At 40.2% G+C, this 1,153,433-nt stretch overlaps 28 protein-coding genes, 6 long non-coding RNA genes and 4 other non-coding genes across 77 annotated transcripts in view; 19 read left to right on the top strand and 19 right to left on the bottom strand.

The window, feature by feature from the left end:
• Window positions 1-5,339: 5,339 nt before the first annotated feature.
• ppm1h (protein phosphatase, Mg2+/Mn2+ dependent, 1H) lies at window positions 5,340-40,860 on the top strand. The gene is made up of 10 exons (XM_067590358.1): window positions 5,340-5,855; window positions 16,310-16,475; window positions 19,265-19,621; window positions 26,290-26,402; window positions 26,566-26,650; window positions 26,867-26,985; window positions 32,946-33,009; window positions 35,434-35,541; window positions 38,479-38,630; window positions 38,995-40,860. The coding sequence occupies exons 1-10, from the start codon at window positions 5,623-5,625 to the stop codon at window positions 39,140-39,142; spliced, it is 1,545 nt and encodes a 514-aa protein (XP_067446459.1). The 5' UTR covers window positions 5,340-5,622; the 3' UTR covers window positions 39,143-40,860.
• A 7,226-nt stretch (window positions 40,861-48,086) lies between these two features.
• mon2 (MON2 homolog, regulator of endosome-to-Golgi trafficking) lies at window positions 48,087-89,169 on the bottom strand. Of its 2 annotated transcripts, XM_067590356.1 has the most exons (35): window positions 88,675-89,169; window positions 81,521-81,584; window positions 79,156-79,283; window positions 74,261-74,392; window positions 73,624-73,753; window positions 72,015-72,112; window positions 71,416-71,541; window positions 70,952-71,146; window positions 70,431-70,555; window positions 69,591-69,730; window positions 69,063-69,216; window positions 68,067-68,257; window positions 67,683-67,764; window positions 66,952-67,133; window positions 65,318-65,430; window positions 64,448-64,552; window positions 64,083-64,163; window positions 63,910-63,983; window positions 63,603-63,693; window positions 63,129-63,230; window positions 60,971-61,081; window positions 59,527-59,702; window positions 59,247-59,409; window positions 58,320-58,613; window positions 57,920-58,118; window positions 56,503-57,146; window positions 55,445-55,588; window positions 54,480-54,497; window positions 53,833-53,961; window positions 51,288-51,478; window positions 51,134-51,194; window positions 50,927-51,050; window positions 50,438-50,645; window positions 49,322-49,404; window positions 48,087-48,847 (listed from the first exon to the last, which is right to left on the bottom strand). In XM_067590356.1, exons 1-35 carry the CDS (start codon window positions 88,780-88,782, stop codon window positions 48,684-48,686), a joined length of 5,130 nt encoding a protein of 1,709 aa, XP_067446457.1. In that variant the 5' UTR covers window positions 88,783-89,169; the 3' UTR covers window positions 48,087-48,683. The 2 variants fall into 2 exon arrangements, with proteins under 2 accessions (XP_067446457.1, XP_067446458.1); XM_067590357.1 differs by lacking the exon at window positions 54,480-54,497.
• A 1,918-nt stretch (window positions 89,170-91,087) lies between these two features.
• Window positions 91,088-111,188, bottom strand: slc6a13 (solute carrier family 6 member 13). The gene is made up of 15 exons (XM_067590355.1): window positions 111,018-111,188; window positions 107,352-107,552; window positions 106,503-106,637; window positions 104,554-104,694; window positions 104,007-104,088; window positions 103,677-103,809; window positions 103,044-103,178; window positions 97,561-97,664; window positions 97,282-97,406; window positions 96,573-96,685; window positions 96,242-96,379; window positions 95,556-95,658; window positions 93,876-93,976; window positions 93,425-93,595; window positions 91,088-92,496 (listed from the first exon to the last, which is right to left on the bottom strand). Exons 1-15 carry the CDS (start codon window positions 111,022-111,024, stop codon window positions 92,332-92,334), a joined length of 1,854 nt encoding a protein of 617 aa, XP_067446456.1. The 5' UTR covers window positions 111,025-111,188; the 3' UTR covers window positions 91,088-92,331.
• Window positions 111,189-117,068: 5,880 nt separating this feature from the next.
• On the bottom strand, window positions 117,069-121,604 carry LOC137183357 (aldo-keto reductase family 1 member D1-like). The gene is made up of 9 exons (XM_067590354.1): window positions 121,468-121,604; window positions 121,047-121,214; window positions 120,823-120,939; window positions 120,142-120,219; window positions 119,435-119,557; window positions 118,408-118,517; window positions 117,884-118,049; window positions 117,631-117,713; window positions 117,069-117,470 (listed from the first exon to the last, which is right to left on the bottom strand). The coding sequence occupies exons 1-9, from the start codon at window positions 121,558-121,560 to the stop codon at window positions 117,428-117,430; spliced, it is 981 nt and encodes a 326-aa protein (XP_067446455.1). The 5' UTR covers window positions 121,561-121,604; the 3' UTR covers window positions 117,069-117,427.
• A 1,153-nt stretch (window positions 121,605-122,757) lies between these two features.
• On the top strand, window positions 122,758-134,525 carry LOC137183356 (transcription intermediary factor 1-alpha-like). 2 transcript variants are annotated; one of them, XM_067590352.1, is made up of 18 exons: window positions 122,758-123,360; window positions 123,556-123,674; window positions 123,959-124,106; window positions 124,479-124,611; window positions 125,503-125,619; window positions 125,748-125,862; window positions 126,050-126,196; window positions 126,377-126,491; window positions 127,811-128,187; window positions 129,303-129,440; window positions 129,580-129,685; window positions 129,783-129,840; window positions 130,100-130,232; window positions 130,407-130,759; window positions 130,934-131,069; window positions 132,441-132,515; window positions 132,966-133,121; window positions 133,232-134,525. In XM_067590352.1, the coding sequence occupies exons 1-18, from the start codon at window positions 123,084-123,086 to the stop codon at window positions 133,391-133,393; spliced, it is 2,865 nt and encodes a 954-aa protein (XP_067446453.1). In that variant the 5' UTR covers window positions 122,758-123,083; the 3' UTR covers window positions 133,394-134,525. The 2 variants fall into 2 exon arrangements, with proteins under 2 accessions (XP_067446453.1, XP_067446454.1); XM_067590353.1 differs by lacking the exon at window positions 133,232-134,525 and having other exon boundaries at window positions 132,476-132,515; window positions 132,966-133,008.
• A 2,788-nt stretch (window positions 134,526-137,313) lies between these two features.
• On the top strand, window positions 137,314-167,655 carry fbln1 (fibulin 1). 2 transcript variants are annotated; one of them, XM_067590349.1, is made up of 17 exons: window positions 137,317-137,564; window positions 141,157-141,265; window positions 143,004-143,133; window positions 145,626-145,785; window positions 146,839-146,901; window positions 147,016-147,102; window positions 147,292-147,429; window positions 147,543-147,680; window positions 148,760-148,903; window positions 149,000-149,125; window positions 149,253-149,378; window positions 150,177-150,296; window positions 150,519-150,650; window positions 150,768-150,891; window positions 155,710-155,855; window positions 157,241-157,381; window positions 167,063-167,655. In XM_067590349.1, exons 1-17 carry the CDS (start codon window positions 137,510-137,512, stop codon window positions 167,200-167,202), a joined length of 2,079 nt encoding a protein of 692 aa, XP_067446450.1. In that variant the 5' UTR covers window positions 137,317-137,509; the 3' UTR covers window positions 167,203-167,655. The 2 variants fall into 2 exon arrangements, with proteins under 2 accessions (XP_067446451.1, XP_067446450.1); XM_067590350.1 differs by lacking the exons at window positions 155,710-155,855; window positions 157,241-157,381; window positions 167,063-167,655 and adding an exon at window positions 151,548-154,727 and having other exon boundaries at window positions 137,314-137,564.
• A 20,894-nt stretch (window positions 167,656-188,549) lies between these two features.
• On the top strand, window positions 188,550-214,356 carry LOC137183354 (uncharacterized). Of its 5 annotated transcripts, none has more exons than XR_010928457.1 (5): window positions 191,206-192,400; window positions 196,467-196,656; window positions 196,755-196,914; window positions 213,196-213,335; window positions 213,662-214,356. It is a non-coding gene; the product is annotated as an uncharacterized lncRNA (long non-coding RNA). The 5 variants fall into 5 exon arrangements; XR_010928456.1 differs by having other exon boundaries at window positions 213,659-214,356; XR_010928459.1 differs by lacking the exons at window positions 213,196-213,335; window positions 213,662-214,356 and adding exons at window positions 205,560-205,660; window positions 205,767-207,839.
• Window positions 214,357-247,613: 33,257 nt separating this feature from the next.
• wnt7bb (wingless-type MMTV integration site family, member 7Bb) lies at window positions 247,614-279,274 on the bottom strand. Of its 2 annotated transcripts, none has more exons than XM_067590348.1 (4): window positions 278,640-279,274; window positions 271,182-271,408; window positions 254,377-254,648; window positions 247,614-249,280 (listed from the first exon to the last, which is right to left on the bottom strand). In XM_067590348.1, the coding sequence occupies exons 1-4, from the start codon at window positions 278,708-278,710 to the stop codon at window positions 248,801-248,803; spliced, it is 1,050 nt and encodes a 349-aa protein (XP_067446449.1). In that variant the 5' UTR covers window positions 278,711-279,274; the 3' UTR covers window positions 247,614-248,800. The 2 variants fall into 2 exon arrangements, with proteins under 2 accessions (XP_067446449.1, XP_067446448.1); XM_067590347.1 differs by lacking the exon at window positions 278,640-279,274 and adding an exon at window positions 276,081-276,429.
• Window positions 279,275-291,802: 12,528 nt separating this feature from the next.
• On the bottom strand, window positions 291,803-301,312 carry LOC137183352 (uncharacterized). The gene is made up of 3 exons (XR_010928454.1): window positions 301,159-301,312; window positions 301,000-301,033; window positions 291,803-299,918 (listed from the first exon to the last, which is right to left on the bottom strand). It is a non-coding gene; the product is annotated as an uncharacterized lncRNA (long non-coding RNA).
• Window positions 301,313-302,666: 1,354 nt separating this feature from the next.
• Window positions 302,667-344,525, top strand: LOC137183350 (uncharacterized). 4 transcript variants are annotated; one of them, XR_010928449.1, is made up of 6 exons: window positions 302,667-303,309; window positions 310,014-310,052; window positions 327,691-328,002; window positions 334,844-334,934; window positions 342,291-342,414; window positions 344,147-344,525. It is a non-coding gene; the product is annotated as an uncharacterized lncRNA (long non-coding RNA). The 4 variants fall into 4 exon arrangements; XR_010928448.1 differs by lacking the exons at window positions 302,667-303,309; window positions 310,014-310,052 and adding an exon at window positions 320,416-320,550; XR_010928451.1 differs by lacking the exons at window positions 302,667-303,309; window positions 310,014-310,052 and adding an exon at window positions 321,900-321,958.
• On the bottom strand, window positions 317,985-326,143 carry LOC137183351 (uncharacterized). The gene is made up of 2 exons (XR_010928453.1): window positions 324,933-326,143; window positions 317,985-320,533 (listed from the first exon to the last, which is right to left on the bottom strand). It is a non-coding gene; the product is annotated as an uncharacterized lncRNA (long non-coding RNA).
• A 7,174-nt stretch (window positions 344,526-351,699) lies between the features above and the next one.
• On the top strand, window positions 351,700-384,910 carry pparab (peroxisome proliferator-activated receptor alpha b). The gene is made up of 7 exons (XM_067590345.1): window positions 351,700-351,917; window positions 365,693-365,941; window positions 368,478-368,641; window positions 371,399-371,537; window positions 376,640-376,839; window positions 380,138-380,591; window positions 380,736-384,910. The coding sequence occupies exons 2-7, from the start codon at window positions 365,734-365,736 to the stop codon at window positions 380,978-380,980; spliced, it is 1,410 nt and encodes a 469-aa protein (XP_067446446.1). The 5' UTR covers window positions 351,700-351,917; window positions 365,693-365,733; the 3' UTR covers window positions 380,981-384,910.
• Window positions 384,911-387,360: 2,450 nt separating this feature from the next.
• Window positions 387,361-395,259, top strand: yars2 (tyrosyl-tRNA synthetase 2, mitochondrial). Of its 2 annotated transcripts, XM_067590343.1 has the most exons (6): window positions 387,361-388,139; window positions 389,789-389,956; window positions 390,228-390,383; window positions 390,647-390,817; window positions 391,942-392,139; window positions 395,131-395,259. In XM_067590343.1, the coding sequence occupies exons 1-5, from the start codon at window positions 387,361-387,363 to the stop codon at window positions 392,099-392,101; spliced, it is 1,434 nt and encodes a 477-aa protein (XP_067446444.1). In that variant the 3' UTR covers window positions 392,102-392,139; window positions 395,131-395,259. The 2 variants fall into 2 exon arrangements, with proteins under 2 accessions (XP_067446444.1, XP_067446443.1); XM_067590342.1 differs by lacking the exon at window positions 395,131-395,259 and having other exon boundaries at window positions 391,942-392,315.
• Window positions 393,934-398,551, top strand: cdkn1bb (cyclin dependent kinase inhibitor 1Bb). Its single transcript, XM_067590344.1, has 3 exons — window positions 393,934-394,788; window positions 395,131-395,259; window positions 396,891-398,551. Exons 1-2 carry the CDS (start codon window positions 394,347-394,349, stop codon window positions 395,244-395,246), a joined length of 558 nt encoding a protein of 185 aa, XP_067446445.1. The 5' UTR covers window positions 393,934-394,346; the 3' UTR covers window positions 395,247-395,259; window positions 396,891-398,551.
• Window positions 398,552-407,042: 8,491 nt separating this feature from the next.
• Window positions 407,043-592,330, bottom strand: kcnq1.2 (potassium voltage-gated channel, KQT-like subfamily, member 1.2). 4 transcript variants are annotated; one of them, XM_067590335.1, is made up of 19 exons: window positions 591,919-592,330; window positions 587,647-588,317; window positions 571,473-571,563; window positions 565,920-566,046; window positions 565,623-565,701; window positions 565,429-565,525; window positions 563,804-563,944; window positions 561,232-561,342; window positions 560,849-560,944; window positions 559,752-559,889; window positions 557,113-557,278; window positions 553,891-553,917; window positions 552,168-552,221; window positions 551,634-551,751; window positions 473,639-473,714; window positions 472,553-472,647; window positions 471,040-471,080; window positions 469,367-469,428; window positions 407,043-409,511 (listed from the first exon to the last, which is right to left on the bottom strand). In XM_067590335.1, the coding sequence occupies exons 2-19, from the start codon at window positions 588,126-588,128 to the stop codon at window positions 409,365-409,367; spliced, it is 2,148 nt and encodes a 715-aa protein (XP_067446436.1). In that variant the 5' UTR covers window positions 588,129-588,317; window positions 591,919-592,330; the 3' UTR covers window positions 407,043-409,364. The 4 variants fall into 4 exon arrangements, with proteins under 4 accessions (XP_067446436.1, XP_067446437.1, XP_067446439.1 ...); XM_067590336.1 differs by lacking the exon at window positions 591,919-592,330 and adding an exon at window positions 590,431-590,683; XM_067590337.1 differs by lacking the exon at window positions 407,043-409,511 and adding an exon at window positions 444,479-444,937.
• A 101-nt stretch (window positions 592,331-592,431) lies between these two features.
• Window positions 592,432-601,433, top strand: mrps35 (mitochondrial ribosomal protein S35). The gene is made up of 8 exons (XM_067590341.1): window positions 592,432-592,595; window positions 594,328-594,380; window positions 594,598-594,765; window positions 595,854-595,914; window positions 596,045-596,184; window positions 598,095-598,204; window positions 598,313-598,382; window positions 600,868-601,433. The coding sequence occupies exons 1-8, from the start codon at window positions 592,463-592,465 to the stop codon at window positions 601,135-601,137; spliced, it is 1,005 nt and encodes a 334-aa protein (XP_067446442.1). The 5' UTR covers window positions 592,432-592,462; the 3' UTR covers window positions 601,138-601,433.
• A 551-nt stretch (window positions 601,434-601,984) lies between these two features.
• Window positions 601,985-604,335, bottom strand: LOC137183345 (MANSC domain-containing protein 4-like). The gene is made up of 3 exons (XM_067590339.1): window positions 603,967-604,335; window positions 603,712-603,840; window positions 601,985-603,122 (listed from the first exon to the last, which is right to left on the bottom strand). Exons 1-3 carry the CDS (start codon window positions 604,184-604,186, stop codon window positions 602,275-602,277), a joined length of 1,197 nt encoding a protein of 398 aa, XP_067446440.1. The 5' UTR covers window positions 604,187-604,335; the 3' UTR covers window positions 601,985-602,274.
• A 2,741-nt stretch (window positions 604,336-607,076) lies between these two features.
• LOC137183342 (transcriptional enhancer factor TEF-3-like) lies at window positions 607,077-649,402 on the bottom strand. 4 transcript variants are annotated; one of them, XM_067590331.1, is made up of 12 exons: window positions 648,976-649,402; window positions 637,503-637,859; window positions 624,009-624,073; window positions 622,426-622,497; window positions 620,775-620,909; window positions 620,193-620,236; window positions 619,839-619,900; window positions 619,525-619,655; window positions 618,761-618,934; window positions 613,025-613,165; window positions 610,792-610,944; window positions 607,077-608,043 (listed from the first exon to the last, which is right to left on the bottom strand). In XM_067590331.1, the coding sequence occupies exons 1-12, from the start codon at window positions 649,385-649,387 to the stop codon at window positions 607,930-607,932; spliced, it is 1,860 nt and encodes a 619-aa protein (XP_067446432.1). In that variant the 5' UTR covers window positions 649,388-649,402; the 3' UTR covers window positions 607,077-607,929. The 4 variants fall into 4 exon arrangements, with proteins under 4 accessions (XP_067446432.1, XP_067446433.1, XP_067446434.1 ...); XM_067590332.1 differs by having other exon boundaries at window positions 622,435-622,497; XM_067590333.1 differs by lacking the exon at window positions 648,976-649,402 and having other exon boundaries at window positions 637,508-637,646.
• A 2,822-nt stretch (window positions 649,403-652,224) lies between these two features.
• On the bottom strand, window positions 652,225-698,586 carry si:dkey-82f1.1 (DENN domain-containing protein 2A). 4 transcript variants are annotated; one of them, XM_067590319.1, is made up of 23 exons: window positions 698,315-698,376; window positions 693,292-693,444; window positions 691,947-692,024; window positions 690,984-691,187; window positions 674,216-674,302; window positions 669,831-670,874; window positions 667,116-667,243; window positions 665,546-665,658; window positions 665,241-665,438; window positions 664,863-664,956; window positions 663,957-664,007; window positions 663,478-663,665; window positions 662,798-662,907; window positions 662,009-662,078; window positions 661,618-661,695; window positions 660,002-660,142; window positions 659,689-659,837; window positions 657,502-657,679; window positions 657,326-657,367; window positions 657,078-657,183; window positions 654,556-654,837; window positions 653,389-653,475; window positions 652,225-653,280 (listed from the first exon to the last, which is right to left on the bottom strand). In XM_067590319.1, the coding sequence occupies exons 5-23, from the start codon at window positions 674,299-674,301 to the stop codon at window positions 653,249-653,251; spliced, it is 3,177 nt and encodes a 1,058-aa protein (XP_067446420.1). In that variant the 5' UTR covers window position 674,302; window positions 690,984-691,187; window positions 691,947-692,024; window positions 693,292-693,444; window positions 698,315-698,376; the 3' UTR covers window positions 652,225-653,248. The 4 variants fall into 4 exon arrangements, with proteins under 4 accessions (XP_067446420.1, XP_067446419.1, XP_067446417.1 ...); XM_067590318.1 differs by lacking the exon at window positions 693,292-693,444 and having other exon boundaries at window positions 698,315-698,393; XM_067590316.1 differs by lacking the exons at window positions 690,984-691,187; window positions 691,947-692,024; window positions 693,292-693,444 and adding an exon at window positions 698,488-698,586 and having other exon boundaries at window positions 698,315-698,405.
• Window positions 698,587-698,740: 154 nt separating this feature from the next.
• adck2 (aarF domain containing kinase 2) lies at window positions 698,741-704,181 on the top strand. 3 transcript variants are annotated; one of them, XM_067590329.1, is made up of 9 exons: window positions 698,741-698,896; window positions 699,111-700,053; window positions 700,243-700,389; window positions 700,654-700,782; window positions 701,028-701,123; window positions 701,240-701,518; window positions 702,336-702,464; window positions 702,829-702,882; window positions 703,318-704,181. In XM_067590329.1, the coding sequence occupies exons 2-9, from the start codon at window positions 699,166-699,168 to the stop codon at window positions 703,456-703,458; spliced, it is 1,863 nt and encodes a 620-aa protein (XP_067446430.1). In that variant the 5' UTR covers window positions 698,741-698,896; window positions 699,111-699,165; the 3' UTR covers window positions 703,459-704,181. The 3 variants fall into 3 exon arrangements, with proteins under 3 accessions (XP_067446430.1, XP_067446429.1, XP_067446428.1); XM_067590328.1 differs by having other exon boundaries at window positions 699,107-700,053; XM_067590327.1 differs by having other exon boundaries at window positions 698,741-700,053.
• A 105-nt stretch (window positions 704,182-704,286) lies between these two features.
• Window positions 704,287-774,685, bottom strand: srpk2 (SRSF protein kinase 2). 5 transcript variants are annotated; one of them, XM_067590321.1, is made up of 16 exons: window positions 774,546-774,685; window positions 774,223-774,289; window positions 727,777-727,928; window positions 724,690-724,798; window positions 722,969-723,056; window positions 722,280-722,367; window positions 722,080-722,186; window positions 720,182-720,347; window positions 718,626-718,666; window positions 717,754-718,075; window positions 714,810-715,742; window positions 713,960-714,060; window positions 713,448-713,555; window positions 713,259-713,328; window positions 710,802-710,894; window positions 704,287-706,809 (listed from the first exon to the last, which is right to left on the bottom strand). In XM_067590321.1, exons 1-16 carry the CDS (start codon window positions 774,559-774,561, stop codon window positions 706,625-706,627), a joined length of 2,646 nt encoding a protein of 881 aa, XP_067446422.1. In that variant the 5' UTR covers window positions 774,562-774,685; the 3' UTR covers window positions 704,287-706,624. The 5 variants fall into 5 exon arrangements, with proteins under 5 accessions (XP_067446422.1, XP_067446425.1, XP_067446423.1 ...); XM_067590324.1 differs by having other exon boundaries at window positions 718,641-718,666; XM_067590322.1 differs by lacking the exon at window positions 710,802-710,894 and adding an exon at window positions 710,365-710,457 and having other exon boundaries at window positions 718,641-718,666.
• A 2,781-nt stretch (window positions 774,686-777,466) lies between these two features.
• On the bottom strand, window positions 777,467-777,540 carry trnat-agu (transfer RNA threonine (anticodon AGU)). The gene has a single exon. It is a non-coding gene; the product is annotated as a tRNA-Thr (tRNA).
• A 1,197-nt stretch (window positions 777,541-778,737) lies between these two features.
• pus7 (pseudouridine synthase 7) lies at window positions 778,738-787,242 on the top strand. The gene is made up of 17 exons (XM_067590325.1): window positions 778,738-778,892; window positions 779,088-779,201; window positions 780,002-780,304; window positions 780,406-780,490; window positions 780,622-780,738; window positions 780,829-780,973; window positions 781,889-782,000; window positions 782,094-782,171; window positions 782,350-782,478; window positions 783,097-783,222; window positions 783,397-783,458; window positions 783,557-783,717; window positions 784,321-784,447; window positions 784,798-784,899; window positions 785,150-785,279; window positions 785,510-785,601; window positions 786,659-787,242. Exons 3-17 carry the CDS (start codon window positions 780,012-780,014, stop codon window positions 786,793-786,795), a joined length of 1,896 nt encoding a protein of 631 aa, XP_067446426.1. The 5' UTR covers window positions 778,738-778,892; window positions 779,088-779,201; window positions 780,002-780,011; the 3' UTR covers window positions 786,796-787,242.
• A 504-nt stretch (window positions 787,243-787,746) lies between these two features.
• LOC137183341 (endonuclease domain-containing 1 protein-like) lies at window positions 787,747-789,792 on the bottom strand. Its single transcript, XM_067590330.1, has 2 exons — window positions 789,433-789,792; window positions 787,747-789,294 (listed from the first exon to the last, which is right to left on the bottom strand). Exons 1-2 carry the CDS (start codon window positions 789,724-789,726, stop codon window positions 788,689-788,691), a joined length of 900 nt encoding a protein of 299 aa, XP_067446431.1. The 5' UTR covers window positions 789,727-789,792; the 3' UTR covers window positions 787,747-788,688.
• A 3,846-nt stretch (window positions 789,793-793,638) lies between these two features.
• Window positions 793,639-796,424, top strand: aplnr2 (apelin receptor 2). The gene has a single exon (XM_067590314.1). The coding sequence runs from the start codon at window positions 794,590-794,592 to the stop codon at window positions 796,066-796,068; it is 1,479 nt and encodes a 492-aa protein (XP_067446415.1). The 5' UTR covers window positions 793,639-794,589; the 3' UTR covers window positions 796,069-796,424.
• Window positions 796,425-797,790: 1,366 nt separating this feature from the next.
• On the top strand, window positions 797,791-805,737 carry hdac10 (histone deacetylase 10). Its single transcript, XM_067590313.1, has 20 exons — window positions 797,791-798,016; window positions 799,800-799,934; window positions 800,043-800,139; window positions 800,293-800,390; window positions 800,568-800,672; window positions 800,776-800,844; window positions 800,937-801,063; window positions 801,632-801,697; window positions 801,779-801,838; window positions 801,969-802,058; window positions 802,355-802,461; window positions 802,557-802,624; window positions 802,712-802,955; window positions 803,098-803,188; window positions 803,325-803,410; window positions 803,921-803,977; window positions 804,079-804,160; window positions 804,485-804,673; window positions 804,789-804,948; window positions 805,047-805,737. The coding sequence occupies exons 1-20, from the start codon at window positions 797,958-797,960 to the stop codon at window positions 805,076-805,078; spliced, it is 2,022 nt and encodes a 673-aa protein (XP_067446414.1). The 5' UTR covers window positions 797,791-797,957; the 3' UTR covers window positions 805,079-805,737.
• A 966-nt stretch (window positions 805,738-806,703) lies between these two features.
• On the top strand, window positions 806,704-823,758 carry parvb (parvin, beta). 2 transcript variants are annotated; one of them, XM_067590309.1, is made up of 13 exons: window positions 806,704-806,964; window positions 814,546-814,635; window positions 815,096-815,166; window positions 815,253-815,355; window positions 817,381-817,521; window positions 817,833-817,948; window positions 818,161-818,219; window positions 818,410-818,429; window positions 819,036-819,097; window positions 819,219-819,287; window positions 819,501-819,602; window positions 819,692-819,764; window positions 821,758-823,758. In XM_067590309.1, exons 1-13 carry the CDS (start codon window positions 806,850-806,852, stop codon window positions 821,832-821,834), a joined length of 1,098 nt encoding a protein of 365 aa, XP_067446410.1. In that variant the 5' UTR covers window positions 806,704-806,849; the 3' UTR covers window positions 821,835-823,758. The 2 variants fall into 2 exon arrangements, with proteins under 2 accessions (XP_067446410.1, XP_067446411.1); XM_067590310.1 differs by lacking the exon at window positions 806,704-806,964 and adding an exon at window positions 812,367-812,500.
• Window positions 823,759-824,398: 640 nt separating this feature from the next.
• Window positions 824,399-839,336, top strand: parvg (parvin, gamma). Of its 2 annotated transcripts, none has more exons than XM_067590312.1 (13): window positions 824,399-824,668; window positions 825,365-825,463; window positions 826,947-827,011; window positions 827,661-827,763; window positions 827,969-828,112; window positions 829,187-829,302; window positions 829,397-829,452; window positions 829,544-829,578; window positions 829,689-829,750; window positions 831,041-831,109; window positions 831,211-831,312; window positions 832,935-833,007; window positions 836,810-839,336. In XM_067590312.1, exons 2-13 carry the CDS (start codon window positions 825,400-825,402, stop codon window positions 836,881-836,883), a joined length of 963 nt encoding a protein of 320 aa, XP_067446413.1. In that variant the 5' UTR covers window positions 824,399-824,668; window positions 825,365-825,399; the 3' UTR covers window positions 836,884-839,336. The 2 variants fall into 2 exon arrangements, with proteins under 2 accessions (XP_067446413.1, XP_067446412.1); XM_067590311.1 differs by having other exon boundaries at window positions 824,400-824,668; window positions 825,351-825,463.
• An 8,511-nt stretch (window positions 839,337-847,847) lies between these two features.
• Window positions 847,848-956,391, top strand: LOC137183331 (uncharacterized). 4 transcript variants are annotated; one of them, XR_010928445.1, is made up of 4 exons: window positions 847,848-848,162; window positions 944,499-944,537; window positions 946,160-946,335; window positions 955,632-956,391. It is a non-coding gene; the product is annotated as an uncharacterized lncRNA (long non-coding RNA). The 4 variants fall into 4 exon arrangements; XR_010928447.1 differs by lacking the exon at window positions 955,632-956,391 and adding an exon at window positions 946,688-948,171; XR_010928444.1 differs by lacking the exon at window positions 955,632-956,391 and having other exon boundaries at window positions 946,160-946,626.
• On the bottom strand, window positions 852,668-960,139 carry shisal1b (shisa like 1b). Of its 5 annotated transcripts, none has more exons than XM_067590308.1 (7): window positions 960,041-960,138; window positions 916,655-916,756; window positions 897,677-897,946; window positions 874,929-875,133; window positions 868,808-869,021; window positions 864,911-865,213; window positions 852,668-855,908 (listed from the first exon to the last, which is right to left on the bottom strand). In XM_067590308.1, coding segments are annotated over exons 4-7 (585 nt in total). In that variant the 5' UTR covers window positions 874,996-875,133; window positions 897,677-897,946; window positions 916,655-916,756; window positions 960,041-960,138; the 3' UTR covers window positions 852,668-855,907. The 5 variants fall into 5 exon arrangements, with proteins under 5 accessions (XP_067446409.1, XP_067446406.1, XP_067446404.1 ...); XM_067590305.1 differs by lacking the exon at window positions 852,668-855,908 and adding an exon at window positions 959,888-959,920 and having other exon boundaries at window positions 864,907-865,213; window positions 960,041-960,112; XM_067590303.1 differs by lacking the exon at window positions 852,668-855,908 and having other exon boundaries at window positions 864,907-865,213; window positions 960,041-960,139.
• On the bottom strand, window positions 956,598-956,738 carry LOC137183877 (U4 spliceosomal RNA). The gene has a single exon (XR_010928574.1). It is a non-coding gene; the product is annotated as a U4 spliceosomal RNA (small nuclear RNA).
• LOC137183876 (U4 spliceosomal RNA) lies at window positions 957,594-957,734 on the bottom strand. The gene has a single exon (XR_010928573.1). It is a non-coding gene; the product is annotated as a U4 spliceosomal RNA (small nuclear RNA).
• Window positions 958,691-958,831, bottom strand: LOC137183873 (U4 spliceosomal RNA). The gene has a single exon (XR_010928570.1). It is a non-coding gene; the product is annotated as a U4 spliceosomal RNA (small nuclear RNA).
• Window positions 960,140-960,598: 459 nt separating the features above from the next.
• Window positions 960,599-967,565, bottom strand: LOC137183328 (uncharacterized). 2 transcript variants are annotated; one of them, XR_010928443.1, is made up of 4 exons: window positions 967,483-967,565; window positions 963,230-963,380; window positions 962,485-962,631; window positions 960,599-962,139 (listed from the first exon to the last, which is right to left on the bottom strand). It is a non-coding gene; the product is annotated as an uncharacterized lncRNA (long non-coding RNA). The 2 variants fall into 2 exon arrangements; XR_010928442.1 differs by having other exon boundaries at window positions 962,485-963,380.
• Window positions 967,566-967,645: 80 nt separating this feature from the next.
• On the top strand, window positions 967,646-1,089,977 carry plxnb2b (plexin b2b). Of its 2 annotated transcripts, XM_067590301.1 has the most exons (37): window positions 967,647-968,055; window positions 994,704-994,890; window positions 1,048,337-1,049,475; window positions 1,049,870-1,050,058; window positions 1,050,202-1,050,327; window positions 1,053,049-1,053,149; window positions 1,054,703-1,054,829; window positions 1,055,436-1,055,595; window positions 1,056,537-1,056,648; window positions 1,057,168-1,057,279; window positions 1,057,642-1,057,743; window positions 1,057,898-1,057,993; window positions 1,058,546-1,058,633; window positions 1,059,020-1,059,204; window positions 1,060,854-1,061,002; window positions 1,062,836-1,062,947; window positions 1,063,646-1,063,782; window positions 1,064,234-1,064,416; window positions 1,065,719-1,065,812; window positions 1,068,528-1,068,725; window positions 1,070,275-1,070,454; window positions 1,071,049-1,071,185; window positions 1,073,904-1,074,004; window positions 1,074,378-1,074,607; window positions 1,076,635-1,076,816; window positions 1,080,648-1,080,714; window positions 1,081,021-1,081,167; window positions 1,082,283-1,082,439; window positions 1,083,396-1,083,496; window positions 1,085,650-1,085,734; window positions 1,086,126-1,086,277; window positions 1,086,950-1,087,110; window positions 1,088,453-1,088,600; window positions 1,088,798-1,088,862; window positions 1,088,973-1,089,048; window positions 1,089,228-1,089,302; window positions 1,089,845-1,089,977. In XM_067590301.1, the coding sequence occupies exons 3-37, from the start codon at window positions 1,048,339-1,048,341 to the stop codon at window positions 1,089,947-1,089,949; spliced, it is 5,577 nt and encodes a 1,858-aa protein (XP_067446402.1). In that variant the 5' UTR covers window positions 967,647-968,055; window positions 994,704-994,890; window positions 1,048,337-1,048,338; the 3' UTR covers window positions 1,089,950-1,089,977. The 2 variants fall into 2 exon arrangements, with proteins under 2 accessions (XP_067446403.1, XP_067446402.1); XM_067590302.1 differs by lacking the exon at window positions 994,704-994,890 and having other exon boundaries at window positions 967,646-968,055.
• A 5,723-nt stretch (window positions 1,089,978-1,095,700) lies between these two features.
• On the top strand, window positions 1,095,701-1,120,712 carry tubgcp6 (tubulin gamma complex component 6). Of its 2 annotated transcripts, none has more exons than XM_067590299.1 (25): window positions 1,095,701-1,095,798; window positions 1,096,428-1,097,233; window positions 1,097,317-1,097,480; window positions 1,097,739-1,097,952; window positions 1,098,910-1,099,068; window positions 1,099,430-1,099,551; window positions 1,099,717-1,099,780; window positions 1,099,882-1,099,991; window positions 1,100,140-1,100,231; window positions 1,101,753-1,101,892; window positions 1,103,936-1,104,085; window positions 1,104,534-1,104,615; window positions 1,105,159-1,105,247; window positions 1,105,582-1,105,697; window positions 1,108,240-1,108,378; window positions 1,108,502-1,108,591; window positions 1,108,701-1,110,585; window positions 1,110,886-1,111,047; window positions 1,112,855-1,113,023; window positions 1,113,842-1,113,983; window positions 1,115,480-1,115,674; window positions 1,116,315-1,116,447; window positions 1,117,515-1,117,728; window positions 1,118,883-1,119,076; window positions 1,120,150-1,120,712. In XM_067590299.1, exons 2-25 carry the CDS (start codon window positions 1,096,448-1,096,450, stop codon window positions 1,120,239-1,120,241), a joined length of 5,703 nt encoding a protein of 1,900 aa, XP_067446400.1. In that variant the 5' UTR covers window positions 1,095,701-1,095,798; window positions 1,096,428-1,096,447; the 3' UTR covers window positions 1,120,242-1,120,712. The 2 variants fall into 2 exon arrangements, with proteins under 2 accessions (XP_067446400.1, XP_067446399.1); XM_067590298.1 differs by having other exon boundaries at window positions 1,095,706-1,095,985.
• A 56-nt stretch (window positions 1,120,713-1,120,768) lies between these two features.
• On the bottom strand, window positions 1,120,769-1,142,238 carry appl2 (adaptor protein, phosphotyrosine interaction, PH domain and leucine zipper containing 2). The gene is made up of 21 exons (XM_067590300.1): window positions 1,142,097-1,142,238; window positions 1,140,004-1,140,102; window positions 1,136,563-1,136,622; window positions 1,135,785-1,135,856; window positions 1,133,848-1,133,935; window positions 1,133,476-1,133,517; window positions 1,133,320-1,133,378; window positions 1,132,719-1,132,865; window positions 1,132,311-1,132,393; window positions 1,131,878-1,132,030; window positions 1,129,317-1,129,505; window positions 1,129,184-1,129,226; window positions 1,128,863-1,128,919; window positions 1,127,591-1,127,685; window positions 1,125,972-1,126,127; window positions 1,125,698-1,125,750; window positions 1,125,340-1,125,514; window positions 1,124,715-1,124,751; window positions 1,124,420-1,124,575; window positions 1,124,262-1,124,309; window positions 1,120,769-1,123,139 (listed from the first exon to the last, which is right to left on the bottom strand). Exons 1-21 carry the CDS (start codon window positions 1,142,151-1,142,153, stop codon window positions 1,123,008-1,123,010), a joined length of 2,001 nt encoding a protein of 666 aa, XP_067446401.1. The 5' UTR covers window positions 1,142,154-1,142,238; the 3' UTR covers window positions 1,120,769-1,123,007.
• A 4,907-nt stretch (window positions 1,142,239-1,147,145) lies between these two features.
• LOC137183323 (overexpressed in colon carcinoma 1 protein) overlaps window positions 1,147,146-1,153,433 on the top strand; it is a 13,441-nt gene continuing 7,153 nt past the window's right edge. Inside the window, exons 1-2 of the mRNA XM_067590297.1 lie at window positions 1,147,146-1,147,483; window positions 1,153,383-1,153,407. Coding sequence (XP_067446398.1) covers window positions 1,147,441-1,147,483; window positions 1,153,383-1,153,407 — 68 coding nt within the window. The 5' untranslated portion in view covers window positions 1,147,146-1,147,440. The remainder of the gene's footprint in view (window positions 1,147,484-1,153,382; window positions 1,153,408-1,153,433) is intronic.

The raw sequence follows: 1,153,433 nt of genomic DNA, 5'->3' as shown, positions 1-1,153,433 counted from the left end.
AGGTCCATGAATAGAGTGAAGCCTGTGAGTGTAATCTGTGGGTTGGCTGGTCTGCAGCAGTGGTATTGTATAACAGATCATTTTTGTGAGGTCCACAAAATGCAGCCCTAAGTGTGTTTGTAAGTTCATGATGTCTAGACACACATCCTGGTGGGTTGGCTTAACGCCTGGCCAATCAGATTTGAACCGACTCTCAGGCCAGAACAAACTGAAACAAGGACAAGAAACAAGAATACCATAGTAACAACAGAAAGCCACATGCGATATACCATGACACTACCCAGATGTGTCATATTTGCTGTAATATATTTGTTTTAATTGAATTATTGTGGTGAATGCAGCCCTTCAGTGTGTCTCTGACTGGCTCAGGAATGTGAGGGGGAGGGAGTCAATGCAAGAGTTTGCTTAAAACAAATGCTTATTAAAACTAAAGCTAACACAAAACAATATGGTGTTTAGAACAGAGTGAAAAAACAAATGAGGATGAAGCAGGGTGGATGTCAGCAGGAGGAAGAGCGAGAGAGTGACCACATGGGCTATGTTTTATAGCTTGGCAGGCCTGGGTGAACCATATTACACTGAGGACCCTCCACCCTCAGCCAATATCAAGAAGGCAGCCTCTGTAGACAGTGGGAGGGGCGTCACACCCCCCCTCTTAAGATCAATGTTCAACCCTGACATCTGAAACAATACAAAGTTGTTAAGAAGTAAGTCAAAACAATAAAATTTTCTATAGAATGAGAAATAGTTATATTTCCTCAATTTAACAGCCGTTGCCCATAATCTTAGAATGGCAATCACATACATCCATATCAATCATCTCACCAGATCTGAATCCCCACCCAGCAACCTCAGATCCTGACAAGCACTTTTAAGGGGAGTACACAAACCCCTCTCAAAACAGAGAACCTAGTTAATTGGCAGGTAAATAGCCATAACAAGACTTGTCCATAGCTGCATAGCTTCTCTTGCACCTTTGAGATGAATATCCAAATGGTATAAGACAGTACCCACCTCAAAATGATTATTTGTATTTGCAGAACACAGAAAAGTGAGGGGAACAGAATAACAAGGAATATGGTCAGGATGGAATAAGGTTAAATCCCTGACCCGAAGTACACACCAGTGTGTCAGAACGAGCACCGAAGCTTATGACAAGTGTCCAACAAAGTGGCCAGCAGTTAGACAAAGCAGACAAACCTTCAATGCTTCCAGCAACCAAACACAAAACTGGAATTACCAAATAAGCGCTATACCAAAGTAGCATACCCAAAGGTTTCTCCAAAACAAAGGCTCACTAGCCAACCAAATCATATCTTAGTGAAAAAAACAGAAAAAGATGCTTGTTGGATGCTTGGATGGCATATAACTTTGACATCAGTGACCAGGATTCATATCCTGTCTCATGCTTCAAGTCAATGTTTTCTTTTTCAATATTTTATCAAGACCACACTGGTTTCCAAATCCTTAAACAAGCAGAAGTTGTCTCAACATAGCTACGTACCTGATAATGTTCACATGTGAACATTTTGCCTTTATATTGATAAAAAGGTGATCTTGTTGGAAGAGAAGAGCTTTTGCAGCAGATGCCCTAAAAAATTCACACATGAAATTCATTGTTTTTAGTGAAAACTTGCACAACAAATTCACCTACAGGAGTATGTGGTTATAGGACATTTGCATGTGAAATAAAATGTGCTCAACATGTGATAAACATGCTAAATGTATTTTGTGTGAATTCACCTCTGATTAGTTTTGCAAGGGTGATCCTGTGGCTCTGTCTTGTGGAGTGGCACTGTGTCAAAATCAAATTTTAAGACCTTTATTGTTTTAGTTTATACCATGCTCACATTTACTAAATAAAGTTTTGTTTAATCAGATTACCACAAACTTATTTACACACAGAAAACCTGGGGCCACGTAGTAGTGTTTGAGCACAGGAGTGCTGATCTCTGGGTGTATAATGAAGCCATTGAGTCTACTGTGTAGTCTGTATGAGATGGGACCTTGGAGAGTTTACACAATTCACATACAGTGTACCTGTAGGGCAGGAGGTGGGTGGTTTGCGGTCAGTAGGTGCTTAACAGCAAATGTGGGCACCCAAACAGATTAATTAATCCATTCTTGACTTGAGACTTGAGGCGAATACACAAAGAGAATACCAAGCTGCAACCAAAGTTCATACAAAACAAAAATCAAAGCACGAGCTATAGCACTTATTGCCAAAGCTGCTTGATCAAGCTACTAACTTGTGGACACAGAACAAAATTTAAACCAACAGCCTCCTCACTTCCTTATCAGGCACAAAGCAAGTTAACATGACATATCAATACAAGAAGTGCTGATTTATCAAACCATACTAGGAAGTTACAAGCCCGACAAGCACCCATATGTACTGGGAATATGTACAATGGTGAAAACAAAATAGCCACAGCAGAGCCCAAGATCAACAGCCCTATCTATCTAATCACAGCAATTGGCTATCTAGTCTCAACCCTTGTGTTTGTACAGATGATTGTGGGGGGTACTTATGCACTGATTCCCCTGGAACCAGAAGGCAACCAGAAAACTGGCGACCCTCGGAGAACCAGGGAAATGCTCCCAAGGCATCGTCTTTACCCACCCTCGCCAGCACACTAAAGGGAAAACAACAGGTTGGTCTCCTGTTGAGACCAACCTCCTCGGCCTACAAAGGGGATGCATGGCTCGTACCAACGGATATGTGGCAATCACCAATGACATGCACCAGTACTTATGTCTTCTTTAAGGAGTTTCCAAATGAACTGGGGACAAATGCTGCTCCCTTCCAACACCCACTAAAACTAACTCCACAAAAGTGATTTAACAAAAACCTTGCATGGTACTCCTAAAAAGTCACAAGGCTAAATTCTCAAAAGCACATCTGCTTTCCTGAAAAGCACTTAAAATTATAGCATTCATGAGCCACAATGGTCACAAATCAAAATGGTCACACATTGTCCAATTCAACCGAATGGGCCTCCCTTTGTCACACTATGACTTGATCATGAGGTTTAGATCCCGGACGAGCCCCCATTTTTCACAAACTGGCTCAGGAATGTGACAAGGAGGGAATCCGTGCAATTAGTTGAGCTTATAGGACTTGGTTTTACAATCCTGTATTATAATCAGCGATCATTCCTTGAGTGGGGGTAGGGGTAAATGCTTCACCGGGGTCATCAGGTTGGCACCCTCCTTCCTTGATGTTTCGTTGACAGGCCCAAGCCGCAACAGAATTTAGGAGGATCAGTTGAGTCCGGGTTCTGTCAATGATTCAGTTCTGTTTATGCGGACTGTCAATCACAACCAGCAGCGACAGAACTTCAGGAGGATCAGTCGAGTCCAGGTTTCCTCTGTCAATGATTCAGTCCTATTTATGTGGCATGTAAATCATCAACAGAACTTTGGGGGATCAGTCAAGTTCAGGATTCTATTGTCGATAATTCAGTCCCATTTATGCGGACTGTAAATCATAACCAGCGGCAACAGAACTTCAGGAGGATCAGTCGAGTCCAGGTTTCTTCTGTCAACGATTCAGTCCTGTTTATGCGGACTGTAAATCACAACCAGCAGTGGGGGTAAGGGCAAGAGTTTGCTTAAAAAAAATGTTTGTTAAAACTAAAGGTAAGATAAACAAAACAATAAAGTGTTTAGAACAAAGTGCAAAACCAAAAGAAGACGATGCAGTGCAGAGTGGATGTCAGCACGTAGAAGGGAGAGAGAGTGACCACATGGGCTAGCTTTTATAGCTTGGCAGACCCAGGTGAACCATATTACACTGAGGACCCTCCACTGTCAGCCAATATCCAGACGGCAGCCTCCGAGACAGTGGGTCGAGCGTCACAGTGTGTTAAAAAAAAAGCTGATATGTGTGCTGAAGTCATTATAGAGCCCAGTTTTTTTTTTACTGTAGTTTAAATCATGTGTGACTAAGTTTGAAACTACAGTGAACACAGTTTGAGGAAATGAGGCTACCAGAGTCAGTATCATGTTTTAAATCTCTTTTTAAAACTTCCCCACATTGGAGAGCACATCCTAACCTTACTTGGTTTTATTTATTGTTATTTTATTCCTTTTAGTTTATTTTACTGTGATTTGTTTGACTTTATTTTATCCTGGTCCAGTTTATTTACCTATTTTCTATTTGCTATGATAATCTATTATGAAGCACTGAGTTACTTGTTCTTTTAAAACTGCTCTTCAAATAAGGATGATGATCATTAACATCATTATTACCAGTATAAGACTCATGTTACACTTCACATGCATTGCTTCTTCTCAATTACAGTCTTGGTCGTCCACTTCTCTCATTGACAAAGGAGGTTTTATCAGGTAGTACAGGAAACATGCCAAAGTCAGCTGATGGCACTCACACTGTCTTCCTGTGTATGGTCTGTATGATGTGTGTGTGTGTGTGTGTGTGTGTGTGTGTGTGTGTGTGTGTGTGTGTGTGTGTGTGTGTGTGTGTGTGAGAGAGAGAGAGAGAGATAGAGAGAGAGAGAACAAGAGTTTGTGTGGCTCCATGTGAGCTCTTTTCCTTTTATTTTATTCTCCCTTATGAGAACAAGATCCTTCAGTGTCCCCATAGGCATATGAAAATAATGTATGTTTTTTTTTGCAGTCTTGGAAAAATGCAGCGCTTAGGGATTGTGGCCTGTAACAGAATTAGGATTGTGCTTTGGATGAAAGGTATAGGATTTCTGTAAATGTGGGGTTGATAGTCATGGATGGGTGACTAAATTGAATATTCTCACATATGGTAGCTTAATTGCAAGTGTTTGTTTATGTGTGTGTTCCTGTCAGTGAAGGAGGAAGTATTCTGATTCTCTAGCAGTACATGTACCACCTTGTAAAAATGATCCCTTAATAATAACTGAGCAAAAGTCCTTAATTGAAAATGTTACTTAAGTAAAAATAGGAAGGCCTAAGTATTATCAACAAAAAGGATCAAACATAAAAGTAAAACCACTACTGAAAAATGGTCCCTTGATTATTATAGCATTAAACTATAACAATGAATGATGTTTTCATCATGTTTTGGATCAAATATCATGTCAAAGTATCTGTCAAATTTTGGGGTAAAAAAAGTACAATGAGTTATTTCCCTCTGAATTGTAGTGGAGTAGAAGTAAAGTGGCATGAGATGGAAATACTCAAGTAAAGTACAAGTACCTCAGATTTGTACTGTACACATATGTGATTGAGAGTCCATTTTTAAGATCATGGATCATCCCCTCTGCAGACAACACACACAGAGCTGCTCTGCACCTTGCCCAGCAGGTGATCGTCACTTCAGGATTACGCACCTTTGACCTCCGGCACTGTCAACAGTAAGCTGCTCACAGAGATGCCAGTGCGACCAAATCCACCAGCAGCAACCGGTTTGTCACATGACTGGTGTGCAGCGCTGCCTGCCTGCCTGCCTGCCTGCCTTGTCTGTGTGTGTGTGTGTGTGTGTGGCTTTTTATTTCCGCGTTCACCGAGGGAGCACTGAATGAGTCTTTACGGCCGCTGTGTGTCTGCCTTTGACGCCGCGAAACTGCGTCGCCGTGCGGGGGGAGACTCACGCAATCGCATCGCCTGGACCCACGCTGCCGCAGGACCATGCTCACGCGGGTAAAATCGGCGGTGGCCAATTTTATGGGAGGTATGATGGCTGGTGGCTCCAATGGTGACCATCCCGGCGGCTCGGAGCTGCCCCTGAGATTCCCGTACAGCAGACCGGAGTTCTTGGGGCTGTCGCCGGACGAGATAGAGTGCTCGGCGGACCACATTGCGAGACCGATCCTCATACTGAAGGAGACCAAGCGGCTGCCGTGGTCTACCGGCTACGCAGAGTGAGTAACCTGTATGCGTCCATCTTTTCTTGCACAGCATCCTTTGGAAGTGAGCGCGTCCTTCCTGGACCACATTGAGATCAGTCACTGAGGCGTAAACACTAAACACCAGCCTTGTAAAATCAGGCTTCTATTACAAATAGACTAAAGCGCAGAAACTGGCCTTTCTTCTGTTTACACATACGAGCGAGAACTGCCTATTCATCCATAATACCATGTAGAAACATCACAGCGGGGATGTCAAAACCATTAGGGCATAAAAAAAATACATTCAACAACAAGATAAGGTCACTACAAACTGGCCTCTATCGCCATACAGTGGGGCCTTTCTTATTATGATGGCGTAATAGTTGGGGGAAATACCATAAAGTAGGTTATAATAAGGTCACTGTAAGCTAAGTATTGGTGCAGACTCACTGTAAGAAAGGAGATCATAGTGCAGCCTACTCTCAGATTGGTAGTGTGTGACAGTTGTATTTGTCTGTTTGTATTGTTGAGGGTTAATGATTAACAGCTGCTCTCTTGGCTAGGTCACTCTTGGAAAAGAGATTTTAATCTCAACGAGACTTTTATCTTGTTAAATAAAGGATATACTATATATATATATATATGTATATGTATATGATTTCTAAATAGCAATAACATGTTTTATTGGTACCTGTGAGGCACCTGGTTCAATGTGTTGTTTGCATATACTGTAGTCTATCCTTTGTCTTTAGCTTTTTGTCAAACACTAGATGTTTCAGTAAAGCTGGTGAAACCTGTCCATGTCCTTTTAGATGTCTATGACATGAAACAGACAACAGGAGACAACAGTCTTGTAGAAGAGCAGGTTCGCAGTATTTGCTCATTCAATATTTGCCTTGTCAGAGGACTTGTCATCCTACTTCTATTGAATAGCCTAGCTAAGATCATCAGCTGTATTATTGATATCATATCTTATGTTTATGCGGCCAGAATCCATTTGGCCTCCTGCTTCCTCCTGCCGAGGCCATAATGATGTGGCTGTGTTGTATTTTCAATTGACGTACTATAAACAGCAGTTAGTGCAGCAGCCCGACTCATGAAAAGCAAAGTTGTTTCTCTACTTCTTTTAAATTGGGAATTTAGTATTCCAGTGCAGCTGCAAAAATATAGCAGAACATGAGGAAATGTCTACTTTGTGAAATATTTTGACGATTTCTAATGCCATAACAAACATTAGAGGAAAGTGAGGAATTACTTCATTTGCATGCATTTATAAGAGCAGAGTTCTGTGCTCCACCTCAGGCTACAAAACAAGACTTGATCTATACAAACAAACCAGTTTATTTTCCATTTCAGGTTACATTTATCTTTGACAGCGCACAACTCAAAAAATGTCATTTGTCTTGCTCTCATCGTGCCAAACGCCTGAGAGCACTGAGTCACCATCACTTCTACTCATGCAGTCTCAAATAAAGTTATCAGGGTGGTCTGGTCTGGCGGTTAGTGAGGCTGTCTTATAACTGTAGAGGTCACAGTTGAGCCCTTGAGGCAATCCTAACTACACAGTGTTTGACACGGCAGCTAAGTGTCCTGAATTCATGAATTCACAAAGAAAGGTTAGCTTGTCTGTGTTTCCTCTTAGTCTTATCTTCATGCCGTGGAGAGGATGTTATGATGGAGTGCCTATTTCCATAAGCTTAATTGTTTAATCGATGATGTTAGATATTCAGTAAGAACGCTAAGTGCAGAAACTCCTCCCATCTCTTTGCATCTAATGTTTCAACTTAAGCCGTCCTGCTGCGAACCCAATTTAGATGTGCAAATGCTTGTCATCTCAATTTAGGCGGGGCTGCTCGTTGCACGCTTTTGCTTTGACACAACTGATTGATGCAGTCTGATTGTTCTTACATTACAAGAACTAAACAAGACAGGGTAACACTTGACCAGCCGATAAGGACAGAAACTAACAATTATGTGCTTTATCAATTAAAGTGTTGATTATTCTTCCTATTGGTTTGACCCATAAAATGTCCTGCATGATTTCCCAGAGCTCAAGGTGTTGCTTGTTTTATCTTACAGTCCAAAACGCAAAGATATTTCATTTACTATGTTACAAAATAGAGCAAATTGCTCCATTTCAGGAGCTGGAACCAGAGAATATTTGACATTTTTGCTTGATTAACTACGAAAACATTGTGTCGATATATTTTCTTTTGATTATTGACTAATTAAGCAGATCTATAGGGTCTCTGCTTCCTATAGAGCGAAGGATTCTTTTGAGTTTGTAGGATGCTCATACAGGATGCTGTGTAGTGTTTCTTACTTAACTGAAGATGGGAGCTTTTATACAGTAATGTGCTTCCTCATGCTAATCTGCCATGAAGAGTTTTTTAATCTCAAGATTTGCTTCTGTGTTTAGAAACCATCACCCACTCAGTTCTGTGTTTTCTAAATTGGGTTACATTATTTTAGTCCAAATGATACAATTTTTTTGCTACATGTTGCATTCATTATTATTTATCACAATTACTGTTATTTTATAATTCAAATAACACATTTTATTGACTTTATTTCACTTACATGGGATATATGATTGTAAAGGATCAGTTCAACAGCCCTACTTCATGAATAGATGCGATGCTGCTGCCAGGACTGTATGTGTGTGTGTGTGTGTGTGTGCTTATATGTGCCAGCTTGGTGTAGCATCAGCCAGGACTGAGCTATACTGGGGATTTGTCAACAGCTGGCTCACCAGCAGGCTTTGTTGTTGTGAAATCTCACTGCCAGCAGAGAAAACCTGAGCCCCTGTGAGATGATGTGATCCATACAGATCCACTCGGGCGGGTTAACAGGGTCAGATAGCAATGGATCACTCTGCTAAAACTAAAGCCCAGTAAAGATACTTATAGTGCATCTGAAGACTTGGTGGTTTCATCTAACAAGCATTGTGGGAAGCTCTTATGTCTGGCGCTGTTATAAAGTTACTGCTTGTAGCATATTAGATGGAACATACAGTATTAATGACTGGCTAACAGGAATATGTATAACAAATACTTTGAATTGCTTATTTACATTGAAGAAACCATGGTTTGAAGGGAATTTCTGAGTTGGATCAGTGTGTGTATCTTGACATTTTTGCAAAATATTGCCGTTTTATTCAGTTTATTTTAGTAACAGTCTGTTGCATGTTTTAGCCACTCTAGCAGTGTGGCTCTATGGCAATGTTGGTATGTTTGTCGACTGGTACACCACTTTGATTCAGAGGATAAATCATCATCACCAGGGCAAAATGTTCACTTATCCAGTGAAATATCTCAACATGCACAAGATGGATTAGCGCAAAATGTTTTTTTGACATTCATTCAGATTTTCAGACGAAGTATTTTAATAACTTACTTGGTTTATGAAATACCTGCAAAACTAATATTACCACCAGCCCTATGCTGTGCTGTGTGTGTAATTAATGCTAGCATGCTAACAAGCTAAACTAAGATGGTGAACATTGTAAACATTATACCTGCTAAATATCAGCGTGTTTTAGTAGCATTGTCACTGTGAGCATTTTAGCTTGCTGATGTTAGCACCTCCGTGGCTAGCAAGAGCAGCCTCACAGAGCTGTTAGACTGGCTGTAGACTCTTTGTTTACATTTTCTGCATACATATTAAACAGTATTTCAAAACAGATACTTTGGTATGAGTCTTTACATTGAAGAAAACACAGTTTGAGTTGGATAAGTGTGTACAACCTGACAATTTTTCCACTTTTTTACATCTCGTTTCAACACCCTGACTATTTTATCCACAAAGTGAAAGGTTTCCATAGTGTGGGTATTCCAATATTTGAAGATCATCAGCAATGGAAAGAAAAATAAAAGTGTAGGATCATACAAGATTCACACGGCCATTCTCTGTATTGTATTTTTCTCCTTCCTACCCCTGCTCGTATATAAGTAGGCCTCTCCGAGATTGCCGGGGTTACGCTGGGTTATTGCTCCCAGCGGGGAAACAGGAAGAGCAGTTCTGCTTTATGAGGAGGATTCTGATGCACTGCCTCTGTGTGGGTGCACTGTCAGGTCCAGTGAGCACGGTCCATTGAATGGATCACTGAGTATTGCTCACTCTAACTTGTGTCACCATTTCTTCTTCAGCACACGTACAAGACCCACTTTTGCAGAGCGACATTTTCTGCACCTTTTCTTTCCAATTGTTTTTTTTTATATACCAGCACTGAAAAATAATGATTCTCCCTTCTGTGCTCAGTTCACTGTTGAGGTGCGCCATGTTGCATGTTGCTTAGTGTTTTCAAAAGTAGAGGAGATGAGGGAAACTGCTCATCTCATCTACGAAGTCACCTTCAGTGGTGTTTACACAGATGCATCCCCCAGGAACTCTTTCAGTTTTGGAGATGTTGACCTTGCTGTGACCATGTCCTTTTACAAAACCAAATATGCCAATACAATCACAGTTAAACATACCTTATATTGGTATTTGTGATACTGTTACTATGTAACATGTCCAGTTCCAGGTTGGTGTACACATACATCACATACATATCACCTGTCCCTTTGCCCCCCTTCAGCTCCTAGCAGGCCTCACAGTTTAGAACGGGACATAGATGCTATAACGTTACTCTAAACTCTGGTACAGCATCCGGGACCACAGCCGGCAACTATTCTGATAATTGACTTGTTGCTTGTCTTGGTCTTTCATTACTGTAAATGTAACATTTTGGGTTTTTGGGAAGTAACGCAAGGATACTGTAGGTAGTACGCTAGTTAAACCCACATGCTGATGTTTGCAGCTTAGGTTTCACTTACTTTACGCCTACACACTCTCTTCTGCTTTTGGTTTTGGAAAAGCTAAAAAAAAAAAGACACCATACTCCAAACTTACCATACGGAGTATTGCTCTTACAACAAACCCATGCACGCTGTTTCAACATCTGGAGAATTCCAAAACTTTACAGGCCTGCTGTGCCTCATTACTGATGTTTTCCATGGATATTTGGTGTAGACTGTTTGGATCCAACCTTGTTTGCTCCAAGTTACTTTCTGGTAGGAAAACAGTGATGGATGGGACAAGAGAAGGGACAGTGAATGAGGTTTTGGCTTTCAGTTTCAGCAGCATCACTTTGGATGGAAATGGGGTTGAGCTCATTGTGCTCTTGAGAATAAATCAAGACAAGCAATTAGCATAAAATACAGTGGACAGAACCATTCTGTCCAGGATAATTATGCCAAAGCCAATTCTTTGCTAAAGTAGCCTGAATGAGAGATTGATGAAGAATTGTTGGAGCTGCTCCATCAGTAGGAGAGATCCAATTTTGGTGATGGAGTAGCAAAAGCAGAACATCCAAAATGGGCTCCACCCTATTTTTGCCCCTCCTTTCCCCCACTCATTTCCTCTCCTCCCCTCCTCAGAGTTGCTTGTTGGCATCGGAGAGTCATGGTCCTGAAAGAGCAAAGAATAAATTCATTCACTCACTCACTGACCCCGTACCAATAACACAATCCTTCAGCAAACTCAGCAGCATTCCGATCAATACTTAATCAGTATGTGTGTCTGTAAACTAAACACAAGCGCCACCGCTACACACTGTATATTTTATCTGCACGTCATCAGACGGGCATGTGTGAGTTCATGTCAGTGCTTTGGCTCATAGAAGGCAGAAAGTTGGCGTTACTCAGTGTTAAAAAGAGAAAGTGACGGCTCCAGGGTGTTTAACAGTGTGAGTGTGAAACAGGGAGCTGCAGAATGAAATCAGAATGTTGGACAAACATTTCCAAGATAAAGAAGGGTCAAAACATAAGTTTCGATATCCAATACTTCCTTGTATTGTTATTGGAGGTTCATCCATAACATTGTAGGGTCTTTCTTAAGTCTTTCCCTCTACATTTTCGATATTTTTCCATTATAAAGAGCTAAATAAATCAGTCGGTGTCATACTCAACTATGAAGAAGAAGCACATGAGCGGAGCTTCATACAAACAAAGCTTCCCAGTGCTCAATCACATGATGCAGCACATGTTCTTGTGTTGTTTCTGCTACATCAATAGGGCACATCGCAATGAGGCAGAAACGGCGTAATGCTATTTCAGTTCAATGACTGCTTTCCTTAATGTGTAGCTATAATAAGTTGCCACTGAGCAACGGATGTGATGCACTGCCATAATCACATCATAGGATCATCTTTATCATTATCTTAAATGATGATGTTGCAGCAGAAACCACAGTAGAAACAAAGAGAAAAAATGTTGTGCAAAGGAATATAGCAAAAATCTGCTTGGAAGTTATTAGAAGCATATATGTAAAAGCAGCAGGAATATAAAGATAGGTGGGTGAATGACCAAAAAAATACAACTAGAAAATGCATTTCCTGCAGAAAATGCATGTGAATGCTGACAGCTGAAGTAAATCGTAAAGTTTTGCTGAAAATGCAGAAATCTGCAGCATTTTTTTCCTTAGAAATCTTGTAGCGCCACCTACAGGTGAAATTATATCAAATGCTACAGACTTGTTCAGCATCCCCATCTGTACAACTTCGCTGAATTTGGTTAGCATGGAATATTACATGTAAGAGATATGGCAGTTAATAAGTTACCTTGAAAATTTTTCCAGGTGCAAATGGGCGTGGCCTGTATCAATTGAATCAGCATTATCCAAGGAACACACTGTGCAAATATTGTTTTGCTGCGCCTCATAGTTCATGACCTATCAGCCAAAACATAAAACACATAATAACTGACCACCTGGTGGCGCTGCAGGTACCATGTTTTAATATGTTAAGCATTTCCACATGAGACACCTGTCCATGAAGTATTAGTATTTTAGCACTTTCAGTTTTTGAGATATCAACTTTCAAACATTCCTCCATTATAAATTTGAATATTTTAAAAAATGATATAAAATCACTGGAATATGCCAGAAAGAAGAAAAGTCGTAGCATAAGTCTCCCTAAAGAGCTGAACGTTTTGATATTTGAATGGTTTCTGTAGCTGAAAGTATGCAGAAGTAGTCAGTGATTGAAACAAGTACAGAAGAATAATAAATAAAGCTTTGAAGAACAGTGTGAACGCTGATAAGCTAAATAATATTCACTTTCAAGTGAGAACGGGGGCCATATCCTGCATATATAGGATTATTTTACTGCAGATGTAGTGTAAAAAGACAGATAGGACTATCAACAGCATTTGATTAAACACATAAAAAGTCCAAAGGTTCTTTCTCATTGGGTTTTTTTTGCACATTATGCAAAATAGTATCACAATATTTCTAGAAAGATGTGATGCTGTCTGATAACACCTTTGGAGTAAAACTTCAGGCCAAAGAAGACACACTCTAGTTTACAGCTCTGACAAGGTAATTAAGGTCATGCCGTTGTCTCAAATATGAAGAAGTGAAACGAGGTAACCGAATATGACAGCCCTGGTCTCGGACACAGTTGAGGCCTCAGGGTGTGGATGGGTTTTCCTCTCATATCAGAGATGAAAGGCGTGAAAGCTCCACTGTTGTTAATCTTGTGATCTTCCAGGGTCAAATGAGCCTCACTCCCTGCAGTGCTTTGGTCTCAGACACGCATGATAGTGCATGAAGTTTGTGGCCTCTATTCATCATATGAAGTTAGAGAGAGGATTTAAAGGACCATGCTGTTGGTTGTGCATGTCTTGACCCATAACTACATATATCACATACACTGTATACTTGACGTTACTGCTGACCAATTTCCAGAGCATAAAATGATTTCATAGGCTGATTTCAAAAGCGTATGACATGCATGTCAACCTTCTTAATGTAAGACACTAACAAATTCACAATATCTGTTTCATGAGGTCTGTGCATGCTTATTATTTGTCTTCAGGGTTTGACCTTCTGACAACAAAACTTGTGAATGCAGTGCAAATGTTAGGCAGCTGAATCTCAAATGTCAAACGCCGAAGCTTCTCCCTTGTGTTGTGATTACGCAATCAACAATTAATCTCGACTAACTGCTTCCTGAGATGAAGTTGATTTGAAAAGCGAACTAGAATGAACTGAAACCGCTGCCAGGAAGGTTTGACATCTATCTACCGTATCTAAAAACATTTAGTACGTAGTGGGAAATAGTCAGCGGTAATGTGCAGTAAAAGTGGATGTGTGTGTTTCCTCTTCCAAACCACTGAGAAGAGCATAAACAAAATGCAAATGCATGAAACCCTCAAGTGATATAACCAGCATGGTTCTAACTTTGGAAGAAAATGGTGCTTTCTTGTAGAATCCCATCACTTATTGCAGTGTTTCCAACCCTTTTTTGTCCCCCCTCTCCCTCGTGATTGCATATTTTATCAACTTGTTACAATATTGAGGAGTTCTTATAAACAAAAGACAAACCTGACAGCAAGATAAGACAGGCTTCATCATATTTTGGATTTCACTGAATGTTTTTGCCTGATGAGCACCACCTGTTTTTCTTCCTTGTCACAAATATGTCCATCTTGTTCTTGACATGTAATGTTGCTCTTTAATTTTCTTTTATGATGTTTAGTTAATGGGATAAAACAAGCAAAACCACAGGTAAGGACCTTTTTTTATGTGTTTGACATCATAGTTTGTCACTTTTCCTTTTTTTTCCAAGTGCATTTACAGCAGTCTTGTCATTCACAGATGACATTTTGTCCACTTTGTGTCTCCACTTGTGCAGCATTATAGTCCATAAAATCAGTCCGATTTGTAAATTGAAAGAGTGACACACATGCGCAGCTGAACAAAATATGTGTCATGTGTTATATGTGTACATACTGTATGACATCAGCATTTTCTGAGCTTTTAGTGCAGCGGCGCTATCTTCAATGCCACAATGTGATGAGGTTTGAAAAGCTCTAATGTAGGGCTGCACAATTATTATTATCGATCTGTGAAAAATGCTCGGCATAATTTCCTAGAACACAAGGTGGAAAAAAAAAAACTGCAAATGACAAATAACTTTAGTGATTGATTGACTATTAAAAATGCTGGCGACTCATTTTGTTTTGATAGGCTAATCAGTTAATTAACTAACCTTTTCAGTATTATTCTGATAGAGTGAGCATCTTGCCACCCTTCATACCTTTGTTGCTAATTTAAGTTATTCATGATTATATTTGAGTAGCTTTGTAGGCAAATGATATGTTTCCTTTAAACTTGTCGTGTGCTATTATTAGTTTTAAGGATGGGGAAGTGTTGAACAGCCCATTGTGTAAGACACCAATTAAAATCAATCTTAGTTGAAACAGGAATATCCGTTCCTCAGCTCGAGGACAGCAAACTTCCAGAGGAAACAAACAAACAAAAAAAAAATCAGTCGTACCGAGCGAGGGTCTGCCCGCTCAATTTCCTGTCAGTTGTGCAACCCACAGTGTTTTCTTAGCTGGAGACAGGATCCCTGCATGTTCATCCCCCTGACCAATTAGGATTATTTATATAGGATCCTCTATAGGAAAAGCAATCATGACTGCCTTTCACATCAACATATATCTAAATAAATATCTCATGTATTTGATATGATTCTGACTTGAAACGTCACAATTGAAAACAGCAGCAATTGTTGACAGCAGAAACAGACAAGTAAAAAAAAAAAAAAGTGACAGAATTTCCACAAAAATGCATAGTTATATTTCGTATTTTGTCCCTATGTGGCTTTTGCTTATCTAATCTCTTGTGCTCTATTTTCTGTTTTATTTATAAACTACTATACGCACAGTTTTAATAGGGCCACTGTAGACCTAACATCTCCTTAGGTGTAGCTAAATCGAGAATGCCTGGAGTATTGTTGAGCAGCGTGTGCTCGTCCATGACTACAGCAGCTCGCAGCAGCAGTGCACCATCTGCCAGGTGTTGTATAATGCAGTATTTATGTGTTTTTCTGTCCTCTGCCCTACATGTGTGGGTCTTAAATTGAAATGTGTATTTAAAGAGTTTGTATCGTCTTGACTTTATCTCGCGTTGTCTTACTTTGTTAGACGCAAATTCTTACACAGAAATTGAGTTTTGGATACGTGCTCTATCCCCTGCATCTGCTGAATGTGTGTTATCAACAGCCGTGTGTCCTGTCATATTCTCATTTCAATTACATGCATCTGTTTACCATCTGTCATCGTCAACATACAGGAAATTGGTTATCTTAGTAGTAATAAATGCAAAGAGTCGCAATCACTTTTGAAAAATCTAAGTCGCAGCTGTTCTGAACTGTTTTTTTTGTGTGTGTGTGTGTGTGATAGAGGGGAGTAATTTAAATGACATGAGTGGAGATGACAGCTGATGTCTTGGGAATAGTTCATCCCTCAGGCTTTAGATATTTTAGATTTTTAGTTTTTCAGCCTAAAAAAAATAAAAGCAATGCTCATCGGAAGTTCTCAATACTGTCTGTTTTGACAATTGACAGTTCAATATACTGTATATTAGTATACTAGCATATCAAACTGGAGCACAGCTTAATATCCCTTTTTGTGGCCTGTTGTCTCCTCTCTGTCTAGGGTTATCAATGCAGGGAAGAGCACATTAAATGAGGACCAGGCCTGCTGTGAAGTGCTGATGGTTAAGAGGAGACCTGCAGGAAGCTCCACGCCCAACCGGACCCCCACGACCCGTAGGAGGTCTTCCTTGCCCAATGGAGAGGGTCTGGGCATCAGGGAGAACCCGGTGAGTCAAACTGAAGGGTTTGGTTCCATCATTCATGAGATATCCTTTCAGCAAAACTACATGTGACAAGCATTCAGCTGTTTTATCAGGTCAATCCACAATGTCAGGCTGTAAGAAGAACAGCATACCATACACTGTATTCACCCCATTTCCTCAAATGAAGCTATGCAGACCCAATTTATGGCCACAGGAAATTACTGATTTTAAGTTGGGAGCAAAATATAAACTGTAACAAGATTTGTTACCCTTCTTTTTTTACATTTGCTTTTCCCTAAAAGTAATCACATGCTGACAAGATGGATTGAAAATGTGTATTGAAGTTAGAAAAAAACCTTCATTTGGTGAGGTGAAGTGGAAAGTTTTAAATAAAGATTAATTGCAAGTAAAAATATTGCTAAACAAGTCATGTAATTCTTTAATTATGTATATTGGAGCGAGTGAAAGAAAATAAATCTAAAATATAATGAATTTTAATCAGTTTAAAAATTAAAAATCTCTAATGCAAGCAGAGTGAGCCCTTTTGCTAGAAGCTTCTACATTTGAGTATTTATTCAGTGATGAAATCCAGGTAGTGGTAAGAGTGGATGTAGTCCTTGAATGTCCCCTGAGCCTTGCTGTTGGGACCCACTGTCCCCTCATCCTGTCCCATCAGCGGTTTGTGAGTACAGCGTCCTTTACAAACCACAGTGGCCTTCAACAGCTCTAGATGTGACTGCATTTATTTTGCTCATCCAAACACACAAGTAGGCTTTAAAGTCATTGCTGTTTGCTGTTGCGGGGCAGTGTAATACATTCACACAGTATGTTGAAGCTGCACTGAACACTGACACACTTAATTCACTTGCTAACAATGGTGCCTCTGTCCCTTTTTTTGCTACTAGGCTGAAAAAAAATGGTTAAATGACTAAACATTGATGTCTGTCTCCTGTGTTTTACTTGTCTTTCTGATGTGCTCTGTTGCTTTCTGTACTACCTCATTGTTCTTTCATCTCTAACATTTCTTTTAAAGCACTTGGTAATTTCATTTTCCAAAAGCAATATGTATCTATATAAACTATTACTGCTGCTAAAATTTTCTCTCAGCCCACCAGTACTTTGCTCAGACCCACCCAGAGCCTACAGCAAACTCATGCAAGTACCTCATGACTCACTTCTGCAGTGATACTAGATCAGTAAGAGTAGTGCGGAGTGTTTCGAGTGCTTTTGCTCGCTTCATAGGCTCATGTTGTAGAACCAGCATGCACTATATTTAGAAAATCAGAGCTTTAGTGTGTGCAGAAATATGTGCTAGCGATGATCTACACTCAGTGACCAGAAAAATGTGGTTTAAACCCCGCCTCTGAAGAAGAAGCCAGCCCTCTTTTTTTCACTTTAAATGTGTGTCAAGGCATAACAAGATGTACACAACAGCAACTTCACGTCCACACTTGTATTATATGTGACATAACTACTGAGGGTGGAGTTCAATTGGTATCTAACAGACTTCGAAATAGCATGTCCGTTGGTACCAGGAGGACGGGGTTGACCATCACTAACATCATAGAGTTTCTGTGCTTTTTGAAGGCGGCAATGTCAAAGGTGTACAATGAATGAACCAGATCACAAGACACATTGTGGAAGCATTACTTTGTAGATGAACACAGAAGACAGTGGCCATATTGAAATGTTGATGCCTGAGCATACATTAACATCATAGCAGACCTGGTTCATCCATCTCGCACCCCCACGGGGGAACGGTACTTTCAGATCAGAAAACATCAATGACCTGGCTGCTGCAAACCCCTGAAAGCATTCCTGCTTTAAATGCGGTGTCCGTAGAAAGGAGCATTCACCCGTTAATAGTGGGCAGCTGTGAGAAACACTGACATCTGCACAACTAAGCTGTAACACCTGGATAGTACAGCTTCCTGTTTGAGTCTCTGCCATGACTTGTGGCGGCTGTAATCAGGGATAAAGCTGTTACAGTATGGTACACGGGTTTCTCTTCTGGTGACTGAGTGTATCGGTGGTTCCCAACCTTTTTGGCTTGTGACGTTTACTTGTGACTCGCTGCCACAGGTTGCATATGCCTATCAGTTGCGAGCAGTTCAACCATTGATACCCTACTCTCAGATAGTTTCGTTATAATGGTTTATAGGGAACTGAAGAGGTAATGTAAAGTAATAAAAATAAAAGATTATTGAGAAAAGTCACAGACAGAAATAAACATAATTTACAAAGCAGAATTAAAATATGTTTTTTTATTTCTTTTTTACGATTTATCTTTAGACCCCTTGGTTGGCCCCGACCTCCAGGTTGGGAACCACAGCAGTACATCATAGGACTGCAAGAACAAAAAGAGAACTTTGTATCACACCACATTCACACTCTCATCATTTTTTAATTGAAGTTATAAACCTCAGAGATGGATGCAGCCGTTTTCCAGGCATCCTTTTATTGATGCTTATTAGATTTTTGAATATTTAACTGGCTGTAATCAACTTCTGTTTGATAAAGAAACAAAATTATATCACCAGGGAACCAAGTAGGACTGAGGACTGACCACAAAAACATGGACAGTCTTCTCAGCTGGCAAACCTATTGATCATCCACAGACTAGATCAGTTTGCTCCATAGGAACTAAATAGACTTTCAGTGACTAGTTGATTATGTTGATTCGTTACGTGTGAATGTGAGGTCTGACAAAGCTCCTCTGCTCACATGCTACATACTGCAGATTTAATTTGTGATACAACTGATTAATGTGTCAGCGCTTGATGTGTGTTTGACTCTTACGTATCTGTATCTAGGACAGTTCTGAAGACCTCACCTTCCATTATTGGGCGCTGTTTGATGGCCACGCTGGTTCTGGGGCAGCTGTTGTGGCCTCTCGCCTCCTCCATCACCACATTGCCCTGCACCTCCAGGAGGTGTTGGAGATCCTCTGCACACCCAACATACTGGCCCCAACCTGCCTGGGTGAGGAGCCTATAAATCACCATCTCACCCCGACATCCCAACGTGCCCTCACCAGGGCCGCATCGCTCCGAGGGGCTGCGGGTGCTCCGGGCTCACCCAGCACCCCACCCACACGCTTCTTTACTGAGAAGAAGATTTCACAGGAGAGCCTGGTGATCGGAGCCATGGAGAACGCTTTCAAAGACATGGTAAGAAAAGTCCGAAATTATTGATAGAATGTGCTGACCTTTTGGCAAATAAGATCTCAGGTAAACGTTCCAATGTGCAATGAAAAGACAAGATTTTGTTGTCTTTTGTGTGTTTTTACGATCATGCACACCGTTCATTATACAGAGTATAAAAAGCATCTTTATTCAGTGCTACCAGTCCTCCTCTCAGCTCAACTTATGAACTTAACAGAGTATGATATCTTATACATTATTTTGTGGACAGTTGGCCTCTTTGTTGAATACACTTAACCCTGATGTTCCTTGTGTTGCTACTTCAGTTACTAATTTTCCATAATTCCCAGAAAGACTTTTGACATCCACCAGTCAAATCACCCTGTTGGAGAAAGTGTACAGAGTAACGATCATCACCAAAAGAGTTTGTTTTTAAAAAAAGGCTAGTCATGTCCTTATGCCCCCCCCCCCCCAAAAAAAAGAAGCTTTTCCACCTGCACTGTATGGAAGCAGGGTGTTAATAAATATATCATGTTAGCACTGCTAAATACAAGCCTACAATCCAAATAACTGTCAAAGTGTTTCTTCTTTGCATTTTCATTTACCAACACAACATAACAGATCTTGGTCAATATGGCATAATGATATAAACTCAGAATTCACAAACTGCTATTCAGTTACACAACAGCCTGCTACATACGGAGCGACCAGTATGTTACACAACATCCTTTTAACTGTAATTACTTACTAAGTCAATTGATATCGATTCACTGTAATTAGACAGTCAAGCGAAATGCACATAGGGCACCCAATTTCCTGCTGTTGGTTCACAAAGATAAATGTAAACAGCAGAAGCTGTCAACCGTTTTTCCTGTTGAATTTGACCTGTGGTGCAGTGTTTAACATACAGTATACTGTAGGTAGATGTAGCACAAACATCCTTGTTTTATTACATCTCAACCTTTAACTAAAATGACGCTACACACAAAATCTTGCCCTTAAGTATAAAAACACATCAACGGCAACTCGGTCAGCTTGAATTGTTTCCGCTACAATTCATTCTTATAGCGGCAGATTTTCAAAGTGGAAAAAATATCCATAGACACTCTCCAAACCGCCATGATCCACCTGCTGTCCACTTGTGTGCTCATTATAGTCCAAAGAGTCAATATTTTACCAAAAATTACAGTTTGACTGTTCAATATTATATATAACTATTTATACAGCCATCTATCAAGCCATGCATTCATATTTAATACTCAAAAGTTATCTTTGAGGTAGTAACAGTACTACTGTAAGTTGAAATGAACTCGTCTGGGGTGATTCTCTCTTCTGGCAGCACAGACAGACGAGTAGGCGTCACCAGCTGGTAATACGGTGCAAAAGGTTAGGGTGCGATTGTACCACAAACATACACATGTGCATTCACACATCATGTGCCTTTTCCAATCTATAATGTATGACTGTTCCTCTCAAACTGGGAGCATATGGTTGTCAGTCAGGTCCTTCAGTTAACAGGAGAACCAGGAGAAGTGATGCAGCCTTCCTCTCTAGCTGCTGCAGGTCACACACACACACATACACACTCACCATCTGGCTGTGCTCTAAGTGGATGCTGGAGCCTTAACCCATGCAGAGGCCAAGAGATCAAGACCTGAGCCAATCAAAACAGTGCGGGCCTGCCTGACAGGCTTTGTGGGGGAAGAGATCAGAGGTCACTGTCCTCAGTTTCAACATAAGGGTTTGAACAACAGTCTCTGTTATATTTGTCCTCTGCTGGGTTGCAAAATAGTAATGATGAAAGCTGTTTTATAGTGTTACACACACTATACATTAATTCAAAATTTGCCATGTTGACAGTATAATAAGCACCAGCTAATTTAAACTAGCGCATGACTTTGATCAAAAAGCTATTAAGTATGCAAGAAAAGGAATTAATTCAGAAATTAAGGGAAAATGGTATGTTAATCTACAAAAAGTGAAAAAGCCTTCATTGGCATGACTACATGATTAAAAACAAGACTAAATGATTATAATACACACTATGACAGCCCCGGGGCCTCTGGCAGGACTTGCGTGTATTGTGTGATTTGCTGTGTTGTGTTATATTTCAGTGTTGCTGGTTCCTGGTTGGTTGGAGCTGGAGGTCATCAAGGAATTGGAGGCAGCTGGCCACTGTCTCCAGGTCGCATAAAACCCGTCCGATCCTGTTAGTCTGGCAGCTCCCTCTTCGCTGGCAAACAAGTGAATCCTATAAACATAGACCTCAATCAAAAATGTAGGAATTTTCACAACAATATCAGATACATCCCAATAAATTAACACAGTATTAGTGGTAGAAAGTAGCTATAGGTGCATTTAGTCAAATACAGTACTAAAAAAAGTTTAAATTTCTAGATACTTGTATTTTACTTCAGTATTTCCATTTAATTTAATTTTATACTTTTACTCCACTACATTTATGTGACACCTACAGTTACTATTTACTTTGTGTACTCTGTGTTGTGTTGCTCCAGTAAACCTCACCCACCTGGCCTTGCAAACAGGTCAAAACATACCCTGTGAATTATCTGTCAGTGATGCTCGATCCACGTCTGCACAAATATTTAGCTAAAAGCTAACATTTTGTGCTGTGGGTGATGTCACTCAGGGAGGTAAAATGAGAGTAAATCTGGATAGAGGGCAGTGCAGATCAATCTCATTAGAAAATACAGTTACTCAGTAAATCCTGGCGCTTCCCCTTCTTTACCACTAGATGGTAGTATGCAATTGACTATTTCCACCAAGCTGTATGGCCATAAAAAATGTAAATCATGTATTGGGGCAATTATGCCTTGGTGTGTGTAGGTGTAATTAATATATATATGTGGAGGTTAATAAATAAATAGACCTACTGTGAAATTTTGCTTAATAATACGGTGATTTTCATGCACATACTCAGGAGGATTATGTTTTAAATTACTTATGATAATAATACAAATATAGTCAGACAGTGCAGTAGCACAAAAATTGTCAAAATTGTGTAGCACTAATCAATTTTTGAGTAAGATTCAGATCATAGGATGTCAAACTGATCATCCACCTCACTGTATCTACAGCACATGTTCTGACTTGGCAATTTCATTCTTTCTTGCTGTCTCTGACTTTCTCTCTCGTTGTAAACATATCTGCCTACAACTCCCAGCAATCAACAGACATCTACAGTGTGTCTCCCTCTGCTTCCCGTTCGTCCTCTCACACGCCTCCATTCCCTCCAGCTCTTTATTCGGCTCTGAATCTGCACTTCTTCTTACCCTCTGTGTCTCCTATCTTTCTTAAAGGTGAATTGCACTGAAATCCCCTTTTTTTCACGAATCGCACATCACTGATGTCAACGCATCTCTTTGACTCCAATACCTCAAATGTTAAAGTTCACACAGCTGCCAAATAGGATGGTATACCCGTAGTCTAATGTTGTTCTTCAAAGTGATACATATGAAATCATAGCCAGTGTATCCAGTTCATTGTTCTGGGTTCCACTAATTAGTTTTTCCAGATGATCACAGCATTTTTTTTCACCTGTTAGCTCTAATCGCAGTGCCTACTTTCCTTCACAGCTATCATTAATTTTAATTTCAGTAATAATTTTTTCAAGTAGATGCAATCTGGTTAAAATGGTACACATTTCTGCCTGGAACAAAAAACTGTCACCTCTACTTTTCCTGAGTAACAACCCAAAGGTTAAATTTTGGCAGAATCTCACCCCCTAAAAGCCTCCCGTCTTATTTTTTTTTAATGAAGCTCATTCTTTAAGAAAATGGGAAGTGCCAGAGAATCTTGGGGAAGGTTTGGTATCACTCTAAATCTCTGTCCGAGAGTTCACCAAGCCTCTGTATCTTATCAGTTCTCCTCAGACACAACTCACTGCGTTCTTATGGAAGCGGCCGGTTTGTGTAGAGTGGCTGCTGAGGCCCGATAAACACTCAGGGATGTATAAACATTAAAAGCAAGGTGTAGCTCAGAGACAGAGGCTTATCAGTCTGAGCTGTTTGTTGGCCCAGGACAGCAATAAGAGGGGATGAGATCACTGGTCTTATGAGCCTCTCCTCAGTGTGAGATATTTATCTGTAGCCCTGTACCTGGTACTGTGAATGTGTTTGGTCACGTTGAGCTATACTTGTGCAAACCTTTACTTACATTTTACATCGCCTTGTGAGCATTTTAGGGCTCGATTTGTAACTTGGGTTAAAAAAAGATAGTTTGAGAAATGTGCTTATTCACTTTCTTTCCTAGTGTGAAATGGGAAAATTGATACCGCTGTTGTGTCTGTGCTTAGCTTAAAACCACAACGTGTCATTTTCATACTTTATATTATACACATTAAACAAGTAATGTGTTAAATCCTCATGGGTCTAATGTGCAGGATCTACCTGGTTCCTCAGATGCGGTTGAAGCGCAAACAGGATTGCAAACAGGGACTTTTAGTTCCACGTTTAGATTAGTTCCTCTGGTTCCGAAGTACCTGGAACTTTTGGTGGAAATGGGGCTTTAGTGAGCATTAGAGGTCATGGTAGGCGGATTTGTTAAAATTTGTATCCCAGTACACATTTGGCGAGAATCCGGTTACAGCAAGGACAGGTCACCAGTCTATTACTGGGCAATAGTTAATAGTAGTTAACCACTAATACATATTGACAGTGGCAAGGTGTGTGATGGGGTCATTGATGCTCTACACTAAGGAGCATTAACCAACTGCTCTGTTAAAAAATGATTAATTCGGTTAATTATGTGTCTCACTGTCCATCATCAGAGATTTCCATCTTTTCCGACATTCAATCTTTTTTTTCTGCCATTACTCTTCTTTGAGTTTATTCTTTTCTCTAACCTATTTTAGGCCTAATAGCTTTAGGCTCTCCCATTGATTTTGCACACTCACTGACCAGATAACATTGCACACAAGAAGGAAGCTTATAGCCTGACGAATTAAGCTTCCAGGTAGTGAAGGGACTCATGTAATGAACAGCAAGTTCAACTTCCTCTTCTTCTTTGGTGAACAAGCTGGCTTCAACATCACTGTGAAGATTATGTGTGTAGATACAATATATCTATTCTTTAATTGGTATAACTTAATGGTCCTCTTGGAAATATATAAAACCACCTATATTAAGATTGTCGTTTGGATGAGAGTGATTGAGAGATGTTTCTGAGTTCGAGCGTGTGTTTTTTTTTAGGTTTGCTACAACTTAAACTTTTTGTGTGTGTACTTTTGTGCTGTCAGTTACTTAGCTCAGTTGTTAGATTCTTCCTGGCGGAAGTGGAAAGCAGAAAGGTGTGGATGTTTATGCAGACATTTTCATTATTAAAGACTTTGCCTGCAGCAAGAGGTATTGGATACAGCGAGGATAGATATGTATGGCTCGCTATGAAGTCATAATTCATCCAGGGTGAAGGACACATTTGTTCACCCCCCCCCCAACCCCACCCAAACACACACACACACACACACACACACACACACACACACACACACACACACACACACACACACACACACATATACACATCCATCTTCTACACTCCTTCATGCCCTCTCACTCCTGAGAAATGTGTTGCTTCTTCAAGCAGACAGCAGTAACAGTGGTGTGTGTGTATGTGTGCAAAGAAAGATAGAGTGCAGGCATACGGAGACTCACATGCATACAAACACACACACACACACACACTAATTCTGTCTTGTACAAAATAGTCTGTACACAAACACATTCACGTATTAGGTCATTTGCACACATCTAGTCACACAAATGACTCCTATTAATGCACACGCATACAGAACCGTGAACACACACACATGCATTTAGATTCACACACACACATCCTTTCAGACACAAACAAACACATATTCATGTGCACATACACTACAATCCACTACTGCCTCCTGTCAGACAAACACATGCAATTACTCTACACACATACACACATTTACACAGTTGTAATCAGGTGGAGGTTGTCAGCAGCGGAGCAGAAGGCAATATGCCTTTGTTGGAGTGAGCATCCCTCATGAGAAAACATTTTAAGGATGGAATCATTGTAAATGTATTTGCCAACATTGCTCATCCTACTCAGAGGCGCCTGAGGGTTCATCCATTTTCCCAGAATAACTTGCTGCTTCTGTTTTGCAATTAAAGGCCCCTTAGGAACCATTAACGGCAGACCAACAATAGCCAGAGAGAACATAAAAGGGTTAAACCAAGTGTGAGCAGCTTGGTTCAAATTTATGTTACTATTTTGATTAATTCAGTGACAGGTTAATTATTCATCTAATTAATGAACTGATAGCTAAAGTCATTTTTTTGGTTTAATTAGCACCAAATTAATCTGGGCTAATTAACTGGTGTAATAACCAGCAGTCCCTCCAAACTTTCTCTTCTATCCTTTTGGTTTCCATTCCGTTTTATTGCTCCTTGACTTATGGAGCTCTTGATGAATGAATTCATTATGGTGCTATAATTAATAATAGCATCATGGCGGATTTTAAGTATCAGGGCAATATTTTACTTCGTATCAGGTTCTGGCTTAAACGCTATGTGCCTCTGCATGATAGGAAAACGTTTTTTGAAGGCTTTGATGATTAAAAACATGATAATGTGCAGAAGATGGGTTTGGATTATGTGCTTTCATCAGGATTAATTTGCATGTGTGTGTGTGTGTGTATTTAGGATGTCCAGATAGAAAAGGAGAAGGCGGTCTACAACATCTCAGGTGGCTGCACTGCTCTGGTGGTCGTCTCTCTGCTTGGGAAACTCTTCGTTGCCAATGCTGGGGACAGCAGGTGAGAGACACGCAAACACACACACACACTTACACATAAACATGGAATAAAACACACGTCGTCTCTTCTCTGTCGCTCACCTCCTCGTGCCCTGCAGCCAGCGGGAGCAACAGTGTCCCAGCTAAAATAATCAGAGCTTGTTTTGTCTGCTCTTCTCCTTCAGAGCTATCATTATACGGGCCGGGGAAGTCATCCCCATGTCAACAGAGTTCACGCCAGAGTCAGAGAGACAGCGACTGCAGTTCCTGGTAAGAAAGAACGGTTCTCAGCTCCTTTTTTAGCAAGCACAGCTGTCAGATATTAGCAGAGCTGACCTCCCCTCCTGTTGAGACACAGGCAATGCTTAGCTTTGTCTCTCTTACACCGCCTGCTCTCTTTGCCAGCGTAATAGACTATGGAATTGTTTTTCCTATCCCCTGGGCATGTCAATCTTTTTTTTTTCTGTTTCTTTTTTCATATCAAAGGCCTACATGCAGCCCCACTTATTAGGGAACGAGTTTACACATCTGGAGTTCCCGAGGAGAGTACAGAGGAAGGAGGTGGGGAAGAGGATGCTATACCGTGACTTCACCATGTCAGGATGGTGGGTTCATTCATTCATTCATTTAGGAACTATTTAACTGATCAAACTGATGACTGTTTTTTGAGTGATGCACGCCCAGGTCAACCACAGGTAACAGATTCTAGCCTACTGTAGCTAGTAAAAACCAAGGCTCTGGGTAAAACTCACCGGTAAATTGCAATGGCAACTGCTGAGGATAATGTTATCCAGTGTTTGGAAGGCTGTGCAATGACAAATTTGCTTCCTGACATCCAACAACTGTGCAGCGTTTCCTGCGCTACTGTCTCTCCTCTGCTCCGCTCCGTGTGTGTGTGTGGAGGGGCTAAGCTCCGCCCCCCGATAAAACACAGAGAGCAGAGGAGAGGAGAGAAACCAGCATGACAATAATGACAGCAAAACGCAGTAGAGATTTTCACACTGAGCTGAAATGAAACAAGTGCACATAAATTAGGTAAATAACATACTGTAAATAAACATATTTACTTTCTTTCAGGAGGTGCGGGGGCTCGCACAACCTTACAGAAGTCCAAACAGCTCGTTTAAAGGCACAGTTTCTGAATACGGGCTGTGTGAGCATTTTTATACTTTCACAATATTTATATAGCTTTATAATAAAAAAAAAGAAATGGGAATCTCCCCTTCTACAATAAGTCCCCTTTAATTCAATGCAATGCACACATGACACAACATGCTAATTGTGAGGACTCTTTCAAGTTTTTTTCCATTTTTCTTCTTCAGTATGTGTGTCAGTAAGAGTCTCCTCTGCCTTCCTGCTAAATTATTGAACACAAAACACATTTGCTGAAAATACTGTTCAATTTTCAATTTTTTACATCCTTAGACTTCCTGTTTTTCTGGTCGCATTTTTTTATGAGCCCTCAGAGAGAATTTCATGTCAAAATGTGCTACCTAGCCTCATATTATTATGCTCGACTGAAGCATTACTTTGTGATATTATCTACATTTGAGTGATTTTGTTTATCCCCAATGAAATAAGCCAATAATAGCGATCTATCCCGCTCAGTGTGAACCAGTGTAAAGAAATGCTAATCAAAGCATCACTGTCTGAGGGACGCCAGGACGTAGCCCTGACATTTCTGCCTCTGTTTGTGAGAAGAAGGCAAGAATGAATCTGTGGTTACAACAAGGACCTGGCTCTTTATCTTACTGTGAAAAAGAGACGAATAGAAGAGGCCAAAACTGAGAGAGGGAAAGATTGCATACAGCTTCAAATGTTGACCACTACTATTATATTTTACAAATTTTACCCAAAGAATTATAAGAGATAGAAACACTGCTAGAGTCATAGTAATTTGAATGCCAATTAGCAGCATTTCTCAGCCAACTAAGAGGTCTGCTGCTGCTTATACCTTAATGCATCAGTAATAATTATCACCTACTTACCATGAAATTCGCAGACTTTTAAAATAAAATGTTACCATAATAATCTAATTATGACAATGATAATAAAACACTGACATGGACCTTCTGCCTGCATGAGTACTTTTACTTTTGTACTTTTACTAAAGTAAAATCACTTCTTCCACCCCTGAGTAAAAGTGTGATAAAAAATATCAAAATCAACATAATCAAAATATACTTAAAGTATCCACAGTAAAAGTACTAATATTACAAGCAGAATTTTATATTTTAATTGTAGACTATAATTATTGATGCATTAATATGAAAGCGGCATTTTTTATGATATAGCTAGTTGGGTTGGATGTAAATTTAAGTAGTTTATAGTATTCTGTAGTCTTTATTATTATTGAGTATTTTTTAAATATTTTTCACACTTTTATTATATTATTTTTTTTATTATATTATTTTTACTGTGTAAAATCTTAACATGCAGTAACTAGTAACTACAGCTGTCAGATGATGTCAGATTGATGTAATAGAGTAAAAGATCATTTCCCTATGAAGTTGTACTTAAATACAGCACTTCAGCAGAGATGCACCGATACCAATACCGATACTGATATCTGATATCAGTACTGACTCAAATCAGTATTGATCAGGTATTGGTGATAGTGGGCCCATGTGGTATTGGATACCATTATTTTAATAAATAACAATTAAGTAAATTTATATCCATGTATTTATTTGTTACATTCTGTTTTACAAAGTTAGGAAAGCAATGTTCAAGTCAGGCCTGATTTTGTCTTACACATAAAGAATGATTGTCTCTTCCACACAGTGAGACATACAGCTTATTAATTAAACACTGGTATCAGATCAGTATCGGCTGATACCCAAAGCCCAGGTATCGGTATCGGGACTGAAAAAGTCGTATCGATGCATCCCTATACTGCAGTAAATGGTTTTTCAGTGATGATGAAGTTATTTCAAAATTTTTGTTTTTATTATTCAGTCCATCCCTGTATGTATGCTTAAGTTGCAAAGGAAGAAGGAAAGAATGAGAGAGTAGACCGAGGATAAAGCAGGTGACTGAAGAGAGAAAACAGTGTATTTTCTGACACCACCTTGGTGCAATTGTGTTTTGTGGCGCCGCTCGGTTCAGCAGATGTAGGTCAGTCAGCAACTGTGTTCCTTATTGGGCCCAGAACTCTCAGCCTGTCGTCTGCCTGCTTACTGTCTCAGCAGTGCAGACGGCCTGTGATGTTTTTTTAATCAGGTTCTACCCATAACCCAATTCTGCTTGTTTTACCCGGACCAAGTCTGGGTCTTAAATTAGTACTCTGTGAGCCGGCGTGGCTGATCGCTCTGATGTGCGTTGGTGTGACTTAACTGTGTCATCCTCTATAGGTGCAGTTCAAGCGCTCTATAGGTACAGAGGATAATTTTTTTATGTCTCTGCAGATTTCTGTCTATGCATGTACATGCTCGCTTGTCTTTATGTGCAGCCTGTGTGCCTACATGCTGTGTGTGTGTATGTGTGGGTGTATGGCGGCATCCAATTCCCTCAAAGGCATCCATGATCAAGGCTGCACTCTAATGAAGGCATACAGGCCTGCAGCCCACCTCTCTCAGTCTTCCTCCCTAGCTTTTTTTAAAAAAAAATGTATTTATTTATTTTTTTACCTCCCTTTTACTTGGCCAGTTGGACCGTAGCGTGAGCTGGCTTTGGCGTCGCAAACTGTAATGGTGGTTGTTGTCCAGGAATGGCAGGCAGTTTTGTTTGCGAGATGTCCTGGAGTGAGGGATGTCGAGCGGTCAGCTGTGTTCGACACGATCCAAAAGCCCCGGCAGCACAGCCAGCCAGGGGGAGGGAAGGTGGGGAAGAGGGTGGGAGGCTGGAGAGGACAGAGAGAAGAAAAAAAAAAAAAAAAAGAAAGAAAAGATGAGAAGGATAGGCTTCAAAGAAATACAGAAATTGAAATAGATTGAAGTAAGTTGCCAAGATAGAAATAGGGGCTGGGTAAAAAAAGCACGGTAAGACATATAGAATGATGAAAAGATGGCGTGTGTGTGTGTAGGCCACACAGGAGGCCGATGATAAATGATAATGAACGGTGCTCAAGCTGTCTCTCTTTAGTGCCTATGCCCACTGGGGTGTCTGTCCTCCCTGAGTTCCAATGGACAATGAAGGAGAGAGGAGGGAGAGTAACACACATCTTCATCACTGTCATACATTTTCTCTGCCTCTCCCTCTACCGCTCCTCCTCCTCCTCCTCTTCTTCCTTTCTTTTTCCATTATACTCTGTACTAGTATAACAGATGCCTACAGCTTACATTTGCAGAGTCATTGGGTCACTGCCATTAACTCTGGCCTTGCTTTGCTCCTGAAAGCACCACTCAATCTTTGAAATGCCCATCAAGGTTGGCCAAAAAGTTTATTTGAACGCAACTGTCAATTGCACCAATTTGTCTGACTCATCTGGTGCTGACACAGGCCCGCCACAATGTCACCTCGGAGTCTGTCGACGAGCGTGTGTGTGTTTGTTTGGTGGTGCTTGTGTATCTGTTTATGTGTGTAGAGATGTATATAATAGTGTGCGTGCAGGTCAGGATGCTGAGCGCACGTTGCTAATGTTTCTCTGTCACCCCTATTTGCTCGGAGCACCTGCCCGACACTCCAGAGATGACATCACTCCTCTCCTCTCCTGCCCATCACTCGTCACTTCGTTCCCTTACCTCCCTGCATCCCTCCCGTCTTCTCCCCCTCCCCCATTCTCTCTCAGGCAGTCACACACTGCAATGTACCGGGCGACCGAACAGCCCTTGAATGTGAAAGCGCTCAGTGTTGTGGTCAAACAGTACAGCCCTTGAGCAACTCTCCGTGCTGTTTTGGACTCTGTGTCCCAGAGCGGGGAGCAGGTATCATAACAGGATTAATATGTATCTCTCTCATTCTGTCACACACTCGTTATCTCAAGTCTGACAGGCTGGATTCGCTGTAAACACAAGTCTCGAGAGGGAGACTGTCCCCGACAGCAGGCTCTGGGGATTGAAATAATGACAGAAAGTGTACGTCTCGAGATTTTTTTTTTTTCTTTTTTGGAAACTAACTCCTCTTGAAGGTGAAATACTGAAGTTTGGAGTAATGTGGCAGCAGCAATGTGCTTCCCTTTTTGAAATAGAGAGGGTAAGACCTGCCCCAGTTTAATTAGTACCTCTTTTAATGCTCAGTTTGAGTCTTGCATCATCAAACCATCAAACTGCTGTCGTAGAGGTTTTTTCCACACCATGAACATCACAAACATTTGTGAGGAAACACTTCTACGGACCGTTATTTTGTGCTACAGCTCTCCACTCAGAAGACTGTCAGGCTGCAGACTGTATTTCTGTGTCTGTGGGCTGCGTTCACAGTGATAGTCCTCGCTCTGCACACTGTTAAAAAAGTGCTGAGTGCAGCAGTATTGCGCTCGCCTAAGGTGGAAACATATGGTCTCTCTGAGTGGAACCAGCAGTAATGTAAAAACCATCCTGGCCCCTGCTAATCTGCTTCACAGCAGCTGAAATACATTGGATAAGGTGTGTGGGGCTGGCCTGGGTCACATGGTATTTGAAAATAACACTTCAGGTTTGTTTTAAGCAGCTTTTTGGACTAGATAGCTCTTACTTTTCTGTGTTTTCTTTCACAATGAAAATCATTCTAAACTCACTTTAAAAACTATGATCGTTCTAATATGATATTTCTTCCTTCATGTCCTCCAGTCTAAAGGCTAAAATAAAGAATAACCTGTATTTATAAAAGTTATTTGATCCAGGTCAAGACTGTGACTTCATAGTGAGCCAGATTTTTATATTCATTGCACCTGGTGTGAGTTGTGAATGGAAAACTTTGTCCTGGCAGCTCTTCTGGAAATTGGCTAACATTTTTTATGTTTTCTGGTATAGTGACACAGCTGTTCCTCTGAACAAAAAAAATAAAAAAAAGAGTATACTCGGCATGAACAAGAGTGCAAGGTTTCTCCATTGCAAGTCTCTGAGCAAAAAAAGGCTAAAAAGTATATCTTAACTTGTCGTGAATACATACTGTATTATACAGTCTTTTTCCTTGTACTGCAGTTCTGTCTGGTCCCAGTCTGAAGATGGTAAATTATTCATTAGTTGGGGAAGTTTAAACACTGCTCTGAGAACTGGGGAATGTGAACGTGGATACTCTTGCATCATTCAGCCGTTTTACATCCAGACCTTCAGATACGCACATGGATGCACACACACATGCACAACGCGGCAGGCAGACACAGAAAACCAACAGTAAACCAAGAACGCCTCATACATCCATAGACGACGTCTCTCTCTTTTTGTCACGAGGGAGACTTTTACAAAATCTGTTAGAAAGGGAAATAGAAATATGCTAAGGCTCTGTGTCGTTCTCTTTCTGATTTCTTTGAGGATTTTTTTTTTTTTTCCTCATTGGCTCTATTTCCTCACAGCATACTCTTTCTTTCTATGCCACTCGCTTCGGCAGCAGAGTCTGCGGGTGCGCGGAAGTGATGTATCTCCAGGGCACGTGCACACCACCTGCCATAAACCAAAAACCCATTAAGTGCCCTCTTCTCTCTTCGCAGGGCATATAAAACCATCGAGGACGATGACCTAAAGTTTCCCCTGATCTACGGCGAAGGGAAGAAGGTAAGAAGTGCTCGGCGGCTGCCTGCTGACAGAGTTACTCCCACAGCCTTGTGCCTGTAATCAAAGCTCGCCAGGGCACCATTAGTCAGCCCCCCCCCCCCCCCCCCACCCCTCCTCCTCCTCCCCCATCACTGTGTGGAGGAGCCAGCCAGTGGAAAGCATTCCTGGCCTCTTTTTCCACAAGGATTCACATCCTGCACCAACCTATGGCATAGAAAATATCTCTGCTCTAATGGACCTTGTGCTTTTATGCCCCTCAGCAGGTAAAACATAGCAGTAGCAGGGCTAGGGGCCATAGGTTATTTTCCCATTGAATTTACCCAAAAGTGTCCCAAAAGTGACATATGTTGATTAGAATATATCGTCGCTAAAACATTGACTTGCAGGAGAATCTTGTCAATGTTTTGACTCAAAACACAAAAGAAAAGGTCAAGAGCTCAGCACACAATTCATGACATTTTCTTTTCCCTCAGTGATGCCGTACGTGTAGTGGTGTGCAAATCTTGTCCTTGTTGTAGTGAAAAGGTCGGAGAGGAAACATGATAGATCCGAATATGTTCTCACTGTGTCTCACTGGCCCTCTCCAGTTTTCTATTTAATACAGACAGACAGTAGATTTATGTATGGCTGATGACTGGGGCAGATGTCGCCCCACAGTGCTCTCTGCCTGCAACCACATTCGGGTTTACCCCTGCACAGTTGGCCGTGCCCACGTCGCGTCCTCTCTCCCTTTGAAGTGAGGCGCGGAGATGGATGGCTAGATAGAGTGAGGGGGCTTTGTGCGCAAGAGAGGAACGCCAGAGCACTTCAAAGCCCAGCGCGCAGCCTGCTGTGCCCCAACGCTCAACAATTAATCCCAGGATGTTTCCCCTTCTCCGCCGGAGGAGCTTTGCCGCCACTTTGAAACGTTCTCCCTTCTCTCTACCTCTCTGTCTCCGTCTCTCTCTCGCTGGCATCTGTGCTGCATACTGATCCGGGCTCATTCCTACCAGGCCATCTCATTTGCTCGCTCGCCCTCCTGCTCCTCTTCCTGTTTTTATGTGCCATCCTTTCTCATATGCTGTACAGTAGATTCAATTAGCCCAGTTCCCAAGTCCTGTGCCAGCAGCCATTTTTAGAGGTGGCGTTGGCGATTTGTGCAGACACTAGGAATGAAAAGGAATTTCACACAGACACAAACGAGTTCTATGGCGTCGGGGGCCTGGGGACCGATCGTTAAGCACTCACACAAAAGTGGAAGATGCTGACGATGAGTTTGTGTTTATTTACCTAAATGCTGCTCATCCATCCATATCAAGATTCCCTCTGGGTATAGCTTGTATCCTTCAGTGAAATGTCGCTAGGAATACACCATGCAGGTTATTCTTTACACTTGTCAGTGATGGTATAACTGCAGTAGTAGTTAGGGAAGTTCAGTCATATAGTATTTTAATTAACTCTTAATCATCTTAAGTATATATGCTTTTGGTTCTTCACATTCACAGTTATACCTTCAAGAAACCTTCCTGATACAAACACATGTAGTTCATTAGAGCAATTTGGATCAAATTACCTTATTAAGGGCACCTACGCAGTTGTCAAACCGCCATGATACTCAACATTTTAATTTTCCCATTTGGTTTGAACTAAAAAATATGTCCACAATTCTACTTCTATGAGCTTAGTTCCTTAGATTTAGCCATGAATTCTGTCAGCAATAATAACATTCTGCTTATCAAGTTAATGGCTTAGATGTGGGAGCAACATCACGAAAAAAAAGAGGTCAGCCGGGGGGAGGACAGGCGAGCTGTCAGAATATGCGACGGGTTTTAACCAAATCCCCAGTTTAGCCAAAGTTTCTCGGAAAAGAAAACAAAGGCAAACTGTTAAACTATTCAAATATACTATCAAACTGTCTGTTGTAAACATCCATCACAGTTTACAGACAAACATTCTGGTTCAACTTTGACATACTGGACTTCCTGTAGTTGTGCACACAAATTTCCTGTGCAACGAGGGATTATTACTGACATTTCAGGTGCCCTCATTTTCAGTTTTACCTTCAAATAAGATGGTTTAGAAAATCTTGCTAAACTGTTGGCTTGTATACAACCTGCTTAATCATCTGACTGCTAGTGTTTTTTGTCCTGTCTGTTTTATTTGTAGCAATGTCAATATCACAGTGTTCCCAGATCTACAATGATCGTAAATAACAGAAAACTGTGGCCAAAGCTACAAAATAAGACTCAACGTGTAACAAATGTCCCCCAATAAAACATTTCTCATGTCAGATTCATTTTGATAAGATGGCATTAAGACCTGAAGAAATAAAAATGACTCTATGAGAAAAGCTGAACCCAAAAATACAAGCGAGTTTGTTGTTGTCTTTGTTTGAGTTAAATGGAGGTTTTGCCTTACATGCCTCTGATGGCTGCTCTTTTTCAGGCTCGCGTGTTGGCGACCATTGGGGTCACCAGAGGCCTTGGGGACCACAATCTCAAAGTGCATGACTCCAACATCTACATTAAGCCCTTCCTCTCCTGCTGCCCGGAGGTAGGCTTATTCTGAATTTTATCGTCCATTATGTGCTTCCTCACAGAGTGTACAGACAAAGTGAAATTGCTCATTCACATTATGCTTTACACAAAAGTAAGTGTTAATAGAAGAAAGAAAGCTTGATGATTTTCTTTTTATTCACCCACTCAGCTTAAACTGTGACTTCAGTTAGTGATTTCCTACATTTTCCACTGTTTGATATGAACAGTATTTATCCTCTAGACAAGTGATCCGAACATATTTAGGTACACAAATATAGAATGAACACAAAGCACAAAGAAATCTGTGCCTTGTTTTCACTGGATTTGTTCATGTATGAGTGTTGATTGTGCAAAAAGTAAAGTTTAAAGGTTTCTTTATGTGAGTTAAGTACAGTGAAGTTGAAGTTCTGGAGGGCCACAAACTCACATTTTTATTTTTAGTACAAGCATAACTGCAAACGCAGTCGCTGCAAAAAATATATTAACATCATCTGCGTTTGATCATTATGAAATGAAACTCACATCATCAATAGCAATGTGTTACAATATTTTTGTAGGAAGTTTCCTTTTATTTTACCTCATAACCTCAGCCTCCTGATAAAAAAGGGAGCTCATCGGTAACGATGTAAAACGCCTTCGGCCATTAACAGTCAACGTTGTGAACTGCGTGGTCAACGTGCACATTAACATTCCCCACTGACCATCGCTCTCAAATGACTCCTTTCCTTCCCAGTGTCTACTGCACACGATTGCAGTAGTCACAAAGTCTGTGAATTCTCTTGATCTTTAATTCATTGCCCTTTGAGTTCAGTCATAGTTCAGCATCTTTTTGATGTCGTATTTCTTTTCAGATATTTTTGCTTTGAGATACTTGCAGTCACTATTGTTTCAGACAGAGTATAAACACATTTGTGTATGTAAGACATGTCAACACTCTGCATTAGAGGTCCCATTGGATGTTAAATGCAGGCGAGGACAGACAATTACTATAAAAAGAAATCATATGTGTGGGAAAGGTGGGAGAGCACCCTGCAGGGTTCCTGAAAAATCCTTCCTGCAAAGATGTCAAGTTAGAATTAATGATTTGCTCTCAGGTTATAAATAAAGTCTCAGAAGAAAAGCTGACCTGAACACTTGGACTCATTATTGGATCATGCTCATCATGAGATCACATAGTGTGTGGGTGTAGGGTTAGATACCAAACGCTGTGGTCATCACCCCTCTTCCAGACATATTTTATTGCTGTTGAAATCTCTAGTTTGAAATTGATTGTAGCAACTGCCACACACCTTTACACCTCTCATTTAAGCTTTACTTAAATCAGGTTTACCGCAACATGGAGGCTCATGATCCATGCGCAGGTCATTCTGATTCCTTTTACAACAGCTTTTCACAGATGTTGCGGTCATGCTGTCGTTGTTGTTTCTGGAGTAGCCTCTGCAGTAAGTTGGTGTGCCTGCTGTGAGCAGGCGACTCCCCCCGTGGTAGCAGAGGAATTACTTGAGGCAACCATTCTAAGCAGCAGTTCTTTTATTCAAGGCCATTATTGGGCAAGGGCATTATTTTGCGTGCTATTTCAGAGTATTCTTTTGTTCAACCATAGTAATTTGAGAGATTTCGCCTCACAAGAGTTGCCACAGTAACGCATCTCTTTGCCTAAGGATTGCTTTGAAAGATTGAGGCCATCGATATCTTTCAGAAAAATATACAGAAGGAGGATGCGCTAAAAAAAAAAAACAGGAATTGAATGGTTTACTTACTCAAGTTACAAAAACAAAACAAGACAAAAAATATTTTCTCACCTCTAGGGGTGTGTAGCCATGCAGATAGTGTTGGTTTTATTTGCAGAGGTTCTGAGACATTTGCATCTGAGATTTGTGTCTGCAACCCAATGAAATAGAGGAAGTGAATTTAGTTTGGGCTACTCACAGTATTGAACATTTGAATTTTAAAAATGAGCAACATCTCTTTCTTCCCCTTAATAATACACAGACATCACTGTGAACACTTCTCATTGGAGTGACTTTCTACCAGAGATCCCCTTAAAAACTGTTGACTGTGCGTTTTGTGGATTATGAGGAGTAACAGGACACTGATTGACTGATGCTGCTGCTGAATGTTTAGCCAGACTGGCAGCAGAGCTCTAGGAATGGTAATGTCTGTCCACCATCAGACCAGGCCCAAGTGGAACTATCTTTACTATTTACTACTTTAACTATTAAAGGTGAGGTTGCACCTCCCCCTCCTCTTACAAGCATATAGGAGAATCTATGGTGGCAGAGCAGTATGTTTTAATTAGTGTAAAATCACCTGAAAATAAGAGTCGTTATGTTTTCATTACCTAAGAATGAGCCCTTTATATATATAGGGAGCGGGTCCCCTTCCATGGAGCCTGCCATGTTGTACTGCCATGATTCTACAGTAGCCCAGAATGGACAAACCAAACACTGGCTCTAGAGAGGGCCTTTTGTGTTTTTTTGTGAGTTTCATGGCCACTGTAGGTTCTCCTACATGCTTGGAAGGGGAGGGGGAGGGATATTCAGTTTGTTGCAATCTGCAACCTCACCGCTAGATGTCACTAAATCCTACACACTGGTCCTTTAAATATAACTTCTTAATTCATTGAGCACTGTAAGTGAAACTCTATTCACCTCCATTGTATTGGAGTGGAGGCAGAAATCTTAGAGTTGGATATCTCAAAACCTTTTTAACCTAAATCTAAAACCATTTGCATGTCAAGATACAACTAGGGGTGAGTGAGAAAATATCTTTTGTGTGAAGTGACCCTTTAAGGTTAAAGATTCGATAAAGATAACCTTTCAAGTGAAGTTTTCACTGGAGATTCATCTATCTACCCACCCACTTAGCTCTCTTGACAGGGCACAAGTGATTAAGTGATTCCTAGAAACCACATGCCTCCCAACTTTCCTTTTTTTTCCCCTGTCATCTTCAGGTCAAAGTTTATCCTTTGGCACAGAGCGAGCATGGAGCCGATGACGTTCTTGTGCTGGGAACTGACGGTCTGTGGGACGTCCTTTCCAACCAGGAAGTAGCAGAGGCTGTCACCTGTTTCCTGGCAAACTGTGACCCGGACGATCAGCACAGGCACGTTCGCTCACCACACAGCTGCAGCCGCCAGTCAGGGCTGAACTTCCTCTCACCCCTGTCTTATTTGGAGAGGATGAGCGCTGTTATCTTGTTGTAATTATGCAAATTTCCAAACATTTAGATTAGTCATTTCTCTGATGTCAAGGAAAAGCTTGCGAGACTATTAACAGGGCATACTGACTCTTCTTCTCCTGAGAGCTTGAAAGTTCACTGTAACATTTTCTGATCAGTTCACTGGCTGCAGGCAGCTGTACTTTTTCAATTCTGTGCATGATTCTTACCAGATTTGACCATTTACCTTATTGTGTATCATCATTCTATGACTACACCATAATCATTTCATTACTTTTTGTAATGTCAGGTACACAATGGCAGCTCAAGACCTCGTAATGAGAGCACGTGGGGTGCTGAAGGATCGAGGCTGGAGGATATCCAATGACAGATTAGGCTCTGGAGATGACATCTCTGTCTACATCATTCCCCTCATGTACGGCAACAAGCAGAACTAGCCAAGCTACGAAACCACAACCACCATGGAAACATAACCCTGCCTTGACCACCCAACTTCACCTCCGCAGTTTCCCACATCCCTTGTGCTCTTTTAAAGTGCTTTAGTGTGGACTTCCTCCTTCGCTGCGGATTCCAAAATGTTTCTGGTCTGAGACAGCGATTCCATCGGAGGATGATCATGTTCCTTCTTTTTGTCCAGCCCTTTTTTTTTTATAGAAAAAGAAACTGCTGGAGAAGCTGTATCATAAAAAGAGCTGTTGAAGAGTTAAACTACTGATTTTCCCTCAATCTTAAAAATTCTGTATTTCACTGAGGAAGCCATCTACGTAGACCTTTTTTGTGGAGCAATGCCTAAGGTTGAGATCATGGACTCACATCGGCGAGATGGTGTTGTGCATCTCAGGATTGCTGTTACTAACTAATGCACAATATTTATAAATGTGAAAATGTAAATACTACCTGAAGACTGATGTCCTGTATACACACATATATATATATATGTATATGTATATATATACATATATATATATATATGAATGATACACTCTCTGGTCCACGTAGGCTTTTAATGTAGCCATGTTCAGTCATCTGCAGTTAGTCATTTGTCAGCTGTTTCTCCTAATGCCGCAGCTGCTATATTTGTTTATTTCTTTCCCTTTTATTGCAGTACTGTACTCACTACAAAGGAAAACTGCTTCCTTTGACGATGAAGAAACACATTTATGAAGGAAACACTAACAGGTGGAGTCTCCATTAAGATTGTGGTGTCAGCTAAATATGACCAGGCTTACGACATCTCATCATGCTATGGAAGCTAGCTCAGCTTTTACATGAATTCGAATTAAAAAAAAAAATTAAGAAGGAAAAACAAAGAAGTATTTCTGTTGCACTCATTCAAATCCAGCCATCTACCTCATAATTTACTTCCTTTTATGCTATTTAAGACATGTTGTCTTAAATACCTGTGCCATTATTCTCATCTACCATTCAGTTTATGTTCTCATCCTTTTCTCCTGTACCTAAATGTTTTCAAAAATGCACTGAAGCCAAAAAAAAGCCATCCAGGGAGCTGTGTGGAGCAGTGTTTTTACAAAATAATATTTATACATATATTTTCATGCTCCAAAACCCCATTGTCATGCGCTCATGTTTACCTTTCCTAAATATTTTTTAAGATTAACACTAATTGGTGGCTATATTGTCCCTATATAATATAAATCCCTCCTTGTGAATAGCAGGTGCCTCTAACACTGAGAATCCCTCTGATTTTAAACAAATGTGACTTCTAAAGGAAGTAAATGAGTGACAAAGCCTACCACTGCAGACAGTTACATTAGACGAGTCTTACCGTGTGTCTCTACAATCATTTTTTTTTTTCATGATCCAGTGGTTTTCTACCATTTAGATTATTTAGCTGAGTTCTAGTTTTCAGCCTCTGCTAATCGTGCACAAATATTGTATCTTAACCATAGTGTGAGTCTCTGGAAGCTGTTGAAACATGGAACAGAAGTAACTTAATTTAAATGTAAAAATGTAAATAGCCTTAAACGTTTTCAGTGGACGTTTCCTTTCTGTTACTGTAAGTTATGTACATCTTACTGAAACAAAAGATGTAATTTGTACTGTTTTTGAAACCTAGGATCAATGTAAAAAAAAAAAAAAAAAGTTGTTTTTTTTCTTCTCTATTAAAGAAAATTGACTGTTTCTGACCTTTTGATCTTTTGAGTGCCGTGTCATTGATAACACTTTTGCACACTAACTTTACAGTAGACAGGAAGATGATATATGAGACGTTAGAGACAAGTTTGTGGACAAATGAGGATGTAAAAAAAAAAGGTTCATATTGAATTTCATGAACCAACAATCAATGTGAAAGCAAGTGAAGACTATTAGATTATACTAGATGGTGATTAAAGACTACATATGTAGATATTATACAATCAAGTCCAAATTACCCCTAAAAAAATAAAGCATTTTTAAATAGAAATTATGTAGGAACACAATTTGAACAAATTCCCTTACACTCAAGTAACTGTATAGAATAAAACCATCACCAATCTGACAAACTGTGTCAAGTGAGTCCCAAAGCAATATGTGGATGAAGGGTATCAGTTCACAGAATAGCCTGACAGATGATTTCATGGTGTTAACTTGACAAAAAAAAAAAAAAAAAGAAGCATGAGATGTATGTCCCTGTTTCAACTTGTCTTTCAATTTAATATGTCACTTAAATAAGTAAAAGCTGGTGCGGAACAATAAGCAATAACTTCCTCACTTTTTGAATTATGTGAATTACTTGAGTCCTACGCAAGTCACAGGGAATGTGCTAAGATAAATACTTGAAATATACAGTATACTACACACTGTATTTGTGAAATCAAAGATTCAGATCACAGGATTAAGGTTTCACAGCTCATAGCATAGGAGAAAAGATGAATTTCATTGTCTCATGTTAGTAAAAGGAAATCTGAGGGCTTTTTGGCACTAGACAACCTTTACACCTCCATACACTCAAAAGCAGGTTTCTTTCCAAACCAGTGTCAGTGGGATTATTTTTGGATGCTTCTTATACACAACACAAATAACTAAAAAATACTTCCAGGATTTTTCGCATTATTGCCTTCTTTTAACGGTGGAAAAGCCTCAAATAGAAGTAAGAACACATTATGTTACAAAAAAAAGAGAAACTCATGCCTTGTTGGAGAAAGTCAGGTTTCACTGCAGGTTTTTACAGACTGCCACACCTGAAACTGGCTAATTAAAATCACGTTGTTACAATCAACAGCTGGTGACACAGGCGTGCCAAACAAAATCTGCCACTTTAAGCGCCTTTATAGTTGATCAACAAAAACACTACATTATCTGTAATTGTGGCAATAACAGGTTAAAATAGGCTTTTTTTTTTTCACAGCGGAAATCTGAGTAGAAAAGGCACAGGTGTCACTTTTGACATTAACGATGGCTTTGTTCTATTCAAAAGCCCCAATAAGCCATGACAACGTGACAGTGCACAAGCATGCACAATACCAGGACCATGAAACCAGAGCAGCTAAATGGAATCCAGTCATCATTGATTTCACTTTTCCTACTGTGACATGTCAAAATGTCTTTCATGAAAAAAGGCGGAGATGATGGATCCTTTTGTATTTTCATTCCTCTAACTCTTATCTTGACAATTTCACATACTTTCATATATATATTTATAAAAAGCTTGGATCGTGACAACTGAGGCATCAATTAACACTTTTTTTTGTGTGCTGTGAGTGGGGAGATTGACTTTCAAGTAGTCAACACACATCTAACATAAATCGGGGAGCTAATCAGTTAAGACTGTTTGCACCTGAGACCAATTAATACACGGCAGCACAAAATATGTGCAAGCAATTTTCACTCAATTTTAGTAGAGCACAAAGTCCTGTGGCCTTTTCCATTCATATTACATGTTTTTTGAGGTTGTCTAATCAGTTAGGACTGTTTGCACCTGAGACCAATTAAGACACTGCAGCACAATACACCTTTAATACGTGCAAGCAATTTTCAGTCAGTTTTATAAAAGCACACTGAGTCCTGTGGTCTTTTACATTCATATTATATGCTTTTTGAGATTGGCTTTAATGCTAAATATACATAAAACAGGCTCTTTTTTTTTTAACCCATCTGTCATCTTATCAATTATCCCTTCCTTTTACCACTAATTTTATATTTTTTCAGTAAAATATACACTTTTAATGTCAAAAAATAAAGTTCAGTTTGTAGTAGTTTGTATAAGAAGACACATCACATGAAGAAGAATAAGTAAATACTCTTAGGGATAACAGTGCGACAGGAAGGGAATGTTTACGGACCACACATCTACAACAGTTTAATTGTATATAAGCAGTTTTATAACTAGCTTTTTTTGCCGATTCATGGTATCCAAACCCACAGGTGGAGATTAAGAGTGTGAGCACGACACACAGACACACACACACACCTAAGTATATTTGCTTTTACACACATTCAGAGGATCATAAAATGCTGTCGTGGGAGCCTCACACTCCTGGGTCCTCGGCAGGGGCTGGAGGGGCCATCTGGTCCCCACCGGCCAGCGCTGCATCCTCCTCCAGTCAGGCCAGCACTGATCTGGCACTCCACTCCTACTCTCCACACGTGTGTGTGTGTGTGTGTGTGTGTATGTGTGTGTGGTCCAGATTGGATGACGGCAGTGATGACAGTCATTCCTGTGGGTGGCTTGTTTTTCCAAGGTCACAGCACTCCCACCCCACCTGTGGATAGATCTGAGGAGATGCTGAGTGGGCCTGCGGCGAGATACTCATCTGTTGTACAGGAAAGGTGACGCGGTAGCTTGCTGCAGTGCTACATGGGAGAGCCGGGGCCACAGCCTTCAAGTCTCCTTTCAAAGGAGGATTAAGTGAAATGTTACTACTTTATTTAAAAAAAAAACTTTCTCCTGCTTTCCAAACAGGGTTGCAACTAATGATTATTGTCATAGATTATTCTGCCATTATTTTTTTTCAATTAATCATTAGCAACATAAAAAAAAAATGAATTACAATTTCTTAAAGCCTAATGTGACTTCAACTTTTATAAAATTATCAAAATTTTGTTTTTTTTGTCTGACCAAAAGTCCAAAAATGAGATATATTCAGTTTACATTAAAACGTCATGCAGAAAATCCTCACATTTTAGTGGTTAGAACCAACTTAATGTTGCTTTAAAATTAGTAATCAAATATCACAATAATTGCTGATTAATTTCAGCCCTACTCACATATATTCATTTGTTTATTATTTTCAAATTGACTCTACAATTATTTAGGTATAAATGTCATGAAAAATGCCCATCACAATATATCAGAGCCTACGGTGTTATCTTCCCATTTCTTGTGTCTTGTCAAATAAACAGTCCAGCATATTCAATTTATAACGGTATAAAACTGAGAGAAGCTGCTTATCCTGACGTTTGAGCAGCTGGAACCAGCCAACGTTTGGTCTTTTCTTTATTAATCGAATACAAAAATGGTTGGCTATGGATTTCCTGATAATTAACTAATCAATTAAATTGACTTATGGCTTCAGAACTAATTCCGAATACGTTTCATCGCAGTGGCAGCATCTGTCCGGTGAATTCGTAGTACACACACACAGAGGTTGACTGGCACGTCAGGACAAAGGTGCGGCTGCTTCAGCGGTGCAGCTGTGATACCCATCTGAGTGGGCGGATTTTTCCACAGGGGGCTTAATTTACTGCTTTAGGGCTTCGGCAGCCTGAAGCATGATTTATCTGCGGCCCGGCTCAAATGAGAGCTTCGACACAAGATGGATGGGGAGGACATGAGCTGCCTCTGCGCTGCTCACTGGACCACAGGCTGGCTCTCACTACAGTCAGGATATGATATGGTGTTTGTTTTTTTGCCCTGGAGGCTGAATTACTTGTACTTGTTTCTTACACGAGACAGACACTAATTTGAAGATATTTAATGCAGACCAGTCGGACAGCTACTCAACAGGCTTGACAGTAAATACGAGCCTCCTCTGTGGTTTGTTTACTAGTCAGCCTCTTCTTTTAAAAGGAAAAGAACTCCCTCGTTTCAACCTACGTGTATCTCTACAATGAGTAGCTGGAGTGTAACTGATTGTGTAATATCAGCACAGATGCTAGTGGGCAGAACTGTGGCCCAGGATGAACAGAACTCTGCCTAACACACTATCAAGTGTGAACTCATAAATATTTCATGCGAGTCTTCTTGGAAGGTCAAACGCAGGATCCAATCTTCAGTCAGCCTATTGAATTGAATTGAATTAAATTGAATTGAGTGAGTGAGCAGCGTGCTCTCATCTGAGCTGTGGGGGTCTGAACTTGAGACTGCAGCCCCTGCATGGTTTCATCGACCCAGCCTGCCTGCCCCTGCAGCCAATCAAAGCTCATTATCCATTCCGGTCCCCACCCCCATCACGAGACCCCTGACTGGCCATACTAATGTGATACAGAGCAGCAGCCAGATGCTGTTGGGCAGCAGAGGGAGGATTTCAAAGGTTAACTCACAACGCATGACCCACATCAGCGCTCCGCTCCCAGACCTCAGCGAGGACACCACGGCTCAAACGCCTGTGGGGGGTTTAGGTCATGTGGTTTGTCTGTCTGTGCACTGCACACCATACAGATCAAATACCGAGGCACGCACCATCCAGATTTAGCATAATAATCAGATTATTAGGTGAACAGTGCCAGCAACGCTGCACAGATTTATGTCTGCCCTGCATATAAGAGGTGTTTAGGTGCAGGAGCAGCATACCCTATCTGTTCCAGTGTCTGATGGTATGCAGTATTATCAACAAAGGACGTCAGGGAGAGCCATAAAGCCAGCTTGAGTGTACCAGAGCAGATGTACTGTAGGATACCTCTGTGGGCAGCAGGAGCCACGTCACTGACCTACATGCTTTCTACACAGCCCACTCCGCCTGAGGTGGTGGAAAACTATGCAAATCCATACGAGATATCGACTTCCTCGTGCATTTTAAAATGTGCATACCAAATTATACAAACTGGCATATCAGATTTCCAAGCTAACACATGCAAGCTTTCTCCTGCATCCTGCAAAAAAGGAAGGCATTACGGTACTAATTAAAATCAAATGCATGTTAATGAGTCAAAATTTCACATTAGGTAGGTCTGTGTGTAAAATTAACAAAACTGCATACGACAAAGTGCTCTTTTTTCCCACAGTCATTGAACTATTTTATTGGATAAAACACGATACAGCTCTGAAACGGCTTCAGCTGAAAAAAAAAATTGCAACAACGCAACCACAAGCTATTTACAACGATAATGCAGTAAAAATTCAAGGCCAAGAGAGTAACATGGTAGCTAGATGTAACACTAGCGGTGTGCATTACCTGGAAAAACCGTTTAACAGCGTAGTGATCAGGGCTTTTTCCTCGGTTGAAGTGGAAGGCACCAGCACTAGCAAGGCAGTAGCTTGCGCAGTCATCTCCATAGCGGGCAGTGTCACAACCCAACCAACAGCACAAACTACTACCTCAGCCAGTACGTGGTCAAAATGCGAGAGAAAGAAAGAAAGAGGGAGAGAGAGAGAGGGGGGAGAAAAAAAACAACGACAATAGAGAGAAATTATCGCAAAGCTAGAGAAATGCATCGTCTCGAGCGGAGCGACATTCCCATGCAGCCGGAGATGGTCCGTCCTCTCCCGCTTCGCTCCTCTTCTGTACAGACTTGAATTAAGAGGGAAACCCCGCCCAAGCAGACCTGCTCCCTCCGCTGTCCTCCTCCTCCTCCTCCTCCTCCTTCCTCCTTTCTTCAGCGCAAACCACACAATCCCACCACGGTCCTTTCCCCTCATATGACCTAGGCTGGAGGGGGTGGGGGTGGGTGGGGGGGTGGAGGGGGGGGGACGGGAGGGCTCTACAATCTAAGGTTCGGGGACCTCCAGAGGACTTTGAAAGGAAGCAGACGGGTCCCCATTACACGCAGGGATGGTTTAGTTTAAAGAGGGTTAAGAGGTCTATTCTGATGTAAGGGCCCACCTACTGCACAGTATTAACCTCAGGGGTCTACCCTAAACTTTATTCAAATGGAAAAGCCATAGCTAAGTCTCAATATCATCTTTAAATTTTTTCTACCAGCCTCAAAATGAATACCCCATTAAAATAAAATATTAAAACTACAACTCATCCATAATTTGGGGATGATCATCAATGATTTCAGAAAATAATAACAAATGAGGAAAATCATTACTAATATGGCTTGGTATATTTGAGAACGTGCACATGTTACTTTACTGCAATGCAGCTTTTAAGATGGGAATCATTACAATTATGATGCAGGTGCGATAATGTATTCAATTCAAATTTAATATTGTTTTCATTGGTAGTCTCACTATGTCAAATGTCAATTCAAGGTCTCGTGCATCATTTTAAACACATTTTCCTCTCATTCAGTTTGACACAAACGGCTGTAATTTGACTTGTAATGTCACAAACTCGCTAATTTACGATTAGCTAGCTGCAGATCCTCCACAAGGGGGAGCTGTTTAGTGATTATCAAACCAGTCTAAATGCTGCAGTTGCAGTTTTGCAGATGTAAACCATGGATGTATTAGAAGATACAGCGTCTTGCAGCCAATTTTTCCCAGTGGCCACTTGTGGTATTGTAGCAAAAATTCCCCTGCAGCCCTGGAGGTGCCAGTGGAAGAGACACTACTGCGCATATTCAGTGAGCCGTATACCCCCGGAAGTAAACCCAGAAGCTAGAAACTTTTATGGCATATGCGCCAGGCGAGCAATTCTTTTGGACTGAATAGGCACCATTTTCGGTCCAATATCCAGCTCTTATAATACATCCATGATGTAGACCATAGACTGTAAAAATATGTTTATGTCACCACCTACAGGCTAAGCAAGTACTTGCTGCTACAATTTAGACTTGTGCCATCTGCAGGCAATGTGTGTCACAGCAACATTTCTTTTTCTTTTTCATTTTTGCTTTAGAGCTGTGGTTTTATTTGTGTGTTTTTGAGGTTTTACATTTTAAAACATCACTTTGTACTCTAATCATGGGGCCACCAGAGGGCCTGTCTAATCTGAGGGCGTTTAATAAATTAATTAAAATAAAATTAAAAGCCTGGAGATAACAGCTTTTCAGCAATTATTTGTTATTGAATAACAACAAATTCAAACCAGGACCACCTTCATGAACTATAATAAGATTAAGCCAATGGTGAAGGTGATCTTAATGAGGTTGAGCCCATATGAAAATGACATAGTAATACAAGTGAAGCATTTTAAATAAAAGATGTTCATTTGAGTCTTGGTTCATTGGGGAGATCGCATTTTGAAAAACATGGATTAATCTCTCTAAACAGATTTTTAAAAATGCACATACTAATGGTTCAGTAAAGCATTATAATTGAGCCACACACAGCACTGAGCTGATAGAACTGTCCCATTTATTTTATACAGACAAGTACATCCCTTCTCAGATGGCTGGTTAAAGATGACATGGAATGTTACAGTAAGATTTGTTTTCTTGCATAAAATCCTCACTGTTGAAAATGTTGCAAAAGTCTAAGTGTTCTTTTTAAGATCAATAAAGCCCCAGTTTTTGCATTTTTTTTTCTTAATTACATCATCAACACTATCACCACACACTGTACATCGACTCGGCCTCGTCAGGAGAATAAAACAAACTAAATCCAGAGGCAACACTGCAACTTTTTTTTTTTTTTTTTTTTTTTAAATCTCTGTAGTTAACACAAGAGAGCAGCCAGTCTGTATGAGAATGTAGGGGGCAGAGGCGTTATCAGCTCACATGATAAGCATACAATGATGCGTATGAAGGTCAGGGTCATCAGCGTGGGTCGAGCAGGCCTCGAATCTCTGCTCACCGTGGGTTGCTTCATGTCACTGTAGATGGGGGCTCACGTGGAGTTCATGTCCGTGCACTTGTGAAGCACGTGGGTCAAGAAGAGACATTCAAGATTTCTTCATTATAAAAAAAACATAGAGCTGAGAGCGAGCCTGGTCAGGACTCTCCGTTCTGGACTCTGGAGATGGGTGGCTGCATAAAGTCTTTAAAGGGCCCCAGGGCCTCCTTCAGGGCTGAGCTCACCTCAGATGAGGAACATGTAATGCACTCTACCAGCGTGGGGTACAAGGCAATCACCTGAGCCCATGTGTTGCCATCCACTGCAGGCAGTAAACAAAGGAATCGCAGAACAAGAGGGAAAAATACAAAGAAGGGTGGGGATGGGAGGGAAAGGAAGGAAGAGAATATGAATTGTGATAGAAGGCAATCAAAGAAATCATTTCCTTGATAAAATTCCCACAGGCAAATGGAAATGAGTTTTGCTCTGAATAAATGGCGATGTAATGCAAACATCTTGAAGGGCACTTCAAAAACGTAATTTCAGAATGTCTCATTTCAATCTATTGCTGTTAAAAAATAATTTCTTGTAATTGACCTTGCTGGAAACGTAAACAGTTCTCCCCAGATTGGAGATAAAACTCATTTGAAAAATGGTCCCAACTGTACTCTGACACATTTATCTGAAATGAATAGATGATAGATGTGGTGGCGTCACTGTAATGTTCTTTTTTTTCCCCCCATTGTCTCACCGCTTTCCAAAATGTATGTAATCTTTTACACAGTTTGATACTCACCATTTTCTGGTTGTGTCTTTTTAAGCGAGTCCATCAAAGTACTGATAGCTTTCAAGACAAAGATAATCTCCGTCACTTGTTGCCTGAAAAGAAAAAGACAAAAGACCTTCATGAGCTACAAAGACATACATAAAACCTGTAAATGCTACTAACAGAGGATGGGTGGTGAAAAACAAAATGACAGCTCATCTATTGAGAGCTGTTGCATGCAGCCTTAAAAGAAAAATGTGGAGATGTGTCCCTGAAAGAATCAGTCACAATAAAACAACAAGCCAACAAAGAAAGAAATCAATAGTTTGTGACTGAAGGTCTTGTAAAGTTGCCATGAACATGCCTACATAGAACTCAAGCTTCATCTTCTCATCTCTGTAAAGGCAACAGTAAGCAAATTAAAATGTGTGCTAATAATACAAGGAATGTAGCTTTAATGAGCGGGAAAAAACAGAAAAATGTACAGTATGTAAACATATCCTCTCATTAAGTATAACACAGAGTATTTAAATGTTACCGATTTCATTATGAAACCATTGATTACTTTTCATATTGTAGAGATTTTGCTTTTTAAATTTGTTGTTTATTACATGCTCTAACAATTTAATCCATGATTTTCACACACTTTACATTCATATACATTGTATTTAACATATCCTGGCATTGGATGCTGTGCTGTTGTCTAAATTTACAGAACTTTTCATTTGCTATTCATGAGTATATTGTATTTTTCTGAACTCACTCGGCCATCCCTTTGCCATTTCTGCACTAATGGCATAACTTCCCCATGGGCATGATTAAGCTTTCATCATGTCTTAGATAAAAAAAATGTATTGCAGGATTAAGCGTTACAACCAACCCTAAAATATGGTGCCAGTGTGTCAAACTGGATAAGCACAGTGGTTTTATGTTGTTTGCAAATGAGAAAAAGAAAAATGATGGGTGCATGGATGGGGCTGGGGTGCTCTTGCGTTGCTAAATGTCTTGGTGGTTAAATCCTAGCGCTAACAATTCCAGTGTTTGAATCTGAAACCCTGATGGGGATATCTGTCCTAAAAATATGAAGAATACACTATGATGCTGGTGCATCATAGTGTATTTTATTCAGACATGTACAGGGTGTACCTGGGCAAAGGGCAACGTCCACTCAACCTCTCGTCTTCTACATAGCGCCGGAGAACATCCTGGGACCTCTTGAGGAGTACAGAGAGCGCCATACGTGAGATGTAGCCCTCCTGCGGGGTTGAAACCTTGTTGCTGAAAGAAAACTGCAGCAGCGTCTCAAAGCACACCTTGGAAAACTCCTCCCTCATCCGAACATCGATCTCTGCCTCTGTCAAGAGAAGGCAGTCTCATTTTTAGATTTTAGATGGTTAGCTGACGCTGCTATCTGAAGTGATTCACAATGAGTCAACAAACAGGGCTTTCATGTCTTCCTCAAGACATGAACATTTTGACAGGAGCCACAGGGAAGGCTTTTGCAATGTACCAAGGTCTTAATGGTTGCAGTAGGATTCCAACACTTGGCCACCCTGCAGTTCCATTAGTGTCAGAAATACAAGTAAACAACACAGCTGAAGTCAAACAATTTTAGCTGCCAAAATCACATCTTACCTGTGAATGAGGGAGACTGTGAGTGAATGGAACCTTTATTGAGCATAGTCATGATCTGGCCAACAAAGTCTTTGGGGATGAAATTGGCAAACGGTAAAATCTCTGTACTGATCAGCTGGACCACCTAAAATAAAAAGAACACAATGCTGATGTGGGCAAACTCACAAAATCTCGTTGACAGGCTGGATGGCAGAAACAAGTATTTACCTCTACATCAACGGCTTCATTCTTCTGAAATTCCTGGATGGAAAGGTTATCTGGAGGTGTGCTATAAAAAGAAAAACCACCAAAACGATGAGTTTGCTAATCAGAACATTTCAAAACACTCATATATGGAAGTGCAGACTTTGTAAATCTGTACCTTTTGGTGAAAAGAAAGTCTTCAAAGGCATTGGCCAGCTCTGGCCACATAGTGTCGAACTTTCCAGAGGAGGCATGCTGACGCGCCACAGGCAGTCCGATAGACAGAACCTTGAGCAGAGAAGAAACGGCGAGCTTCCAGGTGCTTTCTGATGGACAGGCATACTTCAAACCCAAGGGCATTCTCAAGGTCTTAAGGATGGGGAGGGAGACAGGGAGGAAGAGACAGCAATTGCAATAGATCATGAGACTGAAATACAGAGCAAGACTTCAAGGTAAAATCACTAAAACTAACTGGAGTACTCTGAAAACCTTTTGCCTCTGTGTCTTTCATACTAAAATGTGGAGAGGCTTTTTTGCAGTGTTACAAGTCACTATCTTAATTCCTAGAGTTAACATCAAAGCAGTATTTTAAGATTTATTGTACCAAACTGAAATGCTATTCAGGTTTCATTCTACAAAACCAGAAAGACTTGTAGACCATCTTTTTTGACAAAGTCCTTTTTTCAAGGCTTTTTCAAGTCAACAGCTGGGTTCCCCAAGGTTAGGATTTTACAAGTATCTCCTTCTTGTTCTGGAGACAAAAAAGGGTGGGGGTGAGATTTGGATCTGTCCATAGGGAACCTTCTTAATAGTTCCTTGGCAAATTCACTGTCTTCAATTTGGGGTTTTCTATGAACAGGCTATGGGAAAACGAGCAGTCAAATGCAGGTGTCATACACTGGAAAAATCTGAAAAATCTTCTGGTTTGCATTTTGAAAAGGTTTGTAAAATGCTGCTGACATTGGGCATCAACTGAACTAAACATTTGCTGCATGCAAGATAATTTGAGATTAATACAGTCAAGGTTATAGATACAAGTAAAGTGAATGTTGCCCGGAGGCTGGTGGACATCGATAAGACTTCTCATACAGCAGCCAGAATTAATTGGTAATTTCAAAATATACTAGCGGTGAGAATTAACCAAATCAGTTACTTTTGTGGGGCATAAAACCAAAACAATGAGTTTAAAGGCTGTAAAGCTCTATAGAGCTGAGAGGAAACTGCAGAATTAGGTAATAATTCTCTGTAGGCTTGTAATTACAAGCAATACTTTTCAGATACATCAAGTTGTTTGGTTCACTGTTAATATAAAACATTGTTTATAGCAGTTTTAAGAGAAAACCAACACTGTAATGCTAAAGTTGGTACTTTGCTTATGTAGGTATGCCAAAAGTTCAACTAGCCTACAAGTTTCAGCACACGGATAACAGTGCAGCAACAATTTCCTGCCGTGTGTGATTCTGTGCCTATTTATTCTTTAAATTACAAAACCTTCTCATAACATCCCAATAAATTTTTTATGATTGCACAGAGTTCAACAGTACTTGTTGCTCAATGAGTGGCCTGTTGAAAGTCATGTTGAGAAAGTAAACTTAAGAACTTGCTGTCCTATTGATATATAATATTTAGGCTTTAATGCTGCCTCTCACCTGACAAAATGCACATTTGAAACAAAAGCCTCGTTTCAACTGCAGGAACTTTCCCCAGGTACTAAGAACCTTGAAGAACTCAGTTCCTCGACCTGCATTTCCACCAGAGGGACCAGGGTCTAAATTAAGTTCCAGGGAAATTCTTTTACCCCCAAAACAGGGGTAGCACTTTCCAGAAGTATAGGAACTTTGGGGGTTGGGTTTGCAGGGATGACCGTTGCTTCTACTTGTGTGCTGCTTCACTCATAAAAGAAGGACATACTCTTGAATCGCTTTAGGACCAGTTTAGGACAAGGGAAGGTTTGTTAACATCAAAAGTAAAGTAAAGCATTGTTGTTGGCTTCTCAAATCATTTAAAAAAAAAGAGCAAGAGAAAAAAATGAGATAGTGCGAGCAAGCTGAGAGCACCAGTGAGTGAGAGAGAGAGAGAGAGACAGAGCGGTGGTGGTTGAGCAAGCTAGGGAATGAAGAGAGGGAGTGGCGGTAGAGAGAACAAAGCCCGTGAATAAGAGAAATAAAATGTTATTTTCTGATTGTTTCACGGCGGTTACGTTCTAAAGCAGAAACAAATAACCATCAAACACTCAACAGATGTTATACTGTGGAGACAGACGCTCTTAGTTTCAGTTTAATTTTTCCTCCTCTGCATTTCTCCTTTTCATTCAATCATTACATCCAACACAAGCAGCAGTAAATACAAAGAACAAGACAAATCTTTGCTGCTGTTTCCTCATATGATTTGTTAATACTGTGTCTCTAAATGCTGCCGTCGTTTTTAAATTCCTCATGGGTCTAATTTGCATGATCTACCTGGTTCCTCTGATGTGGTGGAAACGCAAACAGGACTGCACAACAGGGACTTTAAAGTTCCAAGTTTAGTCCCTGATATTAGTTCTTCTAGGTCCAAAGTAACTGGAACTTTTGGTGGAAACGGGGCTGAAGTGCTATGACACCGGTAATATGTTTCAGATTCACAGCCACTGCTCTAAAGATCAAATGTATTTTTGATTTTCACAACTTTAGAAGTTTTTGTGACCATGTGAAATTTCAACTCTCCACCCCTGGTGAAAATACCTTGATGATGTTCTGCAGAACCTTCTCATTGATGACAGCTTTGTGGCATGCTGTTTTATGGTAAAGGTCCACAACCACTTCCAAGGAGCGCTCAGCAAAGGGCACATAGTTTAAGGCAACCCATTCTGCCTGCAGGGGTAAAAAGATACAACAAGAGAAAAAAAAAAACAGGCGTGTCAGTAAAACAATTTCTAAAACCTTCTGGCAGAGCCACATTGAAAGCAATTTTAAAGGCACACTTTGTATGAGCACATAAGTAGGACACAAATTTAATCAAAACTGACAATTAGTTTGCTTTAAGTTTTTGTTAGGCTTGTACGAAAGCTGAAATGTCATAGCCGAACAAATGACTTGAAGCTACAAAGTGTGTCTTTAAGAATTAAAAACTGAACCACACGTGTGCGTATGAACATCACCAAAAAACACAAACTTAACTGAAGATGAAACTGCACAGGGGCTGTGCACACAGAGGCATAACCACCAGTTAGTGGCAGGCAGAGAAGGGGGGGGGAGCATGGAGTGAGTGAGAGACGCAGAGAGCCTACCATGCAGTGTGATATCTTATCCACCACACAGGGTAGGTTGTCACCATTCAGCACAGCTTAGTACAACTATAGAGGGGGGCTGAAGGAGATGATTGAACTCACCGGTGCAAACAGCTGGATCTAAAATGGTTATCCAGTGAGTAGTAGTCCCAAGAAACAGAATGAGAGAAGATCGCAATTAAACTGGTGTTGAAGTTGTATCAAATTTGCAGTGGCTTGATGGTTAAATGAGATTTAATAAGACTGATTTAGGGGGAAAAACACTCACTCCTTGCACCTTGGACATTTGAGACAATCTGACAACTTTGGAGCTGACAAGACAATGAAGACCACCCATAACATCTGTTTGGCCGGGTGGGAATTTCGCTTGAACCTCTTACTTAAACAATTCAAACAGATTCAGATCAACAAAAGTGTCCAGTCCAGTGTAAAGGCTGAGTCTGGGCCCCAACTTGCAGTGAGGATTTGAGTGTGCATTGCTAACATTTATTAGCATGATTGTACCAGCCTGCTGCTGTTAGATCAAGAAAGCTGTCAGCATTCCCCAGAGGCATAGCACATGCTGGATTCTATTACTTCATGAAAAGCTATTTGCAAGTTTCCAGAGCAACAAGGTGCAAGACATACACTGATATCAGAACATTGTGGAAAATGCTCTTTTGTTCTTGAGAAGAAATGAGAGTTGTTTGTGGTTTTACTGATGGAGTAATCTTGCTCAAGATCACTGAGTTCCATGGAAATACATTTTGTTTTTTTGTTTTTGTTTTTCAGATGGATTTGAACTGTGTTTGAACTGAGAAGTAGTGAAACATTTCTCTGGCCTGCTGCCAGCAAGAAGAAGAAACATGAAGGAGGGGATATGAGGAAAATATGGCTCGGGGAGCTTCTAATGGGGGTCCAGAAGAATCTGTCAATCTCATGAAGGGCTGAAATGGGCTGAAATGGCATGAAATGGCTGTAAGATGAATAACAGTATACAGCATACAACGCTTTAATGAAACTATTTATAAAAGGAAAAAAAACAAACAAACAAAGCAGTTACAAAGGGCTAATTCCATTTCCCGTACCTGGTTGTATTTGGCATTGGCCACGTGTTTGGTTTCCATCCTGCCGTACTGAGGAGGCTTGCAGGAGAACTCCACGAAGAGTAGCAGCTGTTCAAAGATGGCCGGGTACATGACCTGCAGGTTCTCCGGGCCCACACAGATGGCCTGCAGCAGGGAGGGAAGGGAGGAACAAACACTGCTGACATCCACCACGGGAATGCATATTGCATAATTTAGCAGACTGACACATTGTTTCCTGGGCTGAGTTGACACAAAATGGGAAGAAAAACTTTTGGTAAATAGGGAGAGGAAGGCATTTCTCAAGACTTTGTTTATAGATTTATGGCAGAATGGAGTTACTGTAGGAAGTCAAAGATTCAATCAAAGGCAAAAAGGAAGTGTAATGTTCCCATTACAAATATATCAAGCCTGTGAGATGTTATGGAACCACACCTCGATGTTAGTCGCGATGATGGAACTGTACCGGAATCAAACTAAACCAGTTTAGCTGTGTGGTCATTGAATTGGATTGAAAATACAGGGGGCAGGGCTTAAGTGATCATTTGCTTTTCAATTAGTCAGCCTTAAGAAAATGCACTGTCAACAATTTTGATAATTGATAAAAAAGTGTATTATCAAGAAAAAATGTCAAACCTTTTCTAATTCTGACTTTTCAAATATGAGGATTTGCTGCCTGTTTCTGTTTTATATTATTTTAAAAGGAAAAGGTTTAAAAGGTGAAGAAGAAATATGAAGATGCTACCTAGTGTCCCAGGAAGCTGTGGGCACTTTTCAAAATGTTCTGACGTTTTATAATAAACCATTAAATGATCAATCAGTTGCAGCCCTGGAAAAAAAGTCATTTATAGTACTGGTGTATATACAGGATAAACAACACAGTAGAGCATTAGGGCTCCCACATAATACTGCAATTTTTATTAGATAAGTTTCTGTCATTCATCTACTTGGTTCTTGTCTTAGTTCTATTTTGTGTGACACATAATCTATTAAATCTAATATTTAAATGCCTCTCTGGTAACCACGTTTTTGTTTTCTGACAATATATTTCCTTTGCCCACCTTCTGCAAAACGTCCAGAGCAGTGAGCACAGCTTCCTGCAGGCTGGTGAGCACCGCCTCAGTGTAGGAGGGAAGGATGAAGGGCGAGGCGTCACTGCTGATAGGCACAGACACGGCCCCATGGAGGATGACTCCCAGCTTCTTCAGATCCTCCATACTGAAGTTGGCCTTGATGTGCTGGTAGAGTGCTGGGAAAATCTGGATCAATGCTGTGAGGAAGGGCTGGCTGGGGATGAAGGAGAGCTTCTCCGTCACGCCACTAGGCGGTCTCGTGCTGTCAGTTCCCGTTCGATACCACGTGTTCCACGCAGACCACCACAATGCTGAGTCCTCTAAGGCTGATTCCTCCCCTGGTGGAGGAGCCTGCAGCTCGGCGCCGTTGTATCGCGTTAGCCGCTCGACTAGTGAATCTGAACGCACGAGAGGTCTGCCAGGACCAGATGCTGAGAGGGGGTCAATGAGCACCGGGGGAACGCCCATAGCAGCGAGTGCATCACCTGCTTTGTCTGAGTCTTTAACAGGTGTGACAATCTGTAGGATCTCTTGAAAGCTCTTGAGGGCGGCCAGGGAGACCTCGTTATTCTTGCTGAGAGCGGCCGACTGAATGTGGTTCAGCAGCACCTCCCAGGCTTCGAAGAAATCACCTGCAGACACGTAGAGAAATGATGGCAAAGTGTGAAACTGCCAATTAGCAGTATGTGTGAACTGTAAATAAGGTGTGACAATTGGCGCTTTGATACGTTAGTTTTCAAAGCGACATGAGCTGACAGAAGTTCAAAGAGGCCACGTAGTCAGAAGTACAACCAGAAGTCACAAAAACTGTTTCCTGTTGTCCCATTTTGTCAATATGACTTCATCCTTGGAGGCCCATATAGTAATAATACATTACCAGCTATAGTTATTGGTTGTATCTAGGTTGTATGTAAGAAGGGCAGCCTTTCTCTAACTGATTTGTGTAGTGTGTGTGTGGTGGGCTGGGAATGTGTGTAATTGAGTAACCTCTTGTAAATTGGCACTGGATAAAATACCGTTCAGAGGGATGAGAGCATTTAATGAGAAGCTCATGTTTTATCATTCATATCTCTCTGGAATATTAATCCTGTCCGCATGGGGTTTTACATGACTTAATGGGTGGTAATATTCCAGTAAAAACAGTAGGGCCATTTCTGGACTATTGCTCTTCTGTGCACAGATTTATGAATACATTTCAATATGTAATTTTCATCGTTTACTATGAAAATCAGTGTGCCTCAGATGTCTCTCGGAATGATAAATACTCCGCAGTTAGTCAAAACTTCTAACTGAAGTTTGACTGGCTGTGAAAATCTATATTTCTGCGACACATTTAACATAATTTTCTCTGATGTATGTATCATACACAGAGGCTCAGTATCACAGTAGATTACACGTGGCTCACCTAACTGTTGGAGGAGATACCGCCTTGTGTTGAAAATGCGTGCCACCCCGGCCAGAGTCAGCACCCATGTCTCTGCCCATTGTTTTTCAGCTGTGTCACGCGAGTGGTGGATGAGGATGTTCCCGCCGCCGGACTCAATCTTCTCCTTGTCCGCTGTGGTGGATGACGTCCTCACGCAATCCAGCAGGTGGAACAGTACCTAGCAGTGACACCAAAACAGAACATTTAGCCTATTTTACACAGAAAATTTGTAAAAAATAATAAATATCTTGAATTTAAGTATGTGCAAGAAATTTCTCCTGTATCTTAACAGTTTTCTATATAATCGATGATTGTAACGATAACAGCCGCACACTCATCCAGTACAATCAAACTGAATCAAATTATTCTTGGACGCTACCTTCCAGACCACAATATGCCATGTTGGCTGTTGCAGCAGGGTCCCATGGGCAGCGATGGTGGAAAACAATGTCTGCCCGGCGCTTTTACGCACAGCAGGCCGTGGATCTACACACAGCTCGCCCAACTTGGCGTACAGGCACAACCACAGGCAATCGAAGGGAGGGGCGGGGTGGAAGGGCCTATTCAGGGTCTCTCCTTTCTCCTGAGCCTGCTTCAGTAGAGCCTCCTCCTCCCTCTCCAACTCCTGTGTGATGGCGTCGCCCCTTTGGAAGAAGTAATCCGAAATGTTCCACTGTGGGTAATAAGGAAAAAAGTGGGGTAGGGAGAGTGGGGGGCAGAAAGTGGGAGAGGAAGGTTGGTAAAATGCTTCTGGCGGTTTTGCGATCCTATTACCATAAAGTAATCTCGCAGGAGCTGCCACACTCCAAGAGAAATAATCCTGCAGACCACAAATCAATATCAGGTTTTGCGTGTCCTGAATACTGTACAGAGCATCTATGAAATGTCAGCGGGGCTGTTAAGTGCTGTCAAATTAGATACAAACATAATGCAATATGTGGAATTATTGGATATTATAATTGTTTCATCATATTAAACATAGTATGTTTAAAAGTACTGGAAAAAGAGAAAAGTGTCCAACCTGTCAAACATGTCATTTTTAATTTAAGATACTGCTGATTAAAACTATTACTTATGTTCTCTGTTAGCATAGCCTTACTTCACCTTCATAGTTACACCTATTTACACCTAGACCAGCTAAATTAAAATATTCTACTGGTGGAAGTCAAAGTATACTAGTGGATTAAATGTTATTCTGAGCGTCTTTGCTGTACATTTTATGCAGCTTTAGTTTTAGATTTAGGAAACCTGTCTGTGTGTCTAAGCGCAACCTTTTGAGATACATCAGAAGGCGTCTGTAACTCACCAGTAGGCCGATAGAGGTGAGACTGATGTTGAGCTCCTGGTTCTGCAGGCCGAAGCTGCCGGCTACATCCACTACAATCTGGAGGCACGTGCAAGGCATGGTGGGCAGGAAGTCTGTCACCACCAACTGCAGGCACTGGAAGGCTGTTCGGATCAATGACTCGCTGAAGGGGAACAAGACAAAAGTTTAGTTTCTTGGAGTACTTGTAGTGTAACCATAGTTACGACAAAATTCAGCATTAGACAAGAACTGAAGGCTGCCTGCTCATTTGTTCTCTCACCCTTGATCATTGCGGATGGCTCCTATGACACCCAAGACGAGGGGCCAGCCGGGGCCCAGGCTGTCCCCCTGGCTCTGTAGGATCTGCAAGACACTCTCCAGCTGTTTCTGTCGGATGTCTGAGTGCAGCACGTTGGACAACTCCTTCAGGGGGTTTAGCAACAGGAGCTGTAGCCGCTTAGAGATACAAACAGGGAAACGGTGACGAACTGGCAGACTGCAGAGCTTAATCTTAGGAACATTTCAGCGTGGGACAGTTGAGCCATTTTTATTCCTCTCATGATCCAGTTTGATCATGAGGGGAAGACATAGATTGACAGGTGCAAACAGGATTTGACTTTAAGTAACTAAGTGTTGCTAATACAGATGATTTATGCCCCTTGGAGTTGATTCTAAAGGTTACTTGCAAAACTCCAGTTCTCTGAGTAGCATGAGTGACAAATTAAGGTAAAAACCTGAATAAATGAGTGGAAACACATAATGAATGTCTGAGTGTGTAACAGACTAAATGCCCTCTAATGTATGGTAGCCATTACATTAGTCTTTATTTTCTGGGAAATTTCATTTAACTATGCATTATATGCACAATTTCATTGGGTGCGTGGTAGGAAATAAACATTTAATTTCTAAAAATGTTCATAACATTTAAAGCATTTAGTTTAATCCCCAATTTCACTGCTATTTTAAAGTACTTTGAGTGTGTTATAAGCATTGACCCTACATTAAATTTCTGCAGTGCATTTTTTCCTGTTGATTTGGATGTTACATGGACCATTCCACTATTTGAACACACTAACATGCAGTGGCAAAGTCTTGCCCACACATTTAACAGAAAAGTAAATGCACACTAAGGGTTGTAGTGAGGGTGCTGATCACTGGAAGTAGACATGAGAGTAGGAAAACAGTGTTGCACACTCTGGCTCCATCTGCAACATTTTTTTTTTTTCCTACTCTAAAATCTTGCCCACACAACAAGAAGGCCTTGAAGTCACTGTATTGTGCATTTCTACAGGACAGCCATCATGTTTATGGCTCTATGCAGTTCTATTAACCTCCACACAGTTCTTCTGCCCTCTTTTAGATAAGCTCTGTGCATTTTCCCCCTTTATCTGTCTGAACAAGGTGAAGGTCACAGGCTCCGTGTGAGTGACGAGAAAGTGTCTGTGACATTTCTGTTTCTCACATTTTTTATCCTTTAGCAGACACTCTTATCTATCATGACTGACACTGCAACGGTGGAGGAGATTTCTATCAGCTTTACAAACAACCGATATTAATGAGTGAAACCTCGAGAAGCCAAGCCTATCGAATAATCCTGTGTCCCTAAAATGTTCATGTAATAGTTCAGGAGCAAAGCAGTGGCATGCTCCAGATCATTTAATACATGCAATTTTCCTAAAGCAGACTTTTGTCTTTCAATTCAATAAACTTTATTTATCTGCTACCTGATTTTGGGCCAGGGGAGGGTCGTGTTTGTAAGCCAGGCCGGCTTTGATGAGCGCCGTCAACGCCTCGGCCCCCCACTCTCTCATCCTGGAGTTCGGGTGCTGGCAAACCTGTAGTACACATCACATATACACACACACAATTGCAGACACATGCATGCACACACATATGCGTAGAGAGACATCAGACAATAGGAACTTTCTTTCTTCCTGTGTCATTTCGTTGCGACGTTGGATCAGATGCAGAGGCTGCTCAGAACAGTGTTTTCCCAGCAGTGCTCACAGTGGGTGTATGTGAAACAAGTGGGTGAAATAAACCACAGACAGTGTGTAACAGAGACTGGGATCCCCCTATGATAACAGGATATGCTGTGACAGTATAATCACGAAAGCTAGTATAGATACACATGGAGACGCCGGGCTCAGCGGAGTGAAAGATCTTCGGCTTGTCGGATCCCGGTAAAAAAAATCAAGTATTTTTAGCTCATCTGTGATCCGAATCAATCATTTCTGGTCTGTAGTGAAGGTTTATTGAGCAGAATTTTATCTGCACAGCATAAAAGACATACTGCTAGCTGTGCTGCCTCTGAATCCAGATGTTCCATGTGTATCTATAGAATAATTTGGCTTCCAAAGCTCTGCATGATGATTTACATCTCACATTTTAATCTTTATCATAATATAACTTATTTGTAAATAATTATAATATAAAAGCACTGAATATGAATTTGAAGTAGCCTGAAATGTAGGATAGGCAGCATAAAGTACACTTCGCAGACGAAGCTTTAGATTCTGCTTCTGTATCAAATCAGAAGTTTCACGTTGCACATTACGCAGAAGAATGTCAGATCAAACATTGGTAGCGGTGAAAACGCACGGTGGACACATTTTGACACAGCGACCTCTCAACTCCAACATGTTGATGCCAGACTGAGAGGGAGAGAGAGAGAACAGACTGGGAGGGGGGGGGGAGACAGAGATTGGGGAAAGCCAACGATTATTGGAGGAGGGAATCTGAGCTTACCTTCTGCAAAACAGACAGGAGTGCAAAAGAGAGGGGAGATAGAGAAAGAAAATGTGAAGAAAACCTCCAAACACACACACGTTTATACACATATAAAAAGAGAATCCTCTTACAGATATGAGGGAATTACTGCCAACAACAACAGAGACCATAGTGTATTAACTCCATATCTGCTAGTAACTGGTATATGTACAGTCATCTCCTTATTCCAAAAAAGCAGCCTATCAAACATTTGAAAAAAGATTGTTTTCAAATATTTTGTGCTCATATTGTATCATTAGAAAAAATATCATTTCAACTGAATATGATCTTTCTTTCATAAAATTGCTTTGCCGCAGACAAAAAAAACTCACATCCCGAATAATACATACTCAAATACGGGAGCAATTCTACCGACTATGATGGTAAAAGCAACATTCAAAAATGTTGAAAAAGCTCATAAACGCTACAGCTATGAAAAGTATCACCATAGTACAGGAATAAAAAGAAGAAAAAGAAAACTCTTTCATACCCTACAACTGTATTGAACATTTTTTTAAATCTGGCAACACTGTTATACTGACTTTTCTCCTATATGACTAACCTGCTAGACTGGAGCCCAGTCTCTCTGTGTTGCTGCTTGTACAGTAGCTATTTCCAGTTTTACTTTAAAGGCTTCTGTGCTTCATTTTTAGAGCCTTGGTACAGGGTACCAGGGTCTGGCGAGGGGGCCGTTATTTTGACTTTACTTTGAACTTTCATTACTTTGAGTTCGATTCCAAATTTTCAATGTGTCTCCAATGATATCATCATCATTGGAAAAAGTGACAATTACCGTTATGAAAAGAGCTGACGGTGCCAAATTTAAATGAATATGTATCTCTAGCACCTATTTAACAGTTCAAATTCCTAGTACACTTATTACACTAGGTGAAATGAAGTCTGATCAAAGTGTAACAACTGAAATAAATTGTCCTTTTAAAGTGAGTGCAAGGATATTACTGTACGACCTTGGTTGAGAAAATTTTTTACCACATTTACCACTGTATCTTTTATCTTTCATAAAGTTTGAATTAAGTGTGATGACAATAACGGTGTTCAAGAGCAGAGCTCTTTATCTGCATGTTGTGGACTGTAGCTCTAAGTAAATGTTACCTCTAATAAGTGGCCGGTCAGGGGTCTCCACAGGATCTCTATACGATCCATGTTGACGAGGCCGGTCTCCAGCAGCTTGGCCACCGCAAACAGAGACGGCTCCTGAAACCAAGTCAAGAAAATAGAAACTTTAGATGCATAGTGGATACCTTGTACCCTGACCTTGTTGATCAAATGTGTTTGTATAGGCTCGGTGTAAGTCCAAGTGTACAAACATTAGCTAATGCTGCATAAGATGCTAGTCATGTACAGCGATGTAGTTGAAGGAACCAGTAGATTCCATTTATGAAAGTGAAATTCTTGATGTTGGCTTTAAAACTGCTGTACAAATAATGTCGTCTAGAAGAGATGATAAGCAACAGAACATCCGATTTCTTCAATTACTCGCATTTGATCCCAAGCCAAATTATGAAATTCAAAAAAACATAAACATGAATCGAGTCTTACCCGGTGATGACAATACAGAAAGCATACCTTGTTGTTTCCATAAGCCATTTCCATGGCTTCCAGGGAGAGAGAACACAGAGCGTTGATCAGGTGATGAAGGGAAACATCATCCAGGTACCTAGATCACACAATAATACACACAAATGAGAGCTGCATACTGTGCATAAGTAGTTTCAAATACTAAGAGTGTAGACTTTTAAAGGGAAATTAATCTAAGAACTTTATAAGAGCTACATTTCTTAAAAGGAAATCTACTGGGGCATCCGAGAGCATAGTGATCAGTAACTGGAGTTTGTATACTGAGAGTGTTCACAGATGAAAGAATGGTCCTTACTGGGAGCTCTCGAATAGTCTGGACAGGATGTTGGAGATGACGGGTAAGTCTGTCATCACAGCTGTGGTCAGCACCTGTTTGGGTTTAAGACAAAACCACATCCAGTTAGCTCATCTGAGGCGAGATACATACAGTAAAACGCGTGCTCGACAAATAGTTTCTCAAAAACTCACCGTGCTGGGTCCCTCCACAGCTCGACCAGGCTTCAGGGCACCGCCCACCCCCGGCTTCAGCCCCAGGATCCACACTAAGTGCTGGGAGAGAAAAGAGAGAAGCTGAAGGGTGGTTCAAAAGGAGACTACATCATCTAACAAGCTTATGAAATGTACCCTGACATACTGGTAGATAATGCAAATTATTCACCCAAAGTATAAAGGTATAAATGTCATTTTGCCTTATTGGAAGAGGAACATGTACATACTGCACATCAACATTTGTGTGAGTAAGAATACAGACTGCCCATTATGTTCTGCCTTATCAGATAAATGAGCGTGTATACATTTTTGTGTACATGTGTACTACCATGTGGTAGTTATACCTGCAGCGTAGCGAGCACCAGCTGCCAGGAAGTGCCCAGCACGGCCCCGTGGCAGTGGGCTAGGTTCAACAGAGTTCGCATACACTGGATGTTCTTGGCAGTCAGCTGACAGAGAGAGAGACAGATATACTTTAGTACATTTTTACTGCACATCATCAGGCATTTCAGAGCAAATCACAAATGCAGAAAAAAGCTCAAATTTTCACCATACTGATATTGTAAGTCATTAGTATTAAATACAGTCCATTACATTCCTCTATCACCTGTAAAATTATGCATTAAAAATGTGGGGGAATACATAGTGTAAGAGCTAAGAGCAAATCTTCAAGAGAAAAAAATTCCAGGTTAGGGTCTAGGTCACTGCCCATGTACTTATAAATGATATTGCCCCCAAAGGAAATTAAATGCACAAGCTTGTTTGACCCGTCACTATTTATTTATTTATTCACTATTTATAACAGTAACCTGAACGGTCCCTTGAGAGAGAATGTACCTGTTATTATGTGAGCGTTATTATAAAGTGGGGTTGTGCAGATTATGGATATTAATTACACGGGTGACAGTCAACAAATTGGTTTGCATTTTATGTTACCTGTGTGTCTATGTGTTGTAACTGCTCAGAGAAACTTCAGCAATGTCAGGAAAGACAGACTTTGTTTTTTCTTTAGGGTTCAAAGTAATGTTAGGTTCTTTTTGAAGCTGCGGTCTCCTTTTTGAAAATTACTGTTGTCAATTTGTCTTGATTGCAGCAAGCTTGTAAGATTTTATTTTTGGAAAAATGCTAAATTAATCAAATTATTAAATGTCAAGCGTAACCACAGCCTCTTCATAATTGTGTGTGTGTGTGTGTGTGTGTGTATGTGTCCTTACCACCACAGTGCCCTGGGGCTGGGCAGTGAGTGGCTGCCCCACAGCCACCACCTGCTGATGAGATTCACTCGAGGGACTGATAATCTGCACGCTCTGGCCCTGGATCGAGTAGGCTGTAGAGAGAACACACACATGTGCAAACACACACCCACATATATGCAGGATTTAGTCTTTTGATGACAGTCAGTAATACACACAAATAGGTTTTATAACAAGCTTACGACATGCAAGAAAAGCTTTCTTAATTAACTCCGAGGCAAACATCCATCGCGAGTTGAGACCCAATTTGCTGGCTTTATCTCTACAAGCCAATATGCAAATAGTGAATGTCTGAGAGGTTGGTTTGAGAGCAGCTGTGTGTGTGTATGTCTACGTTCCCCAGACACAGTCTCCTTGGTGTTCCTAATTAGAAGCCACAGTGAAAAGTTATGGATTAATGCAATAAGAGTATGACGTTAGGGACAGGCAGAGTGCCAACAGTTTACATGTTAAGCTCACTTTAGCAACGTGCGCGTCTAACCATAAGGGAGATGAGAAGCGCTCATTAATTTAACATAAATACACATGACCAGAGGCGTTCCTTGGGGTTGTGGAGGAGGAGACGTTCGGCTGCGTGCGGTACAGTTATATCAGCACACCTGAGGGTCTGCATGCACTGTGTTTTCTATGCCATCTTAAGTTCAATTAGTTGCCTTTAATTAAGTACTTCATGTCCTTGTGCTGCACAGCAGGTCGGTTTCTGTCTCATTGAATGTACTAAGCGCTGTCCTGCCGACGAGATTATCGATTGTTGCAACTGTTCTGATAACCGTTGCATCTCTCTAACCTTCTTTTTGTTTCTTCCACAAGCACATGAGTGTCCGAGCTGTGGGCCCCTCTCTCTCTTCTCTCCCTCTCTCTCCCTATTTTCTCCTCCTGTCCTCTCTTGTCTCTCAGGCATCTCCTTCTGGACCGGCATCCGTCCTGGAAGCGTTCTGCTTCCCTGGCTGCTGGTGCCATTTCCAAAGGTTGTGGATCTGGTTCTCCATCCTGCAGGAGTTCTGCCTCACCTCATGTCTCTCTCTCTCTCTCTCTCTGAATGATGCCTTTATCCTTCTCTCTCTCTCTCTCCTCTGTGAATAATGTCTTTTTCTTGTCTCTTCTCCCGTGTATGTGAACGCTGTGATGTGAGTCTCCCCTGTGTGCTTGTGTAGTCTGTCCTTCTGCCAGGTCTCCATGGTGATGGAGGTCACGTGGCTCAGGTCCTATTCTGTTCTGGTGGAACCTGGAAGCTGTTCGGCGTCCTCTTTATGACATTCTTCATATTATAAATCCATTATAATTTTGTTATCCTGTTCAATACTGTATTCTGTAATTTGCATTCTGTTCTGTACACACAACATCTGTTGCATGTCTGTCCTTGGAGAGGGATCCCTCCATAGTTGCTCTTCCTGAAGTTTCTTCTGTTTTTTTCCGAGTTAAAGGGTTTTTTTTCGGGAGTTATTCCATATTTGAACCAAGGGTCTAAGGACGAGGGATGTCGCATTGCTGTACAGACAGTAAAAGCCCCCTGAGGCAAATATGTGATTGTGATATTGGGTTATACAAATAAAACTGACTTGACTTAAGTGTCGCCATCAGCTGCAGAGCCCTACCTTTGCTGGAGAGGTTGGCAGCATTGCAGCTGAGAACAGTCAGGGCATAGTGGGGCGGCAGAGAGGCCTTGCAGATGGCTGTGATGAAGGCGTCACGTGGCGTCACCAGACTTAGACGACCACACAATGAGGCCATGGTCAACTCTGCCTTCAGGATGTTCTCTGTGGCTGTCTCATCAGTGCTGAAATCACACAGGAAAGCAAAAAAGTGTGATGGTCTATTATCCAGTACATCTAACAGTATCCTTTTGCAGTTTTTGGGGTTTTGGGCTGTTTGTTGGAAAAAAAACAAGCTACTTGAAGACGTCACATTGGACTTTTGGAAATTGTAACAGACGTTTTTTACTATTTTTACATTTTACAAATGTAAGAAATCGAGAAAATAATCTGTCGGTTAATCGATAATGAAAATAATCCTTAGTTGCAGTCCTAGTCATGTCAGCATATACTGTGTTACTGATTACTTTGAGACATCTACACCAATGCTGTCAGATTCCTCTAGTTTTCATTTGTTATTAGAGAAAGATTGTCATCATCTTATAGACCATGTCATCAAACACACTAAGAGGAAATTAACTTAAAACATTTTAAATGTTTTCAACAGTGAAATGAAAGACAGAGATGACATCTTTTGACATCAATTGCCTGCTTGGATTCCAAATCATGTGTGCATCTAACATGACTGCTGATTATAGGACAGATTTTCTCGAAATATCAGACAGGCTATTTACCTGGCGTCAAGCAGCAGAGACAGGGCGGCCAGCAGACCACACCAGCAGGCGCTCACCATTTCCTCCCACACCAGATGGGCTCCTGAGACAGAGACGAAAAGCGTTAATGAGTTTATTCAAGATTTCTTCCACCTCGTTTTAGACAGCATCGCTTGGGCGGAGAAACAAAACGTGCCTCTATTTTGGATATGTTATTTGAAAAGGTAAACACAACAGACACGATAGCAGCTACCAGGAGTCATAAACCAAACACAGTATGTACAGTTCCCTCTTAAAGATTTACACATTTTAAATATGCCTCTGAACATTTGACTCTACTATCAGAACCTGTTTATCTTCCACCTTCACACACTCTTCCACCTACACCCCCCCGTTCATTCTCACCAGGTTGTGGCTGCCACTCCTGGTCAGGGTGAGCCTCCCTGAACTCAGCAGCCGCCTCTTCCTCCGTGGAAAGTTCTCTCTCAATCATGGTGGTAATGCCTCTGACCAGGTCCAACAGGGCGCTGAAGGCCACCGACATGGCGTAGCCCTCCGGGATGGACGGGGGCTCTACTTTGTCCAGCATTTCTAAGCTGGAGGATCAAATACGGGGACAGAGCAAAATATGTTGAATTGAATATGCGGATGTTCGTCGAGTGTTTCTGTATATATTGCAGGTGTTTTGTCACTGTCACTCTCATCTTGACACCCGAACGCTGTCTTCCTCTACACCAATAACTGGTTATCCGGACTACATCACCAATACCATATAATTTATTTCAATTCTGCCAAGGTGTAAAAATCTTTCTTTTACCTTTCTCTGTTGTCTAACTCTTCCTGCCTTGATTTAATGAGTGAAGTCATTACAAGACCACAGCTTTTACCAGGATTCTATTGATTTTATAGAAAAAAAGCAGCTGTTGTTATGATCTACACTTCATGTTTGCCCAACTCTCCTTCATACTGGGGCAAGTCTGCCCCATGCATCCTCCAGAACTACCAGCAAGAATCCTAATTACAGCAAATAGATTCCATTACTGTCAGAGAGGGCAATTTAGACAACACCTCTCTTTGTTACAGGAAGGCCTCTGGCTAATGTAATTCCCTGTATTTTAAACCTTGGTTTCCTGTGGAATACCAAAGACTAATGACAACAGCATTTTCACTCCTCAAGGAGGGTTAAGCCTTTGATCTAGGCTTTATTACCATCCCCTGTGGTTTAAAGCAAAATTGTTTATCACTACTTGCAGGATACAGCTAACTGAATAGTGATTCTACAAGCTTATATCTATGCAGTATAGAGTTCCCACAACTTCACGTGTTCACCTGTTCTTTCTGTGAACATATGTGTTACAGAGATGAAATATTTGTATACACATGAAAGAAACCAGTACTTACTACGTAGCCTTGGCGCTGCCTTGGACACTAACAGTCATAAGAGGGATCCAGGTGCCACGGTATTCAAACGCAGCCTGCATGGTCAGGTTGCCGCTGACCCCTCCTGTCCCTGGGCCGCCCTGTGCTACACCCTGGGCTACTGAGCCTGAACCGCCTAGACAGGAAGTCAAGAGAGAAGTGAGGTGGGGGCAGAGTGGATTGAATGAGTCAGAAAGAGGAAGTGCAATAATCACAAATAATCACAAAGTTTAAAAAAATATGTAAAGAAAACACATGTTTGCAACCAACTACTTGTATCTGTGCATCAAGTGTGTGATTTCAAGTCATCTTAACAAATTTCTGATCTTCATCTTAATTTCGGTTGCATCTTCAGAACTTTGTATTAAACAAAACAAATCAGTGGCTCTCCCATGGCTTCAGGAATCCTGAATGTTTGGGACTTTGTAATGTCTTAAAGTCATCACTGTATTACATTCTCTTACAGCTCAAATATGAAGATATGATAAGTCTTGAGATCAGTGAACTGACCAGCTGGTGCGCTGATGGCAGCAGTGTTGCCCGCGTTGGGGACGATGAATAGGGACTGGATGAAGGAGCCCAGGGCGTTGACAATGTCTCTGAATACCTTAGTGGAGTGCTGCTTCATGTCATATGACTGGCAGAACGAACTGAAAAAGGAAAAGAACACATCGTTTTTTTCATATGAGGTCAGAAACTAAGTCCTGACAGAGTATATTTAAAAAAAACTCTGCTTGGTTCAGACTAAATACTTGTACATGTTTGTTAATATTCTAATATCATCCTCTTCTGGGATCATGAATATCTGTACCAAATTTCATGTTCATTTTTCCAATAACTGCTGCGATATTTAACTAACTGGACCAAAGTTGTGGGCTGAGAGATTAGAACAGATTGAGCGAATGACTGATCAACCTTGAGCTGTGCTGCCTGCAGGGCTGAAAATCATTAACACCATTCAGACCATTTTACAGTGTTAACAGCAGACAAAGTGCAAGTGTTAATTAAGTGTTAAGTGTTTGTTTATGTTGACTGTTGTTTTATTAGTATGTTTTGTTGGGGGTTTTTTTTGTACAACCTCTGTTGTTGTATCTGTATTGTAGAGGTACTGTACATACATCACTAATTACAGATACATTTTTTTTAAAATTCAAAGCTGCTGTAGAACATGAGTTAATACTTGAGATAAAAAAACAAACAAGAAATAAGAAAAACTGTGTGATTAGACTAATAAGATTAAAATGTTGAGGCTCGTTAACTAAAATTGTGTGTTGGTTTATAGATCTTAAATGACAAGGACTGTGGGTTCGGGCCTGTTAGGTATTGTATTAAGACAGAACATATCTTTACCGTAGTAAATGTGGCTGCACACATAGCCTATGGACTGATTCCACAGCCACTGCTCTCAGCCATTGTGGCTTCTCCCCATCCAGAAACTTCACCAGCAGAGACAAGAAGATCTCACACTCGGTCACCTGCGAAACAAACACACACATATATCGGACAGGGGACAGAAGGACAGAAGTTTGGCTTGCTAAACAGAGTCCCTTCAAGTTTTAATGAAGCTTTTCTGTGGCTCAACAAGCTTTTTGACAGAGAAGTGTAAAAAAAAAGACAAATTTCCATCTCACAGATTGAGAGAATATCACTAAATAAAAACAGCTGCAATGCGAGATTACTCATATGCGACTAAGCTCATTAAAGTGCTTCGAGCAGAACTAAGACAAAACTACTACTACACTAATCCAATGCTAATCAGACCAGATCAATCAAGTGCATCAGCTTTGTGCTTGAGAAAATCCCTAACTTGTAAAGCATCCATCAGGCAACAGTTTTGGCCAGCCGACCATCGCTGCAGATTGGCCCCCTACCAGTAAGCTGTAGAAATGCTTGATGAGGACTGAGACCACGCGCAGCAGCCTCATGCAGATGGGAAAGTAAGGTTTCTCCACAGGTGCTGGCGAGGCGGCGCTGCTGCTGCCCTGCCGGAACTTAATGTTGGGGGAGAAAAGCTTGATGACGAGGGGACACACCCGTTCCTTCAGCAGGAAACTGAACTCCTGGTGCTGGATAGGAAACAAGAGAGCGAGTGGGGCGGTGGAGATCAGATAAACTGTAGTAATACAAAGACACATTACTGTTAAAGAATATAGTTGAGTGTAGAGTTGTATCGTGTCTGATGTTAAGATAATATAAAAGGTATAGCAGCTGGACAAAAATAACAGAAACACCTGACAAAACACAAAGTAAGCCAATAGTTAAGCGTTAGGTATGCCTTTCTGAGGTCACATTTTGTGTCTTTCTGCTCCTGATCGTTCTCTCTAGTCGTATGTACCTGTAGGAACACCCCAGGAAAATCATTTAGGACAGACTCCAGCAGCTCCAGGCCAAACGTCCGTGTCATCTCTGTCATGCCCACCAGCCAGTAGGGGGCATCAGCATTCACTAGCTGGCACAGATCCTGCAGGGGGAGGGGGGGACACAAAACAGCATTCACAACAACCGAGTGTAATGTTCCACAAACATAACAGTTGCAGAAACCGAGCCGTCACTGACCTCTGCTGGGTGGACAAGTATCATCAGGGAAAAGTGCAACGTGGCTGAAGAATAAAAGGGGACTCTAACTCACTTCTTCTGACAAAGTTTACTTAATTGCTGAGATTAAAACAATTACTATCTTATTTTCAACATCAAAAGTCAGTGTTGTGAGATCAGTAATATGATTAATTCACAGCTGTAGGGACTATTCTGATTTCTTGTCTCTGGTCTGACAGACTGAAACTCTTCGGTGTGAAGTCTTACCCTATCCACCGATGATGACATGAGCTCATGAGGAATGTCTAAAAAGCTACTTGGTCTAAAGGGTTTTACCCAGAGCAGATGGGAAGAGGGCATAAAGCTGTGAGGAGGGCTGCTGACCCCTGGTGGACGTACCTGGAACAGCATGTAGGCATCTTTTGCACTGGGCCTCAGAGTACTAACTGATCGTCGATTGGTATTTCCCTGGACAGGAGGAGGCTGCTCCACAATGCCTGGGGGTCAAATACAAAAAAAAGCACTTTTACATTTTAGTAAGTCTTAATCATAAGGATAAGTTTAGAGTAGGGATGTGAATTATACATAATAGAATGATTGATAATTTACTGGTGTTCATTTCCTAACTGCACTCTATTCAAGCTCTTGTCTCCGGCAATTAAGTTGATGAGGAAAATGTTAGAACTGATAGCAATGATAACTGAAACAAAGGAAATATAACCCAGGTTGTGAACATGTGTTATTTTTCTTACAGAGAAAGGGAAAACAACTATTGGCAGTCTAACTGGCAACAATGTGTTGTTTACTTACTGAAGACAAAGTTGGTATGTAGTTCTACTATTATGTAGAATAGTATAGTAGTAGTATAATCAAAAGCTTTTGACCACTAGCAGAATTTTTTTATGAGTGGATCTCTGTTTTGCACATGTGCACAAAGGTGATGCAATACATGGTTCTGTCTAGATGGTAGCCCTAGATTAGCGAATCATTATAACCCAACCATGATCTTTCTTTAACTCTAACCAAGAGCCTAAATCTAACCAGCCCTTAACCACAGCATTGTCATGTCATAAAACTAAATTATTTTGCACAATCAAGACAAACAACACTCACAATGAAAGAACAACGCAGACAAATCTCGTGAGAGTTTCCCCAAATCTAGGGTTACTATCTAGCCACAACCACAATACACGTTCCAGCAAATGGTTTCACAGTGTTTCACTGATCTACAGGTGGCGGTAATTTGCCCAGAAATACAGCAATCTGCCGACAAAGGCAGGGAGGAGGAAGACTGCAAGCTAGTAAACATGGATACAAACACTGCAGGTTTCAAAATTTTATGAATGGAAATGCATTCAACACATTTGTTAGAACTCAAGGATGCACACAGTGTGTTTTGGGGAATAATACTAAATGTAAATATAACTTTATTTACAAGAAAATTCAACAGGGCACCTTTAAGTAATTGAAAGTAATGTCACATTTCCATGTATGCTGTTGGACTCTAAATAGTAAGATATTTACTTTTTCTGAATTTTTGTGCCAAACTATAGTCATATTTTTTCTTCTTTCATAAACTTCAATTTTAGATGTTGAGTTTTTTTCCCTTTTTGGTGAGAAAAGATGTCTTCATAAGCTTTTTTTGTTTTGTTATCTCACCAGCACAATCCTTTTTTTACTCTTTTAATGCATTATGGTTTTTTTGTGTGTTGTTAGTTGTGCAAATAAAATACAATTTCTCATGGCTCCTCTAGTTTTGAGCTTAACTTCCCATGAATCTTATACATAACCTGTACACTATTCTATAGTCTACAGTCTGTGCTGACACCTCCTTATCAGTGCACAATGCCCCCTTAAATGAGGACTGATGCTGTTACATTTGCTGTAAATCTTCCACAAATGCATAGTTCACATTTCTACATTTCTGTTTCTATTCCATATGTCTCACAAATCTTCCACCACTATATTGACATCCCATTCCCCTCAAATAGCGGTAACACCATCTGACCTTTGAAACGCTCATCCTCAGCCACCATCCTCTCAAAAACCACAGTGACAACCTGTCTGACGGTGGCGGCCGCTGTGTTGTTGGTGATGTTGTCCTTGGTGAAGTGAAGACGGAAACACAGCACAATGGCCTGGACAGGGACAACATATAAAAGTATTATGCTGCATCTCCAAATATGTGTTAACTCAGCCTAAATGAATGAATTACTACTGCTTCATCTTCATGAGGGGTAAAATAAAATCATATTCTGTCTTCTCAGCCATTAAAGGTTACAAGGATTGATCTGCTAACTACATAAATGGGAGACTTGAGTTTTAATTTTCAAATTATCATTGTCATTTAACAAAAATTGTATGTTCTTAGTGGGTCTGATAGTCCATATAATTTGGCACTGTGTTATAATGCTGCACACACAGAAGCAAGGTTACCACAAATCTGAATTGCTAGGTATAATAAAGCTTTATATCCACAGTTTAATAATAAACAGAAGATGACTCACTGAGAAAGAGAAGTGAGATACCTGCAAGGCGTTCAGTCCACGTATACAGTATGTATTTATGTATGTATAGATAAAAAGGAGTAAGAAATACAGTTAATAAATAAGCAGTTTGTGCGAAGGAGTGTGTTGGCTTTATACCTTGGAAAGTACTTCATCGTGTACAACTGTGTTGGTGGTTAGCAGGACCAGGACTGTCTGTAAAAGCTTCAGCTCCTCCAAACCGTTCTCCATCAGCTGCCACAACATGTTGATGATGTTCCCCGCCGCAGCCTGTACACACAAAGACTTTCAATTGTTTACATCGATATTTATCAAATCTTTTCATCCACCAGTGCGCACATGTCACGTACACATGCATTTGCAGTTTGAGTCAGGTGGCGGTATCAAGAGTTGCTAGCTTGTGACAAAAAGCAAACATAACGCAAGTGAGAGCACAGCCTGAGGTCACACAGCCTTAAATCACAAACATGAACAAAAACACACACTTGGGACCAGCTGCTGCTTCTCGCTTAGGGGTCACAACATCACAGAGTTCAATAAAACCAAATCTAGCTGCCAGTTAATATTATGTCACTTGATGCAGATCATAAGTGACAGTGTATGTCCTTTCTTGGGTCAAGATGTCCAAAATACACTGACTAGTCACGGAACCCCTCTAAGCTGCTCTACAGCGTACTAACAGGCTGGAGTCTTTACTTCAGAAAATAAAAAAAAAAAACAAGGAACACATTAATTTCTAATTCATAATGAGTTTTTGCAACTTATGATTCTAATCCACATTAGGGCTGCAAATAATTATTATTCTAATTAATGATGAATTTGTTAATTATTTTTCAGAATGATAAATTAATCATTTAGCCTATCAAGTCTTACAAAAAATGCTAATTCCAATTTCAGAGAGTCTCAGGTCTTCAAATTGCTTGTCAGACCAATTGTTAAAACCCCCCAAATAGTAAATTGACTTATTATTCTTAAACAAACAAGCAAACAAAAAAAATCTGAAAATCCTCACATGTGAATGTTTTTGTTTGATTAATAATGTGAGCAACATCTCGCCACCACCACATCCCCACACTCTGTCCACATGACAAAGTATCCGACATGGTTCTCTCCAGCGACACCATGGGAATCAATATTGAGGTAGGTCAGGTATTGTCTAGCTGTTAAACCCTGCAGTTCAAGGTTGCTGATGAAGTGGAGTGCTGCTGAAAAAATAAAAGAAAAGCTACAATGCTAAATGGATCAGAGTATGTGTGGGTTGTAGAATATTTGAAGTTTGTGTCCTAGATATTCTAGATGTTTCTGCGGGTGCAACAGTGTGATAACAATCACTCAAAGTACAAGGATAAAGAGGGTAGTAAAAAGAAAAAGAAAACGCAACCTTAAAGGCCAAAAGAAACTCCTGAAACAAGACTGACAAGACTAGCTGGGGAAATCTGCATCACACACTCATTTTGAGGCATGTTTGAACAAGGTAATGGTAATAGGATTGCAGCTATACTTGGCATCTTAAAAGGTACAACAGCATGAGCTAATGTGGATTAGTGCTGAAACTGTTACTTGATTAACCGATTAGTCGACTAACAAAAAATAAATCAACAATTTAGTTAATCGATTAAATCATTTAAAGTCATTTATCATGCAAAAATGCCAAAATTTCACTGGTTCCAGCTTCTCAAATGTGATCGTTTGCAGCTTTTCCCTTTTCAAAAAAGGTTATTGTAAAAAGAATATTGCAAGGTTTTGGACTGTTGGTCAGACAAAATAAGCTATCTGAAGAAGTCACATTGGGCTCTGGGAAATTGGGACCGTTTATTAATCACAAAACACACCTGACCAATTAAAAAAAAAAAAAAACTCAGCAGCTCTTACTGAAAAGAGAAAAAAGGGAAACAATGAGTTGATAAAAATGACACCAAGTGGCCTAATGTGTCTTTTGAGGATTTACTCTGGGAGTGTAAAGCATGACAAAAGCCATATGTTAGCCTAATTAAATAAACTCTTGACATCAAAATGTGGAAGGCACGGTATAGCTCCACACATTTTTAATAACAGTCTTTAACGGTGTATTAACAAGGCAGTTGTGTGGCAGCTCCAGGGTGCCAACTTTGAAACAGCTCTAATCTCAGGTCTGACTCCAACTGGATTATTAAAAGGGCTTAAAACCCATTGCATGAGCTTATATTAAACCACATTTGCATCTAAGAAATTACTAGTCACCCGTTTTCAAAGATGGATGTCTATTCCACCTTCTTCAGGGCTCTTTAACTGCTATATAGCAGAAATCCCAAAGATAATTGCTCTAGGCCAATGGTTACCAACCTCAAACACAAACTCTATAGATCGCCATCTGAAGATCTGAAAGGCGTCACGCAAGAATTAAAGGATGGACAACCCCAGGACATAAGGAGTGGAGGAGGAAGGGAAGATTAGTGTCTGTCAGATGTAGCCACCGGTGATGGGAATTAATTTAGATTAACAATTATCATATTGACATTGCCTGATTGGGTATTGATGAGTTGCGTTGATTCCTGCATTGATCTGAATGAATTACCCTTATAATCTATCAAGAAAGAGATGCCTAAGGTGGTGGGTGAATTAAAATTTGCAAGCATGTGAACGCTGAATGAAGGAACATTGGGGTCAATATCAACATGCATTTGTTCCCCAACAAAATGACGGGGGAATTGGCAAGCAAGAATGAACAGTAGCCATATATTGTGATGACCCATATCATCTAAATAAAACTAACAGCTCAGGGGATTGCACTGGATTGTAGATTTCTTAATGAAAACATGGGAAGACCATTCTCCTTAAGGACATGTGTATCGATTTTACACTCTTGGCAATGGTAATCACTTTGTGTCATTCAGTGAAGCACAATGACACAAGGTGATGAATCCAGATTAGAGCAATGGCCTCTTATTGGGAAATGTTGATGAAAGGAGGAAATTAATCCTGAGGGATTTTGTGGACAACGTGGTGCGTAGTGTTTCTACTGTTTTATACTTGGTGTTTATGTCGCTTTATACATTTATGCTGTGATTCAGAATTAACACAAAGAAGTCTTTGGTGTTTCATATTTCCAATTTGACTACTCCATTTTATTAATTAGTATTTTTTCACTGTAGTCTTAATTCATTAGGCTTAGAATATGTTAATTGGGCGGGTGGAGTAGTCCATTTTATTTGCCGTTTTAGAGAAATTTATGCTTGGTTCCAATTTTATATAATATAATCAAGTCTTTATACTCTGACCCCTCTGTCTATGAGTCAATACAAATGGCCTACTGTCTGAGAGGTTTTTAGTACACAGAGGCTGCAGGCAGGTATGCCCCTTATTCCCATTGCTGTTCACACTAGACATTGAACTTTCAGCTGAGTCTATTAGGAATAAATGTGACATTTCAGGAATCAAACTAGGGGAGGAAAATTGCATTTCTTTATATGCGGATGATGTTCTTTTGTAATTACAAAACCTGAAAATTTCAGTTCAAATAGTCTTAAATACAAATCGCCAAATTCAGGGATTTCTCTGGTTATAAAATTAATTTAGATAAATCTTTAGCACTTCCCTTAAACATTCTTACAGATTTACCACTGCAATCTCCTTTTCAAAGGATTCATATATCTAGTTATTTTCATAACCCCAGATTTGAACAATTTATTTCAGGCAAACTATTCTCCACAAACAAAAAAAAATGAAAGAGTAGAATTAATGTCATAAAGATGAATATACTTCCATGTCTAAACTATTTGTTCCAGGGTCTTCCATGCTATTGAACATGGATTTTTCAAATCGTAATATTTAGTAATATTATAGTAATTGTAATATTTCACGTTATATCTGGGTTAATAAAAATCAACGAGTAAAATTTTCCAAGCTCATCAAGCCAGGGGAGTTAAAAGGGGCATCACTGCCTGATTTACATGTTATTACTAGTCAGCTCAAATCAAAAATATAATTAGCTGGTTCCTAAACAGACATGATTCCCTATTGATTAGTTTGGAGTCTTTTACAGCAGCCCTGGACTACTGACATCCCTTCCAATCATCTACAATACTGAGCATCTAAAGTCCTCAATTAATAATCCAATTATATACAATACACTCTTGGTTTGGAGGGACGTTAGGAAATATCTGAACACCCCCAAACCATTTCTTTCTGGTCCCCTATTGCTCTTAATTCAGATTTTTTTAATATTTAGATCAGGAATATCCAATTAACTGGATGTCAAAAGGCGTATTGCATCTCTTCACTTTGTTTAGACAAGATTCTGTAAAATCCTTTGAACATATCGATTTTGGCATCCCAAACTGATATTTTTAAGTTTCTTCAATTACATATTTGATAGATTCTCAATATTCTTGATAAAATTATGCCTACAGCATACAGAAATTGAAAAATTACTAATCTCTGCTAAAACCCCCAAAGGCAAAATTTCAGATATATATGCCATATTAACAACATGCAAGCCAGTGTTCATATGGCTCTTTAAAGTCTGTGTCATTACTCTGGTAGAATAGTCTGACATGTGTGGCGGTGTTTTCCCCAAATGCTCTTCTATCAGTGTGCATGAGCAAAATTTCAATTTCACTCCAGTACGCCTCCAGAAAATGTTCTCCGGGTATAAATGTTCAGTACCTCAAACCTTTGTAACAAATGTAAGTCTCACAGAGGAACTTTAATTCATCTGTTTTGGTCCTGTGGTCTTATCCAAAATTACTGGAGAGACGTAAATTCTGTTATTCAAAGTGTTATTGGAAAACAGCTTTTAATCACTCCAACACTGTATTATCAATTCTACCACTGAAACTATTCATAATGCAGACTTAATATGTTTGTTAATTATTTTTTCATTTGTGGCAAAGAAATTTTATTCATTATTTTATTTATTTTTCTTTCTTTCAATTGTTGTGCTTGTGCAGTGCCGGTGGTGGGTTGGGTATCTCACCTCTGACCATGAGCCTGAATATACTGTATGTATTTGCTAACATGTAAGTTAGCTAGCTAGGCTAGCTCAGGGTCCTCACCTCAGATACCACCTCATGGGACATGAGTCTCTGAATGGCAGCAAGACACAGCTGGGTGATCTTGGGCTCTTTGGTGCCACAGCCCATCAGAAAAGGCTGCACGACCTCTGAGCTGTTCTCCTTCAGAGCTGCAGTGAAAGGACACATAAGGAAAATGTCACTGTATTTTTTCAATAACTGTACAGATGCTTAAAATGTAAATACCTTTTGGAAATCAAAGCACATTTCACTTTAACTGCTACATGTTCTACTTTCTTCACCAGCTAGTTGCTAACTTTGTGTGTGTGTGCTGTTTGGGGCTGGGCACGTTACATATAGTGGGTTTTTACACATTACATACACATATCTATATCAAATACTGGTACTGCAGAGGGACGGGCAGAGAACAAATACACTACAACAAATTTGTAAAAAGGTCAAAACTGCAGAATAAAATAACAGACAGAAAGCATCATGAAAACAGCTTTCTAGTGTCAAACTCTGCACATACATCATTCTGCACAGTGAAGTCCCATCCAACTGAAGGAACAATAAGCAAAAACACATTTTTGGTCCTGTAACCTTATCCAAAAATAGTGGAAAGACATAAATTCTGTTACTCAAGATGTTATTGGAAAACAGTTTAGGAAAACATATTTTGAGTGGAGGAGTTCTGACTTTTAGTCTGATGTCAAGTTACCTTGCTAAAATAATAATTTACTATCAACATTTGAGAAATATTTGTACTTTGTTTTATCATGTCATTTTAAATAGTCCTTCACAACAAAATGTAAAAAAAAGGAAAGAAAAACATATTTGTGCTGTCTGATCAGAACGCAGTGAGCCAGTGCTTTGCATCCAACAATAATTTTCATCTTCATTATGCAGGATTTAGCTCTTGAATGATTTACACCTGCACAACAGGTTTCACTGTCTAATCTTCTGATCTTTATGAAACAGAAAATCCATCCAGGAAACAAAGATCATTTTAACTCTGCAACAAAGATTACAGTTTACAGTAACAGAGGGGGCAGTTGGAGTTGGACAGTGGAACTCGGAAAATGTCTACTATGTGTCAACTCTGCAAATGTCACCAAAAAACAGCCAGACTCTTTATCGGGACAGCATAGAAACAATTTCCTATTGTTGAGAGATCAGCCTAGTGCTTTATAGTGAATGCGAATATAGAAGTGAATACTATTGTTTGCTCATACGTTGTATTTATAGGGGAGACATTGTGAAAACAGTGTAAATATAGCTGGGTTACAGTTTAAAACAGAAACTTTGCACCTGTAATACCAACTAAACTAAAAATGGACCAAAAAAGATAACTTGAATAAATATAATATTACATGGGAGAGTTAAAGTTACTACAAGGAACTTTTAACTGGTTATGAAACAGTCTCATGATGCCTCTGATACCTCTATATGACCTACATAAACAAACGAGACCGTCAGCAAGAGGATTGGCTATTTCTACATAGTTATTCTAAATGCCTGTCACCGGGTGGGATTCCCTGCGAAATCAGACAAAACAATTAACGTCACGCAGAGGGAAAAGCCTTTGTTTACATTACATGTAGCATTATAGTATGAGGAAGTACAAAGACACTAGGAACAGGGGGAGGACATTTCTCTTTGTTTGATATTGTTAATAGTAAAGTTAGACTTGTCAGTTTCCCAACTTATTTTTAAAAAGACGAAAGAAACAGTGAGAGAGAGTGTGAGTGAGCTGAGAGCATGAGCAAGAGAGAGAGAGAAGCGGTGGTCCAGCGAGCTAAAGAGTGAATGAAGAGAGGGAGCAGCATAGCGAGAACAAAGGAGTGTATCTGAAAAATAAATTGTTATTTTCTGATTGTATCACAGCGGTTATGTTCTAAAGCACAAATTAACACCCCCACACCTCCACACAACCCTGCTGGAAGGTGTTGCATTGCCAGATTTGGTGGTGAATGCAGCTTTACATGTAACCAAGGTGTATAAACGGTACTAAAATAAAGTTTACTTTTCTTCACCATTGTCATATTAAAATCATTAATCTTACATAGCCACAAATGGATACATTACCTCACTACTCGCTATACATTCTGCAAACAGCGGTGTTTAAAAAAGGAAAATGTATTAAAAATAAGTAGCGTCTTTCTTTCACTCGTTTCCAAAACAAATGCATGTGCTAGCCGAGATCTTTGCGACAAGAGACGGTGGTGCTCATGGGAAATGCAGTCTTCATTCCAAGAAAACACTACCACTTTTGTCCACAGGGGCAGCTAAAATCATCACAAAATGAAAGTTCCTTGTAGTAACTTCAATCATTTTTTCACCTCACCCTTCCCTGATAAACCATAGTCTCTCAGTTGCGGTTAACCCATCTCACTTTCTCACTCACCTGCTAGTATGTCCGTATTCCTGGCTGCGATGGTCTTAATCTTCACAATGCCAGACTCTGCAGCCTAGAAGAAAGAAAAGAGATGAGACATTTAGGTTGACATTAGTTGTGCGGCTTTTTAGTTGTAAGCCACTTTGTTGTAAGCCACTTTGCTACCAGTGGTAGACACAGCTTCTTGTAATGATGGCCACAGGGGAGAGATAGAAAATGCCTGGCTGCAGAGAGGCGGAGGGAGGGCTGATAAATCTGCTAAGAACGGGCTTCAACTTGAGAGGGATGTGCTAGTAGGAAGTGATTTCCCCAGTGAGGTGTATGGCAGGGGTGAGATGCAAGGAAATGTAAAGGAGGAAGGAGGAATGTCTGGAGAAAAAGGCGGGATGAGGAGATGACATGGATATGTCGCTAAATGCGAGTCAGTCCGTGTGAGAGCAACAGAGATACCGAGCATTTCCAGTCAAAACAGGTTGTTCTTATCTCTCTGCGGTGACCACAAACCAATGTAAGCCTGTCAAAACTTCCTCTTTTCTGTCTAGCCTCTGTTGCTTCTTTTCACCAGGACTGTAGCCTTCTGTATGTCTTCCCTTTTTCTGCTAATTCTCCTCATGCTCTCCCACATGTTCCTTCCATTAGCATAGATAAACACTATCTTTCATACTAAAATCTAAGCTGTATTTAAAAGATATTTTTACCACTGATGATATGACTGCTTCGGGAAAAGGTGGCACATAATCAATTGATTATTTTCTTCTGGAAAAACCTTGCTAATTGCAGCCTTTAATCACAACATCTGGCATATCACTAACATCAATAGTAGCAGCGAGATCCTCAGCTGAGCAAACAGCCAATGGGCCTACGTTACCTTGATGCATTTTTCATACATCCACTGCATGGTCTGACTACATCCCGGGCATGCATGTGTTACAAATGACTGGAGCCTCACTGATCTTTTCAAAAACAACATCATCCTATGATGTCTGCAGCCACAGAAATACAGTGAAAGCCCAACTTTTGAAAAATAAGGTTTTTTATCTAAGTGACCTCTAAGTGAACATTTCCAGTCCAACTCGATGAAAAACTTTATTCGATTCATGAAAAAAAACAAGCAAAGCAGTATACCACTCTACCACCACTCTGTGTTAACAGATTAAAGCATAATGTAATTGTGAGCAAGGCAGACTACTTTGGATTTGGAAACCACTGAGTCCATTAGAGCTGCAACAATTAGTCGATTAATGAATTAGTCGGTCGACAGAAAATTCTACATTTGTCTAGAATGTAGAAATGTAGAAAATCTACATTTATTCTGATTATCAAGTAATCGTTTAGTCATCTTTTAAGTAAAAATGCCAAACGTTTGCTGGTTGCAGCTTCTCAAAAGTGTGTCATACAAGCAAACTGAATATCTTAACTGGATTTTGGACTGTTGATCAGACAAAACAAGACATGTGAGGACATCACCTTGGGCTCTAAGAAATTGACATTTTATAGACATAACAATTAATTGAGAAAATAATCTGCAGATTAACCAATAATGAAAATAATTGTTAGTTGCAGTCCTTTACATCCGAGTGGCTGTAAAGAGCAATCTTTAGTGGCCTCAATGTGACTGTATCACTTTAACATGTCATTTGAACAGTTGAGCCACTGTTGAGGACCTGCTGGACCATTGGTTACCAAGCAACCCCTGGTTGGTGGGTTTGCCTGTTAGTATGAACTGGCCTATTACCAAATAGCGCCTTAAAGTTAATCTTCAAAAAATGCTAGTCTCCCTCTACTCCTTTGTTCCTCAAACAGAGCCAGAGGTCTTAACAGGGCAATAAGGAGAACACAGAGAGCTTTTTTAGCCCCCTATAACTACAACCCGACAGTGGCTACTATTGATATCACCAGAGGCTGAAACAATAATATACTGTAGCTATGTTGGATAACTGAAAATACAAAGAGCCAGAACTATATGGGTCTGGGATAGTGGTGATGTTTTTAAAGAATTTAACAACTGAAACAATATTTCAAGCTTTCTAATGAAAGCCTATGCAATGTTTTATCTGATAGCGTTATTTAGTTAAAGCTGGACATAACTGATGAGCTGTAATTTATTAGCTGCTAGTTTTCAGATAACTTCTCACCTGTGATGCTCCATCAACACCTAAAGAGCACAATGTAACCGCAACAGCATACTGTATTACAGCTGTCCGTCTAGTCAACTGAAATAATGAGTCACCCTGAAATTCTGCAGCCGGTGGCCCACGGGCAGTGAGAAAGGGGAGCATGTTTTCTCCAATATCCAAGCTATAAATAGTATTTGAAGTCCACTTCAAATAGTTCTGACAAGAGCCTTCTTTGTGCTTATCAAAAGGCCCAGCTTGGTCAGAGTGTTCATGCGTATTGAAGGAGTAGTGTAAGTATTTATTCATCACGATTATTGGCCCTCAAGATGCTAATCAGTGGCAATAGTGGCTGTTGTGATTTAACGGGATAAGATCCTCTTTGATTGGCTGAATCTGATGAGGGTGAGACACAAAGGGACATCTTGAAAAGTACTCTTGAATCGGTCTACCGCACAAGTCATCAAAAAGATGTTTTTTCACGCTATTGCAGAATCTGTGAGTCAATCAAATAAGGGGCCTACCAGTAAACTGATAAATGCCTCTAATCTGAGGTATTTATTGGTTTACAATTCCTTTGTGCGCCCTTGAGAGGAACCATGTGTTCCATCTTGAAAACAGTTATGATTAATACTTCCATCTGACAAATGTTAATGTACAAAACCTTCAATCTTCACAATGAAACTCTTCTCAGATTGGCCTAGTTACTGGTAGAGTCCTCGGTTGACTGAAAACAGTGAATTCATCATTTCCATGTCTGTCAACACATTTTTCCATCTACTTCCTCATAGAAAGTGCTGTTTCATCTTTCCGTTGTTAAGTGTGGAACTCGCTTCAATCTGAAAACTGCCAGCATTATGACGTCACCACCGTGTGGAAGGAAATACCGTTGGCCTGATGATGTCAGTATCCTGTGTAACAGAGAGTAGATATCCTAACCATTTTCCTACACTAACTATCCTCTCATTGGTTGTCTTACATTTATCAGTCTTTATGAAAAGTTAAATCAGGTTCCTGGAGTATTGTCCTTATTATAATCTGATCACGTACTAATCCCAATGCCTGCCTTTTTTCCTTATCCAGGTAACATATCCAGATACACGTTGCATTTCAATGCCAGGCATAAATAGGGTAATGAAGTATAGTAAGGGACGTATAGGCTAATATTCATTTAGGTATTTTCCACATGGATACTTTTGAATTCACCACAGTGTGGAGGAATGGGTACATTATATACACAACGCTGGACTAAGTTGATTTTAAAATATCCATAACGAGTAGGAGGGGACATTAAATAGGGCTCTGTTGCACAAACAATGTCAGAACCAGGCTGTAAGTGCTCAATACTTTCAATTCTTCTCCAGTGCCTTTTTTGTGGAAGATCCTCAAAGCGGAACTGACCCATGTCTGAGTGCCAGCTCATTCATTTGCAAAGCAAAATTAGAGCAGCTCATCACACATTGACTTCCTTAGAAACTCGCTGTGAGAGTCTCTAATTCAGCAGTTTTTTTTAACTGATTTAGCATATTTAGAAAACAGCACAACAGTGTCAGTCCACCGAATCCTCACTCCATGTTGCTCGTTGTTATTTTGTCTCTGTGTAGCCTACACAATCTGTCTAGCAAATGAGTTGTGCCAAGTGAGCCATACAGAGGTTGCCCATAACGCTTTCTTTAAATTCTTAACCCCAGACAAGGCGTCACACGAGTTGCACTAAGCGAGCCATACAGAGGTTGCCCATAATGCTTTCATTAAATTCTTATCCCATGTCAACGTGTCACACTTCACAGAGAGCTACATACAGTTAACGGCACCTGACTCATCATCAGAGTGAGCAGAGGGCCGGCTGCCTGATGTGTTTTTTTTCACCTAGGCAAAAAGCAATCAGAGCACAACAAACAGGAAAGCTCCGGTGGTTTCATTGACTGCTACTCAATGAAAGAGAGGTTCTGAGTGTGAAGCTATGATACAGAAAAATCAATGGGACTCTTCTTGGCTCTTCTTAACCCAGACAAACAACTGGCTGTGGTGCAATGTCACTGTGGGAGATGGATTGGGAAATGGAGGAGGAAATGGAATGAAGACTGGCTTGGAATGCTTTAGTATTAAGTTTCCATAAATCTACTAACAAACATGTATACACAGCTATATAAAACTGGTCAGTACTGGGAATGTGTGTATGACAAACATAAAGGCAACCATCCATTAGAAATTAAGGAGTTCAGTTAAATCACATTCTACAACTGTATGAAATGAGGAACACATTTGTGTGTTGCAACAGGCGTAGAAATCATTTCAATTCAAACAACAGCACCAGTACGGAGCTTGTTTGTTGCACAATAACATCCCAGCAGAAAGAACCATGACAGCTCAAATTGGAAAAGGTTTCTTCAATCAAAACACTATCAACCAGAGCGTGAATATCAGAGTGGCTCCCTGCACTCCTGTGATCCCTGAGGGAAAGATGCTGGTAAGGACCAGGAAACCCGGGTGATGATAAATCAATATTTGAAGGAGATGCTTCACGAGGCCCCCTAGGCAAAGGCCAGCAAGCAGTCTACTACAAGAAACTGGCTGTATGCCTTTCATGGTGCTATGTTGTGACTGCCACACAGCTCATTTTGAAGCATCAAGCACTCGAGTCAAGAGATCAAATGAATCTGCAGTGGCAGGAACACAAAGGAAGTGGAGGGACTTGCTGAGGTATTTCTCTGTCTCACTTTAAGGCTGCTTTTATCCAAAGTGAGACCTGAGGGAAAACAAACTAAGCCTGATATGCAGGTGAGCTGGCTGATAAATATTTCCACAACCACAAAAAAGCCCCACATACAGCACATTTCATCTAATGACCTGTGTGACCAGTGTTACATATGCAAGCAAACAGTGAGCTCGCTATACCTGGGAATTACAGGGAATTAAGGTAAGGAGGCTCTGACTGAGATGGTGTCAGTTGAATTACATAACTTTGGCAAACACCAGCTGCACTCTGTCTAAATGCATTTCATTTATAGGTAAACGTTGGAACAGCGTCTATATGTCCACACCGTCAGGAAATGCAGAGCGGTCGGACCAGAACAGATTACGAATGGAGGTTGTGTTTGTCCATATCATACGCTGCCAACCTCAGAACCATATGTTTATCTTTTAGCCCTTAAAATTGATGCTCAAAATAAAAATTTAGTACATTCCAGATATAAATGAACTCTGACCCCGGCCCTGCGGACTCCTGCAAGCAGAGCATGTAATAAAGAGGGCTGTGTTGTTTGGGGCAAAGTGGAGTCATAAAAGCCGGGTTGTCCTCTACGTGTGAATCTAACAATACACATTCACTGGTAAAAGGCCATGACATCACAGCTCCTTGTACTATTCTTTTCTCAAAATAAGCCATGATGTCACCGACACTGCAACACAAGTACACCAGTCAGGAGCTGCACACAGTAACTTATTCCAGGAAATACTAAAAAGAAAAAGAAAACACTTGTTATGAATTCACTCTCGGCTGTCAATACGGGCGAGCTTGTTGTGAAACCAATGTGCAATATGAGATCCTAAGAGACACCAATGTAGGCCAAACAGGCCTTTAATGACAAATGTCAAAAACAAAACATTTCCCTGAATACAGCTTACATGAACATCTACCACATAAATGAAATGCAACACTGCCCCGGGATTAAAAGCTAAAAATGGACCAAAGTCAAATAGTCACTAGTGGTATCTATCTAGCCATACATATTTTAGTTTAGGTTTTAGGTTGTGGAGGTTCTGATTTCTACTGCTGAACCCAATACAACAGGAAGTGAATGGCATTTCATCTGTGTTGATCAAAGCATTGAAAATATGCAAAACTCAACAGCAACATGTCTTCCTAGAGACAATGTTTTGTTTATTCAGGACAACGATTAGCATATTAATAATCAATAGACAGAAAATGAATGAGCAACTACTTTTATGACCAATTAGTAATTTAAGTCTCTAGCAACATGTGTTAGTTCCAGCCTGTCAAATGTGTGAAATTCCTACTTCTTAAGATGATAGTATGCTAAATATCTTTTGGGTTTGGACTGTTGGTCAGACACAACAAGCAATTTGAAAAAAAAAACACATTGGGTGTTGGGAAATGGTGATGGTGATAATAATTAATAATGAAAATAACTGTTGGTTGCGGCACGACTCGGGATGATCCACAGACCTTCTTGTGAACAACTGAAAAATTTGGGGGGTTTTTTGTGATTTGGATGAACTACAGTGCTGAGCAAACACGTGGCTTTATCTTACAGAAGTGCTCACTTTGCAATCAGGGGAATAAAACTGTGGGAAACTACGGCGTCCGATCCATAGTCAACCAAGTACAGACATTCAACTATGTAATATTTATTTAATGTAAAGGTTGGTTCCCCTATCTTGCAAAAAACATATTTTCTAACTTAACCTACCTCTAATAGTTAGTAGCCAATGAAAACACGGTTTAATTTGCTCAAATTCTGATATCTGCATGGCTAGAAGTTAACTAAAGCTAAAACATGATCTTGCTTTGTTTTATATCTTAAGTGAACCCACCCTTTAAATTACCAAGCCTCCATTTAACCAACATCAATTCAACACTACACTGCTAAGTGATGTGCACAGTGAATATATCTGGTTAAAAAAATGTATGCCAATACATACATGTGTAAACCTGTTATGCATAACATCTGCTGAGCTCATGTTGGGTTTACTCTGTCACTACGTGAACGCTTAAAATAAGCCATTTAACCAAATGACGTGGCACGGGCCACTATAAACACCTGTATATTCATTTATTTCAACGCCTAGTAGACAGGAAGGCCCAGCAGCTGACACAACTTTTAATATACCCGAACAGTATGAGAACAACTCAGTGTCCACATCCCACAGCAGAGCACAGGCCCGGTGGGTTGGTGGGGGGAAACAGGCTCATACACATATGTAAAAAAAAATCTACATTATTACGACTAAAAAACCAGAATCACATATGAGACAAGCTGCTGAACACCGAGGTGACTGCTCAGTGAAGCTAACTAGCCGGCTGACCTCTTTGACTGGGGGGAATTTCTTCTTGCACTCCATGGACAGAGACCGCAGGTCCGTCTGCATGTTCTCCAGCAATTTCTTCACCGCTTCGGGACTGCTGGTCGACATCTTTGACGGCGTCTTCGACAGAAATCTCAAGAAACTTCAAACGATAAGGAATGCGGGAGCGCAGTCGCCCCCCAACCACCCATCCACAGCGGGAATATATCCCGTCGCTACTTTATTTGCCTCCCTTGCAAAAGAAAATAAAAACGCCGCGGTCCATTGACACAGTATCCCACTTCTCTGCCGTGAGCAGCGATGACACCGTCATATGTTCCCCTTCTTCAAAACCCGGTGACATTAGCTTCGTGAAGTAGCATCGTTCCCCTGAATCTTCTGTTTCTTAAAGCTGCTCACTAATCGAAGATATTTGCCAATTTGAGCTGTATGCCATCAGCGGCCGTCAGCTCCGCTTTCCTTCCCACAATGCTTCGGTGGACAGTGACACGTCATTCGGACTTCCGTAAACACTGACCGATTCAGAGTCATGACTGCAGCGACCCCTGCTGGAGAAGCGTGATACTGACAGATGACGACAGGCCCAGAGCAGCACAGCATTTCTGCGCAGTTCAAGATATGTCCATCCCCCCTGAGAGATGCATCCAGGTTCCTTTTATGGACAATTGAATGGGCATAAAATATGGTTAACTAAAGAAAGAGCTGTTTCATTTTGAATTCTCCACCCATGAATACATCTGTTTGATCAAATGTTCTTGTCGTTTCTGTTTTTTATTTTTCATCTGTGCTTTTATTGTATTCACACGGGTGATGAATATTTTATAAGAGGAAAAACTGAGCAAATGATCCAACCATGTGGCAAGAAAAAGGTTTTAATTTTGTGTGCCACTGGTGTCAATAATGGGAAAAATTCACGTACATGAGGAGAAAAAAACAGACTCCAAAAATGAAATTGGACACTAAAATATTAAAAAGAAAAGAAGAGTGCTGAAAACTTTTTATTTTTTGTTGTTATGTTGTTTATTAAAATAAATGACATATTGTTTATATATACTGGCTATACTTTTCAGAATAATTGGTTTAAATCCCAGTATTACCTCAAAACTTAATAATAAAAAACATGTTCATAAACTTTACATTTTGGTTGCAGTATTTTATATTGAAAATTGGCTTTACCTGTTGTTGCACCAAGTCATTGATGCTCGATAGCTCAGAGCTTCACTCCACCCAGAAACAGCCTTTAAATTTTTGTAATATTACCTCACTAAAAGGTCAAATTGTTCATTCATACTGTACATTTCACTTCTTATCCACATTCATGAATTTTGTTGCACATGCTCATTCAATCACAACAATCAAAACAACCTGTTAAATTAAAGGTGTGAGGGCACCAGGAAGTAAATCCACAGAAGTACAGCCTACGGATTTTGACATAAAAAAAAGGAAAAAGTGTTGTGCATTTCACAGACATGAGGAAATGTCATGAAACTGAAATTGAAGTGACAGACACACCTTTTTAATTTTGTGTATAATTGGTATGAGGGACTTAACCTATTATTTCAAGAATAATATTCTCACAATCATGGAGACTTCTGTGAAATTGCATCACAAATCTATGACAGTAAGTGGAACCCTCAGTATATTAAAACGTTTTCATACATGGACCTACAGTATATATTTATACATATAATGTTGAAAAACGCATGCAGGCAAGAGGGGAACATCCAAACTCCACACAGAAAGGCCCCAGTTGGCCGGCAGGTTCGAAACCAGAACCTTCTTGCTGTGTGACATCAGTGCTAATCACCGCATACTACTTATTTGCACTCTACTTACAAAATATCAGAAATTAAAGGCGCACATCTCTATTAACCTTTTAATATACAGGGAATGTGTATTTTTCATTGAAAGTGTGATGTATGATGCACATTTAGATTTGAAGTTTGTCAGTGTATCCCCTAGAATATTAGATATTTGCTATATATTTAAATTCTTATGCATTATCAGCTATAAAGTTGTTCATCAATGACATTACAACTACTCAAAACACAATGTTCTGTACTATTAAACATATTGTATTCTACTGTGCTGTACATGCTATAAACTTAGTGGTATGATGCTTTTAATGCAAAATTATGTAATGCAGAACACTACATCATCTTACATACACAAAAACATTATCTTTGAATATTGTACATTTTTTAAATTTTAGGGAAAAATGACATGATAGCAACAGAAAATACACACTATTCTTTGAGGATATGACACTATTCTAGAGGTGTATTACTACAATTCATAATTTCTCTTCTCTGATGATCAAAATAGGCACAATCCTAAACATGTATTCTCACTTTGTCTTGATCATTGATGTAATGAATAATGAATTGTGTAGCCCACAAAATATGTAAACATATTTCAGGTTTCAAATGAAAGTATTTTTATTCAGTCATAAAAAATAATTTTAGCATATAAAAGTTATATGTGTAAAAGTGTTCCCAATCAGTAATCAGTGATCATTTATTAAGTCCAACATCTAAAGAAACACAGGCCTATGTTCATTATAATACAGCAGAAGCAAAGATGACGAGAGAGATGATCGTTTTGGAATGAAACCCTTCAGCCATTATAGCGTGCCCTGCGCGTACTATCTAAGTGGCACAACTGTCTCCTTTAGGCACTTTATGTTTTAACTTCATAAGATTCAATAAGATAAGGCAAAACTGGCACTAAATTAAAATCATGTCAACGATCAGAACACTGAAAAAAAGCATGTAAAATATTCATGCAACTCTGCAAAGATCAGTAAAGCAAAGGAAATTTAAAAAAAAAAAACATACACTGAATTAATGAACATAATAGCATACATCTGAATAAACAACATAAAAGCTTAATCGAGTTGAGTTGTGGTGAGTTCAGCTAATTGTAAATTTAAAATCCAATTATTTACATCATGCTCAAACATTTAATTTGTTATTAATATGCTTATAAAGATTTTTTTTTATTAATATTTTTCACATCCTGAGCTGATAATTCTCTACTATACAGTAAAAACAGAGCTGTCAACACAATTGAATTGATAGATTGAATACATAAAGTACTCTGTATACTGTACATTACAGAAGTGCATTACACTTAAACACACATTGGTTTTATTCAAGCAAGCTTTTATCATCTGTGCACTCCTCTTGCGCTCCATTCACAGCAGACAGCTGTTAGAATCAGTAAAATAATGTCAGGTCAGACTAACTGAACATTAGAGATGTCCATAACAGAAAAAAAAATGCTTCCTTAGAAAGCAGACACGATCAAATGTAAATTCTTAGCCACTGTGTAACAACAATGGCCACATTTTCCATATGTACATGTGACTCTGCCACTGGCAAAAGAGATGGTAACCAACTGTCCTAAAAAAGGATGTAAATCTTGAAGTAAGAATGGTTTTGCCATCATACTGGATGTTGAAGGCACTGTACAAAGGAAAAAAAAGCTCCAGCAACAGATCAGTAGTTACAGGTCAGGTGTCTCTTACAGTCTGTGCCTGTTTCGCCACCTTGTCTGGTGAGGTATTGCAAACGGAGTTGGGATGGGGCCAGACAGTGTCAAAGCTGAGGAGTGACCTTTGACTCCTACACGGCTCTGATTCCAACCCTCTGGTCTCTAGCAATGAGACTCCTTTTCATCAACGGGGAAGTAGCCGTCCTTTGTTGGAGGTGCTTTCTGCTGAAGGCTGTCGCCGTCTGCGGCGAAGATGGCCAGCAGCTTCTCCTGCTCTTGTTTTGTCTTCGGTAACTCAGTGGAAGGCGTGGTCAGGAGAACAAGGCGCTGTAATTGAAAAATGGATAAGATAATGTAGCACATTTAATATTTCATTGATATTATGTTGAACTGACACTAGTAGAAATAACCTAATTAAGACATTAATCAGTAACATTATCTAAGAGATTATTTAAGATCAGAAACACTCTCTGATTATTCTGTCTTCATTTTTGTTTATATTTTGGCATTTTGTCTTTATTTGATAGTGACGGAGACACAGACAGGAAATGTTGAGAGTGAGTGAGGGGTATGACATGCAACAAATGGAGACATTATGGTTGTACAGGAAACGCCTTTACCACTACACCACTTGGACCCCACTTTGACTATTTTAAAAAGAATTAAAGATATCTGCAATATTCAGGATTCATTAAAAATGTGAACTTTAGCTACCTTTAAGTTCTTACTTTAAATGATAAATGCATTGATATTCTGTATTTTTTTTACGGTTGCCATTAAAAGACCAAACCAACAATACATTGATTCTACTAAGAAGTATGGACTTAGTAGCCAAAGTTTGATATAACTCATTCCTCTTTGCCATAGAGCTTTATTGTTGTCAAAATAACACATCAATGAGCCACATCGTTGCACTTTATTATGATGAACACTAGTTTATTTTGAATGAATCCCTAATACATACATCAACCTGCTGCTGCTCTAAATACTCATTAAGACTCCAAATTCAAAGCCCAGCTGTTTTAGGAAATCACTTAGCCTTTTTAAAAACAAAAGTAGACATTTGTGACACTTTCTTTTAAAGATTTACGCCATCAATACAAACAAATGGGCTTGGGGCTAAGAACTGCAGTCAGGTTCGGACATCCAAAAATACCAAGAGACAGACTAAAACCATTGTTGGTTTTGGCATTTTCATGAGATGAACACTTTGCTTTCCCCAAGTATGTCAGCTTTTAGGTGCAACATACTGTACCTCTCTCAGTGTTCCAGGCGTGTAGTACAGTTTCATTGCCACCCAGAGAGGAATACACAGCATGGAGGACAGGGCCAGGACCCAGCCTATCCCATTGCCCCACCACGGGTACACATATTCATTGTTGTACTTCAGAGGTGAGTACTTGATCAAGGCGAAGGCAAAGGTTCCCTGAAAAAAACAGACAGAAAGGGAGACTTAATAGTTTTAATTTGTTGATTAGTGACTATACTAAAACATGATTTGTAATACTGTTTAAGTAAATAGTTGATTCTAATCCAACAGTAACCTTAACCATTGCATTACTTTAAGATATAGAAATAAAGGTCTTCATTTGACCATTTGTGTTCATTGACAAATTGAAATGTATTTGCAATGTTGGCCACCAGAGGTTGCTCTTCTTTCAAGTAAGTGGTGTAAAAAATATGTATATTGAAAATGTGAAACCCACAAAACATGTTGCAGGGGTGAAAAAGAGCCAGCAGTATTTGATGACAGGGCTGGGGCGATAGCCAATCATATCCTCTATGTTGTCATAGAAACGGTCGGCACCTGTAATCAGGGAGAGAAGAAGAAAACACAGGGGAGAATTTCATCAATATCTAATAATCATCTGTGTCCTGATTCAAGATTTGTACAGCAGAGATGTATTACTTTCTGTTGACTTTTAGCTCATCCAGTTAATTTTCTAATTTTTGATTTCATTCACTTGACCCTTGAATAACCTAAAATTTAAAGGGAAACTTCATCGTTGTGAATATGATCATTTCTTAAAACTAGGTTACCTATGTAGTAGAAATGTGCAGTTATTTCTGAAATTGGTGTCCTATGACTAGAGAAAACTGAGGAAAAAGGCTGTAGATTCCCTGTATCGCTCTGGCAGGTGGGTGGGTTTCCCAGCAGAGTGGCTGGTTAGCCGAGACAAAGTTAATGAGCAGCATTATATCTCTTTACTGAGGCTTGTTTTCATTTACAAAACATTTTTCCTTATCGAGACTGGATATATTGCACCGGTTTGCAACGATCATAAAACATACAGTGCGCTGGAGTTAGTTACGCGGATCATTGTAAACTTAACAAGAGCTGCACACAAGCCAGAATGCTGTCAGAGCTGCCTGTGGACAGTTAAATAACCTCTGAGTCTTGATTAGGGAAACAATCATGAACGAAGGGGTGAAAAACTGCAAACAAACACTGTTTCTTTTATTGTTTTGGATGATGAGGAACTGGGACCTAAGTGCTCAAGCTGAATGGAGCTGCAAAAGTTACAGGTAACACGCAGTTGCTGATGTGCTATTCTATACTCAGAGTTGGCCAAGTCTGATATAGTATTCTGTCAGAAAACAAAGTCAGGTTTACCAAAGCACCACAAAGTCTGTCGCAACACTGAGTTTTCAAATCTGTCTCCAATCTCTCTGATGATCTGCACCAGGCACTGGTTGATGCTGTAAAGCTACCCCAGCTGCGGCTCCTCTCTTTCTGCTGCTGTTGTACTGTAGCTCCGGAGGTTGCTTTCTCCTCCACACTCTTTTGTTACTGATTCTACTGCACAATATTCAGCCTCGTGTTGTGAAACTAGTTTTCTTCTAAATATGCTGATATTTTAAAGTATTTAGTAGTATGATATTTTAGTGTCTGCTTTTCCCTTTTGCTAGCATAACATGGTAGATGGAGTGTTTTGGGAGACCCACCTTTGATAGTCCTTGAAAGTACCACTACAGAAAATGAGGAAACGTAGTTTGTAGTCTAAGGCAGATCTCCAAAGTCCACCGGATGACATGTTTTGTGTCACCCAGTGGACTTTTGGAGGTGGATGAAGAGGGTTTTTTTTTTTATTACAGGGAAGACAGAGGAAAGTTTAATGTCATTCATATATAATTCTACCAACATTAAAACCATAGGAATCAACTTGAAAATCAGAAAAGTCTTCCTTTAAATAACAACCCCCCCCCCCCCTTCCCCAACTCAGCATTATGCCTTCCAATCTGTGAGTCAAACAAATGGGAGCCCTAAATTTTTATGAATTGGTGAGAAGCAGTGAATAGAATGAATAGTGCCATGTGAGAATAAAGCCTTTGTCTTGTAAATACCCCCTTCACGCATTCCCGAACAGCCTCGCTAACACACTCACCATAAATCCAAGCGATGCAAACAGTCTCAAAAATAGCCACGAAGAGAAGGCACATCCCACTGGCCGCATAGTAGTCAAAAAGCTGGAAGACGTACATGCCTCCCTGTGAGGAAAGACATGGGTTTACAAACCTAACAAGCAAAAGAGAACCCGTACGTTGTCAAATAATGGGAAAAAATTAAGAAACAACATTATCTGCAGGTCATTGATTAATTTGTTGTGTTTGAAGGGAATACTACGAAGTGTTACACAGTAAACATTCTGTTGAAAAGAATATATTCACTGCAAACCATAAAATAAACTGTAACAGTTGGGCGGTTTCACCTTAATATTAGGTTGGTATGAGATCAGCCAGGCTATAATCTAAAAGGCAGGAAAGTCTTCACTTATGCGTTAAACACAAAGGACTTTCAACAGGTCACCATGGCAACCAAGCCACTATTTATTATCCTCATTATACTCTTTTATTATAGGGGATTATGTAAATGTTAGGCATTGTTACTATGATTGTTCAATATTGCCATGAAAATTGAATAGAAATTTTTAAATATGCTCTAAAATAAAGTTGTTTTCACATAGAAGCTATACATACACGTACAGTTACCCATCCTTGGTCAAGATTTCATGCTAATTCTGTAATCTTATTCAGTAAAAACACTACAAAGTGACATCACTACATGACTAACCTCTGTCAGCATGATGAGCCCAAAGAGGAAGGAGACCACAGCCACTCCCAAGATGAAGAACTCCCTGCGGTTTTTACGGCGAAAGATGGAGGGATACATATCCACCATGGCTGTCACCAAGCTCTCCACACACACAAACTAATCAAGAGACAAACCAGACGTATGAGACATTTGTATATGTGTGTGTATGTTTGTTTGTGAATGTTAGATGGTTCTGTTGCTGATCTACTAAAGTACCAAAAACGCAAAATTTGAGCAGATATAGAATCATGTCTATATAACTACTGGAATCCTTGTGTTTTTGTGTGTGTGGTGCATATGTTGGTCTCACTTGACTGTCCAGTCCCAAAAAGACAATCATAATGAAGAAACAGCAGGCCCACAGAGGGGAGAAAGGCATCATGGACACAGCACGGGGGTAGGCTATGAAGGCCAAACCTGGACCTGGGTTAAACAGAGTTCACATGCCTTTTCTCATTCAAGTTACCATTCTTGGTCATTCCTCATATGAATGCTTATTATTATAGTTCAGGCAAGTGTTTTGAAAGTTAACTAAAGAGGCCATTTAGAAGCTGTAGAAAAATGTTCAGTTCATCCAATGAAGTAGTTATTGATTCCCATCATTTTGCCAATTACCAAAAATGACAACTCCAATTGTTTTAAGACAGAGAAGAATAGAAATGTATGACACTGAATTTTATCCACTCATATTGTCAATTTAGGAATAATGTGGTTCAATGTTGTCATTTTAAATATGGAAATGTAATTTCCTAGTTGCATACTCAGATTTTTTAATGCCATAAACTCAGTGGTGGTCTACATTGTTTCAGGAGACATAATGATACAAAATGCTGCAGTTTGTGACTCTGGTATCACACAATAAATTCTATATTGCTGAGACGCCAGGCTTACCAGATAGAGTTTGGCACATAAAACAATCCACAACAACAATAGAAATAGATGATCTAAGGATATTGTGCCTAATATTAAATCAACAGAGTATACTATTCTATTTCTATACACAGTAAATAGCTACTAACCAGATTCAGCCACTTCTGAGATAGGTATGTTCTGCTCGTAGGACATGAAGCCCAGGATAGAGAAAATGGCAAAGCCTGCGATAAAACTAGTACCACTGTTCAGGAAACAGAGGGACAGGCAATCCCTAGAAATAACACAGAGAGGGAGACAGAACTATTATGAGCTACTGAATGAACACAATTTTAAAGATTTACGTCCCTTCATGTTAAAAAAAATGTAGAGGGGTTATAGTGTACACTTGTTTGAAATTCCAACTGCATTATCATTTCAATCCTTACCTGTAGCAGTTGTTGTTATATTTGTTGTAACTTCCCAGAGCAGTGAGACAGCCGAGACAGATGGCATAGGAGAAGAAAATCTGAGTTCCAGCATCCATCCACACCTTGGGACAAAAAAGAAACAGGATAGTTAAAGGGAGAAAATACATGTAAAGGGACATAATAATCCAAACATAGACATAACTTAAAATACAGTCCAGAAACAAAAATGTATTTGTTTCTGGACTGTCCTCAGGCCCTGTCATGTTGACTTTGAGGTGTCCAAAGTGAAAAACTACTTCCATCTGCTGAGAAACACTGTAAGATGAGGTTGAAAGCTCATGAAAAAACTACTAAGTGGACCTTGTGTTACTTGTGTGATCATTCAGTCAAAAAAGTAAATATATTTATCCATTCTGAAAGTATATTTAATACATTAACTGTGTTGAAAGTACAAGTTGTATGTGCAATTATTTTTGAGAGAAATGGTATATTTATTGATACAGACTTGATTCAAACCAACAGCTTCTCTGTCACCAAACCTGCCTCCTACATAAGCTATCAGGGATTTTTGAGCTACATTGTTTGCTGATTTTGACATTATTTTAGTCTGCATGCTTACAATTGAATATCACTACTACTAAATTATGTATCACAAACACTCCCAGAAAATCGTTCACTCTGCTGGGGTGAGAAAATTTCTAAATAGAGGACTTGAGTATCACTGTGTGGAAATAGACATTAACCCCATACACATTACAAAGGACCCTCTCTTCTGTTTATTAAAAAACAATCATTCATTACTGAATGTTTAATGACAAAGAGAATCTCACCACATCCCAAAACTGAACACCAAATTCCTACAATATCAGATGCTGAGGACTTCTCTCCATCACAGCAGCACCAGACTTTTGGAAAAGTTTGTTGTAAGCTTTTCAACTCAGTGATGTCTGTTGTGAGTTTGATTTTCACACAGCTTCCCAAGGTACCTTCATATTGAAAAAGCTTCCTCCACTCACACCACCTCAACTTTTTTGACACAAGACCAACACCCAATGCCACCTTTCAAATTCTGAAACTCATTACCCCAAAACTCATCCTCTCAACCTCACCATCCTGACATCATCCGTGCAGCAAAGCCTGTTATCCATCCCAATCTCTCCAAGGCGTAAAGTGCAGCACTTTTCCACCCTCTTTTCAAAACACCCACTCGCACTTCAAAATTCAAATGAGGTTTTTCTTTATTCTTGCAATTCTTGTGAAGTGCTCCCAGAGCACTGGGGCATGTTTTAGATAGCTGGCAGGCAGCACTGAAGATCTGATTGACTGGGGGTCCAACCAACAACATAAGCTCTGGACACAACATCACACAAAGGCAGGTGTTCCCAAGGCACCAACTCCACCAGCCTAGCTTGTCTTGGCTAGCAACACACAGGGCTTGTATTCATCCCCAGAGCCCTAAGAGGGATTGAAGAGGGGCCCTCTTTTTGATTTTCATGCTGGTTGCAATCTACCAGCAAGGAAAGAAATAACTGTGAAATCCCTGTTACCACCACCACTACCACTACCGCCTCCTCCATCCCCGATCCGCTGTTTTTCTTCAAGAGCTCGCTGTACATGAAAAATTGGTGGCACCATTGCTTGTTTTTTCAAATAACTTAATGTTCAATGCAAAAGTAGTGTGACGTTATACAGACACAAAAAGGTATAGAAGTGGATGCGTGGATGCTCACAGTGTTTGACACCAGAGATAGGATTTGTGCCCTTCTATAGATCAGTAACACTCATATTGGAGGGCACTGAGAAGGACCTACTTTGTCAACAGTATAGCTTTTCTGAGTGACCATATTCGGAAAACAAGCATAACAAAATTTTCAGGTATATAGATACTAGCACATCAAATGTTGTGAAATATGTTGTATTTGTTCTAGAAGAGATGGCATTTCAATGACTTATTTTCTACAATGCCTGTAGAATTCCTATCAGTGTGGATGTGTGTAATTATTCTTCTGCTTCTGTCTCTTTATGTAATCCCAGACTGACTCGATGATGTTGAGATCAGGGCTCTGTGGGGGCCATACCTTCTGTTGCAGGACTCCTTGTTCTTCTTGCTGCTGAAAATTGTTCTTTAGGATTCTGGCTGTATGTTTGAGGTCATTGTCCTACCGCAGAATAAATTTGGGACTGATCAGATGCCTCCCTGATGATATTGCATTATGGATAAGAAACTAAACATCTAAAGTGCCTAAAACAGCACATTACTGTATGTCTGAGAGTAGAGTAGAGAAATCTTTATTATCCCTGTTGGGGCAATTCATTTAGCAGCAAACAGTTACATAAATAACATCAAGATTGAGCCCTAAAACACATACATACATACAAACACATACAGTTAAAGGAATATAAAAAAAATCAAGATTGAGCCCCAAAACACATACAGCTAAACGGACAAACAGTTTCAGTACTAAGTGCCTATCAGACATAACAGTAACAAAACAAAAACACTGGACTAGTCCACATACATACAGTTACAAGTTCAAACTTCGGATGGCCTCTGGGACCAAAGAGCGACCATATCTATTCCGGCTGCATCTATGCATCCTATACCTACACCCAGGGAAGGAGGGAAAACTCAGAGTAAAGAGGGTGTAGAGGGTCCTGAAGAATGTCCTGAGCTTTCCTAAAGACCCTCTTCTGATAAACAAGATAGAGGTCATTCAGATCACAGCCAGTGATTTAAGGATCATCCTCACAGTTTTCCTTAACATATTCTTTATTATTGTGGGTTCCCAAACAAGCAAATAAGAGCAAAGGTAAGGCCTGACTCCATACAAGATGAGTAAAACATTTTCAAAAGTGATTTGGCTATATTAAAACTGCTAAGCTTCCTTAAAAGAAATGCACGCTGGTGACCTTTGATTAAGATTACCTTTACATCACTGCTCTCAAAAGCCTTCATAGTCAGAGAAGTAAGGGACACAGAACGATAATCATTTAATGATTTGGGATTCCTGACCTTGGCAACTGGCACTACAATAGAGTCTTTCCATATTTTTGGAACCTCTCTTTGAAGAAATGAACACTGGAATATAAATGAAATAATGCCACATAATTGCCTGGCACAGTTTTGGAGTAGCCTGACCCCAATGCCATCTGGGCTGTGACTTCTCCTCTCCTTAGTGTGCATGAGTGATTTCAGCACTTACTCCTCATTGATGACAATACTGCTTTCAGGGACTCTAGTATCATCCCTAAAAGCTAGATGTTCATTTTTAAAATCATGCTTATCAAAATGTAAGTAAAATTATTCAGTTCATCGGCCAGCACTCCATCAGGTTTGTCAGATAAACCAGCTTTCTTCCCTTTCCTCTCAATCCCCACCATTGACTTGATCCCCTCCCATGCAAAACAAGAGTTACCCTTGCCAAGTTCCTTCTCTACTTTGTCTTTATATTTCAGCTTAAGTCAAGTCAAGTCAAGTCAATTTTATTTATACAGTGCCAAATCACAACAGGAGTTATCTCAGGGCACTTTTCACATAGAGCAGGTCCAGACCGTACTCTTTAAAATTTAGTTTTGCTTATTTCCTTTTTCACATTTTTAGCTGCCTCTGCTCTTTGGGTGGCATCTCCCTGATAAAAGGAGATCTTTTTTGATTCAAAACAGATTTGACAGATATAGTTTTCCATGGCTTGTTGTTAAAGAACACTGTACACAATTTATGAGGGATAACATTTTCTTCGCAGAGGGTCAAACTCAGTCTAGGTTGCTGCAGGCATCCTTAAAAATGTCAGAATTGGTGCAATTGAAATAACCGTGCAGGGTCATAGCGGAAGAAGTTGGAGCGAGGAAAACAACATTATGATCAGAGGTACCAAGAGATGCTTTAGAAATAGACTTGTAGGCTCCTTCAATAGAGCTGTAGCATAAGTCAAGGACTCTGTCATGCCAGGTAGGGTAAGTGATGGATGAAAGTTACATAAAGTTAAGTCGCCCATTATCAGACTAGGTGCACCTGGAGAAATAGACTGCCGGCACTGTACCACCTCTGCTATAATCTCTGCTGCTGCATCTGCATTAGCTTTGGTATGTATGTAAACATCAGATGCAAACAGCTGTGGGAACTTGCGAGGTAAATAAAAAGGTTTGAGTGAAACAGAAAGCAGTTCAATGTCCTGATTGCAGAAAGTCTCTCTTACCACAGCGATCTTACACCATCACTTGTTTATTTATAAGCATACCCCTCCACCCAGTGTTTTACCAGCTAGTCTGCTGTGTGTCACAGTCCAGGCACACCAGAATCCCAAACCACTCAATCTCAAGGTCCACATCCAATCTGAATTTCATTGGGAAAATCATCAGGTTGGTATGGTGGCTTAAGTCTTGCATCTTGACATTGCAGGAGAAACTCTCGACTATATGCAATGTGCTGATTGTTTGCAATGCATTTCTTGTTTGCCACACCCGTGCCCAACTCAGTCATATGGCCTATCTGATTTTGCAAAGCCATCAGAAAGACCAAGATGAATAGTAATCCACTGTTGGTGTTAACCATATTCATGATTAAGTGTTGTTGTCCATTAAACAGTTTGTATTAAGACAAAACTGGACAAACAAAATGAAGACAGGAGACAGAGACAGACTACTGCAGCTGGTCGCCACCAAGCAGGTAGCTCCCGGTCTGAAAAGTGGAGTCAATGTGGAATTGCCCTAAACCTGCATTGTTTCTTATGGCCAGCAGTTTGTGACTCCACCGGCTACAAAAAAAGTCCTACTGTATAGAAGTCTATGAGAAAAAGACCCTACTTCTCACTTGATTTATTACCACAGTAAACACTTTCCTAATGAGTTTATAGTCTCAATCGATAGTTACAAGTCTTCTTTAAAAATAGCATGATGTTCATTTTGTACATTATGGTCCCATTTAGAGTAAAATAGATGATAGAGCAGGGCATGCTTTAAGGTATGGCTACCTTGTGATTAACAAGTTGCTACCACGGCAACAACGTTGATTATGTAATGTAACCATCGTGTAACCCCAGATTCACAGAGTATAGCTCTGCCGCTGTTTTCAGGTCATGAAAGTTAATTGTAACATTTTGGTCACCTAAAAAGTTGTTCATGGTTTGGTTGTTGTAAAAGAACCTCTAAGAAGTCAGCTATTGAGTTTTTCTGGTAAGTACATTTTGTTTTACTGGTTTTAAGCCTGTTTTTCACTAGCAAAAGTTAGCATTAGCATGAGCACAGTTAACCATAGACTGTAAATGCACCATGCTAACCAATCTAGCAGCTAGTGCTAGGGTCAGTTCCACCCTCTCATCCAAATATGGTCACTTCTGGCTCCAAAAATCCAAGATGGCGACGGACAAATTGCCAAACTCGAGGCTTCAAAATGGCAGTCCACAAAACAATGGGTGATGTCAGTGACTACGTCCATATTCTTTTTACAGTCTATGGTTGCCACAGGTTCAGTGCCCCCTGGATTAAGTGTGTTTCTAACCTACCTGTGGATCAGACAGCCGTCCCAGGTCGGGGTAAAGATAGAAGTGGATTCCCCTGGAGGCTCCTGGCAGGGTGACTCCTCTGATCAGCAGGACCAGCAGCATAGCATAAGGGAACGTGGCTGTGAAGTAAACCACCTGCAGGGAAAGAGCAGCATTTTCTCATCAGCCATTTGTATCTACTACACTTGTGACAATTCCTCCCTTTCTAGACACTATGTTGTATGTATGCTTAGGCATAGATTCGACTGTTTTATTATGTTAAATCTGTGACAGAATTTTACAAAAGTTCTTCTCAAAGAAAAGAAGATTGGATCTTGTGTTTTGTTTGTTTGCTTTTTGTTTTATGTTTTTATTGTTAGTATTTTGTGTTCTGAAGTTTTTAGTTGATGAAGACTGAGGTTCAGATGTCAATCTCTGTTCATTCAGCTAATGTGGGTAACACTGCTAACTGCCAGGTTTTTGTATTATTATCATCTTCTGCTGATTAAGATACTGTAAAAAACTCATGCATCACTTCACGCATGTGTAAGGAAAACTAGAACAAAGCAACTTTATAAAGACTTTTTAGAAATACTACAGATAATTATCAGTACTATGAAAATGTGTCCGTCTTGAAAGGAGGGAGGGGTTCACCTTGCCAGTGGACTTGACACCCTTCCAGATGCAGAAGTAGCAGATGACCCAGGCAACGGCTAAACAGATAACTAGGTCCCAGTTCAAAGAGCCAATGTGACCAATACCTGAAGAAATTCTTAGCACTCTGCGTCTGGGGCACACACACAAATAGGACCAACATTAGAAATGTCTTATTGTCCAGTCTTGAAATTCATTATATACAACTTCAGTGTATTTATAGCTGTAAAACTTTGCAACCAGTAGAAAAGCTGTATTTAGGCTACGAGATATAACTTGTTGACACCTAGTAGGCCATTTGAGGACATAGCCAAACAAAAAGGCACTTACTCCCAGAACTCAATGACAGGAGAGGTGGTGTTCTCATGGTGATTGATGGAGCTATTCCCCCTCTGAAATGCCATACAAGAATCTTGAATGAAGGAAAGACAAAAAGACATTCAATCCTGTGAAGAAATCCAAGCTTTATCCCAGGTTTCCAAGTTACACACAGGCAAGTGAAACAATGCCACCGCTGAGACGGAGGAGAAAAGTGGTGGAGGAGCACTCACTTCCTTCAAGATAAAATGAAACTACCAAATTAATGAAATGATGAAGGGGGGCACTATAAAAGTTAAAATAAACAAAAAAGATAGCTAGATCAAAAGAAAAATCTAATCTAAAACAGTACCTCAGTCCATGAGTTAACACTAGCAGCATGCTCTACCATCAATTCCCTATTGCAGACTTCTATTGGTCCTCTTCTAACCAACTTTGTGCTCCACCTCTAAGAGCACAAAGCCTGGCTACACCAGATTAATTAGATGGTTACATATACACTACACATGTCTAGCAGAGGCACATCTTTTGCTGATCGATATATTGTCCTGTATCTTACCTGTGTTCCAGGTGTTGTTGCAGGAAGCCCAGGGCAGGTCCCAAGTAAAGGAGTTGGACAGATAGAAGATGGCCCAGGCTAACACAATGATGTAGTAGATGTTCAGCAGAGCAACAATCACCTGGGTAGCGTAACCAACTCCTGCAAGTAAAAACATCAATTTGACAGCACTGAGCAATAATATACTGCTATTTTGGTGGAAAAAGAAATTAAATTCAAAGCCATTTACAGAGAAAACTGCAACCATGCAGCTTGTTTTTGAATAAACATGGTTGGGGTAGGAGCTGTGACTGACAAGAAACACTCATCAACACACAACATTTGGCTTTAATCACCAGAGCGTGTCCACTGTGGTCAGCAGTGTTGCCAGATGGGACTGACAAAAACTAGCCCAATCAAAGGCTAGAGGAGTTAGTGAAACTCAAAACCACAGTTACAATAATGAAAATGTTAGAACAAAATCAAAATCCATCAGATAATGTATTAAATGTTATAGATGTTGGTTTTTTTTATCACAGAGAATAATAATTGGAATGGGACAAAAAGTTTCAACTGTAATAAACTGTAATACACATTTGGGCAGTGAAACCCAACAAAAATGCTTCAAAAGTAGCCCAAATGATCACAATTCTTAAATGGCCAATCAAAACGTGTTGCAGGATTAACCATCCAATCTGACACAGGTGGTCAGCTAAATGTTTTCTACATAATCTCTTTCACTGCCCCTTCCAGTCAAATGGAGCTTGTGAACACATGTGACCACAAGTAAAATATGTGACATGGATTGGATGTTTTGGATCTATTAACACAGATGTAAATATTTTAATGTAGTTCTAAGAACTTTAGAAACTTGTCTTGCAGGTAATTTCTGCTCTCCTTGTGACTCAGAAGCACCTCCATCTAGCTTGAATGCCATTAAATGGATAGTGCATGTATTGTTGTATTTGACTGCACTGAGAACACCACACATTCAATGTAGTTAGAAATATACTCATAGCCTAACATGTGAGCAATTACTGTTTTTTATTTCAAGTGACTTGCTGAAAGTGATAATGAATCGCTGACAAGAGCTCCATGACTGTCCCATTCACTACAGACAAAGAGGCATAATTTCACCTTGGAAAAAACAGCATTTGATTAAACCAGTCTTCAGCTCCCTTTACAGTTGAGTGAATGACATGCTGGGTAAATTATAATATGAACAATCTTTAGGTTAAACTCATGCTCCAACACAAGATTGCACGCCTGACTCGACTCTTCACCAGATGTCATCCTCTGTGGGTTATGATTATGGCTGATTACAGAATTATTTGAAGACAACTGAACTGGAAAATCTTTGGATGGATGGGATGGGATGTTAGCCAGTGTTGGTGATTTGCCAGCCATTGTAACTACATCCATCATCCTCCCACATCTGCATGGCATGCAAACTGGATAGTATTGACACATATGCATGCACACAGATACACACAAAACAACACACATACTGTATGTACAAAATACAGATACTGTACACTGTCACACAGAAAAGAAAACATGCACATAAAGACCATGTACACACACACACACAAGTGTCTAAAATTCAGCTTTCATCCCACATTTTTGTACAGACAGTATGTGGTAGTAGTGCACAAGCAACTCATTGTTTCAGAATAACGCACACATACTAGGATCACTAAATCATTACACATTTACATTCAAAATATCATGAAGATGTTTGATGATGTGAAAGCTTCCCCACACAGAAAACCTTTACAAAGCACAGGAAACATTTTAATCCTGTCATATGAAATGACATTTAAGGACTGTGAAAGGCATTAAAATTGCCTGACCAAAAAGTTTGATCGTTGCGGACAAAAAACATTAATATTGGTCCAGTCTTGGTACTGTTGGATATTTTAATACAACCATCCATTACACACCCTTTCCTGTGAAAACTTGTAGATTACCTTCAAACAAAGGGCAGATCTTCCTCCAGCAGGTAATGCCTCCCTCATTGGTGTACTGTCCCAGAGCCGTCTCCAGGAAGAAGACGGGGATCCCACAAGCAAACAGGAAGATGAGATATGGGATGAAGAAGGCACCTAGTATGAGCACACACACATTAAAGGAGCAATTCCAAAATTTGCCTTGAAATATGCTCTTAAGATTGGTGCAAATATAGAATCATTCAAACACTTTTACATGGTGGAAATGTTTCTATAAAGTTTCTAGGTGCTAAACATGTTTGCTAGAAGTCATACAAAATTGTATTCTTTGCTCTGTATTTTTTTTTTTTTTTTTGCCCTTTCACAGAATAAAATCTTAGTGAGGTCTTGTGTGTAATACATTAGCTACAGTAACTGGCTGCATGAAAAAAAGCCACAATCTGAACAGCTCTTTGGTTATTTTGCGTCAGCCGTGACCTTCATTGGACAATGGATCTCCATGGAATAGATCACAAATTAACTTTGTATTAGGCTCATTTAAAATCATTTCCTCTCAGGAGGTTATTTCAGCTTGTGCTTGTGTGGTAGAACCACTTAAGACTCGAGAAACTTTCAAGGTTTGGTAGTGCAGCCAGCACTGGTTTTTAAGGGAAGGAAAAGTGGTGGAAAATCCCTCTAAACCTACAAAAAATAAATCCCTGCAAATCAAAACACATTTTCAACCAGGAGCCTGCTTCTGGCTGGAATCAGCCACCACACCCTGATGTTGTACATGCTTGACTAACTGAAGAAACCCAAACTTTAGAGTCAAACAGGTGATAAGATAAAAAGACAAAAAACAAAACAGAGATAAATAATTCCAACACTCACCTCCCCCATTCTTATAACAAAGATAGGGGAAACGCCAGACATTCCCCAGGCCAATAATTTCTCCAGCCACTGATAGAACAAACTCTAGCTTGTTGCCCCACTGACCCCTGTCTGTCATCTTCTCCTCTGTACTGGGCACAATGTCCAGGGGCCGGCTGTAGGGTTCCACCTTGGACTGGTTCTCCATGTCGCCCGTGTGTCCTTAAGGAAAAAAACAGTAGTTATGGAAAAAGAAAAATATACAGCAAAAGCCCAGATGCTGTCTGCAGCACAGCAATGATTCATTAGTTCTAAGAGGGCAGCATGCAGCTGGAAGATCATCATTTTGTATATCCTGAGAATCTTGGAAAAATGTCTTACCTCTAAGTCATTTGACAATAGATTAAATAGATGTTCTACAGCTCAGTTTTAATAAATTTGTAAATTTCAAAAGTTTCAACTCTCCATCTGAAAAGCAGACAGAAACCAGCACATGCATGCTTTACGCAAATTCAGTGTAAAGCACATTAAGGTCAGTTGTAATTAAATGTGCTATATACAAATATTGACTTGCCTTGCCTAGTAAAGGTGGCCCATTTGAAGATTAAATATACTTAAACCCTGGAGGGAGAGGAAGGAATTTCAGGACCTTGGCAAGTTTTAAAGGAGAATTCCCATGTGCCAAATATACCTGTTCATATTTACATGAGCTATAATGTACTGTATGTCACTACTTCTCCTGTCTTGGATGAGGTCAGTAATGGCTTGATGTTACGTGACCATGTTAGAAGCTGGTCAAGCCCTCAGCCAGACCCTGTTTCAGGGCCAGTGCTGCTGAAAGAATTTCTCTCTGTAGAGGAAACAGACAACTCACTGACTGTGCTCACTCCTGTCAGGTTTCATTAGCAGGCCTCTCTCAGCCTTTCTGTTACCCTGTTTCCTCTCTCTGAAGCGTATTGCGGTCACTGCCGCAGTCCAAAGAATTGGTCATCAGTCCGCAGGAGATATGCTCAATTAATTTGGTTACAACAATATATGTAGACACTGAAACTCTCTCACTTCCTCTGCCTTTCACACAAACAAATATGTTACATGTTGCCTGACCTGTTCTCACATGGCCTATTAAGATATTCTCTTTAGCTCTGAAAACAACACAGGACATGGAAATCTCATTTAGCCAGAGGCCTTGTGTGAAGGCACCTTTAGGAATGTGCTCCTACTGGCAAAGGGCAGAGGTGGAGCACAAGTGTGACTCTGTGTGATCTGCGTGCATGGGGTTGGAGGTTGGATCCCTTCCATGAGCCAAAATCTTCTGCACTGGAGCCAAATTGCGGCCTGAGGTAAAAATAGAGCCCCTTGTTTTCAGAAGGTACTTGGTGGGAATGAAGGCTTGGTGCAACAAAAGCAGAGGAGCCCCTTCTGCTCTGTGCTGGCAAATGAGAATCCTCACTGGCCATGCAGCCAGATCACAGTTTACTTCACTTTTTCACAGTTTCTTTGTGGACACTGGGAAGCTTAACACGCAAGCCAAATACCTCACTTCAAATATAGCTCTTTTAATAGGTGAGACTAAATCCTATCATTATTTATAGCAGAGTCAGACTGAAATAGAAGAAATACATGCTTATAGAACAACAGTGGAGAGGCACACTGTGAGAAAATATGCCAAGACTGAGAATGACCTCATCAAGGCACATAAAGCTTTATCCCAGGAAACAGTGCCAACATCACAGCTCTCTGAAAAGCGTTGGACTGACTGAGCAATTGACTGACTGAATGATTGGCTGACTTACTGGACATGGCGTTCTCCGTTTTGTACTGCATATCTGTCATTTTGATGAGCTGCTAATCCTAACACACCTATGATTCTTAAGCATCAACGTGACATCATAATCAAGATGGTGAGCTATACACTATGGGACATTTGAGGCATTGTTTTAAAGGGTAACTTAAAGTGGTGCTACAGCATTTTAGCATTGCACTTCCATAAGGTTTGAGGACTCACAAGAGACAAAAAACAGAATTGTCCAAATTGAAGCGGCAGAAGCAGGAATATCACTGACTTTTAGTCTCTTGTATGGGTCAAGCCTCAAAAACACTGGATCCTACATTTCCCATAATGCAAGTTAATATCATCTATCATTAGACCCCCCGCTATCTTGTAAATATCAACATCTTTTAAACCCCACACCTCCAGTTTGTAATGCATATTCCCTTCAGAGTCACAGAAGACATTATACAACCAATTTTACAGTCTGAGTAGTACTTCTCAAGATGAGTAAACTGAACTGGAGTGTCCCTTTAACACCACACTGGAAGAAGTTTAAAAAGTGTGTTGCACCTGTAACCACGCCCAACAGTGATGTCATAGTGTACTGACTGGAGTACACTTCTACATCACTGCAGAAAGGTGAGAAGTTAAATGACTGGAGGTAAGAAAAAACAATATTTTCAGCTGCTTTTAAGTTGCTCTTTAAATTCCGTATTTGATATACACGTTGTTCAAGACTGTTAGCTGTGACTGCAAGCTCCAAAAAAGCTAATAACCTTGAGATGAGATTATTTTGTATGGGTATTGTATTTAGATCCCAAGATCAGGAGTGGACTTAGATGTTTAATCAAACAATTGGATACTTTTTTTCTTTTTTGTATTAGTGTCTTGACTCTATATATTACTGTACACCAGCTAGTGCAAATGACCCTTTCTTACATAAGTATGGTATAGACTCTGATATCTGGGTAAAAGTGAAAATTCACCACAGAGCAAACTGAAAGATCACTCAGGAATCAATATGGTGCTTCGTCTTATCAATTTAGGAGCAACAGCCAGAGGATGTGAAATTACAGTCTCTCAGTGCTGTGGGTCTTTGTTGCAACTCATGGACAAAGACAATAATCTGGGCTCCTCTTCCAAACACATGCAGTTCAGACTTACATTGTTTGATAATAGCAGGCTAATACATAACATAAAAGTTACACGAGGTTGGGACGTCAGTGTCACCACCCCTACAGTAAAGATTTACAGAACAGCTCAGAATGTTGAATACTTTGTCAACCATGATTTAGTATATTAGTTTGATTTATGATCCTTTTAAGAAATTCAATATTTTTTTTTATCAAAATTTGTAAGACGGTGTATCGTGTTTACAAAAGTTACAAAACGATATCCATATTTCACATGAAAATGCTTAACAGAGGACATTTTTTCTGGTAAAATAACTTTTTCTAGATCTGAGAAAAGTGATGCAAAATGATTGTATTTATTGGCCAAGGATGAATTACATTCTGTTCAAGCAGCTCTTGTCTTAAAAAAGCAGCAGGTTTAGTCCCATTTGATCTGCTCTCTGATGATTATCAGCAAGAAATGGAGAGTGCTGAATAAAAATTTGCTGAATGTCACAACTGAACTGTAAAAGCTATTTTTTTCTCATTTGCATTGCAGAAATGAAATGTACTAGAGATCATTTTAAACAATGGCATTCACTGAGCTCTGCTGCCAATAAATAAGTAAATAAATAATAATAAATAATCAAATAAAAGTCTACAAGACAACTATAAATTTGTTCATTTTACATCAAAAACAGCAACAACTTAATTTCACTGCGTTCATATGCATTTGAAAAAAATCTGCTCATATGATCTGGAGGTCTGACATCAGAAATCAGCTGAACAATTAAAGGTACTCACCTTTCATAATGTTGTACAATGACAGTTGCCAGAAGAGAGTGGGGCACCAAATAAAGGCCTGCTGTCGCTTCAGGTTTCACTATATAACATGCATGGAGGGGCGGAGATCTGAGAAATTGAAAACTTTGGTGCAGCCCGCGGAGAGTTTTCCCTCTGCTTTGCCCCACTCTGAAGACTCCCCCACCAACCCTCCCGTTCACCCAAATCCATTCAGACACCCCCACACACAAACACACACTCACTCCCCATAGCACACTAGAGGTCTGTGCTGTCTCAGCGTGGTGGGCTGATTGCGTAACCTTTTGACACACACATTCTCCCAGGGCCTTTCTCTTCAGAGAGCAACCAGAAAGTATGGGGGAGAGGCTGGTCAGATTTGTATTTAGGTGGATGTGTAGATTGTGTATCACAGGCATGCATGTTGTATGCACATGGGCAATAATAGTCTTACACATTACTGATGTTGGGTTGAAAAAGATACGAAAGATACAGAAATGCATCATCTAAAAGCCCTGTATACTTTAAACAATTTGTGTAAAAGATTCACAAAGAGAGCCTGCAATATTTCAATGGTGAAATTTCTAATCTGTCTCTTCTGACTGACTTCTAATTAAAACATCACTCCAGCTTCATGAAGCCCCTGCTCCAAACACATCCTAGATTCAGCCCCCAGAAAAGAGTCTTTATTCCCTCAACCAAATTCCTTCCTCACAGACCCAGTTGCCCATTCAGAACATTTTCCCACCACAGGGGTCCAGAGTGGCCCGTTTCAAGGCATTTGTTAGGAGGTCACAATCCAGAGGGTCTTTATGGAGGTTGGGGGAGTGATGTGCTTCTGCTTTTCCTGTCTGAAATCTTTCAGGGTGATGTCTTTTTTCAGTAAACTCCCCACCCCCCACCTCAGACCAAATTATAATTCAAGACACGGTCACATCAGCTTTCTATAAAAAATGAAGCTGTCTGCCTGACTTCATTACTGCAGAAATTTTATGTATGAACAACCAACCAACCAAACCATGTTCCTTTATTTGGTAAGACAGGTCAAGGGACATAATTCAAGTTTCTCATACCAGAGGAATTGTTAGTTAGTGGTTATTGGTAAGAGTGGAACAGGTTATACAGTGATGAAGATGCCTATCAAACCATCATCAGCCACTGTAGTTTAGCCTGAGCAGATACAATGTAGATATAAGGCCAGGTCATGCCACCAAGTATCTGCTCTTTGTTTGGGAGAGGATAGGATAGAAGGATGCTTTAAAGGTGTATTAGGCCAGAGAAAGAAGTTTTCTGATATAACTATTTGTAAGGCTAGCGGAGCTAAACAAATAAGGTTTGTAAAGGATTGGCTTATCATTTTAATGTGCAGAATTGTGCAAGGATGATAAGGTAACATCCTGGGTCTTGGATTAAACAGGACAGGTTAAGAGGTCAAAGGCCACATATAGCTTAGGGCTTTTGCCTTCCTGTGTCCTTGGGAGATGTGGCTCTTATCTAGTATACATGGGCATGTAAGTGTATACCTCATGGCTGCTATACCTCCGTAAGTTTGTATGATTTGACCAATCACAGATCATTTCTCTGTTCCTTCTCTCACTATAATAGAATAGGTCTTTGTTTGGGGAGACAAACTGATGCAAATCTATCTGTGTTCTGTCTCCTTATTGTACAATAATATTTTTTAATGTTCAACCCAGCAGTTTTGTGTATTATTTCATATGTGTGTTTAGTGTTTTCAGACAATTTCCACAACAGGATGACGGCTGGACTACTTAGTGGGCCATTGCATTATGATGATACTGTTTATCAAGCCAGTGGAGGCATCCGCACATTTGTTTATATCTTGTTTTACATTCCACTTCTAGATGTTGTCTTTATTATAAGAGGCGTGATGGAACATGGGATGTACTTTGGAGAGAATTTTCAGAACTATACAAAATCACAGAAATTTACATCTACGCACAAGACTGAGTGACACCGTAGCAAATATTGGCTCAGTTCTGTTAAAAAAGCTAGAAATCCTATCTAACTATTATTATTCATTGGTCCTGTCATTCATGAAAATATTCCTTTCTTCTCAATTGCATGTGAGTAGCTCATCCAGAGTCATTGTGGTGCTTGCAAAAGTCTGTGGGGTACAGACAAAAGAGGACAAAAACAACAGAGGGGGCTCATTAATGAACTGTATTTCTTTATTCTCTCTGCAGCTTCCTGCTGTTCTGTAACTGTGTAACAACCACAGGTCACTGCTCCGATTGCAGTCTGTTTTCTCTGAAGGGTCCATCCTGTCTCTTCAAATCAAAATCAAATGTGCTGCTTAAATTAGATGTGTGAAAGCATCTGGTTTAAGATTTTCTAGCATGAGAGGTTAAAATTTAGTCCACAACGGTTCAGATGTTGTGAAGGTTCACTCACAGGGCTTGTTAATGATTAATGTCAGACCTGTGTAATGGAAAACACTGGATACATTAAATGACTTTGGCTAACTTGAAGCCAGTGCTTTAAACTGGCATTAAAACGTGACTGCATAATTGGAAAATACAACACAATGCTATACATTTGGAGGCATAAACAGATTACTGGAATGAATTGTTGACAGTATACAATATAATACACCTCCAGTCTTTGCAGTCTTTTTAGGTTTCTGAGAAATAAAATGATAATGTTGAACTTTGGCATATTCAAATATTTACTCAAACCTTTTATCAACAGGGGCATCATCAAGTAAGTTGTAGAAGTGTCTTATATAACTGCTCGTTGGAGAAATAAAAGATGGATGCTTTTAGCAGATCTTAACAGGCATTAAGCCACTAATAATAAGGTGCCAACATTTGTAAATGTTTCATTCTGTGGTGGAAAAGTTCTGCCCATGATAGACAGCCAGGGGGAAAACTGGTCAAGAGTAATAAAGTAGGTTATAGGTGTGTACACAAAGATTACATGGTGTGTCAACACTGATGACAGATTTGATCAGATCAAACTCCTTTACCCTCTCTGACCAAACAGGATAGGCTATTCATATCATGGTCTGATGGACAGTTTTCAGTTTAAAGCTGAATACTATGAGATTTGGCTCGTATTCCAGTTTCAGTTATACACAACAGGGAATATAATTAAATATACACAAGAAGTTATAACTGTATTTTACTGTCATTTTTCTCATGAAATACAATCTGATATGTTCCATTATCCAAAAATGTTCCTCACACACTAAAACAAGACTGACAAAAACATCAAAAGCTTGAAATCACTGTCCAGTGTTACAATGTATCATGCTGCTACTGCTACTGCACTACTGTCTACTGTCTGCTGCAGTCCACAAAGGTAAATCAACAATAATGAAGCCATAATTTCAGACAGCCTATGTGTGTGTGTTTGTGTGTGTGTGTATATATACATATACTGAATATACCTCCTAGTATGCATTACTGTGATGTGAAAATTCTGGACAGTTTACATGCTGGATGCCATTGTGTGTCTTTTTACATGTATGTCAGCCACATTTGCCCGTTTCCTTATTTGATTTAATAAAAATACTCTTATTTTGAATCATGTCTTTTTCCCCTCCGTGAACAAGTCTGTGTGCCTTGTTGAAGTGTGAACTCGAGGTTATTGGTATTTGGTAGGCTAATACTGATTTCCCAGCTGTACATATTTCCTGGGGTGCAATTGTCCAGGTGGCCTAGTTAGTCTTCTATTCACCCATCAAATGTAGTTCTCTCCCCCTCTCGCTGCCACACACTGATATTTTGTGGTCTAGAAGATCTCAGGATAAAGTAATGTCTGAATCTTTTATTCATAATCTTAACAAAACTGAAGATTTATGAACATGTAACATCATGATCGTCAGAAAACAAAAGTTTTGTTTTTTTTTACATAAATACTGCAGTCCTCCTGTGTTATGGTGATCACTTTGGACAGTATGTAATATCTGTATTCACAATATTTACAAAATACTGAAACTTCATATTCCTCAATTCAAAGAATAAGCGGGCTGAAATTGACCTTCGAAATTAAAGTATGTCAAACTAAATACAATTTGCAATGGGCAGTCCTGCCAGTCCTTATGCATGTGCGACCCATAACCCTTTAACACCACCATCACCCACCATCTCCGTTTTTCTCTCTCCCATCTATGGGCGGCAGTTTCCTCCGTCAGTAGAGCCTGAGAGCAGAGTGGCACCAGCACGCTCCACTGGGCCCTGTGAAAGGATGCCGGGTTAGTGTGAAAAGCTCTGCACCGCTTATCAAAGTAATCATTTTTATTCACTTGCAATTGATCTCTCTTTATTTAAATGAAGATTTGGCGTAAGGTCAGTAAGGAAGATCTCTACAATCACACTCTGACTTTAAATATCACAGGTGAACGTTGCTATTTCCTTCTCTTCTATTTCTCCGTCACTTCCACTTTCCCACGCTGTCAAAATCCCTTCATTCACACTTCTGACATCACCACACCTGACAAATGCTCTTTCTCGCCGTATTCCTCCTTAGCACTGCTCTTTAAATATCATTGCAATTCTGCACTTAGTGTGAGAGGCAGCCCGAGGGACCGTGTGTGGGTACAGGAACAACAACAATAACAAGAAGTCAACGCTGCCACTGGCCTGTGTTCCATGAAAATCACTTAAAGAGGTGAACCAATTTCTCCTGAAAGAAACAGTCATCTTCTGGCTTCAGATAGTAGTCTATGTAGTAGTGGTCTAGTGGATTAAGATGATGCCCCCTAAATGCCCCTTTTAGATCCCAAGGTTGTGAGTTCTTTGTTAAGGGCAGCATTCAGTAGAGTTGAAGGTGACACAAACACTGACATACAGGTGCCAACTCAGTCTGACTGAGCACGATTCCTCTCCTTCTCTCTGTTTTTAACTGTTAGTCACCTCAAACCTTCAGGTTTCAATCACAATTCAAACCTACCTGTCTCACAAACACAAACAGACAATACATACAAAAACAATACATCATACTGGCATGCACAAACACACACAAACCCTCCTCCTGCTTGCCCGGTTGCCATGGGATTGTGGATGTTCAGATTTCCTTTTGCTTTCTTTATGCACCATGTACCATCATGTATCATGCAGCATCATGCACCATCATTCAATGCGACTCCAGCTCCCTTTAATATACCAGTGTCAGAGCTGCAACCCTTATGTTTTAATGCAATTGAAAGTCTAAATATGAAAATCTGATCTTGCTGTTTGTTGTGTCACATGTTAGCTCAGTGCATTGAATTGCTGTCTTAGAAACATGTAGTTGTAGATTTGATCCCACCAGCAGGCAAAATTAGTCTTTGGAAAATTTTAATACTATTCAGCTTCCAGCAATGCAGCCCAATCAATTTCACCTTTCAGCAATCACAAGCAATTTCTTCCAAAATTCCATTTACTAGTTATATTTGACTTGGTCTTTGGGTTTAATTGACTGTCTTGTTAACAAATTGTTTTAGTTTCTCTAACAACATCGCATTTCAAAACTAATGCTAACTAATGCATAATCTATAGTAATAACCAGCTTTTCTCAAACACTCCTTTCCAGTTACATCTATCAAAGATGCTTAACATTCATTCACATGTACATTTATTTAAATTAGCTAAAGCTAGAGCTATTCTTTATATTGGGTATTTTTGAGATTGTTGAGAAACCTTTAAGAGGCCATTTTTATATGTTTTTATTTTGGACTGACTAACTTCTATATCTGGGTTGTTTGCTCTAACACAGCTGACTTTTTAACCTCGCCTGGAACAGGTCAACTTTTATTGTTTAAAAAATGTGCCGTGAAGGCCAGGAGTGACACACTCACGGTAAAAAAAACAAAGGTTGTCATTCTTTCCTTTAAACACTATCAATATCACAAGCAGTGCTGCCTGAGAAGGAATCAGCCACTGCTTAATATAGAGAAATATAGAGATCACATGGCCATCATGATGTATCTGAAAAAAAACAGATAATGTAAAGACAAACCTGGATGACTATTTAAGTAAACCACAGAAGCCATAGTCAACATGTAGTTCTCAAAATATGATGTCTTTTGCCACATTCAATCCAAAGGTCTTATTTTCAAACCAAACTTTATTTATGGCAGCAATTCAATGCAACAATTCATTTAAATCTTCTTTTAAAATTACATGTGCATCACATGAGACTCATATGAAACTCACATCCAACAAATAAACTGCTTTGTCAGCACACAATAGAACTGGATGTTTTCCTTGAAAGTCAGTATGTGTACTCTTCATTCGCTGTGAACTAGAGCCCTCTAGTGTTTAGTATGAAAATGAACCAGAAAATACATCATTGAATAGTTTATTAGTTAAGTAAGGTTGTTGATGATGCCAACAAGTCTGAATCCATGTTTTGTTCTTATTAGCTGTATGACAGGAAGTTATGCACATCACAAATAATGAAAAGGTTTAATATTCATCATGAAATGGGTACTCTGGATGGTCACTCCACCTGTGTCAAAACAAAAAAAAAAGTGTTATTGTTTGAGCATAATGATGAGGAAGATACATATACATATTTGTCTTTTAGAAAACTTTTCTTGAATTATACAACAGCGCAAAGCAACACACCACAATACAAATTACACAGTGCAGTATTTAGTTACACTTACATCGGTAGCTCCACAAAACGAATATTTTTGTTCAGTGCTTCAATAGCTTTCATTTCTTCGTCGGTGAGTGAAAAATCAAATATCTGTAACAAAAACAAAGGTTCTATGAAAATCATTTAAATGAATTTATGAATACTGTATAAAATAGAATATTTGGTGGCATAATATCTTATTGACAAGTGCATTTACTGTGTATATCAATCCCCACATGCCCTGGTATAATAAAAGGGGGGGAAAAAGTATTTAAGTAAACCTGGAAGTTGTGTTTGATTCTCTCGGGGTTGAAGCTCTTTGGGATCACTACAACTCCTCTTTGGACATTGAAGCGCAGAGCCACCTGGGCACTGCTCTTATTGTACTTTTTCCCAATGGATACAATCAGCTCATCATCCAGCAGTGGAGGACACGTTAAATTCACCCTAAGCCAAAGACAGAGAAGCAAATTTAAGTGTCAAGGCTGATAAAGCGGTATCACTTTAAGAAATATTTGACACTGGCCAATCACATTACATTACCAATAAAATAGAGGTTATTTTACTTTGCAGATTTTGCTCATTCACTTATCCGTATTTCTCCCTGTTTCCCCTGCCTTTGAATAAATATTGCAGGGAATTTTGGTGTCATGTGATTGTCTAAAAATGCTGTTTCAAAGGTTTTTCCATGAATGCAATTCCAGGGGGAAAAAAAAAAATTACAAAGTATCATCTGTCAGCAACTTATTTTTAAAAATATCAGACCGGCCTTGAAAAAAATTAATGTCTCCTTAAATCTTCATACCAGGATGCATCTCTGGAGGAGCCAATTGGGCAGTAGCCAACAATCACAATGTCATTCTGACGACAGTACTCCAGAAGCTTGGGTTGTGTGAAGTACGGGTGGCATTCAACCTAAGCAAGAAGAAAATACACAAGAATGTTGTCTTGGGAGAAAAAACATAAGAAATACATTGATTAAATACAAATTTGGCCTCAAGTAGTCATTAAATGTACACCTTTTACTCTTCCATAAAGAAAAGTTACATTTTTTAAGAAGGACCCACACTTGTTAATACAATTTAAACTAAAGGGAGATGCATTTTGATATAGTTTTTTTACTATTTCATTTAAAGGACCAGTGTGTAGAATTTAGTGGCATCTAGCAGTGAGATCCCTTCCAAGCAAGTACGAGACCTATGATGGCTGCGAAATTTGTCAAAAATGCAAAAGGCCCTCTCTAGCCAGTGTTTGGTTTGTCTCATCTGGGCTACTGCAGAAACATGGCGGTGCAACATGGCGGCCTCCGTGGAAGAGGACCCACTCCCTCTGCAGATATAAAGAACTCATTCAAAGGTAAGAAAAACACGATGATTCTTATTTTCATGGGATTATACACTAATTAAAACATACTTATGAATATTATATAACATTTCTGCCAAGTCTGTTCTGCTAGATAACACTAAATTCTACATACTGCACCTTTAAGTTTGTTCAGTATTGAGCACACATTAGCAGTCTGTAGGATAAACAGCTATTCCAACTTTTAGGAATGCGGGAATGTTCACCAACAATAACTAACTAAATAATAGATATCTATATGTAATTTGATCATAATAAGACAGATCATTTCACCAAATAATGGTAAATCCTTCAATCAAGTAAGGGTATTTAGGGTTTTTTTTGTATTTCTTTTACATTTACTTGAATGAAAAGCAGAACTTTGCCACAAAAATGTACTATACTACATATGCTACTGTATCTCTGATGTCAGTGAGGGCAGACTGTCCTCCTAAGAAAAGGTAGAAGCTAAAGAGACAAGGAGGGCTCACCTGGTTGGATACAGGCTTGTGCTTGAGGCCAGGTTTGTTCAGCAGCAGTTCCAGCTGTCTGCGGTTGAAGTTGGAGACTCCCAGAGACTTAACCAGCCCTGCGTCTACGCAAGCCTCTAAAGCCTGTTGAGAGGACAAGATATATGGTAAATCCCCTCAAAAATGTACTATGATTGTCTTTACAGACTCACTGAGATAGTGCAGAAAAACATAAAGCAGTGTGCACTGAAGAAAAAAAGATAGATCTATGAATACAGGTTTACTATTTATGGCATTGTCTTTGACAGTCTCTGATGCTGCAGCAAAGAATATTCCAGCAGCAATATTGAAGTATAAGAAGAAGAACATCACATGCATGCCATGTGATATTCGTCCATCTCAAAGTGGTTGATTCATTGTTTAATGTTTTTATTTTCTTTGATGACATTAATGGCATACAGTATATTCAAAGCACCACTGAATGCAAAAGAAAAAAAGGCAGATCCTTAAAGATGGAGAAGGGAGAGCCAATTTTAAGTAGCAACCCTGGATCAAATGAAATTACACTGATTTTACATTCATATTATAGCTGTTTTTGATGTGCTTCATATGTTTAGTTCATACTCGTAATATCGGAAGGAAGAGAAACCAACAACGAGAAGATGAGCAGGATTGTCTGAAAAAGCATCATGCAAAGTTGTCAAAAAGCAGGACTGTTGAAAACTCACCTCCCATGTTGCACGGAGGTCTGTGTGGTGGTAGATGTGTTTTCCATTCTGATCTTTAGGATAGAAATCTTTTCCAGGCTAAAATTTAAGCATAATTTAAACAATACTTGCACTTTCTTAGTGGGTATGATCTGGTCATGGTGATGCTGTAATATTACATAAGTGGCATATACAAATATCTAACAACTACCAAAAAGCATATGCTTATTATGCATTGTGTATTAATCTAGCCAAACTGGTCTAGTTGCCCAGTGATAACCCTGGCTGACTAATCTTATCCCAAAACTTAAACCAAGCATCAGCCACATGCCACACATGAGCTACTGTAACAGCTACCATACATAAATATACAAGTTAATGGTGCTGTTTCATGCAATATCACACAAAAATATGAAAATATATGATTATTTTGTCCAAAACTGTATGTTGAATGTGGCCATACAGATGTTTTGTTTCATGTTAGCATTTCTGATTCTATCTTTCTTTTACATTGATTGATCTTCATTTTGAAACCAAAGTTTCTTCTTAGTTTGGACAATTACTTTTGGATAAGGGAAATTATAACAGCATTATCTAAACTAAACATTACCACTATCACCGTATGTAGGGACAATGTCCAAACAATAAACAGATGGCTGATAAATTAACTACCACCTAAGTGTGTATGTGTGTACTAGAAACCTTGAAGGCCATGGGAAGCTCAATGATATAAAGATCCACATAATCTAGTTTCAAGGCTTTCAGTGTCCTCTCCAAGGCCGGTCTCACCAACTCTGGTGGGTGGAAGGTATTCCAGAGCTGAAGAAGATAACAGAGATCTACTTAGAAAACAGTTGCAGTTAACTCATTGTGGAGAACAGCACATGCTTCAGTGTTTAAATGTCAAAATCAGAGGAACTTATTACCTTTCCGCAGTAAAAGATGTCCTCTCTTCTAACGGTTCCATCAGCAATCTTTTCCCTAATGGCTTGGCCAACTTCGTGCTCATTGAAATACACCAATGCCCCATCAAAGTGCCTGTAACCCACATCTATGGCCAGCTTGACACATTCAAGTGCTGTGCCTTTTGGTGTCTATCAGAAATCCACAAAAAAATTGACATATTTTATTATTACTTTGTATATTCAAATATTTGACCTGGTTTTGATTTAGTCATGCTGTAGCTTGTGCAAATATCCATTCTTGTTCTGATGATATATTCATTTTTACAATGACATTACAAACACTTGTAAATGTAACAATCACTACAAGCAATAAAAACAGACCCTCCTGGTTAAGCAGTCTTTAACAAACCTTGTTCTTGTGCAAATGTAAAATCTTTCTCACCGTTCGAGGGTCCCCATAAGTGCCCAATCCCAGCAGTGGAATACGGTTTCCATCCCTGAGAGGAATACTGTGGTTTTCTGCAGTCAGATTCATGTTTGAGCCAATGCGGATGAACAGAACTGCTCTCTAGCCTGACTAATAGGTAATTTATTGCATGACCCTGAACATTGGACCTTGATGCTATAACTTCCATGTACTTAAATGTGTACTTCTTAAAGACGGCATTTGATTTGCAGACTTGAGTTACACTCAAACAGGTGGACCTGGCAATGATGATGAACTTGCAGAACTTTTGGGCTGCGCATTGTGGCATATTGTGCTGTTAGGAAGGTTTTAAATTATGTTTTGTTTAAAATGTTTGCAATAAAAGGTGAAGTCAAAGGGTTAATTCCACCAGTCAGCTGCCAAATCTCCCCGCCTCCTACCCTTCATAATCTTATGTCAATATTAATCAGATTTTCAACATGCATTGTTGTATACCTGATAAAAGAGAATCTTGTTGTTATTATATGTAGTCAAATATTCATTGATTATGATGGGGTTTTTTTTTTATTTTCATCCTATTTGTAGTGTTTGTTTGCTTTTTAAATAACTGTACATGTATAGATCTTGTCTTATATATATTTGTGTGCACTAATGTACCCCAGAAAGACTAGCAACCATGTCAGTGGAAGCTAATGGGGATCCTCTTAACAATAAACAATACATACTTGAAAGCCATACCAAAAAAAATTGAACAAATGTTTTTTAATAACAAAAAATAAATCAAAGATTTCCTCAAACTGACTGTTGATCACCATGCATTTAAGTGATAGTGTAGCATTATTGCATTTGACATAAAAAATCCTACCCAGTTTTTTCTGGTACTTTGATATTTAAAATTTGTAATAATGGAATTTAATTGAGTCCACTCACCTTCAGGCATATATTTATATGATATAAATGATAGTTATGGTTCTTAAAGGATGGAAAGGGTTTAAATTATTTATTTTCTGAGCATAATTATACTGTAAATCTTTTGGTGTTGTCAGGTTTCTATTATCACTACAACTTTCAGTGATAAAGCCCAAATTTATTGGAGGGCAAACCAATGTAAACAATGATGTAACATACATACTCGGCCAATAAATTACAGCAGTTGTGTTAATTAATAACCACGACTCCTTAGTAATGCTCTAATTCTCAGAGTGAACTCAAACATCAGCCATTGACCTGTAGAGTTTGCCCTCCATCACTCAGCTCAATGTTCCTCCTATCAGAGCGCGCACTCTTTAGACCCCACCCCTCGTGTGCAGCAACGAGCTCGTGCGGTGCAATTTGAGCAACATCTGCGGCACGCAAGCGTACGACACCCTTTTTTTGCCACAGGTTAGATGCTCCAATTGATATATTGGCGTTTTATGAAAAGATAACGTGAGTAGAATTATTAATGCGGTGTTTAAAAAAGACTGAACCGACTGAGAGTGAGGAGGGAAAGCAGGTGTGAGAAGATGCTCTCTACGGGAATTGCAGGAGGAAAATGACACTTGAGCCTGATTTGCTTGCCTGTGTGTGTGTACATCTTCTGCACGCACATCTAGCCATAGGTGGACAGAATTTGGATAAAAGTGCAACAAATGGAAGGACAGACAGACAAACAGGAGTTGTTGGATGCTGCTGTCATCATCGTTGAGAACGAAGCTGAAAGCATGCCAGTGCAAGAGGAGAAGTCCGGTGCAACCGGACAGAATTACCTGGACACTTGCCCCGTTTGTCATCTAAACTTTCATAGTCGAGAACCCAAACTTCTACCGTGTCTGCACTCTTTTTGCAAGAAATGTTTGCCTTCACCCTCGAGGAATTTGGCCACCACAGAGCCGCCAAACCCCCAGGTTGACAGCGCGACCAAACCACGTGAGTCACTTGTTTACAAACAATAACCCTGGATCGATACAGGGTATCACCTTCTTCCCTTTATGCAAGAGAGGGAAGATTCCTTGTGGCCCTGCAAAGCTGTTGTGTGCACAAATGTGTGAACTGCTTGCAATCAAGTTACTGATTTACACTAAATGTGTGTGTGTGTGTGTGTGTGTTCCTGTTGTATTCCAGTCAACGTGATCCGCTGTCCGGTGTGCAGGCAGGAGTGTATGGAGGTAGATGTGATGGAAAATGTCTTTGTGAAGGACTCAGTGGAGGCTCCCAGCAGCACAGTGGAGAGGACAGTCCAGGTTAGTAAGAAAATGCATCACTTTTTAAGTTAAATGTCATGATATTTTGAAATGGTATGAGAGAGTAACTGATATTATAAAGGCGTTCAATTTAAACAGCAGAGATAAAAACCTGTGTCCTCTCTTGGCATCACGTACACCCAAGGTGCTTCACAACAGGAGTAGCAATTGAGTTGAGTGGGTATGACCACTTTTCCCACTCTGACATCATTCTTGCAGATAAAATTGGATGTAATTTGCAGAGGATGCATCAGTCTCTAATGCCTCGTGTTACCTGTCCATAGCTCTGCATGACCTGTGAGGACAACACAGAAGCCGCCGGATTTTGTGTTGACTGTGTTGAGTACCTGTGTGCCACCTGTGTGGAAGCCCACCAAAGAGTCAAATTTACCAAAGACCACACCATCAGACAGAAGACAGAAGTATCACAAGGTATTCTGACCAGTGTCCTTACCTCTGTTATTTCCTTCAGTGAAATACTTGTGGTGTTTCCATGACGAAGGGAAGAGCTATTATGGTATCAGCACAACACGTTTTGCTCTGGGTTCAATGTAAAGTATTTTTAAAAATCCAATACATGATGTTTAATTGATACATCAAAATTTAACATAAAGTATATCAAAAATAAAATCTCTACTGCTAGTGTTCAAAATAAACTTTTAAGCTCAGTTACTGTAAGCATTATTTTAAACATTAGCTTGAGACATACGGTCTAAAGTGACAGTTCTCAGGCAATGGATATAACAAATAATGTCATGTACCTCAAATGAAGATTCAAATGATGAGCACTCTGTTGTTTTCCAGAGGTGCATGATGTGTCGACTCAGAGGCCGATGTTCTGTGACGTCCACAAACAAGAGCCACTGAAGCTGTTCTGTGAGACCTGTGACCTGCTAACCTGTCGTGACTGCCAACTGGTCAAGCACAAGGACCACAAGTACCGTTACAATTTATAATACAATATCATTTAATGGCTTGATTGCCTGCATAGAAATTTCAATTTTGTTTGATATTTACATTAACTTAACAAAACCATACAGTTCAATGTGATGTGCCTTAACTCAACCATCAGGCATGTGATTTTTTATAAATAAGCACTACATGAATATACATTTTGATATTCAAAATATTATCATGGCTATCATAACTTGATGTCAAACCAGTTGAGGAGGGGAGGGGCAAAAACTTAACAAAAGTACATTACTAATATTACTATACATAACCTTGGTATGTTTTTATCTTGTGTCCATTGACTTAAAGGATATGGCTGGCGATTTTCTATATTTTTCTTATTGTCAGTAAATCTTATGTACAGAGCCAAACCAACAATGAATTGATCCTACTTACAAGCATTGTGTGTGCATCCAAAGCCTCATATATTGCATTCCTCTGTACCGTAGACCACTGTTGTCCAAACCTTTGACTTTGTGCCGAAATTGTTTGAGAAATTTACAATGTAGTCCAAAGTCAAGAGGTTGTGATATGTAGCACAGCAAAGCTCTGTAAACAGAACTACATTCCCAGGCATGCACAGTGTTGTCTGCCTTACACAGAACTACTCTCCAGAGACTGAAAATGTGATCTCTGTTAGTAGTCATTGTGACGAAATAACATGTTACCCAGGGCAATGATGTTTCTCACTGATGTGTTTTTAATAGTTTTTGGACAATAACAGAGGTCTACAGTACAGAGGAATAAGACGTACCAGACTTTGGATACACACACTACTTGTAAATAGGATCAGATCATTGCTGGTTTGGCTCTGCACATGAATAAGACAAATATAGAGAATCATCAGCCTCATCCTTTAATGATCTTTTTGGATTAGTTACCAGTTTCTGGAAGATGCTTATAAAAACCACAAACAGCACATGGAGAACATGACCCAACAGCTGCAGGAGAAAAAGAAAGTCATTGAAGAAGTGTCAAACTCGATAAACCATGGGTATGTATCTCCACATACACACATATGGCAAGTACTGAAACTGTGAAACCATAAAGTAAATTTATAGGTGCTTAAAGTTTATGGCGGTCTTTGAAAAAGTTCGTCATGATGTTATTTAATTCTTGCAGACTACTTCAAGCTGATCAGACCCGTACATCTGTTCACAATGAAATAAAGAACTCCATCTGCAGTTTAATCCTTGAGATTAACAAGAAGGGCAAGATGCTGGTCAATCAACTTGAGGTATGACAACAAGTAATGTTATTTTCCATATTAGTTACACGCTGTACCTGTAGCTTACCATAGTGTTTCCAGAGGAAAAACAGTACTTGCTTGCAAGCTCAGTTGACTGCCTTATCCTGCGGCCCAGAGAGCACATCCCCTTAAGCCATTTGAACACTGCAAATGTTCATTTATTCATGTTTTCCAGGCTGTAACAAAGGATCATGAGTGCGTCTTGCAAAAGCAACAGGAGGACATCGGCTATCTATCCAGACACCTGGATCATGTCATCGGCTTCACCAAGTGGGCCACAGCCAGGAATGGAGGCACAGCCCTCTTGTACTGTAAACGTTTGGTAAGGCCTGTCTGATGATTTATCCACTCTACAGTATCTCATCACAGTCTTATTTTCCTGATGTGAAACTCCTGTTAGGAGCCAGATCTATCTTGGACTGGATGAAGTGGGAACATATGTCTTTTGTAACACACAAGTGCCCTCATCTGAAAATTATTAATAACACCCCTTCTGTTGCAGATTCTGTTTCAGATTGGAAACCTCCTGCGGGCAAAATGCAGTACCTCGTTTATACCACAGAGCACTGTACGGTTCCAGTGTCGATCCTCTTACTGGGCCTCAAATGTTGATCTGGGTAAGACATAAACAAATGTCTCTGTAATAGCAGCTAATCTAGAACCACCCTGAGAATGGATTTGTTTTGTACTTGGCACATCAGTGGTAACTGTTGTTTTCTGTCACTTTTGATACCTTTAAACCTCACTTAAATTTAACTGTAGTGTATTACCGGCTAATTTTAAGAATAATGTTGAAAAGGTCAAATGCTTCACAATCTCCTGTCACAAGATTGTGCCCACACCAATCATTTTGAACATGAAATGTTCCAACTGAGGTGACTCCTGATGGACTGATGGACTAAAAAAGTCACATGATGGTAGTGGGCTATGTTTGTACTGTAAAACCTGCAAAAACCACAAGAAGTTACTGTTAGCTCCTTCACTCTCATGTTTTTTGTCTTGCCGATTGTATCTGTCCCTCAAAAGCGACTGCTGCTCTTTTAAAACTCACTGATTAAACAGTCATATTCTCTGAACAACATCAAAACAGAATAGTGAATTGTATACGTTATTTACCTTGACACCGCATCAGAAGAGGTGTTCCACCACACACCAGTCAATTTTGTATCTCACCGTTCTCCCAAACCCTCTTATTATTGTTGCTTGTCTATAGGGGTTGGGTCATTCTAGCAATGGTTAGTGCATGACTGATTGTGTGATGAAATAAATTTAAAGTATTTCGATCACTCGCTGCCACTTTATTCATGCAAATCTCACCGCTTCATAGAGCTTTGCTGGTTCTCCTTCATCATTTTGAATCGGAGGTCAAGCTCAAAAGAATTCTGTGGGCCCAGAGCTTGACAGGGTCCCAAACTGCTGCCAGATTGTTGCAGTTGCAACTCATTCGTGCTTGCGATTTGGGCTGAAAAAGATTAGTTAGTCAACAGAAAATTAATCGCCGGAAATATTGAGAATTCTTTAATGGATTTAGTCAAGCATATTATGCTATTATCAAATAAAAATCCCAAACATTTTGTGCCTCCAGCCTTCCTAATATGTGGATTTTTGAATGTCAAAACAAGCAATTTGAAGACATCAACTTTGGCTCTGGGAACGTGTGATTCCCAGCGTTTTATCCACATTTTATATTCTAAACAACAACAATCTAAAACATTTTAACAGGTTAATTGATACTTTAATCAATAATTTAATTGATAAAATTATCATTAGTTGCAGTCCTACTTAATACCCCCCAAAAGTTTCCCAAACCTTTCACTGTATTACTGCCTAAACCCTCTCTTCACCACAGTGCTCTGGAGAGGTTTTGCCTTTATTGTGCATTTTTTCCATCCCTACTTGTTATGCTCATCCTGTCTCTGTGTGTATGTCCCCTCAGGCTCTTTAGTGGTGGAGAGTGTACCAGGACATCAGCTGGGAGGTTTTCAGGGTATCCCGCATCAGCTCTCCCACCCTGGGCAGGGCCCCTCAGGCTCACCCCACAGCTTTGCCTTAGGAGCCCCCCATAATACTCTGGCTCAACTCCAGATGCAGGTGGACAAACTGAACCCACAGACCCACTGGCAGCCCCAGCCACCTCCTCCACCTTGGACATGGTACCAGAGTGTCCGACTCCAGCGAACCATCCCGGGGCCCCTTCAAGGAGGCTCTCCCTCCCACTGTATGCCTCCTCAACAAGGCCGCAGGTTTATGGTGCCTCCCCCTAACCATGTCAGTCCAACCAGCAGCCTACCGAGCCCTGGGTTTACGCCCCAGGTTAGTGTGCATTTCTGTGTATGAGTGATGAGTGTGCACATGTTCATGTGTCCGTTTGACTGACAAGCCCTCTTAACAAGTAGCGACAGCTGATGGCATTGTCCTAAATAGAGCTGACAGCCTTCACATCCTGGGCAATTTATGTCTTTCCTTGTCAAGATGGATTTGAGTCTTGGACAAGCTTATGACTCAAAATCATAAAACAGCTAAATCTGCAGTACAACAGCAGCCAGCATGTGACACGGGACGGACCTAAGACTCCACGAGAGGTGGTTGATAATATCTCATCATCCAAGTTGTTTAGTCTAGTTCACAGGGTGTTTTGGTTCGAGCTCTGAAGTATAAGCTCATTCACAACACAATAGTGGTGTGTGAAGTGCGCACATAAGTTGCATCATACTGATGTGAACAAGCTGTTATAGTTGTATAATGAACTCTGGGGTATTCTCCACAGTTAAGAAATACACAAGTGTTCTTGCATCATGCATGTTTTACTACACGTCATGTGTAGTAAACAGTACTGCTGAGTAGGTTTTTAGATTGTGTTAGCTTTTGTTCTCCTTTAACCACGATATGATGAACTTAAAGGAAAAGGAAGGAATCATGTAACTTTTGTATAAAGAAAAGCTGAATTGGTAAGGTAAGTTTCAAATCTCTCTGTTGTTTCACAGCCTTTTTACTGTTAACATCAGTGAATTCTTTGAAGGTTTTGTAAGTTTTGTTGATGTTGATGAAAATGGTTAGAATCAAAGTAAGTAAATGCAATGTGAAGTGTGATATCGTTAGTATAATGTAATGGGGTAAAACGGAAACAGAAATATTCTCTAGAAGCGCTATTTTTCTTCATACACTGCAAGTAGAGAAAGGTTAACTGCACCTGCAAGATTATATGGACTAAAAATAAGTCAGGCACATCTGTTTGAAAGATCTGAGTCTTTTGTTTATGGTTTAGTCTGTGTTCTGGTTGTTGCCAAGGGGCGTCAACCCACACAGCCACACAGGAGTAATGAAAGTGCACCTTTCATCTCCACCTCCACCATCACATGCTTGACAGGAATGTAGAATTAATGCAGTATTTCCCTTCATCTTTCTGTTTATCCTTCATGCATTTGAAGCCTCTGAGGGGGATGGCAAGCAGCTCCAGCTACCAACCCAAACCTATGGATGTATTTTCCCCTTCACCTTTGTACACTTATATAACACCGCTCCCCATTAATGGTGGCGGCGTCAGTTCGTCTCAACCACGACAGATGGCAAGTGACTCCATTCATTAATGTACAGTATATCAATAACTTTGAACCAGTTAAATGTTGTGACTGCATCTCTTTCTGAAATATATTGTTATACATTATATTTTTCTGTGTAGTAAATGGCATGCAATGCTGTGTTTAGATTGAGACCACATATCTGAACAGGAGGAGTGATTCAGGTGCTCCAATATATACACTTAAACCAAACTATCCTCAGAGCCTACAGCCTCCTTTACCACATAGAAATGGTATGTCATTGTCATCAATGTCATTTGTACTTTTGACTCTATGTATTGTTGTATTCTTGATAAAGTAATACACACACTGATTTCAATTCCTCCCAAGTGCAAGGACAGCAGTATTCACCAGGGTACGCTGCTGTATCCCAGGAGGAGAAACCAGGGTAAGCAGACAGCTGTGCACACACACACACACACACACACACACACACACACACACGCACACACACGCACACGCCCACACGCACACACACACACACACTCACACATGCACACACACACACAAAAGCTCAGATTTTCTCTCTGTCTCCAAATTTGTGTTGTCCTGAACAGTGTTACCTTAATATGACCTCAGTCCCTTGTGCCATTGATGTCTCCAGTGAAATTCACTTTATTCCAATTGGTTGTTGCTTTGCTCCCAAGGACTATCGCCTGGAAACCTCTAGAAACACAACAAACCAATGGAGTAGTGGGCTCAGCTGTCAAGAAAAGACGAAGGTCGTCACCAGGGCCCATCATTGTCATCAAAGATGAGCCCGATGATGACAGCAGCTATGTAAGAAGACAATACACTTCTATTACAGTCCACTGTGTGTTCCATATATAGATGAGACCTTTGGTAGATGCTTTTATCTGACTCACATGGAGTATGCATCTACAAATTCAGCCACAGACTTGATTGTATCAGTCGTTATTTATCGCAGCTTGTTTGTTTTGTTGTGAATTTAAGGTACAAGTCAACCAAAGAGCCAACCTTCCTGACAGCACAGGCGACCAACACCAAATCAGTGTCCAAGTTGAGGGGTACAAGGTCCCAACTCCACCTCAAAGAATAGACAACAACCTCCAAAGCCCTTCACAGCCTCCCAGTAGCCCACAGGACCAAAGTAAATCTAATGCTCCAAATCACATCCGTTCACTGGGAGGAGAACAGCAGGTAGACCAGCATCAAGCTTGGCTGGAAGACCCTAATGAAGTCTTGTGTGCTGTGTGTCACACTGGTGGAGAGCTGCTGTGCTGTAATAAGTGTTCCAGAGTTTTTCACCTTACGTGCCACATTCCAGCTCTCCTCAACTCTCCCAGGCAAGCTTTGTCAGATGAAATTTATTTTTCATTGGTCTGAGATGGAAACTTCATTACTCATGTTTTTTTTTTCATGATTGTGCTAGAATCAAGAAATTGTGGTCACCTGAGAAAGAAGATAACCCTTAAACTTAAGAATAAGTTTGTTTTGTATTGTCTTTTTTTTTTTTTTAGCGGGAAATGGCTTTGCTCTCTCTGCCGTGACCTGTTAGTGCCTGAGATGGAGTATGACTGTGAAAGCAAACCTGAAGCCAAAACAGTAAAAAAGGAGCCAGATTCTGAAGGAGGATTCCCCCCTGTGGACAAACGAGTCAGTACTTTTTTTTTTAATGATAGCAATAATTCGGTTACAATAAAGATATTATAAGAAATTGTTAGATTGTCACGTTGAGAGAACCTTACATCAGTTAAAGTTAGGCATTTTAAGTCAGTTAAGTCATACAGTTTCAGTTCTGCTGTTCTAATTAGCTTGAAAAACGCGTCTGTGATTTAGTTCAATTCAAGAACAGTTCAGCACCATAATGTTATTCATCCCAATCAGGGAATCTAAAAATATGCATAGTAGAGCACAGACTCACAAATCATCATGATGAAATAAGTATTATTGGTACTTAAGCGATTCTCCACTGAAAATCTATATTTTGAATATCATATTATATATCAATATCATACCGTTGAGACATTCAGCGTTGACTCTGTCTTCAGTTCAGCAGGAGTTCACTCTGTTCCCTGTTCAGCTCAGTGCAAAACCAGGCCCACGCAAGCAGTATTTATAAGGCAGCTCTGCAGCCACCTATTTGCCACAGTTATGACACAACATTTTCTTTTTCTTTTATGGTATTACTTTATATCACAACTGAGCTGACATCAGTGCTTTCAGTCGCCAGTGAGGAGTGCTTCACTGCTAAAAGTTACTGATTCAGTCAGTGACAATTATGATTCAGTATAGTTAGTTCAGTTTAAAGACTCAATGTTCAGTTAGAAGTTCATAAGTTAACACCTCTAATGAGCTGGAGGTGAGGATTAGCATATGGACAGACAACAAATAGGTGGTTTTAGAGTTTTCTATGGATAACGTGATACTTTTTTTCCCACTGTGAAAACTGGTTACTGTTGTAATCCATTGAAACTCACTGACCACAGCTAGCATGCTGCATGAAGGAACTTTTTGAGACATCTTTCAGGAATGGGGGTTTAATACGCATAAATATACTCTGTATACTCTGTAGGTGTAGTGTTAATACTCTATACTTTAATAAATTATCTCTAATCACTCTGAGCCTAGCAACCATATTGCTTTTACTATTATCCAGCAAATATATCGTAAGTAAGTAAGAAAATACCAGATCTACTGACAAATGTTCTTTTTGTATTCCAATGGTATGTTTATCAAAGTATCTTAAAAGCAATATATCACTAGACGTCGTGCTTTGCAGTGATTTAAGAACTACTAAGAATCAGTGTTAGGGCTAATAAAGATGCTTAAATAAGTTATGAGATGCAAACCTCGACAACATGGAGTTGTAAATAATATTTGACCACAGTGGATGGATGTAAGTTTATAACTAAGCAGACGCCATCAACCATTGATTCAAAACTATGACCACAAAGTGTAGTTGGATTGTTGGTTACTTTAACAGCTGATATGTATTAAGTCAGATGTCTTTTTCTAATACTGCAGAAGTGTGAGAGGCTGTTGCTGCACTTGTTTTGCAGTGACCTGAGTTCAGACTTTCAAGATCCTGCATCCCCCTCGGTGAGTGTGGAAACATGGCTGCTGACAGAAGAAAAGTTTACAGGATTAATGTCACATGGAATTACTGTAACTGTAATTTTAATGATGTGAAAACTGCAGTATTTACCAGTTAAGACTTTGATTAGGTAATGTAAATACACAAAGATTTATCTCGCTGTCACAGAAACAGCTTGTAGAAGTTGTTATTACAAGGAACAAACAATGGATAACAGATTATATACTGTATATCATAGTATATACAACACTATATTTGTGTGGAGCACTTGATGAGATTTTTGGCTTGAAATGCTTATCACACAACACATAAAGGAAAAAAAAAATCAATAACCTTTAGTGCACAATGCTGACATGTAATACTTTATGAATATGAGCTATTAATCGTAATTTTACTTTACCATCTGCCCATGAAGTTTTATTGTTTGATCATCTCCCCCTCTCTAAATACTGTAGGTATGTGCTAATACCAGTCAGACTATAAAGGGGCCAATGAATCTTTCCACTGTGAAAAAACGGCTGGACGCTAAGCAGATCATGTGTTACCAAATCACTGCAGAGTTTATATCAGACATCAGGCTCATCTTTGGGAACTGTGCAGTCCTCAGTGAGGTACTATTTGCAAAAAAAAAAACCTGTTTGTCTTTCAATACCAAAAGCATTTAGTCTTGACAGCTGATAATGAATTGCTTTGATCTTTCTTGCGTTTACCTGCATTACAGGCTGATGCTAATATCACCATGGCAGGCAAGAAGCTCAAGGAGTTGTTTGAAGAGCACCTGAAGATCATTTACCCAGACCAGACTTTCCCAGAAATCAAACTGGAGATGGTACCTGCTGCCCCTCCTGACTGTAATCTCTCATGTCTTGATAATATATGCTAGCCTGCAAAGCACCAGCGCACATGTTCAGACTCCCAGGATACAACGAGCTTTCCCAAAGGAGAGGAGGGAGTAGTACAAAAGCATACCTTCCCTTAATCATTTTGGTATTTGACAACACTGCCAGCATCAGATAATATGCAGTGTGTAATACTTCATTGCAAAGATCTATTATACAAATTCAGATCACCAAATCCTTTCAGATGTTTAATGATTAGATTGTTTTACAAGCAAAGAGCCATGATGCAGGGCAACGAATTAGATTTTGTACTCACTGGACTGATCTGCATTGCAGCTGTTGGATCTGCTCTCAATCTGAAGAAAAACCTTCTATCTCCTGCTAAAGCTCAAAGAATCAGACTGGGATTCTTAGCAGGAAATACTTACATACAGTGCATTTCGGTACTTACAGGGTAGAGGCAACTGGCTGTTTTTGTCACTGGTCTCTCTTTTTGGTTAAAGAAATGTATCCATTCTTTCTTGCCATATCACAAGTCGTATTACAAGAGGACGAGGAAGAGACAGACATTAATTCATCGACATTGAGCTAATAGTTGTTGTAGCCAGGTCTGGTGTGTTCTCCCTTTTAAGCTCAGACTCTCTTTACAGCAGTGATCAAAGGAAGAGTGATATCATCATCTTTGATGTTTGTGGTCTGTCTTATGTGGAATGAGATGTGTGTTACAGAGTCCCTCGAGACCAGTAAAATGAAAACATCAAATTAATCAAAGCAGTTTGATAAAACCGCAGACTGTCTGAGATGTATTATTACACAACAATTCTTGGTCTGATTTGTCAGGATTTTTTTGACATACCGCAGAACAATGGATTTAGTGTTGTAAAGGTAAATGTTATCTATTATATTTATTCATTTATGTATGTATGTATGTATGTATTTATTTATTAATGTTTAATTTAAAAAAAAAAAGATTTTATTGTAAAGACCTAAGCGCAGTGCATATGTTATAATATGTGAGATTTTTTTTTTCTGGGATAAGCTTTTGTAACATGCTTTCATACACACACTCATCATTTTCCAATAATCTCCAAGAAGCAAAACATTTAGCCATAAACATACTTGCATGCAAGTTAACTTGCAGGTGTTTACAGGGTCCAATAAAATATGATTAATTCTGGATAAGGAGTCTTTATTGTTGAGCCAATGAGAATTATACAGCATGTTATACTCATTCAGCATCCTATAACTAAATGTTAATGGAGTTGCTTAATGTCCTACTTTAAATCGGCAATTTCAACTTTACAGTTAAGCAAAGCCTCTTTCCTCTTTTAACAGTTGTGTTGAGTGACAGTGAACAAGTCCTTTGGTGTTGAGTGACAGTGAACAAGTCCTTTGGACCCCAGAGGGCAGCCCTCAGACTGCCTGACTGTGTCAGTGGCCCACTGCAGATTGACACAGATGTGGCAAGACAAGCTTTGTTGAGCTTCAAAGGAACTGTACCGCACCCCCACCAACAAGATTAACACTGTTTGAATGCGACCTCGGCCACTCCAATTTCCTCCACCCATGAGCTAGGAGGTCAGCACACTCTGCTGTTTGTTGTTAAAGCCCAAACGTAGATTGGAGGTGGAGAAGAGGAATGAGAGCTTGTAGTTTCAGGAAGGCTAGCAGGCATGAGAAGTTGCCCTCAGATGTTTCCTGTGCTCTTACCAGCTGGGTTGGAGCCTGGCATTAGTTCTGGCTCTGATTTAGGTCTTACATGGCTCTTAAGGGACTATATCTTTAAAGTCTTTCCACATTACACTGGGCACAGATAAGATTAAAGACAGGTCAGCAGTAAAGGGGTGCTCTTTGTTGTTGTGATAGCTTTTACTTTACGGCCACAATCTTGGCTGATAACTGCAGGAACTGTATCTATTACACAGCCATACCAGGTGTTTTGGGATGTTTTACTCCTGACAATTTTTTTCAAGTTATGTTATAGTGGGTTTTTTTGTTTTTGTTTTGTGTGTGTGTGTGTGTTATTCTACCTTCCATGCACTGGTTTTCATTTTGTTTTGTCATGGTATTAACATCAACTTGCCAAAAACCTGCTCAAGTTAGGTAATCCATTACAATACACAGCATGTCTTCTTTTGCTGTTGTCAGGGCTACAGTATTATCACGTGGCAACGTATGTGCAGATTGATTTGAAAAATCTGTTCTGCTCTATCACTTGATAGTAAAGTAACAGACAAAAAATCAAAACAGACATGGTGTTCACTATGATGGAGTACCTACTCAAGCAAGTTCTCTGCAAGCTGATTTTTCCCATACTGGGATGTTTTTCTTTTCTTAGAAAAAACTCATCCGGCATTTTGATGTTGAAAATAACACTTGAATTGAGATAAATAAGATTAAATTCAAACTTAAATCCAATTTTTCTCTACCTAAGCCAGTCCTGCAATAGTGAAATGAATGGAGACTGAGGAGAGGCTGTCTGGAAGGTACAAAAAGCCTTCATACATTTATATCATGCTTTTGGCAGTATATTTGACTTTTGGTTGATGGGCTGACACGTAAAACACTGGTGTGATCCTTTGAAATGCATTCTTACAGGAAGATTGTCAACAGACTACAATCACATACTGTATCAATAAAACTAGACTGTGCATTGAAGAGCGCAGAGATTGAGACACGACTTGTCACACACAACACTTTAACAGTGCAGTTACTCATTTATAACTGCCATATACTTGCGGGCTTCCCTGTATGCCTGCGGTGTCCCGATATCAAACCCTTGGTGATGTTTCTAGACCGGCTAGACTGGTGGTGGAGACACATGGCTCTGATTAGAAGATCATTTAACCTCTCCCTGTCACCATGCCCAGAGCCAGTAGACTGATTGAATTTGCAGAGGGCCTTAGTTGGTACAAAATGTTTATAATGCAGTCTAGCAATTATTTCTTCCCTTCCTGCCAATTCTGGTAGACTTGGCGTGTGCGTGTTTGTGTGTGTGTGTGTGTGTGTGTGGGGCTTGTTTATACACAGCTCCTCACAGTTCATGATCACTTTGGCTGACGGTGAGCCCACAGTTGTGGCACAGTCGCAAAGGCTTTAATTCATTACATTTGAGGGCAACTACCTCATTTTCTTTGGGTCCAGCTGCAAACTTTAGTAACTAAAGAGAAAATGAGATCAGTAGTAGCCACACAGGAACCTGTAATCCCATTGTGCAGATATCAGTGAGGATTAAAATAGATGTACAGTATAAGAGAGGACCGCAGAGTCAGGTTCCAATATAATCCACCATCTTCCTTAAGGTGCAACAAACTCAAATGTACCAGTGAAATACTGTAGTTATTTCCACACGGTGGTGGTGAAAATATTTATTTTTTGATTCACCCTATTTCCTCTGAGATATCCAAAAGGTTTTCAAGGCTTACAGCCTGGACATAGCCACCACAGATTTTTAAAATACCCCCAAAACTAGCTCCAGATGTTGAGTAATCAGTACAATCATTAGTCACAGACAGAAAAAAGGTCTACTATGCCATTGATGGGAAGACAATTTCCATGTGTGCCTGCATATTTTACAGTACAGTAGCTGTAGACACTTGCGATTCCTCCTGCAGGCAATAAAAAATATGGCAGCTCACATTTCCCATGGTAGCTTTTCAGGTCTTATAACCTACTTTCCATCACGCATATGTATGTATCAAAGCATTGAAGAAAGGTTGGCCTGTTATATAAAGATCCCTGTTAGAATACACACGCCAACCTACAGTATAAACTCAACACTTGAGTATAACCAATCCTTCCGATATGTCCCAACTGATACGTCATAGCCAAATTACATATACTTATTGTAATATAATGTAAATGAGATAGAGATTGATGGATTTAATGGGGGGAAAAAAAGTTTTGATTAGTAATAAGTTAGTGTCCGTGGCCCCAGCCCGCCCCCTCAGTGCCATAATTAGACGCTCATTCCTCCAGTGACGCTGCAACTGCGACTCACTCAACTCCATCACATCCACTTCTTTTCCGCGGACTCAGTCTTTCTTTTTTAAGGGAGCACTGCCGTGTATCCATACATCCAGCGGAATAACCATTATCGGCAAGCTCAAACCTGTCGGACTCCTCTTTTTAGTTTTCTGCTGAGTCTCTCTGTTCATTCAATGGGTCCGCGGGTTGTGTTACTCTGCTCTCTGTTCGGAGTTCTCCTTGGACAAGGTAAGTTACCTTCCTGTAAGAAACAGTATAGACCACTTCTGCGTAACCACTTTTACTTAAAATAGACAAGGACAAGCCAAAGTGTGTCTTTGATATACAGTATATATGATGATCTAGTAGGATATGAGATTGCATCATAATGGAAGTTGCCATGGCTTACAGTAAACCAGATGATAGACAAAGAGTCAGACCTGCATGGGATGAATTTGTCAAAGGACGAGTTGGGGCATGTGATGTCGGTTCGGTTAAGCTGGGGGCTTCAAAGTGCTGCAATTTTGCATTGAAATGAAGAATGATGGAATGTTTTGACCCATATTTCATCAAAATGAGGGCATTTCAAAGATGACAATTTAATTGTTTTGGTTTTGGTTCATTTTGTTTTCCCTACCAGTCTATAGTGAAGATAATGTTAATATCTAGGAGCTCTAACCTCTATGTGAACCTATTGTGTAGGATAAGATCCAGACTATATGCTTCACTTGAAAATGTCATATTAAAAAGTAAACATTGTGTGTATTTTACTCCCTCTCATTCATTACATTTTAGATTCAGCTTGTCTGAAGTGATAAAGGGAGATGTCAAAGAGTGTAAAACTACAGTTGAACATAATAAGTAGTGAAGTGGGAGTTCTCACTTCCTTGCTGTAGTTTCTGCCCTGCAAGTCAAAGGCCAAGTGCCTTGGTATGCCGTGATGCCTGTGTCAAAACGACCTGGGCTCACACTGTCTCACCAGGACAGGGTTGTAGAGACAGACGGGTGTGATTTATTCTTGAGCGCCCACAGCAGGGTCACCAAAGTGTAGGATGAGCCATATCCAAGTGCTCATGGTCCCCTCTTCACACATGGGGCCATTTTCACAGTCAGCAGGGCCACTTTTCTCTCAGCTGGGGTCATGTCATGGGTCATTTTGGAGTAAAACTCAGTCAACTATCAGCTGGACTACCATGACCAAAACCCCCACATGTACTTACTTATGCATGTCATGTAAAGACCTGTTTGAAGAAGGGAAATGACAATGTGTCAAGATGAGGCAATGGTGTTCAACGTACTCATAGACAGATAGATAGATAGATAGATAGAGTGAAAAACATCTACCTCTGATGTAACAGCATTTTCATATCAGTAAGAGTGACAGAAAACCCCAATAAAAGCCTTGAGTGCAGCCTGTGAAAGAGATACGCACTGCTGCTGCTGTTGCGATGTCTGGCTAAGACCAGCTACTCTGTCTGGGCGGAGCTCCACCAGTGGGCTCATTAAGCCTTGTTTACATGAGGCGTCTAGACGCAGGCAATCCATGTGCTGCTCTGCCAAGACAGAATGGCCCTCGCAACCAGCACCGCCATCCAAGATGGAAATCAGCTCTCTCCAGACAGACAATGCATCACAGAGACAGAGAACCGGAGCAGACTGCATGTAGACTGGAGCATGTCTGTGTCTGGTTTGCTTCTTTTTGATAAAACAGCACCACAAAGTTTTAAGGCACTTCTGGTCCTTCGATTTAGGTTTTGCAGAGCAGCAGACAGTGGTGGCATTGGAATGACTCTGTGATGCTTTAGTCGGTTAGAGTAAGTTATCAGCACGGTCCTACTGTGAGGAGTAATATCAAGAGCAGATCAGTGGGAGCAGTTACAGTATGTGACCAACGATTATTTAAAATATAATTACTTTATCCCTTGAGGGAAATATCTTGTGATTAGTTATTTTGTGGAATCTGGAAAGGTGCTCCTTGGATGCCTTTTCACTTTCAATATGCATCATCGGGGGTGTTTTGGCTAGCGCATGTCAATAATAGTAATAGTCATGAACTGAAAAAAGGGAGAACTGCTTCATGGATGATATTTGACTGTCAGCCAATAACATCTTTATCAGACAGATACATTAATGGCATGCAGTGCACATTTATATGCATGTCACCAGCTTTTTGTAAGCAAAGTATTTTGTTTAAGTTCCATGAAAGCATCTTAGTGTTACTTTGAAAACAGATAGAGGTCTCTAACATTCATAGAGAGAGAGAGAGAGAGAGAGAGAGAGAGAGAGAGAGAGAGAGAGACTTTGGGAGGATCTACTTGGTAGGCCCATGTGAAAGCTTTTTAAAATGCCATCTCATTTCATCCAGCTGCTACAAGGTTTATTGGCCAGATGATTCTGGGATGTGCCAGACTTCCAGAAGTCAGTTGTCAGCTAATGTGGCTGCCTACTAATAAATCCTCTATCCATATTCACTCCTTTCCACCAGGTTAATAATCCCTTGTGTAGCAGCAATGGTCACATTGTTTTAATTATATGCTTTGTTTCCTTGTATCCTACACTGGAGAAATGACTCACTCTCTTAGAAAAATGACATATGTTCATTTCAATAAACTCTTTGTCATAGCTTGCCCATACTTTGTTCTGGGCTGCAGAACTAGGTTTATAGAAACCCACAAACTATTTTCAGAGATTGAGAGTTTTATTGCAATGTTTACATTGTGTTCTTACAAAGTTTATCAATGCAGAAACTCGTTCGAGATGATGACTATTCCTGCTTTTGCCTCATCTTGACTATTTTGATTTAATAGTCATAATAAAATTCCTCCTGCCCCCTTGGGAGAAAGCAGCAAATCTATAAAACTGAGGACTGCTATTCCAGACACTTGTCCTCCCCACCTAATCTAACTTATTATCTGAAGTTGCTGACTCTTGCCAGGCTTCTCACAGCAGACGCTGTGTCTCGAACAGATGGATTTGTTCAGTGCATTTCACAATCACTATTCCCAATAATTCAGAGAATTCAGTGACTAACCAGCAACAACTTGTATTCTGTTACAAAGGAGCAACAAAATTTAGTTCACGGTGAGTTTGTTTTCTCTTTTTCCTCTCAGGGGACTTTATTGTTAATAACAATTTCATCATGGTTTCAGCCGAAGGCAAAAAAAGGCCATGAAGTCGATCTGCCAAAGCTATTTCACGTTTGGCAGATCACACAAACCACAGGCGAATGAATGTACTTGATGTGATTGCGACGGCTGATTGTTTACAGAGTCGGGGCATTCCACGCTCTCTAATCCACATGAATAAACAGCCAGATCACCACAGAGTTGGTTGTGCTCCAGTCAAAAAGCCTCTCTTGTGTCTGCAACAACATAACCATCATTCATTGTCTTTGGCAAAAAAATGCCTAGAAGCCATTAAAATTGCCAGACACATTTTGGATTTTGTTTTTCCATCTTTTAGAGAACACTAAGCAGCCTTCGAGGACAATTGCAACATCCTTTTTTGTTTGGGTTAGATATCCAAAGTTGATCTGATAGCAAAACCAATGTCTCAATAAGCATGTTTTATCTTTGTCAAGAGAAATATTTGATATATTTTGCTTTGTCATGAACTGTCTAAAGCGCACTGAGTCTCAAGCGTGGATGTGTGTTAACCATCTTATGTGCATGTAAACAGGTGTGGCAACGCTCCTTCTTCTACACAGCCTCTGTTGTGATTATATGGGAGGGGGGGTGGGGGGTCCCTAGATATTAAAATCTTCTGACAGTGCACAGTGAATGTTAATTTCACCTGATCACACATGCAAAAACATACCTTGCACTGTTTCTGATGTCTGTAGGAGCAGAGCAGATCTCGATCGATGACTGCTGTAAGGATGGCCAGAAGCGCGCCAGTAATAATGAAGACTGTACATCCCTGCCTCTCATCTCTGAGTCAACCACATGCAGGTAATTCAGGTCCATGTGCAGCTTTGCTCTCTCTGATTGCAAATCTGGACACCATAGGGACTGCTTAGATGACGCGCCTGGTGCTTATTCACGTTTACGAGTCATTAACTTCTGCACCCTTTGTTACAATCTTACTTTTTCTATCTTCACCACAGAAGCTCCTGCAGTATTGGCCTCAAGGGGATTTGGCTTGCTCCATGTATGGGGGAAATGACTGTAGGCCCTTAATATGAGATTGCTTTACCTTACTCCTATAAATCTCCGGCCACATTATTCACTTCACGTGAGAGCAGGAAACACTAATAGTGATGGGATAATAACAGGTCTGCTAGTAACCCTAGAAGGTGTGCTGCCATAGGTTCAGTGCCCATAACCCAGGGAGATCTGCTGCTGTGAATGCTGATGGCAAACACATTTACCATAGCCACCCTAAGTGATCCCAAATTTGTCTAAATTATAGTGTGAGGGGAAGAGAGGAAAAGGGCAGAGGTTTGTGGGGGAGCAGGGATTTGGGGGGTGGAAAAGGGTGAGGGGGGTCAGAAGAGGGGCTATTTCGAAACCCAGGAAATACCTTAGAGGTGAAACGCGACATAGAGGGAGGATGGAGAGAGGCAATAACAGGAAATCTGAACGATTACTTCAGACACCAAAGGGAAAAAAAAAAGAGAGAGGAGAGGAGAGAAGAGAAAAGAAAAACAGAAGCGCGACTGTGCCCTTAAAAGGTTCTGCTGAGGAGGTGTGTGCATTGACGTGAATTTGAGATCTACGCTAGTTTATGTGGAAAGAGATTTCTGGTAAGAGTTGATAAAGAGGCTTGTTGGAAATGAGAGAAGAGAGGTGAGGGGGTGGCGTTTTATGCTCTCTGTCTTGTAAAATCGCAGTGAGACAGAGATCCAGACCAGAAGGAAACCACTCTTAACTGATTGGACTGCACTAACAGACAGCAAATGTTAGACAATACCATGAAATCTGACGAAACCAAAACATAATGTAACTGATAGTTTGATAATAATGCTCTCATGTGAGGGGCTGTGCCTCTTCCCAGATATTGCTTTTGGCATTTAAACAGCTTTCATAGTAATATGCAGTATATTTTTTTCACGATCCTCCTTCATAGGGAGCACAGTGGTCAAAGTTAGCTGCAAAACTTCCTGTACCAGCTCACTTTATTTTAAATGCCGTATGTAACATGTCATCACTCATTTCTATGGAAAAACTGTGACGATTGTGCTCAAGGTAACTTCTGGAAACTGTTAGTCACTCAATTAGTGGCCAGCTATTCTCCGCTCTTACAGGACACAACATGCTTATCTTCAGGGAGTGGTTTGTTTTAGTTACATTATTACAAGAGTAATGCCTTCAAAAAGCTACAATCCCACCACGAGTAAGGACATGTGGAGGTGGACAAATGTTCATCTTGGAACTGAAGTGCCAGTTTAGCTCTGGTCTAAAACAACAGAACAAAGACTGCATGGAGTGCTGCTCAACCCAGTTAAGTGATGTCTGTGTTGCAGAACAGAATAAACTTCCAGTTCCCACCAATGAATTCACATAGGAATTACTCAACCTACTCATCCACGCATTTTTAGTGTGATAACTCTGAGAGCCCCATCAGGCTTGCCTCAGGCGGATTTTAATAGGCTACACTTGATGGCAGAGTTGTATTGCACCGAGGACATTATTGATAGAGTTTGGAATAAATGCATCACCTGTGTTTTGTGGTTTCTCCTGCTGACAGGATAGTGCAGGAGCAGTGCTGTGTAACAGTGCTTGAGGATAACGTGTGCACCTCTGGTATCAACATGGCCAAAGACCAAGGAGCCTGCGATTCTTTATTTGCCAACGACTGCGAGTCCAAGACTACAAAGGTCTGTTTTTATCTGTGTGTGTACATATGTGTATTGGTGTATGTGTGCCTAGCCAACTCCAAATTCTGCAAATAGAAACGAGAAGACAGAATGAAATCATTGTGTGCACCAAAAATTTCCCTCTCCTCAATCAATGTACAGTACATTATTCTGCTGGACAGCCAGTTTGGAGGAGAATGATTGATGAGAGCAATGGTGTGTGTCTTGTGTTGTGTGTGTGTGTGTGCACGTGCGCCGTGAGCAGGATGAGGCATGTCACTCCAGGGAGGAGTGGAGCTTGTTGCTGTCAGATAGATTATAATTCAGTTCTGACTCAAAATCTTCTGTAGGCTCACATCCAAGCACTTTTCAGCCCATCTATGTTTTTATTCCCTCTAAACCCAACCCTCTGTGTGTCTCTTCATTTTCACAACACCCTGCACATCAACACATCAGGAAGATAGATGCTTGGCAAAATGTGGAGAGGGGGTATACAAGTTGCATTTTCATGACAGGATCAGATAATTGCTAGTGGGACAGCTTGTCTTTACTAGCTTGACTGCAAAGTGCAGACGGCAGCCCTTAGATAAATGTGCCCTGGTAAGGTGAATAAGATAAAATCTTTCTATGGATGAATAGGAGATGGTTTTCCTGGCTTGATCTGGGTAAAATAATAGTCAAGTCAAGATTTGTACATCGTTCCACTACATTTACAGTATGGGAGGGCTTTTTCACATTATTAAACAAAGGATGAAAATCATTCCCCAGAACCTTAAACCCCTCAATAACATAGAGGAAGAAATCCCACAAAAATGTGATTAAAAAACCATTTGGATGGAGAATAATGCTGACAGTGGTAAGCTGTTATTCGAAACCAAAAAGAGAAACATAAATAAAATGCACATTATACATTCATAGTTTTATCTATAACATTTAGATGTAACTTTTATTGGAATAGTTGGACATTTTTGGAAATAACCTCCCTTTCTTACTGAGTTAGATGAAAAGATCAATACCACTTTCATATTTGTCTGTTAAACATGAAGCTACAGCCAGAAGGTGGTTAGCTTAGCTTAGCATAAAGACTGGAAACACAGGGAAACAGTTAGCTGCAGACTCCAGACAGGCTCTAGACTCCAGGTAGTCATTGCCCTCGGCCAACAAATAGTCCACTACATAACCCCCCTGAAAAAAACCACAGCAAGGTTTGGATTAAACAAACAAGATATAATGTGTTAATTATTGAGCTTTAGAGGTGCTCATATAGATTGGAACTTGGACTTTTAGACAGAGACAAGCTAGCTGTTTCCCTGTTTCCAGTCTTTATGCTAAGCTAAGCTAAGCAGATGTTGTTGCAGCAAGAAAGTGAATCAGTGTTTTTCCCACAATGTCAAAATATTCATTTAACAATGAGACTTGGATCAGTGCGTGTTAAAATGCAAGTTTTATTAAATAGTGTTTCCCATATCATTGTTTTACAACTCTATTACTTTTCTGAAATTGACAACTCATATCCAATATCATCTCACCTGCCCTGATTTAGTAAACCTTGCTGATCTGATGCTTAAATCCATCACTAATCATTGTTTTCAGGATAGGTCAGGGTTGAATGTGCCGGCACAGTTTGTGTTTGCACGGTTTTGAACATGCAGTGCCTGATATTATATCATACTTTACTGCTTTACTTCTACTTTACTGTTCTCACTGTCCTGAAAAGTTTTTCTTTACTGTAGTTTCCTGAAAGCCTGAACATTTTTTATAATATTCTCAAGGCCACACAGGCACACACCTACACACAAACAGACAGACACATACAGCATAGTAGTTAAGGAATAATGGTATGCAACTATTGGAGTTACAATATTTGCAAGAATTGTGTCATGTGTTCAGTCGTGCGATCACCATCACTACATACATGGTACATCACACAATGTAATTTTTCAGGTACATATCCCTCTTCCCCAAACTGCAACACAAACACACCCATCCCCCCCACGCACTGCACCATTCATTCCCTTCGCAGACTGACATTACCAGGCTGCCATAATGATTGATTGAGTGTGCTTCAGCTAGAGGGGATGATGTCATCTTATCATTGTCTGTCTGTCCATCTTCCTTACTGGCTTACTACTTTCTTAGTCATGTCTGTCTGTCTGTCTGTCTGAAGTCTGTCAGTTGGCGCCCCTTCTCAATCAACCTCCTTTTCTGTCTGTCTGGTTGATTGAGTGCTTGGCTGTCTGTCTGTCTGCATCACCTCCCCCTCATTGTTCAGTTTAAAATGCTGTTTGATCTACAGTACAGTATTCTACCAACCTACATTATCCCACAATCTCTTCGCCCTTGTCTACATTTTTGTTGATACTCCTCTTGGTACATTAAGTCCTGATAAATTGTTATTTTCCTCTCCCTTTCGATAAAATTTTAAGATTTACTTTGTGTATGCTGCTATGCCACTCAGTCTGTATTATGAAATGTGCACTAATGGTTATTGTATTGTATTCTGTGTTCTGTAGATGTGCTGTGAATGTTGTCTTCTGGGGAAGGCGACTCAGGAGCAGGGACTTCCCTGTGACCACAACCTGTCAGTAGGTTACCAGTGTGGCCTTGTGTCCCGGGCATGCTGCGTGGATGGAGCCCCAGACAACCAGACCACACCCGTAGAGCAAAGTGAATGTGGGTGAAAAAAAGCATGCAGGGGGCTAAATATTTACTTTTTTTTTTTTATAAATATCAATTCTTCAAGTTTGTTTGAAACATATCAGGTAATTATTATTCAACTTCTCAAAATATTTAAGGTTGAGGAGTAGAAGGAATATAATTAAATGAAGAAATTAAAATGCCACTGGTGTTGTCAAACATAAACCCACACTGCCCTCTGGTGGAAACATATGGTTATTACAGTTAGCTTTCACTGGAAGTCAACAGTGAGTACACTTGAAGGAGAACTTGAGCCTCAGATCAATAGTCAATCATTGTTTGTTTGACAGAAAACAGACAAATTGCAGGCAGTTATCTTGTAAAAAGCTGTAATGTTAGTTACAGCTTCAGAACTGCTAACGTTAGTTCAATTTTCAATATTTTATAAAGCTATAAAAAAATATTAGGGCTTTGTTAATTAACCCCTGAAAACAAAACCCTTTGTCACTATGTTTGACATAGTTTTATAGTTTAAGCAGCAGTTATGAAACCTAATTAAGCATATCTACTCTACTACATTTCAAAGGAAAATGTACTTTTTGCTCCACTGCATTTATCTGATTAATTATTTTTCAAATCAAGATTCATTCAGATGCACGGTCATCTTAAAACATATGATGTTTTTAAAGATTACTACCATCAATATATACTGTAGATAAAATTGGTCCCTCTCAATCAACTACAACATTAAATTGATGTTTAGATGTTAATGTAGCATTAGTAATAATATAACATACTGTATCATACTCTAGCACTGACAGGAGGCATTTTCCTGCAGTATTCATATGTCTACTTCTGATACTTTATGTGCTGATTTACTTATGTACTTTTACTTACTAAGTAAGGGATCTAAATACTTCTTCCATCACTGGTAAGCAATTGATTGATTTATAAAGAAATAGTTAATAGATGAGTTGATATTGAAAATAGTCATTGTTTGTAGCTGAAAATAGGTGCAACATTTTGGAAAGGGCTGCTCCTCAAGATGTGAAGCATACAAATAAGCATGCCTTTTTTTCTCTCTCACAGTACCAAACAAGGATGCTACCACAGAAAATGGAGATAATTCAGTATTTACCGATCAGTGCAACGGTATAGTATGATCATCTACAAGCTTATTTCAAGCACTTTACACCTAACTCATTTAACATGGTAAGCACAGTGATCGATTGTCAACATGTTTGTGTGTTGTTGTTGTTTTTTTAGGGAAATGTGCTCATCTCTGTGTGGGTAATGACACATGTGGCTGCTCCAAGGGCTACAAATTGAAACCAGATGGAAAGAGCTGTGAGGGTAAGTGACCTTTGCACTTGTCCACACCTTATAATTTGAAAGGTTAATAGTTTTATTTTAAGACTCAGCATCTTGATTTGAAGCTGTGATGGAATATAATGGGTCCTCTCCTCTCCTCTCCTCTCCTCTCCTCTCCTCTCCTCTCCTCTCCCTTCCTCCCCTCCCCTCCCCTCTACTCTCCTCTCCCAGATATCAACGAGTGTTTGCTGGGATCCAGCAACTGTCGGGGAGGAGAGCGTTGTATCAACACAGAGGGCTCATTCCGTTGCCAGAGAGAGGTCAGCTGTGGGACTGGCTATGAACTCACCGACAACAACAATTGCAAAGGTCAGTCACATTGGCCTCAGGTTGCCTGTGGGTTGTTGTATCTGAGTCATGTTTTTGTACATGTTGACAGGAATGTGTTCAAAGGCAATACTGCTGTGATGTTTTACCTCTAGATATTGATGAGTGTGAGACTGGCATCCATAACTGTGGCCCAGAGTTTCAGTGCCAAAACACCCAAGGGTCATTCCGTTGTCTTCCCAAGGTCAAGTGTGGGTCCGGCTTTATCCAGGATGCCCTGGGAAACTGCATTGGTGAGCAAATCCTTACAATACAAAGAGCTCTTTTGTGACATTTCCTGAATAGTGAAGTGTTTTCTTTGACTAGAACAAAAGGAACATATTTTAGGTGTATACTTAGATGATTCTAGGTTCAGATAATGGTCCAGTCCTTTTGTCTGTTGGTCTGCCCACAGCAATTACATTTGGTATGGTGGTCATGACAGAATTTTGACCTCCTTCTCTTTTGTCTTGCACCAACTTCAGGTCAAACTTTCCCCTGATGCACAGGAAATCTAATAGGATAACTGCAACTCTGATTGCCAGCTTTGTATACAGTATAAGATATTGAAAACTAATAGCCAGATTTCAACATTCCCCAGAGGATTTGTCCTCTGAGTATTCATTTTCTGGGAAAATATTAGGATTTAGTAGGATTTAGGATAACTCTGAATGTTTTGGTGACAGTGAAATTTCTTAAAGCACCACCATTGGGTCCAAATTTTCACTAATGCACAAGGAATATTGCAATCTAATTGGAAAATTTCCTTGAATCATATTTACTGAGCGCAAAAAGATGGACCCTTTCCATTTCAGATGCTTCATGACCTTTCTTGTGCCACCATCAGGCCAAAATATCATTGTTTACAACCTCTTTCCCCACCTTCAGAAAAACCTTTACATTTTCACTTTAAGACTCCAAGAAGAGAAACATTTGATTTGTTGTACATAATTTCTAACTCCTTCATATTGTGGGGTGTAATGAACATTTATACAGGCTGCTAAAAGGGCATCAGTACTTGAATCTTGTTATCTTGAGTAATTGATTCTCATTATTAGGTAGCTCCTAACAACAGCCAAAGCATGATGTCACAAGCTTGTGTTGGTAGATATGGTTTAACTAAACAAGAAGATACACTGATCCTCATTTTCAAAAATGGGTTAGAATAAAAAGTTACACCCGCAATTCTTGCCTTATGATCTGTTTTGCATATTCCTTATTGGACCTATACATCTAATGTTGCCATATGAGATTTAATTTAAATCATAATACAATACAAAGAGGTCTTAAACCTCTTAATTATTTATCAATGTCATCTGTATTTGTGTTTTAGATATCAATGAATGTGTTAGCCAGACGAGTCCATGCCAACAAGGGCAGGTCTGTATCAACACAGTTGGCTCCTACATCTGTCAGAGGAACTCAGTTAACTGTGGTCGAGGATATCACCTCAACGAAGAGGGCACACGCTGCGTTGGTACGTCTGACTCACCATTCCTACTGTACATACACAGTATCTTACTAACCTACCGGCAGTGTATATCATGGTGTTTTCTGCTGCTTGTATCCCCAGATATTGATGAGTGCAAGGGCCCTGAGAAGGTCTGTGCAGGTCATGGTTGTATCAACCTGGTGGGCTCCTACCGCTGTGAGTGTGGGTCTGGCTACATCTTCAACAGCCTCAGTCGGCTTTGTGAGGGTAAGCAGAGAGATCTCACTTAATGCTCTTACGTAAGTCCAAATCCAGGCAGATTGTCTGCATTCAAATAAGACATTCTCTACTATTTGATAATTTCATTGAGCCATATTTTGACTTTGTGTTTTAGATATTAATGAATGCAGGCACTACCCTGGCCGCCTGTGTGCTCACAAGTGTGAGAACATCCTGGGATCCTACAAGTGTAGCTGCACCACTGGCTTCAAGCTAGCCGCTGATGGCAGGAATTGTGATGGTAAGTCATATATTCAAATGAGGAGAATTGCAACTCTTTATATACTGCATATGCTGTGTATACTGTAGTCTGTACTATACATATATTCTCTGTAATTGGAATAATACCAACCCTTGTTCAATCCAGAGTTGGACCACATTTGTCACCAGTTGACACATCTTTTCTGCAATCTGCTGTGGCATCAGGCTTTTTTAGTTTGGTTTGGATCGTTGACAACATTCTTATATATTTATGAAATGAAATATATCAGACCACCTGAGGCAAATTTGTGATTTGTGAAATGCAAATAAAACTGACTTGGCTTGACTTGCCTTTCACAGATCTGAAACAATACCGTCCTGGATGTATCTTCATCATTGTTTTCATAATCCACCAACTTTTATCAGTATGGAAACAGCCATTCATCAATCCAACTGTTCACAGTTGTAGTGTGCAGTTAAAAGCAACATTAATCACACAATCAGACATAATTTCATCCCACACTCGTATTGTGATGTTATTTATCCTTCTATCGTTTATTTTTTATGGCCTGAGGAGGTGGACACCTTTGAGATGTTAAAAACCCATCCTCTTATGACCCACAGTCATTCTTAATGAATTAGGCCTATTCTCAATAACCTGTTCACAGGTAAAACAAGTGTATAACTGTGCATGCAACTGTTTATTTAGCAGTAAATGCAAATTAAAGCACCTCTGCTTGCAAATGGACAGTATGGACACAGCTCCTTGGCAGGGGCAGGCTCTTTATTGCTCTGGTCTGATAAAGTTCATAATGGTTATCATGCTTTCTCTGTGTAGATTTGAATGAGTGTGAGAGCAACCCATGCAGTCAAGAGTGTGCCAACGTGTATGGCTCCTACCAGTGTTATTGTCGCCGTGGTTACCAGCTCAGTGACATTGATGGAATGACTTGTGAAGGTAAAATGAAACTATTCTGTCAGGTACATAAAGGAATACATAAATATCTTGACAAATCTGTCAACTTGCTTCTGTGCATTCCTAAGATTAACAGAGTTTACCATGTGTTTTCTCTTAAGTTCAGAGTGCTACAGTACTTCTCAGATAACATTTGTTAAAAGATATTTTTCTTTAATTATTGTTGGCTTGAAGTGGCATTTGCTCTCTCCTTTACCCTTCTAGATATAGATGAATGTGCCCTGCCTACTGGAGGTCATATTTGCTCTTATCGCTGTCACAACACCCCTGGCAGCTTCCACTGTTCCTGTCCTGTCAATGGTTACACCTTGTCACCCAATGGGCGCAGCTGTCAGGGTAAGATGTCCTTAATGTTACACATAATGTCTCCAGGTTTATGTCAGTTTTGCAGGTTACTTTTGTGAATGTTTTGAAATCCCATTTTTTTCCAACTTTTTGTCTTTTCACTCTCAGATGTTGATGAATGCGTGACGGGCACACACACATGCTCAGAGAATCAGAGCTGCTTTAATGTGCAGGGAGGATTCAGATGCCTTTCCTTTGACTGTCCAAACAACTACCGCCGTGTTGGAGAGACGTGAGTATCTGGATTCTTTCCCTGTTGCACACACTCACACGCTAAACAGGATACACATTCACAAGCAAACATTAACACAGTCATACACTTTTAAATGTGTCATCAGTGCTTGCATCAATATGAGAATTAATGGATAGATGTAATTAATAAGATGATGTTAAAAAAACCTCACACACACACAGAGCATTAACCTCAGTCAAGTCTGGATGATGATCCTACCAAGAGCTCTGATTACAACAGGCTTTTGAAACCAACACTTATTTGTATGTGTGGATCAAGGCTCTGCATGTCCAGTATGCTCAATGCTAGAATGACTTCAGAAAAGATTCGGCTGTAGCATGTTCTGTTGTTGTAGAATGATAACATGCGTATGGATACTTTTTGTTATTACCTCAAATATAATAGAGGCTGTGTATGGCCACCTTGTTATGGAGGCAGTGACAGAACTTCTTGCATGATTCCACAGACGGCACCATGACTCGCCTGTCAAGTGCTAGGCTGCTGAGTTCGATGTTCCCTCCACTGCATGCCATGCACGGCAAATTAAATTTACACCTGGTCTCTCTCTCTCTCTCTCTGTGTCTCTCTGTGCTTGTTTTGTTCTGTCTTGTCCCATCCTGCCCTGCCCCTGCCCCCCCACCCATCTCTCTTCACAGTCGATGTGAACGCTTGCTTTGCAATGAGTCTGTCGAGTGCCTGGCCATGCCCGTGAGAATAACCTACTACTACCTCACCTTCCCCACCAACATCCCTGTCTTCACCAACATCTTCCGCATGGGCCCCTCCCACAACGTGCCCGGCGATGACATCCAGATCGCTATCACCTCTGGCAACGAGGGCGGTTACTTCAAGACGGATCGGGTGCCCACCGGCGGCGTGATGTCAGTGGCAAAGCTCCTCGACAAGCCACAGGACTTTGAGCTGTCTATGGAGCTAAGGCTGCGTCGCTACAACACAGTCACCACGTACCTTGCGAAAGTGCTGGTGTTTGCTACCCAGGAGGAGCCCAGAGTACCTTACAATCCCCTATTAGAATAAACACAAATCTTATGTAGGGTTACTTAAGTTACTACACTAAAAAAATGATGTGTAATCTTAAATACATTGTCTAGTGGAGGAAACAGATTCATATAAATGGGATGGACAAAATATCAGAAACACCTCCCAGTGTAGCCCAACAGTAGTACAAACTACAGCCTCCAAAATGGCCATAAAATAAAAACAGATTAAATAAAAATTGAAAATTATAACCTTCGTTAAGATAAGATTTGTTGCAGGGCTGCTGTATTCACCTTGGTGTACCTAAGTGAGTGTAAATATAAATTAGGATTTCCAATTAGTGATCGTTAAAGACCAATATCCACCTTCATAACCAATAATCATTAACATTTCTTATTTATGCCTAAAAAGGTGGGTTAACTGTATTTAGATACAGTAGGTGCGATCTCAAACAGATATGACACCAATTTATTTGGAAAAATGATAACTAGATTTTGATATTGTCATTAAGTGGTTCATATCCTTAAATATATTTTTAATTAATGAAATGACCACAAACCAAGATTTACACTGTGAATATGGGGCTTTCAGGGCCACTGATAGTCCGAAACAACGGGGCAGCTTCTCCCTTTGCCTGGGAGATAAGCTAGCCTTGTTCAGTACTGTTTTAAAAACACAATTACTGTACAACTCTGTCCCACCATAGACACATATGTTAAAGATAATACATAATTTTTAAGAGTTAATGTGAGCAAAACAATACAGTAAACAGAATCAGAAGAAAGAAGCACATTTTTTAGTTTTGTAGCAAATTACATAATCTTAACTATAGATATAATGATCATTAGCAGTATAATTTAGGTCCAATTGAATGTATCTTCTTGGAGATAAGGCAATGTGGTAACCGCTAGGTGGCGTTCTAGGTCAGGGTAAATCGTAAAATGGTAATGACTTAAGTCTGCCTACAACCGAGTGTAATTTGATGATGGTTGCATGATAAAGTCTGACGTTTTGCAGTATTTTATGGTTTATGTGTTGGATGAACAGTTTTCTATTAAAATTGAAATAGAAATAACACATGTTCAAGTCAAATCCAGTTCTTGATAATGGTGCATTGTGGGGTTTAATCAAATACAGCAAAGTGAGCAGTTGGGATGTGAGGCCAAATCACAGATGGAGGCATGACGACTTCCTCACATAGTTTCATATTACTGTTATTCCAACAGCTTCAAGGATGAAGAAATCCAACTATACATGAAAATCTCTAAAACTTGAAACACAAGGTCTTTTAAAACACATATTAACACTATATAACAACTGAATTCATTAATAATGTTATTATTTACTAATGTTTTCTTTAAAAGCAGGGCAAAACCAAGCCCGTATTTTAAATCAGTTAAGAAAAACACAAATTTTGGATTTTCCATCCATAACTCAAGCCCTTCACTTATATACTGTATGCGGATATACCTCACATTTCAGTATTTATAATTCCAGTAATTCCATACCTCCAAATTCCAGTCAAAATGAGCCAAATTGGGTCTTTTAATGCATTGTTACTCCCATTTCCCAAATGTCAGTTACCTTGCACCGCAAATACATCTTTCTTTGGCAGTTATTTTCATGCACATGTCCCTAACTCCTATTACATTTTAGACTTAATGTGAAATGCACAGATTTCCACTGCATACTGCGGGTGTAAACCCCAAAGCAGACAGATAATCCAAATGAAGGCTGAGTAAGTGACACGCGATGGGATGCAGTGGCAAAGGAGAGGGAAATGTGCACCAGCAGGATAGAGTATAAATAGTTTGACATGCTGTGAGGCTGCTGCCTGGGGCTGTGGCTTATAATAACTGTAAATTCAGATGTCCTAGGTTCCTCCTGTCCTGAGCTGTCAGGCCAGTAAAGATGCACTTGGTCCCTAGTGGGGATATCCTTAAAATAAGAACATAGTGGCGCGCAGGAGGTTTTTTCCTCCCTTCTGACATTGAGTTATGGGGCTCTGGGCTCTGGCCGGTGGTCTGAACAATTTGTGGTACAGCAACATCACCGCGCACAGAATGAATGATGCCCTGCAGTGTTTGTGTTGGGGCGTTATCAATGTGCCGACTATAAATAATAATTACCAAAAAAATAAAAGGCCCTATGCTTGACCAGAGGACTTTCATCCAAAAAGTCTGTTTTTCTTTCTGGTCTGAAAGTATTGGGGTTTTTCTCCTGGGCTGGGCCACGTGAGGCATGGAGAGATGAAGAAGACGTGCATATATGCATGCACGCGCGCACAAACACACACACACACACATACACACACAAGCATGTTTGCATGCATAAATGCACAAATGAACATATAAACACATGTGTAGGCAGTGCAGATGTACACATGTATTAACACACACACATACACACACACACACACACACACACACACACACACACACACATATGTTGTAATTAGCTCCACTTGCTGCCCCTGCTTTGAAGTATCCGTCTGTGTGTAAAGGGGCAGTTCATCCTGGGTCATTATCTTCTCGTAAATTTACTCTCTACCCCAACAGAGCTTTCACCTCGTCCTCTAGAGCCCAGCTCGGGTCCTTCTGCAGCTCAGGCCGTGGTATTATAAACTAGGAGAACATTTTGTGGGTTTGGCCTGGGCCAAAGCAAAACTTGGACCCACCCGCTAATTGCTAATTACAAGCCCCTACCCAGTGGTGGCTTGACTTTTTGTCAGGGGCTTCTCTCCTCGCTCTCCATGAAAGGAGCCCTGCAACCCAAGCTGGGCCTGGGCTTTGAGCTACAGCCTATAGGTCCCCTGAGGAACGCCAGAGATCCACAGCCCATGACTCACTATGTGGCTATATGGCTGCCATGCACATTAACTGGACTTATACATGGCAACTTGGCTGTTTTCATAACCCAATATAACCGTGTACTGACTTGTCTCCTTTGTGAAGACCAACTTTGAATTTAACATCTTGGATGTCAAAGTTAAGGCTTTTATTTTGTTTCAATAGCTCTCTCCTGATCACAAGTTCCTCGTTGTTTCAAAGTCAAACTCTTGATTTATGAGCTTGTTAATGCCTTAAAAACCTCTCACAAAATCTTATGTAGCAGACAGGTAGTGAATAGCGATAGTTCAGGTGGCGTTAGCTTTAGGAGCCAGCAGAGGCCCTCCATTCCCTCCGACCTGTCACTGATTAGGCTGTGGAATAAACAAAGCCCTAAATAATAGGATGAGAGCTGCCCTGGGGAGAGGCTGGGGAGTTGTCTAGTCATGTTGCTCACAATTTAGGAGTCTCTTAGAACACTCCCTTGCCCCATAAATCCTCCTCCTTAAGAGATTATCTGATGTGAAGCCGGGGATGCTCAGCAAATCCAAATATTTTCCTGAGCAGGTTGTGGATCATTCTCTGTGAGTGTAGTAATTAATTTCCCACACAGCTTGAAATAGTGCATCAATGGCAGCACGAGTCTCCACAAGCTACAAACTTTGGCTTCGGCATGAGCTTTGGCCATTGTGAATTTATTATTCTTCCAAACCATGTGGAATTTGATTGTTTTTGATGTTGACTGCTATATCTAGTATCCCTGCTGTCTTGTTCTGATATTGTTTGTGTAGCAGCCACTGGAGTTGTCCCACTGAGTTCTTGATTACGCAGTGGGATGTTCCTAAGGATGCCCTGTTATTGTGAGCTTTAGAAACCAAAGGCGGGTTTACTCTGAAGTCTTTATATAGACTTTACCTAAAGGTCAGAGGCCATGTGTGTGTTTGTGTGTTTTTTTTTCTTTGTGGGTGTGTATGTTTGTTCTCTCCTCTAGAGTGGCAAGGCTGGAACGCTCGGACACCATTCGCTGTATTAAGTCCTGTCAGCCTAATGATGTCGCCTGTGTTCTGGACCCCATGCACTCTCTGTCCCACACCTTTATCTCATTGCCAACCTTCAGAGAGTTCACAAAGCCAGAGGGTAGGTACAGCTCCAGCCTTTCTTTAAATAGTGAAACAGGGAAACTTTTTGAGCAATCCAGATGGGCAAAAATACAATTATGTCCCATCAAAAGAAAGTTCCTTGGTGAATGATCGAATCTTGGAAAAAATTGTTCGACATTTTGGGAATTATGCTTATTCACTTTTTTGCCAAGAATTAGAATAAAAGATTGATAGCACACTCATTTTTATAGCGTAAATATAGCTTGGCATAGGGACTGGATACACGGTGAAACAGCCAGTCTGGTTCTGTCCAAAGGTAGTTCATTATTTCTTCTTTGTTGAACCCATGCAAAAAATGATTAAAAGTGACAATTTACATGTGTTTTTAATTAGTGAGCTTTAAAGGTGCACGTTGGCGTATGTACTTTGTCACCTTTGCACAGAGCCAGGCTAACTGTTTTCCCCTGTGTCCAGTCTTAAGGCTAAACTAAGCTAAAAGCTGCTGGCTATAATGTCATATTTACCATTCAGCCATGAGTGGTATCAATCTTCTCAGCTAACTCTTGGCAAGAAAGTTAATAAATGTATTTCCTAATATGTCAAACTGTTCTTTTACATTTCATTTTTGACTTTACAATGCTTAGAGAATTACTGATCATCTAAGCTCCCCTACAATTTCCTCTGTGTATGCTCTATATTTTCACTTACCCACAAAGGCCCATATTTGAGGCTTCATTTTGTGACAGAATATTCTGTTGAAATCTTTGGAAACAGTGAATTTGAAGACAGCACGATGTCTTCAAATTCACTGTTTCCAAAGAACTTGTGGTTTTTTAGTGTCAATTAGGTCTTCATTGTTTTTTTTGTCTTTCGTTCTACTTTATCACTTTTAATCTCTCAGCTCCCATCAAATGCATTTCCCTGCAGTTGTCAGAATCCATATGACTACCTCTGACCCCCAAATTTGCTATTTCATGATGTTCTCAATGCTGTCCGGGGCTTGGCTGGCCCACACCAGAGAGTAAGTGCCATGCTGGTTGGATATGAGTAACCACGGTAATCACTCACAGACAGTGACAGCTGACAAGCATCTATTGGCCGACGTGCAGTGCAAGTTTCAGACACACTCATGCTCAACGTCACGAGGAGTAAAGCTCTTGTCATGTCTCATAAGTTCCAAATTGAGGTGTAAAGGACTCGAGGCCCTTTAGCTGAACATCAGTATTGGAAAGTCTCAACCTTCCTGTGACCCCCTCAGTGTACAATAAACATAGACCTTTCTGTCTCCCATTTTATTGTCTCTCTCGGAAAAAAAAAAAAGAAAAGCAAGAGTTGGCACATGCTTGGCGGCATAAACTCAGTGTGATTATGAGGGTTTAGGTTTTCAAAAGTTTTTTGTGTCTAATTGTTATCTTCCAACAGAGATTGTTTTCCTGAGAACTACGGTGCCGGCTTACGGGTCCTATCGCTTAGGCAGTTACGACGTCAAGTTTGACATCCTGGAGGGCAACGTGGAGAACGCCTTTGACATCATCAAGCGGGTAGAGAATGGAATGTATGTGGGTGAGTACAGGGATTTTGCTTCGCTTTGTGATTTGTGAAGTCTGGGTAGTCTGGATGACCCAACCAACTGCAAACATTCGACAATAGCAGCTTTAACATGCAGCCTGTACCAGCTTCTGACAGCCTCTGTGACTGGAAATTACATTTTCTCTTTGACAAAAGAGGTGGTTTTCTGACCTAATTTCTCATTTTGAAGTATATAAATGTATTTTTTTTACAAACCAATGTCACATGTGCACATTGAGAAGGGACAAACGCACAGAAATCTCCCATAAGGAATGTCTGGACCCCCTGATATAAGTACATCTGACACAGCCTGTTATGGTTCTTGCAGTGTGGTGGCATCATGTAGCTGTCATCATCTTCATGGGGGCTCTTGGTGTCTGAGTCTTTGGAGAGTTGTCCTCTGAGTGGCTCTTTGAGACAGATGAAGGCCTGTTTCTGTCTCACCAAATATTTGGCATCAATTTTCACAGACTTGTGGTTAAACAAAGTACCATTTAATTCACTTATCCACGGCTATGCTTATCCAAAGCAGATCATTACTTTCCACAATGTCAGTATGTGCAGGAATAGAGTGTGTGCATCTACACTTGTGTATTCACATGCACACATACATGAGTGATTGCAGTTGACAAGCAGTTCATCATAACTACCTGTTCAGCTGCCTGCCAGCATACAAGAAGGGCCCTGCACTAGTTCAAGTAGGAGCAGCAGATACCATCTCCAGTGATGTGTAACAACAACACATGTTTGGGTAGAAGCCATTCCCATCCTTTAGTTTGGTAGTGACCCAAGGCTGCTGCACGCCTGTGGGAGAGCTGAACTGAGCCATGGCCCTGGGAGGATGAGGGTGTTGTGAGCCCGAGAATGACACATTGTTGGGCCTGTCTAGGTATTTTTGTTTTGGTTGTGTGCTGAGATGCAGGCAGGGTAGTGGAAGGACAGTGTCGTTGTCTTCTTCTTCTCTCCCTGACAGATGGAGGAATGGGCTGTCAGTATGCACATCTGTCTTTACAGAATGAAAGGGAAAGAGAGGGTGGAGGAAGGAGTGTGTGACTGTCACTGGTTCAGGCTGGACTGTGGGTGCATGCAAGTGTTCCTCTCTTGTATACTTGTGCAGAAACAGATGTGTGCTTATCAAACACACCCAAATCCTCTCAACGACATGGTGGAAAAATGTTTATTACCAGCAATAATTCACATAATTCACTGTAAAAACAGTTATAATTATATTGTACTGTCTTATAATGGTATGTTTTTGTTGGAATGTGCAATGGTGTAATTTTGCATGAGTGATAAGCCTTGTTTTGTAATGTGTTGTCTACTGTGTGCGTCTTTGTGCGTGCGTGTAAACAGGATTTAGAAGAAATTCCCTGTTTATAGTCGTGCTCATTTGCAGGGGCAAGTACGTATGTGTGTGTGTGTGCACGCGTGTGCGTTTGTGTGTGTGAGGGAGAGAGAATAAAATTGCAGAGGGAGAGAGAGATAAAGTGAGAGACTGTTATTCAATGAAAGAGGAAAGAGAGAGAGAGAGAGAAAATATGTGCAGAAGTAATCCTGGGCGCTTTGCTTCATGTGGTTAAATGTATTGTTCCATTTCCCCACGCTAGGCCTCAGTGTCTCGCCGAGCATTAGAGCACTTAAACTGACGACCACATGAAAGGCCTGTTTGTGAGGAGCCACTTCTCTCCCAAACCCATTGGATGCTTATTGGATGCAGCTCTTGCATGTTAACACCAGTTGCCCATCACATATCCAAATTGAGGCCCTGTGCACTGGAGCCTTTGGTCACTGACTGCTCGCTGTGAAGTGTGGCGTCCATGGTGCGATGAAGGCCCTCTTGGTTTTATTTAGTGGGTTGTGCTGCTGGTGCTTTGGCCCACAGATGCTGCTGTTGCGTAACCATTGTATGAGGCTCGCTGACGTGTCACTTAAGGAAGCTTAGTTTCCAGTATCTCCAGTGTCTCCAACAGTGGTATTACAGTTTGGTGGGATGTGAAGAGTAGCAGACATTGAGGCTCCACTAATGAACAAGTGCGTGAACTCAAACTAACTTTGGCCATTATTTTTGGCCACTTTTAGTGTTTTTAAAAGGGACAAAAGAGGCAATTAGGAATCCTCAGAATCCATTGCTAACTTGAAAAAAGTGATTCTTAAAAAGTTGCATTGGCTGACGGTCTTTTCCGTTCTGCTCACTTACTTAAAACCAGTCAGCTGCACACACAGGCATGCAGTGTATGCATAGACATATGCACATATACACACATGCACACATTCGCATATTGGCTGACAGCACAGCAAATAGTGTAAGAGCCACACCACTCTTTCCTAGTTCCTGGTCATCCATCACTGGCTTTCCCAGCACCGTCACATCTGGATGACAACCCTGACAGCCTTACGCATCTGTGCAAACACAACCGTCCCTCAGCACTTGGAAAACATGATCAGAACCAATGAAACACTTACAGATTCCCATGACGACCACAGTAGCTCTGCGGCGACCACACAAAATCTCTTCAGGTAGACACATAGTAGATCCACCAAAGTGATTCAGTATATATCATCCTTACAACTAAGACAACAGTTGTAACACATCATACACATATTTGGAAATACAAACAGTGTAGGAATGCATTACTCATGCTAACGCTGTCATCCACTTTTGATTATGGACATGTTGTTTGAACAGGGTTGATAATGGGATGATTGATTTTGGCAGACAGCAAGTGGATGGATGAGTCCACCCTTTGAAAACACTGGCTATGTGGTCTGTGCTGATACCATGGGGGATTTCCTGCAACATGTGGCATTCTGCTGGCGGTCTCTCACCTCAGATAAAATTCTTGTGTTTCTCTTGTTTGATTAGCCCCCAGTGTCCTACATCATTGTGGGGATCAACATCGTCTTCACCTTTCCAAGTGAACGTACTGTAGCCTAGTTTTGGTTTTTTTACATTTTACATTATATCAAGGGAGGCTTGCTGAGCATGCATGCATTCTTTCAGCTTGGCTTTGGCTGTCAATTAGTAGTTGTTGACGTCTATTTAAGTTGGGAAAAGATGTGACAACCAACCAATCCTAATTCTTCTTGTTTATCGTGCAAACTATGAAGTTAACAGCAATATGCACACCACTCACAATACGTCTTGAAAATATTCATACGATTATGCGACTTGTAATTTTACTTGACCCAGCCAGCTAGCTGACCAATATCAACGTGTGCAGATCTAATGCACAATACAACAAGTATCCAACTGTGGAATCAAACAGTCAGAGCATGTTTAGTCATCCCATGAATGTGTCCAAATGACTCCTCTTCATGAGTAATTATTTGTCATGGAAGGAGTTCACTGTACCATTAGTCACTGCTGTCTATTTTGAAAATTCACACAGCAACAGATAATACAGTATCTGTCCTCCATGAATCATGCACATCCGCTGGAGAAGCTGTAAGTCTTCAGACGCAACAGCTAAATTCCAGTCATTTTTGAGATGCAGGTGGAAATATGCCTCTGCGGTTTATACCCTGTGTAGAGAATAAATATGAATGAAAGACAGTTAGATGAATGAAACAGGAAGTGGACTGTTTGTCTCTATGCAGGTAGTCATGGCTGTCAGTGCAGCCATCCACAGTGGCTGGTGGAATGTGAGCCTTCTGTGTGAGACATGACTACTTCAGAGCCAGTGGAACTTGTGGCTCTGGCTTGTGGCTGTGCTGGTGAGGAGTTGAGGACAGCAGTGGAGATAAGCAGACAACAAACTTCTCAAGTTTGAGAGGCTGTCGTTTGGATGAATCATGACATGGCAGCAGCAGACCCACCAGAGCGCGCCAGGCCCATAAGGAATCCTTGTCTGCCCCACAAGAGATTAGTAATGCTAATCAAAACAGGGTCTTCTCCACCCAACAACCCCGCAGTCAAACACACAACGCCTCCCTCGGGTGGTCCTCTACCATCAACATACTGATGAAGAGATAGTGATGCAGATATGTCAGAGCTTGCATAGACATAACATGTGCACAGTCAAAAAGACACAAGTATGTACACATACAGTACATATTACTTGCAATAAAACACTCTTAATTACTCATCAGATACACTTATCTCCTTTGGTTTGGTGATCTATTTATTATAGTCATCATCTTTCCCTTCTGGCACTGTGATTTTAAGAAAATGTAGCTTTGTTTAGTTAATCACTCAGCTCACAAAATTAACTGTTCTTTCTTCCATTTATGATGTACTTAGTATGTACTGTAGAAGAAGATTATAATATAAAATCCAGATTTATAATTGGAAACAAAGCAGGTTTTCATCTCATATCTTTTCCATTTAATCTACATTGTCAAGTCTATTTTTTGTTCCTTAGTTATGGGTCTTAGCTTTGAAAGGTCACTTGTAATATAGTACAAAGGCTGTGGTAAAGATAATGGTGCATGTTATGTCATCTCAGCTGCTCTGGCCCACAACTGCTAAAACAGAAAATCCAAGAAAAGAACCAACCAGTTCCCCACAGCTACTTTTCAATGATGTCACTACCCAGTGAGTGACACTGTCCAACAATGACCCATGGGCCATTTGAGAGATCTGTAACTATGACTCATTGTTAATTGACCTTAAAATATCAAGCCACATGTGCTGGCTTTTCAGAACAGGGGTGCACACGGATCCTGCCCCAGCTTTGGAGTGGTCAGAATCATGTTTGGACAGCCTGACCTGACTGGCCATCCATGTACCAGTGACAAGACCGTAAACACAAGATCCGGTCCCAGAGGGGCCCGTACACTCAGTACTTTATACAGTGGGTTATGTAGTTATGCCAAGCAATTTTAAGGGATTATATTTCAGCCATGCTGATGGGTTATCAAAAATTAAATTGGTTGCTTTACTAATGGGGTAACAAGGGAGCTAGTTAGCAATTTCTTTGGCATGAATTCTAGCTTTAATGCACTTTTTGGAGAAAGAGTTTCGGGCAGTACTTAATCTGATAATGACTGAGTAAAAGAATTATTGAATAAGAAACCACTGTTTGTTTTGTTGATGTTTATGCCAACAGTACTCAGCTGTGCATCAGTGGCATGGTTAGATAGAAAACATATCACAGTCATAGCCATAATGAGGCTAAAGAATGCCCTCCAGTACCCTCTTTGTATACTGGAACTTTGTACACCACCTGGATACTCTCCAATGGTTTCACTGCAGTGAGCATGCATAGCGCCACAACCAGTGTGTCATTATACAATACTGTGGTGAAGCCAATGCATACTTTTCATTTGTCTCTGGTGTTAAACCCGTTCATTTTGGATTTTGTCATACACTTCCTCGCTGAGTTGTAGAAACCAGAAAACCCCGAAATTGTACTGTTTACATGTAACCCTTCAATATTGCAGCCCTCGTGGCCATGAAGGATGACAAATGCCTCCTGGCATTTGCTTCACTTTGTTTTGTGGCAGTGTCTGTGCTACTAGCATGCATTTATTTAAGGCTATTTTCTACTTAAGGGGCTACTTTATGGTGTGGCGGAATGTTTTGGAGAGCAGACAGATTGTACAGCTGTTTGTTTGATGGTGGCTGTTGAAGCCAGCAGGGTCACCTTTGCACCCTGTGGCAGATACCTCAATGAGATGGAAAGACACCGCAAACCTTCCCAGCACTACAACTGTGACTCCTGCTCGGATACTTCAGGCCTCAGATAACATGACCTTATAGCCCAGTCACAGGGCAACTTCAGCTGTAGAGTTCTCCAAACCTCCCTGTGTTTATTTATATGAATCTCAGGTGGCATGGTAGCCAATCAAAGTCAACCTGTTATGTGGCTGTTGGCTTTTCTTCCTTACAGCCCGGATGAAATGTTAAAGATGAGAATGCGGTTGTGGTTCCACCTCAGGTTCACTGCGAGTATGTTGAGGCCCAGCTGTTAGCTGATGTTTTCCCCTCATTGAGGATACCACTGTGCTTTTGATGGGAAGCTTACGGAAACACAGAGTCATTATGTTAGGATTTCACAGAGGCTTCCAAGAGGTCACAAACACTGACTCCAGAAACAGCCTCGTTTGTGCAGAATTGAACACAGGAGATCACGTTATAGCATAATTACGTGTTTCTCACCCTCAAGGCTGTGTAGAATATAAGTTAAACAAATGAGGTGTTTCTTACTACACCACAAATCACTACAGTAACAGTGATACGTCTTACAGGTTATGTTAAGGAAACTAAAATGAAAACTGTGTCAAATTTAAAAAAAATATTTGGACATTTGGGGATTTGGTGGAGGTATTTGGCACTTTAACAGAATTGCTGTTCCTAAATGCACAGCTTCTCCACATGTGCTAATTAGACCACAAACAAATTTACAAAACAGGCCTCAGACACATTCCACATATTGAAGTATTTAGATGCCCTTAATACATATTCAGTTGAAACATGAATGTGTATGTGTTTTTGTTATTTATTTACGTGGTAAGAGTGTTAAATATTTTTTCAGAGGAACAGTCTTCATGATTTTCAGTGCAAAACTTACCCTCAGTTGACCCTGATTATAGAGTGTTTAGTCTTCATTAAGTTAGGCCACACTTACTGTATACTGTAATTATTAAAAAAGGTTTAATATAGAATGAATCAATCTATCTTTGCTATGGTCCATATTGTACTTATAATGATATCTTACCCATCTTTATTGTCTGCTTGCTCAACGCAGGATGGAATCTTTTGAACTGATTTTGTTTGATTGAAACACACAGACAAGCCATGAACCTTCTGAACTTCTGAGTTTTCATTGGTCAACTCAGAGTTGCGTGCCATCTCGATTGACTTATGTCTGAAAATAATTTTCAGACTCAAAATTTAATCTGTTTTTCCATGTCAGTTATTTTTTTTTAATGTTGCGGCTGTTGTTAGGTTTAGGCAAAGGTTAGCTTTTTCTGATGGCGCTGACGATTTGGAAACAATAAAATCTCAGTGCTGCTCCACTCTGTCTAGTGTCACTACGCAACAGAGTCTCAAAACACCAAAACATGGGGGCAACCCTGGTAGAAATGGGGCCCATTCCACACTACTCCGAGTGCTTATCACCGGAATCTTCTGGAATCTGTTGTGTGCCCACAGAGCCGACTCAGAAAAGGACGGGAAAGCAAAAGAAAGTGACAGAAAGAGAGAGAGACAGCAGTTCAAGCTCCTATAACTTGCCCCTCCTAGAGTTAAAGATGGATTCCTGGAGGAATGCCTCCATGGCTATATCGCGTGACTGCGACTGCTCCCCTCCATCAAACACATGGGACTCATTTACCCTTGTGGGCCACAGTGATGGTGCCACAAACACCAGGCCCCCTCAGGAAGGGAAGAGAGGGGAGGAAGAGAGGGAAGAGAATTAGTGGGTGGGGGGATCTGCCATCATACAATGCCAGTGTCCCAAAGGACGCAGCGAATGGCACATAATGGATGATCATTTGCCCATTGGTGAACAATGACCAAATGGGTTTTACTGCTTTATTACAAGTACCACAGCAAGGAGCCTCATAAATCAGACCAATAGAGGCAGTGATCTGTCATCATTTTGATCCATGTTGGATGAGTTGAGTTGGATTGAGTCATCATACTAAAAGCTTGAACTCTGTACTGACACAGTTATGAATAAGAGAAACACAAGAGGGGAAAATGAGACAAAGAAACGGGATGGTTGAAGGTGTGATGGGAGGACAGTGTGGTGATTGTGCTGCCTGACTGCACTGAGCCGACTGCTGTTCAAACAGGCCAGAGCTGAAATGTCACCCACGCTCTGCAGAGAAAAGGCCCGCTGACAGCCTGTATAAACACTGGCATTTTTTCCCCCTGTAATCGCATGTTCACTTAAAAAGAGCACCCAATGAATTCCATGGGCATTCAATAATGCTGTCTTGCAGTATGTTTATTCTCCCATCTGTTTTACCATGACAGAGGGTGTCTCTTGTCCATGAAAAGAGTATGGAAGGTGGTAGAGAAAAATTAAATGCTGATGGTCATGGACAGTAATGACATGTCCCTACATGAGCTGTTTTTTAGCTCATCAACACCACACCTCATTTGAATACTCATCAAATGTACAAAATTGGGGAAACATCAGAAACACTCCTTTTCGTTTCAGTGGCTGGAGGGGCGTGTTGGTGTCTGTGTTTGATTGACAACAGCTGGTAGGTTGAACTCCGGAAGGAGAATGAGAGTTAAAGTAAACAAACTTGCACTGTAGCTTACAAGCCATGGGCAGAAAGTGTGTTGTTAGCAGCAATATTGAAGAGTAAAATCCACACCATTATCTAAATGGACTGAAGTGATATTCGCAAGTACAGTTAAGCTGTTTAATGAGCTGCAACTGAGCTGCTGATTACTTTGAATCACACGTTCAACAAGATATAGTGCAGGACAAAATGTGCATTGATGTTTCTAAGTTGACTTAAGCAGGAAAGTTAATGTGGGTTGTTTTTCAAAGTTTTTGGCTCCTGTGTTGTGCAAATATGGTTTAAAATGATTGGCTGTATGAAAACTAGTTTGACATTCAGACAAATGAATGCGAAAATCCTTTTGGATTTGGATTTTTTCTTCTCAAAGGAAAACACAGGACATGTGATTTACCTAGCAAAAATGTAGCAGGAGAAATCATGCAATTTCATTTCAGTCCAACTGAAATGAAATTACAGGGTCAGTATTTTTTGCAATTACTCTCTACTGAAGAAATAGTTGCTAAGAAAATTGCTGACAATGATGTCTTTGGATTATATTCAACATAACATCTTGTCCACACCATCCATGTAGTGATGAGGCCCATAAGCATCTCAGCAGCTTCAGTCCTTGGTCAGTGTCTACACCAGACGTGTTAAGCCACAGTACTGCTGTGTAATCAGGAGCTTTTTGGCAACCCCATACACAATCAGTGAAGTCGGAAGAAAACAGACTTTAAACGTAAAAATACACTTTGGGTCACAGCTACGAGTGAAGAGTTCAAACCTTTACACAACCGGAGTAGACAGCTGTATTGAATATAATGTATAAAATTGAAGCGTAAGACGTGCATGAGACAGATGATTGAAACGTGACAGATTTAGACAGCCTGTGAGCGGGACATTGTTTTTGAAAGGACCCTTTGTTGTTGAATGACAAATGTAATTTTTCAATGTGCTGAACACCACAGACAAAATTCCGCTGTTATAGCTTAAAACCTCAGCACATAAAACCAAAACTATCTGCATGGCTAGATACCACCATGGGTCAGTGAAAAAAAAAGTTTTAGGGTGACCCATTAAACCAAATAGCTATACAAAAATCAAAACAATCAAAAAAATGAACATGCACAAAGACAGTCTGCAAGGCAAAAGCTACAAGGCTGCTGCTCATTTAATTAAACGACTCTTATGTGTCTGAAGAACTCATGAAATTGACAAATTTAAAACTACTACAAAACTACTACTGAAGATTTTCATTATAATATTTCACTGGTTCAATCATTGTTGCATGTTGCTGATATTTTGTTACTTGCTTGTACATTTCCCTCATAAGGACAACATGCAATAACTAAATGACTGAACAACCAAAACATAGTTTTGTTGTTTGAAATATTATCTCATAAAATCAAACCAGGTAGTAGATAATTAGTATGTATTGCACCACAGACAGCCTATTATACAGTACTGTTGTCTTGTCTTTGTCTCTTCTAGGTGTTGTCCGCCAGGTGAAGCCTGTGATTGGTCCATTGACTACAGTCCTGAAACTGTCCATGCGCAACCTGACAACCCAGGGTGACTCCGGCCAGAACATAATCAACGTTCATGTTTTTGTCTCCGAGTTCTGGTTCTGAGAGGTGGACACCAAATTTTACCACATGTATTAATTCATCCATTGTCAACACTGTACACATTGGTTATGTTATATCAATGCATAGATCAGTGTCTGGGTTTTAATGTAATGTTCAGTTACTTTTGACAGTTTCTGGGATGAAAAGCTACAAGCTGCTTCTAATGAGAGCACTACGCTTTGTTTTGGTGACAAGCTCAGCTTGATATGCACTCCTGTGTTGCAGCTGGCAAAATGGAGCTAAATATGAAGAAACTTCTCTCTTCAGAATCTCTTCAGAAATGAGACATCCAGAACTTTTTTAAACTGAAAGTGCATGTATTTAGAAAGGCCGTTAAAGGATATGGTTGAATGCAACAATATTCTTCACATGACATTATAAGCCTTGTTTTTGTAACATTCACTTTTCCTTTGGATGAGGTATTTTTTCTATGGAATAAACACTATTTTAGTTACAGTATTTGTTTTTTGTCTTTGGGAAAAACCAAAATGTTTTACTTACGCTCACTAACGTCAAGTAGCTGTAATTAGCTACCACTATTTTTTCACCACAGATAAAATAATAATAACTTACTAAATTATAACTAAATTTATAGCACACTTTTCAAGCAATAAGCACAAAGTGCTTTCCAAAGGAGAGGAAATTCAAAACATAACAACATTAGGGATAAGTGCAAGAGGTAAAATAATGAAACAGAAACATATATACACATACATATGCACATATATGCATATATTTACATAAATAAAAGATAAAAACTCTCAATGAAAGAAGATAAAGATAAAAACTCTCAATGAAAGAAAAAAATCAAACAGCTCATGACCAGCTCACCTGGAATAGTTAGAAGACCCAGACTGGCAGACCTGAGGGGACTGTTTGGACAGTACGGTGTAAGGAGCTCAGTTATATACTCCGGCGCCAGATCATTCAGAGCCTTGTATGTGATTAAAAGCACTCTTAAATGGATTTTAAAAGAGACTGGAAGCCAGTGCAGTGAAGCCAAGATTGGTGTGAGAATTGCTTTGTTTTTGTCAATAGTCTAGCTGCTGAATTGTTAACAATCTGGAGCTGCTCCATAACTCGATTGGTCAGTTAAGTAAACAAGACATTACAGTAATCAAGGCAGGAGGATATAAGAGCATGTATAATTTTCTCTGTTACTGAAGGACAGAACTGATCTAATTTTGGAAATATTCCTCAGTTGATAAAAACACGGGTGAACGACTTTCTTTACATGTTTCTCAAAGCTCAAGTTACTATCCAGGATAACACCCAGATTTTTTGTAGCTGACTTTATGTTAGGAGTGAGGGGGCCAAGGAGTGACTGTATTTGTTTTGAGATGTGTTCAGGGCCAATGATGAGAAAATGTCCTGCCCACCACAAGTTCTCCTCACAAAACAATTCAAAATCTCACTGTGCCTTGTTATTTATCCTTGCTTATTGAGGGTTGTTGTGTAATGGAAGCTTTAAATAATGGATGTGATTTTATATGAACATTTTATTGACTGCACTGCTGTTTAACAGAGAAGAAAACTGACCTCTCTGTCCAAATTTTCACATTTAATTAAAGCTACCAAAAAAGAAAAAGCAATCTGGGCAGGTTACTTCCTCATGACTTAAAAATAATTATGTTTAACATTTAGGCCTATTAGATGAAGCAATGCATTTCCTGTTAACACTGTCTAGAGTAGTAAATTCTAGGCATGTCATGTCTCAGCAGGCTCAAAATATTAAAGCTGTAGTTTATTAAATATTTATTGGAATGTATAATTTATGTTCAACCTTATAGGTGTCAGCGCTGAACTGACCACGATCATCTACAATTGTTGTATTTTTCTATGCTTGGTCCTTAGTCCTTCTGTGACATAACAATCCTTAACATTCAAAAAAAATCTTTTATGAGGTGGGCATGGCACTGTGCTTTACAAAATGACTCCAAATTCAAATGGTCGCCATATTATCCAACCTAAAATCAGATCTTTAAAATGTAAACGTGTGAAATGAGTTTTCATCTCATTAAGAATTTAGTATAACTTTACTTGGTGTACCCTGGCAATGAGTTAACGTTTGAAAACATTATGACTTATGCAATACTCTGAATAAAGTCAGAAAACGATGACAGGAAACTTGATTATGATAATTCAAACATGTCAATATTTGCCAACAAACAGAGACATGCAAATAGTACTATCTTAGCCAGTTTACTTTTGTTCACAGTGGTCTGTGGAACGTCAGTTTCCATAGTGACATTTAGAACATTGTTTGTTTTTGCACCCAATGATATCTGTTTAGGAGCAGTAAAGACGTATATTAACAGCCTGTCCTCAGAATGCCCTCTGTAGGGATGTACATACGTTTCTATTCAAGATACTCTGTGCGTGCATGTAAACATGTTCATTGTGGGTTTCATGCATGGTCTTTTTGTCATTCTGGGGGATGGAGGAGGTTCGATTTCCCGAAAATCGTCTTTGGTGGAGAGTGACTTAAAGGGGGGGAACAAGGTGGCAGCAGTAGTTAAAGACCATGGGTATGGGTACGAGCAACCACATTCCTAATTACGTTTTTCAGTGAACCAGAACTCCTCTTTACATCAAACATGGGGGGGAGGGGAGGGACATCAGACAGAGAGTAAGCTGAACACATGTCAGTAACGGCCTAACTATGAGACTGTAATCATCACTGTGGCTGGGCCCAGCTAAAGTCCGCGGACGCTTCAAAGACAATAGAGGGGGAGGCGCATACATCAGGATCTCAAGTCGTCTGCTGTGATGGATTTTAAGGCTCTACTGAAGAGGGATATCCTCTTCAGAGGAAATAGAGGCCAGCAGGTCAGCCTTGTGGTCGACATGAAAAGAGAGAAGAAATGCAGTGTGTGTGTGTGTGTGTGTGTATGTTAGCTCCAGAACCCTAAAACCACTCTTTCAGCCAATATATGATATGGTACATGTTTTCCAATGCTTGACAAGTGGCTGACATAATTTAATAACTTTATGGTAACTATATATAACCTAACGTATATAATACTTATAATCCAAAGCGACCTGGTTTGGAAAATAGGTGGGGAACCTTTTCTCTTAATAGTACTTGGTACATAATTATAATTAGAACAAAGTGTCTCTTTTGATCAGTTTTTGAGTAAGGAAAAACAAGTAGCATTTCTAAAAAGGGCTTCAAAGACACGGCAGCATGACCACTTCTCTATGTAAAAGTTAAAAGAGAAAAATCAGTATACATTGTTCATACTCTTTAACACATACTGAGCCTATTTCAGCAATGTGTCAAAAGAAAGATGATGTGCATTATAATCTGCGGTGGAAAAACACTTCACATTGTTACTTAGTATAGTTTGCAACATGCCTGCATATTTGACTTGACGATATTGCATACCAAAAGCCACAGAAAACACGTTGTAAGGACGTAAACAGCTGAATATGAGCATCGAAAAAGCCATATAGTCAGACTGTGTGGGAGGACATTACCCAGGAAAGGCCTGGCTGGCTCTGAATCTGGACAGTAAGAAAGGCTGGGGCAGCAGTCCCTTTCAGCATTACCAAACCACATACATGTGTGGGGACAAATGAGCAAATATCTTCTGCCAGACTCTCCGTTCGAAGCCAAGAGGGAGCTGCTTGCACTGGAAGCCTATGATATGACTAAGCCAAGTGGGCTTGATGAGTCGACGTAATGGCAGGGGAGCAGACCGGTGTGTGTCTGCACTGTTTGTTTGTGTACTCTACTGTGGCACAATGGTGGTCAGGCCTCTCAATACAAGTGGTCATGGTGGTGTCTGGCCCAGAGTAGACAGGGTATGGGGCTGATGGGAGAGTAGCCCAGGGGTTGGTGAGGCGGGCTGATCCCAGACAGAGACCAGAGGACCTCAGGAGGCACGTGCTCGGCTGACTCCTGCACTCACCCACTCCCTCTTTTTCCTGGCGTCCTACCCCGACTTCCACCGCAACACATGTTATAGGATATAAGTGAGTTCTTTTAATAAATTTGGGGGTATTTATTTTTTTCCTCTATTTTACAAACCACTGTTCCTCATTACCATAAACACAAAAATCTTTCTTTTAGATGGGTACTACCAACTTGCTGTGGTTTTGCTCTCTTCTCCATGAGATTTCCATGTTTGCAGTACATTTAATGTTCACAAAGATAATGGGTTAATTTATATTTTTTAAATGTGAAAAGGTGAGATGTTTTGTATATATTCCCATGTCTTGCAAACCTGGCTCATCTGAATAAACAAAAGACAAATTACCAATGAGTATCTCCACTTATAAGCAAAAAATAATTCACCTGTGTCAAAAACGTGTTCTCTTACTGTGCATTTAAAGGAGTTTGCAAAGTGGTGTTTCATAGAAGTCCAATAGATGGCAGACATATACAACACAACGCTGCACAGCCAGAGAGATTTAACAATGTATTTCCCTTAACAACTGTCACCACCTTACATTACAATGGCAGAAGCAGCCAACCAAATATCAATGGGTTTTTTTTTTTTTTTTTTTTTTTTTACTTTTCAGTAAAAATCCCTCATGAATCTTCTATCCAGCAGGACACAATTTAATAAAATCTGAACTTACTGAAATTTATGCCCATCATTTTAAAATACACTGGGACCTAAGTAGTACAACATTAAACTCCTGTAAGATTCTGACTTAAGCCTAACAAAGTGTAGAATTGCACAAAAAACAATATGGGAGGCTGATGTGAAGGTTATGGAAAGGTCTACTGGGACCTTCGCCCAAAATAGGATCATAAATGATCGGCTCCAAAACACCATAGGTCATGACAAAATCTATACAGTCTTTGTGATATGGGACTCCTATTATTGCCTCCGTTTAAATCAATTAAATCTTTTGAGGTTTAGGTTGATAGACAGTCCACCGATTACATAGGGGCTCCACAAAGCACACAAGTGTGCCCTTCCATAACTTACAGATTTTAAACGTAACCATTTACAACCACTACTGAACTCAACCTGTTGCCAGAGTACACAGTGGATCAATCACATTTGGGAATATAGAACTAGGTTGTACTCATGAAAATTCAGCGTGCAGTCTCTCTGTTGTTACAAGCAGCTCAAAACACACTGTGACGTCCATAGTGCTTAAGTGGATGCATATCATAGGGAAGGAAGGGAAACAAATCTAACCACATGTAACCATGGTGTGATGGTCACCTAAAATAGTCTGTGACCTTAGACTGTAAAGTCATCTTTTCTTACGGCATGAAATGGGTAATTTTAATGTGGCATTTATTTGTTACATATTTGGTCAACTTTTATTGCCTGTTGTGGCATTTAAAACAAATGTGTTCTTCATAAGGATAAAAAGCACATTGTTTATTGAGGAAACTATACTTATTCCATGACACACTAGCTGTGAGATTTAAATATCCAATAATGGGAAATAAAACTTCAAGAAATAGCACAAAGTTTGTTGAAAAATAAAAGTTCTAAAGCTTGTCTTAGACCAATTTTCTTTTTCTTTGTAACCCTAAAATTTTCAGAAAGTAAAATCCATTTATTGCCATGATAAGACTCATGTTATTTTCCAGTTTTCCCCATAAAATACAACATTTTAAGGGGATTATGGTCCATATCAAACCTACGTCATAAAGTAGCTGTCTGCACTTTGAAAAGCTGGTCCAGCGGTCAGGCTTGGCCCTTGAGGACTTAGCTATACACTCTGACGATGACCATGATCTCACAGCCTGTCTGTGAAAGGCTTTACTGACATAACTGGCCTTCAGACCTCAAATGTTTGAGCTTTCATTGTAAGTGACTGAGCTGGGAGTTTGCTGTGTCTGCTGAAGTGTTGTTTTGTCTGTGGCTGAGTACACACACCCCTCAGTGGACACCTTGTGCCGTATCAGATGTCTTTGGGTCTTGGAGCAGTGACCGGACAGGGACCCGATTAGGAGAAAAGAGATTTGCTCTGTAAACACAGGGAGTTGTCACTGGGTTTCGGCATTTTGTTAGAAGGGAAACCATTGCGTATTGTATGTTTTCATATGTAGTGTCAAGTATGTAATCATCTAGAACTTACTTTGCACTTGCCCTTTGAGTTTGACATTTACTGTCATCACTTTCAGTGGTCAAAATCACACCCAGTAATTCATCACTAAATCACTCAACAGAATGTGTAATGAGCCAAGCTTTAACTGCTGAGTTCCTATTAGCAGAGAGATGCATTGGCTGACACCTTACATACAACACCTAAGGATAATTTCTGGCCTTGAAAAGATAAAAATGAGTCGGATAACATCCAACACTTGAAAAAGGACAGTCTAAAAAATTAAGAGAAGAATGAATGAATTGTTATGAGAAAATGTTACATCTATAATTGTTTTTGTCTGAGCAGCATGGGAAAATAAAATGTCTATTTGAGAGAAATACTATTTATGGGTTTGTACTGTAATGGCAAAAAAAGCTTGATCATCCAGTACACATCTGTATGTCATTGTTCCCAAACCACTGTCTCTGCATACACTCAAATTTTGAGAGCAGAGATTCAGAGAATTAATTATCCAATTGTTCAGATGCAGAGCCGTTTCTTGCTATATGCGAACTATGCACATGCGTAGGGTCCCTGCGACTGCCAAGGGGCCCCATTGTGCCAACCTTTTTTTTTTTTTTTGTCTCCTCAAATATAAATTGACACTTTTGGTAACCAAGCGTTCTCATGTTTTGATCTAAAACACATACATTATTTAAGCTCACAATGACTAAAACAAAATGTATGTATTTATCAAAAAGCAGAGTTTATTGCAAGAGCTCTTTGCCTTACAAGCAAACCAACTTCAAACTCATCATCAAATTTTGACGTACTGACGTTGATGTCGGTCAAGTACTTCAAGTGTAACACTCTGACAGATATTTTATGCACCGTCATGATTTCCAAAAGGACTAATCCTTTAGGAAACAAACAATGAAAACTAAAAAAAGCCAAGGAAAAACTATGTTTGCAGAGCAGAGATAAGACATTAATTTCACTTAGGACCTTTTTTAGAACCTTTTTATGGAGCGTGCACAGTTACCTGAACCACCGTTAGCTAAGTAGTTTTACCATGTATCATATGAGCATATCTAGCTAGCTAGCTAACTCTAACACGCATTTTTATTTTCAGAGCTGGCTATGGTAGCAAACGTGATCTGAGGTACCATGGTGTTATTGAACTTCATCTGACCACATCTGTGTACTAGCTTTATGGTCAAAATTACAATTATCAGGTATTGGCTCAGCGAACGCCTCTGTGTACCGTGAGGGGAGAATGGTAGACAAAGGTCCATGCAAAAATCTGGCTAATTGGTTCTGCATTACCTGTCAGCAAGAAAAAAAAAAAAATCCCCAAAAACCACACATGACTTGAGTGACTTTTTTTTACTAACTGGTAGGTGTTCTGGTAAATTCAGCATGTATGTAATTCTCCAAACATTTTGCATTTTAACTCCTCAAGCAGTGGCATTAATATTTTGGCAGGGCGATACACACACAGAAAGTAGCTGCTCAGTCAACGCTGGCTGACGATGCTAACTTTCAGGATAAGCAGGACTCTAATTACACGTTTACAACAAACAAAATCAACTTTACCAAGACCAGACGTCCTGGTTTGTCCGGGATTGTCCTGGTTTCAGGCTGGGTGTCCCGAGTTCCTACAAATATCTGTAAAACACTAAAATGTCCGGGTTTTCAACACTCACTAAAGTGTACTGTGTACTCACCAAATTGTCCCTGTTATTATACTTGTTTTCAGTGCTTACATAGACATTTATCAAAAACAAAAACAATGCACCAGGCGTCTGAATTCAACACTGATTTGTCTTTATGTGTGTCAATCAATCAATGAGTCGTTGTCAAGGCTGTTGCTATGACGCTTTCTGCTCTTTCTGACAGAACCTGTCAGTATGCTAACGGTTAGCTTTCATGCCGAAGAGAGAGTCAGTCTTTTTTAAAGAGCTCCAGGAGGCTTACTCCTTCCTTCGTAAAGCACCAGGCAATGAAAATGCTGCGTTCTGCACACACTGCAGGAGTACATTTTTGGTTGCGCACGGTGGAAATGCCAATCTAAAATATCATATTAAGATGGCCAAACATAAGTGGTGGTTTCCCTGAAAACTGAGAGCTCCAGAAAAGAAACTCTTATAGACTGAAAAACGTAAAGTACCCAGCAATCTTCTCTTTCTTTAAAGGTTCTTTCTCGGCTTTTGTTATTAACGAGGTGCAATTGTGATTTAATATTTTGACGCCTCGAATTGCCACTCAAAGTGTAGTCACACGGAAACCAACTATAGGACCACCAGTGTATCCAAATAGCCGACTCAAGACTGAAACCAACATCAGCATACTTAAATTCTGAAGCTATTTAAAGGGGAAAATTAATGGATTAAACTGCAGCAATTATGGCAGGCTTTCGTGCTTAATGTTTGTGACTAGTCATTATTTTTCCAGTTTCTAGTCACTAATGTTATTTTACTAGTCACCCGTTCTTTAAAATAAGTAGTTTTTTTGTTTTTTTTTAAGCGTTTTGGATTTCAACAATAATTACAATATGAATAATGATTATGATAACATATGTTCATTCACTCAGAAACTTTGTCTCTGCGGGAGCACTTCTGAAATACTTTGGGGGGCCGGCCTGTGAGTCGACACGAGGCCCATCTTCCTTTGCAGACCAACAAACATCAGAAGCAGGTAACTCCTCTGCTCACCTGCAAACACAAGGCGCATCATTTTCCTCTGCAGATCTACTTCATCACCTTACTAATGCTGAACTGATCGATCTAGCTGACTGGCCATCTGTTTTGACAGATGCAGTCAGGACAGGTTTAGTATTGAAGGTGCAGTGTGTAGAATTTAGTGGCATATACTGGAACAGACTTGGCAGAAATTGAATACAATATTCGTAAGTGTATTTTAATTAGTTTATTATCACCTGAAAATAAGAATTGTTGTGTTTTTGCTACCTTAGAATGAGCCCTTTATATCTACATAGGGAACGGATCCTCTTCCACAGAGCCCGCCATGTTACACTGCCATGTTTTTACAGTAGCCCAGAATGGACAAACCAAACACTGGCTCTAGAGAGAGCTTTTTGCATTTTCGCAAGTTTCGTTGGGAGGGGGAGGGGTATTCAGTTGATTGCATTCTGCAAACTTACCGCTAGATGCCACTAAATCCTACACACTGGTTCTTTCAGAGGACCCTTTCAGATCGGTTCAGATTTCACATTCCCCAAAAGAAAAGATGGTAGAAGCTTCCATCACCACTATATGTACAGAACATTAGGGAATGGGGAAAAATTAAAGCAAAGTTGGCTTATCTGTTCAAGAAAGGATTTTAGAGTAATGACAAATGAACTTTCTATCTGGATGAATATAGGAATACATTTGAAAAGCCATGAAAGCAGTCCGGAGCACATGCACAACATGGCAACATGGAAGGAATTGGAACTGCTCCTAAAGACAGGGAAGACCATAGATCAGGCAGAAATGTCACTCTTGGAAGCTGAGAGGAAGTACTGGTGAGATGTCCTGACTTGCTTGGTCTCCATCGTCCAGATTCAGTGTGTGTAGCACACACACTGAATCTGGTGGTGCCTGATGCAGCAAGAGGATCCACAGATGCCATCAGCTACTTTGACAATGTACAGAAACTGTGCACGCTCTTCTCTGCAGCACCACAGAGATGGGCAAACTTGAAGGATCATGTGACAGTTACACTGCAGTCCTGGAGTGAAACACGGTGGGAGAGTCTTGTAAATAGTATTGAAGCTGTGTGGTACCAGGCCCCCAACATAAGAGATGCACTGCTGGAGGTCACAGATGCTCTGACCAAGATTGAAGCACAAGCTTTGGCAGAGGAGGTTGGGTTGTACCACCTCCAGATTTGCAAAGTGGTATGGTACGATTTCCTTCACCAAGTGAACCATGTAAGCAAGCTCCTGCAGTCTGCAATAATTCAGCTTGATGTGGCAGTTGACCTCCTCATGAAGGCAAAGACCTCACTCACAAGCTACAGAGACACTGGCTTTGCTGCAGCTCAGGCCTCTGCTAAAGACATCTTTGAGGACATGAATGTGGAGGCTGTGCTGAAGGAGAAATGGCTTAGAAGCACAAAGAGACATTTTACCTATGAAGCCCCAGACGAACCTTTCAGTGATGCAATGAAGAAGCTGGAAACCACATTCTTTACTGTAGTGGTGGACCACCACTGAATCATTGAATGAACAGGTAAATGTGGAGTGCTGCTCAACAAAAAATGAATAATGTGGCATTGCAACAAGCTCTGCAGTACACTAACCTTTGGAGATGAAATGGATATTAATGGAAGGAAACTGACTCTTGAAATCAAAACCTTGCCAAACCTCCCTTCAGATAGCATGACAACAATAGAGCTTCTATGTTTCATTCAGAAAAAGCATCTGAAGGAACTATACCCCAGTCTGTGGATTGCCCTGAGAATTGCTTGTACTCTCCCAGTGACAGTGACATCAGCAGAGAGGAGCTTTTACAAGCTGAAGCTCATCAACACTTACTTGAGGTCATCAATGGCCAGCAGCTGTCCTATGATGACATCATTGATGACTTTGCCTCCAAAAAATCTAGGAAGCGAAATTTTGATGGAGGATGGTGATGATGATGACAATGATGATAATTGAAAGCCTTCTGTTTTAATCGTCATAGTGATAATTGTGTGTAATTTGTTATTTGTTCATGGTTCATTTGTACCTTAATCTTTATGCTAGTTTCATTAGGCCCCATAAATAATCATTTAGTTGTCTGATTTGTGAAATGGTTTTGCACTTTTATCTTGGATCTTGCTAATGTTGCTTTGTAATGCTTAATTTTATATTTATTCTTGTACATACATTTATAATTTATTCAAAACATTGTGTTTTAAAAAACAGTCATTTTATTAGTTCATTATTTATAATGTATAAAAGTAGCATCTGGTCTCATTTATATGTATATGATGCAGATTTGGTGTGTATTTATGAGTGCTTGAAATGGGGGAGGGGGCAAACAAGATTTTGCATTGGGCCCCCAAAAAGCTAGAAACAGCCCTGTTTTGAGGCATCATCAAGGGGAAAAGGACATAGGGCGTCAAAAGGCACATTTTTAATTTGGTGACAGTTACAACACGCTTGCCTGCTTTCCTATTAACATCATTGCATCTCTGCCTGTTCAATGCTCCATTTTACTCTGTGCATGACTATGTCTTGATTTAATCTCCAGAAACCGCAATGAGACAAAGGTCATCTGTGATATTAATGAGAGGAAGGCCTTTGAATCTGCCACAATGGCATGCAGCTTTGCTGTGTGACTAAATGTGGCTTAGCTACCATTGCCAATAATAATTAATATGTCACATTTTGTTTTTCAATAGGGTGTTTTCTGCCTTTGTAACTTCAGAGGGTTGGGGAAATCCATCAACATGTTCCTTGCATTGGTACTAGCTAGGTCACACAAAGTAAGTTTGGTTAATGGTTACCCATTACAGTATGGACGCTTGTAGAGGAACTCTGTGACGGTGATCCCCCTTCATCACAACAACACTGGCTTTGTACACTATTCATCTGTTGACTTAGTGGTCACCATTGTGAACACACACACCTACTTCAAAACAGCAAAATGCATACTTAATGGACATATGGCCTACATTGTCAGTAGACCGCTGTGATGATGTCTTTTTCTGTTTCCTCTCATGTCCGGATGAATTAAATAGATCAAGACTTCTTGATTCCAGCCTATTAGTGTAAAGTTCAGAGAAACCAGACTGGTTGTTAGACACCATATCCTGTGTGTATGATGATGTTATATCAACTGTATATAACACAGCCTCGACTTGTTGTGTGGTAAGGATAAAGCAGATGCTATAGATAAGGTTAGGGTTAAAATAGAGTTAAGCCGGGGGAGACTCTGGAAGCCATTGAGTCATTGATCTCAGGGTTCTCCAATCCATACTGAGCCGGGGGTTATTCTCTATCCCCTCACCCTCCTTCCTTTTTTATCCTTTGTTGTGGTCACTGGGACAATCGGTTACAGCCCAACGGAATGGAAACCACTCAGTCAGTCCCCTGCTACGGCAAACTATTAAACAGAGGATCCAGTTACTATGACCATTCTGGGAGAGAAAGCATCTTTAGGGGAGATTTAGTCTCTCAGAATGCTTCACTATACTGTAATCCCAGCTAACACAAAACATTTTCATACTTGTTGTCCAAATCACTTACATTTCATCCACTGGAATTCCTCAAATCACGGTCACTACCAAGAAATGATCACTTTTACATGTAGATCACATCCAGAGACTTTTCAGTGTTTATATCAGCCTAGATGTTTTTTTGTTGGGTAACTTGAAAATTAAATTTTGTTTAATTACTGATTACATATTACTCATTGTAAAAGTAATTACATTACTTATTACTCAGCAGCATAAGTAAGGTGTTATCTTACTCATTACGTTACTTTCGTTACTCAGCTGTCAGCTCCATCAAAGTTGCCTTTTAACAGCTCAAAATACTCCACACACACACTGCATCTTTTGCATTTAACACATGTAGAAATAGATTAAATAGAAAATGAGATATTTGTGATTTAACAAGCAGGCAGGAAACAGTTTGGAAGGATTTACTGACCGTGGCTAACGTTAGCAAGTCAGCTAAGCTAAAACACAACTTTGGAATTACCACAAGTCGCATTTCTACGCCTCCAGAGCAGTCTGCCAGCTTAACACAGACACAACACTGATATCAACCTCCATTAAGACAGCGAGTATGCTGATCCTCAAGTGTAAAAGTAAGAGAGCATTATTGGGATTAGTAACTGTAATATATATGCTGAATTTCAAATTGTAATCCCTTACACTACTCATTACCAAAAAAAGTAATAATATTATTTTGACGTGTTACAAAGTAATTCGTTACTGGTTTTAATTGGTTTTAACCAACTGTTCCCCCAGTACCTCTTTGCTTTTAGGATTTCAGGTCAGAGTGGAAGTGGCTTCATTCCCAAAGCTATTAAAGAAACTGCAGAAGACAAACACAACAAAGATGATGAAGTGGATATAATACATTCCCCCTGGAAACCCAAATACAACTTGTTCCTGTGAACTGGTGTGTCTGTGTGTCTTGCTGAGGCTACAATGGTGATTTCTGTTTGAGTCTTGTGGGTTCCAACCCCAGACCCTGTCTCCCAGTTGGAGCGACAGAAATGGAGGGTCGTGGTCACCGCGGATGCTTTATTTTCCACAGTCCCTGCTCACTGATGTCCTGCCCGCGATGGGACCATCTGCCTTCTCAATTAAAAGGCATGTTTGTGCTCCACATTTGTTTGTGCTCACAGATGATTTTTGTAATAAAACTCAGACTTTCTGGTATTTCTCGGATTCCTGGGTGATGACATTGCGCTTTGCTTTTTGGGGCTTGTGGCTGTTTCCCGTGGAAAATGTAGCTTGCAGAGACTACTGTAGCTGTTTTCTGGTGTGTCTGTGGGATGAAATGAAGAATAGAATGAGTCTTGCCGATGTTCTCCCTGCCACAATTAAGAGCAGACCCGCTGTATGCTGGGGAACGCACAAGATGAAGAGGCAGCCTTTGTCATCTCCTCTGAGACATGACTACGGGGATAAAGTATTTCAGCCCAGAAAATGTCATCATAATAGCCTACTTTATTGTTCTGTCTTATCATCACAGTTGCTGATTTAATATTCACAAAAGTGTACTAAATGTAAGGAATTTGTTTCTGTGTTATATTAGAATTGGATTCTATCATTGGTTAAGACTCAAATGTTTTCCAAATTGTAGAGATTGTTTGTTATTGTATTATTGTAAAAAGTGTCCTTCATAGAGCTACAGTAACAATTATTTGACAGGAACACTGACACATGTACAAACCAATGAAAATATTTACAGTATATTCTAGGTGGGTAGATGTCTTTTTGTATATTCTTCAAAATATGATTTCCCAAATTTGAGGAAATGTTATTACGTTTTTACGTACATTGTGGATTTGGCATTGGCTTAATTTTGGACAACACTGGACTGTAGTGGGAGCTCCATGGACCACACACAGCCCTTCACCCAGAGCACGTTCTGGCCAGTGCCCATTCGCCAAGGCAACAAGTGTGGGAAGAGGGTGGTACCAACAGTGAGCACCGGTCACTCTTTGGATTAGGACGGCCTAACACATGGACCTGCCAGGAAGCCATCCTTTTGCTGAGAGGAAAGGCTGTGAATAAGTTTTAAACTTATGACAATAAATTTGATATTTTTTGAGGATATTGGGTTAGGTACAATAGAGAGCATGTTTCAAGAGAGGAATCAGCTGTAATATATCATCTTGTGATTTCATCAGGCTGTCAAGGTTTCCACTTTTGATTGACCAAAAGTAAGTAGATTTAAGAGAGGTCTTTATTTGAAAAAGAGCTCATTGCAAATCAGTCAATGGTTTCTGCAATTTATGGATGCTGGTCTGTTTTTTGAAATGAACTGCGTGTGTGGTATACGGTAATTGTAGAAGAGAGCGAGAAGGTCGGGTCTGAACGCATTCTGGATTCCGAGAAGCCATAGCATTTGGTTGGCCATTGCTGAGCAGCCATGGCGGCCTCTACAGCTTAATCTCAAGGATGTGCAGTTGGGCTGCAGGGTGTTGAAGCAATAGTAGTTCACGCAAGGGTCTGTCACCCACCAACACCACTCAGTGAGCAACAGCATGGATAGATTTCTCGTTAGGGCATGCTTGCAGTGGTAAGGGGTCTTACTCTATAATGATTTTAACATATGACTCCAGAGTTGTGGCTTTTTACTGTTTTTTCTCAAGACAGTCATGGGTGCAAGACCTCTCTCTGCACTTTGATGCTTCAAGTCTCCTTTCCACCATTATGAATGAAGCATGGCACCATTTGGCTCAAAGGATTAAAACCATAATTTGATTTCTCTCCATTGTTGTCCAGTTTCCAAATTGTATACCAGACCCTTAAAAACAAGACAATCTTTACTGTCTTTGGGGATACCCTTAGCTGTCATCTATCAGCAGTTACTGACTGAAATCTATAAACACTCTGAATACTTGGCAATTGACAACTCCACAAAAGTGAAAACCCGAATACTTTAAGACTGGGTTATGGTGCTGACACTGTCTTCTCAAAAGCCTGGTGAAATCATCCCTGGATGGTCCAATTTATTGGTCTTTAGGCAAGGCACAGAATTATATCTTTTAAAAGTTAATTTCTCTTATGTACATTTCAGGAGTTCTGCCATTAATGCAATTGTGCCTTAACAGACAGATGAGGAAGGATGATAACAGTAGGTTTCCATTGTTATTGATTTTGATTAAAAATTCTTATTGTTAATTATGTGTTAAAATATTGTGTTGTGTTATTTTTGTACATTATATGTGTAAAATTTACACAATTATTATCCCATTATTAGGAAAATTTACAAGATGACAACCTATTTTTCTCTCTGACATGAAATGGTGTCATCCTTAAATTAGCTTTATCCAATACCTTCAAGCCAAGAAACATATATCTCTGCTAGCTCTGAAATTGCCATCTAGGCATCAACTTTCATCCTTGCATGTAGTAAGTCCTTTACTTGGAGGATCTACAGTTACATAAACACAAGTGTCTTATGGGGTTTTATAATTGTGTTATTCATACTGCATGATACAATCAAGCATAAGCCAGGTTGGGTGCAGTGCCATGAATGGTAGAAAGAATATGTGAGCAGTAAACATGAGAAGGTCTGCTCCATTGACAGGAATTCCACTTTCTGCTGCTGCTGTGAAACATGGCATACCTAATTGTACAGTGGTCACCCACTAGGTCTAAATAGGGTTCAAGACCACACAGTACGATGCAGGCCCACTGTAGGAAACTCTCTGAGACACAAGACGAAACTGTGAGCTTTCTTCACTGATTGTTTTACTTTAGGGTGATCCATCTGCTTAAGGTCTGAAAATACACCATTCTCCATTTATTTCAGTTTCATTGCTATGCCTGTTTTAATGAGTACCAACAAGGGGATGACATGTCACGTACAGTGGGGTATGGACCCATGTGACAAAGGTGTCTGCTTTTGCTAAATCCATTAAGCAATGTCTTTTACCAACACCTACAATGAATCTCTCATTAATTCTATGATGGAATATGTTTGTCTGACATAAACACCCATTTATATTTGGATATTTGGAACAGCAAACTCTTCACCTCACAGTGATTAACCAGAGCAACAAGTGTCAGAAGTGATAGAGACTTTGAGAAACAACAGCTTTATGTCTTGGACAAGTGAGGAGGTGAGAAGATTTATGAGGTGATAAGTACTGTGCTTAGTCTCGAGGCAAAAGCCTCTATTTCCCCCCAAAATCTTTCAACAAAAAATAGAAAACAAGTGGAGTCTTCAGTAGTATGTGGATTTTACTCCATCACTGGCCAACCCAAGTTTAGATCACCCCCCTCCTGCTAATGACACATTCAAATTAGCTGTGGTTAGGGTTTTCTTCAAATACACTGCGAGATTCACACAAATTCTTCTCCCCACCTCACCTCTCTCTGGTCTGGCCTAAGAAAACCACATGCCGGGGTCACTGCGCTCTCCTCAAGCCAAACCAGACCCATAATTTTGCTTTTGTTTCAGATGTAGCCTCAAAGCCTGAAATATAAAGACCCAGGCCAGCCTGGGAAGGTCAGTATGCAGAGGGAAAGAGCAAGATAGAGAAATGAGATAGAGAATGGGAAAGACTGAAAGAAAGCAAGAATGAAAGAAAGCTAGAATGAGAGGGGGGGCAGAGAGAGAAAGAGGAACATAAGCACTGGTGAGAGCGGAGTGGTTTCCAATCTGTTGAGGAAGTCTTTATTATACAGTATGTGTGTGGACAGGAAGAGCTGTGTAACGAGGAGCAGATCTTGCCAAACCACTGGCCATTACTGACCATTGCTGACCATTACACCCAATGAGCTTTAACTATTTTGGATCCATGCTATCTCCAGGTTAACAGAGTACATTCATACTTATCTCTTTATGTGACATAGAAGCAACTTACCTCTTCTCTTTTACAACTTCTTTATTTGCCAGCTACTGACTTTAAGGAAAAATAAAACTTCTTTTCATGTATGACCTTATAAAGTTAGATGACTCAATAGTTGTTTTTTTTTACCATACTTACCATACTTTTTATGACTATTGAAAGTTACTTTTCTGTCTCATTCTATCTCAATTAATGTTGAATCCTGATTTGTTTTTGTCTCATAGTTAAATTAAACAATTTTTGAGAAATTGTACTAGAAAATATGAAATCCCCACAACCTTACAAAAAATAACTTGGCATAGAAAAAAAGATTGATGCACTTTTGCAAAGGCCGTTCATAAATTGGCTGTCCTTTCAGGTGATTTTTAACAGTCTAATGGAATATATGTTTATTCTGTATAATATTCTTAATGTCAAAAGCCTTTCCAACAATGGCACTATGTTCACAGTCCCTCTTCACCAAATTTATACACAGCTGACATTTAGGTGGGCCAAACCAGTCATGATGAAACAAGTTTTCTGCCAATCACCACCTTGTGTTAAAATCAAAAAGGTCAAAATGCTAACACCATAAGGCTTCCATTGTAACAAATGGAGAGGAGTGGAGGTGGTGTGGCGTGGGGGTGATGGACTGAAACCCCAAAACCTCAACCTCCTTTTAAGAAAAACAAACCAGTTTTATTTGAGAGCCAGCTAGTGCATTATACTCCCCTGACCTTAGGAATCTTTCCCTTTCAGTCCAGCTCTGGACACACTGTTCCACCATCAGGGGACTGGGCAGAACTATGACACATGTGATGGCCAAACTGCAGTGTGGCCCTGGCCACAGATCCAGCAACATTTAGCCCCCGGGGCCTTGTTTCGTGGGAAGCCGATGCTCTGACCACAGATGGACAATAACATGGTTTTTGCTTGGCGCACATCGGTATTTTGTATATTATGTGACATATTGGCTTAGCATTAGCTATTGTAAAACTATCCATAATCTTTCAACCTCATGGGGAGATGTTGAGTAATGGCAGGCAATATAAGGATTCTGTAAGTATAAAGAGTGACATTTACACAAGTATTTCAGAGTAATACAATGGAAGACTATTGGAATAAAACACATGGAACTTGAATCTAAACCACTGCTAAATCTGACTGTTGCACATACACCACATAATATGGTAACGTCATTGTAATACTGCCATCACCTGTCAGTAAGGGACTAGGTTTAAGTAAACAATTTTTCAACAATTAATGTGAAATCTTTGGTATGCTCTGACAGGAATCAAACCTCAAATCCCAGCATGTTTTTGGGTATCCTTTTCTATCAGTCTATGTAACAAGTACATAATGTCACACTAAGTAATTCTGCAGAATCTAACTGGTAAGAAATACCAGTTTTTATGGTTACCAAATATTCTTTCTCTTTGTGTTCTTGAGTGACAATTGTGTATAAGCAGCAGCATTTTTTATTTTAGCAACAGTTTTGTGGGGCCATTCATTATTCTGCTCCAAGAAAGCCATGCATACCTCTCCATCAGACGATGTACTGATTTTATCTCCTGCTTGACAGAAATGCCACAGACTAAAACACTTTGCCTTGTCCAGCTTTGTGTTGTCGGATCGAGTTCCTTGGAAACCTGCTTTGTAGAAAGATGACATCTGGAAGCCTTGATTTTTACTGCTTTCATTGTAATTGTTTATGGTTTGAGACCACTGGCTAGTCTGATCTTGTCATGTTTTATTAAGACCTGTATTAAAGAGACTACAGTGAAGAGTCCATGACAGACCTGCAAGATACACTACCACCATGGGGAGTTTTGTATTTAAAACTGAAATGGACTGCAAAGGAATTTCCAGTGCTCTTACTATAAGCAATGCACTCATGGCCTCCAATATTGAGCATGAAACACAGACATGCTGGCATCTGGCTGGTCAGGCCATGTGTTATATCCAAGGTCAGAGAAATTGCCAAATTTCAGAGGTATTACTGTAACATACTATACACACATTCACTACATTGCAAAGTAAACAACATTAAATGCAGCCAAAAGGGCAACAGTTTAACATTGAGTGCATTGCTACCTCTATTGTGAACTGTTTATTTCTAGGAACAAGGTTTGCTGTACATAATTGCAGCTGACAGAGTGCCCTGTGACAAGAAACCACACAAAGGCATTATATGCTCATAGACTGGAAAGAAATGTACATTTGTCAGCATTATGATTTATTTTGCCAGCATATGGTAAACAAGGCGAGACAGGCGATTCTTTCCTCTCTGAAACCAAGCATATCAGACTGGATTCCATTCCTCTCCCGTTTCATTTCATATTTCATACAGCCCATTTGAACAATTGTGTTATTATGGCAGTGTAAATAGACCTTTGCACTGGGCAAGACTTCAGGAATGCTGATGATGTGTAAGCTGACACTAGGCTGGCCGCAGGAAGCTAAAGCATCGTTTATTGAAGATTGGTGGCCCCTGTGATAGGTGGGTGGTGTTTATTGCCAGCCAATCATCTACATAGGCTGTCACAAAATGATTGGTAAAACTGTATCAGTGTCAGCATGAATTGAACATAATGACTAGTTTGGAATTGCAAGTATGCACTGTATGTTCAGATAGCTGCCCTCTAAAATCCAGTATTTCTTTCCATTGAGGCATTCTCCAATAATTTGTATTTACAATGTAATGTAACCTGCACCTCTTATTTAATAGAAACACTTCTACCTCATCTTTATTGTGTAATAACAGCAAGGATTTTATAGAGACAGTCCAGGCTCAGATTACAAGACTTTTAAAATCCTTCTGGTTTGGAAATCGTGATGCGCAACAAATGAGAAAGAGAAATTTCACCCTCACTTTCTCTTTCTACTCTCACGTTGCTTTGGCAAAGTTGTTTGGTGTAGCCAAAAACTTGACCCTGTAAATGCAGACAAACCACAGGTCAAGGTGTCAACAGTCATTTACTCTTCTCTGCTATGCCTTGAGAAGCTCAGCCGCTTTGACATAGGTATGTTGCTGCTTGCAAAATAGAAGTATGCCCTGTGTTTTTTCTTCTGTGCTGCATCATAGCGATGTGGCTAACAAATCACAGCCCCTACTGAAACAGTATCAGGGGAGATTGGGTGATGTATAAATGCCTTGACTTAAAATCTGTGGTGTGTTTTAGCAGCACATTTCTGCGTGTACGATAACTTCATCTTCCATCACCATTTTAAAAGTCCTCTATTTCCCCCTGCCAGTTGTCTTCCACTGGCAAATGCAGGTCCCCACTGGTCCACTCCCAGTAAATTGTTAGTGTTAATGTCCAGATTCTTGCGAACATCAGGCTTGAAATTATACAACCGCAGTCAAATTATTGTGTGTTGCAGAAGGTTGGTAGGGTTCAGATATTGTCAGTAAACAGTTCACATTACCAAATACTCTTGCTACCAACCAAGGCTACGGTCCCTCATTTTTAACTTCATGCAATTCGCATACATAGCTGACTCAAGCCGCAATGGTAGAGGCCAAGTGTGTACAGTTTACCTGGATCATATGCAAGCTTGGATTAACCCCCTCCACTGCTTCCTCCAGTGCCCTGGCCTTGGCTGCCCTCTTCAAGCCCCCATTAACCTCCACCTCAGTGGAGTCCAGCCAAAGAATACAATATGTACTTGTAACCTGGTAATGTGAGTAATTCCTCTTGTTTTTTTCCCCATGTGATTATTATGGTATGATTTTTAGTCTCAGGAGGGAATGAGTTATTGCACTGTAGATGCAGGTCTGAAATTTCTGTGAAGCTACTAATATGATTTCATACCTAAATGCAGATCTTCCACTTTTCCATTCTTTCCACTGTATCCATTTTACTGTAAACCAAGTAAAAATCAGGGGTTTATAAGAGTAGAGGCTTTAATGCAGAGCTCTTATGGTGTACCTGAAGGACAACCACAGTGTAAATCTTCTCCCCTGAGGAAGGAGATTCAGGATGTGGCTTTGAAGGAAAGCAGAGCTGTGTGTGTGTGTGTGTTAGAGAGAGAGAGAAAGACAGAGAGAGAGCGCACACCCAACACACATGTATGCGTATGTGTTGGTGTGTGTCTGTGTGCATGTGTGTGTGGTCCTGTTAGCGGGGTGGAAAATTATTTTTAAGTTTCAGTTAAATATTTGCTTTTTCTTCAAGTTGCCAATGACGCTTTTAGAACTAAAGTAGGGCTTAACACTGGTGAGACGTCTGTGAAAACTTAGACAGCAATGTTAATGTGTGATCATGTGAATAAGAAAAAGCAACAACAACAAAATAAAAACAACAAATTGCAAGCAATTAAAGTCATGTTTATTTTCATCACAGGAGTGATAGAACATTTCCCCATCTAGAATTTACATTGAGAAAATACACAGACACAGCTGCAGACATCACAAATGAGTAACTTGGCATCCATAACACGATGGCAAAACCCAAACAAAAATCCAGGTTTGTTTAGTCAACCTGACCAATACTTTGCATTGTGGGAAACTGTTTAGCTAGGTTTCATTGCAATACGAAGGTTGACGTACTCTTCCATCCTTGTAAAGAAGGTGCTCTCAGAGATAGCCTTATAGGAAAACTTTCATGGTGTTCCCACAGTGCACTGTTGCGTTTGTTTATTTGTTTTACCTGGGATAGATTACAAACCGACAAACCACACATAACTTATTTCCATCAACTATACAGATTTTTAAGCCTCAGCACTGTATTGAATGACTTGGTAAACAACAGTGAACAACAGCAACATGAAACCTATGATCAGAGTTGTGTCACAAGGCAGCCCCCCAAATACAGCCAGAACACGAACCCTGTACCTGAAACAAAACAGAACTATCAATAAAATTAGTGCTGCTCATCTATAAAGACATCTGCATGCAAAAAGATGTAGAAATGTAATGAAAGAGCCAAATTTGTGGGATATGGTGGATAGTGATATCAAACTCGGTTAAAAGTACAGCCAGTCACCATCTTCGAACTTGAGAAAAACTGAATTGAAACCGAATTTAAACCTGAATGAACTAAATTAGAAAACAATACTCACTCACAGCATACCATCTCTGTTTTCTAGAAGTTCTCTTGTTCACACATGTAACTTTGACTGTTGCAATTCCAGTCAAAAAAATAAAAAATGACAGTCAAAAGAAACCTGGTATGATACCTTGTGACTCTTAGATCATAACTATAATTTGCTCAATTATTTATTGTACCTGTGTAATTTCAAACTTCTAAAAGCATCCTAAAAAATCAACTTGTCAGTTTGAAATGTAGGGCTATTGTTTTTAGTCTGAATTCACAAATATTTTAAGAGCTAACACAACCTACTAACTGTGTATAAAGTAGGGGAAGTCAAGGGGATCCTAAGTCAAAAGAAAGCCGAAGTTAAAATGAAATATCCCTGTTCTCTTCCTTTATCAACAGTATGTTGCCATTCATTCCGTATGTCGAGATAAGGATGGTAATTTTTTTTAAAAACAATCTAATCAAACAATCTTTGTTTATTCAATATTTCAGTTTTTCACTGCCTTTACCGAACACCACTTCCCATCCTCCCTAAACTATTGTGCATTCAGTGTCACAGCTCAACAAAAGAGGTGAGTCCATGGGCAAGTCGAGGGCTATGTTTGTAATAACAGCAGGACAGAGGATTGAATGGTGTAAACAGTTTTAGATAACAGAGAGCAGAGCTAAATTGTTGAAAAAAAATAAAGAGAGTGTTGGTGAGTTTTATGGATATGGATGATACCAAGTTACCATGATGTAAGTCCACACTGCCAATTTTTCATGGGTGCAGTAGTTCTTTGTATTATAACATAATTTTTTTTTTTAATTTTGTTGAAATCAGTTTTCAATTTCTACAGTTGTTGAGCTTTAAAGTCCCTTAAGACAACTCCAAATGACGAGGAATACCGAGATGCTCAGGAAAAAGCTTTTTTTTCTTCTTTCATCACAGTCCTAAAAGTGTCTGGTGCTGGCACAGTTGGGTCAAAAATTTCCCAAAAATGTAATGACATTGAGCAATACTGAGTTTTTTACCATGTATTGTCTCAAATGAATATAGTTGGTTGGCACCCATATCACCACTAACAAGCAATCCAGTAACACGTAAAATCTCTGTCATATGGCCACTGGGAAAATGCAGCTATGCTGAGCTAAAGAACTGGGAACATCTTACTCACTAGTGGTTAGATTTATGGGCTACTTTGAACAATGTGTAATACTGTGTAACAACTCAAACAAAAAGTTTCCTCTAGATTTTGGCCGGCTCTAAAAAAGTAAAGTTTTCTTCACAGCCATCACTGGACTGCCTAGTGTAGGCCTATGGTTTACAGATGTGTTGCATGTCTGAATGGCAGAGGTTCATAAAAACATTTTGATGTTGTTATCCAGTTTGCTCAGAATTCCCAGACCTGTCCCACAGAGCAGTTTGCAAATATTCAAAATTGTCAGTGTTGATTCAACCAGAGCAGTGGTGCTTGTTATTATGTCTATCTTGCAACACATCCTCATAATTTGATGACCATATTGGTAAATTGTCCATGCACTCCAGAATGACCCATAGAAGCATTTTCTAATATATCGCCTCTCTTGACAGTAATTGCTAAATTGTTACAAATCACTGTTTAAAAAAATGATTTAGCAGTGACGGGAAGGTTACTTTTGAAATGTAATAGGTTGCAAATTACTAGTGACCTTGTTAAAAATGTAATAAGTCATGTAACTATTTTGATTACTTTTTGATCGCATTTCTAACAAATGTTTCAAACTGTGTAATAAAGCTGAAAAGTCCCAAAAACATACATATAAACCAGGCAGTGTAAACCTCACAACAGTACTCAAAACCGATTACTGTCAAACTTTTATTAAAAGTTCTTCAATATAACTTAAGATCAGAATAAATAACAAAATCAATTAAAATATTTGTCATGAATGGAGATTAAACATAAATATGTAGCCTACTGGATGGGCACCAAGCAAAATAAATAAAGACCATGGTGGGGCGGGAGGTACTTAATTTTATGTGACTGATTGCAGTTACATTAACTTACCTGTAGATGTTTCCTCAGGTAAAATTGAGCATTTTAATGTTGATAGCATTTTCACTGCTGGTAAACAAACTTTACTCTGTACAGTAATGTTAGAGCCCTTTTCTGATTTCAGAAGGAAAATATTGTTGAATTTCCAGCACTGAAAGGTGTTCTTGTCCGACAACATGGCCACCCGCCTTGAAATGGTCAGTTGGTCACAATCATGGCAGACTCAGGTTGGCTATCGCAATGATTTGATTGTCAGACGAGAGGCGGTGCAAATTAAACAAGAGAACTAATCAAAAACAACGCTCAAAATTTGAGCACATACTGCCAAATGAATGGAGCCTGTCTAAACATAGAGACAGCTCCTTGTAAGCCATCCTACCCTTGATGGTGTTGCACTCAAATTTGCCAATGGCTTTGCTGACCCGTGTTGTCCAGAAATATGCGAAAAGAAGGCATTCCTGCAAGGTGAAAAGATGAAAAACAACAGAATGAATGTTATATTCTGCATATAAGCCTATTACCAAAAGAAGAACATATTCAGATGTAACCTCTTTGTAATCACCAACATTTTGATTAGTAACTGTGATTTAATTACATATTTTTCTCAGTAACTGTAATGGTTTACAATTACATTTATTTTGTAATATAATTATGCAACACTGTTATGTGTAACTAGTTACTCCCCAACACTGAGGTTGGGGTACAAAAACCACTTGGTTAGGGTTAGGGAAAGATCATGGTTTGGGTTAAAATGATCACTTGAAACATGGTGTGGGTTAAAGTTAACTTCTATAAATTTAGGCAACCTTCATCGTCATGGCAAGACACAACGACAATCATAGTTATGGTTTTAAAAAGACTGTCCCGAGTTGCGGTTGGAAACGTGTCACTTGTGGTTGGAAATGGGAAGCGAACAACAGTCTCCTGCAGCTAAGTCCACTTTTTGCCATCTCTTCACCACCTCCTAAGACGGAAATTTGTCACCTTATATTGACGACATCTGAACTGCGTCACTTCTCCGGATCATAATTACTACAGCTACTAGATGACGTCTGTTTTTGGCAACTGAATTTTTGACCTATACTGTCATTTTTCTTGGGAGAACAGGCTGCTATCTTGACTACTAAAAGTAAGTCAGCTAATGTTTGACTCATTTTAGCTTTAACGTGTTCACAGTTAAGTCTTGAATCTATGAGATGTGGTGCATAGAAGCAATTAAAGGATATGGTTGGCAATTTTCTATAGTGTTCTTACTGTCAACAAAGCTCATGTGCAGAGCCAAACCAACAATGACTTGATTCTACATACAATTATTGTGTGCGTATCTAAAGCCTGATATATCTTAATGTGTAGACCTCCATTGTTGTCCAAAAACTATGAAAAACATGTCAGTGAGCCACACCATTGCGCTGGGTGCCATGTTCCTTGCCCTCCAAAGATTACAGTCACGTTAGTTTGTTTAGAAACAGCTCCAAAGACTAATAATAGTGATCATGTTTTCAGCCTCTGGAGAGTAGTTCCATGTACAGCAGATGCCACTGTGGATGCAAGGGAACATGGTTCCGTTTACAGAGCTTCTCTAACTTCTTGTACTACATATCACAACTTCTTGACTTGTACTGAAGTTCTTTACGGTGCTTAATTATTTGCAAAACCCACACACATAAAAACCAGGCAAGCGCACATGATACGAGCGCACAGAACAATGTCCATGAGCAAAAAAACATCCTTGCGAGGGGGCATTTTTGCTCTGCAAGCGCACAGAACAGTATCTATGAGCGGAAAAGCATCCTCCTGAGAGAGCATTTCTGCTCTGCGTGTAGAAATGCAGTCCCACAAGCACAGGGCTATGACGAGCTCAACCCCCCTACGTGTTCACAATTGCTCAACACCCGCTTGCTCGTTAAGTTGACTTTTGAGACTTTGGAGGCAAGGACAGAATAGACAGTCTGCTCCTTTGATTGGTCACTTTGAATACTGACCATGACCTTCGTTTGGCTGTTTGGTTTGATCACAGACACAGCTGAAGACAGGCAGTTGCCTAAGAGAACGAAGGGAAACATAAATATATGATACTTAGCGGCTGATTCTCCGTTTTTTTACCACTTTATGAAAAAGTGTTAGATATCGTAGTCAAAAGTCGTAACGCTGTTTAAACCCACTTTCAGATTTGTGAAACCTTTATTTTGCCTATGAAAAAAGAAAAAAGGGCGATTCATTGCTGTTTCTCCATCCAGACCACATTAGACCAGGTCCAGATCAAAAACCACTATACTTAGACTTGTCAAATCTGGACTAGATTACCAAGGACACTCCAGAGAGTCATTAAAACACAGATTCAGATTTGTAAAACCTTTTTATTATATTTGTGAAAACACAAAAAGGGTGATTCATAAATCTGAAACTGTGTTTTAATGACTCTCTGGAGTGTCCTTGGTAATCTAGTCCAGATTTGACAAGTCTAAATATAGTGGTTTTTGATCTGGACCTGGTCTAATGTGGTCTGGATGGAGAAATAGCAGTGAAATCGTCCTTTTTCTGCTTTCATAAGCAAAATAAAGGTTTCACAAATCTGAAAGTGGGTTTAAACAGCGTGAAGGCTTTTGTTACGATGCCTAACACTTTTTCATAAGTATAAGTGGTAAAAAACTGAGAATCAGCTGCTAACTATCATTATTTATGTTTCCCCTTGTTCTCTCAGAAAACCGCCTGTCTTCAACCGTGTTAGTGATCAAACCAAACAGCCAATCAAAGGTTATGGTCAGTATTCAAAGTGGCCAATCAAAGGAATGGACTGTCTATTCCATCCCCGCCTCAAAAGTCTCAAAAGGCAACTTGATAAGCGATATGAGCATTTGCGAGTGCATAGGGAGGGTCGAGCTTGCCCCATGCTATGACAAGCACAAGCGTTTTTGCGTGCAGAGCAGAATTGCTCTATCACGAGAATGCTTTTCCGCTCACGGATACTGTTCTGTGCACTTGCAGAGGAGAAATGCTCCCTCGCAAGGATGGTTTTCTGCTCACGGATACTGTTCTGTGAGCTTGTATCATGTGCATATGCATGGTTTTTATGTGCTTGGGTTTTGAGACTAAGTAAACACCATAGTTCTTTGAGAATCTAACAATGTAGTACAAAGAGGATGTTATACATAGCACAGCAAGCTAGCAAAGCTCTAAACGTAACCTCACAGAGGAATCTAGATACACACAATACTTGTATGTAGCATCAATTCATTATTGAGTTGGCTCTGCACATGAGATTTATTGACAATAAGAAAAACTGAAAATTACCAGCCTTATCCTTTAAGCTTTGGGAAGGTAAAAACTTTTGACATTGACGGAAATATATTATTAATTAGCTAGCTAGCATTTATATTGAGATGTAAAAAATACTAACTAATAACAATAATAACTGGACTCAGCATCATCATTGACTGCTTTTTGTGTTAAAAATCATGATCATTTGAGTAGGAAAAGTCACTAGGCATAGTAAAGTAGGGCCAAAACTTAGTCTTGAGAGGTGCTCTCTGAATCTTTGTGAATGTGCTCTAAACAAAAACTCTTTGCTAAGAAAACAATGACATTTATAACAATTCTATAGAAATACTTATCGAACATGGTCTGTGAGCTGTAACCTTTTGCACATTATGTAGGAACTAAAACAAACATGTGGTTTTTGAAAGTAGCCAAAGAGGTTGAAATGTTTGTTTTTTACAATAAACAACATGGCTTAAGAATTGTTGGTCAACACAGTTTGTTTCCACAGTAGTTTCCATGTCAAGCTGAACAACTGTCTTGGCGCAGTCACATTGTGAGGAATTCACCCACCACGCAATGTGCTGTTAAGCCAGTGGGTTCATACATTTTATAAAGAGTGACTCCTCACTGGTTGGCTGGATCTTTTTATGAAATTGACTGTGTTGACAAAAAGAAGTGTTAGTTTCCACATGATGCATAAACATAATTTTGGACTGTAATAGATGTCCATGTGAATGGTAGCAAAAGAAGAATCAAATCCTAAATACGTGTACTTTGTGTAAGGTATCCTACTTTTAAGATATTATTTGGTCACGTTTCACAGCAAGATTCGCATTATCAGGAGTGGTCACAAATGAACTAATGAAAGTAAGGTACTTGTAATTAGTGGCAAGAAATTCCTGCCTAGTCAGTCAAGGACTACATGGTGGATAGTTGTGGTTTGAAAACAGATTACAACTTTATTAATTAATCAGTATCTAATGATTCCAAGATATGTATAAATCTGAACACTGGCCACTTTTTCAATGCATCGTTCTTGATAAACTTGAAATTATTCGCTAAATGTTATTAATTAATCAGTACTATATTATTGTATGTATGTTGCTTAACATGTCTGTGCCCTCTAAAGAAAGGTAGTACATTATACTGAACTGTTACTCACAATGCATCATTACATCTCGATCACTTTACCATTACTCACCGTTTTAGTGTACCCACCAGTCGTCATCCTTTCCAACTGGCAAATACTTCAGTTAAACTGAGGTTTGTACCAGTTCATTAATGACATAATACAGAGACTTTGGGATTCTCCAAACAGTATTTAATCATTATTTTTAGAGCAAATTGACAGTAATACACATATCTTGGTATTATTAGATATTTTGATATTATTAGCTAATCAACCCACAAAGACTGCTGTGGTGAGCTACAGCTCCATTACACACTGTGTTTGTTTACTTTCTCCTCGTTTTCACCCACTTTATTTTACAGCAAGATAAAAGTCTCGGTTGTGGTTGTGTGCCATTTATAGATGTTAAGAATTAATCATTGAGTACTGGCTCAGCAACATACAATTGTATGCAGCAGTCTTTTCTTAAGAATTTTTATCATTACTAAGTATATGCTTTTCACGATGATGAACTACTCTGGATTGTTTGTGTGTGTGTGTGTGTGTGTAAAGTTTTACCTATTATTTTAATATAATTTGGTGTGAGTAATTTTTTTGGAGAATTATTCAAAGTTCCCTCATGGAAAATAATTCCATCAGTTTTATCATGCACTTCATCACAGGTGTCAAGGGCCTCTTGTATTTTCAAGATAGTAATCAGTGAAATCAGACGAGAGCAACAGCCACCAGCCTGCAGGTCATGTATACGTGATGTTTAAGGAAACAACTGAGATCTCTGTGGCAAAAATGTTTTCCACCTACCCCTCAGTGGCTGGAGCGCCCTTTGCTCAGCTCTCCCTGAAATCCCCACCTGCAAGAAGAGCTACCAACATCTACTCTGCCCACCTACTGCCAAAGACTCCCAGGCTCCTCATTCCAGCGTGTCTCTCAGCACTGACTCTCTTATCCTCCTGTATACTCTGCCAGAAAAGCACCTGAGGGCCTGCACTCCTCCTCAGGTATTTCTGCTGAAAGCTATAATAAATCATTTGCCTTTTGTGTCTTGGCTTTCTGCCTATTTTGCTAATGTGTTTTCTCTCCTCTATCCTGGTTTCAGAGTTGAAAGAAGCCTACTTTAAATAGGTGAAGGAGTGTGCTAAGACAGATTCAGAGCTTGCAAGTGATTCTTGCTTCTTGTCATCACTCCAATGCCCCATTTCCACAGGCTGAATAGCACAGGAAGCATAGTGCTGGAGACACATTGTGACAAGCAACAGGTAAAAGAGAGGAAGAGGAGGGGAAAAGGCTTTTGTCAAAATGTAGTAATTGAATATTTGACTTATACTGTAGTCCTTCACTGATTTTTGTTGCTGTCCACAAGTGTTTTGACCATAGCTCTATATCAAATGCCAGTTACTTCAGTTGTGGTAAGGTGACTCTGCAGGGAAGAAGGGATAGTGTTTATTCAAGGGGGAGAATTTCACATTTTGACCAAATTGACTCTGTATAGAGAACAGCTCAGCAGGCCATGTAAATATCAAAAAGGTTTAATGAAACCATGAGGGATGACAGTTTCCAAAGTACATATTATCTATGGATTGGTCACAGTGGGAAACCGGCCCGCCATCCGTCGGCATTGCTTTGGTGGCCAGAAAGTCATGAGCGATCATTGGAATTTTTTGGTCAGAGCTTCGTGCTTGAGCCCAAGCCTTCCTGACAGCCCCTTCCTCACTGTGTCATCCCCCATGCACACATTGACACAGACACATGCACTCATGTACGCACACTTGCACACACAGTTACACGTGAACAAACAAACACACATGCACACTCTGCCATCCAGCTCAGTGGCTTGGAGCTCTTGCAACGTTCCTAAATCTGCTGCCTGCATTCTGGGTCGGTGGGAGCGGACTTCCTGAAAACAATGGAATGGACTAATCTGCGGATTTGCCAGTGGATTTGATAAAGGCCGATGTTCTAAGCCAAAGTTTCTCTGACCTCTTGTTAAAAACTTCTCATCTCTCCCTGCCCATCCCTCCCACCCTTGTTCTTTTTATGAATAGAGTGAGAGTGGATTACCAGAGGTGCTGTGTCTCTAATTAAACTCTTCTCTCGGTTGCATCCCCCCTTACTTCTGTCCCTCCATCTTCTGTCCCACATGCACCCAGACAATCCCCGCATTCTCTCTTTCTTTTCTGCATTTTGGAACAACGGCTATTTGTAATGAAAAGGCTCATGCTGATGACTCCCAACAGGAGTAAAGCACAGTGGTGTCAGGGTTACAAGTCAAAGGTCAATCCTCAGAGGTCAGGCGGAGGCTAATAAGGTGTTTTGTCACTTAAAGAAATGTCTAATCTCCCTGAGACTCAAAAGGATGCATCTTTCCTTTGGCAAACTTCACAAGTAGCCGCCAACCCCCTCCTCATTCTCCATCTAACCTCCTCTTTCAAGTCCACTCCTCTTTGTAGTCCACCCTTTGTAGTCCTTTTCAACAAGGCAAAACTTTCCAAAGCCATAGTTTGTCTAGGATTAATTTACGGCAACATTTCCTAAATCCCTTCTTTCTATCTGCTCATCATCTCTCATGGAAGGCTATCCAGTGCCAGCCTGTTTGAATAGCTAACTAGTTGTTTCCCGTGAAACAATTAAAATTCCAGCCTTTGGCCTGCACTATGGGAGCTGTCTTGAAACATAGGAGCTTGGTCGGGCACAGATGCAACTTTGCTGACAGGAGCCCACTTGATGAGGGTATTATTTTAATGGAAAAGAGTTGCCTATTCATTACGCGCATGTGGCCATCACTGAGACACAAAGCACAGATAATGACAGGAACCAAGAGCTGGCAGAGTGCCAATTCTGCTAAAAACTTTGCCCACTCGCCAATCTACGGTGCTCCTGACTCAACCAGACAGCTGCAGACAATAAAGTGGAAAACTGGCCTCCTTTATGGTCTTTACTGAGCTCACAAACATCACATTTACATATCTACTGTCACTCATTAGTCTTGTCATTTATTTGACTATATAATACAATATCTTTTCACTCCAAAACCAGGAGTAGATTTTTTTTTTTTTTTTTCAACTGTGATAGCCTGCTCGTGGTTTTCACAGCCTTTCCCAGAAATAGATGCTGCTGTGCTGACAGACTGTAGCTGAAACTGCAGAATGCATTTGGTGTTCTTACGCCCATGTTTCCTGTTTACTGTATTATTTTCTTATGTGGTGCTTACTTCCTTATGGGTGGGCAGTAGTATCTTTGGATACATTTTTTTGTGCATGTGTGTGAGTGTGTCTGCATGCTTGTGTTTGCTTCAAAGCATCTCTCTAGAAAATTATTCTCACTACTCAGTAGATACCATTTCTACTAACTGAAATGGAATTTTAACGCTCCCCTAAAATTGCTAACATTTGTGTGAAATGGTGTGAATGTGTGTTTGTCAAATATGCTTGGTTACTCCTAAGAGGAAAACCACAACATTAGGTCAAGGCCATGCGGTGTGTTGTGCCACTGATGGTGAAGAATGTGACATATTGAGGACAAACAGGCTTTTCCACAAACAAAACTATGGGGAAAGCCCACATTCGTGTTTTCCAGTTGTTTGTGAAACAACCACACTGTTATTGTTTTCCTGTCAATATGAATTACAGTAGTGTTGGCCTTCTCTATAATTGCCCATTTCTCTATGAAAGGAATCCCCGGACATCTTTAGACTTTGCGAAGGGAGTAATTCATCGAATGAGTTATGAATGTCTATAATTATAATAATCATTTTGGTTTTCAAAGAAGAATATGTTTTTGCAGTTTTAGCCATTTCTTTGTAATGCAATTTTATATGCAACATTACAACATTATAATACAATGGTATTGTAGGGCAGTGCATATAGTTGTAAATAGCATTTTGACATGAGATACAAAAGGGTTTTGATTGAATGTACCACAGATGTCCTGCAATTTGTCAGTATTTTCAGTAATGAAGCAAGAGCAATTCTGCTGGGTTTCATATTTATTTTACAGAAGTTGTTCAGTGTTCGACGTTGTAGACACATAAAAGGCAACTGCATTGTAACCAGCTTGAGATCTGTTTGGAAAAAAATGTAAGAGATTCTATGCTAACTGTACATTTGTCACAGTAAAGCAGAATGTAAAGCTTTTGCATGTGTGCCAGTTGTAGTACTTAGACAATGCTAAACTTATTCTTATTCAGAGAGATGATACAGTTTTTATGTAGCTAAGTGGTTAATGATATATCCATTGTTAAAATAGCTTCCTTTTGTTGAAATATCCACAGCTACAGCACTGATGAATAGTAAACACTATTTCTTTACATAAACCTTGCTGTGACAGACTTGGATTTGGTACACTGGATGCTTAATACCTCTATCAAGGAAAAAGAAAACTAGCTGTCAATGCACATTTAGCATTTTTACTGGGAAAGTCGAGAGATACTCTGAAGACCCATACAGAGTGCAGAGCCAGGAGAGGTTCACTGCTATTCATATGGGATGCAAGTGAATTGGACCTCAATCCATGGAATAGTGGGTGGTGCAGGATAGACCAACAACAGGAAACAATGGTGGAGGTGAGAGTTGAAAAAGTAAAAAAAAAAAAATTGGAAAATGAGGGAAAATTTCACCATGAATGATTTCCACCATTTTTTGTCACCAGCTGTGGAAGAGAAGATCATTGTTGTTGCATCTGGGATTCTTCTTTTGTATGACTCGTGTCTCAAAGATAACATACAGCCAAAAATTAAATGCTGCTTGGCACAAAGTGACAGCCCCAGTGATAAGAGAGAAGTGGTGAAGACAGTGTGATTTGTTCTCTGTTTGTTGGTCTTTGGAATAATAGGAGTCTCTCCCCAGGGACAGATATATAGCAAACCCAGGCTCAGGGCCTCCCTTGTGCCTTGTTCTCACCCTTTCCCTGATTGAAAGAATATTATTGGTATTAAAAAGGTTACTGATTTTCATGGATACAATCATTTCATGTTTCCTCTTCTTCCCTGACATGAACCTCTCACAGGGACAACCATCTCTTCCTGTCTCTACCACTTTTCTTGAATAGAGAATTCTTTTCTCATGAGTGTCATGGCCAAATGTGTTTGTTGGTACAATCATCTAACAAGCGAGTTGCTGCAGCGGGGAAAGTTCATGTATGTTAGTAACAACAGTGTTACTGTGGATATCTGGTGGAATTTTGCAAAGAATGTTTTAGTTTCCCTTATGTGTTTTTACTTAAAATGTCTACTGTAATAACTCTTTTTCATTGTTTGATTCGGGCTCGAACACAGGAGTTTCATCTTCCTTAGCAACAAATGTGTTCAGGTGCGCAGCAGTGGGCATTTGCAGTGGCCAGTTTAGTGAATAGTACATTAGTTTGTAGTGTGCAGATGGGCCCATTGACGATGATAGAAGAAGCGTTTTGAGGGTATTTGTAAGTTATTTAAAAGTATATAAATATACATGCATGTTTAAAAGACACATCATTTTATGTAATGTCTTACATCTAAACATCATAGTATAACTGTAGCCATTGGGGGAACTCTTAGTTGGAGGCCACAGGCAGTTTCCCATCTTGTCAAATGATCCAAAAAGTATGTCCCTGTCTCTTGCTGGTCAACGTACTATAGTTCAAATTCCAGGCTCCTGAGTCAGTGAAAGTGGCTATCGCTAGGCATAACTCTACACATTTTCAGGCTCAAATCAGCATTAAACAACTTACCGCAACAGTACATGTTTTACCCAGTAACAAAATGTTAATGATGAACTGTAGAACCACAGATTCTTACACAATGCGATGTGGTTTCCTTTCTGAACGCTCTGTCTCATTTGGCAAAGAAACCTCTAATAAGGTCTGTTTTTCTCTGAATTTGCATGACTATTTTAATACGATTTAAGATTCTTGTGATGAAAAATTATGTTAATGTCAACCAGTTGTAAAATGCTTAGCAGTCACAGCCAGTGAATCTTTTTTAAATCCTCTGTTACATGTTTGAAGTGTAACGTAAAGAGTTCCTCACTTCTTACAGGCAGCGGCTAGATGGTTGTTCCTCATTGATGTTTCTCTGTGTGGTCAGTTATTTCAACGGTGGGTTACAGCTGCTCTGCTTTTGCCGTGGCTCCCAGGCTTCTTGCGCGTCCTGTGGTTTGGTATCACCCAAAGGTGTCTGATGCATTTGGCCGTCGTGCTCGGGTGGCCTGCCCTGCGGTCGCCCTCTGTTTGGGTTTCTGCTTCATGCTCAGATTAGCAGCTATCTCCACTGGGCTCTGGCTTTTCCTGGAAGCTGGCTCATTCATTGAGTATTTGCTTATGTTTCAGTGCGAACTGGCACACTCTTCCGTGTTCCAGATAGCCTCCGCTCTGAATGGTTCAGCTCTGTGCCAGAAGCCATTGTATACTTCTCTAAATCTCCAACTATTGACTTACAGATTCGACTATGGACGGTACAGCCACTTAAACCTGTATCTCATCTCTTCGAACATAAACAAATTTCTAAATCACATAATCAAGTATAATAACATACAATACTTGATACAGAGATTATTTTGTTTATAAACATGTATATTATACATTTTTGGTCAATATATGTTTGTGTGGCTTGTTTTAACTCTGGATAACTCGCTGTGTATTTGAGCAGTTTACCTACCGCTGCTTGTGTGTGCACTACTATTTGTGTCTATATGGTGTTTGTTGTGTGTGTGTGTGTGTGTGTGAGAGAGACTTCCACAATTTACAGGTTTTTATTATCAATATATCTTATTGCATATGATTGCATATACAACAATCTCTAGTAATAATAAGGAATGCCATACTCAGAGCTCAGAGCTTAGCATCAGATGAAGCAATATCAGTTGCGCCGGCAGACTCGAGTTAGTGATACCTCTCTGGAGGTTTCACCACACAACTCAAACATGATCAATCCCAATAAAGCTGTCATATAGAGCATAAAGATTTCTTCTTTACACCCTGCTCATCTCTCAAAAGCATTTTGTCAAAAATCAGTGACATCTCTCCGTATGATGTATACAGCTTTACAACATGCCCTGCTTGTAAGGTTATTCCGTCTCTAATGAGTGTATCTACTTGCCAAAACTGCAAAAATTAGCGGAGATGATTACACTGCCTTTTTGCAAACTCTATCTGCTAATCTCTTGTTCTCTCGGTTTCATTTACCCTCTGCCTCTCTGTCTGCTTGGTGGGAATACATCATTGTCTCAGCAGCTAGTGTGTTTCAGTCTCTCTTTGAGTGATAAGTAGAACCCATGAGACGTGCCAAGTGCTGTTTCCCAGAAGTTTACCAAAGGACATTGCAGCACCTCTCTTGCTCTTGTTGCTTTCATTGTGCTTATTTGCATTCATGATTAGTCTTGCTCTACTTGAAGTGTGGCCTCATCCCCGCGGCATGAGTCCAGGGCTTTTGTTGGGGCTCTTATAATAAATGCAAAGCCTGGCTTTCTTGATTGGCTCTATCATTGTCTCGTTAGCTGCTCTGTGGTTTCCTTCATTTGGACCAGTATACAGAGATGCAGAGGCTGCTATTCCTCCTCTCCAGGATAAGATAGATAGACGGATGGACATATAGCAGTAGATAGGTAAGGAGATACAGTTGCATAGATTCTAGTTACAAAACATGAGCTTCCAGTGAGCCAAGACTAAAGCTAGGTATTGTTGGAAACTTTCCAAACACCAGTTCTAATAAATCAAATTCGATACTGGCTCTCCAATGTTATTTTTCATGACATCTTTTATGTTATTGAATAGACAGAGATTTAGATATGTAGATGAATGAGAAAGGCACAGATTGAGGGAGAAAGAGATAGAAAAGAGGATGTGAGTGAGGCAGTTGCCTGGCAGAGGTAGAGGCGGGTTAACGCAGCGGCGGTCCAAGCCCTGTCATTCTCACGAGAGCGCTGCTGGTTTAGATTTGGAAGCAGGGGCACAGTGCCAGGGGCTCTTTTCACCGGGGATGAGCCACTAATCTGAGTTTGTGTCCCACTGATGGGGCTTCCTGACCAGTTGAGGATGTTGTCATCATTGGTTAATGTTGAACTTGCTCACGGGGGGTCACATGAGCCGCTGCCAAGCAGTCGCTGCAGGCAGGGTGGGAGAGGAAGGGAGATGGAGAGAACGGTAATGTGCTGGTGATGTGATGGACAGAGGTGTGTGGCCTGGGCACTGCCATTTTCCATTCTAAATGGAAAAGGCCCCATTTATGTTGCACACAAGCTATTTTAATTTGATCTTTCTTTTTATATTTTAATTATTTTTTCTTCATTGTTGTTTATCAGTGACATTTTGGCAATTGGCACCATTATTTTGTCTTAAAATTGACTGTAACTGAGAATGAAAATAATACCATATATTAGTATTTCTCTTAGAAATTAGATGTTACAACTACTTTTATTTGAGCGCTACTGTAGCTCTTTACAGTTAGAAGTCCTTGCAGTCAGAACGGCCATTATACAGGTTCCTGATTGACTGACCAGTGAATACCGGTTCCTCTGTAGAGTTGAGAAGTGGAAGGAGCCATTTCTATGGTTCCAATAGACAATATTAAGTGACTCACAGTTGGAGCACTTCTATAACTGCTTGGCATGAAACTCTTCCAAATTTATCATCAGTACAGTCCATTAACAACTGCATTAGAAAATATCTTGTTCAAGCCTTTGCACAATAAAGTTTGCCATGATGTGCAGCTAACATTAAAAGTGCAATATGCAAAAGATTTTTTATTTTCTGCTGGTTTATACATTCCTCTCTCAATGTTAATTACCAGCATACGCTCCCAGATATACTGTAGAATGCACTGTCATGGTGGCAAGCTGTTTGTCTCTGCTTATGGACGGCATCCTACTCAAAAACCACTAATGGGCATTTGCAGCACTAATCTAAGGTGACGTTTCTACAACAACCTGCACTAGAAATGATAAATAAGTAAGTGTGTGGAAGCTTCCCTCTTCCATTACAGCTCTCAGTGCCAGAATGAGAACATTTTGTGTAAATCTCCTCCACTGGGCAGACTTGATATTAGGAAAGACATGTGTTTATTTAAAGAATCATGGAGAACCAGGTGGCTGGGGTTTGCCACATCAGGTCAATTCAGATAGTCTGTTAAGTTGTCATTGAAAAGTGTAATAAACTTACTTTCAAGCACTTTCCTGTGGCTGTCTAAACAGCCTTGGATTCATTTATTGTCTTATATGGCAAATCCTACAAATCTGGCACCTCACTGGGCAAAAACAAACAGTAGAACAGTATTTTCAACACTGTTTGACCCAAGTCTGCTCCAGAGGAAGAGCGGCTACAGTAGAAGGGCTATATTTACTCTCCTGGTTCCAGCTGAGAGCTTTTTGAAAGGAACCAGCTCCTGCACCACAGGAAAGGTGTCATGGTTTAGCAAGGTGTGGGCACAGCACATTCCTGGCATCACATGCCAACCCGCGGGTGGAAGCCACCCTGCTACCGGCCCTCATGCGGCTGGTGAATGGAGGCTGTTGGATGGTGAATGAGGAGCTTCAGGGATGGGTTCATGTTGAGGTAAACAGAAAGTGTGACTCACTGCTAGTCCAGACAAATGCCACCCGAGACCACAGACAGATAAGTCTGCCACACTGTCTGTCAGCCACAGATGATGTAACAGGGATCAGACCCCCTCCACACCCACCCTCCCCAGCTCTCCTCTCCTCCACTCTGCTGTGTTTGTCATCTGCCTCTTTGCTGACAGCTTGGTATAGGCCAGGTTAGACCAGTCCAGTCACCACAGAGCTCTCTATTCCCTCTTCTCTGTGCCTCTTAGTCACCTCCCAGACTAAACCAGCTGATTCCTGCTTGCCACTATGATGCTAAAATAGTTGCATTATGTGATTGCCATCTGCCCAGCCAGACATGAGCTGTGTTCAATAAATTGTGTTCTTCTTTTCAGCATCCCAGACACCATGCTTTAAGATACAGATGTGAACTCAGCCTGATGTTTCTCACACACCATTTTCCCTCCAGCTAAGTGAGGTGCACAGTAGCCCAGAGGTGTGTATTTGGTTCAGCAGTGCTCACATTACCTACATGCTTAGCATTCATCTGTCAGGTATAGGGAGGAATGTGTTCACAGCAGTCTTGGCTCATTGCATCTCAGATATCACACCACCACCATGTCTACCAGAATAAACATTCAACAGAAAGGGAAAACATGCTGCTGTAATTCCCATGGGAGAAAATGAAGGAGGGAAAACCTCCCTCTGCGGTTGTGGTGGTCGTGCTGACCTCATGGAGGACCTCTTGGGATGATAATTGAAGGAAGAGGTCAGTTTGGTCGCTTTATGGCACCTCATCAATGTGGGTGTATATTGAAATAAATGAATGCATGAATGGTTGTTCATTGCCTGCTTACCACCGGTTATATAGTGTAAATCGTCCATTTTAATTTTCCATGAGGGGTTTAGCTGCATATTTTTGATACAGTCAGACATGACCTGCGAACTGATCCATCATCAGTTGATGAGACTGAGCTACAATTACATGGGCCAAAGTTTTCTTTCTGAATATAATCAATTTGACCAACTAGTCTGTCAAAAGTGACATGATTGCTAAATAAAACAATCAGATAAGCTCTCTTGTTGATATGATTCATATTAAGCAAACAAAAGGAGAATGTGACCGATATGTGCAATACAGCCAATCTTTCATTGCACTATAGGCAAACTTTCGAAAAGTTTTGAAAAACATGAACCTGCGTCAAGCTGCGGCACTTTTATTGGTTTATTGCAATGCTTTTGTACTGATGCAACAGTTTTACCACGACTATAAAATTTCATACTACAGCGTAGTACGGGCGAGTACATTATAGTCTCTTACGACATTTTCCTCCTCTAAAAACGCTCATTAAAATCCTTACACCGAATCAGCTCCTTTATTTCAGAAACATATAGTGTTAGTGTTTATCAAATATGCATTTTTATATACAAGATACAATTCTGTGAGGGAAATCTTCCAGATACCTTCATTTCGTATTTTCAAAGTCATTCACAGATTAATTCTAACTGAACCAGTCATCTAATCGTCATCCAAGTTCAGCAAAGTCCTATAAAATATGTTTTAAAAGACTTTAAACTCTGTTTAATAATTTAGGTTTTTCCTATGTCATGACCAATATGTTTGACATTGAAAATTAGGCATCAAATTTCCATATTGACTTTGAAAATTGAGATCTTACCAAACTCCATCCACTGATGAAGATCATGTGATAAGGTTCAAAGCTCTGGAATAAGCTAGTATGTGGACCTTGAGTTAGGATTGTTTTGTCAAATTGTGAATATTGTTTTATATTTTTCAGCTAGAGGTAATGAATATGTTTTTCTTCTTCTTACACATTATTTTGTGCACTTAGTTTGACCTAAGTTTAAACTTCTGTAAATAAATAAAAGTGAAGCCTGTTTGCTTCCTCACCAGTGTGTATCCATGTTGTTACTGTATTTTATGTCTGCTCAAGCACACACACCAGCCCAGATGCATACATATGTCTGCACATCCCCTCTATACGGGATTATGCCAACACTTCAGCAATGCAGTGAAAGTGTATGATAGGGGGTCTGGAAGCGGTCGCAGCTGGTTGTGTGGGTTACCATCACAAGCTGGGCCGGTAGGATGCAGCTCTCAACACCAGTCAGCAGAGCTGCTGAGAGGGGTCCTGGAATTTACACGCATAATTATTACTCTCTTCTCTATGGCTTTAAGAGGCTCACTGTATGGGTATGTGTGTGTGTGTGTAAGACATATGATGGCATGTGTATTTGTCTTTGTGTGGTTTTGTGAACAATGTCACGTTCAATTGTATCAGCCTCACTCACCTCTTCACTAATTCGTATTTTGGTTTCAAGCCTCCACATGTTTGTTTTGACAATTCAGCGTGGGAAACACAAACATACAGTGAACTGCTACCTCTTTATTTGTGTTTTCATACCTACACGAATCCTCTTGTATTATGAAGTATCACTAACAGGCACTGTCTTGTGTTGCTAGAATACATCATTAATATACTGCCTTGAGAGTGGCCTTTGAGGTAATCTTGAAGTTGCTTGCTCTAACACTAGGTGTCAGTGTCGTGTCTGGCTCTCTTGGTGCCGGCAGCAGACTTTCCATCTTCACTTTATTACTGACTTTGAAATGCTCTTACTGAACAACTCATTAAACGAAGGAGACAGAACAACAGTTATAGATGCTCAGATTCAAATTTCACTTTTGCAGATCTTGTTAGGAAAGAAACAGGGAGCTGACAGTGTACTGTTATGACTATTCGTTCCACCATATTGAAAGTCCCTCATACAACAAAGAAGATGCAATAAAAAAAAAGTGTTTGAAGTTTGGTGTTTGCTGATTAATTCATCAGTTAAGCCTGTATTCTTCTTTGTCTCAAGTTTTATGAAACACCCTATAAAAAGCCAAACACATCTTTAAAATAAAATTCCTCTATTAAAACTCATTTATAGATTAATACAACTGGTTTGCATTCCTTTCAGAGTCCATAAAATACAACCACATATCACGACCTATTTGGTAATGTACTGTTAAAAGAAGTTAATCATTAAGTGGGGAAGTGCATGACCTGGTGAATGTGCTATTTTTAAAATACTCCATAACACACGGTTTCATTGAATAGACAAAAGCCTGCACCTCGACCTCTCCTAGGTCATCTCAATAAAGACCTTTGTGTGCTGATAAGGACTGAGGAGAGCACACTCTATGATGTCTTCATTACAGGAAACAAAGCAGAGGAAGATGGGTCTGCACAACATTAGCGGCCCAAACATGAACAACAGCATCTTGCACCAACAAGGGGGGCTATGTCTGACCTTCCACATCTGACCAGAATAGACCGCTAATATACTCCCTTTCTTGCCAGATGTCTTCGTCTTTCACCCAGTTTCACCACAGCTGTCTCTTTCTTATCTTCTCTGTTCCCCTACTTTTTTGTTATCTTTAGTTTAATCACTGAGGAGTTGTTTTAGGCTCAGCAACTTGCTGGTAGCTCAGTTCATGATGATTATGCAGATTAGTTCACCCTGACAGGGTGGTATTGTTACTGGAACAAGGAAGAGTGTTCCCGGTTTTACAGATCAAACCAGCCTCAAGGCATTATAGCTACCTCAGAGCAATTAAATGTAGCATTTTCAATTGAAGGTGTGTTCATGGTGCAGGTGGTGTGTTGAATGTACTGTATGTGCATATTTTATGTCTCCATTTTATGACTCCATAGACTTAAAGCAGAGTAGGGATTTCTAATACAATTTCACCTACTTCCAAGGTGTATGGAGAAGGAAAGAAGTTTGAAGGGGTCAAGACTTCAGCAACATTTGTAGTATAAAGAACACCTTTATTATGAGACCATAATACCATAATAAAGTTGCTGTTTATACTAGAGGTGTTGCTGGAGTCTTGACCCTTTCTTACTCCATAGACTTAGCAGTCATATTCCTCAAGAAGCACAATGTGCATTTGCATTTACGCATTCAGCCAAGCAGGAGCTGCCCCTGTTAAAAGGCAGTGTTCACCCCCATTCATCCTCATCTACTTTTCTTCAGCAATGCGCATCACAACATGGCTTAATCCAGAGATTGCACCCAATTCTTCCCCCCACTAGTTCAGTTTAGTAGTCCTTTCCCTTGAGCATGCCACTGTTGGGCAGTAGTATGGCGTCTGTCTCAACTGACAAGCCCCGTCTTCCTGATGAGAAGGTTATGTCTTCTTTCTCCACTGCGGAGAAACAATGCGTTTTTAAAAATAAGGCTGTGTTCCACACTGTCCTACAGATGCATTTGCAATTAACTGGATGAAATGCTGTGTGCTTGGGTGCATTGGGGGACACATCACAGTGAGTGCCGTTTATTCTCCCTAAGTTAGCGAAGTGGGCTAACACAGAACTGCATTCATAAGCATGAAGCGTACTCAATGCTTTACTTTCCCCTTGATACTTTTCATCTCAAGAAATCAATGGATACATATCATAACTCCACAGGCAGAGACCTTTAATTAAAGGGGCACAACATCGATTGTACACATGAAGATCAGTTTACTCATTATGAGGAGTACTACTCAGTCTGTGAAAACCCTCATATCATGTCTTCTCTGGATAGATAAGTCTTGTCAAATCTAAAAAAAACAAACCCTGATGATGTCATGAGGGGTCATCTTGGATTAGCCATGAGACATAGCAGAAAGCCTGCTTTATGAGTTGGTGGTGTGGAGTTTGAAAGATACAGTATGGACATTTAACCAGCAGAGACTGTCTAACCAAAGATGCTATTTAGTTGAATTATGGTAAGTGTAGGATCCAGCTCTTTTGGTGCTTGACCATCCTAGGGACTAAAAGTCACGATATCTCGGCCTCTGCTACATTGACCGTTCTATTTTTTTAAATCTGTCTTTTCCACAATCCCCAACTTGTATAAGTACAATACTATACTATAATACCAAAGTACCCCCTTAATGATTGTATGCCTCTCAACTAGTCACTTAAATCTTGGATAAGAAGTGGATAGACTGGGGTACTTAATACATAAGGCTGAACAGGCTCATCTAAGCATGTAAATCTACTGTTTATGATCTACAAGGATGAGTTGTAAGTAGTGGGGTCTGCCAGTGAATACATGTATGGTTATAATATGTAACAATTCATTTAAATTGGGGATTGTATGTAACATGTATTGTCTTGACTGCCTATTCATATTTTGCAGATTAGACAATGACCAAACCTATAAACTACTCCATTAAATCAAATATTTTTGCTTCTAAGCATCTGTATATACATGTATGTGTATGAGAGACAAGGAGAGGTGGTGGCTAGTGCATCTCTCTCCGTGAGGTTGTGTAGTGCAGCCGACGTTCCACTGTGATGCAGCAAGGTGTATGATATCTGCCAAGGAGTAAGGTAAATGCTCGGTAGCCATGGCCACCAGGAAATGAACCCACATAAACAGTGTTTGTTTTTGAAACACATGTACACTTAAGGTAATGGCTAATCTCTTATCTGAAGAATCACAAATATGTGTTCCAAGTTTAAAAAGACCGTGTGGATCCATGTGGAGTGGAGTGCCTATATGGAGTAGCATGCTTTGCGCGTCATAGAGGAAATTGCAAGATTATGCCCTAGTCTTGGCCAGTAGTAATTACTGAAGAAGTGGCCTATAATCTGTGGTTGTTCTGTGATGTGTGTGAGCATTACTGTGATTGTGTGGAGGCTGGGATGGCATTGTTGCACATATTTTTGTACTCTTCTATAAAGGTTGTTTGTGGCCAATCAAAAGCGTATCATACGCACTTCACCTTTGAGATAGAAATAGTTTAGATGCAAAATATGATGTAAAAAAATTAAAGCTACTCTTATAATGTGGCTGATTGCAAAAAAAAAGTGTTGATAAAGTATAAAACAATATATTAAGATCCTTATGATAATGTTTTTTGGTTTGTTTTGTTTTCAAAGATGGAAACTGATCATTGCATAAGTAACATACATTTCGGCTATCATCTATCATCTACTGGAAGGGAAATTGGGCATCAGTTTTGGAATCACATAGACTAGTAATTACAAACTAATACCAGATAAGCCCGGGAGCCCAGGAACAATAAAAGCCCCTATTTTAAAGTCTCACCTTTGATCTCACAAGATCACTGGCATACGTTTAAATACTCATCAGTTTTTCTTGGCTCTTTCTTTCTCTTGCTTTCGTCACCTTTTCTCTTGGCACCCATTTTAACATCAGGATTAAAGCTTCTCAGAAATTATTAATTAATATAAAGTTATATTTACCAGCCAATCGTAATTTTTGTGTCATTAAGGCCTTATAAAACCCTTCATTTAGAGGAGAGCACCTGCTCTACCTGCCATCAGCTCCTCATGTGCTGCGTGCAGCTGCTGCCTTGGCTGGCCCATCGCTGGTTCAGTTCCAGGCCCTGAAGCCCTTTACCATCAACACTCACTCAGAGGTACCACATTAAGGTTGGTGACAAATGACCCCTGAGGTCATGGCACATCATAACACCACATCATAACACCTCACAGCAGCTCATGACAGCTCATGGCAGCTCAGAACATCTCGTTCCAGCCAAGGCTTTGATGCATGCCAGTCTTATTAACCACAAATGGAGGTTGAGTGTTGGATGCGTCTGCTGGTGGCGCAATTAGGGATTTCCCAGGCAGAGAGGGAAGGTCATTAGGTCAAAACGGAGCTGAAATTAAAGGGAAAGGATGAATAGATATATTTGTTGGGCCTGACACCTGTCTAATTTTGAGTTGCAACCCCAAGCACATACAGTACCAGTCAAAAGTTTGGACACACTTTCTCATACAAGGGCATGGGAAGGTGTGTCCAAACTTTTGACTTGTACTGTATGTCATATCAGAAGATGCTGCACACCCTACTTCAGTTAAGAGAAACTCGTAATGTGCACAGACAAAGAATTTATTAGGAACACCTGTGCAATCTAATGCAATCCAAGGCAACAGCTCTGCCATAAATTCTACTTTTACAAAGCCTATAAATTTTCAGTTTTTGTTGACATTGTCAGAAAGGTAATAATTCTACTTTATGTTTATTATTGAGGTCGTAGTGGGTGGTGGTGGTGGTGGTGTACTGGAGTGCATAATATTGAAAATGCTCATAATATTTTGTCCGTTTATATGAACTATAAACTTCTCCCTTTTAGTTTCTTTTCTCAAAGGAGAACACAGGACATGTGATTTACAGAGCATATATTTATGCAGTAGCAGCAAAAAAACATGAAATTTGAAGTCTTCCTTTTAATCTCATTCATTGTTTCATTCCAGTAGTACAAAGAGGAAACAATAGAAGAAGTTTAGCCAGCCAAATACTGTACATTCTGTATTTGCAATTTTGCAATTGATATTAACACGTAATCTGTTGAAATTCAAGCAACCCACATAGCTTTGCTCTACTTTGTGGAATTGACATTGTTCACTTATACAATGGGTCAGGCGGACAGCACATTTTAAGCACACTTCCTGCTGAAATGCTGTCTCTTGTGCTTATACAACATTACAAGGGAATAAATTGAACTACCGCATTTTTTTATTCAAAATAGTTCCGATTTTGAATAAAAGGAGACAACCCTAGAACTCATTTCCTTTGAACTGATCTGTGGACACTGTGGACAAGATAAGTGATAGGTGTAATGACCCACCTGATAAGACTGGCCTGTTTAGTTTTTTGCATGCATATATGGTGTGTCTAAATTGTATGTTTTCATGTTGATTTTTATCTTTTAGGATAGTACTATATTAAAAAAAACTTCACTTACTTACTGTTCACATAGTATAAACTCAGTGATTACCTTTTCCTGCTGCTGTACTCCTTTTACCCATATCACCTGCTTGCCAGCCCCACATGCTTCATGGGCCTTGTTTGATTGATTATTGTTCTACATGAAAACAGAATGGCTGAAGTGTTGCTATGGAGTGGAGAGGAGAGTAAAAGAAGGATATAAGAGTAGAAAGGGGAGCGTTTTGTTTGAGAAACGCTCGAACTTTCAAAAGACTCTCTTTCTGTCTTTAGACTGTCCTGTGTTTCCCTTCCCTGCGTGCTGATTTATGGGCTTGACCGTTGCTGGGATACGGACGCGCACAGTGGTTCTTCATCACTCTGACTGGCCAGCAGTGCCAGAACCTGGTCTGGACACAGAGCCAAACACTAATGTGAGTACAAAATGACCTGAAGTAACTGTAACCTAACCTGCCTGTCTTAAGAAAACACAAGCAATAGCCAGTGTGCATGCATCATGTCAAAGTCAGCACAGATTAGATCAATAACTCGATCAAATAACAATCACCAGCCAATAGACTATTGTTAAGTGACCTGAGTTTACATCTGCCTGATATGGATACAGACTCCAGCCGTAGACTACTGCTCTCTTGCTACGCTACCTATCCGCTAACACGCAGGCTAATTACCGCATAATGACTTAATGAGAGCTGCGGGTTTGACTCAGCAGGAAACAACTGTTCTGTTTTACATCCAGTAGCAGGCTCCTGCAGCATGACTCACCCCTGCTTGGCCCAGTCCTTGGCTCCATGCACTGGGAGACAGTGCACAGGCCTGCCTGCCTGTCTGACTGCCTGACTGACTGATTGACACAGAGAGGAATGAAGGGGGCATGTGGTTTAAGAGAAAAGGTGGAATTAGGGGTGAGATAAAGTACAGTTGTTGTTATTGAGACTTGAAGGGAAACAAGGGCTTTAGACAGGGGTCAGATGTAACTATAAGGTTACTTTCAAATGCATTTGAATTTTTGTTTTTTGATTTCTCATCCGTTCATTGACTTTAATACACCAAAAATGCAAATCCTATTGTTTAATAATGAGTAAATGTACATTTACAAAGACTTATTTTGTCTATGAAAGGAATAATGGATAATGTTCTTCCTCTCAATATTTAAAAGAATGTGATTTCATTAAAGTACATCAATACAGATAAAACTGTTTTTATGTTGCGGCTACATTATCTATACCTGAATTTCCTGATATTCTCAATACAAATGCACATAGAATTAAAAAACAAACAAACAAACAAAAAACTATTACCCATAACATACTAAGAAAACATCCTATCAGTCGATCCACCTCCTGGCGGAGAAAACATTGGGTCAGGCAATGTTTAACCTCTAAGATTCTATAATCCTTCCTTAATGCTGGCTCACTCTTCCACTTAAATGGTTTGCATGTCTGAAGCTAAGCTGACAAGATGGAGGTATTGACATGAATCCGGCAATAAAGGGCTGCCGGCTCCAGTTCGTAATTCCCTCTGAGGCCAGTTGGCTTATGCAAATAGTAGACCACCCGTTACCATTGAAGAAGGATTAGAAACCCACTGTAATGAGCCTGCAGTCAGTCAGTGAATGACACGTTTGGTTGGATGAAGCAGAATCATTTTCATTGCCAAATTCAATAAATGGTGCAGTAAAGAGTTTACCAGTATGTTCATAAACATGGTGCAAGAGCAACAGAATCTCACATACAAACAAGCTCTATTACCAGTTGATTTATAGCACCACGTTCATATGATTTATACAGACAGCAGCAGTCACTGCACCTGCGCTGTTTGTTTTTTTTCCACGCCTGAGTTGGTACATTGCCTACATAGAGCCATGATGGATGTTTGCATAAGGCTTAAAGAGCCGACATACCACAAAAGGTAAGGTTTATCTGCCTAAAGAATAGGACATCATATTAGATCAGATGAGCTTATTAAGAAATTTAAATGAGATCAAGATCAATGAGTAGTGCCAGTGCAAGTACTGTACCACTGTATGTTCGGTGGTCGATGATACATTACTGATCTGACAGCAACAATATAAATGTTGTACTGCAAATTTATATGAATTGATAAAATGTTAGGTACAGTGCTCAAAAGATATTATGTCATGGTTTGCGACTAAAACTCCCCAAATTATACTTTATTGTATCTTTTTATCATAGAAAACCAAAATAGTGATAATAGGCATCTACCATCCAATGAAACATTATGGTAATACACTACTTTCACTGACTGAGAGTGTAATTCACCTGGCTGTAAGCTAACCTGCAGCACCAACTCATTCTCCTGTGTGCTATGAGAAGAAGCTACACTGTAACAACATGGATCCATCAACAGCTGGTGTAAATGACTGATGGGAGCTCCAATGTGAGTCTCAGGCAGGAGTGTTGTTGGAAAGGGTGGCACTCAGGCGCATCCACTCTCACTGGATGAGGAGGAGGCACACCTGCAGTCGCGCCATATTTCTCTCTCATCACATCCACTGAGAGTCATTCACAAGGACAAACACAATCTTCTTACACACTCAGATGCTGGATGTCATCTGTGCTCATGTAGCCACAGGTTTTGTAAAAAAAAAAAAAATTGGTTCTCTTTTGGCATTCTGCTCTTGTGAGGTCCTCAATGGAAAAGAGCCAAATTTGAGCAAAGCAGAAGGAAGAAATGTTTTTATGCTTTCGTGATCTGAAGAAAGCTGGCCTATGAGATTCTTTGTAATCTGACCACAAGTCACTTTTTGGTTTCCTTGTGATAACTTTAATCCAGTTTTAGTATTCTTATCTTTACCTGTGAGGTTCAAGATTGATTGTTGTTCCCATTGTGCTGCTGGCACCAAATTTTATAATATGGAGCTCTGTGTTGGCTGTTACACGAAAAAAAAGAAATTAGACTATAATCATCACAGCGATTAGACTTACTCAGTCTGTATAACCTTTTAAATCACTTAAAACTGACTTTTATGGGAAGATATTTAATCATTACATCAGCCTCCCTTCTACTGTATGACATCTCATTTTAGATTTTTTACAAGTGCCTTTATTTTTGTTATATTTTTGAAACATTTCTTCATTTTGTTGCTATTGTGTTTTTGAAAGTGTTCTGTAGTAGTTTTGTATTACTATAACACAGAACCCCCTGTAGTTTTGAACAGTTATGTGTGTGTTTATGCCTTTATTATATTGATTTAAAAAAACACACCAGAGCATCTTTATTAAACATTTACCTGATAGAGCTTGTTTATAAATTGCAAAAATGAATAGTATCCTATGCAGGTTCTCTGGGAAAACAGCTCTGTTTAAGATCTCAGACATTAATGCATAGGACCACACAGTCCTCTTTGACCTGTGTCTACCTGCACTGATTAATAACTCAGTGCTGTGACCAGAACATTAGGACATTGTGACAAATAGGCAGATCTAAAAGGTTTTGGACAGTTAAGTGTACACTTAGTGGCATGGTTAATGAGATATGCACTGTAGGTTTGGAGGTGTGTGTGTGTGTGTTTGTGCATAAGTGTGTGTGCGTGTGCATGTTTGTGTGCGTATGTGTGAGAGAGAGAGAGAGAGAGAGAAAGAGTGAGAGAGAGTTAATTTTGGCTCCATGGATATGAGATGATCAATTAGAGGACATTAGGCTGTAAAGTGAGCCGATGCCAACAGGGTATTTCAGTCCATTGTGTTGAACTCTGAGTTTGAGCAGGGCCAGACAGATGCAAGAGGTGTCCTTATGAATTTGCTCTTTAATGTTTCAATTGGCAGACTCTTTGAGGATGTTTTTATAGCGGGTTCATTCACAGAGCAGTGGGTTGTGCCTCCCTCCAAACAGGGGAGAAAAAAGACTTGCACGCCATTTTATTTGTGTTTGCCTTTGCCTTGGCTTCTTGTGAGGCGCATTTTATGATGTTGGGTGAATTCATGTATTTGTCATGCTTGCGGTTGAGCCTGTGAGCTCAACATGCACTCTGTATTTTGTTTTGAACATATGATTAGCAAATAAGCAAATGTTATGCCCTTGGCACACAAAAAGCAATATTTTGCTTTCTGAGAAGGCAGATTTATTTCAGGAAAAAAAATATGGTGAAGTTGAATTTCAAGAAATAAAAAGACAATAGACAACCTAACCACCTGCTCTTAGTTTTACTGGAATATCAAAACATGGTTAGCTAATCAGGGACAGATGGTCTTAATGTGCAAGCTGTATTTTGTTAAAAACTAGAAGTTAAAATGGACTTATGCGCTTCTTGAGAGACCAGTGAAGCCTTTCAACTGTAACTACCAAACATGTTGTGAATTAGTGCCCAAATGCCAAATTGAACCACAAGCCAAGCCTGTGCTGACCTTTGAACCTGACTATACCCACCAGCTTGATGTTGGCACTCCCTTTTTTGCTGCACTGTGCTATGTGTCTATGCATGTTTGTGTGTGTGTGCACGTTCCCTGGTGGGTGTTCATTCATCTTACTGTGGTTTCTGTGAGGATATTGGAGGCTGTCATGCAGACATGCATGGGAAAGGTTTGTCGTGGCCTCTTGTGCATTTGTTCATGGCAACACGGGGTAAGGCTTTTTTTTTGGGGTTTGCTAAATCGAAAGCCAGAGTTCATGGACCTGCAGCCAGCATTTAATTGGTAAGCACAATCATGTTTTCAAAAACACATTTTATGGCAGTCACTGGGGCTGCAAGGAAAAAGAGATGGAAAGATATGTATTTATTCGCACATTAGCTGTCACGGCATATTTTGTGCTTGCTATAAATGTGCCAGTGGTTGTAAAGGAACTCATAAATGATATTAACTGTGTATAAACAATTTTGATTAGTTACTCATGCTTTAAATTAGCTTTTTTGTACCCTTTGATTGTTGCTCTAAATCAAGATGGTTTTGAAACCTCCAACTCAGTTACATACACACACTCACACATGTTAATATCTGTATGGAAATGTTGTCCATGCTTAAAAACACATACAGTTTTATTCCAATCCTGCCAGGTGTTTGAAGCTCCTTCATCTCTCTTGTAATGTTTTTCTAGCTGTTGTGACTCTTAAAGATGTGAGGGTGGTCATGGAATGGCGTAAATTCATGAGCGGGGAAATACACACACATACACACACACACGTACAAACACACACACACACACACATGCATTGACATAGTCACATGCTGAATGGGCTGGATGATACTTGCACTCACATAACATGCACACACACTCTTTACTCTAACAGCCCTGAGGGATTAGTAATGGTTTCTTGGCAATAAGCCTGGTTTCTAGCACCACTCATCGTTTGGATCCCATATCTTGGGGATTTTCATTTCACCTCACAGTGTTTTTCTTGCACTAAACTCATATGTTTTCATCTTGACAGCACATGTTAAAAGAAGAGTGATCATTGTAATCATGATAAAACACAAGAAGAGTTCAAGAGGGGACCAGATGTTTGTCTAGTTGTGGTTATAAATTGTATGTACTGTATTTCTGATGCGTGCGTCCATGCTGCTTTCACAACAAATCCACTAATGGTTTTATAGCCGCCAGTCACCATGGCAGCGCTGGAAGCCAAAAGAAGTGCACCCCGGGAAGACAATATGAGTGTGTAGAGTGTCTTCAGGATTAGGACCACAGGGCTATTTTTCATTTCACCTTTGGGCCACCGAACAAGAGAGTAATGGGGAGCATTGCCTCTCCCAGCATCTAATCTCCCTTCAGCACTTGAGGCCAAGCAGCAGAGTGGGAGGATAGTGTGTGTGTGTGTGTGTGTGTGTGTGTGTGTGTGTGTGTGTGTGTGTGTGTGTGTGTGTGTGTGTGTGTAGGTGTGTGTGTGTGTGTTTGTATGAGAGTGAGTAAGGACCAGATGATGCATGCTAACAAGTGCAGCCACGGAATATTAATCACAGAGTCCTTAGTCTTACCAGGGCCTTGGCTGAGGAAAGTATCAGCATTCATGACATGTCCACACTTGAACAGCAACACAAAAACTGCTGCTTTAACTCATTTCATTGGTGGGTTGGTTGTTTTTGAGCTGAATAATATCCCCCAAAAATGGACACTGGAAAATGTAGGAAAAGTCCAGCATTTGTCAACCAGGAAATTTTTCTTTAGTCAATTATGACTAATGGTCATACAATTGAGGGAATGGTGATATCGCAGTAACAACTGCATAGCGAAGCAGATTTACCTCCTGGTCAACTTTCTTACTTGCCTTATTCATGAGGTTGCAGCTCTTCCTCAGTTTAGCCTGTGTGAATGCCAGAGAAGTTGCAGCAAACTCTAGGAGGTAGTTCATGTCTGCAACTTTTTAGAACGGCAAAATTAAAAGGTACACACAGTGCTGTTTCATTGACTGCCACTATAAAGGGAGACTCCAATTATGGCTAGTTGCTCTACAAATACAGGGATTTCCAAGGGACTATTTTCTGCGTTCACTTGTGGTCAGGCTCAGAGTTAAGTGTTTGAGATGCATTTTGTTTTTTAATTTGTCAGAAACTCAAACATGAGTATGAAATGGCAGTTAGAGAGTCTTTAGCTCATATAATGTAATGTAACGTGACATATTTCCAAGTGAAATGGAATATGTCAGTGGAGAGTAGTTGTGAGAGGGATTTAAATCGGATCCTTCAGATTTGATGGGATCACACAAAAGTGGACATGGTTTAGCAAATATGGAGCAATACAGAGCTGTAGAGAGATATGGAGCTGCAGAGGACTGTTGGCATCCACTCACACCTCCCTCAACTGCGATCAGGAGGCAGAAGAGGGAGAAATGAATAAATTAGACTTCAGCCACATTCTTTAAAAAGGTAAACAAAGTTTTGGCCAACTGAAATCCATACACACTCCTATTATGATATTACTGTGCTAGCTATATTACCCTAGAGCTAACAATCTAGTGTGGTTTTATATGATGGGTGTGGCTAGCTAGTTGTCCCAAATCATATTTGATTGGACACATTTAAGTTCACCCCCCCCCCCCCCCCCTTTCTGTATTACAGAAAGAAAAAAGAGATGGACTTTATTTTACCATACAGTATATTTTGGAAGAAAACAATGCAAACACATGAACACATTAAAACAAATTAAAAACCACATTTGTCAATTTGATAATGCATACACACCAAAAAACAAAACAAAAAAAACTTGCGGCTAATTATTTGCTGCGTTTAATTGTAAATACAATTAATGTGTTGTTAAAGTAGAGAAGACATTTTTCTTCATCTTTAATTTTAATCAAGGTATACGCCTACAAGATAATACGTCACTGTTGTGGCTGTTTGCCACAATGGCATCCACCAAAGAGGATACACATGCAAGATAATATGTCGGCATTGAGGTTGTCCACCAGAAAAAATGACTTTTATTCAGTTTTAAGCCACATTTTTATGATAAACTTTTTAGATCTTGACCATTTTTAGCTATATCTTTTAACCAGATGAAGGATTTTAGTCATCAGATGTCAGGATCCTAAATTATCACAGAAACAAACTGAGCAAACATTAGCAAAAGTTCATTTCGCAGCAGCTCAGTTAGCAGCCCCTCCCGGACGTCCCGTGCCCGCCAAACAGCGTTGGAGAAACACCGATTTTTTACATGAAACTGCTTTATTCAGTATTTTTACTGGTTTTAATCACCAGGTCTGTTTGTTCTAGAGAGGAGAAGACCTCTGCGGATAATTCGGCTCCCAGTAAAAACATCCTGAACAATGATCACTTGGAGAAGCTGGTTGTTTAACAAGGAAGACAACAACTCCCATGATCCCACACTACCTCACAACGTCATCAAACTCTGTCTTTTGTTATTGTTTTGATTGAGAGACCCCTAGCCGCAGAAATTACATATTGTGCGTTTAACTGTCTTATCAAGATAAGAGTGGGGAGGGAGTTACATAAAAACACTAAAGAAATGTCTACAGGGGACTCAGTTATGGCAGGCTGTTAAAAGCCAATACCAATGTCAGCGTGACGTCTTCAGGTATACAGTACTGAGCCCAGGGGAGGATGACTTACGAGACTCAGTTACCATTTTCTAGTGTGTTGTACCTCCAGCCAGGCGGACTGAGTGGTTACCTGGGAGAGAGAAGAGCAGAGCACACAAACACATACAAATACACCTGCACACAGACACACATACACACACATACACAAAGACAACCATGCACATTATGTTTAATGGTTTCTATGGAAAGCTGCCAAAATCACTGAGGATCTCTCTCTTCTTCTCCTTATTCCCTCCATCCCTCCCACTTTCTAGTCTCTTTCCCTCTCCCCTCTGACCATCTCTCTCCATCCCTCTCTCTCTCTTTCTAACAGCATTATGCTCTTAAACCCCCTCCCCCCCCAACTCTACCACTACCTTCCTTATGAAAGAAACAGCCCAACACAGAGAAAAGTGAGACATGGGATGTCTGTGAAGTAACAATCTATCATGATGCATGGTGTGCCACACACAGTACAGGCCTGGAGACACATCTTATATCATCTTCCCCATTGCCTAAAAGCACTTCAAGAAGACCTCCGTTTTATTCCATGGAATTTCTCATTTCTGATTTAGACAGAGGTCGTGACTAAGGTTATTGCAACAGGCTTGCACAGAAAGCAGGGGGGGTAGGGCTGGTCAGGAATGTGGGGGAGCATCTTTAAATTGATAAAAGTTTGTCTTAGGCCATTCTGCCCACGCGTCGGATGGATTTGTACTTTACTGCGCTACATTCTCTTTTCTGCAAAGACATGTTTTAAGATGCAGGAGATAACACACAGAGATGTGGGTGGGTAGGTGAGACAGATATCATCATGGTGCCTTTAATGGGCTGTTTCAACACAGCGATAATGACCTCCGTTGGAGCAGAATAATGCCTAAAGCATTAGTTTATGTGGAATAGTATCAGTATTGGCATGAGGATTAATATCACTGCATACAGCTTTACACTTTTAAAGCTTTGATCCATGCTTCAACACAGCATAACAAAAAGAGATAGAGATCGGAAGCAGTTGCACAAGGTTTTACCTCAATACATCATTTGTGGGAAACACTGTATGACAGGACACAAACCAGACTCGTAATGCGGTGAGAAAAGCTGGATAAAATGTATTGTGTAAATCAGCACAATAGTGGTTGCAAGAGAAGCTGGTTTATAACAAGCAGTAAATACCACAACTGAAGAGAATGTAGAGGTACCTTAAAACTCAAATCCACCAATGGCCGCTAGATGCTGGCTCCAAAAAGTCCCTGGCTCAAATTGACCGTCATTCAAAAAGCCTCAACGTCTCTCTAGAATTTTTTTTTTTTTTAAATGAGCATTACAGTCTCAATTGCTAAATTTATGCCCTCTAATGAGTGTGCTGGTGGTCATTTTGGAAATTATTGCTCCGTTTATAAGATTTGAAGACTTGATGTCTGCCGTGTGGTCATTGATTGGCAGCTGTGATTGACAGTTCGCTCACCTGCTGCTCTTTTTAGCTCCAGGACTCGCATTGAGTAACATTAGCCCAAGTTTGCACCACTCGGTATTCCCAGTAAGCTAGCATTCTCTTCAGTCTGAGGTAGCGGAGCATTTTTCCAGAGCGTGAAAGGAAATACCCCACACTCTTTATTTGGAAGGTCCTGGCTCCGAACGGAAAAGATGATGCCAACCAGATCAGCAACTCTGGGCTTCAAACAGGCTCCAATGCAAAACAATGGGTGATGTCACACCTCGCTACGTCCATCTTTGTATATGGCTATGGGTGAATGGGTTTGTAATTTTACTGGAGGTAAAAGCTACCAACCTTACATCCAATAGGCTGCTAATAGGTAATTTCAGCTAACAATAAGGTCTCATTTCAAGGTCCATTTATTATAGTAGCTGTTGTGGAGCCTTTGAACATGTGATCTTCATCAACAGATGGAGCTTGCTTAGTTGTAATGGAACTGTAGAGATTTACATTTCCATTTTTTGAGCGCTTTAAGAACTTCTAGTATATTGGCTTATTGGCTTAAAAGTTACATTTTAAAGATCATTCTTGACCTTGGGAACAGCAATCAACTTAACAATTTCATCTCAAGTCAATTTGGTAGCTTTTCTGGAGCCTGAATTGTCATAGAATTGTAGGCATTGTTGGTCACTGAGATTAGCATCTTTGAATGTACATAATGGTACATTCTTGTTCATTTTCAAATGTTTTTTGTGAATTTCAACCACAAATGTAAAATTCCAGACTCACTCCAACCTCATGTTAACACAATGGGCAGATCACAACAGTTCTTCCATCCTCTTGACCTCCATTTAGTCATTTGATGCTTTAGACATAACTTGTTGGAAAAGCTAATGCTAACAAAAGTTCAGTGCTGTAACACTATATTAGGGACTGTGTACAGCAATTCTTCAGATGACAGATGTTTGCTTGTTTGTTACTTAAAGATTGTTCCATCTTGGTGTGCACTTGCAAACACCCCATCCCTAACAATTGAAGCTTGTGTTTCTTGATTTGCACTGCATTCAAGAATATCCTTGACATGCAGCAGGTTTTTTTGTGGAGATCAATGAAGTGAATAGCTGTGGATGACGCAGGATAAACTGAGTCAGATGTATGTGGTTTTGATCAGGAAGCTGAAGGAGAGCAACATCGAATACTTCCTCTCCCCATTGTAATACATGGATCTCGCCTTTCACAATACATTATGCCCAGACACAACGGAAAAATAGGCCCTATAATAGATCCTTTGATAGTATTATTAAGAATAAATGGCATTGTTGTTTCAGTGCTGCAACACATCTGCTTATTTCCCTTCTCCTCCAGATGTTTCTTGTTTTCGCCGCATGGAGTTTCTGCATCAGTCAACATTTTTGACCATAAAAATGACTTTTTGATCTTGAGTCTTTGGTCACACAACATGCAAGGCTTGATAATGAATTTCATTTTACATCAATTGTCCTGACTGAGGCTTGTAAATACCTTTGACTTGAATACGTATCATAATTTCAGGGTTTTTCCATTGGTACTATTGGTTGCGCCGAGTCAAACCAAGCTGCGTTGATTCCGCGTTTCTATTACCAGTTTTAATGCACCAAGTTGTGCCGAGTCATGCCGAAGATGGACCATCCCCGGAGTTGGGCCAAAGCGCACCCAAACCGCCCCCAAGTGGGATGTGGTGATGTCTGGCTGACAGGGCCGACCACAGCCAACCCATGACGACCCCCTGCTCCCCCTCAAACAAGTTTGTGTTGCAAGACTCAGCTTGTGTCTGTCCTGAAGACCAGAGAAAAATAAGTTTTTAAAAGTCTCTGTGTGTTCAGCTCTCAGTGCTTTTGTAGCTTCTACTTGAATCTCTGTGGTTTTAGATTTAGTTTCTCTCTTCTCTCTTTGTATTTTCAGATATCTGCTTTATTTTACTGTTTCCTGTCCACTATCAGCCCTATCGGAGCCATGTTAAATTACTGCTGATGAAACCCCAACATTTCTTGCTTTTGCTGCTTCATAGTAAAAGCTTTTAAATAACAAAACAATGGGGGACTTTTATTATGAAGAATTTATTGGAAATAAAATGTGTTTATCCACAGTTTTAGTAAAGAGTAAACAGTGGATAAACAACCTTAAGATGGTGCTGCTTTTAAATGTCATCAACTCAAGACAAGCGCATTGTCAGTTAAAAACACACCCTCTAGTGGGTAGCCCTGTTACAATGGAGATGCAAATCACAGCTACACTGGGATGACACGCCAAGTCAAACCAAGTCAAGCCAAGCCGGCATGTGTATGGAAAAGGGCTATTTGTCATTTAGAGTGTTGATTTTGGCACCCATATTTGTATTTTGTCTAGACTTCTTGTTTTGCCATAGCGTGACTTCTGGTCATATTTTAGTTGTTAATTTGATTGACTGCACTCTAGTTGTATTACTCAACCAAGTGAAATTTTTCACTGTGTTGTAATTCAGTCATTATATTTACACTTACAATACTTTGTTGAATACTTTTATTATTTTATTATTATCTATGTTTTTACCATAATATAATTTTATAATATAATATTAATTATTATTTAATTTGATTGCAATGACAGGATCACAGTTTTGGCTATTTTACTTCAGTAATATATTTATAGTATATGGAAGAACAAAACAGTTCACTCCTAGCTAGAGTCTATATAAGAATTAATCAGATGATTAGACTACAAGGAGTAACATGACCTTGGATCCTGAGGCAGACCTTGTTTACACGGTGGGAAAAAATTGGAAAAATTGGGGAATTGTGGTGAGGGAAAATGTCATGATTTGATCACTGACAAATATCAACCATCACTGAAAAGGACTTTAGTTTTCATTGAAGTTTGTTCACAATTTCCATTGACTAAATTGATGTGTAACTGTGTAACAGTGGAAATACAAAGTACAACATTGATTACACTTGCTCAACAAGCCTAACCAGGATTGTTGAACCCAACAACAAACCTTGTCTCAATGTATCTTCTATCATCAGTAACAATGCCTTTTTTATCAGTTTAATTCTTACATCAAAATGAGGGAGAGCCATCAGCTTCTCATGAGGTTCATGAGCACTCTCGGGAGGCAAACTGTCAGAGAAAGGGTGACAGCTGAGGAATGTGTCCTTGCCCAGGTCTTGGGTTTCCCCATCCTCACCAACCTGTCTGGAGTGGACACTTCTTCACCTCCGCCCCCCTGCTTCACAGAGCCCCAGGGCTCCCAACAACACATAGGATTAATCCATATAATAAAGCGGGTGGCTGAATGGGTTTTGTAGAGAGCAGAAAGGAGGTAATGCTCTGTGTTTTCTAAATGGGGGACCAGAGGGCCTTTCAGAGGGAAAACATGCTGATTACTGTATTGTAAAATGGCTTTTGATTCCCCCTGCCTGCTTTAATCCCCGGGACACAACAGTGGCCCTGTCTCCCACCAATGGCAATTGAGCCTCTAAGGAGACTTGTATTACAAGCGAGCGGGGTTTAATTGTGAACTCGATCAGTTATTAAAGAAGCCAGGGCCCACTGAATTGGAGACTGGTGGGCCAGTCCTCCACTGCTTTTGACCGTTGTGCCTCTTTCTTCCTAGACTGTGTTTCGCAGTTTGTTGTTTGCAATGCATAGGCCCAGAATGAATACAGGCTCCCCACTATAGAGTTCTTTCTTTTCCCTCCTCCCTCCACGTTTTTCCTCCTCTCCTCCTACTGGCTTCCAGGGAACGCAATTAAAGTGGGGAATTTTATGGGAGGATGGGGCAGCGGTGGGGAGTAGAGGGAGAGCAGGCCAGTGAAGCTATTATCCGTCCCGTAGGGTTGAATGGCTGGCCCCCCTCAACGAACACAAAAGGAGTGGTCAGAGCTGAACTGGAGAGCGGCCCCATCTGAAGAATAGTGGCCATCAGCGGTGGCTAGTCCCTGCTGGCTTCACGTCTGAGGATGTTCACCCAGAAAAAACCTTTGGTCTCAATAATGACATATTTCTTAATCCTAAAAAACGTATTAAAAGACTCATTAGAAAGGTCAGCTCAGTTTCTATGGATAGGTTCACAAGATTTGATTATCACTTCCAACTTGGGGGTCAAAGGTAAATCTAAGGGGTCAAAAACTGATAAGAAAAGAAAAAAATAACATATTTGTTGTACAAAATTGTCCTTTCTGGCTTATAGACATGTATTGCTTTGTTTCATGTGAAATAAGAGATACTTTCACTTGTTAACACCTTTAAAAATCCTTCAAAGAAAACAATACAGTATATCAAGGAAAAACTTGTGTCACATGATCTAACAGACACAAAGTATATTTTTGACAATAGGCTGTTTGTATCCTGTCTCTTATCTGTTTTCTTATAAAAGACCATAATAAGCCCCTAATCTTAACCAAAGTTTTTGCCAAATAGTCATATTGATCATTTTTGTAATGTTCCTTGAAAGGACAATTGACTTATTTTGTCTTTTAGTTCAGATGACTATTTGAAAATAGCACCAAAGGATTATAACAAAACATGCTCACCCTTTCTATAAAATACTGTAGTGCTGCACCAAGTTGTGCTGTTACACAAAAAAACCAATGTGAAGTCAGCACATCTAACCCAGTTTAGGCACCATCAAAACAGTAAAAGTGACTCAAAATTCATTCCACATACCACAACAAGTCTCTATGGAGACAAGCAGGGCAACCTTTGGCTCAATTTGATGTTTTTTACACCTTCTGCAACATTTCAGACAGACCTAAAACAGAACACCCGTTCAGCACTCCATTTTACCTCAGCATTCCATGCCATCCATCCGCCTAGTTATCCATCACCAGACAATGGTGGATTGAGGACACCCTGGGCAGGCCAGCGTCTGTGGAGCCTGTGATGAGCTGTGTGCCAGTATGGGTAAATAGAGGCTCTTTAATATCCGCCAGGAGGCCGAGGGGTGGGAGTGGGGTCAGGGTATGGAGCTCACTGAACTGGCAGCCATGCAGCCCATTGTTGCTGTTTGTTAACAGGTGTGTGTGTTTAAATGGGAGTCTTTCAGTGGAGCTGCTACACGAGCCCATGGGGCCCGAGCACCTCTCACCCCCTCACAGCGTTCTCCTCAATGACAGCTTTTCAGCAGCCTGGGGAGGAGGAGGAGGTGGATAGGAGGACGATGAGGCTGGCTTAGAGATTAGAAGTGAGAGGACAGACTGCGCTACAGTACACAGTGTCAGCAGGTACATTACAGTCAGGGAGGCTGAATTTCAAGTTTTGCTGGAGCAATGGAAATACACAGATGAATGCAGGCCCATGCACACAAGTATATTCTATTTGCATAGAATAGTTCAACATTTTTGGAAATATGTTTATTGGTTTTCTTGTAAAGAGTTAGATGAGAAAATTGATACCACTCGCATATCTGTTAAGTATGAAGTTACAGCCAGGATGCGGTTAGGTTATCTTAGCAAAAGCAAGGTGGAAATAGCCAGCCTGGCTCCTTTCAAAGGTAAAAAATCTGTCTACCAACACCTCAAATGCTTACTACAGTAATTAACACATTATATCTATCTGTCTATCTATATATATATAAATATATATAGTTTTTAACAGAGTGTTATGTGCTGTTTCTTTTGACAAGAGCATTGACCTCCTCGAGTCTCCACTGGTTGCCTGGCAACCTCACAGTGACAGTACTCTAATATTCACTTAATTAGTGAGATTAATTTCCCCCTACTGCTAGTCTTTATGCTAAGCTAAATATGTCCTGAATCCAGCTCTTTACTGAGAGCATGAGATCAGTTATGTTTCCATTAAACTGTTAGATAAGTTCTGATTAAATCCTTCTGTAATTTTGGCATGCATGCATGTATTTTCATCAACTTTATGCAAAGATATCAAAGATGTAATTGCTTCTTCCCACCTAAGATGATGTGTATGTTCTCCCTGTTCCATGTGTACCCTGTGATGTTTGTCTCAGTTGTTGTAATATAGAGGGAAGTAAGCAAACGAGCAACAATGGCCCAAGCCCAGAGTCAAACCAAGGGTATTGTAATTACTAGGGATGTGCAGAGGGCCCAGTATTTGTATTTGTGTCTGTATCTGTTGAGGCAGCAAAATTATTTGTATTTGTATTTATATTCGAATAAAAGTGGAAAGAAGCTTAAAAATGTTAAAAAATTTAAGTGTTACAAAAAGTGTTCATGAAGCTTGTTCATGAAGTGTGTGTCAGTAGCTCAGCTTTGTCTCTGGCGAACACCCCCAACTCCGGGAGTGATGTCCAAATTAGGAAATATGCGTCATGTAGCAGGTGGATGTGACGCCCCTTGTTGAGACCTGCTGATAGACATAACAGTGGAGTAGAAGAGAGAGACTGAGATAGTGATGTAACCAACCTGTGCGCTAGTATTTGACATGGTTTATTTTTCTTCCCGAAAATATTTGTATGAAACAAATATTCATAAAAAACCCCACTATTTGTGCTTTGCCGAATAATGTATTTGTATTCGGGCACACCCCTAGAAATTACATGCATCCTCGACACCTTTCCTCTTTTTATTCTGTATTTTCAGGTTTTCTGGTCCAGTGGAAGTATGTAACTGTGAATGGCAGTATGACATGAGTGCTTTATAGTTGAAGAAGCAGAATCAGGTGTTGTAACATACTGCAAGGTCTATTTAAAAAAACTTTTTTTTCATCAGCCTGTATCGCAGCTTCTCTTTTGTGATAGGCAAACCTTTCCACCTCAACCAAGCCTGAAAACCTGTTCTTTCAAATTTCTGACATGTTTTTATGCATAAATTGAAAATGAACATGAAAAGTGGTGAATAGAAACTCACCTATTGATAAAGATCTCTTGTTACGCTGGGCAGGAAAGAAAATAAGAAAATAAACTTTAAGCAGCCCTTTCACAAAAGATTTTATAGTTGTGTCTTTGCATTTCTCTTCTCTGGACACTTTGCAAAACTGTTTTGCAGTCGGCCGGCCATCACATTTTCCTTCCCATGTCACCCCTGCCTGTGACACACTGAGGCCCATGAAAAAAAGGTCAAGTCTTACGCATTTTCACCACGCGCGTATCAGGAAAAATCGTTACCCTGCGGCTGTGGAGGTTTAAAAACAGAGGGCAACGAGTCTCCCCCGCTATATTGGGCTATGTGTTGAGCATTACTGTACTGAGAGAGAGAGAGAGAAAGAGGGAAAGCTGTGTGAACGATAACCTCGCCACACTGCTCCATGGAACCCTGCCCTGTTAATAGTTTCCACCATGGGCGAGTGAGGAGGAGACCGACAGAAAAAGGAGGGAAAGGAGGAGAGGAGGAGCAGTGGAAGATGCTTCCTGTGTGGCTGGATGGGTGCTGGCCACACCACGGAGAAGGAAGCAGCCTTGGGCACTGTGGAAGAAGTGATGAAAGATGCACTTTCCTCTTCATGCAAATAAAAACTGGATTATTGTTTCGTCAACATGCTGCAGCTTTAAGCCTTCAACGGATACTATGATAATGATATTTTCTTCAAAAAAGCATGTTAACAGTTTTATTTGAACAGTGAAGAAAAGTTCATTTTTAATTACCGTATGTCTTTCAGTTTTAGAATTTGGGCTGTCAGTTTCCACTACTTCCTTGGATGTCTGTTTTTTCTCCATCGTATGTTGGATCGAGTCTGGTCTACTTTGGCCTGGTTTGGTCTGGCGTGGTCTGACTAGACCTGAGTGGCTTCCAGGTTCCGCGTCTCACCACGTGTCAATAAAGGATCAGTCTTTCAACATGCATACTAGCAGCAGAGGTCCAATCCTGCCTTAAAGTAGACTTCTTATGAGCAAATAAATCCACAAATATACTGTGTTAGATGCTCCAATGTCTCAGCAGATTATAAATAGAGGACAGGGTATATCGTTGAGACTGGATATTGTTTTTGCCAGTTTGTTTCCTACTGTGTTTGAATGATATTTGTTCTTTGTGTGTGTCTTCGTAATTTTATGAATGTTATGACTTTAAGATCTGCTTGCTTTCTTTGTTTCTCTTGTTTCTGCTGTCCTGTAATGGCCTAGACTGTACAGTATATACAAGGAGCTGTACGAAAGCATTAGATTAGATTTAACTGCAGTAAAGTTTGATTTTAGGCTTGAAACTTATATCATCATGTGGCACAATACATGTGACACAAAGAACTGTTCCTCAAACTTAAATCCAAAAGTAGTGTGGTCCATGTAATCTAAAGTGAAGGGATCCACCCTCTTTACTCAACTCTCCCACCACATGCTAGTGAATCACAGAGCCAGGCGCTCCTGTACTCAGGTGGTGAGATATGATTTTGGAGCCCACGAGACAAAAACAAACTTCTGAGGCCTGCACCGCCCAAGCCACCACAGGCCTTGGCACTGTCAGGCCTCAGTGGTAGAACAGTAGTATGTAGTAAAACGCAGCTGTGCATTACAGATTATACATGTCGGGATAGCCCTGCTGATACGGCGGGTTGAGAAACCCGTCCGCTTTCTCCCTCGGGGAGATCCTGACCCCAGGCAAAAATGAAGCGTAGCAGTGTTTTCCTCTATAGGGGAGAGCAGCCGTGACATGTTAAGCGCTTCAACCAAAATAGAGAAGAGTATATTTAGGGTGAGTCTACATCTCCAGAAAACAGTCCCCCATGCTTGAGTTAGCAAGCCACAAGGGTCTTTAACGTCTTTTTATTGTAAACCATATAGAAGAGACCTATTCCGGAAAATCCTAAAGAAAACAAAGACTGGAAATCAAATCTGCATTACACAGAACTTTACTGTGCTTTATAGAGATAAATAAGGACTGTTTATAAATGATGTTCAACACATTGTTTCCTCTATAGTCTGTTCAATAAACTCTTTAATATTGTGCCTGCCATGAGTCTGCTTTACCCTGTTTATTGCTAACAACGGTATATATTGAATTTTGTTAGCCATGTATATATTATACATTCTTATGCCTGAATGACAACTATTGCAGGGCTTTGCTTTAAAGTTGCACTAATTACAATAATAAACAATGGATCAAATGACTGTGTAATGTGAAAGGGCACACTCATAGTGACAAACCCGAATTTCAGCCGATAGTGAAAATTTGGTTCCCCCCAGCTCTACAGAGCACTTTAGCATCATTCAGCTCATTATTTTGTTTTACAGCCTGCAAGTTTGCTGTTCTGGTTCACTCTCACCACTTTTATCAGCGTCATTTTCAGACCCAGCAGCCAGCTGTGTTAGAGAGATAAAACCACTGTACACTACTTGCCCAGCACCAAACTGCAGAGAGACAAAGTTAGTGGCTCGCTGAACGTATTGGAGCATTTAGCAGCTAAAGAGACAGATATTCCCTTCAGGGGTTGGTGGAGACCAAAACAGAGTGAAAAGGAGAGTGAATATTGGACTTACTGATATGTAAGGTGACAATATGTCAATGTTGTGTTTACAACTTGTTCCCCAAATGGCCAAAAATAAATCAATAAATGCAGGTTTAAAGCTGAATATCTCCTCTATTTAGTAAAAATTGAATGTAATGCAAAGATACAAATTAAAACTTTTGAGCATGAAGGTTCATTCCTTACCTCGGAAACACATCTGTGATAAAATATCCTAAACACCTGACACCTGAGCAAGTTCCATTTACTGAAAAAGTTAGTCAGATATGGTTGAAAGCTTTGAAAAACACTAGTAACTGAATCTTGACATTAAAATGTTTTATCACAAATTAAAATGTACATTTTTATATGTTGTATTGCAGCACAAAATTGGCTGCTAATGAGGGAGGCTATTAGCTAATGCAAGTGTCAATGTATAAAGCAGCACATAAATCAATATCAGTGTCAGTCACTTTTAATTCCACACAGCATGTTCATTCAATTTCCAACTGTATGAAATCTCAGGACTCCAATTCTCAAGGAAGACAAGTTGCATTATTTTAAAATTGGTCACACATCATTTGTCAGTGAGCAGATCATTTGAAAACAATAATCCTATGACAGAGATTGGTTGGATGGAGTAGCCACATGGAGGGGGGTCAAAGAGACCTTTCAGTGACCCCTGTGACTGATCTGCATGTGGATCCCGAGCCTTCATCTGGGGAAAACGTGTGTAACTATTGTGATGCTGAAAAACACGTCTTTGAACTTCCTTTTGCTCCGAAGTGCATGTTGAAAACAAGAAGAGGGCTTCCAAAGAAGACGTGCATTTGAGGAGTAGCGGGAACACAGATTGACAGTTTTTGGTTTGGTGTGTGTTTTTCTAGAGCATCTGTCTTCCTGCTCCAGCTCAAAGAGACAAGCCGGAGGAAGCGTTTTGCTCCTCTCCAAGGCCTTGAATGTGGGGAGGAAATCATCCGCACATTGCGTGAGACCCGACCGTTGTTCACTGGTGTCTGTGACAGCACTCATCAGTGCAGCATTAATTAAGGATAAATACAAAGCATAAACAATAAACACGTGACCACGAAAGCCACAACTACCTCCCATACCAATTCAGAGCCTCGCCAAAGAAAGTAAATACAATAATCCTTTCAAGATTTGTTTCCCCCAACCATCCAGAGAGTCCCCCTATATGAGGACTTAAGTGAAATGCATTATTCAACAGATAGGAGCGTAAGGATGTCATTCATTGGAATCAAGTAGACCAGCATTAGATCGTATTTCACATGGCAGCTTGGCAGGATTTGACTGCAGATGTGCAACTTGGCATATCATGTCATTTCTAAAATAACCTGTTTTTGAGTGCTGTGGGTCTGGGTCCATGTCTGAGTTTTGCTGGAGCACCCGTTGGAACTGATTTGTACGTGTTTATGGAGAACTGTGTTTAAATGGTTCTGCCTGTGTGTGTGTGTGTGTGTGTGTGTAAGTGTGTGTGTGTGTGTGTGTGTGTGTGTGTGTGTGTGTGTGGTTGAATGGGAGTAAGTAAGTGCGTGCAGAGGGGGGATGGTTGAGGGGACAGCTGTAACGGAATCACTTCATAAGTGAAATACCACTCCCTGTACAATAGCTAGCCACAAACCAGAGCTGTGGTGCAAATGTTTTTCCAACATGGCATGGATCTATCCCTGCATACTGAGATTAAAAAATGCATTTTTCACTTCCTTCAAAAGAGAAACCAAAGAAGGTTATGACTGGTACACCCTAGGTTTGGGGTCTCAGATGCACTTCATGCAAACATTTTTGAATAATGTTGTCTGTTGTTATGAGTTTCCAGTGCAGGAGTATCATTAAGATTGCTAGAGCTAGAGTTGATTATCAGATATGTCTTCCCTGCTGTTTCACCATTTCATTTTGGAGACAAGTTTACCAAGACAGGCTTCAGAATGCCTGTGTCAGTGAAGACAGTCCATTGAGGGGCAGATAAAGGGTGCTAAAATGCATTCGTTCTACATAGTTTCACATGCTGAGGGCTATTTTGCATCCCCCTGAAGAGTTAAGATTCAATAGCCTCTCACCCTGAATTTGTAGAATGGCCTTATTGAGGAGGCTGAGGGGATGAACTACATTCCAGAGGCCTGCTGGGAGAAAACAAGATGGCCGTGTGTGACATGTGGCTTTGTTGGCGGGCGAGGGATGTCTCTCATGGCCATCAGGGTGTCAGAACTGGTTACCTCTAATCGCGCCTGATAGGCAGAGAGGGTCCGGGCACAACCACAGGGCCTCGTGATTCAAATCACAACCCCTTACAAAAACGCACCATGACCACACATTGACAGATTAACATTCCGCATGTTTAACTCATATCTCAGGAGCTGTGAACAAGTGGTGGCAAATGCCCTCCCAGATTCCAGATCACATTGTTCGACCTTTTTTCCCTCGCACCCACCGTGATGTGAACCTGAGGGAACAGCAGCACTGGAATGTCCGAGATGGAATTCCTCTGAATGGCCGTTTGACCTGACTCACCACTTAGTGTCAGCACAAGAAACATACTCAATCATTAACAACTGGACCATGGTGACCGCTGACTAGAATGGCTGTTGTGACCCAGGCCTCATGACTGGCATGGCCGCTTACATACACAGGCAGGGAAATCCTATGACCCTGATTCCACTATTAGCATTGACCTTCCTATTACAATGATGGAGAGGAAGCTTGGGAGGTATTTAGTTTGAGTTGTTAGATGCTACTGAATGAATTTGTTGTCACCATGAAAATGATCTGTTGAGTTCTAGCATGATGGCAAAGAAGTTCTGAGCATGTTGTTAATTACATAGTGTTTGTGCCTGAAGACAGTGCCCTATAATTTGTACGTAGCACAAACACATTCATTTATTGCACAAACTTTTGTTTTGTGTAAACTTAGTAACTCCATGGTGTTTTCAGAATTTCTTCTGCATCTTTTACAAATCAGTTACATACACATCCCTGTTTCTTTTGCTCCTTTCACAGTGGAAAAAAGTATTAAAACGTCCATGCAAACTTCTAAAATCACCCTTGCAACATAATCCACTTCTCCGAAGTGGATTATGTTGCAGTGAATGCTCAGTGAGTTCAAAACAGTCATATTTTCACGCAAAATATGGATAAATGCACAATGCTTCCAAACTTTTTCTCTATAATGTTACAGCTCATTTCCCACTGTGATGAAAAACATTTGTAAGTCACAAAATGTTAAGATTACTGATCATACTGGAGGCCATAAAAGAACTCTCATTCACAAAATAGATCTTGAAACAAAGTCAACAACAAAGCAATGAAAGTATGCAAAATATGAACAAATAATTCAGTGCAGCTTTGATAACTTAAACTCTTGTAACAAATTCCACGTGTTTATACAGAGACTAATTATATTGACCACTAAAAGCATTCCGCAAGCCACAAACAGTGTCCAAATGTAAGTTGCATGGCATTTGGACAGTCTTCAAATGAATAGTTAAGCTGTTCAGTTCAGACGGTCTGTGTCATCTAATAAGTTCAGTTCTTAGTCTCACACGACGGTTGTGACGTTTGATATTATTATTATTATTAGTAGTAGTAATAGTAGTAGTAGGAGCAATGGTATTTAATATTACATTTAAAATAAATCAAAGTTCAATCAAAGTAAAACTCAATCTGACTTATACTGTGTACTAAAAGTTTATTGGACTCTGGTCATAATGTAAGCAGGTAGACACTCAAATTTGCAATTGCCTCAAACAAATGACAGTGGAAACAGCATCTGGTGAAGTATAACACACGTGCCTGCCAACATTGTGAGGCCTCCCCTCACCACTATGACCACACGTGGCTCTCCTATAGCTCCTCTGGCACAGAACCATAACAGTATGCCATATCACTTTCTCACGTGATACACGTATCTATGAGTGTACTCCTGCACAATCCACAAGGTCTTTATGTGGATTGGGAGTGATAGTGGGTTAGACATAGACATAAGACTCTTTCCATGAGGGTCGCGGTGGTGCACCTGTTTATCCAAAGCCCAGAAAATGTCAGAGCTACTGTGGTAGATGGTGCCTTGTCTTTTCGAGTCAGAGCGAGTGTCAGTGAGTGTCTGAGACATCTTATTGCTTCGCCAAAATTGCAGAGCGGAGTTTTTCTCTCCACACGAAAACATGCCACGTTGGTTTCATTTGATATCTGATCACAGATTATGTTCCCCAGTCATAATTAGAAAATATCTCTTTCAAACATTTTGTGCCAGCAACATTATATTATGGTTAAAGGAAACCATCCCTACAATGTCAAAACAGCAGCACTGAAAAAAATATGTCACTTTTGAAAAATGTACTAGTGTTCAGTCTCATTGGAGGCCTTTTATTTTTTTTCTCTGAGCACCCAAATTAGCTTAACCAGCGCTTGTCAACAGCCAAACCATCAAATAACTTACATGCAACATATTTGAAACCAAATGTGAGCGAGCTACCACAACAACCCTAACCAAACCAAGCTCTTCACAGGCAGGGGGGCAGTAAATGAGTCCAAATAATGACACAACGCCACCCAGAAACAGCTGTTGGGGAATGATGGGAAAGGAAAGTGGACTGACAGGGCATTGGGGACGCATGTGGGGTCCCTTTCAGGGCTGGGGAGGAGGAACCTGTGAAAGGGCCTGCCACAGGGGAGAAAGGAGCCTCTCATGGCCCATTGTGCATGAATGCTCCAACCTCTAGACCTGTCTCTTCAGCTCCTCCAGCTCCAGCCATCAGCCTCCCTCCTGACCCGTTCTCATTACCCAGGCTCGCCTGCTCTCACCCATTAGGAATGTTTGTGTTTGTTTGTGTACCTCTTTCACTTTATTTCACCTCTGTTGTGACCCATTTGACACCTCACAGCCATCAAACCTACACATCACTTCATGATATCACACAGAAAATTAGAAAAATGATTCCAATATTTACACACACAAACTTAAAGGATAATTGCAGTTTATTACAACATCAGTCTTATTGTCATAGTTTTAACCATTATTCCTATCAGTAATTATAACATTGTACTTCCCAAGTTCATTATTAATATCTGCGAATGCAGCAACATCACTATAAAGATGTCCGACAGGACAGCAAACAAAACAAAAACAAAACCAGATTATCCAAACTTATTTAGAAGAGAAAACAAAGGAAAACAGTAAAATTATTACCCTGACTGTCCATTGTAAACATCTATGACAGTTTCTGATGATCCTTTTCACAATTAAGGATTATTACCAACATTTTGGGTGTGCTCACTTTCACTTTTACCCCCAAATAAAATGGTTTACAGTAGACAATTTGTCTTTACTCTTAGTTTGTTGACAACCTGTCTAAGTGTTTGTTTCTTGCCCTGTCAGATTTCGTTGTAGTGATGTCACCATGTCCTCAGATTGCAGTGATGCCAATATGACTACATAGTGTTGTTATAACCAAAAGAAATGGCGGCCAAATGTCCAACATAACACCCAAGTTGGAATAAACCAATATTATCCTTTAAGTTATGGTTGTGCAGACTATGAATGAGTGACTGCCATGGTTTATGCAGCTTGGAATGCCACAAATTGCAGTGACCATTACAGGCTTGACATTCTGAAATAGTGTAGAGCTGAACACTAAGCTTGTTTGGCACCTTGAATTTTCCAATCAGTTTTTCTTGGGTTTGAATATTTGGCAGTACTGTATATCAATATCAAGTGAAAAACATGTAATGAACTGCACTGGTTCCTTTACTGGATATGGCCACCCCCCACCTATTTTATAAATCTACATTCATCAGTTTCAGTTAAATGCAGACTCAGCTTGACTTTGATAATTGAATCTTCCATGCCATGTCTTGACATTGTGGCTATCCAGCACTGCCATCACTGGGCCTCTAAAGTACCAAGTGTTGAGCTTGCAGATTGTTTTTCTTATACATCCAGCCTCTAATCTGCAAGATTTATACCTCATCCCACCCCTGTAATTAACAGACTTCCTAATAACTCACCTCATACACTTATAACATTTACTATCCCTACATATCAGCACACAACAGGATCTATTGAGATGTCAGCTTCAAACTGAAAACATGAGGAGGTTGCCATAGGGACAGTCATCACTCATATGCCTCTCAAACCAACTCTGCTTCAAGCTGTGTTGGCTATTTATTCTTCAGCCAGATCTAAAGATCTCTGTGAGGGAACTTCAAGTAGCATATTTTAGGAAAGAGAAAAGAAGGGATGTGACCCAAGAACAGGATTACTGTGGGTCATAAATCACAGTTTGTTTAGCTGTGAAGTTACTTAGCCAACTTATAAAAACTTAATCAAAGAAAGATGAATACACATGTAAAAGAAGTCCAGACATCTTCTGTCAGAATTAGCCAATCCTGATGCGACCAAGCACACCCAGGAAGTCCAGATCATACACACCATCGAGTTTCATCCATGCTGTCATGGACCCCGACAACCACAGCACGTCAACCAGTAGTCTGAGGCAGGATTTGGGGTCAACTCTTTGCCCGTGGCTCAGCCCGGCAACACAAGTGTCTGGTCAGACCCACTAGCCAGGCACCACGCCCTGCCAACAACCACCGTCTGACAGCTGCTGTTGCCTCACCAACCTGGGCACATGGGAAAAGTCCACAGAAAGCCAAGCAGACAGTTGGGACATGACAGGACAGAAGCGGCCTGTGTGTCTGTGTGCCCCATCACTTTTACACCACATGGAGCGAGCAGTATTCTTTAATGGCCTGAGTGATGAGAGGTGTAACTGCAGGTCGTAGGCCGGCAAACTGGCAGGAGTTAAAAATGGATTTTACTGCTGCTCCAAGACAGACCTAATAGCACTTCCCAATGAGGTCTAATGCGTTTATGTATTTGTGGATTACATTTTATTGCAATTCAGCTCAATAAAACAGAGAAATGTAAGGGTAGAAGTTTTCTTTGGAAGGATTATATACAGGTCCATATGCAGAAACCATGATACTCAGAATTAGAAACATATTAATTTTTCCTCTGCTTTCTGCCCGAGCCCGCTAATTGATAGAACATATCCGAATCCTGGTAAGGTGATCCTAAAATGAACATACTATGCAACTATTCTTTCAAACCACATTTCATTTCATATATTGTAAATGGCTAACGAAAATCACCACCAAGCAAACTCTTACGAAAGAATTTATTTTGCTAATGTGAGAACATCAATTTGATTTGTTGTGTTTATAGAACACAAAGCTAAGGACCTGATTAACACTATATAATGAACCATTTTGCCTTTTTATCCTCGTATGAGATTTACAACACATATGGCACTTCATAGTCGTGTTACGCACAACCACAAAGTTAATTGGTTAAAAAAACATGAGCTGTTCACAGAATGGGTTGAAAATATCGTTCAGATGAACTATAAATAATTACAAACAGCAAATTCTGGTTTTACACAAAACCTGTACCCTCTTTCGAAGAAGCAACTCTGAATTATATTACTTTGTGGTAGCACACAAGTTTCTGCAGCCAAAGAACATTGTGTTTGTTTTGGTGCCTGGGTGGTTACTGCTCAAGTTGACACCTGCACCTGCCTGTACTGCAGATAAAATGATTACGCATATTACTGACAGAAACTGACTAATGGAACATGCTTCCAGTATATTTTCCACTCATTGTGTATTGCTCAAGCATCGAAACTATGACAGCAGTAAAAACTCTTAAGATGTAAAAGTATTGTAACAGTTAATTCCAAATGGCTGAATATAATTAAAATTGTGCAAGAAATGCATTGTTTTACCCTTTTGCAGTGCAGAAAGGATAATTATAAGTATCTCTCTCATTTTTCATTAGGTGGATGAATAAAGTGGATACATTTTCTTTTTGTTGTCAGCATGGTTGACTGAGGAACTGGATAGGTCAATTGGTAAAAACTACAGGTTTTCTTGTGGACTAGATCTCCTCTCTAGATCTTTTCCCTGGTAACTCTGGTGGGGTATTAAGAGAAGGAGAGGAGCTTGGAAGAGGACTGTCAGTGCCAGAGCTTTGCCTTAAACAAAGACATGTGTTACCAAAGGGATGTCAGCCTACCCGCTCCCTAGCACTGTGTAACTCAATCTCCCCACATTCTCATCCACTGAGGGGGGTTCTTAGGAAGAAAGGGTTAAGTATGTTGATCAAAGGCTCAATGATGGACCAAAGGACTTCTCTAGATCATCAGTGTGACCCCGGTGCATCCATCAGCCATTAGGATGTCAGGACTGCGGCGAGGCAAGGCCCAGTTGGTATGGAGGCAGAAGAGGTGGGGGCAGGCGAGGAGATGAGGGTCTTTTGGAGCCGGGTGCTGATGGGCCTGTGTGGTAGATGGGGAGCTGGTGGGGGGAAACAGGACCCACAGAGACAAGAAAAAGAGGGGAAAAATTGGGAGGAGGGTTGGCGGATTAAAGCCCCAACCAGCCTTTAACTTCTCCCAAACCACATGGAGCTGGTGTCCAATGCCCTACATATTCAAAGGCATGTACACTAGCCCACTTCCAGCCAGTGACACAGATGTAGACAGAAATATACAAGCACTGGGCAACCAGTTTCTCTGATGTTGCTTTCCGTGCGGTGCGCTCTGCTGACAGACTGAGTTAGCCATCAACTCTCAGAGCAGGAGATGGACAAGTTTGCTTGTGTTAAGCAAACTTTGTCACCATGCTGCTCATCATTACCTGCCACAAACACTTAAAATCTTGAGTACTTGTTGGGTTTGACACAGCAGAAAAAGCCATTAAAAGTCGTAAGATAATTGGTTTGAACAACAGGGCCCAGTGTTTCTTACAGCGCACTTAGCTACACGTTGAGCTTGAGCTGTTTGTGTGTTGTTCCGGTGACCTTCCATCCCCATGGAAAAGCAAAGGATTCAGCAGAACTTTCCATGTATATGACCCACATCATGGAACCTCTTCACCTCCACCACTGGTCTTTCCACAGGCTAGACAGGGAAGGATGATACACTGGCACTGACTGTATACTGGGGCTGACTATTCCTGGACTATTCTTTGGAAGCGACTCTAAAATGTCGCTTTAGTGGAGCAAAAGAGTAATGGACTTGTTGCTGGTGTTACAACTGGTTGTTTTACAGTAGCTAACTAAGCCTCTTATGTCAGAAGACTCCAAACCAGAGGTGAAATGATGTGCTTCGAAGTGAGCAAATCATTAAATAACTAATTTCTTGAACATGTTGATGATTTTGCGTGCTGTATAAGTTAACAAAAACACTGAAAATGCCAATATTTTCCAAATGGCAGCTGTGGAGTGTCAAGTTCTGTGGTCTCAGCTGTGTAGCATGTTGTTTTATCAGAACAGATCATTTACAGTACAGCACTTGGAGCCTTTCTGAGTTTCTATGGTTTGGACTCAGTTAATTCTTTGCAAATTTTAGTTTATTATTTGCAGCATTAAAATGGAATAGCAAATTCAGTTTACTGAAAACAGATAGAAAAAGTGTTTTCTGAGCATGCTTGGAAATATACTGTAACTCAGTATATGTTAAAGGCAATAGGCTATGGAAAATGTATTTCCAAGATATAATTTTACAGGTGAAAATTTAAATTTGCTTCTTCCAGTATGTTTGTCTTCTGCATTATCTCATACAGAGGGTGAGGGGTGAAGTGCTAAGAAAAGGACCCTTAAGGGTCTTGTAGTTTTTCCCTAGGTGGAGTCTGCTTTTAGAACCCCGACCTCACTTCATGAAAACAAAACGTGAGGAGAAAAATAACCTCAAGGAGAAGCCGTGGCCTAGCCAACCACTGGACACTAAGCAGCACAAAAGCGCGTGTGGGCTGTCCTCGAACTCCCTCCACCAAATGTCTCCACGTAGAAACCCACTTCCCATAGGGATGTGTCTGTCTCACACACGCACAGGCAGACGCAGACTCACACACTCATACATAAAGAAGTGGTACGCAGACAGAGACACGAGGTGAGGTGAGCAGACAAAAAAAAATGCTTAGTGTTTTTTAAATCTACAGTGATCTTTGCACACACATGAACACAGACACTCAAATACAGCAGTGCCTGGGGTTAGACCCATCCCATCTTCTCAGACTGCTGATGCTGTCCTTACTGTAGCTGTGAGGCCTGAGGGCGTCACCACATAAGTATTAACCTCGCTCATATTTTACAAGCACCGCTTACTGCCCCGGTCCAACATAAACAGGTGTGCACGCCAAATTGGACGTCATTACTCCCCAGGCTAATGTCTTGTCTGCTTATATATATAGTCAGAACTTTCACTTCACTATCTGTTAATCAGTAGTTATTTACAGTATCTCTAATGTACATTTTTGAACCTGTTCAGTCAGAGCCATATGTAGCCATGTATGTGTCCATATGTGTACATGTTACTTTTGTCTGTACTGTATATTGTTGTTGGTGTTTGGCTGTGCCATGTAATTAAAAAATCCTCAATTAAAAATCTGTTGCATCTTGCCTGTGTTTTTCCTTTCCATTTAATCATCATGCACAATCTTTGCTATTTAACAGTTTACTTTAGTTAAGTGTATTGTGCTATTTTGTCAGTGATATGACACTGAAAATATTCTGAAAAAAGTCTCTCATATCTCTACTGTCTGTGCAAAACAGACAGCACACAGTTCTGCAAAACCCTAAGCACGCATCAGGAAGACAGACCCATGCTGGCACATTATTTGGACAATGCAGTTGCAGATGGATGGAGGCAGTCAGGTAGCGTTCAGAGTCCTCAGTCTGGGGTCTTGACGATCCCCACTTTGCCTTGTGGTCTATGATGTCACACAGGGCTCTGCCTTTGAATGGCCATGTGTTCCTCACCACTAATATCAAACAGATGATGAGAAACCTCCAAATGATGGTCTTTCACTAAGACAAGCAGTCAAAACAAAGTTAAAGGAACACACCACTCCAAGCGATCACATGAAAAAAAAAAAGACTATACGTTCTTAATTGCTGCAGGCTGTGTTGTGGGCAGCGTTTAAATGCATTGTGTGCTTTTTTGCTTTGTTGAGACTTTGTAACATTATAAACCTGAATTATCATGGTACAAAGACTGATTGCATGTCTGTCTACAAGGGCACAGTAGTACATCCATGTTTTCGTATCACCTTAACCAAAGCCTTCACATCCTGGAATAACAAACAAGACTTAAAGGATTGCCCCAGAATAATCCATCATCCATGGGACTGTTAAACATCCCTTTCCTCAACTGGAGAGAAGTGCGGCATCTGGAAGACAACAATCCTTTTCTTCTCACTTGGTATCTGGCTAATCTCAGGCATCACCTCACAAGACCTCTGACTCCTCGTTTTTTTAATTTCATCCCTTCATTTGGGTAATTTATTTTTTGCCACCCTTACCTCCCTCTTGCTGATGTGTCCTGTCTCTGAGAGGCCAAGCTTCTGATCTGAACGTTCTGGTGTCACTTTGCCAAAGTTACAAATTACTAGGAGGCAGAACATTGGAGCTAATTCAAAGGAATTTGGGAGGGCTTTTGTCACTTCACAAAACATTGAAGAAAATGAGAAAAAATGGCTTTGTTTACAATCTAGACTGGATGTTTTTTTTTTGTCATTTTCAGCCGGCATGAGGCAACGTTGCTCTCAGCAAGCGCCAAAAAAAGCACCACCAAAAAATCTAAACTAAAAGTTGTTTTATATGCCTTTGGCTTAGGTCCATTCAATTAAACAGTCAACCATTATAAATTCTCTTTACAGCAGATAGTAAAAGGGGTTGTCAGCCCAATGAGGAAATCACTCTGGAGGATTGACCTGTTCTGACCTACTTTACTGGGTCAAATCCTTATAGGTTTTCAGAGGACAAGGAAGTCAATGACCACCATTTGTGTGTACACTCTTTCAGTTTCCTGTCTTCTCTGTTCTCTTCAATCTGTGTTAATCAAAACTGGCAGTGACTCCTTCACATCCTCTTTGGAGTCAATTGAAGCTTCACTGGTTTCCGAAAGTACTGATATGTCTCGCCAGTGAACTGTAAATAGCAGAATCATATGGTGAATTTGCATAAAGTTGATACATGGCCTTGGCAGATGTATACATCCATTTTCTGTGATGTCAGTGGTCATTTTACCTCGCGACTGTCTTTCCTCCCAACTGGGCCCTGAATCGCTCCCAGTGTGAATTAGACCAGAAGCATTAGCTTGCAGAATATATCCCAATGAACTAATGATCCTGACACCCAAACAATAGCTGCTTTAGAAGAAGGCACACACAGCAGACTCTGTTTTTCTATCTCATATTTTTAATGACAAAATGTTTGTCAGAAACAAATGGATTTATTTTTCTCAATCCAGGGCATAGTATGGGGAGCTTATGCGGTTCCGGTCCCCAGGGCTTCAGACAACTAACAAAACACATCTTACTTCTGCTCTGCTGCCCCCCTACAATGCTTTTCACATACAGGAGGACGAGTGGGAGCGTCCAGCAAATGAATGAAGTAGCATGGCTCTCTTTCACAGAGCCTCTTCATAGAAAGAGTTGGATGTGAAATTCTGACAGTTTTTGTGAAACCACTGGCATTTCCAACATGATAATTAAATGATGTAAATTATCATGGGCACCCCAAATCCCTCACTGCCTCATAAATTATAGATATTTATCAGCTTTTTCATTTTCTGTGATCAGCAACATTAATAATAAAATCCATAAAAAACTTGGAGGGTATTCCAGAGTACATCAACAATACTTTGAAGTCTAGAAAGAGTGAAAATGATGTATTAACTGTCTTTTTCCATATCTTTTACCATGCTTTGCACATAGTCCACAATGGTTCAGCAGCTGCTCCTACTCATATAGTGTACCCACACTTTCTCCAAACCACACTCAATTAGCTCCTCTTCTAAATAACCACTCTTCTCACTTTCAGTTTCCGGTTACACATGCACCTCCTTGTTTCATCAAGCCACCCCATCCATCTCAAAAACACCTACACAAAAGAACTACACTCTTGTTTGTGTCAAAAACAAGAGGCACACTGAGCCACTTCCTATTCACATCAGGTCATTTGCATGAAGGTCCTCTTCCCATTTAGTGACTCCGAACAGCTCTGCCAACACAGAAAGCATGAGGAGAGGCTCAAGTTTTGAGCCAGTTCTCCTGTCATCCTAAATCCCTATTCAGTTTATCCTGAGTGTCATTAACTGTACCACATCATGCTTTGAGAATACACTGCTTATATCATCTGCAGTTCCAACCACAACAGAAGATAAACATGCGAAGTTGTGAGGTAAAGAGCTGGTGTCACAGGTGGCTGTGACCACCCAAGACAGACATCCCCAATTACCCTGGAAAAAACAGCATGGGTGCTTTTCATCCTTAAACAAAAACCTATTCCAACTTGATGAATAATCACTTTTTGCAGGGTTTCTGGGGATTTATTTTGTGGGGGGCATTCCTACTCATTTTTAATGGAAAATAACAATTCCTCCATAAACCATAATAATTGTTACGTCTTTTTTTCCCTCTCTTTTTGTGTTTCTGATCACATCTCTGCTTGACACAGCCATGGAGAAGAAGCTCCTTTCCATGCTGGAGAGATAATTGACTTTTGTTCCATGCGTGCCACAATCAAGACAGAAGACCACAGCATATTATGAACATGTGCTGTGTACAAAATAATGTCAAAGTCCGCACACTGCTTGATTTATTTATTTTTGATTTTTAATGATTTATGCTTGGTAATGCATTGCCAGTTACTATATGAAGCGTGGTTGGAACAGACTTCTACATAAAGTTTGGCTTCAAACCTGAACACACACAATGACCAGATTTAATGTGTGTGTTTTTCTTCGACGGGAGAGAATTTATGAAAATAATAGCTGTGGATATTTGTTGGAACAGTCGATATGGGCAACTGAACACTGAGCGGGAACATTCTTGTACCAACATGCATTGAGCAATAAAATGAAGAATGTGGATTCCTCACTCAGGGTTCAGGGATAAGTTTTCTTGTATGTTTTGTAATACAATTCATCATTAAATTAAAAACACATCAACTTTTTTTTACATGTGGGAATGTATTTGCATCCTTTTCAAAGGAAACATGATTTTGGAAATGCTTACAGTTGGAGTTATTTTAATGTATTTCAGAAGAAAATAGGAATGAGACTATATGCAAAATATGTTATATTAATAAATTACTTTTACTGATATGTACTGTCTGTACATATGTAACTATTTACATGCCGACTGCATTTGATCCATCTGAGTAGCACCTCTACTGAAACCATTAATATCTGTAAGTTAAAGACTGATGCACACACTACAAACTAAACAGCATTAGATTAATCATGCAAAGTGCAAGACTAGGCTACATCAGTCTCTATCTATAAAATGTGTGGTTATTATCAATGTGCAAAAAGTTATACATTCTAAACCTATTAATTAATATGTAAACCAAAAGATTGGATAAACTGGCCTGTACAGTCTGTAAACCTCACATGACCTTAGAACACACGGTATTATAGGTTAAAGCTGAGTAGACAGAACACAACATGAATATGCCAACAACACAAAAAGTGGTTATAACTTAAAATGCCACAATGCACTGCACATTCTCATCCCAAAGTAAAATGTTAGCCTGGGGTTTATTTAACCTCTTCACACTACAGGAGTAAAAGCAATAGTTTGACATTTTGGGAAATACGCTTATTTGCTTTCTTGTCTAAAGTTGGTGGAGAAGAACGATACCACTCTCATGTCGGTGCTTTAAGTATGTGCCTGGAGCAGGGAGGCAGTTATCTTAGCGTAGCATAAAGACTGGAAGTAGGGTGAATCAGCTAGCCTCTCTCTAATATCTCTAATATGCCTACCAACAGCTGTAAAACTCACCAATTAATACAATGGGTCTCATGGAAGAACATTTTCATATTCTTATTTCAAAATTTCTCAATTTTACATCAGTGAATTATTGGCAAGCCATGATGATGATATGATGAACAACAGAGTATTCATTTCATTGAGATTTAAGTTTATATTATTTCTATTTTTGTAACATATTTAAACTCCAAATTCATTCAGATTAAAGCATCATACTTCTTTTAATCAAATAACTGTTTTTCCGCAGTTGGGAAAGGTAGACAATCACGACCTCTACATCAGGTCAGGACCACTTTTGAATTTTGAAAGAAAAGTGAAAATTAGTGAGAAGTGCAACAAGTTTTATTAAATTACTTGAATGTGTCACTATAAATCCGATTGTACAAGAAGTTCTTGCATGAGGCCCAATGTGATCTTGTTTGTTAAATCCTTGTACTAACAGACATGTAAAAATTATGGTTTTACGGGGAGTTACATGCTGTAAAATTTCTTGGGAAACAGCAGCTGCACACAGCGCACTGACTTATTTTTGTCTTGACTTCATTAAACGTTGACTTGTTTACAACCTTTCTCATTGTCTAACTGTTTGTGGTTTTGACCTGTTGGGCTTTGTTCTTTCTTTGACTGTGTTCCATGATCTCACCAATTACTTTTGTGAGTACAATAATATCCTAACTGAAATAAATTATAGCCAAAATTCCTAAAATGAGACCCAAGCTGTAATGAACCAGAGTTATCCTTTAACAGAGTGGCAGAACAGAGCTAATATAAGCAGGAACTAAAATGACCTTTAGTATGAATGACAACATGCAAGTTTGAATCATCAGACCCAAGTTAGCTTTGTGTTAAGTGTAAAATGGTCACTTGTAACTACTAAGTCTAGTTCTGGTTTTTGTTATAAAATGCAAAGGTGTGTAGTTGTAACTGATTATCACTCCATTGACCACCATTTTACAGCTATTGTAAAATGAAATAATCAGTATCTCCTTGAAACTTAAGGCAGACTGCAGGTTCAAGTTCAGGTGATGTTTTAGCAATTAACTGCCAAACTGAGTCAAATGGGAGTTTATTTAGTTGAGTTGTATCTGAATAGAAAATATCAGTGCAGCACTCGACAACACATCCAGCAACATATCAGTTTCATGTTTAATGAATTGAGGAAGGATCTCTGCAGTTAAATGAGCTTTCTTCCTACTAAAATTGCAAAAGCATCCAAATAGATGTTACTGCTTGTGAAATAGGACTGCAAACAAACTACGCTACAGTTAAATAGAACCAAGGTGTGAATGTGAAACACACTGTAATGATGTTTTATGCTGTAAGAACACCAGTAGCAATGAAACCTTTCATTTTTTTAAGAAAAGATGAGGTGTTTTAGGGTTGGGGGGGGGGGTAATTTTCTAATAGACACACATCTTCAGTCAGAGTCTCTAAAAAGTATTTTTCTTTACACTTAGTACAAAAAAAGACATCTCTACCCGTTAGTGCTTCGTTTTAAGATACTATTACATAAATAAACAATTTATTTTCAGTGTTCAGAACAGACAGTTCCAGTGTGACTGGAAAACTAACATACTCCACCATATTCCAGTTGGCAGCAGAGGGTTTAACAGAGTTCTCCACTCAGCTTTTGGTGCACCTCAACGCACCATACTTACAAAATGTTCTTCATTTCTACAAACCTCCAACATAAGCCCCAGCCAATTTGGGGGGTCATTCATGTCAAGATTCACTTCTGCTCCCCTTTTAGTGAAAATACGACAAAACCCTTAAAAGTTTTCAATCAAAGACTTGACAAATCTCTCCCAGTCACCCCTCATCAGCTGCTGTCATTTTGATCCACTCCCAGGTTACTGAGTTTCCTCTCCATGCATGAGTCTCTTGTGAATTTAACAATTACAAATCCCAGAGTGCAAAGCACAGTTCCCGCAGAGGGCCTCATTCATTACCTGTAGTCCCAACTTCACTGTGGATACATCAGTACATGAGCACAATCTCTATGTGACAGTAAAGTTCTGGGGTATTACCTACTGATATTTAGCATTTACTTTCTGAAAAGCAATTAGATAGATTCTGCTGTGCAAAACGATGCCATGAAGAGCTGATAGTGTAAATGCCATTCCTTTATTTCAAAATCTCTCACTGGTCCAAGACACACTTTTATCTCGCTCCCTCGGGTCTTCCTCATTCAGCTAGTCCTTGGCGCCTCACTTCCTGACACTGTGTTCCTTGCGTCCTTATTTGCAGGTAAACACCTCCGTCCTCTCACTGCATGTGTTGCACTTGACGAAGCAGCACCATTGGAACTTACAATTGCACTGCCACACTTTGGTGTACTGGTGTGTATTGTAGCCCCGACCGCAGCACATGAGGTCACAGCCATCTGTATGTGGCGAGGTGCGGTTGCACAGGCGTCCCTGGGTGCCCACGCTCCCCGTGGCTGCGTCCTCCTCGCAGTAGTTGGGTGACCTCTCGATGTAGACGAGGTCTGTCTCCATGGGCTTGCGGTAGCCCTGAGTCTGCTTCACCTTGAGGTGGGTGGGCTGTCGCAGTCGGCTAGCCCGGACTACCTCCACGTGCACGGCTTCATTGTACTTGTCCTTGAGTACGTAGCCAATCTCGCGGAACTTGGGAAGTGTAGTCCAACAGGTCTTGGTGGTGCAGGAACCTGAGACGCCGTGGCACTTGCACTCCAGCTTCATCCTTTCTTCTAAAACCTGAGGAGTGATGAAGATAAAAGACAGCTGTGGATCAGCAACAAATATAAACATGAAATTGAACTCCCACCTTCAAATTAATAAAATGAATCATGAGACAGAAGACAAATCCAATGTCAGGGGTCAGGGCCAGTTCACCCAAAGTGACTAAATACCCTAGTAGAATTTAATCATACGGTTATCTGTCTCTGAGATTTTTTCCTCCATCCCAATACAATGGAAACAAGTGAAATTGTGTGTTGAAATGTTTTAATTTTAATTTAATAACTTAAAGAGGACCAATTATAGTCATTTCCAGCTCTAAATGTTTATTTCTGGACTCCACTAGAGTAGCTTTGCATGATTCACAGTTCAAAAAACTCCTATTATACTGACCCTTTATGCGGCCCATCAGTATAACCTCTGTTTCTCAACAGTCCATTTGAGCTCCTGTCTCTTTAAGGCTCCCCTCCCAATGAGTACACTCTGTTCAGGTTGGCCAGCTTTCTGGAAGCCGCCAAGGGGCTGTCATATCAGACTCATGTTAAGTTACTGCTGATGCAAACCCCACATTTCCTGCTTTACTGCTTCAAATTAAAAGCTTCTAAATGACTTAATAATGGGGGACTTTTATTGTGAGGATTTTCAGGAAGTGAATTCCTCACTAAATTAGCGGAGCTTCATTAGCAGTGCTAAAAACTGGTCGAAATAACAACATACAGACATATTTGGAGCACACCTCCAACAGGTAAACAACTTATTTTACTTTGCAGTGGTGTGTTATGGAGTCATGGCTCAGCGTGACTACCCTCAAAACAATGGAAAGAGCACCATAATGTTAGCAGTGAACTTGCGCATTGTGAATGGAGCAGGTGACCATATAAAGAAATCTGTCATGAGCCGACGTCGGCTCAGGCTGAAAGTAGAAAAAAAACATTGGAAACCAAACGTTCAGAGCAGTCTGAAGCTGCTGCTTTGTTACTTCTATATATGTTTACCACATTATTTGACATGTCAGCCACTTTTTACATCAACATCCAACATTGTAACATTATATATATGACTGAAAATAAGGAAAAGCATATTAGGACCCCTTTAAACAAAAACAGAAACACTGTGGCAAACATGCTGTCAGCATCTTTCTTTGGCACTACTTAATAAGGAGAAATATTTTGTTCACCAAGAAATATTTTGTTCACCATCACTGTGTTGGGGTGGAGACATAAATCTCAACGGACAGATAAATCCAAATCTGGACAAATAAAACCGAACTATTTTCATGGCTAGATAGCAGTAAAGGTAAGAGAGAAAATATGTCTTTTTGGAATTCAACCTGACCCAGTTTCAGTTATGCAAACAGCTACACAACATGGATCTCTGAACACTTTTTTTTACTTTGTTCTGTGTTATCTTTTCACTGCAAACTGACATTTTCCTAGATGAAATACATGTTAACGCAAACATTGACAGATAAATTGTTTGAGTGAAGAGGACATTGCGCATGTAAAATACGTAAGTGCTGTGTCAAAACTATGATGGCAAAGGGGAATTTCTTATCTTGACAGTCAAACATTACTAATCTTGTTTGAGTGCAGAGTGACAGATCTCTGTCAGGAAGACAAATTCAAGCACTGAAATCTTCAGTCATGATTAACATGCAGCTGCATGTCATGGAAGAGGGGAAGTTGTACTTACTGGTAACCTTCCATCCTGTAATTTTGTCTACCTTCGCTAAACCACATCAGTGACAGAGAAAAATAAACGTGGATCTCAAATAGCCATCCATCATCTTGGTTAATTTAAATCCAGATTATTGTGTCACATGCAGTACAAAACAAAGACAAACTCAATTAATTGTTTACATCTGGAGAAGACACTTGAGGTTCATAAGACTTCTTATTGAAGTATTGAGTAATGTAATGTTGCCACATACATGAAAGTGGATTTAAATATCATATCATAGTTATACTTTCAGATGTTTTCAATGATAAAGTAGAAATTTTAGGTTATACTCTTACTTAAACTGCCTTTATTTCATGTTATCTCCAACATATGGTACACAGAGCAGAATGTCTTCACTTTGCTGCCTAATCCTGGGACATATGGGAAATATTGTGTGCTGTCGTCAGTATTTCAAGTGTCAATCCTTTGCCCCGTGGGACTGAAAAACTAAAAACCTCCAAATAAAAACTGTACCCTCTTCATTTTCTGCTGAACTGTTCTCAAAGGCAAAGGAACAGAGGAAAGAGGGGGTGGAGTTCGAATGGCTCATATTAACACGTCTGTAATAGTCCTGACATGACTCCTTTAACCCAATTAAGAACCCCTGACTTGCTTGAACGAAGCATGTGTCTTTGTTGTATAAGATGTAAATTTGGTTGGCAGGGCATTTTTCCAGTGCAACTTTTTCCTGGCACCTCGCCTCGCCAACGGCACAAGTCATTTTTCTATCAGACACTTACGAAATGTACACAAGGGTTGTTCAATATCTGTCTGTCTTGTCTATGCACTCATGTGGTCACAGTTTCCCGATTTGAGGACATTTGATTGAAAAAACATGAGCTTTCTTAACTTCATGAAAGCCGGGGTCAGCTGTCAATCTTCCCTCGGATGTTGATTCAGAATAAGGATTTCCAAAAATGTATAGCACAAAAACCACAAGGAATGCCTGGCATAAGGGCTCTGACAAATGGATGGAAACATTTACTTAAACTGTGTCCATCAAAGTCCCTGATCTGTTATTAATTAGTCCAATATGACCAGATTCCCATCTAAAGATCACTTGTCAAACACACACACCCGTCGCAAGATGAAAGGGATCTGATGATTCACTGGGTGTTCTTTTACATTGGTTTAGTCACGGAATCTATTTTAATTATAGTTTTGTGTTTCAACAATCACGTCTTATCAGTGATGAGAAAAAAATATCTCAGCTGGATCCCATTGAAGGCATAATTTCCTTCCTCATCAGAATCAGGATCAATTCTATCAGCTCATTTGTCTTGAATTTATTAGTGCAGACTCTTTTCACACAGAATTGAATAGCACATGCTGACACAAAAACAAAAGGACCTCGGGGACAGTGGACAAGGAAAACAAACAAGATTTCTAAATCTTATATGGCAACTATTTTCCAGAATTAAGGAAAGCCCACAAAAAATGGGAAGATATTTTTTCAGCATTAAAACAACAGTGTATTCTGATTCAATAACCAACAAAGGCCTCATTTACACTAGTAATTTAAAGTGTCACATATCCAAATAAAATTTAATACATTTAATACACGTGTCTCTGTTGGCCAGGTCACAAATCTGATTGCCATCTGTTTTGGTTTTCCTGGGCTACATGCTAATCAGGGTCTGCGTTCCAGTCCAAAGGGTGATAGTAATGCACCTGAAGCTGTTTGATAACTGCCAAGAATCTAACACAAATGCATGGATGAAGTGCATTCATGAACTATTAGTGAGACTTAAGTCTTATCACCCAAAGTGGTTAGAACAATTTTCATCATCTTCAATCTATCTCAGATGTCTCTTGGATGCATTCACACTTAGCTTTTTTGATATCTGATAGCTATCCAATCCAAGACTCATGAAGAGACTAAACGTAAATGGGGCAAAACAAACTGTGTGTATACCCAGAAAAAGCTCAGACCTCCTTAATTACATCTTCCACTCTAAGAAAAATTTCGGCTTTCCTACTGTCTCAGCAAAGAGGAAATCTGACTTTTGCACATCCTCCTAGATTCCGAGTTTCCGAGCCCCAGAGCAAGAATAACAACAGTGCCAACTCCAACCCTGACAGTCCAACATGCCAGAACCCTGGCATGCAGTGCAGACCCTATCAGTCTGCTGTGTTAACATCAGCATTGTCGGCCTGCTTTCACACCCTGAATAGACACAGAGAAAAGGCAGTGACATGTTTTGGTATTGTGCAGAGAACTGCAATAATATCCTGTTCCTGACTTAACACTTCATAATTCCATGAAAGGAACTGGAAAGAGGGGATGGCAGTCCTCCATCTGGTAACCACTGGCCAGGCTCCACTTTCCCAGTGGACACGATAAAGCCCAAGTTATTAATTAGATCCATTTGTCAACATAAAATCATCTCAACTCTTTTATTTACCTCGCACTCTCTTTCACTCTTTTTTCTTTCCTTCATGACTGTTCTGGGATGACTAATAGCAAACAAACATATCCATAATGAAGTTTGCCAACAAACTCTCTCAGAAATAAAAGACTCCCTCTTACAATGGAAAGAAACGCCAGTAATTGGCTGAAGCAAAACAAGCTGCTGAAAAGCTAAGTGGGTGATCAATCAATCAGCAGCTTGGTCTGTCAAGGTCCTTTGTCACATAACTGTGTGACTTTTAGCTCTCTATCTGGGTCTGTTGGCTCGCTGCACACATTTACACACATCTAGGAATCTATGTATGCACACACACGTTTGTTTGTCAAATATTGAGTCATAAAATGTTATGTGTCATTGGAGGATTTTTTATGCCATTTCACATAAGGACACAGTTACAGGATGATTCAGGTTTGTTTCACCTTGGGTTTAGCCTTTCTAAGTTGGGCCATCATTTATTGGTTCTGTAACATTGTACTCACTCAAAGTAATTGCTAAGGTCTTTCAGTTTCTACTTGGAGTTCAAAACTGAAGTGAGTTCACCTGTAATGTATGCACACAACTATAGCAAGCAGGGTAGATCAAAGTTGGTCATAACAGGCAATTGATTTTACCATGCGTATTTAGGGTTTTTGCAAATAAGTTTGCCTAATCTGGACTTTTTTTTAAAATCTGTTTGCTTGATTGAATGCCCCATTCTTCCCAGATCTCAGCGATTTACTTGGTGAGTATATATTATTATTTTTTGGAACATCCAAACTACCAAAATATAGTCCAAATAAGCCTGAACTGTCCCTCGAATCAAGTCATTAATTCCTAAAAAGTGGAATAAGTGCCTTCATTTTTATAATACTGTATCTTGATTCTTAAGACTTAAACTAAAGCCACCTAAATTCAATTTTGCCTGTTGCTGGAGAGTTTTGTTGTCGCTCTCTCTGGAAAAAACACTTCTTGCAAAGCATGTGAGTATCCCAAAAACCTATTTACCTTTCTCCCTGCCTCATTGTTATGCAAGTTCATCAGGCGGCGTGGGGTCTTTTTAATCTCGCGGGCATCCACAAATCGGCGAGAGAACTCGATGCCGTACTTGATGTCAGCCGAGCAGCCTCCCCATTTCCAGCCTTCCTCCTGATTGTAATACCCCTGCTTCTCCCGGTCGCAGCCGCACTGGCTCAGGTTGCCCTGGCTGCATGCTGCTGTGATGGCGTGGGCCACCCCTGCTGCTGTGATGGCGTAGGTGAACGCTGCTTCCCGACTGCCTGGAAGAGAGAAAAGAATGTTTTTAAGGAATACTGTTGTAGATGATTCATAAAGAACTGCCATTATGAAGCCATTGTACGTTTTCCACTTTTACAGTCGCAAAATACAAAACCCAACAGACATTTTGACCTCCAACAGAATGTTTATCACTCAGCACAAGAATTACACACCCATGTAAAATGACACATCAGACTATTGCTATCCGTGCTACATTAGTTTTGTGAACCTTAAACCGAAATATCTTTCTGTCATCTTCCACTCAGCAAACTTTCAACACGCCATTCCATTCACACTGTCTAACACTGCAGAGTCCATTCCATCGTCTTGATAAGCCACCAAATTTTCCTCCCCTCTACTAAACTGCTTCCCTCCTGCACCTTGGTAGAAATGTGGTCACATTTCCGACCACAAAGTCCTTGGGCCCAGCCTGTGAGAGTGCAGTGTTGGAATTCCAGTGTGGGGAGAGCTGGTCTAGGTGCTGTCCAAAGTGCTGAATTCCTCTACAGGAGCACCTTGTACTGCTGCCCACACTGCAAACAGCTGGGGTCTGCAGGTCTCGCTGCTTCATTCACAGTGCTCACTGACAAGAAAGGAGACACTCTGGGGTGCAAGAGTCTGATGGCACAGAGTTTACAGGATAAGATCAGCAGCTACACTTGAGAAGGAAACATTGTACCTGTGCTGTGCGTTACACACTTTATGAAAATCTTTATTATTCTCTGAGAGTTGAGAAAATGCTTGTCATGACTACTTGGGCCTGTAACACCCTTTCCAGTACCTCTGGATAAGCAGAAAAATGCACTGATACTGACTCTCATAAGACTGTTCCTGAAAAGTTGATAGAGAGTTCCTGAAAAGAGTTTCTGAAAAGTTGATATTTTGGAAACACAGAGTTTTCAATTTGTGAAAAATGCAAAAAAAAAAAAAAGGTCATCATAATATCCGAGTGCCCAAGGTAATGTCTTCAAACTGTTTGTTTTGTCTGACCAACAGTGACCCAAGGAGAATCAATTTCCAATTATATACTAAAAAGCCAAGAAAAGCTGCAAATTATCATATTTGAGAAAATGGAACCAGAAAACGTTTGACATTTTTCCACCCAAATGATTATTTGATTATCAACATCATTGTGATTCAAGTTTCTGTCAAGTGACTAATCTTTAATCCACTATAGCACTAAAACAAATCACATCTTTTATTCATCATGGAATCATATTATCACATAACAATCAGAATAAGATTCAAATGTAGCCAAAGGTCAGTGACAATAACCATTGCATACCATTCATTTTTCTTCCTAAATATCTCAGAGTCCTCAACTACTCTCCTAATGGCTACAAAGGGATTTGTCTTAAAAGGCCTCTCCTGGTCTAAAACAGACTGTGGGCTATTACAACACCAGTCTCCCTTCAACTGGCAGTAATCTGGAAGGGGCCAAGCAGCAGAAACGAGGCAAACCACAGAGTGTTTCAGGGGGCCTTTCAGCCTTTGGAAAGGAATGTTTTGTAAGTCTTTTGATGTATGTTGTGTAATGTACTCAGTTGCAATTATTTAGATATCTCTGGGTAAAATGCATTTTTCTGCACTTCAGAGAGCCATAAGCTCCTTGATGATTTATTATTCCTTTAACAGCTCTCAGAAAAACAGCTAAGAAGCCTGTCAAATTAGTTCAGCAACAAATTGATTTGACTCTTACTTTAGATATTAAGAGCAACTTCGATGTTGTGGACACTGTAACTAAATGTTTATTGTACATTGCAGATGATTTGGGATTGAAGAGGAAAGGATGCATCAAATCTTTTGGTTTGGGATTTGTGTGTAGGTAACATCTGGAAACATCTTGCAAGTATAACTCATTGTAACGCATGGTATTGGATTACATTTCACATGTATCATGCTGACAAATATACTGTATGAGATATGTTCTAACACCTTCCTTTCCTTATTTCAATCATTATCCCCTAAATAATAGACATAGAGTATGCATTCAAAACATCTGGACGAGGACATCATAATAATATAATGGAATTTGTACAGTGTGAACACATACACATAGCTTTCGGAGTGTAGGGAGCTATAACAGTTTTGAATCTGGTGAAACACCAAATTAAGCAATAGACTCTCAGATATTGCGGTCATTCAGCATCTACAATAAATAAACTGTCAAATATTGCGGACATACCTACAGTCTAGTCCACCAAAAACAGAAATAATATCCCATAAATGAGCAAAGTGGGCGATTGTTTACATCTCCAGCAGCAAAGTATAACAATAAAGTGAAAATTATAAGGAAATAAAACACAAAAATGCGTCAGACAGAAGATAATACAGTATGGCCTGTGTCATTGTGCCTGACCAAATAAACTTTTAACAATTTTGAAAGTTACTAGACGTAAAATCATTGCTTATTTTACCTTATTTAATGGTCCAGACAGTGTGGTCAGATAGAGCCAAGGCTGCTAGTGTTAGCTGGAGCCTAGCCTAGCCATGACTTCTTTGCGCAAAGCAGAGTAGTAAAATGTACTTTTGTATCTGGGTTTTCATTGCCTATGTTTTCTAATTGTATGGTGCATTTTTCAGCATTTTAAGAAGTAATTTACATTTGCATTTGCATCGCTTATGTGCAATACTTATTTGCAGCTGTTTTCCATTTCATTTCCCCTTCTTTCTCCAGAAGGACTTTTTGCACTTATTATTCTAATCTCAGGGGCATTTTCTGAACTCTCAGAGACGTTTTCACCCAAAGCCACTGTTAATTTCCTATCCTGGCACTGGTGCTGCAGAGCTAATACCACGGCCACAGGTTTGCCCGGTGGGGACTGACTCACAACCACTTGCTTCTCTGGTTAGCAGCAGAGCTGTGCCCCACCAATCTGTGGTAACATTCAGCTACCCCCACCTCACACACGTGCATGTATGCAGGCGCACGACCGTAATGTAGTTGCATTCACACGCATACACACGCACGCAAATACTCAGTGACTGGCCACATAATAAAAATACACAAAACAGTCACACTATCCTCCACCCTGACACACATGCACATGAACATTCACTGTTAAAAACACATTTGCACATAGGCGCACAAACAGAGCGACACTGTAATGTTTAAAACAGGATAAAGGCAGTTTCCAGAGAAAGGGTGGTTCCCTGCACTATAGATGCATGCCCATTTCTGGGCCCATTGAGCTGTGCTGCTCATGGGGAAAATGATGATGATGGGGCTTGTACTGGTTGTCACCCCCTGGTGGGTCTGGCACTGCCAAGGCTCTGCCTGGCCATAATGAAAGCCAATTACACAAGCCATGGAACTGTGGCGATCAAGCCCCCCTTTTTCCTTGTGCAATGAACCAAAGAGGACATCGAAAATCAGATTTTTAGCACTTAAAATATGTTGTCCTCTGGGTATAAATATCCATGTGTATTAAGCATTCAGCCCCCCTCTTGCCCATTAAGTCCAAATCAAATCATATTATCTCTGATGATTATTTAAATCAAAAACATAGAAAATAAAATCTGAGATATCCAAATAAATGCAGAGTTATGCTTGAACTGTGGTAAAACATATCTTCTGGTTAGAATTTACTGTAAGTAAAATGCATGATGAATAGAGAGAGAATGAATGTACTGAACAAAATAAATATACTAATATAACCACAACCAGGAAACTGTATTTAAAAACAGTGCTCCGTTGTCTTGTGCTGAATGTTGTGTGTGCAACATCGTTGTACTCCCGTGCCTTCAGGAAAGGAAGGCCCTGCTTTGCTGAACAGCAGTGCGGTTGATGAAATGCGGAGGAGAAAAAGCACCCATAACAGCAGCAGAAAGCCCTAAAGAGGCTGGCCCCAGAGTCCTGACAGCCCTCCAGGAGGAACCACCCTGGGATAGCCTCGCTAGCTGCCAGTGGAAAATTGGAGTGACCAGAAAAACCTCAATGAACTTGGAAACATCCAGGAGAGAAGAATGGGGGAATATTAAACCAGATGTCTAATGGAGTTTAGTGGCAAGTGTCTGCTACACTATCCAACTGGGAAGAAAGATGGGAAGAAGATCAGCTTTTCTTTGCTCAGAACAGGTACAGGAGTTAATAAACCGGCATAGGACATAAAATATCATGTTATATCCGTGTGTCAGGGACTAAAACTGGAGATGTAGTGAAGGCTACTGACTCAGTATGCCTTGGCCTTCACATTAACTTACCACAGCACTTTGGATACAGGCCCGTGCTGCAATGCCCGTGTCTTTTGACCATCTGCCGAAACTGGGACACAAAAAGAAGTCTCTGGATGTAGTGGCTCGCCGCTAAAACGGCAATCTGTGTTTAGAGCCGGAGGCAGGCACACCGCTAGACAAATTTCACATGACACAGCACAGGAGATTTACAACCGACGACACTATACAGACCATGCTGGTGTAGTATAGGCTAGCTTATGTAGTAACACCGCCGCTGACCTCAACAGGCCTCACTGTCCTCACCGCTAACAGGCCATGGTTAGGCTATGTTGCTGACGAGAGGAAAGGGAAAGGACATACTAAAGGGACTCTGCGTGGCTGTGGAGGCCGCTGCCCTCTCCAAAAATGAACCCACGGTCTTTTTTGTTGTGTGCCCCCTGAGGGAATCAGTTTTCTTTGCTGTTCGAACACTTAATTGTACAACAAAATCTGTGTTATCCAGTCTTAATATCTACTCCTTGGATATTATTCCAAATACTAATATTATGTGCCTGCACATACTGTAGCAGGTTATGCTTCTTCATCCATGTCAAATCCTTGTTTGTGTCAGCATACTTGGCCACAAAACCTGATTCTAACTCAGACAGTTAAGGTTTTCAGGAGTACAAAAGAAGGTCAGCGTCCTAAGCAAGCTGCAGTGAAGCATGCAGACACAGATGTAAGAGCGCTGTAGCAAAGGGATGACTTAGCTACAGCAAAGGTGAGGAGGAATGAAATATAGTACGATGATAGGAGAGAGGTCAAACAGTGGATGAAAAAGGCTAGAGAGAAGAAGTTTAGGCTGCAATACTAGTGGGGGTCTTGCCAAGCAACGGCAAAGCATAGACACGCTAAAACACTCATGTACACACACAGACCGGCAGAGCCCAGCAGTGCAGTTGAATGGCCTCTCCACACAAGCCAAGCCTGTTGGTGGAGCAGTGAAGGGGAAAGCTTTTTAAAGGCCCCCGTCATCCCGGACATGCACTCACACCCCGGGGACACAGGAGGATTGGATTGCATAAGAAATTACATCTCAACAACACGACGATACACTGGAGTTTTAGAGTTTCGTATCCATTAAGCACAAGGACATCCTGTCACGGATAAATGGCACCACAGTGAACAAAGGGAAAAGTGTCACCTGCTGGTGGCCAGGAGTCTTTACACCTGTGGTGATGTTGACTGACAGTACATTACAAGCTAGACTGGAAACTTTTTTTTTTTCCATTTAGAGGACATAGCATTGAGAACTCCCCCAATTTACCTGTCATTTACTCAAATTTACCAGCTAGCTATATTTTTATGGAAAGTTGAGTAGTAGAGTAAGTCAGATCACTGTTTTTGGAGCCACATGTGCCTCCTCTGAATTCAAACTATATCTTGTTGAAACTTTTTCTACTTTTTCCATCCTCTTTTTCTGCCTTGCTGCACTCCCACTATCCAAATAAAATGAAAACACTAAAGCCAAGAAAGTCCCTACTCTTCATTCAAAAAAGCAAAAACAAAAACTTTACACAGCAAGATGAATTTAAAATATGAAACATTCCACCAAAAACCAAAGGAGTGAATCAAATGGAAATCTGATATATTTCTAAGCTTTTGAAGCACTAATCTTAAGTATATGTTCAAGGACACTATTTTCCATACTCTACATATATAATAAAGTCACAACACCAAAAACACTGAAACTCTGAAGCCGTGCCGGCGCTGAAACTTTGTCTCCAGGGCCCCATTGAAGGGGAAGAAACTTGGAGGAAAACCCCTAGCTTTGTATACCAATCACTGAACTGACTAATGCGCTCTCTACTACTGTTTTCCGTTCCGCTTTATGTACCGTTGCTATGAACATATGCTCCCAGCAAATTATAGACAAAGTTGTGGTCCGTGAGGTTTGCAGCTTGAGGAATTAGCACAGCCGTGTTCCTGTACAATAAAATAATATTGTTTTACCAGAACTAGGCTCCACATTCTCAGTGTACTCACATCATAGAGCTGGGGAAGTGACACGCTTTGGCACAGGAGCGCACTGTAGGGTCCTGAGTTTGATTCATATAATAAGGAGGGCTTTGAGCAGTAAAGCTAAAACAATTATGAGAGTATTTAACGTTGCCGGTATTAAATGCTGAGAATCTAAGTAAGCTGCCTCCCAGGCATAGAAAATTGGGCTGGCAGAAAACATCTCAAAAGCATCCTTTTTCTTCCCTGATCTCCCTGAGGTGGAGATAAAGCTTTTTGACTGAATACCGAGACTTGCTAAAACAGGCACAAATCCTTCTTCCCACCCTTTCATCCTAATAATGAGCCCAAATCAGGACCTCACCTGCTCAGATCTAGAAATGTAGGTCTGTATGTGGTGTACATGGTAATCAGCAAGTTCATGTGGGGACAGTGTTGAGGATTTTCCTCAATTTCAATCCCATTTGACTGTGTTTCATCTTCAATGGAAACATATTTACCGAGATATATATCAATCCCACATCATATCGTTGAAGATATCATTATCATCATCACTATAATCAGTGAGTCAAATATGCCACTGATGACATGTTTCCTTTCTCATTACAAAAGAAACCTCCAGACCTAACATTTCCATATTCGCTGATATTCATCAAACCCTCAAATAAAGCTCCAGGTCTCTTAACATCCTCTCCCTCCTACTAGTGTCTCTTTGCTTCAAACCCACGAACTCCCCCTCTCTCGGCGCTCTCACCTAAGTGGGCCAGTAGCGGTGTGATTGTTGGCACATGTAAATGTCCAGTGGCGGCCCTGCGTGTAGAGAATACAGTGATCGGCCTGGGATTGTGTGGAACAAAGCGCACTGTGAGATTACAGTTGATCCTCTCGCATCCTGTTTCCTCCTGCGTCTAGCAGCACTGGCAGACACAGACAGACGCAGATCCCACCGATAACAGCGCCGCGGGGAGAGGAGGGGCGAACAACACGCATACACATACACACGCAGGGGCCCGAGGGCCAGGGCCCAGAACGACCCCGGGCCACGTCAGCAGACAGCCGGTTGGTGGGCAGGAGAGAGAAACAGAGAGAGAGAGAGAAATAGAGAGAGGGGTGAGGGAAAGGAGAGGGACCCCAGCTCCCGACACACCCACACAGTCTGAGACAGAGACAGAGCTGATGAATGAACAAGCAAAGGGGCCTGGCAATGATAGTTTGGTCGCGTAGGACGAGAGGCCCCACCCTAGATACAGGCACATGCTGTGGGCAGAGGATGTGAGGCGAAACACTGGGAGAGAAAGGGTAAGAGATGACCTTTACCGAGCCTTGATGACCACAGCCCACACACTGTAGAACAACAAAGCATCAGACTCCCCTATCTGATAAAGTTAAGGGAAAGATCCTACACACTGACACGTACACACACACACACACACATACAACCGTTCTGTTTTCTCTGGACTCACATGGAGGAGGGCAGAGAGGATTACGGCTACCCACATGATGATGGGCTGAAAAATAGGCCTTTTATCCACCACCGTTCCACCATAACACAATGCACGCGTCATTTCCACACTGTTATCCGCATGCTATCAAGTACTTGGCTGCCTGGGAGTGAATCTGCAATTTCGCTGGTAGCTCGGCACTACGATGCATCAGAGATATTTTATCTATTTGCGATAGCAGCCACAATATAGGGTCCTTTTATGATAACAACAAATATTTCTTATCTGTACGGGATAACAGAAATGGGTGAACGATAACATATCTGAGTTGATAACCACAATTTGCCTGAAGGGTGTACAACCAACATGAAACTAATCCCACAAAGGGAAAAACCTTGGCGGCAATGACATGATTGATGGTATTTTGGGAGAGTTCACCAGTGTCAAAGTATCCACTTGTGAGCTCTTGAAAAACCCCTATTTTGAAGAATGAGTTTTTGACTGTCTTTATTAAGCCAGTCTTGGGTATAACACTCACAGCCAACTGACTAAGCTCATATGTCAAGCAGGGTAACACTCTGTTTTTTTCAAACAAGAGTTTAACTGTGAAGACTCACTCCCTAATGATGATATTCTTTAAAATATGAGAAGCAAATAAATCTGTTTAGTTTACAGAATCATGTCATGCCTTGTATATTTTTTAAACACATTAAACAAACACCCAGTTGACAATGTAGCTGGCTTAAGTTACCCAGCACGCCTGACTTATTTGCTTTCAAGGAAAGAATGTTTATTCTGTAGTTGATATTTTACTTTTCACTCAAGACTTGAATGTCTATTTTAAGACAACATCACTACAAGTTTATTGAAAATGTTCAGCGGGCCGAAATTAATATTTCAACTCGCATTTCCTTTAACTTTGTCAAAATGAGGAAACAAAGCAAGAATGGAACCACACGGTCATTTGAATAGATTTTTTTATCCGTTCATTATTAGCTCTCGGTTGGACTGTGATGTTGTACTTGCATTCTGTGGGGATATGATTTCACCACAAATGACCATCAACTGATTCCGAGAAGGGGAAGGAGCTCCGCCAGTGCATTTATAATCTGCAAGTATTTTGTTGTCCTCAAACCGGGAGCTTGTAGTGCAGTGCATGAAAAGAGAAACGCTAGATTTGTGGGAAAACGTGAACTAATGGCTGCTGCAAACCTTCAACAACAAATAAAATGTGGGAACCATAATTATTAATTACGGCTGCAACTGTATGATCCTTTGTATGAAATAGTTGTGATTAATGTGACTCATAAATTTTTTTATTCATTACAGTCTCAAATAAACGCTGTGAGGCCCCTGTCTTCTGTTATGACGTTAGTTAAGGAGTTCTTCAGTAAGTGTAGCGGCCAAATGCTCTGGCGGAAAAGACGGACAACTGTTTCAAGAAAACTTGATCGTCAAAAGAATACACTACGCACAGTTTTTCAGCTTTTGTTTTCTTTTTCAGAAAAGATAGAGACATGAAAACCAAAATCCAGTGCATCAATTGTCTCTGACATGCCGCATCTGAACATAAATGTACTCCAAACCCTCAATCTTCACTGAATTCAGTTTTTGTAAAACGGTATGGAATGTAAAAAACTAAGCCAAAATCCAAAAACTTCTATCAACCACATCCTCTTTGCACTTATCCTCCTCCAGTGTTTACACCGGTAATATAAAAACCAACCTCAGCACTGAGTTATGTCTGGCTCTGTCTATCTGCAGTGACCTTTCCCCTCCACTGAGAGGGAGCTCTGCTCGAAGGAGTCCTGCGTCTCCCGCTCCTGATCAAGTATGTGCCTGTCCGGGAGTTCTTTCCACCCAAGTGGTTTTCAATGAACCTGCTGACTTAAACATCCTTTATCTGACTAGACGCTGGTTTGGCCCCTGCAGCCCTGCGGTCCTGGCAGGTGGATCGGCCACTGCCTTCACCACACTGAGCTTCTGAGAGGAGATGGGTGAAAGACGGAGTAGGGAGGGACTGGCTGGGAGGTGGTACTATCAGGGATGATGGGAAAATACAGACATGCAACAACACACCCTCTATTCTCTAACCTCTCTTCATTTTAAGCTCCCACATTCCATCAAAGTTCCACTTGTTTTTGGTAACTATTAGGATACAGCTCGCTAAGACATTTCTCATCCCGTTTCCCTATGCTTATCCTGTCTGCCTTTGAGTGTCTGGTCATGAAGTAGAGCTTGGGGCAAAAATTCAGTTCCTATCTGAGGTGAGTGAGATGAGAGAAAGGGGAAGAGGTGCAATGTAGGTCACAGAGTAAGGCAGACTTGTAAAGCCGTTTAATTTCAAACAACGTCTTGCCTGCAATTGTATCGAAGCATGTAGATCCAGTCGTCTATGAAGAACAGATACATTCTAATCTGGGTTATTGGCATTGCTATGAAATAATACACAGCAGAATTCCCTCTGAAGCAAAAGGCTCACCTGCTCAAGTGCTGCATCCATTCTTGTGCAATGAGCCAGAGGCAGAATGATTGAACTTTTGTAATATTTCACTGCCAGCACAACAAGAAACCTCTTTCAGATGAAAAGCATGAATCAGAACGGTGACAAACTGGCTGGAAAGTCAAACAGAGAGTAACCAGAGCAGGCCTTTTTATGACAAGGGGGCCAGTGTTGGCCTTTGATGCTGAGTGTAGCCGCTGAAAGGTGTCCATTTTCAAGCTCTAATCGCCAACATCAAGTGCATTGCTATTTGAACGGAGCTGTAAGGTGCTCAGAGGCAGGTTCTTTAAGTGAGGGGCAACCCTATTACAGGTTTTTAGCTAAAAGAATGTCTGATACACAAGATGAAGCTTTTCCGAGTCAAAAAAAGGCATTAAAGAAAGAAGTGCAAGTATACTGTAATAAATCAGCTGATTACCAAAACATGAATTCAACACTGCAGAGCTGAAGAATAAATACAACAGAGGGGAAGGGGGTTCATATATGTGTGTTAAAGTTGAGGTATGGGGCAGAGATCACTTGCTGGATCTACAACACATCAGCTTATTATGTGAGATGTGTAACAGAAACCACATGGGGCTTTCAATGCACTTCACGCGTGGGTGAACGCACTCAAATATGCATAATAAAATGGCATCAACAAATCACAGCCATGGGATCAGTCTTGACAGGAATATTCAAAATAGAATGATTCATGCCGAAACCAGGCCAAGGATTATGATGTGAGGATTGACCATGTTTGCCATTCTTACCCTGAAACCCCCTCCTTTCCTCCTAACTCGCTGATGGATCTGTCTCTAATTTTATTATTGCTTCTTAATAGACTGCGACAAGCCACTCAATAACACCCATTTCTGTTAGCACAGGATAATTCATTCCACATTTCTGCAAACTGAAGGTACCAACTAATGCCAGCAGCATAGCAGGGCACAAGGGGAAGATTATTAAATCTGCTTTTGCAGAGGAAACAGAGACACTTAAATTGCCAGTTTCAAATCTCACTGTGAGTTTATGGTGTTGTTCTCCAATTTGTCAGTTAGAGTATAATAAGGCAGCCAATGCTCTTTGCAAAACAGAGAAACTGTTGAGGGATAAAGCTGTAACAAGAATAGGGATGCATTCATTTTTCCATCAGTCCATCTACCCTCAAGTCTTGTGTTCAGCAAAGTGTCAGAAAACAGAGAAGGTGCCAGCAGAAGCTTCTGAACTGAATACACTTTTCTGTTTACAGTGAAAGAGTGAAATAAATATCAAATGACCAGACTTTGAAACCGAATCACCTCTGCTGAATGAAGATATCTCAGGCTCTGTAATGCTCAATAACCTAACTATTAATGTGTGCTCTCTTGGAAAGCAAATGTAATACCATGGAGCAGCTCCAGAACAGAAAGACTGCCTCCAAGAGCAGGCAGCACAGAGAGAATGCATTAGACTTGTGGTCGGCTGATCTTTAGTTCTTGAAAAAATGCCGACATCTCCTCCCTCCAGTCCAAAACTAAGACTGGATCACAGAGCGGGGGGAAAGGTTTAGTGTTCATAATTTGGGGGATTTGAATGAAAAACTTAAATGGGAGCGGAACGGGAATAGCTTTTCCCCTGTACTTGATTATGATGATGTGGGAATTTGAAGATTCGGAGAAGGGATTGGAACATTTTGTTGAAGGGGTGTATTCCATGATTTCATATGCCATGCTAAAGAATTCCATAATACACACAGACATGGATACATCTTCAATGATGAGCAACAAACACTGGAAACTATCACAACCGAGGATGTAATGTGCAAGCTGATGGCAGTTTGACAATAAGGTGTTGAGGGACAATGCTAAATCACCCACTTTTCCACAGTGTCTAACTGGCAGGAGAGTTCTGCAGTAGCTGTGGTGTCTGTGGTCTCCCACGATGACCTAGTGGGACACTGCTAAACTGAACGAACGCTGTCATATCACAACCCATAGCCTTCCCACCTACAGCAGTGGAGAGCTTAATCTCACTGGCTCAGGACGCAATAGCATATCACATACTCCCAGTTGTGAAGCATATCTTTAAGCTGCGTAAACCCCATTTGAGACCAAAGATCTCTGTACATTACTCCGTGCATTGACCACATGGCGTCCCCAACAGAAACCTTCTGTAGGAAATCAAAATGTTATTTTCCAACTGTTATCCAGGAGTGGGTTGCGTCTGTAAATGTATATTTGTAATTTCACAGTTATCTCCTATCTGCCCAGAATGATAAAACGTTTGCCTGACCAAACCAATGTTTGAATCTTATATATCCACAGATTGCAACACGCATTACCCTCTAAAGTCTGTGACAGGGAGACAGTATCTGTGAGATCACAAAAAACCTTTGAAGATACAACCCACTGCTTGATAACAGGTAAAAAAAATGAAATGTTGACTAGTCCCCCAAAGTTTACAATACCATGTTGCTGCATCAAGGAGTAATGTACAAGGTGCTGAGGTCACAAATGAGACTAATTACTGGGTGTAAGTTTTGAGAGAACAGCCAAAGTTTTACAATTGTGACAAAAAAAGCTTAAACATCAATCAACGGTAACCTATCGACACTATGAGTGAGTGAAACCCTCTTTAAATGCTTATACAGTCACCCCATGATGACCCCATGCAAACATAAAAATGGTCAGCAACTACCTGACTGCTCATCCACAAAAAGTTCAGTTCAGTTCTTGCCAGATTTTTTGTGGGCATCTAAGTGTAGTGAGAAGTTAGTTAAGTTGTAGTGCAAACTAGGATTAAATTGTGTAACTATAGTTCTATTTAACACAGGCATCACCCTCTGAGGGCAAAGCTTAATTACTACTCTCACTGCCACAAAAACATGCTGTTAATAAGAGTAACTGAACACATCAGGGCACACTGCTACTCTCCACATAACCAGACTGTTTATGGAGAGTAGACTTGTTCCCTGACACAAGCCTAAATCTGCTTTAGATTATCACACAGTCAATCAAAAATCAGCTGGAATAATCTTCATGCTTCACCTGTCGCTTCTGGTAAGGACAAGATAAGGAATAGTTGGCACAGCTGACACAAGGTTGGTTTTAACAATGCGGCGATTCTGTAAGAGAGAAGTAGAATACATCTTTCACACTCATCCACGGGTCTCTTTTAAGTTCTGAGTAGAGACCCAGGAAGGAACCTGAGCCTGTCACCAGACAATCTCTCTCATCCTTCCGCTTAAGCATCAGACAAGAGATGGTTAACAACCTTTTGGACACCACGTTAGAATTGAGTCCACCTGCCTGAGAAACAAGAGCAATCACTGGTTTTCAATAAATCTCCAGTTTAACCAGATTATCTGAAGGTGAAAAGGCAGAAGAACATTGAAATATGCTACTTTATGACCACAGCTGTGTGCACTTACAAGTTGACAATACAAGCATGTCAGGTGCTTTCACGTTTCAGATTTAGGTCCCTAAGCTGCTCCCCAGATCAATAAAATATAATTCTGTAGGAATGAGGGCCAAAACTTCAGAATATTAACCAGGTTGTAAAAAAAAATCCCTAAAAATTTGCGGTTGAGTCTGAAACTGTATGGCAATTGTTCAGTATGACATCAGTATGCCCTTCTCACTGCTTTAAATGTGCAACAACGAACAACACTTCCACTAATTCACCTATCAACATTAGCAGAGGTGCTGAAACTGAAAAGAAGTTCAAAAGATATTTGTCACACTGTGAAGCTGTAAAATTTTGCTTTCCGTTTACTGTATATTGTGTGACGATATGACAAGATAGCTACTGATTTGTGCTGATTATCTTTTGGAACAAAAATAAGAAAATATAACAATATACGGTAAACAGTTGTTAATCAAAAACAAAAGTAAACAAATAAAAAATGTTTATGCAAATCTTTCATGGGAACAAGATCTGCCAGAGTCAAGGTCCAGTTTAGTCTAAAAGCAAACGTCATCATTGGACAACTTTATTGAGAAGGCACCACATGAGCTAAGTCAGACCACCAAGTCCTATCATTATAGGACAATCATGGCAGGCCCAGTTGTCATCACTCTTCAGCCAGAACTGGACACCAACAGTGATGTGCTCAGCGCTGGTGCATAAAGCATTTATTTGTGCAGATCCACTATGGAAACCAAACAAGAAGAGCAAAGCGAGTGTGATATTTACATGACGCCATCACTGAATGGGATGTAGATGTAGTATTAGTGAAGAAAAGTGGAAGAGAAGTGAGGCAACTGTAGGCCTTCTACAGCAGCAGAGCTTGAATGGCTTCATCCTGACTGGTCAGATACATACAGTGGCAGTAGAAAGTTTAGACACACCTTCCCATTGCCTTGAATGAGAAAGTGTGTGCAAACTTTTGACAGGTACTGTGCATGCAATGTTTCAACTGCATGTGCATCAGACATGCAAAGATGAGTGGCTATGCCTACTGAGCCCTATCAGAGGAAAAAAACTGTGTGAATTAGAATCGCTAAGGTAAACAATGTAATAGGTATAAAAACACTAACATCAGTCATACAGAATGCAAAGGAGGCACGCAGATGCTTCAGATGAACCATCTAAAGGAATGATGTCAGACACGTCTAATATGATTCCTCAATCACCAAGCCCTTCAAAAGGGCAAAAAAAGAACAGACCCAAAGGAGGAGAAAGGGGATGTTGAGTGTTTAGGAAAACAACATGAGCTCCATTACAAAAGAAAGCACCACATTCACAACAAAGAAAAAATGCTTTTGGAAAGGGAGCTGGAGCTAATTCAGCTACTCCTTAAGAGGAGTGATTGTTAACAGAGCCACTGGATTAAATGCGCAGCCCAACCGCAACGTAATGGCAACAAAGCATCTTCTAAATGAAAGGAAATATATAAAAGTCCCTGTAAAACAAAAGCGATGCAAAAGGGGTTTTGCGGACTGCCAAGTTTCTCAAACAAAAGCATCGTAAATGTAAATGTTTGTCTGCTTTAGGTCTTTTTTCTGCATGTATGTGCACACTTTCATGAACCAGCCAGGCATGGACACAACCAATTTAGCCCGATTAACAACAGATGTGTCCATCTATTTTGGTACGACAAGCGTTCTCTGCAATAACACCATTAGTTGTCTCCTCATTTGCGATATCATTTTTCAACCATACGTTTTCCCCATTAGGGCTCCAGTGCCTTTCGGTAGCTTTTCCATAACTTTGGCATAGCCAGCAATGGTCGGCATGCTGCTAACCAAGAGGCTCTTTGCAGAACCTACATCAACAGAAACCAGAGCGCGCTGGAGAAATACAACATTGTCAATTGAAATGAGGACAACTAAGATCGGCTGGAATCAGCAGTATATGAAGTCCTCTTGAGCAATGCCAACACGAATGGTTATACAATAGAGAGTCAAAGAGACTGTGTGTTGCTGGTTTGAGTTTTGACTGTGTGATGTGTGCAGCTTGGGTTTGGCTTGTGAAGAGCCATATTTCATGGGGCTCAGAGGGTCGGGGGCTGGTACCACATTTTTGATACTCTTCTTGTACTGTTTCTTAAAACTGAGACAATAGGATGGCTCGAAACACGTATTATGCAACTCCTATTCCCTCTTCAATAAGAAAGTCACGGATATTATCATTGTCAGTTTCATTATCATTACCAAATGACTATCAGTGATCACAGGCAGCGAAAAACAAGCTTTGTATACAGCATAAACAACACATCCAAGTTGCAATCTCTTTCTCAAATGTGTTCAGTTATTGATTTAATGATCGACTGTGAGTAATGCACACACACACACACACACACTCGTAAAGTCCTTCCACTGATAGTATTCCTTAATAATATTATCCCTTACATCATTTCTAACTTTATCCTAATTAACACAGATATTCCCCTTAAATTACTCCTTAAATAGCTTCAAAATTACAAAAACATTTTTCCAAACTATACAACAATGTCTTACATGGTTTATATTCTGGTGTTTGTTTGTTTGTTACAGCAGTATTACACTTATACTAAGGGAAATACTCAAACCCAAGATTAAATTTTTTAGGTTGCAAAAATATATCAATTGTAAAATTTTGTGCATCATTTGAGACATATGCACATTTAATTTGCATGATATTTTTAGAATTTCTTTAAATTTTAGGGTCTTTATTTAAAAGAACATTCCCAGAGTTTGACCAAAGCTCAAAGAGGATGTTTTCTTAAAACTAATCTAAGGTTACATTAATCTAAATCTAATAGTTATAACTTGAAAAAGTTCAACACTAAACAAAACTTGTTCGTTAAATAAGTGAGTACTGACAGAAATTACATCACAAAAAATATTGTCACTCAAAATAGCTAAAGCTCAAACTGGTTCTCACAAGGACGGCCCTACAGGAAAACACACCAATACAAACAAATACAAGCACACACTGCACCCTCTCCCTTTTGTAATAGAACCCAGACTGACCTACTCGCAGCTCCTGACCGAAGACTGTCCTCTCTCCCAGCGCCGAACAGTTCCAGCGTCCATATCGGAACTGATATTGACACTCATTGATGCCCATCTGGGCACCTTCGCCCACAACAATGATGGCGTCCGGGCGGCTCTGGCAGATGGCCCGCTGGCGAGGTGCCAGCCCGGGAATCTTGTTGCAGATGATGTTGGCACCCAGAGCCACCACTGAGGACAGGGCCCTGCCAAAATAAGAGAAACACACCACCACACATGCGGTCATACACACAAACCCATCGACACACAGACGCACAAAACAAAACACATACAGATGCACAAACACATGCACGCAGGGTTGCACGCACACACACACACACACACACACACACACACACACACAGAAACACACTCAGTTAGAACTTACAGAGGATGGTCAGACTGACTCACTTATGTAAGACTCTCCAGAATGGGATTCAATTCAACCAGTGATTGATGCACGTTCCACAGCAAAGTGAAAGCTGTATTGCATGAAAATATTGCTATTTAATGGATTAGAGGCAAATCAAAAACCTGAAAACTTAATCCAACATAAATCATAAAAAACAGGGAAAAGGGAAACTTGCTAAAACAGCCCAGAGAGAGAAAACAAGATGCTTATTTGACTACTGACAATGCCATTCCGCATTGGTTTGGATGGTGGTAGTTTGAGCACTGAATTGGGGTTTTTGTGTTAATTGTTAGGTAACTTAGTGGTGTGAATAGTTGCCAGACTTAACTCTTATGCAAATACAGTCTATACACTTGCTCAGTGTAATGTGATGTAGATGCAGGGTTTACTTTTTTTAACCAAATGTCATAGAAAATATTATTTCTTATGATTTGTGTAATTATGTGCTGGAAACTTATTCAGGGTGTAAAGTGCTGCCTATAAATTTTATGAGAGACTGCTTTTACTTTAGCCACATCCTAAGACTGGGTAAATGCTCTTTAGTAAATGACATCCCTCCTTCTCAGCTCTCTTCAGGGAAACTTCATCACATCTGATCACTCCATGTGATAATATCAAAACATATGTTAAAGATGGCTTTGCAACCGCTGAGAAAGCCAAAACAGATTACAACTAAACAAAGCGCTGACTTTCTCCACGACTCTGTTTATAGCCATCAAAACCATGTAGATACATACTTTTCAAACAAGTCAGGAACAAGGAGCCATAAATGAGTGTGGAGGCAAACGCCAGCTTTGAAGTATGACGTCGACTTCCAAAGGCTTCACCACAAACGGGGCAAACTAACGCAGGCAAGTTGTGTGACAGAGAAAAGCGACGGCGGCGTAAGAGGGGTGAAAAGGAAGAACGGGTGAAGGGGGAGAGACATTCAGAAAAAGAAACAGAGGAGACTCATTCCTGTGGATTTGAGTTCACTATAATCTTGGTAGGAGACCCTTGACTAAGAACAAAGATATGACCGTTGATTAGAAATTGCTCTCGGACAACCGTGCTCCCTTTCCGTTGGTTGCTTAAGGTTTTTCCACAAAGACAGAAAAACATAAATCTCAATTTCAAACACATAAGTTCAAATAAATCCTAACTGCAGTATCTGTTACCAAGCTGAGAGCTACACACTTTCTCTTGCTCTTCTCACTGCAGTCAGATAAGCGTATACCACAGTATATAAAAGGGTAAGTGATATGGTGTATACTGCTGATTTTGTAAAACCTAATCTTTAAATTAAAAACAAAAGCTAGCTGAGCTGAGCTGATTTTATCCCATTTAAGTAAATATATTAGGATCTGTATTTCTAAAAAAGAGAGAGAACCATAAGCAAGCGGTTAAAGAGACAACAAGCATAATTCTGTTCATCCTGCAAAATATTAGCATAACCACACTTAACTGTCATTTGAAGGTCATAACTTCCAAAAGATAAAAATAAAAAACTTCTTTGAGAAAATTTGTCAGGTGCATTCACTGTCTACAGTAAACATACAGGCCTGCTGCTGGTTTCAAATCCTCTTTGCTCTCTCTCTCTGCTGTTAAACAGGCTTGAACTCCCCTGACCCTCTGTGACCTTCTGCTGTATGTGTGGTTGTTCATGGCAACGGTGACATCCAGTCCATACGAACCGAAGGCTCAGGCTCATTAAGATAAGTAATGTGCAGCTGGAAAAATTCACTTTCTTATGTAATGAACTTTGACAGTGAATTCAACTGCTTTGTTTATACAAATCCAAAGGCAATAAAATTCATTTGAGTCATTTATGTTACTGATATTACAGTGTGCTTAAGAGCTAATACAACAGCACACTGATATTTTCAAGTGTGTCAAACAGCACTTCTTATCCTCCCCTCCTGGCTCCTTCTTATCTTGTCATTCACCTGCTAATTCACAGAATCACAGTCTACCACAGGAAACCCAAACCATCAGACAACACCAAACAGGGAATTCCAGAGCTAAGCTTTTAAATCCCTGCATCATCAAAGTGCACAAATACGATTCTGTTTGCTTAGCGTATACTCTGTGTGTACGCCAGTGGCTTGGGGACAGCTCACCCACGGTCACGTATCTACCATCAGATAGACCTTCCACAGAAACACTTACTAATGTCACAGAATTGGCCTGTTTAGCTGAGGCAGTTGCTATTAATAAAGGTCAAGTTTAAACAAAACATGGGGTTTGGCATATCTTATATTAATGTTTTAATGAATAAAGTGATAGAAAGTGTGCAGCGTGTCATTCAACTCTGGCTTAGCTGTGATATAGAGCTGTGAGATGAGCTGAGTTTTTATGTTAATTGCTAAGCAACAGGTAACATACATTTTTGCCACGTTTGAGCCATGCACACATAGAGTACTGTACAGTTCACACCCAAAATTGTAAGTTAACAATGTTGCTGTGTTCCTGTGCATTTTTGCTGTAAATGCATTCAAATTTCTTGAGTTGTTGGATAGATTGATCAAAAAGGACTTTGCCACCTACCGCTTCACTTATAAATTTAAAGGTGACACAATTTTCTCTTCTTAATAATGTTCAAATATTTTTGACAAAACATGGAATGCATGCCACTAAACATTAAATGTTAGAGAAACAGAGGCCTCTGTCAATGTGACCTGACAATAAATTAATTTCCTTGGCTAAAAGTTGAATCTGTGTCAGTATCAGTGGTGAGGAGTTTACAGCTTCCATCACAGCGTAGTGCGACCTTAAGAAAAACTACACTCTACATCATGGCATAGAGTGTGCTCCCAGCCACCTACTCCATCACATGGATCACTTTGAACCTAACTGACACACTATAAAGCTCCTAGGAATGCATCTTCTACCGAGGAATGCACTCACAAAATGTCTCAGACACAACTTAACTAAGTCAAGTGAATAAATGCTCTTCTTTTTCCAAGAGTAGGAAATTAACTGTTATTTTACTCCTGAATATGATTTCCCTGTTCAGTGCTGTCCATTTACAAATACAAGGGCTTATGATGAGTAATACACTGAAGCTGTTTAATATGTAAATCATATTTTCATTTGTCTGGAAATATATCCGAAGATGCACACGTGTTGGAAAAGTGAAATATAAGCAGAACAGAGTAGAAATGATCAGATTATTGCTATTGAAACATTACGTGTGAAATACCTCGATATTGAAGTGTGAAGTGTGCAATGGTCCAAAAGCTCTACAAGGACAGATCGTTTTGCTGACGGCTCATTTGCAATCCATAAAGCTCTATAAATTAGATCAATATACAGTTTTACATGCCAAAAATATCCGTTTTGTAGTTTTGAGGAAGGGGCAATGCATTATTTTGAATCCCTATTTAAATATTCTCATTAAACATACATTCGTGGTTGATGCGCGACAGAAAATACTTAAATAATCAAAACAAACAATGGTATGTAGCTTTAATGTGCAAGCCATCACTATACATAGCAGTGTGGCCCACTTTTAACTGAAAACCAAAAACCACATCTATTTCAGCATCAGGTTTGGGGTCTCCGGGCAGCAGAGGAAAGAGCGAAGGAGCATGGGTGAGTAATTATTTTGGAAGGTTTAAGAAAGCCAGTATTCTCCTGCAAGAATAATTCTCGTTTAATTCAAAGCCGCAGCGTATTATAGTGTCAATCACGTGCATGTTTCAGGGAGATATTTTAAGATGTGGGCTCAAATGATAACATCGACATACTGAGCATTAACCGGAGATGAGGTAATGCACAGAGATAATCTTTCACACGCTGACAGGTTAACGGTGCTCGCATGCGTAAAAAGTGCCCATATTGTGATAAATTCTCCTCACAGGAAAAAAAGGCAGAATCTCAGCATCCAATTGTCTTGAACATCTCTGCCACTCTGTGGCCAAAATGAATCCATGTAGCAGTTACCAAAATGTTTTATTTTTCTGATCTTGCAAAATATTTGCAATACGACAGCTAAATACAAATCATCACTGCTTACTCACAGGGCATGTTCATCCGCCCGCAGACGGCACATTAGCGCGTTCGGGTTTTCACCTAATTAGTTTATTCCCACGTGGATCATTTTCCCGGTGATGTTTCCACTGGTGAGTATTCTCTGTGGGGTTTTACGCTTGTATAACATTAGCAAGTATGAGAATAATATCCTAGAATTAAATCAAATGCACTGCTTAAGTTGCACTTTTGCTACGTCTGCTCTCTGTGTCGTTACAGTTTGTTGACCGTATACAAACAATTTCAACTGGGTCTCCAATCGCTGAACGCGGATAACTTTAAAAAATTATCTCAGAACCGGCGTTTAATGATTGGAATAAAAGAAATATACCCCGGAATCCGGCATGAAGGCTGCAAAGGAGAAAAACCAAACCCGTGCGTCTTTGTGCTGCTGAGGATAAGCGCGCGCACTCTCTGAAGTTAATTAAGGACCACGTTAATTGGCTCAAACTTACAGGTAGCTGCCACTCGTCAGGATCAGGAAGATCTGTGGATAGTAGACTGACAGCAGTACACTGCGCGACGAGAAGATGATCATGATGACATTGAGCAAATGGCCACGTTCGGATTGAGTGAGACGACGCGGACAGGATGAAAAAACTCCCTTAATTCCCAGCTTTAAGTCCCTTTCGCATAAAATCAAAAAGAGGTGGTGTGCGTCTCCTTGTCTTTGGTGCGGTGGCTCTACGCAGCTCCAAGCTCCCAGGGCCGTGTGTGCGCTGAGATTGGCTCTGTCATCTCTCAGCGGCGGAGGCTGTTACACAGTACTGTGGGTTCCCGAGCCGGAATGATGATGGTTTTAGGGATTTTGCATGGCAGAAAAGTGCCTCTCTCCACTCTCATGAGAGTCGTGCCTGCCATTGGGCAGGGAGACACTGCTATCCGCCCACTTTGCCACAACGGGACAATAGGGTGACGTTCAGGAGGTTTCATTCATCATCACCCCTCTCCCCTCCACCACCCCACCCCACCATCCAGCCAAAAATAAACAAACATAGACGCTGGCTGCTTGAGTCTCACACCATCATCACAGCTCCATGTGCAAAATATCAGCACATTTCTTTGGCAGGATGCGTCATTCTGAATCAACAAGTTGGTGTCATATCAACGCACAAAAGTCTTTATAACACGAGTATGGGTATGTAAAAGAGAAAAAAAGCTTTTCTCCCCCTTATCTTCTATGATATTCATATTATCTTGGGACCTTTATAGATTATGTCCTCTTGTAGCAAGTATTCTGTATAATAGTATAATATTTCTGTAGAGACAAGTCTGTGGCAATCAATTACGTTTTCAGTGACTTTATTATTTTCTGTGGTAACACTGTAATATTCCTATAGGCGTCAATAATATTTCTGCTCTGTCTGGCTGTCTGGTGCGCTCTGATGGTATTTGATGGCCGTCATCCCGTACATTCATCTGCTGCTATACTGTATTATAATATCCGCGCAGTTAAGGCTTGCTAAAGGTGAAGTTGTACAAAAACCAGCACTCTTGTCGCTCGAGATTTGATCTGAGCATAGGTATAAAATACTTGGGAGATTTTGTCGCAGAGCTTAGTGAGTGGAGAGCTTTTATCGCCTCAGCATCGTAACTCTCACTCAACACCTGCAGGCTCCAGTCCTTGTAAATGAAGGGGGTACAATGAAAGATTTAGCCAGAGTAAAAGGATGGACGGAATGAGCTAACTGGTCGGGCTTGGTAAACACGGAGATAGGTGAATTTCCCCCCATTTTGGAACAACTGTCATGTGATATGAGCATCTGTGGAGCTTGAAGTCAGTTACACGCTTCACTCCACAAGAGGTTCTCACAGGGAGGGCTGACAGGTTTTTTTTGTTGTTGTTTGGTTCATTGTGGCTGAAGGAATCTCCGAAAATACTCAGTATAAGACTCTTAAAAATGTAGCCTATGGATTTTATACATCAAAAAACAAAATTATAAAGTCTGTAGGCTACTATCTGTGGCAGCTTGTATTTCAGTTGATAACTTTTCTTCTTTATGCGCAATTGCTTGCAGTTATTCAAGAAAACAAGTGTAGTGACGCATGAAACGTATCCAAGTAAACAACTATTAGTTAATCATTTGTTATGGCTTCCCGAAACGCTCACATAATTTATGTTGATTTTGGTTCATCCTGAACTACATCATCATTTAGCAGGTCTGCAATGCTGCATATACTTAGGCTACGTCTAGCCTATAACTATGCCCCTAGGGCAGTTATAAACTAAAGTAGGTTATAGTTATAAATTATGAGTATACGTTTACAGAGGGTCAATAGTAAAAATATGAATATCCTCATTTTACCTTTTAACTTCTTTTACCTTCTAGACATTTAACAAATAGGCCTAATGTACACCTTTAATCGCCCCATACATACACAGCGTGGACAGAAATACTAAAGAACAACAAAAACATCATCCAGGGATTTTCGACATAAAGAATTCGTTATAATGCTTATGTGTGTCTACCTGGGGGTCATAATAGAGGCACTGCTGTAGGGGCAGCAGAGAAGCGAGATATAGAAGTGCTGTGTTTATGCATCAAGGTGATATTGCAAAACAGGTAAAAACTCCGTCTGGGCAATGGAATGTGGAAATACAACTCAGTCTGCCGCTATTAATGAAGGTATGCAGGAGTGAGCTGAATCTGGAGCAGAGACAGCGGCTCAAATTATCTTGTGCGACAAAGGAGTCTCATGAGGTGAACTAAATAGCTCTCTGACAGCGAATACGAATCGATTATATTGTCTGTTGGCATGAGACCTGATCTTCCACTTTTACGCGCGACACATTCCCCAGGTAAAGGCGTTTGGATGTAGGCTAACAATTGAAATCTTTTTTTCCTAAATACACCTGCAACAAAACTTCTTTAAACATCATGCTTAAGTTTGAGGTCAGAGGGCAGTCGATGCTTCCCTGTATTGTTTATTTGTGTGTTGAAATGAATTTGATACTCAGGTTTGCGCATGTGAAGAGCAGTCTACGCAGGTAATCACAGGTAATACAAACTCACCCAAGTCTGAGGTATATGATGCCAAAACACAGGAACACGTAGAGACTCCGCTTTCGGAGGGGTTTGTGCATGATCGTTACCACTTAGTCCAGAGGCCATGCACTGTAACATTAAGTGGTCACGCTTTCCGTTCACATTGGCAGGTTTCCTAACCCTTCCAGATGCACGTATACCGCCTATTTTCCGCGACATCAAGCTGAAGCGCCTTTGAAATCTTCGACCGTGTGAAATCCATGGTCCAGCAGTACAGGTGAGATGCTGATGACGACCTGAAAAGTGGCTAAGAACTCCAAAATGAAACTTGAGAGAGGGTCGGACTTGAAAGGTGAATGAGTTCTTGGAGGAAGTGCCTCCTATTCGTCCTTTCTTACACGGTAGAGCCTAATTAACTATTCCCATTTCCTGCGCATAGCAGGTAGAAAAAAAACTACTTGCACTTAAAGCAGATCACTGCCAATCCTGTTTAGTTTGAAGTCTTTGCACATCGCTCGCTGTTTCTTTTCTTTGAGGATACTTAAATTCAGTCCATGTTACTAACTTACAACAACCAGGTACTCTAATACAGGTAACAAAAGGGCTACACGCCTCCTCCTCCTCCTCCAGCATGGATATGCAGGGAATGGGACGGGCTTCCACACTGAGCTCAACACGTGTAGTTGTTGTACAGAAAACTAGAAGGAATGAAGTGAAATGGCCTTTTATAGGCCTTTACCTCAGGCTAGGCTGGATCTTGTTGCTTGCAACAAGGGCATTGCCCCACTAGTGTGGGCTTCCCGGATGGGCTACACCACAACAGTAAGCCCCATAAATTCAAACAGACTAGAAACGGCTTTCCAGCTGTATGAATAAAAATTACCATTGCATGACTAATAATAACTGATAATAATGAACTGGCGTCAAGAAAAATATGTGTCAGTGAGGTCCTGTCAGTCATGGTGATTAACAATGCAATGCATGAACAAAACAACATAAACAAAACATCAATATTCCCATTACTTGGGCTTGAGTTGGGGTGATGTGAATTTTGAGCAGATGTTCAGAATACAGAGAGAACTCCTTTGGGAGCTATTATTTGACTAAGAAGACTCCCTCTGGTGGCAACTAGACACTGTTGAACCAGTGTGGTTATACAGATTAAACCTGTACTGCACACAAAACAGTCCTTTCAAATCTGAATGAAATTTTAATCTGAATAAACATGAATGAGTTCATGTCTGTTTCACTGTAAAATAAAACAAATGGGAAGCTTCAGAACGATAAAATACAAGGGAATAAAGAGAGTTTTTTTTAACCATGACACTTTGAATTATAATTAACCCCTTTATTTTTTGTAATTAGCTTTTTGTTAATAGTTTCATGCAACAGCACCATGGTTTACCCTGGATTCATTTTTAAAAAAATCCCAATTCCACTAAATTAGAGAGAGAGAGAGAAAATCTAATATTTTTTGAAGAATGTAATAAATATGAGGTTATTTTGTACTGGCCAATCTGGTCAGCTTTTTTAAACTGACACAATTTACATCTTCTGGAATAGGGTAACACTTAATTTTTTTTTCTTGAGCAAACATCCCTCATCTGGCTACTTTTCTCATCTGGCTGGCTAGTAAAAAAAAATCTAAGGAACCCCTTTCTCTCCTCTAAATGTTATTATCCAAGTCCAATTTCTTAAAAGAACACATAAACCATCAACGCAGTATATTTCCAAGAAACTGCACGAAAAACGGCTAACGTGTTGTAATAATGATGGCATAAACTAAAATTACAGACATGAGCTATCTGAGCACAGAGACTGCCGGGCTGTTGTTGACCACGAGAAACAGACAAAACCGCAGAGACCTTTGTTTCAAGACATCTCTGCATTGTGGTTTCAAGGCCTTTTCCTTCAAAACATGCCCATCAAAATTCCAGATGGATTTTAGAAATAATGAAAGTCAACATGCAGGCCCACGGTGACATAAAAAAGACATGTATTTGATGTCTACCCTGTAAAAGATGGCCTTGTTTGTCTTCAAATGTACATAGCTCATCGTCGAGGCTTGGGTGGGGATGGTCCTGTTTAGTTTAATTAAAATGTTCAAAGGACCAACGTTTTTTATTAAAGCAGGATCAAGACCAGGGACAATGTGCGTCAGTGTTATTTGTCACCCGCCATTGTCATTACAGACATGTCACACACATCCATGCTCGCCTGTTGTTAGCACGCACATTCCCGTGCATGCTAATACACACTATTTGTCTCTCTGTGTCCACATATACAGTACACATGCATACCGACTCACAAATCAAACCGTAGACACAAGCACTGCGGACACACACAGAGATTCTCACACACACTGTAGCACTTGGGTGGTATGTGGAGGATCTTGTGACACACTGTTTATTTAACTTCAAAAAGCTGAGGCAAGGATGAGAGCATTTGGGTCAGCGAGGACATATCAATCTAAGTAAGTCATACGCCACATCACTGCTTGTGCTTTATGCTGCATTACAGGCCATTGTATTTGAAATATTTCCTCCTCCAGTCTCGTGAAAGGCGGTCGCTGTCCTCCTTGCTCTCTACTTACCCTCTTCTCAGTCTGCTCTATTACTTTAATAACTGTCGGCCAAACTTTTTCAAGATTGCACCATTGTGTATCTGTTCCTTTTCATCTGCATGCACTCTTCCCAAACTGTAGAGAGGAAAATGCTGGGAAGAAAGGAAAAAAGAGAAGGGGATCATATTTTGGCAAGCATGGGATGATATGTCGCACTGTCTTTTTGAATATTATTAAGTACTCTTGACCGACAACTAAATAAGAAAACCCACCAGTTGCCCATGTGTTTGCATGGGAGCTGGTTCAGCTGGAAACAGTGAGATGGCTGAAATGCAGAGCGTGCCAAACCATGGAGTGGCGTCTGGGGCTGGGTCCACCACATCTACACTGGGCCCCAGGCAAGAGGGGGGAAACGGCTAGTATGCACTCCCAAAGTCCCCCTTTCCATCAGCCATCTCCCTTTAACTCTGTTCTCCTTGATCTTAACACTTCCCTCGATTAACCAAGCTCAGATTAAGTTAGCGAACATGAAGCAATGAAAGGGAGTTGCCCCAGAAGAAGAGGATTCGCAGAGCTACGCTGAGAGAGAAAGTGACCTTTCTGGCCTGGATGTCAGATGTCTCCTCGTACATCTAACTGTGAGGTCAGAGGTTAAACCAACCCTACCAGTCCTCCCATCCTGGCCAATAGGTTTGACCTTTTCCTCCCTCTGATTCAGTCACAGCTGTGGGAAGGGAAAACAGGGTGTGGTCTGATTAATTCCTCACCATGTTCACTGATATATCAGGTCCTTAGTGGCTCATTTGTGTGCATGTGTGTGCACACATGCAAGCAGATCTGCCATGCTGGGTCCGCATGTATCCCAGCCCGCTTCTTACTGGCTGATTAGGCCCGGCTGAAATGCTGTGCCATGCCCTCTCAATGGAAAGCAGGTTTTCTGAGGGTTGGCCCCTCTCGCTAGTGTCCGATACCACTTGGGGAGCTTGTATAAAGTTTGAAGTGAAACTCAAAGGGAGAGCAGTGTTTTTTCTCATGTTAAAACCTTCAAACACTAATTTGCAATGTTGCTATTTTAAATGGGGCTCACTTCTTAGCAAGGCCGCTAGCCAAACTGTCATGGGTGTTTTCCTGATCAGGCCAGGGCTCCGAGACAGAACAGGGAGGCAGGATCAGTTTACCCAAATCTGACAGTCTGGGACACCACGCCAAAGCTGTAGTCTGTATTCAAGAGCACACTCAGTAAAATGAATGAAATGGCTTAGAGGAAAGAAAAGAGTCCAGTTTCAGTCTAGGCCTGAGAATGACTGAGATTAGGATATGTTGCTACTGTGCCATGTGTCTAGACCTGGCTCATCAGTGTCTGTGTAACAGTCAATCGGTATGTATATTTTCACAAAAGTAATATACAATTAGTAATTGCTGTACGACAGTTCGGGAGGAATAAATTCTGTCCCGATTCTGTCATTAGTCATATATTTTCTCAGTTTATGTCTTTTTCTTAAACACTTCTGATTTCCAGACTAACATTTGCTAATGTGCCGGGAGGACAATAAAGTACAATCAGAAAAAGATGTCAGTGCACTTCAATTCATGCCAATTCACCAATTATCTGTAATCCATTGTTGACTTTATGATTCGGATTAATCTCTTCAGCTCTTACTTCCCAATCATCAGAAACAATAGACATAATAGCCAGAATACTCACAGTAATTATGAAAGGGCTCACCCACATCCAGACTCCTGACAAACATGCTAACTCATAGTTGATATACTGTGTACAGCTACGTACATCCTCTTAATCCCCATAGGAAACATTATAAAGGCCCAGTCGTATAACATCAATGTTCCCACTTCATCCTTCCAAAAGATCTGACTGGCCCGACTGCTCTGAAGAAACAATTTGTATGCAGATGCTTGAATTGAAATCAGATGGACAGGAGGCCATTGTGACACAGTTTTTGGACGGGCCTGTCAGTTAGAATGAGAATGGGACATCCATGAAGGGGAGTGTGTGTTGTGTTTTAGGGACATGCGATAGGCAATGGAGTGCATTAAGGATTTGTTATTGCTGCTTTTTACATTCTTTTGGATACAGTCCAGTTTGACTTAGAAGATAAGAAGCAAAGCTAAGGACAAGGATCAGAAAATACAGAAACAATGAATTTCATCACTAAAAAACTACAACAATAAAGATTGCTTTTTGCAAAAGAAAAAAATATATAAACCACATTCAGTCTCCTTAGTCAGAGAAATGAACCCAAGCATTTACATTCACAATAAAATCTGACAGACATATGGCTTGTGTCTGTAGCAAAGGCCTCAGACCTTGTGTGCAGTGGAGCGAATACAAGCAATACTCTCTGTTGCCCTCTAATAAGCCTGAGGATATGAGAAAAAGTCTGAGAACAGACATAGTCTACGTCAGTTTGGCACTTTTGGATGGGATTTAACTGGATAATTGCTGTTTTGTTTTCAAAAAAGCAGCTTGACTATGAAAAAAGGCATTAATAAAGCATAAATGACATAAAACAGTAAGTTTGGGGCTCCCTTTATGACATCTAGTATACTCTTAGCACTCGAACATGGCCTATAGTTCTTTAAATAACCATCTTGCATCACTGATTCCATGGTATATTGGTCTCATTGGCTGAGAGCTATTAGTGAATGTTCTGAGCATGTTTTGCTTCAATAGGCAGGAATATGGATGAGATGACATTGCAAAACTGAATTAGGTATTAACTTTCCTTCCCTTTTGGGCAAACTTTGCGGATACATCAAATGCATGCTTTGGCGTTAGAGTTTACATACCTGTGAAAGCTAAATAGAGAGCATTGACTTAAGGTGTGGCCCCATATTTGTATCTGACCACAGCTATGGACGGGCACAAGTGCATGGACACATGCACACATGCACACACACACACACATGCAAACCTCACTCTGAACAGCTGGGAGTGTTTGCAGTGCGAGTGGGTCGTTCGTTCTCCTCTCTGTCTCACACAATGACCCATGCACTGTCTGTGTTTGCACTGCACCTAGCTCAAACAGCGTGCGTTTCCGTCTCCTTGCCATTCAAGCACACTCTGAGGCTCGCTTTTGTGAAGACACACACAAACCGAGAAGGCTTGGCCCCAGGTCGCACTGGGAAAACAAGGGCCAAGTTCATTGAGAAATCAACTAGAATTTCAGAAATGCACCTGATACATTTTGCCCCGTGTTTTCTCCTCCGGCAATTGATAGTGTTTTAGCATACCAATCAAGGTCACGGAGATATTAGTTATCTATTTCATAGCTATTTCATATCCTTAACAATGGAGGTCACGAAGACAAACTTGCTGTCGAGAAGAAGCTGGTACGCCAAGTTCACAAAGCCATTGGAAGCTTGTAGTCCTCATTGTTGCTTTCTGCACAGTTACAGAGGGGTTAATAAAAAACCTGGATAAACAATGAAGTCCAGATTTACAAAATGAACAAAAAACAAGCAGGCCCTACTACTGCTTGCTTTTAATTTTCTTTTTTCATTATTCTTCTTATAAACTCAGCATAAATCACCAGCTTTTTAAAAAAGTGTTTGGCTATTCTCAATCTACTCCATCCCTGCATATGCCATTCCCCTCAATCCATCCATGCTGTTTATCTTCAGCATGGCATTTGGCAGATTGAGGTTTCTATACCAATGGCCTGATATGTTTGGATATAAGAATGTGGTTTTCCTGTTTTGGCACCGTCAGAGTGTCTTTTCATATACCATCCTGACATCAAACACTGAGTATGTAATATGTAAAGGCCATCTGTGGCGTTCACTCCTGCTCACTGATGGCTTGGCAGCTGTATAGTGAGGCCTAATAATACCGGTCTGATAGACTGCGGTATAAAGAAATGGCACAAAAATGTTTCCTTACAGTGATGCCTCTTTCAGGAAGGCTAATGTGAAATGATATGCAGGCTAGATTTGCTGTTGATATAAGGAAGCAATTAGCTTGACCAATCATCCTTCAAATCACATTGTGGTGAATTATGCAATGGTTCATTCTCCCTGTAGTTTTGAAGGGCAAAATATAACATCTATATGTGGGTTTTTTACATTTTTACTTTTTTTCTTATTTTATTTAACCTTTAATTAATCTGGAAATAAAGAGAGTCCTTGTTAGATACTTTTATTTCCAGGTCATGACAAACATTTGGCCCATCCTACATGGGACAACACGATACCTCTGTATGTAAAAATATAGCAATAAAGCATCATCTGGTACAAAGCAAAAAAAAACAAAACTTAAATCTTACACAAGGTGCACTCAATAGCTTTCAATTGCATCTCTGTCTTCTTCCGTGGGTGGAGTTTGCTCAGTGGTCATCACGTGACTAATATGTGGAACTTCTATCACATGATAACAGATGATATGGGCGGAAGAGATTGTAATGCCTGACATTATGTGACCATATGTCTTCACTGAAGAGGACCATAAGATGTAGTTAAAAGCTCTGGGAAAAAGCTACCAGATGAACTTTGAGTAAGATTTTTTTTCAAAATACTGTTTTAAAGGAATGAACTTTCACACTCATCAGGAGTGTCTTGCACTGAGCAGCATAGTGAGAAAGAAAAAAATAACTTTTTTACTAATCTTTCAGGCTTTCTCAAGTTAATGTGTTTCATTTTTCAATTGCCAACTCAGTCTTTGTTTGTTTAAAAAGTATATGTTTTTTGTTTTTATCAACTTTCTCAGTAAAAAGGACAGTTTAAAAACAAAAAAGAGCTCACTTTCTATAAGATGGCACATTGGAGAAGTCCACTTTTCCTCTTTCAGACTGACATATCGTCCAGTTACAACATCACAGGATATGGCTGGCAATTTTCTATATTTTTCTTATTGTCAGTTAACCTCATGTGCAGAGCCAAACAAAAAAAAAGAATTGTGTATTATGTGTGTACCAAGGCCTGATATATCTTATTTCTTTTTGCTGTAGGCCTCCGTTGTTGTCCAAAAACTATTAAAAACATGTCAGTGAGCCACACTGTTGCACTGGGTGACATGTTCCTTCACCCTGAAGATTACGGTCACGTTAGTTTGTTTAGAAACGGCTCCAAAAACTAATAACAGCTATCACATTTTCAGTCTCTGGAGAGTAGTTCTGCATAAGGCAGATGCCACTGCGCATGTATGGGAATGCGGTTCCATCTACAGAGCTTCTCTAGCTTGTTGTGTTACATATCACAACTTCTTGACTTTGTACTACATTATAAATTTCTCAAAGTACGTGGCAAAGGAACACATCGCCCAGTGCAACGGTGTGGCTCATTGACGTGTTTTTAATAGTTTTTGGACAACAACAGAGGTCTACAGCAGAGAGGAATGAGGTATGTCAGGCTTTGGATAAATGCACAATACTTGTAAGTAGGATCAATTCATTGTTGGTTTGGCTCTGCACATTAAAAAAAACATAGAAAAACGCCAACTATATCCTTTAAGTGGTAAAATACCAGATCTCATAAAGGTTCAAACTTATTAGACACATTATATAAAGCATAGTTCTTCATACTTTATTTGAATTTTATCATTCTAAATTTATGCAGTTTTGTTTTACTCTTGGTGTCTTTTCATCTTTTGAAAATACCTCACCAAACATAAATGCATCCAACAAACTATTCAGTTCTTTGGACCACGACCTGTTAATTTATTTATCACAATTGATTATCCTTCTACTGACAAGGAGTTACAGACTAAGAGCATAAAAGAAATAACACACAATATGTCACAAGATCAGAATTAGAAATTAAACAAATGCCAGCGATTACTCCCGAGCATGAACACATTCTGACTTCTGTATCTATTTGTATGTCTTCATTGTGTCTGTGTGGCCTGGAGTTAGACGTCCAGCCTCAGGTGGGTTCAGAGTGTCCCTGGCTTGTCTGGAAGCCTCAGGTTGGGCCTGGCATCGCGCTGCTTGTCAAACACAGGTTCTCTTTGTTGTGTCAGCCACACACTGAACCTTTCAGGGGCCTCGCATACACAAAGGAATGTTTGGATGGATCTGTTGCACAGCCACACACACTGCTTGTTTGCCTGTTTGACTCCACAACAGTAATCTGACATCTAAATTGGGTCAGAGAGGTTCTTGTAGTGCTTGGAGGGTGGACAGTCGATGAGAAGGCAGCCAGAGGAGAGGAAACACTATGAAAGACAGTTAAATTATTCTGAGTCAGGAGGGTCACACACAGAATCGCTTGCATTGTCGGGAAATGTACAAAACGTTGTCCTGGTGACATTAGTGTAGAGACAATGACAGCTTACCAACTATCAGTTTACATACCAACACGTGTTCCAAGGGCAACCAAACCACACTGAGACATTGTATGAGCCTTTTTTTCCAAAATAGAGATTAAATCCTTATGAATACGTTATCTGAGGCCATTTTTCTATTAAGATTATTTACTTTAACTTCATCTCTTTCCAAGCTGCTTTTAAGGACATGGATCCCACACAATTTGCATTTACAGTCAACACACACTCTGTTTCAACTCTCATCCTGCTCCTGGCCTCCGGTTAACCCCACATTTTTTGCCCTGTGTGTTTGTGTCTGTAAAAGCCCACTTTGTTGTGTCTGAGCAGTGAAGCATCCCAGTGAGCAACGACTTCCTGTGAGAAGTGACTGCTATTTCATCTCCAAAGCGCTGGGCTGCCTGCGGTTTGTCTGTCTGTCGGTCTGGGTGTCTGCCCTCAAGCTTCCCCTCGGTGCGTAGAGGAAGAAGACATTTCCGCGGAGACAGAAGAGTGACAGCGAGTGTTGCCAAACCCAGAGCTCCCTGCCGGCAGGCTCAACTCCACTGGAACTGCTAAACAGAGAGCATTCTGGGTTATTTGACAGTGGAGGTCAAAGGGCATTTTAGAGTTCCATTGGACTTGAACTGTGGCTGCTCTGTGGGGTTCCTCCTTTTCTTCTTCTTCTTCCTCTTCCCCTGTGTGTCTTCTACATGTCCTCCTCAGTTCCTCAGTTTCAGTGCCATCTTCCATGCTAAGGTCGGAGCCATGACCTCAGCCGCCACCAGCATGACAATGATATTTTCAGTCATAGCGTAAACCCTATTATAAACTAAAGCTGCAGAGACATGAAAGGCTTCCCATTTGGTTTTATTTTGCTGCGGTGCAACACTTTTTTTACTACATGCATTCCCTCAGAGAATTAAAAGAACGCCTCTTTTGTTTGGACAGTCTTATAACAATTATGTCAATTGCAAGAGTAAGAGTCATCATCAGCTTCTGATGAGAGGCCATTGTAAGTGTGGAATGGCGATGTAATATCGTATAAAAGATGTTTATATGGAAGATGTTGGAATGATTCTAACAAAGTCCCAAATCATATTGTCATTTGTAATTTGTTAATGAATAAATACAAATGCTTCAGTATATAGGATGGTGCTTGAATTTTAGATTAAACAGAAGGGACAAAGTGGGCCCACATACTCATAGCAGTATTTTCTAGTCTCCCGAATTAAGTTGTAACATAACCAAAAGTGACTATAAGAAAACAGAGACCAAAATGTTCTTCCGTTCCCCACATGCTGTTCTTCTGAGTATTTATTTTATCCTTCACAGAATTTATTTGTTTTTGGTCAAATCGGCCACCTCCATATCTCCTGGAGCCAATATTACACCCGGGAGTGGTTGGCCTATGAGTGGATTAGGACTTTTCCATTGACCAGCGGTTTGCTGAGGTTATAATCTTGCACCCCAAAGACAGATTTCCCGTTAAGCCCAGGAAAGCTGTCAGACACCACTTACTGGAATCTAGTGGAATTTGTAGCAAACGCTTGTTGGCAGAGACGCAGACGCACAGAGAGCTCACACAAAGTGGCAGATAGCAAATGTGGACAATGTAGTTCCTCTTTTTCGACCAATGGTGCACAAGGGTAATAAATTTTTCTTTCCTTTATCTTCATTTAGCTTGAACAAAATAATGGCTCTCAAACATGCACAGTGCTGGCGCCGCATGCTGTCCGACAGATAAATCATTCATAACCAAGCGATTAAATATATTGAGGGATATATTGGTGGTTAATGGGTGGTTGGATCCTGGCACTCCTGTATGAAATTCGGACTTGACCGCTGTCATCAGGAATCCATTCGAATGATGATGTCTGTAGGAATCACTGCTCATCTGTGTGTGGTATAATAAATTAGAGCAATATGTCAAGGAATAAGCTCATTACATTATAATCTATATCTGATGTGTCTGAGACACATGTGTTCATAAAAATGGACTTTGTGATATGATCTCTACTTCCCTTGGCGCTAATGTAGACTCATCACTTTCCTGCCACACCATGAAATATTCTACCAAATGCAGTATTCCTAAATATCACCAATATTATTAGCAAAACATGTAATGATGCAAATGCTCATTTTCTTCCCTGAATCCGTTGTATCCACAGTTCGATGATTTTTGTTTTGTTTCTGTGTAAATGAGGAGCTGACATTTAAATACATTTTTCAAAACAGTGACAGCTGAGACTCTCCAGTAGATGGAGACAAAGTATGCAGCACAAAAGCTTGTTCCATTTTGAAAGCCAGTCTATTTTCCCTTTCCTCAGTTGACTATCAAATAACTGAACGTAGAAGGCAAAAAACTCCCACAAATACTGGCAGACTTTTAGACAGACAAAAAAAATAGATATGAGATGAGAGGCTTGGTACAAAAACGGGCTGATCTTGGTGATGCACTTTTTTTATGCGTAAACTCTTTCAGATTTCTAAACTGGTCCTTGACTATGAGCAGTTTGAACACCCAGCAGAGGGAGTTGTTGGACAAGCATTGAGGCTGCAGTGAGAAGGAGGTCCTTACTTTCAGCAGCCCCAGTAGTGGAGTCAGTGGATCCGGCCCGCATGGAGTCGAGGTCTGACTGTCCCCCAGTCCTTCCGCCATCTTAATTGCTGCCATCTTTGCAGGAGTGACTCACGACTCAAAATTATCGCTGTGATAATGGACCATCCGAACACTCTGGACAAGGTCAGCTTGTCATCAGGAGAACAATAGTGCTGCAGCATATTTCTATTAATCGTCCTGCATGAGAAAGTGTATTTGCAATGTATTTACTCATTCGAAACGTGTCAAACTGTTCTTGATGTTCACATTTTACATCATGCAAAAACAAGACATAATGAAAATATACTATCCAAACAGCATGTAGCACAACTAAAGTGTGTTTCAGCAGTTCCTGTATTGCTGAAGTGGTCATTTTATTTTTCTCTTTGCTCATATCATCTGTTTGTCCACATTATCTCACAGCTCATTTTTACTTGACAAAGTTCAGAGTGAAAGTCTCTCTTTCACTCTTTTCTTCCCCGCTTTATTAATCACCATGAAGTAAAGTTGAGACAGATCTACCAGCTGGCTAATGGAGGCCCAGTCCCTGCTTGCACGCCACTGCACACATGAATATCATTAATAACTTCATTAGCACTTCCTGACTACAGCCAACACTACAGTGGATTAGATTGCCAACTCGATTGTATGTGTGTGTTCGTAAGTATGTATGAGGAGGGGTGTGTGGGGAGGCCTCTTGACTCTTGATTGCACACCACTTTTTAGATTCAGAGGTACACATCTCCTCCAATTCCAACCTTGCCTTGTGATTGAAACAATGTCTGGCTCGGACACCCCACGCTCCCAGTCCCACCAGGCATATCACTGTACAGTAACAGTACCCCTATTAAGATTCAAAAAGAGCTTGATCAAAGATAGACGTTGTGCCCACTGCTCCAAGTTAAAGTGCATTACAGTGTTGGGCCCTGTTTTAGCATGTAGCACAGAGCACTTAAACATCAAACATATGTAAATACCCTGTTTAATTGTAAAATCTCAGTCCGATCTCGACCGGAATGAATCGTCAAAACTGTCTCCTCTCATAGAGCATGGATTGATGTTAAAAAGCTGGAATATATAGTGGTATGCTACTGACACAAACTGAATAATAATCACAAATGCACTGACCGATCTGATTATTCCCCTGTGAGGAAATGTCATTCATGTCAATGATTGCATGGAGGAAACTTTTTAAACCTTGCAGAGCAGCATGGTTTTTATCAGCACCCTGCATAAGCTTAGGGACCTGTCCAAGACAGCCACAGTCTGTTAGTCTCCACACTCTTTCAAAGGAACATTAGAAGCACCTTAACCGTTAAAAGAAATAGAGTGTTTACTTTTTCTGTTCAGATTTCTCAAGCCAGTGTTAAGTGATGAGTCTGGTGATATCCCATCTTTTATGTATTATCAATCAAGTCCAAGAAAACCAACAATGAATTGATCCTACTCACAAGTACTGCCAATGTAGCCAAAGCTTGATATAGCTCATTCTTCTGTGCCATAGGTCTCCATTGTTGTTAATAGACATACAGTATGTGTCAAGTCACAAAAATGCTGATACTGAATGTATGAATACGTATCTCATTTTTCCCCCCAGTGCAATACAATATCCACTAGTAGTAACTACAGAATTATCACACTATTTTGTGGTTAGAGAGAGACTTCATTTAATATGTAGCGCTTTATTCATTTGAAAAAAAACATTGCCTTTGAACATAATTCAGACTGTGATTACATTTGTTACCGCAACATAATTGGAAAAACAATGTAGTAGTATACGTAATTTCTAGAAGACAGTGTTGCATAAATGAGCCAAACTGTTGCACTTTGTGACAAGCCTCCTCATTTTAATGAACATTACAATGAACATGTACAATGTAATTGTCTCCCTTGTGCACCAAATCCACAGCTGCAAATATTCCCAAAATTTCCCCAACAAATACACTTTTGAATCCTGTTTGACTAATATTTGCTAAAAAAAAAAAAAAACTACATTCCCCAGCTGAATGATTTTCATACTTTCAAAAATGAAAGCAAACATTCATGACAGGTTGTTAAAGACTCATGTCTTAGGGAAGTTAAAGAGTAGTAAGAGACCGACAAACACACTTGTCTTTTCATGGAATTCGTTGACACTTACAAAAATATAGAATATCGCCAGCCTTATCTTTTAAGGGTTCAACCCAGGAACCTTCTTGCAGTTTGAAGGATTTCATCTCTAGAAAATGTCTAAAAGACATCCATCATAGTTTACAGACCGATTTCCTGGTTCAACTTTGACTTACCATACTTATGATAGTTGTGCACGAGGGACTGTTATCATCATTCCAGCTGTGCTCACAATCAGTTTTACCTGCAAATAAAGATAATCTGGCTAAAGTGATAGCTTATTTGCAATACGTCTGATTGTCTTACCTCTTGTGTTTCTTGCCCCACTGTATTTCATTGTAGCAATGTTAACATATTTCCAGATCTCACCAAATACCAGTATTATCATAATATTAGAAATGATGACCAAAACTACAAAAATACAACCCACGTTGCAATAAAGTGGAATTATCCTTTAATATGGAAGACAAATTAGAATATATTTGTATTTACTAGTGTCTTGTAAGAGTTAACTTAAGATTTCTCCATCTGGTTTTCCTGTATTAGCAGGCATAGTGATGCAAATGGCCAGAGAATGCACTGCTACTAGTGAGATTATCTTTTCCCCAAATGATTCAAAGATTTTGAGAAAGATAAAAATCAAGATCCAGTGACCCAGTAAATTATACAGGCTGACTGTGCACCAAATTTCCTATGCATATACAATCAATCTTTGCTGCGTCCAAACCAATTGGCACCTTTGAACAGAGCAGACCCCAGAGCCATAAACTGCTCGACTCTGACACTCACTGCACGTGTAAACTCCACTGCTCGAGCTCCCTTCTAATCACACGGGTCAGATGGAAGTTCAGCGACTAATATTCGCACGTGTGCCAATTTTCACTGATCTCCTTCCTTTGCTTCATGTTTGGTTATCATGCAGGGTTAGAATTTACTCTTTGGCCATGTACTTCATCATGACAAATACTCTGTGGTCTTTACACAGCAAAAAGTGAATACAGATGCCTTTTAAATGTTAAAATGAGAACAAGAGCCAAAACAACATTACAGAGAAGCTCCATGAGCTCTTTTTGATTTATTATGCCTGTTTCCCCTTAAATCTCAGCAAAACTTTTTTTTTTTTCCTAGTCAGTGATTCTTTCACTTGAGCCATCTCGGCTGTTTCAAATTCATTTCCCGCCCACCCTGCCCCTTCTGGCTCTGTCATTGGGGGAAACAGCTCTCTGTCGGTGATGCATGGGCCGGCTCACCAAAGCAAATTTGTGGTGATGCCATTGCAAAGCGACACCGGGGGGCCCAGTGTGCTGATTCAGCCTGTGCGGAAAAGGAGGGGTGAAGGAAAAGAAGGAGTGACGCAGGGAGGGACAAAACTGTCTCCATGCAGCAGCCGAAATATCTTCAGCACAGCTCCCTGACAGAGGAAAGGCTTTGTCTGAACATGCTCACCAGACTTGTGAGCATTTTAGATTAAAAAAAACAAACAGAGATACACGAGAAGGAAGCTTGATTTCAACTGATGATAAAGGGCTTACAGTAAAACAGACTGCAAATGCTTCTATAAATAGCCATCTTGCAAATGAGTCCTATTTTCCTGTCAAGGCATATGTTCGTTTTTTACAGTCCTCCAGTTCTTAAAGATCCTTGACCTTGCTCGACCCTCGAGTGTTCCACCACAAAGGAAGTGATTGTTCTGGCCCTGGACAAGGACAATGCATGTTTGTCATCTCTCAGAGCAATGGGGGGGTGTAAGAGATATACAGTAATCGTATTGTGCAGTGACCAGCTTTGATTACTTCATGCTTCAAGTTCTTTGAGGTCACTTACTGTAAGGCAAAAAAGTATGTTATCTTGTGATCAATCCACAAGTCTGACCATTAATTATACTAATGTCTGTCCTGTTGTTTTCTCAGCTTTTTTTTTTTTTTTTTTTTTTTTTTTTTTTTTTACAGCACCGGCAAGTAGTGAAGAATGTTGTATTTGATTGACTTTCCAAATGAAACGTCCTCCTGCCTTTGAATTATGGCACTGCATGCCCGCAAAACAGATTTTGCAAGTGCAGGGCAGTCAACTGTGGATGATAATGGTGGTTTGAAGTGTGAGGCCAACATGAACGTTTCATAAACAGAAAAGCTGCATTTGTCATGGCTGCTTTTGACAGCTCATGACAACATGTGATGAATAACACATGCCGTGTTGAATAAGGGAACCACAGCAGGGCTGTGGGGATGGCCTTACAGACAGTCTGAATCGGCAAAGATCTTCTGGGTCAGCTGTAGGGATAAAACCTTCAAATGGAGATGATCCAAGAGCACTGACAGGGATCAGATGCGGTAATGCCCCGACAAACAACAGGGCCAGGCCACATGAGGTAAACATTAGACACCACATGCAAAAATCACTTGTGCACTGACACATGCAAACACACCGCACAAGAGAAATATATGCACATAATGAATGCAACGGCTGGAAGTTTTTTCAGACAACACACATGTACATGTGCTTGAGCCGCAATTTTATTCATGCTGCATGTATTTGTATAAATACAGCAGCAGAACAAGATTTGTGCTATATTTTGATATTTGAATCTACAGCCAACTGTTTTTCATTTGCACTGGCTGGGGTGAGCGAGTCCATGGAGTCTCATGACCGAAAATAGACAGCTCATCTGAGTGTGTTATCAAGGCCTGCCCCACATCTTGTTAAGGCACGTCTGCCAGCCTATCTAAGCCTATCGCTGTGCTCTGAGGGAAAACAAACAAGACCCATACACACACCTAAAAAAACACTTGGCAGCATGGGTTCTCATCCTTTCAGACTTGTCCTTAAAAAGCAGGTCACAGGTAAGCTGAGGGGACTCCCATGCCTTGTTTGTGTCACAACATTCCTGGCCTTGTGTCAGTCTCAGGCTGGAATTCTTGCAGAACAGACATATGGGTCAGCTTTTGTCAACAATAATAGGATGAAGTGCCAGACCTGAAGTGCCATGGGAACCCACATGATCACTTTACCTAAGATGACCCTTCTCCAGATGAATGTGACTCACCCTTCGGGTGTTGCTGCGGTTTTTATGCCTCCTATAATAATGTAACATGATCTGCTGTGCACCTTAGACTAAACCACCAACTGAATGGTTTTCACTGGACCTTGTAAAGATGGTTATGGGTTATCGTGACTAAATTTGATCCTGTGTATGAACTCTTTGCTTGAGAAATTTGAGAAATTTTTGTCAAACAAAAGAGTTGCATATTTTTCTGCACATAATCTTATTCAAAAACCTTCCAAAGTCACTATTAACCAAATTACCCCCTCAGGATTACCACATAAAAGATTTGAGATTTGATTTCTTATTAAAGATCAATAATCAGCAGAAAAGAATTAGGCATAATCTAAGGTCACCATATTTTAAATAAACTGTTGATCCACTAATGTACAGTTACTATGGTGGTATTACAGAAATATTAGAGTGCCTAATTTGGTCATACTGCACTAAAATATACCTTTTTACTACCACAAGGACACTACCAGTCCCTATGACATAACAGGTATATTACAGGGACTTTTATATTGCATATGCAGTATGGCAAGAATGGCTTTAATGTATGTCTTCTGATTATACTGTAGATAATTACCATATACAAATGTTGCATGCTTTAAATAGATGATAACCTGAAGACAGTTTAGGTTATGTAAACACCAAAAAATTACTATTTTATGATCATGAGCCAACAGATCTTGGTCTGTTTACCACAAAAAACAATTATCTTGTGATTGTAAGAAAATAAAATCTAAAAACATTGACACCAATGACCTCTACATCCTTCCATAGATGACCAATTCACTACTTTCTGTAAATTTTAAAGTGTGCAATGCAGGTGCATACCATTCAGATGAATATTTTTGTTGATGGGGGTGGGAGGGTGGTGGAGAGGACAACAAATACTGCTTGCTTGATTGTGCTGTAAATATGCGACCAGGGGCTAAACTTGAAGGCTATATATAATACCATGTGCTGTCAGACTAAAAGTATATCCATGACAAATATACATGCTGTTACACTGACAAAGATCCGACATTTTTAAGTGTCAAGCATCAGGGCCATTGCATAAAAATCTTCACAAAACGCATTTAGCTGCTGCTAAAAGTTGATCTGTCTAATATAAAGGTCAGCTTTTGGTTCAATAGCAACATTGTTTTTTGAAACCTGAAGGCTACCACATAAAAATGTAATGCCCAGAACTGATAATAATAATATTTGCTTTTGTTAGCATAGTAACCAAATAAAAAAAAACAATCAGGTTATATATTTGGAGGACTTTACCCACTGACTTCTTTAATGCCTTTGGCTTATTGAAGTATGCAAAGGGACATTTTGTGCCCCAACAAACAAGCTACTGTTAAGAAGAGCAAATAAATGCTTTGTTGCCAAATATGATTTTAAAAAAAAAAGTTCCAGCTGAGTTTTCATATGGTATAAAGCCTTGTATGACACAGTAAGTGCAATTCAATTTCATAATACAAGTTAATTTAATAAGAATAATACAAGAAATAGTGATAATATTGTCTGAGCAGATAAAAAGCTGAACTCAGCACTGTGAGGTTAAACATAATCTTTATATGCTCTTTTGAGATGACTTAAACTCACCCTCCAGTTGCCAATAAGGGCTTGGGATCTGCCTTGTCATATGCAAGAAGATTTCCAGTTTTCTCAGACATTTTATTGGTGACTTCCCAGGGAAAACAAGCTGATTAACAAGAGAGAGTGGCTGAGGGGTTGATTTCACCATCTCCTTGTCCAACATATCTGGCTGTCACTTGGCCGTTTGATGAGTGGATCAGATAACCTTCACATTGACAAGATGGAGTTATAGATCCCTATCATATTATTTTTCTGTACTGAAAGAAACACTATTTCCCAAAAGTTTAACAGTCTCTTGGCGTTAGACTGTTATGAGTGACATACAGTATCTGAGCCAGTACTTTCCAACATAAGCTAGGTTAAAGCACCGAGAACTGGCTCAACAAAATATTGTATTCCTCTCCAAACACTGCTGTTCATTTAATACAGACCCAGTTGCCTTTTAACATGCAAGCCCCCAGAACTTGAGATGCCTGATGAAAGAAAAATTATTAAAATGGTAATGTTTTTGGAGTTCTGGGTACTGTGGAATTATAAGAAAATATAGTGTCCTAGAGGGTTTGCAAGCCACAGAGTGTTAAGATATTAACAAATATCAGCTTGGGCTGATAACATGAATAGATAATAAATACCCTAGCTGATTAAGTAGGGAAGTAGCAATATAATTTGATATTTGTATCTCAAATATAATTCATAATTTGCCTCAAATGAGGTTTAAATACATGCATTAGATGTGATCCCCGCTTAATGGTCTCATAATATATCACATGAATAGTTTTTAAAGTTAAACAGATAAAGGTGCTGCTGTTGAGCTGTGTACAATATGTGCATAAGTATTATGTTTCATCAAGTCACTGAACTGTGTTTTAAAACTGCAAATGGAGCTTTTGGAAACATCTTTCAGTTAAAGTAATTAGCAGGTTTCCTCTTCTGTAATTTGAGACACTCCTTCTGGCTTCTCAGTTGTTCAAACTGTAAATGAACCAAGACCATAAGGAACGGAGCGCTGATGACTGTAAAGCATGGCTGTTAAAAGGCTTTACCTCAGAGAGTCTAAGGTAGCTGCTGCAAAGTAACTTGAGCCATATTAGCTGAGATTGGTAGGCAGGTTATGTCTTTTCCACATGCTATTTCTCTTTGCTCTATCTAGGTAGGTTTTTTTATTCAGTCTTTTTCTGTCTCTGTTAAAGGCCCAGTTGGCTACTGGTATAAAACACTCTTTCCATATTAAACTGTCCGCATCCAGATTTTGGCACAGTGTTGGCTTTCAGACCAGGTACCTTCTTCCTGTTTGGGATAAAAAGCTGAGGCACAAGTAAATGAACTTGACCTTTTACATCCTGGCCAAACATGCACTATGCAGTTAACTCACGCTTCAACACTTTGTCAGCCGTACTTTAAAGTGAAAATGATTGAGAAAAACAGAGGAAGATTAAATCAGACAATACATTCATGTCCGCAACAACAAACATGTCCAAAACACATTCCACAAGCACAAGATTTTGAAAGTGCATTAAAAACAGTAGTCAAATGAAGCAATCCCTTCTAGTGTTTTTATGTCTTTTTATATGTATCCAATGGATTTAGATAACTTGAATGCCAGTGAAATCTGTATTTATTGTCCTATACAACAAATGTTGACCATTTGATCTCAGGTTTAATTAAACCTTCTAGTTCTAAGAGTGGGTCTTATTACTTGCCAAATTTCAAACAAAATTTCCCCTAAAAATCTCAAATATAATGTACAGTATGTTTATGTGGTGTTTATGAAGAAGCCGTGGGAAAGGTAGTGGCAGGTCCACCCAACACATCACCGTGAACTGAACTAATTGAAGATTATGGTGGGGAGTATGCCGTGCCTCTTCCAGCAGATAATCCCTCATCAGCTGCCGTCTGGACTCAGAATGAGGAGTGCATTTCATGGAAGGACTCCCCCTATAGAGCAGCAGAAACTGAGAGGCAGTCCTGTTTAATTACTAGCCTCACTAACACCACTCGGAGCTGGTGGAGTACAGAGACTGGGGTGGGACAGTGGACTGAGGTTCTGGGAGTGTTATAGGGTGGGGGGCGGGCGAGGGAATGCCTAACCCCCTAACTGTGGAAAACAGGAACAATGAGATTTTGTTTGGACTGAAGGCTCTGCAGCTTTGCCTCAGTTGCCATTGTCTCCCAGGCTTTTTCTTAAGCCCTTGCAGGTTACAAATCCAGACACATATTGAGTCATTCATGCATCTGTCAATGACAGGGTGAAGCCCACGTAGGGACTCCTGCTGGGAATTTAATGAACATGTTTTCCTAAGGAGGTGGCTCTGAAAGTTAACAGACTAGCACAAGCGAGAATGTGAGAAAGTTAGTGAAAGCCAAGAGTTTGAAATCCGGTGCCAGTTTTGGTTTACAGTCTTGTTAGATTTCATGCAGTATTTTAGGGGGTGTATTGTCTGTGAGGTTGGTGGTCTGGGCACCACAAAAAAAACTACTGAGATCAAACATTTCCTTCAAGCTATTCCCTCCCAGTGTTCAATGCCCAATTTACTGATTAATGCATACTTTATGCAAAAAATAGTCCACTTTTCTAAATCCAAAGAAAATCAAGGCCTCTACTACGAATATAGAGCACAGAAAGCAGAAATAGAGTCCAAACACCAGTGAGAATGGTCTCTTTGTGCAAAGTGGCCTTATTCAGAGGCTGAAGGGTCAGCGTGGAAAACTTCAGCAAAGCATTCTGTTTACAAATAAGCATGGCTTAGTGTGCAAAGAGCCTCTAGACAGTCTGAGGTCAAGGAGCATTCAAGCAAAACATCTCAGCAGTCACAAGCGACCTCATCGCTTTACCCCATAGCTGGAATTCACATGCTTATGGATGATGGCAAAACTCCATTGAACTCTAGGAGAAGCAGTGAGACAAGTAAGTCGTAATCCTTAATCTAAATATCAAGTGGTTTTGCATTTACAAGCATGTTGTGTCTGGACTCTTGATCGAGCAGTATAAGAGATTCCATTGTCTGAAGCAGAGTATAGAAACAGGGTAAGGATGTGTGCATTCAGGGTCCGTCACACAATCGTTGCAGTGACTTTGAATCAGAAATTAGCTTCTTAACTTTTTGTGGTGCTTGAGTGTGTGAAGACCAAGGGCAGCTGTCCTAGGGAGAGAAAAAAAAAAACATTATTTCAAGGCCAGTACTGACACAATATAAATAAAAATATTAGATAACAAAATAAAGTGACATAAATCATATTAATCACAGCAGCATATAGTCCAAAACATTTACTTAGTTACAGTACAAAAAAAATAGTTCAAATGTGAAACATGCATGTTTTGCTCACTTATTTGTGCAAATAATGAAAATGAGGACAGAACATAACCATAATAAGAGTGTGTGCATTCCTTGTGCAGTCTAATCCATCAGAACAAGAGAGAGTCTATCTTGTGCAAACGCAATACCATCTCATACTTTCAATGGCATTTTTCTCCTTACACTCCCTGAGGACATGGCCTTATGATGCAGTATGAAAGGCCTACCTGACACTGACAATGATGCCCACTGATGGGACAAAGCTACCGCCCTGATCCAGTGGTCAATATGTGATCGATCAGAGTATTGAGGCTGTACAGAAGTCTCTCCTGAACAGTTTAACATCAAGTTGAAAAAAGTGATTTGATTTGACAAGCAGAATCATAGTTGTGCCTTTGTCTTTGTGTTCGTGTCTGGAGCAGCCAGACGAGTGGGTGTTGAGGGCAAAACCTTGTGGTGCTTCCAGAGACTTTTCATGTGGAGCTCGTGTCAGTGGTCCGTGAGACCACTGACAAAATTAGAGTGTTTTCCCCTCATTGCACTGCAGTTTATTGCAACACAATCATCGAGAATGGGAGCAATCTGAAATTTAAAGGAAAACAATTTGTTGTTTTCATGTGTGGGGAAAAACAGCTGATCTGATGTCACATTCAGATTAATTGAAGCATATGGAGTTTGAGTTTTGACTTGAAATATATTGTTGAATTTGAATTTCAGAACTAGAGCTTTTCTTATTCCACTGCTTTACATGCACATTCATACAGTGACAATCTCAAAAGCCTCAGTAGACCAGAGTGCATTGCAGCCTCAAGTCACATTGTATTTTGAGCATGGGGAAGACACCCTCCACTGATCATAACTACTTGGCAAGCTGGCTACATGTTTATGCCCATATTCCCAACCCTCATTGAGAGCAACAAGTTCATACCCTTTATATGGCATTCCAGGGAATGTAGGAAATCCTAATGGTAGAAAAAATACATTAGTGCATATATTTAGCAAAGGAAGACAATGCAAAACAAACTGGGGATTACAACATGGCCTAAAAGCTGAACCATTTGTCCCAGTGCATTCAAATGGGACTTACCAAATATCATTAAGAGGCAGGAAGTTCTCTCTGGAAACAGTCAGAAATCCCTGACATTTTATGTCATTTCCTTTGGCACAAACTCATGGTGCCTAACTCTTGCCCTAAGCTCGCCGCTCTGTGAACCCAATCACCCCGCCCAGTAATCCTCGCTCTCCTAACTGCGGTGATTTTGTCACATGAACTGCAGAGCCTGAAAGCCGTGCACGCACAATCTGGAGAGGACACGTCACAAATGTCGGTCACACTCATGCACAGCTAATCTCATTACCCTTGTCTCTATGCAGTATGGGGTCAACAGGGTTGTGTTGCTTGTGCCACTGCAGTGCACAAGCATCAAAATGATCATGAATTTCAGTGAGGCTTCACAGAAACATGAGTCACCTTAATGTGAGAGGTGGTTCGTATTAATAGCGGCTATCAAGAGGTCTAAGTGGGCTGGCCTCAACGCAAAACATGTTGCTGGGTAAAAGTTGTTTGTGTGCCCAGGATGAAAAGTCAGTGCAGCCTGTGTTTACTGTCTGTCAAGTCTGGTATTTTAAAGCAGTTCATGCAACAGGTGCAACTTAAGATACAGTGAGAGTTATTCTGAGTGATAGCTCAAGTCACCATTAAAACATCCCTAAGGCCACTCAGTCTTTCTGAATGATTGCAGAGTGAGTAACTTGACTGCTTAAGTGCACACTGCACAGAGGACGCTCTGTGCATGACTGCTGCGATGAAAAAAATGTGAATGTATTTATTCTAAAAATCCCTTCAGAAACACTTGGTGTACAAACAAATTGATGTATTAACTGTAGTTGTAATGCAACTGGTTGCATTCGGTGTGCTCAGATTGCCCCAGTGTTTCTGAGATTTCAGGAAACAGAGAAACTCTAAAAAATGTGTTTTGCAGATAATAACACTCAAAATAAGGGTATTCAAGTTGTGAAATACAGTGGAAATGACAAACTATACATTTGTAAAGCAGGAAATTATTTTTCTATTTTTCTATACTTTGCATTGACAAAGGTGACATTAGGGTAGTGAGGCAGCTGTTTCAGAATCTTTATGTCTTTATTACCAGCGGTAGGCATTAGGTCATTCTAAGGCTGTTTTATTACCAAAAACTTTTCTTTGACAAGTTAAACTTTCCTTTGGCTTTTAATGCCAGTTATGTAAACCCATGTGGTGTAATAATCCCTCAGCTAAAGTATATTAAAATATACTGCACCAGCCAGGATGGACAGCATTTTCTAAGACTGTTTTCACATCTATTTCACGACTGAAAATGCTGTTTTTTAGAAGTGCACGCTGTATTTTGAGTCGAACCTGCTGATTAAGTACAATGCGAATATATCTGTTAACCCTGAAAATCCAAATAGCTTCACGCCCACCTCTGTCTGTTATTATAGAGCAAAACCTACAAAACTGTAGCCACATGCATTGGTGGTCAGTCCCTCACTTCTTCAATAGAGCAGATGTGTGGTATTGATCGGTCTTCTAGCATCAAATATTAAGTCTAATTCGTCCCATAGTCTGAATTTAGATAAAAAATAAAATGACTTGCACTGTGTGGGCATCATGATTCCACAATATGGACCTCAAAGTCTGGCACCTTTCTGCAGGAGAAGCAGCTGCAGCCACATGCACACCAGAGACACAGAGACAATTCTCAAAAAACAAAACGAAGGCAGTTTTGTTTACGCAAACGATACCAGTCAAAACCATTGTTGGCTGTGACAATAATTTGCAGTCAAGCCTTTACGCACAGTGGAGTGAGTCAGATTCGCCATGCAGCCGTGCGGAGACATTGGGGACAGCCTGCTTAGCGGATGAAACAGATGAAAAGCTTTCGCTGGGATGTGTATAATCCTGTCCTCACGACAGTCATCAGACCACCTCGTAGATTATACAGTAACTCGCTTGAGGATCACTTTCTAGGCTATTTGAATTAAATGAGGAGCGGTGGTGACATGCAAAGTTCTTATTTTGCGCTCTTCCTGGGTGTAATTTCTGAAGCACCACATCAACACGCAGCAGCTGCAACCGGAGAGAAATCCCTAATATGCCGCTTTTTTCCCTCGGTTTCCACTCATGCCTGTTGCACTGTGGGCGCACAAGGAGAATACTTGCAGCTGACAAGCGACCAACACATGGTGCGTTGTTATGGTGAGTCGACTGCTATTTTTCTTTGCTCTACGACCTTATTTGACTTAGTGTGACTTGTCTGTTCTCAAAAATTGAATGCAGGCCCATATCATTTTAAGTTATTTTTCACAATAGGATCTCCCTTTGGAAAAAAAACAACTATTTTTAGAATATTTAGAAGGACTTGTAGTGTGTGTCCTTTGTGCTCATTAGTGACAGTGTTTTGTCCTTATGGTAGTTTTTAACTGTTGTTAATTTCCTATAAAAGTGTGTAGCAATGAAGAGAAGTTAGTTCCTCATACTGAATTTATTTTTTTATTAGTAGAATTATTATGTGGGGGTTTTCCAGCAGTGCATTTTTTTTACAATATTTTGCACTGATACTGTGGTTTAAAGTTAGTTGCTGTTGTGGCTCCTTTTTTTTTAGTTTATTCCCTTTATTTGTACACAGTGCTCCTTGTTAGTGGGTGTCATGTGGTTTCAAGTTCACTGTCAAGTTAAGAAAAAAAACAACATAAATCTTTGGTGCAACTATCTCACACCCAGCATTGTTACATGAAATTTCAGTGTATTTTAGTCTGCCGGCAAGTGCAAATATTATTAATCACACAACTATAACACAGAGGCTACTTGTTTGGTCTCTGTTTAAAGTGTTGAAATACAGGTGTTACTATGAGTGACAGTGCAGTCTCAAGGACAAAGAAAATTATTAGTTCAGCATTTCAGTTCAATTTTGAAGAATGTTCATGCAGCACAAAGACATAGAACAGAGGTGTAGCTTTAAAAGTCTGAAACCCCCTGTGAGAGGTGTGGTCCAAACAGAAATATAGACACATATATTTCACTGAATATAAGTGAGACTAATAAATCAGATTTAGCTATAAAGAGAACATCCAATGTGAAATTATTGAAGACATCATTGTCAAATGTTAATTGTCAAAATACAGTGCACATTACACATTGAAGTTGCTTTAATGTGCAACACTTTAGTACCACAAGATGTAATATTTGGTTCAGTAGGTTCAAAGAAATTTAAATTACGGTATGTATATTGTCATTGGTCAAAATAAAATTGCAACTTATTTAATCATTGAACTTTTTTAACTCTTTATGTAGGTTGAATTCTTCTACGTTAGTGTATTTGCTGCTGCAATGGATCTATGAGGCTGTAATGACCCGAATTATCATGTGCCTGAATTATCAGGCTTCATGACTTTGACATTATCTGTGGGATAAAAAATGAACCTGGAAATCTTTTGTTTTAACAAAACAAACTATTTTATATGAAAAAAATAGAAGTCAGTTGGGGTTGAGTATACTGTAAAACATATTAAACTGGTTCAACTTGAAATAACAGGTTCAACAAACTTAAGGTATTAACAAATGCTCAGTCACCCTGACTAACATCCCTTCAGACTTTCTTAACATTTACATTTTCTCAGTTTGAAGAGTCAGTTCTTCATATGTCACAAAGAACTTACAGTACAGCTGTGGCTGCTGCAGTCAGAGCCACTTTGTTCCACAGTCAGTACAAAAAACACTCAAGGCTGCTCTCAATGACCTTGTTTAATTATAAGTGTACAGGGGAATGAATTCAATTCTAACCTTTATCATGGTTTGCATGTTTTTATTATTATAAAAAAAAACAGCCGTGACTTATCTTCACAAGTATTGAATACACACAGCGAGTCTCCATCATGTATATTTTCTTCAAACTACAAAAATGAGGGGCGTCGGGAGAGTTTCATCTCTATCTGTACATTTATTCAACTCATTACTTCAAGTCAAAATATTTAAAGTCAGGTGAACTAAAGACAGATGAAAAAAAATCTGAAAATGACTAAAAACTAAAGTAAAAATTTTAGTAAAAACGAAAAATGTTCAGTTGAATTTACTTGAAATTAATAAAACGTTTTATGGATAGTTAATAACAAAGGTTCAGTTGATTCCACTAAATTCCAGTATGATGTTTTACAGTGTAAGGGATATTTCCCTTAGTCCTATTTTCTTACCAAAACTAGAGACTAGACTGGCTCCAACTGTGGGAAACCTTGTAGTAAGTAAAACCCGCCACTCCAAAACCGATAATAATAGCAGTGATGTTCCTCATAAGGATTGTTTTTCTAACTTCCTCTCTCCACGGTGGTCAAAGGTCACTGTCAGCAACAGAAAAAGCGTCCCTGAAACTGGCGAGACCCTTCATCAGCTCTGTAGGTTAGGTTGGGTGTCTACTGCTGTTTTCTCTATTTACAGTTGTAGAATAGCAACGTCTTGAACAACCTTTAAGAAACCTTCCATTAAACAGTTGAAATAAGCTGCTGCTTTGTGTCATACACTGAAATTTGCTGTCCTTGTTTTTATGTATTTACACACATTTTTTTTTTTTTGTAAATCGCAGACGTTCTGTTCTCTGCAACAATGTTAGAGGTTATATAATGTGACGCGGCCTGCTTATTCTCACTTCCAACCTTCCTACCATCATCCAAACATGCGTCTGTCCAAATGTGTGTGTGCACATCTCTTAACGTTGCTGCCTTCTGTTTTTCAGTTTGTTTGTAGAGCTTGTAGAGCTCATCAGTTAATAGCTGTGTGGAAATCACTATATGATACACGCGGTGAATCATTAATTATATTACAGCAGCTATTAAAGATTTCTGAGAATAATATGATGAGTAAGCAAAGTCTCAACACTAAGTTGCATAATGAAAATGATGTGGTCTGATAGTAAAACAACCAACAATGTGATGATAATAATAACAGCAGCGCCAGACTACACATCCCATAGAAGATTTGCGTGTAAGCATATTTTTGGTCCTCGATGTGCTTCCTCAAGTGCCTTCTCATTTTTCACTGATCATTCTTTTGATCTAATATTATATCTGTGGTATCACTGATGCACTACAGCTGCACAAATATTTGCTGTCATTAGTAGCAGCATACTTATGAGTGCATAAAAGCTCCCAGAAAACCCATACAGAAGGCTTTTATCTTTTCTATGTAACCTAATGCTTAATGTGTGCTTAATGCAAGATCTAATTTTACCTTGAGACTTAATGAGTGGATATCAACAAAGTGAGCTCCTCAATCACAAGCTTTAGAAATCATGTTATGCTGACATACAGAAGCCGGCTGCGTTTCTTATGTCCTCATTGTAAAGGGATTTTAGTATTTTCTGACATTCATTAATAAGGAGTTATAGCTGTCGCAACTCATTTCAGTGTATGAATTTATTGTAGGTGCTTTTTAAAGAAAGTCTTTGTAATTGATGAAGAAATAATGGCGAATAAGTTTGAGCTCCTCGTACTTGCTGTGCTGCTACAGACTGTTGACTGTCATCCTGCAGTAGGAAGAAGGAACAGGTGAACACTGTCAAGCAGCTGAGCCAGACAAGCCAATAAACCAGCCTCAGGACACTGCTGACTGATGCAAAACTTGCCTTCAGTCCTCCCTCATTCCTAAACTGTGCTGTTGCTGCACCGAACACTGAGTACATGCTAAAAAGCGCTTTGTCCTGCAGTTATAGTGCAAGCCGCTAGTGTACAGTACAGAGTACAGTACATGTAAAATGGCATTTAACCAGCTCAACTGCTCTTATTTGAGTTTTCTTGCAAAGATTCCATGTATGTGGTTTTCCCCTGTGAAAATGTCTTTTTAAAGTTGTGCATGTTTATATGTGTGTCTGTGTTTGGGGCTTTTATGTGCATGACCTAATTCCACAGTGAGCAAAGAATCTGCAGTGATGGCTGTGTGGTCATGTGTATGTGTGTGCGCACACACGTCCTCCTCCCTCCCCCATCGCTTCCTTGTAAAAGCCGACAGAGAGCACACTAAGTTCATCTAAGGACAGGGAAATGCTTTCCTTTCCAGTGTGAATCATTTTGGAAAAATGAGCCTCTGGACTGAATTGCCCCAGCAATTTGGCATGTTTCTCCATTCTGCTTTATTGTCTATTTTGGCTGAACTTGCAGTTCTTCATTTCTCTGCCAAGAAAACTTCAGGTCCTATACAACAGGCAAAGCCAGTTTCTGAGTCAACCACGGCCTGTAAGCAAATAAAATAAATCTCTGCAGAATACTGCCATAGCTTCCTGTTTAGCTGTGAAATCCAAAGAGAAACGAGTGAGCCATGTCTGTACTGTAAATCCAGTGCTCTGTCCACCTAGTAACAGCATGGACAGTACCTCCCTTCAGGCTTTACACCTTCAAATAAATTGTACAGGAAAAATTACACTAGTCCACTTTTTATAGAATGTCTTTTGTATATTTAGATTAAGACCCTTCCTCTGTTTAAAAGCTATTTTATATGCTCTCGTGCTCGACAGTCATGCAGTTTGGAGAACAAAATTCTGCAGTGCAGTGAAAAGAAAGTGTGATTGGGAGCGGTTTTGGGATGTAGACGAGGAGGAAGGGAGGGAGAGTGGGGGAGTTTTTAATTTTGCAGTCAGCCAGCCCCCTTATAATTCGGCTGGTCCCCCCATCAAGGGGAGCAGAGAGGGGAGAGGGGAGAGGGAGTGGCCTGTGTTGAGGTTTGGGTGAGCCAGTGGTGGGCTGTGGCAGCTGGGCTCTCACTACCTATGTCCTCCAGCTCCAGCCTGAATTATGAAGGCTTGGGAATGGCAGCCAGCCTAATTACAATGACTGATTGCCCGTCCGATGGCATTTCTCAGACGGTGATTGTCGTGTGTGTAGGATACGAGAGGAAGGAGGAGGGCCATTTCTCATTGGCTTTCCCCTCTCTTTCTTTGCATGAGAACAGCAAGAGATTCAGATCTGATTGGTTGGGGAGAAAAGAGATGTTTCATGATTTGGCGAGGCAGAGCTAGTGGGAAGCCAGAGACAGGTGTTGTTGTTGATAGTGCTTTGTAGCCTATTGAGTCTTTGGCACAAAATCCTAAACAAAAAAGTGACGTGTTACTCCACTAAACACATTAAATGTTATTTTTGCTATCATATAGCAATACATTATTGCCCAGATATAGCTGAAATCCTATCACAATGTTTTTGATGATGGTGAGAATCATGTCTTGTGCAGAATACAGAAAACTTTAACTGATCTCTCTAAGTGTGGAAAAATCTTCAACCTGTTGACTTCTTACTGCATATCATGAGCATTTTCTTCATCTATCCCCCCTGGTATTGTAAAAAAATAAATAAATAAATAAGAAAGGAAAAAGGAGAGGGTTTTAATTGGCCATTTGTATGTCAGCAGAGCACTCAGAGGTGTGATGTGTGTGTTAAGTGGGAGCTGGTTTGAGTTGGTCTGCCCTGCTTTGTCCAGTGCTTTGGCTTTTGTTCCTCCAGTAATGAATTGTGGAAGCCTTGGCTTCAGCTGGAGTGTCTCATAGCAACTGAAAAGAGAGAGGGGGAGCTGGTAAATGGAGAAAAGGCCAAGGGAGATCATGTGTTGCTTTCAAAAGGGCAAGACAGCCTAGACCATCTTTTGGGTTATTTTGTGAAAAAGAAAAATCAAACTGGATGAAACTTCTCTTACCCGTCACACACCATTATTTATTACCTTTAATTCAAATGGCAGCATTTTGGTGTGTGGGATACAGCATGTGCTCTCCGAAATATTTTGATTTTTTAAAATGTATTTTACGACTGTCTAGACTGCACATGTAACATAATGCAACAGTGGAGTGAAGCAATGAGACCATAATATTAAAAAAAAAAAAATGCAGCCTGCAGACAGGCAGCCTCACTGGTGGCAACAGAGACTATCCTGTAAATGAAAAGTCAGTCTAGCCTCTATAATAAGGGTTCTGTCTATTTTAGTGTGATATTAAACCCCTACCTGCTTCATCCTGACCTTGTGCTCGACCTCTCTGGTGGCATCTTAAAAATTAGATGGAAGATTAATGTTTATATGTCATCAATCAAATGTAAAATAGAAAATCACTTTGCAAACACATTACATTTTAATAATTTTGTCATTTAACATTTTTTGGGCCATTTTACCATCCACCTGTCACTGTGACTCATTGTGTTTAGTGGTTAAGCATCCTGAATATCCAGTGGCACTGTTGGTTAACTGAAACCCAGTACCGCTCTGTGGTCGTATCGGCTCTCAGGGCAGCTGGCAACTTTCGCCTAAATCTGTGTGTGTGTGTGTGTTTTTGTAAGTGTGTGTGTGTGTGTGTGTGTTTATGTGTGTGCATGAGCATTGGTGTGAGTGCGCACACGTACGTTTGTCCGTACGTGTGTGCGTTCACACCAGGCTAGTTTTTTATTAACCGCCGGCCAGCGCTGAAGCCTGGCCATGTTTGCCCTGTGACCCAGACACTACCTGTCTGCTGCCATGGTTACAGGGACAGAGCAGGTTTAGTGGCCTGACTCCAGGGATTACTTTCCCTGGTCTTAACAATCAGGCCTGTGCCCCAGTGACTGTAAAATGGACCAAACTGCACCCTAACAGTTAAGGGAGCTCCGCAGTGTGCCCTGGTGGACTTTAAAACTGTCCTAAGTGCTGTGTAAGGGATTAGACCTGTACAAAATAATTGCTTTGGTGTCAGTGACTGTCCCTTTGTGATCTGGTTCACTTGTAGTGATTAGCTCTCATAAATGAAAGCGCTCGCAGCACGCATAGTATACAGGTCTGAAGGGCTTGAGCTAAAACACATGTTGAATCAATGTTCTTTGTCCTAGAAAGCTAAAGATTTTGTCACCAGGCATAATTTTTTTCACACGTACTGACAATGTTTTTCTTTCTTTCTGTCTACACCATAGATCAATGGATAAAGAGAAAACAGAGGCCCTGAAATCATTGTAAGTACTTATTCTACACAGAATGTGGACATAATAACATGAACACCAGTAAAACGTGAGCAGCTGACTGTGTTGTGATGGATGATTTAGCAGATGCATTTCTCACTGTCCAGTTGTTAATAAAAAAATAACAGAGACACTATATTGTTTTGATAATAATATGATAACAAAATAATGATATAATGTCACAATATAATACAATAAAATGCAACAACATCACACACTGTGGCCTCACAAGGTACTGTGGAGTTTAATCAACATCTCTCTGACAACATCTCAACAAAAACGTAACATAAGAGTAGTATTTATTGGAGAGATACTGGATTGGATTACATTATATTTCACATTTGTTCATTTTATTGTGTCCACAAATCCACTGCATTGCATTTCAAAGTATGGTAGATTGTGCAAATGTGTATGTGTGTGTAGGAGCGGGGTGATTTTAAGTTCTTGAGGCCTGAGTAACGTGCACAAGCAGCCCTTAATCTTTCTCCTTTCTCCTCTTTATTCCAAGGAGTTGCAGATTGCACTGTAACTACTTGAAAAAGATAACAAAGTGCACAGGTCATTCTGGCTTGTACTGTCTGTGTCAGTGACCTTGTAAATAATTACAAATGCTGGCAGAGATTGATTTGCTGCCCACCCCAAGAACCTGGTCTTGTCTTGGCTGATCAGATTGGTGTTGACATTTTTATTGCCTTTCACTGTTCATTGTTATTTATGTTGCCTTTGATTTAGTGATTGAACGCTCAGGTTAAATACCCCACATGGCTGAAGGATGTGGAATTGGCTGGAGCACTGAGGGTCAGTATACTCTGGCCCAGATTTTTGGTGACTTAGCAGAATCACAAAGGCCTCTCTTATTCTCTCTAGTGACTTGCAGTCTTACAGGTGTCCACCAGATGCTGCAGGCAGCCTGCACTGTCCCTTGCATGTCATCCAATGGAGATGTAATATCCACTTTGGAGCAAAGGGTTGGAACTGTTTCCATGGTGTTAGGATTAAATGTAATTTAGTTGTGCATCATAGAAAATAGGTCCCATTTTAGGCTATTAAGTAGCTTTGATGATGCATCTGTTACGAAAGTGGACTGAGGGCAGTGTGATTGAAGACGTGTCTTTAATTGCAGTGGTTTGATTTAAGTATTTGGAGAGATGATGAAAGAAGAAGTTTGATATAAAACATTATAATATGTCAGTTATAACCACTGTTTGGAAGTTAGCAGGGTTCTTTCAACCACAGCTTTCAAATTACAGTCAAGCATCAAACGTTTTAAGGCATTCTTAAAAGAATATTTAATATCGGTATAATGAAAGACTGCAAAATTAAGAGCTGTAAATACAGTATCCATATGAAAACTTTACTCTGCCGACAGCATATTATGCATCACATGTGAAACTGCATGGATAAGAGTGAAGAGGGGTTGTATCTCGTGTCGAGCTGAGCAACTTCACAGTTAACTTAGTGAACAAAGCCAGCCCTGCCACAAGGCATGCTGGGAAGTTTGGCTGCTGGTGAAAGTGCCTGCCAATGTCCAGAGAGCAGCTCTGAAAATCTTTGCAAGGGCTGAAAATGAAGTTTGAAAGTAGAAATAAGAGGAGCAACAAAGCAGAGAGCTCTCACAGCTGTAGGCTCAGCCTCCTCTTAAAGAGATATTACCAAAACATTCCTCACTCATGGAAAGGAGAATGGGTCTGTACAGTGTGGTGCTGTTTAAACGTACTGTACATCAACAAAACTGATATTTAGTTTATTTGTTTTTGGAACTTTTGATTACTACACTCAAATTATGAGCGGATTTAGATTTAGCAAAGTTGGTGCTGAATGATTTGGTTGAATTTCTTACTTGAGTATGCAGTATGAAAACTGTAAATCTGCTGTAATATTCTGAATTAGCAGAGAGAAACAAGAGAAAGGCACTTATGAAGAATGTTACAGAGTTTTTTCTCAGCTGTAATCATTAATAAATGCTCATTTCTGTTCACTGTAATAACTGACACTAGATTTTAAACGTTTTAGCTTTAGAGAATTAGAGTTGAAGGCATACTAATAAGTGAAGTATTGTAACTTGGCTGTTAAATAACACCAATGCTTATAAAATAACAAAGAGCTTTTATTGGCTCTACAACACTTTTTCAAGATCATTAATTTAAACCACTATTGTGTTCTATTGTTGCTAAGAATACAATTAATCGGCGCTCACACCAAAAGAAAAAAAGAAACCTACTCCTACAACAGAAAACTTGAATAGACATTGTTGACAGGTACAATATATATTGATGAAGCAGAAAAAAGAATCAAAGCATGTTTCATAAATTACTGGGATGACTAAATGAAGCTTTATATATCAGGATTTCCCATGTCATTTAGTTGATTTAGAAATAGCAGAAGGGGCTTTAGTGTCTTGCTTAAAGGCACTTAGAGATATTGCTTGGCTGATGATGGACATTTGCTGTTTCGGCATTCAAACCTTTTTATCTCTTGGCTGTGAGATTTGTTGTGAAACCACCAGACAAACATGCAAAGAGGTGGCAACTAAACCTGATAAACTACAAAGCAGGTCTTACTGCAGTCTAAACTGAATTGCTTGAGTTCGAAAAGTGATTCTTTTATACTTAATTTAGACAGCAGAGATGGACTAAGAGCTTTAAAGAACTTTAAAAGTATGCACTTGATCTAGAGTTTTCAAACGTTAGGGGGATTATGTGCTCCACATTACTTTTTCAATATTATTCAAAATTAATATTAGAATTATTCATTTCTGATTTGAATTTTGGTTTTGAATTTAGTGTGTTTGCATTGAGCACAGGCCTGCAGTGCAGTGTAAGCCCGGCGTTGCCGATCAGAGGACTGTAGTGTAGTGGTGCTGGTCAGCTTTGTGCTGTGGAAGCAGCCAAGGCTCAGCTCACAGTGGCAGGCAGCCTGGAGGGTCCTGAGCCTTCACTTCACAGCTCCCTGTTTGGCTCTCACACATTGTGCCATTCAGAGCCCAGACCGTATATTCACCCTGCTCTGGGCACCCCACCATTGTGAGAGTGAGCTCATTTGAAAAGCCTTCAGGATTTTTTAGTGCGAGCAAGTCAGCGCTATTTGCATTTGTTCCAGTCTCGAAGATTTTACAGGTCAATTGAGACAGGCGGATATCGAACATGCCAGTTTTTTCAAGAGTTTCCCTCTTCATCGCCATCTTCATCATCCTTGTGTCTTTGTTTCACCCAGTTTCTGATTCTATTTGCACTTTTCACTATTTTCATTTTCTATATCACCTTTCTTGATTCAATGAGGAACAATATATTAGCACAATGTGCTCTTTGATAGAAGTAGTCTGATGAAATAAATCCAGGAGAAGGTGTTATCATGTATTAATTTTACTTACAGTAAATGCACTTAAGTCATGAGATAAAGATCAAATGAAGAAGATAGTTAAAAAAAAGATTTTGAAATACAAATTTTGACCTAAACAGTGCAACTTAATGTTTGAAAAGTGGTCCTAATCCTTTACCCTATTGTGAATTTAAGCCTATTGCTTTACTGTCCATATCAAACAAGCATGCCTCCATATCTCTCTCCCTCTCCCTGTCTGCTGATTAGAGGCTTAAATACCTTTGTTGGCATCAAGAGTATCAACAGGGGATCAGATAGAGGAGAGAGGGGTTAGTGCCAGTCTTTCATTCCTGGCCTCCTGGCAGGCGGGCTGCAGTCAGACTGTGCATGGGTTAGGCCAGAGCCAGCAAACCAAGACAGTACTCAGACAAAAACACCTAATCACTTTAATCAGCCTAAGTCTACCTTGTTGGGCTCGCCATCAGGTTTGCTTACTCGCATGTGTGCGTGTTTGAGAGAGACAGCCGGGGAGAGAGCGTAGTAGAGTTCATGAGTCATAAGATGCAAGTCCAAGTCCAAGTCTCAGTTGAATCTCCGGTCTATAAAATGGTTCAGACTTGATAATATGGCTATTTGAGCACATACATGAATTACTGGCTATCCTATTCAGTAAACAGCATGTATCTGCGAATGTCACTTCAGACCATTTTAGATGCTGGTGTGATACTTACTTTTAAATACCACTGCTAACAAAACACTGGCTGCCCATGACTTGTAGACTACAGCTCAAGTTTTGGTTAACTTTGTCTTTTGTTGTCCTGTCGGTGCCACTAGAGCTCAGTCTGCCAGTTACTGTCAGTCAAACACAGACACCGAAATATTTCTCCAAAGAAATAACACCTTAAATAATTTTAAAAAGAAACTGCATTTGATTTCAGTTGGACTTTAAAATTAAGTGAAAAACTTAAAACTGTATTTTTAGACAGATGTTATTGAAAAATATTATGGTGTGCACCTGCGGATAAATATGGGAACACCATAAAGCATTCTAAATAAAATTATAAAACCTTGCTAAATAAAATGTCAACTACTGGCATGGCTAGATACTGTATCTCTAGGAGTTTAATGTGAATTTAGCGGTATTTATTAATCTTTGACCATTAGGCAGCAGAAAGACATTCATTTATTTACAAAAAAAACACATGGGAATCTTCTCTGACTACCTGTTGAATGTAAGTTCAACATCCTGCTGTCGCCTGAGAAAACTATCTTGCCTCTTTGGTTCGTTACATGTGTAATTTTCATCACCAGGTGCACTCATTAACTGGCAGGTAATGTTAGCATATAGTTAGCTTGTTTTAGCTCCTTAGTTGGCAGTGGCTGCCCACAGTTTTACACAAGCAGGAGTGTTAATTGTATCTTAATAATGTTAAAGTCATGTTTAACAGCCATGCTATGGGTGAAGTTAGCTAGAAGGCTAACAATTATTGGCAGCTTATTCAAAGCTAACCAACATTAAGGCAATCCTTGTATAAATTGTGCTTTTCAATGGGTCTAGTTTTCTGTCTTCGAAAGTCCAGTCCAGTCCCACAATTGTGGACTTTGGGGAAACCAAGTGATTATGAGTTGGGTTTTGTTGTTGTTGTTTCAACCAAGAATAAAACAGTGTGGTTACTGCCATATTTCAAAGGATTAGACTTTCATATTAAACACTGAGCATACACAGAAAAAGGTCACCTCTCCTTCTCCTTTGTAGCCAATGACATGTGTCAGTGACTGACAGAGAGAAAATGATTTCAATTAAAATTGATTTTTAAAAAAATCAGCTGTTGGTGACTTTGAAATATACAATTGAATTGTGATTATTTAGATATTCAATGCTTTTCAATGTGTGTATGCCTCAGGATAATTGCTGTATTGTTTAATTTGCTTTATAGATCATTTGTTTGGTTTAACCTTGAACACCAAATTTATCATGTACTTGACCACCCAAAGTCAAAAACCACAAACTCAGAGTTTCATATGAAGGCATCAAAATTGTATTATGGTGGAGAAAAGATGTTTTATGCCCCCTCTCTAGCTAACAAGCTTACCATAGTGAGCTAAAGGCCTCACTAGCTAGCTAACCTTTAGTCAATAGCCATCAATTGTTTTCGTTAACGCATCCCCAGACAGATCTCTATAAGCAAACTCTGCATTTCGAGTGTCTACACTTTCTTCCATGTGAATATTAACAACTCTCAGTTCGGTGCAAGTGTATCAGCACCTTCAGCTTCATGTGAAGGGGTTAACGTGCCTGTCGGCGTGGGGGGTGTTGTCCATCTGTCCACTGGTGAAAAGGGCCATATGACTTGGTGCTCTGGCAGGATAGGAATCTGTCTGACTCTAGTGTTAAGATGTCCTGGTCAGTGGGAGGAGGCCTGCTTATCGGATGTGACGTCTTCTCAGCAGACGGGATGTCAGTGGGAGTCACCTCATCTCTCCGGGGAGAGGTGGCACCAGGATAGAATAGACATATTTAACATTTAGCTGACGCGTTTATCCAGAGACTGATAAATCACAGGCATAACAGATACAGTACATTGGTCACCCAGATAATAGTGTAACACACAGTTACTACTGACACGGCAAAGGCATCTATGAGGGAATTCATTTGAAACATTTTTTCACCTTGATCGCTCACATGATCTGTTGGCCCCTTTTCAGCTGGTCAAAAGTACAGCTGTGGTTCAGTGATACAGGTGTTTGATTGTTCAACCTGTTAGGTGTTAAATAAAGTAGGCTAAGCTTTTGTAACCCCATAATCTTCGGTTAGTATCTGGTAAGTTTCTGATGTTTTCCTGTGCTTGTCTAAACTCTCTGTCGCTACATGTGGCATAGCATGCTTTTCCAACAAACACTAAGGATTATTTGCAAATAATATTTGACCCTGGCCCACTTGTTAGGCAGTAGATGTGGCTCTCTCTGAGATCCCACTATGGGGTTACCAGTTTCGGTATCCTCTTAGCGAGCCTTGTGGCCCCTCCTCCCTAATGTATGAACCTGGCAGGACCAGGACGGCTTGGTTTGCCCCCTCCCCCCACCAGACACAGTGATGGCACTCAGTGCCAGAGACACCCCTCCTTCCCCTCCCTTCCCTTCACCAACACTCTTCTCTGCTCTCCTCCCTCCCTTCCCTCTCCGCCGCAGGCAGACCCAGGCATGGGATCTCCATCTGTGCACAAAGGAGCCTCCTCTATCTGCATACGCTGCACATAAAAGGGCCTTTTGTCATGAGCTCTGCACACATGACCGTCCGCCTTTCACCCCGCTGGAAAAAAAGATCACTCTCTCCAGCAGTCCAACCCCACCCCCAACACCAGACTCAACCCCGTCCCCGACCCCCACCCCACCAGATTTTCGTCTGCAGAGAGAGAGAGAGAGAGAGAGAGAGAGAGAGAGAGTGAGTGAGACAGATCCACTCTGAACTTTGTCGAATAGAGACAACCATCAGATGGAGCTGCTTCCATCACTGCTGCTAAGTCCTTTTTTTTTTTTCGTTTTTTCATTTCCCCTTTTTCATGTCTGCTGCCTTCTCTTTTTCTCTCTCCTGGTGTCCTCGTGTGCACTCACTGTGAGACATCATCGCATTATAGCATCTGCTGTACTGAAATATGAATGTGCTCTCGTTTTTTGCTGTCTCCCTTCCTTTCTGCAGTCTCTGACATTTAAGGGGCATTAGTGGTTGGTTCTGTGCCAGGATATCACCCCCCCATTACAGAGGCAATTGACAGCAGTCCGAGAGCTGATGCTTTTCTCTCCCTCTCATTTTTGGTGCCTCCTGCCTTTTAACCCCTCGGCCCTACTGCTTAGCAGAGCTGGAGATATTTATAATGTGTGGAGATAATGACAAAAAATTGTCCATACATGTGTGAACCATATCAAGATGAGACGAGGTAGAATTTTCCTCCGCTGTGGGACAAATGGGCTGCATGCCATTCTGGCTACTAAAGATGACAGATATTGGTGTTGAGGGATATTGAGTTGGGGTGGGGACGGAGCAAAGACACAGAGACAGGCTAATACACACTGTCAAGTGCACGGGTGCTGCCACAAAAAACGCTTTCCTCAGCGTTTCCTTTGAAACACATACGGCCCTGATGCCTTGCTCTCAGCCAAACGAGTGTGGATTTTGGAAAGCCCTCTAGCTCATCTTGCTGTCGCTGCACACAGGCCTGTGGCGGAACGGAAGGATAAGATTGACTTCTCCCTCCACCGCCATGTCCTCTGCATGACCCTCTGCCTCTCTAAGCTGGTGTGAGAGGTCAGGGGCTGTCATATCACAGTTTCCCGCAGGCTGTCCACACCTTTAGCCTGATGATGATGATGGGCGGACCAGAGAACTGTTACACATCATCTAGTCAGCACAGTTTAGCATAAGCAGGGCATATAATTTACACACAGGGACCCTGAATCACAGAAAGTATTGTAAGAATTTAGCATCAATAAACTGCAAGTTCTTTTATGTGTTTGTGGCCACAATCATGAGGAAAAGAGCTGCTCGTTCCCACAAAACTATTCTAATAACATGAGAAATAACCCTTATGATAATAATGATTGTAGTAATAATTTAAAAAAAACATTTTTATCACACACTTCACATTAAAGGCAGCTCAAACGGCTTTATATAAAACACAAACTTTGAACATTTCCAGGTGAGAAGTTATTGCACATTTACACAAGAATGAGAACAGACAACTTAAAACATTAAAAGAATTCCATTTGCATATTTATTTTCTGTACCCAGTAGCTTAGTGTATCTGTTATAACCTGTTGGAGCAACCCAATGTACCGAAGATACAAACCTCTGTTTTAAACACATCAATCAACCGACTGTCAACACACAGGAATACCTGAAAGAATGTGCGTATATCCCAAAGTTTCGGGTTTTCAGAAACAATTCCTTTGTGAAATCTGAATGTCCTCGGATGATCGAGCTTTTTTTGGTGCCGACTTGCTCGTCAAAGGGTCACAAACATAATACAGAGTAATGGAACAAATCTTTATAGTTGTATAAACCGATGTCTATTTAAAGTCACCAGCTAGTTATTGTCTCAGACCGCAGAAATGGACCTCTATATACTGTCCTGTGTTATATACTATACTGTGTAATGTCCCTTGACAGTATGTCCTCAGATAACCATGTACTGAAATATGGACAGAAGCACAGGAAAAGCTTAAGGACAGTGTAGGAACTAATGCATTTCATATAATAATACATTTGTGCAATGTACACTTTTGGATATGCATAGTGTTGGCACTATCTTTGTTTTCTTTGTAATTTGAAGCATGTCTTAAACACATATTATTTTGCTCCTCTTAAAAATAATATTTTACTGGAATTGAAAGAGCCACTAAAATAGCCCATGGAGTAATAAAACCTCTGTTTATGCAGCTGTCCTATGAAGCGTTTGCTTTTCTAAATATCGTTCTGCTAATAACATTATGCACATCAATTACAGTCCGTCAGACCAAGTGGAATTTATCTAATCAGTGTTTTGATCATTGTCACTTTCAAATCAATATCAGTATTGTTTCCCCCTTTAAATAGATTCCACATTTATAGTGCAGAAAGATAGAGGCAGTTATCAACCTCATTAAATGGCACTGACCATGAATTGGATGTGTATCTAGAATATTTCCAACCTTGTCTGTTGTCTTTGCTCAAAGCTATTTTGCAACAGAGCTAACTTTACTGTGGTAACCAGAAGAGAGAAAGTGAAGTGTATGAAGTGATTCAGGAGCTGAAGGCTCAGTGGCTCTGTGTTGGAGAAGGCACCAGGTGGAGAGCATGTTTATGAAATGGATAAAGCGTATTAGGTGCGTGTTTTGCTGTTCTCAGTAGAGCAAGGATGCTAGAGAGAGCGTGTAAGATAACAAAACAGCACGCTTAAAGTGTTTGTTGAGGCAGTGAACCACTGAGTGCGTATGGCTCTGCTGCTGGACTCCTTGCAGCCCTGCGGCGCAGACACAGGCGTTGTGACGTGGCCCCTAAAATGCCAGGCCTGTGCACTCCTGGCTTAGTGTTGAGGAAGAATAAAACAAAATGGCCAAGGCTGTTTAAAGTAGGTATTAGCAGCCCTCAGGGGAAAACTGCAAAGGGGGAGCTCAGGTATGTAGAAGCCCGGCGCAGGCTGGTCAAGTGGACAGAAAAGGAGAATTTACTTTTTTATTATTACGCGTCATTGACTTTTGAGAATTTGTCCCGGTACTTCAGTTAACTTAGTGCCTTATATGAGTATTTTCAGTGTGGTGTAGGTAACACCACATAACATCTTTGTAGCTAAAATAATATAACATTTTTATTACATTGAAATATCTCTTGTGATGACAATAACATGGGTATTACAATTAATAAATAGTCACTCTATTTAAAGGAGTTCAATTAATCTTTAATCATTAGATAATTTTGTATTATAATTAATCTCATCTCATATATTAATTTATAACATACTTCTGTTTACTTCTGGTATAATGTAGTTATGTCACAGAGCCTCGATTGAAAACTTAGATCTTCAGACTTAGATAGTGAGGTTATGTCAGTATCAGCGTCTGATTTCGGGTCGTAGAATACCACAGGAGTAAAAAAAATCTCGAAAACATTTACGTTATAATATTTATGTTAAATAAATAGTCTGCATTGACTTAATGTCTCAGCTGATTCAAGGTGTGAAAATCCTCGTATAAGCTATAATTTTATGTAGTCTGCTTTATATGCAAGTTTGATGAGAGAAATCTTGAAGAGTTCATAGTTTACAGCTCCATCTAATATCCTATATCTCATAAATAAGCACATTCAGTGTAAATTTTGTGAATTGTTATCAGCATTTTAATATCATTATCGATTCTGTAGTTTAATGTGGATTTCTTGCCTAAGCTGCCCTAGTTGAATGCTGCCATACGAAAGCTGCCCTGATCCAGGACAATATGTTTGGCTGTTGAGGGGCTGCCAGAAGTAGTTGTTAGTTACAGTTAGGGCGCGTCCCTCTTTGGATAGGTTGTCCACTCTGAGGTCTGATATCGAATAGGTCCATAATTTCCAGCTTGTTCCCAGGAGAAGCTCTCCCTTGCTCTTTTTCTCTCTGTCTCTCTTTTTCTCCTCTTCTTCTTTCAGAATCCTGTGAGAAACAACAAGGTGAGTCAGTGTTTGTCTATTTTCTTGTTAGGATGAATACATGGCTGATGTAAAAAAAAAAAAAAAAAAAAATTAAAAAAAGTATCTTTAGAAAATGCTGAAAATTATTTTAAACACAGCTCGTACCATCGATGAAGATTTCTTGTGATTTAATATTTTCGATTTGTTAAATGTGAAGGCAGCAGATCAGAAGTCGATTGATAGGCGTTTGGCACATGTAAAAATGCTTTTGCGCTTTGAGATTAGAGGAGCATAGCAGAGCACATGTCAGGCGAAGTCGACTGAACTAAATTCCAACAAAATTAATCTAATTAAATACAGTAATTCATGCATTTACAAGCAATTGAAGTGATGCACCACCAAATGATCGGGTATATTTCTTGAGAAAAAAAAGGATTGGAATAGATCAAATAATCAAATATTACATTTAAAGTCACCATAATAAAATGTATTAATTTAAATTCAAATAAAAATGCGGGTGGTTATATCACAGGTGTGAACATGTAATTCGGACAGAAGTTGCTCTCTCAAAATTGAAAATGTGTCTAAATAGTGTGTTTGGGCTGAAAACTCTTTTCTTTAATATTTTCTTTAACATTCTGAACAGCAAACTTTGAAATATTTAAATAAACACTCCTTTTTTTGGGACAGTTTTCCATAATTCTTACTAAATTCTGATTTGAATTTCTCTAAGGAGCAGAAAAATCTAGCTTTATTAGATTAAAATGTTTTGGGGGGAGATATGTGCATGTGCTTCAGTGTAATGATGCATTACTTCCAGAAAGAAAATTGAATAAAGTATTAACTATAATATATTTGCTAAAACAAAATCAGTTTCATTGATGTTTTTTTCATTAATTACCTCTAAAACCTTATAATGAAGTATTTAATGAAGGAATGAAGGAATTAAATTAACTCCAATGTTTCACATGTTTGCATCACATTTTCCCCATTATATATTCTTAATAAATTATTATTTAACATTTATTTTAATGCGTTTTTTTGAAATTTTATATAAGGGCAATATAATATAAAGGCAGGAAAAAGGAAGCAGCCACCAGTTAGTTGTCTTCATTTGCTTTTACACCCAACAACAAATTCAAAATGGAATATATTTTACAACACGAGTTTACCTGTAAAATTGAAATATTTAATACATAAAACATTCTCAGTTACATACATACGAGTTTTAAATGTAGGAGCAACCTGTGGAAAAAAAAAAAAAAGGCATGTCATTATTTTCATTTCTTACACAAACATGAACTTGAGCTTTGGGAACACACTTTAGGAAAAATTCAACAATTATTATTATTAATAATAATTCCAGTTAATTCATATTCGTGTGATATTTTTGCTTAAGGAGGGACGACTGCAAATGACCTGATCGTGTGCTGTAATTTCGAAAAGGGTGAGCTTGAACTATGTTGCATTATAAGGTAGCCTATTATGGGCTTGCTCTGTCCGGACACAGAGGGTTAAATAAGCTTAGCACGACATTTTACTTTCAGCTCTCTGCTGATGCAAAAGTAATATTGAATAACATGGCAGAAAGAGTTTGTGAGGAAATTTTCCCTTACTGGTTTTTTATCATATGATCATCTGGGACATCATGATCATCATATGATATATCTGGGACATCAATACTGCGCATGTCTTATGTCCACCATTTTGTGATGAGAGCTTTATTGCACATGCCCCCATTTTATGAACTTCGATAGAACACGTGCTTTGAAGTCGGAGGCCTTGAAAATAACTTATTTGAATTAATTATGTTTAATTAGTAGTTTATAATTATTGGAAATATTACTCAAGATTATTTTCAGGTGCATAGATCCTGCACAGCCTGCTAATGCAAGTGAAACACCCTGGATTTTTGGAGCAGGGGTGCATCAGCACTGCAAATACTGTGAAGTGATTATATTGTATCATTTATTCATGTTTGTCCAGATAACAATTATTTTTTTCAAGCTGTGGTGCACCTTGCTGTGATACTCTTCATTTCTTGTCTGTGTGTGTATGTATGTGTGTGTGTGTGTGTGTGTGTGTGTGTGTGTCAAGCAGAGAGAGCAGAAAGTGGTGGTCACAGTCAGCTGCCTGAGGTGACTGGTGGGGTCAAAGGTCAGGTTGTGTTAATAAGACATGATGTGCTGCCCTGGGACCTCTGTCCCACGAGGGATAACCCCCTAATCGGCATTAGTTAATGTGTTAGTAATCTTTACCTTCTTAAAGCAAACAGCAGTGGAACATTCAATGGGCCCGCTTGGCCTCCCGTGTAACGCTTTTGACCTAGGGGTCATGGCCTTTGTTCCCTGCTCGATGGGGAGTGCCCTCAAAGGTCTCGGGTGTAATAGAGAAGTTGTTTAGACACGTGCAGGGCTTAAGCAAGACCACCTCATAGACTCTGCTCCTGCTCCTGGAGAGCAAAAAGTCTCCCCTCATAGTGTAGGGATACTTTTGTGGTTAGCTTGAATAAGTCCATTAGAATATCTATGTGTTTTTATTTGCCTCATATCATGTCTAGTATGTTGGTGTAGTGGTTGTTGCTGACCAAGCACAGAACCCCAGCTCCCCACCCCATCAACCTCCTAATGCCTCCTTGATGTTTGCAAATGACTAAGTGCAAATATTGTTTGTCTTTTCGGATCCCCTGCCCACTGCAATTTCATATTCCTGCTGCTCTCCTCACTGTTTCCTGTAGCTAGATAGAGAAATCTATTGAAAAACTGTGGCTTTTTTAATGTGTCCTCGTCTTGTCCCCTGATGTGAACTTTCTGTAATAGAGTATTTACTCTGACTGACAAATGTCTTTTAAGACAATGCAAAACTGCTGAAATATGTCTTTAGTGTACCCTCCTGACTTCAGCAGACCACAGCACACACACTGTATGAGGCCAAGAGCTCACTCAGTCCAAAAGTTTATTCAAGGCCCTAATATCCACATAATAATACAAATAATAGTAAAAAAAAAAAAAAAAGCTTAAAAAAAGCTATTATTTTTATAGAAGGTATATATATATATACATATATATATATATATAATATATATGTATATGTATATATATATATATATATATAAAAGCAGCATGTTTTTCCATTCAAAATATGAATTTACCATTTTGAACAGATTTGTTCCACTGCAGTATTTTTATAGGATTTTTTTATGCTTTTTTTAAAGATATAAAACAAAAATTTCAATAGTAATCTGATGCTTTTTATAAACTAAAAAGATTTGCAGTTTAGGAGGCAAGTTTTTGTGTTTGTTTGTTTTTTCGTTGTTTGTTTTTTTTTTCAAAAAAGTATAGTCAAATGATATCGAGTCGTCCATAACATGGCACCATCTGCCATTTTGTTTCACATTGTATTATGAATTGGCCTAATTGACTGATTCTGTATCACACAGATGTTGCAGCCATGTATTCCAGATGAAAGGCTTTTGCTTTTCTATACTTTGGTTCTCTTAAGTATGCAAATTAAAGTTACGTTTTGTTGCACTGTGAATATTTGATAATTTAATCAAGAAAAATATGGTGGTAAAAAGCTGTAAAAAAAATACTAAACATTCCAAAGCAGCTTCACTGCATATCATCTAAAACAGTGAAACGTATTTAGTCACTTTAAAAAGTCTATATTAGTCGTTAAAATATGATAAATTACAACTAAAGAATTGTGATCAAGTATTGGAAAACGCATCAGAGGAACAATGTAGATGAGTACAGTGGTTTAAGCTGGCAGGCGACCCAAAACCAAAACTGTATCCTCAAATGAACTTTATGCCTTGCAAAGTGCAGTATGCACACTAAGCATGAATACACACAGTATGTCTCTCTAAAACTGCTCATTTTTAATGCTTGCAGTTCTAACAAGCTTTGTTTCATGTTCCGAGGTATTCTCAAATAAGGTCTCTTAACATATAAACGTTACAGCTTTATACATTGAAGCCATGATGAAGTCACGGGTTTCTCAATTGGTTAAAACGCATGGCGAGATGTGACGTGTGGCTGCACTCCTTCTGATAGGATTCTATAGCTCATGCCAATGTAGACGCCTGAACCGAGCACGTATCTCATTTAGGAGAAAGAGAACAGAGAACAAATCAATTTCAATCCGGGCTTCCTGTACTAAGTTAGTGTAAATAATGCTAGCATTTTCTCCTGACTGTGCTGAGAGTCCAGTTCTCTGTTGCTGCTGTAGTAAGGAAGACAGCCGGCGAGGAACAGGGTGGTGGCCGTGCTATGAAAGCAGCCCTCACAAACTGTGCAGCCTGAAGCAGTAGCAGCCATGTTAGACAAATGTGCGTGAGCTTGAGCCCCACTAATAACGCAGTGCCCTCCAAAACCAACAGAAAGTATTCAGAGTAAAAGTAAGAAAAGTTTAACCCCCACCTTTTTTTTTCTTTCATTGTCTCTGCTAGGCATGTAGTCCCCTCTTGCCCTCTTTAATTCTCAGCAGTTTATAAAGCAGAAATGCAATAAAAATAGTTCCTCAGTAACAGATACACTTTACATATCTCCTTCCTCCCTTTCTTTCCTTATAGAGTTCCTGTAGTTCAAGGCCGAGGGGAAAAAGTTTAAAGCCACGAGCTCTGCCTTTGCAGTTTTTAGAACCAGAGCCAAAAGAGGCAGGAAGTTGTTGTACAATAGCGTTACAGTAATCTGCCACAAATGGAAAAAGCCAAATGCTGATCGCCGAGTAGAGGTGGCAGAACAGAGGCAGAAAGAGGGAGGGAGGGACAGAAAGGGAGAGAAAGAGAGCTAGCGTGTGTGAGAGAGACAGACGTTACAGCAAAGAATAATCAATACAATCTAAGATGGTGGCAACAGCCATGCTGTTTAGGTCTCTCCCTCTACTTCTCTCGCTGTCCGGTTTGGATTCGGTCTGAACAAATTGTTTAGACCGTCATGTTTTCTTTTTTATCCCTCCTCCATTTTAAACAGGACAAATCAGCATCTCTTGGGGTTTCTCTCGAAATTTTCTCGGAACTGTTGAATGCACGTCACTGAGCGAGTGGCAGCTGTTTTTCCTCGAGGAAAAGCAGCGTAGTCTCACCCAAAAATGCTTATCAGCCTTTTGACTTTGTGCCAAAATAGCTGCAAGGGTTCAGCTTCAGCGTTCAGCTTGCTTTGTGACAGAGCCGGGGCAAGGAGGAGGGTCTTAGCTGTGCGTTCTTTGCCACATGTTACTGAAATAAACACTCTGGAAGCTTATCTTTTTCCTGTGTGTATGTGTGTGTGTGTGTGTGCGTGCGTGTGTGTGTGTCTGGTCTATTCTGTGCATTCACGCTAGTCACTGTGGCATGCTAAAGAGTTAATGCACTCCGAGAATGTGTGCTCCTTTCAGAGTGTGCTCCGAAGACTGTTGCAGCAACAAGAGCCCCACTACAGTAAGAGATAAGGTTAATAATTCAACCAGCTCTCAGAAGTGTTGCATATTTCAAGGATTCTTCAGCAGAGCGGTCCGTTCTGAATGATTGTGTGTTCTTTTTCCTCGCTTTTCTTTTCACTAGTTGATATAGTAGCTGAGGTACTGTATAGTGTATCCCAGTATGGCGTGTGAGTGTGTGCACTGCGTCTGCGCACTGCCGGAGGAGTGGATTTCTGTGTCATTCTTCCTCCTCCACCCCTCCCACATTCAGTGCTTTCCACCCTCCCTCTCTCCCTCTCTCTCTCTCTCTCTCTCTCTCTCTTTCCTTCTGTGTCTCCATCTCCCACCCATCTTATGCTCCCTACCTCCCTTCCTCCCTCCTTCTCCCCCGTCTCCAGAGCAAATACAGTTCCTTGCCGTGTTGGACGTGTGATGAAAAAGTGCGCTCCGCCGCACCTCCTATTTCATCATCAGCGGAGCTTTTCTCCCCTTCACTGTGCGCTCACTGTCTCCTCCTCTCTTCCTCTCTCTCTCTCTCTCTCTTCTTTTTCTCTCTCTGTTTCGGTTGCTCCACTCTTTCTGCTCCAGCCACACGCAAGGGGGAGACTTAAGCTCTGCGAGGGAAAAAAAAAGAAAAAAAGTCTGCTGCTATTTCTACAGTCAGGGCCTCCCCACAGCCCGCCCTTCCATAGACGGAGCTTTTTTTCACTCACTACTAGCTGGATTTTAACCCTCTGCCTCCAACTAGCTGCACAGCAGCTCTGCAAAACCTGGCAACAAGTTGCTTTTTAGCGGCCTTTTCTTACTTTTGGCGCATTGATTTTTGCATCACTTTGGATTTTGGCGCTGTTCCTTCTGTTTTTCTATATTTTATTTTCTAAGAATGTACCGCGTCCTCCTATTTTTTTTCTCCGCTGATGGGTTTCTCGTAGTATTTATTTAGTTTTCTCCTTTTGGATGGAAATTCGTCAAGGTGGTGTTTCGCCATGTGATGGGCCTTGTTCCACCTGGAGTGCTGGGGCGCCATTTCTCACGGGTAACCTGCTTGCTGTAGGCTCGTGGTCCTGATGACCACTATGGATGACAAGCAGAGAATGTGACCAATATCTGAGCGTGGTGCACATCTGTGTTTTAAAGACATGTCCTTCGTCAGCGACTGGCATGAAGTACCGCACCTCCTTCGTCTTCACTGTCTGTCTCTCCTTCTCTTTCCTATTCCTTGTCCTCTCTCTCTGTCTCTGTGTCTCTCGCTCACCCTTGTTCTCTCTCTTTCACACCGACTCGCTCTCCTAACAGGGGAATGAGTGGTGAGCTGAGCCGAGCTCTTTCTGGGACAGGTGCCAACTGCAAACAAAAGACATTAAAAAGCAATAAGAGAAAGAAAATGTAGTAAATCGCAAATTTCGAAAATGTTGCAGCGAAATGTCAGACGTAGCCCTGCATCTTGTGTCTCTGCATGGCCACTTTGTGTCGTTATTGCATGTTTGTATGAAGTATTAAAGCTGATTTCGCGACCAAGCCTGTTAGTAAAGCAGAGGTTTGAATACTTTACCACAATTATTCAAGTGAAGGCATTTCATTGGGGAAGAGGGAGGGAGTAATGTGGGAGAGCAGCATATAGACTGCTGAATTATTCATGTGTGGACTGGTTGTGCTATTTGCATGCATCAGACATGCTGTTTGTCTGTTTGCTAACATTCCTCATTCAAAGACTTGTTAACTAGCAGACAGGCTTAGCTAGAGCCTTGCAGACAGCCTCATGGCCTCCTATTGTTTCAGGCCTCACCAGGACTGGACCCAGCCGGTGGCAGGCGAGCCGTGCTGCCCTGAGCTTGGGGCTCAGACTGTGGCTGAAGGAGGGAGTGAGCCTGGATCTGAGATTGAGTCTGGGGCTCAGACTGGAGCTGGAGCTGGGGCACAGACACGGCTGTGACGGGGACAGTCTGAGGGAAATCACTGGATCTTGCAGGCACCACCAAACGGGAGCTTATGGCTTTCTCCTCTTCTTGACAGAGATGTGGATCAAAGCGGGAAAAGCTGCTGAATTTCGCATCCCGACCGGACATTTACCACCGTTGCTCTGAAAAATGGGTGAGTAATATCTGTTTTAATTTGTGTATGCTTGTGTGGTTTAGATGGAAGTTTAACCATGTGTTTACATTCTAGGCTTCCATGTTTAACAGGCATCCTGTACAAATAAACATTTGATGCACTTGAGGTTCTTACACAAAGTTTCTTTTTACCTGAGCGCGCATTTATACGTCTGAATATAAAACCCTACATGACCATGTAGTGTAGGAACATCTTCGATTGAACATATAAAAGCGACAGATCTTTTGCCTCAACTTCGAGATGCTTTTCTTTAACTTTTCTCACCCCTTACACAAAACCTACTTGTAATTTAGTAATGCAAAAACAAAAGTCATTAATAGCACTTTGATTGCAACCAGGATAATCCTACTTCATGGTAATCAGTGGATGAGTGGAAGGCCACGGTTGTGGAGGTATTTCATATGAGTGATGCGGTCCGGGCTTAGTATGTACTGTATGAAGAGAAGTACGTGGTGTACTGATCGGTTTGATCGGTTTAATGTTCTCAAAAGCCTTACTGTCAGCTACATTTCAATGAAAATACTCTGCATTCCTTTGAATTTGAAGTTTTCCTGGCAGTATTTGCCAAGCTTGTATCTCGTGTAGGAAGGCAGAATAGAGAATAAATATAATACAGTCCATCACTTTGCCATTTGCAAAGTATTTGCCTATGCACACCTAATTTTACTGTTGAACGCATTATTTCCTGATTCTTTGGAACTATACCTTATTTCTTTGAACACAGGATTTCGTAGGATTTATGTTTTGCATAGTAATATTTTGTGCATACAAAGACTTCTCTCAAAATGCTCTCATAATTATATTGATGCATACAAAAACAGTCCCTTGTTTTCATTTGAAGGAAGAACCAACCCTGAATGAGCAATAAAGCTGTTTAAGCAGTCATAAAGCAATTCCACAAAAATGAAAACTGTTTAATAAATGCTTTAAAACGACTTAAGATAAGTGACTTTGGATAAAGTGCGAATTTACTTTGGCTCGTTCTACTTTTTGTTAGGTACTTGGTGGTTAACTTCATCAAATTAATAGAACATCCAGGTTGCATTACTGTATGAGATGTTTATATGGCAATTTACAATCCCCAGGTCTAACCATAACATTTAATATGTAGTATTTTATTGTACGGGGAGCCAAATACATAGTAATCTAATTTTGAATATGTTTTTTTTTTTTTTTTTTTTTTTTAAATGACATATTAGCAGCTGACTCATGGAAATCTTCCTGCTTTGGCCTATTTTGTGCTTTGTGTGCTCAGATGTTCAGCTGCTAATCAGAGTTTGTAGGTTGAACCCAACCTTATAGTACTCGAGGATTTCAGGTGATCCAACACTGAGGATCAGCTTTTCCATACATAGGTGATTATGTTCATTCATATGAATATAAGCTCTGCTGAACTAGCAGTGGACACATGGTTTTGGCTGGCAGAGTATCACACTGCTCCACCCCTAAGGCCTTTTTGGCAGTAGATGGCAGGGGTCCAGGGGAAGGTTGCATGTTGAGAGGCAGATGGCAGGGCGGTGAGGGTTTGCAGTATTTTCTCTCTCTGTAAAAGTATACCTGACCAATCCAACAGTCTGGTACAGCCCACAGTGAGGCATTCTGTGCACTGAAGCAAACATCAGCTATACTGCATCTACACAGACACTAAAATCGTAGGACACACACACACACACACACACACACACACACACACACGCAAATAAATGTATACAATCGAACATATATGTCCGTATGAATAATATAACATTTTTTTGCGCAGAATATCTGATATTAATACTTTTAAACAATAGTGAACACATATTTTTTTTTACATTCTTGTCTCTTTTCGCCATTTCGGAGTGTGTGTTCTTAGGCTTGATGAAATGGTGGGTTCAAAATGTTTATCCTATTGATCCTGTAGAACAGTCAAAAAGGGCTTTTTAAAATATTTTATCGGTCAATATATTTCATATATTTTCAGTCAACGTTTTTATTTTATTTTCTATACACTAGTACAAGTGCTTCATGAATATACAGAGCTAAAAGAAACTGCAGGCCACGCTAGAACAACAAGTTCTCCAACTTAAACTTGACGGTGGCCTTGAACTTGAATGAGAAATTGTCCTGGATTTCGAATGAAATTGTATTCTAAACACAGTATCTTAATGAGAATATACGAGTTAATGATAAGTAATAAATGTTTTTGTTAAAATGCTAAGAAATGCACACCTCAAAACTTTTTTCCTTTTTAGGTATGATCTGAAAAATGCAAAAACGAGTGTTGTGGAAATAATTTGTGCATCATGTGATGTTTTGTAGAACTGTATTTTTTTACAATTAAGTAAGTAATTATTATTACATATAATTCAGACTTAAAAAAAATTATTTGAATTATTTTTCGTTAATGGGTTACCTTCAACAAGCTTTGTTTAAATTGTGTTTAATTTAGGCGTACTCGAGTTTCACGTTAAAATATTATATAGTAAATGTAGAGAAAAAGACATAATATAATGACTCTTTAAGAATTTTAAAAAGTTCTCCTATAAAGTTCCAAAGAATGAATCCTTGCAGTGAAAAATACTTTTTTCTATAAGCAGACGTCTTTACAGATGAGAAACACACCAGAGAACATTCAACAAAATAACTGTATATAATAAAAAATAATTAAAAGTTTTTACAGCATTGCTTTTGGTAGAGATTATACAGTAATGGTTTGTGAATACATAGCATCAGCATATTTTTGCTCTGAGAGAGGGTGTGTGTGTGTGTGTGTGTGTGTGTGTGTGTGTGTGTGTGTGTGTGTGGGTGTGGGTGGGTGTGTGTGTGTGTGTGTGTGTGTGTGTAAGACAATGCACACGCACACGCTCGTGCGTGTGTCCTCTACTTGCTTGCTGGATCATCCTTGATTTTTGGAAATCATTATAGATTTTTGTAATATTGAAGTTCTTGCAATATTTCCAGTTTTCCCATCTTTAGTGTGTCTCTGTTGCTGTAGTGTCTCATTACTTTTCTTCTACTTGTGAAGTAATTACTTCATATTTATTAATTTCAAACTGCAATGCTCAGCATTTCGTTTTATAATATTCATCTATTCGTGCCTTTAGAACGACGGAGAAAAAAGTTTACTTTTTACTTGATTTTTTAAATTTGTAAGATATCAATTGCCCCAAAAACTGCATTATTTGTTATTCTCAACAATGTTATGGGCATGTACTGTAGATAAGAAAATATTTCAACCTATTCTCACAAACTGGCAGCCTGAGGCATTACATATCTAAGTTTAATATTAAAAATTTCGTACAACATTAACATATGGAATTAACGGATGAGGAATTCAGGGGTTTTTGTTGTGTAATCTAGAAATGAAAGAGAATTTTGCTTTCAAGATATTCTTTTGAATATATGTTTCCTGTTGTAGATTTTAATGGCCATGTGTGGTGTAGCAGCACTGTATAGACTACTGTATGTCTCCAGATCTGAGTATTTCTGCCAGATACTTTTGAAGTGTTGAGTATGTGGTTTAGGTCATGTGCCAGTGCTCAGTGTATTCTCACTAGTACAACACACAGTGAAAATTAGTCATTCACCAGTACAACACAGCAATAAGCCACCAATACACTGCTTCATTTGTTAAGTGGATAAATTGGTATTTAAGATTATGTGATTTTGTTTCATTTATGAGCTTGCTGTGATGTTGTGAATTCCATCCAATTTCCTCCTGGCTAATATGAAATCCAGATTGGAGTGGTGAATGGGGGCCAAGCACTCACTGTAAATATATTTTTCTGCCATAATAATGAAGCCTCTTTTATTTCTACCGCTAAAACGGTTTCAGTGTGCTGTTTTAAGTACAATAAAACTAAAAAACCCAGCATAACGAAATTTATATTGTATATCTGAGCTCTCTGGAGGACTGTCAAGGGGGAGGCATTTGATTGACACACAGTACTGCCTCTAAAAATGTCTGTGTTCGAGTGTTTTGATGTCTGAATTCATTTTATTTTCCATACATTTAATCAGTTCAGACAAATACAACATGCACTCATGGTTTACAATACGGTATTAAATTTGAATGACTGTAATTCATTTCTGTGATGAATGCAATATAGGAAGACTTTTTAAATCATGTCACAGAAATATGCTTTTTTTGTGATCACAATAAGGATAATAGAATTGCAATAATAGAAGCAGCCACATTTTCCATTTCTTTCAAGTTCAAGTAGCGTGGGTAGTGGGTACATAGAATATGTATAGAATGAAGGACAAGTAAAATATAATGTCAGATGATATTATACGGCTTGGAAATGTGTTTATATAGGATAGCAATATGGCTTTGCAGCTCCACCTTTGATTTAGGTCAAATATTCTTACTGACAGACTACGAGCAGAGGTGCAAAGTGACTAACACTGTGCAGCAGGTTAACACAAGCAGGTCACTGCTTGTTGAAATGGAGCTGGATTGAAATTTCCCACTTTGGCTGCCTACCATGTCTAAAGGTCACAGTGTATTACGCAAAAAAAACCTGTGAGTCAATTACTAAGATTTTACAGTACTGATGTCAATCATTAGAAATATCCTCCTTCAGGCTTTTATTTAGCAGTTGTCAGTCAGTAGAAAAACCTGTTCAAATATCCCCGAGGTGAACAACAATCTAGTCACACCAGGCTGAGGTCATTGTGTTTTTTTCTCAAGTTTATTTACTCAGGTATTTTTTTCTGACATACTTGCAGTATAATCAGTCTTTGTGTTGAATACTGAGCATTGAAGCAACTTTCTCGAGGGAATTCTGTCAGACGTTTAAGAGAGTGATTAGTTTCACCCGTCCGGATTAATATTTAGAATCATGCAAATGAAACACAATTTTTTTTTTTGCCTCTGACCACTCAATGTATTCAATATATGTTTTAGAGGCTCTTTAGTCTGTGGTTTACAGCATCACATGTGTCTTTTAGCACACATTGTCAGGACAGATACTTGTTTTATGTACCTGCCAGGCAAAGCGATATTCCAGATAACGCTGAGCTGCGCCCACTCAACTTTTCTTTTCCAATGCTCATATATTTCTTCAGCTTTTGGCCTCCACTGTCGCCAAGGCAATTTAGTCAGAAAAAACTGCCAAATCAGCAAAATTGTTCCACTTGGAGGTAGAGTTGGAAGTGTTGAAAGGCCTTGCCTGCAACTCTCCGACTATCAAAATACTGTAAATCCCTTCCCTCACCTCACCTCCACTTCATCACTTTCTTACTGTTCATCAGGGCTGAGCTGAATTATGTTGGCTACATTAAGTGATGAAAACAAACAGTGCACTGGCTTCAGCTGTCACTGTGTTACTCATTTGTGTACGGAAAAGTGAATGTTAAATATACTGTGTGCTTTGATCATTACCTTCGGTCTTTTACCGATTTGACTGGAAATTTCACAACTTTAGTACTAATTTCAACTGTGTAATTCAACACTACACAAATGTCTGTATACTCAGGTTTCCTTGCAAGTCTGTATACTACCATGTAATGGTAGAGTGACCAAGAATTACAGGATTTGTCTGTGCCATAACCAGTGTTACAATCAAAGATTACTCAATTCATCCTTTCTAAAAGGAGCACTTCAAACTTCAGTTTTAATTAGCAAAAATAAACTGTAATACATAGCAGATTATAAGAAAATGTAACATATATCCTATTTTCTTATAATACTTGCAACCATCCATGTAGTATACTGATATACTGTAGGCTATCCCCTCTGCACATACTCGCCCAGGCTTCATGAGTCATCAACATGCATATACACATAAACAACACACACACAACTCGCACACAGAGTGCAGTGAGTGCACAGTTCGGACATGAATCTCTCTCCATGGGCTGGAGGAGTTGGGTTACTCATGAGCCCATAAACATGTGCTGGCAGCAGTCCAAGGCACTGCACTGTAATTACAAACGTTAGAAACAATATATAAAAGACCCTTCCCCGGCAAGGCCGTGTCCCGCACTGCAATTAGCGTCCTTGTACAGAATTATCACCCTTCAGCAGCCGCCGCCGCGCTGAGTGGAGGCCTTTAATTGGCAGTGTCCTCCTTGGTCTGCTAGAGGACAGCCCTCACATCTCTCTTCATCACCCTCTTTATTTTTCTGTTATCTGAGATTTGACTAACGATGACTAACTACCTCTGTTGTCTTGTGTCCCATTTCACCTCCACACAGCGGTGCTGGCATCACACGCCTACACATGCACGGGGTAACACTGGCGCATGTTAAAAGCTGCCTCGTGCATTAACGCCGTGTAGTCTTGTACATGCGTGAGCGCGAACATACTGTGCCGCATGTGCAGAAAATCGCTCATTATGCTCACGAGTGCACGCATATGCGCCACTTCACCCACGCACATGACACTGTATGCTTTCAGTGATACAGCATGCCAAAGTGTGCACACGTATGCAGCGAGTGGGTGCTACTGGGCAAGGCCAAGGCCACGGCGGAGCTTGTGTGTTGGTGTTGGGTGAGCATGCGGCAGTGAGAGTTGGCCAGTGTACAGGCCAGCAGAGAGGGTGCGGTGTGTTACATGTTCCACTAATGAGTTTCCTTGGCCAGGCAAGACCGTGGGGCGAGCTTATTAGTAAACAGGCTACAGAGAGGAGCCCCTACAGCCCTCTGCTGCTGCTGCTGTTGCTGCTGCTGCTGCTGCTGGCTCTCCAACTGATCACTCTTTGTGTTTCTGCTTCTCTCTATAGTTTTGTCTTCCTCTGTTTCTATTGCTGTAAATTGTCTCTCCTTTTGACTGAACCATTCTCACTCTCTGCCTCTTTTTTTTCTCTCTCTCTCTCTCTCTTTCTCCCTCTTGTAGGCAATAAGTTGGATTTTGACTTCAGCCACATGCACAGACAATTTGGCCAACAAGTGAAATCATGGACAGACAGACTGGCGATTGCAGCATTGTAAGTACCATAATGTATTGCAAATTTAATATGTCGTTATTTAATGATGTATTATAATGCTGTTGTATTGTCTTGCGTTTCATTTAATAAGATGAAATCTGTAATTAGATGCTGCGCAAGTTTCATTTGTCATATGCGAGGGCATTTAACTGCTCTGTCTACATCTATTTTCTCTCTCTTTCTGAGACGTATTATAACGTTAGCCTGCATTAGATTAAATCATAATGACTGGATATTGTGCCTTTATCCCATTTGAAAGGCCAAGTGGTCCCAATGGCTTGTTAGTGTAGTAGGTTTTTTAAAAAAAAAAAAAAAACCAAAATAAACATAATCTTTAATACGCATGAACAGAAAACATTTAGGGTGTAATCTTAATTGTCCACCAGGCATATGAAGTCTTGACTCTCTCTGTGCCTGGGCCTGGATCTGTTAGAAAATGGCTTCCACTCTCTGCCTTCCAGCTCTCAGCTCCCCGCCGCCATTTTGTGTATCGCTGCCAAAGTAGTCAGGTAGCAGGATGAGAGGGACAGAGTAAAGTAGGGGAGAAAAAGTGGGTGCAACTGGATGCTGGGTTAAGGAGCAAATTAGCATAAATAGGGAGGAGTGGTGAGAATTGGAGAAAAGAGGTGGTTCGATATTCACTAACAGGAATACTTAATATGTCTTTTTCTTACGGGAAGAGGTTTTTAATTGTTGCCGACTGACTGCATACAAACAAGCAGCCTCCCTTCTGGACCCTTCCCAGCTCCTCTTCTCAAAGAGCTGACCTTGGGTGGACGCCATAAACAGTTCTTTTCCATTGGGGCAAATGTGCTGGCAGGGCTCACAGCTGCATGACCCCCTTCCACCCTCCACCCATCATCAGTCCTCCCTTTCTCCTCCACACCACCCAGACTCCCCAGCAGCCATAGTAACACTACCTGCCTGCTTACAATACACTAGAGCCGGAGTGCACGTGTAAAGCTTTAAACTCTGCTTATGTACCTGTCTCCACCCTAACCGCAGCGCACTGTTAGCTGTAGCTTCAACTCCAACTGTCCCTGTATCATATGCACTTAGTAACCCCAGGCCCCACCCTACAACCTCCAGCTACAGTAGCTAACTGCCCGCAGCTCTGGAATTCTGTATGCGCCAGGCATTTGATTACATGTGCAGATGTTATTAAAATCCTCCTATCCTCTGACCCCAAGACCACAGATACTAAATCAAGCTTTCAGTAGGTGTCTGCTGCCGTGTTTCTGTGGATCAGGCAATCGCTTAACTTACCTGACAAAGCCACACAAAATCGTCCAGCTCCTAAGCAAACACTGTGTTGAGTCAAAATAAGTGATTAGTGGGAAGATGACTGAGCATTTCAGGAACGAAAGTGTTTTTTGCTATTTGACCCACAGATCCATAAAAATGAGATCATTTAGGCTAAATAATGCAGCCCAGTTACTTTTGGAAGTTAAACAACCAATTATTTGTCTCTTTCACAATGATATTCTCCCGTTAGCCACCACATTCATTATGGGATTAGCCTCTAAATGTTTACAATAGTTAATTAACTTTATAAAGAGTTGCTAATTTTCCTCTTTTTGAAGTAATCTTACTCACTGTCACTCAGCTTAGTGTTAGCTAATGGAAGCACCAGAACAATCACTTCAACAGGGACACAGGAATGATTTGGGTGTCTAACCAGTGGACCAACACTGGCTTTCCTATAAAGGAATGTGGAAAACATCAACATATTTACATATAGAACATGTACCTCAGTGTTGGCGGGGTAGGACATATTGAAGGCTTACACAAACACAGCACATGAGTACATATGGTTAATTTATCTGTTTATGGGTTTAAATTGCTGCACAAACTGCTCCACTGTATCGGTGTGTATCTTTGCTGGCATGCAACTGATTTAGACTGTAGGTGCAAAATATAGCAGAAGTCCCTCCAGCAGTAAGACCTGGCCTATTTAGGCCTGTCACAGACAAGCTCTCACTGAGACAGACAGACAGTCAATGGCTGTGCTAACAGTTCAGAATGCACTCTGTCCCCTTTGGCTCCCCAGTCCTTAATCTGGCCATGTGTTTGCATATGGGACAGAGTGGCCTCCATATTGTGTTTGTGGAATGAATTATGAATGCAATTGCATAACAGTGGTCTGTTTCTAGGGCATATCTCTACAGCATCTACCCAGAGACCAAAGCATGAATACATTTACCCAGCCTAGACCTCTTGGAAATGATACTGTGAAGCTGGCCTGCCTGCATTTGTTTATGGTTATATAGAGCAGATGGCTATGCAACATGGTCACATATCACACACTGGCTGCCTCGCTGGCACTGCCACACACACAAATGCTTATAGGCAGAAATGTAGGACTTATTTGAAGGTGATTCAAATCCACAGAAATGTATTCATTATTCTTCTATAACTCACAGAGGGAAAAGTATTAAATCTCTTTATCAGGGTACATTACTTTATATTCCCCTTCATTTTGGCAGCAGGCCTGGAACTATAGGCACTAAAGCTAATAACTGCTGCCAAATCAAGCTTTTCAATGCTAACTGTGGTTAACTGAGCTGTATTTACAGCCTTAGCTTTCAGCTGTAACTGCTAACCACTATAGTGGGTCTGAGTACAGCCAGCTGTAGCCTGGGGGTAACAAGCTCTTCAAGGTTACAAACTGGACTGATCCCTGTCTGCCTACTCTGGCCCTCTGTCTGTCAGCTGAAGTTCATATCCAGGGAGAAAGGTATTTGTCCGACCCTCTAAATATAGCTGGCGACAGATGCAGCTCGATGGGGCACTGCCCAAGCTGAAAGGGGCCCTGCAGGCAGGCCAGAGCAGAGCTGGGCATGCAGACGTGTCAGGACTATAGACTTCCCCTAATAGACAGGGGCCCTATGGGTCACCAGCAGCCACATGGCAGTGCACCAGTTCCACCAGCTTCCATTAGCATGGTGGCACAAAGATTACGCCTGCGAATATCTATGTAAGCAGAAAACAGAAAATATTCAACATATTTCTATGAGATGCATTGTGGGAAAATATCACAATCCACTCTGTCATAAAAATGGAAATAGTTGAACTTTTGATTTAGATAAACATCATATTCTAATGGATTCAATGGTCTCTATGAAATTTGTACTTTGGCTTGAAATGTTTTGGTGCATAGTTTCAGTGCTCATGCGTCATTGATTTTGATGAATGCAAAATATCCATTTGATCGTGACCTGATCCTTTGATCGTACAAGGCTGATAGCATTATAACCCTAACGTAGGGTTATAACCTGAATATTACCTGAATTCACTGTCCTAATTGTTGGTCAGGGCATTTTTTTAATGGGGTTTCTTTGTTGTTTTGTGTGTGGTTATAGCATGAAAAGCCATGCAAGTATGTGAAAAGGTGTCCTGATATGAGAAAGTAATGGACAAGGTGAAGGTGAAGGCGAAGGTGAAGGTGAAGGTGAAGGTGAAGGTGAAGAATGCGTCAGAATACCATTTTTGCAACATGACCATTTACCAAAGAAAAAAAAAGAAAATCCATTTTTTAACTTCTTATGATTAATGTAGTCAGCATCCATGATTTCATCACTTTTTTGAGCTTTTAGCTATTAATGTAATGTGAAGCATCAGTATTTTTTCTTTTTACTAATACTGCATACGCTTGTTTACCATGAGCACATTGATTAAAACATGTTTTAGGTGTCCTGATAAATAGTTGTAACAGACACCTGCCAGCCCTTCATAAACAAGTAGTTCCCGTGTAGACCTTTCTATAGGCCTGCACCCTGCTGTGCATCCTGCAACCTTACTGTGTCTGTGTGCACACACATGCATGCAAGTGTGTATATGTTTCTTTATGTACATGTGACTGTATACTGTGTGTGAGAGATGAGAAGCAGCTGGCAAGGTTGGGCTGAGTGGTCTGGGTGACCCCTGCTGCTGCATTACAATGATTGGGGTCGTTTTTTACCTCTAAAGATGTGGCCAGGGGGCCGCACTGGGATCAGCTAACTCTGCCTGATCCAGCCCTCTTCACCTGGCATGTTTATGGCTCTGCTGGGGGATGGAGGGGTGGAAGGGGGGTAAGTCACTGGGGCCGGTTCATCTCACAGCCTGACAGGCAGACACACATATTATGCACGTAGGCGTGAGTACATGCGCACTCCATCACCCCGCATACACAAGTGCACACAGTATGCATGCATTAATTCATACATGTACTGCTGCTCCACTGACCCATTGGCACACACATTCAAACTTCATATACACCCATACACTCCTTCGTCTTTCTCTCCTGACACACACTCGCACCAGGTTTGCGAGCTCAATATCTGCCTCATGCAGAGGTGACGGGGAGGTCAGCCTGTCTGACTTTGAGCAGAATCCCCCTGTGGCTTGCCCCAGCCATCCCCCCTGGCATGTGTAACAGGACCTACCCATGCAGCCTCTCCTCTTCCCCCCGCTCCTGTCCTCCCCCTCCTCCCTCTGCCTCCCCCCTGGCCCTGGTATAAATAGATGGGTCATGCCTGCTGTGCTACCCTGAGGGGCCTGTGGGGGGGCACAGAAGCCATGCTTCCCTTTATAAATGCTCCACCGTGTCTATCTGGATTCCTCCTGTCTGCACCCAGACACGACTTCACTTGTAGCAGGGCACACATGTAGATGTATACAGACACACAGAGGCGTACACACACACACACACACACACACACACACACACAAACGTCTGTGTGTTCCTGACCACATCCCTGATATAAGGGGCGCCACACATGTATAAACATGAGGACGAATGAGCACATATACTTGAAAAACTCAGCCTTAAGCGCTCATTTAATCCTGTGGTGCCAAAAGGCATCCTCAAAGGCTAGGATATGGAGAGTGGTAAATCTGAGGAAGAGCCCTGAAGAAGAGTGGTGTTGCTTGAAATTCACCAAGCTAAGTGCTTTAGTGAAAACATGAAAAGTGAGCTACAGTGAGCAGACTTCCTACGCTGGGTATCATTTGAAATTTTCATTAGAAACCCAGACACAAAACCCAGATTTTGGCTGTTACCTTACTCTCAAGAAAATGAATGAGTTTTTCTACAGTACAAAAATCCTCCTTTTTCATTTAACAAAAGAACGAAATCCTCTAAAATGTTTTTAACACGCGCAGATGGAAAATGATGCAAAATGATTTTATAAATCCATAAATGTCTGATTATAGAATAAGTAAACAAGACTACAGATCTAGGCGGGCATTTCAGCAAAAGTGCATGATGACTTTATTTGCCATTTAAAATGAAGATACATTTCTTTGAAAATTCAAATGTCTACTTGCCCACAATCCTAAAACACAGATCAGAAATTTAGAACCTGGACTGGTGGAACCGCATTCACTAAAAAAAAATAATTTAATTCCAGTGTTTTTGATTATACCATAGTGGATAAGCAGAAATTTAAAGGGAATAATGAAGGTTGTGGATACATACTGTGTAAATGTCCAGCTGCTTTTGCCGAATTATTCACCACACTGACTGACCACAGACCACCAGAACCCCATAGATCAGGTTACAAGGTTACAGTACTTCACTACGTCCTACTATCACTGCAGTGAAACTCAGCTTTGGTATTGATTGATAGGCTCTGTAGCACTTAGACTGAAGTGTGATTGAATTAAAGTGGCTTTTTAAGCCATGCAGGCCTTTGCTGTGAACACTGTGAAAAAGTGATGAAGTAAATGAATATCATGTTTTGCTTTATTCCATGTAAAGGTTTTTTTTCCCATGTTTGGGTGTCAATGTGTGTGCACATGTGCGTGTATTCGAAATCGTGTCTTAGTTTGTGTGTGTGTGTGTGTGTGTGTATTTGTTTATGCACTCCTGTATGCATGCTCCACTGTGTGATTATGTGTTTGTGTGACATTATGAGATGATGAGGTGTAGAAAGCTGGTCTTTGCACCCCGGCGCTTCTAAACAACTAATGGAGGTGCAAGGCTGAAGAAGTGTATCAGTTACCGACTCGCTTTCAAGTGAAGGAGTGCTTGCTGAGTTTGCACACCTTTAAGAAGGTTCACTTTTCAGGTGGACAAGCTCTTAGTAAAGGAGTGTTTTTAGACCGTATTGCATAACAAAACAAGTGTGCACAAGGGTACATGCCTGTGTGTGTGCATCTGTGAGTGCATGTTTCTGTGCGTGCATCTGTGCTTGCATTGCATATTCTGCTGTACGTGTGTGTGTGTGTGTGTGGGTGTGAGTGTGAATATTTTCCTGTCACTGGATGATAGCAACTGGCTACACTTGAAAGCAATAGCTTTCCTGGACATGCACTCAGTTGGTCAGGACCCCAGAGCCATCTACTATATTAGATTGAAGTATGTCCAGTCAGCAGACTGAGAGGACAGTGTGCCTTGACCTTACCTTATGAAGTCTGGCCCCCACACCGCTGAGCTTTTTGCAGGTCTGCACAATGAGAATAGACTGTGATATGAATGCAGATATGCTCCACGCAGACAGTTTTCTATATGTAGTTACTGTTCAAGCATTTAAGATCAAAACATAGAATAAAAAAAAACACTATCAGAGAATAATTTTCTAACTCTAAAGTTCATTTGTAGTACTGCAAAACAGCAATGTTGCAGCCTTTTTAGTTTGGCAATTTAAACCATAACTTTTATGATTTCTGAGCATCATCAGCTTCAAATTATATTTTGTTATGAGGAAACTGGGTCAATGCACAGTATTTTTCACTGTGTGGCTCTGTTTTTGGATTTTGTCATGTTAGTACAGTATGTGCATTCTTTAAGTTATCATATCTTTCCTTCTGTCATCCTGCTTCAGTATGCAATGTGTCTATGTGTTCTTCATGTGTGTCAGTTACCCTGTACGGTTGTGTGTCTGGGCATACTTACAATCCACTCATCCTGGGCTATGGTGTAAGTAAGACAGTGTTGAATAATGCAGAGATCCTCAGACTAACCACTGAGCAGACACAATGGGATCTCTCAGCTCAAGACATACCGTTCTGTATTGAGCTGTGCTGTACATTTGCACCTTCACAGATAGAATAACATTACTGTAGAGGTATGTGTTGACAAAGACAATCCCGGTATGACTTTGTTTCAGCAGACTGTGTGACATGCAGGATGGTGTGGTTTTCCCACAGAACACACGTGTATGCAGTCATACAGAATTTCACACAAGCATCCTGTAAATGCACATAACCACATACACAATTTGCAAATAGACCCAGACAATATGTCTTCACCCGAGAATCAAAAACTCTATTGTACAGTTTGTCAGCTACTGTGGTGTTTGCAATTGATCTCACAGAAGTCAAATCTAAAAGTCATCATGTTGAAGTATTTCTCCATTTCCTTTGTTACAGAGGTAACAGATTTCCCCTCGTGGGGATTTTCAGATGGAGGCTACCTGACATGCTGTTGAAACCGTGATGGAGGGAGGAGGCGATAGGCCAGTGTTCCCCCCCTTCGCTGCGTGTTACAGAGCAGGTGAGAAACATTAACAGCGGCAGCAGCTGCGGCCCTCTGCTCTGCACATGTGGGCCAGGATATGAGCTAGTTCAAGCTCGCCCACTCTACACTGGTCACTAATGTTAACACTCTCCTCTCTGAGGTACACAAACAATACTAAGGAAATAAGGGGAAATACAGTGGAATCAGCAGAGACTGTTTCATTTTACGATTTATTGTACTGTATGTTGCTGTAAAGCTTAGCTGTAGAGCAGCGGTTCCCAAATCTTTTTGGCTTGGGACCATTTAAAGCAGTTGAGTTGAGAGCAATTCAGCCGAACGAGTGATTTTTTTATTCCAATAACTTTTAAGAGGCCTGACGAGGTCAAATTATCATTATTTCTCAATAAAAAGCAAAGATTAGAGATGTGAAAAGTCCAAAAAATAACTTGTGTAGAAAAAGAAAATTCCGTCTTTCTTTATATCTTATTTTGTTGATAATGTCACGACCCTTCAGATTTATCTTGCAACTACTTGTGGGGTCCTGACATCCAGGTTAGGAAGCACAGCTGTAGAGTAATGACGGTCTCATTGGCTAGCCTTTTTCTGCATTGATCACATGCCTACAGTATTGAACAGCAAACAAAAAATACATTTTAAAAAATGGTTGTTTTGAAATAGGCACAGTTTAGTGAACAGAAGGCAGCAATTTTCATAGTTGTCACATTGACACATTTTTCATAAAATCCTCATTATGGATGTCACACTATCCTTTAAGTTGTTTACTGGTCACATTTGAATAGGGAAATATCTTGGCTACACAATTTGTTTGGGACTTATGCATCTTGTTGGTTCATTTGAATCGCCCCGTGGCTGCAGCCTTGAACCGGGTGACCCAGTCGTCACATTATGTTCTGAGCACACAGACTCAGTCACACTGGTGAGGCGTCCCGGAGGAGAGTGGCATGTGTATTTGTGTTTCTTTGAATCATAACCGCTGTTTTGTGTTCAGCGAGGTGTGTCAAACTGGATTACCTGCATGAACGCGGACCTGAAAGGACTTTGTTTTTAAAGACTGTCCTTTGGGGTGAGGTAGTAGGTTGTATAGTTTTAGGGTTATACCCTTCCTGTCAGATAACTATACAACTTACTGTCTTTCCTGAAGTGGCTGTAATGTCATCGGATGTCATTGTTGGAGCTTTTGGATCTGGATCAACATTGGAAAATTCAAGTTTACCCACTGCCCTTGATGACCTTAGTTGTAGCATTTGATAGTGGTGGGTCTTTTTAACTGTATTTGCTTCACATCTCATGATTTTCATTGTTACACTCTCTGACTTGCTGGTCATTAAACAAGTTCTTTATCATAAGTGTGTGTTTTGATTCTTCTCTTTTTGTACCAAACAACTGGAAAATGTGTTCTTTGTGTCTTGCCAAACATTGTATATCAAGGAATCTTACATAAACCTGCTCTTACTTAATTGCCATCCTGTTTCCTTAGTTCATATTTGTATCTTTTTTTAACAGTTTTCCCTTTTATGATTGTCATATGACTTTAGGATATCCTCAAACTAATTATCTCTGGTTGTCTGTAATGTTAGTTTAATGAGAAAGTAAAACTAGACTTAAAGAGTCAGTTATTGTAAGTTGCTTTAGAAATCAAGTGTGTTAATCATTAAAAATATGAAAAATGTATGAGGATGTATTCATTTTATTATAAGGAAACGTGCAGTGTTCATATGTCACTCCATCATATTGCTCTCCACTACAGGTCACACCAAAGTCTGCCACTCAGTAGGACCTTTCTGATGTTCGTACGGGGTGAGGTAGTAGGTTGTGTGGTTTCAGGGTAGTGATTTTGCCCAATCAGGAGATAACTATACAACCTACTGCCTTCCCTGAAGGGCAGCAATACTTCACCATGCAGACAGCAGAGGGTGTCATGTGTTCAGCATCAGAAAAACTCCCAGAATCCACAAACCAAACCAGGTCAGCTGTCTGGCCCTGAGCCGTCAGGTCACCTCCTAACCGGAATGTAGACATCCACAACCAATCATAGCAGCAGAGAAGACCAGCAGGTAAAATCTGTTCACTCTAGGATTCGTCTTTGATTTTCTGCTTCAAACAGTAATAAAGAATAAGAAGATTAATCCGTTTGTGTTTGGTGTTTCTGTTCTTTGATTTGTTTTCACATCTCATAAAAGGTATTGAAATGTTTCAAACCTAGAGGCTATTTGCAGTTGACTGACTGCATTGGTGGTAAACGGTCTCCAAAGTACTATCATTCCTTTGATGAAGTTTACATATAGTACATATTGTAGTAGAGCAAGCAAGTACTTGACACCAACCACCCAAACAACCAACCACCCATCAACTATTAAATTCTAGTAAATCTTTGTTCAGTTTATAGGTTATTGTCTGTTGAATGGTTGAGAAATGTATTAAAGAAGTTAGAAAATACTTGGAATATCAGTCGAAAACCCTGACTTGACTGCCACTATCCAGTCTTGGGATCAGCCAGAGGTCTTGACACGTACTAAAACCCCGGAGCAGAGCAGATGGAAAGAAGAGCCATGGCACAATCTCACCTCATGGGCTACAGCATGATTCATATGGCAACAGATGATGGTTACAGTATTCCCTCTCTCTCTCTCCAGCCAACAACACACATAAATACACACACACACACACAGATATATGTCGAGGTGAGTGCCAGCCGGTATCAGGCCAACTTGGGCATCAGACATGCCTCACTGTCTGAGATTGCAGCCCTGTACTGTATCTTATATCAAGGTCAGACTTGGGGTTGTCATTCACAGTGAGAGCCCTCGCTCACCCCTCTATCTTCAACTTTATGATAGGGTTAACTGCTGGTTAATATGCATTTCACTCCAAATATGCATGCACAAACATATTTAAATTCTACAGTATGCACACATCCTGGCTCAGTTTGCAAATATGTTGTACTTCACTTTGCATATCATTGTTTCAGACATATCAGTCATGCAAAACGTGCTGAGCTACTTACACATTCGCCAAATGTTTATGACACAATGAGAAGGATTATGTGACACTTCATCTCTGAAGTAGCACAACAGAGAGCTGTAGCATTGCAGTGTGGGGGAAAAAAATCACTACTCTGCTGTATCCCATGTGTCTAGACCACTGTTGGGTGTATTTGTATGTGGGCTGCACCCACTGTGTAGCCGTCCCCCGCCAGCCACCATATTGAATTGATTTGAGCCTTGGCCCCGGTGATAGAGCAAAGTGAGCTGAATACTAAGACTGATGAGACAATGGCTCTGTGTGCATCCTGTCTCTGGGGTTGCATCTCTAAAGGCCATCCTCCATCCCTCATCTCCTCCTGCCCCGCTGCTTCACCGAAAAAATAGCAAAAAAGCTTTGATATCCACCCTGGGATATGCTTTCCTCATGCAATAAGGAACTAATGGAAAGCTTTTGAGAGTCAGTCTGTAACATATGAGTCAGAATTCAATAATAAACTGTTGTTTTATCCAAAGTTGCCAGGAATTTGAAAAGACAAACACTAACAGCGCTGCTTTTTCTGAGCCTTCATATGATGTCATAGCTGTATAAATGGAATAGTGTTATTGATCGAATGTAAGTGGATAGGATTGAAGGCTGTGTGTGGGCAGGTCCCTCAAATAAACCACCGAGCAGCATGCATTTGCTGAAATGAAGAAAAGCTAAGCCTGTATCTAAACAGATTCTGTCACATTAATCTGTGCCAAGGTGATTATAAAATATTCATTATGAAATGTAGGGCAAGGAAATGAAATAATTGATGATTTCTATAGTGATGATATTGATATTTATTCTATATCCATATTTAGATTTTCTGCACATAGACACAAACTATTTTGACGTAATTAATCACCAATATAACTTCAATGACTAGAGTTACTAGGCCTCACACGCTGTGTGATAGATATGGCAAAAGCGCCATCTAGTGGATATTTAATCCATATTCATATATATATATAATTGCACCTTATTTGCCAAATTGTCATTCTGTTTCTGCATATTCTAATGTTACTGTCTCTTATTATTATGTCAGCTCTGTATTTATGACATGTATTGCATGTCTGTACACTCTTTTGTTGCCCTTTAGCTTCCTCTCTCATTCTTCATTTATTTTTCCCCATTAAAGGTTTTGTTTTGTTTTTTTGTATTTGAATCGAGGGTCTAAGGATGTTGTATGTTATAAAAAATTGTTGTAAAAATTGAAAAAAAAATTAAAGCCGTTTGAGGCAAATTCGTAATATTGGAAGGTATAAATAAAACTGATGACTTCAAAGTATAATATTACAGTACAATAGAATATTAAGTAATTGATCAAACTTGTATTTTATTATTGGTATCACTCACAATTGTTTATAGCTTTATAGTATCATTAGGCTGCTTCTTGAATGGAAATCAAAAATTATTGTGTGTCACAAACTGGATCTTGCCACTGCAGATGAAGAAACCGCCATCATCAGTTTGTCAGCAGCAGGTGGCAGCAGAGGTCTGTCTTCTGTCAAACCCCCATTTTGACCCAGTTCCTGTACTTGTAACTATTAAGCATTGTCAAAAGAAGTGCATGCTAACCCCCTAAATACCTCAAACTTATTACTTCATATATGACTGGTAACTCCTTGAAATAATGTTTACTTTCACAAGGTCATGTGATTCAAAAGTTTGATTTGACTTATTTTGGCTAAATCATAGGGTTACATGCAATACACCAACCCTGCGCATGCATACCTGCAACATACCATAAACACTGGCATATTTGTATTTGTGTTCTTGCTGATCCAAGTTATAAGCAAGAGTTTCAGAAACAGGCAAAGTTAAACTGAACAGTGGAACAGAGAGTCTTCTCGTCACATGTAATTTAAGGATGGATGCAAACCATAAATTACTTCATTAAGTTTTTGCTTCTTCATAGTCTGTTTTATTACAGCTCGGTTCAGTTCAGGGACAGACATGTTGTAAGCAAATGGGGCAGTTGTCATTATATTATCTCGATTTGGAAAGCATTCTGAGTCTCTCCTTTATTGAGAAACCAGCTGTTATCCAGACAGACTGTCTTAACCGTAACCCATTACTGTGGACTTTCTGCTCTCTTGAGTCGTGTTGCAACGAGCCGTATCTTCTGAGTCTAATGTTTCTCCATGTCCTCCTCACGTGGAGAAATCACCAGTTGCCTGGTCAGGACTGTGGAGGATGTCAGTGCACTGTAGCTGACATCTGTGTGGATGTGTTTGAGCATCATCTATTACTACCGGATTATGCACTGTTTGATTTAAGGTATATTTAATGAAATACTGGACTATGTTTCTGTCTGATCCTCTGAGAGCTGTCAGAACTCTTGTACTGTACTCTACTTCCCATTTTATGCTACTTTATACCTCTGCTGCGCTACATTTCAGAAGTACTTTCTACTCCACTACATTTATTTGAGAGCAATACCTTAATAATAATAAGCTTAATAATTAAATATGATTCATAGCTAAAGATGAAACGACCTAGCATTATATTAGTTTTACAAAACAGTCCCAAATCAGAGTCCACTTCCTTGCCTTTTCTGGAACTTTCAACCATCTCAACTGTTTAGTTAGCTGTCTTTAGCTGGGATTGTTACTCACTGTGACGTCACCCATTGGTTGGTGGACTCCCCTTTGCGGCCTCAAGTTTGCATTTTGACAGTTACCATCTTGGATATTTGGTGCCAGAAGTGACCATATTTGACCCTAACGCCAGTTACTAGCTGCTAGCAGCTAGCTTGGTTAGCACGGTGTATTTGCAGTCAATGGTTAAGTGGGACAATGCTAATGTTCATTTTTGCTAGCGAAAAACAGTCTTTAAAACCATTAAAACAAAATGTTCTTCCTGGAAAAAACTGAACATGCAACTCCTTAGAAGGTCTTTTAGTGCAACCAAAAGATGAACAAGACTTTTTTATCCGACCAAAATGTCAAAAGTAACTTTCATGAACGGAAAACACACTGAAAAAGCGATGGCTATGCCTATACTCTGAGAATCTGGTGTTCCGCCACAGTTATGTTACGTAACCAACGTTGTCTCCGTGGTAGCAACTGACTTGCCTGTGATGGCACCCACCTGTCACTCCAAGCAGCCACCAGGTGAGTTATATAAAAAATCTACCCCCATACTGTTGTCATGAACGGGGAAATTAGCTATAGAACAAAACCGTTTTTTGTACCAGACTTTAAACATGTTTATTTCTGCTGTAAAGTTGGGCATTTTAACATGGGGGTCTATGGGGATTGAATCACATTTGGGGCCAGCCTCAAGTGGCCATTTGAGGAATTGCAGTTTTTGGCACTTCTGCATTGGCTTCATTTTTCAGCCCCCAAGGCTGCCGCTTGCTATATCCAAGATCAAGACTGAACTTTGAACTTTAATTAAATCAGCTTGTATGTCAACGGGTCCATCTCTGCATCAACTGAGCAAACTGCATCCACTGATGAAGACTGTGGGAAAAGGTTGAAAGCTCCAGTAAAAGCTAATTAATGGACTTTGAGTTTGGATTGTTTTGTCAAACTAGTATTTCTGTGGTCAAACATTCATGCTTAGTATATAAAGTCGATAAATCTACACATTGACCAACTATTACATTAAAATTCTACTTACACTAATGCATAAGGTTTAACAATGCAATAATATAATACACAATAGTACAACACTCTCAGGGACCATTTTTCTGAGTAATAAGTATTTCTGCATAAATATGTATAGTATTTTTATAGTGTGGCATTGCTACTTTTACATAAGTAAAGAATCGGAATACTTCCACTGCTCTGTTATTTATAAGTCTAATGTTTCTTTGTGTTCTCATCAGGTGGAGAAATGGTTGTATGACCTTAGAGATGCTCAGTCAACCGAATCTGAAATGTATCAGTACTGAGGTTTGTGATACACCACAGTATACTAGGATAGCAGGGTTTGAAACCTCGTTTTGAGGTGAAGTTATGCACTACTAAAAGGATACTGGTAGGGGAAATTTTCCTCTTGCATACCTCTATTTCCACACGGAGTTGAACTAAGTGTGTGGTTGAACCCAGATTCTCCGGTTGAATCTTCAAGACTCCTCTTTCCCATCATCATTTTCACTGAATAGACATTTCTGATTCTCTCTAGGGCAGTACATGTGAGGAGAAAGTATAATTTTGAGGTAGAAGTGTATTACTTGAGTATTTGAGTAGCTTTAACAACAACTTAACAACAGTTCAGAGGGATATAGCGTACTTTTTTACTCAACTTAATCCTTTAAAAGCCATAGATTTTAGATGCAAAACAGATAATGTTCTTATAAAATATGTTGGCTTGTTGTAGATTAAACTCCAACAGTGAAGTAGTTAAAGTTAGCTCTGCCTCAAACACTTACAACATTAAAGTGCTGCTTAAAACATCAATTAAAGGACAAGTAAATTATGAATTAATACTTTTATAATGTGGTATTTCTACTTAATGAAAGGATCTGAATACTCCTTCCATCACTATGTAAGTGTGTGGAGGTCGTGAGGGTACACTGTGGTCCAAAGAGAACAGCCAGTAACTGCTGCTAGGCCTTGAGTAAGGCTGTGGGGAGACGCCCTCATTGCTTTGCGAAAGTCGTGGACAGAATGTGATGGGGAGCTGGGACGAGGGCTGGGATGAGGAAACAAGAGCATACAAAGATGCAATCGGCAAACAAGGTCGCACACTCAGCATCTGGCATGATCTGGGAAAGCACAGCCGCTTCATTAATGGGCAGTTTATTGCAACAGTTTTACTGGAAACCACCACAACTTGGCCTGGTGTCAGTATGGAATGCAATGTTTTCTCCAGCTGCCATGTGATTCTCCTGAAAAGTGTAGAGGCTTTCTTATGCGCAATTAGCGGAACTATGCACTGGTGCACATGTCATAAACCATAGCATGTACACAAGAGCATCTGGAAAATGCAGGAAAAAGATTTTCCCCAGATTTTACAGTTTGTGTGATCATCCAAAATCTTGTCGAGTCCTCCAGTCCTGTAGTTTACTACATGTTCCACAGTTCTACATGGCAAGGCTTGCATATAAAATATGATAATAAATAAAGTGGTGATGGTTGTTCTTCAGCAGAAGCAGGTTTGTGTGTCAGTGGAAACAAAATGCCCAAAATCTGAACATGAAATCTTCCCAAATTTTACACTACATTTAAGAGAGATGTTATTTTCTCCAGTACATTTATTTAACAGAGATAGATACTAGTTGCTTTTCAGATTAAGATTTCACATATAAAACATGTCTCTGTTTACATGTCAACTCTGACATGGGGCATTCTTCTGCAGTACTTTTACTTTTTATACTGTATGTACATTTTGCTAAAAGTAATTCTGTACTTTTACTTTTACTTTTACTTTTTTTGAAAGCAGGATTTTTCCTTGTAGTTGTGTATTTTTATAGTGTGGTACTTTTACCTAAGTAAATGATTTGAATGCATCTGCCACCACAGTATACTTTACCTTTTATACATTGTCTGTTCATAATGGCAATATCTTCAAGTTGTCCATCTATTTTTCAGATTTGTTGTCTTACACAGCTCTCGGCACTGCGCCTATGAGAGCCACTGAGTCAAATTCCTTATTTGGTCAATAAATTTGATCATGATTATAATAATAACTATCATAAAACAAGACATGCTTTTGAGTAGGACTAAGTTATTAAATATTACACTTTTTCAGAATTCTCTGTTCTATCTCAGTGTTTCTATTTTAGTGTTATCAATAAGTTATTTCCATGCATGCACTGAATGTACTGTGTATAATATGTTTATGCATAGCCTATGTTTTGTTTTTATTCATAGCCAGAATTTCATGCCATAAAAGCCTTTTAAACAATTAAAGTCTTTTTACTGAATTAAATTGAACTGACAGATAGAAAGAGGGGAACACTTGGATGACCTGGCAAGGGTCATGTGAGGACAGTGTATATTAATGCAGCCAAGTTTTATTCATTCACTTCAGCATCATTGTATCTGATTATCACACTATAATCGATTATCAGTCCTGCATTTGAATCCTCTATGTTTGCAGTTTAGTGTCTCTCTGTCTCTTTAATTAGTATTTGTTTCAGCAAAGCACTCATGAATGTGCACTTTGTCAGTGCATGTTTAGAGGAAGACTCTGTTTCCGGTTCTTGTTGCTGTCACCATGGTTAGGGGGCGTCCTTCTCAAGGCAATCTTGCTACGCTGTTTCTATTCGCTGAGACTATAGGTGTGTCAGGGGGTGTGGGCCGTCTCTCCGCCAGCTGTCAGTCATGAGGTCACTTCCTGCGGGTGTGAGCTGAGCTTCATGGCTCTGCTTTGTATGGACGTGGTGGGGGATTTTTGACAGCGGCAGCGCTGTGGGGAAACAAACAAGGACGTGCTTGGGGTCGGGGGACTATTTTTTCCCTCCTCGCTCCTCTCTCAATCTTGCACCGACCTTTTCCCGTACCGACAACATTTCGGACGATATGGTGGCTTCGGACTGGGCAGTCTATTATAAGGTAGATGTCTTCATTTGGCCTTTTATTCAAGAAGTGCACCCCCCCTGCAGCAGCAGAGACACTAGCTGTATGGGAATTTTGTTCAATGCACAGAGATGATTGCAGCCTAGAAACAGCGCATGATCTCCACTATCATGTATATATATATCTATGTTATTATTATTATTATTAGAATTAGCTACACCTAAAACCTGCACTTGATTGTTTGCAGGCAACTGTAGCACATTAATAAATTCTTCCAGGATTATAGGGCCATTGTTATTGTATGGAGGCAGGCTAATCTGATTTCTGTTTGCACGCCTGCGCGGCTAAAGTGCCGCTTGCTCATCAATAGGCAACATTTCATTGTGATGTAAGCTATTCATTAGTGAGCCATGCACTCAACACAAAGGCTATTTATTGGCTTGTTGGAACGTCCTAATACTCTAAATAGCGTTTCTGAATAAACTGTGGATTGCCTATCAGTCTTTATTTTTATTTTTTATCAAGGCCTCTGCTCAACATGTGTGATGCACCTGTGACAGTTGCATTAATGTCAAGAGATCCATGCCTTAAGGCTTAATTTATTACACAAGCTGTACACCTGGGGGCTTTTTGCAAACATACAGGTCTGAAACAATGGACACACCATGACTGCTAGAAACACCTATAGTACATTACAGACGCATATGGTCTTGGAGTGTAAATATAGTGTATCTAGGAGCTTCTTATCAGAGATGGAGTTTGAGCTTTTTGTTAAGTGATTGTATGTCTATTGCTTCTGGTTTTAAATATTTTTCATTTAAGTATATTTTTGGTCAATTTTGGACTTTTTTAGTTATATAGCAGTAAGTAGAGATGTGAGAAAAGGGATGACATGCAACAAACATCCCCTTTTGGAGGGTGAGATTACATGGTCAGGGTCTTAGACCTCTGCACCTCCAGGACGGGTTCAAAATATTGCCTTGAAGTCAGTAGTGGTAATCATTGCTTATGTATTTAGTGCTGTTGCAGCACAAACTTCATACTGTGACCTGCTCAAGTGATGCATGAATGAAGCAGTCATTAATATGTAGCTGCAGGTGCTGTGAAATCATTTCCGAAGTAACCTCGAGGAATCCTTTCCTCTCCATCTCAGTGAATTCATCTCTCCTTGTGTGTTAACATTGTAAATATAGACAACTTAAATATTTGTTACACTCACCTCTTTATTTCCGTCGAGTAGAGTTTGTTGAGCTTGTTTAGGAACGCTCATAGCTATTTAAAATATCTAGATTACATAATTATTCATAAAGTAATGCCTCTCATTACAGTTTTGCCTTTCCATAAAGGGTTTTTACGTTGTGATGATCACTGATTGGAGCTGAGTGAATACTACATGTAGCTATGGCATTCTGCAGCTCAACACAATCATTAGTCTCTAATTAGAAAAGTTACCATTTAGCATTTCCTCAATAACACTTTTTCTGTGAACCTGAAATTTGACCCAAATCCTACCTGTCTCATTCCCCTAAGCATGCAGCCTTTCTTTTCCCACAAGTAGCAGGATCTTTCTGTAATTTCAGTTGTTTACTGTTATAATCGACCCTTTTCTTGTTGTTGTGTTAGATTAAAATGCCTTTAATGGGGTCACAAATGTTCAGAGGGCTCCCACAGTTAACGCACTTGACTGTGTTACTTTTTTTAGATGTTTACTCTTGTTTAGACTTCAAAATCCAACATCTCCCGTCGCTTAAATCATGTTTTATTTTTATTTTGTTGCTTCAATTGGCTGCATACTAAAGTGACTGCTGACTGATGCATGGCGGCTGAATATTTGTTTATGTTTTGTAATGCACTCGGTTAGCATGGCTTTCATTTTTAGTTAGGATTGGCAAGTTCCAAAAGACATATTTGGCATCTGGAGGTCAAGCTCTTTGCTGACATATTTCCTAAAAGTGAGACTTTGAAGGCCATCTGAAGACAGATGCTCCATTCTGCAGTTCAGTTCTACATACGTAGAGACATACAGTAAACAACTCAGCCCTCTGTGTGCAAGTTCCCCCTCTATTTGCTAACCCTTAAAGCCAGTCTCCACATTGACGTGGAATTTACCCCGGGATCAAAGGTCTTCACTCAGGGCCATTTTACACACCTTATCAATCTGGTGTGAGTCCTTAAAAATCCATTGATGATAGCGTAATGTTTGATGCAGCAGCAAAGTGACAGTGTCTTTTATTCAGGCTCATTTAAGCTAGAAATGTAAAATCAAGAGAAGAGAGATGTAATCAAGAGATAACATGTGCATAGCAGACCCTGATCAAATAGTAATTGCAAATAACATTCTTTTTTAACTTAGGGCTAAATATCAAGTCAGATGAAGTCAGATACATCTTAAAAATTGTAGAGAGATGCAAGTCTTTTCATATGGTTTCCCACACACACAGTGGGTTTATTCTCATATGAATGGTCCATCTATGTTTTCGTTATTGGATGCAGATTTTTTTTTAAACATTGCTATGCATGTTTTTTGTCTCCCAGATGTGGTGTTCACTAGACACTCTGTATGACAGGAAGATATGGATCTCACTTACTCTGCATGCATAACATTTTGCATGTAGCACAAGCAAATGACCACAATTTTTCAAGGTTTAGCACTTGTATTTCATCTTAGAACTTCACTATTGTAATCAGAGGGACACAATGCATATATATGATATCCTTATCTCTTATTCACAATGCATATACAATGTCTTTTGAAACCAACTGCCTGAACTCTGCCCCTGCCCAGACAAAGTGTGCGCTTGCTTCTTTTGCTCAGCCTAAGGGAACCTGCAGTACTTGTTCTTTGCAGAGTTATTTTCTGCTCGGTTGTGCTGCTGCACTCTTTTTGCACTCACAGTTTTGTCTCCAGGAACCTGAGACCTGTAATCAGCTTCTGCCTGGTTCCATTCACAGCTTGGAGAGACAGACTAAGACACAGAGAGAAGAACAGAGTGAGAGGCAGGGTTTTCTCATCTGTCCTGAAACAGGACTTTCAGGTTCTCTCCCCAGCTGAACAGTTTCAAACGTTTATCATTTGTCTCTGTTGCGGGTCCATAAAGAGATGTATTATCAGTATGTTAACCGACAAGAACCCGGTTCCACTGGCCTATTTTTCAAGTCTCTGCATCACCAATGGCAGACAAGCAGTGGAAAATATGTTAACACTGAGCATAGCTTGGAGAGCATGTGTTAGATAAGTCTTAGATCTCAGCATCCAGCTTTTGTTTTCCTTGCATTAAAAGCAGAATGAAATGTAAATCCAGAAAACAAATCCACCTCTTTTAGACTCACTAGCAAAGGTCAGTGGTACCACTAGCATGCTATCAACTCTGCAGGTTCAAGGGCACCTCTGGTATTTGTCACCTGTGAGAGCAAACCCAGAGAAATTACATTCTGCAGGAAGTGTGTCTTGTACTGGAGACTTCTTAGGCAGCATCCAGACTGAAATAAGCCATGTGTTTTAAAAAAAACAAAAAAACGCAGCCCTGTTATTTGAATGGGGCCATTCTGTTGACACAGTTATGGATTATGGCAAAAAAAAAAAAAAGGTTGAATCTGACTCGACTTTTGCTGGACGACAATGCAACATCATTGCCAAGGCAAGTGCACATTCCTGGTAGATTATTCTGTAACACAAACAATGTATTTCTGCTGTTTACCTCATGATTGTTGCGACGAAAGATAAATGACTGCCACTGTGATTACTTTACAGATCAGTAAAATCCTTCTTCATAGCATTGTAAACCTCTGCTCTGTGTTCTAGTGTCTGATAAGGCTTCGTATTTCATTGTCTCTCCAGTACCCAAAGCAACACGCCCCACCAATATACCCCTTGCATTTTGCACTAGCACGCTATCAAAAAACGCCACATCTTCATTGTCGTCCATATGTTTACTGCATTCGCACCACAGGGACCTCATGCAAAGGGATCTGGGAAACAAGCGCAGGTGCCAAAAAAGTTAAACCAGGCTTAAGTTTTGCCACAATGCAACATCGTCCGGTATCGTTTGCCAATTAAATACCTGCAGGCACACACCCTTGCTTTGCAATGTGAACTACTGTTTACCTTACAGTTGTCTACGCCAAGATTTTAATGATTGTGGCCTTGATTAAGTTGTAAAATCCTTCCTCATGTTATAAACAGCTTAGCGCTGTTTTGATGTATGTGCCGTCAAACTCGTGGATGTGTTATCATTTGCATTTTGTTTTCTTAACTTATTGCTATTTCAGTCTGAGCTTGGTCTTGGTATAATTGGCTGTTTGTAGTCATGTCTATAGTCTGTTTGTTTTGCAACTTGTGTCCTCTATCCCTCAGGTTTGACCTTCATTTGAGCCAGGTCTATTCCCCTTTGAGCCTTCCTTATGGTAAAGTCCCTCTTGGTTGATTAGATTGGGGCCCTCCAGCCAGACTTACAGTAAGCAGCTCTGGTCAGGAGATTGTCTGTGCTAATGATCCAGGTTGGACCACTGTATGTAAGCGCAATTTGTACTTTGAACCAAGAGGGGTCTTGACATGAGGAGTTGGCTGGTCTTGAAGAAACTTTTTTTCTCACCACAAGCTCTTTGTCTCTTTAAATCCTGTGTGTCCGGTTTGCTTACATCAGTGTCACATCTCTTCAACAACCAGTTTGTCCAAGACAGATACATTGTTGGAAGATTTACTCTTGTCAGCTTGAAGCAGTGCGGACTGATCTTCATCCACGTGAGCCAAGGCCTGTGGAAATCCTCATCAATGACCTATCCCTTGTCTTATCTACTCTCACATTCTAATTCTATTACTGGCGAAGCCTACTCAGTTTTGACTGATGAAGACTAGAACGGGGAACGAGGCCTCTATGTTATCATCTGATGTAGTTTTGCTTGTTTTGAGGTCTTTTACACTAATATGAACGTTGACAGTGCGTATTAGCATGACAGATGACCATGCCAAAGGTCAAGGCAGGGCAAAGATTATTTTGGATGAAGGCTGCTATTTGTGCCAATTAAACAAAGTCTTTTGGCTTTCAGATTGAGCATACCCATATGGCATCTGTGTAGCTGAACTGCAGTTTTAAGCAATAAATATATATAGATATATATATGTGTGTGTGTATATATATATATATATATATACACAAAAGAGCCAAAAGAACATTTTGGTCTGAAGTTGCACTGAGTGATCCTACTACAGTAGCAAATTAGTGTTGTTCTTTCACCAGCCTTGTGTGCTGCATGCCTCCCCACAAACACGTAGGCTGGTTTGGCAGCCAGAAAGGGGGAACTCAGGACTCCAGTGTCATGCTGGAAAATGTAATAAGAGACACACAGCTGTCTGAGCAGAGAGAAATGCTCCCAGCTTCATGTTGTTCTCATCTCAGTTTGGGTAATTTCTGGATTTTTTTTCAGTAATATTGAAACTCTGTATCCAAGGATACAGTATGTCTAATAATAATGATAAAAAATACACACATCAAAGCATTATCACACAATGATCACACACAACCAATAAATGTTGGACAGGAAACTGAGTTGTGATAATCAGCTAATCGACTAATCATTTTAGCGCTATAAATTAGTGATTGCTGCACAACAGGAATAAATCTGAGACTTTCAATCACCTCCATATAATGTAGCACGCACACTATCATCCTCAATCAAACCACGGTATGTAAAACCTCATATATCTCCTGGCAGTACTGTGCTCAAAGTGGCCAGTCAAAGTTACAGACCGAAAGCTTCGTCTGCTGTCCTTGTGTCCCTCGGTTGCCAGGGGATGAGGGTATTGTATCTTGGCAGAGCCTCAAGGGACAGAGCAGCTGGTAGATCGTACAGACTCACTTGAACATTCCCTTCTCTTTGTTACCGGCCATGATATGTACAGTACATTGTGCTGATCACAAACTGCTTCCTAAATTGGTCTGTACCAATGTTTAGAGCAAACTGTACATAATATTCCAACTTGCCACTCTTTATATTTAAACCTAGAAAAACTTCACACCACTAGAATTTAATTTCTACCACCCGAAAACATTTAGAAACTCTTGAAAAGCCATATCCACATGCATTGCATTTCCTATCCTAATTGTGGTATTCAGTGTAGATGCTTAATGCTTAATATCGCAGTAGCACTTCCCAGAACAGCTGCAATATATCAGCACGATTATGCATTGAGATGAAAGTCAGTGAACAGAATAGACCCAGGACAAAGATAGCATAGATCATAAAGAGTGTAAGTTAAGGTGACTCACAAAGGCATTTTATGGTGTTGTTAGCGCAGTTTGATATATGTAAGTGCCACTTGTGGCTGCAGTAGAGACATTGCTGTGTTGTTACCCCAGCCCTACATCTGTCAAGTGATAAAACAGCTGTAAATGATTGCTGCAGTTTCCCCACTCTGAAATTTACAGTTTGGATGTACTTTAGGGATGTTTAGTAATGGTGACCCTGCTTGATCCTTGTGACTGATTTGGAAATAAGCTCAGAGAGTGGCAGCCAGGACCTGGCGTTTTGCACAGAATGGACATGTTGCTTAAGGTCAGTGTTGTTAGTGATTGTTGAATTTAGGGATTTTTAGCAGCTGGGAACAGTGAGGGTCAAGCCTCTCGCTGTTTCAGCTGCAAATACATTTAAGACATGGATGTAGCTTGCTAAGCCATGGCTGTACTACAGGTCAAGGTTACACAGCAGCTGTGTCATTTCTCCATTTGACCCCACTGTTGCTGATACATCAGACTTCATGCAAAGCAGGACTGTTCTCTAGTACTGAATACAGCCACCAGTATATCATGACCACTTTGAATCACTTTCCCTCCTCTGGCTTTGTTCTGGTCCTCTGAGCCAGATAAAGAGAGCCTCATTAAATCAGATTCATTTTAAATCATATGCTTTTAAACATGATTAACTGCACCATCAATTGATTTCTCAATGCTTTGGCATGCAAACCAATCATTTACATGTTATTGGGAATATTTAACTAATATTTATGCTATTAAATGCTTCATGTTTCAGACAAGTAAACAGCCAAAAATGCCTCAGCCCTCGCAACCTTATTACAAACAAAACATTGGAGATAATGACAGCTGGTTAGGTTAAACATACTTCAGAAAAGTATGAAGAAATGCAAGTATTTAAAAACATTTCACCTACTCAGACTAACCCTGAACCAAAATATTGAAGAGATCAAGCTCTGATTATAAGATTATTAATGTGGCATGCAGTCGCACACCCAAATTCATGTCTGAATTCCAATTTTCAACATTTTCTTCATTGCCCTCTGTTTTGGCTAAACTGACAATCACAGGGCATCGATTGCTTTCAACATGATCACCAATTGAACAAACTGGACAAAGTTATGTCTTATTATTTTCATGCACTTGTTTTGACTCTATTATACGCACATGCAGGCACACTTTCCAGCATGTAATGGTGTGCTATAAACAGCCAGCATGAAGGGTCAGGTCACCGTAGACCTTTGAGGTAACGTGATACACTGTCACATTGCACCTTCTGCAGTGTTTTATGGTCAATTTGTACAGTGTGGTGCTCTGTCTTCTGACAATGTGAGTGTGTGTGTGAGCATTTAATTATTATTACACTGAACACGCTGTCAATCCAGAGGTCAGAGTCCACTGGGCTTTATGTAACCTACTGTTTTATTTCTCAACTCAGTGCAGCAGTGGGTGTTGGATCTGTGGACAACTAAAGCAACAGCTCATCTTGAGTAACACTTGTGCTCCATAAAAATCACAAGGCATGTACATTTGGAAATAGAATAATTGGGAAACAAGTTAGTTACCTCTGTAGTTAAAAAATCTATTTTGAGTAAAGTAAGTCCTGGAGGCGTGATCCAGTTAAGTGAGTCAACAGAAGTACTTTTATCTTAGGTTTAGTTTATTAGTCATGTTATTTATAAGGACTGCTATACACATGTGTAGACAAATGCACTGCTTGCACCAAAAATGAACAACAACAGGGAGGTTCAAAAATCTATTTAAGTGTTTCCTAGTAATAGTCTGTTTGAGTAAACAAACTGATGAGACAACTGGTAGGTGTTATCTCACCCAGTCTCTTGCTCTGTATGCGGTTCTATATTAAAATTAGATACTGAGATGGAAGTAAAAGGGATAATTTAGTTCTTAACACTTTTCTGGATCTCAGTTGGCTTGACCTGTGGTGGTAACAGATTTATTATGTGTCAATAAACATATTAGCCAACACCATGCAGCACCATGCCAGTTTTTTCTTTTTCATGTTTTGGCCCATTTACTTAAAATCATGTATAAATGTATATTTGAATCTCAGCTATGAGGCCAACATGGACACAGCTGTGTAAGCACAAAGTGCTCAGAAAATGGAAATGTGAACAGTTCCTTTGAAAATGGGCAAACTTCATCTGCTGATGATGCTGAAAATCATGTAATATGATGATGATGAAAACCCCAGAACAGATACTAAATGGACCTCATGATGGGACATGCTGCTGTGTGTTTAAGACATTTGAATGTATTTTTTTCAACCTTTCCAGGCAGCCATTGATTCGGTTCATTTACATATGTGAATGTGTTAGCTAACGCTTGAAACTGAAATTGTGTAATCCCTCGCATCAAGTTAATATTTTTCAAAGTTACATTATCATTATGAGGTAATATAGTGCAGATGTTTCAAATCAATCTGCATTTAAACTGCATTACCACACAACAATAATATAACATTGACAAAAATGAATGGAGACTTCATGGTAATGGATAACACAACTCAAGCAAGTTTCAACAGTCTGTTAATAGACTTTCACATTGCAAAAAATGAAACCACAGGATGTCTGGAAAGTTGAGGCACAATACATATAAAAATATACAACTTTATAGCATGCATTTGTAATACATGACTTATAGATTAGAAGGCAACAGACAAACACACCGGTATGGACTTTCAAGTCTAAAAATAGCATCCCAAATTAGCAGTGTGCTGGACATTAAACTGTCACTGACCCTGAAATGACAAGGTAAGTGGCCCGATAACAGAGTGATTGAACTGTTATCTATCATATGGCTCATCTGTCACAAACTACAGCTAAAGTCCAATGTCAGTCACTTCCCCGGCCTGTACTTTGGTCAGTCTCCATAATGATAAGAGGGCACCGGCCAGCATATCAGCTCTGAGTGATAAGGGTTCACTTGAGTGTTTACTCTGCGGGCACGGTCTGAGTTGACCTCATAGAACTCTTCAAACAAATGGTCACGCAGAGCTGGCGGGACAGCCCCATCAGCCCATATTCCTGCTCTAAGACCACTGTTATGCCCCCTGGGGCCCTTCGTCTTACAGGCCTGACAGCACTCAGACCACAGGATGGGTGGATTAAACATTAACCTGTGGTTTGGTCAGTTTGACACACACACGTACACAAACACACACTGAATGATCATAGAGAATCTTGGAAAGAGCTGGAAGTCATGTTGTCAGAGGCAAAAGTCGCATGAAGATTTTCAAGTTTGTGAATGAAGAAGGTAGGGTGATAGAGTTTTGTTTGCTTTAGTTAATTTTGGTGTATAAACTGTACCTAACAGTCTTTGACGAAACACATTTTATAGATTGGTGACAATTCTGAATTTATTTGAACACAGTAGACAAATAGTACATGAGCTATTTATCAGGGGTTTTTTTCTGTTTTCCTTGCCAAGGTATGTACTCCTGTACTTGCACTGCAGTGTTTTCAGTAATGTTTTTTTTCACACCTTGGTGAAACAAGCTCGTACACACCTCTTTTGTCTTGGTCTGATGCCAGCTTTATCTTTATACTGTGTATTTGTCATCAAACTCTTTGGCGTTTATTGTCCTCGTCCTTGAAGGATTTGGAAAGCGTATATCTACTGGACGCCCCAGAGACAATACTTATGGAGGCTGTGTGATTATACCCTCTCAGCAATCAACTGTGGCCAGATACCCATCATTGTGGATGTAGAGATGTCACAGGAGCAGATAGGATGATCCCTTTGAGTGATGAATATCACCGCTGAGACGTTAAAAGAGTATCAGCTCAACAGTGCGGGTGATTTTTAGATCATTTTCTCTAAGATTGAAGATAGCGGTGTAAACTGACTTCATGCTGTTCTATGTCCTCTCCTGTGGGGAGAGTAGGGGGCTGTCTACATCCCTGGGTCATGTTCAGAGTTTATGTGCCTCAGCCAGAGCTTACTAGCTGCTTCGTGGCCTGTCTGTCTAATGTAGGTCTTGACTGCGATTGATGTGCGTAACGTGGGGAGGGGCTGAGTGACCATGTTAAGCAACTGTGCAGAAATCCATCGGACGATATGGATTATTTATGCTCCACTGGTGCATCCGGCCCTATGATCACTGGTACAGACTTCCTAATACACATTTAACCTATTTTTGCAGCAAACCATAATGGGATTTATTGATTTCAATGAGAGATTGAATTCCAGTGGTAGTAGGTTGTAGTTGTCTTCATATGCCTGCTGCCCGCCTTTCACTGTTGGTTTCGATGTGTGATCTGTGTGTCGGCATTGCCATGGCATCGCCATGGCGACCCCAGTGGCTCTTGGTCAGCGGCCTTTGTCAATGTAACCCCCCATCTCCCCTTTTAGACCCTAACCCAAACCCTAACACACACACAAACACATATGACCTTGCTCATCTTCCACTCAGTGTGTGCAGTGCCCTCAGCAGGCTTGGTTGAGTGAGCATAAGAGAGGTCTTGACCTATGGGACAAAGGCTTGCTGTTACCGTAGGAACGGCTGTTTTCTTTCTCTCTGCTTCGAGCACATTGCTGATAAAGACCTTGTAATGTAGCTTTACTGACATTCCTCTCCACCCCCCATGTCTCTCTCTCTCTGTATGTCTCTGTCTCAATCTCCTAGACCTCTGTAGTCTGCAGCTAAGCGGCTCTGTGTTTACATTCTCAAGTTGTATGTTGGTGACAACATGAGGTTAGCTCGGTCCATCAGTTCATAGCTGCTGGAAGGGGGTCATGAGTTCAGAAAAGGACTTGTGTTGCATATGTTATTTAAACAGAATGTCATGCATGCTCTAGGTGTCTGTTGACACAAAACCGCGACGTCTACTCAACCTTACACTGATCTATATCTGCACTGTGTCAGCAAATATATATATGCACTCAAAAAGTCTCTAATTACTTCAGGAAAAAATAGTTCTTGAATGATTTGCAAGCACAAATTGATCTTATCTTAGCGCTAAATAACAACTCACCTCGATTAATGGAGTGTTATCTGAACAGACAGCATGGATGTTAGTCAAGCTGTAGCCAAGACGCTTCTTTTATTTTTCCCCTTGAAGCAGTATTATAATGAGACAGTGCTGAGTGAAGTGAGTGTATGAAACAGGATGTCCTCTAAAAGAAGACCTGAGGGTCTGGAGCTGGAGGCTGAATGCTAAAGAGGTTTGCTTTATTCTTGCAGAGCTAACACTGCCTCCATTCAGAATTACAAGTATATTGTAGAGTGAGTAGCTCACATATCAGGCTTCTTTCCATGTAGAGTATAGGAATCTCCTTTACTATGAGGTTTGGTTCAGTTCTTCAGGGCTGTGTTTCCTGATGATGTATTTAGTCATTTATTGTTTCTTTACTGATTAACCAAAACATTATGTAAGAACAGTCAGTTGACTGTTTCATTAAAATACTACTGCTGCTATATTTATTAATTGTTGTGTTGTCTTTCCCAATGGCTCCAACCTTGAAAAGTTTGTATTTAAATTCATGCATTTGCCAATATAACAATACATCGTTAATTTCCAATGGTTTTAATGGAGGATGTAGTGCTTTCCCATTCAAGTGAAGACTCATTATAACATCTTTGACCTCTATTCGCCAGAACATGCATACCATGTTACCATTAAAATAGCACTCCACCGATTTTACACTTGAGGATCAGTTTACTCATCAGCTTATGAAAATGGCTGTATAAAGTCTTCGTGTTATCAGGGTTATTTCGGCTTCAGCCCAGAGGCTTCAAAATTTTAACGGAAACTTGTCGTGTAAAGTTTGAAAGATGTGGGCATTTTCCATGAAAAATGCTATTAAGTTGCATTATGGGAAACGTGAGATCCAGAGTTTTTGGCATTTGACAAGGAACTAAAAGTCAGAATATCTCAGCTTCTGCTGCACAAATTTTTTTTTTCCTTGTTTTTGTTCAATCTGACCATGGGACACATACTCTAACTTGGTGGAAGTGCAGTACCATATCACCAGAATAGCCCTTTCAGTTCCCTCTTGAATATTTGGAAAAAGTTGAAGATTGCTGACACACTTGTTTTCAGTGCACGAGCAAATAAACTAATTGTTATTCGTTCCACCTCTGTTATGTGCCATAATGATAGCAGCAAAAAGAGTTATTGGTGTAAACGTACTCAGCAATTCGCTATGTAAATTTACTCAAAGTTTTATTTGAGAATCTGTGATTTATTAAGGAAAACTCAGTGGTCATCCATATCCACATCCATCCATATTATACCATTTTGTTGGACCTTGAGCTTGTTCTTGCTGTTAGAATATATTTATATATGTTTCAGACTTTGAGTTATATCATTCATCTGCTTTTTTTTCATGCCACCTGCTAATCTCCCACCAGCCCTGGAAGTGTGTCCCTGTTTGTCAGTGGTCCAGGTTTTTGCAGTTTTTTCCTCTACTAAAGGGTTAGAATGCCATAGACAGAGAGATTAGTTACTATTTTTGATTTGCCCTCTGCTTTCAAGCAAAGCTACATGAAAGTTCTCCATACTGTACTTTCAGTCGCTGCCTCAATGGGATGCCATTCATTTCTGTCATCAGATCTTTTAAATAGAATCTCAGGGAGTACTTAGGGCTGAAACTTTTTGAGTACGCCGTCACTCTCTCTTCTCAAATATCTTACAGTACATTACACAGTAAGGGGTAAGTTAAGGTTAAACTAAAGGCGGTCATGTGTAACAGTGTGGAATGACTGAGAACAACCAGCAGCTGCTATCTTATAGCCACCCTCACCCCACTTCAGCCCCCCTCCTACTGCGTTTGATGTTCTTAGCGGGGCCTGATGGAAAAGGCTTACTGAAGATTGACCCAGTTTACATGCGGATGTATGAAGTTTGAATATGTGATGTAAGGTCCATTCCTTCTGCCAGTCTTAAGCCACAAGGCAAGCCCACTTCTTAATCTTAGTGCACCTTCAAGTATAGCTCTGCAGCTCCTCCCAGTCCCCACTCTGCAATTCAGCAAAATCTCACCCAGCTACAAGCCTGTCTGTCATGTCTTTTCGGGGCCAAGCCCAGACCCAGCCTTCCCATTGTAGCGCAGCCTAAGCCAGCCCAGTGACCTACATTTATCCCTCCACCTCTCTTTGCCTCACTCTATCTGTCCTTCGGTCCTCTGTCTTTCTCTTTCTGCAGCACTATAAGGTTTGAGAGGATAAGGTTACTGTATTTGGATTGAATGGCTCAGGGTACTGGAGGGGCTTGTGTTGTGTCATAGGATATGTCCTTCATTCCTTCATTGCCTGCTGATCCACTATAGCAAAATGCGTCACCTGTTGGTGTGGAAGGCCACACATTGCATCAGCACTACTTAAAAGTCCTAAATGTAACCCATCCATGCCTGAGATAATTCAGTATAATTCTGTGTTGTTGATGTTGATAATGATGTAATGCTGCAGTGCATTTCTGACAGAGGTGAAATCATTGTCTTGACTTTCTCTGTCTGTCTACCTCCCTTTGTTTCTATATCACCTCTTTGACCTCTTTGTCTATTTTTTTCCCCATCACCCTCCCCCTTTATCTCTGTCTCCAGTCTGATGATTGAGAGTGCCGACTGCCCGCTCTTCCACCACGATGGTCGACATGGAGAGCCACTACCACCCCCCTTCACCCCTGGAGGACTCTGTGCTGGGCAGCCCCCTGTGCACCGATGACGACTTCATTGGCGGCATGGAGGAGCTACAGGACATCTCCCAGTCCATGGACAGCAGCGCCCTCAGCTCACTTGATGTCCCAGAATACCAGTACTCCAGCAATGGCTCTGAAGGCTCCACTGTCCTAGGTGAAAAAGGTCTTACTGTCATTGAATTGAAAAATACTGTATATTTAGGTAAGACGTGGTGAGATAACAATGTGGAGTTTGCTCCCACACTGTCATTTCATAGTTTCAAAGTGTCCCCTGCAGCTCAGTATAATCTCCTTGCCATTGTTGATGTTTTTAGAGCAGGGGTCCCTAGGTTTAGCCCTTTAATCCCTAATTTGCTCCAACTGAATGTTCAGAGAGGACATACACACACTTCAGCTTATTTAACCTCTTGCCTTTACCTACAACAAGGCTACACTAAAAGCCTTTGACAGCCTATTTTTACTCCGAATGTCTGACTGACCCAATTTTTCTCACCTTTGGGCAGTAGTCCCTTGATCCTGATCAATATGTCCTTGTCTGTCTCAGACTCACTGAGTCTATTGATGCTTTTTCCTGCCCATTTTCTGCCAATTTCCTTCTATGTTTCCTACTTATTTGTTTTTCCTTATATACTTCTCATTCTCTGTACTCCCTCCTTCTAGCAATCTGTCTTCCTCTAGCCCTTCTCCTCGCCCCATAGCCAATGAGGAATTCACACATTCCTCAGCCACCACGCACCACCTCTCAGGAAACATCCACTTTGCTTCCGTGTTTCCTCCTGAATAGAAGTCCTGTGGACATCTAGGAGATTTATGCTACTACCAAATTATGCAACAAGCGAAGAGGCTGTGAATGGTCTAGGAAGATAAACATTTGTTGGAAGAATAGAAGGTATGAGTGAGGGAGAAGAGAGGAAAAGAGAGGGAACTGGTCGGAGAAGGCATCACGGAAACATTTGATGATGTGATGATGTCATGGAAAAGTCAGTGAGAGGGTGTTTAGGATTTATTGGTGTTTAGGAGTGCTAACGGTGAGAGACGAGAGCAGAAGAAACACTGACATGCTTTTCTTGTCCACACTCAGTCAAAACATGTGCATTTGCACCAGGCCCGCTGCCAAATGCTGTTTATCCCCATTCTGGCGTCTCTCTCCCAATTCATGTGGCTTGACTTAGTGCCACTGTTTTGTACCATTTCGTCTTTGCTATTTGTGTACTGAGCAAGTTCTACCAACCATGTTCCCTTCACAAGGTGGAAATAGGAAACTTTTGGCGACCCATGGCAAACCCCATGACTTGTCATCCATGAGGAATAACAGTAATACTACTCCAACGCTGTTATGCTTGTCACAGGCAACATGCCACAAACGGCATACTATTATCTCTGAATGAATAGGTGCTGTGATGGAACAGACTGTCTTTGTCGGCCCAAAGAGGTCAAACTGTATTTAAATTCCACCAGTTGTTTGCTAGAGGACTATGGCAAAATACAATAGGGCCATCATGTGTTCACCTTTCCAAAGTTATTAATTTGTGCACCGTGCATAAATTACAGAAAGGAAAAAAACATAAGATTGGTCATGTTTACTGAGCTTCACCAGAAATAGAAAGAGTTCAAGAGGACAGTATGCTTCAAGTGAAGGGCTTGTTGGATCGAACAGCATCTGAATCTCCCTCCTCCCTCACCAATTTTAGTAACTTTTCTAGTCCAACGAAATGTGTCAGCAAATCACAGTCTCTATTTTCATTCCTTACACAACCTCCTCTGTCTGTTTTTGCACACAAACAAGTGCAACACCATGAAAACCTTTGAGGAGAGATTCAAAAGCATGCAACATTATCCCCATTTAGACAATTATCACGTCTCGCCCTTCTTTATGATGGCAGGCTTTTGGCCGCGCTGTCAAAATGTTTGCCTTGAGACATAGTTGGATGACATGCTGCACCAACTAGTTTGTTTCAAGCATATCCTGAGATTAGTAAAGAGGAGGTAATGCAGATTCCAGTTATGCTCCATTTCCTGTTTAGAACCTGCACTTGAATCAAAATACTCAGTAGACATATATTATTACATTTCAGAATGTTAAAATACTCAGTAGACATATGTTATTACATTTCAAAATGTTAAAGTTGTGAGAAATAGTGCTTCATAGAGAGCACTGTTACAATTTGGTATTTCCAGCTATTTCCCATACACAATAGAAAATAGACAGTTATCTCATGAATGTACACATTATCTAAACAATAATGATTAGGACTGCAGCAGCAATGGAAACGTTAGACACAGACATCTTCATTGAAGTGTGTTTGTGCCCACTTTCAAATCAGATGTGGTCGTCATACCAAGAGTAAGGGGCCAATGAGGGCCATTGTCCCATCTGATTGAATGCTCAGTCCAGGGTGGCAATATTGTGAAGGTCAGAGAGGCTGGACCTACAGTCTATGGACTGGACTGGTTGGGAAAGTCTGGAATTGAGTCTTTTCTCAAAAAAAAAAGTGCTTTTCAGTCAGGTGCTTTTTCACCACTGGAGGACCGCTTGTGCACAACAAAAGAAAATGTGGTTTGTTTGTGGATTTCTTTGTAAATTGGAAATTCTTAATAGGCTAATCAGTGTGCCTTTTAAGATGAATGCATTGGTCATGGGAATAGTGCAATGACATGTGTAAGCAGCTATATACTTGTGTTTTTTCTAGATGCCCTGACCCCAGCATCCAGCCCATCATCAGTTATTTACGGGGTGGCGGCAGGCCAGGAGGACTTCACATCTTCCAGCTCATCGCTCAATCTGGAGTGTCGAGTGTGTGCTGACCGTGCCTCGGGCTATCACTATGGAGTCCACGCCTGTGAGGGCTGCAAGGTGAGATGAAGACTGCACACATAAATGACACAGTCAAACAAGTGGTTCTCTCTTTTATGATACACTTTGGTGAAGGCTAGATAGAACATGTGGGTCTTACTAATGGACCTGCAGTTGTTCAAGGGCATTGTTGTGAAGATTGGACCTGTGGCTATTCTGTTATGGGGCTGCCAAGCCAACCTGTCACATATGCCTCTGACTCTATTTCATCTTCACACCCTACATTGTGTTTTACTTACTTACTAACTAGAATCATAAACAGACCACTAGATACACATTAACCTATTTCAAGACAATATACAATTTTTACAGTATATATATCCATATTTAGAAGTATAACACAGAAGAAAGTAGGCCATGCCAGGCCAGAAATCCAGAGGCAGTGTGTCTTGTGACTAAGGATAACTCTGAAAAGCATCAGAAATAACAGGCTCGGCTTTCACACGTGGTCGCACAATAATCTTTCAGTTAATTTTTTACCAGTCATGTTGAAAAACAACCCAAGGCAGTTTTTTAAGAGTCACCAAAGGACAAAGATTAGGTGTGTGTGCATGTGTTTGTGCGCCTTTGTGTTTATGTGTTAATATTGTGTTTTGTTTTTTTTAATCTTGGTCTTAAATATTCTTTAGTTTTCTTTTTTCGTTTCAATTAGTCGATGAAGGGAACAAAACTGAAGGAAAAGTTGCAGCTGACCCTTTTCTACACCTCCGCACTGTGAATCCACAGAGCTCAGCTAAATGTATCAGTCAAGATAGGAGTGGGTGTATGAATTTCAGGAAGTGATACATAAACTCAGTAATCATGTCAACATGCTGTTACATAAATTTCCACATTAGAGCAACAGGCCTCTTAGAATGTGTGTGCGTGTGTGTGCACTAGCAGAATGACTATGTCTCTCTTTACATGCAATAATGTATGTGTGTGATTGTGTGTCCATTCATAAATATGTAACTGTCCCAGCTGGACAGAGACCTTTGTCAATCCACGGGGCCGAGTGAAAGATATGTGACCTATCCAGGGTGAAGTAGTAGGGCTGTAAAACTGTAAAACCACAAGTTATCACAAAGGTCAAGGTAAATTTGTGTAACTTAAAGTCGACCTATAGGATGGAGCCATTTAAGGCGCATCTTTCAGAAGTGACCTATGAAGTGCAAAAGGGTAACGGTGAAGCCCTGCTGCAATGTGAGCAGGATCTATTGAAGCAGATTTCTTGATCAAATCCGTCATGATGCGCCAGCAAGTTATGTCCCGTTTGAAAGGATCCTCCAATTAGGAGAGATTTTAGGCATATTGCCTTTAATACAAATGCGAACATTAGAGAAGTGACTGAAAATGAGGGGCGAGAGAAATGGGGAAGGACATGCAGTACAGATCCACAGCTGGGAATGGAACCAGGGTAGTTGTGATCACAGCATGTGGTATGCATCCAGGCGACTATGTCGCCACTTTTGCCAGGATTTTGCCAATTCCCCTGATCTGTCCTTGCCAAACCTCAGTATCCCAGTGTGTTGTAACAGAGTGTTCAGGTTGTTGTTTGCAACTCCTGAAGTTGAAAAATACCACATGGCCATGTCGTATTAACCAGGTATTTCTGTTAAAATATAGCCCTGATATCTTCACTATGCAAACTGAGATGTTATACCAAACAGTTAGAGTTAGACAAACAAATCCCTGCTCAGTTAAACACTCAAAAATCCAGTTAATCTACTTTAGATTCTTATTTTGATTAGAATTCTGATTAGTACATGGAAATGCCTGACATCACCTTTATCCAACAAAACCCTTCTCACTTCAAACAGCTGGGAAGATCACAGACAAACAAATAAACAAATCTGTAATGTGAAATAACCAAAATAGTTCAAACTGTGGCAAAAAAGTAGCACATTCACGTGTTGTAGGACCCCATCGCCAAAAGCTGGAAGCTGATCAAATTTTCTCCCTCCTATTTGGTTGCGAACAGTAACAGGAGCAGCCTGACCCCCGTGATGTCAATGCACTGATTTTTTTACGACAGAAGACACGCGCAGTGTCGACATGAAGCCCACATTTCTTTCATGTCACCCTTGTTTTATGTGTGCATACGTGTGTGTGTGTGTGCGCACGTGAGGTTGGGGGTTAGTGGGTGAGAGTTACTTAACTTATGCTCACATGGTCGTCCATGTAATCCTGTGTAAGCTCGTATCATATGAACATTTGTGAGTCTTTCATAATTGGTGTGGGTCGGGGTGTCTGTATGTGTTTTGGCACACTTGGTGACAGTTTTGGAAAAAAATTGCAATTTGCTATTAAGTATGGCTAAATGTGTTATTAAGCAACTCCCCAAGCTATTTTCCGCCCTCCAGCCAACTGCAAACACACCGCTCGGTCCAACTGTTGTTCGCCAAAGTTAAATGTTTCTTTTTGTCAAGGTTGTGTAAGCGGGGAGAAACTGGTGGCGAAACAATGTATCTGATACTGTCACACACCCTTCATATAGGAATACATAACTTATTTTCTAACAGCTTCTATTCTATTGATCAATAGTTATTTTTTATGCTAAAACTGGTTGCATGATTACGGAGACCCTATGTACACGATACCTTTCATGTTTTACTAGTTTGTGTTTTTTTTGTTCCTCACGTCCTGCCTGACTGACTGGTTTAGGTTGTCATCCTTACAAATGAAAATAACTGTCAAAACATTAGCAGTGATTACATTTTTTACAATGTTTGGGATTTGAACTTTTCTTTCTGTCTGTCTATCCGCTCCTTCCTTCAGGGTTTTTTTCGGAGGACAATCCGTCTGAAGCTGGAGTATGACAAGTGTGAGCGCCGCTGCAAGATCCAAAAGAAGAACCGCAACAAGTGCCAATACTGCCGCTTCCAGAAGTGCCTGTCAGTGGGCATGTCCCACAACGGTGAGTCCTACGAGGCAGGGCAAGTCTGAGCGGTGCTTCATGCTCAGCAGCAAACACACACATGGTTCTTGTTACTTATAAACACACACTACTTAACACATCACCACAATTGTGCAGATACTGAGAAAAAACTGAACAGGCATGTACATACATACGTAGCAGAAATAAGCAATCTGACACCACAGTTGAGTGTTACATTGCATGTTCAGGCAAGTCACTAATTGAAGACTAATCCGGGTTATTACGCAGCTATATGTCCCGCTAAAGACCACGGAGAGCTACAACTCGTGCATGTAGATGACATATTCTATCTGTGTCTGAGTGTGTTACAGCCTTTTGAGTGATGGAGTTATGTTGCATTGCAATGTTTGAACCCATTCAACCCTTTTGGTGCAAATATGTGAACTGGAAAACTGGAAATCACATGACTAAGTGAGTCTGTCCACCATTTGATTAATCTGTTCTGTCACTACAAACTCCGGTGCTTAATCACAAGCACCAAATGGGCCAGTCCTCCTGAATATGTGACCTCCAGAAAGCTATGTAGGCCACTAATAGCCAGCCTTTCTAACAATAGAATTAAAAACAATCGACAATGACTATAATAATTTTGTTAATGCTAAATAATCATGCATGATGCCTAATATTGTCATGTGATGCATGAACATAAGATTCACAACTTAAACCTTACAGTTCTGTGTAATTTGACACTGGAAGCAACCCTGCACTGTGTTTACAGCAATAATTTCTACTCCTTGTGGTTCTTCACAGTGGACATTTTTGTTTCTTTGTGGGGCAACAGTATATTTGATATGACAGACTATTAGGGCAACTGTCAGGGGGAACATTTTATTTATTTATTTGTTTGTGTGTGTATATATATATAGAGAGAGAGAGAGAGAGAGAGAGAGGAGAAAAAGTTGAGATATTACAGGTCATAATTTTGCGAGAGGAAACTAAATCATTATATTGTGTGAATAAAGTTCACAAAGTTCTCACAGATTTCCTCTTTACTTCTAATATGTCTTTTCTCTTTTAAAACTAAGGCTGCATTTTTGTACCTGTGTGACTTTTCCTCAAAATTCTAACTTTATTCCCATATCGTTTCTGACTTCTCAATTTTTTTTGAATATTTGCTTTCACTTGCATATGCCTGTACAGTCTGATCACAAGTGTCTTTGGGTTTCAGTCTTGACGGTCACAGAGAAAAAACTTGCACACGCAACAGCTGTTAACACCCTGTTGCTGTTAACACAACATTGTCTTTCCAGATATCCTCTTCAGTGTCACTTATCTTTGTTTGGAATACAGGAATATTGTTGTTTACACTGTGTAAACATACAACATGACATGCTGACCCTTAGACAAGGTCAATATCCTGATTGGAAAAAAAAAGCTCTGAAACAGATTTTGGAGATGACGTTTGTGTGTATGTGTGGGTGCGCAGGTGCTTGTTTTTCCCGGTCGGTCGGTGTGTTACTTGTAGAAGGATCAAAAAGGTCAATGCAATCGGTGGGTTTACATATAGACTCTGCACACTTTGCAGATATTCCACGTTGGTGGCAGTGAACTTGTGGATACAGAGCATGGACTGAGCGTCTTTATTGATAACTGGCTTTTTTTTTTTTAGTCCAATGGGTTTATTGACTTCAGAGGTTTCAATGCTTCCTTAAGGTGTGGCCCACATAGTGCCTAAAAGCGCAGCAGTAGTAGTATTTCTGTCAGCTGCACTTCCTCTTACGGTATATGTGTATTGAGTTTCATGGGCCTAAATGTAACCGTAGAGGGCAAGGAAGGAGATTTGAGATGCAAGTGCAACTTAATCTTTTGAGGTCTTGAGGTCTATCAGACTACAGGACTACAGCGCTGCTAATTTTGGAGTTTTGTCCCTCTGTTTGTATCGACCAGCAATTTGATTTAATAGCTAAATTTGACTGCATCAGATGATTCTTAACAAAACGGTTCAACAGTTAGGTTTAGATTTTTTTTTTTTTTTAAATATAAACAAACATTCAGACATCATCAGAAAGGGAAAGATTTAGAAAGTTTTGTTTTGTACATGTGAAATTGTCCCATAATGATTAAGTTTAAAAAATTATAATATTTGTGTTCAAATTTTAATATATTTTAAGTATAACAGGATGCTCTGTTTTATTTATATAACATAAAATCCTGAATATTGATAAGGGGCAATCATAACATAGATGCATAACTGATTCAGGTGCAGTATAACAAAATGTAAATTCATTGCTGTAAATTTTGAAGTCCTCAAAAGTGAAATTTAAAAAGGCATCGCCATGGCTAACGCCAATAAATGTTTTCTATTCCTTATGTTCTTGTCTGTGCATTTTGTTTATCATATATAATGTCAAAGACAATAATGAAAAATGCCCGTCACAATTTCCTAGAATCAAGATGATTTTCCATTACAATCATATAAATAGAGAAAACAGGGAAAACCAGCAAATCCTCACTTGAGAGTGGCTGAAAAATTGAAAAGTTTTCTGCCAATAAACGATTGACTGTTTCAGCACTTATATCAACCACACTACTCTCTTGCTGTCTCCAAAGCAGCAAAGTGCTTTTACTAGTTAATTGTTAGGAAGTTTCCTGAATGCAACATCTTGATATTACACAAAACCTCAGATTACATGCTCACTGATGCACTGCAATAAACTGAAAGTTGTTGCAGTTTGTGGGGAAATCCAGAGCACTGATACGTCTGACTGTAGGGAAGGAGATGCTAATTGGCTTGAATCTTCTTCCACAAATCAGCGGCTGAAACAGACGATTCAGCGGAATGATAGTCCGTCCCCCCCTCCCACCTAGAGCCCCCCCACCCTCCCTGCTCGAATCACAGACTCATGCCCTCACACTGGCTCTTAGGAAATGGACTTATGCTTAGCTTAACATCACTCACTTCCTCTCATCTTAATTAGACTTGGCTCCTGCCCAGGCGCCTGCTGTGGAGCTTTACCAGCTTCAGATGATCCATCCACTTTGTGAGCAGTAATCTAATGGGCCCTCATGCTGTCTGCTAGCTCGGTATCTCATCCCTGCTCAGCCCTGCTCAGTACGCCTGGATTTGTTTCAGCAGTGGGTGGCTCTTTGGAAAACAGGGAAATCAGATCTCCTCTTTATGCTTTAATAGTCTCTCATAAATGCAGGCGGCTGGTGCAGTTGGATGTCGGGTTCTCAGAGGAGTGTGTTTGTGTGTGTGTGTGTTTGTCTGCGCCAGCCTGTGCCCATTTAAATTGGTGAGGAGAGGTTAAAAGCAGTTCACCTCTAATCTCATTAGTCAAATGGGATCAGGCCGTCTGAGAGATTCCAGTATCCTCTCGTACAAAAACAACTCTTGTATAGTGTTCAAGCACACTCCACACAAGTGATGCCACCTTGCAGCGCACCCTGTAGTGTGTAGAATGTCGTGTCCATTCATAATTTCCTCGAGCTGTAACGCATGAAAATGAAACTTCTTTTAGCTTTTTTGTTAAATAAATATTGATTCTGTTATCGTTATCCTTCTGCCCATGCTAATATTCTTCTTTCATTTGTGCTTTATGGGAAAAAAAAGCATCAAGATAAACTGTATGTCTCTTGTTCTTGTGTCACTGTTCCTCGTTGATTCAGTTTGTCTGTGTTTGCATGTTATCATGACTTTACTGATTCACCTGCAGTTTGGACTCCTGTGTCTTTGAAACTCTGCTGGTTGTTTCATGTTGCTTACCCAGGTGCCCACTTCCAAATGCTTCTAATTGACATTCATGGTATCAGAATCATATGACCTGCCTTTGAAGTAGGGTTTGTAGATGTGATTGAGCATAATATTGGTTAGTAACTGAGATTGTGGCACTAGCATGCATAGTTTTGATGTGTTGAATATGAGATTTGATCTGAGATTGTTTTACATTTTTAGAAAGAAAGATTTCATTTGTTTGATGGTCGTTGAGTTTGCACCTTTTGTGCGTCCTAAACTTCAGTGCATGTTTGTGGATGTTAATTATTAATAAATATTACTCGATTTTATTTTGCCTCACATGATTTTGTGTTTCATTTTGCTGGATGATTCCATGTGAATTCTGCTCATAGGATTTCTCTTGTCCCATCCAGTCCAACTGTGATGATTGAGTGGACCCAATACTTCGGACTAAGTGTCATTTATCAGGTTTCCCAATAGTTCCAGCTGAAGCTGATGAAATTATTCTTTCAGGGACCAGAATACTTCACCAATATACATTTTTCGTGACTCACAGTGAAATATTTTAACCCAGATTTGATCTAAATTTGGATTTCGAGTGTTTCTTTAATGCACGGAGGACTCTTTGAGCTTATTTTCATAGCCAGGGTGAAACTGCTTGCATCTGTAAAACTAGTGTAGACGTAGGTGATGCTTTTGTCTTTGAAAGTACCTTCTATGGTAAACTCGTCTATGTTTTCGTGACCTCTTGGCCTCTTTTTTTGGAAACTGCATCTCTTTTGGAAGACTATTTGGCTTAGATTTATAGTGACTGTCCAGTTCTGGCACTATGCTTTTTGCAGATCTAGTTTCTTCTGAAGTCTTTTTTTTTATAAAACACAGAAGGACTCGATTATTATAAAGCCTGGATTTAGTGGAGCTGTTTTTGAACATTTAATTCCTAATACTGTCTGTCTAATAGCTGTGCAAGCTTTGTTTGGATACAATTGGATACATATTTTTGGAATCATTTAATGTTTTATTTCTCTGCTGATATGTTGTTTTGAATTTATTTTACTTAGCGGAGTGTCTTTGTATAGATTTTGAAAATTATTCCTCCAGATGTCAGCATCTTGAATAATTGATTCATATGGTTTTGTGGAGCTCAAGCTATTTGACATTTTCCAAAACTGATTTAGATAAAAAGAATTTTATGTGCCCATCTTGTTCTCATACTTTCTCTGTGCTCTATTGTGTTCACTGTCGCTGTTTATAATAATAATATTAAATCTAATACAGGCACTGGATTTATTGCTTTTACTATAATATCTTGTGTACTGTAAGTTTCATCTGTGATTTGACAGATTTACACTGGCACAAATTGTGTTATCTTAATCTGACTCTCTGTCTGTGGTTCTGTTTGCAGCCATCCGTTTTGGTCGGATGCCCCAGTCGGAGAAGCTGAAGCTGAAGGCGGAGATGGTGACAGGGGACAGGGAGGTGGAAGACCCCCAGATAGCTGACCAGAAGACGCTGGCCAGGCAGATTTATGAGGCCTACCTCAAGAACTTCAACATGAACAAGTCTAAGGCTCGAACCATTCTTACCGGGAAGACCAGCACCCCTGTACGTTGATTAAGAGTAGTGGGTTGGTGAGTGAAAGGTGTTGCGTATGTGTTGATTGTGTGTTCATGGCTCTTTCCTCACGGGTCAAGTTATGTTGCAACTTTTAATTTATTTCTTCCCCATCTGAGTGATTTTAATCTTGTCCTTAGTCCATTCAAAATTTGCAATCAAATTTATGTCTCAATATGACCTGGCAACCAGTACCTCAGAGATTATGTGCAGCCAGCCAATGACAGAAATAACTTTCTCAATCAGTAGTGCAAGCCAACACACAAGCTGGACAAGGAAATGTCTGTTTGCACGGAAACAGTATAAAGAGCCAGTGTATGAGCCCATCACTTCTCCCTCCACAGTCTGTTTCACTCCATTCCTACGCTATTTTCATCACCCGTCCCCAAAAACATCCCGCACCCTCGTTTCTTCTGCAATCTTTTCTCATTGGAAAAGAGGGGTTGACAAGGATGGGGTCAGGGACTGCTGCCCAGAATTGTTGTGAATACCCTGGATGGATGTGTGTAGGTGTGAAAAAGGTCAAGAGGAACAGGTCAGACAAAGTGCGCATCCCATGTTCAAACACAGACTCTCTCCCCACTGATTCAAGAGATCAAAGCTTCCAAATGGATAAGCGTCCATTTAGAGTCCAGAGTTAATCTCTGTGGTCTGCAGCCGTTGGAAAGCCAGTCAGTTGAAAATGCACACGTTGTTTGATCCACCTTTTGATTTTAGAGTTCATTCATGGTGTCACTGTACTTTTATACAGCAGGAAACTTCCCATGAAAGTCATATTTTGCCATTTGCCAGGGATCAGTGTGCACATGCTGACATGTTGTATTGCTTTAATAGTGAGACTGTATAGCATCAGAGGAAAATACAACCTTCTCATTTTGTTGCATCTCACATTATTTGAAGACCTATTGATTTGGGAGATATAATGTTTTGAAATCCCGAAGATACTGTTGAAAGAGGACAGCTGATATAGAAACGGTTAATATGAAATGACTCTTAATGACTCTTAAGAAAAAGTACATCCTCCATCATCAACTCACTTGGCACCAGTTAATACCTGTAAGTGAGCCAGAAGACTTCTGTCAGGTGTGACTCATCAGTGTAATCATCTGGGAGGAACACTGAGCAATAACTGTCTCACTGTTGGCTCTAATCTCTGTGCAGCTAATATCAATTTTATTGTTTGGCTTAACTGGTTTATGAATCACCACCAGCAGTATGTACAGACTTGACTCGATGTGCAAAAACAAAGCAGCTAAAGAAATGTCAAGCTTCTTCTCTTGCTGCTGCACAGGTCTACAGGGTAAACTTGATAGTTTAATGAGGAAAGGAAAAAAAATATCATTAACAAGTTGCAATCCTGTTATTTGTCGAGCAATTGGTTAAATGTTTAGTCTGTAAACCGTTGGAAAATAGTTAAGTATGCCCAACTTTGACTGACTATTAATAGTGCTATGGAGCAATGTTTTTACAAGTGGGTGCCCGATTTGTTTGTATCATGCACATGAACCCATGCCAGCAGCTACACACATTCCTGCAGACAGTTTCTCACTATTCGACTGCAAGCTAGCAAACACGCATGTAAACAATGTATGGTCTAAACATTGAAAAAAATCAGTTTTGCAAATGTTTTATGAGAATGGAGATACAGTACATTTAACATGTTTGTTAGGCCTCGAGGATACACACAATGCATGTGAATGCAAACATGTTTTCAAGAGAACTCCTCAAGTTAGCTTTAATTAAAGTTCACGTCTTCAGATTGCTAATTTTGTCCAGCAGTCCAAAATGTATTCAATTTAAATCAGAGAAAAGCAGCAAATTCTCATATTTGAGTAGCTAAAACCAGTAAATATTTGGCATTTTTGTTTTATAAGAAGAAATTGTGAATTTGTACAGATGAAGTCAGGTCTCTCCCAACTGATCTGTCTATTGACTTATATGAGAAAGGTTCAGTATAACAAATCTGAGCACACTAAGGATATTCATTGTTGCTTTTTTTTTAGCTATCTGTAACTGTAATGCTGTAATCTTTTGGAGACAGTGCAGAGCTTCTGCAGAACACACAATATCAGATGTGTTGCAGCAGACAGTCAGTTACAGTGTAGCGCTATCAGTGTAGCACCAATGACTCTGCTTTTAGTAGAAACTGTGTTCATATTTCCTGTGAAAAAAATGTTCAGCCTACAAACCCTCTTCAGATCCCTGAGGGTATAGCTGCAGAGTCAAGGAGAGTAATTATTCTGTCATGGAAATCTTAAGTGTCAACCAGGGCTGTGGGCTTTAGTCCCTTTCTTTCCCTTTCCACTGAAGTACCAAGGTCTCCTCTGTTGTAATATCAACAATAAGATGATGTTTTTAGGCTCCTTTGCCTCTACAGGACCACAAAGCAGCAGTTCAGGCATTGAGCCCAAAAAGAAGAAAAGTATCTCTTCCAAAAACTGAAGTTATTTACTGTATACAATGTCCATGCGCGTAAGGCCTGTGTAAGCAGTTTTGATGCAACATTGTGTCAAGGCATCCTGAAACCGAGATAGATCATGAACTCACCTACTTATAGTAAATTATCTGCTAGTTATCTGATGATCAAGTGTTGTGTTGGCTTTGAGGTACTGCAAAATTAAACACCTCAGCGTCATGTTCCCCATACCTTCCCTTGCTACTCTAGCCCACGTTTAGCACGGCATTCATGAGTCAGAGCTCTGGTCTGATGTGCAGCAGCAGGTGTAGCTGCCCATCAGATGTTGTAACGTGTCCACTGTGGGAATGGTGACACAGCTAAAATGACCTACTATTTCGATTTTTCCCTCTTTTTTTTTAATTACAAAAGTGTTTTTGTACACTGGGTTATAGTTTCAAATGAATCAAAAAATAAATTATTTTTGACATTTTGAGTTTTCCCTAGTTAAGCCCTGTTTGCTTATATTTCTAGAAACACTATTTGCACTTCAAACCCAAGTGCTAAGAATGACATCCATAATTACATAGCTGCAGGGTCAAGGAGAGTAATTTTGTCATCGTGTAAATATTCAAGTGTCAATAAGGGCTGGAGGCTTTTCTTTCCATAATGATTATCTGTAAACACAACTGTCACTACAGTTTTTCATGTAGGGAGGTTTGCTGATTCAGCTTTTTCCATATCCATGTAGCCTAGTCGAGTCTGGTCAGGTTTATTTATGTATCCCAAAATCACAGTACAAACTACTGCCTGTGCATTTCAACTGGGAATCCGTTTTTAAACAGGCTTTACGCGTATAGTTCATGAGAGTGTGTCTTTCTCCACTGTTCGCAGCCTTTCGTCATCCATGACATGGACACTCTACAGCTGGCAGAGCAGACGCTGGTGGCAAAGATGGTCGGCTCCGCGGGAGTGCTGAAGGACAGGGAGGCAGAAGTACGGATTTTCCACTGCTGCCAATGCACTTCGGTGGAAACGGTCACTGAGCTCACAGAATTTGCAAAGTCCGTCCCCGGGTTCTCGAGCCTGGACCTCAATGATCAGGTGACTCTTTTGAAATATGGCGTGTATGAGGCCCTCTTTGCCCTGCTGGCCTCCTGTATGAACAAGGACGGACTTCTTGTAGCGTACGGCTCAGGCTTCATCACCCGGGAGTTTCTCAAGAGCCTGCGGAGGCCGTTCAGCGACATGATGGAGCCAAAGTTCCAGTTTGCCATGAAGTTTAACGCCCTGGAGCTGGATGACAGTGACTTGGCTCTGTTTGTGGCTGCTATCATCTGCTGTGGAGGTAAGAATGCAGGGAAAGTGCTTTGATATCACAGAAATTTCAAAGTTGTAAAGGTGTTCTTGTGCCATTGAAAAACTTTTATTCTAACAAGAGATTATGTTTATGGAGTCTGATTCTCACTTTTTTTTTCTCCTGTGTGATTAGACCGACCAGGCCTGGTGAACGTGGGGCACATCGAGCGAATGCAGGAGAGCATTGTGCAGGTGCTACAGCTCCATCTTCTGGCCAATCACCCCGACGACACTTTCCTCTTCCCCAGGCTGCTGCAGAAACTGGCTGACCTCCGGCAGTTAGTCACAGAGCATGCGCAGCTGGTGCAGGAGATCAAAAAGACAGAAGACACCTCACTGCACCCACTCCTGCAGGAAATATACAGAGACATGTACTGAGGATTGTGGAGGAGTAACCAGGAGAGGCACTCTACGAACCATCTCCTTTTTCAGGGACAGGAGAAGAAGAAGAGTCCTCCATAAGCTAGGGTTGTACCACTTAAACCTCCCAACCCCCCAATGCAGCAAGAGTTAGCTTTGGCTTCTGTCAGCACAAGAGGTCCTATTTAAGCCCAGGCAAAAGGCTGGTGGCTCTCTTGGTTTGACGCAGTGATCTCCACTCCATTGTGTGGACTTTGAGATGTGATATACAGCTGATTGAGCCTCCATCTAGACACCAGTGTATGTAATCTCTGGTAAAACTCTTGGACAAAAATACTAAATGCTACTTTCAATTCGAAGTCTTTTAGGTGACCTCCATGGTTCTTCCTACACTGACCCGAAAAAAGCCCTAAAATGAGGAAAGACAGTGAACTTTATAGTCGCCACTCCAGCAGTATGTTTGATAGATTTTTATACTGATGTCAAAGAGCAAAGAGCCATATTCCCTCACAGTTCTCAGCACCCAAGTGACTTCAGTGGCAGCAGCAACATAAAGACAGCAATGATACCGTTTTCACGCAAGGCAGCTTCTGTCAAATTGGCTATCAACAAAGGGTGGTTATGGTTAGCTATGCACCAGCCCTCTAGCATGTTTCTTCACCTTTCTATACCCAGAGACACAACTGTGGTGTCACTAAGCTCTTGAACATAATCATTTATTTGTACTGTAAGTCAAGCCATACTTTTAAACTTTGTTTATATTGATCGTTAATTCTGGGAATTATCGTTGTGTGTCATATTTTTCCTCTTGCTAACAAGATAGCATGAAGACTTGGTATTGATTATCATTACAAATGACTCAAGTTGCTTCAACAAATGTCCACAAACTACATAGGCAATATTATTTTTTACACTTCACAGTAAGGTAGCAAAATCTTACGAAATTTGAAGTTCAAGACTGAAATGACACACAGGCACAGATTCACTGTGTAAACGCACCACAATGCACATCTGAAGCACAAAACATGCCTGTGAAATGTAATACAATACTATTTTATACTGGACCTCCGTTCACTGCCTTCTTCACAAAACACATGCACAGACGTTTGGCACTCCATCCTGTTATGTGTTGTGGTATTTCAAGGGCTAACACCAAGATAAACCGCATTACAACCTTAAATACCAGCACACTCAAAGCTGATTTGTTATAAATCATTCATCTGTTCCTTAATTTTCTCACTCAGTGAAACCCTCCTTAAAGTTAGATCTCATTAATTACTGTTAACATATGCCGTTGATTCAGATTCAGGGGTCTTTTGTACACATTTTTATATATGACGGTAAGTGAAAAGTATTAATCTACCTTATTTCTTTGAGAAAAATCAAAATGTTATGGAACAATAGATCAAACTATATAGATCATACACTTGTCTTTTTGAGTGAAAATGGGTCTGTGTTGTTTTTGCAGTTGGCTGGTCATTTTTGATAAGCAAAATCAAAAGATACCGGCATCTACCCACATTTATGGGCTCCGGTGAGAAAAATAAAGCAAGTGCAATGTCACAAGGCATTTTTCTGAGTAAGACAAGTGTCCGGTGATGGATAAAGACAATGATTTTCCACAAGACTAGGATTTTTTTTGTCTGATATAACTACGTATGTAAAAAGGCCAATCCTGGATTTTGTTATGATACTTCCCCTTGTAAATGAACATGCTTGAAAGAAGACCTTCAGTACAGGAAATGGTGAAACTTGCATGTGTGATAGTTTGAAAAAATATATATCTGAATCTGTAAAAGAATGCTCCCCCCCCTCCCCCACCCCAATATCTGCTTATCCTACCAAAATCTCCTAAAATCATCATGAATTTATTGAAATTCAGTCACCTGAAATGGACCTCGTCTTTAGAATTATGTCACGTTGTATAGACAGAACGCACTGTACATAGATGAAATCTCACACCGACTGCTCACCCCAACTTTTAACTCTTGAGGTATACAAGGTACTAATGATGATCAACTTTTGTATTCCTCTGTTTGGTAAATACTTTTAAATGTTTGAAATTGTACAGTAAATGTAGTTATGTACTGTATGTTCTTTTTTGCTTAAATGCCACATAATTGTGTTTTGATTGAATTGGATCATATTTTTATACTAAAGTATATATGTATGACTAAATCTGATAATTGTTTTTTTGAAATGGCACGACTGAAGAGTGCAGTGTAAATAGACTTAAGGGTAACAGGGCAACTGGTAATCTGAATATCCATAGATCTGAATCCCATTGGGGACATTCCTTGTGTTATTTTTTAGATAGACAACCATCATGGCTGCAATATTCATTCAGTTCCTTTCAACTGAACTTCATGTGTGTTAAATCAAGCGCTTATGATTTAAACTGATGGCCTATGTGCACTTTGCAGGGCTGCACGGGCTCACGACTTTGCGGTAGTTGATTAAAACTTGACCTCCATGACCTTTTGGATACAATGAAAACTACAGCTCAGCTACAGATCATACAATACTGATCTTCTCTTTTATACACTGTTGTCAGGTTGCACATAAAGAAACAAATGGGGTAATATATGCACAGGATTTCATCATCACTATCAGAAATGCTCCATAGTTCCCTCCTCATGTTGAACAAACCAACCTGTTTTGTTTTATTTCTTTTGACACATCACATCTCTGTTGGTGAAACAGAGAAACTGAATGCACTCATAATTTGCCATTTTATCACCCGCTATAACAGTAAAGAAGATGCAGTAAGGAAAAATGCAGTATATATTGTTTTGTAATCCTGTTTATGTCACACTTTTTTGTCTGACTTTTCTCTCCTCACTCGCTGCTATATTGTACTATCTCACCAAACATGTTTTTATGCCATGAGTAGATTACTGACCTTTAAGCTGCCTCTTACTTATATATCTTCACACAGAATGTCAGTCCCACACGCAGAATTCATTCAACGCAGCTCAGTTTTTTTCCCTTTGCAAATTCCTGGAGATCTTGGAGATCCCAGGTATGCTTGGGGATTATAACCACAAATAATCTGTGCCTTAGCGTGTGCCCATGCCATAAAACACTTGAGATTCAGATTAAGACTTGACTTGTGCACACACACACTTTTAGAATTATACACTGTTTGGTGTCTGCAGCTAGAATTAGCTGTTTCTGACACAATCGGGCAACGCAGACAGGAAATCATGTCACAACAGATTTAGGGTATCTATCCTGTGTAAACGACAAAAAGACAGAGGCTCAAAAGTGCTATTGACATTTTACCGTACAAGACCGTAACAATGAAGGACTAGCTTTAAAAAAAAAAAACAACAAGAGGAAAACAAAATGATTGAAATGCTACAGCCTGGCCCAAGAGGAGAAGTCATGTAAATTTGTGATGTCTGCTTACCCTTAGGAATGTCTGTTTTGTGTTGAATTGACAAGGGACTTTTTAACTTGTATCAGGGAAACCTAGTCTTCCTTTGTTGAACTAGCTCAGGACATAGAAAGGTACTCTTCTTCCTTTTCTATCTCTGTCTCTTTTCTCCGTCTTCTTTTTTCTCTCTGGAACGAGTTCATAGTTTTCTGCCTTACAGCACACAAACACCAACAACAATATTGATTAATATGACCTTTTATTTTATTTTTATTTTGTCCAAAACTGACAGAAAAATGTTACCAGGGGGCAGTAGCGATAGGAATTAGATATTTGATTTGTTTTTTTGTTTTTTTGTTTTTTTTTTCCTCCTGGATTTCACGGAGTTTGTTTTTGTGGCTATGGTGTCATGCAAAGAGACAACAGAGACTGTCTTTGGATGTGATGTTATTGTGTACTGTGGCTTGGTAACAATACTGTAAATGTTTGATGAATGTATATCTAGTCATTTAAACAATGAAACAAGTTGACATTGAATGGATTTAAAATAAAATGATTTTAAAATCCAATATTTTTTGTTTGTTTGTTTGAATTTCAAATCGACAGTGCTATGAGTTAATATTCAATATTATTATTAATATTCCTAACACCCAAGATAGGCTTCTATGGTTAAGATATGTATTATTTGTTAGTATAAAACTCCACAGATAAAGAAACATAGAGAACAAATTAAAATACAATGCCAAGTTTATTACTGTGGGCTAATATGTCAGTTGGGCCTGATGCAAGATTGCCACCCATTGGTGCAAAGTGGAACCTGCTATTTCCATTATAATAGGATGATAAAGCTTTGCTGAACTGAGAAGTGAACATATTTCAGTTTAAGGTAAGTACCTGTGTGTGAATTTGTGTATTGCATTTTAGATCTAAATGTGACACATATACTGTATACACTTCTGCACTATTATTCCATTTGATCGATATTTTATATCGTTATTAATGATTTGATATAGCATGACAGAAACGTTTGCATGTGTGCAATGGTAGCACTACACCATATGAACTGCATTAGATCATGCCGAGCCCTGTAACAACAAACTGCATTATTTTCTACATTTGGTGAAGATGCATGGACACCTCTAATCAGTAAACAAAACATTCAGCTTTACAGTATGCAGGCTTGTAAGGACTGAAACTTTAGTGTAATGTAATTAATTTATCCTTATTATTCTACTATACTTTATTTGTTTTACTTTATTTTGAAAAGAACACATTTTTAATCAGTACGTAAGCTATTCAATGAAGACATGCAAAAATTGATCAAATGAACATATTTTTTAAATAATTATTTTATTTTTTCTATATCTTATTTTAATTAATTTTAGGGTATCTAGAAGGATTCTGAAAGTGGCACTAAATAAATGGTTAGGAGTTCGGTTTGAAAAATTCCCTGTAAATATGGTACTTTCCAAAAGTTAAAAACAAACTAGCAGTGTATATAATATCAGAGTCAATATGGTCATCCTTCCCTACATCAAACAACACAAATATAACTGTCAAGTGTCTTTTTCTTTATTTATGGAAAAATATGTCTTCCATGGCCAGATTAGGGGGTTTTGGGGCACTGAGCTGCTCAGCCCCTATTAAATCCAACTTCCTCGCACTGTCTGTGCAAAATGTGCAGTTTTTCTGTGCTGGTATATTAGCTGGCCTTATAAGCATAAAACTGCAATAATGAAGGTCTTAAAAGCAGATTTTAATTGAGCAGGACCAGCATTAAGGCCCTCATCTTGTCAGTTGGTATAGTGCTTTAGTGGTGCATCCCCAGGCAAAGCAAACAAATGCTGTTTTATTACCTAATCTTGAGACCCTGTCTTGTAGAGAGGCCCTGTGTCAAATACTAATTTCATTATCTTTATTTAAGTTGATATTGTGCTCACAATTTGCATATTTCAGTATAAATTGATCTAATTTGTTTCCTTAAAGTAACATAGCCTACACAGTGTGGTGTAGGGTGTCAATGGGGGCCCGAGGCTCATCCACCCATGTGCATGACACATGGGTGGATTTTAGTGTTTTGCTTCCAGATGCTTTTTTTTTCAATCTGTGAAAACAACCTATAAAAACATGTACATACAAGTGTGGTATGAGTATACTACTAACATAAAGCTCTAACATGTTAGAATCAGAATCAGCTTTTTGGCCCAGTATGTACACATACTGGAAACTTGACTTGGCTTAGTGGCTCTCGTGTCTCATGTATACTTGTACACAACAATCTCCAGAAAAATACACAAGGACATTAGGCTCAACAAAGATAAATAAACATAAGCATATCACTATTATACAAGCAAATAGGTGAAAAAAATAGAACATACAATGTCTATATACAGGTAAAACTGTTTATGTGAACTGTAAACAGGATACAAATAGTGCAAAAGTGTGTACGAGTGCAAAGATTGCTGAAATAAATATTGAATGGAGTATATACATACAGTAGGTGGTTATGCACAGTGTATACAGCCTGCTCAAATACACAGTAATGAATGATATATACATGTTAATGCACATTTTGTATTTTAAACTAATATATATATTAGTAGGTACAGTGGAGGTTTTTATAGGTACACAAATAAACAAAAAAAAACAGAGTAAAGATATACTAACAGAACACATTAACAAGTATCGATTACATAAAAACATTAAAGGACGTACAGGCACTATAGTTTTACAGCTTTTCTGTTTGCACTGTGAACAATAATAGCCATATTTTTTTTATTTCCAGCGCAGGAAAAAAAAACTGTTTATTTGAAAATGTATATTTATGAATATAAAATGTGGCTATAACTATCATAAAGTTTATCATGCAAAATTTGTCACCATTATTCCTTCTGTGGACACCTGCAAGCAGCCTGTATGAGGACCAGTGCAGAAGAGGGCGCTAATCTCCTGCCAAACTGTGTCTGCTTCAGCTCGACTCCTCCTCCTCCTGCTCCGTCTTTTTGTCACATTGTCCAACATGGCTACATCCATGGCAAGGACCTGCCGCTATGTATCACGGCATAGGTCCTGTATCCTCCAGAGTCTGTGCCTCACACTGCGGTCTAGTTTTCATTGTTCTGCTACTGTACACAACGGGCTGCTCTTCAGTCTAAACAAACGCGGTGTACTGAAGGACTCCTTCCCCGAAAACGCAGCTCAGGATCAGCTCCCTCGTCTGCTCCAGTCCGGTGCTCAGACTGTTTACTGCGGCTTTGACCCCACGGCTGACAGCCTCCATGTGGGTAACCTGCTCGCTATCATCGGCCTCCTGCACTTCCGTAGCGCCGGGCATCATGTCCTCGCTGTGCTCGGAGGGGCAACGGCGCAAATCGGAGACCCGAGCGGGAAAACGAGCGAGCGGGAGCGGCTGTCCTCGGACGCTGCGGAGGCGAACGGCCGCAGCATCCGGGAGAGCATCCAGACGATTTTCACCAACCACGAACTGTACTTCCATGATCGCTCCAGGAAGCTTGGCACCGTGACAGTACTGAACAACCTGAGCTGGTACAAAGACTGGGGCGTGGTGGGGTTTCTGTCGGAGGCCGGTAGGCACTTCAGGATGGGCACCATGCTCAGCCGCCACAGCGTGCAATCCAGGCTGAAGAGTGAAGACGGCATGAGCCTGACAGAGTTCACCTACCAGGTGTTTCAAGCTTATGACTTCCACCACCTGAACCAAATATATGGCTGCAAGATTCAGCTGGGAGGCACCGACCAGCTGGGCAATTTGATGTCTGGCCACGAGTTCATTCACAAGTAAATGTCCAGCTTACTGTATCACCAGTGGTCTGTTTTCCGCACGAGAGAGCTTTGTACCAAACCTCGTTGATTATTCTGGTAATTTAATATGACAGCGACGCTTCGTAGATGCACACTCGTCAGATAATATGACTAAATGTTGCCCTGTGAATATCAACGAGCCACTCTTCAATTCTGCATACTTCCAATCCACCAAGCAGCTGTTGATTTTAGTTGATCTGCTGTTAATCAGCACAAGATTCAACGCCAGTTTATTTAAAGCTCACATCACCCAAACAGTCTCTGTACACATTACAAGTTAATAAAGAACAACAACAAAAATCACATGACTTCACATGTAAAAGTGCACACACAGACACAGGCAATAATCTTAATGTAACAACAAGATTGAGTGAGATTGATAGCTTAGATTTGAAAGGCTCAACAGAGCTTGTCCTCCCAAATATGCAGTGGTAGTTTATTCTAAAGAAGGGGAGCCCAGTGGGAAAAGTACTAAGACATACAAAGGAGTTCCAAACCCTGTTGAAAAATCTGTTCATTCAATTAATGAGTGATCCTTGATAAAAGTACACACGCTAGAAATGTGACTAAATGTCTCATGTGAATTCTTAGGAGCCGCTCTTCAATCCCTCATTCTCTGAATCTACCAAGCAGCTGATCATTTTAGTAAAGTACATTTCAACAAGCTCAAAGACTGACACGTAATTTAGATTGATTTCGTGGACACTTACCAAATTCCAGGTACCAGAGTGAGACCGTCTGAGGCCTGAGTGACTAGCAGAAATTGGGGATGACATATAAATCTTGACTCACATTTAATACCTTAGTGTAGGTATCTACTCTTAATCAGCATAAGGTTATGACTTTATAACACCCATAGTATCCCCTCTCTGCATGTGGAGAAAGCTTAACCAAACGCCCTTGAAAAATCCTTTTGATTTAATATACCGTTGATTCGTAGAAAATGTAAACACACCAGAAAATGTGACTAAATGTCTCGTGCGAAATGCTATAAGCCCACCCTTGAATTCAGCATACTTCTTCCGATCCATCACGCAGCCTCTTTTCTTTAACTTTACTAACCGTATGAAACGATTGAACTCTTTCACTCTGTTCATTTCTGTCTCTACTGTGCAGTTTTGGTTTCAGTAGTGGGAGTAAGAAGAGAAACCTTCCCGAAGGATGACGCTTTTAAATTGTTTCATGCTTTCCGGATAGTCGCCAAAATTCTGGCCTCACTCTCAGTCTGAGTTAGTTGGCTTATTGACTCGAAAGGTCTTAACTCTTAACTATTTTACAGCTTACTGTAGGTGTTGTCACTAGTAATTGGCAGATGACTCGGGGGTTCTAATATCACAATGTTGATGTGACATCACAATATGGCAAATGTATACAAAATCATTAGTAAAATAATCAAATTGATGTCTCATCGTTATGCATTACATCAGACAACTCTTCACATGTAACTAATTTTGTTAGTTTCTTAATTTGATCCCACTGAACGCTGAATTAGTGCCCCGCTCTATGATCAGGCATGTTAAAAGGCGCCAGCAATTCAGCAATGTCAACAAATCCACTCAACATTTTTGAAATACACATACCAGACATGACTCCTCTCGGATAATAACTCTTTGATTCCTCTCCAGAGTGAGCGGTGAGGAGGTGTACGGCCTGACCGTCCCACTGGTGACCAGCTCTGTCGGGGACAAGCTGGGGAAGACGGCAGGCAACGCGGTGTGGCTCAACAGAGACAAGACGTCTCCTTTCGAGCTCTACCAGTTTTTTCTCAGGCAGCCCGATGCCAGTGTGGAAGAGTAAGTGACGATGATGGCAGCTAAAGGAAGAAACAAAAGCATCTCATAAACGGGTGTTTGTAAGCTCATCACCTATTCTGGTTGTCACTAATTAATTAATCGGTGTGGTTTTAATACACTATAGTATCCTAGTTAATCTAACATCCGGTTATTCTGGCAGGTCAGCTATATGTGAAACTCAAATTACAAGAGATTATCAGCAAAAGGCCAAGAAGAGACATATAAACCAGTGTAATGGGAGGCTCAACTATATTATGTGGTCGTTCTGCAGGTACCTGAGGCTGTTTACCTTCCTGCCTCTGGCGGAGGTGGAGAGGCTGATGGAGCAGCAGAGAGAGGATCCGGGTAAACGCCTCGCACATAAACGACTAGCTGCAGAGGTGACAAAACTGGTGCACGGAAAGGAGGGCCTGGAGAGTGCTAAGAGGTCAGAATGGGAATTGTTTGACTACATATCATGCTCACCATGTGATATTATAGAATATAATCAGAATTCATTTTTATTAATTTTGTTCAACCTATTTTTAAGGGCAGTTTGACTCATTGAGGTGTAGAAAACATTGTGTTAAGAGCTGCAAGGTTGTACAGTCAGTTAGTGGATTACCTGTAAGCTCTGTGACCTTCCTGCAGGGGGGGCAATCCAGATGAGTGTGCAAAGCAATACAGTCATACTTGATATCATCATTGCAGATGTACCAACGCGCTTTACCACAGCAGCGTGCAGGCCTTGGAGGAAATGAGTGATGAGGAGCTGCAGGAGCTCTTCAGGGAGGCCCCCTTCCATGAGCTGCTGCTGGAACCAGGAACTACCGTGATAGACGCCTGTCGCAAGGTCAACGCCGTCCCCGAGGGACCCAGAGGGTAAGCACCCCGATCCTGCTTCTCCTAATTAAAATGCCAGTGTGGAAACTACTAAAACTTTCCAAAAAAAAAAACCCCAAAACAAAACACATACAGTAATCATATTAATCTGTGCTCCTGGATGGATGAATGGAAGTTAAAGGGTAAAGTGGTATCAAGCCATGCACATAGTTTTCAAAGATTGTTCAGATGAAAGTAAGTTTTTAAATGTCATTTTTCGTCATTTCGAGCAGCGTAAATTAGGTTCTGTTCACCTGCATTGTGTTTTGCTGGCAGCACAAAGCAAATAAAAACACACAACTTATATAATAAAGTGTTTTTTGCAAGTAAGGTTAAGATGCCCTTTTAAGGGTATCCAAATACTGTCTCATATTCTGCTTAATGTTCTCTATTTTAAGTGCATATTCATTTATTAATCACCTTTTTATGAAAAGTGAAATAGTAAAAAGCATTATTTATATATGCTTATTTTTTCTGATCAACACTATAAAACTATATTTAATTTACAATGATATAAAACAGAAAAGCAGCATTTTATTTTATTTTTTTGATTTTTCTTGATGAGCTTACATGATTAAGCGATTATCAAATTTGTCGGTGATTAATTTTCTGTCGATCACATAATCAGTTAATTGTTTTAGTACAATATAATTGCATGTCGCATTAACGTTCATGAATGCATGAAACAGCAGGATAGTCTGCAATGCCCCGTCTTTGCCTAACAGTGTAGTGTGAGGATACTTGTACCTGAGAGATGATCTGTATAATAATCTGTGAGATGTGTTTTGATATTAGCTTTGAATTTTCATCATTCGCATCCATTGTTTTATTTTAGGTGCTAAAATGCAATCTGTGTGAAAAGGGGTTAAAATTCTCAGGCACCATTCCTGATTTGCAGCGTAGAGCAGTTTTTAAATTCTTAATTCAACACATCGTACACATTTCCTTCCGGACAAACCTTTTCTCGCTTTAATCCCCGTGTGTAAAGATGGAAGACAGTGTGATATACATTTGCATGTCCACGATGTGGTTCGCACCGATGCAAAAGCAACGTCTTGACTATTTCAGACTAGTTATGTATATGAAACCCTGTACTAACTGACAATTTAAATGTCTGTGTGCAGGTATCGTATGGTTTCGGAGGGAGCAGTGTGGATCAACCACAAGCGAACAGAAAAACCAGAGCAAGTACTGATCCCTAAACTCCACATCCTGTCCAACGGACTTACTCTGCTCAGAGTGGGCAAGAAGAACTTCTACATCATCAAATGGCTCAGTCTTTGAAGCTGCCTTCAGTTATCTGTGATGGACTGACTAGGAAGGTAGGGCAACTACACCTTCGGCAGGGTCAGTGAGGGCACATGGACAGACTGGTGTTTTTGGAATGTACTGGGCTTTTTGGCATAGCCTGATTGCCTCTGGTTGTCATATAAATATGTATATGTACAGATCTGATGTTTATTTAAAGCTATGGTATTAAAAGAATTTCATATAAAGATTGTTGCCTGCTGACATTCAACTGCTGCTCGGGTGTTGGCCGAATGAACACTAGGGGGCAGGATTGTCCCAGTCATAATGGCGGGTGCTTGCAGGCCGCCACAGCTGCACCACATAGCCTGCTGTGACCCCATAGGTAAATAATTGCTCTCAGTAAAATTAAATTGCATCATTTCTCGCAAACAGCTTCGGGTTCTATTTCAAGCAAATCATGTTTCCTTCAATTTGATGTGGAGACGAAGCCAACAACTGTCTTAATGTGGCTGTTTTTTTCTCTCTCAGTGGTGGAAGGTGTAAAGTGTATCAGAAAGAAAAGAAAGAGGTATTGGATACATTTAAAAACAAACAATTTTTGCTTGTAGATTATTTTTAGAATATATAAATTTAATATTTCCATTAGTAGGATATTTTTTTTCAAAATTGCCACTAGAATTTTCCAGAAAGTACAAAATTTTCATTGTGGTGTAAATGATTATTTCTTACTTTCAGCTTGCAGGATCTTTGTTAGTTATTCTTTTTGGATTTTTTTTTTCTTTCTGTATTTACAGGCTCCTGAATGCGGAGGTGTACGTGACTTTTTAGTGATAGTCTCTTGGGAGCTGGTGTAGATGAGGACAGGGTCTTGTGTGTGTGTGCTGACCTTAATTTACCCCACTCAGCTCAGGAGAATGGGTGGAAATACCCAGTTGTAGAGATGCACACGTTTGACCAATTTGGAGACTTTTGGAGTCTTTTTCTGCAATCACTGGGTAGTTTTGACCTGACAGGGGGGTTTTTACCTGTTCTAGCTGAGGGCCCACATCTCTGAGATTAGTTGTATTTTCATAAATGTCATCTCTTTTAAGGTGGAATGTTTAAAGTAATTCATTTTCTTATTCGTTTCAGCAAATTGTCAAAAAAAAGAACAACTTATTTCTAAATCTGTGTGGAGATTGATTTATTATGGCACCCAATTTAATTTTATGTTTAAAATGTATCTGGGAAAATAGGGTCTGTTGTGTTCTTAGCTTTTATGCAGAGAAGCTTAGTCTAAATTGAAAGTTAATCATGATTAGGTCTCAAACTCTGCTCTGAAATTAACTCTTGTTTTTTTTTTTTTGGAGGGGGGGGGGGGTTGCTATTAGGATGTATTTTTTAAAATGAAATTATGCAGGCCTGCTAATTGATATTTAAATTTGTCTGCAGCTTTAACCCCTAACCAAAATTAAATTTCGTCTAATCCAGTAGCTGAAAGAGAAAAACAAATGTAAATTCATAAAATGCAATGCAAAGTGTTTATTTTTGAAAACATGCTTCATCAAACGAAATTGAAAGCACACTAATGTTGAAACTGTTTTTGTGGACATGCAAACAGTCATTTTCACTTTCAAAGTGGTTTTCTTTGCCAAAACAGTCGACACGTTTAGACACAGTTTAGAGACATTTTTTGGATTTACTGTAATTTCCAGACTTCCTGGATGTTGCAAGCGTGCTGCAACTAGCTGGTCCACCTTAAGAGGAGTAGGCGGGCTTAAGCGCTTGGACCAATGAGCGAGCGTCTTCGTATTTAAATAGCTCTGTGTGTCAATCAATTTTTTCCCCTCTCTCTCTCTCTCTCTCTCTTTCTCGCTCCCCCCCACCACCACCTCCACCTCCACCACCACCCACCCCACACCCCCCGAGTCAACCTCCCCTCTCAATCCCAAGTACATCTCTCAATCGCCATATTGGGTACTGAGAAGGTCTGTCTGCAGTTTCTCTCACTACGGGACGAAACTGACAGAGCGGATTCAGTTCCTCTGCAGTTGTTTTGATGATCCGCGGAGACGACTTTCAGCTTGAAAACACCGCGGCCGTTACCGTTTCCAGCTCGACGTATGCATGGCATAAGTCGTTTTACGCTTGTTTTGGATCTTGCTCAGCGACGAGGAGATAGCCGTTGTATTTGAGCGGTGTGTGTGTGTTGTTTTTTTTTTTTTTTTTTTTTTTTTTTTGCTTGTGAAAACCTGGACGCTCCCGGCTGTTTGAAAAAATTTCTCTTTCTTTGGGGAAAATGTCAGATGTTCGACTTTCAAACGGGAGCCCGACGTTGGAGCGGACGGACCCCAGGGTGTCGGATCACCCGAAACCGTCAGCGTGCAGAAGCCTCTTCGGCTCGGTGGATCACGAAGAGTTAAAGAGGGATTTAAAGGGACATCTGCGGGAGATGGACGAGGCTGCCTCCGCCAAGTGGGGCTTCGACTTCGCCAATCACACGCCGCTGGCCAACGGCAGGCTCGAGTGGGAATTAGTGGATTGTAGAGACGTCCCGGATTTCTACACTAGGCAGCCGCGGAGGGAGAAGGGCGTCTGCTCCGCTGGGAATAACAATGTGGATCTAAACGGGAATCATAACTGTGTTGTGGTGGCTCCGAGCGAAGACAACGAGAGGTCTGACGGGCAGATGGAGTGCACGGAGCAGTGCACCGGGCTGAGGAAAAGACCTGCACGTCACGGTACTTGATATGCAACAAAAAAAAAAACGATCACTTCTTTTCACCCGATTTGTGCATTTGTGTTTAACAGGTAGTCAGGCGGAGCAAAAAAAAAAAAAAAAAAAAAAATTCAACACATCGGTCACAAGTGGTGGCATTTGGCTCATCAGCCTTGAAGTGCACTGAAAATAATTTTTAATACGCTCTTTAAAAAAAAAAAAGAAAAAAAATGAACATCTTGAGGGGTGGCCGAGCATGCAGCACAACAAGTTAAATACGACATATTTTTCTATTTTATTTTATTTTTTTTCTCTTTTTCAGTGTTTTTTTTTCTGACTGACAGTGAACTTTGGTTTTTTGCAGACCCCTCGGCCCAAAGTAAGAGGTCACACACCAGCTCAGAGGAGGTTAGTTGTCCGAGCAGGAGCCACTCTGCAGAACACACACCCAGAAAGACCAGTCCCAAGAGGCAAACGTGAGGACGAGAGGACGGTAAGGATCCGGTTCTACTTCTATGTGCAACTTTTTTTTTTTTTATTGTAAAATGGTTAAAAATTTCCGTGAGCTTCTGCGTGATGCGAGCATACAACCGGTTCGTTTTCAACGCAGAGGCATAAAATACAGACAACGTCCACAACCTCTTCCAGCTGTTGTTTTTCCTCGAAAGGCTAAATTTGAAGAAAACACCCCATTTTTTCCCCCCTTCATCTCGTTGTATGATCTCTATACTGTCAGGTGGAACTCTTAATGCAAACCCTGTGCACTTGAGATTTAATTTCAAACATCTGTGCAGCCTTGACAACCAATATAGATGTTTTCGTGTGTGTGTTTAAAGGCGTTGTCAGGCTCCTTCATTCATTTAGTTGCACTAGTAGTAGTAATAGTAGTAGCGGGAGTAAAAGTGTTTTCTCCAGCTGCTAAGAGTTCACCAAAGCTTTCAGTTGTATTTTTGCACTCAAAGTCCGTTTCGATGCTTCGTGATCAGTGTAAGATGAGTGGAAAGTAAAATAGAAAAACCCCAGTGGCGCCACATTTACACCTTTTACTACAGCCGCTGCCACAGCGAGTTTCCGACTAAACTGTAAACAAGTGCTGAACAACAGTGTAGTAGTAACACGTCAGCAGCCACTGCCCTCAGCGCAGAGCAGAGCAGAGCAGGGACGGGAAGGGGCCGGTCTCAAGTGTGTGTGTGTGTGTGTGTATGTGTGTGTATATGTGTGTGTGTGCGCGCGTGCGTGCTGCACACACTCTGCACACTAATGTTACAACACACACATCTGTGTCTGCCGGTGTTGAGGGAGTCGTGCAGGTCTGAAATCAAGTGTGCTTGTTGGCCAAAAGACACGAAAAGTGCAGTTGTAGTGGCAGGATGTGAACTGTCAAGGGCTGCAGTGGAGGATAAACACTTAACTTTGCCTTTTTTTTAAGTTTGTTTTGTAATTAGTTGGAAACAAACACGTTGTTTTTGGGGGTTATTTTTTTAAGCTGGTGAAAAATATCTTGTATGGCAAAATATGTGTAGAAGATTATGTTTTTAGATGTGGAAGAAAAAACAAGGAGGTAGTAGTTAAATGAAAAATATCAGATTTTTGTTAATATACTTGCTAGTTGTTGTTTTGGCTCTATAGTGATCACCTAGTAAAATGATTAACATGGGTAATTATCATATATAAATCAAGACAGTACGAGTGCTGGTGTAAAATAAGTCCCACTATTTTTTTCCACACATAAGTTTGCACATCATTTTCAGTCATATGAAGTGACTCTCTGTGTGCAGAATTGCTGCCAGTATTGTTCAATAACTATCACAAGAGAAGAAACAACAGCTGCTGGAGTATTTTCAGTAGTATTGCCACTATGTTTGTGCATACTTGTTGCTTGTTGCAAGTTCGCCCTCCTTGCCTTTTTTGTCAGATGTACCAGAGAACTTAATATTTTCCATGTTTATAGGTGAACACTGTGCACAAATGTTCTGTCCAGTCTCAAGTCTCTCTTTAACTCTCTTTCAGTACAGAAGTCTGTGCATGTTGCTGCATGATGCTCAGTGTCAAACGTTACCTTGCAACCTCTCTGACTCTTTTTTTTTTTTTTTCTTCTTCTTCTCCATCTCATTTGTCCCACAGAGCCGAAGATGTATTTCCCTTTTTTACATGGGGAAACCTCAGTGTTGGCCGATTTTTTTTCGGAAGAGGAACTACACAGCATCAGAAACATATCAACTCTCCTGAAGACGGGGGAGGACGCTGTTGAAGCACTGAATAGAAACACTAAAGTTGTGGCACTCAATTAAAGTTACTGCCTCTAAAAGCAGTCAATGTAGCAGTGTGCAATTAGGTTTGATTTCCTTTTTTGCTCCTTTTTTTTACTACCTGTGTGTAAATAAATATATATTATATTTCTCTCCATATGTAGCACATAAGAAAACATTATGATTTGAAAACAAATCCTTTATGTAAAAAGGTGTGAATTTTGATTTGACTTGAAGAATTGCAGTGTAGTTTGATAAATGTTTCCAAAATGCTGTTCTGTTTTTTTTTTTTTTTTCCTTTTTCTTTTTTTTTCTTATAGGCAGTGTGACTTTGACACGGTCCCTTACTGCTACAATTTCAAAAAAAAACAAAAAAAAAAACACAAAATCATGGCTTCTTACAGTTTCTTAACAGTGTCTCTTCACTCCGTCATCTTCCTAACTCAGCAGTGAAGAACGGTACAAATGTAGCTCATCTGTTACTTTTTTATTTTTCCTTCCTCTGGTCATTTCAGTGTCACCAAGTGCAGGTTCTCCTTTTACATCTATTTCCCCAGGAAATCAACACAGGAAAAAAAAAAAAAAAAAGTAATATTTCTGTTAGGACTATCTTTAAAGCACCCGGTATTTATTTTGTGATAGAGATGCTTTTTTTTGCATCAGTTGAATCCTGGAATATGAGCTTCTTCTTCTTTTTTTTTTTTTTTTTTTTTCTTAAGTTTTCCTGCACACCTCAGCCACATTGTAATGGTGTGATTGATTTCCTCTGGAGTTGTGAGGTACTCAGATATTGAAGGACAAAGACCATACAAACTGCACAGGTTGTGTTGTAAATTCATCCTCTCACTGACTGTATTCCTATTGTTTCGACAGCCTTTTAATGCTCTGCAGAGAGGAGGGTTTTTCTGAAATGGGTTGAATGTCCTACAATACCAAATACATGGTTGCTTCAGTATGGTTGCCAGCACTGCCAGTGCTCCTTAATTGACTTCACATTGTATTACTTTGTGATAACCTAGACTTAAATCTACATTTATGTTTGTACTTTTTTTTTTTTCTTTTTTTTTCACCAATGTTGTTAGCCTGCTGAGGATGCAAATGTGAGCATCTAAAAGCTTCCCTTTATTTTGCCTAAAGTGTGGGTTATATTCAAAGAGACCAGTGTACAGCTGGATGGAGAGAGGAAACAGCTTGTCTCAGAAATGCAGTCACCATGCCTGTGTATTTGTGTAAATCTTTGCAATGTACCTATGTACATAATTTTGTAAAAACACTGAGAAATTATACTAACTTATTTATGTCAAGCTTTTTTAATGTAGAATAAAAAATGGGTTTTTGATTACGGTTATCCAAAGTGGCATTTACTTTATTATAATTGTCTTATTTTGTAAAAGCATATTTTTGGTAGTTTTTTTTTTTTTTTTTTTTTTTTCTTATCAATAAGGTTGCAAACTGAGCCTGATAAAATATTTGATGTGCATTTTGTAATGTGTGGTTATAAAATGTGTTGCAATCAATTAAAAAGATAAAATTAAATCTGGGACTTGTGGTTGCTTTTTACACTTGGTGTGAATTCACCATAACACACACACACACACACACACACACAGTTTCTTCTCTTAGAGTGAGTTTACAAAATAGCTGCAAAAAAAAAAAAAATCTATTATGTCTGATACACACTTTTCGAGTGTGCAGAAGCAGCAGCAGCAGCTGTGTGAGTTTATTTCTGTGCATCGAGGCATCTTAGTGCAACACAGTGACACTCCCAATATGAATCCAGCAGCATTTTGAGCGGGCTGATGATTGACACTTTGGTCATCCAATCAAAAGGAGTGTGGGGAAAGCAGACCACTTGTTGCAGCCAGTAACATTCAGTAACTTATCATGGGAATGGCTTTCATGGAAAAAAAAAATGTAACTGCTTTGAGCTCAGAATACGATCCTAAACTGAAAGATAAAATAATGAGAGTTAAATAATTTTTTTACTGTTTCATTGGCTTCTTCTGAAGCATCTGTGTGTATGTGATGGAGTGTGAGTGTGTGTGTGTGTGTGTGTGTGTGAGTGAGAGAGAGAGAGAAAAAGAGCAAAGGGAGATTGTGCTTTCTGTGGCTTGACTGGTGTATTTTTAATTCTATTGTCATCCTAAATGTGTTCCTGCATTTAATAAGGGTTACACATTCATTTTAAGTTAATGAAAAAATAAATATATATTTTTGTAAAAAAAAAAAAAAAAAAAAAAGATGCTTAGTGGTGGAAGTTGGGAAGTGTATTTTTGCACCTCTTAGTTATATGCATCATTAAGAATTCATGTTTTTAAAAATATTTAATATAAGAATTATATTTTAAATAAATGTATATAATTATTGATTATGTCTTAATATTTAGTAGTGAAGTCCTGTCGGTTAAAATTATAATACTGAAAATAAAAATGATTAACAAACACAAGCTAGAAGTCACACAACAGCTTCAAGACAAGGCCGATTTTGATCTAATGGAATTTTTTTTCTTTTACACAAAAATGTTCTTATTGTGAGTAACGTATGCTATCCTATCCGTGACTAGACGCCGTTTGACCTGTGGTTACTTTACGAAACATGTCTCACTATCTGTGATGGTACATCTTCTGTTGTGAAACCCAAATTAATGCTTATATTGCACAGTATCTCCCTGCTTCCTCCTCATGCCCCCAACACAGGAAGACACCTGCAGCAGCTCTTTAATGCAGGATGGATTGGTTGAGCGGAGGGGGTTGCTTGTGTGTGTGTGTGTGTGTGTGTGCGTGTGGGGTGTGTGTGTGTGGGTGGGGGAGGGAGGGGGTCCAGTCCTGAAGTGTGCAGGTGGGTAACCTCAGCTCAGCCATCCACCCCCACTCTGAGCCCGGCCCATTGTCCCAGTGTGTGGGCCTTTGTGTGGAGGACCATTGTGAGGGGCCGGGGCCGGCCACTGTTGTGTCTGGGGCTTCTCTGCTCAGACAAAGGGCCCGTCTACGAGCCTCCACCCTGCCCAAACAGCAGACTGACTGACTGACTGACTGGGTGTCTGACTGACTGCTTGACTAGGTGGCTTGCTGGCTGACTAACTGACTGAATGGCTGACTGGTTGTTGGTTCGGCTGACTGATCGATTGAATGGAGGAGAAGAGAAGGAAGTGTGTGTTTCAGCCGGTCTGCAAATCTTGATGTACATTACAAGTGTTCACTATTTTTAATCTCACATTACACTTTGCAAATTATTTTCAAAATCAGAAACACATACAAGCAACTTTGCTTTTAAATGTAGTATTTTTTTATGTAATTATGGCAATTACAGATGCATTTTATTTATTTATTTTTGCAATAATAATAATGCTTTAAGGATTTTGTGGAAAATAAAAACTAAATAGAGGCAAATTGTGTTTGCAGTCAATGAGAAAATGCAGGTTGCACACAAGTCTGACAGGAAATAGTTTACAATAATTATATGATCATGAAAAGGTTTTCAGAAATTAGAATTTTAGGTAGTGTAATAAGTGTAGTGTAATAATTCTGGTGAGTGTGTGTGTGTGTGTGTGTGTGTGTGTGTGTGTGTGACAGCAGTGCATGGCTGCAGAGGGCAATGCAGTAGATACAGCATTTTACCAAAGCAATATTTTTATCTACACAGTTAGCACACGATCTACAATAATGTGAGTCATGTCAAAAAAGTGAAACAGAACATTTTCTTATTTCAGCAGGCGAAGTGAGGTATAATCTTACCACACTGATGTGATAATTACACACAGTGAACACCAAAATTTTATACTGCTTGTGAAAGAGTGACACATTTTCTTATGAATTATACATCAAATTTTGAGATAGATTCTAGAAATAGGACCTTAAAGCAACCTTATCTATAGGACATTTTTTTAATCATATTTTTCTATTCTGTGATTTGACTTTCACATAACCTCTCACATAAGACAGTGACTTATCATTTCATTTCCTTCACTGAGTCATTGCAGAACAACTCCTTTTACACAACTGTTACAGTGTTGAGTATGCCTACTTAAACTGAACTATTTATTTGTTTGCACCACAAAAATGACCACTGATAACAAGGTCAGTCATTCAAGAGGTCATTGATAAAACTGTCTGGCCACTATGATGCAATAATATATCTCCTTGCATAAGAAACACCTTTTCTCTTACAGCAGGAATGTCCCTGAAAGCATTCCTGCAACACTCCAGCACTCCATCACAGCCACCCAAACAAAACCACAGTGAACTCGAGGAAATTCCAGTAAGCCAGTCTATCAGAGACGTGGAAGGCATCGTCGGCCTGTTCCTCTCTGCGACATCTCGCATGTGCCAAGAATTCACACTTCCTTGCTATATCAACAGAAACAGGTTATCTTTTCCTGTTAACCGCCCCAGCACTTAATATAAAGCCACAAGTTCCTCCCCATGTTTCCTGCCCAGGCCACAACCCACGTCATCAAGCTATTCCCTTGGCACCCAAGGCCCTGAATGAGGGGAAAGCAAGTGCCCACAAACACCTAACATCTCTCTGTGTCTTTCTTCCTGTTTCTTTCTTTCTCCAGTGTGTCTCTAACAGCTGTGAGCAGGCCAAACTGCATCTGTATTACTGTATTTTTTTTTTTTTTTTTAATTCGTTTTTCCATTTCTTTGAGCGTTTGTTTTAGCCTGCCTGGAATGCCCCCGGTGGGTGGGGTTTAGATGTTTTTTTGGACAGCTCATTGGATTCAGTGAGCCAGGCAAGCTGTATCAATACAGGAAAAGTATTTCATTGAACAGCAAATGCACTGACTTCGCTTTGGTTCCTCAAACGCTATGGTGTGTGATGTGCGGAGCGTGCAAGATATGTATGTGTGTGAGAGTCTGTGGATGAGTGACAGGCAGGGAGGAGGGGGAGGAGAGGTTAGGGAGATGCTGCAGAGCATCGAATGACAGATGTGCAGATGTGCGTCTGTGGTGCGTTTTTGCAGGGAAGCAAGGGGGGGAGGGGGGGGTGGTGGTTGTAATGCTCATTAAAGCAGCGCACCTGCAGCCTATCAAAGAGCCTTTATCTTTTATCAAGGCAAATCTGCTCAAGCACACAGCGCGAGACGTGAAAACAAGCAGACTATGCTGCACGCTCACTCTTACTCATTCTGTCTTTATCTCTCTCTCTCTCTCTCTCTCTCTCTCTCTCTCTCTCTGTCTCTTGCTCACTCCTGACCAGTGAATGGTACCTGGCTCAGTAATCCCATCAGGAATGCTCAAGGATGCGTTTAGATGCATTTGGCTGAGAAACAGAGGCAGAGCTTCCAGTTGAAACATCTGTGTAGAGCAGATAGACGCACTGCACTTTTTTTTTTTTTTTTCTTGGCCAGGACTCTCTTACTGTCAATCTCACTGTGATACACTCTTTCATTAAATGTAATAAATGGATAAAATGCACAGATAAATTACACCTGCAACTATTTGCATTTTTAATGTGAGAGAATAGTCAAAAATCACCTGCATCACAAGTTTCCAGGTGACATCTTCAAATTGCTTATTTCGTCCAACTAACAGTGCGAAAGATCAATTTATAATGATGTAAAACAGGAAAGCAGCTAATGTTTGACATGTTTTTGTATTGATTAAATCAATCATCTTATTTGCTGTTAATTAATTTTCAACAAGGAACTGACTTTATTTCACCATTCAAATACATTAATACATAACCTTTGACCTTTTAGGGTCAGGCTCCCGTATACAATCATAAGAACATTGAGGCTGCAAGAGATTGTGAGGTGACTCATTTCGCTGATAGGTGTATGACTAAATGTTGATTTGTAACAGTCATTTGTGTATTATAAGAGTAAGTGTACATAAACTGGCAGAGGACCTCTACCACATGGATGATGATGACAGTATGGGTGTTTTAGGATGTTATGTGAATTTGACGTGATACAAAATATTTCCATATGATGCAACATTTTGTAACATGTGGCAAATGAATAATTCTAATCAGTCAAAATACATCTTACAACACTGACCACAGTATACATCAAATTACATCTCATCCACCCAGCCAGCCCGCCATAATGTCTAAACCAATGACAAGGGAACACTATTGATTAAAATGACACGGAATGGAAAAATTGTCTTCAGCGTTGTTTGGATCAGTCCCAGAAATGCATCAACTTTCCACTTTTCATGAGCAATAAAGCGGCCCACATTTCATATGAATATAGCCAGACTTGTTTCTAACTTTCTTTTTGGCTCTCTTTCTTTTTTCTTTTTTTTTTTTGTCCTGCTTCTGCTGCCCTCATCAGGAGGCTCGTGGGGCCTCTGCGCTGCACGGTCCTCAGTTCTGGTGTTGAAAAGATTCCTGCCATAAGAATGAGTGAACATGTTCTCCAACACAGGGCTTGATGAGAAAAGCAGACTTTTCACCATATGAAACCCACCTCTGCTTTTGGACAGCCAAGGATGTGGTCCATTGGCTTCCCAATATTCAATTTTTCACTCCGTTTTCAATTTTCACTCACTGTAGATTACGGTGTAGCTGTTTTGGGGATTTTGAGCTGCCTTGCTGAGCACATTTAGCTGAGTGGAAGCACGTATAAAATCTAAAGATACTTTTTTTTGCTTTGCACACATAGGACCTGTTAATCTCCTGGTTCAGGTGAAAAAAACTACAGTAAATAACAGATAAGATTATAGCAGTTGATGAGTGGATAGAAATCTGTGTCTATATGTCTACTATATCGCCTCACCGTCCCTAAAACCTCACTCTTCATACGTCACTTCCCAGAATTAGTGCGGTGTGTAATTAGTAGTGTGTAATAGTGAAACCATATTGCACAGAACTGCGTGCTGACTTTTTCGAGTAATCCTTAGACGTGATGTTCATGTTCTCTTTTCACTTCCCTTTTCTGGTTTAAAATTTTTTTTTTAAATGCAAACATGACATTGGGCATTCAAAGGTTATACAGTATATCACTTCTGTGTTGTTTTACAATAACAGCCCCGCTTTCTCTCTTACAGTAGCTCTGTGGCGCAGCTGTCCACCATGCCTAACATTCTGCCTCGGCTGGCCAAACCCCAGCACACCACTGAAGTCCTTCCAGTTTCTAGCCAGGAATTCTCTCCCTGTCTGGGGGGAAAAGTCCCCAATAATATGACCTATATAGGCAGCCCCCAGCCAGCCTCTCTACCGCACCTCATACCCCTCCTCAAAGTGTGCCCGGACCTCTGCTGAAATCCGCAGCAGCCGTAACAACACATTAGCAGCAGTCACACTTAACATAGCCAGCCCTGGGTGGGGTTTCTATGGCTGGCTGGACCCAGGATATGAAACTGAGCAGCTCAGACGGATCTTTGGATCTGAACGTGGCCGGTTTGTGCTGTTGTTCTTGGCTGCTGAGCTTTCTTCTGGTCACGGGGAGGGTGGGGGGCATGGTGGGCCGTAGACATATGGCTGAGGGAAATCTCGTAAGGGCAAAGGTCACAGGGGGTCAATCTAACCTCCTGGCCTTTGGTTGATTTATTATCCCATGGGGTGATGTCGCCCTGCTCGGACCAAACAGAGAAGAGGTCAAAGGTCGTACTGTATCTGTTGCTATTGTGAAAGGCTGCATAGAAACCAGTTGTCTGCGTTGGGGATAAGGGGATGCAGAGGGCCCTACAAATGAGCCCAAGGTACTGTGGGGCCATTTAAGCTCAGGAACTTTATCACTGCTGCATTTCCCATAAGAAAACCATGGAAACCAAGTTAATACTTAAGTAATAAGAGGGCTCAACTGTGATTTTGACCTCTAAGAGGTGCTGTTAGGTGTAACATGGATAGCTGGGTCTCATTTCTCTTGTTGCTCAAGCTTGAACCTTGAAGATCTGCATACCAAGCTGCTAACATCATAATCATAAAAAGGATGTAAATGTTTCATAATGCTTTTTCCATTTGCCAGTAATAACTCTATAATGCTAACTGAATGTTATTCATTCAAGCAATTTAGTGTCAGTTCCTGCATGAGCTAGGATTTTTTTTCCCCTTCTTTTGGTAGCACATTAATGCTCAACTCTAATGGGACCACAGGTGTGTGTTTATTGGGTGTTTTATTATGGATTTGAGCTGGACTAAGTGAATCAGAATAAACTAACAAAAATGGGAATGTCAAGTATTCTATGGTAAAGAGATGCGGGGGGAGGGTAGGGAGCTGCAACAACTGTCCTCCAGGCAACTGCCGGCCTCAGCTATTTAGGGATGACTCCTGACAGAGTGGCTGGCATCAGCTGCTGCTGACATTGTTTGTCACAATCTGGGTTGGTACAGAACAAACACACACACATGTGCATGCAAATGCACCTGTTGACTCATATCTGCTTTCATATAGCACTGCTGGGCCTCTACAAGCCTGGGCCTCACAAGACAGGTGGCCTCCAAGCACCCCCACGGTGGCCAGGCACGGCCGCACAGCCTGACAACTACCACCCGTTCACCAGCCACAGCCTCCCAGCTGAGCCTGTTTGGCTTTTTTTTTTTTTTTTTTTTTTTTTTTGCATGAGACATTTTTTTGTGGATAGCAATATGGGGAAGGAGATATGTGACACACCCAGGTCATCATGAGTACATGGTATTAGTCAAGACTACTTGGTATTCTGGATGCTCCAGCCTAAGGGCTGGGTTATGCAAGAAAAGAACTAGTTCGTATGATGTATTGTCTGACCACATCAGAAGGTAAAAGTGTTTATAGCTGTTTCAAATGGCCATAACCAAAGGCAGGTGAAAAGCCTGCTGTCGTAGAAAGGGAGGAGATGTGATAATATTCTAAATATGGAGATAACGGTGCACATTTTCAGACTGTCTTAACAGGCACTCACACTAAAAGTGCCAGAAATAGTTGTGTAACAATGAACAAAGTGAGCTAGAGAGAGACCCTGCTTACTTTCTCACCTCTGCACGCCTGCACTGCGTGAAGTGGGTGTAAATATCGCATTGTCAGTTTCAGAAGATTATAGAAATTGTCAGACACAGCCCCACCGATGCCGACATTAGAAAGGTGCTCTGATGGACGGGGCTTTGTTCATCTCTTCGTCGCTTGTCTATGATCTCTGGACACAGTGCAGCTCTCCTAATGCTTCTTTTCTTCATGGCTTGATATTTCAAAAAGTGTAATTTAAAAATGAAAAAAAAAAAAAAAAACTCATATTACTTTAAGCCTTGTTCATAATTAACAATAAGTAATAATGGTTATTCATCTTAAAACTACTTCAAAGCCACTATATGTAGAATTTGAAAACCCACAACGTTGCCACTCACCAGCCATAGTATCAAAAAAAGATACTGACAGACATGAATGTACACAGTAGTTTTTTTTTTTTAACTGGAATTAAATCATACTTCAAATTTTATAAAGTAAAATGATTCCCTGTGATTTAAAAGGCCTGTCAACGCCTCAGCCTGCTGGTATTTATATGCTATACCAGCCTATTTTCTGCTGCAGTCCCAGTCCCTATTCTGAATGCGGCTAAGGTGGCAAGATCAAACAAAGCTCAGAGTGTTTCATGACCTAGCATGGGTTCCTCCTCTGCACAGACTCTAGGATTGCCTGATTTCACTGTCCGGCATCTGTGACAGTGTGGCCCTTATATTCTCTTTTTAACTGCTTCCTCAGATCCTCTTTTAGGTTGTGCTCCTGTGTACTTCTGAGATCAAACTGTCTTTTGAAGTGGGAGTCTCTCTCTTCTCTCTGTCTAGTCTTGAGATGAAAGAGGAGCACGGGGCGACACAGAGCGGCCTCTGCAGACGGAGGTAGCCATGGGGTCTCTCTTTCTCTTCTTCGCTCTCTCTCTCTCTCTCCCTGCCAAAATCCCCCAGCAGTGATAGAAACCAGAGGAGGACAAAAGGCAGCTGAGCACTGCGGCCCTCTGGCCCATGTAGTCTCTCTGGCTAATTGAAAATGGCTTTGCTCTCTTCTCCAGCTCACTTATGCTCCTGCTGTCCTCCTCCTGCCTCTCCTCCTCCTTTCGCTTTCACTCCCGCCTGTCCTCCCCCGGGACGACCCTCCCTCCTTCCTCCCCTCTCTCTCGGCGCTGGACCGTGCTGATCTTGGGACATCCCCAGTATTTTTTGGCCTTTGAAGGCAAATATAATTGAGTGGTAATATGAGACGTATTCTCTTTTTCCTCTGCATGCCTCGCTCAATGGGTTATGGAATATTGAAGTTCAAAGTAGGCGCGGTGAACGTGTTATTTTTTCTTCCTCTTCCCCATTCGTGGTGATTGCAGTGTGAAAGGAATTTAGTGAAGTTGAGGAGATTGAAGAGATTTTATTTGGATGGAAACTCCGGCTCCGTGGCTTACCTTGACGCAGCTCCACTCAGGATTTGAACAAACGGCTCAGAAAAACTGTAAGACAAGTTTCACCCTCCAATGAAAGCAAATTATGGAATAGATGAGCTGGTAATCAAATTCCTCCGTAGCCAAGAGAGCAGGCCAGAGCGTAATGAAATGGAGTTTTATTATTTACAGCAGAGCTACAGTGCAGAGGGTGTGCGTGAATATCATTTACAATCATTTCCATCCATCTGTAGAACGGGAGCCTCACTTTCTGTGTTTTTTTCATCACTGCAACAAGCAGACATGTTCTAGGTTGAACTTTTCACATGATAATAAATACAGTACAATAAGGCAATGTTTCTATTTACAACTCTTATAAAACTGTACACAGAGCAGACAGATATGTATCAAGGTGTTTCGCAAAATTAGAGTGCCTTTAAAATGCAACCGTTTTATTCGATAGAAGATAAATAATAGCTCATTTATAACCACCGCAAAAATATGAAAATATATGTTAGTGCAGGGAGAAAGCCTCTCCTCTTTCCCCTTCCCTTGTTCACCCCTCTTTTGTGTGTGCATCCGCCTTTTTAGGAATGTGCATGCTATAATTATGGGAGGCCTTTCATACAGTAGCTACATAGTTGAGTTATTTTCTATTTTCTACTTCCTACATGCCTCAGCGTTCTGTCAGATAAATACAATGAGTATGGGAACAAAGTGAGAGCATTGTCTTTTTTATTTCAAACGTGTGCTCTCAGCGGTAGCCTGATATTTCCAAACCTTTCACAAAGAATTAGCGTGCCTGCTCCTCAAAGCTTACTGTTTAAATTCTGCACATTTTCCAGTGTTTCTTTTCATTAGTCGCTCACAGTGAGTAATCTCCCCTTACCAGGAATTCAGCACTTAATTAGCTCAGGAAAGAAAAAATAATCAGAGCTATAATGGGGCAAATTTATTTCAAATTACACACAGCAGTGTGAGCCCCCTGAAGAAGGTAATAGAGGATATTAAGCAGGGTCCTGGTGGTGGTGGAAGGAGTGGTGCTGCTAAAAGAGTTTGGGATCAATATACTTATGAAATCTGAGAGACCGTGCCATATCTTCTGACTGTGTTCCTATAACATGGCACCGGGCCCTGTCACAGCTGTTTGGCTATTTTTATTAGCTTCAGTGTAACTATAAATCAGCACCATGTTAGCCATCCAACCCACCCCAGACACATTTCTCAAGTCCCATTTCTTTTACTCCAGCCTTCCGGTCCCTAACGCAGGGCAAAGCCCTTCCCTCCTCATGTTATTCGATCACTACTAACAAACACCCGCCGCAGCCTAAGTACAGTTAGGCTAGATGGATATGTGGCTATGGAAATAACCCTGTTGTGTACTGGGTGTGGATGGTGCCAAGATAATCAGAAGGATTTGAGGAATGCCTCTGCCATGGCTGGACTCTCATTTTTACTCTGTGTCTTTGGGGAACTTCAGTGCTTTGATTGCATTACGACTTCATTACGGGGTTAGTTACCTTTGGAATAATATTTGGAGTAGAGGAATGCAGCTCAGTGACAGGCCACACATAAATTAACATCATCTGAGTTGTGTGATTGTGAGGCTAATAGTGAAATAAATTCATGCAGCGGATCACTGCTTGACTGTGTGCTGCTGGGGAAGACTAAGGGCCCACAGTGCTAGTCTGGAAAAGAAAGCTACATTTAAACAACAGAAAAGACCCCAAAAGGGTCAACAATCATCAGAGGGAAGAGGTCAGTCGGCCTTCTCTCTACACCACGAGTCCGAATCTCAGTGCTTCTTTTGCCCTCATGTCCCAGAGCAGCGCAACGCCAAGTAGACAATTTAAAGTTTGTTCTTATGAGGGGTCAAAAGTCAATGAGAAATTTTTAGGATTGCAAAAGGAAGAAAGGGAGAAGGGTTCGGAAGACTGAGTCCCCTTATTTTTTTCAGGCTGGCCCCTGTGGAGAGGGCCAGGCTGTTTTTTTATGAACTCCTGCTCCTTTAAGTGTCCTCTGCTGATGACAACCTCATACCCTGTCCAACCATCTGTATAACATCAGGGTCCCTCGTCCATGCTGATACCCATGCTTTTCTGGATGGTCACCCTGCGGATGGAGGGCTTTGGCTTCAGCTCAGGCTTGGGCAGGAACTGCTCTCTCAGGATCCGCAGGACAGAGTCCATTTTCTGGTCCATCCGATAGACCTGGATTCAACACAATGACAAAAGGACAAAGAGGTTTGGTCTACCTGCTAAAGCCAGTCATTACAAAAGCTGTTGAGCTATATGATCCCAGAGTGGGCAGACAGACACTGACACACACACACATACATGCAGGCCGCTGTTTACATACTTTCTATACTGTAAACACAGGTGTGCCAACCAACAGAGACAGCCTAACCATGGTGCAAATACAGATGAATGACTCCACCTGAGTGCTGGAGGTAAACAGACAACAGACTGTTTGGAGACACGCAAATATGAGGACATCTGCATATGTACACACCCAGACAGTCATATACACACTCAACCACAAAAAAGGAGGTGCACGAACTTAATGCACACAGTTTTGTAACTTCAAAGGGATTTCCTAAGACTTCGCAGCCTTGGCCTTGGTTTTACCTCTGTACTTATCTAGTTATCCCTCCAGAGGTACTTACACAGCATGAACACACACAAACCAATATCGTCTGATGGCTCCAATGGCTTCAAGAAACCAAGGAAAATGATAAAGATGGCGCTTCGTAAATCAAAGCCTAAACAGCAAAGCACATCAAAGAGCCATAACATCTCACGCAACAGGCAGACCAGACAGATTCAGACTCCTGTCTCTACCAGACGCTGATAGCGAACAACTCCGGCCCAACTGTGGTATTTCTGGCAGGACACAGTCAGATAGTTAACATCAATGGCATTTTCATAGGCTTAAGGGTATGGCCCCTCTCTCTCCCCATCTTTTAGAGTGTGTGCCTGATGGCCCGGACATTTTTATGGCAGAGCGGGACATTTAGCAGCTATTATTGTTGTTGAAATATGAGCCATAATAGGATGCATAAATCTGAAATATCAGAGTATGACACAGGAAAGAATGAAATCACATCACAGCCAGCCAATGATCGTAATTTATAAACAACTGAGCATTGTGAAAAATGTCTGACAGACCTTAGATTCCAGGGGGAAAAAAAATTGTTCTTTTATTTATTTATTTTTTTTTGTTGTTGTTTCAAGTTTTTAGACGAGTCGAGTCTCTAGATCTCTTTACTACAAAAAGTTGTGTGCATCAGTTAGATAGCACAGATTGAACTTTAGGTCATGGGCAAGTACGCTGGCTGCTTGACTGTTTTTTTTTTTTTTTTTTTCATCAATTACTTGAATGACTTCATTTTGATCTTTTTTGCTGAGGTTTGCTGATATTTCAACATTCACAGTGCTTTCCTCTGAGATTGTACCATGACCTAAATAGTTGTGCTAAGTAGACGAAGCACGCGCGGGGCCCGGATGAAGCTTAGAGAATAATAGGCTATCATAAACATGTTGGGCAGTAATCTACAGACTTATCAACATTCTCGTTGGGGCTTAAAATGGATCAGGAATTCCTCCTGCTGTGTGTCTGAAAGGAGTGGCCCGAGAGACCCACCGAGAAACAAGAAAAACATAATTAGACAGGCGTGTTGCAAACACACAAGACTTATTTATCAGCACTGGCTGTGCATAAGTGTGTGCTTTCTGGGCCTGGATGTGGGTAAAAGATGCAAGAGAGAGAGAGAGAGAGAGAGAGAGAGATTGTGCAAGTGCGTGTGTGTGTGAATGTGCCGCTGGTGGCTGAGCGCTGGCGTGTTGCAAGACTACATCCCCATGTATACGTCTCCAGGTTTGAAGGTGGGTGAAAGAGATGGTGTGATTTTAAATAAGAGAAGCAAAAGCAGGTGAGAGTGAAGGAATTCAGAGACATACATCTTGCATAATTTTAGTCTGTTTGTTAAAGGTGAAGACTGAAGTCAGTGGTCATTTCTGAGGCCGCAGTTTGTACAGTCTGTTATGCAATTATCCTCTTTGCAAATACACTTTCTTCCTGTGTTTGGCATACTGTATGTTGCCATGATTTGTGAGATTCTTCCTTTTGCTACATTAAATCATTTTGTAGTGTTTACAACTGAGGCAGCTACTCTTTGGCCTTTTGTAAGATCTGTAAGATGAAATGACATAAAATGGCAATTTGGCATCCATTGGAGCTGAAAAATGTTGCTAATTGGTATACAATTAAATATAAATCACTTGTATAGTTGCCTTTTTTTACTGTAATTTGTCAAAATGGGCTATTGTATTGTGACAGTGTTTTTGTTATGTCTACATTGTGTAGTGTGTACATGTTGGTGTTGGGTGTCACCAATACTGTGTCATATAAACACATGTGATCCATGATCACATGCGTTGATCATGTGTGACAGGTGATGCTCCAGCTGTCCCCGACCCTCCCTCTGACCACAGAAAACACATGAGACAGTTACAAGCAGGGCTGACACTTCAGCACCGGAGATTTCCCCGAACCCAGATAAGGTCCTTCTGACGACAGCCGAGTCAACTCAGATACAGAGATGTGTCCATGAGTCCAGTGTGTTTCAATATGTCACTTTATGTTCACACTCAATTCCAAAGTGATCAACTCATACTGTGCACAAATCATTTTCAATGACTTGTAAACAGTTTGTCTGAAAAAACCTTGAGGTGAAAGTGTTCCTGAACTGAATGAGTAGAATGTGAATGAGTATGTTGTACTGTATCTGCAAAGCTGTGTAACCTTTGCCTCTTTCATCTTCAATAAAGAAAAGAGAAGGTCTAATACAGTACATAAATATGTAGACAATAGGCACAGAACTGTTTTGTTCACTGAATATAGAAAAGTCTTTCTTGGCCTCAACCAGGATACAATTATTGAAAAAACGACAGTTCAAAATCCCAAAATATTCGATTTACAATGTTATAAAATGGAGAAAAGCTGCAAATCATCACATTTGAGAAGCTGGGACCAATTCATATTTTGTAACTGTTTCAACACTAATTAGATTATCATATAAAAGATAAGAAATGAGTGAAAATATGAAATGAGTGATAAGCGGTGTGGGGATACCGAATAAAATTTGAATTCACCACGAAAGCATTAACAAGCAACACAGTTACATTATCTCCAGTATTTTTGATCTTTGGCCTGTATTTCAGTCTGTTGGGAGACATGAAGTATGGTGTCAGCAGTTGGGAGGACACAGAGCTCCTGTTCACACAGGAACACCCTTCCTGAACCACCTTCCTGCCCTCCCCTGGGACTCTCTGTCTCTGTATCTGGTACACTGCAACAAACACCAGAGTATACAAGTACACATACAAACGTGCGTACAGCATGTACACACACTTGTTTGTGGTAGTCTCCGTGTCACCTAGCAAACAAACAAACACGGGGCAAACGAGGGACCACATCCTTGTAAGGACATTAACTGTGGCCAAAGAGCTGTAGGGTAAGGTGGAGACTAGGCAGTAATAATGGAAAACTAATAAAGAGCTGGTGTGAGTAAACAACTGACTGGACACCACTGGGTAAAAGTCAACTGACGTCAACTGTCATCAGGCTGGTAGACAGTTTGTCCTGAAAAGCAAACTCAATGAGTTATGGTAGTAGCTGCTGCAGTGACTTCCTACAACTGACGCAATTACATTAGCTATGAGGATTTAAACCCAATTCATGATAAGACGTGATAAAATAAGACAGATAACATCAACTTTATTGTCCCTGCAGGGTGCTTTTTTTCTTGAACACTGCAGCACAAAGGACAATAAAAGCAGTTAGTATTAAAACAAGAACAGACAACAGCAAATGTCAGACATACATTACATCATACATCCAGATCTGACATGGGTTTGCTTTAAAAGCCCTGCTGGAGACCCTGGTAGCTCCATTACTACAAATGTTGTACGGCCAAGTATTGTCCAAACCCACAAAACTTTATATTTTATTCTATTGAAGACGCCACAGTTTCTAGAGAAAGCCTTTTTTCAGGCTGAGTTTAGTGAAATGTGTATAAAATGATGTACAACACATCTGAAACATGTGCAGCCATAAAATACTTGCATATATACATATACATATATGTATAAGGTGTACACCGCATACTGAATACACACTGTCATACAGTTTAAACACACTTTTTTATTAAGTTTAAAGATACTTAAGTGAAAATTTGAGAGTTCAAGAGGTCAATAAGTTCTCACCCTGTCTGTGTAAAGAGAAGAGAAGAGAAGAGAAGAGAAGAGAAGAGAAGAGAAGAGAAGAGAAGAGAAGAGAAGAGAAGAGAAGAGAAGAGAAGAGAAGAGTCTGCTGTACCATGAATATCATGTTGAACAGAGATCCTTAATTAACATACAGTCCTCAAAAGCAGCCCTGTGCCGATAGAGCGATTCACACTGCCATCTGTTGGGGAGTTATTAAGCTTGAAGAAAAGCTTGGGGCTGCTATCGCTGCATTCTCTGATCCTTGCCAAATTCTACCATCGCATGATTACTGACAGATGGAGACATGACATGCAAGAGGGATATGAGATACTGGATGAGGTAGAATGAGGGAGTGCGTGGTAGCCTTGACATGTAATGAATAGTAATTAGGTGTTGTGAAGTGGTGTGGCTTATTCAGCCGGGGAAACAAGGCTGCTACATACACTGTATAGCGCAGCCCCGGCTGGGTAACTAAATAGATAGCTTTTCTTTGAAAATTCAACAGTCAGACATACAGCACGTAGGCAAACAAAAACACAGAGGCTCATAAATAGACACAAATCTACTTCCCCTACTTGCTCTTTCTCTCTTTAACAGTCACCTTGAAAAGAAGAGTGAAAAGGAGAGCAAAAAAAGAGGAGTAGAGTAGAAGAGACAGAGGTTCAGGGCTGCCAGAAGGAAAGACTACCAGCTCCAGGAATGTCTTGGCATCTGTGTCCGACCAGGCCGCACTATTCAACAAAACAAGATTCCTGTCATTGAAATGCTCTCAATCGCATGAGACAATGGAGACAGAGCTGGGACAGAAAGAGAGATAAGACAAGAGGGAAACAATTGCACAGGTCACCGTCCTTGCATGCTGTAATGAATATGTAATGTATTTTCCCACCGATGTGACCTCAAACGGCCTGGTGGTTCAACCTGTGTAACACCAGACTATTTCACAGCGTCATTTTTTCTTACCTTTGTTATGACTGTGTCTACTCATACAGCACGAACATGACTCACATAATGTTCATTCCAATTGGAAAGGAATTCTTTAATATCCCACTGAGGCCTTTTGAATCACAAAGCAAGGTTTTAAAATGCAAAAAAAAAAAAAAAAAAAAAAAATCTCTTGCAGTACGTCTTGAGCAACAGAAAAAGAGTGGCTCACCAGTACTTAAAGGTACCTTGTGGAGTTTTCTGTTGTACAAATGAAGTTATATTATAATTATAAATTACAAAATGCTGCTTTTATCAGGATTAAAAAAGGAGAGGGTCAGCTTTAAAGTTGTGATGAAATTAAAGATCACACTACTGGCTCAATCTCACAGTAAAAATGAAAAATGGACAAAATATTGAAAAATATCAAAATGCCATCACTCCAATTAATAAAACTATCACAGATTATTAAAGAATCCTACACCTCTGTACCCTCTATTAAATAATCTGCTTTTCTCTCACAAGATGATATCCCACTGGTTTTCTCCTTTATATTGTCTGTGCCTGCATCGTGTCCCACCCTGATATTCTGATATGACATTAGCACCGACACACCCCATTCAAAGTCAGATGTTGGATGCGCTCATTTCCTGTTTACTGGAGGTTAGATTACTGTTGTGTTATACTAATTGGCAACAGCAAGCAGGAAAAAATATTTTACTTTTAAATATTTAATAATACTTTTAAAGCATTCTCATTAAAATCCAGTAAAACAGACTCAAGTGGGTTGTTTCCAGTTATTTTTCACCCTTGTTCCTGTAAGGCAAGACACTGACTGCTTGTCTAATTTTCAGAATTTTGTCACTGAACAAGGAGGCAAATTCATTGCAGGCCCTGGTGGACAGTCCCAGCAGTGATCAGCTCTTTCATCTGGTCGGTGAACTCCAAGAGGGGAGAGGAGGGAGAAAGGTTGACTGGAGAGGAGGGTGACCTGGATGGGGTTTGAGGTAGTGAAGAAGGTAAATCCTGAGAATCCTGAGGTGGCTCTCTTCCAAGGTTTCCACCGTGTTATGTCCTTTTCTTGTTTCGATTCCTCTTGTCTCTTGTCCTTAGCAGAGGGAGCAGATGGGTGATGCAGGAAGTAAAATACGTTAGAGATGAACAATTTTACTCCCCGACTTGTTAAAGCAAAGTCCATCTGCCTTATAAAGATGTGTGTGGTCCCAGAAAAAGTTGAAATTGTCAATAAGGGTGCACTGAATGGACGGTACATGTAGTTGAAAGCCATGTGTCCAGTGCCAACAATCTGCTGAATCTCTCAACTCTTCTTCTAACTGGTGGTAGAGGGCCACTGAAAAACACCGCAGCATTTAAGGAGCTGAGTGGGTTCAACACATCAGTTAAGCCTCATTTTAGTACTTCTGACTGTTGTTTCACAACATCATTGGTCCCTATTTGCACTATGATGGTTTTCACAGTTGGGTGTGCAGCCACAAGTTCTGGGATTCTTTCTGTCAAGTCAGAGACCATATCATTGGGAAAGCAGAATATTTTGGTGTTCTTACTGCACATGTTTCTTACATCTTTTACAGCAAAGTCATCCAGAATCAAGAGTTTGAGGCCCAGACCTTAGCTTTTTCTGTAGCCTTTTCTTTTCAGACTAACTCTCAGTTCTTACCCTGCCGTGTGAAGATGACGGTTTATTGAGGTCGTCTGACGGAGATTCAGGGTCCTGCGACAGTGGAGCAAATCTGTTTTTAAGCTGTACACTTGTTGGGGAGGTTTGTCGCTAGTTCTCCATTTTGCAGCTGTCCACGGCTGTGTCCTACTAAGTACAGAGGCCGATGAGGCACTCTGTCTGGATGCTAACGCAGGCCAGCCAGTCATGTCACAAATCGCATCTCAGGGCGCTGGGCTCTGCCTGTCACTCGTCCTCCCATTTCCCAGGGAAATGATTTACTCTTAGGTTTTGCACCAAGAGAGTTCCAGGGAGGACTACTACTTGTAGATTTATTAACTGAGAGAAAGACCCTCCTGTTTTTTGATAGTCTCTTTGGTGCTAATTAGCCTTGTGTACACCACCCTTGTGTAGCTCTTGTCCACTGTTTTCAGTCCATGGTAAAGTGCCGTCATTCCCACATAGTCCATTGACTTCCATATTCACTTCTAACCAATGGATTTTGGTTTCAAGCGCTGCAATTTTCTGAAATTTTCTGTAGAGGTTTTTAATGTACAGAATAACAACAAGCATAGGGTCAGTTCAGGTGAATTTCTCTGCCTCTGCATAGATTCCCTGTGCAGCTCACTCAAGACTGCCTGCTTGCTCTTTGTGTTTCACGTACACACACACACACACACACACACACACACACACACACACACACATACACACACAAGATCCAGCGTTTCGCTCTTAACACAATGGACAATGCAGAAAAAGCAACAGAGGGTGTACACACTGGCCTCGCTGGTGGGCCAATAACAAGGTAGCATTACACAGAGGTCATCATTATCATCACTGTGACAGGACTGCATGAATGGAGAATGGACATCAGGGGTGAGCCGAGGGAGGGGAGGTGGGGAGCTAGAGGCCAGAAAGAGAGAGTAAAGGAAGAGGGAAAGTAAAAAAAAAAAAATCCAGAAGAAAGGGAAAATAAATTTGAAAGAGGAAAGAACTGGACACTGGTGGCTTTTGTCTACTGGAGGGGGGGGGTTAACCCACACACACACACACACACACACACACACACACACACACAAATTAAATCCAGGAAAGTCAGCCGGCAATTTATGCGCTGATACTATTAAAAGAATAAACTAAGGTTTTTAAACTTGTTGGTAGATGTTTGTGACAGTACGATGTAATGTTTTAAATTCGTGAACACTTTACCTCATGCTCACAAAGCCAGTGGACAAAATTATGGCCAGAAACAGAAATTTACTATGTGTATAAGTAGACTGTACATTAGATGAGTTCTCTTCCTCATTTACACATCAACACAGACCCTTCCTAGAGTTAGAAAAAAAAAAGATTAAAGAAAGATTAATGCTCCACTCACTGGGCTCTGATTAGTCCGCGCTTCTGTCTTTTGAATTGGAAAAACATAGCAGCTATTATGGAAACAGCTCTCCGAAATTAGCCTCCAAAATCGATTTTTAAATACATTTCAGGTAAAACGGTGGCAATGCAGCTGGATAGCCATGCTTCATTCAATCTCAGAAACACCAGTAGTTTAAGTTTAAGTAGTTTGTGAGTTTCAGGAGTCATGTCAGCGAGTCACATTAACAGCACTTTATTGCAGGCTGCATGCCATTTACAATTACCCAATATATTACCTTTAAAGATGTTTTTTTTCTTTAGGGTTGTTAAGAATCAAATCAAGATTATGATTAGATGATTATGAAACTGTCATAGTATGCTCACACTAGACTTTTAGCTGGGAAAACTCACACACACACACACACACACATAGAGTGCACATTGTACTTTAAAATTGTAAATTAACTCCACTTCTGCTCTATCTATCTCTCTTCTCTCAGACACGGCTCCAAAAATAAAGTCAATTTATTTATAAATCACAGTTTAAAAAAAGCACAAGCTGACCACAGTTTGATATGTTTAAAACGTTCCAAGAAATTTGTAAAAATCAAATATATCAGAAAGAGAAATATAAATAGAAGACAAAGAAGATGGATTTATGATGAGCATGGGCCAGCTGTTGAAGAGAGATCAGAAGAGGAGATGGATGGATAAATAGATAAATAAATGGTTGGGGTGGATGAAAGATGGAGGAGAGAAATGAGAGGAGGACAGTCAGACAAACTTCAAAAGGCTCTAGTGGCCTTTACTCAACAGTTTGTTTGTGCTGCCTTGAGAGTGCATTGACTCATCTCTTGGGCTCTTTCATATTTGAGGGGAGCGGAGGAGGTTTATGTTCAGTTTCTGGGGATTGGACTATGATTGTGAAACATGATAGCGTTTCATTATCGGTATGTTTGTGTCACCGCGTTTACGTCGACTTTTCATCGGTCGACATAAACGCGCTTTGGTATTTTGGGGTTATGTGTGTGCTTTGTATGACTCCATGAATGTGAAGGGGTGTTGTTATTATTCAGGAATTATTAGACATGAGTTTGTATATTTCAGTAGTTACAAGTTTATTTGTACTGACAGAGTGTGTGTGTGTGTGTGTCTGTGTGTGTGTGTGTGTGTGTGTGTGTGTGTGTGTGTGTGTGTGTGTTGGTTTAGTGTGTTCAAGTTCAGGGTTCCCACAAAGTTCCATGACTTTTCCAAGACTTTCCACAACTAAATCAGAGCACTTCCATGACCTTAAAATGTTCTTCCTCTCTGGTTTCTAAAGTGCTCAACAGTTTGGTTTCCATACAGATGGAGAAAAGCAGCTGAAAACCACCAGCTAATGCAATGAATGTGTGAAAATGTCACTCTGGTGTAATCATATGACCCATTTGTAAAACTTCCCCAGAAAATGTATTATTATCTCTAAATTTCCTTTCATGAGTACATCTCTCAGAGTGAGAAGATGTTTCAAATATTTGTGCATGCAGTGACACTTTACTTGTGCACAAAACAAAGCTATAAGGCAACATTCTCAAAGGGTGCATTTGAAAATGCTTCAAATGAGGTGAACTCGGGTCATGCTTTGCAACTGGAGTGAGAGCGAGAAAGAGAGAGAGCAAGAACGACAGACTGCGTGAATGAATCCTAAACCAACGTGTCAGCTGGACTCAAATTCACCAACCCAACGAGCAACCAACCCGCTCCACCAGCAGCCTCGCTGCCAACTGGAAAACATAGCTAGCCCGGCTCAGATTCACCGCGGGCCGGGCCGCTGCCAAGGAGAATGGATTCACTTTAACGCTGGCAGATACAATATGTTCTTTGTATTTGTAAAAGCAGGAGAAAGAGATGGACAGAGAGAGAGAGGGAGAGAGAGAGAGAGAATAACTAAGTAGAAATGAAGGGTAAGGGTGGTTGGCAGCGGTGTGGATGGATTGCTTCTGGACTGAGAAAAGGAGAAGAAGGAGGGAGTGAAAGAGGGAAATGGTAGTTATGTTTTAAAGAACAGGAAACTGAGCAAGAGCACCTGACGCACATGATAAGTATCAAGGGCTGTGCCACGTGCCGCTAAACTGCAGCCAAAGCTCTTTTCTGCAGGGGTGGTGGTGGTGGTGGTGGTGATGGTGGTGGTGGTGTGCTGAGGGGGGTGTGTACCGGCTAATCTCTCTTCTGAGTGGGCGCACACTCAAAGCTGCTTTTGTTTCTGAGGGCTACTTTCACGAGGACGTACAATCCCCCTGCGTCCACTCCTCCCCTTTTCCTCTCCTTTTCTTTTTTGCTCTTTTATCACTCTGTTGTTCAGAGCACACTCCTTCTCTCTGAAACACTGTGGGTGTTTTATTTGATTTACTGATCATTCTGTTTGGACATGACTGTAGAACTGTGAAAGTGTGTGAGTGAGCGCGCACACGTATGTGCTTGTGCGCATCCCCATGTGGTGTGGTGTAGTGTACGGCCGTGTGTGTTTCTGCGCACATACATGCTGTATGTGTGGGAAACACTGATAGTCTTTCATGTTGTAGGAAGGTAAAAAAAAAAAAAAAAGTCATAAATTGAAACAGCAAGAGAGAGTGTTGGGCGAGGGAGAGGCTTTGATGTCGTGTTGGAGGCGTATTAGCGTTTTTCACATTGAGAGATTTGAGGGCCAGGGAAATGTTACCGCAAACAAAATAAATGTGCAGCATAAACAAGCCAAAAGAGATGAATTATGGGATGGCTGCTAAGAGATGAAGAACAAAGGGAGGAATGGGCTCTGCTTGTTTCCTTTATACTCAATTTCATGAAATCCTTGAAAGTGCTACCAGCCAGGAGCAGAGGTCCATAGAATTCGCATATTAGGCAAGCGCTCACAAATTTTCTTCTCACATTTTTCTTTTTTATTAAATGATTTGCAACAGTCCATTATGCACACAGACATTTCAGGCTCTGCCTCCCTCAGCTTGTACACACACACGCACATGCTCGGGGAAGGCAGAGCCCGAAACGTCCGTGTGTAGAGTGGACTGTTGCCAGCCATTTAATAAAAAGAAAAAAATGCGAATGCCAAGAGGTGAAGCTGCTGTCAGCTCAGAGGAATATGGGTGTGGGCGAGGGAATGCTTTTTGGTTTTGCTCCCCCGTACACAGGAGGACATCATTTGTTAGTAGCATTAAAATGTTCATGTAAATGTGTTAGGAGTCATATTAAAAACATGATAAATATATGTAACAGATATGCTAGACGTACGGTTAGTATTTATATAGGATGGATGTGACAGAAAACCCCATTTATGTTCAAATCAGAAGGTTTTTTTTAAGTATTGCATGTATAATATACAGTAATAATTTAATTTTGTTATATAATTGTGTCTGCGCATATCCCATCATTCAGTAAATTCAATTCTTCACCAGTATTTGTCAAATGTTACCTTATACCTACGAGAGGCGCGAGTGGGCCAGCGTTTGAACGAGATGAGAAAATACAAAAACAAACTCAAATGTCCATTACTCTCCATTACATGTGAAACCCATAAAAAAAGCCATTTGTCCATAAACACTTCAACCTCCTCTCGCCTATTTCCAGGAAGCTGTCAGCGCACATCGCTATGCTATTCCTGTGAGCGACTCGATAAAACCACTTAAAATGGTTTTTAGCGAGTAAAGTCAAGTAAACACACTGGGGGGGGAGTGGAGGAGGGGGTGGGGGGGGGTGGGTGAGAAGAAGTGGCAAAGGGGGGAACAAGCAGTTGCCTGATGGACCATTTGTCCTCAGAGACAGCTGGACATGATCTGCTCCTGACTGGTCCCCAGTGTGGTGGCCCTCATGAGGACAGAACACAGCTTCAAACACATTTTAATACTTGTATTTATGTGCGCATAAATATACCCCACTTACACCCACATAATTCTACAATTATAACACAGACATGCGCACAGTCGCATAAGCACATACAATACACACAAACACCCAAACAAAAATGTGTACATATACACACAAGTAACAAGGTCCTCATTATTAAAGGCCTCATCTCTTCTAGGAACTATTGCAACACATCCAATGAAGCCAAACACTAATATTTCTTCATCGTGGGCTCTAATGTGGGTAGATTAATAGCCGTCACGTGATTCAATCAGGACAGTTTGATTACATTCCCCTGTCTCCTTAGGGCTAATAAACAGATCAGCAATGTGACGCCATGCTATACTTCATCAGCAACGCAGCAATGACTCAACAGGACAAAAGTGTACACTGCTGTGCCTATGAATCACACACACTTGTGTAAAAAAGAAACACACACACACACACATACACTGATATGAAGCTCAACCAACATAAAAAGGACAGTGACACATGTGGCAACAGAGCTTTTGGTTTGTGGGTCATCTCTCAGCCGCCTTTTGTGTGCATAACTACTACATATTTGTGTGTAGATCTGTGCACCACTGCAAAAAATTACAATGTTTGTGAATGTATGAGCATGTGTACGTGCACCTCGGCAAGTGATTTTGAGCTTGCATCCAGGGTGTGGCCTCGCATGGGGTTCACACAGGGGAGTCTTTATAAATGAGAATCCCCTCCTCTCCCCTTCTCACTGCCAGCTGCCACAACCACCAAAAACCCCCCGTCAACCCCCCAAACACACACACACACACACACACACACTCCCCCGCCACCCCCCTCCTGTGCCAGGCTGTGGTGGCAGCCAGCGTGGCATCGTCAGTCACCGGGGAGGTGCCATGTTACTACGGCCACTGCTGTAGGTCGGCCACACTGTGGCTTTGTTCTCGTCATCAATAGGCCAGTCAGCCTGATATTATAAATGACAAGGGGCGTGCCAGCACTTTGGTCTAGGTTGAGGGCGACTATTGAAATGGATACTAATGGCATCATGGTTTACGCACAGCAAGAATTTCACTTAACAACACAGAGCCTATATATATATATTAATATGACAATTATCTTTTCAATTAATGGGTTGTTTAGTCAATAAAATGTCAGAGCAGAGTGGAAAATACCAATCACAAGGTCCGTGAACTCAAACTGAGGTCTTTAAATTGCTCATTTTGTTTGCCCAACAGTTCAAAACCCAAAGATATTCAATTTACAATGATATGAGAAGAGAAAAAAAGCAAATTCTCACATTTGAGAGGCTGGATCTGAATATTTGCCGGTGCCGTGCTGAATTTTTTATCGATTAACTACACAACAAATCGCAATCCAATCGCTTAATAGCAATCAAACCTTTTACAAAGAAAGGCTCACAATATTTTCTAAATGACACTGCTCAGTATCAGAAACTGTTAAAACTGTTCATCATCACAAGAGCTGGTATATTTCAGCTCTATAGTGAGAAGCAGTTGCAATAGACAAAACATGCAGCATCAGTGGTGTTTAATAATGTTCACTTACTCAGGTATTACTCATTTTATTTTCCGAGAAATGATCCAAACTGGGAACCACAACGCTACTTAGCCATGAGAAAGACACAATGTAATACACATGGGATGTAAACAAGAGTTGTCTGGGTACAGTGGGGGGAATTAAAGATGATGTGTGTGTGTGTATCCCAGACAGAGAGAATCCCCCCCTGCCCCGCCCCCGCCAGCTGTCTGTCCTGCCCAGACAGTGGCCCTGTGCCTGGTGCCACTTCCCAACAGCGTGCCAGCTGATCCCTGGGTGCAGGAGTCAGCCTGACCCCAACCAACCCCCTTTCCCCTTTTAACCAGCATTAAAGACATTATTTGAGATAGAGAGCCTTATTATACTATATGACCACAGCTGGCCTCACACACAGAGACAGACAGACAGACAGAAGGAGTAATGCAGCGAGAGACGGAACGAGAAAGAGAGGAGACATCTTGTCGCCCACTCGTCTGTTTCCAAATATAGCCTTTCCCTGTCCCACTCATCCTCTTGTTTTTGTTATGGTGGTGTTTTTCCTCATCAAAGATGCAGACATGAGAAGCGGTAGAGGTTGGAAGCCTTGCTTGGTGGAGAAGTTTGTTTGCCTTTTTGAGGAGTGATGTTTTGATGGCGTCTGTTAATGTCGGGGGAAGCTGAGGAGGATGATTACGCAGACTGGAGACGCCTGGTTGGCCAGTGACAGTGTTTAGAGACACGCAATTGGTCAGTGTCCGGGGAAACTGCGGAGAGGTCACCAGGTCTAGGGAGCTCTCAAGAGTGCGCTCATTTAACCATAAATTACGAGGAGCAGAATGTTCGAAAATCTGAATGAAACAGCTTCCTTGTGGCATTACCAAATGCTGCTGGAATGAGAGTTGGACTGACTATTTCCCATTTACAGTGGACAGGGATGTCTGGTGTTATCCCAGAGCCAAATTTCATAATAACTCCATCAGCTCTGTTTGATGACCCTACATTCTTTCCTGAAGACCAACACTGGGCCTGCCAGGCTTGGCAGACAAAACAAGACATGAAACTGATAAGGCCAGATGAAACTATTCCACTCATTTGGCCAGTCACTGTAGCCTTCCTAATATTCCCTATTCGCTAGCTCTGCCTCAAAGCTGCTACTGTATTTGAACGTATGTGTGTGCTTATACTGAAATAATAATAGCCTAATTTATATAGATATTTTAAATACAAAGTTTAGTTGTATTTCACAGGATTAAAATAAAAGAACAAAGTAAAATTGAAATGATTTTGAACCCCATGCTGACAGTTAGCACCATGTCACCAAGTCTGAAACATGAAAAGTCATGCTGCATTAGCTTCTAGCACTGGAACCATGCATATACATACAACAATCACCTAGATTACTTTTAATACTGAAAAAAGTGTCTAAACATATTCTAATTATGACAAAGACTATAAGATCTTATATGTAACGTGGAGTTTTGACCACTCATAGCGCTCTAGTTTTACAAGTGGGTCCCTGTTTTGTTTGCGTTGTGTATGTGCAAGAGGATGAATGTGGTGCAATACACATTCCTACTGATGGTTTTACTCAATTCCACTGATTGATAGTTGGTGGCGGTAGCACGCAAAGAAGTGTACTGACACGCCAGCAAAGTCTATGAAGAAACTGCAAGGTAGTAAACATGGATGTAAACACTGTGCATTTTATAAAAAATCTAATAATCAGCCTTGCAAAAGTTTTATAATGAAGGAAAAGCATCCAACAGATTTGTTAGACTTCATGGATATACAACATGTGTTTTAGTGAACAACACTGAGTGTAAACACAACCTTTATGTGTTTAAAAGAAAAGTTGAAAAGAGCATCTTTTTTCCTATGATTTCTAAGCGGTGGGTCAAGTTCCACAAGTGCAGGATCATACATTTCCCATAATACAGCTTACCAGCATCTTTCATTAGACCTCCCTGCTTCTTAAACGCCCTCTTCTTTCAAGCTCCAATTTTCCCCATTTGTATAGCAGGCTTTGTGTTATGAATTAAGTCTTAAGCCCCAGCCAAGATAACCCCAATGACATCATCAGGGTGATTTTTTCAAACTTTAAAAAGTTTGACAAAGTTTGAAAGGAACCACAGAAGACAGTAGACAACTGTTTTTACAGGCTGAGTAGTCCTCGTCATGACGAGTAAACAGAATGTATCAAATCCAGTGTGCCCCTTCAAAAAGTGAAGGGAGAAAATTGGATCCACTATAAAATGTTATTAAAAGAGTAAAACACTAAAAAAACATGTTTATTTGGTGACTCTTTCACTATCTCGTTCTTGTTGCCGTCCACACACATACATACACACACACACGCACACACACACACACACACAGTTTCCTGCGTCAGTGCAGACATCCGGTGTGTTTTCAGCATCTCAGGTATGCCAATAATGACCCAAGGAAGTGTGTTGGCTGTCGGCTTTACCTTGTTTTCAGCCCTCGCTTTCACTACGTGGCAACCCTTATCTGATCGCCCCTGCACAAACAGGAAGGTATTTAATCACAGAATCTGTAACTACTTTCATTTTAGATATATGGAGGGGGACTGAGGGGGAGAAAGAGAGACAGATACACAGCTGCCTGGGTACAATCGCCCTCACAGTACCTAGTCACTGTCATTTGAGAAGGCCAATTGCCTCTTGTCATCAGGGTAAAAGCGGGTAGTGGGGAAAGACACACATGCTAGCCCCCCCTAACACACACACGTATAAAAATAGAGGCCTAGTGAGCAAGCTTCTGCTGTGAATGGCCAATACAGTACTCATACCAGAGCTTTAACATCAGCATCAACAACGCAGTCATTAATTTTGATTCATAGCATTGCCTCACTTAGGATTTAAATAGATTAGACAGCATGAATAAGACAATTCAGGCTTGGCCAGAGACACAGGCTCTGTGTGACACTAGCGTTTTTACAAGGGCTACTGGTGTGTACATGTACGTATGCACTTATAAGCACAGATTTCTGCACACAAGCCCAACATACACCACCACACACACTCAGACATATGTACAGTACAAACACAGAACCACACGCCCTCTCGTCCACCTGTTGTTTCCCCTGCAGTGATGTGGGACCCCCTCTTAGGCTCCAGCCTCCAGCTGTTGGGTGTGGGGCGACAGACGCACATATGTACACAGTCCCCCCCTCCCTACCCCCCCCTCCTCATGCCTGCTGCAAACCAGGCTGGGTAGTATTTTTAGCTTGTAGTAAGCCAGGCTTTCATCAAACACAACCCCCTGCCCGTCTCTCTTTCTGTTTTCCCTGCTTCTACTTCTTGCATGCTCTCCTCACGTCACTGTCCGTCCCCCTCAAAGGAAGCAGTCAGGATAGATCACAGTCCTTATTTAGATGACTGTTGATCTAGAAGAGGGGAAACTCTTCCCTGCTCAGGAAATGTCTGCAGGTAGCTAAATCTTTTCAAGTGTCCCTGCCCTGCTGAATTAACTCTTTCTATTTTTAACAACCACACCACCTTGGCACACTGTGCCCACTGTCTGTCAGAGCGTGAAATAGAGAAACATGTTTGGCTGCCGCCAAAGTTACTACAGGACGCGCTGGAAATATACAGTGTGTGTGCTATGAGTTATACCTTCCCCCCCAAGCTGTGTCTATTTTGGGTTCAGTAAATAGAGAAAAAAACAGGTTTGTGGGTAATTGTGATGAATAGAGTGAGAGGAAAATTAAACTTCCACATGTATGGAGTGTTCATCACTTAGTACGGAAAAAAGAAGACTCGGTTAATTTGATGTTGTGCAATTTTCTCCTGCATGAAAGCAGAGGATGAGAAGGGAGGGGAAGCCACCCAAGTCGGGCAACGGTGGCTGAATGCCACTCCTCTTCACAGATTGTGGTTTATAATGGAGGGAATAGCTCAGTGTCACACATCACGCCACTTGAGGTCACATTATCATGCCGCCCCAGGCAACATGACTCAGACAGAAGCAGCGGTGCGAGCCCGATGTATTCCACTGTGATCTCTGCTAGATCAAACCCTCCTCACCATGCTTTTGTTGAGTCTGAGCCTGCTTTTTGCCAACTTGTGGAAATCTTCTCTTCTAGGGCGGTGATCAGTAACCTTTTCCAAGCTAAGATCACATCTCTGGATATATAAGAAATAAATATGAAGTAGAAATAAAAGCACGCAGAGAAATTCATTGTTTTTCTTTTGTTTTGAAGTAAGTTTGACCGTGAAAATGACAAGTCTTACATTTTGTCAACGTGGAACTTAAGACACTAATGAAAATATCCTCACCTCCTCCCAAAACTAGACTAAACAACTGTTGCCTGCTTGCTTTTCATCCAAATTGTGAGTCAGTAACAACAATAGTGCGCCAACCTTGCCAGTAAATAAAATTAATTTCCTGCAACTGCTTCACAATAAATACCTCCATGTGATTTGCAGCAGGAAGTGATCCCTTTGAAGTAGCTGTAACTTCAGACAGCTAATACAGCCCTGATTTGACTGTAGTAGAGCATTCAATTCAGGTTGATGAAAATGACCTTTCAACTGAAATGCTTCTGGATTGACTTGACTTCCTATTACTGTAGGTCTGTATTTATTTCTTATATTGTGATAGCAATATACTGTATATTGTGATGTAGCACATTTCTGGAAATTCAACCGAGAAACTGTTCAAATATGAAAAAATCCAGATGAGATTGTTTGTTTTTGGTTAATCTAGTGAATTAAATACCCAATAAATCAAGCTACTTTATCACACTGATGCAAAATCCTGTAAATCCCAATATTACCGTAATCATCTTGGTTCAATCTGTATTGCATAATCTCCAATCTCCTTCCATACATACAACATGTGAAAGTGTCTTGGCTGAATATTTACTTGAGGACACCAAAGGGTTGAAAGTCAGAGGGGGAAGCGAAGTGAATACATAGCCTTATTTGGAGGACAACAGTAGTCGCACAATGGCCTTTAAGTGTAAGTCTGAGTAGGCCGGTGACGTTTTGTCACATCCAGGCATGAGTAAGCAAGGGTCCACTGGCCCCCGTCTTCCTCAAAATACACCCTGAGTCAGGAGGTGGCTAATGAGACTCATCCCCGCCAAAATGTGTGTGTGGGTGAGTTCATGTGACTGAATGCGTAAGCATGTAGGTGCGTGTATAGAGCTTCCTGATTGTGGAAACTCATAACGCTTTCGCTCACACACACAAATACAGTCACACACATACACAACCCTTGCCTGGTGACACAGCACTAATGGCAGTCAGGGTGTATTGTGAAAACAGAGAGCTGTATGCTTTGCTGGTTCTGAACAAGGCCAGAGGGTCTGAGCTCTGATCCTGATTAACCTCTCTGTAGCCAACCCCTAACATCCGGACCACTCCTGCCAGCACGCTAGTGAACCATCAACTAAATACCTGGGAGGATGCTACAAGACCGGTGGTAGTCGTGGACGTGCACATAAAAGACAAGAGTGGTTTCAGTCAGTCTTTGTGTCAATGAAAATCAGAATGAATCAGAATTTAAAAAAAAAAAACTCACTAAAACTTATAAAAAGAATCTGCAATGCAATCTGCATTTACATGTTGGGAGTTTTGCTAACATTCAAATCCAGTGGGCTGACATTAAATTGCCAGTCTGCTAACATTGCAATTAATCAATAATAATATAATGTTTCTGTGTCCTAAGAATGTACATGGGTGCATGCTCTGTGATTAAAGAAGAATTGGGATGATTTTTTTTCTCCAGGAGCCTGATCTCATATGAGGAGTGGAGGAAACCAGAGAGAAAACAGTATGTCTCGGAAGTAGTTACAAGCTCCAGAACCACAATTTAAGATTTTAATCTGTGAGGAGCTCAACTAGATAGCTGCTGATTCAGGTAGAGATGAGTCACTCTGATTAACAGGAAGTAATCTTCCCCAAGGCATCTTCTTCATTTGTATTTGCATTTTAGGGAATTATACCAGCACTTATCTAGGGAGATTTTTATGATTACAACAGTAAAATTATCTTAGGCCCATAGGAATATGCATACAAACAGTGAACAGGTCAAATCAAAATTGCCAAACTTCATGTCACTGTTGTGCAATGTAGTGTTGAAACAACTTGGCAATTATTTTTATTAGCTGGTTTACTGAAAATGAATTTTTATGTTATGTTTTTTTTATGATAACTGACTATTGATAAGAATAATTTATGTGGGGATTTATAGCTTGGTCAACAGGACATCTGAAGGCATCACCTTGGGCTTTTTGACACGTTTAATTTTTTTCATATCTTATTATATTGATTCAAAAACTATCCACAAATAATCAACAGGTTAATCAATCATAAAAAATAAATGTTAGTTGCAGCCCTTTTACATTATTAGGAAAATAAACAGCAGAAATGAAGGCGAGGGACAGAAGTGGAGGGGACTTTCTATTACATCAAGACACATGGATATGAAAATATTGATATTGTACATTAGTTGTCTTAACTGTCTGAGGGAAATGATTTCCCCCCACTTAGAAAAAGTAGGACATAGGAATTCATCTGTGGACCAGCATACTACATGGAAAATAAAAGTGGCGGTAACATTTTCACACTTCTTCTGCCCAGTGAGGTCAGACATGAAACCGCAGCTATTAGCAAAAGAAACATGGCTATGATGCAAATAAAAACCTTGTGGACCAATGACTTCCTTTAGCTAATTGGTTGACATGCTATGATGGGGAAGGATGTTTATCCGGCTGCCCGTTTAGAAATATTTATAGGTCAAGAAACAAACCGGCATTGTCCAAACATAACTGAGCTAAAAACAGCTTTTTTTTCTCTCCAAAAAATAAAATAGAAATGATTCAAACAAACACTGTAAACAGCTGAGGTGCTGGTGGGAGCCCAAGTGCAAATAAACACCTCAGGAAGGAAGACAGATTGAAGGCTTTTCCGGAACAAATCCTTGTCCAAACAGAAAGAGAGACAAGGGTTTGTTTGTCTCGCTGGCCTTTTGACCTGGGCTTTGTGGTGGCAAACTCTGAGATTTGTTGTGGAGTTAGTAAGTTAGCTCAGCGGTTAGCAGAGAGCAATGATGGAGTAATAATTGATGACATGCTTTAATCCTGCTACCTGTTGTGGTTACTTATTAGGATCATATTAAAATCACTCTATCTGCTATACAACCCCCTTCTTCTAGCTAAAATACTCCACTGTTTGGAAGCAGTGACAAAAGAGTGATTTCAGTGGGTTGATACTGAGGGTTTGGAGCTAATCGCACAGTTGTTACACAAACGCAAGTTGGAGAAAGCATGCTGACTCATTCACCCTGTGATAACACTCGACAATCTTGAGAAGTAACTCATGTCTGTGATAAAGAGAAAACTGTTTACCTTGGGTCGTTACTGAGGGTATGTCACTTATCCAAACCATGAAGATAATTCTGGCATGGTAAATAACTTTAAGGGCTATCACTCTTGTTATTTCAATGTCAAGGTCAAAGACAACTTTAGCATTTCAAGGTAAAGAATCTCTTCAGGGCTGCCACAAATATTTCACTTCATTGTGTAGCAAACCTAACCAAACCACTTTACCATTTCAAGTGAGAACAGTGTGATGTTTAGACTGTTTGGTAGCTAAACACCTAAAACCAAATGTATCAATCTTAAACCTGAGAACATTTCAGCACTCTTCCAGTGAGTCAGTAAATGCCATTTAAACACCTAACTGACATTCAGAGCAAGATCTACAGTCTGAATCCGTGGACCAGCTGGTTAAAGCCTAACCCCCCGTTCACACATAGTATCCTGGTGCTACCTGAAGTGATTCAAGACTTAAAAAGTTGCCCAGAGGCACAATCTGAAGAAATGGAGGAAAGTTCAAGTCTGAGCACATACTGACATGCAGGATTGACAACCTGAAGATGACTGATCACACTTGTTTTGAATCCCTTGGGAAAAAGGAAGCACATAGACCTAGTTGTTTTCTACAACACTCAATTATGTAAAAGTACTTCAAGCAAAACTGTATAACATATAAGTATATAACTTTAACAAGCTACTGAGACTTGAGTAAGCAAAACAGTGTGTGGAAACACACTGCTAGAAGAAATGTGCCTATGTGTCCTATGCCAGTATAGTGGCATTGGGAAAAAATATCTGTCCAATCACAGCTGAGTAAGTGAATCACGTGCTTAACGCTAAACATGCCCATAAACTGCAGACTCGTGAGAGGCAAGAGAGAGATTGCTACTCTAAGTTTGTATGTGTGAAGAGGAGGTAAGTAGTCTGGCAACAAAGTTTATCCTTAAAGGTGTAATGTGTAAGAATTGGCCACCTGATCCAAACAAATAGGGGGCAGCATATCACTCCCCCCTCCCCCCACCACACACGCACACACATACGCCACTCCACCCCTCACTGAATATAGCATGAAGCTCACTGTTTACAGTGAATCTGTGCTAAGGCGTTGTCAAGATATCAAAATGCTACAGAGTCATGAGAGCCAGCGGTAAATTACAAACGAGCTGCACAGATCAGAAAGCGGTTGCACCACAGAGATAATTTACAACATAACATGAAGTAACAACTAAATAGTTACACACATGCCCCCAGGGTAGGTGTAAATCATAACATGTCACACAACTCACTAATGGTAGAACGGCAGTTTTTCTGCCACACAGCATAATTTTTTCACTAATTGCTGCCATTTTACAACACAGTAATCCAGCACAGACCTAATTTATTGGTATGATATTTCAATCTCGATCCAGCTTACTACAATTTGCTAAGATGCCAAATGGCTCATGCCAGTTTACACATAGCCGGTACGTCAGATAAGCTGACATGACCAGCTGATGTCTCCCCAGCCAGCGTTTGCTGCTCCAACAATGTCAGTGCAACTTTACAAACAGGCGTTATTTGGATGAACTGACCACATATCGGGAATCTGAATGGTTACTTCCTTTCCTGAAAAGATATTAAAACTTAATAAAGTGACATATCAACAGTCCTACAGAGAATATTTCAACAGCATTCAGCCTGGCTCCAACATTACTGGGCAGCACTCACTTCTTCCTCTCATGTTGGACTGAGGGCAGACTGGACGCTACAGTGACTCAGTATTGCCCCTCAGGTACAAAATGGTATTTTGTATCCGAAGCTAGCTGGTTAGCATGCTAACTTCAGGAGATATCTCTGCAACATAATACATATAGGTCTTTGACATAACGTCAAAACTGTTATTTCTTCACATTCTGTTTATAATTTTAAGTAATTTGGGAATGTTCTGAACTAAAATTCTGGCCAATTCTTACACATTACACCTTTAAGTTTTGCTACAGTGGATCAGCCAACTCACCGTTTTGGCAATTCAAGTATGTGCACAGGCAGATACCAGGTACAATACCTTGTACTGTTTACCGTGCATTTAGCATTGTGCTACTCCTGCTGTTACTCACAAGTTTAGGGACAAAAAAAGCCAAAAAAAAGTTGTTTTTTTGACACAGTGCTATTGTTGGTCTGAACTCAGTCTAAATGACGTAAGTGAATAAGTGAATAAGCAGAACTTTATTACTGAAGTGCTCACGAGCAGGCGAGAACCTCTAAAGTGTGTAACTGGAGAGGGATAACACTGGGCAGCTCTCTTTCTACTCATCCAGTGTTTTACTTCGCGTTACATCATCAAATTTCCTGGTTACATCTGACTTATTAAAATATTCTTTATACATTACATACTCTTAGTAACAGATTCAAGAATAGCTTCATCCAAAAGGCACGCAGATAAAATGACTATTGTCATAAAGGTGAAGGGATATGGACTGTCTTTGCCGGGCTGAGGGATGTGCTGACTTTATGTGTGTGTTAAGAGGCCCAGTATCAGATTTAGGCCTGGTCCCAGTGGGCTATAAAGCATGGTGTTGGATCGCCACTCTGCTGGGGCCTGCAGGGGCTGAGTATAGGAGGGAGGAGAGAGAGGGATACTCAGGGGGATGGCAGAAGAAGTATGTTGTTTGTTTTCTTCTACTTCCTTCTCACCTCCGTGTTTCTAGGTGAACTTCTTTTTCTCTTCACTGAATAAGCTCTCCCTGATTTTTTTGTTAAACTCTTTTTTTTAATACAATCCATAAATCTTCATTCTCTTTATTTCCCTCAGCTCCTCAATCACACTATCCTTGTATTTCTCAACCCCCCTCCCCCTCCACCCACCACCACCACCACCACCCCCATCCCCCTGGCCTCCTGACCATTCATTATGGCTCAAACTTTTTAAATTTAGATCTGCTTTAATGGCATAACTGTAGTTAAGTACACTACTGCCAAAGTAGTGTAAAAATCTGCCAGAGCAGTAATATTATTTAAAACTGAACTTTGTAAAAATGATCCTTGATTGAAGAAATTTTTTAAACATGCCTATTTTCACTGAAAACAGGTTCAAATTATCTCATCGCATTGGCAGATTTTCCAGGTTCTTTCAAGAAAATAAAACTTTTACAACTCAATGGTAGACAAAACAAGTTGATGACATTAGGCTTTCTGCAGTGTAAAGACCTCTCTCTCTCTCTCTCTCTCTCTCTCTCTCTCTCTCTCTACATCACCTCACTCTCGTTGTCCTCCAGCTTGGGAAGCCATCAGCGAGGCTTTCTGGCTGGCCTGCGGTGAAAGCTGAGGGTTATGGCTCTGGCTATTGAAACGCATGCAGACAGACATACAGGTGGTGTTTCACTTTCACTCTGGGTAGAAAGTGACTGACTGAATATGACTGGGCTCCCTCTGTCCTTGCACATCTGGAGTGGGCTGGATGGATGGTGGGGAGGGGTGTGCGGAGTGGTGAATGGCAAAAATGCATGGACAGAGAGTGTGTGTGTGTGCGAGTGTGTGTGCGAGTGTGTTTGTGTGGAGGGCGGCATGATATGTGTGTTGTGGTTTTGATCTCTTCATTTTTGTGGATAAGAGGGTGCTTGTGTATGTGTAAAGAGTGAAGACAGAAAGACCACTATAGAGAATGTTTTTGATGAATGTTTTTTTGTTCAATTTAATGCTTTCAAAACATACTAAATTCATACTGTGCTTCACGCAAACGGAGAATGGATGCACGTGGATTCAAACGTGCCTTTTTTTGGAATGAGCTTACTCATTGTCTTGTACTTGTTTAATGCTGTTGTACATTTTTTTGTCGCTACTTTACTTGTTACACTTGGCAGAAGGAAATTTCATGTACATGTATATGGCTGCTCTGACGAAGACTTAAGTATGCGCCGTTACATTGCGTATTTAAAGATCTCACTATGATTTCTTTATAATTTGAATGATGAATGTTGAATTTGCCAGTGTTGGTTTTGTACATTTTCTATCCACTGTTTTTGCAACAGTCTTTCCAATAATGTAAGTCAAATAAAGAGAAGATGGTAAAAAACAAACAGTGAGGACAGATGGAAAATGGTAAAAAAAAAAAAAAAAAAAAGAGAGACATTAGAGGAAACAGATCAAGAAGAAAAGAAAAGAGAGAGGGCTGGTAGTGTGAAGGAGAAGAAAGAGACACAAACAGAGAGACAGATGTTCCAGTGCTGCTGCTTTGCCCAGTGAATGGCAGTGAGGCATGCAGCTGCAGCTTTCAATGACGAGTCATTTCCCAGATCGAGATCTGTTAAAAAAAGGGCAGGAAATTTCCACTTACTTCATGTGTCAGGAGCTGATTACCTGTATGGACAAAGGAGACACCAGCACTGCCTCTTAACCAACTGGGTCGATCCTTTTTGACAGTCATACACACTTTGCATGTACTATGCACATGGATGGATGTAGTTATATTGACACACACACACTTTTGATCACCACAGAACTACACAAAAGTCAAATGTCAGATGTCATCCTAAACCATGAAAGAGAGGGAAAACTAGCATGACTGAAATATACAAGAGTAATATCTAGAGACTCCTTTTTAGTGTGAGTTGAATAAACACATAAAAGTAATTAATGTAATAGAGGAGCGAGCCAGGCCCTTGAACTTTATTTTTCCTGTGCTGCCTGGTGAGCAGTGTGCCGGTGAGGAGCAGCCCCTCATCATCTGTGTGTGTTGGAGTGTGCTTCACAGAGGGCCGCCGCTACGTTTGGCAAGGGAGGGGTCCCCTTCACACAGCTGTGCAAATCTTCCTGAGCATCACGTCTGTGTGTACGGTGTGTGCGTTTGCTCAGGCACCGGCACCTGTACAAAATCTCATCGACTCATCTTGGAGGCCCCCTGAAGAACTTGACACCGGGTCCGGCTCAATAGCAGGATAGCGCTGCCACATCGTCCAAAAGCAACAGTGGGGCCGGGGGTGGGGGGGTGGGGGGGAGCCTCCAGCGCTCCTGTGGCACGTGCCTGCCGCTCCCTTAGCTCATGACCCAAGATGGAGTTATGGGGTTTAGGGGAGGAAAAGGCTGCCTGCTGCTCCGTGAGCCCCCCTCAGCTCTCCGGGCTCCGCACTCACTGGCTACTACCCCTGCCCCCTTCAAAAGCTCCATCAGGTGGAGAAGACCAATGTCAGACCTCTGACTCATTGTTTTTCTCACGCACCAGTAGCCAGGACCATTAGTGTGTGAGTTTTTGTACGAGAGGCCACATGTTGAAAGTGGGTTTGACGGTGGAGAGGAGAAAAAGAAGGGGACAGGGAGAAAAATAGAGGAACACTAGTTAAATTGTAAGCTGGAGACGTGCATGTCTTTACTTCAATCTGACGGCAATTTAACATGTTAGTCTCATGTCATGAATAAGCACCAAGCCAGCAATCCTTCTCAGTCAGACCTGTAACATTTCTGTAACACTTTTAATATGCCACAAGCCTAAAATGGAAAGCCATCTGATCAACATAAAGACAAAGAAAAGCACGAGGTAAAACGTTCAGAGCGAGAGAGATTAAATGTGTGCCTCGTTCTGCCTTCTAAGATAACTATAATAAATGTATTATCTCAGTCTTCATCCCTTGTGCACAAAGAAAATAAAATCATCTCAATAAACCAGGAAACACTCATATATACAGTATATATAGAGACTATTTCCATCATCATCCCATCATGATGCAATCGGGTGAAATAGGTTAAATACGCACTGAAAGCCTGTGAAATAACAAACATTTGAACATTTGTAACTCACTGCTGTTCTGCTCCCTCTTGTGAACCGGTTGCCAAATACCACTCCTTCTGTAAATGTCCTGTCATGTCTGAATAAAGCTGTAAGGAACATTAACATAAAAGACAACAATGTCTGAGCGACAAAAAGCCATTACTTGAGCAAATGAATGAAGAGAGCGATGTCTGAAAAATACTTTAGACGTAAACATTGAGTTAATTAGGAAACTTTCTGAAAATCGAAAACAAAGGAGGCTTTTTTTTTAATAATGATACAAGGGAGCTCTAAAGTTCAGACTGCTTCATGCCTAGGCAAGTGCAAATGATATACGTGCAACTGTTTCAAAACATCTGCATTTATATTAAGCTAAACATTTACAGATCCCACATGAAAATGACTCAGGCACAGCTATGAAGAACGTATTGTTTCCCAGCCTAATAAGAATCTCATCTTGGCACGGCTGATTTGTTTTTCACACAAGAATCTCGTGGCTTTCAATTCAAATATTGTAGGAGTGATGCTCTCAGGGATGAGCCGAGAAGAGATGATGATGATTTACTGAAAGTGGTATTTGGAGGAATGTTTGAACGACTAGATGCAGAGGCTACATGGGAATGTTCTATTTCAGTGTCAGCCCTATTCTGGGAATAGAAACAACTCTAGTCATAACAACGGCACGCTCACAAGATGGCTGATAAGATGCCGATTAGATGAGCTCAGTCTGGGGAATGTGTGTGTGTTTATGTGACAGAGAGGGAGGGAGAGAGAGAGACAAATAGGCAGACAGAGAAAAAAAATCTACCATAAGAATGACAGAAATTAATTTCAAAAAAAAAAGGGAGGGGGGATGTTGCAAAAAAAAAAAAAAAGTTAAAAATTAAATGCAGCACTTACAGAATGAGTGGGGTGTTTTGAAGTTTGGTGACAAGCGGGATGTGTGGTGAGTAACTGACGTCAGAGCCCCGTTAATGTTTGGTGTGAGCTTCCTGTTGGAGTGGTTTCCACACTATGGAAAGGGCAGGGGTGGAGCCTAAATCTGCCACTTGTTTGTTCAAAAACAGACAAGTGTGGGCTCTTGCTCACACACAAAAGCATCAAAGGTCACCACAGACACATTTTAGCTCAAACTTTTTTGTAGAGGATCAAAAGGAAATATGTGAAAGCATTGAGAAAGTAGTAGAGACAGATAGCAATTTGGGAATTCTTTTTTAATCTCTGTGGTTCAAATGCAGTTCAAATCCTGTTTTTATCACATAAATAAGCTAAAGCCCACTAAAAGTATAACAGCTCTGGCACCGGTTCACTGGGTATCTCCACAGGTCTCCTTAACCTGTTTTATTTTCTCCTTCAATCTATCCTCCTCTCCTTCCTCTCTCTTGCTCAGTCCTCCTTCACAGCAGATTTAACAATGTTCTTCTTATTGTGAGCCATTCGTCTGTTTTATGCAGCACAGGGGTATAAATCAGGGGCCCAAAATGCCCTACAGACTCTGGGAACCCCCGCCTCCTCCCCAAAAACTGGCCCAGTGAGTTGGAGATGAGGTGATTTAATATCAGAGGGTGCTTTGTCTTTGCATGCTGTGCCACTGACATCTCCCGGCACCACTAAAAGCTAATGCTAAGACCAGCTTGCACCTGGGAGAAGGTAGGAAGGAAGGAAAGAAAAAGAAGCAAAAAGGGAAATTTATTAGCTGTAGCTCACTGTAGGCGAACCCACTTTACATTTAGTTATTTTTGTATTCTTAATCTAATTGAATTTAGCTCTTTTGCTTCATGGCTAAGTATATAATATTTTATTAATTGTATGATTTATGAGGACTTGCCGTAACTTCGTTCACACCCTACATGGCATCGATGAGACCACGACAAGTGCGTGACATTAAAGACATAATAAGGGGGAAAACTCTACTCGGTGAGTTAAGTCAGTGTTTATGGATGATGTGAAGTCACCACATCGTCAGACGCTATAAACTTACAGAATGGAGGGAATGACGTGGCCTAATGGAGTGACCACCCACCTGACATCACGCTGTATTGTCACACGCTGGCACATGACAAGCCTTCCTCTGTTGAATCCGTGTCACCGGCACACAAGCTTGGCACTCGGCAGCAGTCGTGCCCTCACACCTCATGCCAAGGAGGTGTCCAAACACTCAAAGCCACAAAAGAGCCAAGAGGCCTTAATCAGCCCTATTTACACCTGCCAACTGGAGGAGGGACGTACCGCGTTACGTGTGCCAAGAAGTAAATTTTTTTGATCCAAAAGACAAGCGTGAAACTCTTAAGTATCTGCGTGCCATTTGTTTGCTTTCTTATTTATGACAAGGTGGCATCTGGTTGAAGAAAATACCCGATAAATAAATATTTTTTTTACTATTAGGGATATTGTGAGTCGTTCTGTTCTGCAGAATTGGTATCAGGCCAGACATTGGAAAGACAAAAAAGGAATGGATGGTATGCAAGAAAGTCCAGTCTAGACTGAATCCAAGACATTACAGTTATGTCAGTTAAGACATCTCATCAGTCTGTAACGTCACACTTTCAGAACAGATCAAACTATCATGTACTCAGCAGCTACTTTTACCTTATCCCCTAATGAAGGTTCCACTAAATAAAAATATCACTTTACATGAACAGCTGAAATAATGAGCAGAAGAATGTAAATGATATGGAACCTTGGCTTCTCATTAACCGCCATATATTTAGACTTTATCTACAAAGAAGAGAAAAAACAGCATAATCCTTGTGGCCAAAGGTAAACTTCTTTTATTAGTGTCTAAGTTAGCCTTCAACAAACATGCATACATCCACATAATGCATAAACTAACACACGGATACACAAAGAACACACATACCATACTGCTCTGCACAGCAGGACTATTAGGAACATAATGACCAATAGGTGTCCCAATTCATCTCATTCTCTTTCTATTATGCAACATCTCTGGGACCACCATTTCAGCTCTTTTGTCTCTTTGCCCCTTTACCCTCCATCATGCACAATTATGATAAAGACATTACCAGCTACCATAACATAGTTTGAGGTACTGACACATGTGTAGGAGCATTGTCCATGCTACCTCGAAAGCTAGCCTGTGGTGAACTAGGGAAGAGTGCTGCTCATCTATAGTGGGGGGCCTTCTTCTGCTGCAGCATTTTCATGCTTTCAGTTCTCATTAAAACCACAAAAAGAGAACTGCAAAGGCCCCTCGGAGCTCGGGTCTTGGAAATTTCGCTACGCTAAACCACCATAATATGTGCCTCGGTCCCACAAACATACTCAAGGGGGGCTCTTTGGTTGCCGTGTAATAAGTCCTGGCGTGCTAGCCTTGTAATTGGCCATAATTAAAAGGAGGCAGAAGGAGACGAGGATCTTCCTCACAGCTTCAGCTGCCAGGCAGCAGGAAGTAGTAAAGACACGCTGTCTCTTCCTTTACTAGGTGCCACTCCGTCTTTCTCTTTGAGCCTCTTTTCTCTCTTTCTTCCTGTCACTCAGCATCTTTGTGAGAAGTATCTTTCGGGTCTCTGTTTGGAACCGCCGCAGAGTGGAGGGGGGTGAGCTTGAGTGTGTAAAGTCTATCCCTCTTTATCATTAAACCCCCACCATACCGCACAATGTGTGTGTGTGTGTGTGCACATGCGTCTTTACCATCTTTGTCTCTGTTCAGTCTGTAATTATTCAGTCTGCAGATGCTCCTGAGTGTTTGTTGTCGTCTGTCTCCTGCTTGCAACCTTGTCAATATCATGTCTGTACAACTTTCATGACACTACGCCACGTCTACCCAGACTGTCTCAGCAGGCCCATTTTATTTCAGATCTAGGAAAATTCTCTTTCTGTTTTTTTCCATGCTACTTATAAACTCATAAAACTGGTGTCAAAGCCCCCCTTGGATAATGCTATTTCATTACAGTGTAATGTATGTCTTACACTGTGCACTTCCATTCAACTATTGCTATTGTATTTCACTAAAGCAAATCCAATTATAGAGATGCTTACAAATGGGGGCCTGGTCTAAATTGCCCTCACTCTTCAGTTATGTACTTTCACAGACAACTCCAATACATACAGCTACAATATGGATACGGGAACACTGACAGAAACTGAAACCTTCGAACCATGACTCTGTTCATAAATCCTTCCTTCCTTTTTTCATTTATATTCACTCAGATTTTCTGTATGTTTGAAACAAGTAACAGCAGCTCAAATTAAATGACTGCTGCCTGAGCAAGCTGTAATATGGGAAACTCAAGTTAAGAACTATCTATGAATCCCAAAATTCATAGATAGCTTGTGAGAAAAAGAAAATTCTGCATCTGAAATATTGACTTGTCATCCAGAATGCTTCAAAAAAGATAATTACAGAGCAAAAGACATTTACAACACAAGCCTAACGCATGTCTTCAGTTCCTCGCCAAGCATTTCTAATTCATGACCATTATGTCATTCACAAAGTGATCATTTCTAATTTATAAAGCCCTCAGTGCTGTCTGTATGTTCCCAGCATCGCGTTGGTATCTCAGCCTCAGCTAGCATCTGCCTCGCAACACTGTTGACACAAGGGAGAGCGCTAAACGGGGCGGCATTGAGCTTTTGTTACCTGAGCGTCACTCACCGTAACCCAAAACAAAACAGCTGCTTGACTTAGCATCAAGCTGAAAGGAAATCGAGGAGGCAGGGATGTCGAGATGGAGAGAGGGAGGGAGGGGAAAAGGAAAAGGAGTGGGGGAGGAGAGCAAGTTCATTTGCGTGCCAAGTTCATACGTGTGATGCTGAATGTTGGAGGCCTTGTCTTGAACAAACACGGAGTTGATAGAAAAGTGTATTTAGAGATAGGGTGGAAAGAAATGTAAATGTTGCCAGGTTGACAGATATAGTCAATGACATTCAAAACCACAAACTTACAAGTCTATGGCACTTACTTACATCTAAACACAATACAAGTGAGCAAATATCTCTGACTAATCAACTTTATTAGACCTTAAATAACCCCTTGTTCCTCTGACACAAACTCAATTTTCAACTTCTCTTGTTTCTTTCAGCCCTACAGACACATTTCTACTTGTGAACTCAAGTGAACTTTGCAGACTTTAGTTTCTCCTTTCTTCTTTTCCTTCCTGTTGTCAATAGATGAAAAAATGACAAGAGGTCAGGCAGAGCCCAGTGATGGCCATATTTCCTGAGGCTCCGCCTGTGGTCTTCACAGCCAAAAACACACACGGACAGACAGTGGGAGGATTCTGCCGTGACCTTTCACCCCAGCTGGGCTCCCTTGGAGTCACCAGAGGCCATGCTACCATCTCTGTAGAGGCCAGCACCTGGCTCACTGGACTCATGCACAAGGGAAGGAGAGAGAGAGAGTGTGTGTGTGTGTGTGTGTGTGTGTGTGTGTGTCAAGTCAAGTTAAGTCAGTTTTATTTATATAGCGCTAAATCACAACAGAAGTTATCTCAGGGCACTTTTCACATAGCGCAGGTCTAGACCGTACTCTTTAATTTACAGAGACCCAACATTCCCCCATGAGCAAGCACTTGGCGACAGCGGCAAGTGTGTGTGTGTGTGTGCATGCGTGGGTGTGTGTGTGTGTGTGGGTGTGTGTGTGTGCAGTCTTGGGGGAAGGGGGTCTCTGGGGAAATGAATCAGCCACTTAGTTCAGCCACCCGCCCCCTCACTTACAGAGCTTGCTTCAGCAAGACCCAAAGGTCAACTCTCACCCTTTCTCGCATTTCTCTGTCTCTTTTTTGCCATTTCTCTCTACCTCCCCCACCTCTCTCATCAGAGGTGAACAAGGAGCTATTTGAGAGTGATATGAGAAACAGAGGTGGTGTTGTCTGTGTGCGTATGTATACGTATGTGTGTGAGAAATAGAGAGTGTAGGTCACTTTTGTCACATCAAAACACCCCCCTCATCTGTCCTCCCGGCTAGATTTCATTTAAATAATGCTAATGATTTCAGAGAATATCAGTCATACTCATATTTTAAAGATGTAACTTGGCTTGGATTCAAGTTGAAATAACAGATGAGACTTTATGTGATATTCCATGACTTTGTTGGTGGGTGTAAAAAAAAAAGACCAAAGCCAGTCAACTGTAATTGTACGTCTGAAAGAAAGCTGTAATTAAGTATTTTACATCTTATGAAGGTGTGGATGGGAGCGAGTTTGCAGCAGCAACACATCCTCATAATTACCACATAGGTCGTTTGTACCATGCACTCCAAAACGACCCATAGGAGTGTCTTCTAGTATGCTGCCATGCACTCCAGAACGACCAAGAACAACCCATAGGAGTGTTTTCTAATATGTTGCCTCTAGCGGTGCTTTCAAAAACCGTTACAAATCACCGTTAAAAAATAATTATGTTTTATAGTGTGACGAAACTGTGGTTGAGGTCTGGTTAGGTTTAGGCACAAAAACCACTTGGTTAGGGTTAGGGAAAGATCATGGTTTGGGTTAAAAATGATCACTTGAAACATGGTGTGGGTTAAAGGCACTACTTTCTTGTTGGAAACCAGAAGCGAAGAGCAATCTCCTGCAGTTAAATTCAATTTTTGCCATCCATCTTCCTATCTATCTAGCCATTCACCCAACCTGCCACCTCCAATTATGGAAATTTGTTACCTTTTATTGGTGTCACCTGCACTGTGTCGCTTCTCTGGGTCATAATTACTACCACCACTACATCTGTCACTCAAACGTAACTATAGGGGACTTTTGAGGACGGGCTGGCAGCAGACAATCAAAGAGCCCTCAAGATCACCATCCGAGAAGAAAAAACATTTCCTTGTCTGCTTAAGCACACTGTAAGCCTGTTCAAAAAAGGCGTGCAGGTAGCATATATGCGCCTGGGTATCGTGGAGATGGCAAATTCCTAACTTCACAAGGAACGCTTTGTCAAAATTATGGCTGTGAGCAATTATGGTAAAATATGCTGAGAAGCATAATACCCATTCAACAACCAGTCTTTTATCAAGGCACATACCTCCTTACCTTCAAAACGCCTCCCCTTTTTGAAAGCTGGGTAAAGTGTATATTGTCAAGTGTAAAACCATGAAAAATGAGCAGGTATCAGTGTGTGTGCAATCATTTTCTACCGGTGCGTTTAGCCTCTGTGCGCACGTGCATTTTTTCCTTATGTGTCCTGCTTGTGTGTGCTGCATACTGTATGTCAGGAGGACAGAAGAGTATGTTTTTGTGTGCGTGGTGCCCAAAGTGTACCACTTGCGGCTATCTCTTACCCTGTCACCCTATACGAGAGCACTGTGTGCCAAAGGCGAGAGAGAGGAGTCAGATTTGTACATTGTATGACACTCATGCCCTCGTATCCTGCCGCACCGGGGCTGCCAAACGCCCACTGACGGAAAGTCGGCATCGGCCCAACATGTCCCCACCGGGCGTATCTACACACACACCCTCACATACACAATTATACACATTCACACACAAAGAGAAACTCCACACTGACACACCTAAGGGCAGAGAGGAGAGAGAGAGGATACTGTTATGGGTGAGAGAGACGGAGAGAGAAGTTGATTTGTGAGAGAGAGAGAGAGTGTGTGGTGCTGCTGTTATGGCTGACATCTGGCAGTAAGAGAATCTGTGGCTACTTAGATGCCCGGGGGCCTGAGGCTGTTGACAGTTTCCCCCCCACGCCTCCTCCTGCCTGATGGTTAGGACTGATAGCAACATGGCAATGTGGCCTTCCACCAACTGTGACTAAACCACAGTCAGAGAGAGCGATGCATTGACACGTACACTGCAAAAAATCTTATCAAATAATTCACTTTCATATACAGACATAAAATCTTAAATGATGGAAACTGAACTATTGGGCTGCCATATCGATCTGTTAACCATCAGGGAAGTTACACCACTATTTAACCTTTTACTATCCGCTGGCCTGCCGGCCTACACTATGTAGATCTTTCTCAGACTGCTAGTACAATGAAAAGTTACAACTGTATATGTATCAATAAGTTAGACTCTCATCATTTCTGTCATTTTCAAAGAGAATGTCTGTGGTAAAAATAATCCACGACGAGTGCACAACAAAAACCTTGCACTCTGGCAGTTTAACGATGTAATAAATCCATGAAAAAGTCCACATTTACAGCAAGGGTCTAATGATCAAAAATATCAATTTGTTTTAAATAGAAAGACACCAACAAGTTGATTTTCATGAGACAAAATAAAAGAACTTCACTTGCCAGGTAGATTTTTGTCTTCAACTCATGAAAAACACTGACTAAATAAACTTTTTTATTTGCTGGTTATATAAGGACATAGAGTAGAAGTTAAAAAAGTCTATTCATACTGTAAAAAAATACTAATCAAAAACTAAAACAAAAAACATCTCAGTCCTGTTGATAATGCAATAAATTATCAACAAACAACTACAGACCCAATCTCAACCCCCACCCACCCCCCCGACAAGACAAACCATGAATTAAAAACGAGCACACACCCGGAGGGAAGGCAAGTCTCATCAAAAACTCCATCACACAGCAGAGGGCCAGAATTGGATATCATTGTGTGGCTCTGCGGCGTCCAGTTTCCATCCCTTTCCATTGCCTCAGAGCAGCAGGCCGGTGCAACTGGATCTGTCAGCCGGGTCCATCAGATAGCCGCCATGGCTGTATCTAGCTCTGTCTACCTGTCAAAGCTGTGTGGCTTTCATCCAGCCAGTCAGGCAGCCATTGCCCAGCCACCGCCCCTGCCTTATCAGGATAATGAGCTGCATTTAGGTCCATTATGAGCTGACCCCGAGGACTTTCTCTGCTGCTAAGCGGGGGCCTTGTGCCAGTGATGGACAGGCCAGCGGGAAAGTGATACGGGGCTGGGTTGTGCTGCAGGAGCAGGACTGCAGGGGATAGAAATGAAGAAATGGTGCAAATGGTTCCCGGCTGCCTCAGGAAAGTGGTTCTATAAGACAGGATGGGAAAGGCTGCAGTAGGTTTTCACCGTTTCACATTAAAGGTACACATTAAGTAAAAGGCTTTAAAGAACTGTACTGTAAACAAACAAGAAAACTGCTGGGGAGACTGACAGCCTCTATCAGCTTCTGCGCTCCATTTTACATTGCCTAAACTGTTTTCTGGCAAAAAACAGTACAAAGAGTTGGAGTTTTCAGAGTGTTTTCAGATGGTGGAAGAGGTAAAAGGTCAACGGAAAAATCACCTCCCACATGTTTATCCTCTTCAGCTAAGTGAAAGAGAAAACAAATGATGAGAGAGACAAGAAGGAGAATGGGAAAAGTGCCACTAGGGACAAGGTGGGGGTAGAAACATCCTATTGAGACGAGAAGAGAAATGCTAGCTCATGAGAAAAACTCTTATCTCCACTATGATGCTTACAGTACTTTTAACGAAGTAAGATTGATCCACTGGGGCAAGTGATACAAAGACAGCAGTTATGTTTATCAAGACTCAACGCGTAGAGCTCCTCTACATTCCCTTAATGTTCACTACGCTCCAAAATCCTAAAGTTAAGGATGCAACAAACATATGGCGATGGCTAAAAGCTCCAACAGTGGGCCTAAAAAAGTAAAGTTTGTCCTGAGGATAATGGTAGAGGAAAGGCCAAAATGGCATTATGGTGCACAGAAATCTGCCTATTAGATTAGTAAGTAAAAAATAAATTTGGGGCCTGACGGTGGCACAAGAGGAAAGGTCAAGGGGTCATCAAAAACTAAAAAAATCCATCCTAAACTGTATAAAGCTCCACACCAAATTTGATGGGATGGGGATGGCAATAAGATATCCACTATGCGCCCACACACCAGCAGCAGTAAGCCACATGTCAGCGCAGGTAGACACAACAGTTTAGACCACTGTACAACTTTCCAGCGTCAGTGCCACGCAAAAGCAGATTTTTTTTACCCACTCCTGGCTACTACAACTTGATTTCTTCCCTTGTCAGGTTATTCTTCTGTGGTCTTGTAGCTGTCACAATAGATGAGGAGGGGAGGAAAATATCCAGATCTCTACAACCCACAGTCTTGGTATAATATTAAAAAAGGCACGCTTCCCTGGTGAGCCATAGCTGGAGAGTATGCCTCTTTGGGTGAGGAATCAAATGAAATAATACACCGAAGAACCCTGAATCCAACACAAATTCATTTTATATGCTGCATGAATATCCATACCGGATGACATCCTGGCCAGTAATTATTAAGGTATCTTTCTCAATAACAAATGTTGAATAAACACACTGACTAAGCTACTGATAAACCAACCAACCTCACTCCCCTCACTGCTTGGAAGTGACCTTTCAGCCCTGCAACTAGTATAAATTGCTAAATGTAGAATTTTAAGAGAGCACTCATATTTTTATATGCCCTAAACACGTACATTGTAACTCTTGATTTCTTTTTTGTCTTTTTATACAACTATTTCATAATCAGTTAATCAGTTGAGTCACTTTTCTAGCGAAACTGCCCAATCCCAGCTTCATAAATGCAACTATTTTCTGATTTTCTCTGTTGTACACACTACTGTCCTCTACCGTACACAAAGACAAACACACATACACAGACACACAGATGGCACAAATACCCATTCATGCGCATAAATACAGAGATGACAAACCACACAGACATATTATTTTACTTCCCTCTAGCTCTCGTTATCTTTCTCTCTCCGTCTTTCTTTCCCATTCAGTCAACAGAGTTATAATCACAGTCTATTGATTGTGAGCTCCTAACAAGCTCCTCTTTGTTTTTTGCACCCGCAAATTGCTTTGAGGGCAAACCACAGTAAAAAAAAACAACAAAACAACACCACCAGAGAGAGTGGGAAGACCTAAAAAGCTTTGCCCGAAGTGACGCACACTCATTACCATCATCACAGGGGATAATTAGTACAAGAGGGTAAAAATAATGCTGCCATCAATCAAAACAAAGACCGGGGGAAGGTCAGGAGCGCTGAAAGGAAGAAGGGGAGCAAAAGTGGCGGGAAGACGAGTCAGCAGAATGAAACCCATGGGAACTGTGAGTCAGGGAGAGTCATCAGTAAGAGTGCTGCGAAATTGGATGGGAATGACTGGCCGAGCACACACACACACACACACACAAATATAAACACACATACTGGATTGCAATGACTAAATGAATAAAATAATTAAACACATATGTCCATGCAAGCACACATGCACACACATGAATCTGTCCTAACACACACACACCACATACACACACACGCACACACATACACATGCGCGCACACACACACATATACACACATGCACGTGTTTACAGCAGCCCAAAAATAACTACTGCATAAAAGTCCTCTAAATACAGCAACAAGCAATATTTTCCACGTTCTGGTCTGTTAAGTTTGATGTGATTCATCCAGACGTCTCTCTGCAAACTTCTCCAATTTTATTGACATTGCTTAAGTTTACTGTTCAGCAAGCAAAGATGGTGAAAGTTCATTGAAAATGGGCCTGAAGCTGTATTGAGTCTGTTGTGACCTCATGACTAATTCAATTCAGCAGTGACATTGGATATTTCTCAAGATGGGGACCATTGTGCCGGAACGGCTCTGCAGCAATCCTGTACGGAGATTAATGATTTATTGGCCATCAAATGGTTAATGGCTTGCAGTGTTTGTCAGCACAACCTTATCCGCTATGACTGCAGCACGCTTAGTTGATTGCCATGCATGAGTCCGACAAAATACCCACAGGCTCAGGCTCTCACTCTGTCTCTCTGTCTCTTCACGGTCTTGATGACTTACAGCAGAGTTGATATTTTTACGGGTATAAAGAAGTAATACAATGCAATACTATTAATAACACAACCCTTACACTGACTTTAAGTCAAACAGATTTATAGTTATGAGCAACTGTTCCTTTTGTGGTGGCTTTTTTAATTAGATTTAATATAATGGGGCATACTTTGGTTTTAAAGAAGTAAAGAAAACAAACAGTAGTTTTGATTGATCGCCGCTTGTTTGTTGGTCAGAAGCCTGATGACTTGAAGAGTGCATTGCATGGTGTGTTTTCTTGGCTTTGTCAGCTGGAAAGAGTAATTGTACCAGTCTTAAGTGTCCCGTATTTTACGAGCTGCATTAGTGTTTTCCATCAAGCTGCAATTACGGGCTATTCATACACAGGGCAGGCCCTCCTCAGAGTGCAGTGAATGGAACCAACCAGCTAGCACTGCTTGGTACTTTCTGGGAACGTCTAGCAGACAGAGGCTATCTATTGATATGCAAAGCATATATGTGTTGGTATGCAAACATAAATGAAGTGTGGATGTAGGACCTTGCAAAACAGCAGATCCCATGCAAATATGGACTTGGGCTGTTAAATGTGAGCAAACTTCAGGTTCCATGCAAATGTCTGTGTGTGAACTATTAATGTCGCTTAGAATTCTTAACTCAAGCAATATCCTCAGGTGATAGGTAGATGAAGTTTGAGGATTAATTTTTTTTAATTGTGAGACACTTTTCTTTAATGTACATGGCTAATAATGTAATTCCTCTCCTCCCTCCTCCCTTCAAAAGCCACCCCTAATACACAGGAGGTTACACCAACGGCAAAACTTGCCAATGATTTACCCATATATACTACAGACCTTGATCAGCAGCCACAGTCATGTGCTTATAAACCACACCCTGGTGCTACGTAATGCTTACATCCACTGGAAAAGCATCCCATCTGGTACATCCTGGCTCTCCAGACTCCTCTACCCTTACAACCACAGTGGGACTGGGAATTTCAGTCATTCCTACGAGGCCCAAATGAGCTTTCCATCCAGGGGAAAAGGGCTGATTGCTGTGCAAGATGGACTCAAGCACTGACACATATAATGACATGGGCTGAAAGATTTAAAGGAATGACTAATTGGGGCCTGTGCTGTAAAGAAAATATTTAGGATGACATGCCGTCATCCTGTTTTACTTTGCCAGGAGCTATGTGCCATGATGTGTTCATTTCCAAATGTTGTGGTTCATGTTGTGGTGTCAGCACAAGTCAACTTGTTTTAATGTTCTTATTAATTGTTATCAGTAGGTATTATTTTTATATACAATCATCTGGTTACTGACAGGCGGGGGTGGTGGTTGTCCCTTACCCGCTTGATCATCATGTTCCATTCCTTCATACCCCCTTTTGAGTAATGTTTTTAAACAATTAGCCCACACCCTGTTTTCTTAAGGCTGCTGCTGTGTGCTTTATGGACTGAGAAAACGACTGGTTGAGACACCTAATGCCAGTCAATGAATAACAATTGTTAAAATACAATAAAAGCCCTACTCTGTCACTCATCCAGCCCAAAAACCATACAACCATAGTCAATGGATAAGATTAGGAAGTCTATTTCTGCTCTATAGAGCCAAATGTTATGTGGCTGTGTTTCTGTTTTTCCTATATACCTTTTTTTACACATAAAGCTTTCAAATTTTGAAGGCTTTAAGTATGAATTACTTTCATATTAAGCTGTTTTAGTGCCCTGTGCTGTTTAATATTTTACCCGCGGCACTAAAATTGGATGATATTTTAAACTTTCCACCACTACCACCCCACACTCTTGTAGGTTTTTATGCCACAATAAATGTTGTTCATGACAGAGGAGCAAGAGCCACTGGTGTAGAGCAAGTGTTCGCGTGGCTGGTGAATGAGTAACCTGTTTGACTGGAGCTGTACGGACAGGAGATAACCTGCTTTGTTGGTTGTGTCCAGTCACTCTATTTAAGGGCCCTGATGCACCAAGCTGACCTCAACAAAAAAAAGCGGCAACAAAGGCTGAACGATCAAAGGCTTTAAGCAACTTCACATCCTATTTAAAGCTGTTGCACTTGAACACACAGTAATGACTAGAGCCGATGACCAGCTGACCACCAACATCAGAGATGCACCTGCATCAGAGGAAATGACTTGTTTCTTTGTTTTGCACTGGCATTGTTAAGGTTGCATAAGAAGAAAACAATAGATGGAGGTGAAAAGTAGGGAAAAAAAACTGACAAAATCGGTGAAATCACTGGTGTGATGATGTGTAACATGTAAATGCAATGTCCCCATTTCAAATCCAACCGGAGACCTCTGATATATGTATCCTCTCTCTACCACTACTGCTACGAGGAAGAATTTTATTGCTGTGGAAAGTTATCAAGGCGACAACCTTTTAGTGGTCTACCAGGAACGTGCATGTGCATGTATTTGATTGGTCAGTGCAACATTTTGCTGGATAATGTCATGTTGCGCTTCAGCAAAAGTTGAGCTAGGTGCAATGCATTTGCTGGACAATGTTGCATTTTTTTGCTGGAGCCCTTTGCATTGACGCCCCCACCGCATTGACACAGTGACCTCATTCAAATGGATAAAATGAATGAGGGAGCAGTGCTTTTTCTTTGCTTTCTGATACTAGTGATGCTGATGCAACTGTCAAATAAAGCTGAAAATGCCCAAAAAGTATTTAAGCCAAAAGGAAGTAAACACTGAAAACGACCAAATGGTGGCAACCGTGCCAGACTCTTGGCCAATGGTCAGCTACCACCGTTCAACTGGACAGCCGACTGTTGGCTTTGTGTGTCAGGGAACTCAGTAACCAAAGACCTGAAGAAACAAGCTTCTCCTGTCACACTAGATTTGGGACATTTTGGGCTGAACTATGGGAAAATCTTAACATACGACTGCTTCAGCGTGGGAAAATGTGATCCTATGTTACCACACTATTCACACGCAATTTCATGGCAGTGCTTTAAAGTGTCACAAAGTGTGATAAAGCTTAACTGAGAGCTTAAGGTCTATCATTAAAGACTTTATATTAAAGAGTTCAGTCTGAAAGAAAATAGCAGTAGAAGTAGTTTATTTTAAAACCTGAACATATCAGCACAGTGTCACTATCAGTATGCTGCTCACTGGAAAAACCATCAGAGTAGTGTGTGCAGTAAACTGGGGTTTTATTCTTTGGAGGAGAATTTATTAAAGACGGGGAGATGTGTCAATCTACTTCCCTAAACTATCTTTAAGCAACATAACTTGAAAAAAACTCTTTTGGTTTTAGTTATTATAATCTTAGGTTTACTGTAAAAGTGATGCATGCCATTCACACACTCTGTTCTTTTTTTTTAAAGATGTTTACTTCCCCACATGTCTTTGTTACCAGACTACAGTGACGTCAAGTGTGTCTGTGTGTGAGCGTGGGTGTATTGGTGTGAGAGCATGGATATTTGTGTACGTGTTTGTCAGCTTTTCTCCTCGAGGCCTGTCACACTAGATCTTGTGATACAGCAACCACACATGCATGATTGTACACTTAATACAGGCATGACTCAGCCACCTTTTGACAGAGATTTAGCAGATCTGCTTGAACTAAGCTGCATGTGGTTTCACTTTAAGGCTGCTAACATGGCATGCATCAAACACAATACTGTGAACTGGATGAGTGGATTTACGTGAAGGTGTGTGCAGTAAATCTGCATTTGCAAAGCTGGTGATGAGTGTTTGTATGTGTGTGTGTGTGTGTGTGTGTGTGTATGTGTGTGTGTGTGTGTCCTCCAGCAGAAGTGACCACTAATGAGCAACTATAGCAGAGTGACCCTGTGGTCTGTAGAGAGAGCCAATGGGCTGTGGCTGAAAACACGCACACGCACATGTACATGCACGTATGAATATTCACTTATAGGTCAGTCCGTGTGTGTGTGTCTCTGTGTGCCTTTCTGTGTGTATCATGATGACCACCACCCCCTCATTACCTCCATCATGGCTGGAAACAATCAGCCACTCTGCCCCAGTTGTAGGCCAGAGTCAGGCGTTGCAGACCTACAGACCTAGCATTAGAAAAGCCTCGATCACCACAGCCTGACTAGCCTCAGATTGGATCCAGCTTTCTAAACTATGGGCAGTATAATCTCAGAAACCCAAATCAAAATAGCCTTTTTTCCCCCATTTCAACTCTATACATGCTAGATGCCGAGACATAAAATTTATTGATTGCCATATACTCTCAACATATGACTTTTCTGCGTAGGCTTGAGTTAAATACAGTTGGAAAAAGTGAGTTCAACCACTATTAACAGATTATTATTACTATGATTTGTGAATACTATTAAAGCATGAAGGCATAAAGAGCAGAGTATTTATTAAATAATTGCAGATACATGTATTCATTTTATCATTAACTTCTATACAAGGCCTAAGTTGTCAGTGTTAATGATTTTTCAGCCGAATAAAATGCACTTTCTGATTGAGTCTGAATTAACCCCATGAATGCTAAATTTAGTACCATGTTTCAAATCTATTGCTATATCCTCATAGACATGGAAGAAGGAAAATAATAAAAGAAGATGGGTAAGTTCCTATGTTATCAGTTTTGTTGCCATCAATCCTAGTAGTTAAAATTTTAGTAGCCAGCTTCACTTTCATAATTTTAGATTTGAATCCTTTTTCTGAACCACTGAGGGGCATATTTATTAACAGTTGCTATGTGCTCAAATTAAGGAACACAGGTATCCACTGCTGAGTGCCGATTTACTGTGATCTCCCGATGTAATCACACTAAAACCATTATAAATGTTAGTCTAATGTAAAATGCCAAGGTAAGATTTTCTTGACACACTGTGCTTTCATTCGCTGAGTCACACAACAAAGCATAAAGCAAACTCACATGTTCCCATTATGATCTGGCACCAAATATGTTTAAGTACAGCTCTATAAAAAGGTTTGCACACCATTGGAGTTTATAAATTAACTTGTAATTTTTGAGACACACGTCTTTTTTGTACCATGCTAAATTAACAAAAATATAATTTTCATGAAGTAATACCATTCTACTACATAGAGTACAAGACAAACCTCCATATTCTTCATCAAAAAGGAGGTTAGCCACAAATAACTGATTAAAATGTCTGATGCCATTTACTGTGGTGCCCACAGGTGGTCAACATGACCATCCCCTAGTAATCTGCACTTTTAGCAAATCTAAGCTAATTTCAATTCCAGTGCATTTTATATTGCATAAATGATTCAAATTTATAAAACACAAGTATAGTGTTCAATGTGAAGTTTACCTTGGGATCAGAGTCAACAATAAATAAAACAAAATGTATCAGGATGCACTTACACTGATGTCAGCTCGGCCCAGTTTCTGATAAACTAATGGTGTGACTCTTTGTTGTCTTTGTATTTCCTCTTTTAGAGTTATTTAGTGGAAGTAAAATATTACAACTTGTATGACCCATTGTAAGAATCCTTTTGTTGCCAAACAAACAAATTGAATAAACTTACTGGCGTACTACGGTATACTTTCAGTAGTTATGCACACATGCAGTTTTAAAGTGGTATATAGGTCACTGTTACACCTGTGTCATCAAAATCATGCAAGTTTTGGGCCCATTCACATGACTTTCAATCAGTAAATTGAAAACTCTTGATGAGCTTGTGTGTAAAACAAATTCCTTTCCTAATTTTCATCAAGTCTATTTTTAGAAAAGTAAAGACTTTTAACCCACATGACCTGGTCAAAGTTTGATTGAAATGTGTACTGTCAGATGTGTAACTGCGGCTGGACACAGAAAAAAACTATACTATATTTGAATGGAGAGTGTGAGCGAATCCACACCTTTTTGAACATTCAAGTTTGAAGCTGATGCCATTAACGCCCTTGGAGGAGATAGCGTTTGTTCGGGGGCCAAAGTTGGGGCAAAGTCTTATTTTGAGAGGCTAACTGCGGACTTCCTGTTGGATTTAGGTCAGGGGTGTCAGTGATAATTGAGTTTTGGTTTGATCTCTCTACGACATTCCTACGGGCCGTGGCGGCCATTTTAGTTACATAGGTGGCGCTGGAGAGCACATTTTGGCACTTTAGGGGTTAATTTTTACATTTTATCAAATTTTTCACCAGACCTGATGTGCGCACCAAATTTGGTGAGTTTTTGAGCAAATTTAGGGTTTAAGTGGTGTAATAATAAAGAAAGAAAAAAATAAATATAAGCACGTACATATGCACAGTCTATCAATAAATAGTGTATAAATTAACATATACAAATATGAATGAATATATGAATGAATGAGTATATAATGAGCATACGAGTCCATGTGCAAGTGCTCCAGAGTCTATGCAGGATTCAGTAGTTAAAAGTCCAAATTAAGTAGCAGACAGTGCTGGTCTTTAAGTTCTCATATGGGGGTCAAGCCTTGGTTGTGGAGCCTGATGGCTACTGGCACAAAGGACTGGCCAAGGCTTTGTGGTGTACCGAGGAGGGATGAGTCTGTGGCTGAACGTGTTCCTCATCTTTGCTAGCTCATCATAGAGAGGATGGGAGGAGTTCTCCAGGATAGCGTCCAGCTTCTTCCTCATCCTCCTGTCCGCAACCACCTCCAGACTGTCCAGTTCAGCTCCAACTATGGAGCTAGCCTTCCTCACTAGCTTGTTCAGTTTGTTGGCATCCCTTGTGTTGATGTTACCCTCCCTACATACCACAGAAAAGAAGAGGACATTGGCTACTACAGACTGTTAAAAGCAGCAGCCTATCACACACGTTGAAAGACCTGAGCCTTCTCAGGAAGAACAGCTTGCTATGTCCCTTCCTGTAGAGGGCCTCAGTGTTGTCAGTCCAGTCCAGTTTATTATTCATGTGAACACCCAGGAACTTGTAGGTGTCCACCACCTCCACCTCCTCCCCTCGGATGGTGATGGGAGTTGGGGGCCGGCATTTTTGACAGGCTGAACTGCAGTCTGATGTACTGTGGTCTGCTGGTGAGGTAGTCCATAATCCAGGCCACCAGGCCATGGTACACCTGTATCACTGAGAGTTTCTAAGCTGGAGTGGCTGGATGGTTTTGAAGGTGCTGAAGAAGTCGACTCTCACGATGCTGCACAACCTCTCCAGGTGCGTGTAGGCTCTGTGGAGCATATAGATGATGGCATCATCCACACAAATGTTTGCCTGCTATGCAAACTGCAGGGGGGTCCAGGGAGTCATTCACCAGGGGCTTGAGGTGCTGCAGGACCAGTCTCTCAAAGATCTTCATGGCGTGTGACCTCAGAGCAACTGGCCTGTAGTCACTGAGAATGCTGGGGCATAACTTCTTGGGCACTGGGACAAAGCAAGAGGTCTTCCAGAGCTGGGAGAGGCTGCAGAGGGTCTGGAACGCTGCTGCTAGCTGCCCCGTGCATGCCTTGAGCACATACCCCGCAGCAGATTTACTACAATTTGAATTTTTTCTCAGTGTCTCATATTGCCGTTTTGATCCCGTTATAAAAAGTGTACAAAATTTTGAATTTATTTATATTTATAGGAAAGAAAAGGAAATGATCAGTCAAATATACAGCTGCCTCTTCCGTGTGACAAGATTGTTGTTGACAGATGTGTAGATGTGTCATGTGTGACAACAGACAATACGGTTTGTACTACAACACATTCCTGTGCAACAGCTGATGAAGAATGACTCATTTCTGAAACTCTGAGGTAAACCAGGGCCCATGTGATGAAGAAACTCACATGTGTACACACACAAGTACAAATAAACACACACACATGCCTACTCGACTGTACGCAGTAGCATGAGAATAATCTTTGATGCAGTATATACAGTACGTACAGGTATGCTTAAACCAACAAAACACATGTATGCATGCACGTGTGCACACACATGTTGGGACATTCTTAGAGAAGGTAAAGTACTTGGAGATGTCTGTGCACACACAAACACACACAAACACACACACATACACACACACACACACACTGGGCAGGGGACAGTGAGAGCAGGCCAGGCTGTTATTCTAGTGCAGGCTGGCTGAGTTGACCGTGTAATCTCCAGGGTGGAGTCCATATTGGGTTTCTAGGCAATTCACTGTTTTTGGCCCGCTTGTTTTGTGATTTAGCTAAAGAGAGAAGAAGAGAGTCAAAGAGAGAAAGGGAGAGGGAGAGAGAGGACAACAAGTGTGGGTTGTTTTTCTTTCTGCCCGGCATATTGTTGATGAGTTGTAATGCAGTGTAATACAAGTGGTGGTTAACCTCAACGGCCAAGAGGAGAGAGGGAGCGGGAGGGAAGAAGAAAAGGAAAGACAAAACAAAAGAAGGAATGGGAGAAAAGAAAGAAAAAAGAAAGTGAATAAGAAAAAAAGAGAGGAGACAAAACAAAGGAGAAGACGAATATAGAGAAAAGCCTGAGGGGGCGGGTGGGTTGGTCTCGAGAAACTTGTGCAAAACATTATCTGGTGGTATGACCACGCCTGCTGTGCATTTTGTTTACAGTTGTAGTGGGAATGTGGTATGAGGAAGGAGGACTTATTGTGCACAGTGACAGGACGGCTTGCGACTTGCAACAGATACCATCTGTCATTGTTGGGCCGGGGAGATAAGGCTACAAAGACTGTCAGGGCTGTCATTGTCAAATGCCTCTACTGGTAAATAGCCTCTTATCACACTGGTTTAAAGGAACAGTACACTCTTTTTTTTTTTAAAAAAAAAAAACAACTTTTGATTTCTTTTTTATGATTAGATTTTCTCTTTGTTTATACAAGTATGTGTAAAATAAGTCTAGTAAGCTTATTATCTTAAAATAACTGATGAGATAGTAGACATATGACAAAGGATGAGGCTGGAAATTTTCTATATTTTTCCTTGACATGTTTTTAATAGTTTTTGGACGACAACGGAGGTCTACAGCACAGAGGAACACAATTTATCAGACTATGGATGCACACAATACATGCACACAATAATTTTAAGTGGGATGAGTTAATTGTAGGTTTGGATCTGTGCATGAGATTTGTTGACGATAAGAAAAATATAGAATAACCTTTAATATCATAATATAACTTTTATTTCATTTGTTAAAAGCAGAAATACACTTGTTGTTGCACACAGTTCTGTCTGCTTAAAGTTTATGCATTTGTATCCTTCAGAATACAGAATTTAAAGAGTCTGAAGAGGAACAAAGGGTGTGAAAATATGAATAATAAAGCATAAACAATTAACTGATTAATCAAGTAATTGATTGGCTCATTGTCATATGATTTAAAAGTAATTTACCAAGCAGAAACATGTCCTTTGCTGCTATTTTTGGGTTTAGGGAAAAGAAAGCTAAAAGAGAAAAGAAGCTGTGTTTTACAACTTAAACTATGATTCAATCAATCATCAATCAAAAGATAAACAACAGATTATTAATGTTAATGCAGCCTTATCACCAAAAACATAAACCAGAACCCAATTACCACTGACTAACACCTAAGTCGCGTGAGAGCTAAGAAGAGATTGTTTCGATATTTTGGCCATCTGCCATAGCACGCTGTCATACCAATGACAGCACAGTCTGAACGGCTGGTGTGACAGACAACAGACACCGGGGTGCCTGGAGAGCCCAGGGAGGGCCTACCAGTGTGCACGCACACACACGGCACCTGCATTCCCACAGTAGTCCGAGTCAACAGTCACAGCCCATCCCCCCCTCCTCGACACTATCAAGAGAGGGAGGGACGGCGTGTAGGGGGGGAAAGAAACCCTTGGAGAAGCAGAGAGAAGGGAGTGATTTAAGCTCTTCTCCCCTGGATGAGGGCAGCTGGGATGGCCTGGAGTGGAGGTGGGAGTAGAGCAGGAGTTGGAGGAGTGAGTGATGGAGGGAAAGAGGGGTCAGGGGAAAAGGGAGTACAGCAATCCAGCTGAGGCAGCAGATCTTCGCTGAGGCCCAGTGCCAATGTCAAGGTGCTGAGTGAGCCAAGCAGGGGAGCTCCATACACACACACACACACACACACACACACGGGCTGACTCTTGATTTGAAGTCAAAAATAGCCACATGCACATACACACTTCTCCCTTGCCTTCCTGCAAAATTCAATGCAACCCACAGAAACGCAAACACACACACACACACACACACACACACACACACACACACACACAATTCCTCTGCTCTCAAGTGCCTTCTTGCCCTCCTCCAATCCAGAGGAAACTCTTGTCGCTTCCCTCTTCACATCTCTCTCCAGCCGTGCACAACCTCTTGTCAGCTGAGACAAACCGACAAGACAAGACACACAGTTGCAGAGACGGAGAGAATGGCCTCCATTGTGTTCTAATGACCAGGCCTGCTGAGATGACCTTTGACCCCCAGACACAGGCTGTTTGGCCAGCGGTGGACTGGTGAGAATGACCTCTTGGCTGACACTGACCTTTCCATGTTCACTTCTCACCACAAGCTGCCCCTGTGCACACTTGATGTGTGTATGTGTGTTTTTGTCTGCATGTGTGCGTGCAGGCCTGCTGAGATTCATCGGCGTGTGAGCTTTGAATTTGCATGTCGATGCTACAGCAAAAAGTGATTCAGCTTGACTTGCATAAGAGGTGCATTAAAAAGTTTAAATAATGCAGAATATGTCGAAACAGTACTTTTGATATATGTGTGTGATTTTTAGAGCAACTCCTATGCAAAATTAGTGAGTTAATGTGACTATTCGATCACACTTCCTCCGTCCAGCATCTGTGAGAACATAAGACGCAGCAGTGAGTCTTATCTATCCCTTATCACTCTGACTTTGGTCCAGGCTCTCCAGTCCTTTTTGGTCTTTTCTAACGACTCCTCCTTGTGTGTGAATGAAGAGACATATCTCAGTCAGCTTGCCCTTCTCTCTCTCTGTGTGCTTGTCTCTGTCTGAGGTTCACTGCAGCCCTTTATCTGCTCCGCTTATCAGGCCGACTTCAGCTCAGACACTCCTGGCCTCCCTCTTTCTCGGCAGTATGTCATGGAGGAGACGTACAGTATCGAGATCTCTAGACTAATGTCTGTCTCTCGCTCTGTCTCTATCTGCTTGTCTGTCTCTATCTTTGTGTCTGTCTCTGTTCCTGAGAACCGCTGGAATGAGAGTGAACTGATGTATTATGCTATCTACTGTGTGTACGCTGATCTGATTATATGTCACCTTGTTAGAATGTGTTTGTAAACATTTCCATTTTGTTGCCTGTCACAACAAATGTGTTTAGTGTGTTCCCCATAAAACGCTTTTTATTTATTTAAAATTGTGAATTGTTTACATCCATGTTGGCTAGGTTGCAGTCTTCTTCTTCTTCTTCTGTCTTTGTTGGCACATTGCTATGCTCCTTTGCATGTTAGCGCCAAGACCTCTTAATCATTGGAGTAGCATAAAACCAGCAACAGGGATCGTGTTTTGCATCTCCCACATACTCATGTGTGCATGTTCGTCCTTGTGTGAGCACAAGATACAAACAATCCTCTCGTAAAATCCGTTGCTTCATAGCGCCGCTGATGTTGTTGCTTTTGTTCCCACTGGACCCATAGTGAAAGATTTCTGGAATGAAGGTCCTTAGCAAGCAAATGGGCAGGGTGTCATAGAGAAAACTGACTCAAGCACAACAAAGGGGCTTATCTGTCTCCCTCTGAACTAATCTGTCACTCTCGGTTTTGGAGCACAACGCTTTCAAGGCAAGCAATATCCCTTTTGAACCACAGCAGACAATAGAAATTATGCTCCTTATTACAAGAGCTTCTTGTACTTTTTGCCAATGAGATTACTACCTCCCCTGACAGCACTATCGGGAGCCTCTGGAAGAGCTCTCTACATTGCATCAGCATCTTATCAATGAACTAGGATTACAAAACAAAGTTTTCTATTTTCGTTGACAGTGACACTATGTGAAATTTCCATTATTAGCCACAAAATACCAGCAAAGGCATATAATACAATAAAAGTCTCAGGTAAAACTCTACTCTATCTACAACACACGAGACAGGATAAGCTATATTGCGCCTGCAGCCGTACCATTGGATGATAGCTATAAAACAGACGCATGCAGGGTGGGGGACCATTTTTGATGGTCACCATTCAAAGTGCTGAAAAATATGTAGCTCCAATCCATGGCCCCATTCACTGATTCAGCCTCAAATAACAGCTTCCTGATTTTATCCATTGTACAGAATGAGGCTAGGCAAGGCCTGTATCCTGTGTGGACTACAAAGTTAATTGCACACAATTCAAAGGTGTGTCACTTTAATTGTTCTACAGGGAAACACATGGCCCAGAGGTATAGAAAAACACCCACTATTATACTCCCATAAAATCATTAGTCATTTACCAAGAAAAAAAAAACTCACGATGGAATACTGACAAGCTTGTTAAGTGTTTTGCAAAAAGCTGACGCCATTAAAGCAAATGGGAGATGACAGAAGACTTGGCGTAGAGTGGTTGGAGCAAGTCAGGCAAACACATAGGTGTGCACATACACGTAGCGTGTTTTACTATAGGCACTAGGAACTCTACTGTTGCCTTAGGGATGTGTCTGGGCACAGCGTACCATAGGCCAATGTCTGAACCACAAGTGGCCAAGTCAACTCTTTACACAGCCATAAACACGCCTGCATTAGTAACAGCTAGTTAAAATCATTCCATGAATTGAGAGGATAAGCCTGGCAAAACACCCTGATACAATAATAAAATTAACCTTATTTTATATTTGATCTGTTCCAGCGATCTATAAGTGTTTCCATTTGCTTGTATTTGTTTTTGATTTTTAATTTGTGGCCTTGTGTGTGAATTATTTTTTAACTTTGTTTTTAAAAAGATCTGTAAAAGTTATGAAATCATGATTCAGACTCTTCTCATTTGTGGTTCTGCAATGTTTGTGGTTCCATACGGTCTGCTGCATTCAATGCACTTGTCTACTTCCAAATTTAAAATGATAAAAAACTTTCTCATTGCACTTGTACCTGGTCAGCTACTTAAGAATTTGTACCACGACTCTTTCTAAGTCTCTGTCCTCTAATGCTTGATTGTCTTGCCTCACTTGAAAGTCACTTTGGATAAAAGCTTCTGCAAAATGACAAAATGAAAAATGTTATTATTATTATTATTATTATTATTATTATTATTATTATTATTATTATTATTATCATGGTTGTCATTGCAGATTTGCAACACTGGTGCAATATGATAACTGGGATTTGGAGCTGATACCCAAATTATACATTTCAATATTTTATTTTGAGGAATATAATTATAATTAATTCTACAAACAGCTTTTTATCATTAAAAAAGCCAAAGTGCATCAGTGTTTAATATTGTCTTAATACAAGCAATCAAATAAGAACTTTCCCTAAATAAAAGACAATCTGAACTTAGCAGTTCCAATGTCAATCAGGAAATATTTGATCAGAAAATACATAAACAAGTTTAAGAATCTGACTAAGCATTTCTAGAGATGCATTTTTATCAGTATAAGTACAAGTATTAACACTAGGCATCTCTGAGTAATCAGCACCCACCACCTGAAAAATAGATGTGCCAGAAGCAGGGTCTGGCATGATGGGAAACTAGCCCATGTACAGGAGAAACTACAGGTTTAACAAGAATGCATCAGACTATGTTCATCTAAATCCATGTTTCACTTACAACAGCTTTTATTTACAGATTTATTGTGTTTAATAACTGCATGTTGGTTTAACAGCAGAGATACACATCTTCATAAAACACACATACAGGCATCCATACAGTATTTTATATCTGTACATATTTCCCATTACATGTTCCCCAGGTACCAGCTTGACTTAACAGTCATGACATTTACACTCCTGGTCTCTGGAGTAATTTACACAGCTTGGCATTATTCACAACTGGTTTACTGTTCCATACAGTAGACTGATTTAATAGCACTCAAAAGTACGGTGGCACCAGGGCTACTTAGCACTGTGTATTAGCAAGCCTACAGGTCCCAATAAAACACAGACCCCTGTTTCATGAACTGTATATTGACCTCTTCATAACCTTCTTAAATAAACTCACACCTCCATGCTGATAATGAACTGGTCCATGCTGAGTATATTAGTGGTCAAGTCCAACTGAAAGTAGTGGAGGCATTTGGCCAAGACAATAAAATATATGTGCAAAAAATATATCCCAGGGCCCTGCAAAGCTTGGGCAATTAAAGTGGAAATGTAGCATGGGTATTTACAGCCAAGGAGAAAGCCCACAGTGGGTGCTAGAGAGATGCAGAGAGAGACTATGAGAGGGAGCTGATGAGAGACAGTGGCAGTGTACAACATGATTTAGATGCTGAGTGAGACTGCAGACCTATAATCCTGAACTCACAGAACCAGACAGAGAGAGAGGAAAGGAGAAAGACAGGCTCGTAGAATGAGAGACCAAGAGCCACAGAAAGAAAGAGAGAGTCTGTGACAGCAGGCGAAAAGCAGGGAGTGAGAGTGAACGAGTGATAGAGAGACACAAAAGCAGAGAGAGATAGAAAGGGAGAGAGAGACTGTGAGATGGAGAGCAAGCAGCCAGACATGCAGGCAGACTGTCCGTCTCTGGTTTGTGGGAATGTGGTAAAGACACAGTAGTAGGCAGGGTCCCGGCTCTGAAATTAGAGAGTGGCGCTAAGAGAAGGGAGCCAGAGCCAAAGGCCGTCTGGGAGCTGCCAGGGGCTGCATCCCCAGCGCACTGCCGAAACATGATTTACTGCTGGGCTGCACTACAAACAGCACACCGCTCCTGGTGCGCTATCTAACTCACAGCAGCACACCACTCGTTGCATGCTATCGAGTTCACAACACTATGAAGATACCACATCAACAGTGGGAAGTGTCGACGTGAGAAAGACCAGTTCTGCTTGGCACAGTGGGGTTGTGCAGTGAGTCAAAAGACTGCTGCTGGATCAGAAGTAGGGCTATGTTCAGACCCAAAATAGCAAAAAATACTGTGTTAGAAAACCACAAGGGGTTGCGTTGGTGTGGGTGTGTTGCTATAGGTACCAGTGAGAAGATGAAATGCGTTATTGGATGTTTGGAGGTTTATCTGACCACAAAACACTGCATAGCAGTTTATAGTCCAATGAGAAATTCTAAACTCTGAAAAGTTATCAAAGCAAACTCATTTAATCCTCAGTTACAATGATGATGAGGTAAACAGAAGAATTATGCTGTTCATGTTAGAGGGTATTCTACCTGAAAATTATTCTTGCACATTTTTAATTGGCCAACACAGTGTAATGCTGGGTGACTTTGCATTGCTTTGTAACAATAGTTAAGTTCAACTGTTTTGCCCAGCAACCACGTGGTTTCTTGCAGGACTCCTCTGCATCTGAGCCACTTCAAATGAATGCACATGCTGCATTTATGACGCAGTGCTTATGTCAGTCTGAACACGGCCTTATGCATTCTCCCTGTTGAAATGTCTAGGGGCCCATCAGCCCCAAAAGGGTGCTATTCTGTAGAGGACCATGACCTCTGTCCTCCCTGTGGGAGGGGAATAGTAACAAGAAAACCTCCGTTTAAGGATGGAAAGACATTTTTTTTCATTATTGCCATCTTGCCTGACATAATGCTGCACCAGCATATTTGCACAGATTTACATCTTTTATTGCCAGACTTGTACAATCAGTGGCAGTGCAAAGAAGCCTAGACAGGATTCAGAGAACCAAGATTTAATCAGCAAGGAAAAACAAGAGGAAGTGTTAGGTTGTTCTGGGCTGCAGCTATCGCAGGCCAAGTCCAGACATGCAAGGAGATTCTGTATGTGTTAGTCTGCAGTACGGGCAACAAGAGTATGGCCACTGCACTGAAGCTGTGTTTTTCAGTATTTGTGTGTGTGTGTGTGTGTGTGTGTGTGCATGCGCTTCCTTTGCCAAGTTTCCTCTCTTTGTTTAGACCAGCCCGGTTAGTCCGGCTCCCCGCTGAGCACGCTGCGGCCAAATACACACATATATCAAAACATAGCCCAACAACAGACAGGGCGCTCACAGGGCAGAGAGGTGCTGGGAATAGGAGCAAAGGCGAGGTTAGAGAAAGACAGAGTGGTGTCCACGCAGAAAGACAAACAGAGAGAAGAAACGAGGCGCTAGAGAGACAAGCAATTGATGCATAAGGAGAGCTGGGATGGCAGCAGACTGGCAAGTGACCATAAAACTTTCTAGCAGGAGGGCAGGAAAGGAGAGACAATGGGTCACTTTGACCATCCCTGTAATTACAGAAGGAAAGAAAGTTAAGGAATGCAGAAAGGTAGAGGAATCAATCCATAGTGACACCAGTGACCCAGGGAAAGGGAAGGAGGAGGGAAATGTACAGGTGTAACCCTCACTGTGACTGTCCTGGGTACAACTTTTAAGGTAATTTTAATGTTTTATCATCTGCCCTGTGATGTACAATACATCTGTCTTATAACTGTGAGGCTGCAGTATGAAAGAGCGTTTAATCATCCCCTGAGACTCTTTGTACCCGAATAAAACAATAATGAAATGAACTGAAATGATCTCAATATCCAAATACGATGACAAATTAATGCTTAAGCACAAAAACAAATCTTTTTCCATAACAACAGTTAATAATAGGCCTCCTAATGTTATTCTTTGCCTCTTTCATTCCTGTTTTATGCAGCAATCACAAACCAGCGTGTTTAGTAGACTTGACCATGCTGCGTAAGATACCAAGCTCCAAAATTGAAGTTTGCAGAAGGTTTATTTTTTATTAAGGTCCCAAAAAAGATTAAAGATGCCTCCTGTAGCTTTACATCTTCTGAATCCTTCCAGTGAACTTAACTAGACTGAAAAACAACCCTTCTCGCTAAAATTCAATTGAGCATGACCTAAGAACAGCGGGAACATCGCTGAACTCGAAAGCATCTTCTATGTCTGAAGAATTTCAAAATCTCTTTAAAACTTTTATATTTATGTATGTGGTCTATAACATGCTGTTCGGATTATTACAGTATTACTTGGTTTCAGTTAAAAATAAATATTTCCTCTAGTCTTTTATTCCTTCGCGTTAATGCTGTTGTGATCATAAAATTAAAGATTTTTGTAGAGAAAAGAACATCAACTATAGCCACAGAGAACACTGCAGCCACTAAAAAGGAATTACAGTAATAGCTCTTATTCATGTGGGCTTAACTTGTTGCGGTCGCAAACATCAAAAATTGAGGCAAACATGACTGAATATGATACATTTATTGATGCACACATTGCAAATCATTAATATATTTAAGCCTTGAAAAATGCTTTTAACTCCTTTGCTCTCCCCTCCAGACATCCAGTCTCAGATCCATCCTGCACTGGCTAAAGAGATCATGAATCTGTTTCCGTTCGCTGCCACACTGCTGAGTTGAGCTGAGTCGAAACACCCCTGGAAGGACAACAGGGCACGTGTGTATGATTGCATTTGTATATTCATATGTGCTCGGAGGTCCACTTGTATTTTTGTGTATGGTCGAATGTATAAATATGTATATATGTGAGTGTGTGTGTTTACCGGGCCCTCATCTCCGAGGCCCAGCGCTGGGTCTACATCAGACCAGTCTAAACATACACACACATGCACACACACTTCTGCCCCCCTAAAAGCCATGCTTTTAGAGACGAGGGGCCCTAAATGCCTTACAGATGGACTCCTAACAAACACAACACTCTGTCTCGGCCCTCAAGTATTCCCAGTATTTGGCCTTGCTGTAATTTACAGCATACTTACCTAATTGAGATGCTATTAAGGTCAGGGTATGCATTCTTCTGCATACGCCTAGTGCTAATAGATATGATATAACCGTGACATACACGGCACAGTATATTTGCCTAATATAGCAGAGTGAGGTTAACCACAGAGCGAGTGTGATATATGGTCCATGTAGTGTACTTAGAGCAACACAAATAATAATGTGTTTGGCAGAGACATGTCTGTGCAGGTCTGGGGGCACATTAGAGAGTGTTTTACCTCTCTAGACACTGTTGATGGTTTTAGACTCACTGAAGATGAGTATGAAATAAAAGTGAATACTACTTTGATGACTGAATTATGGACACATCTCGAATGTGCGATATTTGCACCCTTGTTGCTGATCTAAATTTGTTTTTCCCTAAACCTTTTTTCTTCATGCAGTTAACTGAGCTCATATCTCACAACACATTTATTTTAAAAAATATGCCTTCACCTCAATGTAAGTCTATAGTTAATAAAGGATAATGCAACAACCAGGCAACAAATCCGAAACTGTGAAAACTGCAGTTTTCACATGGACTTAAATTCAAGTGAATTAGTAAAAAAAAAGAGAGACAGAGTGAGAAAACCACCAAAATGTGTAGTTAAAGTTAAATCAGATTTTGATACTTTATAAATTTTACGAGATTTAAAAAAAAAACTATTTAATATTTCAACATTTGAATTACTCATTTATGATTTTGAAAAACTGTTTATTTAATGCCAAAAAACATTAAAAAACAACAACTTTTTACCTCGGAATAATATCTTTTCAACCGTGTGAAAAACTTTCAACATTTTACACGCCAAATTTCTCTTCTTACATAATTAAAGGCTGCCTTCAGCTCTACACACTAATTTCAGTTTTGCTTTGTTGGGTTGCTCTGGTCTGCACAACACTTCACAATACTGTTAAATCTCTGAAAAAAAAAATAGGATCAGACTAAAAAAGCATAAGCTTGTTTTTCAGACAGACGTTTACAGGCAAAGTGAAAGCATATTGTTGTAACGTCCCTGCCTTTCTTGTCTATTGCTATAAGAAAAAAATCCTGTTCCTATAAAAGTGGGAGAGATTTACCACAAGCAGTAGGGTGTCTTCATCCTAAAGCATGCTGGAAGCTCTTTTCTGAAAAGGCCACGCTGAAGCCCAGAGACACTGGCCACTGTTTGAGCTTGTCGTTTGGGTATTTTTCATCGAGTGTGTCTGACAGAAAGATAACACACTGTCACGGAGTGCCATCCATCTTCGTTTCCAGGTCGCTCCTGGAGAATTCAATCTTGAGAGTGTGGGGTTAGACACGTTGGTGATTAATCAACTCTATGCTCATGTGTGTGTGAGTGTATGTGTGTGTAGACCTATGTGTGTCTTTGTCTTTGTGTGATAAATCACTGTCTAACCCTGTACAGGACACACAATGCCTGAGCCCCCTTCAGCCTAAAAGATAAATTCATCTACAAGTGATGTGCTGACAATAGTTAGACAAGAAAATGATTCTATCTTACTTACTCAGCTGCAGCATGAAGTGCAGTCAGAGTGGACGATGTCTGGTGTTTTACAGGGGCAAGGGGAGTAGAAAGTGGGAATTTGTCAAAAAAAAAAAAAAAAAAAATGTAGCTGGAGGCGGACCAAGAGTGAGTATTGAGAAAGGCATGGGAACACACTCTTGTGCACACACAAACCCACACACACAAACATTAGGGCACAGGGTTGATGAATAATTCCTTGGGGCTGTTGAGAAAGATCCTATTCAGAAGTGATTCAACTGTGACACCAGGGTTTTGCTTTGTGTGTGATTAGGTTTACTATTATGAGCAACAGGCGAGAGGTGACGCAACCCGGGAATTACACAACGTTATGAAATACATGCAGTGATGCGAGACAAACAAAAGTGACAGCGCTGGAGATTCAGACAACTTGCAATGACCGATGAACTCAAGCACCCTATTCATCACAATACCACAATACCAAACCTTTTATCTCATCATACATATACCGTAAACTGCAAACGCTGTTGCATAATTTCAGTTAGCTTGAGCGCAATGTTTGGATGCAACTCACTTTCCATGTTGTATTACAACCAAGATTATTCTATTCACTCGTGGGGATCCGACCCTGACTGTAAATCACTTATTAAGCTGTGATATTTAACTTATCTAGAGTGGACAGTAATATCTGTGAGGTGCTATTGGAGTTTAACGGTGCACAGTCATTTGGAGGAGGACCAGGGAATGTACCAAGTAACAAGGGTCGACGGGTTCATCCACCTGCTGCCTGAGGGAAAAGGGAAGCCCCCTTTTCCATTTAACAGGTGTGTTGGCCCGTCAGAACCATCAAAACAAAAGGTTCACACGACTAGAAAGAAGAGAGGGGAAGGGGGCGGGTGCGGAGGCGAGGAAAAATAGTAATTATGAAGGATGGGCCGCTCTGGCTATCACAAGCCTCTGCTGCTGTTCTTGTGCTTCACTCTGAGAAGATGCTTGTTGCAGCAATGCATGCAAACGCAGCTCTCGTTGGGGGAACGGTGATTGGTTCCACATTGTTTAGGAGGGATAGCAGCCTGCATCAGCATGTTTCTGCTGATTTGACAATTATCCACCTCTCAGTTTCATTTTGCCTTTATGTCAAAGCAGAGCGAGGAGAGAGGGAAAGAGAAAGAAGGAAAAGAGAGGGAAAGAAAGAAACAGAGAGGGAGAGAAGCTGTAGGTAGGGGAGGCACTTCTGAATGCAGGTTTATGTTTCCAATCAGGAGATTGTGATCGCAACATGTAGCCCAAAGCAAATGAGCCGTAACTCAATCACTGAGGGAGGTCTTCAGGCTCGGAGCGTACATTGGTTCAAGATCATTACTCCTCTCTCTGTAACAAAGGGGTTTGAGAACAGTAACTGCCTGCAAACATTAGAGAACATCAGTGTTGATGAGCGTGCAGAGATGGGAAGGTGAATGTTAAGGCAAAGTGGGGGAAATCCTGAGCTGGCTGACTTAGAATAGAAAAGAAGTGGCTACAGAATGCATTGTTCTATTGTATAGGAGCTGTTTTCATTCACTGTAAGATGTGAGAACGACTTGACTATATGTTTAGTATTCAATTTTTAACACCAGTTTCATGAAAATACATGCTGGAGTGCACAAACACATTTTCAAACCTTTCCAAATCCGCAAACATAATTTCACTTTCCAGTGATGCCACCAGTCAGAGAAACAGACAACAGATGTAGCCACATACCAAAACTAACAAACACATTTCATACCCTATGATTTGTGCATGGAAAGACATACAGACAGACAAGCAGGCAGACACATACACACTCTAGTTCAACTGGTACAACCATCCACGCACGGGAAATGGCATTGGAGTAGGTATCGTGCTGGCATCACGTTGCGGCTGTTCCTCTATGAGAGAAGATACGCCTAGTTACACCCTTGGGCTTCATAACACAGCTGTTGCCTATTGGCTATGCCCGCTACATAAAGGTTTTTCTCTTTAGCACCCCCTAATGCATCCGCTACTCTAATATTTTCATTTGGAAACATAAACATCCAAGAATTGTCACCAACTAACCTACATGGAATACTCATGGAAAATGATTAAAGTTACACAGCCCAAAAATAGAAGTTTAAAAAAAAAGAAAACAAAACGAACAGAAATGTAAGCACAGCATAAATGCAGCACCACTGAACAGATAACACTGTCACAGATTGACCAAACCCGGAAACAACACGGTCGAATCTAAAATTCAATAAACTTTAAGTCATAAAAAAAAAAAAACATCCCACCACATGCATTAGTAACACTCAGTCACGTACACATAAAAACACTGTGATACCTTCATACATAGACCTCTGCTTATGAACACCATGGATAATCTAATCAGTTTATCTCTCTTACTTGTACAGACAAAACACACACACTAAGCGCCAGGAGTGTGCCTACCTTATCTTCTAGCCTGATCAGTCGCGCCCCAATAGTTGGGTATTCTTTATCTTCCCCTTTTCCTGGAAAATGAAAAAATGTTACCAAAAAAATCAAACATTTATACACACATACATACATACAAGCAATCGGTTGCTGATATAAATACATTTGCCTTGATGATATACTGTAAATTTACTATCCAATTTCTTGGTGATAATCGCACAGACACAAAAACAGATGCAGAAAAGTGCATTTGGTCACACCTAAATCAATTAATGTACGCTCACGCACACATTACCAACATAACATTCTCATTTATGACCCCTGAAGGCTCATCATTCTTGGTGAAACCGTCTATTCATTCATTTTCTGCTGCTTTTCTGGGCAGGGGTCAGTGAGGCAGTTTACGGTCCCTAGTGTATTGTATACAGTAGAAGAAGAAGAGTTATGTAAGCCTAAAAACAAGAGTAAATTCCTGAGATGTAAAGTTGGGTAAGGTTTATGTAGGTTTATCCTCCGCTATATCCCCGACTTTGCATAAGCAACATAGGATTTTCTGAGTATTTCCTTTTGGAAGTAAAGCCTCTACAATGGTTATTTCACAGATGTGATACCAATTGCAAGTATAACCATTTATACTGTTTGTGTACAGTATATGTGTGTATGAATGATGTGTGTGGGCTCCGTGTAGGCCCTAGAGAGTATGCAAAGTTGGAGAGCACAGGGCTGCTGAGCTGTTTTCTTAATACAATCGTTCGTCCAACTGGCCGAATGGTTAACCATGTTAGTGGCCAGGGTCAGCCAAGAGATGTTTACAAAGCACCTGGGAATTGGACCAAAGGAAGGAGAGAGGGAGGAAAGGAAGGAAGGTGGGTAGTGGTGTGGGGGGGCGCTGGCAATACAAACTAGTGTCCAGATTGTTTGGACTAATATGTAAACAAACTGCAGTTGACTTTATACTAGCATCATTAATAACAATAAAAAAAGTGAATTAAATCTATTAAAATAATCAAAGAACTATTTCACTTGCAGTAGCAGTAGTTAATTGTAACATTTTCTTTCACTTTATAGATTCAGGCTGACAGTGGGTTCATATTAGCTGATTTCTTGTTGGGAATGGTGGTAATTTGTCTTATTTTGGTCTAAGCAAAAAGAAAACTGACCAGTAGACAGTGGCATATCCGTCCTGTGGTTGCTAGGAGCAGTTAACTTGCATTGATTGAAGAAATATATATAAATATAAGAGTTCTTATTTCCACAACTCAACTTACAACAACTTTTACAGCAGCATCGATGTTGATTTTATACACACAATGCAATCATGTATATTATTTAAATATGCTAAGTTCTGATTCTGTCAAAAACTAAATCAATTTGATGACAGTTAGCCAGTTAATTATCTGACATTAAACAATAATTTCCTAATTTTTACTTGCTTTAAATTCTGAACTGATGTACATACTCCATACTACACACATACACACCCACATGTGCATACATTTACACGCAAAAGTGCTTATACATGCAAACTCATCCACATCCAAAGAGAGACATATACACACAAATCAGGGATCTCTCGCTCATATTTAGTCTGGCACACTTTTTGTGTTTGTGCATTACAAACACAGAGATGAAGTGTGGAGTGATGGCTGTCTATCAGATCTAGATTGTTGGGCTTGTTGTGTATTTACCTGGGAGAAACATTCCTGGCTTTCCAAGTGTGCCGTCCAGCCTGGGGGGAAAAGAGGAAATTAGTTTATGCAAGGTAAAAGCACAGGCTAGATACGGAGGAGATTCAGTTGAGTAAACAGCACTTAAATTCAGCTCATAAACAAAACAGCAAAATAATGTAAGCCAATTTATAGCGCCAATAAAATTACACAAATGGCGTCAGCTTGAACAGTATTTATATACCATTGCTTTTTGGGAAAACCCCACATGTGAGTTTTAACAGGATGAATAAATGAATGCAATGTTCTTGCTGAGATGACAAGCTTTGAAAATAAGCAATGAGAGTTGCAAGAGACATGTGGACTGTTTGTTCTTTTCATCACCTCAAATTAGGAGTAAATTTGTATCACAGCAGTCACATGTCTTCAATTATCTTTCTTTTATTTGGTGACCCATTTAATGCAAAGTGGTCATTCCATTACTGTGGTGTTTTTGAAGAAGTCAGATGTGACTAGTATTGTGATGTCTTTCCTTTGATTTTCTCTTACATGTTCAGTTTGGTATTATTAGTCTTTTCCAGGATTACCCCTCCCCCCCAAAAAAGAGATTATTTACGAGAAACATTGCAGACTTTACCAGCATTGTGATTATAAAAGATTCTTAACTGCATAATTCTTTGTATTGAAGCTTTACGTCACTGTAGTTATAAATAACATTAAATAATCAATCAATCAACAGATTAGGCTTTCACTGCTGGTTTCACAGTGTCACATTGCATTGCCATGGTTCAGCTGAATTACTGCAAAAGGTGTTATGAGGTCCAGGTGACGCACTTACATAAGTTTGACCCACTTTATTACCTAACTGACCTCCTTCATGGCTTAGGCTGTGTGGTTTGAAGTAAGAAAACCACAAAAAAAAGCAGAGAAAAAAACTATATAGGAAGGTGGATGAGAGGTTTTACTTTACTGAGGACTGGACTTCATTACAGCTCAACAAGGCAAGACAAGGTGTAGCAAATCAGAAACCAGTGAGGCTCCAATCTGTCAGACAAACCGTAAAGGCAGCAACATACTGTACTGCGGGAGTACGATAAAGATCCAGCTGACAGAAACTGTTGAAGCTACAAAATTACTGGAAGCTCTGTAGAGAAATTTGTAATGGAGCCATCTCCATTCCTGATGTTTTCATGACCGTGGCAGTTAAAACTTGATTTAGATGAAAGCAGGACAAATCAGACTTTGGCCCCTTCTCATATGAAGAATCTCAGCAGGTGATTCAGCAATCGATTACTGTAATGGCAACACAATTCTTCATAGTACGGTGTGATGCGTCACAGCTGTGTGCCATACTCTGCCAATGGAAAAATGGCCAAATGAAGATCTAACTTCATCTATTTTGTCCTGAAAAGAGATAATATGCTTTATTTTCTGACACAACTACTTCTCCCTTCTCCTAATTAGAGGGTGGTATCAGAGTCAGAAAGAGAGGCAAAAAGAGCATGAAACAAAGTCAGAGAGACTGAGACAGCACCTTCTCTGCAGCTCCTTGATGCGCACCATCATGTTCAGGTGGCCCTGGGAATACTGCTCGATCACGTCCCGCACGTCATAAGGCTTCCGCGCTTGCTGTGGATCCATGCGTGCACAAACAACACAAACACACACACACACACACACACACACACAGGGACACAAAAGCCATTGTCAACCATGGCCGCTGTTGCCTGGTCCCCGAAAACATCCCCAACCCCCTTGGGTGCAAAGGGTTCATTGTTAACTCATTGTGTGTGTGTTTGTGTGTGTGCGTGCACTAACATGGTGCATGGTCATGTAGAAAGCAATCATGTTAAGGCCCTTTCACAGCTTTGTTTAGTGTGACGCTGATACAAGCAGCATCAGAAGGAACCCAGTGAACTCTTTAGGGTACCCTTGGTATACAGAGTATAGCCTCTGCAGCTGAGATCACTTAGGCCATAATTGAAAACATATAGAACACTTGGAAACGGTAAGAATATAGGAACCATTCTTCAATAACATGTAGCATGAAAATGATGGCCAAAGTATCTCAAACATGATTATGTTTTTTTAACTGAAGCATTTTGCAACACAAAACTTTTTCACTGCATTCTGCTGACTTCAGTGCTATGTGAGGCCATGTCCTGCTGTGTGTGTGTGTGTGTGTGAGAGTGTGTGTGTGTGTGTGTGTGTATTTTGCAAGTAATTGAGTGTGTTTGTGTGTGCAGTACAGTAAGTGAATTCCTACTGTAGCCCCAGAGACAGGTTAGTAGAGTTCCCATGATACTATGCTTGAACTGAAGTACGCACAAAGAAGACATGCAGGTGCAAGTTTCAGGCATTTCCACACAAACATGCACAGACATACATACACACACACACACACACACACACACACACATGCACAGCAGCACTGCAGCTGATATATGCTCTTGCCCCCCCCCCCCCCCCCCCCCCTCCTCTTCCTGTATAACTGCACACACAACACACACTTCTCTCACTCTCAATCTGTCTCTCTCTTTATCTCTGTATCTCCCACTTGCTTGCTCTCTTTTGCTCTGTTGTGTTTCTCTCTCCTCCTCTTGGATTTCCTTTTGCTTACCTGAAATTTCCTCCTAGCCACAAAGTACTGCATTCTGCGGAGGACTTTTACCGCTGATCTCTGGGCATGGGACAACCTGTGCCAAAAAGACAGAATGATTTAGTCCACAAAAAACTCTGATAGTTAAGCCTACAGATGTTTCCTTACTGTAAACTGTGAAGTGGCTTGTTTTGGACGAGCTAAGGTATAAAAAAACAAAAGCCTGCAAACTTGGCCCTTGTTGTATTCCAGGATAGATGGACAATGTGTACACCATGAAACAACATAACATGTGTGCCCCTTACAGGAGAGCACACACACAGCAACAGGTACGCATTTATGTACTCAAATGTGCACATCTAACTTCTAATGTATGTATCAACACAGATTAAATTTTGTGCAACAAGTGAAACAAGAAGAAAAACAGACTCAGTTTGCATTAAGAGGAGCCCTAAAAAACGCGTCCCCTCGGCTCAAAGCAGCACATCTGTGTCAACATGAAGGAAAACCCACTGGTACGGAGCTAAACACTGGAACAGAAACCACTGGATGCAAACAACACACACAAACTCATACTCACATACCATAGTGACTACATGGTATGCACTTGTGTTTGTTTTTTCACGGAGGCACTCTGCGTGCTACGGACTGGTGCTCATTAGGTTTATTTGTCAGAAAATGCAGAAACATGTCGTTGGATGTTCCATGTGTGACAGCTGTATGTTTGGATGATGTGTGCCGTGAGTGAAAATAGATCACGAGAAAACAGGGTCGGAAATTGTGTTGACTGAGTGGGTTTCATTGATCCGAGGGATTGAAAACACACAAACACCGGTGCAGACACAGATGGACACAGCCATGCACACAGTATAAGAAATCAAGTGTAATAAGTTAAGGAAGGTTTCTCCACCTTGTCTGGCCAGGGACCCTATTTTTAGGTCCCAAACTTCTCATGACCGCCAGCGGTTAGAGAGCTTTCAAATTGTCATGTGAGTTTGTATTTTTGGAGTTCCAAAGAGATCACATATTACTGATGCTATATTGAAGTATTCATTAAATATGTTTTACGTAACAATACGTGATTTTTGGCAATTCCCTCTGACCCAATCTATGATCCTAACCCTGACTTTGGAGCTGAAGTGTGTGCTAAAAATATTGAAACTCTCTCTCTCTCTCTCTCCCACTTCTTTTTCTTAAGGCTTTTCTAAACGAATTACTTCAACCTCTCTGCACTTTCTGATGAATCACTCTGAACCACGGTGGCTAGAAAGATAGCTTTCCAAGTGTGTGTGTGGTTAAGTTGAAAACTAGGCACAGTCTTAGTTTCATGGGTCAGAAGGTACATGACTCGGTGCGAGCGTTAAGAGAGGTTGCCCAACACATCCGTGTTAACCACTACCTTTATTACTGCCAGTTTCAGTGTAGTAAATGTTCAAAAACCATGGTTATTGATGGATTATTACAGATTTGGTCCATTCATGCAGTGAAATAATACAAACGCAGGAAGCAGTAGTATGCATTACCTCACAGTATTTATTCAATAAAAAAAAATAGTAAAAACAGTCGACTGGGTGACCAGGATTCTTATTTGCTCCCTATTATTGTGCCCTTTTCTCTGTCTTCTATTTCATGTACAGTATGTCTCAGAGACAGGTGACCTTTCAGCCATCTGTTGGTATCAGAAACATCAAAGTTAAGCCGGTAAGCCGCGGGATGGTGTGTGTGTGTGTGTGTGTGTGTGCAGTGTATCTGCTGTGAAGGTGGATTAACAGCAAACTGACGTCACCGGATTCTTGCCTGGAAAGATTCAGAGGAAGATGACAGAAATGAAAAGAGAATAGAAAACAATCCGCCACTTCTCACAATGTAAGCGCATGAAAAAATGCTAAACATAAAATGATGGTTGGGTCACATTCCCACCTCTACACACACACACTGTACTTGTCTGGAGCACTGAACGTGAAGGCATACACAAGTTTCAGTATACACCGGATGTTTGCGAGTGTGTTTGTGCTCTTTGCTGGTACTTTGAGCGTGACTGCAGCCTGAGATAAGTTATTCTCCACTTTAACGGCCTTCAAACAAAAAAATGAATGACTCCATTCTTGTGTCAAAGCCTTCGCTTTTGTATGTAGGAGGGTAATCCGTGCGTATGTGTGCTGTTTTGAACATTTCTCTCAAGCTATGTCCCAGTCAGACCAGACACACCCACACGAAAATCAACACACAGAAACGCACACACCACCCTCCCACTCCCCAAACAAGGGTCTTTGTGGAGTCAACAAGTCGCTCTGAGGTCTTAATTAGGCAGAGGGGCAACAAAAGGACTTAACAGACAATGCGTTGACATGGGACCATAAAACATGAACATCAAAGGCTGTCGGGCTGCTGTCTTTTTCCTGCCCTCCATGCTCAGCCTGCCCAAGCTATAGGAGGAAATGCACACAAACAATACCAAACATAAAAAGCATGAGGCCCTACTTTGGAAAAAAGGTTTACCCCCCACCTTCCACCCACCTCCTATCGTCGATGAGGAGAGGGATGTTGTTTTTTTTTTCTCCTCTTTTCTGTGTGACTCAGAGTTTCGAGTATAATTGGGAGAGAAAACACATGTAGGAAACAAAAAACATGTGCGGTTTTGATCGTTGTACAACTGTACCCCTTCTTGCCCTCCTCCCGTTTCCTGCATTTGACACAAATGCACACACATGTTCATTCGGTAAGTGTGATAAAAGAATAACATGCAGGGTTTTTGTCCAACACCGACCCCCCCCCCCCCCCCCCTGCACTCCATTAAACATTTGGCACACAGAAACTGGAGGAATGTAATTCCCACATTTCTTTGCTGATGCTGCCCATCAAACACTTGCCGGCTCTGACTCTGCTTCCTACTCATCTCTGTTCGCCTCCCCCCTTTTTTTTTTCTCTCCTTCATGTTTATGTTTCATCTGTGCAGAAGATTTGACACACAGTGTATGTTGCAGACTCCTCTTGAGTCAGCAAACCTCAGATCTCACCCACGACGACTTCAATATACTTTCCATTGTCCTGCGCTGTATGATTCATTCACAGCTGGGTAGGCTGGTTGTGTATTTTTTTTTCTTCTTCTACAGATTAAACCCCAACTCCTCGCTCTTCTAAACAGACCCACCATTCTTCATTAGGTCAACTGTAGAAGCCATTTATACGCTATAGTCGCTGGAGTCATGAACCGGCCTTGTCCATGTCTTGAAAAGCTGTGACAGATTTAGCCCCATGGGCTCCCCTGGACCCTTCTCTCTTAATAAGTTTTCTCTTTTTTCATTTTCAGATGGTCACTTTGGAGATCTCTGAGTTGTCAATGGCAACTCTCCCTCATCCCCCACCCCCTCAGCTCTTTCTTTGGCAGGGGACCGTCAAATATCCTGTGCTTCCATGGCGCGCTGCAATAACCTCTGAGTCAGTCAGGAGAAAGCAGCCTTAGACATCAATGTGCTACGGTCAGGGCCCAGCAAGACTGCTGGCCTGTGTGTGTGTGTCTGTGTGTGTGTCTGTGTGTGTGTGTGTGTGTGTGTGTGTGTGTGTGTGTGTGTGTAAGATAAGCTTTATGACTTGTGCTTTGGTCCATCAAAGAGATGTGCTCTTCTTCTGTTCTCCACAAAACAGACATCCCTTTATCATATCTTGAAAGGATAAGATGACCACAGTCATTCAGGAATGTTTGATCTAAAAGTGATGGCATGCCAGTGGGTGCCGTGGTATGAATTATAAGGGTGCACAGCTAAGGCACTATATCGTAACAGCCAAGTTTCCCCATCCAATGAGGGTTTTAAATGAACGGGCTTTGATGCTGTTCTAACTCAAGAAATGCTCCCATGTGGATTCTCCCTTGAGAGTTTCTCTTATGGGAAATTAAACTACCTCTGAAAAAGAAGGACTTTTCAGACTATGTCCACACTAACCTGGCTAAATCGGAAAAAACCTTTTATGTGTGAAAGTGATTTGCATCCTAACTGGGTATTCAGGTTGCTTTCTCCGTCCATACAGAAATACCTGAACAATAAGAAAGCTGCTAAATCTAGTTTTCTTCTTCCTCATCCTATTGGTAAGCAACAAAATTGGGCATCACAGCCACCGAATGTTCAGAAAAGGATACACACAGCCAAGTTACCTTATTGAGTCTCAACTAGTTAAACCTCTGTTCTGTCCTCTCCTGCTCTGTGATGATCTATACTGGGTTTAAATAAAGTCACACACACAATATAATGTTTTCCCATTTGCATATTTCTCCTGTTTCTATTGTCAATCAACAGAATGAACATAAAATAGCTATTTGTCTGCAGCGCAAAAATGGTACTTGTTAATTAGCCCAACAATAATTCCTGTGCTGCTGCACTGTGGCATTTTATTTCACTCTTCCCCTCTGTCATGCTTGTAGTCTGTGTTTCACTGCCTCACTCTCTGTTTTCTTCTGTTTATCTTTGTCTTCCCTGTGAGACTCTTTCTCTCAAAATGTTGTTGCAGTTTATTTGCATTTACTTTCCTAACTTGAACCTGAAAAACTTGACTGTAAGCTGTGTAGCAAGAAGCAGCTGGTTAAATATGGCTTCCTGGGGTGCTCATGTGACCCTAATGAAGATGGCGGCATAGCAATTTTGCACATAAAACTACACCAACAACAACAACTTCTACAAACCTGACCCACAACTCAGACCTGACTATGTCAAAACCTTTGTCAGTCAAGGATTGTGACATTTTTACTAAAGCACACAAGACACGCTGTGCAAGAAATGTGCTGTTAGTTGAGAACACCGAGGCTAACAACATGGTGAATGTAGCTGAGGTGCTAACTGAGTTAAAACTACTCCACATTGAGTTTTGATCAAACCTATATGGAATAGATAATCATCTGGGTGAAATGGCAAACCCTATTACAGCATTAGAGAACAATTTGGTTGATATCAACTGAGAGGTAACAGCCAATGAAAAACGTTTGAAAAACGCATTGAGGAAGCTGAGACCCGTATAGCTACAACAGAGGAAAAGCTAGACAGAGTCAGCATTAACCTCAGCTTACACATCTATAGCCATATATATCAGTATATATGGATCTTAGTGAGGACAAATTATATCAGAGGTATTTTTATTTATTTATCTACTTTAAAACCCACAATTTATACATGCTAATTGTTCACCAATAATGATGTTTAGATTATTCTACCCTTGGTGATTAGAACAAATAAAACCTATATTAGCCTACATTTGCTAGACTAGTGTTCACTCTGCTCATCCATCGGGCTCGGTCAAGCCAGCCCCACCAGTCATGTCTTTTTTTTTTCTTTCCTTCTTCCTTTTTCATGCCTGCTGTTCTGTAGAGCCAAATGTTACTCAAGGAAGCTAAGCCACCTTTTTTTTCCCTAATACAATTAGATATAGATTTTAAAATATGATGTGCATTCTTGATGGGCATTTACCATTTGCCAGACAAGTTAAAGGTCCAGTGTGTAGAATTTAGTGGCATCCAGTGGAACAGATTTGGCAGAAATGGAATGTAATATTCATATACATATATATGTACGTTTTAATTAGTGTAAAATCACCTGAAGATAAGAATCATTGCGTTTTTGTTACCTTAGAATGAGCCCTTTATATCTACATAGGGAGTTGGTCCCCTTCCAGAGAGCCCACCATGTTGCACCACCATGTTTCTACAGTAGCCCAGAACAGACAAACTAAACACTGGCTCTAGAGAGGGCCATTCACATTTTTTGTGAGTTTCACGGCCACTGTAGGTTCTCCTACACGCTTGGAAGGGGAGGGTGACGGGAAGGGTATTCAGTTGGGTGCAATCTGCAACTTCACTGCCACTAAATCTTACACACTGGTCCTTTAATGGCTTTACCTGTTGTTATGGGGTTGCCTTGATTTTTTTTGAGTTTGTTTTTTTGTTTGTTTGTCTTTTGTTGTCTTTTTTCTCTATGGTCAAGCACCACCAATATAGCACACAAATCTCAGTATAGCTAACTTACTTAATGTAACTAACATTTAACATCAGAGGCTTAGGTTGCCCAATTAAGCATAAAAGAGTTCTTACATTTTTGAAAAAAGGAAAAGGCTGCTGTTGCCTTCCTACAGGAAATACATCTGTCCAGTGAGGAGCACAAAAACTCAAGAGAGACTGGGTAGGACAGGTTTATTTTTCAAGTTTTATTAGCAACAAAAGGGGAACGGCAATACTCATTCATAAAAATATTCCTTTTATATTTAAAGAACAACACAGTGACTGTGAGGGTTGGTATGTACTAATTTGTGGAATGCCTTACGGCCAAGAATTCACATTGTTTAACTTTTATGCACCAAATAAGGACTGCCCTAGATTTATGACAGATATGGTCACCGTATTGTATTGGCCACAATATAACACAGATTTTGGAATAATTGCTGGGGACTTTAAATGTTGTATGGACAGTAATTTGGATAAATCTTTACTCTCAGCATCCAATCCTGATGCATCAATGGCTTTAAAGATGGTCTCTAATTATGCAGGTCTTGTTGATGTCTGGAGAGAATTTAACCCTGCAGTGAAAGACTATACATTTTATTCAGCTAGACACAAAACATACTCTTGGTTGGACTTTTACCCCCAGGATCATCTCTCCTCTGTAATTTCTTGTAGTATAGAACCTATTTTTATATCAGACCGACCATTCACCAGTTTACCATCAACTATCCCTTCCTCAACAGACACACCAAACCAAGTACTGGAGATTTAACTCCTCACTTCTTACAAATACTGAAGCCTGCAATAACATCAGACAATGGCTAGAACAATATATACAGGACAATGGAGTAATATAGGACACAGCTAAAGCTGTGATTAGATGACAGCTGACCTCATACACATCTGCAAGGAAAAAGACTGTTACCAAACAAATTGAAAAACTTAAAAAGGAGTTTATTAATCTGGAGCAATCTCACAAACCATCACCCACAAAATATGAGGAAGCTAAATGCTGTTTGAACTAATCTTAATCTTACTCAAACTGAGCATATCAAAAAACTTGTTTTTCACCAGACAGCATTATTATGAATATGGTAATAAGCCTAGCAGGCTCTTAGCCTATCAGCTTAAAAAATAACATGCTGATCGTACAATAAAATGTATATGTAATCAATTAAAATATGACATACAATCTCCATTCCTTGATTTTTATACACAGCTGTACACATGAGAAAACCATCTGAATCAGATATCTGCATGTTCCTAGAAAAGATATCTTTGCCTTCAATCTCTGAAGATGATAAGGAACAGTTGAACTCTCCATTCACTTCGGAGGAGTTGCTGCAAGCAATTATGTAACTGCCTTCTGGAAAAACTCCAGGTTTGGACAGATATTTTGTAGAATTTTATAAGGCCTTTTGGCCTCAAATTGAACCCCTTTTTATGCCCAGGCTTACAGATTTTGAGAATGGAATCCTTCCTGAATCAATGAAGACAGCTGTAATATCACTGATACATACGAGGGATAAAGAAATCTCAGAATTTACTTCATTCCATCCAATTTCATTTCTCCCAGTCAATTTCAAGATAAATATCAAAATTAATTGCACATAGATTAGAAGATTTACTGCACCAGTTTATTAATTTCTTTGTAAAGGCACGATACACTTCTGATAACATTCGGAGACTCTTAAATGTAATTGACCACTTGACCCTGTACAATCAACCAGCATAGTATTATCACTTGACCCAGAAAAGGCATTCAATAGGGTCGAGAGGTCATATTTATTTTCTCTTTTGAAGAATTTTAATTTTGGTGATAGATGTATTGGGTGCATCAAGTCTATGTACAGCAATCTACAAGCTCAAATATGTGCAAAAGGCACCCTCTCTGATAAGTTTGGCTTCTATAGAGGCTGTCAGCAGGGGTGCCCATAATCCCTGTTCTTATTTAATTTGGCATTTGAACCACTCGCAGAGGCCATACAGACTAATAGAAAGATTTCCGGAATTGACATTCTCATTGTATGCTGATGATATTATCTTGTACCTAACCAACCTGGAGAGATAAATTCCAGCAGTGCTAGATCTCATACACAAATTTGGAAGGATATCAGGCTACAACATTAACTTAACGAAATCCAATGCCTTCTTATTGAACTCTTCAATTTCTGGTAAACTCAAGATCATTTCACTTCACCTGGGCACAGGGCGGATATAAGTACCTTTGGGTGACTGTGTCTCCCAAACGTAAAGACTTGTTTCATATAAACTATGCCTCACTACTCAAAAAGATCAAGGAGGAATTGGAATATTGGGATCTGCTTCCCATGTCATTTCTCGAATTAATTAACGTAATTATGTAAATGTATTGCCGCTATTTAGCTACCTATTTTCAGTAAATCCATAAAGAAATTGATAAGCGCGTTAATTTGGAAGAATTTCTAACCAGAATAGCTTTTGAAACTTTAACAATATCCAAAGAGAAAGGTGGACTAGGACTCCCAGACTTTCAGTTGTACTACTGGGCCGCCCAGACAAAGGGCCTGATTAGTTGGGCACAAAAACTGCTCAAGGAACTGCTCATTGGACAGATATTGAAGAAGAACTTTCCCAGCTCTCTGACCTCGCTATCATTTATTAATAACATAAAGTAGTATTAAGAGCCCCTTCACAACATTCTTCGGGTGTGGCAAAATGTAAAGAAGTTTTGTGTGTCTTCTGTCAGAATCTCTATGCTAGCTTCTCTATCCTCGAAGCAAGACCTGCCACCCTAAACTGGAAAGTCCCTGTTCACAAAGTGAAAGGAAAGAATATGGTATACATCAGTTTCAACATTTGTTTACTGAAGGTTCCCTTAAGTCTTTCTTGGATTTAAGATCAAAGTTTGAAACTCCAAAGCAGGATTTTTATGAATACCTACAAATTTGTCACTTAAATTACTACTCTGGAAGGGGCAGGATGACTATCTCTGGGGTTGTCAAGGATAGAGGAGATTCTGGAGAGTTCCACATAATTGAAAGGGATAATCTCTTTGATCTATAGCGCTCTGCTAGACCATCATAGTTCTTCCTTAACCCCTCTTAAGAATATATGGCAAAAACATGTGGCATGTGATTTTAGTGATGACCAGTGGGACATTATGTGCCAGAACGTCTTTACTTCATTGTCTTGTAATAAAATAATTGAACAGAAGTATAAATTTATGCACAAGATGTACCTTACCCTGCACTGTTAAAGTAAGATGTATCTTAACTCATCTTCTATATGTCATTGTTGTAAATTATGTACAGGGTCAATTATCCATATCTTCTGGGAATGTAGAAAATTAAAACACTTTTGCAAGGTGGTGCATGACCTGACCGCCAAGGTTTTAGAAATTCTGTTGGACATTACACCAATACGGTACCTCTGGTACAGAACTGGACAGGACAGTAGACCCTATATCTGCGGAGAGGACTGGCATAACATCATATATAGTGAAGTTAGATGTGCTTTGATTCTATGAAGAAAAGAAATATATGTACTGTGACCATAGGTGATTTTCTTTCTTTTTCTTGTGAAGGTTTTTATTTATTTATTCCTAATCATTTTGTATTTTATTTCACTTTAGTGGCTATTACTATATATTATTATTTTATCTTACCCTTATTTTCTCAGTACTGTCTTTTGATTATGTTTGTCAAATGATGAAAATAAATAAAGAAATAATTGGGAAAAAAAATATGGCTTGATAAAATTGTTTCATCCTCCCTTTGTGTCTGCTCCAATTGTTTTCATGTCCCCCATTCCCAGATCAATGGACATTGATCAAGACATTCTGGAGACAATAGCAGCCATCAAACCACATCAAAGCCTTGTGCACATTAAGAGCTGATGACAAAGAGAGAACAGAGAGAGCAAGCCATGTTTGATGTGTGTGGCCACCCGAGAGAGGGAAAAAGAGAGAAAAATAGAGGGTCATGAATAGATTTGCTATCACTCTCACCCTCTGCTTGTCTATTATCAAAAAACACTGTGACAAAAACTGTATACTGTGCAAGGAGGGCTTGTTATTGAGTATACATGTAGGAATGTAATAAGTACATGCACACAGTCTTACAATCTCTCAAAAACATTCTTTACCACACGGTATAGCTCTCAATATCTGCTTAGTCTTCTTTTTATTTTAATGGGAACATATCATGCACATTTCCAGGTCTATATTTATATTCTGCGTCTTTACTGGTATATCTTTGCTTGATTTACAGTTTAAAAAAAAACTCCTAATTTATCTCATACTGGCCCTTTATGCAGCCCCTCAGTTCAGCCTCTGTTTGTTACAAGCTATCTTAGCTCCTGTCTCTTTAAGGCTCCCTCCAATGAGCCCACTCTGCTCTCATTGGTTAGCTTCTGGAAGCTGCAACCGGCCAACTTCTGACAACTCAGGAGGCTTCGTAAACAAACAGTATTAGTAGGATTTCACTGTATACATGCATACATGCTCAAGCCCAAAACCAATCCAAAATATGAGTGGACAATAGGGCTGTCGACAAATATTCTAAATTCAATTATATAATCGCATTGCATAAAAAACAGACATTTGATTGTGAAAGTTAATATTCAATTAAGGAAAAAAAAGCAGCACTACGGCAGCTGTCTGCCTTGTCGCTGCTGGTTCGTGATCTGATGTCATCACAAGGAGGAAGTAGATCTAACTTTGCAAACAGAGCATTCAGAGCAGACTGAAACCTGGGCTTTTGACTTGCAGGAAGCATTTTTACATACATTCACCTCAAGTTTTGGAAAAAGCATGATATGTCCCCTTTAACAAACAAGTTTGGAAGGAATTTAAGTTTCAGCATTTACTATTAGAAAAATATTTTAACGGCAATCATTGAAACCCTTGGTCAATGATTAGTAGTCTGATCGCACATAAACACAAACACACACACACTGTCACCACATACCTCTAAAGGTATGTGTGAACACGTCCCCTGTCTTTAAGCTCATGAAAGAATCCCACCAATGAAAATAACTCTTCTCAAGAGATGGTCGACATACTTATGATCTCAGAAAAGTCCCACCCATGTTTAATGTTAATGACGCCACGTCTCACAACCTGTCATTATTTGAGGAGAACAGCGACAAACACAATTCTTTCCACCACATGGTGAGAAGATTGGAGAGGAGCGCACTTCTAACAAGTAGACTAATGACTGGTGAACTCTTCTTGACACGACTCTAACTGCCAAATTAACTTTGGGCGAGGAGGTTTCCAGTTAGACAGCCCAGAAAATGAAAAACTACAACCGTGGGAAAGACACTTTTTACCAGGGTATGATGACCACAAAGAACTAAGAGTGTAATCTGTAAAATGTAGAAAAATCTAACTGCAGGTATTTCAAGGATATTAGTTTCCATGAGTTTATACGTAAAAGATGCTGTTTTCAGCATATTGCAATACACTTTAAATATTAACTTGATACACCCATGAATCCCACAACTGATCACCTTAAGATGTGTTCACATTTCTTGCCATCAACAAACTGGGAGCAGTAAAAAAGAGTCTGGGATGATGGCTTCCTCATAGATTTGACCAGACTGATGTAAGGTCTGAGGGTTAATGTTCCAGGCCTAAGGTGTAGCCTAAAGAGGGGGACGTGGCTGTAATTATTCTTCAAAGCGAGCCTAATTATAGAATCAGATAGATTTGGGGTTAATGGCCCCCTCTTTGGTGCAAGACTCTTATGGTCCAAATGTTTAGCCTAAGGTGTGTCAGTAAATTGGGCATGCATGTTATTGAGTCAACCGGAGTAAAAATCGTATCCCCATGGATATGGCTTTTAAGGATGTTTTGTTTCTATTCGGGTGAATTTCTTTAGCCAGTCGGTCGGTCCACCACTTTGATTCAGACTAAAAGCTGAAGACTTTTCTGTTTGCCACTGCTTTTAATTAAACCAAATTTGAGGGGTTATATCTTTCACTGCACGGTAGCTTTTATTCTCCTGTTTTATCTGTTTATTCTATTTTATTTTATTTTTATTTCCAAATTTAACACTTTTTAAATTGTATTTAAATGTCTTTTTAAATTGCCTTGTGTTTGTTGTGTTTTATATTCTGTCTTGATGCTTTTTATGCTCTATGTAAAGCACTTTGAATTGCCTTGTTGAAATGTGCTACATAAATAAACTTGCCTTGCCTTGCCTTGATGGATTGGCACAAAATTTTCTACAGATATTCATGGTTCCCAGATGACATATTCTAGTGACTTTGGTGTTCCCCTGTCTTTTCCTCTTGTGCCACATTTTTGTTTTTATTGAAATATCTCGACAGTTGGATAGATTGCTGTGAAACTTGGTACAGACATTCATTGTCCCAGTGTATGAATTGTAATAGCTTCAATCCATATTTCATCTAGCGCTATCATCACATCAAAATTTCAGTTTGTGCAATTCTTCAGTTCATAGGCCTCAGTAACACAGCTGAATAGCAAATGTTAGCATGCTAACACGCCTAAGATGATGAACATGCTTAATATTACACATAAAAATCAACATATTAGCATTGCCATTGTAAGCATTATAGCATAGTTATGAGAGCATTTAGCTCAAAGTAACGCTGTGTCTATGTACAGATATACAGAATACATATATTTTCCTGTTACTCTATATGGTGCCAATACATTCCAGTGTTTCAGGCTGTGTTAGTCCTAAGCTCCCACAAATCATCTACAGTCAGCCCAGTATTTGACAACATAAAATGAAATGTGATAATGTGTATATAACACATAAAAAGCATATTTCTACTTATTGGGAACATTTCTTGCCCTTATTTTTCACTTTCACAAGCATTTATAATTTCTGCCCCTGTATGAGTGTATCCCTGCTTGCATGCACTAATATATCTACAGTATATAAGGGCTTGGCTGACTGACTCAGTCCAGAATGACAAGTGGGGAGTGGTAAGTAGACTCACGGGTCAGTCTCTAAAATTCTTTGCTCATAAAGACTGAAGGCAATCTCCCAGGTTTTGTTGTTAAAACTGGGTGGACACAATTAGAGTTCATGCATCACAGAACCAATCCAAAGTCTATAGGGCGGCCCTTCATATCGGGGCGGTAACATGCAGCTCATTGCGCAGGAGAATGGGAGGAGAGCATCATTTCCGGTAAGGCATGAAACTACCGTGCATTTAGAAATCCCCAGACTTGGGTAGGCGGAGATCTCTGATTGTCTGGTATTGCAAGACTACTTTTCAAGTGGCCAAACACCCAAACACACATGCACTAGCACCTACTATAAATGAAAGCAAGTACTCAGACACATATACACAAATGCATGGACATACAACTCATATAATTCCTCCCTGTTAAGACCAACATTCTTGAGATCTAGTGTGCTTGTATGTGTGTGGGTGCGTGTGCGCGTGCATGTTATGTAGAGAGGAGGGCGATTGGGTTTCTCCAGTGAGGGAGGAGGGGGCGAGGTGGTGAAGAAGGATTTATAATTCATGGCCTAATAGGATTTGTTGCTGTTTAGCAGGATTAGGCATGTTAGAGAAAGAATCTATTTATTGCTGCCAGTCGGGGGGTCCCCTCGCATGGATGGGGTGGGGTGATTTTTGGGGGTTGGTTTGGGGGGGGGTGCATGCTGGACCCTTGAATTTTTTTTTCCCTCAGTCATTTTCTGGGATAACCCCTGGCACTGAGGCCCCTGAGCACCCAAGTCCACCCCCTCCTCTCTCCTCTTAGTCCCACTACAGCCACCATCTTTGGATTAAATTGGCTGTTTCTCTTTCACAGCGCTCTGATAATCCAAGCACATGAGCCCAGTGATTTTTCATGCCAACACACATGGCTGTTCATGTGTGTTTTTGTGTGTGTGTGTGTGTGTATGTGCAGGGACAATTAGCACCACATTGCTCTTGGGGGAGCAAGGACCTGCTTGAGGCGGTGGTCACAGACCTGCCCATGTTCAGCCTGGCTTAACCCTGGCTATGGACCCAGCAGGAGAACAGAGAGGAGGAAGAGGAGAAGAGAGAGAGGAAGAAGAGAAGGAGTAAGAGAGAGAAAGGAAGAGATGGAGGGTGACCTGTGGGCCTTCTTAGCTAAGGGGCTTCCCTTTCATAAGCCAATGGGTTTAGATTATAAAACCGATCTCCTTTTCAAAAGAGCATAATTCTTTCATTCATGTGTGGCTGGGGCTACAGTGGGGGGCTGACTGACATTAAAGACTGCTGTTTAATTAGGCCTTTCTACAGTGGTCAGCCTTTTTGTTCTTGCTTTTCAGCTACGGGAGGCCTTGTTGGCCTCCCTAATGGCCAATGGCAGTTGCTGTGTGTCTGTTTGTGGATGGCAGAGAGAGAAGATAGAGTTGAAGAAAGATGTGTATAGGCAGCACTTTTCATTCCCCATCAATTAGTGCAGCCTCTACTAAGGGAGAACATATGAAACGTGAAATTTCTACTGACTTTGGTGATCCTCTTCCATCTCAGTGTGTTCAGTGTTCTTTTAGTGAGTAAAGCCATTAGTGAAAGAATGATGGAGCTCCAGTGTGAGCACTTAAAGTAACTCTTCCCTGCAATGCTGAAGTTTAGAGGGCCACCTTTCCAAGCCTGGTAGAGACCCCTCGTCTCATTGACAAAACAAACACACAGGCGGCCGGTACAAATGCTGCAAGTGGCCACATTCACAGTATTATGAGCTACAGGCTCCGACATGAACATACAACTTTCTGCCTTATTCAGACTGACATTAGCTCTGTGTGAAAAAAAACGTAGCCCTCTCCTTCATTTAAATGGCGGCAGTCTGTCAACAATGCCAATGCAGAGGGATCCGGCAAAATAGTTGAACCAGAATCAACATTTGCTATCGCCAGTCGCACACATGCGAGCACAGATTCCTGGTATTTTACTTTGTAACGTGAATGTTGTATTTCTACCGTTTATCACATGATCGCTGCGAAGAGAGATAAAATAGTTGCCCCCATGATACATTTCCAGAGTTGTAAAATCCTGTCTGTGAGTATAACAGCCTGTTGTGCAGTGTTTTAGTGTCTGATAAACCTTTAAATGCATTAATCTGTTAGTCCAACTGGACTTCCTGGATTGTAATTTAATTTTCTCATCAGTACCTTTTAAACACCCAGACCGATGCAGTCTTGTTGTTTTATTGTAGGGCTGTTTTTAGACTGATATCACTGCTAAAATGAAACAGTTTTGGTTTCAATCAAAATCTAAATACATACTTGGGGTTGTTTGCTTATATTGTCAGTCTACTGTCAATCACCCAGACAGTCTTGATGAAGTAGATTAAAATTTTTGATAATAACTGTTTTTTTATTTATTTATTTTTTATTTAGAGAGGAGAGGATTTCAGATAAGGGATATGGTTGAGGAGTCTGGCCAAGCACAATGCTGCAAGCTGCTTTTAAATGTGGAGAAGAAATTAGTGGGAACAGGTCAACTAATGAGCAACCCCTGTTTCTCCCTGGTTTGGTGTGGTTCTCATTTATTTGCACAGTGATAAAAGATAAGAGGCAGACTAATAAAAGCAAGCAAACATAATAGATGACCAATAAATACGTTCCTCTGTGACTCCCACTCATTTCTTTCCAGATAAAACAATTAAACAGAACGAGAGAGACAGAGAGAGATGAGGTGGTGGAGGGAGCAGTAGTGGTAACAGTAGTAAGTCGTAGTGGAGAGGAGGGATTTATGGCAGCGAAAGAGGCTGAGAATGTCTTGGCAGTCTTGCTTTGATAGCTTCCGTTCCTGGTCCACCGTACAATTAGAACACTGCCCTTGTCTCCAGTCTCCAGTCTGTCTTTACCTGGACGGTAATTACTCCAGCAGTCCAAACACACAAGCAGACAGACAGGCAGGCATGCACGCAGACAGACAGGAAAGCTGAGAAAGGCTGAGCGTGTGATTGTTTGTGAACGGGGCCGTCTCCTTGGCGCTTCATAACTCACTCTGAACTCATTCTGCTGTAATTTCACTGTATTCTTTATTTTCAGGTAGTGTGTTATTTTCCCTTCGTATTCACAGATTTGTGTCATTATTGATTTATTATAAAGTATATATACAATTATTTTTATCATATTTTTTCACTGCTTTTTTTTTTTCGCTTTTTGAGGACTGCAGCTTATTCAATCAAGCAGAGGGGAGCTGACTTGGACTCAAATAAAAGAGGACATGAGACTTGACTTGGATTTGACTTCTGTGAGATTTGCTTTACTTGAGTCTTGACTCCCTAAAGACTTAACTTGATTTGAGACTTAAAAGCAAGAACATGCAAGTCTTAAGTTTTGACATGCCAAAAGTCCCAGAACAATTTAAAAAAAAACACACACACACAAGACAAGAAGACTTTGCATATTTATTTATTAGGCCTCTGCATTCATTGGCCTCATGTCAAAACACTACTGACAGTTTTTATGGGAAAAATGTTATGATTCCCTGTGATTTTAATAGTCAAGGTTAAGAGACCAGTAACACTTGTGTTTGACTTGAAGTCTGCATATGTAGACATGAATTTGAGGCATGAATTAAGACTTGAGATCTGACTCGGACTTGCCCCAGGGGGCTTAAAAACAGTCCGTTACCACCTGATTTGCATGCCTTCGAATTGTGGGAGGAACTGGGTTATCATGGATTTAGACAGAGAGACAGGAATGAAACCTGTATCTTGTTATTCTTAAGTGACATTATTAAGCACTGAGCTAACACACCACCCTTTGGTATACTGCTTTTTTTTGTTATAACCCAAGTCCTTTCAGACTTTTATTCTTAAAGTTGTAGTATACTAATGTTCTTCTGTTGAAATCAATTGATACAATATTTATTTAAGTTCTATTGTTTCTGAAAAAGCGTGTAAGAGAGGGGTCTCTTCTCTGAATATATACCATTATCATCTTTTATCCTGTCAAACAGTCAACAGTCAGTTGTAAGTTTTGGCGGGGTAAGCTGAGCACAGTGTGGTGTTGTGTGACTGGAACAAATGACAGTCCATATCAGTTCTAGTTTATGTGCACAGAGAACAAGGGAGCAAAAATGAGGAACACTGTTACATTTAAAAGGCTGACTACAGGCTATGATTCCACCTCTGTGTGTGTGTGTGTGTGTGTGTGTGTGTGTGTGTGTGTGTGTGTGTGTGTGTAAGCAGTCCAGGTCAGGAACTGCTCCTTGCTTGCTGCTATAGTGGGATCAGATGACTGTACACTGAGAGTTCACGGGCCCAGGAGGAGATGAAAGATGATCAGAGGGCTTGGTGGGTGCAGCAGGGTCTATGATTGGTCAAATTGACCCTCCTAATGTTCTCTGGTGAGATGAGATGTTAGAGGGGAGTGTGTCAGGGTGAATTATGGGCCTGTATCACTATTCTTAAGCTCCAAAATTATACGCTTTTAGTTCAACACTTTTTTTGTATCAACAAAAACCGACACTGTTTTCAGCGTAATTTGAATGTTGTTTGACAGCTGTTTCAACAAAAATTTGAATACTGTTTGAGGCCCTGGGGCTGTACTGATGTCTAGAATCTTAACTAACAGGCTGTGTTAGCTTAGCATTTTGAGTCAATATCTTTTTCATGGACACTGTTTTCTCTGTTATTTGAATATTGTCTAGATGGGTAATCAACTGTATTACCACTGGTGACACCAAGTTAAAAACATATCACTTGTATTTGTTGTCTATATTTGTCATTGGTGCCACTTTTAACAATGCTTCAACATGTTTGATTGTTGTTTGAATATTGTTTCAGCATGGTTTAAAATAAATGTGAGTGAGACTTTTCCCAGTTCTGCGACTGAGAGCAGCCAGATCTGCTGATCTTGAGATTGTACTCCAAAAGACATGAAATCTAATTTGAGTGGAAGAACAAACAATAGCCAGAACATTTGGGTCAATGTTGAAAACAGGAGCAGCTGCCAACCTTCGAAACAGAACAGAATGAACTGAGTGTCCAATTCATAAGTCCAGAAGATGAAACTTAACTCCAAATTCAAAAAAAAGTTTTTATACACTTAAGAAAATATATGTTGATTTGCAAAAATAACTTGAACTAATAAATAACGTGTCAAATTACTCTTCAAATTTAAGAACTCATTGCAGCTAAAGAACAGTGAATTCTTATTATAGTCTTAACTTAGGGCCACATTTTAGCAAACAAATATGAGACAGATACAGAGAATCATGCAAGGACATGCACAATTTGTAGTAACTGATGTAATACTACCATGATATAACAACACTGACCTAATAAAACTACACAGTCTGCAAGCCAGGGTAATGAATATGATGAAAAATGACTTCCAACACTACTCCACACTGACAGACAGGAAAAACAGACATGCTGGCTCAGCGCCCAGAGCATTAAATGACAGGCTGAAGTTCAGAGGCATTTATTTGTCATAATACTAAACTAACTTGAGATCAGCTGATATCTGTCAACATGCTTCACCTAACATTGGCGTGATACAGCACTGAGCGACTGTGTCAGCAATGTTTACATCAAACAGAAAAGCTCGGAGACCACGACGGATGGGGAAGTAAAATAGAAAGAAAATGAGGCCAAACAAGAAAAAGAAGAACGAGAAGAAGAAGAAGAAGTACGGGATTCATCCTGTTTTCAAAGAGCTCGGTTATGAGAGCGGTTATCTGAAACGAGGCGCTGGGAACGGGGTGCAAAGCCATAATTGGATGCTTGTCCCCGGCCAATTTTTCAGGGCAAATTATCAACGCATGGGTTGGATTGCTGGGACCACATTGTGGAGGTGGGAACAGTGGGAGCTTTGAGGGGCCAGCGTGACGCGCTAATAGAATCATTTAGCACACTGGGATAACGACAGCATGTGATGGATGGAGCAAAGGCCCTTCATCTGCTGCTGCTGCTGCTGCTGCTGCTGCTGCCACGTTAGACCTGCTGACTCACTGCAGAGGTAACACTGTTTAAGGTGTGGCCAACAGGAGCCGTGTGTGCCTGTGTTTGTATGCCTGTATCTAAATCTGGGTGTTTGCATGTGTGTGTGCTGACAGTGAAGTGTGTATATAAGCATGGCAAAAACCCTCTTGGCAAACTGGACAGAGCCTTGTCTATCTCAGAGCGTGTGAGTAAAATGATGACTGGGCATGTTGCTTTTGGAAAGCCCGCTACACTGTGCCATCTCGGCTTAGGACCGCCTTGTGTGCCCTCCCCTACTCCCAAAAACAAACTGTCACTCACAGCCTGCCACTGGACTCCCCACTTCCAACGTTAAAAAAAAAAGAAGAAAAAGAAATATAGCTAACATTGGACTGTAATATAATACAGAATGTTCTTCAGAAGAACAGCTATAGAAATGTAAATGTAATCATCTCAAGCTTTGTATTTGTTGACAGTTCACAAAGTGATATACGGGATCACCACTTCAAAGCTGAAGACTGTAGAGAAAATTGGGATAATTAAAATGTTGCACGCTGCCATTACCATTACTGAAGTAAAGTAAGCATTTACGGTTTATACTGAGCAAGTGTGTGTGTGTGTGTGTGTGTGCACCTATAGATTAGAGAAACTGGAGGAGTTATGTTGGGCTATTCCTGAAATGATAGAAATGAAAGAGTCCCTTTTTTCTGCACAGACAATGTTCAGTGACTAGCAGTTAAAGCACTTTGAAGGCTTGGATGGAAATGCAACTCTCCTGGTTGAATCATCAGTACAAAAACATGAGCAACTGTTTTGGAAAAAAAAAAAAAAAAAAAAAAAGTTCCATGATTTAAAAAAAAAAAAAAGATACAGAAAAACTTAGGTCAAACAGTCAAGTACGAATTAAAGGAAATGAAAAAAAAAAACATCCAATTCAATCAAAATTTTGTTGCATGCGCCACTATGTCAGGCTGAAGCTTGGGATCGTGCTGCGTACAATGTTGGATGAAGTCAGCCGGTATTGTGTAATATTTTGCTCCTGATTGCAAAAACAGAGCATTTCAAATTTGACACAGCTCTGATTTGTGCCTCTGGCTGGCATGTTCATTACAGCAAAGGCCAGTGAGGCTAATCACTCTGCAGCATTTACAGCCAATAGCAGTGGCAAAGGGACAGAAAAAAAAAAAAAGATTTCTCAGTAATAAATGTTGCAATATCATGATCAGTTAAACATTTTCACTTAAACTATCCAGGAGCCTTCCATGATCATTAAAAACCATTAAAAGTTAACTTATCACATGTGTACTATGGGAAAAATACTGCAGCTCCTCTATATGTTTGAATGATGATCGTTCTAATCGTAAAGCCGGTTCTGATATCACTCCACTTCGAGTTACATCTGTTTGTTGTAAACAACAAACTAATCATGGTCATAGGTAGATGTTAATGCTCAGTATGGCCCAGTATGGGAATGGGTGTGTAGGATCTCGAGTAGAGGGGTGTTTATGCTATTGCTGGACTGAAGCCAGTCCAGGAGGGAGGACATTACATAGATGAAATCCTCTCCATGCAGGAGGTGAGGTAGCCTGGAGCTGTCAAGAGTGGTGCTTGTCCAGCCCTGCGTGGTGCACACTGCTGCCCTATGGGACACACAACCTCACATACAACACACACAAAAGCTCGTATGTACACTCAACGCTCCTCTCACAGATAAGGATACACATACTCGCACAAAGACGGCCTCGAACACATGCACATAGAAACAACAGAGAAAGAGAGGGGTGGGGGGGAGTGGTGCAAGTAAAGGGAAAGAGCGAGAGAAAGGGCAGCGGGAGAAAGAGTGCGAGATAAAGAGACTGAAAGAAGGGCGTTACAAACAAAAGAAAAGTCAGTTACACACAGGGAGCGAGGAGGGCAGGGAAAAAAGCATTGAAAAACCAAAATCAGCAAAAAAAAAAAAAAAAAAAAAAGGGGGCAGAAAAGAAAAAAAAAAACCCTGCCTTCAGTGTTGGAGTGGGAGGAGTGAGAGGGAGAGGCAGCAGAGGAGAAGGACAGACAGAAAGAAAGAAAAAAGAGATATGGAGAGAAAGAGAGAAAGAGCAGAGGAGGAGGAGGAGAGTGTCAGGGCTAGGGGTGATTAAGCCTGGGGTCTCCTCTCTGCAGAGACACGTGCGCAGACTTAATCAAGTCGACGCCAGCCAGCCACATTTCCACATTACTCCCTGGCCGCCTGCCTGACAGGTCCGAAAGAGGGAAGGGAAGAGGAGCTAAAGGAACCCCCCCCACCCCTCACCCTCCTCCCCTCCCCACTTCAAATCAACCTACCCCCTACCCTCTCCTCCTCCTCTTCCTCCTCCTCCTCCTCCTCCTCCTCCCCGTCTTCCACCACCCCCAGGACCCAGAGCAATGCCAGAACACATGTGAGCAGCAGTGGAGGGAGTGGATGGGTGTAAGTTAGGGAGCAAAGAGCAGAAATACTACTGACTCCACTAAATGAAATGTTATTAGCTGGGAGTATCCATTACTCCCCCTGAAATCTTTACTGTCTCTGCTTTTGTCCTGTCGCTGGTGGAAAGGAGTTCTGCATGATAAAATCAGTTTACTTTTACAAAGCTGGAGGAAGACCATACAGAGTACATACACTTACTGTATTTAATTATCCTTTTCTTGATGTATATCAGTGTATATAAATGTATAGTACACTACAAATTAAATCAGCTGTTTATGCAGTGATTCTCATATTTACTAGTTTCTGTTGACAGCTGGTTTGAAAGTGTGGTCATTTTTGAATTGTGAATGTATTTCATAATCATTTCTGAGAAGATTTTTAAACATATTTGAGTGATGATGTGAACGAGTGTGATTTGTTTCTCTTTTAATCATGTAAAAATGTCGACAATACACATTCAGAAACCACACTCTCTCACTTTCAGACTCATAGTTATTTTTTCATTCTTGACATCCTCTCCTTCAAAAAAAAAAAAAAATACTGTACACCTCGTCTTCCCTCTTTTTTTCTCCTCCGCTGCTCCTATTTCACTTTCATGTTCTTTCTTCTCTCCTCGCTGGAGGCCAAGTGGGTCCGGGCCCAAGGTGGGGTATAGCGATGTCATTTAATAAGCAGCTTAACTCCAGCACACACGCCACAGAGAACGACCTACACAGGCATCTACACTATAAAAAATGTCGACCCTAAAAGTCCCTTGCAGTCAGAATGTGGATCAGTGACTTAAACCTATGTGAATCTACAGTATCTCTTTATTAGTGCAACGACACAAACAACTAACGGAGAAGCATACATGCGGGCGACATGATCTCAAAGTTCAAGTAAAGGTTAAGTTTAAGGCATGCAATGTCAATAGATGATAAAAAAATACACCACTCTATATTTATATAATCAGCTTTCATGTGCGACAATAACACAATTTTTTTCATTATGCATGTGTGGTCATGTCACTATTATCCTGGCCAAAATAATTGCAATTCACGATACTATTGATAATCATCAAAATATGCTTAAAACTGTTCAAATTGCACTGCAACATACTGGAATCACTTTACTTTACATTTGGTTAGGAAACAAATATTTTTCTTGCATCACAGATAGGATATACATCTTTTTTTTAGTGGACATCCTTTTAGTGAAAAACAATCAAATAATCTTAAGTAAGGTAATCACAAATCATAAGGTCCCCCTGCATAAATAAAGGATATATAAATAAATAGCAACATTGTGTGAGTCTGTTCTTTCTTACATGATAATTCCTGTATTTTTTTTAAATCAGGCTCTATTTTTCACTTCTGTGAGGTCAAATGGTACAGACAACAAATTCACCAATTGCATTAGTATATATTTACCCCTGACTTAAGAAACACAGGGATTTTCCTTTCACAAAAATAGTCAAGTGGCACTGTGGCTGGACTAAACTGTACTACTTTAGACCCGTTTTAGTAAAAAATAACAAAAAACTGAACAACAGTGGCACTTTTCTGTAGTCAAACAGTACTGCTAGCCTTGTGGCCTAGAGAGTGAGACATGCCAAACCTTGGTCCTTTTCAAGATAGATTGAAGTGCAAAAATGTCAGCATGTTCACTTTTTCTGGCTTTAGTTGTGCTCGTTGTGGTGTGAGAATGTGCCCACTGGCAATAAACACTCTCTCAGAAAGAACACTAGTTGCAGGTATGCATAGAAGTCTGCACGCAACCCTGGAAAGGTGACGCATTTCTCCTGCATGACCACAGCCACAGCACACCACAGCAATGGGTCCTCATCGGCTTCAATGGATGGAAGACACATGTATATCTTCACCTCTGTTCTCACCTTTCATGACACACACGCACACATTCACAGAGTTGTGTTTCCATCACTTCAGAGGACATTACATTGACTTACACTCATTTCCTGGAGACTTATCCTAACCTTGACCATAACCACCACATGCCTAACCCTAACCCTTACTCTAACCTTAACCCTAAACTTACCTTAACTTTAAACCAAGTCTTCACCCTAAAATTAATAATTTTATGTTAAGAGGACATGTTTTTTTGTCCCCATAAGGGAGGCGAGTCCCCACAACATGACTGTGTAAACAGATTTACGCCCCAACAACATGAGGAATACCTGGACACACACACACACACACCATTATAACATTACATCCAACCAGAGGTAAAAGATGACGCTATAGCTATTGTTACCTAGCTAACGTTAGCTAAATTCACTGGTGACCAAAGTGTTAATTAATGTAACGAACATTCAGATAAACATCAACATTAGTCTAACTTAACCAACATTTGCTACGTTACCATTAAGTAACTTACAGTTACGTTCATTAATTTTTCCTGGATTTAAGCAAACAGGGCTGGATAGTGGACATGGAGATAGGAGTTCAAATTGGAGGTGTTGGTCCGCAGGGCAGACAGGGCAGACACCTTCCTCCGGCAGATACTGTAGGTGGTTCTGTGCCTGTTGTTCTTTAGTTTGGCATCCATAGTATTGCCACACATCCAATTAAACTTTCTCAGCAATGGTGACAGGCTGAAGGAATGACTGGAAAGATGCAGACACCTCCTTATGGCAATTTAAAATAAATCAATATAGTCAATTAGCGAGCTACACAGCTTTTTCAAGTTACTCATGAGGATATTCATTATTATCCCAAATCACGAATATCCCAATAATGGAAATTCACCACAGTAAACTTATCATGAGTGTTTATTATTGCCACCCACGATAAAATCGTTTATCATCCCATTCCCACACATGTGTGTAGTCAAAAAAAAGTCTAAAAATGAATTTGTCTTAAAATGGGAAAGGTTCTGCCGACTGAAAAGACATTTTTTACAGTGGAGCTTAGTGTCATTTCACAACAATGAGACCTGCTTACAGCATTTCCAGTAATGGGTCAACTTCTAATCTCCTGAAGTGAAAGTCCCTGATAGAGATGGAAACAGAAAGACATTTGGTGCTGAGGTGCAATTTCAATGGAACAAGGGCCAGCCTGTGCCAGTCTAATCTGTCTTCAAATTATGCACAGGTGGTTTGGTGATAAGGTAAGGAGGTGTAGATACAGTGTGTGTGAGCATGTGTGCCTATGCCTTTGTGTATCTCCTAGCACTATATAAAGTACAAAGCTCAATCCTAAACATATGTATGTGTGTGTGTGTGTGCATGTGTGTGTGTGTCTGTGCGCGCAAACACACAAGAGGGGCTTCAGTGGTCTCCTTTGACCTATGAGTGAGGGCTAATTAAGTGAAGGGAGATGACAATGAACAAGGGCCTCCCATAGGCCAAGCCATCACTCAGGCCTGCTGTAATGAACACCCACCTACAGGTGTGCTGATCCCTAGACAACTCCACAGACACACACACACACACACACACACACACAAAATACCCCCCCTTTAACACAAAAGGGTGCATACTCAAACATGCTTCCATATGTACATTATTAATGCGTACACACACACACACATATGTTAGCAATACATCAGGAGCAAGCAGTTTGCATACAAACATACTGTATATTTAGTGATACACAACAACATATCAACACATCCACATATGGACACACACACATACACATGTGTTTCAGAGTGCAACAGCTTCGTGGGCCATTTGGTCCTGTTTTGCTGAGGGCTGTCACAACTGCAGCACTGACAGTTCATTAGTGAAGAGTCTGCCATCAGAAGCAGGCATAAAGTTACTAACATCTGTCACCTGGTCCGCTGGACATCAAGCACCTTCAGACACACATGGCTGCCAAGTCCACAAGTCTTTTTTACTATTCTTATTAAAAGCTACACAGCCTTATAAAGTAGAGACACCTAATGCCCAAATAAAGCACTTACTATCAGTTGGCAAGGTGGTTTCATTATATATGGTATTTTTGACTTAATGGAGGCAGGAAATCAGGAAATGGAAACCAAATCTACTCAGCAGGCCTTGATGTTTTCATTTCACACGTCAATTTAGAATAATTCACTGTATGAATAATATTACTGAGGCAGCCTTCCTTTATGGCAAAGCAAAGATTGAGACCAGGTCTCCCCTGCTGACTTGTCTTTTCCATTTCAAATGAATGATTAAACTTCACCATTTCATTTCCTAGAAACGTGCCAGGTTAAGTGCCACGGCTATGCCCGGAGCACAACTTCTCCCTGTGTTTTATGGGCTTAATTAACAGACCTTAATTGCTTCTGAAAAGAAATAAATAAAGCAGCCAGCAGAGCGCATCCTACTGTTAACGGATTATTTCCTCTCTGAAAACAATAACAGAATGTTCTGGTTTGTTCCCCAGGGGCCAGTTAAAGATTCTCTGCCTCGATTTTTGTTACAGACTGGTAATAAATGTAAAAGTTGGTCTACCTTGAGTCCTCCAGAGCTGTGTGTCTAACAAATGAAACTGAAAAGAAATTGAGTGGAATGAACGCTCATTTATTCTGAAACGTAATATTTTCCCATGTCATCCGTAAAATTAACCTTGGAAAAACATTACTAAATTATAAAAGTCTCTCCAACTTTGATGAGTTTGAAGCTCACACAATCCCAATTGGCGCAATCACTATTCTGCATGTAATGAGAAAGGCCTCTAGCCAAAACAAAGGCAGCCCGTTCAAAAGAACATGTTTTTTTTTCCCCTTCCCTGGTCTTTCTAGTACTGTGACGACAGGAAATTAGACTCGACATCAAAGTCTGAGGAGGAAGTGACTCTCTTCCCCTCCTCTGTGTGGAGTTGTCCAATACACCTGACACACGATGGGAACACACACACGTACATGTACAAATACACCACCCAAGCCATTTGGTTTCCGCCTTCTCACATAAACCCTAACCATGATATCCCCTGATGGTGTAATGGCAGGTTGGGGGCCACTAACACCTTAAGATTTCTCAGAGGCCCGGGAGAAGAGCCATTGGAAGTTTTATATGGTGGGAGAGTTCGCATTTTGTGGGGGAGGCTCATCCTGCGGTGGAATGCAAATATTTAGCTTGCCCCTAGTATAAAATGAAAATTACACAGTACGACAGGAATACCTGTGTAGCTACCCAGGTGACCGCCAGCCTGGCTCCATCCAACAGGACGTAAATATAGTAATTACCCACAAGCCTCATGGGCACAAAAGGGAGTCAGTAAAGTAGTCTTATTGGTTGTTACTGGACAATGATTCATGACTAAAAATGAACTTGTGCTGGCACAGCAGGACTGCGGATGACATATGCAATCAGGGAGGCCATGAGAATGTTTCTCTGAGATTTAGGGTAGACGTAAATATTTGTTGCTCTATGATAACGAGCAGGGGATTTATTTGAGTGGGAGACACAACAGCAGAGAGCCGGGTCAACAATACTGCTTCGGGAAAATAGACTCGGGCTCACACTCACACAAGAAGAAAACGGGAGTGTGTTCACTGATTCACTGTTGCCATTTTCAGGCAACCCCCATGACCTTTGTGTCACTGAGTCATGCTCATACTTCCCACTGTCTGCTAATGCAACTTAGCTGTAGCTAGTGGGAGAGAAAGGCCTCTGGTCATGCAGACACAAACACCTCTACTGTTTACACAGTGTAGTCTGACGTTGTACAGTGACCACTTGTGAAGTATGTGTGTGAATGACGGAGAAAGAGAAAAAAGGAAAGCGGAACAGAAACTCAACAGAGAGAGAGAGGTACAGTAGGTGGATTCAGAAAACATGGTGTGAGACAATCAGAAAGAGAAAGACAGCAAAGAATTATGGATTGACAGAAACAAGACAGAGGAAGGGAGGGAAGGAAGAAGAGGGAGAGTGCCCCCTACAGAAAGGACAGAAAACTCTAACTGCAGTGACCTTGACAGTGAGTGAAAGAGACAGAGGAAAAAATAGAGAGAAAAAGAGAGAAGGAGCTCTGCATCCTGTGTCTGATGCAATGACAGATGGTTATTACTATATAAAAAAGAGCTAAATAAGTATACTGTATGGGTGAGGCATTTACATGTACATAGGGAGTTATATTATATGTATTTATAACATACAGCCTAAAAATTGGTGTATTTTTGAATCGCATTAAATAGACGTTTAAGTGGTAGATTGACAGTAACAAGGTCAATTATTCCATATTTGAAGAGATGACTTGATGACACACATACATTTTTTCATCCTTCCTAAAGTAGAATGCTTTGAGTTATTCTCACTACATATAACTTCAAGAAAAGTGACTTTCTTTTTCGCTATTTTTCATGTATTAAACAAGCCAAGTATTCAAGTATTTGAAGTGCGGCATATTTGTGTGCTCGTGTGTGAATGTGAGTCTCCCCATTTATCCACGTGCGTCTCCTAATTTGTGCAGTTGTGTATTTATGTGACTTATGTGCATGTCTGTGAGCGTGTGTCAGGCTGTGTGAGCGCTTAAATGGTTTTTCCAGAGGCCGACAATACCAGTGCCATGTGTGAGAGGTTCTTTCCCTCGTATATTGGCCATGACACCCTCCCACTCTCGCTGCACAGCATGGCAGCCAACAGCACCTGCTGCACCATAAACACACCTGCAACGCTGTAAAACCATGGAAACACCCTGCATGGAAAGACTTCACAACAGAATACAATACAACGAAATTGAGACGACCACACGGCTGCACACAGAGTAAACACACAAGGTTCTTGGCCTGCTTTAGACATATTTAGGTTGCACAACATAACTTTGAGTGTATAAATGCAATCAATCAACAGTAAAGAGATCCTCCTGGGGACATGAAAAAAAGATGAGAACGATCAGCCTGAGACATGCTACAGGCTATAAAAGACTATACTGCAGAGAAATGTAACATTGTTTTGGTTTCCAATAAGAAAAAACAACAACAAATCTAAAAAATTATATGTATAGCATGCAGTTGGTCAACACACAGTAGTGCTGCACGGCCTCCCTGCTCCTCTTGCCAGCAGAAATTCTGACTTAAGAGTTTTCTGTATTCTGGACTCCTTGTAGTTTTGTGCCTGGCAGTCCTCTTCAGCTGTTCTAACTGGAGGTGGACGGGCTTTTGAGGCAATTCATTTCCTTTTCTCATCCCTTCTTGTGTAAGAACTTCTATCTGTTTATCTGCTATCTCTCTAGGATGAGACAGATGCAATCTTGTCAGACCTGGCAGAGTCCGGCGATCGCTAAGTCAGCCTGAATAAAGTTGGAGGTGTAGGAAATCTCCTTTGAGTGTTCAATGACTTTGCCATGGCCAGAGGTTTGTAGAAGAAAATGTGCAGGTCATTAACCTTGCCTTTCCAGCATCTCGCTGATGTCAGAGAACTGGTTGTAGTCCAGGGCATAGGTGGTGAACTTTTTAGAGGGTTGACTTTTGAAGTTTTTTTTCAGGGTATTACAATTAATATATCTACCAAGGGTTACACATTATTTTATACACCATAAACATAATTCAAAAAATAGTACTATGGTATCTTTTGACAAAAAGTATAGTGGTTAAGTATTAAGTAATTCATAGTAGTAAGTAATTCATAAGTGAGATTTCACATTATAACCAAAAATCATCACACAAAATGATTTTAAAAAATTCAAATACACTGTTTTTGTGAAAAAGATAATTAAATATCAGGAGCTTGAGGAAAATAAATGAATACAATTGCTTAAATTTAAATAATAGTAATAATGAATTGAAGCTTCTAAATACATTTCATTTGTTTTTGAACTTTCATTATGGTTGCAATTCATGCTCACCTGTCCGCATGAGATACTTCAATGGCTCTGCAACATATTGGCCTCATCCCGTGTAACTCACAGCAGCCCGTTGTGTAAATGTGTGTGGGAATGGCAGTACACCTTTTTCACAAGACATTTTGAGACATTTTTGACATGTCAAAGTAGGAAAAGCACAGGTGTAAATAATAAAAATGAATGGTGGCTGAATTCCATTTAGCTGCATCAGTTTCATGGTCCTGGTATTATGCGTGTTGGCTCACCGTCACACTGTCATGGCTTACTGGGATGAACTGACATGGCTTACTTGCATAGAACAGAGCCATTGTTCATGTAGTAAACACCTGTGTTTTCCTACTATAGCAAGTCAAAATGTTTGCTCTGAAAAAGGCCTAGTTTCATTCATTCCAAGTACATTTCGTGGCATGTGACGAAAGGCGTCTGTCAGTTAAGAGAGTGAGTTGATGGAGATATAGTGCATCACAGTGTGCATGAGCTTGGGAGAAACCCAGTAATGAAACGACCAACCGCGCTGCCCTCCCTCACTGCACCGTGACTAAATGGCTTGTAAACCGCACCCAAACTTTTGACAGCTTTGCATATGAACACACATGTGCCTCGTAACAATTAACCATAAATGAAGGAATGGAAGAACTAAAAAAGGGAAAGAAATCCCACAGCTGCTCTGTTGGGGATGATTTTTTTTTTTGGTTCTTTTTAGAAACTGTCGTTAAAGGAAAAGCAAGAGGAAGATAGCTGCTGGGTTCAGTGGTAATGGTGTGATTCATTTTGGATGTTTATTTGACTTTGTCACACTGACAGGATGGGTGACAGGTGCTGAAAGCCGGTCCAAGTGTGGACACTGGATGATGGTTTGCAGATGATGACTTCTTTTTCCAGAACCCCTAGCAACTGGACCGAACCCAGTTGGCTGAGTGAGGGCAGTAACGGGACTGTTTCTCTCACTCTCTCAGCTTATTCCTTTCTCCCTTTTTCTCTCTCTTCCTCTGTGCTTCTCCTATTCCTTCTCTCTCTATCTGTCTCCCTTCTTCTTTCCTTCTTCCTTCCCCCTCCACCACACCCCACTCCAACCTCCATCTCAAACCTCTTTGGAAGGGCCTAATAGGACTCAGAGCTGGAAAGGAAAATATGGAATTAGGAAAAAAATACTTGTTGCCGTACACTTCTACTGATCTGATCTAGGATCAGATTCAAAGCCTCCCAAACATCAGGGCTGTAGCCAAAGTAATATGATACAATCGGACGCTGTGTCAGTGATAAATAGGAACAACTTCTGTCATGTATTTCTTTCACCGTGGGAGAGAAGAGAATAACACAACCCCACCCTTACAGTATGTGTAATGTGTACCATAATAGTGTACGATTGTGTGATTTTCTTGTGTCTAATTCATGCACACATGTCACAATTAACCCCAGTGTGGAACCTTATATATGTGTGTGTGTGTGTGTGTGTGTGTGTGTGTGTGTGTGTGTTTAAGTGTGAGTGTCTGTGTGTGCGGCATGCCTTCCCCAGAGCTCTGCAGTTCCTACATTAAGGCCAGTCAGTCAGCCAGTTAGTCATTAGGAGCCGAGTTGTCACTAGTAGGCCTGAAGGTCATTCATCACCTAACAGGCCCACAGGACAGGGACAGGCCAGCTCCCACTCTGCCAAATGCATGCGCGCACACACACACACACACACACACAGACACACACACACACACACACTATAATCACAGACTGAAAAAGGCACCAGGAGTTTTGATACAAGAAAGGCAACATGAGACGTATGCATGAATAAGACATGAAACACACAAACAAATGCTCGCACACTCACACATTAATTCTACATCAGCACACTTATTCTTTCAGATTTCTCCACTCTCTCTTGAAGGGCTGCTATTGTGGAAAACAAGAAAAACGAGCTTCGGGATGGATTAGGGTGATGGCGGGGGCTCTCCTGTGCTGTAAAATTACTTAGTTCTATCTCTTTCCTCTTTCTAAGTTATTTGAAATTTTGAACTTTTGCGGCTGAGGAGCTAGCGGTGTTGAGGCAGAACCTGTTACTATGTCACACCAGAAAGTCACAACAAATACACTCGGAAGCTTTAGCACTAGCCCACCTCTGCCGTAACTTCTGTAGTCAGAGTTTGCACTTCAGCCGATGATGAGCAAAGCAGAAATGTTGCTAGTTGTTAAAGTCTTTACAGCCTTGCAGAGGATGGAAAATTGCGTCCAGAATGGCTGAAATTCAGTTTTGGAGACAAACTTCCCTCCGTTATCGGCAAGTGGTTGTGTGTGTGTGCCGCACATTTTACAGCCAACTGGTTAATGAGACTCAGTACGCCACAAGATTTTAAACTTTTTCATCTTCAAACTTTGGATGAACTTTTAAAATGAGCACACTTGCAAACATTGTTTCTTTCTGTTACTCAGCTAAAGGAATATAATATATCTGTGTTAAAGCTAAGCTAGCGACCTCCAGCTACATTTGAAAGAATGACTTTTACTTTGTTAGGAAACTTAGACACAATCTCACTGTTCTGAAACATCCTTTTGAAATCTCAACTGTGAAACAGCAGGTTCTTCCCCTTCCCGTTCATGATCAGACTACAGTTCATGGACCGCTGTATATTGTCTTACGTCTCCAGCTGCAGCCATTAGTCCAGGTACAGATGCCTCGTAAGGGAACTTGAATCATTCATAAAGTCTTATTATGATTGGCTGGGGGTGAACGTGGGGGCCACACCTACAGCCAATTAGAGTAGGTGGTCATTAATAATGCCAATTTTATGTAAACAGCTTCCGAAACAGCCTGCTGGAGGACACAGGGGAATCTGAGCTGTAAGGAAAAATGGATTAAGAAATTCTAAAAAACTTTTGGTGAATAAAATGACACAGATATGTTTAAAATAGACTCCATATTTATAAAAATGAGCCAAAAAAGGCCTAGAATACCAGATCCTTAAGTGCCCTAGCATGTTGTAAGTTTCTGTCCCCTCCTTGTAATTTTTATTATACATGTAACAATATTTGCCAGATAATAAAAAAGGCTTTTTACAGGGCCCAGGCTCATCAGCGGAGGGAGTCGATGCAAAGAACAACGTTTATATCGAATATCACCACGCTGCTCAGGGCCCCTTTTTATGATAATTCATCACACATGACGGCATATTTCTCCTCTTAAAACAATTAAACGCTTTAATTTGCCTGCCAGTCAAGGCTTTGCAGCAATGTCAACCGTAGCAACCCCACTTAGAGAGAAAAAAAAATAGTTGATGTTGTCAAAAGATAGTAAGCTACAGCAAGTGGTGAAAAGACAACTTTTCTTGGAGAGAAAAAAGTACATGTGTGTGTATTAGTATGCTGTATGGTTGTGGAAAGGCTCTATCTCAAGGCCTAAGATCCTTTTCACCCGCAGTTTAAAAATGTTTGGTAGTATCAACTGAATCTTGCCCGTGGCCCAAATCTATCTGAGTTACAATTCAAGACAAAACACCTTTATTCACTTCCTTTTCATTGTGGTTGATTGTGAAGCTTTGGCAGAAACTGAACATAATATCAGTTTGAAAGCTCCCTCTGCGTGACTGAGACTGGTGGGAGCTGAGATTTGAACCGAATATCACAAGTCCCTGATTTAATCTTATAATAGTCGGCTTTAATGTCCAAATGCAAGACATATGTGGCTTCGCTTTGGTTTGCTCACTCGGGCCACGTAGTACAATCTCCCAGGGCAAGACCCGGGAAAGGGAATTTGCATTGGAACTGAAGCATTCATGCTAGTTTAGTTTGATGCTAATTAGCCGAGACATTATAAGCACCCTTCGGTTAGTGGAGTTAGAGGTGCTGTTACAGAAGATGAGCATTTAGAGAAATATCTGTTTCATAAATGCTTGAAAATGAGCTGACAAACAATGATAGGGTCGTGAAAACATGAGATGAAATAATTCACGGAGACTTTGCATCGATATCGTGCGAAATCACGTCAAATGCAATGGTCACAAACATTATTATGTTGTTTTGGACTTCATCCAAGTGAACTCTGAACTGCTCTAAATATACAAACAGACTCACAGTCATAAGTGCATCTCTCCCTTTTTGTCTCTCTGTCACTGAAAATTGATTTCACACACATACACACACAGACGCGCACACACACACAAACAAAGTCTGCTGTTGGTGGCAGCTCACATGTTCTCCCACACACACACACACACACACACATACACACACACAGGGCTGCAGCAGTGCAGCAGTGGGAGTGTTGTGACTGAGATAGGAAGAGCAGGGATTTGTTTAAAGCAACAAGCCCTGGGGAGCCCCAGTTCATACAGACAATGATATGGATCCTTCTCTCTCCGTCTGTCGCTATGGGGCCCACGTTGCACACACATCCCATTGTCATATCTCCTGCTGAAACTATTTCAGACCAATGGCAGCAAAACCACAACTCATCTGCTTTTGTCTAAGTGTGTGTGCAAGATAATATCATAATGTCTTTGTCTTTTTCTCTCTAGTTTTCTTTCTTATTTATACTCATGCACACACACAACTGTACGTGCACACAAATATGTAACTAATGATCATTTTCATTATCAATTACAGCTATTATTTTCTTAGTGAAAAAATTAACAGTTGTCAGAAAATTGTGAAAAATGGCAAACACAAACTCCCAGAGCCTTAAGTGATATCTACAAATTGTTTCCTCTGTTTGACCTACAGTTCAAAACCCCAAACCCAGAATACTATCATGTAAGACAAAACAAAGCAGCAAATCCTCACATTTGAGGATTTGGAAACAGCAAGTGTTTACTTAAAACTCAATTGTCAAAATGTCTAAACTATCATTGGTGTTTTAAAGTGTTATTAACGAGTTTATATTTATTTATTTATTTGCTGTTTAATGCTGTTTAGCATGTTATAAATATGATCAGAGTACTGGCTCTTCTGTCACGGACAGAGTCTGAGAGTCTTACTGTATCCATGCCTCCATCACTACCAGTCTGTAATGCTCTCTTTTCTGCTCTGCCCAAAATAAACCTTAGATAAATTGCAGATTATCAAAAATGAAGCAGCACATGTGCTGGCCATGTCCAGAAGGAAAGCAAACATTTTGCCTGTTTTTAAGGCCTCTCATTTCCTGCCTGTTTGTCTTTGAATAGACTTTAAGACTCTGAACTTGGCTTTCAAGTCACTTGACAGATTAGCACCTGATTATTTGTCTGACAGGCTTGTCACTCCAAAATCCTCCGACACTGGCCTGTTAGCTGTTAATTTGGCCTGTAACATGTGGAGAAGCTGATTTTAGCTTTTATGGTAGGATATTCATGGCCCCTGAACCTGGAACAACTAAAGTGTAAGTCATACCTTTTAAGACTTTCATTTACATACAACAACAAATCAGATCAATTTTAAACTGACTTTTCTTATACCATGACCCCAATTCTTCATTAAAGTGCCATGTAAATTAAAGCTGATTTGGCATTCTTGCACTGGCATTCAAGTATACAATGCATCTCACATATACTGTCATACAATTTGGGACAACACTGCAATCTCGTTTGGACGTGAATGGTATTAGAGTTTCTGTACGGATATTATGTTAATGCTATAACTAATCTAACTGATTAACAGGTGTCCTTATACTGTAAAAAGATCATCTGCAGTGTCACAAAGTAACAGAGTCAATGTGTCATTGCCTTGTCTCAGAGGGGATTACCCAGTGATAACAATCTGGCGTGGTCGCAGCCAGCAACGATCCCCTTGACCTAACTGCGTGATTTTGCACAGCGTGTGACCGGATGGATTCCTTTCTGTCCCCACAACAGGAATGAGATAGAAAGCTGTATGGGAATGAAGAGGGGAAGTGGGGATTTTGGGTCCACATCCACTGCTTCCACCTCACTGGCTGTGGGAGAGTTATTGTAGCTACTAACTGCAGCAGCTCTGGCTGGAACTGGTTAGGGATTGTCTAGAACAACTCTGGAAACACTGGTGGTAGTATTGACAGTACAGATGCTATTGACAATGATGATGATCAGAATGTGGATAAGAGAAATTGCTCAGACCGAAATCCGCCCTGCGTTAAAGCAATGCCATGAGCTATGCACAACTGTTTGTAATACTCACAGACAGGATTTCACGACTCTAGAAAGTTATCAGGGTGGAAACTTTTCAACAAACTCAAGGTAAACAATAGAAATACTGCGTTCATGTTGCAAAGTAATCTACTAAGAATGTGCACTTGCACGTAGGCGATTGGCCCGACAACCCTGCGTTGTTTTGCTGAATCTTCTGTGTTGGCACCCCTGCGGCATCAACGCACTGCCCCCATTCAAATGAATGAGAAGGCTGTGTTTTTTCACGCAAAGTTAATGTCAGTCTAAATGCCGCCTAATGAAGTTAAGGAGAAGCCACAGTCACTCAAATCAAGTTTATATAGCTTACTGAGATTGCAATATGAGCTGTAGATGGAGAATAAGAATGTTGGATAGAACAATCATAATAAACATGATCACATTCAGATTTATGCAGAATCTAGTTGTACAAATGTTGGAAGTGTCCTGATTTTTCTCAACAATGCAGACAGTCCACAGTCTTGAAAATCAGCCACCATGGCCGGATAGAGGTTAAAAGAAGCTTTCATATCAGTGTGATAATGGCCAAGACAATAGGAACAAAGAAGACCTGAGACAAAATACATGACATATTAAGATTAAGGTGCTATTACTTTGGCATATCTAATGGGTTATTACTTGTACTTGTAGGTATATTACTAAATCAAAACTGATAATTAAGACACTATAGAAGCCAGACAAAAAGAAACCAAACAAAAAAAAAACAAAACACAGTCCATCCACCAGCTAAACATGACATGACAGGGCAAAGTACTTTTTTATATCTTATATTAATTATATTAAAACAAAATATCACTGATATTGTAAATAATTAGGTAAAATTAATGCAAACAGCAGCATAAAATGCATTAAATAAAAGCAAAAAAATTTAGTAGAGGAGAAGCCTGAGAAAACTATATGATGCTCATTCCTACTTGAGCACCACTTTGTGGAGAAGAGGCACATCCTGGATTAAGCCTTACACACACACACACATGTACACACTCACAGTGGAATACACTTGCCCCTTCCCCTAAAGTAGGCAGCCTCTCTGTCACTCTACATCCACTGAATTGGAGTTCGGACATTCATAAAGGATCTGGTCTCTATGACGAACAGGAGAAGTTTGAACTGGCAGCCAAGAGCCACTGGCTGCACTTCCTGCCTCTGTGCATGTGTTTTGTTAGGTGCTTTTTCTAATTATACTTTGTGTAAACCTCTGTAGTACATTGTGTAGTGCATGTGTGCATCTGTTTTTGTGCATGAACGCATGTCTGTGTGCATTCTGGTTTGGTAGCAAGGTTCACATAAGGCTGGCGAGGCCTTCCAATGCCAATGTGTCTGAGTGGAAAACCCCAGCACAATGGGAGTGGGGCTGGGACCAGCACAGCTCACCAGACTGGCCATCCGCCACCACTAACAGAGCAATGAGTGTGTGTACTGTACGTGTGTGTGTGCGTGCGTGCGTGTGTGTGTGTATAAGGAAAGAGCAATTATTTTACTGTCAATCAATGGTAAACAGCAAAAATTTGTTTTTCTGTATATTCCTCTTTGATAAACAGCTTGACATACTATCTGTATTACTTCAGAGGTCAATGCACTTCTGTGTCTGTGACTGTGTGTACATGTGTGTTTTGCAGTACAGCCCAGTTTATTTCCTCTCAAGCCAACTAAAAACAAGGCTTGCCAGAGAGCTTCCTCAGGTAATTACTGAATGGCAATGGTTGAATGGGATTTGCATCCTATTGTATTATTGTGGTTGCTGTTCAACAAGTACAAAAATATATGCAAATAACAACTGACAAAATCTGTGTATTGGTATTTAACAATCCATTGTTCTTTTTAGAAGTTACCAACTGCCGCAGATATAAAGATACCGCTAAAATAGCAGTGATTTAAATTTCAAATTGTTGTGTGTTGTACAATGAATCCGTCTGAACAACAGATGGTGCCAATATGGGCCAGTCACAGTATCACAGTACCAACTGTGCGTGAGATGGGCTACGTGCTTTTTCAGCTTTAACGTCATTGGTGTATACTTTGTGTATGTGTGTGTGTGTGTGGTCTGGTCATGTGTTGTCAGTGTGTGCACCTATCACAGGACACCTGCTATGACTACGATAGGATCATACCCCTTGTTGGGGCCCTGGTGGGTATTTATGTGTGTGTATGTGTGTGCATGTGAGTGCAGGTATGCTCGTCTTTTAGCAGATGTTCCCTGTCTATCTGTCCATCTCATCAGGTTATGAGGCAGCAAATGTGCGCTAGTTTCAACTCATCCCCACTTGGGTTGTTATGCTGCAGCCTGTTACTGTTACTGTAAGTCAGCTTTAGCTTAAGTAAACAGCAGTGCCCTGTCCTGCCTCAAGGATTCATAGCTCAGGGCCTAAGGGAATGAAAAAGAGCTTATTGCACAACTACATACTACAGCTGCCTATGTGTTGCAATAAACTGTATGCACCAATGCTTTAAAGAAATGTAATGAAATTTTAGTACAGAGGCTCATAAATGTAAACATATGTTGAACAAATGGGATGCATTCTAAATCAACTTTTTTTTTAGCTTAGTTTCTTTGTGTGCGTGTGTGTATGTGTGTGTGTGTGTGTGTTGCTTCTCGGTGCTCTGGAGTGAAATGATGCAAACTAAGCTCATACTGTGCACTAATAACACCTATATTATGCACTAAAGAAAATAAATAGATAATTAACCCGATGAAGTAAAACAAGTACCAACATACTCATTACATACTAACATAAGCATGGCAGAGCTGATTTTTCAGAGTCACAACATCCCATCAAAGGGCTACACTGACTGTGTGTGTGCTGTGTTGGTACTGTAACACTAAGGCAGTCTAGAGGTTACAGAGGCGGGTTTGTGATAAGTAGGTCTGTGGTGTAAATCCCAAGAAAGGCATAATTTGAGTGGGGGAAAGTGAATGAGTAACACTTTCCCTCCTTTAAGCAAGGTGCTTTGCCCGCAGCTGCTTCAGTGGAGTAAAGTATGGTGGCAGAAAATATAACTGCTGTGGTTGTACTGGGCAGCTTCTTAAGTGTGAATGTGTGTTACTGAATTAATGAGAAGCGCATATGTTCCCAGTAAAAGCTCATTGGGTAGAGGTTTAAAAAGTGAAAAACAACACTTTCTTGGGTATTGAAGACTAAAACCTCCTATTAAAAGAGACTTGATTATATGGTGGAGATTAGTTATTGAGTAACAAACAGGTCCCTTTAATTTTTTACCAACTAATGCAACCAGAACCTCAATCAAAGAGACTTTGATATAATATTAATGAGGATACTGACTCACATGGATCACTATCTCTGGCTCCCAGCTGTTTGTGTGTGCATGTGAGCGTGTGTGTTCATGGTTGAGAGTATGTGTGCCTATTCTGGCTGGTACTATTTGCCTCCCTGTTTTCCTCCCTTCCAAAAGATTAATCACCCAGATGTTTCCTTGTTTTGCTGTTGGCTCTTTCTCACATTATATATCAAACAGAAACATCTCTCTCTCTCTCTGTCTCTCTCTCTGTCTCTCTCTCTCTCTCTCTCTCTCTCTCTCTCTCTCTCTCTCTCTCCCTCTCCCTCTTTCGCTTAACCTCCCTCCCTCCCCCAACCATAAGGCAATGTGTTTTTTGTTAATGATCATGTAGTGAGTGGAGGCGGCCCAACAAGAGTAGGATTTCTTTTCCACTTGCAGTTTGATTTCAAACAGACACGTCTAATTAAATTACAATGCATTTGGGAAGATTTGTCCCTTTCAAGAAGTTGGGAGTGCAGAGCAGAAAGACAGCTTGACTGTCACTCCTGTAATGCATGTGCTTTTATTTCACAAAAACATGCCCTAATTCTCAGTGTCTGCTTCACAGGTGTCTGATCATGTGCATGGATTGGCTATCAGATGAGGCTATGCTGTAGGGGCTTGGGCAGCTGAAATATGAATCGAGTATATCAATATGAATGAGTGTCAAGTCTGTCTTAGCACAATGCTCACATGTCATATATATGTTGAAGTTATTGAGAGTCATTGTTACTTCACTGTTTACACAGGGAACAAAATCCACAGTCCTTGTTATGTGCAAAAATGTACTCTTTCAGTCGAACCTAATGAGACACTGCAACAGTCTGAGTTAGCCAAATCCAGTGGGAATCTTTGTTGAGGCAGTCTCAACAAACCTGTATGAGACTACCAGAACACAGTGCCTAAACAAGGAAAACTGTTCAGGTAAACAAAAAAAGGAAATTTGGTCCTAAAAAGAAAAAAAAAAATTAGTAAAAGAAAAAAAACACGCTCACAGTGTGCAATGGTGACTTAAAGCCATTGTGAAGGTTTTCACAGACATCACATGCTGTTTTTCCTGTTTTCTTCAACTTCAAGATCGTCCTTTCCAAGTGTTTGTTATAGATCTGTCCATGGCGGCCTTTACAGTGTCAGAGAGCAATGGCGACTCCCACAAGGATGAGATCGCAACTGGCATGAGTATGTACACATAAATTGGATATGATGCTTGGTTTGGCACAAGGACCACGATGAGAACTTAACTGCTACAATTGCTGAAGCCTCATATTGGCTGCTAATGAACATCAGAATGTATTTTTGCACTGAATGAGGACTGTCTGATTTTGTCCCTCATTTCATACTGTAGAGTCACACTAGAAAGTGATAACTTCATAGTCAGTATGAACAGGAGGAATGACTGAAGTGACATACACCGAACCTAACCCTTAACCATCCCAACTAAACGCCTGACCCAAACCCTTACTCTAAATTAATCCTAAACCAAATTTGAACCATAACCCTAAAATCAAGTCTGAATTGAGGATTTGCTTCACTTTCTACAAATGTCCTCACTCTCAAGCTCTTAAACTCAAACTGGTCCTAACAAAGATAGACATACAAGAGCGCACAAACACACACAGGTATAACTCAATCCTGTAACTCTATCCTGACCCCTTGACACTTGGGCCGCCCTGTAACACAAGCCAAACCTATAACGGTGCTGCTCATAGCACACACACGTACAAAAACACACACCATTTGCACAGCATCTCTGCTCGTTGGCTTGCAGCATATGCAGGGCTGGTGCTGTGAAGTGAACAGGCTCCTTTCCTATACAGCCACCGGCCATATGGTGGCCAGGGGCTGGCCTTGGTAATTGATGGTATCTGTCGGTCTGTCCATGGAGAGGGGCCCGGGGGCCCCGAGATGGCCGACCTAAAACATACAGAGATCCAGCATGGGGGGGGTGGTTTAGTGAGGAGGGGGAGATGCTAGTGTTTCAGCCCTCCTCTTCTATTCATCCATTCATCTATACAAAGAGTTAACTCCCCCAACTCCCACACTGCACACCACAATTGTGCTCAGGCTTGCTGATAAAGGCCCTTCTCTCCCTCTCTCTGGCTCTGGCTGGTTGGCCCAGACCCCCTGTCTGTGGGCTAGGGTGAGGGGCTTCAAAGCCCCCTGGCCTGGGTCTGGTCTGGCTGCCTGGTTCTGCCCTCCACCCTCCCCCGTCTCTCTGCTGCTGCTGAGTTAACCCCCAGAATGAGCTCTTTGATTGGGGCACAGCCAGCCAGATGGCACCCACTGGATGGGGATCACTGGGTACTGCCAGATTGAGACTAGGAGAAAAATACGACACTGGAAAGGCTTCATGGGAGCCGGAGTACCACACTAGTTCAGATGCTTTGAGTTATGGAAAATTTGGTCGTTGGACTTAAACTTTTCACTTTGAGTTGAATGCTGGTCTATTAATTGCAAAGTGTAAAAACAAAACAAGATGGTCTTTCAGTCAGTGAATGACTAAAGCAGGAGACATCAAAGACGCACATCATTATAGGTGTGATCTGTATTCTGTATTTGTGATATGATAATGATTTTGTGACACGAGGCATGAGAAAGTTATAGAAAAGGCCATAGATACTGTAAGGTCATCTCAGAACTTGCAAAATCGTGAACACATCCATCTTTGTGGTTGTCAGCATAATATATTTGGCATTTCTGGTCATTTACACTTCACATGAGAAAGAGATAATGTGAGCTGCTTATGACTTTCTTTGTGTCTTTTCCAGTTGGCCCCTCTTATCTATCTGGAATCTGTTTTCAACCACATATCAATCTACTTCATATCTATTAACAGCCATGTTAGACAGGGCCGTTAATAAACAACAGCAGCAAAAAATAACACCATGAGTCAATAGCAAAAAAGTCACCCATTCAAGTGAATAGGAATAGTGGTCTCAGACTTTTGGACCCCACTTCTATACAATCACACGCACATCCTTTTTCTCAGGGTCTGACGACCCTTACACATGTGTGTGTGAGTTTTTCCACAGCAGTGTTCACTACGCACCACCTCCCCATCACCGGGGGTGAGGAAGAGGTACACAGGATGGGATGAGTGTGAAAGCGTGGGAGAGAGAGGAGAGAAGCTGGGCTTGTTCCCACAGGCCTGACTCATGGCTCTGCGCTCACAACAAAGACCTCTGCACAGGGGCATGGCACCCTGGCGGGTGGAGCAGACACATACACACATGAATACAAATATATATCAGAAACACATGCAGTCAAATTCAGTTTAACATACATATATAAATATAACATGTATGTTTGCAGATCTGTGGATGAATTTATGACTCCATGATATTAAATAACAGTTAAAAGCAAACCAGGAAACAAAGTTGACTAAACACGTTTCCTTTTTGTCATCAAATGACAATACCAAAAGTTCAAAAACTATAAAGAGGCCATATGAGAAAAGGACAACAAGAAACTGTTTAGCCATGTGAAACCTAATTTTGTGTACTAGAGCACACATGATGACAAAAACATGTTATGCATATTGTACTAATACTGATACTTTAATACACTATTCTATCTATCACGTCTAGTTACTGTAAAAGACATTCTGCCTATCAACTTCTCAATTCTTGATACATTTTTAGACTTCTTAAGAATCTGTTGTTAGTCTGTTAACCACACAACCACCCACACACATACAAATGTATCTCACACTTGTCTCATTTAAATGCTCTGAGAGTTTTACAACCGCGAGAACATCATGATGTTTTGTGCACTTGGACATGAACTCAGGATTCTGGTGATGAACTTGAACTTCAAAAGCATTGAGGGTGAATCACCCATGGAAAAGACAGGCTCATATGACGCAATGTCTCAGGCCATCTAGGAAAACAAACATCAATGATGCGATGCATGAGAGGATGAACTTAAATCTAGAGTGTGGTAAGTTGAAAACCAGATGACACTCGCTTTAATGTCCGCACAGTTTGTTCCTGTTTCAACACCATTGTACCGGCTAAACTACTACATCATTTCCAGTGAATATCTCACAGCTCATTGCTGATGTTTTAAAACTCATCCTTGATTCCACTTTGTTGACTTTGAAAGAAAATTTCAAAGAAAATTTGGAAATCTGTAATTGCTATTGGGCCCTACAGCAAAATAAAGGGATCTTAATAAAATTAAGAACACATCTTACCATCATTACTATGGGTGTGAGGTCAATCTTGCATATCAAGCATTCATCTTTTAAATATAGAAACTATTGGCTAAAATGGCTTCAATTATTACAACACTACATGAACAACAATCCACTTAATAGATATCTTTGAAGACAGTTTAGAGGCCCCCATTATCAAAAAAGAATGGCACTCCCTCTGCACTGACCTGAACAAACTCCAGTCATAAAACTCCAGTCACAGTGACACTGCATCATAGTGACTCAGTTTCAGTTGCCCTTAAGCATAATTTTACCAGTTATCTCTACTTGATGGTTCCCGGGAAAAGTAGTCTGTATCATGAGCTAGGCTTGGTTGCTAATGTAGTATTATCAGCAGCAGCTTAAACACACAACTTTTTCATACATATTCTTATGATTGGACAAGAACATAACATACTATGTGCCATCCATCTGTTTCCTATTTAATACTATACAAGCTAAATAAAGATATGTGGATTATGAAAGAGTTTATAACACATACATCAGTGTTAACACTAATGTGACATTCATTGTTTTGACAGGCCCTACATGAATGCACAAAAGTAACCACATCTGTGTTATTGAGTAGCCCTGAATATCTAATTCCTCCATTACACCATACATTTTGGTTTTGTCCCTTTTCTACAGTGTCACTAGCCATTCATTTTAAGGGACCAGTGTGTAAGATTTAGTGGCATCTAGCTGTGAGGTTGCAAACTGCAACCAACTGAATACTCCTCGCTCTCACCTTCCCCTTCAAAGCATGTAAGAGAACCTACACTGGTCGTGAAACTCGCAAAACACGTGAAAGGCCCTCTCTAGAGCCAGTGTTTGGTTTGTCCGTTCTGGGCTACTGTAGAAATATGGCAGTGCAACATGGAAGAGGACCCGCTCCCTATGTAGATATAAAGGGCTCATTCTAAGGTAATGAAAACACAACGATTCTTATTTTCATGGGATTATACACTAATTAAAACATACTTATGAATATTTTATTCCATTTCTGCGAATCCGTTCGCTGGATGCCACTAAATCTTACACACTGGTCCTTTAAATAATGTTTTCTTCAACTTCTTGTAAGCAAACAAGATGAATTTCTCAGTTTTCTGAGTTTGAAAGCTGTGCTGCCCATTAGATGACACCTTTAACATAAGCCGTGGAGTTTTACCAGAGCCTGAAGAACCTCTTAAAACACTAAATTTGTTGTTACTTTGTTGATCTTACCTTTTATCATCACACTAGAAGATTAGGATTCAGGTCAAGGCCCTTTACTGTAGACAGTAACTGTGTCTATGACATGGAAAAAATACACAAAGAACTGGCCATATGAAACCCTGGACTGACTTCAATTCTAATTCTAATTTTGCGTTAATGTGATATGGTACGTGTGGCAGCAGACACACGCAGCACAGACAAACAGTCTCCTGTGTGCTTTGATTCCATATGGCACTGCACCGGCTCTCTTTGTTTCATTTGGTGTTTCCTTCATTCTGTCATTCTTCCTGTAAGAGCTCCTGCCCCCTCCCATGTCTTTCTCTGTACGTTACAGGTCTGTCTCTGGCTGAGGCAAACAAAGATGACTATAGTGAATGGCTAGCTGCTTGGCTGAATGGCTGCTCTTATCTGCAGTATGCAGGCCACGGGATGGCAGCAGCACATGTGCTGATGACAGCCTCACACTGGACAGACTCTGGCGCCACACAATACCTCCCACTGTACACCTGTCCCCCGCTTAGAGGTCTACCAGCTCTCGAGTAATCCCCATAATTTTGGGTCACTTTTGGGTATAAGATGTTGATGCTACAAGGTGTGCTCATCACATTTGCCAAAGTGAGATTTAGTGCCACTGACCTTGGAGGTGTCAAAGAACATCAGCCACCTGCCCACACCCCCTGACAGAGCCACTGCCTTTGTTGAGCCAGTGTTTGCCCTGAGCTGCCCTGGGCCAGACCTGTTTGCTCTTGGGGATGGAGAGAGCGATAAAGGGATGGAGAGAGATGGAGAGGCGAGGAGGCTCTTCATTTGTATAAGGTCTCTGGCACCATTCAGGCCTGCAGGCTTTGACAAATGGAGGCAATAAAAGGGCGAGGCCTGGCAGGGGCTCAATTAACCACTAGTGGGGCAGGAGAAGAGGGGGACACGGACCAGGAGCCTCGCTTCTATAGAGAAGGAACAAGTGAACTGCAGGGAGGGGGAGGTCTGGCAATTTGTTCAGCTGTCTGTCTGTCTGTCGGAGCAGACTTGGCCAGTCTCGCTCACTGTCTTTCCATCTTTCTTTTGGAAATATTGACTTTGCCTTTACACTTGAGGGGCAACTTGAAGTGGTCTAATAGCGTCCTAGTAGACACAGGTGAAGAGAAAGGCAAATATAATAAAAAAGTATGAAGATCAAGTGGAAAAGCTTTCAGCTACTAATTGATTTTTTTCTCAAACTCCTTTATACCAAGATCTAATGATGTCTCTGATGATGTGCTGTGATGTTCCAAAGGGTGAGGCACTAGGAACAACCTAGTGCCTAACGGTCAAAGCCAAAAAGAAATCCTCTTGACAAAATGTCCACCCCAAAACATCTCCCATTCAATCCCAATACTACTTCAGCCAAGCGTACATCAATATGGCGCTTATGCTAGTGCAAACACACCGTAACTTATGCAGAGCCAAAAAGCCAACAGTGCTTATTTAGGGGACAAGTTCACAATCCCTGTAGCGCTGCTATCCATTCCCAGTGACAGTCATTTGTGTACCTTACACTCTCAGCACCAGCTAGCTACCTCCATTCAAATTCAAATTGAAACCCAGTGGGGGACAATAGTTGGGGATTCGCTGAGAGCAATTAGTAGTGGACTCCTCCAGTGTCTGGCCCAAAGACTTTTAGCCCTGTGGTTCCATCATGCAGAGGCATTGACCCCTTTCAGATGCACGAAAGGAGGAAGAGAAAGAGGGTGCAGAAAAAAGAGGGCTGCCTAGCGACGCTGAAACGAGAGGAGGGGAGTGGGTTGGCAGAGTTAGGACTGTGTGTTGGTTTTCCTCTCCCGACTTTACACTAAAAGACAAGAGTTGGAGTGTGATGGAGAGCTGCACGGCTGTTGTGTCAACAGGGAATGCAATGAAGACAATATTATTGTCAAGTCAAGACATATCAAGGCACACTTACAGTGAACCAAAGCACAAATGAGAGGACACACAAAAAATCTCAAGAAAATCCCCTAGAACAGGTAAAAAAGATTTTCAAAAAAGATCATCGTTTGCAACTTGTACTACTTGGTTTAATGAATCTGGGTTCCAACAAATGAAAAGATTAGATTTCAGATGTTTGGTTTCAGAAAGGCATCACGATAAAAAGCAAAGCCATTTCTATAACATCTAGAAATGCTGACAGATGAAAGCTACAACTGACAGAACAAAGGTCGTTTCATGTGGCGGATTGTTTTTGATGCTGGTACTCAGCCCTACCACTTATCCACTTCCTGTGCAAGAGAAGTCTGCAAAGGTGCTGTAACCTGCTTATCTCCACAGCTGGGTGACATACATACTGTACACACACACACACACACATACACACAAACACACAAATGTAGAACAATACATAAACACAGCAAACAACACAGATTATGAGGGTATGCCCACCAAAGAATGAACAGTGAGATGTGCACACACAAACTGAAACCAACACACAACCACATCCAAAACACAGCTGTCTGTCTTGCATGTTGTGTAAAATGAGGTGAAAGAGGGACGAAAAAGAGACAAAGGACAGATTAAGAATAAAAAGATAAAAAAGATGACAAAGAGAAACAAGAAAAAACAAGATAACACCATAAAGTGACTGAGAATCAGAATAACAGCATACAGGGATAACTAAAATATACAACACAATGAAGAAAACATGAAAATTAAAAGACAAAAAATACAAAAAAAGTGAGTGCAGTAACAAATGCCAGAAAATTTGAGCCCAGGGAGCTAACGGGAGATTTTAACATATAAACATAGAGACTGAAGAGATATGAAGTGTGAAACTGAAACAGCTACAAACAGCCACCTGTTGATGTCAGTGGCTGATGGATACAGTTCATCTCCATCTGGATAACCTTCTCCTGACAGGTCTGGACAGGAGCTGATCAAAGCAGTGGAACAGCTCACTGAAGATCAAACAATATACTGAGTACTGACCTACATGATCACAAAAGCAGGCTAATTAGTTTACATGTTAGGTGATGACAATACCACCACTGACACCAAAATTATGTTTTCTTAAAATCAAGACGCCATTCATATATATGTGTGTGTGTGAGTGTGTGTGTGTGAGAGAGAAAGAGAGTGAAGCTGACATGTGTATATCCATAAGCTCCTGCTGTGCGCTCAAATGATGTGACTGTAAATGTTTTCCACACTCTCTGACTGACAGCAGGTCCGCCCCGCCCTCAGACGGATGTGGAATGTTTGTACAGTGTGAGCGTCGGTGCTGACCCGAGACCCGAGCGCTGGAGTTTAATCTGTTCCAAAACCAGTGGAAATCAAACAAGAGTGTTTCCCTCGCAGAGGACTTGTGTGTGTGTGTGTATGTGTGTGTGTTTGTGACCTGGGTGTGGCGAGGTTCTTGCCTATGGAAGAAAAACACTTTATATTAGGGGTGGGATAAAAAATTGATTCACTTTAGTATTTAATTTATAATTAACACTGAGCTATGCAACAAATAATAACAGCTAACAGTTAACTGTTAGTCCAGAAGCTAGCCGGTTAGCCTGTTTGCACTAGCGCATGAACTGGAAAGCGGTTTCCCACTCACAATGAGTAAATCCTCACGTTTAAGAGTGCCGCTGACCAGTAACGGTTTAAATTTCCACTAACTGCTAAGTGCTAACAGCTAACTGTTAACTGTTGTTGTTGTCCGAGTTTCTAAAGACCGTAAGCTTCAAGTTCACATGTTACTATGGATCCCACTGCTTTCCTTGGCAAGACACGACCTGCATAGCATTAAAGCGCTAGCCAGCCTGCTAATAACTAACTATATGTTCAGTGGGTGTCTGGTATTAAGTAATGGGAAACGTTTATTCTGAAGGACTAAGAGTTAACAGTTTGAGTAAAGCATAGAGGCTATATTATGTGTAGCTTGTAAATAGTGATATGGGGCACTGAATTTGATGAATTTACTGTTTATCAGACCACCAAGGAGACAAGAATTAGCACAACACACCAATCTCTCTCTCTCTCTCACTTGCTCTCTTCTTTACTGTCTCCTCCTGCTGGAGATAAATTAACGGAAAGCAGCTGTCAGTCGTTTCAGAGGCGAGGAGGCCGTCTGGCAGCTCAGGGATCCTGTTTTTGCCCTTTTCTTTCTTCCTTGTCAGATCTCTTTTCCCATGACTGCTGCTGCTGCTGCTGCACCAAGGAGTCGCACAGCCCACCGGCCACAGTGCACCACAGGATGGGTGTCCACCGAGGTCCATGAATGCAGTTTCAGGACATTTTGGAGGTTTGCACCATTCACCAGCACCGGCCACTCTCGCCTCAGCTCTCAGCACCAACACCGCACCAGGCTGCCCTGTGATTCTTTTTATTTTTAGATGGTGCAAACCTCCAAGACTTTATAGTAACGGTAGTTTATTTAACTTTATTACAACAATACTTTATTTAACTAACAGGTAGAAGACTTCTGTATTGGCCTTTATCCTACTGACCTCTTAAGTAGTATTCTTAATGACAAATTTTTCGTTAGCAGGGCTTTAAGACAGATCCAAGGGGTTTATAGCAATGATGCTGCTGAAATAAAACTCAGAAAGACTGACTGACATGTGATGTGCATTACTTTTGGAAATATGACTCATGATATACATAGTCTCTAGAAGTGTATGATTCAACTTTTTCCCATGGTCTAGTGTTAAAAAAGTAAACAAAAATCTCAATAAATCATAATATCGAATTGCAATACTTGTAGAATTGCAGTACTTAAAGAAGAAAACCAAAACTATGCACTATTGCAGCTTTAAATCAAAATTGTTAATTATTATTATGAGACTAATATTATTAGTTCTTTTACAGCTGCTTGCACTTAGACATTTACCATTAGACACTTCAGAAGTGTGACTTCCTCTTTTGTCATTTTGATATGGGTAACAAACCTAAGGTTATTGTATCAACCTTACCGATGGATGCAAATCATGACATATCGTGACAAGGCTAATGCAGGAAGTCACAATAGAACCAAAGTCTTCATATGTTCATATTTTTCTTGTTTTTAATTACAGATTGGTTAGAATTATTGTTTCGCACAACAAAACTTTTCTACAAAGCTAACATAAGATCATATATTCACCATATTATTCCACTGAAAGTCAATAAACAAAAATATTGAATTACCACCTAGACCTAACATAAAATAATATAATCCCTGCACAACTGTATGCACCATGTGTGCATTTGAGCAGATGTTTGTCTACTCAGATGACTGCCATTTGACCTTGGACTTCAGTAACATCCAGTTCAACCTGCTCTCCAGCTGCAACGTTGTTGTCAGAGGCCCATGATCACACATGCACATCACTATGTACTGTACGTAGCTGTCGGTGTTTATTTAAACTCTCTATCTGCCTATCATAGGCCATGAGCAGAGGGGTCGTTGACATTTTTTAGATATGTGTTTTCATAATATCCTCAAAAACTGTGAAGTGTATGAGCATGTAGGTGTGTGTGTGTGTTGTATGTGTGAGTGTGTGTGTCTGTTGTTTTCCTAGCTCCTGAGTGATGAGCCTAATAGAAGCACCCAGGGGTGTGTGTTTCTGTCTCCACAGCATTGACAAGGCCTCTTCAGCTCTTCAGCTGCATCTCTACCCTCCCGTGAGGTCAAACGCAGGTCGTGGCGATAAAGGCTGAACTCCTGACACCCATACCAAAGAATGAGACAGCTCATTGTGTAGCAACAGATAGCAGACACAATGAGCCCTAGTCTGAGTCCTGTTTTCGACCGACGCAGTGCTTCTTTTCTTGGCTGTGGTGGCGGCGGCTTGTAGGGATTCTCCTTTATGGTTGGCTAGTGACCCCATAATCACCCGAGGGTGTCCCCTCTTTATCGGATTTTTGTCCAAATTTCATATCAATGCAAATGAGGTTGGAGAGGAGTTCATCCTAGAACGCTTTGGGAAATGATAGGTTTTTTGAGGATGAGATTTGTGTACAGGCTAGAGAAAAGCAGGCTGATTCAGTCTCTGCTGAATGCATCACTAGAATGTGGTGCTACTCTACTTTGCTCTCTCTCTCTCTCTCTCTCTTTCTCTCTCTCTCTCTCTCTCTGCATCATTTTTCCAAAACAGCATTAAGCCCACTTGAGAATACTTGAGGTTTGGAAGAGTCAGATTCTGGCAGTGGCTATGAGAAAAGTTGGATGTCACCCAAAGACAATATTTTTGATATAAAGAGGACATAAGACAAACCATCTATACTTATTACATTTCTGCTCGATTCTCTGTGCTTTCCCCCCCCAAGTGACGACCACTTATATGGGTATCAAGTTATAGCTATTGTTTTGCTTTGTGATAAATCAACAAGAAAGTCTTTTCCAAAAAACCTGAAAACAGAGGTTTTAGGTTTTTAAAGCAGAGTTATAACCTGCTATTTTACTAATTTTTAAAACAGAGGTTTTATATTCCTGTGTTGACTGCTTAAGCCTAATCACATCCAAAGTAAAATGTTTTATTAACAGGCATGTCCTCATCAATAACATTAAAAGTTTATGCCACTTTGCATCCAAGAGCACAAACTGTGCACATTGTGAGAAATTACCCCAGCTCAAACACTATTCTCCAGCCATATTCATATACAGTCCGGTCAAAAGTTTAGACACATTCTCCCATTCAAGTGAATGAGAAGGGGTGTCCATACAATGATACAGAAACTTTACATTTTAGGCATTTATTTAAGGCACTTGCACGGTTAAATAGGTGTCTCTGCAGAATCGTGATTTAATTCTTAAATCAGTCAGTAAAAGCATCCGGCAGAGATGAGAGCCAGGTTAAAGAACACTGTGAATCCTTCTGCCAAAAGTGTCAGATGAAGAAGCAGAAGGGCTTGGCGATGATCCTTGATAAGAAAGCAAAGAGCGCTTGCAGACTTCCGTCCTCAAGAAAATTCACAATGTGCAGACTTTGCCTACTCAAATTCAAGGTAATATCATCTGTACCCAAAGAGTCCATCATGCAAATATATTAAAGCCAAAGGTTTTATTCAGCTGTTGGTGTTATCATAGTCCACAAACTGCTCTTAAATTTAGTCTATCTTTTGGTCACTTTAAGAAGGAGTGTTTTGTGAAATATGATTTGATGTCCACTTGGGCTATTAGCATCCTATAATTAGATCAATAAACTATATACCTTATCCTGGAAAGGATAACTTAAATAAAATGGTACCACTATATTTTGTCATTAAGAGTAAGTTACATAGATTTTCTTTCTAAACAGTGCCAACATAGTTTGGAGTGAACAATGATAGTTATGAGCTGTTCTCATATATTATGACAGTTATTCAATTTGTATGAATGTGTTTATTTCTGTGTGTGCCAGAGGACGTTGATTTCAATTGGTTCTTGCATGTAGATGCCCCGCCTCACAATTTTTCCATTTTGGCAGACACTGATTTCAACTGGACTTTGCCTGAGTTCCCAATTTTAGTTCTAGTTATCTGAGCTACTAAAGGTTTAAAAAAGCTGCCATTAATCAAAAAGGGATTGAACTCTGTGTGTGTGTGTGTGTGTGTGTGTGTGTGTGTGTGTGTGTGTGTGTGTGTCTACATGTGTCACAGCTGAGCTCTTGCAACCTTGGGCACAGAAGCTCAAATAGAGCTGGAGAAGCAGCAGGTGTGATCGCCTCTGGGGCTGTCAGACGAGCTCACACACACTAACACACACAAACACACACACATACACACACAAACCACACTTGGACAGTATTTCAACTTGTTGGCTTGCTCATAATCACCACCCCTTCTTCTCACTCACACCTCCACTTTATCAAAAGACCCTGGGGCCTTTCGCTCACCAAACCAGGTGGCCATAGGAAAAGAAAAAAAAAATTTGTGTCAAATAAGAGCCACCCCCCCGCCCCTGCCCCAACACACACAACTCATCACTTTTGCCAGAGAGGAGGCCTGCCCAGCCCAGCTGTGGCTCTCGCCTTTACCATCTAATAACCATGACCTTCACGCTCTGCCTGTCAGACCTTTATTACTGCCTGCCACAGGCAAAGAGAGAGACAGAGAGAAAGAAAGAGAGAGAGAGAGAGAGAAAAGCAATAAAAGGCCGCAGATGGGTGTGGGACAACACAGCTGACGAGCAGAGAAACAGAGAGCTTTTCACATACCATCACTGCTGATGATGACTTCAATGACCTGAGATTGGCTGACAGATGTCTGGGCCTTCAGAGATGCAAAATGTCAATAGATGATTTTTCAGAAGTATAGTGCAAAGTTTAAAATGCCTGTTATTGGCTGGTTCTGTAGGTCTTTAAATTTGTGTACTCATAGGGTTGTGTGTACGTGTGTGGGTGTGTGTGTGTGTGTGTGTGTCAGCTCACATCCTAAGTCAACACACACTGGGCCTTCGCTGACGGACTAAAAATAATATCTAGGTTACAATGCCCTGCCAAGCCCCAAACACAACAAAGTCTCAGGAAGCAGTCTTTTCAGCACATTGCCATAGTGACTGACCACATGTGCAAGTCAGATAGGGGTGAGTGGTCAAACTAGCAGTCAGGCTGCGTTGTCTCCTTGACTATAATAGGCCTAAAATACAACCTTCATTTAACTAGACACAGATGTGTTGAAGATAGCGGGTTTGGATGCATAGGTCACACTGAGGGCATCTGATGAGACCAGCGCCAAAGGAGTTGAGTTATTACCAATGATTGTGAAGAGCTGTGTCCATTTTTCATAGGTTGCCTTCAACACGTCCTCATACCAAAACGACAGAATAGGTCTATTTCCAATGACTCCCAAAATGACATATAGTGTATGATTGTTTTCAGCGCTCTCTATAGGATGAATGGGGACCAGACCACATGGGTCGATTGAACCTGCACTCTCGAACAACCCATAGGAGCATTTTCTGAATGATCCATAATGTGCGTAATATGTCACTTCAAAACTGTTATAAATCACTGTTAAAAAATAATGATGTTTTATGATGTGACCATGCTGTAATTAAGGTCTGGTTAGGTTTAGGCACTTGGTTATGGTTAGTGAAAGATCATGGTTTAGGTTAAAATGATCACTTGAAACGTGGTTTATACTTCCTCAAAGTTACACTACCTTTGTCATCATGGTAACAGTAAACACCACAACGTTACAGTTTTTAAAAAGATGTCCCATCTGGTGGTTGGAAACATCACATTCACGGTTGGAAACAGAAAGTGAACAGTGGTCTCCTGCAGCGAAGTCCACTTTTTACTACTTTTTGCCACCTAACTATCTAGACATCCACCCAATCCGCCTCCAACCTAATAAGGCAAAATCATCTTATCAAGTCACCTTATACTGACATCATTGGAAACTGCGTCACTTCCCCGGGTCATAATTACTATGGTCACTAGATAGCATAAATGTAACTATAGGTCATTTTTGACGGCCTGAATTTTAGACCTATACTGTTGTTTTTCTTGTGAGGACAGGCTGGTTGCTTTTAGCCTCAAATGAGTGCCAGAATGACCTCTGTGAACCCTGTCCAAAGATTTTAAGCAATCTCTGACTAAAGCTGGTTGGCTTTGGTAAATGTGTATTATTCTGAAATTAAGGTGAATGATAAGTTTTCAACAGTTTTCTTCCCTTGTAACTGATCGGGTTGAGAGTGTGAGAAAAGAGGCAACAAGCAAGTGAAACACAACTCCAGCAACACTTTTCATTTTAAAATGATTAATTTGCTCCACATTTCCAATTAATCCAATAAAATTGTCAGATCGAGGCTGAAATTGTGATTGTGATGGTTATCAGTCATGTGTGGTGTCTGTCCGTTGTCCTGGTGTAGTGGATTGCGGCCACAGGTGAAAGGAGGAGAGCTATAAATCTAACTGATGTTCACTGAAGCTGAGGTTAACTGAGGATGATCCATCCTCCAGAGGAGGGAAGGATCCAGAGGCAATGTCAACAAACAAACTGCCACTGGAGAGCCATTCACAGTCGTCATTTTTCATTACAGTCAAGCTAATCCTTCAGGAATAAATGACTCCTACAGGAGTACAACTCGTATTAGTCTCTCATCATTTATCTACCCTTCTGTCCATACTCCATTACTATTACAGTAGTTGTTAAGCCAGTTTTTTTGACTGGCTGGGAAAACCTAAAAGAAAAAGTGAAGGTAAAAAAAACCTCTCCCCTACCTCCACAACTAATGTGCCATATTACAACAGGCAGTTCCCAACTAATCCAAAGGAAATGCTCAGTGGCATTTAGTACATAACACACTGTAGAGTTATACTGGACAACTGCCAGGTGTGAAAAAGTGTAACTGTGTAAGTGTGAAGCAGGGTGCTGCTGAAAAAGAGCATACCCACTGTATACACTCAGGCTAAACAAATATGCTAGCACTTTATAGGTGCTTGAGAACGGGAGTGAGGTGATGGATATGAATGACTGTGGTGAGTGAAACTATACTGAAGGCGAAAAAAATGTATTATTTATTTAAGGCTGTCTTAAATAAATAACAACCAGTTAGAAAATCTGGTGCTGCTTTTTACACAATAACACAATGTCCCTCATGCGGGGATATGTTGGATAAAGAACACATGCTCCATAGAGTATTTTAGAAATCAGACCCAACCCATTCAGAGTACCAAACTAAAATCCAAAATCATTTAAAAATATACAATTGACAGTATTGCTCCAACACATTAATATCAGAAATATACTGTATTCATATGCAAAACTATAGATCACCTAGCCTGCAAAAAAGTCAAACATTGTTTAACTATAGGTTTAAATAACTGACTGTTGTATAGGGCTGCACCCTTTGTAACATTTAATAATAATGTAACACCCTTTATTATATGCAAAAATATGTAAGACTGAAATAAATCATGACAAAAAGAAATCTAGGATTGTATTGCATATGAAAGAAATATTTGTGCTGTTAAATAATGTTCTGAGTTTCAGTCAGGCAATTAATGCATCCTCCCTCTAGAGGAGGGAAAAGCTGTGCAGTGAGCTAAGTGTCAATAGCCTCGGCTTTGGAAACTGCTCTCTTCTCCAGGTAGAGAGTTGAGCCAAGGTTGAGCTCGACTGAAACCTAACAGGTTAGAACACATGGTCTCTTTTTAATGGTTTCGTGCAGCTGCAGAGAAAACAGATTCCATTTGGCAAAAGTCAAACTGAAAAATTCCCAATGGCACATTTACATAGACTTCGAGCAGAAAACAGCCGTCCGCTAAGTATTTTTTCTCTGTGAGCTGCTTGACAGAAAATAAAAGAAATAGCAGAGAAGCAAAGAAAAAAAAACTGAAACTCTACGCTATGCAGCAGGACCTGGACCCAAATGAACTCCGAGGATATATTCACTCACAACAGCAAAACAATAAATGCATATACAGTGCAGTTATACTGTCTGTATGAGTTGATTAACAGTGTCATTCAAACAACCTAACACACCTCTCTACTAAAGTTAACCTTTCTGTAAGTGCTGGCATTTATTTCTGTAGGTACATATTGTATACAGTCAACTAGGTGAGTAAGTCATCCAGTCAGCAAGCCAACCAGTCAGTCAGGGTTGGAGGCAGGGGGCTCCCCAGCGAGCAGTGCAGCTGTGCTACTGACAGATCGGTGCAGGGCAGCGTGCAGCCGGCCTCTCCAGACCCTGGCACATCAAAGCTCCCGGCCCCATAGCTAGCCCCCCTGTAGCTCCCCAGCCGGACCACTTCAAAAGACTTTAGGGCGCATCGCAGATTCCCATCAAAGGGCCTGGACGTAGCGCTCACCCACGCAAGCAAGCCAGCCAAGGAGATATGATTAAAAGCACATTATTGGGGGAAGGAGGGAGGACAGAGAAGAGGTTTAGCAGGAATAGAGTGGAGGAAAAAGAGGACAGGATATCAGGCCGAAGGGATCATTCTTTACCTTTTCACATATTCTTACTCTCTCTTTTCCAAACACTACAGCTTTTGCCAGTTTTTAAGACCATCAGAGCACAAAGATTACAGAATTTGACAAGACTGCGACGCTGCCTTCCTTCCACATAATCTCTCTCTCTTCTACAAATGCTTACTCTGTTTCGTCCCTTCTCTCCCCTCCCTCTCTATCCTCTCTTACCCTTCGAGGTCACGTCTCAGGTCATTTAATATAAGCCACTGGCTACACAGCCAATTCACACCTGAAATTGCCCGTCAGTAGCAGCGAGTGGCCTTGAATGGTGGCATTGTTGTCCCTATGGGGGGCTCAGACTGCAGCACACCAGCCAGCGGCCACAATGGGAGCCTTAAGGCCTGGAATAATTTGACTAAACACATGGGATTTGCGAGTGAGGATTATCACTGTTCAGCCACGCAACCAACCAACCAACCAACCAATCAACCCCCCACCAATCTGACCAGTTAAACCAGCATTGTTTTTGGCTGAGACTGCAACCAGGTCAGCTTAACTGAGCTCACTGAGTTCATTATTTTACTCTGGTACAGTGGCAACAATTAAACACCAGCTGGAACACACACGTCCATTCAGTCTAGATTTATTTTTAGATTCCTTTTGTGTCATAACACGGGTATTTCTGCAGTTTGTGGTGTGCACGTGACGCTGTCAATACGCCTCTCCTTAGCCATCCCAGACATGCATCTCAATTTCCATTCATTTCATGCCTTGCCCCACGTCTTCATGCAACTTGCATATTGTTGTTATTTAAAAGTGTCTGCTGGCAAGGCTGATGGTGCTGGACCTTTTTGCTGCTCATGATAGCTCTGCTCCCATTATCCCGCCTCATTAGAGTGGATGTCCAAAATGTCAGAAGAATGTTTTATGGACTGTTGAGAAATCACTCTCCAGCACAAGTCACCCAGTGTTCTGCCATGCAGGAGAGGGAGGGAGAGAAGAAGATAAGGGGTTTATATTCTTAAAGGGTGGGGTGGAGGGAGTGGAGGGGGCAGCCTGCCTTTAGAAGAGCTTAGGGCCCAGTGTGGCGAATTAAATAGAATGCCCAGACAGAATTAGTTCCAAGGCAGACTGGGTCCCATTCTATGAAACTCAACAATTAGACGGATTAAACGTAATAACTCAGCCTGCACTGGCGCAGCTGCATTATGGTTACCCCGGCACCCAGGGGGTTGCTCTGTGTGTGTGTGTGTGTGTGTGTGTCTATGTGTGTGTGCCATAGGGGGATTTATGCTCACATATAAAAAGTGACAACTTGGAGAGAGAATGTAATAAACTTTGGGAAAGAAGGGTAAACACAGTCCCAAACATTTGGAAATTGCGCTTTTCATTCCATAAATCCAGCCAGTTGACATGCTGTTGTGATTTTGGTTGTGTGTTGTGATTTGACGGAGTGAACTGCATGTGTCAAGGCTACGCTTGTTGATATTCCATTCAAAAAGTGCAATCCACAAGGTCAGGTTTCACAAAAGTATACTAGTGTCAAGGGTCTAAGATGTTCCAAGATGATGATCATGATGATGGTGGGGAGACATTTTAAGGAAATCCAGACATCCACAGACACTTCTTTACATTCTTTTGGAGCGGTAGAAAGAACAAGCTGTCAAGTCGCACTCCACTCATCCAAATATCACACATGGTGAGGCTGAAGTCTCTGCTGTCTGAGTGGCAGGTTGACTGATTAACTAACTGGCTGGTTTGCTGATTGACTGGCTTTTCGACTGACTGGCAGCCCCAGCTCTACCCCCCCCTCCTCCTTACCCCCCCACCCCCCACCCCCATCATCCACCTGTGTGTAAAAGGCCCTTTGTCAGCAAGGCCTAATTTGATCTGACGCACCCTACACATGTGGAACAGCTCAGCAGCTCCACACACTTCTAGTCATTACATCGTGTGTGCGTGTGTGTGTGTGTGTGTCAGGAAGAGAAGAGACGACGCAGAGAGGGAGTTAGGGAGGAAGACGTTTTCTAAGAACAGAGTGAAGCAGAGCAAAGTGCAAAAGTCTTGGTTCACCTCACACAAACTCTGGCCTTCACCACTTCTTCATTCTCTCACAGATCTGACTCTCTCATCAGCTGTCTTACTGTAGTGCTGTCCCCACACTCACGAACCTATCCAGCTCAACAAAATGAAAATTCCTGTTTATTGCAACTCGGTTCTCATGTGCATAGTGTGAGAATTTGAATTGGTTGTGATAATATTGTACTCATCAAAATAATTGCTGAGCTCTGGGAAACACATTACAAAAAAGTTGTACGAAAGCAACACCAGCAGACAGATCACCAGACAATAAGCCAACAGTTTCGCCACGTTATCTAAACCACTTGAACTGACAGACAGTGAACATACAGTCATACATGAGTAATAATTTCATTGTTCTCTTTTGGCTAACTTGGAGGTTGTTTAAAACTTGTGCGATTTACAGGTTCCCAGATCTCACCAATTAACTTGGTGAGTACAATGTTAAGCAAGTTGAATAAAGCCGAAATTTTGTGTTTCTACCTATTCACCGATGGTGCGCAAATGTAGCATCTGCACTTTTGTAGAGAATATGAAATCTAAATGACTCAATAATGAATGTGTTTTCTTTCTATGACACAAACGCTTCTATTTTTTTTCCCCCCTAAACTTAGAATCACAACTTAAACTAACAGAGTGATGTACCGCTGCTTTATACTACCACAGAAGAAAAGTCCCTCTATACATTGCAAACATAACCTCAACATCAACAACCCTGTGAACTCTTTGCACTCGTTGAGCCCAGTTAGTGTCTGAGGACCCTCCCTGACTTTAGGTGAAACAGAGCAGAGCCAGCAGAAACACAGCAGCAGGGACAGGCCCTGTAGTGTAACAGAGCTAGTCCAGATCTGTATGAAACCTGATCAACAGACAGACTGGGTTGGAGGAGACTGGGAGGGATCAAGACTCCTGTCAGTTCTGTCACTGTCAGCCAAACAGACAGGTAAGTCTATCTGAACTGTAGCAATGAACAGAGACATGGGTGGATTTCTGTAATGCAACAGGTTGTAAGAACATCGGGGCAGACAGTTTCAGTTGCACGATAGTGATGTGAACGCTATCTTATTCCTTATGACAGATTAAGATTTTATAGATGTATCACAGAACTACATGTCACTTTTAGAGTTTAAAACAGCCATGTTTTGTTTTTTTTTCTTCCTCCCTTAAATTGTGAGCACTAATACCCGTGACACTCATAATAGTGGTTTTAAGTGTTGCACAGGAGAAAAACACAGCATTTTACATAATCTAGATTTAGCTGTGGGGTGTTTCTCTTTCCTCCCATTTCACCTCTCCCTCTCTCTCCCATCTGTCTCTCCGGCTCTCTCTCTACCTCTCACCCTCCCACGGGTCAGCCCAGCTCTCTCCCTCTCCTGTGTATTTAAAGTTATTGCTCATGGCAGTCAAGGTGTCTGCATAAGGGCCTGTCATAAGCAATCCACTGGCATGAGTAGGGGCCTTGTGCTTGAACCTAATCCAGTCAGTGAAGCCAAATGGACGAACGGAGGGGGTTAAGAAGCTGTTCAACAGCAACCTGTAAAAAAGTGGGTTGTGTGGTCTTTTAATCCTCTCACAGTAACATGAAAATGAAGCCAAGTCATTTTTCTTCTGTGTACCAAAGCAAAAAAAAAAAAAGATGAGTTCTCTATACCCTATTTGTTTTTGCATAGGTATGTTGTTCTCAAGATATAAGTTTGTTTTAGTTCTCCCAAGGTTAACTACTTGTCACGAAGTTCAAATAAAGAATAAATTCAGCTGTTTTCATTTCTGCTTTGCTGTTTTGTCACAAGACTCTTTCGTGACAAATTTACTGTGCATTCAAAAACAAAGTGTGTTTTAAACATGTTACATGTTCTGGTGATTATCAGAAAACTTCCTCTTGTTCCCTTTGCACTTGTGTCTAATAAGTAGATGGTCAGATGTAGTGCTTTCTTTGCACAAGAGAACAGATCTCTGTATTTGTTCTGACACTGTGAGCGCTGTTTGCTGAAGGCCTTCGGCAAACACAGAAATTCCTCACCCACTTACCCCACCACCACCACCCCAAGTTCTGTAGCGTGTTCAGTGGCTGACGGACAGACAGACAAACACACAAACAGAGAGACAGACAGGAACTAAGGGGCCAAGACCAAACGTCGACCCTCTCTGGGGCATGGCGACGCTGGTCAGACACAGCAATAAGAAGTGGAGCCCCGGCCCCTCCAGCCAGACTTGAGAGGAGACGACTTAAGGTCCTAAGTGTTTGGGAAACAGGCCCATCAATGTCAAAGCCTTTTATTGCTTTGGCTTCCTATTGCTTTTCCCTGCTTGGGGGTTAGTATGAATCTACTTCCAGCAAAGGCTGTGGGATGGGTTCATCTTTCATCAGTCATAACCTTGGCAATTAAGTAAGCACACATGAGGAATGACCCAAGATTAAAAGAGAAAAGGTCATGGGTTGTTTTAAGAGGGTTGTGAGTGAGGCCTTGTTGTTTTGCTATTAATAAGTCACATGTATACATACCATTACTGAAATGTTTTCAATTCCTTTCTATTTTGAAGAAAATAATGTATATGTCTATATCAGTATGTCTATGTTGACACTTAAATATATAATTTAAAAAAAACTAAAAATATATATATATAAATGTTCACCCAGGCAAAGCAACTAGAAATAAAGATGCTACATCAATTTTGAACAGACAGTGACTTTAAAACCGTGCAGTCATTCCCATGCTGTACATGCATTACAAGGTGGACTAAATAACATTTAATTTCTTTTGCCAAGTCTTTAGACAAAACTGTGAACAAAAACTCTTTCCAGATTTCCATGGAACAAATTGATGATCATTACTGATTGTTTCATAAACATTTGTTGGAAATGCAAAATTAATAACACCATTATGGCTGTTATGTTTCAAGACAAAATACTTTTGTGTTTAATAACAAATGAGGACTTGATTTAAGTTTCATAGCACACAAATGACCAAAGGCAAATGGCTCAAAAATGATGGAAACTAAGGGCTCATAAAGTCATATTTACTAATAAAATTTAGGCAAATAACAATGTCTGCTTTCTTGTCCAAACAACGTTTTATGGAGCTACCGAGAAACAGGGCAAAACAGAGGGGAACAGAGGAAAATGGGAATTATTGGTCTCAACCCAAAACTAATAGTTTAGTTTGCCCTGACTCACATTCTGCCCAAACTGTTTCACTGTTTATACTCATGATCTGCTCTTTTTTTTTTACAGTATGTTGTCCATATGGTGCACAGAAATGTCTCTCTTGCTTTCTCTCTGTCTGTTTATTCAGCTACCTATTGGTCTGTCTATAAGCCTAAAAGACACAACAACACATGCAGACACACACATACACACTCATTAGATTTGCTTTGGCAGTGTTACGAACGAAGCACCCAGGATGGAGCAAGTGGACGGGTGCTGCCGGCTTTGGCACTTGACAAACAGCTTGTTTTAATGCTCCTGACAACCCCATGAGATGAACCCCTGCTTACACCGACACACACTGCACTCCTCTCCCCCTGGTCTTTCCTCTCTAAGTCTCAAACACGAGGTGAATCCGTTCCACCCTCCCTCTGCCTTACTCAGACATTTTCCTTAGCCTCCCCCCTCTGCTCCAGTCTCCAGTTTGTGCACAGAACACAAACTATATTAAGGAGAAAGTGTGGGGATACCTAACTCTTTACTCCATGCTAAGTACATGTGTAAAATGCAACACAGCTGCCTCAAACAGTACTAAGAGCTGACTGCTGCAGGGATATTCTAGCACACTACCCTGAATTTATTCTTTAAATAACATCTCTCCAGCTGAAGTTTTCTTACCACAAGTGTTAGTTTTTATAAATGTGTCTGACAAATGTTTTCTAAGGAACTGACAGATTGATCAGACTGCATTTGGTCCGCTGTGGTGTGATTTGCATGGAGCAAAACATCTTAAATGGAAAGTCCAAGGCCAACTTGTTATTTACTCCGAGCCAAGGCCAAGAATAAGCAGGCTAAATGTTTGACAGAGAAAATGTTAAATTACATTTGCCAAGTTGTTCAAGTTTATAGTTCAAAATGTGTACTACAGCTCAACCGATGCTGGATTTTTGAGGCCGATATTGACAGTAATATTTGGGTGTTTTAAAAATTAAATTTTTTTTACATCAATATTTGACATACACAAACAATCTTGATACAGATCCTTAGATATGTTTTTTTTTTTTGAAGAATTGTGACGAAGATACATAGTAAGCGGGATATTTTATAGTTTAAAAAAATCAACTTGTCAGTGCTCTCTGGTGGCCAGTTTGGCAATTCTGAACTGCAATTTCTTTTTACTTATTGGTCAACATATATAGTACACAGATACTGATATACAGTATCTGCAATAAGCTAACATCGGCTAATATATCAGTGTGGACAATTTATCGGTCTAGATCTAATGTGTACCTTGACAAAATGTGTTTAGTGTCAATTATTTGCATTCACAGATGATTATTTTCCACATGGTTGTCCAACACTATGAAACTGTTTTTATTCTGTTTCTATGGACGTTGTTCTCTTCTCAGGAAACTGTCACTGAGTGTAATAATATTGTTTCCCTCTTAGAAAGGGAGACTGGCTATTGAGTCAGTTATCTGATAGAAGACTAGGAGGTTCTGTGTGTGTGTGTGTGTGTGTGTGTGTGTGTGTGTGCGTGCGCGTGTGTGTGCATGCATGTGTGTGTGACAACGTAGGGGGTGCTGCCTGCTTGTCGTCGAGGTTGTCCTGAACCCACAGAGCCAAACTGCCGCAGGAAAAATCTGTGCTCCTGTGTACTACAATATCCTGTTTGGACTCAAGCTGCTTTCCCCACTCACACACACATACACACACAAACACACACACACACACACACACACACACTTGCCCTGCTCATACATCACACTCAAGTCCCAAGCCAAAAACATACGGCTTTGTTTTCGTTGCTTTTCTGCACACACTTCTGCAGCTCTGCTCTTCGGATCATGTGAGGCTGGTTCTATAGGATTTAAATATCATACACTGTTTGGGGGTGTAAGGAAGTGAGTGTGTGTGTGTGTGTGTGTGTGTGTGTGTGTGTGTGTGTGTGTGTGTGTGTGTGTGTGTGTGTGTGTGTGTGTGTGTGTGTGTGTGAGTGGGTAGGTGGTGAGGTAGAAAGAGTAGAAAGACTGAAGTTGTTGCTTGGCAACAACAATATGGACGCTGTAGTAATCACAAGTCAAACAAAGTGTAAAAGTATTTGGATTACTGAGAGGGAAGTGCAGTGCTTGAGTAGAGTAGTAGTTTATAAAGTTGTGTGTGTGTGTGTGTGTGTGTGTGTGTGTGTGTGTGTGTGTGCACATGTACAGTAAGTGCTTAAATGCATACACACACATCCTCTCCACATTCACACACTCCATGCATCCAGCTATCCATTCATTTCTATAACTATCTATCTATCTATCTATACCTATATGTATCAATCCACATACAAGCACAACAGGACAAGAGAGGGCTAAGTGAACGGTCCAGTGTACACGGAGGAGCTCTGCTTCCCGTAAGCAGCCGATAAAAATTGCACAAAAAAAAAAAAAAAAAAAAAAAGATTGGCCCAGAGGCAGACACCTCACTTCCCAACACAGCACAGTGTATTTCCTGAAACTGACAACTGCTAGAAATTGTACTAAGGCCAGACCAAACGTGAAAGAGACAGACAGAAGGAGAGAAGAAGGAAAGAGAGAGAGAGCAGGAGTGAGAGTGAAAGAGAGAGAGAGAGAGAGAGAGAGGGGGGGGGTTGACTTGACCTACAGTCAGGAAAAATGTTGTAAATACTGGAGTGACACACCAAACGGAGCTTGCAAATTCAAAGAAACACACACGCACATAGCTTTTGATCAGCCGTTTGCCCCAACCGAGATAGCTCTATATTCAAAGATAAAAGTGCCTACTCAGAATCTTTATCTCAAACCAAAGTGTTATCAACTGTTTTGGAACTGGCACACCACAGCTTTTGTTCACAGCTAGACCAAAGCAGAACGTCTGCCACAAAAACCTGAACACTATTGGACCACAAAAAGAAAAACATAGCTTTGATAGAGAAGGAAAAGCATGGTTTTGTCAATTATTTTCATTAATCTCTGCTTTTTCTCTGTCTTTCTCGCTCCAGGACGGAAAAGTGGGATAGAAACATAATAATGAGTTGCAGGCTGAGAGGTTGACCGGGGTAGCAGTGGTGATGGTGTTGATGGTCTTGGTAATAGGCGCAACCGACTGTAGACACCAAACTAGTGAAAACACCCTGACAAGGACATTTCCACTTGAGCTCAACCCTGCACTTAGCATTTCCTTCTTACTCTCTGTGGAAATCCAGCAGAGGCTGAATTATTAAATCTGCACTAAAAATTCAAAAACAAAAAAAAAAGAGTTGAATGACTGTAGCCCCGCAGCGTGCCTGACAGTGAAGAGGAGTGAACAAGGAGTGGAGAGTTGATGTTGCTACAGCACAGCCTGCTGGTCAGAGAGAGGGATTTATTTAGCTGGTAAAACTCGGCTCCCCTCCTCCACTCTCTGTAGTACTGCTGACGTTTGGCTTTTTTACGCGGCTGAGTTATTTCAGCCTTTCAGTCCAACATAACGTCTATAACACAAACTAAACAAGCACAAACAAATCTTCTACGTATAACAATGTATTAAAGTGTATATGATTGTATTAGTCTAGTCAATTCTACTAGACTTTACACAGAACTCCTAAACACACATGGTGTGATTTAGAGCATTTCTAGGAAACTGAACTTCTTGTTAAAATGCTTTTGTCTCCAACTAGTTTTCTTTACAATTTTTTAAATTTAAGATGTACAGTATTTTCACATTTAAATTATTTGTCATACCTTTAGGTAAAAGAACCACTAATTTTTTTCATTTTACAGTGGATTAAAATAAAATTATACATATTGTTCTATACTGTATACTACTATATATTGTTCTAAAGCAGATGTGATTACAAGAGTTGTAATAATTAAGGAAACCGTGGTTGCATTTTTTTAGGAAATTAAAAATTTTTCAATGACCAAAGGTGCATTTCACATTCTACAGTTAAATGTTGCACATATTGCGATTTTTTTTTTTTTAAAGCTGTTACCAATATTTATAGACTTACCTTTACGTTTGACTACTTTTATACAAAAGATTAGGGGGAAAATGAATCATTATTTCACTACCAGATTTTTATTCCTAGCAGTGTGGACAATGCACTGAAACATCATTTAAACCGAGCACTGAGGGAAAATCCTGGACACACTATGACCTTTAAATGAATTATGAAACTTGCAGTAAAATTTAACTGCAAAAATAAAACCTGGAAAAAAATATGAATTAATAAAAAAAAATAGTAGACCATTTTTGGTACACTGGTATTGATGAATAATTATTGTATCATTAGTGTAATGTAATGGTATTTGTAAAATCCTGGCTACAGTCATTTTCATAGTAAAAATTTAGATAATTAAAAAACTTGTAACTGCTTCTGTCTTGTGCATCTGTTCAGTGTGAATCAGGCGGTTTGATGTTTGATCTTTCTATAACATTAACTGTAGCTGTAAAACCCTGCCCTGCTCTGACAAACACCAGCATGTGGAATATAAAGTATTAACAGCTTTTCATCTCTGATAAGATCACACTACCCAATTTAATTTCCTCTTTCTTTTACTTGCACTGTAGTCTGCATTTGATAACTTTTTCATAAATTCTGTCCCTTTGTTCAGTTGTGTTAGTATATTCTGCTGTACCAATGGATTTGGTGGTTGGTGATTTTTTTTTTTTTTTTTTTTTAATGTTAAAATGCTAAAATAAAAGAAAGGGTAAGTCAGGAAAAAAAATAAATCACAGACCAACTTCTTCATCTTCGACTTAAGCCAAATATAAAATTTTCATTTCAGGTTTATAATTTCATAATTAAATTTAAATATGATTGTTTAATTCTTTTTAGATTTTCTGTGTTTAGGATATGACTTCTGTCCTCTCTTTACCCCAAAATCAGTAGAGGCCTTCAGCAGCCAGTCAAGTTCATAGAAATTCAGTGGACACTATCTGCCCAACAGCATACAAATACTCATTTAAAGCCTGCAAATCCTGAATTACACTGTCTTAGAAGTCACAGATTTTATTGTATGATTTTTTGCAACTCTTTATTGTGACACTCACCCAAGAACAAGAAGTGACAAGAATTATCATAAATAAATCATGAATTATTGCTTGAAAAAGATAAGACATGTCAGAAAATAATGTAATTTTATGCATTTTTACTACATTTCGGAGGCTCAAACTGGGAAGGCCTGCAGCACTTTGATCAACAAACACTCTCTCTTATTTCCCTCCCAAATTCTCTGACAGGCTTTGAAAGAAAAGAATAAAACAGAGCCATAAAATTACAGTAGTAGGCTGGAAAAGACTTTACAGCACATATACACTTGCAGTATAAAGAGACTGGCCTTTCAGCACTAGAAGAGACTTATTTAGAGGGTTATTAGTCCCATTTACTGCCATGACCCCTGGGGGGTCTTTCATTATGAACTGGGCTCTATATGGCTCCTATTAACAGCAGTGGAAAAATACACTGGGTGAGTAAAAAGAAGTGTGTATATGTGTGTACATGACTATGTAAGTGAGTTTGGGGAGTGGAGGTGACAGATGCATGGCTAAGGTTTACCTGTTCCCCTTCCATGATTTACAGCTTTTCTTTCACTCCCTTGCTTTAAAACATCTGGCTCCAGAGGCTTTTAAGGTCTTGACTGATCTGATAACGGCTCCTTTATCTCCAGCTAAGAGAATACACAATACAGAGCAACAAGAGTGTTTGTTTTTCTCTCTTCATTTTAATCCTTTGTATTGCTTATCTTTTTCTTCGTATTGCCAAGATGTCACATATGAGATTAACTAGCAATACCACATTGAGTCAGAAATCCAACAACAGAAACTCTGTGGTTGCACTTCTCTAAGAAGCAAAAAGCACACCAAATTCTAGTATATTATGTCTGTGGTGAAGCTGCAAATGTGTGACTGCAAGGGGTGTCACCTACAAAACTCTTGCAAAGCCCAGTGATGATGGTGTGATAGACGTAGCACACGACTCTAGCTCCTGTCTTTCACAGTGGTCAGAGCGATAAAAAAACATTCTGAAAACAGGACTGCTTTCAGGGAAATTACATTCAACTAAACTCTCATTACCACGTATTTTACTTACTTGAGGAAGTTCAAGCTACTCAAAAAAAGTAATGCTGATTTGAATGCTTATCTGATCGCCACAAAACTTTGCACTGCTGCTTCGTTTTATCCAAGCAGTATATTAAGTGTTACAATTCCTTCATAGCAGACGAGTAATACAAGCCTGCAGTAATAAAATTCACAATGTAAAGCTATCCTTAAATAATGGATGCCATTCCACACAAATACAGTGTTAGATACATATTTTAACACAATTTTAGCCCACCAAAATACCTTTATGTCAATTTTGTAAAAATAACTTACCTATCCTTATCTAAAATAAAAGGGAAGGGATATTTTAGAGAAATCACACCTCCAAAGAAAATACACCCAAACCCTCCCACCTCATAATGTGATAGGAGGCCATGTCCTTGATGCAATGCCAGGCAGACCATTTTAGCCGATTCAACCTCTGCTGACCCCAGTCCGGCCTTAGTTGAAGCACACAGAGAAGGGTTCATTCAGACAGGTGGGGCGGGCACTTGGCCAGGGTGGGAGTGCATGCACGTGGACACACAGGCACACATAAAAACATGCACCATATTATAAGTTCCCATGTGGTCAAAGCATGGGCCAGAGTGTTGTAGCCCTCCTTCAGTCAACCCCACTCCTCTCCAGCAGGTAAACGCCCTGGCCTGCTGTATATCCTTGCTTCTGTGTGTGAGAGGGGAGAAACCACAGGGCCCCCCAGACGAGCTCCATCAACAGGCCCTCTATTCATCTCCAGGGCCGGAACAGTGGGCTCTCTGACGGAGCTCCAGCACCTGGCTGCGGATGGACGCAACATCAGAGGCTGGGTGGCGGCAGCACTGGTCGCCACACCTGAATAAACCCCCCTCCCCCTCCCCCCCCTCCCCACATCAAATGGCGCGGCTGGCCTATTTGAAAACCAGAGAGCACGAGAGCTGAGAGAGTTGAGCAAGAAAGCAGCCAAGAGAGTTGCAGAAGGCTATAGGATTGGCTGTACAAACAGGCCACTCAGGTGCTGCTGCAGACTACTGTTTTCATTAACAGGAGTATAGAAGAAACTCAGCCCTGTACAGGAGGAGGAGGAGGAGGAGGAGAGAGAGACACATATACACACACATAAGACGATAGAGTGTATTTATACAGGTGCCTCTAATATTGGAGTAGAGAGGGAGACACACCTCTATGAGACAGGGAAGCATCTATACCAAGTCTGGGAATCTTCCAAGTAGGGACTGGGTTGGGCCTTACTTTGATTTCTCTACAGCCAGAGTAGCAGTTGCCAAGATCAGGTCAAAGACTTGTGTGAAGTCTGCTGGCTAATCTAATACACAATCAAATACTAATCTTGGTTAACACGCTTTACACTTACAAGTGTAAGTACACAAGTGAAGACACACTGATATATAAGTGTAAGCTCAATCACATTTCCTCATAATTTTGGCATAGTACTACTACTAGCACAATGAGTCAACGCCTGTTGTATGAAATGTGCTATATAAATAAACTTGACTTGACTTGACTACTACTACAACCACTACTACTGCATGCCAGTGTGCTATTGTGTGTTCTGGTTCCTTGCGTCACTGAGTTGGGGAGTTCTTACAGCAATTCGAGGCCCCGAAGTTATTCTCAACAGGACCTGTTGGCTATTTCAACAGAAAAAAGAACTGCATTGGACTAACATCCACCTACAGAACTCATAACCAAAAACTAATAACTAGTATCTGACAGGCACTTTCTTTTTTCTTTTATCTGATGTTATTTGTCATAAATGGTCTTTTAATAAATGTATGTCTTAATTTTCTCTGTGCTGCATGCTCTGTTGAGTGACAATTCTTTCATAACACATGTTGTTTTTGCCACATCTGTTTTAAAATGTGAAGCAATGTTTGCTAAATTTTTAGAGAAGTCCCAAGAGAATTACTTAATTGCTACTTATAACTACCATGCAAATCTCAATTTTATTTGCATGGATCTCTATCCTAGAGATAAAAGCCTTGAGAATTATGTTTGTTGGCTTCCACATCAATAATTAATGTGAATATGTTTTTAGACTATTCAGACCTCTTTAGTAATGGATGTGATTTTGTTTTTATATTACTTACTTCCTCTTCAGTAATTTATGTAATTTTTCAACATTTAATAAGGAAGAATAACATTTCTGATCCACGTGGTTGCAGTAACTACTGAAGAAGAATACAATTTCCAAATCATCTGGAGTTTATCATCAGCTTGTTTATTGCTGTGTGTGTATGGAATTAAATATACTCCAGTTAGTTCATTTTAAAATCCATCGGTAAGGACCTATTAGTAGTTGTGGGTAATTATCTTGGTTGAATGGGTTCATTTGTTGAATTTGTATTTGACCTTGATGTACTAATACTAATATCCATGAGGACAAACACTATTAGATAAATACATATCAAATAGTAGAACAAAATAGCTGCATGGAAACAATCAAATGAATATCAGCATATAGATGTAGGTCTAATCAAAACAAACATTTCTTTGGTATTTCTAAATTTATCCTGCCACAAAAACAAAAGAAAGAGCAGCTATGACATCATGGGACTGCTCAGTGAGTCATGTTGTGAAAACAGCAATTTCCTGAGTTAATTTTCCTTTTCCATCTGTCTGTTTTGTTTTAAATTGGGCACTATTTATGGTGGCACGGGGGTTGGGGTCAACCTGGGGAAATGAACAGACACTGGTGCCAAAGATAAAGCAATGCAGGGCACAGGAGAGTACTGGGGTAGGCACGGCAGAATTTTGCATATACAGTACGCATACACATGCAAACACATACAGTACATTTCTGCTCTAGACACACATATTTCCACTAACTCTGTGTTTTTTTTGGTCTATTTTATTGCCTATCAGGCAACATTAGGGTAATAAGAAAGTCATGATTTTGGTGCATTTCAAACAGAATCCCAACAAGAATGCTCCTCATTATGAGAGTGAATGTAAGCTTTGATATAATCCCTGTCCTTTTGGATCTTCATATTTTAGAGAAAAAGAAAGACAAAACAACAGACCTGCTCATCATCTTTCATTTAGAACACACTGTCAAATAATGCAGCAAGATAAAAAAAAAACTAATGCTGGAATATGGGTAGTGAACCCAGCTCTTGTTTCCCTGTCTATTTTCTGCTTACTGCAGCTGTGAATGCTTCTCGGTCTGGCCTGGTTCATGGGTAGCTTTTCATGCTGACTTTGCATTAAATCCTGATACACCACACCACACCACACCAGGATACTTACCAAAACCAGCATGCCATGACGGGCTTGCTTTAATCTAGCGCTATGTGCACTCCAGGCACATTTCATTGGAGCTCATATATAAAAAGGCACTTATATCATTTCCAGCCACTGCATCCAGACCAGGAAACAATCTTGATGCAACAGTTAGAGATCATGTTGGTGAGAGTATCTTTTTATTTAGTGGAAGTTTTATTTATGCAGTACTTGCATGCTGAGTCTCTGGATTTTCCGACCTGAGGTGAGAGGCCATAAAGCAGGCCATTCCCCCAGTCATTGATGGTCCCTTGCCATAAAACCCTCCCAGAACCACCAACACCACTGAAGGGGAGTAAACACTCTCACTCCTTATAACAGCAGTAAGAGGGCCTTCATTAATGCGGGATGACCAGTGTGAAGCATGGCTTAATGTGCTCTTTAATTATGTACTTCATGAAAATGTGTTTTATTGCCCTTGGTGGGACGTATATGTCATAAACGATGGCTTGCTGACTCTCTTTTTGGCCTTGGTATGAGAATTTACTCCAGCGGCCAGTGATCTCTCTCAGTGGAAGAACAATAAAATTTTAAACACACCGCATCATCTTTCCTCTGCAATGTACAGTGTGTGATTTAAATTAGAAAGCCCTGATCCAAAAAGGAACTTGTTTTACAGAGAATATTTCTTCACATGCACATAAACACCAAAATCTATTTTATTTGCATGGATCTCTGTCCTAGAAATAAAAGTCTTGAGAATAATGTTTCTTGGCTTCTAATTCAGTAATTAAAGTGAATATGTTTTTAGATTAATTACTTTCTCCTCAGTAATTAATGTGATTTTGCAGTAATTAATGGCGAAGATTAACATTTCCGATCCATCTGGTAGCAGTAATTACCTAAGAAGAGTAAAATCTCCAAATCATCTGGAGCTTATCATCAATTCGTTCATTGTGTGTGGAATTAAATATCCTCAAGTGAGTTTATTTTGCATTCCATTAATGAAGACCTACTAACTTAATTTAGTGTAATTATCTTGGTTGAATGGGTTCATTAGTTTTTAATTTAACCTCAATATTCTAATACTAATATCCATGACAACAAACATTATTAGATAAATACCTACAAATATCGGAGCTGTGGCTGCATCATTAAACTCTGTTTAGGCTTGCAAGTATAACTGTACATACATGCATCACTACGACTTTCACTTCAATTTGACAACGATCTGCAGTTCTATATGATTGGCTAGTCGTACGCAACGCAATGCAGACAAAACAAACACACACACAAAAAAAAAAAAATACTCAAAGGACTGGAGCTTTGCGATGCAACCAGGTATGATATTGTTGAATCAAATGGTGTGAATGACAGAGGACACTTTGACTTGAACTCATTGCACAATAGATTTTGTGCAATCAGGGATGAATTTCTCTCCAAACTACATGAAATATGGCTCATCTTGGTGTCGCAATCATTTTATCTATCCAAAATGGAAATAATATTAACAATAACAGATAAACCGTAAATATGCACCTTTACACCATACGTCAAACATTGTTTACCAAATGCAGACAATAGTGCAATTATTGGTGAACAAAGTTTGACTTGGGACTTGATTAGGGACTAGAGAGTACACACTACAGCAATAGAACTCCAATGCCCCCAACCCTTGTAAGAACAAGCCAATTTAAATTTTGATGGTAATATACTGCCAGCTTAACTGTGGCATTTATGCTGGTTATATTTTGGCCAAGTGAGAGCAATTAAACTATTTCTGATATGTCCAAGTGAGTAAAAGGTAGAATAGAGGTCAGTAACCACATAAAAAGCCCAGAGTCTGTAATGAGATTAACTACTGAATCCCTCCACGCACAGCTCTGCCGTCCAGAGAATATGAATCAGTGTGTGGCTGTTTTACTGCCCCAAGACTATTTTCTGTATTTTTTATGCTCTGAAATTGGCAGAAAGTCAAGAAACTGGGGCACAATTTGTTCTTTTCTTTCTTAGTTCCTTTCTCTATCTTTTCATAAAGCTGCAGCACCCGGGCAGCTTTTCTTGCTGCAGGGCAGAAGGCCACAGATCTTACCCCATCCGTCCGTCTGTGTGCATATGTGTGCATATGTGTGTCTTGTGCATGTGCCCAAGTTGGGGCCCTTTCCTAGTATAGTTTGTCATTCTTATACTTGGCAGCAAAGCCAAAAATATTAACAGGATTTATTGGCTATTTTCACATTAGATTCATTGTTGAATCTTGCATTAAGCCCCATAAAATAACTTCTTGGTCAGCACATGTTTTAGAGCATAACCTTGAGAAGAACGGGGGCATGCTTGCATATCACAAACAAAGTCAAAGTGACAATAGTAAAGCTTAAAAAAGACTCCTGCGACAGAAAGCATGAATGCATTTTAGATTTTTCCTCTTGACTAAACACCATATGTTTGAAACACCCCACCATGCTGTCAATATCAGAGTACAGTGTACAAGACAGGCATACAGAGGCCACACAGACAAAAAGTCAATTTGTTCAGAGCTCTGCACAAAAGACGCCAGTTGCTCAGCAGAGAGAGGCCCCTACTTGAAGAGGACAGGCCATGATGCATGTGTCTCTGCCTGCAATCCCTCCCGTGGCGCTGCAGTGGGTTTTCATTGTTTATCTCCGGCTAGCTTGTAAGAGGGGAACTAATTAAGAGTTGCCTGCAGGTGGTCAATGCAGGCTTTTACAGGTCTGAGAGGAGACAAAAAGGAGGATGAAAAGGAGGAGGAGGAGGACAGGGAACCTGGACACATACAGCAGGAGGACGGGGCGACTGCTTCAGGCCACAAGATGTCAGAAATTACTGATTTGGTGTCGCTAGAAAGGCTAAAGAACCAGGAGAAGAGGTGGAGAGGCTGGTAGGTGGAGAGGCTGAGATGCGAGGCAGTAATCAAGAGAGCAGAGAGAAAAAAGGGAATCACAGCAGAGAGCAGAGAGAGAAAGATAGGACACAATCACTGCAATCAGCTAAACAAGGCCTTCCTCTGTTTGGGGCCTAAGAAGTATACTTGGAAACATTTACTCATTCTCCAAGAGGGTAAATGTCAATCTGCTTTGGGGTGGCTTTAGGATCAGCAGCCCTGCTGGGGTTTGTTATGATTTCATTCAACAGTTATCCAGTAAATCTCAGAAATGAACATCCTCAAAGTGTACAGCACACTGTGCCATATCAAACTACTAAGCCGCTAGGTTCTCACACATTCTGATGTATATACACAATCAACGGAAATCAGTGTTTGTCTGAAACGTAACAAAATCAAGCCTCATTTACACAGGGCAGAGTAAACAAATAGTGAAGGAAGTGTTTACAGTAAAAAGGGAAGAACTATGCTGACGGTTGTGGAACAAGTGTATGTGGGGGTTTTTTTGTATTTTTTCCATTGAGATGTTTCAGTAAATCCTACAAATAAGCATAAATCAGCTTTCAACAAACAAGCAAAGCAATAATAAAGATTTATCTCAGAGGGAAAAAAAGTGTGTAGGTATGTGTTCTTGGTTCAGAGGAGCAGAAGTCATGGTTGCGTGCGGACGCTGCCCAGCACCACTTCCTCTTTAGAAGCACGTCACAGAGACATCACAGCCAGCTGTACTGATGCCTCTCACACATGTGAACAAAACACACACACAGACACACACTCATTTTGGGGGTAGTCTGCTTCAGCAAAGCCAAACAAACAGTGGAACGCTCCAGCCAGTATTGTCACAGAGAAATAAAAGAGACAGAGTCTGGAAGGTGTGGAAAAAATCCAATTCCTGGATATGAAATAACAGAAAACTGATACAATGTGTGCGTGTATGCAAGTTGCCTTGGGCAGTAAGGGTGGATCTGGTAGCTTGTCTGCAGAAATCCAGATAAGGATGCCAAATGACAGTGCTGTCTTTGGTGGCGTGACACCAGGGGCAAAACAAACCAGCTGTTATGGGAGTGCCCAGCATGGCTCAAATCTGAGCTTGGCTGTTACAGCTGAGTTATGGGCACAGCAGCCCTGCAAGGGATACAAATAGACACTGTCTCTGCAGCTGGAAGACACACTCTCACACACCCAGACATTAACAGCTAGTGGTCTCACATCCACATATGCAAATGGACTAACACACACTTACACAAATATGTAATTAAAAAAACACATGTCCATGAGACGCCATGAGATGACACATGCAGAATTTTCCATGACAGATTACCATGAATGTAATTTTTAAAAGGGATGAAATTTTTAACAAGGTTCAAATTATTCCAATATGTAATGAAAGAAAGTTATGTCTTAATATCCTAGCCAGAAATCTGACTACTTGCATATTGTGATTAACTGTGTAAGATCCAACATAGCATATAATGACAGCTCACCAACCACAGTATCAAAGGCTGTAATAATAATGATACTAGGAATGACATGAGCAAACAGGCCCTTAAAACATCAGGTAATAGGCTGTTTTCTGCCATATTGTATCAACATGTTGCCTGCTTACTGTAAAAGAGTAGCGCCATCTTCTGTTAGGACAACTAAGGCTAAATTATCAGACATGATATGTTACTTTGCATAAAACAAGTTCACACTTGAACATTTTTTACAGTATTCAGTGCTGTCTGAGGAGCACTTTAGGATTCAGGCTCTGCCAATTTGACAGTAATAAGAATGATAGGTGTTGTGGGGATGCAACCTATCACTTTGCAGTTGTGCAACAATATTTAAAACCATTGGGCCTCACTGCCCGCCAAAATGACTGAGCAGTAAAAAGGGAAAACATGCAAATGTCAAATGAAATTAATAAACGTCACTATTAATCTTAAGTTACATTTATTTTTACAGATGTCTTTCTTACAGTGGACAAAAGTCAATAGCAAATTAGCACGGAACGTACACAGACTACCATAGGCTTTTGTCTTTTACAGTAGAGATGTGGTAGTTAGTTACCTCTTTACATATCAGCAAACTGTATGAACAATTAGTTATATTCATATATACGAATGACAACTAATCTTTTAAATTAGACACTAGGGTAGACACTCAATGTGTAAGGACAAATGTTTCACTACAGCAGGAGGTTTTAAGCATGAACCACACTTATCCTTAAGCATCAGTTTTTAAAGAACCCAATAGATTCAAGAAAAACAGCCCAGAAAATAAATTATGATCCACTGGAATCACATTTTCCAGGAGTGGCGCACATATCAAATTTCAAATTGATATGATTAATAGGAGTTTGGGTGGTGACTATTCATGGTTTCTATGGTATGTCAAAGTCTTCCATGGTCTCCTTTTGACCATCAGATAAAATCAGGGTGGATGGAAGGATGGAGAGAAAAGGGAAGAAAGAGAGAAAAAGAATAGCGGGAGAGCCAGTACAGTACCTTGTGGAATTCAAGTGGTGTGTGGAGAAAGAGTCCTGGACCGATGCCACGAACGGGCAGGTCAAAAGACTGCAAGAGAGAGAAGAAGCACTCAGCTGCTCATAACTCTCTTTTTACCATTAAAAGTTTGTTTTGTTTATGTCTTGCTTGAATTAGAGGATTAGTTAATCCTCTGTGAGTGGAGAGCATTTTATCACCCACTGGATATTTTTTATCGTACAACAAAATTTGGGGAGGAAAGTAATAACTATATGGTAATGACTCTGTGTGCCTCTGTACAAAAGGTGCACTAAGCTTTTTTGTTTTCAAGAGGGCAGAGGGAGGAGAATGTAGAGTGAATAAGAAAAGCCAGGGGGCCAGACATGGTGGTGAACATCAGACGTGATATTAGATTTGCAGGGCCAGTGAAAGGAAAAGAAGGCCTGTTAGACGGGCATTCTGCATACAATTATGAACATCCATGAGCACACATCTGTGAGGATAAACACATGCACACGCACTTACATACCGACAACAAGTTGCAAAAACAAAAACACATGGTCTCATTTTCTCTCTTGCACACACTCATATGTCCCGTCTCTCCCTTACACCTCACAAAAAAGTTCTTTTTTTATTTTTTATTTTAACTATTGCTTACTAGCCCATGAATGACCAGAGTGACCAGAAAACCCCACCTGTGAGCCATTATGGGGTATACCAAGTATTAAAACTAAATGATTGTTGGCTGAAATGAACTAAATGTGGGCAGCTCATGCTTTCCTTGAGTATATAAAATAAATATGGACTGGTAAATGGTAAATGGACTGCATTTATATAACGTCTTTCTAGTATTCTGACCACTCAAAGTACTCTACACTATATGCCAACACTCATCCCACTCACACACACTCACACACTGATGGCACAGCCTTCGGGAGCAATTTGGGGTTCAGTATCTTGCCCAAGGACACTTCGACATGTGGACTGGAGGAGTTCAAACCGCCTATGTTCTGTTTACTGGACAACCCTCTCTACCTCTGAGCCATAGAGTTTACATAGCGTATACAAGCTTACACAAGGGACTAAATGCAATACAAAGGATACTTTGTCAATTGTCTCTGTTTTTAGATCATTTTAGCCTTCATAGTATTCTTTGTTTTTGTGATTTCCTCTGTTCTTGGCATTTTTCAACCTTCAAAACATTGTTACTTGATTTTAGGTATTTTATTTGTGTGCCTGATGTGGTATTGACCTATCTGCAACTTTTTATACTGCCGTCCTGACAAGGTATCTGCTGCAAAAGAGGTTTCCGACTTCTATGGGACTTACCTGATTAAATATAGGTTAAATAAAATAATTTAAAGGAAAAATACTGCAGTAAACATGTCACAGTGTCACAGTGTCACACTCAAACTGCATCTCAAAGCCTACAATACACATGACCTGAGGTATTAAAGTGTGTTGCCACTAACTATGGGGACAACCAGATATACACAACATCAACTACATGATGACCCCATGTAGCACTCAAGCTTTCTTAAAGCCCATAATCTAACTCTATTGAAACCTATAAACCTCTGCATTTAGTACTATGGGGCTTGGTATTACTTGCCTGCTCAGAATGTAACCATCTAATCTGGATGCAATGATGCCATATGATTCAGCCCCCAGTGGGAAAGGCACTCTAGCAGTCTCCCACTGCAGGGCTTAAGCCTAACAATAGTACTGACATGTTGTCTGTTCAACGTCTTGCCTCTATGTGAACACTTATAGTGACTGTTGATAGTGTAAACTTAGAAAAACACAATACAGGAGTACTGTTGTGTTGAAAAGGCAGAAGGAATTTGTAAAGAAATGACGGGGAGTAAATTGTTGTTATAGCAGTCATTAACATGCTCTGCTACAGCACGTTAACACAGGAAGCGAAGGAAATCTAATTACATCGGAATTACATTTTGGTTCACATTAATGAAACCCATTTGAATGAGCACGTAAGTGGGAGGAGGGAACATCACCAAACACATTCGCAATGCACACAGAAACCAACAGCAGTGAATTCACAATCCTATGAGGGCATGTGGCGACAAGCCATCCGCTACCTTAACATGTCCTACAACCTATTGAGAGGGATTTCTTTGACATTTTCCTCTAGACTAAAGGGATAATCCCCTCTATAACTCTCTGTACCTGATATGGCCTTGGCCCTCGAGAGTCTCTTTAACCCTCACGAGAGTTCAACAAAACAACTTCATTTAGAGAGCAGCTAGAGGGGCTCTCTGGTCTGACAAAAGGCCTTTAGGTACTATGACGAGTAGGGAAATCAGTATTATGTGAATCAGAGAATGGAGGTCAGTGTCGGGTGATGGATGGGAAGGAGATGGGGGCTCTAGAGAAGACCAGAGGGGGGACTTACTGAGTCTTGTCAGTCACCACGGGAAGGGGAATGTCCTCAGTCATGTAGTCCAGCTCATCAGTTATGCTGTTGGCCCGGGAGATGTCGATGGACAAGCTTTTGTCATGATTCCTTTTTACTGTAAAGGACAGAGATATTGGATAATATTTCCAGTACACTTGTATTAAAGCTGGTAAACTATATACAAATGTAATATTTCTCTATTAGTTGATTGTAAAGTTATTTAAGAATGCTGTGGTACATTCAGTAGCTCTGAATGGAGGAGTCACTTTGAAAGCTACCAAATACAAAATACAAAATAGGACTTCAATAGATATTAATTATGGCTTCTGTAAGAACTGCTTTATATCACTGAGGATTTGTAGTTCCTTATATTAGGTTGAATATTATGCTGTTAGATATAGTTTGAAATGTCAGGATCAGTGACAATGTTGTGTGCCATCGCAAAAAGAGCTCAGAAGTGCAGATACAGACAATTATAGGTATGAGTTAAAAAAAAAAAAAAAAAGGAGACACAAAGAAACAGAAGGATACCTGGAGAGCCCGGGCAGCTCAGAGCGAAAGATGACCAAGAATGATGAGGAGGGCCTGATGTCATGCAAATAGAATTAAAAAAAGAAATAAAAAGAAAAGAAAAGAGATGAGAAATAAACACACTTTATATACTGACAAAGAAGTGCAATAATTTTGGGTTGCCATGAAGGTAAACAGCATGCAAAATTTCTATTTATGCAAAGAAAGTAAGAACTTCTAGGGTGGAATGCAGGAACAAAAACGATATCATCAGTATCATGATAAATTCACATATGTAAACTGAGCAAAAAAAATTGAGGCGCATATGTTTAGACGAGAAAACTACATAAGCATTAGCAGAAATCGCAGCAGTCCAGTTCAACATTGCAGCTGGCTGGCTGCTGGCGCAGCTAAAAACAACAGCAAAGAACAACATGTGTAGCAGGGTCTTGACCTGCAGTCAGACTGTCAGCAGAGTTTGACATGTCTCTCCTCCAAACCACCAGGCCTCCATTGTGATAAAGAATGGAGAGGCAAATCTATGTCCAAGAACAGAATGACCATTCCAATTCAAGCAAAAGCCATTCAAGCTCTCTTGTATTCCATCATCGAGTTTGTTTAACATTGTCCAATCCGGAAGCAGAAACGGTGATAGAGAGAGAGAGACTGGGAAGGAGAGAAAGTGAGAGAAAGAGAGGGGAGGGGGAGGGGGGGGGGTAACAAGAGCTAACCAGAGCCACCTTCAGCCCCAACTTCAGCTCATTGAAGGAGACGTAGCTTATCGGCTGCACAAACAGGACAAGGGTTTATTAACAATATGTAGTTTATCTGGCCCATCAGTGCAAACGTGTTTGGTCGGGAGAGTATGAGCCAAGAGCAGGAGATGGAGAAGAGAAAAAAAATTACAGAGAAAATAAAAAACAGTGAGATAGAGATACAGAGAAGGGGGTGGGGGGGGCAATCCATTGAGAGATTCTCACAGACAGGGAGGTGGGTGGGGCCAGACAGATAAGTGGAGCGATAAGCCGGACATTGACTAAATCAAACAATGACCAGTTTATTTCTGACCACTGGAGCTCCACAATGGCCGCTTATCAACTCCACAACCCCCCCACCTCCCCTCCCTCTCTCTCCTTCTCTGTAGTGTCCAAGTCTAGGTCCCCATGGTCCCCTAGGCCCCTGTCCATTCCTAGCCAGGCCAGCCATGTTCCTCACCCGTGGTGTTGGCAGGGCACCCAGTAAAGAAAACAGGCCAGGTCAACCCAGGACCAGTGTCTGAGTCTCTCTGCTTGGCTCTGGTTTGGTCCGGTTGGGGACAAAGGCCCAGCCAGCCAGCGAGTCTAATTAAAATACTGTCTGGGCCACATTAAAAAGGGAGGCTAGCTAATGATTAACACACTGGAGTTTTTAATAGGAGAAAAAGAAGTACTTAACTAGGGGAAGGGACTACTGGTTAGACAATGCAGTGATCACATACACTCTATATACTCAATTTTGACAAAGAGGTATACATATAAAAACAGTCTTGATTGTTTTTTCTTGTCTCTTGGATATTGGAGAAGTTTATGCCTTAGCTTAAACTACAATGGACTGGAAACTTGAGAGTATAAGGAAGGAGTAACCACGAGACCAGCGTGCACTGAAATATTTGTTGACATTATCCCCGTAACTAAAGGTCACTAGCCAGTCCCTGGTATCATATTTAGTGCACCTCAGTTGTAATGGGGGAGTTAGAAGAGCTCACCTGTTTGTCTGAGCATCCTGGTGATTCCTGCAGAGAAAGGCAGAAATATTGTTATAATGAGACCGCAACATGGCTGGAGTACACAACAATTTGAGCAGAAATGACACATTCTACCAACTAATGTAATCAACAGTGTTGCCAAGTACCTAACTGGAAGGTGTGTTTTTTTAGAGGATATTTAGACAACAAGCATCCAAGACAGTATTAAATGGGAAAAGGGGGAAGTACAGATTTCTTTTAATGCATCAATGTACTTAGTTTACAAATTGGACAACCAAACTGCAATATAATGGAACTTCTATTAGCTGATTTACAAATATATGTAAAAATCAAAAGAACCAGTTTGCTATAGAGGACAAGTGATTTGTAAAACATACAAAAATCCTATACATGTACATGACTCTTTCAACAGATGATGCATTTTACAGCAGAATCAATATGAAGGACTGCTAATTATTGAGCTGTCTTGGTAACAAACTCTAATATATCTCTTACTGCTACTTTGCCAAGAAATTGTATCTCTGGGCAAAGTATTTTAAGGAATCCAGTAGCCAAGTACCAAGTTGAAACAGCCATGGTTATAAAGACAAATAAATAAAAAAAGACAGCTGCTCTGATGTAGACAGTTGACTGTTTTATGGTTGGATCAGAGGCAGAGATCATACGGACCCATACCGTTTCAACTCTACACATTATCATTAGTGACAGCAGGCTGCAGACTTTGGCTGCTTCACATGGTTTTATGTCATTCATGGCTTGTCCAATTCCCTTTTCCGATCCATAGTCTCTGTATCTTTATTTATTTATTTATGCTCAAGAAAACTTTAAAACTCTTTAACATTTGCCTGTTAACAGCTTAGTAAATTGCCTCTACAATTAGTGTGAATGAATACTGCACTAAGTTTAATCTTTTCTTCCACATAAGCTTACATGTGTTCTCCTTCATTATCTAAGATCCATCCAATTAAGCAGTACACTCAACAACTTTTCCCCTCATAAGTGGTCGCTCTTCTAGTGATGGCCTGCCTTTATGTCAAGTTTATGTCACCCCAGCTCCTTTTATGATTGCATGCTTTGACAGGAAAAACTCATAAAGTTGCATTTATTAACCTGGAGTCTGTGTCAGTTCATTTGGCTTTTAACACAGGAAGTTAAGCCACCGTCCCCTTTACCAACCAGCGCTAATAGAGTGCACATATAGAGCTGCACTGAATAAACATAGTGTCTGTGATGTTTGTTAAGCATGACAGTTGGCAAAAATCTGGGACCACTATAGGGCAAATTCATGATTATTTGAATGCTTAATGATCTCAAATCAACACTATTGTTTCAGCCAAGCTTGTTTCAGTCTGATGACAAAAAGAAAACACATTTTGTCTTTGGCATGACTACAGCAATATTGGTACACTGTAAGTGCCGTAACAAGAAATTCCCACTTGTAACCTTGACAAGCCCTTATTTGAAGGTTTTTCCACTTATGCCCATTGTGAGTGTCTGTGGCCAGCTAAGGGGACAAGTGAAGCAGTAAAGAGCTTGTAACTATGACCTCTAATCACTACTGAGACGGTAATGGCTTCCATCTGGCCTACTAGAGACACCTGGCAGCCATCTTGGCTCTAAGGGGATCAGGAGAGGGCCTCTGTTTACTGTGTGAAAATGAGAAACCGGCACATAACATCTCCTCCCATAATGTGTAATGGTCTCTTCTGTTTGTACGAAGTGAGGGAACCAAACTGCAATCTTTTGCAAGAGACTGGCTGTAAAAAGCACATTTAAATAGGTTGTCCATTCTGTATTTGCTGTGTAGTTCAAGTTAGTGTGACAACAGCATGATGATAACGACAGAATTTTAAAAAAGAAGAAGAAGAAGAGAATACAACTTCACTCACTGCATAGCTGGATACTTCAGAAAGGTTGGGAATTTACAGAATATATGACTAATAACTACCTATGAAACAAGCATCATGTCCTACCAATATATATACCAATATACCAATATATGACCAAGTTAGTATGACATTCTTAACAAAGTATGCATGTGTCTCAATACCAAGGCAAGGAAATTGGTCGTTATTTCATCTGTGCATGCATGTCACATAGTGACAAATGGAGAGCATGAAGGAGCATGCTGCAGCACAGACTAGACTATGAGGCAATGTGATAAACAACCTGCATGTACTATTGTAATATCCACAAAATGAGGACAAAGTCAGAAATAAAAGCCCTCCAGTAGGCCTACCAACAGAGAAGCACAAGTGGAGAGGGTGATTGCCATGCGGCAGCAGCAACAGCCGCAAACACCTAACAGTGTAAAAAGTGAATGTACACCAAGTGTGAAGGCCTTTGAATGAGCCACTGAGTCACACTGACACAGTAAGTGTTCTTCTAGTTTCTAGCCTTTGAGGCGAGTCTGCTTTTGTTAAGCTGAGAGCAAAATTATTCAGTTTAAGTGAATCTACAGTGTTTATTCTTACGCACATTCAAAATATGGATGACAAACACTTGCCAATACAAAAGTACAAGCTGACAGCTAATATTTCTAATGAAAGTGCCATAAAAAATGTCATTCATCACAGATTTATTTTGGTCATTCAAATCTCCTGAATGCAAAAACACATCAAACTTTTACTGAAATAATGGATTTTCAAGGCCTTTAAGGCAGCATGAGATCATTTCACAGCCCTCAACACGGATTATTTCATCAAACAAAATTGTACAAAGAGGAATAGAAAAAAAAGTTGGTTTAATAGTGCAGTAATTCACTCTGTCAATTGTCCTCCACATGACACAGGCTTCATTGCCAGCTGGCCTTGAACTGCATTGAGCAAAGATAGCTTCACAGTGATATTCAAAAAACACCTTCCTCAAAAACACTTCTGCAGAACATGGCATTCTGAGGTGTCAGGTTTTCGATAAAATTCGGTATTTAAGAGGTCCAAAATGAGGTCAGCTTGATCAAGCAGTAATAAAGCAGGACTCACTGCTTTCATGTGTAATCTTGGCTAGTTGACTTGTCTGGGATCTGAGTTGTTGGAAGAAAGGCAATTTAGAAAGGGTAGCTGGTTTTCTTTGAACAGTGTGCGCTAGTTTTAGCAAGCTTCAGACTGAGCATGTAAATAATTAGGGAGGGACAATTACCCTTGATATCTATTTGATATTAATTTGGATACTGTCACTGTACATAACAATAACATGAGAGCAGTGCTCTTTCAAGTGTATTACCCTCAACAGTCCCCCTTTGCTCTTCCATGAAGAAAGACACATCTTTCTTCTCCGTAGAGTCATCAATGTGATCGTAGGTGATCTGAGGTATCGATACAGCCCTCTCTGAGGCAACTCCCATAGAGCCATTACCACGGGACTTCAGCCTCCTCTTGGTCCCCTTTTTCTAACAGAGAGAGGAAACATCAACACAGTTAATAGACAAGAAGTGTCAAGACGGCTGTGATCATAAATTGCAACCTGATTTGCAGACTTGAACCAACCGTAAATAGCTGAAAAGACCCAAAAGAATTACAACTGTTCCGAACTTACAGCAACACAATAAACTTCAGAATATTAAGTGTGGAAAAACTGTCCTGATATATGAGCTGATGTCACAGTAAAAATGAGAGCTTTTTGCTTTTCCTTCACACTTTTCCTCTAAAATTTAGCAAAGCTTCCGCACCCGTATAACTGCCAACAATGCACTGATCAGCCCGTCCATCTCACGGTCCATCATACCATCACGTGTCATCTGGAGATTCATGAATCATTGTACTTGGAGCATCAATTCACTCCAAAACTGAAGGAGGCATTCCATCATTTTCCAGCAGAGTATCGTTACCTCAGACTTGAAGTAGCTGAATCTCATCCCAACCTTCACATCAGCTGCAAACCACTCAAGTGTGGACTAGAGGTCACAGTCCACAGGCTTACAGACGTTTCTGTGACCCCAGGCAATTCACTATGAGTTACTTACAGTTGTCAATGTGGTCAATTAATCCCACTTCATACTCCATTTAAGATGGACATCTTTTTTATAGATTTAAGATTTTACCACTATAGTTGAGTACTGTGAATTGCTAGCCTGGTAGCAACACTGTAAGTCTGACTATATTTCATTTGGATTCAAAATTGTCCAGGAAACGTATTATCTGAACATAGTGGGCTTATCCAGCCATTCCAGGCGAAAGTGTTAAAAAGCCAAGCTCTGCCAAAAACACTGAAATACCAAAACACATTATTTTTTTTTAGTGCTTGTGTAGTTCACATTGTTGTTACATCATAATCTCACCAAATTCTGTGCTTGCACACTGGTGATATAAGCTGTACCTTGTGTAATCTCAGTTTCTTTGAGTGAGATCATAGCTACGTGTGTGTGTGAGTCAGTGAGTTTCTGAGGACCTAAATGGTGCCTCCAGTCCAATCGTGAGACCAACTGACCCACACCGACGTCATGGACACGGCCTTTATAGGAACTCAATTATTTGGACTCAGTGGATCAGACTTTGGCATTGACAAGTGGCCAGCAGTTCAATCCAAATACCCGAGGTTTAAATGACTCATTAGGAGAGTGAGAGAGGGAGCTGGTGGTGGGTGTTATGAGACTGAAAGAGAGAAAAAAAGAGTGGGAGATGGAAGGGCAGGAAGTAACAGTAACAGACAGTGAACACTCACAGAGGAAGATACAGAAAAACAGACTGATGGAGTCAGATATAAAGAGGAGATGGTGAAAAATCATTGTGAAAGGAAACAAGAGAGGGGAAAAAAAAGGCAAAGATGGGCAGAGGAAAATACGCAGAAAGAGACATAAAGAGCGGAGAACGACAAGAAAGAGTGAAACAAAGCCTGTATAAGAGAGGAGAAACAGGAGAGGAATCTTGACAGACAGAGAAAGGGGAAAGAGAGGAAAGTCAGAGGAGAAAGTCACATGTTGAAACAGAAAAGAGCGGAAGCAGCCTCCATTCTCCCCAATACATGTGGGTTCAATGCTACACAAAGATTTTTTTGTTGTTGTTCTACTAGACAAAGGTTTACTCCCATGAGAAAGGCGGCGGTGACATCATCTCAACTGACTGAGTCTTTGTCCAGTGGAGACAAAGGCCTCGAGTCATCCTGGTGGAGTCAGGCCTTAGGGTGAGGGGGGGCTGCGATGTGTGTGAGTATGTGTGTGTTTTGTGTGCGTTGTGTGTCCTTCCGCGTGTGTGTATGTTTGTGGGAACTTAACTTGCCCTTTTATGCTGTATGGCCAAGGCGCAACATAGCTAATATTGTTGTGAAAGGTGAACTGCACAAGGAGACAATACGGTGTGGGCCAGACGTATGCAAATCCACCCTCCAGTATCACAGTCTGACGGCTTTTCCTGACAACGCTCTTTTGTAGAGTTGATGTTCCGCACCTAAAGGTTCAAAGGATCATTTAAAATGTCTACTGAAAAAGAAAATGTTTTGTTTTGAAAATGTTCAATTCCAGGATGAATATTTAAAATCAGAAAATGAGCAAATAAATTGTGATATGATTTAAGTTTAAAGACTTGATGCTGTTATTCTTCTGGGTGGGGTTTCACCTTCATTTAACAGATCAGAAGTAAGGAGACAATAAACAAGAGAGAGAGAGAGAGAGAGAGAGAGAGAGAGAGAGAAAAGACATGTGAAAAAGTCTTCCTGGTTGGATTCAATGCCAGAACATCACAAAGGAGGCGCCTTAGAAGACAGCATCAAAGTCATACTTTACATTTTAGGGATATGAAGTCGTTTCAAAAGGAGACACTTGTCCTGTCCTTTTGAAGAAATTAAATCAATCACAGCAAAAAAACCTGTACAATACATGAGTCATAAAAGATCCATGCCTCTGAACTAAAGTTAAACTGGATAATTACCGATATGTTCAATTTCCTGGCATAAGGACCGGGGTTGTCAGATTCCACTGTAGTGACAGCCATGGGAGTTAGGACATACATTTTCCATGTAGCAGCACAGCCGTCTGGTTTCTCTGCTGCATAGCACCTCCAAAGTGTCTGAGGAGCAGAGGTTATAACACAGAGCATGAGTGAATATGAGCATAGCACTTATTTGCTAAATCCCCTTATATAAAATAAAACCTTTCATTGGACTGTGTCAGCGCCAGAACTTCAAGGACATCTGTAAACTGCTTTATCATTTACTAATGTTCTTCGCTTTAATATGTTACTATTCTTGTTAGTACTCCATGTCCATTTTCATTCAATAAACATTATTCAACAATATTCAGTTCTTCAATATGCTGTTCTATTGTGTATTTATGGCATCATATAAGAAAAACTTCAGTGTCCTGCAGACATGACGATGTCTTTATGCCACAGGTGTTTAACCATCTGTGGCTGTGTCTCACTGTATTCATGCAAACAATGATCCTTGTAATGGTTAGCTTTTGGCACAAGATAGCTACTTGTTTGCCTATTATGTCAGTCTTGGTAAGTGGGATACAGTTCACCTTTTTCATCACTCAGAAGGAATTTGCAGACAACAACTAATGTTACTGTTTTTCTTTGTTCAGCTTCCAATATTTGCTGAAGTTCACAGTGGAAAGACGCAGTGCAAGTTTGCACATTTTATATGAGTTAACGTGAGGATCGAAAAGGTTTTGCAGCTACGTTCATGCTCCGATACAAAATGTGGTTATAGAGGATATGTGTTCACTGTTAAATCATTGATGGACTGTGTCTGACCTGTTTCTTTTACGTTAACTGCGTGGATTATACAAAACTTGAAAGCATGCACCTGCATACTAATATTCTAGTCTTCATGGAACCCCTTAAGTTTGATTTTAGTATCTTGCACATACTGTACATATTATGATGAATTTAAATAATTTAATTTAATTTAATTTAAATATGATCTTCTATGAAAAACCTGATTAAAATATTTCATATTATGGACTTACATGTATAAAAAAAGACATCTTTTTTAAAGGCAAAATGCTTCAATTCAAGTCTACCTGGATGAGAGAAGCTGCAGCAGGGATCTGTCTGTTGAAGTGTTTCTGTCTCTGCTTCTGTTGGACCTTAAGGGCAAACCCTGATCCCAAGATACCCTAATCAAGAAAAATTAGGTTGTACAATATATATTTTTATACTGCAAGGAAAATGTGTAATATTACAGATGTATCATTTAGTGCAGGTGTGAGAAATGTAGATACAGAATTTCACATAATTTACTTTTTTTTTATCATTACATCAGTACAGTCATACTAGAAAGGGAAAGAAAATCACAATCAAATCAGAATTGCAACGAGGTTGGGACTAAATGAAAAATTATTAAACATTATAATATAAGTATTTTCTTACTACTCATGATGATTGAGATTAAAAACATATTTACAGCAGGCAAAGCGAAGAAGGAGATGGCGAAGACACTGAAGCAGGAAGCAATGGCCTTTCCTATCCACGTTTGAGGAATCTTGTCTCCATAGCCGATTGTGGTGACAGTCACCTAGAGAGAGAGAGAAGTTGTCCTTGCAACTATTAAGATTATGTTAAGCATTATGACATACTTACAACATACTTGTGACAGCTTTTTGAAAGAAAAAATCTCACAACATACACGGCCCTTCACTGATGCAAGAAAGGTCAGAAAATTTAGGACGACTTGCAAAATTACTGGAGGATAAGAGGGGAATCCTGAGTGTGTCTTGCCTCTCAAAAACTTCTGTTAAAAGTCTGATTGCAAACGAAAATACTTACTAGAGCCAATGTTAAAACAATACAAAACAAAGCAAGCAGAGCTAAGTAAGGAGGAAACATTTTAATTCAGTGGCAACGCAACATGTTAGGTGACAACAGCACAGGCAAGTGCATTTCAGGGTAATTCAATCAAATCATACTTTAAATAAAACGTTTTCTTATTTCTATAAATGTTTAATCTCAAAGAAAACTTTACTTCGAGAAATATGAAAAATCCCTTTCATTTTTCATGAACTGCCGATGTAATGAAAATATCAATCAATGTAGAGCTCTCCGCAGCAGTCTATAATAGGAGTTAGACAATAAAGAAAAAGTTCATCAGCCGCTCGGGCCTTTGCTTGACAACTGTCAGCGATGGCCGGGGCATTTGAGGCTCTGCTCCTCAAAGGGAATAAGATTCCCAACCACTAATCCTCAGTGAGTGTAGGAATTTGCTGGGGCGAGGGGGGAAAACAAATACCTCTTGCATTTGCATGTACACCCACTCTGAAAGCCGAGCCAATTCTGACACATTCAGAACACACTTGGCTTACTGTGGGTGTCTATGGGGTATCGCCGCGTGAGCCGCCGCTGTGCGCTAACACAAAGCGGCTGATGTAAGGTGAGATACTTAAAAGGGCTTTGGGAGTAAAAAAAAAAAAAAAAAAAGAAGGAGCAGGGGCGGGAGGGCTGGATGGGTGTATGTTGGGGGCGGGTGGAGTGGTGGGGGATTTAATCCCTCATCCACAAATCCGATGACTAAACAATGTCCTCCTGACCATCAGAGTGGAATGGTCTACTCAAAACCACCCCTCTCATTCAAACTGTAGGGTTATACTTAAAGTGTGTGTGGCAAAAACCCCTTCATGTCTACACAAAGGTCACAGCCTTGGTCTCAAAGTATAAATTTTGAGTAAGTGTATGTGAGTATAGACATGTTTATTTGCAGATATGGATATGTTCAAACGGATGCTTATTCAATGCCTTATATAGTGTGTTTGTAACTTCACGATTCAAATTGTTTTAACTATAAAATGGCAGGTTGTCTTCTATTTGCTTTCATCTCTCATTTTTCCTTTTACACTGTGTTCTGGTTGAAGTTAAAAAGTTTGTTAAAATCAAGCAGCCATTACCTAACCTTCAGAAATTGGCAAGAGAAGAAGAAAAGCAGGGAAGGTAAGGGAGGGAGTGAGAGAAAGAAGGGGATATGAATCATGGCATTGGCTTGTCCTCCAGCTGTGCCCCGCACCTGCACATCCCAATGTGGAAATCATGCCAAGAGAAGGAATACACACTGGGAGAGCTTAGCAATCAGCGAAATCTCATTTTAGTACGCACACACGCAAACACTCACAAATCTGACCGACCCGACGGGAATAGCATATCATGACTCTCAAGTTTACAGTCTCAAAAAACAAAAAGGTACAAATCCCCAACCGTGATTCTCTTCTCGGCTTTGTGAACAGAGAAACACAAATAACAGCTTTTCTTCAACTTTCCATAGAACAGTGAAGAGCACCGTGACCCCTCTAACCCTCGTAACATAAAGGTAGTAATCCCACAATTAAAGTTTTAATTAAGGGAACTGACACTTTATATTGGTGCTCTAAAAGTTCTTTGAGCCAAAGAGCCCAGAGGTGAATGGTTTATTACCGTCTCTTTGTGGCACGCTGATCCCCTGCACAAGGCTGCCATAGGTTTCTCATTACTCTGCGCTTTCAATTCAAATGTTTAATTAACTGCTCTGGAAACCTGAACCTCCATACAGAGGGAAATAGGCAAAACCAGCTCTACGCACGAAAAACATCAACACACCTGCCTCTGAGTCGAGTGTTGCAGCAACACACGCAGACTACACGAAGAACCAATGAGGACAATAAAGACACAAGGAGGTTAATAATTGGTCTAACCAGGGTGGCCAGCCATCTCCCTTTTTCCAGTTAAGACTCCACTTGAGAGTGCATTGTACAGATAATTTGTTACAGCTCTTTTAAGAGAGGAATCTTTTTTTTTTTTGATGTGCATGTGATAAGGCCTTCCAAGTATGTAAGCTCTGTTAGAAAACTGAAGTGGCACTGGAAGGATCCCAGTAATATATGCATTTCAAAAAAACTAATTTCAGAAAACATGCTCTCACAAACATGCATCGATGTGTACAAAAGCATCAGTGAAGGACTCATTTTGGCTTCTTCTTTACAATGTATTGCTTTTCTATAGTTTAGCTGCCTTACCACGCCCCACCACAGGGCATCAGCATAGCTGGAGAAGCCCGTTTTGCCCTCTTCATCCACGGCATCCTTCTCCGCCAAGTAGACAAAGTAGGAGGAAAAGATCAGGCCCAGGAAGCCGATGTACAGGGTGGTGATCAGCTCCTGTAAAACACATTAATTCATCCAAAGACTATACTATGAATATGCTATATAAAAGAGCTACACATATGAAGAATATACCAAGGCCATTTGTACCACTTTATAAAAAACAGTATTTTACAGTGGATTCTTCTTTGACAACACAACTTGACAACAAATACAATTATGAATGGCCTTGTCCAAAGATTCATGTAGACTGTGCCCCTAATGTCACAGCTTGGGTGATGACGCAGCCGTCCCTCAGCATTTTAAAATGCTGATTGTGCATACTGGAGACATTAGAGACTGCTGAAGTTCAATTCTGGGCTTTCTTTTTTTTAATAGTTTATCCGTAAAAGATTGAGCAACTTGGGTCTTCCCCATGAGTGTTTTTTAATAAACTGGACTTGACATCTATTCGGTTTCATTTCTGTTCTTAGGCTTGTGTCAGACAACTAATAAGTCTTGCATCATATACTGTACTGTTGATACCAGTCTTATGTCAGCTGGGTCACCCACCACCTTTTGCTCAGCAGGAAGGATAGACAGGGTGCGGTGGTTATTAAAGCTGACGACTATACAATGGACTTCAATCAATCAGTCCTGTGGCATTGGACAGGACACTGACTGCACTCAAACCCTCAATCTAACCAATCTGAATAGGAGGAAAGAGGAACTTTGCTCAGTTACACATGGCCAGTTGTATATTTAATATCTAATTATGTCAATAAAACTAGAGTTACAATAGTTTATTTTAACTGCATGTTTTTACAGGTGAAATACAGCATACATAGGAATGAATATTTAAATGTAAAATGTTTCCTGTCTTCAATGGCCAAGCATTTTAATGTTGACCTGACTGTGAATGCACATTGAAATAAAATACTATTCCGAGTGCACATCCTAACGTGCTTATTCCATTCCATCAGCTTATTGACACTGCTAAAGGCAATATATTTCCACTAAACAGAGCATATCATTTGATGAAGTGGTCATCTGACAACAAAGAGATGGCAACAAATCATCTTACATTTATTTTCTTGACCTTTGCATGCAATCCTCACTGATGGGTCCTGTTCTTCTTATGCATCAAAGAGACATGAATGTCGAGCCTGACTATAACCAAAGAACACAGTCTGCTTGAGGGATTAAAAGAGGAACATTACATCCTCTGACTTCATTGTGTATCAGCCTGAGAAAATATTAAAACAAGTGTACCGGGATACAATGAAAAAAAAGAAAAAAAAGAAAAGGTTCAGGCAACCTTATTTCTCTTCTTCTCCTTATAAAGCCAGGTCTGCTGTGGCTTCTTTCTGCATGTGAATGTGTGCATGTATCTCTGTCTGTGCACACTAGACTGAACAGGAACAGGAGGGCCATTTTTTTTTCTCTTTCTAATCTGTCTGTGTTTAAAAAATGCTAAAAACAAACGATTAGGGTAATTGAAAAACCTTGTGACTTATATCAACACTGAATCAACAGGATCAGTCTGGATACTTTTAACCTACCTGTCGATGAATGAAGACTACAGATCCCAGGAGCCTCCACGTTCCTCCCTGTCGATCCACGTGCAGCATGCGAAGGATTTGTAGAAAACGAATGCCCCTGCAACACACAACACCGCCTCATCCATCTCATTATCTTCAGATCCTTCTCCAGCTATGAGTAATAATCAAAAAGCAGAACAAAATAGTTGCTCTACCTGATAGCAGATGTGGCAAACACTTGGCCATTGGAGCCTACACCAAGCACAATGATTGAGGCAATGACCACTATCAAATCTGTGAGAAGGAAAGAAAGAGACAGACAGAAAAACGGAAAGAAAACATCAACATATCAAGTAAATCATCATATCAGTATTGGACTCAGTTCATTTTAAATAAAACCTTGTACTAATGTTAACCCTTAAATTGCTTGAATGATCCAAGTTGTTGATCTACAAGAACAATTCATCACATCCGTTGTATTACATGGGAACAAAGGAAAATGCCAGGTGCACCTATGATTGATATGGGCTTCCTGATAAAGCGGAGGCGTCCTTTGATGCCTGCATATTTGCTGCGACAGCCAGCAGACCACAGCCGGACCACATACTCTGTGCCAAAGAACAGCACCAGCACAATCTCCTGTGGAGCACAATGCAAACACAGAGCAAAGGGTTACATTAAATCATTGGTACAGAGACAATAATTGTGAAACACATGCAAGACAAGAGGATGTGGAAGTAGATAAGGTATCATTTATAAAAGCATTGATAACACTGCGCCGTGTATTAAGACTAATCTCAAAGCACTGAGGCCATTATAATCAATCACCGAGATTTAAGATATGATATGAGTGGGTAATGACAGGTGTGTGAGAATGAGAAAGAGAAACACTGTGGTGGTCTAGTAGTACCAAGACCACCCACCTAACCACCTAGGAGGAGAGATGGATGTTGATAACATGGCTGATGACAGCTCATATTGAGTCAGGGTCAATGGCTAAGTGATTGTAGCCACAGGATGAAATGCCATCACAGATCTAGTTATAAATGTAAACCTTTTTGAATCACTTAAATAAGACACTTCAATCTATTCACATCTATACCTATTATGAACAAAAAAAAAACAAATAAAGGTTTTATTTTAAGCTATAATTAGCTTAAAATGCTCATTTGTTGAGGTTGGTGCCTTTAAGGTGTGTTCTAATATGTGCCATTGTGTTTCTTTTTTTAAATGATGTGTATACATGTGTGCCTCTGTGAATTAATTAAGTCTGTCCGATGGAGATCGTTTTCCTGGCCACCGAGGATCCATAATATTTAGCCACCGTACTGTCAGTTAAGGCCTAAGGCCATGTGGGTGGCCATCTCGTTGATTGCTTGAACTGGCTGCTCCCTGACCGCCCCTTGTATGAAACTTTATACCATGGTCCCTGCTGCAATAACACAGCACCACAGAGCCTCAAAACAATGACCTGTCAATCACTCCAGACACTATTCTGGCTGGCAAAAGTGTCACTCTACTATCAGTACAAAGAGAAAATGCACCGATGTGTACATTAATTACATTTTTGCAACAGCACTGTGGAAAACAACTTTATTTTGAGCACCAACCTATGGCCTCCATCAGGGTCATCATAGCAGAGACAGACAGATTGACAGATCCTTTTTGATCCTTCTTGCTATTCATTAATTAAACATCATTACAGCTTCGGTTTATGCGCTTGAGTCGTCTGGCTTCAGATTCCTACACCCCATATTCAGCTAATTGCTCATTTTTTTTGTCACTGAGTTAAAGACAAAGAGAGAGGGAGCAAAAGAGGCCAAATTTAAACCAGAGAAAGGCAGAAACGGTTCAGTGAATCCCTATAGCATTGCCTGATAATCAGGCTGAACTGCGATTTGTTTTCGCTTCATTCATTCATATTTGAATCGCTGAATAAGTTAAGAGATGTAGACAGTGATTAAGAGGTCTGGAACCAGGGTTTTACATCCATTTCAGTTGAACTTGACCACCCAGCCATAGCCTAATTGTTTGTGTAGAAAAGTAATAGAGTATGTTTCATTTCCCTATGTCTGTGTCAATATACCACTGTATAATCCAAGGATAGGTCTGACTGACAGGTAGCTGCCAGTTATTAAGTTGTTAATACAAGTTATTTCTGCAGTTCTTTGTAGTTTGGATCATACAAAGTTAAATCTACTTCTGACAGTCAAGGTGGGAAGTTTTTATAGTTCCATCATATATACAAAATCTCTGATGTTACTTTATAACTGATGGATATTAACATTCATTGTGGATGTTTTCTAGAAAAAATACAAACTAATAAGAATTCACTAAAATAGTCACACGACCAGAACAAGCACAAAATATCCACACAATTTTACTGCAACATGCTTGGTAATTATGACATCTGGGTAACATCTGAAAGTCAAAGGTACACATGAATTTGGGGGAATTTGAAGGGATTATTCACAATAATTCCATAAAATGGGTCACCCAGATGTTGGGGTGGCTTTGTATGTGTATCAGAAACTGGCAACTACATGTTTACACAAAACAGCCGCCTGTTCGCGCAGCATTAATCTGGTCAAGCCAGACGAGGATGAAGCTCATTCAAAGAGCTGCTTGGGAATTACCGTGTCAGATAAAAATGTGATTAGATTGGTTCATCTGTGTGTCCTACTACAAGAGAGGTGTATGCACACAGACGCAAGTTACTCATTACACCTAGATACACCTGAACTTTACAAAGCTTTGACAACCCACAGATCATACGCCACCCAAAGTCTAGTCTTGTTATTAATGTTGATTTCCAGACAATAATGTCAATAACATTTAAATTTCACACACTCACTCTGAGGTCTGCTATTTACTATCTCAAGTTTAACATAAAAGGCATTTTTTGTTACTTCTTATTTGTAAGGTTTTGTGTTAGACGCTCTGAAAATCCACTCAGTAAGTTACACCTCAGTAGACAGCTGATTTTAAATATGTAGCAAGAAATTTTGTATCATGTGCCATATCACTGCAAGCGCTCCCAAAGATAAGATAACATTTTCCTTAAAACTCTTTGCTTCTCTCACCAATCTTCCCATTAGATTTAAATATTTCTTGTATTTCTTGTAGTGCAAATGGCCTAGTAGTGTTGCTTAAGAAAAGGTCAGAGGAACATCAAAAACATTATTATTCATCCTCTTCTCACCATTAATATAAACTGCAAATCTCATGGATATCCAGCCATTACTGTTCAAGATACATTATCATGGGAGCGTTGGTCATGGATAAATTTTGAATTGACTGTGGTTCTGTGTCTTAATTATTATTAGGCATCATCTTGCTCAACTACTAACACCTATACCAAATTTCTTGGCAATCTGGTCAGTGGTTGTGTAATTATCTTGCTAAAACATTGGGCGGATAGACAGACCAACCTATATCACTGTGCTTAGGCTCTGCCACCACCAGAAAAAAAAATGTGGTTCACAGAAAAGAAATCAAAAGTAAAGTTGTGACAATGGTGGCCAACACAGTACATAGTTGCTTAATTTTATAAATGCTGTCCTTCATTCTAGTGGGCTGAGACTCACCTGAACTGCAACATCTCACAGAACCATGTAGTTTGTTGAAATTTTAATATAAGGAGGAAGTTAACAAAACCTTAGCAAAAGAGAGGACAAAGAAGAGACCCGTGTGCATGTGTGTGTGTGTGTGTGTGTGTGTGTGTGTGTGTGTGTGAATGCTTCTGTGCCCCAGCATGGCTTGCTTTACTTTGGCAGCTGCCCTGAAGGCCAAATATCCTCAAGGACTAATGTCCCCTCTGCCATCCAAAACAAGCAGCCTGTGATTCACGGATGACAGCTAACCCTGAACTTTCTAAGTATAGCTACTACCACCAATATACGCCACCATGACACCACTCACATATCTCCACCCCCTAAAACACACACACACACAGAAGATAAGGCATTATCTTATCCCACAATTAATATTGCACCAAAAAACCTGCATTATGAATACATATGCATACACACACACACATACGAATACACAAATAGTAGCCAGGTGTTCAAATAAACAAAGCTCAACAATTAAAAAGACAAGTCTGTTATTTATTTGGAGCAAATTTTTGTTTCTTGCTATTTTGGGCTGGATACTGCTGTTCTTGTGTACTCACACAAAAGAGGTAGAGGGAGGGTGGAAAGATAGAGAAGGAGATCGGAGAGCGACAAAGAGAAAAAAAAGTTAGAGATAATGATAGTTAGTATTTGGCTCTTCCTGGGTATAAATAAATGAATAACCATGATAGTATAGGTCTTCAAAGGGCACTGGCCAAAAGTTTACAGAACACAGTGTTCAGTCCTGTCCTCTGATTGCCCCCGGGACTCAGGAGGTGGTGCGTGTGTATTTTTGAGTTGTGTGTGTGTGTCTATGTCTGTGTATGTGCGGCCTTTGTGTAAACTGTGTGTGTGAGTATGCAGTAGCAGTGTGTGTATTTATATTCCCAGTGTGCTGGCAAGAGACAGATGATGCAAGCTCTTTGTAGAGTTTCCAAACAGCAGCCATAATTTTCTCTACCTGTTGTAAGCTCTGGATTTATAGCATCACTTAGCAGCCTTAATAGCCTAATAAGCCATAAAAAAGTCAATTTACCAGCAAGTATCAGCAAGTACAGTCTGCATGGAGCCAAATGATTCTGCATAACTATTGTCATCACAATAGGTTAAAAACACTGGCTCCTGGCCATTCCCATGCTAATTATCTACACACACATGTAACTGTAAAAGGCTTTTGGATGGATGCAAAATAAGCTGGCAGGTGTTGTGTCATGGTATTTGCAATGACTAAAAGTGATTAGTCGTTTTGAGCTTTGGGCTCAGGTGTAAGATGGCGGGTAGGATCCCTCCAAGCCAAGATCCTTTATCTCCATCATGTGGATACAAGAGGGTACTGCAGTGTAGCTGTGATAGCATTAGACCAGCCATTTCTCACTGTTTCTTTCAATGTCTATAAGAAAATATATTAGAATTTTATTTATTTATTTATTTATTTTAAAAAAAAGGTTCGTTACACAAGAAAACTGAAGTATCAATTGTCAAGGAAGCATCACTAAATCCACTCTGTCAATATACTATATATACATCCACAGATATGGCGTTATGTGGGCTGCAACTAGTGATTATTTTCATTTATTTTGCCTGATTGGACCTTTTCTAAGGACTGTGTAAGCATGCACGAAATGTGCTTTACTGATATCTGTCTGAGCCTCCAATTAGTTTTGTTGTAACTGTTAAATTGAGAGAGGTTAAACCTTTAACATTCTTAATGGTTAATGACAAATTTCGTACTCATCATTGTTCTCAGGTTGGATGGACTTTCTTGAGGACAAGAAGGAATAATCATCTCACGATATGTTTAAGCTTCCAAACTACCACATATCTCTTCTCACATTTAAATCTTGTAACTTCAGTACACGACCCACTTAAGCTTAGATATCCCTTACGTACCGACTAATCTTGGCAGAACTGGTTTCAGATATACACCTTTTAAATGGAATGAACTGCAAAACTGCCCTCAAACCAGATTCTTTCACTCCCCTTGGAGATTTTAAAATGTTATCATCTGATGTTTCTTCAGATTCTTATAACTTTGTTAATCCTTGCTGATTGTGGTCGTCTGGCCTTAGCTGTGTTGTTTCTGTATGCTGATTGTGTGCTTGTCTGATTGTGAATGTTTTTGTTCTCGGGTTTCACTTTAAAAAAGAGATCTCAATCTCAGTGAGACTACCTAATTAAATAGAGTTTAAATCAAAATGACCTCACATCATTCAAGCATAACACCAACCAACTTTCACTTGAGCAGCAGTCTACTTTGCCAGTATAAAAACACTTATGTGTGTGTGCGGGACCTTTTAGTCAATAATTACCGTCATCTCAGTAGAGCTATGGTGTGCAACCTACATTCCACATAAGTGATTTATGAGGATGGATCTGGACTTGTAGAGTTCTGTGAAAGTTGTGGAAGTGGTTTTTTTATGTTTGGTATATCAGCACAATTAAACAACTCACCATCCAGAAGAGGGTTCCAGTGGCAAAGTCTGCATACTGTTCTATTGTAGACAGGACACTGAAGATTAGACACACCAGGACCATGAGAAAGCTGTAGGGAGAAACACAGTATTTTCAGTCAGTCATCACTGCATATTAGTCACTGTGTCAGTAGTGAGAAATAAAGTAGAAATACTTCATCACTGTATATAAGTATTGTTTTAAGAATCTGATGTTTGATCAGGTATTTATATTTCTAATTACTATCAAGCTGACCTCACTACTTCTTGACATAAAGATTGATTTTCTGGACTACTTGTGTGACTTGCTACTTAATAAAATAAACAAGCACTTTACTAGGCAGCTAGCCTACAGAAAAGTCAAGGTACTTCGCCTCCGCTTTTCCTTTTTCTTCCTTTTCATCAATTTGCTTGTATTAACAGCTGACAGGATGTTTCCATGTCTCCTAGCAACAGTGAAACATTCCGACGAGACTGTCCATCTGTCAGTGTATATACATAGTCTACAAATATAACCCTGTGAGTCGGACATCCATTACCCGCACACCTAAATGAAGGTTGGGGAAGAAGGAGAGAAAGGTGGGAGAGGCGGCTGGAGAGCAAATGTGGATTAAAGTGAGAGTGAAGGAAGAGAGCAAAGGAGTGAAGGGAGGGAGGAAAGTAGAGATGAAACTAAAGAAAAAAGTGAAAATGCACCTTATATCTTCCCATAGCCCAATGTGACAAGTTTAATTTGCTTGTTTTGTCTGACATAAAGTCCAAAACCCAAAGATATTCAGTTTACTATCATAGATTAGAAGGAAATCATAGATTGGGCAAATCCTCACATTACAGATATCAAAAACAGCAAATGTTTGGCATTTTTACTTGAAAAATGACTGAAATGTTTAACGGATTATTTTAAAAAATTGCAAATAATCAACAGATTGACGACATCAAAAGAGTAATAATATAGCAGAGGGGAAGTAAAGAAAGGAAAAAATTAAAAAGTGAAATAGAAAATATGCACGCTGATTATGGGATAGATAACTCCCCATGAATTCCATGATTTACACCATAATAATACCAAGTCCTAAAAATACCATAAACATTTTATGAGTGTTTTAAAATCTGGGATTCTTTATTTTTTATTGTTATGTCTACATCGTTTGCAGTGCCTCAAAATTATTTTTCTTATTACATTTTATTTCTTCACTGGATTCCTTAAGATTAATTTCTGATCTTAGTGTTTGTTTGATTTTTTTTTAATGAAGCATTGCTTGCATTTTCTTTTAATACTTTGGTGTACTTAATTCAACATACTTTAAAACTTTGATTAAAAGGTTTTGTAATGGGTAGCTATAACTTTCACTTGGGATATTTCCAACTTTTACTCATCCTAAATTTTTCAAGAGGCTCAGGAGGAGCTTTGCTTGGACTTTTTCTAGACCCTACAGGATTAAGAGCACAATCAGTTGTGTGTTTTAATGATCCCAGAAATAATCCACATGTTTTAAGTGCTTTTACATGGCATACTATGAGTGTTTGCATGCACCATCATCATGATCAAGCTCACTTTAAAAAACAAACAGCAGTGGGTGCATTCTGATGTTGTGTACTACAAGCTGGATTAAACGCCATATGCCGGAAGGGTTATGTAAGTGTCTGTTGTTTATTATTATTCATGCAACTTACAAAATAATGCAGAAATATACTCCCACTGAAAATAATGGATGGAGGCCCCCAATTGTATTGGTCTGATTTGGATATTTTGAAATGAATAACCCCAAAAAAGACATGTTAGTAAATCAAACACCCCTTTGAGACACACCTGCATAATGGATACTCACATGTTCCTCCAGTTAATTTAAAGAAAAAGGTTTAATATTTTCTGTAATTAAAAGATCATGCTCATTTCTGGTCTGTCAGGTCGTAGGATGAGCATAAAGCAGACAAACGTGGGGTGATGGAAGGTAAGACTCCTAAAGGAGGATTCCCCTTACACACAGACTATGACACATTGGGCAGATGGGACAGTGATTTTACTCTATGAGGATTACTGCTCACCCCATACACACACACACACACACACACACACACACACACACACACACACACACACACACACAAACAGATCCCTTACTCCCTCTCTTGCATTCTGTTAAAAACACAAAAGCATGCAAGATGCAAAAGCATTGAAGCATAATGTTCTGAGTGTATTCTTGGACCTATGAAGAAGCGAGTCATCAAGAATAGGGTGAGCAGAGGTGACATCATCCCCTCCAATTTGTTGCTGTGTTGCGTACATGCCATTTTGACTGGGGTAACCAAGGCGAGACACCGAGATCAAAGATGCTATTTTGGTTAGGTCATCTCTTTGCTCCCCATGACTAGGACCACAGGCGCAGGCTCAAAAAGAAATGTTTTGAAGTGAAAAATGTGAAATGTGCCTCAAGAAGTTGAGATGGGAGTTGAGGTAGCCAATGAGATTTCACATGTAGCCCTCACCACCCCTTACAGCTCTCTAGAGACACACCCCTTGGTGTATCTCTACGACATATGGGAGTGAAGGATTTGAGATGTGTATGACAACTAAAAACCTGGCTTAGAGCCAATCCATCCCTCTGTGGGGTGTACAGTACATTTTCACTAAAAGCAAATGATTTAACACTATGTAAAGTCAAACAGGAACAGGATGGGTCACGCAAATGGGGCATGAATCAGCTAAAGCAGTCATAAGCCAACCCAGTCTCACATCAAAATGTGTAATAAATGCGTTGGTCCACAGCGCAAAACACATTAGTTTCACGTTAACGGCTCTACAATTGTGAAATGTCAACGTTTGTTTTTTTTTGGCCTATTCTTTTCTATTGGCCTGCGTCCACATCACATGACTGTCAAGTTTCCATTTGCGAAAACCATGGATGTATAAAGAGAACTTTAATATTATTATTTTTATTTTATTTTATTATTTATTACTTTCTTTATTTCATTATTATTATTATTATTATTACCTTACTTTTGTCTATTTTTATTCTTCTGTTTTTGTTTTTTGGGAGCAAAGACCCATTCTTTGTATGCTTGCATTGGCTAATAAAACAGATTCTGATTGAATGGACTATGTCATGCTAACATAAAATCCCAAAACCAAGAATCATAAAGATACAAAAAAATCTCCAGGGTTGTGTAAATAGTAACCTATGCATGTGTGCATAGGGAATAGTAACCTATTTGCATAGGTTACTATTCCCTATGCAACCTGGGAATGATAACAGGTTGATCTATTCAGCCCTAACCCTAACCCAAGCACTTCAGGCCTTCCTCCAAGCCTGTAGTAATGCCATAGATTGTCAGCAGTATTGTTATCTCTGAAGGTGACTCAATTTGGTTACTGTTTCCACTAAAAAATTAAAAAATAAAATAACATTTCATTTTATATATTAGGCATTCAACGTGCTCTCTGAAACTAGGCCTGGAATGGCTTGTGTCCATGAAATGAGAAAATTAAAACTTTGTCGTAGAGCTAAACCAAATAGATTGTTGGAAAGGTCTCGACCTGGAGAGTAACATATGTCAGTATGAAGAGTCTACATGGCTCCTGCTTTGAAATACTGATCTTTGAACCTTGACCTTGGTGCATAATTGAAGGCTTATAATTCAAAAAAGGTTACAAACATGGGATCAACTGTTACAGAGAGCTCTTGACCTCAGCTATTATGTGAGTATCAACAACTGGGGGCGCTGTCAGATATGGGTAAAATATGGTTAAAATTAATTTTTACCTATTTAACAATTAGATATTTAAAATCTGATTACAAAATGTGTTCACCATCCCCTTAAACTCCTCAGTGTACTCTCAATTCGGTATTTAATTCTAAGCATTCAATTCTAGGAAAAACTAATATTTTTTAAAAACTATAATTCCCTAGAGCCGCACTACACAGCTTGATACAAATCATAACCACAGTTGAAGTTTTTCCGGTTTAGGGTTGTAAATAGGGTTGTAAAAAGATATATCTACAGAGGGAAACTTGACAGTCACATGACGTGGACGCAGACCAATAAAAGAGAACAGGCCAAAAAAAACATAGGCATTGTACAATTTTAGAGCCATTACTGTGAAACTAATATGTTTTGCTTTTTGACCAACGAAGCTATTACACATTTTCATATGAGACTGGGTTGCATAAATACAAGGCTCCAAAAGCAGTCCTTTTCTTCAATTTAAATTTTTGATTTCAAGTGACTGAGAAGTCAAGAAATGAAGGATAATATTACTTAACTTGACTCAATGGCTTTTGTGTACATCAGCAGGATATTCAGTTTAAGAAGTATTGTTTTCAGTGTTATTATCTTATCTATCTGCAGCTTCATCATCAAACCAATCTCTTCTGTTTTACATGTTAAAACATTTTTGGTGTAGTTTACATCACAAATATCTATTGTTAATGTCTGTTTACAGCCCTTTCTGAATTCTTTGGATTTTGGGTCTTTTCTACCAAATCAAACTGTAGAACCATATGAAGTAACTAGTCAATTCAAGGGCTTCAACTAACAAATATTTTCAATATTAATCAGCTATTAATTAATCAACTAATCATTGCAGCTCTATTCATTTCCTCATAATACTGTAAGTATCTCTGACTAAATTGTTGAATACTACTGGCACCTGAAAAACCTCCTGCTCAGGTATGAAAATAAAATTCTCAAGAAATCTCGAAATCTGCCACAGTATACTTATAGACAAGTCACAAAAGTGAACTGTAATATGTAGATAATTACCACTATGACTTGACTGTACCATAGCAATATTGCCTGTCCTACATTCACTGTGGAGATCTGTGTAGCATCCGGCCTATGAAAATGAGGATATGTATTATAACACTGTTGCCAGGCTCTCATGCAGAGGCATTACCAGCCTCTTCGAAAGGAAAGACCAAACAAAGAGGGCAGGTAAAGTCAACTCAAAACCCATTTCCTTTGTGTTAAACTGAGATAATCTTATTGGGATAAGCATAAATATGATGTCATAGTCATGCAGGTCATTGACGAGGTCATGCAATCTACATGTTTTCCTTAAACGCATGAGACTATAACATTTGTTTTGCTTTGAAAGGATGATACAGTGCTGGGATTCCACATACAGTACTACCAGCAGGATAAATATCAAAACACACTGGACAAGCCATCCAGCACATGGCTGTAACCAATTTTGGCTTTAAGGCAATTCGTTAGAAAAGCATTAAAATATTATGAAATAAAACTCAAAATGCCTCAAGATCATCATAACATTTTTTCCAACTTTCATAGGCTTGAAAGGGGCAAAATGCATTTTTCAAGCAAGTTTATAAGGATGAAGCAAAACATGGAACCACACATGTAGGCAATACCTGTAAATGTATGCAGTCTTCATACATGCATATTGGGCATGTCCTATGCCCGGCCTATTCAACGGGTGGTCTGCGGGTCACATCCAGCCCAGAAGCAACTTCCAAGTGGTCCAAGTGAGCTTGAATTAAATAGGCTATTTTAATAGCAATTTTAGTATTTCAATTGTAATATTGTTTTATAAAAATTATTTGTTAATAGCCATGTTATTGTGCAGCCTACATAGTTACAGCACTGCGACCATGGTCTAAAATCTGTAATCCAGGAAACAAATCCAGCTGAGAAACATATTCCGCCTGTCACTACAGGAAGTGGGTCTGCCATCTTGGACAGCTAGGTACGGCAACACCACTTGACCAAACCATATACACCCGCCAGACTAAATTGCACCCCACACTCAATTGTACGTCTACTTAAACTGCTTGTTTTTGCCACGGAAAGGCTCAGATTGTTATTATAAGTGTCTGACAACAGTGTATTTTTCTTTGCCTTTCACTTGATCCATTCTGTTCGTTTTTGTGTCTCACCAAATCTCGCTCAAGGAGAAGAGTTGAGTTGTTGCAGGAAGACAACGGTGGAAACGTGAGTCAGAGTTGGAGAGAGGAGTGCTGGGAATGACAGCGAGCAGAGCTTCTTTGTGTTAAAAAACAGGGTCACATTGATTCAATTTCAGTGACATTTCTCAGGTGTACCACACCTCTAAAGTGCCGCTGTTGGTTAAAAGCTTTTGCTCATGCTGGGAATCACAGCAGGCTGTCCAAACCTTCCTGCCACAAAATATCCACACTAACATTCCTCTCTCAAAACACTACAAGACATCATACAAAATATTGTAGGAAACCATTAAAAGAAAGTTGTGATATTTTCCTGACACAGAACTATTCAGCTGTTAGACATCTAAACTGTTGAGCTGAAATGAGGTTCATTCTTGGTGTAGGAGACAGCAGCTTAAGAAAAAAAAACTATAATGTATTTTAATGTAACCATTAAAATGTAATTTAACTAAATTGATGTGAATCAGGGGCAAAAACAAAAAAGGTGGGTGACATCTATAGCTCATACATACTGAGAATTAAGATCATCAGAATGAGAAATTGAAATTACCTTTTTATATCCAAGTCAGTAAGAGTAACCACTACTAAATTGGAGTTTATTAGACTGGTTCACAATATGTGCTGTTCTTCAAAATAGCAGGAAGTCAGTGCATTAAAACATGCCAAGAAAACTCCCATACTTGAAGTTATAATGGCTTTGAGTTTACCAACAATGTCTCTTGACCGACAAAAAAGCCCCCAAGATTAAAGAAAACATTACAGCACACACACAGCCCTGATGAAGTCCACTCCCAAAAACTTGACTGCAGTTTAATTTAAGTGCTGTATTTTTGCTAGGCTGGATACACCTAGTAGCTAAACTGAATTGAAAAACTGAGAAAACTGAGTTAGCATTTTCCTCACGTCAATTTATTTTTAATTTATTTATATAGCACCAAATCACAACAGAAGTTATCTCAAGGCACGATGCTCAATGTCATACGCTAAAGCTTACTGCATTGCCGGCCCAGGGAGGTGCTGGGGACAGGGCTGGGTCACTCATAGCCATTAGCCAACCTTATTTTGCCAGGCCAAAACCCCTGGGATCTGATTAAAACAAAACAGCTGGGGCTTTAGCGAGTATTATTGACTGCAGATCCGTCCAGATTCACTAAAATAAGTACAATGTTGAGCCACACCAAACCCTCTACTCAATCAACTGTGAAACTAAGTCAGGCTTAGAAAACATTACCTACATGTAAATAACGACAGAGGGGACGACGTGGTCTCAAAGGTTTGGGTGATACAAATGGGAAATGTTCATACTTACAGATTCATGCATGCGCATTAATAACACACTTTATACAATATGCCCACACCACAGACTGGATTACACACACACACACACACACACACACACACACACCCTACCAGTTGAAAACTCTGTGTGTTAAAGGATGGGTTCACAATTTTTCAAGTCTGTCTTAAAACAATAGTCAGGTACGCAAATGAACATTGAAATAGGGTTTTCGTGCCATAATAATTCCTTCTATTTATACTGGCTATTAGAAGATCCCTTCATAATGCATGTACAATGTAAGTGATAGGGGCCAAAATCCACAGTCCTCCATCTGTGCAAAAATGTATTTAAGTTTTTCTGAAGCTAATAAGAAAGCTTCAGCCGTCCAAATTAGTCAAATCAGGCACATATCTTTCCCTCTTTTTGTCACAGTTCAACAGGGAAACACTATCTGAGGAAACACAAAGAGGGAACTTTATGCTAAAAGACTGTAGATGTAGCAGATATTCACTTGATATGACTAACTCAGACTGCTGAAGCCTCATATAAGCTTCAGATAAACTTTTATCCACACTTTGGATTTTGGCCACCATCACTTACATTGAAAGTACATTTGAGGGGGATCTTTTAATCGCCAGTATGAACAGGAGGGATGATAACAGTGAAGAAAACTTCTTTCAATGTTCAAATGCACACCTGACTGTTGTTTTAAGACTGAAAAAAGACTGAGTGCAAGTAAAAGAAACATAATGCTATACAAACATAATGCTATGCTATAAATATAAAGACATTTAAGATTTTTTGTGTCAGTCGACAGGTAGCACACATTGGGTAATAAAAGGTGAAAATACTCCATTTTAGTATTTACAGTAGTTTGAATTAATGGCAAGCAAATTTCAAGTTTAGGAAGTTGTGGCCAGCAAATGTTTAGGATTAATAAACAATGTAATTAATTGAATCAATCAGTCTCCAGATGCCGTCCTTTAAACATTGCTGCAAGTCTGCCATTCTGTCTTTCAGATCTATTATTACATAACCCACCTCTTCCCCATCACCACCATGACCTCCATGATATCCAGAGAGACTCGTCCAAATGTTTCCATCAACCATCTTCTGGCTCCACTCCACCAGCACCAGTGTCTAGACTCTAGGGGGATCCTGTCCTATCTCCTGTCTTCATAGGGGCCTTTATGAAGATGCTTCACATCGATTCTCAAAAATCTTTGTCTCTAATGTCAATAAATGTCATAATACACTTCCAACTGATCTCTCCTTATTGAACTGTATCACCCATGTTTCTACAGCATATTTATCTTTATCATAAACTGATTCTTTCATCAGTTTTCCAGAAAAGTTAAAACAGGTTCCTGGGGTTTTGTCCATATCTATGCTAAAATGGGCACTAATGTACTGGTACGTAAAATTTGAACACCCGGTGATATCAACCAAAAAACATTATTTTGTTAGCATTCGGCAACAACATATGCAATGAGTCTTAGCCGCTGATCAAATTAACCTATGCTGTTGGTGTCATTACTGTTGCTGTTCATAATGCATTTCATAAGCTCCACCTCTGCCCCAGCATCCACCCATATGCTCTGATTCTAAGTCCATTATTGTCACACCACAATCTCCACATGTTTGGTGTATGCTTTTGGGAACGGACGAGGTCAGAGCCAAGTGTAAGTTGAGTGAGTTGGCTGCCTGACCTCCCATATTGTTTACATAAAAAATAGAAATTGTTTTTTTCTGTTTCTTGGATTTAAACACCTCACTCTTCTAAGACTGGCTCTTCAACATGACACGAAGAAAGGATTTGTGACCTAAACAAGCACAAACTAGAACACAGGAGCACGCCAATTGCCCTGGCCATCATTGCATGGTCAAAGACAGAGCAGCCCTCCAAAACCCTCTTTACTTAACCCCCCCCCCCCCCCCCCCCCCCCCCATCCCATCCATGGAAGAGCTTAGGGTGGATTACACCACATCAGCCACCAGCCACAAACATGGATATTCCATCCTGGCTTAGTTATCATCTTGTCCACCATATACTTGGAAAATAGATGTAAATCTCCTTACAGGTTCGAGGGCAAGATGAATGAAAAAAGCAAATGTTGGGAGGGGTATCACACAATAGTGAATGGTAATTCATTACCATTAACTTCAACATGTATAAGTTAGATTCAGCGTTAGCAACAAGAAAAGCTGTGCATTACTAAAAAGTGTATTACTATCCGCTTATAAATTACATTCAGTTGTAGATTTAACTGTCATTGTTAGGTATTAGAATATAATTATTGTAGGTGCTACTTTGTAAGTTTAAACACCTGTGCTAACAGCAACACAGCACAGGGCACAAGTAGCAATGCTAAGGCTTATAATCCATACACTCAATGTTTACCTGAGGGTATAAATTACATGCTTGGGAGTCAAATAGTTATGTTAGAGAGGATTTGTGGAAAAATGCTGTACATTCTATGTCTTAAATGCTTCACTAAAGTGTTGAGCTGGTTAGGTATGGGTTAATTTATACCTTTTGGCGGGCTGATAAGTAATGAGTCTTTGCAGTTTTTTATGGCATAAAAAGAGTTGATAGGCAAACCATTGGTGGGAAGACATTTAAATAAATAAAGGTATTCCTTTGACTCTACATTTGAATTGAACATCTTGACAATAAATTGTACACAGCACATGCTGTTTTTCTATAGTGCACCACACAATAGAGTTCAATGGATCCAGTCAGGAAAATAAGGGATATTAATCATTCAGTGTCTTTAAAATACATAGGAACAAGTCTGTTCGCTTAGCTTGAAAGCTAAAGTGGGAGAGCTGGCAAATACACTAGTGGGTACATTTTATGCACATTAACAGTGAAAGTGAAACAAGTGAAACAAGTGAAATTTTTTTTTTAAATCACAGGACAGTTTTACTCCTTAAGTTGCTAGCTAGTCTTTAAAAGGGAACATAATTTATTTTAATGCTGCTCTGTCACTTTTTCGAATGTTGGACATGTCATTCAGAGGCCAAAGTCTTCAACTTCAAAAGCAATAGCATTAAAGATATTTCAATGAGCACATAACTTGCTACTGAGAAATGGAAGTGACCCATACAGTACACTTGATTCATAAGTAATCTCTTGTAAGCAGATATCCAGCAAGGTTTCCTTTCTGCCCTTTCCACATTGATGGATGGTAAAGCCTGGAGGCTGAGGATACACTATAGTCATTTTAATAATCTGTCCAGATATAAAAACACACAACAGAACCAAGTATTCCAGATAATATCTGACCAGCTGTATTTTCATGAGGATAAACAGGTGCAATGCTTCTCCACTGCTAACTGGTTGTGCTGTAATGATGTTATTGTCAAAATGACCTTTCATATTTAAAAATAATAATAGTAATCGTTATAGATAATGAAAAGACAAATGACTTTTATCAATAGTGAGTAGACTAAGCTCTCCTTCTCCTACTGCTTCAGCTCAAACAATTTTATCTCAACTGCATTTACTTCTGTATTGCAATATGTTTTAAGAAACTGAACTGTTTAGAGTTTGTGGATGAGAGGACCAAGAGGTTGGTTGTAATCTGCGTGCAGACTGAGAAGGGCATTTAGGAATCATGAGGACATACATGTTTATTCCATTTGGTTATGTAAAAGACTCGGAGGGAGTGGCCCAAACGTGAAGGGGATCATTGCTCCAGGTTGTCTCTGTGCTGGTGAGTCTGCAAGCCATTGCATAAGACTCTTTTAGGACACATGTCCACGTATGCTGTCTCGAGTCCAAGGGATTTTTACCCACTTTGACTACTCTGTCATCATTAGCGTGGCATGCGCGTGTATGTCTGTGTTCCTGTCTGTCTACTCTAGGATTAGACAAATTTGTCATAACATTTTGTTAAATATCATATAAATTAATCGTTCAATGTTTTCAAAGAATGATGCCTCCTGGCAATTTCTACATAAAGCCTGCAAAACCTGAAACTGTGACTGCTTAAATTTCATTAATTTTTAATTCATTTTTTGTAACTGAAGCCTTCATCAAATAATAATAATGTTTTTATAAAGCACTTATCTGCAAAGACATAAATAAAGGAAAAGAAAAAATGAAATATGAGAGGCTAAATATGCCCCTTCAGCCAAACAATGAGAGTTGTCACCATGCCAATCTTTATCTGTTTGGATTTCAAATGAGCTTTTCAAAAGAGTTCACGCAACTTTACTCAACACTGGAGCCTCTCTCTCTCTCTCTCTCTCTTTCTCTCCCTTGGCTGTCTTTGCCTTATTTCCAGACATTTTGGATCTGGATCTTAATCCTCCAGGAGATTCTGCCTCACATCTTGTCTATTCTTCCTCTGTGTGAATGGTGTGCTTGAGTTTCTGTACACAACATCTATTGTATGCCAGTCCATCCTGGAAGAGGGATCCTTCCTCTGTTGCTCTTCATGAGGTTACTTCCCTTTTTTTTTTTTTACCCCCGTTAAAAGTCTTTTGGGGGGGGTTTCCAGATCTGAATTGAGGAAGGATAACAGGTGTTGTATGTGAACAGAATGTAATATTTATGAATTGTGATACTAATAAATAAAATTGACTTGCCTTCTACTAAAAACTTTTTGGATCTATACCGTCTGTCAGGAACAGATATTGGTCAAAATGTTACAGAGAAGGCCCATATCTATGTTTGTCAATCAATACACACAGATTCAATGCACATAAAGTATGTGTATATTGTAAATGCATCGATCTGTGTCAAATGTCTAACCTTTAGTTACCCTATTATGATACCTGTTGACTGGACAGATGTTCTGAAACAGCCAGATGGGAGTGTTGATGAGTGCATTTCAGATTTATATATAAGCCTGTATGATCCAATATGTTTGTGTATTTCCCTTCACTGTATTGTGCAATCCCACCACATTAGCACATCTGTGTCATGTGTGTGTGTGTGTGTGTTTGGATAGATGTTTGCCTGCACCTGCACGTGAGCATGTACTGTGTTTGCGTGTGCTGCATTGCTGGCAGTTGTGGAAATGTTGCTGATCCTGGCTTCAGGATGATAAGGGGGCAGTGATGAATTAAGCAACCACCTGCGCATGTGTGTGTGTGTGTGTTGTTTGTGTGTGTGTGTGTGTGTGTGTGAGCAGGCCTATTAGAGCAGACCTATTAGGGCTGTCATGAGTGCTGCATACGGCCCTTTGTGCATCCCTTCTCCCCCTGCCAATCTCTAAAGAGGCCAGGAGAATAGATGGCCACCAGCGATAGCCATCGACAAGTAAGAGTTACTTAAAGGAGTGTCAGCGGGGATCAGTCAGAAGGGTTTAATATTAAATGAAGGACAGGCTCGGGTTCTCTCTCCTCTGTGAAGGGAGAACATTAGAGCCTCAATTACTGCTGGGAGAGATTATCATCAATGCAGGGCACACAAAACACACAAACATACAGTAAAGGAGAGAATCTCCCCGGTGTTTCCATCCATCTTTGACTGACAAAGGGAATATTTTAATGAGACAGACAAATTCTACCTCTCTTCAGGCACAATTTCACACAGACAGAACTGGAAAGTGCAGTAATAGGCGCACCTGCTATTTGTAATGGCTTAACATTAGGCCAAGACTATGTTTAAATGATTGGGTAATTTGAAGGCAACTGAGCTTAAGTACTGTAGAGGGGGATAAATATGTTTGGATGATGGATGATTTGGGAGGAACAGGACTCAGAGGTTGAAAACATTAAGCTTGTTGCCAGAAGCATAGGAGGTCGAAAAACTGTAATCCTGGTTATTTTCTGGCCAGAGCTGCCAAACTGCTGAGTCATGACCCAAAAGTGAGATGCTGCTTCAAATGCTGTGAACAAGTAGGCGGAAACAGTAACGACCATGTGCTAAATGGTGCTCAAAGTAACCCCCTCTTTCCATTACAGTATTTCTTGGAAACGATACACTGATGATTTACTTTTAGTAGTTCACCCTTAACTGTAATTTTTGAGAAAATAAATTTTCAACGCATGACAATAAAAGACGTACTATTTTACTCCTCTTAACAGACAAAAGCAGAAGTTCATGCATAAATAAGTCTGTGTCAAAATATGTTGTTTTTAAATGCGCTCTTTAAATAAAGTGACTTCACTTGACCGTGCAATGCAAAAGCAAACAGGATGAAAAAGTGTCACACTGCTCTTTTACAGTCATACCTACATATGTAAGCCTTTTTCTTATCATGGCATGAAACTAATGACCCATATAAAGCACAACTCAAAAATGAAGTTTAAACATTTACCTTTACTGATGGTAACAATTATGAATGAAGCAGTCTGTCCCTTATGAACCTGCATTATACAGCTTGTTCCGTAATTACTTATACAATAATGAATAGTCAACTACTGTGAAAAAAACAGTGGAAACTTACTACTACTACTACTTACTACTACTACGGTCTAGTGGCTAATGTGATGTTATTTATACAGCTGAACTGTCTTCTGTGTTGGTTTGTTGTTTCATCCATAGTGTTGCTTTCACTTCAGACTGCTCACCATGTGACCTTGATGAAGGTCAATTGACCAAATGTGTTGGGAGTCATTTGACCCTCAGGACACAAATATACAGCATCTGTACTCTGGTTTATCTGTGCTGCGTGCAGGTTTACTTAGACGCAACATGGTTTATATACTGTCTGCCTTTCAGCCAATTAATGATCTAATGAAATATTATTCGCTGTGACCATATAGATGCAGTATGACACTAGATAAAGCATAAAAACACAGAACTCTGTAGCATCAACCAAAAATGGGGAGTCCTTATGAAGCTTGCTTTTTCTGAGGGAAATTTTATTTTATTTGACTCAATGTGTAAGTCATGAAAATAATGTGTCAGTTGAATGTAAACACAGTTTAGAGGAAGCCTTTCAATTCAACTTTATCATTCATATTTTCATCTAATCTGATCTAAATCCATGGGCTCAAAGCTTAATGTGACATCTGGGACTGAATTGTGGGATACTTCAGAGAAGATAGGAGATTCTTTTGTGGCATGGTCAGAGGGTATTCTTGGTCAAATTAATTTGTAAGAGTTTTATTTTTTGGAAAAAGTTAAGCCCAATGCCACAGAGCACTTTTGGCGACGCTGCGAATTGTTTGGCACAGACAAACATACTGTAAATGTTGTTTAGAGTTTTTTTTCTTTCTCTTTCCATCATCATCCTGTTCATCCCACACATCCATTTGGAAGATTTGTAAACATACTGTGATAAAACTGTTCTTTTACACTTTGAATCTACTGTACTAAAACAGATTTAAATGAAAGTCTAAACCAGCACCGGATAGATTTAACAAGGATTAGAGATACTTTTGCTTTGCCCTGTGTTTCCCCTAGGTTGACTCCTTTGTGGTGGTGAAAGCGGCTTCTGGGGGGGGTTGGGTGGGTGCACACATTTCTCCGTTCTCCGTTTCTCTGTTAAGCGTTATCAGGTTAGGCTAACCCATTGTTGTTAACTTCAGAGCTAACCCCCCCGACACACTGGAGTCTGTACTGTACATTTACTGCCAGATTCACAACTCACTGCTAACCTTTTCCTCTGCTCCACTCACATTCACGTCACTTTTCTGCCCACTCGTACTCATTCAACCGCTCACTCGATACGCACACACACACTACGCACTGCCCTATACATTAAAAGAAGCTACACTAACAAGAGTTTCCCCAGCAACGACAGAAAGGATATTTGGCATTAAAAACATTTTTTGGCCTGGCGGGGGTTCTCGTTGGGCGGGCCTGTACAATTATAGGGGAAACACTGTTGATATTATCATTTTGATATCACAAACTATCAGCTATTAACTATTAGCCACAAATAAATTTGTATGATACAATTAATAAGATTTCTATGTTTTAACCATTTCAGATTATTTGAGAAACTTAATTTAAAGTTCTAATGCTACATCTTTTATTTACTTACCAGGATATTACAGTAGAATGGGGTCAAATGAAACTTGCAAATTACTATAATATTTTGCTAATGTAGATGTATATATATGTATAAAATATTCCACAACTTGATGAACAGGTGGTAAGAATAGTTCGAAATCCAAATTCAGCAGCTGGCTCTCTTTCAAACTTACTAAACACTAAGCTAACTAAACTACACATTACAACACTCCAGCGTCATCACAGTCTGAGCAGTTTAACACCAATAAAGGAGAGACAGTGCTCCTGAGTTGTAAAAATGATTTATATAAGCTGTGTTTTAACTGTAGGTCACAGTGTGCTCCTCTGGCAGGTCATGTTAGCAGCATCTAGGAGGCACATCCCATGTTTCATGCATGAGGTTCCTGATTTGTTGTCAGTTAAGATAGAACAGAATAGACGAAGCTCATCAGGGCCAGAGGTGTGGTTGACCAGATTACACTGACCTGCTTCTGGTGGGCTATCTTAAAACAACCGCAGACAGCAGGCAGGCCACAGACACCACTCCTTTTGTTACTGGGAACCAGAACCTAATACTGGAAGGAGCAGCACTAGATGTAATTAACGAGAGAGGGACTGGAGACACCGAGGGACTGGTGACTGAAGACTAACCAAGAGACACTGCACAGACCTGCAGCTCGAAGTTGTCTGCTTACTGAATTTTACACAGCTTTTAGCACTGATATCAAAGTTTCTTACACTCAATTTGCGTAATAATGTCTCATTGTGGTTGGGTGTATTAAGTCAACCAAAGTTTGTAGATTAAAGAAACGTCTCGATAAAGTTTTTGTTTCTGTTTTTACTTCATACTTCTTTTTGCATTGTGTCCGGGGACCTTGTTTTATCTTGGTGCTCCTACTTATATTTCTTTTTACAACTCAGCCTTTTGAGCCTATTACATGCTTGTCAGCCTCTGTGATCATCTTTAAGTACGTCTTGCTCATTCTCCACTGCTGCCAAACTGACCTGTAGTATGTACTGAAAACAGTATCAGTATCGCACCCAGAGAGGTACTCACACGAGGAAGTGGTAGAGGAAGCATTTCAGTCCAGCAGGTCTCTCTAGGAAGTTGTAAACATTCCCCTGCATGCTAGTCTTCATGTAAGGGTGGCGGAATTCTTTTTGATGATGCAGCCAGCTCGAACGAGGGAGAGGTGGTGGGACAGAGGTGACAGAGGGCTGGCTGTGCAGCGCTGGGTCTTTTTTGTCCGCTGGGGGACAGCAGGGGATGCCTGATCCATTATTCACCGCTGTGGGGTCCAGTTCCAGTGAAACAGGAGAGTAGTGGCTTCTGTCAGCTGTAGGAGCCTGCGGGGCAGCAGTTGTAGTAGTGGTGGGGGCTGCAGGGTCAGCATCCAAGTCCTGGTCCAGGCTGAGGCTGAGGCTCGTACTGGCGTATCCATTGGGGCCACATCTCATGAAGGAGCTCCCCAGACTACTGCCATAGTCACGTTGCATGTGGCACGTCATGTGAAAGGAGCGTGTCCGTCTTTCCCCCATGTTTCCCCGCAGGATAGTCTAGTTCAAAAAGGGACAAGGGGTCCTTGAAAGTCCTGTGAAGTCCTGGAAGTTGTGGCCAATGTTCAGGTTAAAAGGAAGAGCACAGAAGAGTGGGCGGGCTAGGTAAGCATGGCTAGCTACCTGCTGCAAACAAGAGCTCTTGCTGCCGGTCTGCATGTGTGTCCATACCTGCAGTGGAAGAAGTGACATGAGTCATGGAGATAGTATGACTGAAAGTAAGCCTTGCCCTCTACTGGATGGGATCTTGTTATTTTAGTCATGAAAAATACAAGACTTGGAATGAAAGCACTCAGCATTTCCAGATACATTTTCATAGTGTTTTAATGTGTTTTTGATACCAGTTCGATGAGGGTTGATGCATAATATATTCAAGTGTTACTTGAAGTGATGAGCTATCTGTAGCAGAAAACTGAAAATTTAATGATTTACAGCTACAATTAAATAAACATCTGCTGCGGTAACAGCAAATTATATTCTTATTACTAAAGGTGGTTCCCTTCAGCATGTTACTTTTGAACTGTAGCCCAGATCAGAGACCTGGTTGTTCTCAGGTCATTTCTGCCGCTTAGGGCTTTTCATTGTGTAACCGTCTTAATTCCTACTTCAAGATGTAGCTATAGAGTCTGTAGCAGGATTGGTTATCCAATGTTTTGACACTACAGAGAGAAGGGAAGAAAAGAGAGGGAATTACCATTTGTGAGTAAGGAATTACAGTGGCATTTCTACATGTCTAACTTTTACAAATGGTCATAGACTATTACACTATGACTTGTGACCTGTGAACATAATAAAAACGTGACAGGCACGTAACATTTCCAGCATAGAATCATACATGAGTGAATGTGGCAGCTACAGGTCAGCACGCAAGTCCGTTCCCGCCAGCTCTCTCTGAGCCTTTTCTACTGTAAGAACAGTATCAGGTTGCATTGTCCCTGATGGATGTCAAAACTATGTCTAGTTTCGCATCCGGGATGGTAAAACAAATGCACAACGCTCTGCTAACACTTAGAGAGAATAATCCGGTATATTTACCAACAAACAACAAATCGTAAGCCACAGTGTGACCTTCCCTTACAGTTAAATAGAAAGCATCAAATCAAAGAAGCTTAATCAGTGTGCAACAAGAAAAAAAATGTGAGTGATTAAAGCCATGCATATTTGCAGCTATATGAATGATTGCAGCTCCTCAAGCTTTTTCCCTGGTGTTTTTCTTTAAAGGGAGATCAAGGTTTAAGTCAAGCACATTATTTAAGAATTGCATCCTAATTTAAGTGTAAACAAAAAGATATTTCAAGCACTGTAACCAATGCATGTTAATATTATGAGCCCAAATAGTCAAAACCTCTGCTACTTAAAGAGCTGCCTTTGAAAAATAAGGTTTAATAAGGTGAGTCCAGACAATTAACAGCCATTACTGAGGTTGATAAAATAAATCTATACCAATAATAATAAGAAGATGCACAGTAGACACTAGGAAGCAGACTGGTTATGAAGCAAATTGTGCAAAATAAGGTGCACATCAGGGCTTTTAATATTGTGTTAAATATTGATTCATTATGTCTTCAAATGGCATCGAACCTGTAACTCAATCTGGTTATCATGACAACTTCACAATAACCTTTTTCCATCCACCATGTCCAAGCCACTTTCACTCCTTGAGGACTTATGTACAATTAATTAGTGGATCAAAGGTAAGTGTTGTGTGGAGGGGGGATAGATAGTCGGATGTTACCTAAAGGGATCGGAAAATGTGTCTTGGGACAAGTGAGGTAGACTAATTGAAGGCAGCCACCCCAGTCCACGTCTGTCTTCAACTATAGATGACCTGATGACAAGACCCACATGTGCTGCTGTCTCTCTCTAGATAGAGTTTCTACATTTAAAACTATACAGTCATGGGACACACAATGAACTGTCAGACATGCACAGGCTGCTGTGGGACTCTACAGTTACAGAGTATTGGGTGACTTTCCGTTAAACTGAACCGACTCTGGCGTTGGACTTGTAACACACATTAAATAAAAGCATGTGGGTTAAATTGAGTCCAGAAATTATAATTTTTTAATTAAAATCCTACTTTTCCTCTTTTTATCTGCTTAACTAACCTCCTGAAAGCATCTCAAAGACAGCACAGGTTGAAATCTGTTTAATGAAGCTGCAAAATCCAGCAAACGCTAAGTCAATATTTGCATCAATTAATGCTACATGTCACTGTTCACCACTGAGCCCTACAAGAATTAAACAGCAACAAATTATATCAAACTAAAGTGTCATATCTTACCTTCAAACCCCAAAACACGCATCAAGTTGTTATCGGCGGCGAATAGTGTTTTAAATATTCCTAAAGCCAGGCAACAAGTTCGGCTTTTTCGTTTTTTATATATTAAAAGGCCAGATAAAAGTACAAATTAATTAAATTACACTGATAATAAATTACCTCCCAGCGCTCAAAGACATAGGTAAAATTGAAATTACAGTGAAAGCACAAGTCTCCAATCCGCTGCTGCCCGCAGGACTCACTTCTCCCTTTGATGTGCATCGCAGCCTGAGCATAGACGAATGCTGCGTTCACTGAAGTCGGAAATATTGCAATTATAACATGAGCGGACAACAAAATGGTACTCTGGGAATCTTTTATTATTACCATGAGGCAAATATACCGTATGTCAGCAAAAACTTCATTATATATATAACATGTATCAGGGTAATTATTTGTGATTGCTTTGACACATCTGCAAATATGTGATACTAAGTGGATAACTATTATTGATAACTGGCTGTCAAAAATTGTAAAAATAAATAAATAAATAAAAATAAATAAATACGTTGTTTTTGCATTAGAAACTACTCTATTTTCCAAGCTACATTAAGAAATTTCTTATCATTTAATTGTACATTAAGTGTAAGATGACAGCAGTCACTCATTTAGATGAACAAGAATCATCAGCCAATTCTGGCGCTTTAAGGAGCTTTTTTGGTCTCATTTACTTTTTATAGTTGAATCAACCATTTATCACCCTACTGGCATTGAGAGCATTTTAAAAAAAAGCTCTGAAAAACCCACTGTACAGTGGTTGGTGAAGATAGTGAAGCATCTTCCATACTTTAAACCTTGATTTTTATTTATGTATTTATTTATTAATTTATTTATTTTAAATCAGGAGTTGGACACAATGTCTAACAGAATCACAACTGTAAATACACACCAATGTTGCTCCGTGTCTGCTGGCTCAAAATGAACAAATGCAGCTTAAATAATGCATATTGTTGCATGTTTCTATTTTCATTAGTTCCTCTTTCTTGATAAAGTTACTGAAATAGCATTGCAAAAACAAATTGCTTCATATTTGGTTGGCAAATTATTTACCACAATATTTATGGTATATAATGGTGATTAATCACCACCAACATTTACTTGCCCAGAGAGAATCTTCTTACTGTTACACATAGCCTAACTCTGTTGACAACTGATTTCTAAAACAACAGTGGTTCTGTGGTTATTCTGTGGTGCCCATATGGCTATGTCCAATTTGGTAGTGACTCCCCACTAAACATGGATTTATGTGTTTGTTTTGTAACAGCATGAACACAAAGTATTGAAAATGTTTTCCATTAGAAGGGAGAATAACTTGCTAAAGCTGTATTTTAATGTACTCAGAAGAGTTTCCCCACCCCAAGCAATTTTAACCCAACCTGAAACCACCTAGCTTGTTTTTGTAAAAGACCACTAACCACAACACAAACAAGACAAACTTTTCTGCAAACTTACCCTGCATCCCCAGGAACTTATCTTTTTATGCCATTTTTACTTAATTTAACTCTCGCCTCTCTTTCTAATCTAAGTAAACTCTTTACGTTAATCAACACGCTGTTGTTGTAGTAAAAACATAAATACACCTCACAAATGTTAAGTGAGTTCAAACCGGTTCTAGCTTATGACACTATCGTGGGCGTGTGTTTAAGGACTTGCTACCTGGGAAACTTGACTTTATGAGGACATTTGAATGCATCACGTTTCAAAAAACAGCAGCTGGCGGAGGGCAGCCGCTGGTCACACGTGTGGATAATGTACCCGTGTAAATGCAAATTAAGAAGAGATGTGTTGGCCCTTAATTTCTAACAAAATGTTTTTTACACGCTCCTCTATTAAACTATGAGATTTTATTAAACTACCTGATTGATATCCCCTCACATATAACGCGCTCTGGTTATACCTGTGTTCATCTGTAGGAGGCACTAAACATGCGCGAATACAGCGCGACGGGTTTTTCTTCCTTTTGTCCCGCACCAGCTTCCGTAGTCACTGCGAAAACATGGCTTCACACACAAGCAAGGCGTTCCTGTCCTTAGGTCGAATAAATGTTGCTTGTTTTGGACTGCATGGCTCCGTGAGCAGGGTCACATACGCGACCGCTTTGACCATAAATTCTCCTCCTGGGAACAAAGGTGAGTTTTACAGGAGTTGTTCAATAGTTAACACTGATTCAGAGTTATATAGCTGCACGCTAAGCTAACTGCCTCAAAAGTAGTTATGTTACCAAGGCCACTTCAGCTACCTCCTCACCTGTGCATCGACGACTGCAGTTAGAGTGTCTTTCTAACCTTGACAGATGAGGAATTAGTTTAATTGATACATTTGATGTGCATTTTAAATGATTTGTCCTGTGTGTGTGCTCCTATGTGTCCGTCATTCATTATGTCACTAGGTACCTGGATGTCATCCTATCTCTTCCCATCACAATTCACACACATGCACCCACAGTAGAGTCAGACAAAAAAAAGGTCAAAATATACTGACTAGGTCAAAACCTAGTATATGTGGAAGAGGTTTTCCTGGCTGTAATCATTCCTCCTGTTCATACTGGTTATTGAAAGATCCCCTTCAAATGTGCTTTCAGTGTAAGTGATGGGGGCCAAAATCCACACAGTCATTTTGTGTAAAAATGCATTTCAATTATTATCTGAAGTTTATATGAGGCTTCAGCAGTCTGAGTTAGTCATATCAAGTGGATATCTGCCACATTTACAGTCTTGTGTTTCCCTGTTGAGCTGCAGTGGAAGTATAGTAACAAAAATAGGGGATTAGGCACTAAAAAGACTAACGTTGAAAGATATCTACTTGATTTGACTAATTTGGATGGCTGAAGCTCTATATTAGCTTCAGATAAACTTTTAATTACATTTTTGCACAGGAGGGCTGTGGATTTTGTCCTCCATCTATTACATTGTATGTGCATTATGAAGTATGAACAGGAGGAATGATTATGGCAAGAAAAACTACTTCAATATTAATTTGGTCACCAGACTGTTGTTTTAAGACAGACTTGAAAATTGTGAACCTGTCTTCACGTCACAACTGTATTGATCCCATGCAGGGATATTTTGGTGTTACAGTAGCAGAAGGAAGTACAAAGACAGATGCATAGTCTAGAAAATGGACATAACCTAGTTAAACTAGAAATATACAGTATATGAGCATCTACCATATACAACAAGCAGAAAAATAAAAAAAATGAGGTACTATATAAACTACACACAAATACATACATTCTCTAGGTTGACCGAGGCTGGATTTTTGAGGCCGATATCAAAATTTTGGGAGTTTTAAAAATCTGATGTGATATCTCAGCAAATAGTAACATTTTTTATTAACACATAACTAATGTTTTTGATAAAGATTCCTGTTTTTAAAGATTTGTGCGACCACGATATGCACTGTATGGGACATTTTGCAGTTGAAAAATAAACTTGCCATTGCTCAATTGTGAACACATTATGTGATGTCAACAGCTGTTTCTACATTACCTCATTACCTCAACATGTTAAAGTATTTTTGTACTACAATGTCTTTATATTTACTGGTCAGCATAATCAATGATACTGATTTATCTGTAATAAGCTGATATCAGCCATTTATGGATCTAGTTGTTATATACACCACCATACATAAATATACTATACATAAATACACCATACATACACCGTACACTGAGAACACAGTCACAAATAAAGTTAATTCAATAAATAGATTTAAAAAAATTGTACTTGTGTCAGCAGATAGCAGTTTTAGCAGAATTACATAGTTATTTATTTTGTGACATTTTTAAGTTAAAACAGTTTATGAGTGTGTTTTTTTTCACAAACAAAGTGGCTAAACTTGAAATATTATCAATCTTAGGTCTTCCTGAGAGAGGCGGCAGAGGAGCCTTTGGAAGAAAACCCAGGCGAGATGTAAGTTTTCGGCATTTGTGTCTGTTTTCCAAGGCTGAATATAACAATAAGCATTAATATTCTACTGAGAAGATATTTAATAAGAAATTCAATACGTTTGATGTAAACATCTGACTTGCCCGGATAATTATGTTGCTAGAAACAACGGTCATGGATTTCCTGTCACTTTACCATTGATAAAGCTTACTTTTGTCTTCCTTTTTGTTTGGGGTATCAGGCGGGTCAGCCCAGGACAGACAAGATGCCAGTCAATCAGGACTGGACTGCAGTTTATCCAGCAGCAACCCCCTTCAGAGCGAACTCTGTCCCCCTACCTGTAAGGATGGGCTACCCTGTGAGGGGAGGTGTTCCACCAGAGAAGAAGGGCAACCTGGAGCTGATCAAGGTCAGATTTCATTATTTAACATCAACGTGATTGGAGGTTATAGTTTTAGAAATGAAGGATGAAAAATGACAAGCATTGTATTAAATAGTCACACAGGTACTACAAATGCCTAATTATTAGTCACTCAATTAAGTAGAAATGCAGCAATTAGTCAATTAATAGATCAGGCGATTTAAAGAAAATTAATCGGCAAGTATTTTGATAATCGATTAATTGTTTTTTCAAGCCAAACTTTCTTTGGTTAGCTTCTCAAATGAGATAATCAGCTGTTTTCCTTCATCATATATAAAAGTAAATTGAGTATCTTAAGTATCTTGGTACAAAACAAGCAAATTGAAGTCATTGTGGGCTCTGAGAAATTGTGAATGCACAGTTTTTTAACATTTCATTGACTAAACCAATAATTCAGAAAATAATCAGCTGATCACGAAGCTGATAATGAAAATAAGTGTTAGTTGCAGCCCTAAAATTAAGTTGTAGGGCTATTCGCATATGATTCAAAATATCTTCTACAGACTCTTACTCATACAGTTGACCGTGAGCTTTATCTGCACTGTACATACAGTGTATGTGTGTCCTGTCTGTATTTATTGATATTAAGCCACCAGTATTCATGCTGACCAGATGAGATAATTGAAGGAGGGCAGTGCTCCTGCAGCGCTGATGCTCTGCCGCACGGCTCTGATGGCTCTGCCTCTGTGCCCGGATTACTGAGCTGCTGTGTCCAGACACCAGCTGCTCCATCTGGACTCGAGCCACTAGCAGATCCTCTACTTTCACCCATCACAGCTGGAACCCTGCCGTGCAGCCTAACGATACACACTCCATTCCCTTAATGTGCCACAAGGGGATGTGTATCACCTATTTGTGTTTGATGCTGAAATATGAAATATTATTAAAAAAAAACATAGCTCAGATAGACGATATCCTTTACTCAAAGGATGTAGGGGGTACATTTTTCTGCTTTATTTACCATCCCCTTTAAAAACCTGAATACTAGGATATAAATATTAGACGCTCCACACATTTTCGATGTTTTTGTTATATGAGCAGTTGTGCATCTGAACATTCATCTCTCTCTCCCTCAGATACCAAACTTTCTGCACTTGACACCAGCAGCCATCAAGAAACACTGTGAAGCTCTGAAACGTAAGTTCCTCTTTTAAATGTCAACAGTATCTAAAAGCTACTTATTATTGTGTGATGTGATTTACCAACAATTATTTATCTAGCGGATTTATTGGCTTATTGAGTTTAAAATGTCTTCCTCTGCCATCAGCATTCTGCACCGAGTGGCCGTCTGCCTTGGACACTGATGCCAGATGTGACCAGCACTTCCCTGTTAAAGTAGAAAGCACAGACTACGTGTCTGCCGGCCTGTCTGTCAGAAACCCTTCCGCTCGTATCGTTCATCTCAGAGTGAGTTTCTCTGAAACGGTTGTGACCTCAGTTTGGCTCAAAGTGGTTCTGTAAATGCACAGGAAGTCAAGCGTGGAGAAACATCTACAACGAGATTATAGATTTACAGTGAAGCATAATCACCAGCTGACATCATGTCGCTGTGACTTATCTACAGATACATTCATTGTCCAGTGACCTCAAACCAAAGAAATAATGCCATGAAGTCCACAGAGAGATTACAGTCCGAGAGAATTATTTCACATTTCAGCATGTTGTGATATTCTTGTTAGTTTACTGTACTTTGTTTTGTTTTTTCATTTCTTAAACAACTTTATTTTTTAGCAGAGTAAAGTAGCAAAACATTTTGTCATTGACATATTTGTTTAGACATTTTAATATTGCTCTTAACCCCACCACCCACCCCTAATGCATCAATATGCAATCCTCCCTCAGGATATACACATAAACACAAAATATGTAACCAACAATACGTAAAAAAGAAGATACAAACTTAAGATTCCATGAAAAACCATAGAAGTTATCATCATATACAATATATAATTGGTCTGTTAAATATACCAGAGTAAGAAGCAATTCAATTTGGGGATTCTGAATATCAGTCAGCAAATTGGATTATGCTAATGAACACATCTTACAAACACACCTCCTCATGAACAGGTGGCCTTCATCAGGCTTAAACGAGCAACTTACGACAAGTTCAGGCAGTCAAGAGGGTTTGTTGAATCCCATGTAGGATTTTCTTATTTTCCTCTCATTGCTTTGTGCAAGAACAAATATAAGAGAAAAATAAGAGGCCCATTGGGCATGAGGCTCAATAATGCTGTTCTGCAAAAACCTCTTTTTGCTCCTTTGATGGGGCTACACATTTAAACAGAGTAATCATAAAGGCTTTTATGCTGAAAAATATGTCAAAAGAAACACCGGATTACACCACAAACACACATGAAAATGAACTGTCATTGATAAAAATATAAAATGTGTCATTTTCACCATTAATCACCAGCCATCTGCTCCACTGACACTTTGCCTTAGATTATATTCACAAGGTAGGAATTATTGTGACATTAATCCGAGTGGATTAGGCAGATAGATTGGAGAGAAAATCTAACAGAGTTTAGGTTCTGAGCGAACGGACTGAGCCCAACCCAACATTTTCAGTTTAATTAAAATTGATTCAGTCCTTGAATGACAAAATATGTATGGTCCGACTGCCTTAAGTTATTTTCTATCTAGACAAAAGTAGACAGGATGAGAGTAGTGAGGGAGACAGAAGAAAAGCCTGGAAACAAAATCTGTTGCAGGGTGTGATCCCAGACCACATGTGGTTCCAGAGGCAACAGATTTTGTCACTTTACCGTCTCTATGCACATTTGTTTAGACACTTTTAAGTGACCTCACCTTGGTGTTGTCAGTGCGTGCAGTATTGTACACAGAACACATGCAAACACGTCGCTTGTATTACCTATAAACAAAGTTAACGTCGCATTGTACAAATTATATAAGTCCAGGCCACGAAAAACAATGTAATCGGGGCGTAATCTGTTGTTTTCCATCTCTGCACTCCACAAGGGGCTTAGAGGTTATTATGGGCCACAGCATAAATAAAAGCTGTGATTTCATCAGTCAAAAGTATAAGAGTTTAATCAACACAGTCAGAGCTCTGCACAGGTTAGAAAAAAACATTGTTTTTTAGTTTTTTAGTTATATTGTGGTTTTATTTTATTTAAAAAGAAAGATCCAAGCAAAAGAAAAATTACATAACAAAATGACATCTGCCATAATCTTTTTTTGGACTTTGAGTATTTATACATCCTGGTATATCCATCTCAAACATTTATATGGAAAACTGTCACCTTAACAATGTCAGATTTCTCATGTGATTATCTTCGGTGTCATTGCCGTCACAGATAAAGCTGTCCAGTTTGAATCTGGATGACCACGCACGGAAGAAAATGCTCAAACTCGTTGGGGAGAGATACTGCAAAGATACTGATATCCTCACCATCATAACTGACAGGTAAACATTAATGCCTGAAAATTATCTATGAATCTATCCTCAAAGTGTGAAAAACAAAAACAAATTAAAGTTTTTCCCCTTTTGTCTGTTCATCCCCCTCTCTACCAGCTGCCCACTGAGACAGCAGAATTATGACTATGCCATGTACCTGCTAACTGTCCTTTACCACGAGTCCTGGGTAAGTGGAAACATAGATAGTTTTTTCAATACTCTGTTGTGACTGAAGATGACATCAAGCAGGCAGATACATCAGTCAGCCCCAACAAAAACTAAGCCAACTGTCAGACTGAATAATGATGAATTTAGTGACTCTCAGGCTATTGTCACCAGGCCATCCAGAGACCCATATCCAGCCTTCACCTTACCCCAAACCAACTCTAACTGGGGGTTAGCTGAAAACTTTTTTGATATTAAGCCACCAGTATTTTTCTCAGTCTCTTTTTATGTAGTGACCTTTCATCTTCTTTTGACAAGTACCCATTCATTTAAAGGGTGGTTGCTGTCTGTCCTCATTTGTACCAACAGTGTGTTTACCCTTTTTAAAAGTTTCTAAGATCAGATGAATGACAACGCTTGATCTCACACTCTTCAGCATGTAATATGAAAACCATTTTTGCAAGATTAACCGTAGTGCACTTAATTGACATATCATGTAGCACAATTCACTTGCAATGGTGTAAAACTAGTCTTGCCAATACGTTGTTACCTAAACTTGCACCACAAGTTATATAATAGGTGACTTATAATAATGCATTCTGACAACAGTGTGACATAGTGAGATAGTTTATAATGGGTCCATGATCAAGTACCAGGGCTAGCATGTTGGTGTTAGCTCAAGTGTCATTGTGAAGGTACCAAATGAGCACAAAAGAGCGCAATGAGATTTTGTTAGAATATGAAAATAGTCAATACATTGTAGGAAAAACCACTTTGCATTAACTGTATATGTTAAACATTGTTTTAACTGTAAAAGTTTGTTTTCCTTCATCAACATCTTTGGTGACATTTGCATACAGCTAGCGACACGGCTCAGTAACTTTTACCAGGGGAATTCTTGTCCTTCTTGCTCTGCGATCTGAGAGACTAAGCCCATTAGGAAGGTATCAGAGTTGAATGGGCAGAAGGATGGCAAACAGCAGCATTGTCCAGTTGACATTTCCCCACAGATGGGAGGAAAACAGACTCTCCTATCAGGTGTTGACCTTGGTACTCATTCACAGTAAGCCAACCATGCCACATCACAGAGGCCTGCCACCAGGCGCTGTCCACATTAATTTGCAGCCAGCCACATAAAAGAAAATTACTCCCCCTATTGTGCAACCTCTGCCTTCAGGAGCTTTTCCCATCATGGCTTAGTCACATAAAAAAAAAAAAGTTGTTTTTTTTCTCTCAGTGGGGAAAGGTGTCCGAGCCAGGAAGCAGAACACTGTCCACTGCCCTTTTGGACACACAATGGAAGGCACAGTGCTTGTCCAGCAGGCTTGTGGAAGCTGTGAGAGTGGCGTAGCGTTCAGGTTGTAACGCTAGCCCACAAAGAGGCCAATTGTTAGAAGCCACTGAGGTGATTTTATCTCCCCACTCAGGGAGACAGACCTTGCCCGCTAATTCCAATGTGTGCTAATCCAGGCCAGCATTGGAGCTGGTCGCTCAAAGCTGCCTCTAACGTGGAGGGAAATTTACCACTAGAGGCACTGCTTCTGCTTTTGTGCCTTCATGCCCAACACCTGTCCTCTCCCCTATCTCAATATATAAATATTGTATGGCAGGCACGCCAATGTTTCCCTCAACTGAGAAAACAGGTTGCCATTTGTCTCCTGGCAAGTTATAAATTCCTTAACACTCTGTCAGACAAACTGTTGAGAGATGGATGTTTTTGGACAACAATAGAGGTCTTACGGTACAGAGGAATTAGCTGTATCAGGCTATGTCCCTACACAGGCAATAATTGTTCAGTCAATTGTTGGTTTTGGTCTTTTCATTGGATTTTTTAACACTTAGTAAAAATATAGAGCATCACTAGATTTAAACCTTTCCTTTTTAAAATCAAATGTATAACTTCTCCTGTATGAGAATAATCTGGAGATCTGCAGATGATGTTTTGATCTAAAACTAATACTCTCGGTTAAGTAGGTCTTCATTATTTCAAAGTACACAACTGATCCATTCTCAACTATCTGGTGCTCTTCACTCACATGAGCCTGGACTTGATCCAGACGGGATGTTATGCGGATCAGATGCGTATGGCAGTAATGACGGTCATTAACCTCAAACACCTGGAGATCAGCAGAGCCGAGGCTCTGTCGCTGCCCCGCTATAAGCTGCTGCACAGTGAGGTGTATTGTTCTCAAGGGAATGTGATGATAGCTAGACAGGCAGCAGACATACGACTACATATGGAGAAATACTATCTCTGTGAGAGGAGCATCAAAGAAGGGGTGAGGGGTGACCAAGGACCCCCATATTTTACATCTGTTTCTATACTATGTTCCAAAGTAGAGTACTAACCTGAACCTTGAAACAGTCATATTTAATATTTCTTGCCACACTGCAAAAAAATTAACTTGTTTCACATTTAGAGCTATTTTTTTTAGGTCAGTGTAAAAATAATGATTATTTGTTGTTTGTAAAGGTCACAAATGTTCTTTTTTTTTCAAATTTTTCAGAAAACGGAGGCCTGGGAGGCTGAGAAGACTGTGGCAGACATGGAAGAGTACAGCTGGGAGGGCAGCCCATCCCAAAAAAATATCTTGGACACACTAGTACGCATGAAGGTGGCAGGGGAGGAGGAAGGCGAGGAAGTGCGAGAGCAGCTTCTCGGAAGAAGAGAGGTGCAGGAGTATAAGGACTCTGTCACGAGGCTGAAGAATGAAGGAGAGAGCGAGAGCACCATGCTCCAGTACAAAGAGGCTGTCAAGAAGGTTTTCAACCTGTAATGTATTTACACGAAGACAATGACCAAGAGCAGCAAGGATTAGACCTGTGATTGGGTCAAAGGACATTAAAACATTTTTGAATACTTGTAAAAATACTTGTCACATCTTCAACTATAGTATCAATAACATATAGCTGATTGTAGATAAATACTGTTCAGATTCACATCAGGATATAAAACCTCCAGAGTTTCATCTAATGTATTTATTTACCAAAGTTGATTTACTGTCATTGTGATATCAGGTGTATGATGATGTCTTTAATACAAAAATAAAAACCTGATGTGTGCTATTGTGAATGAGTTTTTGTCTTTGAAGTTCTCTTGCTCATTGGGTAAAGTATTTATGTAATAAAAGCCTCATTTAATCAGTTCACCAACTTAAGCTTCCAACCCACTTTTGTCACTATCAGGGTGAGGAGAGACACCCCAGTAGAAAAGATACATTCAGGAGCAGGCTGTTGAAAAGTACCTCACCCTTCTTCAAGAGTTTTGGTCTGTGGTGCACTTTTAGATCAGTAGAAACCCGCTGCACTGGAGGGTTAACCACAAGGCAGAAGATAGTTCATCAAGCCCTACTAAGGATAATACATTGTTGATGATCTGAGCAACCCTTGAATGGTAGAATTTTTTTTTGGTTGGAAGCCCCTATTAAGTCCCACTTAAAATCTGCATAAACAACTGGCCAGTCCTTGAGGTTTGGCATCAACATCAGTTTAAACTCATTGAAGTACATCAAAATATAGGTCAGCCAAATGGACATATCGTCTTTCTAATTGCCGTTATCAAATGCGCTGGTGGAATTCAAGACTTCTGTTGAAAATGTGTGCAAAAAAAAAGCGAACCAAAGTAATGGCAGCAACTGTATGTTTTTTGGCAACATCATCTAAATCACGCACTACCTCTGACCAGTCAGTTTGAATATTTTACAGCATCAATGCATCATTTGACATGACCTACATTTTCATCCCTTCCTGCTTAAAATAATAGCAAAATTCTTGCTATTAAAATATTCCATTATAGAAAAACAGATCAAAAACTAGTAAAAATTTTAACATCTCAAATGTCTCTTCATCCTGGATTCCATTTTTAAAATAGACTAAATGTCAGTTTCAGCTTTTTTTTTTTTTTGGCCCCACTTTCAGGAGCTCTCTCTGACCAGGACATACTTTATCAGACGCATGGAGCCTCTTTTCCCTCTCCATGACGTACGGTAGCGTCCCATCCTCTTCCTCTGACCCCTCCAGCTTACGACCAGCAGGATGGAGCAACAGCAGCTCAGCAACACTGTGATACAGATGGCCACTGCAACCAGCAGGGTGTGAGCGGCTACATGCCACTCTGGTCCCAAATCTCCTAAGGTGTCCTCTCCGCTGGCACCCTGATCTCCCTCACTGCCTGCAGTGTGGTTCCTCCCCAGAGTGCCCTTGGTGTCATTGGGGTATTGCTTGCTGCTCTCTATGTCGCCCATAAGTGCTGTGGACGTTGGAGGGCTGGTGGCTGACTGAGAAAAGGTGGTGGTGTATTGATAGGTAGAGGTGGATGTGGAGGGCTGTGTAGTTGTGATAGCCTCCAGAGTGGAAGTGGAGGGGGAGGCAGGAGCGGTTTGGGCATTGTAAGGGTCGAGGGTGGTGGCTGTGGTGGGAGGTAGACTAAAGCTGGGTGTGGGAGAAGTGCTCTGGGTTGTTGTTTGTGCATGACTCCACAGGGCTGCTGGAGGAGCCGCTGGTGTGGAAGACAAGGCGGTTGTAGTTGTGGAAACTGTTGAAGGCTGACTGGTGCTCTGCGGTGCAGAGGTGGTGAGCACTGCTGTGGTGGAGGGTTTAACTGTGGGTGCTGAAGTCAGAGGTGAGGGTGGAGGCGGGTGAATGAACTGGCGCTTGTCTGAGGACAGCGGCTCTGAAGCGTTGACTCGGCCGTAGTGGTGGGGTAACACACGCACATTGGATGTGAAGTATTTTCCAAACACCAACAGGTCAGGATCCACACCTGGGACATGAAGTGATTCATGGTTCAGTCTCCTATATGCTTTTTTTTTTTTTTTTACATGCTGCATTTTTAAAAGTTGGTCTTAATATTTTGATTATGTGTAATTAGTGAATTTCTACTTTTCTAAAAAGGGGAAAAATATATAAATTAGCGCATTGACCCAAATAAAAGATGTTGTGTTATTCTGTAAATTACATTTTAAAAAGTGGGGCTTGACTTTTATACAATTTAGAACTTTTTGTGTGGTATTGAAATAGTGTCTTCTCCAGTCTTTCCTGACATTGTTTTTTTTACTGGGTTTTTAAAAGTTGGCCTCAATATTGTCAGTGAATTTCTATTAAAAAAAAAAAAACACAAAAAACATTATGAATGAATTTAAATGTAAAAAGTTCTATAGCTTCCATCACCATCATCATTGTTACTGTTATAATAGTTGTAGTAGCAATATAACATTAGCAGCCTATGTTTGTAGTTCTTCTTGAGACTGTAATAGGCCTTGTTAAGGCTTTAGTTGATATGCATATGTGTTTATGCAGACTGCATTCCTAATAATACAATTTGATTATCGATTAGAGATTATATTACTTACCTTTTGTGATATTATAGAGGACAACGTTGCCTCTCTGGCTGAGAATACAGCTCTCCAGTGTGGGACAGTGCAGGTGGAAGCAGTTTTCTTGAGTTGTATCATAGTGAAATATGGCCAGATTACATGAAACTATAAGAAGAGGAAAGACGATAAATCAGGGTGAGATGGTCGTATAGAGGATAAAACAAAGAGAAAGCAGCTAAATACACGGTTCAATTTGTGTGTCTATTAGGTTGATTGAGAAACATTACTCACAATTTCTCGTAAGGCAGCAGGTCCTGCTGCATTTCAGCGCGGTCTCCTCTTGGTAATACTTCAAAAGCTGCGCTCCTCTCCTCTGAGACTCCTCAATGTCGATGAAAATACCCGGGAAGCGTCGTATCCAGCAGTTTTTATAATAAGATGTCGGTGAGCACCTCGATTCAGTGTGGCCCACCAGACTCAAAACCGTCAGCAAACCCCATGTGACATTCATGGCGCGTAATGTGAATCAGACCATGTTAAATTACAATGTGGGCAAAGCATGGACATATCTGACGAACTCTGTAAGGTTGATTACTTGGAGTTGACAGGCATGAAGTGGAGTTAGTGGCCTGGTTTTACTGGTGCCAGTCCCCCTCCAGGTGTGTCACAGCTACGCACCTGCAGGAGGTGGAGACCCAGCCGTGCGTAATGTGTCCAGGCTGTGCCACAGTGCAAACTTTCAGACACTGATTTTGCACTATTAGAGGCTAATAAAAAGTGGCCTCAACTGCTTATTCTAATGATAAATATCTAATGAAATAACCCATATGATAAATAACTTCTACAAAGCTATACAAGTCAATGTAGGAATATTATTTGACTATTTTCGTGATGCCAAATCAGTAAAACAAAATATACTGTATAAATTTACCATTGCTTACCACAGACTCCTGAAACAGGAGGTGGACACAAAAACAGCAACACCTTAAAATTAGCAGTATAATATAACCCAATTAGACAACCCAATAAGAAATACTTACTTTTGTGGATGTAAGAGGATTTGAGGTTTGTTGTTAAATTGGATTACATTACAAAGTGGTGTTCCTCTTATTTTGTCCACCCTGTGTCTATGGGAGGATTGTAGGCATCATGAGGGGATTTTTTGAGTGAAAGAGAAACCAGTTTTGTTCTTTAACCTTCAGTCTTACTAAAACCATAAATCATAAACAGCAATTGGAAGTTCACTGTTTTTCACTACAGGTCATGACCTTAAATTCAAATCTCTACACTATATGTAATACTTCCACACAGGTATGAAATCTTTACACTGAGTTTTAGCAGGAATCTCTGTGGATAAAACACAAGCTGTCTGTTTCCAGTGAGGTCAGACATCTGAGAGTGGATTGCCATAATTGTAGCAACCTGCCTGAATTCTTTCAAATGGGATTACCAGAATAAGCCTTTTGCTCCCTGCTTTTGGAGCTGCTACACCTGTTGGGCTGTTTCTCTAACCCTTTGTGAACTTGTTTCTCTATTACAGTGCCACATTGTCAGTTTACACCTGGGAGTTGAAAGTAACTTTTTGGATAAAGAGTTTATGGAGTGCAGGGCTTAAAGCCTACAGTTTAAGGGTAAATCATCCTGTAGAAATGGTTTGAATTGAATGAACCATTTGTGTAATGTACCATTACGCAAATGCAAAAACCCATATTCTCCATTTTTATTAAAAGAGAGGTTATACTTATACTTATCAGTTATACTAATAATAGAAGACTGAAGTGGGTATAATGAGTGAGAAAGCTGCCAATTCAGTAAAGTGTCTGTCCTATGCCCCATTTATTCCTTCATAGCAGTGAGCACTTCAAAACTCATTCTATGGCCAGAGGAGGGATTATATGGGAATTGGCACCAACAGCTACTGGTCTCCAAGCTCCAAAATGTAGTTTTGGTGTTCGGTAATTACCAGCTCAGTCTTTGAGCTTCACTCAAACTGTGTAAATTGCAAAGTACGTAGTAGATGGGAAAAGTGTAATGATGTCTTAAGACCACTAGATGGCAATGGTTACTTCCATTGAACAGTAGTTTTGTCCCAATTCCATACTAATATACAGTATGTACTGTACTTTTTTAAATTCAAGGTATCAGTGTACTTTTGCTCTAACATTAAAATAATACAAAACGTGCATAGACGTCAATCAAACTGCGACTTTGGTATGACACTGCCAATTAAGAGAAAAAGAAAGCTAAATGTTTTACTAATATTAACTTAGTGATGAAATTATATTGTTTCTTTGAATCCCCATTAATTGTTACCAAGGCAACAGCTACTCTTCCTGGGGTCCATAGTGTGAATGATTAGCTGATTCATTGATAAGTAGGTTGACCCCTGACAATTTTGATAATCAGATAATAATCTTAGTCATGTGTTAAGCAAAAATGTAAAAAAATTTTTAAAAAAACATTTGCCGTATCCAGCCTCTCAAATGTGAGAATTTGACACTTTTTTATATCATTGTAAAATACTTTTAGTTTACAATGATGAAAACTAAACCTTTAGTTTAGTTTTATACAGTTAGACAATACAAGCAACTGAAGACACCACCTTGGGCTCTGGGAACTTGCAATTGACATTTTTCACTATTTTCTGACATTTTACAGTCTGAAAAATTGATTAACCAAGAACAGTAATCAACAGATTAATCAATAGTGAAAATAATTGTTCGTTCCAACCCTGGATGAAATACTTACTTTATGTTGTTTGAGGTCTTTGTGGAGCTGTGGTGCCACCAACTGCAATCTGCTCAAATAAAAGCTGTGAGCTGCTCCTCCATTTCTTTTGTGCTTTGCCTTGTGTGACAGTAGTCAATCAACGGCATACTCAGAAATCAAGCAGATTTAGTATGCATCCAGATATCTTTGCCATGTTTACTTTTTTTACCTTGTGTGAAGCACAACATACTCAAAACCTGCATATGTAGTATGGAATTAAGACAGAGCTAACATGATCCAATTGTTCCAACTGTTAGCAAATATTAAAACTAGTGCAAAAAATAATAGTCTGCATACTGCAATTCTAACTGATATGCATGTGCCTCTTTATGTGTTTGTCATCTATCATCTCAGAGGTATTTTGTATTATAAAGACATGTCTAAAAATGCATTAAATGTATGTAGTCATGATTATTAAATAACCTGTAACCTCAGTGATGTAACCTGGACATTGCCAAAATGTTTGTAATTATGATGATACATGCAAGCTTTGTTCTGAGATACATACAGATGTGTGTTGTATATGTATAGAGTATAAAACCCTGCATATTTGATAATATATATTTACCCCACATGTCGCAGCAACTGGCAACACTTTTCACAGAATGTAAAAACCCAGCAACAGAGAGGAGTTTTGTAAGAAACACTTGTATTTTCATCTGACACGTCAGGGCAAGTTACACTTACAGACGACCTCTGTAATCAGCTTACAGATCCAAATCTGGTTCAAGTTAGCAGTGTTATTATGTGCCTTTTGGTGTAGTCAGATCATTTGCAATCAAAAACAGTAAGACAATACAAGAAACATTTAACATTAAACATCAAACAAAGTGAATACAATAGCTCTTTTAAATCATTTTAGCCTCTTATTTTCATAACTGTTTAGAGGAGATGGATGTGGTTCTGTACATAATTACTCAAATGCTCAAATAACACAAAAAGATTGGCACCAAAAACAGTGATATTTTATGGATGTGCAAAAGAGGGATTCTCAGCCTACTTTCAATTTTTTTTTTCCAATTGTTATTCATATTTAAGTCACTAGGTGGCACCCTGAGTCAGCCAAACTCCTCTGTAGCAAACATCCCCTGCACATGCATGTGTGTATAAGAATCTAAATCAAAAACAAGCACTAGTAAAATGAGATGAAAAACACCACCAATGACAACTTTCTCATGCAGGTCTTGTTGGCTAGGTTTGGCTCCTTTGGTATAGAGACCACAGTGTATCATGGTCCTCTTCTTTTTTTTTCACCACTTTTCACACAAAGCCTGTTTCAGCTTCCACAGTCCTAAATCCACCTCTCCCTCAGCAGTAGTAGTGTTCCTGGGCACGCTGACAAAGCCAGTGTTTCTCTGGGTTCCTGACCGAGTTGTATGGTTTCAGCTTTAAGCTTACGGAGGAAGTAGTCCATTGTTTAGTGTTGCTGCTCACTGAGGTGCTACAATAGGTCTAGAGCAGGTAAGTTCCAACTGTGTGACTGTGTCAGTCTTTGACTAGCCTGTAGATGTGATGCTGTGCGCCATGCTCACTGGTGGACACCTCAAAGACGTAGGCTATGCACAGCAGGGTCTCCAGTGTGTCCCTATTAGTCACCACCTGTAGACAAGCACAGACAGTCCTGTTCAGTCAGGCTGTGGAGGATAAAAACTACCGAACAGAATCTACCCACACTGTTGTTACAGAAATACTGCTATTGATATCAAATATCAATATCAAATGTTAATTGTTTCACTGATCTGTGTATGCCTTTTAAAGTGGAACAGCATCTGACAACTTTAAGACTAAAATTCATACAAATCAGTTCCTAGTGGGTTTGTGGCATATATTGGTACTTTAAAATGAGAATAAATGTTCAAAAAACCCTAAACAACCTAACATGAACATAATGAGTAGGGAAAAAATGAGAGCAGTTAGTTCTTCTCTAGGAGCAAATGTCCTCCATTACATACTGTAAACTGTGGATGACACGACTGACCAGCATTTGGTAGTTAATAACATTTTAATATTAGCCCAACATAATGGATTTAATCAAGGTCATTTCAATTATTTGAAAATGGGTTCAAAGGGTCACACTAGAGAATTTTAAAAATGCACAGTGTTTCGTTAATAAATATAGTTGGATCTCGTACACGTCCCCTTATTTACCACCGTTTGTGGTTTTGTTTAGTGCAGTATGAAGCATTGAAGTCCAATGCAGTGCAGAGGCACCATGTGTTATGTGTATTGTATTCAAATGTAAAACACAAACAATATCAATCAAAAATAGTATGTTAGTTTCAATAAAATCTAATGACAGCAGCATATGGTTGCATATTCCTCTCTCAACCATAAAGCAGTTACTTCACCCCTTTGTATTTAGTCATCTGATATAGCTATTTTATATACAGTGCCAGTCAAAAGTCCAAACTTTTGATAAGTATAAGTAAATTGACATCTCTCTCTGGTCAAAGTATACTTTCTGTTATTCTATATGCAAGCTTTATTTTTATCTAAAAACACAGCAGGAGGATTGTGTTGAGGCAACAAGCACAGAACAAGCACACAAGTTCATCCATTCATTATGCCCAATTGCGCTGCATTGAATACAGCACTTGTTACAAGAGGCTTATCGATCCATTGTGCTCAGCCTTGTAATGTGGAATCTGTGTCTGCATGTATCTGTTGTCTATGTGTGTGTGTGTCTATGTGTGTGTGTGCATGCACATCTGTCTATGAGCTGTTCATGGTTAATATGAGCTAAATCAACCCATTGAGAAACCTAATGACATGCTGCCATGTAGTCGTCAGTGTGGGTTCAATATGGTCATTGTCCCTTGGCCAGTAGGAATGCAGCCGCCAATGGAAAGGACACCAATGCCTTTGAACCCTGGTGTTGAGGACCACTTTGTTACTATGGTGATACACTCCGCTCTATTCACTTCCCTCTCTACGTCCGCTCTCTGAGGAGCACACCGGCTCATTCAGAAAAGTACAACTTACAGCGGAAAGGACTAAATGTTTTAACTTTACAAGAAAGCATGAAAAATTGCAGCTTATAGACGGTGAAAAATTGCTACCAGCTGTTAATGGTCTGTCACGGTTACCCATAGGAAGTAACAAGCAAAGAGTTGCAGCACAACCGTATTCATTCAGTTTTCCTGTTTCACATCCTTACAACAGCACGAAGTGCTTTGAAATGGAAAGAAAGTATCTGCATGCATACTGAAGGTTTGCATGGCCCTGTGCTTTATTGAATCAGAATGGCATGAATGGAACTACATGAATAATGAAGGACAATGAGAGTGTGTCCGTGCATGAATGTGCTGCAGATAATGACTAATATCTAAATTCATCGACTCAGGATAAGCTGTTTATGCCTCTTTATAAAGAGGTATAAATGAATTTTACAGAATTTTCTGAGCAGAGCTGTGGCAACAGAGCTAATATAGCCTGCTAAAACCAACAGAGAGTGGGATAGTGGGATAGAAGTGGTGACATTAATTAAAGGATAAGGCTGGCGATTTTCTATATTTTTTTTTATTGTCAGCAAAATCTCATGTGCAGATCTAAACCAACAATGATCTGATCCTACTTACAAGTATTGTGCGTGTATCCAAAGTCTGATATATCGGTCCTCTTTGCTGTAGACCTCTGTTGTTGTCGAAAAACTATTAAAAACACATCAATGAGCCACACTGCTGCACTGGATGACACGTTCCTTCGCCCCAAAGGCAAATGCTACCGTAGTTTGTTTAGAAACGGCTCCAAAGAGTAATAAGAGCAATAACAATTTCACTCTCAGGAGAGAAGTTGCTTGTACGGCAGATGCCACTGTACATGCATGGGAACGCGTTTTCCATTTCTTAGAGAACTTCAGTCACAAAGTCAATAGTTTTTAGACAACAACAGAGGTGTACAGCATAGATGAATACAATATATCAGGCTTTGGCCACACACAAAATACTTGAAAGTAGGATCAGTTCATTGTTGGTTTGGCTCTGCACATGAGATTTGTTGACAATAAGAAAAATACAGAAAATTACCGGCATTATCCTTTAATTTTATTATGCTGGCATATCACATTAAGGTTTCTAAAATAATTTGTGCTTGTCATTTTCATTTGTTTCCAGTCTTTACGCTAAGCTAAACTGACTAGCTGCTGGCTCTAGCTTCATATTTAGCGTACAGACATGAGAGTGGGATCGATCTTCCTATCTAACTCTCACCAAGAAAGCATATCCCAAAACTATTCCTTTAATGTTAAACAGAATACCTGAAATAATACCAGAAGAGTAGCATGCATGACTGAAACACTGAAATCTCCAGACTCTACATGTGCTGTATATCCCTGATCCCCATGTGTACCTGTAGGATAGTGAAGTTCTCCAGTACGCTGTTCATCATGTACTTCTCCGGCAGGTGTTTTAGCTTGTGGATGAAGTTGATCATGTATTCACATAAAGGGGAACGGTGGATCCGAAATACGTAGCGCCCGTTCTCAAAGCGTGCATACTCCGTCTAGGAAAACAGATACAATACACTATGAAAGTGTGCAGTCCAATATATAAGAACATATAGCATGTGGAAAGAGAATTTAAAACACATTAAAGGATGAAATGTGAAATCTATTGTAAAAAAAAATAGGGATACATATTCCACTGAAACTCAATTGGACACATTGGATATGAACATCTATGTGATAAGCTGTAATATGTGTAATATAATATACCTAATGCAGCATATGGCATGCCAGATATGACAATAAACATATTTCTCGTGACAACCATAATCAAATGATGAGGCCATTAAATATCATCATGTGGCCTACTGAGGCAGATGGTTCTACCTAGGGATGTGTGTGTATGTGTTTATATTGTACAATCCATCAGCAGCGGGTGGGGGCAGGGCCACTATTGTGTCTATTTAACGGGAAGCAGAAAAGTTAGTCATGCCGGGGACATTTGTGAATCATATCAGTTTCTTGACCACAGATCAGTGGTAATTGACTGGAATCCATCTCGGCCAGTAACAGTTATTCACTCCTCAGGGTGATAATGGTGGTTTCTGACGTGGTCATGACCTCTTAATGTTGAAATATCACTCATCTATTGAGCAATCGGTGAAGCAATCTTCTTAAATTTTAGCCACATATGGAGTATAGGCTACTGTTGAGAACTGTGGGAACTCTGCTATCCACAAACATTGGGTTTTTCCACAAAGTGTGAAGCAAGCAAGGTATATTTTTTATTTTCAAATAAACAAACTGAAACTAAGATGAAAGCTATTTACTGCATTTATGGGCAAATAACACATCATGATGAGACTGGTCAATGTACCTTCCATAATAATGGTTGTCTAACAAAGTAATAAAAAATGTTGTGTTCATTTCTTTCTTAATAATGGCTTAATTCTCCTGAAAATTTAAGACCTGAAACCAAAAATCAATTCTTATATCATAAGCACAGTCTCTTATGGTCTTAGCTTTGATTGTTTAACATATTTTTAGAAAAATATTACGGTTTCACATTTCCATCTGTAAAGAAAAGATCAATTAAATATTTTTTTCCAAAAACACTGCAGAGGAGGACATGGTACATTTTGTCAGTCCTGAGTAGTATCTCCAGAGCTTCCCTTCTGATGTTTAGGTGTAGTGACCACTGTCAGAATTGCAGATTATGTGACACCCAAAGGTGCAAAAAGATTTTATCCCATACAAAATCACTACAGCTTGAACGGCTGTAAAATTATGAATGAATCTTTCTGAGCATTGTGAACACTCTGAAGTAACTAATGAATGATTTATTGAATAAGAATGAAATTTGATCTATTAGGTCCAATGGATAAGCCTCAAAGAGTTGCATCAGAAAACTCTTGTGTGCCATTCATGTATGTTGTGAGTCAGCAGGAAGTTGAAGCAGGAAGCAGGAAGAAGCCACATCAGCCAGAAAAGGACTTTGATGCTCTAAAGCTCTGTGGGCCTAAAAACACATAAGTCTCAAAGTGATAAAGAAAATACTTTCTGTGGAAAAAAGCTTCTGTTGAACATCTTTCATAGAAATGACTGGGGCACCATCTTGGAAAACGGTGTCTAGTTCTCTTAATACATCAGTGATAAAGCCTCAACAAGCTCAACCAATCAGATCGTTAGGGCTGCCTCTACAAAGCCTTATAAGCAAAATCCAGGGCAAAAAAAGAGAGCAAACCACAATAAGGTGACCTACCCTATATGGGCATATCTTTATTTTCAGAACTTCTCTTATTTGGATTATAATGACTTAACAGTAGAGAACACTATAAAAAAAAAAAAAAAAATTGGGCGACAAAAAAAATGATATTTTGTAAAAGTGAAGGGGGTGTGTCTGCTACGCCTGTACTAAAATGTGCTGCTACCTTTTGGCTGCAAACATAATAGGATTGCTTTAAAAACCATCAAGGCTGGCTTACTTTTCAGTGTCAGAAATGAATGCAAGGAATGCTTGGAAAGGCAAGAGACTTTTATGTTAAAATGCCAAGTAAATTGCAGTAATAATTGCAAAATAAATTCAGGATAATTGTGTAGAAGTTCAAATATAAAAAAACCCCAGTATCTGCATCTTACCTCTACTTTCTCCACCACCTGCTTGCCAAAGGAGCAGACCTTGGTGGATGAGGTGATAATCATGTTCTCAGAGCTCTCATACTGACTGGAAACACCATAGAAGAAGCTGCTGTCATCCTGCAGGTTTATACTGAGGTCCGCCTAAACAGAAGAAACAGATAACATGTCAGACTCAATTAATCATCAATACACCTGTCAGTTTGAACTCCAGTAAAAGAACTGTGATTAGTTAGGCAGCCTTGTGGTAAATGAGCAGGTAGCCATGAAGACACTACCCTCTTTAAGAGGAGACATGTGTGCTAGACTTCACACTACACTGCTGCACGCTGAGCATCTAAAATCTCAAGGACACATAATACCGGCTCCATAATTTATAACAAAATGTCAGGCTCTGCTTTTCTGCTCGCAGTTATGGATCTCAAGAAACATGTGTGCCAGTTTGACAAAGACGCATTAACAAGAGTGTTACAGCTCAACAAAGCTTGAGAGTGACTCTCTGTAAAGCCAAGAGGCATCCAATGGCCAGATCCTTGTTGACCTAGTATTAACGCTGTCAATCCAGCCTCAAGATTCCCAAGATGATGATCTTCCTGTGTGTGTGTTTTATTGTAAGATGATAATACCAAAGATTTTCAAATGTGATGGTTCATTCAAGTGGTGCATTTAAATGGCTTTATGTTTCCAGCAACAACCCGCTCACGTGCCAATTTTCAAATAGCTCAAAGGTCACGACTTGTGTCATATGTTTACATTTTAAAAAATGCTCATGGATGTTAGTGTTTACATTTTTAAATCATCTTTGCAGCAAACTTCAAGCATTTATGTACTCAACTTCCTATGAAAAGACAACTTCACAAGTTCAATTTGAAGTCACCGTTAGTTGAGACTTAAGTTTCTTCATCCTCGGGAGGATGCAGATTCACCTATGTCTGATCCTCCCACTAGCTCAAGTTTGAACTGAAGCAAGTATAATCTGATTTTGGATCAGACTGAGGTGCTATCTCCTCCGTCAGACAGCTGAGCTGTTTTACCTTTTCCCCTGTCGGGCTCTTGTCTCCTAATGGGCCATTGAGACACCGCTCGGCCTCCTCTCATCTCTTCATCACCCCGTTCATCTTCATCCCTGGCTCATGTAATTCCTCTATTTGTCTTCATCCCTGGGGCCTAGTGACCCTCCCCGAACCGCCATTCCCTGCTTCCCTAACAGCCTGCGAGGGAATTCATCCAATTACAATCAGCAGCGTGCAATTGGCTGATTAGATCATGGTGGGCAGGCTTGCTGTGTAACAATTTAGCAGAGCCAGCTCAAATCGGATTCCCTCGGCACTTCAAAGGCGTGAGACAATCCGTTAGGACAGGGCCACGGGCGCTGAGGGGGCGAGGAGGAAGGTGGGGAGTGGGGCAGGGCAGCCAGCGGCCGACAGAGGGGTGTGCTGGAAATTCAATCTAGAATGCCATAGCTTTGGAGGTGGGCCAGCCGCCTGTCACCGTCACCATGCCAACCTGCGCCTCAGCACACCCCCGAGTCATGACCTGCCACGTGGCTGTGTCACTGCGGCAACATCAAATAGGCCTTTACCGTCCTTTACGATGGCCTAAATAAGGTTATCGTATTTTCAGATGTGTTGAGGATTTCATTTTGCTTATTTTCATAGCCAAGAGCATCTTCACTCCTTTTTTTCCCAGTATAGGTGCTGAAATGTCCAGCTGTTTTGTATCATTTCTGTGTTTTGTCATGGATGCCTTGAGAATTGGAGGAGCCCCTTGGGATACGATAAGATGAACAGACTGAGAGGGGACAGCGTTATGAGCTTGTTTTCCTCAAGCGAGGTGTTGCATATGTCATAACTGTTGACTCCACCGGCTCTGACATGAATCAAGAGAGTAATATTTCACTGATGAGTGACTTGTTGGTTACATGCCACCCACCATTCCTCCTGCCATCTCTTTCTCTTGTTCACACCGTCTGTGTCCCTATTTCTATCTCTTGCTTTTTTATTGCTGTCTTGCTCTCTTTTTCTTTATGATATATGGCAGGGCTCCTCTTCCCCTCCTTCTTCTCACCCCTGAATCAAATGCCATGGATGTGACCAGCTGCTCTTCCCAAGGACTGGACAAGACTACTTCTAATATGGTGTCACTCACCAATGTCTTTTATCTCTCCACAATAAATAATGTGGCAGTCAAACGTGAGAAGGGCAACGCCATACATACAAAGCCATCTGGTGGCATGAAATTGCAAGGCGGTACTTTGAACTTGACATTCATAGTCTTTGACCCTCCAAACCACAGCAGTTAAAGCTGTATTACACATTTACCCTCCAAGACAACAGCGGCCTCAACTCAACATTTTTGACAAATTGAATTGAGCCGACTGCTTCTTCAGCCTGATTTGAGCATTGCTAGTTATTACTGTTCTTTCTCATGTTGGCACTTTATGAGTAGTTATCTAGCTAATGATCTGGTTTCTTTTATTTAAAATTGCTCACCACCTGGCTAGCTTGTGTGCAAATAGATATCTAACAGAGTCCCTCTTGGTCATTTTTTGCACTTCATGATAAAATAATAGCAACAGAAATGTTGTATTATTACTGGATTACTTATTTGTTGAATATTTCACCATCACAAGCTTCAACTTGTGATGGAACTTCAGGTTCAGTTTCTCATTTTAATAAATCTGCGACTGACAATGTGAACGTACACGCTCAACTGATACTCAGCAGTTACTGCTCATGAACATTTCTTCAGCAACAGTGTTTACAACAAATTGCGGGCTTTAGAGGACTTAGTATGCCCCGGCACTGACCACACCACTGCAGGGTTTCAGCTAGAGTGCTGCATGTTGGGCAGAGGAGAGCATTTCTTTCTAGTAAACACCCATAAAGGAGCTTTGTTGTGACAACAGCGAGATAGTGTGAAACTTCTTCTGTCCCAAGCCAACACCCTCTGTCATGATAGTCTGTCATCTTTCTTCACCAAGGTGGCATCATGTGCCTCCACCATCAGCAATTAATCTCATGTCATCTGGTGGTGTGACAATGAGAACTTTGAATGTGATATTCAAGGACTTGGACTACCAAACCACAGTAGTTAAAAAATTCACACCGCTACTGAAGGCCTCTAAGAACATGTGATGGCTGTCTATTAAGAATCTCTTCTCTTTCCAAGTGCCATATATTTCAGACCTTCAAAATTCTGGGGATGACTTATCGTCCAAAAGGAAATCCCCCGGGGAACAAATGGAGACTGCAACCCAACACTGTATCACATTTGTTGTCTGTTTGGGCAGTTTGGAAGTTGATGATTTTCAGAGCGCCAGAGTGAAACACCCAGTCTCCGCTGTGGTTTTCTCAGGTGCCATATAACAACTCACACCTTTGTGTGGATGTTTTTGGGACACCTGGGATGCACAACCAAACTGTGGTACACTGACGGAAATGCAACAGCCCTGCCAATCCCCCAGTACTGGAGAGGGGGGTTGTCATAGACAAAGAGCATGATAGGCATGATGCCTCGCTCAAGACAACCTTTCAAAGGTGTCATGACTCTGAGATTCTGCAGTCAGTCAAACCACACGTGTTCTTCATGCTTAAAAACAAACAGTTCAGCAGTTATTTAGATCGATTAAGGTTCAGCCTGATATTCCAACTGAGCTGTCATTTTATTTCACTTTATTCATTTTATTTTAATCTATTTCGAATCACTGAACAAATCAGAGATCCGGGCTGCAATTTGGAAGTCTGGAGATATTAAAATGATGTACTTTAATTCACCATAACCATGCTTCACCCTGACATCATCCCCCCACTCACTATAAAGCCAACATGCCGCATAGGAAAGAGAAGCAAAACATTTGAATAATGTGCAATAGATTCTTAATAAAAGTCACTTTGGTATTGTTGTTGTTGAGGGAGGTGTCCTGAGGTAAAGACGAGGGTGGGTTTGTAAGTGTGTATGTGATATATATACCAAAGGTCTTGTCCTAAGGTAAAAGCAAGGTGGCCAGATCAGATGAGATGAACAAAGTGGACGTGTCTAATTACACCCCATACTCCCCCTTTTCTCTGTCTCTATCTCTAAATCCCTTCTGGTGCTTATTTTCATCTTCTCAACTTGCATACTTCCCCTCTTTTCAATATCACACACTCTCTTTCATCTGTCTGGATCTTAAAGGGAAACTTCAGTATTTTTCAGCCTGTAACCTATTTTCCCATTGCATCATGGTTGTCCAATTGTGCCTAATGGTTACAACAATTTTTGAAATTAGTCCAGTAATGAGTGAGAGTGCATCAGCCAGCAGACGCGAAACGGACTGCAATTTAATCCTTTGGGGCAATTGCATCCCGTCAATGTACATCCACTAAAAGTGCTTGTTTTTGCCACTGACAGGCTCAGATTGTTGTTGTTGTCTGACAACATTATGGAAAGGACCATACAGAGAAATACAGAGTTGGATTTTCAACCACTATACTCTTGCGATATTTCAGAACAAGACTTCTCCTTGAGCGAGACTTGGTTAGACACAATAACAAACAGACTAGATCAAGTGAAAGGTAAAGACCTTTTATTTCTCTGTATTGTCCTTTCCATAATGTTGTCAGACACTTGAAACAACAATCTGAGCCTGTCAGTGGCAAAAACAAGCACTTTTAGTGGACATACATTGATGGTGCACAATTGCCCTGTCAAATTACATTGCAGCTCCTTTCGCGGCTGCCCGCTGAAGCGCTCTCGCTCAATACTGGTCCACTTTCAAAAATTGTTGCCCCCATTAGTCACTTAGACACCAAAAGATGGGAAAATAGGGTCCAGGTTGAAAAATACCCAAATTTCCCTTTAATTTGACTTTGTCATCATGCTTTACTCTCTTATCTATCTCAGTGTGTAATGGTGAGTTGGGGGTGGTGGTGTACTGTGTTTGTCTGTCTGTATGTGTGTGTGTGTGTGTGTGTGTGTGTGTGTGTGTGTGTGTGTGTGTGTGTGTGTGTGTGTGTGTGTGTGTGTGTTTTGGGGGGGGCTTATCTATAAATAAGTGTATGGGAGGGGGCATGAGGGTAGGACTCAGTCTAATAGCACAGGGACAGGTGCCTGGGCTCACATTTCCCCTGGTGAAAGATCAGGCCTGCCACTCTCCCCAAGGCTTCTGTCACACACAATCACACACACACACACACACACACACACACACACACACACACACACACACACACACACACACATCAGAGACATATACAAACACACCCACACCAAATGCATCCTGTGCAGCAATGCCTTTTTTGCAAGCATATAAACCACCAATCAAGTCAGTGGAGCAATAACTTTCCATTCATTCTACCTCTAAATCGTACTTAAGTTCCTTTAACTCCAATGTTTAAGCTATCTCAACACAGTTAACACCGTTAGGCCATTAACAGCCAACAGGTGCTACAAAGCATTAACAAGAGTATTCACTGCACTCTCACCTTACCTTCATAACTTGGGGAGGATTATATGCTTTGATGATGTATGAAACATCCCACACACACACACATACCAAACTGGGCTTAACATAATAAAAATGGATTTTAACTGAAATTAGTGATTTATCAGTTGAAATTAAAGTAAATAATTGAGCTGGATTTACAGTAGATGAACTTAGTGGAATGGAACTGGATGAAAATGCAACAAAATAGGATCTAAACTGAGCTGGACATCTCTGAAAATATATATTTTTTTAAATGCACAAAAATGCTTTACCCAGAACTTGACAAGAAAGAAAGCGTTGTGTGGCCCTTTGTCAAAAAGCTCCTTCAGGCCTCCTTTCTTCTCTGGGAACTTGTCGTAGATCTGCCTGATGTCCACCGACTCCAGATAGGGGTCGCTGTAGCTGGGGTTGGACTGGCCGATGTGCACAAACAGGTGCTTGTTAAACTGAAGAGACAAAAGCGCATATCAGGAGCTGAACAGAGCCAAAACGTCAAATGTCCCGTTTGCTATATTGCCACAAAAGCCAAGTGCAAGTCAAGCACTCCAGAACATCTGTCACATTGGGCTTGCTCCACCATTGCATATTTATTATAGTATCTTGTCACCTGTTTCAAGGGTCCAACCCTTTTCTTCCCTCTTGTACCATTCATGAACATGTGATGTGCTGTTGTGTATATTCTTTGCGTAGGATACAGTGTATCCTATGATCTCTGGGGGTTGTTGTCATGCCCTTATGACAACAAAACTACCAAAGATTAAACATTTTTTTCAACCAATGTCTTTTTCAAGACTTTGGTGACATCTGTTTTCTTTGATTTTCTATAGAAAGATTGTATTTTTTGTTCATACTGAATTTTTAAATCTTTGAATCACTGTTTATGCTCATCGGTTTTATTTCAAACAACTCTGTGTCCAAGTCTGTGGCAGAAGATTTTTCCCCGCTATACAGGATGAAAGCAATAAAATAAACCTGTGTTTTTGAGGTAGGAACCCTCCTGAATTGAACATAGTTGTCTCCAGTCTTGTCTACTCACAGTCTCTGGATCCTGAGGTTGCTCCAGGAAGGCGGAGAACTCCAGCATTCGGAGCTTGGAGCTGGCAATACTTCTACCCTGCCAAGGAGGGGCACCGGGAGACATGGACAGCCCTGCTGTGCTTTCATAACCTGGAGAGGAGAGGGTAGTGTGTGCATAAATGTGTGCTCTGAGTGCAACAAAGTAAAACTTAAAAAGAAAATGAAGTGACTTTGAGTTTTGTGCAGGCTCTTCATCATGAGCCGCCTTGTCTCATCACTTTGCCAGCATGACAGCCCTCTGTCAACACGGCAGGAGAGGGAAAGAGCACCCACCTGTTATGGGGGCCGGGCCGGACGCTTGCATGGTGTAACTCTGCTGGGAGAAGGGCTTAATGCTGGAGAGACGAGACAGACAAGAGAGGGTGAGGCATGTTATGCACCGTCTCAGCCTCATGACCCCATCTCACATACTAATTGGACCGCCTGACCTCTAAAGACGCAGGGAGCAGGGTGGCATGCTGAATGTCAGACAGCTGAAGACTTTTCTTTATAATTGCACTGATATGTTTTAATTTGGTCTCAGATTTATTCCCTGACTCAAATTTATCAGATGGTTATTAAGCTGATCACATGAGAAATTACTAATATATAACACCTTGGAGTGCAAAATGAAGAATGGCTACTCACTCTTCATGGCCTCCTGGCTGTCCTGGAAGTGCCCCGTGCCAAAACTAGAAAAAACACAAGTGAAAACTTTATTACACAGTGCCACCTCGACACTCGTTCTCACACAACAAATGTGTTTATTCTGCATCTCCAAATAAAGCACAGAGCTGAGAGGTGTTTCTTATGAAAAGAAAATCAAGTTTAAATGTGTTTTTATCATGTCATAAAGATAAAACTCTATCTCTATCTATCTTTATCAAAATTGAATATATTTTTGACACATACACAGAATTAATTAGACACTGTAAACACCTAACTTCATCACAAGTTTCAAAGAGTTCAAAAGTCAAAATTGTTATGGGAAGGCATCTCAAATATGTAAAATTTACAGAGGAACAGCAGTCATGTGATAATAATAAGTAAGATCCAGGAATGTTGCATAGATATCAATATGTAGGGTGATGAAAAATAATGGTAACTGGCATGAAAACTGACTTTGGGATGAAGTCATAGTTGTTTTTGTTATAACTTTATAACTAACTGTGGCCTCAGCTCAGGGTAATCTGTATAAGATGGTGAAGTGGATTCTGGTCAGTGACTCACCCCACCAGCAGTGGGGTAAGCCGGCCTAGAAAGGCCCTGGAGCGCCATCTTGTTCTGGAAGGCTGTGGGTGAGATGATCTGGGCTGAGGACATGGTGGCCATACTCTGCAGGGCCTTGTCTTTGGCAGCCTGGTCCTAAAGAGAGGGACAGAGAGCGAGAGTGAGACAAACAGAAAGTCACGTAAAGGGAGTGCACTCATCAGACTCCTTTTAAGTCAGCGCCCCATTTTACCGGTAACACAAGCAGAGCCCTAAAAGGGGAAGTGAAGGGCTGAGGCCAGCTTGCATCATCAGTGAATCCCTGCCAGGCAGAGAGCAGGAGAGAAGGTGATATTACAGTCAAGGGCTTTTGGGTCAAGAGTTAAGTTTATTGCTTTGGCAGGGGCAAGCCCGTGATGACAAGCAGCTTCTGTTGGAGGTCATACTGGAAGACAATTCAGGCAACGGGGTGCTATGTTAATATGATAATCATTATGGTCAATATTGCTAAATGCGAACGCCATTAAGAATAGTTTAAAATTGGAGGTAGCTACAAAATTGTCTTTCCTGTGCTCTACTGTAAAGTGATACACCTCTTGTTTTTGAATCCACTCCTTCAGCAGTTTCCAAACCACAGAGGACTACAAGCACTTGCCGCCCAGCCCTAATGGGCAAGGCCACACAGTGCATTCTTCTTCCCAGAACTGACTAACACAAGGGCATAGCTGAAATATAGGGGGTACATGTGGTAGGGATCTCAGTTACACCAAAGACGTATTTAAAAAGGCCTGTCACAGAGGCCAACCCTGTGACCGGTGCCGGGCCCTGCCAGCTGAACCCTCATGGCTACCATCCAAGGTGAAGGAGAGTCCTATTGCCTGCTGTGACTGCGAGTATGCGAATGAGAAATGCAAACTGAGAAAGTACTGGGGGGACAGGGATGTGTAAGCTCTCAACGAACCACACAGGAAAACTTTTATTGAAGCACTTACCAAATGTAATACCTGGAAGGAATAATGCAGGGATTAATTTGTTTCTTGACAATTGCACTCGGTTCATCTTGTTCATAATCGTGCACAGTAAGCCTCGGGCTTCCTGAAGTATGTTCACATTTCATCGAAATGTGGCAGCATCCCATTTAAAACTAGCATCAGTTAGAGAGTGCAATTAAAATAGCCAATCGTTTGTTCCTTTGTGTTAATGGAATGTGAATACATGGCAGTACAGGGGCCATGGATGTTGAAACAACTTTAACAAAACATGAAACTTCATTATGAGAGGGAATAATATAGGGTAATAATGTTTTCACCCTCTTTCCATCTGCTGCTGCTAAACCTGATTAAAAACATGATAATAATCTCATCTGAATGCAGGCACCATAGCCTGATTATGATATAAAAACCTGTTTGAGCCAATCTCATATAACATAAAAAAATGCAACACACTAATCAAATCCTTAATTAAGCAAGGACTTTTCTTTGTTCCTGGTAGCGTCAACAGAGTAAAGCTGTGTACAAAATCTGTGCAGTAGGATTAACAGACATGGAAATTTGTAATTATTGATTTGATTAAGTCCACGTGTCTTTAAGTGTCCTTTCTACTCTTATAAAGTACAATAAACATACAATGTTGTATTAGTGTGTATAAATGAAACAGATAAAGGTTGACTCACGTAGCGTACCTTCAGCTTCACCTGGATCTCCCTGGCCTTCCGTCGTGCTAGAACCTGAATATGACTAGACACCTGAAAGACACAGACAACAGACAACACAGCCAAGTTAAGACCGGCTTTTACTGTTTGTAACACTTCCAGCTAAATTGGGTGCCATGGTGGTATAATGATTAGCCTTACAGCAAGAAGGTTATGGGTTGTGTTATTAAAATGTTAATCTAAATAAATGAAAAGCAAGATTTTAGCTCAGCTCTCTACGGGGGCCTAAAAATGGCATCTGTCTGTCTGTCAGTTAATCTGTTCAACAATTTGGTGTAAATCAAGATGTAAAACTGGCCTGAAACTTAGTATGGATATTCATGATCTTCAGAGGAAGATTCCTGCAGATTATGATGACTCTCTGACATTTTGGCAAATTCCAATTGTAAACAACAAATATCAAAATCTAAAGGGAAGATTGCACCCAAAAAGACGGACCTTTTCTATCTTGACTTTCAAATGTAATTACAAACAAAATTCCTTTAATCTCCACTGATGTGACATGGAGGCAGAAATCTCAGATATGGATATCTCAAAATGTAAGCACATAAAGCTATAAGCGAGGGTCAATACAACCAAGACTAAATTGAGGAATACATTTTGTAACATGGATGAATTGACCCTTTATTTTTTTGACACAACTGACAACTTTTCTACGCATTCCCTAGAATATAGCAGGGTGAAATCTTTACAAACACAAATCATTTTCACACAGGTATTTTCTAGGTTCTGGATGGTTTAGGCAGGCAGTGAGCCACACCACTGTTACACTGGTTTGATTTTGAAAATAAAATATTTCTGAACTAGTCTTATTGTGATATAATATTAGTATAATAAATATTTACTCTGCTTAGCCCTAGATTTTTTTTTATACAATCTGGATTAGATCTGCATTACAGATACAGAAAAATCTATTTGTTTCTACATGACAACTGACTCTTTAATTGTTAATATTTGCATTTCTGTTGGAGCACCATTGTATTGAACTTTCTTATAAAGCTTCTCTAACATGACAGTTAGTTTACTGCTGTTGAACCAGCAGGTGTCCCTCTCTCCCTCCGACCTGTCCTACCATCCATCTCTGATCCCTCACTGCCCCCTTCTCCTCTCACCTCCACTCATCTCTTTTCATTCCCACACTGACTCTGCCAGATGACTTAACGGGGACCCTTTCACTCCACATCCATCACTGCCCATACATCAATCCTTCCATATCAGATACCATAGTGAGGATAGAGTTCCAAATCCCTCGTCCATCCCGCCTCAGTCTCCCGTGCAGATCACCATATTCCCCAGCTTCTTTCCCCTTCTAACAAGCACCAGATCCATGAGGTGGTGAAGAAACAACACCGACATATGATCCTATAGCATCTGTGCATTGGGCCCTGGCCCTAAATCAATCGTCATCTCTAGCTTTCCGAGCAGGAGGGAGAGAAGGGTCGGGGGGGATACCCGGGGTGTCAGGACATCACTCAGCAGGAGAGGACTTTCTAGAGGGGTTCAAAAATAGGGGCTGCTTCAAGTGGCATATGCAGAGGACTCACCTGCTTCCTGGTCCGCGTCTTCCCAGTGCGAAGTTTGATGTACCGTGCAATCAACTCATTTCGTCCTGTAAGGGTCCAGAAAACATCATCATTTTAAGTTATTTTGATATTAAACTATGTTGCGTTTTCAATTATAATTGGGGGAGCCTTGAGAAAGTCTGAGGAGATCAAACACCAAACAAAAACAAATAGTTTTAGAGTTTTCTACTGTGTTGTTACAGTAATGTACATGAACTAAATAACACAGTAAAAAGGCTAATTTTGGCCATGGTGTATTTAAAGTGGAAGTGGGGGGTTGATGAGGAGCATTTTCTAGGGTGTAGAGGAATTAAAATGTTTACCTAATCCACTCATCATCAGCTTGCACTGCATGCCTGTCCAAACCAGACAGCACTAGAGAGACGAATGAGGAAATGTACTATGTACTGTATAACTCGCTGCACATATTAATACAAATAGTTATGTGCTACAGTCATCGAAGGTCACAGTATACATTGCTAAATTAACGTGTCAAAATCTGTTTGTGTTCATGTCTGTGTGTGCACATATTTGCAAAACTTTGCATGCAAGTGTAGATGAGTGTGCAAACACACGAGCCCAAAGAAAGAGTCGAGGCTGTCAAGTGTGTCAACGCTGAAAACTGTAAGTGTAAGTATATCACTAAGTATATACATCTGTCTTAGTGAGAGCTTGCATCAGTCTCAGGCCGACCCCCTGAGTGCACACTGAGCTCATATCTCCACAGTGAGTATGTATCTGTGCACTGTCACTGCTGACAGACAGGTCACATTGGCAGAGCAGGTGGAGGCTGCAGCCATGCGATCCTCAGACCGGACTCAGGACAGACACGGCACAGGCTAGTGACCAAAGGGGGCCCAGTCTGTTGAGGCTGCCAGGCAGCTGGTGTGTGTGTCAATGTTTATGGAATATGCCTTTACGCCCGCAGTAAATCTTGCGCTTGTTCCCCTCCCACATCCAGAGTCTCCAGGTACAGCGGAGGGCAACGGTCATGTGGCTTCTTTCACCCTTTCCTCCCAAAAACATCCGGTTCAATGATTGAGATGGAAAACGCACAAACAGATGTACATGCACAATTACATAGAAAAGGTTTTTGGAGTGTAATTCAGGAACAGGAAGGTGTGAGTTTGTCTAGTTTTGACAAAAAACAACATGGCTTGGGTGAATCTGTACTGGTGCCATGCAAGTCCACACAATGTAAGATGCACTGCATAAAAGTGAATACTTACAGTATTATACAAGGACTACATACATTTATATACATACTACTTATTACTTTTGAGTAATGCTGAAATGATTAATCAATTAATTGGTTAGTTGATTGACAGATAAATAATTTTTATAATATTATTGATAATCAGTCTGCAAAATTTCAGTAATTTATTGAGCAAAAATTCTAAATATTCTCTGGTTGCAGCTTATCAGTTGTGAATATTTGCTGCTTTTGTCTGGTTTATGTCGTAATTTAACCATCTTTTGGTTTTGGACTGTTGATTGGACGAAAAAAGCATTTGAAGATGTCACCTTAGGCTCTTGGAACCGGTGATGGGCATTTTTTCACTATTTTTGTCCATGCTAGTGGCATGGCTCAAGGGATGGCAATGTCTGTCTGTCTGTCTGTCTGTCCACCACTTTGGTCCAGACAGAAATAACTCAAAAACTATTGGATGGATTGCCAAGAAATTTTGCACAGACATTCTCTGTCCCCGGACTCAGAGAATGATTCCTAATGACTTTGGTGATCCTCTGACTTGTCTAGTGCCACTAGTTAGGTCAAGGTCGTCACGTATTCAGTGAAATTTCTCAACAGCTATTTGATGGATTGGCACAAATGTTTGTACAGATATTCATGGTTCCAAGATGATGTATCCTAATGACTTTGTTGATTCCCTGGCTCTTCCTCCAACGCCACCAGCAGGTTGACGTTTTTAATTGTTATTGAAATATCCAAAATTATTTGATGGATTTCTATTAAATATGGGACAGACATTAAAGGTTCCCAGAGGTTGAAATGCAATAACTATGATCCCATGACCTTTAATCCAGCACCACCATCAGGTCCAATTTTCAATTTGTCCAATACTTTGATTCAAATACCTGCAAAACTAATGACATTTCCATCAGCCTCAGCTGTACTTTGTGTTTTGTGCTAATTGGCAAATGTTGACACACTAACTTGATAAATTAAAATGGTGAACATGGTAAACATTAAACTGCTAGTATGGCTGTAGACTCTTGGTTTTGTTTGACTAATTAATCACTTAATTTGGTAAATAATCAACAGACTTTTCATCAATATGTTTGATTATTTCATCAAAGATAATGGTTGACTGCGGCCCTATATCAGAGATTAACACATTTACAAACAGGTACTAAAAAAAGGGAGGACACAGACAAACACATACATAAGATCAGTTACCGAGAGAATCACACAACTCTCTCACTGTCTCATGCTCCCACACAGGCCCCCACGTATACACAAACACACACACACACACACACACACACACACACACACACACACACACACACACACAGACATACAAGAGTTTCCTAGACTTTGCACCACCTCTTAAACACGGTCATTTTTCCCTTGGCACCACATCTCCATGTGAATTAACACACAGATCAGTCACGACACACAACCTGGTACAAACTCGTCAGATTTTCCTCACATAGTGATGCTTGGGTCAGACCTCACAACGCTCCATAAACCGGCCAATCGGGTGACCCCGAATGGTGAAAAATGGAAACCTGAAGCCTGGCTGAACCCTCATCAGAAATTTCAGCAGCCTATAAAAGTGATCAGATTTTGCGCGGAATGCAAAACACTGTTTCCCCCCTGGTGCTCATGTGAAACAGCCTCCCCGGGATGAAGGTGCCATGCCTTGCAGTTTGCTCAGACTTGAGTTTCCACTTATCAGGGTTTTCAAAAGCATTTGTGCGTTGTTGCTAAGTATAAAAACTGGCAACCTTTCAGCCAGACATTTGCCTCTCTAAAGTGTTGTGTGCAACCTATTTAAAGTTATAAGGAAAACTCAAAAAGGATTTGCTAAAATAAATGTGTCTGATGACGCTGGTTTGAGTGATTTTTAATCATCATAAAAAATGTATCACACATTAGCTATGCTTCATATTTTGTTTATACTGTAAGTTGTATTTTGGATGGACACTTTAAATATTAAATCAGCTCAGTTTCATAGTTTGCGTCATTGCATATGATCAAATTTAAGTCATGCTGTGCTCTAAAAGCCTGGCAAAGTTGTCAAACTTAAGTTAGACGGTGACACAAGCACTCAGACGAACAGACTGGTTGTAAACAAGCAACAGCTTAGCCAGATTATCTCAACCGTTACATTTCGAGGTGTATGAAAACACTGTAATTATCCTTTACTCCAGTTAACGCCAAATAACTTTAACTTAACATTAGATAGATACTATATGTAAGAAATGGGCATAGGAGGCTTGGTGTTATCGGCCAACTTTCAATAGCAACATAGTTGTTCAAAAAGTGGCATGCAAGCACTAAAAATGTTCACATTGTACAACAAGGTGATATTATCAGTGAGTCAGTGAATGAATCAGTGCTGGTTTGGAGAGCAAAGGAAGAAAAAATGGTCTATATTAGTCCTTGTAAAGTTCCAGGCCCCTGAAAACACATACACACACACACACACACACACACACACACACACACACACACATACACACTCAACCCAGCTGTACAACTGCCTTTGTGTGAGGCTTTTGTGAACTAAACCCCTCTCTCAAATGTCGTCTACTCCAGTTTATACACACAGTTGCACAAATAGATAGACATAAACTGACACACACACACACACACACTTCAGCCCCAGTCGAGGCATTCATTCCGTCTCAATCTTATTTTCTTTTCAGGGCTGTAACTCCTCAACCGTTTAGTGTTTATCGGGAGGTGCACTCGCCAGCCGATTGTTTGAGTCCCTAAATGTATATTTCTTTAATTCCCCAGGGATTAAGAAAGTGTTCCACATTTCCACAGAATCAAACTCTTGAAAAGATGAACAGAGAGCTTTGTCAAAGTCCTCACAGTACTTGACCTCAAATGAACATTAAGTTGCCTGTCTCGAGTTCCTCACATTACAGCCGCAAGTTCCTCCAGTTCCCGGCAATTTATCTTGTGGAAACTTCACTGAGTGTACAGTAAGATGTACATAGTACGTCCAATAGGGATTTTCAAAGTGGCAGACACAGATGCATGAGCATGTCTCCACAGCTGAATAAAACCTTTCAGAAATTCAGAAAAACAGCCCCTCTTTTCACTTTGGTAGCCAGACACTTTTGAAACTCTGTTAAGGATTTGCAAGCCTTTCCTGGACTCAAGTTATTGTCAAACTTGATCAACCTGTCAACTCAAGTATGAGCATGAAAAGCACTTAAATTAGAGTTACACAGTTCTTCTTTGAAAATGCTAATATACATGTCTTGTGGGATGTTTTCAACATTCAGATGTCAAGGTTTTTCATCTCAGCAGTAATGACTTAAAAAGGTATTCTAACTCCAACACAGCAAAGGACAAAAATGTTTATTAATATGATGGTATCCCCATTCAAAATTAGCTAGGTATGTATTGCAAGCATTGAACAGCTTCATTATTGGGCTGTCAAAGAGGCCTCGCTTCATGTTCTAGTATCAGATGCCCTGCCACTCCTACTGTGAGTGCTTGGGGAAGGGCCCATTAAAAATACCCTCCAACACACCCATGAGATCAGAGAGGGGACTCAGTCACACAGCGATGAGATCATGATATCCAATGGGAGTAGCACAGACAGAGAACTTGTACCAGCCAAGGCTGCAGGAAAGTCAGTAGGAACATTATACCATCAGCCACTGGTCCACAGTTTGATGTTGTTTATCACACTGCCTGCAGTCACAGACTTGTCTGGGGGGAAATCTGACTCTGGAAAAATTTCTTAAGGGCATGAAAAGTGACTGACCATAGCAACAGCAAAGTCAGGGTGTTCCAGAGGTCAGGGGATGTTGCTGGGTTGTGAAACTTTAAGAAACATAAATAATTTTTGAGTTTTGAGAAATATTTCTGTTGCAAGTAGTAGCCAGTTAAGTCTCCAGTGTCCTATTCTCAAGTATAATTGTTTCCATACTGCATCGGATAGAATGGCACTTGGTATTACCCCTCGATGAGCACACAAACCTAACATAAGTGAAGAAATTGCCAAGTTTGGCATAGAGCCGGAGTTAGAAGACCCCAGGCGACCTGCAGACCTGAGATATTTCAGTCTGGTGTGTGGTGGACCAACTGACCAACATCGCCATACCTAGAGTCACACCACTTGAGTATTTAAAAAACATCCAGGCTAACATGTCCAAACACCATCCTCGCATGCAGATGTAAATGCATGTTTCATCCATGAGACTGTGATAGCGAAACCCTTGAGGGTAATAAATTGAGGATGACTTCATGTTGTTGCTTATGAATTCAACTTTTCACTTCCATGAGAAAGAATATGCTATTTCTTCATTCAAATTAGTCATTATTTTTTCTCTTTTCTTGAGTGGAAATTACACTAAAAGGCCTACAGAACACTGTTTCACCCGTTTGCCTTCTGGCTTTCATCTCTTCCTCCTCAGGCCTGTTGGTAGAGGTCAAGGAGAGGTGGATGGGGTTAGTGAAGGCAGCCCACAGTGTACCTTCCAAAGTCAACCCCTGGGCCTGACTAGTTGTAAATCTGCCCTTCTCCAGTGGGGCTGCGGTCATCACTGGCCTGGTCTGATCACTCCCTCTCTCTCTGTTTCTCTTCTTCCCAATGTCTCTCTCTCACCTCACTGCATTCCTGACATTCCTATACACTGACTGGTCCGCACTGGGTCTTGCATCTGCTGCTCCAACATCACCCCGTGGGTCCATGTCCTGTTTGTGTGTGTGTGTGCAACAACACCCCTGTGTACAGAGACTCATCCTGTGAACATCGATATCACAAGGAATAATTACTTTAGCATCCCATTACACATTTTAAAATCAGGCCTTAATCTATGCTATACTGCCCTACAAAGGCAAACCACAGTAACTACGCTAACAATGAAACTGAGGAAAATGACTTCAAAGACTGTCCAGCCAAATGTGTTATAAGTAGTAAAGCGGCAAATTATTTGACCTATGACCCCAAAAATGTAGATACTGCACTCTGCCATTGTATTACCTTAAACAGATATACAGGCAGTGCAAAGGAAAAGTGCAGTAACTACAATCTTAGTGTCTTCTGAATCTAAATCTAATTTGATTTCTCATTACATTATATTTGCATTTAATTGTTTTATTGTTTACATGTTTAAAAAGTTGAAATAGATGAGCAATCTTAAAAAAAATTCAAGCAATCCTCAAGTATTATTTTGCGAGGTTTAACCTCTTGACGTATTTATTTTAATTGTAAAATTAATGTAAACCTACTTTTAGAATTAGATCTATGCTCTTATAGAATATAATCAAGTTCTTGTCTTAGTAGAAATAAGTTATATCAATCAAATCTATCTTAATAAACTTGAAAAAGTTATATAAATTATGATTTAGCTATATAGTGTGCAATGTAACACCTGATTATGGTTTTACTATCTGCTCCCTGTAACCCATAAAATATACGAGAGAGAGAGAAGGTGGAAGAGGCTGTCAGTCTATAAACTGATGTCAGTGTACTCTCTTGTGCTGTCTAGCTAGCTAGCACTAGCACAGTGATATCCAAACTATTATTACTATCCGCTACAATCAGGTTAGCTTAATATACACAGATGAAGTAAGTAAGAGTTCCCAGTGGAGAACACGGAGATTCCCTTCTTTGGAGTGTCCTGAAATTGGCTAGAATATGGGATTCACAAATACTGAAGCTTCATTCACAACAATTTGGACAGCTGTCACAGACTGCAGTAACTGCAGCTGAAGCTCCAAGATCCCAAAGCAGAGCGCTGTAACTACACTTACTGTGGTTTGCCTTAGTTTTTGGTTGGATTTTGTAGTTACTGCAATTTTTACATTGTTTTTCCTCTAAGCTAGAGCAAGACTGAACTTAGACAATTTGTCAAAAGATAAAACAGACATTTAAAAGTTCAATTTCAGCCCTAACTCAATTTTGACCAAAACTGCAGTTACTTGGCTTTATAGGGCAGTATAGTCTACAATCATCAGAATCAACATTTGTAATGATATGACTGATGATCTCTCCTGAACAACACTGTTTCTTGTATGTCCGTCTTACCTGCTTAAATGTCTGAGTCATAAATAAGCCTTACAGTAATTATAATCAAATTTTGGTCCGTGTGTGAATGTACATTTGTGCCTGTATGCCTAAGTGTCTCCAAACTGCCACCTTCTCTGAGGACACATCTGCCAGCCATACGTTTTCCCTCCACAGCACATATGCCCCACTGTGTCTGCTCAGGAAAACAAAGGTCACATTTAGGCTGCAGGAATGTCTTGGCTGGGTGTCATTTCCCCTGCGATAGAGCCTGGATGCAGCCTACTGAGCTCTGAAAAGACCTCTATCAAGTCTACATTAACAACAATGAGATGACTACAGTGGCAGTGACGCAACAATCAAAATAGGCGCTAAGCATATCTGATATGTTTAAAATAAAAAAAAGTTTATGATATAGAAATTTTTATTTGGATTTAAATTTAGTGGTTCTTTCACAGAAATTCCTCTGGAAATCAACAACTTCTTTCAAACTCAACACAACTAAAATAAAAGACTCAGAACTTTGTCTCTTTGTGAAATATTACATATTTGTTTCCAGGAACCATTCAGGAAATTGCTCAGAAATTATTAGCTAATAAGGAATCTGTAAAATAAAGCGTTATCTCCCCTCTTCCTGTTCATTCATTCACTCAATTTCTATGAGCTCATCTCTGTTTATCTCTCACACGTGTCATTCGTAAACACAAAAACCATAGCTTCCTCTCTGAGTGACTTTCATACCGACAGTCCTGTGCTCATAAGCACGATAGTAAGTTGCTCTGCTGTCCAAGCCAAATGTAAAGTTTGCTTTTGATTTCCGACAAAGTATTGTATTTCTACCAGAGGAGTAAATTTAACAGATGTCATGTTATATTAACACAACCTTCCATGAGCATCTTAGCAATTACAGAGATTTATGCTGAGATAGTTTATGCGAACCTCGACGTATGTTAATCCCATAGACAGATCAACAGATGTCTGGCCTGTTTGGATACTTCTACCTTCCATCTTGCTGATCTGATATGTCTAGATAAAGTGACAGTGACAGCTCTGTTACATAGCTCTGTTACATGGTTGTCACTGCTCAACATGTCCTATTGGTTACGCTGTGTGATACAGAGAAGAGAGAGTGAGAAAGACATACAGAAGGAGAGTGCTGGAGATGGAGGGAGCAGCGTCTAGATTCCAGGAGTTCATCATCAGCAGGGGGTTTCCTCGAAAACCCTCAAGAGAGCATCAAATCCCAGGACAGCCTGAAGGTCAGTGTCAGGGCTAAAGGGCAGTGGGGTCAGGTTCATTCTCCTGCTAATGTGATCCCCCTTCATCCAGGAACACTCCCCCAAAAGGAGCCCATCACAGATGCTCAAGTGTCCCCCACCAGTGATACACAAATCACTTGAGCTAATAAAAGAAAAATATACTAGAAAGCGCATGTTATGTTAACTAAACAAGAGTACTTTTCCTTAAGTTTGCACTTGCATGTTTATCTATTGGACACAGCATTTTCTTCCCCCATAAAAATCACCCTGATGACCTGGTGGTTTTGGAGAAAAGAGATCTTAAAGTGCATCTTTCAATACAAACAATACAATTTTTTGATACTTGTGCAGATTTGATAACTGAGTTTTGGTACAGATGCCATGTTTCTATACTTCACATTTTTTTCTGCAAAACTATTTCATTTAAGAAGAGAAGCCAAGAGATTTGCTAAATAAAACAGTCTGAAGCTAACAAAACAATCAGATCAAAGAATAAGTGAACAAGATTAATTATTTCTCATTAGCTTAACACAGGGCTGGTGGTAATTCAAGATAGGCATCTATCAAGTGAAATCATATTGTGACAACATGATACAATATGATTATATCATAAAGTACATTATATAATTCAGGATTCTGTTTTTAGATTACTGATTTCAAGAAAATTATTTAGTATTTTAGTTGTTAAAAACTACCAAAATGAGTTGTCAAAGTTTTGTTTTACACCTTTTTTCTAACATAATGCATAACAGTGGAGCACAGTTCATTGAACTGCACATCAATTTGATCATTATATGTGTATAATGATATACATATGTATATGCGATTGTGCATTCATTTGTCATATTGTAATACATATTTATTCATATTGGAAAATATTCTGATTAATATCATGATATTAATTTCAGCCATATCATCCATCCCTAGCTAAGGAATGGTTCTGGAGAGAGACCATTTGAAAGCACAGGCCCCAGAGGCTTCTTCAAAAGTCAACAGGTCAAGGTCGCTGGTGAATCTCTCACTTTACTGACAAAGTTTGTACCCGGGTGAGGACTCGCTATTGCTTTCCGCTGACCTTTACATCACATTCTAAATGAGAGGCTTAAAAACATTTGCATCGCCTGACAAAAAACGAAAATGGGTTGACATGTTGCACAAGCGCAGCTTAGTGGGAGCATGATTCAGTGTGTGGGTATGCTTTGTTCTGAACTGACAGAAAAACATGCCACTACTGAGGGAAGCTTTGTTGACTTTATCCACTACACTAACACAAGAAATCTCTTTTTTTTTTCACAGGAAGAAAGACATATTAAAATGTGAGAAAAGTGATGCTCCCACAGATATTAGGAAGTTAAGTGTGACAAAACCAAACAGCTGCATAAAACAATAGCTAAATAAAAAATGCAGCTGCTAAATAAAAAAAAAAAGTAAAAAGACATCATAAAATAAAACAACTGCAATTGTGGCACATAAATTAATAGTACAGTTATACGGAAACAAATAAATAGGGAAGATAATCGTATTTCCAGTGCCACATTCTTCTAGTGAGAGCTGTCAGCACATCGGTTTCCACCGCACTACAAGTTTGGGACTGTTTTTCCATTATTGCAGCATGAGGCCGACGGTCAGACCACAGGGCACGTCTCTCGCTGAGAGCCACACAAGGCAGGAAATGTTTTCCTTGGCAGATGCATGTCGAATTACCACTGGAGCACATAACTGCCACAATATCCGTGACACCGTCCCTAATAAGCGAGCTAATAGGTCTGTTGAGTAATGGGCGCGAGAGCCGGCACTATGCACAGCATTATGGGAAAAAAATGTGGTGAATGTATGTGGAATATGGGGTAAAAACATTCCATTCAATTTAGGAATTTACAATGGATAGAAGCACACATTCCTCCTGTTTCACTGCTCAGAGACTCAATATCATATTGTTTAGTGAAGAATGGCATTCATTCCTCAGAGGGGAATTCAACCTAAAATTCAGAGTATGTTGCTCTTGGCCAGCAGACACATAGTTATTTTGCTAGGTGTTTGTTTTGTCTACGTGTCCATATTTAGCTCATGCAAGGAGACTAAATAACATTTCTAAAACTATCAAGCCATCACTTCACCATTTCATGTATGCCTTTAAAAATATTCTCAGCTGATATTTGATTTGGCTATCTGATTTAAGACCTCCCATCAGGGCTTTAACAACATTAACAACACTAAAGACCTTCAAAGTGGCTTTGCATTGATTGTGGTTGCTTGAATGACTTGAGTTGTTGGCCACTGGTGACCTCAGGGATGGCGATAAAAGAAGAGAACCGTGGAGCTGCAAGAGCTGTAAAGGAAGGGCTGTTTGGGGGCAATGAGGGCAAAGCGAGCCATGCACTGGCTCAGTCTTGCCTTTTTCTCAAGTCATAAATCTGAGATTGCCGCATGGCTGTCAGGTTGAATTCAGAGAGCAGCTGGAGGTGAATTTAAAGGCAGACAGACCTACTGACAGACTGTCAGGGGGGAGAGGAGGTTGTTCATGAAGAACAAAGAAGGAGAATGATTCTGAGACTGAGAAATATGAAAGAGGTAAATCACAGAAACAGCAGAAGAGGTAAGCACAAAGACGGTCTCTACCTTTCTCGCTCACACACACACGCACACACACACGCACACAAACACACACGCACGCACACACACACGCACACACCCACGCTCATATATACATGCAGTGGGGACAGGTGTGAGAGAGTTCTGCTGGGGCCCGAGGCCATGCAAGACACCACTGCCCACCTTGGTGTTTATTTGTCCACCACCCCCCTCCTCCCCTCCAGGCGCTCAAAGGGTAAACGTCTATTCTGGTTTAGGGTTACAGCCGAGCTGCCTTGAACCCCCGGGCTCCCAAGCGCACATGCCATTCCTGGCGGGCCAACGCGCTCCCTGGCGCGCATCACCTGCCCCTGACCCCCACAGGGAGGAAGAGGCACCTCAGTGCCTGCCTTGCCAAAAAAGCCCCACCACCTTTGTCCATCTTGCGCCCCGACCCCTTAACACAGAATGAACCACCCCTCTCTCCTCTCCCCCCCTTGCAACTATTATTTCAGGCTTTATAAGGGTTTAAGTGTTGATCATAGGATGGCCATGACCTCAATAGGTGGCTAAGCTACGCTAGGCTAGGCTAACAGTTAAAGGAGCTGTCTGGCACAGTGACAAAACAAGGCGATGACAGAGCTTGTCTCATAGCGCCACTACCTCTGTCCACCCTGTTTTCCACCAACCAGATCCACTATCAAACAGTCAGGCAGGAGGACACACTATGGCCAAGCCATCTGTTACGAAACATCTTTCAGCAAGATGTCATGGAGGAATGTCACCTTACCTTCCCAACACCTGTTTGGCAATGACATTACCGAAAGATTAACTGAGGAAAGACCTACAACGTCGATATGTCGATATGTTGGTGCTCCTTTACCTCAAATCACTATTTTAGGATTGAATGAAAGGTAATAAACATCTCAAGAGGGCACGGTAAAGGATCTGTAGTCAAACAATGTGATTATTAGAAGCAACAACACACAAAGTTAGCGGCCATGAAATCTAATTACAAACTGTGTGGTCTGGGAAGGAAGTGAGATTTATCCCCGCTCCTCTAAACCTGTTTGGGGTGAGCGATTTGGGGCTAATTTTGGTAACAGGAGTACTGTTAAGTGCCCTCCACCATCACTGCCAGAAATACAATAGGATAAATGTCTAGCCAAAATGCTGACTGTATGTTGATCAGGGTGAAAAATTATACTTCGATGCTTTATTTTTCATTTGTTTTGTCATTGTTTTAGATCTTGAAGGGTTGTATAGAAATGCAGCTTTGTTTTTTTTGGTGACAAAATGTGTTTGGAGGTGTTCTGAACCTTAAATAAACAGCATAGTTTTCGACGTACAAATTGAAGTGCATAATAAGTATTGTGTGTGTTTGCGTGTAATAGTGAACAGTCTGTGTGCCTGTTTCTGACACATCATGCCATCATACTGTACGTTATGGGACCAAGTGGAACTGACAGCTGTGCAGGAAACAGGAGTGATGTGAAACACGAACACGAGGAGTGGTGGTGAATGGGTGTGTGTGTGTCTGTGTGCACGTGTGTGTGTGTGGGAGAGAGTATGTGAAACAAATTGTCTGACCATATGAAGCGGAGTATTCAGTGGGAAGTCAGCAGAAGTGAATATTTTGTGTTTGTTTTTGAGTTGTTTTTTTTAGTCCACCACTCTGCAGATGTGGGGTTGAACTGAGGGCTCGTAAAATTATGGACGAGGAGGGTTCCATGTGCATCGACAGCATGCAACTTCATTTATGCATAGGTTCATCTCACATAATTATTTCAACCCACATGAACCTTTAGTCATTAACTACTCACTAACATCCAGTATAAGTAAAAACTTCCCCTCCACTCCATAATTTGTTTGTCTTATTGTTCCTACAGTTGGATGTTTGAGCTTCACTGTGCAACACGATGTGTGTTCAGAGTTTGACACTAGACGGCTGTTTTCACATTCATCTGCTGAATATTTGCATATTTATAGATTCTGGATTTTCAAGGTACTTGATCTTTTTTGTAGAACAACCACATTAGACACAAATTATTATTCAAAGCAGAGTCTTTTATATATCTTTACACATGTCTGGAGGGGTCTTTAAGTGAGGTTTGTGCAAAACCACATTAAGAAATAGCAGGAAATGCTATAAAGGTTATTGTTTTCATTATCTCTTTAAAAAGCTTCTTCAACATAATCTTGTGGCCAAATGATGGCACTATGGGTCTACCATTTATTTTATTTAAATGTATAGCAAAGCTATGCCACTGAATAAAATAGTGAATTGGATTCTAATCAGTCTAATTTGTATTATGTCAGTACTGTGTGTGTTCAATCACATAAAGGCTAAAATGGCCAAACCAATGGTAAAAGAAGAAGTAGAAAGAGATACACAGATAGTATGATGATAGAGGGGGGCGTACCGTACATCTTGCCCTCGTCAGAGAGGATGATTTTCCTGCGGCCACAGGGTGGGTAGATGGCCAGGGCCTCCTGGAAGCTCTGCTCAATGTCGGGGCTCCACACGCCCTCCGCATCATTCTCCAGGGGTTTGTCGAGTCCGTCCCCCAGCTCATCACTCCCACCCCTGGGGGAGGGAGCTGGCACCCACTCTGCAGACGTGGTGGGAAGACGGAAAGGGGACCACAGAGCCGGGGGTGGAGGGTCAGGGGTTGGGGGAGATGAGCGTGGAAGGAGAGGAATGAGGCTGAAGGGGGTGGACCTGCCTGTATGAAATCCACAGGTGTGATGATGATGGGTCTGGATGTGGCAGGGCAGCCCTAGAAAAGCAAGAAAAGACATAAAAGTCAGGAGGAAGTTTTTAAAATTATAATTTATCGAGGGAAAGTTTTGCAAGATCTTCACAGGTCCCTCTCTCTAAGATTTAGTCTATTGCACACCCAAGTATTGTGATGGAAACAATAATAAAACATTTAAATCTTGTGTTTGAAAAGAAATTGAGTAGAAAAAATCAAATGTATATTGACAAAATTGCTATGTGCTTTCAACCTTATTAAAACTACAGTATTTAACCCTAAAAACCACGTAAGCATTTAAGGATCATGAATAAGGCTGCAACAACAACTATTTTCATAAATGATTAATCTGTTAATTTGTTTGGTTAATCAATAAATCATTAGTTTATAAAATGCCACATTTTGTGCGAACAACAGCCCAATCTAGCACCACCATGAGGATGAGGTTTTTGTTTTTTTGTGAAATGTCTCGACAACTATTGGATAAACAGCTAGAAAAACTGATACATTCATGTTCACCACAGGGTGAATAACTTTGGTGACATGATTTGATTCACCTGACGTTGCATCTAGAATCATAAACTGGTCAAAGTTTTAATTTGTTCAATACTTTGGTTATGACCAAATATGTGAAAAACTAATGACATTCCCATCAACCTCAGATGTACTTTGTGTTTAGTGTTAATCAGAAAGGGTTAGAGTTGCTAACACACTATAAAAAGATGGTAAATACTGCCTGCTAAATATCAGCATATTAACATTGTAAGCATGTTAGCATGCTGATGTTAGCCTTTAGCTCAAAGCACCGATGGGCCTAAGTGAAGCTTCACAGAACTGCTAGTAATTAATCTATTATTCAAGTTGGTGCTGATTAATTTTCTCTCAATTGACTTATAGATCAATCGACTTATCATTTCAGCACTTTGTGGATATTTTACACGAAAACATCACAAAACCATAAGATATAATCACAAAATGTCAATGATTTGCCAATGAATAAAAGCAGCTTGCCAGCCTTTCAGTATGTGCAGTATACACATTCACAGTGGTATTTGAAAGGGTTTCATAGAACATAAACATTCACAGACCGTGTAATCCTTCAGATGAACATGAAAGCAATCAAATCCAGGCTTACAAGGTTTCAACCTCAAAACTGAAACCTATCACCATTGATAAATTGCTATGTTAAGGCAGTGCAAGGTGGACTACATGATCACATCAACCCCACAGCTGCTAATCCCGACTTGGAAAAAAACCGTCCAGATTAATTATGTTAGTGCCGCCATGAAAACAAATAACAAAGTGGCACCTAGTGTAGAGACAGCAGAGGGAAGAAGAGATGGAGGAGGGGAGGGGGGTGCGGGACGGGCCTAAAGTCAACAAATGAGGAGACACATTAAAGTGGGATCACTGTCCACAGACACACTTAGACACACACGCCAAGGAGGATCATACCAGGATATTAAGGCCAGGGGGCTTTTTAGGTCACCCATTTCTTCATCAGACCTGTAGCTGACTGCATTATTAAACTTATAGATACTCAGCTGGAATTCTAATCAATGTGTTTGTTCTTTGTTTTGTGGGTGGGGGGGGGGGGGGGGGGGGGGGGGGGGGGTATTAGCCTGCTATTGCAATAACTAGCTAACTAATTAAATGGATTAACTTGACATTCCATTGCCTCTTAATGACAGCAGTGAGATCCGCAGGCTTGGGTGACAGTACTATTGTCGCATCCTGTTTTCTCTATACAAGAATTTGTTTAGGATGTGCACACAGCACTTATACATTTGGGTGTAGAGAATGAGACAGACGTCGGCTCCACCTCTTCCCCTCGGCGGACATGAAAAATGGAAATGGGTACGGGCAGTAAGGACATGCTGAAGAAAGAACTCACAAACTCATGAGTCAGTACGAACTAGAACTTTGTGTTTGTCATTGATTGTTTTCCGGCCACCATGAAACTACAAGACCTCCATGTCCATTTAGGGCAACAAAAAGAAAAGCAGTGACCATTACGTCAGTTATAATCCTAAACATGAGTGTGTGTGTGTGTGTGTGTGTGTGTGTGTGTGTGTGTTGCGTGTGGAGGCAGTTCAAGGGTTTAGGTTCTGTGAGGTTGGGAAGGGGTTGGTGTGATCTGTTGAATGAGTCAGTGTGTTGTAAGGAGTGAGTAAGAATCTCCAGCAAGTCCGGTTCCCCCCTCGCTCTTCCTCTGAGCCCCCTGATGTTCCACAACGCTTCCTGTGAAGCGTCCGGCTGGCCGGCCATTCTCCCCATCTCTCTCCTCTCTCTCTCTCTCTCTCTCTCTCTCTCTCGCTCACACACACACGTGCATAAACAGATGTGCACATAGAGGCACACACAGATAAAATAAACTCATGCCCACACAAAAAAAACACCAACACATTACATAGAAACACTTGAATCAGTACAGAGAGAGAAGACTGGACAAACACAGATATACCACACAGCCTCTCAAGAGACAAAGATGATAGGTATGATTGATGGGTTTTTGAAGGCTGAGATCAATATCAGCATTTTTGAACTGAAGCTGCCACTATCTGACATTTCCTGCTGATACATAATTCATATTATAAAGAGAAATTTAAAGCAAACTTGAAACTCTGAATACTTGTACTACCAGGTGCTACATGTACTTGAATCGATTCTTGTTTAAAATCTAACGTTGTTTAAGTGGACAACAATCACTGGACAATATATGATTTTTACTGAGAGTAAATTCATTTAGTATCAAAACCATTAATATCAAAAATTAATCAGTTAATCAATAACATTTTACATAGCCAACGAATCATCATTTATTGAGCAAAAATGTCAAGAATTTGCTGCTTTTTCTGTTTTATATTACTGTGAATTGAATACTGAAGTGTTAATTAATTACCTTGGACACTGGAAACTCACAATGGGCATTTTTCACTATTTTCTGACATTTTATAGATTAAACAAAGAATCAGTTAATCACAAAAATAATCAACAGATTAACAGATTAATCAGTAATGAAAACAGTTGTTAATTGCAGCCCTAAACTAGAGAAGTTGATTATGGGACTAACTATTCTATATTATGGGAATATTTCCAATTAAATAATACAGCGAGGCAACACAAATACAAAGGTGACATTAATACTTCAATTTCAAGAGTTTGCAGGTAACACAATATGTGAATAATAGTACAATCATCAGACTCTGTGTGATCCTAAAGGAAAATCTGAACAAACACTCAGTGTAACACTGTTCATAATCATCTAACTGCAGCTTATCTCTTGAGAGGCTGTGAAGGTTGCAGAAATGGAATATGATCACAAAAAAGTGATAAAAAAGTGACTAATTTTTACTGTATATCTTAGAAGAATATTAGAGGAGTTTCGCTCCAGACATCTACTATTTAAAAAGTAGTAGTATAAAAAAAACAAAGTACATCACTTAAGCAAACAAGTTAAATCATATGTTATTATATAATTATAGAGAATAAACAATATACAATATATTACAATATGTAGTGATACCTTTCAACAGGAGACACTAATGCTGCAGTAAGAGCTATGCAACTTCAGTTCTTCAAAGCTGACATTGTTACCTTTAAACAATGAACATAAGCAGAGCTAATCTAAATAAACACAGAGAACTCAAAATAGTTAAAAATCTTATATAATTATTTCTTGTGCACAATACAATAATCTCTAATCTTGATCATTACTCAACAGTGAGCCAAAGGCTTCACTAAACTTAAAAATAAAACCTTCTGAAATAAATCACAAAACATAATTCAAATTCGGCATTTCCGTTGTTTCTACAGCTGATTTTAAACTAACTGCAACTCTAGCTCAGAGCCACTGTCACTGTGAGATTTGTGGAGGCCATAAACCATTAGTGTGCTGTTCGGTCCCTCCGTCAAAGTGTCCAGGAGGTTAATTAACCTAAAGCCATGCCTTTAAACAGCCCCCACTCCCCCATCAACCTCCCTTCACTCCCTCCCTCACCCAGCCAGCCCAGTCCCTCATCCACCCCCAGTGAGGCCCCTCTTCCCTGGATCCGCTCAACGGGATAATCCCCCAGCTGGTGCTGCGGTCAGGGGGCCACGTAACCCCCAACTGCCCCCCACCCCTTAACACAACTGCATACACACACACACACACACACACACACACACACACACACAGACCAACTGAGACAAACACACTCATGGCAACAAATTATGAGGAAAAAAAACACACTTGAACAAAGAGGATAAAAACGCATACATCACACAAGAGCCACAGATGTTTAAACACAATCACAGAAACAAAATCATTGCAGGTTCATATGCAACTAAGACCAAGCTGAAAGACACATGAACACACACACAGACAGACACACACACACACACACACACACAAACACACACTAAAAAAGAGACAAACATTGTAGGAAGCAACAGGCAGCTGAGCCTCTGGTCACCTTTGCCCTGAACAAGTACCTGCCAGGTAGGAGGTTAGCTAGTTAAAACGGGCTTCGGAAAACCCAGGCGATCGTTTAACAACACTAAAGTATTTCCAGGATACTCAAAGACTCTTCTCACCATCTGGAGGAAAAAATGTTGCTTAATACACAATAAAAAATATTTTCATCTTGTTTCTCAAGTTGCGACTGTATTTCTTAATCCAGGTACAGACATACAGTATGTTCTTGCCCTGTTTGTAAAACACAAGCAAAATATCAGCGCAATACTTTGTAGGAAAATATGAAACATTGGAAAGAAACATCAATTCATACCAATAAGGTTTGTGAAAGTTTTTACTTTGTACAAATTGAGCAAGCACATGACATGAGAACAGAGGCGCAACAAGTTAAAAATCTTTTTTTGCACTTAGCTCTGACTTGAATGTAACGTTAATACACGAGGGGACAAACTGGAGCGACATGAGATACTCATGAGCCAACTCATTACTCTGTGAGTGCGTGAGTGTATGATTATTTTTGTGGTATTTCTTTGACACTGTTACCAAGAAGGTCATTGAGTCCCACGACTAAATTCCAAGCTGACCATAATCAATACTATAGCAATCAATAGGAAGGAGTGCAAAAGTCAGTGTCCTTTACTTCTGGTCAATATTCCCGTGAACAATAGCAGAATGAAAATTCAAGAGCGTAAGAGACTAAAATCTATTATTTGTGTGAGTTAGTGTTCATGTAAAGCTCCACAAAGCGAGTGTACCTGCTCCCTCTCATCAAGTGTATGTATGTCTGAGTGTGCATGTGTGTGTGTGTGTTTGATGAATGTGGATGTGTAAGCGTGTGTGTGTACTCAACTGGTCACAATCTCCACTAATCAGGCCGGGAATGTAAAGGCAGGAAACACAGTCTGAAAATAAGGCAACAGTATGGGATCAGGCTACGCGATGGAAAGTCACAGTGAGAGCCGGGGGGAGACGAACGGGTTTGTTTTGTCGGGTTTTTGCTGAGAGCACATGTTCTCTGGCACCGAGTCCCACTGGGCTTGACTAGCGGGAGCCTCCAAGCTCTACACACACACACACACACACACACATAAGCACACAAACACACATGTACAGTATACACACATACACACACATGCATACACAACATGTTGGGTTCTGCATCTTAGATGTTATAGATACGTGTTCATATGAACACGCAGAGAGCAAAACACCTCCTTTACATGCATGCACACACTGATATGAAACAAGCATGATACAGGTTGTACAACCACACACACACACACACACACACACACACACACACACACACACACACACACGCACACTGCAACTAATGATTATTTCATTAATGATAAATAAAATGTCCTTGAGTCCAAAGCAACACAGTAAATTTTCTCATTTTATCCAACCAACAGTACAAAACCCAAACATATTCAAACATACATTAAAGAAAAGCAGCAAACTGGAATATATTAATATTTGTGCTTGAAAAATGACTCAAACAATTAATCAATTATCAAAATAGCTGCAGATACATTTTCTGCCAATCAATTAATTGATTAATTGACTGATTGTTTCATGTCAACAAGACTGATATGTGATTTTTGAGGCAGATACCAATATTTTAGATTAAAAAGTAATAATCTCATTGCAATATATTGACTGATATTCCTTTTTTAGATAAACGCTAAACATAAACAAATTCAGGGCAATGACCGCTTAAATTTGGTTAAGAAATAGTTCTGACAAGAACTGAAGTAGAATATTTTACATTTGATTTAACAGACTTCATCAAAAATGACATTAACAGCTGTAAACTTCACATGAAATAAAATCATTAAGGAAAATTTTGAAAAATTAAATTATAGCATTATAATTGGTAAATATTAATAAAATACAAAAAAACTCTTAAATAATATTTTAAACTTAAAGCTGCCAAAATCAATGTATATATATTTTTTTATTAACAATGGATCAAATGGAGCATTTTTGTGTCTTTCAGCTCATAGTTTTGGTTTTGTAGCTCGCACTGTTTTGGTTTACTCTTGCCAGCACTGTTTCCACACAGGCAGCTGATTTCAGCAAAAAAACTCTGATAAACCTCTGTACACACCTACTCAGCACCAAATAGCAGACAGACAAAGTTTAAATAGTGCAAATATTGGACTTAAATTCATTAGGTCACCAGAGAAGCGACTCCAAATGAATGCTAATGTTGCTCTGTATCTGCTGAATGTGTAAACAGACAACTACACGTTCACCGTTTTAACATAAAAGGTGTTAATATGTCAGTAATGTGTTTACAGCTTGTTTCTGCTGCCTCCAAGTGGCCAAAAAGGTCAGTAAAACAGGTTTGAAATTCAGAAAATTAGGGATCGAAATTACATAAAATTGCAGCCTCTACACATTGTAGAAGCTACAATTTCTATCACTGACAGTAATCTGTGAGAAGGTGACACACACAGGCACCAGCTGCCTAAAAGTTAGAGAAGGCTTTCAGCCCAACTCTCCAGATAAGCTAGAAAATTCAGCTAGTGAAAATGAACTAATAACACTCTCACTCAGTGCGTTAAGCTCTAGCAAGGCTTTAAACTCTCAGGCGACCGCTCAGCAGCCAGCAGCTTGGAGTGTGGTCGTACCGAGCAGCTCCCAGGTGCCAATGTGTGTAACTGCATGAACGTTAAGTTGGGCAGTCAAGACTCTGGACTTTTCCTTCCTTTGAGTCACCCATATTTATACCACTATACAAATCCCATGTCTCCAAATCCTGATATAATGACAACCTGAGGAGGACAGAGGGTCAAGACTTGCCTGGTCTCTATCAGATCAGTCCCAGATAATCCAAACAGAAAGATCCATCAGACTGGCTGGAATCAATGGACAACACAGTCACACACACTGCTCAGAGCTGTGGGTGCAGAGCGCTGTTGGTAGAAGGGGAGGAGGGTAGGGGGGGGGCACAAAGTCTTTGTTCTACAAGGCTCATATCTGAGGCATTATTCGTTTCTCTCGTGCGAGCGGAGGAGGAATGATCGCTATGTGGGATGAGCACAGCAAAAAAATAAAACAAAAAAACAACTCCTCCGCTGTGGAGAGGACCTGTCTCAGGGCAACTCATAAACACTCGCTCTGACTATCATGCAAGGTTGAAACACACACTTTTCCCTGCTTGCTCACACACCTTTCATACTTTTTACCTCCCTTCTTACTTACACTCATTCACCCACCCACACACACAGACACACACACACATCAATCCTAACACGCAGATGCACAAACACAAATGCTATTGCAGTGCAAACAATAGAACCTCAGAGTTCATATTACAATACAATTTATCTGCACAATAGTAAACAAAAGCGCCTGGAAAAAACCCAAACTCCTCTGACTGTCAGAGACTTCAGAGGAGGCCTTGACAGGTGTGTTTTTACCCCCCCTGTCACATTGTCACCCTGCCCCATTCCACCTGTTGCCCCACTGGAAAACACACTTGTCTCAGCTGCCCTGTGGAACACCATAACACACACATAAACACACACGCACAAACTCTAACACACACACGCGGCTCAGAAAGCTGTGCGTGTGTGTGTTAGCTGAACCCTTCTGAAAATATTCACTTACACGCTGCCTTTCAGCCCTGCAGTGACTACAGAGGGGACCTGCGGCATTAAAATATTCAGCGCAATACAATATACTGTATATCACACACAGACATATGCGGTATACATATGCAATTACACACAAGCTACTGTAGAACTGTGCAAATGCTGTCAATTGTTCGTTTAAGCCTGATGTTTTGTGGACAGGCACATTGGATAAAGTTGACACATGTTGAAAATATACTGTAAGAATTGCAGAAATATAAATATATTTGCTGATTTATTTAGTCTTCTATGATACTAAACTGAACTGAAACATGTGATGGGCATTTTTCTCTATTTTTTGACAATTCATAGACTAATTGATTAAAAAATTACTCAAGAAAATAATCAGCAGATTAATACATAATAAAATTAATCAGACATTGCAGCCCTATCTGTAAGTTACTTAAGTTTGTGTTTCTGTGTTTCTCCAACATATCTGAGCTGTCATCAATCATCAAAACTTAATCATCAGTCTTAAAACAGTCATTTTGTTTATTACTGTACATTCAGAGGATCATAAACATAATATAAGTACAGTAACACAATGATTCTCACGATTGTGGGGTTGTTAACTTTCTAATCTTTCTCAACGACACACCTGCATGAACTATATTAATAGACCCAGACTCCAGACACCCCCGTGCTAATACTTATGTCTCATTTCCAGGGCTTTAACTAAAGTAAAAGTAGCATTAAAACAACACAATGTAAAAACAAACACTAGCTGCAAATCCAGATATTTACTTAAGTAAGTGTACAGAAGTAGTGTGTGCAAATCTACATAGCAGTCAGTCTTACTATACTATATATTATATTGATTGATTGAGTATTTTACTGATGTATTGCAGTTTAAGCAGTGTTTTGTTGGACAATTTGAAGCTAATTTGAACTACTTTACACACTGTTTACAGGTGAATGTATAACAGTGCGTCATATTTTATAAGCTGATCATAACTTTTGTGTGCAAAATCTTAATCAGCAAGTAAGTACGGATGTAATATTTATATCTGAAATGTAGTGGAGTAGAAGTATAAAGTACAATAAGATGGAAAAACTCAAGTGAAGTACGATTACCTCATAATTATACATACATACCATACTGCAGTATCTGTTACAACTTTACACCACTGCTTATTTCAAAAAAAAAAAAAAAGAGGGATACGCTTCCAATGTTTGCTGATATATAGCTCTCGTTATTGTAAGGTGTGAGTGCACTTATTGTCGGTCACTTTGGACAAATGTAATCTATTGTGGAGTATTTTAGTAAAGGAAGACACACATAGTCAGAGGAAATGGCTTTTACGGGATTACATTCAACACAACAATAATTAACACAACAACTGACCTGAAGACTAACAGGCCAGAAAAACATTTAACAGCAACATCAGCAATACGACAAATATGACAACTAATAATAATCATCATCATTATTATCATTGTCATCATAAAATAATAATATGAATATGAAAAAAAAACTATACAGATGCACATGATACTGTCAATGTACGCTAATAATATACAGTATTTACTGAATACTATATGATACACAGCTGTGGAAAGTACATTTACTCAAGTACTGTAGGTATCATTTTCAGGTATAGTATTTAAACTCCTCTACATTTAGGAGGGAAATATTGAACATTTTTTTATTTGACAATTACTATTACTTTCCGGATAAACAGGCTGAAAACAAATTAAATGATCAACTAAAAAAAAAACGACGCGTTATATAAAATTACACAACAGCTTCTAGTTTATAGAACTCCTCCTCAACCAGCTGCAATAGTGAAATACTGTTTACGCCATGATGCAGGAAGACTAACACTACAATAACATTATAAATAAAGTACAATAATATAGTATTAGGAAAGAACCATTCTGATTATGGAGTAGTTTCACTTTTTATACTTTACGTATATTTTGCTGATGATACTTTATGTACTCAGTGGTGGAGAATAACTTAGTACATGTACTTGCGCACGTTTCTGAGACACTTGTACTTTTGTTTTCTTCTACATTTTACTTCTACTCCACTATATTTCAGAGGGAAATGTACTTTTCACTGCACTTCATCTGACAGCTGTAGCTACTGTTTACTTTACTTTGGAGATTTTAAAAACACAAGAATATAAAATACTTATTCTACCATCGATTGTATAAAATAACAAGAATCAGCTTCAGCTAAAAGATTGAAATGCTGCTTGAATGTTAACACATTAAAAATAATAATTAAATAGCACATTATACAATGATGAGACTCTGACCGAGACCAACTGCCTGTATAGTGAGCTCTGTACTTAAAGTACATTCTGCTGACAATAAAAGTTTCAATGCCAGACTTGTACTATAGTCACAGCGTATTTTTTAACTGTAGTACTGCTGTTTTTATATACTTGAGTACATTTTTGAATGTATAGACTATTTTAACTTTTACTTAAGGATGTGAGTACTTCTTCTTGCACCACTGAGGGCATCATGCAGCTTTAAAACAGGTGTTTTAATTATTCTAAAAAGACAATTCAAACATGACACACACTGAGAAATATGAAGGCAGGAATAACAGTCAGAGCAAGACACCTCCAGTCTACACACACTTGTTGATAGAGGAAGGGAGGGAAATAATCCTCTGAATTAAACAGGCGAGTTAATAAATACAGAGTTTCTCAGTTTCCCGGTGTAAAACTTTACCCAGACAACCGCTAATGTTTGACTGCAAGACTGCATGACGTTATTCCCTCAAAAACCAGTAAAAGTTCCGGCTGAAGCACAGGAAGTCAAACCACACACGCACCACTACTGGGACCAAAGCAAAAAAAAAAAAAAAAAAATGTAGGAATTTGAGCGAAGAAATGCGAGATATTTGAGGAATGTTATCTCCGACAGTGAGTGAGAATGATTCAGAGAGAGAAGCGGTTAAAGACTGACTTCAGATCCACAATATTCAACAAACTGAAAGTTTATAGTCCGACAGAAGTCGCAGTTAAAATCTCAACATGAGACCAACACTTAGAAAAATAATGAAACACTTGTTGCTTACCTGAGGAGACTCTAATAGCAGTGTGGCAGGCAGGCAGGCAGGTAGAGCAATATTTGAATATTTTAAGAGTGACTCTATAAGATTTTTCTTTTTTTTTATTCTCTCTCTTTTCTTTGTTTGTTTTCTGCTGCCTCGTCTCCTTCCTGAAGCCGTTTGTTTGAAGCGAGAGGAGGGCAGGAATTTCAGGAATTAGCTGTGGTATGACATGAAGCCTGGAAAAAGCCAGAGAAAAAGACCAAGGGAGAGAAGGAGGGGAGGGGGAGGGTGAGAGAGGCAGGTCTGACCGGTCAACACGTAATGACGAAGGGGTGGAGATGAGGAGGAGGAGGAGGAGGAGGAGGAGGAGGAGGAGAGGGCTCAGAAAAGGAAAGGGTGGTGAGGGGAGGAGGTGGGGGTGCAAAGGAAATCTCATCAAGAATAAAAAAATAAAAAAAAAAATACAAGCCTGGGGAAACTGTCACTGCCCTTAAGAGGACAAACAAACATGACAACAAGATTATAAGAAAGCACTGAACTTCTTCAAATGAGGCCTGTTTAGTTTATGACAATGATGTTATTTTGTTTACTGAGGACAAATAAAGTTAGCACAACTTTAAGGTTCAAATTAAGAACATTGGCCCTCATGAGAAGTACAATATTTGTGTTAATATTGGACTAAAGACAACATGTTGGACTAATGAGTTCATGGTTTATCCGCTTTACCACAACAGGTCATGCTTTATGTGTAAGACTATAACACATTTCCTGTTACAGTCTCTCACAGGCTTTTTTCCATAATCCATTTATATTAATTTCTTTATACCCCCTTTATTCCCTCTTTGTGAGGCTATTTTTGGTCCTCATCAGATCACAAACACAAGAAAACACACTTTTAAACCTGGAGGCCACCTGACCGTCATCAGTAAAAATTTCTGACTGTTCCTCCAGCCAGCGGTCCAGGATATTTTTTGAATTCTGAACTGATTGGATTTAAAGTCCATCACTGTTGCCTCTTAAAAGTTGTTTTAGAAGTTAAGAAGATGTAAAGTATTTTTTAAAGCGTTAAAAATAAGTTAAATACAATAAAAACAACAATTTTGATTTTGGAGGGAATTCACCTGCAACAATCTCTCACTCATGCTTTCACATAAGCAGATGAAAGCGATAATATTGTTGGACTTGGGCATGTTGTGCAAGTCATTATAGGCCTGGAGGCCTAATTGTCTGAGATGTGATTCTGAACTTTGGACTCTGTGAGGCAACATGTGCAGGATAATATGAACTGGGTAACAGAGCCCTCCAGTGTTTGTTATGGGTATTACATAATGCTGGTTTATTAGAAAGCCCCACTTCACAGTGACATCACATATATTATGACACAGTTTTCTACTGGTGATGTTGTAACCTGGGATTTAAAGTCCCCCTCCACTCAAAAATGTGTTTTGCTTATTGTTCCTTCACTTGAAGTACAGTATAGTACGTGCAGAGTTTGAAACTAGAAGGTTGTTCTCACATTCATCTGCTGAAGGAGGAAAGTCTCTCTATGCATCTTAAATCTTCGTTTATGACGTGTATATACTATATGAGCATGATTTGTGACATCACAACTAGTTTGGAGCCAATCGTGGTCCAGTATGCAACTCACACAAATGTGATGTGGAGACCTGAAGCCTCTAGTGCACATACACTGAGAAACGACTGTTTAGTCACATCATGTGTCCAGCAGTTAAACTTTAGAAATCGAAAATATTTGTATATTCATATAATTTTAATTTTAAATGAGGGAGAAGGAGTAAATGTCATTTTTAAGGATTTTAACTGAGTAATTGAATTTTTTTTGCTAATTCTTTTTGGTTACTAATCATTTAACTTGTTAATAATTCATTTTTTTCAGTAACTCTGTTTATTCCCAGAGAGGAAACTAGTTTCATCACCCATGAACAATGACAAATGACAGAAAATACACAAGACAGACATAACAGTAGTGACATTAACAGCGCACTTAAAAAAAAAAAAAGACAATATACCACATTTATCTCACTAAACCTTGATTATATCGCTCACCAGTTGTTGAAATTGCTCAGCTGGAGATGCTGTCCTGCCCACAAGAGCAACCTCTGATAACCCAGATAAATTCTGTTTGGTAATAGTCGAGATGTACAGTGAGGTAGATGTGAGTTACTTAATGACTGAAATCACATAATTTCACACCAAAACTGTTCTACATAATTGTAAACCGATACAGAAGGCAGAGAGAATGTATGTAAACAGCATTTTACAACATGTAACAGCACTTTCTTTCTTTCTTTTTTTCTTTTCTTTCTTTTTAAAACTCTATGTAAGGAAGCTCCCCCCTACCAGAGGGAACACGGTGTGGGGACATTGCCCCCTGCAGCTGATAGAGAGACTCAAGTGTCTTGTTCAAGGAACACTTTAAGGGGCACTCCACTGATTTTAAACATCAATGTCAATTTACTAGGCACAGGAAGTACGACACAGCCTGTGGAACAGTTGTATAATATCTTCTGTGGGTGTTTTGTCAAGTCTGAGAAAGTTATTCAAGAAACATCATGTAAGTCTTGTCTTAGGTTTATAGACTACGAATTGTTAGGGCATTATGAAAGATGCCATAGAGATGCTTCTTGAGTTGCATTATGGGAAGACAATAATTTATTGCTGTATATCTCATCCTCTGCTGCATCAGTTTTGACCAGTCTTCTTTAACCAGTCTGGCACAAGTCCCTCAACATTTTAAAAGTGCAATATTAAATTGCTAGAATGCCTCTTTAAGATTAGAAGTATCATCAAGCTGCAGACCATAATTTCACCACTTAAAAACAACTTGTTTTCTTGTTTCTACTTGTTGTGGTTTTCTGTGCTCGCTGAGTAAATTGGAGGTTTAAATCCTGTTTCTATAATCAGAAGCCACAAGTTACACCCATACAGCTTATACTTACAAATGAAAAGTGGAATTCATAAGCAATCAGATGCACCCTTGTTAAACTCAGTACACTCAGAGGTTTTGATGCTACAGCTTGGTATGACCGTTAGATGATGGTAGTAGTGTTACAGTAAGTACAGTATTATTAGAAAACATTAGATACTGAGTTAGTTCACTGAATGTATGAATCTTTTCTACTTGTGTGTATCTATCACAAATGTAAAACAAGAACTAAACACATTGTAGCTCACCGGCAAGTCTCACTTTAAATTATTGTAATTGGCAAAAACACAAGAATATACAATATTGTATGAAAAAAGAATAAGTCATTTGTCTAATTCAAATCACTTTATTTATAAAGTTTCATTGCATTCTCAATCAAGTTTAAGGCAAACCTAGTTGCTCTTTAGAAACACATTGATACTGATTGACCTAAGATACACATCATTCTTCAACATCAAATCTATCCAACTCCAATACTGAAACCCATGTGACAAGAGATGTAGTCACATTCATCTTCTTCTCATCTTTACGTTTTCCTCAGTCTTCCTTTTGGTGCTCATTCCTATTCCGATAAAAGTTCATTGACTTAAAACAGTGGTACATATACCCAACAACCCACAGTGGTCTACAAACAGTCTGGACGAGACTCTGTTAAATAAAGCCTATTACAAACTACAGGAGATTTCTTCGCATTCACTTGATGGAAATAAAAAAAAAGAGAGATTAAGTTTGTCTAAAAAGAATATAAATTAACTTAAAAGCCTCCTGTTGTAGAAGAAGTTGTACTATTGCATTTATAAAAGCTTCTATAGAAAATACTTGGAATGTATAAGAAAGTATTGTACAAAATCGAGCCTTCAGTGACGCTCCTCCTTACAGGTTTACAGGTAAAGTCAAGTGACCGAAAAAGGGAGAACACTGTTCCGAGAGCATTTACACTGAGCTGTGCTATACAGTAACACACTGTAGAGATTGACTGTAAAACATGAAGACCTTGGGAATAGTGAAACTGGATGCTGTTAGACAATATATCATCATGTTGGAGGAGAGTTTTGGTCCAAGCTGAGTAAATCCTCACAACACTAATGGAATGACTGCTGAATGAAGGTGGGAGCTAAAACCTAACGTTCACCAGATTCCCACATGTTCACAAACGACAGTATGAGTCCTGTTCGCTCCAAAGGTCTTCCTTCCATACGACCCCCCACCACCCCCTCCCCTCCCCCCTCCATCTGCACGTTCTGGAAATTGTTTGAGACCTCCGAGAGCGCGTCTTCCTCTTCTCTTTTACTGTGCACTTTCTCATGCTTGTTTTTCCTACTTTGACAGATGACATCCTGACTGCAAACATCATTTCTTGGAAAGGAATTTCATTTTGTTTCCTGAAAATAAGCAACAGAGACGGAAGAAAGTTAAACACACAAAGGGACTACTGGCAGTTAATTGACTGAACGACTGATACATTCACAGTATCAGTCTTAAAGTCTCACCTAGGCCCTTGAGGAACTTGTTGACTCCTCGTTGCTCGCTCCCAGGAAGCGAGTCCAGATACTCTTGTGCTCTCACCTCAAACAGACCTGAAGACAAATCAAATCAAATATTTAAAGTGAAAAGAGACACTTGACCTCCACTGGATTAACCTGGATAAATAAACATTAAACTTACTTATATATATTTTATTCACTTAATGTTGATGTGTGAGTAACATCAAACTAATATGAGTTGAGTCATATGGACTGACATTGGAAAAGCAGCATATATAACTTTAACCTTATTTAGTCAGGCAAGTTTCACTGATATTGAGATCTCATATTCAGGGGAGATCAGAGTACATAAAAACCTAAAACTAAAAAACCTATTCATACAGTTCATTCGTGACCTTGGAAACAAGCAGTGGACAAATAATCTCCACTCAAGGTACACTTACTCACTTGTTCTGGAGCTTTTGACTGTGACCCACAGTTGTCATCGACAGATGAAGTTTACTTTCCATTATTCTGAGCACTTTAAGAAATGTGTATCAAAAACAGTTTTAACATCCTCAGTTCCATTACAACTAAACAAACTTCAACTGCTGATGAAGTCCGTGTGGTAAGGTCGAATGCTCTAGAACAAGTGAGTAAGTGGACCTTGAGTGGAGGTTGTTTTGTCAACTATACCTACATAACTTCAAAAGACATTAAAAATAATAAAATACATTAAAGTATATATCAATTATTGTAAGATTTATTACAAGTCCTATTTCAGGACTTTCTGTTAACACTCTTTTTCTCTAGAAAAAGAAAATTAACTGATTAGTTGACAGAAAATCAATCATCTACTATTTTAATAATAAAATAATCATTTAAACTTTTCTTTTTCATATGTGATGGTGAACTGAACATCTTTGGGTTTTTGACTGTTGGTGAGACAAGACAACACATCTGAATATGTCAAGAAAATGGAGAAAATAATCGCCAGATTAATTGATAATCAAAATAATTGTTAGTTGCAGCCCCAACAAACATTCACAGTTGCTTTAATTTCAATATGAGAAAAAAAAAGCACAAACATTATGTTTTTGCATCAAACAGTAGGTATGGGAGTACTAGTATTTCTACTGTAATGACTATATAAACTGTACTGTCATAGGACTGTAGGTAATTGAATCTCAGTACCTCTGAGGCCCTGCCTGCGTAGCTCCCTCTCCTGGATGAACCCGGTGAACATCTGGGTCTCCATGAACACTTCCAGGAACCTTCTCAAGCTCTTTGAGGTCACTGCTTTACGAAAAGCCTCACGCTGAAAGGAGGAGGAGGGGGGGCTGTGTAAGGTTGGAGAGGACAAGGATGACTCATCCTCACGCTCCACTCCGCCCATGAAAAGGGAGTAGTGGCCGACCATCTCCACGAAGAAACGCACAAAGGCCTCGGACACCACCGTGCTGAGGGAGCTGGAGTCTGAGAGGAGAAGACAGGAAGGAGAGAGAACCAGGGACAAAGAGGAGTGAAAGGAAATGAAAGAGGAAAGATTTAAACACATGTTTTTTTATGTCATACCGTATTCTACAGAATAATCACAACACATCCTCATAATCAAACAACAGTATAGGGCTGCAGTTGAAACCACCTACCACACAAGCAGTATGTACAGATATGGCCAAAATGTAGCATGTAGTATGCAGTATGCCAAAAATACCTGGATGTCATACTGATTCGGAAAAAATCTCTAGTATGGATCCCATCAGTCTACTTCGAGGAAGTCTATCTACAGACTCGCAGTATCTACTTGACACACCCACTATACTATGACACACCCACTTGGTTTGGTTTAGGCATGAGCAGTGAGATGGTTAGGGTAGGGGTCAGGGGTGTGTGTTGTGTAGCATGCTGTTACGGTGACAACATCGGGGGGCGGGGCAGGGGGGGTGTATTGTGTATTTATGTAGGCGTGTCATGTAGGTCTGTAGGCCTTCTCGTCTACCTCACCTACTGTGTCCCACAATGCAAAGCGCTGGAACAGTCACAACTCTAGCGTGTAGCAGAGTAGCAGTGCTTTTCCATTAGCTGTGCTATTGTTTACTTCTGCTTTCCATACCTGGAAACCGGCTAGGCCTGGCCTAGCATACTGCAAATTAAATCAATTTAATAGTTTCATACTTCATACTACTATGAAAAGCAGTATGTGGTACATACTGCATACTGCGTTCGTCAGTAGTATGTAGTAGGTGGTTCCAAATACAGCCTGGGTCTAAAATTCAGCCAGCAAAAAATGACCAATAGATTCATTTATGCCATCTAGTGGCAGTAGTAGTAATGTACTCACAATGACCCACAGGACCGTAATATGCCGCTTTCCAAAAGTGTTACAAATCACTGTTAAAAAATAATTATGTTTTATGGTGTGACAACGCTGCGGTTAAGGTCTGGTTAGGTTTAGGAACAAAAACCACTTAGTTAGGGTTAGGGAAAGATCATGATTTGTGTTAAAATTATTACTTGAAATGTGGTTTATACTTCCTTAAAGTTACACAACCTTCATCGTAATGGCAACAGTAAAGTAAACAGTAAACACCACAATGTTACAGTTTTTTAAAAAAATGTCCTATCTTGTGGTTGGAAACATGAAAGCGAGGCGGGAAGCAAGCAGTGGTCTCCTGCAGCAAGGTCCACTTTTTACCATCAAACTATCTCGCCATCCACCCAACCTGCCTCGTCCTAATAAGGCAAAATCACTTTATACTGACATCATCTGAGCTGTGTCACTTCCCCGGGTCATAATTACTAGCATAAAGGTAACAATGGGTCATTTTTGCTGGCCTGAAGTTAGACCTATATTGTCATTTTTCTTGTGAGGACAGGCTGAATAATCATTATCTCACAGAGGTATTTCAAATCAAACTCTCTTCTCACTATTTAAGGAAATAAACTCCCTACTCACTGAAAATTCAGGACACTCCCAGTCTCGTAAATCTGCCTTTTCATGCATCACCAACATTTTCAGCTGCTTAGCTATATTTGTTTCCAGCATTACAGGGCATTTTATCTGCAAATTTATGCTCTAAGCAAAAAACATAAATGCTGCACATTAACTCTTCACTAGTCAGTACTGTTGAATATTTGTCTTAAGTACCTGGACTGAGTCAGTTACAGTCATAACTCAAGGATCTCAACTGTTCTGTCAGTGTAAGAACCACTACATAGGAGCAAAAGCAAAAGTCTTACGAATAACGGAAAACTTGAATGTAGCTATTCAGTCATATACAAACGTCAAAAATAGCAAGATTGCTCTTTTAAGAATCAGTTAATGTGCCATAAAACTATGATCAAGTTGCTACATGATAAGCCATAGGTGTCTCAAATGTACCAAATGTATTTAATTGAATGTAGCTGGCAGGTGAAATTAGGGATTTGTTCAAAGAAGTTAAGATCTTCTAATAGTTTGAACATCGTTGAATGGTGAGAGCACTTGAATGCCACCTTAATCAGGTGATTAAGACAGCTGAATCCAATTAAAAAAATGCATTTTATCTTTTAAAAATTCACTCCAAACCAGTGAAAATTGAAAGTATCCTGGAAAAGTCCTGACAAAAAATATCTTTTACTGCACTATCTTTGGTATATTTGTTATTTCTTATGAAAATATAAATATTCTGTATAAATACATGAAAACAGAAGCAATAATAAGTGTGCTTAGTCACCGTTGGGTAGATCTCCTTTCTCACAGGCCAGCTCCCTCCTCTTGTCCAGCACATGTTCGAGAGCTGCCTGCAGCTTGTGGGGAAGAATAGAGTCCTCATCATCCAGCTGTGGAGGGAAGAGCACAGATGTAAATATCGTCAACATCCTGCAGTGAATTAACATATTTTATTCACATAACATCTGGTGGAATCACTACAAGCGTACAAACAGATTTTAACTGTTTTCCTTATGTTTCTACGATTTTTACCTGTCGTAGGAAGCGGCTGTTGCCGAGGTCGACCACCAGGACCTGAGGGAAGAGCAGAGGGAGAGTGATGTCATTTCCTGGAGCTATTGTTCAGTTGAGAGTTGAGGAAAAGCCCAGAGTCAAGGACACCACAGTTCGTATATCACAAACAAAACAAAAAAACCCCTTTGTCTTACCTCTTCAATGGGCAGCTCTTTAAGTCGAGGCAGAGAGCTGGAGAGGAGGCCGACTATAAAGGGGGTTGGGGTGCAGACTATATCCAACATGGATGGTGGGAGCACAGGAATGTACGTATGCTGCCACGTGAAGGGATAGAGTAGAGCCACAACTGCATGACAACACTGAGACAATGTGCTGTGGGGAAAAAAGAAAGAAAGAAAGAGTTTAAGACCTTGAGAACTATTTTTTGATGTTATAATACAGTATGGCAGAAAAACAATCTTCCATATGAGGACATGAGGAATGGCTTTCACCTTCAAATATTCTCATAATGTTAGATCATTTCAATTTATGGTGTTCAATGCTTTCCTGAAGTTATTTTGATGCAACATGTTAATTATTAGTTAGGTTAGTATTTTCTTGCTGATTTTCTACGACAACCTCCAGAGAATCTTGGTGTATGCAGGTTAGACACGTGTGGCAGTTCAAGAGAGTGAATAGACGTTTTCTACAACAAACATGACCTGTCAAACACAGGTGTAACAAATAACAATATTAGCTGCTGCATTGGATTGCGATAATTGCTGGGACGAAGCCATCATTAATGTTATAACTTCCATCTGTGCTTTTCCTGGGCGCTATTATTCAAAAGATCTTCTGTGAACAAGGTCTACAAATCTGATTCCTTTGAGAACAATAAAGAAACTGGAGTGATTTGATGTTAACAAGGCTGTCAATATTCAGGTTAGCAAGATTAATTCAGAGGGCAATACAAATACAAAACTGATAATGCACATCAAGCAAAAATTTCAGTCATATCCTAAACATGAATAAGCCTACGTTGCTCTCAGGTCCACTGTCAGTAAATCAGGAGAGTTTTATGTCATGTGCTTAGGTTTAACTTGCATTTTTTCATTTGCCCAACAGGAATAATTGAATAACATGCATGAAAAGAAAAATGCAGTTTCTGTTCCTAATTATGTTAGTTTAATAAAATTCAACTAGGCCTTCTTTGTTCCAATTTTCCCCAGTATAATTAAGTTACAGTTTGTTATAATTTTACAAATTCATTCAATCTCAATATTACACAAGGAAATTGGAAAATATGCCACAATAAAACTTCTAAAAATCAAACCATCAACTGGTTACTGGAATTTGCCCACTAAAATGCACATCTCTGCCACAAGGTGGTGCTAAACAACTCAAAAAACTCCTTCCACCCATTTCTTAATTTGGAACATAATGTGAAAAGTTCATTTGTGTTACTCCAGCAAATACGCTCTTACCCCGAGAGGAATGTTATTAAGCATCTTTTAGGGGAGTGTGATGTAACACTTATAAAAACTATACAGCGGCAGCAAACACACTCACCCCACACTGCTCGCTTAATCTCTTCAGTGTGTGCATCTGGTCACAGTTAATTCATTAAAAATTTGATTGACGAGGCCAAGTTTCCACTCTACGGTAAAGAATGTGCAACGACTCGTGATCTGCTTATGAGCCCTGGTGTGAAATGCTTCTCATGCTACCTTTTAAACAACAGTACACAAGCACCGAGGGAGGATAAACAGTTGAATTACAGCTCAGAGAAGTGAGTGTCTATTTATGAGCAGTAAAGAAATGGTGTATTCATAAAGCGTGAACCGCCAGGTGGGTGTCTTTTGAACTAAATCAGGATACAACGACTGTTTCCGCTAAGCCCTCAAGTTGAACCAGGTGTACCACAACAGTTAAAAAAACCCCTTTGACCCTGACCGCAAAGATAATAGTTGAAGACTTTAGGGTTTTAGTGAGTTGTGTGGGCGTGATGACATCAGGGTGCACACGTGTTAGCTCTGGAGTCATGCTCTAAAGCCTAACTCTTTCTATCTGGCATCCATGACAGTTTTCCAGAGAAGAAGTGATTGTTCCCCAGGCGACTGTATTAACACAACAGCATTCCTTCCTCTCACACTTGGTCGGAGTCTTCTTTTCCTCGGACTGTTCGTCGACTTGTGGTCTCTCTGTCGTATCCTTCAAACTCTTTACTCTTGCTCTTTTCAGCATCATAACCCTGCCTTCATTGATCTGATCATATCGGATTAATTAAACGGAATAATTAAAATCTGCCCCAGCTAGGACTGACGCTTGTTGCAAGGATTGAACATTTTGAAAGCAGACTGTGTAACTACAAGGCTCTGTAACAATATTGTGTTGAAGCCAACCTGAGTTTGTCAGCAGTGAAGATGACTCTGCGCTCTAGAAGTAGAGAGGCGAAAACTCGGAGCAGGAGACGTAGACTCAAGGAGGAGAAGAGACATTCGAAGTCCACATGTTCCAGACGGGAGTCAGACGGCCGACACAGCTCTATCACCTGTAGGAAAGAGAGAGAGGAAGTCAAACAGAGACAAAAACAAAGAGAAAAGACATTGATGCACATACTGTATGCATATACTGTGCAGGAATACATTATCATCTTTTAATAAAAGCATATGAATTTTGCTGAATACTGGTGCATTCCTACATGTACCCTCTCACCTCTGTCCCAGAGCCAGGTAGAAAGTTTTTGACAGTGATGGTCCTTCCTGGCGCAGGGAAAGGAGCTTCCATGATGCCTCTCATGAAGGGCTGCACCAGGGCAGGGGAGATAGCCCTCCTCTTTTCCACTTCATCCAGGATCTGGAAAAAAACAGAGGAGAAGGCAATGTAATTTGCATACCAGCACTCCCTAATGTATTTATATGATTATACCATAGATATGTTAGCAACGTGTGAAGCACCAGATGTTTCTACCCCACAATTGAGATTCCCATCTCTAACATAATGTTTTCTTTTGTTAAACACACATATTTCTGTTCTGGGTTGGATGAAATGATGATATATCCCATGAGATTATATAAATTAGTTCATACCAAGGTAGCTAATCCTTTTATATTTAGGTCTGGCTATTTTATCCATAAAGAGTTTCTTGATTGTTTTTTCAATAAATTTACAGTATCAAAATCACACATCAATATCCCAATATGAAATTATATATACTGTGATAGATCATTTTATCCACACTGTCTTCTCCTATTCTATCTGATTCAGTGTCAATTTCACTGTAAAATTTTTATTTACAGAATGTAATTCTTATTTTTTAACAGCTTACGCACCTGTCATCATAGAGCTTGTCAGCCTATTTGTGTGCATGGATGTATACATATGGGTATGTTATCGATTTTTACAAATCATATTGACCTGACGAAGATTCGAGTAAGATAAAAACGTTATCCTGATTAAATTTTGTTGGAGTAGGTGCATAGGCGTTACTTTTTTCATAGATAATGCTTTCTAAAAAGCTTGCACCTACAGTATATATATGCATATAATCACTCTCCTTCAGTTCTTATTATTATCACCTTTATTTCACAAGGTAAAAGTTTCATTGAGATTACAATTTACTTTTCATCTCTGTGAAAGCTGACAATTAATGTGGCATCAGATTACCATTTTCAAGTGAGAAAAAAATGAAATTCAATACAATAAATGTCTAATAGCTCATTGTTAATGAAACAGAATTTACAATTTGTACTATTTTCATTATCTCCACAGGACTGTGTACACTATACTCACTGTAGTTTGTGTAGTTGATCTTGTACCAATGCAGCATATTTGGAATATCATTAGCACTGAGCTCTTCCAAAGGAGAGGCAGCTATCAATCTATTTTCCTTCTTTTTAAACAGCGGACATATTTACTCGTTTATGTCCCTGACTATATAAATGCAAACCCAGCTTAAGCAATGGCATATGTACACAGCACAGACATTTGCGTACACAGGTTAGGGTTAGGGACATGCATATAAATCTAAGGCTCATTACAGGGAACCTTTTCCACTGCAGTAACCACATCAGCTGCAGTTCACATGTGTCTCTGTACTGGAGCCAGGACTACAAGGCTCTCTGGGAAAGTAGAGCAGGCGGAGAGTGGGTGGGGCTCTGTGGGCGCAGAAGGTGGTACTGCTCTGTACTCTTTTGGTGGGTTCAGTTGTGTATGTGTGTGTGTGCGTGTGTGTGTGCGTGTTTGTGTAACACGTGATTTAATTTGATGAAAGTAATGCATTTATGTGTACTTTTGTGCATTTGCGTTTATGCTTAGTTCTCTATATCTACCTTGGAGAAGAGTTCGAAACAACCCAAGCGGCTGACGATGCAGTAGACCTCAGGGAGCCTTCGGCCTTTACCACTGGGCTGTGAACAGCCAGCAAAAAAGAGACAGACAGCTTCAAAACACTGGTGTGTCACAAGACTGCTCACCCAACTACAACCACAGGATTAGAGCAGTAGAGCAAAGCAAAGCCTTTGTTTCACGGAGACTTTAAAGGTACATTCATGAAATAAAATTACACAATTTTATCAACATAATTCAAGAAATATTGACAACTTACACAGTAATACATAAAAGAAGAGGGTAAAGGGAACAGAGGAAATAAAGAGAATATTATTATTTAAATCAGATTAGAAGAAGCTAACGATCAGAGTCAGAAGCATTATTAGAGCATACCAGTAATCGCCGACAGTAGCCGAACCGCCTGCTTCCATCCTCACCAGTCAGAACAAATGAGAACGTCTCACTGGAGAAATGAAAGAGACAGAAAAAGATATTTCAGAGATGCTGGAAACTATTAAAAGCGGCAAAAATCACATAGAAATAGGCTGTTCCGGACACAAAAAACTCAGTTGTTGATTGAACATTGCTTCCCAACTCTGTGTTTTTGCAAACAAAAGCTTGACTTTGTACTTGATGGGGAAGGCCCTCAGGACAAGCTTACTCTGCAAATATCCACACAAAACCTCCTAAGCTCTAACTGACAGGTATTCATTGACTGGTGATGACCTTCCTGACAGGGAAGAGTGTCAGCCAGTTCACTAACATTTGCCACCAGGTAATTATTAGCCATCACCTTCAGGACACTCATCATAATTTCTCGGAACAATGCGGACGTTGAGAGGCTAAGCTAGGTGGTATTGGGTAATACAGCCAATTTTAAACAGCATACAAAGAAAGGTGATTTTCTAATAGCAAACCAGGTGTAAGGTGCTAAATCCACCATCCCTCCCTGTAATCATTTGCCATTGTGTCAGTGCCTTATAGTTAAAGAGAGATTCGTCATCTTTACAAGCCACATGGTCATTTCCATTTTGGGCTTTCTCAGCTTCTGGACTAACAAGTAGCTATTAGCAAGGAAAACCGCTGAGCTATTACCACTCTGCTGGGAAATTCCTATGTCCCTGTTTTGTTTTACTTTCGTATGTTCTTGAGTGCTGTGGCAGCAGATACACTCGGCCTGACCTGGGGAAGTTGTCGACAGGCGCCCAGTCTTTGGCGTCAGGGAAACAGAACTGAGGGATGACTTTCAGCTGGTCCTCTGCCTCACGCATGAACTTAAAGCTCCTCTCGAGCTGGATGAAAAATAAGAGAGAACACAAGAAGAAAACAAATGTTTAATGCTGCCTGAGGGATCACACCAGTAAGTCGTGTTTCACACATACAGACCTTTCTACGGTTTTAGATTAGACTGCCATAAAATTAATACGGGACTGAGGTTCTTTTGCCGTAACCAATCTCTCATCTTTTACACACAAAGTTACATCACAGTAAATGTAACAAGTGTCTTTTTCCTTGGATTTTTCAGTTGAGGAAATTTTATCTTTTGTCAGTAGCGAAGTGGTATCGCTGCTCATGCAAATTACCAGGCTATTCATTTTTTATTACAAGAAACCTGCTGCTGCTTTGCCCATAAATGTAAAATGTGCAATTTCCTGTGTTTTTTTTTCCCAGAAAAGACCTCCCAGGTGCTCATACAATGGCATATACTGTATATATTGAAGTAGTCAAGTAAGACAGCAGACATCTATTTAGAAATACAAAATATAAAAAAATATGTTTCCCGTTGAGTCATATTTTTTATGAATTTTCCAGTGTCCTATTTTGGAATAATGTGCTTCAGTAACATTTCTGTCCCAGTTTACCTTGAGAGGGAACTGCTGTGTGACTTCTGGCAGGTATGGCACACCGGCCTTGGTCTTGTGGAGCGCCACAACTATAAAATACTCAAAGAGTTTTCTCTCCTGCAACTCCATCAGATCCCTCTCCAAGGTCCGGTACCGCCCCGTCTGCCTCAGCATGGACTGGACCGACACCAGCCGCTGGCTGTGAGCTGAGGGACAGAGAAACATATTTCATGCAAATACATCCATATCCTGCATGAACACATGTATATGCAAAGAAAGTCACTGTGAGACCACTATGTAGGGCAATCTACAGTTTCCATCTGTGTATATTTTTGACATTAGCTACACAGTGGAACAATGACAAAGAATCAGAATCAGTAGACATGCTCCTACTGTGATTATTTCAAACAAATGAATTTACACTGATATAAAACTATTATCTATTTTTGCTGAGCATGTGGCTATTACATGTGTGGATGTTCATTATCTGTTCTCACCTTTTAGTTTCTCCTCTGTGTCACTTTCGGACTCACTGTTCTCATCTGTCACTGCATCAAAGAGAATAAAAAATGAAAACATAGTGTGAAGAGACTGCAAATAACAATCACAGGAAACTCAGAGCTCATGTTATTTGCTCCCATTGCTTTCATTGCAGCCTTAACCACACAACACCACCCAGTCCTCTAAAACATGGGTCAGACTCAACTGACCCAAAAACATAGCCTTGCCCATAAAACTCAGTGAAGTGAACTCATATGATGAGGTATTGTTTTTTTTATGGACAGAGACTTGTAAAGCCATTATGGTCAAATTGCAGAATGTCGTAGGGAAAGAAAATTAATAAAAAGTGTCTGGGTAGAGAGTGCATAGTATTTATGTATACAAAAAGACTGATTTTCAAAGTGAGTAAACATTTTAAAAATAAAAGTAGGTATATATGTTTTATTAAATTAAAGAGTATATGTAGAGTATATGGAAACAGGATAAATAGAGAGCTCCCACAGTACTTTTACCCTGGCTGCAATATCCAATATACTCCAATACTATTATAAATTTTAAATCTGCATCAGGTGCTGATTTTATATACACAAAGTGACAGACAATCATGGAAGTCATGCGCCAGATATTTTTATTTGAGTAAGCGAAGGAGCACATGAGAGGAATTTTGAGTTAAGAAAGCCTTTAAAATTTCCTGGATCAACACCAGGTTCTTCACCTGGATGTGTTTTTGCTCCAGAAACTAATCACTTGTTCCTTGGCCTGTGGCCTAACTTTCCATAAAACTCTACTGAAATCAGTTAACAAATGTTTGAGATATCTTGCTAACAGACAAACAACAACACAATAAAATGGTGGATATGATGAAGTTATTTTGTGGCCTGCTTTCACATTTAAACCCTCACCTCTCCCTGAGCTGGACTCAGTAGACTGAGACACCTTCTTCATGCGTTTTTTCCCTCTTCGCGCCTCGAAGATGCCATTGATTTTCAGCACCATCTGAAGGAGGTAAAGGGAGAGAGAGTCCATCTTTAACTCCTTGAACTAATAAACAAAATCTGCCAGGCTCCAACCAAGATCATTTCAATACAGCTTCTGGGAGGCCTTCTTCTAGGCACACTTCTCACAGGAAATATCCGTCAGAAAATTTTCCCCTGCTTTTACTCATCCCCAGACAGCAGCATGAGTGGACCAGCTCCGAACCTCCCTGAGCAGTACGCTGGACCATAAATCAAAACAGAAAGCAGCGTGAGCTTTAGTTGAGGCCTCTCAGACTCCCATACCTTGGGGATTTTCCTCCGTCTGCGGTTGTAAGGGTCTCCAGAGAGACAGGGGGTGTCGTCTGGGCTGCTGGGCGTAGAGGGAGGGCTGATACGGGAGGGTGATGATATGCCAGCGTCCCTGCTGGTCTTGCGTAGTTCAAGGAGTTTGAAGCTTCGTCGTTCTGAGTTCTGTCTAAAGAAGCCAGGTTTGGAGGAGAGCTGGTGAGGAGAGACAGAGCAAAACAGACACATTAGAAGGTGATTTTAGTATAAAACGGCTTCTATTAAATCTTTGTTTTTAGAGTGATGTATTGTCAATCTAGTACCTTAGTTGGAGTGTCAGGGACAGGAGATGAGGAGGCAGGTGAAACACATTTGCTTCCAAGGCAACTTTTCTCCAGCTCTATGTCTTCATAGGGGTTCTCCTTGGATGGAGGATCTTGAGTGGAAAAAAACTTTTTTTTCAAAACTGAGAAATCAGTGGCACCTGGATTATAATATAGCCCAACGCAAGCTCACGAAAGTAGTGGATAAAATATTCTTTCCATATCAGTCATGTTTGTTTTGCCAGACTATCCCTACTCCAGATGTGCAGAGAACTACCAGAGGCAGCAGTGTGCTTACCCAGCTCATATTTCACTGTGATAAGATGCACAACTCCTAGCACGGCTAAAGCTAAATGTAACTTTAGCCACTAGTCCTCCCCTGCAGATAAGGGGTGAGATAGGAACACTTTCCAAAACCTGTGCCTCTTTCTCTCTTTGTCTCTGTCTCTCTCTATCTCTCCTCTGCTCTATCAATCCATCCACCAGATGTGACCTGTAGGAGTAGGAGGATAAAGAGGGACGTTCAGTTCCCTGCTCCTTCTCCCTCTGAGGAAAACAAGGGATCAGTGTACTGTTTTTCACATTGCTGGCTGATGAGAACGGCACACTAATCTCCATGGTGTGTTTGAGTGTGCTGTCAGCTGTGCACATGTGAGTTTGCATCAGTCATCAAGGCATGCGTCTGGATACATGCACTGGTGACAGTTGCTGTCCTCTCAATCTTAAACACTGACAGGCAGGTGGATTGTGTATTTACAGTGTGTTGCTGACTACCTGCGTTGCGTGTAGAGGTTGGCGACAACACCAAGAAGACATCACACCCATTCATTATTGTCTGCGCTCTCTATCGTACACATCTCTGCCTCCCTGAGCTGGTTTTTGTAAGCCTGAGTTACTTTACCCATGGGACACTGCTAAGTGTTGCAGAACAATGTCTGGGCGTTTTAAAGAACACTGTATGAATGTAGGAAACTATAAAGAGATCCAAAATTAGGTGTGGCATCACTTAAATATAATTAAACTTAATTCGATTGTGGCAAGCAAGCGGAACTCATTATACAGCAGTCTCCAGGATGAAAACCAAAGACACATTGAAGCCATTGCCAGTAATGTGCAGTGGCTCTAAGCCATTGACATGCCCCCTACTGCATGGACAATCACAGTAGCCAACCTCAGCTATGGCCTCTCAACACCACTATTATACGTTATGAAAATTAAACAGGCTCTAGGTGGGGTTGGCATAACACTGAAAACAATAAGGTAGGAACGTAGGTCGGGTTTCTGCGTATAATTTTTAATAAAAGTGGAGCAGCGTGCCCCTAAATTAAAACTGGAGCAGAAAAAACAGAGTAGAGTAAAGACAGCTTGGCCTCCTCTTCACCCCTGTTACTGAACTCTAGTACTGTATACACACACCAATATGAGAAATCAAACTAAAGGGTCATGTAGTGTATAAAGGGCATGGGATAGAAATAATCTTTCCAAATGTAAATCAGTTTACACCCTAAACAGCTGATAATGTAACCGTTCCATTTGGTCAAGAAAATAAGGGATTAAATGCATTGTTTACCTATTATGTCCTCGTAGACATTCTCTTCTGATAAAGTGCGTGTAAGACCCAGTCGGGACTGAGCGTACCAGTCCACCCTGCAGCTTTCTGCAGACGACTGGAGAAGATCCTCAAATTCATAGGATTTCCTGGAGGACAAAGCAAAGCAAAGATTTAGGAGTGTGGCACGCTAAATACAAAAGAGGAAGGAAGGATTTTTGACTGATTTTTCTGGGTGAATGTGTATGTGCATGTTGATGCCTTTTTAAAAATGCTTGATATGCGAAGAAGGCACTCTGATGTTCCCATTTGTTAGCTGCCACATCTGAATGACCACATCTGTGTTTCATCGCTGACAAAGATTAAAGCCTACCAGACCATAAATGCACACAAACATCCATGGATGCATGCATTCACACTCTGTGGTGATGCTATATGGGACTGCATGAATCTGAAAAATGTTTTCTTCATGTAATTTGTGTTACAATACAAAACCACCACCACAAACTATAGCCTTTTTGTTTATGTTATATAATTTTTATTGTTGTCTGCCGCTTGTCTTTTTCTGTCTGTTTGTTTTTAACTCTTAAAAACAACATATCCAGAGACTGCATCTGAAAATTAATTAATTAGTTAAATTAACACTAATTCGACACAGTTTCAATAACAACTGAACTTGTTTTACAATATGAATATGTTTTACAAAGGTAGGATTGATTGCTCTGCTGTTGTGTTGCACTGGTAAAACTATGTGTACCTAATAAACTGGCATTATTACTGTGTATTTCTACACACACACATACATGCATACACACGCACAAAAATGCTCACTGCAACAGACACTCAAAGAGAGACAGCCTGACCAAACAAAGGGCTTGACACAGCACACTTGGGCTGAGTGAAGCCTCCACATATGGTATGGAATGTAACAGATCCAAGCCAAGCTCCAAACAAGAATTCAGACAACTGGAGAAAGTGAACAATAGATGTACTCCAATACTGCAGAGTTCACATTATTGGTTTCCCTATAGAGCACTTTTTGTTTGATTGTAGCCATCTGACTCCAAGTACTACTTCAACAGTCTTTAAAATTCCAAGATGTTAATTGGCGGATCAAGTGTTTTAGACTCAACACTGCACACTTTACAAGTACCCAAATGTTAACATTTAGAAATTCTAGCGCTGCAAAATTAATGCCTGACAACAAATTTGTGATGGCAAAAGGCCTTGCACAATCGTTTTTACTGTCAAGGCCTAGAATTCTTGAAAAAGCAAGGGGCCTCTTTGACACGACTCATGTTGATATCCCCTTCCAGCAGAGTTTTGCAAGGAGGAATGACTTGAGTTGATGTGTACATTCCTCAGATCCAACCAATGAGCTCATTCTGTGGGATATTTAGAAACAGGGTGATGTCACCAGTGGTTCTGATTTACAGCAGATGTGGGAGATGTTGTTCACATGGGGGGTGGAGGAAGGGTGAGAAGATTCTAGGGATGCACAATATTGGATTTTTTGCCGATGTCCGATATGCCGATATTTTCCAACTCATTTTGGCTGATTGCCAATGCCAATACCCATATATGTGCATATTTTTTTCCACCTGGCTGAGGAGACTATTATGCATGCAATCATAGATTGCACTAAGTATGATCAAGAAAGACAGTACATGAAGGAAGTACTTAGGAAGACTGAAGTTCAGGAGCTCAGCAATAAAACTTTAATGAACCTGCCAAGTGGGTGGAGCAGTAGAGTTTTCTTTGAGTTTATTAGACAGACAGGCATAAAAGGTAGGATTTAATCTCTAATCCACACTCCGAAGCAGAAGTTGGTGGTAATGGACCTAATAAACTGGTTTCCAACTGCCGTTATAAACCAAAAAGAAGAGGAAGAAGAACTTTTTTCAAACAGAGAAGTATATCTTGTCAGCCGATGTGTTTCCTATCTGTGCACCCGAAGACAGCAGCTCCTCCGCGCACTGTTTCACCCTGATGGTCCCGGTGTTTAGTCTGCAGGCTCCACTTCACTCAGCTGCCCAACAGACCCACTGCTTCCTTCCATTTTAACCTGAATAACAAACTTGGGCTCAGCACTCTGGTTGGATCCACACGGAGAGCTGGGACAAGCTGGGAGGCTTGCGGAAAGTTAGCTGCAGCATGGCCAGAGACAGAAGACACAGCCAGCTAGCCTCCACTAGCCTTCCAGCTAACCCCAGCTCTCTGTGTGGATACAACTGGAGCACCAAGCCCTGGTTTGTTATATTCAGGTTAAAGTGGGAAGAAGTAGCAGGTCTGTTGGGCAGCTGAGTGACATGTAGCCTGCGGAGGAAGCACCAGGACCGTCAAGGTGAAACAGTCCACAGAGAGAATCACAGCCAGGACACGGGTGGCAGAGGAGAAGGTGACGAATCGGCCTGTCATATCGGCAGAACATTTAATTTTGGGCTGATGCCAATATTTCATCAGCTGATACTGATGATGTGTCGATATTATCGTGCATCCCTGGAAGATACACATGGCCTTCACTGGTTAATTCGGTTTTCATAAGTGTGCTTTAAATAATTTATTTTTGTAAATTTAGCTTTGGGGTTGAGATAAGACATTGTCTTTTCAGCACATGCATTATCAACCCTCAAGGGTCTAAGGTCTGCAGTTGGGTGCCATACTTTAGGATCAATGGTCAAAAAAACTGATCATGGCTGCCAATATTTGTCATCTTTTGTCTTTTCATTCTCTTACCTGTTACTGGTGTCCCGGGGTTTGTCAGCCCAGGGTCTCCTGCAAACTCCAGGGGGTGGGCACGTGGGTAAAGGTGGAGGAGGAATGGAGGGCAAAGGGGGCAAGTTCCTCTTCCCCTTCCCAGAGCCGGGCCCTGAAACTGGGGTAGGGGGCGGTGTGTGATGCTGGAAGGTTCTCTGAGGTTTCGGTAAAGGGTTTATAGATGGAGCACCTGGCTCACTGTATACGTTTTCTGGATCCCCCTCCCTCCTCCTCCGTGACCCACCAGGACGAGCCACGTCAAATGTTCCAAAAATGGGCTCAATGGCCCTCTTTTCTGTTTCCTCCTGCTCCTCCTTTGAAGGAGGGCAGAAGTAATTCCCTGGAAATGCCAGTGAAGGTCTGTCAGGAACTTCCTTTGTTGCCTTCTCCAGTTTCTTAACATGAGTTAAAACTGTTTTCTTGTCTTGGGGCTGTTCTGTTGGCTTAGGAGCCCGAACTCCTCTCTCTAGGATCACTTCTTTGTCTTTGTTTGCTGGGCCTTCTGGAGATTTAGGTCTTGAATCCCCAAGCTTTCCAGCATTCTCCTTCCCTGAGTCTTGTCTGTCCCAGCTGACAAACCTCTTGCTGTCTGTCCTTTGCACCTCTGAAACTTTGAATTCCTTTTTCCTCACTGTCTCAACTTCCTTCTGTGTTGTGCTAAGTGGACATGTCCCCGTAGAAGTTAGTTGGGAAGGCTCCTTTTTGCCTTCCCATTGTGAGATCTTATCGCGGATGCTGGCAGTTTTGACTCCTGCTTGGCTCTTGTTGTGGTTCAGCTTGCCACACAGCCCATTCTCCATGTTGGGAGTCCGCGGATCGGTGGTGGTAGTGGATCTCCTGTGAGCCAGCATGGCGTCAGGAGGACCCGGGCTGTCACTCAAGCTGAGTGGAGGGGAGAGGGGACGCTTGGTGGGCACGGCAGTGTCCCTCCTGTCTCTGTCCCCTGGTGACCCACAGACCTCTTGGCACTGGGGCACCACAGACGACGGAGCCTCCCCGACCTTCAAGCCACAGCACTGGAGCCTATTGGAGAGACACAAACATAAATATGACCAAACACATTTAACTGATTTATTAAATTTTTCTACTTGCTGAACCATTGGAAAGGATGATAAAAAGCCTAGCTGAAAATTAGATTACATGGATATCTTACAAATATATACCAGTCACTGTACCTGGACAAGGATAATCAAATACAAATGATGCATGACAAGTTTTTAATCTTAGAAAATATAAAGTTGAATTATCCTAAAAGGAGATGCTATGACTTTCTTGAATTGCCCTTTTTTGCAGTGAGGAACTGAGGCGTATTTCAGGTTAAACGAGTTGGAAGGTAATCTATCAATCACAAGATGAACACAGAGTTTGGGGAGGCAACAAAACTAAGCCTAAACAAACAGGCAAAACATGCAAACACCACACAGACCCCACACTGTCCCCTTACCAAGACAGTCTTCTCTCAGCAAGGGGATAGAGCTAACCACTGAGCCACTGCTGCAACAGATATGTACTTAATTCATTCCAGATAAAATAACAGAGGGAGAAAGTACACGGCACAGTTGTCAACTCTAATAATTTATCATGCAATTATTTTCATAGAAATGTCTGTTGCGGCCTTCAGTGTATAAAGCGAGGCATCATGCTCCCCGTAGCTCTTAAAATTGGCCATGCACTCACAGTTACATCCAAATAGATCTTTGTTTTATGGGGTAAACAAGAATTCTTGTTAAAAAAAGCTCAGATGTCTGTTTGGTGCCTCTGTTTTTAGCTGCGAGTCACTCCTGGAAGATTACTGGGTCATGACTGTTTGAACTCTCGGTAAGGAGGTCAAAGTTTACAAGCTACACACACAGCTATTTCTGGGGAGCAGATGAAAGTATACACAGAAGAGGGGAGAGGCCGAAGTGTAGACGTGCATCTTTTCTTTTCTACTCCCGACCCACAAAGCTATGTTTTGGCTCAAAGCCCATTCATCAAATGATTGAATTTCCAACAAACAGAGGAAACGTGGCCTCGCTGGATGACTTGTGATGACATCGCTGGATGTGAAAACCAAGTCATGCAATCTAGAGGAAATCTCTCAGGGAAATTACTGATTCAAGTTTCCTTAGAGACCTTTAAAGAAAAGAAAAAAAATTGATGTTGTAACTACAAGGAAACGCAACCAAATAATTCTCTTCCAAATTGCAGTTGGTTTTATTAGATTTGTCCTCTCCCCTCTCTCTCCCTCCCCCCTTTTTTATCCCTCTATGTCCCTCAGTTAGAACAGCAGTTTTTATTAAGCAAGGAGCAACAGAGGGTAAAAACTAGGTCAAACAGAAAAGCCAAGGAAAGGAGAACAGGAGTGGAAAGGGGGGGTTGAGTGAAGGCGAAAAAGTGGAGCAGATGGAGGAGGAAATCAATAGTGTTTTTCACCCCCAAGTCAAAAAAAACACTTGTTAATGATTAAGAGAAAGATTGAGAGGTAGATATTAAAAAACGGATGCTATGGAAGGCTAGGAAGTCTATCACTTGCGGCCATGGATGGGTGGAGGATGGAGATGAGGGTCAGTGAGGGCGGAAGGAGGGAAGGGGGTACAAGGGCACAAAGGCATCTCTGACCAGCTGAGCTAACATGAACCAATGGATGAGTGGCGTGGTTTGAAATGGGTGAGGAGAGAGAACGGAGACAAAAAAAACCCTTCTTTTAGTGATATTCTTCTATATTAGCCTTTGACAACCCCCCAAGACCACTAACATGGCAGACTCTCAGAACAACAGACATTTAAATCTTCTACTAGACAATCCCTCTTATTGGCACAAACTAAAATCCCTTCATTATAATCTAAATAGCACTAATGAATATTGCAAAAGATGACAGAAGGGACTATAGAGAGTGGTCATAGAGGCATTAGACAGTGGCAGCAGGGGGGCAGTAACTGTATCCAGATGCCAGATGGCCAACTCTGCCCTGCTCTGCTCTCTAGCCCTGCTATTGTTCTACTGCTGACCCTAATGGAAAGGGGTGTAGTACAGAACTTCTGATGGTTATGGGAAAAGTGCAGTTCAGGAACAAGAAAACATGTCAGGGAGAATATGTAGAGTATAGTATAAGATAGCAGAGTAAAAGTGAACTACTGCAGGCTCATAGTTTTTGTCCTGTCTTGCAGCAGCCGAACAATCTACTACTTTCAAAATTTTCCCCACTCCAAAGTCCCAATTGTAAAGTTCCTGGAACGTCAAATGAAACAACACTCTAAGGTTTTGCCATAGTTATCTGTGTTTCAACTTCATGTCTGACAAGTCATATATTTGATCAGCTTGGCAGGTCAAAATAAGCACTCAATACTACAGTACCCAGGAACCTTATCAACTGTTGCTATGTAGAAGACGCCAACCAGAACCATGAAATCAGATTTCTAACCTACTTATTTTAGACTCTTTATCTCTGCATTTGAAAACATTTATGTATTATTATGAAGTTACATCGATCCAAAATCTGAAAAGTTACCAGATCATGGAAAAACTTTTGTGATGTTTATTACTGCAATGCATTTTGGGATGCTTAATTTACTGCTAATTCTTTTGTGTTGGTGCTGACCTGTTACATTGCAAGGCAGCTGGATTTTGCGATACAACATCACAAGAACACGCGAGGATCCATCTTGTCAGGCTTCAAGTTATGCGCTTGTGTCCGAACCACCAGTGGTTCAGACCAATCAGTGTCATGAATCCAGCTGCCTCGCAAGGTAAGACGGTGATAGATGGTGATGGACAGATGGTTCATCCTATCACCTGCCAAGTATTTTTTGAAAGTTTCCAAACAGTTTCCAAGGACTACTTCTCAGACGGTTCTATGTAACAAACCATCTGGCGCGTCAGGTTAGCTGGCCTGCCCATCAAGAGAAATTTGTGGTTCAGCTAAGGACTCAATTTTGTATGATTCCATCCAAAGTTTGCAAATGCTAAATAGCTGGTCTATGTGCAAAATGAAAAGGACTTACTTCCATATGGCCACTCAATACAATCCCACCCTTTTACCATAAACAAACAAGACCATTACAAAGAACATTGGCAGCCTCTTCTGACCTTTGTACTGTATTTTACATTGTGCACTATCAGATCTGAAAAAGACTACCACAAGCAAACTGGTCTTATTTGTATATTGAACAATCACAAGTCATATAATAATGATTTATGTTTAAAAATGCAACACATTAGATGGTTACTATAAGGGGCTTGTTAGAGTGAACTTTGACAGTAGCATGCACAAAAATGTGCATTTACAAAAGCACTAGTGCTGGCATTGACAATTTAGAATCATTACTAAAAGACATTAAATCAGAAAAAAAGTGGATTATTTGATTGGCTTTTGAGGCACCTACCCGTTGACTGATTGGTAGATACAGTTGTCAGTGTTTGTACAGAGCAGCAAGGCCCTCCCACCTGTCATGGTGCTAGCAGCTGGCATCCTGTCAGACAAAGAGAGAGACAGTCACTTAGTATAATATATTTTTATAATGGGATGAGTGCATTGTGCAGATGGTAAAAATTTCTTTAAATACATGTTAATACAAGGGAACAACACAAATATATATCATCTTACAGGTCATTAAGTTGCAAAGAAAAAACATTTACAAGTCAAACTGTTACAGAGCATACATTAAGCTTATATTTTTTTTACTAAATATATGAAGATGCTACACAAAAATAGGCAGACATACAGACTGACAAATGAGAGTTAGGTCAAGAGAAGAACTATTTCCCCAGGACTCCCTTCGGGAAAATTTTCTAACTCTAGTGTGTGAATGTAAACTACCAAATAGCTCAAACCTCTCATTTCTCTACCCAAGGAAACCCATCTCTGAACCAAACTGCTGAGAAGCAGACCTCACTTGTTGTACATCCTCCCCCCAGTGCCAGTCCCCACTTGATGAGTTATTGGAGGATACAACTAAAAACAAAGCTTTGACAACAGCTAGCCAACAGGCATAAACACATATTAGGTTCCAGCACCCATGTGGCATTATGGAAAACTTATGGAAAATACTAAAAACTCAACACTGTAATTTAATTAAGGTCCATTAGGAAAACATCACTGGCAGCTGGAAGCCAGAGAAGGGCACTCAGTTCAACATTTTTAGGTTATCACTCAGTGTCTTGTCTTTTGGCACTTGCCAGAACAGATTTCTGGAGTATTTTCAAGACAAGAACTACACACACATTTTCTTTTTGCAATTCAGATCCCCTCCTTCCATTCCACAAAATAACTTCCTTAATGTGTTGTGTGTTTTCCAGCTCTACACATTTCTTCTGTTTTTTATTATGGCCACAGAGTGCCAAGGCGAGTGTGAGGGGACATGCTTAGCCAGTTTCAAATTATTACTTGGTCCATTTGTCAGAGTATAATGAAACCAGACCCTCTTTGAGCGTAGCAAAACCAACCGTATGTAACATCGAATTACAGCCCCTGGTGCACAGCTTTCAGTGACTTGGCCTGTAAACGTTGGCATGGAGCAGAAGGGCCTGGCCTCTGTCTGGCACAGATGTGCTTAACATAGAAAAGGAGAATAGGTCAGGGCTGTGTGGCAACTCCTGTTGGTGGGTATCCATACATTTGTTTTCAAGAAAATTCACAGAGATGCTTTGCGACCCAGCTGCATACTCACACACAAAACCTCGTATAAAAACACACCTACATAGACATACACATCCTGCCAAACAGTCTACACTCCAGACCAGCATATGGATGTGTATGTATGAGTGACTTCAACCAGATGTTCTGGGAAACTTTAGGGTATTCGTAGGCCATTAAACATTTCCTGAGTACTGCATGGCCCAAACCCCGCTCCATCGCTCTCCCCATAAACCTGACACTGACACTTCCCCCTTGCCCCCCGACTATGTAGGGAATGTGAGCCCAATTCAGCCAAATTCCACAAATTGTTGTCCCAACTGGCAGTGAGGCAAGACAGAAGAAAAGCCACAATTTTGGTAGATTACGTAAAAATCTGGAGCCAAATAGCTGAACTCTTCCTTGGGCTAACAACATAATTGGCCCTCTGGGTCGAGTGTTTTGAAATGATTCTGGGCTTGTACATTTTTTTCCTCCAGAATGAGAGTACAAATGGACACTACAGAAAAGTTGTGGTCTCGTCTGACAAGAAGTAGACTAACAGTACAATATGTCATCTGTTAGCTTCCAGCTTCGCATACAGCTCAACTTACAGACCTCCATTGCTTTGTCTTTATCCCCCCTATCCCCATCAGTCCGAAGCCTAGCCCCCCAGAAAGAGGAGAGATGAAGAGGAGGAGGGTTTGCGTCAGCCATCCACTGGCCTGTAGGCCCAAATTATTTTCAGCTGTGAGCCAAGCAGAGGTCACATGTTTTAGGGGAAACATCAACCAATTTTTTTTCCTTCCTCCCCCTCCTGCTTCTTTTCTTCTTACTAAATGAAATGAAGAACAGAAATCTTGCATGGAGAGGGGAGTGGACTGGGGGACTATAAAGAATGTATGGAGCCTCGTAGTTTTACATTTTAATTTTTTTTCTGAGCTGCGAAGGGTGTTGCATGTCACAGGGGGAGAGGAAAGATGGGAGATATGAAGAGAGGGAGCACATTGAAGAGGAGAGGGGGGTTGGGGAGACAGGGGTTGTCAAAACTAAAGAGGAAAGTGGATATTGCAAAGAATAATACAAGTATACTGTTGCACTGTGAAAACAGTGCAAGCTTTTAGGCTGTCCTGCCTCATTGTTTTGAGCCCTAAGGCCAAAACAAAAAGTGCTGTTCAGTGGAGATTCTAGCGCCTTAAAAGGTAATTTGGTATTTTCACACAATTCTGACTTAAATGTCATGACATGCATTACCAGGCTTGAACATGTAAATGGCTGCATTTATTTTTAAATGGCTGCATTTATATAGCACTTTTATCCAAAGCGCTTTAAAATGTTTTTTCTGCTGCTCACTCACCCATTCACACACACATACTCACATACCAGTGGTGGCAAGCTACCATGCAAGGTGCTGGCGCAACCATTGGGAGCAATTTGGGGTTCAGTTTCTTGCCCAAGGACATTTCAATACGCAGACAGGAGGAGTCAGGCATCGTACCGCCAACCTTCTGATTAGTGGAGGACCCGCTCTACCTCCTGAGCCACAGCTGCCCACATGTCTTAAACTTGACTCATCCATGCTAGATGGTGATTCCCAGCACTCGCCTGAAACATACAAGCGGTGTCTTTGTATTTCGTAGAAGCAGTAAATTTGACAGCATTGCCAGTTTTACAGCATTCAGTTACTGGGGAAACTCTTTTTGGGAGCAGCAAAGCCTTTGTCTCCTACAGCTATTGGCAACTATTGTTAACCCTGACCCCAAGAACAAGATGGCCACCACAACAATGCACAGGCTGAGGGAAGCCATCTGCTAAGGCCAATAAAAATATCACACGACCCGAAAGACCTCTACCTGCCCCACCCACTTCAGCCGTAGCCCTGTGAGGTGTGACAGGCCATGCACGCCGCCACAGAGGAAGTGGAAGTGGTATTGTTCATCAACAGCTGGGTGGAGTAGATGGCAGCGGAAAGTGTGTTGGAATGGAAATTATTACTTACAATATTTCTGGTATGCCCGTTTGATTTTCAAAGACTTACTCTAAACTTATACTGAAACCCCAGAGATTCATCCCATTTATTTTTGTGACATTATGTTGACAAAACACGCTCTAGGCTTCAAATTTTTCTCCCAGAATCACCTGTTGACTCTGTTGTCAGTTTTAATTTATTTACCTCCATAATTGATTCCCTTTAGATAAAACCCATTACACAAATATACTGTATTTCATAAAGGATAACCTCCAGTCTTGGCCATAGAACAAACAGCACTGATGCCCGGCGAACAGCACACAATCCTAAATGCCTTAAAGCCTTTACCAGATAGAGATAGCAGGAGCCAGGTCAGAAGCAGGGCATCACAGCCAAACATCAGTTGCATAACAAACCCTGAAGGAGATTTCTATCAGCGGATGGTCACTGAGTATCTGCCCATGGAGAGACTACTATAAACACACACTCAAATACTGTAAACCAAATGTGGCTTAATGACTGTAGCATAATGTTGTGTTTCTTTAAGAAATAGGCTCAGTTATCAGCCGATCTGAAATGTATGTATTTATTATAAAGTGTAAAGTGGAGTGACCACGAAGGCATTGTGAGCAAGGAGGTTTTTAACACAGCTACAAGTCTATAGCCACACTAGCAGCTCATTACACACCAGAAAACCAAGTTGTTGGTTGGATGAAAAGTGGGGAGACAAAACAAACATGCTTTTCTTAAATCCTTACCAAGAGGGGGGGAAAACATTGTAAAGTTTAGCCTGAGGGTGGCACAGATGAAAGGCCACACTGTACCTGTACCAACAGGATTGACCTTTTGTACAGTGGACATTTTTGGACATCTCAGATTCTGCTTGTCAGGCTCAGCTCTAAAGTATATTGTCAGACCTTTGGATTTATTGGTGTAGCTACTTCATCTGCTTCAGCTGTACCTAGAGGTGAATGGTAACGTTATCAGTAATGTTATCAATAATGTTGACGTGTTGATGTTAACAACTACTGAATGTTAACATGCAGATGTTTTATCAAAATCAAACCCGATGGCAGCAAGATGGCTGAAAATATTTGTGGATAAAGCAAGGTGAGGTGGCCATATTGAAACTGACACTAGTCTGTTTCAATACGCTTGTAAAGATGTTTGGTGAAGAATTTGAGAAGTGTGTGACATCTTAATGGCACATGCACTTAGAAACACCATCAAAACACACAAGTGAGATACAGCATCAAGAGGTGCTCAGATACTTTGTGTTCAAAGATAAGGCTGGCACTGTTAGCAATTGTCAACAAATCCAACAACAAAACCGACAATGAAGTGGTGGGAAGGGGGAGCTCTAACCTTTTAGGCAATAGATGAGGAGTCAGGGAATCTCCATCGTTAGGAATCATCCCCTGGGAATCATGAATGTTTATGCCAAATTTCTCGACTATCCATCAATTCACTCTGGGCTAAAGTGTTAAATAAATGGACAGTGTACCAAAAAGCTTCTCAGTCACAGAAAACGTCATTGCATTGACTTTAAAGTATTTGTTTGGTCATGTCATATGTGTCAAACCACACACATCTGGCACCATGCTTAGACTAAATACTATTTGATCTTGGTCTGGGCTGAGAGTTGTAAATAAATCCCTGATTAGCACTAAGATCTGGCAAACTTATGTACCGCACTGTATGTTAGCAAGCAACCTTTCTCATCTTGAAGTTACATAACGTTGGATTCACAGAGGTGGGTCACAAAAACCAGTCTGGACTCATTCAATGTCAATGTGATGACACACTCGCTTGCACACAGATTTCCCACGATGAGCTGATCCTTGTTCCTGAAGCTGTGATCTTGCTTATAACAGTTCCGCTTGCCAATGTTATCAGGACTTGTGTGAATCTTGTGTAGTGCAATATAAGTGTAGACAGCTCAGACGGTGGTGGCTGATTTTGGTTTGTACCTTTGTTGTTGAGCTCTTTGTGATGATTTAACTCCAAATATTATCTGTAAGTGTGGACACTTGGTGATGACCACATACAGTAAAGTAGTATTAAGTTGAATTAGTTTTATCACATTGTGCAGGTGGTGCTGTCAGTGTTTCATAACGAGCTTTATCAAGCTTCTGAGTTGTTGTCAGCAAGCTGTTGGCTGGCTGCAGCTACAGTGCTTTGGAAGCTTGCCTGCCTGCCTCTCCCCAACAGCTGCTTCTCATAAAGATTTCATCCTCCCCTCCATCTCGCTGTCCCTCCATCCCTCTGTCCAGCCCTGCAGGAACAGCTAACACAATGACATCATCATCCCATGCTTGTTCTTGTCCAAACTGCACTCTTTTTTCTCTCTGTCATTTCTAAATACCTAAAAAGGGCAAAGTCGCTCACAGCCCACGCTGCATTTCAAAGTTATCAGGACATGGAGTTTCACCAAACACGGAAGTCAATCAAAAAGTGGCAACTTCTAAACCACTTCTCATCCTTGTGAGCGAGGTTTTGCGTAGAACTGGCGTAAAGAGAGAACATGTAGCTCAAAATGTGAATGATATACTGCAAAGAAAAAAAATATTATTTTCTTTACTTTCTTTCCGCACCCATGCTGAGTTGAGGACCCAATCCCCTACAAGATGTGGCTCACTTTAGCGTGTGCCAAAGCCTTGCCTGCAATTAATTTAACGCACCACTGCACATTTAGCCAACTTTTTCTGGAATGGCAAACTTTGCTGTTTTTTTTCCCCTCCATCCTTCATCCTTTCTTTCTTTCTGTCTCCCGTTCATTCTCTCACTTTCATTCTCACAAAGTCTTGGAGTTGTAGGGAGATATGTATGATGGAAGCGGGAGTGAGGGATAGGACGGAAGGAAGGAGGGGGACTTGTTTTTTAATCCTTAACTTCTCTTTCTCTTTCATACTTACGCTCTGAGAAACTGAAGCAAAGATTATTCATGCACAGCCAATTTGTTTCCAGCACTGCAGGGTTGCCAGATCTGACATGCAGCATTTGGTTCAAGCGACATGGGGATTTTACAATGAATACTGCCTTGACCTGGTAGGCTTTGACAGGGTTTTTCCTGGTTCCTAAAGAAGGAGAAAAGGAAGGGTTGATGGTAAAAGGAGGGATGTATGGGGAGGAGGAGGGAAGGATGGGGTCAAGCAAATAAACAATGGAATTTTATATGGGCTCGGCAGTCTCCCTCTTTCTTTTTCTCTCTCTGTTTCTGTCTCTGTCCTTTCAGGGCCCCTGCTGCTTTCCCAAGCTGATTTCATAGCAAGGCCTTGGACGTGGGCCAAACAGGCCAACTCTATGATTGTGTGTGCCTGTATCTGTGTGTGTGCATATGATTGACAGCCAGAACGTGTGTGTTACAACCCTTGAAGCTGCACACTAATTTAATTTATCCATTTTTCCTACATGCAAGATTTACCTCTCTCTCTCTCATCTTCATGTCTTTATCTCCCAGTTTTCTCATTCTATCACACACATTACTTCTCTATCAGCTGGCTTTCCTTATCTTTCTGTTCTATATCCAGCGTAGACCCCAAGGATCTGCACTGTAAGATGTGTGGTAGTAAAGATCCCTATCAGCTAGGCTTTGGGAGCAAAGGAAAAGCACACACACACATACAGTGCATGTACAAGCCATCCTGCTGCCCAGTGTCTAACCCACAGATAGTCCTCCTGTCACACTGTGCTGTGTCCTCTCACCCCTCCACCTCTCCCCCATCTCCCTCCATTGTTAGGAAAGGATGAACGCGAGACAGCACTGAAACTGGGTTAGCCACAGAACCAGACAGGAACTGAAGGGGGATACCACAAACAATTAATTTCTCCCTGAATGTTTTTTTTGCTTATCAATGCACTCTAAATATAACACAAGTATCCATTGTTGTATTGCTAACGCCACACACATAGCATTTCTTGTTATTGTGGTTGTCGCTTCAAACCAAGACTCTTGACGGCTTGGGTGTCTACAGTCTCTCCCGCTGGGAGACGTACTGTAAGACTGGGCCAAAATGTTACCTCAGAAAATGTATAAACAATCCTTAAATTATAATTTGCACCACTGAGAAAGCCACTGTGGATGTAATTATAGAGTACTGGCACGACCGAGGGAACAAGTGCTTCACCATTTAGGAGGCTTCTTATGTTCAAGGCGTAAAGTTATTTTCTTGTTTGTGCAAGAAAACAGGCAGGAAGTGTAGTGTGACTTGCAGGAAGTGGGAGTAAGATTGACCCCTTGTATCTCTTGAAATGAAGTCATCAGGACAGCAAGTATTTTTGCTTACTAATTCACTTGTTACAGTAAAAGCGTGGAGTCTGTTTGATAAATGGGACAGCTCTGACTACCACAAGGTCAAAATAGCAGCAAAAAGGAAGGAAAACACCAGACAAACTCAGCAAAATCCTCCTAAAAGTCCTTCTTACTCACTCCACCTGTCAGAGTTTACAAATGACCATCCAGTAACAGTTTAACCACAGGCTTTTAATGGGGAAGGTCTCCCTTCCCTTTGGAGTTTGTGGCTTCCATTCCACATTCCAGTGACTGCAAATGGTGCGGCTTGCAGGCTAATGATGCACTAAAGACTTCAACCTGATAAGCCCCTCTAGAAATAGAAGTTTAGAGGAGGAGCCTTTGACATTAAATCATTAAAAAATGAAAATCAAGTTGATAACTGTAAAAATTTATGAAAGATTTATGAAGCCTTTTAAGTGGACAGAGGTTCTGGACTAACATAGTGGAAAATTGGATAATTAATGTATTATTCTTTCTCAACACTAGTTTTTAACTGTTGCCAGAACTACAAAGAGGCCTTAAATGACTCAGTGCAGATAAAAGAAGTCTCTCTAACAGAGATAAAGACAAGATCATCCCAGTGAGTAGAGAAAAAGACATGGAGGAGGATGAATCTATCTTGGAGGCAGAGCAAACAAATCTCTCTCTATCACCCCATCTGGGAAAGGGTGTCATGTTACGTCTCTGCAGAGGTGGAGCGTCTGTCCTTCAGCTCCCTCCCACAGACATGTCAACCCCTCCTCTCCACTGTTAGAAAGCTCCCATCAGCAGAGATCCTGACTCATCCTCGGTCTGCTCCCAATTATCCCGCTGGCTCCACAAACTATAGGGGCCCATGCCAACAAATCCCAGGGCCCGCTTTTACACAGTTCTCACTATGGCCTACTTAACCCCATCCAAGACTGCCTCTGTCAAATCAGAAAAATCCACGTTTTGTACAACTGCAGCTAAAACACAACTCCGAAGGATTCTGTGTTTCTACAGGCCTCAGTATGCTTCAAACATAAGTGCTGATAGGATTGTCTAACAGCATCTGAAAACCCATTTCTAACAGGGACAATTTTATTTAACTATTTGGAGACTGTCAAACCAGCAATCATGCCCACTTTACAAGTTTGAACTTCTCTCTCAAGATATCTTTTTTCATTCTTCACAAAACTACCTTTTTTTTTTTTACCTTACTTTTCACTTGTACAACTGAGTGCAACCACTTGAATGCCTTTGAGGAGAGACTTGAACAATTAATCATGTCTTATTCCTCTCTTTCATGGCAGTCTTTTTGCCTTTGAGAGTGACCATTAGGAACAAGTATAAACACTTTTTGCCTTTAGATGTGGTTTAGTGACACGTCATACAAACTAGTCTGTTTTAAACATATTGAGAAATTAGAATCCTTAAGATTTTCATGAAAACAAACCCCATTTTTGATACTATTTAAGGCATTTTTTCAGCAATAGCCATTCAATGTATTACATTCTGGAAATACCTGTCTATGACAGAGTCCACCATTCCCACACTGGATCCAAATTGCCTACCCACGCACAAGTGATTCACAGGAAGGGTTGATTGCAGATAATTCAATGTTACTGTTTTTAATTTTATATTGTTGACATCAGCGTCACTGTTTACTCACTGCTCATAACACTGTACAATATAAGGAGCTGTATTAAGTTATTGCTAATGCAAAATTCCGCACTGCTGCTAGTTCACACTGACAGCAAAACAATGCAAAACACTGCATGGTTTTTATTATGAAGCAGCCACAGGGAACATAATGTATTTGTCACAGAGGGTGTTAGTCAAAAATGCATCTACAAAACAACAGTCATTTTCAGCATTTTTTGACGGCGGATAAGTTTTAAGTTCTTGCAATATGAACAATATGAGTTTGTTTGGCTGCACTGTACACAGATACACCAGTTGTACCAGCTCGTATTTCTGACAAAGTAGCTGCTCAGCGAGTGTTTTCTGTAGTATCAAGCCGCAAATGCTGTTACAACCAGTAACCATAAATATCACATCAACCAGGACTCTGAAGAACTTTTAATTTGAGCTAACGCTTGATATAAGATAGAGTACTTGTTCTTATCCAATTTAGCCTCATTTGTGAAAAAAACATAATATATATTTACATATTTTGAGATTTACTTCTTTTTGCAGAAGTTCATTAATATCATTTTTATACATTACGTTTATTGTGTTTTTGACTTATTTCTGAGCCACGTCAAAGATAAACTTCCATCTCTTTGTAATGGACAGTTTTTCTGAATCATCCGCTATCCCTTTAAATTTTTCAGCATTCAGTTCCTTTCCTTCCAAAGACAAATTAGTGTACACCATGGGCTCATCCGGCAGTAAGAAACAAGACCTTGGTGTAGATGCACCTGCGGTTGGAGCACTGTGGTTGCAGCAAGCATAAATCTTCACTGACAGAGTAAGTAAGGCCATTGACAGGAAACCTCGCCAAACAAAAGAGGCCATGGAGCTCTTCCTGGCAATGGGCCTTGCTGTTTGGCAAGCTGTGTTAAAATTCAATGGGTGGGGTCAACAGCCACAGGTAATATGCCAGGTGATAGACAGATACACACACTTTCAGTCGTCTGAAACCGCAGCTATATTTTGTTTCACCGTGCCCTTAAACACAGGAGACAGGCATGGCATGTTTTACACCTCAGACAATACCCGTCTGCTGTCAACAACACTCAAAGGGCATGAATTTTGCAGACACGTGAAGAAGTGTCATTGAATACACCATCATTCACAGGGAAAAAAAGACGCCCTACAGTGAGCAGTGGTTCCAGCTATCTGATATTACATTGTGCTGACACACAATGTGGGATTTTAGAGCCTAATGGTAAAACCTTTCCTCTCTAAAACAGGCTCAGCAACAGTGAACGCGCAGCAGTGAGAGGACTTACAGATCCTTTCAACAATAACCTGGCTTCAACAGCACACTAACATTATTCTCTGGGCCCCAGATCAAATTTATCCTCCAAGCCACAGTCTCTTAGCTGAGCTGCAATGCCAAGATCCTCTCCTCTCCTTCTCCTTCCTGTTTTTCGCTGCTTTTTGAGGGTTCTGCATGAGAATTCCCACCAGAGCTCCCCCGTCCCATCCCTGCTCCCCTGCATGCCTGTGCAGAAACAGATTTTTATAATTCACCCGCCAATCCCGGGGGAGCTGAACAAGGCGAGAGCTTGGGAAAGTGCTCTTCCGGAGTGTAAACTCCAGAGTCAGAGTCAGAGCCGACTTTTTTGACCTCCACACACCCCGTGACCGACAACTGTGAGCCTGGGCCAAGACCGCCAGTGGACAAAAAAAATGAGTGAAATGGAGAGGGGTGTTTAGCACTGTTGAAGTAAGCCAAACAAAACTGATCTAAAGATGTGCGTTTCCATCGTCATGTCCTCAGGAACCTCAGGACAAATTGTACTCAACACATGGCAAATAAGCTTTGTAGTTTGCATTTTAGGCGGTTATTTTGGACAGAAAGAAATATGATGAGCTTGAAGAACAAGTGAGCAGGTTCAGATTTTTGTTTGTATTAAATTGTAACTCTATTTTATGTCTGATGCTTTTGACTTTTATTTTTAAGCATTAATGTTGAGTGCTAGGTGTTAAGTACTATATAAACTTGGAATGAAAATGAGTCTATCCCCATCCAAACTAGACATTTACAAAGTTGAATAAGACCGATGTAGTACCACCAAGATCAGCAAATACAGCTTGACACCATATTACTGTATAAGAGAGGATGAGATTATTGTAACCCTCATTACACTGGAGACAGACAGAGGGAAAACTACTACTTTCCCGGCTCTAGAACTTAACAGGTGTTTAGATATGATTTGGTATGATCAAAGCTCCTCTGTGTCTGCCCTGCGTCTGCAGTATCTACTCATTAAGTTGTTACACTTGGATGAACCTCTAGACATTGTTTTAATTCTCATTATAGAGTAGATCCCTAATTGACAGGTAAACAACATTCCTCTCATTCTCAGTCATGACTGTGAGAGCTAGAGATACTGTAGAGATAGAGGAGAGGAGAGGAGAACAGAGGAGAGGAGAGGAGAACAGAGGAGAGGAGAGGAGAACAGAGGAGAGGAGAGGAGAGGAGAGGAGAACAGAGGAGAGGAGAGGAGAGGAGAGGAGAAGACTGGAACTACTTAAATGGATTGAAGGTCATTGCTCTTACAGTTTTTCCATCTCAAATATTACACACACACGCTGCACATAACCAAACTAACAAAGCATGCGGTAACCTTTTCCCATTTTGCTTGGAATGCTCTTCATAACATGGCAACCCGAGCCTAAATCAACGAGCTGTACAGCCACATTAGAGTTACACTTTGAACCCAGATGGACACATTCCTTTCCAGACGGCAGCCTTCCCCTCATACAAGCTCTTTGTCCAAGCCAGGGATGGTAAGCAAACGGTAAATGCATGTTCATGTGCAAATACATTATGTCTGTGGGTGTTCAAGTGTGCGTTTGTATCCGTGTGTTTTGGTCCATGTCTGTGCCTGTTTTCCTGTATGCGTTTGTGTGTGTTCTGGAGTGTGTGTGTGTGTGTGTGTGGATTTTTGCCGCTTCCACAGGCTGCCAGTAGGCACAAGCTGCAAAGCCACACCAAGCTGGCAACACTGGGGCAACACTACGGTTTTGGATGGTCTTCACTAGTATCAGTTTGCAGTGATGATTCTCCCAGTCCACATCTAACACCCTGCCATCAAACTGGAGCTGACTGTGCCTTTGCCCCTCAACCCTGCTAGAGATTCATTTTCTCTACTGTAATCTGTGTAAACAAGGCAGCAGGACAGGGACTCAGCCTACCATATGTTGTTAAATGTCCCAATTAGAGGCACAGCAATCATTTTCTCCCCAAGCCATGGTCAGATTTCTTGTAATACATCTCAGACACTTTGGAGAGTGAAACTGCCACACAGAGAGCTTGCTAGCGACAGGCTGTGTGTTTTTGCATGTATGCGTGTGTGTGTGTGTCAAGGTTAAGGGTGTATCCAATGAAAAAACCATGGCCTGCTGCCAACTGTATAAATGCCTCCAGTATCCAGTGTGATGTTATGCATTATCCATGCATGCATGTATGTATGTGTGCGTGTGTGTTGGTTTGACTCTGACAAGGACATGGTTACGGGTGTCTAAGATGGTATGCATTATCCATGCATGTGTGCGAATGTGAGTGTGTTTGTGAGGAGGGGGTTTTGGGGTGTTTTTGATCATGACTAAACCCATGGCCATCCACCAACATCACAGACAATACCCCCACCATATCTTTGAAACAAGAGGAATTCTTTCACCATCACCACAGGACACATTCTTTCTGAATGTATCACCAGGGTAACAACAGCAGCTTGGGGATGGCAGGAGATTGGCCCGGTGGGGTCTTTAAGTTGCAGGCCGTCCTGTTGAGTGCCTGTCAAAAGCCAATTCCTGTAAGAGGAGGGGTGGATGGGCAGTAAGCTCCTAAAGCCCTGCTGTCACTTTTCTGAGCAGAAAAGAATAGAGAAGACAGATGTCACTGGCTGGCATCCCGCATCACTGGCTGCATCCACCAGTAAACACACACACAAACACACACAGACTCCTTTATACACAACCACACCATGTAAGAATGCACAGATGATTCACTGCCAGAGGAAAATGTAATTAAATGAAGTTAAACCATTAAAATCACAAGGCTACCATGTTTTCACATGACTACAGTAATATGCATATTACTGTACATATCCACACATATGATACTTCTTTGCTAGTAAGTGTATGCAAAATGTGTCTGCACGTGCCACAGCTCACTTTGTTTTATTGAAGCCGCAGCATCAATGTGAACCTAAACACTGTTTTCCTGGATGAATTTGGGCTCTAGTGACTCATATTAATCATGAGGACCCATTTCTCCACTTCAACGTGCTTCCAAGAAAAAAATAACTGATTCAGTTTTGAGAGATGACAGACTTGTCACGGTGCTAAACATCTGGCGTTTGAGTTGTCAGGAGTTTTCCTTTTCCCCCCCTTACAAACCATGCATACCAATGAAACATTCCCTTAACCTCCACTGAGTAAATTTAAGACCTTGTGTGCTGTATGTGTTGATATGTCAGGGTGTGTTTATGTCAGTGCTAGAAATCCTGAGTCTCAGAGAGTGAAAAAAATAGACGGGCATTGAGTGAGTACACTCAATAGTGTCAATATTTTGGTGTGGAGTACAGAAACAAAAGATAGAAAATGACTCAGTAAAACAGCGGAAAATAGGCAATTAGCAAAAGTGCCCTCAGAATGACTGGCTATGTTTGTAAGAGTAATATGAGTCACTCAAAGAGGAAGACTGAGGCACTGAGAATGTGAATATTCTGAGTGATGAATACAAGGTCACAAATACCCACTTTTCCACCACAGTGCACATTGTCTTTCACAGCAGTCATGCAGACAGTTAGCCTCTGCTCCTGACTCAATGTAAACAACTGACCCAATCTGACAAACCACTATGAATGTGATAGTAACACTAGTAACAGACACACACACATACACACACACGCAATGGCTCCACACCAGAGCCCTTTTACAAGATCGCAGCCCATTTATTACAATCTTGCTGACTGGCAGACAGACAGTCCCTGTCTCTTTATCTCCAACTCTATAAACCTTCTCTCTGCAGCGCCGGAGAGTCAGACAGTCTCAATTCAATAAACTCTCAACCTTACCCAGTTAAGTAAATACAAGGCCAGGACAGACAGAAACAGGAGACAGAGCTGAGGAATGTTGATTTGTGCTCCATATAACGTCTATAGACCTGCTGAAGTAGTTCATTTAAGCCGATATGAAAATAACACTGAATTTAAGAGGGAGCAGAGAAATGTGTCCCAAAATGAAAGAACACCTCAGCTGCTTATACAATCAAGTCTATTAAATCAAATGTTCCAGTGTTGCTTGTTCCATGGATCTTGTTCTTGGAGTTAACCATTACCCGAAAACAGGCTGAACTGAAAGGCTTGAAGAAACCACTGAGATGGATTATGTTGGCTGATTGATAACCATCTCTTAAGGGTCAGTGCTTATTGGACATAGCCGACATTCCTGTTGCTCTGTGGTACGACATGTAACAGAGCATCCGTTATCTCCCATCAAGAAATATGGTCGATTTACAGCACATACATGTACAGATGCATGGATATTATCATATTCAAACACACTCTGTGGAGGTTCTGACCACTAGTGGCACTGTAGAGCAATTTTCATAAGCACGTCCCTATACTGTTTCAACCTCAGGTTTTACCAACACATCCAAAAGAAGGTGCAGACATAACATGAGCACAGGCGTGACATGCAACATATTTCTGCTGATTGCAGAGGGAGGTAATGCAGATTTGAAACACACATTCTTGCCTTGCCTGGAACCTTCCCTGAAGTTGCTAACTAGGCCTGTAAAATAACTTGCCCAATATGTTGGTAAAGGAAACTGGTATTTACTTCAAAAACCTGCTGTGTCAAATGAAAGGGTCAAGAACAGCTACTGTAAAAGATGTCCATTGGGTTCTCATGTTCCTAGATAGTATCATATAGTACACCAATTAAAGGGTCTTGCAATTTTCACAATATACAAATGTTTTATGAGGTACATAATACACTCAAGATGTTTATTGGTCCTTAAGGGTGCGTTCTGCTGAGAAATGTTAAGCATAAACAAAATTATGTTTGTTTACAATGACAACTCCACACGGTACGTTTAACAGTCGGACTTGTTTGACTGAATGGGAAAAAAGACTGACCACATTTTCCCCATACAGTAAGTTAAATATAAAACAGTAATTTATGAATTAGATAAACATTTTTGATATTACGGCAATGTGTTACAAGTCCTCAGTGCTGCGATGGTTAATCACTTAAGAGTCAAACAGTGGGTCCATGGCTGTAGTGTCTTTTTCATTCATTTATCTGTTGATTGAAATTTGTGTCCATTCAGGTATTATATATGTTGCTGTTTACACAAATTAACCTCTTTGTCTACACAGTCCAAACAAACAGCTGTTGCTGCTGCCAGAAATTCAAAATGCATCACTTCCTGTGCATCAGAGACCTAAAGGCAGTGGGTGGTTAAAAGAGAAAATGTAAAACCTGTCATGAACTGGCTTTCAGTTGAAGGACATACACTTTGTCTTTCATGATAAACTATTGAGATTATCCCTTTAAAATTTCACCTTATTTGTCTGTTAAAAAACTTACATGAGTTGTATGACCACGGTTACCATGTATCCTATTCAAGCCCATCTGCATTCTCAGTAATGCCTGTTCATGAATCTGCAAGCAAAATGTTACTCCTAATCTTAAAAGTTAAAAGTTATTGGAGCCACCTGAAGCTAAACTCTCCTGTCCTCCCTGGGGAGATTTCCACCCTTGCCTGCCTCCACACAACAATACCGGTGCTGGGACTCTGCATGAAGAGGTGCCTTTGTTCACAGCAAAGAATGCTCATCTCACTTATCCTCTCCTCTTTTCTCTCTCTCCCCCTCAACAAGCCGGTTTGGAATGTGATGGTTTTAGCGTGCACTCTGACTGTTATCCAAATGGTCACCGCACCATCTATCTACACTTTTGTTTTCATTTACAGTAACAGGCAGAAGTGAGCTGAAAATCACTAAGAGTATGTGTGTGTGTGTGTGTGTGTGTGTGGGTGCACACGTGTGCACAGATACTTCAGTGAGGTACAGATGAGTCTCTTGTGGGCAGCAGTAATGGACTTGGTGCAGACAGTTTGAGACTCGCTACTTGAGCAACACTCAGGCATACTTTAACTGGAGCCAAAGCAGTCCAGAATGAATTACGGCTCATATAAACAAAAAAAAAAACCCCACATCCTTACATCTAACATCCATATTGCTTTAAACAAGCATAGACGCACATTCTGTACATGTACACACACATGCATGCTCACCCGTTCAAGGTCACACACAGGCATGGACATATAGACAGCAGAGAATATGTGACTGAGCCAAGTAGATGCACATCTATGAATATGGATCCCGAATCAATATAAATGATTTTCAGACTGAGCAGGGAGCTTTGGCTCACTTGATTCATCTCTATTAATGTTTACAAAGAATATGAACTCAATGACCATATGTCCAATATGCTTTAAACAAATCACAACTTTAACTACTTTAACTTAACTGGCTTTGTTTTAGAGACAAAACCAAAAAAAATACAAGAGAAAACCACACAAACTCAGACATTGTCAAACACTCTTTTGATTCTTCACATTACCTTTCTGAGCTGGGTGAGCCCTGATGAAGTGCTCTTGGAGTAGTCTCTCATTTTGCGTAATCTGACCCCGCAGAAGACAGCATCCACTTGCATGGTTCCTTTCCCTCAGAGTAGTTTTTCTTTTTTCCTCTCCCTCTCTCTTTTCCTCAGTTTGCACACCCCTTACCCCTGCCTCCGTCTTCTCTCACTTTGCATAGCCCCTGCCTGCACCTCCCACACGCATACAGAGAGAAAGACACAGAGTACAGCTCCAAGCGCACAAAAAGTTTGAAAAAGGCAGAAAGTCAGGGAAATCCCTCCTCCCGTCCAGCCTCTGGGCTAAAATGTTTACAGCTCTTTCTCCACTCTCAGCTCTAAAACACACACTCACTAACTCTGACTCCTATCTCTCAATGACGGTGGTTGCTTTCTCTCTCTCTCTCTCTCCCCCTCTCAAACTTTTCCCACCCCTCCTTCCCTCATGCCACCCCCTCCCCTCCTCCCTTTCTACCTCCTTCTCCTTCTCTCTCTCTCTCTCTCCTCCCTCTCCATTTTCCATCATCACCCCCCCACCACAACTCCTCCCACCCACCTAAACCCCCCACTGCTGAACTAATCTGCAGCTGGCCGGGCGATTGGAGCCCTAGTTGCCGGGGAAACGAAGTGTCCTGCTCAAAAAAAAAAGGAATGGAGCAGGAAGGGGCAAGCACAACTGAATACATAAATAACAGCCTCCTCTGGGAGCCAATTAAAGAAGCCCAAGGGCCGCTCTTCCTCTCTCAATGAGGGGACAACATGTTCATCTATTTTATCTTTACAAGATTTTGTTTACTGGTTCACACGTGACAGTCAACAGTAACAACAACAACAATTAAAACTAATCAAGAAGCAATAAGTGGTTTGTGCTGAATGATGTGTGTGGTGGGACTTGAGTATTTTCAGACAGAAAATGGTTTGGCAGTATTTGGGTTGATTACAGCTGACCTCTGCTCGATAAGGGAATGCAAACTGGGGGAGTCCACCTCACCATCAGGCACAGAGCTGCAGAATAACTCAATGGTTCTGTGGAAACAGTGGAAAAACAAAGTAGGAGCAGGAAACAAGAATGGACATGCATACTGATGACCAGTGTGATTAATAATTACCCTGTTCAACCCTACAAGCCCTCTTTAAGTCCAACAAACTGATGTTTTACTGACATGGAAACAGTGTTCAGAGTCTGTGATCATTATGTTATAAATGTAGCGATAGGGTATTAAATGATGCACAAGACATTTAGAAATTTCCATCGAATGTAGTGGTAGCTTCAGGGAAGTTAGGGCAAAGAGATACAAACTATTTACTGTATGGGGCTTAGAGATGAAACATTTAGTCTATAAATTGATTAGTCAATCAACAAAAACTTAATCAGCAACTATTTCAATCATTCTTTAAGCGTTTAAGTCATTTTTCATACCAAAATCATCCCCTAGTTCCAGTTTGTCACTTGTGGGGATATGCTTCTTTTTGCTGTATTTTATGATCGTAAACTGAATATCTCTGGATTTTGGACTGTTGGTCATACAAAATAAGCAATTAGAAAATGTCACTATATGTTTTAGTAAATTGTGATTGGCATTTTTCACTATTTCTGGACATGTTTCATACCAATTGAATGACCGATTAATGCCACTTTAACCTAGCTAGGTGTATTATATTGTATAATATGTATTATATTTTAAACCCATAGTTCATGCACAACATACATGTATATACTGTACAATAGGTTTTACAAGCTTTACAAAGTGTTTCTTGTAGGTCAGATGTATTGGATTACACTGATATTATGATATAATAATAATGAGTTATGATATTGTGTGCTGTCCAACAGAGTGGAAAAACATTTAAACTTATTTTAAAGCTCTTGAGTAAATTCAAGGGGAGTACTGGAAACAGTGGGTTTGGATGTTGTACTCACACAATATGTGCACAAGCAGACAGTAAAGATACACATGCACATACATAAGAACTGTACATATAACTAGGAATCTGGGTTGCATTGTGATTTCATTCAACCTTTCAGAAGTGTAATACAATTACTATCTCCGCACAAAAGCATGTGGATGGGCCTCAGCTGCATTCTTACAGTCATATCGCTGAGCAGCTTTCATAAAGTGTCTAACAGCATCACCTCAGCAGAGCGACTATCCTGCTGACCTCTGAGCCCAAACCCTGACCTCGCCTTTGAAATGCAAGAGAGATCTGAAAAGCCTGGCTTGTCCATCAATAGCTGTTGGGGGAAGAGGGTGGGAGGTGGGGGCTAGCAACATCTGTTTGGCGTTTATCCCACCTTATTGTGTTGTTGAGTCCTCTATCAGGCCTACAGCTGGGATCCGGGGAGCGTACAGGGCCCACTGTCCAGGGGACACAACCCGTGACTGGGAACATGGCTGGGACTAATTCTCAGTCCTTGATTGTGGATAGTAGTTTGAGTGCAAGGCCTCTGGTTAAAGCAGAGGAAACAACAATGAAATCAAACCCAGGGTGTGTTTTGTTCCCTGCCTCCTTGTTTCATTTCCTTTCCTTTCCTTTCCTTTATGACCCAGATTCTGCTAGCCAAACCAATACTGCTTGAGTCAACTCATAGGAACTTTGTTCAGGAAAATGCAGAGTATCCCATCAGGAAGTTCTTTTTAAAGCCACTTCCTGCACTGCTCTGCCAAATTACGTAAAACATCAACAACTGATCCACAGGTAGCTACAAAATGTTAGTTGTTTCATGAATTTTCACAACACATACAAAAGGTTGGAAAAACAAATGGTCTATGTGCCCCTATGCCTGCCTCATATTTTTTTGTTGTTTTGGATTGCCATGAAATTTTGTTCATGGTTCCTAGATGATTAATCCTAACGAACTAATAACTGAATACTAACGAGTAATCCCCTGATTTTTTCCTTTAGCGCCATCATGAGACTGGAATGTGGTTTTGAGTGAAATGACTAAACTGTCAAACTGTTAAATGGATTGCCATCAGATTTGGTACACACATTCATGTCTCCCAGAGGATGAATTGTAATAATTTTGGTGATCCTGACTTTTCATTTAGCACCACCATCAGATTAAAATTTAAATTTTTCCAATACGTTGACGTATGACCAAATACCTGCAAAATTAATGACATTCCTACGGAGCCCCCCTGGGGTGACCTGTGTGTGAATCTGTATGCACAGTTTGTAAACTGTGCTCTCAGATTCATAATCCGTGCCCTTGAATTACGAATCCATGCCCATGGATTTGTAAACCCTGCCCTAAAATCTTTAAATATTATAATATAATTATAATATTATTATTTTTTATATTATTTTTAAAATAATTTTTACATTTCTAAATGTAATGTCTTCACTCTGTTTGATGCTTCATACCTGGATAAGCAGTTGCACTGTAGATGTAAGTCTCTCACATTGTCATGACACAAAGTTTGGCTAACGAGTAAGCCTGGGAAGCTAACATTAGCTCCTTCCCTGCTAGCCTCAAACTGAAAGGTTGATTTTGGAGTGAAAAGTACAATAAATACAATGTTACACAATGAAAGCTGTGAAACATCCGAAAGTCATTTGAGTGCATGGATTGCAAATCCAACCACCTTCTCTTTCCCACTCTCTGTCTTTCTCTCTCAAACACACACACACACACATTCACACAAACACACACGCAAGCAGCTTTATTATCAATTTGTGACTGTGGTTTTGGCCAATGAATGTGTTCACCTACGCATTTGTGGCCTTTTTTACCGCCAAAGCTCTTTTTTTTTTGGTCAGAAACACAAAGCCACCACTGATGATATGGCACTGACGATAGAACAGTTAAAAACGGGCAATGCTAAGATTGCACACAAAGTGAGCCAAAAAAAGTAAGGTGTGGGAGAGATTAAGGCAGGTTGTCCATTACAGACTATGTTATCTGCTTGAGTTGTGAGGCATTGTACAAATATGATGTCCATAAAACACCTGAATCAGCATTCATGTTGTGGGCCCACTAGCCCACAGCCTAGTAAGCCCACTCAACAAGCTCCATCAAATCAGCGCTTGGTGTCAGCATTCATGAAGAACAAGAAATCTAAACTCCTGGACGAGTTTGTGGAGTTCTGTTGCTCTAACCTGTGCCCATTCGATGTCATGTTCAGTAAAGGGTTTACTCATGTGGCACAAGGGCTAATAAATATCAGTGCACGTTATGGGGCAGTGGATGTGGACTCTGTCATCCCTCACGTGCAGACTATACGAAAGATCAACAAAGCACTGGAACATGGAATTGGCATCACAACCAATATGTGGACAGACAGCTTCAATATGAGATCATATACAGTGCTTAACACAATTGGAGAGTTCTTGTCCCCCCTTTAAAGATGCATCGGAAGATATGGAGGGTGACAGCTACCCAACAACAGTCCTCTTGTGGCACCGTAGGCTGAAAGGACATTGTGAGCCTCTGTGCGGGGATCCAGGCTACATGCAACAGCTCTGAAGCTGTGCAGGAGTGCTCTTAAACGAGAAGTTTATGATCACTCCCACCCATAAAATCGCCACCTTCCTCTCTCCACATTTCAAGACATTGAAAATGCTCCTTCCAGATGAAAGCAGAGTTGGGATGATTCCTAAACCTGCAGGTCCCAGTCTGAGCAAGCTAGTCAAGGTAAGCTTCAACCTGTAATATTTCAGCCTGTAATATTTTATTATTTCAGCTTGTAATATTTTATTATTTCAGCTTGTAATACTTCAACCTGTAATATTTTCACAAAACAAGATGTCGGTCTAATTGAGATGTAATTATTATGCACATACTAGATGCTAATTCATTTTGCGTTACTTTTTGTAGCACTGATGGGGAGGACAAGTGCATCAAGCATCCCAAGGGAGAAGGCTCTAGAAGGTACACATCCTGAACTTACATATTGTTGATAATGACACAAAATGCAATGAGTAAAGTGGACTGTAGGCCACAAAAGTAGGCTAGTTCAAAAACATAATATTCTATAAACACATTAGAAGTGTGTGTGGAATAGTTTGACTTTGACTTTGTGATGACGGCCACTCATTCATTTTTATGCCAGAGCATTCATTGAAAATATGTAGAATATTCATGGAGTGGGAAGACACCCCAGACATAATTGAGCCAGATGAAGTACAGTGTTACCTGCAGATTCAATTCACTGTCGACGAGTGCCAGGAGGACGTGCTTGTGTTTTGGAGGGATCACTGTTACACATACCCTCTCCTCTCCACACTACCTAGAGTGCTGCTGTGCACTCCAGCAACAAGTGCATCCAGTGAGCACACTTTCAGCTCAGCTGGTCGTGTGCTCGAAGTGCATCGAAATAGGTTAATGGAACTGTGGACTTCATTCTTTTTCCACATAGTGCAGCCAAACACTATGCTAAAACAAAAAAGACAGTATAGACTTAGACATGTAGGCTACTATTTTGTTAAAGTTCACCATGAAGCTGTGAAGGATGCATTGTTTGTTTGTGTGTGTGTGTGTATGTGTATGTGTATGTGTGTGTTTGTATGTGATAAAGAGAGAGAGAGAGAGAGAGGTTTCAGGTCATTTTCCTCGGATTTAAAAATCCATGACGTCATTACAATTTACAATTTCTCATCACAATGTAAAGTCTATGGGCCAAGCTGGAACTTGCGGGCGGGGCCAGCGGGGGAAACACTACTGCATAAAAATTCAGTGGGCCGCACAACATGGAAGCAAACTTGGAGGCTAGAAACTTTTTTGGCGCATGCACCAGCTGAGAAATTCCTATAGGACTGAATAGGTGCCATTTTTGGTCTGGTATGGCTCTTATAATACATCCATGAAGGGGACCTGCTCCCTATGTAGATATAAAGGACTTACTAAGGTAACAAAAACACAATGATTCTTATTTTCATGGGATTATACACTAATAAAAACATACTTATGAATATTATATTCCATTTAAACCAACTCCGTTCCGCTAGAGGACACTAAATCTTACACACTGGTTCTTTAAAACAATAGTCAGGTGCCCAAATAGGTTTTTCTTGCCGTAATCATTCCTCCCGTTCATACTGACCATAAGAGGATTCCTTCATAAAGCACTTACAATGTAAATGATGGAGGCCAAAATCCACAAGCCTCCTTCTGCGCAAAAATGTATTTAAAAGTTTATCTAAAGCTAATATGAAGATTCTGCTGCTTGACTAAATTAGTCAAATCAAGTAGATATCTTTTGGCGTTACAGTTTTTATAGAGCCAGAGTCCCTCTTTTTGTTGCTATACTCCCACTGCAGCTCAACAAGGAAACACTGTCCAAGGAAACACAAAGAGGGAAATTTATGCTAAAAAAAAAACTGTAAACTGTAATGTGGAAGATGTCCACTTGATATGACTAACTCAGACTGCTGACGCCCCATATAAGCTTCAGATAAACTTTTAAATGGATTTTTGCACAAAACAATTGTGTGGACACACTGCAGATTTTGGCCCCCATCACTTACATTGAAAGCACATTTGAAGGGGAGTATTTTAATAGCCAGTATGAACAGGAGGAATGATTACAGTGAGTAAAACCTCTTTTTGTGTTTGGCATCTGACTGTTGTTTTATGAGAGACTTAAAAAATGGTCAACCTATCCTTTAATCTATTAGCATGCATCATAAGCTGATCATACGTTTGTTTTGTAAAATAGTGATTTTCTAACTAACTATATCTGTAAATGTAAAGATAAGAAATGTAAAGATAAATGTATTATAAGGGCTTCTGGCTCAGTAAAATGAGGTGCACTGGGGATTGTAAGGTTCCCTTTCATAAATCCTCACTTGGACAGACGGCTTTTTCTGTTTGGGGGATCAACATGTGGAAATCTTTAACCACAGAACTCAAAATGGATCATGACTGAGATCATTTTAAATTCAAACAGCTTTTAAAGAGGGATCAGTCATGTAGTCATGAGTGATCTAGTGCTTGTTGTTTTATGAGACTTTTATAGTATGTTTGTCTGTGAGTTGTTTGTGTTTTGTGCTGCTTTACTTTGTTGTTGACTTTCGTGTTGTAATATGTGCATGTGTATTGTTGCATTTTGTGTTTTGTGCTTTAATGCATGTTTATGTATTGTTGAGTCTTGTGTAGTTTCAAGTATTTTAAAAGCTCATATAGGGACGGGCATTGCAAACTAGCTTAGGCTATAAATGGTGGTATGTGGCATAAATTGATGCTTTATACATTTAGCATAATATTTCCCTTTTGAAACGTAGCTGGTAACTAATATAAGTTTATAGTAGCATAAAATGGACACACACAAGTAAAATAAATTACTATTTATTAAATAAAACTGTCTCATACTCACCTCCTTGCCTCGTTCCCTGGCCTGAAAAACGTGTGATATGTCTCCATCTGTAGGACAATCAACGTCTCTGCAGTGGCTCAAAGAAGCCCTGCTGATGAATGGTTTGCTAATTATCACGTTGTCAAGAGTTTTACCAGTTAATAGTGAGAAAGGCTTTGAACAAACAAACATACCGTGTAGTAATAAGCAACAGACTCCGAGTGCACCGTCAGTTGCTGTTTGTCATCCCTCCACTTAGCTTGACGGTTGTTGAATTTTTGCACATAAACGCCGTTACAACACTCACATGTATGAGCTAAAACCCACAAATGAGCACAAAAAACCCACATGTCTTATTTAACAACAAATGGCTAAAAGTTGTTTTTTTTAATTCGTCTTTAAAAGGAAACCACGTGACCTCAACGGAGTAACGTCATACCCGGAAGTGGAGAAGCTGTCATTGTAATGTTTTCATGGATGTGTTTTCAATGGACATTGATGATACGTCAGCTGAACTATGAAATGTCTCACTTGTGCATAGCGTGAGGAGAAGCTTTTTATTTTGCTGCCATGCACATGAAACTACAGTAACTGTCGCTGACCGTAAGTTAAAGTAACCGCCGAGAATTAAGTACTAAAATAGGTAAATATTCTTCTAGCAAGTTCAATGTAGCTTTAATCCAGGTTCGCTCTCGCTATGAAGGTATAACCTGCCATAAATAAGTTGATGTTTAACATGGAAGTCACATATTACTGCGAGTTCGGGGTCATCCTTAACTGTTGATTTTGAAAAACTCTCTTTCGTAATACAAGAAAGGCAGATGTGGACCAGTTCGCCTTCTTGATCTGGACTGAGCTGAAACACACCTGGCATGATCATTATGGCGGTATTTGGAGCAAGAGCAGTCCTTCTAAACCTGAGGTCCACTTTCCAGAGAGCAGGCTCCCTTCCCAGAATCAGACTCATCCAGAACTCCAGGACATGTCTAGTAAAGAGAGGGCAGATTTTATCAAAGGTACCCAAGGTTACACTGCTATGTTGGGGTGCAGTCAGTGTATCATTATCCTCTGCAGCCAGATGCCAGGAAGCCACTCTTCCATCCCGAACCGCTCACAGGAAGTCTCTAGCCAAAGTCCAAGTGCACAAACTTGTGTTTTTCCTCCGCCTCAGCCTCCGTGCCTTGGTGCTTCTCCTCAAATTTGGCCCCCTTCTCCTCCTCTCCCCCTTAACTCTGTTATCCACTCGCTGGGCCTCTCGCTGGCTGGACGCTCTGCTGTGGGTGACTGAATCTTCTGGTCCCACTTTTATTAAGCTGGGGCAGTGGGCCAGCACCAGACGGGACATCTTCCCTCAGGAGTTTTGTGAACGCTTCTCCAGGCTCCACGTTAAGGTCCGCCCTCACTCTTGGGCCCACACCAAGCAGTGTCTCCGGAGGGCCTTCGGGGAGGGCTGGAGGAGGGTGTTTGTGTTTGAGAGTAAAGAGCCGGTGGGTTCAGGATGTGTGGCCCAGGTGTACCGTGGCTGGGCCAAGGCGGACCAGGTGGAGGATCCAGCCTTCCAGTCTCTGGTGGAGGAGATGGAGAAAGAGGACCTGCTGGAAGCGTGGGAGATACCTGGTTTGGGAGGAGTGGCAAGCTCTCTGTGGCAGCTCTGGAAGGGGAGTAAGGAGGAAGATGGCTATGAGGAGAGGAGTGATCCGGTTTGGCAGCATGAGGAGAGCAGCACAGAAAAGGACCATCTGATACCTGTCGCTATCAAGGTGAGGGGGACAGTCAAAAATAGCCTCACTACAGTATAGTATGTCCATGTTTCAGTGTGTTTGATCCCTTCAATTTCCTGAAAAATAATAAACCATTGCCTTTATGAACTGTATGTTAATCAGAGCAAACTGCCATGTATTTTTTCAAGCTCTACAGAAGATGTTTTTAAATTGTTTGTTGTGTTGAAGGTGGTCCATCCAGGCGTCAAGAGGCAGGTGGAGATAGACCTGCTGCTGATGAAAACAGGCAGTTGGCTCCTGCACTGCCTGCCTGGACTCAAATGGCTCAGTCTGTGTGAGATAGTAGAGGAGTTTGAGAAGCTCATGACCAAACAGGTAAGAACATTCAGACTCCCATATTTCAAATGAAACAAGAGTTTTCAAAGGTTTTTTGACTTTGTGCTAATCCTACACATAGGAGCTGATTTTTCAGCCTTACATGTTTGCGTGCAAGTAAAAAATAAAAGGTGCCTAGATGTAAAGTGTATCATATTACGTTTACAGCATGAGGAGAAATATCCTCACAGAATAGAAGCTGGAAGTGAGAACTGAGAACCAAAGTTGTGTCATTTCATTGATGGGACTGAACATTTGTTTCAGATTGACCTCCGTTTTGAGGCCAAGAACATTGAGCGTTTCCGGGATAATTTCCGCGATGTGGAATATGTCAAGTTCCCAACTCCGTTAAGACCATTTGTCACCAGGACTATTTTAGTGGAAACATTTGAAGTGAGTACAGAAGAATGTATAACTATTGGGAAACACTGAGTGAAATGATTGAGTGAATGATGAGTTATAGACAATAATGAACGATTCAAAAACTGTTATAAGTTATGAGATATAAAACTGTTCAGGAAACTTCTATGTCTGTGATTTGTAGGTAACATATAATAAGTCTGCTTGAATTAATATCTATTTCATTCATCATAAAAGAGGCCAACATTCTTTGGTTTATATTCAACCTTTTATTTCAGGAGAGTGAGCCCATTTCTAACTACCTGAGCTCCAAGATTCCTCAGGAGGTGAAGCAGAGAATAGCCAGGATGGGAGTAGACACTCTGCTGAAAATGGTGATACATCTTCTGGTGGCCATAAGTGGTCTGTTTGACTGAATGTTGTTATATAATTAGATAGACTTTATTCACTTAGTGTCTCTATCTATCTTATTTGTATATCTATGTTTCAGGTATTTGTGGACAACTTCGTCCATGGGGACCTCCATCCCGGGAACATCTTGGTCCAGTGTCGAGGGCCTCTTGCTGGTTCCAGTGACAGTACTGGTGCCACAGGGGAGGCCCAAGGTAAAACGACCCTCACTGACCTGTGGGACACTGTGGTGGTCAGTGTCAGACCAGACCCGTGTCCTTTCCAGTTGGTGCTGCTGGACGCTGGCATCGTAGCCCACCTCAGCAACCATGACCTCACAAACTTCAAGGCTGTCTTTACAGCTGTGGTGCTGCGTCAGGTAATAATAGAAGGGCACATACATGAAGTATCCATGCTTAATCAGTAATGATACATGAGCTTTTTTCACTTTTTTTTTTTACAGTGAATGAATGGTCAGGAGTCCTTCCATATATGTTTGAACTTATATTTATAGCAGTTTCATTTAAAGTGTTGGATTGGTTGAGTTGTCGGTGGACAAACCCAGTGATCGAAGTGTTCCTGGGTCTATAAGTGATTTTGATTAAATCCATTTAATATTCTAATTAGTTGTTTTCCAGAACTGGAATGTCAGGAATTCATATATGTTAAAACCATATATTTAGAAATTTAGAAATTGTTCACCTACAGGAATTTTGCGAACATAGTTTATGACTCGTTTTATTCATTTATTCATTTTCTTTACCGCTCATCCTCTAGAGGGTTGCGGGGGAATGGAGCCAATCTCAGCTGACATTTGGGCGAGAGGTGGGGTACACTCTGGAGAGGTCGCCAGTCAATCACAGGGCTAACATATAGTATAGAGACAGACAACTATTCACACTCACATTCACACCTACGGGCATTTTAGAGTCACCATTTAACCTAAGCTGAATGTTTTTGGTCTGTGAGAGGAAGCCGGATGCAGGCATGGGGAGCACATGCAAACTCTCTTGCTCTGAGGCGACAATGCTAACCGCTGCACCACCGCGCCGCCCCACATTTCTAAATCGTCCACTTTTACAAAGTAAATCTGCAGCATGTGCTTCTGAGATGGTAAATATTAACAGACAAGATAGGTCAAGGATAAGCTCCACATTGGATTAACTGTTTCTGTGGTTTTGACTCACTCTCTTCAGGGTGAGCGGGTGGCAGAGTTGATCCTGCATCACGCTCGGGCCAACGAGTGCCAGGACGTGCCACAGTTCAAGAAGGAGATGTCCCAGCTGGTGGACAATGCCCTCAGCAACACCCTCTCTCTGGGAAAGGTAGTAACCTAGATTTGTGCTTTCTTATTATGTTTGATTTGTGTTACTAATGCAGGGCCACATGATAATGAAGATGGTCATGATTACCATATTGGCCCGACTATAAGATGACCCTGATTATAAGACAATTATGGTACATGATCATACACAACACACCGATATGTGTTTTCTTCTATTTCTGGCTTGTATTGTGCTTGTTGTGTAGTTTATTAATGATTTATCTTTGTGTGCTTTTCGATTCTCATTGCCCCTGTGAAGAGTGAAAACTCGTCCTTTTACCTGGTGACTGTGGTCAGAGACTTAAGGAAATACCAGTCATTGATTACTATGTTTGTTTAGTCGAGTTTTTGTTTGTGTTTTATAGATTCAAGTGGCTGACTTGCTCTCCAGAGTTTTTAGTCTACTCATCAAACACAAGGTAAAATATCAGGAGGTAACAGTCATTATTAGTCACAAAAAAAACAAAACACTCAGTTCTGGTTCAGATCACTTCTTTTTTTAGTCTACAAGTTTATTACAACAGGAAACTATTCTGACTGAGTCACTGCTGTTTCCACTCAGACCTAACCAGTTTTTCTCAAGTAGAAGAGCCTGAAAAGTAATTTTTGTGTAGTCATCTACTCAATCCTGAGTTTTGTTTTGTCATATTTTTAGCATGAAGAGAGAAATGACAGATGAAACCATTTTGCTCTTCTTTGTTCCACGTTGCTGTTAAAAAAATGTGGTTTTCTAGGCTGTTGCTTTGTGGAAGTCACTGATAATTGAAATATTTGAAATGCTGTACTGAAAAATCAGTCCTATGCAGGAAACTATTTACAAAGATGTTAAGATGTCTGTTTTCTTGATGTCTTAGGTGAAGCTGGAGAGTAATTTTGCATCCATCGTGTTTGCCATCATGGTGCTGGAAGGCCTGGGCAGGTCTCTGGATCCCAACTTGGACATCCTGGAGCTGGCCAAACCCATGCTGCTCAAGAACTGTGCCTCACTGCTCTGATACGCACATGCATGTACACACATACACACAGCTGAAGCACAACAGATCAAACACACACAGGTGCAAAGCCTTGTATACTGTATACAAACTTAGGGTACATACATATATGTGTATATCCTCCCAATGCCATGGTAATGCCATGGCAGGATACGGCACACGGTCTGTCTTCAAGCTTACGATGCTCACTACATTTCAGCAGTGTTGATGACATAAATACCTCATTGAGTTTTACATTGGTGGATACTTCCACTTTCATCACAGTTACTCTTGAATATTAGCACTTACTGTCTGGTCGGACTAAACGTTCACCCACTTATATCAAATATAAGGCACCTCTAACTGAATCTAATGAAAGAAAGCAGATGTGCTTTACATGAGGCACCATTTGAGTGCTAATGGATGAGTCAGACACATCAGCAAACACACAGATGGCGAACATCCCTACTTGAAGTTCAAAGGCATATTTTTACTTTTTAATGGCAAATATTGATCTCAGGGTGTCTTTTATCACTCCATCTTGTATTGCATCTTAGTTTTCTAATAGGCCACATTTGCATTAGTGTGAATCATGATACACTGTAACATTTGTTCTTATAAACTACATTGACAATATGAAGCCATTGGCTAATTGTAATTACAACTGACCTTTTAGTTGTTTTAACTTTCCATTAAAATAGCGGGAACACTTATACATTTCAATAAAAAAAAGGGAATCTATACTAATTTATCTTTTTCTTTCTTTTGTTGCTACAAGTGACTTGTAAGTTTGTGATGATGTTGACTGTTGCAGCTTCAAACCAGAAAATGCACTATAACAAGGGCACAGAGTCCATTAATTTACAATTTTATTAAATCTGTCAATGAAAAACACAGACAAGAGACGCGATTTTGTCAATGTCATCAGGAAGAACAGTCAGCATGGCTGAAAGAGTGAGATCAGGAGGTTTTGGTGCAAAAAAAAAAAAAAAAAAAAAATTATCACATACCCTTTATTGCAAAACTTATGATTTTTTTTCATCACCATCAAGAGCCCAGATAGAGCAGCACTGTTCAAGTAAGGAGGGAGGGGAGAGGTGACAACTGTGTAAAAAATCTTTCAATAATAATAATTATAATAAATAATAATAATAATGACAAAAGAAATAAAAACATCTCTAATAGACAAACACAATCACCTCAGTATAAGACGAGATTCTGTCACGGTCACGACAACCAGAGAAAAGTTGTTTTCTTTTTTTTCCTCTTTTTTTTTTACTGAATTAAATAGTTTTTAAAAATATCTCACCATTTACTTATACTCATCTTTTTTTTCATTTATTGCGAAAAATAGGCAACTGGACTAATTGTGATAATGCAAGTTTGTGTGTGTCTGTGTGTATGTGTGTGTTTGTGTGTGTGTGTGTGTGTGAGAGAGACAGAGAAACAGAGATTAAGTGAAGAGATATAGTGGAACGTCTTGGAGCGTTGGCACTGAGAGCAGCAGCAGTGTGTGGCGATGCAGTACTCTCATGTAGCCACCGGGTGGCACAGTTCAGTCAGAACATTCCTCCAGGGCTGGAGCTATGACACCAACCCCCACCCCCCACAACTGTATCAGAGAAGTCAAGTTCTGCCAACAACAGCCTCTGGTTTTTGGAATGATGCTTGTGTGTTGAAACTTTGTCCACGGTCTCTTATCGGCGTTGCCAGATCTCAGTTATATGTACAAAGGTTTCAAATCCCTGAAGGACATCTACAAAGACAAGTGCAACCTTCATGTGACCATCCCCTTTCTGGAGAAGCTCAGGGATCAAAGGGTTCCTCTAGAGGAAAAGAAAAAGGGAGAATAGTACCAATCAGATCTGGTAAACGTGCCACAGCAGGACTCAACATAATTGTTCTTGGTTTAGAGCAAGGGACTAAAATCAGGAATGATGGCAGAGGACCAAGATTTAGGAATGTCAAAAGCTGAAGGCGAGAGAGGGTTGTAACATAGTGACCTTCCTCAGAGGGGGCGCCGAAAATATCCTAACATAATTCTTTCTAACAGAATGTCCAAGAGGGATGACTAAACAGGAAAGAAACCAGCGCACAACTAAAATAATGCATCCATCGTCCATTTGTTATATCCGTTCATGCTGATCCATCAGTCTCTCCATGCATTTTAAAAATAGTCTTTAAAGACCAAGCAGTCCTCCTCCATCTTAAATTGATTGTATTTTTGTTTTTTGCTCATCCCGCACTTTCTCTATCTGTCTCTGTCAGAGTGACTGACAGAGTCACTGTCAGTGTGGTGCCCCCTGGAGGACTGGCTGCCCTCCAGTTCTCTGTGGCAGCCCCCGGCAGGAGCACGCAGCTCATTTAGGAAGGTGGGGGTGGGGAACCAAACAGGTTAAGAGGGGGCTTTTGGAGAAGGATTCTTGGAAGAAATCAGGGTGTAAACTTTAGTCCAACGTGGATGCTTCTTCCACAGCAGGGTGAGGGAGGGAAGCTACTGGGCTGGAAAGGGAGGAGAAGGGTCCATGTAGACAGATCTTGAGTAGATCTCCTGACAGACACATACGCTCATTCTCACACATAATAATACACACACTTGTCTGTCTTTGAGGCCCCGGCGAAGTAAAGGTCATGGCAGATGGAGCTCTGGGCAGTCAGCTGCAACATCTTTTCGTTGAGTTGTCTTCCTCATCTTTGAAAAGATAAGCAGCTGTCAGTGGCTCATGACTGGAACCAAACAAGGTAAAAGTGAGACTTAAGAGGAGATAGGTAGATCAGTGATGGAAGGGACTGGCTGACATCTTGACGGCAGAAGAGAAGAAGAAATCACATCTCTTTTCAGACCGGAGACAGAGTCCTACTTCTCCTTTTTATGGTGTGAGCAGCATCCATCCTCAAATTATCAGAATCTTTTTGGGAGATGTTTTGGAAGACACAGCTACTATGTCATATTATCTCCATAAGCATGTCTTTACATTCCTTTTTGGAGAAGATGGAGGGGCTTGTGTGGGAGTTAAGCCTACTCAGATTAGCATGTGAGGGTGCATGTGTGAGATAGGGCAGGAAAGAGTAAGTCTTTCTCATCTACTCCGACTCCACGCTGTTGTTCCACAGGCTGCCACACCAGGGGTGATGTTTGGGCTAACTGTTGGGGGACGAGGGGAGGAGGGCGTCTGATCAGAGTTTGTGGCTACGAGTTGAGCCAGGGGTGGTTGAGGCAATCGCCGGCCGAGGCCCTCTTCTCGGGAACCATCTCCAGCATGGGCAGAAGAAAGTGAGTGAAGTGACCGGCATCCTCATGTGACCAGCCGTACTTCTCCACCAGCACGTCAAACAGGGACCACGGCTTCAGCTTGGTGATGTGCCTCAGCTCACCTGCAGGGGGCGATAAGGAGCACAGTCAACCACAGCGCAAGAAGATGAGGGGACAAAAGTGAGCAGCGGGATTTGAATAGTCAGTTCACCCACATCACAAAAAAACTATATTCTCTTACTTATAGGATAAGCCTGGTGATATTCAGTTTTTTCCTTATTTTCACTGAATTCGATGAAAAGACTAAAACCGACAATGAGTTGATCCTAATAAGTATTGCCTGTGAGGCCAAAGCCTGATACAGAGCTTATTCCTCTGTGCAATACACCTCCATTGTTGTCCAAAAAATATCAAAAACACACCACGTTGCACTAGGTGACGTGTTCCTTGATTACAATGAACACACCCACTGTAGTTTATTTTGAGTTATAAACTACAGTGTCATACAAAAACACATGCACTATATTTCTTCTCAATTGTGCACCAAATATGTATCAATCCACAGCTGAAAATAGTCCCCAACAAATGCAGTTGACTGTTTTAGTATAATTTGTTAAAAACTACAATATCCTGCTCTTTTAGAAAATTACTGAGCACTAGCAAAAAAAGAACCTGATATATTTGTGAGTAGTTTTCATATTCATGTCTTCAGTAGAGATATATTGCCCTTAGGGCTGAGTGCCACAGACAAAGAAAGGTATTGAGAGAAAGACATTGTTATCACACATTGTTGGTTGTGGGATTTGTTGTCAATAAGAAAAACACCGAATGACAATAGGCTTATTGTTTACTATCCATTTACTATCCATTTACATCTGAGATTTCTACCTCCACCCCAATACAATGGAGGCAAAAGGAATTTGTGGTGCTTATAGCATTGGAAAATTAGATTTAAGAAATCTTGTACCAAAACATTTTTCCAAAAACAGTATCCCTGTTACCATGGATAATCCACAGAACAGTCAACAGTTATTTCTTTGGTAGAAAGTAGTTCCAATGAAAACAAAAGTCTATTCACCTCTATTGTATCGGAGTGGAGGCAGAAATCCGAGATGTCAAAAAGTATTTGCATGGCTAGTAAGAAAACACGTTTTTTTGGGAGGGTGAACTGACTCTTTAATTACACTCAATGGCAGGCCATGACTCTGCAGGCTCCGCCCATGCATTACAGCAGCTGATTACACTGATTAGTTCACCCCTTTGTGTTTGAGGGTGTGCTTATCAGTGCAGTGCCAAAATGATTGGAGTGAAAAACCCGCAGAGTCTTGGCTGAAAACCATGTGAACCGAGGGCAAGAGACAGAGGGAAGGAGACAGAGAAGTGGCGAGGTAATGAAAATAGACAAGGAGAGGAAGGTGTTCATTATTTAAGAGACGAAAAAAACGATTGGCCGGGAGTACAACACTGACAGAAAAAAAAAGTATGAGGGAATGATTAATGATGGAGGCGATCAAGACTGAAAGTCCAGCTGAAACCATGGCTGCCATGGTAACCTCTCCTTCCTCTGCACTGACTGGAGAGCACAAGATGGGGGGAAAGAAAACCATCTATGAAGACTTTCCTTATATTGTACAAGAGACTGATTTATGAGAGCAATAAAAAAAAACATTACAGCTGTTTTTTTCCATATATAGTGACAACTTTAGTTTACAAAGCTATATGTTTAGGAGTCTTCAGTTCTGCATTCTCATAAAAGTTAAGTATACAGTATGTTTCCATTGTTTTGTCTCAAATCAGTGTATCTACTTTCCCCCAAGTTCAATAAAAATCAGTGCGTATGAAGGAAATAAGGTAACAAGAGCGCTCGATTGCACTGCACGACCGATAGCAGCATGGCAGACAGAAGCCCAGAGAGACAGAGCGAGAAAGTCAGACCAGATTAACAGAGCGCCAAGAGATAAAAGGGAGAACATTGAGACATCAAGTGCAGCCTCAGACCTCAGATAGAGACAACATCAAAGGCGGAATATTCAGGTCTCATGACACATTATGAAGAATATATGAGCAGAAAGGGAAGGAGATTGAGAGAAAGAAAAAAGAGAATAAATGAGAGAGTGCAAAGGTTATCAGCTGTATCAAACACAGATCCATACACTTACCAGGCTCAAAGATGAGCAGAATCATTGAGGTGAATGACACACTTAAGACCTTAGAGGTAGTGAGGTAAAGCCACACTGCTCTATGTATAGGCTGGGAATATGACTATGCTATCATTACTGATGTTAATACTGCTTTTGTTCCTGCCAGCATAGATTAGCTTGTTCTTTAAAGTGTAGACTTTTTCTCATTAAAAGTCTAATAACTTTAATATACAGTCTGTAGAGATTATTAGTGCTTGATTGGTCCTTTTTGCTGCCAACAAAATTAAATTGCTGATAAACATATGGCAAAATATCTGACTACCTTTGATTGATTCTGCTTTAAGCTGATTTGTTTTTAGGCTTTTAGAAAAAAATAATTTCCTCTGCCTCTGCCTGTGGTGAGGTAAAATTAGCATTTTGTATGTTCCAGTGCCAGATGATTTAAACAATCACAACAAAGTGTTTCGAAAGTTAATTTAGTAGGGATGGGCGATACAGCTGAAATCAATATTATAGTATTAATAAGAATATTTTTCAGATATTGATACCATTATATAATGCTATGGCAAATGTATTAAAACCACATGTAAAATAATCCAAATGATGTTACATGTTCCACTTTTATGCTTTACAGCCAACAAAACTCTTGAAATGTTTAATACAAAACATCAGTTTGCTTCAGTTCAATTATTTGTAATTTTGTGAAATGATCATTTCTTTCATTTTCATAAACATATATGTTTTATGTTTGTAACTTTAACAATACATTTGTTTTTGAGAACAGTGCATTTGTTCACTTGAGATGAAGGAATACTCAACTTACAAAAAGAAGTTTACAAAAAAAAAATCAGTGATTTTTTTTCTTCTTCCTGGACAAAACCTGGTGCCTACATTACCCAAAATGCAACTCGACTGCAGACAATTTGGTCAGAGATTTGGGTGTGTTATGCTAGTAGTGGCTAAAGTAGCCTCGAGTCACTAGCATCAAGCAGAAATGAGGAGCAGAAGTCTGGTAACCTCACTTCTTTCTAACTCCACATCCCACGATTTTTTTCTTTTTTAAACTTGTAGTCTTCAGCCCAGACCTTCACTTGAGGAAATTTATCAGACTTGGTGGAGCTCCCTCTGGAGCCACAACTGTTTTTCACATATGCAGTAATACTCGTCAAGACCTGTAAAAAGACTGATGTGTAAAATCGGTGGAGTTCCTCTTTAAGGACAGTGTGCTTTTATATATTGTTAGTTTTTACTTTGACATTTATGCAGCATTTCCTTTAATTCAAGACAAAGTTTTGAAAGTCAATAAACAGTTATGAATTATCGCCCAGCCCTACAATTTATTATTTATGTTAGCTGTAGTTGACTTAACTTACCTGACAACTATATGAACTGGCAGTACTGCAAATATTACTACACAACAAACACTTCTAGATCCAGGTGTCATTACTACTATGAAGTTCCTCACATACTACAGCTATCCCTCTGCATAAGGCCTAGCCTACACCTAGCCCAGCCACTAACCACGGCGTCGTTTACCTTTCTTGGAGAAAAACTCTCGGCTGTACTTCCCGGCAGCGAACACTTTGCGTGGGACCTTCCCAAGGAGCTCCATGATCAGAGCGATGTGGTCTGCCCACCACCACATACATCACAGAGGGAACAGGCACGATTCAGCATTACAGCATGCACACACACATCAACACGCACGTACACTGGCTGTACGGGACTGACACACACTGCTGCCTTGGGGGTATTGCATGAACACACTCACAGACGGCAAACTAGCAAAACACCTTGAAGTTGACAGTTTTAAGACAACTTTTCATGTGATATTAAATAGTTCTCAGTGTTTTCAGTTATAATTTCATCCAACTTTAAATTTATATGGTGTCCCGACTGTCTGTTAGTGTCCATTTTTGTCCATCTTAGACACCTGTGTGTCCCAGTCCCACCAGCTCTCTGCCCAGCGCTACCTCTTCTGTTGAAGAACTCCCGGGAATATTTTCCGGAGAGCGCAAAGTGCCTTGGAATACAGCCCAGCAGCTCTATGATGTGGGCTATGTGGTCTACGGAGGAGAGAGGGAGGTGGAAGGGAGGGAGGAGAGGGGGAAGGAAAAAATAGGAAGGATGTTCAAAAAGAAGATGGGGAAGGAGATGCATATAAAGAAACACATAGAAAAGGAAAAGACAAGGAAGAGGAAATTCATTGAAAGAGGAGAGATGAACGTAAAATTTATGGAAATTGTAAAGAGGGTGGATTGTGGGTAGGAAAATAGAGACAGGGAAGGGAGGTGACGGGTAGAGAAAAGAGGGGAAAGGAAGAAAAAAGAAAAAGTCACAGACAGTAAAGGAGAAAAATCTGTGTTAGTGAGCTGTGCCTCCACAGCAGATGTGATTAAATGAAATGTTCAGCCTTAGAATAAAAAAGTGACATGCATTCAGATTCAGAATGAACTGAAACCCGAAGCTAGATTTTCAATTTGGCTTCAATAGTGGGAGACCAAAGGTTTCTCTGTGTGAATCAGGATGTTATGAAGAAAAAGAAACTGGCACTGGCTTTTTGCCTGCGCAAAACATGCAAAATGAGGTTAACTGTCTGTCACATGTGATATGTGATGAGAAGAACAACACAACGAGCTGGTGAGATCAAAGATCAGTGGAGATGAAGAGATCAAGGCGTGAGGTGAGGATGAGGGTGCAAAGTTTGGAAATGTGTTTTATTTTGCAAGAAATAGAGGTGGGTTAATGGAGTCTACATGCAGATATGGGGATTGTGAGGCCAGATAGAGTAACACGTGACCAGAGTATAGATACACATATACTCACAGGATGAGCTAACTGGCTAGTGTTGCTCTTGGGCTTAAAGGGGACATACTGTAGAAGGGGATATTTCCGCTGCTTTTTTGATTATAAAGCAGGTCTAGGTGCTATATATATATATATACTGTGAAATATCAAAACACTCAGTCCACAAAGAAATGCACACAGCCTGAATTCAGAAACTGTGCCTTTAAATGTGCTGTTTAGACTTCTGTAAGGTTGTGATGTCACAACTATACGCTCAGCGTTTCCCCTATGATTGCCTTGGAGGGACGGCCCACCCCCCCCGAAAGAAACAATATATGTTTATGTTATTTACCTAATTTATGTGCACTTGTTGCATTTCAGCTCAGTGTGAGAGTTTTGCTTTTGTGTTTTGCTGTAATTTATATATTAGTTTCTCTCCTCTCCTCTGCTCTCTTGTGAGTGTAGCAGAGGAGAGACATTCACGGAGGAAACGCTGCGCAGTTGTTGGATGTCAGGAAGCAAATTTGTCATTGCACAGCCTTCCAAAGTTTGGATAACATTATCCTCAGTGGTGGCCATCACAATTTACCAGTGTGTTTTACCCAGAGCCTTGGTTTTACCTACAGTAGCTACAGTAGGCTAAAACCCATTACCTGTGGTTGGCCTGAGCATGCATCACTCATAAAACAGTGAGCCAATCAAGCATTGAGCAGACACAAAACAGCCTGTTTCAGGCTGGGTGAGACAGAGGGGCTGCATCCATGGCTTGTACAGCTGTAGCTAGGTGCTTTTTGACCATAAAAACATGCAAATATTTGTAAATAGACCACAGAAATGAAAATATTAAACTGGGATAGGAGCTTAATATGACCTCTTTAAGGTACTAACAGTTGTCATTTTACACTTTGCTGGAAACTGACAATCTGCTAAACTGCAGAAGTCTAGATGTCTACCACAATGTTGCGTTTTGTGAGCTCTCTGTGTATCTATGACATTGAACAATTCTGGTCTAAGTATACAGCAGAGTGGAGATGAGTGGAGGCATAGCAGCAGAATTAAAGGACAGGATTTACAGTTGACAGTGGATAGGGGGATTTGGGGAGAGGGATGGCTAGTTTAAACTAAGCTCATCTGGGGCAATTCTATCCCTTTACAATACCATCTTTTACAGTCTTTTTTATTACAGTGTTTCTCCATCATTCAAACACATTGATTGAAACAAAAGTATCAGTTTTGACCCTTTATGAACCCCCTGAGTTCAGCCTCTACAGTATAAAAATAATCGAAAATCACAAAAGCATTATATGTACCCTTTAAAAAGGGTCGTTGCATTTGCAGCCCTTAATCTGAATAATGGAGAAAAACTGCGCAGCCAATCAAGGTTAATTGGCTCACAAACACAAATTTTCATACACATAATCTATTCAAAATTTTAATTATAACAGTTAATTAAAGATTTAAGACACTTTGCTTTTTAATTTCAAACATTTTCCCTCCCAATGCATTTTGTAGTCAACATCCAGAATATGCATCAAGATGAAATACAAAATTCAGCTATGACTCCCCTCTGGAATACTTTTAAATGAGAACTTGTCTACATTTTTATAACTGGGAAGTAAGTTTTATGTGTGTGAAATACTCACCCTCATCACGGGAATAGTCCTCTCCAGAGTGGGGCTCAAACAGGTAATCTCCAGTGGCCAGCTCAAATGCCTACAAGGGAAAGATTAGAGAACTTGAGTATATGGTAAGTGTGCACTGTACGTATGTATAATTTAAAAGGAAGCGTGTATGTATGTAATGTACTCTATATAGGTATGTGTTCTCCTTACCATGCAGGCAGTACTCCAGATGTCAGCAGGAGTGCTGTAACCGGCTCCTATCAGGACTTCAATGGAACGATACTGTCTTGTCTGGATGTCCTCTGTAAAGTGCTTGTGCTTTGAAGGAGAGGAGAGGAGATCTGTTAATAGACTGTGTGGCAGTCATCAATCGACCACATTCCCTGGACAGTGTTTTTTTTAGTTTAAACTAACCCTGTTTTATTTTCTTTTTCATTAAACAATTACATTAAACCATGGCCACCCAAATTGGCAAATCAAATTCCATTTATCTCCAGTCCTTTTCAAATGTAACCTTGTGCAAGCTGTTTGAAGCACAGGCAGGAAAAACTAAACTAAATATTATCACATTTTAAATCAAAATGTAAAAAATGGCCCATTCCTGTGTATTTAAAAGATACAGTATGTTTTGATTCAAGCAGTCATTACCTATCACATCCTGCACCCATTCACATGTTTGCGTAGAAACACACATACAATAAATGACAGACACTGTGTCTTACCACCCAGCAGGCGTTTCCGAGATCCGCAATTTTGACTCGAATAGACTCAGCATTGCGCGGGTCTAGTGGGTTGATCAGGAGGTCTGCAGCTCTGGCCCGGACTGGGAAGGGACAGAGTGGTAAAGCAAATGGTTAAAACATACATGAAGTAGAGATACGCAGAGTTTACACACTCTAATGTGATAAGAGGCATTTATTCTAGAGCAGGAACTATTCAGTTTTCTCAACCAGGAATCCAAATATGAGAAACGTAGTCTTGGACTCTATAAACACCTCAGAGAACAATATATGATTCAATGGGTCACTTAACCCACCTCACAAACATGATGCCCTATTTAGCGTCAGTAGACTGGAAAATAGACTTGAAGCAGATATGTGAAATCCTTCCTAAGTTTCAAGGTTGTGATGCTAGTGGTGACCTTAGAGTAAGAGAATGTTAAGAGTCCAAGGAGATGACAGTAAAATGGACGGCGTGGATGGATGAATAATGGTGGTGGTGAGTCATTAATAATACCCAGAGGAGATATTCGGAGAATAAAATGAAATAATAAGCAGCTGAATTGCTTTACCAGACAGCTATAATGTATGAAACAGAAAATCGAAAGACAGTGATGGCTATTTATGTTCTGCTGATCCGTTATCTCACCAAAGATCCAAATTAACCCTAATTATTGTTATTCTTTGTTTCCTTTTCTTTACTTATTTAAGTAAAATTCTCTTTTACATTAAAATTTCCCTTTTAAAAGAGACCTGATGAGTCATTTGTTGATACAGTTTGAAAGGAAGCTGGTTAATGAAGATGAAAGTAAGTGACAGGCAGCGTTGACCCTGCATTTTGAGCTTATTGTACCTTTGGGTGTGTCTCCTGTGCTTGAAGATGACACAGTGCGACTGCGGTCAGCTGCGGGGCTGTTGGGTGACGGTCCTGCTCCGATGTCCACCGTCCCAACCGGTATGGGGTTTCCAGGCTCAGGATCCAGGGGCAAATCAGGGAAGAGAGGCATTGTGGCCCGATAGCGCTCGCTGGAGCCGTTGGTCAACCCCGGCTCGTTCACCTCGCCGTTATACATCTCATAACCAGAGCTGATAGAGTTGTCCCTGTCCGTGTAGCTGAGCTCGGACTCCACCAGGGGGCAGTGGAGAGGCTCAGGGGTGGGGGAGGGGGGTGGAGGCATGCCAGGGTTGGGTTTCAGTCCCTCAGACCCCAACAAAACATGGCCGTTGGTTTTGGCCAAATTGGTTTTGTTGATGTGGGATTTTATGGGGGAGGTGGTGTCCGTGAGGAGTTCAGTCGTCGTGTCCTTGTCCTCGTCTTCATCTTCCTCATCCTCATCCTCGCCCTCCTCTTCCTCCTCATCGTCCTCCTCCTCCTCCCCCTCTTGTTCCTTCGACCCCTCTTCCACCACCACCACTGCCTCCTCCTCTGTTTTGTTCTCACTCTTTGGCTCCTCTGTGTCATTTTTCTCTTTTTCAGTCTCTTTCTCCTCCTCTTCTTCTTCCTCCTCCTCCTCCTCTACTTTCTCCTCCGTCTCTGTCTCCGTCTCCTCTTCCTCGTTGTCATCCTCTGCACCTTTCAATCCCTCCTCCTCCTCCTCATCCTCCTCCTCCTCCTCCTCCTCTTCCTCTACCTCTGCTTGCGTTGGATCTCCATTACCTTCCTCAGTGGTGGGGGGAATGGGGGCATCTTTTTCAGCAACGGGTGTACGCTCCTCATCTTCCACCTCCTCATCAGGGTCATCGTCAGTGTGGGGTGCCTCACTCTGCTCCTCGGGATGCGCTGCGCCTAACATGGAGAAATTGGAGGGAAAAACAGTTAAGAGAGGCAGCGGGTGGGGAGGAGATACAAGCATGATCAAAGACAGTGTAGGCAGAGTGGAAAACGGCATGAAAAAATGGCAAAAGTGGGAATACGAGAATGAAAGAGACAGAAGGCGGAGAGACAGAGAGGGTGGAGGAGGGAGACAGAGAAAGATGGTGTTTTTTTTTCCCTTGTGAATCAGCCTAGCATCCTTTACACAGTAGGACCAGTGTGGGTGAAGTGGTTGGAGTCAATCCACCTCCTATTCATTCACAGACAGACTGTGTTCTGCGCAAACCTGCATTCACACACTCACTCCTGCTGCAGAGCTGTCAGAGCAGAGAAGAATCGCTTTTCTAGTTGCTTAGAGCCCGGATACCATAAAATGTAAAGGCTAACCTAAATATGTTGCACACTTTTCTTTCACTGATTATTTCACTTTGAATTAAAAGCTACAACCACCATGCTATAAGGATACATCATTCGGCTGAGCCAAGGATCGTATACCACACAGGTTTATTATAAATGAATGCCTGGACACCTTGTATGTTAAGTTAATTAAAAATAAACTGGTGATTCTTAATGAATGCAGTAGAATTAGCTCAAATTTCAATGAGGACACGGCAGTCAAATATGGGATTCAATCAATATTCGCTTCCTGAAGCAAATACCAACAATTCTGGGCTTAAGTTTCCAAAGAAGAATATTTTATTATGTTTAAAGCTTCACTAGGCTAGCCTGAAAGTCAGAATGAAGAGGCTATTTAGTCTTAACAGTGAAACAAAATGGCAATTCAGCTCTACTCTGCCGAACTAATTGGAGATGGGGGCAGTGATTCAGAGGTATGAAACCAGGCTATTAAGGCAACATAGCACATCGACTGCAAATGGCAGTGACAGATAATTAATTGAAAACAAGCTAAAATTTCAGAGACAGAACTATATTTTTGGAGGATTCTTTTGAACCAGGATTTAGTCCAAAGGACAAAGTTAGCATGATGATAATAAAACAATGTACATGCACACGAAGTCAGATGTGTTGGATCATCATTTGAATGCATTTGCATGACCAAACATTGCTCAAACCCTCAGGAAAAAAGTAAAAGTATTAAATATAGAAGGAATAATCCTGAAAAATCTGTATAATATCTCTATTTCTATATGATGCCCAAGAATTTTAGAGGAGCTGAATGTAAAGGTCAACATGCTAACATGCTGTTGTTTACAAGGTTCACCATCTTAATTTAGAGTGTTAGCATGCTAACATTTATTTATTAGCACTAAGCACAAAGTATAGCTGAGGCTGATGGTGTTATTAATTTTTCAGGTATTTGCTCCAAAGTATTGGACAAATCTAAATGTTGACCTGATGATGAAAAGTTAGAGGATCACCACATGAATATCTGTAGCGAACTTCATGGCAATTACTGGCAAAAATTGTGAAGTGAAAAGACATTTCACTCAAAACCAACTATCATCTTCATGGTGGTCCTAAAGTAAAAGTCAGAGGATTTCCAAAGTCGTTGGACTTCATCGTCTGGGAAATCCTGAATGTCTGTAAAAAGTCTTGTGCCAATTCATTAAATAAATGTGTATATTTCACTGGATAAGTTAAAAATTTGACCTGCTGGTGGTGCTAGATGAAAAGTCATTGGAAATCATTCACTTGCCACCATGGATATCTGCACAAAATTTCATGGAAATCCCATAAGACATTCCTTTCTGGACCTACAGATCAACATTGCCATCCATAGAGCCACTGCACTAGCATGGTTAAAAAGCTTCTTACAGAGAAATTCAAGTGAATCATGTTGTTTCCATTAACTCAGGTTGAGGGATTCCAACAGAAAACCAACGCAGTATTGATAATTAATAAAATATATATCTAGAAAATATCCAATAGCCTGCATCATACTGTATCTACTGTACATAGGGGGTGGACAACATTCATAATATGATATCGGTCTAACCACTGGACTCTGGATCACATGACTCACATGTATGATTGGTCAACCTGATGGGCCTCTCCCTCTCTCCTCCTTCCTCCTCCTCGTCTTCCCCGTCCTCCTCGTCCTCATCGTCCTCATCGCTCTCCCCCAGGGCCATGATGGGGCCTGGTGGCGGTGGCGGTGGCTGCAGCGGTGAAGGCAGGTTGTGTTCGTGTGCCCCTTTCTCTCCTCCTTCTTTGGCTCTCTCCTCTCTCTTCTCAGCTTCTCTCTCCAGAGCCTCGATCTCAAGCATCCGCCTCTCCAGCAGCTCAGCCTGCCGCTTCTGTTTCTTCTTCAGCTTCTTCTTCTTATTCTTGGAGATCTTCCCCACCTGGGAGAAAAACAAAACAGACAGGAGAGGAAGAGGGAGAGTCATGGGAGGCAAAATCACAAGCATGATATTAAAGGAATAAAACATTTTGATGCTTTTTTGAATGGTATGTTTATGTCCATCTACACTTCTAGTTCATGCTTATAATAAATATTAGCACATTTCAGAAAGAACATATGTAATATTTTATTTTCATTAAGCTTCTCTGATAAGGACATACAAAGAAACAAACTCCTAATTTTACAGCATGTAATGCAGTATTCTTGAAATTCTGGAAATTGCTGCAACCCTATTTGTTGAAGATTCATTAAACAAACTGAACATCCATCCATGCTAATGTAGAGTGGTAAGAACATTGGTAGGATGATAATACATTTTGAGCATTGAATATAAATAATTTGCTGCATTCAGTACCTTCCTGTGTCTCTAGCTATTGTGACAATCACACCAAATAGTGTGAAATGCTGTATTTAACTTTCTGTGTATGTTTGTGTGCATGTGTGTGTGTATATGTTTGTGTGTGTGTGCACTCCTCTCATTTCATACTCACATCTGTTGTACTCACCGGTTTGAGCTGGGGGGCTGTGCTAACTGACAGACAGAAAGGGAAACCACAATCAGAAGCTTTAAACTTTATATACTTAACCGAGTTTACTCTACGCTCAGTGTTCTGCTCGCCTGGAAAAGAAATCATTAGATTATGTATTTATATGCTCTTTTTAAAGACTTTATACGTATAGAATCTGTAGGTGAAGTGAGAAAATTGCAAACAAATGAAGACAAAGATCTTTCACACTCCCACAGGCTTATTCTCTTGTCCTAGATCATTAATAATAATGGTTTACTCTTCTCATGCCTCAACATGTAAATTCAATATAGAGCAGAACACTCACAACTGAATCATCTGATACGAATCAGAAATATATTACAGATAATAAATCAAAGCATTTTGATCTTCAAAACATAAAATTACAGTTTTTGGGTTAGGGTAATATGAAAAAAATATTCTTAAATAAACAGTTTTTCCCATTTCCAAACATGCAAATTAATTCTGCTCAGCTCTTCATATTATATATATATATATAGTTTCAGTGCTTTCTGAAATACAAATGTGTTAAATTTTCTTCTCACTGAAACAAGCAAAGTTAGAAATAAAATGCCATAAACCACATTTCTGCACTTATGTTAATGACAGTAAAACATTTCATCTTTTCAATTACAGACAGACTCTGTCACCACCACAGTCTTCTGTTTCGACAGTTGATGGTCTCTGGCCTGCCTACACTGTGTAGAAATGTAAGTGGTATATTAGAGACTACTGGCTGATGTAAACAAATTGATGGCTCATGGAGGATTCACCAAGAGGACAGGGTTCATAGTGAGTTCGTCAATTCCGTTTTATAAGAGCTTGATTTTTGTCAGTGGAAGAACTTGAAGACAGAAGATGAAAAAGCAAGAAATATCTCTGTATGGTTCAAAAAGACAAGCAACTCAGGAGGAACGAGAGGCTTCTTTGTGAGTCGTTTTTCTTTACTGAGCATTCCTCTTTAAGAAATGATCATTTAGACAAAAAAAAACAGATGATTTATTGCATATTGTAATATTGTTGGTGATTTATGGATTGTTGCATTTATTGTAAATAACAATTTCAGATGAGGAATATGATCTGTTAACCTACTACATAGATTATAGGCGTCATCTTTTACCTATAATCAGAATTTAGATGAAAAAGCCACACCAACAGACTGCACTGCATGCTAGATTCTCAGGGAGCTTGCAACAAAAAAAACACATTTGCTGATTTGTCTTCTTTCACTTTTAATTATTTGACAGTAAAATGGCGACAAAGTCTGGGAAAAACCCCTATGAATAAAATGCAACTTAAAGACATTGTTCAACATCTTGAGAAATATACTTCTGTTTATTCGCCACGAGTTAGATGAGAAGGTTGATACCTCTCTCGCTAAACTACACTAACCTGCTGCTTCATATTCACCGTACAGACGTGAGAGTGGTGTCGATCCTCTCAAGTAACTCTCTGCATTTCCCAAACTGTCAAACTAATCCTTTGAAATATATACAGTGTGAGTGTATGTGTGTCCCTACCTGCTGATCCAGACGGTGGGGGGGCTCCAGCTTTCTGCCATTCAGTTGCCTCCATGGCCATACGCCTAACAAATGCATCATCTACACACATCAGGATGTTCTCTGGCTTGATGTCTGTGTGGATGATTTTACATTTAGTGTGGAGGTAGTCCAGACCCTGCAGGACCTACAAACACATTCAGACGAACAGACACAGATTTTATCACTGAAAAACATGCTCACACTCCCAGTTTGGGCGTATATACACTCAAAAATGCAGACACAGCCTCTTTGTTCAGTTCTCTTCTCTTTCTCTGAGCCATTCTTCTAATGCTTGTCATTCTCTGAGGGCAGAGAGGAGAGGCTGTTGATGTTTTCGTTTCAGTGTTTGTCTCATTTGTTTCTGTCCGGAGGCTTCTGGTTTGGAGCGGAGAACAGTCTCATTTAATTTCTACTCATCTTCAGCTTGGCTTGCTCGAGAGGCGGGAGGCTGGCAGCGGCTGAAATGGCCCAACAACTTCACATGCACATCAGGTGGCTGTGGGGGAAATGCCTGAAAGTCCTGAGTCTTAGCACGGTGTGAAGTGCATAAAGCATGTACTTTATTAGCAGTGTTCAAAGTGTTTCTTGCTGTCTGAGACTGTTCCTTGCTCTCTCTTTATATCTCTTTCTTTCTTCCTTTTCATCCGTCTCTCAGAGTCAATGAAAGCAAAAGCAATAATTTAGGCAAGGAAACTGAATCACTCACACAGTTTTATTAAATCTTCCCCCAAATTGAATTATGGACATAAATACTTTCAAAAAGTCACAAAACACGTTTAATGATACACAAACCTACTGTTTGCCTAATTCTCAGAGGACAGTTAAGAAATAAAGTACAACTGCTTCACAGAGGAAGAAGAATATTAGCTATAACTAGCTTGTTTTTTTTTTGGTAATTTTCTTCTAAATAAGACCTGTCAGAAAGATAGGATCAACCACTTAACAAACTACATAATTATTGTGATGGAAAAAGAACTCTCAGATTGCTTACTTTGTTTTAAATGATCAGCTTAGGAGAGAGACAATCGAAAAACAATGTGAGTTAAGTTGAAGCCAAAATATATTTTGTATTCCATGTAAAACATACTGACATATACTGTATATCATCAGATTGTTTGAGCTACCAATCTTCTGTAAAGAGATATGCCCTTCGAGCTTGAAAATTCCACATGAATGTGCCAAAAAGCCGGGAGTTTTTCCACAGCACCTTAACACAACATGTATATGTGGATCGGAAGATGTTCAACAATCTGTAAATAAATGCAAAAAAAAACTTGTGTGTTTCTGTTTTTAGATCATTTAGTTCGTATGTACAGAAAGCACTTAGATGTAAATGTTAATAGATTAATGAACTCCTAGTAGGAGATATATATTTAGAATACTTTAGACATTTAAGATAGGTGGTATTCATTTGAGGATAGGGAGATGCATTTGTAATCAGCAGAATTTATTTACATACACATCTGTAAATCTTGTTTTATTTGGATATCATGAAACATGCATTTCCTAGTGGTGTTGAGAAATATTTCTCTCCATATTTTATTTCCATGGCTTTAACTATATGATTCTGTAATTGTTTATTTATGGTGTCGCTGAAAAAGAGAAATCCCCTCATGGATAAATGCCTTGTTAACTAGCCAATGTTAAAATACCATCTGCAATTAATGAGTTCTTTCTTTTTAAGACAAATATGTAATAAACATGTCACCTTGTTTGGCCTGTTTGTGCTCAATCTGTGCAGTTTTACAAATGCTGGATTGCAGTGCTCAGATGCATAATTTATCCACATTTTGAGAAAATACAGTCAGCAATGAGATGTCATGATTATAAATACATTCTCTGTGTGTGTGTGTGTGTGTGTGTGTGTGTGTCCTTACCTGTTTTATAATGCTTTTGACGCACGGAAGTGGGAGACCTTGGTAGTTGGATTTAATAATCCACTTCAGCAGGTGGTGACCCAGCACCTCAAAAACCATACACACATCTGGGATGAAGAGTCAAGGACTCACATTACCACGTCTCCGTCAGTCAAACACACACACACACACACACACACACACACTTCTGATCAGGATACGTATGCCATTGACTCCAGAGATCTTGAAGTCGTCTATCAGCTGAACCACCATGTCCTTGTTGGGGTCGATGGGGTCGCTCTCTCTCACCTGGAGGACAAAAAGACAATGACATTAAGCAAACATGACAGGAAGGAAGGATAGAAGATGAAGGACTGACAAGGGGGGGATGAAGAGAAGATAAAAACAAAGAATATTTAAGTAAAAAGGACAGAAAGATGGTAAAACAAGGAAAAAAAGGAAGAAAGAGGGAATGGGATGACTGAAGGAGAATGACAAAATATGAGGGGGACACAACAAAGGTAGTGGAAGGAGAGGAGAGGATGGAGTATGAGGAAAAGTGAGCAGGAATGAGAAAAGAAAGAACATTGGAGGTGGATGTGGGAGATATAAAGATGCTGAAAAATTGATTCTAAGATGACTGTCCTCTGCACCCACCATGCAAGATAAATGACCAGTGTATCTTTAGTGCTTTTTGTTAACAGAAAGAGGGAGAGGATGAGATGCAAGGTGCGAAGTGGAAGAGGTGAGGAGGTAAGAGAGAAGGAAAGGATGGGAAAAACAAACAAAAAACTAGGAAGAAGACAGGAAGGAGAGAAAAAAAATGAAAACAGAACAAACAAAAGAACAAAGCGAGATGAAAAGAATAAGACTCCAAAACCCCCAAATATCAAACGCATCAGATTCTCACACATCGCAGCAGTTTGATCTCATCCAGGGCTGTTTCTGTGTAATGCTGGGCACTCTTCACCACCTTCATCGCCACAAAGTTCTTCACTCTGTAATGACACACAGACGCATAATTTAATTTAACACTGAATCACGCACAAGTAGGTTGTTGTTATTAATATATCCATGTCAGAAAAAGCAGGAATTACTACATGAGCCAATATTATAAAATGTCCCTCGTCACGCCTTTATTACACGTGTGTTTTGCTAGGCTGTCGTTCACACTGCCCACGCTGCCACTAGGGATGCAAATATAAAGGCTATGTGGCATTTTATCTCTAGAACAAATATTAACACTAATGATTCAGCTTAAACACATTTTTGGTCTCCTAATAGTCCACATTTACAGTTCCTCTTATATTACAATATACTTAAGTATTTTTAAGTGCAATCAGAGCTCTTTTTGAGAGGTCAAATATGTTCATATTAGCTAAAAAAAAAAAGAGCTACAGCTGAGATGATTGGTTGATTAACCGATTAGTCGATCAACAGAAAATTAGTAGAGGACTTCTTTGACAATCGATAAGTAATTTACGTCAATTATCAAGCAAGAAATGCCAATAATGAACTGGTTCCAGCTTGTAAAATGCTAGAATTTCATACTTTACCTTATTTTATATAACCGTTTCACTGAATATCTTTAGCTTTTTGGACAGTTTTCAGACAAAACAAGCAAAAAGAAGATATATTGTGAAATTTGGGTAGACATTGTTTCACTATTTGGCAAAATCTGGCAACGACATACAAAACAAAAACAGCAAGACAACGATACAAACAGTAGATATATATATTAACATGAGACAATACAACGACAACAGAGCAAAAGAGTATGAAGTAATGCGATTGCAAATTTACCAAATCAGTTAAGATTGATAGAAATTGAAAGATATAGGAAAATAAGAGTCATCAAAATTGAAAATTTTTGTTAAAGGTCTGAAATAAAGAAAAAAGAAGCAAGAGGGAGACGAGAAAAGAACAGAAAGAAAATAACAGTGGTAATAATATAGTAATAATTGCTCTGACGTTAATTCATATGTAAATCATACATACAATACATATTAGGTGATATAAAAGAAGACACCATAAGACTTTATAGTGACACTCTGACTATAACCAAGGGCCATTATTTGTCGAGGATTGTGAGTGACTGCAGAGCGTGCGTCAAGTAACCTCCTTCTCCAACTCATTAGTTCATGACCACCATTAGTGTAATTAACACCAGTGACATGAGTAAATGAGTTTGTGTGCGCGTGTGTGCGTGTGTGTGTGTCAGTGAAAGGTGACACTGGATTGATGATACTGTCATCCATCCACCCCGGTTGCCACGTGAACACAGAAACATTATAGTGCAAATGGACAGCTTTGGTGCCAGTGCAGGGTGGTGTTGGTTGCAACCGTTGTCGTGGTGACATGCCAGATCCTGTCAACAAGTGCGTGTGTGTGTGTGTGTGTGTGAGTGTGTGTGTGTGTGTGCGTGTGTGTGTGTTTGTGAGAGCAAGGTGAAGTGAAGGTCTGCAAGAAGAGCCTTTGTGTGTGCACGTGTGTGAATTTGTGTTGGTGTGTGACGAGTGTTTTTTCTGGGTCATGACGTGTGTGTGGTGAGTGTGTGTGTGTGTGTGTATCTTTCAAAGCCAATACTGTACTCTGTGTGTGTGTGTGTGTGTGCGTGTGTGTGACACTCACTGTATGTCCCAGCACAGCCATACGGTGGAGAAATGGCCCCACCCCAACTTCCTGATCACATGGTACCTCCCGTTGAACAAATCCCCGATCTTCACCGGATGGTACCCTCCTGAGAGAGATAAAGAGAGAGAATGATGAAGGTTACAGGCGAATGTAAGTGATAACCAGGCAATGACACAAAATCCATTAGCGAGTAAGGAGCGCAAAGAAGGCAGCAGAGAAGGAGGGAGGTGAAACAAGACAGAAAATGAGACGGGAGAGAAGTGTTACAGATTAATAAAAAAGGAGAAACAAGTATAGAACATTTACAATCACAGGTGAAGCCCTACAGAATATTATGATAAAGAGAAGAATGAAAAAGTTCCCTAAATGCTCCGTTTCAGACCTAAAATAGCTGTCGACATAGTGCATCATTTAGAATTGAGCAAATACAGTGTTTTGTATTAAGTGTTATTGTATTAAGCCCCTGGTCTTGAAAAAAATGTATACATGTGTTATGCATGCTGCCATTTTTTTTGTACGCACAGTATAGTGCCTGTGTCCTTAACAAGGAAGAAACATAAATATAGTATATTGATGAGATGAAGGTCGACAGCTTGTCTTAACTCATTAGGCACCTTACTCAACCTTGACAAATTAATTTTTTTAATCTGCCCTAAAACAACAGTCAGGTGCCCAAAGGAACATTTACCCATGTTTTTCTTGCTATAATCATCATCAGTCCTGTTCATACTGGCCATTAGAAGATCCCTTCATAATGCACTTCACATGTAAGTGATGGGGAGCAAAATCCACAAGCTTCCTTCTGTGCAAAAATGTATTTAAAAGTTTATTTGAAACTAATATGAAGCTTCAGTCGTCCAAAGGTGCAGTCATTTTAGTGCCAAATTCACTATTTTTGTTACTATCCGTCCACTGCAGCTGAACAGGAAAACACTGTATGTCAAGAGGGAATGTTTAATAAAGTGTATGTAATTGTGGTTTATATCCACTTTATTTGACTAATTCAGAGCACTGAAGACTCATATAATCTTCAAATAAACTTCAATACATTTTGTCCCCCATCACTTACATTGTGAACACATTTGGAGAAGATCCTCTAATAGTCATAATGAACAGGAGGAATAGTTACAGCATGCAACACCTGTTTCTTTGTTCATCTGGGCACCTGACTGATGTTTTAACACAGAACTCAAAAACTGTGAACCTATCTTTTAAACATTGTTCAAAACCACAGAGCCTCATAGTTGTGTAAATTATTTAAAGATACCGATATCACTGCTTATTTTGTAACAGGAGTGCATACAAGAAAGGATAGAAAAAAGGCACAAACTCTGACTTTATAGTTTTAAACTCCATAAAGTTATCTTTCAAAAGAGACCAGGATCATGATCGTAATCGAAAAGGGTTGAGGGCAGTAACCATTTTATTTTGGGTATTTCATTTTTGGCCTTGTGCTTATTGAGGGGTTAAACACTTGACACCATGACACTTAATGTATACAGTACATACAGTATACAGTATACAGTATACTGTATGGTAATGTACATTGTATGTTTCTTCCTTGTGTGCATCCTGTGACTTCACAGTGGTTTCATCATGCTGTATACATGCTGACACTTTTACTCTTAAAGCATTATTCTCATACATTATTACATGCAGTATATAGTATTCCATTTATTTCGAATGTAATGCTGAACTAATGATTATTTTTGTTATCGATTAATCTGCTGATTTATTTTCTCGATTAATTGTTTTGCCAATAAAATGTCTGTCTGATCAACAGTTCAAAATCCAAAGAAGTTCAGTTTATCATCATGTATGACACAGAAAAGCTTCAAATATTCACATTTGAAAAGCTGCAACCAGCAAATATCTGGCAGAAAATGATGATTATTCGATTATCAAAATGGCTGTGGATTAATTTACTGTCCATCGATTAATTGATAAATCGTTGCAGCTCTATTCTAATGTTTTTATCAATTACTATGTCATCACTCCTACACAAGACCAATATTTTGAAGATGCTAAGCTATTGTATGTCACCACTCTGATCAAATAGGACACCAACTGTATACTCACTGTATTCAAAAAAAATAATTCAGTAATTGTTTGTTATGCATCACCCTGGAACTGAATACGATGATCTAAAATGAGACATCAAAATCCTCTTTGTTCTCGCTACAATGACACTACCAGCTGGCAGAAAGAGAAGTCAAGCTTGCCAGGTCTATATTTGTTGTAGGTGTATTTTATTGAACACAAACTTGGGAAGAAAAGTGTGAGAAAAGCGTGATTACAAGTAAAATAGCGCAGACACAGAGGAAAGATGGGCAGGCTAACACATATGTGCACTGTAATAATACTCATAGCATACTGTTCCTACAGTAAAATATTCAGAAATGTATGAAAAAGCTAAGAGTTTGAGAGAAATATCAAAATCACTGCAGTTTTTTAACAAAAATCCAATAAAAGGAAACAACAATGAGAGGACAGTGATGTGATTTTTTCTCCTTCTTTGACCCTACTATCCCACTGAGAAAGCGAGATCTGACAGTTTTGATATGCTCCTTCTAAAACATAGTAAAAATAAAGAATTTCCCTGCAAAATGAGATATAAAATGAGATATAAACTTTAAAACACACAGCACTACTTTTTTATACAGATATCGAATGATAAGAGAAGTGTAATGATCTTCAGTGTTTACAAAACGGCTGTGCGGCATTTTAAAACTTAGCAGTGTAATGAAAATGAACCTCTCAGCAGACAGCACAGTTTTTTGGCATCCTGAGCGACTGCTGGAAGCTACACTGCCGCTCCTTTCTGGCAACAATCAAACAACCTTGAAACACTGGTGTCACAACTACTGAGCATGTCACACTGATGTCTAGGATGACACTGCTGCAAACCCCCGTCAGGATGACGGGAGAAAAGAGAGATGTAGAAGAGCAAATACAAACAGAAACAGTGAGGAGACAGATCAGCCATTGTTGAGCTCTGTATGACAGATGTAGAGGGTGGAAGTAATGATTTGGGACAGATGACTTCAGTATGTGTGGGTCTGTCTGTTTATGTGTCGTTCTGACCTTTGCAGTAGTCTGCAGGGTCCTCCTGCTCCTCATCGTCGGAGCCCAGGATCTCCTCCTCCGGCTCTGGGGGCCCTGCCGGCTCAGGGGGAGGTGGAGGGGGTGGCGGGGGAGGAGGGGCACTCACCGGGGCTTTCTGCTGGGTCTCAGGCCTGTAAACACAACAGTGGGATGAAAGTTAGGTAACCTCTCTGGTAACTTTTCACTTCACATCCGCCTCCCAGTCAGAACATTTTCTTTCATATTTTTTTGATATTTCTAGCCATGACTCACAGAGAGTGCAACTGTAGACGGAGCTGTAAGTGCAGATGAGTAATATCAAAATAATAACTTGTGACATTTTCACATATATATATATATATATAAATGTCAGTTCTTGAAGTCTGTGTTGATGATTGGCATCATTCAACAATGATTCATCCAGTGCTTTTCATGAAAGCTTTTACATTTGCTGTTCTGAACACACTGTGTCAGACGGGTCTTTCCTATAAAAGAAAAAAAAAGCTCAGAAAGTGATGTACCGTATGTCTGTGTTTGGAATAAATAAAAGAGGAACTACAATTTGCATGACCATCGAAAGCATTTAAAGTGTTGCTGAACAAATAATGAAGTGCCATCTACAGAAACATATTTTATCAAAAGAATGTCCAAGAACATCATAGCATCAGAAATATTTTAAATTACAATACAATGAAGTTATCACAAGTCCTCTGCACAGCAATATATTGTTTTCTGCAAGTGGAAGATTGAGTCTATTTGCACAGCATGCTTTACATGCCACTCTAAATTGCTTATCATTACCTCACTTGGATGTTTGACTTTCACTGTGCAGAATAGATGCACTGTGTGTGTAGATGGCCATTTTCAAAATGAATCTGCTGAAGGGGGGAAGTTTCTCTAACTTAAAATCCGTAAGATTTTCATGATGCTATTTATTATCAGCATTTTTTCAGAAATAGCCACTCAACAGCCACCTGCTTGACATCTCAGATATGAAACAGCCAAACAGCGACCACCCAGAATCAGACAACCACTTTAAAACATGTGCAATGTAAAAATAATAGTGTTCTTGTTTGAAATATTCAAACAGATTCAATACATGTATATCAAACTAAGATGACAATGGATATAATATATAGAATGATGGAGAGACAGATGCATACAGATAGAGAGAAGAGATCAGACATCTTTCAGGGTTCATGTCCCTGATCAGTCCTTTCAGTCAACGGCCTTGTTCCACTTCCTTTTACTTAACTAAAATGGGACTGAGCCCATGAGAGGGGAAACATAAAATAGGTTGCAGAGTACAGCCTGCCTCTTTCTCCAGGACTGACTACTTTTTGGGCATTTTAAAGCTGGCACTCTTATCCAGGGCGACTTACAATGATTGATCAGGCAGGGGGTTCAGCGTCTCGCTTTAGGATGCTGCCATGGCACACATGGCTATTTGTGGAGATTTTTGGGAACACGCCTGTAACGTTTCTGTTTTGGATCGATCCCACCAAAACTCTATGCCAGTATGCCGCTGCGCTACGTGTATCAAGTCACTGCAGACTTCTGTGTAGCACTTTTTGGACGTGTTATATTAATATTTCTGGATACCCTGACCAAATTTCATGCATGTTGTAAATTTTGATCTAATTAGCTCACAGTTCATTACTATTCACGTGTCCTTTAGAGAAGTGGTTCCCAATGTGGGGGTCAAGATCCAGTAAGAGGTCGCAAGATCAACAGTCAAAAAGGAAGTTCTGGCAATTTTCAGACGTTTCTTATCCTTATCTTATCTTACTGGATAATTTTACCTCTAAAGGCTTCAGAAAATTATTCAAATAAAACAGAGTACTCCTTGTTTGACCTTATCACAGACATGTGTGACCTGTGATGGGTCACAAGTAGACATAGTTTCATTTTACTGGATTGCAAGCACAGAAGGTTGGGAAACACTGCTTTTGAGTATTGAACACTTTAACTCTACCACTGTATAATGTAGCGTCAGTACACACAGTGTGGATGTAATGCCATCTGACAGATTTGACAAATTTTTTGTGCTGGCAGAATACTACATACTTACTTTGATTTAATGACATTTCCACAGTTATCTAACTCTGTTTCTGTTAGTTGAGCTCTTTTGTAACAAGCCTGTAATATATAAACTTATATAACATTCTGTAAACTTTTATTGGATTTGGATGGCATTTGTCTGGATTTCTGTAATTTTCCTTTCTTGTTCTATTCTCTACACACAACAACTTTTGCACATCTGTCCAATCCCTCTTCTGTTGCTCTTCCTGAGGTTTCTTCCATTTTTCCCTGTTAAAAGGCTTGTTCAAAGTGAGGAACTGAGGATAGAGGATGTTGTATTGCTATACAGATTGTAAAACCCCCTAAAGCAAATTTGTGATTTGTGATATTGGGCTATTCAAATAAAATGACTTGACTTCACTATTCAGAAGAACAATGTACATTTATCAGTCAGCTGTATGATTTCTAAACTGCAGTCATTTGGAAAGGTTCTACACATGACCAGTTTAGGAAGACAAACATAAGACAGACACCAAAATGACAACAAAAAGCAATGACAGTACATAAATCATGCAGAGCAACAAGAACAGCGAAACATCAATGCAACAATACAATGCCACATCCACTATCCACTATGCTAATAAACATGCAATGTGCTTGGAAGTGAGGTTATGGCCCTCAGTTTCATCAGTACCAGGAAAAAGGCTGACATATTTCATAAATCTAACATTTCCTGATTGTGTCTCAATTTAATCTTCACCTACAGAGAACTAGTTGTTTCAAAGATGTTTCTGTATGACTAAATTTGACAACTTCCCACAAAAACAGAGCATGAGGAAGCTCCACAAACACTTCCAATTCAGGGTCACCTCACAGTACCGGCAACATGATCAAATGCTAAATTAAGACAGAAAAAAAATATATAAACACACAAAGCCAGTGCTTGTGAGCTGTTATAAATTGCGGTCACAGACGCAGACACATGATAGAGCCTCTCGGTGCGTTGCCATGGCAACTGCAGTGCAAGGGGGGGAAAAAAATCCAGGACACAAAGTGTTAACGTGGTGGCGACGCCAACACACACACACACATACATACACATAACGGCAGTGGTTCTTCCAATGCTGCAGCGAAGAGCAGAAGATAGCTTGGCATTGAGATTTCATTGCTATTTTACAACTGACAAACACACACACACACACACATGCAGTCGATGGCTGTGTCCTTGCAGTAGGATGCTGCTTCTTTACCAAAGCAGTCACGTACGGTGTCATACATCACGTCTATAAGCTCAGAGCTTTTATACGGCTCATCTCGCCATTGCCTGTACCAACACTTAGCCCCTCACAACTTTCTGGACCCGAGCCAAGCGGCAAAAACATTAAGAAAGCAAAGACATCACAGCCTGAAAGACAGGCAGAGGAGAGAAAGGAACACGAGGAAGAAGAAAAACAAGACAGAGGAAGGCGAAGTAGGAAAGAAACAGAAAGAAATAGGAAGTCAGAATCAGACAGAAACCAACAGCCAAAGAGACAGTTATAAACAGAAAGAGGTAGACGGACAGACGGAGAAAAATATGCAGGCGGACAGACAAAAAAAAAAAGTGCATACGAAAAGACAGAGATTGATACGGAGAGACAAGTGAGAGACATATGAAAAAGAATTCAGCGGACAGAGAGGAAGAGACAGAGAGACAGATACAGTATACATAGAAAGAGAGAGAGAGAGAGAGAGAGAGAGACAAGCAGACAAACATGAGCAGAGACAGAGAAAAATAGAGAGGCGGGAGGGCAGAAAGAGAGTAGTAGGCTGACAAGCGGAGAGACCAGTCAGAACAAAACAGAGACGCAAGAAAAGAAAAACAGAGGCAGCAGACAGGAAAAAAAAAAAACAGAGGCTGCCTAAAGAGAGAGACAGGCAGAAAAATATAAGAATGGAAAAAAAAGAGCGCTCATGCAAGACTTTGCTTCGCTTTGAAGCTATATACATTTGACACACTAGACGCTTATTCGGTCTCACACACAGCCTCTTTGTGGGTGAATGTTTTTTTTTTTATCAACACTGCTGTGTACAACACTGCACCCCATTCTACCTCAACATACACTGGAAAACATGCGGAGGTGGAGAAAACACCAGGGTTAACAAAGAGGAGGCTGACAACCAGCTCACCCTTGAACACCAAAACACAACAGAGCTAAGATCGTTAACTTCAAACACACAGCATGGCGTTCAAGTCATTAGAAATTCTGTTTTCTTTCTGGTAGTGGTGCTGGAGATTTGTTTTTTCCTGTTTTTTTTTGTGTTTGTGTAAAGGTGAGATGTTATCATTTCTAAAGACATCCTGCTGAAAAAGTGCTAGTGAACTATGCAGAGTGCTTTACAACTGCTTTATGACTGTTTAATATCCTCTATTGCTTCTATACGTTTGTTAAAAATCTGCATATTTACTGTAAACTAAACCACCTGAATCATTCTTTTAAATCATTGATTCTCAAACTGAAGTCCAACAGGAAGAAGGGTATCATGCGAACCAATCAGCTGTGATTAGTTCTCCCCTCGGGTTTAAAAGGTGTACTAATCAATTTCCTCCACTAATTGGTACTAATTTACACACTAGGAGCACCAATTTTCTCCTCAACAGGAGGGTGTACATACGTCGCCTATATAGCTACTGTGTTCTTCGCCGTTAGCATTCTTGTTTTTTACTGGTTACAGAATATTTAAGCTATGGGTTTACCCCCTATTTTTCATCCGCTTGTATGGTCTAGGATATAATTATACTTCTGCACATTTGTGTGATACTTTGTTTAGTAGGATACAAACAGAAATTGTTTTGTAATTGTGGGTGATGCACAAAGACTGACCGTTTAAATTAGCTTGAAGGAAGCCAGACATATGAGAAAGATGTTTTTGTTCTGATATTCAGCGTACAATTTATATATGTCATTTGAAATTATACAGAAGGACATATAATGTAAATTATGTTTTTTCTTCTGCTTTGCATATGTATCACTGGAAAATACATGTTATTTTTTTTATGTTAACTAGATAGTGGTGTCTTGTAAACAAATTTAATATGGCTTTTAATTGGGGGAACTTTATTGATATCATTTTTAATGTTTTATCATACTGTGATCAAACTTTTTTACTTATTGTTTATATTTTCACTTTAGTTTTTGGCCTTAGCTTTGTTGTTGATCTTGTTTTGCAAAGCACTTTAGGCTGCATCCATGCATGAAAGGTGCTACACAAATCAAGTTATTAATAAATGTTCAGCATGACATGGAAATTAAAACTAACAAATTAAATGTATGAAAAGTTGATGCACAAGTGACAAAGGAACAATACATTGTCTGAAAGTTATTCTTTGTCCTGCTAACGGTAAGAACTACAGAATAGTTTTTCTTGCATACGGTATCTTTTTAAAAATTCAACTTCAGTGTTTTTTAAATTTTAAAATCAAATTTAAAACTGTTAAAAGTGCTTTTAGTTTTGAAAAATAGAGACTAAAAATAAAAGATCATAGCTACACAATACTGGGCAAAGGCTTGTAGTTTTTTAGAGGAACTGGCTGCAGAAAAGACCAGCAGTGGATTGTAAAAAGCAGACTGTAATAAAACTGAAAGGGTGCAGCTAAAGCGACGGTTGCACTGACATCCTGGATCTCATCACAGTTTAACAAACATCATCTGTAAAATTTCAGTTGAAATCCAGCAGCCTCCAGACAAACACATATTTACCCACAGCTCCTGATAGAAATCTCAGGAGAAATACCATTTATCATACCGAATGTCATACTGAATGTCAACTACACCTTCAATCACTTATCTATGGTGCCTTTTAATTTTTGTGCATGACTGTGCTTTGAAGGTTGTGTCATAAAGGTTTACGACCATGACTCTAGCGGGTAATAACCGTCTTTTTCGTCGTTGCGGGCATACCCGTCACTTGTTTTGTCACTGGTAAGACAGAATGAACTTGCAGTTGCACTAATTTGGGTGGGTATAACGGAGGAGCTGTGCTGATGATCAGGATGGCATGAACACTTTCATGGTTCAGCTTGACAAGTGTGTGTGTGTGTATGTGTATGTGTGTGTGTGTTCACCTTGCCTCAGGCCAGCAGAGGAAAAGCAAATATGAACCATGCGGAATGTCCTGTGTGTACAGTGTAAGTATTTTTATGTTAATATAAAAAGGTGCTATGTGTGTTTGCGCTTATAAAGCTTATAAAGATATTGTCCACTCCTGCGACAATGCTCGTACCTCTGCAAGTGATATTCATGGACATTTCTTTGCACTCAAAATACTGTAACAATAAAGTATCTTGAAAGTGGTAGCGGTGACTCTAGCACAGGTTGAGACAGGAGTCTTTCAGCCTATAACCTCGCACAAGTGAAGGTGAATAACTGCAGAATGTGCCTTCCATCCTTCAACATCTCGTTATGAGTGTGGACATGCCCGGACTGCTTCTTACATCCTAACCCAAGAGTGTGTGTGCACAGATCTGAACAGACACACACACACACACAAGCTGCCCATTTTCATCCTCAGCATTTCCACTGTCACGCCCAGCAATGGCATCTGTAGCCTCAATGTTACATTTTCATAAGCCCTGTATGTCTTTTTTTCCTGGATCCAGCATGCCTTATCTGAAAAATTAGCATACAAAAGAACTTTCCCATTCATACAATTGATGCACAGTATTATATGATTAGTTAAACATCTTGTCGCAGCACATCAACTCGAAAGGTTTGTCTTGTTGCTAATCAGCGGAGAGCAATGTCAAAGCTCCGTGATTCACACCTGAAAACCATTTTACTCAAGTTGTGTTGAAGGATGTAGAGAATATTGAACAAGAAAACAGATTTCATTTGACAAAATCCACAGGGAGGAGATGCCACTGATGATTAGATCCTTAACCTGTCGTAAAGCAGTTTTCCCTTCCACTAAATTCCTTGTCATACCATACTATGTAATCGTGTCTGAACAGTTTTGTTGTTGTAAACCGCTGACTCGACAGGGCAGCACTGAGAATGTGAACAGTGGAGAGATGAAACAAGATCAAGATTTACCCTCAAAACAAGCATCGAGTTTAATATAAATACAGTTCTGTATCCGCAATGACAAGAATCCACTGCTATCATGACAGTTAACAGACATGTCATTTGTATCTTGCATTCTCTGGATGTAGACGTTTGTTGACAACATCAACATCAATCTATTTCCAAGTTTTAGGCCCCAGCGCAATGTCAGGATTACCACTTCTGCAGCCTTTACAAAGTTATGAACATGCACGATCTATATTGATATAGTTCATGTATTTTTCTTTTGTTTAACTCCATAACTAGTAAACTGGGCATACCAATGCAATAAAAAATGCTGTGCAGGGATCTGTAGATGCATATCATGCCCAGTGTTGTTTTAAAGGTATTGAGTGTTTCTCAAGATATGAATCATTTGAAAATAAATGATGCTGGTAAAGTTCAGTTCAGTTGAGATCTTTTTGCAGCAAACACAGTAAGACAACTGAATACATTAAAGTGCTGGTACTATGCATGCAATTCAGGATAAAGGATGTATGTTAAAAGCAAGGAAAATAGTGGTAAGCTTGTGTGAGGATGTTCGAGAATCCTCTCAAAGGTCTGAACATCTTTTGTATTTTAGTCTGGGCTCTCTCTTTGCACAATGACTTCTGTGTTTCTGAAGTCTTTCTGCCAAGTCTTGGACAGACAAATTCTGTTTCTGCTTTTTACAGACACAGGTTAACTTGTTCTGAGGATTCTAGTAAAAGCACTTTTTGTTGAGTGTTTTTGCTTTGTTTTGGGTTTTTTTTTTTTTTTTTTACAATTTGTGTTGCAATTCCTCCTTCCGCAACAAATCCGAAACTGAACCAGTTAAAGAGCAGAATTCCACAATTGCTTGTTTATTCCTGTTCGCTTGTGAGGAATCTGGGTCTCGCTGTGTTTGTGAGTTGAAGGAGAGTGGTTATATGCACATCACGTAGGTGCGAGGCTACCACAGAACAACATCAATGAAAAAAATCACACACTGTGTTTGCCCCATTTAATGACACGTACCTACTGAGCTTGGAAAAAAAAAGGGAAGTAAAAGATTTTTTCTTGAAAACAACATCAGTGTCAAAACGAGACTGAATTACTAATACAAACATTTTAACAACTACGGGTACCTTTTATAACCTTTGTTTTGAGCTTTGAGTCATGTTCTTCCCAAAATGCAATGCAAAATTACATAAATACATTATTCTCATAAGTATATTCTTATGGAAATTCTTTAACCCAGGGCTGCATTGCAAATCTTTTCAGCAATTATATATTTTCTGCTTCTTGAGTCCCACACTTGAGACAAGAAAATTATCATCTGCAGTTTTCTATATTCTTCCCTGGCTTTTGATTGATTAGGTCTAATATTTTCATCTGCATTTCTTCATAGACTTGACATCAGTGACCTGAGCTTCTGTTAATGACAGAGAAAATCACAGAGCGTTGCTAATACATCACTGACCGGTGAGAAGCTGTATAGGACAGTTGACCGCTCTGGAGTTCAAACTTGATGACTCATCCTTAAACATGTCTCGTTATCACCAAGGTAACAGGTATTCCTTAGCAACAAGAGCATTATCCTCCACTGACAATGTTTAGGCGTGGGTTTCACACCAAGGGTGTCCTTCAGCTATGCTTAGCCATTCCGATGCAAGTGTCTCTACCTCTGATTGATTCATCGTCAGTCTTTCATTCTCTACGTCTCTCCATCTTGGCCCGTGTTGGCAGGGAAGCTGACTCATTCTCTCCTCTCCTCCGGAGTATTTGTCTGTGTGGAGAACTGAGATCTCACCACTATTTTCAGGATGCAGCCTGACGTCACAGGCTGCGCTGCCCCCACATAACCTCTCGCTGCCATTATGGCTCTGCAGGATCCAGATTCATACCACCAGCTGTCAGTTCAATGCATTTTCATAAAGCACAAGGCTAAACTCCCATACACTGTGAATACCACTATGAATGTGCAAGTGGGTTCAGCCATAATCTTTGACTTCTATTTTGGCTTCAGAGGGATTTTCACTGGCTAACACTGTGAATCAACAATTGCATTTGCCCAGACAACATCAGCCCCAGGGCACTTAAAGCAAAACCAATGGTTTATGGTTATGATAACACTGCGGTCACCAAATAATTGCTGAGATCTCAGAATGGGATCAATCAGAGGCCAAAGTCAGGGGTGGGACCTCACGGCTGTCCATCAATACGAACAAACTTCTACTTGTACCGAGGCTCCAAGATAGCATTACTGTAGCTGCTGCAAGATGTCACTATGGCTTAGTCAAAAAGCATAGCATGCTCCTGATAATCGTGTTAGTCGAATATGTTACTTCCAGTCTCTGGGGAGAAATCAATACATCGGGTGCATGCGATCATGAGGATGCAGGTGGAGGGCTGGGCGGAGCGCCAAAGGGAAGAACAGAGTGATATGCTTTCGAGTCTCGTGCATATTGTAGCTTTAAATACCATGATAGTAAGTTTGCAGGAGCATTCCCACACCCTTTCTACCTTCTGGTACAAACAGTTGATTGATGTAGGGTAATCTGTCTTTAAGTAATTATGCATAATTATGACAGCCTTGAAAATGTTGCAGGTCTTAAACGCATGTAGGCCTAAAAAAAGGATGTTTTAATAATGTTTTAGTTGTGCTGCATTTTGTAGAAAGAATAAAACAATTCAATTGGTGATTATTCATAAATGATACTGTGGGAATTACTGCCTCTCTATGGCACATTATTAGAATATTGTGTACTGTGTGTTCGGAGTGTGTTGTGGATCCGTCTCTACTGTGAAATCATGCTGTCACCACCTCAGTCCTCTAATAACTCCTCTGACGACGATGCATCAATAAGAACAATGCAAAGGATCAATTGAACAGAGTAATAAGATTCACTTGCAACTGGAGCAAAACCGAGAGACTAGAAGTTCATTTTGTGAAGTCGGATGATTCTACCTGTTACCATCTAGAGGGAGAAAAAGAGACGGTGGAAATTCACAGTTTCCTCAGAGCGCAAATCAATAGAAAAGTATTATAATGATTAGATTAGCTAAAAATACAGCTTATTTATGCATCATATGCATTACGGCTCTTTGGCAGCTGCAACTGCACTCAATTTTATTTATCTATTTATTTTCCTGCATGCTGCTTTAATCCTCATTTTCTAGTTCTTCTTCATGTTGAGATTTGTATTCCCTGCATCCACCTCTTGTTTGGCCTGTTCCCCGAGCTGCTGTAACAATTGAATTTCCTTCACAGGAATCAATAAAGTGGCATCATAACCACGGCGCTGCAGCTAGCTCTGATGAAATACAAAATGCACACAATGCAGCTTAATGAATCTATGCATTTTATAGTAATAAATATGTTTTATCAACAGCCGTGCATCCTCTCTGCTACCCCCTTACCCCCTCAATGTCTCGCTAGATGACAGCAAGAGATTCAGATAATGAATGTGTAAAATGTAAACTATAATTTGCTCAAAACAATTACGATGGGGTTGCAGTGTTTTGTTTAGCTCTCAGTATTTAAGCCAAACAGCTTCCTATAAATAAACACAGAAAAATATAAATACTCAGACTCTGCTTTGTGCCGCAGGGTTCAGGCCACACCAGTATATATGAGGCTGAATTGACTGTTGCTGAAATTCCCCACAGGCAACCGATGGATACAAGACCACACGCTATGCTGCATCGACCGAACTGTACAGCGGATATACTGTATGATGCATGGTGCACACATGCACACACACACGCAGACGCAAATGCAAGCACACTCAAAAATGACATGGTGACAAAAGCTAATGAGCAGGATCTATACATGCACATCTTTTGTACATGTACAGCAGTTGACTTGGAATAAAATTTGCATTGGAAAACAGGAACACTGCTCTACATGGCTGGTAGGGTGGCATATATGCCCATGTGTACACACACACACACACACACACACACACACACACACACACACACACACACACACATACACACACATACAGGCACCTTGAGGCAGTGGAGGCCAAGTGGCTGAGTAGGACAAGCACAATGTCTCTATCTTGGAAACACAACATCCACACTTACACACAAAAACATACAGCATATTTCTGTGTTTTTCTGTGCTTACATGTATGTGTGTCATTTGTGCCCTCTTGTACAAAAAGCCATTAGTCTAGCATTCATGGTTTACTCTGTTCAGTATGGCAACTTTCAACCACATATCTTACACACAGAGCCGCTGGGTATCGTCATCTGCCGTATCTTTCATTGTACCGTGCACTTTACACTCTTCCATAGTGCACTCATTCACTGCATCCTGTATGTATACGCATTCCAATGACGTCAGCCAGCCACAAAGCCTGGTATTGTGGAGGTTACATCCACCCACGCTCACTTACATCGAGCGAGAGCACCAGAAGAAGAAGCCATGTGCATGTATGTAAAATGTTAACACAAACATAGGCACACATAAATGCACATGCAGGCACAATGAAAGCATGCTGTGCCCCCATTAAAGGATATTTCTCATTCACCATGTGATATGAGCGTTTTCATCACCTGTGGCGCTGCACACAGACCAGATCGGGAGTTTCTCAACAGGAAGCGAGGTTGAAACACTGTGAATCAGCTACACAGCTACACAAACACTGTAAATCAATCTATATTAAAGATATCTCAATTTCAATGGAGAACAGCTACAACAACTAGTGACATCTAACCATAAATTCAACCAAACAATCAGCCCGCATTACAGTCCAGCAGCCGAACTGGTCATCGAGTAATTTAATTAGGACACACAAATCAGAAGTGAGCAAACCAAAACGAGAAGAAAGTATCACGCCTCCATGTATTAAAAACACGTTATAATTACGTTTATCATTTCCAAGTTATATCATTCATTTTCTGTCATACTGCCCAGTCCTACTTTCTATTGCCCTCATAACTTTTGTATTATTTTACAGCCCTTCAATACTGTCAGGAAGTCACACTGAGCAGTAATTGTGAATCTGAAAGGAAATATCTCCATTCATATTTCATTACGTTACGGTTGTTCATAAACAAGAGAAACCCGAGAGATATTCAAAATAAATGAGACAAATGTCAAGAAAATAATGAGAAAACCTTTCTTTGATGTCACTGCAGGAAAAACAACAGGTGTAATTAATATTATGTTAATAGTATCAACGATGGCTCGACTCCACCTGAGTGTCGGTGCGCCATCGTTAATGCCATTAACTACACCTCCTCACACACTTTTTAAAGTCACAAAGTCATGTCAATGCCGATGTCAGCTATCCTACTACCTTGTTGTTTCTGTCAAAATCTAAGGAAATATATTGGATATAATACGGGAAAAACTTAATTGCTGTAACCTCATGAGGCTTTTTTAGCTGAAAATGATGAAAACATGCAGGTTATCTCTTGCAGATTTACATTTTTATTTATTTATTGTAGCCTAAAGCCTATAGTCACAGTTATCAGCCATTGAATAAATTGTGAGGTGAGGAAGATATATTGGAGTAAGAGAGCAAAGTTTTAAGGAGGAGCATTAAAACATGGTTAAATCATGTCATCATTCTCTCAAATTAAAAGACAATGCTCTTGATGAAATATAGGATACAGATGCCATAGAAAGCTTAACTTTCATCATAGCAAAAAAAGAAAAACTAAACAACAAACTTTGACTTCATATTAACCATGTTCCTCTGATGGGCTGCAGCAATTCAAAGCTTGCAAAGACTTAGATGAGATGGCTGTTTCATAAGAGATATCTATATGTTTTTCAGAGAATATATTTTAATCTGGCTAAAGGTCCACAATTATTACAAACAAGAGTGCGAAATGATGTAATTGTTGGTGTGAGACAGTTAATTATTAGCACTGCTGCTATAGCCCGCTCACAGCTCCCATGGGTCTTCATTGATAGCCAACGTCTCATCTCCAGCTCAGTAACAATAATCCTCCTGAAAGTAACATAGCATTATGAGTTTTCAGAAGCAGGCTCTAAATCATTTCTATGAATGTATTTACTGCCAATCAAAGTGGATGTCATCATTAATGAGAGACCTATATAACAACAATAAGATATAATACAGGCCTGATCAATCCAAACAAGAGCCTTTATTTTTCTTTTGTTATATTTTACATGGTTTAATGTGGAGAGACATCTTTCCCTGGTCTTATCCAGAACCAGACTTTTGTTGTCCAAAATCATTTCCACAGACTGGCTGAACTGCACAGGTCATTTGGTAAAAGGAGAGAGATTTACTGTAGATGTTTTATCTTAGTGAGATTCACACCACTACATCATCACTATTAGGTCTCCGAAATAGCGGCGATATTACACGTCCTCCGGCATGACAGATTGCTGTCGTCAGCTCATAAAATTAAAGCTGCAGGAATGCAAATGAAAAACATGATTTGACTGTATCGAAACCACAGTTCTGAAATGAGTTTGGTCTACTCCGAAGACAGAGCTCAGCAGGTCTACAGCCAAGATGAAAGTAGATAATAATAATGTCATGACGCAGTCTTAGTCACATGTGTCAAAAGCAACAAAAGCAACAGAAAAAGCAACACAAGAAAAGGTTGATGCTTTGAAAAACATCTACAATTTTTTAAGAGTGGAAAAACAATCTGGATATTGCTGCAGCCAAACCGTACAATGTGCTCCAGAACTGCTAAAACAAAACTACCACAGCCCTGTATGTTGGCCATGATAAAAAAACATTATTTATCCCTTTAATCTTTTCAATCCAGTCCTTCTTTGCCACCTTCTTCCGCTCATTCTCTGCACAGTTATTGACAAACATTTATTTATCTCAATGTTGAGACCAAAAAGACACCATTGTCTTCAAATTTAGCCTTACCGGTTGAAAAGTGAAAACTCACAACCCCTCCTGAACATTACCCATTAGTCTTGTCAATCCGGCAACCCTCAAAAACTGTATTTCCCTCATTCTTTCTTAACTTTTCCCACCTCTACCTGTTTCGGAGGGCCCTGTGGCGCAGGCGGAGCACACACAAGGCCAGACCCCATTGCTTCTTAGTGGCCGCACACGAGTTGTACTCCATAGGGCAGGAAAAAAAGGATGGACAGATGAACAAGAGAATACAGTGGCTCCCTCTCTCTCTCCACTGTATACTCATGGATACAGCAGTGTTGGGACAACACAAACCCAGCCTAGGATTCCAGCATAAGTCACGTGGGGCTGTGACACCCACCTGCTAAAGATCCTTCTTCTCAATGGCCATTTGAATTTGAGGTGTGAAAGCATATAGGCAGACACAAATATATGTACCTGTAGTATAATATAAGGACAGATTAACGCAAAAGAGCACAAACACACAACAAGTCATTCACAACACATCAGCACCTCTTCCATCTGCCTGACCATGAACTTGTTACCTAAAATACACACTGAACACTCTATGAAGACATCCAGTGTCAGTTAAGCTTCCAGACAACACTGTTCCCAAAAAGTACTCGCATAATATGATCTGAATGTCAGGTCATTAACATACCAGTGTGTCTGGAGTCGAAGCTTTACATATTGCTCTCAGGAGTAGAACTGGGGCCTGTGGTTCAGCGGTGTGGGTCGGCAGTATGGGCTGGCAGAAAGATCAGCCGTGTTAAGTGCAAAGTCGGTGGAAAAAGGTGGAGCTAATTAAAAATAATGACACTCATAGATTGTCTCTCTACCAGCCATCTCAGCTACAGACACCTGAAACTCCACAAAGTTTAACAGAACTTAACCTGTACATTTTTTCTAATAGTTCCTTTTTTTATATAACTCTTTTGGGGGACATTTAACGCCTTTATTAGATAGCTGAAAGTAAAGAAATGACAAGAAATGAGGGGAGAGAGAGAGATTAGGAAGAACATGCAACAAAGAACGCTGACCGGGCACAAACTGGGAACATTGCCCCCAAGGGTGTCCCATTTTCTAATCGTTCTTATTTTTCTAATATATCTTACTGTAAGACATTGAATGGTGGTCTCTGTCTTGATAAAGGTTGGTAGATGGTGCGACTGAATCTGACTTAACTGTTCCATCCCTTACAAAGTCTGATGTGCTGTTATTTTTAGGCACGCTAACAGCGCGGCCCCAAGGGGTTGGTCTGTCGGTCAGTTTTCAACTATCCTGTGAAATATCTCAAATATCTATGAGATGAGTCGGTACAGTCATTCATGGTTCGATGACAATGTATCTAATGATGTAATGTATCTAAACACTCGCAAAAACTAATGACATTTCCATCAGCTGTACTTTGTATTTTACTGTACTGATGATGTCATTTAGCGCAAGTACAGCTTCACAGAGCCGCTAGAATGGCTGTATACTCTTAAGTTTTGTTTTACATATTACAACTTTAATTCATCAGCTTTCAGACAAACAAATATTTATCTACAACTTCTGAGGAGAAACAATCATCCCATTATGTTTTTTATGCATACATATGCCATTTTAGTGTCTAATTTGATGCATAATTTGCAGGGTTTTTTTTGTGATTTTACAATTTTTGCATCTATATCCTCATTTCTACTGTTGCTATAATATAGTAAAATATTCCTATGATATCTCTCCGTCGTCAGTATGCATAGGACTGAAAATAATTATGTTCATTCTTAAATAATCTGCTGGATATTTCACTATCAAGTAATTGTTTGGTCTATAAAATGTAGTAACATACCTTCTGTTGTATCAGCGATTTCATACAGTGAGTTTATTATATTTTTCTCTTGTATGATCAGAGTATTCGTGTCATATTCTAGTGACTGTTTCTCTGCGTCCTATCCAGATGCTCTCCAGATAATCCGGGACAGTATAACACATTTGCCTCAGGAACAGGCCACACCCAACACCAAGTGAGTGCCAACACCAACGGGAAAACACCACTGTGTTGTAATCGGTCACTACTGCCAGTTTTCTGCAGTTAAACTAGAGGCCCGGGAGTAAGCTGAGCATGCCAGTTGGGGATGTTGGAAGTCGTTTGGAAATCTTTCATGGGTCCAGAGCTCAATAAACACCACAGACTCAGGCTGATGAAAAAAAAAAAAAACATACCCATGACCATGTTGCAGGAACAGACACAACAGTTGAACAGTGTTCTCAGACACAACAGATGAATACTGTTCTCAGTTATGCAGCAGACGGGTGACTCAGTCCTACAGGGCATAAGGCGTTGAAGAGGGGTTATGTGCAAGAGTATGTACATGTTTATGTGTTGGTGTATGTGTGTATATATTTGTGTGTGCACGACTGTAGCAGGGAACAAAAGGAGACAAAAAAGTGGTACCTCCGAACGCGAACACGTTATCTTTTCACACGCATCCATATGCAAAGCTGCACAAAACAAACACATGCTTCCCCGCACACACCAACACAAACAGGTCATTATCATTCCACTGCTTCAATGCTGCAGCATCAGTAGAGATTAGTCCCCCAGTGACCTAGCATTACCCAACACACTGCGCAAGTCTGCAGAGAGCAATCTATCTTCTCCCTCCATCTTCCCTCACTTTCTCTCCTCTCCTCTTCCTCTTCCTCTCTCCTTTCCCCTTCTGCTTTTTATCTTTGTCTGTCTTAGGCTCCCAAGCCGTCTCCGTCTGCTGTCTCCTGAGGTTTCTGCTGTCCTTTCCTGTTCTTTGCTCTCTACGTCTCTATCTCGGTCTTTCTCTTTCCAGCATTCTTTTCCTTCGGCTTTATCGTCTCTTTTTCAATTCCTCTGTGGGAATTCATCTCTCTTCCAGGGCTATCTTTGCACCATGGGTCCTCTGCTCCTCTCTACCGAAAATCTCTAATTTTCCTCCCTCTGTCTCTCGGCCCCTATCTCTCTCTCTCTCTCTCTCTCTCTCTCTCTCTCTCTCCTTCCATTTCCCTGTTTCTGCTGAGTATAACTTACACAGTGTCGTAGCAGTAAAGTCGACTCCAGAAAGACTAATACGCTGATGGCAGATAGCTGTAAAATGATGAGAGAGAAAGGCTGTTACTCTAGCTGCATGCTAACTATCCAAACTGTGGCTAAAAGCATCACACATGCCACATTTAGGGTAACAAAAGGAGAATCTTTATCCTAAAATGTTTTCTACAACAAGCTCTTGTTGCATAATGGGAATACAGTTTCTTATTAGCGTTGATAGAATCGCTTATAAAAACCAATGAGCATCCCTAGGTGCACAGTTGGTGGCTACAAATATACTAACAATCCTGTCTTATGTGTATCAGGAAGGCCACTGCAAAACTTTTTCTTCCAAAATCAGAAGTGTGGAAAGGAAAATGAGCGCAGCCAAGAACTTGAGAAAAACAATTTAGCAATTTGAGTTGGATTAAAATAAATTGCTGCAACCCTAAGTTTGTTAGTTTCAGTGTCAGTGTTGCACAAATAATCTCTATCAAGATGTCTTTATAACTCTTGTGCAATGACTTCATAGCAACAGGCACAACAACAATGAATCTGGCAAATGTTGCTACTATAAGACAAGTAACGCATTAGATCCAGTCAGAACAAACAAAAAAAACCTCCTGAATGAAACTAACACCAGATGACATAGGAAGATGTGAAAAGAACGGTAGATAAAAGGTGAGAACAACAACGGCAGAGAGAGAGCAGAGAATGAAGAGATGAAAAGATAAGAGGGGGGAGAGAGTGAGTGATTTGACATCACCAGAGCACCACAGGAAAGACTGGAATGTTGTATACATAAACATACTGAGTCAACAGGGACCAGCAGAACTGGACACAAACACACAGAGAGCAGCAGTAAGCCAAACCCGTTAAAATGATAAGCATTCTTGCTGTCATGTGGGTCTAATCATAAAATTTCCATCTTTTTTTTTTTTTTGGTGGTAATTTGCTCAAAGTTTTTTTTTGCCAAAACCAATTGAATATTTGCAGAGTGGAATGCAGTGGAGCTGAGAATGGGAGAATATGACTGCTCAAGACAAACAAATGTGAACTGGCTTGTGCTCTCAAATCCAGGCTTTTTAAAAGGGAACATATTATGCACATTTCCAGGTCTATGTTTTATTTTGGTATATCTTTGCATGGTTTACAGTTTAAAAAAATCCTTATTTATCTTATACTGAACATTTATGCAGCCACTCAACTCAGCTCCTGTCTCTTTAAGACCCCCCCCCTCCCAATGATCCCACTCTGTTCTGATTGGCCAGCTTTTGAAAGCTACGTAACAGCAGACTTCCACCAGCTCCACAGGCTACGTAAACAAACAGTAGTAGTATGATTTCACATCTTTTTCATGTTCTTTACTTGAAATGGAAACTTCTTAAATACAGCCGTACATGTTCAAGCCCGAATCCGATCCGAAATATGAGAGCGGACAACACGAACAACCCGTGGGACAACCTTAGCAACAAAGGCTACGGATTAAACGGCCGTTTGTGGGAATGTGTGAGCAATCTGATGTCATCACAAGGTGGAAGAAGAGGTAACTTTGCAAACGGAGCACTCAGAGCAGGCTGACAGTGCATGCATGCGTTGCATTGCATTCATAAATTATTTGTTATATTGCTTTTATTTTATTTACCATGAACACAGAAGTGCTTTATTTTGAAAAGACAATAGATGCATGTAACGTGCGGAAATTGTCACAACGTTGACACGGAAGGCTCCTCTCTTCTCACGTAAACTTCACACGACAGTCTCCTTCACTAGGTAATCTTGTTATCAGCTATTCTTGCCTGAAAAATATTAGAACTTAATAATGTGACATATTAACAGTCCTACAGAAAAAATCACAACAGCTTAATCTCCGCCATTGCTGCTTGCTGTCAGTGTTGGTTTGTACGAAATGCATTCTGGTGTAACTTCATCACTCAGTCAGTGACAGACTTTTGCATGTATAAGGCTGGCCCCACTGTTGCGGTCCAGCCTGAACACTGACAAAAAACAAGAACAGGCTCCGCAGATACAAAACCATTCTTTTTTTTTCTGGCACATTTTTTCACATTCTGTCACTTGCACATGCAATGATTTATTTTTTGTCAGTGTGCAGCTTTTTTTCATGCAACATGGAAAGTTTTATTACTTAAAAAGAGGATCATCTTTCGTCATTAGACAGCAATTTCACGTTCATCCCACCACATTAACAGGGCCGTCCTACAGTTTATGGATTTTTCATCCATCTCCATCTACATTCCCAATACCCCAGAATGACCTTTGACCCCCATATTACACCTGGTGATACCACAACCCTGCTGAGGACCTCTCTGCAGATCAGGTGCCTGGGTCCGGATCACATGACCACCCCTTGGGGGTATCGCCATGGCGAACGCCTTCAACACCCTACTCATGAGGTGTCTTGTTCCTGCAGGCTGGATGTTTGACTCAGTGATTCCTATTACTGATTAACCACACAGGATTTCTTGAGCAGGGTGGAAATTCCCAGTCCTTCTCTGTAGCAGCAAAGCCAGAAAGTTGTGCTATGCAGTCAGGTTAAACTTGTTTGCAAGGCTTGAAAATTTCAAGTCAGTTTCAACCACACATACACACACACTTCTTTTATTTACCATTGCTACATCAGGGAAAGGCCTCGGAGGGATAGAAGTGATGGCATGCATCATGATGTCTCCTTTTCCATTTCCCCCAAAATGGAGATTGGAAACAAATAAAAGCAAAAAAGAGATGGCAGGAGAGAACGTAGAAGCAATCATGTGTTTCTTTCCAGACATAAGAGGGGGGCTGGTGGGACGATGGGGTATAATGGAGGCCAGGAAGCCAGACAGGCAGGGCAGACCGGCTAGTTTGCTAGCTAGCTCCCTGCCACGCTTCATTAGCTATTGTCATGTCGCGGCATGGCCGGGGCTGCTCATGCCTGTGTGTGCGTGTTTGTGTGCCCTGTGTGTGCCTGTAGGGATGTGGGTCAGACCAGAGAAGATGGTGGAGGCCATATAGGCCAGTCAAAGCTATATACTGTGTGAATGTGACGACTGCCACCCCGTCCACCCAGAGCTGGATGTGATGTTGCCGGCTGCATCTGCTGGATCGACTGGACACATTCCAACACTTCACACAGCATCCACTGATGTTCTCTCTGCCCTGTTCTCTCCTGCCTTTTATCTTTTCCTTTCTTTTACTCCTTTTCAGCTTTGTTCAGGCTTTTTTCTAGAGCTGCAACAATTATTGTTTTGGTTATTTATCAAGCAAAAGGCCAATCATTCTCTGGTTACAGCTACTCCAATGTGAGGACGTCCTGCTTTTCTTTGTGTAGTAGACCTGACAGAACACTGTGAAAACGTCATCTCAGACTCTGGGGACAATTTTGTTTCACTACTTTCTGACAATAATCGGCAAATCAATCAAGAATGAAAAGGATTTTTAGTTGCAACCTTACTTTTATCTAATATGGCGATTTGGATTCCTTTCACAGACAGTTAGTCATACTGTACATAAGGAGACAAAAGGTGAGGCAGGAAGGAGGCTGCATATGATGTATCCTGTGACCTGTGTTTCAACCAGTGTCAAGTAGAGGAAAGGGAAGATGAGATGGAAATTTTTAGGCACTTTTGGAAATTGCTGCATGTGTGTCTGTTGCTTGTCTATCATCAGATCATGGGAAACAATATTTATAATCCAGAAATCTGGCTCTTAATGCTACCTTTAATATTTCTCTTGCTCTCTGTCTCTCTATCTTGCTTTTTCTCTCAACCTTATTTTATCTACCATTTCCCCTCTCACCTGTCCTGTACTATATCTCTCCCCTTTTATATTCTTTTCTTCCACTTTGTCCCTTTTCTTTTTCTCTTCTTCCTCTCCTCTGCATCGGAAGAATGGCATTTCCATAAGAACAGTAAAAACTCATGAATCAGTCGATCGCACTTGCAAAAACACTCACGTTCATATATGTGCATTACATGCTAATTTAAGACATTGAACATTCCTCATATTTTGCTTAAGATAACCACTTAATTTTTCTTATCTACTACATACACAGTTTGCGGTGGATGAGGCATTTTCAACAGCTTACCTGAGCACTACACTCATTTAAACACACGGACTCTTTGCTCGACAGAACACACACCGACTGATGGTGAGATAATCAGCATCAAAGACAGCGAGGTTTACCCACCGCCTCTCAAGAGCTACAAGACAGCTTCACAACAAAGCCGCTAAACTCTTGACTTTTGGGTGTTTATTTATTCAACCTTCATTTAATCCTTAAAGAAAGTCTCTTCAAAGGACATAAGCCCTCCACCAAGCAGCGTCAGTTATGACCTAAAACGACGTGCCGTCACCCCGCAGAAAGAAGCTTTAAGCTGCTCACACGCAACTAGGATGTCAAAACACTCACATATCCTAACACACACTCACACACACACTCCTTGTCCTACGTCCATCTCCATCTCCGCCATGCCTCAAGTGCCATCTTACACAACAGGGATTGTCTTCCGAATGCAAATACTCAAAGACAAATTTGTCACAGCGCTACCTCTTCTCTTTTCAGGCCCAACGCCATCCATCCATTTGGTTTAAAACACATAAGTTCATAAATCCGTTCTGCCTTATTGTTGACAAACATGTTCTGCACATTAAAAATGACGCACTCCAGAGCTGTGTGTGTGTGCATATGTGTGTGTGTGTGTGTGTGTGTGTGTGTGCATGGTGCCTGGAAGCCAGATGGTGTTGTAGACAGAGAAATTTTGCTGATGTGTCCCAAAGCAGAGGCCCAATATACACTTTAAATCCAAATATAAAACACTAATAAAACTAAAGAACAGGTGCAACTTCAAAATCAGACTACTTTATGTAAATAATGCCTAAGACAGTTCATATATTTAGAATTATCTGTATTAAGGCTGCAACTAATGACTGTTTACATCATCAATTAATCTATCCATTGTTTTTTCGATGAAAAAGTCAAAATTGTGAGAAATGCTAATCACAAGAACCTTCTAGTGGCTTGTTTTGTTCAACCAACAGTACAGTTACTAAAATGATTCAATTAAAAATTATATAAAACTGAGAAAAGAAGCAAAATTATCACATTTGAGAAGCTGGAAGCAGCAAATGCTTGACATTTTTGCTTGATAAATGACATAAATGGTAAGAATAGTTCATAATGACTTTTCAGTTAATATCCTCATTGATTCATTGACTAATAACGTCAGTATTATTCTGTAGGCTTCTATCTCACAGTAACACAAGTTGGCAGTGGCATAAAACACTGAACTTGCATCTAAACAAGTCTTTCCAACATATTCCTTGCCATATCAATCTCTTTCTGCATCTGCCAACTGACGAATTGTTTAATCATGCATTTCTTTTTATGAAAGCGAGAATGCTGTGTTTGGTCTCTGCATACAGTATATCCAGTCAGAAAGGAAACCCAGCTGTCCATGTAACACTCACAAAGCTGCAGATCCCCCTCTGATCCTTGGTGCACTGTTCAGCTGTTGCATTCAAATACAGCTTGGAGCAACGGGGTGGCAATAGCGAGTGTATTTCTGAGGTTCATAGCTGATGACGTGATTGGGTATTTGTGAATTAATTCTGGGATATAACCTCATGACTAGTTATAATAACTAATCTGTTAGAGTGGTCAACCTGAGATAGGAAAACAGACACATGCACTGACTGTTGCTGTCATATGAGACATTGCAGCCGTTCAAAACACCAGCATTGTGTGTATGAGTGTAGCTCCTCGGTGTTACCTGCCATGCAACAATAGACCGCTGCATTATTCTTAATTACAGTCAGACTACTGTGACCCAAACAATAGAGGGATAGAAAATCTAGCCGAGTGTTGAAATCCACAAACCTGACTGCACCAGGGCTGCGAGATGATACTCTATATTTATGTTTGTCTTGTCAGAATGCTGCCTTCTTATTAGTATAACCATTTCCGTCCAGCCTGTCTACAGTATGTGTGTATCTGTTATCCACTGCATGTTCCTCCAGATTAAACTTAATTTCAAAACCATCCAAAACTGCCAATGTAACGCCGCTCTCCTCTGTGCCCAACTGCCCATTAATAATGCCTGATATTGTTAGTGGCCATTTACTTCTGCCTATCTGTGTGCCTACTGTGCTGTGTTTGTGCCAGTCTGGGGCCTGGCGCTAAGTTGAGTGGATGGCAGCGGCTCTGCCTGATCGTACTTGGCACAGCATCAGTGTCTACCTGAGTCATCCAGTCTGCCTGCTCCTCACCCTCCAGCACCCGTCAAATCGAGCTCTTTCCGCATTTCCACGCTGGAAGAGGAATGTGGGCTTGGTCCGATTAGATCTGAATGGATATGGGTCTTTATGCACGCAGTAAGCGGTTTGGATAAACATCCTGACTTTGACCAATTCGCTTTTAGATTCACTGCTAAAAACAGAGATGGAAACTACCAACAACAGAACCTTTGTTCTCAAAAGATTTTTCCCGTGCTCTTTCTTGTTTTCTCCACTTCTTCAATTGACTGAGTTACGACTGAAGAACTTCCAAAACTGCAAGACACTACAACAACACTGATTCTCCAAATCACTGTGCTCACTTTGATCTTTAAAATCTGCACGGGAGGGTCTAATTAGGCATAAATAGGTACAAATTATGAACAAGGGCATTAATCTTCACACAATAAGGGTGAGATAAGTGTGAACCATGACTAGCTTAAATACATTTGCATGTATTGTAACATATAATAACAATATGAAAGAACGGTTTGTGCGTGTCTTTGTCTGATATGATGTGGCCGTGTATTTTCAATTAGCCACTGTGTGCCATGTGACTGATAATGCCTTGTGACTTTGCTATTCATGCTTGATACCATTATTTAATGTTTCACAACATATACACGTATGATGCAACGCACCTCTTACAAAATATGGTCAAAAATATGATTTAAGTGCCTGTGTGTTGTATAGAAGTTGTTTGGGGCATTCAGAGGTGCCATTGTTCAGTAATGCTATGCACTGAGGTGCGTCATGTGGCGAGCTGTTGTCTTGCATCGCTGCCGAGATGCACTGCTGCTGCTGCTGTTGGCTGTGCTAATGTTGACGCGTGTTGACACTCTTGCTGTGTAAGCTCTGTGCTCCATCGCCATAAAGAGACAGTAGATGTGTGTTGTTGTGTTCTTGTTATTGTTGTCATAGGAGATGTTGCATCAAAAGGGCACCAGCAGCTCGAGTGTGTATGTGTGTATACGTATGTGACAAAAGGTTTTATGGTGGGTTTTAAGTATGTGCGTACTGTAAGGATGTTCTGTTTCAGCAGTCATCTGAAACCTTACAGCACCACGCAACAATGAACCACTGCGTTTTTTTTGTTTTTTTTCCTGGCTACAGTCAGATTGCTGTGACCCAACAATAGAAGAAACAAGCTCAAGATACAGACACAGAAAGAGAAACAGAAAGCGGGAGGACACAAAACATGGAGGTGCAGAGGGGGCTGGTGGTCGGAGGGGGTTGGGGTTGCGGTGCTGGGGGAGTATAATACAAAATATCAGACAGATAGAAAGAAAGGACATGCACACAGACATATGGGGATGAAACGACAGATGAGGAGAAGGAGGAGGAGGAGGTGTTACCTTTCGGGGGACGAGGATTTCTCCGAGTTCACGGACATGAGCGGTGCCTGTTAGCCGCTCGCTGGCCGAGGGACCACAGGAGACGGCAAAATAAAACAGAAAGCTGCTTTCTTTCTTTCTTTTTTTTTTTTTTACTCTTCTCTCCCTGTCTCTCTGCTGTGTGTCTGAGTAAAGGAGAGAAGAGGGTTACTGCCTCCCCTCTTCCTCCTCCTTCTCCTTTTCCCCTCCTCCTCTTCCTCCTCTCTCTCTCTGTCTCTCCTGTCCTCTCTCTCTCAGAGGAGAAGAAAGGATGGAGGACACGGCTCCGCAAAGGATAAAAAGAGCAGCAACTGTGCAGTGCACAATCTGGCTGAATGTGTGTGTGTGTGTGTGAGAGAGAGAAAGAGAGAGAGAGAGAGAGAGTGAGTGTGTCTGCCTGTGTGTGTGTGTGTGTGTGTGTGTGTGTGTGTGTGTGTGTGTGAGCTGATAGCGAGACCAGCAATGTCAGTCAGGCGCCCCTCCTCATGCCCCAGCCTCCTTCCTCCCTCCCTTTCCTTCCTTCCTTCTCCTCCTTCACCTTGCCTCTTTCTTCCTCTCTTTCACTTTCCCTGCCTTCACTGAAGCTCCTTTTTGTCCTCCTCTTCCCTTTGTCTCCTTCCTCTCTGGTGTCGCTGGTTGAACTGGGTGATGAAATGAATACACGGGCTCTCAATCCAGTATGTCTGTCTCTGTCTATGTATCTCTCCCTTTCCTTCTCTATCTGTCTAGCTGGCTCTATCAGGCCTTCTGCAGCTCTGCACAACAACAGAGCCCAGAGCGAGGCGGAACGTTCCACTCTCCGCACAGGCAGAGGGGTGTCGGCTTGTCACAGCAACAGGGAAATGAATGCATTTCTCCTTGAGATGCACTCTCCTCCCCTCTTTTTCCCCCCCTCTGAATTAGTCCCTCCCTCTCTCTCTCTCTCTCTCTCTCTGTTTCTTTCTCTCTCTCTCTCTCCCAATTGCCTTATTACGACATCCTGTATCTCAGGGCAACGCCGCACAGATCTCCCCCCCCTCTTCTCTGCTCTATCTGGCATCCTCCCTCCTTTTCTCTAAACCCCGTTTCCACCTCTGTCTTTTTTGGATGCTTTTGCGTATGTGTATGTGTGTCTCATCCGATTCTCCCTCCATCCCCGTCCATCTCTATTTTCTCGCCATCTCTAGGCAGATGGGTCCGCTTCTACATGAGTGAACAGCTCACAGAGAGGTAGCCAGAGGGTGTGCCATGATGGGGGGTCTGTCTCTATCTCTCGATCTGACCTCAATATTGGTGTGTGGGTGTGCATGTGTGCGCATGTATACGTGTGCGTGTGTGTGTGCGTGTGAAAATGCACAGCGGGGGTTGTAAGGGGCATCCTGAGGTTAATGGTACTGACTAGTCATGAAGAGGATGCACGGTAGGAACATATACATTAGAGGTGTTTACAGTATGTACAGATTCTAAAATATTTGTCAGTGATTGTTCAAATGACTGATGTGACACGCAAATGGTGCAGAGTCTAACAGCAAAAGTGCATGTATTAATAGAAGGAGATAAGATTGGCTGATACATAGTGTGAAACGATAGATATTTGTTTTCCAGTCCAGATTTTGCTGCACTGTTTATGCCAAGGTAGCTGTCCCTTTAATATGTATGTGTGTCTTAGGTCATTGCAGGTAATGTTGCAAATAAGCAGGGCTGCTTTATGGCAATATTGGTTTTACTAGATTTTGCATCAGTGTGGTTAAGACCCTTGATTTTTCAAGTATTTAATTCACTGAATTAACAAAAAAAGTCATTCTCAGCTGGTTATTTTATCTATAAATGGTGTCTCAACTGATTTCCAGAGAATTTGCAATATTATATAATACATATCACAACCCCCAGTTTGCAACTTGAGATTTTATCCATATTGTGATATTATTATAAAAACAATATTAACCCTAAAATATTTACTACATCTGACAAAACTCCCATGAAAAACAAAAAGTAGTTTTAAATTACAATTTGGCTGGAGTTAGAGCTGCAACAATTAGTTGATTAATTGATTGGTTGACCAACAGAAAATTAATCGGCAACTATTTTGATAATCAAATAATCGTTTTGGTGATTTTTTTAAGTAAAGATGCCAAAAACATACTGCTTCCAACTTCTCAAATGTGATTATTTAATGCTTTTCTTTGTCATACATGATAGTAAACTGACTATCCTTTGTTGTTTGGTTATCTTTGGACTGTTGGTTCGGGCAAAACAGGGCATATGAAGAGGAAAGGACGAAAGGAAAGGATTATTTGATAATCAATCATCAACAATATAGTTGGTAGTTAATTTTCAATCAATTAATTAATTGACCTCAGCTCTAATCATTACATTACTATAATATAATTCCTCTGAAAGTCAATATACAATAACATTGAATTATCACCTAATCCTTTGAGGAGGTAACAGCTACTGACTTTACACCAGCTGCTGCAGGTTCTATGTTAATAATATGTCTGAAAAATACATTTTCATGGAAATAGTACAAATACTGCATCCATATCTGAGAGCTATCAGACACGAGACATGCCTGAGAGAAAGAGACCGAAAGAAAACAGGAACACAATGATCCATTTTCTCTGCTACCTCCATAGTTCCACTTTCCCACATAAAAGGACTACATTAGGCACACATGTCTCTGAGCCAAACTATTGTCCTCATTCTCTGTGGATGTGGGCCAATGGGGAGTAAAGAACACACTGGATCTCAGCGACAGACAGCAAGAGGAATATTGAGCCAATATGAGAAGGCGCACTTTCATTCTTTGATTTTCCATTCCCACTTTTTGGGGTCACAGAAGGTGGGGGAGGGGGGGATGAAACCTACTGTAGCACACACTGGAGCTAATGTAAGAAAAAAACCCTGGTGAATCACCAGCTCATCAGTAACACATTTACATACAGGGCGCTAATTTACTTGACCTGCATTTCATTGGTGGATTTTGTAAAGAAACACTTTAACTAACTAGCTAACTAATTAACAGAAAGCATCAGGGCCAAGATTCAAAGTCACAGCTGACTGAGAGAATATTTATTGATTATTTGTCAACATTTCATACTAATCAATCAATCTTTCTATGATGTTTTTAACAGGACTATTGTGACTGTTGTTGAGATAAAATATGCTATTGGAAGAGCCACACCTTGAGCTCCGGAACATTTGAGAGGCCTGTGTCTAAAGCTAAAAACGATTAGTTAATTAATTGCTAAGTCAACAGATAAATACTTATTCTAAAAATTATTTTGACAATTGAGTAATAATTTAAGTCATTCATCAAGCAAAATTGCCAAACGTTCTCAGGCTCAAGCTACTCAAATGGGAGCGTTTGCTGTTTTTCTTATGTGAAAGTAAGAAACTAAGAGATTTGTTTTCCAGCAGAGATTTTTCTACACTTTTTATACCACAGTAGCTGCCCCTTTAATATCTCTGTGTATTTTAGGTCATTGCAGGAAATATTGCAAATTAATAAGCAGGTATGCTTTATAGCAATATTGTTTTTACTTGATTTTGCATCAATGTGATCAAGAACTTTAGTTCACTGGAAAGACAAAAAACTCATCTCATCATTCTCATCTGGTTATTTTATCTATAAATGTTGTTTCAATTCAATTAATCTTTTAATTATATAATTATATTTTTAACAAAATTATTATTATTATAACAAAAATTCCAAAACACTTGTAGGTTCCAACAGTTTGGTGTCTGTTGCTGAGAGAGAAAATAAGCAACTGGAAGACCTCACCTTTGTTTCTGGGAACTTATGAGGGAGATGTGTCTAAAGATAAAAAACAATTAGTTGATTAAAGTCAACAGACACATATTTAATCAGACACTATTGTGAAAACTGAGTAATCATTTAAGTAATTCATCAAGCAAAAGTGCCACACAGTCTCTGCTTCAAGTTACTCAATTTATATGAACGTAAACCAGACATCTTTGGGGTTTTGGATTGATGGTCAGACAAAACAGGAAAGTTGAAGACGTCATCTCAAGTGTTGGGAAATTTTAAGAGGCATTTTTCCCCCGTTTTCTGAGATCAAAAAGTAGATTAATCAGCAATGAATACAACTGTAAATTGCAGCCCTACTGTTTTACTTTTTTTACACTAAATAATTAATAGATTCATCTAATAAATAATAATCCATAGATAATTCGATAAGGAAAATCATCTTCAGCTCTATTTCAAAGCTAAGACTTAACTGCCTTGAGGCAACAGTGCTGACCATTGAGCTGCCACACTACTCTTGATGTGGCACTTTGCACCACGTCATTTATTTTCCTTGCTTGTCCTTCTGAGAAGCATTTATGTAAGCATTTCTCGAGTGAGGTCAGCACACGAGGGAAGTCATAGGTGACAGAGGTGCTCGGTAAATTCCCCCTATTCATGATGGCTGCAGTGGTATGATCCTGATGTCACCTTTCAATGGGAAGATTCATCCAAAATGGAATAGCTCATTCACATGAAGGAAACATGCACACATGCTTTCAAATGCACACACACACACCTCAGGATATTCACTCAGGCTATCAATTTGCAAATCCGAAGGCTGATTCTTGCTCTATTTTCAAAAGGAGAAGGCGCAAAAAGAAGAATAAGAAAGAGGGGGGAGGGAGAGAGATGATGACTCTCATGAGCAGATATATTTTGGGAGCCAGTATTGAGGCTGCCGGGAGCTATCTTTAAGCGGCCTACTTCTCCATACTGCCTGGTGGATGCTGGGGTGGGGAGAGAGATGGGGTTTATGCATGCAAACACACACACACACACACACACATACACACACAGACACACACACACACACACAGGTCCCATTGCGAATTGCTCCTGGACATAGAGTACACTCGCATAAATGAAGCCAGGAAAAAGTCACAGCAAAGCAGGATCACATAATACAAGCAGAGAAATGCATACACAACACATAATGCATGTGTGTGTGTGTGTGTGTGTGTGTGTGTGTGTCTGTGTGCGCTAGACTAAGACGAGTCGAGTAAGATGTTGCCACGGTGACTGTGCTCTTTGTGTCAGCAGCCTTGTTGTCACTGTCTGCAGAGAAAACACTGCCCCCATGTGGAAACACACACATGCCCACACAAACACACACACACAAAGTAGCTTGTCTTAAATTGCATGTGTGAAAGTGTGAGTGTGTATGTGTTGAGCGGTCAATCTCCAGATTGACTGACATACTGATAACCTCAGGTCTGCCTTAGGGCAGCTCATTTTCTCTGCTACAGACTTCCATATGGAGTATAAAAGCCTATAGGGACTCTATGATTCAAACTGCATGGCATTGCCTGTGGACACTGTATGTAAATCTGCAAACACACACACACACACACACACACACACACACACACACAGGGAGGCAAAATAAAGTCACAACACAAAAGGCACATTTCTTGCTCTTAAAATCCACAGACTAGAGGAAATTTAAATCTTCTTTGCATCTTTGCATATAAGCATAAAATTTTCAGAACTGGTCCAAGCATTTCTATTTTGGGTTTTAGCAGCAAAACGTGTTTTCCTCCACATCTACAGAACTGATCGTGACAGGACTATAAAATATGTAATTTGCCATCAATGGGAACTGTAAAGGCTGCTCTTTTTAGACTGTACTTTTTTTACATGTCAAAGTAAATTCACTAGTCACAGGAGGACTACTCAGCCTGTGAAAACAGTTGCATAATGTCTTCTGTGGCTTTAGAGGAGCTTTGAAAAGTCTGAGAAAATGACTCAATTGACATCACCTGGGTATCTGAGCTTATGCCACTTTCATGTTGAATGTAATCAAAAATATGAAGAACAAAAAAAACACTGAGAAGACGTTCGATATTCTAAAGGAAATAAATTCTATTTGAACTGAAAAGAATTTTAATGAATGGACTTAATGGAGTGGAGACGGGAAAGATTCTCATGTCTCCAGTAAATTAATGTGAAAGAAAGATTCATTTCTGGTATGCAGCTGTACTCTCATCAGCTCTCCTGCACTCAGCAGAGACGGCTGAGACACAGTGCCCCACACTCTCTCGAAGCACTTCTCTTAACAAACCTCATGCTTTGATGAATAACCAGACGAAATATCTATTTGTCTATATCAATATCTACACTTATATATACTGTATATATACGTATATATACATAATTACCTTGAACGATGAACTTTAGCTGTCATGAGGGAGCCACGTTTAGTTCTCAGGCACTCTGTGTGTGCCAGTTGTAATTATGACTTTGGTGTTGACATTAACACTATTTACAAGTGGGAACATGGTAATAATGGTAACTTGAATATGACATGAACCCCAGCATTAGGATCTAGCTGTAGAGTTGCATTATGGGAAGTGTAGGATCCAGGGTTTAGGGTTTCTTTTTTTAATCTGTCCTTTCATGGAAGTACAATATACAATACAATACAACAATTTTAGGTCATTTGATTTTTTTGTCATTTGCTGGCAGTGGCAGAAAACAGACTCCCACCAGTAGCTAAGCTGTACCATTTTCACGATGGCTCCAAGTTTCCACAGAACTGAACATTGTGGCCTTTTGGTCTTTGTCCAAGCAGGAAAAGCACAGGTATTACTAATAGCAATAATATTGGCTCTGTTCCATTTAAGTGTCCTGGTAAAGCTACTCCAAGCCAGCATGCACAATAGCAGAGCCCTGAAAGTGGCACACCTAAACGCAATGCAGCCATTAATAATGTTATTAATTACAGGTGTGCTTTTCCTGCAGTGACATGTCAACATGTCTGCAATGAAAATACTTTGTCAGAATTGCAACTCACTCAAATCTCTGCTCTCCATCGGCTCCTTTATTTCTAGAAACTTGACTTCTCACAATTTATGATACTTTATTATCCAAATATGTACTTTCATATATAAGATACAATTCAATTAGGGAAATGTTCCCGATCATTTCAGGCTTCACTTTGAAACTAACTCTCAGATTCACTCTTACTCAACAAGACAATCATATAATCTTCATCTTCCCAAACATCTGACAACCTGAGGTCAATTTTCTGTCAGATACAGGGGTCCAGATTTTTCCAAACTATTCTCATTAGGTTAAAATTGTCCTTAAAGTTCTTAAGTTGTAGGGTTTTTTTTGCTCTTTTTTGTATGTTCAGTATTCTGTAGGTAGAGGCAGGTAAGGTAGGTAATCTATAAGCCTACTGGGTTATTTTCCTCTCCCTGCACATCAATTTTTTTCTTGTTTGATTTTAACCTGTGCAAATAAATAAACTCAAAGATTTGACCAACTCATTGACTTTGCTATGAACCATTCCAGTCTCCTCCTCTTACTCAGGTCCTGTCACTTTCCTTTCTTCCAGTTAAGCAGAAAAAGGTACAACCCCTCCCACCACACACACACACACACACACACACACACACACACACACACACACACACACACACACACACACACACACACACAGCACAGTTACTGGTCAGTGTTGAGTGCTCGTAATTCATCCAGACATACACAGGTAAGCAGCTTGCACTTTTTGTGCCTCATTACCCTGGGGAACGCACTCTACAGCAATATGTTTGAATGTGTGCACTTTGCAAGTTAAAGTAGGTGTGTATGTGCAGTAAGTGGGTGAGGAGAGTGAGACTGTGGGGGAGGGAGGGAGGGAGGGAGGGATATACAGTTTTACCCAAAGCACATTAACCAAAAACCAGTGAGATTATGACCCAGTGATACCTCCACCTGGTCCTCCGAGAGCTCATTAGCTAAGTGGTGTGTGTTTAATTGATGGATGAGTGACCTCTGACCTCTCTTCTTGCACTCTGACCTGGCGCGACGCAGCTGCTTCACCAGGCTGACATGTTCAAATGGATTTTATCACACATGGGGTCGGACAACACTTAACACAAAGCTACACCCGCAAAATGGCCGGCTTCATGTTTGTTAACGCCCTTTCACCTGACTAATGGAGGACAAGACAGGTCCGGTCGCAACACTTACGTGAGCTGTTTGTGTGATCAATGTACCGTATATGAACTGATGATAAAACAGTTGAGACACATCAAATAAACTTTGATATGTCTTTGGTGAAATTTTCAAGGAATCTGTGATTTTGCAGAGAGGAAATTCTATAATTTATGGGGGTTTTTTTCTTATTCAAACAAATGACACAATTTAACTCTAACCTATGAACTGCAGGTTCCTCTAGAGGTAACCCCCCTTTCAAGGAATGCTTACATGTATTAATAAAACTGTTTCTCATGAATAACGGTTATTGAAATACACAGGAAAAAACAGAGATATTAAACTTGAACCAGATAATAAATCAGAGATATAAACGGGAAAACCTTATTGAAAAACCTGGTAAAAATTCCTCATGATGTTTAATGGGAATATTGATGTTTATGTTTATGTTTATGTTAGAATCCATGTTTGTGTGATATGGATTAAGCCAAAATGCATATTACATATCAGGGTGAATATATATATGGCATGGAGTCAGCTGAGGGATGAATTTGTAGTGTGTACTGTATTGTATACGTACTGTCTGTGTATATACAGTATTTCTAACTATTACTCATTTACTGTTGCTAATACAGTAGAATCTAATATCAATGTTTTATTGATGGTGAGCAGAGCAGTGGCTCCCAAGTGTCATTATTTAATTACTATAAATCAAACTGTAATTGATGATTTGTGAAACACCTGTGACTTTCACAGGAGTGGTGGTATTTAACTCTATAAATACTTTGAAGATAAAGAGCTTCACAAGTATCAAATTATATTTCAAGAGTAGTGTGGCAGGCAACTCTATTTAGATTTTTTTCACATGGATGAGTGCTCATATTTCATTGGCTTTTACAGTGAACGCTCAAGAGACCTTCTGGTTACAAGGAGGCCTGTCTAACCGCAAAGCATCAAATCAGCTGGTTCTCCTCCAAGTGTTTATTTTAACAGATACACAAAAATCATCAAAATGGATATTTGTTTCTACTTAGACTGACTCACATAAAACAGTAAGCCTTGTATTTATCCTGCAAAGCACAGGGGATCTTCAAACTATTGACTATGTCAGACCTAAAGTATTTAGTAATTTCAATCAGGGGGGAGAGAACTATCTACAAAGAATCCTTTCACCACAAGACTAATAACTACAACATGGCTTCCCTCTGTTGGACACAATGAGAATTACACTAATGAGACTCAAACCTTCACACAAGGCACTCTTCACTACATACAGGGTATTCGTAATGGGATACAGGGCACTGGGGAGAAGTAAAAAAGCAGCACCGAGGGAGGCAAAACAAGGATAAACAACAAAATAATAAGGTGTTTTGTTGTTTTTTTCCCCCTACTGTCATAAAGCATGGGAAACAGAGAAAATAGACTTGGCCGCAAGCTGAGGGGGCATGCAACAATGAGCACCCTGTGTTTTCAGCTTCACAGTACTGTGATAACAACCCTGTAGCATGGGAGAGAGGAGGCAGGCCTGTGGTCACCAGCGAGCGTTATGTCAACACAATGAATGCGATAATTCACTTAGCAGCCCAACTGCTGTAATGTGACTGAAATAGCCTGAAACTGGTAGTTACAGCCTTCAAGTTCAAACTAAATGGGGTTTAAAAAGAGGAACACCAAAAAAAAACAGCACAAACAACAAATGCAGACTAGAAAAATATGCCTCAGAACATAAATTATACTAATATCCTAGAATTCAAGTATATTGTACCCAACAGAATTGAATTGAACTGTGTTAAACTGATCTGACACGGACTCAAAAGGAGCCTAATGCTGGTTTACAAAGGTCTGATGTGTCCTGTGGGTGTATCTGATATTGGGAGCGCTAATTCAGACGATGCATCTTACATTTTACTGCACATAGATTATATATTTAGTGATTATTTGGTTTCTAGTTTAAGTGTACCCACCTTTTTATTCAGGACTACGTTAGAAGCATCCGAGTACACGCCTCAGATGCTTCTAGATGTAACAGGAATACCTAAGGCAGATTTTTCAAGAAACAGCTAAATGAGGACACCAGCCTGCTCAGCGTTGCCAATTACTCAATGTTTACAGTGGCGGCAGCAGCCTTGATAGAAAGGAGCTGATGCATGGGCTGTGAAGGACACACATTTAAACACAATGTACATACACACTCTCAAGAGATCTGGGTTAGTGTGCTGCAGAGATAGCGAGACAAATACCTTGAGGCTAGATTGCAAACATGAGGAGCGGTGATTACAGCCGACACAAGCAATTCAGCACGATATGAACGAGTATCACTTCTGGCCTGTTGTACCTGCGTCTGCGTTCGTCATAATATCTGTTGTTATTGGTGAGTGGATGGGGAAATGTTTGAATGTATTACACTCTGATCCATTAAGCCACATGAGGACATGAACAGCATCTTGGCATCTAATCATCATGGACTTCATACAGTTTATTTTAAGAGAAGCTGTATCTGCATTTTCCATGGGGTTTTTGGTTCATGTTTAACTTTTCCTATCCCAAAGTGGGGTAGTTAACATTGTGCAAAAGCTAACCAAACTTTTAACCTCCTTGCAGGACATCATGCAAGGAACTGGATTTTTTTTTTTTTTTTTGGACATAATATGATTAGAGCTCCAGCTAACACTTATTGCATTATTAATTACCTCTCTCTCTATTAAATTAACTATCACATAAGACAGAAAAGCAGCAATTCTCACGAGTAAGAGGCTGGAACAAAGACATGTTTGGTAAAATTTGCTTTAAAACAATTACTCAATTATCAAAGTAGGTTACAGTTGATCGACAAATCAATTAATCAATGAACTGTTTCAGCTCTGAAAGTAATCAGTTACAGAGTTAAAATAACATTTTCAAGTGGAGCACAGCATGTAACAAGATTAGGGCTGTAGTTTCCCAAAGCCCAAGTTGATGTCTTCAAGCGTCTTATTGTGTACCAACTAACAGTCCAAAACCCAAAGATATTTAGTTTACTATCACAGAAGACTAAATAACCCAGACAATATTCACACTTGAGAAGCTGGAATTAGAGAACTTTGACATTTTTTCTTTAAAAAAATGACTCAAAACGATGAAACAATTATCAAAACAGTTGGCATTTGATTTTCTGTTTACAGACTAACAGATAAAGCGAGTAATCAAGCGAGTAATTGCAACTCTAAACTAGGCAGTGACGACACAGACAAGAATATGCAAAAATGACAGCAACATCACACACTCTTTGAAATAATAATAGGGGAAACTACTCGTGTAAAAACAAGATCATGAGTTTTCATGTTTTTGAGTAGCTCTGACAAGCAAAATGAAATTCAAAGGAGAAAAAAAGACGATACATTTGGTATTCTTAGCCATATGGTCTGATGCGACATCAATATGTATGTTAAAATCACCTACAATTATAATGGTGTCTTAAGTACAGTGAACTGTTGGTAAGAGCTCAGAGAATACATCAAAGAGTACAGGACTGTGCTTTGGGAGGCTGTAAAGTACAACAGCGAGTCTACTGGTTTTGCATTTCAAATAAAACTGTACTTGTAAAAGAAGAAACACCCAAAAGGCGCTTTAAGAAAAGAGGAAATAATGCTGGCAGCAACACCTCCTTTGCTATCTTATTCACAGTGTGAGAAGTTCAAATTAAGTGGTGAGACCTCTGTTGGTACTGCCTGTGCATTTGTTTCCAGCCAGGTCTCAGTTAACAACAAACTGGCTGATAGAGGTTGTCATTTTAAAGTTTGGTTTACACTGGTGAGCCGCGTCTTCTGTCAAAAGAATATATCAAATGAAGCCAGGTTTCAAAACTGAGAAAGGTTGCAGTAATAATGTTTTGAAGGCAGAAAATTGCAGAAATAACTTAAAAAACCTGACAGAACATCTACCATAAATGCAAATTCATGAGCACAGTTCCTCCCTGTTTGTCCAGAAGGTGGCAGCGGAGGTTGACTGTGGTGGGTTAAACCTAAACCGACTGTGATAAGCTCCTGCCCTCGCAGAATTACATGCCCTAATAATGTCTTCCCTTCCTCCCTCCATGATGACCCACTGGCCTGCAACTGTACAACTGGACCACACAGTTCAGCAGCATGACACGAGAGGAAGAAGTCCTTGTTTCTTGTCCCTTGCTGAGCAAATCCTATTTGTACCATACAGATTCTAAAACATGGGAATCCCCTTTGTAATTCACTCTTGCTCTGTCTCATTCAGTCTGTTGGACTTGGTAGACTGGCTAGGATCTTGTGCACTCCTGGCTCATGTTCTGGGAAAGCAGAAGGAAAATCCTTAATGAGCTCAACCTCTACCAGTCAGACAAACATCTACTTTGAAAAGCAAAATCCAACGGAAAAATCCACCAATATGCGCCCCCACAACAAACCACTACACAAAAAGATTTAAGGAGTAGTTTAGTACTGGCAGGCTTGATAAGTGTTGGCCAGCTGTCAGAGCTGAAAAGGAACAACCACTAAATTTTACCCGCTAAGTCTAGAGGCAACCTGGTGGCTCATAAAATCAGCACACCTGCTGTTAATGGCTGTTGAAAAGGTGAGTTTAAATTGGGAGCTCCTCTCCAGGAGTCCCTGCTAACACCTACTAAAGTGGCCTACTTCTACTGTATATTCAATTAGTTCTCAGCCAGCCAGCCAGCAATAATACTGGCACTGTGGCCACCAGGGAGAAAATCATTCCCACTCAGACACCACAGAGGAAGCAGCTAATATCATATTACAATTCAGTGTATAGCAATGAACTATGTGTAAGGGGTACAGTCTATCCTTCTGACAGTCTAGTAGACAGCATCCATAAGTACCCACTGTGTTGCCATTTGCCATATTAGTGATAAAACTTTAGGCTACAGACAAAATTAATTTAATTTTATATTGATCTGGATTACTCTCTTGATTGTTTAGTCAAAAAAATGCAAAGAAATAGTGAAAACAATTTCCTCCATTCTCTGCTGATTTGTTGAAATGTCGTTTTGCCCAACCAACAGTCCAAAACCCAAAGGTATTAAATGTACAATGATATAAAACAGCAAATAATGTTTGCTGTTGACTTACATGACAATTTAATTATCAAAATAGTAGCCAATTAATTTTTGTTGATCAACTAATCCACTAATTGTTTCATTTCTATTAGAGACACGTGTTTTTAAGATTTTTTTTTAATATATTCACTGTGTGGACCAATTGAAATATTGTCTATGACTCTGTATGAGTCTGTATGTGTTACAGAAACGCACACACATAGTATAGAAATGTGAAAACTTGTGTAATCAATACTGGGATTTCAACTGTTTTCTGCAGTCCTCCCAAGTTTCCAGTTATCTTAAATCCAAATGAGCTTTAGTGAGTAGTGGATGATTAATTCTGCTCCGATGTCACTATAAAACATAGCGATACTGGCAGCCATTAAACTGGTTTCACCTCAGAATCCTGACATGACAGGTGGTAGGTGTGGACATCTCCTCTGTGGCCTTAACAATGAACTCAAAAAACACAAACATGACTCTTCCCATGCTCTTGTGCCAAGCTGCTTACGAGGGAAATGTATGAATTGTTGTCCAGCAGGTCTGACTTGTAATGACACATTTCAATAGAAATGACTCTAACTGTATATAAATAACATACACAACCCAAACTTAGGCTTGCAGAACTCTGTGTATGTAAATGAGTATTTTGAGCTCTCACTATGCCTCGACAGTCAGCTGCTTGCCATTCAGCGACCTATGTGCTTTCCCCTGTGTGTCCAACGCAGCAGTTTTTGCTAACCCTCATTTCCTGCCTTCAGCTGCCCTGTGGCATCCTCTAATTCCCTCTCTCCCCTTTCCTTACTCACTCTCTCCATCGCTGGCTTTCCTGTTCCAGACACACACACACACTCACACATATGCAAACTCCTCCTTTCCAGCTTCTCAGTCTCGCTCTCTCCTTCTCGCTCCCTATTATTCTCTCTCTTTATCTTTTCGCTCCTCTGCTCTACCTCCCCGGCTTTCAGCATGCCTCTCACTGATTCTCTCTCTACATGCAGCTCACATGCTCAGCTCTCAGCGCCTCCATCCAGCCGGGCTGCAGTATTGATGAAGGAAGCATTATTGGCCGAGCCATACGAATCTGCTTGCCAAAGATCGTATCTCTGAGCTCTTCCTCACGTCTATAGAATAGATTACATACTAGTCATTGCCAAACCACGGCTTACTAGACTTAGACTTAAACTAGGGCATCTGGCCAGCTCTACGACACAAGGTCGCTGGTGTTCATCCCTGCTGGTCTCCTGCAGTTCCCCTGGGAATCAATTCAATTCATTAGGAGCCGGTCTAGACCCTTCACTTACCTTTTGCTAATCAATAAAGGATCATTTATCACAACGGCAGACTGATCTTACACATTACCAAAAGGACATAATTAAATAAATTAATAAAAATGGGGCTACCAAGCCCAAAATCTGTATTTGTCTCACACGCTAGCAAGTATGTCTTATATATACTATATGAAACAACAATTAACTAGAATTACCCAACAAAACAAATCCTAAATGGACCTGAATATGGAGAATCTATGGGCAAACACAAGATAGCACCTATAAATTTAAATATAATACATTATGTATTCCCATGTGTGTTGTATTTGTTCATTTACAACAATTTACAAGGCACTTTAAAAACCCACAGTATGGTACCCCCTGCTGCAATTTAGGAACATGCATTTTCAGTCTCATTACATCTGTTCTTCAATGTGCTTGTTTTAACTGAGTGATGTCTATTTTACTTATTTTCATGATTTATTTATTATTTTATTTCATGTTCTTCTTTGTATTGTGTGTTTTATTATTATTATACCTTGCTACTTTTATTATAGGCCTATTCTAACGCTCTGGTCCCCAACCTTTTTGTCTTGTGACCCCTCAAAAGCAAGCTCTGTCTATCTGCAAACCCCTCATCATAGGCTGCATATGTCTACAGGTAATGGACAGTTCAGCTAAAGAGAGTTTATTCCTTATTAGGTTGCTGCATATCAATACTTTTTAGAGGACTGAAAGGGTACAATTATCCAGTAATTCACAATAGAAATACAAAGAGGAAAGCCTGAAACTAATAAACATAGTATCTCCCTTGAAAATAAGATCTCAATCTCAATTTCACTTGCCTGATTAAATAAAGGTTATAATAATAATTCATTGTTGTTGATGTTTGTATACCTTTGTATGTTGACAAGCCATGTACTTCCCTCCATTTTCTAAATTTATAAAACCTCAACATGCTATTTCAGTCTTGACGGACTCCAGCTTCAGCTTGCTGCATGGTACCAGTGAATAAACCCTATCTCGCCTTGCACGGTGCTCCAGCAGACCGCCTGCTCTCATCTTCAGTCAAGGACCACGGTCTGGGCAAAACCCCTGACGAAAATCAATGCAGTTTACGCTGCAATGTGTGGGAACATTAGTCAGGTTAGAGTCAGCTCATTTCATGCAGGAGGGTCTAACGTGCGACGACAGGCAGTGCGAGCTGGCAGATATACTGTATATTCCAAGAGGAATATTAGCATTTAGACTCACAGCTATGCCCATTCTTCTGTCTGGAGAAGTTATGACTAATGAATGGCATTATACTGGTGCCACTTTATATGCCTTGCACACTCACAACCTCAACATGTTTTTGTATGCTGTTCATCATCCATTTCATCTCCACGAGGCAAATCAAACATTTGATCTTTAATTATGGTTGCACCATGGGGTCAGCTTTTCCTCTGAAGACCCATTTGCACTGATAGGTTACCTACAACAGGTTAAAGGTCAATGAAAGGGCTGCTAATCAAAACCTTTGTAGTAACTCACTTCTAACCATTTTCTCTTGCATTTTATCTATTTTTATCTGTATCATTTTAAAAGTAACTTTGATTTTGCAGCTATTACATAAGAGCTAACACTACTCTGCCATGTCTCCAAACTACCGCATCATTGTTGTGCCCGTACTCATGGTGACGGAGGCTCACTCTGTTATTACTGCTACTGGTCTACTAGAGTCATTCAGGAGGTGTTTCTATAGCAACATGCACAACAAAGGGCTTGATGGTCCATTTATTCTGAGTGACAGCCCAAACTTAATCAAGACAGACACGATAAAGTAAGAAAAATAAATCTGAAGCCAATGACCCATCACTAATCCATGAATCCTCTACCGTCACGTCTGTAGCGACTTCCAAAGAAGAAATGTTTTTCTTGCTGTTAGTTAAACAATTCTTACTAAACAGAAAGAGGTGGCTGGGAGGTGATGGCACAATTTGCACAGTGAATACTGAAGATGATATTGTATTAACTTGATATTTGAATTTAAATATTTGGAATAAATATCAAAACATAGGTAGTTAGTAGTAGTAAGTTAAGATTACTTAGTTTAATATCATCTGACTACTTACAGGACATAATTCATATGAGAAAATCAAATATGTCCTTAAAAGCCACTGCTTCAGGCAGCAATACAAAATAAATAGATTTTGCATTTTATGGATGAAAACAATCAGTGAGTCAAGAAAAAAATTGCCAGATTAAATGATTCAGTATTTTCAACCCTACAAGAAGTACTGCATGTAGCCACTGGTGCAAGAGACGCTGTAGGATTGGGAACCTTTAGGCAATACTAAATCTATAGTATTAGCTCCTCAATTTGTTGGACCATATATAACATCTTAGATGGTTTCAATCTTGTTGTTTCAGTAGCCTGACCATGCAAATAAGAAGTTTACTGTAGAGTCAATACCAGTAAGCTTTTAACGCCTCAACTCCTATCCAGTATCTTTCTCTCTCTCTCACACACACACACACACAGTCTGACTCACTCAAACACACATACAGCATAAACACCAAAAGTAGCAAGACAGACTGGAAGCATGACAAATCTGTTGATGAAATAAAGAGATAATATCAGGTTACAACACGCAAGCGATAACCATAAACTTCAAAGGACAAAAGTTGGACGATGAAAAGAGCTGGTGAACAAAGTGAACTTGAAATTTTCTTTGTGCAACAACCAGGTTTTAGGCATCTCCTACGACTCCACCTCAGACCCCACACATCTAGTCAATAGTGAGTTATTTTAGCGATACCGAATCACGAGTGTTGTCTTTGAATTTTACTGGCATTGGCTGGTACATGATGTTTGTTTGCTCAGCACGTTGAACAGAAGCGATAAAAGCTGGAAAAAAGGCTTTGAAGACCAGACTTACAGCTGCAGGCCCAATAGATCTGTTTCTTGTTTACAAACACACACTGCTTAGCAATTCATCTAGTTGCTCAAACATGTGACTGATCCGTTGCTTGCGTTGATGATCTAAAACGTCAAGGCAACATTGAGCATGTGGTCCCTCACAAATGAAGCAGTTTCTCTCCGGATGAATCGGGAACCGAAATGGCACACTGTTTCGTAACCTGTGAAAAACGAAAATCAGAAAATCCTGAAGCACAGTGGTGAAATTCAACGTTTTTCCCAAAACCCCATTTACACTGCTTTAAAGAACTACCTCATACTTGATTTTGGGGTGGTCTTTTACATTTACCCAGCTTGTTCTTTCAGGTTTCTTGTGATCAACAGCATTTAAACGTGACAAAATCATCTCAACTCAAAGGTCCACTTCTACACTTGGGTCACATGACATCTGCGCCAGATAAAATCACTGATGAAGACCACGAGATGTGTTTGAAAGCTCTGAAAATGTAATTATTTTGTCCCACACACTGATCTCACGTTCAAGAATGAACTTCCATGCTCAACCGCGTTTTTGGTAAAAACCTGCAACAAGGCTCATGTCAATAAACGTCAACGCTGAAACTCACTAAACACAATAATTCAGATTTGACCTAAATTCTCTTGACATTTTATGTTCCCGTGTGTATGATGTAACGGACAAATAAATTCTAATCTGATAAACAAAATGTCAAAGGAAACGACGACGCCGTACTAGTCATGCTTTTTACACAACAATATCTGATCTCCGAAAAGTGCAGAGCAAAAAACCAACTGTAATGAGCACTTACTAGCAGCGAAGACGGAACAAAAATCTGAACTTGAGGAACTTGAGGATTACCACACAAAAGTTCTGTGCAATGAGTCAAATCACAGTCCAGCTCTGAATACAGGACAGTAAATACAGATTACAACAATATCTGTATTTAGTTTCCTTATTGCTTGCAGTTAAAGGCTTTATACACATTTACTACCCCCTAAACAGATTTTTTTTCCCTTACTTTGCCTGTTGAGACTGTTCTGGTGTGTACAGACTGTGATTGTTAGTTTTGTTGCATCAAAGGTGTCCTTGTAGACTAAGGGTTTAAAAGGAATAGCTCAACAGTTTGGTAAAATAAGCTTATTCTTCTAAGCAAGAGGATCAATACTACCGGTTCTCATATGTGGCCATTGAAAGCAAACAGCCGGGTAGCTTATCTTAGCATAAGAACTGGAAACAGGGGAAAACGGATAGCCGGGCTCTGTCCAAAGGTAACAAATGTCCAACTATGCCTTGAAGGCGCTGACCTTGAATTGCAGGGTCCTCAGTTCAAATCTGAAGACTATTGTTGCATGTCATTCCCCATCTCTTATCACTTCCTGTTATGTCTCTACTATTAACTCTCTAATAAAGAAGGTATAAAAATTGCCTTGGTAACCTCACATAAACCCTGGCCTGACTTAAGCCAAACGTAACCCCAAATAGAGCCCTAATTGGGAAGAATGACTGGAATTAACTGGATAACTGGAGTTTGGACACCCCTTCCCATTCACTTGAATGAGAAAGTCTGTCCAAACTTGTGTCTGGTACTGTATCTGTCTGGTTACGTTATATGAGGCTGACATAGTGACAATGAACATACAGACGGGTGACAAATTAAAGGAAAAACCAGTACAGGTCTGAATGCGTCAACCCGACAGTGAGTGGATCTGGTGGCTGTTATGCTGTGGGCATTTTGCTGGCATGGTTTGGGTTCACTTCTCCCCTCAGAAGGAAGGGTCACTGCAAATCAATACAAAGTTGTTCTGAGTCATCACCTTTCTCCAATGATAAAACATTTCTATCCTGATGGGAGCGGTCTCTTCCAGGATGACAATGCCCCAATTCACAGGGCACGAGGGGTCACTGCATGGTTTTGAGTATGAAAATGATGTGAATCATATGTTATGACCTTCACAGTCACCAGATCTCAACCCCATTGACCACCTGGGAGATTTTGGACTGACGTGTTAAGACCGCTATCTCCACCACCATCAGCAAAACACCAAATGAGGGAATATCTTTTTGAAGAATGGTGTTCATCCCTCCAGAAGACTTCCAGAGACTTGTAGAATCAATGCCAAGAATGAGTTTTTCCTTTAATTCGTCACCATGTCTGTACATGCATAATTACCTACATCACACATACACAAACACTCTCAGGACCTAATAAAGCGGTCAGCAAGCTACTGTGATCTGTTCTTTTAAGCTTTAATCAAATCTTTCAGTGTGGGTTGGTCAGATTGGTCAAAGTGAGGCCAGATGTTACTCATGAGTGTGCATGCATTCGTGTGTGAGTGTGCGTGTTTGGTTGTTCTGAATGAATGAGTTCAAACGTGGGAATTTGTATCTGCTTGGATCAGCAGAGATCAAAGTCAGGAGGCGATACACTGACTGAACCTTAGTGCAAGCTAAACACTACTATTCACCTGAGTACACACTGCTCTGAATATGAAGACCTTATTTGCGGGTGGAAATGTGTGTGTGTCAGTTCAGTATGCATGTGTGTTTGTTGTGGTTTCTCAGTTGCGTGAAGCCCCTCAGAGCAAAGGCCAGGCGTGACTCTGGATCAAAGCAGATCATAGCCCTCAAGACTGGGAGTGTGTGTAAAGGATGTCAACTGTCAGAAAGTCAGAGAGACAATGTGTGTGTTTGTGACTGTGTATCTGAATAGGTGTGTCTGTTTGCCCTGATGTCACCGTGACCCTGCCCTGGATAAGCAGCTAGAAGCAAGAGTGGATGGATGAATGGACAGCTCGGTGGATAGATGTCTGAGAGTTGTGTGTAGAGCTTCGGTCTGTCACTGTGTAAAGTGTTTCCCTTGTGTTAATCACTGACTTGAAGTAATCATTCATCCAGCTTATCTCCAGTAAATCTAGTCCATCAAAACATGCAATCAAATAGTGAGTCCCATTTTTCTGAACACAAGTGAAAATAGTCTGTTAGAAAATATGGGCTCATGTCGCTTCACTGCGGAGGTGAAAAAATGAACTGATTAATCGATTAGTCGACTGAACAAAAATTAAGCTGTAACTATTTTGATCATTTCACAGATCAGTGAATGGTTCAAGTCATTTATCAAGTAACATTTGAGGGCTCCAGCTTCTCAAATGTGAGCATTTAACGTTTTTCCTTGTCTTATATGATAGTAAATAGTATATTTTGGGGGTTCTCACTGTTGCTATTTTAATAATTAATTAATTAAGAGTCTAAGTTCAAGCAAAAATGCCAAACAATACCAAGCTCCAGCCTCTCAATTGTGATCATTTTCTGCTTTCCTTTGTCTTATGTGATAGTAAAAGTAGCTATTTTAAGGCATCACCTTGAGCTTTGGGAAATTATGATGGGCAAGTCACTATAGTTTAAGATTTTTTTTATAGACCAAATGATTAATCTATTAAATCAGAAAATAACCAGCAGATTAATCAATAAAGAAAATAATTGTTAGTTGCAGCACAGTGAATATCATTTTGTCAGACCATATACATGACAGGACACCACAGGGCTACCACTACCGGGGGTCATTTTTCAATTACTACTTCAATTACTGCGGGGATCATGAAATGGGTGGAAATAAAGTACGTGGAATGATTTCACCACTGACATGATGTTTTTATGTTATAAGGCATAATATGCCAAAGCCTAGCTCTGTGAAAGGACATTTTTGCTCACATCTGTTTTACTGTGCAGGTGTTTGGGAATTCCAGCACATTCCAGCTCCCAGCACAGAGCAAGCCCCCTAGGGTGGCCGCACCGTTGGTATCACCTGCATGATGCCTTCTTTGGCTGCCGGTGACGTCGCTCCAATAGCATCATGCCATGAAGTAAGCCCCCACTCTCTCCCCTCCAATTCGCATGCACTTTACAGAGCCACTGCGCTGCTCACACGCTGCTAGCCCCCCTGCAACCCTCTCACACCGGGAGAATCACGCTGAAGTATTAGTGCATCTTCCCTGTAAGACCGCCTAATAAAACCACACACACACACACACACACCAGGAAGCAATTCTGACAAATTCAAGGAAAGTTACATAATCAAACACCAAGTGAGAAATGCACAAATAGACCAGGCGTTAAAGGGAGGTGTTTTATTCCTTATCATTCCAGGGCTGCCATCACTAGTGCATGAGGGCAAGGAAATGAGCTGTCACATCTGTTAAACCTCCTTTACAACCCCCCACCCCCCCAGCTCAAAAATCATTCAAGAGGCCATCAGTACTGTAATCTCAGGGAGGCAAAATAAGGCACAAAGCTGAAGAGCTGTAAGCTTTGTGGCTGCAAAATGTTGCTAGAAAACAGCCGTCGGCGAGTCAAGTGGGGACCTGTGGGAACCTCATCCTCCAGATACTCAGTCTGAGTCCTTTAACGTAAATGGCAACTCTTCCCACACTCCACAGTAGACTGTCTGTGAGATGGAAATGCACGCCTTGTGCCATATGTGCGCACAGTCTATACCGCCGACGCACCGGCAGCAGCGCCGGCGTCATACCGAGAGGGACCGTTGTCAACAAACCAAACCAATGCAAACAAACACTCACGTCCACTACGCCGCACAATCCCCTAACCGCCGCCGCCCCGCTTACCTCCGATGGTGACCGGTTTTGTCTTTCTTCCCCTTCGGCCTCCTCTTCCTGGCCTGGATGGCCATCACTGCCGGGGTGAGGTTCCGTTTATCCACGGGCATGACCGACGTCCGAATCCGGGGAAGGGTGTAGGAGGGACGGGGGGGAGAGAGAGAACAAACATACATCATAAGGCTCTAAAAGCTTGATGGCACGGGTCATTTAGCGTCGTTTTAGCATGCCCTGGTAGGCTGTCTACTCGCGTAACTTCCGCCACCTTTCATTTTTTAAAGACAACCAGAAGTGGGGTAGCATAGCCAAGTTAGAGGCTGAGGGATACGCACCTTTCCTGGAGCTCATGTTTCCTCCTCTTCCCCTCAGCAGGAGCGGCCGGGCAGCTCGGCGGCAGCAGCCGAACTCTCTCTCTCTCTCTCTCTCTCTCTCTCTCTCTCTCTCTCTCTCTCTCACTTGCACAAACACACACACACACACACATTAAACCACACACACACACACACACACACACACACACACACACAGACGCTAACCTCTCTACCTTTGGATGACACGCGCTCCCTCTGTCGTTTGAAGCGAGAGTCGCGTGCAGTCCGTCTGCAACTGAGACTGAGACAAGTTTACACTTTTCTACTGTGCAGCACTTTATTCAGGGAGTAAGCTCTTCTTCCGAGTCCGCTTGTCTCTAGAGGAAGAGTTAAAAGAGACGTGTAAAAACCCTAAAATGCCTTTCACACATAGCCTGCAGTACATATCATACATACACACAATATGATGAACTAAATGTGTGTGTTGCTCAGTCAATTTTATTTTGTGCTGCTGGTTCCATAATTTACATTTTTAGAAAGAATGTATTTAGCATTTCATAAATTCACAACTTAGACCATACAGATGAATTTCATTTAAATATAGGATTTTTTTAACCTACTTCCCAGCATGCACTAAATATATGTAAGTGTAACTCTCACTTCTTCAAAACTGGAAAGCACATTTTCTGTATTTTTAGGTTCTTTTACTGGGTTCTTTTACTGGGTAGGTTCCATTTTCTAGTACCTTCTACTCCCATACAAGTCATATTGAACTTGAATGTTTTAAGACAACTTCCCAGCATGCATAACACTCCCTCAACCGGGATATTCTGCATAACAAATACTTTTGATACTTCAGTCACATTTTTCTGATAATAGACTGAATGACTTTTACTTGTAATGAAAATTATTGTCCTCCTGAATACTTCCTCCACCGTTGCATTTCTTCTTGTTGCCATAGATAAAATAACAGGATGGGCTCTTGTATGTTATGTGAATCATATCAACTTATGATGAAATGAAAAACACTATGATCATGATGAAAAGAAGTATTTAGTTCAATCTGTATCCCTAATGCATAGGACCCCAAAACAGACATATTGAGACAGTTTAAAAAACAAACTATATTGACAAAATATGTATTGTCTCAATATGAAAGGCAACAAGTTTAAGAGACAATATATTACACTACACCGTTTCAGTAAGAAGAAAAAAAAGCTTGGTCTCAAGTCCAGGATGCTGCCTCTAAACTATTTATAGTTCGCTGTATTTTTTTCTATTGCCGTCTGCATCCCACTTGCTGCTTTATTATATTTCGACCAGACTTGTTAATTTTATGACTTACATTCTGATGCTGCATTGCATCAATTTGATTTGGACATTATTACAGTTTTCTTGTCTCATCTTTTATCTTCCATGGTGCAAAACAGCCTGGTTACTCTCGGTTAGTATGAGAAATTACTTGTTTACACCCATACATAACCTGCTATTATAATTGGAATTACTTGAAAAATGTTTCTCTATAATTAGTCAGAATAATATCTGTTCAGACCACAAACAGCTCCTTTCAAAAGCCTGCAATCAGAAACTAATTCATTGCCCGAGTTCTGAGGCAAACACAAATTTGTCACTACAAGCACAGTAATTATAATTCACAACCCTTTATATGTTTGAAGAGGCTCCTATTAGGGCTACAAAAGAAGGCAGTAACATGGCACAAGGCTTTGTCACCTTCAATTTATACTTAATTCTTGTGTTTGCCAAGATTACATCACCAGAAAATATGGCTTGACCTTGGGAAACAACATGGTCCTGTCACTGAATCTGAACCGTCCATCTCTCGTCCATCATTTTCAGTTTCGAGCTGATGTGGAAAGGGGGGTATTACACAGGTTTTTGCTTGGGGACATACTGTAGTACTCCCTTTAATTTCTGGATATGCAGTAGTCCTATACAGTACGACTACCAAGGTATTGTATGATATGAGATATGATACGTTGATATGAGATGTATGATGTGTATATATTGTTGAATTATTTGATACTGTAGCTACAGCAGCAGCAGCAGCAATGTGTATTCAAGGCAAATTTCCTTCTGGGAAAATAAAGTCTTATCTTAATTTATCTTATCTTATTTTATATGCTGCTGTAGTGAGTCTATATGCAAATAACCATCTGCACCAACAAAAACATTTCACACCTGAAATGTGTTATTTCCCCAGTCAGTTGGATAAATATGACATTGCAACACAGGTATTTGAATGGATTTGGCAAACAAGTCTTTAGTTTTTCATTTTTGGCTTCTTACTTTGCATACTGCTCTTAGTTAAACATGTGTAGTTTTCCAGAAAGGATGAATGAAAAGGGCATTGACATGGTAAATATTGAATAATGAACAGTATATCATGACATTTTAAACACTCTAGCTCACCATTTGGCTATTAAAATTTCATGTTAAAATATTAGTAGGACTATTCAGTTAAGGAAGGTGGGGTATCTGCACAATGGAGGATTATTAGTCAGAATACATACAAAGAGGAAGACATTAAATATAAACCTTCACTGTTTTTAAAAGCTTTCACTTTGACAGTGGTGTTTTGAAAGCAAAATACTAAAGGTCATATTATTTCTGCGGAAATTGCAGGTGCATAAGTCAAGATTTAAAAATCAGATATGGCAAAAGGAAACTGCCAAACAGAAAAAAACTGCAATCGGAAGTCGAAACTAACAAGAAATGAGTATAAGAAACACGTAACCAATAAATTAGTCAGATAGATCTAATATCCAATCAGTGCTCATGAGCGTATTAAGGAAATCAACTTCGTTAATTTGACAACGTTTTGCTACACCATCTGTAGGTCAAATCTGCTTTTAATTATTGTCATGAACCGCAGAAGTTAACAAGCCTCTGTGCAACCTGTGTTTAACCTCCTCTTAATGAAAAGGCACCGCTGGGATTCGAACCCAGGATCTCCTGTTTACTAGACAGGCGCTTTAACCAACTAAGCCACGGCGCCGCTGTGGCGTCATGACATTATTATTCACTCGTATCGGTGCACTGAATGACTCGATAGTGGTTAATCCAGTCATAACTAGCCGATAACTTGCGTCATTGCATCGTAAATACGTTAGACAACATGAGACTGTGGCAAGGAGTTTCTCACTTTATTAATTTACATGTATGGCTGTTTTTGCTTTATTGTATAAATATGTATAGGCTAATGTTTGGGTTTTTAAGTTACAACCGAAAGCATGTGCAACAAGCACACATCATCAGTCTTATAATTATCTTGGTTAACCTTCATATTCATAAGTATAAGCATAACCTCACAAAGAGTGTGAGCTTACAGACATTAAATCTTGCATTAATAAGAAGGCTGTAAAAACTGCCACTGAGTGTTTTGTTTTTAATGTCTCTATATAACTCTATTCTGTTGTTTTATTTATTTTATGTATTTATTCTTATATTTAACATTTTTATTAAAATTTCCTTCTATTTCACATGTGTTGTTTGTGAACCCCTACTGGCATTTTGTTCCCAAGAATGTACCTCATGTTCATTCATGTACTCAATAAAGTGTGAAAAAAACAACAACACAAAAATAAAATTACGTTCGACTCTGCTTCAAGTTTGCTTCAGAAACTAGTTCAACAATAATTCATCCTAATAAAATGTTGCAATAAGTTAAATTGTAATTTGACGTATTGTATTTTTATTTATTTATTTATTCTTTTCCACAGCCATAACTTACCAGAACGTCGTCTTCGACAGCCGTTGATATTAATACATCGACGTTAAATTGCTATGGTAACAGCAGTATTGCAGAAGGACGACGTATCCGTGAAGGTTAACGCCGACTTTTACAAATGTGTGTTAATTTTTAGCTGTTAACTTGTTCATATTTTATAAGACAGAGATACTTTAATTCATTCTATCTCCTTGATTGACACAAGACCTTAACCAAACGTTTTTAGTGGGAGGGCTTCAGGGTAGGAACTGTTTCCGGTTTGAGATTTTTTTTTGTCCTAGGATGGCGAAGTTATGACCCGCCCTACTCTGCCTCTGATTGGTTTATCCTGATATTCTTACCCTATTTCTAACCAATCTTACTCCTAGTACCTAAATATAGCCAACCAAACCAACGAAGGCAAGGAGTACTAGCCAATCAGTGGCAGAGTAAGGCGGGTCATGACTTCGCCATCCTAGGAATAATATTTAGCTTCCGGTTTGGAACACACACACACACACACACACACACACACACACACACACACATACACACACACACACACACACACACACACACGTGTTAGAGGAAACACTGGCGTTCAATGTTGTCCGCACACTTCTGAATCTCACCAGACGCAGGTAGGTTAAAATCAGCCTTTTTAATGGAAACAACAACGTCTTTCGTGTTATTTACAGTGAGTTTTTCAGCTTTGCTTTGCTGTTAGCAATGTCAACCTTAGCTGGCGATGTTAGCTTTCTGATGACACTGCGAATGCGCTAGCAGCTTTGCTAACTTTTGAGTGAAAGCAGTATGTTTTATGCCTCTTTTTTCAGTACCTGCGTCAAGCTCGGGTCCCTCAAAAGGTCTCTGCAAGTGTTTGGCAGCTGGGAGACAAGAAGTGTTTCCCAAATCCACACCTGTCTCTTGCTACCTCAGCTTCACAAGCGGTAATACAGTAGCATCGTTTTATAGGCCATTAATGTTAGTTCAGCTCAGCTCAGTTCAGTTATGCTGTCATTACTCTCACCCTATTAGAATCGACTGTAATGCAGTATTAGATACCATAATGTAGCTTTGAGCTCTATTTCCAATTGATTATATAATAATATAATAAAATATCAACAAAATTGATACCTATATCATCATGAATGAAATCATCTGGTCTGAGATACTAAGGGGCTCTGTTGTAGTAACATAGGGGATAATATGGGTCAAGCCCACCCCCAAAAATCTGGATTCTACATTTTCTGTAAGTAAGATACTCAATAGCATCTTTCGTTAAACTTCCTCTGCATAGTAAATGCCCACGTCTTTCGCCATGAGCCCAGACTGCAACTCAGACTCTCTGCCAGAAATTGATTGAGCATTAGGGCTTCCTGGTAGGAGAGGTTTTTAAGATGCTTATTGTATAAAAGCAAAGTCCTGGTCCCTGCTTCAAGTACAGCTTTGTTGCAAGTCATTCCCTTAGCAGGTATTCAGACCCAAAACAGACCTGTGTTAAAACAACAGTCGGTCTGAACGCAGCCTTTACTCCCTCATTTCCTGACAGCTCTCTACTGTCTCATACTGATAAAGGCTAAAATGCCCCAAAAATAACCCTAACGGCATCATCAGCATTGTTGTCTCAGACTTATAAAGGCTCCCTCTTTAGCCTCAGAAGACGTTATACAACTTTCCTCACAGTAGGAGTGTAGGTGAAACTTTAAATTGTGTCCTTAAAATGTTTGTTTCAATCTTTGTCTCACAGCTTGGGTGCAATGGCCGAATCAGAGCCCAAGCCTGTGCCTGTCCAGATTGGAGAAAAGAGAGGTTGTCCAGAGGATGAGGAGGAAGACGCTCTGTCAAAGAGACCCAGAGTTGAGAGTGATCACGGGAATGGAAGTACTCTCCACCGAAATGATGAGGAGGAGTCAGAGGGTGAAGCAAGTAATGGAGAGGAGGACGGTGAGACCTTTGCTGATATGATGAAGCATGGCCTCACCGAGCTGGATGTGGGCATCCTGAAGTATGTCAGTGATCACGAGGGCTTCTCAGGAATCCTGAAGGAAAGGTTCGTCCTCCAGAGTCTCCAGAACTTACACATTTTGTCTCAAAATGATTGAGTTTGTATTGTTTAATAGATCATTTCTTGTGGTTTGTGCTCATGTACAGGTATTCAGATTTTGTGGTGAATGAAATCAGCAAACAAGGCAAGATAGTGCATTTAGATGACCTCTCTATTCCTGCAGAAGTTCAGGTAAGGTATTGGATTAAATTTCAGTTATTCAATTAAAATTCTCTTTACTGTTTGTAAGATTTCACACAGCTAGTTCTAAAAGTTGACTTTAAAACCTCTTAATGTGTTTGTGTATGTTTGTTCTGTGTTAGGAAGTTACAGAAGCTCAAGAGGAGCCGCAGGAATCTGATGTGCTGACTGAAGAGCAGAAAAAGCAACTCGGGGAGCTGCAGCTCTTCAAGAATAAAGAGGGCAGTGTCTCCATTGAGGTGAGTGTACTGGATACCTTTGCCATTATTTAAAACTCTGTAATATCTTGAGAGTTATAGCTAATGTCTTCTCCTTTTTTAACATTGAAGGTAGTGGATGATACAAAAGAGAAGCGGACGCTGGTCCACAAAGCCATCAAAACTCAGTATCCTGGTCTGGAGACAAAGACAGAGGAGAAGGAAGGTCGCAAGTTCATAGTGGCCTACCACGCTGCTGGGAAGAAAGCTCTAGCAGGTATTTAGAGAAGAGACAGAACCACGTGCTAGCCGTAAACCGTCTGGACAGAATTCTGGTCCAGTAAATTCTAAATTACTAAATCATACTTCATTTAATGATAAATGAAAAGATTTATTGCATGTCTTTTTTTTATGATTTTCATCTGTTAGTATGCATGTGATCACAGCTGGAAGCAATAAAATAGGACGCACGCACTTGTGCATGTGCATGACCAACACACCTGCATGATTCTTCTTAGATTTTTACTCTTTATGATATTTAAACAAGCATTTATTTGATTATGGAGCAAACATGTTATTCAGTGGAATGCTCTGATCTAGATTATGACTTAGTATGTTCAGGCTGAATGATTTAAGGCAACAGAGGAAAGCAGAAATACCTTGGTGCCTTGAAAAGAGCTTTCACCCGTGTTGCATAAACCATTAAATACCACACTCCACTCTTAGGCCCATGCATGCAGATCTCACCCCTGACAACTCGTCCCACAGTCTATAAGCATCTCTTTCTTAGTAACACTATTCTATCCTCCTTTTGCTCTTCTCTGTTGGATAGAGGTCAAAACAACTGCAGGTAAGAGCTTATTCTTCACACAAGCAAAGAGGCAGTTAGGAGTTAGGTGTCGGTAATAAGATGAGGTTAAAGCAGGTTTTGGTATCGTAATAACTGTTGGAATATATTTCCATTCTGTGAATAAGAGAGTGAAAAAACAATCTGAGGTTTTTTGGCTCAAAGTTGGTTTCTGAGGTTATCTTTCTCAGAAAAGTGTATAAGTAGAAAATCTGTAAAGGCATAACTAGAATCTTGGGATGCCTCTAAAGTGATATGTATATTAATAAATGTGAATCAATGATCATTACCTCATATTTTCCTACTTTATATTTCAGTACATGTTTTTTTCTGTCTCCATGAAAGCCCCAAGGAAACACTTCTGGCCCAAAAACCGAGGCAGTTTTTGCCACTTTGTCCTGTACAAGGAGAACAAGGACACCATGGACGCTATCAATGTGCTTTCAAAGTTCCTCAGGTGATTAGATCATCAAAAAGACAGTTTATTCGCACAATGAAATGTGATTGATGTTTTGAAAACCATTATGTACAATGATGCTTGTCTTTCTAGGGTTAGACCCAATATGTTTTCCTACATGGGAACCAAGGACAAGAGAGCCATCACTGTGCAGGAGATTGCTGTGCTCAAGTGAGTGTGTAAGGCTGTAACTAATCACTACAGTAATACGTGTGCATTGATTCTCAGATTTTCTGCGGATGATTAAAGTTGCATTTTGCCAGCGCTGGAGGTGTTTTTGCTGTTTGTATGCGGTGGATCAGGTTGTTGCACGAGATTGATAATGAAGAAACTTCTCTTGTTCTCTCAGGATCACAGCAGAGAGGTTGGCTCACCTCAACAAGTGCCTCATCAACCTCAAGCTTGGAAATTTCTGCTACAAAAACCACCCTTTAAAGCTGGGGGAGCTGCAGGGCAACCACTTCACTGTTGTCATCAGGTCAGCAGATGTTATCACACTTTCTATTGTGCATGATATTCCATTCATGCGCTTCATTGTGCATGCTGCAGCTGGTATATTCATAAGCTGTACTGCATGATCTAAAGACCATTTGCAACCCAATTTGGCCATGATAGTTGATATCTCATTTTTAAAAAATAATGCAGGTCACCCTGAACAGTCAGTACATCTTCTCTTTTATTATGCAAGAATTTAATCTGACTGACTGTGAGCTCAAATAGCAATTCATGTTGAAATTCAAGTAATAAAAAACCTGTTTGATATTATCATGAAGGGTCTAGATTGATTATGAGTGATTATCAAAATCTGAATGAGACTAACTAAGACTAACAAAAAAATGGAGCAATATAAGCTTCACAAAGATGAGTTCAGCGTCTTTCAGGTTGTAAAGATGCATTAAACATTTAGCTTATTCATGGTGTAGTTCACTTATATTGCCATGTTCATATCTAATGTATTACCAGCTAGCTACCTACCTTTGAATTGATTTGCCACTTGTGTCTTTTTTTTGGGGGGGGTCTGGTCTTGTCATTACCTTAACCTTGTTCCATGAGTATATGCCACATTGATGTATTTGTTAACATGTTTGTATGTCAGAAACATCTCAGGAACAGATGAACAGGTCCATCAGGCCATGACATCCCTCAAGCAGACAGGCTTCATCAACTACTACGGCATGCAGCGCTTCGGCACCACAGCCGTGCCTACGCAACAAGTCGGCAGGTAAAGTCGTTATATGGAGATACTGACATGATATTAACTTTATTTATGCAGTACCTTTCACCAAACTTACAAAATGTTCTACAGTAAAAACAGAATAATAAAAGTCTAACATAAAAGATGGCACATGGCAAAAGTTGTGGCACGACGGTGTTGATTAATGTTTTTGTCTGGCAGGGCCATCTTGAAAAATGACTGGAAGGAAGTGGTGGATTTAATACTGAAGCCTCGTCCTGGAGGTAATAAACAATTTTTCTCACTTCTTTTTTTTTTCTTCCATCTGTAAAGTCGCTCTGTAGCCCTTCTAATATTTCTCTGTTTTTATTGGTTTCTCCAGCTGAGAAAGAGTTCTTGGTCCGCTGCAGGGAGGAGTGGGCAAAAACTCAGGACCCAGAGGCAGCCCTGAAAAAGCTTCCCAACAAGCGCTGTGTGGAGGGACAGCTGCTGCGAGGCCTGTCCATGTACGGCAAGAAGAATATCGTTACTGCATTTGGACTGGTTGGTTTTCTATTAATAATGCTAATAGTTTAAAGTGGGCAGGTGAAAATAACTTAAAAAAGAAGTAGCAGCTGATCAAAGTGCTTTTATAACCAAACTAGAGCTGCAACAATTAGTTTATGAATTGATTAGTCGATTGACAGATAATTTATCACAGAGTATTTTGATAATATATTAATCATTTTGAGTAATTTTTTTAAGGAAAAATGCTTAAATTCTCTGTTTCCTGCTTCTTATAAATATGAATATTTTATGGTTTATTTAGTCCTCTATGATAACTGAATATCTTTTGTTTGTTGACTGTTGGTCAGGACAAAACATGACATTTTAGGTTGCATCTTTGGCTTTTGGTAATCATCATTGACATTTTTCACCGTTTTTGGACTTTTTAAAGACCAAATGCCTTATCGATAATAAAAATAATCGTTAGATGCAGAACTGAACCAAACTGTTGAGTATGCATATGCCAGGCGTAAATATGTGTATGAATTTAAAGTAGGATAAAGCGGAAACCCTTAATTGATAAACATATCTTCACCAGCAATTTAGTTATATCCCAAACTCATTCTCATGACTATTGTTGTTTATTGTTTTTTTTTCCAGATCCCACGCAACAACCGTCTTATGTATATCCACAGCTACCAGAGCGTGGTGTGGAACACCATGGTGAGCCGCAGAATCGAGGCCTTTGGACTGAAGGCTGTGGAGGGAGACCTGGTGCTCAGAGGAAGTTAGTAGTTCACTTTTTCAGCTGACTAATCAGGTCTCTCAAGACTTCCTGCTTAAAAAGAGGATAAATTAAAAAATAAAATAAACCTCTTAAACATATTAAAACATTTTAAGCATTAAGCTGACGATGTTTTCCAAAACAATGTAGATTATTTAGCAAACTTGTTACTATCCAAATAAAGTCTATAGAAGAATATTGAAGTTTTCCAACCAATAATTTTACTCATTTAACCAGACTAAGACAAATATTGGGTCCAGGAAAATGCATTTAATTTCATAGGGTTGCAGTCTCATGGTGTTATGACGGAAAATCATGTTTGCTGATGTGTTGTCTCTCATATGTTCATAAAGCAACAGCACACGTACTGTCTGCTGAGGAGGCGGAGAACTGCTCCATCCACGACATAGTGATGCCACTCCCAGGCTTCGACGTCATTTACCCCTCTCACCACGGTAAGAAGTCGGTCTCTGCGATTAAGAGTTCACTTATTTGCACAGTACAAGAAAGTATAGCTGTGAAAATAACATCGGGTGGTGGTAACACTAACGTATGTGAAGACATCCGTTCCTGTTTCTAACACACACAACAATAGAAAAATCTGAATTAGAAGTGAACTTACAACAGAAAAGGAAATAACAGGCAAGTGTTGTTCTGGGCATTTAATTGTGTGGTATTACAGTCATGTTTGTGTCTGTCTGTCAGTGGGTAAAGGTTACAGAGAGATGCTCTCTGCAGACGGGCTGGACATCGACAACATGAGACACAAAGTGAAGGATTATTCTCTCGCTGGAGCCTACCGACGCATCATCATCAGACCTAGTGATGTCAGCTGGTTAGCATGCCTTCACTACTCAACCCCAGCAAATTAAATGCTAGTGTATTATTTCTTATTATGGTGTAGTACCAAGGATTTAATCGTGTTATATCAACCACATTACAATACTGAAGCTGTTACTGTCTACTGCAGTTAGTTATATACATTGTTTTTAATATTGAGCCATTATTTCACAGCTGGTGGTCTATAAACTGGTGTGTTGTGGTATTTCTTTATTTTCCGTGTAGGGAGGTGATTCAATATGATGACCCGAGGATCTCCCTGGTGCATACTGATTTTGAGAAACTGGAGAACAAACCTGCTCCTGTCTTCAACAAAGGTGAGTCACAGTTGACTTGTAACATTAAAATACATAACAAATTGCTTCAAAATTGTGACATGATATGATTGTGAAATAGATTTTGCCACTCACATTACTTAATGTTTTTTTTTTGGCCACTTGGGAGCAGCGCAACAGGCTTGATTGGTTGTTGACATGATGATGTGGCAAACGGTTGCTTATTTACACATCCAGCAGACACAGAGCAACATTAGCATTCGTCTGAAGTCGTGTGTCCACACACATGAAGAATGTTTAGTCCAATATTCACTCTTCTTTTGGCTCTATTTTGCTCTCCAACTTCTGATAAATTCAGATAAATGCTCCACAAAGTTCACCAGCTAGTCTCTAGCTTTGTCTGTCTGTCGTTTGGCACTGGGCAGGTGGTGTACAGTGGGCTTATCATAGCTTTTTTTTGCAGAAAACAGCTGGCTGCTGCAGCTGGGAAGTGCTGATGAGAGCAGTGAACAGTTGAACTTAACCCCACAGCTTAATTTAACAGTTAAGCTGTGGGGCATAAAACCAAAACGATGAGCTGAAAAGACGCTAAAAAAGCTAGAGCTAAGAGGAATTTCAGAGTCTTGTAATAGCTGCTTTGAATCTGTGTTTTTGGATCCAAAAAGACACTGTTTACTACAGTTTACAGGAAACGAGAACTGCCAAGAATATGCTTCATTTGCCACTTGTCATACACCAATCATTAAAAAAAAACTGAATAAACTACAGCCTTTTGGTGCTGCAAGTGGTATTTTCACAGATCATTTTTAATAGTCACGCAGGTCCCCGGGTTATTAATTGTATTTAAATGAACAAAAATAATAAGCCAAGGACATGCAGTAGCTGGGCTGTACTAGATCTATCACCTTGATGAATGTGACATAAGCCTAAAGCCAGTTTGGGGTTCATAAGGTTTATAGTGTTTAGAGACATGAATAATGATTTTGGTTGGAATCTCATTCTTGATATTTTTCATCTAAGTATGGGATGAAAAGGTTGTTTGACAGCTTCCTTCTCTGTTCACAGCCTTAATCCAGTATTTCTCTATTTCCCCTAACAGAGGGGAAGCATCGTGCTCTGCGGATGGAGTTCTCCCTGCCTCCCTCAACTTACGCTACTATGGCGATCCGAGAGGTCCTCAAGTTGGACACAAGCATCAAGAAACAGACACAGCTCAATACCACCTGGTTCAACTGAGACCAGAACACATTCTGACTTGAGCTGGACTGCTGCAGGCTGCAAAGCACCTGTCTACTGTGGCTACTTACTGTTGTGAGTGTCTTAAGTGTATTACTGAATGTTTGCGTGAGACAGAGAGCATCTGGGTTCTGTGCGAACCTTAAGGTTATTTCTTTGAAGTACAAAGAGCAACAATTTATCATTATTTAGCTTTTTTTTTTTTTTTTTAAATGTTTTTACTTTCTCTAAAATATTTCTGTGCTGCACATAAAAAGCATATTTTGACAATGATTTCAGTAAACCTTGTGCTTTCAGGGTGCTCACTCACAGTCCTTGCTACACATGGTGATCAGCATGCGCTGTTTGTACAGAAATATAAGTTTTTGTTTTTTAACTTTCAACTGAATGCGTGAATCGAAAATACACCTGAAGCGAGAAATTAAAAATGTTGAGAGGTTGAGTGTACAGTCTGCAGTCTGTCTTTATTGCTGTATATAAAACCATGAGAACTGTTAGTGCTGTAGTGTTTCTCGGGGGCTTTAGTTAAGCCACTGTCTGTGTTTGTTTCTATTAAGAGGTGTTTCCAGTCTTTCCATGTCAAGGTGTCCTGCTACACCATGTGGAGGAGACACTATTAGATAAACACCGTCTCCCTCTTATGGCCATCGAGGGAATCTGTCCTTGCAGCGGAGGATTAAAAATGTATTTTAGGCTCTTATCAGTCTGCTGCTGGTCAAAACAGGCGCTGTGGAGCTGGCCATCTGTCAGTGTGGCATATGCCAGTTGGCAGGATACAGCTGCCCTCTCAAACTAAATGGAGTTACTAATCATATCGTTCACCCTCGGGCTACGTCTGCCCTCTTAGTTTTGGATCATTTCTCTGTTTTTATACTGTTTGGACCATCTATGACCTGCTATACCAGTTCATACATAGAGCACAACCAATGGAGGGATTACATAAACACAGTCACAAAAAGAGGTGCTGGGAGAAAGAGGATCGTTTTTATTTTTACATTCCATTTCATTTAAGCTTAATTTAGCTTTTTTAGTTCACATTTAATGGCAGTTTGTTATCCAAATGTAAACAAAAGGGTGTCCAACAAAAATTGAGAACAGATGTGGAAAGTGCTTTTGACTAACAATAAAAATATACCGAATCCAAGTTATTACTGCCCTCTAGTGTGGTACAAGTTAACCTGTTCAGTTGTATATTGGAATATTCTTGAAATGTATATGATCAAAAAACTGAAAGATATGAATTGGGATATTGGCCCAGTTTGTCCTGGATTTGTAGTCTGGGTTTTAGTAAGAGAGGAGCAATGTAGTGCTACAGTTGAGCGTCTGTGTAGCAAAATGTAAAACCATTGATGTAATCTGTCTGTGCTGAACAAAAGGCCTACAGAGGCAGGTGTAGTTCTCAGGCATTAAGCCACAGTGGATAAGCTCTTCACTGAAGATAAAGTGAAATTGAATGAAGGGCATAACCATGTAGGCTATAGCTTTCTCATGGTGACTTTTTATGTACAGTCAAACATAATTTAAATGATAATTAATAGGTTATATAGGAAAATAATATATGGTAAATAAATAAAGGCCTTTGAACAGATTTTTAAATTTAAATTTGGTTACAAACAGGATATATCATTTTAAAAAAATCTGATTTGAACATGACCTTTGGGAGCGACTTGTGTAACAAAATAATCAATGGTCCATTTACTAGCTTTTCAAAGCTGTCAACCACATGGTGTTCTTCTTCAGTAATCAGAGCTCAGAAAAGGTAGTAAGTGGATCTTTCAACTGAGATTATTTTGTAATGCCACAGAGACATTTTATGAAAAACTAAATTGGATTAGAAATTTTATTAGGTTTTTAATTATTGGTGTCAATATCAAGTTACTAAATCAGATTTTTTTAAGACGTGTGCAGGGCACTGCTATCACTATTAGGAGGCATACAGTTGTCATAGAAGATCTGGAAAGAGCTGCCAACATAAGTTACCCTCTTCAGGAACTCCTCCAGCTGCTGGACCGTCATCTCTTGAACCTTATTATTCTCTCTGTCGTTGAGCCCATTAGATGCAAACGCAGGAAGCTTTGAGCGCTCAGCGTACGGAGCATTGTGGTCAAAATCGATGCAACAGTAGGCTGACCAGAAGTAGGTGGGGATGCCCAGGCGGTTGACGTTATGGCGGCGGATTGTGTGCCCTGAGGTGGTGACCCCGGTGATCACATAGGCTGTGCCTCGACAGTAGTTGTTTAGCCGTCTGCGGATGGTGTGCTGGTATTCTTTCCAGGGACCGATGCTGAAGTCTCGAACCTGAGGGACTACATTTGTCAGAGTGTAGGTGGCTGCTTTGTCAGCAGGTTGGGCCTGGTGCTCTTCTGGATTCAGCTGTCCTCGTTCAAAGATCACAGTGTCAGAGTAGTCGTCCAGCAGGGCCTGAGCATCCCCAAAACTGTTAGGAACATTTTCTGAAGGGAATTGCTGCATCTCTCGAGACCCAGACAACGTGAAGAGCTGCAGGAAATGAACAAATAACTGTTCATACCATAGAATAGTTGCCAAAGGATCTTTTCAAAAGTCCTTCCCATAAACACTAGATGCTTTTTTTAAATTTCAGGAGTGAAAGAAAGTAAATCCAACAACCAGTCCTACCTGTGGTTCATACATCCAAGGCACATCGACCTTCCTGGAGCCATCCGAGCGTTTGAAGGTGTATGCAGAATAAACAGGAATGCGGTTGATGGTGTCATACAAAGTGACAAATCGGGGTTTGCCTTCGTAAAACTGGCAAATCTTTTTAAACGGCTGATCCTCAATCCCTCGAGGTACTGTGCCCATGTACAGGAACCGTTTACATTCGGGTGAGAAGTTTTCCTGCACCTCTGCCCCTGTCATCACGATAACAAGCAGAGAGATGAGCGCTTGATCTATTCTGTAGAGAATCATGATGAAATGTGCACTACCTGTGTCCACAGTGCAACGAATCCCTTTGAAAGGTTGTCCTATTCTGTGGACTCTGCCTCCTATGTGACTCGTACTCAGACACAATATGCAAATTCTTATCTTTTTTTCTCTTTACACCTACAGTAGCCAAACCATTGCCATGTGTGGAAATCCATGAACAACCCCCAGTGGCCATAACAGGCACAGAAAGCTTCTGAGTGCTTTGAGTTATTCTGACTGATCAGACCTCTTTTCAGGTTGAGGTTATGTTGGGAATTATGTTTGAGGTAATGTAACTAAATCTTAATTGTGTCACAAGCTCTTTATACACATACTGTGACATTTAGGAGTAACTTAACCTCTTCAATCTCACTGACCTGGTGTGGGTCAGTCAGTACAAACCCAGGCTGTGCAGCCAAAATTTGCTAAAACCAACTTTAGCTAAAATTTTTTCAGGGATGCCAAAGTTTCCAAAGTTGTCAATGGTTTAATTTGGGGGATATATGTTTAAAAATGATTCACATCTAGAATATTTCCATTTGATGTCATGGTGCTGCCATAAAAAATATGGAGTCTTGGCTCTGAATATTTCACTCAGGGGAAATATTAGTAACAATTTACTCTAAGTCCCCCAATTTTGCATTTATAAGCAGTATATAAACAGTTAATAAATGGTTTATAATACAATATAATGTAGTGTAAGCAGTGTATTCATGCAGTTGTCAACAGCTATAACTCCTCCTGTGTGCACCTGTAAGTGGAGGCTACTGTGTTAACAAAAAATGAATGACAACATAGTAAAACACAGTTGTAATAATGGATAATGGAATATGTCTTCATAGGAAAAGTTATAATTGTTGACTGCACACTGATAAACACTTAAATGTCCTTACATCTGCTTACAACTATAGTGTGTTATAAACAATTTATTTGATGTTCAGGCTATATAATGCTTATAAATGCTACATAGGGGGTGTCACAGAAACATCATATAGCTTCAATAAAGAACTGAAACAAGCTGATACAGAATGTATGATACTGTCAGACAGAGTGGGAAAATGTGACTTTATCAACCTCAAAGCTAAAAAGGAGAAAAACCTGAATGTTGAGGGGATTAAAAAGATTTTAAGAGAATGTCTGGCATAGAGGAAGGTTAGTCAAACATATTCAGAAGAGCAACTGTTTCCTGGCAGATCTCTTCACTAAAACTGTGTCATTCCCAAAGGTCACTTTTTAAATTAAGCAATGTTGTTGAGGATATTTATTTATTATATAAATGTATTTACTGCTGAAGCAGTAGGTGTGTGTGTTTGGAAGCCCCTGGGACCATCGCGTCTCAAAAATGTTAGTGAAACCCCTCTTCAAGCGTATCTCTGCCCCTGTTGTTTCCTGCTGTGATGCTCTGCCCACAGTTTTCTTCTCAATGAATCAATTACTCTGCCTTTCTTTCCTCCTCAGTAAGTAAAGTTTGGTGTGTGTGTTCACCAGCCTGTTCCACTGAGAGAAAAGACTGTGGAATGTTTTTGGAAACATCTGTTCCCATAACAACAGGTTGATGGCAACGTGACCTCTGCCCCTGTGGAAACAAACACTTCCTGTTTACTATCGGACCGTCTCCACGCTTTACACTGTAACCCCAAGCTGACCTACAGTATCTATCCATCTATCTTATATCTGTATCAATCACTGTGGGGTTGAGAAACAATACTTAAAACTCCAAAATGTCTCTCAAGCTCATGTTTGCAAGTGTGAGTACATTTATCTCTTTTACTTGTGCATTGCCTTCTCTCCCCCGCATAGACACTGTCACTAATCTTCATGTGACACTGCAATTTGCAAATACAGTCAAAAACTGGCTAGTAGGATGTCCATGAAAGCATCGTCATCTTATCAGAGAAATTGTTTTACAATGTGGATAGTGTAGGGCATATAAAATAACTGATTAGCTTACACAGTAATACTGTGGCTCTACTTAAATTGTTAAAGGGATGAAATTATACAGCTATCACATAGGTGCAAGGCTATTTAAAGCACTACATCAATGAAAAAAGTCATGTGTGCATTGCATCACATTTTCCTAAAATAGACAATGTTTTCTAAAATGATTTTAACAGTCAGTATGCAGGTGTCACTTTTTTCATTGAATCATTAAATTGTTACCATTATACATATTTTTCTCTTGATAAACGTTCAGTGGCAGCTAGACACTGTGATCCTTAAGTGTCTACCAACAATTTTCCTGTAAATGTTTAGTTGAGGTGTCAACTGTCTCCTGGTTTACTGGCTCATAACAGGTGTGTGCACAGCAGCAGCAGCTTCTTGCATGTCTTCACTGTGACACGTCACTCTGCTTTAGAAATTCTTGAAGATAAAATCATGTGTCTTGAGCTGATCTTGTGTCTGTCTGGATGCAAATCAAAATTTATATCTAATAATATCTTATTATCTATTTTTTCAGAATAGAATAATAAACTCTTTGCCTCTGCAAAGAAGATGCAGTCTGCATCACCCAAGTTCAGCCCTTAAGCTTCAAAACAGAAGACTGCATGAGAGCTCTACTGTTGATGAAATGAGTGAATCTGCTTTGACAGGAAAAAAACTCTGTTTCTACTATTCTAATAATGCGCCCTTTATAAAGTACTTATAAACTGTCACTACCGGCTTTATCAATGGTTAAGAGATCACTTATTTATGCGTTATAGCTCTATTATCAGCCATAAATAAGACCATATTTGGGGTTACCAGGTTGTAAAAAAATCCCTCTGGCTTTATATTTCATAATCATGCAGTTATAAATATTGGTAACCAATTAATAGATGTTCATGGGGTTCTCACTTTCTAATAAGCCATCTCTACAAGTCTGTAGCTATAAATGTTAATAAGTCATTAATAAAGGGTTTGTATGCACTTAATCTGCAGCTCTTTTCTATAAACAAGTGGTCAAACTGTCTAATCAGTCACAGTGAGTTTCCACAACCTGACAACCCAAAAGTTGTTCTCATTAGTGGCTTATAACTGACCTATAAAGCATTAGTAAATAATATAGATTAATAATATTAATCATTAATAAAGCCCAAACTTATATTCTCTTTCATATAGGGAGCCTTTTTAGAAGGTCGTATTGAGAATTATTAACTAACTACAACTGTTTTTTCCATGATTTTCACACAAAGACACATTTTATTTAGAGCTGGTTTACCTATAAGGCCATATGAACAGCATCTACACCCTAACACTCATCCCCAATTTCAATATTATTTTCATTATTTTACTTCACCTGCTTAGAGTCTCTTGATCTCAGTGCTTATTTTGATAAAGGCCTCTTGCTGCTGCATAAAACTGAACACTGCTTTAAAACGTGCAGGGCCGAAAGCCTTTAGAAACACTGTTTAGACTACGCAACACAACAGTGCAACTGAAACTTTTCAATTCAATTTTATGGTAAAAAAAAATAACACAGCTGTGGGTTAGGAACCACTTTCATCTGAAAACTGTCAGTATTGTTCCAGTTTACACCAGGTATATACAAATCAATGGTTTAAAGGCCTTTTGGATGTATTCATGAACATTCACTCTTCTATTCTGATATTGCAGCCTGATTGTGAATGTGAAGGCTGTTATTTGTCCTCTGTGTGCGTGGGTTGTTACATTTGACCACTTTATACTCTGTGTGTGTTTGAGCATGTGAGACACAGAGAACAAAGAGCGCGTTTGTGTTTGCACTCATTCGTGTATGTGCATTCGGATGTGTTTGTGTCTGTGCATAGATGACAGCAGCCTGGAGGATCGGGGGCTCTGTTTGTGTGTCTCGGGTTTGTGTGTGCATGTAGGGGAGGAGGGACAGGGGGGGTTATTGTGTCTCACGGGAGGTGTATGTGTTTGTGTTGAGGGGGGGTTGTTTGCAGGTCTCGTAACTCTCTGCTGGGGTGGTCTGGTTTAAGAACAAGAAAAAGGAGGGTTCTGGGTGTGTATATGTGTGTGTGTGTGTGTGTGTGTGTGTGTGTGTGTGTGTGTGTGTGTGTGTGTGTGTGTGTGTGTGTGTGTAGGGGACCCTGCTATATATTCAGACTTAAGATGAAGACACACCTCCCTCAGCCGACAAAGTACTGTACAGATGCAGGGACTGAGAGAGTCACAGAGAGAAAGTGCGACGAGAGAAGACGGGATAAGAAGAGAGAGACTTTTGCCCCACAGTGATATTTTAGAAAGGATTTTGTACAAATTGATGGAGTAGCTGGAGGTAAGTGTCTGTTGTGAGCATCATTATAATCACTCTGAGGACTTTAAGAATAAAAGCAGAAACAAGCAAGATTCACAAGATTGATTTATCACTACCAATAGATGTAATATATATAAGTCAGGGCCTGACAGAAAACACTACGTGGTTGCCCTTTGAAACTTATTGGGAGCTACTGTATGAGTGCAGTGAGATCTTTTGTCTGTTTCTACATTTGTCCAAGATTTGATTCAGCTCTTGTGAATGTTTCCTTGGATGTAAACATGATATATTCAGTATATTCAGGTTATCTTGTTTTTGCATAAAATCCTTGAATTTAAATGCTGCCAGCGTGGCCTGAAATGGTCATCTTATTAACAACTTTGCATGTTCAGTATTAACAGTATTTATTCCTGTTGCAAAGGTTTAATGATATTTCTGCATTTCATTGTTTTTCTAGATCATCGACTGACAAAGTGAAACAAGTGAAAGAGAAGTGGAAACATCCACAACTGGACTCATAATCTTATATCTGAAACACTTTCACCAGTCTGGGACATCAGATTTTTGGCTTCTCGTCATTGTTTTGAGAACTTATCGGAGCCTCCAATGATTTTAATGACAAATAACGTCATATAGAATCTAGGGAGATGGACAGACAGATGTCAGACGCCGACTTCCTCACCTCCCCCTCCCCTTCTCCCACTCCCCTCTTCCACTGCGACTACAGCGACTGGTCTCCCTCCTTCTCCATCATCCCATCCGTCTACTTGATGGCCTTCCTGGTTGGCTGCCTCGGTAACGGCCTGGTTCTCTGGGCCTACCTGGACCGAGCCGACGGGAGGAGAAAGAGTACAGGAGAGAAAAACCACACTGGAGTTGGGAAGTTCTGTTGCAAAAACATTTTCAGAACCAATCAGCAGAACATTAGGGATGCTGGTAGAGTCCACAGCGGCTCTTTTCCTCAAAAGAACAAAGAAAATGGTGGATATTTCTCAGGACAAAACTACAGACCCTCCTCTCATTCCTCCACCTCCTCCTCCTGTCCTCCCTCCATCCCACGTCCCTCTCGCTCACTGACAGACTCTCTTATAGCTAGTTTAGCTTTAGCTGACCTCTGCTTCCTTGTAACTCTCCCTCTGTGGGCCGTCTACACAGCGATGGGCTACCACTGGCCGTTTGGCCAACCCCTCTGCCAAATCAGCAGCTTCCTCACTGCTCTCAACATGTATGCCAGTGTGTTCAGCTTGAGCATGCTCAGTGTGGAACGGTACTGGGTTCTGACTGGGCGCCGGCACTCCAGCCACCACACCCCGCAAAGCTGCCCCAGCAGGGCTCTGTGGATACTTGGAGGAGTGTGGGCGCTCGCGGGGGTCCTTGCACTTCCTGGTTTGCTGCTGCGCTCTGTCCGGGAGGTGGAGCTAGACCCTGAATCTGAGGACGATTGGCAGCTGGAGCCAGGTCGCCCTGCTGACTCTGGATCTGTTTTCCTCTCCTGCCAGATGGATTACTCCATGCTGATTGCAGCAGAGCTGGAGGAGACAGACAGGGAGCGGGCTGAGATGTGGTGGGCAGCTGCGTTGAGCCTGAAGTCAACTCTGATTGGCTTCCTGCTTCCTCTTGTCATTTTGCTGGTGTGCTACTGCTCATTGGCTCAGCTCCTCAGCAGACATTTTGGACGGGGCCCTCGCCCTGACCGCAGGCGTCAGCGCAGACTCCTCAGGGTCATTGTCACCTTAGTGATGGCGTTCTTCCTGTGCTGGTTGCCCCTACATGTTAATAAAACTGTATCCCTGCTGCTGGAGTTTGGATTTGTCCCATACTCCTGCTCTTTAGATCAGATCTTACTAGCTGCTCACCCATATGTCACCTGTTTAGCTTATCTCAACTCCTGCCTTAACCCTCTCCTCTACGCTGCCTGTGACCCATCGTTTCGGAAGAGATGCAGAGGAGCCCTACTTCTGTTGTGCAAGAGAGGAGGAGAGAGAAAGGAAAGGAAGGATGATAGAGGAGAGGGAGAGAAAGAGGAAAGGAGCTCAGGTTTCCCCACAAGAACGCAGGAGGAAACAGCAGATAGGATTGAGGAGGAGAGGGTAGGGGAAGCAAATAGTGTGGTCACTGAGGGGTGAGAGCACCCAAAAAGAGCTAATCCATTCACTCTCCAAGGGACTTAAAGCCAAACCAAACAAAAGTGGCCAAGATATTAATAGACACTCCCCTTAGACTCTGGGAGAAATTGTGTCAAATGTCAATATTTTTAAAATAAACATCCTCATCAAATAAACAGTCTTGAATTCATAGATTAGACATATATAGACATACATACATAGACATATATTCCCTGGTTCCAATCCATAAGAAATCTCACAGAAAATGATGCCACCACGTCCTCAGAAATAGCCTCTGGCAGACCAAATATTCTTGTCATATGATCTGTTACTATAGTTTGTACTCTGAGTGCTCTGAGTTGTTCATTGATTTTGCGTTGCACTGTTTTTACTGCTGTTTTTATATTAAAATAAAAATCCTGCAAACTCACCCTTGTCTCGTTTGTTAAAAAAACAATAGTACCTACAGCCACATTCTATGAATTTACAAAATAATACTGTATAAAACAATCCTTTGTTTAAAGTAGGTAATTATACGGTATTTATTCAATGTTTTTCATTTTTTTGTGCAGATTTATACATTTGTTTAACGTTCTAGCAATATTTTATAATGAGGGCCCGAGGGGGCACGCCTGGGGATCCCTGCACAGGGGCCTCGGCGGGGCCCCTCAAGAGCAAGTGGCATTTCAATTTCAATTTCCTCATGTTGTTTCAATTTTCTTTGTACACGTTGGATAATGGAACAAGCAGACACTTTAGCACGCTGAATTGTATTGTACCTCTTAAAACAATGAAATCTGGTAATACCCCCCAAAATTGTGGTTTTTCATTATACAATGTAAACAACTGCAAATGAATTATACTTCATACACAGACCATCTACATCTGTGGTAACTAAGAGTGCTGGGTTGCTCTAAAAAAAATATTCTTGTATATGTAAGTAAAACATAGTACATATTTTTAATATGAAAAAGATTGTGCTTTGGTCGTTCTGCATTTGTAAAGCAGTTTAAATGACAACAAATCAAAGAATTAGGGACAGGAAGGACCAAAAGGAAAAATGCAAGAGGAAGTACAATATCAGGTGAGAACACACAGCTAAATGGCACCTCATTTCTCCTTTGTTTCAGGGAACAAATAAGTAATACTGAACTTGCTTTAAAGGAAAAGTTCACAGTTTTTCAAGTCTGTCTTAAAACAACAGTCAGGTGCCCATATGAACACTTGAAAGAGGTTTTCTTCACTGTAATCATTCCTCCTGTTCATACTGGCTAAAAGATCCCCTTCAAATGTGCTTTCAATGTAAGTGATGGCGGCCAAAATTCACAGTGTGCATTTAAAAGTTTATCTGTGGTGGAAGTATAGTAACAAAAAGAGGGACTTTGGCACTTAAAAGACTGTAACATTAAAAGATATCTACTTGATTTGACTAATTTGGATGGCTGAAGCTTCAGATTTTTGCACAGAAGGAGGACTGTGGATTTTTGCCCCATATAAGTGTATTATGAAGGGATCTTTTAATGGCCAATATGAATAGGAGGAATGATTGCAGCAAGAAAAAACAATTTCAATGTTCATTTTGGCACCTAACTGTTGTTTTAGGACAGACTTTGAAAAATTGTGAAATTGTTAATCAGGCTCATAGAGCATTTAAATTTCTAAAAAGGATAAAGGTCTGTTCTTGCAGAAGGAAGTACCGGAACCCATCCAGAAGGTGGCGCTGCAGCATCATTAAGCTATCAAATGGCTAGTTTGATTTGAACTATGACCGCGCTGTCATAAATGAGTCTTGTTGATAACCTGGAGCAAAGTAACAGTGGGAGCCTGTCCAGCGAATTTCACAAAAGTTTGGTAAAAGCTGCTGTCTTTCTCTGTTCCTCGCTGCTTGATTGATCGGTGAACTACTGAAGATGGGGACCGCATTGATTTACGATGAGGAGATGACCAAGTACAAACTGCTCTGGGTTGAGTAAGTAACGTTAACTTACAAGACAGATAACTTAGCATTTTGGTGCGTAGCTAACTAGTTAACTAACCAAATAAACCTGTATGGGGACGTTGTGACTTACTTGACTTTATCGTTATACCACCGCTGGTTGGTTGTACGTTAGCTATGTTTCATTTAATCATATGCTCATATAGTGATAAAGGTAGATCGGTGCAAGTAACGTTGAGGTTACATTACCCTTAGTAACCGTTAACTTACCCCTCAATTAACCAATTGACGTTACTGTCTGTTGTTTCTTGTCTCCAGTTTAATTCTGTGGAAACACATAGCTGCAGTTGTTGTAACGGTAGGAACGTAAGTTTCTGATTGTTTGTTTCTAGTCCGGTCAGTTAAAGAGGAGCACGCACTGTTACCGTTAGCCGCATAGTAACAGCTGTGCTTGTGTTTATGCGCCGTCAAATGACAGAAATCGTTACTTAAACTTAATTTTCACTCCTTATGTCCATGTTCCCTCGGCACTGTCTTTATCATACTGTTTCATTGTGCTCCAGATATTTCTTTCTGCACTCTTTTCGCTGGCCAACTGTGTAATACAGAGCAAAATAAACAGTGACAGTTCATGGACAACCCATAAGATTTTATTCAAAACTGCTTTGTTCTGTTTTTGGACTGAGATATATGGGTATAGCTCCTTTTTTGCTTTAAGACACAACGTCGCGTTATTTTTGGCACCATTTTACATAGTTTTAGGGGAGATTCTTCTGTTTATTTGTGTTTGTGTGCACAGAAATTATACAAGACCAAACATAGTATACCTTTTCCCAGTTAAAATCCACCATAAAAAGGTGAGATTATTATGGTATTTTTATGTGCATTTGCAGTTAAACTGGATAACCAGGTGAGGATCACAAAAATAGTATTGCTCAGGCTTTGAAACCTTTTGAGACTGAAGTTTAAAAATAGATTAAATTAGCATTACATTAGCATGATGTCTAACTAGTCTCTTCCATTTACACTGTCAAGTGAGCAGCACTGCCTTTCCCTGTTTCTTTTGTGTGTATAAGCCTATGTCTTCTTAGTTTCAACACTTTATTTGTGAATGTACCCCAAACCATAACTAGACAAACACCAATAAACAGGTGTGTTTGCGTACATATCACCTGGAGTCTACAGCAACAAAGCCCAACATGAACGCTCCTCCCTCACCTCCCTCCAACCTGCATAACTACTAAACAAAATTACAATAAATAAATATATAAAATACGAGAATAAATAAAATATAATAAGTTTAAAAAACGGAGGAGAATAGTCAGTTTCCAAACAAAAAGCGTGATTTACAAAATGTATAGTAAGATCACATCATCAAACACTATGGAGACAACATTACAAATATCTGGTTATAGCAAACAGAGTAGTCATTGATCCAGATGGATTGTGGACAGGCTCTGAAAGTGTGCTAGAAAAAGGCTGCCACCTCTCAGAAAGAGTCCGTTGATCCTTTAAGAGTAGAACGTGACATCGCTGAGCCTTGTGGAGTAAAGTGGAAGGACGGGAGATTTCCAGAATAACAGAAACCTCTCATATCAGTCAAGCCTCCAGCTTCTTGACCTCTCCTGTCACATGTTTTTGTTTTTGTTGTTTGCACATAAAAAGTGCAAAAAATAAAATCACAAAAGTACTGATGACTAAATGTTGAAACACAAATTGTCCTGAATTCAAATACTGATACTGGCTACTTCACATACAAATCTACAACACAAAATTCAAACACTTAATTCAACCTCATGTTGTTTTCCATCTCCAGTCCAGTGTGTAAGATTGAGGTGCCCGAGCGTCTCACAGTGAGTCATGACGCTTTGGTCAGGAGCGGTCTGGCTGATCGCTGTGTATCCATACCTGTCCGGGAGGCCACGGACGCCGACATTCTGCTGGTTCACAGGTCAGTCCTGATGTCGACAAAGAGCCCACACCTTGCTCTGTTTTTTGTTTTTTTCTACCTCTGAAGATGAGGATGAAATAGCTACATGTACTTTGTTGCTCCCAACAGTGAGGAATACCTGGAGGCAGTGAAGAAGACCCCTTACTTGACTCTTGAAGACCTGAAGGAATTCACCCTGCAATATGGTGATGTCTACTTCCACCCAGTCAGTACTACACATAATATTCTTTCTTTTTTTGAGTCGGTTGCTGCTTAATAAAAGCACCTCGCTGGCCGTTGTGGTTCATCTGTATCAACACCTCTCGGAGGTCAATTTTACTCTTAGCTTGTCACCTCTTTCTCTCATTTACTGTCCTAGAACATCTATCATTGTGCCAAGCTGGCTGCAGGGGCCGCACTGCAACTGGTGGACAGTGTTATGACGGGGAAGGTGAGGAATGGCATGGCTCTGGTCAGGTGAGGCTGTTAACAAGTGACACATGAGTAGCCTGACAGGCCTGGTTTATTTGTTGCTCATAAGTCTATTTAACAACTTTCAAGAGATCTTTTTGTGCTCTGTATAGACGTAATGTTGTATAAGTTACTGGGGAAAAAATCCTGACATGTATATCACCTCTCTGTCATTGTTGATAGACCCCCAGGACATCACAGTATGCGCAGTGCTGCCAATGGTTTCTGTGTGTTCAACAATGTGGCCATAGCAGCTAAATATGCCAAGCAAAAATATGGGGTTCAAAGGTAATATGACTGTTTATTCTTGCAACTATGAGAGAAATCAATTCTCTAAGAACCTCCTCATTGGTTCTTTATATTTACATCTTTATGGATTTTTTTTCTTCAGGGTGTTGATAGTTGACTGGGATATCCATCACGGTCAAGGGGTGCAGTACTCCTTTGAAGACGATCCAAGGTGAGTCTTTGGAAATGGGAGGGGTTGTGAATTTTGTAAGTGGACATTGTCTTTCTTCTGGCATCTTAAGTTCTGCACACTACATTTTCCAGCGTGCTCTACTTCTCCTGGCACCGATATGAGCATCAGAAATTCTGGCCTCAACTTAGAGAATCAGACTATGACTGTGTTGGCAAAGAGAAAGGGGCTGGATTCAACATAAATGTACCCTGGAACAAGGTCAGTAACGTCTACCAAAATACACTTGAAGTGATTTATAAATCTTTTTATTTATTTATTTTTTTGGACCTTGTTTATAAAATCCTCTAATTTCATATCCTTCGAAAATATGATGAAAAGAGATCGAAAACATACAATTTCCCCTTCCTAAAAATATTTTGAATAGTCTTTTTTTTAAAAACATACTATTCACAATTAACGCAATTAACATGAAGACATTTTTTGATATATTACAATTAAGGCTGCAACTAACAATTATGTTCATTATACATTAACCTTTGTTGATTAATCAATAAGTCATTTAATGTATAAACTTCTCAAATAATGATTAATATTCATTATAAGTTAACAGAGCCTTATTCTGACCACCAGCTGCTCTAAAAAGCAGCTCCACCAGTTTGTGAAGGAGAAGGATGTGAACATAAAAGTGTTCTATATTTTCATTGTACATTCATTGTTAACTAATTGTTAATTGCCCAATTTCTTCAGCACTGATCTCAAATTTGCTTTGACGTTTGTGTGCACAAGCTTCGTCTCCATTAAATAGGTCTCATTATGTTTTCTCCAGGTGGGAATGCAGAACAGCGACTATCTCGCCGTCTTCTCTCACGTCCTCCTGCCAGTCGCATACGAGGTGAGACGGAAAATGTACAATTCGATTAACAGATAGTCATGTGAGGGATTATTTAACTGAACATGTGATTCTGTGTCACAGTTTTGCCCAGACTTGGTGTTGGTGTGTGCAGGCTTTGACTCTGCCATCGGTGATCCAGAGGTACTGAAGATAAACCGTTACCATAATAAAGCTCGGATTGCTACAGATACTTGTGTATATCCTTTTTGTTTATGCTGAACTTATTGTATGTAGAATCATATGCTGCTGTCGGGATTTTCTATATTTTCAGGGTGAAATGTGTGCAACCCCTGATATCTTTGCCCACCTCACTCACCTCTTGATGAACCTTGCAGGAGGCAAACTGTGTGCTGTGCTGGAGGTCAGTTTGTTGTTGTTTCTTTAGATTTACATTTGTTCCTTTTAATATCATTTCTCCTGGAAACACCATCAGTTGAGTTGTTTTTCTCTGTCAGGCATGTTACTGTGATTATTTTTATGACACTGTTATTTATGAGAATGACCACAATGACTGAAAACATACACAAGTCTAATCTTTCAATACCTACATTACACGTTATTATTGTTTAATAGTCTCAGCAGTGTGGGAGAATTTTGCATTCTGCTAGTGTCCTGTGGGAGGAAACTGGGAAGTTATACTGTGTGAATATTTTCCAGGGAGGGTACAACTTGACTTCCCTCGCCCAGTCTGTGTGTCAGACAGTTCACACTTTGCTCGGAGATCCTGCACCTCGGCCTTCAAACATCGACAGTCCCTGTAAAAGGTCTCTCTCGCTCTGAATCAAATGTAACAAGTTCAAACCTTAACTCTGTGTGTTTGTGTGCTTTTTTTTAACTGTTGTGAATTTTCCTCTATCAGTGCACTGGAGTCCCTTCACTGTACACGTTCAGCTCATAAGAAGTACTGGTCCTGCTTCAAATATGCAGGTATAACATCCATTCCTTATTTAAGCCCTTGTGTCACTTTTATCATCACTGCCTCGTTAAAAAATGTTTTATTTCATCTTTCTCTAGCTGATCTACCAGACTTTGAACTCAGCACTAAGCGCATTAAACTGGCAGAAGAAGAAGAAGAAAAGCTGGAGAAGGGAGAAGAGGCAGTAACCAAAAAGGAAGAGGTGTGGCCAGAACCTCCGAAACGTGTCGCTCCTCTTGTTCGTACTGCCTTAGTGCTCCCTGACAGTGTGGCTTGCCCGGATGGGTGTAAACGCTTCAGCTTATCAGAGAATCTCAACCCACTTATAGCCAACAAACTCAGGTGCGGAGCTGCTGTTGGTGATGGTTCATTACAGTTAACATATTATCATTTATAGTAATAAACTTCAGGATGTTCACTGAATCCAAAAGAACCAAAGTACGTTAAAATATTCTTTATTTCCCCCCCTTTTTTTCACTATAAGGGAGAACTTCCTCAAAGCTGCAGATGACAGCGATGCTCTCTCAACTCTGTCCACTCTCATTGCCCTGGTAGAGAAAATGGTGAAGAACGAGGTACAGTCAGAGTATTGTTTGTGTCTTTTTTTTTTTTTTAGTGCTGCTATGTGACCTCCTTGTGAATACAGTTTTTTGCTTCACTGCCTGCATGGGCTTCACGCTGATGTCATTACATTTAATTACTGCCTCTCAGATCTGCAGTGGCTTGGCACTGGTCCGTGACGTCTCCATGGCGACGATGTGTGTCATCCAGCATGCTGCAACCGCTCTCAGCAACCGGTATAACAATATGGATCTAATCCTAACTTACATATTACTGAGATAAAGGGATTATGTCGTGATAAAACAGATTGTTGTGCAGAAATGTCTTTACTGTCCTTTTTTTTGTTGTTGTTATTTATTTTAATTTTGGCTGTGTGTGTTTTGTGTTTCTGGGGCCAATTTGTTATTCAGCAGCTTGTTTTTCTTATTTGTGTGATGGCCAAATGAAGTGATACCCAATGTGGATACAGTTTTTGCAGTTGTATCAAATATTAACACAGTAAATACCCCTTGGAAGCAAAGAGCAATATTCAACAGTCACCAAGCAATTACAGATTAATGTCTAAATCTAACTATAAGAGTATCCATGGATGGAAATTTCTTTTAAAAAACAAGCTGACTTCATGTAATACAAGTAAACCAACAAAGGACTAAACAGTGAAGTTTACATGTCTATTACTAGCCAGTTTATTGTTAAGGTAGTATAAATATACTGTATACATTTGATGCTTCTTTCTCTTCATGCAGCGTTTTGGTCGTGTGTGTTGGAGACGGGACGGTCCCGAGTCAAATCACAGAGGATGGGTAATTATGATTTATACTCCCCTAAAAGTTAATGAGAAAATATGTCCCTTCTGACTGCAACAGCACCAAAAACATGGTAACAGAAATCTCTTGATTTTAAGGAATTCACTGGTGGTGCATATCAGCGGGAAGGAGCCAGAGGAACAGAAATGCAAATATTACGTTCCTGTGTGTCTGAAGAAGGTATTTTACTACATGTAGGACTGGATGTTATTTCCAATAGCATTGATTTATTATGTGTTTTAATGGTTGTCAACATTCATGTATGAATATTTTAGCATGATCTGTCACACCATGAGATCTTAAATACTACAACTTGAATGTAAATTCATATTTCAATCCATGTGATTAAATGTCATTATCATAAATTTGAGTTTTTACCATGTGAAATATTTTAACACATAAATATGATGTAATACTGTGATTATTACCACAACATTAATGTTTGTGAACGCCTGTATGAACGTGTGTTTTATGTACAGGGGATGTGTGTTTGTGCTCTCACAGGGCTGCAGTGAGGTTTCAGGGTTCGTACAGGCCATGTTCGGCCTGCTTCTGCCTCTGGGGTACGAGTACGACCCCAGTCTGGTTCTGCTGGTTCGGATGCCAGATAGTGAGATGTGTGACAGTGTTTGGCAACAGCTAACGGGCCTGCTACAGGGCCTGGCACAAGGACACACTCTGGTACTCATGCAGGTGAGAAGGCTGAGACAAGATGCCCTCAACTGTTCATCTTTGGCTTCATTAGGTTTGAGTGACATGGTGATCTACTTTAGCGGTCAATTTTTATTTATTTATTTATTTTTCTCAGGAAAGTGAGAAGGCTTGTGTCGACCCAACGGCCTCCTCACTCGTTGGGAATGCTGCCCCTTCTCTGGGGCCGCTTCATGCTCCTCTACCAGAAGATGTGGAAGCGCTGGAGAGCCTCAGACGCAGGCTGCAGACTGACTGGAAACTGCTGCAGACCACAGGTACAATTGCGTAATCTACATCTGCAGAGCTTTTAAAATGACGAAATAAAAAAAATAAAGACAAACATTGAATTAAATAATTTTGTCTCCAAAAACAGCACCAGAAAGTGGAAGAGGTGACGACCACTGAAGCAACTCCTGCTCCTCTTTGTAAAAATCAGATGAAGAACATTAATCTAATGTGTTGATACCCTTTTATACTTTTTTGTCAGTGTTTAATGTCCAAATTGAGCCTATATTTGATATATTCTGTCATAAAATAAACAGTATGTCTCAGCAGACATGATCAGAATACATGGAAATACTGTAATGTTTTACACAAGGACATAATTACATAATGTGATTAGGTGGGATTGATTGTGAAATGGATTGACAGGGCTTTTGATTCACAGACTAACACATTTAAAGGCTTGGCTAATATATGGAGTATATGTGGTGAAGATAATCTTAGCTTTCTTGAGAAGTTCTGGTTGCTACTGTAGTAGGTGGACCTTTTTTAAAGGCCCTGAAAACTGGTTTTCTCAGCTTCTTACTGTGACTGATGGGGTCCTACATGAACACATTTTCTGCCAGTTAAAATAGTTTTTGGTTATATCACATGACAGATTTCAGTTCTTGTCATTTTTTTCTCTGAGTTCTTCTCACTGGTTTGAAGTGGGTGAGGCTCAGTTGGAAAAAGCTGATGTCATTTACTTCTGAGTACGAATCGGGGCTTTTTAATGTTTGAATCAAAGTCTGATGACGGTTGTGAGATTGTTTCTTAATAAATGAACTTTTTTCAAACTTTGATTGTTGCGTATTTTATTGAATATTTAATGTTATCAAGAATTAATTATATAGTCATAGATACTGGACTTTTAATGAAGGAGAACAAGGTAACTGGTTGAACTTTTTTTGTGGAAAAACCTTAGGAGACAAATTATTCAAAGCTGTATGTTAAATATCTTTTATGTTATATATCTGGAGGAGATCTTTAAGATTTAAAACCAAGTAAGATCATTTAATATTTCTTCACCAAACTGTGAGATTTGCACATTTAGAAACTGCACATAATGACTCTTTTGTTGCAAACCATCAGTATGACCATTCCTGTTTTTATACCAATAAATTTAGTCACATTTAAACTAAACAAAACACTCATTTAATGTTTTTTCTCCTCGACTCCAACAGTTTTCCATAAAGTCTTCAAAGCCAAATAAGAGCACATCTTTAAAAAGCATCTTAAAACCCACTTGTTTTTATTTTATGGGTTGTACACTTTAAGGTCCCCTCCAGACATGTTTTAAGACCTCAATCACCTTGTTAAAAAACTTTAAAATGTTCTCCTTCTCCTTTATTGAAAAATCCGTAATCTATGACTTTGTTAATATTGTTCATTTCAAAAGTTTAACTGCTGCACAGAGATTAAAAAAGAAAAAATCCTCCTTTAGCAAATGAAAACAGTCTGCTAGTGCCAACTCTAACTGGACACATCTTACTGAGGAAACAATAAGAAAAACACATTTTTGAGTGGAGGTGGACTTTAATTAGTACTTTATACATAAATATACAACGTTTTCTTGCTTTCTTACTGAGAACAAAATATAAAGTGGTGTTTTAATGGCCTTGAAATGAAAAATCTTGTAAACTTATTCCTCATCCTGCCATGAGGAGGCGCTGTGACGTGACCAGTCAGCACGCAGTGACGCAGAGGCTTTGCTCACGTGTGAGTTATTCATCTGTATTGATGCCAGATCAGCCTGCTGTCTGCCTCTGACTCTCTCTGTGTGTTGTATGTTCTCAGGTCGTCCACTGGTGCCTGAATGCATCACAGGGAGGAGTGAAGTTATTAACCTATAGACTGACACAGGAGAGAGCACACACACATACACACACACACACTCACATACACACACTGAAAGATGTCTGGGACACCGACCGCATCTGCGACTCTGCCGTCCGCAAAAATGAAAAAGGACGAGTCTTTTCTTGGTAAATTAGGAGGGACCCTGGCGCGGAAGAAAAAGTCTAAAGAAGGTAAGCCATTCAGAGGATGTTTTCTGTTCTTGATGTGAGTGTAACATTAATGAAATGCCACCATTTGTTCCCCTTGTGTGTTTCTGTCCATGGTGCTGCAATCACATGATGCTCTATTCAAATATTCTCCTCTGGGACATCAGCTTAATAATAGACTGTACACATGATTTACAACAGTTACAGTGCTTCCCTGGTACTCAGTTTATCTTGACTCTATGGTTTTATATTTCTTTGGTATAATAAACCAATCTGAGTCCATGTTTAGCTCAGTTTTAGTTCAGTAATTAACCGAATTTGAGCTATATTGTAGTTCTGATATGTTTTAATGCCTCTATAATGGTAAGAAACACTTCCGAGTGAGTGTAGGACAAGACAAAGCCTCATAGGACTCCACAGGCATTTAACATGAGGTAATAAACATAAATAGATCAGTCAGTCAGTGACCGGTGACAGGAATGCAAGGTTATTAAGATAAATCTGTAAGAGGATTACTGTGCTCACTTTCTTCAGAAAATCAAAACACTATTAATCTTTAACTTGCTGTGGTTTTTCCAATTGTTTAACAAACTATTTCCTGCCTTCTTGCTGCCCAGTCACTGTCTGGTAAAAGGGACAGCTGCAAGCTTTAACGCCTCAGTGTGTGTTATGTTTGTGAGTGTGTGTGTGTGTGTGTGTGTGTGTGTGTGCTCTCAGCCATGTGTTTGTGTTTAATCTCCATTAAAAGAGGTCCACCAGCAGCAGGACAGACATATTAATTGTTTAGGAGCCTCATTAAGTTCCAGACATCACCTGTAAAAGTCAGAGGTTTCCACACACAAATTTCAGATTTCTTTATCAAAGTGTTCAAGTTTTCACAGTTTAGCCTCTTAAAACTGATTGGATAGTCATTATTAGTCATTACTCATGCTCTGCAGCCGAACACTGTTAAAACTCAGACATTTATTTAAAAATTCCAGTTTTCTAAAGATACCAAATAAGCCAAAAGTTGTGGATGTGTGTATGAATTTATGCAAAATACATATAGAATATCATATTAATGGATCGGTGCAGCCACAGAAAGTGTGAAGTCATGAGTTTGATTATTTGAAACATCCCAAAGCTTAAATAAAAAGCTGCTACAAAACGTATATATGATACTGTCTGACAAAGTGGAATAAGGTGATTTTTCCAACCTTAAAGCCACTTAAGGTGAATTTAAAAGGGTAAATATTAAGAAGTTAAACAGAACAACCTGCAGACAGCTCAGCCCAGTAAATTAATTCGATGATAACTGAGAGGTTGAGTCCTGGTGTTGAATTTGATGATGAAATTAGAAAACTTTCACATGTCTGGAGGGGATCTTTAAACTTGTGCTTAAAAGCCTCATAATAACCTGCTCCAGTGAGCTATTAGCTGTTAGCTCAATATAACTTCATCCAGACTTAGCCTGGTCCAGTATTTCTTAAACATTTCTTGCCTGTGAGCCTGTTTTAGATCCCAGAATAGTCAATGACCACAGCAGTTACAGAGTTGCAAGGCTATAATTTAAATGCTAGCATGTGTACTTTTTTATTAGCATGGAGGGAGGGACATTTAATTGATTATTTAGGCATTAGGATACACCTGTATTCCAAACAAATCTGCACCAATGCAACAAAAATGATACATTTTTTTGTGTGAACTGGTTGACACACTAGAATATATTTGGGATTGGGACTGTTGGTCGGACAAAACAAGCAATCTAAAGACGTCACCAAAGGCGCTGATGAATTGTGATGAGCATTTTGGTGTCTTTTTGGTTTCATAGACAAAACTTTTACTTGAGAAAATAATAGGTAGAGCCATGTATAATGAAAATAAGTCTTAGTTGCAGCCCTAAATCCAACATTAATATTAGAGATCTTCCATGACTCACATCTGCTAATCAAGGGACCAGACATGCGGTCCAAACTGTAAGGTTGGGACACTCTGGTCTACACTTTAGTGTATGTAGAGGAGGTAAAATCCCGTCCCACGCATCACTTATGAGTCATACTGACAAAAAACATTATCTGCTCCTCTAGTTGTCAACCTCAACTTATCTACAAAGATCCCTGATAGTCTCAGACCTCTAAGTCATGCTGAAGGTAATGAATTCAGCACTGCAGGCTGAATGAATCCCAGGAAACCACAACTACTTTGAATGCTGCTTGTGAGACCACAGTGCCCCTTTGTGGTCAAAGTGGATTAAAGCTCAGATAATGCACAGGACAGTTAAAACAGTTAAAACAGCAGAAGATCTTCGATAGACTTAGAAATCATCATAACAGAAGAAAGGTGAGGAAGTGAGAGGTTTAGTCCTGCAAACGGAGCACAGCTTGTGGCCTCACATGCTGCTTTTGTGGTTTTCTGTTACAGTACTACTGGGTGTGGTACACTATAGTATATGCTCTAAGGGGAACACCCAAGAGAGATGAGCTGCCAGTGGAAAAGTTGATTCACTTTTGCTGAATAATCATTATAAGAGCAGTTGGATTGTTCCTTTTAAGAAAGAGACTCATGGTTTATGAAACTGTGTTGACACTCCTTAGCAACTGTGCATACATGTTTTAGTACTTAAAGCATCTTCTTCCTCCTCTTGTATTAGAAACGGGATGAAAATAGTTACTTCAGTCTATTCAACAGGACATAAAATAACATGGTTTTTTTTTTTACACAGACCAGATGCTTGTATTTGCAGACATAGCTCTTAAAGATACTGGCTTCTTTTGTACGTCCTGATAAACTAAAAGGAAGTCTGCATTTCTCTGACAAGGCAAAGGTCTCACTGTCAGCAACAGGCAGTGCTGTTATAATAACAGTTTAGCAAAAAACATGTTTTATCTTTATAAGGACCAAGAGGATGAGTGTCATGTCACATCCTGACCCTTTAGAGTGAGGAGTATTTACACTCTGAGAATATAAAATATAACTTAAATACAGGTTGCTCTAGGATGGATGCTGATAATAGTAAGTTGTATGTTTTTCTATCCCATGTTTATTGTTGCTCTTTCACTTTTTTCCATATGTTGCTTATGTTATTGTTGCTCCTGTCACATAACTATCAAAAAGAGATGGAGAGGAAATTATGCATTAATTAAGTTATTTTGCATACACCTAAAAAAAGATCTCATTTAACTGAAAGGAACAAGTACTATCTGTCTAAAGCCTGATAACGTTTGTTCCTCTATGGCACAGAGCTCCATTGTTGCTCCAAAACTATTAAAAACACATAAAAGAGTGACACTGATGTGTAGACCATGTAACAGGCTGCTTCATTACGATGAACATGGACACTGTAGTTTATTCTGAGTGGATCCCACAGACGCGTCCTGCTGACATAAATACTCGCTAGAGCACCAAACGTGTATTAATCCACAGTTGAAAATAGTCCCCAATAAATGCACAGTTTACTCCTCTTTTGAGTAACATTTGCTTAAAACTACAGTATCCAGCTGTTTTAGGAAATTACTGAGGCTTTTTGAAAAGTAACTAAAGTAAAATAACACATAAACCTGTTTTAAAGTAGCTAAATGTAAGAGAGTAATAAGAGCCGCACTAATGCTGTTAGTTCTGGTCTTTTCATGGGATTTGCTGACATACAGTGATAAAAATATAGAGCGTTGTCCTTTAAACCAACACCACAGTAAATACAATATTTAATTTATTGTAATGTCTCTTAAATTAATTAAAAAATATAAAGATTGCCATTGCATTGCACTGACTTGCCAGTTAGAGCTGAAATGATTAGTCGATTAATCGATTGGTTGATCAACAGAAAATTTATCAGCAACCATTTGGATAATCAACTAATAATTTGTCATTTTTTTTCACGCAAAAATGTCAAACATCCTCCGATTTCAGCGTCGCAGATGTGAGGATTTGCTGCTTTTGTGTGTCATATACGTTTATCAGAATTGCTCTCGTTTTGGAGTTAATGGTTTGATAGAACAAAACGTGAAGATGAAGAAGAAAAAGTATAAAAGGCATTTTTCACTATTTTCTTATTTACTTTATAGACTAAACGATTAATCAGTTACTTAAGAAAATAATATTATTTGTTATTTGCAGCCATAGTAGCTAATATATTACTTGTCAAATCAAGTCAGTTATATCTATGTAACCCAAAATCACAATCTGTCTCAGTAGGCATTACAATTTGAACATTCATCACCTTCGATTTGGATGAGGAAAAACTCAAAAAGCCTTTAGCATAGGGCTGACTTTAACAGGTAAAAATAAACAAATAAATATGGGAAGAGCTCAGGAAGAGAAACAGAAGCTCTATCCCTCTTTCAAAACAGACATACCTGCATTAGGTGCATATACAAAATATACAGAAGTAGAAATAATGTGTAATATGAAGTAAATATTAGGTGTAATAAGTTTCATGGTTAATAACTGCTGAAGGCTCCTTGTGGGACATACCCAGAGACGCTGTCGTCTCCTGGCTGCCGTTACTCACCGGAGCCTGTGTCGGTGTAAATAACCAGCGCTATATTTAAGATCCAGTCTGTCTTCTCCATACTGCCGCATTATTTATATCTTTCCCCCCTTGTGCCACAGTAAACCGCCTCCCCCCTCCCTCGGGAGCAGTGGAACCAGCCGATAGGAGGTCGATTTCAATCAGCGTTACGCTGTTGTTTATGTTGCGGACTGATTATACTTCTGTACCCTCTAAAGCAAAAGAAATCTGAGCATATGTTGCTGTTGTATGTCCTTTTGCATAATGGTTTGTAATACCACAGAGGAGCTTTTTATGTGAATTTGTGTAATGAAGCCAGCATAAGATAAATGTTCCTGACTGCAGGCTTTGGTTTTTATTGAATTAGTGTAATTCTGTTAAGAGGAATACAGTCACCGCCTGATTGAGTATCCGCTGCAGCAAAACATATTAAAGGCTCCGTTGAGAGGGTAGAGTTATTCACTGAAACAAGTCTATTCTCTTTTATTACTGTGAAATTACTTGACTGTGGCTAATTTAAACAGTCAGTTATGATTGGTAAGACAACAAAACCATTAACTGGGTATTTTTGGTATGAGCAAATACTCTTTTGAGGGCTGAAACAGCATGCTGCATGCATTTATACGGATATTAAATCAGATCATATCTAGTTCACATATTACCCGTCATAGATCAGTGCAGTCTGTCCTGTGTCCACTGTTTACCGGCTCAGAGGTTACTGGTACGATAGGGTCGCTTTGGTGCCTTTACGTCCAGTATGGTGCCTCCTTCCTGTCCCGCACACACACACACACACATACATACAACACACACACACACACCAATCTGCGTCTCCGGTAACTGGACCGCAGAGGTGGGGTGGAGGGTTGTGACAGAAATAAACACGTGATGACGCCCCTGCCACTGCTCAGTCCCACCGACTACGATTCACACACACACATATACACACACACACATACAGTACATACGCTCCTACGTTTTCTACCTTCGCTTGCTTCCGTCGGGTGGAAATCCAGAGTTTTATAAGTGGGGACATGGCAGGGCTGCTGTGTGGGACCAAGAGGAAGAAACAAGGTAATTTGTTTTAAATGTTGAGTTTTAAGGAACTTGCAAGTGGAAATGGGGAAGCAGGACCTGCTACCTTAGTGAACTGTAGATTAATATTGTGCCGGTTGTTGTGAGAGGTCAAAAACATGGAAGTAGTTACTGTAAAATGTGTACTGAACATTATAGGATTGAATGTGTATCTTTGAGAGGATTACAGTTAAATTTCTGGACTGTATTGTATAGTTTTACCATTTTACACAGATTTTACTCGGAAGTGCTGAAGCTCTGTCCAGCTCGGTCCAGAGCAGCAGCAATGCCGTCAGATGTACGGATGGACTAGTGGAGAGGAAGCAGCACAATTATGGTGAAATGCAGCAAGCCTGCTCTGTAATTACAACACAAACTGCTGATGTGTAGTGAGATTCAGGCCCTCGGTAACTCACTGCCTCGAGCCGACACTCAACTCTGATGAGAAGCCTGAATCAGATAGGAAATCTGTAGGGACCCCTCCTCCCGGGCCAATTTTGCATATCCTCTTTTCGCAAATGCTTTGAAGCTGTGGTTTCTTTTAGATTATATGATAAATACAAAGGCTTTTTTCCCTCTGTTTCCAATGAGAAAAATCTATTTCACATGTTTTTTAATGTGAAAAATGATTGAAGTACAACCTTTTCTTCAGTTTCCACCTTCACCGTGGTTGTCCTCGCAGGCTTTATAAATAGCAAAGTCAATGAAATGACAGATCTTAAGACCATTGATTGTGGTCCAGCCTGTTGCAGGTCCTACAAATTGAAAAGCAGGACGATAAAAGCAACGTGGCCATTAGAGGAGGGAAAAGCCTCTAATCCCCGGAGTATCCTGTCATAAGTGAAAGGATCTCAGCAGAAATTGATTTTTTCCCAACTTCGACTCAAACTGCACATCAGTTTACTTTTTTGTGTGTCTTGCCACCTTTAATCAACTTTAATGTCCCAGTTTATGTGAAATTCTGCCGAGATAAATAAACGTTTGTGGAAGTTGTTGATGTAAATCTGTAGTAGAAATGACTGGAGAAAAGTGAGGAAGTGACAGACATGTGACAGCTCTGTCAACTGTAAAAAAAAAAAAAACCCTGTATAAACATTTGTCATAAGCTGTCTGAGCAGTTTGGTTATCACAGTTTGATAACAACATCCGCTTGTACTCATGTTGCAGAAGAACGAATAGACGGAATAGTCTTTTTAGTGTACATGTATTTTATTATATGGAATTTCGATTATTCTGGCTGCGTCAGTGTTGATAACTGTTATTATCTGAACTGGGTTCATTAATATTCGCCAATGATTCCTAGCATTTGAGCCCTCCTGCGTGAAATACGAAGATTAAAAACAAAATTTTAGACAAATTGACTTTCTGAGCCTGTAAACGCACTATATCACCCATCAGTTCATTCTCTGACTATCTTTATCAAAAAAAAAACAACAAATGACTAAAAGTAAGTAAGTTCATCATAATAATGATAACAGACCATGTTTCTGTAGCGCAATTCATGCATAAAATTAAACAGTGTTTTACATAAAAGCAAAAAAATATGACATTTATGATCAAATATGATACATTTAATTAAAGAAAAGCTCAAATAAAATAGTAAGTTGGTAAATAAATAGGAAATATGACAATAATAATAAAATAATGGGAAAAACTAGTATTAAAAATGTGTCTTAAGATTGAATGGAAAAAGTTGTCTAAAGATTTGGACTCCTGGAAAATTTACTGACACTAAATACAAAAACATGGTGGGATGAAGAAAGTAGGAGTTGTAGAAGAGAAGCAGTTCCAACAAACTGACACTAAACCGAGACCACATTCCCCCCACAGGGTTTTTTTGTGGTGACTGTTCACTAAGACTGTTATCAGTGACACTGTGCTTCAACTGCCGAGCTTTTACTTTCTAATTTCCTTCTTCTTTCGTGTCTGTCCTTTCACTTACTTATGAGCAGGACTTTCAATTGAAAGTATTTTGCTGTTACTATATTTTATTGAATTAATTGTTTTTTTTTTGCTTTTTTTGTGTGTTGTTTTTGTCTCACTAGTGAGTGATCTCCATGAGGAGGGGAAGAATGCCATCAATGCTCCCATGCTTCCCTCAGGGACAGACATCCATCCAGAGGACACACTGCTGGGTATATACGTGCACATGCACTTATAAAAAACTTTTAGTTAGATCTGGAACTACTTCTCTTATATTTAGTGGTTGAAAACAAAGCTTTTGCCTGAATGTGCTGGTTAATTTATGACTGGAGGTTTATAGCTGACTGAAGCTACATTTTCAATATTTTCAACTTCTCAAAGCTGAGTTTTTTGCAAATGACTGTCAGATTACTAAGGTCACCAAAGGGGAATATGAGTGCAACATGGGTTGACTAATGGGGACTTTGGTGTGACAGCAGAGGAGCAGGAAATGAATGTGGGTGGGGGACGTCTATATCTCCCATCACCATCTGAATCGCTGTAACTGTAGATTTGTGCTCATGTAAGACGAAAAATATGTCTGGATCCAAAGGTGGAGATAATAAATGTGTAGGAAATGAAATGGGAAATTTGAGTGTCACTTTAAACATCCGCTCACATTATCTTCATCAGAGGAAAACGCAGAGAGATACATGATCAACCCAACATCGCGGGAATGTCCTAAATTTAAAGATCTACAGAAGGTGGGTTCATGTTTCTTCAGCAGACATTATGATATCTCTTCAGTATAATTAAGGCAATTTGATTGTCTTATATTCTGTTTGTCCAGGTCCTGATCGACTGGATCAACAGTGAGTTGGAGGAAGACCGGATCATAGTCAAAAACCTGGAGGAGGATTGCTATGATGGACAAGTGCTTCAGAAGTTATTTGGTAAGAAACTTGTTTACTGGCATCACAACATGTTTAGGAATGATTTGTGCATTCAGCTACCTCAACTAGTCATGTGCCAATATCAAAATTATCAGTATTAATAGTGGTATAAAGTATTGACTTCCTGCACACAGCCGTATTAAACTGTTGTTTGGGGTGCCTTGTTGGCCGACGGGTTAATGTGCAGACCATGGACCATAAAATCTCCAGTTCACGTCTTCCTGAAGATCTTTGTTGCATGTCATTCCCAATCTCTCTCTCTCTCCTCTAATTTCCTGTCATCTCTGTAATAAATAAAGGCATAAAATGCTCCCCCAAAATAATTATTTAATACATAAATAAGTGTTCATATCATCTCACTGATGCCTGATGAAGGTTCATGACAGAAACATTGTATTTTCAATATATCATTGGAGTATTAGTAAATTGGCAGATGTACCTATCTTGTCTAAAATGACTTGTGTATGCAGTACACATCTTGATTTAGTATTAAAACATACTTTAATAATGGCTTCTGGTAAACATAGTTCACTCACAACATTTCTTTCGTTTTGAAACACATTTTTAAATGAAAAACTGTAAAAATTAAAACCTTCAGGGGCATAAATATCCATCTCATCCTTATTACATGTCAAAATATATCAGTCATATATCATATTAGCAGTGTTATTGCTTAGTCTAGTGTTCACCATGAAAAATTTGTGTTCACTATTGTGCTGCTGTCTAGTGAAGCTGTGTCCTTGGTCTGTTCAGGGCTTCCCCCTTGTGTCTGTTATTTGTTACAGCAGGTTGTAAATGTTCCTTTTTAGATGACACCGATACACCACATGCTAGAAACTACTATCCTATCTAACATATCTTAGTAGTTGTTTGTTGGGGAGGGATGCTCTTACAATTTTTTTTATAACATCTCACTCTTATATGTATCTATGTATGAGTTGCTATGTTGAAAAAAGAGTGTAATGGCTCTGCAACCAACAGTAATCAAGATAAAACTTATACCAAATTTGCTATTTTTAATGGCATATAGAGTATTTTTAGGGATTGTCTGTTACGCATGTTTCTGTAGTCAGTTTGTTTTATTTCTTGTGCTCCATCACCACTGACTGTCTTACAAAGAACATATTTTTCAGTCATGTAGATTCTATTTTCTCTTTCTTGACTGATTCGCTGCATATTTTTTTTTGTAATCAGAGGCAAAAAGGCTGCCTCTGTTCCCCTCAGCTTTCTCTCCCATTTATTGTCCCCATTGTAAAACACCAACTAATTATTCCAGTCTGACAAAATGTGCCCTCATGCGTCAAATATGTACAAGAAAAAAAATCAAGAACTTGCACATTGATTCTACAAAAGCTGGCTGATGCGAAATAGGTCACATTTGTTGCAGAAGTGTCAAGAATAACAATTAAAGCACGCAGCAGGAAACATTTTGTACAGCGATGTGTGATTTCTTGCTTTCTGCTGAAGTCTTTTTTAGTTTTCTCACTTCTTTATCACTTTGGCACTGTATGTAATCTCTGTCTTTTATTGCATCAGCGCCCGTTTCGAATTTCCTTTTTTTATCAGTGTTGCTGGCTTCTTTTTTTTTTTTGTAATATTTGAACCCACGCACCCACAAGATAAGCCTGCCAAATCCTCTTCCTTACTTTTTCTTCCTTTGCAAATCATCTTTGTTGTCTGCAGCGACCACATTTGTACATTTTCAAGATCATCACGTTCTTATTTTCCAAAGAACAGAACTCACACAGAAGCAGGCACTGAGAGAACATTTTGTTGTGCACCTTTTGGTTTGAAACACATTTGTTTTTATGTAAATAAACGTTGCTTTTTTCATCAGTTGACCTAATTTTGATTTCTCCGCCTTTTTTAAAAATCTGAGTATCATTTCCTCTCATTTTTTTCAGCTCATGCCTGTGAAGCAAGCTACTATGACACAATACTGCTGCATGATGCAATTTGTCATGATTGTATGTGTCTTTCTTGACATGCTGTAATTTTATCTCCTCTTTCTCCTGTTGTTGACAGAAAAGTTATCGGGCAGGAAGCTGAACGTGGCGGAGGTGACCCAGTCGGAGATCGGCCAGAAGCAGAAGCTTCAGACGGTTTTGGAGGCCGTTAACGAACTTCTGCGGCCTCATGGCTGGACCATCGAATGGAGCGTGGACAGTGAGTTCACGACTTCTGTGAATCACTGCCTAACACATAATCAATTACTTAATTTGCATTATAAATAGAGAGTACTTAATCCTGTAAAGAGTTTTGAGAAACTCTACAAACATAAGGATTTCCCAACGGAGCTAATGGCAGAGTTGTATTAATTGACGGTTCATTAAATGCTCATTTGCAGCTTTTTCATTTTTCTTCTGTCTGTGAAGAAGCACTGACTGTCACCTTTTATCTTTGGAAAATTGCTCACGTCATTATGTTAGCTTGCTGTGTGAAATAGCTGAAAATCTCTTTATGATTTAATGTTACAGCTATCCATTCAAAGAACCTGGTGGCTATCGTCTATCTGCTGGTGGCTCTCGCCATGCATTTCCAGGCCCCCATCAGACTGCCTGAGCATGTCTCTGTACAGTTGGTGGTAATCAAGGTAAGACGCCCCCTCAAGCTCACACAGTGGTGGTATTAATCATCATTATGTGTGTATATATTATCAGTTTATGGCTAAATTAAATATGTTCCTGTCATCTTTTGTTTTTCTTTCTTTGTCTTGGCTTGTACGTGTAATTTTCATAATGTGCATCATCATTTCTAGTCATTCTTTCGTGCAGTAACTGAGACATTTTGATTTTGTTTGAGCAGAAACGAGAGGGCATCCTGCAGACTGCTGTAGTGACCAAGGAGCTGACGAGCACCACAGAGTAAGAGCTGATATAGTTTCCTTAATAATTTTACCCATAATAGTCCTCTTCTCATTTCACTTGTCAGTTTTAATAACAGTTCAGTATTAATAATAATATTTAACATGAGAATTAGGAGGCTAACAAATCTGAACAAAGAATTACAAACTGAATAGTTTTTCTTATTCTATCTCATTCTTTTGTTTTTCAGAATGATGCTGGGAAGATTTGGTGAGTTCTTGCCACTATTATAGAAATGTCCTTTTCTTTTGTTGTTTCTATATTTATCTGCTTAAATGAATAGTGAAACTTTTAGAGGGAAATACACTTATTCACTTTCTTGTTCAGAGTTAGATGAGAAGATCCATACGACTCTCATGTCCGTACATGAAATATGAAGCTGGAGTCCAAAAAAACCTCACCTATCAGCACCTCTAAAGCGTACTTACTAACACGTGACATCTCATTTGTTTAATCCGTTTACAAAAAAATGTGAAAATGACAAGTTGCAGTTTTATGGTTGTTCAGTTGAGGAGAGGAAGTCAATGCTAATACCACTATATTCTACAGATTTGTATCAATGTCTGTTTTTTGTTAGGATTAAACAAACAAGATATACTATAATGTGTTAATTAGTGGGCTTTAGATGTGCTGGTAGGCAGATTATTTGACCTGTTTCCCCTTATTTCCAGTCTTTAAATTAAGCTAAGCTAAGCTAACCAGCTGCTGGCCAAAGCCATATATTTACTGGACAGACATGAGGTCGTATCAATCTTATCATATTTCCCAATATGTCAAAATGTTCATAACCTTTGAATTCTTTCTTCTTTATAACAGAGAGGGATGCATTCGACACTTTGCTGGATCATGCACCTGACAAGCTCAACGTGGTAAAAACGGTAAAGATACTTTTTCTTTGCTTGGAAAGTATAATCACTTGAAATGGGATCTTTTTTTAAAAAAAAAACAAAACAAAACATATAAAACAATTTAATAATGTTTCATTTATCCTATTACCAGTCGCTCATCACCTTTGTGAACAAACACCTGAACAAGCTGAACCTGGAGGTTACTGAGCTGGAATCTCAGGTAATTATTATTATTATGAATCAGTAAAATTATCATAAGTAGTATACGTGTTATGTAAGAGCTTTTCATCTTCTCATCTTCCTTCTATTTGGGTACGTTACATCTCGGATTTTCATTTTTAAATAGATATAATCCAATCTGATCTACTTATGCAGTTTTAATATTGAATGTGCTGTAACTTAATCTGCTGTTTGTGTGTGTGTGTGTATTCAGTTTGCTGATGGAGTGTACCTCATATTGTTGATGGGGCTGTTAGAAGACTACTTTGTTCCTCTGTACAACTTCTTCCTCACCCCTGAGAGTTTCGAACAGAAGGTGATTTCAGTCTCAAAAAAGAGAAATTTGTTGGTTAATATGCAGATTTATTAGCCGTTTACTGACTTTATGTATTTCTCCCCACTCAGGTCCACAATGTGGCGTTTGCCTTTGAGCTGATGCAGGATGGAGGCTTGAAGAAACCCAAAGCCAGACCAGAAGGTAAGAGGATCAGATGAAAGACATAAAAAGTCAATTTCCCAGAGGAGATTTTATGGAGGCTGACTGAGATTATGGCTCTCTTGCACTGACGAGACCACTTTAAAAAGCTTTGTTGAATGGTTGATGTCCCATAGCAGCAGTCATATTAAAGGTTGACCAGTAGATGGAAACCTTGTCTTACCTTTAAACTCTAAAACTGGATGGATGGCGCTGAGTTAATTCAGCCCTGAGCTGCACTTTGTTGTATAATTTGAATAACCCTTATCAGAATGTAGCAGCTCATCCATAAAGGATTAAAATAGCACTTCAATTTTATAGTTGACCCCTCATACTCTGCATACTTCCTGTAGAGTTATAAATATTATTACAAAAAAGACAAAGTGGGGAAATTGTGTTTCAAAATGTAATTTAATACTGATGACTGATCACCCACTTAAAATGTAATCAGTATTTTATTCCATTTAAGAACTCTATTTAATTACAGTTTCTGGTCAGTCCCTTTAATCCATAAACTATGAATGAATTCATTTTTATTATTGCGTTATTCTCAGCACACATGAGCTTACATGTCATCACAAATTGATTTAAGCCACATCCAAAATATTGCATAAATACATTTTCAAACAATCCTACAAAAAAAGTAAAAAAAAATAAAGAAAAACAATGATTTGGAAGTAAGGATTCATTTGATTTATTTGTGGTAATTTAACATTCAGACTGTTAACATTCTGTACAAATAGAGCACATCTTAGTTTAGAGCCATAAATACCTGTTCAAACATCTCAACACTACATATCTAATCATATTTATTGAACTGTACAGTTAAGTACTCTCTTGTTAAGAATCATATAATTCTCGAAGCTACTGTGCTTATGCTTTACCTCTGTATCTTTTTCAATGTCCGTATTCACATTTTGTTCCACATTGTCATGTCCCATATTGCTCTACAGTATATATTATATGCCAAGTCCAATATCCATATATTCTACAACTTACTGCACTGCACACACTTCTGCATTTTCTCTTTCTTTGCTTATTTATATATATTTTTAGTATTTTCTCTATTGCATTATATTTGCACTTGCACAGTCTATGAAGATGGTAGCTCCGCATTTTACTGCAGAATTTTTTATGAGACAAATAAATGTTAAAATCTTGAGCCATAAGTACAGGAGATTTTCAAGATGTGCAAATATTATTTCTTTCTTTGCTGCGTTAATGCAAATGCTTTCCCCTCATCAAACATTTTCCTGACTAAGCCAAAAAGGAAACACTTTTTCCCTCCTAAAAACTACAATTTTTGCAGTAATTGGAAACATTATAGCTATTATCTTCATAGCTGCATAACTGCACTCCTACCACAGCACATGAGTTCTGATTAGCACATTGTTTGCTCAGGTTTGTGCACATCTGCAAGTTCATTATAGAAATGAAAGCAGAGATTCCAAAGCAGTCAATGATATCAACAGTGTCACGCAACAGGGAAATAGAGACTGTAAGAAGCTTAAGGCATCCTGGTTTAAAGGGTGATGCAATGGCACTGATGTAACAAAATGGTGTTTGGCTGGAATCACTTAACAAAGACCTAGTTGTGATGAGAAATTACAGCAAGGAAATAAGCACACATGTAGTACACTGTGATGCTGACAAAAAGAGCAGATGATATATTTGTGGCTTTGAATCCTTCCTGAGAAGAATACATCACGTGATAATCATTTGCAAATTCTTAGAAGCTATTTTAAGCTTGTTTCAGTTTCCAAAAATCACAAATAACCTTTTGAAGTGAAGTCATCCAACAGCAATCATGATTTTATGGTAGCATGGCCCATTTGTTTGTTGCTTCAGTGTTCCTAGAGGAAGGCGTTTTTCCCAGCCTGATAGCATTTTGTTTTTGCAGATGTCAAAGGTCTAATTTTTTTTCCTGAAACAACTGTAGCCACACTTCAGCTGCTAATGATCTCTTCTCTCTTCTTTGATGTTATTTTTTTTACAGATGTTGTCAACCTGAACCTCAAGTCCACCCTCAGAGTCCTCTACAACCTTTTCACCAACTACAAAAACTCTGAGTGACTTCTCCCAGTTTCACTCCTGATATTTCTCTGAAAACTGCCCTGTGCCTGTGCTGATATTATGCATTACAGTCTGGACACTGGAGGAGACTGACTGGGACTGAAAGTCATCATAATGTGGGACTTAAAGAGACCCAGGGGGAGTAGCCTGAAAACGGCTCTGAATGTTAGTATTTAATCTTCCCCAAATGTCAGTATTTATTTATTCCTTCCTTCAAATGTTAACTGCAACCTAGGAAACCCTGCACCCTTTAGCCTGCATTTGAATATACAGTCGTCACTGGAAAAATGTATGAGGGCAGAATGTTAAAACTGATTACCCTCCACCGCAGAATATTTAAGAAAGCTGGAAATGCTGGATATTATATATTATCTAAAATTGTATGAACATTAAAGGAATAGTGCGACATTTTGGGAACTATTATTTGCTTTCTTGCCAAGAGTTAGGTGAGGTCCATGCCTCTCTTTATGCTAAATACCAAGTCTTACGGCTACCAGACGGTTTACTTAGCTTAGTATAAAGAACAGAAACAGGGAAATAGCTTGTCTGGCTCTGTCCGAAGGTAACAAGATCCACCTATCGGCACCTTTAAGGCTCACTAATTAGCACTTTATATCTTTGTTGTTTAGTTTGTACAAAAACTAAAGTGTAAAAAATGCAGCATAGAAGCAGTGAAGTTGAGAAAAAAGGGGTTAAAGTTTTCTGGCTGGACAACAAACCACGCAGCAGTTAGAGAGGTTGTAATACCTGTATTTTATGCCGTTACAGGCTGATTATTTTACCCCCAAAATGTCATTGCCACAGAACCTACATGTTACTTAAAAAATGTTGATACTGCACACATTTCACCTTTGAATAATCCTCACAGAATGGTGAAATGCATTATCTACCCACAACATGTGTTCCTTCAGCCCTTTTACTAATCAGTTTTAGAAAATGAACATCTTTTTTATTGTTTACAGCACATGATTTATGGAAATTACAATTTACTACATTTAAACGTGTGATTTAAAGGTAGCTAACCACATCAAATCACATGAATTCCACTAGAGACGAAAGCTAAGATGGCGGTTACTGCTGGATTTAGCTGCTGTCTCCTTCATTCATGCAGAATAACAAACAGAATCACCAAAATGTAGAGCTAGCTGTTGAGATTAGCTATGTCACCTCTTTCTTTAGCTAGTTGGTTGTTTCTCCCCCGACAGAGTGTAGTTAAGTGTGACAGTGGCTTCAACACCATAATAGTTTGGTTTTTAGGTTTCTGCTATTTTAAAAAGCTGTTTTCTCTGACATTATACATGTCCCAGGCAATTTTATACAGTAAAACATGTCTTTGTAGGACAGAGCTGTCGTTGCTCCTGTTTCTAGTCTTTAAGCAAAGCTAACAAGTTGTAGCTTCATAATTGCTGGACAGATATAATAGTGCCAATCTTTCTTGACAAGAAAGCAAATAAGTGGATTTCTCAAAATTTTTAAACTTTTCCTTTAAGAAACTTGAAAATGCTGTTTATTATTATATATTATCTGAAAATACTTTGTATATTCTTACTATAGCTTTATATAATCACTTCTCTTGACAGCCGAAAGACCTGTGAATGGTTCTTGTTTACTCTGCACAACAAAACTCAAGCCATATTTAAAAGCTGATGTTGTTGCCTCCTGCTTTAAGTGCAACATGCTCTCTGGAGAGCCCCAGTCAGAGTATATTCGTATTGACCTGCCTTTCAGACGAGTCCCAGAGGACGCCTGGACCTCTCACTGCTCTCCTGAAGCAGAGCTGGCCCCAGGGTGCCACCTGGAGACCTGCATAGATGTACAGTACGCGACTGCTCATGCATTTTAGAGCCCAGCTGAATTATTGAGAGTGGATGAGTCAATCTAGACTGCACTGGCACTGGATAGCTCACCCCTGTCAAGAAATAAATGCCTTGAATCAAACAGAATGAGAATTTCATTTTATCTCTTACTAGTTAGATTTGCCTCGGCTTTTGAGCAAGATTGGCTTTGGAACAGCCAATTCCTGCAATTTGGGTTTAGCTAAAGGAATTATGGGTTTATTTTCGGCCTTTATTTTCTTGTCTCATTCCTTTGTTGCTATGGTAACCTTCCACATCCCCCAAACTGCCCCTTCGTCTGGCTGATGGGTGGTCCTTTTTCTTTTCTTCAACAAGGCCGGTGCACATACAGAGCTTGTTTTGTTGTTTTTCTTTCTGCCTTTCTTCTTTCTTTTGTGTGTGTGTTTGCTGGAGGCTGGAGACCAGATGACAGCAAATTGATCCGACCAGTCACAGAGAGAGATGTGTGAGTCCAGTCTGAGTGATTCAGGCCTCTGAGTGTCACGTTTTCTCTCGGCCCTCCTGAAGCGTGGTTTTCCAAATACTACATTTGTACGCAGGAACCTTCCCTGTTCTCCTTCCCTCGACACACACTTATTATTAAGTCTCAAATGTCGTTCGTGACACAGAATGTAAACGCCCTTATCACAAAACGCTCGGCTGTGTCTGATTAAAGGAAGAAAAAAAAAGAAAGAAGAAGAGGCAAAGCCTTTATCAAAAAGAGGAAGTGCTACCTTCTTCTCTACCACATCCTCTCATTTCTACTTATCTTCCTTTTCGACCCTGTGACATGTTATTTTCTTTTAAAGGAGCGGATTGAAATCGAGTGCAGTCAGACCTTTTTTGTGTTCACAGAATTCACAAGAGCCTCTATTCAAATTGAATGCAACCCTCCACTTATATCACTGTTTTGACAGTTTTTGGAGTTGACATCATTTAAGGAACTCAATTCAGCAGAGGTCATCTGATTCTGTCGAGCCGTGCTGGGAGTAGCTGAAGGTACTGAAGCTTATTCAAAAAGACTTTTTGTTTATGACCTTGTTTGAAAGTTACTGTCAACCTCAGGAAAAGGAAGCCACACGCACATAAAACACAAGAGAGAGAGAGAGAGAGAAAGAAAAGTTGCTCACCGAGGCTCTTCTCATCTGCGGCTCCAGGAAACAACAGTTTGACACGCTCCAGGCCACGTCTGTTGTGTCAGAGTGTGTTACTTTATGTGTTTGCTATGCTTTGTCTCACACCATATGATTCAAAATGTTCAGAGGGAGAGATGCAGCCCTGCAAAATATTTGGGGATCCTTAGTACTTGATCCGTTGAGTACAGAATGTGCCATTGAAAAAGAGAAGTGAGGAAACTAAACAGCTTCCGTCTTCAGTCTGGCAGGTTCTAACAATCCTTTTAACCTATAGTACATATTCCAGAAATGCATTATAGTTGAGCTGAGCCTTTTTTGCTCATACCTGGAAAGCTGAAGTTTTGATATTGAGTATTTGTACAAAACATAAACAGCAATCAACAACAACCAAGCAGCTCCCCCTGCAGCGGTCAAAAGTTAAGCACTGCGGTCAAGCACACTTTCTGGCCTATTAAAGCAGAAGGGAGAGAGCTTTTCAAAACAGTAACTCTTTTGAAAACATCAACAGTGTTTCTTTACTTAGTGCATAGTTGATTCTTCTACAGGTTTTTGTCAGCAGGCCAACAGTAGTGAACATCACCTTGAGGAGGAGCTATGGAGCCTGAATGCTTTGAGAAATACAAAGAGGAAGACACCTTGGACATTGAATCCTTCCAGGGTATGTGTGCATTCAGTAAGCTGCTGTTGTCTACCAGTTAAATGAATAATACATTTACAAGATAGGTTCACGTCTTTTCAAGTCTATCTTAAAATAACACTTGTGCGTATACAGTATGTATAGTGAAAGAGTTCCTGGTAACTGTAATCATTCTTATCCATACTGTGACAAAGAGGGGATTTGGTGGTAAAAAGACTAACTTTCAAAGAAGACCCACTGGAAACAACTTTCTTGAATGGCAGGCAGTTGTATTTTAGAAATTTTAATGTATCTTTCTCTACTTTTCAACCAGTCACTGGTTTCCATTCATTTCTGTACAATGTGAAACTCTATCAGCAGACTCTTGCTTGAGAAGTGTAAATCATCATAATGACCATCATCTCTGCATTGTAGATTTTTCTCAAATTTTCCTCAATCAATATCTTTATGACATACTGCAGTGCAGACATTTCAAGTCAGTCTGTACTTACAGCATGTAAAGCTGCTTAGATCACTATTTTTTTTGTTAACATAAAACTATTACACACTGTCATCATAATGTAATGTGAAAGGGGTCGCTCATAGTGACGAACCCACAGAGAAATATATCCAGACTCTGCAGTTCTCCACAGCTCTATGTCTTTCAGCTCCTTATTTAAGTTTTCACCGAGCAGCAGTTTTTGGGACACAAACACTACTCCAATTAAATTCTGATGTAGCTCTTTGTCTGCTGGGCGTGTATTGTTAAAATGTTTGCCATACCAATTTTATTAGGTGATGATATGTCTGTGTTGTGTTCGCTGCTTTTTCTGCTACCCCCAACTGGCCAAAAAAATGTATTAATGCAGCTTGAGGGTTGGGTTATGCTCCAAAAGAAGTAGTTTGTATGATGTTTTGTATAACCTCATCAGGAATCTAACGTGTTTATAGTTCTGAACAGCTACACTTGAAAGTGGAGTGAAAAGCCGACCGTCAGAGAGGGGGGAAGAGGCACTATGGTTTAAATACAGGGATAAAGGCTTTCAGAGTGTCTCTCCCATAAGGTATTCATAGTGTTGCACTTGGTTGTTCATGTGAAAAGTGACAAAAATAGTTGTGTAAAGAATGCACAAACAGAACTTGAGAGAGAAGTTAAAACCGTGGCTCCTTTCTCACCTCCACACACCTTGCTAATTATGGCATGAAGTGGGTATGATTGTCAGATTGATCAAGAAAATAAAGCAGACTTGATGTGTGGTGTAATGGATCAGACAAACTGGACAAATCATCAAGTTTCGGGGCTCTGTTAATTAATTGGCTGCTTGGAATGATATATAGGTACAGTACATGTATTGTAGTTGAAGAGCAAACACACTGGTAAGGTCTTGTAATAAATAAAACATTTAGAGAACATAAAAAGAAATGATATGAGAGCTGTCTATCATGATATTAAAGTAAAGTAAAAGGCTGTCTAAAAAATGAATGACAACAAACTGAACAATGCAATTTGTGTGTCCTCACACAGGAGACAAAACAAAGGTCATTCAGCCAACGTCTTTAAGAGACCCCGACCTAGAAAAGCTGAAGGAGGTAAGAGATTGATTCCCCCATATCTACATATAACACTTTGTCTGAATCCCTGTCGTCCATTCAACATTTACGGTCATATCAAAGCCTGTTCCAGACTAACACAGATCCAAGATTCCCGTGTGTCTTGAGTGGGCCGGAGATAAATGCTACACAGGAAATACATTTCTTATCCTGCATGTACAGTATGTGTGCAGTGAAGAGCATGAATAATATCTGACGCGGGGAGAGGAGTGCTAGGATCGGTGAAATTTTAATGAACATAATTATCAGAGGTGATGGGAGACAGATCAGAGAGGAGCAGGAAGCTGACTGAGTCTGCACACTTTTTGACGGGAAAAGATGGCAGCACAAGTGTTTCATGCAAGTGGCAATGAATGAATAACTTGATAAGCCTGACGTGTTTTATGTGTAGAGTGTGGGGGAAAAACAAATGAAATATCAGTCATTTTTTGGGGGGGTGAGTACTTTGTGTTTGTCATCATATTCCATCAACTTGAGGATCATATTATCTCTGGAAATTGATTAAGACACTTGAAAAAAACTGGGTTTCACGTTGTTTTTCATCTGCCTCAGCGGCAACAGCAGAATGTATGCAAAAAGATGAAAGTGTTTGATGTATCTGACTGTGTGATGAATTGTGTCTTGGTAGACATTGGTTGATTGGATCAATAGCACTTTGACAACAGAGCACATAGTGGTGAAGAATCTGCAAGAGGATCTGTTCGATGGGCTGGTGCTTCATCACCTGCTGTGTGAGATAATACACATTTCTATGACTGTACTATCACCTCATTTTTCAATGTCATGCTTCCCACTTAATCATTATTTAAAATAGCCAAATAGTGAAAATTAAAACTACCAAATGTTTGCCAAAAAGTCACCAACTTTAATATAAAGAACACAGCCATTGCTAGTGAAACCCTGACCTTACAAATAATTATTTCCTTATTTCTACAGCAAGGTTGGCTGGCGTACACTTGTCTGTGGAGGAAATAGCACTGTCAAAGAAAGCTCAGATCCGCAAGCTGGAAATTATCATGGAGGAGTTGGACAAGAGACTGGGCCTGCAGGACAGCAGCCGGATCAAGTGGAACATCAAACGTGAGTCATGCAGCTGACTAGGCTTCAGCAACGAAGCAACAAGTGAACAAATGTTCTGTCCTGGCACCGATTTTGAATTACAACAGGATTTGGTAACGGCTCAAGGGTGCCATGATAGCTTATACCAACTGTGAGGGATTTTAGAGGAGATAAAATTTGCTGACATTACAAGGGATCTGTTTTAATCAACCTGCCAGTGAATTATTTGCTGTTGCTGGGTTATGGAAGCAAAGAAAGGCCGATAATAATTTACATTTTATAAGCAACTGAATGCTTTACTGTCACTTTGAAAACTGTCTATCTTAATATATGCGGTTTAAAGTTCCCGATATTAAGGTAAAGTAGCATCAGTAGGAAATGTTGGGTTTGCATTAACAGCAACTTAATACAACTACAATAAAACTTAGCTCTGATACAACGTTAGGAAAGTCAGCAGTAAATAGTGAGGCTACATCAATGAGGAAATTATAAAAAGTCTGGATTACCTGCACGCATCATTTCAGGTGAATCACATGTGCATGTTGAGGCAATTTGAATCCAGAGTGGGAATGGCAGACTCCACCACTAACACAAAAACTGCTATACAAAATGTAATTACAGAATGTAGATAAATTGAATGGTCATTGCATAATCGTTACTCTAATCCATTTATCCCTTTTGCTGTCCGACTTCTCAATTCCTCATGGGGTGTTTTTTTAAAATGTTTTTTATGCTTGTACAAGCTCATAATCTTGTGTATCTTTTTAGATTGTATCCTTTTAGACAGTTGTTTAGGGGTTTTTTTATGTAAGTGTTTTATTTAAGCTTATAGCTGTTGATTTGGGTGGCAAGCTGCTGCATACAATTTCCTGTATGGAGATAAATTAAGTTGTATTGAATTGAATTCAATAAATAGTATCAAAAGTCTTTGGCATTATAACTTCAAGTATTCAGTAGTAGTAACATTTCTCAGTTAGATGTACATTTTCAGATAAGTCTTTATGGCCTTTCTATGTTTTGACACTGGGTGGTGATTTCTTCCATATCAGTGCAAGTTGATTGTCTGTGTTCTGCTCTCTCCTATTTGTCTGTCAGTCATCCACAACAAAGACCTTCTGGCCACTATTCATCTGCTGGTTGCCATGGTGAAATGTTTCCAGCCTGATCTGGATTTGCCGGCAAATGTGAAGGTTAAAGTTGTAGTTGTGGAGGTAAGTTTTCAGTTCAAGCTCAATTCTCAAATCTATCTCAAACATACATTGTGTGGATTGTTGCTCAGTTTTGGTTCACTTCAATTACATCCAGGTCAACAAAGGTGGAATCAAATCAGATGAACAGATAGAAGTCCTGACAGAGGAAAGGTTAGTAGATTTCTGTCCTGTTTGATTCTGTGGATGCGAAAAAAAACAACAACTCAGAGTTCACCTCATATTTTTTTGGCTTTTTCAACAGCAACACAGGCTCAGAGTCCCTCAGCAATACTGAAAGTGAGTATGAGTGGTCGGAGGTTGAGTCATTGTGACATCCTGAATGTCATCCAAACAGCATTACAGCCCACAAGGACCTGATGCACTTTTCTGTCTGTCTGGTCACCCAGGGGAAGATCCCATCGAGCAACTGCTGAAGCTTGAGGATCACAAGGTCAACACGGTGAAGAAGGTATAGCAAGTATAAGAGGAGAAGTGCTTGAGTAGTTTGAGTTGTTGCTCTCTCAGGCAGGAATCTACACTATAAGTATGATTAATGTAGATACTGTACAAAGTATATGAATCAAATATACAAGGAATGCTTTTTTGGTATTTTGTGTGATTGGGGAACTATCAAGTATTCAAACAAATTATCAATTCCATGTAGGACTGCAACTAACAATTTTTATTATTAGCAAATAATCGGTTTATTACAGTATATTTTTATTAATTGATTCACCATTTAGTCTATAAAAATGTTAGGAAACAGTAAAAAATGTCCATCACAATTTCCCAGAGCTGCAGGTGACATCTTCACATTCCTTGTTTTGTCAGACAAACCGTCCAAAACCCAAAGATATTTACATTATAATCACATTATGAGACATTAAAAAGCAACAAATCCTCACAACTGAGAAGTGGGAATAACAGATATGCTTGAAAGTAAATTTTAACGAATGATCGACGATCAAAATAATTGCAGAATCATTTTCTTTCAATTGATTAATCGACTAATTGTTTAAGCTGTAATGTTACAAATGATTATTTTCATAATCAAATAACCTGTTTAGTTGATTCATCATTTAGTCAATCAAGTGTTAAGAATGAACTTCTTCCATTGGTGGCGTCTTGTTTTGTCCGAAAATCTGTCCAAAGCCCAAAATATTCAATTTACGATGATATAAAACAGAGAAAAGCAGCAAATCCTCACATTTGAGAAGCTGCATAAGAGGGAATTTTGCATTTTTTGTTTTGTTTCAATTAATTTTCTGATGATTAACTAATCAATGACTCAACTAATCACTGACATTTTACCAGCACTGCCAGCAAAATAAACATCCTGCTTTTAAGAGAAAAAAAAAACATAAGACATAAACACACGCAATAGAGAACAAGACCTTTCCCTATGTTACAAGATAAGGATACAAATAGATATAAATATTTACATATAGTATATACAGTACATGTTTAATAAAAGTTATTCAGACCAAGTTTTAACATTTGCTGTCATTCCCTCATGTTTTCTGGTTGCACTTTATTCTGAGTAAATAATATCCATCCATTAAGTAACCAGTGTCTCTGAAATAAGATATGAAGGCTCTAACATGCTGCTGTCAGACATTTGAATCCTTCTGACTGTAACAAAACTAAAGCATTCATTAGAGTTTGATGAAGAATATAATATGTTTAACACCTAATAATGTCAGATAGATAAACCCAACCTTTAATTAAAACTGCCTAACCTCCAAACGTTCAATTTCAGGCCATCTTACACTTTGTCAACAAGAATATGTCGACCTTGGGTCTGCAGGTGGATGATATGGACAAACAGGTACACAGCAACAGCTGCTCTGGAGCACATTCAGGAGTTCCTCATTGATTACTTCCCCTGAGATTATATCACCTTCGTTGTCGTGTGTCCTTTCTGTCCAGTTTGCTGATGGTGTGATTCTGCTGCTGCTGATTGGACAGCTGGAAGGCTTCTTTGTGCCGCTCAGTGACTTCTACCTGACCCCTGTCAATCCATCAGAGATGGTATGGATTCCTGACACATTAGCAAAAGAAGTGCATCCTCACAAAGACAAACGCACGCCACTTAACTTTATTGCTACAGTCTAATCGTCCTATCTGTTGAACCTTACAGATGATGAATGTGCTTAAAAGTCCACTGCTCAAAAGAGAAATTACTGATTTCAATTAGAAAATCAGCTTACAGTTGACTGATGTGGTGTGAAAGTTAAGATATGCACAGACTCCATTATACTAATTCAGAAGTTCACAATACATTTTTTTTTCTTTTCTAATTTGAGCTAATCTAATTTCCCATATGAGAACAGTAGATAATGAGCAACAGTACTGAAACCTGATCCAAAATCTTGCCTATTACAATATATGATGTCACATAATTAATATTTTACAATTCCCATAATAAAAGTAGATGCATAATTACTGCTGTGTCATGCCTCACTTATAATATAGGATGAGTCTATGAAAAAGTTATGATTCTGTTATCAAAGATATGATGAGTTCATGAATTACTTACCACTTAAACTTATTACTGTTTAAAGACACAGTGACACTCAATATAAGACTTTTTGATACCCTTAAAGCAGAAAACACATTATGTATATAAGCTCAATCTTAATATATTATGTCTCACACTGCTGTGATAAGATTATAATGTAACACTTGTGTGATGACGTGTCACAATACAGGAATTACCCAATTCTTGACCACTTTATAGCCAAATATGTTAAATCTGTCACCTCTAATATCATGGAAACCCAACACAAATGCAAATAAAATGCATAGATTTGGTTTATTTATTAATTAAAACCTTGGAAATGTACAAGTGAATGAATACAAAGATGTCATCAGTGGTAAAAATGTATTTTATATAAACTATTAGTAGGCTATTACATAAAAAAACTTGATTGTCCTGATGTGTGCACATTTTAGTACACTGAGTTGTTTTTCCTCTTTCTCAGATTTCACTGGCAGAGATTAATTCACAATCTGTCAGTCTCATGATTTTTTGTGATATATTGACAAATTAATGAGGGAACCTGCTGCAAAACAGCTCAATCACTTAAATATTTTATGTCATGTCTATAAAAGAAAAGTTGAACTTTTTGGAAAATACACTTTCTACTCGATTTAACTCACAGCAAGAGAGCAAATAAGAGAATCGCCCAAAATGTTGAACTTTACAACTTCTTGAGTCTTGGTAAATAGTAATGCTTCGAATGTAATTTCCTGTCTTTTCTGTTTTTCGTTAAACTTTTTTTTTTCCTACAAGCAGCTGTCAGCTTGCTTGATACTCTTGCCATGATTTAACTTTTATTGTCTTGGTTTAAAATCTTGAGACTCAATTCAAGAAAATTCCCAAAACAAATAAAACTCCACTGGAAACAAGAAACATATTAGGCTGCTCGGGCAGATATCTACTAGTTGTTTAACTTTACTTGCACTACTCACTTTATAGTAAAGATAAGATATCAGCACACATGTTTAGATATTACTGTACTAGAAATTTGTTAAATTCAATTTCAATATTAGATTAATACATTTTAAATAACTGAATTTTGTATTTAACAACTCATTTTGATTGTTATATACTGATGCTGTGTTTGACATGTTCTTCCTTTGACCTCTAGCTTCAAAATGTGACCTTGGCCTTGGACCTTCTTAATGATATAGGCCTGCAGTTGTCCAGTGTTGACCCACAAGGTGAGAAAATTCACACTATACACAGTCTGCTACACAATCTTGTTGACAACAGATTTACTACATTAAAATGCCAGACACAGAAGAAGAAAAAACAGAAACAGAAGGCCTGTGTTTAAAGTGATTCTAACTGAAAAAAAGACCTCATATCATCAAGACAGCAATGTCAAACTAGTACAGATGATATCCTCTATCAAGAGCATTTATCTGGATGACAGATACACCAAAATCTGTTTGTACATCAGGCGAGGAGGGGGATCGCTCCGGTAGTTTGTGTTAATCCCCACTGCTTGGTGGAGTGTGGGTTTGACAGTGTTTTGGAAGGAAAGATGGAATTGCTGCTGAATATGAATGAGTATGACTCGTGTCTCGATGGGTATCACTGCGGATGATTGGCTCAGTCCGAGGTCATCATCATTCATTTAGAGAGGAGCTGCGAGGGAGACAGTCTCAAGGGGACAATGTCACTCTGGTGCCTGCTGATAGACACAGGGATATAACCTCACCGCTATGACTGTATCTAGTATGTGTGTGTGTGTGTGTGTGTGTGTGTGTGTGTGTGTGTGTGTGTGTGTGTGTTGAGGAAGATATGTTATCTGTATTCATGAGCACTACTACTGTACGCCACACAGTTATCAAGCAGATCCCGGAAATATTCTGATTGTATCTGTGCACTGTAAAAACTCATTGTGAAATGTAGTGTTTGACGATTTCAACTTGCAACTCTCGGTTATCAGATTTTCAACCGTAAAATCATTAAAATTCATGATTTATGGATTAAACATATGAGATTGAGCATTCATCCAAATAATAATACAATTATCTTTTCATTATTTTCCTATTTTCCTGTTTTCATTTCATGTGCAGTAAGTTAAGTTTCTGGAAATCCTATTTTCTCCTTGGTTGAATAAGGTTAGCGAAGGTTCTTGGGATTCTGTCCGTTTGTACATTAGGTGAATCAAAGGTATATTTCGGATAAAACTTTAAATAAGAATAACATTTTCGGCGCTATATAAATTTATGTACTTCACTGTCAGTCATGATTTGACAGGAACAAATGATAAAAAAACCCATAACGATAAAAGACTGCAGATATAAGAAGGTAATTCAGGCCTGAGAAATACTTGTTACCATGGAAGATATTTGTGGATTCAACATAATGTGCAATCATGTAGTAAATTTTACAACATATATCCAACTTATGACCTTTAACCAAAATCTCTTTGATATAATCTTTGACATGTTTGCGTTCAATAGACAGTAGATAGCATAGAGACAGACAGGAAATTAAAGGAGAGGGAGATAGCATGCAGCAAAGGTACCAGAATCAAACCAGGGATGTTGCAGTTATATGATGAGTCACCAGGACACCCATCATTTAACCTAAGTATAGAGCATTTGTTTAAGTAAACTTGCAGTTTAAATTAAGTGTAGACATGTACATTGCTAAGTTAAAGTGAGGTCTAATACTTATTGCATGTGTGTCCATTTATGCTCCCTTTTCTTGTGGGTAGAAATACATAAAAGTATGATGACACCTCTGTCTATTTTTTATCTGTTTTTCATGACCCAGTGGTTCTAATGAAGGAAAATCTAAATGCTACAGACTACAATTGTAATGTGCTGCCAAAAACATCAAATATTAACCAAATTACTTCACACATGGAAATGTAATTTACAATTGAATAATTAAAATGAAACACTTAGGTAAATGACTGTAACAGACAAATTAACCGTGTAGTAATATTAATCATTAAGGGGACTCAAACACAGTGGTAAAAAGATCTTAATACAGGATTTAAAAATGCAGATAAACAGAAAAGACCTGACAGTGAGAGAGAAGACCTGCTTCAGTCTGGGAGCAGCAAGGGGAAGATGTGGTCACCACAGGGAAGGTGGACTGGCAAGGAGTAGCAGATCAGATGATCTGAGGGGTCTGGACGTAGATGTACACACAAAGCCAGATCCATAAAGAGATGAGTTTCCTAGTTTGGTGTGGAAGAACTTGAGGGCCCTGACCTCAACCCCATCCAAGAACTTTAGGATGAACTGTAACGCTGACTGTGAACCAGGACCAACATAATGTTCTTGTGGTTGAATGGGAGCAAAACCCTGCAGTCTTCCCAGAAGAGTGGAGGCTGTTATAGCAGCAGATTAATATTCATGGTTTTGAAATGAGATGTTCAACAACCACATATGGGTGTATTGTTTGGGTGTCCACTTTTGGCTGTGTAGAGCAAATCACTCCAGGGAGAGAAGAGCGAAACAGAGTGGGCGAGTGAGTTACTGACTTGTTCAAGTGTGTGAATCAATCAATAGCAAATTGATCTACTCCACTTCCCAGCAAATCCATTATTGACAAGTTGCTCTGTGGACTTTCTGAGCTCAAATCTCCCTTTCACAATCACTAAAACTTCCCCATAATATTGCCTGCCTGCCATATAGCCTGTAATCAGTGGTGGAAAGTAACCAAGTACATTTACTTAAGTACTGCACTTAAGTACAATTTTGAGGTATTCATACTTGGCTTGAGTATTTCCATTTGGTGCTACTTTATACTTCCACTCCACTACATTTCAGAGGGAAATATTGTACTTTCTACTCCACTACATTTATTTGACAGCTTTAGTTACTTTTCAGATGAAGATTTGACACAATGGATAATATAACAAGCTGTTAAAAATACAACACATTGTTAAAGACAAAACCAGTGGTTTCAAACTTTTTTGGCTTGTGGTGTCGTACAAAAAGCAGTTCACATTTCAGATGTCTGTAAATTGTTAACAGCTCCACCAAATAGTGATTTTTCCCTCTAAACTTCTCACATGGTTTCATTTTAATAAATGTTCAAATGATCCAATGTTTCATCAAAAATCAAAGATGAGAGAAAAAGTCCAAAAACTGAAAACAGATTTGTGTATCAGAACTTTTTTTTCTTCTTTCCTCTCCAATTAATCATCTCATGACCCCTCAGATTTATCTGGAGACCCTTTGGTTGGAAACCACTGGTCTAAACTAGCTAACTGTAAATAAAGTAGTTCAAACCAGCTCCATCTCCAGCAGCTACAACAGTAACATGCTGCTAAGACACTTATGCTTAAGTATTAATAATCTAATGATGTCATATATAATAATATATCAGTCAGAGGGACCAAACCACTACTTTTACAGTAATACTTTAACTACATTTTGCTGCTAATACTTATGTACTTTTACTTAAGTAGGATTTTTCAGGACTTACTTGTAATGAAGTAGTTTTACATTGCTATATTGGTACTTTTACTTCAGTAAAGGATCTGAGTACTTCTTCCACCACTGCCTGTAGTTGTAAAGTAAATCCTCAACACGATAACTGTTAATGTAAGGACCAGCTTAATTAATCTGAGCCATGAGCAAGTGGTTAATTTAATTCATTTTTAGTGTCTCTTTAATGTTTGGCATAATTGCTGTGATGGAATGAGGAATCGCAGCACTCAGGGTCTAAAACGGGAGCGCGCTGCGTGCATTAATGAGGTTAGCTAGTGGTTGAGTCGATCTTTATGTCACATTTATTCAGTTAGTGCATCTCACAACAGAGAGCAATTTTGTTGGGATCTCATCTCACCAAGAACATATTGATTAAATTTCTGTCTAATGTGTTTTTCTTTTGTCCTCCTGATCTATGACCTGTTAGGATGGATTGTGAGAATAGTTATTAGCTAATGTTGGTAAAAGCTTCTTCATATTGTCACTGCTCCAGTGGCTAACGGATGCTGATGGTGCATTATAAACAAGCTCTAAATGTCTTCTGTGGATTGTGTGACAGATATCGTCTCTCAGGACATCACTGCCACCTTTAAGATCCTGTACACCCTGTTCAGGAAGCACAAAGGGATATGAGAGAGGACAGACACAAGAAGAGGAGATCAATAACAGGAAATACAAGTAAAGTGGAGTGTTTGGCCAGCCTTGGATGCCTGCTGTCTCCAAACTTTTGCAAATGCTGTATATCTAATTATATGTTGACTGTTTTTTAGACATTCGGCTAATGCTCTCTTCTGAGCTGACTTTAAGAATAATTCTGGTTCAATATAACCTGGGTCTTATTTTTATAGTTTTCCAGTATGTTGGAAGAACAACCCCCCTGATAATGAACATATATGAATGTTAGACCCAACAATACCAAAAACGTAGCACATAGGGGGAGGTTGGGGTGGTGGATGGAACTGCAACAACTAACTGCATTGGCATGAGGCTATCAACAGAGCAGTAATTAGAAGTGTCAAGTTATAATGGCTGCCATTTATATCTGTATGAATATGATTGGATGTTACTAGTCAGCTGGTAGCCAAGCAGCAGATGAATGAGCCACTAATAGTAAGTTATCTGCCCAAACTAATGCTACTACATTAATGATAACATTAATCAAGACTGTGTCTACTGCTAGCTTAGCAGTTAGTGTGATGTGAATGTTTGGATCACCAAAGTCAGAGGGGTTAATCTTTTTGGGACTGTGAATGTACAAAATTTAATGGCAATCCATCCAGTAGTTGTTGAGATATTTCAGTCTGGACCAAAGTGGTGGACCGAACGACTGACATCACCATCCCCAGTGAGTCATGTTGCTAGCATGGCTAAAAACATCCAGTGGGACAAGAAACACAGGCAGTCATACATGATTTAAACAACCCCCTGGGCTAGCCAAAGGAGAAAATGAAGGTAGCAGTATAATGATTTCCAAAACTGTTCACTGTAAGAATCTGTCACAGTTTACAGACCAGCTACCTGGTTAAACTTTGACTTATACTGTATGTTGTGGTCGTGCACTCCCATAGTTTTCTTGTGCAATGAGGAGTTACATGTATTACTCACAATTCAGGTGTCCACACTTTAGATTTTACCTGCAAATAAAGTGGTTTAGATCATTTAACTAAACAGTTGGCTTGTTTACAACTTGTCTGACTGCTTGGGGTTTTTTGCCTCGTCTGACTTTGACTTTGTAGCAATCAGATCTCAACATCTACTTTGTTGTTAGAGCATAATCATAAGTGATAGAAATCACTGCCAAAACCAGAAAAAATAAGACCCAAGCTGTGATGAACTGGAATTACTAAAAGCTTTAAAATAAGTGGAAGAAAATAAGCTTCAGTAGCTTTAACTGCTCATTCAATAGCAACATTTTTAAAATGTATTTAAAATGAATTGTTGATGCTACTATCTGATGACATTGTTGGCAGTATAAGGACAACTAAATGTAAAAGTAAGCACAGATAATATATTGTCTATTCTTTTTTTCATATTTTTACGTTCACATTCAGTCAAATAAACCTGGTGTGGATGTCAGTGTCACCTTATTATTTCCCAATAATTACAATTTTTCCCTCTATTTTGTCTCACTATGCATCTTCTTCAGCCTAACACAGCTGGATAATGGTACTTTTCAGTTTTGCTATAGCACACACCTGTCCTTGACTTCCTTCTTCTGCTTCGTCTTTCTCTGCTTCTTTCATGTGTTCTTCATGGCAGTCTATGACCTCCTCTGTGCATGCAATTGTTATTTCTCGGAAAAAAATTGGGATTTTTTCTTTTTCTTTCTTTTCTTTTCTTTTCCATTGAATTGTTGACAATTCAATGTCACACAAATGTAGAAAGGGTGCAGCAGCGATGGAGTGGAGCACAGAGAGTGAGAGACAGACAATAGCTGTGGTTCCATCAAAGCATTTTTTGCAAATTATGTGTTCAATTAGAAAAGTTGGCTAGAAGTGGAAAAATTCACAATTGTCCTCAGTGGATGAAGATTACACATGGAGTGCAACTGCTTTGTTTAAAAGAAATGTATGCAAACAATTTGTTATTTGTTAGTGGAAAGACATTGTTTTCAGCCACTTAATTGTTTCTTAATGTGAAATAATGTTAAATATCTTTTTATCAGAGCCTCTGTTTACTCTTGTGGTTGTAGTTTGTGTATTAGAAAATTGCAGAGTGTGTTTCTTTGGTTTTCTCTTAGGGCTAAAGTATGAAAGCATGACACAGTAACATTAACAACAACTATCACACTTCTTATTCCCTCCAGTTTGCTTGCAGATGTGTTTGTTGACATTCAGGGACGCCATTTATTCGTTTCCACCAATGAAATACAAATGGCTTCTCTTTTTTTTACTGCACGAGATTACAATTTACAGCCCTTGAACTCTTCATCCTATGTCATAGGTAACTAGATTAGCTTGTAGAAAATTTGATTGCAGATTATTTTACGAAAGGCGTAAACCACTGTGGTACAGGGTCAAACCTTGAATGAGCATGCAGTTTCAATAAAATGCAATTTCAAGCCTACAGAGCTTGACATCCTTGAATGAATGAATGAACTTTATTTATACAGCACCTTTCATGCACAGGATGCAGCTCAAAGTGCTTTACAATTCAGCAGCAAAAAAACATGTAAAACATATACATGCACAAGGAGAAAATGAGTGTTACTATTTATCAACTAGTATTTACACAGTTACACAGTCATTGAATAGAAATTAGAGAAAGTCTTAAAAGATTAAAACAGACAGTTACAGGCTATATTAAAAAACGTTTTGAGTTGTCGTTTAAAACTGTCGACTGAGTCAGCAAGTTTAATATTTAATGGCAGAGTGTTCCATATTTTTGGGGCGTACTGGCTAAAAGCAGCATCCCCAAAGGTTTTAGTGGGAACACTCAAAAGAGCAGCTGAGGAGGATCTTGCTGCTGCACCACTGACTGCTTCCAATGTAACTTCCTCCACCTCCAGCTTCTTCCTATATTCACATTTAGTTGTGTGTAAATGTTTCTTTAAATATGTATTTGTGAGCTCAGGGACAGTCTACATCAAGCTTGCTTAGATATTTCTCAGAGCATCATATGAGCAGAGACAAAACTGAATGTTGCAATAAATGGTTAAAACCTTCTCCTAAGTGTCTTTAATTAAATGTAGTGGTGGGCTGTTTGCGCTGAAGTAGCTGTGCTTTCTAATACAATCAATATCGTTAATTGTCAGCATTATCATTGAGCTGCTTGGATTCAAGATTTCAAAGATTTATTTATCATATATACATATTTGTAGTGATCCCAATATGGTGTGCTTCTAAGGTTTTGTAAAGAGCCTAGTGTTAAAAATAAGGATAAGATAAAAGAAATATAAAGGGTAAAATTCAAAGAATAAAAATTCAAAATGTGATGGAACAAGTTTCACATGTATGCGTACTTTATTTATTACTGACTTTCGTACTTATTGAGGTAATGCTGTGGTGGTTTCAGCCTGCTGCAAAAATCAAACAAGAGCACAGCGAGTAATGATGTACATTTTTTTGTCTGAATAATGAGGAAGACTGCAAACCAAAATAACTATGGTGTGTGCACACAGTCATGTGTGCTTGACATGCTTTTGCAATAATCTCTGTGACTGAGTGAAAGTCGAGGAAGATGAATGTTTTTCCAGCCACTGTATGCATATCAACAAAAAGGTCAGGGCTTAGTCTGTCACCAGTTTTTAATCCATCAGAACAAACAAGGATACTTTTCAGGATAAACGTTTCAGGGATTAAACCTGTTCTGCTCCAACAACAACACCTTCTTCTTCCACCATTAGGACTCCAGCAAAATATATGTCAGGCAAGGGCTGAGAATATTTTTGATAAAATAATATATTCTATTTGGATGACTAAGTATATTTTGACCACACCAGATGATTTCTCATAAACTGGCTGTTTTGAAGAAAACAAATGTTGTGAAACCCACTGGATAAATATCTGTCATATGCCATCCAAAATGTTGTCAAGAAACATGAGTAATATGTCTCGTCACACTGAACAGATGCATCTATCTGTGCATGAAAAGGGAAGCACAGCCAACAGAGCAGCATCAGTTTGAGCACAGAAGTGAACCCCCCTGTTATTCTGCTGTTGATTTATGTATTTATACTGTATGATGGGGAGGCTGTTTGGAACTATTGCAGTAAGAGATAAAACCAATATAAGTGCAAATGGGAGAAATAATCAACAGAACATTTGTTATTCATTTAGATTTGAAAGTGACTAAAGTTGGGGTGCATTTACTGTAAAGGTGTTGTTGAATAGATGGCTGATTACTAATGGGACTGAGATCAAGGTTCAAGAAACTCAACTATTCATTAAAGACCTCAAACAGTTCAGCCCAGGTGAATTAACTGTCCACCATTTGATTCAGACTGATATTAAAACAGGTCAAAGGTCACCTCCTCTGTTGTTTTGGATGAACCAGAGGGGCCTTTATATGCATGGTTACTAATCTAGAGTAATGGGATGACTCCTACAATATCAGACTATTTCATGGTTTCTTTGTCCATAATGAGTCCTGAATCAGTGTTAAAGAAAAACAAACATTTTGTATGCACGGCTACATATGGAGGTTGTGATTATCAATCAAACACACTCACTACAGAGCTGGAGGCAGGGAATGAGGTGTGTATGTAAACCCCAGGAGGGAAATCACTATTCAGTAATTTCAATCAACACAAGATTTCCAGTGGTTTTATAACTGTATTTACAAATAAATTATGCACTTGCTGCAATAAACTGGTAATTTATGATCAGTTTTTATTTATTTCATCAAAAAAAAGTTTAAACTAATTTGTCATATGAAGTCAATCTACTTATTTAAAGGTGCCTAATTTCCACTGGAGATTCTGAATGTTTCAGTCTAATTTTTAATTGCAACATTTCTGCTGCTTTATACAAAATCTTAAAAAAACAGCACCAGTCCGTGCCATTTAAAAAAGTCAGTACACTGGTGGCATTTGAATTATGGGAAAACAAAAAAACCCGCAGCCCATTATTTTCTCCCAAGAGTGAGCGTGTTATTTTGCTGAAAATAAATTACACTGAATATCTAAACTTCCTCTTTGGTGCTGTGACCAGGGATATAATGGATGATTTAAACTAAATTCTGTTAACCCTCATTTTTTATGCAACAAACTATTGACCCTCTTGGGGAAACATGCCCTCTGTATTTGACCCAACTACAGTATTTATAGCAAGTCAGAACTTTTGATAGTTGATACCAAACACGGGCGTCTTTTCAAGTGGGAGGTCACTGACAGACAGAGAGTTGCACGAATACAAAGGAGATCATACTGTATAAGCCAACAGAGTAAAACTCAGTACTGAGAGTCTAACCCCAGCTCTGGACCTTCTTACCCCAAAGCCATATGTTTACTGAGCTATCATCATGTGCAAAATTAAATTATTTCAATACTCTAAGTTAATAAGGAAATTATAGGCTATGCACTGCCCACAACAAGTGTTATCATACTAATGCAATTGATTAATTTGTTCATTCCAAGATGGTCAAGCTTGTTTCGTGTCCTTATCTCAACCCTTGCATGCTGTGTTGGAGTCAGAAGGCAATGGCAACAGCCTGAGAAAGATTAAAGCTTGACCACTTGCGAGATGCAGTATTGAGCTTCTGATCAGACTGTACAGTCGGAGAGTCATACTGAAGACAGACATCCATCGATCCAAACAATATGCTGATGCGACACAGGAGCTGTTGCAGCAATCATTGTCATCATCAGTGGTTTCATCAGGGGATATAACTAACAATCAAAGCAAGTGAACTTTTTGTGTAATTTAAATGTCAACATCCACTCAACTAATAACCCAGTGTTCAGTATTAAATAAACACAGTCAAACAATCACATTGTAAAATCAATAATCATATAATTAAAGTACCTAACAATGAAATTGTAAAATAATCAAATGAATTAGATTATAAAAATGAATAAATAAAATCAGGCAAAGACTTTGTGATGAAAAGTTGCATTAATACATAAAACATTCATTGGGATAAATTGTAATGTGTGATAAAAAGACATTGAAAAACGAAACGAAAAATGATCAACTGTTATTGTGAAAAGAAGCATGATGAAATAACATTTCATGATAATTAGCTGAGTTTTAAAAATGTATTGGATTATTTTACAATTTCATGGTTATATATTTTGGTGTAACACCTCCATACTCCATACCAATGCCTGACGTCATCAAACACCACACATTAAACATACCAATGTATTATTAGTGTGAATGCTGACAAGGTTCAGTCAGCCCATTTATATCCAAAACCAAACTATTTAGCTTAATTTTTCCTGGTTAAAACAACTGAGTTTTGACTATTTCAGTATTCTAGGACAGTACTTCTAGGATTGTTTTATTTGAATAGTTTTTAGAGGCTGTGAAAAAGTGATGACCATTTTGTCCCCATTACAATTTGTATTTCTTGCCATACTTGTCATTTGTTTGTTTAGCCAGTCACATTGCTGTCAAATACTATCCTGGGTTTTGTTTGTGTTTAGCATTGTTTTGTTACATTTACATCTGCACATAAAGTTTAATAGAGACCGAAAAGTAGTTAAGGTCATTATTTATTGTTTATTGATTGAAGTACTGAGTTTCTTGAGTTATAGATTAGCTTGGGTTGTAACTTACCATATACCCACCATGCTTTCTAGGAGACAACAGGGGACTGAACCACTTCCTGATTTTAATGACTTGGCAAGTATGGAGGCATTTATTAGTTATTAGCCATTTATTTAGTTAAAGGTTTGGTTTTGTATTTATGTTATTTGTACTTATTTTGGTTTATGGTAAGGACTATGCTGTGGTTGATGTGTGTGTAAACAATGCTAACTGATACAAGTGACATTGTCATATACCAGTTGTTGGTATAAGGGAAAGGACACCCCTGATATAAATAAGGCTCTGCCTAGATAGATTGAATCCCCTATTTAAGAGGAGAGCTGTTGGTTTGAGAAAGAGCAGAAACGAAAGAGGATGTTAGTGTAGCTGTGTTAAGGTAAGTTTGATTATGCTTGATTTCATTTGGTAGTCTCTGAGTCTGTCTCTTATCACCTTCCTTGAAACTCTGACAAAGCTTCCTCACAGGTAAAACTTTATTTTACAATAAAACAGCAAGTAATTGTAAAAAGCCAGAAGGGGTTGAAGAAATGTTTCATTTTTCTTGTTTCCTATCTCGTCAATCATCTTTTTGACCCAAAAAAAGCAAATTAATTGTATTACATGCAAATGAAGAGATTTGCTTTTTGGCCATTATCTATTTGTATAAAAAAATGAACAGAACATTAATGGGTCACCAAATGAGGGAGGGGAGGGTAAGGGAGAGGAAGGCTGGGAGACAGACAGTGATGATCAGTAGATACAGGATAAAAGAGAACAGGCAGCTTTACATTACGGTTCTGTAATGTCTGTTAACTTTTGGGATTGTACTAAAAACAATCCTTTCATCCCTGTGTCTGAACTGTGTGAGTGCCAGCATGTATGTATGTAATACTGTAGGTCAAGGCTAATAATTAGTGTGATTACTGCAAGCAATCACACCATTGTAGCAGCAGCTGGCAGCAGCTCTCTGCAACAGTAGACTTGGCACACGTGTGCCTGGACAATGGAGTATGGTTTTTCATCCATCTTCATCCAGCAAATCAATAGATGAGTTCCTTTTTGCTTTGCTTGGTAGCATAGGCAAAATACATTACATTTCCAATCAATTTGAATTGTGCTGTATGCCCTTACTTTTGTCATGATAATGATTTGGTACCATGCCATCTGATCACAACATCAAACAAAAAACGCTATTTTACTCGTATATATTTTTTCATTAAGCTTGTGATCTATTCTTTGAGATTCTTTCTGACTTACTGACCAATCTTGATGATTCAGAGTTTTTGCTCAAATTGTTTTCCTAAGTTAATTTTATTCTGATGAAATGTGAAAGGCATCAGACTTGAATTGAGTTTTGAAATCAGTCTTACTAACTAGCTACATCTGAACTGTTGCTAAAATAATGTCTTGTTTCAGTGGCAAGACAATATTTCTGAGAGTGGAGCTGGACTTGTGATTCTGAAGCTCCAAATTACACAGTGAGTTTCATTTTACTTTGTTTTATATGCCAACATCTCCAAATGACTTAATTTTATTTAGATAATGTGCCATTGCTGTCTGCGTAGTACCGTGTACCACTTTGTAACTGATGAAATTGTTTTCTTTCATGCTGAAGTACTAGTAGATTTAGTATTATAGTGGCCTATATTAAACAACAGCAATTTACAGCAGAATGGATGTGCTATATGAAATAATAATAATAATAATAATTTAATAAATAAAATGTGTTTTCACACCCTCTTTGAACACACTTTCAGGAGCTTCATAGGGATAAACTCTGAGAGAGGCACCCCGGCAGGATGGGACAAAGAAGTCTAGTCACCTAAGCCCTTGTGTGTTAAGTCTATTAAAGAAACTAATGGACTTTTGAGTTGGACTTTGTATAAGTCAGTGAACCCTCTCACCCACCCACACAATCAGTCTCTTAGCCACACTTTTCAGTTATTCACTTGGTCACTCATAGTGACTGTCATTCACTCAGTAACTTCCTCAGTCTTTCACTCACCCACTACAAACCCTTATAAATACACACTTGGACAGTTTTTTTAAATTGAATTTTATGGAAAATACCAATTAAGGTAACCAAACAGACATTGATACAAGATAGGCAGTTATTTGGTTACAATAATATGGTGAGCATTAGTACATGGCAACAATTACAGATGTACTGTACCAAACCATCAGATTCCTGTCAGGGTTAGGCCGCTCCCTACAGATACATACCCACTAAAGCTGTCCCATTGTTCTTCAACCATATCATTTTTCCAGTTCAAGTACAGTATATTTCCAACTGTCTTTAATTAGACCCATTTTATTGAGTCTTGTTGGGATGTAATAATATCTATGAAGTATTTAGTATTAAATAAATTTGTCTCTGACTTCTCTGATATATTTCCCATAGTTGGAAAGAGTCCCATTAGAGGATCATGTTGATATTTTTTGTTTTGTCTTTATTTGTGTACAATGTTCAGACAGACTGCACTAGTATAAGTATTTACTTTTTAAATGACTTTTGAATGATCAATTACCTGAATGAGCTCCATGCTTTGTTTTTTCTATTACTTTCTAATTGTGTACAAATGTTAAGCATCAATCATTTAAAATGTTAAAGTGAGCCATGGTTTGAAAGAAATACCTTGAAGTTGTATAATTTGTCTTAACATTTTAAGTCATAATTCAAATGGCTGTTTATTCAATGTTGTAAATACTGTCAATGAGTAATCATGTCAAGTAAGCATGCACAAAACTCTTCATAATAAACCAAAATGAATAGAACCACCACAGAATAAACATGAATACAACTCAAATACCCAAGCAACACTACAATCTCTCATCTGCAACAAACAAAACCAAAAACCCCAAAACATAAAAGGTACAGAAATCCCAAAGCACAAAAAGTACAAAAACACAGAGTCCATGACAGAAAGTCTAAGGGAGGAATGTTTGCAAGGTGGTATCGCAAAACCTTAGAGTGCTAAAGTATTCATACTACACGGACAGGTGTCCCATGTGGACATGCTTAACATATTAAAACATGGGACCAATAGCGCCACCACGTGGCCAGTTATTACATATTTTACATAACTCATGAACCATGAGGTGAATCAAAATGTATTGCTTCTGTTGGCACATATTTCATCTAATCTTCACCAAACTTGGTAAATATCATATTTAGATGACCCTGGACAAAACTTAGGAGTTAATTTCTGGGTATCGCTTACCGTCTGTCTGTAATTGGTTGCCAAATTTTTGAAGGCGTGGATGACGCCTTTAATGGTCCAGAACCCTTCAATGCTAAATTGGATTGCAACCGAATTTGGGAATGTTGTACATAAAGCCATACTGCACAAGTATGTAACATTTGATATAATTCTACCCACAGTAAAGTAACATTATAACATGATATTTTTGCAATTCTCGTCTTTAATAAAATAAAACTTGGTACACAAGTTCACCAATAGCCCCACCCTGTGGTCATGAGTAAAACACCACCATACTATTTATTAATTGCCATATATCTTATATGTAATATTCCATGGTAACCAAATTCTGCAAAGTTGCTGAACAAGTGTATTTGCAGCAATGCTTTGCAAGTCATTCCAGCTGTCAGCATTCACACGCATTTTCCACAGGAAATGCATTTCTAGTTATATATGACATCATTAGATTATTAATACTGAAGTATCAGTGTGTAAGCAGCATGTTACTGTTGTAGCTGCTGGAGTTGGAGCTAGTTTGAACTATTTTATATACAGTTAGCTAGTTTAGACCAGTGGTTCCCAACCCGGGGGTCGGGTCGGATGATAAATGGGTGAGGGAAGAAAAAACAAATGATACACACATCTGTTTTCAGTTTTTGGACTTTTTCTCTAATCTTTGATTTGTGTTGAAATATTGGATGATTTGAACATTTATTGAAATGAAACCATGTGAGAGGTTTAGAGGGAAAAATCACTATTTGCTGGAGCTGTTAACAACTCATAGACATCTGAAATGTGACCCTGACTACACACTGCTTTTTGTAAGACGTCAAAAGCCCAAAAAGTTGGAAATCACTGGTTTCATCTTTAACAATATGTCGCTGTTTTAAAAGCTTGTTATATTATCCATTGTGTCAAATCTTGAAAAATAACTAAAGCTGTAAAATGTAGTGGAGTGGAAAGTACAATATTTCCCACTGAAATGTAGTGGAGTAGAAGTACAAATTTGTGTCATAAAATGGAAAAAGTAAAGTACACAGTACTTGAATAAATGTACTTAGTTACTTTCTACTGCTGTTTATATCACAATGTCTTTGTTGTTTGTGTAATATTGACCACTCTGGGTCTCCAAGTAGCTGTCACACTGATAAAGCACACTCTGTTGGCTGTAATGTACATTATATCAAACGCACCTTTCTACAAAATGGCGGTCTTTTTTTTAAAAAATGCAAACGTCTGGCACTCATTTGCGCGGCTCCTTTGTTAATTTTACCGTAACTGTAAACACTTCGGCTGCTAATTTAGCATGTCATAAGAAAACTTGCCTGACAATAGTCTTATTATATCACTTTAAGGTGTCTTTGTGGACGAAAAAAATGTGTTTAACGCTTCCTGCTGCCAACGGACACTAGCATCTAGCTAGCTACCTGTTTAGCCGACCGTTGGTCACTTGACCTAAACGCCAGTTTCAGCCGGAATGCGACCTTTCCTGCCAACACTTAGACCACATCTTCACCTTAAGGTAAGTTTTTATTAGCTATCCGGCTGCTTGTGCTAACATTAATATTGTTAGTGTTTTGTTGGCTTTTTTGAGTTGGTATTTGTGTGCTTGAGACTATAAATAAGCTATCAGCTACTTTATTTTTCTCTCAGATCTGCTTCTTGGCGTCTGCTGACGGTCTTCTACTTCAATGCCCCTGCAGTGTATCTATGTACAGTGTCAGCTTTGATATTAATTGTGAAATAACTTCTTGAAGTAGCTGACAGCAGCATTAATTTTGTTTTGGTTGATGTTTGGCACTTGCTTTGTGTTGCTTTCCTGTTGATTTACATAGTGGTGAAATATGAATAAAGTTACATGTTATTAACGTTATATGATCTTAGGGAAGCTGAATTAATTTTGTTTCTATTTCACCCTTGTTTGTTGCTGTTGTTTTGGGGGATTTTCTATTACCTCACTGTAAGCTAGGCCGGTTGTTGAAAATAATATTGTATGTTATTGGCTTTGGGGATGTAAACATGACTGCACACGGCCTGTCCGCGTAATTATATCCATGTAATGTGGGAGGCTCAGTGGGGCTTTTGTCACAAATTTACTCCACACACCTCATATCCAGCTGAGCATTAAAAAATATATTTCAACTCAAAACAATGGGTTTATGTGACAGCGTGCTTTATGAGTCTTCATATCAGCATATCAATTATATTTCAACTGCTGAGCTCCTTTTTGTACTGCTTCATAGTTCCTGCACTCATGACTTATATTCATATACCGATGGTCACCTGCTGACTGTCAAAGCTAAATTACATTTCATAAGAAGAAATAATCTCTTTCAAGGTATGAACTGTTCTGAGTTTAATATGCTCAATAATTATCTGCTGCATGGCTGACATGTCTTTACTTTTTGCTGCAAATCAGGTGGATTGGTGGGTTTAGATTTACAATCTCAATTTAAGCGGTGTATTCCCTGCAGTTTTGGAGGGGGAAGTTTATTATTGTCACTCCCCGTTTCTCTGCTCTGCTGAGCTCAGTGTGTTTGTATGTTGACCAGACCGAAACTGAGAAGCCAAATATCAGCTCTGTTCATCAGCTTTCTTTAGCAAATAATTCTGATCAGTGTGAGATAACTGAGCTTTAAATCCCAATAGCTACAAAAACCATCTTGTAAATTACTGGCTACCAATAAATCATCGATGACTGTAGCTTGTCAAAATGTAAATAATACTATACTTATCTAGAGCTGCAAAGATTAATTGATTAGTTGCTAACTATTTTGATAGTTGATTAATTGCTTTGAGTCACTTTTAAAAAAGAGAATTTCCAAATTCTCTGATTAAAGTTTCTCAAATGTGAATATTTCCTGGTTTCTTTAGTCTTCTATGATAGTGAATAGCTTGTAAAAGTTAGTGAGTATCTTTGGGTTGTGGACTGTTGGTCAGGACAGAACAAGACACTTGAGGACATCACCTAGAGCTGTGTAAAACAGTTATTGACATTTTCATCATTTTCTGACACTTTAATGGACCAGACAACTAATCGATTTAGAAAATAATTAACAGATGAATCAATAATGAAAATAATTGTTATTTGCAGTTGCTTATCAATAAGAAACATAAATAAAATAATATTAATAAAAATAAAAATAAAATTAATAATTAAAATATTTAAACCATTGATTCACAAGGTGGGGTTTGGGACCTCTAAGGGATAAATCTGAAGGGTCACAAACATATTTCTGCTACACGAATTATGATTTTTTTACTAGGGGTGCATGATATTGGATTTTTTGCCGATATCCAATATGCCGATATTTCCAAATCATTGTGGCCGATTGCTGATGCCGATACCAATATATGCACATATTTTTTTCCAGCTGGCTGAGGAGACTATTATGCATGCAAGCATAGATTGTACTAAGTATGATCAAGAAAGACAATATATGAAGGAAGAACTTAGGAAGACTGGATTCAGGTCCTCAGCATTAAAACTTAAATGAACTTGCCAAGAGGGAGGAGCAGTAGAGTTTTCTCTGAGTTCAGTAGACAGACAGGATAAATGTTTAGGATTTAATTGCTGGTCCACACTCCGGAGCAGAAGGTGGCGATATTGCGCCTAATACGCTGGTTGCCAACCGCTGTTATGAACCAAAAAGAAGAAGAAGAAGTTTTTTTAGTTTTCAAACAGAGCGGTACATCCTGTCAGCCGAGGGATTTCCGATCTTTGCAACCGAACACGGCGGCACCTTGATGGACTGTTTCTCCATGACGGTCCCGGTGCTTCCTCCACAGGCTCCACTTCACTCAGCTGCCCATCAGACCCGCTGCTTCTTCCCACTTTAACCCGAATAACAAACCGGGGCTCGGTGGTCCAGTTGGATCCACATAGAGAGCCGGGGCTAACGTTAGCTGGGAGGCTAGCGGAGTGTTAGCCGCAGCATGACCGGAAGGAAGCACAGCCAGCTAGCTTTTGCTAGCCTCCCAGCTAACGTGAGCCGTGGCTCTCTCTGTGGAGCACTGAACCCCGGTTTGTTATTCAGGTTAAAGTGGGAAGAAGCAGCGGGTCTGACGGGCAGCTTCCTGCGGAGGAAGCACCAGGACCATCAGGGTGTCATAGTCCATCAAGGGAAGCAGTCAGGTGGCGGAGGAGATGGCGACATATCGGCCTCTCATAATCAGCAGAATTCGCCAGAATTCGCTGATGCCGATATTTCATTTTAGAGCTTTTATCGGCCGATACCGATGACGTGCCGATGATGTCGTGCATCTCTACTGTTTACTAGTCTTTGCTTGTTAATGTAAAATACTGCTGTGTTGTACCTCTGCAAGCCTCTAAAAACTATTCACATGAATCAATCTGAGAAAGGAACATCTCTCTTTGGCTGACCTGCTCGTAACTCATTTGAATCTGTGACATGGGGTCGACAAGTAGAAGTCGCTTTGCTTTAAAGGGTTACAAGGATCTTCAATGGTTAGTCAATCGACAGAAATCAGCAACTATTTTGATAATAATTGTTTCAGCAATTTTTTGAGCAAAAATGTCAAAAGCACTGGTTCCAGCTTTCCAAGTGTGAATATTTGCTGGTTTTCATACTCCTCTATGATAATAAACAAAACAAGACATTTTGAAGAGTAACCATGGGTTGTGGGAACTTGGGATGGATCGTTACATTTTATGAACCACATGAATAATTGATTTATTGAGAAAATAATTGGTAGATTAATCAATGAAAATAAAATGAAATATGAAAATGAATCAATTAATAATTGTTAGTTGTGGCCTCATAAAATTTGAAAATAACATTTATAAATTATCACTTTTAATAGCACACAAAACAACAACAACAACAAATTAGCCACTTGCTCTATCTGGTATTGCTCTTGTGTTTCTTAGAGGAACTTAGGTGTGGTCCCACCACTACAGTGATACTTGAAGACTCACAGTAGCTAGTTTAAATGGATGTCATGAAACAGCAACATTAACATCTACTTCAGATGGATCTTAATGCGGTGTCAGTGCCACATAAGATCCGGCCTGAGTAGACAGGGCATCGGAGAGCCGAGGCCTAATGGAGTTTTAATAGATAAATGTTGGCAGGATGTATCTCAGGCTCCTCATAACAGCAGGATGTGGAAATCTAGACAATGGTTTCTAAATGGTGATGGATGGCAGCAATTGGTTTCATACGGGAAGAGAGTCAGTTACTGGCATACAGGAAGGAGGAGGGCACAGATGAAGTGAATGGAAAAGAAATGGCAGGGTGAGGAAGCAGTTTTGATGAGCAGAACCTGGTCCGGATGATGGACAGAGGTGGATGAGGGAGTAGAAGTCAGAGCTTATTAGGGAAGCTCAAAGGGACCTTGACAACCTGGTAACAAACTTCCTGCCCTTTGACGCAAGCAAGCAGCAGCAGGTGTCTGATTTGAAGAGAGGTGTTGAGGTCTGACACGACCTGTCGCTGTCTGTCTGTCGCCTTATCTTTTTTCACCATCACCTCTTTGGTTTAATGATGTTTCTGTGTTGGCCAGCTTTGGACGTGGCTCTGCCAGCTTGAGAAGGTCACTGCTTTTGAGGCAGGATGAATCATCACATGGTGTATTGATTACCCATAAAGAAGCAAACACAGCTCATTCAGAGGCTTATGGAGACCTAAAACTGACAAAAGGCAGTAAAAGGTTATCAGTCAAAAATATAACTGAACACATCAATATATAATACTGCTGTTTTTTTTCATGATTTCCTCACTACACTTCCAATTTTGCTTATTCTTCAGGAAATAAATGACCAAGTGAAAGATCATTCTATCAAATATTTGGAGGTAAATGAGAAAATATATCATCTTTCTCTATTTTTAACCACATGATTGGAGGTTGAGGGGCTTCATTTTTCTTTTATTGATGTATTCAGTTATATTTTTGACTTCTCTGATAACCTTTTACTAACTTTTGTCAGTTTCGGTGCTCCACAGTGTTTTGCCTTTGAAAGGCTTTTCCCCCCCAAAGAGCACTTGACACAGAGGGATTTAAACACACTGGAAAAGATAAAACTTTATTTCTCCCTGTCGTCGTGACAATACAAAGTCAACAAGTGCAATAACAATCCAACTGAAAACGGTACTGAACATTCTATCTAGTAGTAAATACATACTGTAGACAGAACGTGGTGCACATTATCATCACCACCACACCCAAAAAGTGAGGTATCAACCACTACATAGTTTCTGTGTACAGGTGGGTATTCAACTGTAAGGCAACTGTTACCATGACAACCTGGAGAGACTGAAACAGATGTGTGCTCCCTTCTTCCCATCCTTTATTTTTTATTTATTTATTTTTTTTTAATTTATTTTTTTTAATTTTGTTTTTTTATTTGGGAAGAGGGTCGAGCTGATACGATTTACAGTACCACATCACATCAGGTCAGAGTCGAGACTGTTTTCAACAAAACAGAAAACATCACAAAACCAAGTTGTAACATTTTGAGAAGAGGGGAAAGACTCCTCGTATATCTCTTGAGTAGGAATACATTTTGACCCTGCTACTACTTATAAGAGACAAAATAAAGTTTTTTTTTTCCCCCTGGGTGTCACTATTTTATTGGTGATAAGAACAGACCCACTTTGCCTTATTACAGGTCAGAGCACACAGCATAGAGCCCTGAAAAGCGACATGTTCTCTAACATATCAGATTTTTCCCACTTATCCAGCATTGAGGACTAATTAAATCCCCTTTGTGCTGCTGCACCTGTTAAAAAATTCTCCTCCTATGTTAGCCGCTGCTTGTTCACACTTTGGGAAAGGGAGGCAGCTACAGAGAGAAAGAGCAAGAGAGCGTAATTTAGAGCCACTGCTGATCTCGTGGCCAATTATTTTACTTGGACACATCCTATTTCTCTTCCCCTGAAAGCGATGGCACAAGCCTGCTGGGGCACACAACGCAATTAAACTTTAGCTACTGAAATGGGGAATTAACTTGCTCTAACAACTCAGCAAATGTGAATATTATTGCTGATAACTGAGGATGACGCCGACAGGCCCTGCATTTATAGCACTTGACCAGAGTTGTGTTAGGGCCCACTTGATGAAACAGAGAGGATAAATATGATGGCAAGTCTCGTGGCTGGCTCTTTTCTGTCCGCACATTTTTGTGTCGATCCAGGTGGCTTAGAGACTCCTTCAACAATTGTGGGGATTCTCCTCTTAGCTTTCAGCGAGTACACTGCAATGCGTGCACAGACCACAGATTGTGTGCACGTTCAGGCATGGCAGCTGCCAGCTTGCCAGTTGCAGATGCAAGACTGGGACAGACACCCCTCTCCTACTGTATCTACTTTCTGTCCACCTGGTCTTCACTCTCTGACGCTCGTACACAGTCTGGCATCAACAGCTGCTTTGTTTGCTTTCCTCAATAAGAAAGGACAGCATTTTATGGATTACTGAAAAAACGTACCGTATATTTTAGCAGCTAATTCAGATTTGCACATGATGTGAAACCTTCTCTAGTAGAGCCTGAAACAAGTAGAAATTGTTTATTTGTATTAGTTGATTGACAGAAAATTGTTCTGCAACTAGTTGGAAAGTTTTTTTTTCAAGCAAACAATACTGAACAAATGAGTTCCAGCTTCTCAAAAGTGAGGATTTGCTGTGTTTCTTATCCTAACATGAATAGTGAATTTAATAGCTTTAGGTTTTAAACTGTTGGTCGCCAGACATCTGAAGACATCCCCTTGGGCTGTAGGAAATGATGGGTATTCTGCACAATCTTCTGACATTTTCTAGACCAAATGGTTAATCGATTAATGGATAAAATCACAATCGATGATGGAAGTAATCATTAATTGCAGCCCTAGTAAGTAAAAGCGTTTCTTTTGAAAATGTCAGACCTTTCTTAATATGACTTCATTATCTAGAAATACTATATGTCTGTTTCATTGACTTCACCTTCTTATTTAAATGTAAACTGAGCAAACCCCTCTGTGATACACCTCAGTGAATACCCCGTGCACTGTGCACTCATTTGGCCGGCCGCTCTGACTTCTACATACCATGTCATCTCTCAGATTAAGCTACTGTACATTATTGCTGACAGTGAAGGGGGTTTTAATGTCTTTTTTTTTTCTTTTACATTTCTATTATGGCTAATCGCTTACAATTGTCTATTACCAGTGTGGGATATAGAGCGCTCCTTATAAAAGAACCAAATGGATATTCATTTGCATTATATTGCTAATGGAGCTGTTACAAGCAGCTCCGGTAATGAGGAAGGGCAAACAAATCATTGAATGAAGTTACCGAGGCAACTGTCACACGCTAACTTTGTAAGTAATGGTCTTGAATAGGCTTGTAGCCAAGGGTTAAGGTTATGTTTAACATAGCATACAGCTCTTTGCTGTTGCGAAGGCATCCCTGATCCTCATTAATGTTTTGGGTGAAATAACTTATTGAGTGTCAAGATCCTTTTCCTCAATAAACCTAAAAGAAATCTTGATGACCTAATGTAAAACCTTTAGATCTACAGCAGTTAAACTGTATGGCATTATGTCCTCGTCAGATACGTTACAATAATAGAGAAATCACTTGTTTTGCAGAAAGGAGACCTAAAACATTTCATACAAGATATTAATTTTCAACATGGCTGCAGACATTTTGTGTCTGGATTCAGCAAGTAACAAAACATTCTACTCTAAGTGAGATGCTCAGCATCAACCTAAGCTGTTACATGTTCCGAATGTTAACCACTCATATATTTCTCTGACTAGTTCACATAAATAAATCACCAAATAGATAACCCACAACTGTGTCTAATTGCTACTGAACACAAACTGACACAGCAGTGTAATAAACATTTTATATCTAGAAAGATGAGCTTTTTTTTTAAAAACAGGCAAGCTTTCTCGCTTGCGAGTACAGTTCATCCAGTTCAGCTCGGATTTGTTTGGGATACTCCAGGCCTTGGACTGAACACCTGTGAGCAGTTGAGTGTGTCTGTCGCTCCTTTGCTGTGACAGTAGCAGTATGGCCCTCTGTGTTTCCTCACAGCCTTTGTTCAGCTAAGTTTTTAAATGCCATGTCAGCCTGCCTCTGTCAGTCCATGGGTGTTTTGTGCTCATTAAAAAGGGGCAGTAGTCTCTGTGAACTACTACAGTATGGCTAGCCCACCAGTGGTGTTGCGTCAGTGGTCCAAAGATGGATGTCTGTGGGGCATCTCTTCTGTACCATGTAAGGAAACAAGGTGTTGCTACTCTTCAGTTTGTCCACTCACAGCATCATTCTGCCCAGAGAGAAAAAACAGACATTTCACATGAAAGTTCATCTTTTTACTTTGGAAAATCTGTTTGACAAAACATTAAGTAAACATAAAGTTCACTTTTCATGGCTTTCATCAGCAGATACAGTTGTCATGTACATGGTTTAGTTTTTATCATGCAACCTAAGTATGGAATTTCAGTCTTGTGATATCAGATGGTTTTACTGTAAATGTAGGGAGAGCCTAACCGCTGTCTCTGTTAAAGGATGCTCTCTGGTGCCTGATGCTGTGATGAGTTCTGGTTTGGTTTTTGGTCTGCAGCAATGTGAAGCAACACGGACTGCAGATAGACTGAATGGACACCAGAAACATACAACACCGACTGTCTACTAGCTGTAGTGTAGCATGTAGCAACTTAAGAGCCAGAGAGAGAAAGGAAATGAGTTAATAGAGACCAGAAAACAGAACAACAAGTAGAGTGAATATTTGACTTGGATTAATTAGGGTGCAAGAAATGAATGAATGACTCCTGCTAATGTTGCTCTGTATCTGCTGGTTGAGTAAATAGGCCTAGTTTGCCAAGTTTGACATAAAAAGGTGATGTGTCAGTTTTGTGTTTACAGCTTGTTCTGTTGCCCCAAAATGGCCAAAAATCAGTTACTTACAGGTTTGGGTCACATGAAAACAACTATCCATCTCAATGACAACTGAGGAAACTATTTTAAGATGAGGGGAATGAGATGCCGTTGAAAACTTAAGAAAACTAAGCAAGTGAACCTTGTTATGAGAATTTACTGTCAAAGAACAGAAACATTTCAGGATCACATGCATACATATGTTTTGATGATATCAAAAATTGATCAGAGAACAAAGACTAATAAGAAATGGAGGCTGTATCATTGCTTTGTCTTCTCCAAACAGCCATTTTTAAGCCCAGAGTGCACTCATCTCTCACTGGGTTACCACAGAAGTTGTTTGGGAAAAATTGCCTGGATCCTATTGGAACAACACGGACATGGCTTTTAGCTGCATGGCTGAAATTGTCTCACATCATGATGTGTGTGATTTGTGCTTCATGGTCCAAATTGATCTTTATATAACAATATATTGGCTAGAAAATCTGCTCAAGCCCTGAAAACACAAAGACTAATAAAACAGCCGCTTTGCTTTTCAAAAAGCAATCAGATTTACAGGAATATTTTATGAGTCTGTAATTCTTGTAAAGACTCTAAGCCCACCCCACCTCCATGAATCACATCCACCGCACCCATTTCTGCTGCCTAAAATCATTTAACTACTTTGTTAATAGGGAAAAAAGTTTTCACCTTTTGACCTTATCTCTGATTTACCTTCAATTCTTGTGAGGACACGGGAATATCTGTTATCATCAGGGTGATGATAAGCATTTGAGGGTAACTCTATTGTTGCACTCTAGAGAAAATTACTAAAATGGAAAGTAAATGTGTGACAACAGATCTAATAAAAGATCACAAACACAACCCAAAAAATAAACATAAGGAAATCTAGTGACCCCCATTTGCTAGTGGCAATGCTAAAGGGCGTTCTACAACTTGCAAAGAGGTAAACCTACTCTCCTGCACTTTCTCTTTAGCCTGCAGCACAACTCTGTGCCTGGCTGCCTTTGTAGCATCTATGATGTTAATTAACTCACACCACATGGAGAGTGTTGCTTTAATTGGACAAGGTCTTGGCATGCTGCTCTGCGGACAGACAGGCCAGGAATAATTTCATAATGTACAATTCTATTATTACCACAGAAAGCCAACCAGGGAGTTCAAAGATGGATGTGAATATGCAGGAGACAGGAGCTAGGCTTTGATCACACACTGACAGAAAAAGAAACAGGAGGAAAAAAAAAAAGATGTGAAATGCTGTTTCAGCCTTTTGAGTTGAGCAGAGTGTAGCTGATTGTCATTTCCTAAGCAGACGGACCAGCAGGTGTTTAAGTCCTGGTGTTAGGAATGTTACCTATGACCAAAGCGATGTATTAGACAGACTGAGAGTGTGATGGAGACTCCATTTACTAGACTGAATGATGATAACGCTGAGTCACTGAGGCTTGACTGTAAGAGGCAGTGCTACGATTGCTGGTGAGTCAGGTATGCTGAATGTGGTGACAGATGCCACCTCACATGGACCGCTCGAGCTACAGCTAAGCTCAGCTGGCCCAGTAAGCTACCAATCTTGAAGTGAGTGGGTGGATATTGGCATGATGCGCCGCTGCAACTTAGTGCCAAGTGCTTTATAATTTGCCAAGGGACTCTGTGACGTGTTGTGGTTCATGTGCATTGGTGTCCCTTGATGTTGCCCAACATCTCATTTCCTTCACTTTTATCTGACACTTCTGGCTGATGCTCAGCACTCATTAAACCAACGTTGACTCATGTATTTTTAATTCTGACACCAAAAATCAGGTCCATAGCTACTATTGAGGGCATATTTTTTCTGGGAATTTGGGACATAACAACCTGGGGGTTTACATTCCACAATTAAAAGATGGTGGATACACTGTTCACACGCAGTTTACCTGAAACCAGGTGATTTTATCTTTTAAGCAAAAGTCTGACATCAATGTTTTATTGAAAATCAACTGAGGTGTGGCTCTGCTGTTAATACTGCTGCTGTTTTTTTATACTATAATTAATTTAACCTCTTTCTCATTATCTAACACACTGACATGAATCCTGCTGTGTGTTTCAATCTGTAGAGAACCATATAAAATAGTAAATTTGAATTAATACAGCTGATGAATATTATTAATCTAGACATGATGACCAAATAAGTAGAGCAGAGTGAAAAAATTGCACACCCGCTGAGTGCTCCAAATCACTATTAAAATGACATAAGAGTTGATATTTTCTATATAAGTAAAAGTGCTTTTTGATTACAGTAAAAAAGATAATATTTAGGAAATTACAAAATATTATAGATGAAAAATAGGGTGGGAAACTTTGTGGTATCCACCAGGGTTTATCTGCACCACTGACAAATATTTTATCAGTTGACTTAAATGAACTTAAAAGTCCATCATGTAGTTAGGAAATCAAACAGTCTTCATGTTTTATGTTTTATATGAACAATGTTTTATGAACATACAACTGAATTTTCAATTAAAGAAAAGTTATTAAATGTTTGTGTATGCTGTCCATTACAGTTCTTAGAAAGAAAGGAAATCTGTATCAGCCAAAATTGTAATCAGCAGGTCAGAATCTCAAAAAACCAGAAATAGGCCAAGAAAGTAGCAATCAGTGTATCTGTAGTTGCTTGTCATCCCTACTCTCTCTCCTCCCTTTTCACTTTGGTGTTTGTTCAGGAATTTCTAGGGAGGTTGCATACTATAAAAGGGGGACTTGGACCTCTAACCTCAGAATTTCTAACATTAGGACATTAGATAAGCCACAGCCTATTTTTTTATCTTCATCTTTCAGCTTTTTTTGTACAGTAAGTCTTGAGCAGCACTGACTAAAGACAGACTAAGTGTATTTAAAATGTGCAGTTGAGCCAGACTGAAATGACAGCAGTAGATCAGATATTTCTTGCAGTGCTGAGAGGGGAGAGTGTCAAAGTGGGCACACTACAAAAGGAATGTAAAATAAGTGATAATCTACTGCAGCAGAACCTCACTGCAAAGCTCTTTTTAAATTTTCTTTCTGGTGTCAAGATGTTCAAAGACGCTGCTCCGCCCTACTGCTGCTAATTGCTAGAGGTGAACTACTGGGCAAAGAGGGTTGGCAATACCTGGGATCCTGGCCAAACCTGTAATGTCCTAATAGCCACTAGTGGACAACAGATCAGGGCTTTAATGCTGCTGAGCACTTAATGGCTATTGAGTAGGATCTTCCAGGAACAGCTGAGTTTATTGCTGTTTAAGGGTTGCATGAGAGCCCAGCTAGGATTTGTGATGCCAATTTTTTTTTTTTTCCTGTGGCAATGTGATAGCTTACAGCAGATGAGCTAAAGTACCCTTTTATTGACACCACCCATCATGCTCCAATTGTATTAATTTGAATGCATTTTAAAGTGGATGTTATTTAACAATATAAATGATATAAAAGTGGATGTTATTACACTCATTTTTTCATTCAAGACATAGAGATCCTCAAATTGTTGTTGTTTACAGTTAAGTGCCAGATTACCCTGTGGGTTAATTTCCATCTACTGGCAATCCCAGCCCATAAAGCCCATAAAGCCCATTAAGAAACAAAGCATTGTTCTTATAAACTGAAGGTAAACCGTAATATCTGACTCCTCAGTCCTGTTGTTTTTCTCTCGCTTGGATCAACTTGGTGAAGAATGGCACCAGTTAAATTTCTTTTATTTGTTCAAAGTGAACATGAATGGGAGATTCTAATAACAGGAAAGTAATAACAGTTTCCCAGGCCGCCCACACTGAACCCCCAGCAGATCTTCAGCAGCACATAGCAGCCCGCTCACGTAGCGATATGGTAAACAGTATTCCCACACGCTGCACGCCAAGCTGCGGTTTTTCTGAAGAAATAGATCTGTGCATGTGGAGAAATGATTTGATGCTTTGACTCACTGGCAGGATTTCTCCACTGCACTGGTAACCATTTGTGCTGAATTCCTGAGTTGCTGTGTGACTGGGTTGTTTTTAGATGTTGCTGCGCCAGTTGTGGGACTTGACCCCATCTCTTTTTGTTTACATTTGGCCAACAGATGTTCAACTAAGTGGACCGAGTTTTCTGAGCCATTACCCTGCATCCTCTCTGGGGATAAAGATCTGTACGCCCGCAAGTAAACCATGGACCATCTGATGACGCACTGTGTGGGCAATATCGACTCTGATATACATACAGTATCAGCCATCATTGTTACTTAACACATTTAATAGAAAGTGTAAGCATTATCTGGCTTGTGAAAAGGGCTTCACTGTGTGAAAAAGCAAACAGGCTATTCTAATCATACCCCAGAAACTGCTTGTGACTGAATTTAGTTCCCGGCATCTGTCATTTTTTTAGTGATGTGAGTGATTATCTAAGTATATTCTTAGCTCTTTGTAAATGGTATCTTGTTTATTAGAGAGCGGTTTCACTTTTTATAGAAAAAGATGTTGTACAAGATTATCCCACACCGCTATCAAACCTTGAGGCATTTCCCATCGCTCATACTGTAAACGGCATGAATTACCATGTATTTAGCATGCTCTCGTTTTCTAGGCCCGCTTTGTCAATGTGTATTTTGCTGAAGTTTCAACACCTTTTTATAGACATCCTTGGTTTAAAGCTGCAGAGCTGCCAGTACAGGTCAACCTCACTAGTCTAGGATTGATGAGTCCTATCATACTGAACTGACTTCATGTCTAATGAGGAGGCTCCGTGGATATGTCCAGTCTTAGTTAACCATGTTTCCACCAGCAGAGCAGCCCCAGGATCCCTCTGCAGTATCCCAGCTCCTCTATCTATGGCTCGCACAGTCCACACTGCTTCTCAAAGCCATTTGTCAAAACTCTACCCACATTAAATTATCATGACCCGAGAGAGATGTCTACCTCTAGGAAGAGACTCTGAGCCCCAGTCAGAGAGATAGGGTGCACAGTGTCTGAGACACAGAACTGAATGAAAAATTGACTGCACAGAAATGTGGGTTTGTTCAGACTGTGTTGCTCGATGATTGTATAGCTACATTATGAGAGTCTGACCAATGTCTGCGGCTTCAGTATGTTATAGTCCACACCTAGCATTGTAAATCATCCTCTGTGTTTTAACAAATCACACGCAGCCTAACACACCTTGAGGTTCCTGTGACTGCTCTCAAAGGTAATAAAAAGATAAACTGAAAGGATAGCAGATGGTGTTTTGCCACAGAAGAGTTTCTAATGTGACTCAGAGCCAAATCATTCAGGTTAAATATGAGTTAGTGGCCCCTGGCGGGCAGTGCAGCTTCACATTATTCTGTTCTTTTCTATTCATTAATAATGACAGCTCCCTAATGAGCCGTCAGACTTAAAATCAAGAAAATTTCTCTTTTGAAAAGAGGTTGATGTTACGACAGAGTGCAGCTATTTTGAGATGAAAGACGAATACAGATTAGATGCTTTGCCGGAAATTAGAGATGCACTGATTGCAATTTTCTTGGCTGATTCCAATTTCCATTTTTTTTGAGACTCTGACCTGCCAATTCCGATTTTGGCCAATTCCGGTTTTCTTTCTTTCTAAAAGCTATAATTGACAGCATACACAAATATTTTTGTATCTTTTCTTTAATGGAAAATTCAATTGTATGTTCATAATAATACATTGTTCATATAAAAGATAAAACAGTATTTGGTTTTCTAACAACATAATGAACTTTTAAGTTCATTGAAGTCAATGGTGTAAAATATTTGATAAAATATTTGTCAGTGGTGCAGATAAACCCTGGTGGGTACCACAAAGTACTTTCCCACCCTATTTTTCACCTATAATATTTTGTATATGTAATCATCATATCTTGATTAATAATATTTATCAGCTGTATTAATTCAAATTTACTATCTTATATTTTTCCCTACAGATTGAAACAAACAGCAGGATTCATGTCAGTGTGTTAGATAATGAGAAAGAGGTTAAATTAAATATATTATAAACAAAAACAGCAGCAGTAGTATTAACAGTAGAGCCACACCTCAGTAGATTTCCAATAAAAAATGAATGTTAGACTTTTGCTTAAAAGGTAAAATCAACTGGTTTCAGTTAAACTGCGTGTAAACAGCTGAACACGTCCCGGCGTGTAAACTCCGTGTTATATAAAGGATATTTTGGGCTGGACCGACTCACCATCTGTCCCATCTTGAGCAGACCCGGGATGTTCTGGGTGTTGCCTGTGTTCAGGCCGCCGTCTGAGCCCTGCCTGTTGGTAGTCGTGATGAAAGTGTGCGACATGTTGCCAGTAAATGAAACGGGTAAATTATGTTTGAACAAGTTAAAAACTGCAGCAGACGTGCTGTAACGAAAACCGGCCATTTTTGATCGGTAGCAGATTATCGCTGCATCTCGACAGAAAATGATCCATTAGTGGGCGGAAGGGTAGAATTCTTTAAAGTCTGTATTCCTTAGTCAGAGGGAAACCATATATTGAAGCGATTGCATGCCTTAACAGTGAGTTGGTATGATTTCGAAAGGAACAGAGTTAGCGGTGTTATTGGTTGGCAGTAATTGTGTGTGTGTGTGTGTGTGTGTGCGCATTTCAGTCTTAATAAGGAACTTAAGTAAACAGGGAGCCTGACGGTGGAGATTCCTCCCTGTTGGCTTGGGAAAAGTATGCTAGAAATGCTCTAATTTGTCCTGCTCGACACGCTGTTTCCCTGCAATGTTGCTCTCTACGTCACAAAACACTGAGTATAAAGAAAAACAGGCAGGCGAGAAAATGAGACACAGAAAGAAACAGTGTTGAAAGGAAATGAAACAAGACTGAGTCAAAACCAAGTATATGGCTGGACCAACCATTTATGGTCATTGTGCAAAATTGTGGCCGGTTTGTTACAGAGATAGTCAGTGATAGTGTTTATAATGTGAATTCCTAGATATTGAATGTTCATCAGCAATTTTCTGTAGTGGTCCAAGTAATATTAGTTGTTAGAGTGTACTGATGTAGCATATCACATGACATGGGTAAGCTACGTTTGAGTAAAAAAAAAAGGGTATAAATGCAGTTGCAAGAACAAGACTTTCCACTTAAATCTTGGGATGTTTGATTTGAAAGAGAATTTATTTTTATTTTAATTATAACTATTCTAATGATCTGTTAACTTCCCCTGCTCTTTCATCTGTTTCTATGCGTGGATGTCTATAAACATATTGTGTCATTCATATGTTTATGTAGGATTAGCATGCTAGGCTAACAGTCCGTCAGGTGTGTGACTTTGTATTCGCAGCGTGATGTCTTTCAGAGCACACAAACACCGTAAACACACATGTCACCTGCCCAGCACGGAAACACCGCAGCTACACCTTATTTTTATGCTCAGTTATGCTCAGTTTCATTCTAGGGAATCAATGGCTGTGTTACTTAATGTATGTTTTGTGCTGTATTATCACTTACAGGGAATTGATCATTTCACCAATGTTACATCTGATGTGGACTTTGTATTGACACAGTGCTATCTCATTTCCAAAGTATTCAGCCATTACTGTGTTGTTTAAACATTGGCTTCTTTGCTAAATTAAGTCGATCACAGAAGAGTTGTGCAACATGTTTTCAATATGATAGACTTTCACTGAAGCTCACACCAGCCTGCACCTCGCTGTGTGTGTGTGTGTTCTCAAAGTTACAAATTGCCTTGCTAAATTAGACAGATGGCTAGTTAGGTAGCTGTGAAAACAAAACAACACAACAAATGTTTTGGGTAAGTGAATTGGTCATTGCCGAGCTATACATTGGTAAGAGAAGGAGTAGGAGTGGGAGCAACAAGCAAAAGCTGTATGAAAAAGTATTTTTGTCCTGAAACTAACTTATTGTATTTAATATTTACTTGCTATATGTAATACTTACTTACTATATGTTGTGTACTTGATTTACTTAAAATTGTAATTCTTTTACTTCATGTTGTAATGCTACTACTATGTCCTAGAAGAGGGATCCCTCCACTTCCACTTCTTTAAGGGGTTTCTCCCTTTTTTTAATGGAGTTTTCCTTAATCATAATCAAGGGTCTACAGATAGAGAATGTGGTGTTTTGTTAAGATTATAAACCCTACGAGACAAAGTGATTTTGCACTATACAAATAAAATGGACTTGATAATAATAATTTTAAAACATAGCTACACCATCAGTTTGCCTTTTACAAATGTTAATGAGCTATATCAAAATCTCTACATTCTCTTCCAGCTACCTGTCGTATTTATCAATTATTCTCTCATGGATCTCCACAAAGGCACCAGCCGTGGTTACCCAGGAGATCAGTGACGTAATTCTCAGTGCTCTATTTGCTGAATATTGCAGTTTTACAGTCTATGTCAGTGCCAAACTGTAGGTTGGCAGTTGTCATGTGACAGACCGTGACTCACCATGCGGTGGAGGTGTTGTAGGGCAGGAGCGTGGGGCTGTGGCTCTCCCCCCGGAGGCTGTGTCTGGGCTGGTAGTGACTAGGGACCATAGGCTGAGCTTGAGCCTGGGCTTCGCTCTCTTCTGGCATGGACCTATGCCACTGACTCCGAGCCTTCTTCAGCCAGCGTCCTCCCAGACCCCATTTCTCCAGGTAGACCCGGCACAGCTCGTAGTTTATGGCTGAGTAGTAGAGAAAGTCCAGAGCCAGCAGCACCATGACGAAGAAGCCATAGATCCACACTCCGACCAGGGCTGTATAGTTACTGCAGAAAAGACAGACTGGGAGTATTAGCATAGTGTAATCTGGGTAAGACAATGATAAACACTCTTCACATGCTCACTAGCTATCATCCAGATACCCTTAAACTGGGTCTTAACTCCTAATAACTATGATGGAGCTGCCAGGTGTGAATGTTTGCTGTTCATGTGGCAAGAGACCATGCTGAAAAAGAGCACGGACATTTATCAAATCCTCCCTTGATAGATACCAGATAAATATATAAATTATTATGTGTATGTGTGTATGTTTGTATATATATGAGTGTGTGTGTGTGTGTGTGTGTGTGTGTGTGTGTGTGTGTGTGTGTGTGTATATATATATATATTCACCCTCCATCTGTTCTTTTTGCTGCTTTTTAAATACTGCTTCTTAAATTGGACTTTCAAGAATTTCATTAGCACCAGAGACTTTTTAATCCATCTCAACTTGGCTCTGAAAATCTGTGCTCCTTGTTTTCACCTCTCATAAATTTTGTATTACATGATCCAGATGAATTTATGTGGGGCACACTTGAACTTTCTTTTAGTCCACCCACATCCGTAAAGCACAGCAAGGTAAATGAGCAGAAATAGCTTCTTAAGAGATTTGAGAAAGCAGCATTTGCCAAAACAGGGGTGCAAAGTATCTCTTGGTGTGATGTCTTTTTTTTCCTTTTTCCAAGCACTACACATTTGTATATTTCCATATTTGTATATTTCAAGTATATTCTTGTTGTTCTTGTTATTCTACTCTGTTATTGCTATTGCTGCTGTAAAAAAGAAATTTCCCCTGGGGATTAATAACCTACCTACCTACCAACCTACCTACCCATACCCCTACCTACCCACCCACCCACCTACCTGCCTACCCATCTACCCACCTACCTACCTACCTACCTACCTACCTACCCACCCATCTACCCATCCACCTACCAACCTACCTACCTAACCACCCACCCCTCAGTCATATCAGGAAGCTTCTATTAGACAGAATGAAAAAATATTATTCTGACTTTGCGAGACATAGATGACACAGAATATTACTAAGAAATAGAGATTTATTTGGAGGTAAACTCATCTTTTATGTCATTTAGGCATAACTTGCAATTTGTTTGACTGTAGTGCTTCTAGTTCAGTAAATCAAGTGGATCCACTTCAGTCTGAATATGATGTGGCCTTGGGGATATTTATCTGAATAAATGACTTTAAAACGAACATTCATACTGCTCAGATGAGCACCAAGGCAAGTGAAAACCACTGCTGCACTCAAACCTTAACGTCTCCTTAACTGCATTTACCTTTCCTCACCTTTGCGTCTGAGACATTTACCTATAATCTAATTTTTATGTCTACTAAAGTAATTTCAGGAGGCAGCAGGCTTTCCATACAGGGCTGTATTTACCGTAAGTCAACCTGAGGGTAAGCAAACAAGAATATGTACACAGTCCTCGGAGGGATCGATCATGACCACACGACTAAAGCAAATGTTATTCAATATTAAACACAGCTTCCTCCAAGAGGGAAAGCAGATGCAATTGATTATCTGTCAAAAGTTTGTAGCATTTCCTGTTGCTTTTAATAAAGTGCATCTCATATAACTCTTGCACACTGAATATATTTCGATTCTGCAGCATTTCAGTTACTTATGGAGTGACTAACTATATGGAGGACTATATGCCTTAATGCATTGACCCGTGAATCCCTCAGAGACCGAATGCCTTTGGTATTACCTTGAACTGCAGTAAATCTCAAACTATGATACCACTTTCACCATGCAAGGTGAGGAAAGAGCAGAATTATGGCCAGTTTAACTCACTTGGCCAGTGGTAAATATCAAGCCTGCAATCCTCTCGCTCAGTGAGCCAGGATGAGGGAATGGCCCAACAGGCCATCTGACAATAAAATGAAATATCATGACCTGCTGCAGGGCAGTGTGAACCGTCCGAGACAGAGGCATGCTGGGAGGGTATTAGTACAGAGAGCTGTGTTTTTGTCACCCAGTCCTCCCATTGAGAGCTCCCACTGAACAAGAGTCTCATTTTTCTGTGTCCTTTACTCAGCTTAAATCTGCTTATCCTGCAAGGGATGCGTGTGCCGCCAGGTTTATGGGTCCTCTGTGATATCATATTGTAATATATTGGTATGTCTGGTGTAGGTTACTATTAATAACACTAGAAAGTATACTATAATTCATTTCATGAATTTCTATGTCATAAGCGAGGATACTGTAGTGATACTTGATATAATAACCAGCAACTGAACAACACAACTGGTTTCAGCTTCTGTTATTCTCTGTGGCGGTTTTGAATCCCTCTGTAGGTGTAGATCAATGTTACCGAACCCTCTGAGCAAGAGGCAAAAAGTGTCAATGAGTGCGATACTGTCGAGGGAGCCAGCCGAATATGACCGGCTGTTTTTATCTGATCTGAGGAAATGTCATCTCTGAAACTGTTTGTTCCAACCATAGCTGTTTGCATAAAACTCTACTCAAGATTCAGCGCAGCCTATTTTTTCCCCCAACTACCTCCACCTAGGTGGCTATGTTTGTTTGTTTGTGTTTCAGCAGCATATCTTAAAAACTACAAAACACATTTCAGTGTAATTTGGTGGAAAGTTCCGTCATGGCCCAAAGAAGAACTAATTATTTTTTTGGCTGGATAGTGCCAGAATGTGGCCATTTATGAAGCACTTCATATTGTGGCTCATTACTCCTGAACCATAAAGCATAGAGGCAAATGTCCTGCCTTATTCTTGCATTGCTTATTTCAAGATCAATATAATCATTACAGATCTCGTAATGATACAAGATGATACAGATTCTTTTTGTCCTACATGTTTCATCCTATCTCATCCTAATTCGGTACATATTTGGATGATATCAACAACAAAAATTTTGTTTTTCATATTTTCCTCTAATGGTTCAGCAAAGGTTTATAGGACATATTTTACAAAAACTTTTGAATGCATAGTGAAATTGCAACCATATTCAGACGTTCAGACGCATGTTTTGAGTAGCTGTATTATGTGGAAAAACATAAAATATAATAAAAATACTTGGAGTATTCTTACTCAAGTCAGGTACTTAATATTAAAGGATTTAGTTCAGGATCGGAAGCAAAAAAATGTGATTGGGACATCTGTGCCTCTCACTAAGCCCCTTCATTTTCCAACAAAAAAATGAGTCTCTGGCATAGTGGCCTCATGCCCGCTAGGTCAGTTTAATAATTCATCCATTTCAGTATTTCCCAAAATCTACATGACTGTCCGTCACCATGTGTGTTTTGATCCAGATCCAGATGTGGATGGAAAACTTCCAAACATTTCCTGTTATTAAAATACAGACTTTGAGGTTTTTAGCAGTCTTGGGAGGTATGCTCGCACTGAATTCTTTCTAGTTCACAATGAAAAGACAGATAAGTGCATATGTGCCTGGAACATCACAGCAATTGTCAAGTATTATTGTGCAGCCTACGTTGTCAATAAATTGACAGTCCAGTAAGCAAAATGCCATCGTCGAGTGTTGTCATCAGCAGGGCATCATCAGCATTGTCTTTGTTGCTATTATTATGGCTGTTCTTATTATTGTTATTATCACTCACTTGTGTGCATAACCATCAGAGGTGGTGGTGAGGTTGATCTGCATGACCATCTGGAACTCAGTCTCGTTGCAGCAGTACTTGAAGGCTGTGTTGTTGTGGTGGCAGCAGAACATGTAGGTCTTGTTGTCTGAGAGGCGTGGGCAGTGAAAGCCGAAGTGATAACGCCCCTTGTGGTCCGAGTAGGGTTCACACACCCGGTAATGAGCTGAGAGAGCTGCAGTGGTGGGGAAGACAAAGCGTTAGATGTAAAATGCAATCAGATATCCTCAGGAGATAAAGACACATGAACTTTGAGGCATAGTTCATGTTTGTCTCCCCACTTACTACTATCTAATATAGCAAAAGTGCCTTATAGAATATAAGCCCATATAGAAGCCCATATAGAATTAGAATTAAAAATGATTGAAAACGGCTCCCAAGGAAACACTTTTCAACCTGCAGCAGCCAAACTACAAAACAAGAGTAATTATTAATGTTTTTTGTTTTCTTTGGAAGCCTCACTCGACTAGAGAGGATGCCTGTAATATTAATGTAGAAGGACCAAAGAACAGAAAATAAACATACTGTCCTAGCAAAAATAATCAGACGGGAGACATCAAATTTATATATATGAAAATTTATACATGGGGCACATCTAATCTATTAGGTTATTATGCAAACAGAGGAATGTCAGTGCTTCTGAGTGGAAACACCAGATATGCTTAGGTATTTGTGTTTTCCTCAGACTGGTTATGGAAGTTTCTGTGTCAGAATTATATTACAAAACCTTAGATGGAGTTACACAGAGGAGGTAAAAGTATTTTTTTTTCTAAAAGGAATCGGACTACACCAGCGTCCTTACATGTTAATATACAACTATACTACTACTTTGACAGGTAGAATCACCGAATCCCAAATTCATTAAAGATATTTGCTACAAACAGCACTCTGACGTATTCAGAGCTCTACACTAACTTTTTTCACTACTGTCCCAGAACCGTCCAGAAAAACAATTTTAACCGACCCGAAGTGAATGTAAACCGTCCCAAAATTAAAATGTAGTTTCTTTAATTTTTAAAGCGAGACAGTTCGCCCGGGGCCCCCAAAGCACTTAATACGCTCCCGTATGAGTGTTTTCTTTAACAATTTACTTTAAAGATTAGGGATGCTGCTTCTGGTAATTGTAAACGTTTAAATGGTGAATTCTGCCTTTGCAATTCAGTTTCATATTTTTGTAGCCTATTATGTACGCTGCCTGCTGTGGTCCCCTTTCTGCTCCTGATAACCCATGTGGTGTGGAAAGACTATAGCATGCTGAGTGTGCCAATTTCTCCAGCAGTCTCTCTTGTATAATTTTAGAAATAATTGTTATTAGAGTCTGTATGTTTCTTAGTATTCTCTGTTGTTAGTTTGCTTAGTTGTGAGTCAGTATTTCATGCCTGATGAAAAATGAAGCTGATCGCTGTGGAGTAGCTGCAGCTCTGCTCTCTGCTATGTTCACATCTTAGAGAATGTAATTAATATTTTCCTCAATGATTTATAATTTCACCACCCACGACTAGGACTGCACGATATGGCAAAAAATATGATCACGATAATTTTTTCCATATTGATCAATATTTATTATGGTATATAATTTGATAATGCTGCCATTTGAAGAGTATCCTGATAATGACTGAAGCCTGAAGAAGCCAGAGGATTCATTAGTTAAACTTCATTAGTTAAACATGCTTTATCCGTCTAACAAAATAATACAAGTTAGCTTGCCTTGTAACTTATTAAAATAATCGAAATAAAACTAAAAGCTGTGTCTACTATCACATCAAATTCCTTTGGCCATCTCTCAGTTTTAGACATAGAAATCTTAGTAAAAAGTGCAAATTGTAAACCAGCTATTATGCTACAACTTTATTTATATATACAGTAGTGTCCAAAAGTCTGAGACCACTACGCTAGTGTAGAACAGACCCTACACTAGCGTAGCCTCGTTGGCAGATGTGGCGGAGTTTGTCCTTCTTCACCAGCCTGGGTTCACTGTTTACCCGGGGACAGACTGAGGGTGCTGCGGTATCATCATATTGCTCTCGTGCCCCTCAGTTACACTAATGTTTTTCCTCTTTTCCAGAGGACATCCACTTTCTTCACCGGTAGCTCAAACAATGCTTTGCAGTAGGAAATGAACGTGTTCTTTGACGTGTAAGCCAAAAACTGCAGACTGGCTGTTGTCGCGTTTATTTCTGCTGTGTGACAGACTGTTAGATTTTTCCATGTTAAGTAAAAAATGTCCAAACTTTATCATCATAATCGACATAAATTTGTTGTGATCCGCTCGAGATTGTTTTATTGCCCAGCCCTCGCTACCCATCTGCTATTAATCAGAATGTAGTTTTTCATGAGCCAATGCGCCTGACCACAATAATATATTGAAATCGTTTAAATGTATGCTTTAGCTAATATACTCACACACAGCGTGTTTGTTTTGTTTAACCAGTGTTTTGTTTAATATATATGTGAGATCCTGCCAGCAAGCCGTTTAAGACTGAGGGGATAGATGAACTGGTACTGCAGGAACATTTCAGGTCTCACGCTGAGTAGCCAGCCAGTGATAGTAACTATAGTAACAGCATGAGAAGCACTCCATTGTAGGCAGTGCGCAGTTCAATTTGTCATTTGCTAAGCAATAGCTTAGCTTAGCAATAGTTTAAAATAAATAAATAAATAAAAACTTATATATAAAATCCCTTTCGTTCTGGAGGCGTCCTGGGGAAGATCTCTGTTTGTACCAAACACATTTTCTACTGTCCCCGAGACGCCAGGACGCCAGGACGCCATTAGTCTCGTGCCCTGTTATTTGCATTCATCTGTAGCTGTGCATTAAAGTCCCTGCAGCCTCTGGAGAAGATAAATATGTGCATCCTTGCTGTCATATAGGATAAAAAACAAAATTGCTTTTGTTATATAATCTGGCAACCAATAAGTTTTTGCTGGAAATGGAAATCACAGGAATGTACTGCTGCAGTAGCTGAGACTCCATCTGATAACAAATTACCAATCTGTCAGAGAAATGACCTAGAGATAATGAGTGTCAGTTTATGGGGGTTGATGATGGTTAATGCCCATCACAATGGACCAGGACAGACCCACTTGTTCAACACCCTCGTAGCTAATAGCTCACAGACCCAGAATGAATGTTCTGGTTTGCCTGGGGACAGACTGTTTGCTGCATAGTAGTGATACAGTACAGAAACTACATGGAAACATACTTAAAATGTCTAACTCACTTTTGTTAACTTCAGGGCTAACCCCTTCACTTTTCCAGCAGTTGAAGAAACAATAGACAAGACTTTTCTTGGTCTTGAGAAGCTGTAATGTACATTTACTGCGAGACTGACAACTTACTGCTAACCTTTTCCTCTGCTCTGCTTGCATTCACCATAACTTTTTCTGCCGCTCGCTCTCTGCACTTGCTCAACCACACACTCGCTACGCACACACATTCCGCACTACCCTATTCCTTAAAGCAGCTATGCTACTCTTATAACAGTACCTTTCATTTAGATGTCCTTTTAATATTGAGGAGAGCTTTTTTTTCCAGCACACACACAGAATGGACAGCTAGCAGACTGTGAGGAGATATTCGCTGAATTTGACAAAAAGTGTATTGAACAATCTTTCTCCAGAATCATCAACTCTACCTTGAATCGATTTGTCTTTGTCTATTTCCTTTCATCAGTGGAGCCTAAAAAAACATTTTTCACTAAAAGAGTTGCTGTGATTTAGTTCAAGGTCCACTTATGCTGCGGGCTGATAGAAGTCTTTCAGTAATCTCAGGCAGGGACAGATCAGCATTTGAAAGCAGATATCTCTTTCAGGTTATAATAAGCTTGGTGTGGCCAGCCTTATCCCCTTTGACAACCTTAATTTTTGCAGAGGAGAGGAGAGAATAAAGTGAAGGACGGGAGGATTAGAAGTGAAGGATGGCTTATATACAGTAGAGACAGGAAACTCTTCATTTGACCTTTGCATTGACTATACTATATAGGTTTCTGAATCAGCCAGACGGTCCTTCAATCAGCTCATGTTATTTATATCCCATAAATCCTTGCACATAAAGGAGGGGTCAGCAGTTGTAGGGAGGTCTGCTAGCAATAAGGGCACAGAGGCCCTTGACATCGGAAGTGGACCATAAAGTCCTCTAATGGTGCAAGACTTAAAGGTTTGAAAAGATAAGTTCAGGGGAAGTCTGTGGCTTCTCAAATGAACACCAGCTGGTTCTGGAAATGACACAGTAAACACACCTACCTGCTTAATTTCATTAACACTGCTTGAAATTTAGGATACAGTTAACAGCTTGACTCTTGTATTACTATGTTAACAGCTTACGGTCTAAAAACAGCTGTGGCTCTCTCCCACTGCAGCAACAAGCAACATCTGAACATCAGTCAGCACTCACACATAATATTTATGTATTTATGACAGCAGTCACACTAACAGTGTTTTGTCTTTGTTATAATAGAAAAGTCAGCTTCGTTGTATTTTGTTTTCCATTCAGTGTTGGGCTACAAGCAAACAAAAGTCATAGCGATTCACAAGTAGCTCACATAATTTATTAATAAAGCTGTAAAATCCATTTCCAATTCCTTTATCTTTAGCTAAGTATGATGGACTTTCTGTATACCTTTGTTGTTATTAACACACAGCAAAAACAGATGAATGTAAGCGTCAGTCCTGACAGTATCCTTTGTTCATTTAGTTACACAGACATGAGGAGCATTGTAGATCATTCAGTGTTTCCCCTATATTCATTCTGCAGAGTTATGAGCGCCGCTGCTAAAATTTCACACAATCATTAATACTAATGGCTACTAATGATTTTCACTTGCACACTGTGCGAGCACGATGACACCCTACGTTATCGTGGAATTGTTTTGAGTCATCGACTAGTGGATCAAATCCCAGAATCCTCCCTCTCCTCACTCTTCAAAGGACATCTACGTGAAAGGTACTGTTATAGGAATAGCATATTATCAATGTAAACAATTTATAGATTAATCAAAACACAACTTCAGAATAACTCAACATTATATCCACCTTTATAACCAGCTAACTTTGCTGAGTTTATTAGATGTACGATCACTTTATTATACTATCAATTAATTTTAATCTGTAGTCTGTAGTGTTCATTGCAACACAGTTCCTTGTCTTTTTTCTGGAGAAAATCAAATCAAATATTGTCCGCTAGAACAAAACAAATCTGCGAAAAATCTGTGATGTTGTCTTTTAATTCACCTCCCTGAAGTACAAAAGAACATCACTTTGACTATCAAGACACAGAAAAATAGTGTGGAGAGCTCTGTTTCATTCTTCCTGACTGCCAAACACAGTAGAAAATCATCTTGACTCTGGCGGCCGTCCAGATTTGATAGAAACATCGTTACATACATCACTCTCATTTTAAGTGGTTGTTTGAAAAGAGATTGAGGTTCGCTGGGTTTTAATGCATATTTTGATGTATGTGAGGGGGGAGAGATTCAAGATAAAACAGCATTTTAAGTTACTCTTTAATAAGGTGGTGGTATTTTAACCTGCTACATGATCCTGAACACTGTTGGGTTGATGTCTCCCTACAACACTCCCATCTGTTCTTGCCCTGTTTTATCATTTCTAGACTTGTGATGGAGTCTTCTCCCTTGTGCATAATCTCAGAGATATGTGTCGACTGTGTTCTTCTCTTTGTACCTATCAGGGTTATGATGTGCACTTACGCAGCATAGCCTGATTTGGTTTTCTTTTTTTTTTTTTTAGGCTTTTCCTGCCAAGTTCACTTTTTTGGCAATGAATGCTCCCAAGTCCTTTGATGTTTCTGACTAGCCAGATGTCAACATCTATCTTCTTTTATCCATTAAACTGTGTCTTTTGGGGTTGTTTCCTGTATTTTCCTGTACTAGTGGTTCACTCAAGGGACCCAGACCCACATTTGAAAGCATCCTGAGTTTGTAGAAATTGCTCCTAACATGCCTGATAGTAACACACCCTGCAACTCTGATATGAGTGTCTGAAGGCTCCTGTAATGAAAAAAATATGAACTTTTGCAGACCAGACAGACAGACTCACTGATAAGCACAAACTAAACCGAACAGACCTGCAGTGGACAGCAGGAGGAAGATGACTGTTAGGACATTGAAGGACTGCCGGCTGGTGATAGTCATCTTCTCGTCCTCATGTGGGAAGGAAGGGAGGGAGCAGGAGGCAGGGAGGGAGGGGAGCAGCTCAGCTTTAGCTGGACGTGGGCATCCTCTGCTTGCTGACAGCTTCTCTCACATGGCTGCTGCTGGGAGTCAGGACTCCTGATGGAAATAAGACAAGCACAGAGAGAAAAGATTAAGATATGTGGTTTAGATTTCTTGAAGGTTCACCCTGCTGTGTGGACAGCTTGTCTGGCAGTGAGCGCCCATGATGTCTTCCGAAATCTGTCCTTTGGTTTACATAATATGATGGCTTTAATTAAATTTGGCACTGTGGCAACATCGGGGCTCACAGTTGTTCAGTGCTTTCACAAATCACTATTGTCGTGACTGTGGTTTCTCTGCTTGTTTTGGAAGAAATGTGTGCTTATAATTCTGATCTTTGGTGACACATCTTATATTAAAGTCATCAACAAAACCAATAATGAGGAATTACAATGCACTCATTTGAAGGTCTGGAACTATGGATTATTTTCTTTACTAATCTGCAAATTTACTGTATGTTTATTTTATCTTTATGATTAATTATCCAGTCTATATTATGTCAGAAAATAGAGATCAACGGTCATTACAAGTTCAAGATTTCTTCTTTAAATCACTTGTTTTGGACAATCCAAAACACAAATACATTCAATTTACAAGGATAAAAAGAGAAAAGTGGCACATTCTCACATTGGAAAAGCTGGAACCAGTAAATAACAGTTGCATCAATAAAAATAGAAAACAATTAAAATGTTTTTTTTAACTCGACTCTAATTGAACAGCTTGTGCTGTTGCATCTAATAGCCAACAGATATTTAATAGATATAATAACTAAGCATGGTGTTAAAGCATAATGAGTGAATGGTCATTTTTAACAGCAGTGCACTATAAGTTTGTAGTTCTTAGAGAAACTATTGCTGTTTGTACAGGATATTTAATGAAATACACTTGAATAGAACTTGCTCCTTCAGCACAGAGTAGTTTTGATTGCAGGACTGCTGAGGAGCAGTTTGTTTGTAAATGATGCATCGTGGGATTTTATGGATTCCTCTTATTCCTCTTCACCTGGGTGTCACTGTGCAGTTACTGTTAATAGCTCTGTCTTAGCCATCTGTCCACTGATGCTAAGTGAGATTAATGTGGTAACGGCCACGCTTGTTTCTGTTCTTTGGCGAATGTATTCCATTAATAGTACCAGAGGAAATTAAACATAAATAGTCCCTGTCCCTGAACTAGTTAAAGGTTAAAGTTATGGTAATTTATTACTACGTCTGTCAATGAACCATTTGCATTTAGAATTGGTTTTAAAAAGTTAATTTGAGAGGCAAGTTGTTTTGGCTTGCTCTAGTGCCAAGTTGGGCCCTGAGAGAGCTGCACGTGGAGGGAGATCAGAGACACGGAGTGAAGTTTTGTTTTGGGGCACCATTATGTTTCGTGACCACACAATCAGAAGAGGAAGGGTTGAGGGCAAGAGTGAAGAGTAGAAAAGAGATGCAGCCTAAAGCCACAAATATACTTTCTCAGAGAAATTTCGGACGATACATTCACCAGGTCAGAAATACTAAGTTGTATATATTTTTTAGAGCAGCAGTGACATGATGGAGGAGATGATTGTTGTTGAATTAATCATTTGTAAGAGATCAATAACAAGCTACATTAAAAAAAAGTGTTCGCATGTACAGGTTGCACACTGGTAGCCATATTTATTTGGTGTGTGTTCAATACCAGCTGTGAGGTGGAGGTACAGGATGTATTTGTCTAAGGTGAGGCTCTTGGCTTGTTGGTTTTAGAAAGTTGCAAAAGTTGTCTGTCCAAAATATCTAAAATGGACCCTTATAAAACTTACCCAAAACCAACATGCAGAAATAATGTTTTCTTTTTTCCCAAGGACAACTGACCCGAAGACAGTCAGACCAAGTCCACATAGACTCAAGGAAAATCAAACTCTATTCAAATTTTGATTGACTCGAGCATAATGCTCCACCAAATTACAAGCAGCTGCAGTTGAATAGAGCAGCAACGTGTCTTTTTTTCATCAAAAACACATTCTTCTCCTGTGATGATTATGACGCATCATGTGATCGGAGCTGATCCAGTCTGCTTGGATCCATTTGGGTATTACTCATATTGACACAGCGTCAGTGAGACCCTAACCGACCTGCTTAGACTGAATATTATCTGGACCTGGTTCTTCCAAGATATTACAGTACATATTGGGTCTTTGCTCTTGTTGTGATGCAGCTCCTCGCTGGCTAGAAATATGGTATCAAGCTACATGAATGTGAAGTCAAGCGTTACTGAAAAAAATATGTGCCTCTGTAGATAAACAAACGTATTGGAGGACTAAAGTTGTACAAACACCTTGGAGAATCCCAGTCCCTGTCAGTTACTGTGTTATTGCTCTACCTGTTACCATGTTTCTTTGGCAGTCTGAAGAGTATGAACTGATAGTTGTACATATACAAAGCCATTATTATGGACTGTATGGACAGAATATGTACACAGAGCACAGCAGCCTGTTTCTGTTGGAGTCTTTTAAAGCATTTTAGATCAGACAAGCTGTTCCTTCTTCAGAAAGCCAGGCAGCTGAGGTCCCAGGAGGCTTGTTAGAGTGGCATTTTATATTTTTTTCCACTCTTTTTACTTCTGGTGAGAGCTTCAGTGTTCTGTCAGATGACAACATGTGCAGTACAATGAGGGATTCCCATCCTCTCAACCCCACCCCTCCCCCAAACCAACTCTTCCCCTCCACCCCTCTGCTCTCTCACAGGGGTTTGATATGCATTATTTCTTTGTCTTCCAGTTTTTTTCACAGGGAGTCACATCATTGTCACATTGCTCCCTGCGCTGTACAAGCTATAAAAGGGCAAGGTTCACTTCATCACAGTGCTGGGCTTGTTTACAAAGAAGAAATGAATGTGAAGGGTTTGTGTAATGAGCCTGATGGTAGTGAAGCAGAACATGTACTGTAAATACACAGACAGGCACACCCCAGCATAGTACACAGTGCATAGCTCCCTAGGACCGAAAATAGAATATACTGCCCAGCTGAACAGGCATGCAACACAGATGGAGGGTCTAGCTACTTGTGGTTTATGTCTGAGATCAAACTAAAATATACATAAAGACCAAGACAACCTTGTGTTGCCACTCTCAGAGTAACCGTAAAGGCTGTTAAGAGAGGAAATATGTAAAAAATTAACAAACTACTGTGGCAACCAAGAGCACACAGAGCTTGTTTATTTGTCTACATGTTACTCACTGTTGTTGCCTTACTGCAGCAACCACTGTGAATCTAACGGCGCACTTTTCATCACAGCGCAGCAGGAGACCCAAATCTGTCAGAGGTTTGACGAGGGGAAGTACAGTGGAAGATTTTCGGCTATTTGGAGATTACACGAAGCGATATGCTGTGACTATCTCATGAACATTCTTGTTCAAGTCTTATTTTTGTTCAGATTTTAACTTCAAAGTCTGTGACATGTTATTATGCTTTCTAAAAATCATTATTTATTTACTTTGGCCTGCTATGTCTTATCTGAGAGGCCTATAAGTTTGTGAAGGCACAAACTCAACATTACAAGTCTCTGTCTCTACTTAACTAGATGAAACATCTAGGCCTGTCATTTTGAGTATGCACGTAACCTTTTTTTTCCTGTGGATGATAGTAGTTGGATATTTATGCAGCCTCTCAGCCTCGTTATTAGGTTTGTGTTTTCCTCAGAGCACACAAATACACTCTCTGTTGCTATGCTGGCCCTTAATCCATGTTAATGTGTATTATCAATCACACTAAAACACGAGAGTTAGTGAGCATCTGCAATGAAGTACAGTTTGGAGATGAGACTCCTACTTCACACTGGGACTAGCTAAGTGACTGCATCTTATATCTGGGTCAGCTAATGGGCTTGCATCCAAATACTGATCAGTATTCTGCTGCAAAAAGCTCTGTGCCTAATTGTTGCTCTCTTTGACTGTCATCATAATAAATTGGGATTCATTCACTTTTGATGACATTAGAGCTTCACTCAGAAGCCCTTGAGTGCTCCATTAGGATATGAGCCCATGTTGGGAGATTTAGAGCTGTGATCTAATGATCGTCATTGGCACAGAGGACTGAATTGTGTGCAGCACAATTGTCAGTGAGTGAAGAGTGGCAGCCTGAGGCAGTGAACTAGATAATTTGTTTGTGGATGTGTAGGACAGAATGTGTCAGAAGTTGAGTTGTAGATATCACAAGACAGAGTCCATCATCTTTAGGATGTCCCGCCGTGCTCTGAGCCATGCACACGGGCAACAGCTTTCATTACAACAGAAAAACAATGTAAACCACTTGAATTAAATCTATGAAGACCTATCCAATCGTTTCTTTACCTTTCATGTTAAACATATCTCGGGGCTGGACTGAGTGCATGTTTTTTGTGCTCCTGAGACGATTCCAATACCTTTATTCAGGGTATCTGCTAATACCAAAGACCAATCAATACCAGAGCCCTTTTTCCTACTTTTAAAACTATATTCTTCACTGCAATAAACTCATTGGGATCATTTTTATGTAAGGTAACACAAGGTCATGGACTGCTGAGACCTGCTGTGATTTAAAGCATGTAACTAAAAGCTGAAACACTAATAAAATTCAGTATTTAAAACAGTATTCAATTGATTGCTCACATTGATTGGTAGATACCCGATCAGTACCAGCACTGTTTGTAGAGATCAGTACATCCCTACTAACTGGGCAGGTCACCAGTCTATCCCAGGTATAACAAATATTGAAAGACAAACACACACATGTTCATGCTTATAGAAGCCTGAAGTCTTAATTAAAAGAGAAAAAGAGAGGTGGACACAGATTCTGAAAACTTTCTCAAGGAATATGATCAGATTAAAGTCAATTGAGCTTATTGTAAATATCACTGGGACATTATTTACTGTTATGAATTGTTTTCAGTGATCTGGCTGAAAGTTGACTTTGTTTTAATGATGACTAGGTTCATATCTCTCTTTCTCCGCTTCTTCATTTCACCAAACTGGTTTATTTATTTTGATTTGATTACAGTTTATACAGTTGATTCTTGTAAACAACATGCATTTTGTTTAGACTATTATGGGCTTCACTGCCAGCTTTAACCTCGGGCTCTGGCTGAATTTAATGCAGGACGGCATGATGCTGATTTGAATTTGATTTGTTGTATTTAATACTGAGAGGCTGTAAGAAGGAAACATAATTCAATGAGCATTAAATTTTGTTTTATTGCCTTGAAAGCTTTATTAAGATCTATTTTTCCTAATAGCTCTGACTTTATGATAGAATTTGGTCAGTTGAGATAAAAGGACAAGTCACCTCATAGATCTTCTTTATTAGCTTTGCTTAAAATATGTTTTTTGAATCACTGCATGAAATAATTTTCCCTTTTGTATTGTTTTACTGTAAGTGCCAACTCAAAAAGACATGAAAAATATTTCTGTCAGAAATAAAACACTATAGATACACAAAAGTTTACAAGAAGATAAATTTCATTTAATAATGCAGATAACCGAGAGTATACTGTATCACACTACTACTCATACTCATACACAGTCAAGTCCAAATGTCTATCCAATGTTTTTCTTTTTCTATTATTTACTACAAAACAAAGAAGGCACAGCCAAGGCATCTTTCCATTACAAACTGCTGAAGCAGTGTCAGACTGATAACTGCTTATTCATTGTGGTTTATCACTGCGAGCCCAGAACTGCAGAACTCAACATAAATTTGACTGATGAACAGAGTTTCTTCTTCAGTTTATATGATCAGTCACCTGAATAAATTTTCCAGATCAAATGTTTTAAATAAAGCCCAGAGGCAGCAACGTGTTTTGGTCTGGTGGCTTGATGTCGCCCGGGAGACATTTACGTCACAGTAGATACGGGGACAAATGTAACATCTAGTAATTAGCACCCACAATGTAGTGTACACGTAAATGAATACAATCTATTTGAAAAAAGCAGAGGGAGAATAACACAGCAGGGTTGCCATAGAGCTTGTTGTGGAGAGTTTGGCCAATATGGCAGCATAATGGGCTCCGCTATTGTGCAGTGCAGCCACCTTCCCGCACGGGTGGTCTGTTTCTTTTTTTGACTTTGTAATGGTTTGTTAGCTTAACACAAGACACACAAGCACAAGATGAGAGACGTGCTGTAATCAAACTTGCATCGGCTGCAGGCTCGCTGTGCTCCTACCTGCTGAGATCTGTCATGTTAATGGAAACCATTCGGCCTCCTCCTTCACTTTGTTTTGCATCCTTTCTTTTTCATCAATTTGGATTACAAAGGAAGATTGAAAAATAATGGAGGATTGGTCTGAAAATCCCTCTCAGATCCAACTAGAATAATAACCGATCAACTTCTTTTTATGTATAGCTTCGGTAATACCTGGTTGAAGTGGCAGCATACCATCAAAGGGAGACTATTAGTTGTTATTTCTGCAGAGAGTTATATCAGCATCCATCTGTGTGGAAATAAACCTCCCCCAGCAGTGGTTCATAACAGATATGAGCATTGCTCATTTCACCTCGCTACACTGCTCCAGCCTCATTTTCAAGTTGAATAAGCAAATGATATCAAAACTATGGAGGTGAGGGAGGAGAACTCTGATACATTTTCTTAAGCTTTCGTCACATATAGAAACAGTGAAAGGGGTAATTATAACATGGCAAAACACCCGGGAGATTTTTTATCATCATAGCTAAGAGGAGAAAGTCTATTCTTGACCAAATGAGAATTTAACAGGGCGATTCTTGAGTAATTGTTGCTTGGCAGTAAATATATGCAGGCAGCGAGGGAGATGCAGCTAATGAGACAGCTACTGGAGTCTAATAAGTTGAATTCATTATACAATCAAGGTCTCAAAGTCAGTTGGGGTATGAAAAATCTTGGAGCCCCATCTAGCATAATGCATGTCTACAAAAAATGTTGTTTTCATATGATACAGTATGAATGAATCGAGCTCAGTCGATACTACATGTGCCTTTGCTATAAAGAGGATACTGAAGGTTACGAATCAATTTGTAAGACCTTTATCAGACAAGATGTAAAGTGGGCCAGCTATAGTAATTAATTTCTGTCTTTGTAAGTAATTTTGTTTCAGTCTTTTATCAAGCAAAAATTCGACAAACATTCTCCAGTTCCAGCTTATCAGATGTGAAGATTTCCTGTTTATCTCTGTTTTGTATCATGGTGAACGTAATATATTCAGTAAATAAAATAATCTCACCACAAGATCCATCTAAAAGCTGCTCTGAAGCTTTAAATCGAATCACACAATCTTTCTCAAAAAATTGAGTTTTCATGGAATCGTAGATCAGCGGTGCCTAAACTGGGGATCAGAACACCCAAAAGGGGTCACAATCTGATTTAAAGGGGAGGTGAGATAATTTCCAGGATAGAAAATAAAAAATAAAACATTATCTTTTAATACTTTACCTTAACACTAAGCTTTTGTCTTGTAAAATTACATATAGTTTTACTGCTTCTGGCCCCTAAAATGATTCAAATAAAACAGTCTGAGAAGGAAAAAAACAACTCTTGGAGTAAACAACTCAATATATGCATCCTGTGACAAGTATACATTGCTGCAAATTATGGGGTTTCATACAAAAAAGGTTAGGAACCACAGTTGTGGATGTACAGAATTCAGTCCATGTTGACTTAAAAGTCAAGATAGAAAGTTTATTTTAAAAATTCGAAAAAAACCAATCTTACCAGAAGGTCCACTTGGTTTCTGTTCTCGATATGTCTCAGATTATCTCTTTATAGATTTGCACTTTGAATATATAATATGAGCTTGTGATGTGTGTTTTTCACTGTTTTCTGATATATGATTGACAAAACAATTAAGTGATTTAGACCTGTAATGATTAGTTGATCGACACAAAGATAATTGTCAACTATTTTGATAATCAAAATATCGTTTTTAGTCTTTTTTTTTTTTTAAGCAAAAAGTTGGGGTGCCCTGGTGGCCATATGACTGAATGTGAATTTGATGCTTTTTCTTTGTTATACATGATATTAATTATTTTTGGGTTTTGGACGAAATTTGAAGAAAATTTTGAATATGTCAAGTTGGGCTGTGGCAACTTATGACAGCCATTTTTTCAATATTTACTGACATTTTACAGACAAAACAATTAATCGAGAAATTAATCGTTTATCAGATTAATCGAAAATAATTGTAAGCTGCAGCTCTACAGTGATCATTATCATTATCATAAAATTAGCCAGCAGATGACTGATAATGAAAATAAACATTAGTTGTTGTAGCACTACTTTTGATTTGAGTTTCTTGTCCCTGAACAGCATCTCTAATGTTTTTACTTGGAACAATGGACTCAGAGGATGGATGTTTGACTAAATGTCACAGAGATGCACTAGCTGTCGCAGTTAAGTCACTTTAAAGGCTACAGAAAGCCTTCGAGGATCTGTTCTACAGCAGCTCCCAACACTTGCAGCCCCATCAAGGTTTGAACTGCCTGTAGGCCACATGGAGGCCTCATCTGTCAATGCATCAGTGCTTTGGCACTCAAATTCAGTTTTCTTTTCTTTGACTGTGAGTCATGCAGAATAACTGGACTTGTTTTGGCTCCAGGGTTTGGGAGACTCTGAGAACTGTTTGGTGTCTCTGGTGCAGACAGGCACGACAGTATCTCCAGACGCAAGCCAGGATTGTTTATTTGGATTTGTTTTAACACCCGACTCTGGGCTCAGTTGGTTTCTCTTGGAAATGTTCCCTTTTTTCATCTGCCTGACCCTGAATTTAAAATAGCTTGTGACCGCAGACAAGTAGCCTGGTGGGAATTTCAAAAATGAAATAGAAAATCATATGACATGGGACAGTAATGCATGACAAAACTGTAACTAAAACATAGCGGTTTGATAATCTTTGTTGTTTCCCTTATGACCTGCATTAATATTCTAAGCTTATAAGAGACCACCTGGTAGAGAAGCAACACTACAGAAGTTGGCAAAAATATAATGTTCTACGTGATCCAACAGTTATCTCACAGTATTTAATACTAATAAACCAACAATAAACAAGCCTGAAGTAGTAAAAAGACTATCTAAGGTATAGTTAAAGTTGGGTTTGGTGCACACATTGTCCTGCAAAGAAATGTACGATAAGTGATCTTACTCCTAATCCACAGTGACTTTTACGAGTGTGTCAGATCCAAAGCAGCACACTGAACATAGAGAGGGGTGTGGATTTACCCTCAGATAACCTTCCCGAACAACAGTCTGTCTTAAGAACAGTCAGAGCCAAACTCTATGCAACTCAGCCTAGAAATAGACACACACTGCAGAGACCTGGAGAGCTCTCGTACACCTTGAGGTCTCAGAGGTCATGGAGGGCAGCGGTAACAGACAACCTCACGCTACACTGCCAAGAATACCTCAGATGAGAACGGATAATACTCCACGCTGCTCCACATCCAAACGCTAATGGTGTTTTGGCAGCTGGTTTATATGGCTTGTTAGAAAACCTTAAAATGCAAAGAACCATTTGTGGGCCGTTCCAGCTATCATTATTGGAAGTGTCGGTTGACTGGCCATCGTAGTGGGATTGCACCTCATTAATGAGGCTGTCCTGGTTTTGACCCACGGCGAGTGAATTCACCTCAGTTTGCATAAGTTTAGTAGATCTGTGAATAATAACTTCCTATTATGCCCTGAAATGCTCCCTGGGTGCCAGTGAGTTCAACTCTAATATTATAACTTTGTGCTAAATGCTCTGAAGTCTCCACTAAAAAGGTTCTATTGAGCTGATTTCTGTGACTGTGGGATTATTTTTTTATTAACAAAATGAACAATAGCAGAGTTACCTGCTGTTATTCAGCGATAATATGCAGGCATGATTATTCTGTCTATTTGAATTATTAGTCATTATTGGAGAGAAGAATTATAATGAGCCATTGTATTACATGGTGAATCAAAAATTAGTCATTTGAGCCCTCAATGATTCATGGATTATAGTGAGTCTTTATATAACACGTTATCTCTGTCAACTCAGTGAGCACATATATGTTTGGAGCAGCTGAGTTTACACCGCCTGTAATGTGGCTTTTCTGATATGTGCTGTTTGACTACGTGGAACTCGGTGGCAGCTGACTTAAGAGACAAAAGCACACAGCTTTCACCTTCATTCATGCTTTTCCTGCCTTTTCCAAAAAAAGCAGCATCACTGTTTTTTTCTGTTTTTAACGAAGAGATTCACCAATGGAAATGAGAAAAAAGAAAGAATGCAGTGTTTTACGTGAGAATGACAAACCCAAGAGGATTTGCCCATAACTACTCCTGGCTCAGAGGCTCAATCTGTTCTTGAGCTATGATAGTCCCTGGTTTGACTACCATATATCATTGGTTTTGTTTACATAGCCCTTTATTAGACTGAAGACCTCTGCAGAGGACTGTTTGAACTTTTGATACACGGAATGACGAACAGACAAAGGTTTTATGAGCATTTTAAAGCTTTAAAGGTTGTTGTTTGTAAATCCTTGACTACATAAACCAGACCTGTACTTTTGAGTTATGATGAGCTAAGAAAATAAAAAAAACCAAACAGTACTTTTCATCAACAAGTCAAATCCTTCAGAACATAATGTGAATACACCTAAAATAACTGCGATTAATGTGACAAAATAACCTCAACTCAAAGGTCCACTAACTAGTTTTTTGAGCTTTCAATTCTATCTCACAGTCTTCAACAGCAAACAGGGCGGGCTCAGGTGTCAAAAATGAACTTCCACACTAAAGATATTTCATACAAAAGCATGATTTAATTGGCTAATTGATGACTGGGAGATATGGTTGAAAACTCTGAAAAATAATAGGTTATTTTGTTATATATACTGTTTCCAAAGACCAAGAATGGACATCCATGCTCAGAAATACAGAAATTTGATGACACAATGTCTGAGTTTTGGCACAGAATATATATTTTAAGATTTAAGACTTTTTTTTATCACTCATAAAATGTTGTCAAAGAATAAAGTGAGCATCTTAAATGCTCATCCATAGGTTATGTGCCCAGCTGTTCCTTTAGTCCTCTCACTTGCCACTTCTTGTTGACACAGTAGATGCATTTAAGCTGTTACCCTGACAAGCTCCTTCTATCTGGTGATAAAAGCTTTTTCCAACATTGCAAGGCTGAGCCAAAGTGACAGAGGCTCTGCTGCACCTCCGACTCTGTAATCAACAGCTCGTGTCTGACATCGACGTTTAACCCTTCGTCCACTCCCCCTGCATCTCTGCTGTCACTCACATCTGCCAACTCCCTACAACACCTCTGCGAGGGAGGTCCGTCAGATGTACGGCTTTATATGGAAGCAAATTTCAGTCCATCCGCTCTGCTTTTGGATTCACAGGCATAAGACCTTTTTAGAGATTCTACTAATGTTTTTCTGCCTTTATTTTGTACAGTTTGTGTTATGACGCATTTCACTGGTGATTAAAGCATCTGATACCTTCTGGTAGCTCTCTAAATCAGGAATTATACGTGTTTGTGCAGGCGAAATGACAAAAACAACTTGTCGGATTTACTTCGATCGCTAAGTTGCACAGGCTTGTTTACCAAACTAGTGGAAATTTTGGCACAGGTTTGTTTACTGATCTCAAATGAGATACAATTAGTCTACAGTGTCACACGTTTAGGTGGATTTGTTCATGTGCTCTGTATAAAAGTAGAAATATACAACATACTGGGTATTCAGACTATAATCAGCACTTTTATTACACAAGGAGCTGCACTGATGGAGCTGCGTTGCTTGAGGTACAGCTGCATATAACGGTTTGAGTACCAGATCCTGTTTCATTACAGTTATGATATTTATGAGGGTAAACCATTGTCTTTAAGCTTATACAAAGGAAAATAGTTATATTTTCCTCTGAGATTTGACAAAGATTTATATTGGTACTTAGATGTAACAAAAAACCATGTTGAGCATTACAAGTGTACCGAACAAGCTTCTTACTAGTCACATATAACACTGATCTATGAGGTGATGCAGCAATCAATTAGAGTTGAAGAGGAGGCCAGTAAAGGGGGATGCTTTGGTCACAGGTCAGATGCTGGTAGAACACATAATGACAATTGACAAAGTGCAGGGTCATGCATATAGATTTAAATGTCAATATATCAATATTATGGTTAGGTTGAGTATTTTTCTCTTTTTTCAAAATCACCCTTAGGGAAAGACTCCTGACCTTCCTGCCTTAATTAAGGTTTCTGAGAACTGTTAAGGAACTGGTTTCATTGAAGAGAAGACAATACACAGACAGCTGATTATTTATGTATGAGTATGAACAACAAAGCATAAATACTAATTTGCATAATTTGTCCACTCTAGTAAATATTTGCTCAACCTCTAATTTCCCCAAGTATTAATATTCCCTCTCGTGAATTATCATTCATGCGTAATTTAACTGTTTCAGCTGGGTCAATACTACAAAACGCCTCAAGGGAGTCTGAATCGATGTAATTTTTCTTCCCTTTTGTGTTGACCAAACATACACACACACTGTCACAGAGCAAACACAGCATTAATATTCAAAACAGCCATTGGGTGAACCTGTGTCTGAATTTCAACAGCTTGTTCGTCATTTGATTATTCCTTCAGCCTCTCATTTCAATGGCTGCACAATAGGAGGAAATGTTTTCCTGATGGCAATAAAAAACGCTCGTCACCTCCCAACAAACCCAACACCAAAGCTCAAAGCTATCTACATACATGAAGAAGGGTGCACATAAATTCAGCCCAACATATTAATGTTCAGATATATGAAAACATTTAATGAGCTGTTTTATCAACTGCAAACAAGCTGAGAGTAAAACGCACCGCCGTGTTTGTTTTTTCACTTTGTTGAGTGTTGCAGTACACCGTTAAGGGTCAGGATGCGTAGCATTACCACGTGGAGCAGACCACCGATATTAGCGTTGACAGTATAATGGGACAAAGTGCTAGCTGGCTTTCTGCCCCTGGCATCTAATGGTTACAGCACTGAAGTACACGGGGGCCACATGGAGGGAGAGTGGGTGGATACAGCTGATGAGTAGAGACGGTGAGTGTGTGTGTGTGTGTGTGTGTGTGTGTGTGTGTGTGTGTGTGTATGCGATTTGCTCTACATGCCGCTGCTAGATTATCATCTGTTGGGTGGAATCTGATACGGAAGGGAAACCAGCATCAAAGGCAACGTCAATGCTTCATCAAGAAACCTGCTTCTGTCAGCCTCTCTCTCTTTCTCACTCGCTCGCTCGTTGGCTCACACATACAAACAGATATGTTGCCCTGGGGTGGGGAACTCGGTGTGAACCCTACGGAGAGAGATGTCATGATGACAGACCAGATAAACCAAATGAATGCAGAGTTTTCTGCACCACAGATCAGAAAACAAGACAATTCTGAGTGATTCCATGCTGCTGTTTATTTTGGGTTGGAGAATGTAATTATTTGGCTGGCATCGCTGCTGTTGGTGTTATTAATCAGTTGTACTCTCAGTTGGGAACTGTTTGGTGTTATTTTAGGGGGACTGAGGGGATGTGATGTGCTCAGACAGAAAGATAAAACCTTTGTTCTGGTCAGATGTGCAAACAAATGGGATTCAGTGCTGTCCTCACTAGAGGACAATGATCCAAAGAGCATACAACCCTACAATCACCAACAATACAAGAAATATTTCGGCATCTTAGCAAGTGTTCAAACTGGCAGTTTATTCCAAATCTGGGAGTTATTCACAGAGAAATTATGTAATATAAAACCTTTTTTCAAACCCTTGACCAAATCAAGAAACTGTACTCAAGTCCACCTGAACCAAGATGTGTGAGGTTAGTTGGAGTTGAACTGTGTTACAATTAGCCTGGACTCAAAAATCAATCAGTAATCAGTACACCCAAAAAACTAATGTTTTGGCTCAACAACAACAACAAAAAATTAACTATACAGTTTGCATCAAGCTTTTTGAGTAATGACAACTTCTGATGAAATTATGTTGAAACAACAAATTACACTGAGTTAGAGGAATTAGCTTCTCCTCTACAATCAAAGGTATTTTTAATCAATCTTCAATCAATCTTCTTAAGCTACTGCAACGTTTTTTTCCACAATATAGTAAAGACCTTTTAGATCAAGGTTATAAAATCTCTGTCAAGTTGCTATGAGTGTTCTGTATATGCAACAAAGTTTGTTTAGACAGTTGACAAAACAATTTCAAATGGTGTCTTCTGTCTCCTTTTCTGTTACAGTATCAGTTTTGTAGCCTCTTCAGCGGACTTCAAAATACAAAACAACATAATCTAAATAAAATATGATGGTGCTGTGAAACAAATGGGATCTTCAGAAAATACTGTTCACAGACTCATTACTTTTTCACTGGCTTTTAGTCCATCAAGTTCAAGTCACAGCTTCTGAAACACTTTAAAAGTACATTTAAGTTCCTTGGGATAGCTCAGATTCAGTGCATATATAATGCCCATCAGCAAAGTACAGCAGCTTGGGATATCCCTTCCCTCCAGGATTTTGTTGCTGTCTTGTGGTCAGATCCTGGGGTAGACCAATAACAGATGATGACAATTTTCTTCACTTGCCTGTCAAGACCTGCCTCTAACTCTTCCATGTCCTTGTAAAACAAATAAAAAGATAGGTTAGCGTGTTTGAGATAATGAATTGGATGATTACTGCTGACTTTTTAGATTGCTTGGATTAACAATATTTTACACATCTTGACATTTTAAGGAAGAATGTAATGCTGCCTTTAAGACCAGGAAAAAATAACATCTCTTGCTGCAGGTAGACACAAAAGCAACACTGGAGGAATGAACAACAGATTGAGAAAAAAAAAGAAAAAAAACTCGCACTGCACCATTGCATCCCTCGCACAGAACGATCCATAGTCCAAGTTTGGCCGACAGCAATTTCCCTATAGGGAACTACAAGGCTATCTATGTGAATAACAATAGATTTTTTAAAATGTGTCTGTGGGTGAATTTAGATTGCCCAACATAGTTAATGGTTATATGAATAAATTGAAACATACTTTTCCTACTGCACAAATGAAAAGCCCTCTCTGGCTGAGCAATTCACAAATAAAACTTTATCATTCTAATCCGCTGCTATGCTAAACTAAGGGTATGATGGCCAGATTTCACTGCTAAATGTGACTAATTAAGGTCTGGTTAGGGTTAGGCACAAAAACCACTTGGTTAGGGTTAGAGAAAGATCATGGTTTGGGTTAAAATGATCACCTGAAACATGATTAGTGCTTCCTTAAAGTTAGGCAACCTCTGTCATCATGGCAACAGTAAACACCACATGACACCACGACTCGCGGTTGAAAACATGACACTTGCAGTCGGAAACGGGAAGTGAACAGTGGTTGCCTGTAGCTAAGTCCATTTTTTGCCATCTAACTATCTAGCTGTAATCTATCCATCCTCCCAACCCGCTTCCTCCCAATAAGGAGGTCATCTTACACTGACGTCATCTGAACTGCGTCACTTCCCCGGTCATAATTACTGTAGCTGCTAGATGGCCGCTGTCACTCGTAATGTAACTATAGGTCGTTTTTGGCGACCAAATTCGCGACCTTTGTGTTGTTGTTCTTGGGAGGACAGGTGTAGCATTACTTCTGTGCTCGAGTCCACTATTGGTCATATCGCAATTGAGAGCATGCTCAAAGACATTGCTTTAGTAGAATTTGTTTGTAAATGAAATGATACTCACCTTGAAAATGTCCACTGTATCCATCTGTCATATTTGTTCAGCCTGTAATACACAGTCTGGACTGTCTGATTTTGTTAGGCATGTTAAGTGGATGGGTGACAGTACTTGAAATGCTGCACTCAAGGTGAAATTAAGTAACCAAGCCAATTTCATTAAGTTACCAACATTATTATATCAACACAATTCATCAAAATAATGTTTGCAATTTAAAAAGCTTACCTAAATCATTAAATTAGAATTTTTATCTTGCAACTATGCATTTAATTAAGTGGTGGGAAAAGGTCCCTACCATACTCGGTACTTTTACTGTTTTCATACAAGGATAGTGGAAAAGAGAGCTACTTTCTCTTTATGGCCTGTACAGGTGGTTGTGGATGTTTCAGCGGGACTCGTGTGGCCCCGTCCATCTTTAGAGTGTTCTCAATTTTCTTTATGAATGTCAAACAGGTGCAAAAGTGTTTTACAGTTGTACTTTGATAAGAGAAGAATTACACAAAAGTACCTCAGGGCATCTGACTCAAACAGATCAACCTACTGTGAAAACTTTCTTAGCACTGTATGTATTTGAATTGAAGCACCTGCATAAATCCAGACTCATTCTCAAATGAATTGATTTATTCGTTCTTTTCCTTGTGGTTTTCCCGTCTTCCCCTTGTGGACATTTAGAAGCATGGCAGCGTCATTCACTTTGAGCCGGTATCCACTGCAATAATGCTGACCTGTGTGGTAGGGTTGGGCCGATGTCAAATCTTTCTAACCGGTTTGATATTAAGCCAAATACCTGGTAATCGAATTGGAATCGAATTTTACCACTAGGTGTTGCACATGACTCAGCTGCTCCTGAGTGGAACATAATGAGAGTTCATGAATGAGAATGTAGTCGCACCACAATCAGGACAACTAAAGACTGTCCCTCTTTTGCTGTGGGGCCCATCTGCGCAGCAATGTCGGCATGATGTTTTCATGCAGTGTTTACATGTTGCCTCCTCTATGTTTTTCGGCTCACTTCTTTCATCAGCTTCAAATCCAAAATGTTGTCATATTGGCGCAGTTTTCATTTTCTTTGACACTAACTCTTCCATGTCTCATCTCGTCACCCCAAAAAACACATGAACTTTCTAGTAAACAACACACCGTGCACCATGCGCATCATCTTCCCTCCACCCACCTAAATTGCACACAGCCTGTCAATCTCTTTTTTTTTTTCAGACACTAGTGGCTCCATTTATAAACAAACAATATTATGTTTATCACGTTGTCATGTTGTTTATTACTAATGCAATACAAATTGGATTTAGTGCCGTCGGCACAGGTTGCTGATGTAGGCTACTTTTTAATTCTCCAGAATATCTCATAATGACAAATATTGGCTCAGTCGGTTTGCATAAAATCAAACTGGTTTAAGCTCATACACCAGACTAGACCAGCAAAACCAGAAACTGACCCAACTTTGTTGTATGGAGTTTTTCCCTCTGTGTGTCTGTGCTGTACACTTGGAACAGAGATCTTTTGTTTGAACTTTTTCTTTTTCTTTGTAAATGAGGGATTTTCATATCAGTTTTAGATTTCACTGTGCTGGAGGCGAACAGAAAAGGTTTTTATTTTACCATGTTAAAAATAACAGCGGATTATGAAATGCTTAGTGAAACTATAATGTATTTGCATGTGTGTGATAAAGAGGTTCCATTGGGTTTTAGTGTTTCCTTATAGCTCATACAGATTTAATGGGATGTTAAGTCTCGTTAGTTTATTAGCTAATTAGTTTTCTGTAAGTGTTTTACATTAAAGAGATTTGGGGATGCAGAGTAACATAGCTGGTCTGACAAACTATTCAATTTCCAGTCAAAAATTGTCTTCTGTCAGTGTGTGATGAACTTGAGACACACTTCAATCTGACCATGACTGAAGATCAGTCTGAAACGCTCTCCTAAATAACCTTTGCTGTCTGCACTCTGATATGTCTGGATATTTGGCTGGATTACGTGTGCTGTGATGATAGTCAACAAAAAAATGCTGCTCAGTATAGCTGAGAGTTTTTGCCTCATCTGGACCGTGATAAGAACCACCATCCGTGAGATGATGATAACCACAGTTGTATTAATTTCAGCTCTGCACCTCTGACTTTTATGTTTGTTGGAATTCAGGCACCAAAAACTCTTCCTCTGCCAAAAGACTGTCTGCATCTGGTGCCGCCAGCTACTCTGCAGTTTCGACACCAGTTTGATCTTCTGTTCTGAATTTGAAATGCTCCTCACTCAAAATTTTCACCTTGAGGGCTTCTGCCAAGCCACCGGTCACGATGCCTCTCCCTGCTCCGCCTCCCCTGGTGTGTGTGTGTGTGTGTGTGTGTGTGTGTGTACTACAGGCTTGCTGTATGTGTTATTCTGCCTTTGTGTGTGTGTGGACATATTCCTGGATGCATGTGTTTGTGTGTTTATATGCCTGGGGGAAGGTGAGTGTGCATGGAGTATGTGCATCATAATGTGTGCACCAAGCGGACATTAACATTCTCAATGTCAATGACTCCTCCTTGTAGGGAAAGTCAATGAACCACTGACGGACTCACCAGAGCTGCCTAATACACAGGCACGTTAATGTAGCTGTGTATGTACCTGAGACAAGGCGACACAGGAAACAGTCCTCTCCTGATGATTGATGACCAGACCCTACTCTCCTGACCTCACTCAATGTTCAGTCACTCCCATGGAAGTGACTGTGATTATATGACAAAAACATACGTCAACTAACATGTAAAAGTCCAGACTAAACACAAAGTGAGGACGGTCACTGCACCATTCTGATCCTTTTCAAAAGCAAATTCTTTACTTTAGAGGTTTTGGTATAAAAACAACCTGCTGAATGTAGACAAACACTGCACCGTCACTGAAATTAATGGACAGTAGAGCTCAGGCTTATGCACTGTCTCTCCTTTTGTGTCAAAATTGTGATGGGAAAATAATCAACTGATAAATTGACAGTGGAAATGATCATCTGTTGCCTTGGTGATTTTTTTTTTCATACAAGGGTAGTGGAAAAGAGAGCAACTTTTTAAAATTCTTTGTGGCCTGTTCAGGTGGTTGTGGATGTTTCAGCAGGGCTCCTGTGGCCCCGTCCACCTCTAGAGTGTTCTCAATTTTCTCTATGAATGTCAAACAGGTGCAAATGTGTTTTACAGTTGTACTTTGATAAGAGAAGCATTACACAAAAGTACCTCAGGGGCTCTGACTCAAACAGATAAACCCACTGTGAAAACTGTCTTAGCGCTGTATGTATTTGGACTTGAAGCACCTCATGAATCCAGACTCATTCTCATATGAATTGATGTATTCATTCCTTTCCTCGCGGTTATCCCGTCTGCCCCTTGTGGCCATTGAGAGGTATGACAGGGTCATTCACTTAGAGCCAGTATCCACTGCAATAATGCTGATCTGTGTTGAGTTTTTCCCTCTGTGTGTCTGTGCTGTACACTTTGAATAGAAATCTATTGTTTGGTCTTTTTCTTTTTCTTTGTAAATGAGGGATTTTCATATCAGTTTTAGATTTCACTGTGCTGGAGGCGAACAGAAAAGGTTTCTGTAAGAAAGTTACTGAGTTAAAATAAACAGCAGATTATGAAATACTTAGTGAAACTGTAACGTATTTGTATGTGTGTGATAAAGAGGTTCCATTGGGTTTTAGTGTTTCCTTATAGCTCATACAGATTTAATGGGATGTTAAGTCTCGTTAGTTTATTAGCTAATTAGTTTTCTGTAAGTGTTTTACATTAAAGAGATTTGGGGATGCAGAGTAACATAGCTGGTCTGACAAACTGTTCAATTTCCAGTCAAAAATTGTCCTCTGTCAGTGTGTGATGAACTTGAGACACACTTCAATCTGACCATGACTGAAGATCAAGTCTGAAACGCTCTCCTAAATAACCTTCGCTGTCTGCACCCTGATATGTCTGGATATATGGCTGGATTAGGTGTGCTGTGTTGATAGTCGAACACAGAAATGCTGCTCAGTATAGCTGAGAGTTTTTGCCACATCTGGACCGTGAGAAGAACCACCATCTGTGAGATGATGATAACCACAGTTGTATTCATTTCAGCTCTGCGCCTCTGACTTTTATGTTTGAAATAGGGATGTTAATGATTAATCATTAATAGATTGATTGCCGTTAAGAATTTAACCAATTAACCAAGACTTTGCATGTTTTGTGTACAATTTCTGCGGAGCTCACATACTGTATGTTAACTCTTATACCACAAGAGGGCGTAAATCACTTTTGCAGTTCAGGAAAACTACTGACACAACAAAAGGAGAAACGATCAGAAACAGAAATCATGAGGCAAGATGAAGAGGGCAAAACGTAGTACAGCGTGGAAGTATTGCAATGTAAAAGAGGACAATGCTCAATGTAAATATTGCAACACTGTCTTAAAATACAGCTCCAGTACACCATCAATGTTGTACCACCTGAAAAGTCAGCACCTGGTACTTGCAGTGCAAGTCGAAAGTGGAACGCCATCCTCCCAACAAACTGTGTTAGCTAGAAGAGGCTGTAGTGATGTGCGTGCAGAGACAATAAGTCAGAGGCTTTGCTTTATGGTGGAAAAGGACATGATGCCTGTAAACGTGGTGGACGTTGAGGGATTTCATGAACTACTCAACTACAATGAACTAGGCTATTGCATCCCCTCAAGAGGTACAATTACTAGCTGCGTTGAGAAGAGTTTTTTTTTTATTAATTATTAATAATTAATCGATTATTGATTAATGTGTTCAACTACTGGTTTAGGAAAATGCATGAAATTTGCAACCCTAATTTGAAATTCAGGCACCAAAAACTCCTTTGTGTGTGAATCTAATGTACTGTTAATAAACGTTGTACATTATCTATTTCCTGCTCTTTGAAATATTTTTTTCTTTTTTCTTCAGTTACAGATATCGTGATATATCGTAGATTATTTCTTTGTGATATATTGTGTATTGCAGAATTGCCTTTGTTGTGATATATTGTTGTTGTGGGAAGAATATCGTGATAGTGTCATGAGTTCATCTGTGATTCACACCCCTAGTGTGTGTGTGGACACATTCAGAGATGCATGTGTTTGTGTGCTTATATGCCTGGGGGAATGTGAGTGTGCATAGAGTATGTGCAACATAATGTGTGCACCAAGCGGACATTAACATTCTCAATGTCAATGATTCCTCCTAGTAGGGAAAGTCAGCGAGCCACTGATGGACTCAATATAACTGCCCAATACACAGGCACATTACTGTAGCTGTGTATGTACCTGAGACAAGGCCACACGGGAAACGGTCCTCTCCTGATGACTGATGACCAGACCCTACTCTCCTGACCTCACTCAATGATCAGTCACTCCCATGGAGGTGACTGTGATTATATGACAAAAACATACGTCCACTAACATAAAAGTCCAGACTAAACACAAAGGCAGGACGGTCACTGCACCATTCTGATCCTTTTTAAAAGCAAATTCTTTACTTGAGGGGTTTTTGTATAAAGACAACCTGCTGAATGTAGACAAACACTGCACCGTCACTGAAATTAATGGACGGTAGAGCTCAGGCTTATGCAATGTCTCTCCTTTTGTGTCAAAACACACAGTCCAGAATAATTACCCTATGTGCCTCCACCTGTGTTTACACTTAAAACACAATACTCTCCTGTCTTCTTCTTTAATACATATTTCATCAAATTGGTCTCCACCTAACAGAGAATAATTTAAAAAGTTAACCGTTCATAAGCTGGCTCAAGCCTGCGTCAGAGGCCTTTGTTGCCAGGAGCCAGAGGCCAACCTCAGCGTCTATGCTCACATATCTTATCCACGCTGAAAAATGCCTACTAGACAGCGTTGTGACAAAAAGTGAGCAGACTGTTTTTTTTATTGGTTTCAATGAGAATTTTCAATTGCATAGTGTAAATAAATAAAGCCTGAACAAAGGCAGAGTCCTCAGGGAGCTTGTTTATTGCGTAAATAATACAACTGTTCATCCATTCATTACAGAAAATTGAACAATGGTTCATCAATAAATCACAATATTTAAAGGGGCCATGATGTTTTCTATAACATATCTTATTCTCCTTTTGTTTGACTAGTAATTCAAAGTGTGAATAATTTCACACTTTGTAGTAATTAAACATGGGGGCTCAATAGACTTCAATAGACTCTAGAGAGACTCTGTATCATCCATGTGCACGTACAAAGACACATGCAGCCACACACACACTTTCTATGCACATGCAAGTATAGTTCACCCAGACTCAAACAATGTTCACTGTCATGCAGAATCATAAAAGCTCACAACTGCTGCCCGCGGGCCAGTTTTCACACACAGACGAGAGGAGGATTTTTCACAGAGGAGCAGGCTTTTGTGTGAATGAACAAAGGGAATCTCCTTCCTCCTCAGTTCCTCTCTCCACTAAATCCTATCATGTGCCACCATGCGTCTCCCTCACGCCTGTTTCCAAGTTACCGGCACCGTCGGCTGCCAATCCTACTTAATTGCCTCCTGTGTGAAGTGATGGCTGAGGAGCACCGATGAGAGCGAGCTGTCCTCGCCTTTTCCTGCAGCTCACTCGCTGCTACCTTACCAAAGGAGACTCCACCTGAGACTCATACTGTACCTTTGGGAAATTACACTGTAGCGTTAACCGAGAGTGAAACTTCAGTAACCAACCCAGAGACTCTAAAATGTAACTAAGAGACTTAATTTGAGGGGGAAAAAAACTGTGTAGAAATCAAGAAAACTGCTCTGTGAGGATATTTAATTTAAGCCTTAATAGACACTGAGGGATGGAAAGCACATGAATATAAAATGTCTTGTTAGAGATAACAAAGTAAAGAACAGTAAAGCAATAACAGCAGGCAGTGTTTGTTTTACGATAACCAGCTTTCCTCACTAACCTTGTTCCGAGCCTGGATGAAAAGCAAAGATCTTCTCGCTCACTCCTGCTCTCTGAATTTACCACCCTGTTGCTCCTCGTTCCCTCTTCCTTTGTCGCGTCCTCCTCACAAATAGATCCTCCTCATCCTTGGGACCAGGGCTGGAATTAACAGCTCATGAGGGAAGCCAGGCGGAAGAGAAAGAAAACACACCAGAGAAGAAAAGAAACACACTCTTCTCGCCCCTAAGTCCTCCTTGGCAGTGTATCCCCATCCGTCAGAGCACAGCGACTGAGAGAGTGTGTGTGTGTGAGAGGCAGAGAGAGAGAGAGAGAGAGGGAGGGAGAGAGAGATTAAATGATACTGAGTAAGTGGGCGAGTGAGAGAGAAAGTGAGAGAGGGAGGGAGGGAGGGAGAGAGAGCTTGTGTATGTACTGGAAGGGGGATCCTCTATACTGTATGAGCTCCTGTTTATCTCACTGTCTGTCTCCTTTACACGCATTCCTCCTCGACAGAAGCCACAACACTTGGTTTCCTCTTGAGGGAAAAGACTTCCTGTTAGTTCTGCGCTCAACTTCCCTCATGAGTGAAATCACCCTTGCGTTTTATGCCTTTTTTTTTTTTAGCCTAGGTGAAAGCAAATCACATCTCCTCTCTCCTAACACCCAAAGAACTGCCTGTCCAGAGGTTATTCCACTGACAAGGAATGTGCTGCAATTTAATTTCGGATAAACACAGTACAAATATACAAACAACCAGGTCAGCCAAGCAGTCATACACATATACTGCTGCAATTTGCATGTATATGCAAAATTAACCGATATATTGTCTGGAGAGAGGACTGCATGGCTTGTGCACACGAGGAGAAAAAATGAAAAGTGCATTCATGCTGCATGTCACACATGCATCATCTAAAACTGTGATGTGCTAAAAGTATTTGGTCTGTGGAAGCATGATGAAATAGAAAAACAATGCAATGTCAATATCAACTCTACTGCCACTAATGCAATGCAGATTTACCCTAAACTATGAGATATAATATTTTAATGTTGAAAGATTAGTTAATCAATTAGTTGATCACCAAAAAACTTTTATTTATTGACAACAATTTTTATAATCAATTAGTTGTTAAAGTGTTATCAAGCAAAAATGCCAAATTTTTCTGCGCCCAGTTTCTCATATGTGAAAATTTACTGCTTTTCTCTCTTATATATCAGTGGAAATTGATCATCTCCGGGTTTAGGACAGTTAGTTGACAAATCAAGCAACTTAAAGATGTAACCTTGTGCTCAGTGACTCTGAATCTGAATTTTTCATGATTTTCTGACATTTTACAGACTTATCAATCAATTGAAAAATTAGTTGCTTCTGTACTGCATTTGCATATTAATGTTTTGTTGATAGACCAGGTTCTGGTTAATTATGCAGTCAGAGAGCAGATTGGTTTGCTCGAGGGCACTCTGGGAATGAGTGGAATTTCATTGCCACCTTTAGGCGAATAGCAAGGTTGAATTCAGTTTAACTTGAGAAGTTATTGTTCAACAAAACTGATGTGAAATGTTTGTACAGTAAGTCACATTTTACACGAGTAAACAGTGTACTGGTGTGAACTGGTGGTTTTGTAACATTTAATGCTGTAAAGACAAAACAGAATTGTCACTAGCCGTGTTTCCATTAGATTCGCAAGAGAAGTTTAAGAGAACTTCTTTGCGAAATGTTGCAAAAAGGAAAATGCGAATTAGGTGCCTTTGAAGCAAATAAATTAAGCTACGCGACATAGTTTCATCAGAAGATGGCGGCATAGGCTTAAATAATCTGCCAGTAAACAGAGTAGAAGAAGAAGAGGTTGCCAACTGGAAACAAAACAAATTGTTATATTACCTTGACGAGAGAAAAATGGAGAGAGGTCTTCAGGAATTTGTTTCATTTGGACAAGTTGTAATTGTTCCTTCATGTCAGCTAGTATTGGCCATGCTTCATCCTATCTGGAGACACCAGAAGTTGCCGAGAGTGGAAACAGCTGATCAGTCATGTGAGTTAAACGTTTGCTACGTCATTATTTATTTGACAAATGTGTTTCTATCACCCATTTTGCACATAAATTCTTTTTTTTCAACTTTTCCAAAATCCACCTCAAGCAGGCATTAAACTTTTTTGCTAAATTGAGGAGGATTTTATGAATTTTGGCATTTCTATTTTGATACTTCAAAATGCCCATAAAAATAGGTTAGTGGAAACATGGCTGCTGGTGACTTGGTCTTGCAAGTGGCAGCACAGTTTGTATGTACATGCTGTATCGTTGTTACTCTGCCTTTCTTCTCTGCTCTGCTGATTCCTGATGTGACATGGCAGCCAGAGAGCCCAAGTGTCTCCCCTGAGTGTGATGCATACTTGGGTCAATATGAACATGAAACGGTGGATCAATCAGGTCACAGACATCTGGGAAAGGTGATTCAGAGGCTAACCTGACAGCTTCCTCAATTATGTTGATAAAGTGTCAGAATGTCATGAATCAAACAGACAGACACACACGCCACGGGCAGAGTGACAGAGTCCCTCAGTCACACCACAGATGAAACCATAGAGAATCTCTCCGGAGCGGAGAAAAGAAGGGAATGAACATATGGCCTTGTCATCTTGACGCTGCACATTCGCCGGCTGACCGGGTGAGCAAGAGGTGCTCCCGTGGAGCACTGTGGGTAGCTGTGCCGTCTCGGCTGGCGGGTGATGCTCCGGGACACGTGGCCACATGCAGCAGGAGGAGGGAGCTCGTATAAGGGCCAGTTTGTGACAAAAGGAGGACGGGTCGACAGGGAGGCCTGAGGCAGGTTGAGTGGGGATTGGGCCGTATGATGTTCAGCCAGGAGGAAGTGTGCACAGTCGATAGAGCGTATCCACTGAGCATGTGTTTGTGTGTCTGCATGTGGACTTCGTGTGTGTTGAGAGGAAATAACTGTAACTACTCATAGCTAGTCATTTCCAATCCAGCACATTCATCCACATGCCATCTTTAGTGCCGCCCTCCCTCTGTGACCAACATTCAGTGAAAATACAAACAAGACAGCCAGCCTAAATCTGTTTTTTTAAATCACTGTTCATTTGCGCTGCATGTGATTCAAAACCATAAATGTGAAAATAAACATGAAACCATCAGAAAATCTTAAAGGTAGATTTTATTTGCTACAGAGAAGAAATGAAATTCTTTCCGGGATTGCTGTTTGTATATGGAAACGCTCACCTACAGAGCCAGATAGTAAATATTACACATTTTCCTTACAACTCTTATGAAATATTGAGCGGCTTGAAATGTACTCTGGAAATGAGGTCATGATAAATGAATGCAAAGCAGGGAAGCCGCGTGAATTGTTCACTGGCAGCACTTAGTCACAATGTCTCTGATGACTATATATCAGACAGCAAGTAGACTGATGTCTTTCATACTGTAAATACATAAGTAATTTTCTGCAGAGGCAAAAGGCAAAGATGGTAGTTTCACCTCGAGGTGTGTGCCTTCTCAATGGATTGCAGAGCACACAGAGTTTGTCATTGGCCATGCTGGAGGTGCGGAGTTGTATTCATGACAAGCTCATTGCTTGAATTGTCTTCCACACAGCTGGGCTCATTAATTATACAAACGGCTGTGAGCATGGAAGCGTTCATCACCTCCAACATACCTGTTCTTTCTTACAGATGGAATTAAAATGATCTACTTCAATTCCCTTTATTGTTTCTGTTAAATGTTCCTCTCGCCTCTGACAGATTCAGATGATAGTTCTGTTTTTTTTTGTCTAGTGTGCCCTTTCCTCCTTTTAGCCAAGCTCCGGGAGATTTCTTTGAATCTTTTTAGGAGGCTTCATAAATGTTGGGGATCAGCTTACACGGTCCACCATTAAACCAGCAGGGTATTTGATACAGATGTGACTTTCAATCTTCAAAAAAAAAGAGCTTTCAGCTTAGCTTTGTATTAAATGGTCCAAGTGCAGAAATGACTTTTGGAAAAAGCTTGTTTTTTTTCCTCCCTAGGATATTTTTCCCTTCTGCAACACAAGCCTCTTGAGCTGGGTTACCTTCCATTGAAGGGATTCTGATTCTGTAGTGGTTTAAAATGAATTTAGGGTCTTATGCAAAATGTAGCCCAGCTATGAATTAGTGTCCTGCAGCTGATGCTGTGTAGTCCCATGGCAATAAAGAGAGTGAATGTTGTTGTCAAGCATTTCTCAGGGGCCCTGCTTAAGCGCACTAGATAGAGGTCAGGGGAGGCATGGGGAATTGAGCAAATCCTTGCAAGTCATTGCATGTCCTCTGGTCTTTAGATGGATGTTGCTAATGGAAACATGCATCCCGCAGCTTTCTAATGACTCTACCAATCATCAAATGGCACTTTTGGACATTTCGGTGTAGTTTTGCATTTGCTTTGGTTAAATTCAAAGGGTCAGCAAGGAAGAAGAAAAATGAATTTGGTCATTTAATTCCTGAAATGAGCTCTTACTTTTTACTGTTCATTGTTGGGCCTTTACTAGGGGGAGGCTGATAAGGACCCCCCGTCTCAACTCCCTCCCTCCACCCCTATGATCATGACATGTTGGCAGGGGTTAAAGTTCTCAGGCACCATGCCTGATTTAAGGCATAGAACAGTTTTTAATTCATATAATACTTAATTCAGTACATTGTACATATTTCCTCCTGAACAACTTTTCATGCTCACAAATCTTTTCTTTCTTTTATCTCTGTGCTGCTGTTGACAGTCTTTACAAAACAAAATCAGACACATCAGCTCTCTGTTAGCCAATCCCCTGATGAGTCCATGTGTTTTTCCTCATTCGGGGAAGTGTGTCCTCCTAATTGCCTCGAAGGTAGCGTAGCTTGTTGCAAAGCTGTATACCCCATCTTGAAAGCAATGGGGTGTCACTTAACATCAGCAATTACAAGATTCAATCATAAACCGCTTAGCCATCTGAGAAATATTAGGATAATCATTTTTCCCCTCCAAAAACAAACAAACTTAGTGAACACACTAATATGCTGCTGAACAGGCAAACATTTATGGTCCTCTGGATTCTTGTTATTCTGAGCTGAGAGGTAGCTTTTCATACCAAAATTAACATCTGGAGGGAATTATAAAGTCAGATTATAATGCAATATTGACAGACAGAGAAATTAACTTTCATTGTTGCAGAATATAAGTTGAAATAGTATTTTTGGATCAAATTATTGTGGATGGATTATAAGAGATTTTGATGGGAGTCAGGAGTAAAACCTCCAAGATGACTATTCCTAGTCTGAGCCAGAAAAAGGAAAGGCTGTCTGACAGGTTTTGAGTCATACCTCAACTCTGGTTTTGTTTTCTGTGATTCAGTCGTATGTCTAATCGATGTCACCCCCTCCTGCATGTGAAGTGACAAATCAGTCCTGGCATCACACTGAAATAGCTTTGCTCTCTCACAGTCACTCTGTCCAAACTTCAAACTTTTGCAGCTGCCTTCATGTTGCTAAGCTCCAGGTCAGCTGTAATGTCACTTTTTCATTTTACCATCATGGTGGACTGTTCTTCCATCTGAGCAGTGTGTCTAGATTGGTCTTCCAACTTGAGACATTAGATATTAAGAATAATTAAATTGGTCAATCAAAAGAAGATTATTCAGCAACAATTTTTGTAAACGATAAATTGCTTAAGTCGTTTATCAAGGTTTTCCAGCTTTTCAATCGTGAAGATTTGCTGCTTTACTCTGTTTTATATCTATTCCGATGTACAAGCTTAAACTGGTTTGATTTTATGTGAACCAATTGAACTAGCATTTGTCATTATGAGACGTCTAAGCATCTCACACGGGGGCTGTGACACTGACAGAGCCGGCTGCTGCTGGCTACCCAGCTGGATGCCAAAGACAAGCTAGAGGAGGTAGGCCGACCCGGGCTAATGGCGCAGATCTCACCCAGATAAACACAGCCGGGCTGCTTACAGCTTTTGACAGTCTGAGAGCAGCTTACGTTTTGAAAACAACCTGTCGATACAAAGGGAACAACAGATCATTTTACCAGCCCGCACAGTAGCTAGCAGCTAGTTAGCATGGCGAGCATCATAGCATACAGCACCCTAACACAAGAAGAAAAGTGAAGTTGAATGATTGTTGTGAGAAATAAAATCATGATGTGTCACTCAGTTGTCCTGACTGTGGTGCCGCTACATTCTCAGTCATGGGCTCTCATTATGTTCTGCTCAGGAGCGGTTGAGTCATGTGCGACACTGAATGGTAAAATTCAGTATTACTGGTCTGGTATTTGGCTCAATATCAAACCAGTTTGAAAATTTTTACATCAGTCCAACCCTATTTTGGAATGTTGGACAAACAAAATGAGCCATTTAAAAATGTCACTTTTAGCTGCGGGAAACTGTAACAAGCAATTTTCAAACTTAATGTTAGAAATTGAATGGTTGAATCAGTTAATTGTAAAAATAATGGACAGATTAATCAATAATTAAAGGAATAGCTAGCTGCAGCCTTTCTGTAGTCTGTTCATTAAATGCTTTCTATCATAAACTAATTAGGGTATTTTGAACTACTGTTAAGATAATAAATGACTCCAATTCTTCTCTGCTAATTATTCAACATTTATTGACTTAACACTAGATATGGAGCAAAAGTACAGACTTGTTTATTGATACATAGTGTTTACTTTGTGGATCTGAAATATTAAATGTTGTGGCTAAGCTGCCCCTACATGGAGTTATATAATTATAGGAGAGGAGAAAAAGATTTACACATCGTGCTGTGAGGCCGACTGCCAAATGAGGGGGTTTAAAAAAAAGACATATAAAGTACTAAAAAGTACATAGTGTCTAAAAGAAAAACGCTACCCAAACTTAGACAACCTAAAGGACTGTGTCCTCAAAATGACCATGTTTATAGGCAAAGACTCCTAATTTATTAAAGGATGGCTCCTAAACCATAATGTGCCTGCCAACTGGAGGAAATCGTGTCTGTTTTTTAAATGATAAGTAAATCATTTTGGAACAAAACCCTTAAAAAAATTTTTTGTACTACAAATTCAGAAGATGAAGAGGGTAGCAGAAATGTCAGAAGACACAGGACAGCTCCATAAAATATTTACCAGCTGTCAATAGTAATATCTGCTCTTTTCATCCTCGCCTGTGTATAAACAACAAAGCCTCAGAGCACTGGCACCTATCATGATACTTCACTCTGAAGGCTCAATAGGCAAAGCAGCTGTCAGTCAAACAGATGGAGACTGATGAAACTGAAGGTCCATGTAAATTTTGTATAAGGTTTAAGGGAAAAGCTTTCAAAAATGAACAAAGCTCCTGTCACGGTCATGGTTACAGTCACCGTCACAGCAGAGATGATGTTATTGCTGTCATAAAGCGCTGGAATTACTTTTGTGTTTGTGAATAAAAATGATGCATTATTACAACAATCTTCCCCAGAGATTGTTTTTTTTTTTTTTTGTGCAAAGTTTAATTCCTCTTCACCTCAAGAGCAAGCGCGTCGTTTGTGGCGATTGATGTCTTTACTGTTGATTTGGTCCAGGAGAATTAGTGAGAAAGCAATGCAGGGATTCTCGCCCAGACCAATTCCACTTTCTGCCAGACCCACTGGCTGCAAAGGATTTCTCTTTTGTCTTTTCTTTTTAGCGTCAATAATGAAATGAAACAGTGCTTCAGGGTAGTTGGCTGTAAAAATGGCAGTGTCTGTAGTAACACTTATGAGCAGCGAATATGTAGATGAGCTGCTTTTAAGGATCTTGACAGATTTTAACTTGACAAAGTCATGTAAGGAATGTGAGTCTAAAATCAAACACAGAGAAGGGAGATAAATTAAAGAATCGGGGGCATATCAACTAAAAATGTACCATACAAGTTCAGAAACATCCCATCAACTTTTTACATCCAGTCAAGTTAAGAAAGAAAGAAAAACTTTTAAAAGCAGCTTCAGCGGTCTCTGATAAAACTAAAGATTTAAGAAAGCTGCTGTCTCTGCTGCCTCCATAGCTTTTACTGACAATCCAGTTCAATTTTATCTTTTTTTTTTTATTTCTTTTTTTGTAGTTTTAGATTAGAAATAAAGTTGTCGTCTTTTATACCAAGAAGTATTTCAAGAACTTTCTGCTTCATCTTTAAACCTGCAGTGCAGAACTTTTACATATAAATGAACGTCTGTTACATTCAAGCCCTTGTCAAATGAGTCCACACAATGCTGATTAAGCTGATTATCAATGAATGCTGATTATCACCGCCAGATAAATCTCTCTGTATTTCACAGTGTGATGGAGTTTTTAATCTGGTGTTAGGTTTGACTGCGTTGGCTGGATGAATGCAGACTTCTGCCAGCCGCGGTGGCTAACTTATCGTTAGCTCTCTGCTAACTTGAAGGGGGATAAAATAATTTAACCGTGCGGCTCTTCTAGACTTTCCAAATGTTATCGCAATGTTAATGGATCAAATTCTGAGTCATTTCACAGCGGTTGTGTGACGCTCAAAGCAATTTATCCACTGTTTTATAGCCGCAACAGTAGTGATGGAGTAGGCTACAGCGGAGCCTATGACATAAGCACGTGTCAACAGTGTTTTTGTAATACTCTCACTGCCAAAAGAAAGAGACAAAAATCCTGCGCTCCAGCTTCAAGAAATCAGATTTCTGGAGAAAACTGACAGTAACCTGGTTACTCAAGTGCATGTAAACACACTGCATGATAATACAAGTCAATGATTTGGTTGCAAGTTGCAGCTCGTCCATTTTGTTTGCAATGGTGCGAAGGTTTTATAGAAAAATTGCTGGTAAAGGTGTCCGTAATCCACTCCTGTGGAAATGCACAAGCTCTCCAGCCTGTAGCCCTCTCGTGTGCCTCAGGGCACAGGCATAGGCCAACTCTCCATGGGTCATTATGCTTCCCATTTGAGAAGTGGGAATCAAAATTTCAAGGTAAAGATGTAGGGAAACATTTGTTCTTCTCATGCAAAAGTAAAAGTTGGTTGGTTCGGTAGAAACAGTACAAAAAAAGACATTAACACAAAATGCGAGTGAGCTGAACCACAGAGGCTGTTCGTGGTGGCGTCATGTTGTTAAGTCTGTTTAGATATGAGAGCTACAGACAAATCATTGATTAAATTTCTGAGATATCACCGCTGACGATGGTTTACAGGTCCATATGATGAATTAATGATATGGATGCTATACAGAGCCGCATAGCTGTATGTAATGGTTGCACATGATTACTGTTCTGGCTGTTAGAGGAACTTGACTTGTTGAGTCTGGTGGAGCAGGCGGTGATTGATAAGAAAACAGCTGGTTAAAGGCGTGTATTCATCAGTTTATGTTAATTGTAGGAGTGGAAATGAGGCGTGTGCATGTGCGCCTAGCCAAGATGATGAGATTTATAAAACAGAACCATGCGTTTACAAATCTGGTGAAAAGAATGTGTATGGATATTTCTGACTTTATGCGTACAGCTTTAGTCATGAATTTATGCAGAATTTTATGCATCAGGCCCCAGGAAGTCTGACTCCTCATGTCTCAGACACTGATTCACAACCCTCTGACTTGTTGATCCAGTGTGCTTTCTGGGAGGAAAGATGGACCTAACACGTGATGAAATGACCTCCTTTATCATATTTTGACAACAGAAATGCATTCCGGAGCAAACACAAAGCAAGAAGTGTCAAATTAACTGTCAGTGGCAGCGATAAGAATCTGATGATGCTCATTTATGTCTTGTTTAGAGTAATGAAAATAGTTTCTGCCTTGATAGTCTGCTTTTCTGTTCAGTAAAACATGTTCAAGAGTATGCAGGTCTAAGACACGAACTGACCTCCTGACCTGAACATTTTTGTCCACTACCAAGAAATCCAATTAGTCTTTGCCAACCTTGAAACAACTCATCTCCAGCTTGTGTTTATTTGCTCTAAGCCTCGGTGCTTTTCAGATTTTCCAGACAGACTTCAGTATGTATTAAAAAAATGACATTATTATGTAACTATTCTATTCCCCACTTTCTGTCAACCAAAACTTTGAAAATTGTCCTCAAGTTTGTTTGATCTGAGTAATTTCTCTTTCTCTGAAGAAATCATGTATTGTGTTTTTTTTTGGGGTCTTTTCAACATGGTTTCACAGTTTGAAGTTATGGCCCGTCAGCAACACCTTGCCAGTTTTCTGGATGCCTACTTTTCACAGTTTATAATTGCTTATGGAGGAACAAATGGTTTGTAGAAATCAATACAATCAAGCCTCTCTCACAGAAGCTCTGATGTGAGAGAGCTGTGATTCAGCTACAGCAAAAATCAAACAAGTGATAGAGTGTTAAAAATTAGAAAAGATCAGCTTGTAAAAAAAAAACCTCATTATCTGGATAAGGCTCACGATAATCTATGTTCTCATTGTTAACAAATCTACAAAAATACAAAAACCAACACTGAACTGATCCTACTCACAAATATTGCCTGTGTATCTAAAGCCATAAAGCTGATTCCTCTGGGTCATGGACCTTCATTGTTGTCTGAAAACTATTAAAAACACACCAATGAGCCAGACTGTTGCACTGGTTGACATATTGACAACAACATTATATATTTGTGACCTGTTTTTATTTGTAAGGGACGATGAATAGTACTTAACAGAAATGTTACCATCTGATGTGCTGTACCAGAGTACACTTAATACAATTTACACTCAGTAGCACATCACACACACCCACAATGTCAACTACAAATGACAAATGAAGAAACCAATGAATGCATTGTTGTTGTTGTTGATGGGATTTGTTGTCAATAAGAAAAACATAGAATAACACAACACGTAATTCTTTTAAACCAAACAAACATTCATGTCTACAGGTACGTATGTATGAAAAATTTATATGCATAGTCAGTCACAAATTTTAAACTGAACAATAATTGATGACTATGCATAAACTACCACTGACATAAATTCTGAGACTACAAAAAACCTTTTGCAAACCAACTTGCAAATTATTGATATAAACCTAAAAGCTATTTAAACATGATAAATCATGTAAAAATCCATGGTGACATAACTTAAAAAGTGTTTAATTATACACTTTCATCTGCACTCCAGTTCACAGTGAAGGTTTTGTATTCTTAGAGCCCCATTTTGAGTCTTCCTTTGATTCTCCATAAATGTAACAGCTGCCTTTCACCGAAATGGAGAAGAGCAGTTGAGATGGTGTTCAGTTCGCTGACACAAACATTAATGTCCGTTGAGGCTTTAAAGGAAGTCCTCGACGAAGGGCTCACAAAGACTGTGAGCACCTCAAGGAACTATTTATATTATGTTTACACTGGAGGCTTTTAGAGACATACTTATACAGAGCAACTTCAAATGAATCAGTATGTAATAGCTCAGGGACACAGCTACACAATGCACAGTTGCTGTGGGGACCAAAACTTCCTCTGTAACTACAACACTGCTACTGCACTGCAGTGCTTCCTGGACAAATTTATGGATAACAGTAACTTGTAAAATACAACACTGTCACCAGCCTCCTTACCTTCTAAACCCCTAAATCCCCTAAACCATTACCCTCTGTTTGAACACTCAAAATAGGTAGTGTATGGAATCTACACTAATATGAAAGATATTTTTACAAATATTGCCATAAATCGATCAATTTTTTATGTCTGTTGACTTGTCGTTTAATCATAATAACTCACTAAATATTTTATCAAAATGAACTAAACACATTTATGGCACAAGTAAGATGCATTCTGAAAAACAGAACAAGAAAAAGGAGACATCTGTGGTTCTGTCTCTACGGTTCTTGTCTCTAAAAGTGTTGTTGATTAGAGAAGGAATAATGATCAGCACTTTAATTGTCAGTCAGCATAAGAGCCTTTTGATGTGATTGCATATGGTCGTTAGACAGCTATTCAGTCGCATTCAAGAGCCCCCTTGTGTGTATTTGTGACTGTGTGTCTGAGTGTGTCTCTAGCTGCATAAAATCATGCGACCTGGGGATGTGAATGTGAGTGCACTTTGTAGCACGCTCCTCATGACTGATGAGCTGACCTTTGACCTCAGTGTGTGTGTGTGTGTGTGTGTGTGAGATAGAGATAGTATCTGTGGGATGATGGATTGATAGCTCCTTTAAGGACAGATACTCCGATCAGTGTTCACTCGTTGGGCTCGTTGGGTCATGGATGAGCACAAGGCATTGGTTTGGATATCTGTGTGTGTGTGTGTGTGTGTGTGTAGTGTGTGTGTAGGTGTGTGTGTGGTTGTTTGTGCATGAACACACATAACAGTTATCCCCTACTGCTCACCCATGGATAATGTGCAGAATGACAACGGATCTTGCCTTAAGGAAGTATGACATCATCTACTACGGCAAGTGCGCTAGGACCAAACTCAGAGAACTCACAATTGTAAAAAGGGGCTTGACAACAATTATAACGATGGAAACAGAAAACAGTAGACTTTCCTACAATGTGTGTGTGTGTGTGTGTGTGTGTGTGTGTGTGTGTGTGACAGCATTGAAGGATCCTTCTGCCTATAGAGAGTGTAAGTTATTGTACATTCTAGTCTTTCAAAGATTCTGGTCTATTTTTAAAAAAGGAAAAATTGGATGAGAGTAGCATTAGCAAACTGTTGGAACTACTAGTTTTTGAACAGATACGACTTGTTCTGCCTCAATTAGAATTATCAGAAAATAAACTATACAGCATACATTGCTAAACTGAGAAATCCCAAAAGTAGTTTTGATAATACTACAGATGTCAAATCAGAGAATGTGCGAGTTTGCTTGGAAGAAATGTTATTTTACTACAGGGACACTTATTCTTCAGGTATAAAGGAAGTATTTTGAGCTGCAGGTACTGGAGGTGAAAATAATAGTGTGAGGTGCGTGTGTGTGTGTGGTGAAAGAGCATGAAGTATCAGAATCAGCCCCTCAATAGATTACCACTGTTTTTTGAGCTGGTGAGTGAAGCTAATCTACCCGCAACTTGCATATTTTACCAGCATTTGGCTGGTGGCTGCTGCTAATTTTGTGCCTTGCTCAGAATAATTCATAACTATTGATTGACTAGACCTTCTCTGACCTATTGATATATTTCAGGGTGGTGAGTGCATTCAACATAGGAGCGAGCTTACTTTACATGTTATCAGAGCATGTTTGTGCCCGATCTGTGTGTTGTATTGATGAGTGATGACAGTGTGTCAATATTCTGTGTTTGTGTGTGTGTGTGTGTGTCAAGTCTGCTCCAGCCTAATTGTCAATCATAAGCAGACTGATTAGAGTCACATACCATTTGCAGAGTGACTAATTGAAGGTCATCTGATAAGACCTTGGATGAATGAAATATAAGCTCATGTAATTACTGTCCAAATCACCTTTTCTAATAAAATAGAACGTGTCAAAGACATCTACAGGTAAACAAGCATGTGAACAAACCATTAAAGGACCCATTTTAGCATAATCAGTAAAACCTAATCATGTTCTTGGTCTTCTTAATGATGCTGTGAACTAACATGTAAAAATAATTATACCACTGCTCCAGAAAATATCTGTTTCTAAACAAATGCCCCTTGAAATATCACAGGAAACCTGAAACAAAGTTTTAACCACTTTTCTAATTCAGTGCATGAGACATATTAAACTGCAGGTTACTATAGCAACAATACTTCCACTTCATGCTACATTACCAGTTAATTTTTACTTGTGAAACTGACACAGTAGCTATGGTTTAAACCCACTACAATTACTCTTTTTTTAAAAACAGAGCTTCTCTTTTTGCCTGTGGTAAGCATCCGTGGTACAATTTTGGAGGAAATACTGAGATCTTTGACATATTAAGTAAAAGTAAAAATACCACAATGTAAAAAATAATCTGTTACAAGTAAAAGTTCTGCATTCAAAAATGCACTTGTGTAAAAGTACATATGTGCCATCAGCAAAATACAGTATTAAAAGTAAAAGTACTCCTGGTTCCTTTCTATATGTTATATATTATGGTGTATACATTATTGGATTATTAGTATTCATGCATTTAGGTGTCAATTTTAATGATATAGCTAGTTGAGGTTAAGTTAAATTTAACTATAGACTGTTGTGTAGTTTAATCTAGCAAGTAATTTTTTATAGGTGATCCGATGATAATTTGTTTTTAAAGTGTTAATTTGCAAAATAACTACAACAGTCAAATAAATATAGTGGTATGAAGTATGAAATAGCAGAAAATGTAAATACTCAAGTAAAGTACAAGTATCTCAAGAATGAATTTAAATAAAGTAGCTGAGTAAATGTACTTAATTACTTTCCACTACTGCCATGATACAAACTCCCTCCACTGAAGACTGTTCACTGTGTTTGAAAGCTCTGATGTGCCGCAGGCTCACAGATCTTTCGTGCCTACCAGCATTGCATTGCTGAACCAACTGTGAGACAAAAATAACTGAACCTCTGTGTGTGAGGATGCTGCACCTTATAATAAGAAGAACACTTTAGTGATATGTTGCACTAGGTCTGTAATTATGTGGAGGTGTTCTGTTGTTGTTTGTTGTCGGTCCTGTTGTCGTTGTTTTTTGTTGGTATCGTAGTTGTCTCTCTGACAATTGCTGTATGGCACACAATGAATTTCTGAAAGAACTAATATCTATCTGTCTATGTATCCATCTATTCATCCATCCATCCATCCATCCATCTGGAAAAAGGACCTGGAGTTCTTTTTTCTTGTCTTTTTCTTTCCTAAGACCAGGCACAGTAGAAGCATGATAATACAAAACCTTTCCCTGGATTTTTGCCATGTTTTTGTAATATTTTTGAAATAGTTTTATGGGTTATAAATAGGTTTTATTGACTTAGGATGATTTACTCTTGCTCCAAAGTGCTGTAAATTACAGCTGTCTGTCAACTGGAAACTCGAGTTCATGCCTACAAAAAAAACATCCACTCTACTGAAGCGTCCTTGAACACAACGAACCTCTGCCAGTCCAGGGTTTCTGACTCCCAGAGGAGAGAGACAAAAAAGCAAAGGGATTTCTTTTCAGAGGATCAATACACTATCACATAAAAGCATTACTTACCACAGGAGAGAGAGAAAAAACTTACTGAGGACTTCAACTGACATGCTACATTTGTTCTGCCAGCTCATTCCTGGATTACTTTAAAGTGGTAGTCGGCCTAACATCATGCAGTAAAAAGAAGCAGACTCCTCTCATATATAAACCTTTGTTATGCCATCCAGTGCTCGGGTTTGGCTGCACATGACAAAGCTGTCAAATCATCCAAGAAAGAATCAGCAACCCGAATATCATTTGTGCAACCAACAATATAATTTTAATAACTCACGGGAAAGAACAGGGAACACTGAGTACAGGAAAAAAGCAATCAAATAGTGTTATGTAGAATTATCATTGTGTATTCTTATCAACAAGGAGTTACTACGAAAAGTAGATATGCAATAAATACATTCTATGTATGTAGAGCAGATTACAACTACGAAGACTTTTTATTTAAAGCTCGCAGCGTAATAATGTGATGTTGCGTGAAAAGAGTGTGCAATTAAGAATCCAGCTTCCCCGAAACCCCGAGACAGATGGGTGAGAGATCTATTAGTGGTTTAGATCTCATCGCTCCCAGCAGACCCGCAATACATCTTTTACAGAGAAATGTCGTGAACGGAGACATGATATAAGCCCTGCGTAAATTCTCTGTAAATATCAATCATCTTTTTCCTCCCTCCTTGTGCTGTGACAATATTTGAATTATCGACATTTATATGAACACGGTAGAGCTCAGGGGTCCTCAACCTCGGTACTGAATCACCCGCGGGGCATCGAGAGATTACTCTACAGGGTGGAGAAGGTGATAAACGAAAATCTAATTTGCAAATATATTACCCTGTTCATTATATACATGATATATGCTTTGTGAAATGATGCAGTGAAATTATGACATTTCCCACCAAGTGTCCTCAAGCGAGACAAGAATTATGTTTTTATGTCACAAGTTGCCAAAATCTGGCTTTTAAAGGTGCCTGTTTGACTTCTCTCTTTGTTGTAATATCAATCTATAGATACTGATTGCTGCTACAGTGATCTTTTTCTTAAAGCCCTGTGTGCTTTTTATGCTGCTTGAAATATTTCCCCTTCCATCCTGCATTGGGAGTTGTGTGTTAGTTTCTCTGGGATCTGAAAAATAGTGCAATTCTAATCATAGCAATGTATTCACACTCAAGCTTCTGCTGAGCGAACAGTGACACTGTTTTTTGGGATCGCCTTGAGGAAAGGCGAAATTAGCTTTGATCGTATACGCACGCGCTCACACACACACACACACAGCAGACATATTGTGCCTTGTCTTTCATCTTTTCTCACTGTTTGATTCCATCTGTCAATTCTTTAGACTTAATGCACCTCAGGGTCTGTGTTTTGTCTTGGTGTGTGTGTGTGTGTGTGTGTGTCTTTCAGTGTGTGTGTGTGTGTGTGTGTGTGTGTGTAAGAATTTGCGTATGAGACTGATGGGAGGAAGAGGAGAGAGACAGACTCTCTTGCCCTCTCTAAGGCTTTGGCAGAAGCAGACAAGGTGATTTGAATTTGATTTGTCATGAATCACAAAACATTAACTCAACATGACAGAAGACAGACACTACACACGGGCTCTGACCAAACACTTGGAAGACTTGAGCATGCAGAGTAGTAACCGCTAAATGCTGACAATGCTCAATGCTTTTCAGCTTCTTATTTACTTTTGGTTCAATTTTTTTAGAAAATGCAAGATGTTAAAATTTAATTTTACAGTATAGCGATCAATTGAAACATCGACGCACAACATCAACACTCTGGGGACACAGTTTCTTCTTAAATCAGATTTGTTAAGTTGTGTGTACGCATGTCTCTGTTTTATAAACCTAAATCATTGTGAAACTGAGCTCACGTGCATGAGCCTAATTTCCACTCCCACAGTTACCCGTAAATGTAGATACTTCTGCCTGCTGCACCTCTTGTCAGATCTGTCGATTAAAAGAACGGCAAAGAAGAAGCGCAACCTCCTTAAAAAGAATTAATAATGCCTGAACACACAACCATTACGCATGGCTATTTATAGCTCCCATATCATCAGTTAATCAGGCGTAGCCTACCTGTAAACCATCATCAGCGGTGATATCCCAATCAACATCGGAAAGGTAACCAGCGATTTAGTTTATAGCACTTATATTGAAACAGCATTTATAAAGTGATTAGCAATAAAGCATGAATTACAGAAGTAATGAATCAAAATTATGTTTATAATTGTGGCTTTGATGGGTATTTTACAGATCAGTGACGACTGCAAAACAAACAAAAAATGACAGTCAGTGAAATTGGCTCACAGACTTAACAAACTATTTCTTATCATTAGATTATTAATTTTTTTCTCCACCTTATCATCACACCTTTGGATCACTTTAGAGAACCGTGCATATTCTATCTTTTTACATCTCAGTTTTATGTATGGAAAAGTGATGCATGGTGTCTGTGTGCATGCATCATTTATACAACTATTTTTTAATTATACAGTATGTAGGATTTCTGTTTTTCTGGTGTTACTAGATTTATGGAGGTTTTACACTCACACAGTGTAAAACTATAGGTTTATGGGTAATTTACATATTGCTACCTCCTTGTGAGTGAAAGCACTAAACATCTTGATTATGTTTTCAAGCTCACTGAATCTCAAAGTAAAATGACAACATATGCTGATCAGTAGACTGTAGGAGGATTTGGCAACAGCCAAGCCAAATGTCTTATGTATTGGAAGGTAAACACACACCTACGCACACATGCACAGATGCACCTGAATGGTGGAAGAAAAAAACAAAAAACAAGTGCAATTTGAATGCACACTGAAGGCCCATGACAGATGAGTATTGACAACATGCAGGCAGGGCACAAAATTAGTATCAGCCACAAGCCAAATGCTGGTAAAATATGCAAGTGGTTGGTAGATTTGCTTCACTCAACAGCCAAAAAAAACCCAATGGTAATCTATTGAGTGGCTGGTAAAATTTGAACATTCACTAGCCCTTTAACCAGTGGACAAAAAAGTTAATTTTGAACCCTGCATGCAGGGATTACCATTTGGCTACGACAGGCAGCTGCCATATGCTTCACAGAACACAAGCAGCCAAGTGGAGATTAACAAATAGAAAGTTATTTCATTTAAAAGCATTTTAATTACTGAAAAACACCTCTTTTGTTGCAATGAATTGTTCAGTCTTAAGTGCTCTCCATTAGGCTCATTGAGGTGGGCGACATCACTGGTACCATATGGTGCACGAGCCTACACTGGTGTAATTTTCTCTAAACCATCCCTCCAATTATCATTAAAGAATTTTCTGAGGAATCCAGCACATTAAGAGAACCTCACTGAAAACATGCTGCATGATTTATGATTAATGGCAGAATGAAATCCAGTGATATCCACAAAAATAAACGGCAGCTGCAAATTGGATGAATGGAATTTAACATTTGCTCTGACATGGATCATGAGATATTCATGAGAAGAGTTTTTTTAAAGAACAGTGTGCGTCATTTAGTGGCATCTAGCACTGAGGTTGTGGACTGCATCCAACTGAATATCCCTCCTCCTTCCCCTCTCCTTCCAAGCGGGGGGGCCACGAAACACGCAAAATGCTCTCTTTAGAGCCAGAGTTTGGTTTGTCCATTCTAGGCTACTGTAGAAACATGGCGGTGCAAATTGGCACCTATGTAAATATAGAGGGCTCAATCTAAAGTAACAAAAACACAATGATTCTTATTTTCAAGTGATTATACACTAATGAAAACATACTTATGAATTTATATTCTAGTCTGTTCCACTAGAAGCCACTAAATTCTACCCGCTGCACCTTTAAATGTTGTAAGACCTGTATTTTATTTTTATCAAACCTGCAGTGTCTGAATTTTAACCATTATTAAATTTGTAGAGTGTATTTTTTACATAGATTGGCCTTGTGGCTTTACCACACAAGATGAGGACTGAGCTTACCTCTGTGCACTGTGCTGGCTCTGCAATAAAACTCCACAGTAGGAGCTGGACTCTTTCCATTGTGAGATGTGCCAGGGTCAGTACCTGTATGTAAATCTCATCCTATAAAGAAAAACAGACACAACCGAAAGTTACCTGAAAGTTGCTATAATTGATATTTTCAGAATAACAATGGATCAAATGACTAAATTTAATGCAAAGGCGTCACTCTGCAGTTCTCCTCAGCTCAACAGAGCATTTCAGCCTCTTTCAGCTCATTGTTTTGGTTTTCTAGACTGCTACTTTATTCTTTTGGTTCACTCTCACCACTCTTATTGTATCGTTTTTGGCCACAGCAAGCTGCTGTTTTCAGCAAAAAAATAAAGCTCTAAAAACCCACTACCTTCCCAGCACCAAATAACAGGCAGACAAAGTTAGCGACTAGCTTGTGAATATAGCAGAAACCAAAAACAGAGCTAAAAGAAGAGTTAATATTGGACTAAAATTCATCAAGAGGCCAGAAACACGACTTCAAATGAATGCTCCTGTTGCTGCTTGTCCACTGAATGTGTAAATATGTAACTTAAAAAGTGATAATATGTCAGTGTTGTGTTAACAGCTTTTTTCTGCTTCCCCCAAGTGGCAGAAAAATAAGTTATAGCAGATTTGATATACGGAAATGACAGATTAAGAATGATACTTGGTATTCAGTACGGCTCCATGCTCGTCTTCAAGCACTGGGCAACAAATCAAGTCCAAGTACGGCACTGATGGCACAAACATCGATCGAACAATTACTGGCTTAACGTTTCCTTCTTCTGAAACATATGCAGTAACTCACTGAATGTCTTACCAGGCTGGTGATGCAGAACTGCATCTGTAGACATCCAACACTTAACAGAAAATTGACACACTTAAGCTGTATTCTATCAACATTTTACCACTTTAAAGTAATGCTTCTCATCATTTTGCAATGATTAAAAGCTCTGTGTTCGTCTCTCTCTGTTTTGTCTCCTTTAATACTGAATTTCAATTTCACACAACCTCAATTAGCCTTTATCTGTATAAGTGACCCATGGTGGTTGGTTAATAGAGTCACTATACACATTCTACATGTAGAGAAAGGGAGAGAGGAACAAGTAAAGCCTGCATGTAATACTTGTCAGTCTCCACTGTCCCGTGTGTGCTGCATGTATCAATGTTTACTTCCTCAATCTGCATGTTTGGATGCTTGATTATTATGTAACATACCACAAACAGAATGCAATTAGCTGTATTGGTGTGGATAGTTTCTTTGATGTTAAGTGAAATGTTTGAAGAAGAAGGGGAGACGCTCACCAGCAAAGCCTGGTTGCCATGGCAGAGCTGACGCAAAAACAGGACCATCCGCACTCTCTCCACACATGCACACACACGCACAGTTGTTGGCTATTTTAAGCTCTACAAGACTGTAATTTGAGTGCTCTATTTTTGACCATTGTAACTGGGTGTGCAGATGGGGAAAAAAGAGAGAGGGATCAGAGGCTGACAGGGGTGGAGGTTGGGGGTTGGGGTGAGATACTAGCAGGTGAGCGTAATACGGGAACACAGCCCAAAGTGCCAGCAGGCAGGGTCAGGGTAGCCACTTGTTATCCAGTCCACCTTTGCCCCTCTAACACTTTCATCTGCTTTCACAGAGAGAGCCCCCATGTAGACAGACATCCACTTGGACTGCCTGTCGAATTGCACTGTAAACTTGAGAGGTATTTTCACAGCACGAGGGAACAGTTTTGTCTCCTTTGTGCTTCTAAAGGAAATAACTTAAATTGATGTGCTTGTTTTGCAATGACGTATTCTTGACGATTGCAAAAAAAAAAAAAAAAAGGTTCACAACACAATCCCCGTTGGTATTTACGTGTCTAATATGTTACTGAACACAGCAGGGGACCTTGTGCCTGTGTGTGACACCAATAAACAGAGGCTTTCGTGACTCATGCAAGCATACTATATTGCATTCATACGTTGTACCCGTAATGACAGGAGAGTAGCAGCACTGGACAAATGCCACTTTGGATTCCTGGCGAGATGAGTGGGTGGAAGTCAGATCTATTCTAGGACCTGGACGGGTTTGCTTTTCAGACATCAATTAGTCTGAAAATAGCAGTAAGTCAGGGAGATTGCCAGGATGAATCAGAGAGGAGGCAGACACCTGCGCCAGGCTGTTTATAATGGAAGATCTCAGGCAGCTGTCATGCACATCTGGGTAAAGTCACAGAAACTTACACGTGACTTGATCAGAAACCCTGGATGAACCAGTGGGCATCTTATGTTTTTTTTTTTCTTCAACTCTCTATCATTATTATTTGTCCTCCTTCACTAGCTATTATTAATATTATTACTGCGGATTATTCATGGAACAGAAGTAATTAAGATAAATTAAGTGATATTATTATACTGCCGACAGGGTAAATCAACATGTTTAAAACAGATAAAATGATAATCTGTTTGTGGAATGCTAAAGTGATTATGTTTAGGTGTTAGGTGATTGCTGTAGGTGTAGGTAGGATGTGGTCAGGGTTAGTTATAAGAATCTGGAACAGTCTACAACTGGTCAAAATCAACAACAATTTCAAAACAGGACTGGTCCATGTGGGACTTTACATCAAACCTGATCACCTGCTATTTTCCTGCATCCATTTGTTTACACAGGAAGTTTGGATACAGAATAGGCAGTGTGGAGGAATAAAATTAAGCCATATACTCAGGGCACAAAATTAGCACCAGCCACCAGCCAAATGCTGGTACAATATGCTAGTGGCTGGTATACTTGCTTCACTGACCAGCCAAAAAAAACAACAGTTATCTATTAACATTTACTAGCCATTTGGCTGGTGGACAAAAAGTTCATTTTGCACCCTGCATATACTGTAGGACATTTCATTATATTTTGTAATGGCTAAAGCAATAGCTCTCGCTGCCATGTTTCTAATCACTCATGGCTGTGCTCCAGGAGAGATTAGCAACTAATCATAAAGTCTTCCAGCAGACAGCCTGGTTTAATTTGTAGTCAGTGGGAGCAGGATTCAGGTTTGGTGTGGGCACACTGCTACTACTCCCATCCAACACCATGATCCTGTTGCTTCCAAACACACACTACATATAGTATTCCTCTGATTTTCTGCTAAAATTGTGATTTCTAAGTGTAAGAAAAGATGTCTAATAAATTGTACTGTCACTGTAGTTATACCTGCACTTGGAACAGATCTGTTGAAGCTGTCATGACAACATGCAGTCTTTATTATCTGCACTAAAAATCTAAAGTAGGCGACATGGCAGCTTACAAAAATGTTTTTTAATGATTTGAAGTGGAATTGGTCAAAAATTATAGCACTGGCAAATACAGAAATGTCACTTCCCTGAAAGAAAGTCGAGATTACCTCATCAATTGACATCCTACTTTCAGTATTCTGTGTAGGTAGACTGTGACAATATGAGCTCCTCAGTTCCATTCAAATATTTTAACAACACTACACAGGATAACAAGGGTCTGTGTGTGTGCCAAAGGCAATTGAGACCACTCTGTGGATCAAACTGCAATTCATCATTAGTTTGCAAATGGTTGCCCTTCAGAAAGAGGAAGAAAAGGAAGGAGAGAGCAAAAGAAGGAAAGGTTTAGTGGGAGTTCAAAGGCAACAGGAAATGTGAACCATCTGTGCAAGCCCTAATTTCTTGGTTGTAAAAAACATTTTTGTATATTTTTATTTCTAATAACCGGGCAGTGTGCCTTGTGGCTGTTTTCAGGCACAGACTTCAGAGTCTATTGGCAAACAAACAGTGAGGCAATTAGTCAATGGTTAAGCATACAATGTACAACAGTTATACCACTCTGAAATGCATCTGTTTCACGGGGGTCATACTTGGTTTACAGTTTCTAGACATTCCTGGCCATAAAAAAAAAACAAAAAAAAAAAACGTGCCAGCCGTTCTGCATTTTCAAACACAAGTGGCAGTTAGTATTGTAAGAAGAGAGTTGCTCTTCATAAAAGTGACAGAGATTCCTTCCATTGTTTCCGTTATATCTCTGAGAGTTCTTATGATAAAAACTGCTCTGTGTCTTATTTCTCTCTGTCAGAAATCCCAGCATGTTTCCATGGCAACCACACTGCCATTAGCCAGCTGTCCAAAGTGAGATAACATAGCAAGCAAAGTTGAGAGGGAGTTCTATACATTCCCATTGTGATACCATAGATTAGGGAAAGCTGTTGTGTCGGTACTGGTGGAGGTGTTTGTTTACCCGGCTCACATCACGTTGGTCTCAATGCACCTTCAATACACCTCGCTCCTCACCGCTTCATGTTAGGTGATTTTATCAGGACAAGCTTTCTGAACAAAGTCAGGTTAGATTTATAACTGGTGTATTTTACAGAACAGCTTTGTTAAAAAGGTGCAATTTAGTGAACTAGAGTAATATATTTCCCTTTGCTCATGCAGTTGTGTGTGTAGTCACACAGTATATTCAAAATTTGATGCATTACAACACTTATAATTCATTAGTACTCCTTAGCATAATTGTTCCCAGGAGTTTCCCATGTATTTAACACCCTGACAAAGTACGACTGCATTGTGCCAGTGCATGCCCTATGGCATGAATGCATCAGTTAGGCCACCATCTGGCAGCTTGTGCAATATTTGTCCTGCTGCGCTCTGCAAGTGCTCCCGCTGAAATGGCAGCATTGGTAATGCAGAAACAGCTTGTCTGAGACATACAAGCCTTATTTACATGCCTGTCCCTGAAGGCAGAAACAGACTGCCAGGCTCTGTCTAAAATCTATAATTTTGCATGAAGGAGTTAAGATAGCACATGTATTTCTATACACAGTCTCAGCACAGGTCATTGGTCATGTATGAATGTACAGAAATAAACAGATACATATGTGAAGTATAGCATATAATTGTGCAGAAAGGCCAATAAGAAAAAAAAAGTGCATCCCTCCTCTCTAACCCTCCCAGTGTCTAATAAGTTACCATGACAACCAGAGAGTGGAGAGGATTGCCCTTGTTGAGCTTGAGCTTCCTTTTGTTGGAAAGGTTTCCCTATTTCTCCTGTGGTCTGCCATAATCACCTCATGATAATCACACATAATCTTTATGGAAAGAGTATATCCCGCATGAGAATGTATAATGGATCAAGCAGAGAAGACGACTGAAAGATATTATGCCAAGATCACTTTAAAAATCATCCACACTGACTCAGCATTCATTCTTGCATTTGAAAAACTGCTGTCACATCAGAAAAGCCAGGTAGTTTTTTTTTTTGATGAAATTGCTTTTTTCAGTGACTGTGTTCTTAAAAACAAAATAAATGCAGACATGTCCATTTCTTATTCTAATAAATACAACAGCTGTACTTTTTTTTGCAATTTCTAACCCTGTTTTTGTGGATTGGCGTGCCATGTAGCGAAACTAATGTGAAAACACATCATAGTCCTGTCACGTTGGAAAACTAAACATCTAAATAAAAAGAACAGAACAGAAAAGAAATCCATAACTATCTGTGGCAGCAGTAAGGAAACACTCATTGGACCATTCATAGCATTCCCGTAATCAACACTCCTGCACCTGTTGAGGAGGATTAGAATTTGAGCCCACTTTCACGTCTTTAATCCCCCTTTAATATGCACTTCATGTAATAATGAGCTGCTTGACTTCTCTGATAGCACAGCTTGAATCTGATTCAAAGCCACCCCATGGTTTGGAAAGCTCCTTCTCTGCCTCAGCAACAAAACTTTGTTCTGCTATTTTGTACATGACCCCCCACCACCACCACAAACACCACCCCTCCACCTCCTCTCTGTCTTTCACTGCCTGCCAAAGGAGCAAACATTTCACACGGCGAATCAGCTACTCATCTTCTGGCGCTCTAATCTGAGTCGGCTCCGACTGACTACTGAGGGGGCACAGGTTATCATTAACCACACACATGCTCTACAGCGAAAAAAAACAAATGAAGGAGGCCACAACATCTTTCTGTTTGTTTCCAAATCACTAGCGGCACAAATTGCAGAAACCTTTATTAGGATTTAATGTGTACTTGGTAGAGAATTGATAAGATGGGAGAAAATGTGGGTTATTTGAAGTTCACCAATCCTATGAGCAGAGGGACACGTTAGGAGGAGTGTAACAGGACACAAAATCCACAATTTGGTGCACACATTCATTCTGTGGTCACTTCCCAGAGTTTCTAAGAGAACATGTCAGTTTATCTGACAAATAAAGGGCAGCAGAATCACACCACAGATTCCCCACCCTTAAAACATTTGTCCAATCGTTAAGTTCAAGCTCAGAAGCATAAAGAAAAGAAATAAATGCAGACCAAAAGACAGATCATATTCATTGAATAGTCATCAAAGTCATTAAAGCTGTGATTTTGGATGCACATTTTAGCTCATTGTCATATTTGGTAATGATTATAGTTTTGGGTTGCTGTTAATGTTGGATGGTTTGCAATCCTACATTTCTTTTTCTTTTTTTTTCATTAACAGAGAAATTTAACCCCATAGAAGCAGCACATTCAAGGATAACTGGAGAAGCTGAAATATTTACATTTTCTCTCACTCTCTCAGTGAATACCAAGACCACCTTATCTGCCTTCATTATGGTAGTCTTTGTTTAATTATGAACCACTGATTAAAATTCCACTCATCTTGTGCTGCCTGCATCGCAATACTGAAGCACACAAGTACACGAAAGCGCGCGCACACACACACACACACACACACACACACACATATTGATTCCTAGTTTCAGCAAGGAGATGAAAGATTGTGGCCACAGGAGAGCAGAGAAATTCATCAAGGTGAGCTTATGATAAATGAGAGTGACAAATATTGTGACATAAATGTTAAAGGTCATGTGTGACACACAGTGCACCTCTCCAACTAGGAGAGTGAGCCATGTCATTATCTCCTCCACCAGCTCAGTGGAGGGACCAGCAGGGCAACAGCCAGCTAAATGTCACATCTGCTGTGCCAACGCATGCCGACAAAGCGCGCCGACAGCGCCGCGGTGGGGCAGGCTGCCACTGCTTCGCCAGTCCATTATAGAGTACCCATCTCAGGACTGGCACACAAAAGCTACTGTCATATTGTCATCTGAGGGGATCTCAGCAGACAATGAGCTCCACCACCATTGCTTGGACGAGAGAGTCCAAGTGTGTCTGGAAAGATAACGTAGTGTAACCTGGACCTTTTCTCAGCAAACAGAGAGCCTGCTGAGCTTCTCTCCCTCTCTCTGTCTCTTTCTTTTAAAATGCTATATACCCCTCAGAGTCTTGTGAAAGGACTCCTCATCCATTTTACTGTAGTTTTCAGAAAGCAAGGAGCGCTATTATAAACCAGCACAGAAGAATGAGAAACATGCTAGCTGCTACCTTATGTTGAATTACAGATCTCAAACTGTGGGTTAAAATATGCACATTTCTTTTATTTGTGGGAGATTGATGGGAGATTGCTGCTGATGTCTAAAGGCTGTTTGTTGCATGATAAATGTGTTTTCCACACATATTTGTATCTGTATAACTGGCATCATACAACACATCTATTTTTTCAGAATTACAGGGTGAAGACTTGAAAGCCATTGGGGGGGTAGAGGAGAAGAAAGAAGGTGACAGTTATTGAGGGATTATGCGTCATCATTGACATTTGCATAACATTTTTATCGAGCTGTATTCATTATCTGGTGAATTACTCCCTTTTTAGCACCTAATCAGCCCGCCACGGATTAGCTTCAGCTCATGTAAAATTTTAGCTTCTACGGTAGCAGGGCATGGAAAGCCACTCCGACCAGTGAATATGCCACAGGCATGTAAATAAATGACACTTGGGATAGCTTGAATATTATGCAGGAGTATAATTAAGCATAATAAGCAATTATATAGATATTCTGTTACAAATTGAGGGTGCAGGGATAAAAAACATTTCACATAATGTCAAAGCTTTGCTATCTTTCAGCCTATTTGGTATTCTTTCCGTTTCATGTTACCCAGACAAGTTGCACTGTGACTGACCTTTAACTGTTGAGAGAATTAAGTTATCCACCAGGCATATTTATATGGAGAACAGCACATTATTAATATGTTAATACCTGCCAATGCTTCCATGCTTCACATTTAAGAAAGGAATGACTTGACCTTTGGTGAGAACCAGCCAACAAAGTCAAACTGGCCTAATTTAATAAAGTCATTTAATGCCAATTGCCCTTTGCTTCAGAGGAGCACCAAAAGCACGGAGTAGTACACTAATGTGTAAACTGGTGGTGTGAAAAACAACTTGGAATGACCAATAATACTGCTCTGATACAGAAGTATGACAAATATGAAACTGTCTGGCCTAAATTGTCCTGTTACTATTAAATACTATTAAAGTGACAGTATTACAATGAATAGTAATTTGATTGGAATACACAAATATACAATACATGTAATATTTTGGTGAAATTTGAATCATTCGACAATGAAAATTGCTATTCATCTCTAAACTCTTAAACTGTTTCAAAGTCCCAACATGCAAATTGCCTGTAGAGAGAATAACTAAGTTGTGTTGTAATGCTGCTTCTTGGAATTTAATCATTTCATTGTGTGATGACTTAACTTTGCAATGTAGTTTGGTTTTATGGAAAGTTAACAAAGATAGCTTGCAGAAAATTGCCTGTAATTAAACATTTATAGCTGCCAATTATGGCAGGGCACTTTAAGAGTGATCCTCCAAACATAATAATATATATTTTAAATATTTTGCTTGACTTGGAAATCCATATACTGTACAGTCAATATATGATGCACATGATACAGTTAGGTTTTGGATAGCATTTTATCAAATCCGAATCCAGTAACAAATCCATTTTTCAAATTTGAATCTTTTCAAATCCCTTATCACATTTTTCGCTCAAGCTGAAATATTTTCAACTTGCGTACACGTATTCACGTCGCCCAGTGCGAATTTGCATCTACTCGCATCTTTTTTGTGCGTGGCACAAAAAATTCACTGCGTTTTTGGTCTGAACACACGATAACAAAAATAAGAAACCTGCTGCCTGAATGTTTCCTACATCTGGGTATCTGAGTATTTTGCTGATTTGGAATCAGATCTAAAATGGAAAAGCCAGCCCTAAATATCATATCTGCTGCCATGGTGCTTTAAAACAAAAAATATTTCTGAAACATACAATTTACTGATGAAAATCCCTGTAGAACTCTGCTATATACTGACACTGTTATATAAGCATGTGTATCATCTGACACATGAGGGCATGTAAATGTAAAGCATACAAACACATACCTATACAACCTATAAAAAATTGTCTAACTTAGGCTGAAACTTAACTGCCAGATCAATATGAAGTCAACAGGGATGAAGTCTTTTCAGCAGAATAAACTACAGCTGTCTTTAAACCATTAGAGTATGTCATTATTATTACCAGAGACAATACCATGTTAACACTTTGGATATAGAGGGGCACAGTTCGGCAGACAGTAATGGTGCTCGCGGGACACCACACAGGCTTCATTGATCCAAAGGCAAGACTTAATTAAGTTGAAGTTTTTCCCCCTGTGTCTCCAGACTCATGATACCCATCAATTACCTGCAGTGTGTATGGCAGGGAACAGCGACGGTGACCCGTGGTCCGTGATGATTTATATCCAGGCTTCATTGATGCTCTGGGAATTCAGTGTTTGATATTAGAGACATATGCACTGGGATTGATGAATACTATGGTAGGAGTACTGCTGTTGAACTCCCAACTGGCCATGCGACTGTATATGCAGAGGTATTGTACCTGTATGTTGCAAAGTATAGTCAATTTATCTTACAGTTTGGTAGAAATCATGAAAAAATATCTATTTGTTATAAAAGAGCAGTCATAACAAATGGCATCTTGAATATTTAACTCTAGAAAAATATAATGCTTTTAAGATTCCCTGGAATGAGCATACAATATACAGTACAGACAACTATACAGTATGGTGGACAAATGTTTTATCTAAAATAACAGCTACTTAAGAGGTTATGATTACAGAGCACTAACCTTTAGGAGGTTTACAGTTACATAATATATCATAAGAGTGTAATTTATTGGTGTAATACTTGGTAGAGCTAGATGCATGAGCATTATATAGCTATGTGTTGCGAGGATGTGTATGTGACTCATGCAGGATTAAAATGACCTTTTATACAAAGAAATTCACGGCTGTATAAGAAGTTAACTACCAATTTCCAGAGTTTCAGCATGACTCAATTCCTTTCTGCAAAGTGCTGCTCAAGTCATCATCACCTGACTGAAATCTCTCTGCTATGGCTGCATGGAAGAATAGAGGTTGATTTGGTTAAATTGCAGAGCCTAAAACTCCAGTTTGAGCTTTGTGATTTAGACATTAGCTGCACAGAAGGCCAATCTTCCTGCAAAGAGTCAATGACCGTTAATGATTTGACTGACTCAAAGGTCACCTTCCACACTCTGAGTATATTCATTCCACGAGGCGAGCTATGACTCATGCTAAGGGAGTTCAATTCAGTTGACTGAATTCAGTCAGGTAGCTATAGTAATGAGGAGTGAGGAAAATTTCATTGAATGCTACTATCACTTGATATGGGCAGCAGTGTATGAACCGGAAACCTTTAATGAAGCCTTATCCACATGCTATCACCCTATCTGTGTTTTTTTGTTTCCAAGACTCCCCTGTGAACCTGCTATGAAGCAGCAGATCTTAAATGAACTCACATTTCTGGGAACAGAAGTCTTATTGAAATACCAGTTTATAAGCGAGTTCATTGCATGTCTGCATACTACTGGAGTGAGGCGCCTTTCACACCAGCAATGGCATGAAAAGAATGGTAGTTCAGGCCACTGAGAGTTCTCTGTTTGTGTCAAAGCACATAGTTACTGACATTTGTGTTTAGCAGAGCAATAAACAGAGATAGGACTGCTGTGCCAAACTAATAGATGGTCTCAGAATTTGGTAAGGTGGCTGGCAAATGGAACTCCATCTCTTCTCACTTTTAATGATCTCCCTTGTGTGCTTTGGCAGATACAAAGTTTGAAAACCGTTCCAACGACTGGGGCGATTTCATTACACCAGTGTTTAATGTGCACACTTGTGTTGAGTTAGACCAAATATACCCAGGAGGTAAACAAGTTTTCAGCCTTTTTAATTTAATATGCTTTGACCTGGAGGGGCATTCTGTAATGTTTGACCTTCGTTGACATCTGCCAGCACCTAATGGGACCTGCATCAACATCGTCAGGACTTATTTCCTCCTACACGTCTCCAGCACAGCCTGCCTAGCCTATAATTAATATAAATAAGTCAGTTTTTCACAACAGAGACAAGTTAAGCTCCCTACAGAGACATCTAGATCTCATTTATCATGAAGCAAGAACAATATGTATTTGTTTGGAAGCTGTCTGTGTTATAGGGGAGAGGTTTTTTTTGGAGTACTTGTGTAACTGTTCAGCTGCATTGACATAAGGAGAGTACTACAATGCCAGCAAGTTTCTGTTCCAAAAAAGGGTTGAAACTAAAATCCAAACATCTCTTATTAGCTGCTGAATATACAGTTTGTCATGGTTTATTTTGACACATGGGACAGTAAAATAATATTTAACAATGACAAACATGTATTTCAAAATAACAATTCCTGAATTTGTTACTGTGCCAAATAATGCTCCTAAAATCCCCATATTTCATATGTTGTTGTCTTGAAACGAAACTTAAAACATCAATAAAAGGGCTGCCTTATTGTGATTTAATTCCCTTTTGGTCAACTGTTTTAAACAAGATATGCTAGTACCATAATATAAACATATATTTATCCTGTTCTTTTTTTTTTTTAAATAGTCAGCGAGAGAAAAATCTACTTCTCAGATTTAAATCATTAGTGAGCTGGGAGGCAGTTTGAGGTTTTGGGTTTGCTATAACCAAATCAGTGGGGTGTGTCTTTAAGTAATTAAGTTACTTTAAAGTTAATTAAATTACTTTTAGTAAGATTTAGCATGCTCACATTTAACTGTCTTGCTAACAGTGCAACAGCGCAAACATTTCTGACACCCAGATTCAATTTGCTTTACCGGGATTTCTGGCTGACAAAACAATTAGTGCAGCTGTGCCACAGAGATGTGCAGTGTTTCTGCTGCCAGCTGCTCGTCCTGACATGACACTGATTGCGCATGGAAAGATACACTGCCACTCAGCAGGTTTAGCTCTGTCATTCACATACCAGCCTCATTAGCTAGCGGACACTGTGTATGGACTGAAAAGCAGCAATTAACCTCTTCCACTCCCCGAGGACGCCGGCGTCCATGGGTGACATTACTGTCTTTCAGATGCTGTAGCAAGCTAAGTTTTAAAGCTTCAGTGAAGATGGTATCATATGAAACTATGCAACCTAAGGAATCTATTGGTACCAACCATGTCATGCTATCTTGTCAGGAAGGGGGCTAAATAATGCTCCAAAGTTATGCTAAATTTTGTTGAGGGAAAACTGACATGGCCATTTCCGAAGGGGTCCCTTGACCTCTCACCTCAATATATCTGAATGAAAATGGGTAACCACAAGTCTCCCCTTTACAGACATGCCCATTTTATGCTAATCCCATGCAGTTTTGTGCAAAAACCATGCAGTTTTTTGCATGCAGTATAAATGTGTTATTTTCATCTATTCTAAAAATGGTGTGGTTGAATATTTCTGCATATCGGGGTCACTGAACTGTCTTGGAATTGCATAAATTGGGTATGACTGGAAAGCTGCGACCCTTGTCGACCCTTGCAACGAAGAGCCCAATTGTATTCATGTGTGATGATGTTAGTCCCTATAGTAGCCATTTCATTGTAGTGAGACCGTTTTTGGAAACTTGATCTCACTGTATAAAATGACCTATTGTGACCTCTTGGACAATCCCAGCCTCATGAAACTCCACAAACATAAATTAAAGACCTAGAGCATTCAGAGGATGTATGGCTTTCCTAGGTATATTGACAATAAGGGGGTTTCTGAGCGATTTCCAGAGCAGAAGTGCATGCCATCCAATCGCTGAAAAATGCATTTCTCAGAAATCACATCATTAATTTTTCTGTGGTGTTCCTCTAGGTCTTGGTGTCTTAATGTGGACTTTTGGGGGGATTTTTGACCATTTTTATCAGTTCTTGAGTGGTAAAAAATGGTTACATTTTGCACCAAATCTGTATAACAAATGGTATCAACTCAAAAATTGCTGCAACAACCTATGAATCATAACTGAGCATGGGGATGGCCATCATATATTTCTATCATAATGTTCTAAGCCCTTATACACTCTAAAAGCTTGACACAGTGCTGAGCTGTTCAAATTAATCTTCAGGCTCCCAGCTTTCAGATGATGTATACCACTTCTATGTGGCATATACTGTTGACCTGCTATTTCCCCCTAAACATCCTCTGTGCCCCCCAAAAATGGGTCTATGGTAGGGGAGTGGGAGTGGAAGAGGTTAAGGGCATTTCAAGATGGTTAAATTAATATATGAGCTGTGGTATCAGGAAGTTGAATCTAAAGCCTAAAAAGAATGACTAAATCCCGAGTTGGAGAAAAGAGAACTGAACTGCTCTACCATTTTTCTTCAGCTGTTTGAAAAGTTTTGTCTAAATAAAACTATTGATTTATGGAGCCATTAAGCTCTATGAATCATTAACATTAGCTTTTAATAATAAATCAACATCCAGAGGAAAAACGGGCAAATTGCATTGCTTGCCTGAAACAAGGCAAAGCTGCAATCCTTTCACACAAACTCTGTGTATGAAGCAGGATAAGGAGCAAGTTTAACATTCAACCAATGGATATTGATTACAGTGTAATGATTAAGACCCTTCAGAATTACGTATTCTGGTCTATGGAGTACTGGACTGTATACAGGTGCACAATGGAAATGCAGCACAAGAAGGAATGTGTTCTTTGTTAAAATTACATATATGCATTACGTAATGTAAGTGAATATGGTCACAAAGTCAAACATAAATCAGTGAGTCAGGAGGTACCAGGTTTGGTGGTAACCTCACCTTTTTTTCACATCCAAATAACCACTTTAGATTTTGTGCATTAATTGTAGACTGAAACTGCGGTTTAAACTCGCTCTGATCTAATGACTCACACAAGAAAGATCTCCATGTCTCAGCACTGACAATGTTGAGGTAAAATATGATCATTAATGACAGGAATGACAGTCAAATCTACAAAAACAAGACCAAGGTTCTAATTAAGACTGAATTTTCCTTGCAAGTTTTTTTTTTCTCTTTGGGATAAAATTAAATCACACAAACATGTTTGTGGTGTATTACAAGCTGCTCAATGTAATTCAAGTCTGTAGCACTTATCAACGATTACTTGACAGCCATTGAATGGAATACAACTCCTTGTGGGTGAGCACTGGGTCTTCCAGCTGTTTTTGTATTGCTTTGATTCTGGCTGCTCATTTGGGACTACCCGAAAAGTAATAGAACAGATTAGACAGTATCTGCTGATGCTCTTTGAGATCTGCTATTGCCTCCACTGCTTGAGATGTGCACAAGGCCAGGGAATGGGCGACACAGTGCACATTCACCATGTGCGGGTTGGACCGAAGCAGTATGCCTATGCAGCTTTTGTTTCTTCCTGTCATTACTGCCACTCCATCCGATCTTATGGTTTGCTTGGTTAATGGGACGTCCAGCTCTAACATCACTTCCTGGACAGACTTCACAATCTCCACACTCCTTCCATCCCTATACTCTTTATTTGCAACAAAATGAACACTCGGTTGAAATGTTTGAGTATCAATGATTTGGACATACAAGGCATTTATGGTTGGTTATGTCTGTAGACTCATTTGTGAGCAATGTCACAAATGGAGATTCCTTCACTTTCTTTTTTAGGGCTGCGTCTAAAGAATCTGCCATACTGGACAGCATTTCTGTGGCCATGTATTGCGAACTGTAGGAAACAGGTTTTTGCTGTAGAGGTACAAGATCTGGGACACCAACCTCTGTCAAAAAGCTACTAAACAACTCACACTTGGACAGGGGACCCCCTCTTGTGCCATCCAGTGAGCGGCTTTAAACAGCACCAGCGCTGCTTTGTCCTGCCAACTGGTCACCTTCACCTGAAATCTCTTTGCAGAGCATGAACATTGAGGCAGGACTTTGCTTAAAACATGACGAGTGAGGGTGGAGTGCTGATAGTTGGTGCATTTGTTTGATTTGTGCATAGACGTGCTGGTTTTGTTGTATTTAGCACAAATAGCACAGTACATGAAATTGTCATCCGCAGCCATTTGAATGTGATGAGCCATTGATTAGAAAGGTTCACTTTTTTGGGGAAGAGGGTGCAGAAAGTGGCAGCTCATCTGCAGCTGTTGGCTCATCAGACTCAGTAGAAGTAGAAGCAGAGGTAGGTATAGGCAATGTAGAAGTACTCTTGGTAGACTGAGGCAGGAAGTAGGGCATCAGAGGTAGATTTTGAAGCAGAAAATGTACCTGCCATAGTTTGTTGGCCAGCAATATGTTTGATCATTTTCTTTGGAGGCATTTTAAAACGTTTTCCTTTCACTTATTATTCTGTAATAAAATTTAAACGATAAATGACAGATTTCGGCTTATCAAAGCTTGACAGGGGCCATGTGCATTTTATTGCCATCTAAGTTGCCTTGATTGCTGAGGTGAATTAAGAGTCAATGGGTCCAGCTGTTGTCGCTAAGAGAGAGAGGCACCATGGTTGATTGAGACTATTGTGCGAGATATGAATGCACAGACGATAAGAAAATGGCGGCTGTTGAAAATATTTTTTCTATGGTTTCAATACAGCGCATCCCCTGGACGGTAAAGCATCATTGGTCATCATCGACATGAGTTAATATGGCATCGATGAGAGTTGATCATTCTCGACAGTAGCCGCATGAGTTTATTTACCAGTACCAAGTTTGTAGCCTTGATTGTCGAAATGAAATCTGTGCAGCGAGGATTGGTCTTGTTGCAGTGGAAATAGCATTGCTGCGATGATTGAGACTATGAACACGGGATCTCGTCAGACAGTAAGAAAATGGCGACTCAGATTTGTTGTTCATAATGTAGCACTATCAGGGAAAAAAATAGGGTGTGTTGATAGTGAGTTTACTGTGTCCTTTCAGATTGTAATACATCAGACACACAGGATGCATACTTAGCAACATCACTGTAATATATAAATATTGCAGTGCATACGTTTGCTCTGCAGCTACTCAGCTAAAACCATCATTTAAATTTGCTAGAAGGGTCATTTTGTCAGGGCTAATTGTGAAAGTACTAATTTACATTTCAAAATCCACTCGCAAAAATGTATCTTTTGCTTTGCAAAGCAAAGCTTTGGCCTTAAGGGATCCTGACATTTAAAATCCCATCAATCCATCTGTTAAAACTGACCCAACACATTCCCAGTTTGAATTTAAATGCAGTTTTTTCAGGGACCAGTGTTGCTGAGAACACATGAGCCTTTAACTTTCTCTCTGAGCACTAATGTTGTTGTCCACAGGATGTTCTTAGAAAACTCTGGCTGTTCACTTCATTTCCCGAATGGCTTCAACAGCAGACATGGAGTGAAAGTCTCCAGTGACAAGAGTCTGCCATTTTAAATGGTATTTGTTGTCATCCTCAAGACCCATTTAAGTTGTCAGCTCAAGAGCCTCTTTTGAAATCACAAGGGGAGAGGTGATTAAGAAAGACACAGACCAAAGGCTTGCAAGAAGAGCTGCAGAATAGACACTGGCCATTGTCCTCTAGAGGATTTATGCCCTTAGAATTTGAATTTGAATTACAGGGGATAACAAAAGTGGGAACTATGGCCACCACCTTCCCTCCATTCAAATAAAGGTCATTTTTAACCATCATAAATCATCCAAATGAAATACATATACTGGCTGTCGGGAAAATCTGCTACTGTCAAAAAATTCTCCTTTTTATCTTACTTAATTAAAACTGCAATAAATGGAAAAAATGACATGTGTAATGTGAAAGGGGTCTCTCAGCTCATTGTTTTGGTTTCACAAGCCAAAACTTTTCTGTTTTTGTGTCTCCCTACTCACATGAACCTTGTTTCCAGCTACAGCAGGCAACTACTTTCAGCAAAAAAACACTGATAAACCCACTGTATGGTGTCTGCCCAACACTAAATTACACATTGTCGACATATCCCTTGAAAGTATTGAAGTACTGGCTGTGCAGCCAAAGCCTGATATAACTTATTCCTCTGGGCCATAGAGCTTCAATGTTGACCAAAAACCATTAAAAACACATCAGTGAACCACATCACTGCACTGGGTGACATGTTCCTACATTACGATGCACAGTGCTTTATTTTGAGTAGAGCTACAACAATTTGTCAATTAATCGATTAGTTGCCATCTATTAAATTAATTGTCAACTCTTTTGATAATCGATTAATCGTTTTGAGTCATTTTTTTAAGAAAAAAAAAAGTACAAATTATCTGGTTCTGGCTTCTAAAATGTGAATATTTTCTGGTTTCTTTAGTCCTCAATGACATTAAACTGAATATCTTTAGTTTGTGGGCTGTTGGTGGGATAAAAGAAGATTTTTGAGGCCATCATCTCAGAGTTGGGAAACAGTGATTGTCATTTTTCACTATTTTCTGTCATTTTATGTACCAAACAGCTTGTCGACTAATTAAGAAAATAATTGTCAGATTAATTGATCATGAAAATAATTGTTAGTTGCAGCCCTAACTTTGAGTGAATCCCAAATACACCATCCTGCTGATGCAAATACTCACAGCAGCACCAAATGTCTATTAAACTGTGGCATACAATAGTACCAACAACAAATGTACCATTTACTCCTGTTTGAGTGATGTTTCTAAAAACAACAGTGTCAAGCTGTTTTAGGAAATGACAGAGATTGGTTGGCTTTGCTCTTCTCATAGGATTTCTTGACAGTAAGAAAAAATGAACACTGACCCAGTCCTTTAAATAAGCACGTTTTTTAAAAAGCTCTTTGATAAGTTCTCTAGATTTTCAATGATTCAAGTGATGCCAAACAGTGTTGCACTGTTTAAAGTCCTTGTGTGTGTCAGCTGCCACTCCACACTCTGATGCCACCGATCCTTCCTAGCCAGTCAGAAGGGATTAGCGAGTCCGTGAAATGCCTTTGATCAACAAACAGGCTTGAAAGGGACAAGACACTCCACTTTCCCGCAGCTAATTATCTTGAGTGAGCTACCAGGACAATGACAAAGCCAGTGCCAAAGCAGTCAGCTCTATACTAAATGCTTATCATTCCCTGTCACAGATAACATACCATTACAAGGTCACATCACTGAGTCACTGCATTGTGCTTGGTTGTAAATACTGACCTTTGAATTAGAAGGTGCCAGCTGACATTTTGGTCTAAAATATTTCATTTTTATAATATCAGGACAAGACAGGATCTTAAAAAGTAAAACTTGAAACTGTTTTACTATTCTAATGTAGCTATCATACACATCTGATTAAATATTTTCTGTTACAAAACATTCATTATGTACGATGACATGAGTCAACCAAATGCCTGATGCTATTTCAATTAAATAACTAGCAAAAGCTTTCAGATCACAATCTAATCTATCAAATGTATTTCTGAGTCCTCATTAGATGGTGTGCCTCTAAAATGCAATAATCTCTGTACAGTAACACCTGCTAAAAGTTCTTTAAAGCGAGAAGTATGTGGCCGTGAAATTTCAAAAGCAGTTGAGAGAACATCTATTACCTCAGGGCACCAGGAGACTCTTTCTATTAAGCTGCTTCGAGAGTTTTTAGAAAGCAAAAATAGACACTTCTAGAAGCTCAAAGTATTGCTGATAGGTTTAGAAAGTTGTTCTGATTTCATCCGTGGAAGAAAATGGTCAGGGGGGAAATTTATAGCCCCTTGAGAGAGAGAGTCAACCTTCCTGATCCTGCTTTAAGCTTTTATCTTAGGCATGTTCACATACATTCGTGTTTCTTTACTTTGAGTAGTGCTGTCTATGAAGTCAGAACAAAAACAAATATGGTTTGTTGTAACAAAACAGATAAAACACAACAATGAAATGAGAGACATGCATTTTGTTTTTCAAAGATGAATCTGGGTCTAAAGTGAAGTAAGGTTAAACCTAGCTCAGATAAGCCTTGATGAGCTGTCTACTTAATGTGCTGTGGTAACTATGGAGATATCCTCCAGCTCCTCCTGCTGAGAGATGAGAGGACGGGCACTGACCTTTAGCCTCTGCATACGCAACATCATTACTGCAGACAGAGGGGTCCTGCCCACAGGCGTGGACATGAAGTGTGTGTGTGTGTGTGTGTGTGCGTGCATGTGTTATTAACCCCCTTTTTTTTTGAGCCTGTTCAAAGCAGGAATGTTGTGCCATTGTTCAACCTCACTGCTCTGTATAAAATGTACAAACACAGAAGTGGGGGGGCACTGTTGTTCCACCATTGAGTTGGCAGTGGAGGTGGTTACACTGCCGAATCCACGTCTGTGTAAAAGGGAGAGCTGGAATGGCAGGACAGTCAGTTCAGTGTAAAAAAGCAAAGCCGGCATAATGAGGGGTCTTCTTTACGGCAATATCACAGAATCTCTGTTTAAAAGGGGCTGTTGTGTATGTACATTTGTAAGAAAGAAGCTCATTGTCCGAGAGAGGACACATTCTTTCCATCATCATCCATCACAGAAGAGAGTGTCACTCATAGCAGAGTTTATGTGCTCCGTCTTGTTTTGACTGGATAACTACTCAGACCAACCACAACAAAAGCTGAACCCAGATGGCATCTGAGTAACTACGACACATGATCAGTTGAGGGTCATATGATATTACCAAGTAAAAAAAGTTTTTAAAAATCAAGTAAACTGTAAAGGGTCAAAAGTTTAAGACATGTACTGAGCTGGAGATACTAAACATGCTGATTTTTCTTCAATTTCTTTCACAAATACTGTTTGTGCAACAACATATTCTGTTTTTTGGAGACAATGCCAGGCCGTTAATGCTAGTCATTACCATACTCTGGTCCTGCCCTGTTTTGATCACTTATTGGAAGAAAATACATCAAACATTAGAAGTATTTTCAACCACAATCTCTCATAGATTTGATGTTATGTATCAGTGCAATATCTCACAAGTGATAAACTCTGGCGATAGAGCACTTCTGGCAATTCTAATGGCTTTTTTGCATAAAAGTCTCGTAAATGACTAAAGCCCGAGGCTTCGTTGATTGATGACTGGATGGAGATAGTTCATCAAATATATATTGTAGAGAAATTTACATATTCTCTCAGAGTACAAGGTACATTTTCAAATCAGGTCAAGATGGACAGAGGACATTACACCTCAAAGACAAAAGACATAAAACACAATCATGTAACTTATGCATATTGTCATTCCTCCAAGTTCTATGTGTATAGTTCTGATGTGCCAACTGAGAAGAAGCTTTTTTGTTTTTGTTTTGGTACATCCTGGTTCTTATTTTTCTTTCTGTGGTAACAGCAACCAGCAGAGACTCCAGGAAGTCCCTGCTCCCAACAAGAAATAGTCTGGCACATAACCCCCTGTAAAAAAGTGAATTGTTGCTTTTACACTTAAGTTTTTGTATGGGTTAAGCAAACAGCTTTTATAGGTGTTGTTGGGGGGAAACAACTAACCCAATAATAACAACAAAATTTGCGTGTTTTCAGTTTTTATCCTAATCTAAGCAACAGCTGCTGACTGTAGCTTAATATTTCCCTCTAGCTTCTTATTATGGTATCAATATTCTCATCTAACTCCCTGCCAGAAAGCAAAAATGTGTATTTACTAAAATGCCACATGATTTTTTCCCCCATTAATTTACTCAAAATGTTCCTTAAATGTATGCCAGTGTTGTAAGAGGAAATTACTACAGATGCCATGTGACAATAGAGATGGCTTTCTTCTAACACTGGAATGTAACAGAAACAGTACTGGGATGCTTGATTTTTTTTAATATATACATATATACATACACACACACACACACACACACACACACACACACACACACATATATATATATATATATATATATATATACATATATATATAAAAGAAATATACAGGATATTTGTCATTCTTTTTCTGTTAACCCTATGGTTGCCAGTAAAAAATATGACTGAAAAAAAGAAATTCAGTTTATGCATTGAATGTGAATGGCATCAGAAATCAAATCCATTCCTAAAGAAGCCTCCCTGGGGTAAATAAATTCTCATTTTAATACCTATTTTTCTTGCAGCATATTTCACAAATCTTCCAAATATCTTCTCCATGACATTTACTCACACTGAAAAGCGTGTGCCATGAATATACAGTATATAGCTAAATGTCAGATGCTGTTATTTTACCATCTTCCTGAAGGTGAAATAAGCAGGGTCACCGAGCATCTCAAAGCAATCACAAAGTAAGTGAACATTGAAAGCCAAAGAAAAAAAGATTTTTTGGGCCAACAAAATAAAAGAAGCAGCCACAGGTGTTCTCATTTTAAAATCAATAACCAAGCAGGAAAAAAATGAGGCACGGATGAGAAATTGATGTGGAAAAGTGCGTTCCCTTTTCATCGTAGATCACTGGTTTGCTTTTCATGCATATCTGAAAGGACTCCTTTGAAGTAATCACATTGCAAGTAAATTTTATTTGCCCTGCTTTGATTGGTTTGAGGTTATTGGCAGATTTATAAGGATATGATGAGCAAAAATAAAATGATTGGCAGGAGAAGAGGGAGGCCAGTAGGCATGTGCGTATTGTGTCACATCAGTGAACTTGCTGCAGCCTGTAAGGCCTGTCTGCTCTGACTGAGAGGAGTGTGTTCACAGCTGACACACACAACAGGGGTGCCTGCAGTCCACTGGCTTTGCACGGGAGTTGTGCGATTGGCTGTATTTTGAAATGAGTTCAGAAGGCAACAGCTACAGGTGTTTCTATGTTAATATTATCTCTTCTAACACAAAAATATCATATATGTTGCACATTTTGCCAAGTTTATTCACAGTTGGGAAGCACATGAGGAAATATCCAGGTGGTTGTGCAGATATGTCATAAACAATGGGACTTCCAGCTACCTTACTAAGTGGTAACATGGCACAAGCTGAGCCTGATTACACTACACTGAGATATTAAAATGCTGCACACATTAACAGAGATTAATAATTGATACAGTTATGGTCTTGACATTTGAGAGCCTAGAGTAGGCAGTCAGTATATAAAATGGTCTGAAAGGGTATTCCCTGTCATATCAGATCTTCCACAAATATACCCTCTGGAAAAATAAAATAAATGTGCTAATTTGCCACCCAGGATGATAGTATGTGTGTGGCTACAACCACTTTTACCCTGCCAGCAACAACATTGTGCAACTCTTACTGTATGTGCTGCTAGCTGTGCTGCCAGTGATGTTGCATTAAACTTTTCAACTGCGCCCCCCGAGAAAATATTAAAACTTAATATGGTGACAGTCCTACAGCTAAAATACAGCAGCTTTCAGCCTGAGCTCATCTCTGCCATTGCTGCTCAGGGCAGCACTATTTCTTCCTCTCATGTTGGACTGAAGGCAGAATGGATGCTACAGCGACTCACTATCGCCCCTGAGATACAAAGTGGTATTACAAGACAGGACCGGCCGGGGCTAGCTAGTTATAGCATGCTCATTTAGTAGATATCTCTGCAACATGATATATAGACGTCTTTGACATAACGTCAAAACTGTTAGTTCTTCACATTCTGTTGATAATTTTAGTTACATTTTTTCATGTTTTAAACTAAAATTCTGGCCAAATCTTACACACTGTGCCTTTGTGTATTTCCACTTTAATAAAACTGCAAATGTAGTGACTGATGTTAACCTGCTAGTGGGCCCCTAGGCAATAATAAATCCCACTTGCTATGCACTGCGAACAGTATTCCTGTCCTGAAATACTATCTGATCCCAGGTTTGCTGTGTATTAATTTGAGCACAAATTAATATGGCTAAATGTTTGGGGCCCCTGGAGTTCTGGGTTGGCACTTTGCCTGGTTCGTAATCCAGACTTGACTGACTGCTGATGGGCAATGACACCTGATGATTGAGCTGCAGACAACTTTCTATGCAAAGAGATAAATCCACTGTGGCACATTTCTCTGGAAAAAATAAATAAGTTGACTTTCTTTCACTGTTCTTTTGATCTGCTTGCTGTGTGAATGCAAAGTAAAAGCTAAGGAGCTAAGGCCCTGGTTAACCTGCACTTTTCAATGGGGAGTATTAATACAGAAATTGAATTTCTTGTCTTGAATGGACCAATGCCAAGTAACGTAAAACAATACAAACAGTGGGGAGTGAATGTAAGAATGTGTACATTGAAGGAGACAGGCAGTTCCATTTTTGCTTTACAGAATGGAGCAGTCATTCAGTTTTCACTTGGCAAGTTGTGACAGCTGTTGTATTCATTGTGGTAACAAGCTGTTACAATGTCTGCTGGGTTTCCCTCTGAATCCTGATGTAGTCTCTGTCATCTTCTCCATCTGAGGATTCATTCAGCCAAAATGTTTATAACACTTTTTTCACACCCGCTGGCAGGGCTATCTTTCAGTTGGTTATGCCAGAGGTCTTCCAAGTGAGTCCATAAGCATACTTCTCATCACTGTGTTTACTTTGCTTCTGACACATATGGGGAATGCAACATTCCCTGTGCTCTTGTCTCTCCATCACATGCTGGATAAATTATTCACAAGTGATCACATTCCAGTAGTATAATTATCACTGTCCAACACCAACACCTCAGCAGTTTCTTAGCAACTGCTATCGGCACATTTTCTGCTTCCACAACAGCAGTCTTTTCTCTAGTTGAAACAGACTTATTGCATATGGAATTTATGAAATTATTCCACAGGGATTGTCCTAAACCCAAATGCACACATTGTACCTCGTGATCAAAGATATTTTACTGTTCATCCTTAGCTAATGGCATAAACATTTGTGCTCTCAGTCTCTCTTTCTCTGGTAACTAATGAGAATACATCCCTGGAAACACTAGCTCTTGATGGGGGAGTTACAGACAACAGCTACATTCACACTAGTTGGGGAGATGAAAAACCTCTGGACTGCAGTCGTCCATTATTCATCCACCCTTTAGTACTGGCCTGAGTTGTGTGTGGATGGCAGACCGCCGCCCAAGACAACAGGCTGAGGGAGTCAGCCTTGGTCCTAGCCAATGAGCTGGTGGCTCAGGTGGCTTTGTGGATGGCCGCCAAAACCAACAGGAGGGAGGTTCAGAGAATGGAACAGGGAAGTTGTTGAGGTTTTGTTTTGGAAGGTTTCAGATCAGTGAATTGCCACTTGGAGATGTTCACTCACAGGCATTTTGGTAGTACAAGGAATTAGAATCAGGACCCAAACAGGAACTAAAATATATTTTTTTGTGTTTTAATTTCTACTTAATCTCAAGAACAGAAAAGATTGTAAACTGCTAAAAAAAAAAAAACATAAGCTTCATAAGAGAGGTAAATTTTGCACGCAATGAGACAACAAGGTATTGTATGACTACGATGTTGATTCAGTGTTGGAAAGGAGTTGTTCAATGGTGGGAAAAGATTGAAAACACCAGAAAAGCAAGACAGCAGTCTGCTAAGTAGCACTGATCTCCTAAGTATTTTTTGTGGTTATTTTTCTGCATGATATGTAACTGCATGGAAACATTTAGAGCGAGACCAGCATATTGGACGGGCCAACAAATCAGCCAATATTAACTTATTGCAGATATATCAGTTTTAGCATATACGTATATCAGCCAGTATGAAACACACTGTACACTTACTTAGCAATACCTAACGATGTGTGGTGCACCAGGCAGTCACTGCTGTGACTCTCCGGCACCGTCTAGGCAATCTTCATACTTGGCATCAGCGCCAGTCTCTGGCACAGGATTATGGGGCTGTAGGGGATTCTCCAATGTGTGATCATATTTGTAATCCGGGTTATCCCATAGCGTATCCAGTTTATTTTTGAAGGAGCTGATGGAAGTAGCTGTGACCACTTCCTTGGGTAGATTGTTCCAAGTTCTTGCTGCCCTGTTTCCAGATCTCCATTCGCTTACCCTGGGCTCTATGAAAGGCCAGTGTTGGTAGTTTCAGGGCCCTGAGTCTGGATGGATAGTCCAGATGACCAAGATTATCCGAGAGTTCAGTAGCGCTCATTTGTACCTTCTTGATGCTGTTAACTAGGGTTTTTGTACTGTGGGGACCAGACAGCTTTCATGTACTCCAGGTGCTTCCTAACTAGAGCAGGGTAGAGTTTCTTGAACAGGGACACATTGAGAAATGAGAAAACTCTTCAGATCAATCCCATCGATTTAGCCTTTTTATCTTGCTATAGATATGTTCATAGAATTTCAGTCTCTCGTTGATCATCACCCCTAGATCCCTTTCACAGCTCATGCAGAGAGTGTACTCATGGGTGTGGGTGATGATGAAGTATGCCCTGAGCGTGAGTACTTTACATTTGTTCGGGTGGAACCTTAAAGGCACAGCTGCATCTGGTCAAGGCTCTGTTGCAGGATCATGGTATCCTCTTTAGTTGCTACCTCACGCAGAGCTTTTGTGTCATCAGTGAAGAGGTTAACAACGTTATCACATCTGGGAAATCGTTTATGAAGATGACGAACAGAAGTGGGCCCAAGACACTTCCCTGGGGTATGCCAGAGAGTGCATCCACGATGGAGGAGAACTTGCTGTTCGCACACACTTTCTGTGTTCTGCCCTTGAGGAGGATGGCAATCCAGCTAAACAGCTGGCCCTTAATACCATAGGCTTCAAGCTTAGCAATAAGCTGACAGTGTGGTACTGTGTCAAATGATCACATCGACAACACCTTTTCTCACTATGACATCAGCATATCTGTTGAGATAATGCAGGAGTTGCAGTGCTGTTTGTCTGTGTGGAAAGATGTGATTGGAGTAGGACTGTCTGGTTCTCAGGTGAATACTCCAATAAAGTGCTGTTGGAGCATCTCCGCCTTCTCCTTGTCGCTGTACTTCAGTGATTTGGGTTGGTCAAGGTTAGATAGCAAAGACGATACTTCCTTTTTAGTGTTGAGCTTACGTTTTGAATGGCGCCAAAAAGCCTTGGGTTCCATTTTTGCTCTTTGCTTATGTTCTCTTCATGTTTTCATTTTGCTTTTCTAAGTGCATTCTTGCTTTGTTCCTCAGTTTGACATATTCTAGTCGGCAGTTTTCACCACCGGGTCTGTATCTATTGACCATCCATTTCCTATGAGCCTTGTCTTTGTCCTTGTTCAGTAGTCTGAGGTCCTTAGGGAGAGGGAAATCCTTGTCTTGCCACGATGGAATACCTCCAGTGGTTATTGTTGGAATTAATTTGTCTCAAAGTGACAGGAGCTCTATCTTGATTGTGTTCCACAATTCATTCATGCTCACGTCTGCTGCGTGAGTCTACAGGTTCCTCAGCCACTTAGCCAAAGCCAACACCTCTCTCATCAAATCATAATTGGCGGCATTGTATTTAGATAAAGTCTTCAGTTGGCTGTGATCTAGGCAGCAGTGATAATTGAAGCTCAGGAGGAGATAATCACTGGTGCTGTGCAGTGCCAGGTGCTGTACGTTGGCTATCAGGCCTTCCTCATTACTAAAGATTAAAGATTGGTCATTATTCTTTAAAAAAACAAATGTATAATTATATAAGTTGTTTGTTTTATGAAAAAAGTAATAGCAGCCAATATATTGTTTTTGGATTTTTGTAACTCTTAAACATTGTTAGTTGTATTAGCTGCAAAAATCCAATATCTGCCGGGCTCTAGAAACAATTAGCAAATTAACTTGAAATAAATGTAAGTGTCATCTTTGTTTCTCTTGCTCTTCCACTCTTTTCGTGTTTCTTTTGTTTTTAGAGTAGTTGGAATGTCAGTTACAAACTTTTGTTCAAAACAAACAAAGTTCCCATCATAAGGCATAATACTGATAATCAGTTTTGGCAGTATTGAGACTTGTGTTTTATCAGTGAACAAATGCCAGCCTTATTTATCGGAAAATACTACATCAGACTGAGAAACTTTTTGTTTGGAAGAAGCAGTACAGAAACCAAAACTAGACAAATACAGGCAAAAATACACAATGTCTCTTGTAAAAGTTCCTGATGTCAAAAAGGCTCCCGAGTCTCCTGCTGAGTTTAGGCGATCACACATTACAACACATTCAGGCGGTCACTTTGGATCCCCTACAGGGAGCCAGTGAAGGGGCGGTGATCTGTTCTAAAACTGTTAGCAATCTGTCTCTAGAGGAGGCCATTTATCGCACCCAATGGCTTTAACACGGTTGTCACAGCATGGACCTGTATTTGATTGAAATCCAGATTGTGTGGAAGCAACTTTCTTCACTTCCTCACAGTCTATCTATAATCAAATGCCTAGTTGCTATTTGGAGGAAGCGTTCAAACAGGAGCTGACGACTCAATTCTCACAACAGCCAATCTCCTGCTTTTGCTTCTCTTTCACATCGGATATTAAAGCTGAAGCTGAAGGTCTGCACAGTCCTCTGTTTTCTTATCAGCTTGCTATAGGAACTGGGCTTTTTTCTTTGCTCAGTCTTATATTGACATTTAAAGCATTCCTTCACTAAGATACACATTAGTGTGATACGAAACAGTTCATATCCTTCTGGTTTAATTGCTTTTCACAATCTGATGCAAAGCTGTATGGGATGTTGACTGATTTCCTGTTAAGCTCTTCCAGTCCTGATTAAACAAAAGAATGACAGATTCTGAGCACAACAGGCTACAAATGCTATTGAACTGCATTTATCTGATGCTGATTTGACATAAAAATTTACATTTCAGGTTGGTGCACATTACCTACAATTGCTGTTGTCAAACAAGGTAAGTACCATGTATTCAAATTCAGTATTTAAATTCCTTACAAAACAGTGTGTCATATAATAATTCTATACTTGGCTGATTATTTAACAGTACAGTAAAGTGAAATTAGATAGGCGTATGTGTCAAATACCTGTGACAGCAGAATTAATTACTATGCCCTTTAGATTGCTCCCTTAAGCACAGCTGACAGATGTCCAATGCATCTGCAGTGTTCTTCTGTTGCTGGTCTAAGGGGGTTGGAGCTAAAAAGCATTGCTCAAGGGCACATTAGCTATGACTGAAGAGGTGAAGGAGAGTATTATTCACTCTTCAACAAATCTGGGCATCAAAAGCTTATCACATTTCACAACTCCACTTCTTTGACATTTAGGTTGCTGCTGGTTTTTTGAGTGCTTTCTTTTTATTCAGTCCTTCACAGCAGAGAGGGGAAAGTCACAGATGACAAAAGCCCCAGGCCAGATCAAAACCAAGGACACGGTCATATGAAGTGCACCTTTCACCAACTTTCTCACCAGAACACAATGGCACCATGAATAAACCTGAATACTAATCAGCTTAGTGTCCAAAAAGAAAGTTCAATTAGAAAATGTGAATTGAGTTCATCTTTGTCCACTGGTGCTGGAATAGGGGGGACAACGAGACTTTTTGTCTCCCCATTTTCAGGTTTTATGGTAATAAAGTGGTAACGTCTAAGCCAGGTATTACGGTCATAGTGATAATGTCTAAGCCTAACATGTTGGACCTTTAAATCCAATCATAATCATGTGTTAGGTTTCAAGTTGGCACATTTTAGGATGCTAATTTGTGAATGATTGAGGCTTTTTCTTTAGCACAATGCAAACTCTCACTCAGTAAATGGGATTCTCCAGAGAAGCTTCTTCAGTGTTTCAGACTACTTCAACTATATATATATATATATATATATATATATATATATATATATATATATATATATATATATATATATATATATATATTTTTTTTTTTTTTTCAAATTCACTAAATGTTGGTGACATTAACATGTGTCAGTAATTAAAAGTTGGCTTTCTGTTATTTGTTTTTCATGTTTTCAATACTGAAATTGCAATTTAATATTTTTGGAGTGATTTTAAAGCAGATTCACTGAAATACATCATCAGTAATATACAATACAAACAGAAGTATAGCCAGATGGTGTTGTTGCTTCACAATTTGTGATTCTTACTATTCATACTATTACCAACTGCACTGGTTTCATTTGATCCATAGGTTTTACTCATCACTAGCAATTGTTACATAAGCTTTCAGATGGGTTTGTTATGCTCCACACATTCTGGTTAACTTTAAAATGCTGTATTCAAATTCCTAAACAATGTGCATGATGGTGTTTACTTAAGTAGTTAGTAGTATAGTATTTTCTCAAGTCTTAATCAAGGGGTTTGACTTTTCAATGTTATACAAGATTATGGCAATTTTTGAAGGCCATTTGATATTTGTGGGGCAAATATATTATTGGCAATCCCTGATCATATTTGTAGCTGTCAAAATTAAAATGTTCATGTCCAGAAATGTCCTGGGCAGCTGTGTGTGTCTTAAAATTATGGATTTTTGCTTCCAAGATTATGTTTTCCCTCTGTGTTTAGTAGGTGGAATGAGAACCTGTCTGACAGGAGATTTGCCATGGATGCTGACCATGTACTGACGCTCCATCACTCCTAAGTCTCTGTTTGGGTGTTTGTGACCTACCAGACCTGGACAAAGACCTGGATCAGCCTGCTCTTTGGGAAATAATAACCACTGTCACAGGAACAGGTTGAAGGTTAGGACAGAAATCCAATAATAAACCTTGCTAAGTACTTGTTCCAGCATGCAGCTGGTTGCTGCATTGACATTCCTCATATGTCAATAGATCCACTTTTTGATACAGCTAGACTAAAGGGGGTTGACACTAGAGCTTTGTACAGCAAATGTCAAAACCGAGTGCTTTCATTGGCTGGCCTTCATCCCCACAGTTCAAGTTGACACCAACAATGATTCTTTCTTTTAAATGGAAGATGACATGCTGAGTCAGTCAGTGGAATTAAATGGCAAAGCTGTTGGAGACTGCAAATTTCTATGGAGTGTTGTTTTCAACTAATTTTATGCAAGTAAAATCCAGTTCCCATTTACAGGCGGAGCTGGTTCCTGACATGTTCCAATTGAGTTCAAGTCAAGTTGTCAGTCAAACACACTTGGTACTTGCAGCGGGACGCCTTTCAGATTGCATCTCTCTGGCCAATAGCATTTCAGCAGTGTATGAGACCAGTATGTGTACTTGTGTTGCTGAGGGTTTTATCTGCTGTTAGTTTAAATTTAGTCAGTAACTGCAATAAGACATAAATAAACGTAAGAATTACTTTTTCTTTAGTTTTGCCCATTCTCTGTTTTGGTTTCTCTCAGAGATCTTGCGCCTGAACCAAAACATATCCACAAACAAACCACATCTGGTAATGTGCTACTCCGTGACATTAATTAATTTTCCAGTGTATGCACTTTTCTAGCATAAAAGCTGTAAATCACAAAAGCCTAATGGAGGATTCATAGTAGTGCGTTAATGGGTTATGGGATAGTCTCAGAGCCCACGGGTGTAGCCACAAAGACTGTAGCTGATGAATAATTCCTCAAATATGTAACAACATGTCAGGGACATGAGGCTAAGAAGATACCATGCGGAGACCATAAGAATTGAGATTGGCCATCTTTGGCTGCTTGTATTTTCTCTTACAAGTTTCCAATGCTGGTTAAGACAGTTGATAGTAGAGAAACATTAAGAAAGATGAAGAAATGGACAATAATCATCTCCTTTTCAGTAACACACATATAGAAAAGCCATTTGCACTGCAAACCTTCTGCTCACTGCAATCACAGCTCTCTGTAACACAGCAAATGAACGAATATAAACATGGCAATTGCACAGCAGTAGTCTCCTATTCTGTAATGAGACGACAAACCTTCTCATCATCGCTTTATATCAAAGTGAATGAAATATTGTAAACACAATTACTGTGTGGACTATAATTTAAGCATGATATGGCCTGATTATGCACAATACATCCATCTGGTGTTGTAGCAGTGCTATCAGTGGATGAAATCTGACACTGCACTATAAATCAGTCAGGTGTTACCCCCTTGCGACATACACTGTATCAATCCAGCTTAAAGGACCAGTGTGTGGGATTTAGTGACATCTAGCGGTGAGGTTGCAGATCACAACCAACTGAATACCCCTCTCCCTTCCCTTCCAAGTGTGTAGGAGAACCTACAGCTGCGAAACTATCAGAAACATGAAAGGCCCTCTCTAGAGGCAGTGTTTGGTTTGTCCCTTTTGGGCTACCATAGGCGCATGGCGGTGCAACATGGCATCCTCTGTGGAAGAGGACCCGCTCCCTATGTAGATATAAAGGGCTCATTCTAAGGTAACAAAAACATAACAATTCTTATTTGCAGGTGATTAAACACAAATTAAAACATACTTATGAATATTATATTCAATTTCTGCCAAGTCCATTCTGCTAGATGCCACTAAATTCTACACACTGCACCTTTAAGTGGCTTGCAGAAGTCATAGTGTGTATGACAAGTTGGCTGAGTTTGAAAGATGTATCTTCAACATGACTCCCCATCTCAAAGTGCTAATTATTAAAGGTGACTAAGATGATGCAGGCCTACAAAAAGGAACAAAAACTGTTCCTCTGTGTAGCCTCAGTAAAATGCCTCTTTCCTTGTTTACCCCCTATGAACCATGTGAATAAATACTATGGCAGCCTGAAGACCTGCTCGACCCAGAGGAGGTCCATTTAGCTGCCAATAAAGGAGCATATGTGATTATATCCTCTAAATTTGATTACGGAAGGAGAGATGAATTGCACTTCCGATGGCTCTAATTATGTTTCATGGGGGTAACCACCACAACATCGGTGGGAATGTACTTGCCTTGCTATATTAAACATTCTGCTTCAATATGAATTATGCATACCATATAAATGTTAAAGTGGATTAAGTGCCACGATTAACACAAATTCAATTAAGTGAAAAATGCTGTGTATAGTGGAACACTTGTCATCGTAATCTCAGACTTACAAAGTGACAACCGAATACTGCCTACATCATTACTAAATATTGTATTTTGTTGTTTGAGCCTCCTGCTGGAGGTGAAAGCATCCTGAATGCAAAGTACACCATGAAATGCTTTCCTATTTTGATATTTTTCCTAATAAAAGCTTAGTTTACTTGACCCTTTTCCAGAGGTTAAGATTAGGAAGATTTTATTTCAGTGACAAATAAATGATGGTAAATGTGGAAAATTGCAAGATCAGTAGTGCTAAAGTAACATTTTTCTGGTGTTTTTTAATACTTTTGGAAGGTTTTTGACTAGTTTTACTCTTACTTTTGTTTGAGTTTAGTTTTAAGGTAAATATTTAAAAGGTATTATTTGTACAATTAACACAACTAATAGGAGGAGCTCAGCCACTTTGGACACTGAACAAAATATCCCTAAATATCCATTAAAAGTAACTGAAACAAGCATTTTACATAATTAAACAGTCATGCCAATTTCTCAAACTGTAACTACTAATCCAGCTGTATTAAGTAGCAGCTAAATAGTACAGAAGATCTCATCATAAAATTGATCAAAATCTCAACAGAAAATAAATAATTAAACATATGTCCTTCATACATAATGACTTTAATTATTTGCGCTTTCATAAATGGTATACATATTTTGTTGTGTTTGGTCTCTCTAAAGTAAATCATAAAAATGGCAACGAGTAGGTCTAATGAGAAACCCCTTGCTTGCTACAGCATGTTCAAGCCTATTTCTCTTGAAAGAAAACAAGCACATCCTTGGCCAAGGCACCAACAGTCTGTTAACAGCTTACCCCGCAGTGTAAAACGCTCTCTGTGGGCACGGCGGTGGCAGGAATAGCAACGTACTGTTTGGCAAGGACATTAAGTCTCTTGAAACAGCTTTCTTTGTTTTGTCACCAATAAAGTGCATTTTTAGTTGAGAGGAATGGCTCATTTAAGTAAACTTTCTGCCATCTTTAGCTCTTCGTCTGTAGCACAGAAGAACTTCATTTTATTATTGCAGCCTTCATTCAAATCAGGCAGCCTCATTAAAATCGGGCAGAAAAAGTTATGAGACACATGACAAAACACGGCCAGTCATACACAAACACATACAAAGAGCATCCGAAACAGACATCTCTTAAAAGCTCCTTCTTTTTAAGCTGTTTACATAATCATAACATAAACATAGGTAAACATGTTTATACAGCTGATTATTCCAACAATACACATGTTGGGTGTAAAAATTCAAAATTAGCTTATTTAGCTCTGGCCCCTCCCTAATCGTGACGTATTAGGCAAGACTCAGGTTGGCATGTTAACCTATTTTGTAATTCATCCAGATCCAGCAGCGCTTGAGAACTGCTTTGGTGACTTCTAACACTTAAACCAGAAGCTGTATCAAGGATTACTCATCCTCTGACTTGTGAAAAAATTTGTCCCAATTCGGAACTTTTTCACCAACAATGCTTTTGAAGTTCAGCAGGGTAGGGACCTCGCACTTCAATTTGTTCAACACCCCAAAGCTATGGTGTTAGATTAGCGAAAGCAACACCAGAACCCATTTTTAGCTGGCTATAACAAGTGGCGAGACGAGAACAGATGAGACATAGCATGAGGGGCATGACACAGCGGAGCCAGAAGTAGTGCCTTAATAAAAACTCCCACCTGATGTCCCACCCTCAAAATCCTGTACCTTGTTAAAATTTCCCGGCTGAGCCATGAGAAAAGTAGCTAATGTCTCACTTCATACTTTGGTATCACTCAATTATTGCAGAGATTCTCAGCAGTACACTGACAGAATACCATCTAGGACTGACTACTTGCTGTACAATAGGCCAGCAGATTCTGAACATAATTCATGTCTCACAGGGTGACCATTTTGTAGTGGAGCTTCTTTAACAGGCCCTTTTATAGAAGTTCAAATTTAACAGCCATCACATGCACAGGCTGTATGCTCAAAATATGTTTAATAAAGATATAATGAGACTTTACTTTGTCTGAATGAGTGAACTCACTGCACTTCCTTTTCATTTGTCAGGCTGGTTATGTTCAAAACATCACCACTCTCTGCGATAAAAAAAAACAGCATAAATCATTCTAATTGAGCATTCTCTAAAGCATTTTAACTGGAACACCTCCTCTCAGAAGATTTACCTTGTTAGAGTGAAGTAACAATGGTCTGCCAATTCAAATTCAATAAATACCCACCTATTTAACTATGCTGCATTCATTTCTAGAGCACAGTTTTCTAATGAGCAACAATACACACAATTTGAAGATGAAATCACATAATAACATTGGACCCATAACTATCCTGCAAGGTAACACAGACAACAACCAAATAATTGCCCTTGTGGAAGTCTCTTGTCCTTGATAGGGATCAAGTATCCTAGCACAATTATTTCAAATTATACTAAACAATAAAACAGTCGAATTGTCTTGATAAGATCGTATTCTTTGTCTTTATCAATTCAAGTGCCCATTTAGGCAGAGATGTTGCTCATTTTCCCTGACTAATTGCATTCACCGGGCTTGGACCTGCTATGCCGTTATAATAGGATTTTTTCTTCTTTTTTTAAAACATTTTCTAAGGGATTATAGGGCCAGTGGGTATAACTCATAGCCTTCAGTACATGCGCTTCCTAAAGTCAGTTTCATTTAAGAAGGTCAGAATACTTTGGAGGGCCTGGGGCCCTGGGAATCCATGCTTTCATACTGTCTACACATTAGGGATTTCATTTCATCCCCTAATGAAAGTGGTTTTACAAAATGGCTCTGGAATATCTCAAAGTGTTGGGTCTCTAATTTCTTCAAAAAACTGTGGTATTACATGAAGATATACAACATGCATGTCAGACTTTATGATTCACTCACTGGTTGAAGTCTCAGCAGGTTTTTAGGATTACATGAGATTGCACCACTTGTAGAGAATGTAGGAAGGTCAACCTTTGGACACACTGTAATTTCCAATCAAATCAAAGTTCTTTGTGAAGTTTACTTATGATTAAAGTGACTATACAGGCACACTTGCGAAAACTACACACTATTCAAGTTTGGCCTGAGAGCAGGCAATAATCTTGTCAAAAAAATCCAATTAAAAGCACCTGGCTCCTGAGGAAACAGGGGAGACTGGTACTTTTTAAAAAGCTATTTCTGGGAGCCGCAGGCTACTGGGGGCCTCCAGGTTCTGCTTCTAATAGTCTGAAGGAGATGGGGTTTCTATTCTAACAACCAATAGACTGACATAAATAGGGGGACATGCACACACACCAATAAACACAGACTTCAAACCTATCAACCACTCTACCATCCAACAAAATGTATACTCTATTCACTTTATTGGTATTCTCATCATTTTTCCTTTCAAACGTCCCAGTTACATCACCATCACACTTGTGAGAATCCATTCTCAGCCCTCTGAACTAATTAGAAGGAATAGCCCAGTAGAAAACTTAGAAAAATTGGAAAGCACTGCATCTGAGGATTGGACCACAAAAAGTGTCTGAAATGTAAAGTACGTACCATGGTCCATAATTTCACAACATTAAATGTACTGTACTTTCTGAGATTCTTGGAGGGAAATCACACAATCTCATTTATTACTGCAAGAGGTAATTTTGGTGTTTGTGAAGCAGGAAAAAATCTAAACTGCCAACAGAAAGTAAAAAATTAAAATAAACTGTAACTGTCCCTGTTGCTTTTGTGTATCTGCAGACTAAAATCGCTACCTCTTTGACCAGGGTGCATGAATGTTGTGACTGTGAATTAAGGTCCTTCATGAGCAGTTCATGTTACGGACATTTGAACATTTTAGTGCAACATTAGTCTTTGGCCAAAGTAAAAAAAAGCCTGAAAATAACTGTTTTTCCATTTTCAGGAAAATTATTAGGCTAACTGCTTAAGTCGTCACAAGTGATTACGGCAAGAAACAACAGGAACAAAATAAAATTGCCGCTCCTGATCTAGCTTTAGTGCTGCTGACAATGAAAGTACAGACTTCATCCTCAGTGACAGAATAAAACATTTCTTACTTTTCAAGGACATTCCTCAGTTGGATGTTACCTATTTAGCTCTGATTTTATGGTAGAATGAAAAGTAACTGAACTGTTTTAAAAGAAAAGAGAACTTATTTTACACATCAAACACTGCTTACAGGTCTTTGGGTGTACTACTGTATATGTATAAAAAAAGAGTTCCACAAAGTCTGCTACATCAGTTGGAGCTGGAGACTGAAGTTTCAAAATGAAAAAAATCTGGGGATGTGAAGCTGGAGAAGTGAGTCAACCAGATTTTCCAGTAAATTACTGGCTACATGTGGCACCTCAGTCAGACAGATGTCCGCACTAAATATAACTTCCACAATGAGGGGGATGTGAATTTAAGTGGTGGTCACTTTTCAGAATAATAAAACATAACATGGAAACTTTCAGCAGTTTCATCTGTACATACAGTATCTGCCAAGCACGAATAAAAATAATACAGTAATCGTTACAGTTTATGGCTCTTTTGTTCCTAAAAGTGATGGACTACCCTTTAACATCCCCTACCAATCAAAAGAAGGGGAAACAGAGCATGGGAAGATGAATAAAGTGCAGAGGAGACCAATCACCTCTGCCTGAAGGGTTTTCAAAGTAATTGAAGCTGAAATACAATCACGATGTGTCAGGGTGTCACAGGAGGCAGCTAATTGGGGGCAACCCCTTGTACGCCACGCAGTGATTAAGAGGGAGATGGCATTAGGGGATTGGAACAAGTTTAATTGGGTGTGTTGAATGATAACTTTTGAGGTTTTCTGTTCATTTGTGTGATCTCTACATTTCTAGTTATCTACAAAGAATAATGGACTAATTCTTCTGATCAGCTCAGAGGAAAGAGGAAGAGTATTCACATAAAGGTGATGCAACAAGGATGTACATAATTGGCCCATAAATCAAAGCATCTCTTTTAGATTTGCACCTGCTTTTTTAATGGAAAAGGCTGTGATGTATCGCTCTTTGAAGAGAAGCCTGGTTTTCCATTTGGAGCATGGAGTTGTAACTGGATTTGTGACAAATATGATCAAAATAAAAGACCTACTGCAAAGCATGTTGCAAATTAGTTTGCTGAATAAAAGATCTAAGGAAAATTATTAAAGGTGGTTTTTGTTTGCGCTGATCTTGAAAAACATCTTCATTTGTAAATGGAGTTCATGCTAATTACAGTTTTCAAATTAAATTAGTTGGAGAAAAAGCGTGAAAGCAGGGCAGTTATTGCATAGTAATGTGCAAGAGCAGTCTGCTTAGCTTTTTCAGCTCTACCAGTTAACATTATGTTATCAACCATACATTTTACCCCAGTGTATAGCATTTGATATGCCTGCCTGAATTTATTTTACAAATTGTACTGAGTGTGAGGGGAATTACTTAGTATGACGTGACAGTGTCTTCCTCAACAACTGTCAAACCTGGAAAGTAAATCCAATTCAAAGGAAAGGGAATATTCTCACACATTTCCTAAAAGAACCGAGACACAAGGACAGAGAGAGAGAGAGAGAGAGAGAGAGAGAGAGAGAGAGAGAGAGAGAGAGAGACGATACGCTGGTTTCCATAGCAATTGTCGGCACTGTCACATGGTTACCTAGGAACTAGTCCTGTGATGCTGTGCAATTTATTTGTTTATGTTTGGCAAGTCTCCAGCTGTCGCTTACACAGAACAAAGCACATCTTGCCATTTAATTTCTGAGAGATATATAACTTGTCGCTGATATTTGAAAGGTCAGAGATGGTGAGATGTCAAGTGTGCCGTGAAGGGCACACTTGTGCATATCTCACATAATTTATCCTTGAGTACCATAATTACATCTTAACACGCAGAAAACAATGGGTCATATGCAGGTCAAGAGGACTGCACATAGGCAACATCTACCCTGAAAGTAGAGTGCAGACTGATCCATGGTCAGTGGATGTGTATGATAGATAGTAAAAGCAAGTGCGTGATGCGTCATGAATGAAGATGAAATGCTAAAACTGTCTTGGATAATTTATGTTAGTATGACTCACTCTTCAAAGCCTTCAATTCACCTTTGAAAGACAACCAAATGCTCCATTTGTCTGAGAGCATGATTCATTTATTTCCATAATTCCATTACCAGGGTGGGAGAGTCATACATTTCAAGCAGCAGGGCCACAATAATCAGATTACAAAATATTTGAACCTCTGATTAATAATAGATACTGAACTAAAACCCTGAGTAATGACATTTCAGATACTCAAAATACAAGATTGGTCAGAAACATGTCCAAATATTTAGCTGCGAGATTGTAGATGATAACATACATGTAGAGAAATTTAATTACAATCTACAATAATATTACATGGCCACATATCATTATATTACAATACAATATTAGAAAGTAATTCACTAACTTTGAAAAATAATAATTTCCTCAACAACTTCTCCCAACCTTAGTCCTAGTTTTCTACAGCTCAATATTTTATAATATAGGCTATATCATTTTGTGAACAATAATGAAGTACAGTTTTAAAGGTAAGATTGAAAAAAATGCCAGTCCCATCACAGTGGCAAGTATGGACAATGTAAGAAGGTGAGAAAATTAAGTGTGTTTACATGACATCAAGGGTGCAAGAGAGTGTTAACAGTGTGACGAGAGGCTTTGAGCTCATCTGCCTAATGAGAAGACTGACTTGATTAAACCCTCTTCTGTCACTGCATAAAACCTACCGTTCTCCTAATCAGAGATCACTGCAATTACGGATCTCTACAGAGTGGTAAAACATGACTGCACAAGTGTTTGTTTCACTTTAGATGAAGACGCTCAATCACAGGAGACTATTAAGCACAGCTTTCATGGTGCAAGTAAAAAAAAAAATTCCAAATTCCAACTCCAATTAGTGTAGTATCTATAAAATCATGTCTAAAATTGTTTATTTCTTACATAGACAGCAAAAATGACTGATATATAAAGATTTAGCAGAGTAACAACTGTATGTTCCTCTACTTTACAGGCTTCCCTTTCCGTCACAAGCACTACACCATCTCCTGTGACAGAGTGCCCTCTACTGGTCTGGCAAGTACATTGCACCACGACCAGAAAACTATATGTGAGATGTACATTTATGTATGTAAATTTATAGAAATATGCTACTTTATGATGTATATTTTGGAAGCACTGCATCTGAGGATAGGACTACTCTATAATGTTTATCTAGAAACATAATCTGTGGGGTTCATAGAGAAACTATGACACTAAGAAATGATGTAAGAGTGAGGACAACAAACTGGAAAATGCTGGAACTTTCCGCTCAGCATGAGGAATTGATCTCTATTTTCCTATAGTATCCCCCATTATTGTTGCATTAGCCTGCAGATATTACAAGAGCTCTAAAAATCAGTTATTGTTGTACCTTTTTAATAGGGGAAAATAATTGTAAATAGACTGCAGACACTACTTAAAATATGCACAATAAGAAAATGTTCAGCCCACGGAGGCTTAGGGAATTACCAATCAAGCATGGAGAATTATCACTAATTTACAAAAAGAAATAGGGCAGTCCACAGACTTTCTATTAAATTAAAATTTTCATTAAAAGCAGCATCTTTTAATCTGTCATTCTCAACTGTTTAATGGTGCTAGGGCTCTCTTTGGTGAATATTTCAATGTTTTTGACTGTTGGTTGACTAAAACAAGAAATGTGAATGTTAACATGGGCTGTTTGAAATTATAACAGGCATTTTTGACTATTTTCTGATATTAGTCAATCAATAAAATACTCTCCAGAATAAATCAGTAATGACAAGAATTATTACTTGCAGCCCTAAATAGTGCTTCATATTTCAGTAGACCAAGCATTTATTATGTATAGATAATGTGCCAAAATAAGCAGATGTGAAACAGTAATACACACCATTACAAGCATATTTGCTTAACATTTATCTATAATGTCATATGTTTCTTTTTAACAGTATGTGAGTCTCCTGAGAGACTGTCAAAAATTGCCGTCGCCGACTATATTTCAAGTCGTCTAGGCGGGGTATTGGGTAAAGTTTTCAACTAGCAATAATCGCGCCTCGGATAAACCTCATAGGCTACGATACTGCCACTGCGCAAAGCTAACGAGAAAACAGAAACAACAGGGAGGTCTCTCCGGTCCCCACACGTCTTTGTTAGGGTTTCAACCACCAATGTGTTTTTAACCCAAACGAGTTCATAATGTATCCTTAAACAATATATATTAGCATAAAACATGCAATCACCAGAAATAAGCCACTGAAACGTTATAAATATATCATAAATGCGAACAGTAGATAGGGAGAAGACAGACAGGGCAGATACTAGAAAACAAAAGTGCCCTAAACTTTCGTCTTTTAACTGCGCGACCGTTCAAATATATCATTAGATGTAAACTTGTGGCCAAATTGTGTATAACGTTATTGACAGCGATGATTAACTCATAAACAAACAATATAACCTAAAAACTCACCGATAAATTAATACACTACCATTGGAAGAAGTTATAAACGGAAATGACGTAGCCTCCGGTACGTCTCTGTTAAATGCTCCCTAAACTCTGGAAGCCTTATAAACCACGAGTACGTTTTGCCATTGTTGTAATTTTAACCTGATATCAGTCAGATCTTAAACAGTGGGGAGAAAGATGTGGAGACAATTAATGACACCGGAATTAAACGTATGATCACGTGTTAAACGACTGAAATGCCCTAAGTAAAACATGCACGTGTCAATCATCACAATGAGATCCACACCGGTGAACTACTTGTGTTCAGTGAATTCACTACAATCACTACGAGCCAAATAGGATGGTATACACGTTAGAGTCCCATTCATAACGTTTATTTCATAACATGGCGCTTATTTTTTAAGACTTCATCGGGCTCTACAATAACCACATAACATCACACATGTGATTTATCAGTATAGCGTGTATTAATTTTCACCAGTACATCAGTCTCTTTAGAGACTGTCAAAAATTGCCGTCGCCGACTATATTTCAAGTCGTCTAGGCGGGGTATTGGGTAAAGTTTTCAACTAGCAATAATCGCACCTCGGATAAACCTCATAGGTTACGATACTGCCACTGCGCAAAGCTAACGTAACTACATCACAGAGAGGATGTCTTTACGATCTGCACTCCCCCCTGTTATGGTTTTAAAATGCATATCTAGGTCCTGACTAATAGACATCCGTGAGGCTATACTGTCTAATTATTATTGTCTGTTTAAGAAAAGTTAGTTAACGCGTACATAGATCTAGGTTGAACCTGTTATCATCATGCTTTAGTTTCTACAGATTAAGAAATGCTGTATAAACGTCTGGTCAGAGGGTGGGAGTGTCCTGTGACAGTAGTTGGGGCGGTGGGACTCATTACCTTACTGTTTGGGACTGAAGATACTTTCCACTGAAGGCTCACAAAGTGCTAATCATCAGATTAACGTTATTATGAGGCTGGACCGGCATTTATTTAATGTAGGATGCGGCCCACTGTAGCTTGTGTATATTTAATGAAACTCTAAGGTCTCAGAGGCTTCCTATGTGAAACTACATAATTTTAATACAAATATTTAAGCATTATGCAGAAATAAATTTCGAATCACAGACTACAATCTGTATTTACTTTATTTTATTCACTTATATTATTGTATTCTTGTAAAAAAAAATTTCCCTCGATTTTATTTGTTTTTATCTAGTTTTATTTCACTATATTTTATCATTATTGTTTTAAACTCTTTTATTATATATGTATTTTATATTTTCATATTTTTTATTTCTCGTATGCATTAGTTTCAAATTGTTTTACTGTTTACTGTTTACATTTGTTTATTATCATCTTATTGCCTGTGAATTGCACTAACCCGTATTAACTTTCTATAATAATAACAACGCCTCAGTGATTGATTGATTGATACATAGAGCCATGTCGACTTCATACATAAATCAACACACCCATCAACACCTATTCTCTATAAACGTTGCAATACAGTCGACGTACTCAAGTATGTCTGATTATTACCGCTTTCATCAACTTATTCTTCACATAGAAATCAGTCTCCTTAGAGACCGTCAAAAATTGCCATTGCCGACTATATTTCAAGTCGTCAAGGCGGGGTATTGGGTAAAGTTTTCAACTAGCAATAATCGCGCCTCGGATAAACCTCATAGGCTACGATACTGCCACTGCGCAAAGCTAACGAGAAAATGACACGGACAGAGGAGTCACTCCGACACATACGATGTTTAGTTACGGTGTTCTCGCTACATTTCAAAGCAATCACACAGTCCTTCGGGTGCAATCAAAATTATAGTTTATAGTTATATAGTTTATTATATTTAGTTCGCTAGTTATAAGTTTAAATCTGTATAAAACTATCGCCTTACCGCAATGCAACATGGGATTGAAGTGTCCCATACGCCCATTGTGACGTCATCGTACACATTAGCTTCACTTTAAAAAGCATACAGACCTTTCGTGTTGTTCGTGTTGTATGTATAAAAAGAAAAGGTTGTACGCAAAATATGCATTACAGACAACTAACAACCAAATATTAAGTTACATGTAAGATAACTTATGATGATAAGAGGCGGAAGTCTACGGTGGCCCGTTGAATGTAATTCGAAACGCAAATTCCTCTTAAGGAGAGCTGGTATGAGCTGATATATATATACACACACACCCTTAAAAATACCGATTGTTTAAATTCCCTAACAAAAGCCAACGACAACCCTCTTGGTACACATTAATTTAACACAAATTCAGACCATTTCCTTCGAGCAACAAAGTTACAAACGACCTAAAAAGACTAATTTCCTGCTCCATGTCGTCATGGCAACCCGTCCCCTGACAAGGCTAGTCTGCTGAACCACCACCAGATGTCACTGTAGACAAGCTAAACCTACTCTAATTTCCTCTGAAGGCCTTTTGGTTTGACATAACATGTAGTTAAAACTTTATTCCAGATTAAAAACATTAAAACCATAGCTTTATTGTGTTCTCAGGTTCAGCAGAACGCTGAGCTGCTTCTTACATAGCTGTTGACCGTTAACCGTTGGGTTAATTAACGTTAATGGCGCTTGGCTGAAACGATAAATCACCGTTGAAAGTCATTTAAAGTATCATAAAAAGCATGACTCAACCAAACTACGCTTTATTTGCACGTATCCGACTATATCACAATGATATACTGTGCAATATTAACTGCCCCTTCTCAACAGACGTTAAAAAAACGAGTTACAAGCTTTTCTCACCTGCTCGCTCTCCTCGAAAAATCTGTTGAAGAACTTTTAGGAGAAAAACTTGAGCTTTGTGTCATGTTCAAACACAGCTATACAGTTAATCCAATGATGATAAGTGAATAAATTGTAATAAGTGACTTCCATCTGGTCAGTAGGCTAAAATACCTGTTAAAAGGATGCTCTCTCTCCCTCTCCGGTGATGCTGCCCTTTAGTTGTGTAACAGGAATGAAAAATGGCCGGCCCGGAAATTGATTAAACGCCTCGTCGTTTACCTAGTTCTACTTTTGCCATGTGTAATGGATTGACTTTCAAAATATTGCTTTAAACAAATTCCATATTTGCAGAAGCCCATTCATTGTAAGAACTGGGCCTGAGACGAATATACTGTCAACTATGGAGGCATATAACTTTGAATATTTAATATACCTGAAAAGTAAAAAGAGCTAAACTGCACTGTTGTTGGCAATGTTTAATTGGTTTTGCCAATTCTTGAGCCTTTCACCTGTTTAAATTAGTCTTATTTCTTTTTTTCCCCCTTTTAAACTCTCTCATTTCGGTATATAATTTATATTATATAAAAACATTACAGGGTGTTTCAAGATCATTAAAATAAATAAATCCTACACATGCAAAAAGTCAGAAAAGGTGCATTTACAGCATAAAATGTTTTCAGCAGGAATGCAAAAGTGTGCACAGACTTAATGCAGAAATATAGCCTTGTAGACAGCAAATTCTCTTTCACATTTGATCAATTTGGATCTTGTGATTAAATATAACATTTTAAAGGACATTTTAAGTCTATGGGTTGGAGAGGGACATAACAGTATCAGTATTTTTTTTAATTTGATTTTTATTTATTTTCACATATGCAAAAGACACAAATTGATATACACAAACAACAGAAAAATGTGATGGAGACGTACAACAACAACAACAAAAAAACCCTCAAAGGAGCTTGAACAGGCCCTCTCTAAGATATACCTTACTCAATTAGAAAAGAAGGAGAAAAAACATGAAAAGGACAGGAAAGAGAGAGAAAACAAAATATACTAAGATTGCACACAATAGCAGACATCCATACATACAAGTACACAAGGTAATTAAAATAAAATTAAAACAAATTACTAGTGGGCATTTTACAAAGAATCTATAAGGATAACATTGCGGAGAGAGAAACAAACCTTTATAGTAACATTAATTGTAACAGGTGCTATTCCATTCATTAATGTAAATGATGAATGGAATGCAAAAATGCTAACCCAGATTCATCAGTTGTTAAATCCACTAGGAGCCAGCCACCAGCAGTATGGATGCTAAGATGTGGGATTTTCAATACTGCACATGTATTTTGATCATGTCATAAGCCCTTACTAATCGTATGCACTTCCCTCACTGTGTGTTTGCGGTGTAATACACACTGTAATTTCACTGTGTGGATATTAGAGGCCTTTTCACTTGTTGTGAAGCTTCAGTGGGATAATGCAGGTGCTTTTGGGTGCTCCGCAGATAAGCATTGGCGTGCCAGGTGTTAAAGCTGCCTGGGCTGACACATTAGACGGGGATTTGCTCCTGCCAGAATGTCAGGCCAATGAGGCTCATAGAGGTAGGCTTGGATCACTGTCAGGGACAGGTAAGTACGCAGATAAGGGGATTACACCATGTTTGCGCCAAGTAATCTCAAATGAATCCTGCCAGCTTCTGTTTCATCCTCACCTGGAAAGCCCAAATTTTTCTTTTCTCAACCCAAGAAATACATTACATGAGCTGAGTTCAATTCACGAGATGATCCTTTTAACCTGGCTTAAAAAGCATTCGAGGACACAGAAGGTTATGGTCATTTAACAACCGTGACATTAATAATCTCCTTTAATTCTCTGAGGCACCTGATTACTTTTTTGTATTAGTATTTTCACCTTTATCACCAGCTCTGCTCAGTCAAGTGATGTGTGGGTTTTGTAATCACCTGGGCCATGCCATAAATGAGATCTGGCTTGGTGTTCCCTCACTGCAGGGCTTAGACTTGACCTGTTGAACAAATAGGACTCTGTGAGAACAGTTGAAGTCCCTTTGGGCTGTGGCTCTCCCCACTGGTAGGCAGAGAGATGAAAATAGACTGTAACAGATGGCTTAGCTGTTTCCACTATTCAGCACAGGCTGCTGGGCAGCCCACATAATACCATGCCATCCAAAAGGGGCTCAGTGTGCAGTCCATAGTCTTCAACATGCTGAGAGCTATTTTCCCCCTGATCCATCAATCGCAGGGCTAAAAAAAAAAAAAAGAGGAAAAAATCAATGTCATACTTGGGTCATGATCAAACCTATCTTACACCATGTGGAGTAGCTTATAGTAGGTTAAGTAAGACTGTTTGGGTTTGAGAAATGTAAGCCCGTCAGTAAAGTCTGTAGACTGTGTATGTGCCAACTAGGCTGATCCAGCTTAGACCACACATTGCTGCTTTCTCCCCATAATCACACATTTACAGACCCTGTCAAGGACACAGAACCTCTTTGAATTACCGATCAGTGATTCAATAGGACATGGATATGGTGCACACTTTGTGTAAAAGTACGTGCACACCACCAAGTGTGTGTGTATTTGTTTACCTACACATAAGTGTAGCTGGATGTACACAGGCCATTGTGTAATCTGGGCTACATCACATCAGCCTGGTTAAGGACATTTATTGATGCTGAGAGTCCCTCTGTTCTCTTTGAGAGTGGGGCCACCTGGACAATACAGGATGAGCTGGGCAAACTGTGATTAGATTGTGTTATGAGCAGAGAGAGAAAAACAATGACATTTTTCTTAGGTAAAGTGACAGCTCAGCCAGTGCAAGGGGACATCTGATAAGAGAAGACAAATGTCGCTCATGGTGTCTTTTAGTTTCTCCCTAAACTTCAAGGTCAAAGACAGAGTGGTACATTAATATTTTAGATTTACTTCACAGTATCACACAGCAACATATATTTTAGATATCTACAACACAATGTATATTCAACGAGCATCCTTAAACATCAATATTCTAATTAAAATATTCTGTCTTTCTCCCTTTCTGACACACACATGCAGACACATACACATGCTCACACAGGCTACTGTTCACACCAACCTACACACTGCTGCTACCCTGTTATTCCCAGCTTGCAGTTATTCCCAGACTGAGTCAGGATGGCACCATAAGCCTGTCTGCCTGTTTCATGCCAAACCTGATGTCTCCTTGTCGCACATGCCTTTGCAGCTGATGTGAGCTCTACATACCCTCCTTCCCTCTGTAATTACTTATAAGTCAAATTGACAGCTGGAGGCACACTTAGCTAGGTCAGGGAGCCATTCAAATCAAAGTGTTCCTTACGCTTTAAATAACCTTCCTCTGTCTCCCCGTTGAGTCTTTCTTCACACCTTAATCATTCACCACCATGACAGTTTCCTGTGTCTGTGAACTGCTCCATCTGTTATCTCCGCATCTTTAGATTTGCCACTACGGTATATCTGGCAACCTTCACCTGGTGATACAAAAGAACAACAGGAATGATAGATACTGACAATCCAGTTGCATAGCAAGGGCGCAACTAAGGGTATGATTTTGAGAATTTCCCGGAGGCAAGACTCACATGCAAAGTAGTGCAATTTCCGGTTTGTTCACTGAACAGGTGATGTAATGTTTGTAGCTTATAAGACAGAGCATGAGACTAACATGGTATTGACATTGCCAGTGTTGACTTTGGCCATCTGTGCTACAAAAAATGTAAGCAATGATGGTACTATAATGGGTTTTGTATGACAGCCAAGACCAACAGGTGTATGTTATTACCAAATGGCATATGATTAAGTCTGCATAAGACCGCTGTATCAGCGAAACATTTCCAAAATATTTCCCAAAATGTAACTCTCCTTTAACTCTTATTATGTAATATATATATAGTATATACATAATGTTTGCAGCTAATGATGCTTGCTGTTGTTAATTATTTTCTTATCTTACAAACAAGTCCCTATTACCCTGGCCTATATATTTATAATTAATTCAAAACTGCATCCATGAAAACGCAAACTACAGATTACTGTGCCCACCATATAACACATGTAACATATGTATTGAACAGTGTCTGTAAGTCACCATGAAAAAGATATCAACTCAATTTAGCATAAATGTATGGAAACAGGGTCAAACAGTATGATCCACACAAGGTGGATGCAGTTAATTAGTACAATATAATGCATTCCAATTCATTATCACTGCAATAAATTAGAGAGGTGTTTGTTAGACCGGGCTGTTGTGTTTTGGACTGCATTGTCTTTAAGATGTGTTTCTGTTATTTTGTACACATGCTGTACATAGTAAAGGTGGATGTAAAAATGAGTCATTAACAGTCAATCCTGCTTATTAATGAATTTGTTAGTTGAAACAATGCAATCTGCGGCCTACAGAGGGCAGTCTATCCACATGGCAAACGGTCTCTGAACTATGAACCTTGAGTCTGATATGACCACTAAATCATTATGGACAACTGAAATGCTGTATCATAAATTAGGTTGTTTAATGTGTTGATAGTCTGAAATTTTACAGCCTGGACCAGCTGAGGGACACTGTATGACAAATGGTACTGTTTGACACCAGCATGATAACAGATCATCACTATTCAAGCAACATAAAGGCAAGCTGCAGGAAGGTATAGGCACATTGATCAAAATGTCATCACAGTCAGGCTATCTAGCAGAGCAAAGTGAACTTCTATTCCACTTTAGTGAATTTAGAGAGCTTTGACTCGGCCTTTCCTGGCTACCGACATCCCCTGGGCTTGCATGTTCCAAGACTCAGCAGCCTCATTACTCTTTAGACAAACAGGTTTGGACATATTGAACTCAGACCCAAAACAACCCTGCTCTACCCCGCCACTTTCCACTCTCCCAGCTCTATTTGTGATTGGGGAGTGTTTGTCTCTTTCACTCTATCTCTGGGTGTCTGTTTGCCTGACACTTGTCTGGCTTGGCCTAGTTTCTCCTTGATCTCATCAGTCAATGTGAGGACCTGTGAAGGCCATCTCCCCATCTTGCTCTGTGAATCTCTGCCAGCTCTGTGCCTGTGTCAGCAGTTAGGGACTGACTCACACCCACGCAGTCTCCAGTCTTCACTCCAGGGCCCACTGAGCAAAGGCACCACATCTCCCCAAACAGACAGCCTCATTTGCATGCCCATAAATCACTCACAAAACTGACACCCTGCCACACAACAAGGCATGACACGGAGCCACAAAACTCGGTCTGTGTTATATGATATTAGGCTCTAAGGCAGAAATAAGCTATTCATATAACCTCTTGGGTGATGATGGAGCCAATCAAGCTTGAGTGGCACTTACATACATATGGCCCATATCTGAAATCAAAGCTGTTAACTTTAGCCCCTTCTCTGCATGAATGTGTCAGGAATTTGTGAATTTCCTATTGAAAAGTCCACAACATATGGCTGATTCAAAAGGTTATTATGTATTCACACAGCGATGAAGGACTGTTACACTTTCTAAAACTTCTCAGAAGAGCTGCAAAATTATACGTCTTGTGATTAACGATTCATCAGACAAGGTACAGCTAGCAGACCAATAATTTGTGTTCAAATGACTACTAATACGGCTCTTGTAAGGACATTGTCAAATGGGGATCAGTGAAATATAAATAAATGAGCGCTGGTTGCTTTTTGAAAATATTATTAAACCAAGCAATGTCCCCAAATTCCCTTTCCACACTAATCTGTGTTCATTTGCATGAAATACAGATGGTTTATTTATGTTTTATTTAGCTGTTTATTTGACAGCGAAAGTGCAATTAACATCATCACATTCCAGTCACTTATATAACAGATGTATGGCGCGTAGAGTATAAAGTGACAGCTGACTTCCAATTATTGTCCCTAGCTGCGCTTTTGGATAAATTGCACAGTTTAAAATGTAAACTGAATTATAAAACTACGGGAAAAGAGCAATACAATAAAATTATTATACTGCATTGTCTTCATAATAAAAGCACAAACATTGGAACATATAATGTTCAATCATGTAATCTTGAATCAGTCATCAAACTGGCACTATAATTACTTCTTGTAAAAATTAGTCAACCATAAAAGGGCCAGTTCACCCATATTAGAAATAAAACACATTGTCCTGCTTACATCTAGCAGTTGTAAAGCATGCAGTTAGTTTCTGATTTCTATGGTTTAAAAATATCTGTTACTGAGGCTTCTGCTGCCACTCTGATACAGTGAAAAAGAACAGAATTTAGTTTGGCCGTGACTGAAGCATCAAGAAATGGCATTTGAAAACTCAACAGTAATGTGTCTCATCTTCCAGAAACAATGTCCTGGTTAATCTGGATAATCCACAGACCTCGCTGTCAACAGATTTCTTTGGGAAATATTTCCTTTCAAAGGTTATATATAGAGAAATCTCCCCAGGGTGATGTCAGTGGATTATCATGAGTAAAAGTGGGATTGTTTTCGGATGGACACATGCCATGGGGTGTTTTCAAATGCCATTTTTAATGCTGTTGAGCCCCTCTGACAATATTCCATTAACTGGTTAAAGCTACCATTCATGACACCAAGGTCATGTTCTGGGTCTGGGAATTTAGACCTGAGGTGTTGTGCTGGGGGAAATTTGGACTCATGACTCATGAAGTAGGATTTATAAAATCTTGGCTACGTCCCTACACCACAGGATGAATTGGAAAATGTTATTTTTGTGATTTTGGGTGTACTGACCCTTTAACTTTTAAAGTCCCCCTCCACTCAAAAATGTGTTTTTCTTCTTATTACTTCAGTTGGATGTTTAAGCTTCACTGTGCAGCATTCAACACTAGAAGGCTGTTTTCACTTTCATCTGACGATGGAGGACGGTTTCTCTGTGCTCACTGAAAATTGAGTGCACCTATGAGCATGATTTGTGACATCACAACTAGTTTGGAGCCAATCCTGGTCCAGTATGAAACTTACACAAGTGTGATGTGGAAACCTGGAGCCTCCAGTGCACATACAGCGAGAATGGACTTTACAGTGAAGTAAGAGACATCTTGTGTTCAACAGTTAAACTTTTGAAATGAAAAATATGTGCATATTCATAGTTTTTTGAATTTTAATGAGGGAGGATTAGATGTAATTTTAAAAATTTTAACGAGATAAATGCGGAAGGGTTAGGGTTATACAAATGTAAGACACAAATTATCATTCAAAGTAGAGTATTTTATCTTAAAATGTGTCTGGAGGGGATCTTTAAAGTTCAATTTGGCATTAACCAGACAGACATGTTATGTAATTATATTTAATGTGAATATTTATGGGGAAAAATGCTATGATTTGACTGAATAATGTAACTGTGCAGATAACTGTAGGTGAAGCATTAGTGAAACCATCAAAACCATCACTTTTGAACATTTCCCTTGTGAATATTCCTGGTTTTCCCTGAGGTGACCCTGGGACCGCCCCCACAGACCCCTTGTTCGGGAACCACAGCGCTGGGTCGCCACACCGCTCCCAGCTGCCAGCGGAAATATTTCGGTGCGTCGGCGGACAGACAACACAACTTGTTCCCTTTTCCCCTCCGTTCTTCTGCTACTTACAGCTTGTTATGTGCACAGTATACCGGCGGTGAGTGTGGACTGGGAGGGGAATAATCCCCCCTCCGTACCCGGTCGCGTCGACTCTCCTCCAGTGCGCGCTTCTGACTCTCTCTCTCTCTCCCTCCCTCCCTCTTTTCCCTTCCTCCCTCTGTACTCCCGGTTCCTTGACAGTCAAGGCAAACGCATGAGCGGATCCCACAGGTGTGTTGCTACTAGGAGACACACACACACACAGAGACGCACACACACCTGGAAATTACCATGTGACTCGACACCTGGGCGTGGAGAAAGTCCGTGATATTCTAACCAGAGACTCTTTTGTTGAGGAGTTGTCCGTGTCGCCTCTGAACAGGAATTGAGAGATCGGTCAGCCAAGTAGCCTGTTTTTTCAACGGAATAGTGCCTTCCTGAAGCCCTCACAGGACGTGTGGGGAGAGTAAAATGTGAACTTGCTTAGGGACTTCTTCTTTTTTTTTTTTTTTTGGTTATTTAACCGGGGGAGGAGAGTGGGTTCTCCAATATCAGGACTGTTCGCGTTTGTGCAACTATTCTCTTCGCTCTTCTTCCTCCAAGGTGAGTTCCGGGGAAGCTGATGTATCCCGTCAAAAGTGGGTTGGGACTATTTGCTTTTGTGTTTAACCGTAGTATCAATTTCAAACCCTGGTAAATATTGAGCAGCAAGTTTTGATACCCTATTATACGCCCTATCGATGAAGCATGGGTGCGTAAATCGCTCACAGAAACGCTTAGCCTCTAACATCGCTACTCTTTTGTATCGTGTTATACAGAAGTATTGTATTCCCCAGATATAAAGTGATGCGTATGCTACATCTGCAAAAAACATGTTTAATGAACAGCCACAACAGCGTAGTAACTGTGAAATAGTTTGACAAAGAGCATGTAAGAGCAGTCTTTTAAATGTTAATTATGTCAGTTCTTGTAAGGAGGAATTATGACATTTATCACAGAAACGCTTCAAGGCATTGTTTCTGTGTGCAAACTTGTTCCACTGTCAAACTCCACAGCTGTGTGTTTGAAGAAGAAGAAGAAGAAGAAAAAAAAGCCCTTATAGACATGCTCTTCCCTAAACCATGCATTTCATCTCAGGAGCATTGCATTGCAGCCACAGCATCTGCCCAGTCACCTCACAAGGAACCGTCTGTCCCCCCATGCACAGGCAATTTCTGTGAGAAATGGGCATGTGGACTGTGTTCCTCACCTCTGGACAGTAGGCTGTACATCAACAGCTGAGAGGACAGAAGTAGTAGTGAGAATTGCCTCCTGTTTGTTTTTCTTTTTCCTTTTTTTTCCTCCTCTCTCCCTCTCTCTCTCTCTCTCTTTCTTGTCTCTCTTGAGGAGAACAAGGAGACAGAAGCACTATTCATGTCCCTGTTGAATCTCCTGAGCAGTTCTGTCAGTCTGTATCTCTCAGTTCCTGGCGCGGCCCTCAACCGACCACTGTACTGCCTTGTTGTCTTTCTAAATCGTCCTTTTATTCACCGCCCTGCCATCTTCCGCCCCTTGAGCACAGACCTACTGTACATAGGATGCTCCTGCCTCCTGGGGATTATTCCCATTAAATGACATTATACAAACAGTCTCATAGTGGGAATGGATTAACGGGCAGGGGGCATGTGGAGACAGGAAAGGCGACTGCTGGTAGTAGTAGTGGTGGTGGTTGGTAGGGGGTTAGAGCAGGGGGTCGACCTCCAGTCTCCTGACTGAGCAGGGATGGTTTTCCAATAGATGCCATCTGCTCACATGGACACACACAAGCAATTGAAAACCAAGCTGCTTCCTTGTCCTTTCCCTCTTTCCACCATCTCTCTCTCTCTCTTTCCTCTTTTTCTCCCCCTCTCTACCCCACAATGCTTCATTCAGGGTTTATCTGTTCCACTCTGAATAAATAGAGACACCTTATCTGAGCAGAGGAGAGTGGTGATAAATGTTTTCTCCTGCTACCCGCAAGGGTGAAAAAGACAAGCGTACCACACTTCTTCATCATAGATGCTCTTTTCAGGGCAAGTGAATAGGAGACATTTCTCATTCAGGTCATGTTAGTGTTTCAGGATTGTGCAAAAACAATCCCAAAAGCTGAATGCAAGCTCATACCCTGTTATACAAGGGAAGCAGAGAAAATAACAAACAAAGCAGGCATTTCCATGATTTCCTTTTTTTTCTCTTTTTTTTGGTAATGAGCCACTGGCTCTGGAAATGAAACTCTGTGGTGAGATCCACTCTGAGTATTTTTGGATCCAGTAAAATAGCCTCTGACCAACTGAAAAACGGAGGTTGTGAATTACTGGCCAGCGTGCACTCAGATCTTAAGCTCCTACATGTTTTGGGTGAGTTAAAGTTCAACCTGTCCTTTTTCAGTGTTACAGTTTTCTCAGATAGTTTAAATCATGTCGTCTCCTTGGAGCACGCGCCTCATTGCAGACAGTGTTGCAATATTTTTGAGGTCAAATGAATTTCAACTCATCCCCACTCTCTTTTGTTTCCTTTGCATTGGATTACTGACTTCTGTCATTTTCATTTTGAAAATAAAACCATAATCCTTGCAAGCAACAAGCAATCCCATGCCTCCTGTCGGCAGCCTGCAAACAGAAAAACAGCACCAAACAAACTGATACATGAATAGTGTATATACCCTGGGTTCATCGCAAGTAGCTCATTTTAAATTACAAATTAATCTCCTTTTTTCCTGTCCAGGCTAAAAGCAACAAACAGGATGCAATCAAAATCATTATCATATTGCTGTATCCGTTAGACCCGCTTTCACTCTGAAGCTCGACTGTTGACAGCTGTTTGACATTTCCTCGTTTTAGAACAGACTTTGTAAACTTATTGGTTGTAAAATGGGTTTGGCACACATGAGGGAAAACCCATATGCATTACCTTGTACCTTCTGCTTATCTAAAGTACACATAGGGTTCAGTGGAGTGTGGGCAGATGCGTGAAGGGCGTGTCAGCTTGGCATTAGACGGCTGAAGAATCTGGGGAATAGAGATTTCCTTCCGATTGGAGATAGGCTCGTCTTTTCATGTCTGCGGATTATCCTATGATGAAGGGACGTCATGCTGAGGTGGATTTCTGATCCTATCTCCGCTGGGTTTTATAGCTGTCACCCTTGCCCTTGAACTTCATGGCCTTGTCCTAAACTATCCCCTCACCAGTATTCCTTTCTTTTTCCTCACTCTCTGGTCCCAATGTGTCATTGTTTGTACTTCACACACCAAACCCTTGTCACCCTTTCCACTCAACACGTCTCCTCTTCTCACATGCGCTCGAGATCAGAGATAACAAAGCGGATGTATGACAGACCTACGAGGTGTGAGCATGCTAATTCTTGTGCTTACTTCCCCAGCAGCGGGCTATGAAACGGGCTTTGTGGCTGGAGATAGCAGCTTGGAACTGTTTCACACCCCGACCATCCCACCACTTAATGCAGTTTGAAGTGCACTGCAATCCAGGGTTTAACCTGTTCTGTCAGCGGGCTTCCAAACCAAACACTTCAGCCCCAAACATTATGGTCAAGTTCAACTCAGCAGGGTGTACTTTTACCTCTAAAACAACCTTGACACTTCCACAACCCACACTGTCTTTCAACTCATGTCCATGCTGACCACACCTTGCACTCAACATGTCGTGGCATACTTTCTTTTCCACGCAACTGCCAACTCATGCTGGTTTTCTCGCTGCTGCCCACGCTGCTTCACTTTACTTCTTCCCTCACCTCTACCTTTAACAATTGTGACTTCCCTACATTCTCTGTTCTCGGTACATGAGTAAGAGGAACATGATAAATATTGTAAACATGCACACGCTCCTGAAAGAGATAAATGATTCACGTTGGGAGGGAGCTGCCTTAATTGCTTAGTTGAGAGCTTGTGGGCAGGATGTTCTGCATGAGGACTGAGACATCTTTTTTTTTTTTTTTTTTTTTTTAAAGAAAGGCAGAAAAGGAGAGGAGTTGACATGATATGAGTTTCAGGGAAGTGGGCAGCTATTCGAAAAAATTTTGCCCAGAGGAAAACATGATCTCCATTGCTGTTCAAAAGGCATTTTGGGAACAACAGTGGTGTTGGCTGTCAGCAGCCTTGAGGTTGCATAGCTGAGGACTGAACGCCGGTGATGGATACACAATACAGACATCTGCCTTGGTCTCTCTCCCCTCACCCACTTCCCTGTGGCAGCTGAACTGACAGGCTGACATAGACACATAGGCAAAGGCTTTTGATGCTACCTGCTCACTGGAGGCATGTCATCCAGCCTACCTAGTCAGGCCACAGGCAAAAGTTCACACCAAGCCAGACATTTTCCTTGACACCAAAGAAGCAGGTATCTGAAAACTTATCAGTAATGACAAGAGTGAGGGGTCACCTTGATTTATATCAGAGGAAGTCTTATTCAGATACTTTCTTCTAAAGATTTGTATTGGCAGAAAAAAAAAAGAGAGCAGCGAGCCAATTTATTTTTTGCTTTGGTAATTGAGTCTGGCTCGTATTGCTATCAAAATGCTATTCATTTAAACACTTCAGAGGGAAGTTGGTCATGCCTGCTTCAATCAGTGTAATGTGACGGGTGATGTTTAGTCCAGCTCCTTTGCTTTATGATGAAAGACGACTAACAGATCTCTCAGACTTTAACATATTAAAGATGAGTCAACGCTTCATTTCTGTGCAAATTAAGGGTGCCTGTGTAGGATTTGGCAGATTGCTGATATATCTTTCTCAGAGAGATTTGGGTTTGAAATGGACTTATGCCAGGATCAGACTGCACAATATTTTTTGTCTTTCACGATGGTCACCATGTCAGATTAGGCAATCATAGTGCCATAAATTCTTGCCATGTCTTGGTCAGGAGACTGGCAACACTACAAGTACGACCCTGACGTATCATCAACCCATGAACTTGCGCTCGACCTTGCATGAGGTCATAGGTCGTCAGGAAGGAGGGTCAAGAAATTGTCAGTCATCGCTACAGAAGCCCTATGTGTGATACTGGTGATCTTGAGTTCTGAAAAGAAAGAAAAAAACAATTATGTACCCGTTCCTGGGTGTTATGAAGAGGACAGTATGGGCTGTTTGTCCTTCAAAGAGAACTTGAGGTAACAAATGTGTTAACATGTCAAGAACATTACATAAATGTAGCTAGCTACCAGGTTCACTGTATATAAACAGAAGGTCTTGTGGAAGGAAAATGATTGGGTTTTGGGAAATGTATACTCTGGTAAATGAAGATACACAGATATGTTTTAATTTTAGATGGTTTCACAATCACTGTAAGGGCTCCCTGGCCACATATGTTAATACTGACACAGAAAGTCAAAGCTGTCCGGGTGAGCTGAGCTGAATTTAGTGTCTCAGACAGCGGGGAGAGCACTGGCTCATCTCTGCCTCTTTCACAGGCTTATTCAGGCAGGAAAAGCTGATCAAGGAAATGGTCACTGATGACTGACAGCAGGTTTTCCTGCTTGAATCAGCCTGTGGAGGAGGCAGAGATGAGGTGCTGCTCTTGCCGCTGTCTGAGACACTAAATGCGAGTCAGCTTGTCTGGACGGCCCTACTGTGTCAGTGTTTACATATGTGCGCCAGAGAGCACTCTGTCATCCTGTTGGTCAACGTCAAGGAACACGTCGTAGCAGATGTCAAACTAGGCAGGGAAATACAAAAAATTCTGACATGCTGGACTTTTCATTGTGTCTGGTTTTCAATTATGTCACACTACAAGGCCCGTTCATTGTTCCCGACGTTCATAATCGGGCCAATGCTAGAAATTTATCACCGGTGACAAAATCATATCAAAATCGGAAGTGTAGTGTAGCCTAGTGTAGTCTGATCCTGGTATTAGGCCTACAGTGGCTGAGGAATAATGGATATTGTGTAGAGCCACTTGTTCCACCTGTCATGCATTTTCACAGTACTTTTTGTTCATGACTGAGAGTTCCTACGTGTTGAGTGCCATTTAATCCTTGCTAAGGCACCAGAGGGTGCAATTCATTTTTATCCATGTGAGTCATTTCACAGTTAATCCTCAAACTGACCAATTTACTCCCGCCAAGATCATTTTTAATTATCACCTCTGCTTTACAGCTAATTTGACGTCCAGCTGGTTTATGTTAATTTGGTAGTTGCCGTTGAGTATTGGTCGTCTTCTTTTTTTTATTTTTTTGTGAATGCACACAACCAATTAATTATGAAGTACTGAATGTGAGCCTCAGCCAGGACTGGTGGGTGACAGATGCATGAAGGGTCAGTGCACTGGCAGCAGCTGGATGAAGGTCACACCAACCTGAGAAGGCAGAAGGGGAAGATAATGTGGCAAACTAAGGAAGACGTAGAAAGATGGTCTGTGCAAGTGTAACTTTATAGAGGAGATGAAGCTCCTTGTGGATCCAGGAAATAATTGACTTGCAGAATGTGACACTGTACAACCTTATTATAAATAGATAGTGCTTTAAAAATACATATATACTTCACTGTGTCTCCACCAGACATAATCCCTTTGTTGGCATGAAAAAATATTTTAATCAAAATGTGGACTTGTGCAATGTCCATATTGCAAGAGACATAAGAAATGTATTCATATATTGATATGTTTTTTATTTGATGACACAGGGAAATAATTCTTTATGACTTGCCAGGTATGCACATGTGTTAGATAGTCCCTAATTTACAATTTTTAAAGTTTTATAAAATCTTGAATTATATCAAAACATAACAGGTGTGCGGCATTTGCATCTCATTTAGTTGAAGGTTTTTAAAAAAAAGGTTAATTTAGATTAGTATCAGTATGTATTTACTTTGATTTTCACCATTGAACCTCAGAATCACATTTACAAATATTTAATAACAATAATATGAAACCTGTTGGCAAAATGTGCTTTAAAATAGCAACATTAGGTCTTAAGGAAACATCCTCTGTCCCTATTATCTCTGGCATCTGTTGAAATCCTCTGGCAGCAGGAAGTGGACATGGGGGTGGCAGCACTAATGGAGGTTGGGTGTCTGTCTCTTGGTTGTCTGTTTCAATCAAAATTTGAAGTCAGGCGAGTTTTCATGGTGGAAAGATGAGTTGTTCCATAGCTGTAATTGTCAGTAGGGCATTTGCAGGCATCATTTAACTCTCATTTGCTGCTGGTCATAATGTATCTAAAATGAAATCTGACGCAGAATGAATTACCTAGAAACGTGAAAAATGTATCTGTATTTAAAATTGAGCACATTCAGAAACACCCATATACAAACACAAGCAGTTCTACTCCCTCCAACAGTGTTCAGGTTTCAATCCATAATCTTTTTTGACTTTAATATCAAGCTTGGATAATATAGTATATAGACAAGGCTGTCTGTTTTTATTACACTTCGTAATGAAATGGCATTATGAAAATGAAATATTTTTTTTGTCAGTATCATGTCCTTGTTTCTGTTAAATGAGGTGGATACGGTGGCCTTTTGGTAGCCTATGATCCAAGAGGGACCTATTAAAATCTGTTCATACAGCAATTGTTAAAGTTACTGAGAATCTAGTTAAATGCCACTGGCTCTGTTGCTTCTCATCTGTAAACTGACAGACCGTTTTACTGTGGTAGCAGTCTCGGCAGCAATAATAATACCGCCAAAGATACTGCTTTAACCTTAGTGACTGACATTTTGTAGTGACCACCGGTCGCTAAAATGCGTCGTTGCTAGTATTTGGGATGGGCAACAGTTATATTTTTAAGACAAGTTCTTTTATTGATCCCTGTGGGGAAATGTTCAGTGCAGCAGCAGCAAGACTCAGCAGGGGAAAAGTAGAGGAGAATATAAGCACAAAGCAATATCTGCAATAAAAATACAGCAAAAAATAGGCACAAATGATAAATCTGTAATAAAACAGTGAAAATATTGTATCCAGGAAGTGAGCTTTGTCACAATTTATTGCATTCTTTTTTTGGAAAGCAGGCTCATGTAGGGCATTTGTATGAGTCAGGCCTTTATCCTGGTGTTGACCTTGTTGAGCCAGGGCATTTTAGAGTACAGGCAGACCTGCAGATGTGTACACCACCCTGGCTCGGTGGTGATCTACAGGTATGTTAGCTTATCAGCCAACCATGACCGAAGTCCTGGAGCAGAGTGTATGTACTAGCTGCCCTTTTGTTTTTAACTTCCTGTTATTGTTAACTCCTCCATCTCTGAGCAAACCTTTGTAGTTCTAGTTCACCTTATCAGCAGAACAGTCTCTCTTTATCCGTCCTCTTGTGCTTCATAGCTTTTTTCCGTTGGATCTTTTTTTTTTTTTTTTTTTAGTCTTTTCTAACTCAATGTGTAGTCTGCCTGGATATTAATCCTGGTGCTTCAAACCTGCCTGGGGCTCGGAGCTGTCTTCTGAAATGCAGATCTGTGGAGGTGCCATCATAGCTCTATGTCTTGGGTGTCTGTGCTTGCCCCCCAGCCTCACTCTCCTATTCACACAGCCGTGATGACATGCATTATTCCTCACTGACTCATCTGGCAGTTTTGGTCTCCCCTCTCAACTTTTTCAGCAAAAAGGAAGTTGTTAGATATTTTATGCTTGTGTCTGCAACTCACGTAGACATGGCATCTGCATTTTTCTTCCTTCCCCCTTTCCTAATCTGTATACAGTTTGTTAGCCATGTGATGGTCATGCAGATAACTTGCGCTTCTTGCATGGTTTATTTTTGTCCTGTGATGCTCTGTTTCCCAGTATTCCCCTTTTCACAGATCTGTGTTTACAGTTACTCCACACTGGGTTTTCAACCTCTAACTAAAGCAAATGATAGGCCTAGCGCAAATGACATCAGAGTTGCAGCCACATGCCCCTGTAAGAATGCCGGAATATTTACAAGCTCTCATAACATATGCTAGCCTGCCACTCAGCCTCCCATTTGTTCAGTTGTAAGTTTTTAAACTAAGCCCTGTGGTCGCTTCCTTCTTTTGTAGCTACGTCTATTCTACGTCCTGTCTGAGCTGATCCAACGTCATTGATCCCTCCATGGAGTTACGCTCTTTAATTACAGTCATTAGCTGGAGTAAATCTGCTGCTGGGGTTAGAGAACCTTATTACCAAGACCTCATCTCTTTCCTCCCCACACAGCGAACAGCCTAATGTTGCTTTCTAGTGCGTTCTATAAAAACAAGCCGCAGTTACAATGTTTACAGAAAACATGCTGCCAAATTGGATCCCCAAATCACACAAGTCTCATGAGGAGACATTTTCTCCCTCTTTCAATTGGATATGGAAGAGAAGTGTGCAGCATTCCAATAACAGATTGAGGCAAAGTGGGGTGTAAGAGGCTATGTCAGTGTGGTATCGCTTGTTTATTGGTGGACCGGTGCTGACTGGTGGCGTGACCAGGCCGGAGAAGCCATTTATCCACCACTCCAGACCTCCATTAAGATCTCTCTGTAGTCTTCCCTGTTGAGATCTACAGTACATTTTCACTGACATGTCTCTCCTCCTCCTCCTCTCTTAGCCAATGTTTTTTATTTTTACCCAGGTTCTGTTCTGTTTCACTTTCAGTGCCTGTTTTCGTCTGCTTTCTGGATGTCACCATGCATTCCTCTGTGTCTGTTGTTTAATTAGTCATATGGAGTTGGTCTCCTCTTTGGGTAATGGAAAAAATGAACTCACATCTCAGTCCCACTGGGTCCTGATGTGTCTCTCCACCTTCCAAGTTGAAAACAAAACATTAGCCTCCTTGCGCAGTGTGCCAAAACCACACATCTCTGGCCTGTATCATGAAGCAAGATTAGTAGGTTAGCAAGCTATTTTTGAGCTTTAACTCTTTTCTGGTATTATGAAGCTGGCTCACTTTTAACCGGGATAAATCACCGTGGTAACTTATGCTGAACAGCTAACCTGCTTTGAAGCAGATGAACTTCAGAGGATCGGATCACAATCTGTCAACATCCCAACCACTGACCAATCAGATCACTTAAAAAAACAGTCATCATTCCTACAAGATCCTGAAACGACAAGTCCTGAGTTTATAATAAAGTGACAAATAAAAAAGAACAATAATATATTTTTATAGGGCAGTAGAAACATTTTATTGTTCCAGGCTTTATATTTCCACTTTGGTTTTAAAACAGAGCTTCTAACAAAGGGAGAGATCATTTATGACACTAAACACATAACTGTGCAAAGTTTATTTTATCCCCTTTTATCCCGCTCTGATTCCATCACTGCAGCTTAGAATAACATGCGACAACTGAGTGATGATAATTGGAAATAAAAATGAAAGATTGTCTATTATTAGAAAAATAACCCTCACACTGTTAATTGGCTCCCATGATTATAAATGCAACATTTGGGTCAGATAGACCTCATCAGTCATTAACTACTTTTCCACTCTTTGCTTCAGTAGCAGAAACAGCCTGGCATTACTTTTAAGTTTTTTTTTTTTCTTATGTGCATGACATATTCAGAATGGTTTCTTCATCATCCGACTAAATAGCAAAAAATACTCACTCTATACTTAAGTCATATATAATAATTCCTACATGTATTTTAAGCCTTAGCCTACTTTTAATACTTGGAAATAATTTCTAGTGTTTCTACATCTTCTTATTCTGTTGTATGATTACAGGCTATCGTTTACGTTTCACTTCCTTGAATATGACTTTATGCTGTCCCCAAAATAGAAGTTTTCTGCAGATACTCTGTGCTGTCGTTTCACCTCATATCATATGAAGTACTTCATTCATGGTTCTGATGATGTCGCTCGTAATTATCAACCCTGCTTCTTTCAGATGAAAGACCCAGACTTGACTGATCTAGTTGATAACCAGCTTCATGATACTGGTTATCCAGGATGGCCAATGTTAGGCTCAGTTAAGCCAGCTCCTCCAAAGAGAGCCAGACTAAGTTGAAGTTGCTTCGTGATACAGGCCTCTGTGCTGCACATAAGATGTAAACAAAACAAGTGCTTATCACCAAAAGCCAGCAAGATGATTAAATATGGTGTATTTACAAGTGTTTTTTTTCTTCTTAAAAGGAAACCTGATTAATGTGACTTGGTATTCAAGTTCTAGGTTTGTAAAATGGTGATTCAGAGGATCTGACCAGGCCTTTCAGTCCTGGCCATAGTGTCCAGGAAGTATTGATGTTTGTTTTGTGGCTCCACAGCATGTGACCATTAAGCTATGACTGTGTTTTGGCTGAACTGCAATAGAGGGGCCAGCCTTATAAATGCAAATGTCCCTGACTGACTGAGTGACTGGAGTGACTGACTGATGAAGTTACACCGTTGGTCAACTGATTGCCCCCACTCCCTGTATCTGTTTCAAATTAAAAGCCCTTGTTTCAAGTTAGAAGCCCTCTAGCATTTCATACACCATCCAGCCATATACTAGGTTTGGACCTAGTCTTGTTACTTTATCAATAAGGTAGCATTTGAGAAGCTAGTGATGGTGATGTGGCCTTATGTTGCTCAGGCAAAGAGCAGCGTGACAATGCTACAGACAGATTTTTTTGAAGAACTAGGATAAGCCTAGGAAAATGTCATGCAGTGAAAAATATCATTTTGTCACGCTGTCAACTTCCTCATGCTGTGGATCACCATAGAGGAAGCATTGAAAGGTTTCTGGGTTAAAGTTAGTCTCGCGATGCCAAACAATCGGAGACCTCTGCCTACTGAAGTCTGGGGATTTCTAACTGCACAGTAGTTGCTTGAATGGCGGTGAGAACAGCCGCTAACAAACCTATGCCCCTTACATTTTGTCATGGACGTGCCTTACCGGAAATTATGCTCTCCCCCCATTCTCCTCCATAATGAACTGTATGTCACTGCCCCAATATGAAGGGCTGCCTTAAAGACTTTGAACTGGTTCTGTAATGCGTTTTTTTTTTAACAACGAAGCGTGTGAGATTGTCCTCAGTCTCTATGAGCAAAGCATTTAGAGACTGACCTGTGAGTCTAGGTTAAAGTGTGCCACAGCCAGATGAAAGACTATAGTTCTACCTCTGTCTAATGGCATTCACCTCATGTTGGATAATGTTGCTGTTAGTAACAAAACCCAAACTAAGCAGACCCCTCGTTTCAGTACAACATTAGCAGCAACAGCAGCAGACCACCCGTGGAGCTCAGACAAATAAAAATCCCATTTCCTCTCTTTCCATTGGTGGTATTGAGAGCTGAGGATTGTGCTGTTGCCTGAGTGCCGTTGAAAAAGCCACTCAGTGTGTGAGCAGTTAAAGCCCTCTCAGCGCAGCGAGGGTGAGGCCTTCCTTCTGTATGCATCACCCCAGCCAGCTTGATCGATTCGCTGTTTGCTCTGTCTTGTCTAAGTGCAAGCTCACACTGCCCACTCCGTCTAGAAAATAATTCGGACTTCGACCAGTGCTACTTGCTCCTAGGCTTCCCCAGAACACATGAGCACAGACACAGACACACAAATGTATACATATACAGTGAGTCCACACACAGTCTGTCTTTCAGCCTGAGGGAGCTGGACAGCTCAGGCTTGGATCCATGAATTCCTCATAACACAATCTGTTGGCTGATCAATAATTCAATTCTATCTGTGAGCAAGCATGTCTGGATCCAATCTCACCTGCTCCTCCCTCGGCCTTCTCTTAACAAGGTGGGTGTTGTGTCCTTGAGCTGGACTGAGCTTATGGCTGTGTGGTTCTGTGTGTCCTTGTGTGTGCTGATTAGTTGGCTTTAGTTAGTTCTCAGGCAGTGCCTGTTCTAGTCCATCATTGTGTATCCACTACCCCTGTGCATGTGTACACACGCATGAGAGCCCTCGGCCATTGTGGATTACAGAGCGTTCATTATTTCAGCTGTGTACATCTCTTGTGTCTTTGTGTCCACAACAGTGTGTGGATATGAAAGTGTCCATCTACAGTTGGCAAAGTTGATGTGTGTATGTGGACGTGTGTGTGTCTGAGCTTATGCATGATCTGTCTCTCCCTCCAGGCAGCTAGATGAATCAAAGGCATGGATCTCGTTAAAAGGTATAGAGCCTGTGGAGAGGTCAGCGGCTAAGTTCTCTGATTAGTGGGCTCTGGCAGGCTTCCTGGGTGCTGTGTTTGGCGGCGGTGGTGGGGAGGGGGGTCCCCTCATCTACATGCCTCTCATCCCTCTCCAGCCCACACCTGGGGGGCAGTGTGCTCAACACTCTTTCTCACCGCAGGCCCCAGCCCTATCTGACAGGGTCAAGGACAGCACACAGGAGCACGGATTTACCCCCAGTCCTGTTGTCTGGCCCTCTCTATCACCCCTACTTCCTATCACGGCCTAATGGGCTGCCTACTTCCAGATCTGTTTTTATCCTTCTTGAGTGTTTTATCAAAGGCCACATTCAGTTTCCATCCCAGTGACAGCCTCTCTCACTGCATATCAAGCTGTACCAATAGCCCAACAAGCAGCTTTCTGGGTCGTTAGTAACTTGTTCCAGGGCCGGCCCAGACTCCTATCAAAGCCAGCGACCATGAACCAGGGACGACTTTCAGCCAAGGGCAAAGTGTGGTGTGTGACTGTGAGTAAGAGAGACAGGACGCTTCAGAAGGTTGCCTGACTTTGGACAGTTTCTCCCTTTCCTCTGAATAGTCTTTCTCTTTACTCTTGCTGTCTCGTCCCCTGTGTGCCTCTCAGTTTAATGCCTTTCCAGATAAAACAACGGCAGTAAACTTCCTCTTTGTTTCTCCCTCTCCTTTTCTCACTGATAACCACGCTATCTAAAAGTAGGCCCTGGCAGCGCTCCCTGTCTATTCACTCCCCACTCTACCCCTCACCTCCCCTTCCTCTCTCCTGGTATGTTAGAGTATATTGTATGTAATCAGTAGATGGGGAGAGGGTGTGTTGTTTTTTTATTTTATTTTATTTTTTTTATTTTCCTTTTCTTTTCCGGGCCCGCCAGAGGTGGAGGTGGCGGGAGTGATTGTGGATGGAGGGGTCTGGTGCGTATCGCCTCCATTATATGCCTAGACCCGTCACTCTGTAAGCCAAGGTCCCCTTTTGTTCAGTGTCCAACCTTTTGAATCCACAAACCTCTCAGTCCGCAGATATGCTGTAGTAATTACAGGGCACTTTTTTTTCTGTAAACTTTTCCTACATGAGGATTTAGATCATTTTTGAGGCTTATTTTTGTTGCCGTACAGAGTTTGTCAGAGGAGGGTTTTTATATATTTGCTGGTGTAAGGTTTTGGCATCAATTTCCCCTGAGAGCAGAGAGGGATGAAATCACAATGGTCCACACACCGCTGTATAGCTTCCCCTGCCTCTTTTCCTTCCCGGTCTGTGTCCCTCTCAGGCTCAATCAATTAATAAAGCTTGACATTTATTGGTGAAAACAAATAAAAGTGCTTGATTTGGGGATTGTCTAGTATGCAAACCACTCTCCCAGTTTTGTGTTTGTTTACATATCATTGGATGTCCTGATCCCTGGACAACAGCGCTGCCAAAAACGGAGGCCTCAAAGGAATTCAGTTTACCGCTGCAAGTGCCTTTTCTAAAGGGCAGTGCTGTGCCTCTGGTTGTCGAAGTCTGTTTAGCAGAATAATCAGTGCTTTAATTAACAAAATTCAGTTCAGAATATCAATTATAGTTTTCCTTTATTTGCAGTCATGTCACACCCAGAAACAATTATGACTGATTGTGATTTCTTATTGTCTCTTGCTAGTGATAATTAGTTACTTTTTCTAATAAATCGTACTTTTTTTCCAATAAATAACTTCCCCTCCTGCCCATTGCTCTCATTTGTGATTTCTTCTTTTTTTACACTAACGAGGGGCCTCAAGCTCTCCTTTGCCTTAAATCATGAGATCAGTCTTTGACTGTGTTCTGTTGAAGTGAGAGGGCAGTGTGTTTTTTTTTTTCCTGGGAGAGCCTCAGGGGCCCAGTAGCATTTTCTCTTCAGTCTCATCCCAGTCCAGACACGCTCTTCGTTCTGGTATGACAAACATCTCCATGGCCCTTGCTCAAACTAGAGCTGAGCCTCAATGGCACACAATCACCTCCACGCAGACATATTTGATTCAGTCACACTTTCATACACATTCACAGTCTAACTCTTTTCCCTGCTTTCTGTTTATCTTTCTCTCATATTCAAACACCCTCACACAAACACACTCTCTCAACTCTGCCGCCAGTCTCAGAATACCAAGCTCTGGGGTTCCTCTTCTTTGCTGGGTGGGGTTATGACATGGTTGTGGCCCTCACTGTGGTCCCTGTGAAAACAGCACCTCTGCTTCACAGCCACACCTTGCTGTCTTTTTGTATGGGATGATGGAGTGTGTTTAGTCATCCAGAGGTGTGACATCGGCATAGTCTGATTAGCATCGTAGTCACACTCTCATCACCTCTAGCCTCCCGTAGCAGGAAATTAACAATGTTTTCTTTCCTCTCAACTCTTCTCTGTTTCATCACTTATTTCTTTTGTGTCTGATTGAAAAAGTCCTCATGTTTTCACTTCTTCCCCATGTTTGGAAATAATTTGTCATGCTTGATTGTCACAGAGACATGACCAGAGTTTGGTTCTCTTCCAGTTACTTCAGAACTGTTTGCATTTGCTGGTTGGCCCGTCCAGAGTAGGTAAAGGGTGCAGTGGAACCAATTATAGCAATGGGTTTTGTGCGCAGTAAGCGTAGCGTGGCGGTACTGGGTGTGATGGGTTTTTAATGGGACTGAGCCACAGTCACAGATGTAAAGGCTTGTTGTTTTTGGTGATTGCAATGGTCAGTACGTGATTCGGTGGGCCAGCAGAGCACAGTCCACTTGAATCTGTGACTGATATTGTTAAGATCAAGCACCACTCAAAGCCAGATGGCTTCTCACTAGTATTTTAAATCACTTTTTTTTGTTCCATGCATTTATAATTGAAATGAGAATCACATTGCCAAGATTTTTTTTGCAAAAACCCAAAACAAAATAAAAGGCCCATGTTCATGCTCCCGCATTAGCTGTTGAGGTTAAGTGCCTGTGCCTCCATCCGTTTGTCACATTGCTCATAGGTTTTGTTTGGTAGTTATACCAAACACTAAGTGGAAAAAGAGAATTAAATAACCCGAGTTTTCATTTCCCACACTGATAATTGATGTGGTAGTTGTTTGCTTATTCACGGTGGGGGTTGAAAGCAAAGAGTCATCCCTTTTTTTAAAAGTATTCTTAGGATGTTATCACTTGAGTAATGAAAGTGTTCCTTCTTCTCTGTCTTTGGAGCCAGTGTGTGATCCTGCGTCTGACTAGGGGCTAAACAGTAAATGATATGGCTAAGGCCATTAGCTAGATCTTTGTCTGTTCATACTGCTGGCTCTTCCTGATAGCTTAAGTGTTTTCTGCTTATTAACCATACTGTCATATGCTCTTTTGTAAGATGCAGATTAATCTAAATGCACACCAGTACATTAAAATTCTTTCCAGCAGCACACATTGAACCACAAGGGACTTGATCCTGTAAAAAATGAGAGAGCGCCAGCGCACTAGTTTTTGCTTAGCTCAGTGTAGACTATTGAAGAAGTGATTTGTATTCGTGCTGCCTTGCGGTCCCTACCCTGTTTGCACTAGTCAGTCTGGACAGGGGGTTGTTATCAGAGGGCCTGAATGAAACAGCTGCCTAGCACTCTTCACCACAACTCCGTTCAAGTCCTTCTACGCCTTTGAAAATGTCGTGTTCTGCCCGTTGTGTCAGACACAGAGCTCGCTAATGGCTCCTGGCTCTGATCCAACCGTATCCTACATTCTGAACCTGGCTTTGGTTGCATCAGGCCCCTCTCACAACTAGGAGACTTAACCTGGATCATGCCAGCCAGCAGCAGCTTCTGCGAGAGAAACAGTTTTCCACAGCGGTTGAGGCATTCGGGGGATAAACCCTACCCCATAGACTGCACCAAGAGGGGTAGACTAGCAAACACGCTAATATTTAGTGATGAGAGGGTTTCAGCAAAGCCCTGTGGGTAAGCCACACCGGATTTCTCACTTCACAAACTAGCCTAGTCACATTGAAATGGCTTTTTCTACTATTTCGACTCTGCCCTCCCCCTGCCCTTGACTCGGGGAGGTGTTATTGAAATCGAGTACACGTACTGACTTGTCAGACCCATGTAGCCACAAGTCACCCTTATCTGTGATGTCACTTGCTTCCTCCCCTGTCCATGCTTGTCTGAGCCAGGTCATAAGCCCCCCCCCACCACCCCACCCGTTTGGTTGCAGCCTAAGCCTTTTGTTGAGAAGGGTATTAGCCTATATTTGTGGGCATCGGTGCTTTGTCATCCAGACCTGGGAATGGCTGCTCCAGATGGGTGATTAGTCACTACTGTGTGTATGTGTCTTTGAGAGACTGTGAGAGGGCGGCTGGTGTGTGTATGTGATCGGTGTGATTACAAGGCAATGAGACCGACAGGGTAAATGAAGATAAAACATGGGTGCCTGTATTGCTTCATGTCACGAGTGTACGTGTATATGCGTATGCATGTGTGTCTCTGTGTGTTTATCATCTAATAGCCATCATCCCACCCCCCCCTCCACCCCCCCGTACTCACATCCCCAAAGCAATCTCATCTCTAGCTCTGACTCGGCTAGCCGGGCTTCCATCAGCGATTTGGAGTGCAGCTCTCATGCCTGTAGGCTGTTGTAATGATAGCTTTTGCAAAAAAAAAAAAAAAAAGCCCAGCTGTTTGCTCACAAAGTATGAGAATGAAAAGTGGAGAAGAGGGGGAGGAGGAGGAGGAAGAAGAGGATGAAAGCGTCACCAGCCCTCTATTGTACAGCTGTAGTTTCATACAATTTCACAGAGCGGACCTAACAAAAGCAAGAACACGTGCACCATGAAAGATTAATTGGTTGCTGTATAGCTCTCTAACTCTCATCATCACCTGCAGCGGAGAAGGTAGGGAATACTGAAAAGAAACGTGTTGGCGAGGATAATAAGGCACCAGAGGAAAAGGCGTTTTTCCCCTCTCTGGCCTCTGGCTGACAAAAAGTTTCCAAAATCAAGCACACCAAAGTTAGAAATTGAAGCTGATATGCTGTTATTGTGCTGTTATTGTGTTCACCTGGTCTAGTTAGCACAGTGACGGCTCATCAGCTGGCACTGATTGCACTGTGGACATGGTTAACAGGCCCTTTTTAGAGGGTGTGTGTGTGTGTGTGTGTGTGTGTGTGTGTGTGTGTGTGTGTGTGTGTGTGTGCGTGTGTGCATGTGTGTAAGCATGCATACAAGTGAGCAAGTGTGAAACACTGTGTGTGTGTGTGTGTGTGTGTGTGTGTGTGTGTGTGTGGGGTACACCACTGTCCAGACACATCTGCCTGGCTTTAATTAGTTTTGCCTGGCACAGGGACCAACCAGTCTCTCTGGTGTTTAATAACAGCCTAGACAGTGGGCATTTATCAAGGTCTGAATACAGCTGAAGGATTGTGCATTCATTTGGCCAAAATCACTTTAAAGTGATTATGTCCTTTTTATTTCTGAAGCTGGTTGCAAAGAAGCTCCTGTTGCCCCTGTATGCTGAGGCTTGTTAAAACTTGAATCTCCTCAGCTGCGTATATTTTCGCCCCCCTTTCAATCCTCTCCTTTCATTTACTTCCCCTTTCCTCTCTTCTCACTTTTCATTTTTCGTCAGTCATTGTATTAATATGTCATGTGCATGACCCAAATTTCCAGGCCCTTGTGTGCTCCCGGGGCTCTTCTTTTGCCTTGTCCCCCCTGCTCTTTCTGATCAGAGCCAACGTAGTAAGAAGTATCCCAAGCAGAGAGATGGAGGCTATGTTTTGTTGTCTCCTCAATAAGAATCAGTAAGCGGTCCTCAGGAGCAAACAGACCCACTCTAAATGCCTCTTCCTTCAAAGTGTCTCTGTCTAGCCCTCTCCTGACTGCAGTGGTTTCTAATCAGGGCAGGAGATTTTCGCTGATGAACCAATATGAGCTGACAGACACCCTCCCCTCCCTTAACCTATCTTCTCCCTCTTCTTCCCCTCTATCCCCTCACATCTGTGGATGTTACCTGACGAGACTCATTTGTCAACCGCCTCCCCAACCCTTCTCTTTCTGTCTGCTTGCCCCAGCCACCTGATCCCTCCCTCCTGTTGTTCCACTAGTGCCAACAGACCTGAAGAGACTGCTGTCTCTCTGTGTGTGTGTGTGTGTGTGTGTGTGTGAGTGTGTGTGTGTGTATGTATGTGTGTATGTGTGTGTGTGCTTCAGTAGGCGTGGAGTCTGAAGAGACAGAAACTAAACTGAGCAGAGCCAAGGTGCATACAGGTGCAGCTCCTCTCGCTGCCGGAGGGATAGCTGTCAAAGTCTCTTCATTTTGGCCCTCTTCCTTTGTGACACCCCCACTGTTGCCTTGGTACGTCTCACTCTAGTCTTAGCTCAGGTCTCGCTAAACACTCTTTCAGGACAGGGTTACCCCAAGAGGTGCCATACCCACAGGGAGCATCCCTCCGGCTGTTGCTCCAGCTGTTGCTCTTCATCAGTCTCAGTGCAACTTTAGTGCTTTTGCATTGTATAGATATTGTTTTTGTTATTATCGCTGACTTACTACAAGGACAATTTCCCCATAAGGGATAATAAAGATTTCTACTACTACTGTAATATATTGCATGCCAGAAGGGCCTAAAAAAGATGGTGAGGAATTCAAAAGCAGCAGGAACAGCAGCTAACGTTGCCCCCAAGCTCCTCTTGCAAGCTGAGTGAATGCAAATGGACTTTTTTAAATAAAGCAGAGTTCCCCAGCCGTAATAGTCTGCATGCCTAGCACAATGCTGCATACCCCCATATCCCCTCATTCAATTCCACAGTAACTTCCTTTTTGGGTGGGATTGGCTGTCTGATTCCTTCCATTGTCAGCTCACTGGAGGAGAGTGCTTTGATTTTGGGGCAGACTTGACCAGATTAAATGGAGTCAGTCCGGACCGCGTGGACCGGTGGCTCCCAGCCATCATCTCATTTGTGTTTCTCATTGTCGCCTGCAGCTCCCCTCCATTTTTGTTCTCTCCCCTTCTCTTTGTTTGCCTCACGCTTCTGCTCAGTATCTGGCCAACGATTGATAAGACCCAATCCCTGACAATGCTTGGCGTGCAGCACAGGATCGGTGGCGATGGTGCTCATGCATTGTGGCGCATGTGTGTCTCTTCAGGCTTTAGGAAAGAGATGGGATGCGGCTCACGTCATTGTTTATCTACCTTTCCACTTCCAGATGGCGCTCAGCAGAAAGAATGTGCTTCTTGACATACACTCTCTTTCTCTCCCTCCATTTCCTCACTCCTTCCTTTCCACTGCCTCCCCCCTCTGTGTCTCCTGTGGCTCAGTCCGGTGCATGGACTTGGTTTCAGGTCCAGAACACACAGCATGAGGTGAGGGGGAAGGTGGTCAGAGAGCCAAGAAGGCAGACTGGGACTTGAGAGGAAGCCCTGGAATGTCAGGTGGTAGTCTGAGTGTAGCAGTGTTGAGTGTGTGCGTGTGTGTGTGTGTGTGTGTGTGTGTGTTAAGACTTAGTGTGAGAGCATATGTGCTAGCGATTGCACCTCTGAGACTGCAGCACTTTTCCATCTCTTCATGAGTATTTGTGAATCTGAATGACAATGCACAAGTGCACCAGTGCAGCAACACATTTGAAACACTTGACACATTTTTCTAATTTTTTTGAGGTCATTGAATCATAAAAATCTCGTCTCAGGCAACAATTGAGTCGGCCGGCTCCGGTCCTCTTGGCCGTCTGGATTGATGGACGGTCAATTCCAGCAGCGGGAGATAATCACAGCGTGTCAGCCTTCACCGATCCAAAGTCTTATCTGTGTCTGCCCACTGCCAGCATGCCACAAATGACCACAGGGACACGCATTTCTCTTTATTGTTCCAAAGCCCAGAGGGAGGGAATGTGTTTGTGTGTGCTGAACTTAGCTTTCGCAGGCTTGTGCAACTGCATCCTCCACTGGATGAATGTATTCACCTGAAGTGTACATTCACCAGGGGGGTACTTCAACAAAACTCACCTCCCCATTTTAGAAAGTGCATACACTTATGATAAAGCTGGGCTTTCAGATGTTTTGTTTTTTTGCTCCTTTTTTTTGCCTGCTGCCTTTTCAGTTGAATTATGCACTGTCTGAGGTGTCTGGTGATAAACCTTTTGTCTCATTGCGCTGTTTTAACCTTACATTTTAAAGTCCTATTGCTTTCACCATCAAGTGTGATCAAGTAAGATTACCTCTCTTGAGTGCCTAGTGCAACAATGGACTTTGGCACAAGTCTCCTTGTTCCTCACATCCGCTCTGTTGGCTAAAGGTCTTTGAGAGGTTATTTTTCCCTGAGTGAGCTGTGCTAATTGTGGCCTAATGGTGAGCTGTTATAGCACAGAGTGGTAAAAAGCAGTCAGTTGGTGAGGCTTGCTGCCTTTCCTGTGCAGGCTGATTACGCTGTCTAGTTAATGCACCCTCCTCAGATACAAATGGTGGGTGGTTATTGCATCAGGAGAGACAGTCAGTCTGTCAAAATCACCCTCTCTAACAGACAAGAGAGGGAGATAAAGAGAGATGGAAACGAGTGAGAGAGAATATATTTTGGAGAGCCAATTTCACTGAGGGGACAGAGGCATGGTAGTGCAATTATGAAATAAAGCTTTCTGTTTCAATAATGACCTTTTCTCCACAGGCTATATATAGGCCAGTGTAAATGATTTACAGAACGGTCCATAGTGTCATATAGATGATGGCCTATGGATTCTTACAGAGAGCAAAGACAGTTGCTGGAGAAAAATTGTTTCTTCCTGGAACTATGTTTAGTGAAGATGGTGGAAATGACAGCTGGGGACACTGGAGGAAGCGGTGTAGGGCACTTAAACATTACGCCTTCCCCCAAGTTGTTGTCCTTATGCTGTTGTTACTTCCAATTTCTACACTTGGTATGTGTGTGTGGGAGTGCACGCATATGTGTATCTGCTGGAATTGCACAGAAGGGACACTCTCAGGTAGGCTGTTTTTCTTTTACAGTAATTAATCACCAGAGGATCACATGATTGTTTCAGCTCAAGATTCATAAAAAAAAAAGTTTTCTTCAGGACAACTTCCACTGCACGTCACACATAGAAGCCCAGAGAAACATGGTCTCAACACTGCTGCCAGTTGTGCCAGACGCCCACACTGGCTGCTGCACTGCTTTGTATGCATCTGTCTGGATAGGTACTCAGCGGTGGTGCTATCCAGCAGCTCAGCCAAACTTTGGGGGGAAACTAGGGTCAGGAACTCCTTCCTGACCTGCTGATATAAGAAACAGACACCGGTGGAATGTCAAAGCTGCTATAAACCAGCAGACATGTTTAAGTTGAAAACAGGGACCTGAAGTATTTAGGTTTAGCTGTTCACCAGCAGCAATTACACATGCACGCAGTGGTGCCGGAATGAGTTTTGAAGTGGGGGACATTCAGGTTCGGATTACATAATAGTCATAATCGGACTGGCGCTATTTCAGCCATAACTCTAATGTAGCCTATCTCAACTTGTAAATGGTCACATAGTTTAGTAATTAATGTTGCGTTTGCACTGCAGTGTGTCTGAAGAATAAAACATGAGATGAAAAAGAGGCTTTGATGAGCCATGGTAACCCAACGTGTCATTCATAAAAAGGTAAAATATCGAGTTATAACGGACTAGTCTGATGTGTGCAGAGTTGTGTGTGGTTATTCTGCAGGAGCTTGGTGTCATTTTCAGCCAATTTAATGAAGGTAAAAAGTGAACGAACATGCGTAACAGCACTGCGCTCTGACGCGGCACTTCTCAGAGGCTGTGGATTTTATCAACATATCAGTCCTGCTGGCTTTATATGCTGCAGGGATTTAATGAACTGAAAGAGAAGCTTTTCATGCAGTATAAAGCAGCTGTGGATAGCAGATACTGTAAGAATCACCCACATTCATGTAGAAATCAATACAGATGCTTTAACCACATTAATGTTATTTTGGTTGGAGAGTGTTTAATTGAAATTTATTTATAGCATTAATCCGTTATTGCAGCACATTTACTGCAAGTATTTAGTTTTGCTCATAATGATAAAAGTCTTGTTGTCCCCCCCTATTCTGGCGCCAGTGAATGCACATGTGTATTAGCATGTTTACATACTGTACACACAAGCACATGTCTACACTCAGAGTTATTACCAGCTGGTCTTCATGCCTTAGTCTGCTTGGTACCGGGCAATAATATACTGTTGAGTCCTCCTAAACATAATAAAGTGCACTCTCTTTTGTATTTACAACTAATGATTATTTTATACATTTTTACTATTAATTAATTGTTTAGTCTATAAAATGTCAGAAAATGGAGATAAATGCCCATTGCAAGCTCTGACAGATCAAGGTGAAATCTTCAGTCTGATCACTAAATTGATTCAATTTACAGGCATTCTATATTTGAGAAGCAGGAATTAGTTCATGTTTGGAATTTTTACTTTACTGTATGTCTTCAAACTGATCATAACAGCACTACGTAATCTATATCATATTGAAAAACTTACCTTTTTTAAAAAAAAAAAAGCATCAGCACATTTTTTAAAATTTTGTGTCAGTTATTTCTGATAAGTTTGTCCTGATTAATCACAATATGATTCTGGATGTCTGGACTGGACTGTGAAGTGATTGTTTAGCTGAAATTCTGGTTAGTAGTTTTAGATGTTCTTAGTTTAATTTTAAGGCATGTCAACAGTTTGTTAAAAGTTGCAATATGAGTAGATTTAGGTCAGTAAGAGGTTCATAATCTCAGTAATTCAGTTTATTTTCCACGCCCTAAACACATTCACATATACACCCCCACACTCACCACCACACCCAGCAGTCTGTGAGGGTAACACCCCCCCCCCCCCCCCCCCCCCCCCCAATGATGCCACTGTACAGCTATGCCTGACTCCACACTTTATTATTATGATTGCCTGCAAAAGGTGGCGGGACACTGAGTCCATTCACTCTGCCAGACAGCTTCATAAAGCGGCTGGCGATGGTTCCCAGTGGGGCCCTCATCAACGGCACAGAGCAGTGAAGCGCCTCTGGACTTTGCTCTCTGAAGTGACAATAGTTCTCCTGCCGATAGAGGGAGAAAAGGGAGCAGGGAGGGTAAGAAAAAAATAAGGTGGCTGCCAAGCAATAGGCATCTGTTGAATGCCTCATAGGGAGGTCATCCAGGAAGTAATGAGGTGAAGTGCCACAGTAGAGCAGTAGCTGTCAATCAATTTGGACATTGTTGTGTTATAATGAGTCTGCTGTGAGTGGTAAGCACCTACATAACTAGATGTAGACTGTAGACCACCTTTAGCCTCCTCCACTGTCTGACTCCCTCGCAGTAATCTCCTTCATCCTTCATTTTTTTCCTCTTCATTGAGAACTAGGCAAGTAATGCTACCCATGGACCATTTCCCAAGCATAATTCAACATCTGTCTTACACATGTCTCTTGCTTTGGCATTAAAACCTTCACTTTCCCCGTCCCTCCTCCTCTTCCTCCTCCACCACCTTCTCTCCGTCTTCCACCCCCACTCTGGTAGCCGTCACAGCCGCTGAACGATTTCCTCTCACTGGGAGGCTCCTCCGAGTCACTGTGGCAGTGTCAAACGAGGCTCCTATTTAAGCTCATTAAATGTTTCCAAGAGAATAGGAAATCAATGGTGCATACCGGTGCGCAAGAACTTTTCTCTTAATTTAATTTCCCCTCCCCCTTATCTGTTTGCACATCTCTCTCTTTCTTTTCTCTCCTATCACTCTTGCTTGTTCTGTTCCAGCCTGTCGTTCTCCTTTAAGTGGTGGAGGTGGTGGTAGTGATGAGTGTGGTGGGGTGGGGGGGGGGCAGAAACGGTTGCCTTCAGAAACCATTTCGGACTCGTATTCGTGACAGGCACCATGGTGCGAGGCTGTCCAGACTTTTCAATGTTGTTTAGCACTCACCACACGGAGGACAATTGACTTGAAAGTTTTGCGCACACTGACCTCAGCCCTGGAGTTTTAGCTTTTGTTTCGGGCCATGCTGTTAAGGGAACAGGTTTCAACCAGAACAGAATGTTGCAGTGAGAATGTGTGGGGGAGTATAACATGGTGATGCGTTGGATGAGAGATTGAGGTGCCTCCGGTTTAAAAATACTCCCATGTCATGCCTGCTTCCTTCCCCTTCTGACGTTCACTCATCGTCTTCTCCTATTTCGTCCGTATTTTACTTGTCACAAATTTATGCTAGATTAAGGCTTGTGTATGTATGTATGTGTGTGTGCTGAGTACACTGTCTGGCAGGGCTTTGTGCTGTTTGAAACTATGCCTAAGGGCTGGGCCCACACCTTCTCTGGAGCTCCTGTAATTGCTCTTTTGGGGCCTTGTCTCTGGCTCTGAGCCTGTCTCCATCACTCTCGCTCTGTCTTTCTCCCTCGCTCTTTGGCCTTCTTCCTGCTTTTTTTTTTTTTGCCTGCACTCCGACCTCCCTCCCTCTCTTCTGTCCCTGCATGCCTCATTATGGCTGCTCCCCACCTGCCCAATCTGGGAATTCTCTTTACACACACACACACAAATACATACGGAGCCACTCAGCAGTTTTCAGAGCTGCCTGTTGCTCGGATGGTTTGTGTGCTATCTGCTGTACAACAGCTTTGCTAATAGTGTTTGGCCAAGAAATGGAAACAATAGTGCCATCATATTTTTTCCTCTGACTGGTGCAAACAGACAGTTTCTCATCTCTGTTCTGGCTGTCAGTGCACCATTTTTCATAAAACCCCAGCCCTTCAACCTCAGCTCCTGCCTTTGTATACACCAGCCACAGGCTTCTAACCACAGGCCTAGACTTTTCCATTTCCATTCCAGCCCTCCCTCCAGCCTGTCACACAACAGCCCCACCATGCCCGTTCCCAGGCTAGGGGGCTTACTTTGAAGGATAATGGATGTGGCCAGTTGCAGCTGCTCAGCAGCAGGGCACTATCATAGGAGTTATCTAAGGGCCTGAGTGGCCTGTGATGAATGGCTGGGAGCTGTGTGTCTCTACCGATCAATAAGCCACTAGCACCCAGATGAGCTAGATGCCCCTTCGCTCTCTGCTCCCCCCCCCCATCCACACATATATCTCCCTTTCATAATCTCCCACAGTATTTGTGAACTTTTCCCTCCAATTCATGGCCTGAATTGGGCCATTGATCTTTTATCCTTGGCTTGTTTTAAATAAAGGGCCAGTATCACCTCTCTACTCAAGCATGCAAGGTTTCTGACAGCAGTTATTGCTACACTAGTGGCAAAGCACACAAACATTACTTTAGCCTGATCGAAGGCCTGTAATGGGAGAGCGAGAGCAGAGAAAATGAGGAAGGGCGGGTAAGGAGCTCTGACCCCCACTCTGAAACACACAGGCTGATGCAAGCAAAGGTCTCGTGTGGATATACACACTTGTAATGCAGACACACACATGCATATACCAAACAATCTCGCTGTCAGGGCTCATTGAGCACAACCTGTCCCAAAGCACCTCAAACAGCCCCACCCAGTCTGAACTGAAATGGGATGTTGTCAGTTACCATCCCCTTTGTCTCACTGTTGCGCACACATGTATATGAGGACTCCCCAGACCACCAAAGCGGGTAAAATTTGTGTTTATACTGCGGAACAACAGGTGTGTCATAACTACTGTATGTGTTGGTTTTTTGATCTGTTTTTTTTTTTTTTTTTGTTGTTGTTGCTCTGCACGCCTGTGCTCCGCCGACAAGGGATTTGCGATGAAAAGAGCCGACTTGAAATCTCTCTCCCTCTCTCTCTTCCTCCCCTCAAGGGACTTTCAGTAGTCTGTATCTTCCTCCTCGTCTCTCACCTCTCCTCCCACTTCGCTCCTCTCCTCTCCCCCTCTAGCTCTGATCTTCCCTCTGATCTGCCGTTGTCTCTGTCACAAAGAGCAGATTCTCAGCCTGGTAATTGCGTGTCTGCTGGCCACCACACCTGTTGCTGTCAGTGCAGAAGTGTGGGAGAGAAGAGAGAGCTATGCCCTCTGCCCTCTATACTGCTAACTCACCACCACCACCACCACCACCACCATTTTTGCTGTGGGTGTTAACCCACAGGGAGGTGCTAGTATGAGTGTGTACATGTGTGGTAAAGGGTGCTCTCACAGTTGATTGTGTTTATCTGTAACCTTGAGCTTCACCTCTAGTGTGTGTATCCGTGCAAATGCATGTGTGTGTCTTCTCAAACCTGGCCAGTGCTGATGGTTTACTCTCTCTCTCTCTCTCCCTAATCCTCTCCTCTCCTCCCCCTCTCCTCTCTTCTCTTATCCAGAGCCCGGGCCCTTAATGAAGCTCGGGGTCAGCGGCAGTGTGCGGCTAATTGGCCAAGTTTGCCCGGGGCTCTGGCTGCCTGTGATTGAAGTGTCCAGTGAGGGCCCACTGTGCAGCCACTGCTGCACCCTGCTCTGTTCCACTCCAACAGCCAAGACGCTCACTGCACCCCTGTCTGCCTCTTCCTAGTGAGTAGCACCCGAGGTCATTCTATTTTCACTTACACTCCCAATATTTTGTTCCAGCTTTCTTTCTTCTTGTATTATTTTCACGCAACAACGAGTCCTCAGGATCCCACTTTTTTTTTTTTTTTTCATCACCTGTCCTGCATGTCGTTCCGTGTTTTGTCTTATAAACATTTTATCTTTTGTGCCTTATTTTCTCAGCTTCTATCTGTCTCCTCTTTCCCTATCTGTATTTTTTTTTTCTATTGCTAGACTTTAATTCTCACACTTACTCCCAGCATTTTCTCACTTTCCTTGGCTTGTGCCACCCTCACACTCTTTCTCTTCACTTGCCACAGTGGGATTCGGGCAATTACCACGGTCCCCAATGGGCCAGCAGCCAGAAAAAAAAAAACAAAAAAAAAAAACAACTTTCAGCCCCTGTTTCTCTCATGATGGACCCAACGTTCCTATCCTTGGCCAAGCTGTATCACACTGTTCTGATTTAACAGGAGGGGTTGGAGGCAAGGGGGTGGGGGTTCCTCTAATTAGTCGAGCCTCCACTTTCTACTCGTTAAGGCAGTTCTGGCTCCCATTGTTTGGCTGTCAGTACAAGAGTAGAGGTGGCGGGGCGATAGTGAGCTCTGGGGAAAGGACTGAGCTGATAGGGTGTACAGAGCAGAGGGAAGGGAGTTAGGCAGTAGTTCTGCTACCCAGCAGATAGTTGACCGTCTCACCTGAGAGACACACACACACACGTTTCAGCCCCCAAGTGCCACAGCACACCAGTGAAAACACTTTCCGTTATTGTGCTTAGAGAAGTGCTTAGAGAAGTGGAACATTGCTGGCTAGTAAAATGGTCAACACTTCGTGTTTGTGTGTCAGGAAACAATGGTCCAATTATAAGTCAAGTCTTGGCCAAGTTAGTAAGTTATATTCTGTCAAAACTTTATTTGCACACCAGTAGGTTTCTACGCTTGTTTATTAAGGGCCGCAAGTCATTAAATCTGCTCTGATACTCATTAAATGAAGATCCCCAGCAATTAACCGCTGCTATAATAGTCTTATATAGGCAGCTGTAAAAGCTTCTTCTGTCATACTTCACTCAGAAGTGGAAAAACTACACTTACAACGAGTCACCCTGTCAATTAGATGAATGAAAAGGTGAGGAATATTAACGTGTAATTGCACATGATATATGGCTTCTTCCTAAACTGCTTCTGTGGTGTACTTTAAAGCCTAAAGCTGCCACAAAGCCTCGGGACGTGCTGGTTTCTTAGTGTTCCACGCTCGTCCATCTGTGGAGGGCTTAGTTTGACAGATGACTCCTTTTCTCAGTTATCTTCTCCATAATCAGCTGTTTGCTTAGGTCATAACTCTTGTGCTCCACTTTCTATCACATTCCCTCCAGTGCTGCATGCCTGCCAGCCTGCCCGCAATATGGCTCATTTAAAATGTGGCCTACCCCAGGTGGTTGTTCTGGCGGTACTGAATTAATAGAACTTGGGTGGAGAGATGCGGTTACTCAAAATACTTAAGCTACTGTTGTGACCCAAAACAGAACACATTAAAAATCCACATTTCTTATTTTTGGAGTTTTGTTTTGTTGCCACGCTTCGTCTCACATCCCAGAAGATAGTGTAATGTCATGGTAATGACATGCTTTTTGGTATCCATGAGGATTAGGAGGTGTCAATCATTTATCCCATGAGGCTCTGCCTTGGCACAACCCGGAGCAAAGAGGTACTTGCGATGAATGAATTAGGATGCACAGGAGCAAACAAATCTCATGTTTTTTGTTGTCTTTTTTCGCTGTGGTGAGGGTGGGGCCTGTAGTTTTCTTTTCCCTTGTGCGACACTGACCTTTTTATCTGTTGCGTCACTTTTAGATACTTTGAAAATTAATCAATGCAGTCAACTATATAGTTCTGCACTCTTATTCTTGTGAGATACTCCTTTAGTTTACCCTTTTAAATGTGCTTCTTTGAGCAAAAATAGGCAAATAAGACCATTTAATGGATCGTAATACCGTTGACACATGATATTTCAAAGAGAAAGACCATACAAAATATTGTTTTTGAAAAGAGCTCCACATTTATTTACAATATAGCTGATGACCTTACTATGGCACTTATGAAGTTGATACAGATTAATCAAGTGAGGAGAAAGCTGTCCAACATCAAAAGTCCTTTGTATGATATTCAAGATCACTCAGAATTTAATTATGCATCCCCAGGGATGAGAGTGAATAATTCATTTGTCACACTAAATCAAAGTGATGATCCTAACTTTAAATGTCTGTGATCTATGGAAACTCTGAGATTGTCACAATGGTTTGTCAAATGACAAAGTGTCATGTAATCTAAAGCCCACTGCTATGGTTAGGTCATAGTAGGAACAAATGTAGATGTTGCACTGAAAAACCTCATGGTCCTGCTGTATGTGTTTCTTTTTCCTTATAACCAGTCTTTTCTCTTTATTTTTCTCTACGGTGATAAATGTATAATTCAACTCCGGGCTTTAAATATTCATCATTACCAAAGCAAGGTACTGCAGTGCCGGCATAAACTAACACCTTCAGAACGTGTAAAAGTAGTTAAAAATGCTGCTGCCCCCCCCCCAGACCTAACTGCCAGCTGATAAACCCAATCACCGCAGGCCAACACAGACACGAGGCTTCATCAGCAGCCTACATTTGGCTCATGGAACACGGCAAATGCCACGTCCTTGCGGTACCAAAATAATACAAAAACACCTTGTTCCTGACTCATCACCCCTTCCTTTCCTCCGAGCTCCCCCAACTCCAACAAGATACTGCAACCCTCCAGTTTTCCATCGCCCCCTGTGAATATCCAAGCTGTCGAGGCTGACTGGGCCGAGCGTTTTCTTGCCAGGGCACAGTTGGAACAGATCCGGCCTCCAGGCCACATATACTGCTCCACTCCAGCCCCTGCAAACAAGGCCTGCCCTGCACAACTGTCATCTAAATGCTAAGCGCTTTGGATCGCCACAGTAGATTCCTTTTTGCACATACTCATAAACGTTTTTTTTTTTTTTTGAGACGGTTGGTCTTTTTAGAAAGTGATAGCTTTACATGTTTTATAGCTTGCTGAGCATGAGCTGTTGTTTGAGCTGGTTATGTGATGCATTGAATTTGCAGTGAATCATCAATATAGAAAGACTAATCACAAGGTGTAAGATTGCAGAAATCTGTATAGATGATGCAGCTGCTTTTGTTTCGTTTCCCTGTTTCAGGATTATGTGCTTTACGTTATTTAGAGGCATACTTTTCTGAGGCAACAAAGTGTTGTAATGGTTATCTTTCAGATGATGGTATAAGACCTGTCTGCAGAGTTAATCACCCATCTGCACCCTTGGGGCCTGAAAAATGTAGCCGTCAGATTTTATGGGAACATAAGCTAAACAGTCAGGCCCACTTTAAGGGGAGGCACGTTGAGAGACAGACTCCAGACGAGCCTCTCATACAGTTTCATGTCAAATCCACAGACATACAAATCTCTACAATGATCTGCCAAGTTTCTGCAGGATTCACTGGAGCAGGAATAGCAGAATTTCACACCCCCACCCCGAGCCCACGCTCCCCTCCTCTCAGCCATCACTGGACGCCGCTTGGCAGCAGAGGGTGATGGGAAACATCTGCGAAAGTCAGTGTGTGTGTGTGGATGGTTGAATACACTCACCACTCACTAGATAAAGAATTATGCTTTTTTTTTTTTTTTTTTTTTTTTTAAATTATTTTTGGAAGCATCTTTTACATGGCAGCAGAGGAGTCAATTATTCTAACATACAGTAGATCTCACAGTGGAATAAATGAAATATGAATGTAGATACAACATGTAAACTGTTTTAGAAGTTAAAAGGCTCCAGGGCGGATGTTTTAGAACTGATTCTGCATCTCTGTTGGTAAATAAACAAGCAAGAGCAAGTGGGGAAAAGAAGAGATGATAATGCACTTCCTTGTTACCTAAATTACTGCGTCTGGCAAAGAGGACGTAAAGGCAGCCCCCTATTGGCTTTATTTTCCTATTTAACTCACTTTTCTTTGCCCTAATAATGTTGTGTTTGCATGCTGACTAGATGTTGTCAGGAAAAAAAAAAACCTATGAGAGAATGATTCAGCAGGCCCTCTGGATGCTCCTCTGCAGCTGCCAGAGATGTGACTGCTCAGAGTCACTGAAGTCTCTTTTATTTGGGTGTGCTGAGCGATATAAATAATGAAATGGAGCCAGTAATTGGTGGTTCTTGGTAATTAGGACCAAGCTGTCAGCTAGGGAAGTTGCCTCAGTCTGATGGCGCTGCAGGAAGGGCAGTAATTACTATTATCTATGGGGGTTGTTGACACAACAATAATCCCATTCTTAACCAGGATTGTGGGGCTTATGTTTACTATCCCCATTTTTTGAGAGATTCAGCCACAATAATGCCAAAGACATGAATCTTTTATTTGCATTAATGTCCATCAAGTAGCCAACACCGAGCCATTACTGTAAACAGAGAAGAAGACCCCTGGCCCTGAATTTTGTGCTCGGTGACTGCGTGACGAGCTTGTCCATACTTTCATTAGTCAAACAGTTTGACTTTTTCCCTGCAAGCGGTGTGACGCCCAACCATAAACAGCATTATCAACCATCTCAGCAGGTTTTCTAATACCCCTGTAATCCTGTCATTTCATTCATGGATACCGTTGGGGTTATTCTGGGCCTGGAGCGTATCTGCCCGCCTGTCTCTGCTCCTCTGTGTGAGAGATTGGATTCCCCAATTCCCCTCCTGCTCTGTCTTGCCACACACACGCACACACACGTTTATGCCCGAGTGTTCGCTCATCTGTTGTCAGATCCCCATAGTGTAAATGGGCTGGGCTGACCAGATAATATATAGGGTAGAGGACAATGGCACCGTATACCCTGCGTAGGGGATGATTCCTAGTTGTGGATAATAACTTGCCCTCGCTGGAGTGAAATTCTGTTCATCTGGCTCAAAACTTACAAGCACAGCATTTGCCCCATGAGATGAAAAAAAGTGAACGGGCTCTTCCTGCTATCATGCAAAGTAATGAACCTGCTGGAGACTTGGATGACTTTATGCAAGAAAATGTAGCGTGCGATTATTGGGTGAATGGAAGGGGGCAGCTTGAGGACGTGAGGTTGAGTAAAGGGTACACAAGTCACTGTTTTCACCTATACAGTAGCACATAACAGTCAAATTGCATCTGCTTTGAATTAAACATGTGGCACCTCGTTGCTTGAGGCGTGATGGACATTCAAACATATTGCAAAGCAGAGAAAATGGCTTTTTAAGTAGGCTATTTATGGTGAAGATATTGTATTCATTTGATTATAATAAAACATCCATTACCCTCTGAGTGAATGGCATGGGGAGGTGAGGCTGGCAGAGTGCAGCTCAATGTAATAACAACTGTGTGTCTGCTCTAAATGAGCCAAGGAAAAGAGCGGGTTCCTGCAGATATTACTTTCCTTTGCAGGGGTGCTCAGATCTGGTGATATGCTTCGTGAGGAGTAATAAAGAAATATATCTGTTTTTATTGTGCCTTGGCGACAGAGTTATGTTTAGAGCTAGCATAAAGAGCTGGAACATGGCGTAAAATGATATTATGGCCCATTAGGTGGGGGCCCGAGCTAAGCGTCGCTAGCGGTAACCGAGGACCGGGGGTAATGGGGCCGCGGCGTATTGTCTGTGATCTGCTCTTTCACTTCTCACTGATTGAATCGTCTACATCACTGGCACTCCATCTCCTGGGGAACCGGAGTAGACGAGGTGATTTTGGCTGAAGACATCACTCTGTCAAACCTAGGAGATAAGAGAGTGGGGTAGTGGTGGTGGGTGGGGGGGCTTCTGAAATGTAAAGAAAAGTTGATGTCCAGGAATTGTAGCTAGATTTGTGTGTAGAGCAAACTGATCCCAAGGTGTATAGATGTTTCATTTCTGAATAGGAAGCATGCTCTTCATAGCTGTGCATAGGGGCTCGGACAACAAAACAATAATCAGGGTTTACTTAAGTTGGATTTCTGACTGTGAACAAAGGAAAAAGTATCGGCTCTCTGGGTCTCATCTCACGTGGTCTAGGCCTGCTTATGCTGCCATACATCCTTAACCAATGCTCTCAAGGTTCTCAGTCTCCTGACCTTGTACATTTCTCTCTGGTCTTGATCTCTACAGAGCTGACCCTCTACTGCTGGGGCTTTCCCCACCGGATTTCAATTGGAGGGTTTAGGAGCATATTAAGGTGCTGTTCTGTCTGGCAGAACCTTTAACGTGCCCTTCCCTTAGGACCCACTCCAGCTCGACATACTGTAAGGAGGGGTCTGGAATGGGTGAGAAGCAATAAATTATATAAATACCTGGCAACTCAGGAGTCTCCTACATTACGCCTGTTGACACCCAGAACCTGACTGCAAACTCAACTTCACCTCTATCCTTTGTCAACCTACACCCTTCCAGTTGTGAGCTGAATAGGGAAGGCATTGTGTTGAGCGGCATAGTTTATCTGCTCTTCTGCGCAGGCAGCATGGGGGCTCGGGAAGTAATCTGAACCAAGCAGGCAAAGAATTCTAGGCATCCTGAATGGAACCAGATGTGTGTTTTTGTTCACTCGAGTCTCACTGACTGGTGATTTTTACTTGTGCATAACACACAGAGACATACATAAAAATGCATCTGGGTGCCTACTCACACAAATACATATAATCACAAAAAGCATCCAGGGCAGTCTGGCTTTCATATCGGGACTAGATGATATGATAAGAGTGGGATCAGCCAGAAACGGCCACTGCTGGCTTGTTTATGTTTGCACAATGTGCCGGCCAAGCAGCCCTTCCTTCGTCCTTCATAGATTACCACTCAGATTGTGTTGCTTTTACTCGCTTGTACATGTGGGGCTGTGTTGACCCACAGATGGGCAACAAATATGCATTTCCATCAGTATTGGTGGAACATTTCACCACATCTGAGCTGCCTAATCTTTTTTTTTTTGCACACTTGAGGCTTTTTTTTTGCATTCTGTCTTAGTTTTGACAAATAATCATCTTAAGAGCCCAAGTGAAAAATGAAATAATTAACTGAAACCTTGGAGGAGGATGACAATACTGGATATGCCATTCCCAACAACTGTTCTGTAATGAGACAGATACCTGTTTAGAATAATGTTTTAAAGCCAGTAAAAACGCTAAAATTAGATGTTCATTCTTCAAAGAAAGAGCAACGAGGAATGAGCTTGACAATTTTAAGTAAATCTACTGAATTGAAAAAAATGGCCTTTCATTGTGAGACTCAACAATAATGTTGTTGATAGAAATCAGGAAAAGTGGTTCATTTATATCAAATGAAATGTTGAACCTTTTTTCATGGCAGACATTTGACTTGTCATAGCAGGAAAAGTACAGTCGTAACTAATAATATAAAAGATTGAAGTGTCCCAGTAAGCCAGTCCAGTGAGCTACAATTCACAGATCCGATACTGGAACACTTAAATGAATATGAGCTATTATTAATGTTATTAATGACAAATGACAGTGAGCTTTTCTTGCTATCACATGTCAAAATGTCTGCCAAGGAAATATCCGTTGCTCCAAACATGCAGGAATAACTGAAAATGAGAATGTATATTCATGTTTAATTGCTCTATGACAACTATCTGTTCTGTTATGATGCTTTTGGGTTTGCTGTCACATGTTGCTGGTTGAACTCTGAACTCTGTAAAAAGTTTTTAAAAAAACAGTTAACTTGACCAGCTGCTTTCTGTCATTACAGCAACATTGCGTAAGTGTTGTCCTGGCTAAAGCACTTAGATGGTTCCGCCAGTGACACACAAAGGCTTTTCAAATCTATTCCACGTCCAAAGACTTGTTTCTCCTTCTTCTTGGCTCCGCTATACCATCAAAGGGAGTGGTGTTCATTGGCCAGAGTTTTGCTGGCAGGAATGTGTGACTAAGTGTGTGCGTGCTTGTTGCCTGAACATGTAGGCTGGTATCAGCCATCACCACAGGAAATGACCAGCCGTTTGCTTTGAAGTCCCAGCAGAGTTTTTCATTATTCCTACTATCTCCAGAGACACGAGGCAACAGACCCGCCCCTCCTCTTACATTGCTGATGCTCTGCACTCACCCTCGGCTGCTCCCCACTCAGAACTGTGCCACCAAATGCCTGTTAGAATGCAGAACAAGCGTCTATTAGCATAGAGTATGGAAGTGCTGGCCGCCACAGGGCAAAAACCCCACCACTACACCCTCATTTCTACACACCACACTTGCCTGAAAAGGCTGAGAGGGCACGTGTAATTGCATTTTCTTCTCCCTGTGCTGAAACTCGAATGCTAGATACAGGGAATTCTAAGATTCTCCAACCCTGGCCCATTCTTCCACTTCCTTTTTCTCAGTTATTCCCTGTTGCCTCACCGCTCACCTCCACCCCATTCAAACCTCCACTTCCTCTCCTTACGCTCCTAGCATGTCGAAAATGTGTGGCGTGCGGAGATGAAATTAATTGGATCGCAGTGTAGAAGTGTTCAGCCCCCCGTGGCGTACTGCTGTGTGAGGTTGGATTGGCACAGGCTCACCAGAGCTTGCTGCAAGACCAAGACTTGCTCTGCTGCCAGTTTCTGCCAATATGGAGCCTAGCTTTCTACACACTGTCTTACATGGAATCAAATTTTTGTGCTCATACACTATACGTACACTCCTACACACACACACACGCACACACACATACAAATAACAACTGTCTTTTCTCCAGTGGTTCATACAATATACATGTACAACTTTGAGAGCAGGGAGGCAGATGTGTTGTTTATCTGCCAGTAGGGCGCATGCCAAAGTAGCATGCCTGTGTTGGGTGTGGTTGAAATCTGGGTTAGGAAATCCCTTGTCGAGGTTATTACATGCAGTAATGCTAATGAAGCTTTTGCTCCAGTAATGGTATTACCAAATGGAAATGCTAACCCACATGTTCTAATCGAGCATCACAATTTACAATGACAAAATCCTAATGACTAAATGTCTAGTCTACTAGCGCCCGGACAATCTGGATCATGTGTATGTTAATGCTGCCTTTTATGAGATGCAAATGCAGAGACTCTAGGCTACAATCAAAATTTGTGTGAAGTAGCTTTTAAAAAGCATGTTTTACTCTGCACTAAAACTGAGTACATTGTATTAAATTTGTTAACAGTGGTGCCAATATATTACTTTAGTGTTGGTACTGATATGAGAGCGCACCTGTTTTATAAAACTTCTTTTCATTTAACTAAATATGCAAAACTTCTCAGTGCATCAGTGTTTTTGTCTCAACACAATCAGCCAAATTAGCCAAACTAAAATAGCAAAGTTTGCAGCTGCCCTGGTGGTCTATGCTTTTAAAGTTAAACTGATTGCAATGCACATGCTTGGGGTCTGCTGGTGGCTTTCGTTGCATTTCGTTCCTTTATCTTATAACTATTGCATAACAGCACAAAATGCCGTCCAAAATATGTTTCTGTTTAGTTTTCTGATATAACTTAGCAAATATTTGAATTAATAAACAAGGCTAAAAATTTGACCAAGCATTCAGTGCCAACTTTCAGTATCAACACTGAGTGCTATGGAAAGATTTTGGTGATAAGTATTGAGATTCAATATCTAGCCCTACTCTGTCCAACTCTTCCATTATGTGTTTGGAGCTTGTCTTGTGTTGTTATAAATACTTCCTCTGTTCAGAGGTTGCTGTTTGTTTCCCCCCTTGCTGTCCAATCAGTGCTGTGTGGCTGTGGCTTTTTGACTTCTCTGTTTGGCCTTCTCCCTCCGTCCTGCCGGCTGGCTTTGTCTGATTTATGACAGTCTGGAGCTAATGGTACAGAACCAGGATTTGTGTCTGTGGTGTTGTGACTGGACCGGTGCCGGCTCATTGGCCTCCTCTCCTATCTCTCTGTCTCTCTCTCTCACTTCCTCCCTCCCTCTGGACGAGTTGAGCAAAATAGTGAGATGGCCGGTGAGCGACTCGGGTGTTGATCAGCATCCCTGCACTGAACTCATTCGTCTTCTACCCACCCCCCCCCCTCCTGCTTTCCGCCAGAGGAACCAGGCTGCAGGCTGGCGGGGGAGCCGACTCACCTTCAGACAAGGCCACCAGACCTTGCCTCACCTTTCATCCCTTTTCATCCTTCATACTCCCCCATTCCTTCCTCACACACACACACACACACACACACATAGACACACACACACATACACATTTTCCCGTCTCTCTCGGCCCCTCTGTGTCGGCTCTGAAGACCGGGGCCAGGCTGCGAGGCAGGCAGGGGGCCTTGTATGTGGAACTGTGTTAATTAGCACAGGAGTCTGGAGACTAAAGTCACGTTATCTACCACCACAACCCCCCTCCTCCAAACCCCCTCATCTCTTTCCTTCTTCCTCTCTCCCTCTCTCCATGTCTCTGGAGGTTGCTTCCATCATGCCGCTTGCGTCGCCAGGTTTGTGAAGGATGTCGCTGCCAGCTGTCTTTTTCATGGACGACTGCCAACCTCTCCCCATATCTTCCGTCCGTTGTCATTTCCTCATTTATTCCCATCTTTCTCTTTTTCCCCACCTCCCGCCGTTTATCTGTTAATGAACTCTGTGTCTCAAGCCTGTTTCTGTTTTCCAGCCTTGTCTTAGAGAGAGTATGTTTTTTTTTAGGCAAGGACAGGGTGTTTTGGAGCCCTCGTTGGCACATTGGCGCAGTGGTACCAAGGTCGGGCAGGGCGGAGAGCGCCCAGGTTGGCAGACAGTCTGTGTCCGCCACACCATGCCAGCTCTGCAATCTGTGAGCAGTGTGTTAAGCGCAAAACAGACGCTCCATTTCCCTCTCGGCCTGGTGGCGTTTGCCTTTTTCAGTGGCCCGATAAAGGTCAGAAGAGCATGGGCAGACAAAGAGAGCTTTATGTCCCATTTGAACAATGAGAATCACAATCGATCGGCAGCTTCTGCTCGACCTTCCTCTCTTTCCACCAGGCAATGCAACATATTTTCTGCGTGGAAGCAATCCTGATATGGCGCCTTCACCCCTGATCGAGTTCTTTGCACTGTGGGTGAATTGTAGCCCATTCCATTTCTGAGTTTTACATAGAGAAATACAGAGGCAGAGTGCTAAGCAGAGTTGATGATTGTACACGTGTCTGAACCATTTCGTGTAAACCGTTGAAAGCATGGCTGATGTAGCCCACACAGGCTGCCTGGCCCATTCCAGAAAAAAAAAGGGGGGGAGTGCATTCTGTGTGTCCGGAGACTTTTTCTATCTGTGTGGCTTCATGTCCATCTGTGTGCGCTTGAAAATGAATCCATTTGTCTGTCTGTTTTGTAGTTGCTGAGTAGCCCTGCCTCCCTTGGTGTGCAAGAGCTGTTAAGCTCTCCTGCACTTTATTTGACCCTGGCCTCCTATGAGGTGTCATAGCGAGCCAAGTGTAAAACAGATGTATGCCAAATAAAGACATGAAATCCCTCCTCTTGTGAAAACTCGAGCACACAGTGAGTCAGTGAGTCAGTCATTTCTTTTGTTCACACTTTATAACTTGTGCTCCAGAGAATTCCAGCTTCATAAATTAAGCTCACTTGGCCTTTGATTATATCAATTAATCTGCACTGACAGTGCTTTATGAAGGACACACTGGGCAAGGCTAATTGTGCCTTTAAACCAGTTACATATAAGAATTTCCATGTCATTAGTCACTCCGCTACAAATCTGAGAAGGGCTTTTCTGCACTCTTTCTCCAAAACTACTTCTATGCGTCTTTGTTGTTTTGTTTATATGCCTGTTTTTCTGTTAAGTGCCTCTATTTGTCCTTCTACACCCCACCAACCCTCCCAATAGTATTCCACCCATGGTTATGTAGACTTTTGAGAGTTTGAGTTCTAAATATCCCCTCATTGATGAACTACTTTGATACCCTTGTTAAAGTGAGCTGATTCCACCATCGAGGGAATTAAGGCCGCTTTTGTACACTGAGGCTCCTTGGTGCCATGCAGAGCTGTGATAGTGCCTTCTTTCAGAGAAATAGAGGAACAGGGACAGAGAGGGTGGGAGGGAGCATCTCTCTGATCTTCTGCCTCTCTCAGAACCATCTGTCTGGTGCTGGCCCAACATTCTGTGCTGCTTAGTATTAGCACTTACAAATATATACATTTCTCACATCAAGCTTTTGAGAGAAGTCGTACCCCTCGCTGAGTTATGCTCGCCAGGAGATGGGAAGCGAGAGCAGATTGGAGCTGGGCAGAGTTGTGGGAGCGATGCCTGCCGTTGCTTCATTGATGGGAGGGGTGGGAGTGAGGGAGGGGGTGCACTCTATTTGATGGATAATGGAATCAGGACTAGGGATTGGTTGTGTGATCAGGGTTTGTAATATATCCCAGACTGGCAAATGGGATATATTTGTTTCCAGCAGCTTGAGATCACAGCAAGCCACATTAACTCCGAATACTGCCTGTTATATGTGCACATTTATCATTCCTGTTCTTATACTCATATAAGATTTCCCTTAAACATGCCTTAGCAACAGGTTTTACATGGCAGCATTGTAAAATCATTGATGTGATAAAAGCCTTTGATAACCACTCTGAACATGCAAAAGTGTGCATTTAGGTTTTATTTATTCCTTGTTTGCCAAATGATGTCTGCTGTAAAAGATGATGTTGCTCTGTTAGTCACAGACAGAGGTTTAAGAAGTTTGGGGGCATAAGCAAAGTGATATTCACAAATGCTAATAAGCTAGATACAGCGCACTCTTCCTGTCAGTTGTCAGTGCTAGGTAAGCTTCTGAGTCGTACAGCAGGATGATTTGGTGTTAAGTCTGTCTGCTCCTCTTTTTTTGGGGGGGGGGGAGATATCTTGGGGTGAGCAGCTTTTATCCAAGGCTTCCATTTCTCTTTAGAAGCTGGTGACTGACTCTCCCACCCCTCCTCCTCGGTTCCTCGCTGCTGTGAAATGGAATTGCCTTCTCGTTCGTTAAAGATTTTCTTGTCGCTGCCTCGTACTACTCGAGGAGTGAGATCGCTTGAAATGGCTGAAAGTTCTCAAAAACCACTGGAGAATTATGGGGTGGTAGCAGTGGTGTGGGGGCAGATGGGGGAGCTAACATAAATAAAGAAAATTGCTTTTTTCCTATTTTTCTGAATTAAATCTGTTTGGGGGGACTTTTTTTTTTTTTTGACAACACACAAATTAATTCCAGCGAGTTGTCGCTTTACATTAAAGCATGAAGTGGCCTGCTGGTGTAAGGGAAAGCAATCCCTCTTCTGGTTGCCATGGAAGCAGGTGCGTTGTAGCACTGGGTACCAGCTGTGTTGGTTCTGCCAAAACCGCTGCCCACCTATATCCTATAGGCTTTTCTGGGGGTGAATGGTTTCCCTTTCAGACCATCCAGTCTCCTCTCTGAGAACATTTTGCCCATTTTTGAATTGTAATGATATTTATGAAACACTGTTCCCATGTGTGGCTTACTCCAATTCTTTCATGTGATCCCCCCCCCCTCACTTTAAAAATCAAACAGCAGAGGATAATCTGCATTTGCTGAGAATAATCCCACTCTTCTTAAATTATGTTTCTCTAAACAGTTGTTTGCAGTGAATTAGCCATATGAACTTTTTCTCACAAAACCCCCTTTTTCTCCTCCACTCGCTCTGTCCTTTTTCACTCAAACTCTCATCATCAGTTCCATCTGCCCCAAAACAACACAACTGTTCCCCGCGTCTCACACCCATGCCCCGGCACCCATAGTGTTGGCGTACAAGTACAGCATTGCTCGGGGGGTGTGCAGCGCCAATCTTAATCACATTGGGTGAGCACACCTGTGAAAACAGATGTCCACCGGGGATGGCATGCTGTTCCTCTTTAGGGTGGAGCGTCTGCGTATGGCTTGCCACCGCTCCTCTTCCTCCCTCCCCCTCTTTTGCTCAGAGTTTATCAGGTCCCCAGCGGGCAGGCCTGGCCCCAACACCCAGACAGGAAGAGCCCATGGCGGCATCAGGCAGGGGGGCAGGAAGCAGCGGTCCCCAGGCTTTACCCCCTGCTCTGTTTATTTTAATATTACTCCTGCTTACAGATGATAATGAGAAAGTGTGATCAAAGACACAGAGCCTCTCTGCCTCCCAATAGAGCAGGCATGTTGATATATTATGAAGTACAAAATCAATTCTAAAGGAATTTGATGCCTCTATGATCGTAAATCATTTTTAGCCCTTTTTTATGAAAGAACTTGATAAACACCAGGTGTTGACCTTTTAAAATGAACCTCTCAGATTACAAATGGATCCCAGTCATAAGAATAGGATTACATTGATATTTGCCACACGGAAAAGAATCAGTATGGGCATATTAATGCTGCTATACGATTAAGTGCTTTATGACAGAATTAGTCAACACAATGTTGTGTTTTGTATAATTACATCCTTATCTGATAGAAGGCATCTTTTAAAGCCAGAGCCACGTTGCTGTGCTTTAGCCTAGAGGCTTGTGGAATAATGTACATCGTTAAATCGGTCTGCAAGATAACTACTGATTTTAATGAGTTAACCAGACAGAATGATCTGTATTAGTGAATTTTAAAAAGGCGATAAACCGATAAACACATCACTTGCCATAGTAGAAAAGGAATATGTGATTTCTATCCAGCTGTGCTTTCCCATTTGCTGGTCTAAAACCTCTTCCATTTCAGGCTGCCGGTTTCATAAAGGTGCCTCTCCCCACCTACATCGACACAGAGGTGGTCAAAACCTGGCAGCGCATGGCCCCGGTCCTGCCCACCCATGCTGACATGAGCTAATGCTATATAGAGTCAGGTCACCCAAATTACCAAACAATCCTATTTTCTCAGTTGCATTTCATGGTTTCTTGCAATGCACATGGTTTGGGGTTTTGTGTATCCCAGTTTTGAGATAGCCACCTCCTGAGATTTCTGCTGCCACCCCAAAACAGTGGAGGTGAAGGCAATTTTGTTTGTGGTGCTCACAGCAGTGAAAAATTACATTAAAAAAAATTCAACAGCGGTGTGTCTTTCCAGGAACACTGTCTCCATTACTCTGGATAATCCACTGACCTCACTGTGAACAGTTTTCATTTGAACTACTTTCTACCAAAGACGTAGTCCCTATAGCCCCTATCAGACGGGATTTATATCTCTAGGGGAGGTGTGTGTGTGTGTGTGTGTGTGTGTGTGTATTACCTGTGCTTGTCAGCGATATGTCCCCACCCTAGTGATAAGTACAGCCCTAATTATCTACTGTTTTATTGGCAGACTCACACATTTAGTTCTTGTCCAGAGAGACACTTTGCATTTTAAAACGATAACTCTTAAGTTTTCATACACAGAGCTGCATTCACACTCCCTGAGTATCAGCTCAGTGCACGTTGTGACAACTTGAGAACCAGAAAAGGATTTTGCTAACCCGATATATCCCTTGTTGATAGCAGTGAACTCATCCAGTGAAGGAAAAAAACGAAAAATAAACTTTAAAAGTCACAAGCTCATCAAATAAGTTGTTGTAAGGTCACGTTGCAGGTGAGTCTCTTTCCTGATCTACCTTTTGTGTAGTTGAACTGATGTTACGTATTGTGAGTGAAATGTATTTGGCACTCTTGCAAATAACAATCCCTTTTGTACATTGAAAGCCTAAACAACATTCAGAATGAGACCTTTAAATGGTTTTCAACTGTCTCTGTTAATAATTAAACAATTACCAATTTGCCATTTGACTAAAACGCTGTCTGGAATGATGAGTTTTGCTTGAAAGGAGGTGGGTAAACATTTCTTAACCCACCTCCCACTGTAAGATTAATCCTATCATCGGGCTAAATCACAGAGGAAAAACAAAACTATCCGCCATGGGCTCTGCAAAACTAGTTGAATGAGAAAACATATTTTTTATGATTTGAATAAAACAACCTTTTAACAGTTTTGTTTTGAGACACGTGGCAGACCGCTCACTACCCCAACAGGGTGCATACCCTCCACCATCCCTGTACCAGCCTCTGTCCACCGCTCCATCCTCCCGTCGATCCAGCATTGATCCAGGCTCTTATCTCCACTCTGATCCCTGTGTTATTTCGGGAGCATAGGGATTGCTTAATGATCTATTGACCTGATCTATCGATCTGTACAGTTAACCACAATGGACCATCTACTAAAGAGGAGCCTGTAGGGCACGCACTCCTCTCTTGTGTACTCCTACTCAACTCGCGCCCTCCCACCTCCTGTGCAACCAATCTCAGTGCTCTTTGTTTCCCTGCTCTTTACTCCAGAGAGATTAGGTCTTAATGTGCTTTAAGCATCTGGCTGTAAAGTGGTGTATGTATTTTTTTTTGCTATCTAACAGCGCTGTGCCTAAGATGACTGCTAATGCTAAATCCTCTCCCTGTGTTTTCATTTAACTTACCGTCTTTGTGCATGTGACTTGCTGACACTGATTTGTTCAGCCACTCATGTCTGGTTTGTTTGAAGCAAGATTACCTCATTTGAACTGTGACTTTTATGTTCCCTGCAACAGGCTTACTCCTTGATTGAATCAAAAACAAGGAACCAGGCTGAGTTGAACTTAAGTTTCCCTGTGTTTGACATTAACCTGTAGTTAGTAGACATAAGGAAAGCAGATAGCCACTTGACAAGTTGAAAGGAGCCTATTTATAGACAGCCTGTTATGTACACAGGTGTGTGTGTGTGTGTGTGTATATATATATATATAGTCTGACAAACATGAAGAAACCAGTTAAACACCACCAACACATCTGATTGGATCTTGCCCCATGTCTCGTTTGCAATGTGGCACCTTCAAGCACGACTGCAGTTGCGGCGATTGCAGATCTCGTCATGGGTGAGATCCTCTGGGATTTGCAAGACACAAATAAATGATTCTTCTGTGTTTAGTGCATTTGTAGTGTTTTGCTGGTGCTTCCGCGATCGTTTTTGTCATGCTGGCAGCGCAGCATGACAAAAACAATCATGGCAAGCGTGGTTGGTCAGTTTGCCTGCCTGCACGTGACAGCTTCTGTCCAGATTTTCATTAAATTTGGTATGGATTTTCACAGTCCCAAGAGAATGATTTATAATAATTTTTGTTAACCTTTCAAGTAGTGCAACCATCTGGTCTACATTTTCTGTTTAACCAACACTTAAGGTGATGGTAAGGCTTTTCAAAAAGCTGGATTTTCTTGCAGCGGATGGGCGACTTTATTGTTTTTATTTTTTAGTTTCATGTTTTTATCACAAGTCTACATAAATTTGTGATCCAGTGAAACTAGTTCCTTGCTGTTGGTGGCATTTATTGTCTGCTACTTTTTGTCTGCTAATTTTGTTTTATCACTTTCTCTTTGGTGGCCCACTGTGGTTGCGAGGTGCACATGGGATGTTGTGTGATGCGGTGCCAAATAAACAGTGAAAGATTGTGGGCTCTAAATGGGCTATTTGGGTTCAATAATTTTACTGTTCTGCTAATGTGTGTGTAAGAACTATTAATATGCACAATTTATTAATTTGTGTGTTAATTCGTGAGAACAAATTATCAAATGTTTTACTCCTGTTCTCCCATATGGGACATGTAGTGGTGTAAAAATGTTCTGAAAAATAAGGCAGCTCATTCTGTCAAGTGGAGGGAAAAAAAGCTATGAAATCCTCAGTAAGAATAGTGAAATGCTCAGTATTTTTTCTTGTTCTCGTTCATTACTTCCCTATTTTACAAACATTAGCTCCTCAGGTTTTTTAATATGACCTAAACCATTAACAGTAAAGTGAAGGTTATCCCACGTTCAAACCACAAAACTTCAGGTCATTTCACTCTAATTAATGAGCAATATTCCAAATTAAATTGAACGCTAAAGGCTTACAAATATACCAATATTACACAATTATTAAATATATAAACCAAAACCACAATATATTTTATACACCATCACTTCCCTGACATTAGAGGCGCATGCATCACGGTCATGACAGTCAATGCGGGTCATGAGGAGTGTCATCTGCGGGCATGACCGGGCGTACAGATTCCATGATGTGATTCCAAATGGTGACACACATTATGTGGCGTTATGAAATTAATGTGGCTGCGATCGATATCGGACGACTTTCAAGCAGCTCAATTTTACACTTGCTGCAGGGAACAGATGGTACTCGCTGATAATGTTGCTGGAGGTGGATCCATGGCAGAGAAGATACAGAGGGGAGACCAGATCCTCTGGAGCACAGGAGAAAAGAGAAAAGAGGTTAAGACGCTGTGTAATACTTATTCACATAACCTGCATGGATGAATAATTTTCTTATCAGATTTATGTAATGAATAGTTAATAGCACATCAGCTCCCGCTGTCTATGTACACAACACATGACCCCCTCCAAGTTCCTGATTCATTTAAACAGGAATGGCACCAGCACAGTTACCATGTAAATGATTTCTGTAGTCTTGTGCAGTTATCATTAACATCAGTGCTTTATGTAGCTTGAGGGCATAAATTTGTGTTCACACTGTGTTTGAAGGAAAAACATTGCAGTGACACTCAAATATTAAAACACACCCACAGGCACACTAATGCCTCAGCAGCAGCAGAGAGTGTTGTATTGTATTCCTGCTTTCTAGGGCTGAGTGGGATACCTGTTGAAGAATTTTGGGGGTGCAGAAACCTGTCTGGTCTATAATTGATAGGTCTTGGCATTGCATTGATAGGACCGGGTATCTATGTGAAAATGGGCCTCTATCTACACCTCGTAAATCTCTCAGTCATGTCAGGTTGAATCTCCTCAAACTACATATCCTGGGGGAATGGGCGAATGAGACAAGCGCCCCGGTGTTGAAAAGCATGTTATTGGAGCCCATTCCTGCTCTGGGATTCCTTTTGGGCCCCTGTGATTACATTGCCTCAGCCAGGCCGTGTTTGTGTGCATGCCTGTCACTGAGTGTGTGTGCGTGCGTGTATTTTGGTCTGTGCTCTACCAAGTTTGGTGTGTGTCCACTGTTACTCGTATGACTCGCTCAGAGCTGAAAGCCAGACCGAGTGAGGGATCAGAATTCTTAAAGCAAGTCTGGGCACATCTGGTTGTGATTGGCAGGAGAAAAAAGGGTCCCTGTGTTCTGGGAACTGGCAGCAAAAGCCTGACCCAACCCAGTATAACCCAGCCCAGTACAGTACAGAACCAGCCAACATGGGAAAAAAAAACACCAACAGCAGGACTGTTCCCCTTCACCCCTCCCTACTTATCCTGACTCTTGGCCAATTCTCATAATCCCACAGCAAAGCCCCTGGCAGTGCCTTTTTTTTTTTTTTATAAACAGTGTTCAGAGCTCTCCCATTCCTTCCATTTCAATATAAGAAAGTAGGAGCTGCCATGAGCCAGGTAGGCCCAGAGCTCCATTACTTTTGGCGGCAACTCTTGTGTCTGGGATAATGATGCCCCAGGGGGTGAGTGTGTGCCTCAATGTCTGTTTGTTCATCTTGCCAACTTAGTCAAAGTAGGTGGTGGGAAAATTGCTATGGGCAGGCGATATACTGAAAGGCATTTCATGGCGGGTGCTAAAATTCTCCCATCTGTTGGATTTTCAAGTTAAAGGTGGGGAGGTCTCAACATACTTTGTGTGTTAAGGATGGCACAGCGCAGATTGAGCACGACAGAAAAGACCCCCCCCCCCTCAACCAAGCGTAACTGAGAACAGCGGCAATTAAAAAGTGATGCCAGCATTTACAGCGGCTGCCTGAAGCCATTGTTTTCTCTGCCTACTTTCATCACGCTCATTATTTGGACCAACGCTTTACCTGTGGCACGTCAATGTGGTGCTGGTTTAGGAGATAGCCTGGCCGGCTTCTCCTTGGTGGCTGCAGCTGAAAACAAGCCCTGTCACCTCAGTAAATCCAGCTCTAATTCAAATGGAGCGTGTGCGTTTAGCCTTCTGAACCTCCAGCCCTCTGCTTGGACACAGAGACAGTTAGACTCCAGCTACAGAGAGAATATCACGGCTTCTGTTATTGTGCCTTTAGTGCTGCAGGGACTATTTGCCATCCTTATTAAGCAGGCTGACTGGTGACTGGGCAACAAGCCTGGGTGTGTGGGTACTCTGTCTGTACGTGACACTGCTCAGTTTGGGATATGCATGTGTGTCTGTGTATGCGGAGGCAGGCAGGCGGGATGCCTGAGGCAGAGCACTGAAGCCAGAGCACTACTGGTGTTTCCACACATGCCACAGATCCAGTGACCCTCACCAGCATAATGACTGTGGGGTTAATTCCCCGGGAGTGGCCTGGCGCTCAGAGGGAAGAGATGAGAAGAAGTGTGCCGAGGAGGGCGATACAGCGGGCCGTGGCTATACAATGTGCTGCAGCTCTTATTCTCCCATGTAACACAGAGTGATCTGTTTCTACCCCATCCTTTCTGATGGGATTTTGCAAGCTGCCAATAATCCACTGGCATTGCAAGGAGAATCTCTCTCCCTCCCTCTTGCTGTCTCTCCGCTTCTCATTCTCATGGATTTCTAAAGCTAAAAATAATTTCGCCACAAATGGGTAAAAAGCTGAGAGGGAGAGCGCTTGTTTTTCTTTTTTTTTTTTTTATTATCCCTAAATCATGGCTGAAATGTTTGAAGGAGGGTTTGGCTGGCAGAGAGTAAGAAGTGAAATTACACAGCGACAATCTCCTACTCCATCTCTGAGGCGCTGTAAGACGAGGCAGAAATGCCCATTTCCCCGCCGCATTAAGTGATTTGCAGGGCAGCATTTGAGTACGATTGTTCAGGGGGAGCACATGAGAAATCATCTATTTGCATGACATTTTCCTTCTCAAGATGGAGAGAGATGTTAAGTGCCGTTACCGTTTTCCTCTAGACACTGACGGGGAAATTGTTCTCATAAATAATGTTTTCAAATGAAACCACAGTTACGGTGTACACAGAAATGTCCCTGAATAATACCCCCAAGGCCTGTTCGCCCTGCTGGTATCTTAGTGTACTTACTTTGCCTAGCTGTAAATCATTAGTGCTGCATGGCTGTGCGAACCCTTTCCATTAGTATTCAAAGTGCACTGTAATGAGATGGAAAAAGTAGGAATGGAAGGCAGTGTGAAAACTCTCCGTTGGATTTGGCCCTTTTGATTTTTAGCAACTCTCTCCAAATCCCAATTCCTATCTTCCACGGCTGCAGTTTGTGTTTTGTATTTGTGTTGTAAATTGATGAGAAGGCTGCCAGCTCGACTGTTATCTGGAGGGAGAACAAGTGTGTGCGTGCACGTGTAATCGTGTGTGCGGAGAGCAATGGCCGCACTCCCCGTTGTTACATAATGATGAGATATTGAGTGTATGACCTGGTACCACTTTATCTCGCCCTGCACAGATTGCATTCCATAATCTAATGAGACAGATATTCTTTAATGGAAATCCTGGACAGGGTCATGATTGCCATGATAAAACTTAAGGTCACACTTCACATTATACAAGGCTGGCTCGCATACATGCGTAATAAGCAAGGTTGTTATTGCTATGGAGAACACACTGTAATCATATGTCTCATCATATTATTTCTTTGCTTATTAAACAAGCTGAAATTGTTGGTGCCGACTGTTGCGCTTGGTGCAAATGACACAAACCCTGTCACTAAGTAATTACCCATAAATCAGTGCATTATGAGAAGGAAGAGGACATAGAGGCACAGATCAGCTCAGAAGGCGCAAACAAGTAAAATATGCAGAAAGCGGTGCATGTGGCTGCTGTAAAATGTGAGACTAATTTATTAAAATTGGTCATACAAATGAGGTCAGCTCAATTTCTGGCACTGTCTAGGTTCTAGCTCTTGAAATATGTGCTTCAAGTTATTCAGACATCACGTAGACACAGAAGGCAAGCTGTGCTTGTACAGTGTGCACAACACTGGACATGCAGAAACAACCTTATGGAAAGTCTCACCAGACTTGAGAGTTTGCTGCAGCTGCCTAGAGATTAAAAGCATTATTGCCGTAAGTCCTGGACATTTGGCTTGGGCCTTTGCTAGTTTTGGCACCGTTGGAGATTTTCCACTCCCACCAAAAAAATGAAAAGATTAAGTAAATATTTTTTGTTTCTAAAAATCTTTGTCTGCCAGTAATTTGTACATGAAAATTCTGTCTGTCTGCATCAAAAGCAAGTGCAGGAATCCTCCTTTCAATTTAGCTTTTATGTTTAATGCATTGTTTGAGTGAGCAGCTCTGCTACATTGTGCTAAGGAGGTTTGATGACAACAGAATGAAAATGTCGCTTGCAAAAGCAGAGATGAACACGGTTGAGAATGAAGGCAAACAACATCATAAGTAAATGTCAGCACAAACTGCTGCATCAGTTCAGAATAAATTTCTCTGAAAGATCAACAGTGAGACAGAGATGCTGCAACAACAATACCATCAAGTGGAAAAAGTCTTCCCGCTAGACGGTGAATCATCTTAATTGACGATCAACAATATAAACAGTGGGCCTTAATTATGCCTGAATGAAAATAGATGGAGACAAACCGTGTGAGCTATACAGTTGGGGAGAGAGACGAGAAGAATGATTGCAGAGGGAGAATTACCATGGAGATTCGTCTTGCATTCCTTTGGCGCCTTCGCTGTTGGAGGGCTGCTTTTTGTTTCTGCCCAACGTGGTCAACACCGAGGAGGAGAGAAAGTTTTGATTTCAGTATCTTGAGTGAGAAACCACACATGACCCCTACTTTCCCCTGTTTCTGTCTTTCTCTGACTGGCTCCCTCTCTGTTTTCCTCTGCATTTCTCCCTTAGTCTCTGACTCACATGCCTGTACTTGCTGGAGGGGTTATATGTTTCATGCCGTAGAGGGGAACCCAGCTGCACAGATGTGTTGCCTGGCTTGCAGTTTTTAGCATTTGCCTGAAGCAGCCACCCCTCCAGGACCACCGGCCCTGATGAAGAGCTGTAGAGGCTCCATTTGGCAGCTTCTTATTCGACATGGGGCTTCTGTCCCCAGACATCTACCCCTCTCCCTCCCTACCCCCTCTCTCATCCTGAGTGCTCCTTTGAAACAAGGGAAGCTGCCAGGAGGGGGAATCCATCATCGCTTTGGCCCAGGGCGCTACGTTTAACGTTAGCGCCCAAATGGAAAAACGTGCACAGCACATCAAGAGCACGGTGATGTAGGGACCTTCTCTTCTCTCCACCATCCATTGAAAAACTAGGAGAGGAGTACTCAGCCCACCCTTTCGTTCTGATTATCCATCACCCTGGAGCTTGTTGAAAAATCATTTACTGTACATGAAGGTGATTGACGACACAAAAACGGAGTCTGCATGCCTGTCTCATCAGTCCACCCCCACAGACATAATACTCTGCCTCAGAGGACAAACGTACACAGACACACAAACACATTCCCAACACAATCTCAAATTGTTTCTGGAGAGGTGACACTTAAAGTTCAAAAGAGGCTAGAGGGCTGTTGTAGGCAGAAAACATCACAGTTTTCAATAGTTAACACCCCCAGAGAAATGTTTCTCTTGTCACTCTCTGTCTGATTCTCTCTCAAAAATCCTAACAGTGGAAGAGTTGACCTGCTTGGTTCAGTGCAGCAGCATCCATCACAGGAAAAGGAATGAGACCAAAGCCAAAGATAAATGGCTTCTTTTTTTCTATTTTTTGTAAAATGAAAGCTATACCGACCGGTGTTGTGGACCCAATATCGTGGAGTAATTTGGTCAAAGGCAAAGGAGCTGCTGTCTTTTTATGGTGGGGAACCTGAGTGTGCAGCATGTAGTCTAATCTGACCTTGGGAGTGAGTTTGCTGTAACGTTTACTGGTGGTTTTATACTGTAGAATGTTATGGGGATTAAGTAGAAACTTCTGGAGAATCCTTCCTAATCCACCGTTCCTCCTGATCAAAGGGAGCCAGATAGCTCTGAGTTGAACTTACTTTTCTTCCCCACTGTTTCTTTTTCCATCACTTTAGATTCTTTCAAATATGCACTTTGCCCCGGCCTTGTCTGATGGCTTAAATGTATCGTTCTGAGAAAGACGGGGGTAAGATAGGGCGAGAGAAATTGGACTGGGAATATCTTTTGTGTGGTGGGGCGCTTTGCCTGCGAGTGTAATTGGTTGGAATGGTGAATTGAAAGAGCCCACGGTTGGTCGTGTGTGGGTTAGAAATGTGCAGGTCAATTGACTTCGAGACTTTCTATATCTGTTCTCTCACTGTGATGATGTCTCCTAAATTGCCCAGAACTATTGTTTTTTCTCTACTCATTAAGCACAGACACCCCAATTTGCTATAATTTGCAAAGAATTACCAATTATTCCAGCTAATCTGACTCACGACTGGTAATTTGTGGTAGACATTTGTGTCTCTACAGATGTGTTTATTAGAAACTGGGCTTTGGTACAAAGGTCAAACTTTATGTGACCCAGATTTAATTAACAAGGTATTCGACAAGCAGTGGTGGAAAGTGACAGTACATTTACAAAGTACATTTACTCAAGTACTGCAGTACTAAGTTCAAATTTGTGTCTCATTTTACGCAACTTTATACTTCCACTTCACTGCATTTTAGAGGGAAATATTTAGGGGATTCACAAATGTCAGAAATTGATTTTCTAAATGTTAATTAATACTGTGATGTTGACGGAATGAAAAGGTGGAACTCAACTGCGAGGTCAGTGCAGCACCTGGACAGTCCACAGCACGCACACGCTAGAGTTCATCTTGTAGTTCATCTTCAAAACAAGTTTTGATTTAATGACTAAATAATTACCTTTGCAAGACGAACGTGAAGTATACCGTGAATACTTTTACCCCGTCACTCAGAGACTAACGTTAGCAGAGCTATTACACAACGTAAACCGACTCTGAGGTGAAGAAAATAACTTGCTCAGTCAGTTTCACCTCAAAAACCCTGCTGCACGTTCAGTGTCTCGGACAACAATGGCTCTCCCCGGAGCTAACGGCGCAGCAGAGAGGCTGCTCTCCACTGCTGGAAACATGATGTTAATAACAACACAGCGGAGCACTTCTCCTCCCCCTCAGTTTGTTATTCTCATACAGGCAGGAGACTGTAAGATGCTTTAGAAATGAATTCATTCATTAATTAATGCATTTAACTTTTAAAAATGAAGTGGTCTGCAGCCTGGTTTGGCACACGGGATACTGGAGTAAGAGACTAAAGATTGTGTCCCCTTTTCTATTCATTCAATTGAAAATTTGCTCTGAATTGAATCAGACACCAAAGAATCGGAATCGAATCAAATTGTGAGATTTCCAAAGATTCCCATCTCTAGAAATATTGTACTTTTTACTTCTCTACATTTATTTGACAGATATATCTACAAGTTATTGTTCAGATGAAAGATTTTACATTAAAAAACACTTTATAAGCTTTTAAATTACAATGCATTATTAAAGACTGAGCCTTTTGACTTGTGAACCCTTCAAAAAAAATAGTGTTTAGGGCCCCTTGCCATGTTTCAGATGTTTTTGAGTTGTTAGCAGTTCCACCGAAGCGATTCCCCTCTAAACTTCTTAGATGATTTAATATAAATAACGTAATAGGCACAAAGAATACAAAATTATCCATTATTTTACCAAAAGCAGAGACTCAGGAGTGACAAGTCCTCATCTCCATCAACTCGTTCACTGACTCACCCCTCTTACCCGCTAACTAGCTAGTGCGAACTGCAATAGGGAGGCGAGACAACGTGTAACTATTGTGCAACTCTTATAAAAACTGCATTTGCGGAGATGTATCAAGTTAATTACTGTATTAACCTTGCCCTGTGAGGAAAAACAACCAATTTGGCGCTCATTTCAACTCAGTACTCGCTCTCCCCTCCCTGAGCTGAAGGTCTAAGCCGGGCTGCACGAATCACTCATTCAATCACCCACAAGATCCCCCCATGCCACAGTCAGTGCCCGTCTGTGAATATTAATTTGTCCTTTTTTAGCAGTTCAAATCAGCCTATTTATTCAAGTATTGAACCGTCAAACACCTCTATTCAAATCAGCAACATGCTCCGAGAGAAATGTTTCATGAGATTTATTTATTTATACTAGTCAGGGCCTGAGTTGTAGGCTGTAATCAGTTGACAAGTGGATGTTCACCGGTGGGAGATTCCACAGGCTGTGAGTGACTGACTCACCTCTCTACCAGCTATCTAATAATGTCATACATAAGATTATACTGTATATCTCTCACAGTGGCAGTTTTTATGTAGAGTGAGTACTTTTACATTTCATACTCTGAGTGTATTTTGCAGTACTTTAACTTGTAATGCAGTATTTGTGCTTTTGCTACTTATGGATCTGAATATTTCCTCTATCACTGATGACAAGGTTTAATTAAGAAATCCATGTTTGTTTTCATTTTCTGGAACCATAAACAAAGCCAAACAATAAAGAGTCCAAGAAAAATAAAACAAAGCTAGCTTTTTGAAGTGGTGATATCGCTAGCTTGCCGACCATCTGTGTGAGCTGATCAAAAAACAATTGACATATGCATTTTTACTGTGATGTTTTAGTTAGAGGCCCTCAGTCTCTGTGGATTGCGTAAGCAGAAGGCGCTGTGTTGCAATCAACAAATTCTCAAAAAGCTCCGACTTGCTTGATGCAAACTTGGAATGCTCCACTCTGTCACTGCCAGCGAGAAGGAAAAACAACAACAGTAGTATCTGTTGTGGATGAGGGAGGCCCTGCAGCCCACTCATTGTGCTATGCTATCTTAGATGTGATACAAGGCTTTATTGAGTCTGTGTGGAAGCTCTCCAGAAAAACAAGACACAAATCTAAGCAGTATTTGGTTAGAAGAATTTGATAAGAGAGATTTTTCAAAAAAAAAAGTAATCTGAGAAATGAAGATGTTTCATCATTTTATTTTAAACCAGGGTGCCAGAGGGGATTTTGAAAGCAAACAAGTGTGTGGTGAATCAGCTGTTGACACCTGAAACGTAATGGGAGTTTCTTTTGAAAGAAATTGTTGGATTTGTGTCACTGCCTGGCTTTTCCCCTTTGTTTTGATGACTGTCTTTACATAAATATTATAGAAATTACAGCATATAAATCTCTCTTCCACCAAACCTGTTGTCCTGGAACAACTCTTAATGTATATTTGATGATATGCACCTAATGGCTGATATTTTCCCCTAAAACACTGTCTGTCTTTAGAAGTCACAGGAGACGAGAAGTAATTGATATGGATTTTAATTTGCCATTGCCATCCTCTTAACATGCATTGAAAGTGCTGAAGTGGAATGGTGTATGGAAGCTGTCATTGCCCTTTTCACAGTGATGACAGTGCGTTTAGGTCTGCTGGACAATTTATTTGCCCTATAAGAGAATTTCCTCTTCGCTATCTGCACTAGCAGGTCAGCTGGTCAACATATTAAAGGATAGCGAAGTAGACTCCTGCAGAATAAAGATGTGAGGCTTCTTTTTAAGCGTCGTCTGTCTGGAGTGATTAGTTTGAAAGAGAAATCAGGGTGAGGAGTATCTGCTCATCTGTAGAACCAGCTAGACTTCGAACAATGTACTCCTTCTTCAGCTGTGTTTACTAAAATGGAGGCCATTAATTCCACTTCAGTCTTGCCTTTAACCTTCGAATTTCTGACCTTAAATTTGTTTGTTTTGCTCCTCTGAGGACCAATTGTTGCCTTTTGCTTTCGGTCATTGAATAACATGAAGAGGCCCTGTACTAAGCCCTGTGGAGCTCCCAAAAAATACAACATACACAAAGCATTCCACTCTCTGATTATTCTATCCACAAAGGTCCACTGACATTGATTATTCCACAGCTTTCTCCTGTCTCTAAATTGAAGTCAAATAAACTTTTCCTCAGTCGTTGTCTGGCAGGGAGTAAACTTGTCTGTCTTGTGTTATCTCCCCCTCACTATCCCACATCTCCCTTACCCCTGTCCCAGCCTGCACATCCATCCCACTCTGCAGGACAAAGACTTCAAACCCCTGGCGGAGAGGAGCTGTCTGGCTCACTGTCAACTGTCCTCCTCCCCCGAGACTTCAGAGTTCAGATGTTAGAAGGGGTGATTGAAAATAAAACTAAACTCAAACAGAGGGATGCTGCTCTTCTGTGCGTGTGGGCTGTTAACATAAGTGAGTGGCTGTCATGCATTTTGTTAGCATCAACACTTTTCTTTGGGCAGCCCTGCGGAGAGGGATTGCCTGTCGCAGGGAGGAGATAGTTGTCAGGGTTGTGTTCTTGCCCTGAGGATGGAGACTAGCAGGAGCCCTTCTGCCTGCCAGCCTCATTTCTAAAAGATGCAGGGAAGCGTTGGAGGGGGGCAGGGGGGAGAGCGGTTTCTGGAGCAGACTGGTTCCTGCAGATCTGAGCGACGAAGTGGAAAAAAGGCACTTTTTATCAAAGCCTCACTTCAGACAGCACTTGGCGACTAGTCATTTTTACAGAGGACCCCGTGGCCTGGGCAGGGAAAAGTGGCCACATCAATGTTCAGGGGGCAGCAGAGTTAACGGGCAGAGATGGGAAAAAGGGGAGAGATTGCAGTCCATCAATACTTGAGGAGATGTCTTTGTTAGCAGGTGCAACTAAGTGGGACTCCATTCTTCTGTGACTGATGGGAAACATGTCCCCTAATGCAAAGAGAAAATCAACAGTTAGGACCTTTTTATAGACCAGAACATTGTTACTTTGCCTCCTCACATCATCTTTTCTGGGTTTGAATGCATTTTTTTGATTCTTTCCAAGCTAAAAATGCAGTGTTAAGTGTCTCCTTAAGGTCGGGGCATGCTAGAAGCGAACTAGTTTGTATGATGTGTCATCCAACCATGCCCAAAGGCAGGGTGAAAAGCTGGCCATCATAGAGAGAGACAAGACGCGATCATTGTTCAAAGTAGTATAATAGCTAACATTTTTGGACAGTCTTTCCTCGAAGGTATTCATGACGTTGCACTCAGAAAAATGTGACAGAAATAACTGTGTAAAGAATGGAGAAGGAAATCTTGAGAGAGAAGTTCAATCCTGCTGTTTCACCTCCACTCACCTTGTTAGTTGTTTTGTCGAGAGGGAACAATTGTCTTATTGTCGGTTTCGTAAAGTTAGGCCCCCCCCCTAAATTATGACGTTGGAAAGATGGGGCAGAGGGCCATTTGAAAAGCACTTCAGTGGAAACATACTGACGCCTTTAATCTCTCTTAGCCTCTATCCCCAGTTTTCTTTAATTGTCTCGATACCAGTCACTCGTCTTGCCTCTTAATTTTACATATTTCTGTCTCACCACCCGTTCCTGTCCTGTCTTCATCCCCTGCTTGCTCCTCCCCGTTTTTATCTCTTTTCCCTGCCTCATTCCCCCCGGGCCCCATCTGTCTGAACTCTGTCCATTTCCACTGCTGACCTCATAAAGACGAAAGTAAGAGGATTCCACTCTCTACGGTGTCAAACAAAATCATGCTGCAGCCCTATATAGGATAAAGAGCTTAGATATTAAACATATTACAGCTTCAAAAAAAGAAATTACTGTATGTGATGTACACCCATGTGGTCGTAAGCTTTTTCTAGATTTACAGTATGCTTTCCTCTACAGTGTCAATGCTGCTCTCATCAAGAAAACACAGAAGGTCATGTGTCTCTGTCACCGTGGAGTCTGTCAGATCATTCATTTATTCATGAAGAAGTGCAGCATTATAGATAGAATTGTTTAAAAAAAAACAAAAAAAAACCTTCACACGGATAAATGCGTGTCCTACAAATGTATGAGTGAGACAGGCTTCTCTGCTGTTTTTGTTTTGTTTTCCGATACAGCAGTTTAATGAAAAACTCAAAGACCAGACCGGTAATCCCTGACAACAGCCACGCAATCCCCGATTTGTGATGTTGAGCATGCTGCATTGTAAACAAATCCAGACAGCATACCAAGGCAGCAAACATTGAAAAGATCTATTAAGCTGTGCAAGGTCATTGCCCTTGAAAACAGTGTTTTTTTTTTTCCCCCCACTCTTACAGACTGACTGTCCATTTAAAAGCAAATGAAAAGAATAGAGGAGTAATTCATGTTTAGTATGAGAGGATAAATTTGATGAGAGAGGGGAGTATTAACACAGGTGATTTTTTTCCCCCCTCGTTTTATAGACAAAGTAAAACTAAACGTTTCTTTCGGCCAGAGAGCGAGTATAATTCTGGTACATTCCCTGCTGTCAAGAAGTTATCGTCGCAGCCCTGGATTAGATTTAGCTGAAAACAATTCATCTCTGCTACCGTGACCCTCGGGTGAACTGTATCTGCAGAGAAAAACGCATCTTCACCCAAAGTGTGCAGTACAGAGATTATTTTCCGCGGCTGTGTCATTACGGGTTTGGTTTGATTTGTTTTGTTAATGTTTACCTCGGCCAAGGAAACGTGAGCCAGTCCCGGTTTGTCTCTGCATGTTAAAGACGGAGAGTGTATGTGTCCTGCCAGAGAAGCCCAGTGTGTCTGTTAGTGGTCTGACACTCTGACTCACTGAGAATGTGATATCCCTAAAGGAATGACTGTGGTTACCCTGTCTAGCTTCCTGCCACACACACACAGATACACTCTCCACACACGCTCAATCTCTTGTACTCTCTCTCTCTCTCTCTCTCTCTCACGCCCTCTTTTACATAAAACTCCCTACCAATCTGCTTTTTATTTATTTGCACCGCTCTCATCATACGTCAACCCCATCCTCCTTTGCGCTTTAATTTGAGCACCCCTCCCTCAGCGTTCAGCATTTGTAATCAATGTTATTTATTGTGATAGAGATTAACTCGGCCTAATCGACGCAACCCACCCACCCAGAGAGAAGCTCTAAACGTGCCTGTCTCTATTAAGTGCCTCCTAATGAAAATTCAGTGTGTAAGTTGATGAGTGGAGCAACTCAATGGGCATACCACAGCGAAATGATGAGCTTTTTTTAAAGCAGGCTGGCATTGATTTGATCCAGGATGCATGATTGCATAACTGAGAGCTTCTGTTGGTGCACACACAAGCTATTGATTGGGAAATAAGAAAACATGGGCGATGTTGGGTTGTTGTCCTGCCAGCTCCGAGTGCACCAACCTGTTTTTATTCTTTGAACATAGATGATCTCTTGTTAGAATCGCACATCCTGCTTTCTTATAATGTTTTTTTTTTTTTTTTTTTTTTTGCTTTCTTCTAAAAGTAAGAACCCACAAGGGACCGGTGAGAGAAGATTGTCACTCATGAGAAAGCTGGTAGGTAGGATTTTAGGATTTCGCTGCCAGTTGGAAGCTTAGGCCAGATGAGTTTCCCAGGAAGATTGGAACACACATGCACAAGCACGCACATGTACACACAAACGCATAAATACACATCTGTGCACAGACCACTTGAGCTGCCGGCTGACAGTGATTATAAACCTTGGGAATATCTCCCACGTGTGGCCTCACGCAGCTATCAAGAGCTGTACGCCACGCGATCTAACCTCCTGATTCCTTGCCTACTATTGCCATGGTAACAATCAGAAGTTGCCCCCCCCTACCCCCGCCTCAGCCTTCCCTCCACTCCCGCCACTCAGATGTGACTTGTCAGGGACTATTCAGGATGTGGATTGCCAAGCCATAAGCCCTGCATGTCTCCTGGAGAGGTAGAATAGAACCAATCAAGGAAATGGACCATCTCCACCGGATGCCACTTATTATTAGCATTACCTCCTTTGCACCGCACCACGTGCACCTGTACAGCTACTTATTTATTTGAACCACTTGATAAGAGTGCATACTTGCCCTTGCTTCAATAAACCAGGCACAAGAGTTCAGACAAATTGTCTCTTCCTGTGTCTGATAAATATGTGGAAATGTTGCTAGCTAGGTATGCTTTCGGGCTGCAATCATGGCTGGGGAAAAACACTACAGGAGTCCACTTAGTCGCAAAGCTAATTCTGTGATGCACTCTTGTTGCTTTCCATTGACTGATGGGAGTGATTGTAGAGTACAGTAGACCTGTACGGTTGTTAACAGCTAACAAGGGAACATGCAGAGATGAAACGCTACATGCTCTGATATGTCTCCCTCCAACTCTGCTGTAGTTCTGCCCCAGGAGACTGTTATGTGCTCTCTGAAAAGCAGTAAATTCGCATAAGAGAGGAGAGAACAACTTGCCGGTGCCAAATGTTCCAAGCTTTTTTGCGAGAACCTGCGAGAGATGTGGAAGTTTTGCGGGATCGCTCGCCCCACTTCGGAGGAAGCAGCTGTTCTTTTGGGGATGCGGGGAAGGCTTTGATGTGGTTGTATTTTCAAAGTGGTGGATCTGCTGTTTCTGTTTTACTCATTGTTCATCACGTCATTAGGGAAATCATTTGTAGATGTTCTCGAATAATTTTAGCTCCCAGCTCCCATGTCAGATGCTTCCTGCAAGGCTATATCTTATCTCCCCTGAGGGGCCTGCTTAACAATTAGTTACCATTAGTTACCAAGAGCAGCACCCACAAGACTCCTCCATTAAAATATCCTTGAATATCATCCCCTCTTTACAAGAAAAGCAGTATCTGTGATATCACTGTTGCATTTCAGACAGCCAGTCTCTTCTTTTAGTGTTTTTTATGAGAACCAGCTAATGGATCTGACTCTTAAGACAGTAGTTTTCCGGTGCTAATCCACACACTGTTGCATGAGTGCCACAGTACTGGGCTGTGTTGTTTACCCTTGATCATCGCACAAATAATTCTTCCACTCTAGTGATTATTATCGCCGAGTGAGAGACAAAGAGATAGAAACACTGACAACTGAGACAACCACCTGCTTCGAGCACTCACATGAAAGAATGTATTTAATTAGTTTAAAGACAGCAAGGGTGATCATGACATCAGCAACTTGGGAAGTTAAGCGTCGTCTTTACTTTCCTCTGCTATTTGATGAATACTATGGAAGAACAAAGAGCCACATATTTCCCCCCATCTGACTGTACCATCCTTTTGATTTGGGTGTAATTGGGTGCATGTTAGCCTCTGGTACAACAGATATAACTAATTAGGCTCTTGTGCGTGTAATTAAAACAATGTACCATGGCCAAGCTTCCAGCAGGGTATGTGTTTAACAAAAGCAATTAAGGAATTTATCACCTGGAAAGATCCTTTATCCATTTTTATCTGAACATCAGTCCCGTGTCTGTTTGTTTTTGAACACAAAGGCAAGTCTGTCCTTTGTTACCGTCTTCTTTGTCTGAAAGGGACTCTGTGGTGGCGTTGAAGGTATGGAGAATTAGGTTTGATCCTGGGAGGCTGGCACTTATCAGGAGTGTTGTGATACGAGGGGCTCAGTAACCTCCTCGGAGATTCCTCTCCCTTTCCCTCACTCTCTTTATATTCTCTACTCCTCCCTTCTTCCCTCCCTCACTATTAAGCCCTGTATTAAAGATTCATATGGCACCTACAGTGTATTCGGAATACACTACCGCCCCTCCTGCTGCTCTCCTCTTCCTTCTTGTTCATTCTGCCCTCTACCTTCTCCTCTCACCCGTTACCCACTCCCCCCATATCAGTGAATTCCCTCTAATAAGGATACTTAGAGTAAATCCTCCCAACTCCCCTTTCCACAGCGGATTAGTGTTCTCACCCTCGGCGAAGAGAACAATCGGTTGAGAGGGGCAAAACAAAAGGCCTCCTTGTTGGTGATGTGCTGTTTTGGATCCTAGAGCTTGTTTTCTGTCTTTCTCACACTCACTCTCTTCCTCTCTCCTCTGGCTGAGGCAGACGGTAACTCATCCTCTCTGTCTCTCTTACCTCTTATGCTGCTTTTTTCTCTCCATATTGCGTGTTCTCTCTCTCTCTCTCTCTCTGCCTTGAGATCTCATTTCTCATTTCCAGATACGCCATCCATGCACATATGCCCTTCTGACCACTTATGGATTTGTTTTCCTGACTGAAGCTAATGCCGTCCTTCAGACCAAACTCAATCTAGCAACTGATAGCAGTAATTTCTGCTGAAGTATATACAAGTTCCCTGAGGACAGAATATCTTTCTCTGTCACTTTCCTCATGCATTCGCCTCAATAAAACCTATAGGAGAGTCAACAAAGTTCATATAATTGATAAATAGAGTTGATGCAGTTTATCCCTCTCACTCTATCACATGTAGAAATGAGGCAGCTCACACTAGCCCCACCGGAGTCTTCTAGCAATTAGGCAAGTGCCAGAAAAACACATTAATCTAGCTATTATATCTAGCCTTGTTAATTTATAGTTGGGTTGGAGAAGCTCACTCATTAATTGGCTGTGTTGGATGACACACAGCGAAATTACATTTGCATAGATCATTTTTAAATTGCCACCCAACATCCAGCTGGGAGCAATGCTGAGAATAAACCCTTTGGTTTTAAGTGTTTGCTTGTTTGACGGCAGTTTAGTGATGAGAGAGAGCCGGCATGGAGAAAAGGTGTCTGAGAGAAGTCAGTGGGAGCTGCAGGGCGTTTTTAAGCTGCGCTTTGCAGTAGCCATCTCACCCACGTCTCCATACAAGCGGAGAAATTGGCTGTACTCAGCAGACCAGGACGGAGATAGCGAGTGGCGGGGGGCAGAGGGGGTGGCAGAACGGGCATCCAAGCAGCAAGAGAGGGGAGGGCAGTAGGGGAGAGTCAATTCCAAAAGGACTCTTGAGTTTCGTTCCAAAAATTGAATCGTCAATTTCCATTCAGCCGACCACTCTGCAGGATTGGAAATGAATGAGTGTCAAGGCGCTGGTTGTCCTGGAAATAGAGGTTAGCCCTGGAATGAAATTCAACGGCGACTGTGTGGGTGGGCCAGGAGGGAGGAGTGGATAAGTGGTAGAGGAGAAAGAAAGGTGGACTGGAATCAAAAGTGAAATTGAACACGGGGTCTGACCTTGGCATTCTCCGTTTTGCGATGGCCCGGGTGATAATTCCTCTGGCTCGAGCTGCACAGACTGGCAGCTTTGGTGTGACTCCGGCCGAGAGATGGGGCGGCTGTAATTATCAGCAGAAGGCTCAGGAGATAAAGAGACTGAAATGTAGGCTTCACTGGCAGACATCAGCACTATCTCACACTCAAACTTAATGCTTGTCACTGTTCACGGGTGCTGCACGTGCGTGTGTGAACGAGTGTGTCCACGTCTTCTTACAGGAGCGTGCTGTGTGCGTGTGTGTTTGCCCCCCTGCCAACATAAACCCTGACTTTGATGTTTGGCCCCCTGCACCCCACCGCATCTGAAGTCTGGATGTGACAGAATGTCAACGCACTCACCTGACATGAAAGACACAGTGGCACCTTTAGAGACGAGGTGCAGATGCCATCGCTGACACGCCTCAGCTACGCCACACGACCGGCCCGTAATGCCACCCTGCTGCTTATCAGGCCATCTGCAACCTGATTAAAGCAGCTTATTTTTAGGCAATGGGGGGCTAATTCCCTCTGACCTTTGTGTGTCTGCATTTGATTAGAAACGGTAATCACATGAGGACCGAGCTATTAATCAAAACGGGATCATAAATAAAATGTAATCCTAGCCATTCATCAGGTGAGGGATGTACGTGTAGGTATGTATCACATCCTACTTGTATCTCACACACAGCCTCTCAGAACTAAAGGTTTTGATACTGAGCCTGGGGAATAATATCCCTTACCCTCTGAGTGTAGTACAGATAGATTTAATGTGTTTATGTGTTTGTGTGTGCGACTGTGTGAAATGGCTCCTGCCTTTTAAGCGTCTCACTAATACATAGAGTCCATTTTTCCAGGATTACAGGTGGTGAGACGGAGGTGGGGGGGTGCTCTACGTGCTGCTCATGCCAATAGGCATCCATCAACAATCACTGCAGCTCCAGCTCCTTACAGCAGCCTCCTGGGGAACAGAGCAATCATGGCCAAGAAAGAGCTGTAGTCTGGACGGGATTTGGGGACTCTAATTGTTATAAATTTCTGACATTGTTCATTTGGGCCTGAGTGTCTGTATGTTTTTGTGTCTGTATGAGATTGTGGGAATGAAGTGTGAATGCATGTGTCCATATAGTATGTAGGTTTATAGAGTATATGAAGAGCAATCTGCATGTATAATGTGTGTGTGCATACCCACACACACATTATCAATAAAGCTCTGGATTGTTTTTTAAATTTTTATTAATCGATTGATTGTTTGGTGTATAAAATGTCAGAAGGTAGTGAAATATGCATCCATTGCACATTTTCCTAATGTGTGAGATGACAACTTTAAAATTGCTTGTTTTGTCAGACCAACAGTTCAAAACCTCAAAATATATATTTAGAAAATAGAAAAAAGCAGCAAATCCTCACAATTTAGAAGGACAAATTAGTGAATTTTTCTTTCTTTCTTTAGCAATTCATCAATTATAAAATGTTAGCCAATTCATTTTCTGTCAAATCAATTCATTATCTAATCATTTGAGCACCAACCCATACCCGCACTACATCCCCTTCTCTTGTCTCTGTTCCCTTTCAGAATCGCATACAAAATAACACATTCTTTCTCTCACACTTACGCTCACAAACACCTCTCTACCTGTCAGACAGACTGAACACTTTGGTAGTAGCAGGGATGCAGCGGTGGAGGGAGGCTGGCAGCCTGAGTGGCAGCAACGCTGATCATCTCCCTGATTTCAAACTTAATTAACCGGGGCGTCACGCAACACGTCCTCCAGCCCGTCAGTGGTGTGCCGGTTCACTATCTCCTCTGAGATCTACGGCAGTGATGGGAGGACAAAGGAGAAAGAGGCTAGAGGAGACAGATGGGAACTTGTCCCACCTAGTAGTTGGAGGGGGCGGGGTTGCTGCCCGCCCCAGGCCCACGGCTCATTCCAGTTACAAAGGGGCCCACCTTGGGCTCAGTCTGCCTGACTGAACATGCATTTTTGTTGTTTAGTTGAATATTTGGGATAAAGTTTGTTTGTGTCTCTTGTGGAAAAAATAAAGTCAGACTCAGATCAGTCTGTGTCTCCTCAGAGCAGGAAGAGCCCCCACCCCTGCCAATGGGTTCTCATCTTATCCAGCAAACAGTACCAGCGGGGACACCGTGGCCTGTTTGTATTGTTGTTGATTCCACCCCCTTAGCACCCCCTTAATTACACTCTGAGTTGATTTGGCTGCCGGGAATTTTAAAAGCCTGTGTATCCGTGAATGTGTCATGTTGTCTCACACTGTCAAGTTAACGATCAAGGTGATGTGTTTTTTTTAATCTAGCTAAGAGGTAAAATGGAGAGAAAGTATAAATCTGGTGCATTAAAACGCAAGGAGCGAGAGAGTAAAAAAAGTTTAATTGCATCATGTGCACCTCTTACATCTTACTTCTCATCTTGCTCGTTGTTTCAACACAACCACGATGATGATGGAGAGGATATTCAAGCTAATCTTACTGCTAGCACCACTAGCCTGACAGTACCTAATGGCCAGACTATCCAACCTCACTTTACACTAAATTACAGGCTGAGCAGAGACAACAAATGGTGAGTGAAACATGTACCATAACTTATGGAAGTTATATAATGTATTAGATCTTGTAGTGGGACTGACAAGCCTGCTGAGGCTTTGAATAAGGTGGATTTTCCCCAGTTTTGCATTTATGAGTAGTTCAGTCAACTGTTGACTGTGTGTAGTTTGAAAATGAGCCTGTGCAGAAGCTGTGTGCTTGTTGCTTGTGAGAATTTATTCATGCATATAGAAAACAAGATTAAGTCCCGTTTTTGATTGACGCGGTGATACTTTTTGACATGAACACTCTTAAAGAATATACACAAGTAGTATGTGTAAGTCATGTATCTGCAGTATAATATGTGCATTGTTTCTTTTTGATGGGAACATAAATATGCTGTCTAAATGCCATCCTAGAGTTTTCTAAGTGAATATAATGTGGTTTGTTGTATTACACCATTATGAAACACTCTGAATTTGTTAACTGTTTTGATAAAATGACATTTTATCCTACTTCATACCTTATTTCTTTATAAAGACCTGTCTGGCTTGGCATCTGACCACACCACTGCTATTATAAGTGCTTAGTTTCAGACTTAATTTAGGTAACCTTGATAAATGTGTGGGGTCACAAGATAAAAAAGTATAAAACAGAAAAAAAGAGAGCAATATCTGTTGATTTTTGTCAGATTTTTCTCTAATTGCTCTGCTCTTTTTTTTGGGAAATACTGGGCATTTTCACCTTTTCAGGGCTCAACAAAGATCCATAGTTAGTCTTTATTAACTTCAGTTTTGGTTATGCATAAAGCAGTTAGAATGTATAATGATGAATCTGTTGTTTGATTCCATGCTTACCGCATCTCTGCACCTGTCTGTGTAACTGCCTGTGGTGTTGTAGACTGTCTACTTAGTGACAGTAGAGTAGCCTTGTAGTGATGTAGACTGCTGTGTCTATTTTATGTTTGAAGAGGCCTTGTAGTGTTGTATACCGCTGTGTCTAGTTTATGTTTGAATAGGCCTTGTAGTGTTGTTCACTGCTGTGTCTATTTTATGTTTATGTTATTCCCATATAAGAAAGACATGGTGCTGAGACAGTGCACCTGGTCTGTCGCTGTCTGTCGGTGGTGGTGCTGAACTGTTTGTCAATCGATGCACGTAGAGCATTGTGGGCTGTCCTCGGTGCTGAAACGTTTGAACGCGACTGGCAACCTGTTTTCTCTTTTTGTTTTTCAGAACAAGCAGAGTGGTTTTACTGTATGTTTTCATAGACACACAGTAGGCTTGCTTCAATAAGTGACAATTTGTGTTTAAGGACAGGATATATCAGCTATTTTACAGTTGTGAATTTTAAAATGACTTCATCGGAAGGGCCCCTCCAGAATGCTCCACCCTCTCTGTGCTGAGAGTATAGCTCCACCCCTGGTCCCACCAATATCACATAACTTAACCTGCTATTAAAGGATAATTCCAGTTCCTTACAACTTGAGTCCTGTTTTCTTACATTTGATAAAGAGGTACTCGTAAAAGTAGCTGCTGAGATTTAGGAGCATCAATACAACAAGTCCTAGGAGTCAGACAAACAGAGAGGTTGTAAACATTTACCAAAACTGCTGAGTGTGCACACCTGAGATGTCAGTAATAATCCCTCAATGCACAGGAAAACTGTGTGCACAACTATAGTATTTCAAAGCTGAACCAGTAAGGATGTCTGTGAAGTGTTTAATGTTTACAAGGGACAGATTGGGTAATTTTACCATTTCCCTTTGTTACTAACCCGTGATTTGTTTAAACCTGTCGGATTGTCTGTTTGCGCTTCTTGCCTCACTGTACTTTTTAGTGATGTTGCAACAAATGATCATTTTCTGCCAATTATTCTACCAATTGCTTCCTGGATCATGCAATTGTTCAGTCTATGAAATGTCAGAAAATAGTTAAAAGTCTCACAAATTTCTTGTTTTGTTCAACCAACAGTCCAAAATCCACAGATTCTCAGTTTGCTATCATAGAAGGCTTAGAAAACCACCAAATATACAGATGTGAGCAGCTGGAATCAATTAATGTTTTTGTTAAATAACTTTATTATCAAAATAATTTCAGCCGTAGTGATTTCCCATACCTCAACAATTTACCTAGTATTTCGCACAGGAATAAGACCCAAACTGAAAATATAATTTAAATGTTGAACTGGAATCCAAACTATCTGTGTGCATCTTTCCAGTGTTTACACTGACACAAGCTCTTTGAATCTAATTCAAAAAGAACCCATGAATATAATTTGGCTGCTAACTAACCCTGCTCTCAGCAGTTAGCAGTGCAACAAACCCGCAAACAAATCTCAGTTTGCCCCCTGCTCCATCCCTCCCCTGAGGCCTGACTCAGACTGTCTCTGCCTTTCTGTCCGTCTGAGCTCTGAGAACGCGGAAGTGCAGACTCAACCATCTCACCAGTGGGAGGGGAAGGTTTGTGTACCCACAAGGGCTTGTGCTGAATTCCCACAACCAACACAGACTTTAAAAATATCCCTGCTTTGCTTTTTCTCAAGCAAAGAGGGAGACTGGAAGATTGATTGGTGACAGCGTTCTTTCTTTTTCACTTTTTCACCATCCATCCCTTTTTAAGTTATTCCCTTATATGGCGTTTTCTTGCAGCCTACTGTAAAAATCCCCTCTCCTTCTCACACGTTGTCCTTTCTCTCATCCTCTATACCTCCCTCAGTCCTCCTTCCTTCCCCTGTTCTCCCTACCTCCGTCCTCCTGTCTGGCCATCTCAATTAAGTCAGTGACATTTGATGTGAAGTGGCGTGGGCCCGAGAGCTCACAGCCACTGACTCATAAAAACACACATGCGCATGGAGGACTTGATGTGGAGGGAAAGGTCAGGTCTACTCTCAGAGGGCCTAATCACCCCCTCTCATTGAGTGGCTTGCTCACTCAGTCACACTTGATTGAGTGTGTGCGTGTATGTGTGTGTGAAAGATGTGATCACGGGTGTGACTTAGTCGGTGCATGCGGGCGAAAGAGGGAGTGTTAGAGGAATAGATTGCTCCTCGAGAGTGGTGATTGGTGTGTGAAAATGTGTTCATCAGATAATGTGCATTCCTTGCTTGTGAACATACGATTAGCAGATGACCGCTTTGGGTCAGGTGACACACTCATACAAATGTGCATGCAAACACACATACACGCAATCCTCTTGCCCGAACATGTGGTGTAATCAACGGCCTTATCAGGGGAACTATGGGGCCGTAACAGGCTCATTAACTTCTCCCTGAGCCTTTTTTAGAGAGGGAATTGGCCAAGACGAGAGGGCCACGCTTCTCTCTACCCTCTTTTAATATAGTCTATTCTCAACTCACTTTTTGCGGTAAGTGATTGCGCACATGTGTACGCGTACGCATGACGTACCTTTTTACCTTAAACCTCCTCCTACCTCATGTTTCTGCACTTATTCCCTCATTAGTGGACCTTCAGTGCCGCCCATCCTAGCTTAGTTTAGAGCAGTCACTAACGGAGCACGGCAGCAGGGATTAAGTATTAAAGAGCCTCAGCTGCTCTGGGGCTCCTGTAGCTCAGCGTTCGGCCACCGAGGCCTGATAATGGTGTTTGTTTAGCCATTAGTCAGGCCCTGCTTAGCAGCTCTCTCCCCTCTGGCTGTAGCAACGCTCATAGATGATGGATGAAGATTGTGAGGGTCGGCTGATAGAGGGATGAGTGGTTTTCGATAGCATCAAGAAAATTTGGTGGAAGTGCGGAGGTAATCTAAGCAAATGTATTTATTCATTAAAATATGTGAGAGAAGGAAGAAGTTATGAGATGAGGTTGTGTTTGAGGCATAACACACACATTTTTATCAGTCTAGCTTTCCTGTGATTAGTTCTCATCGTCCGACTAATTAAAAAGTAGCCCAGTCTATTTTCTTCCGCACTACCAGCGGAAAGTACTCCTTCTCGCTGAAAGCTATTTAATTTTATGAGGTATTTTTTGCAGCTAATTTAGCCATTACCTTTTAAGCTTCAAACGTGACCTTTTTTCTCCATATGCTGAGGAGAGCTAGCTAATCTTTGGGCCATTACCTGATACAGTAGCTGTTAGTCATTACCAAATGCTGGAATCTTTCTGGGGCTTCAGCCAATGCTTATATCCTCACCATCACAATGCTCAGTCACCATCCACACTCTGAATCATCTTGACAAGTGACAGGCACCTGCCAGCTCACACAAAGGAGCTATTGAGACTCAGTCAGTAACGTGTGTGTGATTGCCCTCCCTCTGTTCCTGTCTTTCTGTGACTCTAACATCTCTCATCGCTCCCGTCTTCTCTCTGAAGGTTACTTCTCTCGCTGATTCAGCTCTCACAAGTCTGGACAGAACCAAAGATATCCCATCTCTCACAGTTGGACACAATGTGCCGTCATACACCCTGCGCTTAGTCCATACACTGCCCCACCTACAGTAGCTGTGTTTTAAAGGAATAGTTTAACATTTTGGGAAATATGCTTGTTTATTTTATTTAATGTTTATTTGTATGGAGACAATATAACATAAGCTAGTTTACAATGCCCATCTCTAAATTGTGAGATGCGAACATTTAATAACTTCATGTCTGTTGTGTGAAGTAAGAGCCTGGCTCGCTCCAAAGTGAAAAAATACACCTACAAACATATCTAAAGCTCACTAATCTCCTTTTTTTCTTAAATTTGTGAAACCTGCACATAAACAAAAACGTAAAAATTGTTTTTAACAATGTAACAATTTCTTTGTGAGCAACAGCAACACAGTGACTGACCCAAGTCTTTTCATCACATTGAGGCAGTGAGGTCGCCAGGTTTATTACCATTGTGCCTCTGGAGAGATTTATTGTAATACACAAATTGTTACATTTATGTTCATATATCAATTACGCAAACAATATACAATCTTTTAATTAGTGCGCTTTACTCCCAGTCCCTCTCCACTCAAAAATATGTTTTTCCTTCTTTGTTTCTTCAATTGGATGTTTGAGCTTCACTGTGCATAATGATGTATTTGCAGAGTAGGAGTAGGAGACATCTTGTGTTCACTGCTCAAACCTTTTAAACCTATAATATTTGCATATTCATAGATTCTGGGTTTTTTTGAGGAGGGAGAAGAAGTAGATGTCAATTTTTTACATGTGAGATAAACTTTTTTTCAAATGGAAAAACAATATCAGACATACAGTATATTATTAATCAAAGCAGAGTATTATCATATAAAACATGTCTGCAATGGATCTTTAAACACTGGAAGTGTGACAGGCTGCCATTTATTGTGAATAAATCCTGAAATAAAATCCTGGCGCTGCCCACCGTGATTCAAGGGGAGTCTGAAGTTGAGCAGCGGTGCAACTTGAAGTCGAAAAGGTTGAACTTAATGCAAATGTCCTCTGACGCACAGGAGCGCCAACCTGGTGACAACCAGTTGCACTTGTTGTGATTCCCTCAAGACACGGTAGCACAGCTGTTGTCTACTCCACTCAATTACGTGCTTCAAACATCATGAAGGAAAAGCTGATCATCACGGTCAGTGGCTTCCTGATGCAAGATGAAATAACTTTAAGGAGCTTACGGTATTTGAACAAGAAAAATGATAAGTGGGAATACATAACCCTGGAAATAAGTTCTCAGTCAAAGCTGAATATGCAAATTATGTGTTCAATGCAAAAAATCTCACTACTTTGAGTGTGTAAACAGGGTGTTAGAGGTGGTGGTAGGTGTGTTTTGTGTGCTAAACACATCCTGGTTCCAGCTGCATACTTAATGGACCAACATGAGATAAATATCAATCGTCTCATCTCGCTCTCAGAAAGAAAGCAAATGCCTATATCCCACCTTGTTGATCTATTCTATTAATACCAAAGCCACCATAAACACATTTACATCTCCACGTCCCCTTTTACAGAGCTCTCATGTGAATTCCTGTAAGAGGGCAAGCAATCAGTCACCATAAGATCAGTATTCCCCTTGAAACCAAACGAAAGCTGGGCTCCGAGACTGAACCACATTACAAGATACCTTCATGGCTCATTGGCGTTTATGCTGGTGAAGTGAAATCATTATAACCAATAAGGTGTGTAATGGATTCCTTCCCAGCAGTCAGTCAGTCTGCCTGCCTGACTTCTTAATTGTGGCTGCATGTGTGTTGGAACGTGAGTGCGCGCTGTATGTAAGTGGTGGCTGAGTTTGCGGTGGGAGAAAGGGATTGCCTCAGGGTGGTGTAGCGATCAGAGAAGCTGCCCTCAAACCAGAGGAAGCAGTGATTTAAGTCTCTGTGTGTGGGGGCAAGGAGCCAACCTGCTGAAGTGCCCCTGAGCAAGGTGCAGAATCATTACCTGTTCTTAAAAAAAGGAGACTGACCTCTTGATAGGAGCAAGTTAAAAAAAAAGCTATTCCCTGCAGCCATCAGTCAATGCATCACGAACAATTGAGTTTTGAGGAGTGTTTGAACAGTAGCCAACTAATCGATTGATTGAGTGAATGAATTGACAATAATCTTGATAATCGTGCAAGTAATTCAAGTAAAATCCCAAACATTTTCTGGTTTCAGCATTTCAAATATGAGGATTTGTTGCTTCTCTCTGTTTTAGTAAACTGAATATCTTTGACTTTTATACTTTTGGTCAGACAAAAAAAGCAGACTAGGACTGATTGATTAATCAGTCAGTCCAAAAACTCATCAACAGATGACAATCTTTATTTGCAGCCCTATTTGTGGATGTGCATTTTTCACATGCAGTTAATGTGTTGGATCTCAGATGCGTAACTGTGAGTCGAGTTGATTAGTGAGCTTGTGTATGCATGCCTGCCCCTACAACTGTTTGTGTGTATTAGCAGCCGTCTGGATGTGGCAACGATGTCGGAGGAGCCATTGGCTCCTGAAAGTAGCTCTTCTCCGCCAGGCCAGGCCATTTAATCAGGTTCCCCACATCCGCCAGCTGTGTCCACACAGCAAACAGCCACTCTGTCCCGCTGGAGAGCTGCAACATCCAGCTGGGGGTGGGGAGGCCAGTTAGCATTGGGAGATTAGCCCAAGCTGCTGCTGCCCAGACAGGGAGAGGTTGCATTTGTGTGTTTGTTTGAGAGACAAACAGAGATTCAGAGATTACAAGAGACACTTAGGTCGGCTGCTGAGAAAGGTATGAGGCAGAGGAGTCTAGTAGTGTGTATCTCTGCACGCACATTTAAATGTGTGCTCTGCTCGAGTAGTTTGTGTGTATGTGTGCCTGTGGTTTTGCGCTCTCGCTGCTCAAGTGTCCAGCTGGCAGAGAGGAGATAGCAGGAGCCTGGAAAATGGTGACGGAGCGGTAAACAGACACACAAACAGCCTATCAGTCCTAATGAGGAAAAGTGCTGTGCCTAAAAGGATGGTGAGTGTGTGCGGGTTATGTTAGCACCCCTGACTTGTGGTCATACATCAAAACAGACAAACATACACAGGAGGGCAGACACATGTAGTCACACAAGAGAAACAAGCACACAGGCGTGAGAATTGGGACACAGACACACATACACGGTCTAAGAGGAGAGCAAAGTGTGATTCACATACTCCTCGGGTCACGGGCCAACTTTAAAGGTGTTAGCATATTTAGGCCAGAGCAGCTGGATCCCACTGAAATGGACCAGGCCCATCAATCCCCCGCCCGTGACTGGTGCCCTGAATACAATGGCTGGGCTGGCTGCTTTGGTGAGCGTGGTTCTCCCAGTCAGTCAAATTGAAATAAATGAACTGCCAACCCTGACGGCAGGGTAATTGTTCATATGGAAATTGGATTGTCGTCGTCACACCAGCCTCCCGTTGCAACTCGTGAAACAATTTCACTGTAAAGATGGGACAAGAGCATTTGCATGTCAAAAAAAAAAAAGCGAGAAGGGAGACATGCAGAGAAAGAGAGTTCTCCCCACTCTCCCACTTCATGTTTCATCTTTAACAATGCCGCTTGTTCTTCCAATCCTTCCCTGGATGGCGAGGGGAAAATAAAGGACAAGGATCCGCCCCTCGTTTCCGGCAGCGGCTCCTTGTATGCCTCCTAACCCACGTTGTCATGTTGCCTTGTACACACTTTATCAGGCCTTTTCAGCACCCTACACGCTGTGACAGACATGGCAAGATTTGCTTTAGAGCATTAACCCCTCACTCACCTCTTCTCCGCCCATCGCAGAGGCCTCTGGGGACAGGCGACTAATTTAATGGCAGTTCAATTTTATCAGTGTGTAACACTGAAAGCGGCTTCAGTGTGAAGACACCCCCCACATCAATGTCAGACCCTGGCATCTGTCAAAGCCAGCTCTACGATAAAAGAAAGTGCTGAATATGAATGATCGCAGTATGGGGTGATATTCTATTATGTTTTCGGGGTAGGGTGTCTGTTTTTTATTTATTATCAGTTTCCTTTCCGTATCAGTTTTAATGAGTGAAAGGAGCACTCATGCTGTTTGAGAACTTGCCAGGTCAGCAGTTGCAGTGTTTGCGTGTGTGATCTAATCGTTACACACACATTCCCCCTCTTGTTTCAGCCTCTCTCCTTCCTGATCTCTGGCTCCCTCACGCAGGCATGCTCGCACACTTCCTCCTGGTGGGTGTTGTCCTAGAAAGGGGGATGTGCGGTTAGAGGATTGGCCGAGAGGTGCGCGGACTACCGTGCTGGGTTTTAGTGCCCTTGTGTCAAAGGGACACAGTGTGGTAGTTTGCAGAGTAGAGTGTCTCTGTGTGGTCGGAGTGGGATTACCTTGTCAGCACTTCAAACTGCGCTGGTGCACATATTGGTGCGTGTATCTCTAAGCTTATGAATCTGTGTGTGTGTGTGTGTGTCTGTGTGCACACCTGCCATTTTTCAATTATCTTTCATTTTCCTCTGCTGAGAGCTGCTTTTCCTGTCCAGACATGTCCCTAAACTTGTGGAGGGAGGGTGAAAGAGATGATACTATAGTTGTCAACAAAAGGACTGTGTGCATGTGTGTGTGACAACTAGCAAGTCAACAAAGAGACACACCTGCATGTGCCATTTTCAAGTCTGTGCATGTAGTAGCTCAACAATCTTTCTCTTAATGTCCATTTTTCTTCCCACCATGGCAATAAACTAGAGTTGTAAATTACACATCACTTAACTGAATCGAATTGTGATTATACTGGTTGTTCACTTTTTTTTGTAAGCCTAGCGATCGCATCACTGTTCAAATGAACTCCAGTAAGTGAATGCATCACCGTTTATACCACCGTGACGTTCAGTGTTGATGCTGATGTCTTCAGTTCAGTAGCACCATCAGTATGTCGCTGGTTCAAGCTGTTTTGATCAATTCTCAGTAGCTTACAAAACTAGACCTGTACAAGTGATATTTATAAGATTATTTTTTGGTTGGTTTATTGAAAATATTCTCATATGTATAAATAAATAAATACATTTATAATACAACACAGACTTTGTCAGCGAACGTCCTGGACTTATTTCTAAGCTTCATCAACACAGACAGACAGGCGTTCAGTAGAAAATGAGAACAATCAACTAGAAAACTGAACACATTGAACAATAGTTTTTAATACTTTCTGTATTTTAAGATGTACTTTAAGACAAAACCAAAGATAGATAAAAAATACAGAAGTAGATTTGATATTACAAACATTTATCTTCATGTACATATAAAAAATAAAGCTACACTTCATTCATATATACATTCATATTTTGCTGCTACGTTGTACTGACAGAACAACATTAAACTTTAAATTCCAGCTTTAGTAGTTTTGTGGATACCGACTATCTTCCCACTAGATGACCTTACTGGGTCGGCGTAGATCTCAGCCTGCCTTGCTGATATCACAGAATGAATCCCCTCTTCTCATTCCTCAGTTTGTACGTCATCGATTCCTTTTCTCGCCTCCTCTCCTCACGTCTTGGTCCCTCCCATCTGAGATGCGAGTAGAGGAGGCGAGGAAGAGACACGAGGAGAGAGGAGTCGAGGCAACAGGCATTTAACAAAATGAGACATCTTTGCTTCGGAGTTGTCATTTTAAAGTGACGTCAATTAAATATAACATGCGGCAGAGCTGCATCATCTGTCCATTGTTTTGTTATGGCCTACAGCTGTATTTTATGATCTCTGTCACATGAGCATTACAGTGTTCTGACAACTTATATATTTACTTCAAATCATAATGTGGCATAATGTGACAAGAATGTACGGATGTCATACATAGTTATATTTTATTTAACATGTGTGCGCACATACACACATGTATATAAATATATGTATGTATATATATATATATATATAGAGAGAGAGAGAGAGAGATCCTTTATATGTTTTACTGTGTGAAGCACTACAACTGGATTGTATATTCCAGCTGTGTCATGCCTCTTTTATATGTCATGGGTACAGAAAAGACTTCTGCAAAGGTCACACCTGTGTATCCTCGCTCATAGCTCTTCTTGCAAGTCTCCTTGCTCCTCGAGATGCATTTTAGGAATTGAGACATCCTTAAACATGGTGCGTTGAAATCGATTTCCGGGTCACAGGCAGGAGGATGGAGGAGAGAGGAGATGAGGAGGCACAAAATAGAGAAATGAGGAGAGCACGATTTCTCTACAGTAAGACTGAACTCACACTGACCTCACTCAGCACAACATCAGTATCCAGCTCAGCAACACCTCACTCTCTCCAACAAAGTCTGCAAGAAAGTCTTACTCGGTCATGTTGCTTTGTGCACTATGACATCAGAAAGATCAGGTTTTATCTGAATATGTTGCTCAACTCCTTGTACAGGCAGTGGTCACTGCAAATGGTCCAAAACGCAATGCGCATCTGATCTTCAACCAGCCGATAACAGCTCATGTAACTCCACTTTTCATCACTATTCACTGGCTCCCTGTCGCTGCTTGCATTTAGTTTAAGTCACTAATCCTCACTTATAGAGGGGCCCTCTACCTGAACTCCTTCCTTGAGGTTTATGCTCCTTCTCGTTCTCTATGACTTTCAAATAAAAGACAGGTAGTCCTACCGTCACTGCGAGACAAGAAGTCTCAATCCTAACTCTTCTACTGTATGGTCTCTTAGGAAAGAGTTACCAAACTGAATTTTGTCAGCAGTTTTGTCTTCAAAAATCACTTGAGAACCCACATACCTCTACCCAGAGTACTTACGGCTTGATACCACCGGGCACAGCTGCGTCGCAGCCACCGGAGCTAGTCACGGCCACTATAGTCAATGCTTGTGATTCCACCAGATGCACCGCAGTGTTTTTCAGAATTGTCCCAGAAGCGGCTCTATGCTCTGCTACAATTATGCGCCTAGTCTATTTTTGATGGAAGCCGTGTCAAGCTACACAGAGCAGATCGAGCTGAGCAGGAACTCATACACAGGAACGGCATAGAGCATCTGGTCAATTTTCAAAACAAAACACCCTGTGCAGACTCCTGATCATATCACATCACTACATCAACATTTCATCATAACCAGTGGCACCAGGCCAGAAGTCAACTGGCTCTCTTCTCTCTGGCGCTGCCAGAGCAAAACGCTCTGCTTCTGAAATGCTCCTGGTGGGGTATGACACTGTGTGGCAGACGGAACAAATCAAGACATTACTCACCTATTATGCTTTTTGTCTTCCTGTGTATCTCTCGATCCTTTATCTCTCTCTCTCTCTCAAAAAAAAAAAAATCATTAGCTATGCCCTTACGTGTTACTTCATGTATCTGCAACCTTGTGGCATTTGTGTCATGTTGAACATGGAACTGGAGTGTTACTACACTTATTCTTCCAAGACTACTCGTTGTACCTCATTTGTATGTTGCTTTGGACAAAAGCGTCTGCCAAATGAATAAATTAATTTACCACGTAATAGCCAGTAATAGTAAACCCCCCCAGAAAAAACACATTTTAAAGTGTACAAAAAAACTTAAAAGTGTGCAGAGGAATAGATAGAGAGTTCTGATTTGAAGTCAATTCATTGTCTGCAATCCGCCAGTTTCAATTCAACAATTGTTTTTTTCAAAGGATCACATTTTTCAGATGTGCCAGCTTCATTAGCACATGATGTGTTTCATTATTATTTATCTCAGGCCATTGGAGGCTTCATTAGCTGCAGGCTGATGCAGCACACAGCCTCTAAATTTAGCAGCTTTTTATTTATTCAGAATACCCACGTGTTGGATGGTATGCCCAGTTGCCATGTTCTCTCACAGCAGCTTATGGACATGTCGAGAAAAGAGAGGTGGGATGGTCTGGGGAGAAATGGGCCTCATTCCACCTGTGTCACCCCCACCAGACGTCTGCCTCTCTTCAGCTCTTTGAAGCCTCTTTAATTCCAGCGTTCAGGATTAAGCCCATGAAAAAAGGATGAAAAGTGATAGAGTGACAGAAGGAGACATCCTAGGAGAGAACAGGCTCCTTTGAAATATGTCAAGAATTTCGTTTGCACTGACCCACAATGCAGCATCTGAGGGAAATTTGTGTGACGCTTTTTTTTTTCTGATCGTGGGTTGGCTATAGGATTTGCATGAATAGGAAAAGGGACTCTTTGAAGTCATGGATGTAAGTGGAGCTTGAGTTTTGTGAAACCTAAATGAGTGCCGCGAGACAATTGTCCTTGCATTGTACATTACAGGGTGAGAAAAGTTGCTTTGTCACAGCGTGTTTGATTGGAAGCCAAAGGAATCAAGTAATTTTCTGTCACAGAAACCATCGACATAATCCACCTTTTGTAGAGTCTCCCTGTGCAGTCTGTATCATGGCTGACTGAATTGATGGAAATATGGATATTACAGTCTTTAGTGGACAGCACACAATGAAAGTACATTCAGAGAGGCAGTCATGCTTCAATTACTGTCCATATTTACAATTGCACCCAATATTTAGACAGGATGGTCTTCTCTGTCGTGTACAAAAACAAAAAAAGGGGAGCAGAGCAGCATTCAGCAAACGGCTGTTGTTTAATTTCAGACATTACAGCGCACAGACCTAGTGTAAGTTTAATTATCTTCTGCTCGTGAAGTTACAAAACACTGAATATTCCTGCCAGGTGTTGCCACAAACAGAAAAAATGCACATTAAAGGTCATGTGGCATGTCAGACAACCTGAACCTTTCTACTCAAAACTGTTTAACCATCAACAGACTGAAACATGGCAGTTTGTTGTGAGGAAACAATCTTGCTGTTGAGGTCAAGTGACTTAAGAATGTAATAAAATGTATTAGTAATTATAAGAATCTGCATTTAAATACTGTAGTTCCTTCCAGAAACAGAACTTTTCAGTACTTAACAAAATAAATCATGAGAAAACACTGAAAGATAGAAAAATGAAAATCAGAGTACAATAAAGTACAGAAGATAAAGAATTTGACACAATAGAGGGAAGGTGGATGAAGGAAATGCCAGGTTGCAGTGACACTCGGTGCTTCTGACACCTCAAAACACATCCGCACTTCACTATTAGGAGCATAAACTTGACACGTGTGAGTTATCACAAGCGTTCGCTTTATTGTGGCTTAGATTGATTTTTTCTGGGATTTGGTCGTTAGTGGCTTCACCAGAAGGCCATCTGCATTTTGGCTCCAACGTCTTACAAGTTGTTGCCAAATGGGATCCCTGCCCTAAATACGCCCTAAGTACAGCTTTGTCTGGCTCACTTTTACAGAGCAAACTTTATTACACGGATACTGCATCACGGAGGTTTCCATTTAATCCTGTGATCATTTTAAAGGCCATTTTTCTGTGTCTCCCTGTCAATGTCATGCAATTTTCCACCACTCTTTGTCAGGGCAGCTTGACTGTGTTTTGCTTATGTTGTCAACATTTTTGAGGCATCAAGAGCGTTTTGCAGCTTATGCAATTTTTGTGATGCTTCCTCAAACATAAAAGCAGCTGTGCTGCCTCGTAAAGCTGACACACACTTGTAATCGTCATTCAACACTGCTAGATGATCTGTCTTTTTTGTAGTTGAAGTTTTGTTCATTTAGAGCTGAAGTTCACTCTTCTTTTGCTGAAGTAAACTTATTTTTTCTTTTTAGTCTTGGTTAAATCTTGACAATATGGCACCTGCCCTTTTCTCTTGGTTAAAGCCGTAAAAACTAACCACACAGATGGAGGTTTTATTGCACCATTTCAATCTTAATGGAAATATTGAAGAAATGAATGAAAAGGGCACGATACATTTACGCAGTGAATTGGGTTGGTGGGGGGTAGAAGGGACGGAGGCAGTAAATGGAGAGAAAAATAAAATCATCAAATCAAGTAGTGGGCACTTAAATGCAAATGGGAAGTTGCCAGTGAAATTAACAGGGCCCCCCTGGGCAAATGTCTAATCAGTGGTCCTACTTAGTCCAGTGAGGGAAGGCAGGTTAACATAAGAAAACACAGCTTTTTTTCTGACAACGTCCCAGAAGTTTCATCAGAGGTTTCCAATTTGACAAATGTGCCTCAGGACTTGACTGACAGGGTGAAATGAGAAGGAGGATACTATTGAGAGAGTGCGGGCTTGAAAACCACACGCAAACATAGACGCACATTTGCTGTGTGGGCAATAGCTGATTCAAAGCCACCTGCAGTTCCATATTTACCACAGCCTGGGCAAACAGCAGTAAGCGAGGACTCCACAGGCACCTGCTGTTAGCCCCGTACATGATGCTGTCTGCATTTTACAGGGATATTGTGTGATCATGTTTCCTGAGACAAAACGGTGTACTTCCTGAGCTTGGAGGTGTTGCTGGGGGAAAAAAAAAAGCAAAGTGCAAATGAAGTTGGAACATATCCAAGGTTTTTAAATAGGCTTTATTGTGTTTTGGTTTGAGATCTAGCTCTCGGCCTTAATCTTTCTTTACCCCCACACATAGCAGTTTCATTTTTTCAGCAGTGATCATTTCTGATATTAAGTCAATTAAATCCAAAATAACACGGCCTTTGTAGAACTGGAGCAGGGAGTTGAGTCATACCCAAACAGCTACGCTACGCACTGTTAGCTTGAGGCAGTGTTTTAGTATTTGTATCCCAATAACCTAAATCTATATCCTGAAGTGCTTCATGTTGTACTCTTAAATGGTCAGTTCACCCTAATAATTAAAAAAATCTTTTTGCTCATGTTGGTTTGTGTCCATGCTGATAGTTTTGGTTTTATTTAGTCAATTTTTTGATCTGTGCCTGCGATTTCTGCCTCTAACACAGTACAGCGTGTGAATAGTTTGCATTGAAAATTGACATTTTAAAATATTCAGCAGCAGCATTTCTTTTCAGAAACAGATTCTTTGGATAATCCACATACTCTGCTTTGAACAGTTTTCACAAAAGAAAGAAAACAGTTCACAGTGAGGGTCTGTTGATTATTCAGAGTAATGGGGGCACTGGTTCTGGATAGAGATGTTGCTGTTACATTCCTAAACAACAATGTTTCACTGCTTTAAGCGTCATAAAATGAAAATCCATTCATATTTATTGTATTAGTGTTGCAGCAGAAAACTCAAAACTCAACAGATATTTCAAATCCTGGTCAAATGAAACCAGTATTATCTATATCTCTTGACAGAACTGAGAAAAAATGTTTTGCTGTAAAATTGGTGAACCAACCTTTGACATTTTTAGAAATGATCAAAAGATTAATACCACTCTCTTAGTTGTATAGTACATATGAAGCAGGAGCCTGGAGCCGGTTAGCACTGGAATATATAAACACTGGAGACAGCTAGCTAGCCTGGCTCTGTCAAATGTAAAACAAATCTGCCTACTAGCACCTATAAAGGTCACTATTAAACACCTTAAATTTAATGTGTTCAATCTGTACAAAAACAGAATTCATAAAACGCTAGGCTAGGCTAGCTAACCACATTTAGTGTACAGACATGAGAGTGGTACTAATCTTTTCATCTAACTCTGGGCAAGAAGGAATTAATTTGATTTTGAATGAATTTCTCAAAATGTCAAACTATTGCTTTGAACCTTGTGACTGTGCCCAACTGCAAACTCTGCACACATGACCATTAGATTGCATTTTTTAATGTGTGTGTTTATGTACAGGGATGTATGTTAACCACACACCTACTCTATGTTGCAGTCTTGTGTTTTAATAGCTAATGTGCATTTACATGTGCATTTGAAAGTATTAATAATGAATTACCTTTATTTTCTCTCCAGAGATGGCAAGCTGGGTCTCCCTCCTCCTCTTCCTCGCCTGCCAGTCGACCTCACAAGCTCAGGAGGAGAGCAACAACAACATCCCCATCCTGGAGTTCACTTCAGAGACCCCCATCAACAATGTGGTCCAGGACCCCCAGACCGGTCGCATCTACCTGGGAGCAGTCAACACCATCTTCCAGCTGGGGCCGTCGCTCAACCAAGAGGCCCGTGTTGAAACTGGCCCCAAAGAGGACGCTCGGACATGTACGCCTCCTGCTTTAGCCTGCCAGGACACAAAACTCATGCCCAACATCAACAAGCTTCTGCTTGTGCATCCGTCCAATGGTTCCCTCATCGTCTGTGGTAGCCGCTACAGAGGCATCTGCTCCCTCCTCAACCTGACCAACGTGGAACAGCAGCTGTATTACAGTGACAGCAAAGGAGAGAGGACTTACGTGGCTAGCATAGAGGACAATGTGAACGTGGTGGGTGTCATGTCCACCTACACAGATACGCATTCTAAACAAGCCTTCAGTGTGTTTCTTGTTGGGAAGGGCTATGGAAGCCTGGACAGTACAAAACTCATCAGCACACGAATTCTCCAGGACTTCCGTGATTGGGTCATGTTTGAGAGCATCATCGAGGCATCTACGGTACAGACTACGCCATTTGTTCCCAAGTACCTGCATGACTTCCGTCATGCCTTCAAAGAGGATGGTTTTGTTTATTTCCTCTTCTCACGGACACTCGATGGTGCAGATAACAAAAACCTGACCTTTGTGTCTCGTCTTTGTGAAGAAGACCACCACTACTATTCCCACACAGAGCTTCAGTTAGACTGCGGTCTAAATAACAGATACAACAAAGTGCAAGCTGCCTATGTGGCTTCTCCAGGAAAAGAGCTTGCTCTGGCCATGACTGAATCAGGTAATTACGGGAAGGTCTTCGCTTGGAATAAAGTTCTGTTCATGGTGGCGAGTCCAGACGATGATGACAGCGACTCTGCTCTCTGCATGTATCCGCTCAACTCCATCAATGAGCGGCTGGTGGATATCATCAGCGCCTGCTACAGTGACTCTGGGAAAATTGGTGGGTTTGCTGCCGTAGATATCCCCTATTCATCTAAAAATGATGAATTCTGCACGTCAAAAATTTCGGTAAGTGCTCCTGTTGTGTCCGCTGATTGAAGATTAAAAAAACCTGTTTGAGAAAAACAAGAGGATAAGATTTTTTGAAGAATTCCCTTTTGTCTAATCAATAATGCAAAGATGTGTCACTGTTTACTTTAATGTCCCAGTGTTTACTTTGTTCAGCAGATTCTTTGTATTGTTCCCTCTAAATCTCTCACTCGTCTCACACATTTTTCTTCCCTTCATGTTTCTTTTTCCCAATTCCCTAAACCCATCCAAAATGATACCATATACCTTATTTGGTAGACCACCTACACCATTGCTTGGAGGTGTGATACCCACATATTCCCACTCATATGGCTTTGGATAAAAGGGCACATAATGCGTCTTCATCCTTCTGCTCTTCCTTTTCCCTTTACAGAAGGACACGTTGGAAAACTTCAAGTGTGGTGCAGACTTTCTGCCTTCCCCTCTGGCCAGCAAGCCAAGATTCGCCTTAAAGGCAAATGCAGTGTTGAGCAGGCTGGGCCTCCTGACCGCTGTGGCTGTCGCTGTGGAGAATGATCACACCATCATCTTCTTGGGGAACCACCTGGGAGTGGTCTTCAAGGTGGAGTTTTCTTCTGTTCACGTTAACTGATCTATTGCTCTTCACTTTTTTTCTAGTAGAATTTTTCGTTTTACCTGAGGAAGGCAGAATGGAGGGCCTACAGACCTCATGTCTGAAAGTGTTACCTTTTGTTTTCTGTCCAGGTACACCTGGCTGCAGAGCCACATGTGTACGGCGAGACTCATAGTGACACCAGGGGAGAGAAGGTCAACAAGAACCTTTTCTTTGACCCTGGACACAATCACCTTTACATTACCACAGAGAAAAAGGTGTGTATGTCAGGGCTCTTCTCTAAAAAATCTTATACTCGTTGTTTGTCTTTATTAAAATCAACACTTTTAACCCTCTATGGTACAGTGTTGCCTCTAGGTAACATATCCATTTTTACACATACCCTTTTACATCCACACAATACATCTTCAATTATGATGCAATACAAAGAGGCCCTGAGCAAACCAATAGCGTCTAGCAATAGTGTTTTGTCTCATGACTCTCTGGAGACCATGTCGAAGCCCTTTTTTGCAGTCTTCGTCACATGGTTCAGCTCCATCATCTTTCTCCACAAAATTGTCCTGAAAATGTATTTTTCTATCATTTTACAATCAGGGGGAAAAAGTAGATTCACAAAAATAAATGAGTAAAGTTTAATTTTTAATTGTGTAATGTATTTTATTTGATAATTAAATAATGGAAAATTGTTAAAATCCAACTGTTGCCTTGAAGCAACAACATACCATTATGAATTCCCACCATGAAATTTTTTGGTATTGTGTATTTAGGTTTATAGACTGTTCAAAAGCATAACAGTCATCATAATTTTATTATCTCTATAAATTAATCTAGATAAATTTGATAATGTTAGTTGTAATTAAGTTTAGGCTAGTACACTGTGAAGTCTACTATAACAGTACACTTTATGAGTCCTCTGTGCAGAGCATATGCTTAAAGTTTACACACATTTTTCTTTAATTTAGAGAATGAACGCAACATCATTTATGACTCCTCAAAGGAGAAGGTGGTAGAATTAGCACTCCCAGTTGATGTTAGTGAGGATGAATTAGAGTTTAGTAGTGAGGAAGACAACGAGCTGTTAGAAACCCTGCAAGGAGAAAGTGAGAGCGGGCCTGAGAGCGAGGATGAGGATGGAGAAGAGGAAAATGAGGGTGAAAGTGCAGTGACAGGTATTACCAGTATAAAATAGAGTGTGAAATGCATTGATAACGATTTTTCCTGCTTTTAATATAATGCATTTTATTGATATTTTCATAGCATGCTTAGGATGACAGCAACAAATTTTGGCAACACATGTCAGGAAAGACACACATCAGGAAACTGAAAATAAACATTTAGATGTGAAACAAATGATCAAACACTGAAATGTGACTCACTATCTTATTTTGAAGAGGGTTTTCATAGTTTGGTTTGATAGACTGTTGATGGAAAGTTTGCTGAAATTTGTGTACACTCTTTAATAATTTATTCCTATAAGCTGTTCCACAGCTGTTGTCTGATGGTAACGCTCAGGCAAACAAACTTATGAATGAGTTCATTTTTAATGTTTTCTCAATTTCAAATGGAATTAATTTTGAACTGGTGAGGCATATTTCCAGTATTGTAAGAAATTTTAGTCATTCATTTATTTTTAACAATAACATTATGGGACTATGTTGCTTTGAGGTAATGCATCCTAAAATGTAGCTCAAAAAAATTATTTCTTGAAAATTTCTTTAAATTATGTTTTCTTGGTCTATTGGACACCATAGAGTTTGCTTTTTCACAAGCTTCTTTCTATTATTGATATTGTATCTCTGCAACACAAGAAGAGAGAATTAGTCACATAGTGTCTGACTAATCTTGACCACAAAGGAAGTTGATGTTTTTTGTGGTTTTTTGCCTCGCAAGAGAGAGTTTAATATATATTTTTTTATAGAAAAGCAACCAGATGACTCAAGTCTAACAAGTTATTGCTAAGTGTTACTTTGAGAGCTATATATACGTATATCCCAAGTGTAGCAGTCTATGAATATTGTAAATTCACAATATGACAAATATGTTTTTAACAGTTGATCTACTGTACTGTATATCATACAGGGCGCGACCAGTGGTGGAAGAGCTACTCACATCTTTTTTAATTAAGTAAAATTTGAAGTAGCACAATGTAAAAATACTCAAATACAAGTAAATGTCTGCATTGGAAAAATTCTCAAAATATTAGCAGAAAAATCACAAGTATTTATTATACAAGCTAGAGCATATGTTTTGTATGTAAAGTCTTAACCTCTTATCATGCACCCCATTTTTGTACCTGAAAATAAAATAATGTACCCAAAATAAGAAGGTTACTGTTCTTCAACCCTTTTGATTACAACCATAACCCTGGTCTCATTTAAAAGGTCAATCTTTGAATTTTACAACCATAAAGTCAGAATGAGTATAAGTGATCCTGAAAATAATGCCAACAAGGCTAAAGTGTCCAATGGGTGGGCCAGTGTTGCTTAACAGGTTAAGAATTGTACACAAAGGGATAACAGCACACACTTTGGGACAGTCTCTCAAATATATTCACGGTGTTACACTCAGTTGTACACATGAAAAGTGGTAGAAAAAGTTGTCAAGAATGAAAAAAAGATAATCGCTGCGTAAAGTGGTTGATTTCGGAAAGTTACAAGTTTCAGTCACTCTTTGACAATTCAACAAGCACACGTTTTAAGCATAGTGATGCCTTAAACTAGCATCAAATGGAAGTGCTCAAGTACATGTAGAGCAAATGTACTTTTCTGCACCGAGTCCAATAAATATTCAGCATTTGGACTGAAGGGATTGGTTGAATAATTGAACATAGGGAGCAAACATGAGAGACCATGTACCATGACAAGACTTGTTTTACTCCCACTTTGGACACCTGCAACAAACCAGTAAATGCTTTACATTTTTTGCAGTGTCTCCAGAAGGTGCTTTGTTTGATCATATTTCATGGTGTAATTCTGCAGATCACCAAGGTGCCAGTGCAGACGTGCCTCCAAAAGAAAGACTGCCAATCATGTGTGGAAATGACGGACCCTTACTGTGGCTGGTGTGTCCTGGAGGGCAGGTGAGGATCACACACACACACACACACACACACACACATACACAAACACACTCATGCATGCACTTATAAATGCACACACACAGTGACAGACTAACACAAACACCCACACATGCAATTCCATCTGTAAAACACAGCGGGGTATTTGTTCAGTGTTTTATGGCAGACACTTTTAGTACCCCTCTGTGTTTATATTCCATCTCCTGTTGTCCGTAGAGCCGTAAGGAATTAAAGCTGTTTGTCAGCCTCATGCAGCGAAGGCAGTCTGTGCAATTTACTCTCATCAGCCTATATTTATCAGGGTCTGGAGGTGTTGAAAGGATGGTATCTATCATGTTTTTTACAAGGATGTGACCAGGAACAAGACCAAATCACAAAAACAGTTGTGTCCCTCTGGAAGGAGCTGTTACTGAGAAACATTGAGTGCACTTTACATAGCTTTAGAGCTGCTTTTAATCAGTCGATTAATCAATTACACGATCAACAGAACATTCATCTGCAACTATTTTGATGATCAATTAACTGTTTTCAAACAAAAATGCCAAATATTTAATGTTATCAGCTTCTCAAATGTTATATACCTGCTATCTGTCTTTGTCCTACATTATGGTAAACTGATATCCTTTGGTTTTGGACTGCTGCTTGAATAAAACAAGACATTTGATGACACTTAGGAAACTGTGATGGACGTTTTTCAGTTTAATTGAGAAAATACATTTCAGATTAATCAATAATAATCATTATTTTCAGCCCTTCTTAACTTGCTTTCCTTTCTCTCTTCACTTCTACATCTTAAACAACTGAATCCATATTATAATTCACTGAAATCTGATGCTACATTACGTCGTGTGGTTCTGTTTGTAAGCACGTTATTAAGACATTTTATTCCTCTTCTACTGTGTATTTTAGTTTTTGTGTTTCACCTGATTGATGACAAAAAATCTGAACCTGTGCTTTTGTTGTATATTAAGTTTTCTATTTTTCTCCATTTCCTCTGCAACATAGTGTAATTGTGAAAGTGTATCACATGATGTTTACTGTATATCAGAACATATTACAGATTGCCAAATGTTGCAATATTGTTGGGCTGCAACTCATGATAATTTTCATCATTATTTCAATCAATCAATTTATCATTTAATATCTAAAATGTGAAAAAGCCCTACACAGTTTCCCAAAGCCCAAGGTGATACCAGCAGATTCCTTGTTTTCCCAGACCAACAGACTGAAACCGAGATATATTCAGATTATCATCACGTAAGACAAAGAAAAGGAGCAAATCCTAACAATTGAAACAAGGGAACATTTGGCACTTTTGCCAAAAAAAAGACAAATGATTATCAAAATAGTTGCTAGTGAAGGCATGTAATGTTTTTCATATTTTTACAAACTTTATTTTAAAAATCTACACAGATCCTGCTTGATGTCACTTGGGCATCGGTTGTTATTCATAAAAGCACATTGAAAACCTGTTTTTTATTTTTTTGAGGCCTTGTGAAAGTGTTTAGGGAATGTGGAGCAGAGGCTGATGGGAGTTGTTCTTTCTCTGTCTGAAGGTGTACCAGGAGGTCTGAGTGCCGACGGGCAGAGGAGAAGAATGGCTGGCTGTGGAGCCCGAGGCGGCAATGTGTCAAGATTGTCTCCTTCTATCCCCCGAACCTTTCCTGTAAAAAGACTCAGAAGGTACAGCAGTGCTTCTCTTTTCGCTCCTTCTTGCTTGCTCTCTCCCTTTGTTCCGTGCACCTCTTTCTGTCTCTGTCGCTCTGCAGTACACAAGCCCCACTTACATGCACGTCACACAAACATGCACAGTCTGAGTAATAAACTGTTTCCATTGTGAATCAGAGACCCTGGGCTCCAGGTATTCCTGCTCTGTATTGATCCATCCAGAAAACTCCAAACTGGCTTATTATAACTGCCCTGGTTGATTGTGCTCACAGCCTGAAGATGGAGAGGCTCTCCAGTGTTCATTCTCTCTCAAGTTGTTTTTTTTCATCCCTTTGCTTTCTGACTACTTCTCTTTCCCTCCTCCTCTGACTCATCCTTGTATTTCCATCAACAGCAACCCTGTCTTTTTCATTCTCCATTTATAAAAGGAAACTGTTTCTATATTTTGTTACATTGGGTTACATTAAGATGTTTGAATACACCAAGTAAAAGAAATTAATTTCATTTGAACTTAAGTATTCAGCCAAACTTGGTGAGCAGGTCAATAATGCGTCCTGTGAAAAACTCAGTTTTCAGCTGCTTATACTGTTCTGAATCCTTTGCATATTTTATTCTGTACAGGTTAAGATCAACATCCCCTCCCTTCCCACCATCGGGCCCTCTGACCGTCTGCACTGCACCATTGAGTCTTTCCGGAGTGACTGCACCATGTCTGACTCTGGTCAAGTCTCCTGTGATCTGCCCCAACCCTCACGTATACCACAAACACCTGAGGACCAAGGTGTGGCCTTTTATAATTAACCTGCGCACTCTTAATGCATCTTTTTTCAAGGCAAATGTCTGTTGTCCTCCACTATAACCAAGGCCGTGTAAAAGAGGGGAAAAGGTCCAGAGCCCAGAACACAGAGAGGCCTAAGAAGCCCAAGGTCCACTGCATGCCAGATGGTTTTGGTAATTTAATTAACTGTAAATGGGGGAAAACCCTGGGAGCAATGGTTGTTCTGGACTTAATGGGAACCTGGAGCTGACAGAATATGAATACATTGCACCGTAGGTAGGGGGTCAGTAGGGGCCCAACAGCAACATTTTGCCCTGGGGTCCCCCAAATAGGCCCCTTCTGTTCTGGTTGGCCAGCTCCATGCCCTTCAGCAGACTTCTGCGTGCTTGGGAGGCTAAATAAACAAATGGTAGTAGTAGGATTTCACTCATTTTTCTCGTTCTTTACTCAAAATGGAAACTTCTCAAATACATCTGTACATATTCTGGACCGAATCCGATCCGAAATATGTGAGTGAACAACGCTCGCACTTTTGTGGGCATGCGCAATCAATCTGATGTCATCAAGAGGAGGAAGTAGAGGTAATTTTGCTAAAGAAGCGTTCAGAGAAGGCTGAATCCCTGGTTTTTGACTTGCAGGAAGCATTTTTGGACCTCTGACCTTGTTTAACGTAGACATCCGACTTCATAACAGTATAAAAATGACAGAAAATCATATATGTGATATGTCTCTTTTAAATTAATACATAATTAAATTATTTAAAGGTCATGTCTTGTCATGTCAAAATGTCTGTTGTTTGGTCTTCAAATGTATGAATGACATCTTACTGTGAACTGGATGTCTTGAATATTCAGAATCTTCCCCAAAGATCATCTTCAATCGTAAATAAATGTGTAATATCAATATGTCATATCTCCCCTATCTCTCCTTTGCCGTGCCCTCAGACTTTGTGGCCGTGGCGGTCAGGATTTTCGTCAACGAGACCGTGGAGCTGGCCATGCGGGAGTTCAAGTTCTACAACTGCGCCGCCACAGTGAGGAAATCTGAAAACACACCGTGAGTCAGACTCTTAATGTATCAGTTCTGCTCTGTCACTCAGCGAAAATACACCGTGACACTGAACACAGCATCAACTGACAACCTTGATGTAAATGTATCACCGTGCACGAACAGACGAGAGATCAAGGCTCTGTTTGTAAATTGTGATGCATGGTAGTTTTGAATGCACCTCTTGCATTTTCTCTCCTCCTTTTATTACCAAGCTGAGGAAATTGCCTCAGTTTCCTTTTCATTAATCAAAAAATGAAAGTCGATCTCCCCATTTTTTCCCCCTCCTTATTTTTTTTCTTCATTTCTTTCATGCCGAGGAATGTGTGATGAACGAGCTTTGCTTATGTGAAGTTGCAGAGATCCATTTCGTTGTCAGCAACATGGATTTTTATGGCGGACGCTCTTTGATGAGTTTGCATGTTTTAAATTTTGTTTGTGTGTGTGCTTTTACGTGTCTGTGCTCCTACCTAATACTGTGCGTGAAAGCACTTTCTTATCTTTGGTGTTTCTGTGTTTGTTTTTCAGGTGTATGTCATGTGTGGCCAGTTCATGGGGTTGCCAGTGGAACACACGTGACCATACCTGCAGCGACATGGATGACGGCATGATGGGTCCCACCATCATCAAGCACCGTCAGGTTAGTCATGTCAAGGTTTCACACATCAAGACTCTTATCTCTGATAATATGTGTTTTGAGAAATGCTGCCAAAAGTGTAGCAGAAGTTTCGAAAGACATGTCTAATCACCGCACGTGATGTGGCGCCTGAGTGATCCAAATTCCTCCCGAAAATTAATAAAAAACTTAAATCCTGGTATCAGCTGCCACCATCTTGCGTGACAAATGTTGAAGGGTGGAGGATATCAATTTACAAGTCAGCAGATGTTTCAGCGATACACTTATCTGTCACCGCAGATGAGGGTGTCCGTTAAGTGGTTGGCGTATTTAAAATGTAAATGATTGAAAGTGGGAGTATCTGATTTGTTTTGATGCCTTCTCAGGGAGCAAAGTGTCCTCAATTTGAGAATCCAGATCCTGTGCTCATCCCCGTGGGCTACAAGACGCGTATCAGCTTTGAGGGGATAAATTTGGACCTCTACCAGGTAAAGAGGCACAGATGCAGAATTTAAAGCATTTCTGTAAATCTTGTCAGCTCATTTAAACACTTCTCGAGTAGCGCCGTGGTGAACCAGATTGGTCACAATTGATGTCTGTGAGTTTACCATCATGCTTGTTTTTATCTGTCTGGTTCTCCAGGGCCATGTTTTCACCATCGGCACTGAACTGATGAGAAATGTGGAAGAAGAGGTCAGCAAGGAGCAAGGGCCTTTCTACACCTTCAGTGGCTTCAATGTGAGTTTGTCTGTTTGCTAGTTGCTTGACACTTGTCTTGATTGGAAACTTGACACTGAAGTGCTGATTTTATTCCTTTACTAAATTGCCCAGATGGCTTCTGGCCACCCACACAGAGTGAAATATAATGTAGACTAAAAATTGATTGCTTTTTTTTTCTGCACTGAAAAAGTTTACATGCAGACTTTCTATATATATACAGCTGACTTAATCAATCAAATCACCCTTTAGCTGGCTTTTACAGCCCCTTTGATATTCTCTAGCTCCCTCTAATGGACAGACTCTCCTCACCAATATTATTTTAGCTCTGTCTCCACATTGTGTGATTGGGAAGCTCAAACAGTGCCTAGCCCCCAGCTATGTTCTTTTCCAACATTGATTTCTTCAGCCGAAAATCTGACAGACTTGGTATGATTTTCTTTTTTTCCCCCTCTTTTTTTTTTTTCCCTTGGCATGGGGGGAACGGCAGCCCACACTGTTTGCAGAGAAGAGCTTAAGTGCCATTAATCACTGGGTTCTGTATTAATAATTCATTTTCTTCCAATTTCTTAGTTTTCCTACAATAAGTCACCGGAGACCAATGTTCTTTTCTACGTGAAGGACAAGGAGTCAGGCAAGAAGATGGACAGCACGCTGAACGGTACGCGCTCACATTTTAATGTGGAGATCTTATTTGTAATGCCCTGTGTGTACACCGCCGGTCCCACTGCGGGCCCTCCATTAGATTTGAGGAGGCTACCTTTTTAATCTTGAATAGAAAATTAGCGAGAAAATTAATTGGTAATGACTATCAGACACGTTTCGACAGAATATGAAGGATTGAGATGCCTACATAACAAGTGATTGTGAGGCCTGTTTTACATTTTCCTTGTTATGCAAATTAAAATAAAGTTATCAGGTTTACATACAGCCATCCCTGTTCATTCAGAACACATACAAGTCCTCACACTGTGGTATGCACTATTTAAATGTAAGACATTTTGTTTAATGTAAAATGTTTTTTTCCCCTCACCACTTCTCACACAGTCACCCTGTACAACTGCTCCATGGGAAGGGAGGACTGTAGTCTCTGTAAGAATGCCGACCCAAAGTACAGGTGTGTGTGGTGTGCCAAGCAGAAGGCGTGTGTGTACGAGAAGCTGTGCAATCCCGACCAACACGGGTCCGCGGATCCCTACAACACTGAGTGCCCCGACCCCGAGATCACCGATGTGAGTCGTTACAATGTCGTCATCACATTATGTTTGACCCTTGAACTGAAAACAGTGCAATCTTTAATGACTTGTGATTAGCAGTGAAAAGGCATCAACTTTGATGATTGGATTATTGATCGGAGCAGTTTATTGACTGCGTTTTCATCGTTCTGAAGATGGAGGAGTTGAAAGTCTGTTTCTCCTTGAGGGCGTGTTGCGCTGACCTGCAGCACATCTAGACTGGATCAATTCTTTATTTGCTCACTTAATTGTTGATGCCTTATTGTCATTGACAAAAATCCCTCAGTAATTGTGTTGATGTCAATGTGACGCAGGTTATGACCGTACTTACCAGAGCCTGACTGATAGATTGACAAGCAGATACTGTACATGTATCATAAATAGAGTAGATGTTGGCAGACATGCAAAAAGAAATTGCAGAGCAGTAAACTACAGTAATAAATGTTTTATTGACAGTATTTCTGTGTATATCATGTAGTTTATTTTTTTAATGTTTTTGTTCTTATTATTATGATAATTCAAATTTCAGGGATGTTTAATGTTCAAAATTTACAGCTATTTTATTTTACTGTTACTGTCATCTTTGATAGATTCTACAACTGCAAAATATCTTTACTGAGGCGTACAGTATCTGTCCTGTGAAAACCACGCATCTCCAAAATGTCAATTTTTCATGAGCTAAGAAAAACAGCTCTGTTTTCATTTTTGTGACAACACATTTGTCAGATAATCTGATGGGATTTTAAATTGTTTATTTAGCTTAAAGCCCCCCTCCACTCACAAATGAGTTTTGTTTATTGTTACTTCATTTGGATGTTTTAACCGAGCAGAGTGATGTAGGCGCAGAGTTTGACGCTAGAAGGTTGTTTTCACATTCACTTGCTGAAAAAGTGCAGAGTTTCTCTGTGGTCACCTTTAAATCTGAGTTTAAGGCGTGTACCTACGAGCATGATTTGTGACATCACGACTAATTTGAAGCCAGTAGTGGTCCAGTATACAACTAACACAAGTGTGATGTAGATATTTGAAGCCTCCAGTGCACATACTGGAGTCTTTGGAGAATGGACTTTTCAGTGAAAAAGGACACATCTGGTGTCCAGCAGTTAAACTTTTGAAATGAACAATATTTGTATATATTTTTAAGAATGTTAAAGGAGGTATTTGTTTGTGGAAAACCTTATAAGAGGTTTTTATATATATCTTAACACATGTGTGATGGGTATCTTTAAGAAGTAGAATTTCCTCAACCCATAAAGAAACATTTATGGGTTATCCTTCAGTTTCAATTTCATTGTACAAGATCATTGTTATGCTGTGTTAAAAACCCCAGCCGATATGTGGTAATCAGATGTTTATTATTCTTGAGTATCTATCAGTATCCTATCAGTATCAGCCTAAAGACTCCAGTATGAGTCAGGCTCTTGTACATACACACAATCAACAAACATAACTCATACAGTATGGATGTAATTCTTCTCTGTGGCCTTGAATATTAAACACTTTAACTGCAACTATTCAGCAGACTTAAACAGATTGTATAAATCTCTTGTATGTTCTTATTGCACAACTAATCTGCTTAAATCCATTTCAAATCCCTTCTTCCAACAAATACCCACCCCACCCCCACACTGTATCTCCTCATCCAGATCATCCCTCGTTTCGGCCCCATGCAGGGAGGCATCTCCATCACCATCCGTGGCTCCAACCTAGGCATCCAGAAGGAAGACATTAGAAGCATCGCCGTGGTCGGGGAGCCCTGTGTTCATCAGCTAGAGAAGTACTCTGTCTCCACTAGGTAATAATTACACACCCTGACGTATTCATGCAAATGCACGAGCACATGCTGTCTTCTGTTGCTGCTGTTCAAACTGTGTATGAGCAGGTTTTCTCCAAAGTTTGTTTTTCTTTGGTGAACTTTGAAACATTATCAGCTAAGGAATGCTTTGCCTTTGCTTTAGGTAACCTGGGTGGATATTTTAATTAGCTCATTATGCCACTCTATTGATCTGAAGTCTAGAGAAAAAAAAAAGTCTTCAGACGCAGGTTGATTCAGAAACAGTATCACACTTTTAAAAGGGGAATGTTAGTGCTCACATCTTTATTTGTGTAAAACTACCAATAGAGCAATGTGAAAATACTCCATTACAAGTAAAAGTCCTGCATTCAAATCCTACTCAAGTTAAAAGTACAGAAGTATTATCAGCAAAATATACTTGGAAAAATGGCCCCTGTAATGATGTATTATTATATATCACATTATTTGAATAATACTGATGCAGTAATGTGTAAGTAGCATTTTACCATTGTAGCTGGTCAAGCAGCAGCTAGTTTTAACCACTTTATATGCAGTTTAGTGTCAATAGATTATTAATGTGGTCGTAAAGAAGAAAAAAACAACTAAAGTTCAGCTACACAAATTTATATTCATTTTTTGGATTTTTCTCTAGTCTTTGCTTTTTTGTGAGTTATTGGATATTTCACTGGAACAGTTATTTAAATGGAACCATCTGAGAAGTTTAGAGAGGAAATCACTCTGGGATGGAGCTGAAAACAACTCATAGACATCTGAAACAGGTGTTGGGTAAAAGTAGCAGAGTACATAGTACAATTTATCTCTCAGAGATGTAGTGAAGTAGACGTATATGTGTCAGAAAATGGAAATAGTCAAGTAAAGTGCCTCAAAATTGAAGTATAGTGCTTGGTTGGATGTCAGTCTTTATATACTGTCTGTGGCAACTCATTCTTTTATATATGACTGGTGATGGAAATTACCCTGTTTTTGCCTCTAGAGCAGCCTGAATTCCTTAAAACATAGATTCATACTGGAAATACACTAGACTGATTTGATAGCATCACACACATCATTTACCACAAACTTCTGATGCTGCAGACATTCTGTTCCACCTCATCTCAAAAAATACTTTAATGGGCTGAGTGATGCAAATACTGCCTGGAAGAAAACTGAATTCTCGCAAATGCACTCCAGTCACAGGAATGTTTACAAAATGTTCAGTTCGCACGAATTTCCCATGAAAAAGAGAAAAGCCACATCATTGCCCCAGAGCCACTAGCCAGAACTGTTGACACCTGGCAGGATGGATCCACGTTTGACAAATTCTTGCCCCGCCATCTGCATGATGAGGCTTAAACCAGGATTTATGAGACCAGATGGAATGTTTTTCACTCTTAAATCATCCACTTTAGTGTTCACGTGCCTACTCTCATCTTCATCTCATTTTTACTTCGCCTGCGTGATCTTGTGCATGTTGTAGTTCATTTGCTTGAAATTTTTACGGGTTTTCCATTGCGTCATCTTATTTCTTCACATCACTGTTTTAGCTGTTAATTGTCTTGCAAAAATAGCTCATTTGAATGTGTAAATTCGAACAAAGATTGCATGAAGCCATCATTTTGTTTTCAGTGGAGCAGCTCCATGCTGGAATTCAAAGTAGTGCAGACAACAGTTTTATTTGTAGTTGTTGTTTAATTTCAGAATGCTTCTGAGACTTTTCTTGGAATAGGTGCTTTCGCAAACTGAATGAAATTGGGAATACAGATCACACATTTTACATATTTGTTGTTAAATCCTATTTAAATTTTTCTTTTTGTTGTCTCTTGTCCTGTCCAGCGTGGTGTGTGAGATTGGCCCTCTTTCTCCTAAGAAAAACCACTGGGGCCAGGTGGAAGTGGAGGTGAAGGGAGAAAAGAGAGGAACCTCCTCTATGTACTTCACCTACAGGGTAAATACTCTGTCTTACTCACACACACACACACACACTCTTTCTCCTCAGCCGCACTTCAAGTGTGGAGGCATAGGACCCAGAGAATAAACACATCCAAAAGCTTTCAACTGATCTTGATGTTTTATGGTCTCTATTATGTTTTCCATTTCCTAAGTGCAGAGAGCCCCTTATCAGGACATACCATGTCATTTAAGTGGAATGTACAAATACAACATCCTAATGTATTGGTAAATTAAGATGCTGTCACATTACAGTGGTAATACACTGTACGATACACCAAAAATGTGTATGCATTCCTCTTTAACCAGATGCTGTGCAGTAGACCTCTTTTCTCTCTAATACTTTAACAGGCTACAGCGTAGCTATTTAACTGGCTTTTCATATCTCTGGCTCCGCTAAAGCTTCCCACAGGGGAGTGCTCCGCCTAACTGTTTACTCAGCAAATTGAGGCAGATGTGGTGCTTGTATGATTGTGTGTGTGTGTTTCTGATAGAGAGAGGGAGATCAAGGAGGGTGAGAGCAGGAAATGTGTGGGTATATGACATTGCACTGTATCTGTGTGTGTGTTGTTCTTATGTGTGCGAGTGAGTGTTTGCCTGTGGGCTGCGGCCTGTGTGTGCTTTAAAATCCTCGCGGGGGGAAAGATGGATATGTATTCATGCTTTATTTTCTGACCCCAACCCTCCTGTCACCAGGACCCGATTCCCCAGGAGGTGAACCCAGCTAGAGGTCCAAAAGCCGGGGGCACCCTCATTACAATTTCTGGAAAATTTCTGGACACTGGCAGTAAGGATGATGTCCAGGTTACCATCGGAGGGGTGGACTGCACTGTGTAAGGATTTCTTTTCTCAATAATTGTCATTCACGCCAAAGACCAATTCTGTTTCGCTTCAGTCTCTTTAGTTGATAAGTGCTACTTGTTATTCAGACATTGTATTCTATGCAAATTCTACAGTACGCACACTTTGAAGCCCATAAATTGATTTTTTTCTTTCTACATTCCTGAAGCAAAAATGGAATTGACCTTAACTGTGGTGTCACAAGCAAGGTTTTTTTTTCCCCCTTACTATTTGCCGTCACTGCTGTGACCACGAGTGTTCTGTCGACACCGGTCCACAGTGACATTTTAGGCCGAGGTAATAGTAAAAATAACGAGCAAGTGAAGCAGCAAAGCCAGGACTTAACAAGCTGTCAGGCTGCTGCCATGTTGGCCTCCACTGCACAGTGACCTTGTGTGACCCCCCTCCTCCAGCCAGTGCTAAGTTATGTCCTTGTCTCGACAGGGAGCAGTTTGGAGAAAGGATCACCTGCAGGACAGGAAAATACCAAGAAGATAAGTTGCCCTCCGACCTTCTCACCGTCACAGTGAAGTATGGAAAGCGTACCACAACAACCATCCCGAGTGCCTTCCAGTTCATGGATAACCCCAATGTGCTGGACCACCACCCGAAAGGAAGCTTTGTCTGGTTAGTTTTAAGTAGCAGAGTGCTTGAAATAGTATTTGATCCTGATTAATGTTTTTAATGTTTTGCTCTCATTTTACATGGAAACACACTCCTACTGGATTAATGTTTAAGGGAAATTATGTTTTTTTGTCAAACCGGGTGCCATTCTTTGGTCATAATGTTTTAAAATGATCCCTGATCCCTTCTAAAATGTTATACTTATTACATTTAGAAACAGAAACACTTGTAAAATATTAAAACATTTAAAGGGAGCTTTCTACAGTGTTGCAAATCCTTGGGAAGCAGAAATAATCATACATTTCTTTTTAACTCAGCACCAATTCAACATCAGTGTGTAAAGCATGATAACATTTCATGCATTACCTCTGTTGTCAAGATTTTGGATAGTTTGCTAAAGTTGAAATGCTAATTAGCAAATGTTAAGATAGTGAACATGGTAAACATATCACCTGCCTGAACATTGCATGTTAGCATTGTCACTGTAAGCATGTTAGCATGCTGACGTTAGCATTTCGCTCAAAGCACTGTTGAGTCTAAGTGCAGCCTCACAGAGCTGATAGCGTGGCTGTATACTTTAGTCTTGTTTGTTAAGCTGTAGGAGGCTCGCTCTCTTAAATCTCCAAAACAGAGTAAAATGTTATCAGGACAAATACTCATTATAGAGGACAAGAATAGGAATATAATACCCAGGCTGACAGATATTGCAGTTTCCCTTCAAATACCTCACACTGCTATTTTGTGAAAAGGAAAAAAGCTGCTAAGTTGACATTGACAACGAGGTTGAATAGCAGAGTTCCGTATGTCGAAAATTGAACACTTAGAAAGGCACCTGTCCCGTACTCTGCCCCCGCAATCTTCTATCTGTCTGAAACCTCTGAAAAGATTATTAATGCCAAGAAACTTATTGTTTTTTAAAAGAGTGATTTGTCCCTCAAGAGTTGTTGAGTGTGTGTGTGTGTGCAGAATATTTTCTGATTGACTGAAGGGGATACAAATGCTGGTCTTTGATGTTGTGACAAACTGGATGGATTAGACGGTTACCTTGCTTTTTTTGTGCAATTCAAAGCACTATGGAGGGGGTGATTAGGCATACAGACTGGAACAACAGACAACAGAAAGGGTGCTCGCAGGCTTAACTAATGTGTTTTCATCTCTGGTGAAAATTACCCCAGGTGCAATTTAAGAACTGTGTCTGTCTTCTCATAACTCTCCCCATGAGCTTGTCTTTGTGTGGCCGTGTGTGTATCTATGCTGATTTTGTGTTTTTTGTTGGTGTGCGTGCGTGTGTGTGTGTGTTTTTAGTGGAGGAAGGAACATTGTGGTGACTGGCTTAGGCTTCGACTTAATCCAGACAGCTGTCATGAAGGTCCAGGGAGACAATTGGACAGCTTTTGAGGTGTGTATGTCTTCCATTTCTTTTTGTATTCCCTTTAATTATCTGTACCACCTTCTCCATTGTTCCATCCATCTGTTGATTGCCCATCTCTCTCCCAGTCATCATTTCTTTGATCTCTTCCTCTATCTTTCTCTTAACTGTGTCTTTCCAGCTACTCTTTCTCAGAGAATTTCTACTTTATCTGCTCCCTCCTCACGGTAGCAGCACTGTCCATCGATCTCTCCACATTTCATGAGCCTACGACTACAGCGGTGATTCATTCAGACGCCGTGAAGCATTTCCACTGTTCGAGCATGCACGCTCACCGACAAACACACACATATCTCCACTCCTCCTTGCTTCCGCTGATCAGTGAGATTTCATAAGCCAGTATTACTTCATCTCACTTCTCAGACCATAAATCCTTAAACCTGTAGGATTGCAGATAGCAGCACCACTGTTTCACCCTCACCAAAATATGACCATGTTCCTTGTCCAGCTTAATCAACTAGGATTGACTCTGCCAGGGAACTTAAAGGAGTTGCACACAGCTGCCCTCCAGTGTACTGAGCAATGTTAAGCAGTTAAATTTTGTTCATTTCATTTAAAGGGATAAATTTAATACCGGCATTAAGGTTGCAGAAGATTATGTGACTATGCCGCTCTCCACCACTTTACTCCCGGCCAAGTCCCTGGTCACTGCTACCCAGGGACCAGGGAGAGATTTGAAAAGACTTCTGGCTGCCACAAACTAGCAGCGGATGTAAAATGTTATCTCAAAGGCCTTGGCTGGTCAACTTCATAAGCCTCTCTTGGTTTAAGTCTATCCACTGAACTAGACCCAAATATTTTGAGTCATTATGGCAGCTGGCCTGTGGTAAAAACATGTTGATTACATTGTAGGTCAGGTTAGCGTCTCAAAGCACTGATGTGTTTTTTCTGGAAAGACCCTCTAGTGCTTTGTTGTAATTTAAAACAAATAAACAAAAGACTTGTGGAGTTGGCCGCAGCAGCTGTTCATAATTTAAAAATTAGCCTAATTGTAACATAAGTCTTTACTAAGTGGAAATTTATGAATCACTACACAACCTACATCTTATGTAGAGAGTAGCTGTTACTAAATAGTAACACATGGCGAAGTGCCAGTTGTAACTGTTGTATAGCTAACTGAACAGTCTGACAAACTATCTTGTTAATACAAGGGGGGACCCAAAAAGTCCCGGATTTGTTAATTTTTTCAGTAGTACCTTTCTAATCCCCTTCTAAGTACTCTCCTTGAGATGCGATACACTTGTCCCAGCATTTCTCACATCCCTGGAAACATTTCTTCCTGGATTTATTCCATGGTGGCGAATCTTTTCCCTTTCAGTCCCAATTTTGGTTTCTCCAAGCTGTAGACATACACTATAGTGGCAAATCCGATAACTACAATTTTTAGGTTGCTCCTTGTATATGAGCATTAGAGGTAAAAATGTATGTATGTATGTATGTATGTGTGTATGTGTATGTTCGACACGTGATATGACACTTGAGTAAAATGCTGTTTAAACTGGGAAGATTTCAAATGACTTCACAGAAATGACACATTATACCCCAAATTACAAAATGTTATGCAAATTACCAAATTACATCGATTAGATTACAAACCAAACTGTATAAATACTATCTCTGACAACACAACACACATACTGTATATTTATAAGTAAAGTCAAATATATTGCTTGGCTTCTAAAGCCATTATTTGAAGATGTTATGTCACAGATAATGATGCTACAGAATCTGCAAAACAGCAAATTATCGTTTTTACACTTAGGTGCAAGTGAGATAAAACGTGTTAATTAGTGAGCTTTTGAGGTGTTGATAGCTGAGGTTTTTTGTTTTTTTTTTACCTTTAGACAGAGCAAAGCTAGCTGTTTGCCTGTTTCCAGTCTTTGTGCTAAGAAATGCTAACAGGCTGCTGCCTGTAGTAATCAGACAGATATGAGAGTGGTATCAATCTTCTCCGGCAGGAAGAGATTCCCAAAATATCAAACTTGTCGATCAACACAGAACAATTTATGGTCAGAAGTGTGCAGTCAGTGCAGAGTTTCTGTAGTTCCACAGTTTAAAGGAATGTAAGGAAAAAACAAACAACTTTTGCACTAAATGGCACAAGATTCAAAATTTAGAGTAGGACTTCTTTTTTTCAAAAGATTATCAATGTAGCCTACGCCTTTCGCCTTTATCCTTTTTAAAAAAACTTAGACTGCTGTGGGGTTTAGCTGTCACACACAGTATTGTCAGTGATGCATCGAAACAATCAGAGTGACAGAAATATCACCATCAGTCCAGTTAACCAAAAACAAATAAACAAAGCCAGAGGAGGAATGACTCAACATGAGTTGTGATTCATCAGAGGCGGTTATTCTACGACAGCAGTTTGGGATTGTAATAGAGTGATGGAAAAGAGACACATACTGTAATTTTACTTTCTCCATTGTACCAAACCAGGCTTTTTTTCCTCCAGCAACCCCACCCCCAAAACTGTCTTCCCTCACACAACAAAAACATTAATTCACTTCAAAAAAGCCCTCAACGCCCACTGTTTGCCTTTTTATTTTTAATCCTGCCTCATATTTTCAATGTTTAATACAGTTTTTATGTACTTCTTCATGTCTTCTTGTTTTACTTTTTATATGGGTGTTATATAATATGTCACCATATAAGTAACTATAACTGCACTTCCAACACTTTCAGGATGCCCAGGAGAAGAACGACACAGTCATCCAGTTTCGATCTCCAACAGTAAACAATTCCCTGAACCAGCCCTTTAGAACGTACATCCAGTTAGACAACTGGGAGAAGGATCTGAAGCCCTTCGACTACCACCCTGACCCCTCCTTCAACGAGCTGACCAAGAGGGTCATCACCGAGACCAGCATCATCATTGTCACTGTGAGTACAGTCTGCTGAGGTTCCTTTCAATGCTGCAGTTATAGTGTTTTATGAGTCAGCCTTTTTGTGCCAAGGAATTAAGACAAATGGTGTTTATTATGTGACTTGAGGATAAAAATGGAAAAGATGCTGAATTGCAGTTACTGTGCGGCACATTTTCACTCTTTAGCTGCTTATATTCTGGCTGTGTTTCATTACATAATAGCAAAACATTTAATATTTTACCTCAGTGGTCTGATTGTTTTGGATGTCAAATGAACTGAGGTAAGTGTACATTATTAGTTGCAATTAGCAAACATTTATTATTTTAACCTTTATGAACAGATGAAGAAATAAAGCTGTTTTGTTACAACAGAAAACAGTTTGGAACCACTGATTTAAAGTATGCATTCAAATATACTCTGTACATTAAAATACTCTTTTGCTGGTGTTGTGTAGGATAAATGTTTATCATAAGTAAGTTGATGATGTGAAAATGATGTACAGCTTGTCATGCTCTTGATATTTGACATAAACTTTTAAATATGTGCTAAGACCTAAAACACAGGAGTAGAAAATAAATAGAAGACAGCCACCAATTTAAGTTTGAATTCATTTAATCAACTGATTGGAGGTAAAGAAAAAGAAAAATTAAAAAGCTTTTATCTTCATTCACTAAATTATTGGAAGTTAAGGGATAAATATAAAGGTTTATTTTTCCTTTTATACTTGGTTTGAATTATTTAACTATCTATATTATTTATCGATGTAGATTTTTTTTTCGTATTAATCGTTTGATCTCTAAAATGTCAGAAAATAGTGAAAAATGCCCATCTATGAGTTGCTTGTTTTGTCTTCCCAACAATCCAAATCAAAAAGATATTTAATTTACCATCACATAAGACAAAGAAATACACACCGCAAATGAGAAGCTTGAGCTGGATAATTGTTGTATATTAATATTCTGTCAGTCTACTAATTGATTAAATGACAAATTGTTCCAACTCTTATAGGTTATTACTGCTGTCAGCTTCAACACTCCATTATATTCCCTCTTAAACTTTCATTGGGTAAACACACTTAAGGTAAATTAGACAGGAAAGGCATTTGCAAAAAAAGGTCTGAGGCCTTTTCAATTACTCAGACCCTGGTTTACTTAAGCTAATTTCACCTTGCCTAGGTTCCAGACTGCATTAGGATAATTGAAAGCATGTCTGTAGATATAGAAGTGTACTGCAGAATCTCAAGTGTATATTGCACTGCCAGGACTGTAGAATTGACTGGAGCTGTGCCTGAAGTGTCTTAAGTAAGAAATGTCTAAGCAATGTGCGTACAATTAATATAATCTTAACCTTTCTAATTACTTTTGGCACTCACTTGGTGGAACAATCTATACAGTACACTGAAGAGCTGCTTAAAACTTTCCATCCAGTACAAATGACAGTGCTTACAATAATGTTGTTAATACTCTAAGTATGATGCATCTGCTTGATGGTGTATAAACGCAGTAATTAATTTTTCTCCCATATGGAAGAAACTTTGAGCGTTACTGTCGATTTTCCCTTTACAGGGTCGAGGATTCTCCAGAGCGATGACGGCCAAAGAGGCGCAAGCGTTTGTGGGCGATGTTCCCTGTCTGGTCAACACTCTTCAGGATGACAAGCTGTTCCTGGACCCACCCTCCACCCCGCCCCGCGCTCGCTCCAGACGGCACCGTCGGGACACTCGGCCTGAGCTGCTGGATCTGACGGTCAGATCAGACAAAGACAGACACACAGACTTGCAGATGAGAGCATGCATGCATCATGAATCATGAAACAGTACTTCTCCAGGCGTGTCCTCTGTACATCTTGAGACCCCATTCTTTCTCTGGTTGAACAATTTTCATGTAGCTACAGGCCCTTAATTATATTTAATTATAGTCTAGCCACAATTGTGATGAATACTGTAACCTCTTCTCTGGGTAATTCTTCTAAGTGAGCTATTGTTTCATTTCTCTGGCTGTGTGCTTCATAACGAAGTGACGCCACTGGACTATCGATTGTACAGGAAACCAGTATAGAAAAAGTACTTGATTATAAAGTGTCAGACACAATACATGTATGCATTTGTTCAGTTAATATGGGCACACCGACTTGCAGGAAGCCCCAGCACTTTAAAATACTGAAAGGTCCTGTAGCTGCTTAGCAGAACTGCTACAATTATTATGTAGATTCTCCTCCATCCCCGTTTCCTCTCAAACACTGTTGAATCTTTACCATTGACCAGCGTCTGAATAAATCTCTGGCAAAAATGTGGAGGGCTTGTGCAGATAATAAGATTCCTTCTCCGTGTTTATCCACAGATCAAGTTTGGGAAAGGGGAGTGGGTGGTCGGCTCAGTGCAATACGAGCAGAAGAATGATTTGTCACTCTACATCATCATCCCTGCCGTCATTGTGCCCATGCTGCTCATCATTGCTATCTCTGTCTACTGCTACAGGTAAATGAAGCTATTTAAGCAAACTTCACATACACATATTATAAAAACAGAATAAGCCAACTACCTCTAACTGCATTTTTTTTTTTTACAGTAAATGAGCTGTAGGAAGCCCCTTTTATTTGGACTTGTTGATCCCAGACAGATTGACAGACAGCTAAATAACGCCATATAACACTCTATAAACACTGTTGTTACTGGTCAAGCCTTTTTCTACTGTTATTATTGTACACTACTTTCCTAGAGACTTACTTTTTTCTCACAGTAGAGGCTATTTGGCAGCTTAATAGTTGACTTACAAGCCTGCAATTTTTTATGCCAAGGGCTCTCAGTCTCTTTGGCTTGTGACCCCTTAAAATGAAGAAAAGTCCTCTTGTGAATGATCCCTCATGACAAGTTATGGCTGAAGAGTGGACATGTTGTGACCAGTTCAGCAGGAGTTATGTTTCCTTCTCAGATTATTGTATCTTAACGACTTTTAGAGGCTTGAAGAGATTGCAGACTCACTTTAAAGACCCCTGTGTAACACCTTTCAAGCAAACCGAAGGTCAAACTTGGATTTTTTTTTTTTTTATAGAAACAAATCATGCTTCTCTTCTGTTAGTTGGAAGACCATTGTGCAATCTGCAACTATGTCTGCAGTTGATGATGATGATATTGTATATATGCATGCTTCTCCCTCCACTTTGAAGCCTCATGACTCTGTGTATCACAGCGCGCTGCGTTTCATTACAGGTGATAAATTCCTCACTCACCATTGCATCTTATATGAAAAGGTGGGATGGTCGTTTTTAATCAACAGAAGGGAGAAGCATTGCGTGTTATTTATCTATAAGGATCTACTGCAAAAAAACTGCCTCATTACCTCTGCACTTTGGTCGCATATAAATACAGTAATGTCAGGTCACAGGACATTTTAACATCAGCTTCATCATCATGTTCACACTGAGCTGCAAAAAACTACTCTCTCATTACACTTTGATTTGAGAAGGCTGTAGTTATGTATTTGCAATTCCATTTGTAATTGCTGGGGATGCTTTGTGAGGTCCTGACCCCCATGTTGGCAACTATTTTATGCAATGTAGCTCATTGTCCACTTTAGAGCTACAATGATAAATTAGAAAATTAATTGGCAACTATTTTGATAATCGATGAATCATTTTTTTGTGAATATTTTCTGGTTTCTTTAGTCCTATATGATAGTAACCTGAATATCTTTGGGTTTTAGACTGTTGGTCAGGAAAAAAAACAAGATATTTTAGGTTGCATCTTGGGCTTTGGGAAACAGCGATCAACATTTTTTACGATTTTCTGACATTTTGTAGACCAAACAACTAATCAGTTAATAGAGAAACTAAATGACACATTAATCCATAATGAAAATAATAGTTAATTGCGGCCCTAGTTCACTTTATGAGTAGTAAAGCACTGGCAGCTTTAAATGTCAGTTACTGTTTTGTGTCATAATACATCCATGAATCTCAACCTCACAATCTAGTTTAAGTGTTGAAGATCAGCTCACAGTTTCTCACAACAGCCAGCAATAGCCAACATGAAAAAAATGAGCTTTGGTAGGTTTTCTGCGTATCATCTGTAGGCTGTAACCTACTGATGAACTTTTATCATGTAATGTTTTTTTCAGAGCAGTTAAGTTTTCAGTCCAGCAAAGTCTTGTTGATTTGGATCGGCTTAATAGCAGATTCTCCATTATTTGGGTTGCATTATCTATCCGGTGATTAAAGTAAGAGGTCATTAGAGGAGAGGCCAAGTAAATAGCCTACTCTGGGTAAATAAACATAGCCTGCTGGGTCAGTGTTGTGTGTTCATATCAAGCAATAAGCTAAGAGGGAAACATTAACAAGCAAAAGAGATAAAAAAAAAGAAAACATTTAATACCGTTCTACTTTTGACTTGGAATCCCACACCACTTTATTTATTATTTAGACCTTCATCAGGCAAAGTTCATACAATATAGACAAACACTAAATACCGTACGTATAAAGGCTATAGGCTCTAAACCGCAAAAAAAGCTGTCAATCAGAGGACGCCAGCAACACTTTCCATTATGCATACAAATAAAGCTCAATGAGTTCTTCAAATATGAACAAACATGATACTAAGCCCTTCCAATTGCAAACAAACATAATACATGAACAAATATCATAAATGGATAGATGTTACCATCCTACTTTAAATTTCTTTACATTTAATTTCAAGCCAGTATAAAATTCCCTTAATAAGTTTTAGAAATATCTGGAATGTGAATTTGTGGGGACTTTACAGTAAAATATACGCATGATGTTTCTCTGTAACTCGATATTGTGTTTATTCTTTGTCTTTTTATCAAATGTTATCTAAATGTTTTCTTTATCATATATGTCTCATGTTATACCTTTTAATAACATACTTTCTTTTGTACTTACATTGAGTTATTGGTATTTTTCACAAATTTGACTGGTGTAATATTATTGTAGGATTGTCTTATCCTCCTGGCTTTTGTTGTATTTTATTCACTAGTCCAGTCTTTATGTTCTAGATGTCCTCTATCCACCCTCAAACTAGTGCATGTAGTCTTTCAACAACAATTAGATGTATGAAATGATTTCTAAACACATTTTTTCAAACATATTTTTGAGAAAATAACAAGTTAAACTCCTTCCCTTCCGCGCGTATTTGCTTTCATGATACCTGTGTTGTGTTTGTGTTGCATCATCTGTGCAGGAGAAAGAGTCAACAGGCAGAGAGGGAGTATGAGAAGGTGAAACACCAGCTAGAGAATCTGGAGGAGAGCGTTCGAGACCGCTGCAAGAAAGAATTCACAGGTATTATCCGTGCTGCTGTGCAAACGCTCGGCAATATCGCTAATGCCCCTCAAAGGATCCATGTTTCTTCGAAGCTATGAAGTAATGAAGTGCTTCACAGCTCTGATTACATTTCTTTGATGTATTGTACTGCAGTGAATTAAATAAATTCCCCTGCTTAACATCATGTTATCATCATTATGAGGAGCAGTTTTGCAGTAACAGTAATAGAAAACAATCTTTCACAGCTGAAATTATTTTCCCTGCAATGCTCCCACTTCCCTCCTCTGCCTCTCGCAACATAAAGATTGAGACAGACGAGCAGCACACAAATTTAAAAAACTGCTTATAAAAGAGGAATGAGTTGGTTTTTTCTTTTATTTCCGTCTTGCAGACTTGATGATTGAGATGGAGGACCACACCAACGACCTGAGTGAGGGACGAATCCCCTTCTTAGACTACAAGACCTACACAGATCGCGTCTTCTTCCTGCCTTCTAAGGATGGTGCCAATGATGTGATGATTACAGGGAAGCTGGACATCCCAGAGGCTCGGCGAGCCACAGTGACCCAGGCACTCAACCAGTTCTCCAATCTCCTGAACTCCAAGACCTTCCTCATTAATGTAATTATACTGTTCATGGACCTGTATCACTAAATGTCAGCTGTAGTCACAGACTGATACAGATGTCTGCACACACACAGTTTACAGCAGTGTGTGATCTGGGAGCTTTACTATGCAAATGATGCGTGATACTTTTAAAACACATCTAGATTTCCTAATTTTTCTTTTTAGCCACAGTAGCTGCTGGCCCTTAGGGATGTCAGTGTTGATTGGTCCACCACTTTGGTCCGGAATGAAATGGCTCCGCAATGATCGCCACAAAATTCATTCATGGTTCTCAGACATCCTAATGATCTTTCTTCCCAAACTCTACCGTTTTCTTTTTATATGTTTTTGGGAATTGCAACCTGGCCTTTCTATTTTTGAGGCTTACCTCCTTACCTTGTGGTGAATCCTCTGATGATGTGGTCATGAAGTCCTCTCTTGATCGTTGACAGTGAAACATGTTCGCCTACATCCTGGAGAACATTCTTGACTGGCTGTGCAGTCATAAGGAGGTTTCTCTTCACCATGCAAATAACTGTCTGGTCATCCACAATATTTGTGTTCTTCTGTCCACCACGTCGTTTGCCATTTTCTAGTTTTCCTGGGCACACTTGCTTTTTTTAGAATATACCCAACTGTTGATTGTGGCAAACCAACTTTTTTCAGCCTCATTATTATCTTCTTCACTTGCATGGTCACCTCTTTACTCCTCATATTGAAGGACAATTCCACCTCAGTCTAAATGGCAGTTCCCAACTCTCAACTCTGATGTTTAAACGACGCACAGCTGCCCGAGAAACATTTAGTAGACAAGTGTCCAATTACCTTTGAACCTGTAAACTTTCAGGCACTATGTATTATTATTTAGGTTTACATCAATTTCAATATTGATGTAAACCCACTCAAATTAAAGCTGAGACGTGGCTCTTCAATGTAATATCCATGACTTTATCTCAAATTGAAAGTGCTCAAGCACAGAGACAGAAGAACAAAAAAATGTGTAACTCTCCAAATTCTTTCTGCCTGAACTTTAAGTAAAGGCTCACAGAGCAGCTGTCGAGGCTGTAGAGTCTTAGTATTGTGTTTATTTTCTTTAGAAGACCCAGTCTAAATTTAATCATGCAATAAACTGTATTTGTTTGCTTTATACAGTACAACATATAGTATGGAGTAAATAGACTGTAAGGATAAGGCTGGCTTATTTTAATCTTTTAGTATTTTCATCTTTTAGTATTTTTTTTAAAATACTTCAGAGGTCATAAAATTGCCAAAGAAGCATGAAACACGTCCTTGTGCATGTGCAGTGACATCTCTCTGATTTGGAGCGACTCAGAAATGGAAAATGCAGTTGAGGAGTTGTTTCTGAATAAACTAAACTGGCCTTGTTCGTTGCAATAATGGAATAGGTCACCTAGTTCAACAATATGACTCATTTATGTGTTTTATTATTGTTTGGATGACATTGAATTTCTATGGCATGGAGCCATAAACTGTATCAGGTGATGGCTATGCGTCCTCCTAAAATGTGGCAGGATTGTTGCTTGTGGTCTCTTCTGAGGATTCATTTGGGAAACAATCTCCTACATCTCCATGAGCTTTCGAAATCTGCCGTAACCACAATCCTTTATCAGAATCTATTTTAAATTCAGGCTCTCATCCCTTGAACTGAGTAATGGTTTAGTTAGTGGAGTACAGTATTCAAAGTGAGAAACAGAATATATAGCAGAGGGTGACATGTGAAGATTCCTAATAATCCAATATTGCTGGCACAGAAACAGCCTCTGAGGTGTTGACTGCATATGTGTGGGTGATTCCTCTTCCACTAATTGGTATATTTTCTAAGCCACAATATTTTACCGGGCAGAACTAAATTTACCTTGATAATTATTGTTTTCACTAGCATTAGTCCTTTGATTATCTTAACTAATTTTATGTTTGATTACCCTGTGTGTGGTTCTATGTGTGTGTGTGCGGGCATCATCAGGATGATTAATATAGCTTGTCATTTGCCTGTTTCTGTGTGTGTGGTAATGTATTTGTAGTTTATCCGTACCCTGGAGCGCAGTCATGACTTCAACGCCAGGGCCAAGGTGTATTTTGCCTCCCTGCTGACAGTGGCTCTGCATGGGAAACTGGAATACTACACCGACATCATGAGAACACTGCTCCTGGAGCTGATGGAGGAATACGTCAACAGCAAGAACCCCAAACTCATGCTGCGCAGGTGAGTTAGGAGCAACTCGGTACTGCTGTTCTGTAAATACTGATGCAGTGACAATGCCAAATAATCAAAGTATTAGGTCTAATATCAGTAAGTTTGGCAACTTGGATGCTTTATAGAGCCACGCTAGCGGTCTAGTTGGTCTGTTGGTTGATCCAGACTGAAATAAGAACTGCTTGATGGATTGCTGTGAAATTTTGTACAGATATTCAGGGTCTCCATAGGATGAAGCTTACTGACTTTGGTGGTACCCTGTCTTTTTCTCTAGGAACCACCAGCAGGTCAAACTTTTCAATTACCAGTTAAATAACTCAAGATGGATTGTCACAACATATACAGACATTCATGGTTCCCAAACTATGAATCCTTATGACTGTGGTGGTCCTCTGACTTTTCTTCTAGCGCCACCAGCAGGTTGACATTTTGAATTAAACAATTATTGGTTGAATTACCATTAACATTTGGTAGACATTCATGTCCCCTTCAGGATAAATAGACCCTTTATACACCAGACATTTTGTTGAAATACATACCATTAATGATGGTTGCATTGCATTTAAGTGAGCCAGTTCCAGGTATTGTGCATGCTGTTATTTTGTTTTTCCACCTGCGCTTGACCAAATATCTGAGAAATAATGACATTCCCATAGCCTCAGTTGTATTTTGTGTTTAGTGCTAATTAAGATGGTGACACCTGTTAAACAGCATGTTAACATTGCCATTGTGAGCATTACCATGCTGACATTAGCATTCAGCTCAGAGCACTTCTGTGCCAAAGTACAGTACTACCTCACAGAGCGCTAGTGTGGCTGCAGATTATGAGTCTTGTCTAAAAAATTTTGCTCTGTGACTATGAAACATCCTCCTTTCTCAGCTCTATAATCAGAATCACTCCATATCTAAACCCTGGCAACAGTATTATCAACCAGTTTAGGAGGACTGGGATTCAGTTCAAGATGTAGTGGACTGTTTCATTCTGTTGCCATGTTTTATGCTGAATTTTGCACTGACTACTGTAGTCCACTATCAAGAACAGACTGCTGCTTGATCTATTCCAGTCCTCCTCCTTCTGTTCCTTCTTCTGTTTTTTTTTCCTCCTTGGAGTCCAAGCACAAAGTGTTGGATGAATCTCCTTTTGCTGTTCCTCTTCATCTTCTACAACCTCGTGGTATTAAAGCCAAAAGCTAAAATGTGAAAAAGTTTATGGTCGCCCTGAATACATGCGTCAAATTTTATCGGCTTCCTGCAAGTTGCTCTTCAACATAGTCCTCTGTCGGGATGATTTTTCCCCTTTTTTTTATCACGTTTTTTTTTTTTTTTTTTTTAACTTTGCTCATGTAAGATTTCCCTATTCCTCTTATCTTCCCTCCCTCCACTCTCCCCAACCCACCTTTACCCACCACCTTGCTCAGGGAGACTGTCTGAATAATATACTGTTCAAAGTGTAAAAGTGCGAATCAGGAATCCCAGAGTTCTAATCATTGAAGTAAAAGTTCTCTCATGGCTTTGATTGAATCTGTCCATATTTGTATAGTCCTTGTTGGAGGAAGGCAGCTCCAGATATAAAATATCCAATAGACATCATAACCAGTGTTTTGGTGGTAAATCATGTGGAGGGTTTTATTGCTGAGCTATAATCTTCTTGGCTGCAGTCAAACCTGCAAGCCACATTTTACGCATCCTTTCTGAAATGAAAGCTTTAGGGTTATCATTGAGCAAATGTGGGGCGATTTGTAATTCATCCTAGTGTTGGACCTTTTTAGCAGTATAAATAAACCTTGCTTTCAACCTTGATCAGAACAATGCTCATCAATTGAGCTGTAAATCACCTGCAGTACTTGAGCCAACATCTAACATGACCCAAATTCTATCTTAATAATTGCCCTTTTCACCAAGAGGAGAGCTTAATTGCTATATTACAAAAATTAGCTGTGCGCCAATTAAGAAATATGATACCTATTAAAAAATATATGTGTGACTGGTGTGAAATTAGAACTCAAATTTGTTTATTGTTCAATTAATTGGTTATTTTAGGAACTTGCCAAATCCTGTGGATGTTTTTCTCTGATATTACCTAATATTAATTGCTCAATGTTTCCTCCCCTGGCAGTATCTCATAATGTCTTTGTAGTACCGGTGTCTGTAAACATTCGGCTGACTAATTTGATTGAAGTAAATAGCCTTCAGAAAAAAACTCTTAACTTTAGTGTTCTTTGTACTACTTTTCCTCCCTGTAATGATCATGTCAAGGTCAAATCAAGCACTGACGACTGCCTCCCCTCCCTCAGCAGGACTCACTTGTCTGACAGTACAGTCACTCATCACTGCTGGGAGGAGGTTATGTGATCTGAACTGTCTGCTGTGCCTAGGCACGCTGTGACTGGCTGTTATGCAAGTACACATCTTAATTATCCCCCAATGGAGAGGCTCATTATGCTGATTAGGCCATTGTGCCAACACAGTTCTCCTTATATACAAGGCATTTAATTAGGCAGGCTAACAGCTAACAATAGGCGCCACCAGTGGATATCTGACATTAGGACGGGTGATCCGTCAAGTGACCACTGACACGAGTTTGAATTAAAATATCCTGACACTGACAAGCTGTGCAGAAATTTCCCTTGTCGACATTTTATAGAAACACTGTCTTAAATGTATAACAGACCAGCTTCACCATATCCAACCCAACTAGAAACCAAATGTGTGCTGAACACGCGGAAAGTATCAATACACAAATCAACTCAACAGCCCTAAAAGTTACAAAACAAGTATATTCAGTTCTGGTCGTTAGGGACTCATCTCAATAAAACACACACTCACTGAGCACTTTATTAGGAACACCTGTGCAATCTTATACAATCCAATACAAAAGATCTGCAATAAATTCTACTTTTATGAAGCTTATACATTGTCCTATTATTTTGCAGCCCTCTTGTATGTCGATGGGGCGGATAAAATATTAGGAACACATTTTAATAACATCAGTAATAAACATAAAGTAGAATTATCACCTTTCTGACAATGTCAACAAAAACTGAAAATGTATAAGCGTCATAAAAATAGAATTTATGACAGAGCTGTTTGCATTGGATTGCATTAGATTGCACAGGTGTTCCTAATAAAGTGCTCGGTGAGTGTATAGTTTGTCACTCTGTTACTTCTACACTTCATATGCACATGTTATGTGTATGTTGCCATAACAACCTGCTTAATAAATTAGTTGATTCTGTGCATAGTTATTGAAGAGATGCAATTCTAAATCAAGTTTTCTGTAACTTTAGGAAAGTTGTTTCTATTTATAAGAGGATGCTACAAAAATAGCCTGTGCTGTATATGTAGCTATGCATACACAAACACACACAAACACGCAAACAACTACGTACACATATGCACATTTACTGAGGCAGGACCTACATGCACACACAGCAGTTTTTTCACACACTATACATAATTTATATTATTTATATTTTTATTGTATTGTATTTTTAGTGTATTTTTACTGCTATTTCTATTGTTATTTTATTGCTATTGTTGCTGCAATGTTGAGGAGCTGAAACCCAATAATTTTACCCTCTTATGCTTGTTTAATGGGATGTAACAATAAAGGAATCTTGAATCTCAATGGTCAGTTTTCCCTCCCCTTTGCCAAGTTGTCATTATTTGACATTATGTAAGTGGGATGATATTAAAATGCAAATTAACTACTTCTCATTTTGATTTCTACTTGTTTTTCTTGACCTTAATAATAAAATATCATGTTTGCTATATTTATTAACAGACAGTATCCTTTTCTGAAAGTAAAATTAAAAACTGCTCATCTAATGTGTTTTCCAGGTCAGAGACGGTGGTGGAGAGGATGCTATGCAACTGGATGTCTATCTGCCTTTACCAGTTTTTGAAGGTAATGTATTGAATTAATTAATAATTATAATTATTCAGAACTCTAACACAGTCTTCCTCAGAGAAATCCACTAATTTCATTTTTAATGTATTTTTATCTCTAATACAGAAAATGTGTTTAAAGAAAACAACAGGCTCAGTTCATGGATTTCTTCATTTCTTTCATTAGCTCTTGGTATCGATAATGTGCATTTATCTGTCTTCGAAACTGCTAATCACAACAATTAGCTTCTTGACAACATCTGCGACAACTTCCAAATGGCTTTGTGTGTTTGTGTGTGTGTGTATGTGTGTGTGTGTGTACCAGGACTCTGCAGGCGAGCCCTTGTACAAACTGTTCCGAGCTATCAAGCACCAGATCGAGAAAGGACCCGTGGACGCCAGAGTGAAGAAAGCCAAGTACACTCTCAACGACACAGGCCTGTTGGGCGACGACGTAGAGTACTCCGTCCTGGTGAGATGGAAAAACACACACACACACAAAAACACTCACACAGAAACTCCAGGCAGAAAACCTGCATACACTTCTCTGAGATTGCACTGTGTTTTGTGCCTGTGAGCAACTCACACATAAACAGACACACACACACACACACTCACAGTGCAGTTGCCATGGTAACCACCAAAAACCCCCAGGCGACTGCCTGCTTTTGTGTGACATCCATTTTCAGTGTCAATGTTCTCAGCTCGAAAACGACACAAGCAACACATTCCAATATAGCAATGAAAAGCACGGCTTAGGTGAAAGTACTACAAGTCGGTACAAGTATGGAGTACAAGCCACCTCCACAACCCCTCCTCAACCATCCAGCCTGCACCTGCTCTGTATCCATTTGGGCACTACACGGCTTTCGGCCCGTGCGTTTCACTTGATATCGTGTTTCAATAATGGAAGCTAATGTGAACACAGATGTTTTCTGTTAAAGTCAGCACAAATAAAAAGACCCATGAGTAATGCCGTTGTCGAGGACAATTATCAAATTAGCCTGAATTACATGTCTCCCACCATGATGGATCGCCTTCTGTGATTGAATTACAGAGGGAGAAAAAAATGTGATGAGCTAGATTTCACAGGCAGACACAGTGTTTCCTATCCGCTTCAATTCACAGCGTGTTCTTCCAATTCTCTACAAATGCAGACCCGCTTATGAGGTTGCTATTGTGAATGGATTGCCTGCCCCCTGTTTGAATCTGTCGAGTGGTCAGTTAGTTATTTCTGACAGAGTGACTGAGTGTGGGAGGCGAGGTGGGTCAGAGTTTGCTCCTGCTGAGCCCTGGTCATTAGCTGGCCAAGGTGACAGGAGTCCTGTCAGGTGTCATCCTAGAGTGTGTGTGTGTGTGCGTGTGTGTGCATGTGTGTGTGTGTGCGCGCCCGCTTAAAGACCGGTTGCCATGACGACAACATCCCGACAGAGGGGACTTGGTGTGTGGGTTTGTGGGTGGGTGGCTGGGTGCTCTGACCATGTTTGAATATTTCTGCATATTTGTCATTTGTGCTGCACATTCTGTCACCACATGTTCTTAATATGTGTTTCTGTGTGTGTGTGTGTGTGTGTGTGTGTTTGCCAGACCCTGCAAGTGCTGGTGCATGGTGAGGGTCCAGATGTGACGCCCGTCAAGGTGTTGAACTGTGATACCATCTCACAGGTGAAAGAGAAGATCATAGAGCAGGTGTACAGGAACCTGCCGTACTCCCTGAGGCCTAAGGTCGATAGTGTCACACTGGGTGAGTAAATGAAGGCCACCTCAGTGGAGGATGAGTTGAAGCAGAAAACATCTAATAATGATGAATAATGTAAAGGTTACAGGGAGCGACGAGGATGTCAAAATGGAAGTTATTTCTGTCCCGACTGAAATGCATTTTTAATTGAACCAGAATGCATTTATTTAAATATTTAATTGATTATTTAATTGTAAGTACATTTAAAAGATCATTTTAAGATTATCTTTGTCTCTCTCTTTTTGTCTTTGTGTGTGGAATGTAAAAAAAGGCTGAGAAGTTATTCAGTGTCAGCAGCATGAAGAAAGCCTTCATCCCTAAACAAAGTTTTGCTTGCTACTGTTAGAAACCTTGGGGACTCACTTGAAAGGCTAAAGCTCTATAGACATTTTCCAACATCAAAGCCATTTTTTATTCCCACGCATGCTGTAGATCTCATTCCTTTATACATTTTAGATAAGCAGAGATCCGTCTTCTTTCATGGTGAATCAGAAAGATAACCCCCTTATATTTGGTGTTACTTGTAAATGAATCATAAGTAGCAGATGGTGTTGAGCTCAGGTTTGCAGTAGTGTCGGATTTTCCTAAATTGAAAATGTTTGGGTGCAAATCGCGGTTTAGAATTAGATTTAAAATATTCAGAAAATCTTGATCTGTCACTTCCTTGCCCAAATCAGCTCAAGTGTGTCACTAAATCCCAGGAGAAAGCCAGAGAGACAGCTGGATTTATAGTTGGATTTACTTAAGACCACATTATTACAGGGTAACCTCTGAGTAACAATGACACATGATGAAATAAATGAATCTGTATTGAAAAAGGACAACAAAAAAAATAAAAAAAACAACCCACAAGCGTACAGTGATAATTTGCTTGACAATGTAGTACATGTCTACTTACCACAGTGCTGTAAGAGGTGATTTCAATCTTAATTGAATCATTTCTCTTCCTGCCTTCACCACAGAGTGGCGCCCGGGCTCAACAGGGCAGATTTTGTCAGATCTGGACTTGACCTCCCAGAAAGAGGGCAGGTGGAAACGCATCAACACTCTGGCACACTACAACGTGAGTACTGACAAAACTAAATATCTTGATAGAACATAGGTTAAAAAAATAAATAAATAAAAATCAGGTCTGAAAAAGCAGGGGATGTGAGGAGGCAGTGGCGAAGTAAATAGCTGTATGTGGGCGTGTGGATATGAATGGGGTTGCCTATTTTCACACCATTTCAGTTACAGGCTGAGCAGTACATCCTGTGTCCCAGTGGAGTGTATGAAATCTATGTCTGCTGTGCATTTTCAGACTCAAATTCACCAGCAGCACATGTCTTGTAGGCCTATTACCACAAAACTGTTAAATGTTTAATTTCCTTACGATTCACCACAAGTCAAATCAATGTGCAGACACATGTGAATGAATGTGTAAAAACATGTTGTTCATAACAACCCATTCAATTCATTAAATCTGACATTATACTTGGAAATGCCTGGGTGAACTAAGGAGTTTAAGATGCTGACTGTGTAATCGCAGTGTTCCTGGTTTGAGTCCATCAGGGGACCTTTTGTTGCATGTCAGCCCCGTCTTCCTCTTCCCATGATTTCCTGTCAGCTCTTAACTGTCTGCTAAAGACATAAAATGTGCAAAAAATAAATTTTAAAAATTCACTAACTGCATCTGGTAGGGAGACATCAACCCAACAAGATAACAACCCAAGATAAAACTATCTTTAGTGTAACTGAAACTTTTTGAAAGTCCTCCCTTGAGACAAAAATGTAGTGAAACATGTATGATGTGTAGTATATAATGTATATAAGTCAATACACAACATATTTAATTCGATGTATAAATGAATAACAATATACATACAGTAATACTAGTCTATGTGTAATATAACATGTATACAGAAACAATAGTGAAAAGTTTTGAAGTGCCCTTTTAAGGCCTTTGACAAATCTTTATGAGCCTCTTTGTGTGCAGGCAATCAAACGGCTTTTTAATAAACTCTTCACCTTTTAGAAATGGATTGCTCGCTGTGTGTTTTCTCTCTCTGTTGTTTATTTCTTTCGGGAGATGCCAGCTTGAATAACCAGCAAATTAGCTGTAAAGCTGCAAGTTTTCTGTTAAAAGTGCTGCTTGCTGATTATTTATACATATATATATATATATATATATATATATATATATATATATATATATATAATTTATTTATATTTATATTTACTTTTATTCTAATTTTCAACAAAATATTACAAAGATAAAACATAATATATCATCTCTTTACTTGCCTTACCCCTCAACCACTAAATCCAACCTCTTGAATATAAGATCTTGACAAAAACATCCACAAAAACAAAGAGAATAAACAAATAAATTAAAAGTACATTAATGAATAGATGAAGAAATAAATTAAAACACTAGGAAAAGCTTGTAGGGTGATTATCCTCCAGCGTCAGACACAAGTCTCAATGAGTTTATATGATCTGGAAGGGGCCTCCATACTGTGTAAAAAGGTTTTAGTAGAGTATTTGCAGAATATATCTTGATGATATACATGAGCACATGCATCCTGTGTGAGTTGAGGATCAAACAAAAAATATCTATACAAAGATGAACCTGTAAGTGTTCACAAACCAAATGTTCAAGAAGGCACCGTCTAAGCACTTTCCTTCACAATTTTCCTTCATCAGCTGAGCAATTATGCCTAAAATTTTAACATCTCACCACCAGGCACTTGCAATCTTGCCAGCTCTCAATGGCGACAGAATGCCACTCAGTCCTCTTGGCACTTTAATGATCCTCAGAAAATAAAGGTCACTCACAAATATCCCCTTGTTGTCCTGCTTTGCGCCCACTTAAACCCTCCTCTTTCTAAGGTGCTCCTCTTCCTTCAATCCTACCTGCTGATGTCTCACAGTTGTTCATAGTGGACCGTCTTGCTGCCAAAGATTAATCGGCTATGTCAGAGTAGTGCTAATCACAGTATTTGTGGGGTCAATAATGGGTTGACGCTAAAGAAAATGGCCTGTAAATACTCCAATAAAGACCCACCATTGCTGTTCACTCAATCACATTGATTATGAATTAGTTCTGGTGCACTAAAAGAGACTGCTGACCTCAGTCACAGTACCTATTAAATTCAAGGTGTGTGAGGAAAAAGTGTGTTGTTGCTATTGTTGTGTGTTTTTCGGTTTAACAAAAGCATGTTTTGTGCTTTCCAGGTGCGAGACAACGCCACATTAGTCTTGTCCAGAGTGCTTCACACTCAGCAGAACTATGACCAGAACCAGGAAAACCATGAGGAGCGTAAGTGTCTCTTTAAACACACACGTTAAAACCACAACGAGCAGAGATCAGATGTATACTTGAGAATATAAGATTTGTCTTTGTTACTTTTCCCCAGGGCTTTTGTCAACACCCCCACTCTCATTTAACATGCTAATAAATGTTGTTTTATGTAAAGCACACTGAGATTATTTTTGAAATAATATGCACTTTTATCCTCAGCCTTTTTATGTACAGTTCAGAATAGATGATTGTTTAGCATTTCTACTTGAATATTCTCTCTGCATTCAAATTCAGTTGACAAACATTCTCCCCTTTTTCACAGTCTGAATATGTTCTGTAAGAATGTGCATGAATAAATAAGGAGTTGAAGTGTTAAAGGAAAGTTTAAAGTGTTGTTTCTCCCCACCAGGGAATGCTCTGTTGGATGATGACAAGGTGTTTCACTTGGTGAGGCCGGCTGATGAACTGGATGAGATCAAGTCTAAACGAGGCAGCATAAAGGACAAGTCGATGACAAAAGCCATTACAGAGATCTATCTAACACGACTCCTCTCTGTAAAGGTACAAAGAGAGAATCATTAATGCGATTGGATATTTATTTAAGTCCCCTTCCACTTAAAATGTCTTTTGCTTCTTGTTACTTCACCTGAATGTTTGAGCTTCACTGTGCAGAATGATGCATGTGCAGAGTTTCACACTAGAGGCCTGTTTTCACGTTCATCTGACGAAGGGGGAAAGTTTCTCTGTAATCACCAAAAATCAGCGTGTACCCTTAGGAGTGTGATTTGCGACATTGCAACTAGTTTGGAGCCAATCATGGCCCAGTATGCAACTAACACAAGTGTGATGTTGAAACTTGAAGTCTCCAGTGCACAAACACTGAGAATGGACTTTACAGTGAAGCAGGAGACATCTTGTTTCCAGCAGTTAAACTTCTGAAATGAGGAATATTTGTTTATTCATCAATTTTTCAAAGAGAGAGATGAAGTAGATGTCTTAAAACATGTCTTGAGGGGATGTTTAAGTAGTTATTAATTCTCTGACTCTGGTCAAATAGCATTTTTTTGCTTTTCTGTGAGAGGTTTTAGGTCAAAAAGCCAACTTTAATATCAGAAAATACTCTCTTGTGTTGAATATCTACCTTTGCATTGCGCGCAAATAGCTTTGTCTTGATTTATTTCAGTGCTGCTCTCTGTCTCTGCCCTGTCTCACATTATTTGTGGCCCCTTTCAGGGAACACTGCAGCAGTTTGTGGATGACTTCTTCCGCAGCGTGCTGTGCTCTGGGGCAGTGGTGCCACCGGCTGTCAAATATTTCTTTGACTTCCTGGATGAGCAGGCGCTGAAACACAACAATGTGGATGAGGAGACCATCCATATCTGGAAGACTAATAGGTAAAAAGTACTGCATGCCCGCGTACACTGATAGTCACTCTCAAAGTTCCATTTGTATGAACAGTAATTGAGAAAATCTCCGCTAACACACACATTAAGTCACACTAATACACAGCTGTCTTCAGTCTGACCAGCACACAAATCCCCCCCCCCCCCGCCTCAGATACAGTAACTCTCCAAGAAATAAAACTTGCTTATCCAAGAAAGAGCTGAATACAAATGCACAATTTCAGCTCACTTAGTTTGCATTTGCAGTCCTCTTGCTCCCATGTGACATTTAAGTGCATAAATTAGTGTCACGTCGGCTAAGGCTCAAGCATACAAGACGACGTGTTGCATGTAGATGCCAATGATTGACGTAAGGCTGGCAAGAGAGCACCCACACAAGGACAGGAGATGAGCGATTTAATTACTTACTACACTCCACACCACATTCTGCATCCACCCGTTCTGTTTATCAAATCAACTGAGGGCCATGTATTAAATATGAATGTGTGTATGAGGCATAACAACAAACAAACATGGTAATTATGTCCCAAGCTAATTTAATTCTGTGATTATAGCAACATTGCTATTTTTATGCTTCTATTGTATTCTCACTGCAGCCTTTCCCCGGAGATATTACCAAACCAGTATGAATTTTACACGGTGTGCATTTCATGTCTCAGATGGCGGGGCATGCGCTCCGATCATGGGGGAGAATTTTTTTGGAAACTACTGTATTTCGGGGCGTTTTGGGGGATTCATAAGCTAATATGAGTTTGGAAAGAAGCGAATGGAGCTTATGTTTGCACGTTCAGGAGGGAAATCAGCAAGCGTACTCGAGCATTACATTATGTAGTCGGTGTTTTAAGTTGTTAGGCGGCACGAGTCTTGAAAGGTCAAACTTTTGCTGTAGCTTTAGCATTTCTAATCACTATTTCTTAGGCAAGACAAGCATCCTTGACTGTTGCTCAGTACAGATCCCTTTTTATTATTCTTGTCTTTGAAAAGGAAAAAAGAAAAAAGTCTTCTGAATTTCTTTTTTTCTTTTTCATTTTCTTTGAACGGCAATAATTCTCAGAGGTCAGTATCGTATGAAATAGTAATATAAACTGACAGTTGAGGGTATTGTTCTGAATAAACTGACACCTACAAGAAAGGCTTTTCTCCATCTCTGTTATTATCTTGTACTGCACTCAATTGCACCTCAGGCAAGTGCTCTCACACATGAAATGCCCGCCTGACTCAAACGAATTCATCGAGGTAATGTGTTTGATGAGATTTTCCCCATTCGGACGCAATAATAATGATAACAACTGTGATGATAGACTGCTTTCCTGCCCTTTTTCCCCCTGTGCAGCCTGCCTCTGCGGTTCTGGGTGAACATCCTCAAGAATCCCCACTTCATCTTCGACGTCCATGTGTCTGAAGTGGTGGACGCCTCGCTCTCTGTCATCGCCCAGACCTTCATGGATGCCTGCACCAAGAGCGAGCACAAACTCAGCCGGGTAAGTGGAAACAGATGGGAGAGGGAGGAGGGGGAATAAGGTGAAAGAGGAAGAGGGGAGATAGGAGAATAGATGAAGATGAGGAAAACAAAGTGGTTTACATTAGAAGTAAAGAGGAGTGAGAGGAGGAATGTCAACAGTTAATCAGCCTAAAAGTGCCATTGTTTTTCACTGTTGTCTCCACTTTTTGTCTCTAGGACTCTCCAAGTAACAAACTACTCTATGCAAAGGAGATCTCCACCTACAAGAAAATGGTGGATGAGTAAGTCCTGTCAGCACTTTACAATTCACTTTTAAGCTGTTGTTTTCATGCCTCTAAGTTGTGTGTATGTGTGTGTGTGTGTGTGTGTGTGTGTGTGTGTGTGTGCATAGTTACTACAAGGGCATCAGACAGATGGTATCCGTCAGTGACCAGGACATGAACACTCATCTGGCAGAGGTGTCACGGGTAAGAAACACAACTGTCATTTTCTTGTTTTTTTTCTGTCACTTTAATTTAAAAGAAGCTAAAATAGTTCTTTTTTTTTTTTTAAACCTGGCAACAAAAAGTAGATTGCTCACTCAATGCTTTTTATGGTTTAGTTCAATTTCCTCTGTAACCTGTAAATTGTCATTTGTGTCCTCCAGTCTCACACAGACAAACTGAACACACAAGTGTCTCTCCATCAGCTTTACCAGTATGCCAGCAAATACTATGATGGGGTAAGAGGCCCTTCTTTTTCCTATCGCATCCAAAGGAGGCTATTCCACTTAATGCACTACTGCCCACTATATTATTGCTTTTCCTTTTTTCTCTCTTCACTCTTGATATGCCAGAAGAGTGATTGTATGAAATTTTAATTGAAAGCATTTCTGTGGGATGTGAATTGGAAAATTGCTCTGGGAATTGATTTTTAAGCGTCCATTGTGCATTGCCACTTGAGGTCACGAAAAGGGGATAAACAAAACCTAATGAACAAGTTGGATAAACAAATGGGGCTGTCAGTCTCCTTAAGTGGAGCTCACAAACAATAACAGCTTATATGACGTGATTGTTGATGTCAAATAACGGCATCCTCTCCTCCCACTCTCCACCCTGTTTCCTCTCTTTGTCCTGTGCTCACTCTCTGTCCGTTACCTTCTCCTTGTTCCGACATTCCCCCTTTGCCTTCCTCTTCATCTTCTCTCTCTTCCCTTAATATTTCCAACTTCTCCCTTCGTCCTCCTCCATTTCTGTCTTCCTCACCTGCCAAACCCCCTTTCAGATTATCGCATCCCTAGACGAGGACCCAGCTGCCCAGAGTAAACAGCTGACCCTGCGGCTCCAGCAGATAGCAGCCGCCCTGGAAAACAAAGTGACTGATCTCTAACCCACTGAATGGAGGGAATGAGGGAGGGAGGGAGGGACAGGGGAGGGAGGGAGGGGAATAGTAGGATACCGCCAGTGACTACAGGGGCTTATTTCTTCCTTTTAGAGGATAAAATATGGAAATAAGGAAAGGTGAGAAGGGACTCATGTGGGCGTATATATTGTACAGCTTGGCCCTGGGACGATTTTCTGTACAGGGACTAATGAGATGCAGATAGAGAGCAAAAGGGGGAAGAAAATGATGGGTTACACTGTCATAGGTACGCCTTAAAGCTCACTTGCCAAACCTTAAAGGTCTGCATGCTCACTCATGCTTCACTGAATATTGCTCCCACAATGCTGGGCAGGAGACCTCTCTTTGAGAATTAAGCCCCTTTGTGGAGCACTGGCACAGGAGATAATCAAGGAGATGTTCAATTTCTTTCTGTGTAGAAAAGGTTTTAAGAATTGTATTATATATTTTTTTTATCGTGCAGTCTTTATGCGGAAAGCTTTATAAGGAAAAAAAATTATCTTTTTAAATGGATCACCTTGTGGTGCGGATAGTGTTTTTATTAGCCTGTGTGTGCGTAGATGTCTGTGTGAAGTACAACATGTGAACAAGAGTGTACGTTGCTAAACCAGAGCGTGTGTTCGCTTGTGTAGTTTGTGAGTGTGTGAGTGAATGTGTGGGAATGTGTGTATGCACACACAGGATGCCTAATGTCAGGCGTGAGGGCGAAGGGACGCCTGCTTTCTGTCATTTTAATCCCCCATACCCAGTGACACACTGGAGCCTGTGCTCTCACCGAGCTTTTTGACAGAGACCAAAGGGTCCTCACAAGGACACTGGTTAATCTAGCAATGTACAGGCTCATATGAATGACAGCTCACCAGTCGTTTCATAAATATTTTAGTTCAATTTTCTTTTTCTTTTGACTCAGATTAGCTTCAAGCTGGATTGCCATTTGTGCTTGTGGAAATCAATAATAGCACAGTCTGTCTCCCTTTATTGTACAGTGCCATGATACATTCCACTTCAATTAAAGCACAGAAAGACATTTCAGACGATTTTTAAGACATTTCGGTTAATGACTGTTTTTAGATATTTTTTCTTTGCTGTGAAGGTTTTTCTCTCTTTTTTTTTTTAACTTTCAGCAAGAAGCAACTATATTCTGTCATGGAGCCATGTCACTCATATTAGCCCTGCAATAATGACAATAACATGAGCCACAATCGACAGTCACATTAGCTTACTAAATGTATTCACATACGGTAGCAATTCAGCAATATGTCAGAAAAGTTTCCAAATTGATTCATGCATTGTTGGTGTTATGATTTTTAGTGCCCTTTTTTTAGTATTACATTTGTAATGTTCCAGATAATCATCAAGCATACTGCCTCTAAAGCTATGAAATAGCCTATTGCTGATATTAATAATTTGCCACAGATGCAGTTGGTACTTAAATGTTTTGAACAAATTGCAGTGGTTTTAGCCTGTGTATGATGTTGGGAATCTTGGGTTCAATCGTGTACATAATTGTTACAGTAATTGGAATATTGATATGTCAGTGTCAGAGCCGAGGGTCGACAGGGTAGGAACGAGGGTTTGATATTTCTTGGGCCATTAAGCACCACCACATTTCATCTCTAAATTGTAGGTTTTGCTGTTGACAGATGATTTAATTGTACTCCCTGTATCAGATCATGGATGTGTAAAGTTGACAGAGCGTAACGAGCTCCAGAGACCCCAGAATGTTAACGATTCCTGCCTTGGCTAGAGAGAGGTTTGCACAGACCTCAAGCCTGCCTGTCTGCCTGCTGTCTCAGCATGGCACCCTGGCATCCCGACCTACAGCACTTGGCACTGCCCACTCAGTGCAGTGCAGAGTGGCACTCTGTATAATGGAATCAGCAGGGGAGGCTTTTGATCTTAATTGCATGCCGACTGCAGACTCCATCCTTGTCTCCGTTGTTGTTTACTGCTGACTCCTCTCACTGACAGAGTTGATGCAAGAAGCTTCTTTCAGAGCCTTTCTTTAACCAAAAATGTGCCTTATTGAATAGGATGATACATATATATTGTTTCTAAATTATTCTATTGGTAACCTAGGTGATTATGATGACAATAGTGCTATAGACACAGCAATGTATTTGGACTTGTGATATTATGTGTGCTGTCTAAAATGCTAGATGCCCTGCTGCAGCCATTTGCGTGCCAATAGGCTGAAGACATTTCAGTATGATTTACTTTACTGTTGCAGTTTGATGTGTGCATTTCCTTTGGGTGTCTGTGGCGTGTGCTTAGTAGGACTTTGATGGCTAAAGGCAAAAAGCCAAAATGAATAAATGTAAAACAGTGGCCAATGTGATTTGGGTTTCCAATGAAAATGTCTGGCACTCCTAAATTAGTCTTAAGTCAAAAGGGTATCCTTATGTAGATTGAATATAGCGCAAAATTGTTCCAATGGTGTTAATTTTTTGCCCTGTGTTTAAAAGCTATTCGACAGTGTGTACGATAAATGACTATCTATACTCGACAAATGACCTTTCTTACTGCTGTGCAGTTATTTTTATTTCTTGTTTCCTATACCATATAAATCTTTGTAAAACATGTTGAAATACTGTATTCTAACTGTATAATCCTATGCATTGAGTCCTGGGACAAAAAAAGAAAAGAAAAAAAACTGTTTGTGCAGTTGTCGAGACTTTTTTCCATTTTGAAACTTGTGAATGTGCTGTAATGATAAAAGAAACTGGGACACTGCATTTTCAGTAGGACCATTATTGGAAGCCAACGTTTTCCTCCCCATCCAAGGCAGCTCAGAAGATTCTCGATCTTGTACCTGATCTGGTTGTACTGGATGAACATAATTTTACAAAGGTTGTGTGTGTGGACGGAGAAGTTACCCACAGGTTTCATCATACACTCCTCCATGAATAAACTCAGAGACATATACGCCCTTCATATCTGCTGTGTTTCTTTCACTTTTAGAATATTGATTTTCTTCAATTGAACACTCACCTCCCATGCATATTACATGAGTTACAATCACCTTGAGTGATAGAGTAACACTTGCCACAGGTCACCAATTTCTTTTTGAAGTGTACTAGTATTTATACATCTGATTTCACTACCTTGGATTCACTGAAGAGCTTACACACAGGCAGGAATAATATGTGGATTCATGAAAATGATCTCCTATTCTAACCAACCAATCACTTTATGAATGAGAGGGCCAAGTGCTTGAACCTGACAGGTTTTTTCCACATATATTCTTGCATATTATGACCACAAACTACATCCCGTGATAGCATCAGTCTTCATATGCAGCATGGCTGATGCCCCCACCCCCCCAAATGCCACATCAGGTTCCTGTCACAAGGCTCAGAATACAAACGAGAAGGCGAGGTTTGGCTTCATGAAACAAGTTGATAATGTAAACAGCCGCACAGCATCTCTGTCATCTGCAGTGAAGGTTGAAAAATTGCTGCGAAAACATTTATTAAGTAACTGACAGCTAAGAATGAAATGGGGAAAAAAGAAAGATGAAAGGCAAAATTGCCTCATCTGACTGCTTAACAAACCCTGACACAGGGGTGGAGATATCAAAGACAGACCAGAGGCCTGAACAGTCCATCTTCTAACTGAGCAGATCATTGATGCGCCAATAGATAGAGCTACTTCAAGGGCTGCTGCCAAAGCAAGAGTGATTACACTTGATTATCGCAAGCACTGCATCTTGTACACTATACTTGATCATTAGTTGAAAATCAAAGGCAATACTGTACTTAATTTCCATTAAGAAATGCAGTTTACATCATTTTGGGAGTCAACATGACTGGCCGTGTGATAAGATTTCAAATAACTATGCCCTTCGCTGTCTAGAAATCAATAATACTGCACACTAAGAATAATTATTTTAAGTCAGCCTCGTTGCAGGATTTCTCACAAGAAATTGGGTTAAAATCTGCATGTTGCTGGCTCCTGTTCTCCTGCCTGGGATGCTTCACACACAACAGCCAGCCTCTCCTTGAGTAGGAAATGGTTGTGTTTACCAGCAGGTTGTGTTTCACCTCCACATGTTTCAAACCTTCTAATGAGATTTGGCTTTGATTTCCCCTGCCTTAGGGGAAGAGGAGGAGGAGGAGAACTTGGTGCAAATAAAAACAATGATTGTGTAGTGTCATTTTAAACAGTTGTTCTAATGAATAATTTAAAAACCTGACAACTGATTCTAGGGCTTTCTAAAGCTCACAACCTGAGAGCAAATGATGATATCCTGTTAGGCTAGCTTGCATTTGAGTAGACTGGTATGTGAATCTAGAGATTGAATTTTAAGTCCTTTAAGCCAGAGCGACCCACACTATATATCATCCACGTTAAATCAGCTATATCCTTTCTCTAAATGGCTGAGTTTTAATTGGCCAGGAGGGAGTCTGGGCAGAGTTATCCTGAAAAAAAAAAACTGTTGTCTGGGTGGTGCAGAGTTACAGGCCACAAATACAGCAACCTAATATTAAAATAAAAATCCTGTCTGTGTATGATGATGTGCACAAAGTTGTTTTGGAAGATAATATATCTGTGCACTTCTGCTAACTTGTGGTGAATTTAAATTGTCTCCACTATAAGTTTACCGTCTATTTCAATTTGTTTAGTCAAGTTATATATATTTAAACTTTTTATCTACACAAGAAGAAACATGAACAGTATACACATTTGGACAAACAGACGTTTCACAAGAGTGTATAGCTATATATTTTTAATTTTTTTTATCAAAGCTCAGTTTGAACATGCAGCAGAAATTAAAATGTCTTATGTGATACTGTAATGTGTATTTACATGCACTACCACTGTGACCAGATCAAATCATGTGTTGAGATTTGTTTAGATAAAAATATCCATTTGGTGGCTGAGGAGAACGCATCCCGAGGACCCCTCCTATACTGCAGAAAAAAAAGCAGCTGGTCGACTTGTGCCAAAGGATATAATGAATTATTATTTGTTAAACCAGTGTGTAATTACGTGAAACGCATCGCCATGGACTGCATGGAGTTCACGCCATTCTTGCACCTGCATGATGGATAATTAAGACGAGGGGCCTTTTCCTGCGTGCAGGTTTGTATCAAATTCTGCAGCCATACGGGAAAAACCAAGAGATATGCTGCTCATTGGTTTGCCTGACTTTGAGTCAGGTCAAGATCCCACGTTTATGACCCCGTGTTTCTGAAAATATTGCTGCATTCATGGCCTATAGGAATATATACTGGATAGTCCACATAATACATGTAAAATAATAATAAAGAAGAAGCATCGAATGTTCAATAAATTCTGTCTGGTTTTGATGATTGTTTTTCTGATCCAACACACAAACTTGGTGAGTGGTAGATTTAATTTAATATATCCAAGATAGACTCACCACTGAAATACCGACCACTGCAAGTAAAACAAATACTTGCAAAATACATTTTATTAAAAAATCTTATCATTCATTTATCATCGCCTTTAATTACATGAACAATATGCTGTGTCGGTTTCTTGCATTTGATGTATGAACTACAGAAAAAGGAAAAACTGTAGGAAGGTGTTATTTACATTTTTCCTCATATCACCTGAATGCATCAAAACCAAAGCGCGGTGGCAAATGACCACCATAAGGTTTACTATTTTGTGATTGACTAAGATAAGTAACCAATCAGCGTGGCCTCTGCAACAACTTTAGCCAATCACCGAAGGTGAGTCATTCCGTTGTCCAATCACATTCAAGGGGGCAGATTCCAAATTTGTTGTAGGCTCGCGGCGGATGATGGAAGATGAATGAAGCGACTAGCTAGCCTTTAGCTGGCGCTATCATCACAGCATATTAACTGGTATTAATATGCAGGAAAAAGAAAGCACGGAATAATTAAGACACCTTTGGAGTTGTTTAGAGAGTCCGCCTAGTGGGTTCTGTTTGCTCGGCACTTACGCTAAACAGGAATTGATCCGGGAGTAGCTTGTTAACAACAAACGTTAGCATGCATAGGAGGTGGTTGCTGGATTGAAACTGTCAGCTGAGTGAGTTGATAACACACCACATCGTGAGGCTAAATAATAATATCAATAAGCATATTTTCAGCTCGGGACATAATTGGGTTTGCTAATTGGATATGCAGTTATGATAACGTTATAGTAAATGTTAGCGAATTTAGCTAAATGCTGAACGTTGCCTTAGCTAGTAATCAGCTGGCTCTGTTGCAAGATTTATTTATTGGCTTACGTTAGTTAATTTTTAGTGTGTAAGAACTAAAGATGCGCCCCAAAAGGTTACCTCTGTTTTAGAAATGTTGGTTGATCTGCAAGTTCGTCTGGTTTCTGTATTGTTTATTGTCTCATGTGTAGCTGAACGTTTACCAATACACTAGCCGTGCACTGTGCATCCCAGTTTCTAAAATTGGTTGTTTATGTAAGTGACAGAGAAAAACATAATGCTTCAACCCATTTTGTTTCCCTCATACAGGCTGAGGCAACAGTGCCACCATGTATTCAAACCCCAACAATACCATAAAGCCCAGCTGTGATAGCAGGAGCATCACTGAACTGCTGGGTGCCTTGTGTGACTGCAGTCTATCTGGGGTGTCATGGAAGCGCCGTGCCCTGGGAGGAGTCTCCAGAGAGGGTTTCCGCAAAGCTCTAAAGAAGCGTGCCTATGGTGCTCTGCTGTCCAAGCTATTTCAAGATGGCACCAAAGCATCTGTCTCAGGACCAAGTGCCATGGCTAATACGCCACCCAGAAACAAAGTCCTGATGATATGCTTTGACTTGCGGGTGGCAGGGTGCCGAGAGGAAGCAGAGAAGCTGGAGGAGCAGCTGGAGAGGCTGCCGGAGGGAGCATCTTCTGGCCTGAAGGAAGTAGACTCAGTCCTGGAGCTCCTGGTGCACCTAGCTGGCTCTTCTCCTCCACCCCCGACCTCTTTCAGCAGGGACTACATGAGACGAGAGAGGCCTGTGCTGCGAAGGCCTCAACCCTGGAGCTACCAGAGTGAGGAGCTGCAGAGGCTAGAGGCGCGGGCATGGGGACTAGTGTGCGGGGAGGAATGGGGGACTTTGGAGAGTTTGTGTGGGACTCAGAGGTTGATGGATGCCCCACCAGGCACAGGGCTGCTCACTCTGAGGACTAAAATGGATGCAGAAGAAAGATTTGAGAAGGAGACCAGGATGACACTGTTTGGAGCACTGCAGCACACGCGTACCTCAGACATAGACATAAGACTGGACCTGCCTCCTGTTCCCAGTAATATTGATGTAACTGGGCTGGCTATCAGGGTATGTGACTATGGCTTAGTCTAGTGTCAAGCATGTTGTTTAGTTTGACTTGTTTTGTCATCATATTGGTTGTCTTTGTGCAGGTGCCTCCCTGTTTAGACCAGTCTGAGGATGAAGGCTTCCAGTCGTCTTCCAATCTGACCCCAGACTCTCAGTCAGAGCCCAGTCCCAGTCCAGAACTTGATTTATGGGAGGCCCTCCGGACATTTGAGCCTGGGAGACGGCGCTGCTGGGAATCTGTTGGCTGGTGAGTCACGTCAGTTGTTCTGTAGAAAGTTTGAAAGCATGAGATTAATTTATTAGTCACCTAAAAACTTACTTAACCTAAAGAAACAACTCGAGGCTACCTCACTTAGAAATGACATATAATTGGACATTCTTGTTCTAAAACCCGTTCACAGTGTAACAGTATATCGGTGGAGCCTGCTTATAGTTATTTATGTTTTAAGGTTTACACCATATCTGTGTAGCTCAGCACCTAATTCCACCCTGTTTCTCTCACTAGCCCACCAGGGAAAAGAGAGTCTCTCTATCTAACAGAAGGAGGCAGGGAGGCATTTGACAAGCTTTATCGACTATGGGAGGGGGAGATTAGGGTGGTCAGCACTAGTACACCCTCTCCTCTCCTCCCACTGCCCCTAGACTCTCAGACACAACTTGTATCTGACCTCCTCAACATGCTGATCGGAGTGGCATCCACGACCTTCCCTCTGAACCAGGTGCATTTCATCTTCATTTATTAGGTCTCTAAAATGTAATGATATGCAATTGATTTGTTTTTTAGGGGTCAGTGATAAAAGCACTGTGAGAGCATTCAATTATTAAAAAACACACAGAGAGAAGAATCAATGGATAATTTGTCCAAGTGTGATATAAACAACCCAGTAACAACTGCGAAAGGAAAATTAGAGAAAAAAGTGACAGTGTTGAGCAAACACTCAAGTCAGTCGCCTGAAATTATACATTAAAACATTAGAAAATAAATTAAATGATTCCTAATGCTGAACAACAAATCAAAGGATAGATCTTCTGTTGGTTTATTGGTTCCCGTTAAGTTTTTATATCTGCAGCAGATTAGAGTTGTTTTTTTACAATGTAAAGTGAATCCTAACTCTCTTGTTTACTCTCTTAGCCCCTTATGTTCTCTATCTAACCGACTTTTATCATGATATGTAGGCTGATACAGGAGATAGACACTACCTTGAACATCTGTATAATATAATATACACTAATGCATTTCTAGTTGGGCATCACATACAACTTCTGTGAAGCTTATCATGTTAGACGTTTTGTTGAGACTCTCAAAGGTAATTTTTGTGGATATGGTTTGCGGTAGACTTCCACTGAATTGCAGAAATATTGTTTAGGTTATTGTTGTTCCTCCCCCCAGAAGGTTGCTGTCCACCACCACTGTATCTCATAAAACAGCCATGGGAAGAACAACATAACAAACACCTGACTATGTAATGCAATCTAATATAATAACACCACAAACCATACTTTCAGAAGTCACCATGGAGGTGACTCTCTGACAGTCTCAACAAAATTCAATATTATAAGCTTTACAAAGACAGTCTTTGCTGCAGGGCTGTTTTATTGGAATTGGATATTATTAGTCTCTACAGTTATTTGTTATGTTTTGTCCACCATGTGTAAATATGTAATCTCCTTCCCAGAGTGTTCAGTTTGATGTCAGACCCGGTGTCTGCGTGTCAGGAGCCTCTGCCGAGAGTGTGTCTCGTCTCCTGGGGGAGCTGGCCCAATATGGCACCTACTACTTGAGGCTTAGTCGCTTTTCTCTGCAGAATGCAGACAAGAAGGGCCTAGTCTTTCAGGTACATCTGTATAATCATCATTAATTCCGTTTAGCCTGCACATTTTGCCTCTCTCTTTGCCACTTGTATTCTGAATAGGACAGTTATTGTTGTTACCAGTGTTGTGGCCCTCATTTTCCTCAAGGGGCAATTTGAAGCAAATGAGTTTGCAAAAACAAAAACACAACTAATTAATTCACACACATAACAATCTAAAGTATAAATATGATAATGTAAGAAAAGAGTTGAAATACACAAGGGTTACGGGCAGTGCACGACAATATCAGAGCAATATCCAACACCAGGACGGAACATTATTTGGGCATTTAGCAAACTATAAACAAGGTAAACTGAAAATAAACAAATAGTTTCTCTCTTTAAGGCTTTTACAGGTGGTCTGAGGAAGTATCTGCATTACTACAGAGCTTGTGTTCTCAGCACACCGCACACCCTCAGCCTGCTGACTATTGGCTTCCTCTTCCGCAAAGTGGGCCGGCAGCTCAGGTGAGGTCAAACACGTTTTTCTGGGAGTTGGCCGATGGTCTAGTGTTAATTTCATTCTTTTAAGCCTCAGTCTACCCAGTCAACAGCAAAGTTGTGTTTTGACAGAGAGGACCTTGATGCAAATATCATCAGATCAAAAAAATCCTTGCTTTCTTTTAATCTAAGGTACCTGTCAGAACTGTGCTGTGTAGATGGGCCTGTGGGTGCAGGCCAGGCTACCTTCCCTGTGGTGAGTGCTCTTTTATCTGCAAACTACAATATGTCATCAATCATGGCTGTGTTTAACCTATCAGATGGGACGTCAGCTCAGTGTCATGTGGCTTTCCTCAGGGTGTTAAACTGCTGTCCTACCTGTACAACGAAGCACAGAATAACTGCAGCAACGAGAACTATCCCGTCCTGCTGTCGCTGCTGAAGAGCAGCTGTGAACCTTATACACGGTCAGTTACTGCGCTCTTCATACAGATGTGTGTCTTCAAAACATGATGATATAACCCAAGGACATGACTGTAATACTTGCTATATTGATTTTTTTTCTCCAGGGACTGTCAGGATTGTGTCTGAATATTTTTACTGTTCTTCATTTAGATTCGTGTCTGACTGGGTGTATAGTGGTGTGTTTCGAGATGTTTATGGAGAATTCATGATACAAGTAAATGAAGACTACCTCAGCTTCAGAGGTGAGACCACACACACACACACACACACACACACACACACACAAACATCATGCCATCACATGAACACTTTGGTTTCAGTCAGCAGGTTCTGAAAATGAAAACTCCTGCCAGACAGATTGTCTAGCAGAAAAAAACAGATTTCATTACAGCCTTTATTGCCTAGTTGGATTTGTCCTTGTGTCTATAAAGGATGTCATGAAGTTATTGGATGATAATCAGCGGGAAACAGAATCAGCTACTGTACCACAGCTGTGGGGACCAGAGCCATCTCCGCTCAGCGAGCCACGGGGACAAACACAAATGAATCATCTTTCTTTATACTTGCAGTTGGTACACTGTGCTAGCTAAAACAAAACGTTTTTTTTCGAATGTATCAGTTTTTTTTTCTTACAAATTCTCTTCTTGTAATTGCCCATGACAAATCTGGACTAGCTGAATAAATTAGTTTAAGTCCAATTAAGGACTTGGCTCCTAAAGGAGAGCAGAAGAGTGGAGACGAGGCTTGCATGGCAGATTAATACACAGGACTCCACGGGAACTGGAAGATTCACTTTGTTTATGTTGATTGCATTGCTTTGCTCATACTGCTCTTCAATGCCATGTCCTATTTCATCTCTATAACAGTTTTTCATTGTCAAAACAAGATTTAATGAATTCTAAAGTTTGATAGAAATCTAGTCAGAAAACATAAAAATGAAGAAAAAATAATAATATAGCTGGTTGATTCAGCCTCCACTGACAGGTGCATGACATGGACAATAGTATAATAGTGTAATTTTTATGAGTAAAATGTATTACATTTTATATCTCATATTTTGATTGTTGTTTAGAAATGAAGAAAAGAAGATGTGCATGAATTAGGAAATTGTTTATTAACTGATTTCATCTCGATGACATCTTCTTCTCCAGACTAGTATACACTATAGCCGTTTCATTTTGACAGCACTCCATAAATATGATTTTATATGAATCATTATAGCCTGTCCAAATATTGTATGTCATGCAACACCCCATTCAAGGTCAGACCATCACCTCGGCTTTGTCTGGCTGAGAGGTTCATTTGCTCATCGGCTACACCTCATCAACTCCTGCACTGAACCTATGCACTCCTCGCTCCTGCTTTTTGGAGGACACACAAATGTCATTGTTCTCCTCGAAGTCCGTCGGCCAGGGAAGCAATCAGTGGCTCTGCTTTCTTGGCAAGCCACAGGCTTTCTGTAAAGAGCTCTGGAAGCTCAGTGCATTCATGTTCTCTTTTGCTTTTTGCTTAGGATCACTGAGCTAAGCGCTAACAATTTCCAAGTGTTAATTCAAGCAGCCAGAGTTTTGCTATGCCCCGTAAGTCATACTAATAAGGAAAAGTTTGACGCTCGTTGCAGGCTGAGTATTACTCTGCCACTATTACTTTCTGCACTGCAGTCATGAGAGTGTTGTTCTGTTATCAGAGGCATAATGGACCAGTAAAATGACTTGGTCTAAATTGTATAACAGCATGTAATGGGACTCTTTTAATCTTTACAGACAAACACTTCTGGGTTCAAGGCTACACTCTGATTTCAAAAGATGTGGAGGATTGTGTACCTATCTTCCTGAGACATATCGCAAATGATGTGTACGTCTGCGGAAAGACCATCAACCTCCTCAAAATCTGCTGCCCGCAGGTTTGTTTTAACACGTTTAACACATCCATAAATGCAGATGGGGGGATTTAATGCAGCTGAATGTTGAATAAAAATATTGCTAGATATAACCTAAATTGTATTCTTAATTTATTCAGTACAAAGACAGTTTTGACTGTTGTTTGCAGTGAATACATTTTAAGCATATAAAATGTTAATCCTTAAGATTACCCCGCCATATTAGATCTGTTTTCCCTGCTGTTAAGAGCCATTCAGTATATTCACTTTAGAGATTCACAGATCTCAGCTCTGACATCCGCAAAATCCACAATTATCCACCTGCCAACTACTTAACGGCAATGATTCTCTCCATTTGGAAATCCATACTGCCTGTAAGGGATGGGACAAATAATCAATATTCAGGCATATGGGGACACGGTCTCTTGCAAAACTTTATCAATACACTAGCATCAGTGTTGTGATACATTGTGACTTTTCTATTGTTTATTGCAAACATTTGAACTCTGAGCTTTTCTGCTTTCTGTCACTTCAGTCTTTTTCCAGTTTGACTCTAAATATATTTATCAAGATGTATTATAGATTAATGTCTTGCAGTGCGTTTGCATATCTCAGAATTGCCTGTATCATGATGGCGTTGGTGTTGTGTACAAAAATATATATTGTCATAGTATTCTCATGAGTTACCCTGTGAGCTATCTTTGATCATGAACGGACCCCTACCAGCACAATGACAGTAAACTCTGCATGCCAGATGAATACTAAGCTTCAGTGAAGTGTTGACGTTTTGAAGTAATTGTAATTTTCTCACTTCTCTGTAACTCGCACGCCGATTCACCGACACATAATATTTTTCATGACTCGACCTTCCTGACCTAAACTGCAGGGCTCATGCACCTAACTAATTGGCATTCTGTAACTACAATGTTTCTCTCTGTTCTAATTTCCATTTGTGTTGGTCTGTTAAACTGCAAGGTGTCTATGAACACATGGGAAATTATGGATTGAAAAATGCAAAAGTGACGAGATGGTTGCTAATATGCAAACTGCTCTCACATCGGTTTGATATAACTAGTGACAACCAAGAAAAATTAAATGTGAAACAGTGCATTGCTGGTTTACTATACTGGTTTATTTTTTGATGTAGCTGTACAAATGAGTTATACATCACTTTATAAACAAAACACTCAAGGTACTCTACAACAAACCCAATTATTATCACCACTGTCATAATTCAGAAGTACAGTTTATTTAGTATGGAAAGTTTTATCCAGTATATGGACTTGTCTTATATTTAAAGAATATGCGTGGTATCAGCCTTTAAGCCGCTTTGTTAAACTTACGGGCAGCACCTCCATGGTCCCATATACTGTAGATGCAGCAAATTCATTTTCTTCTGTGAGAGCAGCAAATCTCTTGAATACTCTACCTATGGAAATAAGGAACTGTGCTGCATACAGGATTTTACATCAAACTTAAATTATGGTTAAAATCTACTCAGATAAGTACTCATGAATTATTATTTTTTAATTGATGAACTCTACATTTTTTTCTAGTGTTTTATAACTTTGTTTAAGATTGTTAGGACAAAGACTCGTGATGCATTTTCTCCAGTTTTTTTTTTCCCCCTCTCATTTTGATTGTGATTCTGCTGTGTATGAAGTGTTTTATCCATTTGTCAATTTTAAGTTGAGTCGGGACTACGGGTGCAAATTAGTTGTTGAGCTAACCCCAGCACATTTACTGTGATGCTATTAAAATGTCAATGTTGATTAATGTGCACTGTCCCCTATAAATAAACAAGTAAATAAAATAAATAATACATTTCTGGCAGACTAGACACTGCAAGCCACATCGCTCTCCTCCATGGGTGACTGTGCATATTTTTGTTATGAAAGGAACTTTGGGGTCTGTGTTTAAAACACTTGATGTCACCCAAAAGAGACAGTTATTAGGATTAGTAGGATTATGGAATTAAATTGCATTGTATGTGTTATTTAAAAGTCTTAAGTTTAACCGTGCAGAAACCCTGCTCTGGTAATAATTTATAATAAACTATGTCCACAGCACTACATCTGCTGGTCGGAGCTGCCCATGCCTCGCATCGCCGTTACCTTCTCCCTGCAGGAGGTGGAGGAGATTGAGAGGGACTGTGCAGTGTACCGCGGACGCATGGAGAGGATCGCTAAGCACAGCGCCATCAGCAGGGAGGAGCAAGTACGGAGACACATACACGCTAATATTGTTCCCAGCGATAGCATCTTACATATCTGTGATATGTCTTTCTTTTTTTTTTCCCCCTGAATTTATTTCTGACGAGCAATGGTAAAATTAACATGAAGATATAAGAACTTACTGAGTCATTACACATGTATTGTCCCTTAAGATAAAGAGAGAGGTTTCTTTTTTTTTCTTACATAACATGATCAATGATTGTGACACTGCCCTCAAGTACTGAGAATTTCAGCAGCAAGTCATTAAAATGATGTAGGTGAAGTCTGAAGCTCGCACGCTGCATGATTCAGTGTAACACCCTGGTTTGTATGGCCCGTATCGTGTGTGCTTGCTGGCTGTAGTGACTGCACAGGTGGGGGGAGGAGAGGTGAGTTACAGGGCAGACGGATAGATCTCTGTTAATGATGATTTCTTGTCTGTCTATTGTTAGGCCCTGCGAACAGAGCAGGCACGCCAGGAGCTGATCAATCAGGTCAGAGAGTCAGCAGCCAAAACCCTGGAGAGCATCCGCGGTTAGTGTTGCACTCAAACACACACATACACACTTAGACACTGCAAGTATAATTTTATGTGCTTGATGTACATGCACATCCCCCCATCCCACTGAGTATACCTTTAACAAATGGCTCAGCTCTGAGTATAAGCCACACTCGCTTGTTGACTCTTGACTGCGAGCGTTTCCTTCAGCTGCATTCATTCCTCTCAGGAGAGCAGCAGAGATGCAGGGGCAATCGCAGTGAGGAATGCTTTGAATGACTTCCAGTACTACGGGCTCTGAAATCTAATCATCCCCAGCGCAGTTTAGCAAACTCCTCATATAATTTATTACTTCAAAACACGTGTGACAAAGTTTGGGGTTGGGAATGGGGGGGTGGGAGATGCGTCTGGCCTGATGCTCTATCTGCACCTCGGCGTTTTCATTTTCAAGTGCGTTTGTGTGAGGCAGATGGTGATGGTGTTTTGTGTGTGCGCCTGTGTGAAAGAGACAGAGCTGTTATGCACTTTTCGGTGTAGGGGGGTAAGCAGCCCACTGTTATCTCTCTCGCCTCCTGTAGGGCGCCAGGTGTCACAACGTCTGGCTGAGGAGGCCAAGAAGAGGGAGCGTTTTGAGGAGCTGAAACAGCACCTGGAGCAGGAGCAAGAGGTAGTAATGTGTGTGTGTGTGTGTGTGTGTGTGTGTGTGTGTGTGTGTGTGTGTGTGTGAGAGAGAGATAAAAAAGTTGTGTGTGAATAAGACTAACAGATTTAAAACCGTGTACTTGAGTGAGAAAGTAAGATAGTGAGCATGTGACTATAAGAGAGTACAAAAAGTGTGTTAGAGGAAGAGAGAATAAACAATATTTCTCATATTTTGATGGTAATCATTTTAGAGAGAAGATAATGTAAGCAAATTTGAATTCATACACTTCACTCATAGCCTGTATGACCAATTTTTGAAGCTCTATACAATAATATAATATATGTGTGTGTGGCACCAGTGGCGAAGTGCAGCCAAGAAGAAGCAGGAGGAGGATGACTTCAGCTTTGCCAGAGAGTTGAGGGACAGAGAGAAGAGACTACAAGCCCTGGAGGAGCAACTGGAGCAGAGAGCCAGGTCTGACTGCTTTTATAGACGCTATTAGAGATGTTAATGTTTTATTGATGATTGATGAATCATTGTGCAAATAAATTTCATCTTGAGTTTATTAACTGACTATGGGACATCAGATCCATCTGTCTGTGTGTTTTCAGCAGCTGGACTTGTGCCAAATTTCCAAACAGTGGGGATAAATGTGAAATGCAGCAGCGTGAACAAATGTAATACAAGCATGGTATGAGTGGTTTTCCATATGACGGACAAAAGTCGTTTCTTAGTTTGATGACGCATTGAGGTCAGAGTTCAGCAAAGCTGAAGTAAGCGCCCACTGTGGCTTCTCTTATTGTTCCTCCCTTGCAGTATCATCCATTGCAAAGATTTAGATATCTAATTATTTGGAATATGCTGTCATTCGTGACAGTAAGGCTTTCATTGAGAAAAACATGGATTTCATATTCTACAGGCTTTGACTGATTAATCAGTTATAGATGATAAACATTAATGGAGACTGGTTAAGGAATTTGCTCAAAAGCTTGAAAGCACATATACACACAGAGGCATATGGCAGGCCAATATGCTTATCAGTCCTTCATAAGCATATGCACTTGAAAGCGCAAGTAGGGAGAACATTGATTGCCGGATGATTTGCACTCACATTTAATTATAAATTACTCAGTATTCAAATAAGACATACTATTTCTAGTATGTCGCAGAATATCAGACGTGACTGCAAAAATGATATAAGTCAATTTGTGTTTAGGAAGATAATAAGCTTCATGTTGGAAAATTTTGCTGTCCTTATCTAAGTCTAGTACTAATATGAAGCCAATTAGAGCTAAGCTACCCGATGGCTGAATGGACTGTTGGACAAAAGGACAATCTCATCATTGAGAGATGCAGGGCAGTAGCCAGCCAATGGGAAAAGTAGCAACCAAGGGGGGGCATGCACCCAGGCCTGAGAAAAATATTGGCCATGAAAGCCCAAATTTGATGGCCTCTGGCACATTCTAATGCCATTATTCCATCATATACACTGATCTTAATTATTGTATATTTTAATGAGTTTGTCTACCCGATTGTAAACATGTAGTGAACATGTATTACTGTAAAGGAGAATTAGGCTTCTTGTGCATTTTAACCCACACAGTCTGTATGTAGCTATTAATATTTAAAACCAAGCCTTTTCCTGACTGATCAGAACTCTTGTATTTAAGAATCATTGGACCTTATTTATTATTCTTTATTTATGTATTGATACCTCCACTGTAAGGTTTATCAAGACATGCCACAATGTTTGGTTAGTGTATCGTTTTACTAGAAACATAAATGCAGTCTTTTTCAACAAAAATAAAGAAGATTATTTTAAGGTGGGGTGTGTTTTTAATCCCATGACTTATCTAGCCTAAGTATTGGTTTTAAATTAAATTATTTATAAAATAAACCTATGCCAGAAATAACTTTAAAATAACGAACTTGTGAATCACTTCAGTGTTTCCCCTATAATTGTACTGGTGTGATGGCGGGCCGCCAGGCTAAAAAAAATTTTTTTTTTTTTTTAATGCCAAAAATAATGGCAAATATCCATTCTTTCGGGAATCAATAGAATTTGGGAGCCTCCATGCAGTGCTGTTCCGAAACATAAGTCAACCTCTGTGTCATTGTCTGGGAAACTGTTGGTAGCGTAGCTGCGTTAAGGAACAACTCAGTGCATAGCTAGCGGTTGAGAGAGAGAGAGAGTGAGGCTGCAGCTAAGCTGCCTACCATCCGAGAGCAGGCTGAGCAGGCAGAGAGCGAGAGAGTTTCTGCTGAAAACAAGCACTGAAACCCGGGGAGACATGAGAGCAGCCGCTTGCTAACAGCTACGTGTGTTTACAGCAGAGAGCGGGAGGGAGGACAGACGTCTCACTCCGCCACTCTGTGCTGAGACTCTGCTGCTGCTGCTGCAGCGAGGCACAGAGCAGACACTTTCAGTTTATAATTGTAGCGTCCATTGTTACAAATTATTATTATTATTATTATTATTTTTTTTTTGATTAACATGTGGGCAGTGGGCAAGTCATGTAATCGGTGTATGCCTGAACACTGTGTATCACCGGTAACACCTTTACACACAGCAATACGTTTTGCTCAGAACCCCCTTGGACACAACCTCTGAGCTGAGCGCATGCACACATTCGTATACAGAATGTGGGGGCGGGACTGATACAGACAGATTGGCATGTTTCTCTATCATCATGCTTGCATTGTTTTAAAGTGGAAACTAGTGGTCATAATTGTACACTAGTGAATCGCAACCACTTATGCAAAACTATTTCATTAGAATCAAACATTAATATAATAAAGTAGCTGGCTGGACTTAAATGAGTAATCGGCTATTTGGACGGCAGCCAGCACTTATGGAAGGCACAAGAGATGGCACATTTAATCCTCAACAGCTGTGTGTTCAATCTGTAGATGCATGACATTTAACTCTTTGTTACTTGAGCATTAACCGTAAGTTTCTCTGGATAAAACCCACGGCTAAATGACTTACTTGTGTGTTACTACACTGAAATTGTAGGAAGGAGCTGATTGCTCAGTACAGCCATCTGTCAGAGGAAGCAGCTCGCAGAGAGAGACGGGCCATGTGGAGGGTGCAGCGAATGAGACTGGATGATGCACGTGCTCAGTTCTTCAAACATGACAAGCAGCAGATGCAGGTTTGTAATAAATGAGAGGAAAAATACACACAGAGGACAAGGTAAAGATGAATGGATAGATTTTATTATTTTGGTTTGTTGAAAGTTTTTTATTTAACCAAAGCTGTTGTGACTTCTTACCAGGCAATGTTAGAGAAATATCCCTTTGGCCAGGAGAGACCTCCCATGGAAGTATTGCCAGCAAAAAAACAGCCTGTACCACAATCAACACCGGTATTACAACACACTAGTTCTTGAACATAAGTCCCCTATTTTTCCCATTATTATGCTCTTCTAAAGTGTGTGCGATACACATCCTAAAATGAGTAACTTCTCTTTACAGGAAACTCTCACTCAAGGGTCATCTGAACAGCAGCCAGCGGAGATTCAAGAACCTGAAGCTGCATTGCCACCACTTGACCCGTCTTCCCCTACCCTCACCCCTCTTGCTGTAGACCCTGCCTTAATTTCTGAAGACATCGACATCAATGACTTCCTGGCCAAGTCACCGAATCCCGACAGTCAGCAGGTGGACGCAGCCCTACAGGAGATTGGCTCTGACCTACCTGAAGCCTGTCCTACAGCACAGCTGGTAGACTATGACTTCAGTGCCCCCTTTAGTCCACTTGAGGGTATCACTGGCCAAGCCTCAGTTCAACCCAGACCTCGCTGGGGACCTGCAGTTCAGCCTGACTTGATCCAAAACCATCCCTCTTTTTCTCACATCCCCATTGGAGAGAATATGTCACAAATCCAGAGTAGTGTACCCAAAGCCAGCCCCTTTGGTCAAGCCTCCAAATCCAGCTTTCCCCTTGGCCAGTACACCCCAGAGGAACACCAAAATACATCGAAAGCCAGTGTTTATGGTCATCCCTCTCAAGCCTCAGTGCAACTAGTAGATGGGAGTGGCTCGATGACAGACGACAAGCAAGAAAAAGTTGCACCTGTGCTGGAACAGGAGACTGAAATAGGGATTTTGGAAAGTAAAGTAGAGGTAAACAAAGATGAGAATAAACCTGCTGAGCCTACAAAAGAACATGATGTGGTTGATACTGCTTCTTCCACCGCACCAGAGCAAGGTGGCAAGGATAATGGTGATCACAAAGTAGTGGCAGGTCTTTCTGACAATGGTGGGATTGAAACACTAATGTCAAACACTCAAGACCACAGCTTAGATGCTCAAGATAAAGTTCTCGGTCCTCTCTCTTTGCCAGACATTCAAAGTCATGTCTCCAATGCACACCTAAAGGTTGGGGAGATGGTTTCAGATGTTGTTGCCCCTCAACCTTCATCCAGCGTCCATGGACATTCCTCTGATGCTCACATTAATGTTGGACAGTATGTATCAGAGGTAGCTGCCCCCCTGCCAACCCCTAACATCCATGGTCACACGTCAGATTCACACATCAAGATCGGAGAACACGTTTCAGAAGTTGATGCCCCTCTACCTTCCACCAGTGTTCACGGTCACTCGTCTGATGCTCACATTAAAGTTGGAGAAAACGTTTCAGACTTTGTTGCTCCTCTTCCAACTCCAAATATCCACGGTCATGCTTCAGATGCCCACATTAAAGTTGGTGAGCATGTTTCAGATGTCGTTGCCCCTCTACCCTCCCCCAGCATTCACGGTCACATGTCAGATTCCCACATCAAAGTAGGGGAAAACATTTCAGAATTTGTCGCACCACTTACTGCTCCCAGTATCCACGGTCACTCCTCTGATTCTAATATAAAGGTGGGCGAGTTTGTGTCCAACATACCTGAAGCAAGACCTCGCTGGAGCAAGCATGGACATGCCTCAGATTGCATCCTTCAATCAGGGTGTGTGGTGTCTGGAACTGAACCAGCTTTGGTCCCTTTACCTGGAAGCTCTTATGGTCACTCCTCAGACTCAAAATTAGGAGGTGGATGTGTGGTTTCAGGACCAAAACGTTCTCCTCCTCCCAGCAATGCACATGGCCATTCCTCAGACTCAAGTTTAGGCCTCGGATGTGTAGTGTCCAAAACTGATCCACTTCCATCACCGCTACCAGGCAGCGCGTACGGCCACTCCTCTGATTCGACACTGGGGGTGGGATGTGTGGTATCAGGGATGGAGCCACAACACTCTGTGCCACGAGGCAGCGCTTACGGCCACTCATCAGATTCTTCACTTGGAGTTGGATGCGTGGTGAAGGGCAAAGGCAGAGGAGATCAGCAGAAAACAGAGGACAATGAAGAAAGTAAAGGTATTGAACAATACTAATTGACACACAAATACACATGCAGCAGTTGTGAGGCACCATGCAGTACCACTTAGTAAGCTAAAAATCATGATGTAAATGTAATCTAAGTCAATAAACTTAAAGTGATATTTGCACGTACACTATCACTGAACTGAGTCTGCCTTTGCCTTAAAACATTTGAAGAGATTTTCTCAGATTTTGAAGGATAAATATGTTAGCTTTTTGATCTGACCCATTGGCGTTAAGAATAGTGATTTACAAATTACGATGTCACTGAAAAAGTAATTCTACATTCCTCTTCAGGTTCCAAGTCGGAGAGCCCTGGTGAACAGCTGGCTGAGGCCATGGGGTCCTGGGCAGCCAGCTTTGGTTTGTCCCCTGGAGAAAAGTCTGAGCAGGAATACCTCTTTGCTTTGTCTTGCCAGTACCAGGTGGAACACTATGAAGACTGCTACAACGTCATGGGTCAGTTGACAACATATGACAAAGATTAATGCTTTTTTTGTTGTTTTTTTTGGCACATACATATGTAGGCAATGTGATTTTCAAGATATAAGCATTTTTTACGCACTAAGGGGGATTTATGTAGTAAGGTCACAACTCTGGACACAATGGTGGCTAGATGGTGTGTTAGAAATTGAAATGAAATGAAATTCTTAGAAAAAAAGTAGTTCTCATTGAATAAAATCCAAATTAAAGCCTTTGTACTATACATTCTTTTACATTTAAGTCAGGGCCAAAACATAATGTGTATCTTATTCACACAGTGTCCCAAATAAAACAATTTTAGTTTAGACTTGTCCTTGTTCAAATGGAGGTTTATAGACAACCATTTGTTTATGTCAACCAGACTATTCTGCAAAGAAAAGAGATAACTTCACAGGTGTCTACATTTAAAGATAAGTGGTTTCCATTAGCATAACAATAATAACAGATGGGGTTAAACAGAGCCCTGGGATTAGAAAATAGAAGGGGACCCAAAAAAAAACCTTGAGGAACTCCAAATTTAAAATCTGATTTAAAAAATGTATATATTTGAAGCTGTATTGTAAGTATTGACAAGGAGTCGTTTCACAGCACAGCCAAATCAAATTGTGTTTGCATCAAAACTTAAATAAACAAAAATATTTGAACAGAAATTGAATTAAGTGGAAAATTGTTATCTCTCAAAATTGATGCTATTGTTCCCATGTATGTCATGATTTAAGAAATGGCATAAAAAATTGTGCACAAACTGCTGCTTTTTCTTGATTTTGGCGGAGAACTTAAAACGAAGCTTAACCTCTTCTTTTATTAATGAAACAGGCTGTAATAAATCTGGTTTATGGGCCTGATGTCCTGACAACAGACTTCAGTTTTACTTTTATTTTTATTTTATTGATGAATAGGAGCATACGTACATGCTCAAGGGTGAGCGTTGTACACTATATACAGCCTGTTTGATCCCATATGTCTCTGAAATGACTTCATCAGAATGGAAATGTCTTTTGAAATACACCAAATCATCAGATCAAATTGTAAAGAAATGCAAATTCTACACCACATGTTCGAGATGATGCATATACAGAGGCTGTTGAAATGTACTCCTTCAGCAGGCTGAGAGAGTTGCATTAAAAGTAGTGATATTTCATAAAGGTATTAAGTCTGGTTAATGTTCGGGTGGTATGCATCATGGCTCGTTGAAGTAATATCCTGTCTTCCTCACTCTGCGTTTGTAGTTCAGTCATGCTACTGTTATTCATGCCGGTTTCTTGGGTCTCCATTAAATCTATCAGAAACTATTCAGCTGAGTACATCTTCCACACCACTGATCAGTCAGGAGCCCTGATTATTTAGGGAGAATTACTATAAATACAGAAGGTACACAAAATAATTTATAATACAATGCTGTTTAATTAAATCACCTTACAGTAAATACTACCTTTGTGAAGTCTCAATGTTCTATTTTTGTTTAGATTGTAATAGAGATGTGTTGTTTCAACTCTAAGATCATTTTAAGGCCTCAGTTTATGGTTGTGATAAATCAGATTTCATTTGTATATAGTATAAAATGTTCCTCCAACTTTCATCTCCATGTATGTATAATTAATCTTAAAGTAAACCTTTCTTGCATTATCCATTCTGGCAAAAATATTACTTTGATATTCATTTAACATCAGTTTCTGTTTTATTCCACTACAACTTACCATTTTTTTCTTTGCACTATTTAAAATGGCACAGTTTTCTAATGTGTGATATTTATTCAGCGACGTGTCATCCTCCTCTCACACAGCTTCATCCCCAGAGTGTCAGCTGCTGAAGCAGGTAACTCGCGGCCCCTGGGGCCTTCCTATGGACCCCACACTCCGCACAGCCACAGACACCACTCCTGTCCAGCTCAGCGAGATGGTTTCTCTGCCAGTTCTGATAAAAAACTCTGTCACTACCCCGCTCATCACACAGTGAGTATCTGACTAAAGGAAAGCTGCGGGAGGAAATGGTTTGTTTTGTGTCGGAGAGGGATTAAAACCATCACATTTCTAAGCACATTACTTGTTTACTGTTCACAAGTATGTCATCTGCTTATTTAACCCATGAAGCCAAACTATGTTAAGAGAAAATGCAGGTGTGAGGTTTTTCATTGATCTCTTGTAATTTTTTCTGCTACTGAAATTGTGGTTGAGTTCATATTGTGCTCTAGAGGAATAATTTAAATTCTTATTACCTTCCATCTTTGTAGGACCCCTTTTTCTGTTTGAAATTCCATCAAATCTCCAGACAAGCTTGTCAGTCTTCACCTACAATGTTTTCGCACACTTTGCAGTTTAGTCTTTGTGTGTAAAGAAATGGCTTTCTCATCCCTTTCTGCACACAGAGGGGGGTGCACTGTATGTGGCGATGGAATTCATAGCTCTAAATTTTTATTAACACATTTTTATCCCATGCTCAGACGACGCAGTGGAGTTTGCCAAAGAGTTTCAACTCTATTTTTATCTCTTCTCTGCTGGCTTCTCAGTTAAAGAAAACCTTCCCTAAATCCCACTGTTATATAAACGTGAATTGCTCAGGAATAATTTAAGGTAATAGAATGGAGGTAGTCGTCCAAAAAGTGGGGAAAAAAAAAACATCAGTATATTCCCCAAGCTGTCTCCAGAACTAATGTCTATCATCCCTGCAACCTGTTTCAAATTTGCAAGTCAACATCATTTTCAGTCCTGATTCTTGTGTCAAAAGTTTTCTCTCTTTCTCTTGGTCACTCTCCTCCACCTTCCATCCCCAGTGTGTCCTTGGTGAACAAGGCGGTGGTGGATTACTTCTTTGTGGAGTTAGGGGTGGAAAGACACTTTGAGGCGCTGCGCCATTTCCTGCTGATGGAGGATGGCGAGTTCGCACAGTCCCTCAGTGATCTACTGTTTGAAAAGGTGACGCTCTTTCAGAAGTGTTGTTATCATCTCTACACTATCAATTTCGGGTAATATATTGTGTTTTTCTGCAGTTCTAGCATTCTTGGAGAAGATAAGTGAGGACATCTTAGAACATGACCAGATGTCCTTGAAACAATACTTTGTAAACAATGTCTTTTTTTTTCTTTGTTGTTGAAGCATTTAGTGTATTTAGCACGAGACTTTAGCCTATGCAGCCCGACTTAGAGCAAGTATGGGTAACCTTAGAAACTCACTGACTGTATGCATACACTACTAAGAACACATTGAATAAAGCTCTCAAGTGTTGGTGTGCACAAACACTCGTCCCCTGAGTACACAGAGGTAGTTTTAAAATGCATGTGCCACAGGTGGAGTGCAGATTTCAGGAGAAAGTCAAAGTAATTCTCACACCTTTTGTGAGGGTTCACATTTTCTTCTGCAGAATGTAATTTAGTATTCCAGAGCCTGTGTGTATTGTGTTGTTATATCACTCATAGATTCTCACAAAAGGGCTGCTGGTGTGAAACGTAAAGCAAAACTGAGCATTTTTAAAGCTACTATAATCAATATGTATGATTAAATGTCTAACGTGAGAGGTGTCAGACGATGTGACGAACCCACTATCACCTGACTCTGCAGTTCTTCTCAGCTCTATGAAGCGTTTCAGTGCCTTTTTAAGTTATTGACTTGTTTTATGGCCTGCGTTTTAACTGTTTACACTCACCACTCACAGCATTTTTTCAGCCAAAACACTGAAAAAACACTGTACGCTACCTGACCAACACCAAATGGCACACAGATAAAGTTAGCAACTAGCTGGTGAACATACTTAACATACTGTATTTAGCAGCTAAAGAGCCAGATATTTCTCTCAGGAGATGGTGGAGAGTAAAACAGAGCTAAAAGGAGGAGTGAATATTGGATTTAAAAATCCAAATCAATGCTAATGTTGCTCTGTATCTGTTGGATGCGTAAATAACCAATTGCTGTATCGTTATGTTTGCCATATTAACTTCATACTTCATACAGCTTGTTGTGCTGTCTCCAAATGGCCAAAAAAAATCACTTATGCAGATTTAAGCATATCGATCACACTAAAAGTATTTTAAATCTGGTTACTCTATGTGGCTGTTTTGCAGCACATGATGCGTCACTTTCAGGTTCCTAGGCTGTTTATCATTTCAAGCCCGAGCCTCCCAGTGTAAAACAACAAGGGAAACCTTCGCTAACACCTTGGTGTTTTTCTGCAGAAACATTCATGCATGTTTGTCTCTCGAGGCCCATGAGACAAAAAGTTTTTGTTCCACCCAAACACCACACCAGCTGATTTGACTTATTAACACACCTTCAACTGGAAAGGGAGGTAATCAGCTATCCGTAGGGTTTATTTGGAATGAAAAGCTGCCAAATTAAGCACAGTTTAAAACTAGGAGGTGTGGAGGTTCAGGAAGGCTGTGATATCTATGTTTATAACCCATGTCTCATCCACACAGCTGGGCAGCGGCCAGACTCCCGGCGAGCTGCTGACCCCTCTGGTCCTGAACTCCATCCTCAGTAAGGCCCTGCAGTACAGCTTACATGGAGACACCCCCTTGGCTGGCAACTTCACCTTCGCCTTGCGCTTCCTCCCAGAGACCTTCCACCCTCACGCCCCCGATTCTCTCAACTGTCTAGAGCTACGCTACAAGGTGAGGCGGTGTGTTTTACCGGAGTGAGTAACAGCGTGTGTGCTTGTCACAGCGTGAGTGGCAGCTTGAGTGTGACAACCTGTCATGTCTTGACAAACTGCTCTGGGTGTTCAAAATGAGCTTATCACACACTTAAATGGTTGGACCTCGTAGATTGATTGGAGTTGGGTCTCGTGGATGACATGCACGGTGACTAATGCTGCACACATTGTCCTCTCTTCTTGTTCCCTCCTGTGTTCTTCATGACTCTCCCCTTTTCTGCTGAATCTCCATCTTGCACCTTTCCTCAATCTCCTCTCTCCCTCTCTCTCTCTTTCCCTGTCTTTATCTTTCTCTCTCCATATATCTTTTCCCCCGTTCCTCTTCCGTTTCTACCCCCCCCCATCTCTCGCGACTCTGTCGTCTCTTCACAATCCTCTCACCTCCTTTATCAACGCCTCTGCACTCACACCTTTCTCCCTTCCCTTCCCCTTGCCTCATCCGTCACTCTCTCTTTACCTGTTTTTCCCAACTCGTTCCACTTTCCTTCACTCTTTTTTCACACTCACTCTCACACACTTGTGTTTCTCTCTCTCTCTCTCTCTTTTTTTTTTTTTTGCTTTGATGTTTCTGTCTCTTTCCGTGTCGTGTCATCTCCCAGGTGGACTGGCCGTTGAACATCATCATCACAGACAGCTGCATGAACAAGTACAACCGTCTGTTCTCGTTCCTGTTGCAACTCAAACACATGGTGTGGAGCCTCCGTGATGTCTGGTTCCACCTCAAGAGAACAGGTGAGAAGACTCGGACTCCACCTTACCTCACTGTTTATAAAATATTCATAGAGGGCAATGTTGCGATTCCTTTATGTTTTATTTATACAAAGCACATCTTGTGCCACTGGGATTGTTGTAGAACAATGTGCTTCACTGGGTTAGATAGTATTGATCAGTGAAAGCATGTGTGCAGACTACATAAATGGATATCCTGATGGGAAAAAACTAATTATTAAAGGGATAGTTCGTTTTTTTTTTAAGTGGGGTTGTAAGAGGTACTTATCCATAGTCGGTGTATTACCTGCAGTAGATTTGGTGGGCTGGAGTACCAGGGTAGTATATTGCCTAAAAAAGACCCACTTAAAAAAATAAATATCAGTTAAAGTGTATGCTGTATTTAGAATATTTTTAGCACTTTACCTTGGCACTACATTTTCTCAACTGTTGAACTTCTGCATTGCTACGCACGCCACGCACTGTATTACGCTGCAGATCAGCTGTTTGGGTCAGAAAGTGCTGCTGCGGCGTAATACAGTGCGTGGCATTCGCAGGAATTTGTAAGTTTTACGGTTGAGAAAATGTACCAAAGGAAAGGGCTGTCAAGGTAAAGTGATGAAAATATTCTAAAAAAAAGCCCTTTTTAAAGTATTAGAGGGATGTAAACGTCATTATAATATTAATATTACTGATTGATGGGAAATGTGGATGATTACTTAATACAGAATGCTTTTTTTTGACCAAAAGCAGGATTAACATGACTGCTCTCGAAGTCAAAACCAAACAGTTAACCAAGGTCTGTCTGAATAACTGTAGCTTCACCCACCTGTTATTTTCAGTAATGATTCATGTGCATTTAGTTTTGTCTAAAAGTAAATTTAAAAAAAGCCTGTCAGAAATTCCCAGGGCCCCCAAAAGTGAGCTCCAGTTGCTTTTTTTTTTGTCAGACCAGTAGTAAAAAAATAAGGCCCAGAGTTATTGAATTTACTGTCCTATAATACAGAAAAGCAGCGAATCCTCTGAGTTGAGAGAAGCTTTAACCGGCAAATGTTTGCATATTGATTAATGTTCACGTTTGTTTGTCTCAGCGCTGGTGAAAGGTGCAGGTCGCTCGGTGCAGTTCCATCAGCTGCAGCTCTACCGACATGAGATGCAGCACTTTGTCAAGGTAATACAGGGATACATCGCCAACCAGATCCTGCAAGTGTCCTGGAGCGAGTTCACAGCCAAGCTGGCTACTGCCAGTGACCTGGATGCCATCCACCGCACGCATGCAGACTACCTCAACAGGGCCATCTTCAGGTGAGGGCTGGAACTGTGCATGTGAATATAAAACAGCAATATAATGCTTTCATCTAAATATTCACTTTCCTGACTGACTTTTTTGGTACTGCTGCATGAATTAAAATGCATTAAATGAGAATTTTGTGACTGGGCTCCATGAATATATTATAACCCAAACTGTGAATATGTTTTGAAAATTATTGAAATACTTTTAGAATATATATACATATGAAAATCTGAAGGTAGGAGATCTGTTCTGACACATGCAAAAGACCCTGATTTGAGGTATATGCTCTACTTTTCTTGTCTTGTGTGAACTGAAACCACTGCACCTGAACAAAAATATATCCAGTTAACAGCTCCCGTTTCCTTTGGGTTCATTTAGGCTCAGGTCCAATTTTCGGGTTTATGTTTTTGTTTTCTGAAGTCCCTCTCGGGCACAGATAAAATAGTCATGGGGTAGTAAACTTTTGATAATTTTATTCAATAAATACCCAAAATTCACTGGTTTCAGCTGCTGAAATGTGAATATTTGCTTCTTTCTTAGTTGCCTTTGATAGTAAATTGAGTACATAATGAACAGTATTGATTATATGTCAGTGCGGGTCCATCTGGCTAATTATGACTCGCATTTTCCACTGTTTTCTGACTTTTATAGATCAAATGATTAATAAATTAATCAAAATTCTAATTGTTTGAGTATGCAACTCTCAATACAACTCGAAACTCTCACAAACAGATGAAACTCAATACTTACAAGTGTTGCCAAAGGTGATCCTTCAAAGTGTTTGGAGCTTATACAATATATAGATTACCAAAATCTCTTTTAAACCAACAGGATTTCAGACCGCAACACCTCAAAATGTGGAAAAATTCTAGGGAGTGAAGTAGTTTCTTCAGGCTCTGCACAACCACAGCAAGCTGAAGAGGTGCACTCAGCACCCATAATTTCATATAAAATTAATTCTACCTCCTCGTAACAACCTAATTAAAATTCCAGCTGAATCTGAGGCTAACTTTTGAACCCGATGAATGATTTAATCTCATTAGGAGAAGTTGTACGTATCACACTTTTCTGTGTAGAATTCCAGCTCGTCTGAAAAGTCATTTCAGAGTTCCCCGTCATTATTCTTTAACTCTGCACTCTCCTCCTCCTCTCTCGCCTCCCCCAGGGGTTTGCTGACAGAGAAAGCAGCTCCGGTCATGAACATCATCCACAGCATCTTCAGCCTGATCTTGAAGTTTCGCGCCCAGCTGATCGCACAGCCGTGGGACAGCCATCAGGGGGAGGCAGTGCACCCCAGCTTCATTGCCATGCAGCAGTCGTACAACACCTTCAAGTATTATTCTCACTTCCTTTTCAAAGGTAAGGACTCCGAATAATGTTTCACTAATGTGATGAGAATTCAGACTTCTGTGAAACAGTGAAGCAGTTCAGATCCCTTGTTGTTGTGATTATTCTCAAACAGATTTTTACTGAAGAGTTTGCTTCACATCCAGATAAAAAATGACTCAGTTGTTGCTAAGTTGAACAATTATAAAGCCAAAGGATGTGTTCAATCATTAAATGAAAAACAAAGCAATAGTAATAAAAAATAAACTGTAGGGAAAAAAAAGAAAAAGGCAACAAAGAGCCTATATAATCCCACCCTTTAACTGAAGTTCCTTTTATATGTTTCACTCATATTTATATACTACTGTGAAATATTACAAAGGTATAAAATGTAGCTTGTTGAGTTTCAAGCTGTATTCTATCAAATTGAGAGAGATTGATTTTCTTTTTAAACGTATCAAATCTTCTCTAATTGTAAGGTATTAAGTCATCCAGCCAGATGTGGTGGTTGTGACAGATCATTTTCTCTGAAATAAATATCTGAGTTTTTTTTTTTTTTTTTTTTTGATGTAAGAGATGTAGAGAAGAGAAAAGAAAGGATTTCTGAGCTGAACTTGAAGTAAGGTTCACTGATTAGTAAAGGATCTGGTTATAGATTAGAGGTTATGACTTTAGAAAAAAGTCAAATGCTAAGACTCATCAACCAGGTGGAGCTAAGTGGGTGAATTACATCTCCTTCATTAAAGGACCCTCAGACTTCTGATAATAAGATATCAGCTCAAATCCCTGAGAATCATATAGACCCGTGACATGTGACACTCAATAACCCACTCATCTGCCAGTGAAGTATTTTCTCTCCGTGCTGTGTTTACCAACTCGGTTATTTATTTATCTATTAATATGAATTTTCTTTTTATTAGTCTCAGTGTTGTCTGCTGCTTAGCCATATAATTGTGTGACCTTGTTTCTGCTCCACATGTCCTTTCCTGAACTTGTTTCTATACGTCAATATTACCTTCATTTGCTCCAGTGATGTTTTCTGTCAGTGAGGTTCAGGTGTTGGAGGAAAGAAAGAATTAACAAAGTCTCCTTTTTTCTTTTCTCAGTGGTGACCAAGCTGGTGAACAGAGGCTACCAGCCTCATTTAGAGGATTTCCTTCTTCGCATTAACTTCAACAACTACTACAAAGACTCCTGAGCTGTGAGCCACTGTGTGTAGTGTACATGAGCTAAGTGTCACGATTTGACATGTTAAGGATACTCATCCCATGAACCATAGTATGTTACCTTTATGTGTTTATCAGACATACATAATAACAAACCAGGTTCTTTCTGGTCTTCATTTCAATGTCCAAAATACATTTAAAACGCCACCTGTGCTGTATGTTAGGGCATGGATTTGACCTTGAAACCAGTTAATCAGCTTGCATCAATGTGCAGGATTTGAACTACATGTCTGTTTGCTTGATTCATGAGACTCTGCCTTTAAAATTGTACGCTGCCAAAGTTTGTGATTGAGATGAAGCTGATGCTTCATGTAATGTCTCCCATGCTCAGGTGTGCCTCCCGCTATGTAGATTTTAAGTGCTAGCCTATGGGCTGCATATAAATTAAGTCGATTATCTGTAAATATAAAAAAAGCTTTGTTTAATAAATGCTCTATTCACTGGTTGTTGATCTTAAACTTCTTTTTGTGATGTAAAGGAAACACAACATTTACATGAGTAAGAAAAAATTACTGATATTTATTAAACATTGCATGTTAACATTGGATTTTAGAAAACTAGGAGAAATGAAGTGCAAAGCCTTATGGGTAGTGGATTCTGTCAACTTCAACCGTTTACAAAAAGACAAGAGGGAGAAAACGCAGTCCTTGCTATATTACTGAAATGTATTTTCAACATCTTGAGTTCCCAGATTTCACCTGACGGTGCATTACTTAAAAAGCAAAAATATATCAAGACGATGCAGCACAGCTGTGAGAAGTATAACGGGGCTGCAGCAGGCTGCGTGAAAGGATTTGCTTCTTTTCAGCAACTGAGCCATCAATCAAAAGAACAATGCAGGCACCAGCTTGTGTAGGTCATCAAACTCGTCTTTTATAGGCTAATGTACTAAGCGCTTTTGTATGCTTTCTGTAGTTTGATTGACGGTGTGATTGAAGCATCTCAACCAGCACCAGAGGAAGGAGGCTACAAGTCTATTGGATTGACAATATTTTCTTTATAGCATCAGAAGACCTGCCAATACGCATTTACATCAGGCAACGAAAAGATAAAACGGTTATGATTTAATTCCTTCGATCACAATGTGAGTAATCCAACATGATCATTACTAATTATTTTACCAGTACAGCAGGTAGTCCTGAATGAAATATCCACACTTTGATGTAGTGTATAAAAAGCAAGCAGACGCAGCGGTCAATACAATGTAACTTTCACGATCAACGTCAAGTCAGCGGCTTTGACCTCACAAGTATAACACAATACAAAAACATGTCACATTCACACAGTCCGTCACAGGTTTCCACTGTCCTTGAAGATTAGTGTTACAGCTCAAACGGGCTGAAACTAAACAAACCTGCACTAGGATCTCATGGGAAGGGTAGAATTTCACGGATCAATCAACTTTTTCCTTTAGTTCTTCAGTTTTGATTAGCATTCATACGTATGAACAAAGAACAAATTGCTTTTGAATGAGTACATAATACCCCACTGTGGTCTTGGCTTCATGTGTTACTGTACCATTGCAGTGGATTTTCTTTTAGTTTTACAGCTCAGTGCTCAGTGTAGAGGTTTTAATCTTCTGCGAAGGGAATGAGAGAGAACGCCATTATTTAATCATGCACCGCATCAGTCCTCGCATATTGACTCTGAAAGCTTTTAATGCAGCCGACTGATTAAACATCATATAGACACTAGAACAGACCATATTTACATAGGCTTTTAAGATACTGAGTGCAAAGTAGTTTTTTAATTTCACTACAGAATATTTGGGCTGCTCAAGGAGGACCTGACATACAGATCATCTTAAGAAACAAGGTACCAAAGAATTATGTAAAACATGACATTAATTCAGTATAGTGCTTAAGATAGTCAGGATGCTAAGTCTGTGCAACAACACTGCAGAGAGGGAGCAAAAATGTTTCGCCTAATCACTCACGCCAACTGTGTCCACTGCTTCAAGACACGTATTCTGACACAGAGTAAAGATAATAACAAGCTATGCAACTGTCCCTGCAGATAAAAAGAAACTGACATGATTTTAACCTATTTTTGTACGTCCTTCATTATCTATAAAGTGTTAAATCCTTTAAGTTTCTCAAATAGCGCATTCCGTAGCCTTCAAAATGTTATTAAACCGATATAAACTTCGGGAGTGCAACATGTACATGAATAATCAAGAAATAAATCCCAAAGTATTTGCATACAGTAAGAGCCTTACATACAAGTTAACATGTAAAACAAAAGGAATAAACTTCAAACTATGTAAACCTAAAAATGAATGTAAACCTAATCTGAAGCAAATGATTCACCACCTTCTGTTAGATTGCCAGGGATATTAGAAGACAATGAAACACAATCAATACCTACATAGTGTCCCTTTTGATGTGTAAGAAAAAGACAAAACTTAGTACCAAATCCAAAGACCCATGCTACAATGTGACTTTGGAAAAAGTGGATCTAATGGAGTGCCCAGGAGATGTGCTTTTTGGTCCAGGCAACCCCCTGCCAAAGCGCTCTGCTTTCTTTCATTACAGCAACAAAACTAGAGCTCCAGTAAAACAGGGTCAGTGAAAGTTAACTACACTCTCTAATATGGGTGTTACAGTACCAGAGTTAGGGCTAGGGGTCATGATGAGATGTTCATCCCGGGAAAGCCTTCTCTCCTGGGCAAAAGTCGGAATGTGGCCCTTGTCTTGGTTGGTTTTTTTTTGTTTTTTGTTTTTTTGTCTTGACTGGGGCTAGGCCTCAGACTCCAGGTCTTCTTGTCCACCTCCATCGCTCATGTCACTCGTCTCAGGCTCTAGCAGAAGGAACTTGCCGTCATTGGTTAGAGGCATGTTCTTCATCAGCTGGGCCAGTGCCTCAGGGTCCTTGTAAAAGGGAAAAAATGGTAAATGGACTGCACTTACATAGTGCCTTTCTAGTCTTCCAACCACTCAAAGTGCTTTTACACTACAAGCCACATTCACACACACATTCATACGCTGATGGCAGCGGCTGCCATGCAAGGTGCCAACCTGCTCATCAGGAGGATCTTATCATTCACACACACATACGGCACAGCCATCAGGAGCAATTTGGGGTTCACTATGTTGCCCAAGGACACTGCGACATGTGGACTGGAAAAAAAAACCTCTTGAATGCAGCTGAATAAGAATCTACTTGATCTTTTGTGTAAATTGATCAAACTATGTGAATTAATTTTGAATATACACTCTGTCACCTATGTGGATTTGCTATACTGGGAGGGAAAGTGTTGACCATCTCCCTCTAGTGGTTGTGTCCCTTCTAATCTTCATTAATATCTCAAATTTATAGAGATGTTGGTTTTCACTGTGACATGAGCCACTGAGAAACTACTGTGATTCAGTGTTGTAAAACCTAAAAGGTCCAAGAGATTTACTTAATACTTACTACTTAATATGTATCTACACAAAGATTAAAGCCTAAATTGAAGTGTCAATAACTTAAGGAGGATTTAATATTGCACTTCTGCAATGTTGGGGGACTTGTGAAAGCTTTTAAAAATCCTAGTCAAAACTGAAGCAGCAGAGGCTGAGATATTTCCTACTTTCAGTCTCTAGTATGAGTCAACCTCCACGCTGGATCTTACACTTCCCTTAATGCAGGTCAATGACATCTGCCATTCGATTTCCCCTCCGTCTCTGCTGTGCATGCATGCACTCATCTTTTAAACTGTGACCCCCAGTTCATAAAACAGTCTGTCAAAAAATTGTAAGTCTCTCATATTATAAAACTTTTCAAGGGCTGAGTATTACTCAGCATGACGAGTGAACTGATCATCAGGTAACATTTGCTCTCGAGAAAGAAATCACTTACTGTGACAATGACGCTACAAAAAATAAGTCCCTATTATTTGTGTTATACTTTGTGCTCTTTTTTATGCTAATAAAATCAACTGCTGTATCACAAAGCCTTGTGGGTTTTGACTTTAAATGCAACTGTTTTCAATGTTTCTATAATGAAATTACCTTCTTGGCTTCTGTGATATCCTTTGCCAAGCTTATAGTGTAGCATATCTGTGAATAAATACAAAAAGATTAAACTTTAAGGATCATTCAATATACACTTTAAATCAGTTAACATGATGCCCATTTTTTTACAAAACGTCAGTGTTCGGTGTATAAACCTTTTCGCCCTCTGTATTGCTCTCAAAGACGAAGGCGCTGAACGAGGGCTCTCCCTCTTCATCTCCATCACTCCAATCACTGCCCTCAACCACAAATCCCATCAGCCTCCCGTTCTCTTGGTGGGCCGCAAATTGACACACCTCTCCAAGCTGGAACTGTAACATGAGGAGTGTTGAGAGATATGAGGGGGGGGGGGGTAAAATTAAAAAGGGTTGAATTATAGAAAATATGACTTCATACAAACAAAGAGAAAAAGCTGAAAAGTAAATACTGACTTGATCTTGTGATACTTACACTAATTCTCGTAACTTGAGTCTGAGGGTCAATCAACCTATTAGGACACAATGAAGACATTTACAGGAATAATAAAAACAACACAGACTTCAGCCTTAACTTTGGATTTTTCAGTCTGTTTTTGTTGGCATGCTTTTGTCTCTTTCTGATAGTCTTTAGCTAAGAGCAAGTTTTATGCAACAATTTTCTGGGACAATCACAAGTACGTGACTTGCATCTGAGCAGATGTGTCTCTTAGATATTTTTCACAAAAGTGGAAACTTTTCTACAAGTGTGAAAATCAATCATGGGTTATACAACAGACATCACTTGTTTTCTTTGGATAACCCAAATGGAATATAATAGTTCTTTGTCACAGTTGCTTTGGTAAAGGTTTTTGCTCATAGGTCCTTGCTCTTCATAGTCTTCTATTATACAGCTGGCAAACTCATAGCTGGATGCCATCACCAAATACCAGAAAACATTAATTGAAGCCTTTGTTTGAGTATTTTCCGCCTACAATGCCCAGAAAATGTCAAAATGCACCACCGTCTTTATACACTGGTGCTCCTCATTTGTTTCTGAATGCCATCTTGTCCTCAAAGGTGGTTTATGCAACACTTCATAAATATGTAATAAAGTTTACCTGAGGCTACTGCTGGTGACCATGAGGTGGGACTCCGTAGTCCTGAAGATGTTGTGGATGGCTCGTGCAGCCAGCACCTGCCTCATGGCCTCATAGATCACCTCCTGATTGTTGCCACAGCGCACCGCCATAGAGCCCAGGAAGCGCACGGCGAATACCTGCTGCAGGAGGGAGTCTGCGGAAGCACACAAACATCACCCACGTACACATGCATCAGCAGCATTAACACACAAGGACAGTCATGCAGGAGAGTGAACTCAATGTACACAAACACACAAGAGTTTAAACTGAAGTCAGATAGTGCTTGAAAGGGCAAAAGAAGACCATTACATTGCATTTGGAAGAGGAAAATGATTACCGTCACTTTCTGTGGAACAGTCATCGTCCGTTTCTCCAAATGGATTTGTGCGTCTGTCAGGAAGCAAGCACACACACCAGAAAAAAAAACCAATTAAACCCCTACATTGAGCCGTTAAGAAGCGTTCCGCTTCCTGGAAGTAATATAATAAATGATATAATAAATCAATATGTGGCCAACTTTCAGGAAATTAGCATCATCACCCATGAGGACCTCATTCCATTTCTCAGAAACATGCACCCACACAAACTTCCTTCCCCAGTTGTCTTCCTACCTCCCCCCGGCCCTGTTCTGGTCCTGAAACTCGGAGGCTGGCAGCATGATGTCAAATTGAATGGGCGTTCCGGGGGCTATCAGGTCCTCTGGTTCCGGAGCAGCCCCTGTCTTCTGGGAACCGCTGCTGGCAGCATGGATACCTCCTGGCTTTGCTCTACAGGGATGAGATGGACAGAATGATGAGTTTCAAGGAATAAACCAAGTAAATAAAACATCGACTGCTCTACTGAAAAGACAGGTTCACATTTTCTCAAGTTTATCTAAAAACAATACTCAGATGCCATTGTGTTAATTGAAGTCATTCGTGGTTGTTGTTAGGGACAAAATCTATAGTCCAACAGAGGACAATTCATACTAAAAAGACATACTAGAAAGATCTTTTAGAAGATACCCACTTAATTAGACTAACTCAGACTGTTGAATCCTTATATTGGTTTTGGATAAACTTGAGAATGCATTTTAGCACAGAGCATGGACTGTGGGTTTTGTCTCCCATCACTTAGATTGGAATTGCATTAGGAAGATTCTCTTCACAGCCAGTATGGACAAGAGGAACAAATGCAGTGACCTATGAGGCTTTCAATGTACAAATGTGGACCCAATCTTCAGTTCAATTAGAGACAGTTACGTCAAGGAACTGACCATTTATTGCAAACAAGTGGCAGGAAAAGCTCTGCTCTTTGAAGGACCTCTAAAAAAAAAATCTGAGCAGCAACAAGGATAATGGGAGAACTATTTGTCTATAACACACGATGATACAGATTCAGGAATAGCTGTAAACATACATGAACATTGGAAATTAGCAAGACAACAATAAGAAAGATTAAATCACATTAGGAGGTGTTGGCATTAGGAATCTGCAGAGTAATAGTTTGTCTCCAAAATCAGAAAATAAGAACCTTGTAGCATTTTAAATGAACTGCAGCCAAATGTGACTTTAAACTGGACAAACTTTGCTTTTACAGTTGCTGGATTTTGCAGCAGCAGTAAAAGATAATGAATATGTGATATATGTGAGACTACCACCTGAAACAGTAGCAGGAATATAGCTGTTTCAATATGTTTTGTTACATTTATAAAACAACAGGTTATATGATCTTATTTTGAATAATGTTAATTAGTCAACAGTTTAAGATGAATCATATGTATAGAGTACTGAATTAAACAAGCTATTGGTAGTACATGGATCACTTTTTCATTCACATCATGTTTAAGATGAGCTGACAAATGACCAATTCACCTAATTCTCCCAAAAATGTATTCCTTGTATTCCTTAAGTGGAGAACAAAGAGTTTCATGTACCAATATCAAAGAGACAAAAACCACACTGTCTTTTCAGTTCAATGATCATCACCCTCAGTAATCATAGATTTATATTTGATGAACTGACATCATATCAAAAACACTTCATACACCAATAACAAATACTGTACATGTAAAGGACCACACGTTGTTCCCAGTGTTCCAAAGATGTAAAGAAAAACTAGTATTTCACAGTAAATACTGGCATAATGAGCCAAAACCATATTGCGTACAGGTCAAAATGACAGTACCATCTCAGGCTTTGTAAATGTTAAACTCTACATCTTAAACTTTCATGAGTGCAACATGTCTGACCTGTCAGGGTTGGGCGAGCCTTCTTGTCTCTTCTCAAAACTGGTGATGGGGGTGACGGCCTGGATAGCAGTTTGGTTCAGTCGGATGGCCACAGCCTGACAACAAAAAACACGTACATCGCAGAATCTCTGCATCAGTGTATGATTCATTATAAAAACCTCATCTCTTGTCTCTCACCGGTTCTATGCATGATCTCAACCTCGTGTTTCCTCCGTGTGTCTGATCAACAGCATTAATCCTTCAAAAACAGCTACAGTTTTCCTGATTTACAAGTTTCCTCACATGAAGAAAATTAGTCAAGTCTGAGGTCCAAAATGAGTCTTCCTGTCTTGTTTCAATCTAATTAGTGGCAACAACATCTTGGATGTTCCATTCTTGTTTAAATTAAACAATTAACACAGGTTAATTAAGAAGAAAATTGATGCAAAGGAGTTGCTATAGAACGCGGATGACTGTTTATGTTTTTGTATACAAATGAGGGTGAATCCATGCAGCTTTGCACACACATGCACACTTGGAGAGAAAATAAGGCAAAAGCTGTGATAACTTTTTCACAACCACCAGATTCTCTGTCTGCAATCATTCTCCTTTTGCTACTTACTACACTATATTTGCAATAACCTTGTGTCTGAATCCTGTGCAGCATTCTCATTAATTCTCAAGATGGCCTGAAAACCACAGTTTTCTATTATATGTGCAGGTACAAACCTTTTTAACAATCCCACACCTCAAATGACTGATGCGTAATTTACAGATGCATGACACTACACTCTACATGATGATAGGTGGTGAAATCTGTAATTATTTACTCTACAGTACACTACTGAGTGTTTATCATGTAGGCAAAATAAATAAGTGAAAGAGAGAACGATTTCAGACACAGTGATAGTCTGTTTGTAACACAAAGCTGGCGAGGAGTCAGGCTTAGCTCTGGAGAATAAACATTTTCTTAGAGCCAACCCTCCTGCAAACACACAGGATTCTGGGATTGAAAAGAGGTAATGGCAACAACAGCTGTGAGACAGTTCGCTGAAAAACACTTCAGAGAAAGACGGAGTTCCATGTGACTGTTTTTATTCGTCTCAAACAGAGAATAAGTGTCCCTTATTAAGTGCTGATTAAAGTGGTGTAAAAACAAATGATGTCTCACTGCCTGATCAAATCACAGCAACACGGGTGAAGGTCTAACTGCCAAGATTAATGATAGAGAGTTAGGGTTTCTTTAAGTTTGATTCGTGCTGTAGATGTCTGGTGTGTGGGAGTGTGCATTACCTCTGGGTTGTCAGTCAGGTAGATCTGTCTGGAGATGTTGTTCACTGTGCAAATCCACTGAGAAGGAAATACAGAGATTCACATTAGGACTTCCTCTCGCTCAGACACGAACCGCCTGAAATCAACTGACTGATACCAGCTGTGACAGGCCAGTCAGATGTGTCCAAGCACAAAACCAGATATGAAAACTAAACAAATGAATCTTGACAGCTCCTCCATTGTTCTATGACTGATACTTGTACCAACAGATATCTCTGGGTATGAAGATGTAAAACAATAAAGATCAAACACAGCTGCTTCAATGGCTGCTTTCACACTTACTTCTTCATATTCCTTTTTGCTCTCAGCTTGTAGAATCATTGACCTAGAATCAATCATCAGCGACAACAGAGAAAGTTATGAATGTCTTACTGGTGTTTGTATATTAGTCTCATACGCAGTGAAGTGGACATACGTCTTTCCTGAGGGGGAGGTTATCTGAAAACAGTAGCGTCTGTCTTCACATTCCACCGCCATGACGGAGCTGTTGTCCAAGTCCAGCACCATGCCCCCCGCCACCGCCCCCCGCGGCTGACACATGAGGTTCCCTCCCTGGGTGAAGAAGTACAGTCGGTCCCAGGCTGTGGTCACTAGGCCTGTTTTACTGGAGCAAAGACAAGAAGGAGCAGAAAACGTATCAAGGTAAGTGTTGCGGTGAGATTTTAATAACCAAAGTGATTTTTCTGCCACCAGTGGAGTAATGGAAATTTTAATGAGCGAGGAGGCCAACATGAAGAATAAGAATGTTAAGCATTTACAGCTGGATGTGTCAGGACTTCCTGCCTACCATCAGTCTTACAAATGAACTGAACAAATGAGGATATGCAAGAAGTATCTTTTAAGTTCTTCTCCTCCAACAAGTTTAGTAATAAAGAATATTTAAACAAAAATAGACAGACATACCTTAAAAAGAAAACATGTTAACATAGTTATTAAACTTATTAACCAGATCCTGAACTGAAAGAAAATTGCCTCATGTCCATCAGTTCCCCTTAAATGATATCATGCTTTTTTCTAAATTCAGTGGTTTGGATCTTAAAGGGGGGCTTTCTATTTTTTCTATTTCTGCTGCAGGTTATGACAATATCACTCCTTTTTTTTAATCAGGACTGTTTCCTTGTGACCCCATTGACTTATATTTCATCCAAAAGTCTACTGAGTATAAGACTAAAAAAAAATAGCTAGAAATTTTCATGCAAGTCTGGCAAAACTCAGTCGCATTATATACTGTAGCTATATACTCAGTTTGTTTTGACATGTGTAAGATAAGATGAGACTTTATTGATCCTCAGATATATATATATATATATATATATATATATATATATATATATATATATACACACACACACAGATATATACACACATATACATATACATATACAGACAGGTGACAAATTAAAGGAAAAACTGGTCCCTACAGTGAGGGGATCTGGTGGCTCTGTTATGCTTTAGGGGGCATTTTGCTGGCATGGTTTGGGTCAACTTGTCCCCTTAGGGTCACTGCAAATCAATAGAAAGTTGTTCTGAGTCATCGCCTTTATCCTATGATGAAACCTTTCTATCCTGATGGGAGTGGTCTCTTCCAAGATGACAATGCCCTAATACACAGGGCACAAGGGGTCACTGAATAGTGTTGCTACTTTAAATTATCAACAAGAATGAAGGAAAGTTTTATATATTATTACGCAGTAATGTTGGATGAACACATTACTGAGTGTGCAGGAAGTGCCGTTGTCTCAGCAAGTGTTGAAATAACATGAGTAAGTCAAATAAGATGAGTAAAGCTGGATAATGTCGGGTGGGAATCAGTGATTGGCTGGTGGATAATATTGCTTAAGGATCCAAATTTCCCAGCATTGTGCATAGCTTTTTAGTTTACTGAATTTTTTACTGAAAAAAAAGATCATATCAGTCATTATTCTTCCAGACCAACATCCCCTATTTTCAACTTTTTTTTTTCACACCAACATAAATTCTCTTTCACAAGTAAGTGAATAAGTTGCCATCAATTCCTTTTCGGTTTGTGATGATGATTTTCATTTCTATTTGAAGAGGATCATTTTTTCCAGTTGTCTCCTTGCACAATTGTCATGTTTAGGCTATAATTATACATAAACTACAATGCAATTTAACTCTGAGTCATTTCACACTACTCATAGCAAAGCTACATGTGTGCGACTCATTCGAACTGCTCATCTGTGAGCCTTCATCTTTCTGTTTAAAAAAAAATATCCCCAAATAAATTAATTTTGATGAATATCGAAGCGAATGCCTCATGCTGCGGTGGGTGATTCAGACCCTTATGTTGAGAAACCATTCGAAATAGCAAATGTTCTCTGGACTCAGCTCCATTTGACAAGCGTTTGAGGCTGCTGGCAGTGTGTGTCATTAAACAAAATGGCATTCTGTGGAAACCTTTTCTCTGGTGTCACAGACATTTGTCAAAGACTTTGGATGTATATATGAGGGAGAGACAGAGTTTGACAGCTCTGACATTTCACTAAATCACATTGTGGTCTACGCTGCAGTTCTACACCCTGAAGCCATTAAGGAAGTTTCCCTTCTCATACATCCAATCTGCAATAAGCTGACAGCGCATACTGTCAACATGTTACCTGACCCACCCTGTCTGCTGTGACAGACTGATTGTTTACTGTGCTCATGCATATTTTGAGCAACTTTAGCAAGAGAAGCAAAATGCATTTCTCAATTGTGTTAGGTCATTTTCAGACATTCAGAATCTACGCTAGCTGCTATATATTGATTGCTCCATCTATTGCACCAGATTGGATTCCTAAACAAACAAAACAATGAAATGTCACATATGTAAAATGAGGACAGATTCAAAGCTTGTTCCTCAACTATTCAATTTATATTCTTTCATGACACCGCTTAACATATCAACAAGCTAGGAACACAAAGGAAGTGTCCTTGGATTCAAGATAGAGCCGTAATGAGTGTAATTAATCTTACTTCCTAATGTTGAGGTAGCCAGCTTTCTGGATAAGCGTGCGATTGACAGGCTCGATGTCCTTATCTGGCATATAGACAGTGTCATCCACAGACAGAAACTCCCTCTGGGACACACGCATGACCTCCGCCTCCGCATCCAGCTGGGCCTGGATACTAGACAAAACAAAAATTCGAATATAGGCAAAGTCTATATAGGCAGAAACTGAAACATATTGAGCATTGAAATAAAGGATTCTCAGCTATGGATGCTTAAAATGAAGCAATAATCTGTAAAATCACAGAAAGGCTGATGAAAAATATGGAATTATAGAAAACAAATTAGGTTATTCCTATTAAAGATCATACACAACAAGCCAGAGTGCTTTCTATTTTTCATACCAAAGCTATTGTTCATGAAATGCATGAGATTAATGATTATGAAGATAGTCTTTACTTTTGCGTCATGTTGGACACAGAGGAGAGAAAGTTATCCATCTTCTTTGACACCAGCTCGATGCCTTTCTTGAAGAAGCTGATCTAAGATATGAGAGATTACAGAGGGTCATTTATATAGTGTCTTATTTCAGTTACAGTTGGCATTTTTAAGCAATAGACATTTCTAGAAACTGAAAATAGTCATTTTCTCATATGCTTACAGGCTTAGGCCTTTGGTTACAAGAATAAAGTTTCTACTGCAGGGACACGTTGTACATTCAGTGTACTTTGTTAACTAAATAAGTTCCTTTTCAAAAATCCGGAAATCTGGAAATCCGATCTCTTAGTTTAAATACTGAATTTGAATACTCATATGTTAATGAGGTCTTTGCCCAGTTTGTAGGTCAGCAGTAGCTACAGTAAATACCTGTGCCTGTGTGTAGCCTAGCATGGGTTCGAGCATAGCCACTCTCTTGCGGTACTGCAGGGCGTTGAGGGCGCAGTAATACTGCAGTGAGGCCTGGTGCTGCTTCCTTCTGGTGTAGGCCACCTCCTTCACCAAGTCTGACTTCAGCTGTCCAGACAGAAGAGGGTTAAATGTGTCTGGCATAAACTTACTATCAAGCTCTGCACACACACACAAACACACACACACACACACACACACTCATAAATATGCAAACACTTGTCGTACTCTCACACTCGCACACATACAAATAAGCAACACAGTCACATTATCTTGTACGTCCAAGCAGACATGCCAGCACATTCAATAGAAGCGAATAGCAGAGGAATCTTATCTTTGCAGCCATTATGGTGCATATTGTTGCTACAATCTTACTACAACAGCGGGGCCTGCCAGTAGATGAATATTTAATAGCATTTATTTTCTATTTCAAATGCTTATAAAACACTCCCATTGCCAGAACATTACTGCACAATAAGGCCTATTACAGCCTGTGATCAATGGGGGAAAAAAAGCTCCATCAGTGGGAATGAGAAAGCACTTCCCGATCACTCAGCGGTACCTTCTCATTCTCTTTCTTCTTGGGCAATCGGCTGTACTTGACCATAGCTGCCTCGTGCTCTGCAGGCGAGGAGAGAGTGGACACGAGGATCAGAGAGTAACTGCAACCTCTAATTTTTGTAACCCAATTCTGAAATTTGTGAAGATTTGTACTTACCATCGGTAGCAATGCCAAATATTTCTTTCAGTGTGCTTATTTCTGCAAAATTACATACAGTATAGAAAATATATTGAGTTTTGTTACAATATCTACAACAGATCCACATCTTAGAAAACACATTATTGCTTTTTAACATGTTGTACAGACTGAATCCACTATATTTTAGAGTCACTGAGTGATGAACACAAACTGAATGTGTGTTGTTGTTTTTTTAATATTGAGGAAAATATGCTCTTTAATTCAATATACTTAACACAATTACAGCAAACAGATGAATAATTTCTGCCAAATAATGATAAAAATGATCTGTAATAATGAGTTTTTGTAGTGTGAGTGTGTGTATTTGTGTATGTGTGTGTGTTTCCCTACCTGTGAGGTCTTTCTCTCGGAACTGGATCAAGGGGAAGACCATGCTGTCAGCCATCTGGTTGGCTAGCTCAGAGTGGAGCGAGTTCAGCTGGACGACACAGAGACACAAAACAGATTACACAAAAATATCAAGCGCTGCAGAAGGACACAAACCCAAGATGTACCCTCGCCAAACATCTTGAGGGATTTCAATTCATTTTAATATGTACTACAGTGACATTTGCTGCCAGTTTTTCCCTGCAGTAAGCTGGTGAGTATGATTTTCAAAGAAACGTACTCATCACTGCAGACAATGGCTCCCCTACATCATAAAAAGCTTATATTGTAGAACAATGATTTTCATGAAGACAATAATAAACCCTGCTGTTTATTCTGATATCGGAAACAAGACTGCATATCAAAATCAGAATCAGAATCATCTTTATTGGCCAAGTATGTTTACACATACAAGGAACACAACAATCTTTGGAAATATGCACCAAGAACGACTATATACAGGTGAACTTCTTTCTGTTTCTGTGTTTTAGTCTAAAAAATATGTATATAATCTGTAGGTACAGTGTGTATCATAGTGTTCCAGGGTTACACAGTGCCACAGTGAGTTAACTGTAAATGTGACGGCGAGGAGGAAGAAACTGTTCCTGTGTCTGGTGGTTTTTGTACAGTGTTCTGCAGTGCCTTCCAGAGGGGAGAAGGTTATGGCAATAGTGTGAGGGGTGTACAGTGATATTCCCTCCCCGTTTTTCCCGCCTGCTAATTTGGAGGTGTACAGATCCTGGATGAGGGGGCAAGTCGGCACCGATAAACTTTTCTGCAGACCCGACTGTCCGTTGTAGTCTGTTCCAGTCCCATTCGGTGGCCATCCAAACCAGACAGTGATGGATGAGCAGAGAACAGACTCGATGACTGCAGTGTAGAACTGGATCAGCAGCTCCTGAGGCAGATTGTATTTCTTGAGCTTATACAAGAAGTACATCCTCTGCTGGGCCTTTTTAATGACTGTGTCAATGCTGGACTACCACTTCAGCTCCTGGGAGATTCTAGACCTCAGAAACCTGGAATGGGGGGAGGGGGGGCAGTGATGGGGGGGGCTCCTCCTGAAGTCCACTGTCATCTCCACAGTTTTGAGCGTGTTCAGCTCCAGGTTGTTGTGACTGCACCACAGGGCCAGCCGTTTCCACCTCTCGTTTGTCTGTATGCAGACTCCTCTCTGTCTTGGATGAGGCTGTAAATTTCAGGAGTTGAACAGACGGCTCTCCTGGGGTGCAGTGCGTATATCATACATACAAGTATAACCTGCAATACTTCTTAATGCTTATGAACAAATTACACTCCATCATCTTACAAGCTGACATCCAGTTTGATCCGAGTGATTTAGCAAGTGCTAAAGTTCACAGGATTAGGTGCGGGAGCAGGCCTAATTCTCGCTGTGAAATGAGTTCTCCTGTGTACACGATGAGGTAAGGTCAAACAAACAATCAACCTGTGTCCTCTGAGCATATGTGTGTATGTGCATGTGTGTGTCCTGAATCCTGCTGAGTGCTGACTGGGCAGGCCCGTGGACCCCCATGGCTGAAAGTGACAGGCCCATCTGTTTTGTCTATATACCTGAGCCTACACACCCTTCCTTCATCCATCCATTCTTCCTCCCACTGCTGCCTTCCTCCATCCATTCATCCAGTGTGATAGGCATCATATCCACCTCACTGTTCCCCTCTTAGCCTCAGTATACAACCGGTTCCGGTCTTACAGGGAAGATAATACTCAGGTCTTTCATTTGAGGCCATTTTCACCGTTGTGCATGAGGAGCGAAGGTGCAATATGCTTTGTAATGTGATAGAAAAACAACTACTGACTGTATAGTATTTTGTCAACCCTCTCTTCTGCTCTGAGTGCACGTACACCATAAACAAGGAAAATGCAAACACAAGCCTCACCTCCCCTACAGTTTTGGCGAAGTTCTGCAGCGTAGTGATTACCTCTTCATCACCTTTTCCAAGGGCAAAATTCTAGACAGAAAAAGAAGGGAGGGGGACAAGTTTAAACCATGACACTGCATAATGTAGCATAGATTTAGCCTCTACTAGGAGCTACGAATTTAAAAATACCTTGTTCTGCCAGGAACTCTGGCACATCTCTTCATGAAATGATGCCAAAAATGCTAATAAACTCAATGCTAAGATGCTGAGTTTTAAGTTTTGTTAAAAAGAGCTAAAAGAGATTCAAGATGAACTTTGTCATTCAGACTAAACATAAGACAAGTGCATCCATTACAGTACATTGCATTTTTTTTTTCAATCCAACATTGACTCTATAATAAATGTGTTCCAACAAAAGCAGCTGATCCACAGATCCTACAGCATGATTTAATAGACCTGCTATGTCGACTTCAGCATCTATTCTATTTTTTAGTTCTTGATAGCTACATTAAACAAAACCCGACCCTTTGATAGGTTGCCAACAGGGAGGCACTTCTACTTTGAGGTTCTTTCATACAGAGATTTCACAAAACACACTTGCAAAGATGACGTGTGGTAGACACATGCACATTTGCATCCATGGGAAAAAAAATCTGATAAGTACGATAATAAACAGATGGTGTGTCTCAACAAACTGTTTAGGCAGTGTTCAAACACGTTAACAAAGTAACCTGAGATATTTGACCCAAATTGACTATGCAAATACTTGTGACATTGAGTCACCATCATGACTTACTTTCTTCTCGTAATCCAGAAGTTGCTGTGAGAGCTGCTCTGTTGCCAATCCCATCTCACTCTGAAGGGGGGAAAGATAGAGGAAAAAAAGGGAAAGTTAACAAACTGGATTACTGGAGATTTTTCTTCCAAGTCTGAAGCTTCTTCATACGTCTTTCTCTCTTCTACTTCTCTATATCATGAAAGAATAAAAGGGAGTGAAGAAATATGAGGTGAATCAGAGTTCAAATGAAAATTCCTCTGAAAAAGCACAAGGTGATAGGTCATATAAATACGAACTCTACTGTACCAGTGGATTATGATTGATTTGGAAAATATGAGCATGGTCTGTCAATTTGAGAGCATGACTTCTTCTTTTCAGATTTTGTAATTCGTTCCCTAAAACCCTGCCCTCGTACTCAAATAGCCCCTGCTTGCACTTAAGATTTGCTCTGCTTCTTCTCAAACTGTATGCTTGCACTCATGAAATGTCTGCTTTCAGATTTTTTGTGCAACAACCCTGCCAAAATTCCCCAACCAATAGAATGCTAGGTGTAGTGTTGACGAATGAAATCTTCTTAGAGTGTCCTGTATGGGCTAAGCATATTATCAATGGATATATTCTTGTGCAGCAAATATGACTATCGATTCATAGTGAATGAGGTAATATTTGGATAAGAGGGTGGAGCTGACCATAGCGCTAAGGTGCATTTACAACCTATGGTTACGGTACTAATGCTAATGCTAATTTTTGCTAGCGAAAAACAGGCCTAAAACCGTTAAAACATTTTCTCATAGACTTCCATACAATCTGACTTCTTTTTGCAGCCAGTGGAGTCGCCCCCTGATGGCCATTAGCTAGAATGCAGGTTTTTGGCACTTCCACATTGGCTTCATTTTTCAGCCTCGGAGGTTGTCGCTTGGTTCTGCTAGATGCCACTAAACCTTACACACTAGTCCTTTAAAATTAAAAACTTACTTGAGGCCCTTGATCCACTAGACTCTCACTCCTGGGTCATGACGGTGACGTTTTTTTCTCAGCTACTACTATATGTAGCTACTATAGTTTCGAGTTTCAAGTTTATTTTATTTATACAGCATTTTAAAAGCAAATAGGTTTTGCACCAAAGTGCTTCACAAAGACAGGCTTATGTATACACATACAAGCATCAAGACATATACGTGCATAACAGATAATTGTGAAAAATAGAGCAAGAGTAAAATAGAAATGAAACAGATTAAACACAGTTAAAAGCCAGAGAATAAAAGAGAGTCTTCAGGTGCATTTTAAAAGCATCAACAGACTCAGCCTGTCTAATGGCCACTGGCAGGCTATTCCAGAGCTGAAAAAGCCCTGTCCCCATCTGTTTTTTTTCCACAAACGGGGCACAGCCAACATGCCACGGTGGGAGGATCTGAGGGGTCTGGCAGTGCTGTAAAGGGTGAGAAGTTCTGAGATATAAGTAGGGGCGAGACCATGGAGAGATTTACAGACAATTAGAAGAATTGGAGAAATGGTCTCATTTCTTGGACATTGTTAATAATCGGGCAACAGCATTTTGGATAAGTTGTAACTGGGAAATGGTAGCCTGAGAGATGCCTAGGTAGAGGGAGTTACGGTAGTCCAGCCTGGATGATATTAGTGCATGAATAACTCTTTCTAGGTCAGAGGGTGAGACGAAATGCCTAATTTGGGAAATAGTTCTGAGTGGGAAGAAGCTGGATTTGACAACAGGATTTACCTGTTTGTTGAAATTTACGTCACTATCAAGTATAACACCCAGGTTCTTAGCATGTGGTCTGATGTAGGTGAAGAGGTGATTGAGGTTATGGGTAATAACAGTGGTATGATGTGGGCGGGCCAAAGAGTATGATCTCTGTCTTGTCCTCATTTAACTGAAGGAAGTTATGATCCAATCAGTCTTTCATGTCTTGGAGACAGTTTTGTAATTTAGTTATATTAGCCTGATTTTGGGAATTGAGGGGGAGGTAGATTTGAGTATCATCTGCGTAACAGAAAAGAAGAGGGCCTAAGACTGAACCCTGTGGAACCCCACATGAAATATTTGCAGGTGTGGAGGATGAGCTGCCGATGAAAACAGTAAACTGTCTGTTTGAAATGTAAAAGTGGAACCAATCAAGGGCGGATCCAGAGAGGCCGACCCAGTGCAGTGTTGCAAGCTATCCAGGAGAATTGTGTGTTCAACAGTGTCAAAGGCTGCAAAAGAAAAAGTACGGACACTGGTATATTTATTAACTGTTCTTTTATTCAAAAAGTCATAAAGAAAGCAAGGGAGGTACATTTAATAAAGCCCTGGAGGGTGGGAGTGGATGAACCTGGTTAAAGAGTAACCGCCTGTACGGGATGCTCTAGAAGTAAAGCGAATGCGCCCGCAAGGAGGCAGGGATCATTTCATTGGTCAACACTACACCTATTGGCTGGGGAATTTTGACAGGGTCATTGCACAAAAAAATCTAAGAGCAGACGTTTCACGAATGCACAGAAGCAGCCTGATTGCGAGGAGAAGGGCTGAAGCTGGAACAGGAAATCTGTGCAAGCAACAATATATCTGAGTGCAAGAATACAGATTGAGCAGAAGCAAAGCAAATTTAAGTGCAAGCAGGGGCAATTTGAGTGCAAGGACAGGGTTTGAAGGAATGAATTACAAAATCTGAAGGTGAAATCAATAAATTATGCTCTCAAATTGAAAGACCACGCTCTTGAATAAAGATAGGGGAAAAAAAACATAGGAGAAGGTCTTAAAGTCAAGTTACATAAGCTGTTTTAGTCTTCAGGAGAACATGAGAAACATAATGTATACTGTGACTGCAACATTTGAGCTTGTTTGTCAATGAGACATTGTCCACATTTTTCAAAACTATACTTAAAGCACTGAAAACCACACATAAGGAGTAAATAACAGAACATGGTATTGAGGCACCTTTTACGTTGCAAAGCTGGTTAACAAAGATTCTCAGCTCACTAATTGGACCTTTGAGCTTAGATTACTTTGCCACACACACACACACACACACACACACACACACACACACACACCCAAAGGTCAAGACTGAACTTCCATGCTGAAAGGTTTTCCAGCTGTTTCTACAAGAGTTTCATTCATCAGTTTGCCTGTGAGAATGTATGTATGAGTGTGTAATATTCTTGTATCCAAATATCCGAAACTCTAGCACCATCTTTTGTTCCGTGCACATCAAAACAATAGTTTAATAATGCTAATGATCACTTGGAAATCAACTTTGTCAGGCAAATAAAATTATGATTCAATGATGAAATGATACATAAAATATTTCTCATTGTGTTCCATGTTTGAAAACACTTGGCTGTTTCACAGAGCCACACACAGCAATGGGAATAGTGTGTGTGTGTGTGTGTGTGTGTGTGTGTGTGTGTGTGCGTGTGTGTGTGTGTGTGTGTGTGTGTGTGTGTTTAGTCTGGTACCTGAGCTCCAAATACACGCTGCATTGATTGTAGCAGCTGGTTGGTGTAGTCTGTGAGCATACCAACATCTTCCTCGAACACACTGAGCAAGGAGCGAGTCTGTAGGACAAAACATTTACACACACTTATTATGAATGAAATTAAGATAGACAATAGTTAGATCATTGTAAATAGAGATGAAAATGAATGAATTAATTGATTAACAGAAAATTATTCAACACCTATTTTGATATTCGATTTAGAGTTGCAACGTTTTGTTGATTAACCGATTAGATGCCAACTATTAAATTCATTTACAACTATTTTGATGATCGATTTATCGTTCTGAGTAATTTTTTAAGAAACTAGAAATACTTTGTGTGAAACTTTGTTATAATTAGTGTATGGATTCCTGAGTTATTGCCAAAAACGTGTTTTGTGAGGTCACAGTGACCTTTGACCACCAAAATCTAATCAGGTCATCCTTGAGTCCAAGTGGATGTTTGTGCCAAATTTGAAGAAATTCCCTCAGACATCAGACTATTTTCCGACATATTATTGATAAAAAATGAATCTATTAATGGAATAATCATGAAAATTATTGTCAGATTGAATTTAATTTAATTTATTGATGAACATAATCATTAGTCGCAATCCTTATCATAAATACTGGTCTTCAAAAGAGTTTCCGAATTAGTTTTAACCGTAAGTGATAAAAAGAAATGGGTGTGTTTATTGGGTCATAAGGACAATTAAAGTGGAGCTGGTCATGCTCTAGTTATTGTCTTAAATGTCCCTTGTTTTCAATTTGTGGGGCAACAGTATACTGAACATCACCAGTATGGTACCTACGCTAACAAGAAACATAATTTGAATCAGGTTTGGTTGGCACCTGTAACCCATAAAAGAGACCAATAGGAACATTGCTGAAAGTGGAGAGAGTGAGTGGAAGAAATCAGAGTGGCTTCAGAATTCACAGGCATATTGAAGTGCAGCTTTGAATTGAAACTTAAGGTATAATGATTTTACTGCAGGCTGGCTGAACTGGGAAAATCCTGTTTGGGTGTAGTTTCGTTTTTTCTCATATGAACAGGTGCAGCAAGGCAGGGCAGATATGGCAAGTAGGAACACACCCATCGGGTTATATCTGTTTACAGTTCACTCCAGCAGACTTTTGCCAGAGGGATTCAGAACAAAAAGAAATGATCATATATAATACCAGCCCTAGAATACAGGATGTGTTAACATTTTACTGTAGGAAAACACCAGACCTATTTCTTGAATGGACTAAATTGTATTGGAAAGCCAAAAATGTAAATAGAGAAATGAGCCTCCAGCATGGGTTGCACTTAAGCAGAACCATCAAAGAGGTCAGCCCTGTTTAGAGAAAGGGTGAGGCAACAGACAGCAGAAAATACAGACTCTATTATGCATAATAACAGACTCCTCACTGTCTTCAATTTCACACCACCATCACTGATAACCATGCATGAGGCCTAGGGCTTGATGTACAACTTCCATGCTGCTTTTAAGACCTGCAAGCATCAAACAACAAGGTATTAACCACTGACAGCTACCACTGCTGCCCTGTTGCACACTATTGACTAATTCCAATGAAGTCCGATAATGGAAACCCCTCCCACATCCTGTGAATCAGGCCCAGTTTGGCTCTAGAAATGGGTCTAACTCCATACGACATGGGAAAATAAAAACGTCGCAGGCAGCAGAGTGATTCTGTTTGAGCCATATGGTCGTGACGTCTTCAAAATTGATATGAATGTTACGTTACACCAGAATATTACCTCTAGCAGAAAGGGGAAAGCCCTGTGACTAGCGATAGCCATGTCACTACAACAGGGACACACACACACGCCGATAATTATGACTAGCTATACACACTTGGACATTGTTTACAGCAGGAAGGTGCAGCCACTCCAGACAGTGCATTTCATTCCCATAACAATGTGACAATTGAGAGCTGTCATCGACCAGTGGAAACAGCCTACAACGGGAATAGGATCCTGTCTGGGCTTCGACGCCAACTTCACAGCTCGTAACGCCTTTCTATATGGCAGTCGTGTTTTTAAATGTGATAAAAACCCGCACAGGCCTACCTGAGGACTGTCCTGTAAGGCGTCCTCCAGGAGCAGTTTGTGATGTACGGCCGGCATCTTGTTAGCGATGGAGGATAAGGGGAATGAGGGCTTGAATTATTTAGTGCGTGGACTCAGTTTCCCAGAGGTCTGTGCGCGGGTGAGGGGTACACGTAGGAGTTGGAGGCGGGCCCAGACTGACCTCATCCTTTTAGCCGTTAAAAGGAACTAGTGACCACGAAAGAGCACAACAAAAAGCAGTTATTTTAATCTCAACTAGCTATTTGTATGAGTTTGTATGAAATTAGTTTATGTTCTGAATATGTTCTGAGTTTAATATCGAGACAGGCAGTTGGCAGTGATAGATGAGAGGCTACGTTTAACGTTTTCCCATTTTAGTGTAAACAGTGACCCCATGTGGTCACAAGAAGACTTGCAGAGTTCAAAATGAGATAATTGCCATTTTGCTGTCTTTAAAAAAATATTTTAAAAATAAATGATTCCCCAATAAATACTGGTACTTTGAATTTTCATTTGACCAAAGTTTGAACAGACTGATATATCAGATTTTTTTTAAACCAAAGGAAAAATAGCAGTGCCACAATGTAAAAGTTGTCTTCATTCAAAATGTATGCAGTAAAAGTATAGAAGTATTATCAGTAAAATGTAGCTAATGTACTATAGAAAAAAAAATACTGATTATGGAGACAGGTTGGCTCATGCCATCGTCATATTTTTTTTTAATATTATATTATTAATTTAAAAATGCAATTGGGTAGTTTTGTGTAAAGCAACATACCATATTTATAAGTTCATCTTATATTTTATGTATAAAATGTTGAAATGACCTGAAATGACAGCCTCAAATTTCTGACAGTGAGATGTGTCTGAAAAAGAGACACTCTTTCAAATATAATTGCCATAAAACAGATGCATCCATTATGGGTTACTTTAACATTTCAGACTCGTCCCGTAACACCCTTTCCTTAACAGAAGATGTGATTTCAACTGTGTGCTTTTGCTTTTATAACTAATGCCCATGTAATTTTATTTGGCAACCAATGCAGACTAATACATGTATTTAGGGCTATAACCACTGTTGATTATTTTTTCAATATACAGTATTGACCAGATCAAAACTGCTCGTTTTGTTCGACCAACAGTCCAAAGCCAAATTCAATTTACTTGACATAAAACAGAGAAAAGCTGCAAATGCACAATGTACAAGGTTGAATGATGACCATTAACATGTTTGCCATAAGGCAGGAATTATTTGGCATTTAAATAGTCATAATACACATAGTTGACAAGCACCACATGCCTAGAGATTAGATCTGCTTACTAAGTCCTGGAAGTAATCGTCCTCCAGCTGTCGTCTTGTTTTGCCTCAGTCATAATTGCCAAATTACAAGCAGAGCATGTGATGTACTGTCAGAGCTTCTGGCTCTCTAAATACTCCACTCTTCCTGCAGAGGGTGCAAACATTTGGGGGAAAAAAATCCCTTCCTCGACTGATCCCATCCTGGATGATAAAGCCAGTCACCATGCTGTTATGCTCTCAAAATGTCAGATAGCCTGACTGACCACGCTGTCTGGTGTCATGTTCCCTTATTTATTTTCATGTAATTGGATCTAATTTACACACACTCTACCACCACCGTACTGTATGCCCTACAAGAACCTGTTATAGTATGAACATGTATTTATCAAGACATACATAAAACATAACTGAATGCTGAGAGGTATGAAACCAGAGTGTAAGATCACATATACAAGAGTGTAAAAATGAAATGAAAGTGTATTAAAGAAACTGTTACTGTTACAATGAAACTGTTTGCCTTAAGAAAATATCCACATGCAGTCATGCAGTCATCTGGACAGTTCAGTTTGTATTTGAGTGTAGAAAAGAACACAGATTCAACTTTTTGGACTGATTGAATTCACTATGACTAGGTGACATAACACTGACATAAACCTCACTGATTGTCTAGTGGCTTCATATTGCTCTCTTATAGTATTTCTAACATCATTTTGGTGTAAAAGCTAGTAAGTAAACAGTCTGTTGGTATCAGATTATATTTAATTCTTCAGTCTTCTAGCTTTGGGAACATTTGCAAAATTAAATTGAGTTTTTGTTTTTTTTAAGTGGCATCATTTGTGTGCATAACATCTGTGTATTAGTTGTAAGAACTGATTATGTTTAATCAGTGAATTTGAAAAATAAAGAAATAAACAAACAAAATTTGGTCTAAATAATTGTATCATTGAATAAAGATCCTTAATAGTGAAAGCATATTGTAGACCAGAGCACTGAGCGATGCACTGGATTGGATAGACTGATTGTATCATGTTGTGTCAATATTTTTAGGCAATAAAAGAGTAGATGGGAATGTTACTTACATTAGATCACAGAACTACATCGAAATCTACAGTAAATACATACATTTATCAGACAAAACGTCATAGCTTATACAGCATCTCATTGGTCTAACTTCCATTGAGGAATAAAGTATAAAGGTTTTGAGGGCTACTGATACAAAGAGAAAATAAAAAGTTATCAAACATGCTATCCTAACATGTCCTGTAATCTAATTTTGAGTTTTAAAATGTTTTACTTAAAACAAGTGCACAAATGTACTAAGATATGGTAATTTCACCTGTTTATTATATATATATATTTTAAACATTGTCCTGATGCAGTAATAATATCTTGTTATCAGGCAGATAATTTATAAAGAGTGAAAGCTGGTAAAACACAAAATGTAAAACCGATCTTGTCTTTTTAAAAAAAACAAAACAAAACAAAACAAAACAAAACAAAACAAAAAAAACCCCTAAAACTTGATCCAAGACACTTTAGGACTCAATACCAGTCTAATTAATTGACTTGTTGATCTGTTTTACCTAGTTCTTATTTTAGATTAATCTATTTTATTGGTTTTATTACATGTTTATCTTTTCTGTGTGCAGTAGTCTAAAATTGATTTTATAGTTTACATTTGCTCTGTCTAATTATCGGCTTGTCAATCATCTGTAAAACACTTTGAATTGCACTAATCTGTATGGAAGGTGCTATATAAATAAAGTATGATTGATTGAAGATGGTCATATCTTGCAGTGTATGTCTTGATAAAGTAGGCAAGCCATGACAAGCAGCACCTCCTCATCAAGCTCCAAGGCAGCCTGAGCAGGAGCACATCTTTTCCTCTCCAGCGGATTAACGTGGTTTAATTGGTTAAGTTGCGGCTGTAAATCAGACAAGGCATTTTGGTACTGACTGATAATTAATTGTGTTTGCTGGCTCAGCTAAGTCTGGCCTATAAAAAGAGATGCTTAATGCCAGTGGAACTACCTGAGTTGAACAAAGCTGTGATTCAGCTGAACAAGGACTACATTCTCATGAGAAAGCGGAGCAGAGTTGTACCTTTTAGAGAGGAAAAGCTTGTGACTAGGACAGTTCATTAAGTACATTAAATTACCCTTTTGTGCAAGTCGATCATTGTACACTTCCCATTTGTACCTTCAAAGATAAAAGTAGGGACAAACGAACCTTTAATCAAAACGTGAAACATCAGACAACACTAAAAAAACATAAAACTGTAGTCTACAGCCATGCTCAGGCTGTACTTTACTTCACACAGCTGTGTTTTAAGATAAATCAGCATGCTAATGTGCTCACATTGATAATGTTAACATGCTGATGTTTAGCAGGAATAATTTACTATTTTTATAATGGCATTAGTTTTGCAGGTATTTAGGCATAAACCAAAGTATTGGACAAGATGAATTTTTGTGTTCATGATGGTGCTAGAGGAAGAATCAAAAGATCACCGAAGCCTTTAGGATGCATCCTCTGGGCACCATTGATTTTTTTTTTTTTATGGCAATTCATCTGATACTTTAGTTGCTGAGATATTTCTGGACCAAAGTGGTAGGGCTACAAGCTACAAGCCGATAGACATTGCCATCCATAGAGAAAACAAAAGGTACTTTGCTCTTTCTCAGCCAATTCCTTCTTTACTTCCACCTTTTTTGTTGCTGTTGACACCCACAGAAGTGTAAAAAGTGCTTCTCACCCACCAACACCTCTAATTGTGTTTAATAGGACCAAACTGAAAGCACCGTGGCTGGGAGCTGAACCTCAGTCTCTGCTGTGGCAGCAGAGTAATCTTCCCTCAGCACCTCAGTCAGTATGTTACCTTAACTGACTTAAGGCCTTAAGATGGATCGAACAGTATCTAATCTCAGACATTTTTAGGAGATCTGCTTTTATACAAGACCTTCCAAGGCTTTTTGTTGAATTTCATGATTTCATAAACTGCATGTTGTGCTGGCGAGACCCTTTATGAAACCTGTGGAAACTATGATTAGCCTGTCTAGCACGAAAATACGGAGGAGAAATCTCTGATGTCAGGAGGCTTTGTTAGAGTGTTTGTCACTTCTCATTAGAATTTAAAAAAAAATCTCGACTCTCAGCCACACATACACTACAACATCATAAGATAACACAGCTGACTGAGTGTGAGAATTAATTTCACTGGTGGGGAGTGCTAATGTATTTCATCCTGCAGTCTAAACTCCACTCATATGACTGCGCTAGTCTAGTCAGAGCACACAGTAGCGTGACTGAAAAGAGTAAAAGAGATGAGATTTATTGGGGGCTATAAGTGACCTAAGCGTGACCCTTGTGGTTTCATGAAAAGACTTTTCAAGGCTTTTCCAGCTTCTCACTCTCATTGATTGTCAAGCGCTCAGACAAGCTGGCTGTGTCCGTGTGAGTGTGATGAATAAAGTCCTCTATGTTTTAGCACACAAAGACAATTTGGGAATTTTACAGGATGTCACACACACAGGCTGATATATTGATGCCCCTTAAAAGCATTTAATTTTCCCCCCCTTCTTTAGATGAAAAGGAAGCTCCCTATTGGTTGAGTTTCACCCCACCCTCCGCCTCCTTTCCCCCGGTTTCCTGGGCAACCATGTCAGGGTAAAGGAAAAGAGCAAATCATGTGAGGGCATAGCATCTTTCTCTCTCACTCTCTCTCCCTCTTTGAGTGTGTGTGTGTATAAAAGCCTCTCTCTCCATGCTTTCACTTCACTCTCGGCTCTCTATTGCGTTTCATAGAGGACAGACGCAAGATTGAGGGGAAAGGGGGACACGACCAAAGGAAATCCCTGTGTAACAGTGGGAGACATTTCTTTGACCTTCCCTCTTTTTCTCTCTCTCTCTCTCTCTCTTTCATCTCTCCGTCAGTCACGTTTCTCCTCCTCTTCCAATGTGTCTCTGGTCTCCCTTCTTTCCTCTTCTCTCTTCTTCTTGTTAAACGTCTCTGTTCTGCTTGGACGGTGGCTGCATCGATGCAAAATGGGTTGTGGCAATTCCTCAGCCACCAGCACCTCAGGAGGGGGTGAGTGTTTGAGGAATATCTGTATATATGTGTGTGTGTGTGTGTGTGTGTGTGTGAGAGAGAGAGAGAGAGTTGCCACTGTATATCTGCACCAAGGGGAGAGGGTGTTTTGAATATAAATGAAGTGTGTCAGGGTTACCCTTGCATTCAGTGTATGTCCTCAGATGTGTGCAGTATCCGTGCGTGTGTGTGTGTGTGTGTCTTATAGGTGCTTTCAGTGATTTCATCCATGTATACATAGACAGCACAGTATCATCATTTGTGTCTCAAAATGACTGCAACTATAATAATTTTTTCCCCTTATGTTCAGCATTTCGCCGTGTGAATGCTCCCGCTCTGTAGTGTGTGTTTGTGTACCTGCATGTGTATGCGTGCGGTGGTCTCCTAAAGCTACGGGTGGTGGGTCGATCATGGAGGGTCTCCCATATTCCACTCTTACCAGCAGCAGTTGAGTCACCAGAGTAGCCTGAGGAATGCACCAACTCCAAGCTTTGATAATGACACTGACACTGTTATTATAATGTTAACGACTACATTGATACAAAAGCAAGCCTTCACTAGGACACCATTGCCTTTCGTTTTTATATATTTTTTCCCCCTCCTCTGGTTGTGTTTGCTCTGGTTTCCATGGATTTTGAGAATGAAAGACAAGCAGTTTCAGTGACATTCACGCGTCTTTGTCTCCCTACTGATGGCTGGTTGTGCCTGTAAACAGGAGGCTTTGAAAATACTCCATCAATGGCCAGGTTTCATTCATAAAGCCTGGAGGACACATTTGAATGAAAAAAATGCTGTATCGCATGGTTTTACCAACACTTGTCCAGATATTCTGCTTTATTTTGAGTTGTCTTCTAACAGCACGTCTCTCTGTGTGTAGACAGGTACAATACCTGTTTTAAATTATATCGAGCAAATCTCTGGGCACCACAGTCAAAGTGAGGTAATAATTATATTGAAGTATCTGCAGGATTACCTCACCGCCACTGTCCATTAAAGCAGTATTGTGTGTGTTTGTGCTTGTGTAAATGTGTGTGTGTGTGTGTGTGCTTGCAGGTACCTAATCAGCGTTCACCAGGCATGTTCCTTGTTTAACAGAGTCACAGACAGCGACTGGGAAAAGCCACCCAGTGTTGTCTTTGCTCTGAGTTTGATCCACTTTGGGGTTACTCTGTCTTCTAACAATATCAATGGTGTCTGAGTTTGCTGAGGTTTGTTTGTTTGTGTTTATTTCTATGCGGCAGGCCTTATCCATTTTTCTGCTCCCTCTTGGAGGTCAGCGTTCACCACAATGTCAAGGACGTGTGACATCCTGTCACACTGACAAATGTGGACCAGTGACTGCACTCATTTGTCCATGCCAGCTGATACCAGGCTAGAGTCAAAGGACACATTTTCCCATTCTGTTATTTACTGTAGAGTTTAGATAGCAGCACCCTCTGGGTGTCTGTACACATTTGTAGTTTTATGTCAAAGTGTATTTTTAAATTGTTTGCTTTCAGGCAATCCCCAAATCATAACCATAACCAAAGTCATTGAGCTTTCAAGCTTTCAAGTTTCAAGTTTATTTCATTTATATAGCACTTTAAAAAGCAAACAGGTTTTGCACCAAAGAGCTTCACAAAGACAGACGTACATACAAGCATTAAGATGTATGTGTGCATAACAGATGTTGTGGAAATGAAGCAAGATTAAAATAGAAACAAGTTTAAACACAATTTAAAATCCAAGGAATCCGATGGAAATAAAAAACAGTTTAAACACAATTAAAATCCAGAGAATAAAAGTGGGTCTTAATGTGCATCTTAAAAGCATCAACAGACTCAGCCTGTCTAATGACCTCCGGCAGGATATTCCAGAGCTGAGGAGCCACTACAGAAAAAGCCCTGTCCCCGGCTTTTTTTTTTTTTCCATGAACGGGGCACAGCCAACTTGCCACAGTGGGAGGATCTGAGGCGTCTGCTGGTGCTGAGAAGTTCTGAGATATATGTAGGGGTGAGACCGTGGAGAGATTTATAAACAATTAGAAGAATTTTGAAGTTTATCCTGAAACGAACAGGGAGCCAGTGTAAGGATGCAAGGATAGGGGTGATGTGGTCTCATTTCTTCGACCTTGTTAATAACCAGGCAGCAGTGTTTTGAATTAATTGTAAACAGGAAATGGTAGTTTAAGAGATGCCTTGGTAGAGGGAGTTACAGTAGTCCAGCCTGGATGATATTAATGCATGAATGACTCTTTCTAGGTCACAGGGTGATAGGAAATGCCTAATTTTGGAGATGGTTCTGAGTTGGAAGAAGCTGGCAACAGGATTTATATTCCTGTTGAAACTTAGATCGCCGTCAAATGTAACACCCAGGTTCTTAGCATGTGGTCTGATGTAGGCAGAAAGGTAATTGAGCTTCTGGCAAAGAGTAGGATCTCTGTCTTGTCCTCATTTGACTGAAGCAAATTATGAGTTAAACAGTCTCTAATATCTTGGAGACAGTTTTGTAATCAAGTTACATTGGCCTAATTTTGAAAATTGAGGGGGAGGTAGATCTAAGTATCATCTTCTTCATATCATCATCAGCTTTGTGGTTGAGTCACGCAAGTACTTTTCAATTTCAAGCTGCGGTCTGTACCAAACTCAAATGACCGCCTCAGTGCACACTCTATATCACATTGCTCATCCCTAGTCTTATGCACACAGATGTGCACTCTTGGATATGAATGAGCTTTTGTCAGGCCACTGAATAGGCCCCTATTGTCAAGTCAGCAGACTCACTGTGACATTCACTGTGAACAGCCCTCAATTTCTTTTACAAGGATGAAATTTTTGTGTAATGTAGTAACAGTAAATCAGCAACAATTGATTCAAAATTACAGCAGGAATGCTGACTAAGACCGTGAGGAGAGCACACATTATTTTTATCTTAAAGTCTGGTTACGTGTTTGTATTGATTTTTAAATTATTTTATTAGTTTATAAGGCATTACATGGCCTTGCACCAGACTACCTCTCAGAAATGCTTTTGGTGTTGTATAAAGCAGGAAGGCCCCTCAGATCTTCCAGTTCTTCTGGTTTAGCTGTTCCACAAAGCAGAACAAAAACCTTCACTGATGCTGCTTTCAGCCGTCACGCTGCTGGAACAGCCTCCAGTTGATCAGAGAAGTAGTCTGGTGAAAATATAGATATTTTTAAATGTAAACTAAAATCCCATCTATTTAGTCTGGCTTTTATATAGTGTTTTATGATTTTATGGTTTCATTATTTATACATATTTTATTTACCATCATTATTTATTTTATTCTCTTTTGTTTTATCAACATTTGACTGTTGATCATTATGATTTATTTTATTCTATTTTATTTTATGAACATTTTACTGTTTAACTAATCTATTTTGTGTAGTATTTCATTTGTTTCTAAATCCATTTTTAACATCCTACATTTTGTCAATGGCTTGTATATTTGTTTGAAAGGTGCTATATAAATAAAGTTTGATTGGTTGAACAGTGTAATTCTTCTGTTTTCTATTATTATATGTAATTCTTGTGGCCTTTGTTTCAAGGTACATTTCTACACTCATACTTTGGGGTATGGCATGAAAACCTATTTGGGAGCAGAATGTAGCTTTGTTTCCACCCACTGTTGTCAATGACGTTCAAGAGGGAAGTTAGATTATTCTCCAACTGAATGTATTATGATCTCATTTCAGTGGTTCAGCGAAGAATGAGCTATTGGGATGAGCTCAATGGGTGTCATTCGGAGTCAAGGCGTTTCACACTGTATGCCTTATGTCAGTATACAAAATGTCCTCCGTTACCTTCAGAGGCAAGTTGGGATAAATAGAAAAGTCAATTGTTTAGGGATTGTGAGTAGGCTATATATTAAAATCAATCAGTGGATACACACCAAACTCAAGCACTCAAAATGTCTAGAATAAACGGGAAATACCCCAAAATATTACACAAACATACTGTATAAATCACGCATTAAAAATAATCTGCACAAAAAGATTAAAAAAACATAAACTGCTATCTTATTCCCAATTCTTCTTTCATACTACACATTTGGACCACAAACGGTCATCCTCTTCAACCTAAGGAAGTACTTCCATACCAACGGGTAGTTTATAGTGTAAAGAGATGGTGTGTGCACATCCCATACTATGTTTTTAGATCAGGTGCAGGACAGCAAATGAAATGAAGGAAAAAAGCAGAGTTTCCACACACTGGATTGTAGCTCAAAAAAAAAAAAAAAAAAATAGGCAACACATTTCGACCCCATCCGGTCTGCATGGCGCAAAAAGTTTGGGTTGATACGTTGCCTTTTTCAGTCAGTGATACAGAGACTTTGGGAACTACAACCCAGTGTGTGGGCACTCAGTCTTAATGTCTGCAAAATACAAGCCACTGGTACCAGATGAAAGTTGTGGAGTAAAAGGTAAAATATTTCACACTGAAATGTAGCCGAGGAAAAGTAAAACGTCTCAAAAAGTAAAGTGACAGTAAATCAAAACTACACTGGAGTAAATGTATTTAATTACTTCTTGTATTTACGTCTACACATATGAGTCTCGCATCCAAGTTAACACAAGGTGTACAGTATTTGGCCCATCCTTTAGTCAGTATTTGTTCTTACAGTTGGCACCAGTGGTCTGGGAGGATGGAGGGTGTACAGAGCGTAAGACTTCAGACAGACTGACTGACATCAGCAGTAGGTCTTGTATTGAAGTCTGTTCCCCCCTCGAATAGTGTTTTCCTCCTGTTAGTATTGTGTTTCCCATAATTCCACCTCTGCGGTTGGGATTAGGTTAGGGTTAGGCATAGCAATGATAACTGGTTGGGTGCAGGTTAAGCAGGGGAAACACACATCAACAAGGAAACAGACTTTGACACAACACCCAGAGTCCTGTGTCTGTGTGTGTGGGTTTAGACAGCAAAAGCACTTTGGTTCAGGCTAGGGAAAGATGGCTTCAGTTCAATGTTGATAATATATTATACATTCAGTCTTGCGCGTCAGCTCACTGTCACTTTTTCAGCATTTAATCAAGACCACAATCTTAAACCAACCTTAAACAAATGCTTTGAGCACCTAAGCATAACCATAAAAAACATTAATGATGCTTTACTTTCCATGAGCGGGTATTTTAGGGAAAACTGATGAAATATGTTGTCAGAGAACATTTTGGAAATATGTTTTGTGAGTTGGCATATACAGTACGTTCATTAAAAACATTTCATCATTATGCTGATGAACAGAAACATAATTTGGGCTGCATTGTGTTTCTTTCAAAATGTATTTGCTGTTAAAAATGAGTAGAATAAAAACATAGGCCTGAACAGACAGGTATGATAAAACACAAAGTACTGCTCGAGATTTTGTCGTTTCTGCTGGGTGCACAGCCTCAGCAAATACGCATGGTCTACTGTACAGATGATACTTGCCAAAGCCTCACATGTCTGTGTCTTGATCAGAACCAGGAGGGGGTCTATGGAAATCCTCCAGGTGGTCTGATAAAGTGTCCTCCAATGCTGCCACAGCCACATCTCCCTAAACTGCCGCCAGCCGAAGGTCTACGCCTTCAGTTTTGTCACTCTGAGCAATTAACAGAGTGTTCCCAGTGACATTTTAAGTGCTGACCGTTAAACTAATTGATTTCTGTGACATGTTCTGAAATAGTGAGCAGATAGTCAGTCAGATAAGAGGTGTGTTGAGGTGTGATGTATTATATGAAGGGGGGTTAGTTGTCTTCATTTGTGCGTGCCTGTGGTTCATGTGGATGTTGAATGATGGCCTTGAAAGAAATTTTTGTATGGTTCATGAGTTTGTGTAAACACACTGAGATTAATTGATTGTAAGGAAAAACACCTCCTTCAGTAGTTTAATGAAGATAAATTGTCTTTTCATCTGTTTCCAGGGCCAGCAGAAGCCTCCAAAGATGTGTAAGTACATCCGTCATTTTCAGGCT

The sequence above is a fragment of the Thunnus thynnus genome, chromosome 5, assembly GCF_963924715.1.
Source record: "Thunnus thynnus chromosome 5, fThuThy2.1, whole genome shotgun sequence".
Classification (NCBI taxonomy): Eukaryota; Metazoa; Chordata; class Actinopteri; order Scombriformes; family Scombridae; genus Thunnus; species Thunnus thynnus.
This window is presented reverse-complemented; position numbering and strand designations above follow the sequence as displayed.

Bases quoted from the DNA above. Each gene is read 5' to 3' on its own strand.
- slc6a13 (XM_067590355.1), bottom strand. The intron at 103,179-103,676 runs GTGAACCCCTCC...CTTTCCCTGCAG, and splicing joins GTGTCAAGTCCACTGGCAAG to GTGGTTTACTTCACAGCCAC. The intron at 97,407-97,560 runs GTAAGGATTGAA...TGTTATTTCTAG, and splicing joins TATAACAACAACTGCTACAG to GGATTGCCTGTCCCTCTGTT.
- mon2 (XM_067590356.1), bottom strand. From the start codon at position 88,782: ATGTCGACCAGCAGTCCCGAAGCGGTGAAGAAATTGCTGGAGAACATG. The intron at 71,147-71,415 runs GTACATACGACT...TTTCCTATCCAG, and splicing joins TTCCTGGGGTGTTCCTACAG to CACCAGGAGTTCAGTTTCCT. The intron at 57,147-57,919 runs GTGAGCCACGTG...ACGTGTCTGCAG, and splicing joins GTATCTCCTCCAACAGTTAG to GTGATTTCTTCGAAGCCTGG.
- adck2 (XM_067590329.1), top strand. From the start codon at position 699,166: ATGATCATTATGGCGGTATTTGGAGCAAGAGCAGTCCTTCTAAACCTG. The intron at 700,390-700,653 runs GTAAGAACATTC...CATTTGTTTCAG, and splicing joins AGAAGCTCATGACCAAACAG to ATTGACCTCCGTTTTGAGGC. The intron at 700,783-701,027 runs GTGAGTACAGAA...CTTTTATTTCAG, and splicing joins TTTTAGTGGAAACATTTGAA to GAGAGTGAGCCCATTTCTAA.
- shisal1b (XM_067590303.1), bottom strand. From the start codon at position 874,995: ATGACTATCACCAGCCGGCAGTCCTTCAATGTCCTAACAGTCATCTTC. The intron at 869,022-874,928 runs GTCTGTTCGGTT...CCACCACTGCAG, and splicing joins CCTCCTGCTGTCCACTGCAG to CTCTCTCAGCTCATTACCGG. The intron at 865,214-868,807 runs GTGAGTGATAAT...TCTTTTCTGCAG, and splicing joins TCTGATGGTTATGCACACAA to TAACTATACAGCCCTGGTCG.
- fbln1 (XM_067590349.1), top strand. From the start codon at position 137,510: ATGGGTCCGCGGGTTGTGTTACTCTGCTCTCTGTTCGGAGTTCTCCTT. The intron at 149,126-149,252 runs GTAAGCAGAGAG...TTTGTGTTTTAG, and splicing joins CCTCAGTCGGCTTTGTGAGG to ATATTAATGAATGCAGGCAC. The intron at 155,856-157,240 runs GTAGGTACAGCT...ATCTTCCAACAG, and splicing joins AGAGTTCACAAAGCCAGAGG to AGATTGTTTTCCTGAGAACT.
- pus7 (XM_067590325.1), top strand. From the start codon at position 780,012: ATGGCCGAATCAGAGCCCAAGCCTGTGCCTGTCCAGATTGGAGAAAAG. The intron at 780,739-780,828 runs GTGAGTGTACTG...TTAACATTGAAG, and splicing joins AGGGCAGTGTCTCCATTGAG to GTAGTGGATGATACAAAAGA. The intron at 782,001-782,093 runs GTGATTAGATCA...TTGTCTTTCTAG, and splicing joins GTGCTTTCAAAGTTCCTCAG to GGTTAGACCCAATATGTTTT.
- si:dkey-82f1.1 (XM_067590316.1), bottom strand. From the start codon at position 698,361: ATGGAGACATATCACACGTTTTTCAGGCCAGGGAACGAGGCAAGGAG. The intron at 662,079-662,797 runs GTCAGGCCGAGT...TCATTTCTCCAG, and splicing joins CCTGTCGACAACTTCCCCAG to TGAGACGTTCTCATTTGTTC. The intron at 654,838-657,077 runs GTGACTAAGCAC...TTCTCCTCTCAG, and splicing joins GAAAGGAGATCTACCCAACG to ACTCCAGCTCCCTCAGCACG.
- LOC137183356 (XM_067590352.1), top strand. From the start codon at position 123,084: ATGGAAGGACAGACAGACAAACAGGAGTTGTTGGATGCTGCTGTCATC. The intron at 128,188-129,302 runs GTTAGTGTGCAT...ATGCATTTGAAG, and splicing joins GCCCTGGGTTTACGCCCCAG to CCTCTGAGGGGGATGGCAAG. The intron at 129,686-129,782 runs GTATGTCATTGT...ATTCCTCCCAAG, and splicing joins TCCTTTACCACATAGAAATG to TGCAAGGACAGCAGTATTCA.
- kcnq1.2 (XM_067590335.1), bottom strand. From the start codon at position 588,128: ATGGGGGAAAGACGGACACGCTCCTTTCACATGACGTGCCACATGCAA. The intron at 553,918-557,112 runs GTAATACACTTG...CTTTCTCTGCAG, and splicing joins GCAAAGGGGGACTGTTGAGG to GAATCACCAGGATGCTCAGA. The intron at 552,222-553,890 runs GTGAGCTCTTCT...GCATGACATCAG, and splicing joins CAGGATGCTCAGACAAACAG to GCCCTCCTCATCATTCTTGG.
- ppm1h (XM_067590358.1), top strand. From the start codon at position 5,623: ATGCTCACGCGGGTAAAATCGGCGGTGGCCAATTTTATGGGAGGTATG. The intron at 35,542-38,478 runs GTAGGCTTATTC...TGTCATCTTCAG, and splicing joins TCCTCTCCTGCTGCCCGGAG to GTCAAAGTTTATCCTTTGGC. The intron at 38,631-38,994 runs GCACGTTCGCTC...TTGTAATGTCAG, and splicing joins GACCCGGACGATCAGCACAG to GTACACAATGGCAGCTCAAG.
- LOC137183357 (XM_067590354.1), bottom strand. From the start codon at position 121,560: ATGAATCTGACTGCAGAAAACCACAGTATTCCTCTCAGGGATGGAAAC. The intron at 120,940-121,046 runs GTAATAAGTTCC...TATCTTCTTCAG, and splicing joins ACATCTTTTACTGCGGAAAG to CTCTGGAATACCTTCCACCC. The intron at 119,558-120,141 runs GTGAGTTTTCAA...TCCTCTCAACAG, and splicing joins ACCTCCGTGCAACATGGGAG to GCTTTAGAGGCTTGCGTAGA.
- yars2 (XM_067590343.1), top strand. From the start codon at position 387,361: ATGGCTACATCCATGGCAAGGACCTGCCGCTATGTATCACGGCATAGG. The intron at 388,140-389,788 runs GTAAATGTCCAG...ATTCCTCTCCAG, and splicing joins GGCCACGAGTTCATTCACAA to AGTGAGCGGTGAGGAGGTGT. The intron at 390,818-391,941 runs GTAAGCACCCCG...GTCTGTGTGCAG, and splicing joins GTCCCCGAGGGACCCAGAGG to GTATCGTATGGTTTCGGAGG.
- parvg (XM_067590312.1), top strand. From the start codon at position 825,400: ATGGAGCCTGAATGCTTTGAGAAATACAAAGAGGAAGACACCTTGGAC. The intron at 827,012-827,660 runs GTAAGAGATTGA...GTGTCTTGGTAG, and splicing joins ACCTAGAAAAGCTGAAGGAG to ACATTGGTTGATTGGATCAA. The intron at 831,313-832,934 runs GTATGGATTCCT...TTTGACCTCTAG, and splicing joins CTGTCAATCCATCAGAGATG to CTTCAAAATGTGACCTTGGC.
- appl2 (XM_067590300.1), bottom strand. From the start codon at position 1,142,153: ATGCCGGCCGTACATCACAAACTGCTCCTGGAGGACGCCTTACAGGAC. The intron at 1,132,031-1,132,310 runs GTAAAGACTATC...TGTTTTGTCTAG, and splicing joins GTGTCCAACATGACGCAAAA to TATCCAGGCCCAGCTGGATG. The intron at 1,124,310-1,124,419 runs GTTTATACACCG...ATTTATTCACAG, and splicing joins GCAATACAGAGGGCGAAAAG to ATATGCTACACTATAAGCTT.
- LOC137183345 (XM_067590339.1), bottom strand. From the start codon at position 604,186: ATGAATGTCACATGGGGTTTGCTGACGGTTTTGAGTCTGGTGGGCCAC. The intron at 603,841-603,966 runs GTGAGTAATGTT...CTCTTCTTATAG, and splicing joins CTGCTGCCTTACGAGAAATT to TTTCATGTAATCTGGCCATA. The intron at 603,123-603,711 runs GTAAGTAATATA...TTCATGTCCCAG, and splicing joins CCTCTATAATATCACAAAAG to GTGTGGATCCTGACCTGTTG.
- tubgcp6 (XM_067590299.1), top strand. From the start codon at position 1,096,448: ATGTATTCAAACCCCAACAATACCATAAAGCCCAGCTGTGATAGCAGG. The intron at 1,110,586-1,110,885 runs GTATTGAACAAT...ATTCCTCTTCAG, and splicing joins GGACAATGAAGAAAGTAAAG to GTTCCAAGTCGGAGAGCCCT. The intron at 1,119,077-1,120,149 runs GTAAGGACTCCG...TTCTTTTCTCAG, and splicing joins TTCTCACTTCCTTTTCAAAG to TGGTGACCAAGCTGGTGAAC.
- LOC137183341 (XM_067590330.1), bottom strand. From the start codon at position 789,726: ATGATTCTCTACAGAATAGATCAAGCGCTCATCTCTCTGCTTGTTATC. The intron at 789,295-789,432 runs GTAGGACTGGTT...CATTTCCTGCAG, and splicing joins CTTGGATGTATGAACCACAG to CTCTTCACGTTGTCTGGGTC.
- srpk2 (XM_067590321.1), bottom strand. The intron at 710,895-713,258 runs GTGAGTATTTCA...TCTCCTCCGTAG, and splicing joins GGACTATTCCCGTGATGAGG to ACCACATAGCCCACATCATA. The intron at 706,810-710,801 runs GTAGCGCTGGGC...CGCCCCCTGCAG, and splicing joins GGAGTTCTTCAACAGAAGAG to GTGAGCTGAGGCACATCACC.
- mrps35 (XM_067590341.1), top strand. From the start codon at position 592,463: ATGGCTTCACACACAAGCAAGGCGTTCCTGTCCTTAGGTCGAATAAAT. The intron at 592,596-594,327 runs GTGAGTTTTACA...TATCAATCTTAG, and splicing joins TTCTCCTCCTGGGAACAAAG to GTCTTCCTGAGAGAGGCGGC. The intron at 594,381-594,597 runs GTAAGTTTTCGG...TTGGGGTATCAG, and splicing joins GAAGAAAACCCAGGCGAGAT to GCGGGTCAGCCCAGGACAGA.
- hdac10 (XM_067590313.1), top strand. From the start codon at position 797,958: ATGGGGACCGCATTGATTTACGATGAGGAGATGACCAAGTACAAACTG. The intron at 803,411-803,920 runs GTATAACAATAT...CTCTTCATGCAG, and splicing joins GCAACCGCTCTCAGCAACCG to CGTTTTGGTCGTGTGTGTTG. The intron at 804,674-804,788 runs GTGAGAAGGCTG...TATTTTTCTCAG, and splicing joins ACACTCTGGTACTCATGCAG to GAAAGTGAGAAGGCTTGTGT.
- plxnb2b (XM_067590302.1), top strand. From the start codon at position 1,048,339: ATGGCAAGCTGGGTCTCCCTCCTCCTCTTCCTCGCCTGCCAGTCGACC. The intron at 1,085,735-1,086,125 runs GTAAGTGTCTCT...TCTCCCCACCAG, and splicing joins CCAGGAAAACCATGAGGAGC to GGAATGCTCTGTTGGATGAT. The intron at 1,089,303-1,089,844 runs GTAAGAGGCCCT...ACCCCCTTTCAG, and splicing joins CCAGCAAATACTATGATGGG to ATTATCGCATCCCTAGACGA.
- parvb (XM_067590309.1), top strand. From the start codon at position 806,850: ATGTCTGGGACACCGACCGCATCTGCGACTCTGCCGTCCGCAAAAATG. The intron at 814,636-815,095 runs GTATATACGTGC...TATCTTCATCAG, and splicing joins TCCAGAGGACACACTGCTGG to AGGAAAACGCAGAGAGATAC. The intron at 819,098-819,218 runs GTAAAGATACTT...TCCTATTACCAG, and splicing joins AGCTCAACGTGGTAAAAACG to TCGCTCATCACCTTTGTGAA.
- pparab (XM_067590345.1), top strand. From the start codon at position 365,734: ATGGTCGACATGGAGAGCCACTACCACCCCCCTTCACCCCTGGAGGAC. The intron at 368,642-371,398 runs GTGAGATGAAGA...TCCTTCCTTCAG, and splicing joins ACGCCTGTGAGGGCTGCAAG to GGTTTTTTTCGGAGGACAAT. The intron at 376,840-380,137 runs GTACGTTGATTA...CACTGTTCGCAG, and splicing joins CCGGGAAGACCAGCACCCCT to CCTTTCGTCATCCATGACAT.
- wnt7bb (XM_067590347.1), bottom strand. From the start codon at position 276,163: ATGATCATCTTCTCGTCGCGCAGTGTACTGCTGTCAGTCTACTATCCA. The intron at 271,409-276,080 runs GTAAGTTTGAGC...TTATTTTGGCAG, and splicing joins CTGACGAGTGGCAGCTACCT to GGCCCTGTCCTCAGTGGTGG. The intron at 254,649-271,181 runs GTCAGTCTGGGT...TCTCTCTTCCAG, and splicing joins CGGTCAGGAGCTGCGAGTAG to GCAGTCGGGAAGCAGCGTTC.
- aplnr2 (XM_067590314.1), top strand. From the start codon at position 794,590: ATGGACAGACAGATGTCAGACGCCGACTTCCTCACCTCCCCCTCCCCT.
- LOC137183342 (XM_067590331.1), bottom strand. From the start codon at position 649,387: ATGAGATTTCCTTTGCACCCCCACCTCCTCCCCTCACCACCCTTTCCT. The intron at 637,860-648,975 runs GTAAGCAACAAG...TTGCTTTTCTAG, and splicing joins TGCTATTAGAGTCTCCTCAG to GGCTGCCCTGCCACATCCAG. The intron at 608,044-610,791 runs GTACACATGGGG...GCTTGTCTACAG, and splicing joins AGAACTTCACTATCCTACAG to GTGGTGACTAATAGGGACAC.
- cdkn1bb (XM_067590344.1), top strand. From the start codon at position 394,347: ATGTCAGATGTTCGACTTTCAAACGGGAGCCCGACGTTGGAGCGGACG. The intron at 394,789-395,130 runs GTACTTGATATG...GGTTTTTTGCAG, and splicing joins GAAAAGACCTGCACGTCACG to ACCCCTCGGCCCAAAGTAAG.